This window comes from Epargyreus clarus, unplaced genomic scaffold (genome assembly GCF_041222505.1).
Source record: "Epargyreus clarus isolate Ecla_fem2 unplaced genomic scaffold, WU_Ecla_fem_2.2 ptg000024l, whole genome shotgun sequence".
Taxonomy (NCBI): domain Eukaryota; kingdom Metazoa; phylum Arthropoda; class Insecta; order Lepidoptera; family Hesperiidae; genus Epargyreus; species Epargyreus clarus.
In genome coordinates, this window is record NW_027332231.1 from 8,855,813 (window position 1) to 10,007,500 (window position 1,151,688).

General features: G+C 35.8%; 54 protein-coding genes, 4 long non-coding RNA genes and 24 other non-coding genes across 123 annotated transcripts in view; 43 read left to right on the forward strand and 39 right to left on the reverse strand.

Moving 5' to 3' along the window:
* The first annotated feature begins 42,108 nt into the window (after positions 1 to 42,108).
* LOC140752452 (follistatin-A) lies at positions 42,109 to 91,333 on the forward strand. The gene is made up of 6 exons (XM_073086757.1): positions 42,109 to 42,488; positions 69,317 to 69,508; positions 73,205 to 73,414; positions 85,614 to 85,829; positions 86,453 to 86,674; positions 88,378 to 91,333. The coding sequence occupies exons 1-6, from the start codon at positions 42,215 to 42,217 to the stop codon at positions 88,449 to 88,451; spliced, it is 1,188 nt and encodes a 395-aa protein (XP_072942858.1). The 5' UTR covers positions 42,109 to 42,214; the 3' UTR covers positions 88,452 to 91,333.
* Positions 60,403 to 61,939, forward strand: LOC140752278 (uncharacterized). The gene is made up of 2 exons (XR_012103427.1): positions 60,403 to 60,548; positions 61,467 to 61,939. It is a non-coding gene; the product is annotated as an uncharacterized LOC140752278 (long non-coding RNA).
* Positions 91,334 to 93,311: 1,978 nt separating the features above from the next.
* On the reverse strand, positions 93,312 to 104,549 carry Mad1 (Mitotic arrest-deficient 1). The gene is made up of 14 exons (XM_073086322.1): positions 104,255 to 104,549; positions 104,006 to 104,172; positions 103,312 to 103,500; positions 102,629 to 102,787; positions 102,047 to 102,241; positions 101,542 to 101,724; positions 100,690 to 100,863; positions 100,076 to 100,218; positions 99,561 to 99,718; positions 98,731 to 98,867; positions 97,869 to 97,946; positions 97,148 to 97,254; positions 96,527 to 96,625; positions 93,312 to 95,806 (listed from the first exon to the last, which is right to left on the reverse strand). The coding sequence occupies exons 1-14, from the start codon at positions 104,394 to 104,396 to the stop codon at positions 95,578 to 95,580; spliced, it is 2,160 nt and encodes a 719-aa protein (XP_072942423.1). The 5' UTR covers positions 104,397 to 104,549; the 3' UTR covers positions 93,312 to 95,577.
* A 638-nt stretch (positions 104,550 to 105,187) lies between these two features.
* On the forward strand, positions 105,188 to 108,341 carry Art8 (Arginine methyltransferase 8). The gene is made up of 6 exons (XM_073086618.1): positions 105,188 to 105,332; positions 105,498 to 105,734; positions 106,053 to 106,246; positions 106,570 to 106,781; positions 107,383 to 107,611; positions 108,063 to 108,341. Exons 1-6 carry the CDS (start codon positions 105,285 to 105,287, stop codon positions 108,262 to 108,264), a joined length of 1,122 nt encoding a protein of 373 aa, XP_072942719.1. The 5' UTR covers positions 105,188 to 105,284; the 3' UTR covers positions 108,265 to 108,341.
* Positions 108,342 to 109,066: 725 nt separating this feature from the next.
* On the forward strand, positions 109,067 to 118,203 carry Bdp1 (transcription factor TFIIIB component B'' homolog Bdp1). The gene is made up of 9 exons (XM_073086708.1): positions 109,067 to 109,944; positions 110,360 to 110,598; positions 111,098 to 111,222; positions 111,684 to 111,785; positions 112,851 to 112,973; positions 113,307 to 113,502; positions 113,915 to 114,133; positions 114,669 to 114,879; positions 115,933 to 118,203. Exons 1-9 carry the CDS (start codon positions 109,371 to 109,373, stop codon positions 116,571 to 116,573), a joined length of 2,430 nt encoding a protein of 809 aa, XP_072942809.1. The 5' UTR covers positions 109,067 to 109,370; the 3' UTR covers positions 116,574 to 118,203.
* A 319-nt stretch (positions 118,204 to 118,522) lies between these two features.
* Secp43 (tRNA Selenocysteine associated protein) lies at positions 118,523 to 125,737 on the reverse strand. Its single transcript, XM_073086709.1, has 6 exons — positions 125,548 to 125,737; positions 125,217 to 125,348; positions 122,097 to 122,325; positions 119,842 to 120,056; positions 119,129 to 119,297; positions 118,523 to 118,726 (listed from the first exon to the last, which is right to left on the reverse strand). Exons 1-6 carry the CDS (start codon positions 125,578 to 125,580, stop codon positions 118,605 to 118,607), a joined length of 900 nt encoding a protein of 299 aa, XP_072942810.1. The 5' UTR covers positions 125,581 to 125,737; the 3' UTR covers positions 118,523 to 118,604.
* A 515-nt stretch (positions 125,738 to 126,252) lies between these two features.
* Positions 126,253 to 128,919, forward strand: LOC140752512 (lipoma-preferred partner homolog). Its single transcript, XM_073086849.1, has one exon. It carries the CDS (start codon positions 126,511 to 126,513, stop codon positions 127,921 to 127,923), a length of 1,413 nt encoding a protein of 470 aa, XP_072942950.1. The 5' UTR covers positions 126,253 to 126,510; the 3' UTR covers positions 127,924 to 128,919.
* Positions 128,920 to 129,323: 404 nt separating this feature from the next.
* On the reverse strand, positions 129,324 to 136,537 carry LOC140752511 (uncharacterized). The gene is made up of 6 exons (XM_073086847.1): positions 136,209 to 136,537; positions 135,574 to 135,757; positions 134,702 to 134,889; positions 134,012 to 134,212; positions 133,057 to 133,347; positions 129,324 to 132,942 (listed from the first exon to the last, which is right to left on the reverse strand). Exons 1-6 carry the CDS (start codon positions 136,339 to 136,341, stop codon positions 130,589 to 130,591), a joined length of 3,351 nt encoding a protein of 1,116 aa, XP_072942948.1. The 5' UTR covers positions 136,342 to 136,537; the 3' UTR covers positions 129,324 to 130,588.
* A 2,288-nt stretch (positions 136,538 to 138,825) lies between these two features.
* Positions 138,826 to 147,367, forward strand: Grip75 (gamma-tubulin complex component 4). Its single transcript, XM_073086435.1, has 12 exons — positions 138,826 to 139,108; positions 139,779 to 139,911; positions 140,233 to 140,527; positions 141,110 to 141,290; positions 141,797 to 142,005; positions 142,262 to 142,388; positions 142,614 to 142,770; positions 143,373 to 143,513; positions 143,621 to 143,795; positions 144,233 to 144,434; positions 144,854 to 145,017; positions 145,580 to 147,367. Exons 1-12 carry the CDS (start codon positions 139,049 to 139,051, stop codon positions 145,740 to 145,742), a joined length of 2,007 nt encoding a protein of 668 aa, XP_072942536.1. The 5' UTR covers positions 138,826 to 139,048; the 3' UTR covers positions 145,743 to 147,367.
* A 553-nt stretch (positions 147,368 to 147,920) lies between these two features.
* Ih (hyperpolarization activated cyclic nucleotide gated potassium channel Ih) lies at positions 147,921 to 531,886 on the reverse strand. 8 transcript variants are annotated; one of them, XM_073086746.1, is made up of 12 exons: positions 531,768 to 531,886; positions 483,296 to 483,822; positions 309,171 to 309,382; positions 226,135 to 226,411; positions 157,781 to 157,944; positions 156,542 to 156,678; positions 155,251 to 155,388; positions 153,897 to 153,998; positions 153,314 to 153,463; positions 152,429 to 152,647; positions 150,993 to 151,257; positions 147,921 to 150,909 (listed from the first exon to the last, which is right to left on the reverse strand). In XM_073086746.1, the coding sequence occupies exons 2-12, from the start codon at positions 483,340 to 483,342 to the stop codon at positions 150,281 to 150,283; spliced, it is 2,340 nt and encodes a 779-aa protein (XP_072942847.1). In that variant the 5' UTR covers positions 483,343 to 483,822; positions 531,768 to 531,886; the 3' UTR covers positions 147,921 to 150,280. The 8 variants fall into 8 exon arrangements, with proteins under 8 accessions (XP_072942847.1, XP_072942846.1, XP_072942849.1 ...); XM_073086745.1 differs by having other exon boundaries at positions 156,536 to 156,678; XM_073086748.1 differs by lacking the exon at positions 153,897 to 153,998.
* A 9,224-nt stretch (positions 531,887 to 541,110) lies between these two features.
* On the reverse strand, positions 541,111 to 545,323 carry LOC140752454 (uncharacterized). Its single transcript, XM_073086759.1, has 4 exons — positions 545,185 to 545,323; positions 543,437 to 543,591; positions 542,695 to 542,775; positions 541,111 to 541,715 (listed from the first exon to the last, which is right to left on the reverse strand). The coding sequence occupies exons 1-4, from the start codon at positions 545,192 to 545,194 to the stop codon at positions 541,395 to 541,397; spliced, it is 567 nt and encodes a 188-aa protein (XP_072942860.1). The 5' UTR covers positions 545,195 to 545,323; the 3' UTR covers positions 541,111 to 541,394.
* An 8-nt stretch (positions 545,324 to 545,331) lies between these two features.
* Positions 545,332 to 562,674, forward strand: LOC140752450 (dynein intermediate chain 2, ciliary). Of its 2 annotated transcripts, none has more exons than XM_073086755.1 (17): positions 545,332 to 545,478; positions 552,130 to 552,240; positions 552,927 to 553,131; positions 553,527 to 553,649; positions 553,997 to 554,122; positions 555,168 to 555,289; positions 555,893 to 556,027; positions 556,330 to 556,459; positions 557,027 to 557,194; positions 557,606 to 557,749; positions 557,964 to 558,073; positions 558,494 to 558,671; positions 559,342 to 559,570; positions 560,009 to 560,108; positions 560,541 to 560,674; positions 561,924 to 562,017; positions 562,418 to 562,674. In XM_073086755.1, exons 1-17 carry the CDS (start codon positions 545,464 to 545,466, stop codon positions 562,502 to 562,504), a joined length of 2,211 nt encoding a protein of 736 aa, XP_072942856.1. In that variant the 5' UTR covers positions 545,332 to 545,463; the 3' UTR covers positions 562,505 to 562,674. The 2 variants fall into 2 exon arrangements, with proteins under 2 accessions (XP_072942856.1, XP_072942855.1); XM_073086754.1 differs by having other exon boundaries at positions 545,341 to 545,478; positions 552,127 to 552,240.
* TRNAT-UGU (transfer RNA threonine (anticodon UGU)) lies at positions 561,614 to 561,686 on the forward strand. Its single transcript has one exon. It is a non-coding gene; the product is annotated as a tRNA-Thr (tRNA).
* A 2,238-nt stretch (positions 562,675 to 564,912) lies between the features above and the next one.
* On the reverse strand, positions 564,913 to 571,551 carry LOC140752451 (ribitol 5-phosphate transferase FKRP). The gene is made up of 5 exons (XM_073086756.1): positions 570,582 to 571,551; positions 568,119 to 568,301; positions 567,484 to 567,656; positions 566,779 to 567,058; positions 564,913 to 566,146 (listed from the first exon to the last, which is right to left on the reverse strand). Exons 1-5 carry the CDS (start codon positions 571,314 to 571,316, stop codon positions 566,024 to 566,026), a joined length of 1,494 nt encoding a protein of 497 aa, XP_072942857.1. The 5' UTR covers positions 571,317 to 571,551; the 3' UTR covers positions 564,913 to 566,023.
* Positions 571,552 to 575,792: 4,241 nt separating this feature from the next.
* LOC140752455 (uncharacterized) lies at positions 575,793 to 578,654 on the reverse strand. The gene is made up of 3 exons (XR_012103437.1): positions 577,648 to 578,654; positions 576,643 to 576,871; positions 575,793 to 576,093 (listed from the first exon to the last, which is right to left on the reverse strand). It is a non-coding gene; the product is annotated as an uncharacterized LOC140752455 (long non-coding RNA).
* A 2,393-nt stretch (positions 578,655 to 581,047) lies between these two features.
* Positions 581,048 to 584,770, forward strand: LOC140752453 (ATPase ASNA1 homolog). The gene is made up of 5 exons (XM_073086758.1): positions 581,048 to 581,286; positions 581,375 to 581,480; positions 581,586 to 581,771; positions 582,827 to 582,964; positions 584,012 to 584,770. The coding sequence occupies exons 1-5, from the start codon at positions 581,168 to 581,170 to the stop codon at positions 584,468 to 584,470; spliced, it is 1,008 nt and encodes a 335-aa protein (XP_072942859.1). The 5' UTR covers positions 581,048 to 581,167; the 3' UTR covers positions 584,471 to 584,770.
* Positions 584,771 to 587,567: 2,797 nt separating this feature from the next.
* Positions 587,568 to 596,128, reverse strand: PIG-O (phosphatidylinositol glycan anchor biosynthesis class O). 2 transcript variants are annotated; one of them, XM_073086743.1, is made up of 10 exons: positions 595,471 to 596,128; positions 595,008 to 595,137; positions 594,205 to 594,426; positions 593,591 to 593,617; positions 592,601 to 592,851; positions 592,038 to 592,189; positions 590,934 to 591,958; positions 590,337 to 590,528; positions 589,330 to 589,466; positions 587,568 to 588,770 (listed from the first exon to the last, which is right to left on the reverse strand). In XM_073086743.1, exons 1-10 carry the CDS (start codon positions 596,005 to 596,007, stop codon positions 588,597 to 588,599), a joined length of 2,847 nt encoding a protein of 948 aa, XP_072942844.1. In that variant the 5' UTR covers positions 596,008 to 596,128; the 3' UTR covers positions 587,568 to 588,596. The 2 variants fall into 2 exon arrangements, with proteins under 2 accessions (XP_072942844.1, XP_072942845.1); XM_073086744.1 differs by lacking the exon at positions 593,591 to 593,617.
* A 377-nt stretch (positions 596,129 to 596,505) lies between these two features.
* Positions 596,506 to 621,983, forward strand: LOC140752175 (uncharacterized). 8 transcript variants are annotated; one of them, XM_073086377.1, is made up of 6 exons: positions 596,506 to 596,935; positions 597,919 to 598,097; positions 616,176 to 616,435; positions 616,898 to 617,143; positions 618,434 to 618,539; positions 621,059 to 621,983. In XM_073086377.1, exons 1-6 carry the CDS (start codon positions 596,817 to 596,819, stop codon positions 621,091 to 621,093), a joined length of 945 nt encoding a protein of 314 aa, XP_072942478.1. In that variant the 5' UTR covers positions 596,506 to 596,816; the 3' UTR covers positions 621,094 to 621,983. The 8 variants fall into 8 exon arrangements, with proteins under 8 accessions (XP_072942478.1, XP_072942480.1, XP_072942473.1 ...); XM_073086379.1 differs by having other exon boundaries at positions 616,898 to 617,134; XM_073086372.1 differs by lacking the exons at positions 596,506 to 596,935; positions 597,919 to 598,097 and adding exons at positions 610,348 to 610,501; positions 612,706 to 613,187.
* Positions 621,984 to 622,295: 312 nt separating this feature from the next.
* Positions 622,296 to 630,151, reverse strand: Gcat (Glycine C-acetyltransferase). Its single transcript, XM_073086738.1, has 9 exons — positions 630,026 to 630,151; positions 628,719 to 628,879; positions 627,441 to 627,506; positions 626,352 to 626,453; positions 625,938 to 626,145; positions 625,140 to 625,320; positions 624,332 to 624,524; positions 623,744 to 623,921; positions 622,296 to 623,107 (listed from the first exon to the last, which is right to left on the reverse strand). The coding sequence occupies exons 1-9, from the start codon at positions 630,054 to 630,056 to the stop codon at positions 622,947 to 622,949; spliced, it is 1,281 nt and encodes a 426-aa protein (XP_072942839.1). The 5' UTR covers positions 630,057 to 630,151; the 3' UTR covers positions 622,296 to 622,946.
* A 1,411-nt stretch (positions 630,152 to 631,562) lies between these two features.
* LOC140752555 (alpha-amylase 2) lies at positions 631,563 to 638,826 on the reverse strand. Its single transcript, XM_073086893.1, has 9 exons — positions 638,806 to 638,826; positions 635,720 to 635,896; positions 635,109 to 635,260; positions 634,310 to 634,490; positions 633,717 to 633,832; positions 632,962 to 633,469; positions 632,457 to 632,657; positions 631,979 to 632,140; positions 631,563 to 631,635 (listed from the first exon to the last, which is right to left on the reverse strand). Exons 1-9 carry the CDS (start codon positions 638,824 to 638,826, stop codon positions 631,624 to 631,626), a joined length of 1,530 nt encoding a protein of 509 aa, XP_072942994.1. The 3' UTR covers positions 631,563 to 631,623.
* Positions 638,827 to 638,998: 172 nt separating this feature from the next.
* On the forward strand, positions 638,999 to 646,767 carry cv (twisted gastrulation BMP signaling modulator crossveinless). The gene is made up of 5 exons (XM_073086739.1): positions 638,999 to 639,324; positions 640,518 to 640,724; positions 642,331 to 642,466; positions 643,413 to 643,481; positions 645,129 to 646,767. Exons 1-5 carry the CDS (start codon positions 639,126 to 639,128, stop codon positions 645,235 to 645,237), a joined length of 720 nt encoding a protein of 239 aa, XP_072942840.1. The 5' UTR covers positions 638,999 to 639,125; the 3' UTR covers positions 645,238 to 646,767.
* Positions 646,768 to 650,330: 3,563 nt separating this feature from the next.
* Hnf4 (Hepatocyte nuclear factor 4) lies at positions 650,331 to 711,876 on the forward strand. 4 transcript variants are annotated; one of them, XM_073086789.1, is made up of 9 exons: positions 650,331 to 650,990; positions 699,096 to 699,279; positions 701,679 to 701,773; positions 706,294 to 706,421; positions 708,358 to 708,504; positions 709,255 to 709,375; positions 710,157 to 710,288; positions 710,746 to 710,982; positions 711,642 to 711,876. In XM_073086789.1, exons 1-9 carry the CDS (start codon positions 650,894 to 650,896, stop codon positions 711,803 to 711,805), a joined length of 1,305 nt encoding a protein of 434 aa, XP_072942890.1. In that variant the 5' UTR covers positions 650,331 to 650,893; the 3' UTR covers positions 711,806 to 711,876. The 4 variants fall into 4 exon arrangements, with proteins under 4 accessions (XP_072942890.1, XP_072942891.1, XP_072942892.1 ...); XM_073086790.1 differs by lacking the exon at positions 650,331 to 650,990 and adding an exon at positions 674,485 to 674,644; XM_073086791.1 differs by lacking the exon at positions 650,331 to 650,990 and adding an exon at positions 674,494 to 674,648.
* Positions 711,877 to 716,033: 4,157 nt separating this feature from the next.
* LOC140752467 (fanconi-associated nuclease 1) lies at positions 716,034 to 725,817 on the reverse strand. Its single transcript, XM_073086787.1, has 13 exons — positions 724,845 to 725,817; positions 724,114 to 724,395; positions 723,255 to 723,459; positions 721,112 to 721,342; positions 720,552 to 720,674; positions 719,859 to 720,093; positions 719,193 to 719,398; positions 718,529 to 718,647; positions 718,166 to 718,275; positions 717,590 to 717,731; positions 717,055 to 717,221; positions 716,546 to 716,750; positions 716,034 to 716,286 (listed from the first exon to the last, which is right to left on the reverse strand). Exons 1-12 carry the CDS (start codon positions 725,353 to 725,355, stop codon positions 716,604 to 716,606), a joined length of 2,478 nt encoding a protein of 825 aa, XP_072942888.1. The 5' UTR covers positions 725,356 to 725,817; the 3' UTR covers positions 716,034 to 716,286; positions 716,546 to 716,603.
* Positions 725,818 to 726,477: 660 nt separating this feature from the next.
* On the forward strand, positions 726,478 to 727,925 carry LOC140752392 (dynein light chain Tctex-type 5). The gene is made up of 3 exons (XM_073086665.1): positions 726,478 to 726,665; positions 726,883 to 727,076; positions 727,716 to 727,925. Exons 1-3 carry the CDS (start codon positions 726,582 to 726,584, stop codon positions 727,879 to 727,881), a joined length of 444 nt encoding a protein of 147 aa, XP_072942766.1. The 5' UTR covers positions 726,478 to 726,581; the 3' UTR covers positions 727,882 to 727,925.
* A 4,117-nt stretch (positions 727,926 to 732,042) lies between these two features.
* Positions 732,043 to 759,679, reverse strand: LOC140752382 (synaptic vesicle membrane protein VAT-1 homolog-like). Of its 2 annotated transcripts, none has more exons than XM_073086655.1 (9): positions 759,305 to 759,679; positions 742,430 to 742,559; positions 740,692 to 740,907; positions 738,482 to 738,633; positions 736,222 to 736,325; positions 735,388 to 735,443; positions 733,928 to 734,122; positions 733,534 to 733,744; positions 732,043 to 732,188 (listed from the first exon to the last, which is right to left on the reverse strand). In XM_073086655.1, the coding sequence occupies exons 1-9, from the start codon at positions 759,556 to 759,558 to the stop codon at positions 732,157 to 732,159; spliced, it is 1,350 nt and encodes a 449-aa protein (XP_072942756.1). In that variant the 5' UTR covers positions 759,559 to 759,679; the 3' UTR covers positions 732,043 to 732,156. The 2 variants fall into 2 exon arrangements, with proteins under 2 accessions (XP_072942756.1, XP_072942755.1); XM_073086654.1 differs by having other exon boundaries at positions 733,498 to 733,744.
* A 4,871-nt stretch (positions 759,680 to 764,550) lies between these two features.
* LOC140752271 (putative ribosome-binding factor A, mitochondrial) lies at positions 764,551 to 772,735 on the reverse strand. The gene is made up of 6 exons (XM_073086498.1): positions 772,417 to 772,735; positions 771,736 to 771,937; positions 771,172 to 771,340; positions 770,736 to 770,875; positions 769,840 to 770,100; positions 764,551 to 765,029 (listed from the first exon to the last, which is right to left on the reverse strand). The coding sequence occupies exons 1-6, from the start codon at positions 772,521 to 772,523 to the stop codon at positions 764,832 to 764,834; spliced, it is 1,077 nt and encodes a 358-aa protein (XP_072942599.1). The 5' UTR covers positions 772,524 to 772,735; the 3' UTR covers positions 764,551 to 764,831.
* A 1,288-nt stretch (positions 772,736 to 774,023) lies between these two features.
* On the forward strand, positions 774,024 to 793,971 carry LOC140752618 (retinoblastoma-like protein 1). Of its 2 annotated transcripts, none has more exons than XM_073086990.1 (19): positions 774,024 to 774,349; positions 774,518 to 774,654; positions 774,886 to 775,086; positions 776,075 to 776,265; positions 776,668 to 776,828; positions 777,204 to 777,339; positions 777,584 to 777,669; positions 778,690 to 778,856; positions 779,452 to 779,662; positions 780,114 to 780,323; positions 780,807 to 780,939; positions 781,223 to 781,336; positions 781,855 to 781,991; positions 782,458 to 782,637; positions 789,534 to 789,660; positions 789,746 to 789,843; positions 790,635 to 790,808; positions 791,210 to 791,377; positions 792,546 to 793,971. In XM_073086990.1, exons 1-18 carry the CDS (start codon positions 774,212 to 774,214, stop codon positions 791,369 to 791,371), a joined length of 2,763 nt encoding a protein of 920 aa, XP_072943091.1. In that variant the 5' UTR covers positions 774,024 to 774,211; the 3' UTR covers positions 791,372 to 791,377; positions 792,546 to 793,971. The 2 variants fall into 2 exon arrangements, with proteins under 2 accessions (XP_072943091.1, XP_072943092.1); XM_073086991.1 differs by having other exon boundaries at positions 781,223 to 781,321.
* Positions 793,972 to 794,447: 476 nt separating this feature from the next.
* On the reverse strand, positions 794,448 to 800,016 carry Sgf29 (SAGA-associated factor 29). 3 transcript variants are annotated; one of them, XM_073086511.1, is made up of 7 exons: positions 799,671 to 800,016; positions 799,400 to 799,506; positions 798,904 to 799,050; positions 798,497 to 798,619; positions 797,746 to 797,970; positions 796,811 to 797,068; positions 794,448 to 795,843 (listed from the first exon to the last, which is right to left on the reverse strand). In XM_073086511.1, the coding sequence occupies exons 2-7, from the start codon at positions 799,436 to 799,438 to the stop codon at positions 795,751 to 795,753; spliced, it is 885 nt and encodes a 294-aa protein (XP_072942612.1). In that variant the 5' UTR covers positions 799,439 to 799,506; positions 799,671 to 800,016; the 3' UTR covers positions 794,448 to 795,750. The 3 variants fall into 3 exon arrangements, with proteins under 3 accessions (XP_072942612.1, XP_072942608.1, XP_072942609.1); XM_073086507.1 differs by having other exon boundaries at positions 798,497 to 798,622; XM_073086508.1 differs by having other exon boundaries at positions 798,497 to 798,622; positions 799,961 to 799,994.
* Positions 800,017 to 800,253: 237 nt separating this feature from the next.
* Pabp2 (poly(A) binding protein nuclear 1) lies at positions 800,254 to 821,035 on the forward strand. 2 transcript variants are annotated; one of them, XM_073086636.1, is made up of 7 exons: positions 800,254 to 800,467; positions 800,564 to 800,719; positions 801,675 to 801,822; positions 802,455 to 802,587; positions 802,943 to 803,072; positions 817,781 to 817,917; positions 818,987 to 821,035. In XM_073086636.1, exons 2-7 carry the CDS (start codon positions 800,627 to 800,629, stop codon positions 819,021 to 819,023), a joined length of 678 nt encoding a protein of 225 aa, XP_072942737.1. In that variant the 5' UTR covers positions 800,254 to 800,467; positions 800,564 to 800,626; the 3' UTR covers positions 819,024 to 821,035. The 2 variants fall into 2 exon arrangements, with proteins under 2 accessions (XP_072942737.1, XP_072942738.1); XM_073086637.1 differs by having other exon boundaries at positions 800,254 to 800,426.
* Positions 821,036 to 823,689: 2,654 nt separating this feature from the next.
* morgue (modifier of rpr and grim, ubiquitously expressed) lies at positions 823,690 to 829,947 on the forward strand. The gene is made up of 8 exons (XM_073086455.1): positions 823,690 to 823,933; positions 824,015 to 824,251; positions 824,628 to 824,883; positions 825,658 to 825,833; positions 826,296 to 826,418; positions 826,906 to 827,048; positions 827,826 to 827,997; positions 828,688 to 829,947. Exons 1-8 carry the CDS (start codon positions 823,823 to 823,825, stop codon positions 828,799 to 828,801), a joined length of 1,332 nt encoding a protein of 443 aa, XP_072942556.1. The 5' UTR covers positions 823,690 to 823,822; the 3' UTR covers positions 828,802 to 829,947.
* LOC140752238 (uncharacterized) lies at positions 829,943 to 832,752 on the reverse strand. Of its 3 annotated transcripts, none has more exons than XR_012103420.1 (2): positions 832,643 to 832,752; positions 829,943 to 830,591 (listed from the first exon to the last, which is right to left on the reverse strand). XR_012103420.1 is itself a non-coding variant. In XM_073086456.1 (2 exons), the coding sequence occupies exon 1, from the start codon at positions 832,366 to 832,368 to the stop codon at positions 831,439 to 831,441; it is 930 nt and encodes a 309-aa protein (XP_072942557.1). In that variant the 5' UTR covers positions 832,369 to 832,386; the 3' UTR covers positions 829,943 to 830,591; positions 830,772 to 831,438. The 3 variants fall into 3 exon arrangements, 1 of the variants encoding a protein (XP_072942557.1); XR_012103421.1 differs by having other exon boundaries at positions 832,596 to 832,746; XM_073086456.1 differs by lacking the exon at positions 832,643 to 832,752 and adding an exon at positions 830,772 to 832,386.
* Positions 832,753 to 833,372: 620 nt separating this feature from the next.
* On the reverse strand, positions 833,373 to 837,867 carry LOC140752358 (uncharacterized). Its single transcript, XM_073086625.1, has 4 exons — positions 836,943 to 837,867; positions 836,243 to 836,403; positions 835,373 to 835,513; positions 833,373 to 834,327 (listed from the first exon to the last, which is right to left on the reverse strand). Exons 1-4 carry the CDS (start codon positions 837,657 to 837,659, stop codon positions 833,526 to 833,528), a joined length of 1,821 nt encoding a protein of 606 aa, XP_072942726.1. The 5' UTR covers positions 837,660 to 837,867; the 3' UTR covers positions 833,373 to 833,525.
* Positions 837,868 to 838,826: 959 nt separating this feature from the next.
* LOC140752368 (uncharacterized) lies at positions 838,827 to 840,882 on the forward strand. Its single transcript, XM_073086641.1, has 5 exons — positions 838,827 to 838,919; positions 839,121 to 839,242; positions 839,453 to 839,594; positions 840,212 to 840,387; positions 840,720 to 840,882. Exons 1-5 carry the CDS (start codon positions 838,871 to 838,873, stop codon positions 840,825 to 840,827), a joined length of 597 nt encoding a protein of 198 aa, XP_072942742.1. The 5' UTR covers positions 838,827 to 838,870; the 3' UTR covers positions 840,828 to 840,882.
* Positions 840,883 to 841,220: 338 nt separating this feature from the next.
* On the reverse strand, positions 841,221 to 853,542 carry Dhc62B (Dynein heavy chain at 62B). The gene is made up of 2 exons (XM_073086624.1): positions 853,408 to 853,542; positions 841,221 to 852,887 (listed from the first exon to the last, which is right to left on the reverse strand). Exons 1-2 carry the CDS (start codon positions 853,540 to 853,542, stop codon positions 841,221 to 841,223), a joined length of 11,802 nt encoding a protein of 3,933 aa, XP_072942725.1.
* Positions 853,543 to 855,365: 1,823 nt separating this feature from the next.
* On the reverse strand, positions 855,366 to 864,544 carry LOC140752364 (store-operated calcium entry regulator STIMATE). The gene is made up of 6 exons (XM_073086635.1): positions 864,167 to 864,544; positions 863,713 to 863,857; positions 862,942 to 863,063; positions 859,803 to 860,002; positions 859,132 to 859,206; positions 855,366 to 858,856 (listed from the first exon to the last, which is right to left on the reverse strand). The coding sequence occupies exons 1-6, from the start codon at positions 864,288 to 864,290 to the stop codon at positions 858,767 to 858,769; spliced, it is 756 nt and encodes a 251-aa protein (XP_072942736.1). The 5' UTR covers positions 864,291 to 864,544; the 3' UTR covers positions 855,366 to 858,766.
* Positions 864,545 to 864,770: 226 nt separating this feature from the next.
* HnRNP-K (Heterogeneous nuclear ribonucleoprotein K) lies at positions 864,771 to 898,549 on the forward strand. The gene is made up of 12 exons (XM_073086639.1): positions 864,771 to 864,969; positions 877,355 to 877,395; positions 880,259 to 880,356; positions 882,246 to 882,302; positions 883,190 to 883,233; positions 883,719 to 883,791; positions 883,878 to 883,988; positions 894,169 to 894,297; positions 895,052 to 895,274; positions 895,803 to 895,963; positions 896,336 to 896,505; positions 898,091 to 898,549. Exons 3-12 carry the CDS (start codon positions 880,267 to 880,269, stop codon positions 898,131 to 898,133), a joined length of 1,101 nt encoding a protein of 366 aa, XP_072942740.1. The 5' UTR covers positions 864,771 to 864,969; positions 877,355 to 877,395; positions 880,259 to 880,266; the 3' UTR covers positions 898,134 to 898,549.
* Positions 898,550 to 899,322: 773 nt separating this feature from the next.
* Positions 899,323 to 900,963, reverse strand: LOC140752362 (lysM and putative peptidoglycan-binding domain-containing protein 3). Of its 2 annotated transcripts, none has more exons than XM_073086630.1 (3): positions 900,808 to 900,963; positions 900,468 to 900,648; positions 899,323 to 900,035 (listed from the first exon to the last, which is right to left on the reverse strand). In XM_073086630.1, the coding sequence occupies exons 1-3, from the start codon at positions 900,921 to 900,923 to the stop codon at positions 899,487 to 899,489; spliced, it is 846 nt and encodes a 281-aa protein (XP_072942731.1). In that variant the 5' UTR covers positions 900,924 to 900,963; the 3' UTR covers positions 899,323 to 899,486. The 2 variants fall into 2 exon arrangements, with proteins under 2 accessions (XP_072942731.1, XP_072942734.1); XM_073086633.1 differs by having other exon boundaries at positions 900,735 to 900,943.
* A 2,057-nt stretch (positions 900,964 to 903,020) lies between these two features.
* Dab (DAB adaptor protein) lies at positions 903,021 to 932,279 on the reverse strand. The gene is made up of 20 exons (XM_073086638.1): positions 931,985 to 932,279; positions 929,191 to 929,292; positions 928,792 to 928,908; positions 926,157 to 926,371; positions 922,711 to 922,854; positions 919,583 to 919,732; positions 917,574 to 917,762; positions 916,881 to 917,042; positions 914,434 to 915,024; positions 913,582 to 913,794; positions 912,825 to 913,021; positions 912,249 to 912,342; positions 911,051 to 911,984; positions 910,246 to 910,419; positions 909,673 to 909,778; positions 908,992 to 909,357; positions 908,478 to 908,551; positions 908,311 to 908,392; positions 907,568 to 907,972; positions 903,021 to 906,745 (listed from the first exon to the last, which is right to left on the reverse strand). The coding sequence occupies exons 3-20, from the start codon at positions 928,829 to 928,831 to the stop codon at positions 906,376 to 906,378; spliced, it is 4,506 nt and encodes a 1,501-aa protein (XP_072942739.1). The 5' UTR covers positions 928,832 to 928,908; positions 929,191 to 929,292; positions 931,985 to 932,279; the 3' UTR covers positions 903,021 to 906,375.
* A 676-nt stretch (positions 932,280 to 932,955) lies between these two features.
* Mettl4 (Methyltransferase like 4) lies at positions 932,956 to 935,540 on the forward strand. The gene is made up of 5 exons (XM_073086629.1): positions 932,956 to 933,258; positions 933,356 to 933,591; positions 934,160 to 934,288; positions 934,608 to 934,948; positions 935,289 to 935,540. The coding sequence occupies exons 1-5, from the start codon at positions 933,058 to 933,060 to the stop codon at positions 935,423 to 935,425; spliced, it is 1,044 nt and encodes a 347-aa protein (XP_072942730.1). The 5' UTR covers positions 932,956 to 933,057; the 3' UTR covers positions 935,426 to 935,540.
* Positions 935,541 to 935,914: 374 nt separating this feature from the next.
* Positions 935,915 to 948,339, reverse strand: LOC140752360 (UDP-glucose 4-epimerase). Its single transcript, XM_073086628.1, has 8 exons — positions 948,180 to 948,339; positions 942,546 to 942,794; positions 941,615 to 941,728; positions 940,083 to 940,259; positions 938,528 to 938,708; positions 937,978 to 938,066; positions 936,926 to 937,118; positions 935,915 to 936,087 (listed from the first exon to the last, which is right to left on the reverse strand). Exons 2-8 carry the CDS (start codon positions 942,783 to 942,785, stop codon positions 935,996 to 935,998), a joined length of 1,086 nt encoding a protein of 361 aa, XP_072942729.1. The 5' UTR covers positions 942,786 to 942,794; positions 948,180 to 948,339; the 3' UTR covers positions 935,915 to 935,995.
* Positions 948,340 to 951,394: 3,055 nt separating this feature from the next.
* LOC140752363 (trimeric intracellular cation channel type 1B.1) lies at positions 951,395 to 958,191 on the reverse strand. Its single transcript, XM_073086634.1, has 7 exons — positions 957,853 to 958,191; positions 955,803 to 955,959; positions 955,097 to 955,269; positions 954,554 to 954,653; positions 953,996 to 954,116; positions 952,604 to 952,766; positions 951,395 to 952,185 (listed from the first exon to the last, which is right to left on the reverse strand). The coding sequence occupies exons 1-6, from the start codon at positions 957,971 to 957,973 to the stop codon at positions 952,611 to 952,613; spliced, it is 828 nt and encodes a 275-aa protein (XP_072942735.1). The 5' UTR covers positions 957,974 to 958,191; the 3' UTR covers positions 951,395 to 952,185; positions 952,604 to 952,610.
* Positions 957,073 to 957,144, forward strand: TRNAP-CGG (transfer RNA proline (anticodon CGG)). Its single transcript has one exon. It is a non-coding gene; the product is annotated as a tRNA-Pro (tRNA).
* Positions 958,192 to 958,286: 95 nt separating the features above from the next.
* Positions 958,287 to 958,359, forward strand: TRNAV-CAC (transfer RNA valine (anticodon CAC)). The gene has a single exon. It is a non-coding gene; the product is annotated as a tRNA-Val (tRNA).
* A 2,058-nt stretch (positions 958,360 to 960,417) lies between these two features.
* On the reverse strand, positions 960,418 to 976,828 carry Jabba (jabba). Of its 2 annotated transcripts, none has more exons than XM_073086626.1 (9): positions 976,584 to 976,828; positions 970,551 to 970,698; positions 968,235 to 968,386; positions 966,724 to 966,933; positions 964,008 to 964,139; positions 963,227 to 963,692; positions 962,942 to 962,981; positions 962,452 to 962,524; positions 960,418 to 962,114 (listed from the first exon to the last, which is right to left on the reverse strand). In XM_073086626.1, exons 2-8 carry the CDS (start codon positions 970,696 to 970,698, stop codon positions 962,497 to 962,499), a joined length of 1,176 nt encoding a protein of 391 aa, XP_072942727.1. In that variant the 5' UTR covers positions 976,584 to 976,828; the 3' UTR covers positions 960,418 to 962,114; positions 962,452 to 962,496. The 2 variants fall into 2 exon arrangements, with proteins under 2 accessions (XP_072942727.1, XP_072942728.1); XM_073086627.1 differs by lacking the exon at positions 976,584 to 976,828 and adding an exon at positions 971,743 to 971,887.
* A 1,335-nt stretch (positions 976,829 to 978,163) lies between these two features.
* mi (cyclin E-interacting protein minus) lies at positions 978,164 to 987,243 on the forward strand. The gene is made up of 7 exons (XM_073086238.1): positions 978,164 to 979,455; positions 980,113 to 980,510; positions 981,077 to 981,232; positions 981,584 to 981,715; positions 982,240 to 982,783; positions 983,222 to 983,397; positions 984,176 to 987,243. The coding sequence occupies exons 1-7, from the start codon at positions 978,415 to 978,417 to the stop codon at positions 984,588 to 984,590; spliced, it is 2,862 nt and encodes a 953-aa protein (XP_072942339.1). The 5' UTR covers positions 978,164 to 978,414; the 3' UTR covers positions 984,591 to 987,243.
* Positions 987,244 to 987,610: 367 nt separating this feature from the next.
* LOC140752321 (calcium and integrin-binding protein 1) lies at positions 987,611 to 989,576 on the forward strand. The gene is made up of 5 exons (XM_073086570.1): positions 987,611 to 987,823; positions 988,099 to 988,201; positions 988,342 to 988,489; positions 988,855 to 988,979; positions 989,147 to 989,576. Exons 1-5 carry the CDS (start codon positions 987,729 to 987,731, stop codon positions 989,255 to 989,257), a joined length of 582 nt encoding a protein of 193 aa, XP_072942671.1. The 5' UTR covers positions 987,611 to 987,728; the 3' UTR covers positions 989,258 to 989,576.
* On the reverse strand, positions 989,494 to 990,511 carry LOC140752323 (uncharacterized). Its single transcript, XM_073086571.1, has 3 exons — positions 990,347 to 990,511; positions 990,160 to 990,269; positions 989,494 to 989,688 (listed from the first exon to the last, which is right to left on the reverse strand). Exons 1-3 carry the CDS (start codon positions 990,401 to 990,403, stop codon positions 989,535 to 989,537), a joined length of 321 nt encoding a protein of 106 aa, XP_072942672.1. The 5' UTR covers positions 990,404 to 990,511; the 3' UTR covers positions 989,494 to 989,534.
* A 639-nt stretch (positions 990,512 to 991,150) lies between these two features.
* LOC140752598 (uncharacterized) lies at positions 991,151 to 991,985 on the reverse strand. Its single transcript, XR_012103443.1, has 2 exons — positions 991,662 to 991,985; positions 991,151 to 991,383 (listed from the first exon to the last, which is right to left on the reverse strand). It is a non-coding gene; the product is annotated as an uncharacterized LOC140752598 (long non-coding RNA).
* A 498-nt stretch (positions 991,986 to 992,483) lies between these two features.
* On the forward strand, positions 992,484 to 1,006,816 carry tamo (PUB and ZnF_RBZ domain-containing protein tamozhennic). Of its 3 annotated transcripts, none has more exons than XM_073086255.1 (7): positions 992,484 to 992,764; positions 996,580 to 996,753; positions 997,348 to 997,547; positions 997,926 to 998,105; positions 1,000,248 to 1,000,380; positions 1,001,260 to 1,002,483; positions 1,003,020 to 1,006,816. In XM_073086255.1, exons 2-7 carry the CDS (start codon positions 996,609 to 996,611, stop codon positions 1,003,385 to 1,003,387), a joined length of 2,250 nt encoding a protein of 749 aa, XP_072942356.1. In that variant the 5' UTR covers positions 992,484 to 992,764; positions 996,580 to 996,608; the 3' UTR covers positions 1,003,388 to 1,006,816. The 3 variants fall into 3 exon arrangements, with proteins under 3 accessions (XP_072942356.1, XP_072942358.1, XP_072942357.1); XM_073086257.1 differs by lacking the exon at positions 992,484 to 992,764 and adding an exon at positions 992,926 to 992,942; XM_073086256.1 differs by lacking the exon at positions 992,484 to 992,764 and adding an exon at positions 996,421 to 996,438.
* Positions 1,006,817 to 1,007,581: 765 nt separating this feature from the next.
* On the reverse strand, positions 1,007,582 to 1,010,930 carry LOC140752093 (uncharacterized). Its single transcript, XM_073086258.1, has 3 exons — positions 1,010,812 to 1,010,930; positions 1,010,198 to 1,010,237; positions 1,007,582 to 1,008,125 (listed from the first exon to the last, which is right to left on the reverse strand). Exons 1-3 carry the CDS (start codon positions 1,010,824 to 1,010,826, stop codon positions 1,007,767 to 1,007,769), a joined length of 414 nt encoding a protein of 137 aa, XP_072942359.1. The 5' UTR covers positions 1,010,827 to 1,010,930; the 3' UTR covers positions 1,007,582 to 1,007,766.
* Positions 1,010,931 to 1,014,939: 4,009 nt separating this feature from the next.
* LOC140752258 (uncharacterized) lies at positions 1,014,940 to 1,016,354 on the reverse strand. Its single transcript, XM_073086481.1, has 3 exons — positions 1,016,243 to 1,016,354; positions 1,016,036 to 1,016,087; positions 1,014,940 to 1,015,625 (listed from the first exon to the last, which is right to left on the reverse strand). Exons 1-3 carry the CDS (start codon positions 1,016,255 to 1,016,257, stop codon positions 1,015,159 to 1,015,161), a joined length of 534 nt encoding a protein of 177 aa, XP_072942582.1. The 5' UTR covers positions 1,016,258 to 1,016,354; the 3' UTR covers positions 1,014,940 to 1,015,158.
* Positions 1,016,355 to 1,029,574: 13,220 nt separating this feature from the next.
* Positions 1,029,575 to 1,031,833, forward strand: LOC140752086 (uncharacterized). The gene is made up of 5 exons (XM_073086239.1): positions 1,029,575 to 1,029,599; positions 1,029,857 to 1,030,064; positions 1,030,483 to 1,030,613; positions 1,030,980 to 1,031,101; positions 1,031,684 to 1,031,833. Exons 2-5 carry the CDS (start codon positions 1,029,899 to 1,029,901, stop codon positions 1,031,736 to 1,031,738), a joined length of 474 nt encoding a protein of 157 aa, XP_072942340.1. The 5' UTR covers positions 1,029,575 to 1,029,599; positions 1,029,857 to 1,029,898; the 3' UTR covers positions 1,031,739 to 1,031,833.
* Positions 1,031,834 to 1,039,749: 7,916 nt separating this feature from the next.
* On the forward strand, positions 1,039,750 to 1,042,157 carry LOC140752410 (uncharacterized). The gene is made up of 3 exons (XM_073086696.1): positions 1,039,750 to 1,039,867; positions 1,039,941 to 1,039,983; positions 1,041,092 to 1,042,157. The coding sequence occupies exons 1-3, from the start codon at positions 1,039,853 to 1,039,855 to the stop codon at positions 1,041,970 to 1,041,972; spliced, it is 939 nt and encodes a 312-aa protein (XP_072942797.1). The 5' UTR covers positions 1,039,750 to 1,039,852; the 3' UTR covers positions 1,041,973 to 1,042,157.
* Positions 1,042,158 to 1,047,635: 5,478 nt separating this feature from the next.
* Positions 1,047,636 to 1,049,133, forward strand: LOC140752443 (uncharacterized). Its single transcript, XM_073086737.1, has 3 exons — positions 1,047,636 to 1,047,731; positions 1,047,864 to 1,047,906; positions 1,048,035 to 1,049,133. The coding sequence occupies exons 1-3, from the start codon at positions 1,047,717 to 1,047,719 to the stop codon at positions 1,048,826 to 1,048,828; spliced, it is 852 nt and encodes a 283-aa protein (XP_072942838.1). The 5' UTR covers positions 1,047,636 to 1,047,716; the 3' UTR covers positions 1,048,829 to 1,049,133.
* Positions 1,049,134 to 1,051,070: 1,937 nt separating this feature from the next.
* LOC140752236 (uncharacterized) lies at positions 1,051,071 to 1,053,713 on the forward strand. The gene is made up of 3 exons (XM_073086454.1): positions 1,051,071 to 1,051,597; positions 1,051,955 to 1,051,994; positions 1,052,291 to 1,053,713. The coding sequence occupies exons 1-3, from the start codon at positions 1,051,580 to 1,051,582 to the stop codon at positions 1,053,391 to 1,053,393; spliced, it is 1,161 nt and encodes a 386-aa protein (XP_072942555.1). The 5' UTR covers positions 1,051,071 to 1,051,579; the 3' UTR covers positions 1,053,394 to 1,053,713.
* A 1,375-nt stretch (positions 1,053,714 to 1,055,088) lies between these two features.
* LOC140752556 (uncharacterized) lies at positions 1,055,089 to 1,058,057 on the forward strand. Its single transcript, XM_073086894.1, has 3 exons — positions 1,055,089 to 1,055,106; positions 1,055,822 to 1,055,858; positions 1,055,958 to 1,058,057. The coding sequence occupies exons 1-3, from the start codon at positions 1,055,089 to 1,055,091 to the stop codon at positions 1,057,715 to 1,057,717; spliced, it is 1,815 nt and encodes a 604-aa protein (XP_072942995.1). The 3' UTR covers positions 1,057,718 to 1,058,057.
* A 3,749-nt stretch (positions 1,058,058 to 1,061,806) lies between these two features.
* LOC140752464 (uncharacterized) lies at positions 1,061,807 to 1,062,998 on the reverse strand. Its single transcript, XR_012103439.1, has 2 exons — positions 1,062,824 to 1,062,998; positions 1,061,807 to 1,061,973 (listed from the first exon to the last, which is right to left on the reverse strand). It is a non-coding gene; the product is annotated as an uncharacterized LOC140752464 (long non-coding RNA).
* A 1,079-nt stretch (positions 1,062,999 to 1,064,077) lies between these two features.
* Positions 1,064,078 to 1,077,404, reverse strand: LOC140752463 (uncharacterized). Of its 12 annotated transcripts, XM_073086771.1 has the most exons (15): positions 1,077,266 to 1,077,404; positions 1,069,221 to 1,069,260; positions 1,068,615 to 1,068,635; positions 1,068,282 to 1,068,311; positions 1,068,072 to 1,068,101; positions 1,067,943 to 1,067,972; positions 1,067,764 to 1,067,793; positions 1,067,609 to 1,067,638; positions 1,067,464 to 1,067,490; positions 1,066,344 to 1,066,385; positions 1,065,962 to 1,065,982; positions 1,065,344 to 1,065,388; positions 1,064,917 to 1,064,937; positions 1,064,697 to 1,064,777; positions 1,064,078 to 1,064,231 (listed from the first exon to the last, which is right to left on the reverse strand). In XM_073086771.1, exons 1-15 carry the CDS (start codon positions 1,077,278 to 1,077,280, stop codon positions 1,064,200 to 1,064,202), a joined length of 495 nt encoding a protein of 164 aa, XP_072942872.1. In that variant the 5' UTR covers positions 1,077,281 to 1,077,404; the 3' UTR covers positions 1,064,078 to 1,064,199. The 12 variants fall into 12 exon arrangements, with proteins under 12 accessions (XP_072942872.1, XP_072942876.1, XP_072942875.1 ...); XM_073086775.1 differs by lacking the exon at positions 1,068,072 to 1,068,101; XM_073086774.1 differs by lacking the exon at positions 1,067,943 to 1,067,972.
* On the reverse strand, positions 1,070,925 to 1,072,645 carry LOC140752456 (uncharacterized). The gene has a single exon (XM_073086761.1). The coding sequence runs from the start codon at positions 1,072,578 to 1,072,580 to the stop codon at positions 1,070,940 to 1,070,942; it is 1,641 nt and encodes a 546-aa protein (XP_072942862.1). The 5' UTR covers positions 1,072,581 to 1,072,645; the 3' UTR covers positions 1,070,925 to 1,070,939.
* Positions 1,077,405 to 1,080,828: 3,424 nt separating the features above from the next.
* Positions 1,080,829 to 1,083,175, forward strand: Ufsp1 (UFM1 specific peptidase 1). Its single transcript, XM_073086992.1, has 4 exons — positions 1,080,829 to 1,080,985; positions 1,081,076 to 1,081,249; positions 1,081,928 to 1,082,137; positions 1,082,623 to 1,083,175. Exons 1-4 carry the CDS (start codon positions 1,080,860 to 1,080,862, stop codon positions 1,082,770 to 1,082,772), a joined length of 660 nt encoding a protein of 219 aa, XP_072943093.1. The 5' UTR covers positions 1,080,829 to 1,080,859; the 3' UTR covers positions 1,082,773 to 1,083,175.
* Positions 1,083,176 to 1,083,291: 116 nt separating this feature from the next.
* Dhc98D (Dynein heavy chain at 89D) overlaps positions 1,083,292 to 1,151,688 on the reverse strand; it is an 81,115-nt gene continuing 12,718 nt past the window's right edge. Inside the window, exons 18-92 of the mRNA XM_073086993.1 lie at positions 1,150,016 to 1,150,160; positions 1,149,452 to 1,149,565; positions 1,146,994 to 1,147,174; positions 1,146,289 to 1,146,435; positions 1,145,873 to 1,145,955; positions 1,144,130 to 1,144,256; positions 1,143,460 to 1,143,702; positions 1,142,841 to 1,143,010; positions 1,142,157 to 1,142,344; positions 1,141,617 to 1,141,778; positions 1,140,888 to 1,141,088; positions 1,140,139 to 1,140,430; positions 1,139,509 to 1,139,667; positions 1,135,044 to 1,135,280; positions 1,134,436 to 1,134,689; positions 1,133,941 to 1,134,089; positions 1,133,342 to 1,133,451; positions 1,132,517 to 1,132,695; positions 1,130,961 to 1,131,156; positions 1,130,509 to 1,130,606; positions 1,130,064 to 1,130,199; positions 1,129,426 to 1,129,512; positions 1,129,101 to 1,129,243; positions 1,128,316 to 1,128,494; positions 1,127,601 to 1,127,783; positions 1,127,076 to 1,127,201; positions 1,126,633 to 1,126,886; positions 1,126,087 to 1,126,275; positions 1,125,638 to 1,125,810; positions 1,124,878 to 1,125,043; positions 1,124,417 to 1,124,575; positions 1,124,110 to 1,124,204; positions 1,123,557 to 1,123,814; positions 1,122,851 to 1,123,010; positions 1,121,748 to 1,121,846; positions 1,118,094 to 1,118,217; positions 1,117,092 to 1,117,276; positions 1,116,505 to 1,116,597; positions 1,113,411 to 1,113,563; positions 1,112,514 to 1,112,669; positions 1,111,858 to 1,112,028; positions 1,110,892 to 1,111,080; positions 1,109,937 to 1,110,066; positions 1,109,428 to 1,109,522; positions 1,108,853 to 1,108,978; positions 1,107,651 to 1,107,828; positions 1,106,302 to 1,106,432; positions 1,105,713 to 1,105,855; positions 1,105,146 to 1,105,238; positions 1,104,239 to 1,104,341; positions 1,103,091 to 1,103,288; positions 1,102,379 to 1,102,523; positions 1,101,909 to 1,102,126; positions 1,101,243 to 1,101,448; positions 1,100,104 to 1,100,622; positions 1,099,669 to 1,099,816; positions 1,099,248 to 1,099,383; positions 1,098,796 to 1,098,950; positions 1,097,685 to 1,097,903; positions 1,097,024 to 1,097,188; positions 1,096,641 to 1,096,749; positions 1,096,160 to 1,096,323; positions 1,095,273 to 1,095,368; positions 1,094,430 to 1,094,608; positions 1,093,636 to 1,093,795; positions 1,092,990 to 1,093,191; positions 1,092,264 to 1,092,406; positions 1,091,408 to 1,091,566; positions 1,090,767 to 1,090,938; positions 1,090,010 to 1,090,141; positions 1,088,315 to 1,088,474; positions 1,087,643 to 1,087,862; positions 1,087,048 to 1,087,227; positions 1,084,894 to 1,085,040; positions 1,083,292 to 1,084,370 (exon numbers count right to left, since the gene is read on the reverse strand). Of these exons, the coding sequence (XP_072943094.1) occupies positions 1,084,224 to 1,084,370; positions 1,084,894 to 1,085,040; positions 1,087,048 to 1,087,227; positions 1,087,643 to 1,087,862; positions 1,088,315 to 1,088,474; positions 1,090,010 to 1,090,141; positions 1,090,767 to 1,090,938; positions 1,091,408 to 1,091,566; positions 1,092,264 to 1,092,406; positions 1,092,990 to 1,093,191; positions 1,093,636 to 1,093,795; positions 1,094,430 to 1,094,608; positions 1,095,273 to 1,095,368; positions 1,096,160 to 1,096,323; positions 1,096,641 to 1,096,749; positions 1,097,024 to 1,097,188; positions 1,097,685 to 1,097,903; positions 1,098,796 to 1,098,950; positions 1,099,248 to 1,099,383; positions 1,099,669 to 1,099,816; positions 1,100,104 to 1,100,622; positions 1,101,243 to 1,101,448; positions 1,101,909 to 1,102,126; positions 1,102,379 to 1,102,523; positions 1,103,091 to 1,103,288; positions 1,104,239 to 1,104,341; positions 1,105,146 to 1,105,238; positions 1,105,713 to 1,105,855; positions 1,106,302 to 1,106,432; positions 1,107,651 to 1,107,828; positions 1,108,853 to 1,108,978; positions 1,109,428 to 1,109,522; positions 1,109,937 to 1,110,066; positions 1,110,892 to 1,111,080; positions 1,111,858 to 1,112,028; positions 1,112,514 to 1,112,669; positions 1,113,411 to 1,113,563; positions 1,116,505 to 1,116,597; positions 1,117,092 to 1,117,276; positions 1,118,094 to 1,118,217; positions 1,121,748 to 1,121,846; positions 1,122,851 to 1,123,010; positions 1,123,557 to 1,123,814; positions 1,124,110 to 1,124,204; positions 1,124,417 to 1,124,575; positions 1,124,878 to 1,125,043; positions 1,125,638 to 1,125,810; positions 1,126,087 to 1,126,275; positions 1,126,633 to 1,126,886; positions 1,127,076 to 1,127,201; positions 1,127,601 to 1,127,783; positions 1,128,316 to 1,128,494; positions 1,129,101 to 1,129,243; positions 1,129,426 to 1,129,512; positions 1,130,064 to 1,130,199; positions 1,130,509 to 1,130,606; positions 1,130,961 to 1,131,156; positions 1,132,517 to 1,132,695; positions 1,133,342 to 1,133,451; positions 1,133,941 to 1,134,089; positions 1,134,436 to 1,134,689; positions 1,135,044 to 1,135,280; positions 1,139,509 to 1,139,667; positions 1,140,139 to 1,140,430; positions 1,140,888 to 1,141,088; positions 1,141,617 to 1,141,778; positions 1,142,157 to 1,142,344; positions 1,142,841 to 1,143,010; positions 1,143,460 to 1,143,702; positions 1,144,130 to 1,144,256; positions 1,145,873 to 1,145,955; positions 1,146,289 to 1,146,435; positions 1,146,994 to 1,147,174; positions 1,149,452 to 1,149,565; positions 1,150,016 to 1,150,160 (12,391 nt within the window). The 3' untranslated portion in view covers positions 1,083,292 to 1,084,223. The remainder of the gene's footprint in view (positions 1,084,371 to 1,084,893; positions 1,085,041 to 1,087,047; positions 1,087,228 to 1,087,642; positions 1,087,863 to 1,088,314; positions 1,088,475 to 1,090,009; positions 1,090,142 to 1,090,766; positions 1,090,939 to 1,091,407; positions 1,091,567 to 1,092,263; positions 1,092,407 to 1,092,989; positions 1,093,192 to 1,093,635; positions 1,093,796 to 1,094,429; positions 1,094,609 to 1,095,272; positions 1,095,369 to 1,096,159; positions 1,096,324 to 1,096,640; positions 1,096,750 to 1,097,023; positions 1,097,189 to 1,097,684; positions 1,097,904 to 1,098,795; positions 1,098,951 to 1,099,247; positions 1,099,384 to 1,099,668; positions 1,099,817 to 1,100,103; positions 1,100,623 to 1,101,242; positions 1,101,449 to 1,101,908; positions 1,102,127 to 1,102,378; positions 1,102,524 to 1,103,090; positions 1,103,289 to 1,104,238; positions 1,104,342 to 1,105,145; positions 1,105,239 to 1,105,712; positions 1,105,856 to 1,106,301; positions 1,106,433 to 1,107,650; positions 1,107,829 to 1,108,852; positions 1,108,979 to 1,109,427; positions 1,109,523 to 1,109,936; positions 1,110,067 to 1,110,891; positions 1,111,081 to 1,111,857; positions 1,112,029 to 1,112,513; positions 1,112,670 to 1,113,410; positions 1,113,564 to 1,116,504; positions 1,116,598 to 1,117,091; positions 1,117,277 to 1,118,093; positions 1,118,218 to 1,121,747; positions 1,121,847 to 1,122,850; positions 1,123,011 to 1,123,556; positions 1,123,815 to 1,124,109; positions 1,124,205 to 1,124,416; positions 1,124,576 to 1,124,877; positions 1,125,044 to 1,125,637; positions 1,125,811 to 1,126,086; positions 1,126,276 to 1,126,632; positions 1,126,887 to 1,127,075; positions 1,127,202 to 1,127,600; positions 1,127,784 to 1,128,315; positions 1,128,495 to 1,129,100; positions 1,129,244 to 1,129,425; positions 1,129,513 to 1,130,063; positions 1,130,200 to 1,130,508; positions 1,130,607 to 1,130,960; positions 1,131,157 to 1,132,516; positions 1,132,696 to 1,133,341; positions 1,133,452 to 1,133,940; positions 1,134,090 to 1,134,435; positions 1,134,690 to 1,135,043; positions 1,135,281 to 1,139,508; positions 1,139,668 to 1,140,138; positions 1,140,431 to 1,140,887; positions 1,141,089 to 1,141,616; positions 1,141,779 to 1,142,156; positions 1,142,345 to 1,142,840; positions 1,143,011 to 1,143,459; positions 1,143,703 to 1,144,129; positions 1,144,257 to 1,145,872; positions 1,145,956 to 1,146,288; positions 1,146,436 to 1,146,993; positions 1,147,175 to 1,149,451; positions 1,149,566 to 1,150,015; positions 1,150,161 to 1,151,688) is intronic.
* TRNAA-AGC (transfer RNA alanine (anticodon AGC)) lies at positions 1,114,794 to 1,114,866 on the reverse strand. The gene has a single exon. It is a non-coding gene; the product is annotated as a tRNA-Ala (tRNA).
* On the reverse strand, positions 1,114,946 to 1,115,018 carry TRNAA-AGC (transfer RNA alanine (anticodon AGC)). Its single transcript has one exon. It is a non-coding gene; the product is annotated as a tRNA-Ala (tRNA).
* Positions 1,115,097 to 1,115,169, reverse strand: TRNAA-AGC (transfer RNA alanine (anticodon AGC)). Its single transcript has one exon. It is a non-coding gene; the product is annotated as a tRNA-Ala (tRNA).
* On the reverse strand, positions 1,115,248 to 1,115,320 carry TRNAA-AGC (transfer RNA alanine (anticodon AGC)). Its single transcript has one exon. It is a non-coding gene; the product is annotated as a tRNA-Ala (tRNA).
* TRNAA-AGC (transfer RNA alanine (anticodon AGC)) lies at positions 1,115,401 to 1,115,473 on the reverse strand. Its single transcript has one exon. It is a non-coding gene; the product is annotated as a tRNA-Ala (tRNA).
* TRNAA-AGC (transfer RNA alanine (anticodon AGC)) lies at positions 1,118,419 to 1,118,491 on the reverse strand. The gene has a single exon. It is a non-coding gene; the product is annotated as a tRNA-Ala (tRNA).
* TRNAA-AGC (transfer RNA alanine (anticodon AGC)) lies at positions 1,118,571 to 1,118,643 on the reverse strand. Its single transcript has one exon. It is a non-coding gene; the product is annotated as a tRNA-Ala (tRNA).
* TRNAA-AGC (transfer RNA alanine (anticodon AGC)) lies at positions 1,118,723 to 1,118,795 on the reverse strand. The gene has a single exon. It is a non-coding gene; the product is annotated as a tRNA-Ala (tRNA).
* TRNAA-AGC (transfer RNA alanine (anticodon AGC)) lies at positions 1,119,419 to 1,119,491 on the forward strand. The gene has a single exon. It is a non-coding gene; the product is annotated as a tRNA-Ala (tRNA).
* Positions 1,119,571 to 1,119,643, forward strand: TRNAA-AGC (transfer RNA alanine (anticodon AGC)). The gene has a single exon. It is a non-coding gene; the product is annotated as a tRNA-Ala (tRNA).
* Positions 1,119,723 to 1,119,795, forward strand: TRNAA-AGC (transfer RNA alanine (anticodon AGC)). Its single transcript has one exon. It is a non-coding gene; the product is annotated as a tRNA-Ala (tRNA).
* On the forward strand, positions 1,119,875 to 1,119,947 carry TRNAA-AGC (transfer RNA alanine (anticodon AGC)). Its single transcript has one exon. It is a non-coding gene; the product is annotated as a tRNA-Ala (tRNA).
* On the forward strand, positions 1,120,027 to 1,120,099 carry TRNAA-AGC (transfer RNA alanine (anticodon AGC)). Its single transcript has one exon. It is a non-coding gene; the product is annotated as a tRNA-Ala (tRNA).
* TRNAA-AGC (transfer RNA alanine (anticodon AGC)) lies at positions 1,120,179 to 1,120,251 on the forward strand. Its single transcript has one exon. It is a non-coding gene; the product is annotated as a tRNA-Ala (tRNA).
* TRNAA-AGC (transfer RNA alanine (anticodon AGC)) lies at positions 1,120,332 to 1,120,404 on the forward strand. Its single transcript has one exon. It is a non-coding gene; the product is annotated as a tRNA-Ala (tRNA).
* TRNAA-AGC (transfer RNA alanine (anticodon AGC)) lies at positions 1,120,484 to 1,120,556 on the forward strand. Its single transcript has one exon. It is a non-coding gene; the product is annotated as a tRNA-Ala (tRNA).
* Positions 1,120,879 to 1,120,951, forward strand: TRNAA-AGC (transfer RNA alanine (anticodon AGC)). The gene has a single exon. It is a non-coding gene; the product is annotated as a tRNA-Ala (tRNA).
* TRNAA-AGC (transfer RNA alanine (anticodon AGC)) lies at positions 1,121,032 to 1,121,104 on the forward strand. Its single transcript has one exon. It is a non-coding gene; the product is annotated as a tRNA-Ala (tRNA).
* Positions 1,121,185 to 1,121,255, forward strand: TRNAA-AGC (transfer RNA alanine (anticodon AGC)). The gene has a single exon. It is a non-coding gene; the product is annotated as a tRNA-Ala (tRNA).
* On the forward strand, positions 1,148,469 to 1,148,541 carry TRNAA-AGC (transfer RNA alanine (anticodon AGC)). Its single transcript has one exon. It is a non-coding gene; the product is annotated as a tRNA-Ala (tRNA).
* TRNAA-AGC (transfer RNA alanine (anticodon AGC)) lies at positions 1,148,621 to 1,148,693 on the forward strand. The gene has a single exon. It is a non-coding gene; the product is annotated as a tRNA-Ala (tRNA).

Here is a 1,151,688-nt window from a genome sequence, read left to right on the forward strand (position 1 = left end):
GACATTCAAAAAGTGCTCTGTAAAGAACCTATTTTGAATAAAAAAAAATGTTTTTTTTTTTTTAATACTAATAAACTCAAATCTTTGTTTGTACTACTACTTATAGTTACTGTTATGACGTGGGGTCTTCAGACAAGGTTGCAAAAAGAGCTTTCCTTCAAAGTCGAATCTCACTGGATTTATCTTTCAAAGCTGGATTTATTCTTTCCCTTACCGTGAGTTTTCAAAACTGCCCACAATTTTACGTTACGTTTACTCAATCCATTATTTTGTTCCGTTTGCTTTAGTAACTGAGTAAGCGTATCAATAAGTAAGTTCTCAAGTAACGATGAAAATTTTGTCTGCTTCACATGTTCGCAAAAAAGAGAGACAAAACATAAAGCGCCATTTTGTCAATTTAGACATTTAATGTTACGTTACTGACATTATAGTTCTGATACAATCCGCTAGGGGCTCTGATTGTAAATTGTATGGGCAAATACGTAAACAAATAGCAAAACAGTCATATTTGTCAATACGTAAAAACTCATGTTAAGGGTACAGTACACCTTGGTACAGTGGCGGGCTAAGGCCGTCGGAGGCCTGGTGCGGAAAGTCGAATGGAGGCCCCAGTGTAAAAATGTATCATAATTATTCGGTGATCTTTTTTTGTTTTTTTTGACTGACTGATACACATTTCATAGATTGTTTGGTTTTCACGACCTTCTGTTTAGCAACCGTGTTTGGAGGTCACCCAGAAAAAAAAAAAAGGATCGGAAGCCCGGGGCGGGCAGCCCCTTCCGTAATTCCTTCCTTAGTATCTAAATAGAAGTAATACATTTTACTCCAACACCAATAAAACGCACTTATTTGATTCACATGCCAGCCTTCCGTTCAAATTACGGCTACTGGCAACTATTAGAAACGTTTACAGTAAGTAGTGACAGTGTAATTGTACCCGTAGCTTAGAATTACAAGGATATAGCCAGTAGCAAGTAAATAATAATAATCCAACTGAACGGCGGAAAAAGAGTATTAAATGCAATAACGTGAATGGTAATGTTTAATCGTTGGTCGGATGTAGTTAAGATGTTAGGCTGAATTTAGTTTATTTGAATGTAATTTTTATGTATCTAAGTGAGACGAATTAGAGAAAATAAATTCTATGTCTAAGAGAGTCATCTTACGCTTATATTACATAATATTGAAGTACCTAATACCTAACCGAGAATGGAGTCCACCTGATGGTAAAAGGCAACTGCCTCTCTTGGGTCTGTAATCAACCTCAGACGAGATTATATTCTTACCTGAGTGCAGCTATACAGGCTTTGCTAACACTGAGATTTACATTAGAACTTGGTTAAGTATATCTGACCCTTACCACTATCTTCACTGCTATTAGTCTGAAATAGATGTAGCGATGCCTCCGAAGTGCAACCATAACGGATTCTACCATCGTCATTAATTTTGTTTCAAAAACAACTTATTGTTGCTTCTTTAAATGAGACTTTAACAATCTTTCAGAACCTGGTATAGCCACGTTATCGTGGTTGACCACAGATTAGTACATGATTTATTTCAGGCTTCCGTTAACTATCCCATCTTATCAAAAACGATTACTGATATAATTCGACTAATAGCTGAATAATTAATATTCTGGTAAGGATAAAAACTGCTCCCTGTGTAAACCCAGCTCTAGATAAATCCAAAGCCATATTACATGCAGTCCCAGTATCATTACAGTCAATAACTGCATTTAACGCTTACGATCTGTGGTTGTTCAAATGACAGCACTCATGTGCTATTAGCTTTCAATATGTCGTTGGGGTTGCTTACCGGAATCAAAGGCGTCCTGGGAAATAGTAATTTTACTGCCAGGAGAGTGCGTCTAAACACCGGTGTTCTCTTAAAAGGACAAACTACCTGTAAGTGTACTCGGAAATGTATTTCTAACTAATGATATCTTAGTGCATTTTTACTACTAAGTGCAACAACTGGTAGTATTAAAAATTCCAAGACATAATTATGTCTGTTAAAACTCTACTAAATAATCCATCTATGTACAGAAGTGCTGCAAAACATATTAGTATATCACAACGAATCTATAGGCACAGAAAATAATGCTACTGTGTTGTTTATCTAAATTTATAATTGATTGAAATTCTTGGATTGCAATTAAAAATCTTCGAACAATATTAAATCGCGCAATAGTCATCAAATAATGCATCACTCAAAAATGCACAATATACTTATTTATTTATACCCCCGACTTCATGTTAAAATATAAGATTAATTTAGATTTATTTCCTACGACTCATGTTTATATTGTTATTTTACATAATTATAAAAGTAGTTCAGAATTGTAAACTCATCCGTCGTGACGCGCCTACTGTGCGCAAGCCTTTACAAGTAAATGGTTTTATTTTAATTGGTACCAATCAGCCAAATCAAAGGGTTGGAATACACGTGGACGTGGGGATCCTGTGTTCTGTTTAAATGTAGACTTGCCTGAGAGAACGACGTGTCTGTTTCCGGTAGGAAACCAGTTTGAGCTTTAACTATTAATGTTCCTTGCACGAATGACAAGTGGAGGAACTTTTTTAATCACAAGTTTTGTTTGACTGTGTTAGTAAATAATGAAACGTAAAACAAAGTGTGGTTCTAAATTGCATTTCACTTTAATCGTTCTAAATTAAGTTTTTCTAAAAATTTCAAGCTGTTTGAAATAAGAGTGAAAATTTTCCCATTTTTGTTTTTTTATCTAATGTACCTAATTTTTTTTATGTGATTTCGTTTTAATTGTACAATCATTACATAAAGTTACACCGTTTTAGGAAAAGAGTTATTTTTTTTATTGACGGATTCTAGTCCATCCTCATCGGGAACATTATACAACCTAAATTATTTCGTACCTAAGAACATTCAATTTATTACATTACTATACAATAACAATATTATATTAAATACGAAATCAGATAATGGATACCTATAATTTGGTTGTTTTGATAGCTGAGTAGCTTTATTATATTAAAGGTACATTATTTTCAATAGAACGTATTGCTAGGGGTCAACAAACATTGGGATTAATAAATTACTTGCGTAAACAAATATTTCTTCGGTAATTTCTATGAAACGTGTAATTAAGTACGTAGGTCCTCATTACATGTAATTTGAGGTCTTCCGATATCTGAAATCCGTAATAAGCTTCTTACAAATTGTAATCGGACTAATTTTCCTCCCTCGGTAATTATGTTGATTACAGATACATATTTACTTGAATTAGTCCTTAAACACGAAATAAAATCTTATATATAAAATTCTCGTGTCACAATGTTAGTTACTGTACTCCTCCGAAACGGCTTTACCGATTTTCATCAAATTTTATATGCATATTCAGTAGGTCTGAGAATCGGCTACTATCTATTTTTCATACCCCTAAGTCATAAGGGTTGTTCACCCTTAACATTTTTTTTCTTTATATGGCAACACAACGTTTGCCGGGGAGAATATGAATTTGTAATACCTATATTACACTATTTTGATAATATTGTAGTGGCAAATGAGTACGCAGTCACTCAAGTAGTCACTCTCTCCCGTAGACATCTACACAAATTTCATATGAAATATATAAAGCATAAGGGTTATTCCTGAAGCCAACCTGAAAGATGCTTGCTGTTCCTGAGAATTAAAATGGTCGCCTCAGCCTAATACGGCATCCAAACGCAAGACTTGCTTTACGCTAGATATAGGTGTGGTGGTGGTACCTCGTCGAACCACTGGTTCTACCATCTTTCAAAATATGTAGTTGATAAACCTTAGGTATAGTGTACCTGCTTTTATGGCATGAACATCGAAGAACATGTGATGACAAAGAATATATATCATTTCCCGTACCATGTAGGTACCAACTTCATCCTCTGCTAGTTTCAAGGGTGTCAGAACCCTCTGTAGCTCGACCCCGGGCGTTGCCGAGAGGAAGCCGCATAGATACCTACGGGCTGCATACCTAGCTACTTACGCCAGATCAATTATCGATAGTTGATAATAATTTATAGAAATAGAATAATTATTTAAATAAACTCAGGAAACTATAAAGCGACGCCTACTCAACGCCTGATGGGCAGCTCGCGTGTCGTCGGGAGCTTTCGCGTTTTCTAAGTTCATGCAAGCTTGCTAAGTTATTGAAGCATTTAAAATGTAGCACATTGTTACCTATAGGTACCGAGCATAAAACTTCGTAAGTACAGTATTTCAAAGTAATATGAAAAAGTATTTTATATTAATACTAGCTGACCCGGCAAACGTTGTGTTGCCATATAAATAAAAAAATGTTAAGGGTCAACAACCCTTATCATTTAGAGGTATGAAAAATAGGTAGTAGCCGATTCTCAGACCTACTGAATATGCATATAAAATTTGGTGAAAATCAGTAAAGCCGTTTTGGAGGTGTACGGTAACTAACATTGTGACACGAGAATTTTATATATAAGATTACGAAGCGGTAATAGCTTCAAACTTGGTATCTCAATCAGAGGTCCGAAGTTCAAAACCCATGCACGCACCTCTATTTTTTTTTATTAATTATCGCTGTTTTAAATTTCATGAGGAAAACGCGCTTGATAATTCTTAAAAAAAAAAAAAACAAAAAAATATGTTTACTGGCGGAGTACTTATCAACTCGCACTTGACCAGCGAGGTGGACTATGACCAAAAATCTCGCCCTGAGGAGAATTCTGTACCTAAATAAATTATAGTTCCAAAACTAAAAACCACGCTAAAACTGCATGAAGAAAATCGTTAATACTGACGATCCTGATGACAATACCGAGTTCTAAGATTCCGTTACATACATACATACATACATACAGGTCAAGCTAATAAAAGCGTGGTAAAATAGGACAGAGTAAGTCGATTATAACAGAATTGTGTATAGATATAGTTCGTATGTTAGCTTTATTGATCATCAGCCCACGTGGGTTTGAAACGGAACAGTTAATTGTAACATTTTCTGGAGAACAAATTTACTTCCTACGCTAAATTTGACCGTCACTTTGACCGAAGCTTTCTGCGAAATTGCGTCTGTATTGCTCTGGACTTTTCCTTCCACCATAAAGGTTCACTCAAATCAAGACTTATAAAAACGACAAAGTCTGTCCGCCAATATAAAGGTTAAACAAATCTCGTGCCATTTATATTTCGTTAACTTATTTATTAGAAATTTTAAAAATACATAGATAATGGTTGTGTTCACATATTTTGTATAGAGGTAAATATATATTTTTAAACTGCATTTCTGTTTAACAATAAAAATTTAAAAAAAAAAAGTTATCCATGTTAGATATCAAGCTATTATTTTACCTGTATACAAGTTTTATATAATATAGGAGTAGCAAACGAGCAAGCAATCAATTTGTAATTTGTAATTTGTAAGCCAAATTTGTAATCAACCCTTGAAAATACAATATAGATACGAGCCGTACGTGCGGTCGGCTACAGGATGCCTCGGAAACATTTGTGTCCTTTACCAGCCCCTTCAAACAAGATAATTAGCACAAATTGTATTAAGAGCACAAATAAACAGCCAGTAAGCACTTAAATAATCTTAGAAAAAAATATATTTAATGATCATTTTTTTATAATAAGGGAGTAGCAGACGAGCATGCAGTCCACCTGATGGTAAGTGGCTACTGCCGCCCATGATCATCTGTAATCAAACCAAGATACGATTAGATATTGCCACAGATGCGCCGCTACCCTTTAGGACTAAGTTGGAACGCCTCGAAGCAGTATGTCTCCCTTACCACACACTTCAAACCAGAACACATCATTATTTTTTGTTGACGCAAAACTCAAATATTCACGCGCGCAACAACTACACACAAACTTAAATTCCAATAATCGCTTATTTTAAATCGCCTGCATTTCACCAAATCTTTACTCTGGCGACCGACAATTAAAGAGCGATGAGTCGAGTTTGATATAAAAATCAAATGTTTACGAGCAATGTTGCCGGGCGAAGTGTAAAACGCTCTTATCGATTCAAGTGGGCGGTTATCTCGCGGTCGGGTTAGCTAATTGAATTTCTCATGAAGATTTATTACCACGTCCCTTACTAAAACTGTATCCTTTCTTTGAATCGGCTTTTTAATTTTAGGAGTTAAAGCAAAAATTGAATAAACGGAATAGATATGTGAATTATAAAATTATTTCAATTATGTTGTGGCGCTGTTTTTGTCAAAACCACTCTGTAAAATCCTCTATATGAAAACCTTGTCAAAGTAAATGCAGCATTTACCAAGACAAACTTATTTTTGCCGAAACACATACAATACATTGCCGCAAAGAAAAAAATAGAGGTCTCTAAACCCACTGTTGTCACACCTAGCAGTGTGACAACAGTGGGTTTACAACCATGAGTTAGGTATGTTATAATCACAATCCACACTTTAATTTGATTTGTAGTATTTGTTTACATACATAACTGATTAACGTCCCATATTTAATTTAATAATAGTTTTAAAGAGAGCAAAAATGCGGTTGATTATGAAACACTGCAACGTATGCAGACATCCTCTCAAAATAACAAATGGAATGTACAAAAATAGATCTGATTTAATCGCTGCAAAAAGATTTAGAAAACTATATCAAAGATCTAAGAAGCTGTTTATAGTCGTCCTGACGAATAGATACTTTATCTTTTAGTTCCACCGCGATTGTATAAGCGACAAGCTAATTCTGGGGATACGATTTTGGAAGACTACGTAGCTACCTTCATAGAATTATTTATTTCTTAAGAAAATTTAGTTCATAAATAATTTCGTTTGTGTTTTTATATATGTGTTTTAGATTTCATCGTTTATTGTTGTTCTTGAAATAAATAATCTATCTATTTATCTTAATGTATGGGTATACATACATATGCAAAAAAAACCGCACTTTTTGAAATAACAAATGGACATCTTGATCTTATTGTATTTTGGACACAGACAGTCATGTATTACATTACGAAATCTTAAGCTAACTTAATATATGTTATCTAGACTTTGACTTTAACTTTAGAAGTTGGTGCTGACTAATGGCCAGCTACTAGAGATCCTATGGAAAATAGAATTTTTATTTTTTTCGTTCGACTTGCGACTTGCGTTCAGATTCGTAACTGAAGACCAGTAATCGCGAATGCAATGATGCATTTAAGATTTTCTTTGATAAAGATAAAGAAATTTGTAAAAGTTGCTATGCTTATGCCAGAGTAGATGAGCTCTATTCCCGTGCTTAAAGAGAGATATCGAAAATATTTAATATACACTGAGTTCCTACTTGGTGTTTTAAACTAATTTAAACGCTAGAAAAGGCACGACTGCTTATTCTACTTTTAGACCTATTAAGAGGTATTCGTTTGTATACCTTTTCTACAGTCACAACTCTGTCCCTGATATATCTGGCTTCATTGAACTCGTTTGTCGTTACCAGTCTAAAAAGTCCTATGTTGCAGACATAATTCCGTTAGTCGGAGGCGGCGCTGAATAATTACCATACTACATATGCGATGACCTATCGCTGAAATGCTACCGACGGATACGGAGGATCTCACTCGATCGTGTGTTTAGACGTTTAACATTGCATGTGTCGAACTCTTTGATGTTCTTGCAAGTATTGCGTCATACATCAACTCGGAATAGTCACGGGATGTATAAAATGGAAGAATAAATAATTGGATAACTTTTTGTTATTTTAATCTACGATTGACGGTGTTAACATTTCCGCCTATCAGATTTTTAGTTATGAATGAAATTGTATTTGAGTAGCAAACGGGTACGCAGTCCAAATGATGGTAAGTGGTGACTGCTGCCAATGGACATTCATATCATAACCATAATCGACTCGATATAAAACATGAGTAAGTCCGCCAAAAACCAATTTGAGCTGCAACATTCCTATTCTTATACAATCTGTAGATGAAACTACATAAGTATAGTCCGCGCTAAACTGCTAGTCCGCTCTGAAGTTGTTACAAGCAGGTGTAGTCATACAATTTGCTATGGCGACGCGATTCATTTCTATATTCAGAGCGGACTAGCTGTTTTACGCGGACCATGCACACATTGTTCAATTTTTTTTCTCATGATAAACTTTAGTTGCTTCACATTTGACTAAAACATATACTCATCTTAACCATTTATAATTTAATATAATGCAGTAAGTTCAAAATTAATTACATTATTTATCCTCGTCGTAATTATTTTCGGTAAGCGTTAATTACACGGCGTTTAATCAGCATCATATCTGTAATATGTGTATAATTGTTACGTGTGAATTAATTAAGTACGATAACTTTAAAACAACAATCATGGTGATGTTTTTGTTTGTCTGTATTTGAATTTTTCTCTAAATTTGACAGATAAATAATCTCATAATAGATCGCATAGAATGATTACAAAGTTTTTACTTAGCAACTTAAATAAAAATAAGAAATAAATATGGTTCGTAAACTATTTTTAAGAGCAAAGTTATTTTTAAAATGGGCTTAGTCGTTTATTGGCTGTAGTGAGCCATACAATCAGGCGATACTGCAACCTCGCTGCTGCTTCAATCGTATAAAAACCTTTTTTTATTTGAAAAATCCTCAGACAACGTTTCCTCTGCCCTTCGCTGTCGAATTTATTTTTTTCTGATACAATTTTCCATGGTTAGTTATAACTGGCGATAGAACGGATGATATTTGGCGCACAACAACGAGCAGACCGTAGTTCCTGTCAACCGCCGCCCCCGCACCCGCGACCTCGAATATCTGTAACGTTTCAACTTGTTTTGTTACATTTATCCTTTTTTTTTGTTGGGAATATCGAAGAGTTTCGATTTTTGTTTTATTTATTTTTATAGGAATATCTGTTAACATTGCAACAATTTATAGTTAATTAATTATTGCAACATTTAATACTTTCAAAGTAATATTTTTTTAAAACTGTGAATATTTATTTTATAATATTTTCATTTTATTTTTTAAATATTATTTTATTTGTCGTGGAAATTTGTTTTCTTTGTGTCTGTTTCAAATTATGTTTATGATTTTCTGAAATGAATGTTACAAAGATTTGTGCTGTCCATTCGATTTTCAGGGAACATTTCAGCCCAAGTATTGATGTAATAAGTTCCTAACATGTCATAATTTAAATTGTTATATTGCTTAAATCTAATTGTCTGTTTAAGCATTCCTCGAAACGCACCCGTTTGGGCCAAGATTATGATAACTAAACATATAATCTTAATACAGTCACATTATTATGTAGGCGCATGATTCCTCAGAATCAAAAGCCCACCTCGCTGAACAAGTGTTAAGAGCACTTGAAGATCTTTCGGGTTACTAGTGCGTCTCACATTTTCCCTCACCGTTAAAGTTCAAACAAACAATTTCTGACAATATTTTTTCTTGAAAAAATCAGAGATGCTTGGTATTCCAGCTTTTAACTTCCTGGAACGAATTGCAAACCGTTGAACTATCAAAAAACTAAAACTACACAATATTGTATTATACTATAAACGGCATAATATTTACTTACAATTCTGTATATAGGTTACTCTTAAGCTTAAATTAATTACAGCAGTTTCCCAACGTAGCGAGGTCAGGGTGCCCTCGGCAGGTGGCGCCGCGGCATTAGCTATGCGTCGGCGGTGCGCTGTCTGCCGCGTTTCCTGTGCGTCACCCCGCGCCACCCCGCGCCACCCCTCGCCACCCCACGCCACCCGTACTTACACCTGTAATTAAACGAACGTGAAATTTATAATACATGTGGGATGTGAGTACGTATGATGCATGTAGGCACGACCGAAAATGATTGTTATGACGGCTCGTCGTTTTAATTTCAACGAACAGTATTATCAGTAGTAGTCCTATTTGATCATGGTGGTGGTGAGCATCAAATCCGGAGGCCACTGCTACACCTATATAACAGTAGTGTTAAGCGCTGCTGTGTTCTGGTTTGAAGAGTGCAGTCCGGAAAACAAATTTATTTGAGGCATTCCTACTAAACTTCCAGGGGTAGGTAACAGAGTATCTTTAGCCGACATTAGATAGGACGCTAATGTTATCTGAGGTTAATTACAGATGTTCATGGATCGTAGTAGCCACTTACTACTAGGTAGGCTCCAAGCCTTCTAAGTTTCCTCGCCATGTTTGCCTTCATCATTGCAAGAGTATGCCTTTTGCAATTCTCCTGGCATGCCTCTCTAACATCCTTGCCTTACTTAAACTGTGTTGGAATCAAGGCTCACCACACTCTTCATTCGGAATAGAGTAGCTGTTAATCCAGCATTTTTAAGCAAAAAAGATCTGAGGTATATTAAACGTTAATTGCCAAGCGTGACAATCAAGTATTAATCATAAATTGATCTATCAAAAAATAATCGGTACCTTACAGTTTTCCACGCAGGAGTATCTGACTTATGAATTATTCTAACGTTACTCAGTTATTTCTGTAGTGTTTGTTCTAGAGCAAAGTCCACGTTTTACCATTCATTCACACAACCGGAAAACAGAAACGTACAGTACCCTTACCATGAGTTTTAAAAACATCTCACAATTTTAGGTTACGTTTACTCAATCCATTATTTTGTTCCGTTTGCTTAGTAGACTGAGTAAACGTAACAATAAGTAAGTGTTCAAGTCTTTTTGTCTCACATGTTCGCAAAAAAGAGATACATAACATAAAGCGTCATTTTGTCAACTTGACATTTTACGTTACGTAACGTTACGTTACTGACACTATAGTTCTGATACAATCCGCTAGGGGCACTGATTGGCAATTGTATGGGCAAATACGTAAACAAATACCAAAACAGTCATATTTGTCACAACGTAAAAACTCATGGTAAGGGTACAGGTCACCTGACCGTCTAGAGCTTAGTGAATTATACAAATACACCTGAAATAACTTTTGCCGACTAAACAAATCTATAAATAGGTGGTTACAACGTTGCCGACATTAACCAGTGTTCTAGAGCGTGACCTTTGTCTGGTTTCTTTAACATATATAGAAATAAATGCAATATTTGTGTCTGTCTGTAATTTTATAGTATTCACTGTTTATTACCATCGTCCATTAATTTTTACCAACGTACAAAGGCTGCGTAAAGGGGTGTTCCTTGAAACGTTAGACGTTTACATTGTAAATAGAGATTATTATTGAACGATAGTATTTTCAGTACAATTAATGTATAAAATATATATTTGTATTTTTGAAATTTTTATCTTTAGGTATATTCCTACTTAAAGTATTTTTTGCACGTTTGCTGAAAGCGATAAATGTTCCTGCATGACATAAGGAGTTCTATCCCTCCCTTTACTGTAATGATATGTCTAATTTTTTGCTTTATTAAATCCTTAAGTAACTTTATTTTCACCACGAGTACAGTCGCGCGAAGAAGTTCGTCTCGAATATGTTTCTCACTTCGACGGACAAGTAAACAAAACTTTTTGCATTATTTGAGCCGTAATAAGACGAGGTCCGATCAGAAAGGTTAATGGAAACGTGCATTATATATTCAAAATGCAGACCGAATTAAATTTTATGACATTTTGTTGGTTGTCTGTCTCGTGACTCTATATCATACGGTTCAGTATATATATCATAGATTATAATATTGTAACCAGAATAGCACATAACAGCGTTTTTTCTATTTAGCGTTGGCGACAGATGACTATGGACGGACTTACCATCTGGGGGATTTACATGCTTATTTTAAATATGGTTATAAAAATGCCGAATTACATTATATTTTTTTTATTTATTTACTAAGGAAGAATTAACATATGACGAAATAAAAACATTTATATTCTACCACACTAAGTAAGCCAATTTTTCGGTAGTACATATTTAGTTCTTGTGGTCCTCATTTCCGTAAAATATAAATGTATAAGTAAAATTTTGTACAGAAATATGTAATGAATTAATACAAAATTTATATGAATAAAGTAGGTAGGAGTTACCCTATTTGTAAAAATCGAATTATTGATCCACTTTTGACATAGGTTTCCTATTAATAAGGATTAGTGCAATTGTAGGCTTAAGAAAGGAAGGCTTATTTAAGAAAATAATAAAATTATTAATTTCTAGTAGACACATAACTTAAAAAAATGTAGAGTTAAAATTGGAGCATCGGACCTCCATATTAAAACTATTAAGGATTATTTGTATGTAAGTTAACCTACGGAGTTAGATATTCTATGTCAGACTGTCTGCAACAGGTGCCTGTGAAGGACGCAGCGCCGACAGCGCATCCCTTGAGAGCCGGTCGCGGTTTGACCTTAGGACTTGTACTGCATCCATTATTCACGCCCGTGTCCTACAGAATGTCGAAACAATTAGCACTGACTCGAGATAAATGTTTATGCTTTTAATTAAGACGTAAACAATTAGGGTTTTGATTGTAGGTATATTTATCTTTGGAGCGTAAAATGCTCCCTAGACCAGGACCTAATATCGCGCTCGGAGGACTCCGGTTGTGTTCCATCGGAGATCCCGGAGATCTCCACCAAGCGTTGAGGACGGCCACCAGGGGAGTTTTAGTGCGGTAAAAATCCCACATAACTCGGCGTCGCTCCCACGTCGTCGGGTACCTTTTGAAGGTTTCCCCCTCGTAAACAAAAAAAGGTATGTTTTAATTAAAAAGCTGAAATTAAATATCTGAAAGGCGTTACAAATATTAACCCTTTGTCAATTCATTTAGTCAAAAACACCCTTATTTAATGGCATATCCTCTACATTCTCTCTACTGGTTATTTAGACAACAGGTTCTTGAAAAGCCACAAGACGGGCTGTAGACTAATTAGTGCCTGCTTAAAATGAAACGTAATTTTAAGCAGACATGACTACGAGTACATAAAATGGCACATAGGCAACACGTGATTGCATTTATTCTGCATTGTGTATAGATAAAGTAACGTCTGCTTAAAATGACGGTACCTAAACTAATGTCTCCTCAAAAAGCCAAATGACATAAATCCACGCGAGTGCATAGCCTGCAGTCTGCATACAATTAGGTGGGTTACAACAACAGGTGCATGAACAATCGCGACGCAGCGTAGACTAAATAACATCTCAAAATACCGCCTGTCCAAACTAACGTCTGCTCACAAAGCCGTGTAACATAAAGCCACGCGACTGTATAGCCTGCAGTCTGCATACAATTAGGCGGATTACCCCAACAGGTGCATGGATAATTGCAAGGCTGCAGCGTAGCCTAAATAACATCTCAAAACATCGTCTGTCCAAACTAACGTCTGCTAAAAAAGCCGTGTAACATAAAGCCACGCGACTGTATAGCCTGCAGTCTGCATACAATTAGGCTGGTTACAACAACAGGTGCATGGACAATCGCGAGACAGCGTAGACTAAATAACATCTCAAAATACCGCCTGTCCAAACTAACGTCTGCTAAAAAAGCCGTATGACATAAAGCCGCGCGAGTGCAGCCTGCAGTCTGCATACAATTAGGCTGGTTACAACAACAGGTGCATGGGCAATCGCGAGGCAGCGTAGACTAAATAACATCTCAAAATACCGCCTGTCCAAACTAACGTCTGCTAAAAAAGCCGTATGACATAAAGCCACTCGACTGTATAGCCTGCAGTCTGCATACAATTAGGCGGATTACCCCAACAGGTGCATGGATAATTGCAAGGCTGCAGCGTAGCCTAAATAACATCTCAAAACATCGTCTGTCCAAACTAACGTCTGCTAAAAAAGCCGTATGACATAAAGCCGCGCGAGTGCAGCCTGCAGTCTGCATACAATTAGGCTGGTTACAACAACAGGTGCATGGGCAATCGCGAGGCAGCGTAGACTAAATAACATCTCAAAATACCGCCTGTCCAAACTAACGTCTGCTAAAAAAGCCGTATGACATAAAGCCACTCGACTGTATAGCCTGCAGTCTGCATACAATTAGGCGGATTACCCCAACAGGTGCATGGATAATTGCAAGGCTGCAGCGTAGCCTAAATAACATCTCAAAACATCGTCTGTCCAAACTAACGTCTGCTAAAAAAGCCGTATGACATAAAGCCGCGCGAGTGCAGCCTGCAGTCTGCATACAATTAGGCGGGTTACAACAACAGGTGCGTCGGCAAGGTCGCGGCGCAGACGGCCCGATGTTGATACCCTAAGTTTTTTAACTCGTGAAAGTTTTAATGCTCTCTTTCGTTTCGTTGCGTTTGATGTAAGATTATAACGCTATATTCATATGATAAAAATAATAATGTTAATTGATATTGTATTCGATATTTATTATAAAGTAAAGCAAAATTAAACATCGTAAGGTAAACTACACTCTTTAAGTTTAAAAATATCTCAAAAATATGTGAAGTCTACAAATTCGACCCAAGAGTTGATCAATAATATTTTGACAACAAAAAAAAGATTTGTATTATTTATATAATTTAGCATTAAAAATGTTATTGAAACCATTCGAATAATTCAAAGTCGAAAATTTATTTAAATGGCTATTTATAAGAAATCCTAAATCACTTATCCAGAAATAATAAAATGAGTAATAAAACGATTGATTTTAAAAGACGTATTGTACTAATATTATGATGAAAGTCACGTAACTACATTCCATGAATCCCAAAATTGAATTTCAAAATTGGCTCTTGAATTAGGGGTATAGAAATTGGGATTGAATTATGTAGTATAGAATGTAATTGAAAAGCAAATTGTTAGTTACCTTCTTTTCCGAGGCGTTCCACAGGGGTAGCGCATCTGTGGCCAACCTCAGATAGGAATATTTAATCCTACCTGGGCTTGATTACAGATGTCCATGAGCGGCAGCAGCCACTTACCATCAGGTGGACATGCAGTCCACCTGATGGTAAGTGGCTCGTCTGCTACTCCTATATTATAAAAAAAATGCTTGCGAAATGACGCTTTACTTTAGGTATTTGTAAACGTTGTCTTTTTAATTGTTTCCCGTAATAAATCCAGTCTGACCTTGCAAAAGATCTGACTATTGTCTTCACTTCTTTGCCCTTTTGTATGCAAATTCACAAATTTGTATTTAAGTACATGCATTGTTGTTGATTAAAACATTTAATGTGTTACAACGAATGGAAAATATTAGCGCTGCATTGTGTTTTAGGGTTCCGTACCCAAAGTGTAAAAACGGAACTTTATTACTAAGCCTTTGTCTTTTTTTTATATAATATAAGAGTAGCAGACGAGCATGCAGTCCACCTGATGGTAAGTGGCTACTGCCGCCCATGGACATCTGTGATCAACCCCAGATAGGATTAGATATTCCTACCTGAGGTCGGCCACAGATGCGCCGCTACCCCTGAGGACTAAGCTGGAACGCCTCGGAAAAGTCTGTCTCCCTTACCACACCCTTCAAACCGGAACACAGCAGCGCCTAACACTGCTGTTATTAGGTAGAAATAGGTGTGACGGTGGTACCGCCGGAGTCGAAACACAAAGGGTTCTACCACCTTTTCTGTCTGTCGATTTGTTCAAAGCTCTATCTCTTAAACCGTAGTAGATACACAAATTATTTTTTTACGGAGTAAGTATAACAGTGGCCGCTGTAACAACACACACTAATAATAACAAAATCTCTAAAATAAATTGGGGTCGCCATACAAGAATCCACTATTTTACGACGTTTCACTTTATCTCTTGAACCGTAACAGGTAGACAGTTTAAATTTTCACAATGGATTTACTTCTATGGGTGCTATGATAACAAATATTATACTAAAAATAATTAAAAAATGAAAATTTGGTGGTACGGAATCCTCTACGTTCGACGCGCACTTGGCCAATTATTTAGTACACTTTTTGTTAAGACAATTTATTTATTTGCTAAATACGAACTTCCTGGCTTGGTTAGCGTGCACTACTTTACATTTTCAGTATCCATATAAAAACCTGTGTGTGTCCGTCTGTCCTACCGTTAAAGAGCCGTATCTTAGCCATAGATAAGTATAGATATCTCACCGCCTTGTAATTGAAGGAAGCCATTAAATGGCTTAAACGGCTGACAATTCTGTCGGCCATTTAATGGCTGTCATGGTGTAATTTACACGGAACAATGCCGACATGCGCAGTTAAGTGGTGCAAAAACACGAAATCGTAGAAAAGGTGCGGAGAAATATCGTTTTATTCGTAAATGATCTAGAAAATATTTTTTTTAATATTTTTCAAACACGGAAATAGATGACAGTGATAATTTCAATTGTCAAAACTGGTTACATTTTCTTGTTAGAAGTGTGTAATCTTTACTAATCTATGATCTTAGCTTACCTTGAAATATATTACAGCAGTGTTCCTCTAGTGGATTCGGAGTTCGTGTAACAATAAAAATACTAACGGTAATTTGAAAATAGGTTCAAATTAAAAAAAAAAACGAGTTTTTACGTTTTGACAAAAATGACTGTTTTGGTATTTGTTTACGTATTTGCCCATACAGTACATTACCATTCGTATGAGTTATAATCTCCTGTTATTGTAGATAATATCGAAAAAATGGATTTATTTATATGTAATGTATACTGTTTATTATTTTTTCATGGAATATGTAGGTACTCAGAACGTAATATTAATTTCATGAATACAGGTAAAATCATATGAATATTATCATAATTGGAGATCAATTTCCCCTAATTTTCTTGTATATGTATATATATTCCGTATATATGATTGAACAGTGAGTTATTAGAGTAATTCGCCGACGCTTTTGTATTTTATATCTAGTTTTATCGCGCGGTTTCTTCTGCATTCGGGATAAAAACATATTTAATTTTAGAAATATAAATTTAATGATAAAGTATAACTATTTTGTCACTTAGGTACTTGTTATTTCCTTATAATATAGGTATTGTAAGGGTATATTTTCATTACAATACTTTTTAGTTAATTTATGTTAATAAGAGTCTATTTAATTGCTGCTGAGAAGCAATGTAGCGAGAAAGAATATAAAAAGAAAAGGATATTATGTTTTTAAAAAAATAAGATGTCATGGAATGAATTGTCAGAGAAAATAAATAATGTAGTTGTAATTGAATCTTTTATTATATAAAATAGTATTTCAGGAATAATGAGCTTACAGTATGTACCAAAAAAGCATGCAGTCCACCTGAGAAGTGACTACTGTCACCCAAAACATCTGTAATCAACACAAGATAAGACTGAAGTCTGAGGTTGGCTACGAATTCGTTGCTACACCGCCGTTAAGTTCGCCTTATAAGTATGTAAGTCAGTACTTATTTTAAAATCATAGACAGACACATAAATTATTTATGTCATATATATAACAAACAAACATATAATATAGAGGGTTGTCATAGAGACAGAGTAATCAAACGTCTTTACCAAAGCGTAATCAAGCTGTGCTCGGAACCGTCCGTCTCTAGGCTTGCGGCAGTACTCTACCTACTAGGGATGTGCCAACTCTACGGATACCGATATAAATACAAAATATGTTTATTTAAAATACATTTCTTTATAATTTTGCTCTACACCACACTTGACTAATATATCAAATGGCGTTATTTTTATTTTACAATTATAAAGTAATTTAAAATAAAAGATAAACGACCTATTTCTGCCTAAAAACAGCAGTGTTAGGCGCTGCTGTGTTCCGTTTTGAAGGGTGTGGTAAGGGACATACTTCTCCGAGGCGTTCCAGCTTAGTCCTCAGGGGTAGCGGCTGTGGCCGACCTCAGGTAGGAATATCTAATTCTATCTGGGGTTGATCACAGATGTCCATGGGCGGCAGTAGCCACTTACCATCAGGTGGACTGCATACTCGTCTGCTACTCCTATATTATAAAAAAAATAATCAGTTTTATTACCCGAGTGCAGGGGGTAATATTTTTCGAGCGTTTGTTTGTATGTGTCATTCTTTTGTAAGCCCTACATACTAACATATTGACGGGTTTTAACATATGAGGTGTCGTTAGATTCATTTTAAATTGTGGGAATAACCGTGGGCTATATTTTTGAGCAGTTTTTCATTTCATTGAGATTATTAGTCCACTTGATTGAAGGGCTTTATAAGTACTCATCTTACTCTGCTTTCATTACAGTTAATACTTTGATAAAAAAATCATGTAACGCTATCTGAAAATCAAAATTTTAACTATCTCTAGCTTCAAAGAAAATATTGAATATACAACGATAACCTGCTCTTAAGCACAAATCTATGTAGTATGTACGATGTATACGTTAAGTGTTTTTTGCTGCTCTAGTATTAACTAAACTGTACAAATAAGGCCATAATAATTAAATACTGGTTTCCTCGGGCATTTGTCAGCTATAGTATTTTATTATTAAAAGCTTCCAAGTAAACTGTAATATAATGTTTTGCTGTACTTATCTTGTTTACAGTATTCATGTTACATTGTAACTATGAGGTCTAACAGTATCGGTGGGTACTTTTTTAAAATAGTGTATTTATTGCTATAATTAAATATATAATTAATTTTAATAGTTACATCAATTCGAAGGTTATACAACTGTTTCTGTAGTAACAATGATGTTATTGTAACAAAACATTTTTTACAAAAATTACTGTTTTTGTATTTGTTTACGTATTTGCCCATTTCCAATCAGCGCTCTTAGCGGACTGTGTCAGAACTGATTGAAAATGTATGGGAAATATGTAAACAAAAACAAAAGCAGTCATTTTTGTAAAAACGTAAAAACTCATACTAAGTGTACTAGAGTAAGATACACTTACACGAGGCATTCGAACTTATTCTCTAGGGTCGTAACGTATTTAAATCAATTTCAGATAAGGCTCCGATCCTATTGGGGTAGGAAATATGAAAACTGTTTCAAATTATACTTAAATTGTTAATTAATTACTAGAATTTTTCTTTCAAAAACAACTTAAGTAGTTATTAAAAATTTTGTATTTTCGCACAGAAACGCTTGCCGCCATTCTGTTCGGCTAGAGATATCATTTCATTTGTGATGTCATTGCGTTAGTAAATAAATCCACATTTCTCGTTTGCTTTTTATGAAATGTATCAAATCATTTAGATTCGTCTACCATGTAGCGCAAAACCCTTATACAGATGAACTTAATGTTTTCCTGTTTCATGGTGTATTATAAAAAATCTGATAAATACGAATACGGGCATAGGGAACATCACTGCCACGTATGTGCTCATACACATGGTCATTCGAGAATCCATTCCGATTGTAGATGTCAGATGAATTCACACGCTTTTGTCTAGATACGTCACGTTAAATAAATTCAATCAATACACGTACTTTCACTTTGAATATGTTTTTCGAAATTAAGTATAAATAATACGTACCTAAAAATAATTTTCGGAATCTATAGAAAAAATCAAAATCAACGTAATAAAAACATTAAAATTGATCTTAATACGAGTATAATACGATATCATGGCCCTAAATTGAAATATTTTAACGTCTTCTTTCTTGTTAACAACATTAATAAGTATATAATTACTTCTTCAGAACAGCTTAATTTTATCGAGTAAATTATGTCAGACCGAATCTCTAGATCAAGTACCGACATCTAACGATTTTCATCTCTAAGACAAAAGTATTAAAGATTAGATAGCCCGCCTTCCTGAAACGCAACGTATATTTGCATAGAGATGACCTTGTGAGCGTAGATGCGACGGGCGGGCGTTGACTCCGCGCTTGTCACTCACAGAAATGCAATGCTAATGAAATGAAAATACGTAATACGAAAGTATTGGCAAAATCTGAGTATGTTATTTGAAATCATTACATCTGTAGTAAAAGGAGGAGCGGGAATTCATAAGCTAAATTTTATAAATTAATTATTTATTTCAAATAACAAACACTTATTTTTAACTTTAATTACAATTAAAATTTAAGTTACATTTTTATATGTAGAACACAATTTTATATGTAGAAATCTGCAATGAGAAATAAATCCACAGTCTACTCTATTGCTTATCATCTTCAGGAAGCATGCTAAAGCTTAAGTTGCTACCTACTTTATCTATTCTAATTAACCCTGCTTATTGTCAATTTATTTTCACTTATTACATATGTAAATTATATATATTTTATTTCAAACATCTAAACCATTTTAGTAAATTTTAACACTATTATTAGGTAAGTACTTAAAGTACGCAAATCGTCAATGATTTTTTTTAGTTTTCTCAACTACCTTAAAGCTTATATGGATTAAAATCTGTCAAAGTCGCTGATGAAGTTTCTAATATTCGCCAATATAAATACCTAAATACACACACAGTACACGAGACATACCAAGACACACATTTGAAAATTATATTTTATGTTTTGTTATCGTAAAAAAAAATCCGTTGCTAATTATTGGTAGAAGTGGATAAATTTGCAAAAGACCCCTCTGTCTGTTTCTCAACTATAATTGTACAAATAAATATAACGCTTATTTTCAAATCCATAATGTCTCTAAAATGCTTAGAACATATTTGATATTAATAATACGTAACTACAGAAAAAATAATTTACATAACAGCCCGCATATACCACTAATCCAAATTATTTTTTACGCTTAACTATATTATATACTTAATGTGGAGATAATAATTCAATTAGAAGATTCTTTATTCGTGCAGGTTTTTTATGTAATTCCGTTCTGATTCTGATATTACAAATAGTGTAAGTGCCATTTCCAGCCGGTTTAAACATCCTTGTAGTTGTCCAGACGTGCACTTAGCGCGGCGGCCGAAACGTGATCTCGCAGTCTAGACGCAGGCTCGTCTGTCCAGCCACTCCGATCACCCATGGCCCGAAACACCGAATTACCAATCCGAACTCCGAACGTATGGCCCTGTCTTTACAAATAACTACTAGCTTCGAGTTACGGACGATGGTAGGACGAAACTAACACGTGCGCTCATTACGTTACAAATAGACACCAATTTTCGGTGAAGTCCCCAATTCGTAAGATAAGTGTTTAATAATTAAAATAATTTACAAAATTTAACAAAGTTAACTTCATAGATTATTTTTTCATTTTGCTCTTCGCTAATCATCGGGTAAACAGGTCAAACACAAATCAGTTTAAGAATTTACACACTGTTATCTAAATAATTAGATCTTATACGTTTTTTAACATTAATACAAATGAGTTTCTAAAGTTTAAAAAACGCAATAAGTAAGTGCACCACATTTAAAATTAAATACAAAAAATGTACCTACGAATAAATTAAAACTGTAATTGAAACGTTATTTCATGTATCATTCAGAATAATGTCTAATAATCTTTAACCCGAATAAATGGTTTTCCCAGTTACTGCATACCCAAGAATTACATTAATTATAATTGAGTGATAAATTATACAGTTTTGCTTCTTGCACAGTCATTTCAAATTATATTCTCATTTTTAATAGAATTAATGCAACTATAGCAAAAAAGATGTTAATTTCGGGGAGGTCGCTACAATAAACTAGACCATAAATTAAATACTCAATTATGTAGGTACCTACCTATTTCTAAAACACATGAAATATTCAAATATTCGATTAATAATAGTACATTTTCTGATATTTCCAAAATTTATAAAAAAATGCTTTTTGTGCTATTTAAATAGTATTCCACGAAAATACATATTGTATATTTTAATCTGTGCACTTTGTTTGCCATTTGTCTATGGCGTGGAGATGATTGGAGTCTATGGGCAGACACGTTTGTCATCAGACAATAAAAATACCGGCGCTGCATCTGAGCTCGGTGTTTGCACATTCATCATGTTACGTCAGGAGCCGAATTACGATGTCTGTGTTTACATTGAGCCCTTCTTTATTGAGACGACACGACACGGCACGACACCGACACTGCTAGACCTGTCAGTTCTGTCAGTGTAAGCGTGTTTAAATAATATAGAAGTAGCAGACGAACATGCCGTCCACCTGATGGTAAGTTGTACTGCCGCCCATGGACATCTGCAATCAACTCCAGACGAGACCAGATTCCCACCTGACCGACCGCAAATGTGTCATTTCCCCTGTGGACTAAGTTGGAATGCCTCGAAAAATTATTTAAGCTTTAGAAACAAATCTAAATAGATAGCCCACGTATGAAACAAGTCTATCTGTATAGAATTGTCTGTACCAACATCACAAGGATATTTCTTTAGTTTCTGTCCGAAGTCCATCCGACGGCGAAGTCCATTCCAAAGTAGACAAATCGAGCTAAACAAATAATCGGTATATTGGTCTTAGATTCGAAGTTATCCATGGAAAATAGATAATTATATAAATGGATATATGTTTAATCATTTTGCATTTGCATTTTGTTTAAGCTTTGCTCGCGCTACGAAGTAATATTTTCATCCCCCATTTTATCCCCTTGGGGGTAGAATTGATCAAAATCCTTTCTTAGCGGATGCCTACGTCATAACATCTACCTGCATGCCAAATTTCAGCCCGATCCGTCCAGTGGTTTGGGTTGTGCGTTGATAGATCACTATGTCAGTCAGTCACCATTGAGTTATATATTTAAATAATAAGATACATTTGCGGCGACTACTAACTGTGGTGTCGTTGCCGTGCCGTGTCGTGTCGTCCCAATGAAGAAATGTCCATGCGGTCGTTATTATTTTCAAATCAAGGTTTTATATGAGCAGTTTATGTTTTTAAGGGTATTCAGGATAATAGGTCTTGTTAGCGGTTTTGTTGACTTCTTTGACTCATAGTATTTATTATCTGTATTTTTTACAAGGTATTCTGTGAATAACATTTCTAAAATATTAAACATGTATATGTACTTAAATTATGTAATTAAATAAAATATTTTAAGTTCCGTGAAGAATGAACCTACATCTTTTTACTTGTAGATAATATCATTGAAAATTCAAACACCTACACGATCTTATTAAGATAAAACTTTTATGATAATAAGATTACATCGCATCTTTAACCATGCGAATGTATGAGTTAAGAGCAGAAACGTCAAACACGGACACACCCACGATTCAAGGCACAATAAAAGCATTATGAGAATTCATTACGCTACCGTTGATGCCTACGCGGCAACGGAACACCGACATGGCGCGACGCTCGCACTAGACCGGACTTTTCTAATTAAAATTCCTCGACTAGCTCCCGCGCTACGCACTATAATATTCTGTATTGTTGAGATTAGAGGTGCGCCGTGTAAACAGACACGGGGAGCCAGACGGTCATCAATCGAGATTGGTCAGAAAAACAAGCAGCCGCGGAGGCGGCATAAAAACTGGCGCAGACGCGGATGTGCGGGCGAGGAAAAAACTAGCTGCATCCAGTCACTCGCGCGCAGGCCGCAGAGCGCAGCCGGCCGCCGCCAGCGGTGCGCGCCATCTAGCGGCCCGCGCGCCAACACAATGTCACGACAATTGAAAAGTAGACAATAATTACTGACGGTGGAGTTGTACAGCATATTAAATACACGTTTCGCTTATACCTGTGTACTTTATTGTACGTAATAATTTAATTTAGTGATATTGATTACCTGTAACAAGTACAAATACTTCTAAGACAAGTATAGGCACTATTTTATTAGATTGTAAATTATATTGCCGCATATGTTATGCCCTGAATCCCTTATACAAAAAACCACTCTGAATAATATATTTATAGCATTTTATCTGGATTTGTTCGTCTACCTATATTACGACCTTTATTGAACTTTAACATATGCCTCTATATACTAATTTTCGTCATTATTGTTCTAGTAAAATAATTTTGAAGTAGTAATATTTAAACCAAATTTCTTATAGAACACAGCAAAATATATAAAGACATATTGCAATTTAGCAGTGGATTTGCCACTCTACCATCTCATTTATTGCTCTACAGTCTAGTAGTAGAGTCGCCACTCTCTCAGAAACATAAAAGTGCAGTCTCTTAAGCTATTTCAATAGAACTACTTTCGCTCTCAAATCCAAGTCATATTCTTCAGAAAAATCTTAATTTTTACTTACATTTTTATTTTTCTTGTAAGAAAATAATACTGCAATCTATTAGAGTGCAGTCCGTAAAGTTTTTGTTGTTGACACTTATCAGTACCTACTCGTGAATAGTCTTAAATGCAAACAAGATATTAAATTCTGCGGATGTCGATGAAATATTAGTACGAAGCTTAAGTAAGTACATATATGAAAAAAAACATTATGTGTGTTTTTTCATGTGAAATTTCATTTATAAGTAAGGGGAAAATGGAAAGTGCAAAAATTATACTATTTACCAAACAAGCAATTTCGTTGAAAATAAAGAATTTACTTCATTTCAGGCCGCTCATAAGGCGAGATCTAAAACAAAATTATCTAAATTAACATTGGAAAGCCACACAGTCGCTAAAAATCAGTATTGATTTTCACACATACTGTTGTATCAGTGTTGAACGTAATGTAAATTCGCACAATAATCAAACGATACGAGGTGTCAAGATTGTAATAAACCAAAAATCCCAATTAAAGACTAAATTTTATATTGACTGTAATTTTGAGATAGTAGGTGTTCAATGTCTTTTTTTAAATTGATCTGTACCCTTACCATGAGTTTTCACATTTTGACAAACATGACTGTTTTGGTATTTGTTTACGTATTGTCCATACAATTCCCAATCCACGCCCCTAGCGGATTGTATCAGAACTATAATGTCAGTAACGTAACATTAAATGTCTAAATTGTCAAAATGGCGCTTTATATTTTGTCTCTCTTTTTTGCGAACATGTGAGGCAGACAGAAAGACTTGAGCACTTACTTATTGTTACGTTTACTCAGTCTACTGAAGCAAACGGAACAGATTAATGGATTGAGTGAACATAACGTAAAATTGTGGGATGTTTTGAAAACTCGTGGTAAGGGTACAGTAGATTGCATGCTCGTTTACTACTTCAGTCTTATATTAAATCAAATCAAATATTTTTTTAATTTAAATTTTATTATTAAAAATATTTTAAAATTAAAATTCACATATACGCATAGTTTCAAATGATATCTAGGTATATTTGTGGTTAAATGTAATGAACTAAATCAAAACCCATTTACTAATGACCGCACACCGCATCTGGTGTGATCGATTGTTCGACCCAATTGTCCCAATCAAACATTTCAACAGTAAAATTTCATTAAATTATCACGTTTTTGCCATTCCCATGAAAAACTATTGTTGTCACAAAACAAAACACCCCCGTGGCTTGTTGAAGTTTAAAGTTCTTCAAAAGATCTTCCTTAAAATGCCTTGTGCTTCTCTCTTTCGAAGAATGTCATTGAAACCAAGTAGGCACTACCACATATATTTCGACCTTGAAAAAGTACGTAGCGTTTCGTTGGAAGGCTGTGAATGTTGGCTGACTTACTTAGTCCTAAGTAGTGGCTACACATCTGCGATCATCTTCAGCTAGAATTCTGTTTTATGTGGAGATGGCTACGGATTTCCATGGACGGCTGTAGTTACTTACCACCAGGTGAACTGCCCAGTCATTTGCTATTCAATCTTATAAAAAATCAAAATTATGGTCCAAAAATTGATTTGTCCATACACAAATCTATTTCAGAGCAGTCGCTTAAAATTATCTACATAGTACATACATTATGTGTACATATATAGTGCAGTTCTATTTTTCAACAAGTTTGTAATGGAGACCATATTTAGCGAAATATCCTGTAACTAGTAATATGTTTTTTAGTCATTTGTCATTATTGAGGTATAATGGGTTTTTAATCGCTTTTTTGTACTACATGATGTTCTCGGCATCTGCTAATAAAAACATAGGTACTACTTAGTCTTGTGTCCAACAGTTTATATTACTAACTGCGTTTTTGTGCCAACTTGCAAGAACAACATTTAGTTAGAGATTTGTATTAAACATACATTATAAGTCATCGTCATCATCATCGACAGCCCACAGATGTGGTAGTTTTTTGGATTCCGCACCTAAAGCGTAAAACGAGGCCCTATGACTATCTATCACTGGAGAACTCGGCACAAATTTTAAAATTTCTTATTGCTGTCTCACTGCCACGCACAAGGCTCGATTTAGATTGAACCGAGCTAAGATTAAGGAAAATATGTATTAAGCCTAAACAATAATAGTAGGCCTCGTTATATTTTCTTTCAGGATTCAAGGAAAGGCTTATTGCATTTGCTTAAAAAATATGGATTTGAAATTCGAATCGTAGACCGTAGAAGGCGAAGGCAAGATCACGACACAAGACAATCGCTACTCACGTACACCCGTAACACAAAAGTTACAAGATAATTACGCAAAAAAAAAATACAATATATGAAACATTTATTTTTACTGTTTTAGCACATCATAAAATTTGGCGTTTTGACTAAACGACAGCTATTAACGCGTCACGGTTTTAATATGTTTTCGTCGAGCAATAGGTTGGGAACAATCGAGTATCCGCTAATTGGCACCATCGGTCACCCGAAGTCGGCCAGACGCAGCAAGGTCGCCCAGGACGAAAGAATAATCGCCGCAATTAAGGTAGGGACAACAGTCCTGTGGCCTACGTCGCTGGCAACCCATTACTGTTCCACTACTGCTTGATTTTCCTCAGAGAGTGTAAGGAGTTTAGGTCATAGTACACCCCGCTGTCCAGGTGTGAATTGGTAGACTTCACATACCTTTGAGAACTGAATTAAGCCATATTTAGCGACTGTTATCTAATGATAGCGACCGGATGGAGCATGTTTCTGTCACACTAAATAAACAAGTTGTAGTTTAGAATAAATTCGCTACAAAAACTAATTTAGTTTATCTAACAAGTTAAGCGCCTTATCAGTACTAGAACCATCTCAATACATTGCTTTGAAATTATTTATTTATTTAAATAACTTGGCAGCACATCGCATAGCATGCTGCTACCAAGATCACTTTTCGAGTAAGCGCCGAAATACGCGACGGGGTGCACGTCAAAATTTCTGCGCCATCACGGGCGACGACGCGTACTTTGGCAGTGCGACAACGCAAAGCTTTTATGGGTGTGAGCCCTTAAAAACTATAACTTAATAAACATAATTAACTAGTTAGTCATCAAGCAGTTTTACTTATCAAAGTTCGCACCGTAGAAAAGTCGTGGGTATACCCCCACGTGTAGACAGACCCAACATTATATGGGTTGTAGGCATTAAGGTAGGTCGCAAGACTGTATGACTAAACCAAATAAAATGACATCACAGTACCGCTTGCGTAATGATCTTTAAAATATATCTTGGACCTCGTTAACAGGTGTTTTTGCTGGTGATATCGACGAGCAAAAACGTGGTCGGTCGTCGATAAAAAAGATTAAAGCAATGCCGTTTGTAACTAGGCGGTACAATATTTGAAACGATGCTATATGGAACGTAGGTACTGACATAAATGTTTCGTGTACTGTTCAAGGCACGACCCTTAATAGGTATCTATGTAAAAAAAATGCCATCCTTATCAATCGAAGTTTCATGTTTTCTATTAAGTTATAAATATCTGTGAAATAAGTATTTTTATTTATTTTCATAATACATTTTACGGTTTGCGTCATCATCCCCTATGAAGGCTATGCGATACTCCAGCGTCACGGCTCAAACTTTGAAACACACTGCTGTAGAAATAATTTATCTTGATTTGAATTTGACTACTCTCAAAAGTTTTTGAGTTCGATATCCAGCTTGGGTTATCATTATCTGTGTCATACAAGTTAATTTAGGGAAAATACACTTTTAAATTTTATACATACAACAAAATATTCGATAATACGACTTCTTAGGTATTTTATTAAACAACGTTCTGTGCATTTAAAGCTGTCTTTTATTTTAGAAAAGCTTATATTGTGTATGAGGAACCATATTCATTAATATTTATTAACATGTTGACTTTAATCTTTTTACCAAGTCGATTAAACTTACCGGGTGACTTTGTTCACATTTTATTATTTAGACATAAAATAATTCATTAGAATAAAATGCAAATTTGTTCTATATCAATAACTGTCTAAATATACATCAAAATACATGTTTTTCTGCCTAATAACAGCTGTATTCAGCGCCGCTGTGTTGTCTTTTGTCATAAAGAAGACGTGTTTATCCCAAGCGTTCCAACTTAGTCCTCAGGGGTACCAACGAACCTGTGGCTGTCGGGTAAGTCTCTTATCTTATCTGGGGTTGATTACAGATGTCCATGGGCGGCAGTAACCACTTACCATCAGGTGGACATGCTCGTATGCTACTTCGATATTATAAAAAACGACGTAAAATTGCATGTAAAGATAGAGCTGGGCTCTAGACAGCAGCTGACAACTACAAAAACTATAAAAATGTATTCATACAGAATTTATGTTATCGTTTCGCGACATGGAATCTCGAACAATAATAATAAACATAAATTATTAGAATAAAAACATAATGATAATTATTTATCTGTTATATCTAGACCCGCTAATGTGGTGCGCATAATTTCTGACAAATGGTCTGTCGGGCTCTTTATTTACTTAGCAAAGGTCTTGATAAAAAGGCCAGGTTGCTAATTGATTTATAGGAAATTCTTGTAGATATAGGCAACATTGTAGATTACAAGGTTTTTCTTTTTTAATTAAGGAATTTTGATTAGATTTTATTTTTTTACAAAAATGGATCGAATGCATTCGGTCATAATATATCAATATAACTCAGCTTGACATTTTTATTTTGTAGTATATTGTACTCAAATTCAAACCTCATTCTATCAAAATTTATTTCTATTGAACTCTTTTCAAACGTCAACAATGTACCATTGCATCGGATATCTCGCTATCGACAAGGAGGGGCGCAAAAATCTTCAAACGCAATGTTTCAAAAAATGATAACTATTAATGGGTGATAATTTGAAGGTGGTAGAACCATTTGTGGTTCGACTCCGACCGCACCACCGCCACACCTATTTCTGCCTAATAACAGCAATGAAAGGCCCTGCTGCGTTCCGTTTTAAAGGGTGTGGTAAGGGAATCATACTTTACCGAGGCGTTCCAGCTTAGTCCTCAAGGGTAGCGGCGCATCTGTGCCCCAGTTCAGGTAGGAATATCTAATCCTATCTGGGGTTGATTTCAGATGTCCATGGGCGACAGTAGCCACTTACCATCAGGTGGACTGCATGCTCGTCTGCTACTCTTATATTATATATAAAAAAAATGTGCATTGAGTAGCAACCAACAAATAATTGTTTATCATGATCAAAGCATATACCTACTTAACTATGCAAACATTGTTATAACGTAACATAACGCCCATGTTATAGTAATTACTTACTTATAATTCACATTAACAGTGCGTCTGCGACGGAAATTTGTAAATAAGTTCGCCGAGCGCACGAGGGCTTCCACGGATCTCTTATTCGTAGAAAGTGGAACAAACAATACATCGTGCGACCGTCTCAATCGATTCCTATGCTAACGTCGTAATGAATGACAACTACACAACGCGAATCAAAAGAAAACTTCATTATTACTCTATAAACAGGGAGGCCATTCAACCGACATTTAAAACTGATGTCGACAAGAGCTAAGCGTCATTCCAGATGCGGGTACGCTTTAGCCATCGGTAATTCTATCCTGCGTACAACAATAACGGAATAAGGATAATAACAAGTTAAACGCCGGGCCTAGACGGTAAATACAGTGCTCGGTCTAGACCAGACATCGCAAACGTGACTTAGCATAACACTTATATTCTAAATTCTAATGACAAGTAATAAAAGTATTAAAGTGTTTCTCGCTCGACTCTCAAATTAGAACAGTTGTAATCGGTCTTATCTCGATGTAATTGGTGCTATATCGATACTTTCCGTTAATTGCTATTTCAGTTATAAATATGGTTATTGGCGTAATAAATTACTTATAACCAGCGTTGTTCTTAGGGTCTAGCCTGACGTGTCAGGGAAGCATTTGGGCGATCAACATAAAAATAATAACAACCAAATACTCGTAAACATATAATTATAACATATAATTATATAGCGGTCTTTGAAATAGACAGCCCAAAAAAGATCGTCAAGATTTCCAAACATAATTTCTAAACAGAAAGTTATAGGAGGCGAAAAATTCGAAACTTGTCAGGCGCGCCCATGACCTTACGCTGATTATAACTACACTTTGTTAACTTTATTAAGTAGAACCACTAAACATTTTCTCATTAACAATAAATCAATCTAATTGTAAATCAATTCCTCTGGTTTCTATTATGTCCCATTGTCTATTTTGAAGGAACTTTTAATACCTTAAATGCTATTCACCGAACCATAAAAGAACGAAACACGGCTTTACATACTAATCATTTTGCTGTATACTTAACAAGTTGTTATATTGAATGACGTTGATAGACAGTGCAAATGACTCACACAAGTACAGTCAGCTTCATTAGTAGATGAGCAGATCAAAATTTAAAAAATACTTATATAACCAAACGTTAATAAATACGAATACTAAATACCCATAGCATCATAATTAGATGAACATCGTAAAGTGTCAAAATTAGATGGACAATAATCCGTAAAAAGAAGCTGAACACCGTATGTACAAAATGGCTAACGTCACTAATATGACATGTCACTGTTCAGCTACTTTTGACTTCGCAGTGTTCATTTACTTTTGAAACTTTACGACGTTACGAAAGCTTAATTTTAAAAGCTTAATCTTTTCATCTACTTTTGATGTTGACTGTACATAAGCAGACCAAATTACATTAGGTACTTCACAACAATAGATTCTAAGAACGGAAATGTCATTAAAAACGTCGTTTTGTCAAATTGTCAACAAAATTGTGGTAAATTAGCGTTTGGGTAAGATTATAGGTAAACATTGGGTTTGTCAACTCGTCTAGACACGGTGACATAATGATTGTCTGCGATGCATATCTGCATGCTCGCTGAACAATACACACACTCGTCGATTTTGACTCCATTCGAGACTCAAATACGTATGGTATGTGTGATAGCAATTTGCTAATAGTTTCTATAAAATTTTGTTGGTAAAATCAGTGTTGATAATAATAATAGCTTCATCAGACCTAAACCTACTAATTTAAAAAAAACATTATTTTTTAAAAAGTATGGCAGGATTATGTAATTGTTATAGTAGAAATGATAAAAATAACTTTTATGATTCTTCAAAAATGCTTTTACGAGAACATTTTTATATTCTTATTTTTGAAACCCAATGTTTTATAGACATTAAAATCATTAGATCATTGTACGAGATTACGTACGTATTAGATACTTGTACGAGTATTATTAATATGGCTAATGGTCAATTTGAGAAATTCCCAGTCAATTACTTAAAGAAAACTTCGGGAAATCAGCTTTCGAACGCAAGAGAAAGTTGTGGTAATTATTTAAAGGATATGAGTGAGCGCCACACATTTTCTTCTCAGAAATATGTCAACTCTTATTTATAGACCAGCTAATAAGTGTTGTGAGCAATAGTGATCATGCGGTTCTTTGAATTCGATTTTCCTTAATGTTTTATAACATTTTCTTGTGCTAATTAAGTAAATATTTATATGAAAGTTTTAATGACATTATGATATTTTTGTAATAATACTGTTTCCGAAAGTTTGTAAAATACTATACGTGGTAGAAGTTTTATTATTTAAAAACAAACATTGTTTTTGTCGCGCAAGTCATCGTACTCATTTAGCACTTAGAAGATTCTGGGTTCGAACTCCGTCCAGGCAGACGTCTGAGCAATAAATTTACAATCTTGTTATATATGTATAGGTATTTGTATACTTTTATTTGTGAATCATGACGCCTACTTTACTAAGCCTACTTTTACTTTAGTATTAAATAATCAACATAGAAAATGGAGATATATAAACACTATGTTGAACGCTTAATTTCACCTTTATTTTTCGTGATTTTACTTCCATATTTCGAAATCAGGAAAAAATATTATTTGATTATTGTTTTATATTTGATTATAAATAATATAAATATATCATGTACTATGTATGTAACAAGTACTGTATACTAAGTACTTTTAGACGCTCTACATTCAATATAGATTATGATTATTAACTTATTATCATTTATTGATATAAAATATGATTTTTGATATGAATTTGACACTGTTTTTGCTATTGTACGCTGATTTACCTACAGTCTAATTTGTAGGAATTATTGAGTGCCAGAGGAAATCACTGGCTTTGATTTACGAGCGAGACGGGGCCGACTCTGGCACTAAATCAAAGGCGATATCAATCTACTTATTAATTCCAATAGATAGCCTATACTGGTTTCACTACACATTTTTGTGTTCAACATTTTACACCAAAACAGCTTTTAGGCAGATTTCGTAATTTATGACCAGATAAATTTTGCTTTTGTAATTAATGTGTAAATACAAATTAATAATTGTCTACCTGTGGTTTTTGAATTCTGAGTTGATAAAATCTATTTGCGTTATATTTGCTAAATTGTTTAATATAGGGATAATATATACCATTATAATAAATGAATGTATAATTTAATGAACAAATTTAGTCTACAACTATCGACGTGAATTTTACATAGCTAATAAATCAATGAATAATTTAATGATCCGGTTAAATAACCGTAAAATATGCAATTAGGAGCAAGTAACACCAGAAGCCATGATTTTGTATGGCGAATTGTGGTCGTGATTTATTCAGATCTCTGGTGATAAAAAAACTGGAACTTAAATCGACTAACAGGTAAATTTGGCTATTTTGTGGGTATGCAACTTCGAAATAGGAAAGGTATGTTTGGCTATATACTTATTTATAATGGAATTAACGTAATAAATTGACTACTCCACCTTAAGGAAATTGGACATTTTGAATCAACTCTCAATACAAAACCTTAGAGCTATCACAGATACGTAGCCACTTGTACGAAATAAGTTTATATCTCTAGTAGTAAGTGTTACCTTACCACCTTCAGTACCCTTACCATGAGTTTTTACGTTTTGTCAAATATGACTGTTTTGGTATTTGTTTACGTATTTGCCCATACGAATCCCAATCAGCGCCCCTAGCGGATTGTGTAAGAACTCAGAAATCAGTAGCGCTTACCACTAGCATAGCAAGCACAGTAGCAACACATTTTCCTATGGAGATACTCCTGCATACTGATTTCTGCAATATTGTTAGTATTGTCATCATCAACCCATTATTATCCCACTGCTGGGCACGGGTTTCCTCTATAATAAGAAGGATTAGGCCATAGTCCACCGCGCTGGCCAAGTGCGTATTCGTAAACTTCACATACCCTTGAAAATTTAAGATTTCTCAGGTATACATGTTTCCTCATGATATGAAATGAAATGTAATGAAATATATTTATTCTATAGGCCAACGGCGGCACTTACAAATTGTCAGTTACAATATTTTTCTTAAACTACTAGTGGATCGGAACGCGACCTCTACTGAGAAGATCCGGTAAGAAACTCAGTGGATTTATCTTTTTTTTTTAAATAATTATTCTCTTTTCTCATTTTTAAGGCCATCATTTTTACATATAAATAAAGCATTGTTGTTTTCCTTCACCGTTTAAGCAAGTGATAATTACCTACATCTAATACGAACATAACTTTGAAAAATCAGAGGTTGGCCTGGGTTTTGAACCTCGAACCCCTCGATCAAGAGGCCGAATTTCTTCGAAGGGTTCCACCACCTTTGAAATATAATAAAAGACGTGATACATTGTATGTACATTTCACAGATGCGTCACTCTCGGCTTTAGCGTAAACAAGTGTAAAGTTGTCGATTCGACCAAATTCTTGGCATCACACTCGCCCGCATATTTGAACGGTATACAGACACAATTATTCGAATCGTTTTAGGTACGAGATATCGTTGGCACACACCGTGATACGATTTTATTGCCTTTTAGAAACTGTCTCCTTATTCGTGAAGCAACTGGAGTAATTTGTGTTAGAGGATAAATATGTACAGAAATAATGTATTCTACCCAAGAATAATCGAATCAATGCTGAGTAAGTACATATGGCACGGGAACATAAATGAAAGAATTGCTCCTAGCCTAGTGGTATTGTTTTGGACTCTACATTCTAAATATCCTGTTCTAGGTATTGTTTTGGACTCTACATTCTAAATATCCTGTTACAATCCAATTCACGAATATATTTTTGGAAACGATATTGCAAATTATTTTTTACGGGAATATTTTTTTAACCGAAACCGATACCTATTACAAATTATTATGCACAGTAAAGAAAAAATCTTGAAAAATGTTTTTACGCTCTTAAAAGATGTGTGAAATCTAATTTCATGCGCACTTGGCTGACACCCGGCATTTTGACCTTAGGTCTCCAGCCTCAAATAAGTCCAACAGTAGAAAACTACTAATTTGATACAGAAAAAAACAGCTGTTTAGAGCATTCATGAGTAAGGTGTACTTTATTTTGCATATCATGGAAACTAGTGTAGAGCCCGACAGGTTAGCGGGCAATTATAGTGTTTTTTCTATGAGACCATGTGATAATATCTATCATAAACACTGAATGTTAAATATATGAAGTTAAATATATTAATACGCGAGAAATAGTCAAGAAGCGTGATCAAATTCGCGATGACGACAGTCTCTAGGGCAGCAACGGCCAGCAAATTGCACAATGTATGATGCAATTCGTGTTTATTTTTAACCAAATTAATAGTTTTTCTCGTCCTTCTATACTCAAGTCGGTTTAGAATATTAATATTTTCAGAAGAGCCATTGCCAAGTATTTCAAACGGATACATAATGCATTTATCTTCGTCAAACGATACCTGTAACCTTTATTTCATTTACGTTAAATCCTTAGATGAGTAAAATACATAGATTGATCATACCTAACATGAAAGTATATTCCTAACAAGATAGAAAACCAGTTTTGGGAATTGAAATTGTTGCGTAAATGAAGTTTTGCTCCTGTCTAAGATGTGTTTGAAAAACTTATTTATTTATTACGTAAATTACGCAGTATTAGTTAATTATAGGTACGTAAAAATATTTTTTATTTGTCAAGAATTCAAGAAATAAATGATAAATCATCCTTTAGTGACTTCATTCAATTTGAAGGCGGTGAAGTATCTTTCTATTTTCCTTATCAAACGTTAAAACCGAATCTTTGGGCAACAAAATGGTAATTGAAATTTGCATCTGGGTTACTGGCAGGTTACCAGACAATTTATAGCTTCCGAATCTAATTGTAGGATTTGGACTATATTCACAAATCTGACTTTCGACATGTCGGGTTAGCGGTGACCAACTTTGTGAATGGACAAATTACAATTCAAATCAAGTATATTTTTACCCGTTCAGAAAGGGAAATTTTTAAGCGTATGTATGTATGTGTCATATTGTGGAACATAAACTGTTTGATTGAATATGTTCAACATAGGTGCATAGGAGCATAATAGGTGTCGTTGCATTTACGGTATCCTCTGCCTGTCGTAAGAGGCGACTAAAAGGGGGCTTTCGGGGTTGCGGACGGCAAGAGTGGGAGCTCTAAGCGCCTGGCTAACGTTCACGGGAAGAACGATGGTATGTGTGACCTCATACCGTCGTACGCTCCACACGGAGTGGCGAGCTTCATAAGCATCTGGGCGGAGCCAGACGGGGCCACGCGCCAAGAGGACTCCGGTTGCGTTCCTTTGGAGATCCCGGAGTCCTCTACGCAGCGCTGAGGACGGTCACCGGGGGGGTTTTAGTGCGGTAACAGTCCCACATAACCCGTCGTTGCTCCCACGGCGTCGGGTACCTTTAGAAGGTATCCCCCTCGTCAACAAAAAAAAAAAAAAGGTGTCGTTGCATTGGTCTAAATTGTGAAAACGACATAGGCTATATTTTTAAACACCCGGTTTGTTATATTTTTGGCACGCCCACAAATCTCCATGGATTACGTGGCATCCAACAAACCTGATAACTACGTGGATTTCTTGGTCAGGGCCTTTCTCTAGAAAGAAGCGATTTTGCCGTAGTAACCGCAGTAGGATGCACGTTTTGATAACCGATGTTCCCTGTGAGATACAGGCTTGTGTGCTTTATTGTTTGCAAATGCATCGAGTAGAGCTTTTACTCTTATTTATCCCGTGATATGTGACATCACAAGCCAAATAACATATTTGACGTAGTAACCCCAATCGTATACCTACTATGTACTAAACAACGATGTATACGTCAATAGAAAATTCCCCATAGGGAAATAATATGAGGTAAAAATAATAACTTGTGATTCAATTCGTAAATAAACAAAAAGGAGTACGTAGGTTGATTGGCAACTTCGTAGGATGACCTCACAGTGCATCTCATATATGAGAAGCTTAATACAAAAGCAGTGATAGCCTAGTGGTTAAGAAACTCGGCCTCTTGATCGAGAGGTCTGAGATTGTAATCCCAGGTACCTCTGATTTTTGAAAGTTACATGTTTATAAGAAATTAATTATCACTGGCTTAAGCGGTGAAGGAAAACGTCGTGAGGAAACCTGCATACCTGAGAAATCTCAAAAACAAAACTTTTTTCGAGGTATGTAAAAGGTATGTAAAGTCTACCAATTCGCACTTGGCCAGCGCGATTGACTATGGCCTAATCCTTCTCATTCTGAAAGGAGACATGCGCCCAGCAGTGGGTCAGTAAAGGCTCGATGATACTACAGACAATAACCTATATTCACGGCTCTATGACATGTCACTGAGGCGACCAATATTGACGGGACAATTTAAAATTCGATTCGAGTTTAATTTCTCAGCAGCGAATTTCACCATTATATCACGTTACTTGCAATTTAAAACCGTGTTATTAAGAGAGTTCTTTTATTTTTCGAGGGTCGAGGCAACATTGGTCGCTCGTAAAGCCAAGATGCGAAGACTTGGAGTGTCAATTACTGTCATGACGAACGGTAAACGCCACTTGAAATGCAATTTTGTGCGATGGACGGCCTCTCCACACGCTGTTGATTTTAAAAAGCCTTTATTAGTTGCACAATAAAAGTTTATGATACCTACAATGTAAGTTCAAGTAATAAAATCGTCTCTTAATTTAAGAGCAAATTCAAATATTGTATCTGCTTGTCCTCCTCTGTAAGTGGTTCTTGAATTTTTAACTCGTTACCCTACTGTTATGTACTGCTTCTGAATAAAAGAAAAAGATTTTAAGCCGGTTTTATTTATATTTAATCAGAGTACCAAAATTATATCTTTATTTTTATAATATAAGAGTAGCAGACGAGCATGCAGTCCACCTGATGGTAAGTGGCTACTGCCGCCCATGGACATTTGGAGTCAACCCCAGATAGGATTAGATATTCCTACCTGAGGTCGGCCACAGATGCGTCGTTACCCTTGAGGACTAAGCTGGAACGCCTCGGAAAAATATGTCTCGCTTACCACACCCTTCAAAACGGAACAAAGCAGCGCCTAACACTGCTGTTATTAAGCAGAAATAGGTGTGGCGATGGTGCCGCCGGAGTCAAACCACAAAGGGTTCTACCACCATCAAATTATTCTACAAGAATAATATAATATAATAATATTGTGTATTATTGTATATTCTACTAGTTTGCAAACTTTAGCAGTCATCTTATTGGTGGATAAGGATAGATGACTCAACCCATTTTTTTTCGCAGAAGTGATTTCAGATGATCCCTGATGTGAATGATTCTTAGCTATCAACTTATACAGCGACAATATTTGAATCATTCCTGATGTAAAGACCAGCAAATATATGTCTTTATTTGGAGACTCTGATTCTTCTACACTTGCAGATACTGTACTGCGATCTGACTGATAATAACTTCAGTAATAATAACAATAACTTTAATGAGTCGTTCCAATTTTGTCCTCAAAGGTATGAATGGATTTATGATCCGATTGAAGGATTATTGGGTTTCATAGACAAGTTCAACTTAACATATTCAAAAGTAATTGCGTTTTCTAAAATAAGCACTGGTAACGCACCGAAATTTGTCAATTTCTAGCTCTACATTATTAAATTTTAATATTAAAGCGTAAATAAATAGATGTATATCCTTTGAAGATGCATGAATCTGTATGTTTCACATATAGATAGCGATCGATGAATCCTATCGATATACAGTTTGTTAAACAAGTGTTCTCTGTCACAGATATTGCTGAATGGGACACCTATGGTCGTGCCACGCCATGTAGGGACGCAAGCCTCAAATGGCTACTAAGTACTTATCTCAAAACATTATTGTTAATGCTTCCAGCCTTATATAGGTTTACAACTTATTTTATGATGTACAGTAAATAATGTTTCTAGGCAGGTAAAATTTTAAATTGGACATTCTTGGGTAATCTTTAACATTTTTTAGATTCTTTAAATTTTAAGAATCTAGTAGATATTTTTATATACCCAATATTTTGTACGGTTGTTTTGTTAAATAAATACTCATAGCCTTACACTAGGATTCCCTGTATTGTGGGTGCTATGGACACACACATAGACAAATACACAAGCACCCAGACCCTGAAACAGAAACCTAAATTTATCATTTAGATTTCTGTCTGGCCGGGGATCGAACCCGGGACTCTCTGCGCGTCAGACCGGTATGGTGACCGCTTCGCTACACGGGTCGTGATTAAGCACTATAAACATATTTTCAAGTTCTAAGATTAACAAGTTAACAAAGTAAACTAAGTTTGTTTTTTAAATAAACATATGTTACTTTGAGTTTCCATTCCCAGACGAATGGTATACCTAACTCAAAAATATAGCACACGTTTACAATGTATCACATAATTATCTTAAAAGTAATATTTTAACATTAACATATGTTCTGTCTTCATTGTTTCGTACTAAAATGTGTGATGTTAGGGCTGATTAATGTCGTTTTTTGCGAGCATGATAAATTGAGACGTCTGTCGTCATGTAGTTTAGTTGCAATCCCACGTGCATGCATGCATGGAGGTTGCATTGTACCTGTGTAGATAAAAAATGACATTCGCGAAAAGGACACGATGATCACGACCAAAGATTTTTTGCGTCCATTATATTTGACAATAAATAATGTTACCTTAATCATGATTTAGTCTATTTCTATTTGATTGGCGAAGTTTGAAGCGAAAATTAACAAGCGGATATTTAAAATATAAAAAAGGATAAGTAACCAATCGAGACGTGTTTGCACGTCTGCTTTTTATGCGATAGTCGGTGTATTTTTATATCGTTGCTAAGTGCAGCGATAAGTTCGTTTAAGTTTTTATTAACAATGATTTTCTGCGCCAAATTGGTGCCTTTATTAATGAATTGCGGGTTTTATAGACGACGATTGCATTATAACGTATCGAACTATAAATATTTAAGAAATTAGACAGATTTTTAAATTAAATTATATAAAATAAATGGTTACATCAAAATTCCAATTTTATTGCTATAATATTTTAAATTAAACATATTATTATATACTCACGTATTTTCTAATTTAGTACATTTTTTTTTTGATATGAAGTTATTAACTTCATATCAAAAATGAAGATGCCAACAATATAATTAGAAATTAAGTTGTCATTTCCACGAAAGTATGTTACTTGACTCTTAAGTAAATAGCGTACTTTATTTTATTATTTAAGATTATTTTCAAACATCTTAACTGTAACTAAAATATATATTCTCTACAACATATACATATTAATAGTACATTCGCTTAAACAGCGTAACATTACTTCCTTACTGACTCTACAGGCGAACTCTACGTACCTCACCATTACCTATGTACCTCGTAAATATGCCAAAAGAGAGAGACGTATTATTAATCATAGTTATTACAGCGTCAAACGTGACTCGAGACTTAGCCGAGAGTGGAATATCGTTTATGTAAAATATCTGCACGATACATCACTGCTTTGTGCCGTCGGATCTGCGGATCAAAACGCTGTCTTACGTAAATTAGAGCAACAATGTATGTACAGGATGTATTTAGTTACGTAGAGTCTTAGACATAGAGTATGAATAATAAGAAAAAGAACATTATAAAGACAAAAAAAAATGTTTAAATAAATAAAAATGTCATATCCCACAATCTAATACATAGAGTTTGGATTAGATCGCGGACTGATTATAAAGAAAAAAGTTAGTATAAAATCAATAAATAGAAATAAGTTAATAATAGATAAAAAAAATAATGTACAAAATTTTATTGGTTTCAGTATTGTTAGTTTTATTATGAGTTCTCTGAGGGGTATCAAATTAATTATTTTTAAAGGTCTTAAAGGTGAAATTGGTCAATTACGTTAGTCGTGAAGTAAACCATGTGGAAACGTACGAGCCTGATAGTTCTGTTATTTTATATATGTGAAGTCTATCAAACCGCATTTGGTCAGATCGATGAACTAGGACCATGAATACTTATGGCTTGAGGATGATAGAGAGTATAGAGGTCTAAATTGTAATGGATAGAGTAAAGAAAAAGCGTCATATAAAATTACAATAAATCATTTATTTAAATAGGTTCTTTACAGAGTACTTTTTGTATGTCAATACATCTGCCAACACTTCACAAGGACTTCGTTACGGAGAAGAATCATATTGTTTTCATTGCAGAAAATCGAACATATAACTAACTCTTACACTTTTCAACTTTTTATGGTGTAAAAATAAGTGTCTCGGTTTCTTTGTATCTCTAACGTTAGTACTTCATAGTTAAAGAAAGTCTAAAAAAAATACCATGTACCTTCTATAGAACTTAATTCTATCAATTAACATTTGCTTCTAGCCTTCGTATCTATATGAAAAAAAATATATGAACGCCTATAAGGTTCAACCGTAAAATCTATAATAGTGTAAATAATAAATATATTAAACCATGACGTCATTCTAGTGTAATGGCTCTAAAGAATTTTGACGTCAATACTGGACGATAATAGTGTGTAGAGACAGTATATTGACCTCACATTTTAATATCAAAACAATAGAGAAAAAATCCAAAAATAGAACGTAACAATGTTCAAAAATAATTCGTTAAGATTTTTGTAGCTTACTTTCTAAATTTAGATATAAACCTTCCTATCCTTTGTACTTCATTTCTATCTCTTCTGTATTATCTTTATTTTTGTGTCCAAAATTTATTAAATAAAAAAAATCTGGCCATGCCTCGCGGTTTCACTCAAGTTATGAAACTTACCCATATATTTATTATAATTTTTTACTACTAGATTTACATACGTCCCGTAAAAATCATATTTAATTTTTGATAGATAATACAACATATTATATATATTATATGTTATAGCAAACAAGGTTATGTTATGTACATACATATGTATGTAATTATTAATTATATTCTATTACATTAATGGTAATTACAGGGACTTTACTTAATTTACTTTATTCCTAACAATATAAAAGCTAGTTTCCCTTGTAATTGTCTCTGAGTACACACGTAAGTTCGCTCCTGCTTTTTCTCGACGAGTCGCGGGCAAGCCTACGGCAACCTGTGGATACCTACATGTGTCCAGACCTGTAATCAAGGCGGACTTCTTCAACCATTACCGCTAATAATTGGTTGCTGGCCACTGTGCATTTTCGAAATCATTAGCCGCGTGGAAGCGGATGACAAAATCATTTCAGGATTTACCTCACTTTTATACAACTTTTTGTACCAATTATAAATGCAACATCATTCAGAAATACGTCACAAAATGAGTAATACAACCTTATTGTTATTTCCAACTCCATCTTGATGTATAGTGAAAAGTTTTTACATAACGCGATAACACATTTTTTGCCTGTAGCGTCTAATAAGCGCCCTTGAAAAGACTTCAACGCTTAACTAACGTTAAGTTCAATGATCCAATGTCATGATTTAAACTCTTGCCTAATGTAATTGATTTAGTGTATAGTGTATATTAGTGTATTAATCTGTTTAGCAATAAGGTCCTACTATATTTATTTTGTATTTTAAAGTAAAAAACTAAATCGATATAATTCATAGCGTAAAATCTCGTAGAGTATTTATGACGCATTACTTTGGGTGAAAACAATATTTGTTGGTTAAAGTTAGGTGTTGGTTTGATAGTAATGTGATGGGGATCAGATGTGATGGCGTCGCGTGGTGACCGAGCGGAGGAGACGGAGGCGGCGGTGTAGACGCGGCTGCAGCGTCTGCAGCGCATTCCGCGGAGACGGAAGGCCGCGGTCGACGACACGCAGCGCCACGCCGCTGCACTTGCACCGCGGCCCGGCTGGCCGCGCTCGCGTACCTCTCGGTCGGTCTCAGTCCGCGTCGACTCCCCGATAGGGCAACACCGATGGTAAGACGGGCGTCGGATGCGTCGCGCGGCGTCACAGGCGGGTGCAACGAGTCGCACGCGTGGCGCGCGGGTGTGCGCGCACGTGCCGCGCCGGCACACGCGGTGGCGGCGCTCGGGGCGCGCTCGCACCGCGCGGCCCGCTCGCAGCGGTCGCAGTGCTCGCAGTGTCGCGGCGGCGAGCGAAGAGCGCAGAGCGCCGCACGCGCCGGCATGCGACGCTAGCGGGAGCATGCGGCTGCCGCTGCTGCCGCTGCTCGTACTGCCGCTCGTGCTTGCACGCCCGGCAGCAGGTGAGAGAAACACATTTACAACTTTTTTCCTCTTTGTACAATTTTTCGCGTTGCATTTTCCTGCTTTTAAAAAAGTTTCGAAGTGAGAGTGTAACTTTTGGTGTCCGTTCGTTTTAAGTTTCGTTCCGATTGAGAGTGTGAAAGAACTTTGTAAAGAAAATTAATTGCAAACGTAATAATCGGTCGGAAACAGATGTGATAATTTCGTTGGAGTCGCTTGACCGGTAAAGCGGCTCCCGTTTTGCTATAGCGCGGCGAGCCAACGGTTAAAAGTCAGTACAATTTGATAAGCGTAACGTGTACTTATTTTATGACACCGGTAAGTCAATTTATCGTAATTAATTCGAACCTGAAGGAACTCTACATCATTTGCAAATTAATTAGATTTACCTCAGTGAAATGTCACTCGAAAACTTGGCAGACAATCCCGAAATGCTAAGGTGTGCCAACTATTTAAATACAGTTTCCGAAAACTAACTTCATAAATAAACAGTACGCACTTTAAAAGTAAAATTCGGTGTCGCTCTACAAAGCGAAGAATCACAATCGGTTCTACAGGTGCATTATTAAGTGACCGACTGAAAAGATTTCGTTATACAGAAAAAGCGCGTTTAAAAATAGTTTGTTCGTAGTACGGCGCGAGTTCATTCAAATGTTCTAATTGTTCCGGCGTACGGCGGCCGGAAGCGGCACAACCGCTGCAAACTAATACATACGCACCGCTAATTACGTAATCTGTAAATCATTCATATTAGGAGTGTATTACGATACTGCCTTCATAGTAAGTACGTGATATGTTTTTTATTTAAATTTTCCTTATGTTCCGGTATTTTTTTATTTTTCAATTTTTTCCAAAATAATGCGGTGTGCAACTTTATCAGTAAAATGTATTTTGTCTTTGTGCTCGACAATAATTGAGTAATATTTAAAATGCGCCTTACACAAAATATCTGAAATATATTTGTTGTTATATGATGTTGTATGTATTTGACTAAATTTAAATATATATTTTGTTATTGCATACAAGAAATTATATAAGAATTACTTAGTAGATCAGTAAGATAATATAGTAAACTTAATTGCCTTAATAAAGCTATTAAGAATTACTTTAAACCAATTATCATAGTTGTAATAAAGTCTGGCGTGTAATATTAAATTAGATTTATTCAAAAATAATAAAATATTCACTTAAAAGTAATTACATTCAAGCAACTTAATTGGCTATAACTTTATTATAATTAATTTATCAAAATAAATTAAGTAATTTTATAATTATGATATGATTTAAATTAAATTATTGTTGCATCGCTACAAAATGGTTTTTATATGAAAGTTCTCGAACGTTTTAAAAGTCATGGAAAGTTAAAAACTTTTAAAGGGTGAACCATTTACTCTTTTCCTAATGAATTGATCGCAGTTTTAATTATATCATTATTTTAAATATATATATATATATATATATATATATATATATATATATATTACTACGAAATGTTAAATGTTACAATTTTGTTGTTACAATAAAAAGTTACGTATGTCGTAAATATTTTCTTTTAAACCTTAAAAAGTACGAAAAGTGACAAAGATACCAAACCTTGACCTCTTAGCTAAAAATTTTACGCGAAAAAGAAAAATATATAGTTGAGATATTATTTATTATAATTTATTAAAAATGATTTACGCAATTATAGTTCTCTACATGTTTCTCCATTAGTAGTTGTCTTCATGTAAATTGTTAAGTTGCCGAATATCTTATATACCTAATTATGTGTATTTTGTATTTAACTTTTCATTTATTACGCCTGTCGACCCATTTTTCTACAGGTATTCTTCAATTATTAGGTACACAAATTTTAACAATAACGTGTGCATGTCAATTTGATTAACAATTTAATGTAAAAGGCCTACTTGGCCATATGAATTTAAATTACTCTTCATTAAGGTTTTTATAAAAAACTATTGTAACATATCACAATTTAAGTGTAGCTCAATAACTACAAGACTTACATTTACATATTGTTAAGTTTCTATGCTTATTGCCCAAAATCGTATATAGACTTTTTATTGCCGGGATTCAAACTCAAACGTGAGCTATTTGATTACCATTGCACTACGCGATTTATAGATTTAATTAAATATTTAATATTAAATATAATTTGTGGTAATTATATTAATTTCAGGTCTATTAAAAAGTATGTGCAAAATGTTATGATTCTGATAAAAAATATACATTACTGTAGAACCTCCATTAAGCGGACAAATTTTTGTAGTTAGGCAGTAGGATAATCGAAAATCCGGATAATCGAATGCGAAAATCCGGATAATAATAAATAATGTATGAAGAACAGCCGGTTTTGTGCACATGTAGTACATAATGTTATGTGTTTATTAAAAACAAGCGTAACATATCAACGAAATTATTAAAAGATACATTTTCCAAAAAATGATATATTTACGTAGATACATACATATTTTCATAGATTATATACATATAGTTGCGGCTAGTTCGGATAATCATGAATCCGGGTAACCGAGGTCCGGATAATCGAGTTTCTACTGTAATTAGATTAAATACTCATTTGATTTCTCTAGATTTCAAATCTAAATAATAAAGACAAAACGAACTTCTAAGAACCACTTTAGTTGAAGAATGATGATGCGTTTTTGTTCTGAAAATTAATATATGTCTGATGTGTTAATTTAGTCCGTTTAAATGAAAATACCTATTAAGTATAGATATCGCCACTTGCATTGGTACAGTCCTATAAGCGTCTCTAAAACATTGATGTTAACAAAATCAAAAATATTTTAGCCTACCTACTACGCGACGTTTTTCATTATGGAGCAACTCCATAACATATATTTTTATTATCCTTATATCTATTTCCGTCTTATCACAAAAATGTAGAGCTGCGATGATCATAACAGTCTGAAGGGGAATGGAGAGACTTGTAAGAGGCATTCCAATTTAGTCGTCAGGGGTAGCAACGCATATGTAGCCGACCTCTGGTGACTCTAGGTAATCACACCTGGGAGCCTACCACCATCTTTTAAAAACCATCATAATTTAGGAAAGTTTTATTTCTTCCTTAAAACAGTAAAATATTCCGTCATACACAGTTGAACAAACTTAAACCCTTATTAATTTTTCGCTTATCCATTGTATAAAACCAACTGAAAGTCAAATTTTGCTTGAAAAGTTAAATTTCCTGCAAAAAAGTAAAAGTATGATTAAAATAATATTGTTTTAATAGATGGTAGTAACCCCCCTGGGGTTGCTTAAGTTCTCCATGGAAGGTCCATGGTTACATGTACAATATATACATAACATAAAAAAAATATCCTGTCTTATTCTTGTGACGGTATAAGCACACGTTAAATTTTCTGTCAGAACTTCACCTAATCTGCTGGAAAAGTATACTAAAAACCAGCTTTGAATAACTATAACTTTGTTCTTAAACAGTCTATAAGGCCCTACGGTTATCTCCCCAATCATTTACCATTAAGATTAGGGCCGTAATCTATTTACTTGTACATAATCACGTCAATTACTAGATTCCTTTCAAACGGGTCTTTTATAATTTGCAAAACTTGTCTAAATACTTGGCCAAGATTTATTTCACCGCCGTCAATACTTTGAACGCTTGATTAGGGTTCTTGTCTAACCGGCTACCAGTAGCGATAAGCGATAAGTAAGCAGTATGCCATGAGTTAAGCTGGATTGACCATTTACTTTTATTAAAATTCCACGTAGTCAATGCGGAAAGGGGCGTTTTAGGTTGTATTTTTTCATATTATAACTGCTGCCTATTGTTTTTATTAGTAAGAAAATTTTCACGACATACAACTTCAAAATGACAGATACATAAATCACAGACTCACGTCCTCAAATACTCGAAATATTCAGTACTGTAAATGCATTACTCTGGTGCAACTTTTTTCTAACATATTATTCCTCCAATATATCATATTGTATAGTTAAAAGCAAGATGTCTTTACGAAACATTTAATTATTGTACTTTATAACAGACTAGCTGACCCGGCAAACATTGTACCGCCTAAAATCGATTTATCAAATATATTTCATATAAATATAGCCTATGTTACTCGTGGATAATGTAGCTTTCGAATGGTGAAAAATTTTTAAAATCGGTCCAGTAGTTTTTGAGCCTATTCATTACAACCAAACAAACAAAGTTTTCCTCTTTATAATATTAGTGTAGATGATCTAAAAGATCGATCTTAGCAGGTTTAGATTACATACCGAAAAATAATAAATGCTTCATATCAGAAAGAAAGTACGAATTACCGTTTTAAAGATATGTATATTTTTTTATTAATAAATCTTTTTGCATCGTATCGTTTATCGCATACCTGTCCACAGTGGAACCACTGAAGACTAAACTATTTCTGGTGTCAATTGCGTTCACGATATTCTGAATAATTTGCCCGTAAAAGTGTGTTAAACGTTCGCCACGGAGGCTGTAGTGAAATTAATAGTAATTACCTTCAGTGTTCTAGATCTGGGGTAAAAAATACGTATCGTAAAGATACGAGCATCCTTTCCATGTTACGTACACTACATGCACGTTGCCAGTTGCCACACCAATATGTCTTATGTAATTTCGAAGGTGATAAAACCCTTTGTGGTTCGACTCCAGCGGCACCACTGCCACACCTATTTCTGCCTCATAACAGCAGTGTTAAACGCTGCTGTGTTCTGGTTTGAAGGGGTAAGGAAGACATATTTTTCCAGGCGCTCCAGCTAAGTCCTCAGGGGTAACGGGCATCTGTGGCCGACCTCAGGTAGGAATATCTAATACTATCTGGAGTTGATTACAAATGTCCATGGGCGGCAGTAGCCACTTACCCACAGATGGACTGCATGTTCGTCTGCTACTCCTATAAAAAAAACTTTCTTCTACATTTACGTTCATTCCTATTATACGTTTGTACTTCGACTAGAGTACTTACATTATACAGAAGATAGTATTGTAATTATTTATGGGAAAGATGTTCGACTAACCGAAGATTTTTCAATTCATAAGCTTAGTTAGGCAGTTAGCATGCTATTTAGCGATATTAGTAATAATTAGCATCTACATAGGTGTGTACCAACCACTGACCGAGCAACATATTTCGTTAGACAACATGCCACCATAGACACTTTTTAAAGACTTATAGGTAGGCAGATAGATAGAATACTCTTTATAGTTGAATTTAAACAATAAGCAATGGACACATGCCAGTAGTCTTGTGGAGAATAAGGCATCACTGTCACACATATTTCTGGTTTAAAGTGTGTGGTGAGGGCAAACGGTTACTAGTATGGCGAGGCCCATGTATTTTCAAGTCTTTTTCTTTTTAGTAGTTGTTGTTATAACGGCCTATTATTAATCAAGAGATAGACCTGTGACAGACAGACAGCGGAGCCTTAGTAATAACGTTCCGATATCATCTTTTGGGTACGGAACCCTAAAAGACAACTTAAGTTGTGAGGCAGTTCATAGCTTAAGGTAGTTATAATTAGCACCTAGGTGTGTAGCGGCCGGGCAACATATTTCGTCTGGCCAACATCCTGGCTAGACGCTCCACCGGCCGTATCAATTACGCATGTAACCTGAATTTTCGAAAACGGTACGGAATGGATTACATTTGCCGACCGTCCGGTCCGCATCCTGTTATGAGAATCTTACGCTTAGGTACGTGAAAGGATTTTGGTTGAAATGTTACATTGTTAGCGATAGATTTCCTGGACAAGATACAATGTTTGTTAAATTTTTATCTTTAAATCATTTTCGACATTTTCAGGCAAAAGCCTTTAAAAAATAATAAAACTTTAATTAGAAGGTGGTAGAACCCTTTGTGGTTCGACTCCGTCGGCACCACCGCCACACCTATTTCTACCCAATAACAGGAGTGTTAGGCGCTGCTGTGTTCCGGTTTGAAGGGTGTGGTAAGGGAGACAGACTTTTCCGTGACGTTCCAGCTTAGTCCTCAGGGGTAGCGGCGCATCTGTGGCCGACCTCAGGTAGGATATTATAAAAAAAAACTACCATTTGTTTTAATAATAACAATTATGCAGGTATAAAAAATACCATTGTACAATTCTATTGATTACGAATCACGAACGTAAAATCCGCCATACTTATTAATACATTACGTTTAAAAAAGATGATACCAGCATTTTCTGTGCGTCATCTGAACGGAAATCCGTTAATATTTTTGCCGCTATCATACAAGGAAAATCACGTTCGAGCGAAACTTTCCATGGATGCAAAAATGTTTTTTGAAATCGTCTCGACCTCACATGTTGCATTCATATCGGGTATTTTCAATTCAAAATGGCTCTTCAATTTTCAACAGGCCTATATCAATATAAAAGAAGTTACCTGAGGACGTCTGTTTGACGTTTTTATTGGAATTAAAATGTTTTTTTTCGAAACAGAATAACCTGAACTGAAAGCGCTTTCACCACTTCTAGAATTCAATGGACACTCTACTAGAATTTAATGGACCCCAACCCAGCAATTAATCTAGATTTTTATTCTCGATTTTTGGTCAGGATTGGAACCTAAAACTTCCCGTGCCATGCTAAAAAAGTATATAAAGTTTGAGAAGTTTATTTTGATGTTGCTACTATTTTTATTACCTGCGTGTTAAATAAGAAGCTATATGTTACATTTTTTGCAAAAATAAGAAACAGATAATGGTAAAAATAAAAAAAAATATACCATAACTGAAACTTATAGCCAGACACATAAAGAAACATACTTTTCATATTGTATTCATAAAAAATCAAGTAATTCTATAACAATTAATTTTACCGCTGGAATAAGCTTAGTTTTAACATTCTTATCGCGTTGTCACATAAATAAACCAAATACATTACAATGATGTGAAAGTAAATATAAATTATATGTAAATAAATACGAATTCTGGATGTGGTGGTCTGGTGGACGGGCGCCGATGATTCGAGGAGCCACATTACACATATCAGCGGTTGCACCTGCGGCCAGTGATGTCCAACGGACTTTCGCTCACGATATCGATTTTGTCCTTAATTTGATAACTTAAGAGCATTTTGGTTATGATTTTTAATTAAAAAATCATGACTTGATTTGTGTAATTCCAATTAAAACTCATCTATGTATTTCTAACTGAATGTAAGATACACAACTATTCAGCGTCTACATTACGTATTGTCTTTGTTTCATTTCAATATAACAGGTTTTAAATAAAAAATAAAAATGGCAATATGTTTTAAATATCAATATTTGTAAATAAATAATGGAACTATAGAGCTAGAATAAAATTTAATTAATATTATGTCATTTGCAGTGCTTTACATAGTGTTGCTGCTAGATCATTTTCTAGGCTTGGTTGACAATAGATGTAGTTTAATAATAATAAGCGATTTTGACAGATCTTCCACATATTGTTACAGGAGTTAATACACACTGCGTCTTACCTCACAAATATATAAACTTCTAACGTCTACAGCGTAAAAAATGAAAATCGTGCTCTAGAGTGATTAGATTAGCGGAAGCTCATTAATACGATAATATCATCAGAAATTTCAGTAATCATTCATTCCTGTGAAACTAACAATAAATCTATTAATGCTTGATGCGCTAATAGAGCGCTACAAGTACGGCATGATCATAAACATCCGTCAAACAACTATGCGGAATTCCGCGGCATCACATTCTCGCGAGGGCGCGGGCGTCGCGAATTTAGAACGCCTTGCACTCATGTATGTTTGTTGAGATTTTATGTATGTGGCGATGTTTGTGTTCAGTTCTCCTATATGCATATTACGTCGCCGCTAACGGGTTTATTGCTTTGGAATGAACGCGGTCGTCTGCATGCCAAACGGCGATTCCTGGTGATCGCCCCTTTGAATTATGCGCACGGGCACGCTTACGCGTCTGTATTCAATCGCCTCGCGAGATTTATGTGTGGCCTGCTCGCTCGCCACATACGAATGTTTCTGCGAATTCTGTCTAACGCACCCAGCGTTTGATAAGATAACGTAGCCTTTCCCGCGTGCATTGGTGCACTCTGAAACAATTGTAGCTACTTGAACGGTAAAGGTAAGCCCGTTGGCGAAATTTATCGATACTTTTCGAATACCATGCGACAAAAATGGCCTTTGCATAATTGCAACATATTGTAATGTCTGATATTCATATCGGTATGAGTAGTATATAAAAAATCTCTGTTTCAATGTAAACAATTATTAAAAAATTACATATAAACTGATATATTCCCGTATTCATAAATTTCAATCATGATTTTCAAATGTTGTCTTACAAGAACGCATATAGCAAAATATAATAGCTAAAACGCCAGCTATATGAATCGATCAATACATATTTCCTTCGCAACCAATACGATACATTGTACAACGGCACTTGTTTATAAATTTAGAACGAGACGCATCATTAATTCAAATAGATGCAGTGACGCCGGTAATAACTTTATCGACGTTAGAATAGTGACGTCACGTCACTATGCACCGTGTTGGTCAGTGCATCGTTAAGGTACGGATGCAATAAAGATTTGATTTTATGAACTAAGCAAGGTCAATTTATAAGTAACTAATAACAGTAAAAGATATTTATGTCCGAATTGTATAAGTAAAATTAAAGTCCGTTTGTGTTGTGAGTTCTGTTGAGCTCTCTTCTCGTAGATGTCGTACAAGGCGTAGGGATTAAATTCAGATCAACCAATCTTTTTGAAAAATTATTACTTTAGTTGGGACTTTAATGTAAAAATGATATTATAGGGAGCAACGTACTCGTACCTCTTTTTGCTTCAAAAACAGTGGCTACAAATAAATATAGTTTAGATAATGCTTCTTATATTCATAGATCTACAATATTATGACGTATGGCGAATGCCACAAAACACACAACCGAATACCCCTACACCTGGAACAGAAACAAAATTAATCATGTAGATATTTGTCTGACCGAGAATCGAACCCCGAACTCTCCCAGCCAGTCCCAGCATCGGACCATTAAGGTAACCGTAGCGCCACGACTATCATCACGGAAAAAGTTGAAATATAATTGTATAAATGAAACACTTTCAACGGCGTTAAATCAATTGCGACTTTGCCAATTTTAAATGAGATTTATATTACATATGTTAATAGAGATTAGTTTTGGCTAACGGTTTCAAATGTGTCATATTTATTAAGTATGCGCATTTATTCAGACAAATGTGTCTGAATGGTTAATCAATTAAGCTGAAATGTATGTTTTTTGTGTAATAGAAGTAGCAACGGTCGTGCATTCCATTTAATGTCAAATTCTCAACAACAACACATATTTTTTTACTATCATTTAGAGTAGAATGCTCCTTCGTTACAATCAAAATCGGATTTTTCAATCAAATAAAAATCCGATTTTCGTGAGATTCGAACGTCAGACCCGACAATAGAGACAGAGTTTAAACAACTAAACTATTAGTAACTATTTAACAAATAAAAATACTATTCAAGTTTACATTTTAACTCCCAGTTTTATCGACACTCTTGATATCAAGTGTATTGTTATTATTGTTCTATATAAATATAGACACAGTTATTATTATATTATTAAACGTAATTAAATAAGCTTCTTCTCCATAACAAAACACCTTGTTAAGTGGTGGTAGTTTTAATGACATTCAAAAAGTGCTCTGTAAAGAACCTATTTTGAATAAAAAAATTGATTTGATTTGATTTGATGATTCTCTATAATTACCTACATACTCATCCGATCTAAATACAGTTACTAAATTGATACTTCAATTATAAATAAAAATCAATTTCCGAAATACATGGTACATACATACAAAAATAATTATTTCCTACATACATACAAGAAAAGCTAATAGAATCATGTTAAAAGCAAAAACTATTTTTTCTCTCTTGTTTTGAAGCACAAATTCCTTATCCACAGCCGCGTGGGTAGCGCATTAAGCAATGTCTACATAATTATGTTAAGTACATGACAGTCTGTCAATTATAATTACAAATTATCTGTTAATGTGTTCAACGCCCAGATTGTCAGCTTATCTAATCCTTAACACGGGTTTGGTTCGCGGTGAGTCACTGATTAAACTTTACGAGCCATGCTTCAATACCGTCGTAAGTGAATGATGCGTAGAGCTTGCGCATGCGCATCCTTTAATTTACTTGCAGTTTTTGCAAATTGAGTGATTTCTTTTTTATTTGTAAAATTAATCATTGTTAATTGCTTATATTTATTGGTGATAATTTAAACTTTATGTGAAAACGAGCTTTTGCCCGCGGCTTCGCTCGCGTTACGAAGTAATATTTTCATTTCCTATTTTCACTATGTCAGTCAGTCACACCACACAGCCAACCACTATATATAGCCGCCTGTTCCAACCATAGTCTGACGTCGGGCGCTGAAGGGCAACCGTTGACGACAATTGTCGACATGAACTGTCGCTCAAGCATAACGTCACTGTCACTCGTATGTTACCACCTTTAGATTCGAACCCATAATTGTATCGTCATCCATTACTGTCCCACTGCATGGGTCTCCTCTCAGAAAGAGAAGGATCAGGCCTTAGTCCACCGCGCTAGCCAAGTGCATATTGGTAGACTTAACATACCTTTGACAACTTTTTTTTAGATATCTCAGGTATTCAGGTTTCCTCACAAAGCCTTCAGCGTTAAAGCGAGTGATAATTAATTTGAAAATGTAAAGACATTAAAATAAAAAGCGCAAAAGAAATTTATTAAGATCAGCAGCGTACATAATTATATTAATAATGAACACAGGTAATGAGTTGCAATCATATTGTAACGTACATGTATCGGTCACGCGTATGAAATTAATTACAATGGACGCTTCATTAATTTTAATGAGTGCTTGTTCGGATTGTGAATATCCAGTACATAGTACACAGGTACATAACGAGACAGTGCATATACGAGCCCCGTCTGCCATAATATTGATGCTGGAATACGCTCTATAAGCTGAGTTTGTTGCTATCAAATTGGAGGTAAAAGGTGGATTTATTGCATTGAAATTCAAAGGAAGTAAGCATAATAAAAGTGAAAATTGTTGCACATTATAACTGGTCATTTCTTACTATTTTTATACATGTAAGACATACTATTATTATACATGCACAGCAGATCTTACGATCGAACGCACATGAAAGCGATTAATTTTCACTTGGTCATCAGGAGTAGTTAAAGCTTAAGTAGACGCCAATCCTATATAAGAGAAAAAAATTAAGGAAAAATCACAGGTAAAAGTTATTAAATGCTAAGAAGCGACTAAAATGCGATTCGTAATAAAAACTTATTTCAAATTCCAAAATTCCAAATAGATTAACGACACCAAATGCCAAAATTCAGTTATCAAAAAAATTGCTTCCACGTCAAAATCAACTTGTCAATCGGGTGCACATTTGATTCATCACATGCTCCACATCTAAAGAAAATGTTGGCAACTCCTCAGGAATTCAAACGTGTCACTGACTCCACAACGGTCCATATCAATGGACCGATAAGATGTGACAACTTGGTATTTGTTTTAAATTGCGAAATTTGTTTTCTAGCGTCCACGTCGAGAAGATAAATGTTATGTCGTCATGATCTATTATGTTGGTTATGTTTTGTTCTACATTTGAATGTCTATTTTTTTATTAAGACTAGCTGTCCATCGGGTTCTATTACTTGAACGATAGTTGCATAGACTACCTACTTGTCGCTTAAGCTATTGAGCAGTTGCTGCGGCACGGGCGTCTAAATTGCAGTTTAAGCGACCGACAAGCGATAGGTACCTACTTTATAACTTCACGAGCTTTTGCCCGCGGCTTCGCTCGCGTTACGAAGTGATATTTTCATCCCCTATTTTATCCCTTTAGGGGTAGAATTGATCAAAATCCTTTCTTAGCGGATGCCTACGTCATAACATCTACATGCATGCCAAATTTCAGCCCGATTCGTCCAGTGGTTTGGGCTGTGCGGTGATCGATCACTACGTCAGTCAGTCACCTTTGAGTTATATATATTTCGATTCAAAAAATCTCTAAATCAATATCAATTTATCTATACTAAATAGTGACCGAGCAACTTTTTTAGATGCTTCATACTGTTTACCAGTAGATGATCGCTAAATCTACCTGTTGCCCAAGCGGTCAGCCCAGGAATATATGTGATCGACATACCTTGGTGTTATGCGGATTTTATCAGATTCGACCCCGGGTGAAAATCAAATGTTGATTTCTAATTCATGTTCTAGATCTAGGTATTCGTTAACTCTTGTTTTTTTTTTTTTTTTTTTAAAGACAAACGTCCATAGAGTCCACCTGATAGTAGATAAGTGCTACCTTCCATCCATAGACATCAGTAACCAGCTCCAAGCAAAGCAACTATAGAACAGAACTTCTACCTGAAGCCGATCAGACATGCTTCGTCAATTTTGCTAAGATGGTTGCATGATAGCGTCTATCAGCATCACCAGCCTTCTACCGAAAGGAAAGAATTCCTTCACGCTACAAATAGGTGTGGCGGTGGTACCTACTCGTTCGAAGCATACTGGTCCTACCACCTTTCCAATGGCACTCATGAACATATAACACACCATGAAGAATGTTGAAGCTTAAATCTTGAAAGCCACTTTCAGACATCTCTTGAATAAGGAGGCGTACACGACCATTATTTTTAATTTGTTAAAAACAAATCAAACAATTTATATAGTCGCAATAGAATATTCCTTACAGACGTATAGGGAACGTAATAGTGGCCAGATAAGTGCCATTACAAGTAATCAATCATGTGTAATTATTGTCATTATCTTGCCTTGTTGGTCGCTGATATTACTCTAAGTATACCACTTAAACAGTAATTTACAATCTCGTTATTACTTAGATAGAATTATCTAATCATGGACATGTTTTGTTACCTACTTTATGATAACGCTATGGTACAGGGATGAAGTTTCCAGGTTCGATTCCCATACGGGTGGACGTCAAAAAGTTAAATATTTTTGTTCTGCGTTTTTGTTACTTGTTTCTGTGTGTGCCAATTGTACTTACATAAAATATGATTTACTTTTTATTATTTTTTTTAAAACCGTTCAGAAATTACAAAACAGTTCACGAAAATATACCTACAATTATTTTTTTACTAAGCATTTCTGATACCATACCGTCATTTCGAATTAAATAATTTACTTCGAAGCAGGTACCTATCTTATAGTAAACCTCTTCAATATTATAATAACCTGTAAAAAATGAAATATACAAATACATAAATAATGTAATATCTGTAATATAATCAAGTCATTATTACAAAATATATAAACTCGCGTAAAAAATATTATCAAAGCATATAATTTAAATAATAAAACACGAAAACGAAAGGAAAAAAAAACGTAACACAAATCGTGCGACCAGGTGTTATTTTCCACTTATCTTGAAATATGTTCTTTGGTAATTTTCTATTGGCGTGGAAATAAAAACATTATTCAATCTCCGACAGACCTAATCAAACGGCTAGACGGCGGGTTATCGTATTATGTAAAACATACTCCAGACACCTGCTTAAATGTCCTTCAACGTCCCAGAACCGAAAACTAGGTCGGCTAGAGGCTACCAGACAATCACAATTTTAAATTAGGGATCCTAACTTTTAGCCGACACAGATAATGCATAAATGTCCCTTGGTAACAGTTTATGGTCGGTTTTATTAGGCCCGTCTGGTGAACGGTTTTTGTTTTATAGTAACGGCTAACGAGTCGGCAATCCACTTGCATTCCGAGTCGGACTTATGTTTAGTGGTCTGTACTGACCATAGACGTTTGTACTTTTAAAAGGACGAATTTACGATACTTGTGAAGCTTAGTGCTTTAGCTTCGATTCTTAGGGAATGATTATTTTTTTTAGCAAATTTTAATAAGGAGCTTTTAATGTAAAGGGAGTAATTAAATTATTATTTATTATTGCAATGATGTATCTATGCCAACGGAAAAAATGTATATTTTCCCAAAGATATATTATAAAAGAAATTAAAAACAAGAATTAATAGAATTAAATCGTCGACTCTACATAGGTAATGTTTTCATTGCTTCTCTGATTTGAAGGCGATGGTGAGGCTTTGTATCTGCATAAGGAGTTCCATATTGGTTTCAGGGTTAGCAATGCACCTGATAGGCTTAGCGAAAATAGTTAATTTATCTACCAAATATATCAAATATTCGATAAAATGCCTACTACATTTATCTATTTTTGATTTCATAGTGTACTAATAATATTGTAGGATGTCTCCTTCCAGCTGTGTCTGAAATTTATTATAATAATATAGATTTTAAAATAATGCAAATGACAAAATTACGCTTTTAATTTTAACGATCTGTTACTAGTTATGGTCATTAAAATTTTATAGCTGATAAAAAGCCGACTTTCGCGCGGGAACCGGAACGACTCCGGCTATTTAATATTGAAATATTTCTTGGAATTTTAATTAAGATGCTTAACGCATTTTATTACCTACTTCAAATAGTTAATAGTTCACTAAAAATAAAAAAGATATTCATAGTTTTTTATAAAATACCTATTACATCTATTCTTAAAGTTTATAGTGTTATAAAATTGACTTAAGCTTCATCCCAATTTATCAAAGTTAAATAAAAACATTGAAACTGTAACTGAGATAAGTGACTGATTTCTGTAATATGAGAGATTATTATTTAAATAACACAATGCGTTTTGGCAACCTGCATCAGTCGATTGCAGATGCAAGAAATCTACGGTTTATTTATACAATATTTAATGTTCGATTTCGTCACTCGAGTGTGACCAACGCTCAAGAATAACAAATTCGCTTCTGATGGCAAGGACATCCTCTTAATTATGACCTTGCTTGTTTATTTTATCAAATTTCAACGTATCCGATTTATTTTTACCTGCGAGTGTAACACGGTCGCGCGTATTTACGTAGGTATATTGATTCAAGCTGCGCGTGCGCTGCCGCCGACGATAAATAATTCGTTTTCCGAATGAAAATATTAGTTTGATGTGATCAGTCACACAACGAATAAAATAATTTGTTGAAGGTGGAGATCAAAACAAGAGTTGTATAATTAACGGTACGGTTTTAGTCATCTATTCTTGGGTCATTCATGTGCCCACAAATATCGCGCGCGGTGACACAAATGAATTGCCACTGGTCTATTTACGTCTTTGCCCACACTTCTACGCGACTTGTTTATTTTTCGTGTCCGTTTCCAATTTGTTCTCCGATGTTATGCTCTCGAACAATAGCCGTAATAATTTACATTGCAAATTTGACCGAAATCTGGCCATTAAACTAAACGTTTAAGGAAAACTTTACCCGACGTTGATACATCCAACGAAAATGTAAAGTGAAGTATTCAAATAGTATGCTAAGAGTATTTCTACTAGAAATTGGTCCAGCAATAGAGATATTGTGAAATTGTTTATGATAATATCGTAGAATAATTCCGTCGAACAATGAATATTTTCAAAGAAGCTATTTCGATTGCGTAGTTTTTGCATAAAAGTCTGTCTTCATCACCATATTTTATAAGTGTCAGTTCCGACGAAATAGAATATCAATTGCTTCAAAGTGAGTTGCTATTAGCATACCAAATACTATCGTTAATACTTCTAGTTGACAAAAAACAGATTGCCTTCTTATGAATCGGCTTGCAGATTTACATGCCTAATAATAATAGTATTTTTAACGTAAGCGTTGTGGCATTTAGGATGGCTGTTCACTGAATGATGTAACATAATATAAATCCCAAGATACAAATTGATTTATATCCGCAATTACCGTGCATTCTACTAGATTGAATTAAATTTTCAGTCGCAATTTTAATCACCATTAAATATCATTATCATATAACTTGAAAGTGTATCATAACAAAATTTTAAAATGTGGGATATACTAACATATTAATAACTATATATATATCATAGATTAGTAATTTATATTATAAAATCTATTTATAAATAATTCCATATGGTGCGGTAAGCTGTAATAACTTAAAAATTCTGATTTTGTAAATTTATTATAAGCACCATAGATAAGTAAAGATTACTCACTCCTAACAAGAAAATGTACCCAGAAGTTGAGAATTGAAATAGTTGCGTAAAAAAGTTTTGCCACGTCTCTGTGCTAAAATGTCCCTAAAATATTTGAAATAATTATTTATTTATTATTAATATACGCAGTATTAGTTAAATTTTCGTAAATATTCTCTAAAATGTTATTAATTGTCAAGAATTTTAAAAAAGAAATTACTATAATAAGTTCGTAGTAAGGCGGCGAAGTATCTTTACTAATCTATGATAAGCACAGAATTAATGATAAATCGCATAGTGGAAAGCCGCCCTTATAAAGCAGATCCGCATTCGCGAAAAGTGGCGCCAAAACTGACAGAATGGCGGGCGTCCGATAATAATTATTTTTAAAGATACACAACTCTTTCGAGCGAGAGTCAATGTCCGCGCATCGCTCGCCACAAAAATCATTATTCAGTTATATTTGCATGTTTACCAATTACCAATAATTCGAGGACTTTATGCGGAATAACTGCGCATAATTGAAAATTAGACGAGCTTACCTGTAAGCGAAGTCTGATTATAATTTTATGAATGGTGATCTGAAATATAATTGAGAATTACAATGTAGTATCCTTCTTCCCACTCGTCGGCATCGCGATTGTTTAGCCTTTTAAAAACAAAAAAGTTTTAAGACCTCTGACACTGCGTATGACAGTGACACTATATTGACAGCTACCTCACTTAATTTAGAGTCTATCATTTCCAACTTAGTCTCCTTGATAATATGCATGCTGTCTATATCTAGGAGAGTCTTTTGTTCTTATTGTTGCAGTATGGGTTTTGATTTTGGGAGGGTGGGTAATTATATTTCAGATCACCATTCATAAAATTATAATCAGACTTCGCTTACAGGTAAGCTCGTCTAATTTTCAATTTTATTTCATGGTGATCTGAAATATAATTGAGAATTACAATGTAGATGTTTAGAGACAACTGCAACAATGGAACATGTAATTAAATTAAAGATTTATTACCATACATATATATTATTATATGGATTTAATTACATTGCTGAATATTTATTCGTTCTGCATCATATGGATGAGATGTTGTGAAATCCATAGTGCTTAGTGAGATTTATTCTCAATAATAAAATATATATATAAAATACATATAAAAATACAACATGAAAATGTCATATTAATAAGAATTTTTTCTCTTAATTAGGTATAATTATAAAATATACATAATTATTAGGATTGCTAACTGAATATTTACTCGTACTGTATAATATGGATGAAATGTTCTGAAACACATAGTACTAAGTGAGATTCCCTCTGAATTAGATGAAATAATATTCAGTGCAATAATAATGCAATATTTTTCTCTAAACATATTATTACTAAAATTGGCCAACAATAATAATAATAGTAATATTGCAATTTAGTCAGTATTAATGATTATTCAATTCAAGCTTTTGCACCTTGCAAAAAATAAATACATACAAGGTCGAAAATATGTTTTCTACCCTCCATAGTATGTCATAATTATGTGTAGAATTAATTACTTGGTCAATTTTATTGACACAAATAATACTATTTCCTTTGCTATGTAGCAATATATGTATAAATATGTTTCATATGTGATGTGCATTATATAATAATGTACTTTTATATAATACTATACTTATATGAACCAGTAGGTACAATGTATGTATTCCAATATTATTAAAATAGGAAGCCATCCCATGTTGAATATTTAGGAATTAATACCATTATTTATTGACAAATTATTATTGGGTATTTGATTTGATCTTGGGATGATGAGAGAGATGTGAGATAAATTTATATTTTATGTTGTAGGTATACCCGGTATAATATTGGGTGTTATACCTACTTTGTTTCTTTATATTAGTGTGCATGTTCAAGAGGGACATGATCATTCTTAGATCAATGAAACATTTTAGTTTTATATGACTTCCTGTTTTTGTAGGTATGTATCGGATTTGCAAAAGTTACTTATACTTTTTGCTGTACCATGCTTATGCATGCCCTCTGTAAAGTTACATATCTATATGGTTGGTTGGAAAGCTTATGATGCGTTTCCTTTTGAAATCCAATCTGACTTTCGATCTAACATCTTTTCCTAAAAATGTGTGTAACTATCAGTTATGTGTATGTATAAGTTGATATCAGTTTTCATAACAGTATTTATGTATATGATTATTTCAAACCCCATTCATGACTAGACCAGAAAAGCTTATCTTTACTCAAAAGTATTTGTGCTGAGCATTTCCAGGATTAATTCAGTTTTAATAAGTCAAATATTTTATAATTTCCATGGGGTTCTGGCTTACTTAGCCTGTAATGATTACTAACACAACAGGTTCTAGTTACAGCTCTGCCAGTGATAAATTATAAAGTTATTACCCACATTTTTCTCCATCTTAATTCTTTAAGAAAAGGAAATTAGATAACTCTTCTATATATAATAATTATTTATATATATAATATAGTTTTCTTTGTTCCAGGTAAGATGTCTGCCATGTGTGTCCTATATAGTAATGTTAGAGTCCTATATAGTAACGTTCATCACACATACCCCTAAGGAATTCCAATTAATTCTAGGGATGCTAGATTTTTCTTTGTTTTATGTTTTATAAGAGCATCTAGGTATACACACTAGGCATAAAAGACCCAAAGAAGATATCATATTAATGGCTGGCCATTCGCATGATATAATAATATTGTTATTACTTTTATATCATTAATGTGTCACATATTACCATGGTGGACATTATTAAGTTTCATTATGAAATGATAACAATTTCAGTTTTAGTTTAACTAACATAGACATTATAAAGACTTAAGTGCAATAGCAATTCTCATATTATGCTTGTCTTTATTCCAGGGTTAATGGGCTGCTGTGTTATTTGTTGACCTGATGACTGGTGTATAAATGTATGATGCATGTTTCTATATAAACCCGGTGTTGCTAAAGGAAATGTTTAAGCAACAATATAAATAATATATTATTATTTGATTGCATTTTGTAATGTTGGGAGTACCAGGCTTCTGTTGTAAAACATTACATAGGTACTACCAATCTTTAGTCAATTTTTTCATGATGATCAACCTCATATTTTAATCAGTTATGTACAGTAAAAGTGAAAAATATGTGCAGATATTTAATAATTAACCATATGTTTGTGGACTGAACTTCCAAACCTTTAATTATTACTGTATTTATTCCTATTGAGTCACTGAAAGATAAGTGTAACGAAATCCAAAATGTTAATTTTGTATAAATTCTCACATTTGTACATAAAGTTCACTCTTGACATTCACATATTTGCATTTATGTCACATATGCCACATAAATAAGTAATACTAAACAAGGTTTTTGAATTATTTACAAGTATGGACATTTATTATTTAGCACATTTGTATTGTTATAGTATTGCAGGTATTGTTATAGTACCTGGCCTTAGAATAAATCATAAAGGTATTTGTGTCCAAAGACAACTCCAGACTTCTGGATTGATTTTATCACTGTAAACCAGTGTATTAAATAGATAATTTAAAAACTTCAATTCAAGTTACATCTATATATAATAGAGTTATATATATTATGTAAGCTCAATGACTTTAAGTAGGTACTCTGTACCAGTAGTTAAGTGGTGCATTATAGTTCTGATTGTACTCCTTGATACAAATCTCCTTAGAGTTATACCTTAATAATACGAGTATTTCCTGAAATCCGCAATATCTTGAAATACACCTAATCTGGATGTTAGGATATTCATATATACCTAGCCCAAAAGATATCAAATCAAACAGCTTTATATAGCTGGTAACTGATTAACTTTTATTATACATAATTTGTATATATGTGAGTAAGAGGTACTACAATATAACCCATGTAATATTGTTTACTTTGAGCCATGTATAGGTACCTGTTATTTGCTTCTAAAACAGCTGAAATTGAGTAGGAACTATAGAGTATCCATAACAAATCAATGAACTCTGCTCGATTGTGTTGAGGTATTAACACAGAATGCTACTATCAAAGCTAGGACTTCAGACGCTGGATCCAATATATGGGATACTTATAGTATTCTTTCTTCATGTGACTAAAAATATATTGGACAGATATGTGTCAGTATCAATAAGCCGGAGTCTTGTTTGCTTAATCATTGTCCTCCTGAGGTGGTTCTTTTGAGAGAACATGCCTTCTGTTCTATATCAGGTTAACATGAAACAGTTGTCATGTATATACACCAGTGTGTATGTGATAATGTGAAGAGCACATCTATTACCATTTGAGATCGAGCATTGGATTAACTAGTATACAAAAATAATTTTGTCATCAATGTTGTAAGATTTTTATCTTGACACCATATATTAAATTTTAATATCATATAACACAATTGATTTGTGTGGAACAACCAATCTCAACCAATTTAAAATTGGCAACGGGGTGCTGCATAAAACATTTATGTCACAAATGTGTATTTTAGACATTGTTTTCTGATAAGATAGCTAATCTTCTATCATTTGTAATGCAGCTAAGTGAGTTTCAATGTCTTCAGTATGATTCCGTTACATGAGCTCATGAGCATCATGCTGTGCAGTGAATCCTGATAAGATTCTTATATGCACGGGGTTATATTTGTTTTGGGTTAGCGCACCAGCAATGTGATGATTCCTATTTTCTGTTCTCCACCCTGTATTACATATATTTTTATCGTGTGTATTGTGGTGGAGCATAAATGACCTATTATGACCTTTATAGGTAGCACTAGTTAGTGTTATTCTGAGAAGAGCATCAAAATGTACCAGGTTGATTTCCTCAGTTCTCATTGGAATATGTCATTCATCCAGTTGCTTCACACATACCTCCCAATTTTAGAGAACTCTGATGATATTATTGTATTCACTCGTTGTCCCAGTATGTTGACATAATATTTTCCATTTCTGTTAGGACACTGTTTTGTCATATAGTTACAAATATGTTTTGCTATTTGCAATAACTCCATGAATGATTCCTGAAATTATAGCTGGTTCTGAAAATTATTTTGTCAGAGTTGGTATAACAGGGTTGGCATAACCTTGTGTTGTAGCAGCTCTAGCTTAGTGCTTATAAATCATTCATGCTTTATACTGTGTATTGTTAGTGCAAAAGCTAGTGATGGAAGCATTCAAGCCATTTGCCACATATAAATGTTAGCGCAGGTATCTCGTACTCAATGGCGAATGAGTGAAACGTTTAGTGTCAACAAAGTAACACTTGGAGTATCTCGTACTCGACGGTTCTGATGCTTTGTATATTCGACCACTTGCCACATAGAAATGTTAGCGCGAGTATCTCGTACTCAATGGCGAATGAGTGAAATGTTTAGTGTCAACAAAGTGACACTTGGAGTATCTCGTACTCGACGGTTCTGATGCTTTGTATATTCGACCATTTGCCACATAGAAATGTTAGCGCGAGTATCTCGTACTCAATGGCGAATGAGTGAACCGTTTAGTGTCAACAAAGTAAAACTAGGAGTATCTCGTACTCGACGGTTGTGACTCTTTGAATATTCGAACATTTGTCACATATAAATGTTAGGGCCAGCATCTCGTGCTTAATGGTGAACATGGGAACCATTTAGTGTCGACAAAGCGACGCCACGAGTATCTCGTACTCGGGTGGGTGGTACTCGTGGCTCGGGTGCATTTTATATTTGGACCATTAATTGCTAAATTATATGCATAAAAATGCAAGCATCTTACGGTTAATGGCGAATATGAGCACCGTTTGGTGTCTGTAACGTGCAAGAGCGAGATTGGCGTGCGTCAATAGTTTTGAAGTTGTAGATACGAGAAAGTTTTTCAAACGATATAGTTTCTTTCTAAGCATATGTTAGTTATTTAGGCATTTTTATAGTTGTGCACACATAACTGTAAAAAATGAATACATTATTTTCTTACATACCTGGTAAGTGATTTGTACATAACCTATGAACCGGTGATCCAATCCGAGGAATTGCTTCGTAAATTCTTGCTACTGCGACCACAACTACGCGGACGTGATTCTTCATTCCTAGTTTCCATTTTTTCACTAGTTTTGCTTCACTATACACGTTTAACAAAACTTTGAAAAAATAATATCACGATGCCTTGGAAGCGCGAAAAAGAAGTAAGTGAGGTAGCTGTCAATATAGTGTCACTGTCATACGCAGTGTCAGAGGTCTTAAAACTTTTTTGTTTTTAAAAGGCTAAACAATCGCGATGCCGACGAGTGGGAAGAAGGATACTACATTGTAATTCTCAATTATATTTCAGATCACCATGAAATAAAATAAATTTTATAGGCGACCGCCATTTTTAACTGCAACTCAGTCGGTTGTTACATAAGGCACTTTGCGTCAATGTCATAATTTGAATTACAAAGTGCATTGGCGTGATGCAATTTTTAGCAAAACAATATAGCTTATAATGATTTCGACTGCATGGTATTTTGTGACGTGTTGTTTTGATCTCCAAATTGCTGCGCAGCCAAATATTTTTATCCTTTCAGTTTTTGTTTTTCTTAACATGAAATTTATGGCCTTAATCGCCTTATATCAGGTTACATACCTCGCTTCAATAAAACTATCAGATTAGATTTATACGTAGACATTTATCCTAAACTCATTCAAAAAATTTAAATGAACGTTTTAGACGGAAACAAGGCGAGTATAAGTAAAGGTTTGGATTTAAATATAAATAACAGCATTATATTTTTTTTATATCTAATTTTTGGGTTTTGTATAACAATATTCATACCCCACAGTGATCACGATTCCTTCCTCCTTATGTAACTACATATAAATAAATATGTAAGTAGAATTAAATGCATATTTTGGCGGGATTGGCGAAAGTGCACGTTGCCACTGTGCCAAAGTCAAACGCAACACTAAGACGTTACATTACGAGTTTGATTTTCAAATTAACACATTGTAGCCGGGTGCGGAAAAATGAGCAGCACGGTTGCGGGCGGTGGGTAGGTACCTAACGTTTGTTGGTCCATGTACGGTTGTGGTCGAGCCGGTCGCCGGTCGGCCGGTCGGTTTGAAAAATAGTGTCTGCCGAACGTCTAGCGCGGAGAGCGTGACTCACCTCCGACTGGATTCCGACCGAATACGGCGGCTCGGCCGCACCGATACATGCATCTGCTTTTAATATGCCCGTCTGAAATATCTGTGGGAACCATGTTTTTATTGCCGTCCGTGAACACTCGTATCTTAGACACGTGTAAGAATGCCACGAGTGTGTGGTACGTCTTCATAGAAAGAAGCGTTCTCTAACAACGAATAATCGAGACCGATTCGATTAATTTCGCATTTACAACTTTTAGAAATAAATCCTTTAATTAACGGTTCTGACCTTTGAATACTATCTGCCTGGTGATCGTTTATTTGTCATTCATAGTCATAGTTCAGTATGCTTTGTCTAAATAAATCTTAGCTGACTTTATTTATAACAGTTTTAATTTAAAACGATGGCGGTAGAAAAACAATTCGCAATAAAAATTTAAAGCAATCATTAACGTTATAGAATTTGTATTTCACGTGCCCTATACTTTATTGTTTTTATTTCGGCGGTAATATATGAAAGATATCTACCCTTATGTAGGAAAGATCGGATTAGGATCAGCGACCAATCCCGACTGTCGACGCCTATCGTCCCGTGTATCGGCTGTAAGCGACGACATGAACTATAGCTCGTGTTTTGGGTCCCTGCGCTTAAAAATATAATAAAGCATTTTTTTTTAAATTACACCAAAAACCACGTGTTCACAAGATGAATTTAAGTCTAGAAAACGCTGATGCGTTACGAAGTTCCTCCTGTCAAGCAACAATGTTATTCGAGTGGCTTGCGGGCCACATGTGCTTGCACGAGATTGAATACGCAAATAAAGCAATTTGCGTTGCAAATCGCTGTACGTATCGCGTGCGATTAGCTAATGCGCGTATTAAGCGAGCGTGCGACGCCGGGCTACTACTCGCACGTAAGTTTACGTTTAAATTACATAATGTATGTTCATGAAGTCTTGGTACATTTTTTCTTCATAATTCTCGGATTTCAAACAGAAATCTAGCTATTTTCTGCAAATGCCTACCGATAAACTATTTTTAAATGAATGCCATAAATTGATATTTATTTTCCGCTTGGTGGGTATATCTTTAAAAAAAGAAAAGTATTTAGATACTTTCTGGAATACCATCAGTATTCAATAAGCTGAAATATAATCACTAATTATATTTGTAAAGTTAATACTTTGAACTTTTTACTGAGCACCGAAAAAACACGTGATTTAGTTTAGCAGAGTCTAATATTTTTATGCATATAAGTCTTTAATAGAGTAGAATTTTAGATATAGTTATTTTTTTTAGTCTAATGAGATAAAAATCAAATTGCCCGACGCACTTAACATTTGCCTTAGTTTTTTGCCTATTAAAAAATAAAATTTGCTTTAGCGACTCCAGCAATATTATGTGAACTTTGTGATAAATAAAAACAGCGATAAGAAAAAATCAACAAGTCAAATCTATATCCCAGTAATAAAATCTGCACATTCTTATTTAGACTATAGTCAAGTGTCTGGCGCAACAGGTAGAGATAAGCTAAGTTTCGTGCACGGTAGAGCAAATTGTAGAGTAGGAGTGTGGTGTTCTTATTTATAGTCAAACATAAACGCTTCGGGAGTGAAAGTAGAGCAGTAAAGACAATAATCGCTAGGTTATTTTCTTAAAATCCTCTATTAATACGCTCTACAACTACACCTTAACTTGAAATTTGTATCTCTTAGCCCCAGCATTTACTCGTTTCATTTGTATGTTTGTTGTAAAAAAGGTGATTACAAAAAAAAAATGCATCCTTTACATTATTATTATTATTTCAATAAAATAATTAAGTTAAAGGTGGTCAAATTGCAACGATGTATAGTACATCTACATATGAAAAGGGTTGCAAACACGTGGTGTTCCAACTTAGCTCTCAGGGGTAAGGACGCACCTGTAGCTAACAAGTAGGACTGTAATTCTATTAACGATCGATTATAGATGTCCACTATCAGTTTTAAAAACAAAAACTAAGAACATGAAATTCGGCCTCTCATACTGTCACCATGATGTAAACTCAGGCCAAGCTCAAATTTCGAGTATCTCTAAGTTTTCCTTATTTGTTTCTCTAATTCGTGTTTCATGTGTGCTATATTATTCAGTTAGGCGCAGGAAATATGAGAAACCCTGCCGAATTCCTCATAATGCTTTCAATTAAGAAGTCCGCTTTAAAATTGGTCTGACGCGCAGGGGTCCCGGGTTCAATCCCCGGCTAGACAAAATATCTAAATGACCAAATTAGATTTCTGTTTCTACGTCTGGGTGTTTGTGTATGTGTTCATGGCACCCAAGACACATGGGACTCCTAGAGTGAGGCTGTGAGTGAAGAACACGTATATTTAAAGCGTCTATCTATGAACCCATAGATTAGTAAAGATTACTCACTCCTAACAAGAAAATGTACCCAGTTTTGAGAATTGAAATAGTTGCGTAAAAAAGTTTTGCCACGTCTCCGTGCTAAAATATCCCTAAAATATTTGAAATAATTATTTATTTATTACGTAAATTACGTAATTATTACGTAAATTAGTTATTTATTCGTAAATTTTGTCTAAAAATGATTTTATTTGTCAAGGATTCAAAAAAAGAACTTACTACAATAAGCCGTTTGTGGCTTCATTCAATTTCAAGGCGGCGAAGTATCTTTACTAATCTATGTATGAACCTAAAACAGTCTCTGATTTCTCAGAAGAGATAAATGCCCAGTAGTGGGGAGATAATATGTGGCGATGCAAATAACAATGACACCCATTAATTTGTCTGCTTTACAATACATTTGTCTTACGTACCTAAACCATATGTTCGTAAGTGAAATAATGATGTCTAGACAACACATTGTACACGTTAACTAAAGCACTATCAATCAATTTGAACAATGTTAATACTTAGAATTCAGATGGGCTATGACCCTGTGTATGCCTATTTGCTACTTAAACTTAGGTACAAAATGATTCGCAAATTATTTTATTATATATTATTACTACGGTTATTTATAATTACGTAAAAGTAATAGTTTCTTAATTATTTGGACTTTTATATGACATAAAATAATAATCCTGAAATTCAAAATAATTTTTAAATCTATTTCATATTCCACGCATACGTGACTAGTATTTTATCTATTAAAACAGTTAGTTTTAATTAAAAAATATATGTATAGTTGAGTTGAGTGGTCATTGCTGCCCGTGTACTCGTACTTTTATTGTTAACCACATATTTACACTCCCAATTTGTTAGATGACCACAGATGCTTTGCTATATATATATTATTATTATTATATAAGTTTCAACGCCTCGTATGCGTGGCTCTCCCTTTAACACCAACACTATATACCTACTTCATTTATATGTGATTGTTTAATCTTAAGAGAGATATTAATAAAGATCTTAAACCATAAATGTATGTTATAAGTGTAGTTGTAGTGTTTCTAAAGTCAAACCATTAAGTGCTATACCACCTATAGAGCTTCACCAGTCCAGCTCTATAAAACTCAAGAAGAAAGCTCTAAAAAGTCCTAAAAATATGTTTTTCTACTAAAATAACAAAATTAAACTAAAAAGCAGGTCAAAAAACAAACAAAGTCCTTAATAATGTGTGTTCCCCCAGCCGGGATTTGCTGGTCGGGGATGGAGCGCGGCGGGCGATGCAGCTCTGTGGCGGCGCTGCGTGTGGGGCGGGCGGAGTGCTGCGCTGGCGGCGCCCGCGCCCCCGCCGCCTGGAGCCCGCGCGACCTCGACAGCGGCGAGATATTCTTCTACAAAGCACTCTCGGGCGGAGTGCCGTGTACTGCATGTGCGGGTGAGTTGTGCTGTGTGCTACATTTTTTTTTATAAAATAGGAGTAGCAGACGAGCATGCAATCTATGCGGTAAGTGGCTACTACAGCTCATGCACATCTGTACTCAAACCCCAGATAGGATGATATTCATACCTGAGTTCGGCCATCCTAAGCTGGAATGCCTTTTGGCAAGTCCCTGGTTTAGGAACCATAAGACGTATGTGGCCTATCGCAAATAGGACTGCAAACCATTTTGGTGTTGATTACAGGTGTTAATCCTTTTAGGTACAATACGGTAGAATGCTTGCTGGTTTTCTGTTTCAATTTAAAAAAAGGTTTTACTAAATAAGAGATAGGTGACAACAAACTATACTATTTAAACTACATGTAAACTATTTACTTCCAAACATTCGATGGCACTCAGTCAATAAAGTGATGCACACATACACATAGATAGTGATTGTTTCAATAAAGATTTGGGTCGATGGGTTCAACGACCGATAGATATTAGATACATATACAACAGAAATATTCTATTTGCTGAAAATTTACATTGTTTCACTTAATTTTGTAGAGACAGATTTAATGAATACAAAATAGCTCGATTAATGCCATTCTATGAAATTACTTATTCAATTCGAATTTTGTATTCATTATATAAATTGAAGTGGATTACGCTTTTGTTTAAGTTCAATAATGTATGATGAATATTTTGTAATATTGTCGAAATATTTCATGAAAACAATGACTCAGCTTAAATGGGTTAAAATCTGTACTGTATATATTTATGTTCTGTTCAAATAAAATACAATGGAATGAATGAATATGAATATGAATATTAAACTCAATATAATATATAAAACTGAAAATGGTGACGACTCTCATAATAATAATATAAGAAAATAGAGTTTGTGTATGTTTCACCATCACGTAAAATTTGAGGAATTTGGCGTAATTGGCGAAGCTGGCAAAATGTACTTTTAGAAAATTTAATAATTTATAGTCATGCAGTTTTCTTTTAACGAATACGCTTTATTCCCAATAATCTTTTCCCTGTATTACTCTTTTCTTAAAGACGACCAACGTAATACAATGTTCGTAATTCTGACTCATAGAGGATTTCGGGTTCGATTCCTGGCAAATATCTAATTGATGGGACTATTTGCGTTTCCGTTAGTTTATTTGCGTTCTGGACCTGAGCATTTTCATTTGTACAACATGAAACCATTGATCTAGGACATGTTACTAGATTTCATAATATACAATCTCTATCCATTTTATCCATCTACTTTATTTTGCTATTTAGAATATAAGTGGAGATATTTCGACTCAGTACAGAAAACTGTTCGAATAACTTGAGAGTGCGCAGATAAGATTAATAGATGCATATTTACATAATTTTTCATACAGTTAAGTACTTAGTTAAAGTTTGCGTTGGTGTTAACATGACACGAGAAAAGATTGCATCCTACACTGCACAATCAAATAAATGTTTGACAAGTATTGTTTTAAAGTATTCGAGCCTTTGTTTCACAACTGACCCTAGAGCGAGGTACAGATTTGATACGCTAACTTAAAATTACAAAAATGTTCCTTAAAAGAATGACTTTACGGCTTATTAATCCATTCATTAAAATAGCATAGTGGTTTAATTTTCTGCCTAATAGCAGCAGCGTTAAACGCTGCTGTGTTCTGCATTTGAAGGGTGTGGTAAGGGAGACATTCCAGGGAGACATTTTTCGAGGCGTTCCAGCTTAGTCCTCAGCGGCGCATCTGTGGCCGACATCAGGTATAAATATCTATTCCTACCTGGGGCCAGATGTCCATGGGCGGCAGTATCCACTTACCATCAGGTGGAGTGCATGCTCGTCTGCAGTCCTATAAAAATGCAGCTAAAACAAAATTACAGATAGAGACTCTTTACATTTAATTGTAAACCATTCAAGAAGTGAAGCCTCACATGCAGTTGCGGGAACTCAGTCGATTTACCTGCCTCATCCATGCTAATGAAACAGGTGCCTATCAAGTACTGATTTGCAAATCCACTGCGGATGGGACAAATCTTACACATCGAGGTCTCGACCACGCCATTAATGTGTTCCTATTTCAATATTCAAAAGCTAGTCATTCTACATGCCCAGTTTATTTAATTACATACTGAATTATTTATAAACTAGGGATGGATGATTTTTTTAGAAAAATATCGATTCTTGAATCGATTCGATTCGAAGTCCAATAAATCGATTCACAAAAATGTCGAGACCCAAAGAATCGATTCTCCAAAAATCGATCTTCGATCTTTTCAGCTAGGAAAGGTCTTCAGGACCAAAAAAACAATGAAATATATCAGTCAGCAAAAATGTCTATAATACATTCAACCTACTTCGATAAAAGATCGATTCACTACTGGAGATCGATTAAAATAATCGATTTTTTGGCTCGAAAGATCGATTCTTCGGTTAATCGATCCCAGATCTCCATCCCTATTATAAACACTACTGGAAATAAAGTTTGTAGGCTGCACGCGGCACTTCGATGTTAATATTAGTTATAGGTTGTATACCAACCTATCTGTCGCATTTTCAGGTCAACGTCAATTTAAATTGAGTTTTCAAGCTTTGGCGTGTAAAAGTAAATCGATTTAAATATTGCATTACTCTGCCGTTTTGCATACTAGATGCGATTACTTAGACCTCAGACTTAGCAAAAAAGCACGGTTAGTTGTACCTATAATCGATTTCATCTAAGACATGTAGGTACTATCTACCATTTTGCACTTAGTGAGGTCAAGGTCAAGACCAGTCACAATGTAGTCTACTATCTACAGTCCTGCACCTCCGAATTCAGAAAATATAATTTTAATGTCTTTTCTGAATCCCTAAGCTCGGAATGCGATACCAAATTTCGGCAATGTACGCAGAACTGAATACTACACGAAAGGGTTCAGCATGTTTTTCCCCCTATTATAGTTTCGTTATAGTTGCACTTAAAGGCATGAAAATTTCATATGTACTCGTATTATTAGTTCATATTAGTAGATATTCTACCTGTAAAAATGGAGAAAGTTAGGTATATCCAAAGGTGTATGTCAAAATCATTCAACTTGAGGTTAATTGAAACCGAACTAATCTTTAATAGTACGACAGCTAAACTGCTATCTGTCTTTTATTTCAAATTATTTTAGGGTACCACCATTTCTTCCATCTTGTATTTTACTGTTACAAATACAAAATGCTTATTATAAGGTGGTAGGTGGTAGAACCCTTTTTGGTTTAACTCCGCCAGCACCACCGCCACCTATTTGCGCCTCATAACAGCTGTGTCAACCGCTGCTGTGTTCTGGTTTGAAGGGTGTGGTAAGGGAGACATACTTTCCCGAGGCGCTCCAGTTTAGTCCTCGGGGGTAGTGGCGCATCTGTGGCCGACCTCAGGTAGGAATATCTAATTCTATCTGGGGTTGATAACGGATATCCATGGGCGGCAGTAGCCACTTACCATCAAGTGGACTGCATGCTCGTCTGCTACTCCTATATTATAAAAAAAAATCTAATACGCACATAATTTCGAAAAATAAGAGGTGCGTGCCTGGGATTTGAAGCTCGCACACCTCGATCGAGAGGCCGAATTTCTTAACAACTAGGCTATCACTGCTTTATTAGCCATTTTTATAATTAGCCATTAGTATAGATCATTATTAACATCATCTTCCATCAACAGAATCATGCGCAGGCGTGTCGTGCGGCGCGGGCCGGCGGTGCGTGGTGCGCGGCGGGCGCGCGCGCTGCGTGTGCGCCGCGGCGTGCCGGCGTGCGGGGCCCGTGTGCGGCAGCGACGGCAAGACCTACCGCTCGCTGTGCCGCCTCAGGCGACGCGCGTGCCGCCGCCCCGCGAAGCATCTGTCGCTTGACTACCCGGGACCTTGCCGAGGTAGGTTTGAAGGACTTCATCACCGCTTCGTAAGGTTTACAGAAGAAGAAGTAAAAGGAGTTTGTTTAAAGAAAAAAACAGCTCCGATAAGCCACTTAGTGTGACCACTTTCTATCGGTTTCCACACGGCTTTAAATATCAGTAAACTACACTCACAGCCCCACACTAAGATTCCCTGTGTCGTGGGTGCCATGGACACACACATAGACAAATACACAAACACCCAGACCCAGAAACAGAAATCTAAATTCATCATTTAGATATCTGTCTGGCCGGGGATCGAACCCGGGACCCGTTGCGCGTCAGACCGGTATGGTAGCCGCTCCGCCACGCGGGTCGTCGTAGTTGATCACAGATGTGTTGTGCTACTCTATTTGTTGACCCTTAAGGAAGACGGAAATTCGTAGATGCTTTACTTACCTATATCGCTATTGTAAAATATGAACTTGTATGTGCATTTTCAAAATTAATTTATTTATATGATTTGGACGATAAATAAAGAAGAATCATACTATTATAAATATTTGACAACATTGTAACCATGAGCAATGATGATGATGATGAATGTAGTTCTAGTCCACAAAGCGCCACTATACACGATAAAGCCGTGACATCTAATGTTCTCATATAACCGTGTTCTCCAGAGCATGACTCTGATTGATTAATAAAACTGCGCCGCAATAACCGCAACCGCACTAATCTCGGATCCATTGCAAGCGCAGCTGTTAGCCGGGGAAATAGATATCATGATATATTATATCCTAATCTTTAAGGTGAATCGTTTTACGTTTTAGAAATCGGATACAGTAAGCTCCTTAGCGGTTGTCGTCAATCCAGTCAACCCATTACTGTCGCGATGCTGGATACCGACGGGTGTCTTCACTAAGTGAGGACCATAGTCCACCGCGGCCAAGTGTGAATATAGACTTCACACAACTTTGAGATTTTTTTAAAGAACTCTCAGGAACTCTTTAATGATAATAAGTAATTTAAATCCCAATCCTTAGGACTATAAATCATTTTACCAATTACAAATCGAATATATCTTTGAAAGTCCAACCAGCTGGACTACATTCGTTGTTACTCATGAGAATAAAGTTTAAATATTTCGTGTACCTTCCTTACGACATCCTATAAACCGTTGGTTTAATTATCTAAGTTTAAACCAGAATAATGCAACGCTTAACCCTATAACTTTTTTCATAATAAAGAAACAGATTACCTACTCCTAGTAACGGTCATATAAATCTGTTTTTCAATTGTTTTTCTGAGCTGGGTTTTTCCACGTTCTTAATCAGATACGTGTCTTGTTATAATTATTTGTTTAATTCACTTAACTACTTGATTATAACGATATGCGTAAATGTTAGGCGCCAAATGTTGTTTTTGTTATTTTTTATCTTTCCTTAAGTCTCGAGTGGGAGTAAATCATGGTTATTAAACAAAACTAATGTTACTATTATACGTTATGTCGTAATATTTTAATGTAAACGATGACCAGTCTCGTAATTGTTACACGTGTAACATTAATTATTGCTGGTATGATAATAAAATACATGTTAATAGCTAGCGGCCGCCCGGATGGCAACAAACATTCTACCTCTATTATCTACCAATTAATTAGTTTATGACGAGCTTCATATTCTTAGATAGAATAGACATATTTTTGCTTGTATTATTGCTTGTTTCTAGGCGGAGCTTATTATACACTTGGAGAATTGAAAAAGTTAAAAAGTCTGTGTGTTAATGTTTAGATTTAGCATCACAAATTGAAGGTGGTAGTGTGGTTCGACTCCGGCGGCACCACCGCCACACTTCTACTATTTCTGCCTAATAACAGCAGTGTTAGACGCTGCTGTGTTCCGTTTTGAAAGGTGTGGTAAGGGAGACATACTTTTCCGAGGTGTTCCAGCTTAGTCCTCAAGGGTAGCGGCACATCTGTGGCCGATGACAGGTAGGAATATCTAATTCTATCTGGGGTTGAGTACAGATGTCCACGGGCGGCAGTAGCCACTTACCATCAGGTGGACTGCATGCTCGTCTGCTACTCCTATATTATAAAAAAAACACAATTTTAAATGATTGGACTTAAATTGATGGAAGATTAAGAGAGATGAAAATCTTTTTAAATGTATACCACATTTAAAAAGATTTTCATCTTTATATTTAGAGTAGGTACTGAGAGTCGCTAAGCTATATTTTTCGACTTTGCGACTGTTATTAAAGTCAACTTAAGATATTTATTAAAAACATAATCAAAGTGAAATGTACACGCACAAAAGTAATAAATGTTAATGTTTAACTTTAAATATAAACGTAAAATTTTAATTCCAATTTTTACAACGTTCATAAATAATACCTTTCTGATTGAATTACATCCTTATGCTTGTGTTAAAATATTCGTATTTGTAACCTCCAACTGTTTCGCTACATTCAGTTAATTCAAAGCAATCGAAATACACATTTTATGAAATATTTTCAAAAACGAGTTTCCATTACGATTTTTAAGATTACTGACGCTGTCATAACGATAATGTTAATGGCATATGGCTTTCGTTCGAGCAAGTCACCGCAAGGCTATCAGGCTGCGCGGCCGTCGGGTTCGTCTTATTCTGTAAAGCCAACTGAGCAATTTTTAAACTACGAATAAGCAATTTTTAAAATATAACTATGCGAATTTTAAAAATCAGGTGAGATAATCATTTATTATTGTTATAATCTTTTCTCTTAAGTATTTAAAAGATCTTAAACTCATAATTCCATATATAAATAAGAAAAATGGAGGCGTGTGAAAGTAATAAAGTCAATGAAATAAAATTTATCAAGTGTAATTACGTTGATAAATTTAATTTGAATAAGTAAAATAAACTTGTATGAAAAATGTAAAATTAAATACCTACATCGCTTAATAATAACATATTTGAATGATCATAGTATTAAAAATTTTCACTCTCGTAAGGGTTTTCTGACCCCAGAAAATATTTCCGGGGCCGATTTCGATTATGGAGAGAATGGGAACACGCCGGCTCGCCGCGCCGCCGCCGACCGACGTCTGCGCACAATAGCGTCATTTGCGTGGAAATACATGCGCATGCGCAACCCACTTCGAAACGCTCTACACGACCCGACTCCATTAATATCCGCTTTCAATATCGCCATAGTATTGTTTATTCGCCGGGAAAATTAATATCTGTCGGATCTTAAGTATTTAGACGCACGCGCTATATTTTATAGAACACAGAATGAGCGCGCGATCCAAAGATTTCTACCATTGACTATAATTATAATCTGTCTTCTTCGACAGGTATAGAGGCTCGATTTGTTCGTAGCTCCAGTACATTAATCCCCATCGCCATGATGACCGGACACTCCCCTACTATCTCACTAGCAAATTGCCCGTCCATTCCTAGAAGGCCAACTACATCTCTATTGGCATCGGGAGACTATAATGGTTCATTGCGATGCACGATACGTCTGGCCGAATGCGTCGCCTCGGGTGCATGCATGTGAATAAAAGCTTCTGTGCCCTAGCGTTGGTTCTCGAACCGATCTCGATTGCACGTCGTAAATCTATATCAGACTCGCGAGACAATAAAGCTGTAAATTGCAGATTGAAGAATAGTTGCGCTTCATTACCTGACTACTGGAATACAATGAATATGTATTTCATTTAAGTATTTCTTAACCGGATAATATTAACGGTCCTTCAGATATACTGAATTTGGGATCAATCAACATACTATATAATGGCGGGAATTGAATAGTCTCTCTGTGAATTCAATATAAATGCATTTAAGACCGTATGCTAAGACAGAAGGACTTGAAAGAAAAACGTTGATGGGGGCGCGAGCGGATTAATATAGTTACCTAAGTAGGTACTTTTGTATTGTTCTGTACGGATATGGATAAGAAGTTAATTAAGCGCTTATATTTTTGTGGCACTGGTGTATTACAATCTATGCGCCATATTAAAAAACAATGACGGCGGCCGAATTATTGGAAAAATCAAAAGATTTTCAAAGAGAAACATCTCTGCCATACTGTATGATTGCCATAGTGTTATTCTTTGGACTATTGAATATTGACTTTTATGCCCAGCAGTGGGAATTATATTAATGACTTTACATAATGTTCCCTTTCCATGCGTGAATGAATCACAAGTATTGCGACGTAGTTCTGTTTACCACGTTGTCGCGTAAACAAAATACGCTAGCATATGAATAAGTTGTTTGTTTCAAATCGCCGACTTTAATTAATTGTGTTTACAATCTACTCGTTATTTATGTGATCCACGCTTATTTTTCGGATATGCTAATGTTTTTTGTTTTTAATACATTTTTGTTTAATACGAGGCGTTGACTCACACACGTGTTATTGTTGTTTTCGTAACACAATATTAGGTCATTATTGTTTTGATTTTATTATATGTGTTCCTCACTAGTGGCGGCTTATCAGTTGAGAGGTCCGAGGTTCAAATCCCAAGCATACCTCTGATTGAAAAATTAGAGGAACGTTGATAAACGTTATGTGCGTTTTAGTTAATTACTTATCACTTGCTTGATCAGTAAAGGAAGATATCATAAGGAAACGTGCTTTAAGAGAATTTTGAAAAAATCTCAATGTGAACCTGGCCAACACGCACTTAACCAGCACAGCGGCGCGATGAACTGTGGCTAATTCCTTTTCCTCCTAAGAGAAGCCCCTTGCCTAGCAGTAACACCAGGTTACTGATAACATTAACAATTCGACAATAATACCTAATTATTTTTTATTGATAGAAAACTCGTCAATATCCTAATAAAAATATAAGAAAATCAGTTAACAAGCAAAAAACAAACAAGTTCTAAATTATTTTGCCTTTTCCTATTAATTTTACACCGATTATACCTATAAAAATAATAAAAATTATACAACCATTACTAGTGACGTACATAATATCACATGCATACTAAATCAATACTTCAAAAGACCTATCTAAACTACCGCCCGATCCCGAATGAAATGAATCCGAAAATGTTAAAATCTATTTCTAGACTTCCAGAGTAATGTAATGCTTCGAATTGTGCCCTCAATAGCTGCACAGATCTCACAACAATGTATTTGCAACTGAATAGGCCTCTCACCTATTTCGCTAAGCAGAGCACACATTACCGTTCCGGTTTGAAGGGTGTGCTGCAGGTCTAGGGCTGCCGACACTTGTTTAACCCTTGTTTGAGCTAGGTCGAACTATTGTAATATTCCAAATCGCAGTTTTTTTTCGAACCAGTGTGCTTCTACCGGGGAGGTACCACCACCACTTATGTCTAACGTGAAGTAGAAGCGTTACGGTGGAAGAGTGTAGATACTGGGTTACTTAAATATAATACTTAACGATTAACCTTCGTAGAGTCAACTCACTCTGATGATGCTCCGTTTTGGAGCGAAACACGTGTTGGTGGTGGTATGTATGGTGGTGTATATTTTTATTTTTTTGCATCTGCACGCATCCTTTGTGAGAAGGAGGGTGTTACATACTGCATGGTTTAAAATATATACCATCATACATATTTGTAGCGGATTGTTGCGAAGTAGTTTTAATCTTAACTTAATATAAAATAACCATCTTCCTCTTCCGGTGTGGCGACGTGAGTGACCTGTGATGTGCTTCAAGTATATGGCCACTGTCACCCATAGATATAAAAATATCCATGGGCGACTCAACTGCAATGTCGTTTGCTATTTTAAACTTATAAGTCATTATTTTACGTCTTCATAATTTTCTTAACGTAGGTAATGCAAGTTATAATCTACTTAAGATTTGATTTCATGTAAGTATTTTACAAATGGTGATCTTTTGACTTTTGGTTTACGAACCTATGAGTTACGCAAGTTGCCAGCCCTACATAGACCCCTTCCCTAGTCCTCGAAGCAACGTACCGCAAACTAATTAAAATAAAAGAATTTTCTAGTGTAATTGCAGTTGTTCAACGAGATATTGAGCGAGAAACAGCTTTGTTCTCTCTTTTTAAACGGATTGACATAACGTTCCATTAGCCGATACTCGTGATCGTTTTTTACTATTTGCTCACAATAATGCCAACAATTACCTGTGCTACGAATGACAATTAAATGTAAAGGGTGCATAAATCGTCCCTACTTCAAAACATCTGTCTATTTTTAACCAACTTCCCAAGGAGTTATCTATTCGTTTTGAGTTATGCAGGACACCCGCTACATACTTTAGCATGCAGACTTTACCATTTTAGTCTACCACTATTCGACATTTGACAATTTGAGAAGGTAGGCAAAAATTTTAAAATTCGTACTTTGGTAGACAAAAAATGATAAAGATTAATTATAAATAACGAGCGTTATTGATATTTTTATTTCAATAGATTTTTATAACAAAAAATATCATTAACCTTTTTTTTTATAATATAGGAGTAGCAGACGAGCATGCAGGCCACCTGATCCTGTAATCAACCGTAGATAGGATTAGATATTCCTACCTGAGGTAGGCCACAGATGCGCTGCTACCCCTGAGGACTAAGCTAGAACGCCTCGAAAAAGTTTGTCTCCCTTACCACACCCTTCAAACGGAACACAGCAGCGTCTAACACTGCTAATATTAGGCGGAAATATGTGTGTCGCCGGAGTCGAACCACAAAGGGTTCTACCAACTTCATACCTACCTACTTAGTAATTATTTAAATATAACTTTACATAACAGATTGGCATAACGTTCCATTAGTCGATACTCGTGATCGTTTTTTACTATTTGCTCACAATAATGCCAACAATTACCTGTACTACGAATGACAATTAAAAGTAAAGGGTGCATAAATCGTCCCTACTTCAAAACATCTGTGTATTTTTATAAAACTTTTATTTAGATTTATATTGGAAATCCAGCTTAGAACTATGATAAACAAAAATTGGTGAACACTGATTATTACTCACTAGCGTTATCACAATTTTTACTTCAACAGCTTTATTATGAACAGTTAAAACACGGATAAAAATCTCTTTTAACAGAATAATTTCCATCCTTTACTCTGAACTGTAAATTCTTTTGAGATTTGATATCTTAATGAATACCTAACTGTAAGTCTCTCTGACTACAATTTCAACCCACATAGGAAATTTCAATGCGGTCAGCAGTTATTTCAATACCAGTAAAAAATATATCCTCTTGAATTTATTTTAGTTAAACTAAGCTTTCTGTCGACTACCTGTAGCATTATATGAAACTATATTTCTTTACCTCATAAAAAATATTTATCAATTTTTGATAATTTTCGAATACCTAGAGTACCTACAAGATAGACACAATATGCAATCTAGTGAATAAAAAGAAAGTATTTCCACCACAAACGAAACTGTTAACTAAATCATAGGTAGATACTACGAGTATATTTTATAGTTGAACGGAAAGACTCACTATTAAAACCATGTAGTCATCCCGCTTTATAACATCATTAAGAGTCTACATTCATGAATTCTATAGCAAAAAGCGAGATACTACAACCATACCCGGTTTCTAATGAGACATTCATGACTTTGATGCTATTCTTGCAGTTCTTTTTGTTAAACTTTTTTGAATCATTTCATAAAATATTTTCGTTATAAAATGTCTAAAATGTATTTGCGTATTGTAAGGAATTCACTAATTGTTGTGAGGATTTTCCAAATTATTATTTTTTTGTCTGCATTACACTGAAAAAGAATCAAAACAATGTCTGTATAATGTTAATTTAGTTACCTAATTAAACAAAAAACGTAGATAAGGGCAAAAAATAAACAATACATCCTGAGACATTTCTTGCTATATATAAAACAAAATGATCTTAATCTATTGTATATAGGTACACCCTTAAAGTTAACGTATAGAGTCGCAGGATGTCATCAAAGAGTAGAGAATGAATGTTGTGACTATAATTTTCCGAGGACAGACTAAAAATAATAAAGAAATAAATATTAACCATTTTTATTGGTCTTTTAAACTTAATGTACGAATCATTTAATTTAAGGCACTATTACTCGTACAGTTATTTGCTAAAAATATTGTTTGGATATTGTAATGATTTTATACAATTCATTCACAAAATTTAAATTAATAAAATAAAATCTCACATATTGGCTAATGAAACTAAAAAGTAACTGAAGTTATTGTATAAATTAGACAACATTGTCGTTCAGGTTTTTGTTAAACATGCCTACACTTTTTTAATTTACAAAAAAGAAAAAAGCTCACGTAAGTCGATAATAAAATCCGATTAATCCGGATGAGAACCGATCGTGTGGTTAACATAAGAATGGGCGCAATTACGACAAACCGGCCGCGCGACGCTTCCTCTAGCCTGAGACGTAGGGATGGTGATCTGAGATCGATTAATCGAAGAATCAATGTTTTGGGCCAAAAGAAATGATTATTTTAATCGATCTCCAGTAATGGATCGATTTAGTGAATCGATCTTTCATCCTAGAAAATCGAAAGTCGATCGATCGTAGTTGGTTGAATGATGATGTTATAGACCTTTTGCCGACCGATACGTATTTGAGTGCTTGTTTGGTCCTGATGACTTTTTTTCGCCCTTCGCCCTTTCTGACCCCTTTTTAAGGTTAAAGTTCGATTTTTGAAGAATCGATTCTTCGGGCCTCGCATTTTTGTGAATCGATTAATTGCACTTCGATTCGAATCGATATTTTTCGGAAAGAATCGCCATCCCTAATCAGACCCACACATACACATGCGCGTACGCACTTAAATCAACTCAATGGAAATGTAAAGAGAAATATGAAGTGACGTCGCGGTTTATAGCTCTTGGCGACATATAACGCTATCGCGGTTAATGGTTTTATAACAGCTGTATATTATGTTGGACGCTACGAATGTTGTACGTTACAATTATTGTATGCAGCTTTTGTATGGAACACGTTTTGACGTTTAAATTTATTATTCGTTGAAATAACGCAAGGCTCCGGTTGTACCAAATTATAAAATTTAAATAAATGTATAATAAACAAAAATAAATTTAAAATATTGCAGTTAAGATTAGGTATATTATAATAAAACTTATTTTATTAAGTATGTATCTATCAATAGCAGTAGTATTTGGTATCAAAAAGCACAAAGTGTGTTCGTCAAATTGAGCTATTCAGTTTTTTATTAACTGTTATTTATAAAATCTATTACAGAGAAAAATCGGCTAATAACTTTTATGTGTACGCATTAAGCGACAGAATCACCCGGATTGTATAGTTAATTTTAGATTTATGAATAGGATTCGTTGTTGATAACAGTTTCTCTGCCAAAACCGTAGGTGTCCATTAAGCTGGCGCCTACGGTGTGACGTGTGCAGTTCATATCCGGCCAAACATTTATGTTTTCAGCGGAAAAACAATTTTGTGGCTTGTTTATATCATCATAAAGTGTGATAAAAATGACATATTTCGTAAAATCGTAAAATGTTAGTGATATTATGTTAAAACGTTTCAAAAACATTATAGCAGTATCATAAATTGAATACGTAATTCTTATACAATATGATTATTTTTATGTTGTAAAATATTATATATATTATCATTTGATGTAAAGTGGTCGTTACTGTCACTAACATTTCTAACTAACCCTAAACAGGAAATGCTCTACAATTTGTGTTCAAAGCTCATCAAAGATTAACTTTTTTGTTCTAAGCTTACTTCATTCAAAGATTAACTTTTTTGATACTTTTAATTTTTAATTGTTTATAAGTTACTTGTTGGTTTATTTTTACTCAACTTTCATATTTAGATCATTTTTTAAGTTAAACATTTAAAAACCTTTAGTTTGAACTTTTATGCTTTTTCTCTTTTCTATGGGGCGTCGCTACTTTCCAAGCCCTCTTATAGAGGTTTTACAACCCTTGAGGAGTAAACTGATTAAGAGCACCAATAAGATATCACTTAGGTACACACATTTCCATGATAATGGTACCTCCTACCATAGGCTGCATGCTCGCACGCAACTTCAATTCAATAAAAAACAGTACAAATCAATCCATTACTTACGAATGTCAATATTAACGCAATAATGGCAGTCTCGTCAATATCGCCATAACCGTGGCCGTAGACCGATGCAGACAGACGTCCCCATTCCATATAATGAATAATTACACCCGCCAATAACCTGAATGCAATGGCCGTATAGAAGCAAGTTTACACGGCGCTACTGAACTTATACAATAGTGACGGCTTCTTGCTACTGTGTTCCTGTGTATTATAGTTGTGAGCACGCCTTCACATGTAATTATAGTATTCGCGTCCCAACTTAGCTCTTGCTCTGAGGCGTAGCAACGTATCAATGTTTAAACCTCAAAATTATTGTCGGAATTTCATGATTAAAATATTGATGCACGTTTTTATTATAACTTTTACATGTAATATTTTTCTCTAATACATAACTTAGTGCTTAGTGCTGTGCTTAGTGTGCCGCAGTGCCTGCCTAGTAGTGCAGCAGCCTAGTAGTTCAAAACTCGGTCTCTCAATCGGGGTCGTAGGTACGAACCTCAGCCACGCCCCTGTGATAATTCAAGAAAATATACTGAGAAAAGTGTGTGTGAAGTGAAGTGAACGTGGGAGAGCTTAAGAAAGTTCTAAAGATGAGGTGTAATTTAGGTACCAATTGCACTAGGGCTATGCGATGTACTATGGGCTAAAACTCTCTCAATCTCAGAAAAGACCCACGCCCAAAACAGTGAGAAAATAATGAAACACAGATAATATTTTGTATTGTGTACGTTAAATTATGCAAGTATTAATAGCACCTTATTACGAAACAAACTACACCTTATTACGGAAAATAACTACAAATTTCGGCAAAGCTATCAAGGAATAACAATTCTTAGTATAGGTACTTACTTGAAATTTATATCTTAAAGCAGTTGAATTTACGGAGAATCAAACCAGTAAGAACCGTTAAATATTGTTGAATTCCGTCTATAACTATTTATGAAACGAATATTCGCAGCACAAATCCCATAAAGAATAATACTTCCTGACAAAATAACCCAATTCCTTGTTATTCTCGCACTCCGCACACTATAACAATATGTTTCGAATGTGCTAAATGTAACCGCTTCAAAGCATTTTACGACCTGGCTCGCCACTGCAAATTCTTGTAATAATGTAGTCAGCGCCTTATGCTCAAAACGGGCTTCTGTGCAACGCAATAACAGTTTAAGGCCTCTTAAAACAGTATTTAAAAGGCAAGGAAACATTAAAAGATAAGGTTTAGTGCTGAATAAGGTTTGGACGTCTGAACTTATGTCACAGGACCCTTATAAAATATGCTTGGATAACCATGCATTACTTTATATCAAGTAATTTATTTTGAAAAAAAATAAGTGTCTAAAATGATCGTAATATTCGTAACTGTTATATCGGAATTACGGTTCTATTGTCTACTTAGCGTAATAAATAAGTTTAAAGTCTTGAAATAGTGATAAAGCCCGCAAACATAATAATATTTTTATAATAAAATATTTATATTATATTATGAGCGACAGCTATTGGATTCAGAATAACGTAGGTGCCTATAGAAATTTATATTTCAAATGTACCTACATAAAATTGCAATTATATGAACATCCAAAAAAACGTGAAGTTGATAAGTTGTCATCGTAATGTTTTTCTTCTTCGTTGAAGCAAAAAGATCTAAGAAAAAGCTAAAAATAATTATGTTTCAATTCATGTATCTACAAAACTTTCGCCCGTTTTCCCTGCTCTAAATAAACGTGCCTTAATACCCCTTGTTTTAATCTCAGAATTTCAACTCCAGTAGCATTATATATCCAGATGAATTATTTTATCCTTATCTAAATACGTTTTAATTTCTACCGCCGGCGGTCAGACAGGCAAAACCGGCAGCTCGGCCGATTTTAAATGTGATAAATCCAGTGTAATCTAAGCGCTAAAGTGCCTGCACTTGATCGCTGTCTAGACTTGACTAACTATCGTCGGTTTATAAACCGCAATACGATACAATCGAGTGGGAAAAGCGTCGGGTATTTACAGGCCCTGCCCGTTTGTCTGATTTCTAGTCTGTTATTATATTACATTAGGCGTCATATTTCCTCGCTTCAAGCTGTCAATAAAGTTTTTATGCGGCCCGAAGATCCATTATAGGTTTCTAACAGTGTTACTCGATAGGTCAATGTGGGTAATGTAAGATTTTGTTTAGTGGGTAGCTGTGAAGGCGTGCGTTGCAACGGTGACAAGCGGTGCGTGCTGGACGCGGAGTTGGGAGCGCACTGTGTGCGTTGTGGAGCGTGCAACGTGGCGGGGTCGCCGGTGTGCGCGGTGGACGGACGCACGTACGCGGGCGCCTGTGCGTTGCGCCGGGCGGCCTGCGAGCGCGGGAAAGCGCTGCCGCTAGCTTACAGAGGTTCTTGTATAGGTAAGTTTTGGTATATTTTTTTTTTTTTGCTTTTTTATTTTGTACAGAACCTTTGAGCGAACCAAGGATGTTTTGTTTATTATTAGCTGTGTTGACAAAAATATTTTAAGGGTCGCAACTCTACTCACGTTTAAAATTAGAACTGCATAATGTTCTTATTTTATTTAAAGAATCAATCCTATTAAATAAATTTTGCAACTGATATCTGGTCTGAACAAAACATACATAAGACGCGAAGCTATGCACTTTTACTGCTAGGAGTCGTACATAGTTATTCAAATATAATAGGTAAAGTAATTTTTAAAATTTTATATTTAAAGTCGTCATTCACGAGTTAACGATAACATACGAAATAGGTTTTCGTATTAAGGACACTTATTATCGCATATAGGTATTGACGTCCGCACACGCACACTTAAATATAAATTAATGCCCTGCAGCCTTTCCGCGACGCATATGCTTATAAAGTACTGGGTTGCCAGTGGTGCGCGTGCGCTTAAACTAGCGGGACAGGGAAACATCATAAAGCGTCACTCATTTCCACGACAACGAACGCGACATGCGCGACACATAAACCCTTGCGACAGGAAAGTATCCTAAAGCGTCACTCATTTGTACGACAGCGAACGCGACATGCGCGACAGTGTGGTGCGGCGCGGGCCAGCGCTGCGTGTCGGGCGGCGCGAGCGGCGCGCGTTGTGTGTCGTGCGGCGCGTGCGGCGGCGGCGTGCGGCGCCCGCTCTGCGGCTCCGATGCCAGGACCTACGCGTCCTGGTGCCGGCTGCAGCGCGCCGCCTGCCACGCCGGCACCGTCGTCGATCCGCTGCACCCGGGACCTTGCAAAGGTATACAATCCACAAGCATTTCGCTTAATATCATTACGTTGTGTATCGTGCGGCGAAAGCGTGCGGCGCCCACTCTGCGGCTCCGACGCATGAACCTACGCGTCCTGGTTCCGGCTGTCGTCGTCGATCCGCTACACCCGGGAGCTTGCAAAGGTATACCGCAAGTCTCATCCAAGATTAATGATCATTATGCTACGTGACGAACGGCGCGAACAACAAACAATGCGTGTTGTGCAGCTGCGATGTGCGGTCTTCTCTCTGCAACTCCCACACAAGGACATTGCCACGCCGGCACCGTCGTCGATCAGCTGCACCCGGGACCTTGCAAAGGTATGCAAGAAGTCCACCTAATGTTAAATGATCATTGCGTGTCAGAAAGCACGAATGGCACTCATTGGATGTCGTGTAGCTACGACATCCAGCGCACACCCTGCTGCTCCTACATAGGGATTAACGCGTAATAGTAACCCCTACAGCCCAATACATTCCACGATGGGACCGTCGTGGATCTTCTCCCGTTTGGGGAGCGACAACATTGCAACGTTGAACCAAGAAAAAGAGCTCTCTTTCAAAGGCGGCTTATGCATTAGCGACTCCTCTGGTGTTGCAAATGTTCATAGGTGACAGTGACTGCTTTCCACCAGGTAGCTGCCGGTAGCCCGTCTGCCTTATCGTTAGGTATTGATATATAAAAAGTGTTGCATTCATATTTAATGTAAATAAATAACTAATGCAATCAGTGTAATTTAGTCATACCTTATATCTTAACTTTCTTACTTAAATGCATTGGTAAATGGTAACGCAAAAGAGTGAGGTTTTCTTTTTGTTGTAACTTATAAGTAAGCGTGATACCAGGTGAGTACCTACTCAGTAAGTATGGCAACCTCGATAAAAGACAAAGTAATAGAGTAATAATAATGACATAATTTATTCTATTACCTGACTTCAAAAGTTAATTGAACTTTTTGTAATTGAATATACGATGAATTATTAATATAAATTCCTAGACTAACTCATATTTTATTTATAAGATTTAGAGGTGAATCATGTTCAGCGTGAAGCAAGTACTTACGAAGTGATTCAATAGTTCAAATGGATGTCGATTACTTAACTTTTTCATAATACAGAAGTACCTCATGGAGCAAGCAGTCCACCCGAAGCTGACCGCTGCTGCCCATAAATATCAAATCAAATCATATCCATTTTTTTAATTCAACATAGGTTCTTTACAGTGCACTTTATAACTGTCAATACAACTACAACCACTTCACAAGGTGTTTCGTTATGGAGAAGCGGCGAAAGAAACTCCATAACACACATCTTTTTGTTTAAATATTTTTTTATACAATGGTATCGTAATAATGGTACATTTGGAGCTGGAGCTATTTCAGACCACACCGTTTTATCAGTCAAATAATCACTTAGCCTATAGAACGGTGTTTTTACATAGCGTTTTTTTACATATCTGTGATTAACTCCACGTCCACATACCTGTCATCCACAGATACGTAGCTCCTGCCCTGGGCGTAGCTAGAATACTTCGCATAAGTATCTATTAATACCTTAATTACACTTAAACTCAGGAGCGTCTATTCATCTATTGTGATGTAATGTAATGTATCAGTAATCGGTGTGGCAATAATGCCTCAACCGACGAAATGTCACCACATTCAAATGATCAAAAACTTTGTTTGTTTTTACAGGAAACAAAAACATTACGGACAATAGTGTTGCTGATGATAAACATGCAGAAGACGATGCAGCCAGAGTCCTATAGACTGTAATACATGATAGTGCATTGGTCCCCACTGGAATGCAGAATTAAGTAGTATTCAACGAACCTACTCTTCGGATAAACCTCTTCAGATATGTGAATAACGTGCTAGCTATTAGAAGACAAGGACAAGTGGATCTCATGACAGATTTGGTTTTTATTTCAAATATTAATAGGTAGAGTCAATTTCTATAAGTCATTAGGTATTCCAACTATTTGAAATATTTCTAACTTTTACCAATTTCTAAAGTTAATTGTAGAGAGAAATTCTGTTCGTTGTGCGGTCACTTTAAAGGGCCCAGATAGGAATCGACGAGCCATATTCTAAATAGTTCAGACGCTCGTAGTTGCCGTAGATTTAGATAAAAATAATTAAACATGATGCACGTTTTTGAACTTTGTAGATAAATAATTCTATGATAGTTTTTAACTATTAACTCTTTACATTATTAAATTTGAGCACCAAATCGTACTTAATATTTAGTCAAAATGTTATGTAATAGGACGGTAGTTAGCACAATATTTGGTAATTGTACTCTTCCGTCAGTTGGCGGCGCCACTGTCGCAGCTTGTAGGGTGAGATGATAGATGTAACACTTTCATTGGACTGACATAATTGTTCTTAAATTTTAATTAACTCCTAGTACTTTAAGATTAGTAATTTTACTTCACGAAATGTGGTTTTAACGCTTATGCAATATTTATTATTAAGTTATGGAGAATAATTATAAAGTTTTAGTGCAATAATGTTATTGATATACGTGTTTTGTTGATTTATTTTTCTTTTAAATATACAAATTTTTCGTGTATCAGAGAACATTGCAATGTAATTCGGACAAGTTTAGAATGTTATACTTTTCAGTATTATGTCTATGTAAGATTTTTAGAATATTTTTTTTTATTTTCGAAACATTTTACGATTGAAAATTAGGTGATTTTATAGACTGTAGATTAAAAGAAAAGTAATTTATTGTTACTTTTAAATTATTTCCAAAATGTTTCCAAGAATTATTTGTACGGATGTCGTTTGTGGTTTAAAAATTGTACTGTGTGTTGTCACTGGAGCGGTATGAGTTTCTGGACGTCCTGCTTAGCTTTAAATAGATTAAAATTTGATTTGATTTCGTAACTCCTAGACTAGTGGTCGCACTAGTCGTCTACGCCTGTAAGTTTAGTTAGTTATCCTACCTTGTATGATTTACTATTTCATTTCTATTAGAATTATGTTAAAACCTGAAAACATTAGGCTACATTAGTGCATCAACTAATCTGATTAGTAAGCTTTCAATTACTTGAACTCTAATTGTATTATGTAACTGATTAATCCAAAGATGCTTAAATTACTCGTCAAGGTATTAAAAAAGACTATAAAAGCTCTTTGTCGTTAAAAATGCAGATAAGTCGTTTTAATTGTTAACGCGAAATTATTTTTAATTTATTCTAGATCTAGAAACAAGTTGTAATCGGTGATAAAAGGGTGTGTTTGAATCAAAAACTTGAATGTTGGCTACAAGTACTTAAAATCCTCCTTAGAATGAGCAACTTTTTAAACATTCAGACAGGATCATATATGGTTCATTAAAAAGATCATACTATGGTGCCATAGATGTAGCACAAGTGAAAAGAATTACGGAAAAGATCGGAACCATATAACGGAAAATTCTATGTATATTATTTAATACGAATTTTATTCTATTCAAACTAATAAACGTATTTGAGCGTTTCAAAATGCGACTTTTCTTTTGCAAGTCCTGAGAACGCCCGTAACTCATAGTATTTCCAATTCTAAACTTTTGCCCTTTTTCACCGAAAACGTATTCTCACGATATGACCACAATTCGAATACTGGATAACATAGCTCTTGTCAATTATTTCTTAAGGTAGATTTAAAGAAAGGTGTGTAAAGTCTTGCTTTTCTAATAATATATCAATTCGATGATATATTTATTTACTAAACCGAAAAATACGACTAATAATATTCCTGAATTCATAGGCTATAATAAAATACAGCTGAATTGAAAACGATTTTTTGAAATATTTCAGAATCATTTTATTTATATGTCCTGAAAATAAAAGATAGTATCATATGTTACAAAAATTACACGTATTGGTATTGCAATTATATAAAATGAGCAGTTTGGAAATGAACATGAAGTTTAAGGAAAGTAATATTTTTTGCCCCAATATTATCACTTATTACACTAACATTTCAGGTAAAAAATAGCTTAGCTTAGCATAAGGGTCACTTATCAGTGGCACCACTGCCACTGGTCGCAAACATTGGCAGTCTTTCGGTGTTTATATGAGTGAGAACTTACAGAGAGTTTTTCTTCTACCTCCGCAATGGCCCATCCATTAGTGGTTTTGTTCCAAAAATTCGCAGGATGAGGTAAAATGAAAAGAATATGAAATGTGTTGTAGGTAGTAGTAGCGAAAACAGCAACTGTGACGCCGTGAAAATAAATTGCGTCGGAAAAACGACAACTATCATTTATCAATATTTTCATATTCTTACGTACACGATTGCTCGAACCCGAACGGCGGAAGAACAACGCTCTGTGCTTGTATATGACAACTTGTACAACGATTTTGTTTTAAAGGATCATAGCCATTTCATATATCCCCAAATATTACGCAAATATTTGGCGGTTCAGTCTTATTTAAATAAACTTAAACGGAAGCAAGACTTTCACACACAAATCCGATGATTTTATTAGTAAAGTCTACGCGTACTATTTACTATAGTGCTAATCAAGTTGTTACTGTACCAGACTACTAAATTGTTGTAGTTAAACTACTGAATTGTTGTAGTTGAGCTCATTGCAAACATTAGAGATGATGTATAATATATTGTCCTTGTTTCTTCATAAATATTTTACATGGAACTTATTTTTTTATTTCTTTAACCTCTTTCACCTGAATCATATATTAATTAAGCAAGTTCAGGCATGGTTGGTCATTGTTGTACAATTATTACGTACAGACAAAAAAAACATGAAGCTTATAATATAATAGATAAAGTCAATATGTATAGGCCTCACAACTCTCAATTCTCCGATTTTTCGCCAAATTTTTTAGTCTGTCCTTGATGTTATTGTACTGTCAACGGCAAAAGTAGATGATCAAAATCGGACATTCAAACTACTTAAATAACACAATTGCTAATGCTAAAACAGCAGGTGTTGTATTACACGTGAATTAAATTTCGGCTACAATTGATTTTTGGGTTCCCCGATATGGTGTCGACGTACAACGTTTTTCAATAATTTAAAATCCATTAAAATCTACTTTATTACAATTTTCTTATTGACAGATACTTGCCCGTACAGAAAACAAAAAATGATTGTATTATTGTTTATTAAATGCTAGTAATTTCTTTATAGTATAACAAAAATAATGAGGAACAATATAGTTTTCGATAGAAAATAAAAAATAATTGAATTCAAAATTTTATTCATAACCACATGCATTTGCATTTTATCTGGCTTTTCACGTATTTTTCTTACTTACAATTTAGTACCTATATTATAGTACTTACACATTATTTTACGTTACAAAACACCTGTTTCTTCTTCCATAACTAGCACAAAATATATATAAAAGACTAAATTTATTACTTTACATACATACATAAACGAATTTGATAGTAAATGTATGACACACGTCATAGAAGTCATCGCGATATCATATCACATATGTGATTTTTAAATACTACCCTATTTTGACATTATGACGTAACACCGAGCCCTGGAAGGGCGGCTAGTTGTCAGTTCGATCGTACTCGCCGACTGAGGCGCACGCGCTGCGCGTGTTCAGTGAAACGTTATCTAAGTGTTTTAATTATAAATAACATCTTTAAATTAACGATTAAGTGTGAGTTTATAGTGTTTCTTAATTTAATTTAATAATAAAGTTAATTTATCTCCCCGGCCTTACACCCGCGAACCGCATATAGCTTCGTGATAGACCAAGAATATAAGGAGACTCCAAACATGCACGTTATGATTCATACAAGTAATATCAAATTCGTTTTACGGGAAAAAATATAATGATATGAAATTAATGAAACACGACCGACAGTGACCTAATATAGGAGCGACGTTACGTGACGGCGACTGTTTGTGGCGACGGGCGGCGGCAGTAAGTGGACCAAGATACAATTTTAATTATTCATTTTTCAACTATTTCCAAATTTTTACAACATGCGACGAAAAATAGCAATGTATTGTTATACAGGGTGGATACTTTCATAAGACTATAAATTTAACCTCATGAACCTATCCATCTCCAAGCCTCCAAACAAATTTTCAATCAAATATCTTTAGTACTTTAGGCGCAGGATTTATTTTGCATTTTTCAAATTTTCTACACGCAAAAACATTATAAATCGAGACGTAATAAACCCACATAGTCAAATTCATGAAATTAAGGAAATACATATTGTACCTTATTCGTAAGACATAAGGATCACACTCACAGCAAAAGATTTTACGTCATGACACGGCGCTGTTGCCGCTCCTATCAAAGGTGAGTGAACAGTACAAACAAATACCAAAACAGTCATATTTGTCGAAACGTAAAAACTCCTGGTAAGGGTACAGATGTTTATAAATGGCGTTTGTAGCGCGGCCTTATATTGCATCGGTACGCTCGCGCCTTTACCTACGTCTCCGGCGCCGCAAGTCGCGTTCGCCCGTTCCCCGTTCGCCGCGCCAGTCCGCTTTACGCCGTCTTTCAGAATACACTCTTATTTTTATACAAGTACCTACCGTTGTCTCACTCGTGTCTCCGACCCTCAGTTGAATCTGGTAACACGTTTTATTTTTTACCCCATCATTTATTATTAACTTTTATTTCAAAAGATTTTTTTTTAATTCGATGTTAAGTATTTTTTAATTATTGTAACATGTTCCAAGGAAGGAATAGGACTTGTGTTTTCATTGGTCGTCGTATGAAGGTATCCACCCTGTATATTTACACTTATATACATATTTAGAATAATATACATATCAATACTGGTCTATATTACATATTTACGTTTTTATAATATAGATATGAAAGCCGAACACTGCTTATTCATGTTAAACCAAAACCAATGTAACCCCTCAACACAAATGTTAATATATAATAGTAGCATGTCAAAATAAAAAATCAAACATAATTTCGCGTGTATGCTGATGAAATTAAATTTATCTTATTTTACTAAATATTTAACCACTCATTCACAAATTCTACACTTATTTTCAGTATTACAATACATACACATTGGAATAATTATTTCTATTAGTATAAAACCTTCTCTGAGCGTCGACTTACGCTCCGTTTATATCTACAGACACTGAACGTGTCAGGCACTGGCCGTGTCCGACAAAATCAGATTCAAATCAAAATCATATAAAATATTTTGTAAGGATCAGTTCGTGTCCGCGCTGCTGTGCTATGGTAGATATAAATACGTTTATACACATTGCATAGAATATTATTTTGTCTGTACCGACACGCGTCTGACACGCTTTGTGTCTGTTGATGTAAATGAAACCTAAATATTAGAGATTTTTTGGGGACATAATATGCACGTAATGCTATGAATGCCTCACAAGTTTGACACGAATGTATTGAGAATTCTGATGTCTGATATATAATTTTTTTTTGCAATGTTAACACAAGGGTTTATTTAATTCAAGTACTTTAACTAAAGGGACAAAAATCCATAAATTTAAAAGACAAAGTATATGACCAAAATATGATATATTAACTCCTTTCACAAAATTTGCATTATGTCACTTGAATTTTAAATTTATTTATTCATATTTTTATTTATAGAATTATATTATTTATAAAATATGTATGTTATTTTTTCTAACAACAGCCTTTTTACTATCACGCGGGTAAATGCCCGCATGCAGTACTCATCTATCTATCTAACTAACCTATCATTTTATAGATTCGTTTCTTATTATGAAAGCCACACGCACGAGGGCCGCGGAAACTAAAGCGGATTTTCACGGATGTGGTTGAAATATAAGCCCGCGTGACAAGAAATTAATAGTCTTCCTTGTGTAAAGCATGTTCAAATAAAAATTCTAAAATATATTACACTGCATAATGGGTTTTAACTAAACGAGAGGGAAACAAATATACTTCCTTAGATTATTATTTATTCTAATTATTACAAATATTTAACTAAACACAAATGGAACTTTACTTTCCTTACCTTTATACCTTACATTACTGTCACATTATGAAACCTTGATCGAAGAAAAAATGAGAAATCTAACTTCTGACCTATCCTTCTTGAACTTACTTTACATTGAATTTATTTCTCGACGAACAAATTAAGTCTTACAGAAATGATTCTATAATATTATTAATGCTTTATCAGTAAAAGTGCGTTTCCCAGGGAGCGTTTATCTTCCGCTTCCAAACGCAAACGCCAATTAGCTATCTGTTGTTTTAAAAATGACAACTATCTTTTACCTACATTTTCATATTTCACGCATACGAGTTTTTCGATGGAATTTCGCGACTGCGCACAGAAACTAAAATAAACGCTCCATGATGAGACAAAGGCAACGCAATAACCATGAGATATTAGTTTCACTGTCTTAATCTTAGATCTGATAATTATTTCCTTCAAAACCTCGCTTGCTCTTTGTTCCACAAATATTTTAGTGGTGATATTGTCTATTACCGTGTTGGGCGACGGACGGAAAATCAACGTGCTAATTAGTATATGCTTACAATACTTATCGAATGAAGTATCGCTTCTTCAATATAGATCCTGTACATACATTTTTATTTGACAATAAGAAAAAAACAATTGTCTCACTTTAATTTCAGAATGACTACTTTTTTCTAAGCAAGTTTGCGCCAAAATATCGACACTGGAAAGGCTAAAAGAATGTGGACAAAGTGGCCTTTGCGTGTGAGACTTTTATCCTTTCCAGTAACCATATAGAACCACCAAATGACTGAATGGATTGTAACAACACTTTCACTAAAAAAGTAGAAAATGAAACGGGTGATATGACGTGAAATAGACATAATATTCAGAGATTCTGAACAAGTTACAGCTTTAAACAAGACATTTCACTCATCACTCACTACAAACATACACATAGAGAACAGTTCAATCCGAGCACTCCTGCACATCGTGGTGCATGTTCATGGTGGTCCGGGTGAAGAGCTCCAGGGTGAGAGCGCTGAGGAACATGGGTATGGAGCGGTGATGGTGGAGATGCAGCTCCACCAGCTCGCCGAGCGTGGCGGAGTACTCCGTGTGAACCATTTCGATGCCGTCCTCACACAACGTGAACGTTAGGTACTCCTCCGACGATTCCGCGTACATATTTGATATCCTGAGGAATGTAATATTAATGAGGAAGGTAACCAGTAAAAATATTTGATAACGATTATTATAAGAAAGTATTAAAAAACGGAAATAACAAAGCGCCACAACTAGCTACATATCAAATACCTGACTCTTAACATAGTATACATTGTTATAGTATACATTGTTATAGTATACATTGTTTAGATATCTAACTCAGCAGAACCTGACCCCAATCTTCTGGTTAACAAGCCCTATAGATTTTATTTTATAATATAGGAGTAGCAGACGAGCATGAAGCCCACCTGATGATAAGTGGCTACTGCCGCCCATGGACATGTGTAATCAACCCCAGATAGGATTAGATATCCCTACCTGAGGTCGGCCACAGATGCGCCGCTCCCTTTGAGGACTAAGCTGGAACGCCTGGGAAAAGCTTGTTTCCCTTACCACACCCTTCAAAACGGAACACAGCAACACCTAACACCGCTGTTATTAGGTAGAAATAGGTGTGGCGGTGGTGCCGCCGAAGTCGAACCACAAAGGGTTCTACCACCTAGATTAAGGTTGTATATAGATCTATAAGAATTGCCAGCATCCAAAGCATGGAATCTCTTTTGAAAATGGACATAAACATCCAATAAATAAATAATATATGTTACATTTTATTACAAGGACAATATTATCCAAAATCTTTCATGGCAAACTTGCATTGACTACACAAGTACTTAAAGTGTACAATACATACCTATAATTTTTATGTCCAGTCCTATCAATTTTATAACCTAAGAGCATGTAGCACACATCCCTATATTCCTGTGCTGACGACATGAACTCCTCCTTCATTCTGAAACATTCAATTTCTTATTAATTCAACTTTTCTAAGGGAAAAACAAACTACCAATTAAGGGATCTGTATATCCCAACACTATTTTTCATTAACGACTCACTGTTATCACTTTATTTCTTACATTTTTACTTATTATATGGTTGGAAATCAACAACTCCAAAACTACTACTATTAACTAGTCCAAAAACTTATTTTAACTCTTAATTTAAATAAACAAAAACTAACTACAAAATTTAACGATCTACAATAAATAAAATACATCATCAATTCAATTATAAAGTACTTAACTGTCACAAGCAAGCAATAATTCAGGTCTTACAGCTCCTTAAAAGATAGAAATATCTGAGAATTGGAAACAAATACCAATATCTAAATCAAAAACGTTATTCAACAACGAACTAATGTTCATTTCTTTATTCATATTTCTTTATAAATATGAACTATGAACAAACTAAAAAACTTAGCTGTAGTATTAAAAAGTCCTCAGATATTTCCATCGGATAGTACCAAGAGTCTTACCTTTTCAACTTAATACGACTATTTTCCAATTGCTGTTTAAATTGTTGCAATTCTTCCGGACACGCGCGAGAACCTCCCTCCCTGAGCGCCGCCTTCAACTTCTTTATCTAGTGAAGCGACACCAACGAAGCGCAAATAATAAAAGGCATTACGATACGATATAAAAACGACATCAAAATAATTAGCGTAAATAAAAATCTACATAACATTTATAACAAGCAGCCCTGCGCGGCTCTATTATCATAGTATAGTGTATTTCTCATTTCTTTAAATTGGCGTTTTATTGGGAAATATTTACCTTAAGGAGGTATAGGTTACCAAACTTTGCCCTCTTGGGAATTGAAAATATAAAAATTGGAATTTTGAATTTTGGACATATACAGTATTAATCAGTATGCAGATAAAAGTTATGGTTGATTTGATATACCCCTTACAAAATTATAATGCCTTACAACTTTTATTTTTCCTTCTAGTGTTAATAGAAAAATCGTAAGATCGATTATGCCGATTTTGACGAGGCATTATTGTAATGATTTATTCGAAAACGTCTATATAGTTCCGATGGAAAATCAATATACTATGCAGTCTGTCTGTTACAGGGCTGTTTTTTTTTTTTTTTCATTTTTATCTTCATGCAAGGACATACATATGCAGGTGAATGTCATCGATGGTATGTATAACAAAATATTGTATAAATAGAATGATAATTTGTTTATTTTACCTCCTCTTGAGCTGCTTCTAAATCTACTTGGACTTGTTTGTGCGCCGCTGCCGCGGGATTGTCGGCTAAATGTAGGACCTGTAATTTATGGGATCATTTTTTGAGCATCACCGGAACCGAGTAAGAGTTATTGTGCATTTAATCATTTAGACGTTTAATAATATTAATATTTTTTTCCAGATTTTATCTTTAGTTAACCCGTAAAGTGTATTATGATAATTAAGGGCTAGGTCTTAGTTTGTCAGTATATAATATTAATAGACATCTTAAGAGGTAACCAGTGACTGATAGTATTAAGTAGGAAACGAACATGTAGTAGTGTAGTCTGTAGTTTTACTCAAATTCAACTACAAATGTGTGAAGTCACAGATGGCCAACGACTAAACTGAAACACCTTGTATTTAAAGAAACACCAAATCACTTAATCACCAAGTAACTTTCCCATTCCATGAGTTTTAAGAGCTTGTACAAAAAACTGCGATGCGTCGTCGGATTGTAAAAATTTGCGAGCTCCCTCAACGCATCGCAAGAACTTGCGAATTGATTCGCATCGCGCATTCTTGCGATGTTTCGTCACAGTTGTTGTTTTTGTTGGTCACCCTGGGAGACGCTATGCCGCACGATATCGCATCGCAGCAATTCGTGTCGCAATTTTCTGCGTTGCGAATTCGCATCGCGGAGCACGAGCACGAGCACGATGTACGAGCACGGAGAACGTCCTATTCGTTATTAGGCAGATACTTGTGTGACTAATTCATATTTAGAGTTAACCAGTGTGCAACTGACTATTCCCGTATAAGGCTGGCTGTATAGGTCGATCCCCTTCGTCTTAAGTATCTCATGCATCGACGAGGACACGTACCTTGGTGGCGGGCGCGGCGAGGCGCTCGAGGTGCGCCTGCAGCGTGTCGCGCTGCGCGCGCGCGGCCGCCGCGTCGCGCCGCGCCGCCGCCGCCTCGTCGCGCTGCGCCGCCGCCTCCGCGCGCATCGCCTCCAACTCTGTGGATATAAATATGGTGACTTTACTTATTGAGATGTTGAGTTTTGCCGTTGTATGCGTCAGCCGCCTCCGCGCGCATCGTCTCCAACTCTGCATACATAGAGGTTTTTAATATAAGATAATTATGTTGGGTTTTGCCGCTAGAGGTGATGTTGACGTTTTAATGTTTATGTTATTTACGTTTAATTTTACGTACATATTTTTCGTATTATTCGTTAATGACACTGGACTTACATACATATATGCGAGTTTTTAAATTAAGATATGATGGGTTTTTCGCTAAAGGATCCGTTGACGTTTCAATGTTTATGTTATTTAAGTTTTATGTTGCATATAATCTTTGTTATACTGGTTTATGGCATCGAGTCATACAACAGTCACACAAAAATCGAACCTACCAATGTTACTTATAATTTACTACTATTGACTACTTATCCGGCTCGAAGGATCAAAGTAATACGTTGTATCAATGCAATGACATGTGTGACAAATTGTAAGAGTTTGTGGAACCCAGATTGTGAAACTTTAGTTAAAAGTTGGCAAATACCTATATCGTAAATTCCAATAAAAGATACGGCAAACCGGCTACTCAGCGAAAACTATAAAACAAAATTATCTTATCCAGCAACGCCACGCTGACCACCCCACTCATCGTCACCCTCAACTCCTATAACTATGTGCTACATGCTTACGTTTGGCGGTGGCCTCGTGGTCGTGCGAGGCCAGCAGGTCGCGGTAGCCCTGCAGCGCCTTCTCCAGCTGCTCCACGCGCGCGGCCAGCAGCGCCGCGCCGCCCGCCTCGCCGCTCATCGTCACCGTTAACTCCTTCTCGTAGCTGTCTAGCTGCTGCCTGGGTTTGGAAGGTAAGAAATGATATTATTTTTCAATCAAAGTACAGATTTGACTAACACTTAACTAATTTAAAACCTGAACCTAATCCTTATACAAGACAGTTAAACTTGTAGGATCATCACCATCATCAACCCATTACTATCCCACTGCTGGGGACAGGTCTCCTCTCAGAATTAGAAGGAGTTGAAGTAGTTCTACTTAAAGTAGAATCAGTTAATAAATATGCATTGAATGAATGGAAAATAAGATAAAATAATGCCTTCTCAATAAAAAAATAGGCTGATATGTCACTTATAGTAATATACTGGAAATGTAATGTTTCTTTTTTCAGTAATTTCTTAAAATTGCTGCTTACCTATAACTGTCTCTCTCCCGTGTGACAAGTAACAGACGTTTCTGCAGCCTGTGTATGAGACACTCCTGATTCTTGCGCACCGTTTGAAGATCATTCAATTTCGCAGCCGCCTTATCTCGCTCGAATTTCAATGTGGCAACTTCCTAAAACACATATATACAACCTACAAACAACTCAATATGATCAAATCATTTTGATAAACAAATGTAGTAGAAAAATTTTCAATAACAGCTCTGAACAAATATTTATATTAGCAATTTAAGTATCTTAATCTACAGACGTTTAACAATAGAGTTTATACTTCTCACTTATGTGGTTGTATCGATTGCGTTTCCAGTATAGTCCGCGCCAGGTGTAGTCAGAGAGCCAATGAGGTCGGACGCAACTACAAGCACATACTCTGTAGCAACAGTAAGGGCACAATAAGGCAGGTATGTAACCGTGGGCGAGAGCGGGCAGCAGACTTCGCGCGCTGTCTTCGTCCCGCTTATGTCTACAATTTACTATTGCGACGCGACTCGTCGCTTTATTCGGGGTAGACTGAAGTTTGGCGCGGATTCTACCTACCTACCTACCTACCTACTTATCACTAGTATCGAGTATGTCTCCAGTACCTCAGTGAGCTGCGCGAGCTGCGACTGCGCCTGCGAGCAGCCCGCCACGGCGTGCAGCTGGCTGCTCAGCGCCGTCTCCAGCGCCGCGCTCAGCTGCCGCGCCGACTCCACGCCGTGCGACCGCGCCGCACTCGTCCATTCCTCTAACGCTGACTCTAGGGACGCTACTTTCACCTGCGAAATAAAATAACAATAAGATAACCAGCTCTTTATCATCAACTTATTACATTGAACATAGAACTGCCTTATGAGTTTTTTACTATACATATAAATACGAATACAAAAATTCTTTATTGCACACCAAAGAAAAATATAATAAACTACAATAACAAGTAATTATAGTCTTGTTTCTGGGCTGTGCGTATAGATGGTTAGCACAGATATATATTAAACTAACTGACCCAGCAAATGTTGTGTTGCCATATAAATAAAAAAATATTAAGGGTAAACAACCCTTATGGTATGAAAAATAGATAGTAGCCGATTCGCAGACCTACTGAATATGCATTTAAAATTTGGTGAAAATCGGTAAAGCCGTTTCGGATGAGTACGGTAACTAACATTGTGACACGAGAATTTTATATATAAAATTTATGCAAGGATACAATGATATTCAATGTCCTGAATTTAACGTTTAGCAATTTAGTCATCATAAGATCTATGGAAAGACAACGGCGCTACAGTATACAAGAAAAATTTATGTAATGAGCAATTTAGGCAAAAAAAATATTGAATCAAATTCAAATTAGAAGAATCCTTCGCAATATAGAAAGAAATGTGTTCATGCGTATTGGACAAACGTATTGCAATCAATGATATTTTGTCAAGGTCATTAAAAAACCTTTTGCTTACTTTTGCCTCATGCAGCTCTTGATGGACTGGCTGTAGAGTCTCCACCTTGTTAGTGAGCACATGCACTTGTTCCTCCAACAGAAGCTTATTGCACACCGCGTCGCGGAGGGAACGCTCTGTTGCACGCAACCGCGCTACCTCCTTCTCCAGCTCTGCCATGTTGATTAGACGTTTTTGTGCAGTCTGAAATACAATACAGCTATAATCTATATCTTAATATTTCAAATGTTTGAAATGGTTTCAAATTTATTAAACGTCATATACATATAAACCTAATGTCGCCAGCAATAGAACAAAGTATACATGAAGTAAGTCTCTTGATAGGCAAACAATAAAAAATGTTCATCATCTCGTTGAGCATTAAATTAAAGTTACACTGTCTATCCTTGAAAATTAGTAAGGCATTCCAGCTTAGTCCTCAGGAGTAGGGGTGCACCTGTGGCCAACCTCAGTTAGGAAGAACTGCCAATATTACACATTCTAAAATATTCAAACTTTACCATACCTTAGCTTGCTGTTGCCAGTCTTTGTAAGAATCTCTCTCATACTCAAGTTCCTTGAGCTTATTAGTGACATGCTGCAGCTCAAAATTCTGCTTTTCCAGCTGGGTTTTTAAAGTTGTGCACTGTTCTGCTTTGCTGGTTTGCTTTGCCACTTCCTTCTTTAGCATTTCCACTTCTGACTGTGCCCCTTCTAAAGCCTGGTAATGGAAAAGTTAAAATAAATAAAGTAATTTAATAAAGATTAATAATATTGTAATCTTCGGTGCAGTATATTTCTAAAGATGTCTGATATGGACATAATATTGAAAAATTTATAAGTTAAAATGTAAACATTGCAAGATAATTTAGTTAACATTATTAAGTTCAAAATGAACTGTTTTAATTTTTCACTCTTTATTATTTATTACAATTTAACTACCAGATAAATAATATGGGGATTTTGTTTTTAAATAAAATGAATTGGACTGGCTAGAAAAATAGATATTTTTTAAATGCAGTTTTCACCTTGCTCACGTTTACATCGCCTGGCAAAAGATGTCCTTATGGAAAAAGAATACCAAAATATTATGGTAAAAAATGCTTACCTGTAATAGCTCATCCATATCTTTCTTCATCTCAGACAACTGGTCCTTACTGCTCACATTGGCTTTGAGCAACTTGTCTTTCAATTCAGCTATTTGTTTGTGTAGTTCAGTCTTATCTTTGTCCCATTTCATTTTACTATCTTTTAGCTCTTTTTGTGCCTAAAACATGCCATTAATGATTTATTTTTAATCAATTATTAATTATTTCATAGGTGCTGCACATAAAAGGGAATAATAATTATGGAATTTGCTTATTTTTAATAGCCTGTTTTGTGTATGCTTCAATGTAAAACTCCTTTACACCTCAGCTTAGAATTAGAAAAAATGTAGCCTCAAATGGCTCGAAATTAGACAAACTATAGTGTAGATAGCGTAAAAATGATAATTTATTATTGTAAATTCAAACATTATCATTATAGAAAACTTACTATGTCTAATTGCTAAAACTAAATAGAATATCAATTGACAATGAAAAGAGATGACTATTTTATATTTATAATATAGAAGTAGCAGTCGAGCATGCAGTCCACCTGATGGTAAGTGACTACTGCCACCCATGGACATGTGTAATCAACTCCAGTTGGGATTATGTATCTGAGGTCGGTTCCAGATGTGCTGCTACCCTTGCGGGCTAAGCTGGAACACCTCAGTAAAGTATCCTATATATATCATTTCTGTTTTACCGCGCCAAGGTCATCTATAGCCTCTTTTTCTCTCCGTCGAATAACATCCAGTCTCCCCTCCAAATCCGAGAGAGCTCTCTCATCTCTCTTATGCTGTTCCACCAAAGACGTCTTCTCCTCTTCAAAAAGAATCTGCATTTCCTTGCGTATCGTGTGTTGGTGGTTCACTCTGGCTTCTAGCTTTGCAATCTGATAAATGTGATATTATTATATTGTAATAAAGTCATTCTAATTACATTTATTCAAGGAAGCCAACATTATATGCACTTCAAACTTATATTACACTACGTAGATAGTTTCATAAATATATTAAATATTTCATTCAAAATTTTTAAGCATCAGTGTTCTATAAATACATGTATTAATATTACAAGACACTAAACATATTTTTGCTATTTGTTATTGTAATTAAGACTTAAACAGTGTATTAGGATACACAAAGTAGCTTCAAGTAATATTTTTTTATCACAACAACACTGAATGTTGGTATTAGCGACTAGTATTCTAGAGTTGAAGATTACTAGTCGCTATGAAACACTATGAACCCTATGAACTAGTCATTATGAAATTTCAGAGGTGGTTTTTTGTTATCATGTTTGTTATTGTTTGTGGACTCCACTAACCAATTATACTAAACTGACTGTGTCTCATTCTATAATTCTAATGTATAAAAAAATGTGATCAATCCTAAAACCTGAGCTTTAGCTGCTATCAAGTCAATTTTCAGGCGTTTCGCTTCCCATGGCGACGGAGCCGCTGGTGTGCTCGACGTAGACTCGGTTCGCGGTTTTTTGTCAGGCGTAGTATCTCCCGCGCCTAGACTGAATTTCCTTTTTCCGAGTGTCAATAGGTTAGTTAAACCTACAATCCAAAGTCAACATAAAACACACAATAACACATAAATTTTACTGAAAGATAAAAGAGAACAAATTAAAACGTTTACCTTCTTTTATAGATTGATTACTGTCTGAAAAATTTAACTTCGGAGACGCCGACAACTTATCTTTTGGCGGATCCGTGTTTATAACTCGCCTGAAAGGCTCCAAAACGTCGTTAAATAGAGACATGTCACCCTCTTTAGCCATGTTGGTAAATGAAATAATTATTTATATCAATCACAGTATCAATACATAATGAAAACTCTACATTTACAAAATATTACAAATAGAAAATAGTATAGACACCAAACAAGCAGATTTACAGAACGACACCGACAGGTCCGACAGGCACATAAACCACAGAGCACACTACTGCACAGATTATTTAGGTAAATCTTGTATCCACAGAGTAACTATTATATTGGCATAGACTAGCACTATATTCTTATAAGTATTTCAGTGATAGGTTACTATACTCTTTGTCCCAGTGTATAAGAATTCTAAAATCTATTAATCTGTAATGACACAGTTTATGGACACTATTAGGGTATGTGATCTAGTAGGTACCAACCAGTTTATTATACTTTTTGGGTCCATCCAACTGTGCAACAAGATACTAACACTTTTTTACTAAAGTTAGGATATCTTAAAATAATAGTTTCGACGGGAATGTCGAGGGCCAAGTATCCCCGATCATCCGAGACTATTATTACTTAGAAAAATTACAAATACATTCAGGTCACTGCTTAGCGGCTAAATTCATTATTTTTTGTTAATTTATTACACTGCAATATTATCGAGCGATCATATTTTATTAACAGCAAATAATATCCGCTAGGCCCGATATCTGCATGCACTTCCCTAACCAGACAAAAGTAAAATCGAATCACGAGCCACGAGATCCTTTTTGCATTGACAGATGACATGTAATGAAGTTTCACGTAAATATCTTGTCAGTCAGATCATATGTCATATTATTATGTTCTTTATAGTATAGTAATAGATAATTAAACGAAATAATTTGTATTCTTTAATTTTTCGTAAAATTCACATTTGAAGTGTGTTTATAAAATATAAAACTAGTATTTGACAAACATGGAAGTAGTACAAAATGAATATTTTTCTAGTTATGAAGACTTAGAAGTTTGTATACTTGACTTTTTAAATAAATTAATTTTGTTGAGACATGTTTTAATTTTTGACTAGATTTTTTAATTTTAAATACAACATTGAATTCCTTTCTTTTGGTTCAATATTATTTACCTTTCTATCCAATACATTTGCTCACAAACTTACACTGATTTTTAGGTGCATAGATTGATGCTTGAGGACAGTCCAAGGACGGAAGCATACAAAAAAGCAATATTTAACAACAAATCATACTTTGCAAATAAAGTTGTTATGGACATTGGATGTGGAACTGGCATTCTGTCTGTATTTTGTGCTCAGGCTGGGGCACAGAAAGTGTTTGCAGTGGAGGCCAGTGAAGTGGCCAATATAGCTAAGGAAGTTGTTAAAGAAAATAATTTTGATAATGTTATTGAGGTTTGTACTTTCATCCAACTGACCAACTTGACTTGTTATAGTGTGTTATGCTTATTTTTATGGATTAAAATAAATTTCTAGGCTGTTTCAAAAACATGATAAAAAATAGTAAATGGCCATCATTCCAGATTTTAAATATCTAAGTATATAACATAATATAGGTTTTTTTTATTAACCCAAAAAAGGATATTTTGGAAAAGGTCTTCAAATATTCATTGTTTAATTTTCCATAATACATTTTTGACTAAAAAGTAAATAAATAATAAAATTTTGTCCAATAGTTCTGTTTAATAACATGTACATATTTTGTAATTTCAGGTGATTCACAGTAAAGTAGAAGATGTGGTCTTACCTAACAATATGAAGGTTGACATTATTGTGTCAGAATGGATGGGCTTCTACCTGTTGCATGAAGGCATGTTAGATTCAGTGATAGTCGCTCGGGACAAATTCCTAAAGGAAAATGGAGTTATGTTTCCGGAAAGCGCTGTTATATATGTTGCTCCATGTAGGTGAGATAGTTATAAGTATTTTTAGTAAGTAGTGTGAAATATATTTTTCACACATGAAAAATATACAATATGTAATACACCAGTTGATAAGTTTATTGCTATGAGTGATTATACTATTCATTAAAGAATAATAAACACATCTCACTTTTCTGTAATCATCGTGGAAAGCATAATAAGATAATTTCATCTATATAAAAACATAGATTGTTCATTCTTATTTGTTACAACAATAAAATATGTAATAACATAAAATAATCAAACATAATCATTATTTAATATGTAATTTTATACCATACTAATATGACTGTTTTATTATATTTCAGTGTTCCTACGCTATATGATAAGTGGAGGGATTTATATGGTGTCTCACTATCAACATTTGCTGCACATCTTCGGAAAAGTAAAAGTGATAAGCCAGAGATAATGCAAATAAAAGCTAATGATTTGTTAGCCGATGAGGTAGCTCTGTGCTGGGTAGATTTAAAAGAAGACAAAGTTTCAGATCTGGACTCCTACAGTATACAGCATGTAATAGGTAGGTTATAACTCAGCATTGAATTTAAAAGCCATGAATAATCAATCTAAATATATATAACTCAAAGGTGAGTGACTAACATAGTGATCTATCAACGCACAGCCCAAACCACTGGACGGATCGGACTGAAATTTGGCAAGCAGTTAAATGTTATATCCGCATCCGCTAAGAAAGGATTTCGATCAATTCTACCCCCAAGGGGATAAAATAGGGTATGAAAATATTACTTCGTAACGCGAGCGAAGCCGCGGGAAAAAGCTCGTGTATCTATATGAGTGTTGGCCCTAATACCATGAAGTCTTCATTGGTGTCATACAAGACTATGAATTATTGGAAACCAAGACATGGGTTGGGATCTTCCTATTTGCACAGCAAAACCTCTCCTTTTACGACACGTATTTATTTTCGTGTGTCTATTATGCCACATCTACAGGCCAGAATTCAGAACCATTGCTCAAGAGCAGCGGTGACGAATTTGGCTCCATAAGGGTGTCCAAAATATCTATCGTTACTATTTTATATATGCGTAATTGCGTATATTACTTGAAGTGCTTTTGTGACCTAATATCTAAAGTAAATTTTCGACTATTCTCAATTTTAGGTGCAAGGAAGGATGCTAAATATCAAGGCATTTGTGTTTGGTTTGAATGTAACTTTCCTAAATTAACAAGTGGCGATGGGGAGAGAGTGGTTCTAAGTACGGGACCAGAGAGTGAACAGACGCACTGGAAGCAAACAGTTATAATGTTGCCAGCAGAACAAGAAGTCGTCGAAGGAGAGCCCATTGCATTTCAACTGGACATGAAAAGAGACAAAATGAATTCTCGAAGGTACAATTTTTGTTTTATTGTAAAAATAGCTACATATGCATGTACGTACAGTCGTAGAGGGCTTGACGGACCATTGCTATTTTGCTTAAACAGAAGCGTGTATTTATAAATAATCAGAATGATATACTCATATTATACGGCGAGTAAAGAGAAAAATATCCTAGCCACGTCAATGTCCTTGCGCAAATAAATAGGGGCATCTCTTAGCATTTAGCTAAGAGATACCCCTATTATTATTAATACTGATATTTTTAATACTAGACATAAACTAGTGTTGTTATTTCCGCCAATAATAATTAGGTTTCGAAAATGTCAGTTATTTTGAAATTGTAGATAGATATCTCGACCTTCAGTCGTTATTCAATTCTTCTGTTCAATTGTAATCTGTACTTATTGTAGGCAAATAGTAGATAGTAGCGATAGATTGATTATAATCTCGATATTGTTTCAGGTATAATCTTGAGCTAACATTACTAGATCCAGACACAGCAGATCATCCAATACCGTGCAACTGTTATATGACCAAATGCATATTAATTAAAACTGTAATGTCGCAACAAAATAGAGAACCATTGAATCAAAGCAACACCTCCGGTCAATCACAAGATATACTCGAAGATGATGATATTGATGATGATGAGGATGTTTTATAATAAATAATCGTTTGTTATTGGGTGCTTTAATTTTACGTATAATATGTTATTGATGTAATTAAAATATCTCCGATTTATATTATCTTCGATTTAGTTAATCCCAACTCCACCCCATTTTTTATAAAAGCTGTATTCTACGTTTTAGACTAGCCTTAATACATCCACACTTTATTCAATATTTTTAGTACTTCTTGGAGCGTCAAAGTAAAATAATGATAGCTGTCTCGACCTAGAGCTTTAAATGTATGATAATGTGGATTAATATCCGTTATTAATAATCAATCTATCCAGTTTTTGACTACAAAAGATTGAAATTTGACAGTATTTCTATAATCGATTTCATGGAATGGAACTTATATTAATTGCTATTCATCCTATCGAGCTATAGAGCATGCTCTATTTCTTCTTAACATTACATCATAGTGATGCAAATCATTGATTAAGAATGAAAGAAATATATCAGTTATGTTATATGTATGATTTTTAAATTTGCGAATGATGGCCATTCCGTTCGTTTCTCGAGTAAGCGATGAATTGCGTGTTAAAAATCAAATCAAGATTATAAATAAATATTTAGATTCGGGTCGCGGTTTGTACTTAAACAGGGTCAATTCGGTTTACCAAAAAATGAGATAACACGTCGATGGTCTCTCTGTCTTTGCTATAAGCATTATTCTGTCTGCTACAGACAGCCTGGGATTGCCGACCACTCTTTGTTGCCGAAGTGCCATGGAAGTGCCAACTGCCATAGATCACAGAGATCACTGTACTGTTGGCTGTAGTGTCTGAATTTTCTATTCTATTGTCAAGTCAAACTTCAAAAGACTGTATGACAAATTGACAATTATTTGTCATGTCAAATTGAAATGAAAATTTCTCTGAAATGCTGTAGCACTAATATAATCTACAGTTAATTCTTGTTTTATACCTGCATTGTAATCAATTGTGTTTATTTGTGAATTAATACCTTAGAATAGGATCATGTCTAATATTTTAAAACATAAGCAATTACAACTCAAGTGACATTAGACATAATCAGACAATATTGCTGGCGTCCCAAGACCTCTTTTTAATATAAATATCACTGGTTCAAGACTAAAATAAATATGTCGACAAGACGAGCGCGTATAAAAGCTGTTACTTCGCTGCCGGTGCGTAGAAAAAATGCTGAAGCCGCTGATAATTCTAAGAGTAAGGAGCCAGTTAAAGAGATCGTCGAAAAAGTGCCCAAAAGTCCGAGAACTCCACGTGCGTTAAAAACCCAGGATGAAAAGAAGTCGGGCAGTCCCGTCATATCTACATCACCTATTAAAATTAAAAAGGATATAGATTCAGTAATAACATGTAGGACTAATGATAAGACACTAGACGTGAAGGTTTCTCCGTCGTGCAAGACGCCGCAGCGCGCGGAAAAAGTCTCGGTGATCACTCCAAATTTGAACTACAAACCATCAAGTGCGTCTCCTCGCACGAGAGGGAATTTTGCGTCGCCACTCGCGCCGTCACCGAAAGTGCAGGCGAAAGCAGTTGGCGTGATTGTACAAAGACCGGTTACTCCCCTCACCGGGAAGACTCCAGCAGCTCACACCATTGATGAAAATAATGAACTCCAGATCTCTAGTAAAAATGTCAACTCAGTTGTATATAACAGTGTGTCTTCCAAAAGCATTGCTTCTGATGGTATGTATATATAAAAATAGTTGAGAGCTATAAAAAGTACAAATCTTTACTCACAAAATAATTAAACAATTTGTTTGTGATTTCCAGTTGTGTCATATGCATGCATAGATTAGTAAAGTTTACTCACTCAATACACAATAGACAATTGAAATAGTTGCATGAAACAGTTTTGCCACGACTGACAAATCAGCCTTTTGTGGCTTCATTCAATTTCAAGGCGGCGAAGTATTTTACTAATCTATGTATGCATGCATCTGTTTTAAATGTTAAATAGATGCATTTTTGATGAGCATGACCTTTAATTTTGGGTTTTATTCAGTTGCCATATTATGATATTGTGTTTTTGAATCCCTGGGTAAAATATAATTGAAGCCAATAATGTGTTTCATTAAAAAGCAAATTAATTTTATTTCAGATTATAATGTACCAAGTGTACCGGAAAGTGTTGAGAATGATGGTGTGATGGATGGTATTGTACCACTGCAGGCTGAGAGGAATGCACCCAAACCAATAGATTTGTTGAAGAATGAAATTATATCTGAAAATGCTGAAGTACTCTTTGACCCTATTATCCCTTTGCCTTCGCCTAGTAAAGTACGACCTAAACTCCGCCCTACACCACGGCTTGGTCCACACAGAAGGAGTAGTATACAGGTTAGTATTTTTGTCAAGACTTACAATTTTTGTCTCCAAACGTACAGTTTCTTCCTAAAAATTGGAGAGGCTGGTGTAATCTACTAAGCTACTTAGACTCAGATTAATAGAGGAATGTATGAGGTAGTGTGTGTCATTGTCCTGTCGGATGTTTTCAAATTGCTCATAATACCTTTGACAACATATTAACTGAAGACTGATGGGTGTTTGTTTCTACAGTGTGTATAATGTAATAGGTATAAGGTATAATTCAGAAAATACAGTGTTTTAACTGCTAGTCACTATAAATATCTATCTAGAAGACTTAATATAAACTTCTGTCTCTAAGAGCCCTGCATTTAATGGCTGAAATGCAAAAATATAAAGAAGTAAAAAAACTGGATTGTATGACTGCATCACCACTATCTTTGAACAAAATGCAAACAGTAAAATTTGACATTTAGTACCGCTGCAGATATCAGAGTAAAATATTGATGGTAACAATTTCTATGGCATTTAGGGTAGTGCCAGTGAGTCTGAAGATGAGAACCGGCGTTACCTCAGCGGCGCGAACACGCCGGGGCTGGGGCGGCAACGACGCGACTCGCACACGTCTTTTAGTACATTGAATTCTGTACCTAACAGGTATGTCTTAAATATGCACTGTAAAGTGCTGTGTCCAGTTTTCATCTAGTATAGTAATCCATCTGTAGTCGAAGTTAAGTAACCTCTATGTAATAAATTAATCCTATTTGGGGTTTATTACAAAATATGCCCATAAGCAACACTGACCACTTTATGTTATAAGTATAATTTATTATTTATTTTTTATTTAATTCTAGTTAATTTTCATTTACTTAGTATTATATTTTTATTGTTATTGTATTATTTGATGTTAAATACTGACCACTTAACACCAGATAAATTAACTATTTCTTGAACCATTTTATAACTATTCCCGCCCAAAATACAACTCAAACATCAAGGAGCATACATTATTATGCTAACTCATACAATCATAGCAGCCAGTGACTATAAATGGGAACTTATTATTATAAAAAAAAAAATATCATGTAAATAACTCAAAACAATTATGTCTTTAACAGGGACACACATAGGAAGAGGAATGATTCTGTTTGCTCAAATGTAAGTCAGGCCACCACCCAGCCTGGTACATCATCGCCGGTGAAGGACAAATCCTATAGCAAGTATGGAAAAATATATATATTTTTTTATAATATGTAAGCAGTAGACGAGCATGCAGTCCATCTGATGGCAAGAGACTACTGCCGCCCATGGGCATCTGTAAACAACCCCAGATAGCACAAGATATTCCTACCTTAGGTCGGCCACAGATGCGCCGCCAGAGGACTTAGCTGGAATACACCCTTTAAACCAGAATACAGAAATAGGTCTACCTCCATGAGTCATACTACAGTGTTACTAATACTGGGATTATAAAACTAGATTGCTTATATAAATTATAATAACATTGTACTTATATGTTTAGCAATCAAAATTTATTGCTTACATACTAATAACTTTATTTGAAGCTATTATTATTTCACTGTAGTCAATTGCGGTAATGAAAAGAGAGTTACACATTACATTTTTGACAGCACCTACAAATATACATATAGAACAATTTTCGCATATTCTATCTTATTGCTTTAATTCGATTTGCATTATATTTATATTAATAATTACAAGGAAGTCTACTTTAACTGTTATCATTTCAACGAAAGATAATATGCTCCCCTGCTTACTGCCACTGCAGTTTGCACAATGCACATGTCTGTTATTTTTATCTGAAGTGCTTCTTTTATTAGGGCTTTTTCATAACATCTAGGAATGATGGTATTTAGTAACAAATTGCCTGGAAATATTAATAATATTTAATGTGTGTAGATGTTTGTGTACAATGCAGTGATAGCCTAGTGGTTAAGAAACTCGGCCTATCGATCGAGGGGTCCGAGGTTCAAATCCTAGGCACGCATCTCTGATTGTTCAAAATTATGTGCGTATTAGAAATTAATAATAATACTTGCTTAAATGGTGAAGGAAAACATGGTGAGGAAACCTAAACCTTCTCATTCTGAGAGAAGACCCGTGCCCAGCAGTGGGACAATAATGGGTAGATGAGCAGATATTTGTGAATTTGTTTTTGTATGTCTACCGCCATGTACGACACAGGAAATTATATAAAATCATGCGTAGAAAATATGTAAAAAACTATTATTGCTAAAGTTGAATAACTAATACATATTATTTAGGACCCGTCGTCGAGAGGTAAGTCGGCGCATGGCGGCGGTGCGGCGGAGGAGAGAGACACTCAAACGTGATGCCCTCACCATGTACGATCTCATCTTCTACAACCCCACCAGCAACCCTCTTGTGTTAGTACCATTTTTAGTATCTTTTTTTTCTGTTCATCGTAAGATTTAACTTTTTAGTTAACTGTAATTTGTCTATTATTGTAATTTAATTATAATTCTACCCAAAGACTTGAAACAAGTGTTTCTTAGAATGTAAACTTTTCCCAAAGCATTATTAAAGAATTATTTAATACATTTATATTATTGATCTAGAATTTGACTACAAATTGATCATTGATTTGCTTTTGGCTGTATCCAAAGCCATCAATTTAAAAATAAAAGGAATACATGTGACAATATTAGTATACAAATATATCATATTTCACTGCAATAATATCATTAATATCATTTCAGGCCAAATCAAGATGAAGTAAAAGCAAAACTGGAGAGTATGAGAGATGAGGAAGAAGCAAAAACACAGAAGATTGAAAAGGAGAAGAAAGAAAAAGAAGAAAATAAAGATGGAGATTCTTCTGCTAAAGATGCTGGTCCCGTGCCTCAGATTAAACTTGGACCTAATGGCGAAATCATTCTCGATAAGAGTAGCTTGGTAATACCATTTTGTATATTATTCATATGACATATTTGTAATGAAATTGTATGAAACATAAAAAAAAGCAGTAGAGCATGTTGTCTATTTCATATATTTACTGCTGTTATAATGAGTCTTATGTGTTCGATGTGTAACATCACTCTTTCCTAACTAATCACTTGTCAACTCTGTTGAACAGAGACAAAATCTGTACTCTACCTTTCATTGTGTTTCATTGTGTAGTGTCTCATCTATGCTGTATGTTGCTGGCTCCAAGTAGCACCACCCACTCTTTTAATAATTTTGCCACTTTTTAATAATATTGCCTCATTCTACACATCAGGATCGTCAGGATTAACAATTTTACTTGGGTGTTTTTACCGTGGTTTTAGTTCTTTAAACATTTTTTAAATGTATTACTTTTCAACAGGTAATAAAACAAACGGACGCGAAACGCGACGTGTCGACGGTGGTCCGCGAGGGCTCGTGGCTGACGGGCCCCGGCCGGTACTACCGCGCGGCGCGCACCGCCGAGTGGAAGGCGTGCGAGACGGTGCGCTTCTACCGCGCGCTGGCGGCCATCGGCACGGACTTCTCGCTGATGGCGCCGCTGTTCCCCGACCGGACGCGGCGCGAGCTGAAGCTCAAGGTACGTCTCTAATGGTATAGGTATTTTAAGATGTGTGTTATGGAGTTTCTTTCGCCGCTTCTGCTCCATAACGAAACACCTTGTGAAGTGGTGGTAGTTGTATTGACATTCAAAAAGTGCTCTGTAAAGAACCTATTTCGAATAAAAATTTTGATTTGATTTGAATGTATAGTCCGCGTCAAACTGCTAGTCCGTAGTAGAACTGTGCGACGCGTGTGCTATGCAACGCGTTGAAAAACGTGGTTGTTCCTGATCTCAGCAAAAGTTTTTACCTATGTTTGCTTGATTAAATATCTCTATGGGCGGCACTGGCCATTCACCATCAGATGAACTTGCGGAAACTCAAGCATAAGGTAAGGATTAATTGACTGCGGAAGTACCACTGTAACAATTACATATTTGACTATGTACTTCCACAGCGTTATAGCAGCTGTCAGACACACAATTTTCAAACTTCTATCCATCTTAAAACCCACATACCAAATAAGTGATTGATAAAAAAAGATTAGGTAAAAAATTAATTATTTGTCTGCAGTTCAAGAAGGAGGAAAAAATCAACGGTAACCAAGTGGATAAGGCACTACGGGCTGGGAACTCGTGGGATCCGAATAGACTTAAAGAGCAGTTCCAGTGTGAAAGAGAGGAAGCTGCCAAAAAAGCCAAAAAAGATGCGGAGAAACTGCAATTGGAGAAAATGAAAGAAAAAGAAAGACTGAAGAATGGACGCGAGCTACGTGTTAGAAATAGTAAGTTTTGTTTACATCTTATATATAAAATTATCGTGTCACAAAGTTAGTTACCGTACTCCTCCGAAACGACTACCGATTTTCACCAAATTTTATATGCATATTCAGTAGGTCTAATATTCGGTTACTATTTATTTTTCATACCCCTAAGTGACAAGGGTTGTTTACCCTTAACATTTTTTTATTTATATGGCAACACAACGTTTGCCAGGTCAGGTAGTGTTAATGTAATAATTTCATAGTGACCCAAGTATTTCTTCTACATGGGGAAATATTTTATACTTAAGCGCTTGCCGACAGCTGAGAAAAACTGAGTGAAGTCACTTTCGTCTGTCTTTGTTGCTGAGTACTTGAACGTTATTTAAACTACAAAAAATCTTTTGTTAGGTTCAACATCAAAAGTCGATAAACTGATTCAATTATCGTCAGTGTTGATGAAAAGGGAAATTGATGGAGGGAAAAAAGGTCCTTTCAACCAGAAATTTTATTATTGGCGATCTGACGGCGAGAAAACTACGTCGTCCAGACCTTGTAGAACTGTAATTATAGATTCAAATTGACAAAAATGTATTCAGTATTTTAACACAACAGTGGTTACAAAAGTAGAAAATTCCTTTCAGCGACAATTTGTTTATTTTTCTTTATTTCTAGTCAAAAGTCGTTATTCCTAGCTACAAAGTCGCTAAATTAGCGTTCGTCTGCTGACGGCACACGAAATCAAAAAATCACACTGTAATTGACAAATTTTAAAGTAGATCCTATATTGTACCTATATTTTCCTGTTGTACTTTCCTAAAAATATAATAGATTGGATATTTTGGGACTAAGAAAGTTACAAAATTTTAATTTTAAATGAGTTTTTCTTGAACCGATGGAAAAATTGGTTTTTCTTAAGTAATTCTACAATTGGCCATTAAAATGTTTATTAACATGTTTTTAAAAACAATCAACTTATTTTGCTAAAGTCCTGCAAATGACTTCTGTTGTTGATACATTGTTACATTCACAATTTTATAATTTAAAAAAGTTATTGATATAATTGTTTACTTTTAGGTCGAGCGGCAAAAGCACTGGAGTCTACCATGTTGCCCGGTGTGTCTAATCAAAGGCACAATGACATTTCAACTGCAGATGACTTAGTGAAACGCGTTTTACAAAGTAAGAAAAAACGACCGGTCGGCAATACCAATGTACCTACCACACCCACAGATGTAAATTCATCGATGGCAACATTAACATTAATTAACAATGGCAATGTAAACCATGGTCCAACGAAAAATGGTGATAACATGGCAACGATATCTAGAGTTACCACACCAGTGCCTTCAACGCCTGTGAGTCTCAATACAATGCCAAACGTGCCCTCTAATATCGAAACTGGGTCATTAGTAGTATTGACTGTGAACGATCCTTCGTCGCCATCAAAGAAAATGTTGCAAACATACATAGCTCACAGTGAGGGCAGACTGACACCTGTCTCATTGCCTCCAACATTCTTGAACTCTGTTGTTGGATACATGAAGAAAGGAACACCTAAGAGTACTGTATCCTCGTGTTCTTCCCCACAACTTACCTCTCCAAGCAGTGTGATCAGTCAAGACAGTCGGACTAGTGTGGCTACACCAGTGATAAACTTAAACCCGAGTCCGAGGAAAAGGAAGAGAATCAACTCTTATACTATTACACAGCTCTAGCGAAAGCTTTACGCACACTATTCAGGGCGTCCGATAAAACAGGCGCTTGTACACGAAGCGGGCGTTTGCTCATGACGGCTTGGGGAGCGCCGTGTGCGGTCCGCGTTATGTAGCGGCGGCGCTCAACTGATTTGCAAAAACTGTGTAGAGCAGATAATCGCCACTCAGGTTTACACTGGAATATTGAAGGTGAACTGCATATTGAAGGTGGTAGAACTCTTTGTGGTTCGACTCCGGCGGCACCACCGCCACACTTATTTCTGCCTTATAACAGCAGTGTTAAGTGATGCTGTGTTCTGGTTTGAAGGGTGTGGTATGGGAGACATACTTTTCCGAGGCGTTCCAGCTTCGTCCTCAGGAGTAGCGGCTCATCTGTGGCCGTCGTAGGAATATCTAATACTATCAGGGGTTGATTACAGATGTCCATGGGCGGCAGTAGCCACTTACCATCAGGTGGACTGTATGCTCGTCTGCTACTCTTATATTATAAAAAAAATATCGCCGTTCTTGTCGCTGCTCAAACTATAGGCTTTTCCTGTCGTGCGTGTTTACGCCCGCACGCGCATACACGCGTGTCACTTGCATCCTATCGTTTCATACGCAGTTACGCTTAAGGCTCGCGAAAAGATTGCAGCAAGTTATTCATGCGTGCGGGATTGGCATGTAGGCGTATACACGCGCGACAAGAAAATGCTCTATTTTCCAATAAAATCGAGCGAGTGTAACCTGCGTCAGTTTTAGCTTTCAGGTTTAATTATAAGATATTTTTTAAATACACAATTAACTTTATAGATATCTCGTGTATTAAACACGCGTTATAATAATAATGTAAGTATGTTCTTTATGAAAATAAGGTTGAAATGTTGAATTAGCAATATTAGTTACTTTATGCGTACATCTATAATAAGAATATGTATAAAACTGCTATAAAATACTTTTGTAAAATGAATTAATGAACGGAAATACACAGTGTAAATTATCTAATTCTCTGAATTTGGTGGACGCACAGCAGTGCTTAGAGATATATTTAATTTGTATAAATTGAAGTTTTCGTCGATATTAATACAATTCAAGCATAATTGCCATGAATTTTTGTATAATTTAAGAGTGAATGACTTAATTGTGGGTGTTAATAAATCATGTTACACGTGCCGGCTAAAACGATTGTATGCGTAGTTGATAGAAATAGGTAAAATTACATAATGTATTGTTTTTGTGTGTGTTTGTATTTTTTATACGACACATCTTTATAATATATGTTATGTTTCTCATTTTTGCGATACTTAATATAAACACCAGACAAATGTATGAGTTATATTCATATTCACATTATGAACATTTACATTGTAAAATGTATGCTAAATTATAAATAATTACATAGATTGAATTCAATGACTCAAAACAGGATATTTTTAACAAATAACAGTCTTACTTATTATTAGGGCCCAATTAAGTAATAATGTAAGCAAATTCTGCACTATAATCTATACCTATTTTATAAGCTAATGTGTCAATGCTTTGCAAAGTAGAGGTAACCGTGAACACCAATTATATTAAATTGAATCCGTAATAGATTATAGCATTATTTTCAAATACACTGCCGTCCTAGAAATATAAAATCTGGTTAATATATTTTTTTTAATTTCCTAACTATAAGGTCAGTTGTATCACTTGTATCAAATGTTAAAAATTATACCTTAAGTCTTCCTCACGACGATTACTTGGATTGCAACAATATCTTGTAATTTATGATTCGAGGCGATCTTATGAGTTACACATAAAACCAATCGTCTCGGTCAAATTATAAGGCGCATTACACCTAATGTTGTAAGTCAATCCCCGTCTGTAGACGCCCTTAGGCGGCAATATGGAAAATTGGCCATTGAATTACGAATTTTATTGTACTTTGTTTTAACCTAATTGGGTAGTTGTTTAAATAAAATACTAGATTACATAAGGACATTTTAATATCAAGTTATGAATGAATTACATTATTGTGTTCAAAAATTGGTTTTACTTTAACTTTTTATTTTAGTGCACTTCGATGATATCGTTAGGGAACCATTGCGACGACTCCAGGCTGTCCCACAAAGATAATTCTGGGTCCAGGAACTCTTGATTCATCTCGTCCACATCAATCGTCTTCTTGTGATCTGAAAGTATATAAATGTTATGTTAAATATCCTTGGTGATTACTGGTTAATATTGCAGATCATTTCATTATTTTTTTCTGTGTTGTCTGGGTTAATGTTTGAATTGACTGTTTCTGTTATCAAAACAGAGTTTTAAAATGTTTATATATTTTAGATACTTCTATTGTTATGTAGACTTGAAATGTTACAGTTTATATCATTTACAGTACATATCATTTAGATTTCGATTTTGCTGAGGACAGAACCTGAAATCTTCTGCATGTCTAGTCAATAACCCACCAATAAATTAAATAATTCATTAGAGTAAAAATATTTAAAATTCATTGTTTAAAAAATAAACATTAACGATAGTCATAGTAAAGTGTGAAGAGGATGTTTGTAGGATAATGATCGGTGACGTACCAACGAGCGCCAGGTCGTCGTTGGGCGGCGCGGCGGGCGCGGGGTCGGCGGCGGGCGCGGCGGGCGCGGCGCCCGGCTCGGGCCCGCCCGGCCCCCCCTGCCCATAGTAGCCAGACCACGCTGAGTAATTTTGCCAATAGGCTGATGGATCATAATATTGGTTGTACTCCTATAATCACAATTCACAGAACCCCGTCATTACCCTGCACGATACGCCGAACTAACTAAGTACCGACTCTTACGTGACTCGACGAGCTATTCATTGTACTTATGAAGCTTTCGTTCGTTAATTTACGCGCTGGCCCGGCTCGCAAACAGCAGCATCTCAGCGGATCAAGAAACCGTAATGCACATCAGTTTTGAAGAATTCAGATGTTATTAATGAGCTTCGAAGCATAATTTTGAGCAATCAATCACACATGTAAATGTTACGCTTTAGTATTTTCGGGTTGTCCATAAAATACATGGAGAACAAAAAATAGAGAAAACAAAAAAAATAATGAATTAAAAAAAATTTGTATTTTAAAGACAACCATACAAATTAATAGCAATTTAATATCGGTTCTAATGAATTGTGAAATAAACGTATATACATATATTAAATAGACACATGCTCGGTCTAATATTCAAAAGCTGTTCCAAAGAACTTTATATGATGCATCAGAACAAAGCAGTTTTGGCTATAACTAAGTTTGATAAAGAATGAATGATACCGTTCCACTGTTGTACGATTGTTGTGTTGTTGGCGCATTGGGCGGTTGGGAAGGCGTATTGCCTTTGGGTTTTGGCACCGCAGTGCATATTTTGAGCGGCTTCGACCCAAGTCCCGTGTAACCGTTCATAGCATATAGGGCATTGCGCTGCTCATCTTCGTTTCCAAATCTGACAAAACCATAGCCCTTTGTGTACCCAGCGTTGTCCAGTATCACTGAAATTTGAATTAAATGACGATTGGGATGATTGCATTCGACTGTAAATATTATCGTAATTAAAAAGCCAATGAAGCTAATTATTTTATTCAATTCTACAATCGCATTGTGTGAACAGATCCTATGCAAGATAATAAAACAATGCTCGTTTTTCCGACGGTCATAACTACCATTAGTGCAGTAGAATGATAAAAAATATTTTTAGCAACCGCATTTTTAAGCAAATATGCGTAAATAATCAAGACGAGAAAATAAATTTTTAGTATCTTCAGTGTAGTGGATTTGAACCACGCCAAGTTTCTAGTTTATTTCAGCGATATAAGAATTATAAGTGGAGTTCCAACTTTGACGGTTTCTTATTTAAAGATATGAGCATTTCGCAATGTAACAGGTGGATACCATGTTCATCCTCCCAGGCCTTTATATTGAATGAATAAGGTCAGGAGCTGGAACCGCATTGTATGATAGGGGTGATGAGCTATGAGTAATTTCGAAATTATTTTCATAATAGATATTGTTATTACCTTCTCTTCTATTCCCACATGCCAACCTTTATAAGAAAATCTAAATAGTTGTCCACATATTCTTAAAAACATGACACTCTTCATATTAACATGCAAAGTAAGTAGTTTACCAACTCGCACTTGATCAGCATGACGAACTATGGAGACCTGTGAGCTACACTACGGGTCAAGCCTAGCTATCATCTACTCTCACTAAACAACTTCTCTTTAACGATAAGGATATTAAACTTAGCTCGTAAGAATCCTTTAGCACTAGCAGAAGATTTGCTTATTCCGTTTGTTGGTAAATTTGTTATATCCTTACCTAGGAAGTCAACGCACTGCGTTTGCCGATTCTGTTATATGCATAGTCTTACTTCTTACGATCAGTAAGGATAACCATCGGACTACCCTCGGCTTTCTTATCTTAATAATTAAAGTAAAGCAAGCTCTTCGTGGTTATTATATAACAGGAATATTTTAAAGCTCTTCTGGTTTGAAAGCTATAACCTTGTAGGTATACAACTTTAGCGAGGTGTCCCAACTCAGTTTGTATGGGTAGTGGCGGCTAGTGCCCTTATGTTAAGGGTTTAGATGAACTTCGTGCTCTAATTGAATATTTCAGAGATGTCGAGATGGTCACTAATCACTAAAAATCAGACTACTACTATTATTATAAATGTAAGAATCCATAGTGCGATGTGGTGCTTTTTTATTTGTATAACATCCTCATTTGACTTCTACTGATTAGAAAAAAACTGTTTGTATTGCACTTGTAGCGAAGCTCTGTATACCTATTTCTCTATGTTCTTGCCTCTTAATTCAAAGTAACTTATTTACCGTCGTACTGGCGAGAGTTAGTTGCAACCAGAATTCATTAACGGCGTTGCGATTTTCAGAAATGACTGTGTATCAAGAAATGTATGCCGAAGTAAAGGTTATTTGATGTTTTCATGGAAGTAGCAAATGATAATGTAGTTCACTGATTTCAAGTCCAGTAGTCTATGAAATTCGTGGACATTTATAAACAATCCCAAGATTTTAGGCCTACAAGAGATCTGCCACAGAAGCGTTGTTACACCCGAGTGCAAAGTTAATTTTTTCAAATGTAAACAGCAGCGCATACCACGTCTGTTATAAGGCAGCAATAGACGTGAAGATGGTGCTGTTGAAGGTAATGTTGAAATTCTACCATCGTATTCATTAGATCATGGACATCCATAGAGAAACCCCAAATAATATATATAAGTTTTATAATAAGAAAGCGTTGCTGCCCCTACGGAATTCGGGACCAAGTTGAATCCCTCATATATGTAAGTCTACCTTATTATATTTTACAAATCATGCGTAAAAATGGATATTGTAAGATAGAAGTAGGTAGCGGAGGTACTGAGGTAGGACAAGCGAACTACAGAGTTCCGCCACACTTTAGTTAGCTACCAAACCTAATATTATGTGTTTAAATGACACTTACTTCTATAAAGTGTGTGCTTACTTATTTACTTTATTTAAAAAAATAATCTCAATTAAGTGTACCTTTGGCAGTTTTAATAGACGAGTACTTGGCAGCAAACACTCTATAGAGCGAGTAGTCATCCACATCTGGGCTGAGGTCTCCGACCCAGACAGAGAACTCTCTCTCCTGCTGCATGTTTGCCCTGGCCTCCCGAGATGCTGTGTTCAACCTGAATCTAACCACAGGGAATGTGCCGGGGATTGGTTTGCCGTTGAGCTTGTGCATAGCGTCTATCGCTTCTTCATCCGTCTGTAGAGAATATTATATTTCTTAGATAACAGTTTGGAGGACTGATGCATTGGGCAATAAGGAAGCGGCACCAAACGGACATTGATGCATCTATGACGGGACAGACTTGCACAGCAAAGGCATCTATGAGCGGTAGAGAGAAAATTGAGATTTACGAAAGTATCATTTTAATAATTTAAAACTTTACAATAAACACGTTACAAAACACTGTACCCTTACAAACTAACAGATGAAGGCGATAGTCGTTCATAGTAAACAGTTTCTAATACAAGCCGTATCAAATCACTTCAACACTCGAGTTCCAGTCAAACATAAGTGTATACCAAACTAATTACCATTACACTCCAAAATACTACATTAAAATATACGAAAATAGAGTTAACAACTAGAACTAGAAAATTTGATTTGCATATCGTTACACTCAACATTACAAATCGACAATCCATTACACAATTGGTGGAATAAATAAGAGCGCGGCAACCATAGATTAGTAAAGATTACTCAGTCCTAACAAGAAAATGTACCCAGTTTTGAGAATTGAAATAGTTGCGTAAAAAAGTTTTGCCACGTCTCCGTGCTAAAATGTCCCTAAAATATTTGAAATTACTATTATAAATTATTTATTTATTATGTAAATTACGCAGTATTAGTTATTTATTCGTAAATGTTCTCTAAAAATGTTTTTATTTGTCAATAATTCAAAAAAAGAACTTACTATAATAAGCCATTTGCGGCTTCATTCAATTTCAATGCGGCGAAGTATCTTTACTAATCTATGGCGGCAACGATCGCGCACAGTTCCGTGTCGCGTGCCCGCACAGTCCCGGCGCACGCTTCACTATAGTTCATCAAAATCACACACCACATTACATAGGACAAGAACGGAATGACCAAGTTTTCTAATGATGTCGGGGGATTATTCGCGGGGGCGCCATGAGGGCGCGGGAGGGCGACGCGGAGGCCGCGGGCGGCGGCTGCGGCGGCGGCGTGGGCGCGGCGGCGGGCGGCGCGGCGGCGGGCGCGGCGGCCGGCGGCGACGGCGTGCGCGCGGCCGGCGCCGGCGCGCTCGCGCCCCACCGCGTGCTGTAGTCCTCCGACATGAACGAGTTCTGCGACTTCAGATCCTCCAGCCTCGAGATCTGTTGCCGCAAGTACATTATCTTTTGCTCCTGCAGGGTCGCCTGGATCTCCGTGTGCCGCACCAGCGAGCGCGAGCACTTCAGCTCGGCGGACACGCGGGTGCTCTGCAGGCAACCCAGGCGGTACGCCTCCAGAGCGTACTCGTTCGCCTGTTTCTCTAGGATGTCCGCGGGCCAGTTGGCGACGTGCGTGGTGAGATCGGAGCGAACGTGCCCCACCAGCGAGGGCATCAACATCGGCGCCGCGTGCTGCAGACCGCCCACCACCGACGAGTAGCTGCCCAGGCTCTCCATTTGCCGGGGCGGCGGGTGTTCTAGTTGGGGAGGTGGAGCATGTGGGTCTGCACTCTCCGAGTGCGTCGGGGTGGAGGGGCCGGGGTCCCGCTGTGGCGTGCGGTCGGCAGAAGCTCGCGACGGCGACGTGCCGTTGTTGCTGCTGGTGTTGTTGGCAGTGGTCGACGTCGCCGTGTGCGTCGCCACGATGCGCGGCAGTGCCGCAGCCAGCAGTGACCCGCTCGTTTGATTGGAATTATCCAATACGACCACTGGAGGCACCGAGTTGCCGTCGACGCCCTCCCGGGCCCCATATGAATTCTCCGAGATCGGCGTGCTGCGATCCGGAGATATGTCCATGTCTTGTGGCTGCTCATCTTTTTGGTCATGAGTACATGGGCGTTTGCCATGCCTGCGGCGCTCGTGCTCGTTGTCATCGCGAGAGTTGCTCCAGTACCGGCCAGATGTACTGTTTGTTCGCTTGCTAGCTGACTTCTCAGATTCATGTCGCCTTGAACGTGAACTTGATCTTTTGTCACGATTGCTCCTCGATGAATATGTCGAATCTTTGAATGAACTTCTTCTAGAGTCCCACTCCTTTGGTTTTTCCCACTGTGACACTTCACTGATACAATTATAATAATACTTTTTCCCTGATGAACTAATGTATTCTGCCCATTCACTGCTAGAAGCGACACTTGAGGCTGGCGCACTTCTCCTGTCATAGCTACTGTTCGCACTACTGTTCGTGCCACTAGACCTACTGTTTTTCTCCACTTTTTTATGGTTATTCTTCTCTTTCATTATTAGTTCTCTCCTGTCCGCCGTCTCTGCTATGTTTCTTCTTCAATTATCATGAGCAACTTTGCAAGAAATGATATTATTAACAATTCTTGTAGTCAATGATACTTGTGATGCAGATGCTTCTCAGTAATTATTACTTATTTACTGAGCATATGTCATGTCCATTACCATCAATGCAAATGTATGATTTATTACAGCCTCGTGATAAAATGCAAGTCAAGCATTAAAATTGCTTTACAGGAGGCTGTGATATATCTTGATGGATATCATGTCACGTATGAGACAGATTAAATAATTGTTAAATTAGACGTTATTCACTCTATCTCTGATACTATAAAATCGTTAATAAGTTGGATTATACTATTATAGGCATCCCCGAATCCAAGACAAGTGTTTTTGGAATCCTTGTCCGATTGTTGTCTTGTCTGTTTTGTAGCATTACATCTGACTTAAAAAATGTGGTATAATTATCACGCTACGACTTCGGGGAGCTGAAAAATGACAAAAAATGTGTTTTTTTCACTCATAAACGTTGAAAAGCTAGAAACGTGGAAGGCTAGTGCGAATTAATGTTAATGCATAATTAAGATTCTTCTTAGTAACTTCCATATACTACAACTTAGTACAAGTTAGGCATTGCAGAAAATAGATGTTATGTTAATAGTCATTATTTACCTGGAAGTGTACAAAAGCGTAGCCAGCTGGTTCTCCTGTGAACTTATTCCTCATTACTTTAACGGCAAGAGGTCGCTGGCTCATTCGATGAAATGCAGCCATGATAAAACTCTCGGTCATATTGGGCTCCAACTGAAATCAAAAATAAAGGTCCAACTGTTAATTATCATTGTTATTTTATGTGGATTGCATCAATTAAACAAAAAAGACGTTTGAAACTAAAATAGTTATCATTTTTATCGTGTATAGTAAACCGGGTGAAGGGTGAAGCAACATTTTTTACAAGCGTTAGCTTCACATGTTACAATATTAGGAAGTTTTCAAAACTTACGCTACCCATCCACAGCTGGCATTGCATAGCCATATTTTATATAACTGCCCTCTAATATATTTTTGTAACCACACAACAAACACGTTATTTCATAAAAATACAGCAATCAAATCAACAAATTAGTATTTTTTTTAAATGTTTAAAGTTTTATAAGGCCTTGGCTTCTGTCCTTTCAGCCTAAGAACAAAGAGAAACAAGGAACTAGATGTGTCTAGTCGTTCAATAATCTGACAAATCTTGAACGCAATCAATAGTGCGCATCCACACTTTATTTTTCATCACCGTGAGAATAAAATTAGTTCTAACAACATTTCTACGTTAGTAATAAATAAAACAATAATAGTAATAAATAATATAAATAAATAAAATTACGCATATATACGCAAAATTTTATTAATTACTCTATGGAATTGTTGAGTTTAGTCGTTGAGTATTTATGGGACAAAAAAATACTTTTTTCTTAATAAATACTATTTTAATTTATTACAGCTAAGTTATATTAAAAAAATTGCAAATCATTATGGCATTGTTTTCATTGTTAACGAGACCAATTTTTGGATTTGGAGTTAGACCATTCTTCTTTGTGTGTATGCAAGTAAAAACAGGTCCAAGTATTGTTTGGAGCTGTATTAGTCTAGTCGATTCGGATCATTAAGATTCCGCCGGTACATCTCTTTTCTACAGTTTTGACCATAGATAATAGAGTATAATACTGATTGAGTTCGACGTTTTTGTCCGGTTTGCATTTTGTGCAGTCAGTGATGCAAACTGCAGATTAATTTATTTTTAATTTAGTTTTAGTCAAAATTAACTTATAAAGTACATAATTTTCTTGTCCGAAGTTATTGTTCGAGTTCTATAGGCGGATGATGTCTTTAAAGTGCAGTGAAATTTCTTGGTGAAAGTAACAAAATTAGTCATCCAATTTGCGTAATCGGGTCATTTTTGTGACATATCATTAAGATGTCGCGTCTCGATAACGTCGACGCATTAGACAAGCAATTAGCCGATCTCCAGCTAAATAAGGATATCAATACGCCGGGGAGGGTGAAGAAGATACCACCAGCTGTTCCACCGAAAAAAAAAGCTCAACCTCAGGTTCCTCACAGCGCCGTGGTTAGTACCTTGAGGGAGCCGTCGTTTTCCACGAAGATCTTGCCGCCGAACAATAATCCGCCGACGTACTCCAACGTGCCGACCAATGTACGGCCGATAATACACAAAGATTATGCTAATGTAACGCCTTTGTCCCTACCTAGTCATGGTCTCCGTAACCACGCTCCGTTGCCAGCTCGATCCTATAACCCTACTTATAGCAACATTGCTCCTTACCAGAGCGCGGATAGCCTTCCTCCCCCACCTCCACCTCCTCCCCCACTGCACCTCACATCCCCACCATTACACAATCTTTCCACTAAATATGATACAAATCAAAACACTGAAGAGTATTTACCTCCCCCATCACCAGTCAGCTCAAACTACAGTGAGCTGGTGAGGGCTACTACAAACTTGAATTACAACCAGGACCGGCCCTCATATCCTGTTATCTATCAGAATGAGTATCCAGAGTATGGAGTATCACAAGCTTCAACTTATGAGTCACTGTATGAACCAATCAATCCACACCCGCATGGTAAGACAGGTCTGCAGCCTCCTAGTCAAAACTTCAAACAAACTCCTAATAAGTCACCATTGCCTAAAGAAGAGGAAGTGGATGCATTGACCAATATGCTTGTGCAATCTATATCTGACAGCCAAGATTTGGATATATTTGGGATATGTGTAAAATGTGACGAAAAGGTAGTCGTTGAAAGTTCAGGTTGCACAGCCATGGGTAATATGTATCATGTGAAATGCTTCTGTTGCTACCGATGCAATGCAAACCTACAGGGGAAGCCATTTTATGCTGTAGAGGGACAGCCCTACTGTGAAGCAGACTACTTTGAAACATTGGAGAAATGTTCTGTTTGCGACAAGCCAATTTTAGACAGGATTTTGAGAGCCACTGGTAAACCATATCATCCCACTTGCTTCACTTGTGTTGTGTGTGGAAAGAGCCTCGATGGAATACCATTTACAGTAGATGCAATGAATCAAATTCATTGTATTGAGGATTTCCACAAGAAGTTTGCTCCTCGTTGCTGCGTTTGTGAGCTACCAATAATGCCGGAGGAAGGAGAAGAGGAAACTGTAAGAGTAGTTGCTTTGGACCGCAGTTTCCATGTGAGATGCTATCGTTGCGAGGATTGTGGGCTTTTGCTGTCCTCTGAAGCTGAAGGTCGCGGATGCTATCCTCTTGATGATCACATTCTTTGCAAGACTTGCAATACTCATCGCATTCGCCTTCTTACTAATGTAATGACAACTGATTTGTAACTTTTGTAATCATTTATTTCTTTGAAATAATCCTATGACTATTAGTACCAATAGTGATTATATTGTGAAGCCAATTTTATGTAAGTAATCAATAATTGATTAAGAGTAATTATGTACATTGGCAGTCAAATTAATTGGATTATTTCTGTAGTATTTTCTGAAAACAAATAAGGGCAGCTGACAATAATTATAAGGTCTACAAGTATTTGAAAGTTCTCAAACTTATTGAGATATCTACTTTACTACATAATATTTTTTTTACTCTTTAACTTGATTTCTTTTTAATTTAATTTTTGATTTTTAGTTGGTTAGGTTGATTTTCATAGATTTATAAGAAATAGTATATAGTATATTATAATTATGAGATTTATAATGCATTTAATTACATTTGCAAGAAATCTATACTGGTTGATATATTTGTTTTTGTAATACACCAATAAATAATAATTACATATTATTAGTTAATGTGCAAAGATTAAAATGCATAAAAGACGAAATGAGTTAGTTCCTGTAATAAAATAAATTCTGTAATAGTTTAGTAATACATAAGTTACTATTGAACAAGGACGATTATAGATGTAATAACATTATTTTATATACATATCCAATGTTTTTCATAGACATATACATGTATATTATTGCAATCATAATTATTACAACCAGATGTTGTATCTTATATTTTTATATTGATTTAATTTGATGCCATTCCTAAAAGACTTCTATATAATACAATTATTATTGAAGACTGATTCAAAAAAATACATCTGTATGCATTTAACATGCCTATTACAAAATCAATAACAAATCTAAATTATGTGATGTGATATAGTCGTAAATTGATAAGATAGATATATTTATACCTTTAATTTATTAATGCATTATGAATGCTATGGATATCATATATAAGCAATATTTAGCACTAGTTTTGTGTGTACTAGAGGCAGCTTAATGTATCTTTGATATATTTTGGTATACAATAAATATTTTAAAATATTCTTTGTTTTGGTTTTCTTCTACTTGTTATATTCCGCGTTGAACTGCTAGTCTTCTCTGAATATAGAAACGTGTCGTGTCGAATAGCAAATTTTGGATATTAGCTGCCCGCTTTCGCCCACGGGTTAGCTGCGTTGATATGCCCTTACGTTGCTACGGAATATATGCTTGTAGTTGTGCGCAATAACTTCAGAGCGGACCAGCAGTTTGGCGCGGACTATATTATTGTAAGCAGTGTTTAACATGCATACAAACTGTTGTTATGAGATGAAATTAAAAAAATTAAAGGTGCCTGAATTCGAATCCTGCACCCCCATCATGAAATGGGAATCTATACCACTAGGCTATAAGTGCTTTTTATTTTTTATACTTTATGGAATTAAAGGGAACATAAGAAAAATAAAGTATCGTTTGTTGTATAATTATGTATTTACAAAATAAAAAGCTACAAAAATATACAATACTGGCAGAAAACACAAAAATAAAGGCACTTACATCACAGATATCAGTTACTTAACTATACAATGCTAATTAACATGGAATTATTCGAGATTCTTAATGGCCTTAACTATTTATTTTATTATACACATTTAATATAAACAGGTATAGCAGTTACTAAGATATAAGTAGCACACTCCCATGTAAAAAAATATCTCACAACAAATTTAACATTTAGTAAACGATTATATTGACAATTAAGAAAGATATCGCACATGATTATATGGGGTGGGACAGATGAACATATTATTCTAGTGATATTTAAGGCATACAATTAATTATTATGGTAACCACGTTGGTATTAACATTTCAGCTTTTCATGATACATTTTAGGTGACAACACTGAACCTTGGGGTACACCAGTCACCAATGTGTTTGTTGTTGAAATAAATGACCGTTGGTTGAAAACAATACAACACGAAGTCGTCATAAAACTTCCCTATAAAACTTAGCCCTAGTAAGGTATAGGGAGATCGTCGTGGCAGTTATGAATGACTCTGTGCAGTGTGTGCTACCGAATGCCTTTGTAAGGTCTAAAGAATTCAAAGAATTCAGATTTATACAAATATATTTTGTTCAACGCTTTAAATGGTTTAATCACTATTAGAATTTCATTTAAATCGTGTTACTGAATCTGAGAGCACACTCTCCTCTTAATTAGATTTGACTCAAAAACTGCGTTATTATATTATATTTTACTCGTGCCGGTAAATTAATTTATTTTTACTCATGCGACTATGACTGAATTAATTAAAGTAAATGTGTAAGTACAATGCTTACACAATATAATTCAAATATCTGTTAGCAAAGTTTGCGAACTATGACCAAATAATATAATGACTCTAATGGAAGTGAAATACTTTCTGTGGAAGACCAATAAGATACTTATTTAAATTAAATAGAACAGTTGTTTTGGCGCTCTATTACCGAAGTTTAAGTGATTAGTGACGTTTGTAGTATTAAATGACTACATTGACTACACTATCGAGATCGGTATTCACATGACTTTCATAGCACAATTCCATACCTAAATCACACAAACGTACTTAAAGGAACATAATTATTTTCTATAAATACTGTATAAAATGTATATAGGTACTTACACATTATTACTACACGTACATAGGCAAGTAATACCTTATTAGGTAAATTATATTTTATTAGCTAAATGTAATTAAACTTTATGTCTTAACTTAGTATTGAATTTTGGTGGACTTAAAACTTGTTTCATAAATAGAGTTCTTTTCTCTTTTATTTCTTTAGAAGTTATATGGGGCACATCGGGACTTGAATTAATCCTCTTTACATCAACTGAAGTTGCATTAAGGTGCTTCGATGAAATAACTTTGTCTGTTTTATTGTCACTGCCTTTAAATTGGTTTTTAAGATGTATTACATTTAGATCTGACTCATGGGATAGATTTCCAGTGTCTTGATATAATATTTCTTCACTCGAATTCAAAGAAGTCCTACCAGGTTCAAATCTTTCTCTTAAAATTGAAAATTTTCTTCTAGGTCTATTTCTTACAGCTTTTTTAATATTCGTTATTTTTGAAATTGAGGTATTTACTATAGGCAACGACGTATCTTTTTCGATTAAATGTTGCAACGATGGTGCCTTTCTTAGAGAGAGTTCTTCTACTGAACCCAGAGGTATTGAAGTTTCTGATACTAAATGGCGTAAAAAGTCCACATTTGTATTGCATAGGTCTTGTAGACGATCTTCGGATTTATTACTTATTTTTTTACTTTGGACTTTTTGATTGGTTGATCTTTGACGGCGCGTTGTATTTTCATTGTAATTTGTAGCATTGTTTGAATTCATGCGAGCGAGAGTTGGTGTAATATTTAATTCTTTTTTGATTGATTCAAATTTAGAACCATGTGAAACGTTCAGAATGTTTTCTTTCTCGGGCAAGGTTTCCATAATATTGCTAGAATCAAACTTTGAAGGTTCTTTCCAAAGAGCCTTTTTCAAATTCGTATCTATACTGGGAGGCGTATGAAACTGTGGTGAATCAAACATATGCTCCCTTCTATGATATAGATTTCTTGGGGAATTAGTTACTGTTGCTTTACGGATTTCGTCTATAGTTGCAACTAAAGACCTTTCAGAATTCAGTCGCTTTTTGTTACATGGATCAATGTCTCCAAGATCGTCTAACTCTTCTAAAATTGGTTCTAAATGATTTGGATCTTTATTAGTATCAACCATACACGGCTTTGCTACAAATGTGTCGTCATTGGAAGTACAAATAATCGTATTAGCGTAATCTTCTGGGTTGCGATCGAATTTCACGAACACATTAGAATAGGTATGTGGCTTCTTAGGGAACGGAGGTGCGGAAAGGATAGCATTCTTTAACTCTTGAGAGATACAACTGCTTATTTCAGAACTACCTGAAGTAAGCGTATCACGACTTCTGTCTCTCACCACACTGCCGTCGTGCAACCAGTTTTCAATATCACAATAACAATTCCAGGATCTTAAACCCCAAGCTTCTCGGGCAATGTTGACAGCGCAAATGTTTTCGTAATCATGCACTGAAAGGATTTCTGTGGGAGTGTCAATATCGCGTTGTTTTAGATACAACAAGTCACTGCTACTGATTCCGTTTTTACTTTTATCTTTTTTGGCATACATTTCTTTCAGAATGTCCAAGGCTATTTTCTGGATGTTTTCTATGTCGGCATCTTGATTTCCCACTTTTATGTTTTTTAAAGCGCTCAAACAAAGCTTTTGTACAATGTTTTCATTGAAAGTATTAATATCAGAACTATTAATATCGCTAAAACTTAAGTCGAGATCCATGTCAATTGAATCCGATGATGTCTTTTTATTGGAACCATCAGTGTCTTGGCTTATTTCTGAGCTATGATCATTTTTAATCGTCTTAATAAAATTTGCGTTCACAATATTACACACATTGAGATTTAGGTTAGTCAACTCGTCCCGTAGTTCGTCTGAGGAACAAATTCCTCGGCGCTTTTGTAAATTCAGCGTGCTAGACGTTATTTCGTCAATGGAACTTTCTAAACTATCTATTGAAGCCAATTTCAGCGTAAGTTCCGTGGGTGAACACATTTTTTTCTTATTAATCTTTACATTTAATAGGTTAGCATGATGTTCTCTATTCATCATGACTGATTGTGGTGTGTTTTCCACAGTATATAACTCTATACTTGAAGTGTCCATGCTAATATTTCCAACAGGGGCTGATGTGAAAGTAGGAGTACCCGATCTAGCGATCCAATGATCAAGCAAAAACTTTTTATCAGCGTTATCGGTTTCATTATGTGTTGTTTGTTGAACTTCTGTTTGTTCTTTCATATTTAAGGACGTGGTGGGTTTTTCTTTATTAGCACTCTTAAAAGATCTAACATGACTCAACCCTGTACCTTTATTTTCACTTTTTTCTGGTTTCTTTGTTACTTTATTGTTTAGCTCTATATCCTCGTGAGCATATTTCCAAGGTATTGGACCTTTTGAATGGAAATATCTGTAATACAATATCATCGCGATCATGCCTGTAACGAAAATGTTTATTTGTTAAATCATGCAACGAAATTGCAATGATGAATAACATAATATGTAAGCAATGAATATGGATAGAAATCCAATAAAAATATATATTTTCTAACCTGTGATGGTTCCAGCTATCACACAAACTGTGGCAGCGATGGACCAAGACTTCCTCTGCTGTTCAGTATCAGAAATCAGCACATATAGGAATAAGCTACCGAAATTCTGTGTCACCATTAAAGTATAAAACATCATTAGGCGGTAACGTGTGTGCCCTTCGCGCAGATTTATATAACAGAAGCAGTAGACAAATCCCATTACAACGTTGTATAAAGTTTCTTCCAACTTGTTCGGACAAAAGTCTGTTTTTTGCATGACTATCCAAAACGTCATTGCACACCAGTGTAAACCTAAAAATAAATTTGCATTGAAAAGTACTTATTTTAGTATACGATGAATATTTATTAAAGGTTTATATGAATAGAACAGTCAAGTTTTGTGGTAATATAAAAAACAAATCACGTAAGTAACTATATTTCGTACAAATTGGGGAAAGGGTCGTATTGGGAGACTCAGAAATCGCAATTATTCTTAGTTTAATCATCAGAAGCTTAGTCAAATGTTTCGAAAATATGGCAAGACAACACCTTTTGAAGGTGGTAGAACCCTTTGTGGTTCGACTCCGGCGGCACCACCGCCACACCTATTTCTATCTAATAATAGCAGTGTTAGGCGCTGCTGTGTTCCGGTTTGAAGGGTGTGGTAAGGGAGAGGTAGTCCTTAGGGGTAGGTAGCGGCGCATCTGTGGCCGACCTCAGGTAGGAATATCTAATCCTATCTGGGGTTGATTACAGATGTCCATGGGCGGCAGTAGCCACTTACCATCAGGTGGACTGCATGCTCGTCTGCTACTCCTATATTAAATATAAAAAAAGACCTATTTTTTTTATATTACTTAGAGGACACGGATACTCCTGGATCCTCATATATGTTCAGGTCTCCCAGTGAAGAGAATAAAAGTCCAACTTGACTACAAAAACAACAGTATTAATACACTAAAGTATTACAACTTACCTAAAGGCACAAAAGTCCATATCCCAAAAATTATAGCAAATAGCAAGATCCCGGAAATTCTCCCGATCAACATGCCAAAGTGCCAAACTATTTTGAGTAAAAATGAGTTCCACTGAAATTGTTCGGTGGTGAAAGTAATACTGTAAATATATGTCACACAACCCCATATCACAGATGCAATTGATGCTGCCAGAGCAAATACTGGAAATAAATTAAAAATATTAAATATTAACATATAGAAATATGTATTTCATTAACAGAGTTTTAACTAGTTATCGCCAATCTGCTAGTCCGCTCTGAAGTTGTTCCGAGCAGGTGTAGTCATACAATTTGCTATGGCGACGCGATTCATTTCTATATTCAGGAGCGGACTAGCAGTTGTACACGGATTATACTCACCAAAATTTAATTTTAATGAAATAAATTATTTATAATAAAAAGTAGACTGCTTAAAAATAATCAAGTAAAAAGGGAAAATATCAAGTACACTAATGATATTAACACATTTAATTAGAAATAAAATATTATAAGCAGGCAGGGACAAAAGTAGTTTTGGTAGTATATTTTTCTGTTGGACTACTTTTTGGATACAAACATTTTAAGCCTGTATTTTCATTTAAGAAAGATATGGCCAAGATTACTGATTTCATTTATAGCTTATGGTAAAAATGATATACAATATCAACTTACCCTTTGTATAATAGTTTTCATTTAACATAATAATTGCATATGTCTGCAAGATTATTTGTGGTATAGTCCCAGTGAATATGTACAGAAAATGCAACAAACTTAAATCATTTCTCTGACATATTAGTTTCTGGGTTTTTATTGACTCCAAATTCTTACAAGCGAATACTTTGTGCAAGAATATGATATACCTATAACAAAATTGAGAATATTTTATAATACACTTTTTTGAAAAACAATTACTTCCTTACTTTCAAAAACATTTGGACTTTTTTAAAATAAACTTTTTCAAATATTCTTCATATAAAAGACATATTGAATGATTTCATTTAGAGTCCATTTGAGAAATTTTACATACATTTAAAAACTTATGGATAATTCTTAGGTTTCATTCATACATTAACAATTGATTTGCAATGAAGAAGTGGATAAGAGATATTATTAAACTGTACTTTAAGTACAATGCATTCCTAAAAGCATATAACTATAAGATCAGAGGACTGAGATTTTCATCTGGTTTTCCATTGTGATTCCCTTAATTTTTTTTTCTTTTTTATAATATAGGAGTAGTAGACGAGCATGCAACCACCTGATGGTAAGTGGCTGCTGCCGCCCATGGACATCAGTAATCAACCCCAGGTAGGATTAGATATTCCTACCTGAGGTCGGCCACAGATGCGCCGCTACCCCTGAGGACTAAGCTGGAACGCCTCGGAAAAGTCTGTCTCCCTTACCACACCCTTCAAACCGGAATACAGCAGCGCTTAACACTGCTGTTATTAAGTAGAAATAGGTGTAGCGGTGGTGCCGCCGGAGTCGAACCACAAAGGGTTCTACCATCTTCAAAATTAATTTTATTTAAAAAATAGTTATACCTCTCTAGTAATCCAGCGAGACAGCCATGTGTTATCCAATGCCGGATTTTTGACTTGTGGTCAATCAGAAACCATCTCATAGAGAAAATGTTTATCAGTATATTTGGAGATAGTATAAAAGTGGCTGTGGCCAGTGCCCAGTACATATATCCATTTTTACAGTACTCTGCAAAGACTAAAATATCTGAAAAGAAAAGAAATATTTTATATCAACTTTAAAGATAAACATTGCGAATTGTAAATAAATGTGAATTAAATAAATATGTGCTTTGTAAAATATGTTTCTTTATTAGTTTTATATTCTGGGTCCTCAAATGTATGGAACCCAAAACATATGGACTCCTAGTGTGAAGCTGAGAATGTTACAAGCGTTATTACTGGTACTAATAAAGTATGCAGCCAAAAAATATTTTTTTATTGTGAAGATACATAAGATTGTGTAACGTAAAATATTATACTTCTTTTATTACGTTTTGCACCTTTAATTATAATATAACTATAACTTAATTAGAATTTGGGCACACAGGTTGTGTAAATAGTTAAATAATTAAAACAAACACATTGTTTACAACATACAAAATACGAATTCGCAAACTGAACTGAAAATAATAATATTTTAATAATATCTTACGTACCTGTAGTTAAATCGGCAAGAATCGTGACTAAGGATATGAAGACACTCAACACATTGAACACACAATAGGTTTCGTCCTGGTTGCTAGAAGTCTTTCGGTCTGTAGGATTACCGAGCACACAAGCCTCTGCCATTCTACAAATGCATGCGCATATTGAGTTAAACCACCCCTGGTTTCTTCTTATACTGTCCCCGTATATACAACATGAAGTCTACATTTAGGTTAAAAGCAGTTTATTGCACTAATAATACAAATATCACCTAGGAACTAACTATAAAAACAATTCAATTCAACGGCGGCGCAGACGCAAGACAGGTCGCTGCACTCCGCTTATTAGATAGGGTTGCCATGTGTCTGTCCGTTCATGAGCCATGTCCTTGTTAAAAATGATTTACTACTAGAATTGGGTACTTGACAGTTATAACAATAAAATATGAAATATATCCAATATGATAGCTTATAAGTAAACATAAATTATGCAGTATTTAGTTTAATTTTTAATACGTTCTAAGTATTTTAATTTTTTAAAAGAAATTTTCGATTTTTTATCTGTGGATTTTAAATCCCAAAACGGCGACAGTGCTGCCTTAAATATCATGTGACGTCACTACATGCATAATAAACAAGACAAATAAAAATTATATCGTTTGCTGTTAGAGTTGGTTGAATTTATGTTGTGAACCGAAATGAATCCACAGTATATTAAAGCTGATAGCGTGAATCTGCTTAAAGAAGATATACAATGCAATAAATAAAAATGAATACAAAAACTTCCGTGAAATAACCTATGGAAATCACAAATAAACAACGTAAGTAAAATATTCTTTATATTTACATTTAATCATTTCGGACAGTTAAAACATTTCTTAACCGATTTCCGAGAGAAGAAAGGTTGTCTTTAAGTGATTATCAAGCTTTTTAAACTATACTTATATTCTTATGTGAACTGCTTTAGGGTTATTTATTGCTTATATTTATATTTTCAGATCTTCGCGACAGTCGTATAGTGACGACGCTATAGGGTATGTGCAGTTTAAGAGGCAGGCAAGTTTGTGTTTCATGAAAAGTAAAAGTTGTCCTGAATACAAGGTACATCAAAAGTCATGCTCAGTGTCCATGACTGTATATGAAAAACAAAGTATTATTAAATGTGATGACTGTCCTGCCTCCCAAGGATGCAGCAAACATGCAGTAGCATTTTTAATGTGGAGTCATAGAAAGTGAGGAACCAAAAGTTTCAAAGGTGGTCAGCACTCTGAAGTACATAAAGCAACATAAAGTAAAGGAAATGGGAAATAGTAGTTCTTTACTTGAGTAACCTACCCAACAAAATGAAGGAATTGCACTACAGATTTCTCAAAATGACAATGATAAAAATTATATATATAGTTGTTACAGAAAATAATTTTAAAAATGAAGAAAGTACACACTCAAGCAGCACAAAAATTCAGCTTAGCAAGAGCTTGAATATACTAGAAAATAACAGCTTCAAAATGCTTTGAGGTTATCTGTAGTAAATATTGTAAATGTAACATATAATGATAAATATCTACAAAAGTTCTACGGTGTGTACTCAATAATAGACCCATATAAACCTAACAAACAAAGCAGTTGGTTAATAAAAGATTAAAATTAGCAAATCATGTATTTTTAATTATACAGTCCTGTAAGTTAATCTGTGCACAAGTAATAATAACTCTGTCATCGAAATAGTTTGTTTCTTATTAATTACAGAATGAGGCCTTAAAATAGAGAATTCTCGTAGACGTCTTTTAATTCATTTATTCTATTCTTAACTAATACTATTTTAACTCTATTCTTATCGTAGATATCTTTATAACATATGAAATATATGAATACTTTAACTTGCTGTTTTGTTCTGATTACATCCGGGTTTGATGATTTAGAGTAGAGGAATCACTCCTTATTCTTTTTTCTCATTAATACTTCTATTATATGTTTGAATCCTCTGTCTGCAAGTTCTTTTAACGTTTATGAGATTTCGGTTTAGGAACGTGTATAAGCAAATTTGTTAGGATATTTAGCGGTCGTACTTGTACACATCGTCACTGCACACGTCTTATAACTTGTCATTTATTTCAATTTTAGTTATAAAAGCTAAATAACTCCCTATTTTCTTCCAAGTGTTGTTTGTTTACAGTATAATGACGTTTCACCACAAAATGACACTTGACCGCCTGATTTAACGCGACGTTCCGTTCACCGTAAAGAAACTTTGTTTTTTTATTAATAAATAGCCCCTTTTTCGAAAAAGTGATCAATGAAAGGCGTATATAATACGTATACTAATTCATTGAAACACTTTCCCAAAAAGTGTCAAGTAGCCAATTATTTTTTTGTTGATACCATTTAAATTATTGTAAGTGTATTGAAATTTTCATACGTGAATATGGGAATAATAATATTATAAAGGTATGCATAAATTAATGTATTCGAAAAAAAAATATATATTTCATGTCACTACGAATTTGGTGAAATGGGACGTTCGTTAATTTATTTTGAATTTTGATTGGCTGTCTTGGTTTGACAGTAAAAACTAGACAAAATCAAAATGTCAAAAACAAAATAAAACTTTGACGTATAACGTCTACACAACTACACATTTCAAGTTTTAATATTCAGTTCATTTTGTTTATTATTTCTTTTAAAGCATATTATAATTATTGAATCCTTTAAAACGCTCATTTCTTTCACTATCGGTGGAATAAATTCAAAAAATATACTGTGCCTTAAAGAAGGATAAATCATCCAATTAATCACTTACAAAAGTATAAATAAATTGATTTTTTAATAGTTTCATTTAAAGGAGTTGCTATAAAATGATTCATGACGCGTTGTTGATATTGTGGGACTGTTCTGATGTTAAAGAAGAAGCTAGAGTGAGTTTGGTTACAAGCTATGTATAAGCTTATTACTTTGTTAGCTTATTTGAGTCTGAAGGTAGCATCATTCAATATTCTTTTAAAGGTAGGTCTTGGGTAGTTCGCCTCCGGCTGCACCACCGCTACACCTATTTCTGCCTCATAACAACAGTGTTATGCGCTGTGTTCAGGTTTCAAGGGTGTGGTAAGGGAGACAACACATTCGAGCTTAGTCCTCAGAAATAACGGCGTATATGTGGCCGAACTCAGGAAGGAATCATCGTATTTGGGGTTGATTACAAATGTCCATGGGCGGCAGTCACCACTAACCATCATGCGGACTGTATGCTAGTCTGCTATTCCAATATTAAAAAAAAGACTGAAGCAATATTCTGTAAGCCTGCTAGAAGATACATTTCAGTGCAGAATTTTCACAGTAAATTATTGTAGCAGTATAAAGAAGATTATCAGTCTGCACCATAGAGCTTGTGTTTTGTTGTTCTTGTTTAAAGAAACAATCTTTATTATTCTAATTTACTTATATACAGCATTATGATTAAAACATCAGGGTAGGAGTAGGTAGCAGTTTAGTAAGGCTTCTTCCATATTCCATATTCCATAATGTGTTTTGTGTGCTATAAGCAATATCTACATCTTTCCTAACTTCCACATTAATAAAAAATTTTAGTTGGATCAAAACTCCTACGCCAACCAAGGTGATGCTGAAATCTACAACAGAATATATGCTATTGCAAGAGACCACCATGCTATTCAAAAGTTTGTGGAAATTACAACATTCCATACAAGGAAATTTCATTCAGGTATTTAATTATTTTAAGTTTATACTGTTTTATTTTTGGTAAGATATTATATAGATACATAGGCCTTTTTAACACATAATCGTCTTCTAGCCTAGCATAAGTTATATAATTTTTATCAGTATAAATGGGTCGTAATAGTGAGAAAATGGCTCTCGTTAATTAATTTCGCTTTAGATCATATTTATGTATGATTCCTGGAAAATATTGATAGTGTGACATGTATTGCCATCTTTTGAAGAATATTGGAACCATTCTCAGTTTAAAATAAGTAATGATAATTTCTTAAAATCTTTTAATATGTATTTTTCTGTTTTATTACAGCATCAGGTCTTAGAACATATGGGTTGTATGGTCAAGCACTCAGTGAAGGAATGTCTGAGGTGCTTCAATCTTACAAGAAAACTTTAGTAGAAGTTGAAGGTTTGGTTATTGGCAACCAAAACTACACCCTGTCATTTGTATACAGTTATGTTGAGAAGTACCAAGGACTTTTTAATGTATTGAATAGAATAATAGTTACTATAAAGGAGAGAAGACTATCAGGCTGTCAAATTCTAAGCCTCATTCATCAATATATCTTGAGTGGGAATGAAATGGTGCATGAAGCAATTTTAAAGTAAGTTTATTAAAAATCTATGTTGTTGCACTGTGTAAAATTATACTAACTACACTAACTGTGTAAATTTGAATTACTCAATTCTTATTTAATTTTAACCAAGATTCATACATACATATTGTATATAAAATATAATCCAATGTAGAGATGGTTTGGCAGAAACATATTATTATATTGATGCAAGAAAGATAATTCTTATTAAGCTTCACTGCATAAACTTTCCTGCAGAGAGATTTAAATTTGAAATTAAAAAAAAAGTTTGTTCACCTTTTGAAATGATTTTAACAGACCCAAATATTTTCAATTCAACAGCTATATAAATTTTTCTCTAATATAAGTTCAAATAACTCTCATGTAAATACTCATGTCACTTTATAGTAAGGCTTGGTTTTTTAAAACGCCAATATCTAGCATGTGTAAGCTTTACTTTTTAACAAACAAACATAATATTATGTTATGAGAAATATAATATCTGAATAGTGCCTTTTTAACCAACTTCACCAACCAACTTCGTATATATGCTTTTTTTTTGGTTGTTTAGCGATTTTTTTTACACTTAAATAATGAATCATTCTTTTGCAGAATATTTTCATGTATAAACCTGGTTTTTATAAATCAGCTATGCACATGGTTGCTGTATGGGGAACTAAGAGATCCCTATGAGGAGTTCTTTATACTGAAAGCTAAGAAGTCTGATACTTCTGACACTTATATATCTACTCCATCTACTGGCAATACATGTGACAAATCTCTTGTTTCTACTGTAAGTTAAATTTTTTTTTATTTTTTAATATGCTGTTAATCTTCTTACTATGATGACAATCATACTGCTGCATATGTTAATGGTTAAGAATATTTCCATACACATATTATTGCTTATTTTATTAAAAAATCAAGATTCTAGCTGTGTTTTATTATTGCTAAATGCACAGGGTAAGCTCATCTTAAAGGATTATTATTATTTTGTATATTTTATGTACTTAGTAGTAATATTGTGTGTTTTGTGGTGTTAAGTGTTCACTGAAGTCTGTGGGCCCAGATCATCTGTAAAAATGGCTTAGTAATATAGAAGGAGACCTTCTTAAAGCTTAGTTTATTACAGTTTAAGAGTAATATTATTAAGTTATTTCGTAGAAGTTATACTTCTTTTAGTTAATCATAAAAATCAGGTTGTAGTAATATTTTCTTATTGAAACATAAGTTTTGATTTGAAATTTCAAATGAAATAGGTTGAAGTTAGTCTGAAATTAGAATTATTGTTTGTTTCAGTTACAACATACACCATTGGATTGTGGATACAACCTAAATCCAAATATGATACCACACTTCATTCCACTCTCACTTGCTCAAGAGATATTGTTCATTGGAAAAACAGTAATATTATTTGGGTTTGACCCAAAAAAACTCAAGAAGACGAACTGTTTTACCCTGAGTAGACCCTTGTTGTCGTTGCAGAAGATTGATAATGATTCTAGAAGGTAAATTAATATCTAATACAATGTAAGATAAGTCTGCCTTTTTACCTGGTCATGTCTAATTTTGGTAAACTAAAGTCTAGAATGTGAATTAAGTATTTCCAGATTGTAAATTTAAACTTTTTCTTTAAATTATTTTCTTTTAACATGTTCTCTGTTGATAATAAACCTAGGATGAGCTTGTAGTATATAGTTGTAATAAATAGTAGTTTTTTTGGATTAGACTGGATTTTTTTTGGAATAATTAATTCCTTTACAGATTCACAATTTGGGAAGAGAAGGAGTCAGAGTTTCATGAGAAGTTACAGAATTTAAAGAAACCAGAAGTTTTTGAAGTTTGTAACTTAAGAGCTGTTGTACGCGAAATCAAGGAGTGTGTTACTAAGGTAAGCAAAAGATAAGAGGGTAAGTACAATCCTTTTTTTTATTTAAGCTAAGAGGAAACTTTCATTTTTTCTTTTCCATAAAAGTATAAACATATTATAAATTGTTTAAGGTTCTTATCATTGATATTAAAAGGATATCTACAAAATTTTGTTACATTTCCTGAGATAGGATTCATAACATATGTATATGTGCTGTAAATAGAAACAATGTATTCTATTTCACAGCATTTATGGACAGTGGCAGTTGAAGAGGCGCAGCTGTTGCACGAGCTGAAGTTGATGAAGGATTTCTACTTGTTGGGGCGAGGCGAGCTCTTCCTGGAGTTATTACGGCTTACTTCACCTATACTAGATCGTCCTACATCCAGGACATCTACAAGAGGTAACTTTTGCCCTCACAGTTTGACACTAGTACTCCCTGTTTGTGGATGCCGTGGACACACTCAAAGACAAATACACAAAAAGACCCAATATAAATATAAAATAAAAATATATAAAACCCAGACATCTTAATTCATCATTTAGATATGTGTCTGGCCGGGAATCGAACCCGGAACCCACTGCACGATCGACCGCGTTGTTGGCCGCTCCGTAACGCGGGGAATAAAAGCCTATATTTATAAAGCAGTAGGAGAAAAGCTATATATCTATCATCAACCCGTTACTGTCCCACTGCTGGGCCCCTGTCTCCTCTCAGAGTAAGAAGGATTAGGGCCTAGTCCACTGTGCTAGCCAAGTGGTAGACTTAACATATCTTTGATTTTTTTTTATTGAATATGCAGGTTTCCTAATGATGTTTTCCTTCACCGTTTAAGCAAGTGATAATTAATTTCTAATACGCACATAACTTTGAAAAATAAGAGGTGCGTGCCTGGTATTTGAATCTCGGACCCCTCGATCAAGAGGTCGAGTTTCTTAACCACTAGGCTATTACTGCTATGCTGTTGAAAAGCTAGTGTATAATGTTGAAGAACATTGTTACAGATATGAACCACGCATTCCAGCTGGCGGCCAGAGCAGTATTTCTTAGCAACAGTAGTGACATTGAGAAGTTCAGCTTCGAATTGCCGTATGTGAAACCGAACGTCTCCGCAAATTCTTCTGTCGAGGATGATAGCAGTGCTGGTAAATAAGTGATTCATAATAACAATTCTTGAAATATTTTTTTTGAAATTTAAATTCTACTACTATTACTACTATATTATAAAAAAAAATATACAATTTATTTTTAGTTGCGGATGGCTGGTCGAGCATTATCCTGAAGTATGACTTCAAATGGCCTTTGCATCTACTCTTCGCGCCTGAAGTGCTCGCGCGGTACAACGACATGTTCAGACTGCTGTTGAGGATCAAGAAGACTCAACACGACTTGCACGCGCTGTGGAAGACGTATAAGCAATCTACGAGGTAACATATCAGAAATAGTGACCGACGGAAGCTTAGGTTTTTATTCTCGTTTGGGTCATAATATACTTTTTTCTAAACTTACGAAAATTTAGACAACTGTAATTTAATGATACACAGTCATAGAAGCATTTAGGCAAGGAATGTCTATTGATTTAATTTTTTTAGTCAATAGGAGTAAATTAAAAAGAAATATATATGATTTGTCAGATGAGAGTCGTCGGCGTCTTAAATAAATAGACGAGAAACCTTCCAGTCAAACACCCGAGTACAGCATACCCGAAAATTCGTGAACATATGTTGCGGTTGAGATGATAGGTTCTGTCGATTTTGGGCCGAAAGCGAAACTTTACTGAAATCTCTTTTTGGTTGAAACTTGGCTTAAACCCTTTCGCGGAAATCATAGAAAATAACTACTAAAATATTATTCCTCTTTGCAGGTTTTCAATGTGCCAACTCCACAACAAGTTGATGTTCTTGATGGACAACCTACAACACTACTTGCAAGCGGACGTTTTGGAAACCAACTTCTCGCGTCTCATGGAAGCCGTGAGCAAGACCAACGACTTCGAGAAGCTGAAGAAAGCCCACGCCACATTCCTCGCTGATATACTTAGCCAGTCGTTTTTGACTGTCACTACGGTAATTTATTTTTTTAGTTTATTTTTCTTATGTTGTCGCAAAATATGCTCCCTGGTCAGAAAAATGAGCCCTTCTGATGCGCATAATGCCCCACTGATTGCAACCGTGATCGGCAAAATGTGCCTTCGATCGGTAATATCGGTATCCCGGAACGGCAAAATGTAATATTTGATCTGCAAAATGTGTCCCTTTTTGGCAAAATGTGCCTCTGATCCGCAATATACGCATCTATAATCGCGCCTATATAAAGCACCCCTTCAGAAGTCGGACAGAAGACGGTCGACAGAAAGTCGGACTCGATAAAACGATAACCGAAAATGAAATAAAAGATATTTATTAAACAAGAAAATTAAAAATGCAAACTATCTCCAATATTATCAAAAATCACGAATGGCAATTATAAGAAATCCTATTTTCAGTCTGAAGACAGCGAAACCTCCAACGATGTCGCGGACTCGTTAAACAATCCTGTGTTCTGCAATATAATGGAGCTGCAGAAACTGTGCCACTCCTTCTGCAGCCTGAGCGAGTGCGCGTCCGACAAAGAGGCGGAGGACTATTATATACGAGGATATTCTGATCGGTAATTATAATTTCATCTTGTAATAGTCATACTTAAAGAAGCCCTTTTAAGTCAATAAGGATATCCACTAATTACATGAGATTTTTTTAGCGAAATTCTACCCCTCTTCTTCCCTTAATATTTTTCATTTAATAATAGTTAATTATTTAAGATTTGTTTATAAAGACATTTAAGATTGCTTATGAAGTAGGGTAGAATTATAATGAAAATATATTTTAAAAAAGAAACATGCTTTATTTATTTAAGCACTATTTATCTCACAATTTTACTTTGCGTCTTTCGTACTTGATAATGTCGAGTAATTAATGGACGTTCCTAATGTGCGGGCGGTTTATATAATACAAAATGATTTAAATATTATACTTAAAAAATCTGCAAGTCTTGTAATATTTACAAGCTAACTTTATGATGATAATTTTATTTTTATATTTGTAAAAATTCTCGTAATTTATTCCAGTAATTCTAAAAGAAGTATACCAACAATGTAATAATCTAATAATTTTAGTTTTTATCAAAATTGACCTCGGGAATTGAATTAAGAATGAATGAATGGTTTGTTTAGGTACAACAAGCTGGTCGCACAGCTGATGCAGCTGCTAGTATCTCTGCGCGGCGGCGCGTGCGGTGTGTACCTGGCGCGGCTGCTGGTGCGCCTGGACTACAACCGCTGGCTCAGCGGCGAGGCGCGCCTCACGCACTCCGTCACCGACATGCTGCGCTACTGACGCGGGGCCGGTGCGCCTGGACTACAACCGCTGGCTCAGCGGCGAGGCGCGCCTCACGCACTCCGTCACCGACATGCTGCGCTACTGACGCGGGGCCGGTGCGCCTGGACTACAACCGCTGGCTCAGCGGCGAGGCGCGCCTCACGCACTCCGTCACCGACATGCTGCGCTACTGACGCGGGGGCTGACGCCACGGAGCAGGGTACTGACGAGGGAAATAACACAGCGGACTGAAGCGGGATGTAGCAAGGTTTAGTCCGCGGCAAATTTCTAGTCTGCTCTGAAGATGATGCGCGCACGTGTAGTCAGCGAGCCAATGCGGTCGAACACAACCACAAGCATATACACGGAGTATATGCTACAGCAACAGTTAGGACACATTAACTGCGCTTTGTACCCGCTGGCGAGAGCGGGCAGCGGAGGGTGCCGGGGGGTCCCGCGCTGTCTTCGTCCCGCTAACATTTACAATTTGCTATTGCCACGCGACTCGTTTCTATATTTAGAGTTGATTAGTTTGGCGCGGACTGTACTGATATAAATGCAATTATGTTGGAATGATATACATCGGCACTAGACGGTGACGGGACGGTATGTAGACGTCAAGGGGACAAGGGAATTACGACGGACGTAACAAGGTCGTGATAGCTAGATTAGATTGAATTGAGATATATCGGGCTCGCAATATCCCATCTCCCATTAAAAATTAAGTATTAGTGACGCGTGTCACTTTCGTCCACACTAAAATTATGTGTCATTTCCGTCCCCTGTTTAAAAGTATATTCTGATCTGTTTTCCCAAATAACCCAAAAGAAGTATTAACTTCGAAAATAACTTTCTAAAGTTATATGAAGCCGTCCAGCTAAAATAAGCTGGTTGTGCAGCTGGTGTAGCTGTTCATGTCCCTCGCTAGAACACAACCTGATCTGATCGCAACAAAAGAAGAGTGACTTCAAAAACGCTAAAGTATATCTTCAACGGGACTGGTTAGAGTACTCACTTCGAGAAAATAAAGCATGGGTCTGCTACTGATGCGTATATGGGAGTGATAAGAGGAGGCAGGGCACTGACTCCACGAGAATAAGAAAAATGGCTATAACGGAATGGAATACCATGGGAATTGAAAGAGTAGAAGGAAGAATTCATAGTGGAGAGAAATGAGAGATAGTGATCTAATTGGGATATGAGAAAAGAGCAAACTAGATAGAGGATAAAAAGGAGAACGAGAATGGAACAGAATCAGAAAATTGAGAGACAAAGAGGTATTACACTAACGATTAAGGAAGGAGATCAGATAGATAAAGTCTAAGATTTTGAGATTAAAGATCGAACAAGAAGGAAAAAGTAGATAAAAGAGACAAATGACAGAAAACGAAGGACATGAGAGGCGAATAAGATAAAAATATAAGATCGAAACTTCAGACCGAAACAAATTGCACTCGAGCTTTTTCAAAATATTTCGCAATAAATATATAACTTCTTTACTATATATAATGGAATACAATAATTATATAGGATCTACACTTTCATCACTAACGTTAATGTTATTACTGCTTTGTAATGAATGTTGTAAACTAAACAATATTTATCTAATATTTCTAATATCAATAAAATATGTTTTTATTTTATGTAAGATGGTTTTCTTAATTTCTCATTTTATGATTATTAATCATATTCTGGAATATTACGCATTATTTGGAAGTGGAGATATAGGAACCACGCTAACGCTCACGGGCCCCACCACTATCTTTTAAAAACAATCGTAGTTCAGGAAAGTTTTATTTCAATATTGCATCAACATTATTTTAACAGTTTTATTTTATTCCTGTCGAGCGATGTAAACTTAAAATCCTTATTCATTTTTCATCCATTGTTTTCAATCAACTATAATTGTCATATTTTGCTTAAAAAATAAATTTACTGCAAAAAAAAAAAAGAATGAATAATTTCGACCGACATCAAACAAAATTGCTTATTGTAATATTATAAAAACAATCCTACTTTAACGAGGTCGTGGTACGAAATTTCAATGTATGATTAAACTAATATTGTTTTAATAGATGGAAGTAGGCCATTTTTCGACTTTTTTGCGGCTGTTATAGGTTCAATATGTAACACGTATCCATATCGCATTTGCCTGTGCATCTGGTATATAAGGAAGGGGTAACAAAAACAACGAGGCGTGTTTCTTCATTCTTTAATGCATTTTCTCTAATTTTTTTGACAGCGATGAGCACTTTTGGTGAAAATAGATACCGGAAATCAGTATAATAATATATTCATATAATAATTCAACAGTTCCAATAAAAAAACTCTGTTTTAATATGGATTTTTACTTACATTCAGCTGCTCAACTTCACAATAAAAATAGATCTCTTCTATAAAATTTATATAATTTATAAAAGCGGTAATGTTAGGTAAAACAACTGTAAATAAATGCTTCTGGGGATTAAACGCAATAATATTTTCTCTTTGTAGATAAATTGACAGATAGTCACTCTGATAAGATCAATCGTATAAATATCTTACGAGTATAAAGTATCTATTGGTGTTAGTCGCCAAAACTGAGAACTAGGCTGCATTAATCTACTAAGCTACTGCGTATTGGTTCGTCATTCATTAACTATATTTTGGCTAAAAAGTCAACATTTGCAAAACCACTTTTACAAATTGTCATGACACTATAAGAATTAGTCAACGATGAATCGTGCCAGTTAGCGGCGGCGCCGGCGGCGGTCGGCTCAACGATCTCTACATGACCCTCTAGAATGTTACTCGTTGCAACTTATCTATTTATTGCTAAAAGTTAACGTTATCGAGAATTAGAAAAGCGCTTGCACAACGTCTATTCGCTCAACTGTCAATAGAATTCACTAAAGAAATTGAAAAATATACGCACAGATTTAGGTGAGAAAGAAGTGAAAGCGTTAACCATGCAAGTTTATCTATCGTGCCTACACTACGGCGTCGAGTATCGCCGAGCCGGCGGCTAGGCAGCGCTCTCTATCACATAATGTAATTCGTCCGAATTTATTATTCGCTCCGGTCTACTTATTCCTACAAAATGATCACTATCGACAATAAATTATTTTCACCTACAATTAAAAACAAGGTACGAAGTTTAGTGCATCGAAAACCGTGACGTGTCGCGTGGCGAGCGCACGGCATAATTGACTGGACCGCTCGAAGGAACGCCCGCTTATCAATTCTATAAAAACAAATGTCACTAAAGGCGTAACTTCGATTACAATATTTACATAAAGAAACGATTCGAAGCTCTACTGATCACCTCTACTTAGGAAACCGAGAAATCGTATGTTAAATTATCGGTAGATATGACTACTTATTATTAAAATTAAGAAAGCAACTGTGTGCTATTGGAATCATGAGGCTTGTTAGACGTGCGATGTCCGGCAGGCGCGGCGCTGCTTCGTGCCGTCAGGGATGCCCAACATTGTTTCATTTAACAGTTATTAGTAACATCGAGTGGGGAGAGTTAATCCTGAGGTCACAACACGTAACCACTGAAGGCTTTTGAGCCTGTATTTTGCAAATTGCACCATTCAAACCGAAAAACAGAATCGTAAGCACCATTTTACGGTAGGTACTCCCCACTCCAACACATTTTAGAACAGAGCAGAGGGTGCTATAATTAGGCTAGTTATAAGTTATGATCTATAAATATTCATTCACTCGCACACATTTGATACCTATTCTATATTTATTCAAAATAAACATTGCAAATAATTAAACAAGTGATATAACATACTTATAACGAAGGAATGATTGCTCCTATTTTCAGGTTAGTTTTACTTTATTGTGATATAGATATGTATCGGGCATCCGTAACGACCGCGCCGCGCTGGTGCGGCTCTACCCACTACTTATTAACCATAATGCTCCCTGTCACTACTCGCTCTTACAAAGGCGGCAACTTTGTTTCAAGCCCTTTATAAAATATATTGCTGTCTTGTTCCTGCAGCACCGTCAACGCGCAACGACGCAACTATATCTCCTCTACGCCCAACGTTATTTATACATTTATCAACAATTTCATATATTCCGTTATTGCGGTTATTGGAAACGTTTGTACGATTGGAACGCTCATTTTACGTTAACGAACGTTTTGCACCATTCAACAACATAAGTATACAGGTCTATTACGTACGCCAACAAAGCATAAAATAGTGATATCTTTACAATTCAGTCTAGTCTATATAATTATTTTCTCTTTAATGGCAAGGTATCTCTATAAAGATTCAATAGTTATCATTCTTCAATATATAACAGGTATATCTATACAAACGGATACGTCGCGTATCCGCTCATTTCTCACAGCGTCAATGATATAAAATTTAACCTAAATTATAACACAGGAGAATTAAGTATAAGATCACAAAATGAGATTCAGCGGGCGGCGCGGGGAGCGCGCCCGGCGAAGTCGCAGCTATAATACGTGTCTACGCTACAACTAGCGAGGCGGCGCGCGGCCCGCTCGCACTAAGCCTAGTATTGCTATCGGTCGGTCGGCGGCGGCCGCGTCAGGGCGCGATGCCCGCGTCCGACTTGTGGAAGGCGGCGGCGGCGGCCAGCGGCGGCGGCTGCGCCTGCGCCGAGCTGAAGTCGTGCTCGGACTTGGGCCGCGGCAGCGCCGCCGCCACGCCCAGCCCCGGCAGCGCCACGCCCGCCATGCGGCACGACGCCGCCTGCAGCGGCTGCAGCGCCAGCCCCAGCGAGCGCTCCGACAGCCGCGCCACGCTGTCGTCCGACAGGCTCACGTGCTCCGCCTCCGCGGCCAGCGCGTTCACCACCGCGTTTATCGTGTTCCCCTCGGACGTCGTGTCGTCCTCGCGGTGCGCGACGAGGTTCGGGTTCTTCCCGATCTTGTTGAGCCGCTCGGCGGCGACGCTCTCCATCGTTCGCCGCATGAGGGGGTATTGGTCGAGAACGGCGTTGAAGTGGTCCACGGATAGCGAGAAGAGGTTGCAGTAGGTTTCGGCGCGGACGGAGGCGACCCGGCGGGCGTTGGTCAGCAAGCAGATTTCGCCGAAGTAGGAGCCGTCGGAGAGACTGGTGGCTACCTCGCCGTTAGCCATCACTATGTCGACGATGCCTTCTTGAATGAAGTACATTTTGTTTCCGATGGTTCCTTCTTTTATAATTATATCGCCTGGAAAGTACAAAAATAATCCGATATAAAAGTTGTTGCAAGAACCAAATTTATATGACAAGAGAAATTTCAAAATAAATTACCAGGTTGGAAGACTTCGTATCGCAGTTTGGTGACGACATCTGAGACGAAGTTGGAGTCGGCATTTGCGAAGAAAGGCACGGACGCAACTAGCGACCGGCAGTTGTAGTTGATGACATCTTCTCGCAACTTTTCGCTCAGCTCGCCCAAAATTAGTTCCTCGTCGAAGAATTTACCCTGATAGCGGTGTTCGAAGTATTCTGTGATTCTCTGCCGCATCTCTCTGGGCAGCTTTCTGTATGCCATGTACTCTTCGACTTGTTTGACCTGAAAAAGTTTTATTCCAGATATTAGCGTTTTAAAACTGATTTTATTTTCGTTACGGTTAATTCAAACGCACACAGAAATTGGCAGGTCGGTTCCAAGCGTACACACATTGGTTGCTAATAAACTTCAATCGTGCATATTTCCAGAAACATTGATCACAACTAAATAGGCTGTTACAGATTAGACAACACGATTTACCTAATTGTTAATGGCCAACCTATACCTACGTAGAGAACACTGGTTAATATGATTATGGAGTTAAAGTTTCAATGAATTAGTCGTGAAAATAACTGTCATGAACACCCAACAATGATACGTGATTGTTCTGCGGAAGAATAAATTGTAAGTAACCTATGACACCGTAGTAAATGTGGCTAGGTGCATGAGCAGAGAACGTGTATCAACCTATAATAACAACATTAAACAGCGAACGAACATTCTTTCTGTACTCACGTCTAGTCTCTGAAACAGGTAATTATGATTTTAATGATTAGTCGTTATTGAAATCACATGATAGGATTATGATCCATGCTATAGGAATGATCTTTCTATGTCTATTCAACACTTATCCCATTAACAAACATACATCCCCGTGTTGAAATCTATTCGATGACGCACATATAACTGAAATCTGGAATGTGAGTTAACACAGTCTCGTACGTACAAAATTTAGGTGTTCATAACAGCTTACAATATCTGGTTATTCAAGAACAGTTTAATGTTGCTTAGCAGAGGATGCACATTATAAGCAGTGCCGGATTTAGATGCCTATTGAAACATTACGAAAGATGCATATAAGAAAGACTTGTAAAAAAAAAATTAAACCTATTTCTTTAATAAGATTTATATAGCCCGAAGATTACTAAACGATTATTAAAATTAATTAAAGGTACGACGAAAAAAATCAAGTTGTAGCACCATTCCAAAAAAAAATAATGTCTCTGTGAAGCTCTACCATATCTAGTATTTTGTAGGCTCGTTGTATTATGTAACCCATGTAGCAGGTCGTATAGTAGGTACTTAAATAGCTATAGGTGAAGTTGCTCATTCCTAGATCAATTAGTTGGTTATTTTCATTTAATTTTATTTTAAGAACAATTGCGGAGAGAAATAGAAAAATGTGAGGTCTGATCGTAAATCCGGCACCGCAGCAGATAAATGTAAGTTGTACCTTTTCTCGATATTGCCTGCGTGAAGAGTCAAGACTCTGGATGAGATTGGTGGCGTGACCTAGGAAGAGTGCGTAGCACGTGGCCCCGGAGATCATGGAGAGCATCGTGAGCCACATGTCGGTGAGCGACTGCGGCGGGAAGCGGCCGTACCCGATGCAGAGCATGTGGGACATCGCCTTGAATAGCGCCCACGAATACTGTTCTAGCCAAAAGGCTTCCTGGAACGTTGAAAAGTGAATTAAGATTAAGTAGGTACTAGAAAAATATTTAACTAACAACTGTTGAAGATCTTTGTGAGTACCAGTAGTTCGTCATTATAACTAGGTACTTCTCTTCTTTACGCCACACGTTTAAAGGTGGTAGAAACCCAAACACAATATTTGACTTCGGCGCCACTGCCGGTACACCTATTTCTGCCTACATTAGTGTTAAGCGCTGCTGTGTTCTGGTTTGAAGGGTATTGGAAGGTGGTAAGAGAGACATACTTTCCAGGTTTCCAGTTTAGTCCACAGATGTCCATGCGGCAGTGGCAGTATCCACTTACCATCAGGTGCACTGCATGTTCGACTGCTACTTCTATGTTATAAAAAAATCTCCACATATTTTTAATTCTATTTATATTTCCTTCTATTCTATTTATATTTTACGCTATGTTGCTTACAGTAGGTTTATTTTGTGTAACAGTCTTTATAGATAAAATGCTTAGCTTTTGATAATCTGAATCGGTTGATAAGGTTAACCGGTGGTTATTCTGTTGTTCTTAAAGTGTAACTTTAAGATCATCAATCTTCAAGATCGATCAAGATTACACTTGAGAACTTTCTCTCAAGATCGACCAATTTGGCGTTACCATAAATAATGCCTATATGGGGTGTCATACATACCTGTAATTCATTTATGGCAACCCATGAATTCGGCGGGAATCCTTGTAGCATTGGAACGAGGAATTGTAAGCAACCTGACCAATGGCCGATCAACAACATCATGCAGATAAGGTTGAATATCCGCATGAAGACCGATGCCATGTTGAGGAACTGCGAACAGAAGATGACGATCAATACAGGATACTGAGAGGGTGCGGTTGCCTCTAAAGGAAGCCGTGCGGACTGCGCGCGACAAGGACGCTCGAGGTCAAGCATCGCGATGATCTCTACCGATGATTTCGTATTTAAGTGAAAAATTAAATATGAACGCGTGAGACGAGTCGTCGAGCGAGCATGCTTCGCGTGGCGGGCGTGGCGGCGGGGGTCGCGCGCCCGCGGCCGCCGCACGGCCGCGCGGCCCGCGCCGCCGCCCTCGCGCGCCTCCCCGCGCGGCCACCGGCGGGACGAGGGTCGGAAACAGAAACGCCAACGAAAGAGAGAAAGCGAAGCGAGCGCAGCGGTGTAAAGGACGCCGGGCGGCGCCGGCAACATGCTAAGCGGGCGAACGAGCACATGCGCGCCGGCTCGTGCCGACCCTGGTTACCTTGAAGATCAGATTGCTTTTGGTGTCACCCTTCTTTTTTGCAACGTCGGAGCTGAGACGTCCCCTCCGTTCCGTGCGCTTTTTTTGAAGATTCTGCAAGATCTAGAAAACAAGCGAGAAACACGAGATAGTAGGAAGAGAGCCAGGCGCGCCCGCCGAGAGCGCGGGCGGGATCGGCAGACGGATGTCGTCGCGGGGTGTGCGGGGCGGGGCGGGGGCGCGTGCGGGCACACAGGATGCACTAACACCGACACGAGCGGGACGCGGGCTAGGCCCCTACGCTAGGCGCTAGGGATGCGCGGGCGTGTCGCATGCGGCACCTGCGAGGCGAGGTCGCGCGAGCCTCCGCCGTCCGCGTCGCCCGGCTCGTCGCGCGGCTGCGGAGCGGGGCTCATCTGCACACAACACCGTCACTGCGACGTCGCCACCACCACCCTCCCCGTACTCCACTTCTCACTGACTCTCCGCGTCTTATCCCATTGGTACGTTACGTTTTTGGCAGGGACCTATTACGTGCCTATCATATGCTCAATTTTTGGAAAATTTATTGTGTCTTTTGTGTTAACCAATTGTTTTCGAATTGCATTTACGTTTCGAGATCTTGAAGGCTTCAAATATCTTGATTTGAGATTAGAGTTGTTGTATAAATGGAAAAATATGTATTATTTAATAAATAATCTCAGTGCTTACTATAGTGCGTTATTGATTCTAATAAAAATATTGTTCATTTGCTGATATCGATATCAATGTAGGTGCTTCTCTTCTAAAGGCTTCCAAAAAGCGGCAACATAACATGAACATCTTGCAAAACAAATTTGACGTTGGCATGTGGGGACGGTTTGGGTCAGCGGACGCGACGTACGCGGCGCGGGCGCAGAGAAAGAGAGAGAGAGAGAGAGAGAGATAGTTTTAGAAGTCACGAGTGAGAGCGTGCTCAGGCAGAAATAAGCTTGCAGAGAAGCAGTAGAGAAGTGCAGAGCGGGAGTGGAGCTCACAATACAGTGGGGGTGGGGACAATGGTATAATACAGGATTACAACAAAACTCCATTTAGATATCGTTAGGGGCACTACGATCTATCAATTATAGGTTAATATCATTATTTAGAGCGACAACATTTAGATATATCAGATTATTTATACACAGACAGTTTATAAAGCCAATCGAAGGAGAAAATTTCACACAGTAAAAAACAATTTCAAATTCATTATTAAAATCCAATGTTTAGTATAATAATTTTAGTGGCGTGTTATCACCTTGTATTAGTTGATGTGAGCGTAATGTTGTTAGAGCAGTGTTAGTGGTTAAGTTAGTAGATAGTTTATAGGTGATGGTTAGAAGAGATGACGGCTTACATATACTTCCTCCCATTGTGACACGTATCGGACCAGCCTGGAGAGTCGGAGAAGTCGCACCAGCGACAGTAGCTTCGCTAACCGCAGTATCCTGAGCGCACGGCCAGCGTGAAGAATTTGAAAACTCTCACTAAAATCCTGTCAACATAACATCCTATTTTATAAGCCACCCTAACCCGGGATGCTCTAAGGAACAACGTCAACGATAGAGCATCGACAGACGCCAAAATTTTGTACAGTCGAAGTGTATCAAACATGCAAAATGCTCATGTTGATAGTCAAATATTAGTCTAAAGAAAAGTGCGAAAGCGTTACGTTTGTACATGTTATAGTCGTTTACTGACAGAAGAAAGTCTATGTTTCGGAAACTTCTCTGTTAGTAAAAGCTGTCGTAGAGTTAATATGCTCATCACAAAAGTATCTTTCTAGCCTATTAAGCTTTCTGCCAAGGCCTCTAAATTAGTTTGTATTGTATATTGCACTTAATTATGTGACTATTCAGCTCACTGTTAATTAGTAAAATAGATAATAAATATTACAATTTGGTCGTGTTGCATATTACAGTATAAAGTAGCATTAAAATAAAAACAAAAGAAAACAACAATCCACTAATATGCAAAAAATATTGAAAATTAAAAAATAAAAACATTTAGCGAAGAACGTGACAAAAAAGAAATAATTAATCCATGCACTACGACAAAAAAGGTAAAAATATGAAATATTAGAACAATCGTGAAAGATAGGCGTACTCCAATCCTGATATGTAAATCGGAAAGGGTTTGTTGCAAGAAGAATTTTTAGCAAGGGTGCAATACGAAAATTTTGAGAAAAGTGGTGCACAAAGTTAAAATGTGCTGAAGAGTCATTCATTCTGATTCAGTATCCCATACGACCTGATAATCCCCTAAAGATACAAGACAGCTATCAGAGCGAAGATAATGAAAAATTTAGATTCATATGGGCTACGAATGTTAATCGTGCAGATAGTCGAAAGGAAGTATGAAAAATATAATAAATAAAAAAATTAAGATGTATGAAAGTGCTCCAATCAAACCTTAGCACGGTTTCAAGGAAACCTTTAAAATACGACATTTGAACCAAACACGGTGACACGTAGAATGTTCACGTGGCAGTAGGATTAAATCACAATGAGAAAACGAAAAGAAAACTAAATAATCAAATTTTTGCTATAAAATAAATAAACACCCAAGCTGAAACAGAATATCAATAACATAAAAGACAGATTAAAACTATAGTAATAGAACACGGCCAAATTGCAACGTACGTTTACCTGATTGAAGATCAAGAATATATAATCTAGTGGTATACTAGAGATGAGGTCCAGGAAGAACCATGTCCTCAAATAGTGTTTTGCTATTAACTTGGGATCTAATATCACTTGTTCTGCGTTGTCTTGCTGCATTATTCCTGAAAATTAAAGAAATAACGAATACATTTCAAACATTCAATCAAATTATGTATCTGAGTCTGGAGTAGTATTATTAAGCTTCAAAGTTTGTGAGGAGAGTTACTTAATAATCTGTGCAATGGTGTTTGGACACTTGTTTCTGCAAAATATATTTCAATCAATAATCCAAACAAATTTTGAAAACTATCCCTTGCGCAATACTTCTTTGGCTCTTTCCGAATCTTTCCGGAAACCTGACCCTTCTTTGCCTGACCAATATGATTAAAATAATCAAAATTGAAGAAGAAAAACCTTATTATGGATGTAACACGAAAATATATCTTGCATTTTGATCATTTGGATTACTTCAAGTGGTTTAAGACATCCTATGAATCCTACAGAATTTTATTGTTAATATAAAGACTGTAATAATTAGCATTGTAATTGTGGAATCATTTTTGTTATTAGACCAATCGATATGAGAACTTTCTCATCAACAATTTTATCGAAGATTGGTACATAAACTTATTGCTTACAGACAGGTGGATTATTTTTCTTTATATTAAGTTTTATAAGTTTCTTCGCTTTAAGCAAAAAATGTAAAGTTGCGAACGAGACTGAGAGAATAACAACTTAAACAATAACAACTACACAAGTGAAGAAGTTTGATTGAGATGGTCCAAGTTTGTTGTTTTTAAAAAATACTTTTACATATTACATTTAAATTTCAGATTAAGTGTTTGTTATTCTTAGAAACTCCTATAGATGCTTCAAGTTACGATAGATACCTAGTTGTTTACTTCATGATAGAATTTTGAGGAATACAATAACAACTTTTATTGAAAATACATTTGCCTTGTTTTATTTTATGATTTATAGATAGACCTTTTTATTAAAAAAGTGCAAAGGGGTCCACAGTTGTCGAATGATTATGTCTACCCATGATATTAAAAATATACAGTTTAGACGACCACACCCTTCAAACCGGAACACAGCAGCATTACTCTGCTGATATAAGGCAGAAATAGGTGTGGTGGTGGTGCATGCGGAAACGAATCACAAAGGGTTCTATCAACTTCTAAATGCTCATTTACGTACTTTAATTAAAAGACAAAGACATACCTGTTCTAAAATTAACAACGATATCTATAAGGAATATAGTGTCAGAAAGACAGTTGAAGGCTATCCATCGTGTGCTGAGGTCGTCGTTGAAGAAGGAGATGGCAACAGGCAGGATGATCAGGTTGGCCACTAGCAGCAGTAACATGCAGAGGTCCCAGTAGAACCTGTTGACAAAAAAAAAATGTTTAATAGGGATGGTTAGACATTTTGGTAAAGGAACAGAGTGTCTGATTATGCAATTTTACGAGTTAAATATTGAACTTTATAAATATGTTTTTTTTACAGAAGCACAAAAAACCTAAACATTATTTTTTAGAGAAAAGTACTTAGGCTAGTTTTGGAAAAAGTGAACTTTCTTAAAAACGGAGGTATGAGTATTTAAAATTTTAGTATGTAACCTATTAGTGTATGCTTATGTTGTTTTATAATTAGTGAACAGTTTATAGGTATACCAATAGTATATTAACGTATGGTCACATAAATAACATCATATAAATACGTATTGGCTTTACAACCAGAAGATTCGTGTTCCAGCTTAGTGAAGCCTTATGGAGCAGACACTTGCAGAAACTTATGATTGTAATAAATTATTCGAAATGCTAGAACTTTGTCGATATCACAAACTTTATCCTTATTAATCAGTTTTATCTTGTGTTTAAGATTTTGAGATGTTGAAAAGTTTTTTATGTACCTAAATGTTATTTTTTATACTTTCTTCATATTTTTCTTCATATTTTTCATATGTATAACTGTATGTGAGTTAATCGTGTGGCTGTGTAATCTGCGAAACAGTTTAACTGATTTGTATCTATGTAATTTTGTGAATGTGTATTTTGTAATTGTGTGTGGTTGATTACAGCTTGAAAGATAAGAATAATTTTGGACCCGATATGTGCTTTGTTGTTGAAATTCAGTGATATACCACTAGTTACAATGTATTTTATATGGAAGAAATTCTGCGAAGGCCTACTAATATTCGGTATTAATTTTTATACTATTTTATTGAAATTCTTATATCTTGTGTTGGTGAGCAAGTTGGTGTTACTGGTTAAAGTGTAGTAAAATCCAATTACCTAATAAACTGGCGGTTAAATTCACAATTGCAGATAATGATCTCATCTGTCAGTCAGCTACTTCAATTGTCACGCGCACCGTAAGTGATTAGCGAGAAAGTTTATGTAGAAAATTGAGTATTATAACTTGTACGTATTTATAAGAAGTGCGTAAGCTATATAACCATTTAATAGAATAAAACTATTTCTTGATCCAATTTACATTCATCCAATTTATTATTCCCGCGCAAAATACAACTCAAACGTCAAGAGCGTTCTTTTTCTTTTTTATGCTAACTCTTACAATCGTACCGGCCAGTGACTATATAAATGGGCATTTATTATAATAAAAATAATACAAAATAATTAATTAAAAATTATAATGACCTATATTTTATCGAACGCGCTTAAAAATCTCTAGGTATACAACGATAGATAGATAAATCGATATATTGTGTCCATTCAGCGCCGACTTTACCAAAACTATATTCCAAGAAACATTATAATATGCATCTTCAAAGGTAGAGTTGTACCTACTTTAGTATTTCTCACTATATTCCACTGTTTTAACCGAGAAAATAAAGATACCAATTCAGGAGTTCAGTCGCCATAACGTGCCCATTCTGTGAAGTGCTCGCTTGGTTCTTAAGAAAATACGGTAATGGAGTAATAGGATTGTGTCTATTAGTAGGTAGGTACATGAATTGATCCCTAGCAGAGTGTAGGTATATCAAGAGAGTTAAAATTTAGCAATATATTTTGTATCAAGTTTGATGTAAATCCACAAATGTCTTGTGTAAAAAATAAAACTTTTTCAAACATTATGTTTTTGTCTTTCGGAAATCTTTCGATGCATTTAGTTTTTTTTTCCTCCGAAGTAAGATGCAATCAGTTATGCAAGACACTGATAAGTATCGAAGTAATTACGTATTTAATTTTAATTAAATACTTACAACGCAATTACAAGATGGACCATGGTAGGTACAGATCTCAGAATATATCTACATGTTTTAAATTTAATTTAATTATCCATGAGTCATAAATTACGCAGTTGCATAAACTTAAATTGCATACTGTACCCTCAGTATGAGTTTTTACGTTTGCTCGAAAAAATAATACTAAAATTTCGCATTATGAGTTTTAAAAAACTGAATAGTCAATTGTAACGACATTTCATTTTACAAACATAAATAGAATGCATTTATTTTACATTTTTAATTAAATTTTGATAGTGTTATAGTTTCGTTTTTTTAACTTTTACTGCGGAATTTTAGTTCCGATACGGTCCACGGGAGCGCTGCAGGAGCGACTTCGTAAACGTTGAACGTTTTCGAGCAAGCCTAAAAACTCGTACAAAGGTGACTGTTATGTATCTATTAGTACTGCAAGCAGACATATTTTCAACGATTAATTAAGTTTAAGCAAGTAAGTACTTGTATTTTTTGTTTTATTTTTTCATAATAGGTAGTTTTTTATTTTTATAGTTTGTGTGTTAAAATTACAGCAATAAACAAGATTTTCTTTCTTTCTTTTTGTATTTAGGCTTATTTTTATATTTAGGTAGTCATTTGCGAAACTGCGACTTTGCCATATAGTATGATATTACGAAGATTTATTTAGAATGAAATCTATGTAAAACGTATTTTATTAAACTACACTACTTTTTGTTGTTAATTAAAAAATATAGTATTTGTAACCAATTCAGGTCCAATTAAATTAATAGAAAAATGCACCACTTATACAAGATTACGTTTTCAATTCACCAAATGAACTCCATCAAACTAAGTCTTCGAGCAGCATGGCCATTTCTGAAATGCCTTCCCTTGCCGCAATGTAGTAGAAATGAGGTAAATGGCAGTAATTTCCCACAATAAGCCAGAAAAATCTCCACAATAACTCCCACTGTCAAGAGTAGGTACGTAAAGCTTACGCAAAGGAACTTTTGTGTTTCGATCGTTTTCAAGTGAGATTCGTAAGATTGATGAGGTCGATGAGGCCGCACTATTGAAATTGAATATTGAGTACTATTCACGAATTTTCAATAAATGATTATTGCGTAATTATGTTTAATGTTTATTTATAGAGAAAATGTTAATGGAATCATGAGTAATTTTAGATTTGGTAGACTGTGGTTATATTTCTTGAATTTCAAGAGTAGGTACCTACCTATTGTTATTTAAAGCACTGATTATGCGCTAACTTCGGTTTCACACACCGGAAGTCCAGGATTCAAATTCTAGATTAGATTTTAAAGTTCCGTGCGTAAGTAATTTATTTAATTTTATATTTTAATAAGTAATTTAATTTTATATTTGCCTCAGAGACTTTAAGAACTACTTTGGTGCCGTGTGGATGCTAGCTGACTTACATAATATGTACGAGGCAATCTTAGTCCTCAGGAGTAACAACGCATCTGTGATCGACTTTTGGTAAAACTTTCATTCTATGTTAAGTTGGTTACAGATGTCTATAGGCGGCAGTGATCTTTCACTATCAGGCGGACAGCAAGCTCGTTAGAAACTTCAAAATTATAAAAATATCTTAGCATAAGTAGGCACAAGTTACATAAATGAAAATTATACAGTTTGTGGAGCTTACACACGTAACACTATTATTTACTTTGTGTTCATAGTTGAGCTATAGGTCTATTAGTGACGTAATGTTCACCAGCTTTGTAAATCATTATTGCATTACAAATCCACTCATACTAAGAAATTCTCATATCTGGGTCACTCAATTTGGGTTAGGTTCGCATTTGTCCTCTTACGTTACAAAATAAGGTCCTGAGTTGTAATATGTACAGACTTTTTATTACACTTACTGTATTTGGTCTCTAATGGAATTGCTGTCTTTATGTACTGTAGGTATTATATAGGCTACAAGAACTTCTTTAGACTAAGTCGTAAATATTTTGGTATTTCTCGGTGATATCCTTTTCATAGTTATAGTTTGTCTTATGGTATGGTCATTGTCGCTTATGGTCATCAGTAATCATACCCGACAGGATTGAGCAGTTGTATCCCATAAAAAAGGTTGTCAAAAAAGTCTCTATTTTATACCTATTGCTAAAAATGCTTCAAAACGTTTCAAAAAAGTAGCAACACTACGTCATGTAGCCAACATGCTCATTTGAAACTTAAATTGTATAACATAAAAATTGCTTTGATTTTCCAAAACTTTCGAAGAATTCACTACAAAAGCCCTTTGTTGTGTTTCGCTTTCGTTGTTAAGGTTAATTTTCAGACATAAAACCGTTATAAAAGAAACTGTTATAAAAATATCAAAGGAAGACTTCATAAATCCGTGTTACGGGCGTTTGAGCTCCATATTCTTTAATATCGGATAAGTTTTACTGCTTTCGATTTATTGCTTTTGCCGTTAAAGTTATGAAACTGTTAGGTTATAAATTGATTTTAAACTAAACAATTTTCTTGGCTATTTCGTCTATTTTGTGATTTAAAACACTCCCGTAGGACTACCATGAGTTTACAAAAGTATTACTCGCTAGCGACTGCGTAAAATAAATGTATGAAAAATTGTACAGCGCCTCTGGTGGTTACTCGTAGAAGTAAAATCCGTAGTGGCGTAACTCGATACTTAAAAAAACTTACGAAATCAAATCGCTAGCGAATGTCATTATGATCTATTGCCATACAAATTCGGTCCCATGAGTCATTAATTTGACAGACGTTGTCAAGAAATACCGTAACGATAGTAGTTATGTTATTCACTAGCAAAATGACAATAGTTTTCTATTTACCATTTCTATAGTGGCGTTTCTATGCCAACTCATGGTAGTGCTACCGTTCTACTACTATGTGTAGTAATTTTTCGATTATGACATCTTACATGAAGCGAGTGCTAGTTTTTAAATAAATAAAAATAAAAATGTATTAATATTAACTCGAACGATGAACTCGCTTTTGATTAATATGTGAAACTACCTAATCGAACAGTTACTATCAGTTTCTACCTTTACTAGTATAGAAAAAAATATAAGTTCACATCATATCCTAATACAAAAATATAATGACATACGAGTATATGTATGTAGTATACGTAATTATATAAGCAACTAGAGAATCTAGTTGCTTATATAATTACTTAATAATAATATATCTTAATATAGCTTATGTATAACATAGCTCATTGTTTCAATACATCAAGCCTTGCTCTATATAACGTGACAAAAAATGAAACATACATACAAACAAACACGCTCGAAAAACCCTTCTTTGTCGGCTAAAAACAAAGTTAACAATAAAATATCGAAATGCTCAAAATAGTTCATTACAAGTATTCGCAGTCCCGATAAGGTTGAAATCGCTGTGTTACGGCACTAATATGGAAAGAAACATAAATTCTCATTGGTTTAATTAACCTTAATTTGATGCACTTACCTATTGTGATGCATTATATAGGTAAATGCGCAGTCATTGAGATCGTAAACGATGTGTTTCAATTTTCAATTTGCCATAAGCCATTGCCATTTGCCATATCGACTCATTTATTTGTAGTAATTGTAATTAAAGTTTTTTTTATAAATTGAAGTAGGATATGAATATGCAGTGATGATAAGTGATAAGTGAATTTTAGTTGAAGACGATCACAGACGCGTTGCTTCTTAGGAGGACTATGAGCACTAGCGTTTGCTTTTACCGAAACGTCTGCCTCTTAAAGTTAAATAAATAAATAGAAAACCCACCTGTTTTCGTATATTATACATAACATTTTTTTTATAATATAGGAGTAGCAGACGACCATGCAGTCCACCTGATGGTAAGTGGCTACTGCCACCCATGGACATCTGTAATCAACCCGAGATAGGATTAGATATTCGTACCTGTGGTCGGCCACATATGCGCCGCTACCCCTGAGGTCTAAGCTGGAACGCCTCGGAAAAGTACGTCTCCCTAACCTCACCCTTCAAACCAGAACACAGCAGCGCTTAACACTGCTGTTATGAGGCAGAAATAGGTGTGGCGGTGGAATTTTATTGCAATTTTTTTAACCCGTATCGGTTCATAATATTCTGTTTAGCGTATTACAGTATAATAATATGTGTATTGTGAGTTTTTCACTCTCAGAAAATCATCGTGTATTGCAGGAGAGAAATAAGTCTAGGTACAGCAGAGGTGACATTAAACAAAACCCAGTTATATGCTCGTAAGAATACTCGTAACATTTATAGTTTATCAGGTGATTTACATTACACAAATTTATGCATATGTGGCTTTGGACTACTGAACGTTATACGACATACCCCGAGCCGAGCTCATTCCCTTATCAGATCGTAAAACTCACATAACAGTCGTCATTGGATACGGAATTTTCAACAGGAATTCATTCGAGTACCAATGTAGCTATTTAAGACATCGTTAACCAGAATGGTCCATTTGAGATTTGATGGCTAATTCTGTGGAGTCGTTACTTCCTAGACTAACAATAACTTACAATGTAGGTATATGAAGGAAATTATGTATAGATATTAGCTACGTGTAGTAGTAGTGTTTATGGGGTATATAATACACATTTGAGCATATTGTTCAGTTTGGTACAAATCTATTGACGTCATTTGAGTGAGTGCTTGGATGTGCCGAGTCAGGTCGACTCGAGTCAGTACTCGAGTACTTACATAAACTCGCATACTCGAGTACCAATAGTGATACTCGAGTACCAGTAATACTCGAATACTGACGATACTCGTACACTACAACTACTACTCGTACAAGTAAAAACTTGATTAATTTTGTGTAGTGAGTGGCGTTTTTTTTTTTTTTTTTGCTCTTCCGTGCTATTGGACTGTATGTTGTGCAAAGTACTCGAGTACTTTGTGAATACTTTGGACTCGAGTACTGACTCGATTCTTACTATATACTAATCGATGAGTACTAAAGTACTCGAATACCAAAAATGGCCGACTCGGCACATCATTACACGGTATTGTGTATAGTGCATTATTTGCTTTATTTACTACATTGTGTATTTACAACATATACTTATGTCTCGTTTAAAAATAAACACTCGTGCTAAACCTGTGGCTAAGAAGAGTAAAATTAGCTCATAGGGATATAAAACTTCAAAGTGATTAGTACCAGTCCTATATAGGTCCACCTCCACTCCTATTTCTAATGTGAAGTTGTTATTGCGATTTGAAGGGTATTGATTGCCGACTGACTTACATATGAGGCGACAACCGTAGTCCTCAGGAGTAGAGTTCGTTACAGATGTAAATAAGTATCAATGACTACTTCTATCATGTGAAGTGCACTACTTTGATCTAATAAAAAATAGTTGAATTTTTCCAACGTTATAACCAGAGGTCACGTGTAAATATAAGCGTCAATAGTTACTTGTGTACACAATAAAATATAAATATGAAAATAACTAAAGATACTTCCATATGTTATGAAACACTTAAGTGCAAATCTATTAACAGTGGGGCGTTTCAAATCATCATGAGATTATATCCGGGTCAACGAGGCGTTCGGCTAAGCGCGAGGTGCATGTGCATTGACCCGCAAATATTACATATCGGGTATATCTGTATATCTATATTATCTGGTTATATACTGTAATTATATATTAATTTTTATTTCTGTGAACTAGAAAGTTTTTACTTCCATATTATGTGTTGGTCTTTACACGATGCTACCTTATGTGGTTACTATTTATTTTATACATGTACATTCTATAAGACTTCTGTAAAACAAAATAAAATAAAGTAATCAAGAAGTATGTCAAAGCTAGAGAATGCTTTTTAGCTAATCGGTCATGCCGTAAACAGTAAAAAACACGAAAGTCGTATGACGATCATAATATTTACATAAATATGATATAACATATCCATTGCCTTGATAAGAATACTTAGTGTTACGTAAATAAATAATAGAATATGGTATGAATACTTATTCGTATTTTTGTAATAGTAACTTTATAATTACTTTTACTTTGGCCCCAATGAACCGAAACATCTCGAGTTGAGCAAAACTAAACACGATTCGTATAAAGTTGGGCAAATTTCGAGGATATCCTTGCTTGAAGGGCGTGTTAAACAGTCGTTTTCCTATTACAGTACCTTAATATTCGCTGGTACTCGCTAGTGGGAACGGCTTTGATAAATTATTCATAGAATCGGAAATATTCATGGCTACATACTGGTTCGAGCAAACGCGGGAATAAAGTATAAATTATCAGCGTTACCAGCTACTAGGGCGGCTGTGAGATTGATTGCTGAACAAACTCATAAATTCTTTATACAATCTCATCTCTCTATTCCTTTTTTACTTGGTGGAGTTTTTTCTAATAGTCAGTCTATGGCGACCAATACTACAAAACTTTCGGCTTACGAAAAGGTTGTAGATCTGCTGTGTTTTGGTTTAAAGGGTGTGAAGAAGGTACTAATATGAGACGATACTAGGCACATAAAAGGGTTTAGTTCTAGAAGGCAGGCGAAGTCGACCTCATAGGATTCATATTATTTTTGGAGATGGTTACGTAACTATGTCAATTGGCGACAGCGACTACTTACAATAAGTTCAACACAAAATGTGCCGCTGTATTTTACTTTTTCATTATTTGTCTATAAAATTAATATCGAGGGTTTTTACCAAGAGACCAGAAATTTCAGCCCCCAAGTTTAAATTACAAATTAATCGTTACCATCATCAAAATATCTTGTAAATATCAATATCCGGTTTCGGGGGAAATTACTTGCGTAAATTTTGTCTCAGGTTTATCCGTAGATGCGTCATCTTAGTTATGGCAGTTCTACGAATTGGCGAGAGTAGATATTATCAACACGGAAAAGTTATTACTTTTAGGAATTAGCTTTTGGGATATTTGGATGAATAGATACTGTATTTTTTTTAATAGAAAAACTATGAGTCCTAGGAATTTGTAAGTATTAGTCATACATTAGAGATTAATATGGACTTAATATATTTCTAGGTAGCAATAGAAAAAGAAAATTAAAGTAGCATGATGAGGTTATAACCCTTATTAAAGAAAATATTTTGTTAGCTAAAAATGTACGTAATTGGAGAAAGCATAGATAAACTAGACATCAAGGGAACTATTTTTTCTATATTTAATTAATGAAGGGGAGGTATACAGGTTTCATAGAAGAATATAGTCGTAAAGAGTAATTTGAAAAAAAAAACAGCCTGAGGCGAAGCTCCTACATTGATTAAAAGAAATAATAATAGGGATGCGATGTTGACTACTTACTATAAAAAAAAACTAATTTAAATTTTAGTTTTGTAAAATAAGTACACTTGTAAAATAAACGTTATTAATCTCTTCTCAGTAATAATTACACATACCTGATGTAATTTGACGAACAGGAAATACCTAAGACTTTATCGTAAAATTACTTAAGATTCCTAAACAATCTATTGGCATCGTAACCACTAATGATTTATATAGATACTCTATGGAATTCTGCATTAACATTGTTGGACGCATTTCAATCATAATGTACCTCAATCATAATATCCGACCAATGCCTTTCGAGTGGGTATCTTTACCTTAGATAAATAGATTAAGGTTTTAACACTAAACGTATTTAAATGTTTAGTTAAAATAAATACATTACGTTACAATCAATCATGTGAAAAGTTCACATTTTTCCATAGATAAGTATAGATATCTCTCCGCTTTGTAATTGAAAGAAGACATTAAATGTCTTAAACGGCTTACAATTCTGTCAATGGCTGTCATGGTGTAATTTACGCGGCACAAAGCCGACATGCGCAGTTAAGTAGTGCAAAAACACGAAATCGAAGAAAAAGTGTGGAGTAATATCGTTTCATTCGTAAATTATCTAAAAGCTACATTATTTAAATATTTTTCAAACACGGAAATAGATGACAGTGACAATTTCAATTGTCTAAACTGGTTACGTTTTCTTGTTAGGAGTGAGTAATCTTTACTAATCTATGCATTTTTCAGTAAACAACTCAGTAAAATCTACACTAGGCATTTGTCGACATACCTTTTTAATAAAGGAGTAGATTTAAATAGCATAAAAGTATTTCGTTTACACTTGATATATAGCATAAACAATATTGTAAAAAAATAAAGTAACACTGAAAATACTAGCAAGTTATTTTTTCGAACATTGTAAAAATCAGACGCACATATTGCTTGGAAAATACAAATCCAAATTACGGATAAAATCTGGTTCTGGTAAAACAACGGTCTCGTAATCCGTACAATTAGTACGAGACGGTTGTTTTACCAGAATCTTGGTACTTTAATATTTAAAATTAATCACATTAAATAATAAACGACGTGCTACTATCAAAGGTAACGTGTTGGCTCAATTTTCCCTAATTTGGTTTGCTCCAGCGAGGGCTTTACAAATTTGAAGTCAGTTCGTTGTCTGATTAATGCAGTAGACACAAACTCCTTCACTTTGTTAACCAATTATCGAATTACACGGACTGTGTATCGGAATTTTCGAATATAGGAAGGAATTTAACGTATCTACTGGTTTACTGCACCCCATATGTATAAATAAATGTGCAATTTTAAAAATATATTTGAAGTAAAAATAACGTATTCTATCTCATATCGTCTAATATCTCTCTAAAAATATGCATTTTAATATTAATTTAAATATTAAAAGTAAGTATATAAATAGTCCTATTAGTAGTCCTAATAGTTAGGGGAGGCCTATGTCCAGTAGTGGACCTCAAAAGGCTGGTGGATGGATGGATATAAATAGTCTAAATATATGCGGAAAGACAACTTTGACTTTTGTTTTATCAATGTGATAACAGATGGCGCTCTACCACCTTTGCAATAAACGGAACTAATTATTACTGGTTAGATGGTATGTAGTAGCGATAATTGTGAAAAAAATATTTCTCTAATATCCCAGAAAAAAAGTTAATTTTCTTTGCGGTAGCTATATGAGTCAGTATGATTAATGTAGTACGCCTAACCTCAGCCTTTTGTTAAGAAGCAGGTCGAACTGTGCGGTTAGTTCCATACCGTACTGTGCACGTAAATGGGAAAGAAAAATTTATATTAGGTATATTTTAATATAACAAATTGCGAACCAGGTCTTCATTTGCACATGTTATATGTCTAGAATAGTAAATTTAGATCCGTCCTTAGTTATTGTAGAGAGATAGATTAGATAGATAGAGATTAGACAGAGAGGGCATTAAATATTTAGAAGTAATGTAATGAATTATTTTAAGTTCTACTTTTAACAATAACCTTAAAATAAATTAGTTAAGTGTTAAGGATAAAAGGTTTTTTCCATACCATGCCATGTTCAAATTGATACGAAATAAATCTCAATCATAATAATTAGTACAATCCTTTCTCTGCTAAGTATTGTAAGCATCCCTCGCACACCCACCACGCTGCTCCATCTTAAATAACTACAGAAACATTATACTAGACGTTTAATAAATTTCTTAATTTACCATTTAACCTTAACAATCATTATGACGCCAATGACGTCATAATGATTAATCGTAAAGTTACAAATGAGTTAGAACTTTCTTTAAAACTACGCATAGTAGCGCCGAGGCCGTATTTGCTAAAAACTTGACGAACTACCGCTTCGAACAAACATTGCAGAGCACACAGAAAAATGGAATATGAACGCGTTTAGCTTTAGAACTTTAGCTGCTGACGAGTTATGTAGGAAATGTGTTTAGTAATTAACGACGGCTAACTAAAGATAATGCTAACTGACGGTTTCTTTCCTTCGAAATGTGGAAACAAATAAATGTCACTGAAAAGAGTTTTTCGAAACACAACATCAAAGTTAATAATGACAACAAAGTTAAGTAATGTTAATAAGTAGCAAACAAGTATGTAGTTATTTGATGGTAAAATGGTTACAGTCATTCATATATATTTTATTACCGTGACCAGCAGTTGAGACCTCGTTTAAATATGAATTTGAATTATGATAGAGTGAACATTGTCAAGATTTTCACAAAATAATCTACTTTAAGCTAATATTACGACATATATTTCAGATCGATTATTACGTCTTACAGATTGATTATGACAAAATGACAGAATAACATAAAAATCTAAAACATTAAGTGAAAGCTATAATTTTGTTTACAATCTCTCTTTGTACAGAAAAAATAACACAGATATACTTACACTGGAATATCATTTGTCAAAACACGTGTAAAGAACAAAAAAATAATCAACTTGGTTATCAAATGACCTAATTAAAACTTAATCACGTTACCAACATAAACTATTTTAAAATCGGGAAATGGCGAAACCTTGACCTATGAACGAAACTTAATCGAAAACTGAATTTGGATTCACATGAACGCAAATCAAATTGAAAGCGGCTCGCGCGAGAAATCGGCAAGTTCTGAGCGTCGGAAATTAATTCCTAAATGATTAAGGGCTCAGGGATAAGTAGGTACTATAATTTTGTATTTTAAAATTATTTTAACCAAGCTAAAGAGTGGTTTTGTAAGTCTGAAGCAGTTTTGTATATAAAGGTGGCTATTTGTGGTATCGTAACTTTAAAAGCTATCTTGATTTTGAACGGGAAAGCAAGAACCGGTTTACCCTCTAAGGTTTTAAAATTAAATAATTTAATGCTGTAAATGCATATTATTTAAATATATAATCATTGTCATCTTCAATATGTTGAAAATGTATTTATGGTCATTGGTCATATTGAGACAATGCAGCAATTAATATTAAATGTTACATTTATAGTTGTTTTTCATTATTTTTTCCTGCAGTGCAAAATATAAAACTTCATTCTTAATTAGCCACATGCTCAGGGTAAATAATATTATAGTTATAATAATAATTACTCTGAGGTCATATGTTATTTTACTTCAATAATTACTATTGTTTCAAGTTAAAACATTTATAATCTTATATATAAAATTCTCGTGTCACAATGTTAGTTACCGTACTCCTCATAAACGGCTTCACCGATTTTCACCAAATTTTATATGCATATTCAGTAGGTCTGAGAATCGGCTACTATCTATTTTTCATACCCCTAAGTGGTAAGGGTTGTACACCTTTAACATTTTTTTATTTATATGGCAATAGCTAGTAATAGCTATAAAACTATTCAAAATTGTAACTCTATATGAACGTACACAATCTTAAACTCGTATATTGAACACACATCGCTCATAGTGATGTGCATAATGCATTAAACGATAATAACTGAAGCGTTTATTATAATAGCAGGTAGATTTGTAATGCGTCCAATGTATTGTGCAGTCATAGTATTATATTGTGAGTGCTCCTTTTGTTGTATGATTACGTCACTTTATACACATTAATAATGCCCGAGTTAGTACATTGTTGTGCTTCTGTTTTGTAGCAGCTATTCATCTGTAGCACTACCATGAGTTTACAAAAGTATTACTCGTTAGCGACTGCGTAAAATAAATGTATGAAAAATTGTACAGCGCCTCTGGTGGTTACTCGTAGAACTAAAATCCGTAGTGGCGTAACTCGATACGTAAAAAACCTATCGAAATCAAATCGCTAGCGAATGTCATTATTATCTATTGCCATACAAATTCGGTCCCATGAGTCATTAATTTGACAGACGTTGTCAAGAAATACCGTAACGATAGTAGTTATGTTATTCACTAGCAAAATAACAATAGTTTTCTATTTACAATTTCTATAGTGGCGTTTCTATGCCAACTCATGGTAGTGCTACTGAACGCGATGCTGAATATACTCTGTCTGCTTCTCTCTCTTTCTGTGTATTTCTGCTTACACTGCACTATATTCGTAATTTCGTAAATGGAACACTACGTTTACTTACTAAATAATAATATGTTTTCTACTGAAAGTAATTGAGGAGTGGGTGCATACAAAAGTTGCATTTTTATGTTTACAATTTAATATGTTTTATAATGTAGTGACGATAGTGTAGTTATGCTAATAATTTTCCATTTATTTATTTCATAATCTCTAATTAATAAAATAATACAGTTGATTATTGATTGATAATTTGAATGTCAATTTTGGAAATAACATTCAAATTCAATCAATTAAATGTAATGAATTTTATATTCTATGTAAACGTGGTAAAATAATGATTTTAATGTTTCGCGTATATTATTTATAAATATTTAACCACATACATTAATTACAAATCTATTACTAAAATAGAATAGATATGTGGTAATTGCATCCATAAATTATTGTTCGGATTAGTCATTAGCAGTACGTTTAGAATGTCATTAGTCAGAGGCTAATTTACTTGGTATTAATTAAATAAGTTATTTCAATACGTACTGAAACCCTTTGATTTTGTTGTCATTACCACTGTGTTAAATATAATTGTTTTAAATACAACTAGGATATGTCATTTTTGTGCAGTTAATAGAAATAAAATCGATTTTGTGAGATGTTACTTGTGTTCTTCATTGTTCACGTGGATTGAGTAGTGTGTTAGAATTTCGCTGTTAATCTTGTAACCCCATGATATGCAAGAGAGCCAGCGAAATTATATTACAAAACTTATTTTCAATTACCTATCGACAGGCATAAAACAAAAGCTCATCTTTAAGTTACGAAAAGGTAATTTTATTTAGCGTAATTGAAATGTTCAGCATCACATGTTGATTAATTAACGTAATAGGTTCTTAAACGAAGCACCCTAATAAAACAAGCTACTTATTGTTGCGGTAATCAACGACTTAGTTGCTTTTCAGAAGCCAGATGCAGCGATTAAACATTACAACCTGCACGCGTTTGAGAAAAGCATATACTTTTGAACACCTGATGCAGCAACAGACGATGATATGCAGCATTGCAGTCGCTAGAACGCGTTTCTGATACAATGTCAATGCTAAAGTAGCTAGTCTGCTAATAGCTCTTAGAGCATTTATTACATTACCAATAAATTATAGAAATAGATAGTTTCTTTAAGCTGTATGTTTTTAACTATTTTATTACATGCATAGAAAGTATGTACTAGAAGAAGATTTATTTCGAATGTTATAAAATAACTAAATTACACTTACGTACAAGGAAAAGGCGATTGTAGTTTGCGCAAATGTCTAGACTCACGTGCTGAATCTTTGATGCAATAGGTGCTTGAGTAATCATTAGGAACAACTTTTAGATATCTTGAGAGATATTGAGAGACTTTTTTTACATTGGTAACATTTTTATAATACGAGTAAATTTTACTTGTCTATTTGGTCCCGGATATGATGTGCATTTAGAGGGCATATAGAGGGCTCCAACTAATTATCTCCATGGTAAGAATAGAATACGACACTAATTTTAGAGCAAAAATATCCAATCAAGCTATTGGGAAATTACCGAAATCGATGTGTGATGATGATGATAATAATATTTCTTTCGAAAATATTAAGAGTAATATTCTCAAGTTTTTATTTGTAAGATGTAAATAAGCACAATTATAAAACGAAACTCTAATAACCATTAGGTAAGAGATAACTCTGTAACTAATTGATTATAAAAAGTGTTCTCACGTACTTTGGAGACGAATTGTAAATGACAACTATATTTACTTACGATTATTGAGCTGACCATTCTCATTGCCCCAGCTAATACAAAATGTATCTTCGCTATCTGAGGACCTAAGTGTGCCGGTATAACTTGGAAACGTAATACAATACAATAGTTGTGGCCATTACTGAGAGAGAAGGTATTACATATATTCGGTAGATGCGATACAATATGTAACAATACTTGGCAACGGTATTACTACCTGAGCTATGAGAAAGATGTTATCTAGCAGTAACTGCTCAATATGTGAAAGTTATTCAATTAAATGTTACGTTACATGTAATATTGCACACGGATTTGGTTGACTAGTCGCCTTTCAATTTGAAATAGTGAAAGAATATATTTGGAGTAATTTAAGCAAGTGGCAATCACCAATTTATTGTAGGAGTCTTTATTTTTTGTGCACTATATTTGGTGAATGTGAGTTTAAATTATACAGTAGGTACTAGCAGTTTCCTCTATGTTCTTGATTGAGGGGTGTCGCTGCCTCACACTTACTTACTCTTAGCGGTAGGGAGTTTTGTTACTGTCGGTTACATAATCCTAATGGATCACGTTGTCTACTAAACATCAGGTTTCTAGTTTATTACTCACAAAAACAAGAAGTTTCATCAGTTAGAAAACCTTATATTATACTTGTGTTGGCAAAGATTATCGTCGTCACACACTTACGCTGTTAGTCCACCAACCACCGATACCGAGCCGATACCGATAATTAATGACGGCGCCGAAGTAGCGTACATACATTTACTATAGCAGCTTGTCCATCGCACGCCCGTCACCGGAGCACAGTCATCCCGGCCGCCGATATTCCGAGTAGATTGGTGTGACCGCTACATCGGCACCGAGTTTTTGACGGGCCGATGTGCCAGCAATGTAAAAATCATTGGAACTTGTCCATACACTGCCGTCACACGAGTGACAGCTGGAACAAAATAAACCGTCGATATCAGTCGCAGTGGACGAAATAATCTCGTTCTCAGTATGGGCTCGGTGACGGTGCAATGGACAAACAGTTTTACTGTCCCACTACTGGACACAGTTCGCTTCTCAGAGTGGGAGGAGTTTAGGCTATAGTCCACCATCCTGGCTAAGTGAATTGGTAGACTTCATACATTTTAGAGAACTTTTTTATTTATAGGTGTGTAGGTTTTTTGAGGTTTTTTTGCTATTATAGCGAGACCCGTCAAGTTGTAGTCTTACTCAAGATCCCGAGTATCCACCATTATCACAGCTTTTTTATATATCACAAAATAGCCTATTTAAAGATAACATATCTAAAAATATCTAACATCCCTTTTATAACTTTTGCATAACAACACGAAGCAAAAAGTCCAGCGTTTCGTAATTGAAGCCGTAACGCGTTCCACTTGGCTCCAGATGTGTAGCCCCTGGAGGCTCGTAACAGCCGTTATAGCGTCCATAGGCGGCGGTTTAGCCAATGAGCTTACGCGGCATTACACTGTATTGCCATGAATGGATAAACGATGGCTGATGAACATTGCGTAACTAGACTGTTTGCTCCAATTTTGAAGAGTGTAATTTCGTTTAAGTCGATCCAAATTAGAGCAGTGCGGGGGAATATGGTTCATCCCATAGGAGTAGGATATAAAAGTGAGATGCAACTTTTTTTTAAATAATATAGGTATAGCAGACGAGCATCTGGTCCATGTGATGGTAAGGGGCTATTGACGGCCATGGACATCAACCCCAGGTAAGATTAGATTCATACCTGTGGCCGGCCAAAGGTGCGCCGTTATCCCTGAAGACTATGATGCCTTGGAATAGTATGTCTCCCTTACCACACCTTTCAAACCAAAACACAACAGTACTTAACACTTCTGTTATTAGGCAGAAATAGGTGTGGCGGTGGTGCTGCCGGAGTCAAACCACAAAGGGTCATACCACCTACTTTACGCGGCATTACCTCGCTCTATTGCCATGAATGGATAAACGATGGTTGATGAACATTGCGTAACTTTACTTTTTGCTCCAACTTGAGCGTGATACCGTCATCAATACGAATTGGAACAGTGTAGAGTATGCTTCATCCCATAGTAGACGGAAGGCACCTTCTTTAAAAAAGCAGTGATAGCCTAGTGGTTAAGAAACGCGGCCTCTTGATCGAGGGGTCCGAGGTTCAAATCCCAGGCACGCACCTCTGATTTTCAAATTTATGTGCGTATTAGAAATTAATTATCACTTGCTTAAACGGTGAAGGAAAACATCGTGAGGAAACCTGCATACCTGAGAGATTTATAAAAAATCTTAAAGGTATGTGAAGTCTACTAATACGCACTTGGCCAGCGCGGTGGACTATGGCCTAATCCTTCTCATTCTGAGAGGAGACCCGTGCCCAGCAGTGGGACAGTAATGGGTTGATGATGATGATGATGATAGTAGTGGGATATAGAAGTGACTTGCAACCAATAAACTCATGCAGTGAAATTCGCATTAGGATTCAGTAGCCGTTCAGCGGTGCGGTTACTCTTGCTAAGTGCTTCTTAACTCTACAATATGGGCACTAGATAAGAGAGAATAGAACCGATTCAAAAGTAATTTTGAAATCAATTCCTAATATAGTAAGAAAGTCTCGTTAGTGGCTTTTTACGCATGCTTCCGTGCTTCGGAAGGCACCTTAAGCATTCCCTTGATATCATTGGAGTTGTCAATCATAAATATCAGTTGTTAAATCTTGTCGTCAGCCTATTTTTCTTAATATAGGAGTAGCAGACTAGCATCAAGTTCATCTAAAGCCTGCCGCCTCTGGACATCTCTAATCAACCCTAGATATAATTGGATTTCTATCAGAGGTCGGCCACAGATGCGCCGCTATTCCTGAAGACTATGTTGAAATGTCTCGGAAAAAGTACGTCTCCCTTTCTACACGCATAAAACTGGAACAAAGCAGCGCTTAGCACTGTGTGTCGTAACGTTTCTCTTTCTTTACTAAATAGTGTTGCCATGGGGAATAAATAGTACCTACCTTTAGTAGGTTTGTATGTATAGGTGATGTAGTCTTTACAAAATTGTACCGCACAATATTCTTCCTCCACCGCGGTAATGTCAAGGAGAGCTTTGCCGACCTTTCGGGCCGAACCGGCCTAGTTACAATTGTTGACAAATTGCCTACTAAAAACGTCACGATATTGTGCACGGGAAAAGTTGGTCAAAAGAAAACTAAATATCGAATTATGGTACAAAAATTTGTGTTGGAATTTTGTTTCACAACTGTTTTAGTGCTTAAAGTATAAGTGTATAAAGCTTTGAATTATGCGAATATTTTCGAGTAATTCAAACTTTATGAAATGGTATTAAACTTTTGAAAGTGATGAAGTATATTTCAAAATAGACCGATTAAAGCACATTTCATATATTATAGATTACGGTGCAAAAAGATTTCAACATGATTCAAGAATTTCCTTTAAAAAAAAACATTTTCACTTAAAGATTAAAAAAATAATATATGATTTGTTCGCTGAAAGTTCCTCAACTCATAATGAACCTATATTTCACAGTTTAAATTAGGTAATTAAAAAAACGAAACAAATTCTTGGTACTATTTCGTAGATATTTTCGTGTGATATTAGATTTTATAGAGAGCTGAATAATAATATAAAAAAATATAATACTGTTAAATTTAATCAAAAATATAATACTGTTAAAATTACACTAGTTTTAGATAAACAATAACAAACATAACCATAACTACGCAGTGTGTTACTGGGCCATGTACCTCCGCTGAGAGGACACTTCCCGAGGGGCGGCCGCTCCTTCAGTGAGACGAGTGTGCACTAAAATTAACTGCACTGTCTCAAGGTGACGACAGTTCACACTGACTTTCATGTTTACGTGAATTTTAAGTATTTGAATTTTACTTTATGTTCAAATCTATTTTTATCGATTTACTCTAAAGATCCTTTGTGTAAAAGTTTCATTAACACACATTCCTATGCTACTAGTGTTTTGTGTAACAATGTGCAAGGACACAAATACGTTGTTTGTTAATTTTATCCATAAACGTACATATTTGTGTAGTATATGGTGTTATCTATCATGATATAAAAATAAATACAAAATACATTAAAAGACCCATACAATGAGAGTTAAAAAATAACTGAACACTAAAGAAATAAGCACATGAGCGACAGTTGTCGTAGACCAGTTTGTCGTCGACAACTACAGGCGACGCCGGTGAAAGTATGTCAACAACAGTCGCTAACGACAGGCGATGACAATAGGCGACGGTCGTCGATATGAATTGTCGCTCGGTATAAGCTCCCTAAGATGATAAAATATTTTAAGTACTTCACAAACAGACGAATTTATTTTTAACATTTCATTCCTTTGTAAATTTTAAAATTTGCAAAATCTCCGCCATTCATGATTGATTGATTGACTGTTGATTGCAAATTCCATAGATCACAGGCGAATATTCGTCGATTTTCTAATGAAAAGAAACCATGCACTAACTAGAAAAGCAGATGTCTCGTCATACAATTGGGGCAGATTTCTGAGCATGTCCAATTAATTTGGAGGGTGCCTTAAACACGCCACCAGAAACCTTAGTACCGCACGAGAGCAATCATTAAAATCGTGTTTCAATGCGATATTCAGTGCTATATTTAAATTCTTTGTTTTATTAAAAATATCGTGATCTTCATCATGTAATAATTAAAGGAGATGTTTCAAAATGTATGGGCTCCCGGCCACCTTTTGTACATTATACTAAAAACTAAGAAAACATGCAAAGAACAATTCGTAGTAGTTCATTTTCTTCAAATCATGTTCGTTTCATTGTTAAACAAGTAATTAATTTAAAAAATCAAAAACCCGACTGCACCAAAAAGGCTGAAGTAGAATTTCCAAAAGCAGTGAAATAGGCATTTCATTATTTTTATCCAGAAAGCCAAATACAAAGTTTCATAGTAGGTGTCTGCTTCAAAAACAAAAAATGTTCAAACAATATTATCCTATTTTATTTTATCCTCGTAGTGTTCATTTACGCTATATAAAGAACCTATGTGTAAAATTCCAGCACGCTTAAGTTCAGCGGTTTCCCTTTGCGTTGATCTCTGGCACATAAATTCTCTCATTTAGTCAGACAGTCATCTCGATGTGTATATACGAGTATATATGTACTAGCTGACCCGGCAAACGTTGTGTTGCCATATAAATAAAAAAATGTTAAGGATGAACAACCCTTATCACTTAGGTGTAAAAAAAAAATAGATAGTGGCCGATTCTCAGACCTACTGAATATGTATATAAAATTTGGTGAAAATCGGTGAAGCCGTTTCGGAGGAGTGCGGTAACTAACACGAGAATTTTATATATAAGATAAATAATATAATGTATGTGTAATCTCCTCTTAATTTCCTTTATTTTGACACCCTATTCGATAGGTTTGGTTAACTTTTTTAAAACGTGTTACTATTTCGCGAAAAAATTCACCATTTACGGTCTATAAAATATATAACTTCAGTAAATCAAAGTTTCGGTCATTATTTTACCTCGTTAGAGGTAGCATTAAATTATTATTATCCAACAAGCCTGATACAAAATGTCATAGTGTTTGCTTCAAAATTGACGATAGTTCAAATGAACTTTTAACCCTTATTTTGCCCTCTACGGGGTTGATTTTTCGGAGGGGGATAAATAAGTGCGTCCTTGTTCCTATCCAGAAAGCCAAATACAAAATTTTATAGTAGTTGCTTCAAAATTAAAGGATTTCAAAAAAACTGTTTTCCCCTATTTTACCCTCTTAAGGGTAGAATTTCCAAAAGGCCTTTCTTAGTACTTATTCAAGCTATATAGAGAACCTGTGTGCAAAATTTCAGAACTGTAAAGTCCTTGGTTTAGGCTGTACGTTGATTTCTGAAAAATGAAAAAGTCATTTAGTTAGTCAGTCAGTCAGTCACCTTACTGTTTTATATATATACAAATATGTTTTTATAATCTCCGTTTAATTTCCTTTCATTTGATACCCTACTCGATAGGTTCGGTTAACTTTTTTTTTTAAATGTGTTACTATTTCGCGCCAAAAATCCGCCATTTTGATTTTTTTTTACTAACACCTATCTAAGGACACTCGGGTCATTGAGACAAATATAATGACACTTTAACTGTTGAAATTCATCCAGCCGTTTGTTAGATCGGATCAAATAAAGAAAGACAAACATACAAGATACGCGCGAAAAACATAACCCTTCCTTGGCAGTCGGGTAAAAACAATAATTATCACTTAAACTTGCAACACAACAGTGGAAAAACATCATGGCGGTAGTGATTACCGTAATAATGTCATCTGTCATTCTATTTTAACTTACTATATACATTATATACTTTTTAATATATTTTTTACACGATTGGCCGTACATATATAAATATTGTATTGTATGTATTGAGAAACAATGCCTATATTTGATAAACATTAAATATATTTACTTTCATAAATCTTGACTTAAAACAAACATACTAAAATAAGTACTTCTATACCAATTTATTTTAGTTAAAACATTTAAGTGTGTAAATAAAACAACTTTAACTACACATTTAGATAATATTTTATTTATTCTTCACTTAGATACATTATTTATTCATTTTCAATATCTTCCCTTATCAATATTTTCATCCAATCATGTAGCAGGTTCTACAGGGTGTCCCGTAAGTACCACGACAAACTTGGGGAGAACATAAGTGAGGGTCTGACCTCTCTGGAAAAAAAAATTACCTTAGTAAAAGTGTCACCGTTTTTGCACTATCAATTGTTTTAGATTTTTTGAGAAATTCAGCCCTCTTCATCTTCTTTCGTTAACTGCGTGTACAAATTTGGTGATGCAGTGTTTATTTTTTCTGTTAAATACTATCAGATAGTTGGTCTATCATATTGAAATGTAAATTGGTTAAAAGATGTAAAGGAACTATGAAAAAAATAGGGATATTTTTAGATTCTAATTTTTTTACTATTTTTCCCTCAACTTTGACTCGTCGCGGTGAAAAAAAAATGTACTGGACTATAAGTGTACGTTGCGCCAAAAAATATGTCCAGTTAATAGAGATTTCAAAAAGGTACCACACTTACTATTTAAAGTTGAAAAAAAAGTTAAGGCCGTTTTTGCATGAAAGGGACTGAAACCAACTAAAACGTAATGATCGAGTTTTTATTTAAATTATGGTTTCTACCGACTCACAACGTGTCAGGCAGTACTAAATCACATTATTACCTAGTTCACATTATTACCTAGTTCACATTGAATGTGGTAGAACTCTTTGTGGTTCGACTCCGGCGGCACCACCGCCACACCTATTTCTACCTAATAACAGCAGTGTTAGGCGCTGCTGTGTTCCGGTTTGAAGGGTGTGGTAAGGGAGACAGACTTTTCCGAGGCGTTCCAGCTTAGTCCTCAGGGTTAGCGGCGCATTTGTGGCCGACCTCAGGTAGGAATATCTAATCCTATCTGGGGTGCATTACAGATGTCCATGGGCGGCAGTAGCCACTTACCATCAGGTGGACTGCATGCTCGTCTGCTACTCATATATTATAAAAAAAAAAAAAAAAAAAAAAGTTACACACTTAAAAATATCATTCTTCATTTGTAAAAAAACAATTTAGTAACTAACTAGCAAACAAAGTATTACAATTTATTAAGTCAATTTTTACCTACTTTGAACTGTCGTTTCGAAGTAAAACTTCGTACATGTATGTAATTTGAATGATAATACCATAATTTGACATCTTGGAACAGATCTGATGATGGAGCCAGCAGGTGCATGGTTCATTTCTTAGTAAATCCCTCGAATTGGGTCTAAATTGGTAAGAAATCTACCATCCATATCCTGGCTCCATCATCAGATCTGTTCCAAGATGTCATATTATGGTATTGTCATTCAAATTACGTACATGTACGAAGTTTTACTTCGAAACGACAGTTCAAAGTAGGTAAAAATTGACTTAATAAATTGTAATACTTTGTTTGCTAGTTAGTTACTAAATTGTTTTTTTACAAATGAAGAATGATATTTTTAAGTGTGTAACTAGGTAATAATGTGATTTAGTACTGCCTGGCACGTTGTGAGTCGGTAGAAACCGTAATTTAAATAAAAACTCGATAATTACGTTTTAGTTGGTTTCAGTCCCTTTCATGCAAAAACGGCCTTAACTTTTTTTTTCAACTTTAAATAGTAAGTGTGGTACCTTTTTGAAATCTTTATTAACTGGACATATTTTTTGGCGCAACGTTCACTTATAGTCCAGTACATTTTTTTTTCACCGCGACGAGTCAAAGTTGAGGGAAAAATAGTAAAAAAATTAAAATCTAAAAATATCCCTATTTTTTTCATAGTTCCTTTACATCTTTTAACCAATTTACATTTCAATATGATAGACCAACTATCTGATAGTATTTAACAGAAAAAATAAACACTGCATCACCAAATTTGTACACGCAGTTAACGAAAGAAGATGAAGAGGGCTGAATTTCTCAAAAAATCTAAAACAATTGATAGTGCAAAAACGGTGACACTTTTACTAAGGTAATTTTTTTTTCCCAGAGAGGTCAGACCCTCACCTATGTTCTCCCCAAATTTGTCGTGGTACTTACGGGACACCCTGTATAATATCCTGTGACGAGCTCAGCCCAAACATCAAACAATGATCATAATGTGAGCGCAACTACCTACGAGTACGGTTCGTTGCCCAGCGATGCAGTTGCAATAATAACTGATTATTTTGTCATCCCAAGAATGTCCTTGTCTTGCTATTGTAATTATCTAAAAAAAGAGGAATGTAAAAAGATTAACTTCCCTAGTTTAAAATTATTAACGATTATTTCACGATTAATACAACTAACTGATGTATATTTTATTACCTGATGATATTGAATCCTTGTCAACACAATCCACAGCGATAGCACGAAATTACAAGAGTCCATAAAACATAAGCTGGGTAAACAAGTAAGGTAGAATCAGTCCAAAATCGTAAGCAGCACAGAGCAGAAACATATTCAGGATTGAAATCGAATCTTCTCACCAGTACATATTTATTCATCGTTTACATTGGAGTCCACTATTATATAATATGTATATATCAACTTTTACACATATCAAATTGACAACTTCTTCTTTTTCAATTTGACATGACACTTACATCTATAAAACCAGATACTATTTAAAAGGTAGTTTTGTTGTAATTATTATAAATAATTAATTAAATTCAGAAATAATGTCGGGATACACAAAACAAAAGCCAGGTTGTAAAGTACTGAGGTAACAATAACTTTACGACAAAAACAGCGAAATACAGAATTACCGACATCCAAAGAGTATAGTACCTACCTATGTGTGGGGTACACATAGGTTCCCTGACCGACATCGACAGTTTTGAAAACTTGACATTGACAGTATCCCGCCATATAATATTTTAATGAGGAATGCTTATTTTAAATATTTTTAAACAGGAATACTTTACGTTATCAAAATATATGTGTATTTTTCTTCAATTATACAAATTATTCGTGTTTTTAGATATAGTGTACATGAGATGGCCGAAAATGAAACATCTCCTTTAAGTAATAAGTTAAAATTTTGTACCTTTTTAAGATTTATTAATAATAATGATCCTTTAATTGCATAATATGCAATTAAATTGTAAATATCATTTACACCTTGTATTAGGCAAGTGAGAAGATATGGATATTGAAAGAATTAAAATAAATTAAGAAGATAATTAATTATACCTATGTTCTGTTTTGTTTATTTTGCGATGCGATTATGAGGAAAAAACATCTTTTTCAACTTCCAGTGATAAATAAAATAATAAAAAAAATGTGAGCCGTCACGGGACGCCTGGCAGATGTGAAACATCGACATTATTTTGTAAAAGTAATATGCAGAAAAGAACATATTGTGATAGGAACTAAATATGTCATAATGATAAAATAAAATATTACGATTTTTTTCCAGATAACGATGACTATTTATTGAATTCGATTGCGCATGGCGACGCGTCGCCACACCGTACATACTACTGCATATAGACTGTATATATATACCATCGTATAGCGTGGCACGACACGCGTCGCCACGCCAGAAATCGGTTTTACATGCGGCTATAGATGTTTCACATCAAAACATTCTTCAAAAAACTTGCTAAATTGGAACGCTTCGGACAAATATGTCTACCTTACATCCTTTAAATCAGAAGACAGCAGCGATTAACACTGCCGTTATAATGCAGAAGTGGGAGTATCGGTGGGGCCTCGTCCTCAAAGTCCAGATACAATCTTCGAAATATAAAATCCAGATTTACATAACAGCATTGTTCAAAACGCTGAAGCATGCTTGTCATTGGCATTTGTGTATTCGCATCGATTGTGGACCTTTATCGCGACTCTCGGGACCCTGAGTGTCGGGCGGACGCACAAAGGAATCCCTTCTCGATATTACACTTAACGGTATGATAAATAGATGAGTAAGGAATTGCTTTGTACTATGTTTTTGAGATTTTTTTCAAATAAAACTTGATGGTACATATATATTTTTATAATAACGAGCATTCACCTAACGGTAAGCGCCTACTGTAATACATGGACATCTGTAATTAACTCTAGAGAAGCTTAGAGTCGTACTTGAGGGCGGCCACAGATACATTGCTACCCTGAGGACTGTGCTGGAACGCCTCGGATGCCTACATCACTCTTCAAAGCAAAACACACCAGCGCTTAACATTGCTGTTATCTATACTAATATTATAAAGAGGAAAACTTTGTTTGTTTTTTTGATTGTAATGAATAGGCTCAAAACTACTGGGCCGATTTTAAAAATTCTTTCACCATTCGAAAGCTACATTATCCACGAGTAACATAGGCTATATTTTATATGAAATATATTTGATAAATAGATTTTGAGGCGGTTTTGAGTTTGCCGGGTCAGCTAGTTGTACATAAATAGCTGTGGCGACGTTGCAACCGGAGTCGAATTACAAAGTACCTAGTAGAAATGTAGTCTGTAGTATTTGCAAGACTAAGAATGCAATGTTATGCAATATAAGCCAGAATACGTCACAAGCATAATATGTTATGTCTGCTTAATCTAGGTACATATTAAATTTCAGCTAGTCAGTAATAAGAATGTGTTTAGTCAGATAGGACAAGAGTTCTACGTGGAGACGATCATGACGCATGTAGCATTGCTGCACCTGACGACTTAGTTGGAATGCCCTTTCCGCACTCTTCAAACTTAATGATTAACACTGCTGTTATAAGGAAAGAACAGGTGTGGCGGTGGTGCCTTCGGAGTCGAACTATTACTATTGAAGGTGGTAGAACCCTTTGTGGTTCGACTCCGGCGGCACCATGGCCACACAGTGTTAGGCGCTGCTGTGTTCCGGTTTGAAGGGTGTGGTAAGGGAGACAGACTTTTCCGAGGCGTTCCAGCTTAGTCCTCAGGGGTAGCGGCGCATCTGTAGCCAACCTCAGGTAGGAATATCTAATCTTATCTGGGGTTGATTACAAATGTCCATGGGCGGCAGTAGCCACTTACCATCAGGTGGACTGCATGCTCGTCTGCTACTCCTATATTATAAAAAAAAAAAACAAAAAAACTCGAGACTGCAGTGTAAGACAAATATGCAATGTTATGTAATATGAAACAGAATACGTCACAAGCATAATATGTTATGTCTGCTTAAAGTAGGTACATATTAAATTTCAGCTAGTCAGTAATAAGAATGTGTTCGTCATTTAGTAAACAACCTAGAGGCTAGATCATTGGATGGCCTTGTCTCGTTAGCGTTTCTTTAATTATTTTTTTATGTTCGTTTGTTTACTGCGTCGAAAGCAATTATGTTTTATTTGCTGTGTTTCAAGCGCTTGAGCTTGTGTCGAGCTTTTATGGAATATTTTTTTTATTATTTTCGCGTTATTGACTGAAACTTGGATTCTCTGTTTTGCGTGCCATGGATCCTATACAATTAGGAATGTAAAGTATTACACATTAGAAAATAAGTCTAAATGCATTTAACGGTATAAAATCTTTGGTGGTTCCATTTAGGAGGCACCACTGTCTAATTCTATTTCTGGTTTGGGTGTGGAGAGTCACATATACGAGGCTCTTAAACTTAGTCTTCAGGGGTAGCCACTTATCTGTGACAATTTTTTTAAGGATTGTGACTAGCCGGGGATATTACCTGGAACCTAATAGTGATCGTTTTGGGCACACGGTTTTATTGATATAAAAGTTTCGTAAGATATCAGACATCAGACACACACTTTCTTTTGTATGAAAAACATAAAAGCTTTTTCAAAATAATTCAAGTTAAGAAAATAGCAACTGTTACTCGAATGACGTAATGAACTAGACATTACGCCTGACCTTTTGGGTATAAATCTATGTAACAAAGGTAGTAATCACGTACGAAGTCTGACCTCAGAGTCTGACCTACCTTGCGAAAAACTAGCAAGTCATTTAAAGTTTTTATGGGGGCTGCGGAACTAACGATTGGTTCATACATCATTTTTATACAAATGTAAAAGTTCAACATTTAACCATGTACCTATTATTCGTTTATGGCTTAACGAGGCAATATGTAGGTAGGTAATAAAAGAAAATATAATAAAAAACGTCATAACAATAAATTACATAGTACATAAATGATACTTTAAAAAACGCATTTTTTATCTCGGGCATTTTAACAGTCACACATTAAATCAATTCTATGATTTTTAAACCAAACTCTTTAAATCTTTTATCTTTGTACATGCCTCCTCTAAAAATGAAGAATTCCATCTATTACATTATCTCGTAATGTACAAAAGTCAACAAAGTTACAAAAATTGTTTATGCGGGCACTGCTCCTGCGGAAGTTTTATAATCATTAGTTTGACAAAAGTTTACTTACAACATACAAATGTATAAATAATTTAAAAATATGTGGTTAAAATTTACCTACATACATTTGAAAAGTTTGTGAAAATAGACCTCAGTTGCAGCCATACGAAGTCTCATAAATATTACCAAAGTACGAGTATCATTGAACGTCAATAGCATAGGACTTGAATGATAGCTTGATTTATTATTGACCATTTCTGTAAATATGAAGTTTTGAAAAGGTTTCAGATATGAGTTACGTGACGTGGATACAAGTTTAAATGACTTTAAATGATTGGATCGATCGACCAAATTTAAAATAGATAAGTTAATCTGCTTTCTATATACATATGTCAGGGGGTTTGTTTGTTTTTCTGCCTATAATCTGTTAATTTATATTTGCATCTAGGATATTTTTAGTGAAGATTTACCTTTGTGGAATTCTATATATATATATATATATATATATATATATATATATATATCACCGCCTTGTAATTGAAGGAAGCCACAAATGGCAAAATTTCCCATTACGTCTCCGACTGCCATGCTGCAATTTACGCGAAAAAATGCCGACATGTGCAGTAAAGTGGTGCAATAACACGAAAACGAAGGAAAGTGCGGAGAAATGTCGTTTCATTCGTAAATGCTCTAAAAGCTACATTTTTTATTATTTTTTAAACTCGAAAATACTTGACAGTGACAAATTCAATTGTAAAAACTGGTTACATTTTCTTGTTAGGAGTGACTAATCTTTACTAATCTATGAACTACCTACCAAAATTTAATTATGCATATCACCGGTAAATATTGCATTTACGGTACATTTTACACAAATTAGTGATAGTTCCTTCATTTTTACAAAGGTAAGGGGTGACAGGGTGAGTACTACGAGTATATACCTACTCTTATATATAACGTCTGTAAAATATATTTCAGTAAAGAAATATCTACTTGAAGACCGACTCGTCCATTTTTTTTATTACAAAACATTTGTTTCATTACAAAACTTCATCGAGACAATTCCATAAATGTGAAGTTCCGTAACCGTCCAATTTAAAAAGCCTTTTAACTTTCAGGAACCAGCTGCACGCCGCAGATGTGTTTTATGAAAATTGAAATTGGCCTTACTCTTAACTATGTACAAAGGAGCTATGATAACTAGGAGTTCAGGATTCAAATTTAGGTAACTCTGATTTTAGGATTTAGACAATCAACCATAATAAGACAATTTGTAAATGTTTTGAGCTGTCCAAAGAGATTATTTATATGTGCAATTAGTGTTTTGACCATTTTCTTAAAGATTATTTTCGTAAGAAAGTGGATTCTTTACACGTAGTATTATATAGCTTTTAAACAATTCGTCTTGTTCGTCTAAAAGGGACTTTTACATTCTACGTGTTGATTAGTATGGGCACCGTTCCTCCACATGGCTCGTCAATTTTTAGTGCATAGACTTGTTCGCAGAAGCAATTTCTTTTAAAATAGCTATTAAGAAGCTCCCATCTTTCAACTTACAGTGTAGGTTCTTATCTCCTACCTATATACAAGTATATATTTATAAATTCACGAAGATATTTCCGTGTACGTAACCTTGAACACCGCAACAATAGATCAAAACCTCGCATAAATTGGTTCAGGTGCTCGCCATTCGAGTGCGGCTCGAGTCCCCTCGTAACTTTGCGACGAAATACTTTGCCCTACTGCCCTTGATGTGATGTAACTTGTATTACGAAACACTGCTATAGATTTACTTGTTTCATGTAAAGGAAGAATAGTGGACGTTTGGGATACATAAAATGGGTTAGAAATTGTGTGAACTTGAAGAATAAGCTTGCAATTTGCATCCCATAAAACATACTCTCCTAACATTAGCATTGCGGTCATTAGACCGGCCTATAATAAGATATGTTTGCTATTTGCCTGAAAAACAGTTATCACAATTGGTTTGTAGTAGTTTAAATACGGATATATAAAAAACATTCTTGAAATCATCACATAGATATCCATAGTCCACAGCTACTGAGCTTTTGAGCTTTTATTAAAAGTGGTTAACGTTAAGAATGATAACTTAAAACGGAAAGAGTAGCAAGTGCACATGTTCCACAAGTTTGCTCTCGTAACAGAAATCGGTACAAAGTTTTGCGAAAATTGCATAAGTTTCTCTTACATAGGAAATCGTTCAACATGTATTACAAAGTTTTAAGAACTTATTTCCTTTTTTCTATTGCTTTTTTTAAAGAAATAAATGTAAAATAATCCGCAAGAATGGAGTTTTATGCTACGTTATATCATTGTATTTTGTATAATAATATTTATTGGGAAGGTAAGAGAGGATTTCATAGTAATACTAGCTAACCCGGCAAACTTTGTGTTGCCATATAAATAAAAATGTTAAGGGTAAACAACCCTTATCACTTAGGGGTATGAAAAATATATAGTAGCCGATTCTCAGACCTACTGAATATGCATATAAACTTTGGTGAAAATCGGTAAAGCCGTTTTGGAGGAGTACGGTAACTAACATCGTGACATGAGAATTTTATATATAAGATGTTCCAGATGTTTTTAAAACTTTAATAGCATGATTCAGAAATACTAGTTTAACGATAAAATGCTGATTAATGAACCAATTTATTTATATGCCCCTTTTTATTTGGAATATGTTTTGGGTTTATATGTAAATCGTAAAAAAACATTAACACAAGAAGCCCTGGGAGTTAAAAATAAAATTCCTATAAATTTGTCCAATAACCAATGTGTTTATAAAATGTTCTAATCAAAAGTACGGACATTCACACATATTTGCAAATATTTTCCGTTCACTAATATTTTACGGTTATAATTCTCATACGTCGTGACATCGGGTTTAGTATGTAATTAGCGAAATAAAGTATTAGAATAACTTGTGTCACACTTATATTTGTAGAATGACAAAGTTAAATAAATTTACGCCGTAAAATTTTATATTTTGTTAATAAAATTATTAAATTGATGTTTTATATAATAAATTGACGTATTAATAGACTTTTTTAAGAATTTCACGTGGTCTGGCTATAATGTAAATTAGATGCATAATTTTATAACTAGTCTCCTTTATTCCATACTTTCATTAATTTTATTGAATTATTTTATTTAAGTTGAGGATTATTTTTGAAAAATAAAGCTTTATTTGCCAATTTCTTTGCATTTTTTTCCTTTTTAGTATTTACTCATAAAATAACAATAAACATTAATCCGTTTAATTGTATGTTAAGGACGACACCGTGGTTAATCGCAGAAATTTTAAGAGAAACAGCAGTTAATTGTTGTAATGTTTTGTGAATTAAAATTAATCAAAATGGGTATTTACTCAGTCACGTTTGGGTGATTTGCGATAAACAAGATTAATAGCAAAAGGACTTTGGGTCGGAACTTCCAAGCGGATACCAGTATCCCTATCCCTAATTTAGGTATTTAAATACTGGAAAATCTTTTTTTTTCGGAAAATATCTTATAAAGTTTGAAAATTTGAATTGAAGTAAGGAATAAGGATGCAGTCCATGTGAAGGGAAGTGGCAACTATGGCCCATACACATCCTACAGTCCTACTTGAGGCGGGTCGGTCGGGCGGAGAGGCAGTGATAGCCATAATGATTAAGAAACTCCGACTCGAGGTGTCCGAGGTTTAAAACCCAGGCACGCACTTCTGATTTTTCAAAGTTATGTGCGTACTAGAAATTAATTATCACTTGCTAAACGGTGAAGGAAAACATCGTGAGGAAAACTGCATACTGAGAGATTTATAAAAAAAATAATCTCAAAGGTATGTGAAGTCTACCATTGGGGCAGCAATGGAGCAGCAAGGGATACAAAAACTTTGTATTACATGTAAAATGCCATTTGTAGAAAATTGTGAGAATAAACAAAATTATGTAACTATGTCCTGATAAATATTTTTGTGAAGTATGTTTGATAAAATTTTAATTAGTATTAAAATATTTTAGCTAATCATGATGGTTGATTTAATCATTGGTGTTTATATTAATTCGTTATAATTACTTATTCATAATTAATTATAATGAAGTATTCGTGATTAATTATGCATAATTCGTACCTATTATAATTTAACTATTAATTTTTATAACTTATTAACTTCTATGTTAACTGTAATAGGAAGAGGGAACGAACGAAAGCGGTCGTCCTATGCCGCGGCGTGACTTCGCCGCTTGGCGCAGGGTCTGCGGGCCTCGAGGGATCCCTCCTTACCCGGGCAATCTCCTCAGTGGGTACACTGCCCACCGGTGTTGTAGGCTGCCGTGAGGCAGCGGTGCAGCTGTCGGTCCTAACGTGACCTGTGCCAGGCTGCGTGTGCAGATTTTCAGTCCTCCAGATGGTCGGAGGACACCTGCCCCTCAAGTTCACGAGGGAGCGGGCGACCGTCGGGGGGTCGAGCGTGAAGGGGCGCGAAACCTCTCAGATGGGCATGTGGCCCATTGTCGGCGCATGCGTACATACGATGCGCCAACCTGGCCACAAACCTGTCCACGGTCGGAACCTTGAGGTCGCGCTCCAACACGTCGTTCCGAACATAGCGGCCCGCCCCCACGATCGTTCTCAGGGCCTGGCTCTGCACGGAACGGATACGCTTGCGATTGGACTCTGACACCAGAGCGTACCATGCTGGTGCCGCGTAAGTTAGGCGTGATCGGACGTACAACTTGTACACCCTTAGTTTGGTGCGGGTCGGTAGATGGGATGCCAGCACTGGTCGGAGCATCGCTCGTGCAGCACGGGCCTGTCGGATCGCGTGGTCCACCTGGGGCTTCATGTGCAGCGAGCGATCAATGTGACATCCCAAGTACCTAACTGTGGGCTGCCAAGCTACTTCCCGATCACGGAAACGTAGCGGCGGCGGCATAGTACGCCTGCGGCTGAAGAGTGTCGCGACCGTCTTACCGACGTTGACGGCCATACGCCACTTGTCCAGCCACTCTGGGAGCAGGTCCAGCAAGCGCTGCATCCTGCGTGTTGCTAGCACAGGATCACGAGAGGACGCGAAGTACGCGCTGTCGTCCGCGAACAACGCGAGTTCCACGTCCCTTTCCCATTCCTCGAGGTGACCTTCGAGGGTGGGAATGTCGTTTGTGTAGAGTGCGTAGAGTAGTGGCGAGAGGCAGCTGCCTTGCGGCACGCCCGCACGTATTGGGCGGGGGTCTGAGGCGACGTTCTCTACCGATACATAGAACTTCCGCCCATCTAAGAACGACGCTATTAACCGCACCAGCAAAGCCGGCACGGGCGACTCCAACAACTTAAAAACGAGACCAGGATGCCATACGCGGTCGAACGCCTTCTCGATATCGAGAAAGACGCCGACCGTGTGTCGTCCGTAGTTGGCCTCGCTTGTAAGGTGGTGGATCACCCGTGTGAGCTGAAGCGTAGTCGAGTGACCGGCGCGGAAGCCGAACTGCTCGTCCCTTAAAACAAGTGACGGTTGCAGTCGCTTCAGCGCCAGCCTCTCGAACAGCTTCGCTATGGTGGGCAATAGCGTGATGGGACGGTAGCTAGCCGGGAGACGGCGGTCTTTCCCCGGCTTCGGGAGAACTATCACCTTCCCCAACTTCCAGATGGAAGGGAAGTAGCCCGTGCGAAGTATGCCGTTGAAGAGCCTAGTCATAGTGACTAGAGCTCCTCTTGGCAGCATTGCCAACGCCATATTCGGCACACCATCGGGGCCTGGCGCCTTGCGCTTCGGTAGGCGCAAGGCGACCTTCCGCGTCTCCGAGGGGGAGATGAACTCCAAGCCCTGGGGTGGCGGTGTCGGACGCCCGAGGAAGTCCTCTACCCACGCCTCCACGATCTCGTGGTGTTCGGCGACGGCGGCGGATGCGGGATGAGGAGAGAATTGCTCTTCTAGATGCTCCGCATGGATCTCCGCCCTGTCCTTTGGTGCGTAGCACCGCCTGCCCGCCCCATTTAGAAGTGGGCAGACGGGTGCTTTGGCTCGGGTGAGCTGCCTGCTGAGATGAAAGAGTGAGGTCTCGTGTTCGCCAGCCTGGTCGACTCTAGCCTCCCAGGTGGCTCCACGGTACTCCGCCATCTCAGCAGTCAACTCCTCCGCCACGGCATTGAGGTCACGCTTGACCCGGGGGCAGCGGGTGCGCGCCCATAGACGGCGTAATAAACGTTTGTATGCCAGTTTCCTCTCCAGGTGGGCTGGGAGCCGCGCGCGTCTGTGCGTCTTCGGTGTGAGGGTGGTTGCTGCGTCCAGCGCCTCCCGGACTGAGGCCGAGAAGGCGCTGGCCGCCGCTTCCACCCCCTCCGGCGTGTGCAGCGAATGGGTGAGTTTAACGCCACCCATGGTGGCTTGAAAAGCTCCCCAGTCCACCCTTCGAGACTGGCGCTGGAATGCCACTGAATCGGCCCCTAGGCCAAGCGTGATGAGTATGGGGAGGTGCTGAGTGTCCAGATCATACAGCACCTCCACATGGACGGGACAACGGAGACCCCTGTGGAGCACTATGTCCAGGACATCGGGACGATGGGACTCGTCCGAGGGAATGTGCGTAGGTGATTCTGGCCCAATCACCTCGTAGCCATTCGCCTCAGAGTCTTCGTACAGCTTGCGTCCCACCTGGTTGGCGATTCTGGATCCCCAAGCCTTATGTTTGGCATTGAGGTCGCCGGTCAGTAAGGTCGCAGCACCATCGTCCAGGATGGTGTGGATGTCCTGCGGGTCAAAGAGGGGTCCAGGCGGTCTATAGGCTGCAAACAGCCGCAGCTCCTGGCCCGCCGCACTCACCACCGCCCCAATGGAACGGGTGTGAGTGAACGGCGGGAGCGGTAGTACGTCGTGTACCACATCGCGACGAACCGCTATGGCGGTGCCTCGATAGGCTATGCCTTTCGGCGATATTTCGTCGCGGCGGTACACGGTGTAGTTGGGAATCCGGAAGTCTTGGGCCGGGCGCAGCTTCGTCTCGCCCAGGAGCACCACGTGAACGTCCTGCTCCTGGACGAGACGCCTGAGCCCGTGTTGGTGTAGGGGGAGGTTGCCTCCCGGGTTCCAATACAGCAGCCTAAGTTGTACTGCCATATTGGAACCACTTTTAATCGCCCCCACAAGCTCTGGGTACCGCGCAATGGCCTCGCTGATGGCGGCGATTGCCTCCACCAGTTCATCGGCCGGCGTATTTATCCCCAGAGCCTGTAGTGGGCGAGGAGCAGGGGTCGGGAAGTAAACCGACCGTGGGCGAGGAGTGGGGCTCGGAGGGGCCGTGGGGACTTCCGGTTCCCGCTGCGACTGTTTACCCTTGCCCTTACCTTTCCCTTTACGGGAGGGAACCGCCTGTGCAGCAACCGGGGCTGGAGTCGGCGCTGGAGGAGGTGGCTGGTGTTCTGCCGGAGTCTGTGCCGGTGGGGCAGCGGACTGTGCGCTAACCACCGGAGGGCGCGGTTGTCGAACCGCTTTCGGTTTATTCAGCAGAGGCCGCTCAGCCTGTGTTTCCACTTGCTGGGCGGTCCTCTGCTGGTGCCTTTTGGCCTTCCTCCTACTGCCCTGCGCCCTCGTGCCGCGCGGAGCAGGGAGGTTGGCCGGCGCCATGAGCGATGCGCCCTCGGTGGGCGCAAACTCCTCCACGACTCGCTGGGGTACCGGTTCCCTGGCGGCGGTCGCGGATGGCCTGCGTGCAGATGGTGTTGGGACGGGCGGGCGGGGTGGAGGGACGTTCATTCCCCTCACGCGCGCCATCTTCTTCAGGTACGCACACGACCTGTTATTGGCCGTGTGCGTCCCGCGACAGTTGGCGCACTTTGGGGTCGCGTCTCTCGGCTCTGGGCAGTCCCCGACTACGTGGTCTCCCGCGCAGCGGACGCATCTGGCCGGCCGGTGGCAATTCACTGAGGAGTGCCCCACTGCTTGGCAGCGGTGGCACTGGGGGGGGCCGAAACGACCCCTCCACGCCTCGATGATGACCCCCGGCATAAACAAGAGCTCGCTTACCCCGTAAAGGCGCGCGAGCTCTGCTTCGGCCATCCGGTCCAGCTGCACGTAGAACACGCAGCCGGGCTTGCCCCTCCTCGGTGGTATGTGGCGGGCGAATCGTGCCGGGAATCCAAGCCGTTTGAGGGCTTCGCTGACAGCCTCCGGGTCTGTCATACTCGGCAGGCCTTTGACTGCCACCTTAGTGGGGCGGTCATCCTGCGGAGTATAACAGAACCAGGAGAGTCCTGGTTCCGTGGCGGACAAGTCCGTTAGGTACCTTTGAATTACCCGGAATTCATCGGCCGCCTGAGGCATAAAGCGTATGCCCTGCCCGAAGGGTCGTGCGTGTGGCGCGTGACCCAGTTTGTCCCGCAACGCGGCGAAGTGCGTGGGTCAGTTGGGCATCCGCTCCACCACCAGGGGCGGGTACGTCCTTCCGGCTACTGCAGCACTCGAGCCCTGTTTTGGGGGAATACCTTGCGCAGGTTGAGATGACAGTGTGGTCGGTTGAATTGAGCGCGGCGATGCAGGCGCAGTCAGCACCGCGGCATAGGACGTCCCTGGCTGAGGTTCAGTAAACGAACCCAGTCGCGATGACTCTGCAACCGGTGATGCAGGAGCTAGGGGCGTGGGTGGACGGATTGGTGGGGTCGCGGCCCTGGGCGCCGGCGACGGCGTCGCTGCCAGAGCGGCGTAGGACGTCGAGTCCAGCCCGGCGTCCATGGCCGCGATCCCTGTGGACGGAGATGGGGGGGTAGGGGAACGAGGGGGAGACCGAAAAGTGCGTTCTCTTCTTACCACCAGCACAGCAGTATCAGCCTCCACGCCAGCGCCCTCCTCCTTGCTATCTTCATACTCAGATGTTGGAGTAGATGCTAGGCTTGAGCTTGAGCTTTCATCATCCGCGGCCCCCACTCTCATGGCCTTCGCCGGGAGCTGTTGCGTCTCGGGGGATGATGACGCCTCTCTTGGCTTTTTGGGCGGTCTTGCGGTTACGCCGGCTTTTCCCGTCATGGGTTGGCCGGCGAACTTTAAGGACCGCCCAGTTCCTCCTCTCACCACGATATCGTCGAGCTGCTCCCCCAGGGGCTTCGAAACCGGGACGTGGGCGCCGGTGAAGATGTCGCGCACCACGATCTTCCTGGGGGGCAGTCGGGATGGTTTCCTGAGCTTCGCGGCTGTCCCGCTCGCTCCTTTTGCGTCTCCCTCTTCTGAAGCTGGGATGAGTGTAGGGCGAGAGAAACCTCTTCCGTCTCGCTCGCCACTGCCCTCTCCCTCTTCTGCGGCCTTGATGAGGGTAGGGCGAGATCTTCGTCTTCCGTCCCGCTCGCTGCCTCCCTCTCCTTCTTCTGCCTCCATTCCGAGGGTAGATCCGGATTCTTCCGCCACCGCCTTTTATTCTTCAGCTGATTTTCTTGCGAGGTTCGTCCCAACACCGGGCCCCTTTGCCATCAAAGGGTGGGTGTTGGGGCGGCCAAGTAAGTTTTAGCCGGGCTGTGCCGGCGCCGTCACAATGCGCGTGTGGGGGGTATGTGCACAGGCTCCAGATGCGGTGCCGAACGCAGTCGCAGGAGGAAGAGGGGGCAAACTGAAAATCAGCGCCATGACTCAGTGACCTTACCTGAACGTGGCACAAGCTGAGTTTGTTCCTTTTCGCGGTCGTTCCACCACATATTATAGTAATAATTTAAATGTACATTTTTATTGGCCTTTTTCGTCGTTTTTTTTCTTTTGTTTTATGTTATTTTTTTGGCTTTTTCTGTTATAATATTTCATTTGTGTTGCAATTATCCGAATAAATGTTTCTTTCTTTCTTTCTTTCTAATAGTTCCACTTGTAATCAATACAAAAGTAAGCATAAAAGTGCAGTTATCGCATATTTGTCGGATCTTATATAATGGTATGGGTATTTGTCGATACGAGAGGAATTTTAATTGTCATTGATAACAAATCTGGTGAGGAATGAATATTTAATTTTTCACTTATTCATTTTGAAATTAAGTGGTAATGGATTAATAATAATAATAATAACTTTATTGACACAAAAATTGTAAGTACACTTCAGAAGTTTGAAGCCACTGGTTCCTGAGTTAGTCGAAACTGTGTTTCAGGAACCAGCATCTTCTCCCATTATCGAGTAACATATCACTTACATAAACAGTCATTGAAACGAAAATAATTTAAAAATGTTTGTGTATATATGTGCGAGTGCATGTGTGTGTGTGTGTGTGTGTGTGTGTGTGTGTGTGTGTGTGTGTGTGTGTGTGTGAGTGAGTGTGTGTGTGTGCGTGTGTGTGTGTGTGTGTGTAATTTATATTTTATGGGTAATGTTATTACAATTCACGTCTACACGCAATAGTATGCAATACATCAATAATCTAATTCTAACAGCGAAAATATTCTTTATATTACTAGAGTATGCAATGCTGATTCTGATATCAATAAAATGCAGTTATTTGAATTTTATTCTCTGATACTTTTATATTGATATGTAAAGGTACTAGAGCTTAGTCTAAAACGTTAAGAGTTAAAAAAATATATGGAAATCTCAAATCTTTTATCTAGAATGCTTTCAACAAAGCTATTGCGAAAGTTCAAAGTTTGCAAGTGGTCTGCAGATATCTATCGGGAACTTTATTTGGAAAAGGAACATGGGAATATTTTTTTTTTAGAATATCGGAGTAGCAGACGAGCATGCAGTCCACTACAAAAAAAATATATAGGCTGGAGAAGAGATGGTTTTGTATCAAAATAGAGTAGTTTACGGCACCAGGAAAACAATGGTATTAATAAGTTTTATTACACCATTCTTAGTATCGTGATCTTGGTTGATAAAACGCGCATTTTGTTTCATTATTAACAACAATAAAGTTTATGTTCCTAACGAAATGAACCTTGTCGGTCATTTGTACACAAACTAGGAACTGTGATGATATTTTACATCTTTTTTTATAATATATGAGTAGCAGACGAGCATGCAGTCCACCTGATGGTAACTGGCTACTGCCGCCCACGGACATCTGTAATCAACCCCAGATAGGATTAGATATTCCTACCTGAGGTCAGCCACAGATGCGCCGCTACCCCTGAGGACTAAGCTGGTAAGCCTCGGAAAAGTCTGTCTCCCTTACCACGCCCTTAAAACCGGAACACAGCAGCACCTAACACTGCTGTTATTAGGTAGAAATAGGTGTGGCGGTGGTGCCGCCGGAGACGAACCACAAAAGGTTCTACCAATACATCATACACACATCTTATGTACAGTCAGCGTCATTAATAGATGAGCAGATCAAAATCCAAAAAATACCTATACACCCAAACGTTCATAAGTAGCTAAACACCCTTAGCATGATAATTAGATGAAAATCGTAATGCGTCAAAATTGTTTGTACACCAATGCGTCAAAAGTAGCTGAACACCGTATGTGCAAAATAGCTAACGTCAATAATATGATATATCACTTTTCAGTTACTTTTGACACTGTAGTGTTCATCTACTTTTGAAAATTTACGACGTTCAGCTACTTATGAACGTCTGGGTGTATACGTAATTTTGAAACTTTAATATGTTCATCTACTTTTAGAGCTGTCTGTGCATGTAAAAACAAGAAATTAATACGTATCTTAAAATGTACGTACGTGCCATAGTGTTAAAAAACATTGTTTGGTAAGAAAGTAGTGGTGTGGTCTTCCACAAAGCAAAGCAAAAGCATGCCTATCCACTAAAGGAATTTCGGTGTTTTGCGGATTTCTAAAAAAATAATCAATAAAACGCTTTCTACACTCACAGCCCCACACTAGGATTCCCTGTGCCGTGCGTGCCATGGACACACACATAGACAAATACACAAACACCCAGACCCAGAAACAGAAAGCTACATTCATCATATATATATCAGAACCAATACCAGAAACAGAAAGCTACATTTAGACATCTGTCTGGCCGGGAATCGAACCCGGGACCCTTTGCGCGTCAGACCGGTATGGTGACCGCTCCCCCACGCGGGTCGTCAAAAATACAAAGGGTTTACCCAATTAGATACCAATTACCAACTTGGGAAAAAGCTAATTATATGATTGAGTTATACTTAATTCTTTTAAATTAACACTATTTACTTTGTGCAATCCTTCTTAAACGAAGACCATGTCATTCAATGTAAGTAATTAATTTTGGAGATTTAGGGAAGACACTTAAAGTTCACCGATAATGTAGTTCCGTTTGTCATAAAATGTGTATATTTTTATAAAATTTACGTATATTTTTATGAAAATAAAGTATTTGACTACAAAAGTTTTCATAAATATATAAAAATCGCTTCATATTATTTCAAACTCCACAGACAAGCACTCCAGATTAATTAATATAGTTTTAAGTGTTCATGTACTTATATTTGCCGTGACCTATTTCCGTGGTAAACCTCTGAAGTGGGTCTGGTCGCGATCAACTAAAGAACTTCAGCCTGACTCTTAAACCGAGGAATGCATAATGTACTCTGACCATAGATGAAGTAATCAAATAGACTTCTAATACAAAACATGATAATATACGGTTTGACGTGAATCTTCAAAATTGAAATAAACTATATGTTTAAACAGAAGTCCAAACAAATATTATTAAAAAAACTAGTGACTGATAGAACACATTAGCTTATTTACACTATATAAATAGAAATGTTTATATTTTTAATCATTTTTCAAAATGCACAATTTGCTATAAGAATTAAGAAGAAAATGAGTATTAGCAGTCTATTTGTTTCTTTCCGTATGTTTCGTAGCTCCTCGATTTAAACATTACTTGTCTTCCTTCACCAACCATTCCCTTCACTTAACTTAATATGAATTCTACAATCAAGTGTTTACGATAAAAATCTAATATCTATAATTCTATAGTAAATTGATAACTCTAAGATTATATTTAATTCCTTAAATCTCTTTAGCGAATTTTAACTGGAAGAGAAATGTAATGAGCCTTGTGAATTTGCCAAATTAATTTACAATGTAGGTAAACCCATATGAATACCAAAACAGTTAAATGTCGCTCTTGAAAAAGTTTTTCGTTGACGTTAAAAGTTATCAAGACACTAATCGAGCAGACTGTTATCAAGGCACTAATCGAGTTTCGATAAGTTTGTTATTCGAATTCCCAGCACATTTTGAAAACTAACATGTTTTACTGCCATTCGCTATGGCGCTTACGTGTCAGAATGAAGGCATTTTCTTTAATTTATATTCATGGATGAATAGGTGTCGCGTACTGGTTGGTACGAATTTTAGGGACCCATAGAGCGTATTATTGAAATGGCAAGGGATATATAATTTGCGTACATTTTGTTTCTATAAATCGTAATAATATCAATAAATATAATTATCATTAACTGCTCATAGTCATGCTCATGGTCACTAGATTTGGGGTAGGTACAAAGTTATGTCTGTAGCGTAAGTATTTCACACCTTGTGCCTACAATGTACGGTTCAGTATTTGATTAGGTATCAGCCAGTTCGTCATCATTATTAACGTTGAACTGAGCACCTATCTTTAAAAATAATCTATACTAATATCATAGATTAGTAAAGATTACTCACTCCTAACAAGAAAATGTACCCCATTTTGAGAATTGAAATAGTTGCGTAAAAAAGTTTTGCCACGTCTCCGTGCTAAAATGTCCCTAAAATATTTGAAATTATTATTATAAATTGTTTATTTATCGTGTAAATTACGTAGTATTAGTTATTTATTCGTAAATTTTCTCTAAAAATGTTTTTATTTGTCAAGAATTCAAAAAAAGAACTTACTATAATAAGCCATTTGCGGCTTCATTCAATTTCAAGGCGGCGAAGTATCTTTACTAATCTATGACTAATATTATAAAGAGGAAAACTTTCTTTGTTTGTTAGATTGTAATGAATAGGCTCAAAACTACTGGACCGATTTTAAAAATTCTTTCACCATTCGAAAGCTACATTATCCGTCAGCTAGTTATTAATAAAACAAAAACCTGTAAATGTAATAAACTTTTATTGGTTAACAATATAATTATCCCTTTAGCGGTTTAACTTAAACTTGTGTATAAAAACTAAGTAATTATCATTGTCAAGAGTCAAGGCACTTATTAGAATAAGATCAAACGAGTCGTGAAATTAAGAAGTATCCTTTTTATTTGTGCAAATTCTCAAAGAAAAGTAATTAGTCACGACTTTGTTATTATCAATATCAGACAGGTATATAAATAATATCACCAATTTATCTCTGACCCACTGTTGAGCAAGGATCTCATCTTAGAAAGTCAATGAGTAAGACTGAAAACTGATGGGAAGGAAGGTCCCCGACTTTGGCAACCATTGCAGGTTTTCCACTGTCCTCTTCAGACTACCCAAGACTAGTTGGGCGTAGGTTAGGAAAGACCTATGCCCAGCAGTGAACTTATAAAGGTAACGATAACAATTGGGTAGAGAGATATTAAAGTTTAAACTAAATAAACTTTACTAAAATGCCAGCAAAATTCATTTCCCGCGCAAAGAGTTGGTTTGTCAGATTATAGGGATTACCGCATGCGATTGAATGAAAAGTCAACACGAACTGTGTTATTCTGCCGCTATCCACTACCCTATGCATAATCCTATTAAATCCAACGTAAACAAACCATTGAGCAAGCGCTTTATGATAATCGCGTTGGTATCAAATTGTTATTTTTAAAGGTGATAATAAATTGTTGGAACAAAATTCAAGCGCTTTTTTTGCTTTATATTTTTTTGATAGCGCTCTTTTGTGAAATTTAAAATGAAATAAATATGTTGCGTGCGTTTTGTGGATTTTAAATTAAAAGCGGTAAATCTGTGGGAAAAGTAGAGTACCTATATTTTGTTCGGTTTAAAATGGTACTCTATTTTTATTTTATTTTCCGATGTATTTTAGACACTTAACTCATATGATCTGCATGTATTGCTGCCGTTTTTTTGGTATGATACAGGATCGACAGGTCCTTAGAAGCCTTTAGGTATTTCCAGGAAAAGGTATGTCATTATTACATAATACTTATGCAGACTAAAGAATAAATTAAACATTAGGAAGCTTGGAGTGTTGCATTTGATTAGCGGTTTGTAATTTGTGCTGTATTTTCCGAAACTTTACCTGTATTCTTGCTTTGACTCAGTAAGACTCTACTTTTATATAATTGAAGTGACAAAAGACCGGGCATTTCTTATGGTAAGTAGTAACTGCCGCCTGAGGAGATTTGGAGTATTTGAAGGTGGTAGAACCCTTTGTGGTTCGACTCCGGCGGCACCACCGCCACACCTATTTCTGCCTAATAACAACAGCAGTGTTAGGTACTGCTGTGTTCCGTTTTGAAAGGTGTGGTAAGGGAGACAGACTTTTCCGTGTCGTTCCAAGTTAGTCCTCAGGGGTAGCGGCGCATCTGTGGCCGAACCCAGGTAGGAATATCTGATCCTATCTGGGGTTGATTACAGATGTCCATGGGCGGCAGTAGCCACTTACCATCAGGTAGACTGCATGCTCGTCTGCTACTCCTATATTATAAAAAAAAAGATTTGTAAGTCGTCATCCATACGCTTTTATCGATACGCAAGACCTAATTCATTCTAAGCCTTCGAACTAAACTAATGAAAGGCCCCATAGTGCCCTCCGCTTTTGAAACCCAACAAACTACTTCTACATTCTGTAAAACATCGTTATTTTTAATGATACTCGAAAGTCGAAAGATTTCTGTAGCATCATAATATATCTACAATATTTATTTGTTACTGAATATAAAAGTAGTTTCTATCGATAGTGACATATCTAACAGCAACCATTCAATCAGCTGGTAGCTATTGTGAAATAGCATTAAATCGCTAATAACACAGTACTAAGCTGAGTAAACACTGGTCTCCGGTACAAAAATTGTTCGTCACCACATAATTTGAGCGACCTTGCTACATTTTTCACTGCCGATCTATTTATTGTGTTGGGTTTGAATTGATATTTCATAGCTACATTTCATTATAACAGCATAGTTTAAATTAATGAGCAGATAAGACGCTTGGTTTCTGTAAGTTCGGTTTAAATTCGAGGCACTTTTGATTTTTGGATCAAACGTAATTCTTCCTGAAGGAAAACGTCGTGGCAACCCTTTTGCCTCTTAATTTCTCACGATGTTCTTAGAATGATTACTTATCATTGAACAAAATATTTACTGGGTAAATATAATCTATTCAGTTGTGATTTTAATAATAATTAACTGAAACATTCGTGTGATTAGTGAATTAAAATTGTTCGGATAGAGTTTCTTCACAACTTCACACTTCCGTCTTTAATTACGTTATAAGTAGTTTATTTAGCCCACATGGAAATATTTATTCGGGCAATATATCTCATAAATATCATATCAATGTTAAAGTAAGAATAAATTTTGTTTTCAAAACCATTACAAGTGTTAAATAAAAATAAAATTTCATTTGAAAGATTTCTTTATTTACTCAAGTTCTAAAACATGCGTAAACAATGGCATTGCAATTCAAATATTCTGTCTTATAAACGAGGCTTGTTTACGCTTACACGTGGATAACGGAAACGTAAATAAAACAGGTTTTGTTCAAGAAAAATAAATATATGTTATAGCTTGGGATATTTATTAGGAAATTTATTAGAGTTATGAATATTATTTAATTTAAAATAATGTTCAAGTAAAAAACCCACATAATTAAAAATCCAGAATACTAAGAAAATCTAAATGAAAATGGGAAAAAAGTTGTAGGTCCTAATAGAAAAAATCTTGCGTAGAAATCGGAATTTCCATATACTAATTAATTTTAATTTTAAGAACTGTAAGAACCGTCAATATTGCTTCTAAGAACTGTAAACATTGCTGTTTCTAAATATAATAAGAACAAAAAGATTCTTCTCAAAACACATTCTTTTAAAAAGTAGCATTCCATGAACAAAATCAGCATTTGTTGCTTATAAAATAAATAAAGGGCATACTTTTACGTAAAATTTCCCTCCGTAAATCTAGCGACTTGTTTTAAATGATACCCATTCACCGAGTTTAACCGCTCTTTCCTCTATAAATATCTGACCGAGTTTATTCGGCAAAAGCTTTCGAGTATCTCCATTTCTCCAGAAATAATTGTTATTACAGACGGAACTACAATCTAGCGCACGAAAATAATAATATTGATGAATAAAGCAATATCGAGATTATATTTTAATTAGCACTTATAAATATTATTGTTTTGCAACAAAATATGAAGAGCAGAATTTTCGTAGATAAAAAAAAAAATAAACAAAATAGAGCGCTGTGGTGTTGAAATGAATTTTGTCTTCAAAACCTCAGGGTTTTGTTTATTACCTTATTACCCTCAATTATATATTACAAATTTGCAATATAATAGAATTCAATAAAATATAAATAGTTTACTGTAGGAGGAAATAGGGACTCACGAAAAGTTGAGACTATAATGTTTTCAAAGGTTTAAAACATTATAAGAAAACTTGAAATGTTTCAAATGTACCGTAACAAAGGCATCTGTCAGAATATAGCAGAAATATGTGATTTTGTCTTCTTCTGCCTGCGTTTGACACGTTCAATGTCTAGATATAAACGGGATATAAGACGATATATAACATTTTTAAAGCTGTATAAGATCTTTAAACAAAACTATGTTTCAATTTTTAGAGAAGTGCCACAGTAACAGGATGATGACGAAAAATCGAAACGAAAACCTGTTAATCCATCGGTCGGACCTTATTTTGTTTTCATACTAAATCGTTGAGCCTTTTTTCCTAGCGCTATAAAAGCGTTGTGAAAAACAAAAGTTAATTTAGTCAAACATTCGTCCATGTTGTTCCAGCGCAAATTTGGATTAGTCGATTTTATACTGTTAGCAAAACATAGCAGTATATTTCGAATTTTTTGAGCCTACGGGATTCAGACAGGCTGTGATTGACGACTGATAGAAGAGATTTATTCATGCTGTACACGAATAGAGTTTTAAAATGGAAATAGAAAAACAAACTCGGACGCAATGAATTGTTATTGGTGTCAAATAAAATGTAACGTATCTTTAGTTTTATTTGAAATATTTTTTGTTATTACTTGAAAGACGTTGGGCTAAAGATATTGAATTGATTATACTCGTATTTGTAGTATAGAAATTAATTAAAATACTTTAACTTTATTTAACGATCCATTATAATTAATATTTAAAAAACCAGGCAATAAAAGTTGGATTTTTTAAGGGAGATTCTTTCATTCTTCTCAGAATTTAATATTTACCAGCGACAATACCCGAAGGCACATTAATAGGCGTACGCGCTTTATTTTCGGTCGAAATAGATATTTAAATTAGAATTATGCTTTACTTTTGTATCCAAATCGGCCTCATAACTAGCTTAAGCATCTTTCGCTATTCCATAATATTTACAGATTTATAGTCTGATTCATAATTAGGTGTCCAAAATGTAAACAAAGAAATGTCACTGTCAAAATTAACAAGAAACACAAACTTTAACAAACTCAACAAAAAACGAAAATTTAACAAATATACACAATTTAACAAACGCATTATGTAAACGAGAAAACATTAGAGTTTGATCACAATCACGAAAATGAATAATATCAGTTACGAAACTTAAACATGACAGCACAAGAAATGTCTTGGATTCCGATTGTGTAACCATTATCACATTTTAATTTTCTACCATAAACTTTGTTTTTTATTATTATTACTGTATGAAACGAAATTGAGGTGATATAAATATTAGAAAATGTGAATTAATCTTAATTTATTTAGATTATTATTTTATTATTGTTGTATTACTTAAATATCGACAAAAATAAAAACTACCATTTCTAACGTATTTTCTTGATAGGTCAACACCTTTGTTTACATTTTAGACACCTAATTATGAATCAGAGTATAGAAACCCACGCACTTGAAAAATTCACCCTTAACGTAACAACAACAACAAGATATTTTTTGGAGTTTACTCCTTAAGAAACGATTTGAGTTATAAGGCCCGGTACGGAAATTTTATGAGGAGTAAAATCAAGTGTAACACGAAAAGTTGAGGCGTAACGGTAACCAAAATATGAATCAAGAGTGCTTTTATTAATTTAAAATACAGTAAGTTCAAATCCCATATGAAAGTAATTATTACAATAAAAATAATTAGCAATATATAAAACATTAAAACGTCATTAACTAATTTGTTTACATTTTTGCATAAATTAAGTTATAGGTTTGATCATTTATAAACACTGTAAAAAATATGAACATTGGCGCCATAATATGATTAACAATCTTTTATGAACGTTTTTAAAGAAGAGTAACATATAAAATCAGTAAGCAATTGAACAAGATATAATATTAGCAAAATAAGTTTTTAACATAAAGAGGCTTTTGTAAGTTACTGATATATTAATTTAACTTATAAAAATGGATGCATTATTGATCAGCACCATCTATCAACGATAAACGGGCAAAATCAAAACAGTATTATTTAATATTTATTACAGAATTATTGCTAATGAATTATGTTCAAAATAAGTTATATAAAATTAGCAATACGTTTTAAATGAATTCTAGAATTATAAAACATTCAGAAACAATCCAAATTACATATAATAACATGTTTATTGAGTCTCATATAAATTTCATCCGTAAATTGCAACAAGGATATTTTATAGATGGCAAAGAAATTATAATTATTAAGTTTTAAGTTATAAAACGTTTAACATTGTTTTAAATATAAATAATTATATTATATTAAAATTTACTTTAGTATAAACAATTATATTAAGTTACCATTATAATATTTGGAACCAAAATACATAGATTGATAAACTTGCAAACTTACAATTTATAAAACTTGCCACTAGATGGCGCTATTTTATATTATTTTGTAACATACTTTATGTAATACGCATTATTGAAGTAATATAAATAATCCGAATAATTACAGATATATGTTTGTTTCTCTTATCATTTTAGCAGATGCGTTCATTTACCTACCCTTTTTTCTATTCGATATATATCATAATTATCATCGTAAGGAGTAAACTCCAATAGTGCGTCGTAGCTGACACACACACACTTTTTTTTTAATTAACTTTTACTTTCTCTTGTGTATTACGAGCATTCGTAATCAAAGCTGGGAGTGGCAGAGCGCCAATCGAGGTGTTTTCTAATTACACGATGGCCCTAACTTATTATTTACGCGTGATTTCAAAGGCAGATTGCATTATCAATATTTAAAGGTACGCCTCTCAGTAACTACGTTTTGCTGACGGCGAAATCTCTTAGGTATGGTCGACCTTGTTTTCAATTTTCATCCGAGACTACAAAATGTACATTTTGGGCACGAAAATATTCACGGATCACGACTCATTTTTCCCGTTGCTTAACATGACTTTTGTTTCGGTGGCTCGCTTGTTTTCACAATGTAAGTCGTGATTTTTATTTTTAATTTACATTTCGTAAGTTTGAATATGATCATAATAACATATTAAGCACTAAAATAAGATTATACAATAATCTGTATTTTAGTGCTAAAATAAGATTATACAATAATCTGTATTTTAGTGCTTAATTAAAGTATTTTTTCGCCAATTAACCCTAAGTCATTGTGTCTTTTTATTTTTTGCAGCAAAAGCTTTTACTATAGACAAATGTTTAATCAACAGAATTAGTATAATTTACAATCAGAATTCACGAGTATTTATTAGAAACATTTTAATACCAGTGGTGCCGGACACTGTCACAAAACGTATTCTCGAAAACAGTTCTACATTTCGGGCATCACTATATCTGCACATACTATCCTATATTTCAAGCCTAAACCAACTATATACACTTCCCGTTACCGTTATTAATAAATATAAATCTATACTATATTTTGCCTACGAAGATCATTTTTGACAATATGGCAAATGTTACAAAATTTTATTGAAATCGGTTGAGGCACACAATACCACGTGATTTATAAAATTATTATTAAGATAATATTATAAAACAGTACATAGCTCATTACTTATAAACAGTGTGTTTATTGGCAAAATTTCGGATCACACTCATCAGTTTTACGAGTAGCGAAAACATCTGTAACTCGAAGGGTTTCGGCTGACTTAACAAACTAGAGATAAACTAGATATGGCTGTATTTAATTAAAACTTTCTGTGCCCTTCGGCGCGAGCTTGATGGACAATCGTCTACAGTCCAGCTTTTACGAGTTCCTTTGACCTGTAAGTTAAGTAAGTAACCTGTAACGTACGTCGGTTATTATTGTATTGGATCGATAAAGAGGCGGTGGTACGCGTGTAGTAAGTAAGAAGAAAGGAAATCAGTATTTAGTCGAAACGGTCAATGGCCTTAGATTGTTTCAGATTAGTACGGATTAGTTTTATGACAGTTGTCTTTTTTATCTAATTATTGAATAAATCCATCTTAATTGCAATAATATTTGCACGATCCGTCTTATATAATAAAATTTAAAAGGCCGATTGAAATAGTTCTTGAGTGAAGTTCTTTTATTCATATAATATTAAAAGAAAAAATATATTCATAAAATATTAAAAGAACTTATTTATAGATCGAGTACATATATATATTGTTTGTCTAAATAAAAAGGCATTGTACTGTAAGCATTGTTTATCACATCTGTATTTGCGATTTAGAAGATTTAAGGAAAAGAAAAACACAATTAAAAAATAATTATGTGTCGTCCTGAAATTGCGAATTAAAGTCGACCCAGCGAAATGAGGAATCCAAGTAGGGACAACAATAAAAACAATACAAGGCTTTACGTAACTAACGATGCAGCGTGCAGTAATAGAGCAATTAAATGACATTCTCCAGGCCACTGGGCTAGTGAGGTCGGGAGCGTATCGACCGTGTTTACCTTCAATGGAAAACTGTGTTATACCTCCACTAGAAAACTGTGTTTTACCTCCACTGTATAACTGTGTTACTTCCACTGGAAAATTGTGTTTAATTGTTGTTGCTGTCCTCTTAGTGGCAAATTTGTGTTTTTTTATCTTGTTTTTTTTTTTATAATATAGGAGTAGCAGACGAACATGCACCTGATTGTTAGCGGCTACTGGCACCCATGGACATGTCTCATCAACCCCAGATTAGTTTCCTACAGAGAGAGAGCCACAGATGCGCCGCTAACCCTGTGGACTAAGCTGGAATGCCTCGGAAAAGTATGTCTCCCTTACCACACCCTTTAAGCCAAAACACAGCAGCCTTTAACACTGCTGTTACTAGACAGAAACAGGCATAAAAGTGGTACCGTCGGAGTCCATCTTGTATCAATGTATCTAAACAGTCCCTAATGATAGTCATCCTCACTAGGAACATAATTAAATATTGGTTATATATTTAAAACTATTTACTCAGAATATCCAGCTACTGTACACAATCAATAACAGGCGTATGCGAACTGGAACGAAATAAAAGAAGGCAAATAACCGTTTAGGTAATCGTATGTAAGAACGATTTAGCCGTGTTCCTCCGAGTTTCATATTCAATATTGCAAGAACTTCGTATCGACTCTATCGACTTTCCTGTCCGCCTGTACGGCTCTGCCACTCTAACTCTACATTGTTATTGCAGCTCCAGTAGCTATTACGTATAAATGTAGAGTAGGTACTGCTTTTTATATTATGACTATGGTTTTTCTGAATATTCATAATCTACTTATATTGTAGAGACGGAGAACTTTAAGCCTTATCTGAAAGCTCAAGAGTCACTCGGAAGAAGAGCTATGCTTGGTATTTCTCTACGCGACAGAATTCCAAATGATGAAATCTGTAGACTAAAGGTTACGAAAAGCTTGTTTTAGTGTGAAGTGGTAGTGGGCAGACATTAGTCGGAAAATAGTTAAATCTAGTGGAAAAGTTCAAAATATTCACATTGATGTAAATCACAATTATTTTTGTAAAAATGTTTTCGGTTACGTTTTTCGTTTCCTTTTGTGTATTATTGTGCCTTATAGCAAATTTTTACGCAATATTCCGAGTTCAACTCCTCGTTAGTCAGATATTTAAATAACGCCTTTTCGTATATTTTCGGGGTATGTGTATTTGTTAGTTTGTCGATACGTGGAAGTATGTGTATAATTATGTCGCTCACACAATCATCGTAGTAATGATAGAATGTTATTAAAAGCCAACCTTAATAGCTACTATAAACATAGTAGGACTAATAAGTCAATCAAAATATTATTTAACTATTTGACATTGGTATAACAGAGACCACCCAATAAGTTGTCATGTAAGTAGGTCAAGAAAACAAGATTGATTATTTCATACAGGTTTTTGAAATTAGCATAATTATGATTATAGACATACACTTTTTAATAGTTGACTTTTAATACTTATAAAGTCTTAGATTCTGATGACGTAAGGCCTAAAAGTAGGTACAATGATATGTCAGTCTACAACAAGCTTTTTTATGGTTCATTTGTATTATTATTTCGTTTATATTTTTTTAACTTTGATTTGTTTGATCTCATAGCGTATGGAACTAAAGAATTGCAAGCATTTCACTAATTTCCCGGCTCCCCGCCAATTAACCACATCATTGCAACCCCTGAGGAGTAACTTCCATTGCCTCATTACCCTCTTACCACCAAACACAAAACAATAAAGCAGAACACATAGGCGCTTAAAACTGCTGTTATCTACAGTAATATTATAAAGAGGAAAACTTTGTTTGTTTGGTTGTAATGAATGGGCTCAAAAACTACTGGACCGATTTTAAAAAATCTTTCACCATTCGAAAGCTACATTATCCACGAGTAACATAGGCTATATTTTATATTTGATAAATAGATTTTGAGGCGGTACAAAGTTTGCCGGGTTAGCTAGTATTTGGTAAAGCGAACCACGTCGACCAACAAAGGATTCTGAACGTACTGACGGATGCGTGACTGAAGAACTTTTATTAATAATAGTCAGATATTTATAAATTATTTACGCAGTTTATGTCACTGTACCGTAAATATTACCCAAACAAAAGTGAAATATGCTGTGCATTTTTTCAACCATTTATCGCTAGGCTGGCAAGCTTAACGACTCACTTAGTTGTATCGTGAGAATTACATTTTAATGTTCCGGTATAAAATCTGGCCTATATAATTTACCTAGGGGTAATAATAGAAGGAGTGTTAAAACGTTTCGGATACTGGGCAATATAATTATTAAAAAGATTTGTAACGTGTAACTGTACATTTATACTAAGTTCATACACAAAATACCTAAAATATTTACGCTTATTTGTTTATTTGGTAGTATAATATATTGTCTACGCAAATAAATATCTGCACTTTTTTTATAATATAGGAGTAGTAGTCCACCTAACGGTAAGTGGCTACTGCCGCCCATGGACATCTGTAATCAACCCCAGATAGGATTAGATATTCCTACTTGAGGTCGGTTACAGATGCGCCGCTACCCCTGAGGACTAAGCTGGAACGCCTCGGAAAAGTCTGTCTCCCTTATAGAAATGACATAGATGATTTTAATGTATTTATATGCCAAGACTTTAGAGTATAACTCTAAAATCCATGGACCTATAGGTATTTTTTAAATTACATTGCTTTTAATTATTTATTTACTTTGTTTATATGTATTCCGTATATTTATGTCGTGTTTTGGTTGTTAATATAATGTGTAAAATAATAACTTCTTATGAAATAACACACTTATAACATATCTGTATATCTTAAGAAATGACTTAATAAGTTGCAATAACAATGTACAGCGTAGAAAACACGAAACAGCACATCCTAGGGTAGTATAATAAAAATAGGTAGCTTTTATTCCATTCTGAAAGCGGAAAATGATTGCCTATTGAGTATAACTATCATGACACGTAATTGGTCACGTTCTCTATAACATAGTAACATGCAGGCTAATATTATTTTATACCCCTTTACATGCGCCGTCTATTTTTCTATACACTGTAAAACACAATACATATAAATACTTAGGTATTCATTGTATAACGATTTTAAACATATTCAATAGGAATGTGGAATATAATGTAGTTGTTATATATTTATAAATGTGATAATTTATAGCCACTGAATAACAATGTTGAACAAAAGCTGAATTATCGGAATTTTCAATAAAATCTATTTTTTTTACTATTTGCGTAGTCAACGGTTACTTGTCAAATAGTCTTAGTCTTAATTAATCCTATTAACACGGAGAATTTATGGGCGAAAGAATTATTTTTATGTAACAAAATTGTTATATTTTCTTTATTTTACATAATACATAATGACGTGGTTTTACAATTAATTTCATATCAATCAGTACCCTTACCATGAGATTTCAAAACATCCTACAGTTTTACGTTACGTTTACTCAATCCATTATTCTGTTCCGTTTGCTTCAGTAGACTGAGTAAACGTAACAATAAGTAAGTGCTCAAGTAAAAAGACTTGTCTGCCTCACATGTTCGCAAAAATGAGAGACAAAACATAAAGCGCCATTTTGTCAATTTAGACACTTAGTGTTACGTTATTGACACTATAGTTCTGGTACAATCCGCTAGGGGCGCTGATTGGAAATTGTATGGGCAATACGTAAACAAATACCAAAACAGTAATATTTGTCAAAACGTAAAACCTCATGGTAATGGTACAGTTTTGATGTCTCTTCAACCTTAATTTAACAACGAATACACATTCATGTCAATGTTACTATTTAATTAAATTAATTGATATAAAGAAAGTTAGACTTGTAATTATTTCGTTAACGATATTTATCAACTCCTTTCAGATGTCTTTTAAGTACCGTCATGATATTTCTCAACTCCTTTCAAATACGTCTTTTAAATACCGTTATTCGTACGTTAGTGTCAATCACAAACTTTTACCAAAACATCTATTTGTCACACTTTACGCTAAGCTCCGCTGAGATCCAAATCTATCCATCTTACTAATATTTACGACATTACTCACCTCAGTGCTTATATGTCACAGGTACTGTGGAAGATTACTAGAGCCATTCTAATATTCTTTTACTTCTAAACATATATAACTCAAAGGTGAGTGACTGACATAGTGATCTATCAACGCACAGCCCAAACCACTGGACGGATCGAGCTGAAATTTGTCATGCAGGTAGATGTTTTGACGTAGGCATCCGCTAAGAAAGGATTTTGATCAATTCGGGTAGAATCCAAGGGGATAAAATAGGGGATGAAAATATTACTTTGTAACGCGAGCGAAGCCGCGGGCAAAAGCTCGTATGTAAATAAAATAGTCAATGTCTATGCAACCTTACGTTAAGCGTTCATATCATCTCCTCTTCTTCTCTTCTGGTATTGAATTTATCGCTCATGGAAAGCCAAAGATTCCAAATAGTATTTCTTTATGAAAACAAATAAAGATGCAATGCTGTGTTTAAGGACCCTAGTTTAAATAAATCTATGCTATATTACTTCATTCAAACTAGAACATAAAATACGTATACCAGTGGACCTAATAGGCGGAAAGAAAAATACTGAAAATAAGGCTGATATTCTTAGCGTTGCTGTAACTGCCCTGAGAGAAGAGGAGCAGACAAAGTGGAGGCAATTAATATGAAGCCACGAAGGAATGCTGAGGACAAGACCTTCAGCACTGAACATTACTAAGAACATAATTTGTCTGATAAATCAACGTAAGTAAGCTGAGCTGGCCATATGCGCCATATGTTTTACTTACGAGTATCTATAGGCGGTTATAGTATGCTACTAGCAATAAACGATGTTTTCTATGGCTAGACTACTAGTTATTTTTAAACGGGCTTAGATTAAATTTAGATCAGACAAATTATACCCTGTCCGAACCGACGTGCTACGGGCACGAATGTTTTTTTTGATCATTTTCTTTAGATGAGAGAATTTTAATTTTCTAAGTACAAGTTCTGAGTATATTTTTTTGTTTTTAATGAAAATGACTTCCTACACTTACAACTCTACACTAGAATTCCCTATGTTGTGTTGTGAGAGACATAGAGTTGTGAGTTGATAGAGACAATATAGATAAACTAGCTGACCCGGCAAACGTTGTGTAGCCATATAAATAAAAAATGTTAAGGGTGAACAAACCTTATCACTGAGAGGTATGAAAAATAGATAGTAGCCGATTCTCAGACCTACTGAATATGCATATAAAATTTGGTGTAAAACGGTAAAGCCGTTTCGGAGGAGTACAGTAAGTAACATAGTGACACGAGAATTTTATATATAAGATACATAAGTACTCAGACCCAGAACAGAAATGTAATTTTATCATTTAGAGCTTAGACATATGTGTGGGCGAGGATCGAACCCGGAACCCTCTGCGTATTGGTCCGCTATGGCAACCGCTCCACACATCACGTCAAAAAATAATAGCACCAATTCTAGTCCATAAATATGTCCTCACGCTCACATGGTCGCGCGGCGTTCGCGCCTGATGTAATCAAAATGTGCATTAAGTTATTTACGCGATCACAGTCGTTCAGAGACATGAATCATTTCGAGAGATTTATAAATAAATGGCTGGCTCTGCTTCGAAATAATGACTAATTGGCTAATTTTTTGTTTCGTTTATGTCACTTTTGTATGTTGGTATTTTTTTGTTTCTATATTTTGTACTTTGAAAATTTTCGGCGGCTTAATTGTAAGTATTGCAAAACTCTGTTGCAATGTTATGCAATGCTATCTAACCATGCTTTTATAAAATAAAGCTTGCCGGGTAGCTTTGTACCGCCTCAAAATCTATTTATCAAATATATATCATATAAAATATAGCCTATGTTACTCGTGGATAATTTAGCTTTTGAATGGTGGAAGAATTTTTAAAATCGGTCCAGTAGTTTTTGAGCCTATTCATTAAAATCAAACAAACGAAGTTTTCCTCTTTATAATATTAATATAAAATATTGAATTAGCAAATGACCATGAAATCATGGTGGTAAGTGATCCCACTTATGGTCATCTCGATTCGAGTCATAGATGCGTTTATACCCCTGAGAACTAAGATGAAATTACTCGGATAAGTCTCGCTTGCCTTTAAAGCGGAACACAGCAGCGGTAAACACTGATTTAGATAGAAACAGGTGTGATGGTGATGCCTGAGTCGAACCACAAGTTTTAACTTCATAATAATAATACATTCATATTCATACAATAATATATAACGTACAGTATAAATGATAATTGTACATTCCATAATATTAATAAATGCATATTACATATGATGGCTGTCGCTAAGCGCCTAGAGCTTCCTTTGATGTATCAAACATGTTAATTAGCGTTTATGTTTATTAAGCATTAATATGTGGAAGCTTAACTTGTGGTTAGTATTAGCATATGAGTTTGCATTGCAGATATCTAAAATTTAATCTCAAATTAATTACACTTGTACGAGATTTCCAATTTATTTGATTTATTCTATTTTTATTTGACAAACACAGTATATACATAAATAAATTAATAACCACATAGTTATAAAAAACGTAAACTACTACTACTAGTATTAAAATTAATAAAATAAAAATACATGGAATCACGGAATGTATTATACATGGGACACAATGTTTGTAAACAATTTTAATTTACGTTTGATTACATATTATATAGTTGTTATTAAACAAGAATGTCGCTCATATCACACAAATTTATTTATGGTCATTATAATCGATAACCTTTAAAAATTCCAATAAGCAAAACAGTGTCCAAATGAGATCAGTAATTTCTTAGAAAATCGCGGACATATAAGTTTACATACATACATAGCGGTCGAATACTGAACCTCGTTTTTAGAAGTCGGTTAAAAATGCTAAAGAAGTCTAATCATGAGACACAACGAAGTTAAGGGGGTTCGAAAATGGCCTGAATTGCTTTGAGAAAAGATTGGTACGGCCGTGCCACTTTTTTTTGTTCGACTTGGCTGGGGCACTACCGTGCCCCCAGATAAATTTTATCTTGATAAATAAACAGAAGGTTAAGAAAGGTATAACAAATATGCTGAAATATGTCATACGAAGAATATACCTACTTCACTAATATTAAACAAACAATAAGCTGTCATATAGGTTGTAGTATTATCCTGGGCTAAAACCTGTAATAATACGAAAGTGAAAATAATCTTATCTACGAGTGTACGGTACGCGTAGCGTATACATATATATGCAACCGTCTTGTTTCTGTGTGTCTAAAGCATAGTGTGACGGAACAGCTTTCTAAGTCAGCAATTACGCTGGCCCTCTTAACTTCAAAGCCAGTCACATGACTTCGGAATGAATGAGTCGACTTCAAACTAAGACTCATCTAGTTTGTCTCATATTGTGTTTGTGTCAAGGATATAGCGAAGTGGAAACGAAACGCGTATACAAATTACGTGTATTTTAATGAATATTGGTAATGAATTTCCGAATGATCTTCAGAGGGTTGGGGATCAAACTCAAAGAGTAAAATTCTACGCCGCTACCCGTACTACCCTTACCAAACCCATCAAACTGGAACACAACTACCTAATACTGCTATTAGGCAGAAACAGATATGGCGGTGTTGTCTCCGGAGCAGACAATACAAGGTTTTACATTAAAAATTCGTACTTCATTACTTACGAACAATCTTTACGAATTAACCATAATGTTGTTGTGACAGCAAAACTGTACTATACTCTTATGGATTTATCTCATCTGAAAAATTCAATTTGATATTTTCTTCATCGGGCTCTTGTGTCAAATTTCCTTTGTCAAGTTTACATGGACGGATCCGAAATATCATTAATGTTATTTAGTAAACATTATTTACAATAGTACCCTTAGTATGACTTTTTACGTTTTTATAAAAATCTGTATTGTATTTGTTTACGTATTTGCCCATACATTTCCAATCTGCGCCCCTAGCGGACTGTATCAGGACTGATTGGAAATGTATAGGAAATACGTAAACAAATACAAAAACGGTCAGTTTTGTGAAAACGTAAAATCTCATACTAAGGGTACTGATCTATATACTGCGGTGAGGGATAAATATGGTGACATAGATCCTAACCTATCTTAGTGGCATATACAGTACATGATTGGTACTTACATTTATTGCATACCTATAATAAGCGTGTCGGAACACGTTACATATAAATCATTACATGTGATATATTACTTCCTGCCGTACCGTAATTAACGTACCTATGTAGATCGATTTTATCCACGTGCAATAATTTATTAAACGCTAGTATTAAGTACACAACTCGCACTAGTATTCCCTGTAGCATGCGTACCATATACATACAAAGAACAATATACAACCTTCAGATTTGTGAACTAGAAAACTAAATAATCATTTAAATTTCTGGCTGGCCAGGAAACGAACCCTCTGCTTGTCAAATCTGTAACGTTATTGCTCCGACACGCGGGTCTTTACCGGGGTCTTTACGCGGGTCGTAACCTCCACAGATTTCTTTCAGAAAATCAGAATCTCTATTAATATTTCTGTACTTTGATTTAAATTTATTTATAAAGATTTATTTATAAAGATTTTACTTTTATTATATGCATGCTCAAATAAAAAAAGCTGGGAAGTCATTCCGACATAGTTCTGCAATATAGTACTCGCAAGATTAATAAAAAAAAATGAAATTGCATTTACATTTATTCCCATGGTACAAACGCATCTTTCTGTCATCAAAATCGGATTTTTCTATGTTATCTTGTGCCGGTGGTCGTGAGTAGTATCGGCCTCTTACGATCAGATGGACTGCAATCTCGTTCATAGTATCCATCAAATAAAAGCCATTAAAACCTAATATTTTCTACAGAAAGTCGGAGTCCATTCTTCACGTCGTAAAGGAGAATGTTTACAAAACAACGCGATTGAACTCGACACTTCTATTGCAGGAAGTAATGTCGTGAAATTTCCCAGAATTTTACATTGTTACCAAAGTTTATTGCTTGGGAACAGTAAATCGTTTCATTTTATGTCCTTTCGCGGATTTGATTCTTGACCAGATGGAAAACGTATAATAAATAAATAAGTAAAAAAATAAAGAATTCTGTCAGTGTCGAAACATATTAAAAGACATCTGCCGTTGCCGTGCTGTCGGTGACGACGCCGTGACGTGCGGTGCCGTGTCGTACAAATACAGAAGAGCCCAGTGAAGGAGCAAGATGAAATGTGTTTCAGGCCTCTCTCAGTTTTGAGATGAGATTCCAGCCCAGTTGTGAAACACAAAAGGGAATTAATAAGAGTTTATTTCTAAAGAACTCCACTAGACATTTAATGATAAGCCTATTTGAAGATATTACAATAAGAATAAAAAATAGTAAAAAAAAACACATTTTTACATTGCTTATGTTATCTAAATTAGGATTGTGTTTGAGTATATATTATCTAGCTAATATACATACAACTTTGAAATCCTTCGACAAAGCTTCGATCAGAGAAAGGTTTAGGTACTTGTATCTATAAATAATTTACCATGTTTCGTAGGAGCAGTATACAATTCCTTTTCACTACGGATACAACGAAAACTTCGTTTTACCTACTCCTCAGTTCTATTAATATAAAATGAACTTTCCGGGATTCATACAAATGTTTGTGAATATTTATATTTTTATTGAATTCTAAAATATTGAACTTTTAAACCGGAAAGTATCTGCATCCGTTATTAATAAAATACTTCTCTAAAATTTGCATAAAAAGTATTGAAAATATATGAACATTTTTAAAAGCGCTTTCTAACCATTATTTATTTATTATTAATTTACATTGTGAAATCCATATGACGACATAAGAGGCGAGATATTCATTATAATCGTGATATTAAAAAAACAATAAAAATATAGATCAAATATTTGCATATACTATTTCAAGCAGCAATTAGTTTTATAGCACCTATTAAAATAATTTAATAACGAGATCGGTTACCAAATATATAACGATACTATATCATAACAGTTTTGGTAACCACAGAAATTAATAACTATTAAAATATTTTTATAACGAGATCGCTTACCAAATATATAACGATACCATATCATAACTGCTATTTGGTAAGTAACAACGTATAGTGCGAAGGTTAATTCTATTTCTAGTCCGTCGGTGCGCCGTTTCTGTCTAAAACAGACGTGAATTTGGGATTTAACGTGAACAGTCCGCTTTCTGAGTCGTTAAACAATGCCGATGAATAATCAATGTATGCTTTGAGAGTAATGGGACGGCGAGTATTTCCTTTGTGATACCGATTTCGCACCTAAATACCTATGTATTGCGTGCCGAACGTTTCGAAGAAGAGTTGAGTGTTTTATTGTTAAGATTGATATATGAATAAAGACTTGCGTAGAAAATGTTCTTATATTGTATTTATTTATCTTTTTTGTAACTTATTAAATTTTTCTGTCATTTTATTCATGGACGATCTTAACAGATAAGCTACGTTTTGCGATTCACGTTTTGGCGATGGCATCTATGCTGTTTCACGTTTTGGCCACTTGCAGCCTGCAGCCTTTTTGAAAACGCGTTTAGGCGTCTGCATTATTGACTGTGCGGGGCGAGATACTTGACAGAAAGTCGTAGAACACTGATGTTTGAAGAAGTTTGCTGGAGTCCATATGTAGGTATTAGGTATCATTTATCTGAAATTATCTCTTTTTGCAATTATTCCACATAACGCAAACTTTTAAAACCACTTATGGTTGTTTGACAGAATATATAAATTAGCATTAAATTTGCGTCTCTTCCATTTGTTAAGAAGTTACAATAACGAATAAATATATTAGTTAAGCCTGTTACGTTACTTCCTTCTCATTTAAACCCCATCTTATACCTAATAGACAGTGACCTTACAACCTAAGGTCACCTGTACAACTTACAGGAACAGAACATTGAATGTAGATATAACCAGTGTACAAATTGGATAACAAACGTCAATGTCAAGGGTCCTACAATTGGTTGCCTAGTGCCGACCAGCTCGAACCGAGTCCAATGCTGGGTTCCGCTTATGTAATGCTAGGCGCATTCCCCGCTAGGGAGTTGATTTGATGTCTCAATCGTGAATCTACGCATAATTAGTCTGTTTTAGCAGAGAATAACGCAGTATCATCGTAAAGCCATCACAATCCCACTGCTGGGCATGAGACTTCTTTTTTAAATAAAGATTTAATGTACCATTAAGCTGAGCCTTTAATCCACTTCCATCCCATTGATACAAGGGTATCAGAGTGTGAGGAATTTATGCCATAGTCAATTGCGCTGATTAAACGCGGATCAGTGTAGTTGAAGCATTTGTAAGAACTTTTTAGACAACTCTCATATACGAACGGATTCCTCACGATGCTTCTTTAGCCGTTGAAATTGTTGATTTTGTAATACGCAAATTACTTCGACAAATTAAAGGTGCTTAGGATTTGAACCCCAAAGCCCCACCGTTAGATATTGACTATCACTGCTATCTGATATATATCAAAACAGTATACAACAGCATAAATATAACGATTATAATGTGGTGAAAAAAATGTACTTTCAATTACATAGTTCGTAAAACTTTCTATGCATAGTGTATGACGATTATCTCATTTTGTATTTATACCTTAGAAACTCCACTTTTATGATTTTTATACAACCTATTTACGATTTGCACATGCCGAAGAAACGTGAACGTAACTACCAATGATAGGGTTACCAGATAATAGAGATTTAGTTGGATTGTCCGATTATTTTTTACGTGTTATATATTACTTCAATCTTGCTCACCTCAACTTTCTAAGAATCTAATGAGAACTTTTTTTGGATACTAAAAGTATTCGCTGCGTATAATTATTATACTACTAGGACAAACGAGGATACATTATGATAATCCTTTTTTGAAAGGAATCAGGAATTCAATCTGAATCATAGTCACAAATGTTAAGAAACCTATATTTTTATAAAATTTATTCTTAAAATTTACCGAATAAGAAGTAAGGAACCATTTACGAGTATTTACTTTTACTTTACTTACGTGCTTTTTCATTTATAAAATCTTTTAAATTATTTGTCCGAAAGGCACAAAAATTAATGAGGATTTGTCCTGAATTTTAATTTCGTATAAGTGGTAATCCGACGCAGTTACAATCTGCGCCGTGCGGTTACTTCATTGTTCCTGCAATGTCCGCATTGCCTGTGATGAGTGTCTCTGTTGGTTTTATTAATGGGACTAGATGCTGTGCACACATACATCATACGAGGTCTATTTCACAATGATAGTGAGGTCTGAATAAGCTTGCAGATTATGTACCGAATAGTCTTCAACTGAGGTAAAAAGTCTTCAAATACAATAACAATAAAAAAATCAATAGAAAATAGCTGTTAAAGAATTCGTCAAATATCTTTACTTAAAAATTGTGAAGTATTGATATAATTTAAAATTGATATTTAAAATTTAATTATGTTTTTTTAAAGCAACCAAGATAAATTAGATAAATATGGCGTAGAAATAAATAAATACAACCAGAGACAAGAATGTTTTATAGAAACTTAAAAATACGAGTAAAACAATAGATAGTTAGAATTTAAAAAAACCTTGTAAGTCTAAACCAGAGACAGATTGAAAATTGGGGACGACCGTTTTTGCAATTATTTTACAAAGACCATTCGATTCTAAGCTCGACAATCACAAGCAAAAAATAGCATGATTATTAATTGGGGTGTTAAATTGATTGACAGACCGCGCGCCGGCGCAGTGTATGTAGGTACCTACATTGTACATTTAAATTTGTAGGAGAATTTTGACATATGAGGGCAAATAGCGGGAAAATAATCAGACAAATACATAGCTTTGATATCAATCTCGCTATTAATATCTCTCTATTGATAAAAAAGCGGTTGATTGTCTGTTCAAACATAACGTTAAAAGCTTATGATTTGGTTTGGTGTACTTTTTGGTAGAAATAATATTGGTACTGGCACAATCAAACCGCAAAAGTTCTAACCAATGAAATGAATTCAAAGTTTATTGCCCAAATCTGAATTCTAATCTGTAGACTAAATAGAAACGTTTGGAGCAGTTCATTCTACTAATAAACACTACAGATCGTACGAGTATTTCACTGCGGTCTGCGACCTACCAACGTTTTAGTAGCTTTATACTCTGTTATTATATTCGTTGAAGTTAGCAATAACTACATTTTAATAGAATAAATATATTAACTACGTTCTAATGAAAGAAAGACAGTTAAATAATTTCGACAAGAATAACAAAGCTAAGTAGGTATATTATAGCTAGAAATAAAAGAAAAGCGTAGTAAATAGTTCACATATGTATACGGGAGGCAGTAGCCAGTTACAATTCAAACTCTTCATAGAACAGCAATTTAGGTGAAGCTTATTATATTTAATTATTTTTTCATAAATATTTTAAAACGCCTTTTATATTTTATTTTATGTATTTTTTATTAATATAATATTGTAAATAATTTAATATGTAATTAAAAATATAAATGAATGATTAATTTGTTAGATATTTAAATATAATTAATATGCGATTTGTAATATTATTTGCATAGTTATTTACATAATTTCCGAGTTGGCCGCTCCGTTATCGATGCTGACTTCCGACACGCCGTGACAGCTTTTGACTTCAACCGTGATTATAAATACACAACAATCGCATCGAAACGAATTTATAGAAATACTAGCTGACCCGGCAAACGTTGTGTTGCCATATAAATAAAAAATAATTAAGAGTGAACAACTTTTATCATTTAGGGATATCAAAAATAGATAGAAGCCGATTCTCAGACCTAGTGAATATGCATATAAAATTTGGTTAAAATCGGTAAAGCCGTCTCGTAGAAGTACGGTACCTAACATTGTAACACAAGAATTTTATATATAAGATCTAGCCGTTGAAAAAAGGAACGAATTTTTATTTTTACAATATGGTAGTAGGGGTAATGCCAGTCTACCTAATGGTGTGTGTTACTGCCGCCCATGGACATGTGTAATCAACCCCGGATAAGATTAGTTTCCTACCTGAGGTTGGCCACAGATGCGTCGCTACCCCTGAGGACTAAGCCTGAAAGCCTCGAAAAAGTATGTCTCTTTTACCACACCCTTCAAAACGGAACACAGCAGCGCTAAACACTGAAACTACTAATTAGGCAGAAATAGGTGTGTCGGTGCCGCCGGAGTCGAACAACAAAGGGTTCTACCACCTTCAATGTGATGAAGGATGTGATGCTAATACAATGCCACCTATGGACAATTGTGACAAATTCCATATATAAAAGGGGTTCTATCTGAAGCTAATCACAGTTACTTTACCATTCCTGAGGACTCAGATGGTCACCTCATATACTTCAGGTTAGAAATAGGTGGTCGTTAGTACCTCCTAGGTCGAACCATACAAATTTAATCACCGTCCAAAAGGTCAAAGTAAAATTAATATATTCCAATCTTCTTGACAAGTAAAAACATTTTTAGAGAAATTTACGAATAAATAACTAATACTGCGTAATTTACATAATAAATAAATAATTATTTCAAATATTTTAGGGACATTTTAGCACGGAGACTTGGCAAAACTTTTTTACGTAATTATTTTAATTGTCAAAACTTGTTACGTTTTCTTGTTAGGAGTGAGTAATCTTTACTAATCTATGATTCCAATTAATATTATCAAGTAGTAGTCGTAGGTAATAGTTTATAGCTATGATCGGTTATATTATATTTTAAGTCATTTACTTGAATCAATATTTAAATAGCACGCGATCTCTGCGTGTTGGACATGCATAATGCATTTAAATAAACGAGTTGCACTACTTGAATGAGTAATTAATTATATAATCCTATACATTATATAACTTAAACTTATACATTAGCATAGAAATAGAAATGTGACAACATTGGCTTATTCTCGTCTTAAGCGAATGACTCGAAAATAATCCTTTAATCAAGTAAGTATTTTTGGCAAAATGAATTACCTATGTAATTAAATTATACTAAAAAAGTTTTTAAAAAGCGAAATCAGCTTATTATTTTCGTATTTTTTTTTCAGAAAATATGAATATATTCCTATAATTTGATATGAATATTGTGGGGATGCATTAAACCAAAATTGGTCCGCCGTCGTGCGACGTTCGCCATATCGGATTTAGAAAACTAACTTCACAAATTAATTATGCGTTGTCAGCCAAACCAAACGTGAATGAAAAAAAAGTTCAATCGATTGGGGTTAACTGGTTTAAAATCCAATTAAAACGCTCTCTACACTCACAGCCTCACACTAGGATTCCCTGTATCGTGGGTGCTACGGACATACAGAGACAAATACGAGACCCAGAAACAGAAACCTAAATTCATCTTTCAGATCTGTCTAGCTGGGAATCGAACCCGGGACCCTCTGCGCGTCCGACCGGTATGGTGACCGCTCCGCCACGTACTCGTAGGTCGTCAATTGCAATATTTGATTTACCCATACATGCAAACTAACAAAGCAAGTTGAATAAAAGCTTGTCATAAAAATAGTTTATGTAAATCTAAGTGCTCGGACTGTAAGTACAGTAAATCATGCGAGAGGTGACCGACCGCTGTAATCGTGTCGAGTTGTCAATCTTTTTATCACGACACGCAATCCTTGAGCTTGCTATGGAAGGGCCAGTCCTATATCTGTCATTCTTCCTGTCATTGGTCCTATAACTGTCATTCTTCTGGTACCCTTCTGATATTTTAAAATGAGAAGAGTGGAAATCAGTCTCTGTGGGGGTTGGTATACTTCATATCTTTGAAAATATTACAATACATCTTCAGACGCGTATGAGTATATATCCTATTACTTTACGTGTGTATTGAACGTAATCTTCACGATGTTTCTTTATTGGTTAAAGAAAGTGACATTTATTTTTAAAACGCGTTTCATTTAATAGTCAGTGATTCTAGAAATTAGAGTCGAAATATTATGTTATCGTTTATTGAATTGATACATCTATTTGAATCATCTTTTATTTAAATCACACGACTTGTATCTATCGTATGTATAATTATTATCAGGAAGTTTCTTAAAGGTTTTAGAATTACGAGACAAAACAGACGGTGAATATTATTCAATCTTTTTAATTCCTAATAAGCCTCCTCTAAAGTCTAATTTTACACACAAAAGGTCAGGTAAGTCATGTAACCTGTCAGATTTATGTTCTAGTTTTAATACTCCCTGGCTGCATCCAAAATTTCCAAAATTTAGGTTACTCAAAATCTTAAGCATAATTTATGAAGATTTTGCTTTATGTAGTAATGAATTTTCGCTCAGAGTACCTGGGAGATATTTTATTTATGCGAAAATAGTAGTAAGTAGTAACTTATAAGTAAGTATATATTTTTTTATGTAACCAAAAATGTTTGGTATGATGGTAAAGGGCCCCTGTTGCATGGACATCTGTAATCAACCCCATATAGGATTGGATACCTACCTGAGATCGGCCACGAATAGTTTGCTACCCCTGAGGACTGAGAATAATAAGATACGTTATTTTCTAAAATTAAAATGAATAATTCTTACAAGCACAATTATTGCAAAAGGCATCAAATAGAAACTATTGTAGACATATTAAACTGATGTTTTTCATAGGAGATGTTAAATTATAAATATAGATTTTATATCATTTGTGTGCGAGTAAATAACGATTCTTAGCTACGAGAATCTCGTGTTAAGAGGACATTGATATCGTCTGTTGTTTGCTGTCAAAATAAATCAAATGACAAAAGACGGAAGGAACAATGAAATAAGGAAAATGGCCTGTTTCTATGTACACTATGCCTGTCTATTGCTGCGTAAACGGTTCCGGGTTCGATTTCCGGTTGGGCAAATATTTTAACGATGAATAAATTTGTTTTGAGTGTGGGCGTTTTTCGCGACTTCCACATAGATATTAGTATATATTTTTTTAAATTACTCTTAGAATGAAGGTTAATTATAAAAAGTTATTCAAAAGGTGAAGGTTCGACAGTGGCAGAAACCTTTGTAGATCGACTCCGGTGGCAACACCACCACACCTATTTCTGCCTAATAACAGGAGTGTTAGGCGCTGCTGTGTTCCGTTTTGAAGGGTGTGGTAAGGGAGACATACTTTTCCGAGGCGTTCCAGCTTAGTCCTCAGGGGTAGCGGCGAATCTGTGGCCGACCTCAGGTAAGAAGATGTGGGGTTGATTACAGATGTCCATGGGCGGCAGTAGCCACTTACCATCAGGTGGACTGCATGCTCGTCTGCTACTCCTATATAATAATAAAAAAAAGAATGTGGACGTATCCTATGTGGGAGGAAGAGTGGTGCACTGCATGGTTCACTGCGTGGTGCATATATACCATTGCACATATTGGTAGCAGATTGTTGCGAATCAGATTTTACATTAACTTTATAGCGTATTAAACTAAATACGAGTAGTTATTTCTATGTCTTTGATTTATGTTCGTTCTTTTTCCTGTAATGCAAAGGCATATGGCCGCACGCGTGTCCTACACGTGACACACGCGCGTAAGCCTCTGCGGCAGGAAAATGGTCGTTACGATGCCAATACAAGTGTAGAAATATGCTTTCAATACTTCGAGAGAGTAGGTATAAAGACTTTTTAAATAAATGTATGTATCGTAGCTTCGAAAATTTAAATTTTAATCGTTTTGGAAGATTAAAGTTAATGTTAATCTGATTACGAAAGTGTAGTCGGCGTTGATCAGTTGAAAATATATAACAAGAGATCAAATACGAACTCTGATTTCTATATATACTTATTATTGTTTCCTATTCTATATTTCAATGTGTCTATATAAACAGACAATAGGGCACTTATGATAGGAGTAAAAACACGCTGAAATCTTTCGTGTAGCAAATACAATTGTAGGTCTCCGTGCATTGCCAAAATTTGGTAATGCACTCCGTGCTCATTAATATCGGGGATCAATATGAAGGTTTTTTAATAAAAGAGACTTACCTGAAACTACTACATGGATGTATGACCCAGTGTCCGGCCGCCTTCTGCCTGATGCGCTCCTTCATGAGAGCCTTCTTGGAGCCGAAGAGTTTCATGGCTAGTTTGTTGTCGGTGGGCTGGAAGAGTGCTTGCAATTGGTTGCGGAGGAATCCCTGCTTGGCGTCGGGGGCTGGGGGTGCGGGCTCCACTGGCGTGCCGTACAGGGAAACATCGTCCAGACCACCGAAGTGGACCTTGCCGGTGCCGCTGCCCTGCTTCAGCGACATATCGGCGTCGCCTGAAATAAAAAGAATATGTGAGAATGCGCTTAAAATAGTGCTACACTCGTAAACCCATTTTTTTGTAAAATAGGTTGGTTTGTCGGCCGATAATGTCGATCGATCGGTCTATTGTTATTCAATTATTTTTTGTTAATAAATAAATTATTGTTATTCAATTGTTTGATATTATAAACAATTAAACAATGTTAGAACGTAGAATTAAGCTGATTATTTGAAGTAAATATAAATAATATAATAAGAAATATTTGTGTTTTAAAATCGCAAAACTGCAAACCATATTTTTTTAAATTTCATTTTATATCAAATTAATTTGATGTAACAATTTTTTATAGGACGTAAGGCAATAAGAGGTTGAGAATTAAGAGAGTGGCATTATTTTGGAAAGAGGTAAAAGTAAATTAATCCAGATTTATTTAGGAATTCGCGCGTTAATACGCGTAGTATTTAAAGATAATCTACAAAATGGCGACATATTTTTTTAAAATACATAATTGCACCAGGCAAATCTATTTCGAATGCACTGCAATTGTCTCGTTGGTTTTTATTCCACGTCGGCAATGTCCTCAGAAACGAGGAAACGGTGAGCAAAAATGACAACTATTAGATCTAACTGCAGATTAGTTTACAAAAGCGACGCGCCGCTATTTGTTTGCGGCAGGGCCGGATTTAAAACAAGGCTAGCAAGGCTTCTTTCTCCTCACTGTTTAATAAGAGGTGGATGGGTAGGACTCCGGTAGCAGCTAGGTCCGCTATTTTCCTTCCCGCTAGTGAAGAAGGAAGGTCTGAGAAATCGGCAACGGTGACTAAAACTATCGCCCCCTCCAGGTCATAGTCTGCTTGTTCCGGCTGAGCTTTAGGCTCGCCATCTAAACCCAGTGAAGCTGGAAAGACCGCTAGAATAACCAGCAACTCGAAAAAAATGATACTAACCCTATCCTCCATAACAAGGGCCCCCACAATAGAGAAAACAAATATCAAAATTTCGACGGTTTCGCAACTTATAAGTTTTTTCTAAACAGTGTTGAAATAATTTTATTTCTTGACAAAAATATTTAATTCAGCAAATAATTAGGCGTTTTCTTTTGTTTCCTAGGGCCTCAGTCCTTTATTGTCCCACACGTCCAAATCCGGCCCTGTTTAAGCGCTGTTAAACAGTTCAGTTAATTTCGCGCTGTGCATTTTAGTCATAAATGAAACAGTGATTGCGCGACGCGCTAAATGAGTGTAGCTCAGTCAAGGTAAATAAAAGTTAAATTTGGAATTCAATTTTCAAATCGCCTTCGTTGATAGTTTTGCGTATCTAATGATACGGCGAGTTAAAGCTTAAGTCTGGGCATTGTTATGATAAGGGTGGTTCTAAAACAGTAGGGTAGCGGATTTGCGCCGTCTGCAGACGAAGTTACATATCTTGTACCTTATACAAATAGTAAAAATCTTAATCTTGCGCAAATATTTTTATTCTCTTAACCTAAGTAAGGGAGGTGACATCCGGATCCCTTTGCCCCCTTTATATTCGTCAATGTCAGCAAAGTAGTAAGCAGCGATAGAATATGCTCTGGTCCATAGTTACCTAAACACGTCTTTTCATAAGGCCCAATGTTACAAGTATTCTCTACCAACCTCCAGGCCAAACATCCAATATCACCACAATGTCCCTAATAATATAGGTGCAATGACGTCACAATACTTGTATCAACGCGGGGTCAGTGTGTCCGCTCGTACCGAAATCAATAGAGATGTGGCGTATTGAGCAATCTCAATAGGCAATGCCCGAGGCGCGGCAATCAAGGCAACCGTATTGTTCTTTCCAATGCACGCTTGCACAGTTCAATATAAAATATTTCCTGTTTATGCCCCCGCTCAATACCTGCAGCTTAAATCTATAATCCGTCATTGTTTCGCGGTTATACCTACTCGCAGGTTGAAAAATGGTCGCATTCTTTTTGTGTCTCAATTCGGATTGTCGCAATATCGATATTGACATTTTTTTTTAATTTTAATTTTTTCGTTAGTCGAATTGTACTGGATTTTATGAATTAATTTAATCACTGTGCAATTGTGCGTCATATGAGCCATTTTTCAATAAAACCGTTCGGCCAAAATTGTATGCATCACTGTGAAATTAAGCTGAAAATTTCCACTTTGTAATTTTTTGGTGTGACGAATGATTTTCGCATCGAATATTTTTTTCCGAACTCATTAACTACTCGTATCTTGAGTCATACAGCAAATTTATATAAATAAGCGATCAACCACACTATCATATGTACTCAGTGTCATAATAAGTCGCATGCATAACATCTCGAGTATGTCCATTACAGCTGGTAAAACAGACGATTAAACAATGAGCCTGAATGAGCCAATGGCACTTCATTGATTCAAGTGGCGTCAACCAGTAACTCGAGACCACCAATCAACCGACCGTACACAAGTACTGCTAATAGCTAAATCGTTGCTTCCAGTAATTTCGTCTCATCATTGACTCTGCGGTTGTGGAGCTCCCTTCGCTTCCAAGTGACGCTGATGACGTGACTATCACGTCGCAGACGCAGGTGTGAAGGACTCTTCGGCATGATTTACGTAATAAGGCAGGAAAATATTGGAATCCAAATAGCGGCCAAAACACCTCTCTTATGAAACTGAATAGGAAAATCACCATCTACCGATGGATTTCCGTCACTTTCACCTATGGATTGGATGTTCAAATGTTCGTTGATCGTCGTTGCTATCGTTAGCATTTCGTTTTCAGCTGCTGTCAACTACCAGTAGTTCTATTCTTCAGAGCAGATTAAATCGGCAGTACAATTTCCTGTCATACGACACTTCTAAATAGCCAATTACCTTCTGATGGATAGAAATTTCGCCTGTCAAGTACATATCAATACAATTACTGCTCTTAATCTTAATCTGACATATCATTTCCGATACGGCTCGAAGCTGCGATCGTTTCATAATGATGTCACTGGGACTGCAAAATCAATTAGCTGTTTAATTAAATAACATCTGTGCGATCATTATGCGCTCTCACAATCTCTTTAGCAATTTTATCCAGTCAGATGTTACGGTGTCGAGCTAAATTCGTTAAGCCGTATTGGAGAGAAATTTAAATTACATCCAGCGAAAGTATTGAGAATAAATGAATTATTTTATCGTTGTTTCTATTGACTAATTCCAAGGCGATTGACATTTAAGTAAATATGGCGTCATAGCAATGTTGATATTTTGTAAAATACGTAAATATTTAGGACTTATGTTCTTTCAATTAATATTGAAGCGGTCGATATAATTTGTATGCAATGACGTCACAAGATCGAGACGCATGTTGTACAGTCATAATTTCATAAAACAAGTAAATTCTGCTTCTCATTTTAATTAAAAAGGCTAGTTTATTCTACCATAGAGTAGTTCTTACCGGTAAAATATGTTTTGAAGTACTATTTCCTTCTTATCAGTTAGTAGATCGGCAACCGTGTTAAATTGCCGATAATCGCCTTTTACTTCTTAACAACGTTTTTCGAATAACAATAGGTAATGTGACTGAAGGTTTAAAATTCCATTTTTCCATTCATATTTGTATATTTGACTTGTGTATCCTTAAATGTTTGAATAGCCTGACTTATATATTAATGTGATAAGTTGAAATAAATTGTATCCACAAAGAATAATTAAATTGACAAGTTTTAATACGTAACGATCGTCTACATTGTATTTCTTACATGACGTCAGCTGTTTTTTTATATAAAACATTTTCCAAAAGTAGTTAAAAATATAATCATACTATTTTATAGTTACGCCAATTGAATATATTATAAAATTTTGTCATTTATAGGCCTAAATTTTAGCGAATATTTCTAACATCCTATTATATTAGTCTTTTTTTTTACAACAAACAATTGTCTTTGACTAATTACGAGAATGCTGTACATACTTATAATTGGCATGTATAATGTACCCTACATTATTACCATTGTATTTAAGTTGAAAATGTTATCTATACATTTGTACTGTGTCTATACCATGCTGTTTGTATGTCTAAATTAATAAATGAAAAATAAATAAAATAGTTTTTGTAATAGAGGAGTAGCAGACGAGTATGCCTGATGGTATGTGACTACTGTCGCACATGGACATCTGTAATCAACCCCAGATAAGATAAGATTCATAGCGCAGTCGGCCACAGAGCGTCCAATACTCCTGAGGAATGCAGTTCATCTGCACTTTTATGTTTAATAACTAATACGTCACTTCACATTTTTTTTTACATTTACGCGAAGACTTGTAACGTATTTTAAATCTCATAACAGATGCGATCAACGTGTTAAAAAACCCAAGCATATAAGATTATCAAACACATAATTCACATAAGGAAAACAGCTATATATATTGTAACATAATTCCGATAATTACATCACACAGAAAAAATCACAATATTTTCCCATGTCCCAAAAAATAATATAGCTATTTTTCCCGTTAACTGTACATTTACAAGCACTTACCCTTCGGCATTTTTGGAGGATATCTGTAAGCGTTTCCTCTGAATGAAGCTGGTATGATTAGTGTACAATTATAGGCTATTGTTAGAATCCATGAGGTGACCCATGCAGTCCTCTGGACACATCATACACAACATAGAACACAAACACAAACACAAAACTGACTTGCATCAGTATAGCACACAGACACAGGTACTGGGTTTCTTACACTTAACTTGACTAAGCGTTATCCAAATGACTATGTTAATTGACTAAAACAGTTTTGGCTTATTTTTGGCTGGAAAACACAAATTGTGAGTATTTTGCTAGTTTGTGGTATTCAATTTCGTATATTGGATTGACGTTATAAACATTGATACATTCATATGCTGTGAAGTACCTCCAACTCAACAATAAATATAATTAATTATACGTTACTCGATACATCATTGTTTAAATTTTTTTTTTAAGATGGAAATTTTGCACAGTTATGGCGAAATACCTCCCGAAGCGATTATACATTCGTTGACGTTCAAAACGAGCTTGAATTAAAAAGATTTACATATTTTTTTTTCCTATATTAATTACGATGATATGAAAGATGCTCCGATTTTTTAAACCAACAAGGATTTTTCATCATGAACAAATTTTAGTCATTTGACATGATTTAATGTTGGATGATTTCTGTTGGATGACATGATTTGATGGTGATACACAATAAATTAATATAAGATACCTGATTTAAGATAATAAATGAAAGAGAATAGTATATTATAATCGAACACAACTTCACTATACGCACAAAGATAATGCAACTGAATTGTTTATATGACTTCATATGTTACTGACATGCTTGTTTGAAGCAAACTTTGTTGATTTGTAAATTAGCACGTTAGAAATGTAGCAGTGATAGCCTAGTGGTTGAAATTCGGCAGATCAATCGAGCGGTCCGAGGTTCGAATCCCAGGCATCTCTGATTTTTCAAAGTTGTTTGCGTATTAAAAATTAATTATCACTTGATTTAACAGTGAAGGAAAACATCGCAAGGAAACTTGCGTACCAAAAAGATATAAAAAAAATCAAGTACTCAAAGTTATGCGTAGTCCAATACACGCACTTGGCTTGCACGGTGGACTATGGCCCGTCCCTGTATGGCCGGGCCCAAGGAGACTCGTGCCCACCAGTGGGATAGTAATGGGTTGGTGACGACGACGTTACAAATGTAGCCAGGTTCTCATATTCATTGCCTTCCCTGATTTATATTTTGGAATTACGACCCTCTAACGGAGACGCTGTAGCTTTAGCAATATTAAATTTTACGTACGAAAGGCATTCATAACATTTTAGCGGTATTATTTGCATAGATAAGAAAATACCGTTTGTCTGAGTCGTGATTTTTAATTACATGAATGAGGAATAAACTTATTATGATTATCATCGTCATTAACTAATTACTGTCCTACTGGAGTGGTTTCCTTTCAGTGTAAGGGCTTAGATCATAGTCCACAACGCTAGCAAAGAGTGGGTTCATTGTTTAATGGAGATAGACAACCCATTTGACGTTAAGAGGTCATAGGCCGTGAGTCTTAGTAACGAATCTATAAATAAGATATCTTATGAAGTCCGTTATCTCTTACAAAATAGGAATTTGGTTAGGCCCTGAAGTCATCACAGAAACTTGAACCATCTAATAAAAATGTCTCCATCACCCAAATCTTTCAAACAGCAAAACATGAATATGAGGCGTTCCAAGTTATTTATGGGATAGGAATATGTCTGAGATTGACCTCAGATAAGATTTCTATTATATTTAGGATTGTTTACAAATATCACTTGATGGTAGCAACCATATTAAATCAGACCAGGTGGACCGACTTAAAGAAGACAACGGGAAACTGTTGGATACAAAGGGCACGGGACCGGTTGGAATAGCGTCAATTAGGGAAAGTCTATGGATTCTATCCAGCAGTGGACCTTCAAAGGCTGATGGATGGATGGAAGAACATTAAATTAGATTACAACATTATTTTACAAGCTCGTTTTCTGTCTTTATTACATAAGGAGTATAGTTGCGTGAACGCGACAAAAAGGTTACAAACAAGCGTCGGTATACCTTAGGGACCATCGTAGTTGTCTCCAGAATGTTAACTATCTACATACATATATTATAGAGAATTCCAATCTCTGTAGTCATAACAATGCAAATACAAAACGCAATATAGTTAGCGAATTTAGTGCACTGATTAAGAGTGGCAGAAGCTACCCACTTCGTTTTATTGCCATGTTTACTGGCCTAACTGCTTAAACGGTAATGATATATTACACCCATTCATATTGTTAATGTTGGCCAAAGAGGTATTGTAATAAAACTTTGAATATGTAATAGAAATAGCACGAAACATCAGCTTAGGTGGAAGGTCTGACCACAGAAAAGGAATTAGTGGTTACTTAAGTTTTACACGACTACGGCGAAGCCAAAAAGAGGGTTATGATTTTGACAGGTATGTATGTCTCTGTAGTTATGGGAGCAGAATAGGGCTACGGTATCCCTAGCCTCTCGTAAGAGGCGACTAAAAGGGGCTGGTCGCGTGTAGCAAGAGTGGGAGCTCGAACCGCCCGGCCAGCGACCCCGGAAAGGACGTCGGTATGTGTGGTCGACAAAAATCCCACTAACCCTGTATCGCTCCCACGGCACCTTTTGAAGGTATCTCCCTCGAAATAAAAATGTATGTATGTATGTTTTTCTCTTTTTTATACCTAGTAATGTGCTCATCATTATAAAAAAAATGAAAGTTGCCGTATTGGGTATCAATTTAAAGAGTTTAAGAAGCATATGCTATAAATAAGCTGAAGAGATATTAAACCTATTATAGGTTGAAACACAATAGTGTTATCAGATATTTTAAATGGTGAGCAGGTCTATTTAACATACCTTTTAAATCAGAACAGCGCGAACAGGTAAAGAAATAAGGAAAAAATAAGTGGACCGATTTATTCATATGGAGTCATTTTTATATTTAAACTTATCAAGTTTGCGGTCACTTTCGCCTTCGTTTATTATACTAAGGATTCATTAATCGTTTTGAACAAAAAAAAAACTTTTCCTGAAGCAATACTTAAAATTTTAACATTTTTAATTAACATAAGTTTATTTCAATATTTAGGTCTTATGTTAATTAATTCTTATAACATGACGCGCTTGTCCGAGTTAATAAAAGTGCAATTCGAGCCAATCAGCGTGTATACCAATAATCGTGGAGCCGACTACCTCTCATACCATCGATTGATTGGTTTTAAATATCCTATTTGAAGTCTGTTGGAAAATTTTAGGTTAAGGCACATGTTAAGGTATTTAAGGCAGTGTTAAGCTGTGCTGTTTTTTGGTTTGAGGCGTGTCGTTAGGGAGAAATACTATTCCAAGGCGTTCCAGCTTAGTATTCAGGGGTATCGGCGCATATGTGGTTGACATCCGGTAGGAATCTTATCTTAACTGGAATTGATTGCGAATGTCCATGGGCGTCAGTAGCTTACGATCAGGTGGACTGCATGCTCGTCTGCTACACCTAAAAAAACTAATGTCACTTTAAATTTTTTCTGATCCGTCTTCGCGTGTATTCCACGTAGCAAGATATCCGAGATACCCCCCGTGGCCAGTTAAGGTGCAATTTAAGCGAACGGTAAGTGCAAATTGTATCTCAGAATAGAATTGAAGACGTCCCCGGCAATTACGGAGCAATTGAGACAAAAGGATAATGTTTGGCCGACGTGTCAAGGTCGGCACGACTTATTTGTTCAATTGACTATAGAAATTGTAATGTCGTTGATTTAATCGTTAAACACGAGTTTATGGAGAGTTTTAATTGATTGGTTTACTTCCTTTTAGCTGTTTCGATGGTGCAATCGTTGGCCCTCACGTTAATCCAGTTTTAATAAAAATAGGAGGAAAATGGTGTCTTTAAGATTTGGATTGCAAAAGTTGTTACAAACAAAAAATGTATTAATGTAAATATTTTATTGGCCGGGGTAATGGGTAAAACTACTCGTAGGTATGCCGTGACGGTACACGGCATGACGCTTTCTTATGCCGTCATGCGACCTCTTATGTGTGCGTAAGCACGCACTTTATACTTCGTAGCATCAAGGTGTGTTACTACTGTATTTCTTTGTAAACAATTTTTTGTGTATTTAATTCCATATTTAATTATTATTTACTCTTCTTTATTATTTTAAGATTCTTTCAAAAACCGTCAATTTCATTTATTCATATTTACGGGTGCCCACTAGACATTTTGATGTGAAAAATTGGCGTACTAGTACTGCTGCTGCAGTCGAACCTAATCCTAGTCGAGCAAATACTAGGTAAATGTTAAAAATTCTTTACAATACCTATGTTCGTATGGATTCGCACATATTATGCTGGCTCTGTACAGATCAGATGCTGATTTCCCACTGGGAAACATACCTAATGGTGCTGCATTCCAGAACGGCACTGGAATGGAAATGGTTTTCCAGATCGAGAGAAGTAGTATTCTAACTGCGTATGGGTTCATTTATTGTTCTATTTGTGAATAGTTCAATGACCGTTCATTTAGTAGGTAGGTACTATTTTGTTACCTACATATTAATGTATCTTTTGTTGGTAAATTTAGTGCTTTACATAGGTTAGGTAAATTTAGTCTCTTCTCGAATATATGTTATTCATCTTGAGTTGGTATTTTAGTTATTCATTTTTTTTTGATGTGGACGATGTGGTCTTTATTCCAATAAAATTGGGGCACGGTAGTGCAATATCATTATTAATATTTATGTTTACTTAAAGAAAGTATTTTTTAAAGAAAACATGTCCTTGAATGAAAGAAAAATAGTTGTAACAAAAATAACTAGCTTTAAACTCAATTGAATATAGACTGCTAACTAAAAAAACTTTATTGTAACTGCGTACAATACTTAGTGAACTATTTAAGTGTTTGGTTTTAATTTAGAAATAAAATGACCAAGGTCAGGTTTTCATTATTGTTATGTAAAAGGAAATCTGGGGTCTATTGAAATTATAATTCAATTGTTATTATTATATTTCGGTTAAAATAAGTTTTAAGCAATATTGTTTATGAATATATCCTGACAAACAGGAAGAGACTATTTTCGTTAGTGTTTCCGTATTTCATGTGCATGAAAATCTACTACCTACTTATTACTAATTTTTATTAATTTATCTATCCATGAATAAAACTCATAATAAAAATACTTATGATCTAAAATGCTATTATTATATTATCGAACGTCTTTAAACGTCTAAAAAACTGCGTTTAGAATTACTTTTCATCTAAATATGAAATATGATATGATATTACAAGATGTGCGGTTCATCTCAATCCTTTAATATTCGCGAGGCGACGCTCGTATAAATCCGTTCGCTTTTATATTTCAATTGCGTCGACATCAAGCTTATGCTCCGATAACAATACCGAATATAAACTCAGCTCAGCATAACAATTCTGCCAATAGCCAGGGCTGGCGCAAAAAATGACAAACGGACCGTTTTCTTGTCACGCAGGTTTGTGCCCACGTGAGAATTTGGTCCCTGCGAATACTCTCGCACTACCATAAGTACTGGGAAGCGGCGAGATTGATGTGAGTTGATTCACGCATGCGAATGAGACACGCATGCAGACAGAAGTGTGCGTGACAAGAAAAAGACCCTAAAGTTGTAGGATTACTTGTATTCAAATACATTATTTCAAATAATATATCCGTTATAATTATTATTGGTTCAATACCCGAGAGTCGGTTTGATTCTTGACGCATTTTAACAATACATTAACAATTAAAACCCTTATTTGGATGATTATGTTAGCTAGCAAAATTATATAATAAGTATTAATGTAAAATGAATATTAATTCATTTGTATACCGAATTTTTAAATCAGCGGTATTTTGCCCTTGGACGGTTTCAAGTATTTGAAATATTTATATTAATTCAGAACATTTAATTGATAGGATGGAATTATAAAATTTGTATTTCACTCGTAAAAACTATGCGTCCTTTCTTAAGTTTCTAAACTATTTATTTCACACTGTTTAGATGAGATAGAAATAGGACGTTGACATAAAAATAGATAACAGATGGAATCCGGATGTCAGGCAACCCTATAAATAGAGGCATTGTGAAACGTTCCACAAACTTCAGCTGCATTCATACCGCCACTATGGCCACTTTATCCCTCAATTGTTGGGGATTCCGACGAATTTTCGGAGCAATTATTACTGCTACGACCAATTTCTGTAAAATAGAGTATTGCCGGCAATTTCTAAAGGCTAAGTTCTAAATAAATCGACGAAACAATTGAGTTTTAACGTCTATTAAAAATCTCTTTACATTTATAAAAGACTTCAAAAAAAAGGAGGTGCTGTAATTTGGTTTTCATTTTTACACGACTTACTCACACATACACATACACACACATATATAAGTGAATCGAAATGTAGATAGTTGATAAATATTTATACGAATAAATCAAATAAATGAAATATTTCATAAACTGTTTATTTTGTTTCAAGAGTTGTGTCGTCATCTTTGCATTATTCATGTAGGTATTATAATAAATATTTATATCTCTACGAGACAAAAAGCATAATTATATTTATCATTTGCTCAGCGTCTTTGTGAGAGAACATAATCAATGTATGTATGTTAATGATGAAGCACTAACGCCAAGACATTAAGCACATTGTCTTGCAATTAACTAGTTAATTAGGTGCTACTTTGTACAACAAAGAGCATTTCTTAATGTGTCCATAGATAAGATGGGCATTTGCATAAATCGAGATTCCGTGCGTCTCGGCCTGTACCTTTATGTATGTTAGTTGCTTTTACCCCAGAACCTTATAAATATGGGCTAAAAACATAATTGTCATATAAACCAAAACCTGATTGCTTAAAAATATTCTACGTCACTATTATAATTAAGACGAATCCAACGACATCTCATTTATGTTAAAATCAGTCTCGCCGTTTGAGCAGTAGGAATTGGTAAGGAATGAGGGTTACGTATGTATGTACTAGTATGTATATTGTATATACTCTCGAAAAACATAACCCTCCACAGTCTATTTATCTATCTTTGAAGGAGAGAAAGTTCCGTTATTTAATACTTAACAATGCAAAAGTAATCTCCCGTCACCTAAATATTTAGAACCTAGGTTCCTATTCTTCTCAGTGTTCAAAATCCTAGCATCTATTTAAAGAGTTCCATGTCATAATTCTTTGAGAAAACCACAGATCTTTCAACATTTCGCAGGTGCGTGGCAAAACTACCGAGCGAAAATGAACTTTTAATTTATAGGCACGGCGATGGATCTAAGAAAAGCAGTATTCTTGAAAGCAATTTACTCGAAGAAATTCTCAATGCAAAATATAATGAGATAACGGAGGGTAACAAGATTTTTGATGATGATATACCAGGTGTTGAAATTGGACTACCGCTCGATATTATAAATCTATCTTTCTGTTTTTTACCTACAAATTTAACAGTACCCAGTACCATTGTAACATTCAATGTATCGAAAATTTGCTTACGAAATTTGACAATTTGTACTATACAGAAATTCAAATGTTAATCTGTGGTACGGAAAACATTGGATAGATTGATTATAAATAAGGCATAAGTGTAATCTACTTTGGAGAGATAGATCATGAATGTTCTGTTATTTTCTTAAAGGTATGACATATGAGCATATGAGAAATTCTAATCTAATCCTCATGGCTAGCAATGCATGTGTAATAGATAAAAATAAATAAAGTAAATTAAATAAATTAAGTATTTAATTATGTTATAGTGTTTTGAAAACAAGTTATTAAAATTAGGAATAATTAACCATTTTATTTTAATGGTGCAAAACACTAAAGCATACAAGTAATTAAAACGTACCTATAAACCATATACCTAATCAATATAATAAGATTGTTTTAAACTTATTAACATCTCGGAGTTTAAAGATGAATGACTGAATCCCTTAACTGGGGTATTCCCGAAATAGATTACGTAAAGCTTCGAATGCTGTGTTATGTCAATAACATCATGTACCGCCTACACGTGTGCAAACATAAATAATACAAACTATGCCAGGAAGAGACGGTATTAGGGTTTAAACAGACGTGCTACTTTTAGCATCAGCGATTGTCCATTTAGATGCTTTTCGAAGCTAGTTGAAACTATAAAATGACACTCACACCTTCTCTCATCCTACTCATCATACTTTTTGGTGCGCCAATAAGCAAAAAAATGCAGTTGCTAAAACCTGCGTTTTTGATACTGCAACCAAACGTAGTAAGACGTCCAAACCTGAATCTTGTTTTGGCGATTTAATGTGTTCAATGCAATCGCTAAAACGCAAATCGCCGATCCTAAAAGTAGTATGTCTACTACGACCGTTTAATAAAAAAACTTTACACGACTATTTTATTCTTAAGTGTTTGTGAATTACTCACTATGTAAGCAAATGAATAAATTATATTCTATTTAGTTTTGACTTATTCACTGTTTAAATACAAGGGCAAAATGTAAGTCAAGTATGTGATGTTTTTACTTACAGTTAGTTGTATATTTTAAAATTATGTTGATAGGTGTTTGTAGAACTATGAGTACACTTGCCACTAGTAAACTTTTAACTGTATTTGCAGTTTTAGCTGGTGTACAACTTAAAGGAAAACAACGACTGTTATTGTTTCGATAAGCAAATGTAATTGGCTTCTATAAACGTCATTTCATACGCTTAATGTGAAGTATTATAATTTAACATGCTTCGGTAAATAATGCTTGATTACTCTTTATAACTTTTAACTGTAATTGGCAAAGTTTTGAAGCATGGAATGATCTGGAAATTCTTAGTTGTTGGTTTTGTTTATTTATGCCGTGAGAATAGTTAAGTAGACAATACGAGAGGACAATAGTATGACCGCAACACAAATATATTTATCGTCATAATATGTGGAATAATTGCGATTTACTATTGTTCTATATACATTTATTTTATTAAGTCATGAAGGTGCAATGCTGTTCAATGATTAATTCGAATGTTTCAAAGTTTGCTTCAAATTACTATGTAAATAAATTGTAATGGAGTAAACGACACTTATGTTTTGCGTAATGTGGTTTCTTAACTTCTAGAAAGTTGATTTGAATACTCGAAGTGAAATGAACTTTGTTGAACTTTGTTGATAATCGGTGATTCGCTCATGTAATCCTCGATCGCTTATGACTCTCATTTATATTGTTATGAAGGAACCGATTTAGCATTTGTGTACGCATTGCTGAAGTCTGTGAAGGTTCAGATATAAATAGATCGATACCTGAGAATATTACTGCATTTTTCTTTTAAAAATAAAGCGTGCACTAGTTACGCATCACGCGATAGACATGTGATTGTATAGTGTACATTGCATTGCCAACGAAAGTTTTGGGATGTCACTTACTTTCCCGGCCGGCTAGTCCGTACGTATACTTCCGCAGCTTATGGAATAGGTAGTTGGTGAATCTCGCACAACACATATTGAACGTTTTGAACATAAATCTGTCTGGACGTCAACTGTATACGGACGATAACGTCATTTTTGAGCGGCGCGGGAGACGGGTGACAGGCGCGCGCGACCGTTCAACGCACATAGCACAATACAATTGACAACGGGCGTGCTTGTTTTACACTGATACGCTACGGCGCCCCCGAAAATAATATGCACTGAGCTTACACAATACACATTGAACAAGTACTTCACTCGATAGCCGACTCGACCAACTGCAAGCCGATCTCGCACCACACTGAACGATTTTTTCTCCAACCAACAGTGTAATTAATGTCAGCGACTGACGAAACTTTAAGCGTTATCGATGCTGTTTCTCGGTTATTTTAACTACCGGCTGTACAGTGGTCGGTTGTACGAGTGAATGTATTGCATTATTCGCTTTGATATTCAATTGAAAGGTATGTTTATGATAGGCACGCGTGCGCTTGTACGTTTTAAATACCAAGGTAGGTATTACACGAGAGATTTTATTGATAATATATTGAACGTGTTTTTAATTGTATATATGTTATCTTATCTGTCAAAAGGTGTCAAATGTTCTGGTAGTGCTATTGTGCACTTCGTAGTGTGTTATAAAGCCTTTATTCATCTTTATTATTAACTCATCAATGAGAAGGCGGTGACCAATTGTGGGTTAATGGATTTCACAATCATCTAATAACACTATGATATGTAGGTTTCTCTCGCCGTTAGAGAAATTGATTTTAAATCACACTAGATGGACTATTTCAAGTTTGTTGCGTCGAATGAGTTTTTTTATCTGTATAGATTGTAACTTCATTGACTTTCGGGTTCTATCCCTATTCATTGCAACTGTTTTGGATTTTGCACGGATTGTATAGTGCCTGGAGAAAAAATCTGTCTCCGGATCTTTATTTGGTATCTGGGGGTAATCAAATAAAATCGCTGGCCAAGTGCATATTGGTAGACTTCACATACCTTTTAGATTTTTTTTATATAAATCTCTTTGGTATGCAGGTTAACTCACGATGTTTTCCTTCACCATTTCAAGCAAATAATAATTAATTTCTAATACGCACTTTATTTTGAAAAATCAGAGGTGCATGCCAGGGATTTGAACCTCGGACCCCTTGTTCGAGAGGTCGACTTTCTAAAACCATTGGGCTATATAATCGGAATTTCATAACGAACGCACCGGTGCTTCCCTGACGTGATTGATATGTTTAGGCTCTTCTCGGAGCATATAGCTCCTTGCCCTGCCTCCGGATCTAGATGACCTAAAACCACTGCTGTTGCGTTTTGTATAATCATAATAAAATGTAGTTTATGAACCAGATGAACGAATGTATTGACGACTCGCGTAACATAAATGTCACGGCCGCAGTGGGTTCCGGCTTCGATGTCTGTTCTGGGTCTGGTCTCTCAAAAATCAAGAATTTTTAAGATAAAAATATGTAGTTGAAAATCACTGCGCAACTATTTGAACTGATCTATTTGTGAAAGTCCATCTACTTGCAAAAAGTTAATGCCATTTAATTACGTGCACAGCCCCGGTTGTTGCCATTAAACTGAGGTCATTGAACTGGTTGAGCCTTTACGTTGAAAAGGGAAATCCCATTTTTATAATATAGATGAGGTAAATGATAGTAGGTAAGTAAGATGGGCAATGGACTGTATCTGATAGTAAGTGGCTATTGCCGCCCATGTATAAATCAAATCAAAACAAATCATTTTTTTTTATTAAAAATAGCTTCTTTACAGAGCACTTTTTGAATGTCAATGCAACTACCACCACTTCACAAGGTGTTTTGTTGGATTATATATCTAATCAACCTCAGATTAGATTAGATTCCTACTTGAGGTCGGCCATAATTGCCTTGCTACCCCTGAGGACTAATTTGGAAAGCCTCGGATAAATATGTCTGTTTACCACACTCTCCAATACGAAACACAGCACCATTTAACACAGCAGTATCGCAATAACAGTTATTGGGGAGAAATAGGTCTCGCAAAACCTCCGGGATTACAAAGGAATATTTTTTTTACTACCTTACTACATTAAATATCGTTAATTGTGCATAGAATTTACCAACTATATTTTATACCTAATTACAATCCTATCCTTTAAGAGTTTTCTTTCATTGATTATTTTTTATTTCACTTAATTCAATAAGTAGATACAATTTTTATGTATTATACGCACCATTTTTTAATGACCAAAAATATAGTATCCGTAAGTGAATTAATGTATAACTCATTTTAAAAACTTTTCAATTCATTTTGTCGTCGAGATTTTCTTTAATTCATAATGGAAGTACTTTCATAACTCACGCAATGTTTATCTTTAAAGTTTCTCGAGAAAGGAAGTAAAGTTACGATAAACAAAAAGTAATAAACCTTCCGAGCTGGGAACTTCCTTCCGTACAAAATGAATATAGGATGGTTTTTATTAACCATTTAATTGTTTTTACTTTTATAGAATTTAAATAATTTATGACACACTTCTAGTGATGTGACGCAATTATAAACCTTTGTTGCAAAGTACCGTCATCCAAAAAATAACAGAAAAATATTTTTTAGCAAATATTAAAACTTCCGCCTATGACGTCATAGATGAAATAACTTAAGACTCCTAGATCATTAAAAAACCTCATTGTTAAAAAAGATATTGTTTTTAATTAGTACCTATGTAGTACGTGAAATGATATACGGAGCGTGTAGTAGTACAGAAAAGTACTCGTGTTCAACGTGTATTGTGTAAGCTCAATTCATATTATTTTCGGAAGCGCCGAAGTGTATCTCAATGTAAAACAAAATACATACATATATCTACTACATCAAGAGGGAGAACATGAACAACTAATGCGAATACATTTGTATACTATGTGTGTGTTACAAAACCTTTCTAAATATCATTACTCTGAAAATTGGATGAAAATTTGACTGTTGAAAGTATCCAAATTGATTCTGTTGATCGACGGTTCACCGTTTGATCAGAACACTTTGTTATATCATTACTACATACGATCGTAAAATCTACACATGGGCCTGATTTAATTATAACTTGGCGTCTGTCTATAACTTACTCAGCAACGGCTAACGTATGAGTATGTAAATAAATATTATAGTGGGTTTCGGCTATTGAGTACTATTAAAAAGATATCCTTCATTCTTGTAAAGTCCATGTTTGTATGACATTACTTGACACTTTCTTTTTATTCGGTAATTAAGAATTGGTAATTTTATTATTTAAACTTTTAAAAGTTAAATTGTAAATACTTAAAATAAACTGAAAGATAGCCAAATCTAGTTTAAGACTCAGATATCTAACGTCGTGAATTTATTTTACTAGATATTGTGGGACATCTCTATGAAACTTATTTCAATCACAGAATGTTGCGAAAATTACTTTACGAAGAACAACTATAACCAAAATGATTACGAAAGTAATACAATTGTATTACTTAGTTAGTATTTCTGTAGATGTCCCTGTAGTTCCGGGACTAGAATAGGGCTACGGTATCCCCTGCCTGTCGTAAGAGGCGGCTAAAAGGGGGCTTCCGGGGTTGCGGGCGGCAGATTGGGAGGTCGAGCCGTCCGGCAAGCAACTCCGGGAAGGACGGCGGTGTGTGTGGTCGCATACCGTCGTAAATACCAGACGGTGTGGCGAGTCCTGAAGCTCACCTGGGCGGAGCCCGAAGGGGCAACGCGTTCAGAGGACTCCGGTTGCGTTCCGTTGGAGATCCCGGAGTCCTCTTGGCAACGCCGAGGTCGGCCACCGGGGGAGTTTTAGTGCGGTAAGAATCCCACATACTTCTGTGTCGCTCCCACGGCACGGGGTACCTTTTGAAGGTTTCCCCCTCGATAACAAAAAAAAAAAAAGTATTTCTGAAGAATATATCGAGTTGCTAGTCATAAGCGGCCAATTTTATTTATTCCAATACAGATAGTTATATAATATGTAACTTCAGATTCGCTCGCACACACGGCATCGTTATTCGTTATTTATACAACGAATAACTTACCACAGAAAGTAAAACGTAGGAATGAGTATTTTTAAAGTATTTTAATTGACACGGCAGATGGCACTTCGTTCGATAACTTCACCTACATTCTTATCGATTTTAAAGCTCGTTAGTAATATAACATGTAAATTGTAAATGCGTTTTCATTCAACAAATTTAGGTTATAAGGTTATGCATGTTAGGGACCATTTGTCGGAGGTATAAAATAAATTATTACTTCAGTTTTAGAGCTCTGTAGCCAATGGATAAAAACGGGACCCTATTATTGTCTTCGATATCTGTTCTTTAGTCTTAAGGCTCTATAAATTGAACCCATAAAATGAACCGATGTTTTTAATTTTCATAATGCATGTATTTTTGTAGCTACTATGATACTACTATTAAAAATATATGGTGTTAAATTTTCTATGACAGTACAGAACCCATTGTATCGCACCACGGGATTTTCATCTCTTTTCTATTTTAAATTAAACTTAGGTAAAGTATCAATTAAATAGTAAATAATAAATTCTGATCATAGTATGAAATATATTTTCACATAAGCAATGAAACCTGTGAAATTTATTAGTACAAATAAACAAGATAATTACATTACCAGGATTAGTTAGTATGATCTGTCACTGTTATTTAATAGCCGTATCCGTTTGTTTGTAAACCTCAATTGAATTATTTTACTGATCCGGCGTCATGAAATATACCGCAATTGGTCATGAAACAATGCACAGATTTGTCATGTCCTACAATTTGAAAATGTGCGGATATTTCGAAATTTTTATTGTATAATTGTGTATAGATTTCAATTGATTGTTTTTGGTTTTGCAAAGCAGATTATGCTCGCGTTTCACTTGCAATATCCGCTGTGAAGACAGACATCTATCAGTCAAGTCAAAAAATATAATTCAAGCTTGGTGCTAGATATAGTGCTTGGTGCACTCACAATTCTAGTTCAAATATTTTTCTCTCATTACGTTTGTTGCTTCGCTGTGATAATAGATGGCGTTGCACACTGTACACGTCTAATATTGTTATAACGCAGTTTTAACATTTTTTCTATAATAAAAATAATTATTAGATTAGATATACAATTTTCGAAACAATGCGCTGCTATAACCGTTTTTAAGTTCCCATACAGCGTTAGATAAAAATAAAATATCGTCATTATTTGAACATTCTATGAATTGGACAATCTGTCTCACACACTATCAAAGGAATAAAAGCAGAAAATTTTCACTAATAAACTATATCAATTAATTCATCTAACATATTACCTATCCTGAAACATGTTAATCTAATCTAAATCTAAATTACAGCATTAAATCACTCAAAAACCGCTGTTTCCGTACCATTCCTTAAGCCCTAAATTACGACCAGTTCCTAGAAATGTCACGTTTAAATATAGACGGCATCATTTTCAAAATGTAACAAGGTGAGATGAGTCAGCGACCCTGCCTACCCCGCGGAAGTGTCGACCTCACACACAACAATATGACTCGCGAATTTATCTTTAACTAGTGGATTATGACTTTACAAGCCCTTGTTGATATCTTTCGATCTAACTTTATAAATAAAAAATCTGCTGCCATATGTTTGTGCCAATAAAACTTAAAAAGTGTTTTTTTTATAATGTAGAAGTAACAGACGAGCATACGGTCCAATACAAGTGCCCACTTCTGCCCATGGACATTTGTAATCAACCTTTGATAAGATAGAAGGAAGGATTACTTGATTTTTAGGAATGCAAGTTATTTTTATGAAGGAGTGTTTTACATACTTTTATACTACGGGAAATATGTATGGATACCTTATTCCTTATGCCATAACGTCCATGTTATGGCAACAGCATATCTGTGACCAACCTCTATTAAGATCCTTATATTATAAGGATTTGAGTCAATAACAGCAGTCATTCGGCTGCATTTATTATTTCTTGACAAGAACGGCACCCCATTAACTATTCCATTACAGGAGACATACTTTTTCGACGCATTCCTGTTTAGTCCTCAGAGGTAGCGGCACATCTATGGTAGGCCTCGGGTAGGAATCAATGCTAGATAAGCATTGATTACAGTCCATGGGCGGTAGTAGCAACTTGCCGTCAGGTAGACTACATGCAGGTCGGCTACTCTAATATTATAAAAATATGTAAAGTTGCTAATGGTATAAGTTGCGAGAATAAAATTAAATTCTTCTTCTTTTAAAGTCTTCAATTGGGCAAGACGAGTGATTATTGGCTTTATTTGCAATTGGATTAAACATATCCTCACTATCATCGTTTGTTATTGTGGAAGGTGTAAATATTTGGACTGCCAGCTAATAATTTATTCCATTAGTTTTATTTATTTAAACAGCATTACGCTTTCCGAGCAAGTATCGATTGAAATTTATTTTTGTTTGTTTATCTCTAGATAATTTGATTCGCATAAATTCGTAATAGCTTTGCTGAATAAATTGTAGATTATATTTAAGAAGTTTTCGTCTAAAACATGTTATTTGCAAATTAGTAATTAGTACTTTCTACTTTCTTTAACAGAATGTTTAACGAGGAGATCCTACAGCCACACTCATTTCTAGCATGAAAAAGCTCAGCATTTTGATAAAGGGTCAGGATTCCAGCTTACTTTTATGAAGCGGCCATCTTAGCCCTTAGGAGTGGCTAAGTATGAAATCAGCATCAAGTAGAACTTAGAGCAAATAAGAATATAGAGTTGTTCACAGTACCCTTAGTAAAAGTTTTTACGTTTTTACAAAAATGACTGTTTTTGTATTTGTTTACTTATTTCCCATACATTTCCAATCAGTTCTGATACAGTTCGCTAGGGGCGCTGATGTCACAGATTGGTGAACTGCAAGCTGGTTTTTTACTGCAATCTTACATAAAAACATTGTATGATATCTTTAGGCCTGAAACTAGTTCATTATGCTAGCGGCACTAGTGGACCAGCGTGATAGACAGTGGCCTCAATCCTTTTTATTTTAAAAGGACCTAACAGAAAGTAAAGATGACGCATACCTAAAAGTTTATGACGCATACCTAAAAATTCGAGCGAACAAGGTCGAATGCATATTTGACCTCGACCTCTCCCATCAAACAACAAAATTATATAAGTTTGTAGATCTCGCGATTTAGTGAAACATTGTAAGTACATATTTTTTTGATTTCTGTATTTAAATTTATATTTTCAAATAAAATTTTAAGCGATCCTTTTGAATATTTAAATCGATTACATATTACAAGTACTTACAATTTGTAGATTACAAAATGTAAGCATTTACATAATTGTATTGGCAAAATAGATAAGCAAAAAGAAAGTTTCAATTTTAGTTCTGTTGGATACCTATATTATGACTTTGAGGTTAGAAATTGGCATAGACAAGGAGTGATTACACTAATTTAAGACTTTACTACTGAATAAATAAACCGTTTCACACTACTGTTTTATTATTCCAGATTCGTAGTGTAACAAGTAAATATACCGCCTGAAACTTGTAATTTTAATACCATTTTAATTAAATTGATAGACAAACCATTGCATAAATTGTTTGCAGCTATTGTCCAATTAGATTGTCATCACGCCAATCAAGGCGGACGGTAATGTCGGAGGGGTTCGACTTTGTGAAGATGTACGTTCTATTTTTAAACATGTTCTATTGTCGATGGTTCAAATTAAAGAGATAAGAAAATTACTAGTATTTTTAATTATCTATGCATGTTTATTTTAAAATAAAAGTTGTTTATTGCACGACTCATGATGCGAAGCATCAGAGAGTGCTTTACGATCGAAAAATGTTTTTCGCTTCATTTCGGCGGCTATTTTTATTTGTAAACTTTAAACAATTTATTTATTCATTTTAGTTTGTATGTAGAAAAATAACTATTAAATTCGTATATGCATCTAAATGTTTTAATGATTAAGATTACTAAGGTTTGAAGGTAAAGTATCCATACTTTACCTTCACACCTTAAAATGATCACAATGTCACGGCAGAAACTAATTATCGTTTTCAAATGATCAGTAATATATGTAAAATATCTTAGTGTTTTTATTTACGGACACTAAAACACAAAAAGTGCGCAAATTATACCTACTAAATTCTATATTATCTAAAAGGTTTGAATGCCTTAACCTATTTTAATGAAAATAATGAGGTGTGCATGACACGTTAGAATAGCATTGAACATACTGATATGACTCGTCGATTTGTCCTTGTCTACAAATAATAAATCGTGTGGCAAAGATAGTTGAGCTAATAATTGAGTTAGTAAAAGGATATTATTATACTTTTCTAATGAAATACTATTATTACATTGAGTATAGATAAAGTACGATATATAAGTTACGAGAGTATTCTTTAAAATGTTAAGTTTTCAACTAAGAAACGTAAGGAGCTTAATCTCCCCATAAAAGCTACAAGAGTAAGACCAAAATCTCTCATTAGGTCAACATTTCTTGAAATTACTAAATAAGTTTATATTTAAATTTATAGATACTTATGACCATTTTCTCAATATCAAAATAAAAAATCTGCCTTTAATTGCACATAATAAGGTTATTCTTAGAAACTACTGAACAATGTACAAGTTTTTATTGAAAAATAGGAAAAAAGTAGTTATATCGTCATTATCCATACTAATATTATAAAGAGGAAAGCTTTGTTTGTTTGATTGATTGTAATGAATAGGCTCAAAAACTACTGGACCGATTTTAAAAATTCTTCCACCATTCGAAAGCTACATTATCCACGAATAACATAGGCTATATTTTATATGAAATATATTTGATAAATAGATTTTGAGGCGGTACAAAGTGTGCCGGGTCAGCTAGTCATACTATAAGTTTTCGTGTGACCTTACACACATACATAGAAAACCATACATACTCTCAGACCCGGCACACTACTTTAAATAACATGATTATTAAAAAATAAAACCTCTAAGTACATAGGTAAAAACGAAAATACCGCATACATGCCTTGCCAAGCAAGTCTAACAATAATCATATTTTCGTTAACACGTTTTAAATGGTTCCTTTACGTCAACAAAAACAGTCTTGAACTTGGAAACGCGAACAAACAATTGTTTTAGGAACGTGTATACTAGATGATTCGTTCCACACGTCATTGCTATCGTGTTTTCAGTTTAAAAGGCTGCCGCTTCACACGCTACGCCCGAATCGATTGTGTTGCACGGAACAATTTAGTTTGACCACAAAATTTTGTTAGCTGCAACTTTTTTTAAGACTCTTTTCTGGATACGGGTCTCTAGAGTGTACTTCAGTTTGTGATTACAATGTGAGTTGGTTTTAGACACTTTTCTGGATACGGGTCTCCCCTGCTACTAGTATGTTCAGTATGTAATTCCTATGTGAATTGGTAGAAGAAACTTTAGATCTTCTGGCCACTAGGTCTCGTATCAAGTATTATTAATTTGCCCATAAGGCCTGCAAAAAATGTTTAATAAAGAGTATGCTATGAGGACGATTGGAATCAAAGGTTTAACAAGCCAAAACACGGAAGCGTGTATGATATTTTGCCACTAGCGGTTGCAAAACTGCCCATGACCCATCCAATGCTCGAACGCTTCGCTTGGCTTCAGGCTATGTGTACTTTCATATACAACTTTATTGTAACCCCTATCTTTCTTTATGCGGTATTTAAGCTTCCTTTTTGGTAAAGGAGAAAAATAAATTATGAGACATTATTGTGCTAATATCATCTTATATATAAAATTCTTGTGTCAAAATGTTAGTTACTGTACTCCTCCGAAACGGCCTTACCGATTTTAACCAAATTTTACATGCATATTCAATACGTCTGAGAATCGGCTACCATCTATTTTTCATATCCCGTGAAGTGAAACGGGTTGTTCACCCTTAACATTTTTTTATTTATATGGCAACACAACGTTTGCCGGGTCGGCTAGTTTATATTCTAAACTACTATTTGACATTATAAAACAAATGGAAAGCGCTACAAAATGTCGCTTGATACGCAAAAATAAAAATAGAAGTTTGTCTTAAGTTTGTACTTTTATCATTGTCGCTTATGTCGTGTCACTCAATTCCGAATAAAAAAATTTATACGCGTTATTAAATTGAAAATTATCTTCTATCATTTACTTGGAAGTCGCGTATATGTATCCACGTGTACATACTCGTATATGTATTACAACGATGTCGGAAATGAGTGGCGCGTCCGATGACCTTATCGCGTAGTCACTTCGCCTTGCACTGAGATAATATAACTATATAAAATTATGCATTTATATATTTTCTCGAAATACTCATGAACTGTACAAGATATGTATCAACTGTATACACCCATGTTTCAACACTATATTTCTAAAGCAATGCGTTAATTACTGAACATCTTAAGATTTTAAACAAGAAGTTTAGTAATTTTTCAGCTGAGTATGGGGTATAAAATGAAAATATGACCTGGAAGTCGATCGTAGATTTCCAGGTCATAGCCAACTGAGCAACGGTGGCTCAAATTTTTTTACATTAGTATTTTCGTAATATGCATATGCAGAAAAAATGTAAACGAAATATTAAATTAATATTTTTTTATACTTCTCTTAATTGAAGTTCTTGTGAGTCACTCTATATTTGATTACTTATAGTGATATGTCTTAAAAGGAGGAATCAATTTGTACTTTAATGTTTCAATGTAAAACAATAATAATTACAACTTTGTCAAATGCAAAACTTTGATTTAAAACTACAGGATACTTATTTTACTAATATTACCATTTTGTTTTACTGTTACTATTTTCAATACCTTAAGAATAAAAGGGCTTGAAAAGGGCTAGAATACAATAAATTGACCATGTTATGTAATAGGGAATATGTTTTTGAAGGTCTACCCGCGATCTACTATTCTGTTAATTTAAGATCAATAATTCGTGCTAAAACTGTACCCTTACCAGGAGTTTTTACGTTTCGACAAATATGACTGTTTTGGTATTTGTTTACGTATTGGCCCATATGATTTCCTAGTTCTGACACAATCCGCTAGGGGCGCTGATTGGAATTTGTACTGTACTAGAGTTACTTAAATGTCTGTTTGTTACTTCTATACAATGAAAAATTATTTCTATGCGGATTGACAGAAACCGTTTAATTCTTAAGTGGTTATGTCCGGTTGTCAAAGTGCCGTAGAAAATGACTCGAAGATTACGTCTATTCATTTTTAGTTTTGTTCACCTTTGCTATAAAAAAATAAGTTTAGAAACTAAAACTGGACCATGCAAATAGCGTTTTAAAAATATGAAACAATAAAATATTCTTATGGTGATGTTCAGGGGATAGTGTAGTTCATATCATTGTTCTAAGGGTAAACCTAATCAAATTGATAAGCAGTTCAAAACTTATGAAGGAAGAGATGAACATAGATTCCTACAAACATATGATATACCATAACATATTATACAAAATCATTCAAAATCTCTCGTTTTGCTTCACGATAACCGCTTAAAATAGTACTTGTTATTTCTAAAGAATAACTAACAAATCAAAAGAACAGTAGCACTACCATGAGTTTACAAAAGTATTACTCGCTAGCGACTGCGTAAAATAAATGTATGAAAAATTGTACAGCGCCTCTGGTGGTTACTCGTAGAAGTAAAATCCGTAGTGGCGTAACTCGATACGTAAAAAACCTATCGAAATCAAATCGCTAGCGAATGTCATTATGATCTATTGCCATACAAATTCGGTCCCATGAGTCATTAATTTGACAGACGTTGTCAAGAAATACCGTAACGATAGTAGTTATGTTATTCACTAGCAAAATGACAATAGTTTTCTATTTACAATTTCTATAGTGGCGTTTCTATGCCAACTCATGGTAGTGCTACAGAGCGTAATCGTTCAAAATCTGCGAATTCATTCTTATTTCATAATTCTTAGACGTTTAAAAATGACGTTACCGTATGACGTCATTGTATATGCCAAACAGGCGGAAATAAAAATACATCATAGATAGAAAATCACGCTACACTAACTGTTTACGAACGTGTATAAAAATAGGGTTACTGGAATCGAAATTTACTACTTGATATTTTTATCTGTAAGCCATATTGTGCGTATTATTTATATTACGTTTTCATTCGTGAGACGTGTATCTATGTGAGTAGAAAAATTGATAGCTTAACGATTTTAACCTGATTGGAGGGTTTAGCAACTCTTAGTCATTACTACTTGCAACCTTTTCTGTCATGAAACTATCAACAATTAGAAATTCAATATTGGATTAAATCTACTCCCAAAAAGAAGGGGAAGCTTCGTAATCCTCGAGTTTGAAGCGTGTTGATGCCCGTGATATATCAAAAGATTTGCAAAGAAAAAGGCTTTGATCGCTTCTTACGACCACGAAAAGAACAGAACCCTTTCAACCTACAATACTACTGAACTTAGAAAATAAATCTATCGTTAAATGTTTTATAAGTAAAACAGCATTTTTATTTATAGTGTTCATAATATCAACAGACCTTAGCGTACTCTTGTAATAAACAAGGTAATAAATGTGTTACAGAAGCTAAAACGATCTTACAGTTCCACATTTGCCTTACGTTACAGAATACAGAGGCACTGTATTAAATATTCAGATACAAGGACAAGATCTGTGTGGGGCTCCTCCACAGGTTAATATTTGAGGCCCTTATTGCGCAAATGAGGTTATATTTCGAGCTTAGTTTATGACTACCGATGGCCGTAATCAAAGTAGGTACTATATGTTTCATGTTGTTTTTTCATATTGTACGTATGTAACGGCATCTTTGAACTCGATTTTTATCCATTTTGAACGGTCCGATTTAAAATTTTGAACAATTATCAAGAACCGATGGCAATACACGATTTTAATAATTTTATCCCATTCTCCTCATCAGGATTGTCAGGAATTAGGATTAACGATTTTCCTTGGGCAATTTTAGCGTGGTTTTTACTTTTTAAACTATAATATTATTATAAAATATGATTCCTTATAATATGTATATATCTATAAATTAGTATCGCTTGTCGTACGTTTTTAGACTGTTCTCTCCACGTATCGTCATGATACATATATCGTTGTTTTCGTATGAAGATGCAGATTTGTTGAATATATGTTTCATTCTGATATGTACAGTGAAACGCAGGTGAGAGTCGTTAGAGTGAGAAGGTGTGTTTTGCCATATAAAATATATGGGCATCGGAATTTTTGTACGACAATGCAGATTTATTGAACGTACGTTTCATTCCGATATGTACAGTGGAACGCAGTTGAGAGTCGTTCGAGTGAGAAGGTGTATTTTCCCATATAAAATATACGGCGCCGGTTTTTTTTCTTATACGGACGAATTTCGACAACGATGCGATGCTAGTATCATGAATTTTAAAAACAAGCACATCTTTTCATCTTGATCCAGACGTTGGATATTTAACGATGGTAGAATTCTTCATGGTTTAACTAGGGCGACAGAACTGCCTGGACTATTATTTTCATAACACATCAGTGTTAAGTGCTGCTGCGTCATTTGAATCACATATCAGTTTACATTAGGACTTCTAATTCGTGATAGGGATAGTTCGTCCATTTACATGTGGATTTCTAACTTAGTTCTTACGTGATAGGGATAGTTAGGGGTATGATTTAAGCCTATTTGGGGTTGAAAACAACTGTAAGTTGATTACAGCTGGCATTGACCGCATACCATAGTGTAATGCACGTTCGTATGTTACATAGAACTTATTTACTTTGGAATTAAACACATCACTATATATTTACTTGAACAGACAATAGTTTGTAGCGTTCAATTTAAAACATTTTGACAGTATTCACAGAAATCTTGAAATTATTACTGTAGCAACTAATTGTCGCTCATAAAGTTACATCATATGAGCTACCCGGTCCATTATGTAAATAAACGTTCCTAATTACCTTCTAAAAGATTAAACAAGTGTTTAGAGCAGACAATGCGCTATTACTTACTGAGTTATACGTTTGTCAAGCGTTCAAAAGACGTTTCTTGTAAAAATACGACCATGTTGTATGAATACATTGTTTTGTGTCCCACTGTACAATGGGCATCGGATGAAGAATGAGAAATAATCTTTCGCTTAAACATAACATGGAGACAACGCTTGCTAGTACATACATACGTATTATGCTAGCGATTTTATGTACGTTGCGTTTTAGAAGGTTAAAATGTGGCATTTTATAGTAGTTTGCTTTTTTTAAAATCGTTATAACGTTCAGCGCCATCTTTTATCAGTATCGGGAATTAAATACATGATCTATGCGTAATTAACGGTTATCATGTTTAGAGCTGAAGAAATTTCAATAAAACTTTGCTAAGTGCAATAAGGTTGAATTATTTTGGAGATCCAAATATTTAATAACTATTTTATTGCAATCATCATAAGCAAATTGAATAGTATGTAATATGAATTCTCTCTCCGGTCTAACAACGGCGTTTTTAAAAATAACATTGCATGTAAGCATAACACCTTTAAAACATCGCGAGGAAACCTACATACCTGCGAAATTAAAAAAAAGTTTTCAAAGGTATGTGAAGGTTACCAATACGCACTTGGCCAGCGCGGTGGACTATGGCCTAATCCTTCTCATTCTGAGAGGAGTTCCGTGCCCAGCAGTGGACGGTAATGGGTTGATGATGATAACACCTTTAAACTTCTTACGTCACAGAATACAAGAAATACAGAATCCGTATACTAAAGAAAATTTAGCCCACATTTCAAAGCATTAGTATTTACGTATCTACGTCGACTCTGCTTTTTTGTGACTACAAAATACCTGGCAATTGGGCTTAGTGAGCTCACATTAATTACATCTACATTTGGCTTATCTGCATCATTTATAATGTCGCTGTCAGGCTCCCGGGCGTTCACTAATTCACTAATGTTACAAAAAGATTTTCGTTGTACATTCTGTACTAGGTTTGTTTGTTAGATTAGATTAAGTAAACATGACTGAAAAAATAACGGTCTATTTATGTTTAAACACGATGTTTGTGTTGTTTTTTGTCTGGATAATGATAAATAACGAAAATTTTGGATGCGGGATTACTTGAGGCGACCACTTTAGATCTGAGGAGTAAGGACGTATTTGTAATCAGTTTCAGAAATAACATTAGTTCTATTGTTGTTTACAAACTTCCAGGGTTGGCAGTGACCAGTTATCTTCAGGTGGACTGCGAACTAAGTGGTCATTGCCGCACTGGACGTCTGCAATCAACACACAAGATTACATTCCTACCTGACGTTAGCCACAGCTGCGTCGTTACCCTTAGGATTAAGTTGAAATACCATAGATAAATATATTCCTACAAGCTTTTATGTCCCCTAACCACACCCTTTAGACATACAAAAGAACGCATAATGCGTGGTGTAATTAGTGTGAAATAGATGCAGCGGTGGCGCCTACAGTGTCGAACCACAAAGAGTCATAGATTAAAAAAAATAATAATAATTATTATTTATTATTATTTTTTTCTTTTTTATTCCTCTTTTTTTGTACAGGTACATTTTGTATATATAGATATAGTTTGTTTATTTTTAAAATGTTTATTATGCAAATAAGTTAAGATGTTATTGAATAAAATTTTACTAAACGATATTAAAACTAAGAAAATTGAATTTATTTTCCAATCTGCACTTTCAATGTTATTATTTTAACAAGATAAGTATGCCAGACAGCTTGTCGATTGACGGCCAGGGGCAATAGGTACTTATTAATAAAATAATACAAAATTATTATAAAGAAATGGAAACTGGTTATAATAACATCTTACAAAACCTTTAGGTCGCAGACTGTTTGTCTCGCTCCTGGCCATGGATTATATAATTATTTGTTCATATAAATTAATATGTTATAGTGTTAACTCAGTGGTTTCGATGTATCAAATATATAATAGTGGTCGATTATAGGCGGGATTCAATTGCAAATTATACCGAAGTAAAATTAATTAGTCCCTCTTGCTACTAAACTGATGTGGTTATTTAAGTTAGGCTTTTAGCTCATAATAAAGTCAGTTAAATTTTGGATTTATTTGCAATTTTATTTCGATCTTTTTAGTACATTATTTTAAAATAGTTTTTTTTTAGTCAGTTTTATTTTATTTTATTAGTATATGTTGTTACAGCGGCAATTGAAATATACACTATAAATTTTACAAGGGTCTACTTACAATTATTCACCAGATAGATTTTTTTGTAGTCAGTTTTTATTTTATTTTATTAGTATATGTTGTTACAGCGGCAATTGCAATACATACTGTAAATTTTACAAGGGTCTATGTACAATTATTCAAGAGATAGAGCCGTTTGACAGACGGGCAAAAAGCAGAAATTAAGTTAAAGGGTTCTTTTGAGGTGAACCCTAAAATGAAACAATACTTCCTTATTGTTTATTTACGTTAATTTGTGTAATCGATCATTTCACGGATGGTTTGAAATGAAATCGGTGCAAGGTGAAAACACTGTAGAGCAAAAACAATAATTAATTCGTAAACTACTTTTGTAACCGGTCTTGCACATGTCAATTTTACTTCTTGAAAATAATTAACAAAATCTTTTAAACAATTAAGACGAGAGAGTTCAGTTTCAAAATACAATGATAACTAAGACGATTCCAATCTTGTATTGTTTGTTTTTCATAAATTGGAAAACCATTATATTAATATTCTATATTATACCTATTGTAATTTTATTATTATATGTTATACCTATTATAGTAGAAGTACAGTTATATTCTTGTGATTATTTAAAAACTAGCAAGATTATTACTTATAGAGAAATTAATTATCACTTGCTAAAACGGTGAAGGAAAACATCGTGAGGAAACCTGCATACCTAAGAGATTTAAAAATAATAATCTCAAAAGGTATGTGAAGTCTACCAATACGCACTTGGCCAGCGCGGCCTAAAACTTCTCATTCTGAGAGGAGACCCGTGACCAGTAGAGGGACAATAATGGGTTAATGATGATGAAGATTGATACTAATAGCTCTATCTAATTTGAAATGTAATTTACATTAATTTTTGTATTGTGAAATGACGATCTTTGCTAGGCAAAACTTTGGATATATTATTAATAATGTGAATCCAGTAGCTATTAAGATTAACCCTCATACCGCTATTTTGTTCTAAGAAAAGTTTTATTTCAAGTAACAATATGTTCTTAACCCGTGACCCTTCGCGCTCAGAAACAATAGGGCAGGTGAAGAATAAAGCAGCTTTGGCTGTGTATGACAATTTAAGTTTTTGTATTACTTGGCTTAAGGTCGGGGAAAGGCCACCTGGCTAGATTGCTCGAGATATTTTTTTATTTTTAATATATGCTTTGGTTTTAGGCGTTTTAGATTTTTTTATAATATAGGAGTAGAAGACGAGCATACAGTCCACCTTATGGTAAGTGGCTACTTCCGCCCATGGACATCTGTAAGCAACCCCAGATAGGATTAGATATTCCTACCTGAGGTCGGCCACAGATGCGCCGCTACCCCTGAGGTCTAAGCTGGAACGCCTCGGAAAAGTCTGACACGAAAAATGATGATGGATAATACCGTCAATTAAGGGAAACTTTTAATAATTTTTATGCTGTTTGATATTTTGTTAAAGCGTTTTTAGAAATTACTCAATTATTATCACTTACCCTACCAACTAAATACATTGGTAAAATTTCTGTCTAGCACAATCTATGTAAAATAGTGTGTTTAAGTGTCAAATAGAAATATTTTCCTATTGATGCAGTCAAAACAATACTTAACCTTCGTGATAAAATATTATCAGGATATTAGTAGTAGTATTACCATTTCCAGCTAGTGTACGTGACATTCTTAATATTTCTAGAAATTGCATATCAGTTCACTGGCACATCACATAACCCAATGTTTTGTCTAACCTATATCAATTGATAACGTTATCTTTCAAAAAGGTCTCAGGTCAGGATACATTTATATTATTATGTCTAACAAAGGAAAATAGCTGATTTTACATTTACCCTTCATTTAACTTCTGTGCTCGTGTATTGTTCTACATGATTAAGGTACAAAAAGGGTCGGTCACTTGTTTACTTTGTGTTATGGATGTAGTCTAAATATAGGTATTTAAGGTTAATACAGAATTATGATGAACGAGCTTTTGCCCGCGGCCTCGCTCGCGTTATGAAGTAATATTTTCATCCCCTATTTAAACCCTTGGGGGTAGAATTGATCAAAATCCTTTCTTAGCGGATGCCTACGTCATAACATCTACCTGCATGCCAAATTTCAGCCCGATCCGTCCAGTGGTTTGGGCTGTGCGTTGATAGATCAATATGTCAGTCAGTCACCTTTGAGTTATATATATTTAGATTATGTGTATCATCAGTTAAAAAGATGGATAAGACCTTGGGAAAATATTGAAAATGGAGTCTCAGTAGGTTAAACGCGCTTATAAAATCAACGGGTTGCATTTTACTTTTTCGAAAATTTTCGAAACCTAACCTGAATAATAAAACTGACACCCATTGACATATTTTTTCTATGCGGACACCGAAAGACATCTTGACTTTTACAGTTTGCTTTGTCTTACGAATTTTCGATCATGTCACGCGTCCTGACGCGAGTTTAACATTTTTAACGCATCACAAAAAGTGCACAGCGCCGCTAAAGAAGGTTTCACTTCAAAAACAATAATTATTTCTTTAAAATAGTTGCATACATTTCTTGGCTATCGCAACACCTCTAGTAATAAAAACTCTTGTATCACGTAATGTTATAATTTAGTTACATTTGTTTTTAAACCGATATCAAGAACGTGACTCATACTGAAATTTGTAGAGCGCTCTACAATTTTAAATGGAAAATTACGTATTTTAATGATAGTATTAGTTAGATAAATATTTTTTCTCTTTAATTAATATGTTTAAAGTTATTTTTTATAGGTAAAGTTTATCGTTTTCGACTAAAGACGGGCACTATTTTTAAAAATAAACATAATATGGGTTAAAACCCATTAGTTCAATTGTTGTCCTACAGCTGGGTAATGGGCATGGGTTTTCATGGCAGAGGGTTTTAGGCCATAGTCCACAGCTCTGGCCAAATGAGAATTCGTAGACTACACACGTCTTTGAAAACTTTCTTAAAGAACATAGAGTTTGAGTTGACCACCAGCTGGTCTTACGGGTTGGGAAAATGAATGACGTTTTCTACACTGACAGGCCAACTATGATTCCCTGTTAGAGGACGACTCATTTATAATATAACTAGTTTTTGCCCGCGGCTTCGCCCGCGTTTAAATGAAAATAATATAACATGAAAATTCATACCTTCAACTTTGCTAAAGATCATCACTCGATCAAATGCATAGTTTACGATTCAATCCTTACGAATATCGATTAAAATCGATGTTTTGCGTCCAAAGGATCGATTCTCCGATTAATCGATCTTAGATCGCCATCCCTAATTCCCGTGGGATTTTCGGGATAAAAACTATCCTATATCCGTTCTCGGGTCTCAGACTATCTTTGTACAACATTTCATTCAAATTGGTTCAGTGGTTTGGGCGTGAAGAAGAGACAACCAGACAGACAGACAGAGTAACTTTCGGATTTATAATATTAGTAAGGATAAGGATGATAATAATATTTTTTTATTCACGTAATACATTGCTATGTATTACCACTCTTAACATTTTTTTATGTATATGGCAACACAACGTTTGCCGGGTCAGCTAGTTTTATAATAAATGTATGACGGCCATTGGTTCTTAATAACCTATATGTTATATAACTATTCCATTCACAATATCGTAATTCAATACACACTAATTGGTCGCAAGTCAGCGCATCATGTAGGTATCCACACCATCATTGTCTTTAATTGCTTGGCTTCATATAATAATATTTATTATATGAAGCCAAGACATATTTTATTATACATTGAAAAATAGCTTTATGTATTAATAAATATTGTTTTATATGTACATTTGTTAATTATTATTAATAGACGTATACACACGTCAACGTATATAACTTGAATACGTATATAAGCAACTGTATGTATGCTTTAGTTACAACGATTTATATAGCATTATATACTTCGATTTATATACTTCGAATAAGAATAGTTATAGAAAAAACATAGGCTTAAGACAGAACTCTGTGTGGAAGTGACAGGGCTGAAAGAGCTCTGCAAAAGCCTGAGAGAGATACACTTTTATTAAACTATAAGATTGCTCTAATCAATTATAGATGAAACAAGCTGGAAGTTTGTATCGAATGGTTCAGTTTTCCGCACAATGTTTTAAGATATTGAAGCCTTACCGGTCGATAGGCAAAGCCTTTGCATTTTCTATTTGACTCAGATTTATGGCAAATGTATGCTGGATTTATGTAATGCAAGAGAAACTACTGTTTATTAATATGTAAGAAGAATAAAAGGGCATAAAGTCTACTTGTTATGAAGACTGACCAATTGGCTGATTTCCTTGAATATCTAGTAACTTTAGCTAATAAGTAGGAGTTAAAGAGCTTTTTTAATATTATAGGAGTATCAGATGAGCAGCCTATCTGATGGTAAGTGGCTACTGATCGACGTTTCAAAATTTCTCTATACTAGAAATGATCAAATGATCATCTTTGTTGGTTAAAGATTGGATTGATTATTAGATTATTATAGGCTTTAAGAAATAAAAATTGTCAGTCTCTTGAGCGACAAGACGGTATCTATAGTTTATATAATTATCCTTCTTGCCATGCAAAATAATTTTATCAATAGAAAACAAATTAAAATCACAAATCGATATGTATAATCGTTAGTACCACCATTTTTCGTAATACGGCTACGCATTCCTAAGCAGACATAATCTCGACAGACTTTAATTCCCTCTTCAAAATAATGTCGCCCCTGGGACCAATTCTTCTTAAGTTAGGGATATACAGCTGTGTGGGTCTTTAAACTGAGATAATAGTCGGCAGCCGACTGAAACTAAGGCTATATTAGGTAGACTTGTTCAGAAACTAAGTTACTAAGGCAAGTTAGTTGAAACTATTTTAACACGAATTATGTCATCAAATGTAGGTAAAATCTTTTCTTTAAGTGTAAAAAAATATCATCTGTTTCCATGATAATTTGTACCTCCTTCTGGGTACTTGTGTTACAATACTTTGTAATTTGAAATTTACCGAAGAAAGAATCTCATAGTGTTATAGGAGTAATTGAGTAAATCCCTTTAGCTAACATTATTTTACTATTCACCCATCCACACAGAGCCATTGAACCTGATTTTCAGCTCTTCGCAATCAGCTGGTTCTCTCCATCAATTTTGATTATCAGCCTTTATTATTGGGCACAGAAAATCTTACTGTATTACTAGCTGACCCGGTAAACGTTATGTTGCCAAATAAATAAAAAAAATGTCAAGGGTGAACAACCCTTACCACTTAGGGGTATAAAAATAGATAGTAGCCGATTCTCAGACCTACTGAATATGCATATAAAATTTGGTGAATATCGGTAAAGCCGTTTCGGAGGAGTACGGTAACATTTTTTTTTTCATTTTTTTTTCACGAGTACGGTACGGTACGGAGTACCGTAACTAACATTGTGACACGAGAATTTTATATATAAGATTATCTGAAATATAACAGACTTTACTAAGAATCTAAGCCCCCGTTTGACCGCCTTTTGACGGGTCATGGCAGACAGAATCATATTTTACATTACAATATTTTTAAAAGAATATTTGCGCATTTCATAAGGTAAATACATTAATACACATTGTACATGAAAACCACTAATTTGTCTGTCACGATACGCGTCTGATACGCTCTGTGTCTGTAGATGTAAATGAACCCGTAGACAAGATACCAAGATACCAAGATGATATTAGTGTCATTAGATGCAAGAAGAATTATTCGTCCATCCGTCATAAGACTGAGATGTTTCACTCAGGATGGAAATGAGATCACGGTTAGTAAGGATGTCAACCCACGCACCGTGCGCAATAACATGAGTAGCTGTTGGTTCAATGGAATTACTGATCCGTAACAACCCTGGCGTTATGTCAGCAAGATCAAGGTTTCCAATGAACTACAGAAACGTATAGTCTCAGGAAGTAAGACTATTAATTAGAATTTTATTTTTAAATCAAAATATTAGAATTAGGTATAAAAATAATGTTAAGATGCCAGAAACGTTGCTTAACTGATTTCAATAAAGTTAAGTAAGGTTTTAATGATTATTAGTGAGTTATCTATGATATCTCAGCTTTTCAGTCGCTTACTTTACAATTTACTTTTTCATAATACTCGTACTTCGTGCCGAAATTAGAATTTATGGGTTTATAAGAAATTAATTAATTATCTTTTGCTTTGAAACAAATTGTACCTATTCAATCAATTCGCTTGGTTCCTATAGAGGGATATGGCCTAAATTCTTCTTATTCGCAAAGAAACTTGCGCCCATCTGTATCACTAATGATATGATTGATAATAATTGATAATAATAATAATGAATGATAAATGAATGCCACATATCACAGCAATCTCAAACAGTTTTGTTTTAAATTTGTCGTACCTACGTGTGAGCAAAGGCTCTTATGTGTACTGTAGGCGTACAGTCAGCGTCATTAATAGATGAGCAGATCAAAATTCCAAAAATACCTATACACCCAGACGTTCATAAGTAGCTAAAGATCCCTAGCATCATAATTAGATGAACATCGTGAAGCGTCAAAATTGGATGAACACTAATGCGTCAATAGTAGCTCAACACGGCATGCGCAAAATGGATAACGTCACCTATATGATATGTCACTGTTCAGCTACTTTTGACACTGTAGTGTTCATCTTCTTTTGAAACTACGACGTTCACCCAATTATGGCACTGGTTGTGTTTAGCTACTTATGGAAGCTTGGGTGTACAGGTATTTTTGAAACCTTAATCTTGTACCCTTAGTATCGTTGTCTTCTACTGTTCATCTACTTTCTTAAAGGTGGTAGAACTCTTTGTGGTTCGACTCGGACGGCACCACCGCCACACCTATTTCTGCCTCATCACAGCAGCGTTACGCGCTGCTCTGTTCTGTTTTGGAGGGTGTGGTAAGGGAGACATTATTTTTCGAGGCGTTCCAGCTTAGTCCTCAGGGGTAGCGGCACATTTGAGGCCGACCTCAGGTAGGAATATCTAATTCTATCTGGGGTTAATTACAAATGTCCATGGGCGGCAGTAGCCACTTACGATCAGGTGGACTGCATGCTCGTCTGCTACTCCTATATTATAAAAATAAAAAATTTGGAGTTGACTGTACATACGCTAACAATAAGCCACAAAGCGGCGTCAACATTGTCAAACGGAACGAAAGCGATCAGTCAGATTTTTCACGACTGTCAACGAATTTGCAACATAATACACATAGTTGGCGGAGTGTTCTGAAAAATTTGGTTTCGTTTGTCACTCTTGTATTAGAAGATTTTAACTAAATTAGACCACAGTTGACATATAATATACTGTTACGTCATGCGTGAAGGAGCTAAATATTACTTATATGATCATTTTCCATGTGGGAGTATAATTATTGTATTTAACGGAGATTCGGAGATGTTCGGAAAAAACACATTTTTTTACAAGTTTATAGTGGCATCGAGCCAGTTCACCTGATGAAGAGTGGTCACTCCCATACATGGACTGTGATGCGACAGCAGCAGATCACAAGTCCAATGGAATTTGTGAAGACCAGGATGGTCTCCTCATAATAATAATAAGTAAGTCAACCGACTTCCAGCTTTGCCAAGATGCAGAGTTGCATCAAAATAGGTGTGGTGGTTATTGTCCCTGTAGTCCCGGCACTAGAATAAGTCTATGGTATCCCCTGCCTGTCGTAAGAGGCGACAAAAGGGGCTTCCGGGGTTGCGGGCGGCAAGATTGGGAGGTCGAGCCGTCCAGCAAGCAACTCCGGGAAGGACGGCGGTATGTGTGGTCGCATACCGTCCTAAACACCAGACGGTGTGGTGAGTCCTGATGCTCACCTAGGAGGAGCCCGAAGGGGCAACGCGTTCAGAGGACTTCGGTTGCGTTCCGTAGGAGATCCCGGAGTCCTCTTGGCAACGCTGAGGACGGCCACCGGGGGGGTTTTAGTGCGGTAAGAATCCCACATAACCCCGTGTCGCTCCCACGACACTGGGTACCTTTTGAAGGTTTACCCCTTGTAAACAAAAAAAAGGTGTGGCGGTTATACTTCTCTGCTAAACAGTACTCTACCATTTTTTTAAAAAATAAGACATATAAGACCTATTTTACTGATGTACCACCAGAAAGTTAATAGAATTATTACGTCACGCTGAAAGATAACCTAAAAGTAAATCAATTTGGTAACAGGTTGTATGGCATAAGTTAAAATATAAGTTTTGAAGTGAAATAAAAATAAACAATAAACCACGTTGTCTTAGGAATAATCACAAGTTCTTGAGACCACTAATAATGATTTTCCATTAACGTTTATTGAAATTGCAATAATAATACAATGGCGATCATTATACTGAACTCCTCTAAGAAATCATTGTAGAAAAAGAAAGATAAGATCAGGCTTCAAAGCTTTTTATCGATAGCAGAAATGTATGTCTCAGATTCAGTATACTTAAGTAATTCTAAAATCTCTATTCCCATTCTTACCACGCTTTTATTAGCTTGACCTGATCCTATGTATGTATGTAACGGAATCTTTGACCTCGATTTTTACCCACTTTGAACGGTCCAATTAATTTAAAATTTTGAACAATTATCAAGAACCTATGACAATACACGATTTTAATAATTTTATCCCATTCTCTTCATCAGGATGGTCAGGAATCAGGATTAACGATTTTCCTTGTGCGATTTTAGCGTGATTTTTAGTTTTTAAACTTTAACTATTAGGAAATGATAAAACTGTCTTAAAAAGGTATATGAGACGTTCTAACTACTAAGATACTACCTACTACTATGGAGAACTATCTCACAGTGGATATACTTTTAACTTGAATTATTTTAGCATACTTATTGCTAAAATGGTGATGAGCTTACGGCAGTGATAGCCTAGTGGTTAAGAAACGCGGCCTCTCGATCGAGGGGTCCGAGGTTCAAATCCCAGGCACGCACCTCTGATTTTCAAATTTATGTGCGTATTAGAAATTAATTATCACTTGCTTAAACGGTGAAGGAAAACATCGTGAGGAAACCTGCATACCTGAGAGATTTATAAAAAATCTTAAAGGTATGTGAAGTCTACCAATACGCACTTGGCCAGCGCGGTGGACTATGGCCTAATCCTTCTCATTCTGAGAGGAGACCCGTGCCCAGCAGTGGGACAGTAATGGGTTGATGATGATGATGATGATGTTTGGATTTTCGTATAATCTTAATTGTATGTATAAACTACATCTATTTGAAATAAGAAAGCATTTCGCGTTTATTTCATTTGTCTCTCTATGCATCTCTGTTTACTCTACTATAGGCACATATGTATGATGAAAAGCTTATACTGAAGTAATATTTTATCTCACACGTCAATATCCAATATTCCTTATTGAATATTGACATATAAAATAAAATATTAGCCTCTTACAGAACAATTCCATGGAGAACTAAGGAAATTGTGAAATGCATACGGCTTAAATCGATAAGCTGAAAAAGCTTTGACTTTCTAATATGCGATCGCATTTTGCTCCTGCCTTTGTGGTGGCACAAAAGAAATCTGCATAGAGAACCAAGTTGGACGTTGGGTAAAGTGCTCCAGAATGGGATTAGAATAATAGTAGTCGTAATCTCTATGGCTAATGCGCTGGCCTAACAAATATACTTTTTTTTTTAAATAAAACTCTTTCTACACTCACAGTCCCACAATAGGATTCCCTATATCGTGGGTGCTATGGACACACACAGAAACAAATACACAAATACCCAGACCCAGAAACCTAAATTCATAATTTAGATATCTGTTTGGCTGGGGATCGAACCTGGGACCCTCTGCACGTCAGACGGGTATGGTGAACGCTCCGCCACGCGGGTCGTCAGATTATGTATTTTGAAAATATTCTTTCTTTTACTTTTGTTTGTTTTTTGCTATTTTCGGGGTACTGTCCCAATGAGGGGCTTTGGTGCGCTCTTTAATATTAATTTTATTCTTATTTTATATGGCAATGTTTAAATATTTAAATTATCTGTATTGCAGATAATTTTAATTTGATACTTTGGTCTTATTTTGGGTGCAAGAGTGCGGAGTTCCCTAAGTGACACCGGGTGTTTAAGTGTTCGTCAGAGAGGTCTCTGTGGATCCGATTTTGGCGTTTGTACAAACCCTATTAAACTGATTCAAATTTTATGACATTTCTACTATTGAGGTTACACAATGATCGCTAGTAGGTACGTACCGGACTTACAATACTAGCCAAATCATGTGTAAAATGTACAATTTCCGATATCTTTTGTATTCCCCGACAATGTCACCAGTTCACAATCGTTTCTTTACATTTTTATACGCAAACAGGTTTTTATTTATGTCATGTCTATTGTTATGTGACATATTCAGTGTATTTTTTTATTTAATAGAACAATCTAGATAAGGTCGTATCGTCTTCCTTGTGTTACGTTATTATTTACACCCATGATTATTTGATTGTGAGTTTTTTATGCCCACTGTTGGGTAAAGATTTTTTCTTAAAGCTAGAGGAGGCCTACATATTCCTCCACATAATCCAATGCGGATAACGCTGAAACAAACGAAAATAAAACAGGAATAAAACTTAACCTACTAGGCTTTTTATTGTAGTGAAACAGTAGATAAATTAACTACTTGATATTAATGTACTTAACAAAAATTCACAATATTTTACATTTAACATTAAAATTATTAGATGTTAAAAGTAAGGTAGATTGTATTAAAAGATAGTCGCTGCAAACTCTACAAGCTAATTAACAGCCTCACCTTTATACCCATAAAATATCATTCCCTTCCGCTCCACCGCTGAAAGTATGGCTAAGCGGATAAGATTCTTGCTTATTTTCATTACCGTCTGGGATAATTCGACTTAAATAAATATATAAATAAAACATAAGTATGCAAATATTTCTTTTGTATTTATCTACGCAATATTTATAAAGATGACAAACGACAGCTAGTGTTAATTACAAATATCTAGATTTTTTTAGAAAACTATTGTTTGACTTCCTTATTGTGCATATATCTTGCCAACATAGGTCTTTAAGTTTGCCTGAGACTTTCAACAGTATACCAGTTTCCGTATCATATAAGATTGTAAATCAGTACTAGTATAATAGTATTAGTAATAAGGGTAAAATATAAATTTTCATGCAGAAGTAGAAATGGAACTAGAACACTAATATTGATAACTACATAACAAATTTTGATAGTGATTATAGTAATTAAAATATTCTAAAATACATGCAAGCTATTTTTTTATAATATGTGAGTAGCAGACGAGCATGCAGTCCACCTGATGGTAAGTGGCTACTGCCGCCCATGGACATCTGTAATCAACCCCAGATAGAGATATTTCTACCTGAGGTCGGCCACACATGCGCTGCTGCCCCTGAGGACTAAGCTGGAATGCCTCGGAAAAGTATGTCTCCCTTACCACACCATTCAAAACGGAACACAGCAGTGCCTAACACTGCTGTTATTAGGCTGAAATAGGTGTGGCGGTGGTGCCGCCAGAGTCGAGCCACGAAGCCACCTCTAGAAGTAAGTTTTCATTGAACATACGGACTACCAAAAACTTATTTTTTAGATATACATATGTGCCTAAAGTACAGATAGATGCATTTAGATGTAATACGTGGACAATTACATATTATTGGATCAAAGTTAATATTAGAAACGTTTAAACATTGAACTTGTCGCTCGATTCCCAGTTCAGTAAAGCCAGCAGTAAACCCAATTCAATTTTCCTTCCTGAATTGAAAGCTGTATTCAACATTGAATAATGCAAACTGTTAACGGAATCCATGTTACCGATATTTGAATATATTTCCGAATATAAAACGCTTTGTTAAATAAAAATATATTTAAGTAACTTTAGCTTTGGTAAATAGTAAATTAAGTCTTATCGGCGAAGAATCTTATTGGAAGAAATTCTAATTATCCTACCAAAGGTAATATTTATTTTTGTTTTTCTTTCACAGATGATGGTGATATAAAATCCTGATCGTCGTATATATAGCTTGGTACTCGTATATGCATGGCTCTGATGGTCCATAATTCGGACGATAAACGACTACCACCATCCACGGACCGCACTAATGTTCTTCATACAGTGTATGAAGGTCGGCCTTTCAGACATCAGATTCGAAGCCATTTTCTTATTTTAAAATACAAAATCGATGCAAAATGATCGCGACGCTTTAAAGTTACCACGTGGTGAATCCGACGCACGATACGTCCACGCTACCATAGGTGATCCTCTTTCTTCGGTGGGCCAGTGAGAGCTGTATATCCGTCCGATATCATGGGAAACAAGCTTTATATTTTACAACTAGCTGACCCGGCAAACTTTGTACCGCCTCAAAATCTATGTATCTAATATATTTCATATAAAATATAGCCTATGTTCCTCGTGGATAATGTAGCTTTCGAATGGTGAATTTTTAAAATCGTTCCAGTAGTTTTTGAGCCTATTCATTACAACCAAACAAACAAACAAAGTTTTCCTCTTTATAATATTAGTGTAGACGATCACTAGTTTATAAAGTTTTCGATTCCTTGACGTAATCGCATCGTGTCCGAAGCGTGTGTGTAACGTCAGCGTCGGGACTATGTGACATTACAATGTGTTTTTTTGCCATGTTCATACAAACTCATATATAGGTGGCTGAGGAAAAGGTACTTTACAGCCTATAGGCTACAAGGAGACAGTTTACATTTGTAACACCGAAAACTAAAAGATATAATCTAGTAATTATTTTCCTATTGCGTCTACCTGGACGTAGGCAAGCCGAGAATAGGTATTGTCATACAGTTGACTCATTTACGATTTACAAAATGTTATTCAGAATTTCCAACATTTGTAGAGACTCTTTTAAAGGTCAATAATCGTATTCGGTGCTTCCTACTCATTAATTAAAAATGTAGTACAAGTACACTAGCGTAGAGCGTTTTCATATGGCAAAATGTATTATAATGGCGGTGAAACACGATATTAGTATGAAATGGAAACTATGAATACGGATTACTTTTTGAAATTGAAATAATTTGTGGAAATGTTTATAGATTTACGGTAGAAGTTCTTAGATTCTTAGATATAATTAAGTGCTATTAATGTTGTTAGTTTTGTTAACTTCGTTCTATTTGAATTATTGCAAAAATATAACAAACTCTATACCTACATTTTTAAATAATGTGTTAAGACGTTAGTGTCCCTTATTTCGAACGGAATACAATAATTTTTCCAAAAAAAATAAAATGATTATAATAACACTTTTAAGTGCTTAGTTTGGTGACATAGATAAATTAATCGGTAATAACATAGTAAAATAAATTTATTACGGTAATGATATCGAATCAAAAATGAAAAAAAACTCTCTAAAAGCAATTAATAATAACAATGTTTTTTTTAATTCATAAAGTTATAAATGGAGTTATGAAATATATTGTTTTCAATTCTGCATTTAAAACAGTCATAATAGTGTTTAAAATTTGATATCGAAATAAATTAAATGAATACTTCCTTATCAGGCGCTAATAACAAAAACGTACTCAGTTTATGATAACACTGATTAATGTTTTTTATATTCAACTATCTAATTACTATCAAAATGTTTTGTATTCAATAAATTATTGTAAATCAATATGCACAACACTATAGGCAGGTATTATTATAACTCACTTATTATAATTTTATAATTCTTTTATCCTTAAAGAAATTATAAAAACAATGTTTCTGTAGAAAATCCCAGGCCAACATTTTTGTTTTGTAGTTACGTGAAAAGAGAAGGAAACTTAAAAATGGGTTCTACCTATCGATACTTTGAAAGTGTGGTAAATATTGGCATCATTTCGTCCTGAGAGGAGACCCATGCCACGTACCCAGCAGTGGGATAATAATGACTTATGACATTATATCATACTATTAATACAAGACGTATTGAAATAACGCCTACAACATATAAATATAACATACATAACCACCTCCTTTTTGAAGTCGGTTAAAAACGTGGCATTATTACCACTTGAAGTAACTCAATCGGGCAGATCATTTAATAGGAATGTGATAAGACCTGAATTACCTAAATGGTAACAGTTCACCGCAAGAATGGAGTTGATTGAAGTAGTATTAGTTTGGAATTGGGGTACATTTGTCATAACATCTCTGGAGATAGGCCGCCTGCCAGTAGCCGCAACTGTTCCAAGTTTTTCATTTGGACCGATAACCGAAGCGGTCGGGCTTTGGTTTGGACCAGATGTGGTCCTACTTCAGTTTTTGTTACTCCCCTTTGAACTAATCCGTCTGCACTGAATAAAAATTTCGACTCCAGATGTTTATTTTATATTCTCATGTATCTCATTATGGGACTCTATTAATTGTGTCGGTTTAAGCTCTTTATATTTTTTGTTAGTATTTTTTCTTTTGTTTTTAACATAACATATTCGTTTTTTCTGTGTCAATGATACGATATGAACATGACTAAATTCTTATCTGTTCATGTAATGAAACTAATAGTAGAAACTGAATAAAACCAGTTATATAGGTAACACGCGCGTATTTTTAAGTGTATTTTTAATGAATACAAATTAAAAAGGTTATTGATTATGAAGTTATCATAATAAATACAAGACATCGATATATATAGTAGCTAACATAAACATTCGGCTGAATATCAACACAGACTTTAGTTTAAATAATTCATATACGAACTAAAATCTCACATGAAAGACGCCGATATCGCACTACGGCTTACACATCGCAAAATCTTGATTAACATCTCACAAAAGTAAATATTATTACTATAATCTTACGCGGGGAATATTCGGAGCGCGTAACGTTTCTCTTGAATAGAAATCCAGTCTTGTACAATCCTTTGCCGATCGAAACACCACACCGTTTGAAATATTCCATGTTGCACAGTTTTATATCGTATGGAAATATGACACCCAATGAAACGCGCAGGTACGAGTTCTAATCAACTGACACGGCATGCTTGTCTTAGAACTACAAACATACTGACCATATGATCAATCGAAGCCATAATATCCCTCTTATTTTTCCATACGCATAACAAATTACGACAAAGTAGAATTAAAATTCTATCAGTCAGTATCGGACGTGCAACACATAATATAAAGATGTAGGTTTTTTATAAGACTGAAGCAAATTATCATTGCTCAGGTGGACTGCATGCTCGTCTGCCACACCGATAGTATAAATAAGTCCGCTGGCATCCATACCTTTTAACCGATTCGTAAGGAGTCTTCTACGCCAGAAATAAATAATGCAGTGGTATTTCGCCGGCCGAACAATAATCGTTTTACTTCTTTTTAAAGGAATTACTATAGTTATATATTCAAAGATTTAAATCATTTTGTGATCTTGAGACTTCGGATTGTATATCAAAGATTTCGAGAAATAAATTCGCAGAACGTAAACAGGATGACGATATAAAAGGAAACAAACGAATTGAAATATAACATTTCGAATCTACCGATTAAACAATTCTATGTATTAATAAACTACGCATCATCATTATGCAGTATTGTGTGATGCGGAAAACATCTACATTTGTCGTTTTTAGCTTAACATGAAACATAATTAACAACAATACAATTATTAAAATTAATAATTATTACAATACATGTATTACCTTATACGCAGTTGCAAAAACTGGAAATGACTCAAGTAATGTATATTCATTACAATGCTTACATATTTATTATTATGTAAACAAGTAAGTTTATAATTCATTGTTCTTACTCGACTTTAGACTTTACTTTTATGAAATGTATCTTTCAATAATGAATAAATATAACTGATGTATGGGGGCTATTTAGTGACCCTTTGTTTTTTTTTGTTGACGAGGGGGAAACCTTCAAAAGGTACCCAACGCCGTGGGAGCAACGACGGGTTATGTGGGACTTTTACCGCACTAAACCCCCCCCCCCGGTGACCGACCTCAGCGCTGCGTAGAGGACTCCGGGATCTCCAAAGGAACGCAACCGGAGCTACTTAGTGACCCTAGTGAGTAAACATCTCACGTCAGTTAATGACCCCCCAAAAGGACGCTTATTATTAAGAAACCCTCCCCCTCAAAAAACTAAAAAGAGTATAGGGAAGAGAGTAGTAAAATATTAAAAAAAAAGTGACATAATGTGCAATCGGATTGAACGTTTAGTTTATTATTACCAATAGAAATGAGTTCATGAGGTATATTTTCAAAAGATTGTGCAATAATCCCTTCAATCAACGATGTATCTTAAGACAGTCAAGTTATTTAAAGCTATTCAAACTTATCTTTTATTAGCTATATTTAACATTCATCAACATCAGCGTTTCTGAAGTCGCGAGGTTGAGAAGTGAACTTTTTAAATGAATGATTATTCGTCATTCATAAAATGTTATTCAGTAAATGAGCATCATGCGCAGTCGGTTCAAACTCAAAACTGAACGTATGGAAATATTAATTTAATTTTAGTACTATCATTTTTCTATAAGTTATATATTTTCTTTTGCTTCAATCAATGAACTACCAATTTATTGGTATTACGAAACATATTTATAGGGTCACATAACCCGTGTACCTTGAACAATGAATGAAACAAGAGCGAATCAGGTTTAACAAGGATGATACTTCTTCCGCTTTAAACGGGTAATGATCATAAGAAGTGTAATGGGTATTTTTAAACCAGCTCAACTGTGAGTAAGGTAGCTGAGCTATGGTAAATAGGTCATTGTATCCGGAATATGAGGAATTCGGTACTTACTTATTGTAAAATAGGTACAAAACAGGTATTATTATGCGCATACATACAGAGCTAGCGAAATTGTTATTAATGCATATGCCATGAAAATGTATATATTTGAAAGAGGCAAAGATTATAGGCTTTCAAAATGGATAATAAAAGTATTGTTAAAAAATAATTTTTGATTTTTGAAAAATGGTTAATGTTCTTGTGTTTTATTTTTATTACCAAATTTGCAAGCTAAAGTTGGTCTGAAAAATCAATTCTAAAATTTAAGACTAGTTTTATATAAAAGTAAACGCTATCTATAATTAGAGCACTTAATTCTTCGGTGTTATGGCCACACACAGAGATGTGTCAATTCAATGAAAACAATTTCTTACGTATTGCTTGAGCTGTGTTAGAACCCAGAATCTTCCACAAATAGCGGCAAAGCTGTCGGTAAAACCCTCTGTACCCACGTGTAGTATTACATTACAAAGTTAGAAATAAAGAATGAACAGCGTCCGTTAAAACACTTGTTTTGAAACATGTACGTTTCTGGGAATTTGCCGGAAACATTTGACGAATTTAGAACCACGATTGCAGACGTCGAGATTGCGAGAAAAAACAATGATGTAGATTCTGTGGCTCATGGCGTCTGTAATAGAATTGTCTGTGCATTAAAGTGATATCCCATCGAAATGCTTATCTATACTAATATTATAAAGAGGAATGCTTTGTTTGTTTGTTTGATTGTAATAAATAGGCTCAAAAACTACTGGACCGATTTTAAAAATTATTTCACCATTCGAAAGCTACATTATCCACGAGTAACATAGGCTATATTTTATATGAAATATATTTGATAAATAGATTTTGAGGCGGTACAAAGTTTGCCGAGTCAGCTAGTGTAAAATAAAAGAGGAATGGAAATGGTTATTTTTACAAATAATAGTGGCAGTGATAGCTTAGTGGTTGACATTTAGCCTCTGACTCTATGTGCTTAAACGTTTAAAGGAAAGATTGCGAGGAAAGTATGTCTGAGAGTACTAACAAAATGTTACCAAAGGTGTCTATTGATTCGCACTTGGCCAGCACCTAACCTAACCTAACCTAAACCCCGCTTACCCTGAGAGGAGATCCGTGCCCAGCTGTGTTACAGTAAAGGATTGACGAGGACAATTAACTACTGCAATGTAACAATTATTACTTATATTTAAGTAATATTCAATTTTAAGTAATTTCATGTTTAATATACGTTTGTTTATAATAAATAATTAGCGTTATTAATTCAAATGACTTCTGAGGGTAAACGTCCCGATGAAAATTATATACTGCGAAGTTCTCTACATTGTTTTCAAAGTCACGACCCTCGTGGCGGAGCGGTCGCCATACCGGTCTGACGCGCGGAGGGTCCCGGGTTCGTTCCCGGCCAGACAGATTTCTAAATGTTGAATTTAGATTTCTGTTTCTGGGTCTGGGTGTTTGTGTACCTGTCTTTGTGTGTTTCCATAGCACCCACGATACAGGGAATCCTAGTGTGGGGTTGTGAGTGTAAAAAACTTATTGTTTTCAAAGTCTAATTAAGTGTGCATATCTAAGTAGATGTTATGTCCTAAAATAAATGCACAGAAAGGATATCATTTACAAAGCAATGATAACCTGGTGATATGAATTTCGACCTCCAGCTGAGCCATGTGAGGTCTGAGTTCGCGTGCTAAGATTATTGTTTTATCTTTTGACTTATTATCTGACCCGATGTTCTACATTCGTTACAACAACAACTTAGTTCTAGATAATAGTGATAAACATTTTATTTATATTTTAGTGCATTCGCAAAGTTTTAAATAAATTAAATAATAATCAATCAAAAACATATTTACGGTCGAATTGATAAAACTCCTCCTTTTTAAAGTCGGTTAAAAAGTGCTATTAAAGTGTAGGGTAGAGTCCGCGCTAAACTGCTAGTCTGCTCCGAATATAGCAATGAGTCCCTTCGTAATAGTAAATTGTAAATATTAGCGGGAAGAAAACAGCGCGGGATCTCTCCCGGCACCCGTCCGCTGCCCGCTCTCGGGGGGTACATAGTGTATGTGAAGTCTACCAATACGCACTTGGCCAGCGCGGTGGACTTTGACCTTATCCTTCTCATTATTAGAGGAGACCCGTGCCCAGCAGTGGGACGCTAATGGGTTGTGGATGAAAAAGATATATAAATTAAATCTATTAATAATTTGAATAGAAATTGTTTATTTTTCTGTAGACGGAGTGACTGATTTTACTTTGTTCTAATATTAAAACTGTGCGTGTTTTGTTTCCAGAATCCAAGAATGCTACTATGTATGTAGAACAAGAGAATAGTTTCGTGATGTTAACTCTCGATTTGAAATTAGTCAACAACTAACATTGGGATTTCAGTTGTAATAACAAACGAGTAGGTATCCCATGTTCGCATGACGGTCGTAACGTATTGCAACGCTTTATTACGTGCGGTGCTGTAAGTCCCTATAGTAATATGGTTGACAGATTTTATCACTATCCACAAATATTTTTGAAATTTAGTATTTTATAAAAAAATCTAAACACGCAAATTAGATCTGACGAATATTTTTTCCGAGCATTTTAAGAGCTTTACTTAATTTGTTAATTAAATTAATTTATGTTGTTGAGTTGTGCTCCGTGCTAAAATTTTCCTAAAATATTTGAAATAATTATTTATTTATTATGTAAATTACGCAGTATTAGTTATTTATTCGTAAATTTTCTCTAAAAATGTTTTTATTTGTCAAGAATAAAAAAAACAAAACTTACTAATAAGCTGTTTGTGGCTTGATTCAATTTCAAGGCGGCGAAGTATCTTTACTAATCTATGCTGATCTCAATAAAATTATTTTAACTTTGAACTTAAATATATTTACTAAAACTATATAGCTACTAACCCTACCGTCAATCATACTAGACCCAGTTAAGGCCATTTCAATCATCAAAAAACGTTACCCATTGTGCGAATCGACAAATGCAATTTGATTCATCGCATTATGCAAATTTATGTCAATAGTATCCGTTGGGTTGCCACCGCCAACGCTGTCCAGGATGTTTGTCATTTTCCAATTAGTAACACTACCAAACATTTTAATTGCATATGGCGCTAGGATCGCATACCAATATTGTTTGATTATTTTTAGTCACTACCCTAAGGCCCGTGCCAGACATAACAAAAACATTTGAACACATATTTGAACACATGTTTGAACACAGTGAAGCACGGGTATTTGAGTATTTGTTCAAGGATTGCTTCAGACATTTGCACTTTGCCATTTGGTCTTGGTTTTTCGAGCGCACATCAAGGCGTTCAAACTTCAAATATGTGCGGAGCCTGATACACATGCGCAAAGTCCAGTTGCTAGGAGACCATGACATGAGTGACAGGTTAAGAAAATTAAACAAATAAGTATTCAAATGTGTGAGCAAAGCCTTTGTTCAAACATTTGTTTATGTCTGGTACGGGCCAATTAGTAATACAACCAATCTATTAATTGCATACGGGCGCTAGGATCGCATACCATTCCTTTTTTTTATGGTTCTGTACCCAAAGGGTAGAAAAGGAACTCTATTACTAAGCCTCCGCTATCTGTCCATCTATCACAGGGCTCTATCTTTTGATCCGCAATAGATAGTCTCTAAATTTTTACAGAGTACGCATAACGGTGGTTGATATAACAAAAATTACTAAAAATAAAAAAGGTTGAAAATTAATCAAAGTCACCATACAAGAAATTGCTATTATTGCGGTTTTTGCTTTATCTATTGAGCCATAATAGCTAGACAGTTCGAACAATGTGGTGTTTTACTACTTTAGATGTTAGAATTTATCATTTTGAAATGAATTTATTTATCGTCTAATGATGTAAGTTAATTACAGTTAAGAACTTATTGATAAAACATGTTTTATTGGTACATGGTATTTTTTTCTTTAGTCGAAGCAGTTATTTACAATAGTTATTTACGAGTAAATAGGTACTTATCAGTACCGTTTACATTTCGTAAAATGTATTAGTAACAGATATGAAATGGAGAAACAAACTATTGTTTTTAAGGCTTTCGAAGGGTTTGAGAAATACATAGCTCTCTATGTTTTGGTGGGAGATTTAATATCGTTCGTCATTTATTATTGTCTTAATGCTGGGTATGGTCTCTGTTGATATTTTAGGTGGTTTAATAAAAATAAAACTTTTTTAGATAACACGGAAAAAATATACTTTTATTGGTGAAAAAAAATGTCTGCCACCGAGTGCTACCATGACAGGAAGAAGAGAGAAAAAAAATGTTGCCAACTAAACATACATAATTATTAATGCCAACTTACGATGAGGTTGCGTTCTCAATTACCAACAGTCTCCTCACAGAGTGAGGCCAAGAGCCAAATTGGTAGACTTCATACACCTGTTAGATTTTTTTTGAAGAACTTCCAGGCATTTAGGTTTTCTCACAATATATCCTACATCGTTATAACAAGCGATATTTACTTTCTAATACGCACAGAACTTTCGCATTAACGTGATTGGGAATCGAACTTCGGACTCTATGATTAAGACGCCAAGTTACAATCAAGTCACTTCATACCATCAAAATATTGTAATACATATAAAGAGTTTCACCCAGTTTCGCGTCGACCCTATGGCATAATTTTGATGAATGCGAATTTAATTATTCATTGAATTTATAATTTCCTCTGTGGTAGTAAGGTTGTACATTTAAATACACGGGGTGTTTTGATATGTACAAATACGAAAAAGAATTAAAAAGTGCAAACGTAAAACTTGATGAATAATTAATTTTCATGCATATCTGATATACCAGACAGTAGGTATATGCTGTCTCGCGGCGTCCCTGTAGTTCCGGGAGTAGAATAGGACTACGGTATCCCCTGCCTGTCGTAAAAGGCGACTAAAAGGGGGTTTCGGGGGTTGCGGGCGGCAAGAGTGGGAGCTCGAACCGCCCGGCCAGCGGCGACGGGGCAACGCTTTAAGAGGACTCCGGTTGCGTTCCTTTGGAGATCCCGGAGCCCTCTACGCAGCGCTGAGGACGGCCACCGGGGGGGTTTTAGTGCGGTAAAACTCCCACATAAGCCGGCGTCGCTCCCGGGTACCTTTTGAAGGTTTCCCCCTCGATAACAAAAAAAAAGGTATATGCTGTCTGGTATGGTCTCAAAAGTGGTAGAACCTTTAATGTTTCGGCTACGGAGATGTTACTGCCACCCTTATTTCAGCCGTAAGTATGATGTAATATTTAGGTAGAGAGATTTATGAGTAATTCCTAGTTAGCCTCAAAGGTAGTTACGTGACTAGTGGACCAATTTATTTTATACCTTATGTAAGGTTTGGAATAAGCATTTTTTTGAGAAACTTTGTAAGAATGGCATACAGTTATATAAAGAAGAAACAAAACAACAACAATAATAACATAACATAATAACATGAAATTTATTGTCCTTAGTTCTATTCATATATCAATATGCAATTATAGTAACAGTGATAGATAGTTACCCTAGAGGCCTTAAATTCGGTATCTCTATCTGGAGGACTGAGATTCGAAACTTAGATATACGTCTCTACTAGAATAGGGCAACGGTATCCCCTGCCTGTCGTAAGAGGCGACTAAAAGGGGGCTTCCTGGGTTGCGGGCGGCAAGAGTGGGAGTTCGAACCGTCCAGGAAGCGACCCCGGGAAGGACGGCGGTATGAATGTATTAGAAATCAATGATCACCTAATTAAACCACATGGTTAGCGTAGTGCATGAAAGCTTAAACATCATTCTGAAAGAAGACCCGTGCCCAGCAGAGGGACATTAATGCATTGACAAACAAATCCTTGATATAATCGACTTCACAATTTTAGATAAATCTTGCCAAATATCTACCGTTCTATTCACACAGAGTCAATGGGTTGCACGTGCTACGTTATATAATGTTTATCAATTGTAACCTGGTTAATTGCTTTCAATTTATCTACGAATAAAACTAACTGCTGTCAGTGGCTTCGGCCACTAATCGAATTAGTTAGTATTATTTTGTACACAAGATTATAATTGTATGTGACAGCTTTTTCTATAGATTTCAGTGTTATAAATGTGACGTACATACTTCTAGAAGTCTAGACCACAGAGATGAACCATATGATCCATAGTAAAATACATATTTGTGGGTTCTACTTAAATTGTAGAGCCGCTACGTTCTCCGTTGAAGGGTCATACGATTCAAGGAATATTTATCCGAGGCGTTCCAACTTAGTTTAGCATTATTGCTACTATCTAAGCTGTAGAGCTGCTCAGTTCTCCTTTGAAGGGTATGGTAAGGATATCTGAGGCGTTCCAGCTTAGTCCTCATGGAGAGCAAAACATCTGTGGCCAAACTATCTGTCATAATTTAATCATTTTTGTTGTTAATTGCAAATGACCATGGGCGGCAGTAGTCACTAAGCTTCACGTAAAATGCAATCCACTGGTCTGCTACTCTTATATTATGAAATACTCGTATATACTCGTATAAATAACTTATAATTTATATACATCTAAATCTAAAATAATAAAAAAAATATCTAAAAGTAAAATCTAAAAGAGTACTTGAACATTTGCAACCGGCTGCTTCTGGTACAAATAAAAATAGGGTAGATTTGTTATTATTACAGTGACGTAAAAGGTCATAGTTCGCGATTGTAAATTCATGCGATCACACGATAACTGAAGTTCTACCTTTGTTCAATACAGCTAGCAAGGTTACGTTCTGAATATATGACATCGAAAATTTTAAACTTCCTTTAACCTAGTTTTGAATACGTCTTTGAACAAATTAGAAAAGATTAGACTAAAATAAAATGTACTTTGTTCTATAATATAGGAGTAGCAGACGAGCATGCAGTCCATCTGATGGTAAGTGGTACTGCTGCCTGTTAACATATGTAATTGACCCTAGATAGGATTATATATTTCTACTTGAGATCGACCACAGATGCGCTACCCTTTAGGACTAAGCTGGAATACCTCGGAAAAGTATGTCTCCCTTACTTCCTTCAAACCAGAACCCACCAGCGCTTAACACTGCTGTTATTAGGCAGAATTGGTGTGGCGGTGGTGCCGCCGTAGTCAAACCACAAAGGGTTCTACCACCTTCAAATTATTCCTTCTTTGAAAGGTGGCAGATCAGTATGGTTCGAATCGGGTGATACCACTGTCACTCCTATTTCTAGCGAGAAGCAGTTCTAGCTTTTGGTGGGTGGTTGTTGATACCAGCTAACTTATAATGAGGCGACCTCAGTCGACAGAGTAGCAGAGTGCCAACGCATTAATATGCAAATTTGGTAAAGACGTGAACGATCTACTTGATGTAGAGTTGTCACTTCCATTCATAAATATCTGTAAAATATTCTATCATCAACCTATTACTATCCAACTGTGGATGTTTTTTTATAATATTAGAGTAGCAGACGAGCATGCAGTCCACCTGATGGTAAGTGGCTACTGCCGCCCATGGACATCTGTAATCAACCCCAGACAGGATTAGATATTCCTAACTGAGGTCGGGCACAGATGCGCCGCTACCTCTGAGGACTAAGCTGGAACGCCTCGGAAAAGTCTGTCTCCCTTACCGCACCCTTCAAAACGGAACACAGCAGCGCCTAACACTGCTGTTATTAGATAGAAATAGGTGTGGCGGTGGTGCCGCCGGAGTCGAACCACAAAGGGTTCTACCACCTGCAAATGTGTTCTTATAAAGAATATATATACACTAGACCACCATTATAATGGCAAATGCCACGATAGTTAACTACACATTTTGAATTTTAAGGCCTATGTAAACATAGATATGTTTTCTTAAAATTGATATTCACCAGTGAGAATTGAGTTATAACATTCATATAAAAAAAATTGGAGTTGTATGATTCAAAGCCCGTCTAATACGAGTAACTGAAATTCATAAAACTATGTAAGTACAGTAGCACTGGTAACTTATTTGCCTACGCCTTCAAATTGTTTTAATATTATTTATAAGATTTTTATATTGCTAATAAAATCGAATGACCCAGTTTTGCTATCCTTACAGATAAAGTTGATGTTTAAATTGAACGTCAAATGCAGGCCTCTAGACATTCCCTATAGTATTGTACGATGTATTTCGCTATTTAAGAGAAAACCGAGCCTAAAGCAATATAAATTTATTATTTAATAGATAAAAAACAGAGTTCAGATTTTTTTCTTTGTTTTGTCAACCAATTTTTATGTTTGGGAGTTATGACGATCCTTTGGCAAATTGATAGCTTGAAAATTGGTAGCTTTAGCGATTATACTTGTCAATATCAATACTTGCTTGGCGTTTATTTTAGTCTTTCTTTCTTCGTCTTTAGTTGTTTATAGATACGCGAAAGGAGTCGAATAATGAAAGATTTTTCGAAAAAAATATCAAATATCTGGTTATAAATACCGCTTTGGTTGCTCAAACAATAAAATGGTCGACCAATCTGCAGCGGCTAAAGCAACTTGTCAGTAGCTTAAGCGTCAAGTAGCCAACGCATCTATCGCTCGGGCGATAGCAGCCAAAGGCTATCTTAGTCCTATTAAAAAATTATTTTATAAAAATTATGGTCGAATTTTTACCTTTAGATTCGAGTCTAGAACACTAGTTATTATGTAAGCGTGACTTCAAAACGTGAAAATCTTTATCTCGATCTAAACAATGTATCAGTTATAACCTCCTAAATTCCACAGAATGTTACTACTAAAGGAAAATCCTTTAGTTATTTTCGAGAGCACTTTGATATTTAACGAGCGTATTATCACACTTTGTGAATAAACGATTCGTAAGATTTTGGTTAAATCTATAGAAGCCGCTCTATTCTGACGCCCATTAAAATTATTCCGACGAATATTAGATATTAATTTTGAACGTTGAACAAACTGCCTTTTTGGGGTATGAGAGTATCAAATGTAATTTATAGTGGTCACGTCAGCCTATGGACATCTGTTACTTAATCTCACTAAGATAGGAGTTTAATACTTCTCAAGGTATTCAAAATTGTTTTTGCCTTCATAACTAAATAGATATATAGCACAAGAAAGAAATGTACTCACATGAGAATGTAAGTACATTTAGTCGAGATTCAAGAAGAAATTGAACATTGTTTTTCAACAAAACGTTATATCAAAGAAATTGATAAAATGTTCAATTTCGCTTAGTTTTCGCGTTGAAACACGAAAATCTTTTGATTTTTCGATTCCAAGATTCAGTCACGCTACTGGTGTGGCGTCTAACTAACAATTAGTCGTGAAGATACGACACTCGTATCGTTAATTTGTTTAATAAACATGAATTAATCGTCAACGTACGATACACCACGTGATCGCTAATGGTAAATAATATTGTTGCGCGAGCCTCAAGTGGATGTAACCAATACGACTATGGATTATATCAATTGAGCCTAAGAATCGGTATCAACTGACGGCGCCTCATACGTTTCAATGTCAGTCAGCTAATCTCGTTTGAAGTAAATAAATAAATAAGACGCTTTCACGGCAGCGAGAATTCCTGGTGTCGTGCTTTGGACTGTCATAAAACGCGTCTAAATTTATAAGAATCAAGTCAGATATTGATTCTAGGATGACCATGCCTGAGACGTCTAAATTGTAGCAAATAGCTAAAATATTTCAGTAATAATATTGGCACAGATGGTTCGACCTTTGAAAGATATATTATAGTGCAGTACCATACTTATTTCTATAAGCAAAGCTATTCTTAGATTTTTAAGGGTATGGATGTCGCCTGGTTGACGTAAGACGACCATCTTAGTCCTCAGGGATAGCAATGCATCTGTGGTCGACTTCAGATAGAAGTCATGTTATAGATGGAGCTGGTAACAGATGCCTATGGACGGCAGTGATCCCTAACCCTCAGAATTCTTGTTTGCTACATAATCTTGTAAGAAAATTCCCGAAATATCGATTGAATTCTGCTTTGTCCGTTTGGCAACCAATAATGGCTTGTGGTTACCTCAGCGTCGGATATGCAGATCAGGGATCGATTCCTCGGGAGCTATACATCTAAATGATGATTAAACCTGTTGTGGGTTTTGGTGTTTGTGTAGGTATCTTGGAAATTAACTATCACTTGCCTATAAGGGTGAAGGAAAACATCATTAGGATATCTTCGTAATTGATTATCACTTGCTGTAAAGGTGAAGGAAAAGTCTGAAATTCTATGAAAAATTCTGAAAGATGTGTAAAGTCTACTAATGTCGTAGTAAGCCAGCGCTGTAGACTGTGGCCTAAATCCTCTCTGTTTCTCTCTGAGAAGAGACCAGCGATGGGACAAACGCGGTAGAGTTTGGCCTAATCCTTTGCTGAGAGAAGATCTGTGCCCAGCAGTGGGACACTAATGAGTCGAAGATGATCACGATAGCTTAAAGATTCTTAAAGTCTTAGCCTAGTTTACGAGTGAAAACCGCTTTGGTTTACACTTGAAAATATTTCGTGTCTACTTTGAATTTCTCACACTGAATCTCACACAAAAGATATATTCGTCGTCGCGCGGACAAGTTTTTCATGACAAAGCAATGCAAGTTATTTATGAAGCAGACTGAAGTCAACCTCAAGCATCACTAGAAATTCAGCCATGAACACATCAGATTTAAGTGAACTTTTATGTTTTTTTTGCTCTCTTTCAAATTTAAACGAATGATACTCTTGTTTTCGCATTAGCCGATGTTATGACTACATTCAAAACTGTAAATTGTTTTTCGGATGATTACAATTGAATTGCAGCGACGGCGGGGAATCCGCGTATGTTTACCTCACGCTAAAAGAACTCGAGATTTCTTATTTAGAACGTCTATGATGTTTGTTGTGAAATGAAAAATATAGACCATCACATTTCTACTTACCTACTTCTGCTGTTATAAATCACAGTGCCTCAAAGATAGCTCTGAGAATCTAGAATAATACTTTAAAAATACTCACAATAAATTACGAAAATGCGAAATTATGGTTAATTCTGAAATATTTGAAATTACGTTTATTTTGGCGTTCACTTTGGCTCGATGCTCGACAAAGTTAACCCATTTGACGCGGATTCTATAATTCCACTCCGTGGATGTGTGTTCTCAATTATTCCCGCAAACGATACGATAATGCATCTCATTGTAACTAATTACCGTACGATAACGTCATTCCAATATACGAAATAATGATTTGTGCTGTAAAATTCAATTTTATGAACTCATATTTAATATAAATTATTAATACCACATATAATTATATTTTAATATCGTTACACCGGACTGAGCCCTCAGCCGTGGACACACAAACGGACAACATTGCAAACATTTATGAAGCTTTCGACACCCTGGAATAATTATCTACGAACGTAGCGACGAAATCCTTTTAGTGGCATTGTGGTCACAGATTTATTCCTGATTAACTAGAATTGGCACTGCACTCGCGGTAACACGGTAAGGAGTCGAGACGAGTCGAGTCGAGCTTATTCCCGTAGCGTGGGAGACATGTCAGCGCGGTCGGCGTGCGGCGTAGGACTGTACCGTGCACGCCGCGCCGCCATGCGCGGTTGTCACTTCCAGACACTCCGCATTCATGGTCAATGCTAACTGCTCGCTGGTTCCTGGTAACCGAAATCACGATATGCACATGCAATTTGTTAATACGTAATTTGTAATTCGTCTATTTTTAGCTCAGAATAAATAAGTTATTAAAATTGTGATTGTGTCGTTTACACGCGTGAAATATTGCGTTTTTGTCGTTACGAAGTGCGTGACAATTTGTTGTTTGTCATGTTCGTGTAAATATTGTATTATCTAATATTTTCTGACTAAACCTCCAGTGAAGAATGAAGAAATCGTGCTCGGTCTATTAACTCACGTAATTTCGGAGGACACTTACGGATATTTTTATAAATAATCTAAATACATAGCTCTTTACTACAAAATACCTATTTCTGTTCTACACCAGTAATGTTAAGCGCTATTTTATTCCGGTTACAGCAGTGATGAAGCAGCAGTTATTCGACGCGTTCCAACTTAGTGTTCAGGGTTAAGAAAACATCTGTGACCGATTTCAGTTAGGACGCCAATCTTATTTCGGGTAACAATGACCATGTACTGCGGTGATCATCTTCTAATATATAAAATGCTCGTGTCACAGTTTTCGTTGCCATACTCCTCCGAAACGGCTTGACCGATTTTGATGAAATTTTTTGTGCTTATCCGGTATCTATGAGAATCGGCCAACATCTATTTTTCATCCCCCTAAATGATAAGGGTTGTTCACTCTTAACATTTTTTCGGGTCAGCTAGTTTACTATAAAATGGACTGCATTCATTTGATATTTAGAATTCATGAATTCTAAAAGATTCGTTAGAAAGAGCGTTACAATAGTCGCTCTCAAAAATATGTAGGTTTACCTTACTTGTATGTTACATGTTTTAACAAGTATTACAATGTAAGTGATTGTTATATAACAAGTGAACTCTGATTAAAAGAAATATGTTTAGTCATTCATAGATTTAATTCTCATATTTGTGTCAATTTCTTACGGATATAATTTAATACCGATTTTTTTTTAACTACAAACTAGATCCTAATCAAATTTATGTAAATCAACAATTGTAGGCTACATCAATAAAGCCCATATGAATGAAATCAAACGAAGTTAGACGTTGTATAAAACAACATTGAGCTACTAGTTTATAAAGAGCCTTAGTTATACACTATATCTACTGTTTATAGAGGCGACTAACCTAAAGGTTAAATCAGTGGGGTTCCAAGGCAGCTAATTATAAGGTTCCCCTAAGAGGGCTTACCGTTTCATTTGACCGTTCCTTCAAGGCTGCTCTATTTTTATAAGGGAACATAGACATAATAACTGAATAGAGCCCAACTGCTCAATTTGGACTTTGTGCCAATAAGTATTCAGTTACCCCGCGGCGAGTTAACGAAGTTATTTTTATGAGTAATTTTATCTTGTGTTGGGTATTAATCTGTATAATAGGGTGCGATAAAACTTTTGTGGGACCTATGTTGTTACTATAAACATGACAATCTTAAAAATAAATTATAAAAAATTACAAGGGTAGCTTATATGCTACTATTTGTCATACCCAGAACTAATTTGTCGTGTTCCAATTTTAATTTATTGCTGACAATATTTATTGCTAATTATTGATGGGTTCCAAAACAACATAATTCTAGACCTGTTGTGTTCAGCATTGCACTTATCGGTCCAATGGGGTTTACTGTACTGGAACATGAGATTTTTTGTAGTTAATAAGCTGGAACGCCTAGCAAATGTAAGGAAATGGGCGCTTGATTTGACCTGTGGTCACTATAGCGTATAAGCAAGCCTATGAATTACAATTCTATAGGTCATAGACCCATTACTTGAGTGCTAAGTCAGTCTCGTGTTACACATTACTCAGTGTTTCGTGTTAACGATCTTAGGAACACAACGTTGTAATGTTATACTAACTAGTCAGGAGATAAGAAGATATTATATTGGTGTGATAGTATATCATAGGCAGTTATTTTGTAGAGCCTATCAAAAGACGTGCAAAAATGTTTACTTATTAGTAACTTGTATTCAAAAAAATCCCGTCAGTTTATAAAGATAGCTCACGTCATTTCTATAATTAAGACGTATTTTAGACGAATACAATGATACTACATATGTTAAAATCAGTCTAACCGTTTGGGCTATGGGACGTACCAAAGAATGAGACATACATACATATTGCGATCGAAAAACTTTACCCTCCACAGTAAAGAGCCTGGAATAATCATACAACAAATTCTACCAGTATGCATCGGCGGCTGATGTTGTTGCTCAAGTTATAACACTTTTAGAGGCAATGTGACCCAAAAAACGTTTTTCAGAAAAACTACAAAATGATTTAAACAAATACAAGCGTAGTATTTGAAAGAGATTATTAATCGAGAATTTGTCCATATAGAAATAAGATAAATAAGACGCTTTCTACACTCCAGCCCCACACTAGGATTCCCTGTATCGTAGGTGCCATGGACACACACAGAGACAAATACACAACACCCAGACCCAGAAACAGAAACCAAAATTCATCATTTAGATTTTTGTCTGGCCGGGGATCGAACCCGGGACCCTCTGCGCGTCAGACCGGTATGGTAACCGCTCCGCCACGCGGGTCTCTTATATTTATTTAAGTATCTATTTTTTTTAATTTGCATATTGAACACGATCAATCACGAAGTTTTACATAATAAATCTTATTTTACAAATTTATTTGTATCATTTCTAAAGATACGAAATTTCCATCAACGACGATGATTACATCAGGTGGCCCGTCCGTCACCCTGAATTCTAAATGAGCTTCATAAAACTTTGTCTACAAGAAAATACTTAGACATCATTTGGTAGAAAAATCTCGTTAAGGCGTTATCGGCGTAGGAAATGGCTATCATATCCGCATATTAAATTTATGTTTTTCAAGATTTCTAGGTTTATTATAAGTACGTTTAGTCTTATTTTTGAGGTATATTTAAGTTTTTCATCCTTTAACATCTAGGAGGAAGATAATGAAATGCAGAATATGAAAAAATCAAATATTAGTGTTCAGTATTTAGAACTGGTCGAAATACTGATTATAAATAAAAGGAGTAAATTCAAAATTTAAAAGGTTGACGTTTCTGTCATAACACACATTGTACGGACAGTCGGTATTCGGATTTCGTCACGGGACGTATATAATTATATATAGTATATTACGGGGGTCCTGGGGACCTATTTGGGAGTCGCGAGTATGTGTGCATCACGGCGACCGGTCGCCGAAGGGAGCACCGCACCACTCTACGGTATTTATACATTTATTCACCTACACTATCGTCACTAGCGCACAAGGATTCCAAATTATATTTCGGATCACCAGCGACCTAAAACTCTACAATTAGAATTCTGGATTAAATACGTTTTCGTTCATTAAAATAATGATTGTTTTAGTCTTATTTTGGGATATATTTAAGTTTCATAATTTAAGCAACTAGGAGGAAAATAATAAAATGCAGAATAAAAAAAACACATACTAGAACCCTGAATTAAATACTTTTCCATCCATTCAAAGGATGGATGAAGGTTACTTCTAATTCTGGTTTTATCAACTTTTGTAATCTAAATATATATAACTCTAAGATGACTGACTGACATAGTGATCTATCAGCGCACAGCCCAAACCACTGGACGGATCCGGCTGAAATTTGGCATGCAGGTAGATGTTATGACGTAGGCATCCGTTATGAAAGGATTTAGATCAATTCTACCCCCAACGGGATAAAATAGGGCATGAAAATATTACTTCGTAACACGAGCGAAGCCGCGGGCAAAAGCTCGTATCATATAATGATATACGTATCAGTATCAATTAATGGTTACAATAAGTTACTCGATTTCGCAATAAGTCCCTGCTAAGATACCGCGAGGAGCTTTGTTTTGTTGAGCTTTTTTGCTAACAAATTAGCATACTATTCATATATTAGTGCACTGTGCTATACCCTCTAAATTGTTGTTTAAGCAAACCTTGATCTTTTAGTTATTTGTAGACCTTATTGCTTGTCTATGTATCCATATTTCTACTATTTCTTTCGACATTTTATTGCATGAATAGGATACAAGTGTCTAAACATAAAATAATACGTATAGGTAATATAGGTTTATACTATTGGTTGACTGTTTTTAATAAATATATATGACTGTTTTTAATTAATAAAATTTCATTTTATAGGATAAATAAGTTACTTAATAAAGGTAATTTTAAGGTGGTAGGACCATTGTGGTTTGACTCCGGTGGAACTAGTACCATACATTAAATAGCGTTTAGCGTTATAGTGTTATTACTTGAAGAGGTAAGGGTACAATTAAACGTGGTGTTCCAACTTAGTTTAGTCTAGTCTGGGGTAAGTAAAGCACCTGTGGCCGAACGCATGTAGTATTTTAATCCTATGCTGAGTTAATTATAGACGTTTATGAGTGGCAGTTACCAAAAGGTAGACCTTATTGCTTGTCTAAACCATTATTGCTGGTAAAACAACAACATAAAATGTACAAAAAACTATAAGGGCATTACTATTATTACATCTAAAATAATAAGTTAATCATAATAATTTAAGCTAACATTTCCTACAACAAATAGCCCTCAATATATAATGTAGAGCTTTTAGCATAAAGTAGCGCAGTTCATTACAGCCTGCGGGCTCGGAACTAATCGTAAATAATAAAATACCATATAGTAAATTTACGATTATGCGGAAGCGAGGGAGCTACTTAATCGGAGCAGATTATCCGTACATGCACGGCAGTTGGTTTTTTATGGTCAATACATTGATTAATTTGGGGGTTTAACTATGATTGTCGGCAGATGATTTAAGTATGTATGTTTTTTTTTTAATTTGGAAATCTTATGTGGTTTTGGCGTATTGTACAAGACTTTAATGAAGACCTTGAACAGCGATTGATAGCGAATATGGCATTTCTTTTTATTCTGTTCATTCTCGCAGATGTCGAAACTAATGAATCAAGAGGCTATCATTTTATTATATTCTTATAAGAACTTTTTTCTGGTGTTGATACCTATGTTCTGTAGTTGACTTTAGAGAACTATTTGATGAATTAATAATTATTTACTATATATCATCAGGCGTCTGATTTTATTTCGACTAAATGTTTTGCATTTGAACGGCTAGTTGTTACCTAGGATTTCTAATCATCATTGCATAAACGAGAGTATTATTCTCGACTTATATATCCAGAGAGACTGGACTCGTGTCTACATTTAAATGCGTATTAAACTAACGTATAAAACCACAGAAAACTTTACCAGTAAATTTCCTCACCGTTACGCAATATCTCTAGATATACAATAAATACTATCCAGATGATTAAGATCGACGACCTTCAATTTAAGTACGCGTATAAAAAACTTATGCATCATTACTCTAGATACTCACAAGTATATCGTTTACTCACCGATAACTCGTAAAACGCCAGAAGGCGCATTCCTTAGACCGGAAGGCTACTTTTTCATCACGACTCATGTTTTTGCGCTTGTATCTATCCTACATAGTCATGACCATTAGTTCCGCTCCAGCTTAGTATTGATTATGACTAATGAGTCGGTGTAAAATTTGACAAATTCCCAACGATGCGGTAAAATGTCATATGGCATATTTTTGACTAGGAGGCTACTTTTTCATCACGACTCATGTTTTTGCGTACTTTTAGTCATGCTCATTAGTTCCGCTCGATCTTAGTATTGACTTTGAGTAATGACTAATGAGTCGGTGTAAAATTTGACACATGGTCAACGATAAGGTCATATTACATACCTTTGATAAGAGCCAGAAAGTGCATTCCTTCAACTGGAAAGCTACTTTTTCATCACGACTCATGTTTGTGCGCATGTATTTATATTCACGAATGTCATGATCATTAGTTCCGCTATAGTTTAATATTGATTATGATCTAACTAATGAGTCGGTGTAAAAGTTGACAAATTCCCAACGATACGGTAAAATGTCATATCATATGGCATATTTTTCACTAGAAGGCTACTTTTTCATCACGAGTCATGTTTTTGCGCATGTATCATGACATGATCATTAGTCCCGCTTGAGCTTAGTATTAAGTTGGACTAATGACTCGGTGTAAAAGTTTACATATGCAGCACGATGAATACATATGCACGATAATATCTTTGTCGGCTAAGCTACTTTTTCATCACGAATCATGTTTTGAGTACTTGTATCTAGTCATGATCATTAATTCTGCTCAAGCTTAGTATTGACTTTGACTAATGAAAGGATGTCAAAGATTGACAATATTTAAACTTTTAATATTGAAGATAAATAAATTAATTTTTGATTAATAAATTAAAATGTTACTTTAAAACAAATGTCATATTTTATTACATTGTATTTAATAAGCATCGACCTAGAAATCACGCACTTGCGAGCACAAATCGTTTTTGTCATTAGTTTTGCTCGAGCTTAGTATTGATTTTGACTAATGAAACGTCTAATGAAACTAAAGTATTGTCTTGTCCTAGAAAATGTCGCAATACGATCCAGTGATTCATGTATATTGAAGGATTCGTTACTTCCGAGCTGACTCAGCAAAATGTTTGGCGTCGATTATTTAGATGACGCCCATAGGACCATAATAATAATAATAATATATAAGACTCCAAAATACTAATATTAGATAGGATTTCTTATGTATAAATATTATATTGCGAAGAAGTTTCGAATGGAGATGGGTACTAGTTATTACAATAACGAATATAACGTAACTTAAGCAAAAAGTATTATGGACCATCCATGCAACTTTTCCTTCCTCTATATGCTTTACTATGGAAGTGTCAGGCATATTGTAAAATATTTTAATTTTCCATAATTTGTTAAGTACCATTTTAAGGTAAAGTTTTACTTTAGAAATCTGATACATTTTAGTCAATTTCCCAAATTACAACCCTAGGTCAAATTTTAATTATTCTTAACTTACAAAGAAAAAAGTTGTTAAAAATAAAACTATACAATGATTCCTTCATTGTATAGTACTTTTTTTTTTAAATACTTTTTGCAAGCAACGTCTAAATACAACAGCTTTATAATCCATTGGAATCTAGTCTTCGTTTTTTGGTTTATATAAGAAACGGTTCATGTTGTTCACAGCAGACAGTTTTTGCTCGAATTGCGTATAAAAACGAACGTGACACGTCATCGTGATACGTGCCAGACTTTTAGGCGAAAAAGTTTCGTTTTTGTTTTTTTATGCAGCTTATGACTTGCTGTCTCCAAATCCGTTGTTACTCCTGAGGTCTTTATTGAGTTGCTTATTGTACCTCCACATATTTAATATTTGAAGGTAGAACTCTTTGTGGTTCGACACCGGTGGCAGCACACCTACTCGTATTTCTGCCTCATAACAGCAGTGTTAAACGATGCTGTGTTCTGGTTTGAGCGGTGTAGTAACGAAGACATACGTAGGTACTTTTCCGAGGCGTTACAGCTTAGTACTCAGGGGAAGCGGCGGGGGTGGCCGACCATAAGTAGGAATATCTAATTCTATGTGGGGATGATTACAGATGTTCATGGACAGTAGCCACATAACATCAGGTGGACTGCATGATCGTCTGCTTCTCCTATATAATAAAAAAAAATGAGTCTCTTTCAAATAATTTAGCGTCAAATTAATAAGACAGAGAAAAGAAGATGTGTTTTCAATGGTCTTCAAATTCTACCATCAACCTTCTATAACACGTGTTGCTTAACGGTCTGATATGCATTGGGCCCCGTTTGGATCCCCGGTTAGACAAATAACGAAATTATGAATTTAGATTTCTGCCTTGTTTGAATATTTTTCCACTACACGAAAACAATATTAACCGACTCAATCTTCATTTAAATTTTGTACTCATTTGTGTTTTTCTTTCTTTCGAAGATCTGCTTAAAAGATTCAAGTGTAACTTTACAAGTATGCAGAAATAATCTCAACTTTCTAGCACTATTGTTCTCAGTTCCATACCATTGTTCTCGTGTTAGTAAAGTTGTAGATTATGGGTTTTCAAATAAAACTCCAACTTGAATCTTCAGTTCTTTTCTTCTTGTTTTTATTCCGAGGCGTACACACTTTTCCATACAAAAAGGCGAGCTTAAGTACTTATTTTGGGTACCGCAACAGGCGCAGGCTCAGTCAGCAACCGCGTCCTATTGCCGTCCCTTTCTAACATAGCCTGTCTTACTCTTACAATTCTATGCTTACACTCTATTGCTATCCTACTCTTACATATCTATTCTTATTACGTAGGACTTATATCTATTGCAATAAAATGTCTTATTTACATAGTCTTAATTACATACACAAGTTACATTAATCAACATTTACATTTAAATTCTTAGGCCGTTGTCGTCCGTAATATTCTCCCCCCGGCGTAGATTCTTCGAAGCCTCCTCCATCTGAAGGACGGCAAGCTTCGTCGCTGGCCTCTGGAACACACCTCCCTTTGTGCGGACGTCTGCAGACCGGACGATGCCATCAGGTCCCGGGTGAACTCGCTCGACGACTCCTCTCGGCCAGGTATTGCGGGGTAAGGCGTAGTCGACCACAATTACGAGATCGCCTTCCCGCAGTTGTGACGCCTGTGCGTTGGACGGCCCCCGCGGAATGAGCGTAGGCAGGTACTCTCGCAGCCATCGCTGCCAGAACTGGTCCGCCAGTGCCTGCGCCCTTCTCCACGTGCTGCGGTCCGCCTCGGTGCATGGCCCCGTCCGCGGTAGCCCCGTCGATGAGCCGATGAGGAAGTGATTCGGCGTTAGTGCTTCCTCGTCCTCGGGGTCCACGGAGACGTGCGTGAGCGGTCGCGCGTTCACGCTGTACTCGGCCTCGGTGATTAACGTCTGCAGTACCTCTTCTTTTGGCGACTTTTCTTTGAGCGTGGTGCTTAGTGCGGTTTTTACTGAACGCACTAAGCGCTCCCAGGCTCCTCCCATGTGTGGCGCCCCCGGCGGTATGAAACGCCAGTCGGTGTTGTACTGCAGACCGTAGTCCCGTAGTGCTGCGATCCATGCTCCGTATGTATTTCTCAGTTCGACGTCGGCCCCTCTAAAGTTAGTGGCGTTGTCGGAGTATATGACGCGCGGCCAACCCCTTCTGGCGGCCATCCTTCGCAGCGCCATAACAGCTGAGTCCGTAGAGAGCGACTGGACGATCTCTAAATGAATGGCCCTTGTGGTGAGACAGGTAAATAGTGCACACCACCTCTTTTCGTGTCTTCGTCCGATAGTCACCGTTAGGGGCCCGAAATAGTCCACGCCACAATAGGTGAAGGCGCGGTGCCCCGAGTCCAACCTCACTTTAGGTAGGTCTCCTTTCGGTGGTGTCGTCGGAGTCGCCTTGTACACGCGACAGTATTGACACGCTCGTGCTACTTTCTTGACTGTAGGCCTCAAGCGCAGTATGATGAATCGTTGACGGAGCTCGTTGACGACTTGTTCGTTATTCGCGTGTCCCGCCCGGCGATGATAATGCTCGACAAGCAGGTGAGTAAAGGGATGCTGCCCGTCGAGTATTACCGGCTCATTAGAGTGCGTTGTAGAATAGAGCGCACCTATACGGCCTCTTGCGGTTATTAGCCCGTCGTTCAATACTGCGTCGAGCCTTTTAAATTTGCTGTGTCGTTGTAGCGGCTGGTTGTGACTTAACCGCGCTAAGTCTTCGCTGAAGGAGTCCCGCTGCGCGCGTTGAAACCACCGTCGTTCGGCCGCTTCTAAGTGTGACACTTCTAAGTGTAGAGTCTTGTCTCTAGATCGAAGCTTCTCGACGAATAGCTGAGTAAGTGCCGTCGCCCTTATAAGCTTCAGGTAACTGGAGAACCTTCTAATGTCGGGTAATGAGTCGTTGCGGTCCGAGTCCTCTTCTGAGACGGTGTAACACGTCTCCCCGGTCTCTTCACCTTCCCCGTTCTCCGTAGGCCAGTGCTCTTCTGTGGCTCGTAGGAATTGCGGTCCCGTGAACCACCGGTCCCGGCTGTCGATCCCGTCGGTTTGAAACCTGGTCGCATCGTCGGCTACGTTGAGTGTTGTAGGCACCCATCGCCAATCCTCTGTATGTGTGAGCTCGGCGATCTCAGCTAGGCGATGTGAGACGAACGGCGTGTATTTTTTCGTCTCGTTTCTTATCCACTGAAGGACGGTGCGGGAGTCACTCCAGTATATGACTCGTTTGGGTTTCCAACAGCTGTGCTCCCTGACTATAGTGTTAGCCATTCGTGCCCCGATTAACGCAGCTTGGAGCTCCAGTCTCGGAATGGTTAGTAACTTCAGTGGAGCCACCTTCGCCTTGGCCATTACTTGTATTGTTTCTATGTGATCGCCGTGTGCGATCCTCCAGTAGGCCACCGTAGCGTAGGCTTGCTCGCTTGCGTCGACAAACACGTGTAACTCGATGTGAGTTTCCGGCGTTACGTTGTAGCTATAGCACCGCGGTATTGCTAGTGCTGAGACATCTGGGAGTCGCCTTATCCACTCGTCGAATAGGTTAGCGTCTTCAGATGGCAATTCCTGGTCCCAATCAACCTTCTTGAGCCACAAGCGTTGTAATATCATCTTGCCGACGATCGTATATTGACTGATAAGCCCCAGTGGGTCGTACACCGACATAACCGCGCTTAGGGTTTCGCGTTTAGTCGGTGCTCTCAACCGCAGTCTGACCTCATCGGGAACCCTCTTGATGTCAGTGTTGAAGGTGAGGGTGTCGGAGCTCGGGTCCCAGCGCAGCCCCAATGTCTTTTCCTTCTGGTGTGCTGCTAACTTTACATTCGCGCTTTCAGACTTCTTATCTTCGGGTATGCTAGCTAAAACTCTCTTGCTATTTGAGTTCCATCTTCTTAAGTTGAAGTCCGCTTGTTGATGGATGTAGGTAACTTCGTTCACCATTTTAATAGCCTCCTCTTCAGATGGGAAACTGTCTAGGTAATCGTCCATGTAGTGTCGCTCCTTGACCGCCGTGGCCGCCTCTGGGTATTTACTTTCATAGTCGACGGCGTTGCGGTTTCTTACGCTGTGAGCGAGGTATGGCGAACTGCTGGCTCCGAATATCATGGAGACCATTTTAAATCTTCTCGGAGGGTCCGTAGGCTTGTCCCTCCATAAAAACATCTGTGCCGGTTGGTCCTCGGGTCTGATTTTAACCCTAAGGAACATTTCTTCGATGTCCGCTGTGACGGCGATTCTCTTTTCTCTGAACCCGAACAATATTCTTGTGAGTGAAGCTAGTAGGTCGGGTCCTTCTAGTAGGAAGTCATTGAGACAGACTCCCTTCACCTTAGCCGCCGCGTCGAAGACCATTCTAACTTTTCCCGGCTTGTTGTGATTGGTGACGGCGAAGTGCGGCAGGAACCATTTTACGTTGCTATCCCTTTCGCTGCCGTCGCATTGCACCGCGTAACCCTTTTGTATAAGGTTAGCGATCTGAGCCGCGTATTCCTTTTTAAACGCCGGCTCCTTAGTCATCCTCTTCTCGAGCGTGTGTAGTCTCTTAAGGGCAGACTCGTAGCTATCTGGGAACGTGGGGTTATCTATCTTCCAGGGCAGACCCACTTCGAAGTGGCCGTCCTTTCTTGTGGCGGTCGCTTCGAAAATGTCGTTGGCTCTCTTCTCATGCTTATTAATTTTTTCTTTAGTCGATACGCCAAGCGAGTCCACGTCGAAATGTGACTCGACGAGCTTCTGTAGTTGGACGTCGCTCGCGCAGATGTGAAGTACGGCCGCCTGGTCTTGATAAATCGATTTCCTGGGTACCGACCCGTGCAGTACCCATCCCAACTTCGTTCTCGACGCGGCGGGTTCATTTCTCTTGCCGGCGCGCAGCTGTCGCGATATTATTAGATGCCAGTTGTCGGCACCTATCAATATGCGAGGTCGAGCTTCTCCCTTACTGATGCTATCTTGTACAACTCGCAGGTGCTTGTACCGTTCTAAGTTGTGCGGTACGCGTTGGTGATGTAGCTGTAGTCCTTTTACTGTGCGGGCTGTCACTAAGTAGGCTTCTTGTTCGTGTACCCCTTTGACACGAACCTTGACCGCTTCGCTGTCGATCCTTCTCTGATCGTTAATACCCCTTATGTTCAGAGGTCGATTCGGTCCGCCGTTAGTGAGTTGCTTCGCTAATTCTTCGTCTATTAGCGTCACAGTAGACCCTTCGTCTAGGAGGGCGTACGTATTTACCTCCCCCCGTGGACCGCTGAGTTTCACCTCGCAGGTTTTGAGCAGTACTGATGTAATAGGCGACCTCCTTGTCGTGACGCTCATTACTAGCGCGGCTGCTTCGTCTTCCCTGCCGTCGTCCGGAGTGCTCACTGTAGTCGTAGACTCCGTTACTTTTTCTTTATGTAGTAGCGCGTGATGTTGGTAGGTACATCCGTGGACTCCGCAGGCCTTGGCTTTGCATGTGAACCTGCTGTGCTTCCTTTTCATGCATTTGAAGCACATCTTGTTGTCCTTTGCCCACTTCCATCGCTCGTTGACGTCGAGTGCTTTGAGTTTATCGCACTCAGTAGTGTAGTGTCCCCCAGTTGGACACATGAAGCATTTTCTTTCTTCCGGTTGACTTTCCCCCGCCCTTGGTAGCAACCCGCTTTGGTGCTACTTCTCTTCTGACGGGTACCGGAACGCTTCGCTTCGTTGTGTGGGTGTACCTTATCATAAGGTCCGCTTCGGCCATTAAAAACTCGGAGAGTACTATCATTTCATTGTCTTCCATGATGCGTGCTTCGTTATTGGCTGCGTACTCCGCCCATTTGCTTATGAGATGAGGACTCAGTTTGTCCATTACGTCTCGAACGAGTAGCGGGTTTCGTAGGTAGCCTCTTCTATCTATACTTTTTATCGTATAGACAATATTTTGAATCTTCACCGCGAACTCATACAGATCGGTGCTCGCGCTCCCTAATTTCGGGATCTTTTTGAGCTCTTCCATGGCCCGATCTATTATGAATTCCGGTCTTCCATATTTCATCTCTAATGTGCGCATGATGATATCTGGGTTAGATGCGGTGAATAGCTGTGACAGCACGGTTTCTCTCGCTTCCCCTCGCAGGCTGTTTCGCAGTCGAAGGAGATTTTCCGTTGGAGAGAACTTAAAGAGTCTTGTAGAATCTTCCATGGCGGCCTTATACGGTAGCCACTCGGCGACGGCTCCCGTGAATATAGGTAGTTCCGCTGTTTGGCGAGGCAACGGTCTTGAGGCGACTAGTTTTTCTAAGGTGTCGGCTAGCCGTTGAATGCCTTGGAATTTCGCGTTCTCCCCCCGTTGCTTACTAACGGGAGGGCGAACCTCTTCCGGTTCTTCCCTGTATTTCGTCGCCGTTGGTTGTTCCATGCTTCTATCCACCCAGTCTTGTACCCTTTCGTTGCATGAGCTCGCCGCATATTCAGATTCGGCTTCGATTGCAGTCATTTCGGCGGCTAATCTCGATTTGATTAGCTTTTCTTTCATAAGTAGCCGCTTCTCTTCTATAGCCGCGAGTTCTTTCTCCGCTTCGTATTGTGCCATCTTCATACGTGCGTCGATGCTTCGCTTTGAAGTGTTACTGCGAGCGGTGTGTGCCGGCGACGTAGGTCTCCGCACCGGCGATGTAGGTCTCCGCACCGGCGATGAAGTTTCACGCCTTGGTGGCGTGCTAGCTGGTCGTGCAGGTGGCCCCATGACGGACGTCCGCGTTGACGTCGCTGGTGCTGTCTCTCTCGCCCCTTCTGGCGGAGAGTGCTCCATCCTTTTTTCTTGGGAATTTCCTGCGACCGTCGACGGCGACTGCGGAGAATCTTCATAAATTCGGTGTAGCGATGGCCCTGGCGCACCCTTAGCGCCCGGGGCTGCTTCTGACTCGCTGTACCCCGATTCGGAGCGAACACGACCCCTTGTGTTCATTGCGATCGGCGTATTCATCTTGAGTCTTCTTTAAATCCGGCTTCTCGAAGGACCAATGTAGATTATGGGTTTTCAAATAAAACTCCAACTTGAATCTTCAGTTCTTTTCTTCTTGTTTTTATTCCGAGGCGTACACACTTTTCCATATTTTTTTTTTTTTTTTTTTTTTTTTTTTTTGGCGCCCGGATAGTAGGTGGAAAAAGGGCTGACCCTCTACGGAGAGGGAGGAGCAAAAAATGCGTCCAAGCACTTACAGGCCGCGACGGCCGGTGCCTGCGTCGTGTGGGGCTGACTGAAAGGTCCTCCTGAAGGGAGGACCATCCCACTAAAAACTCCTTTAAGGCATTCGTCCAAGGGGACCGTACAGCCGACATCGGATAGCGACCTCTCGTTTGCGGAGCGAGAGGCGCTAGCGGCGCTCCCTAGAGAGCTACCGCTGGATAGATGACACTGAAGGTGTCAACATATCATGAATAAGATTAGAATCGTCGGGAAGACGATTCTCTATGGAGAGTTGTACGCCCCTGTGGGCGGCCAGAAGATTCTCCACATCGGTGGAGAGTTTGTTAGGAGCGTCGGTCAAGATATTTCTTGGCCGACGGCAATTGTAACGGGTAGGAAGAGGGGCAGTATAGTCCGCTGCACCCTTGATTAAGGGGTTGGAATGGTTTTCTGAGCGGTCGAAGAACGCTTCAGAGAATTGTCTGAGGACTTGTTGTATTGGAGCGAGCTCCAGGTCACGGTGGAGGTCAGCGTTTCTGACATACCAGGGGGCATTAAGTGCCCGACGACAAAAGAGATTTTGTATGACCTGGAGTTTGTCTAGGATGGTGGGATTCGCGTGAGCGAAGACTGGGGAGGCGTATGTTAACACCGGTCGAATGCAAACCTTATACAGCGTTCGCTTATTCCTGGCTGACAACTTGCTGTGTCTGCCAATCATGGCGTTGAGGCGGCTCATGTAAGAGCGGGCGGTATGGGTGACCTTAGAGACGTGGGGTCTAAAGGTGAGGCCCGGGTCAAGGGTAACTCCTAGGTATTTTACTGTGGGCCTCCATGGAATGGGGGCCCCAAGTAATTTGACGGAGGGCAGGTTGTTTAAGCGCCTGCGTTTGTGGTCGAAGCGCATTGCGGAGCTTTTCTCCGCATTGACTTCGATGCGCCATTTCCTAAACCAATCTCCTAACTCGTTGACCGAGCGTTGGAGTTTGGCGAGGACAGATGACTCCTTTTGCCCTTGGATGTAAAGGGCGGTGTCATCGGCGAAGAGTGAGAGCTGCACCCCATTTTTGGGGATAGGAATATCGTTGGAGTACGATATGAATAATGTAGGAGCGAGCACTGAGCCTTGAGGGACTCCGGCTGTTACGGGGCGTGGGGGAGAGAGGATACCTTCGTGCCTGTAGCGGAAGGTTCTGTCCTGAAGGTAGGAAGCCACGATGCGGACTAGGCGATCAGGGAGACCAGAATGGTATAGCTTGTATACCAGTCCTCCATGCCAGACTTTGTCAAAAGCCTTGGCGACGTCGAAGAAGACTGCTAGTGTCTTGTTACGTCTTGGATAAAACCCGCTTGTGATGTACTCGACAATGCGGTGGACTTGTTGGGGGCACGAGTGCTGGAGGCGAAAGCCAAATTGGTGAGGAATGATGAGTGGGGGAGCATCTATTGGGAAGAGGTGCCCTCTTATGTGAACGAGGATCACCCGTTCGAAAACCTTGCCCATTGCATTGAGGAGGCTAATGGGGCGGTGGTTGGAGGGAATATGTTTCGGTTTCCCAGGCTTGGGAATACCGATAACTGTTGCTGTCTTCCAGGCTGTTGGAAAGAAGCTGAGATCGAGGCAGGCATTGAAGATAATGACCAGAAGGGTCAGTGCCTGCTCGGGGAAGTGTTTGAGCGCCAGGTTGGAGATACCATCCGGACCTGGGGCTTTACGAGGTTTCAAACCGCGGATGACGGTCCGGACCTCGTCTGTAGTGATTTTAATGGGAGCAGAGGTGACAGGGAGAGAGATCTTTTTAAGGACCTCCTCCTCCACCTTGTGAATGTGGATAGGGTCGCACGGTTGAGTGCTGGGGGAGCACTGCGCAGCGATGCTATCTGCGAAGCACTCGGCCTTTTCAGCGTCTTCGAAGGCTATGCTGCCGTCGGGACGCGTGAGAGGGGGAGTGCTTGAGAAGGCTTCGGTACGAAATCGTCTAGCGATTTTGTAGAATGCCTTATGAGAAGGTTGGATATCCTCCATGAGAGAGTTCCAGTTGGAGTCCCTCAGTTCGGCTAGCCGGGATCTGACTTTCCTTTGGAGGGCGTTAGCGCGCCTCCTAAGGACAGGGGTGGGATACTTGGCGGCCCATCTGAGGGCTGCGTTTTTAGTTTGGATTAGCTTCCTGACCTCGCGAGGTAGTTTGCGGTTCGGGACCTCTACCACCTTCGCGTTGTCCTGAAGCGAAGTCTGAACTAGCTGGGTGAATGAGTTCACCGTACTGTCTATTTTCTCCGAGCTAACAAGGTAGTCTGGGGGAATAGTATACGGTGAATCGGGGGCCTCTATGGCCGAGGTGAGAGATTTCTCGTACCCTTCCCAATTAGTGAAGGTTTTCGAGGAGGTATGGGGAGTTGGATCATAGGGACCTAACTGTAGAGAGACTGGACGATGGTCTGAGCCCAGATCGTCCAGTGTTTCGATCGCTCTTGTATTGAGCGCGACGCCTTTAAGGAGGGCGAAATCCAGCACGTCGGGTTCTTGGTCTTCCCGATCGGGGTAGTGGGTTGGCGCTGTTGGAGAGAAGATATCAAAGTCCAGTGCGCGGGAAATGGTTAAGAGTTTCTTACCGTTGGTGTTAGTCAGACGACTGTTCCAAACGGTATGTTTGCAATTGAAATCTCCAAATAGTACGACAGAGTCTCCGAGCGAGAGGAGGGCCTCCAAGTCGCTTTGGAGAGGGGCTTTATTGGCGGGGAGATAAATTGAGGCTATGATCAGGGACGGGTGTCCTGTCATGCCTAATTTGCATATGGTGGCTTCCATATTGGTGAGCTTGGGTGTTTCCAGAGGGGTGCAATGGAAGGATCTCTTGTAGTAGATGGCAGTGCCTCCGCCACGACGGTCGTCGGCTCTGTCATTACGTACAAGCGCGTAAGAGGGGAGACTTACGCCTTTAAGGGAGGGCTTGAGGAAAGTTTCCTGAACAAGCAACAGGTCGATATCCCTGTTGCGGACGAACTCTTTGAGTTCGGGAATGCAAGGCTTAAGACCTCGTGCATTGAAGGAGATAAGCGAGACGCCTTTAGGTTTTTGACGACCGGGATGAAGGGGTTGAGTATGAACGTTACTCATTGAATGGACTTGAACAACGCTAAGTGTTCAGAGTAGATTGCGATGCGCTCCGCCTGGCTGGCGTTACGCATCTTTTGCGAGACGAGTATGATCTCGTCGAGGTTCACGCCCTTAACGCAGTCCTTAAGGAACATGATATGTTCCCTTACCGATGCGTCTTGGGTGGGACGGGGAGTGGGAGTGGCCTTAGGGGCCGGGGTTGGTGGGGCGGTCGCGGGTGCGACTTTCCTCCAACTCATGGGAGCGGTTGGGGTTTTGGAGGCCCCTAGCCGCGGGAAATTGGTCGAATTGACCGGAGGTGGGCCTGCTTTCGAGGGCTGCTTTTTAACAACCTTTTTTTGAGCGGGACGGGGGGCTTTAGGGCAGCCACGGTAGTTAGCCGGGTGCCCTGAAGTGGTGCATAGCACGCAGGCAGGAGGGGACTCGTCTTCACGAGTTCTCTTGCACTCACGTGTGGCGTGGGGTTCTAGGCACTTGACGCACCTTGGGGGGGCAGTGCAGTTCGCCGCTGCATGGCCGTAAAGCTGGCAGCGGTGGCACTGGGCAGGGTAGCCACGCTTGTTCGGTGGTTCCACCTTGATCTCAGAAAGGCCACAGATTGTGAGCTCCTTCTCCTTGAAAATGTCCTTGGAGGACGGGGTCTTGGCTAGAATGGCCAGGGCTAGAGGGTATTTGACCCCGTTGCGGTTGTACAACTTGTGTACACCTTCCACGGGGAACCCTTGGTTGACTAGATCCGTTTGGATTTCGTCGGTGGGAAGCTCGTAGGGGAGACCCCTAAGGACCGCTTTGATTTTGCGGTCCTCTTCTAAAGCGTACGTGTGGTACGGGAGTTGAAGGTGAGTTAGGAGCCTAATGAGGCTCCTGAAGTCCTCGGTGGTGGGGCATGAAACGCGAATAGAGTCGCGAAGGTTACGTGCCTTGGTGTAGTGGATCTGTTTTTCCACTAGGGTTTTAGAGAAGTCGGACCATTTCGACTTATCTCTGAAGAAAATGTGTGGGGGCGGTTTGCACTTGGCAAGTGCCGGTTCGCAGCGCGTGGCTGGCTTGGCGGGCTTAGCCGCGGGGGTTGAGCTCTGGGGCTCGGTGGAGGTTTTTGGCACGGGGGCCAGAGTGGAGGCTTTAGGCACGGGGGCCAGAGCGGGGGCCGCTGGGGCTGGGGTGGCTTCGAAAGAGGCCTCGGAAGAGGTTTCACTTGTCGCCTTAGCGACGCGTTTCACCGGTCGTTTCTTGGTCTTCCTCGACTTGACAGGGGTGAAACCCTGGTCGTCGTCGGAGGAGGGGGCGGTGATGAGGGTGTGCTCCGACGATTCGTCGGAGGAGGCGGGGCGTTTGAGCGAGATGGCATCGAAGTCCATCTCGTGTCTCGGGGTGGCATCAGGGGATGCGGGTGAATCAGTAACGGACAGGGGATCCGTTACGGATTTCAAGGGCTCGCAAAGGGAGCGGAGTTTGACTGAGTCAAATGGGCGATTGAGCTCCTTGCTCAAGAGGGAGGACAGAGCCTCGAAAAACCTATCTGTTACCATGTAGGCCATGGTAACCTGGGATGCCTCCCTGCCGAGGCAGGGAGCTAACGGGGAGGGGGAGGGAAATGCAATTACCCCTAAGGGAAAGTAACTGCTACCGTCACCCTTGGGATAGCCCAAGTGCAGTGGGATCGGGTCTGCCGGTTTCTCTCAGGCCGAGAGGTCTGAGAAGCGCACCGGGTCAACGCTAGCTGGTTTCGTTGGCACCGTTAGGTATCCACCAACTCAAACGCGTCGGGACGTGGGTTTTGTTTATTCCCAATAAATTGGCAATAAACAAAGCACGGACCGCTATCGATAATATCGAGTAGGCGAGAACCGGCCGAAAGGCCAGAGAAAATTCTGGGTTAGGAAACACTAGAGCGCGAGCAGGCGGGGCTGCTCGGTCTGGCGTTCAAACGCAGAGTGACTTTTCCATACAAAAAGGCGAGCTTAAGTACTTATTTTGGGTACCGCAACAGGCGCAGGCTCAGTCAGCAACCGCGTCCTATTGCCGTCCCTTTCTAACATAGCCTGTCTTACTCTTACAATTCTATGCTTACACTCTATTGCTATCCTACTCTTACATATCTATTCTTATTACGTAGGACTTATATCTATTGCAATAAAATGTCTTATTTACATAGTCTTAATTACATACACAAGTTACATTAATCAACATTTACATTTAAATTCTTAGGCCGTTGTCGTCCGTAATAAAAGTTGTACGTAAAACTTATTCACATTGAAACTATATGTTACTTAGAAAACGTTTTTTTTTCATATTTCCCGTCTCTTTTATTTTAGATATTTCCATTTTAACTTTATGACATTCATTTTATCCAACAAAATGTTAAATGTTAAATGGTGTGGTAGTAGCTCCAGGTACACAAGTACCATTAGGTTAAGTTTGATATTGTGAAAAACATTTTTTTTAAATGTGTGTTATGGAGTTTCTTTCGCCGCTTCTTCTCCATAACGAAACACCTTGTGAATTGGTGGTAGTTGTATTGACATTCAAAAACTGCAATGTAAAGAAACTATTTTGAATAAAAAAAATAATTTGAATGAAATAAATCGTATTTTGTATATATAAGGCTTTATATTGTATTGAATTGTTATTTATTTTTACTATATGCTATTATTGGTTTTAGCAATTCTAGAAGAATATACATTACATACATATACAGAGCTGACCAGGCAAACGTTGTGTTGCCATATAAATAAAAAAAATGTTAAGGGTGAACAACCCCTATCACTTAGGGGTATGAAAAATAGATAGTAACCGTTTCTCAGACCTGCTGAATATGCATATAAAATTTGGTGAAAGTCGGTAAAGCTGTTTCGGAGGAGTACGGTAACTAACATTGTGACATGAGAATTTTATATATAAGATATTATATTTTTTAGGAGTTTGGTTTCATATATCTAAAGGGACTTTCATTTTTTCAATAATTAATAAACAGTTGATATAACCATTTGTTGTTGGGTAATATTGCGGTTAACATCCACACAAATTGTATGTGATCCAATATCATATTTACATTATTTCCTATAAATAAATTATCCTTTAAACTAATTTACCTACACATTCGTGTATTTGATGTTTTCCTGACATACTTACAGAAGACAGAACAGTAATTAATCTTTGAAGTTAATTATACAAGTATTATATGTAACTTATGACTAGAATTTATTACACACGAGGCAATAAATATAAGTAATTAAGTACATAAATATAGATGAAAGGACAATCGAAAATTGTCATTAGTTATTGTCTTTTGTTTTTTAAACAAAGTTAAATTAAATTGTAGATTTATTTCTGTGAAATTGATTATCTGTGACTTATTTTACCGCAATTAATTATGGTAAATTAACAAATAAGTATTTTAAAGATGTTCAGTATAATCTTTCTGCGCGTGTACGAGTAGTAATAATAGGAATTGTTCAATCAAGAATTTGTCAATAAATAATAATGTGTTAATGTTTAATTTTTTTACATTTTTTATATCCTATGTAATTTCCTAATTTGAACCGCAATTTAATCGCTATTGTGCGAAACTGTTCGTCAAATCGTCCACATATCTCTACACGGTTTTTCAATTTTTACGTAAAAAGATTTTCGTGTAAAAAAAGTTTTGAGTGAGCTCGGTTAAAATCGGATTAGCTTTTACTAAGATGTAGATAGATAATATAGATATAGAGATAATAGAGATAACAAATAGATAGATAATAGAGATAATTTATTAAGGGAAGATAGGTTAAAACTCAAACCTAATTCTTATGTTCAATCTTGAGCAAATTATGCATAAAGGTATCAATATTTTTAAAAAATTAATTATTTCTATATAGATAATATTAAACCAATCTTATATAAAAATGAGCATTGATTCTTAAATAATTAGTCTAAATAATTGTAAACAAAAATTAAAAACATACGAAAATATGACTAAAGGTTCTCTTTGTAACACAAAATATGTCTTGCATTACAGATGAGAGCAGTAAATTGTTGAGCACGTAATTCACAGAGCAAATAAAATAAGAAATGAAAAGATACGGGAATCACACATTTGATTAAAGAAATACCCGAGTCGTTTACCTGCTTGACTCATTGTTACAGGAAAAAGTACATTATCTTTGTACGGTGAAGTACTTTTAGGTACTTGTTCTACAATGTACGATAGAAGAGAGATTTTACTAAAGGAGAAAAAATAAAAAAAATCAACAAAATGCGAGTACATTTTAAATCCATATATGCGTTGCGCTTGTATATTGTAGTTGTATATGAATTAGTATGCTAGCATGCATTTACATATAGATTGTGTAATTATAATCATTAATCCTTTTTCTTTTATTTATATTTTCTTACATATTTTGATTGTAACGTACACTACGTTCTTAGTTTTAACTTACTTAATACTTTTCAAATAACAGAAAGAAATAATTAACATTTTTCTCTATCAATCGCATTGGAGCAATGTAGTAGAATATGGCCCAGGCGTTCCCCAGTTATTAAACGAGATCTTTGTCTAATTAGTGCCAGGCATAGGGTCACGAAATGGGTTGTTACTATAGCGTTAGTCTTCCAATAGCTTAAGGTTTAAAACCTGTCGAAATAAATAAATATTTTTTAATTAAAAAAAAATGATCCAAATAACGCTCGCTTAACACTAATGACGTAGCAGTGAAACACATGGCCCAATGTGATGCAACGCGCCCCAAATAGAATAACGTTCAACGTCATATAGAGAATAAAAGTTTAGCACTTCCCTCTCGTTGCACAAATTCTTGGCAAGGGTGAGAAGTGGCTCGTATCCTACTACCCTGATTCCTGTAACCTATTAAATCGAGTTTGACACGGTGACCTCACGACCTTGACACGAAGTGGAAAGTAATAAATAAATGGTATCGTATGTAGCTTCTAGGACTTTTGCTGTGAGTATTTAGTCTTTGTATATTATTTTTGTAGCCTACTTGGCTGCGAATGAAACGACGCGTCCTCAACGCACCTGATAAGTGGACATTCATATTTATAAGAAACCAAATTACAAATAGGATGGAAGACTTGAAGTCAGGAAAATATCGAGTGTCAGGTCTGTAGGCTAATTTATTTTTATAAAATGCTCTTTTTTTAAGAGCATTCTGACCTTTATAAAACTGCTGTTTTAAGTAGAAATAGGAACGAGCCGAGTACCTTCCTACCAGAGATTTGTGAAGAAACTAAATTATAGGTGCGTGTGAATTCAGTTATATGAAATTCGTTCAATTAAAATTTAATAATCCTATTGGTGGATTTAACATCCATAGCTTATATGTCTGGTGGGAAATTATCCTAATACCCTAATTTCATTATCATACAATTCTTCGTGAGTTACCACGAAGGCATGTAAATTATAACAGTGGGCAATAGCACCTTGCTTGTTAGTAGGTCATCATCCAGTACCAATATTAGTATAGATTATAAGCTTCTTAAGCTAACTTACCGAGAAGATGGCTTGCTTCGTCGAGTGCTGTAACAAGCGATTCTGTGTTGCACGATTTACTTGTAGGATATCTGGGAGGCATAGTCTACTAACAGTCCAATAACGGCTTTACCCACTGCGGTAAAACCCGAGCGATTCCGCGGCGAAAGAAACTTAAGTCAATTGATGGGTTAAGCACAAGATTTAAAGCATTACATGTACTAGTATTCTAATGGCACTTTAATATACAATTGAAGTTCATAAACAAGCCAATTGTCAAAAGCGGTGTCGATGACTTGCAGCATCACGTGTAACTGCGCTGCGTTGTTAGTAGACAATGTTTTTGTTGTTCTTTTGACGAAGTATGAAATTATCTTTGTCACAATTCTTTTAAGTTGTTTAATGTATTTAATCTCTTTCATCCAACACGTCATCTAACATGAAATTAAGTCGAAGTTATATTTCGATTTGAGTTATTTGGTGCCTTTAAAAGTACAGGGCGGATTTACGAGCAAATCGTGTGAATATTGATCGAACACAAAAAGTTCCGAAAGAGCGAGTAACAACTGTTGTTACCCGCATCTGGCATTAACAATTTTTAGTATTCGAACATCTTTTTTATTATATTTGAGGGCAAGTAACGACAGTTTAACTTATTGATAGCCGCGAAAATCGTTAGAAATAGTACCACTTTATTTAAAATACGAATTTTATCTTTATTTTATAAGAGCAACTAACGACAATCCAACTTGCTGTCAGAAGCATCTGACGTTACTAGTGTCTTATTTTTAATGCGAATATTGTTCTTTTGGACGACAACAACAACATTGTAACACGTTTGTTAGCAGTTTTATGTCATAAGGGCAACTTACGACACTCTTATTCGTTCGTCAGCAGTGTTTAGCCTAACTACTGCTTTATTTGAAATCCGAATAGAGCCATTGTTTTGTAGAGCAACAACAACACTATAACTCATTAGGTAGCCGCTTTATTTCTTAAGAGCAACTAACGACACTCCAATCCATTTGGCAAGTGTCTGTCGTTAATACTTTGTTATTTATAATCCGTATACTGCTATATACTACTGCTATATACTGCTGCTTGTTTTGCACAGCAATAACGACACTCTATTTCGCTAAATATTCGATTTATTTCATAGGGGCAACTAACCGTCCACTTAGCTTATTAGTGGGATCTTGCGTTACTTCTATCTTATTTAAAATCCAAATTCTGCCTTTGTAAAACAAGTCCTTCAAGTCCTTTATTTACAGGCTCCACAGAATACCAGCGTTTCAGGTGAGTAAGCTTACCTGAAACATTAAAGCTGAGTGGAGACCTTTTCGGATAGAAAAAATGTATAATATTTTTGTGTATGCAATTTTCTATTTGTGCTTATTGTATATTTTTTTGCCGAATATATTATGTTCCTACTTTCTATTAGCCGTGTCTTATGTTACAACTGCATCGTTTTCATCCACATCTTTACCACTTACCAAGGAGAAGGGTTTCGTCATCGAGCGCGGTGACGAGCGAGTCGGTGCAACACGTGTTCGTGTTGTCGATGGAGATGCGCACCGAGGCGCAGTCCGCCGGCGAGTGCGGCAGCTGCTCCGCCGACTGCGCCGCGACCCGCCCGTTCGCGAGTCGCAGCGACGCCGCCCGCCCGCCCGTGCCTGTCGCCGCGCCGCCTCCACCATCTTCGCAGCTGGAAAGGATACTCTTGTCAGCTTGGAGGTTCACAACTACAATGATATACATTAAATTTATTTATTTACTCAACACTTACATCTATCACAGGTTAATCTAATGCGTTAGTATAGTGAAAACAAATTAATTAAAATATTGATAATTAAATTAAATATTCATTGTTAATAAATTAAAATGACATACAAAATTCAAATTAGTTAATATAATAAATTTTTATGCATGTGTGCGTTTTTTGTTGCTGCGTGTGCATGCGTTTTTTTGTTGTGCTTGTGTGATATGGATGAGATATTTATGCATGTGTGCGTTTTTTGTTGCTGCGTGAGTGTGCGTTTTTTGTTCTTTATTTTTTTTTATTTTAGTAAGTCTAGAATCGTTAGCATAACTTAGTAGGTATTAGGATATGAAAGTTCGCTTCCTCTTTAGGGTTCCTTTATCAATGATATGACAAATACTAAAAATAAAGGGAAAGTTGGTCGTTTGGAACCCTTCGAGTGCGAGACTCGTACATGTACTTATACTTGGTGTTATTTAATCATAGTGTACTTAATTATAATTATAGTTCTAATTATAGTGATTTGTTACCTTTTTTTTATTACAAATAGTTCATGTGTTTGTATATCCCTTAGGAAATTTATTAAGTTGCTGCTAATGAAGCTTTCTTTCTTCTACTTCACTTTAAAGTCCCTTACATTGTCCTAAATTTCATCTTAGACATACCTACAAAGTCCTCCTTGCGTGACTAAGTAATAGCTGAAATAAAAACTTTATTCACTTTTGCATTTCCGCTTGCGGTCGTTAACAAGGTTCTAAAGGACTGGATAATCATTCCATACACGAATCCAATCGCCTTTTCGCCTCAGTGGGTGTAAAAACTGCTTTATGGATGAATTTCGGAATATTATTTTGATTTCTTAAATTTTATGGTAGTCTTGTAGAAAACGCATTTTATTTGTTGACGTTCTTATTTGCGTTTTATTTTATTTTTTATAATATAGGAGTAGCATACGAGCATGCACCACCTGATGGACATCTGTAATCAACCCCAGATAGGATTAGATATTCCTACCTGAGGTCGGCTACAGATGCGCCGCTATCCCTGAGGACTAAGCTAGAACGCCTGGGAAAAGTATGTCTCCCTTAACACAGCCTTCAAAACGGAACACAGCAGCGCCTAACATTGCTGTTATTAGGTAGAAATAGGTGTGGCGGTGGTGCCGTCGGAGTCGAACCACAAAGGGTTTTACCTCCTTCAAAATTCCGTATGTTTTTAATAAGTATTATTGTTTTCGTATGGACGGACCATGTTAGTCCTCAGGAATGGCCATGCAATTGTGATCAAGGATCCCTGTTTCAATCTATTCTGTGTGAATTTGGATTTGGATTCTGTATATGTCTATGGGCGGCAAAGACTACCACTAGTGCACAATAATAATATTGTTTTATTTGACTTCAATTTGAATTAGACCATTAAGTATTTAAAAGCCTAGGTGAATAATATCGGGTGAATAATATAGGGTAAAATTCGTAATCATTCATAATAAAATTTCCAAAAGAAAAACAAGTTGCCTCAAGCACTTTAGATTGACCTAAATAGTACATCGATATTGGGACCGAAAAAATAACCTTCATTCCAACTATATTTGTTCCCATTTGGGGTCATGAAAAACAGTTACGAAATCTGAGATAAAGTAACATGGTCCCGAAATAAATAGTGCCTTTATGTGGTACAGTCAGCTCCAAAAGTAGATGAACAGATTAAGGTTTCAAACCTATACACCTAAAATGCCTTTCCAAGTATACACCCATCCTACACCCCTATAATACTTATACATCCGTATATAAGCGTTCATAAGTAGCTAAACACAACTAACACCATAATTAGATGAATGTCGTAGAGTTTCAAAAGTAGGTGAAAACTACACAGTCAAAAGTAGCTGAACAGTGAAATATCATATTAGTGACGGTAGCCGTTTTGCACATACGGTGTTCAGCTACTCTTACGCACTAGTGTTCATCTAATTTTGACGCTTCAAGATGTTCACCTAATAATGATGCTAGGGGTGTTTAGCTTGTCCCTGTAGTTCCGGGACCAGAAAAGGGCTACGGTATCCCCTGCTTGTCGTAAGAGGCGACTAAAAGTGGGCTTCCGGGGTTGCGGGCGGCAAGAGTGGGAGCTCGAACCGCCCGGCTAGCGACCCCGGGAAGGATGACGGTATGTGTGGTCGCATACCGTCGTACACACCAGATGGTGTGGCGAGCGTCAAATTCACCTGGGCGGAGGCCGACGGGGCAACGCGCTAAGAGGACTCCGGTTGCGTTCCTTTGGAGATCCCGGAGCCCTCTACGCAGCGCCGAGGATGGCCACCGAGGGGGTTTTAGCGCGGTAAGAATCCCACATAACCCTGCGTCGCACACACGGCACCAGGTACCTTTTGAAGGTTTCCCCCTCGTAAACAAAAAAAACTTATGAACGTTTAGGTGTATAGATATTTTTGGAACATTGATCGGCTCATTTACTAATGAAGCTGACTGTACCTTAAGTTCGTACAGCAATAAGTAAGCATAATGAAGTTATGTGGTACCATTTAGAGTGGAACCGTACTTACTTTCCGGAATATTCCAATAAGTTTATAAAGTTTCGGCATGTGTGTTCCGTTTAATAAAAATGCTATCAACGTACCGAACAAGTAATGCGGTGTTTTAGGTAATATTTCTTAGTTTTTGTGATAAATATCCGATAGATGCTTATAAATATGTACCCAATTGAGAAGGATTATGTTTTCGGGCATACATATATAATTATGTATGTACTATGTGTGTACGTCTCAGTCGAGTTTTCTGTTATAATAATTATCTAATTGTTGAAGGTGTGTATTGCGTAACATCTGTGTGATTGAAAAAATATATATATTACTAGCTGACTAGTTGTGTTACCATATAAGTAAAAAAATGGTAACGATGAACAACCCTTATCACTTAGGGGTACGAAAAAAAGATAGTAGCCGATTCTCAGATCTACTGAATATGCATATAAAATTTGGTGAAAATCGGTAAAACCGTTTCGGAGGAGTACTGTAACTAATATTTTGACACGAGATTTTTATATGTAAGATACTGAGTTGTATCAAGATAACACCGAAATATCTAAGTTATAACGTCTTTTATAAATGTCTGTTATTGGTGCAAAACACAGGGTTTTGAACTGATATCATAAGGTGGAAATCGAGAGTCTAATCTAAGAAGACTTTTACCACCATATTTTGGATAAAAAAATGCACTAAAGGTTAAAGTTAAAGTAGAAAAGGTGTGTTCGACTGCAGGTATTGTAATCATCAACAACTTTAATTTTATTTGATATTTAATAAAAGACTTCTAGTTAAACAAATATATTTTGCAAATACTTAAGTAATATGGATTTTTTCTTCGTTGTTTTATTTTCCTCATTGTAACTTCATCTTGATCATCGTTTTGTTAATTCAATTGGATAGTAAAGAGAAAAGGATCTTACATCATAGTTGCAGAGAAATACCACATCCTTAAGTTACACATCAAGAGTATTAAAGATAAGTATTTAAATTACATTTATAACCTTTCGAATACCATTCTACTTTGCGGTTTGGTAATCGTGGTGTTATGGCTCAGTTGCTTGTTTTCGAAACATTTTGATTATTTAGGTGCAGTCCGTGGTAAGCTTTGAAATTAATCCTTACTTTGAGAGGAGACTCAAATTATTAGATTGATGCATAGCTAAGTGATATCTGGATCTACGGCAAAAATAGTCCAAAATGGAGCAAAGTTTAGGATTCAATCCTTACTAATATCGATTAAAATAATCGATTTTTTTGGTCCAAAAGATCGATTCTCCGATTAATCGGTCTTAGATCGCCATCCCAAGTTCCCGTGGGATTTCCAGGATAAAAACTATTCTATGTCCTTTCTCGGGTCTCAGACTATCTTTGTCAAAATTTTATTAAAATCGGTTCAGTGGTTTAGGCGTGAAGAACAGACAACCGATAGACAGACAGACTGGCAGAGTTACTTTCGGATTTATAATATTAGTAAGGAAGTAAGGATAATTGCTTTACAACTAGATACGTGAAATGCTTACCTCTCCTAAGCTTTGATACCGAATTCAATAAGAATGATCGGATTGTACAGATAAGGAAGAGTTCCAGCTTTGACAACATTCCCAAAAGTTGTTCATACATTGATTAGCACTCCGAGGAATCACATTAGCAAGTTGGCGTTCATGTCAAATTATGCGGAGCGACATCGGTCTCGGCGGACGGTGCTTCGGATGTGGCAAATAAACATCTATTATACATTTGCTTCTATACATTCGTGGTATACATACATGTACATTTATATCGATCTATACATTTGTAGCGTTTAGGTCGCGGTATGTTCCTCTGGGATACCGAATGTCGGTTCGTATGACATATGGTTTACCGCGCGCCTGGAGAACATTAATCTGTCTGACTGTTAACAGTAAACGATCAAATTTATCTCGCTTATTTGTCACATACAAATTTGTTTAGAGAAACGATCAATTATACCAGTTTTAAAATGTTAAGAAGTAGTTTTATCCTAACTTCATTGTAAGTATTTTACAGTCAGACATAGGAAGCGATCATGTTCTAAAGAACTTTTTTTCATTTATGCAATAAAGAAGACTTACAAAAGAATAACATATAAATTCTGCCAAGCTGAGGGCCAGTTTGTCGGCAGTACACATTTAGTTCTCGTGGTCCTCATTTACATATTTACATACATACAATTTTTACACACAATTAGTTACAATTATCTTACATCAACAGAGATCTTATACATTTGACAGTTGGACAGTTCGTTGGCGAGCGACGTTAATGAAAAATAGGAGAATAAATCCAAGCCAAGAAGAATATACAACAATGAAAGAAAATAAATATAAACTCGTTCTTTTAATTTCTCTTCTTTACTCTTAGTAACATTTTCTTTCTTTGCTTTACTTTTAGTAAAAATTTCTTTCTTTGAAATGTATGCCCAAAAACGGTAAGAAGACGATAAATCAATTTTTTACTTGATTAATCGTCTTGCTACGAGTACCTTTGTTTTTATAATTAATCGGTTTTTTATTCTATTAACTTCTCGCTTGTTAGGTGAAACCGTGGCTTAAACTGGGAGGTACGAGTATGTTGCTACACCTACACCATTGCTTCCTGACCCCTATCCCGGTGTCCGAATAAAACAATCAAAGAGAACGCCGATACCACACAGAGGTCAAAGCAAATTGGTGATTCGCAAACAGTTCCCCACAATTGTGTAACTCCCACTAACTGACCTGTGTTGTGGATGTGAGTTTTAATTGTTATTTTTTCAGGAACGTTTTAATCGAAAAAATGTAACGGTGAATTCACTGTGAAATTTTCCGGGAAAGTTTATATCATTTATCTTTTGTTCCTTGTAACTGGATAATATGCTTGTCTCTTTAAATTTATCATTTTGATCCATAGCTACTAAATCAATCTTAGTATTATGTAATGTTTGTGTTCATAGTTCTTTATTTTCCCCCTTTTGTATTCTTTTTTATATTTTTAATAATACAGTTCAACATTGCTTTTATAAATGTAATATTCAAATTTTAAAAATTCATATATTAAAAAGTGGCATTTTAAAGGGTTTCATTATAACTACGAGTATTGCCTCGATTTGACCATACCCCTGTGGTAAGAATCATTTAATTTTTGAGGCATTTCATTTTAGTCCTTAGAGCAACGCTATAAATTAGTAATAGTTGTTCAAACACCTCTTAACACTTCCTATTTCAAGATTTTAATGACCATTTATAAATAATAGTAGAAGAAAATATCAAAAAGAAATTATAGTTTTTAAATTCGAAACCATTCTGTGTACACGAGTTTCGTATCAAAGAATAGAAAATTGAAACATCATGTTTTACTGATCTGCATCTGTTAATCTAAAAATAGTTAATACGACAATGGAATTCATATGGAAGATTTATGAGTCTGAGTTGATGTACCTACACCGTATGAATGTCTTGCGCAACTTTTCCAGATTGAAAAAAATGTGTTTAACAAGTAATTAATTTAAAAAATCAAAAACCCGACTGCACCAAAAAGGTGAAGTAGAATTTCCAAAAGCAGTGAAATAGGCATTTCGTTAATTTTATCCAGAAAGCCAAACACAAAGTTTCATAGTAGGTGTCTGCTTCAAAAACTAAAGATGTTCAAACAATATTATCCTATTTTATCCTCGTAGTGCTCATTTACGCTATATAAAGTCATATACGCTATATAGTCAGACAGTCATCTCGATGTGTATATACGAGTATATATGTACTAGCTGACACGGCAAAGGTTGTGTTGCCATATAAATAAAAAAAAGTTAAGGGTGAACAACCCTTATCACTTAGGGGTAAAAAAATAGATAGTGGCCGATTCTCAGACCTACTGAATATGTATATAAAATTTGGTGAAAATCGGTGAAGCCGTTTCGGAGGAGTACGGTAACTAAGACGAGAATTTTATATATAAAATATATTATATAATGTATGTGTAATCTCCTCTTAATTTCCTTTATTTTGACACCCTACTCGATAGGTTTGGTTAACTTTTTTTAAGACGTGTTACTATTTCGGAAAAAATCCACCCTTTACGCTCTATCAAATATATAACTTCAGTAATTTAAAGTTCCAGTCATTATTTTACCTCGTTAGGGGTATAATTTCATTATTTTTATCCAACAAGCCAGATGAAAAATTTCATAGTGTTTGCTTCAAAATTGACGATTGTTCAAATTAACTTTTAACCCTTATTTTACTCTCTACGGGGTTGATTTTTTGGAGGAGGACAAATAAGCACGTCCTTGTTCCTATCCAGAAATCCAAGTACAAGAATTTACAGTGGTTGCTTCAAAATTAAAGGATTTCAAAAAAAATGTTTTCCCCTATTTTACCCTCTTAAGGGTAGAATTTCCAAAAGGCCTTTCTTAGTACTTATTCACGCTACATAGAGAACCTATGTGCAAAATTTCAGAACTGTAAGGTTCTTGGTTTAGGCTGTACGTTGATTTCTAAAAAATGAAAAAGTCATTTAGTTAGTCAGTTAGTCAGTCAACTTGCTGTTTTATATATTTACAAATATGTTTTTATAATCTCCGTTTAATTTCCTTTCATTTAATACCCTACTCGATAGGTTCGGTTAACTTTTTTTTTAAAATGTGTTACTATTTCGCGCCAAAAATCCGCCATTTTGATTTTTTTTTACTAACACCTATCTAAAGACACTCGGGTCATTGAGACAAGTATAATAACACCTTAACTGTTGAAATTCATTCAGCCGTTTGTTAGATCGGATCAAATAAAGAAAGACAAACATACAAGATACGCGCGAAAAACATAACCCTTCCTTGGCAGTCGGGTAAAATAAAATAAATATCTTGTTAACGAACAATAAATATAACCAACAACCAGCCATGCGACCAACAATAAATAACAAGTAAATTAACCAATTTACATGGTAGGTATTTTGTAGTTTTTTACAAATATCGTAAATGGGAAACCCTTCGAAAATGAACTGCTGTATGATGATTGCTTTAAAATTAGCCTATTTCGCTCCGACAACTACCCACGACACCTCCTACGTTAAAATCCGTCGTCCTGCCGCAGTTGGGAAAAAACTATAGTTAAATTTTGGGAAATCATCATCATCGGCTCATAACTGCTCTACTATTACACGGGACAAAGAATAAGGGTCTAGAACACATTCACCAATCTCGCCCACTTAGGGTAAGAACGTTTGAAAAACGTCAGAAATCTTATGACGTAGGTCGTGTATCTCCTCTACAAAACGAAATATTGCCACATTTCAGTACTTAAGTGTAGAGCTCTGTCAGCTCTATTTAAGTTCAATTCGATCACTTCTTGAGGAAAAAGAGTTTGATAGTTATAAATAGTTTGATAGTCAAGCAAGCAAAGGTGATATTTATAACAGATACTGCATAATATTAACCTTTTTACTTTAATTGATACTTTTTTACCTAATGAACATTTTCAATAATTTTTAATAATCTCATTTTTAATAATTTTACTTGGTTTTAGGAAAGAGTCCAGTAAATTGACCAAATGCGACTAAGCTGGAATGCCTCGAAAAAGTATCTCCCTTACTACACCCTTCGAACCACAACACATAGCATTTAACTCTGCTGTTATGAGCAGGTATATGTGGCGGTGGTGCTACCGGAGTCAAGCTGAGAGTTCTACCACCTTAAAGGTCGTGATAAATGTATACCTATTTCATCATCAACCCATTACTGTGTCCCACTGCTGGGCACGGGTCTCCTCTCAGAATGAGAAGGATTAGGCCATAGTCCACCGCGCTGGCCAAGTGCGTATTGGTAGACTTCACATACCTTTTGAGATTTTTTTTTTATATATCTCTCAGGTATGCAGGTTTCCTCACGATGTTTTCCTTTACCGTTTAAGCAAGCGATAATTGATTTCTAATACGCACATAAATTTGAAAATCAGAGGTGCGTGCCTGGGATTTGAACCTCGGACCCCTCGATCGAGAGGCCGCGTTTCTTAACCACTAGGCTATCACTGCTTTTATATCTCTGCGTATACCTATTTAGCAACACCTATTGTCGCTGATGCTAATTGGACATGCTTACGTCAGTCCCTTGATAACATTCTGCAACCCTCGTTACGTAACAATTGACTCGATCTGTCTTAATTACGAACACCCAGCCTCACATTCAGCACTAATTAGAAAAAATCGGATAATTGTGGCTGGCCTGGAATAGTCGCTGGTTTGAGGGTTTCTTTTTGTGAAATCACGCTAAATTGTTGTAAATTACACTAATTGCTGTAAGAAGATCGTTAGCTTAACAATATTTATTTATTAATTTGTAAATTTTAAATATTGTAAAGTAAATTATAAATTTATAATATACCTTATATTTCTCATTTTTAACAATGTTACTTGTATTGTACATAGTACTATTGTTAATTAATACAATAGTATCAATTAAAGTAAATGTGTTAAATATACGTAGTATCTAAAAAATATCATTTAACATTCATTCATATTTAAAAATAACTATCAAACTCCTTTTCCTCAAGAAGTGATCGAATTGAACTTAAATAGAGCTGACAGAGCTCTACACTTAAGTACTGAAATGTGGCAATATTTCGTATAAACTTTATCACAGAAATGTGTGACTGATACCATACCCATACCTATTTTTTGTCGTCTTATAATAATTTATTTTAGTCTACATTATTGTCAATAATTTTCAAACATAATTATGTACACTTAGTTTTATTTTCTATTGTTTAACAAAGCCAGTATGTTGTTATAAATGTTATTGATTTATACTTACCAGTGAGTACCTACTTCGGCGGTGAAATGACAAAGAAATAAATATTTTAATTCATTATAACATAACTTGTTAATCACGTTTATTTACTATTGTTTTCTATAGTAGATAATTGATGTTTATTTCAAAGACATGAACCAACTATTCTATTTTATTTCATGAAAACGAATAAGTATATTTCAAGGAATTGTTTAATTAAAGTTTTCATGAATCACGAAAAAGAAGGCTGGTGGTAGTGGCTGGATGAGAGCAGCGCAGGACCGAGTGCTGTGGCACACCCTAGGGGAGGCCTATGTCCAGCAGTGGAACGATAAAGGCTGAAGTGATGATGATGATGATGATGATGAATCACGAAACCTCTCAATCTAGCATGCATTTGATATGCCTCTTATCAGCATGTATTGTTTCACTGATATGTAGCTGAATAATTCACAGTTTATTTTAAAATATCAAACCTATGTCCACCCGTTACAGTTCCACTCTACCCTTACCATGAGTTTTTACGTTTTGACAAATATGACTGTTTTGGTATTTGTTTACGTATTTGCCCATACAATTTCCAATCAGCGCCCCTAGCGGATTGTATCAGAACTATAGTGTCAGTAACGTGACATTAAATGCCTAAATTGACAAAATGGTGATTTATGTTTTGTCTCTCTTTTTTGCGAACATGTGAGGTAGACAAAAAGATTTGAGCACTTACTTATTGTTACGTTGACTCAGCCTACTGAAGCAAACGGAACAGAATAATAGACCATAGTCTACCACGTTGGCCATGTGTGTATTTGTGGGATGTTCTCGATGGTATGTGAAACCTTCGAAAACTTTTTTAAGATCTCTCAGACATGCAGGTTTCCTCACGATATTAATTTTTAGTACGCACATAACTTTGAAAAATCAGAGGTCGAGATCTCGATCGGGAGGCCTAACTAATCGTAGGTATACTAAAAAACAATGTGAGCCGTCACGGGACGCCTGGCAGATGGGAAACATCGACATTATTTTGTAAAAGTAATATGCAGAAAGAACATATTGTGATAGGAACTAAATATGTCATAATGATAAAATAAAATATTATGATTCTTGCGCATGGCGACGCGTCGCCACACCGTACACACTACTGCATATAGACTGTATATATATACCATCGTACGGCATGCGTCGCCACGCCAGAAATCGGTTTTACGTGCGGCTATAGATGTTTCACATCAAAATGGTTATTATAAATTTTGCGATAGAAAATCCGTAACTGATCGTTTTAACGTTTAATCAGTTAATTGGATCAAGAAGTAAATTATAATTCGATTGAAACCCTTATAAAATTGGAATATTATTTAATAGCGTTCATATTTTTCCCAGACGGTGATTCAATTTCCGTAATTACGATGAGCTTAATAGACCGTACTTTTATTGAATTATTGAAGATCGGTTGTATGCAATGAATTTCGTCTAGCCTTCATTATTTGCCGAAAAAAATACGTATCTGAGTTTTATCAAAATCTTCTTATATATAAAATTCTCGTGTCACGATGTTAGTTACCGTACTCCTCCGAAACCACTTTACCGATTTTCACCGAATTTTATATGCATATTCTGTAGGTCTGAGAATTGGCTACTATATATTTTTTATACACCTAAGTGATAAGGGTTGCGTTTGCCGCGTCAGCTAGTAATATATAAAAATACCAAAATATTTTAAGGATTAAAATCTGTTAACAGTTCACAGCAAATGATGACAAATTAAAAACCATATGTTGTTTCAAGAAGATTCTTTACAGGATTATTTTTGAACGTCTATAACCTATCACCATTTAGACGTGTCAACGTATCTGTGACCGGCTTCCGACAGAACCTTTATTTTATATTATGAAGTTGGTTACTGTTGTCCATGGGCAGTAGCGACCACGTACCATCGCGTGAACTGCATTGGAACATTAGAAGCGCCACCGCCCCACAAAGGTACCCGAGGCCATGGGAGCGACACAGGGTTATGTGTGACTCTTACCGCACTGAACCCCCCCCGGTGGCCGTCCTCGGCGCTGCGTAGAGGACTCCGGGATCATCAAAGGAACGTAACCGGAGTCCTCTTAGAGCTTAACGCTCGCCACACCGTCTGGTGCGTACGACGGTATGCGACCACACCTACCGCCGTCCTTCTCGGGGCCGCTGGCCGGGCGGTTCGAGCCCCACTCTTGCCGCCCGCAACCCCGGAAGCCCCCTTTTAGTCGCCTCTTACGACAGGCAGAGGATACCGTAGCCCTATTTTGGTCCCGGAACTACAGGGACCTAAGCAGAACCCCTGTTCTACTATATCTTCTACTATACATATATGGAGTTGGTTATAAATATGTATACACTGCATAATTGTATATAACACATGTTATAAATTTTCATCATTAGTAACTATTTACATATTACCTTAAACACACACAGTACACACACGCTTTGTTTCTTAATGAGACCTAAGTGAACCCTATTACGCTAAAAGTATCTAGGAACAAAATGGTTTAATAGTCAGTACTAATAGACTAAGGCGTGGTTGAATGGGCGTAATGGAGAGTTATAGCACCATTCAGGAAATCGGGAAGGAAATGTTATACAGCGTAAATGCTATTATGTTACGGATTAAATTGTTATACGCCTTAAGTGAAATTCGGGCTTCATATATGTAAGACAATTAAGAAATAATAAGAGGGTTGTATATCATACCTTCAGTAGGGGGTGTAATAGTATCCTATTTCTACCTAATACCAGCAGTGTTAGGCGCTGCTGTGTTCAGTTTTGAAGGGTGTGGTAAGGGAGACAGTCTTTTCCGAGTCGTCCCAGCTGGCGCATCTGTGGCCGACCTCAGGTAAGAATATCTAATCCTATCTGGGGTAGATTACAGATGTCCAAGGGCGGCAGTAGCCACTTACCATCAGGCGGACCGCATGCTCGTCTGCTATTCCTATATTATGAAAAAAAGTAAATTTAAAGTTTTAAGGTTTAGAACCTTTTTAGGTTCGACTTCGGCGGCACCACCACACTTTTCTGCCTAATAAGAACAGTATTAAGTACTGCTGTTTTCAGGTTTGAAGGGTGTGGTGAGGAGACATACTTATGTGAGGCGTTGCAACTTAGTCCACAGTATTGCATTGTATATGGCCAATCTTAGGCTAGACTTGAATATTACTCGTATCTATAGTTTATTACAGATGGGCGGCAGTGGTCACTCACCGTCAGGTGGACTGCATGGTCGTTTACAACTTCTATATTGTAAAAAAGTTTAAGTTTACGTCTCTAGGTCTAGATTAATGAATTTGTATAAGAGCTACTTATTTAGTAAAAATTGAAAACTGTACCAATTCATGAAATAAAAAAGGTATTCATTCATGTATGAGCTAATCATATAACTGACATTTATATCGCAAATTCACTATTAAAATTGTATAAATACTTAAAGCCCCAATTTCAAAAAGTTTCGGGATTGGCTTAAAAGCGGCGAATAAAATCCAAAACGAGAGAGCGCTAGAAATACTTTCCATAACTTAGTTTTGCTGTTAGTGCGCCTTACTGAAAAAACGTTGCAAATAGTTCAAGCTTAACCATTTAAATAATAACGACTTGGAACTAAACTAACATTTAGCTAATTGGACCAACTCTTAGATCCGTTCAACCGTAGAAATGAACGGATTGAAATTGGGATTGAATTAAAGATATTGAGCATGACTTACGAGATTCGAACAAATTCGATTTGAAACTTTAATTCGTAGGGCGGAATGGTTCTGGGGTGTCTATTAAAGTTGTAAAAGTGGGTGTTTTTTACGTTGTTTGTTGCTAAAGTGATAGATTGATATACAGGATTTCTTATAAGCACTGATAACCTGATACTGGTAGACGTTCAAACTTGGTTTCTTGATCGGTGAATCCGAGGTTCTCGAAACTTGTTTCCCGATAATTGTCAGATGGAGATCAGTCCTACAGGTTATCCTAGTATGGACTCCAGGCTCTCACAAAGCATTAATGGGACTAATGGCAATATAGAAATAAATTCAGATATTTACTTGACCTAGAACCGAACACGGCAGGCTTATTCTGCCGTTCATTAGAATACATGTAGGTATATTTAGTCCTTTCAAAAATTATATATTGTTTGTCATAACTAATATTTATCGCCGAGATAACATGTGGGCAAGAGCAGGTGTACACGCGAGGATCCTTTGCCAAATAGGGGTATCTCGGTAATATATTTTGCAGGCACAGACAGAAATTTGTAAAGTTATGATAAATCCTTGTAACAATTTTGGAACGGCCTGGTTGAGTTTTGTTATTGTAATAGATCTTTTAATACCAATATGAAAATGAAATGAAATGAAAAGGGTTTTATTGAAAGCGGGTTTATTATTGAAAATTATTAGGTATTTATTTCTAGCGGCAAATGTGCATTGGCAGAAACATTAAAGTTTTTCCATTTTAGGTGAAAGTCCAATCCAAATCGGTATCAAAAAAAATATTCGACCAAAATAAAAAAAATGTCTTAAGTGTTTTATTGTCGTATAGATATTAACTTAACAAATTTAAAAATGATACTTTATTCAGAGTTGCGTACACTAAGTTCTTTTTATTTATTTGTAGCAGTATGGTAGCAGTAGCAGATTCGGTAATCAATAATGTAATAAAATCAGTCAGTATCGATTTTATAGATATAATAAAGGAATACTTCCTTCCAACCTAATTTATTACGTCTGGAAGAAAAACTGAAGACACGAAGAAAATACCTTTTTCACGGTTACGTAATCTTAGTGTGTTAGATATCTCCCTTACGACAATCAGGTAATATATAGAACGATTGTTTATACCGAGGACCGTTGCGTGCTGTCGCTCATGACAGAAAGACAATTGGCGACTCTCAACGACCATTAGCGACGACTAACGACTATTGACTGTCGTTGAGTGTAGTCGGAGACCGTACTCGGTCGTCGGTGACTGACGACAAGGAGCGACAGACGAAATGAGTCGATGACGGTCGTTGATGACAGGCGGTGACAGTTAACGATAGTCGGTAACGATTACTGACGACATTCGGTGACTGTTAACTGCAGACGGTGACGACAGGCGGCAACAGTCAGCAACGGCTGACATACAGCAACTGTTAACATCCGTCGGCGACGACAGACGATGACAGCCGGCAGTCACTGGCGACACGACAATAATCGCGGATCATCGTTGACGTCATCATACGTCGTCGCTCAAGTATTAGCTCAAGACTTAAATGGCTACAGAAATACACGCGAAAACCAAATTGGTAATTCTCACATGTGTTTTAGCGATAATAAAAACCAAGTTCAGATCTCCATTTAGCGTGATTAACTGAACATGCGAAGTTCAAATTATCGTGGTGTTGTCTGAAATAAACCTTAGAGCACTAGGTTAGAGTGCATGAGTTATGTAAGCATTGATCGAAATTCTGAAGGTCAAACGTGTGCATGCTGCCTTTATTGCATGTGGGCTATTAAAAGCATAGGAGACTGTTTTCATCCTAATAGCCGCTTTCTACCTTCATAAATATTCATAGCTCTATAGGTACGTTTCTACCTTCATAGCCCAATAGGTACTGATTTTGTGTCGTAGGGAGCACAAAAACTGTACAGACATTTTCTAAATATGTAACAACAGCAGTGTTAGGCGCTGCTGTGTTCCGTTTTGAAGGGTGTGGTAAGGGATACTTTTTCGAGGCGTTTCTGCTTAGTCTACAGGGGTAGCGGCGCATCTGTGGCCGACCTCAGGTAGGAATATCTAATCCTATCGGGGGTTGATTACAGATGTCCATGGGCGGCAGTAGCCACTTACCATCAGGTGGACTGCATGCTCGTCTGCTACTCCTATATTATAAAAAAATAATTATTAATTATTTTTATTTGACAGATAAAAAAAAACAAACACCCAGACCCAAAATAGAAATCTAAATTAATTATTTAGACGTTTATCTGACCGAGAATTGAACCTGGAACCATCTGCATAGGGCTGGTATGGTGTACCTTCCGCCACGCGAGTCTGTACACAATAAAGGTATTAATTTCAGCTTAGTTCTCTCAATGTTCGGTTTTCAATATAAGATTTACGATTACATGTCAATATGCGGATTAGTAAAATAATTAGGTCACTATGATATGTATAAAGAAAATCATGTAAAAGAAATCATTGTAAGTCTTCTAAAAAGATTTTCCTGAAAATGAGATCGGTGCCTGTCAGCTACGTCTTGGATAAATTTTAAGAAATGTGGAAGTAATCTTACATCATCCACGTTCTAGATATTTTATTAGTCGAAAGAAATATGTGAACCTTCAAAAAAAGTTAAGTGATTAGTTAGTTAGTGATTTACATAAATCGATAATCTAAATATATATAACTCAAAGGTGACTGACTGACATAGTGATCTATCAACGCACAGCCCAAAACACTGGACGGATCGGGCTGAAATTTGGCATGCAGGTAGATGTTATGACGTAGGCATCCGCTAAAAAAGGATTTTGATCAATTCTACCCCCAAGGGGATAAAATAGGGGATGAAAATATTACTTCGTAACGCGAGCGAAGCCTTTTCGTAGCATTAATTTCGCGTAATTTGCTTATTTCTAGCTATGTAACACTCTGGTCACCTCTCAGAAATACGTGCAACGCAAAAAAATAATAGAAATAAAAATTAAGTACTCAAATATTAGTGGTGAATTATAACACAATCTACTTTATTATGCTCTGCGAACAAGCTTTGACTTTGAATCTTCAAAATTTAATATTAAAGGCCTCCAAAAATAACTTGCCTTCAAGCCAAAGTTATTAATAACTTGTTATTTATTTAAGATGTTTATCTTGTTCAAGTTGAAGTAGAATTAGTTATGCGTTTAGTTTTAGCGTACACTATTGGACTTTATCTAGTAGAACCAATTTTAGAACACAAAAGGAAGAAGTAGAACAATAGTGTATTTAATTGCCTAACTACTACAAAAGCATGAATATTCTCATGATTCTGAAACTTTAAACGAAGGAGTTTATAACGGATAAATACAAATTCACGATGACATAAAAATATGCCAACATAGAACAACGGAGTTGAAGTTCTCATTATAATATCTTTTATAATATTTTTAATACGCTTTCTACAAACACACACGAAGACAGAAACAGAAACACCCAGAAACCAGATCCAGAACAAAAATCAATTTTTATTATTTAGATCTTACTCTGGTCGGGGTCGAATCCGGAACTCACTGTATATTAGACTGTGTGACCGCTCCATCACGCGGGTCATTTGATTCCTGAGGTACCACCGCCGCCACAGACCTTTTTTTATAATATAGGAGTAGCAGACGAGCATACAGTCCACCTGATGGTAAGTGGCTACTGCCGCCCATGGACATCTGTAATCAGATGGCTATGGGCGACAGGAATCACTTGTGAGGTGAGCTCTTTTACTACTACAAACGTATAATAAAAAACTTTCCATGTAAGAACTATAGAACATCCCAATACTTATTTATGACGAATGAGTTTGAATCGGTCAGAAAAGCTTGAAGCTCGACGTCATTCGCATCGCGTCATTTGTGCCGAGTCGCGATTATGCGCAGAGTAGGCGTGTGTGGGCGTTGCGTCTGCTTTTTATTTTTCTTACAAAATATACAAAGTGAAAGAATATACACTATGCTTATGTGTATTCGTGAAGTCTTTCATATACATATGTTAGGTGTGTAAACGAAAGTAGATAAGAGCCTAGGCTTTTTTAACAGCTGTTTTATTTACGCGCCTATTTACCAAGAAATAATGAATTTAGACCCTAATATCTTCTGTACATGTCTTAGATGAATCGTTTAAATAGCTTTTATTTTTTTGAAAACTGTGAATACATATAATTGTCTTAAATATCGCAAAGAGATTAAGATTTTACATGTACAATATACGTAATGTATATAATTAGTTTTTGCCTATAGTATACGGTAGAAGTAAGGCAGTCATAGCCTAGTGGTTAAGAAACTCGGCCTCTCAATCGAGGGGTCTGAGGTTCAAATCCCAGGCACACACCTCTGACTTTTCAAAGTTATGTGCGTATTAGAGTTTAATTATCACTTGCTAAACGGTGAAGGAAAACATCGTGAGGAAACCTGCATGTCTGAGAGATTTATAAAAAAATATCAAAGGTATGTGAAGTCTACCAACACGCACTTGGTCAGCGCGGTGGACAATGACTATGATCCGGTAGTTGATCAAAATATATATATTTTATTTTTTTTATTTTTATTGATAGCACAAAAGCTTGACAATAGCTACCTATATATAGATATAATAATGAAAACAAAATTAAAAAAGAAAAAAATCGGCAAACGTTCTTAAGGATTTTATTTTCGCCTCTTTACAAAATCATTTTCAATACTAATCCACAAACAATCCTACCGTTCTGCAAAACACTTATGGACCGTTGTTAGCAGGCAGGACGACCCCTAGCGGGTCACGGTCGATACACCACATCGATAGCCGACAAACAACGTTACGTCATGACCTCTGCTTGCTAATTTCATATTGATGGAGCGTTTTCATATGCATGACTGTGGTTGTGGCTGCTTTCATAATTTATATCGGCTGAATGGGGTTGCGAATGTTTGACTGTTTTGTTGTTATATAAGGCCCTTTATATCTATAAACATTGTACGTGTCGTGTTATAAAAATCATATTTTTTTTAATACAATATTTTTTCAGGCACACATTATAAATACGTTCATATACACTGTATGGGACAAAATGATTTTGTTTTCAAATCAAATCAAAATAACTTTATTGTGGAACATAGCTGTACATTGGGTAATTATCCACCATATTCCGGCCTCCCGGGCATACGATATTATTAAAGAATAGAAAATTAAAACTATTATTAATATTAACATTAAACATTAACATATTAACATTGTTTTGTTGTTTATATTATCTTTCTAGGTTTTCTAATGTTGATACAAACTTTAGATTTTTTTATCGGAGTTAAGTGAGATGAACTTTTCAGAATGGTAAGCTTAGTTGTATATGGAATGTAAAAATAATTTTATCTTTCTAGATTCTCTGGTTTTTTATGTTTTTCTGTGTTTAATTACATATTGAAATATATAAGAACCTAAGTTTAATTACATATTGAAATATTTAAAAAAAAATCCTAACATTACCGAATATTTAAATATTTAATGTCCATTGAGACTTTTATTTAAATACGATTCACAAAATTACCTTCTTCTAAAAAGTCGAAACGTAATTTTAACGTATTTTATGGATATTGATAAACCAATGGTTATCAAAAGAAAACAAAATCAAAACAGTAAAGACAAACATTTCTCTATTTGTTTCCAGTGCAAACTGTGTCAACGATCCTTAACTGAACTAACCTTTGAGTAGTACAAAGCTTCAACACTAATAAGACTTATAACATCACTGTACAGATATTTTTAAAATATCTGTTGAACGATTATAGTTTAAATTATCTAATGTAAATAGTTAAAATTACCAACTGTTTATTTATTTAAAAATATGTTATATAAAAGTTGAAATAAAGTTAAATTCTAAGAGAATGTATGCAATGTACGATATTGTACACTATGCGCCATCTAGTGACGAGTAGCATAAACTATCACAAGTAGAGCCATCTATTGGTAAATTGATGAACTACAGATAGAGCATTTGAACGGAAAGTTCTGAAAACTAAAACCTTACTGAACGTGGCGCTGCAATCGCTTGATTTTCATTCCTACTGAAATAGTCAAATTATTGACAACTAACAATACTGATGATTGGTAATAAGTGATTTAATAAGTAATAATTAAATACTCTATTATCACCTATTATTATGAACATAATATTATGTACGTATCTCATATTTTAATAATGATTATAATTAAGTAACTATAAAAGTAACATTTTGCCTCTAAAATAATGTAAAATTACTCAAAACGGTTTATTCCTACAGAATAGTTAACTAATGCCTTCTCAACACACTGTTATAGTTCATATATTATCAATCCCTATCGATTGGATCGGAACGTGTGAGAACATTAAACATTAATACCACAACCGACATTATATCTGGGCCAAAAAACTTTTCTTCTAACTCGTATCACTACATTTACCTATCTGTGACAGGTTATTAACATAGAATGATATGGGTTGCGAAATTAAACGTCAGATCAAGTTGAAGACGATACGTGGGAGAAATATGAGGACTTAAGAATGATTTCTGAGAACAATACTAGACGTCTATAGCAAAGTTTAACCTTTGTGGCAATATGAGTGTGTTATCTGTAGGTAATGTATGTGATAGTTTACTTTTGTATTTAGGTACATTTTAAGTACTCGTACTTCTTATTAAAATGTAAATTTTTGTCATGAAATTGGTCAAATTATTTTTAATTCATATTAATGATATTTTCGAATAGAATCTGGCAAATGATAAATAATTTTTCATTCGTCTACAACTCTACACTAATATTATAAAGAGGAAAACTTTGTTTGTTTGGTTGTAATGAATAGGCTCAATAACTACTGGACCGATTTAAAAAATTCTTTCACCATTCAAAAGTAGATCATAATGTAGATCAACGAGTAACATAGGCTATATTTTATATGAAATATATTTGATAAATAGATTTTGAGGCGGTACAAAGTTTGCCGGGTCAACTAGTGTTTAATATTTCATATATTAATAACAAAATTGGCTAAAATTACATCCATATTTTTATATTAAATTTTTGAAGTAATTTCCTTCAAGTTGTTCAAGTCAAGTCAATTTCCTTCAAGAAAAAATGACCCTTAATTTCCCTACCAGTCTCTCAAGTTTAAGAGAGCATCGACAAAGAAATGGAGTAGGTTACGTCGGCAACTTTGGCATGCACCTTGACACGCCAGAAATGGGTTATCTGGCGAGCGATTGCCATCTGGCCTTCGAAAACTCCATGAAGCGGATACATGCCATGGTTATTTGTATAAACGCTTAGCGTGCAATGATAGTGTTAATTTAAATCGGGGAATCGCGTGATGTGAAGGTGAATGTATTGTTTAGGCGGCTTGCAAGAGTAAACTTAGTATTGGGCATAAATTAGTAGTTAGTTCTTTTTTTGAATTCTTGACAAATAAAAACATTTTTAGAGAAAATTTAACATAAATAACTAATACTGCGTAATTTACGTATTAAATAAATAATTATTTTATTACATTTTAGCACAGAGACGTGGCAAAACATTTTTACGCAACTATTTCAATTCTCAACCAATGGGTACATTTTCTGATGTTAGGAGTGAGTAATCTTTACTAATCTATGGTATTAGGGTACGAAAGTATTTATAAACTATGTTCTTTTATCTATGGTTTTATGGTTTGCAGGAAGCCGATTATAGTTGATCAATTTTAAGTAACTACAGCGTTAAGGATAAGTTTAATTTATATCTAGTATTATATTAAGTAGAATGTGAGGGCTGATTTTGATTTATTAATTGTACATCATATGTAATATATGCCGTTAAAATCAATTTACAAAAAATTGCTTGTACTGGCAGATGACAAAAAATATATTAATGAGCTTTCGTGTTTGTGAGCAAAGCATACGGGCAACATAAAAAATGGCAGTCAGTTTAACGTCTCAACCTGACTTCTTCATTTATTGATATATAGATACGTATTTCTTCAATTATATATTCTCGAAAAACATAAGTAATAATTAAATTATTTATAAACAGTATTATTTATTTTTTCTCTTACTTTTATGTGTAGTAACTTTATCCCACAAATTATTAATCACTAATCTAAGTAAGATTATATCGATAATTATTTACTTTGTTACTATAATATTAGTGCATTTCAATGTTCTTGACCTGCTGGCGTTTTAGGCTAGCTTATCAGATTCAGACAACAATTGCCTAAGTTCTAAGCACTCGCGTGACTGTTTCATGACTGTCTAGAGTTTGAATTATGTCGAAATGAGCGTGTCTGGTACTACATAACTTTTGAAAGTAAACTTAGGGTTATTCACTGTATTCCTTCATAAAAAACACAATATAAGTAATTTTCTTCTATACATTGTTAAAAGAGCTACTTAAAATTTATCGCTCGGTATATAACCATCATTTCACCACCGCTCCACCTATTTCTGCCTAATAACAGCAGTGTTAAGCGCTGCTATGTTCTGGTTTGAAGGGTGTGGTAATGGAGACATACTCTTCCAAGGCGTTGTAACTTAGTCCTCAGGGCATAGCGGCGCATCAGTGCCGATCTCAGACAGGAATATGCTATCTAGGATTGACTACAAATGTTAATGGGCGGCAGTAGCCATATACCATCAGGTGAACTGGATGCTCGTCTGCTACTCCTATATTATAAAAAAACCGTTGTAAAGAAAGATCCGTGTCCGTCAGAAGGACATTAAATAGTTTGCAACTGTATGTCAGTGCTAGTTTTATTAAATAAGTAATCGTGTTAACTATATTTGTCTCTGTGATTAGATACTAGTGATAAACGCTTCCTGCACTGACAGCCCCACACTAAGATTCCCTGAGTCGTGGCTGCCATGGACACCACATAGACAAACACGCAGAGCTAGAAACAGAAATCTAAATTCATCATTCAGATCTGTCTAGTCGGGAATCGAACCCGGGACCCTCTGCGTGTCACCTCCGCCACGCGAGTCGCCGAAGTGATATAAAATTCGTTCTTTTTCTTTCTATTCCGGAGCTACTTGTTCTTGTTTTTAGGCCTGTAGTAAGGTATTTGTTACGAATAAATTTCTTAGACAGGATTCTTGCGTTTAAGGCTCGGTAATAAATTTCCGTGGAAGGTAGTAGGTATCCATTGATCATCAAAGTTACTACAAGTATGGTACATGCTATCAATAAATAATCCTTGTCGTCTTTTCAGGAATGGAGCCTTTTTTTTTTTTTTTTTTTTTTTTTTTTTTGTCGAGGGGGAAACCTTCAAAAGGTACCCGGCAACGTGGGAGCGACGCCGAGTTATGTGGGATTTTTACCGCACTAAAACCCCCCCGGTGGCCGTCCTCTGCGCTGCGTTGAGGGCTCCGGGATCTCCAAAGGAACGCAACCGGAGTCCTCTAAGCGCGTTGCCCCGTCGGGCTCCGCCCAGGTGAGCTTGTCGCTCGCCACACCATCTGGTGTATACGACGGTATGCGACCACACATACCGTCGTCCTTCCCGGGGCCGCTTGCCGGGCGGTTCGAGCTCCCACTCTTGCCGCCCGCAACCCCGGAAGCCCCCTTTTAGTCGCCTCTTACGACAGGCAGGAGATACCGTAGCCCTATTCTAGTCCCGGAACTACAGGGACATCAGGAATGGAGCCTAGGATCCTACTCTATCGACATTACATAGACTTATTGGGAAGATATTAGTCGGGTTTACCCTATATATTTTTTATAATATAGGAGCATGCAGTCCTGATGGTAAGTGGCTACTGCCGCTCATGGACATCTGTAATCAACCCCAGATAGGATCAGATATTCCTACCTGAGGTCGGCCACAGATGCGCCGCTACCACTGAGAACTGGTGGAACGCCTCGGAAAATTATGCTTCGTTTGTGTTGTATGTAAGTTTTTGCGGCATTACGACTTATCAACCTAATAAAAACCCTACCAATTTCGGTAGCATGGTAACAAACAAACCCTTAGATTATATTAGGCAGCGGGATCAATTACTTGACGCAGTGAGAGCCTGTAATGGGGGTTCTGCGGGGTTATAGCGCGTTATGTTCATTCATTAAGGGTTGCTTTGTTATTAGGAATTTGTACATTTGTCTGTTATGATGCTGTTAAAGGTGTTTACGAATGATAAAAGTGTTTCGTTATTGTAAAGTAGCGCTGTGTGTGATTCTTTGGGTCCCTTCTAACTTAAATAGTTTCCTATGTAATGTGGTACTTTTAATGAAAAATAAAATTTGTAAGTATAAAATAGTTAAACAAAAAGTAGTCTTTATTAATAAGTAACAAATAATTATGTTTATAGCGGATCACCTATCTCATGTTAAATATTATTAATTGTAAGTATTTCTCTATTATTACGTGAATTTTAAATGCTATCTAATTTCGAATCAATCCATTACTGCCCCACTGCTGGGCACGGGTCTCCTCTCTAATGAGAGGGATTAAGTCGTAGTTCGCGTTGGCCAATTGCGTATTGGTAGACTTCACATACCTTTGAGAATTTCTTTTATTATAAAACACAGCTTAATAAAATTAAAATATAAAGAAAGTTAATGTAAATAAAATAGCCTGACTTCAAGAAGATATCATTGTTGCAAAATAAAGAAATTTAAATAAACCATCAATTCTCTAGCGACATTACCAAGACTCGGTGAAAGCAATTTACCTATTACGTATCGATTGATTGATATCAACAGTTCACCGTACAATTCGCGGTAACATCTAAATATAGAGCGGTCAATAACGTGGCAGTTACTGGCGGCGGCGCGGTGTCTGCGAAGCGCCGAGCAAGGTCTTAGGGTAGAGACACATGTGGCGTTTTAACGCGATTCAAATTCAAACGTTGTTTTCTAATTTGTTTTTTTTTATATAAAAATTTTCACCTGTCTTCACTAGAGATTCGTTAAAGTCGACTAAGGATACCTTATTCATCATTCAATTATTAAGGTATGGGTGTTCACATACATTTTGGATTAAGAGTCATAAATATGTATAATCAAGCTTTTTTACGCTGCTGTTATTAGGCAGAAACAAGTGTGGCGGTGTTGCCGCTGAAATCGAACCACAGATTCTACCACCTAGTGCATTAGACTCTACTTAACTAGGAACTCTTATAATTCTTATATATCGCGCATCAAAACCGCTGTCACAACTCATAGTGTAAAACTGCCCTTAGGTTTCAGGTTGTATCATTGCAATGTTTAGTTGTTCAGTCAATATTGTTTAAGTTCAGTTGCCTCGGATTTAAAAGGAACAGAAGGAAATGAATCTATAAGTATTTCGAAATCACTTTCATCCCCTTTTTAGTTCGTTAAAAAAAATACAGTTTCCAAAGTTCTTTCATAGGACTTTAGTCCTTAATAAGTTTTTCCGTAGATTCTATTTTCACTTAAAAATTAAAGTAAAGATAAACTGAAAAAGAAATTAGAAGTGGCAGAACCTGTCAAAATTTGTAAGGTTTAATCACAGAATAGATCTGTGGGTTTAATAAAATGTATCAGTCAAACAACAACGGTATAATGCACTTGTATTTTTAAGGTCCTTGCACATATTGTAATGTAATTATGTCTTCGGGGCTGAAACGCATCTTTGACTTTCCTCAGATAGAATCCGAGCATATTGTATTAATTGACGCCAATGAACCACTAAAGATCACGCGGCCTGCATACTTAACTGCTACACTAAAAATACCTAAAACTAATACTCCACACTAACAGTTAAAAAACCTGAACGTAATGAGAAAATACTTTATCTGTGCTCCAACGTGCCCACGCCACGTCTTATCATTGTAAAGTATCAGTTTAAATATAGAACCCACTTCTATTAAAAGGTTGCACTTGACCCGATTTCCTTTTTGAAAGGGAAATTCTGAATTAAAAAGTTCAAAAGGACGAATTTTAAAGGGATCGGCTATTAAGATAATTTCTAAGGGCGTTCTTTTGTTCGCGACGCACATTGTTCTGTCACGATTTTGTGACGTCATTGGACTCATGTTTTCTTTTAATTTTCAAGTATTTTACACCAATAATGTAATATTATGAAAATTACTAACTACTACTAATAACTGCCTGAATATACTGAATATAAAAAAATATTAAGAGTTACTGATTGCTTGAGATTTTGAGCTTAAAACATGTATTATGCCAAATAAAAAAAAACAATGTGGGACGCGACAATAGCACCACCTACTTGTATTCTAGGCTAATCATTTAGCTAAAGTCACACCTAGATGACTTCATAAGAAAGAATAAACTCAATTAAATCGTAAACGTATTTAAAGGGAGAAGAATTAGGACAAAATAATTCAATTTCGGTCCATAAATCGCTGATATGACATGTGTAACTATTTTAGTCGACAGTTTAAGTAAAACATGACATATTCTACGAAATAATAAATTTAAGCTTTTACGAATATTAAAAACCAAATTCATCGGTCAATGTATACATATCATGGCTTCAATTACATTTCTGTATTCCCATGAGAGGTTGCTAATGAAATTGCATCGAGCGATTTTATCTTTTCAGTTATATTCAAACTTATATATTGATATAGCATCTAATTATTAAGAACTGCACTTAACTTATGTATGTCATGAAATATCAATACAAGAATTATATGTAACAAAAAGTAGCGATAAGATATGCTTACATTCAGTTGAGACATCTTAAACCTGGTTTAAATAAGTATATACATCATCTAAATATATATAACTCAAAGGTGACTGACTGACATAGTGATCTATCAACGCACAGCCCAAACCACTGGACGGATCGGGCTGAAATTTGGTATGCAGGTAGATGTTATGACGTAGGCATCCGCTAAGAAAGGATTTTCTACCAAGGGGATAAAATAGGGGATGAAAATATTACATCGTAACGCGAGCGAAGCCGCCGCAAAAGCTCATCTTACATAAAATCAGAATAATGCCTAAAACTTAATTTATGCTTTTTGAGAAATACATTTTTACAACACCCTTAAAATCAAAACACAGTAACTTAGTATTGTCGTACATAAAAAGGTGCAAATGCCACCCAATAACTACCCAATGACCAGTTCAGATATAAAATGAAGTCGGTTAATAAAACGGCTATTCGTTCGCAAACGATAAAAGTGAAGATTTCTCAAGGGTCTAGTTGCCTGTACAATTTATAAATATTGATCGGTTTAAGGAGTTCGTTTAACGCTTCGATGCCAATAGTGAGTAACCCACTTTCGTTTTCATTGGACGGCAACATTATATTATGTTAGCTTTAGGCTTGGTCCACATGAATGAAACTTTACAGATTTTTCACTGTAGTTTATTGTTTGCGCGAATAAATACTAAGTCATTAAAAAGTAAAAAATATAATTTTACACCCTACAGTAAAGAATACACTGTACATAAAAATATTATTTAATAACTAATAAAGCAGAGTATTAACTATAATACTATTTAGTGTACATTTATTATTTTTACGAATAAATATATAAAAAATTGTTTTAATTCTCTTTATAGCTGTGGTATTGACTTCAAGATTGTTTAAATAGTGTGTCGCAGGAATGTTTACATTCACTACAATTCAAATATTCTCCATAAGTAATTTAACTGATGTTCACACTACGGGATATGTAAAAAACTACATTTTGATATGCCTGTTCTTTTTTTTTATAATATAGGAGTAGCAGCACAGATGTGCAGCTACCCCTGAGGACTAAGCTGGGACCTCTCAGAAAAGTCTGTCTCCCTTACCACACCCTTCAATACGGAACACAGCAGCGCCTAACACTGCTGTTATTAGGTAGAAATAGGTGTGGCGGTGGTGTCGCCGGAGTCGAACCACAAAGGGTTCTGCCACCTTCAAACAACCTTCGATTAACTTGTGAAAAATGAAGAAATCAGACTATCTAAACCAAAACTATTATACTGTAATGTTTACTTATCTAATAATCTTGTGACTTGAACCTAAGCAAATATTGAATTTAATAATCCTTCGCCTCGGGTCAAGACCGTATCCAATAAATAGAAAGTGTCTAAAGAGATTTTCCTGTTATTTATCTCCATAAATAAGTTAAGTGCGGATCTGAAAGTATTAACGACTTGTCTCATCGTCGGCTAGGGATAGAGAACATTATTTTTTTTATTTGTTGATTAAGAAGACAGATATAAAAAAAAGCTTTCTACATTCACAGTCCCACAATAGGATTCTCTGTATCGTGGGTGCTATGGACACACACAGAGATAAATACACAAACACTCAGAACCAGAAATAAAAACCTAAATTCATCATTTTGAAATCTGTCTGCCGGGAATCGAACCCGGGACCCACTGCGCGTTAGACCGCTCCCCCACGCGGGTCGCTGATACGTCACACGTCAGTATATTACACGTGATAATGCACTATAAGAAAGATTATGTATAGGCGACAGTTTATGTCGACGGTCGTCGGCGACGTCGAATGTCGTCGTTTGACGTCGCCTATGGTCGGCTACTGTCGACATGAAATGTCGCTCACGACCACTCCTGTCTTATTCCTATCTGTTTATATTTCACGGTTAAATTAATAGTAGATGTTTTTACGATTGTCCCTGTAGTTCCGGGACCAGAATAGGGCTACGGTATCCTCTGCCTGTCGTAAGAGGCGACTAAAAGGGGGCTTCCGGGGTTGCGGACGGCAAGAGTGGGAGCTCAAACCGCCCGGCCAGCGACCCCGGGAAGGACGGCGGTATGTGTGGTCGCATACCGTCGTGCACACCAGACGGTGTGGTGAGTATCAAGCTCACCTGGGCGGAGCCCGACGGGGCACAGCGCTAAGAGGACTCCGGTTGCGTTCCGTTGGAGATCCCGGAGTCCTCTACGCAGCGCCGAGGACGGCCACCGGGGGGGTTTTAGTGCGGTAAGAGTCCCACATAACCCCGTGTCGCTCCCACGACACCGGGTACCTTTTGAAGATTTCCCCCTCGTTAACAAAAAAAAAAAGGAGTTTTTACGATATGTATATGTGCAAATAATTTTAATGTTAGTATATAGTTTAATATATAATGTGTGGTTTCGAAGATGGTAGAACCCTTTGTGGTTCGACTCCGGCGGCACCACCGCTACACCTATTTCTACCTAATAACAGCAGCGTTGAGCGCTGCTATGTTCCGTTTTGAAGGGTGTGGTAAGGGAGACATACTTTTCCGAGGCGTTCCAGCTTAGTCCTTAGCGGCGCATCTGTGGTCGACCTCAGGTAGGAATATCTAATCCTATCTGGGGTTGATTACAGATGTCCATGGGCGGCAGTGGCCACTTACCATCAGGTGGAATGTAGTCCAGAATGTAGCTCGTCTGCTACTCCTATATTATAAAAAAATTACGTATCTAAAGATAAAAATATAAATTAAGAAGATTTGTAAAAACGTTTACGTAGATTCAATCTACTTCCTGGCTCTACTCATTGTTAAGTCGCATTGTTTGCCAAGAATGTTTTCTCAAAACTGGAGAACGCCTTGACCATTCCGGAGCCAGCGTTGTCAGATTTTTTATTGTTAGGTTTCTTACTTTTTAACTGAGTAATTTGCGAAATAAACCTATGTTATTGTTTAATTGTTTATGAAGTTTACTTTATAGCTACATATTTTTCTTGCATACTAGTCGGCGATAGAACGTGTACCTTATTTATAATCGTAACGAAATCTGTGACATTTGTGAATATAAAAAACTATGTTTTTTTAATTATCCAAGTTTATTATATAAGTAAATATTTTTTCTTTCATACTCGTATGTGGTAGAACGTGTACCTTATTCGTAATCAAGTCGGTAAACATAAATAAACCCATATTACCCACGTAAAAATATCTCAATTGCTGAAATGGTACGCATTTTTACTAATAATTTATTTATTAACTTCATCGCTTCTGCATAATTGGTTGATTTAATGTTTATTAGATTAATCAGGTATCTATAACATTTTAGAGAAGGTGGTGGATCTAGAACAATTATTTTGGTAAATTCATTTGTTATTATATTTCGCAACTTGCTCGTTTAACAAGCGGGGACACTGCTCTCAAACTAAAATTCCCTGTGTCGTGAGTGCCATTAACTCACACACAATATCATGCACAAACACCCTGGGCCTGGACCCAAAGTAGTAATCAAAATCCATCATGTAGCTGGCAGGAGATCCTACCCGGAACCCATTGCGTATCGGACCGATATAGCGACCACTATCATCTATTATATATAAAATTCTCGTGTCACAATGTTAGTTACCGTACTCCTTCGAAACGGCTTTACCGATTTTCACCAAATTTTATACGCATATTCAGTAGGTCTGAGAATCGGCTACTATTTATTTTTCATACCCCTAAGTGAGATGGGTTGTTCACTCTTTATATTTTTTATTTATATGGCAACACAACGTTTGCCGGGTCAGCTAGTATCTATATAAATATCGTTACTTTGGTTTTAATGTACCAGAGGGTATGTTATTAGTACGGGTTTAGCAGTAGCCGTCCCTACCTTTTAGGGCTGTGAAAAATGATCCTTATTCATGTAGTTGGCGAAAAGGTGAACTTTATGATCGTCTGAGGATAGAACCGGATTCATCCCTCGCTATACTTTTTGAACCCAAATTTTCTGAAGACACGAATAGGCAATGATACTGATTTATATTCCACTGAATTATGTTTCAACTGTCTTTCGAACACTTACTCATAAAATGTAAGGTAAAAATAATGTATGTAATGTACCATTTTTAAGCATATAAGTAAACTTAATTTCGCCTGTTATAATTTATAAAAAAATATTGTGAAATGATAAAATAATATAAGCTACGGATATAAAAACGTAAATAATTACATTCCAATTAGTTTGACTGCTAATAAATAGATTTTTAATTTAAGAATAACTTTTACACAAATTCCAATATCATAAATAAGGGAAACATATATATACAATTTTTGATATAATTCAGTAAGAAATATCGTAAAATTCATTAATCTTGGCTCTTTTCAGCTACGGAAAATCTTGTTATGTAAGGTGAATAGCAAAGTTGAAACGCACTATAATTTATTTCAGACCCTTAGGAGCTATAAATGACGTGTCTGAAGGCCCTATTCTGGCAAATTGGAGCGGAAAACGAAGGCGTGAACGCGGTTGCTACGCTCAAGCACTCGACGGCCCGTAGACGCCCGTAGCCGCTACGTGATTCGCCTACGCGCTACGCCGTTATGAAAGTTCTTTTCAATTCCGTAGCGGGTTCTACGAAAGTTACTACAATATTCTAGACTTTGCTCGTAGACTTTAATAACGAGTTACGCGATTCGAACTTAGCTCTCTGCGCTTACTAATAATAAAATAATAAAGTTAAAGTTTTTAAATAGTACAATATTATATTTCAATTTATAATAATAAAGGTACCGTTTTCTGATGTTGCTATTATACTGTTGTTCTACTTAAGTTCACATTACGATTTCTCAAGTCTCAATTGATTGATTTTTAAATTCAATCTTTACAGTGGATAAATAAGTTAATTAATGATTGAATTAAGTGAATGAATTAAATGAATGAATGATATTAGCATCTTAAATTAATAATAATATCCAATATCGCATTATAAATATATTTAAGCAACGTTACTCCAAGTTCTTGAAAAGATGTTTTCCATTGCTCATTTTGTTAGCATAATTTATGTAATAAGTAAATAGCTAGTCAATGTATACAAAACACCGCCTACATAGCCGTGGGAGTTACGTGTCGCGTGCCGTCGTACGTGAGTGGATTGCCAAAACCACCCTCTGCTCGACCGAAAAGACTTATTTTATTTTGTAAAACCTATTTATATTCTCTAATATAAGTCAGATTAATCCCAGATAAGGTCGCTTAAAGTAGGTCAATATAAAATGGTAGATCTATCTAACGACGTTGATCGAGGTACGAAAATAATTATTTGATAAGGGTCATCGAATGGAAAGGCTGGGGAGTGATAGACACCAAATTTGAATGATACTAAATATAATTCAGATAACAATAATAAAGTATAATATTATTTAAATATCAATGAACAGAAAATCGATTGCTTAAGAATGTAGCCTATCTCACTCCCACAATTTAGATGAATCCTCCTATGTTAATAATCGTCAAGCCATTTGGTCGATAAGGCATACGAAAGAATGAAACAGACATACGCTTCAAAAACATTACCCTCTGCGTACGGGTAAAAGATAAACATACACATAAAGATAAGAGTATATTATTTTGACGATGGTAGAATCTTTTGTGGTTCGACTCCGGCGGCACCACCGTAACACCTATTTCTGCCTCATAACAGCAGTGTTAAGCGCTGCTGTGTTCTGGTTTCAAAGGTGTGATAAGGGAGACAAACTTTTCCGAGGCGTTCTAGCTTAGTCCTCAGGGATAGCGGCGCATCTGTAGCCGACCTCGGGTAGGAATATCTAATTCTATCTGGGGTTGATTACACATGTCCATGGGCAGCAGTAGTTTCCATCAGGTGTACTGCATGCTCATCTGCCACTCCTATATTATATAAAAATAATAATTTCTGGAAACAAACATCTTCCCGAGCTAATTATGAATACGCAGATTTCACCCGGCCATTTCGTTACGCTAAAGTTCTCGCATTAAATTTTAATTTATCTCAAGGTCTGTTGGCTTATTCGCCTTGAGGCTGGTACATAAGCTTAATGGATTAAACAAATATTAAGTAGGTATAACCTTAATAATCATATGTTATGATACTAATGAAGGGTTTTTTTTTGTGTTAATTAAACATTAAACATTGGGTTAATTAGTGCATCAGATTACTTTAGAAGGATACGGTCAAGTCATGTGCGTATTAAAATCAATATCAGCCCTTATATATTTATTTAATTAATTAAAACGGTAACCCAGTTATACAAATAAATAAAAAAATCATAAAAAATAATACTTCAAATAACGTAAAATTAGTTTTTAAAGTAAAAATAAACTATACGCTAATCTTCATTTTAAAATAAAATACATTAAATGTATTTACTGAGTCATAATCTGTAGTAGTACATTGATCGTTGTACAGTAACATTGTATTTGTTAGTATCTATACGCCTATATACTATATACCTACTACTCATAATATTAAGGATTGAATGTATTGAAATTAATGTTAAATTTGAGCTTAGTTACTATCTACAGATAAGTGTTAGGATCCAATCTGTCAGTCATATGTAATGGCGGCTGTAGACATGGTTTAATTATTAGTTAATATTAATAACCGAAATAATACGCTGTAGGTATATGACCTCTTAAGTAAATATCATCATGAATAAATAAGTTCTGATTAAAGTATACTCAGTCTTGCCTAATCTAACGTAAATGTTATATAATTGTATACATTTAGATATCTAATAATTCATTATAATCAATAAATATTCTGTTCACAACTCCTTCCGTTTCTTAAAAATAATCTCATAGGTATGTGAAGTCTATCAATTCGCACTTGTCCAGCGTGGTGGACTATGGCCTAAAACATTCTTACTCTGAGACAAAAACCCTGCCCAGTAGTGGGACAATAGTCTTGACAACGTCTAGTACTACCAAAGACATTTTTCGAATTTGAATTTCTCAGTGATAAATAAAACTCAAGCTTTTCATTTCACACAACGAAATAAAGCCTTTGCTCCCAAAGTGACCTGAATACAGACGATCTTCATCATCTAGGAATTCGTAATAGACCTAGCTGTCATTTTCATAATAACTCTCATCGTTTAAACATGACATCATGGTGCGTTCCCCGAAGAACGGTACGACCTTCATTTTATATACTTTATGTAGCCTATTTAAATTTATGTGACATTAACATTATGTATCTTCTTATAGTTCTAAAGAAATAGATATAAAGATAGAATATATCCTGTAATAACTTTTATAATAATATGCATGTAGGAATTAATAAATTATTATTAATAATATGCATAATTGTAGCTTCTAGCGTAAATTAGGTTTTTTTGTTTACTTGTGTATGATAATGTGTATGATAATAATTATAACCGATGCCTAAAGCGCAGTCAAGTTACTGATATTGACTTTTTAATAGACAATAATTATTAGCTGTAATCAAACATTGTAATAATTATTCATAAAATTGCATAATTAATTATGACACCGAAGGCCTTAATGTATTGTCTGGGTATCTTATTTCGAAAATTTTCAGTATATAATATATGTATGTATCTTATAGTATAGTAATACAAAATAGTAGGGCAGACGGAAATACGTGCTTCTGGTGCCTTGACCTAATATTCATATTCGTTGCAGAAGCAATATCGTAAATCTACTCGCACGCTCCCGTACGATCGATAAAATATTCATCATACAATTTTGGATGATAACGGTGATAGCTTATCTACGTGAGTTGTTTTATCTGTGACCTTCATTCGCTTTCGACTTTGTATAAGGCTTTATAGAAGCTTCGTGATTTTCTAAGTCCGTTACAATCGGTGCAGTCGTTCCAAAATTGACCTCCACAAACATACAGACATACAAAAACATACGGTTGAAATCGGTTTCTGAATTTTTAAATAAGCGTATGAATATCGAAAAATACTTTTCAAATAACAGACGGACAACTTAATTTTATTTATGCATGTGTAACAACGAGATGATTTCCACCAAAGCGCTAACATTTACAAGTATGCGTCGTGCTATTCAGTAACATCTAAACATCAACATCGAACTACAACATCAAGCGTACCTTCAACATTGTTCGTGTGGACATATAAGCGAGAATAAAACAACAATTGCAGGATAACATTTATTATGTATGCATTCACATGGTCGTCGACACAGTAGATGGCCACAACTCCGTAAAGGAACGTGAAAGGAAATGTAAAGCGGGATTGCAGCTGGCAACGGCCCCAGGAAAACAAACTTAATGGGTTACGTCGGCCTCGGAAATAGGTCTGGACTTTCACCGCGCCTTGAAATTATGCTCAGTATTCCACCCCCCTTTTAATGCTTCGCTATTCATAACATTAAGTTGACCTCGACTGCCTTTAAGTACAGCTTTACAAAACTGTTATACAATTTTTCAAAACAAACCTACATTCGTTTGCTTTCGACTAATGAGGTCGTGTTTAATATTATGAATGTGCAAAGCGAAGTCCAGTTATGAGTGACGTGGAAGAATGGAGTAAGAAATGAAGGCGATGACACAGATGAGAACAGAAGCTTGCAAGACAGAGTGAAGAGATAGAGAAGAAACGTACAGATGGTTGGTCTGTTCGTGGTCATTGGAGCCTTGTGCGGGCTGTGAGCCGGAGCGCCGCAGCCGCCAGATGGCGTGGCGCGCCGCCACCAGCCTCGCGAAGCCGTGTCGAGCCACTCTCGAGAGCGCTACACGCGCATTATCACCGCGATCAACAAGTCTCGCACGAAACCCGCGCACCCACGCGCGATCACCCTCGTAGTGCTCACCATGCGACCAGGATACGGAAGGAAACGGATCACGTTCAACAAGTGGAAAGGAACACCAATTTCCCACTTCAACTCACACAACTCCGTTACGTTTAAACTATCACAGTACTGATCCCTATACTACGAGCAAAAAGCCTGCCTAAACGAATATATCACAACCGAATATCACAAAAGCGGTGGCAAGCGAAGCTTCAGTGGACGGCGGCTTACGTAACGCTAACTTAACTACGCGTGTAAATCGTGCAAAAAATGTATCGATCACAGAAAGAAGCCTTAACTAAGGTTTAAGTGCCCGTCGAAAAATATTATGTAACGGAGCCGGGTTTGTGTGGAAACTGGTAGTGAAAGGTAGGGCGCAAGGGACATGCGCGTAGGTAAGGAGCAAGGCGAGCACTGGCGCGAGTGCCGCTCGCCACCCCCGTCACCCCGTCACCCCTCGTCACCCCGCGCCCGCTGTCACCCGCTACGCGCCCACATTATAACAACCTAGACACCCTGTTGCCTGAATGTAATCTTTAATAATTTACCTAATATGCATTGTCAACATTTTTTTGTTATCGTACTGAAAATAAAAATGGAATTCCATTCAACGCAATTCATATCCCCATACACAACACATTAGTTATTCAAAAATCTAATCGCAAATACCTACGAAGAAAATAGAAATGGTTGGTCCAATTTCGTATAATACGTCATAAATATTCAAAGAATTCTCTCGGAGTTAGTACGGAGCGTAATCGATAGAAGAAAACAATGACTATACTACGGAAATGCATAACACGTCCCCCCAGGGAAGGCTCGGTCGCACTCCTATTTATAGTTTCATTCATAAGCTGCATAGTACAACGCCATCTAGCGGCAAACACTTGAAACTAAAGGGTCTGAGTAGGCTTTTATTGTCGTCATAACTTTAAAGGGTTTTCTCAGGTGCCGGGTGGTGAACGAGGGCTAATCTGCAATATTGAAGGGCATAGTTGCCCCTTCATCGAAGGAAACATTGTGACCTTGAGCCCTTTTTCCGCCACAAGAGAATATGTAATTTGTGTCACGACCCATGACATTATTTTATTTTTATTTTGAATTGTATTTTAATATAATGTATTTATTTCGAATTATTTTTAAACAAAATTGTGGTAATAACTTTATGTAAACATAAATATACAATATATGATAAAGTTTTACGTATAAATATTACATTATATAATATAATTGTAATATTTGTTAGCGATCGGTAACTTACATAATTTATAAAGCTTCGAATTAAGCTCCACGGAAACTTAGTGCTACTCGACACAAGGTGGCGCTAGTAGTGAATTCATGTTACTTAATATTGTGAACTAAATCAAGGTCGTGACCTGAATAAAAAAATATTTAGAATAACACACTTATAAATTTTATATATCTACAGTCTACACATACATAAAGACCCAAAAAACATTTTTAACTAGTGAATATTAGATATCAATTTTATTGGGGCTCATTCGGGTTTTTATTTTATGTTTATTTGTGTACTTAGTAGATTAGATTTTACACTTTTTAATGTTAATTTGTAATTTGGATCCCTGTGGAAAAAATATTGAATCCATCAAATAAAAACGATATATTGGTTAAGGTATAGTCCGCGGCAAACTGCTAGTCCACTCTGAAATTTTTACGAGCAGTTGTTGTCATACAATTTGCTATAGCGACGCGATTCATTTCTATATTCAGAGCGGACTAGCAGTTTTACGCGGACTATACCTACTTAATGCTTAAAGTTTATCGCCTCTAAGTAACTATTTCGATATGGGTCGAAATAGGTCAATAACAATAAAAACATATCTACAAAAGCGCAAAAGACAGCAATATAATTTCTGTCTAAATTTAACCGCTCAGAGCGCCCAGTTTCAAAACAAAACCCGATTGCCTACTCCGGACAATTCTCCGAGTTGATGGAAAAGTGGGCCAGCTACTGTCGCCAAGTGTCTTGTTTTGGCAGGGTATTCCTGATCTTGTAGAAAGCTAATATATATCATGTAGACTAAACCTATAGTAAAAATATATGGACGTTTGGCTAGAACTATGTCAATATGTGAATGGGAAATGTGTTTTCTGTTGTAAGTAGAATATAAAGTGCCTTTATTATGTTTTCACATATTTATGCCTTATGACATTGACGTATTTGGGTTAGAAATTTTAGGTAGGTATAAAATATAGGTGATTCAACGGACCCCAAACACAGCGATGGAACTGTCATCTAAATCCGCTTAACGACCCAAGTGAGGAAGCGTTAAAGGCCTGACTGGTTCCGGGTTCAATCCCCGACCAGCAAGATATCTAAATGATGATAAAGGTAAATTTCAGGTATCTAGTAGATTTATCTCACGTAAAATTCGGCGATGTTAAATTTGTTGGCGAAAATAAAAATCCTAACTTCAGTTGAATAGCATTCAATATTTTTGTACTGCATACACCAAAAAATCTGTCAACTTAATATCATTTATCTAATGATGTATTATATAAAATAAAGATTGGTGTAATAAAAATCAGGTCACGACAGCAAATAAAGATGTAATTTAAATATCATCATCATCTGCACCATTATTTACTGTATTACGGCACATTTATAATTTATCAACATTGCAGTTAACTTACTTAAAAACATTTAACTTAAAATTCTAATTTTAAAATCCGCTAAAATTTAAAATTCAATCCTGCAATTTCCAGCTGTCCTGGCGAACCTAATCGCAATATTCGTACATACCGCTCTACATCCTTAATAGCCTGGAACAGTGCTCAGTGCCAAGGCCCGCATTCGTGACTGAACTAATGGCACAAGCAATTATGTTATTTGTAAACAAAACCTTAGGTCATATTTGTTATTGAAAAAGTAGGCCACGGAAAAAAACCACTTTACTGCAGGTAATGCTAGCGTCAATTTTTATACGAGCTTTTGTATTTGCAAGGTTTTTTGAGTAGAGGAACCTTAATGTTTAGGATTTAATAGGTGTATGTTACTCCTGTCAAAATATTTGTGCGTAATTGATTCAGTTTCCAAAATAAGTCCATAATTTTTTTTGGCACAATGAGTACTGTCCTTAATATTTGTTTTGATCCTATGAATTTCCTTTTTTTTAAGTATTGGATTGAAGTAGCAAACAAGCTTGCAGTCCTTCTGAAGGTGGGCGGTCAATGCCGGGCGGCATTGACCGGCATTGACCATTAACACTAGAAGGCCCGGACATTTGTACTACCTTCAAAGACCGCTGCCGTCAAATTGACGGCAAGTAATATAATATGTAAAAAATAGTAATAAAAGTCGCATAAACTGCTACTTAATTGTATAAGTAAATATATGGTGATATAAGTTTTTATTTGAATATTAAACGGATGTTTTTTGGTCATGTAACAAATATCACAAGAATCATTTTTAATGCAATTGCAATGCAATTTACATTTATTAACATTTGTGACAACTCCGTATAGAATACGTTCTACATGAAGCCGACCACACATGTCTAACCGCTTTTAAGCCTTACGTTACCTCATATGTAAGACTACCATCAAAACGGAGCACTGCTTCATGCTAGAAATGATTGTGACGTTGGTACCACGTTGGAACCATATTGCCCCAATTCACTTCGTATTGAATCGAGTGGGAGTAATATACTCGTCGTACCTTGGCAGTGGCACTTGCGTAATTGCCAAATGTTTGCCAAAGATACTTTGACAAATGTTTGTAAGAAGCTACTCGTATCTCCTATTTGGCATAAAATGATAACTCGTTAAATAAAGTTTAAACGAGCGATACTTAAGCACAATTATATTTTTTTAATTACTTTGATTAAGTGCCATTCTACTAACGATTAAATGATTAATGACGTATTACTTATCCAAATTTAACTATATCTAGTAAAAAGTTTTTCGCAAATGGCATAGCGTGGTTGCAACAGTATGTTAGCAGCTATGCTCTACTATATACCATAATTGGCCAAGTGCAAGTCGAACTCACACATGGATGGTTCCGTACTCCCATTTTTTTTTTATTTTTGTAATTGTTATTATAGCGGCCATTGAAGTAAATGCATTGTGAAAATATGAACTGATATGAAATGAACAGGCAGGCCTGTTACGAATTAATCAATAAGTCGAAAATCGTCGAAAAATATAATAATTATTTTTAGTATTTGTCGTTATAGCGGCCCCCGTTCTAGATACTCTGTGAAAATATCAAGTGCTTATATCTATTATGGTACAGATATACAGATAGTACAGATAGAGCCCCGGGACTGTTGGAGAGACAGACAGCGGAGGCTTAGCAATAGGGTTCCGTATCAAAAGGGTTAAAACGAAGACAAAAAAACACATAAAGAAAGTTCGGTTCGTTGGGTACTGAGTTTCCATGAACAATGAGTTGTCCAATAGCACTTCTCTGAACTAATAGCATTTTTCTGAACTAAATAGCATTTCTTTCAGTGTGATATTTGTAATAGTTTTGGAGTTTCATTCACTGCGCTGCCTCGGGCGAGCAAACAAAACTGTAGATGCAATCACAAGTTCGTGGCATTGTTTGTATTCAACCAAAGATTATTATCACCACTTCGGGGTTTATCTGTACAAAAAATGTAACTGCCTTTTTGAGCTCATATTACATCTTTCTTATTTACAATAATAAACTGATAGATAAAGTTCTTCTCATCTTTACAATAAAATTATGAAGGTGGTAGGACCCTTTGCGGTTCGACTCCGGCGGCACCACCGCCACACCTGTTTCTACCTAATAACAGAGTGGTAAGGGAGATCGACTTTTTCGAAGCGTTCCAGCTTAGTCCTCAGGGGTATGGGGGAGGGGTCCTCAGCGGCGCATCTGTGGCCGACCGCAGGAATATTTAATCCTATCTGGGGTTGATTACAGATGTCTATGGGCGGCAGTAGCCACTTACCATCAGGTGGACTGCATGCTCGTCTGCTACTTCTATATTATCTTAATACTACCTTTAATAATACGTGTTATAATAAAATATCGTGCAATCGATCTGCCTTTTTGAGTTCTATTTTCAATTAAAAGTTGGGTAGCAGATACATTTCTCGGTGACAATTGTGCACCGGCTTCTATCAGATCATTAGCGATCTATTGAGATTGTTCCGGTTCATTGGGTGTTATCTGATGCTAACGTTACTTCGGATTATTATAGTATTATTATCTCCAATACATAGTAATATTATATAGACCATGAGAATATTATTAAATTGTGTGACGTATTTAAATCGTATTAAAATCATTATTATTGAATTTTTCATCAAAATTTGATGAAATAGTTTTGGTAAGTCATTGATAAAATTAAGAAAATAATATTATTATACGATATATTTCTTTATTTATATTTGCAATATCCCAAGATTTAATAAAAATACTGGTACCTAAATGACCAATAATTTTCGAGTTCCAATTTTTAAATTTGTCATTGAAAATCTACTGGTAGTAACATTGGATATATTAATTATTAATAAAGGGCATATGCTAGTGGGACTGGACTCACCACAGACTCGAATATATTAGGTATTATTAATTTATCAGTATTTTTTGAACAGCATAGGTATTCTCTTTCCTTAATAACATTTTAAGAGAAAAAAACAATAATATATTTGGTCTTATAACTATTTTAGTGAAAAAAAATAAAGAAAATACTCAGAATAATTAGTGTAAGTGTACTCCATTAATATTTTCTTTAAATTTTATGCCAGTTAATGAAAAAAAAGTGATTTGAAACTTACAAACCAGATGCATTTCATTCGTAATAATTCTGCAGCGATCTGCTATCGGTTCATTAGCGAGCTATTGAGATAGTTCCGGCTCGTTGGGCCTTGTCTGGCGCCACCATTAACACCGAGGCGCATATTGTAGGCATTTTATATTTTTATAACTATTTCTTAACTTTTGTCTAACTTGAGTGGCGCTTTGTAATGTACAATATTTTTTATAAAATTTACACGGATGGTACAAAAGAAAGACTAACATTGGCGCCGCATTTTATAATTCGCAGATTAAAAGTTTTATGAAATTAAAAATCATATATATTTCTTGCATAATGTTCGCTAAATTTGTCGCAATATTAGAGCCTCTACGTTAATTCGAGTGGATTAATATTTATTTAATTTGAATCTTGCAAGTCAGGTGCATTTCATTCGTAATATTTCTGCAGCGACGGCTGCTATCGGTTCATTAGCGAGCTATTGAGATAGTTCCGGCTCGTTGGGTCTTGTCTGGCACGACCATTAACACCGAGGCGCATATTGTAGGCATTTTATATTTTTATAACTATTTCTTAAAGTTTGACTAACTTGAGTGGCGCTTTGTACTGTACAATATTTTTTATAAAATTTACACGGATGGTACAAAAGATAGACTAACATTGGCGCTGCATTTTATGATTCGCAGATTAAAAGTTTTATGAAATTCAAAATCATATATTATATTTCTTGCATAATGTTCGCTAAATTTGTGGCAATATTAGAGCCTCTACGTTAATTCGGGTGTATTAATATTTATTTAATTTGAATCTTGCAAGTCAGCTGCATTTCATTCGTAATATTTCTGCAGCGACGGCTGCTATCGGTTCATTAGCGAGCTATTGAGATAGTTCCGGCTCGTTGGGTCTTGTCTGGCACGACCATTAACACCGAGGCGCATATTGTAGGCATTTTATATTTTTATAACTATTTCTTAAAGTTTGACTAACTTGAGTGGCGCTTTGTACTGTACAATATTTTTTATAAAATTTACACGGATGGTACAAAAGATAGACTAACATTGGCGCTGCATTTTATGATTCGCAGATTAAAAGTTTTATGAAATTCAAAATCATATATTATATTTCTTGCATAATGTTCGCTAAATTTGAGGCAATATTAGAGCCTCTACGTTAATTCGGGTGTATTAATATTTATTTAATTTGAATCTTGCAAGTCAGGTGCATTTCATTCGTAATAATTCTGCAGCGACGGCTGCTATCGGTTCATTAGCGAGCTATTGAGATAGTTCCGGCTCGTTGGGCCTTGTCTGGCGCCACCATTAACACCGAGGCGAATATTGTAGGCATTTTATATTTTTATGACTATTTCTTTAAGTTTGTCTAACTTCAATAGGGCTTTATATTGAATAGTATTTTTTATAAATTTTACACGGATGATTCGAAAGATAGATTACCATTTGGGCTGCATTTTTTGATTCGCAGATTAAAAGTTTGCTTAAGCTTCATTTCTTTTACTAAAGCCAAAATTAAGAAATGAAAGATCTAATTATTTTTATAAATTAAATTGAAATTCCCTGCTAGATATTTAAATGATGGATTTAGATTCCTTTTCTGGGTCTGAGTGTTTACGTATTCGTCTATGTGTGCGTCCATTGCACCCACCACAGGAAAAGTCCTAGTGTGAGGCGATAAGTAGAGAAAGCGTAAGCACTTCTAAAAATAACAGAAGAAATAAAAAATGAAAATTCGAATTTCAAACGGTCAAAGTTAAATGGAAAACCAAATTAATTTCGACACAACTGCGGATACAGTAACGGTAATAACCAGGCAAACAGATGAAACGTGACCCCGTTAACTTTAATCCTTTTATTCTGCCTTCCTATACCGGCCATCTCGTCAATCATCTCCCGTTACGCCTTTGTTTTCGCTTCAAATTACCGTGATTACGCCCAAAAGGCACTTTGTGTATTTTACGCCAAATATCTGTGGCTGTTAAAAGGTTTGTTCGATTTCAACGGTGTTTGTTTTGTTTTGTCTATGGCTATAATCTGTGGTTTTCGACAATATAAACTCTTTTTCATAGATTAGTAAAGATTACTCACTCCTAACAAGAAAATGTACCCAGTTTTGAGAATAGAAATAGTTGCGTAAAAAAGTTTTGCCACGTCTCCGTGCTAAAATATTCCTAAAATATTTGAAATAATTATGTATTTATTATGTAAATTAAGCAGTATTAGTTATTTATTCGTAAATTTTCTCTAAAAATGTTTTTATTTGTCAAGAATTAAAAAAAAAGAACTTACTAATAAGCCGTTTGTGGCTTCATTCAATTTCAAGGCGGCGAAGTATCTTTACTAATCTATGCCCCCAAAAGGCACTTTGTGCATTTTACGCCAAATATTTGGTTTCTGTTACCGTTAAAACGTTTGTTCGATTTCAACGGTGTTTGTTTTGTTTTGTCTATGGCTGTAATCTGTGGTTATCGACAATATACATTTTTTTAAAACAGCTTTTGAAATTTTCGAAGCAACTGCGGATACAGTAATTGTAATAACCAGGCAAACAGGTAAAACGTGACCCCGTTAACTATAATCCTTTTATCCTGCCTTCCTATACCGGCCATCTCGTCAATCATCTCCCGTTACGCCTTTGTTTTCGCTTCAAATTACCGTGATTACCCCCGAAAGGCACACTATGCATTTTACGCCAAATATTTGGTTTCTGTGGCTGTTAAAAGGTTTGTTCGATTTCAACGGTTTCTTGTTTTGTTTACGTTTGTTAACGTGTTTGGGTTGCAATAGTATTTATGTATATCTATACTAATTTTATAAAGAGGAAAATTTTGTTTGTTTGTTTGATTGTAATGAATAGGCTGAAAAACTACTGGACCGATTTTAAAAATTATTTCACCATTAAGAAAGCTACATTATCCACGAGTAACATAGGCTATATTTTATATGAAATATATTTGATAAATAGAATTTGAGGCGGTACAGAGTTTGCCGGGTCAGCTAGTATTTTATAATTCAAAAGTACCAAACGCGGATCCAAGCCGGGAATATCGTGAGGAAAGCAACACGTTTGAAAAAAGTTCTCAAATGGTTCAAAGGTTCTCAAAGGTTAGGCGTTGCTGTGTTTCAGTTTGAAGGGTGTGGGAGACATATAAGGGAGACATACTTATCCGAGGCGTTCCAACTTATTCCTCAGGAAAAATAAACGTATCTGTCGACCTTAGGTAAGTAGGTACCTAATCTTACCATAGGTTGATTATAGATGTCAGTGGGCGGCAATAGCCACTTGTCGTTTGGACTGCATGTTTGTTTGCTACTGCAGGATTATAAATAAATATAGTTCAAAAAACTAAAAACACGCTTTTATGATAAAATCAACTAAAAAGTAGAAAAGTATTGTATTTCATTCTTTCATACATGCAGGGTAAGATAACGATGTATGTTGATCCCTTTCTATTGAAAAACGGAGTTACTCACTCACAAACATTCAAGTGAAGCTAATATAAAGCGTGTAAAAAGCTTGTAAAAGTAAAGGGTTGACGACGATTCTTAAGCGACCCTATTTTTATAAGACAGATAAATAACAGATATTCGATCTCAATACATATTTTGCTAAAGTTAGCGAACGCAACAGCTACATTTATAACCAGTAACGGATCTCGTTAAGGTTAATCTCCTAAGCCCGGTATCGGAGCGAGCGATCTCCTCAATCATTTGCCCTAGCTAGTCCTTTTGTTTCCCTACGACACTGTTTAAACAAGGGAATGATTTCTTTGAATTCTGTAACAAATGTTTGCTAGGACAGGGATATGTTTTGGATCCGGCGTCTCGAAAATCACTGTTTTTAAGACCCAAATGACAGAGCGATCATCACTCTGACGCGCAGTGGGTTTCGACTTCGATTCCTGAATCTGAATGAATTTTGATATCTGTTCGTGGTATACATGTTTGTTTATTCGTCTTTGTATGTGTCCATGGTATAACTACACGTGGGGTTATAAGTGTAAAAAGCCTTAAAACGTTGTAGTTATATTATTTGCTGTATTTAATTTTTTGATGTCTACATTGATCTAATTATCCAGAAAAGATAAGTAAGACTATTTTTAAGAGTCTGAAAACGGAGACATAGAAAATATCAAGATGGCTATTTTTCGCAGATGGCATATGCACTCTGACATGCACTGGCATATATAAAATAATTTAAAAAAATGAATGAATTTTTATTATCTTTTATTGTGAATTTATATTGTCAGGTAATTTTGAGGACCTTTGTCCAGCTCAAAAAATGAATGATGAACACTGTCCTAAATTATCACCGAATCTATTCATTAATCACGGACTATTTTTACCCTACGAAAAACCATTACTAATCGAAGGATTTTCTCAGTGGATAAAGGGTTTCTTTGTAGTCGTTTCACTTATCATGGTGTGGGGGTTTTCTATTGTTCGTGATACTTAGTTCCGATAAAAACATGTTTGGTGTCCGAAATAATTAATTATCTTACTTATGTTAAGCATTGTTATAAAATTTATTAATTGAGTGTAATAATTATACGAATATTAAAATTGTAATCCTTTTAAATACATATTATTTTATAGTCGTTGTTTCAATTTTATCACGAACAATATTTAAAGATTACGAGTAGAAATATGTATGTATTTATGTTTGTTCCTATTATGTCTGAAGGTGGTAGAACCCTTTGTGGTTCGACTCTTGCGGCACCACCGCCACATCTATTTCTACCAAATAACAACAATGTTTGGCACTGCTGTGTTCCGTTTGAAGTGTGTGGTAAGGGAGACAGACTTTTCCGAGGCGTTCCAGCTTAGTTCTCAGCGGTAGCGGCGCATCTGTGGCCGACCTCAGGTAGGAATATCTTTTCCTATCTGGGGTTGATTACAGATGTCCATGGGCGGCAGTAGCCACTTGGTGCTTGGTCCATCAGGTGTACTGCATGCTCGTCTGCTACTCCTATATTATAAAACAATGTCAGTATAATGAATTATTCCGAAATATAACAAACAGACTAACGATTTAATATACAGGTAATAGACATAAATATTTAATAGTATCATTTAGATGTCAGCTTGATGGGGATCGAACCTGAAACACTGCGTGTCAAAATAGTAGGTATGCTGCTGACTTCGGCGGTGGGTCGCCCATCCAATACAATCAAATTTAATCGTAATAACAAATCAATAACACTCTTCAATAGCTAATATTACTTAACGCAATTAAACCAAACCATTGCGGTTTGAAAATTCCAATTCGATGAACAATTTTCTCCTGCGACCTAGAAATCTATAACAATGTGGCATACTGGTCCGGGTTCGGCTCTACTCAGCCTATTGAATAAATAACGAGACGCCCTGAGCGACGGTTTAAAACGGGATTATTTGACGAAATAGGATGCCCCCGAGAGCACCTTCCGATTTGGGTGTCGAGTAACGTCAGTGATACGTGTTGGGAATAATAAGATATGTTATAGGGTTCTAATTATAGGTAGGGGTTTGAATGTATATGAATGCTTTTTTATTACTATAGAAGGTACTACATCGCTAGGGTCATATAGCGGCCACTATACCTACCAGTTTAAAACACAGAGGGTCTTACATTCTATATTTGGCCAGCCAGAGGTCTCAATTTTTATAATATGTCTAACTGTTCTATTTTTTATAATATGACCTGGCAAACGTTGTGTTGTCATATAAATAAAAAAAAATTAAGGGTGAACAACCCTTACCACAGGGGTATGAAAAATAGATAGTAGCCGATTCTCAGACTAACTGAATATGCAAATAAAATTTGATGAAAATCGGTAAAGCCGTTTCGGAGGAGTACGGTAACTAACATTGTGGCACGAGAATTTTATATATAAGATAGTAGTAGCAGATTAGCATGCAGTCTACCTGATGGTGAGTGGCTTTGTTGCCCATGGACTTCTATAATCATTGCCAGATAAGATTAAATTCCTACCTGAGATCGCCAAAGATGCGCCGCTATCCCTGAAGATTAAGCTGGAATGACACGGAAAACTATAACTATACCACACCCTTCAAACTGAAATGTAACTTAACGCTGCCCTTATTTTTTATCAGGCATTATTGTTATTTCGACTGTGATCGTAGAACAAAGACGGATTTGACAAAAATGCGAAATTCACTTTTTATCATATTTGGATAACATATTGTCTAAATATTATTACAGCATTACAGAAAAACATCTATGTATTAGTTTTCAAATTAATCAGTCGGTATAACGCCGGATTTGAAATGCGTTCATAGTAAAATGACGTTTATGAATAACTTGAAATGGCTGCCCTGTAAAATTTGGTATTTGTTAAGTCCGACTTTGTTCTACGACTATGACGATTATTTGTTATTTTAGGCAGAAATAGATGTTGCGGTGGTACCACCAGAGTCAAATCACAGAGGAATTTTTTTAACTAATAAACGTCACTTTACATACCGCCGTTACTATCTGACGGCATACAGTCTATTTAGCCAAGTTACTATTCCAATGACTATGAATCCCACAAAGCCGTTGTATTGTGCACGTTTCGTCATAAACCGAGAACAATGCACGCCGCAATCCATACGAGTTTCCGAGGACATGTTATTTGTACTGCATTACGATTAACGAGGTGATTTCATTTGGATAAGATACCACAGGAATAGTTGTAAGCGAGTTTTATCAACGATATGATTAAAGAAGAAGAGAGGAGAATCAAAATAAATAGACATAAAGGACTTCAAATCTTCATCAAAAAACATTGGAACAAAAAGTGCTACAAACATGAAAAAGAGCTTCATTGTCAGTGATGATAAGTTGATATTTTTCTGTAGAATACATAAAATTTCAATGAAGTATTTGTGTTATAAATCCTATTATCGAAAAAACATTATAATGTTTAAATGGTTATGGCATATTTATCTAATCAAGAGGATGTTAATTTTTTATCAGATTAGAGTAAAATGTAGTATAATGAATCAGAATCGGTTCATCTGAAGATCAATATGATGTTATTTTTTTTCAGATTAAAGTAAAATGTGGTAGAATCGGAATCGGTTCATCTGAAGGTAATATGGGAGGGAAGGTATATCTAACCTACCTATTAGGAAATATTCTCCTAAATCAACCCCAAATAGGGCTCGAATTATTCCAAAGGTGGGCTAAACAAGTTGCCTAAACATAATTTAAAACTGACGAGGCAAAAAATATAAGACAACTAGTGTACCTGCAATATTCGAACGAAAGGGTCTTACCCCAGATCATACCTCCACGTTTGTAATCGGTGTCAAAGCTACACTCGTATGTACATGTAAACGAAGCCGGATATCCATGGGCGGCAGTAGCCACTAATCATCACGTGGACAGCATGTTCGTATGCTCTTCCTATTTAAAAAAATAGGACTTTTTCCCTTATCCACCTTAACCAAAGCACTGCAACGCTCTACACTGATATTACAAGAAAAAATAAATACAAGCGCACTATTGTACCTGCAATATATATTCGAATCGAAGGGTCTTACCCAAGATTATACGTTCATATTTGTAATCGGCGTTTCTACACATCAAAGCTACACTCGTATGTACAATTCATGTAAACGAAGCCGGGGAAGATTCTCAACCGGCGCATAACAAGTCACTCGCCTTGCTGCGAGCGTACTTCAGTGAAGCGCCTTCTAATTAGAGCAACTGTGGCTCTACCTCACCTCTACCTTACAAATTTTATCTGGGGTTGATTACAGATATCCAAGGGCGGCAATAGCCACTTACAATCAGGTGGACTGCTTGCTTGTCTGTTACTCCTATGTTTAAAAAAATGCACATTTTGCCTTAGCCACCATACCCAATGCACTGCAGCACTCAACACTGCTATCACAAGGCAAAAAATATTAAACTAGTGTACCTGCAAAAATCAAAACGAAGGGTCTAACCTAAGATTAACCCTCATATTTGTAATCGGCGTTTCTACCCATCAAAGCTACACTCGTATGTACAATTCATGTAAACGAAGCCGGGAAAGATTCTCAGCCGGCGCATAACAAGTCACTCGCCTTGCTGCGAGCGTACTTCAGTGAAGCGCCTTCTAATTAGAGCAACTGTGGCTCTACCTTCGCTAGTCCAAATGTGATGTGAACTTAGGTTTTATTACTTCGTATAAGTCAGCTTGTAGGTAGATAAGTTATGGTATGTAAGTCATATTGTAGGGTTTTTAAGTCTGAAGTAGCGTGTTGCAAGCCGTCGATCTGTTGGTAAGCAGTCATTGCTGTTAGTGAAAATCAGTAATCAACTTTACGATGACTAGGGGCTTCACTCGAAGCCTACAAATGCGTTGCCACGCTTATAGATTAATATATTTGTCTCATATAAATCAGCCAACGTTCACACTTTTTCACCGAAACATACAAACAACATATTTCACTATACTACACTAGAAAAAGATGTGGTACCGGTATCCCTTAGGTTAAATCATATACGGTTTTTACACCTTTCAGTTCAGATAAATCATGACTACGTTAATTGCATTTCACTACTACTAGTAGGTAGAAATTTCCACAATACGATCTTTGATTGCAAGAAATTGATCGATCGATTATTAATAACCGGTGTAAACTTATAGCTACAGTTTAGCCGCTAACGTAGACTCGTTGAGTCACACTTCTTTTATCGATTGAACCTTTGCTATTTGTAGCGCTTAGTACAATAAAATATCTTTGTATTTGAAGAAGATTACAAATATCTATAGACCTCTATAAAAGCGTAAAAATATTTACTCACTAGGTTTATTGCACTTATACTTAAATGTAATATCTAGGCCTTACAATTTACAAGGTTTAGACCATTTTGAAGGTAGTAGAACACTTTGCGGTTCGACTCCGGCAGCACCACCGCCGCTATTTCTGCCTCATAACAGCAGTGTTGAGTGCTGCTGTGTTCTGGTTTGAAAGGTGTGGTAAGGGAGACATACTTTTCCGAGGCGTTCCAACTAAGTCCTCAGGGGTAGCGGCGCATCTGTGGCCGACCTCAAGTAGGAATATCTAATCCTATCTGGGGTTGATTACAGATGTCCATGGGCGGCAGTAGCCACTTACCATCAGGTGGACTGCATGCTCGTCTGCTACTCGTATATTATAAAAAATAAAAAAATAAAAATCCTATGGTTCATTCGCGTAGGTAACACAAATCAAGTTAAAAAATATATACCTCGTACATCATAAAACTAAGAGACATTTTAATACTCTCCATTCCGCTGCTAACCACAATGCATAGTTTTGAAAAGAAAAACAGTAAACATTAGCAAAAGTGTGCGATTAAACTGCGGAGCGAAGATCTTTGTGACTTTTTATTGGAGCGGTTCTCCCAGTTTCAAGACAAAAGCGCAAAACACAGGCGTTTTAAATGACTACCAGAGTCAAGCGGACTTGCGCGAGAGCGTAGGGTTAGAAATATGTATAGTGCAAGAAAGTATTTTAGTGTAAATGTTAGTGTACATTTTAACCGAATTTAAGAAACAAAAATATTATAAAAACAAAAACCCGTCTGCTGAATATTAACCAATGTCCCCGCTATGGGACATAAAAAGATGCAAAAAGATTATCGTCCACAGTCGAGTAAAAAGGTAGTTATTGTACGATGTCCTACACGTCTTGATTTACATTGGTAACATTGCTAACATTTGCTACGAATTTTCAGTTTTAGGTATGTTAGTATGTTATATTATTTTCTTTTAAACGCGGGCGAAGCTGCGGGCAAAAACATAGTATGTTATATATGTTAGTAATTAATTGTTAAAAAAGAATTACACAGAACACCAGATTACGTACAAAATACATTTGAACATGTCAAGTGTATCTATAAATTGGTTTGTTGCAACTTGAGTGTCAATAAAGCAATCCGTCAATTAAAATACAAATTGGTATACAGTGTAGTGATCAATCGTCCTTGACGTATCGGTTGTTATAAAGTAACATCGAAGGGCGACAAGCGCTTCGGATTTATATGAATAACTATATAACTAACTATATAATAAAATGAATTTATATTGTACAATGTATGCACATTGTTAAATAAAACATGACTTTTAAAAGTAGAAAGCTTTGAATTTATGATTATTTTGAATAGATTAGCAAAAAATTTGAGGCGTTTTTCTACCACCTGCGTGCGTGGGTGCGTAATAGATGCTTTTCGTTTTGAAAATGGCATCTGTCTTAGGCTACAATTTTTAGAATTCAGAGGATATTTTGGCGTGCATAACATGTGTTTGCTTTTATTTGCAATCAGTGCTATCTCGAATAGCAAAATTAATTAAAAAACGTAAAGTTTGTCAAGGTATAATATTAAAGAAGGTACCTATAATGATAGTATTACTTCTTCTTTCTCTTTCTTCCTCTTCTTTCTTTCTTACGTCTCTGTATACTTACCTATACGTATAAATACAATAAATATTTACACAAACACTTTTTTCTTCAGTAGTCTCCTGGTCTAGCTATATCTTACGATTTCCACAAAGCTCGCATATTCCGATGCAGCCACGACGCAGCGAAGACATATACTAACTATACGGGAACTATTCACATAAATATTTCTTTATGAACGCCATGTTTCGTTTGACATAAATAAATAATTCTTGTAACTTATAGGCGACCTACATTAAAGGTGGGTTGCACCTTAGACCTGTTTTGCTTTAAACTTAACTACGAGTATAACAATAACTTTGACGATAATGATGGAATGTAACAATTCGTGTTGCACTAAGTTATTGGTGACTGCCACCATATTTTTTAGTTGACGTTGGTAGATACGGAAGTAGACAACAATAAATTAAAACGACTCTCATCCAACCGTAAACACTTACGACGTCATGTAATTAAAATGGTGCAAGACATAAATTGTTTAACCATTGATTTAACGACTGGTTAAGCTTTTGTTAAAGTTATACGGTGCAACCCACCCTTTTAACTCAAACGAAGCAAAGTTCAGCCGTGAAACAATGTTGTAACTAGACTTTGTAATTAAGATTATGTCTTAGGATATGATACATGGTTTAAGCTCTTGCATTTAATAAGAAAATTATAGATTTGCTTACCATTTTGTTAAACTTATTACTTGTGTATTTTTCATAATATAAATGCATAAACCTAAGAAGTTTAGCTACACTCATGCTAACCAAATAAACTGTATTACTATATAAAGTCTATTCATTAATATACACATGCATACATATCACAGATGAAGCTTACATACAACGTGTGCAAATGAAAAAAAAAACTTCCCTCATCTTTTGTACCAAAATTAAAATACTTCTGTTCAATAGATTTTTAGTATGTTATGTTACGTTAATAGTTAGTAGAAGTATGTATGTACGAACATACTAATATTTTCATGACAATTACAAGAAACTGCAATTAAAAACAGAACAGATGCATTAGAGATAAATCTACGGTTGAGGCACATATGAGTGTGGGAAACGGCACGTTCTTACGGAGTAACAAAGTTCTCTAAGATGAAGATCCGAGTGGATATAAGCCGGAAATCTCTTAAGGCCGGTAAGTAGATAATCTCCGCGACTTACAGACCTTAGGTCTCGCGATACTTATCGGTTTCTACATGCAATGTTTACCGTGCACCTATGCAGACTTATATAGGTATTGTATGAAATTAATTCCATTAAAACATAGAATTTACAGAAATGCAAGGCTTGCAACGCAGTTCTACAACCGCTAAGTAGTTGTGAGATCTATTGGTATTGTATAAAATTAATTCCATTAAAACATAGAATTTACAGAAATGCAAGGCTTGCAACGCAGTTCTACAACCGCTAAATAGTTGTGAGATCTATTTTAAAGTCAAATAACTGTATGATTTTTTGTAATTAATTATATTTGACGACTTATAGTGAAGCAAAAAATATTTTCCATATTTTTTTAACATAAATAAAATGACTTTGCAGTATTTGGTTTTATTATAACATTTGTATGTACAAATTGTGTGTTAAAATTCATCGACCTTTAAAGTTTTCTACAATATCTTCATTAAGTACCCACGATTGCCCTCGACCTATTAAGCCTCGTTCAACAAACACGCCAAGATAATTCCGAAAATAGTCCAACTAACTACCTAAACGATGCTTATCAAAACCTAATAAATTTCATGGCTGGCTTATCAATCACGGAACGGCGTCTGATTCAAGCCCACGCCTAACCTTTAGCTATTTACACGGAGTCAGATAGTTTCAATGAAATAATAAGCGACAGATTCAATCCTCGGTGAGATTGCCATTTATATTAAGAAGCCAAATTCCTATTCTATTACTGCTTAGACAAGCGATCTTAAGCGCCGTTGTGTCTAGGTTTAGAGGGTGTGTTAAGGAATACATACTTATAAAGATCAGATACTCACCTAACCGACCAGAAATATACCGCTGCCCCAGCGGACGAAGTTAAAAATGTTAACTTAACTTAACACTGTTGTTATTTGGTAGAAATATGTGTCTTTGTCTTCAAATAAAAATAATTTAATAAATCTTTTATTTTATTTTATTTAAAAACATAATTGTACAATTCCACTTGTTTTCATTTTTAATTTCTCGACATTTTATATCAATGTGATATTTAATTGGCATATAAAATTGGCTTTGTATTAATTCAAACTGCGATTGCTGCTTAATTAAAAACTGTTGACGTTATTCATTATGAAAATTTCGAAACAACCATTTTGCAGCCGAATTTTCAATCGAGGTTCTAGTGATTGGCGGAAGCGGTTTTTTTTATTATATTTAACAAGATTTTTGAGCAGAATAAAATACTTATTTGTACCAAGTGAAAGTTGGTACAAATACTATTAAATAACATACTACTAAATAATATTAGTAGGTATGCTCGACCTAAAAGGTACCAACTTTATGGTCTGCGATTTAGTGGAAGAATGTGCATACTGCCTGATATATATGTTAGATATCGTTTTTTGTGTTCTCAGGAGCAACGCATCTGTGATGGGCTTTAGGCAGAAATGTAATCTTTTTTTGGAGCTGATTAAAAATGTCCATGGGTGGCAGTGGCCACATAAATCAAGTGAACTGCAAGCTCGTTTGTAACTTTAATCTTATAATAAAACGTCGTAAATAATTACTTGCCGCATTAGTTTCCTTTCTACCCCGCGCGTCTGCGCCCGCTTACAAAAGCGCCTTTGCAAATAGTGAGATTCCTTCCTCATTTGATGAATTATGAAAGCAAGTCGCGTGAAACATCACGAAGTATCATTATGACGTCACTACACTAATCATCTTCATTACATTGTCATCTAATCGTGTGTGTCTCTCTATCTCTCTCTCTCCCTCTCTCTCTCTCTCTGTGTATGTGCGTGTGTGTGTGTGTTTGTCTGTGAGTAGCACTTACATGATCACGAAATAAGAAAGTAAATTAAATAAAACCTTGTAAACATTTTGGATTTACTTACTATATACCTATTTTTAGACATTAATAACTTTTACAAGTCAAATTATAATCTTTGCAAATGAGACCTCTGTTAAAACATAGCGTTTATAAAAATAATTTTACAATGACATTAGTTACCGCTTTTACCCCGCGCCCGCTCACAAAAACCGCATTTGTAAACAGTGAGCTTCTCTCTTGTTCTCTCTGTCTCTCTCTGTGTGTGTGTGTCTGTTTGTATGCGCGCGCGAGAGTGTGTGTATAGCCAAATATGATTCAATTAAAGACAGCCTTTATAAAAATCATGTTACAATGATATATAAACGTGCCACTAAGTAATATTAACTACAAATAATGCTTAGTCGCCGCGTCACCATCCGCTCACAAACCGCTTTTGCAAACAGTGAGCTTCCTTCCTCATTTGTTGAATAATGCAAGCGAGTCGCGTGAAACATCATGAAGTATCATTATGAGGCTTTCATGTCTAGTGAGACTGTCACGTAGGGTTGGAAAATAAACATTCTGTCCGTTCAAACTTAAATGCTTTACGTTTGTCGCTTATTGCCAGAATAGTATCATAGTTAACTAAATTTTACTATTTAGCGATTCGAATATATTAAATAGATTTATATTAAAAAAACAGTTTTCATTTTCGTGTTCTTCTGAAAAAACCTTTTCATACCCACATCGTGGGAATGCATGCAATGCATGGCAATGTATGAAAAAATTCAGTCCAATCGATTGGGCTTAACGTTGTTTAAATTTCCATCGCAATTCATTAAGTCAAGTAAAATAAAAGCTTATAAAATATTTTCTACATTCACAGCCCCACATTAGAATTCCATGTCATGGGTGCCATGGAGACACATAAATACGAAAGTAGAAGGGCAAAAAAGAAAGAAAAATAATATAAAAACCACCCATAAAAAAAACAGATATCCATATTCGTCATTCACATGTCTGTCTAGCCGGGGATCGAAATCGAAACCCTTTCCGTGTCAGACTCGTATGGTGGCCGTTCCTCTAAGCGGACTTTAAAATGACTGTTTGCTACGACTGTAATATAAAAAAGGTGTAAAAAATATAATAAATAATGCAGTTGTGACGCGCGTTCTGGGAACATACGAGTACGACAGAGCTCGCGTGTTTTACCATTGTTTACGTTGCGTATGTTTGTTATGGTGTCGTGTTCAGTTTACACAAGGGAATGGAAATAAATAATATATTCTGCTTGTACAGTCTTTCGAGAAAGCTTTTTGTGACCTCAAAACCGTATAACTGTTTCTAAGAATTGTGTTACTCTGTCAGTAGTCGGGATATTTTAAAGACAAAAATAAGGATTATGACGTGACACCCTTCAATACTTAAATTTTGAATGAAAAGAGTAACAAAATCGGTACAGCTGTTTTTATGATTGTATAAAATACATAGAAAATTAAAAGTTGATTTCTAATTTTGATATTGTAGATATATAAACAATTGTGCCTTTTTGCAATATAGAAGTAGCGAATATGTACACTTCCAATACAAAAATATAGAGGAAATACGTGATATGGAACCTAGAAAAGAAAAAAGAAAGTAAACGTAGGGTAGATAGATTAATCTACCAATAGTACTTGCCAAGGGTTTCTCCCCGCCACCGCAGTTTCGCCGTGACCACGATCCATGCAACTGGGTCGAAATATCGGCAATAAAGAAATTTAAAAACGCATATCGTGAGTACCCTTTACATAATAAAAATATATAAAATATCATTGTGTTGCATCTCCTTATGAAGCTTCGACACTTTGGCAGTTTATGAATCACTTGGGAAAATAATGGTAATAATGTAAGCTTATAAAATAAAGTTGTCTTTTATGCCCCCAGAGGAATATTAGCATTTTAAAAGCTCACGGGAAACTGCGGCAGAAGAGCTTTTACAAGCGGCGGTAGAAAAAGTGCCTCTCATATAAAATTACAATTAACTTTTCATATTTTATATATTGTTTACTAAAAATTAAGCATTTTATGTACTTTCTGAAAAAGATATCACCACACTCACTTTTTGATAAATTTATCATCTTACTATCTCGACTGATATAATTGAAAATACTTGCTAGGTTTCTATCTGGCTTGTCCCTGTAGTACCGGGACCAGAATAGGGCTACGGTATCCTCTGCCTGTCGTAAGAAGCGACTAAAATGGGCTTCCGGGGTTGTGGGCGGCAAGAGTGGGAGCTCAAACCGTCCAGGTAGCGACCCCGAGATGGATAGCGGTTTTGTGTGATATCGCTGTAATCACCAGGGGATATGAGAGGAGCGTAAATTGCTCCCCCCCCGGGGAGAGCCCGATAGAAGGGCATCGCGTTAGGAGAACTCCGGTTGTGTTCCGTTGGAGATCCCGGAGTTCTCCACCAAACACTATACTCCACAATATACAGATTTGTAATTAAAATTACAATTATTTATGTATGAACGTGTTTTTTAAAATTGAACTTAATAATATCTTTCATTTCCCCGTCGCGCCCTCATTTACTGAACTACAATCATAAGCAACACACATTATACAATACATGATAATACACGCAACATATTTACGTCAGCACGAACTAATAGAGACGAAAGCCCTTACACCCTCGTTAGTGGGAGCGGCGCTCAATCTGTCATAACGACGCATCTCGACGCCTCGTTTGATGCGGACCGCGGGATAAAACTGCTGGGATGCAAGGCCGTGAACATACACGATGTTTCAAACGCTCATATTATCGCCAACATTGCAGTAAAAAATATTGATAGTCTGTTATATTATGTGTCTGTTAGAATTTACGGTTCTAAGTATATATTCGTTTAGATTTTGATTTAATAAGTTTATTATTTTATCACTATTAATATTCTTTTCCATTTTATCATTAAAGATATTCGACAATGTAATCTTTTTTTTAAATAATCATAATTTATGGTGTTATAGTGCATCTTACTACAACACCAGAGGAGTCGCCAATGTATCACCGGCTTTGGATAAAAGCTCTTTTTGCATCACTTTTGTGAAATCCCTATGCCAGTTAATGAGTTCTTAGAATAAACCGACGGTAAACTCGCGCTCTCATCTAATGAGCTACAATCAGAAATACCACACAGTATACATGTTAATACACGCAACATATTTACGTCAGCACGAACTAATAGAGACGAAAGCCCTTACGCCCTCGTTAGTGGGAGCGGCGCTCAATCTGTCATAACGACGCATCTCGACGCCTCGTTTGATGCGGACCGCGGGATAAAACTGCTGGGATGCAAGGCTGTGTACATACGCGACGTTTCAAACGCTCATATTATCGTCAAGTGAATCCAATAAGTTTTCTGTAATAATACCTGTTATTTTGAATTTTCGAAAATTCGCTTTTCGCTTAGATTATGATTTCATATATCTAATCTTTTATTATCTAATCTATTATTTTTATCTTTTCTTCTTTTTTAATTTTAATTTATATCTTATAAGTTCAATTTTGTTATTATTTATTAAAATATTTATCTATATAACTGTTTAGGAATTTATTATTTTGAAATGTTTTGATTTCTAATGTGAAGTTTTTATTTCATATGAAACTCTGTTTTTTTTACTTTGATGTGTTAATTATTTTTATGTTTCTTATAATATAAACTGTTTTTTGAAGTGAAAACGTCTCTAGAGGCGTTGTGCTTTTAGTGATTGGTAAAAAATGTAAAACTCGCGTCAGGATCACGTGTCCTGATCGAAAATTCGTAAGACGGCAAAGCAAGCTGCAAAAGTCAAGATGTCATCCGGTGACAGTATTGAAAAAATATTATATTTTATTATTCAGGTTAGGTTTCGAAAGTTTTCACTTCTGCCGACACTCTCAGTGTGCAATCGGTTGATTTTTAAATTTAAGAATACGTAATCCTTTATTTCGAACTTAAATACCCTTTACTAGAACTTTCATAATTGACAATAATTGTCAATAACGAAGAAATTAATCAAGCGTTTTTATCGCAGCGAAAGTCGACATGTGAACGTGCCCTAAAATCCATTATTCTTATGGGGGAGGAGGAGCCAGATGCTCTTTATTCAACGGCTCTCTTTGTCTCTACTGTGCCCCTGGTGATAAGGAAAAACCTCCCAAATTGGCTACCTAAGATACCAAAATAGCTGGGTTGAGCACAATTTGGCGTATGTAAGGCTATACACGATATTTTAATTGACAGCGTATATTTATTTAAATTTTATATGTTTTTCTCGGAGGGGAGGTTTTTAGAGCGTATCTATGAACGAGAATCTACCTTTATTTCTTTGCAATGCACTGCAGCCCAAACGGTTTGAAGGATTAAACATAAATGAGGTATCGTTGGATTTATCTAAATCGTGGGAGTCTTTATTTTAAAAAATCCTTGTAATAATTCTCCAGTCTAATTACAACATCGTTAAATACCGTATACCAGTCTATGATACCAGTATATAAACACCATTGTTATATAAATTGAAGTTGGCCAGGTCAAAAATATGACTGCAAAATTTGGGAAATAAAAAAGGTTTTTTTTTATAATATAGGAGTAGAATACGAGCATGCAGTCCACCTGATGGTAAGTGGCAACTACCGCCCATTGACATCTGTATCAACCCCAGATAGGATTAGATATTCCTACCTGAGGTCGGCCACAGATGCGCCGCTACTCTACTAATGAGGACTAAGCTGGAACGCCTCGGAAAAGGATTAATTAAAAACACACACACACACACAATTCGATTGTTTCGTTTTCCGAAATATCTGCATTACAATTCAAATTGCATTATACAAATTAAAGCGCCTTTATCTAACTAAACATACAGGAAAATGGGAGCACAAAAGAAAATACATGGAGCCGTAAGAGGAAATTTCAGTTACCCCAAAACAGCTGCCATCAAGCGTAGGCACCTAATTACTACAACAATGGGAACATCTAGCTTTCATACAATAGATGTAAGAACGCGGCTTGCGGCTGCGGCTTGCGAGGTGCGGCTTATGCGGCTCATATTTTATGGTATTGAAGTATGAAACGAGTATGTAGTCCATCTGATGTTAAGTGGACTAACGTTTCTAATACGACTTCGGTTCGACTCTGGCGGCACCACCGCTACACATATTTCTACCTAATAACAGTCATGTTAGGCGCTGCTATGTTTCGGTTTGAAGGGTGTGGTAAGGGAGACAGACTTTTCCGAGGCGTTCCAGCTCAGACCTCAGGGGTAGCGGCGCATCTGTGGCCGACCTCAGGAATCTATTCATATCTGGGTTTGATTACAGATGTCCAAGGGCGGCAGTAGCCACATACCATCAGGTGGACTGTATGCTCGTCTGCTCCTCCTATATAATAAAAAATTACAAGACCCACTGATATTATTTTAAATTACACTCCAGCCATACACAATAGCGTAACGAATATGGAAATGAGGGTAAGTGGCTATTTAGTGCTACGTGTGTTTCCATTATTATTTCTTTGTAATGGTAAAATTAAATGTAAGTAGGTTTGTCTGCTGAAACAATATGATGCTTTCAAGGAATCTGTATTTTATTTTATAATATTTTCTCTTTGTTTGTGGTAATAAGATTGTACTGTTACTCTGAGAATGTTTAATTATATGTTACGGCTTTTGTAGGTTTTGCTCGTGTATTTATTATTTATATTTTGATGAGTAAAATTATGTAAAAATAAAAATGTAAAACATTCTCTTTTTTCGGGCATATCATGGTATACAAAAGGCTTTGATGTTTATCTTATATATAAAATTCTCGTGTCACAATGTTAGTTACCGTACTCCTCGGAAACGGCTTTACCGATTTTCACCAAAATTTATATGCATTTTTGTAGGTCTGAGAATCGGCTACTATCTATTTTTTATACCCTTAAGTGATATGGGTTGCTCACCCTTAACTTATTTATTTATATTTATATTATTTGTTTATATTTGAAATATTTTCGTAAGAAAACATAATTTTAAACTTTAAAATTATGCGTTAAAACGTATTATTGTTAATTTTATAAAACCAAATATTCTTCAGGCATTTCAGTTTAAATTTAATATTCCTAATTGTACTACGCTAATGAGGTATTTCCTCATTTAAATGCCATTCCGCCATTTTGTTGTAAGAAAGATCAAACCAACTGTCTTGCTCTATTTAATAATATTAAACTTATCGTAGAAATATCCAGACTATTTATAACTTTAAACGGAAGAATCACAAGAAGAGTAAGAATCTGTAGCTACTCTTCCGATTTATCTCGACACTTCCCGAAGATAAACCGTGTTCTTATGCAGCTCTAAATCAAACGGACTGCGAAGAAACTTTAATATTATATTCGATTTAAAGAGCCGGATAGTTTCCTTCATCAACTTAACTAATAAATTTATTTTATTAATGCGTTTCTGTACTATTGTTGTTGTTTTATGGAAAGTGTATTGAATATATCTTGAGTCCTATACATTTTTAGGAGTAGAATTTATGTAAAATATGTTATTCTCATCATAGATTAAAATTAGCGTATCTTTTCTTTTATTTCATGTTATGTATAGTTCACCACTCCACACTAGGATTTATTGTATGATTGGTGCACTCGAAATACGTGAAAGGCTAGTTTATTCACTCATTTAAAATACATATATCCCGTAAAAGATTTTACTAGTTCTTCTAATCTTATATTTATTTGAAGTTATATTGTTTCTACCACCTACGGATATCTGTAAGCACATGTTAACCGAAGATCCTTTCTAACTAAACTCGATACTACAACCTCCGGTAACCCTGAGGTCAGGTAAGAAGATTCTCTTGTATAATATACTTAACGTATCAATTCCGTGATAATATCAGTCTAAAATCATATATTACAACATCTTAGTCGCCTTTACTATAACATTTCATACAGAATAGCAGCATATACTAAATCAGAAACTACAACAACTAAGTACAACCATGCCACTGCAGTTAAACGTCAAAAAATTTACCACCTTTAAAATTTTAATAAGCTATGACGAAATAACAAAATACGAGGACATAAATATTCAAACAAAAAGAACTATAATGTCAGTGACGTAAAATTCCGCAGAATAATGCAATTCCGAAGAATAATGAGACGCGAGAATGATTTGACTACGCTTTGCGGAAACGGCCCGAAACGCGGGCTGCTCGAATGCACAAAAAGCTTATTAAATACTATCTCATTATGTGATTTTTTGTTTAACTTATTATACAGTTTTTATAAAACGTTACTGCCTGTCTAATATTATTTGTTATTTTAATTATACGCTCTGTTTCTATTTCAGTATTGAATATTTTAATTATTTAGGCACATCAACTACGGAATGCAACTACTTTATAAGTATTTTAATTAATTTTGCAATGACATGAGTCTAAAATCATATATTGGAACATTTTAGTCACCTAAACTAGAATTATCATACAGAATAGCAGAATATAAAGCAGAAATAAGTGTAACTACAGAACAACAAAAGCTTTTCCACATTCAAAATCTTAATAAACTACGACAAAATAACAAAATACGAGGACATAAATATTCAAACAAAAAGAACTATAATGTCAGTGACGCAAAATTCCAGAATAATGCAATTCCAAAGAATAATGAGGCGACGCGAGAATGATTTGACTACGCTTCGGAAACGGGACGAAACGCGGGCTGCTCGAATGCACAAAATGCTTATTAAATACTATCTCATTATGTGCTTTTTTGTTTAACTTATTATACAGTTTTCATAAAGTGTTGCTCTCCCGTAAATATTACTTGTTACTTTAATTATATTATGAATATTTCTCAGAATTAAAGTTTATGATTTAGGTACATCAATTACAGAATGTAACCACTTTATGACTATTTTGGAGCGGTAGATCCCTTTGTGGTCTGTTTTGGGAGGCATTACAACCAGTATTTCTACCTAATAACAAAGTTAAGCACTGCTGTATTTAGGTTTGAATGGAAGTGGCAAGAGAGATGAATTGACATTAACCATCAGGTAGAGATGAGATTCCATTATTTACCACTTATATATAAAAAAACAGGTCACCTTTACTTTTCTGATAAATCATTTGAAAAAGGTAATTCTACTTAATGCGTATTATTGTGTGTAAAAAATATATGTATACCTTTAAACTTAATTCCACTTCTGTATTAGCAATACTCTTATTAGTTTCAACAAACTCCCATTCAGCTACTGTTATATTAAATGTAGGTAAATGTGAGGAAGATATAACGAACTTTTTGTTGGAATAACCCACTTGCAACTCCGGAATACGGCCGGGTATACGAGAATACACTTATTAAATTGTTACATTACGTTCTTCCTAGTTGTTAAGTTTAAATAGTTATTGTAATATTGAGCTGGAATTTATGTGCATCATTAATAACTTGAAATTAATACCCGTTAATAATAACTTTGTCTATCAAGGATTGAAACTTGATTTTATAGTCTGGAGATTAAATCTTTACAGTTGGACAGATCAATTATTAATAATGGGGTTAGCACTGGCTATTATAGGAATTGTTTGATTAAGAAATTATTTTTTATATAAAATCGAGTAAGTAAAGTAAGAGGTGTTTTAAGTATTATTTACTTTAAGGTAAGTATAAGTAAAATTTCATAAGGTAAAAATATTTACCTCTTTGCACTTAATATAGAAGTTATTCTAAACCAGGCGCTGGTATCGTTCACCTGTCACCCATTATTCAGAACATGTCATATATTTCTCTGTGTTTCTGAACATGTCTCTGGTTTTATGCAATTTTACTCCGAGGGACTCCTTGTAGTTTCAATCTTCCGGCGTCGCTACAACTCATTTTAAGAATTTGTAAAATGCTCATTATGTTTTGCAAAACTTTTTATTTATATTATTTTTATTGGGTTTACTTAATTTAGAACGTGAGCGACCGATATTCCACTCCCACTATTACAAACAGGCTAATAGGTTCATTTATTATGATATAATCTAATATTGTGACAGCGAGTTACATTCTCATAGCTTTATATATAATTTTAATAAATTTTATTTGAATAAAATTAACTTTTATACAAAATCGAGTAATTAAAGTAAGACCTACTAAGTATATAAGGAAAGTATAAGTAAAATTTTATAAGGTAAAAATATTTACCTCTTTGTTCACTTAATATAGAAGTCGGTTATTCTAAACCAGGTGCTGGTATCATTCACCTGTCACCCATTATTCACAACACGTCATATATTTCACTGGAGTCTCTGGTTTTATGCAATTTTACTCCGAAGTAAACCTTGTAGTTTCAATCTTCCGGCGTCGCTATCCCATTTTGAGAATTTCTAAATTATGCATGTGTTTTACGGAAATGGAAACTGAAAATACTTTAGCGTCATGCAATGGATTAATAATATATGAGACATTACTTACAGTACAGTGTTGTTATAGCCAAGTGGATCACATTTTAAGCTAGATTAGTTGTTTTTTAAGTTGTTAAGTTTTTGTTTCTTGTTAATTTGTTAAGGTTATTGTACCGTATTTTGACAATGACATTCTTTGTTTACATTTTGGACACCTAATTATGAATCAGACTATAGTGTAGGTTCTATCACTGTTTTTACCTATACCTATAGAAATAAATACCCACGGGCAATTTACCTACAATTATTTTCATTTAGTTTGGCGCAAAAACTAACAATATGTCCAAAGGGACAAATATTGTATTGTACTAAGTAAACTAGCATAAGCCAGAAATACGCGATCCTATACAAATATTTACGATGCCCTGACAGCATTTATTTTTTAACACAATCTAAGAAAGACAAGAGCTTGATTGTTAGAATGTTTCGAACATTGAGGTACCACCACCACAAGTGTTTCGGTGGAAATGTGTAGATGTCGGGTAACTTAGATACTTCCTTATAGAGTTGGTTACAGATGCCCATGGGCGACAGTGACCACCTACTATTGACGACCACCATGAAGTGAATTACATGATCATTGATCACGTCATACTTTAAATTTCCTCTTTAAATTGTATCAGTAGTAGCGGTATAGACACTCTCATGAATACACAATACTCTGTTTTATTTATTTACTTTATTATACCTTAACTAACACTTGTACATAAGATGGACTTAATGCTAGAAACATTCTCTGCCAGTTTTAATATATGGAGTACGAATATGTGTACCATATCTTAAGCTGGACGTTTGATTGTTATGTTAGGGTCTTCTTTGAACCTTTATAAAACATGTAGTAGCTAACTGCTTCATACAGTTGCCCTCCATTTAATAGCGAGAAAATATAACAGGGAAATCTTTCAAGAACGAGATAATTATAATGCTTGAAACTCGAAGAGAAGCTCAAAGAAGCGATCCGATTAAAGATATAACATTATTGAATACACATTATATCATATTTGTATTTATTTATATACATACATGTATTTGTTTGTATTCATTCTTATTTGTACTTAAATATAAGCACATAAGTAATAGTTATTTTCAAATCACAAACAAATATGTATATCATAATCTATACGCACTCGTATTTTGTGTTTGTACACATATAGTATGATCATAGAGCAGCAATTATAGTAAATCACTTATCCTCAGAGAACAAAGCTAATATATACCCTCCATAAAAGTACACAATAACATGTAATGACGCTATAATAATATCTTACATAGCACACGTCCCGCGCCATTCCACTGTTGTAAACGTGTAATGTAATGTAACCTATCGATGTAGAACTAAATGGAGTACCGTGTCGTTAAACCTGCCTTTTATGTTACATTCACCTTACGAGAAAAGTGCACGAGAAACACACGACCTTTTATATTTTTCCGTCCTGAAAGAAACGTTTTGGTCTGTAAAGTTATTATTTTAACGAGAAATCATTTTCACTGACCTCCCGTGTAGGTACATATCAACATACACTACAGGGAGATCAAACTGTATCTGGAAGTTTACCGAACTGATGTTATTCAGATTTTGCCAATATAATTTAAGTCTACAATACCTATGCCTTCGAAATATCTATTCAAATCGATCAACTTCAATCTAACACGTAATGACGCTATAATAATACGTTACATAGCACACGTCCAGCGCCATTCCACAGATGTAAGCTACATGTAATGTAATGTAATCGATGTAGAACTAAATGGAGTACCGTGTCGTTAACACCGGCCTTTATGTTACATTCACCTTACGAGAAAAGTGCACGCGAAACACACGACCTCTTATATTTTTCAGCCTTGAAAGAAATGTTTTAGTGTGTAACGTTATTATTTTAAAGAGAAACTGTATTTTCACTGACCTCCCATGTACATATATATGTTTTCTACAGACAGGTAAAACTGTATCTAGAGGTTAAGTGACCTGATGCTATGCCTCACGATATGCCTTTGAAATAGCTATTTAAATTTATTAAATTAATACATTATTACGTAATCCGCAAAGCAACAGAAAATCAGATTAACTGACAAGAACAAAAAAAATACAATATACATATAATAGTCACAATATAATTATATAATAATAGTATATATAATAGTCAATATCAGTTAGTTTTTAACAACGTCTTCAACATTTACACAGCCACGTTACAACTTTATATTAATAAAATTGTACTTAAGAATTTCTCAATATTTTAGTACGTCGCTTTACTTTTGCATCAAACAAGTTATCAGCCAAAGGAAAACGAATAAAACACAAAAATTCTAAATCATAGGAACCAGATAAATTAAAAATAACCTGGTGCCACATACACATAGATACGAAACAAAAGTCTCCAGTGCCAGCAATGGCCACTTTAACATTCCGTTATCGCTAGAAATCCCATTGGCAGCTGGCCAAATGGATCGCCCCTGTGTATTGCAGTTATCAAGCAAAAGAATTTGAGGTCAATTTTCACTCTCTACCATCACACTAATTAAACTACGCGACCATTTTCAAGTATGAAATTTTATACAGTTTTCTTGCGAAAGTAATGCGCTATTGAAAGATTTTTTACGAGTGAAAAATTGTGAATGAATGTGTAGTGATAGCTATTTCAGCTTATGATTACGGATTTTGAAGAATCCGAATGAATTTTCAAATCACATTTTTCAATTTTGCAAAGGATGAAATATTATGAGAATATACGCATTACGAAAATTATCTATGAAATGTTAATATGATACGTGAATGCTTATAACCGTGACATCATTCTATATTTAATATGGCGGTCGCCACAAGATAGATGACCAAGTATTTATTACCACCCCAATGTTAAGGGCATCATATCAAAGGGGTTGCTGAGAATAATACGGAAAACTAAAAAGACCTTGTCTTTATTTTTTTAATATATACATATTTCTTAGTAAAAATAAAAAGGGGTAAGTACAGTATACAAACTATACCATACTATGCCGAAGTGCAGTAGTAAGGCCAGCCTCAAAGCCTCCCATTGGCACGTTTCCAAATTGTTCCCGCGACACGTATCAAAATTAGGGGCCGATTTCACTTTCCACCATCTTGTGCCACTTTTACAGTAGTTTGAGCGCTATTGCAGAACTGACATTTCGCACCTCGCTATCTTTTGTAGCAATGTACTTGCATTATTCACAGCTATTTTTGCCTAATAACAGTAGTGTTAAGCTTTGCTGTGTTCTGGTTTGAAGTGTATGGTGTGGTGTGGTGTATGGACACAGTTGGAAAGCCTCCGATAAGTATACCTCTCATGCCACACTCCTCAAAGTGAAATAGGAGCGCTTAACACTGCTATTATGAAGCATAGATATAGCGGTCGTCCCCCCAAAGAGTTCTACTACCTACTCAAAATCATTTAAATTTAAATGTATACAAGCCTCAGTAGGAACCCCTCAGAGAAAAACACGGGTCAGTATGTTATCTGTCTAACTTAGTCGGTATTGGGCTAACAGCGGAAATTTTACACGTTTGTGGCACATAACGATCCTAACTGAGTAGGATTTCCGCCTCTCTGGGGAACGGTTATTTTCACGGTCGAAAACAGGTTGTTCCTGTTATGTTGCTCATTTTAGGCTTGTAAGATAGGCCTAGTGGAAAATATTTATAACTAGTATATAATAAGTATTACTAATATTTGAGTGATGTTTTTAAAAAATACATTTTTGGGGAATTAAAGGTTTATATTTTTTCTACGGTAGATTAATTTACGTTCCTTGGCTCTAATTTATTACTTCCCTTTATTTAATCTTAGAGACGAGCTTTCCCGCTGGTATTTGACTAATTATATTAATAACTTTGCTACACAATCCTATAGCTAAAGTAAGCACATACATATTTTTTTAATAGTAATTTGATCTTTCCGCATAATCTGTGTTTATATATAAAGTAAAAGTAAAACAATTTCAGAATCAGCTAAACATAAGGTTGATTCTTAAATTGCTCTATTTTACTTAACTCTGTTATAATCTATATCGGTCTGATGTACTGATACTTACTTGACTTATTTTGAATACGATACGACGATAAACATTTTGTAGCAATAACAACAAGTCTCAAGTTGATTCTGAAAATGTTCTATTTTTATTTCCCTCTCAGTTACCTCCCAGCGTGGACTACTTCAGTTAAACGCACTCGTATCGGTTTTTCAATGACCCTTGAAAATGAAATAATCTTTAAAATATATTAACATTTTCAACATTTCACGACAGGTACTGTATTTATTTTTTCGATTTGAACGTATTTAAAAGTGGTAAGACTAAAATAGAGTTATTTAGCACATTGTTAAGATTTTCATACAAAAAATGTCATCCCGCTCCATACACACTATCCTGTATTGACTGACAGTTGACATATATTTTAAATCGTTTTATTACCAAGTGGTAAGAACCCATAAATGACACGTATCTTTCCCATGTCCAGCTACAATCGTTGAATCTCTTTGTGTAGAGCCCTTCTAGATTCGACTGCCTTCTTAGTACCAATGCTACAGCTTTCTTTATTATAACTCTTTATTATAGTTGTCATGTATTTATTTATTGTTTAATTTTAAAAAAAGGTTATGCGTCAATACACTTATACGATCATTAAAATACATTACTATAGCTAGAAAAATTTAATTAAATCAAAATATTGATGCATGTACTACATTTGTCACTGATCTCATATAATAATAAATCCTATTTAGATTTAATTACAGATTTAAATTGGCACCCAAGTGCCAATTCACCATAATGTAAACTGAATGTTTGTTAGATTGGATCTCATAGAAAAATCCTACGTAGTTGCAAAATGAAGCAGGTAGTTTTATGAAAGAACAGGAAAACAAGTAAATCACAGGGAACGAGATTACAAAAGATACTTTTATTCCTTACTGAGCTCGAAGTATTAGGGTTTCAGACATGCTGCCTCCGGCTATAGCCTTCATAAAATCTTTATCTTACGTAAAACATCTACATTTCTTGAACCAACCTGATATTTAGCGTCAAATAAAATATATTTAGCCTTTTTATGTTATAGAAAAAGTAACTTGTAAATGTAATATGTTAGGAATTTCGCTACGCCAATTTCTATCTATAACAGCAGTGTTAAGCTCTACTGTGTTGGGGCTTGAAGGTTATGGTAAGGGAGATAAATCCTTACGAGGCGGTAGAAATTGGTTCTTATAAACGCATCTGTGGCTATTTGCGGTCGCGGGTAGGAAAGTAGGAATCCTGTCTTTGATTTTTATCCATCTGGGTTTTAATTACATATGTCCTTGAGCGGCAGTAGCTACTAACTTTGGAGTGTAATGCATACTCGCCCGTACAACGTCTTATTATAAAAAAAGTTTTACGCAGAACGTGTGCCAAAAATATGTAAAATATACACGATAGTTGCATCCAGTGCTCTATCTTATTTTAAAACTAGAAATAAAACTGTATCACTGCTGGAAAATATTTCTCTAAAACGACCTTAATGTCAAAATACAGCTTATTTAGTAGTTCAAGTCTCGGTATTTGGTCTCGCGATAAGAAACGAAATTATCTTACGTTTTGGCACTAATGTAAGGGGCACATATAAGCATGTATATTTCATTTTAAATGTGGTAGAAGTCGTTATTTTACTTATTTTTCTTTGAACAAAATAGATTTATTATCTAGAAGAGTTCTTAGTTCATAAAGGAACTTCTAAAGACTGCATTCATTTGCTACGTCTGTTATATAAATAAAAACCAATTTTAACGCTTGCAATAAGTATGAACAGCAGAATTTTCCTTGAGGAGTGGTTGCCATGGATAGTATGACCACACACACAAAAACGAATACTGAAACACCCAGACCCAGAACTGGAATCTTAATTCATCATTCAGATGTCTGTCTTGGGATCGAACCCGGAACCCACTGCGTATCAGGCAGACAAACTAATTTTCTATTCAAAAGCTACGTGACCTTTAGTCTATCTTGGAGAAATGGAGATACCCGTAGGTCTTCTTCTAGGTCAAATCCCAGCCTATAATAACAGAGTAGTTCTATCTAATTACTATTCTAGCCCTAATCCTTACTTGTAGCACCTAGACTTAGGTCCAAATTTAATCCTTTTGTGCAACAGATTAGTCAGTACTCGTAGAAATAAGTAAACTGAAAAATGGGAAACAGTTATTTGAAAACTAGGGATCCAGGTTCGAGTTCCAGGTAAAGTTTAAAAGTTAATTATTTGTAATTAAATTGTGGCAGCACCACTGCATTACAAATCTACACTATACGTTTGCCTTATAACAGTGGTATAAATTCTAATTTTGAGGGAATAAAAAAACAAGACACAAATATAGCAAGACACTAGGCACAAAACGTTTCAACTTAGTTCTCAAGAGAAACGACGGGTCTATAATACATTTCAGGCAAGACTTCCTTCTTATTTTGAGACGCTATTGGCGGCGTTGGTGGGTTAAAATTAGATAGGCTATATGCTCATTGGTAAACCCAAAAAGACATTTATTAAGAGACATGGTGATGTTTACGGAAATTCTTAAATTTAGTTAACAATTTCACATTATATTCTCCAAAATTTGAATAAGGCTATTATTGTACAGAGAACTGGCATTGTGGACTCTATTCCAAAAACAAAAACCATACACTAAAATAACCATAGATAAAGTTACGAAAAAAATCCATGTCTATGAAAATAACATTAAAGAACTATAAACTAAATCCACTTAACTTAGTAACATAGTGGCCCTAACTCTAGTTACCGCTACAGTTAGCCCTGAAAGCGACGTCTCCATATGCCTCCAGGGAACATTTTATTACGCGGTACGTGGTGGAACTATGTAGACACGTTAATTGGTCTTCTTGTTACGCAACTTTCACCTAACTTCTGTTTTATTAACATGTACTGTGTATTTCTGGAATGAGTAAATTAAGGTGAAATTTCTTGGTAAAAATTGCGTAGATAAAATTGTGGTTTTGGCGCTGTAGCTCAGTGCCAAAATAGTGCTTTAGTATTTTCTATGGTAAGACGCGACTAAAAGGGGATTTCGGAATTATGGGCGGCAAGAGTGGGGGAACGGAAGCTCAGGGATGAACCAAGGTTTTGTCGCGTACTTTCCTGGAGTGCCCGAGGGGGACAATACACAGTGTTAGGGCTGCTATATTGTGGATTAAAGGGTGTCTTAAATCAGTTTCGCGAAGATTTCCAACCTAATTCTCAGAAAAAGCAACCACCTACCTGCCTAATTTCAGATATAATTGAGTTCTTTTAAAAAGTTTCTTTTGAAATGTGAAATATTAGTATGTCTTCATACATTAATATGAAACGTCAGAATCAAAGATACTATTAAAGACATTACAATGAGTTACAATTTTAAAATATCTTAAACTTAAGTAGCTCTATCGACTATTTGGTATCACACTAAAATATTTAACTTCACCATTAATGCAACTTAACTAATTTCAAATACAGTGATAACGAAATCCAAGGCACGTGGGGCCCGGAACCGGGACCTCGGGAAGGGCATTTTCATACCAATGGACTATCGCTGCAATTTGCCAATATGTATGTATACTGGGGATTATTCCGGTCCCAACTAATGGGGTTACGAAGGACGGTCCGTAATTACTTGCGAAAAACCGGCGTTCGCCCCATTAACATGGGACTGGAGGCCATGAGCTGTGAATATCAAAACGAAATTTGCCTACAATTCTGTTGTTTCGGATTTGAAATTGTTACTTTTAATATTATGAATATAGCCCGTAGTAAAGCAGAAGCATCAATACCATTCCTACTTCTGTCTTATAACAACAATGTTAACGCTGTATAACGATGTATAACCCTGTTATATTCTGGTTTTAGAGGTATGTAAGGATACTTACATGAGCCATTTCTACTTAGTTCTCAGTGGTAGTAACGCATTTGTTACCGTACTTTTATTTAGGAGGCCTTTAAACGGCTTATACATTCATGAAATATATTTTGTAATGGTATGAAATATATTTTTGAATGGTAGTTCTATAAAACAGATCACAATCAAATAAATCTGCATTTAAACGTCATTTTCAATTCAATACTTATTCAAATGGTAATCCATAAATTGCTACAAAACCCAGAAATGTAATCAACGTAAACTTGACAAATACCGACTTAAACTAGAATATATTAGACGCGTGACCGTAAAAGCGAAATTGACGATATTTGGCAAACATGACGCCGTAAATAGACGAATCTACTGACAGACTTTAATTACTGCATTCGCGTCACGCGATAAATTACGGGCAATATTGGAATTATACTTACTTATTAATTGCTAAATGTTAGGCAAAATATTCTCCTATCTGTACAATACATATACTTGTATGTTTAATTACGTCTCTAAGTCATAATTCATGGTTTGAAGTAAATACAGTTTACGAGAGAAAAACGACCAAGTGTGAGTCGACTTGCATACCCAGGGTTCCATTCGAAAAATAAAAGCGAAAATTCTGACTGTTTTTACCATTAAAAATACAATATTCATTAAAAGTTTGGTTGTCGTTTGACAAATGCAATAACATAAACATGCGTTTTCTCGTTTATAGCGGTGCGTTTCTGAGTGATTAATCATTTCACATATTTTTTAGGAATCCGTACGTCTAAAAGACACCCTCAGATCACTCGGGTCTGTAAGCAATGCTAGAAACACCTTATAAATATGAACTTATGCAAAGAACTTCGTATGAATTTTTACATGAAAGGTATAAATACAAATGAGTACTTTCCCAATTCGGATGCTTTATCGTACGGTTCATAAAGGTGGCAGTGTTCAGCCGACGTGACGTGGCCATAAAACGGCTTAATTACTCCGCGCGATGACGCGACTGACAAATTACTGACGAGGGCATTTACGGTACTTCGGTATAGGCTTCAACTGGACCGCTTGAATTATTTGACAACTTGACTTCGCTTATGTTGATGCAAATAACATCAAGTTCGAGCTTTTCTATACACTAATAAAGTATGTAAAAAAACTTGTCATATTTTTTGGTTAGCGACAACCACGCAATTAAGATGATATTAATTCATACGTTCGACATGTAACTACAGCAAACGAGTAATTTTGCGATATGGATGCTTCATCGCACGGTTCATAAAGGTGGAGGTGTTCAGACGACGTGACGTGGCCATAAAACGGCTTAATTACTCCGCGCGATGACGCGACTGACAAATTACTGACGAGGGCATTTACGATACTTCGGGATGGGCTTCAACTAGACTGGTATAATTATTTGACAACTTGGCCTAATGCTGATGCAAATTACATAGATTTTAGATTTTTACCTGACTGCAGAGTTAATGTTTTTCGCGGGTGATGTTCTTTATATGGTCTGTGTGGTAAACAGTTTTTACTTTATTTGTACTATTAAACTTTATATGAGAAATATTTCATACATATTTCGTATGGATCTTACAATCTAGTGTACAACACTAGTGTACAACATACTCAAAGTAATTACATTTCCAGTAGCGGAATATTATAAAGTCTATACAGATGTTAGTGTAAATCCATTGATGTATGTATCTAAGTGCATTGGGTATAAGGCATTGCTTCTATTAGCAAGGCATTAGGCAAATCATCTGGAAATACGGCCACGGAGCAGTACTAGGAATGTCTATTACCATAAAACGATTTAGCCATTTTACATTAACAGATAACTAGACCACATTCAAAAGATACGAAGAAGCGATACGTACTGTGTCTAACGCATATTTAATAAGATCAAATGTATCATTTTAGTTACAGATGAATAGGATTGAAAATAAGCACTGTTATGACTACACATTAATTTGTGGTAAATAGTAAAGTGTTTAGATTCATACCAGTCGAAGGTTTTCATTATTTTTCATTCATTTAATCGATAAGGTTCTACCTTATGCAACATAGAAAGAGAATAATTTGATATTGTGAGATTTAGAATAGGATTGAAAATATGCTTTGTTATAACTCATATCTCATTTAAACATAAGAATGTAAATTTTAATACATTAAAACAACAGTATTACAATATATATATTGCAGTGTTTAACAGATAATCTAATCATTATGTTTTTAATAATGCCCCTGTATTCGTTGTTGAAATTTCAATACTCTGTTCCACAAAACAAGATAGTTATATTTGTTGAAGTTAGGCTCAAAAGTTGATACATCTGTACATACCATGAGTTTTGAAAACATCCCACAATTTTATATTTCGTTTACTCAATCCATTATTTTGTTCCGTTTGCTTCAGTAGACTGAGTAAACGTAACAATAAGTAAGTGCCCAAGTGACGGTGAACTTTTTGTCTACCTCACATGTCCGCAAATAAGAGAGACAAAACATAAAGCGCCATTTTGTCAATTTAGACATTAAATGTTACGTTACTGACACTATAGTTCTGATACAATCCGCTAGGGGCGCTGGAAATTTTATGGGAATTTTTATGGGAAAATACATAAACAAATACCAAAACAGTCATATTTGTCAAAACGTAAAAACTCATGGTAAGGGTACTGACCAAAACTCTATATAGATACAGACCAAGATAAGTCACTGTAATCTTCAAACATAAGCTTAGTAGTTCAAGGCTATCCGTTACTGGATGCCACCCTAACAAACTTTCATAATGGAAATCATATTTTCGTAAAACCGCCTACAGAACGCAGGTGTAACAAACATATTTTATAGGGGAGGGACCCCTCGAGGATTGAACTCGGTACGCGCATTACGAATTAAAACATTACAGAGTTACGTAACAACAAAAAATCTGCTCCAGCTAACGTTTTCAGAGACGTGGTGTTTTTTGAACGTGAATTTACTCGCGATTTGAAAGATAGTGACCGTATTTTTTTCTTTTTATGCATCGCAGTAACTTTAAGAAGATTAACTTTTTTGCATAATTTTGGTGTTGTAAGAAATCATGCAGTCTGCCTTATGATACGAGTATGTGGATACTGTCCCTCAGGATTAACTTAAAACGCCTCAGATAAATGAAACTAAACTCATTCTGATATAAAACCACAGATTAGAAAGATACTATGCCGCCTTGAAATTGAATGAAGTCACAAACGGCTTATTAGTAAGTTCTTTTTTTAAATTCTTGACAAATTAAAACATTTTTAGAGAAAATTTACGAATAAATAACTAATACTGCGTAATTTACATAATTAATAAATAATTATTTCAAATATTTTAGGGACATTTTAGCACGGAGACGTGGCAAAAATTTTTTACGCAACTATTTCATTACATTTTCTTGTTAGGAGTGAGTAATCTTTACTAATGTATGTATAAAACAAGAAAAGATGATCAATAGACAAAAATATGTGTGAAAGTTTTATATACCAGGCCTAGTGATTTTGCAATTGGTAACGCCACAATTACTATGATTTTATTATACCTAACGCAAAAGCATATTTGAAGGTTCCTAACCATTTTATTGCGAAGTTTAGTGATTTATAAGCACCGCTATTTGCTTGTACGGTAAAGGAAAACATTGTAAAGAAACTCACTTAACATGAGTTTTCCATAACGTTCTTAATGGGGCGTGAAGTTAACATGCGCTTAGCCGGCATGGAAACTGTGGGCTAATTAACACATTTCATGCTGCGAGGAAAGTAGCATGCAGCTATGATTTATAGTGATAATATTGTAAAAAAGCAAGAAGCTCAACCTAAAGGTTCAAGATTCCAATCCCAAAGATACACCTCTTATTTTTTTAAGTTATTTTGCTTTTATAAATTGATGATAATTTTTTTTATTGGTGAAGGTTCGTGCAACTACCTACACTCTGAGTTTTTTTTTATAATATAGGGATATCAGACGAGCATACAGTCCATCTGATGGTAGGTTACGGCTACTGTCGCCCTTGGGCATCTATCATCAACCCCAGATAAGACTTGATTCCTACGTGAGGTCGGGCACAGGTGCGACGCTACCCCTGAAGACTAAGCTGGAATGCTTCGGAAAAATATGTCTTCCTTACCATACCTTCAAACTAGAACGCAATAGCGCTTAATACTGCTGTTATTAGGCAGAAATAGGTGTGGCGGTGGTGCTGCCGAAGTCGAACCGCACACCTTCAGTTCTTTAAAACAACCAATTCTCAAAAGTATGTTATGTATTGACTAAGCCCTAAACCTGACGAATCCTTACCCAGAAGTGGGTCAATAATGGGTTAATGTCAATCATGTTTACATTCCAATAGACGCAATCTAGGTCACCGCATTGAAATGATATTATTAATTATTAGAACAATGACTACAAAAGCGGTCTAGATGATACAGAATAATGACGATTATCAATTATCATAATGACCTCATCAGTACGCTCGCACTAGCGTTGTGTAATTAGAGAGTAACAAATGACGGGCTATATACAGTGGTAATCAAAATGGGATCATGTTTTGTTTTGTTTACAGCTTAGGAAGAGATTTTTGTATGGAAAGTTGGATTTGAAAGGAAGTCAGGGTGACGTGATTATTACGGACTTGTGTCCTCCAGAGGACCTATTAACATAATTATGGATTTTAAAAGGTTGACAAATAAGTTCCCGCCGTTTTGCTTGAAAATTTATTATTCAATGAAAATAATAATTGTTTATCAATACTGTTTACTCTCGTTTTTACATCCACTTATACACGCGAAGGAAGAAAGGCATACATTCAGACGATTATAGTAGTAATGTATGTAATGAAATGTAAATTATAGTAGTAATGTGTGACATAAGGAGGAAAAATGTCTACGGCTTATAACCAATTGGTCACAAGTTGTTCTGAAATTTATGTCAAATGTCAATCAATCCGAAATGGATACAGAGAGGAGGGATCAAAGTTTTTCTATGAACATAAACATTTTTAGTATTATGCTTGTCATAAATTAGAATGCGTTTCTGTTGAAAACGTTTAGACTTACTTAAAGTAAGATTTCTATCGCATCTAAGGACTAAGTGCACGTTTACAACTATTGCACGAACAATAAATAACAAAGACAGGTACAAAGTGCAAATTTAAGTATATATCACTCTCCATATTATATTGTACTTGTAACCATAAATAGTGTATAAATAGCCGCGTAGGCGACGAAATGGTTCCCAGCTTAAGATGATGTTGCTTGGTGACAACTTATTTTTAACTTACGTGGGAGGCCTGTCAACTGACTAACGCGATTGTTTGCCTCATTTATGTTATAGGTATTTAAATAAGTCTTTTAGAAATTTCTTCTTAAATTTACTCAGGTAAGCAAAGCTTTTGAAGGTGGAAGAACTCTTTGTGGTTCGACTCCGGCGGCACCACCGCTACACCTTTTTCTACCTAATATCAGCAGTGTTAGGCGCTGCTGTGTTTGAAGGGTGTGGTAAGGGAGACAGACTTTTCCGAGGCGTTCCAGCTTAGTCCTCAGGGGTAACGGCGCATCTTTGGCCGACCTCAGGTGGGAATATCTAATCCTATCTGGGGTTAATTACAGATGTCCATGGGCGGCAGTAGCCACTTACCATCAGGTGGACTGTATGCTCGTCTGCTACTCCTATATTATTTAAAAAAAACTGTGACGGAAAACAAAGTGAGGAAACCTCTCAAAGGTATGTGAGCGCGATAGTACGGTCTAATCCTTCTCATTCCAAATTCACCCAGCAGTGGGACAATAATGGGTTGGTGGAATATTCAGAACAAATATATACAACGAAGTTATTGAGGTGGTAGAACACAGTGTGGTTGACTGGCGCGTTCATTGTTCGGACGCGGTGCGCTCGGATCGTTAAGCGCTGATTTTGCTCTTTGATGTGGAAAGGTCAATTTTTAGGGCCTCGATACCATGCTTGAATTCGTATTTCAAATAAATTCGGCTTATAACAATTTGCTTTATGTATTGTGCTAATTTTTATACAGGATATATTGTGAAACGCTATGTTGCTTTAACGGTGTTGCATGTAAATATATATATTATCTTTACCCGACTGCGAAGGGAAAAGACTGTTTTATGTTAATGTTTTCGATACTATACATAAATGTATTGTATATTCTTTGTCTTATTCTTTGGCGTACTCTGTAGGTCGATTTGGCCCTGAAGGCCCGTTTAAAAAATTCACCCTGTATATCTCATACATACTATTTTAATTGACACATATATCATGGGATTGGATGAGAAAAATTCGTCCCCTTTTTGGAGCGTCCTCCATCGTAAATTTATAATAATATAATTTAGATTTTCGTATTCTTCTCATAAAAAGCTTTCAGTATGATACCATTATGGATGTGCTTAAAAAATCCACCTTGGAACGTCTGTCATATGACGTCACTAAATAAATAATTTCGTAAGAATTAACATAACAAATAAAATAATAACTTATATAATATAAGGTGCCATATTTTATGAACAAAACTATTTACATATTGTGGACCGCCTCATTGAACCCGTTTTGATAAGTAATTTGTGGCGAGAATCACACGCGTCGATACCGTTCACGTAGAAACCACATGATACGTTGAAACATTAAGGATCGCTTACCAGAGAGTGGAAACTATAGTCCGATTCATAATTAGGTGTCCAAAATATAATCAAATGATCGTTTCGTATTTTTGACGATATTAAAGTAATACAACGATAATAAAATAATAATCTTAATAAATTAAGATCAATTCCAATTTTCTAATATTTAAATCACCTCAATTTCGTTCTGTACATTAATAATAATAAAAACAAAGTTTATCGTTGAAAATTAAAATGTGATAATGGTATCACAATCGGTATCCAAAACATTTTTTGTGCTGCCATTTTTAAGTTTCGTAGCTGATGTTATATTCATTTTCGTGACCGTGATCGAATTCGCATGTTTTCACGTTTTCATAGCGCGTTTGTTAAATTGTGTGTAGTTGTAAATATGTTTGTTTTTTGTTGAGTTGGTTAAGTTTTTGTTTATTGTTGATTTGTAAACGTTTACAATACCTGTAATGAAAACATCGGCGAAGGAAAACATCCCGAAGAAACCTGCATACCTGAGAAATGTTAAAGAAAAAAGTTATGTGAAGTCTACCAATTCACACTTGGCCAGCGCGGTGGATTATGGCCTAATCCTTCACATTCTGAGAGGAGACCCGTGCCCAGCAGTGGAACAAACAGTAATGGGTTGATGATGAATGAGATATTGGATTATACAAAAAATATGCTTAAATGATTATCTATTGACATAATTTTTTAAAGCTGCTTTCGAATACATCCAGTAAATTACATTTAATTAAAAACTTAATTAGCTGAAAGCTGGTGAATATCAAACAGATGATACTTTTATCTGTATTTATTGCGTGATTGACATATTGCGGTCTGGTTCAATGAAGTTTGCATTGATAATGGACGTCAGGAAATATGATTTGGGTCACTACACAACACAATATAGGTATGGCGTGTGATTTGAACCGTGCTTATACTTTATGGTGGAGGAACTGTATCGTTACAACTTTCTGTACTGAACCATAGATTAGTAAAGATATTTCGCCGCCTTGAAATTGAATGAAGCCACAAACGGCTTATTTGTAAGTTTTTTGTTTAAATTCTTGACAAATAAAAACATTTTTTGAGAAAAATTACGAATAAACAGCTAATACTGTGTAATTTACATGATAAATAAATAAGTATTTCATATATTTTAGGGAAATTTTAGCACGGAGACGTGGCTTTTTTCGCAACTACTTCAATTGTAAAAACAGGATACATTTTCTTGTTAGGAGTGAGTAATCTTACTAATCTATGTATTGAACTTAAATAATTGAACCTATAATAATACTAATAACATCTTTTAATAATATGATTTAAGACTAATTTTATCACGGAATGCAGACATTTTAATATGTAACGGGTAGGTACTTACGACTTACGATACGCGTTTTTTAAATTTCTTTGTTAACATTTCAACCCAGCATGGATGGTGGTCGCGGCAAAAATATATTTTAACTAGCTGACCCGGCAAACGTTGTGTTGCCATATAAACAAAAAAATGTTAAGGGTGATCAACCCTTACCACTTAGGGGTATGTAAAATAGATAGTAGCTGATTCTCAGACCTACTGAATATGCATACTTTGGTGAAAATCGGTAAAGCCGTCTCGGAGGAATACGGTAACTAACATTGTGACACGAGAATTTTATATATATCTAAGATAAAGCAATATGCTTATTTCCAATGTTAGTACTTAATCTAAACTTATTACACAAAATACAGTAAGAGTAATTGACGCTCGATTCCACTGTAAACCTAAACAGTAGGTACAACAATGTTCTACATAGCCACAGTCCAGTCTATGCGCTTGCATATTCAGCATATTCGCCATGCTACTGCCCTACAATGTTACATCATAAACTAAGTTCAGAATGAAAAGTACAGTTAGTAATAAATGCTGGATTTCTTACATTTTTGAAAACATTGTAAATGTCTCTCCGACACCCACATCGTAACCATCAGAGCGACTGGCATATGTAAATCAAATGTGCATCGTAAACGTGCCTTGAATTCTAGTTCCAAATCTCCATTTCGTTCGTAGTGCGATTTTCAAAGTATGCGGCGATAAATCACCTACAAGCCAAAAAGAAGTAAATAGTTTGGTCTTTCCAAAACAGCTGAATTGTGAGGCATTGAATTGTCACTCTCTTGTATCAACTAACATATCCCGGAGCGCTATGACATGTAATAGGGATCTTTAAAATAGGTGCACAAAGTCACTTCACAGGTGGCGATGCATTGTCTGGTGTAGCGAATGATCATAGGTGACGGTGACTACTCCATCAGTTATCCCCTCAGCAGCTTATGGTTAAGATTATCATATAAAACCATCGCTGCATACAGATTCATATGAACATTCAATTCGCTGTTGTTTGGCGCAGGATGAGGTGTTGTTAAATAAGGCTGTAAAACTTTATGAAAGCAGTTTTATAAAATTTTATTCCAATCAAAGCAGAAACTTTTGGGTTTAATCACCATTTATCAAAACGAATGAAAACTCCTCGTCCATTTCGGTTTTACTGGCCATGATAAAACGAGATGGCTTTTAAATTTCTCGGTGCTTTTGCTTGGGGTAAAAAGAGATGGGAATAGTAAGATAAATGGGAATAGGATGGTGGAATGAAGAAAAATAGCGTTCGTAGGTCACGGATGTGGAAGAAATGAACCGAAATTGTTCCTCGTTAATATAGGGAAGACAAAGTGAAGAATATTTTTTATGAACGACTAAAACAATATACCTTTATGAGATAACAAAAATCGTACATAAGTATTTTCGAGAAGTGTGCAATATCTACGAAATTTTAGAGGCAAAATTCTTTTAGCATGTTTTTTGTAGTTTATTTTCTAAAAATGTGCAATATCTACGAAATTTCAGAGGAAAAATTCTTTTAGCATGTTTTTTGTAGATTATTTTCTAAAAATGTGCAATATCTACGAAATTGCGGAGGCAAATTTCTGTTAGAATTTATAAAAGTTCCGTTTTTTCGTAGTTTTTTTTTAAATTAAGTGCATGATCGCAATATTTGTAAATTTTAGTTATAGAGCGGCGACGAATATAACCGTCTTTTTTTCCTTTTTTATTCTTATTTATTACTTTTCTTCCTTTCTCATCCCTATTGGCATTTACACGGCGTTGACACCATTAAAAGACTGAAACATCCAAGGTTTCTTAAAATCTTGTTACATTTGGATTCGCATTAAATTTTTGAAGGAAATCCAACTTACTAATCGACCGACAATCATTCAATGTCCCCACTGAATACACATTTAATGGCCACGACATCGCTCACTTTCAACCCGTTTTACTTTATATAGACACTTGAGGAATGATGTACTGGATTCACTGGATGTACTGGAAAGTAGCAGTGATAGCCTAGTGGTTAAGAAACTCGGCCTCTCGATCGAGGGGTCCGAGGTTCAAATCCCAGGCACGCGCCTCTGATTTTTCAAAGTTATGTGCGTATTAGAAATTAATTATCACTTTCTTAACGGTGAAAGAAAACGTGGAGAAACCTGCGTACATGAGAGAGTTATAAAAAAATCTCGAATGTATGTGAAATCTACCAATACGCACTTGGCCAGCGCGGTGGACTTTGGTTTAATCCTTATCATTATGAGAGGAGACCCGTGCCCAGCAGTGGGACAGTAATGAGTTGATGATGATGATGATGTACTGGATTTTATGCTACTTGTAGTTTATACTACAACCTTTATTGGTGTTTTAGCTAGACTTTATCATTTCGCTTCTGGTATACTATTGAAATAGACATAAACGTTATCATTTCCTTTATCAGTTAAGTGTAGAAAATAAGCTTGCACTGATTCTGATGAAAAATAATCATCATCATCAACTCATTACTGTCCCACTGCTAGCCACAGGTTTCTTCTCTGAATGAGAATTAGACGTATTGGTCTTCACACACCTTTGAAAAAATCTTTTTAGACTGTCCGAAGCTGATTACAGAATTCGATCATGGATTGGTAAGTCCGAGGACTAGTTGTATTGTGTCTTAATATAATCTTCGCATAGTCTTCAATTTTGTATCGTATGTATATCGTACAATATCTAACACCGACGACGTACCACGACGTTCAATGACCTTTAAAAGGTTAGTAGGTAAATAGATAGTCTGCGTAATAATATTAACATTATTATACAAACTATTCACCTATTACAAACCTATTTAGAAATAGTTAATGCCCAAGCTTTTTGGACACATAAATAATAATTATTGTTCGCTTCAAAAATTATATTTAGTTTGCTGTGGATACCCGAAGGAATCTTCATCGGCCGCTATCGAGCAATTAATTATAACTTTATTGAAATTATCATCTATATTGAGGAGATAAAATGAAGTTTTTGCCGACAAATAATCAGTCAATGTCGGTGTTAAGAAAACTTTGTAGTTTTCTACAATCGGTTACGTTTTTTGTAACCCACATTGGTACGTACTAACAATATTATTGTCTCATAAAATTAAATAATATTATCATTAACTAGTCATCATTATTATTATAAATAATCAATTTATCGCATCACCCTTTAGTTACTTATTTATTCCGAAAATATTATTTTATGTAGTTCCTTTACTACAGAAATATACATGCATCACAGTCAAAAGCCAGTTACAGACAAAACATGACCCGATTCCACAGACACTGTTACTGGCAGAAATTCTAGGAATATTACTACCATTTCTAGAAATTTCTGTACCTATTGGAGATACGTCCTCATTGACCGGCAATCAGTCAATGTCAATGTCTGAATAATGCCGTATCGCTCACCTGCAAATCCTCGATGTAGAACTACTAGAAGACACATTATTCATCAATTAATGAATATCTAGTTAGCTACTTCAAAGTTAACGAATTTAGGATTACACGTTAATTGAATTAAGGTGAGTCACTATTGGTTGATAGTATTTAGTTTGTGGCTTGGTTAGTTAGAATTTACGAGAATGAATAATTTATTGTAACGGTTTAAATTATTTAGGATATTTTAAGATATATTGTTTATGTTACTTCGATTAAATATTGAAACAGATTTATTTGTCTTCACTAATATTATAAAGAGGAAAACTTTGTTTGTTTGGTTGTAATGAATAGGCTCAAAAACTACTGGACCGATTTTTAAAAATTCTTTCACCATTCTAAAGCTACATTATCCACGAGTACCATAGGCTATATTTTATATGAAATATATTTGATAAATAGATTTTGAGGCGGTGCAAAGTTTGGGTCACATACATGCCAGGTATGTGAGTTTATCTCCTACAAATATTTTTTACCAAACACCAGTATTATTAAGAAACATCATCATGTAACACTGCATACTATGGGCATAGATAAGTAAAGATTACTTACTCCTAACAAGAAAATGTACCCAGTTTTGAGAATTGAAATAGTTGCGTAAAAAAGTTTTGCCACGTCTCCGTGCTAAAATGTCCCTAAAATATTTGAAATAATTATTTATTTATTATTTAAATTACGCAGTATTAGTTATTTATTCGTAAATTTTATCTAAAAATGTTTTTATTTGTCAAGAATTCAAAACAAGAACTTACTAATAAGCCGTTTGTAGCTTCATTCAATTTCAAGGCGGCGAAGTATCTTTACTAATCTATGACTATGGGCCAGAAAAGATTCATTCCGCTTAACTATGAATCCCTTCAAGCGTCGATTTGTGGCGTTATATAATCAGACATACATTACATACATTTGTTATTAACGCTAGAAGCTGAAGCTTGCAATGCATACTGAATCTCGCTATAGATGCGGCGCTAACCCCGAGGACTAAGCTAGAACGCTTTGGAAAACTATGTCCACATCCTTCAAACCGGAACACAGCAGCGCTTAACACTGCTGTTATTAGACAGAAATAGGGGGGCGGTGGTGCCGCTGGAGTAAAACCACAAAAGGTTCTATCTTCAACACTATAAACGAAAGAGCTGCATGATGATAAATAATCCACATCACAATAAATATAATTATAAAGTCTCTTCCAGTGCTGCATGCTCTATGTAGCACCCAGCTCCGGTTTAGTAGCACAATTCATACCAGTCAACTGCGGGAAAATTGCCGATCAACTCAATGATATGTGGCGACACCTGGTGAGACTTTTTAACCATATAGTTAAATAAGGTCAAGGTGGAAAGGACTGTGTATGAGTGTATTATTAAAATAATATATTATGTTGCATGTCAGCTAATTTCATATATTTAAATGAAATGGAATAAGTGTCTAATTTGAAATCATTAGTAAAGTGCGAGTCGAACTCGAACACGGAAGGTTCCGTACTGCCAAATTTTCATTTGTTTTTTTATTTTAATTATTTATTATCATAGCAGCCACAGAAGTGTGACATACATTATGAAAATTTGGACATTGATAGATGGACAAACGGATAGACAGCTGCGGCTTAGTAATAGGGTTCCGTTTTTCACTTATTACCCTTTGTGTACGAAATCTTAAAAATATGATGGTATGTTCTGTATTAAGCTTTTTATTAAAATTGTGGGCCAAAAACTAAATTATAATTATACAGAATGAGTTAGTATGTAATACATAATAAACATTATTACGTGTACTTACATAGGTAATCGTATTATGGTTGCATTAAAAAATGTACACTACAACAGCATGTAACCTTTACATGTTCTATTGTATTCTGGGGCGTTCTATTTTTATTTTTCGGCAAAGATGACTTATATTAGGCCATCAGCCTTTCCCAATATTACTCCTACTGTAATATAAAAATTGGCCAAGTGCGAGTCGAAGTTGCACACAGGGTTCCGTACCAAATTATATTTTGTTTTCATTTTTAGCATTTGGTAGCATAGCAGCTATAGAAGTACATGCATTACGAAAATTTTGTGTCTTATGGTGATAAAGCGAAAAACGCGAAAAAATACAAGCTTCTTGTTTATACATGGACCACCCTTTTTTTAAGTTTCATTACCTATTTGTTGTTATAGGGGCAGATATACACTACGTAAGAAAAATATGTGTCTATAATTATTATGATTGTAAATCAAGTGTCTGTCTTTTACAATTGAAGAGATAAAGCGCTGTGACAGACGGACAGACGGAGGCTTAATAATTCCCGTTTTACCCTTTGGATATTGAATACGGATCCCTAAAACCGTACAATATTTCCCGAGCCATAATTATGTCACAACAATGCTCTTAAATATCAGGTAAAGGTTAAACCCGCTGGGAGAAAGTTTTGCATACACTTACCCGTGCAAGGCCATATTCCTTTTAATCCATATTATAAGTGGTCATTAATATTAATGAGATCGTATATGACTAAGCAATTTAACTAGCGTACCGTTGGAAGGCAGTTTTATTGCTTAATTAGTATTGACCGGTTTTGTTATTGATTTTATTGGTAAGTGCTAATATTTGTGCATGTGAATAAAATGGAAGAGTCTGTGTGTAATTTATTAATTGGCAAGTGTAGCGGGTTATTTTTGTCTAATAGATAAAGATAAGATATTCAGCCAACGTCAATACTACCCCTATGTAATATAAAAAATTTAGCGACCCGTACCAACAATGTTTTTATTTTTTAAATTTGGTTTATCATAGCTTTCATAGTACTCTCATTGTGAAAATTTAGTGTCTACACATTATGGTTCAAAAGAAAAAAAATACCGGTTCCTTAAAATTTAGATTAAGTACTCGTTAACTCGAAAATATTAAGGGTACAATTTGAAAAGGTTAAGTAAGGCTCGGACAAGGTTTATCTGATGAATCAACTCAGACCCATAACTTAACATATTTTCAAAGTACGAACACACGCCTAAAATTTTGCCACCAACGGTCACCCATCTTATTCCCGACACCGCTCGACGTTGCTTAACTTTGGTGATCAGCTACATATAGGCCACGAAGGCTGCGTAGTCCATAGATTGGTCACTAGTTACGATTGGCAGCACTATACGAGATCACAATACTTATTGCCACAATGGCAGATTGATTAACGACCTATTTTATCTGACCACACACTTTTCTTTCTTCTCCGAGAGCTATATATTATTTGTGGGAAATATTGATCTATGTGGTTTTACTGCTGGCATTTGTTTTTGTTTTACTGTTTTTGTGAGAATCCACCCGTTGTTTATTGCCGTAGGAAAATCCGGCTTATTTCTGTGGAAGTTCTTTTTTTGAATACGCCTCTTCTTCTTAATAATTGACGATGAGCCGACGCACAATAGGTACTGAGTTATCGTGTTTTTGTGTCCAATAGAAAACTAAGTAATACAGCAAACGTAGATACCGTAGATATATACGGTTTCTGTATTACTTATCATCTTACCAATAGATAAGCAATTCAGAAAACGTAGATATAAATTTATAGTATAGTAGCCATACTCCTCCGAAACGGCTTGACCGATTTTGATGAATTTTTTTGTGCTTATCCGGTATCTATGAGAATCGGCCAACATCTATTTTTCATCCCCCTAAGTGATAAGGGTTGGTCACCCTTAATTTTTTTTTATTTGTATGGCAACACAACGTTTGTCGGGTCAGCTAGTTGCTAGACAAACATTGGTGTGGTGGTGTCTCTGCAGTCGAACCAGAAAGGGTTAAACCACCTTTAAAAAACTTTGATCCACTCTAAATATTTTTTAATACTAGAACCTAATGATAAGGCAGATGGGCTACATAATGGAAAATAGTCAGCGTCGCCCAGGACATTTGTAACACCAAACGAGCCGCCAATGCATCACCGGCTTTGAACGAGAGCTCTTTTTTCGCGTATTTTGAAGAGCCCCGTGTCATAGCGCATGCCATTTTTTTCTTGTTTATCTAACTATTTCAGCTATAAGTATTTATACTTATTAAAAAACCTTAATTCGAACTTTTTTTTTATATAATACAGGAGTAGCAGACGAGCATGCAGTTCACCTGAAGGTAAGTGGCTACTGCCGCCCATGGACATCTGTAATCAACCCCAGATAGGATTAGATATACCTACCTGAGGTCGGCCACAGATGCGCTGCTACCCCTGAGGACTAAGCTGGAATGCCTCGGAAAAGTATGTCTCCCTTACCACACCCTTCAAAACGGAACACAGCAGCGCTTAACACTGATGTCATTAGGCAGAAATAGGTGTGGCGGTGGTGCCGCCGGAGTCGAACCACAAAGGGTTCTACCACCTTTCAACGTCCAAAAAGAAACAAGAATAAGAAGATAACTAATCGTAAGCTTTCATACAAATACTTCCATACAACTTATTTCCCTCGCGTCAGTCTAGAGACACAGGTGTGTTGAATTATCGTCGGGATACGTTATTCGTAACGGGAAAATTCGTCGCAATTTACTTTACAAACGTTTTGTTTTCATTTTCTTGTTTTATTTGTGTTTCATTTATAAATAAATTGTAGCTTATTTTTCCATATTCTATATTTTGTCATCGATATTATAAGCTCACAAAATGTACGTTGGTTTTTTTCTTCTTTGTTCTTTATATAGTGCTTTCTTTCTTCATTAACAATAGTTAGCAGAGAACATAACTTAAAATTAGGATTATCATAAGTAACTTACTTATACGCCGTTTAGTAATACATAATAAATAGTAACTAAATAATAATAAACGCATTCTACACTCACAGCCCCACTCTACGATTCGTGGTTGCTGTATGGACACACACATACAGAAACACCCGAACTCGGAACAAATATTTAAATTCATCATTCACATATTTGTCTGGCCGGGAATCGAGCCTAGAACCCTTTGCGCGTTCCATCCATCCATCTATTTAATGTTTTGCCTACCAAACGACATATGACAATTACTAACAAGAGTTTATAAAAAGTGATATATCATAGATATGGATAGAATGTAGTTATAATAAATTACTTCATACATATCGATACCGTCCACTTTATGTCAAAATATTTTTTTATTTATTTTGATATCGTTCAATGCCATTTACTATCAAAATAAATAAAAAAATATTTTGACAAAAAGTGGAGTTGGCTGATTTGCGAATTAAGGTATCGGATATGTATATACGTATAAATACTCGCAATGTCCTACACAAAAGTCAATGACACGCTAACGCTACTAATACAGTGATATTACCAATGTCAATCACGATCACAATACAAATACCTTCAAAATCAATAACAGGAACAAACAATATACCTAACTGTGTAATGCTTGAAAGATTTTATATGTGTCGTATAAATTATGAGCTGGAACAGATTGTTCATGAGCGGAACTCTTTACGGTCTATACCAGTGTTTCTCAAAGTGAGCGATAACGCCTTGTGGACGTAAACGATCCATAGGAAATTTAAGCACTTTGAAGCGATTTAAGAAGTAACAGCTGGTTATCTACAAAATTTTGTGTAAACTTAAAATACACTTCAATTTATTATTTCTTATAACTTTTTAGAGTTCTGTACACGAAGGGTTAAAACTGATCTCTATTAATTAGCCTCCGTTATCTGTCTGTCTATCACAGGGCTCTTTCTCCTGAACCGTAATAGATAAACACTTAATTTTTTTTACAGAGTATGTATAACGGTGGCTGCTATAACAAAAAATAAAAGGGTTAAAAATAAATGGGAGTCACCATACAAGAAACCGCTCCTATTTGACGTTTTTTTTGCATTATCTATTGAACCGTAATAGATGAGCAGATCAAACTCTTACAATGCATTTACTTCAATGGCTGCTATAACAGCAAATACTTAAAATAAAAAAAGATGAAAATTTGGGTGGTACCCAATCCTTCGTGTACGAGTTCGACTTGCACTTGGCCAATTGTTAATTGATCTGCCTTAACCGACAATGTTTTAAATTTTGGGGCACTACAAAATAATGGACACTCAAAAATGTAAACGACACAAGTTTGAGAACCTATGCTATACAGACTACGACCCTTTTTGTCATGCAGTACTAAAACGACATCTTGCTTACTATCTCTAATCTTTTTGTTTTCTTTTCCGCTCTCTTGTATTTACCTTACATTTTGTTTCGTCTAGAGTTATACTGTTTTATTCTTTTACAACATGCATATCGTGCATTTGAAACGGGTTGGTTTCAGAAACTCCTCCATTAAAAATTGTTTTCGTTTTGTAATGAAACACACAGTTTGTTTTCAAGTGTTTTTCACCTGAATTTAATTTTTTAAGGTAGAAAGGTGGTTCGATTAAAGTGACACCACCGTCACAACTTTTTGCCAAATAACAGCAGTTTTAATCGCTGTGTTCTGGTTCAAAGGTGGTAAGGGAGACATACTTTTCCGATGCGTTCCAACTTAGTCCTCAGGGGTAACGCCGCATCGGTGGCGAACTCTAGGACTCTCTTATCTGGAACTAGTTTTTGCCCGCGGCTTCGCCCGCGTTTAAAAGAGAATAATATGACATACTAACAAACAGAAAACTGAAAATTCGTACCTTCATTGGAATTCCAGTGGCGCCATTTGGCGAAAATTGGTCGTACCAACTCTGAAACCTTCGTGGGCTCATAAACAACAACTTTGCTTTCAATCCTTACTAATATCGATTAAAATAATCGATTTTTTTGGTCCAAAAGATCGATTCTCCGATTAATCGATCGATAGATCGCCATCCCTAGTTCCTGTGGGATTTCCGGGATAAAAACTATCCTATGTCCTTTCTCGGGTCTCAGACTATCTTTGTACAAAATTTCATTAAAATCGGTTCAGTGGTTTAGGCGTGAAGAAAAGACAACCAGACAGACAGACAGACAGACAGACAGACAGACAGACAGAGTTACTTTCGGATTTATAATATTAGTAAGGATTAATCATAGTTGTCCATAAGCGGCAGTAGCCGCTTACCATTAGGTTAACTGCTCGCATGCTCTGTTGTTATAAAAAAATGGTTAGACTACAATCCGTTAGTGCACAATTTACTACCCAGAAGTGCAGCTTGCATAGCAATTCTTTGCGTTTTGTCAGCGGAATGAGTAATCGTGCATTTCCAAGCTGAAATTTTGCACATCAGCAACTTTTAATGTAACTTTTAATAAAGTATGTCTTACGTTGAATCGCCGTTAATGCTGAATTAGTATAAATTTTTCCATTATTATTTGAAAATTTGAATATTTTTTTGACTGGTGAAATAGTACAAAAGCTCGACTGTTTACAAACAGATGTGGGCTAACACTCGTACATATACCTATCACCAAAACCACCGTACCAATAACATTTTGAAGGTAGAACCCTTTGTGGTTCGACTCCGGCGGCACCATCTATTTCTGCCTAATAACAGCAGTGTTGGGCGCTGCTGTGTTCCGTTTTGAAGGGTGTGGTAAGTAAGACATACTTTTCCGAGGCGTTCCAGCTTAGTGGGCGACCTCAGGTAGGAATATCTAATTGTCTATTGGCGGCAGTAGCCACTTACCATCAGGTGGACTGCATGCTCGTCAGCTACTCCCATATAATAAAAAAAGCACGCCCAAAATTGTATGCCTTTAACAATAACTTGTCGAGAAGAATCTTTCAAGTTCGATATTATTTAGTGTTACATAATATCAGTTTCGCAACGATCACGATTCTGTGGCGCAAATCCACAGAATCGTGAGTATTTAACTATACATACGCATCTTTAATACTGAAAATAAATTACGTGAGTAACGAGACGTGAAATAAATGCAAACAGACAAACATTTAGTTGAAAACGTAATTAGCCACACTCCGAAACATTCATAATGAAATGAAGCGCTTTTGTAATGGAATTGAGCTTTTATTTCCTTCGGGCGAGAAAAAAATATGCTTACAGTCCGTTTAAATGAGGAAAACTTCACGAAAACATTTCCTATAAAGAACCTCAGAGTTTTTTTTTTGTTAAATATTTTGACACAATTTGAAACGGCATGTTGTAATTATCGTTATAATAAATAAGAAGCTTTTGTTATGGTCTAAGGCGCGTGTAGTTTTATGCGTGGTGTTAGCAATATTGTCCTAAGAATCCAAAATATTTCGAGGTAATCATTTGGGTAAATTTCTTTTACGTCAAAATCACGCCAAATGTTAAAGATATAAAATATCAACCATGGAAATCAACATCTTGATTATTTTTACGTTGGCGGATTCTGTTACAATTCAATGAATTTAAATCTGATTAGAAATTGATACAAAAGTGATTTTGTTTCAAATTATTGAAATAATTCAATTTGTCAATTTGTTGTGGTAATATATGTTATAAGTAACTAGGTAGGTATTATTTGTATTACAAATACGATTTCATCATACGATGTAAACATAAATATTTGTAACATAAGTAATTCTCATAAGTAACATAAGTTTGTAATATAAGCAACTTATATATATCTATATCTCTTACTCTATCTATGAAGATGATGTATCAAAGGCTTTTAGAAAACAAAAGAAGGCAAGTAGCTATATTGATAAGGATAGAATTATAGCCGGACAATGATTGCACCAATACCAATCCGGGATTAACTACCAACTTGATGGCATTTGGTAACCGAAATTACCGAAGTTAAGGGTCTGAGGAAGCGGAGGCCATCCGTTTCTTCCCCCTCCTTAATTAAGGCTTATTGCATCGGGATCCAACGGACCCATTATCAGCCTGTTTCCTGATGCCAAGAATATTCGTTTCCAACAGCAATCAATGTTCGCAATAATGTAGAACGATCACTCGATTTTAATGTTTGCTTCGCTCACTTCCTCATTCATTTTGAAATATTTTCACTACGAAGCTTTAATAAAAAAAAAACAACAAACAAAACAGTGACCTTGGGGTTAAAAACTCAACCTAATGGAGATTAAGGATCTAATTAGGCACAGACCAAACCTCAGATTTTCTATATTATTAGAAACAAATTATCACTTGCTTAAAAGATAAAGGAAAACATCGCGAGGAAATCTATAATACACACTTGAGATTTTTTAAAAGATGATCTCAACATTTTATTAATTCTACCTATTCGCACTTGTCCAGCGTATTATTTACCCTTTTTGTCACCAGACCACAATTTTATAAAAAATGTTCTCAAAGCTGTGCTAATTATACCTATCCGCACTTAGCCAGGGCAGAAAAAATATAATCTTAAACCTTTTTGTCACCGTGCCATAATTTTAGACAAATTCTATCATGAAAACTAGTCAGAAAATTAACACGTCGATAAGTGAGCTGATTGCTATATTTCGTCCCCAATTTGAGCTGCTTATTGCTTATATATGGCGTTCATGCCGCCTATCAAACTGGTGCAGATATTGATAGACAAATAGGTATTCATTTCGAGCGGTTTGCTGCATTGCGAATTACAGGGCTGTCGAGTTGCGCCAATTTACGATATTAAATTAAGTTAATTTGGTGTTTAGTTAGTTATAATCGAACACCCTATATTATTATACATATAAACGTTCTAACGCCGTATTTTATTATTAGATGTGTAATGCCATCTTCCACAGCGGTTACTGAATTAGTCTACTATATAAAAGATTCGAATCGAGTCCTGGTCAGGGACACAATTATTATTAAATTTAAATAAGATTTCCCTTCATACCTAATACCGATGGCCAATGAATGTCTATATATTCTTCTAGGGCCATTAACTTCACACTTTCTATATATCCAAAATATTTAGCAGGATATCAGGATATATGCTTAGAATCAAAACGATAAGACTACGATCACTTCCATACTTCTATCTTGGTACAAGATGCTTCTGGTGTCTGCTACTGATATATGACAGGTATGTACTGATATATGATAGATATATGACAGGTAAACTATCTCTCTAAATCTGTCCCCTTACAGATTTACAAAAGATATTGATTGACGTTGAAAAATAATTCGACAAATAACTTTGTATAATAGACAGACGGACAAGTAATTTTAGAACATCAGTTTTTTTTTGGAAAACTTAAAAAAATATTTTGATTTCATTTGATATCTTCCAACACTTGATAAGATTTTACCGTTTACGAACATAAAATATTACATTTCATTTATGAGGCTTATGTAGCCATAAGCCTGTTTGGCAATACCGGCATCAATTTAATTTCGTGTGAAAATTTGGTGCAATGCGAACAACCGAGCTGATAGGAAACCGGTGGAACGTTTCAATTGATTGCCCGCTATTGTCTAATTAAATAATGCTTCACTTAATGTTGATGATAAAGTTCATAATCTGTAACTTATTAATACAAATAAAATAAGTAGAAATAAATGTCGGTTTGTTCAAAACGTCTCCTATTCTTTGAACGCGTATAAGAATTTAATTTAAAATTGTACGTAATGAAATGTTCACCTATTTTCGAATGATCTTTCAATCTTTGGCATTTACAATTAATTTGTGAAAATATTGTGATCAAGGTTTCATGAAAGCCGATGATAATTTATATTTGATAATTCCTATATGTCATCAATCCATTATTGTCCCACTGGTCTTTTCTCAGATTGAAAAGGATTAGACCATAGTCCACCGCGCTGGCCAAGTGTGTGTTGGTAGACTTCCTATATGAGGTCCTAGGGCTGATAATACTTATATGACCAGTAATTATCATAGTCTAGAAAATTCTATTCTGTCGCATTTATTAGCAATCTGCTGTCTAAAGGTTTAATTAAAATTATTTTATAATACACATTTCATAACATATATTTATATATTTTTTAAATTTTATACAGTATTTTCTATAATATACTTATTAGCACGAAAAAGAAGTTCAATAATACATTGTAGAAAAAACTATTTTGTGTAATTTCAGAAATTTCTACGTACTTTCTCTATGCGCGTAACTAACCATTGTGTGGTTTGCGGCTAACCAAATATGTGTATTCTAACTAATTCTAGCGCCGCTGAGTCTTTGAATGTCAGAATAAATTTCGGCAAAGTGCTTCCTAAGTGGCTTGTTGGATGCCAAACGCCTGAGAGTAATTTTAATACGAGTACGTACATATTTTCTGAATGCGCTCTCTATACGTTTTCGACGTATTACCGGGATCGTGGATGGGTTTACTATTAGGGATTGATAGGTAGGGATCTTATATTTATATTCCGCTAGCTTTTACCCGAGACTTCACACGCGGTTAAAGGTCAATCACAATAGTTGTTTTTATCTATCTCTCGGGAACAGTATGTTTTTGGAAATAAAATTTCATGACAGTCGGTTTGGTAGTTAATCCTTAAAAGCGTAGCAAACAAACTTACTTTCGCATTTATAACATTAGTTAGGATTACAAAATTCTGAAGGAGTTTTAACGTAGGGAAAACCTAAGAAACATATTTTAAGCCTATGGTATATTGGCGACTACTTTTTTGTGGCAATTATCTGTATGCGACAGTGACTGTTACCTAGCATGCTTGTCCTTCCCGGAGGATTCTAATAAGGGTTAAGAAATAAAAATAGTATTTTCATATACTATACTATTTCATATTCACCTACTACAAAACATGATTTTGCCTTCTACGGCCGAGTTTGGCATTTATTATAAACAAAGCTTAATCGGCAAATAGGGTTGTCTAATAATATTTTGTCCCTGTAGTACCGGGACCAGAATAGGGCTACGGTATCCCCTGCCTGTCGTAAGAGGCGACTAAAAGGGGCTTCCGGGGTTGTGGGCGGCAAGAGTGGGAGCTCAAACCGTCTAGCAAGCGACCCCGGGATGGACAGCGGTTTTGTGTGGTCGCATATCGCTGTAATCACCAGGGGATGTGAGAGGAGCGTAAATTGCTCCCCCCAGGGCAGAGCCCGATAGAAGGGCATCGCGTTAGGAGGACTCCGGTTGTGTTCCGTTGGAGATCCCGGAGTTCTCCACCAAACGCTGAGGACGGTCACCGGGGGGGTTTTAGTGCGGTAAAAATCCCACATAACCCGGCGTCACTCCCATGGCGTCGGGTACCTTTTGAAGGTTTCCCCCTCGTTAACAATAAAAAAAAGGTTGTCAATAAACAATGAAATCGTTTAATGCAGTAAATTCACTTGACGTCTATTTGAGAGAACCTTCCAATAGTGTCGTTAATCGTGTCTACTAGCAGGCAGTAAACCAACACTTTCAATATCAACTAGAATGGAACTTCTTTATAATAAACCAGTTTTTGCCCGCGGCTTCACCCGCGTTTAAAAGAAAATAATATGACATACTAACATACATAAAACTAAAAATTCGTAACTTATTGGATTGACAGTAGCGCCATCTGGCTAAAATTGGTCGTACCAACTCTGAAACCTTCGTGGGCTCATGGACAACAACTTTGCTAAAGATCATCACTTGATCAAATGCATAGTTTACGATTCAATCCTTACTTATATCGATTTTTTGGTCCAAAGATCGATTCTCCGATAAATCGATCCTAGATCGCCATCCCTAGTTCCCGTTGGATTTCCGGGATAAAAACTATCCTATGTCCTTTCTCGGGTCTCAGACTATCTTTGTACAAAATTTCATTAAAATCGGTTATGTGGTTTAGGCGTGAAGAAGAGACAGACAGACAGACAGAGTTACTTTCGGATTTATAATATTAGTAAGGATAAAGATTAGTAAGGATATCAAGGTAGGCCTGCTACCATACCAACGTCTCATTTGCTCATCGTGTCACAACTAAAGTGTAGAGTATACACCTGTTACGTTTGAAAGATTTAGTGTTACTTACATGAAACATTTCAAGTCCTCTTATGACTTATGCAATTCTGATAGACCTCTACTTTTTTCGTTGATTTTATTTTAGGCTGGTCTGTCTTATATGTAAGTATGCAGTAACCAATTACCTTCAGATGGACCGCATGTTGATTTATTCTTTGAATCACGTAAAAAATGCAGTTACAGATGACCATGGAAGATAATGAATCATCGTTTCATTCATAACATAGACTCTACTAGATCATTTATAACTCCAAACTGTCAATATAACCCGAAGCTAATCACAAGTTGCTTAATTACCGGCAGTTACCATAACCGTTGGGTATGGCTAAAGGAATTCCTAAGTAGGTCAAACCACTCTTCCTTAATGTTTGTACGAAGTTCGCTAGGCAGGTATTAACTGAGTAAACATTTATATAGAGAATTAACATCGACGATCCGAATTTATGTGGTAGTATTACGTTTTGCTTAGGGCTGACACTTATACATATGGTACGACGTCGCATCGTGAAGTCTTGATCTCCACGACACGACGGTCGTGGAAATTTACGATTACGATATTAAGTACGATATTACGATATTAAGTCACGACGCATGCGGGACGAGGACGTTTCTTTGTTTCTGTCTTCAATATCAGCATTAACAGATGTGGATTGCGCTGACACGTTCTCATCTCGTTGGTATTTTGATGCTTTAAGAAGTAGGAGACACATAAATTCATAATTTTTTCACCACCTGTTTTTCTTTCCACCTTGAAAAAATGGAAATTATTCTGAGAAAAAAGCACAGGATCGTATCACCAGTTTTCTCAACACGACGCCATGACGGGAACTGATTTACATTGCAATGTCGTGTCGACGATATTTGACGACTCATGTCTCAGATTTCCACGACCCAATATTAACATGACGCGTCAGATTACTACGTCGTACCACAGTATAAGGATATACAGTATTTTATCTTCATACAAACGCACGAAACGCAAGCCACGCCTACTCGCCTCGAGGTAAGTAATCACTTGGTATACGTACTGTCGTGAATGTGCCACGGTGACGAGCGGGTGATGTGACGGTTTTTTAAAAGTATATTTTTTTGTTTCAAGAATAATATGGCGAAGAAAAGTTATAGACTATATTGTGCTGTTTTTGGTTGCTTCAACTGTATGATGTAAACTGATTCACATTGCAATGTCGTGTCGACGATATTTGACGATTCATGTCTCAGATTTCCACGACCCAATATCAACATGACGCGTCAGATTACTACGTCGTATCACAGTATAAGGTATATCCTTATACTGTGGTCGTATCGTATGAATGTGCTGGTTAGGTTTGTTGGAGGCAAATGTGAAGTCGTAAACTGTGTAACATACCATGACATGCACTAAAAGACTAACGCTCTGGTAGGGCGTACTTACGATTGAGTCGTGTAATTTGTTTCGCTCATCCATATGTCTGTTTCGGAGATATTTTAGCGTGAAATTGAAATATCAAACAACCGTACTAGATAACTTTAAGATGTAGGTAACTTGATGGAATCTTTAGGAAAATGGTAGAATGGTAGATAGTCTTATGTATAAAACTCGTGTGACAATGTAAGTTAACGTACACCTCCGAAACGGCTTTACCGATTTTCACCAATTTTTATATGCATATTCAGTAGGTCTGAGAATCGGCTACTATCTATTTTTCATGCCCCTTAATGATAAGGTTTCTTTACCCTTATTTTTTTTTATTTATATGGCAACACAACGTTTGCCGGGTCAGCTAGTAAGATATAAACAATTCCGTGGCATTCCAATTTTTTAAATGCTGTAATTATGCAACGGTCGAGCTCAAGAGAAAATGCATCAACCTGATAGTCACCTCATTAATCGAGTACGAAAAGAAGGTAGTATTCGGCCGTGGGTACGTACTTTTTGTTACTACAATTAAAACACTCACTGCGGCTTTTGGACATCTATTATAAACCCCAGAAAGATTAAAAAACCAACCAGACTTATAGATATTATTTATTTATTTATTTATTAAATAGATTACCCACATAAGAAACAGTGTTTACATGAATACATTTTAAATAAGCTCAAAGGATACATTCCAACTGTTACTTACTATTACGAGTAATCACATCATGCATTATTAGGTACGTGTTACACTATTTAAAATATCACATTAAGCACATAAATTAAATTTCTTAAGGTAAAAATAATTAAATAATAAATTAATAGTCAAGTACATTGGAATTAAGTTAGATTGAAGTTAGATTACATGACCTACTTACGCTTTCATGCTACCAAGATTAATAACTACATCAAAGTAAACGGATTTTCGGTTGTCAACAGCTGCAGTCTACGTTAAACTACTTAAGGAGATCGTTATTCAAGACAGTTTGCATCACAAATACGTGTGAAACAAGGTGAAATTCAACAGCAGTGCAAACGCCATCTTCTACAAGTTTTGCTTCCGAAGTGTCGATGTAACTTTGAAATCGAATTACGTAGTTGAATAACAACCTGATTCTATTTCGGAATAATTGTTATTGAATAAAGAAAGTATTTAAATATTATGTGAACTAAACTTTTTATACAGGAAACTTATAATATAGGAGTAGCAGACAAGTAAACATCACCTGATGGAATGTGGCTACTGCCGTCGATGGACACCTGTGATCAATCCCAGATAGGATTACATACTCGTACCTGTCGGCCACAGAAACGCCGCTACTCCTGCTACCGCTTCCCTTTTTTGAGATTTTTTAAGAACAATCGGTTGTAAATTCTAAAATAAGTACAAAGTACAGTAAAGGAATAAGTATTAGTAAAAGTAAGTAAAAGTCTGTCTCCCTTACCTCTCCCACACCCTTCAAACCGGAACACAGCAGCGCCTAACACTGCCGTTAGTTGAACTACAAAGGGTTCTACCACCTTCTATCTATTTAAATATACCAAACTTTATAAGTTACATAAAAGCTAGTAATAAGCAATTTATTCGAGCTCATTATTCATTCATGTAAGCTAATAACCTAACATAAATATGGGTTTTGTAGTTATAAATTTTAATTGAACATTGGTCGTAATTCACGAACAGAACAGCGGTCTCCGTTTAATATTCACGATCATAGATTTAAAGCTGTAGATATGATTTCGAGCTGATTTTTGCTGTTGTTAGGGTTCCGTAAAAAGCAGTAGAAACAGAACCGTATTACTAGAACACCGCCGTCTATCCGTCTGTCAGAGGGCTCTATCTCGTGAAACATAATAGATAGAAACGTCATTTCTTTACAGAGTATGTATAACGGTGGTTGCTATAACAATGAATATGTACCAAAAATAAAAAAGCTTGAAAATAAATGCGGATCGCCATACAAGAAAAGGCTATTTTCTGTTATTTGCTTTGTTTATTGATGCGTTATAGCTAGACAGTTAAAATTTCCGCAATGTATTTTCTATGGTTGCTATAACAGATACGAAAAATAAAAAAAAATGGTGGTACGAAACCCTCCGTATGTGAGTTCGACTCGCATTTATTAATGTAAAGGTACGTTACACGCAAATTTTGACAATGTTAAATACACCCAGAAGTCACATTATACTGAAAATAAATCAGAGTTAGAATTTTGGAAACAGCCCATATGAAAAATGCTGTAGGTACTTTTAAATTGAATAAAATATATCGGTACCTTAATTGGCAAATAAGCCAACTCCACTTTTTGTCAAAATGTTTTTTTTACTTATTTTGATTTCATTCAACGCCATTTATTTTCAAAATAAATTAAAAAAAAAAACATTTTGACAAAAAGTGGAGTTGGCTGATTTGCCAATTAAGGTATCGATATGTATTTACTTAATCAATTAACAACGAGTTCGGAAAAGGAAGTTTCCCTGAACACACCAGTTAAACCAGAACTCGGCAGCGCTTAATACTGTTGTTATTAATCAAAAATAGGTGTGGTGGAAATACATTAGATAGTGTAGTATTAGAAAATGGCTCATAGTCAGGTTATAGCCACATTTGTTTTACTTGTGCAAGGCTAAATAAAAACTTTACAGGTAAGAAAAGTTAGCAGTTGAAGTTCAGCTGACCTGCTTTCTAGGGTATTATTAAATCAGACTCGTCGAATGTTGTTTGTTTACCCATTTAAAATTAACTGTCTAAGAAGAACTGCTAACATTCAATGTTGAACTATTTAATGTGGATATAGATAAAGAAAAGTTGTCTATAGGTACGTTTCAGGTTGGGTTATGGGGTTAGGAACAATAAAATATCATGTCAACTTTAGGTTTTTACGCACGGAGCTTTTACTTCCGTCGCCGCGGCGGACGCAGAGTAGTATCGTTTCAAAACTCACGGTACAGCAGTTTTGCGCGATTAATCCGGTCACGTAATAGCCGACGGTTGGAAAAAGATTGATATGATTATGATGCCCTCTGTCACAGCTAACAGTAGGCCACTCTCATTTAAATTTATTTTCATATTTCTACGCGTGTTGCGGTTCTACGTTTACACGTGGAAGACGAAGAAAAACGCTCCGTGAGCTCTAAGCCTTAATTTTGATAAAACCAATAATGGTGTTAAAAAGCACTGTAAAATATTTTAAATTCTTAAATTCAAAATGCGTTATCCCAATCTAGAAAACTACATTTCAAAAACAAAAAAAGAACAACTCTCTGAACAAAAACGAACATCATAATCTCGGTATTACTTATTTTATACGAAAATAATTAACCAAAATAGCCTTGTAAAAATAGCGTAAGAAACACATCCGAATATAGCTTTGCTATTTTGGCTTATTCGTGCGATAACAAACGATATGCTATCAATCTGCCTGAGGCCAGCAATCCGTACCTGTACTTAATGTAACCCTAATCAATGACTTTCCATCCGTCTGTACCGTATAACCACAAAACAGTTGCTCACCTCTCTATTTCTAAGCAGAAATACCGAAATAGAACACACTCGTACTACTTATGGCTTTGGCACTATATAAGGATGTTTCTTGAGTGTGATTCTATTACGTGTTAGGTATAAGCGCATCGCTTAAATAGCTCGGGGTTTAAAATATTTTGCAACTTATCGTATAGTACGATACATGAATACCTGGTCTGAGGTCACCTAACTAAGGTCAGTTATACCTACTACGTACATCGTACATAATCCCCATGAAACCGTTATTTTTCGCCTCACAAACGCCTGACAAATACAAATGTGTGGTTAGAGCGTTTGACTTGGTTTGTGTAGATTTACAAGCGCATGACGCATAGATTTTGTTCCAGCCAAACATTTGTAGAGGTAAGTTTGCGGCACTCGCCAAGCGTGCGAAAGCAACATAAAATAATTATGTCAACTTCCGAAGAATTAATTCAGTTACGGTTTCGGGTAATTAATGAATAAATCACGTTGAAGGAAAATAAAAATACAGATATTTTATGAAGGTAATTACGCCGTGGTGTGATAATTGATTAATTCGGTGTAATAAATGATTAATTGCCAGCTTAGACTGATGATTTAGGGAACTTTAATTACTATAATTACCTTGTATATCATGTAATGTTCTTAAAAATGGCCAAGTGTGAGTCGGAGTCGCTTATAGAGGGCTCCGGATCCGTATATTAGGACTATTTATATAAAAAATATATATTAAATTTGTTCTAGTTGCTTCTTCAGTTTTATAATAAAAAAATCTAGATACAGATATGTGGAATTTATTTATACTTTATACCTTACGTCGAATACAATATTAAACGTTCAACCGCGTATTTTACGGCGTTTTACCCCTTAACTATTGAACCGTAATAGACGACACAAATTTTCACATTAATTAATTTCTTTCAATAAGGATAACAAATACTAAGAATGAAAATATAAATGATTTCTTTTTGTACGGAACCCTCTACGTGCGTTTGACTCGCACATAGCCAATTATTTCAATACCTGGATGATTCGCATACCCATAGTAGCTATTGAGAAAACCTATAACCACGTAAGCGGTATAGAATTCGCCATTAACTTTTATTTGGCATCGCTAAAATAAACACAATTTTTTCATACTATCAGGCCATTTATTTCCACGGTGTCGGAGGCGGCGCGATCATAACTCTACGGCTTATAAATTTTTATTAGTATTTTCCACAAACCGAATTTATGCTTACGGAGGTTTTTCATGAACAATAATGTTTGATTATGTTTCAAACATACATACACATTGTATAGTACGTATGTTTGAAAGTGGTAGAACTGTCTGTGGTGAGACTCCGGCACTATATATCGATATATATATTGTGTAGTATATATGAAGGTGGTAGAACTCTGCTTCGACTCCAGCGGCACCACCACCACACATATTTCTAATAAACGAGCATGCTACCTAATGGTAAGTAACTACTGGCGACCACTGGCAACCCCTGATAAATTTTGTCCTACCTATGATCGGCCACAAACGTGTTGCGTACTCCTAAGCTGGAAAGTGTCTTAAAAATTTGTCTTCCTTACCATATCCTTCCGGAATATTTCGCAGCATTTAACACTGCTGTTACTAGGCAGAAATAGGTGTGGCGATGGTAACGCCAGAGATGAACCACAAAGGGTTCTCCCACGTGCAACTTGGTGTTTTATCATTATTTATATTGTTAGTACAATATGAAATAGTAGTAGGTAATAGGTAATTGTATTATGTGTAGCTTATTTTTAATTACGAAGTTAACTAACATTTTACTTTTTAACGATATTACATAAATTAAAGACAATTTAAAACTTACCGAGCAAGGTGGGAAAATGCGCACTGAATTTAAAATATCTGTCGATTTTCTGATTCCACTGCGTTCCAACGAAGCTTAATCCCTCATTACTGCCAGTAAAATCTGTTATTGTCATCGTTTTATGCCATCGTTATTTAAAAATCCAAAGTATTTTTATTCCAACCACATTGTTACTGAATGAAATTCTCGTAGTCTATACTATGTATACAAAATAAGATTGAACAGTTTTTTTCTTGATTTTATCCCTCTTTCTATACAAATATCTGTATCAGTAATAGCTTATGCCAATTTCAAATAGAGCAAAGTTCGGTGCGTAAAGATATAGTTATGTATGTCGTACGGTCGTCGTCGATACGGAACCTAAAAAGGTACTTGTTAATGATTTCTCTCCGACACCACAGTTTCGCCGTGACCACGATCCATGCAACTGGGTCGATATATCGGCAATAAAGAAAATAAAAACGCGTACCGCGAGTACCCGTTATATTTTAAAACATCTAAATCTATATGGGGTTTTGTAAATTCAAATAGCAACGAAACTTATTGAAATAAATTTACAGGAAAAGTAATTTATATTTTATTATGTTTCAATCTGAAATAATCTGGGAAATTACGTTTAAAGCAATAAACAGTTTATGGGGGATAACGCCAGCTACTGTAGTTAAAAGCTCGTTTTAATAAGCGAACGAAACAATAAGTTCCACTTCATACGAAAGTTTAAAACTTGACCACCCATTCTTAGTCGGGGTTAGTGTTATGTAGGAATGTTCAAAGTTTGACTCAAAGAGAATACTCTCCACTGGTTTGACTTGCATTGGGTTTTATAAGTTTTCATACAAGCTTTTATAGTTTTAGGAAACTTCAAGTTATTTTGTCAAAGTATTAGTAAAAGTTGTGCCTTGAAATTAAACATTTTATAACCTGACTATAGAGAATAGAGAATATTGTACAATCATAAATATATGACTTCGTGAGGTGGTCACAATTATTTGTTCAACATTAGCATCATATATTTTTGCTGCGTTCGTGCAGGCAGATATTACTGAACTCCTTCTTGGGTCAGATAATCTTGCTAATGTGCCCATAGTCATATATTTATGCTCGCGGCTGTACATATATAGAGTGGATATCGCCAAGATTTTCACACGAAAATTATCATGCTACTTCACACACCATCTCGGATTGGTTGACGTTTGGCATATAACTCAAAACGAATTGATACCAATTGGTAGCAATTCCATGACAATTTTCTTGCTCTGTCCGGTCTATTGCTACTTTATAGTCTTGGCTCTAGAGTCACCTTAGTTAAATTAATCTTGAATATTTTATTTAAAATGTGTAATAAATTTCAGTACAGCTGCGTAAAAACCTTTTTAAAAAAAAACGAAAGTAGATAAAACTAAATCTGTTAGACAAATTTGATAACGTTACCCATTAGTATTTAAGTAAGAGTTTAGATTCTGTATAATATTAGCATTTTATGAATAAATTAGTTATTTAGCCTACTTTATCTTCACTTGGCACTATTGTTGTGAGTGTTTAGTACAAATAACACGTAATGCTATAAATTATGTATAATTTCGTGAGATTGTAAGTTTGAAACGCGTTTTTAGACAGCCTACCGTGACTGAAATCGTAAATTTGTTTTTAACAAATCGTTGATGAGAGCGTCTAACGGTGGTTCTTTGCAAGCTCATGCTAATATAAAAGAGTATGATTCGACCAGGGATGTACCAACGCCACACCTATTTCTACCGTCAAGTAGGTATTGTGTTTTGATAGATAAGTCAACTCGCCAACTAATATATAAAGATGATCTATAACCGGCTTCAGGTAGTACTCCTGTTATAGACTGAGTTCGTTACGGATATCCATTGGCGGCAGTTTTACTCTATTTTCAAAAATGTTTGGTGATGGAAGCAGGAAGAAGGAAGGATTGGTGTACGACCAAGTTTATCTTATGCAGGTATATCAAAACACAACTGTTACATTGGTGACTAGTTTAGCTTAGACTAGATTAAATTCCCGATAATCCGCTCGAACAGTTATTAGAAGCAGTGTGAACAAAAAGTGTTACCGCTGAAAGGAAATTCAATGGTAAGTTACGTGCGCTTTGTACGATTTCCGTAATCCTTTCAACAGCTCGGCCGTATAACAAAAATGCTTCACTTCGTGTTACATTCGCTGGATAAATACAATATTTAGAGTAATACTAAGCAACTTGTAATGCGAATACAAAAGTTATTGACCCGCGGAGCGACCTAACGCTCAAAGGATTTCGGGTTCGATCCCCGGTCAGACAGCTGAAAAAATGTCTGCTCTGGGTCTGGGTGTTTGTGTATTCGTCTTTGTGAATCCTAGTTTGGGTTGTGAGCGTAGAAACCCTGTAAAAAGAAGCATGTTCTGTAATAGAGAGTCAATCTTGGCTGTGACGTAGGAAATAAATAATATCAAGTGGAAGAATATCTTTTTTACGAAAGCAGCATATTGGTAGCTTTTGTGCGAAATGACTTCAACGATCAGCAAAAATAATTCCCAAAGGCTTGAATATGACCGTAGTATGACCTGATTCATTTACATAAGCGGAACTAGTATAAAAATGGCTAAAAATAATAAAATCTTACCAAAAATAATATCAAGTTTCTTAATTAAAGTTCTCTTTAGAGTCTTAATTATGTACTTGAAGAAAACAGTTTTACATAAAAAGCAAAATGGTTACTGTAGTGAGCTATTTCTATACAAATTCGGATAATAGAACAAGCTTGAGAACTTGTTTACCTAAAGTTTCTAGAACGCTAGGCAGACGCTCGCGTGTTCTAGTCTAAACTACAAGGTTAAAGTTTAGTTTGAGCGGACTATTTTAAAATTGATATTATGGTAATACGGTTAAAAGCATGATAGCTTAGTGTTTTTTTTATATAATATGGGAATAGCAGACAAGCGTGCAGTTCACCTGATGGTAAGTGGCTACTGCCGCCCATGGACATCTGTAATCAACCCCAGATATGATTAGATATTCCTACCTGAAGTCAGCAAGAGATGCGCTGATACGCCTGAGGACTAAGGTAGTACGCCTCGGAAAAGTCTCCCTTACCACACCCTTCAAGCCGGAACACAGCAGTGCTTAACTGTTATGAGGCAGAAATAGGTGTGGCGGTGGTGCCGCCAGAGTCGAACCACAAAGGGTTCTACCAACTTCAAACTCAACCTAGGAACTCAACCTCTCAAATAGAAGGTGCGGGGTACGAATCCCAGGTATGATTTTGCAAAGACATTTGCGTCTTACAAATGAAGCAATTGTTACATGATTTAATGGTAAAGAAAAACATCGTGAAGATACATACAAGCCTGAAGTATGTCCTAAATACCTCTCAATCTTAGAAGAAACTGGGACACTGGGACAATAATAGTTAACGACAACTGTACCCTTACCAGGAGTTTTTACGTTTCGACAAATATGACTGTTTTGGTATTTGTTAACGTATTGGCCCATACGATTTCCTAGTTCTGACACGATCCGCTAGGGGCGCTGATTGGAATTTGTATGGGCAAATACGTAAACAAATACCATACAGTCATATTTGTTGAAACGTAAAAACTCCTGGTAAGGGTACTGAAGGTTGTCGTCAACTATTATTGTAAAGTGTAAAGTGACGAACTACCCGACGCTTCGTAAGCGAATTGAAAAGCGTAATCCATTGCCGGTTTTCGTTCGACATGAAAATAAAACAATGTTATTTTGATTCAGTGCACTCGATTCCATCGCATAGTATTTTATTGTGCGCGAACTCTCAAAGCTTTCGCTACGGGATACGTGTCGTGGGGTGTCGGGTTTTAATCAACACGAATAGAAAAGATGAGGCGGTAGGTCTCTGTGTGTGCTAAATACATCACACAACATTCTCTGATTACAGCTTTATGTTCGCATGACGTTACATTTTAAATGACATATTATGTTTTATTGCCAGAGATAATAAGTGTAAAGAATAAAGAGGATATAACTTGTTTTAGATATTTCAAAAAAATTCTTCATATTTACAATTCAGTATTGTATCGGAACATGGTTGTGTCATAAAATATTACTGCTTTTTAAGAGCCAAAGTTTAAAAATATTATGATATCAATAATAAAGATAATATATATTTTAGTAAGCTAGGCACACAGGGTTCTATCCCTTAAACCATAATAGTTAGACACGTGATTTTTACGGAGTATGTAAACGTTTTGCATTTTATTTATTGAACCTTAATAGGCGGCAATTCAACTTTCAAATTTTCGCAATGCATTTGCTTTTATAGCTGTTATCATATCAAATACTAAAGATAATAAAATTTGGTGATACGCAATCCTCCCTGCAAGTTCGAATCGCACTTGGAATTGACCAACTGCTTGACGATTTTGCCTAAAGTCTTCTATTTGAAATTGGTTCAAAAAGTCTATCTAAAAGCATATTTTAGGCATTATTAGGTTACTAAGTACAACGGTTAAGTGGATGGAAACAAAATTGCTATAGGACGTGAGTTACGGCATATGTATTTGGGTCAAACTCCCGAAGGAGAACGTCAAAGAATATTCCCTCACATCGCTAAGACACGTTTAGCTTATTAATACGGAGCATAGATAGGGGTATAGCACACATTTTACATTCATCCAATATCATACAAAAATTGTTTTAAAATATTGGCTAAATCACTCCCACAATTTAAATGAATCCAATGACATTTCGTGTTAAAATCATATTTATACGTTAAATGAGACATACTGGGGCGGCAGTCTCGACATTCGTAACGAATCTGACGTTAACTATCGATCGCTAAATCTTAACGAAAAATATCGCTTGCAGAAATCTTCTTTACCACAAATGCAAGTCTCGACTACTCAAATTCCACGCAAAGTCGGTACTTGAAACGTCGGTACGATAGCGAAATCCGTATTCATAGCAGTGACAATTTATATCAAGAAATGTTGCAACTTAAAAAATGTAAGGCAGAATTGGTGAAGTTAATTTAATAAAACTAATTAATTAATTTTGGCAATTACTAAAAAAGTATGTGAAATATTCTAAGTAAATATGTTTTTATAAATCTGATTCATTTTAGTGATATAGTTTTAATATATCTAGAATTGTAATAAAATCAGTAAGCATTATAATGTATATTACTGCAACACTAGCCAATTTGACGTTTGCTATGTGAATCTGTTTGAAAGGTTATGGAGACAATGTTAACATTGTAAACTGATTATACGCCAACAAAAAAGTGGTTCAGTTTTTTGGAGTCTTTAAGTAAAGTCGTTGTAAAGTAAAATGGGTGCGCCGACGGTAACAGTGTGTTGCAACGGCCGGGGTGTTCGCAAATGAATAAATCGTCGAATTCCAAAAAGTAAGTAGAAAGTACTTTTTATAATATTAATCTCTTAATATAGTTAAAATTTTGTATGTGATTACCTAAAGTTTGTCAACTATCAACAGGCGGAGCCCTCCAACATGTACGCTGAAGCAGATAAGGAGCAAGCAGAAGCCACAATGCTTTTGGCAGAGGCAATGAATAAAATGGGGATGTCTCAAAAATAAGAAGGTTAAAACGCTTATTACACAACCCGATATGAAGGGCCCTGCATCCAGGGTGGGCGTGTACCCTAGTTAGGGAGCTAGGCAGATCGGGATGATCCGATCGCCCTAAATAGGGACACTAACTCCCTAAGTCTTATTACACCACTCTTAGTTAGGGTTAGGGTCCCTCAAAATTGGGTGGTCTAATAAGGCCTTAAGAAGACAAACAATAGTGTTATTTTAATGTGTCCATATTTTGAGAATAAACATTATATTACGCTCAAGAAAATTTGTTGATTTTTTTATGGGTGTCATCACCCAAGACTCTAAGGGCTACCCATCAGCACCTAACATACTATAAATGAATTAATGAAAACAGCACAAATATGCTTTATTGTAAACCAAAAGAACATGATAGCCTCAGAAACTCATCTTCATCCAAATTTTGTAAATTACGTCGATTTCTCTTGATTTTGCGACGATGCTGAAGTTCAAAAATATTATAAGCTAAATACGCGTAAGTTAATTATGTCATTTTTTTTGGAAATAATTGTAGTTTAAATACCTTAACGATCGTAACGATCACTTATCGGGCTGTCAAATTTACACGATAAATGTTTTGCGAATATCCGAAAGGTGACAAATGAATTCGATATGATTGCGATGACAGTCGGTAGTTTGCCTAGTCGAGACTACCAAAAATCGTTAACTTACGATCGGTAAGACTTATCAACCGAATTCGGTCGCTAAGCGATCGCTATCTATGTCGAGACTGCCGCCGCAGGTCGTAAAATAAAGTCAGATAAAAAGTATACCTAGTTTGGAACATCACGTATTAGAATGCTTAATAGATGACGTTATGTTGTAGCGGCCAGTACTACGAGTCAGTAGTGCGAGTATGTAAAGTTTCCTAGTTAGAACCAGACTGTTTTTTATAATATAGGAGTAGCAGACGAGCATGCAGTCCACGTGATGGTAAGTGGCTACTGCCGCCCATGGACATATGTAATGAACCCCAGATGCGTCGCTACCCTTGAGGACTAAGCTGGAACGCCTCGGAAAAATATGTCTCCCTTACCACACCCTTCAAAACGGAACACAGAAGCGCCAGACACTGCTGTTATTAAGCACAAATAGGTGTGGCGGTGGTGCCGCCGGAGTCGAACCACAAAAGGTTCTGCCACCTTCGAAAATGTAGTATGTAAATTAGATATATATATGTATATTCGATATCTAGGCGATTCCCACGAGCGTCAGCTACGATCCTTAGATTCCCTTACTCTATCTTTTACTCTACACTATTCAGGTTTCCTTTCTAATTCCTTTGCCATTCATGCTGCTCGTATCTGGAACGCCCTACCCATTGATCTCAAAAAACTTCTGAACAGGGAGACATTCAAATCAAAAGTCACAGAATACTATCTGAGACAACATCTGGGGAATTAAATTAATTTAGTTTTATCTATTTATTACAATTAATTGTATTTGTTTTTATTTTTTACTTTTTTCTTTTTTTGACGTGACAACGTCTTAAATTAGGTTGCGGCTGGGAGTCACTTATGAAAAAGTGTAACGCCCGGTAACGTTACGATGGGTCACCGAACGAGAGAGAGGCCCGCCGAATGCCTTGCGTCTCTCTCCCACTCAACTATGATCGGTCTGCCGCGCGCGCAGCACTAGAGAATTAGGCGCATTGAATCGGCGCATGCTTGTGTCTCTGTCTTTGTCTTTCTCGAACGTTCTTGGCGTTGGAAAAACAAGAAAGCGTCACAATACAAGTTCACACGTGTGGTTAAAGTATCGTCAGCTGTGTCTGTAGTGAAAATATGGAGTGCTTAGATTCGTCATTTATCATTTACAACAACTACAACAATAAAGGTAAATAATTGTACACTGATATTTCATTATCGTAAACTATGATTGATTGATTAATTGTTAGATTGACACAAAAGTTGAGAAACTGAGTTTATAGGTTATGTCATACTATTGATAAATGTTGATAGTGTTAAGTAAATTATTAGTTTAAAATTAATTAATTAATTAATTATTATTTTACAAATTTCTTTTGAAAAATGCAACCATTCCATCAGTATTTTCATATGACGTTGTCACGTTCAACTATCGTCAGTAAACCGACTTTACAGACAACCGATTTTTTTTTTTCTTTTTTCACTATTTCTGCATTTATATGTTTATTAAATTACCGTTTATATACATCTATACGTACAATATATATCTTATTTTGTTGAATATTTTATTTAGTAAATTTATTTACATTTAATTATATCAATACCGTCCTCGCTGATCTCTGTTTGACCTAAAGGTTGACTGGTAGAGAATGCTCATAGCATTAAGTCCGCCTTTATACCATATTTTAGGTATATTAAGAATAAATAAATAAATAAATAAATATTATGGAAAACCTTTTTAAAGGCTGGCCTTTAAGAATGTCGACGAATTCGCTGGCCATATCTTGTATACATTTCGTAGTTTCGATAGTAGTAGGTATATAACACGAATAAGCGTCGTCGTTACGTGCCGTCCTCTGAGAATAGGTCAACGAAAAAATATATGAATGTATGACACGTCAAGTTAATGTTAGTGTGTGCTATCTCCCTAACAAGTAGAACATTCTTCATGTTACAAACCATATGGGACTAGACAGACACGAATGTTGCTTGAGTAATAACTTATTTATTTTAATAATCTTGTTGTCCAGTAATTCCTTGATCTAATTTAACATAGCCATTACGATATATAAGTGTACTGAATATCATACTTAAATAAATGGGTTTTTAAAAAGTTAGAAATCTCCGCGTTCTTCCTGCGATAAAATCTATTTCTGATTTTACATCTACCTTATAAAAGCAATGTTAAGCGGCGCTGTGTTCCAATTTAATGGGTGTGGTAAGAAAGACATACATATTCGATGCCGTCCAACTTATTCCTCAGGAAAACATCGTACGGAAAACTCTTTAAGAAAAAGTTCTCAAAGGAGTGTTGAGTGTACTAATTCGCATGACTAGCGCGGTGGACTATGGCCTTAACATTTTAATTGCAGGAGAAGTCCCTTGTGCAGTGGTTGCAAAATAATGAATTGATAACGTCGAAGAGTACTATCTATTGTCTAATCTAATCTATTGTCTAATCTATTGTCTATTTATTAAGCATCCTTAATAGCTAACAGTAGTGATAGCCTAGTGGTTAAGAAACTCGGCCTCTTGATCGAGGGGCCGAGGTTCAAATCCCAGGCACGCACCTCGTAACTTTTCATAACTATGTGCGTATTAGAAATTAATTATCACTTTAAAAAACGATGAAGGAAAACATCGTAAGGAAACCTACATACCTGAGATTTATAAAAAAAAATCTCAAAGGTATGTGGAGTCTACCAATACGCAATTAGCCAGCGCGGTGGACTATGACCTAATCCTTCTCATTGTGAGAGGAGATGATGATTATGATGATGATGAATAGCTAACAAAACTAAGATCAAAACATTCATCACATACTAACATAAACTGAGGTTAACGCAATGCTATAATTAAATTTTACTAATACCTTCAAAAACGAATTCATTTACTCAAAAGTACTCTTCATCTCACGAATAAAGTAACGCGTTGAGACCTTTAATCTAAACAGAGCGCTGCTTAATTTCAAATTTATATGAATAAGGAATGAACATTTAATTTCTCGTGCCCAAGGGATTTGCTAATTCATTACAAAGACAATATTGCGGCAGATTTCCACGGCTTTATTGTCATTTGGACTAATTACGAAATTTTGCTTCCTTATTAATAGAATGTAAATGTCCTCCTTCGAGTGTGTGTGAGAAGTTCAGAAAGAAAATTAACTGTGATTACTTTAAGTGTCATAATACTGATAAACTTTTTTTTAATTAATTGGGAAATCGAAAAATATACGTTATCAACAATTATGTTAAAACAATTATATCTCTGACTAATATCGGCTTTATTTAGTTTTTTTAATACTTGGGTACAAAATGTATATATTTCAATTTTTTAGACGGTTTATCAAAAAATAATGCTACAGAAGCGCAATTTGAAATGAAGTCAGTATCGATTAATCGAAGATAATATTTTTTAATCTTTAGCTAAACATAAATTTAAATTTATTGCAGTTACTCTCGAAGTGAAGCCGACATTTAGTTGCAACAGATTAGCACGGTTTACTGGCACTTTACTGGGTTGTTCGTGGAAGTTTGACTCGTGTAAGAAATACTTAAATTTTCATTACTCGAGTATTCTGCAGCTTCTAAGCTTTGGCTTTAAAAGGTTTTACCACTTTAATATCATCTGGGAATTGTAACGTAACGAGTTTCTAAAAGTGTAATGAAGAAATATGTGTGTTTAAATATTGTTTAACAATTCAATGTACTGGTTTTGAAACAACACTTTTTAATATTTTTTCTACGTAGATCAGCTCTCTGATTCGCTTACTATAATCACTTTGGTAATCTAATCTAGTTATTATTATTTTAGATTAAAATTTGTCACATCGATAGGACTTTAATTTTATTAAAATGTACATGAACAAAAATAATAATTGGATTTTGTGAAAAGATTGATGACTATTAAATAAAACATAACCCTACGAGCTTAATAATATACGTGGATCGGTTATGAATTAATAAAAATATTATAATAGGTACATAATTATTTAAATATTATAGGGTTTAAGAAGTTTAATTGTATAAGACGGAAGTAGCAAATCTTGTAAAAAGCAGTCCACTTGATGCTAAGTGTAAGCTAAGATAAAAAGCAGTGATAGCCTAGTGGTTAAGAAACTTGGCCTCTCGATCCAGGGGTCCGAGGTTCAAATCCCAGGCACGCACCTCTGATTAAAAATTTATGTGCGTATTAGAAATTAATTATCATTTGCTTAAACGGTGAGGGAAAACATCGTGAGGAAACCCGCATACCCGAGAGATTTATAAAAAAAAATCTCCAAGGTATGTAAAGTCTACCAATACGCACTTGGCCAGCGCGGTAGATTATCATTCTGAGAGGAGACCCGTGCCCAGCAGTGGGACAATAATGGCTTGATGATGATGATGCTAAGTGGCCACTGCTGTCCATGAACATCTGTAACAAACTCCAGATAGAATAGGGTTCTACCTGAAAAGAGTTGCTACTCATGAGAACTGAAATAATTATATCGATTAACTAAGTGACTAAAGAAGAAGGGAAGAACCCTTCTTTATTGGTTTCATTAACAGAGTTGTTTGGTACGGAAATATTTCATAATCCCTGTTTTGAGCCAGATAACACGATCAATATTGGACGGCGACTCAGCAAAGTTGGAGGAATTGCTAATAAACTTGCTATCTCGCTAGCAAACTTGCTTGCTAATAAACTTTATTTCTATTCGTATCAGATGAATCATAAATGCACCTTCAAAACCACATACCATCTTTTATCGATTTGTCATATCAATAAGCTTTGGAAGGTGGTAGAACACTTTGTGGTTCGACTCCGGCGGCACCATCGCCACACCTATTTCTACCTAATAACAGCAGTGTTAGGCGCTGCTGTGTTCCGGTTGGAAGGGTGTGGTAAGGGAGACAGATTTTTCCGAGGCGTTCCAGCTTAGATCTCAGGGGTAGCGGCGTATCTGTGGCCGACCTCAGGTAGGAATATCTAATCCTATCTGGGATTGATTACAGATGTCCATGGGCGGCAGTAGCCACTTACCATCAAGTGGACTGCTTGCTCGTCTGCTACTCCTATACATAGATTAGTAAAGATTACTCACTCCTAACTAGAAAATGTACCCAGTTTTGAGAATTGAAATACTTGCGTAAAAAAGTTTTGCCACGTCTCCGTGCTAAAATATCCCTAAATTATTTGAAATAATTATTTATTTATTAGGTAAATTCATGTAAATTACGCAGTATTAGTTATTTATTCGTAAATTTTCTCTAAAAATGTTTTTATTTGTCAAGAATTCAAAAAAAGAACTTACGATAATAAGCCATTTGTGGCTTCATTCAATTTTAAGGCGGCGAAGTATCTTTACTAATCTATGCTCCTATATTATAAAAAAAAAACATAAATCCGCAATAAGTAAATGAAGTTGAGTCCGTAAAGGAATCTCTTCTAGATATACTCGTAGTGTAGAAATAATAGCCCACTTTTAGAAAACATGTCAACGAATGAACACGTGAAATGTGTCAAAAACATAATCGAAATATTTTAAATATCAAAATGTACTGCGATCAGCATTTTTGGCAGCGCTGTTAAATTCCACTATAAAATTTGGTAATGTTTTGGAGCGCATGTACCTATATCTCATTCTTTGGCATGCCTTGCAGCCCAAATGTGGGCGTGACGTACGGTATATTTTTGAAGTCAGTTTTTTTGTTTTTATAAAAAATCTATATTAAAGGTATTTTAAGTCTGATAAACATAGAAGGAAAATGAAAACAAAACCTTGTCACCATTTTTTCCAACACCTTATTGACACAACCAAGCATGCTATTCCTTATATTAAAAGCCATGCCTTGCCATGTATGTTTTCACCTTCATCGTACCACCTGGCGCCATTCCAAGATCGAATCCAGTGAAACATGCAGCGCATGGCGTTACTAACCAATGGAGCTTACGATACATTCACGGGCCATTGGATTTTCTAAAAAATTCAGACACTACTAAATTTCCAAGATATATTCGGCTCTGAAACTATCCTTTCTACTTTACATTTTTAGCATTCGGAATATTTTTAAGTTCATAAAAGCTTATTATTTGAAGATAGCAGAACCCTCTGTGGTTCGACTCCAACGGCACTACGACCACACCTATTAAAAAAAAACGTTTTCTACCCTCACAGCCCCACAGTAGGATTCCCTGTATCGTGGCTGCCTTGGACACACACAGAGACAAATACAACAAACCCAGAAACAGAAACTAAAATTCATCATTTACATTTCTGTCTGGCCAGGGATCGAACCCGGGACCCTCTGCGCGTCAGACCGGTATGGCGACCTCTCCGCCACGCGGGTCGTCGCTATTGCTGCCTAACATAAGTGTTAAGCGCTGCAGTGTTAAGGTTAGAAGTGTTTAAGAAGGGCGATATACTTTTCCAAGGCGTTCCAGCTTAGTCCTCTGGGTAGCGGCGCATCTGTGGCCGACTTCAGGTAAGAATATATGTATAATCCTATCTGGGGTTGATTACAGATCCATGGTCGGCAGTAACCATCCGGTATATAAAAAACCTAGTAAAATTATCCTTAAATCAGATATTTATATCAACAGATCTAGGAGTTGCTTAATTTCAAAAGCGTCAACTTCACGTACCTCATTCGTATTCAGTATGCACCACTTACTCGTATGTTGACGCTACGATATATTACACTCTCGGATGCCACAAACTAGTACATAAACAATGCCGCAAACACACATGCCACACCTCCTTTCTACCAGTCTTTTGAAGTCTATTTTTGGACTAAGGCCTGTCTCAAATGAGCGTTTTGCCATTATTTCAGCAATTGACTGTGCGTACGACCATAATAGAGCAATTTTGTAGTATAATGGTGTTATTGTGGATGAACAATTAAGATGATGATGATGATAAATGAATAAGATGAACGCCTTATATGTAAGTCAGGCGGCTTTCCCACCCTTCACCCAAAAGCACAACTGCTTTATACGAGAAATTGATTTTAAAAGGTGTCTCGGTTCAACCAGCTACCCTTAAATGTGTTGTCCTGTTATAATAATTTACGAAGACTTTTTAACCTTAACAGGACCGTAAATAACTTTAACGAGCTTTTATTGCCCACAGAAAGAAATGACTGTTACAGTTTACAATTAATATTAATTGCAGCCTCTTTATATTTCCCTGTAATTTTTTTCTGAATTTAAAATATATATTAAGTAAGATAAACTTTATGCTAAGAAAGCAGCAACATACATGTAGCGAATCTAATTGCAAGTAGTAAAAGGCACCGATGAACAGCTATAATTAAACCCAGATAGCATTAAAGTCCTAACTGAGGTCGTCTTCAGATTCGCTGCTAATTAAACCCAGATAGGATTAGTCTAGTTAGGACTGAGGTTGACTTCAGATGTGTTGCTACCCCTGAGGACTAAGGTGACGCCTCGCTAATAAGTATGTCTCCTTTACCACACCCTTCAAGGCGATACACAACAGCGCTTAACACTATTATTATAAGACAAACAGGTAGAGGTGGTGCCTCCGGAATCGAACCACGAAACCGAGCGGCCAACATACTGGTCTGACGCGCAAAGGGTCCCGGGTTCGATCCCCGGCCAGACAGATGTCTAAATGATGAATTTAGATTTCTGTTACTGGGTCTGGGTGTTTGTGTATTTGTCTATGTGTGTGTCTATGGCACCCACGACACAGGGAATCCTAGTGTGGGGCTGTGAGTGTAGAAAGCGTTTATTGTTTATTATTAGTATCTGAACATATTGCACAAAATACAAACTATTGCGATTCTTCATTCTATTTTTAGATTTACTTTACTGTAAAATTTCAGAGTTTTATATTCACGGAAGTGAAGAACAGCTACGCGACAGTTTATAAGGATTTAATTTAAATGTCAGCTACGTTGAAAACAGCTAGTGCTTCTCAGGTACGTGCAAGTAGAAAACAATTGTTATAGAGCAAGATCCCAGGGCCACCAGACGTCACGTATTTTCTGACGAAGGAAATGTGGACGATTGAGTAGTGTTAGTATGTACTAAGAACGCATGCCTACCTGCTAGCTTGCTCAGACGGCCAATTTTCAGGTATCAGGTAATCAAGGTACATAAAAACATTACTTACCTCACGTAAATTCTCCAAGCTGATTTTTACGTATATTTTAGGCAATATCCTTAAAAATAAGTCGCCAATACTCCCAGACACTTTCCGTCGGCCGTATTGCTTTGCAGACGCTTTAAAGCTCCCAAAATAATTACTTAACTTCACGTAAATTCTGATGCTCCATTTTTATATATGTCTACCAGACAACTATTTTAAAATCTTTTACAAGAAGACAGACCGATCCAAGGGGCCAATCATCCCCTAAGCTCAATTTTAATGCCTCTGTGGGTAGGAGCGCGAGGGCATTATCCACGCGCATGAGACTGAGTGAGACATGTATTAGGATATATTGACCTCTCTCTCTCTCTCACTCCGTTACAATTTACTCATATAACTTAATTATTAATATTTAAAAAATCAGCTAAAAAATAAAAAATCAGCTAAACAATTAAAAATTAACTTGTAAAAAAATGCTCATTTGACTACAATAATTCTAGAATTTTGTCCTACAAGCTGTTTTGATAAATTCGAGAAAACTTCAATTTTTTTTTTTTAACCCTTATCGTCATTTTGTATAGTATACCATACATACAACTTTATAAAAATATACGATCCCTATAAAACATTTTTAAGTTAGTTTTATTAAAGAAATGACATTTCTAGACGTTTATTTATACTTAAAAAATAAAAATAGCGGTTTATCTGTCATAATTTTAAATCAGTTGTGAAAAATAACTGTCAAGATGTGCCCCTCTGTTTTATCTAAGGTAAGTTTTATTTTATTTTTATGTTTGTGCCCCTATATATTTATGTTTATTATAAAATACACATGCCTAAATGTTTGTTCTTGTACATTTTTGTATATATTCTGTTATCGCTAAGGGAATTAGCATTATTTGACGTGTTTTTTACTAACGTATATTATACTATACAATGCCGCAGTTGCAGTCATTTACCTTTCGTTGGTGGTGTATAGAATAATATACATTGCTAACTTCACGGAATCAATATTTTAGGTCTTAAGTATATAATTTAAATTACAAGTATGTCTGTCTTATATACAAAACCAATTTTATTACAATTTAAAAGAAAGTTATATTGATGTTTGACTGCCTCGTTGATGTAGTGCTTATATATAAGCGGAACACAAAGTTGGGGATTGGATTCCCACAAAAAATACTGCTCCTATTATTACTGCATGACTACCTACCTATATAAAGGTACAAATAACATTGTATACATTATTTACCTATCTATAATACAATATGGTTTGGCTTTACTATGTTTGTGTTTTTTTACCCGACTGCCAAGGAAGGGTTATGTTTTTCGCGCGTATCTTGTATGTTTGTCTTTCTTTATTTGATCCGATCTAACAAACGGCTGGATGAATTTCAACAGTTAAAGTGTCATTATATTTGTCTCAATGACCCGAGTGTCCTTAGATAGGTGTTAGTAAAAAAAAATCAAAATGGCGGATTTTTGGCGCGAAATTGTAACACATTTAAAAAAAAAAGTTAACCGAACCTATCGAGTAGGGTATCAAATGGAAGGAAATTAAACGGAGATTATAAAAACATATTTGAATATATATAAAACAGTAAGGTGACTGACTGACTGACTAACTAAATGACTTTTTCATTTTTCAGAAATCAACGTACAGCCTAAACCAAGGATCTTACAGTTCTGAAATTTTGCACACAGGTTCTCTATATAGCTTGAATAAGTACTAAGAAAGGCCTTTTGGAAATTCTACCCTTAAGAGGGTAAAATAGGGGAAAACAGTTTTTTTGAAATCCTTTAATTTTGAAGCAACTACTATAAAATTTTGTATTTGGCTTTCTGGATAGGAACAAGGACGCACTTATTTATCCCCCTCCGAAAAATCAACCCCGTAGAAGGTAAAATAAGGGTTAAAAGTTCATTTGAACAATCGTCAATTTTGAAGCAAACACTATGACATTTTGTATCAGGCTTGTTGGATAAAAATAATGAAATGCTACCTCTAACGAGGTAAAATAATGACCGAAACTTTGATTTACCGAAGTTATATATTTTATAGACCGTAAATGGTGAATTTTTTCGCGAAATAGTAACACGTTTTAAAAAAGTTAACCAAGTCTATCGAGTAGGGTGTCTAAATAAAGGAAATTAAGAGGAGATTACACATACATTATATAATATATCTTATATATAAAATTCTTGTGTTAGTTACCGTACTCCTCCGAAACGGCTTCACCGATTTTCACCAAATTTTATATACATATTCAGTAGGTCTGAGAATCGGCCACTATCTATTTTTTTTTACACCTAAGTGATAAGGGTTGTTCATCCTTAACATTTTTTTATTTATATGGCAACACAACGTTTGCTGGGTCAGCTAGTACATATATACTCGTATATACACATCGAGATGATTGTCTGACTAAATGAGTGAGTTGCTGTCCCAGAGATCAACGCAAAGGGAAACCGCTGAACTTAAGCGTGCTGGAATTTTACATATAGGTTCTTTATATAGCGTAAATGAACACTACGAGGATAAAATAGGATAATATTGTTTGAACATCTTTTGTTTTTGAAGCAGACACCTACTAAGAATTTTGTATTTGGCTTTCTGGATAAAAATAATGAAATGCCTATTTCACTGCTTTTGGAAATTCTACTTCAGCCTTTTTGGTGCAGTCGGGTTTTTGATTTTTTTAATTAATTTGCATGTTTCTTTTGCTTTGGTTTTAGACTGCTATGAGTGAAATAACTAGGCGCATTTTATCCTTAGTGCCTGAAAAGAATGCAGATTCTGACACAAGTGAAGAAGCTAGTAGCGGTGATGAAGCTGGAATGATTTGATCAGCAGAAAGTTCTCCAGCGCCATCAATAAATTCCAATCTCGAAAGGTTAAACCTCCTACAAATTTCTGATGAAGCAATAGGAACGCATGCAAATTCTATGCATGCATTTCCTAATCCATCAGATATAAACGGTAACCGAGGTGTCGATTTGGCAAACATGCTGATTGCATTATATCGCACTGGAATAAGATCGCACAGGTGGTATATGAATATTTTCTCGCAGCTTTTGGATATATGCATCAACAATGCTTGGCTTTTACGTTGCAGACATAACAAAATGACCAACACCACTAGAAATCGCCTAAAAGATTTTAGGTATGAAACGACCTGCCTACTGAAACGAGGTCGAAACGTTTCAGTGAATAATTTAGACTCAATTCCCGTGAAAGCTAAAATAAAATAAAAAACCGTAATTGAACGACCATGCTATGATGTCCGATATGACAAATATGACCGTTAGCTGCAAATAACCGAATATCAGAGGTGCAAGTACGGCAAAGCTGACCAGGCAAGTACAATGTGCACAAAATGTGAGGTTCATCTTTGTTATGTGAAGAATCGAAACTGTTTTTTGGAGTACCACCGCAAGCAATAGGGTCTCAGAAATATTATATTACGATTACTTTATAAAGAAAAATGTTCAAGAAAGATTTATTTTATTAAAAATTATTACTTACACCAAGACAGTTATTTTTATTTAAAATCCTGTTATTTACAATAATCTTTTGATATATTATATTGAAAATTACAGTAACTTTCCAATTTTCCCCAAACATAGCAATGTATATCATAATATACATTCCTAAAAATCCAATAATCACTGTACGTGTAGCAATGTATAGAATAGTATACATCTTGTTTTTCAAAAATTTTCATATCATGATTTTTTTATTAATTTTTTTGAAGTTTTTTATAGCCCAAAGAATCTACCCATACACCTTTTTTATGATTTTATTGATAAAAAAAATCTTGCCACGATAAGGGTTAAGCAATATCAAATACTCGATAGTGTTAACGAATTCATTGAATAACAGCTATACACATTTAATTATTTATTTATTGGGAATTAATCATAAGTAAAATACAAAGTAGAAAAATATTAATCTCTCAAAATTTCTGAGTAGTGCCTCTAATCTTCATTATCATCGTCATTGAAATTAGACAATTCATCATCCAGCCAATCTTGATATTGAATATCTAAATCGTCATTGTCGCTATCAACATTGTCCTCATTTCCTTCCACTGTAAAAAAACTACTCTGTATTTGATATTGCTTAAAAAAAAAATTGAAGTTTTTTCGAATTTATCAAAACAGCTTGTAGGATAAAATTCTAGAATTATTGTAGTCAAATGAGCATTTTTTTACAAGTTAATTTTTAATTGTTTACCTGATTTTTTATTTTTTAGCTGATTTTTTTTAATATTAATAATTAAGTTATATGAGTAAATTGTAACGGAGTGAGAGAGAGAGAGAGGTCAATATATCCTAATACATGTCTCACTCAGTCTCATGCGCGTGGATAATGCCCTCGCGCTCCTACCCACAGAGGCAATAAAATTGAGCTTAGGGGATGATTGGCCCCTTGGATCGGTCTGTCTTCTTGTAAAAGATTTTAAAATAGTTGTCTGGTAGACATATATAAAAATGGAGCATCAGAATTTACGTGAAGTTAAGTAATTATTTTGGGAGCTTTAAAGCGTCTGCAAAGCAATACGGCCGACGGAAAGTGTCTGGGAGTATTGGCGACTTGTTTTTAAGGATATTGCCTAAAATATACGTAAAAATCAGCTTGGAGAATTTACGTGAGGTAAGTAATGTTTTTATGTACCTTGATTACCTGATACCTGAAAATTGGCCGTCTGAGCAAGCTAGCAGGTAGGCATGCGTTCTTAGTACATACTAACACTACTCAATCGTCCACATTTCCTTCGTCAGAAAATACGTGACGTCTGGTGGCCCTGGGATCTTGGACTATTAGATTAAACAAAGATATGTTGATATTCTATTGTACGTGGTATTGGTTCTAGAGTTCTAATTATTCCAACTAACGACGTCATCATCATCAATTAATGAGAGAAACCCATAATGATTACCTTGAAAGGTGTGGTGTGTGATTAGTGTGATTCGACTAGAGCAGGAATCATACAATTGCCACATCAGAACTAAGCATTGATAGTCAAGCAGCTCTTTCTTTTCAGTGGCAACTATAGATTAATAAAGATTACTCGCTCCTTACAAGAAAATGTAACCTTTTGACAATTGCCCCTGTCAATTATTTTCGTGTTTGAAAATAAATAAAAAAATGTAGTTTTTAGAGCATTTACGAATTAACCGATATTTCTTCGCACTTTTTCTTCGATTTCGTGTCTTAACTGCGCATGTCGGCATTGTTCCGCGTAAATTACACCATGGCAGCCATTAAACGCCTGACAGAATTGTCAGCTGTTTACGTTATTTAATGGCTTCCTTCAATTACAAACGTGTTTCTCAAAAATATATTAAGTCTAAATCCTAATTTTATCCTAAACACATACATAGCAAATAAGAACTCCTAACAACAACATTGTATTCCAGTATCGATTATTAAAATATTTGTAGCCATACAAATGCACTCATCGGAATTAACGGCTAAAGAGTAAATAAATGGTCAAACGAGAGAATAATCTTCAAAGCGACACTTCCAGTAAATGACAACACGGTTAAATGCTGGTAAACGCAAATATTGACAATAATCCAAGCGGTGTAGAAAAAACTTTTCAATGGTAGATTAAATAGGCCAAGTGCGAGTCGAACTTGCCCACGAAGGATTCCGTACCACGAATTTTTTATTTATTTTTATTTTATTTACTTTTTAGTATTTTTACACATACCAGCCATAGAAGTTAATGCATTGTAAAAAAGTATCTATCGATTGCGGTTCAACAAATAAAGTGAAAAAAACGCTGAAAATAGCGGGTTTTGTTTTGTATGGCGAACCCCATTACTTTTTAAACTTTTTATATTTTTTTGTATTTGTTGTTATAGCACCCACTGTTGTACACACTCAGTAACAATATGAAATGTCTATTAAGAATCTACAGATTAAGAGATAGAGCCCTATGAGAGATAGACAGACAGCGGAGGCTTAGTGATAGGTTTCTGTTTTTACCCTTTGAGTACGGAACCCTAAAAGCCTCGCTGAGCAGTTAATCTGTTGTCGGCTCGCGATTGCTGTTACGATCGACTTTTACGTGCTATTTCTTATTTCTTGGAAGCGTTTATTTTTCAATTTCACGCCACTTTCGCTGCGGGATTTTCTTCGTGTCGACTTCATGACATATTAACGTTACACTGCTTTCGACCTCCAACTTTAACTTTATAAATGCAGCGAAAGTATTTTTCGAAAATCTTTAAGTATTTTAAAGATTTTGAAGCATTTATTTTACGTTTTTTGAAGGTATCAGTGGCGAGCTAAGGGCGTCGGAGGCACAGGGTGGAAATGTTGAATAAGGGCGGAGAGATAGCGACCTGTTTTTTCGTTGATTTAACACATTTCATTAGCTAATAACACATAACCTACACAGATATTTCTTCTATGTGAATATTTCATTTCAACTACTGTTTTTAAGTTTGGAAGGGTTGCCAACTGTGTTTGGGGGCAACCAGGACCTGGGACCGGGGGCGGGTCGCAACCCTTAGTCCGCTAAAGGATGGTATAAATCTTAGTTTGGCGACAAAGGCCCCACTGCCGCGCCTATTTCTGCCTAATGACGGAAGTGTTAAGCTCTGCTATATTTCAGATAGAAGGGTATAGTATGGAGTCATAGGTATCTAAGGCGCTACAACGTCAACTCAGTAGCAACACATCTAGGGTCAACCTTAGGTAAGACTCTAATTTTATCTGAGGTTGATTACAGCTCATTGGCTACTTCTACTATTTTTAGCGTGATGTCAAAATAAACGAAAATATTCTAAGTTTATGTGCATACAGTAAATGTGTAAAACAACTTTTCTATAAGGGTTACTCTTGGCAACAAAGATCGATTTACACGGGGTCTTAACTTAAATATAACAATGTATTTTATGAGCCGTATAAAATAGTGTCACTTCCCTCTTCCTATCAATATAACAGCGGGGTGTCAGATTAAATAAGCGAGATAGTAATATAGGTGCTCCTCCAAGGCAGAGCGCATGTTGAACCGAAAAAAGCCACCGAAGGGGTTTTAGGGTAAAAACCCCACATAGCCCGTTGTCGCTCCCACCATATTGGTTACTTTTGAAGGTTCCCCCTACGACCAAAAAAGGTACCAAATTATAAAACTAAGACCTAAACCAAACTCCAAAATAACCTTTTCCTATAACTATGCATATATTTATCGTGTTAAGTTACCAAAACAAAAAAAATACCTACTGTAGCTAGGAGCCTCATATAAGGATTAACTTGATGACGTCATAAACATACCTGTATAATTTCATTTTTAGAGCTAATCCAATTTCCATCAAGTCGGTAAACATTTCTCAGAACTTCAAAACAATGAACTCATAAAACACTATCACGTAACTATCGAGAACAAAAAAATCTTCATAAAGTCCATCTATTTTAGTAAAAAGTTCTCTCGTGGCTGTTTACCTACTTGCAATTTATTTATACATCGTTGGGGATGCGACCCCTAATGACACCATCAATGTAAGCACCTACATGTACCCTTTGTGGCTCTACCCACCTTTTATCACCCCATTATACGTTGAATTCGTTTTAAAATAATGGGAATTTGCTCTGGGAGGCCTATGCCCTACAATGGTCTTTTATGGGTTGATAAATGAAAATACGTTTACTGAATACTTGAAACACAATCAATATTTAAGTACCTAACACCACAATTTATTCTTCTAATTTCTAATATTCGGTCATAATAAACTTCTAATGGGCTAAGCTGTAGCATTACCATGAGTTGGCATAGAAACGCCACTATAGAAATGTTAAATAGAAAACTATTGTCATTTTGCTAGTGAATAACATAACTACTATCGTTACGGTATTTCTTGACAACGTCTGTCAAATTAATGACTCATGGGACCGAATTTGTATGGCAATAGATCATAATGACATTCGCTAGCGATTTGATTTCGATAGGTTTTTTACGTATCGAGTTGCGTCACTACGGATTTTAGTTCTACGAGTAACCACCAGAGGCGCTGTACAATTTTTCATACATTTATTTTACGCAGTCGCTAGCGAGTAATACTTTTGTAAACTCATGGTAGTCCTACTGGGGTTTACATTCAGTAAAGAATGGGGTTTACATTCAGTAAACCCCAGCTATTTACAATAGAAAAAAATAAAACGAATAAAAACAGTGCAATAATCAATAATAAGCTAAAAAATAATAAGCTTTCTGTATCACATTTTCTGTCCATGCCGCGGATAAATACGCCCATAGAACCTAATTCCGACTTATTCACATCAGAATAACGTTTTATAACAATTACGAGTATTAACAAATTTTATTCATTGGAACATATTCAGTTTACGTCGGGCGTGATAAGAGCAACATTTTTATGCAAACTTCGTCTGTTCATTGTCTGGAGACAAGAAAGTTTTAAATCGAGTTCCTATTTGTTCTGCCATCCTCACAATAACCCCATTAAACTTTTAATGATATTTAGAGATTATTATTATGTTAATGTGACATTTTAATCAAGACATTTTGTGCTTAACAAGACGCCGATTTCCATTGAACTATTTACGTCGATTATGATTTACAATTTTTTTTTTACGAGTTAAATAAATAGAATTTGAAAATAATAGGTTTCGAAATAGATGGAATAAAACAAAATAATAATTTCCCATGCTGCCAAGGCATCTGCCATGCCTTTCTTTCTGGTTCATTCTTTCTGGTTCCACATCAGTGACATATGATTAGGTATTATTGGTCGTATTATATGATGCATTTGTTAGAGCAGTTCGAACTAGATAAACTGAACTTAATAATGAAATAGTGATAACGAATTTCATAACTATTAAAATATTAAAACAATGCTTTAAACTATATAATAAAAATGGGTCAGTAACTTGTTGTCCAAAGCTTTAACTTCATCGCGAAAATTCAACAATTGTACCTTTGTGTACTGTAGTAATAAAGTTTTCGGGTGTTCTTTGTTTTATATCTAGAAGAACTTGATAACTACGGTATTGTCCCTGTTATAAAATCTTAATATATTTTAAGATTTAAATTTTTCGTGTTGTGTGTGATATAAATATTATTGTTTTTTTTATAATATAGGAATAGCAGACTGCATGCTCATGCAGTCCACCTAATGGTAAGTGGCTACTGCCTCCCATGCACATCTGTAATCAATCCTAGATAGGATTTGATATTCCTACCTGAGGTCGGCCACAGATGCGCCGTTACACCTGAGGACTAAGATGGAACGCCTCGCAAAAGTCTGTCTCCTTTACCACACCTTCAAAACGGAACACAGCAGCGCTTAACGCTGCTGTTATGGTGTGTTTGTTTATGTTTTTTTAATGGATCACTACAATATTAGCCAGAGCGTACCATTTTTATTTTTCCTGATTGCAAAGGGTTTTAAAGTAGCCCAGACGGCTTGAAGGACTTTAACATTTGAGGTGTCGTTGAATTCATCTAGATTACAAAAATGATATTGGTTGTACTTTTAAGGATTCGCGTTCTTTGTTTTTTCTTTAATAATTAGATTTTTTTGTTTTAGAATTTTAGCTTGCGTCCTTTAAATAAGAACAAAACAGTATCCAAAAATACTATTATAAGGCAGAAATAGAAATTCCTTAATCGATGAAAGCAATTGTTGTAAATTCACGTGCGAATAGTACAGACGTTACAGAAAATGGAATGAAATCACGAAGGATGATTGTACGAGTAGCAAAGTGTGTCAAGGTACCATAGAGCCAAATTTTAATGAAGTAGGGTTGGTGGGCCTCCAAACATCAAAGTCAAGAGGCAAATAATTAAAAAGTGAAAATTGGACACGACTATTATTTCACTCCATAGTTGAATGATAACATATTTTGGCTGGCCGCCAACCACCCATATCTAGGTCATTCGATAAAACGTGAATATTTCCCAAAAAATTTTTGGTTCATTGTTTTTTCGCGTAAATTTCGGATTTCGGCAACTATTGAATTTATCGGTGTTTTATTGACTGCGTGTGAAAATTTTACATAAAAATTACAGATTTTTTTACCCTATATTTTACCTTTTACACTAACCCGTTTTTTATAAATTGATTGTGATTTATTTGCTTCTTTATTTTCTTTTAACTTATATACAGTTATCTATATCATAATTTATATTTTAACATATAAAAAGGATATGAGGGAGGAGGAACTTCTAATTAGAGGGATGTAATCTTTACAATATATTTCTCGACTTTTATTTTAAATTGCAATACAGTTAGTTTGTGCTTACTAAAATTAGATTCTTGTTCTTAAAGATAAACGTATTATCCAAACCAAGAAAATGAACGAGATACTTATAAATGTTAAGAAGTCAAAGCAAAATAGAATAAAGCACTAAACATCAATAATGCCTAACCAATCCATAAACTTTATATAGTACCATTACAATCGCTATTAAAATGCCTATAAACTGTTAACCGTAATACCAATTAATATCACATTTAGCTCGTTTATTAATCTACTAAATATTAACCGCTAACGGTGAATGTAACGTATAATAAATCCGATGAGCGTCAAGCCAATCTGCGGTCGGTCAGCCGACGTGAGCTGGAACCGATCGACAAATTGTGTGCAATGCAAAATTGTGTGCGGTTTGCTGTTATTAGCCTATAAGGAATGACAGATTCCTCAGAATAAATTGTTAGTTTTTCGTTAATTCTCGTGTCATGAATGTTTAAGTACGAGCTATAACTTAGATCAATATTAGTAATAATTAAATATATTAATTACCTCACTAAATTTCATTGAAATTCTTAGTAAGAAGTATCCTTATCAAGTTCTGTAGGCAGATTGTGAGACTACCTATATTTATTTCAATTATTTAAGTATCCGCACTTATTAAAACATAACAGAATCACTTAGATTATGACACTAAATACTAAATAAATGTATCTTTACTTCTCATATATAATGTTGAACACAACATATTTAAGTTTGTTTTAATTCAAGTGGAAATACTAGTAAAGGTTAAAAAAATACCTCGTGTTGATTTACACAAAATTATTTTTAAACGTTAATAAACAAGCCGTTTCAGAAATTGTTTCTATGCGGCTAAGAAACTATGTAATAAACTTTATAACCATCAAAATTAGTGATAAAATAGTTCCTAAAATATTTTCCTAGAAGTATGCTCAGAATTTCTGTAAGGCTGTATCTTATTGATTTGTTATGTGCCGCTGGCGCTGGTCCAATCAGCGCTGGTAAACCAATTAGACGTAATGTGGAAACATCGGATTTCTTTTATACTGTTCCTTTTAACACCACAAATATTAATTAACTAGGCTTTTTCGCGACTTTGACCGCGTTTCTTATGGAATTTCTATTATTCATTTATTAAGATATACAAACAGCATAGAATACATAACATTTACAAATACTTTTGTAATAATGTACCCTATATACATGACAATTATAAGTATATTATATATCTACATCTACACTAATATTATAAAGAGGAAAGATTTGCATTATTGTATATTTTGTAATGAATAAAGCCAAAAGCTACTGAAAATATATTTTTAATTATTTAAAAAGTTGTATTATACAATTACTACTTACTTAACTATCATTGATACAAATTTATAAGTCATAATAATGAACGTGAATTTGATTTTATTTCCCTTGACAGAATTTTAAAGTAAAACAAAATATTCAAATACGAAAAGCACCGTGAGTATAGCTATAAAGCAGAAATATAGACGTGTTGGCATTCTTGAAGACAAAGTTGGAACGCCTTATTCAGAAGGGCTTGCCACATTCTTCAAACCACAAGATAGCATTATTGCAGCTATAAGGCAGAAATAGCACTAATATCGTTGCCGCCTGGGTCGAACTTGAGGGAGAACTACATACAGATAATATAAAGGAACTGGCACACATTGATACAGGGGGCCCACTACCATTTCTTAAAACAATATATGAGTTTAATAATACAATGAAATTTCGTACCACGACTATTAAAGTAGTATTGTTTTTATAATATTACAATAAGCAGTTTTGTATGATGTCGGTCGAAATTATTCATTCTTTTTTTGCAGGAATTTTTTTTTTAAGCAAAATATGTCAATTTCAGTTAGTTTTATACAATCAATAAGCAAAAAATAAATAAGGGTTTAAGTTTACACCGCTCGGCAGGAATAAAACAAAACTGTTTTAAGGAGGTCGTGGTAAGAAACAAAATAATGTTGATGCAATCTCGACATAAAACTTTCCTGAACTATGATTGTTTTTAAAAGACGGTGGTAGGCCCCCAGGTTTATTCTGTTTTAAAAATCAACATTTGTTTTTTAAAGCACATTCTTACAGAATTCGTTGTCAACGTCTTCGGACATCCAGGCTTACGGTCAGTCAAGGTTAATTCTTGATAGATACTGCTTTCTCTTAGACCAGCAGTTTTAACTCGCTGCCCGCATGCCGCGTAAGGCCCACGACACTCTGACGGAAGTTCCTAGAACTCCTTGTTACGACCGCGGACCTTTCTATAACCTATAATTTCTTGTCGGCATTACTCCAATTTTATTGATAGTGATAATTTATTTTTGACGACCTTTTTTCCTGCCTGTCAATATTTCAGAAAGTACTTCAAAATACGGGACGCCATTACCTCATTTAGCTACTATGGTGTCAGAAAGGTTGCCAACCGCTGCCCTAACCAAAACAATATGCATCCTACTTTCTTTTTTTTTTTTGGTATAATCCCTTGAGCTGTCTCTGCTATAGGGCGTGCCAAATAATTAGCCATACGCTCGAAAATTCACCCTTCCGTAGTCGACCAAAAGTTTAACCAACTTTTTTTTACATATGTCCGGATATCCAAATAATTTACGGTTACAAATTCAATAAGGCTGGTACCGTATTGATTTGTTATGAACCGTTGGCGCGTGTCCAACCAGCGCGGGGCAAAACCAATTACATGTAATGTAAGAACACCAGTTTTGAAACGTTTTATAGGCTGTAAGTATTTTATGAAATAAGTTATGTGCTTATATTCTTAACATTATACCGCAATAATATATTAGTAAAAATACTTCGCCGCCTTGAAATTGAATGAAGCCACAAACGGTTTATTTTAGTAAGTTCTTTTTTTGAATTCTTAACAAATAAAAACATTTTTAGAGAAAAAATACGAACAAAATAACTAATACTGCGTAATTTACGTAATAAATAAATAATTATTTCAAATATTTTAGGGACATTTTAGCACGGAGACGTGGCAACACTTTTTTACGCAACTATTTCAATTCTCAAAACTGGGTACATTTTCTTGTTAGGAGTGAGTAATCTTTACTAATCTATGACCGCAATGGAATTCAGCCATGTTTTAAGCAGCTGCTTTGACAGTAAAGAAAAATATCGTGAGAAAAACATGGCGAATGGATTTTTTAAATATGTTTCAAAATTTTAAAATACTTACTTTACAAATGAGACTTTTTTGACAACAGAGGCACATTAATGCGCTAATGATGAGTAGACGATATATGTAGATTACTCTGACAAGAAACTGTTTACTGATATGTGAATCACGTTTAGTGTGGTATATGAGGACCTGTGTCTCTACAACTTATGCACGTGACTTTAGACAGTACTAATTAATTCCTATATAGGTACATACATACGGCGATATCATAGTCAAACTGTTTTTTGTGTGCTAAATCTAAAATTCTAATGAACATAACACACCCGAACACACCTTTTTCTCTTGCATACCTAAAAATCTTTGATCGCTGCCATAATAAAACTTAGGTACTACTATTGATCACATAAAATTCCTCTGACATCTTCATTCGAATTGAATTACTCAGAAGCATTACCTAGATAGTAACGTAAAGCTTACTTACAAGTAAAGAAATAAACAAACAAGAGCCTTAACTACAAAGCAAACTCATTGTAAAAACCATTTGTCCTAATAATGCCACATGACGTGCTACTTCCGTACATTTCCATTGACAAGAAACTCATAACATTACAACTGTTACACATTAGCGCTAACATATGTCTGTTTGTCTGTTTTTGTATTTGTTTACGTATTTCCCATACATTTCCAATCAGGTCTGATACAGTCAGCTAAGGGCGCTGATTGGAAATGTATTGGCAAATACGTGTAAATACCAAAACAGTATTTTTTAATACGTAAAAACTCATTTTAAGGATACAGAAAGCGATTGGAAAACAATACACAAAAAAGTGACACCACGCCCTCTTTGTAGATCACATACACTCAGGACCAAAGTGTGATCATTTGGTTGGATAAATAGGAAAGTGGAACACGAACACCAGTTGCGGGCGATGTTCCCGCTTAATACAACTTTATTATGACTTTTATTACAAAACGCAGCCTTTCCTATTATTTTTATTGTAACTGAAATGGCTAACGAGCTCGAAGATAGCCTGATTGTTCGTTTTCAAAGCCTATTGAACACACTGTCGCCTCACAATGTTTTCGAAATCATTTTTCAAATGAAATGGAGCTATTTTTGTCGCGTAATGTCTAGAAATTATTTCCACAGGTTGTTGTTGGAACGCGCTATTCAGACATTAATTAAGTCTTAAATTAGAATTTCTATAAAATTGTGTACAAAGAAGTGTCGTGTTGGCACTTTTGTGACTTTCCCGTTAATTGTCCTATCGTAATAATACGTTTATTTTTAAAACTTCAAAATTTCTGTGGTTATATTTAGTACATCCTAATTTACATTTTTCCTGGCCATCATATAACGCCCAAATAAAGATTTATGATACTTCATTCTCTATTCAACAACCTCCTTGGTGTAATGGTCATCTCACTAGTCTTTCGCACCTCCTCCTCCTTGCGTCGATGTCCTCAACGCTGAGGGTCGGATCACCTTATCCCGGACTATATTGCGCCAACGGTGCCGGTTCTCAGCAACGTGGATGGCTTCATGCATCTTGCTATTTAGAGTGGTGCGGATTTGATCCGACCAGCGCGTCGGACTATGTCCGCGCGGTCTCTTTCCCTGGACTTTGCCGGTTATGACTATCTTCTCGAGATTGTCGCTACTCTTCCGGGCAATATGGCCGAAATACTCAAGGACTCGCTGTAGGCAGATGGTCGAAAGTCTAGTTGAGATTTTGAGTTCCTTGAGTATTGACACATTAGTTCTCATCTCAGTCTTTCGCACCAAGACCCGACAAATTCTTAAAATGTTACTTTAGAATATGAGTGTAGAAGACGTTCATTTATTAATTTATTGATCCCCTTAAATATCTGCTTCTAAATTTAGAGCTCAAATTTAATGATACGTCAACCCTGTTCATCTATGTTCTGTGGTTTTCTGTGTTCTGCATTCCACACACCTAATGGTCTTCCAATCCACAATTGTTCGATTGATGGTACAAATTTAAAATATCTATCGCAATTTCTTCCAAAGCATTTACTATACTCATTTTCTTCGCCTTATCATCTACGTTACAAGTTTATGATGCTTCATCATCAACCCATTACTGTCCCACCGCTGGGCACGGGTCTCCTCTCAGAATGAGAAGGATTAGGCCATAGTCCACCGCGCTGGGCAAGTGCGTATTGGTAGACTTCACATACCTTTACGATTTTTTATAAATCTCTCAGGTATGCAGGTTTCCTCACGATGTTTTCCTTCACCGTTTAAGCAAGTGATAATTAATTTCTAATACGCACATAAATTTGAAAATCAGAGGTGCGTGCCTGGGTTTTGAACCTCGGACCCCTCGATCGAGAGGCCGCGTTTCTTAACCACTAGGCTATCACTGCTACTTCTTAACCACTAGGCTATCACTGCTACTTATGATGCTTATATCGAAATAAGTGTATCAACCTCTCGAAACGTCAGTCCCTCGAGGGAGCAGTAAGGGTCATACGCTTCCATTCCGTTTCCGTGATTTTATTGCGTTTGAATTGTAACTGGAATACCTCTTAAAATGTTTCGTTACCTTTAAAGAAATCGCCATCTTGTTTACGCTTTAGCAGTTAAGGACCCGTGTGTATTATTTAATGTTTCGTGGATTTGAGAACATGCTTTTGATACTTCTAAGGAACTTATTCGAAAACGTAAAATTTCTTCACAAACGGAGTTTTCTAGATAAAAAATACATTTTCTCATGCAAAAAAATGTCAAGTCAAGTCAAGTCCAAATAAAATCGAAGCCTTACCTCAGGATGGCCACAGATGCGTAGCTAATACTGAGGACTAAGTTGGAACGCTTCTGATAAGTATATCTCCGTTAGCACACCTTTCACGACAGAACACAGCGGCGCTTAACACTGTTGTTATTAACAAAAAAGTGTGGCACCACCTCTGAAGTCGAACCATAGAGGGAGCTACCACCTTCGGATAGTAGCAATAATCTTCATTTCCTTCTCATCTACACTAATATTATAAAGAGGAAAACTTTGTTTGTTTGGTTGTAATGAATAGGCTCAAAAACTACTGGACCGATTTTAAAAATTCTTTCACCATTCGAAAGCTACATTATCCACGAGTAACATAGGCTATATTTTATATGAAATATATTTGATAAATATATTTTGAAGTGGTACAAAGTTTGCCACGTCAGCTAGTATAACATAAATTAATACTATTTGATTTATGGCACGTCTTATTCTTGTTACTTAAGTGTTAATTAGTTACTGTAAGGTGAAGATCCATTTGACGTATATACAAAAACACCATTTATTCCGTTCGAAAGATTTTGTAAGGGAAAGACAAAATGTCGCCCACAGATGAGAAATTGTGTAGTGATTGGGAGATGTAGGAGGAAAATGTGTGAAACTAAATTAGTTCTGCGGATATTGATGGTTTATTGGGTTGTAACAACCTCTGGCCGATTGCGAAATGTCCTTTGAGAAATGAACTCTTGTTTTTTTACGCGACTACAGAGTACAATGTTTTTCGAGCGTATGTATATGTCTGTATGTATGTGTTGAAGGTGGTAGAACTGTATGTGGTTCGACTCCAGCGGCATCACCGCTACACTTATTTCTGCCTCATAACAGCAGTGTTAAGCGCTGCTGTGTTCTGGTTTGAAGGGTGTGGTAAGGGAGACATACTTATCCGACGCGTTCCAGCTTAGGCCTCAGGGGTGACGGCGCATCTGTTGACCTCTGGTGGGAATAACTAATCCTATCTGGGGTTGATTACATATGTCCATGGGCGGCAGTAGCCACTTACCATAAGGTGGGCTGCATGCTCGTCTTCTACTCCTACATTATAAAAAAAAAGTTAAACGAAGTTCAAATGAACAAACAATTTAATTTCAATATATCATACATCCATTCATACGTTTAAATTATTTACTTACGATATTTTATCATTTATTAATAAAATCGCCACAGCCCACATAATACTATCATCCGGTTCGAAGCCTACTCAGACAGGCTGATATTTACTTCCAATGCAGTAAAAAAGCCAAATGAAGGTTTCAGGCTCTACTTATATTGGAAAACTAATAGGATTTAGAATAAAACTAGAATATACCTAGAATTTACTGAAGAAAATGACATAATAAAACCCGAAATATAATGAGGGTTTTCCTAATAATAGTATAATATAATATTATTAATAGTATCAGAGGCGTTCCAATTTAGACCTCAGGGGTGGCATGTGTGATCTGTGGCCGACTTTGGGTAAGAAGGACTTTTGCCTAATAACAGCAGCGATAAGCGCTGCTGTGTTCTGGTTTGAAGGGTGTGGTAAGGAGACATACTTTTCCGAGGCGTTCTAACTTAGTCCTTAGGGTTAGCGGCGCATGTGTGGCGGATCTAAGATTGGAATATCTAATCCTATCTGGGATTGACTACAGATGTCCATAGAGTGCAGTAGTCACCATGCAGTGCAGTTTCCACCTAATGTCATGTTTCGTGAAGTCCTCATGCTCATTTCCTACTTCAATCTTACAAAAAAAATCTTTTAAAATTCATATAGTAGTTAGTGACAAAAATAATTCTATCTGGGTTGAACTCAATTGGGAGCTTTTTCCAGTACAAAAATTTGTTTACTGAATGGATTCGATTCTCCTTTCATTTCGTATTCGGTCAACAATGCACACAAGCGTTGTTATTTCATCAACGCTGTAACTCTGGTAATATTTCAAAAAATGCTTATTGACTTCAGTAATTCCTCTAAGGTAATTATTAAGTTTAGTTATTCAGTAATGGGTTTTAAATAGCTGTAAGAAAACTATACTTTTTTGGGATAATACAAACATAGAAAAGTTCTGCATTAAAGCTAAAATGGTTTATTCTTTGCTATTTATGCATAGATGGATTGTAAATTCTAAATATAAACAATTTTAAAGGTAGTCCCCAGAGGTAGCGGCGCATCTGTGGCCGACCTCAAGTAGCAATCTAATCCTATCTGGAGTTGATTACAGATGTCCATGTGCAGCAGTAGCCACTTACCGTGAGGTGGACTGCTCGTCTGCTGCTCCTACATTATATTATACAAAAAAAACAAAAATAATTTATCTGTTGTATGACATATTCACTTTATCCGAAAGTAATTTGTTCATTGAATGTATTTGACTTTCCTTTCATTCAACACTCAGTTCATTGACCGTATATTGACATTGAGTATTATTCATGTAAACAATTCTGTTTCAGGGCTGAAATAGTTATATGAGCAGAGTTTAATTAATGCGTTTAAATATAATTTATATTTGGTAGCCTTTAACAGGCATCGAATTTATTATTTCACTTTTAAATTAAATGTCTGTACATTCCAAAATAAAGGTGGTCATGTTCGAATCTGGCGGTACACTTATTTCTACCTAATAACAACAGTTTAAAGGGCTGGTGTGTTATGATTTGAAGGAAATGGTAAAGGAGACATAGGTTTCCGTGGCAATCCAGCGCTCAGGGGTAAGCGGCGCGTCCGTGGCCGACCTTAGCTGGTTGCCATATAAATAAAAAAATGTTAAGGGTGAACAGCCCTTATCACTTAGGGGTATGAAAAATAGATAGTAGCCGATTGTCAGACCTACTGAATACGCATATAAAATTTGGTGAAAATCAATAAAGCCGTTTCGGAGGAGTATTGTGACACGAGAATTTTATATATAAGTGAGATTTAAAACATCGATCACTTATGAAGGGAGAGGAGGAGTAACTCCAATACTGGACACAGACCTTAAACTTTCTTAAACAAATCCTCTTATACCAAAGTAAATCACAAAGATACAAATACAGGCAATAAATGGGTCTCAAGTCAAAACAAGTAGCCACGTAACCTATTGACTATAAATAGCGCTGGGATCTAACTCCCATTAGTACTCTGTCACAGATAAATTGCCCGGCTATTTAAGGCTTGTTCAAGCTGTCCATATCTGATAAATTTTGTATCAGTGTAGTGTAGTCTATATAAATGTTAGTCGCACAGCCATAGATTAGTAAAGATCACTCACTCCTAACAAGAAAATGTAACCAGTTTTGACAATTGAAATTGTCACTGTCATCTATTTTCATGTTAGAAAATATAAAAAATGTAGTTTTAGAGCATTTACGAATGAAACGATCTTTCTCCGCACTTTTCTTCGATTTCCTGGTTTTGCACCACTTAACTGCACATATCGGCATTGTTCCGCGTAAATGAAGCCATGACAGCCATTAAATGGCTAACAGAATTGTAAGCCGTTTAAGCCATTTAATGGTTCCCTTCAATTACAAAACGGTGAGATATCTACACTTATCTATGCGCACGGCTTGTAGCTCGCTTTGAAAGGTATCGTTTTCCAATAACACAGACAGCATGTTATTATTAGAAGCTTACACTATATGCATGTGAGGGGCAAATCTTGCAACTGAACTTTAAACCAGTTAACTTCAACCGATTAACCCTAAAGTTTGAGTAAACGTTTGGTTTAGATGATAATGGATGAATACTTTAGTGACGTCATTCTTAATCCAATGTGGTGGTACCCCAAAGTAACAAACCAATTATTGTTATACAGCTCTATGATATGAGTATTAAATGAAAGGGTTATAACAGTAATGAGAGATGTTCACCAGCAGTTATCATATACATAATATATAGGTGGACTGTATACTCGTGTGCTACTCACATCTTTATGAAAAACATTTTTACCATGATTTAGCCCATTCAATATATCAAGTCGCATAACCTAATATTTAGACTAAAAAAACCAGACTGCTTAAAACTACTAAAATAAAAAGGAAAGTAATGTAACCATGCCACTCCTATAATTTCGACGAATTCAACATGTGATAAATTCCTTAAAAAAAATTGACTTGACTGGCGTTCCAAATAATAAGACATACATACATTCATACTCAAAAAACATTACTAAAGTCGGGTTATAAGAAAGTGAAAAACTATACATATTAACATAATATAAACTATACATATTAACACAGAGACATTTTAACATAATATAAGTGGATGTGAAACCCTTATAAAATAAATAAACCAGCTCACCTCACGTTACTGGGGCACCGACATGTTTTCAAAAATCCGTTCACATCCACGCGATGAATATTTAATAACTATATGGAACAGTAACGAACTCTCATCTCCATTAAAATGGCTTCAAAAGTTTTCAGTTATTTAATGAAACACGTAAAACATAAGTCTATAAAAGTCTAAGTTCTTCATGGAGATTGGTTAATTATCTTAACGATTTATACGGGTTTACATTTATGAAGAAGATAGGTTATAAAAACTTCTAATACCTTCTTTTCTTATTTCTTTTGTGTGTTCCTAGTATTGTGGTGTGCAAATAAAATAAAACTTCTAATACCTTCTTTTCTTCTTTCTTTTGTGTGTTCCTAGTGTTGTGGTGTGCAAATAAAATAAAAACTTCTAATACCTTCTTTTCTTCTTTCTTTTGTGTGTTCCTAGTATTGTGTTGTGCAAATAAAGAGTATTTGTTGTTGTTGCTGTTGTTTTCGCGTTTCTTTTATTTATTGTTAAAAACATAGAAGCTGCGACCTTTAATAACGACCATCAATAACCTTAGATATTGCCGGCATCTTACGACAAGTATGAAATATAGATTATGATAATTGCTGAAAATATATACATATATAATTTTTTTGTTTCATATTCCTATTTAACATAAGTTGTTATTTTATCGGAATATATTAGAAAGATATATTTCCTAAATTGAACGCGATATAGGTACATATATACAATATTCAAAGCGTTTTCGCGTATTTCACGAATTTATTCTACATTTGTGGCTATGAATATTTGATAGTACTTCTCTACCACTCAGGCCTGTTAGTGGCTGGAAATGAACGAGACAAACATAGAGTCACCATGAAATAACTTCGGTGTTTACTTATAACAGTATTTTCTTTCGAATACTTATTTGACTGCTGCTGCTAGGGATAAGGGTACTTTATCATTTTTCCCTCCTTTAGTTATGATATTGTAGACCTTCATTTGCTGAATGCTTGAATAATTAATCTTTTTGTCTCAATTTGGGTATTCCGAGAGATGTCTAACATCATTGTACTCGTAGCACCTAGTTTACTTCTCCATTGGTTGCAACCAATATGGCTATTGAATCGAAGCCTATGTAGCCGCATAGTAAAGGTACAAAATCATTAAATTAAACTAATTAACAATGTACGTACATTATCTGTTTTTTTTTTTTATAATATAGGAGTAGCAGACGAGCATGCAGTCCACCTGATGGTAAGTAGCTACTGCCGCACATGGACATCTGTAATCAACCGCAGATAGGATTAGGTATTCCTACCTGAGGTCGGCCACAAATGCGCCGCTACTTCTGAGGACTAAGCTGGAACGCCTCGGAAAAGTATGTCTCCCTTACCACACCCTTCAACACGGAACACAGCAGCGCCTAACACTGCTATTATAAAGCAGAAATAGGTGTGGTGCCGCCGAAGTCGAACCACAAAGGGTACAACCTACATCTACAACCTTTTAAAGTAAGTATCTGTTTACTAACTTTATCGATAAACTTTTGATCGAGGACACGTCGAATCCATTTAGAATGTTTCTCGTCCAAAATGCCGTGAATTACGACGGTGAGGTTAAAAATTGCAGGAATTTGCCGTTCTCATTCTGGCCTATGAATATTTAGGTGCCGTACAGCCACTCATCTCCATTAAACTTGTTTCACTGAGTGATACTGGAAATTGCAGCCGTGGTATAAGCGGATTATTGCTAGAATTTCTTACTCACTCTATAGGTAAGATCTATTTCTTGACTTATTGGATGAAATTCTTTAACGCGTGGTGAGAGTTGAATGGTACATATCGTCACGTAAGGGAAAAGTATTTTGCCCCTCTAAATTAACTTCTTTTTCTATCTGTTTCAATTAGAAATGAGCGTGTGATATGTGCAGGTATCGAGATTTGATCAAATGAGCTGATGCGCGACCGGTTGAAAATCGTGACCGCATGGAAATTCTGTTAAAACTTATTTCTTTAGTTTTAAATCATACAAGTTTTATATTATTTCATTGTGACTTTGTGATCCCCGACATCCCCGACCAAAATATTTTTATGTGATTTTCGAGACTGAAAATATTTGGGCGCTGTACTGACACTCATCTCCATTAAACTTATTTCACTGAGTGATGATGGAAATTGCAGCCACGACATAAGCGGATTATTGACGGTAGAATTGTGACTCATCATTTTTTTATATATTTTTCAATAAAATATAAAAATACGACGCTGTACAGAATAAGTATAAAATATTCTTAACGTGATGGTTTTATTTGTGACAAAAACACCTTTTTATACGCAAATTAATCAATGCGCCACTGCGGTCATCTGCCCGAAATAAATATGTGTAAAAAATGTGTATAAAAAGCAAAGATGTAACGCAAAAAACGCAACTCAGCTTATGTTAATTACCACATAAATTGACACCAAAAAGACAGAAAAGCTATAGCAGACGTTGCCTAGATTGTAATACAAAATCTTTCATCCCGCTTCCCATAGCCCCATCTCAGATTAACTGACTATCCCCATCTCAGTTGGACTTTAATATTTCAGTAATATTAACCATTGGTAAGCGGATGACTCTTTTCCTATACATAACTGCTCAATTACGTATAGAGGTAATATAATCAAAGGTAAGTATATATAATCGGTAAACAGGTATATATAATCAAAGTCATGGAATTATATAGATAATTTCAAGACTTTGATTGGCCAAGACTAACAAAATGGCATCTACACTTTATCCGAGCGACATGCACGTAAAATATTGAGTTGAATGCCCACCGGAAATTCCTTCCACATTTCAATTTGTTCCAGCTCCCACGATGATAAAGCAATCTTCGGAAATTTTAAAGGCGATTTTAGCCCAGTTACCTTGTGAGGCTGAATCTTGTGATTTGACTACGATACCACAATTACACTATTTCTGTTAGTAGTGATCATATTAATCTAACAAATTGTATAACCGACCCTTCAAAAATGAATCTACAATCTCCTACTAAGGGTAATTGTAATTTACAATCTCCTACTAAGGGTATTGTAGGTAATTTAAAGAGTGTAAGAGGTGCCTTACTACCAGAAATTAGTGACCTAAGATATACACGTGAGTGAATTCACAAATAGAATAGCTTCAGTTTCATTTAACGAAATTTTATTTAGTGAAAATCAAGCAAACCTTTTGGCTCTATAACAAAAAGTACACAACCAAAGTTGTAAATAATTTAATTTGAGACCATAATTTTTTCTACAAAATTTCTATGCGATGAATAGTTTTCCTGATAAAGAGTGAAAGTGATTTGATTTTTCAAGATGGCGCCCGAGGTACAACAATTGCGAGCCCACCAACCTAGATTTAGCTTCACACAAACACCTCTTGTTATAACAAAATATCCGTCATAAGGTCATATCATGTCATATCATGTCCCCAAAAACCACGGGTAAAATGCAAACACAGATTCAAGATAACAATCAAATACATATACCAATATTTTTCGGATGAAAAGGAATATATTTTTATACGTGTTCCTAAGCACCATTTTTCTCTTGTCCCCAAGAGGAATCGTAAATCCGGCTCTTACGCTTCCGTTCGATATACTCGTGGGTACCCAGGTATATGGGTCAATGAGCCTTACCTTGCCCTTATAGGACCGTTTTCCGTTAGGCGATTGGAATATGTTGTATATATAGATCAATATATTATATACGATGTAAGGATTGTTGAGCTATCTGCCGTTATGTACAGCGAAACTTAAATTATTATGTCTGTTTCGCATATGTGTGTTACATATTAAAATACATACTACTGTCAAATATAAGTAATGTAAGCCTATCTGAAGATATGTGATCACTGGCGCCCACAGCTGATTCGAGAAGGTGATATAACTAAAGCCAATCACAGACTCCCGCGGACTTAAATGTAGAACGAATTTAAAAATGCCACGTAAAAACAACCTATATCTAAAAATAAAAGGTTGTAAAAAACTCAAAGAATCACCGCCCAAAAACCCATAGATAGTATGTAAACTCAGATTCAACATAAAAATAATACATACCACTAATATTTTACGGATGAAAAGAAATATATTTTTATACGTGTTCCCAAGCACCATTTTTCTTGTCCCCAAGAGGAATCGTAAATCCGGCTCTTACGCTTCCGTTCGATATACTCGTGGGTACCCAGGTATATGGGTCAATGAGCCTTACCTCGCCCTTATAGGACCGTTTGCCGTTAGGCGATTGGAATCCGTTGTATGTATCGATCAATATGTTATATACGATGTAAGGATTGGTCTGTATTAGGCGTTATATACAGCGAAGCTTCATTTTAAAGCGACTTTTGAATATGGTGATGATGACATGAGGATAAACGCATCATTAATTCTTCATATAAAAGTACTATTGTCAAATATGAGTTATGTCACTCCAACTCAGGGTAAGTTTTCACTGGCGTCCATAGCTGAGTACAAGACGGGTTCTATCTAAAGTCGATCAGAAATGAATTGCCAGCCGTAAGGAATAAGATGATCACGTCAATTGTAATTTAGTTACCAAACCGAAACGCAAGAACAGCTTTAGACATAGAAGTGGTAAATGTAAAACAAAATCATCAGCAATACCATTACTGTCCTACTGCTGGGTACGGGTCTCCTCTCATAATGAGATGGATTAGGCCATAGTCCACCGCGCTGGCCAAATGCGTATTGGCTAGACTTTACATACCTTTGCAATTTCTTTTTTTATTATTAATCTCTTGGCTATGCAGATTTCCTCACAATGTTTTCCTTCGCTGTTTTAGCAAGTGATAATTATTTTTTTAAATACGCACATAACTTTGAAAAATCGGAGGTGCGTGCCTTGGATTTAAATCTCGGACGAGTTTCTTAACCACTAAGCTATCACTTCCTCAAAAACAATAAATCAATGAAAGTAAATGTAGGGAAAATCGGTTTATTCTGCATAAAATTAAGAGTAATGAAAGCTCAACGTGTCCTTCTAAGTCCTCTTAAATCCTTAAAAAAGAAGAAGTTAAGTCATCTTACATTTACAATGTGAAAGCACCTCATATAAAACGGAAGCAAAGAAATTGCACACTGCATCGGAGTGAGAAATGAGAGACAATAGCCAACACCACGTCGTGAGCGCGACACTTGTGCACAATCACCGATATTACCTGCTATTCGGAGGCGAGAGGCAATATATTGCGCAGTATTGACTATTGTGACACTGGAATAAGTGAAGAATTTTACTGACTTAAAAAAATAACAAGTTGTGTATGATTTTGTTATGGTAAATGAACATGTAGTTATTTTAAGTGCGAGATATCTATACTTATTTCCAAACAGGACTGAAGTCTTACCAGAGATCGACAACGGACGCATTGCTACCCGGAGACCTACGTTAAAATACCTTATAAAACAACTTGGGTAAAAAAAATAAAAGCTAGAAGAAAACTCAAAGAATTGCACACTACATCGTAGTGAGAAATGAGAGACAATAGCCAACACCACGTCGTGAGCGCGACACTTGTGCACAATCACCGCTATTACCTGCTATTCGTAGGCGAGAGGCAATATATTGCGCAGTATTGACTATTGTGACACTGGATTTAGCGAAGTATTTTTGGTGACTTAAAAAATTGGTAAGATTTTTATGAACTTGAATTGCCAAATGAACTTGCAGTCCTCTGACGGTAAGTTACCGTTGCCTATGGACATCTACGGGTATATTCAACTCCTAGCAGGACTGAAGTTTCACCAGTGATCGGCAATGTTATCCCTAAAACTTAAGTTGAAATACCGTATAAAACAACTTGTGACTAAAAATAAAAGCTTGAAAGAAATCGCACACTACATCGTAGTGAGAAATGAGAGACAATAGCCAACCACCACGTCGTGAGCGCGACACTTGTGCACAATCACCGTTATTACCTGCTATTCGGAGGCGAGTGGCAATATATTGCGCAGTATTGACTATTGTGACACTGGATTGGGCAAAGTATTTTCAACCGATCTTAAAATACTGGTACATTAATTTTTTTTATTAAATTATAATTGTTTTGAAGGTTAGAAACTCGTTGTGGATCGTCTACGGTTGCACCTCTGCTACATCTATTTCTGCCCAGTAATAGCAGTGTTACACGCTGCTGTTTGGCTTAGAGTGAAGTAAGGAGCATCATACTTATCCTAGGCGTTCCAACTTTGCTCTCAGCCTCAATCTTACTTCGGGTTTGTTATAAAATTAGGTGGCAGTAGTCACTTTTTTTTTATTTATAATATAAGAGTAGCAGACGAGCATGCAGTCCACCTGATGGTAAGTGGCTACTGCCGCCCATTGACATCTGTAATCAACCCCAGATAGGATTAGATATTCCTACCTGAGGTCGGCCACAGATGCGCCGCTACCCCTGAGGACTAAGCTGGAACGCCTCGGAAAAGTTTGTCTCCCTTACCACGCCCTTCAAACCGGAACACACGGCGCCTAACACTGCTGTTATTAGGTGGAAATAGGTGTGGCGGTGGTGCCGCCGGAGTCGAACCACAAAGGGTTCTACCACCTTCAATCACCACCACCTACCACTACCACCACCACCACTACCACTACCACTTACAATCGGATGGGCTGCGTGCTCGTTCGCTAAATCAATCTACACTAATATTATAAAGAGGAAAACTTTATTTGTTTGTTTGGTTGTAATGAATAAGCTCAAAAATTATTTCACCATTCGAAAGCTACATTATCCACGAGTAACATAGGCTATATTTTATATGATATATATTTGATAAATAGATTTTGAACAAAGCGATACAAAGTTTGCCGGGTCAGCTAGTACTTAATAAAGAGAACGCAACCATGTACATATTAGATGTCAACTGAAGTAAAAGCGCTTTAACATGTAAAATATCACAAGTTACCAGTTAAACTAAGCAACTTGCAAAACAGATTATCGGATTAAGCTCCCCAACCCGATTCCATTTCCTAAATAAATAGACAGCAACACCCGCAAGAGTTGATATTATTTCGATTTAGTGGTTCGTAAAGCTATTATAACATCGTCTTGGCATCTGCGATTGCGATGCGATCCGATATTTAGGAGTGCTTCGGTTGCACACTTGGCAACTGAGATGCACTACAACATAGGGTTGCCTATATTAAGAAACTGTAACTCACATATTTAAGGTTGCCGCCTATATTAAAAAAATTGTATCCCTCATTTATTTACTCCTTAATAATAAATAAACAGCAACACCCACAACGAGTTGCTATTATTTCCATTTAGTGATTCGTAAAGCTATTACAACTTGTCTTGGCATCTGCGATAGGGACTGCAAACCGATATTTAGGAGTGCTTCGGTTGCACACTTGGCAACTGAGATGCACTACACATAGGGTTGCCTATATATGAAAAAACTCTACCCCACATTTTAATGTTTACTCCTAAATAAGTAACAAATTTTAACTATATTTAAAATATCTGTTTGTCTGTGTCTTATTGTTGACTTTGAAAAGGCTGTTTTGAAAATTAAATACTATAATGCAGATAATTAATAATAATTATAATTAATAATATATTATAGTATATATTATATTGTAATATATTATTTATTAATAATTATATACTATATTTTAATCTATATATTGGACAGAACATAGAACGTAGAAAACAGAAACCTGATTCATAACTCAAGAGTCGAGTATGTTTAAAAAAGAAAATAAGCTGAATCAAATAAATATAATATAAAATTTCAGATGCAGCCCAATCTCCGCCGGTAGCGAAAGCGATTTGTGGCAAGCCCGTCCTGCATTTGCTACTTATGATAATAGTGCCATACTAATGCACCAAACGTGCATTTAACGCTCCAGATACGTTGCCACCGTAATTTATAACCTGACATAGACCTAGACATATTTTATACTCGCGTGATCTTTATTACATAATATTTTACTGAATAAATATACAAATTTGTGTAATAAATTAGTATAAGCTTATAAGTGGCGTACTATACTATTTCAGAATACTATTCTGTAGGACTACCATGAGTTTACAAAAGTATTACTCGCTAGCGACTGCGTAAAATAAATGTATGAAAAATTGTACAGCGCCTCTGGTGGTTACTCGTAGAACTAAAATCCGTAGTGACGTAACTCGATACGTAAAAAACCTATCGAAATCAAATCGCTAGCGAATGTCATTATGATCTATTGCCATACAAATTCGGTCCCATGAGTCATTAATTTGACAGACGTTGTCAAGAAATACCGTAACGATAGTAGTTATGTTATTCACTAGCAAAATGACAATAGTTTTCTATTTACCATTTCTATAGTGGCGTTTCTATGCCAACTCATGGTAATGCTACTGAACGTTCTATCTATGTGGTTCAACCCTGGAGGCACCACCGCCACACGTTTTTATGTCGTTTAACAGCGTTCAGCGTTGCAGTGTTCCAGAAGGGTGAAGGGTGTGGTAAGGGACTTATAATACCGATTTGTTTCAACTTAGTTCTCAGACGTAGCCACATATCAGGGGCCGACCTAGTAAGATTATAATCTTATATGGGTTTAATTACAAATGTCCATGAGCGGGAGTAGTCACCACCAAGTTGACTGCATGTTCATTTGATTCAATAAAAAAAATTTAGTATAAAATAAATTTATAGAAAACATTTTTTATTTTCAGTGTTTATTTTGACAACGGGCTTTTTCATCAAAATAATTCATGAAATGTATATGTACATTTATTTATGCAATCTCTCAAATAAATTTTAATAAAAAAATGCAGTTCTTCTTATTTATATTCTATTATTTAATTTACAAGCAAGAAATATACGAGTACTTCGAAAATTACTAGCCGATTTGATAATCGGCTATTAATTTATATTATAATATATACACTGGATAAATAAATACCTCTAAGGCCTCTTTCACCTCTAAGGCACTTACAAATATATTTTACTTCAAAAATCAAATCACAAATATAAACTAAAACGCATCTTCGTCGAGATGGAATTTTATATCATATGGTAGCGTAGGCAAGTTTCTCAAGATCAAATGCGGTGCGACGGTTACGTTTAAGAATTCAGAACTTGTTGTTTGTTGTTCACGAGAACATCAGATTCTGTGCAAATCGTAAAAAACGGTTACCGCAAGCACTTTTGTGTAGATCTCACTAGGGATGGCGGAGTGAGGTTACATAATCGAGAAATCTATCTTTGGACACAAAACATTATTTTTATCGATAATAAATCGTTATTATTATTATTTTTTATTATATAGGAGTAGCAGACGAGCATACAGTCCACCGGATGGTAAGTGGCTACTACCGCCCATGAACATTTGTAATCAACCCCAAATAGGATTAGATATTCCTACCTGAGGTCGGCCACATATGTGCCGCTACCCCTGAGGACTAAGCTGGAACGCCTCGGAAAAGTTTGTCTTCCGTACCACACCCTTCAAACCGGAACACAGCAGCGCCTAACACTGCTGTTATTAGGTAGAAATAGGTGTGGCGGTGGTTCTGCCGGAGTCCAACCACAAAGGATTCTACCGCCTTCAAATTTGACTGTTCTCTTACTATCGAGCTTTTTATAACTACAAAAAAATTAAATTAGCCCCTTTTTCCACACTTATTTTTTCTATGTTTTTGTCGTTTTTTGCTCTCACGGAATAAATTTCTTGTTACCACGATAAATGGCTGCCCTTTTTTCACTTCTATATACCCAAAGTAAAATATCAAACTATCAAAATTAGCAATTATCAAATTAATCAAAAATTGATTTTAAGAAACCAATGTTCTAGTCTTTAATATTTTTGGGAATCGCTATTCAAACGTCGATCCGAATCGATTTCAAAATCCTACGTTTTTATTATTTTGATAAGCAAACGTACCTGCTTTATTTTCCAAAATGGACGCATTCAATTTCCGGCTACAAAATTAACACACACTTGAAAAAATCACCCTGTAAACTATAAACTCTGTAATACAGCTTGTTTTATTATTGAAGTTTTGTGGGTTTCAGATCAAAGTTTTCTATAAAACTTAATACAAGTTAGATCAGCTTTACGAGCCTGAGGTTATTTAACTTTCAAAAACAGATATTATTTTATAACTGATAAACACAAATTACTCTTAGTAAACAGATACAAACTTTGGACCATTTTATAAAACTTTTTCTTTTCGTTAGTTTAACGAAATAAATCGTAAACTGTATTGACAACCTGAAATCGAGTTATACAGTGATTACTATAAACTTTTGTGAATTATTACTTTTAGGTCGAACCATACAGGCTCTGTCACCTTTTAACATCTCGTGTATTCTAAGTCTGAAGGTTTTTATGCTTGTCATGATGATCATGATCACATATGCTGCTTTACAAGAATAGTCTCATGACTCAAAAAAGGTAATTTTCCAGGAGGGGCAGTTAAAAAATTAAAGTGATTTGGTCCTTCATATTTTGAAGTTAAAATCATGAAAATACATTTATAAGTTATATATGTAACCTAAGTATAGTTAGACGCACAAAAAAAAGGTTATATTGTAAATTAAATTGTACCTTTAATAGCAAATTAGGTTTTGAGTTGTGCGACTATCAGGCCCGGGTCTAGGGGGACAGGCCGGTGCCTATGCCCCGGGCGGACAAATTCACACTTTACAAACGTATGGACAATTCATCATATACTTGACTTTGACCTACACTACGAACGAACATTATCATACGCGGGGCGCGTAGGCATAGTTCGGTAAAAATAAATAATAAATGGTCGGGGGGCGGCAATTTTCAGTTTTTGCCCCACCTAAAAAATTGAAGATCTGGGGCTGGCGACTATTCATGCAAAGCAGCGATATCTATGAATTTCAATGTGTGACTAAAAATGTACATAGTGTTTAATAAGACACACACAAGACAAACACTTTACTCACATGACACGTTACGTAGTATCTTATAATGAATGAAAAAACACTAACAAAGTTTGCATGTAACTGAAACTGGGTTAAACCAACCCGTCACGGCTACATAAAGTTATGAGCATATTAGAACAACTTACTGGCTGTACGAATTGGATCATTGCATTGTGTTTTACATAAACACTGGTTTAAATTTTCAAGTAGCTATATAGAAAATGTTGGTACGTTTACTAACGATCTTTATTAATACTCAATCTATTCTTTTTGCCGCCAAATGTCGTAATAATGAAAACAATAATCAAGGTTTGTGGTTTGACTCCGGCGGCACCACCGCCACACCTATTTCTACCTTATAACAGCAGCAATGTTAAACGCTGCTGTGTTCTGGTTTGAAAGGTATGGTAAGGGAGACATACTTTTCCGAGGCGTCCCAGCTTAGTCCTCAGGGGTAGCGCCGTATCTGTGGCCGACCTCAGGTAGGAATATCTAATCCTATCTGGGGTTGATTACAGATGTCCATGGGCGGCAGTAGCCACTTACCATCAGGTGGTGGACTGCATGCTCGTCTGCATATTATAAATAAAAAATTAAAACTGGTTTAAATTTCAAGTGACAAAAATTTTGCTATGTTTACTGTCGATCGTTATTTATACTTACTTAATCTACTTTTTTTTACCATCTACGAAATTATATTAAAACATTAATTAAGGTGTCTTAAATAATTATGACGCCTTTGCAGCTGTAATTTTAAGTATTTTTTTCGATAAACTGTAAGGTTGACTTAAGGGTGGTTGCTACCCAAAAAGCTGCCAATGCATCGCCTTTTTATCAAGCCCTTACTGTTATATTGTAGGGCTCGATAGTACTCATAATAAAAGGGCTTAATGATCGAGTGGCAATTGATACTTGTCTCAACTTCGATACTGCATGGAAGCATTCGAATAATTTCACTAAATATATGAATACTACCCGGCAAACGTTGTGTTGCCATATAAATAAATAAATGTTAGGGGTGAACGACCCCTATCACTTTGGAGTATGAAAAATAGATAGTAGCCGATTCTCTGACCTACTGAATATGCATATTAAATTTGGTGAAAATCAGTAAAGCCGTTTCGGAGGAGTACGGTAACTAACATTGTGACACGAGAATTTTATATATAAGATGATAATAATACTAATTAAAATAAATACTTCCAACGCTTTCTATTATACTCATATCTCAGGGTTATACCTGTATCGTAGCTGCTACGAACACATGAACCTTGAACGAAAACCTAGATTTATAATTTAGATATGTGTCTGGCCGGGAATTGAATCCGGAACACACTGCGTGTCAGACGTATGGTGATCATTTTCCCATTCAGGTCGTTTGTTTGACATATCTTGTTAGCGCAATTTGTTCAGAACATTACAATATGTAATGTAATTTATTTTACATTATGGAACATGCCAGACGTCGATTGCAGTTTGGCATATGACGGCAAATGTTGGTTATGCCGCAATATATGTATTAACCGCAACAGACTTTGGTAGCAAATTTTCGGGTCTACGATTTATTTTCATTTTATACTCTAGAGACAGTTTAAGCAACACAATTAAAGTTGTCTGTAATTTCTTTCATGATAGTGGCTAAATATCATACAGTTCATTTGGTGGTAAAATGCAATTGCCGCCCATGGACATTTATATATAACCAACCCCAGATAGGATTGCGATCTGAAGCCGGCCACAGATGCATTGGTATCTCTGAATACTAAGTTGGAATGCTACATAGTTCAATTGTTATTAAATTGTTTCTTATTAAATTGAAACAAGACTTAGAAGTATACCAGATATTTTAATTGTTGTTATAAAGCAGAAATAAATACGGTTTCGGAAGTCGAACAACAAAGTTCTACCACATTTAATTTAACTCTACAACGGATATAATTTCATTATTATATTGTTGTTCAAAGCAATACGATAAATGTTTCTTGTATACCATATTACGCCAATGTCATTGCGGGTACTGCGGTTGACAAACTAGTGTAGCACTGCTGTAATATTCGTGACATTTTGATGGACCTTCCGTTTGTAATGCCATTTAAATAGAACAGTTACTTGAAATTCAATATTATTGGACATACAAAGAGATGTGTGTGTTTGTATTAATGAAATATATATAACTACTACCGCCCCCATGAATACCGATGTACAACCAAACCCAGATAGGATTGATAACCGAAGTCAACCCCAGATGTGTTGCTACCTCGGATAAGCTAGAAATCTTACGCCAGATAATTCAATTGTTGTTATTTAATTGAAACAAAACTTAGAAGTATACCAGATATTTTAATTGTTGTTATAAAGCAGAAATAAATACGGTCTCGGAAGTCGAACAACAAAGTTCTATCACATTTAATTTAACTCTACAACGGATATAATTTCATTATTATATTGTTGTTCAAAGCAATGTGATAAATGTTTCTTGCATTCTATATTATGCCAAATGTCATTGCGGGTACTGCGGTTGACAAACTAGTGTAGCACTGCTGTAATATTCTTGACATTTTGATGGACCTTCCGGTTCTCATGACATTTGACTAGAACACTTATTTGAAATTAAATGTTATTGGTCATACAAAGATATGTATGTATTAATAGAATAAAACTATTTCTTAATCCGATTTACTTTTATTATTCCCGCGTAAAATACTACTCAAACGTCAAGAGCGTTCTTTTTATTTTTTATGCTAACTCATACAATCGTACCAGCCAGTGATTATATAAACGGGCAGTTATTATAAAAATAACACATGAAAATACAATATCATATTATATCTAACATGGTCTGAATAATTAAATACTTTAAGCTATAATATCCTCTTTCTCTCCTGGTAATAAAGAATTAAGTGTCTTTTAAATATAATATACTAACTGACCCGGCAAACGTTGTGTTGCCATATAAATAAAAAAAATGTACAACCCTTATCACTTACGGGTTTGAAAAATAGATAAAATATTTGAAACTGCGATGATAGCGAAGTCTGTCGAATCCAATGTGAAACATTCCAAAATCAACAACTACTTACGAATTAAAAATTAATTAAAAAAACCTTATCTCACGGACTAAATTGTGAATCTAAACCATTCTGAAGTCCCCTTGAACACACACAACAAATTTCATCAAAATCAGTCCAGTCGGTTAGGAGGAGTTCAGTGACATACACACGCACATAAGAAATATATATATAAAGATTACCGGCCAATAGGTATTTTTAAGCCGTCTGCGGATGGTAATGTAATTTTCCGAAAAACATTACCTAAACGCATTATTTTTCATTATATTGAATTGTATTAATTACGTACTTGGGCTCACTAATACATATTAAGAACTCTCAAGTAAATTGCACAACAATAATTACTTGTACAGTAGTGATGTACTGTAATAGAGTTGTCGGCCCTCAGCAAAAAGACGACACTAACGAGCTTACACTGACGAACTAAATCGCATTGCTCCTAATGATGTTCTCACTGTAAATGAAACAGCTAGTGTGTGAACCAGAGCTTATATGTCAGTCTTACTCTCGCAGGCTGATGTTGCTTGTAGCGGCGACTCATGTTTTGACGATTACATCAATCTGTATCACGTTTTAGCGATTGGCTGCGTTAGTCGCACTATCAAAAAGCGTTTAAGCGATTTAATTACCTTCTGTTGCATTAAGTTCGCATTCAATTGCAACGATAATACAAAAGTATAGAGCAATATAAGTAAATATTAATTGTAAAAGTTAAGAGTAATTTCTTTCTGTAATATACTTAAAATATTTCAATATAATATATTTTTTAATATGCTGAACTTATTTTTCTCGTGCTTGTCAGCTTCACATCAAGAAAATAGAATATCATTTTCTCCATAACTTCTCAGCATAAACTAAGGTCTTCAGATGAAAGTATGGTGTATTAATTGTTTTCTTCGTAAGTTTTATACCAAATTTGATATATATGAATGTAATAGATATACGCTATATACGGTAAGTTTGTGAATTCAAAAAGTTTATTCTAAATAGCCCTAGTAATTTAAACGTGTTGATGTGAAATGTAACCAAATAAATAATCAAACAAACAAACTGACTCTTTATTATAACTGTACATAGATACTCGCCTACTTTGTCATTAAAGACCAACTCATAATTTAGCCAATTTTATTTTACCCGTCAAGTACTAAATACTCCGCCTCTGTTTATATTTGTGAATAAGAATAACGTGAAAAAGCCGAGAAAGGCTTAAAAATACAAACTTCTAAGCGTTTCAAATTTATTATTCAGAATGAATCTCACCGAGTTATATTTTTACATTGAATTTGCTAGTTCAACTCAGTATTGAGTTAACCTCATAATTTCATTTATAAAACTGTGCCGAACATCCAAATTACAATTTGCATAAAATGGTCGCAATAGCGGCTTCACCCAGAATATTAAACTAATGAAATTATGTTATTACAATAACCCTAATTCAGATATAATAGTTTAATTTTAGTGGAGTTAAATTTAAGCCCCGTGGAAGTCGCCTAAAATTTATTACGCCCTCTTATGCTATGGACTTTGTAGGAGACAGTGTAGTATTAAAAAATAAATATAGTTCAAAAAACTAAAAAACACGCTTTTATGATAAAATCAACTAAAAAGTAGAAAATAATTTTCAATCTAGGAATCAATTAAGGAACAGTAAATTGTATAATTGTGGAAAAAGTGTGGGGTGCTTTTCGAACATTGATAAGTGGAGCACTCCACGCTTTTTTTTATTATAATATAATTTATTATAATAACTATATTTATTTTATTAATTTTTAGTATTTGTTGTTATAGCGACCATCATTATGCATCGTCTGTAAAAAATCAAGTGTCTATCTATTACAGTTTAAGAGATAAAGCCCTGTGACTCACGAACAGACAGCGGAGGGTGATAATTCTTCAAAATTTTGAATTAAACTGAACGTTCAAAGTGGATAGAAATCGGGCTCAAAGATTCCGTTACTGTTACGTACATACATACAAACGTACAACCCAAGCTAATAAAAGCGTGTTAAAAATAGGGGATAATATTTCTATGCATGTGCTGTTGTCATCAACACGCCAGCGAAGTAAAGTCAAGATTTAAGAGATCTAGCTAAAATTTTGCAGCGAATTTCTGACAAATACAGAGCTATAATTTCCCTACGTTTTGAGTATTCTTGGAACATACTACACCACGCTGTTCCAATACAGATTCGTAGTCTTAGAGAGAGGTACCAGTACAAATCCGACCAACTTAAAAAGAGGTATCAGTGTTTTCCACCTATATTATTCACGATTGGTCAATCAAAAGATACTGACAAACATACTAAGAAATTACTAATTATAGTAGTACTTAAGTAATAACTACATAAAAGTGACCTATATAGAAATCGTATGTTACGTATTATATTTAGGTACATATGTCCTAATAATCTTTAACGTTTAACATGAACATAAACGTAAGCCTGTAACCATCGTCCCAATATCAGAGTTACGTAAATGTCTAATATGAAATAGATATCGAATTACAACCTCGGCATTCCTAGGCCAGACGCTTACGTCACACACTATGACGTCAGAAGATTCTTTCTATTCTTAAAAACGGTTGCAGCGTTTGCAAGTTATTTTAAAGAATGGCAGTGAGGTTTCGAGGTGACCTCTTGTTTATTTAAGTGGAACCAGAATAGATCAATAGGGTTTGTTATTTACCCGCTAACAATGCTCTGCCATTGTTTAGTGGCTTTTGATACTATCTTAAGGGCCCGTATTCGATACAGCAAAGCACTTCAGATAACCTTTTTGACTTATATTTGACTAACCTTTACCTACATTGAACGGATGTATTTAAATCATGTAACTTATTCTTTGAATATCTAAATATATATAACTCAAAGGTGACTGACTGACATAGTGATCTATCAACGCTCAGCCCAAACTCCTGGACGGACGGGCTGAAATTTGGCAGGCAGGTAGATGTTATGACGTAGGCATCGACTAAGAAAGGATTTTGATCAATTCTACCCCCAAGGGGACAAAATAGGGGATGAAAATATTACTTCGTAACGCGAGGAAGCCGCGGGCAAAAGCTCGTTTCATATATAATAGTAATAGTCCGCGCCAAACTGCTAGTCCGCGCCGAACTGCTAGTCCGCTCTGAAGTTGTTGTAAGTAGGTGTAGTCATACAATTTGCTATGGCGACGCGATTCATTTCTATGCTCAGAGCGGACTAGCAGTCTTACGCGGACTAAATTAGTACGAGTATTTTATTTTAGACACGCACCAGAATAGCATTAATAATATTACTTTTAAATAGGTCACAATGAAATAATTATAGAGCATATCAAGTTTAAGTCTTAATGTTTTTATTTTCTATTTACAAACTATAAATCTATATACTAGTCTTAATTAATACCAGTCTGCACACCTTGCTATCAAATCTTGCTACATTCAAAGGTAGTACAACTTTGGAGGTACACCGCCATACCTACTGAAAAAATCTTATAACAGCAGTGTTAAGCTTCCCTACTTCCATATTACAAGTATTTCCGCATTTATTCCCTTGTAGTAAATGAAAGTGCCCGAAACAAAATGAACCCTTCATAATTCTTCATGTAATATTTCAGGCGTATTGTTTCAGTTCGACAGAACTTTCAGGTCGGGGTAGTTTCGCATTTTACTTTTCGCGTCACGTAACACGTTTCGAGTTCGGGAACTTCGTTTCATTTGAAGAAGTTATAATTTTGTATATACCTGTCGGTATATTGATTTGGTCCCTTTTTATCCTGCGGAGGGTAATGTATTTAAAGGGTTTGTAGGTCTCATTATTTAGCATGCAGACTAAACTACTTGACGTAATTTAACGTATGCGGTATCGTTGGAGTCGTCTAAATTGTGGGGGTGAGAAAAGCTATATTTTTAAGTAAGGTCTTTCTTGTTATGATAATTGTCTTTTGTTTCAATAATAATTGTCTAGTCGCAAATATGCAGAGTTTAAATTAAGTGTCAAACGAACACTTAGCTTATTCAAGGATCTTTCCAAAAACCTTTTTCGACTAGTGCAGAAAATCGTATGATAGATGTCAAATATATTACTGTATATTTTGAGCTTTGGTGGAGTACGCTAAATCTGTCCCTGAAAAATGAGAAGATGTAAACTTTTCATTTTTCTCTAAGCTAGAGCTACAGTTGCTGCGATGTTTGACAAATGATATTACGTGATACATCTGTATCACGATTTAAAAAGCTCAAATACTCTGAAACATCGTAATATTATAATCTGTTGTCTAAAAACAAAAGTGTCAGCCGTGACGTAGGGCGGCCCGTTGGCAGGACGCTAAACCTTTGTTGATAACGGCTAACTCGGGACCGATCTATCTACCCACGTCATACACTCGCCTCGAACGTATTTTTTAATTCATCCCAAGATAAGTTTAGATTCCTACCTGAGGTCGGCCACAGATGCGCTGCTACCCAGGAGGACTAAGCTGGAACGCCTCGGAAAAGTACGTCTCCCTTACCACACCCTTCAAACCAGAACACAGCAGCACAAGAGGAGTCAAGAATTGGTTGGCGGCCACAGTCTGCGCATAAGGTTAAGCATATAATGAAGTTACTATAACTGTAGAACATAATGTTGTGTTTCGGTCGAGTTCGTAAGTCTTTTTCTTTAAAATTTGGTCATATCAAAATTTGAAACAAACGTTACGTTCGTGGCAGAACATGATACATCTATATCACGATTTAAAAGCTCAAATACTCTGAAACATCGTAATATTATAATCTGTTGTCTTAAAACAAAAGTGTCAGCCGTGACGGAGGGCGGCCCGTTGGCAGGACGCTAAACCTTTGTTGATAACGGCTAACTCGGGACCGATCTATCTACCCACGTCATACACTCTCCTCGAACGAATATTTTAGATATATATAATTTACTTATATTAAAAAAATGGCACTAACGTCCCTTCAGGGTATTGGTCGATATGAAAGTAGGTTTGAAAAAATTTTTTTTTTTTTTTTTTTTTTTTTTTATAATTTAAGAGTAGCAGACGAGCATGCAGTCCACCTGATGGTAAGTGGCTACTGCCGCCCATGGACATCTGTAATCAACCCCAGATAGGATTAAATATTTTTTCCTGAGGTCGGCCACAGATGCGCCGCTACCCTTGAGGACTAAGCTGGAACGCCTCGGAAAAGTCTGTCTCCCTTACCACACCCTTCAAACCGGAACACAGCAGCGCTTAACACTGCTGTTATTAGGTAGAAATAGGTGTGGCGGTGGTGCCGCCGGAGTCGAACCACAAAGGGTTCTACCACCTTCAAATGTTTTAAAATAGTCTTTATGAAGGTGGTAGAACCCTTAGCTGGTTCGACTCCGGCGGCACCAACGCCACACCCATTTCTACCTAATAACAGCAGTGTTAGGCGCTGCTGTGTTACGGTTTGAAGGGTGTGGTAAGGGAGACATACTTTTCCGAGGCGGTCCAGCTTAGTCCTCAGGGGTAGCGGCGCATCTGTGGCCGACCTCAGGTAGGAATATCTAATCCTATCTGCGTTTGATTACAGACAGTCTATGGGCGCCAGTAGCCACTTATCATCAGGTGGACTACATGCTCGTCTGCTACTTCTATATTATAAAAAAAAGAAATAAAGAAAATTCTCAGTCATCAAAGTAGCAGCAACCTTTAGTTTAGTTTAGACCTATGTTTTTGAGCATATGTATGTAATTACATAACAACATACTCGTAGGTTGTATTGTATTGTACAATATGTTTGTAAGTCTCATTTTTTGGAACGCCCTACGGCCCAAATGGCTTGATGGATTTTAATATAATATTAGGTGTGGTTAGATTGTCCAAATTGCGGGAGTGACAGGCTACATTACTTCCTCTTTCAGTATTTTTTTAAGCTGTCGGGATTTTTTTGGTTTTGTAATAAATGTATATTTTACCTTTGTTTTATTAACGCTGTAGTTAAACTTTATAATATACACACAACAACTTGATACTGATATTTTTAGAAAATAACTTTCAATGTGTTAGTACAAACACAACAAAGAAAGCGCACAAAAACAGAATCTTCAGCAATATACTCGTACCTTGTCAATTTGCTTTTGCGTCAGCAGTAAATTTGGAGTAATGTCAAATATTTGGCCACAAAACTTTCAATCCTCTGACGCAATTTCTTCGCGATCGTTCGATTACCCGCGCTACAGCCGTTAAGATAAGATGGAACTCCCACTTATTTACCTTTTTGTGTACTCGATAAAGATATAAAGCATGTTCACAAAGAAAAACTACTAAGTCAGAATTTTTAGACAGAGTAAATGTTTAGAAATTGATACTTTTACCTTACGTGCACACATTTATGTGGATTTAAATGTGTTGGAAGTAAATCAAATCAAATCAAATCATTTATTTGCTAGAACATGGTATTAAAAGGATCTTAAATATATATATTTTTTTTGTGTGTATAAAGTACCAAATGAGTAATAAGGTACCTTTATATTAATTACAATCTAGCCTACTATAAGACTAATGAGTAATTTTACGCTAACTTAAACTGCTAAATAATCATATAATGAAGGCTGCGTCCTCTGACACTGCACTTCTTTGTCTTATCACATAAAGGAGTAGACACATTGTTCTTATGTTCTATAATGTTCACTTATCATATCTTAAATATATATTATTTCATTATGTTCATTATGTTTCATTATGTTCCACCACATTGGGCGTGCAAAATTTGTCTATCTTGTTCAATGATTTATTACATCGTTAATTAAGTTACATGTCAGTAAAATAAAGCAACTCCTAACTAAATCAGATAAGTAGTTTTTGAGAAAATCGCGGACATACATACACATACATACATAGCGGTCTATTTCGAACCCTTTTTACACGCTTTTTATTAGCTTCACCTGTATGTTTGTATGTTTGTTTGTATGTTTGTAACCGACTTCTTTGGGCGCGATTTTGACCCACTTTAAACGGCCAGATTTCGTTCAAACTTTGTAGATTTATTTCACAATTATACTATTTACTGTTCCTTAATTGATTCCTAGATTCATTTAGATTTTCTACTTTTTAGTTAATTTTATCATAAAAGCGTGTTTTTTAGTTTTTTGAACTATATTTATTATTTGTAGTCAGTTACCCTTTTAAGCTATTGCATAGCTTTTATCGCGGGCTTTGAGCGCGGCGACCGAATCGAGAAATTTCGTAACGAAAATAAGTAACACCTTTCAACAACTCGGTTGCCTGGAGACTTGATATCCAACTATCAAGTCTCCAGGCAACCGAGTTGTTGACTGTCAATAGAAAAATATGGATATAATTGAATAAAGTATTATTTTACATTCCTTATTATTTTATTTGATATTGGCGACGAGATGTCGAATGAACTAAAAAACAATAAGGAAATACGAGCCACATTACGTGGGTTAATGAAACGAACCGAAAATTACATTTCGGGAATAGAAAAAATTGACATTGAAGAAATAAATATACGACTGAATTCTTTACAAGAAAATTTGAACAAATTCTACGCGATCCAAGAAAAAATTGAATGGCTTACAGAAGAAGAAAATTTAGAAGAGGAAATAAAATACAGGTACGAATTTGAAGAAATATATACAAAGCTAAAATTTAAATTTTTGAATGTACAAAAAGAAAATAATCGGCTAATACCTGAATGTTCTTTTATATCAGCAAGAGCGGAAGTTTATTTGATAAACTGTTAACTGTCAAGGCACGCTTGAGACGTACACCTAATACAAAAGAGTTATCACCTTATCAGTTAATGTTCGGCAGAGAGGTAAGAACCTATATGCATGCCTTATTTAAGAAATCCGCCCCACTATCCAGATTACATTACAATGCACCGCCAACGTAGGAGTTCGGACAAGGTGATAAGGTACAAGTCCGCAGTTACACCAACCCAAGAGTTAAATGGGAGTTCGGAGTCGTCATCCGAAGATTATGTAGACTCCATTATGAAGTCAGAACTGAAAATGGCATACTGGTGCGCCGTCACCTTGACCAAATGCTGCCGGCGCCCCTGGTGGTGTAAGTGAAAATAGCGGTGGAGGACTGTTGGATATCAAGTCTCCAGGCAACCGAGTTGTTGACTGTCAATAGAAAAATATGGATATAATTGAATAAAGTATTATTTTACATTCCTTATTATTTTATTTGATAACCTTAATTCGTCAACTTGAACACAGATGGCAGTAATACACATTTTTTTATAATCCGTGCAGAAATCTTAAAATTGCGTGAAGTATATTTTATATTCCCATTATAAAATTCAAAATTATATTACCATATTATCCAAATAATATGTTTTATCAACATAAGCTATGTTGAATTCTGGATTGATAAAATAACGTAAAAGAGTGTTTGTTATTTTTAAACGTACAATTACAACTGACAGACTTGACAGCACAAAATCAAAACGCCATTATGATTTATGGTACAAATAATTTGTGTACAACGTGTTTTAAATATGAATAAACAAAGTGCATTTATTAATGAAAAATGCGATGTACCTGTAACATTCGGCCAAATGTCACAGGCACATCGCATTGATCCATTTATTTTGCTGGTTGTTAATACTTTATGTCACTTATTAAATACTTTTCTATTTTACATTTTAGAATGTTCAGTCTTGCTTGGAGTTATGAAATGTCAGCTGATATTTGCAATGTCTTATATAATGGAGATATGATAAAATAGTGGATAAAGATGTATTCATGTAAATGTTGATGATTATGGAAGAATATATTGTATTTCTGGAATTCCTTCTGAGCGTTTTCATAGCATAAAAAATGCTATGCAATAGCTTTACCGCCGCAGGCTCCGAGTGCCACACGTATTTATTTTTTGTAGTAGTAGCAATTTCATTCGCGTGGTCTATAGAAATAATAATTACCTATGTTCCCGCGGGATCCTTACACTTTTCGGAATGAAAAGTTTCCTGTGTCCTTTTCTAATCTATCTCTTCATTTAGTTGTTTAAACACTTTCAAAGTTTACATTGAATATAACTCAAACAGATATATCTATTTAATTCATATTTAATTTATAGGTTAAAAGTATAACTACCAGCAGTGCTAGGCGCTGCTGTGTTCCGGTTTGAAGAGTGTGGTAAGGGAGACAGACTTTTCCGAGGCGTTCCAGCTTAGTCCTCAGGGGTAGCGGCGCATCTGTGGCCGACCTCAGGTAGGAATATCTAATCCTATCTGGGGTTGATTACAGATGTCCATGGGCGGCAGTAGCCACTTACCATCAGATGGACTGCATGCTCGTCTGCTACTCTTATATTATAAAAAAAATAAAAAAAAAAATAACTCTACCAGAGTTAGTATGGCTCGACCGGAAAGCTACCCTTGCCGCACCCATTTCTAGCGTAAAGGAATTTTGTTTCGGTTGAAGTTTAGATGCCGCCTAATATACATTACATATAAGGCGATAGCGCTAGTGATAGCCTAGTGGTTAAGAAACTCGGCCTTCTTGATCGAGGGGTCCGAGGTTCAAATCCCAGGCACGCACCTCTGATTTTTAAAGTTATGTGCGTATTAGAAATTAATTATCACTTGCTAAACGGTGAAGGAAAACATCGTGAGGAAACCTGCATACCTGAGAGATTTATAAAAAAATCTCAAAGTTATGTGAAGTCTACCAATACGCACTTGGCCAGCACGGTGGACTATGGCCTAATCCTTCTCATTATGAGAGGAGACCCGTGCCCAGCAGTGGGGCTTTAATGGGTTGATGATGATGATGATGATGATAAGGCGATCTCTTAATTCTTAAGAGTTGCAACGCTTCTGTGATCAGCTTCAGGTAGAACCGGACTTGGTCAGCGGTCTACGGATGCTTACCAACAGTGACTACTTACCATCAGGTCAACTACAAGCTCGTTTGCTCCTCCAATCCCAAAAATTATAATATACTTTAGCAGTTACATTTTTGCTAAAACCATTAATTAACTTCACTGTACATAATGTAGCTAAAATTCTCACATAAGCAAAGACCCGGAACACATACAGCGTGGCTTTAAATCTACTTTGTGGCGTGACCCTTGCTTCCTGACTCCCAAACTTCCCGTTATCAGGCTAATTTGAACCCTTTTACATTAAAATAAACATGTTTTATCGTATCATTTTCACGCAATTCGTGGCCGTTGTCACATGTAATTGCAATGGAAGTTTCAAACTTTCTACATTCAAATTTATGTTTACTAACCGTTATTATAGCCTCATAGAGCTGGTTAATACGCGAAACACTAACTCTTCCCTAGAAATAAACGTTGTTTCGATAAATGTTTTCGAAAAGTACTCTGTAGTGGATTGTAGTTATCGAATTGATGCTAACTAGAGTTCGCCTACTAGTCGAAATTCGACCAATAAAATACAATATTTGAAGATTTCTTCATTCACGATAAGCTCGTAAACAAAAAAGAATTATTTTTCGATTTAATAAGCAAGCATAAACTTACTTGAATGGAAAAAAAGCAAAGCCGACAAATGCAATAAACAGACAAATGCAATAAAAATAAAAAATGCACTCTGCAGAATTTATCACGGATATCAGTTACTGCTAACATTTTGTCAGATATTTAAAGATTTAACATTTTGATAAACCACCACCTTTGTGAGACATCCGATACTCTCTGTTGAAAGTTATTCACACTCGTATACTGCCATAAAAAAATTTGCGGTTATGCATCTACAATTACAGTGATAAATGTAAGCAATACTCATGGAGGTTGACGACCCACGTGACAAAGCGGTAACCATACCGGTCTGACATGCAGACTGTTTTAGGTTCAATCCCTGACCAGACAGACTCCTTAATGATAAATTTAGATTTCTGCTCTTGTTTTAGGGGATTGGGGACTAAAAAATCACCAGAACTTTTTTAGTCTACATACTCAAAATATATTTTAATATACTTGATATAATAGTTTTCTTCTATTAAACAGATGGGTGAAGATCGTCCCTAATCTGGCGAATCTTAGACCATAAATAAAGCTTTAAAGTTTTAAACTAATCATTGTATTTTCTAGTTTTATCCAATCATTTTAAATAAACCAATGATATTAACCAATACCAATGCATAAAACTTGCCTACACTGTAAACTTTAACAAGATTTATATTCACTGAAATTCGGCAAGGATTTTCGCATTCTGAGAAAGGGTATACCTAGTACCTACCTATTTGTACATATACAGTAAGTAAATATCAAACGCGAGGAAACGTATATACTTCTTAGTAAAAACAAATAGAGTACAGGAAGACATCTACGGCTTTCTTCGAAGCTGAAAATCGGTGAAACAATTTCAACTTCCGGCTTTTATTTGCAATTTAAATACAATTTCGTAGTATTCTGTCTCAGCAAAGGAAATGCTAAGTCAGAAAAGCATATTATCAGTATATTTCCCTTACATTTCTTGAATTGGATTAATCTTTGATTCTCTTTATACAATACGGATTTAGGCTACTTAGGTACTTTAGGATTGTTGCTTTTGTTTCGGGACCAGAATTGGGCAACGATATATCGTGCCTGTTGTAAGAGGCTACAAGAAGGGAGGTTCCGGGGTAGTGGGTGACCAGAGTGGGAGCTCGAACCGCCCAACCTGTGACCCCGGGATGACAGATGTGTAGCTGCATAGCGTTTTAACACCCAAAAGGAGTGGAATGATCGTATAGCTCTCCCGGGCAGCGCCCAACAGTGACACCGCAAAAGTATCGTAAAACTCTACATTATCTGGTGTCACTCCCGCGGCAGCGGATACCTCTTGAAGGTTTACGCCTCGTCAAAAAAAGGTCAAATTAAGATATCCAGACGAGTGGTAAGAAATCCAAGAACTGAGCTATTAAACATAATCATAACCACAGAAATCACCTAAGCCTATATCACCAAGCCCATCAGAAGTCGCGGATGGTATAGAAAAGTAAAGTTCTTACCTACATTTGTAATAAAACAATTCATTTAAGGTATTTTGGGTTAGCAAGAAAGTTATCCTGGCAGCCTTCCAGGAATATATGAGGCGATATTATTAGTGCAAGTAATGTTTCCATGAATAATATGTAGAAATTGAACATACAGCACTATTCTAGCTCCAGTATTTCCAAGATTTCGCTTCTATAAGTCTTCATAATCAACATAATTATATGTACCGAACATAGCATCTTACTTGAATCTATGATTTCCTACTAATTTATCTTATTTAAATCACTGGCAAATTTTCTCTGTCTTATACATATCTTCATCATCAAGCCATGATTATAGCCACTGTTGGGAACAGGTCTCCTCTAAGAATGACAAAGCTTTAGGCCATAGTAGGGCAAAGTATTTTTTTAGAGAACTCTCATGTAATGTACTGTACTTCAAGACATTTTCCTTAACCCAAAAAGCAAATGATAATATATAATACGCATATAAATTCAAAAAATCAGAGATGCCGCAGATTTAAACCTCTGATTCCCAGCATGATAGAGTAAATTTCATATTTGCTTGCCCCGCTTATTTACGTTTCTACTTCAAATCAATAATATTTCTCTTTATATTATGACCTGGTAACATATTTCTAGGTATTTATGTATTGTATATGGCAAGGCGTTTGCGGTAAACTATTATGTCCCTTGTCAAGCTTTAGTTTAACCTAGGCTAAGATACTTTCCATTCATAAATACATTTCAATAATAGTGTAATAATAGCAATAGCAGTGTCTCGGTACTGAAAGCTTAGTCGTTTTCTGTTATCATAGAACTATTGTAATGAGGGAACAAGACGAACCAAACAAACCATACTATATCCACTACGCATTGTATTGCCTTGGTAGTTCATTCGTTAGTGTGCAGTGTGTCTTAGTGTGTATGTGTATGTGTTAGGTCAAATCTTGTAACCGAATTTAATTTAAACCAGTTAGTCCCAACCGCTTGAGCTAAAATTGTGTATACGTTTGATTAGGTTTATGCACGATTAGGTTAGTGACGTCATAAAATGACAATGTGCTTTGTATTAAATGAATTGGTATTTTGAGAAGAATAAGAAAAAGTATGTATTTTTAAACTTGTCTTTTATATTAATTTATTGTGCAACATTTTAGGCAACTTAGTTCTTTGTGAACACATACATAACACTACCTATTTAGATACTCTACACATACAGAAGTGTATTCGCCCGCAGTTTCTTTCCTTATCTTGTTATTGTTTTTGTAGAAGCTTGGCAACGCAAAGCCCAGAGATAACGGTTCAGCTGCAAATTAGAACGAACGTATGTTTTATACGGTGTAAAGTATTCATGTTTGATATCGGGATACTTCTTGTTTTCTAAGGTTTTTCAAGAAACTCCGTTAGATAAAGAAGGGTTATACAAAATCAAAAATATGAGCCATTTTATGCTCTCATTTTGATATTTACAAGTAATGACGGAATGATTTAATTTTAATACAAAATAACTCAGCTAAATAATAGATGAAGTCAGATTATAAATTATAAGCATTTTTTAAAGCTTTCAACTTATCCACATTATTTTAATAGAAGTAAAAGAAAATTTGAAATAATAAACATTATCATTATTATTTCAAATTTTCTTTAAACATAATTTAGGTTTCATTGAAAAAATAATAATTCAATAATCACGTTAGAATTTGATTAGTTTGATCATAGTAACAGTTGAAAATATACATAGGTATAGTCCGCGAGGCCTAAGCTGAGCTTTGCATTAGTGTGAGTGAATACAAAAAAGTAGTGTCAGATAAAAAACTTTAAAAAAAAAATTTTTTAGTTAGGTACATTCATTGAAGAGGTATTATTGGAAAATTTCTCGCGGACACACCTCCTCACAGACACCCCACACAGACCTCTACCTACACAGATATAGGATGTAGACAGAATCATAAAATTTCAGCCGCCATAAGAGAAATAAAAATGTATGTAGGATTTATTTTTGCTGTTCGCCTAACTCAGCTTAGTTCCTTAGACAATAACATGACAGAAATGAAAGCGTATAAATGATATCTTGACATAACATAATCTAGAAAGACAGGCAGCCCACCTCATTATTTCTTCAGAGAAAATTATTCTGCACGGATCTTACAACTATTTCAGTAAAAAGAAATGCTACGAAGAAGTAGTAGACTCATATCGTAAATAACGCCTTTTTTAAAGTGTTAATTGTTAAGCAATGAATTCATGTTATTTATTTTATATATATGCAAATGAAAATAATGTGAAATTAATATTGGAGATATTTTTGAACAGGTTTTTTTTTCATAACATTTATTTTACGATAATAAAATGTATCTCTACTATAACGATACTCATTTGAGTACTTACTCGGTTCACATTCAAAACCTTTTTCTTCAAGAAGTGATCCTAATTTTTATTTTATCTTTGTTTACTAAAATAATGTAGTAGGTATCTATCTAAACGCTTAGAATAGATTGTAATCAACTTTAAAAATAATGAAGTTCTTATTAAATAATATAATATTCTTATTAAATATTAAATAATAAGAATTTAAGAAGCAACATAAATGTGTTGCACCTCTGAAAATAATTATCATTTTATCTTTTTCCATGAGCGTAGTGTATGTTGAAACCTTATGCACAAATTTCTTTTACCCTTTTTTCAAAAAAACCTTACAACATCATTTTACAACTAAGCATCTAACCAAATAAATGTACGAGACTAAACAACAACGAACTACATATTCAAACACTACGTCATTGTCACACGTCCTCCACCTGTCACAAAGATTAAGCTAGGTTTGCAAAGCATTAGTTAATAACTTAACAAATGATTTACGGTGCTAGCAGACATGCTACTTTTAATATTGGCGATTTGCGTTTTTGGCGATTGCATAGATGATGCATCGTTATTGCGACATGTTGCGTTTGCCCGCCCAGGGCCGTATTTAGAGGTCTAGAGGCCTTCGGGCAAGAAAGGAGTGAAGGCCCCCTGGCCCCAAATTATTTTCCGAATAAAATGAACATTTTTTTCAGTCGAGTTTTTCAATAAATATTTTATTGTGAAACGCAGGTAGATTCTTCTAGTATTCATGTTTGTACAAAGTACTGTAGATAAAGGAAAAACAGCGAAAAAAAACATCAAAGGAAAAGATATTTTTTTTTCTAGTGTTTACTAGTCGGAAATAAAAAAAAATCTGACGTCTTTATTGTGGGGGTCATCCTTTGTGGAGGCTCCGGGGCTGCCGCCCCGGTGGCCCTCCCTTAAATCCGGCCCTGTAGCCGCCGTATCGGAAACGTACGTTTTAAAGACGCTTTATCGCGTTTTCCGTTGCTGCATAGTTGCATCGAGATTCTAATATAAGAGTCCCCGACGTCCATCGCCAACTATCGCCAACAGTCGTCAACGACTGCCGCCGAAAGTCGCCAACTGCGCTCAGCGATTACAAAACAGACTCGTAAAACGGAGTATATTTTGTTGTCGGTCTCTGACAACAGACGACAACCGCCACAGACTAGCGTCGTCAGTTGCCCTATCGTTAGCGACTACTAACAACAGCCGCCGATCGTCGACGACCTATAACTGTCGTTCGGCTTCCCAAAAAGACCACTACCCACTTAAACGTGTACAGTGTAAAGCACTTGATTACTAGATGTACTTCGGAAAACCAGTTAAATTGTCGATCGCCGACACTAAAAGTAGTTCGTCTGCTCGACCCCTAGTCGTTCGTGCGATGTTCATCTGCATGTCACATGTCGCGACGTCCCGCCATGTCAGTTGCGCTGCCCTTGTATCGCGCCACGATACAATCATTTATGTAAAACGGTATCTGTTACATTACATTTATACGATGAAATTATTCGTATTTGTTTCGTCGGGCATGACGTACAAGATTAACGACACTTAATATGATTAGATAATACATCTGATTTAAAGATTGTGTTCTTAATAATATGTAATTCTGAACGCTTACCCCTCAGGAATTCATTAGGTATTAATTATTGACCAAACTTAATAATAAGTTAGACACTTATTTAAAAAAATCACTGCAATAATTAACGTTTTTTAAATATTCGTAAAAAAAAAAAAAGGCAATAAATTCGTAACTTAAAAATCGCACGATCTTTATTCTATTCCACAATGAAAGCATACTACTATACCTACTGTTCTCAGTTTGCTTTTTGCTATTAATTATTTAAATACTTTCAGTCAGTTTTAATCATAAAATCGTAATATAGATCAAAACTAACAATTCATTAATGAAAGCACAACAAACAGTTTGAGGTCAATCGTCGTAAATCGAGTAAATTATTCGCTGCGGCTATCAATAATAGTTTCCTTAGTATTGAACCTTGCAAAGCATAATCCAATAACCTGCGGCGAACCAATTCCGATGAATAGGGCATTTCAAAGCCACGCGAAATGTTATTAGCTGGCAGGGCTGCTAAGCATCGAATAGCCACTGGCGAAATATCGACTGTGAGAGGGAATACCTGATACGTTATACGGATATATGGGTGTCTAAAAGACATTGTTTTGCTGTTCGTAAATATCAATTATCGATTATGGTCAGGTGTCTAAAAGACACATTGGTGTATTGTTCATAAATATAATTAACTAGCTGACCCGGAAAACTTTGTACCGCCTCAAAATCTATTTATCAAATATATTTCATATAAAATATAGCCTGTTACTCGTGGATGATGTAGCTTTCGAATGGTGAAAGATTTTTTAAAATCGTTCCAGTAGTTTTTGAGCCTATTCATTACAACCAAACAAACAAAGTTTTCCTCTTTATAATATTAGTATAGATAGACTACTGTCCCACTGTTGGATACGGATATCCACGGAAAGTAAGAGGGGTTTAAGCCGTATAGTCCATTGAAACATTGACCAGCGGGCAAAGTACGAATTGGTCGACGAAGGGAAACTGCGTGAAGACCTCCAATTCGTGAGAACTTTTCCTCGTGATGTTTTCTTTAAGCATCTAAGAAATAAAATTTTAATAATTTATAACACGCACATAAGTTTAAAAAAACAAAGGTGCGTATACATGCATGCCTGAGAATCAAACCTCGGAATAAATTAAGTTATTACGTCTGGGACGCATTAGTGCCACCTTTAGTGTAGCAATTGTCCATGTGAGAGTGGCTTTTTAAAAAAAATACATGACCCGCGTACCTAAGCAGTCACCGTACTTGTCTGATGCGCAGAGGTTCCAGGTTTAATCTCCGGTGAGACAGATATCAACATAAATTTAGATTTCTGTGCTGGGTCTGGGTATTTATGTATGTTTCTATAGACGTGTCCATGGCACCCACCCACCTTAGCATGAGGCTGCGAGCGTAGAAAGCGTATTAAAAAAATAAAAAACATTCTACAAGAGGGCGTAATGGATATGTTTCAGAACATTTGAGTTATAGGGAAATTACTTTTACAATTACATTCTTATTTTCTAAACTAAAAATCACGCTATAAGGGTACGGTTTTTGATAATTCTTCAAAATTTTGAATTAAACTGAACGTTCAAAGTGGATAGAAATCGGATTCAAAGATTCCGTTACTCTGTTACGTACATACATACAACCCAAGCTAATAAAAGCGTGTTAATAATTTCGTTAATTTATTCCATTTGACAAACTAATACCCGATAATTAGCAACAGCCAACCCTGCGTAGGTGTTACTCGGGTATCGCTATGTGACAGACGCTCGGGTTCCGCCAACAATCACAATTCATTCGTGACCTTGTCAACCGAGTCTTTGATGCATCAATCAAAATGATTTATATCTCCGGGGAAAATCCCACCGACTCACTGCTTACGTCACACATTAAGTCCTACGCTTCATGATATTGAAACGCCTTATGGCGTTTTCACAATAGCGTTTTTAGTGTAGGCGTTTTTAAACATACGCAAAGCTTCCCTTTGTCCTCTTATCAGTTTGGTATTATCATGAACTAAATGAATACTACTGATGAATTTAAAAATAATATTTTTACAGAAAAGAAAAGGATTTGAACATATTTGTGCATAACACTGCGTTATGTGGCGTATGTCGCGACGTTTACAAAAAAAAACAATGAAGAAAATTAAAAAATTAAAGGCTACGGGACCCATCGTGGAATTTTTAGTCAAATGACATTGATAACTTTATGTTGTAACAAAAACTTATAAAAATAACTCTAAACAATTCAGTTTTTATTTTTTAATGCCAAAACCTATAATGATAAATTGTAGTTAATAATAGTCCTATGGCACAATTGTACATAACGCTGCGCTAGCGTCGCGGCTACGCTGGAAAAACGCTAGTGTGAAAAAAACCTAAGCTGGAAAAACACTAGTGAAAAGAAGCCCTTAGAGTTCCTGAAAATTAAGTTTCACTGTTATTTATACGTCTCATAAATTATTCCCGTCGTTTTCATTCATTCTCCGTTTTCATATTTTCTAGTTTTTGTATTAAAAGCGTTGACAAAGCGTTAAATTTACTTACTTATTATAATATTTATTTGTAAGTATGTTGTTTAGTTTACAATATAACACTATATTATATTGTACTAGCTGACCCGGCAAACTTTTACCGCCTCAAAATTTATTTATCAAATATATTTCATATAAAATATAACCTATGTTACTCGTAGATAATGTGGCTTTCGAATGGTGAAAGAATTTTTAAAATCGGTCCAGTAGTTTTTGAGCCTATTCATTACAACCAAACAAAAAAAGTTTTCCTCTTTATAATATTAGTGTAGATATGTAAACTGTGTATTGTTAGTGTATTTATTCATTACTGTGAGTTGTAATTAGCTGGCTAATATATGTAGGTTCTACAATAATTAAAGTATTCCTTACTTTACTTTTCTTTTATATTATTTAAAAATATATAACTTTTGTATTAGTATCCACAGCTGTTTCACTTTTGAATTATAATTCAAAGTTTTCTCTTTTAAAGTATAATTAAAGTTCTAGATGTATAGCGAGAGAAATAAAACATTTGGTATAACAAAGTCATCAAATATAACCATGTATTCATGAACGTATGACCAAGTTTGATAACAGAATGTGAAGGTCATAAATTTATTTTTAAAGTACAATTAATAATCCAGAGGGGAGTAAAACATTTGGCATAGTAAACACATAAAACTACCATGCATCCGTTAACATCTGACCAAGTTTAATTTAAGAATATGCACTTTTCTTTTTTTTTAGCCTTTGCCTTTTTATGTTTTTTGAAGTACTAATATTCCATATATAAACAGAGAGAAGTAAACCATTTGGCATAGCGAATTCATCAAATATTACCATGTATTCATTAACATATGACCAAGTTTGCTCTTTTAATCGTAGCACTTGTAGCTCGTAGCGAAGCCAGCTAAGATTTGCATATGAAATTCAATTTGATGCTTTGACCCGAGCTACATAGTGAACTTGTACCAAAACTGATATTCTATCGTGTGCCGTTTTGTTTGGTTTATGCTTACTATTTTATCTTCGCAAAGAGGGTTTTAATATTAAATGGTTGAAGCCCTTAGAGCCCTTTGTAATACGAATTCGAAAGCTCAAGATAAACTCTGCTGCATTCCGGTTTAAAGCGTAGTAAGTAAATCGTATCTATCCGAGGCGTTACAATTTAGTCCTTAAAGGTAACAACGTATCAAGGAGCAACCTCAGATAGGACTCTTATCTTATCTGGGGTTGATCACAACTGTCCATTGACGGTAGTACCCATTTACATCCGTAAATCCGTTCATACACATACATTCTATACACAGCATATAATGATATTATTTTATCTGACACGGCCTGTGTCTGATTCGTTACATGTCTGTGGAATGGAATACCATATAGTTAGTAGTTCTATCGTAAATTTTAGATAATTACAGTCAATTATTACTACGATAATAAGATTTGCTTTAATGCTTATATGACCGATATTGTCCTGAGGTCCAAATGTCCATTATACATTTTATGACGTCAATTTACATAAATTAAATCTCGATTAACGGCATTCAACCTTGTTAAGTCGTTTCTCCCACTCAAAAACCAATCGTAAAGTGAGGGTAGAAAGTGCATTATCGTGAAGAAATTCAGCAGATTTTTGCGCCAGTCTGCCTCGGATTTAGAGGGCAATTGAATATTCACATCCCAATGCCCGTTCGTCGTTTTGATCACTTGTACGCAGGGTTACCAGGTTTTAACCGGGAAAATATTTTAAATGGTATTCGTATTGGTTTTAGATTAGTTAGATTGATATGATTTGCAGTGGTATAGTCCACGCCAAACTGCTAGTCCGCCCTGAAGTTGCTGCGCACAACTACGTGCATATATTCCGCAGGAACGTAAGAGCATACTAACGCAGCTATGTACAGGTACACATGGGCTAGAGCGGGCAAGACCAATTTGCTATTCGACGCGATTCGTTTCTATATTCGGAGCAGACTAGCAGTTTGGCGCGGACTATAACTCGCTCTGCAGAGATCGTAGTATGATCAATAGAGGTCTGGGTTCGTCGTTTTGATCACTTGCACGCAGGGTTACTAGGTTTTAACCGGAAAAATATTTTAAATGGGTTTCGTTTTGGTTTTAGATTAAGCAAATAGATTGATATGATTTTAGCAGCGGTAACTGGGGCTCTAATGATCGTGTTATGATCGCTAAATCGCCTCCAATGTTTTACTCATTTAGAATATTATTTTTTGAGAATACTCATATTAAAAACATGCGACAAATGGAGGAGCTACTCATTCTAAGAACTATATACAAGGTTATATATAGCGTAGACAAATTCTATTATGTGTTGATCTATTCACCGCGTCTTTTCCATTAAAACAATAATAAAAATAAAGAATACCACTACCTAAGTTAAAACTTATTTAAAAATTAAATGTAAGCAAATTATTTGAATTCAATTAAGCTAATAGATTAAAGTAAATAATTATTAATTTGATATTGAAAAGTTTCAAATTCAAATACGACAATTAAAAGTTGGTCTAATCGAGTCCTTAGACTTCTTGTTGTTAATTTAACACGTAAAGATAGGAAATAGTAAAGGTAGTACTCTTTTAGACAATCCTACATTCCATAAGTTTTAAATCAATATTAGTCCATTAAAAAGTTACACGTGGTTTGCAAAAATCTTAGGGCGCAAGTTTTTATTTTTGATGTTAAGGGGTTAGTTTTGAAGCTAAATCCAACTTTGTGGGGTCGCACATCTCTCGGCCGCCATGTTGAAATAGGGGTGCAAATCGTTTTCACGCACTATGCAAAATATCTATATATTTGTCGCACAGAAAATTTGTAAGATCAATTATCATCTATACTAATAGTATAAAGAGGAAAACGTTTGTTTGTTTGATTGTAATAAATAGGCTCAAAAACTACTGGACCGATTTTAAAAATTCTTTCACCATTCGAAAGCTACATTATCCACGAGTAACATAGGCTATATTTTATATGAAATATATTTGATAAATAGATTTTGAGGCGGTACAAAATTTGCCGGGTCAGCTAGTCTTAAATAGAAGCGCTTTTATGTGTAGCATGAGAAAATGTATATCTAAAAACGCGTTTTTCAAAATCGATATGTGAATTTAGTTCGAACGATCTTTGAAACGTAATTGAGTTTGACGAAATTCTTAAAGGAAAATAGATTGTTCTCTATCCATACATCACAGGGAAAGCTTACTTTTTACTCGTGAACCGTAAACAAATTTCGTAAATAACGCAGCCCTACTTTTCCACTTGTACGTACACTTCGGGTGGATTTGGTTCGTCTTTCGCGCTCTGAATAAATCTCCAAAGGTTGGCCCAATTTGCCTATGGAAATAACGATATTGCGTATTTTGGTGACCTCTGATTTGTCCACTTAATTGGTAAATCGTTGCTATGAACTGAGCATCAATGTATTAGCCCAACTTCAAGTAACAAAAAGTTAAGTATGAAAATCATTCCGACATAAGTGTAAGAAATTTTGAGTCGTTTAAATAATGCGCCTAATATTGGTTGTACAAACTAAATTTCCAAAATGACTTTAGAATGTAATAGAATAAAGTAGGTAATCATTCAAGTGTATGCACAACTAATTAAAACCGTTTCTAAATGACACGATAAAATACGAGTACATTCATAGGTCCGAGAGGAGTGTCCATATTGGATATCTACAGCAGGGACCCTACCTCTTAAGTAACTTAAATGTAAATTTAAAAATAAATATAAATATCGAAGCAAATTTTCCTTGTGTACAGCAGATTGCTAAAGTGACTAAAACACTAACAAAGATCACCGATCTATCAAACTATCGTTTTAATAAATAAAAGCCCGAGGTATTGTGAATGAAAACACAAATTAAAATGGACAACGAACACTCGACTCAACCGAAGCGAAATTCACAACATTTAAGCTTTTGCTAACCTTTAATTGCAATTCGTAACTGCAATTTCACTTTAATTTGAAACGCAGTTTCTACGAAACATGTTTCAATTCTCAGAATTATCTTCAAACAATTCAGCAGTGTATTTATCGGCCTATTATGCCTACGGCGTGAATTAAAGTAAGTAACGGCGTGAAAGTAAACAAGTCCAAAATGAACACTTTTCATTACAGCTATTTATATTCTTTGGTAAGAGAGTTAAAAAATTACAAGATGCGTGTGTGCATTAAAAACAGCACCGTTGACCTGTTATAGTCCACGCCAAACTGCTAGTCCGCTCTGAATATAAATATGAGTCGCGTCGCCACAGCAAATTGTATGACTACATCTGCTCGTAACGACTTTCGAGCGGACTAGCAGTTTGGCGCGGATTTTACCTATTTAATCGCTCTATAAAGTAAGTAATCCTAATGCTCATTATAATCAAACAGTCTAAATTGTCGGCCTATAATAACTGTATCAGGCGAGGATAAGTTAACAAGTCAAAAATGCACATTTTTCATTGCACCTATTTGTATTCTTTGATGAGAGACTTATTTAATTTACAAGATGTGTATGTGCTCTAAAAATACACGTTAACTTATCTATTTATTCACTCTACAAATTACTTAATCCCAATGCCTATTATATTTAAAAATATATATAAATGTATATATAGGTAGATATTTGTATAATAATATTTAGATATTTGTATAATGTAGGTCGACTTATCAATATGTTCACGCCTGGTTCATATATGGAATACATTAAGTTAGAAAAGCTTATAAAGAGTACTCACGTATGGTTGGCGGAGGAGAGCCTCCTGTGCAGGCTGCGCAGCGACATGGCGTACCCCTAGCAGGGCGGGCTGCCGCTGCCCTTGCCGCGCGGCCGGCGGAGCGCGCGCGCGCCGAAGAACGCGCCCTCCTCGTTGCAGGACTGCGAACGCTGCGACGCCAACATGCCGGCCGCGCGGCCCAGCGCGTGCAATGGTCGCACGCGCGCGCGCCTGCCCCACCCGCACCCGGCCACCACTTCAATCTTGCCCACGCGCAAGCTATCCAGCCCTATTGCTGTACTGACCTCGCGTTAGTCCCTCACACTGACATCTGTTCCCATAGGTCTCACTATCACAAATATGACCGATTTTAATGCTGTAATGCAGTCAATGTTTCGTTTCAGGCTTGGCACTTGTCTTCACTAATAATTTTAGTATAATAAATATTCTATCTACCGCGTAATTGAGTTGATTGAAGGCGCTTGGTTATTAATTAGTAGGTAAATATATTTTCTATAAATTTCTCTTCGAACCCCGGATCCCGGAATCTGTAAAAGAGAAAGAATGGTTAAATTCTCGAAGCTTTATCGTCATTCCGTGCATGTGGTTCATCTTAGTATCTAGAATGCTTTATGTAACAGCTTCGAAAACCTAGCGGAGCGCTATCCGATTTCAATATCCGAGTTTAAAGCCGTGCTTGCTACAAGCAAGATTTTAGGGATATGAGAAAAGCTAGGGGAATTAAGCTTTAGTAAGAGTTATTTATGGAATAATGAACTAGAGATAAAAAAATATAAAGTCGTTGAGTTTTCGTCGCTTTATAGTTATTTATATAACATTTTATAAGATTCCTTTCTTTTGTTTACTTTTTATTTTCGTATTTGTACATAAGTTTCTTTTTCCATTTAGGTACCTACTTATTATTAACATAAACTAATATTATACGGATTATTTCAGATCTATAAAGGTATCGCAGTTAAATGCACAAAATTGACTTTAATTTAAACTATTAAATACTTTACAGTTCAAAACCAAACACAATTATCAATTTCATTTTGTTTAAACAACCCTATTATACCCAACCGTTTAAAAAAACATATATGGAGTTTTTAATAAACTCTTCCCAAAAAGTCCTAAGTATCGTTTACTCGCGGCATGATTTTTGTTTGCTTGTAATTAGACCGGTGCTTGATTAAATGGTCAGGCGGACCCCAATTAATCCTTTAAGAGTTTCTAATCCACTTTCTGGTACAGTTGAGAGCTAAATGTCACGAAAAATGGGTCAAGTACTTAAAACAACAATTATATTGTGTATCTAGGATCAATAAATAAGTATTACAAAACATCCCATTTGTGCCTAGTAACTGCAGTGTAAAGTCGTAATGTGTTCTGGTTTGAAGGGTGTGGTAAGGGAGACATACTTTTCCGGGGCATTCCAGCTTAGTCTATAGGGGTAGCGGCTCATCTGTGGTCGACCTCAGGTAGGAATATCTAATCCTATCTGGTATTGATTACAGATGTCCATGGGTGGCAGTAACCACTTACCGTCAGGCTCGTCTGCTACACCTATATTATGAAAATATATAAAAATAAAAGTTAATTAAAACAGCTACGATAAATTGATTATTTAAAGTTCACAAACTTTATCGTATCTTCGAAAGTTTGTTAAGCAATGTTAAAATGAAGTCGGCGATTGTCTTTGCACTCGAGAGATTTTTTGTTTTATAAGTGTTCAAAACAGATCCTGGGATTAGCGATTATGCTAAATTTTTTCATTAAACTTCATCCTGTTAATTTAGAGAACTTGTTTTACCGACGAAGATGATTTTATAGCGATGCAAGACACAATATTGATGAAAATGTGTGAATTTACATATTTGCCGCCAATAGGCTGTACAAATTTTGCCGCCTTTGTGATTTGATACCTTAATTGAGAGCTATCCAGAGTCCAGACCAAATAAGTTGAACCAAAACAAATCACTATTTGTTGCCGCCGAACAAAAAAGATAGTTAAAATAAGATTGTCTCTGCAACTTGATAAAAATAGTCGTTCAATTTAAATTTGCCGCCCTTAAATTCTGCCGGCCCAGGATCTAGTCTACGTAACCTATTGGTAAATCCGCCACTATCAGTTCGACTATTTTACACTGCATCATATTTTTTTAGTTGTTAGGTACTTATTATCGTTCGCCGTTTCTCGCCTTCAATTAAAAATATCTAAGATTATATCTTCCCTCGCAGCGCAGCGCTCTGCCAGTGACAGTTCATCGAAGCACAAGATTAATAATGATTACTGAACAACGTTTGAACGGAAAAAGCTGCCTGAGATTCTATTAAACTTTTGTTTAAAGCATCTTCATTTTAAAACATAAATATGATGCTATAATTTCTTATCTTCCTTGTAATCTTCCTTTTATATCCTTTCTTCATTCATTTCTTTTCATTTTCTTTTACTTGGCTACTCCTATCTTCTCTTAAGTATTTTAATTTAATTTTCATACTTATCATGGGGTCCATAAAAAATAATTGGTCTCCCATCTCCAGGTGTCCATGATATTTGTCACAATTGGACAATTGTGACAAATATCATGATTGGAAATATCATGGACAATTGGACAATTGTCCATAAATAAGGTCAAAAAATAGTTAAAATTTGTCATCTAAACCAAAAGAGTAAGTATTCAAAATTTCAGCTCATTCGTTTTGGATTATATAATTACAAATTCATTTGCAAGATTTAACCCTAACGTACAAACTAACAAGGCAAGCTGAATAAAAAAATATCATATACCGAATATCGTATCTCGAAATAAGTCATATATTTTCAGATAAAAGCTCAAAATAAGTTCAGCGGTTCCCAAATAGACAGACGATCTAGTTCTACACGATATAAATAGCTGCATTTCACAAACCATTCGATCAGTTAATAAAGTGAACGTATTTATTCTCTCGAAACACCGCTCGAGATTTATAAACAGTACTCTTAGTATGATTTTGTACGTTTTTCTCATACATTTCCAATCAGTTCTGATACAGTCCGCTAGGGGCGCTTATTGGACATGTCTGGGCAAATACGTAAACAAATACAATCATTTTTTGTAAAAAAAGTAAACCTCATACTTATGGTACAGTATACGGACCCTTGGTTCGATAACCCAGAACATTACGTACTGGACCATAAAAATCCTATTTTGTTGAACGTCATTGTCATCAAAACACTGACACACTTCTGACTGTGTCACTCACTCACTCACTGATGCACTTCAATCGATGGTTTTATGATCATTTCGACTCTAAAATATTAAAATGAAACGAGAAATCGAGCTACGACGCCAGTGTTTAACAAGCTTATATGCAATTTGCGAATTTGATCCTTTAGACATAAAAATGAAATTTAAACTTTATTTCCACCTCATTTATAAATGGAATTTATATTTTGAAATTAAAAGAAATAACAAAAAGATACAACCGACTTCTATGTCACTACAAAGGAAAAAATAATTGAAATAAATGTTGGTTTGGTACATATCATGACCCTGATTTCCTGATATTCCTTCCTTATTGTCCCTTGTAAAATTGTCATAGATAAATAAGGTATATAAGCGTTAAAACACAATTTTCATGTTTACTATATACCTAAGCTCTCATCCTAATTTTAATAAGTAAAGAAAAAAAAAGAGTCACATCATATCTTTTATAGTTAAAATCGAAGACATATCGAAGAGAAGATAATCCAATGTTTTACTAATATCTCGTCTATATGTGAACAATTCCTATTCGTATGCTTATTAATAATTTACCGCTGAATCGCATATTCGCGAGCAAGGTACACTTGTGGCCACATAATAAAACACCTCCAACCGTCAATGTCAGTGAAACAAAAGCGAGTGGAGTGAAGTGGAACTGCTCTTATGGCCGAGCCCTGGAACATTCGTTGTTTTCATCTACAACTAAACCAAGGCAATAAACGAAATGCAATATGGGACAGATGACAGCATGTTTCTTATTTTTTTATAGTAGTTTTGTTAAGCAGTGATTTTAAGCGCTAAACGCAGTTTGTGAACATTATTTAAATATAGTTTAATTTATTGAAACTACTCTCGATCGAAGGGTCCGAAGTTTTAATCCCAGGCATGCACAGTGTTTTTGTCCCTGTAGTACCGGGACCAGAATAGGGCTACGGTATCCTCTGCCTGTCGTAAGAGGCGACTAAAAGGGGCTTCCGGGGTTGCGGGCGGCAAGAGTGGGAGCTCAAACCGTCCAGCAAGCGACCCCGGGAAGGACAGCGGTTTTGTGTGGTCACATATCGCTGTAATCACCAGGGGATGTGAGAGGAGGGTAAAATGCTCCCCCCAGGGCAGAGCTCGATAGAAGGGCATCGCGTTAGGAGGACCCCGGTTGTGTTGTGTTAAAATATAGTTTAATCTATTGAAACTACTCCCGATCTAGGGGTCCGAAGTTCGAATCCCAGGCATGCACTATTCTACTAATATCTCGTCTATATGTGAACAATTCCTATTCGTATACCAATTAATAATTTACCGCTGAATCGCATATTCGCGAGCAAGGTACACTTGTGGCCACATAATAAAACACCTCCAACCGTCAATGTCAGTGAAACAAAAGCGTGTGGAGTGAAGTGGAACTGCTCTTATGGCCGAGGCCTGGAACATTCGTCGTTTTCATGTACAACTAAACCAAGGCAATGAATGAAATGCAATATGGGACAGATGACAGCATGTTTCTTATTTTTTTATAGTAGTTTTGTTAAGCAGTGATTTTAAGCGCTAAACGCAGTTTGTGGACATTATATAAATATAGTTTAATCTATTGAAACTACTCTCGATCGAAGGGTCCGAAGTTTTAATCTCAGGCATGCACTGTGTTTTTGTCCCCGTAGTACCGGGACCAGAATAGGGCTACAGTATACTCTGCCTGTCGTAAGAGGCGAAAATACCAATACTAATACCAAAACAGTCATATTTGTCGAAACGTAAAAACTTTTGGTAAGGGTACTGGAACATTCGTTGTTTTCATGTACAACTAAACCAAGGCAATGAATGAAATGCAATATGGGACAGATGACAGCACGTTTATTATTTTTCTTTTAGTAGACTTAAGTTGGCAGTGAGATTAAAACAGTATATGTATAAAGACGTTATCCTATATAGTACCGTTTAATTAAGTATAGTTTAATATAGTAAGTTGTGGAAGCTCGGCCTCTCGATCGAGGGGTCCGAGGTTCGAATCCGAGTCCTCTGATTTTTCGAAGTCATGTACGTATTACACATTAATTATCACTTGCGTTAAGGGTGAAGGGAAATCACGAGGAAACCTGCATACATGATAGATGTTTAAAAAAGTTCTCAAAGGTATGTGGATTCTACCAATATGCACTTGGCCAGCACGGTAGACTATGGCCTAATCCTTCGCATTCGGAGAGGAGACCCGTGCCCAGCAGTGGGACAATAATTGGTTGATGACGAGTATAATATGTAAATATGGGCTAACATTAAGCAATCAAGTCTAGGTTAGAAAAACTTATGTCCTACTTAAAGTATCTTTACCTTCTCACAGTACCTTATTTGTATAAAGTGGTGGAAATTCTAAAGTTCAAATAAAGCGATACGTAACGAGGGTTTTCGGGCCGATATATAAATTATGAATTAAGATATTTATTATGAAACTATTTGTTGACAATTACAGTAACGCGGAAACGGAACGGAACGAAGCGGAACGGAACGAAGCGGAACGGAAACAGAAACTATGTATTGAACTTTAATTTGCTTACAATACTGTAACCCATCCAGCCTTACTTAAAATTCTTATAGTACGATTAATTTCAAATCTAAGTTTTCCCGTAGAATTTAACTAAAAAACAAACACGTTATAATAAAGTAAACAGCTTAATTATAGCCTTAAGTTTAACGTTACAAACACGTTATAACTGAATTAAAACCGATACAAAACACTAAAGTTATTATAATATCGACAATCTAATATATAAAATTCTCGTGTCACAGTTTTCGTTGCCATACTCCTCCGAAACGGCTTGACCGATTTTGATGAATTTTTTTGTGCTTATCCGGTACCTATAAGAATCGGCCAACATCTATTTTTCATCTCCCTAAGTGATAAGGGTTGTTCACCCTTAACATTTTTTTATTTATATGGCAACACGACGTTTGTCGGGTCAGCTAGTATTTTATAAAATAATAATATCTATAGCAGCTATTTTATCACGGTTTCAGTTACAATTAAAGTGATTGTGCGCGAATCGGATGAATGGTAAATGGTATAACGGAGTCAGCTTAAAAGCTCTTGTTTGTTTCTGTGAACCACTCAAATACGTTTTATCACGTTCAAATTAAACTGTTATATTTATTTTTTGTCATTTTATCGTAACGTAGTTTACGTTTTGGGAAATGTTGCTTTTTGGAATTTTAAACAGATAAAGATTTTTTTTTCATGATCTTAAATTATTGTCTTTGGCCATATAGATTAGTCATATTCAAACGACACTTTTTATTCACTGTTGTAACAAATAACAATTAATATCTAATACACAAACTTCACAAATTAGAAGTGTTGTACCTAAGATTCAAACTTGGAGTAAAATAAATAATCTTCATAATTAATAACACTTCTACAGTAACCCATATCTATAATCAATAATATAGTAATAAATAAAACAAATAATATCCAGAAATCAAACATGAATGACGTTATTGTAATTTTACGTACAGTTAAAATTGGTGAAAATCGTGGATTGTGCACTACGAAACAGACTTCAACCGGCTTTTGTTTTATCACCCTGTCAACCGCTCAAATATATTTGATGTTTGAATAAAACTTCATTTATGAACAATTTTGATTTAAATTTTCTGATATTTTTTTATGATTGCGGTATAGCAAATCGCAATAGATAGATCGATAGATAGCAATCGAGCATACGGTCTAACTTAAGCCCAGGAAGGTAAGTGGCCACTGCCTACCATGGACATACTTTATGTACATTTACATGTAATGAAATCCATAGAGGATTGGAATATTGACGGTGACTAAAGTTGAGTTACTACTCTTGAGGACTGTTACTTAATTTAGCTCTTTTACACGCTAAAATACTCTTATTTATACAAACAAGGCTATTTAAAGACGTTCGATTTCGTCAGACCCTTTATAAATGTACTTATAAGCCAAGGTTTCAAACGTTAATTCAGGAAGTGGATTCAGCAATGAATTATTAGGAGCTTTCGCTGGGATTTATTTTTGGAACGCAAGAAATTCCTGTTCGGTTGGCTTATGTAAGCTGAAAATATGGTGCGTATTTTTTTGAAGTTATTTTTGATGTGAAACATCTATAGCCGCACGTAAAACCGATTTCTGGCGTGGCAACGCTTACCTTTAACTACATAGACAAATGTTCTATAAGGGACAGAGCTATTAGAACAATGTGATAAAAAAAGACAACTAGTGTTTGACCTTGCGTTTCAAGTGTACGCAAACGTAAATATTGACCATGGAATATAGTGACCAATGATTACTTCAGTCAAAACGGGACATCGATTTTTTTATGTCAAATACTTTTTACTTGAAAAAATATAGTTAAAAATAATAAAAAACACGCTTTTATGATAAAATTAACTAAAAAGTAGAAAATAATTTTCAATCTAGGAATCATTTAAGGAACAGTAAATAGTATAATTGTGCAAAAAATGTGGGGCGCTTTATGAACACTGATAAATGGAGCACCCCATGCTTTTTTTTCACAATTATAATATTTACTGTTACTTAATTGACAATGGCAACGGTTCATTTCGGAGACAACGGCACGAAGCATCGAAAAAAGGGACTGTCCCGTTAAAAACGGGACGTATGGTGGCTTTCCCATTGATCCGCATGCTTGTCAAAGACAATGAAATAATGGAACAGAAGGTAAAATATGTCCAAAACTGTCGATAATAGTTTTAGTACATCGTTTACGTAGAAATGTTATAGTACAGTTTAACTAAATAAATTATTATTATATAAATATATAATTTGAAAGAATGTATCTATACAGATGTATCGACTGGTTTAAAATATACGATTTAAAAATTGTTTATATTGATTATCATAGATTAATAAAGATTACTCACTCCTAACAAGAAAATGTACCCAGTTTTGAGAATTGAAATAGTTGCGTAAAAAAGTTTTGCCACGTCTCCGTGCTAAAATGTCCCTAAAATATTTGAAATAATTATTTATTTATTATGTAAATTACGCAGTATTAGTTATTTATTTGCAAATTTTCTCTAAAAATGTTTTTATTTGTCAAGAATTCAAAAAATGAACTAACTAATAAGCCGTTTGTGGCTTGATTCAATTTCAAGGCGGCGAAGTATCTTTACTAACTTATGTTTATTATTTTCAGTTTTATTTTACACACGACCATTAATAGCAAAGTTGTGTACATTTTATAAATGTACTAGCTGACCCAGAAAACATTGTGTTGCCATATAAATAAAAAAAAATGTTAAGGGTGAACAACCCTTATCACTTAAGAGATATGAAAAATAGATAGTAGCCAATTCTCAGACTTACTGAATATGCATATAAATTTTGATGAAAATCAGTAAAGCCGTTTCGCAGGAGTACAGTAACTAACATCGTGACATGCGAATTTTATATATAAGATTCTAATCTTACCGTGGTCTTTTTGAGGATTAATTTCTGGCTATACAAAGATTGTTTATTAAATTATGTTTAGGTTAATTTATTCAATTAAAGAAATTTTAAAATACCGTATACTATCCTATATAAATTTTATGGTCATATTTTTTATTATTTACCACAGGTATCGAAGAAAATTTAGAGATTAGGATACAGAATTTCCCATATATCGATTTTATTTTAAAATTAATATTATAAAAAGTTATATTTTGACTAAAACACACTAATATAAAAATTAAGCAGTGGGATCTTAAACTATAACATACGACGTATGAACATCGTGAGCTTCAATAAAATGTCACTTCTGTTCTGTTGATCTATTACCATGCATTTTGCGTCTTTATTACTTTCATTGACAAAAACATACTTTGTCTCTTTCTGGTTACTCACGTAATCATGGCGGATCGAACACGAAAAATAAACAAAATTTAATAATTTCTCTTCATTTACGTGTGATAGGTGATTCCATGAAGCTTGTTTCTTTTTCGAACATAATTTTTGCATTTACGCATTGCACAAGAAGGCATTTTGAGGCTTAAAATTCAAAATAATTACGTTCAACGTGTTCAGTGACATTCGTGTGTATTACTACGCCGCGCGAGAGCGACTGGAGTCGTTTTAACTCGTTTTACACCACTTGACGTATTTTGTATGTTTCAAGTTTTGCCCGCTTGCGGCGTATCTTCAGGTTATTAAGTAGTCACGATTTGAAATAAATTCGTAAATTTTTGTATTTAATGAAAATACATGTTTATTCACTAAATAGTCATCGTTATCTGGAAAAAAATCGTAATATTTTATTTTATCATTATGACATATTTAGTTACTATCACAATATGTTCTTTTCTGCATATTACTTTTACAAAATAATGTTGATGTTTCACATCTGCCAGGCGTCCCGTGACGGCTCACATTTTTTTGCGTCTCAAGCATATTTGAAGGTAATATATGAATAAGTAATTGGAGACACAAATCGACTACATATTCACGTGCTGCAGAAACAGTCTACGGCATGAAGCCTACCAGTCCCAAACATTTATTTATTTCTCCCTTAGCCCTAGTTATCCAGAAAGCATTTTGCGTCCAATTGGTAGGTACCTCAAATGATAATGAGCAAACCGCATCACTAGAAAGATAGATAACTGATACTGAAGAAAAGTACTCAAGTAGCGACTTCGCCGCGACAAAAGATTACAAAGCATCTTTCTAGCAGATAGACTGGTAATCTGAAGAAGACAGCGGATAACCATCAATATAATCAAAAGCACTTTGGATCTATTTGGAAGGGTTCTCAAATGATAAAGGGCAAAATACTACTAGAAGGACTGATAAACAATAGTGAAGAAAAGCCTTCAAGTGGTAACTTCGCCGAGGCAAAGGACTACAAAGCATTCGCCGAGCAGATAAACTGATAATTAATCTGAAGAAGACAGCGGATAACCATTAGATGCGGAGTATCCACTATAACTATCCTGAGCAGCGCTAATTAACGGTAATAATTTGAGATATATCCAGCAACACACATACACATATTTCTGCCTCATAACAGCAGTGTTAAACGCTGCTGTGTTCTGGTTTGAAGGGTGTGGTAAGAGAGAAATACTTTTCCGAGGCGTTCCAGCTTAGTTCTCAGGGGTAGTGGCGCATATGTGGCCGACCTTAGGTATGCATATAGTTCTATGGGGTATATTACAGATTGATAGACGGCAGTAGCCACTTACCATCAAGTGGACTGCATGCTCGTCTACTACTCATATATTATAAAAAACAACTTCAAATTCTCATGAATAGATCGTACCTTGTTCATGACGCCAGGATGAAGGAAGCTGTTATAATAAGCCTTATTGGATCAGTCACCTCAATCTACTTTCGTCACGTTATTAAAGTACACAAACTCGCAAATTTTTTCATCACAACTTGGTGAGAGCGAACTGAACGCGCCAAGTAAATATAGGGAAAGTAATAAAACTTGACACAATTTAAATGTTGACGTAACAGTTCTTTTCACGTTTGCAAATGTTGCCTGTTTGCAGGCCAAGATCGTTATAACCACGGTATTTTGAAGTAGTTCCTACCTGAGGTCGGTAACAGGAAAAATAATCCTTTTTGAAATATTTTTACGAATTTTTTAAAGTTATAATCTCGATTTCGTATTTCACCAATCTAAACTGAGAATAAATATGCTAACCTAAGCTTCTTCGCTCTTCAATTTACGATTGAACAAAAGATTATTTATTTGTATTGCTAGTAACGCAAGGAGAGGGTTCAATATTAGGAGTAAGCAGTTCACCATGTCAATAAAAATTGTCCCAGTTACGAAGTGACCAACTTAAAATGTCATGTTATTTTAAGTATTCCTAAGTATTGTGGTGTGCAAATAAAGATCATTTCTTGTTGTTCTTATAAAAAACTCAACAGAGTTCAAAGAAAATCGTACAGACATACTTTAACCTCAAGGGTCCAAACGTCGTTAACGCAATTAGTCTTGTAGGTATTAGCGACTCAAATATGACGGTATTTTGTGACACAAGAAATTTCGACAGGCTATTATATTACTTAACGAGCCATTAGTCGATTCTAGTAGGATGTGTGGTAACAAAACATAGGACAGATAACGTACAAGCATAATATAAAAATATTTTCAATCCATAGAAACTTTACAGTACTTTAAATTAGCTTAAACCGGTACCTTAACACCTTATAATATTTTGAACAGTTAAACTGGATTTATTTATCATTATTATAGTTCACGTACAAGTTAGAAATAGTAAAACAAATAGAAAAATCACACGACATGTGACAATTAGAAATATATAGAAAAATGTGTACCCGAAATGTTTTCCGTCAGTCGGACACCAGCACCACAACCTCAATCGATTTTCCACTAACTCTATTTTCACGCTCGTCCCGCCCCGAATACAAAATCTATTGTGTGAGAAATCGTTGCATTGCATTCTTGAGCACCAAATTGAGATCTTTCGAAACTGAATGGACCTTGTGTGTGTAGAAGCTCATACTTTTAAAACTCAGAATTACCGCTTAGATTAATACACTTTGCCTGCCTTTGGGATCTATGCTATATGCTATATGAGAGCGACAAAAGTTATTGAACATGTATTCCACATGATTTTAAATAAAAACTACAAGACTTTGGTATTTCCCAAAATAGACCGCTGTTGCAATGCTAGCCATCGAGAAATTGAAACGCCCCATATAAGTATGTCTTCCTTAAAACACAGCAAATGCTAACTTGTTTTTAGACAGTAATAGTTGTAGCGGTGATATTATGTAGCGCTAACATTAAACCATAAAGGGTTCTCCAATCATGATACGTAGAAAGCAATAGATACGGGAAATTAATTTTGCTCTAATGGTATAGGAAAACACCGTGAGACTACACGCCTTCAGATTCTTAAAGAAAAAAGTTCTTTAAGGTGTGTGAATTACCCCAATTCACACTTGGCCTGCGCCTAGACCCATCTCGCTTTTTGTTTTCGAAGGTTCCCCCTCGAAAACAAAAAAACAGACCCATCTCATACTAAGAGAAGACCCGTGCCCAGCAGGTGGACAGTATGGGGACAGTATGGGGTAATGACGACGAAGACGAATGGTCACTTACCATAAAACAACATATATGCCATTTTCAATACTTAAAACAATTTAACGACAATCAAAATAAATATAGAGCTCGAGTTAAATCTCTACGGTAAATTTGAAAATCGAATTTGTACGAACGAACGCAAACTGAAAATACGATTAAATATAATTACGTGACACGTTTTCATTGGATGTATAAAATTTACAGGTTAAAGGCATTAAGCCGGTCAAGTTACGCAATTCAATGGACTAAAATAATTCGCTTAATACAGGTAATTAAATGAAGCTGCCTTTGTAATTATAGAATAAACAAATTAATGGCTGAAGAGAAAATTAATTGTGTTTTATGATAATGTTTTGGTATTTTAAATAGTTTTTATTTTATTCACGGGTTGTGCCCTGCGGTTTCATCTGTATTTAAAATCTGCATCTAGATACCCTGTAAATTTCATGGGTTCTGATATTTTTAGATAATCACAATTATTTTTCTAAAATAAACTTAGCGCATTCTACTCCTTATAACATTAACTAACTGCCAATGAAAGTCCCGACAAAATCGGTCCAGCTGTTTCGAACTTTATCCGGAACAAACAGACAGACAAAAAAAGATTAATTATCTTTATTATAAGTACCATATATTATTTCATATGCAATTAGTAAAAGTCCATTATTTTCACATTAAATTTTTAAATTAGTATAATTACATTATTACAAACAGACACTTTATAGACAGACATTTTATTGATTTGTAGATAAAAAGTATCGAGGCTACACAAAAATCATCAAAAAATAGTAATAGGGTCCTTAAGCTTCAATCGTAAGCTGATTATAAATACCCCTTAGGGGATAATTGCAACACCTCTTGCAAGATTGTATTTAATATTTAAACAAACTTGAAACCCGATCGCAACATAGCATAGCCATAAAACAAACATATGTACCATATACAAATCAAATCATTCAAAATTTCATGAATCAAATTCTCATGAATAGATCGTACTTCCTCCTTCAAAGATGAGGATAGGATGAAGGAAGCTGTTATAATAAGCCTTAATGGATCAGTCACCTCAATCTACTTTCGTCACGTTATTAAAGTACACAAACTCGCCATTTTTTTCATCACAACTTGGTGAGAGCGAACTGAACGCGCCAAGTAAATATAGGGAAAGTAATAAAACTTGACACAATTTAAATGTTGACGTAACAGTTCTTTTCGCATTTGCAAATGTTGCCTGTTTGCAGGCCAAGATCGTTATAACCACGGTATTTTGAAGTAGTTCCTACCTGAGGTCGGAAGCAGGAAAAATAATCCTTTTTTAATATTTTTATAGTTTGTTTTAAATTAAAATCTTGATTTGGTATTTCACAAATCTAAACTGAAAATAAATATGTTAACCTAAGCTTCTTCGCTCTTCAATTTACGATTGAACAAAAGATTATTTATTTGTATTGCTATTAACGCAAGAAAAGGGTTCAATAGTTCAATATTAGGAGTAAGCAGTTCACCATGTCAATAAAAATTGTCCCAGTTACGAAGTGACCAACTTAAAATGTCATTTTATTTTAAGTATTCCTAAGTATTGTGGTGTGAAAATAAAGAGCATTTCTTGTTGTTCTTATAAAAAACTCAATAGAGTTCAAAGAAAATCGTACAGACATACTTTAACCTCAAGGGTCCAAACGTTGTTAACGCAATTAGTCTTGTTATTAGCGACTCAAATATGAAGGTATTTTGTGACACAAGAAATTTCGATGGGCTATCATATTACTTAACGAGCCACTAGTCGATTCTTGTAGGATGTGTGGTAACAAAACATAGGACAGATAACGTACAAGCATAATATAAAAATATTTTCAATCCATAGAAACTTTACAGTACTTTAAATTAGCTTAAACCGGTACCTTAACACCTTATAATATTTTGAACAGTTAAACTGGATTTATTTATCATTATTATAGTTCACGTACAAGTTAGAAATAGTAAAACAAATAGAAAAATCACACGACATGTGACAATTAGAAATATATAGAAAAATGTGTACCCGAAATGTTTTCCGTCAGTCGGACACCAGCACCACAACCTCAATCGATTTTCCACTAACTCTATTTTCACGCTCGTCCCGCCCCGAATACAAAATCCATTGTGAGCATCGTTGCATTGCATTCTTTATTCGTTTCCCTTTACAAATTAGCACCAAATTGAGACCTTTCGAAACTGAATGGACCTTGTGTGTGTAGAAACTCATACTTTTAAAACTCAGAATTACCGCTTAGATTAATACACTTTGCCTGCCTTTGGGATCTATGCTATATGCTATATGAGAGCGACAAAAGTTATTGAACATGTATTCCACATGATTTTAAATAAAAACTATAAGACTTCCACCACTTTGGTATTTCCTGAAATAGACCGCTGTTGCAATGCTAGCCATCGAGAAATTAAAACACCTCATATAAGTATGTCTTCCTTAAAACACAGCAAATGCTAACTTGTTTTTAGACAGTAATAGTTGTAGCGGTGATATTATGTAGCGCTAACATTAAACCATAAAGGGTTCTCCAATCATGAAACGTAGAAAGCAATAGATACGGGAAATTAATTTTGCTCTAATGGTATAGGAAAACACCGTGAGACTACACGCCTTCAGACTCTTAAAGAAAAAAGTTCTTTAAGGTGTGTGAATTACCCCAATTCACACTTGGCCTGCGCCTAGACCCATCTCGCTTTTTGTTTTCGAAGATTCCCCCTCGAAAACAAAAAAAAAGACCCATCTCATACTAAGAGAAGACCCGTGCCCAGCAGGGGGACAGTAATGGGGTAACGACGACGAAGACGAATGGCCACTCACCATAAAACAACATATATGCCATTTTCAATACTTAAAACAATTTAACGACAATCAAAATAAATATAGAGCTCGAGTTAAATCTCTACGGTAAATTTGAAAATCGGATTTGTACGAACGAACGCAAACTGAAAATACGATTAAATATAATTACGTGACACGTTTTCATTGGATGTATAAAATTTACAGGTTAAAGGCATTAAGCCGGTCAAATTACGCAATTCAATGGACTAAAATAATTCGCTTAATACAGGTAATTAAATGAAGCTGCCTTTGTAATTATAGAATAAACAAATTAATGGCTGAAGAGAAAATTAATTGTTTTATGATAATGTTCTGGTATTTTTAAATTGTTTTAATTTTTATGTTTACGAGCCGTGCCACGCGGTTTCATCTGTATTTAAAATCTGCATCTAGATACCCTGTAAATTTCATGGGTTCTGATATTTTTACATAATCACAATTATTTTTCTAAAATAAACTTAGCGCATTCTACTCCTTATAACATTAACTAACTGCCAATGAAAGTCCTGACAAAATCGGTCCAGCTGTTTCAAAGTTTATCCGGAACAGACAGACAGACAAAAAAAGATTAATTATCTTTATTATAAGTACCATATATTATTTCATATGCAATTAGTAAGAGTCCATTATTTTCACATTACAACTAGACATTTTATTGATTTCTAGATAAAAAATATCGATGCTACACAAAAATCATCAAAAAATAGTAATAGACTAAGAGTCCTTAAGCTTAATTCGTAATCTAAATATAAATACCCCTTAGGTGCTAATTGCAACACCTCTTGCAAAATTGTATTTAATAGTTAAACAAACTTGAAACCAGATCGCAACATAGCATAGCCATAAAACAAACATATGTACCATACACTAACAAGTAAAATAACACAAACAATTTTCAATTCGTTTACTTTTTGGGCTAGTTGGCCTGTGGATATAAAAGAGGGTTTGCTTTTAAATAATTAAACAGATACCCGGCTACTGTGTAAATATTTAACGAGCTTTGGTTATGCGCTAATCACGCAATAACCACAGAATCGATTCGGCCTATGTTATATGGAATGTATGTAGAGAGAAGACCTAAATAACATAACACTACTACAATTAAAAATTGACATGGACAGAGTAATATATATATTTGAGGTGTTCCAGTTTAGTCCTCAGGGGTAGTGACGCATCTGTGGCCGATCTCTAGTAAGATTTTTTTTTTGGAGTTGACTACAATGATCTTATTATCCATCCATCTGGACTGCATGGTCGTTTACTTTTATGTTATAAAAAAAAATTCAATTAAGGAATTTTCTGATAGCCCTTGGAATTTTTAAATTAAGTTTAATTTTAATTGGTTATCGCGTCGGGGCTATTAACAATTTGAATTCGCAGGGAAGCGGCTAGTTCTAATTTTATTGCAAAAAAAAGTAATACAAACCAATATTTGTAAAAGTAATTTTTAATTGTAAGAATTGCTCTTACATTTTCAACTGAAAATTGTTAGAATTGTTCTTACAGTTTCATAGATTACTACTAAATTCTCAGCACTTGTACACGATACATATTGAATAAATAAATATAATGAATAACAAACTCAACATACAATATAATTATTTATTAGCATCCTTATAAAAATCTCTCGTAATAGGAAATGAATTTGAGCAAAAAAATGTGAATATATAAAGTAATAGAGTGTAATTTAAAACGTAAATCAATTCACATTGTATTTTATTTAGAATAATTCAAATAAAATTCAATAATATATGATATGTATGATTTTATTATATAGTAGAAGCAATAAAGTTTCCTTCTGGAGAAATGCGAATATATAACGAGCGAAACCGTGTGAATAATTCAACTAAACTAGATTCTACGACATATCGGGTACACGAGTATATTATCTTGTTTTATGATGCCTGATATCCTAGAGAAACCTTCGAGAAATGTTGGAAAATACAATAATTCTATGCGATAAAATACAAAGTTTAATGTCTTCCATAACTTACTTATGTATTATGTTTAACTTCATAAATAATTGGCCAAGTCGCGCACTCGTAAAAGGAAGGTCTAATAACACAAAATTATTATTTTCTTAAATCTTAACTATTTATTATGAAACAAGTACATGCATTGTGACATTTGAAAGTGTCTACCTATTACGGTTTAAGAGGTAAATAGAAAATCGCTAAAATAGAGATCGGCCTGCAAAAAAGATAAACAGACAGCGAAGGCGTATTAAGGTCCCGTAGACATTAAAGAGAAAAAGTTTCTGATATAACGCAGATGAATTCAAAGAAATAATTTTCGATTTTTGATTTGACCGCCACAACTATTTCTGCCTAATAGCAGCAGTTTTAAGCATTTTTGTGTTCTGGTTTGAATGGTTTGGTAAGGGAGACACACTTTTCCGAGGCATTCCAGCTTAGTTCTAAGGGACAGCGGCGCATCTGTGGTCTACCTTAGGTAAGAAACTAATCTTAGCCGGGTTCGATTACAAATGTCCATGTCCAGTAATCACTTACCACCAGGTGTACTGCATACTCGTCTGCTGCTCCTAATAATAAAAAAATATATTTCACAGATATTTATTACTTAACTATTCTTGTAATACACTTGAAAAGCTGTCACCCCAGAATCTATTTTCACCTGTAAGCATGGCGGAGTGTATTCCGGTTGCAATGACACGATTGCCGATACTTACCGGGAGCGGAACTTCTATTGGAAATTCATTCAACTTGATCTGTTTACGTTTAGATCTTTAAGACCGTTTAGATACTTAACCCTAGAAATCTATACTGTCTGGATTGTGGTGATGATACAATTTCGCCCACCGAATTCTCACAAATGTAATCTGAATGTCGAATGGATATTAATCATCTAATTACACTTTTTACAGATAGCCCAACACACAAACATAATGGCATAAAACAGAGATCCTAGAATCTTAGGCTATGAATTATGGAGAAAACAAGTAAGGAAAACCGTTTCACAGTTGTAGGCAGGGTGAAGTGCGCTGAGTTGAAAAGTAATATTACTCTTTACAGAGTCCAAAAGAATCCCATAAATATACTCGTACCTTTCATAAATAATCTTTACGCCTTTTTAAAATTTACTTTCAACTGATACTTTTGAATAAAGAAAGAAGAAAGAACACTCCCTAATACGAATGAGCATAGAAGTGAAGTAGATAAACAGTCGTACACAAACAAAAATGCTGAACGTACAAAATCAACAAGAACATGTGCAAATGTACAGTACATACACGTAACACGTACATATAAGTTACACGAGCTTACCGGAAACCGGACAAAAAATATTTGCTCAGTAGCCCACAAGAGTCACGCACCTGACTTAAACATTTATCAAAACCTACACAACCTCAATCTAGGGTTGTCACTACATTTTTTTTTTTTTTACAATTCCTACTTTTTTATTTACTGAAGCCGTAAACGCGCTTGAAGACCAGTGACAATGGTCACCTTCCATGGATATTTATTATCAACCTCGAACGGGATTTAAGACATACTCAAAACCGACCATAGAACGTAAGACCCTAGGAGTTAGGTAGAACGCTTCGTGTGTTAATGGAGATACCTTACTATTAAAACCAGCACTTGACACTACTGCTGCGAGCCATAAATACAAAGAGTGGACAGTAGTGCCTGTAGAGTCAACTTGTTATACTCGTAAGACCACCGTAGTACTATGTAGATATTTTCCAATTTTAAATTTAACTATGATTACGATACTCTGGATATTTTTAAGAAATTTATGCTGGATTTATTCCAGTCCGACATCCATAAACAAAGAATTGTTTAAAATGCACTGTTACGATTATAAACTGTTATGCAGAAACCCGTTTGTTTTTTAAAACACGTTTTACTGTGTGGCAAATAATATATTCGTGACACATCAGATGTGACGTCACCACCCCGTACCTCCATTGTATTTTGCATAACAATAGGAATCACCAATTTTTTGTCCTATGCCAACGACCTGCCGATATTACTCATGTATTATTCGTGTTACACGTATGAGTAAATAAAATAATGAAATGAAAAGATGGAACTTTGTACGTGCGCACATATTGAGACCTTACACGACTTGACAACAAACAGTATATTAATTTCAGTTTAGAGTCATGTTAAAAGCAAGATTATATTGAGATTTTTTTTGAAGGTAGGTGGTGTGGTTCGATACCGGCGACACTTTAATTTTAGCCTAATAGTACCAGTGCTAAGCGCTACTGTTTTCTGCTTTCAAGGGTATGAAACAGAAACATAGGCAGATGATCCGAGGCAGTTCAACTTTGTCCTCAGGGGTAACATCTATATCAATAGGCGGTAGTAGATACTCGTACAAAAGATAAAAGTACAAGAAATGCAAAAAAAAAATGTAAAGTAAGTAAGTAAATTCGTAAAAGTATTCCTGCCAGCGTCTTGGGAACCTTGCCCAAAGACAGTGATGGCGACAATTTTTTATGGTAGTATTTTTGTTTTTATATTTTTGTTTTTCATTTTTGTATATATGTAAATTTTGTAAATAAGTTATTTTATATTTATAGTTTAATTTATTATTTTTAATTTTCTGTAAATTTAATTATAATTGTAAATATTTTTCAGTTAATAAATATAAAGATTAAGCTATTGTTAAGATAAAAAAAAAGTACAAATCTCTTCTGAAACAGCACTTTTACTAATTACATAGTAAATTATACTCGTAGTACATACAAAATATGAATCCAAAACATGTTTTCTTCAACACGTGTTACGTAAAACGAATATTTCAATCATTTGCATAAAACATTAATTATATTCATGTACGTTACTTTAATTACTTTTCGGCAAATACGTTTTAGATGAGTGTTACATAAAATAGGAGCTTTGCCGCATGTGAATAAGAAATCATTCTTTAATTAGAATTTCGCGAAGTGGGTCGGCGAGCTTCACGGATTCCTCCCAGGTTAAGGAATATATTAGAAAGTTAAGTAATCTGCTAACCTCTCAGAATCACTCAAAACGTGTGCGAGCACATTTTATTGCGAAAAATGTTGAGCAGGGCGATGGATTTAATACGGCTTTTTATACATTGAAGTACCTTGCTTCAGAAATGGTGTTTCGTTTTTAAAAAGGATGTTGAATAACTTTTGAAAATATATTTATTCATTTTTGTTTATTTATTTATTCAGGACTACCAACATAAGATACAGCAGTGACTATCACATATATATAAGTAATAAGTACTATGTAAGTCAAATTTATTTATTTGTACTTATAGATAAATTCCATCCCTAAAATATTATAACAGTAGTATTCATTATGGTAATAGATACAGTTTCAACACGATATTTAATGTCACATTTAACCATAATCGTATCACCCCACGATTGATTTTAATTAGCTCGTAAGAAGATTAACTTTGACGTCAATGTACTTAGCTACTACGCTATAAATAGATTCTTGAGGGCTGTGTTAACTAGAAGTTAGTCGAGATCTGTGATTGCTATATAATCTAGTAATGACTTTATACAATTTTATCATTATGAATCCATTACAGTCCCACTGCTAAGCACAGGTCTCCTCTCATAATGAGAAGGATTATGCCATAGTCCACCGCGCTGGCTAAGTACGTATTAGTAGACTTCACATACCTATCTTTGAGATTTTATTTCATAAATCTCTCAGGTATCTTCCTTCACCGTTTAGTAAGTGATAATTAATTTCTAATTACATTTTATAGGTTTGTTTAATTGTCTCAAAACGGAATGTAGCCACTGTCGCTCCCACAATTTAGTCGAATACAAAACCACATAATGATAAAAGACGTTAAGCCGTTTGGACTGCCATACATACATACATACGCTCCGTATTCGAGTATAAAAAAATCACTGAAGGACGCTAAAATGGACAGAACGAAAATGAAGACTCTTACAGTACAAGCTTTTAGTGGATTTTCGTGTAATTTTATATATTACTAAATCATTTTAACCCTTCCTATTACAAATTGAACTTCAGATAACTAACCGAGATTTTAGATTTACCTTTCACCCAATATTAATTACGATATTAAAATTTCACAATAATCCTTTGTTTAATTTGATTTTGCTTCCAAATATTACTCAACTTAAACAATACCAAGAGATATGAAGACCAACCCTAAACAATGTTAACGAAGGTAATTACTTTACGGAAATTAGGTATCTATGTGCTTCGAGATTCGATATTATTTCCGTAGATATTTGAACTTAGCCGGTATCTAAATAATAGCGAACTTTACATTTAAAACCAGTGCTTCGTTAAATCATGAGCCAGCAAAGTATGTAATATATAAAAATATGAGTATGTTGGTAATTAGTTTAATTTAAAGATCTATGTATTGCCTTATTAAAAGCCGCATTTTTACAGGACAGCGAAGCGTTGCTTTTCAAGTATTTTATGTCTCATTATTTATTGCCTACAGCCAAGCGATTTAACGAATTTTAAAATAATATTTTATTATGAAATGTCGTTGAATTTGTCTAAATTGTAGGAATAATATAGGCTATATTTAAAAAAGTCAGATTATTGTTTTAATAATAATTACTTGTGTTGTTAAAAAGATTTATCTACACTAATATTATAAGAGGAAATATTTGTTTGTTTGTTTGGTTGTAATGAATGGGCTCAAAAACTACTGGACCGATTTTTAAAATTCTTTCACCATTCGAAAGCTACATTATCCACGAGTAACATAGGCTATATTTTATATGAAATATATACAAAATTGCCGGGTCAGCTAGTTATTAAAATAAAGATAATAACTTCCCAATCCTCAATCTAGGGCACAAATGATTAATTTTCCGAAATCTACTAATTTCGCTCTTAAATTATCTGTGTACTGAAACGTGAAAATCGTATTGATGTTTCATTCGCTAATTCGATCTCCCAAAGTAATTGGAAAACGGATTTTTAAACGATTCGATGATTAAAGAGGGGTCATAGATAAATCTTTTTTATGGCTGTGATGTGACCTCAAATTAATGCGTATAATCGAATTAAATTTATGTTTTAGTGTGATTTAATACGCCTTATTACTTTAACGTTTTTCTCATAATTTTTGTAGTTATACTTTTTTGCGTGTTTTGGATGACAAAGTTTTAGTGGTAAGAAAGACGTATTTGTCTTCATTCCTTATCGGAGGCGTTCCAACTTAGTCCTCAAGGGTAGCGACGCATCTGTGGCCAGTTCAAACCAGAACACAAAAGCGTTTAACACTGCTGTTATTAAACTTGTTAAACTTGCTATGCTGTACAGCCGCATTCGAATCATAGATTGTTTGACCACCTTCATAATAATTAATTAATTGTAAAAGTAATTTCAATTTATGATTAAGAGAAATTGTAGAGAAAACTACCTACTTTAGTGTGCTTCTAAAAGAGCAATGAATATAAAAAGCTATACCTAAAAATCCTAAGGGCACAAGATATATCATCAAATGTCACACATTATGGAAGCTGATCCGGTTATTTCCGTACGATCAGGGATATTAAGGGACCACTACACGGACAGGTCATTAATCTTTCATGCGACGTTTTCAAGACCCTTTATGGCTGCTGTATGTTATTCTAAATTTGGTATAACCGGAGCTCAATCACGCAATAACGTTAATAAAAAAATACCAGCGTTGTAAGTACCTACGTATAAAAAACCCGGTATTGTATGTATAAATAAAGAAAACATAGGTTTATTGAAGGCTGTATTTAAATTTTTCATCAATGAATTAGCTTTATAATTCATTCATCATTTTTTACATTATTTTTTAACAATTATTGCGAACGTCTTTGACGAAAAAAATAATAAATCTGTTTGTCTCTTTCATTATGGCAACCGAAATTAGTAACATTGACTTTAAATTCGGTAAAACATATAATAATGAAATAAAAGTTATAACATAGATAACTGAACGATATAAAGCACTAGAGTAGAGTCTTCAGACCGTTTGACATAAATAAATAAAGCAAGTCTTACAAAGGCGCTTTAAGCTAAAACATTCACGAAATCTATCACAGGCTGCTAGGAGCAGATCCCGAGCAGTTTTATTTCCGTTCGACCGGGGCACGGCCGGTCATTAATCTTTCATGTGACATTTTGGAGATCCTATGTCTACTGTTTCTTTATAAACGTAAAACCCGTAGTGAATCTACGTTAACTTTTAATTTATAATCAAATACTAATAAATATAAACATTTTTTTTAAATTTAAATATATAGGTAATTGAGCAATTATTGGTTTTCATATAAAATTAAAATTGATTAATTTTTAGTTAGTAGTTTTACTACATGCGTGCACACAAGAGGTTAAAGTTAGCATTACAAGATTCCAAGATTGATAAAAGCTAAAAAATCATAAGTAACAGGTACCAGTCATCAACCCGCTTCAATCATCAATCTAGTTGATTACATAGTCTAGGCCATTGATCAGATTAATATAAAACCGTGGGCGATGCATCCAAAGCATGTCCTCGCGATATACGCCAAATAAATATGTTTGTAGCTACTGTAGAAACATATAGTATTCCGTACAATTATTGATACATAATAATAATTCTACATCATCGACCAACTGTCCCACTGCTAGGCACGGATCTCCTCTCAGAATAAGAAAGACTAGGCCGTAGTCCACCACGCTAGCCCAGTGCGAATTGGTAGGTCACATATCTTTGATAACTATTTTTAAGAATATACATTTATACATATAGTTATACAGGTTTCCTCACGATGTTTTTCCTGCACCGTTTATGCAAGCAAGACAATTATAATAATTTATAATACGCACCCTGAAATATCAGAGGTCTCTGGTATTTGAACCTCGGACCCCTCATATAAACGCCGAGTTTCTTAACCTCTAGGCTATCACTGTACACATAATAATTATTAACACTGAAAGCCGCACTAGTGTTACCTCGTAACGGTACTAATTAACTCGCTCTAATACTTAGGTTTCCTTCGTTACCTATGGAATTGCGGTGCAGCCCTACACACCTACATGTACTCACACTAGAGATGTTATATTAGGGGTATTTTTAGGTAATCCTATTATTTAATATATTAGCTATCGTATATTATGATACCATACCTATTACTGGGTATTAGTCACATATTAGTGAACCGATCACTATTAGCTACTAAATGTAATATTGATACCTGCGTAGGTAATATTATCTACAATAATTAATTTGAAATACAAGATCTCGAGAATATGAACGATATTAATCACGTAGGTATGCCTATTACAAAAGTAAACCGGTGAAGGTGATTAAATTTTCCTTCATGCTTCAACAGGCTTAGTTGTTTTCAGGCGCATGTTTGTGTGAGAGTGCCATTTCGAACGCTTGTAGGGAGTTTCCATACTGGTCCATATTTCTACTGTGGCCGCTCGGCGAGTGAATGAGAGGAGATGACCGCGGCCGGAAATCATATTGTCATAACGAGGCGACTCGCCTGCTCGCCTCGCTATTACGCGTCGCTATTATTTGACTAATACCTGGTAACCTATTACTCTATATTCGCCTATCCTAATATGAATATGCATGGCTTGTATTATAATACCTGTACCTATTACTAATATTTTAGTCACACCTCTAACTCACACGGTATAACGAGAAAGATTAATTCCCGCAGCTTAGTATTCAAATCAGAAATGGTTTTTAATTTTGTTTCCTCAGCACGAGTATGTATCTACATGTTTGCACGGTAGTCAAGCTAATTGGCTGGATTTGTTGATATTCCCATTCATGTTCATAGCAAATTGCAACAAGTTCAGGCTTACGACATTTGTTTTCATTAAGTTAAAATTACTTCGCGCTCGACAGAATTTTAGGAAAGACGATTAAAATTAATTAATTTAAAAATACACAGAAATAGATTTAAATAATAATAAAATATGCAACAAACTGAACTAAAAAAAGGTTACCTAAAGGTAATTAATATAAAAATCAAATGTTCAAAGGTGAATTTCGGATATCCTGTCTGTTGCTCTTACGTTTCAGTAGCCTTAAAAATGATTGAACGTTAAAGTTATCATAACATTTTTTCCCATGAATCGTATAAAATAATCGAGTGAACCGAGACGCGAAATCATTCGCACCTCAACCATTTTTTCTACTTAACTCCAGTTTCATTTATCTTAACATATAAACATGTATATCTAAGATTTATGGACTCCGGAACTGTTTGATCGATTACCATAAGAATTGGTATAACTAAGTGATTTTTCCGTGATGTTTTTGTTGTATTTACTTTGTTATAGTTGCTCCTAGGCGATACACGTATGGCGCTAAATCACATCAAATTCTGTAACAATGAATGATTTTCCAATACGCCGAGTCCGCTGCCTAGGGCGGCAGGTTTTAGAGCCTACAAATATCGCGCTCCGAAGAATGGAAATACGAATGAACTTTTTCTACCACCATTCACCCATAGAACCTCTCCCGATGCTAATTTTGATAATCAAATGTTCTTTTAGCAGACGAGCATGCATTTCACTTGATGGTAAGTGGGTACTGCCGCCCATGTCAGTCTACTCCAAATAAGATAAGATTTCTACTTGCGGTCATATACGGAACCTCTGAAGACTAAGCTGGAACGCTGGAAAACCATGTCTTCCTTTCCCTTCAAGCCAGAACACAGCATAATGTGCAGTGGTGCCGCCGGAGTCGAACAGGGTTCTACCACCTCTAAATTAATTTATAATTTAACTTACTCCCGCGAATGCTCCTTCCACATGAACACAACACCATAACACGTATCTACCCCGATAAATTAGATCATATATACACATCTTGAAATCATGAACACGTTGTTTCACACTGTAATATCAAAGCTACCTACATTTTATTACAAAAGAAAATAAACTCAACTTTGTTGATCTATAATCAAATCCAATGTTAAAATTAATAGCAGCAGACTAAAACGCAGCTATATTTTTTAGTTTTAAGGTTATGTTAAGTTAACTTATGGGACGAGTTCCAACTTAGTCCTCAGGAGTAACAACGCACTTATGGCTAACCTCTGGTAGGGCTAGGAGACAAGTATATCCAAAATTATTTGATCATCTAAGCCATTACTATTTTATGGCTCTGGTCTGGTCTCAAAATGATAGGGAGGAAGGTAATCCGCCAAAGTAATTAATTGCGGATTAATACCTTTGAGAAAGGTAACTCCCACACATAGAGAATATTTCACGATGTTTTCCTTCATCGTTGAGTCTACTAATAATTAATTTCCAATAAGCGTATACTTCACTCTTTCACTTCGCTTTTGTTCCTTACTTTTCCTTAAATCGCAAATCTTTAGATGGATTACGTTTGACTTTTTGCTTTCATATTGATATCGACGTAAAAGTAAAAATTGACTATCAGCGCTTTTGGTCGTCTAATCCTTAATAATAAGTATAATAAATGCGTGCGTAAGTTTGTAAAGCAGTGATAGTCTAGTGGTTAAGAAACTCGACCTCTCGATCGAGGGGTCCGAGGTTCAAATCCCAGGCACACACCTCTGATTTTTCAAAGTTATGTGCGTATTAGAAATTAATTATCACTTGCTTATAGGGTGAAGGAAAACATCGTGAGGAAACCTGCACATCTGAGAGATTTTATAAAAAAAAACCCAAAGGTGTATGAAGTCTACCAATATACACTTGGCCAGCGCGGTGGACTACGGCATAATCTTTCTCATTCTGACAGGAGACCTTTGCCCAGCAGTGGGACAGTAATGGGTTGATGATGATGATGATGAATGGGAGTTTGTTTGCAACGCTTTTGCACTTTAACTACATAACCGATTGTCATGAAATTTTGTACCACCACCTCTTACATTTGTCAGCACTTATCAGCGCTTCAGTGGAAGAGTTTGGATGCCAGCTGACGTATATCAGGCCACCATTTTAATCCTCAGGATGAGCAACGCATCTATCATCGCCTTCAGGTGCAATCTGTTTTGTTACAGATCCACGGATGGCAGTATCTACTTATCATTAATGGGACAACATGCTCTTTTGCCACTTTAATCTTATACAAAAAATGTCATAATGAATTTGATGAGCTACCTCTGGGATCAGAAATCACAAAGGTCTCAGAAATGAAAATACATTTTCTCACCTAGTCGCATAAATTTAAGTAAAAGATTTTATTTGGAATAAATATGAATAAGTAATAAGGAAAACGTTCATATTTGTATCTGTATGTTATGAATACCGTGATTTCCATAAGGAATGGAACAGGAAAGGGATTCGTGCGAAGAGAAAAACAAAATCTTATTATAACCGAATCAGTGGATGCGATCATTATTATGTAATAGAATTAGAACTGGATGAGTGAGCTTCCAGGCAGATTTCATTTAATAAGCTTATTATTGCAACTACGCTAACGGTGTCATTTGTAAATAATGTCCGATTTCCTTTCATTTTTGTCTGTCCGTCTTTCTACCTAAATCATTTTGCAATCTGCAGTTAATTTCAAAAACTTTTATATCTAAGTTGATTCATTTTTTTTTAGAAAATCTTAATTTTCTATGATGTGTAAACGAGAAACATACAAAAACATTTCTTTGTATGTTTTGGTCTGTAATCATTGTTTTCAATTGTATTAAATCGAACTGACCTCCTTTTTGAAATCGGTTAAAAACGCCCATTTCAGATTCCAATCTTTATTCAATAAAATTATACTAAAACGGTTTAAAGGAACTCAATAAACGAGAAACAAGGCGTGGTCATTAATCTCCCTGCAGATAACGCCACACGTTGACGACCCTTTAATGGCAAAACCTTCTGCACCACCCCCTACTGTTTTATCTCAGTATATTCTTTCACTTGGAACAATTCCACTGACGACATAATTTATTTTAATGTAATCAATATGGTATTATATATTTTCTTATGAAATGCTTTACTATTATATTATGATTTATTATTAATTGGTCATTCTACGCATTAGACAATGGACATTACAAGGAGTCTTAATTAAGGTTAACATATATATTGCCTTAATAATAAATGTGGTCATGTAAAAAGATATGTTATAAGTAACGATACTTTGCTACTGTATTGATAACTTCAACTTATACGGAAAGGACGTTCTTCAAGATAAATAAGAAAAAAATAGAATTATGAAACCATTCTACTTTTTTTATATTGTACTTAGTTAATTCTGTCTTATAGCAGCAGTGTTAGGCGCTGCTGTGTTCTGGTTTGAAGGGTGTGGTAAAGGAGACAAACTTTTCCGAGGCGTTCCAGCTTAGTCCTCAGGAGTGGCGGCGCATCTGTGGCCGACTTCAGGTACGGATATGTAATCCTATCTGGGGTTGATTACATATGTCCATGGGCGGCAGAAGCCACTCACTATCAGGTGGAGTGCATGCTCGTCTGCTAGTCCTATATTATAAAAAAGGTTGATTAAATGAGATTCCTTTTTGAATGAAGGTTTATTCTTAGTCCACCATGCCTCGTGCGACTTAGAAGACTTCATATTTTGTGATACATTCTGAAATGACTCGGATACCCGTAGATTTCCGCACAATGTTTTCCTTTACCGTAAAATGAAGTGATAAGTTCTAATAAGCACATTATTTCGAAAAATAATAGTAAGCCTAGGAAACAAAGGAGTAGGCGAATTTCAAACCACTAGATTATCATTTCTTACCCTAAATAGCACTATATTTTAATAGCTCGTCCAAAGATAACGAGTAGTAAAGCCGACCTAAACTCCCGGGAATCGTTAAAGAGTAATTGTTCTCATGTTACAAGCAACTCAATATCGATTTTAGATTGGGACTAATGACATTGCAAATACAAAGAAACCGGAATAGCTGATAAGTGGTTCCAGCCATCGAGACGATCAACTGCCGTCCTAGTCTCAGACTGGTTTCAGACTGGTCTCAGTCTGTACCTAAATGAAGATGGATCGTTTTCCCGACTGCGGGGGAGGGAGGTAATGCGTTGTCTACTAAGGTGACTATTAAACAATCCGTAGTAAATAACGTTGCACATTTTTAAAAGGTACGTGAAGAAGGAATTGTGAAAAACCAGTGAAGTAGACAAAATCATTTCCTTTTTTAGAAAAGTTTGAATTTAAAATAAGGAATAAACCTCTCATTAAATATTATTAAATAAACATTTCTTTTAGACACTAGTAATCTACTTGAAATAGAATACAAATTCGGTTTAAGGCAAATCACAAATGCAATACGTCGTCTTTATTTGTAGTATATCGATACAATACGTCCAAGTATTCCTTTAAATTTTGTCATGTAACATATACTATTGTTATAAATTAAAACAATTTTATTATACTGAATATATTACGCTGCCGATATTACATTACAAAGAGTTCTGGCCCAAACCGATAGTGAAATCACACTAATTTCTACTTGGACAACATTTTCAACTCTTCACTGTATCATCCATATCATATATGACGGGTATACGACTTATCCTTAAGCCCGCTCCACATTCTCGCAAGAATCCCGCGAGAACGCGAGAAAAACACGAGAAACGAAAATGTGGAGCCTATACGAAACGGGTTTTTCTCGCTCCTCGCGAGATTCTCGCAGGATTCTTGCGAGAATGTGGAGCAGGCTTTATGAATTTTTCAAGCCACGATGACATAACGCTCGAAGTGACGTAACAAATGCCGCAGATGAACGAAACGTCACGTTCTACCCATGTCGGATGCGTTTTGTAATAAAGAAGAGTTTAGACCAAACATAGGACTAGATGGAGCAAGCATCTACATTATAACAGTGACCGCACCTCTGCACATGAACGACAAATAAAAAGATGAAAGACAAATAAAAGAGATTTAACAGTTGCAATTACTCTTTTAAAAATTCTAGTCCTTTTGGAGTTTGTAGTAGCCGTCTGTTACGTGGACATAGTCCCGATATTTATACCTTTAACCTTTACAATGTTTTTAGGAGTTACAAACGAAATGGTGAGTGGTCACTGCCACTGTAGGACATATGAAATCAACCCAGAGAGTAGATTGTACCTGAGGTCGGCCGCAGATGCTTTGCTACCCGTGAGGCCGTTGTAACCCGTCGGATAAGTCTTCCATACTACACCCTTCAAACTGGAACACTGCAGCACTAAACATTGATGTTATTAGACAGAAATAAGTAAGACTATGAGCCTCCGGAGACGAACCACAGAGGGTTTTACAACCTACCGCATACATACAGTTGTCATATGGTTCGACTCCGGCGGCATCACCGCCACACCTATTTCTGCCTCACAACAGCAGTGTTAAGCGCTGCTGTGTTCTGGTTTGAAGGGTGGGGTAAGGGAGACATACTTTTCCGAGGCGTTACAGCTTAGTAGAGTAGCGGCGCATCTGTGATCGACCTCAGGTAGGAATATCTAATCCTATCTGGGGTTGATTAGGATGTCCATGGGCGGCAGTAGCCACTTACCATCAGGTGGACTGCATGCTCGTCTGCTACACCTATATTGTAATAAATATATGGTCAAATCAAATAGTTTAGTCGACTACGTGCTTGTACGATTTCATGGCGATCAAACGGTTTACCCGACGATTAAATCAGACGTGATGTGGCTTCAGTAGCTATCGCACAATTGAATAGTCGCAGATTAACTGTTTAGTCGAACGTGAACGCGCCCTAATACATGGAAATACACAAATAATATTTAATAATAAACAGTAAATGTTTTTATTAGTGATCGAAGGTAAATAATGAGTAATACATACTGGATTGTCAGTCGATGTGATTTTTTTATTGAGGAATTATCTTGTTGGTGATAAACAGATCTATTTATACTGTCGGTTGATTAAAAGTTGTACAAAGCTTATAGGTCTTATTCATGAACATGTGTGATCAACCCCAGATAAGATTTAAATCCTAATTGAGATCAATCAAGACCGGCTACAGACCCAGAATCCTGATAACTAAGTTGAAACGCCTGGTACAATTGACAAAATTATAAAAAATGTTACTTATATACAATCCGCGTAAAACTGCTAGTCCGTTCTGAATACAGAAATGAATCGCGTCGCCATAGCAAATTGTATGACTACACCTGCTCGCAACAACTTCATAGCGGACTAGCAGTTTGGCGCGGACTATAGCAACCTATCTATTATAATGACACGTACCAATAACAACAGCTACAACATTAACTATTGAAGCCGGAAACATCAGCCCAAAGCCTAAGTTACTGATAGTATAGCTTACATCTGCGCTTCTCGTAATTATAATTAAAGCCGTCCTACTTTGGCGCAGTTTTCTGCTCTATTTGGTTCCTAACGTATTCCACTTATATGCCAAATGCACTTAGTAAACATGTATTACGTTTTACGCAAGTACTTTATACAAAGTCCAAATTATAGAAAATAGTAGTCAATAATCTAAACTTTTAAAAAAGTCTGCCAATTTTTTTAATGTCCCCCTCTCTAGATTTCCTGAATTCAGGTTGCATTTAATCGAGTGCATTTATAATAACACTCTTAGAGATTCAACGTTGTGTAAAAAAAATTTTCATGGGATATATTATTTCGTTTCATTAATTATTTTTGAAAAAAAATAATACCCTAAGTTACATTATAACGTCAGCTAAATACAGTGCCTGTCCCGCCATAATCGATCCAGCCGTTTCAGAGATCGCCGCAACAAACAGACACACAAACACACGAACATTTATATTTATTTGTTTTTTTGTTAGTATCGTAAATAGGGTTATGTATAATAAAAAGCTGTTATTTTGCAAACAAACACTTCTACTTTATTTAATGTTATTAGCTATTTATATGGCTGAACATGATTATTATCAAGTATAGTTAAAGGCTTAAATAAAAACGCATATAAATGGGTTAATCCATGCGAATCGCACGCATCAGTTAATCCGTTTGGGAACTAGATTGCCACAAAGAGACAAAAGCTTATCACACCCCGACGCTAGGGGTGTTGGAACCCTTTGTCCCGTTGTCAGGGATTTAAAAGTAAATGTTGCGTTCAATTTTTTTTTTTTAATGTATCGATAATTTTGTATTTTTCTCTGCCAAAAAGGAAGATGTTAAAGTGGAATGTTGTTTTTCAAAGTAAGGGTACATTTATAGCTAGAAATTATTCTGTGACCAACCCCAATCTATGCTCCTATCAGAGATAGATCGCAAATGTCCATGGACCGCATTACCGATTTAGTATCAGGTCTAAAGCACTAGTAAGCTAATTCTAGTAACTAATCTATATTGTAAAAAAACTGGTAGCATGAAAGGAATGCAAGTAACCTTAGTTAGAAGTAATTTTACAACAAACAAAAACCGTGAAAATCAATACCGGTATCAGTAATAAAACCATAAAAGTAATCAAAAGTTATAAAATGCAAACTGCACTTATCACAGTAATATATGCTTCCCGATGTCCTAGTATTAAATACTCCATACATTTATTACATTATCACGGTTTCAAACAATTTACACCGGTAGTTAGGGATGCCGATCTGAGATCGATTAATCGAAGAATCGATCTTGGGCCAAAAGAATCGATTGTTTTAATCGATCTCCAGTAATGGATCAATTCAGCGAATCGATCTCTAATCCTAAAAAATCGAAAGTCAATCTTTTCGAAGTTGCTTGAATGTGTTATGGACATTGTTGCTGTTGTTGTCTTTTTTCGCCCTTTTCAACTGAGAAGACCGAAGATAGATTTTAATAAATCGATTCTTCGGGCGTCGATTTTTTTGTGAATCGATTTATTTTACTTCCAATCGAATCGACTCAAGAATCGATATTTCCGGAAAGAATCGCCATCCCTACCGGTATTCTAAAGCTTTGTTTCTGCAAAACTCGTATTGTAACCTTTTATGCACGAACATAAATAAAGTCGCCTATTTATAAACAGCGACAAGTCGGCGACTAAAGTAAACTGATACACATCTAACGTGCTTTTTATAAATAAATAACGACTTAACTTCACACTAGGATTTATTTTGCCGTGCTAGGGATAGATAGAAATAAAAACGCTTTCTACACTCACAGCCCCACACTAGGATTCCCTGTGTCGTGGATGCTATGAACACACAGAGACAAAAACACAAACATCCAGACCCAGAAACAGAAACCTAATTTCATAATTTAGATTTCTGTCTGGCCGGGGATTGAACCCGGGACCCTCTGCGCATCAGACCGGTGACCGTTCCGCCACGCGGATCGTCTAAATACATGGAATTAAATACATAGAAGGAGTATGGTTCAACCAGCGAGATACCATCACCATGTATTCCTAAAGTGAAATAGTTCTGCATTTCGGTGGTAGAGTGTAAATTCCATCTAACTTACCTATGAGGCATTTTTGTCTTTAGGAGTGTTTTTTATAATGTAGAAGTTGTAGACGAGCATGCAGTCCACCTGATGGTAAGCTGCTGTCGCCCATAGATATCTGTAATCAACCTCAGGTAGAATAAGATATTCCTACCTAAACCACATATGCACTGCTACCCTTGAGGACTAAGCTGGAACGCCTCGGAAAAGAATGTCTCCCTTACCACACCCTTCAAAACGGAACACAGCAGCGCCTAACACTGCTGTTATTAGGCAGAAATAGGTGTGGCGGTGGTGACGCCGGAGTCGAACCACAAAGTGTTTCACCGCCTTCAAAACCTGTTCTATAAGGAGTTAGTTGCAGATGTCCATGAGCGGCAGTTACCACTTACCCTCAGATGGACTGCATGTTCACATAATTGGAGAGGAAATCAAGTAAACAATCTTTAACTATTATTAATGTCTGCCTTAGCGTGAATTGACGCCTGGCTATGCAAATAATACCACTTATATGTTTTATTTGAAAGTAAAAAAAACAAAACTAGAAGTTATTAAATGTTTTACCTACTGTTAATTAAATAAATTGTTATTAAACAACTACTTTTCTTGGTTCTTTTTAATTGTTTGCAACAACTTAATATTTAATTTCTATTTTAAAATATTAATTTCATATATATTACCCTTCACTATCATTTAAAAATAGCAGCGATATTCTAGTTGTATGTAATTAAGCAGTAATATTCTAGTGGTATCGATTTTTCGCTATTTCAGGGTTAAGACCAAGGTCTCACGTCAGTCGCAGTAGAAGTAAACTACATGCCTAAGAGCTCTCCATAATGTTCTCGTAAAAGATTCGTGAAGTTTGCAAACCCCCATTTGGCAAGAAAAGTTGACTAACACTAAATACTTCCAAAAAGAGAAAAGTCGAGCCCAGCCGTGAGTCAGTAATACGAAGATGTTACATTAATATTAGACTACAGTAGATTATATCCAACTAGTTTTTGCCCGCGGCTTCGCCCGCGTTTAAAAGAAAATAATATGACATACTAACATGCATAAAACTGAAAATTCATTGGAACGTCCGTGGCGCCAACTGGCGAAAATTAGTCGTACCAAATCTGGAACCTTCGTGGGCTCATGGACAACAACTTTGCTAAAGATCATCACTTGATCAAATGCATAGATTTACGATTACGACTAATATCGATTAAAATAATCGATTTTTTGGTCCAAAAGATCGATTATTCGATTAATCGATCTAAGATTGGCATCCCTAGTTCCCGTGGGATTTCCGGGATAAAAATTATCCTATATCCTTTCTCGGGTCTCAGACTATCCCTGTACAAAATTTCATTAAAATCGGTTCAGTGGTTTAGGCGTGAAGAAGAGACAGCCAGACAGAGTTACTTTCGGATTTATAATATTAGTAAGGATTAGTTTAGTACATTTATATTGAGTTATCTTTATCAATTACTGTCCCACTGCTGGGCAAGGGCCACCTTTCAGTACGGGAAGGGTCTCCGTCTACGGGTATAAGCGATCACGCTACCACAACGGGAGACATAACATTTCCTTGAATTTTCTTTTTACAGAACCCTGAGAAACTCAGAAACATTTCTAAGGAAACCAAGAAAACATCCCTAACGATATTTTCTTCTATCGTTTAGACTCGTGACAATTAATGTTTTTTTTTTTTATATATTTCAATCTAAAAAAGTCGATAAAGCAGACGTGCTACCTGATGGAAATTAGTCAACGTCGCCTATGAACATTTGCAACACCAGAGGAATCGCCAATACATCGCCGGCTTCGAAGGAGAGCCCTTTTTGCACCTTTTTTGAAGAGCCCCATGTCATAGCGCTCCGGGAATACCTCAGGAGGAAGTTCATTCCACATCTTGCACGTTCGTGGCAAAAACGTCCGCGCAAACCGAACCGTGGAGGACCGCCTCGTGTCCAGTACCCTTACCATGACTTTTCATAACATCCCACAATTTTACGTTACGTTTACTCAATCCATTATTTTGTTCCGTTTCAATCAGTAGACTGAGTAAACGTAACAATAAGTAAGTGCTCAAGTCTTTTTGTCTGCCTCACATGTTCGCAAAAAAGAGAGACAAAACATAAAGCGCCATTTTGTCAATTTAGACATTTAATGTTACGTTACTGACACTATAGTTCTAATACAATCCACGAGGGGCGCTGATTGGAATTTGTATGGGCAAATACGTAAACAAATACCAAAACAGTCATATTTGTCAAAACGTAAAAACTCATGGTAAGGTTGGTCCAATTACTTAGGTATACGTAATATAACTTTAAAAAATTAGAAATACGAGTAGGTGCCTAGATAAACCCTTAACATAATAGTCCGAATTTCAAACCACTTATACACGAAACACTTATACACTTTATACACGAAAAAATTATTCCGACCCTATTCTGTATACAGCACAGTTCTTTGCCCATATTATTCATATGTTAAAATTCATGACAGCGAGTCCTATAAAATCATAAAAACGTTATGAAAGTAACAAGAGCTTCCATTTACAGTTACATATTGAGCCACTTTCGAGTTATGTTACTTGTACGTGGCATATTATCTTATATATAAAATTCTCGTGTCACAAAGTTAGTTACCGTACTCCTCCGATCCGCTTTACCGATTTTCACCAAATTTTATATGCATATTCAGTAGGTCTGAGAATCGGCTACTATCTGTTTTTAATACTAAGTGATAAGGGCTGTTCACTCTTAACATTTTTTTTTATTTATATGGCAACACAACGTTTGTCGGGTCAGCCAGTATACAGTAAAAACGATTATTAAAAGAATTGAAGAAATAACTTCGTAGTTCGACTGCAGATACCACTACTAAGTGTTTTTGTCGTGTAACAGGAGTATGAAGTGATATTCGCTTAAGACTATTAGGTACTAGACTATTAGGTAGAAATAGGTGTGGCGGTGGTGCCACCGGAGTCCTAATAAAATAGGGTTGCACCATCTTTAAAAGATATTTTGAAAATTTGTTTTATTAATTCTATTTAATATATACTATTGAAGATATATAGCAAAACAAATCCGCGCAATGACTCTTATAATTTAAATAAAAATATGATAAAACCTTGAGTATACAAAATAACAGATATTTAACTGGCTTTATCGTTCTATCGTTCTTTAACCTTTATTGTTCAACACCATTGTTAAACACGTATATGTAAGCACTTATTAATCGTTCATATTTCTGCAAATTGATTTGTAAGATTTCAATAATCTATACTAATATTATAAAGAGGAAAACTTTATTTGTTTCATTGTAATGAATAGGCTCAAAAACTACTGGACCGATTTTAAAAATTCTTTCACCATTCAAAAGCTACATTATCCACGAGTAACATAAGCTATATTTTATATGAAATATATTTGATAAATAGGATTTGAGGCGGTACAAAGTTTGCCGGGTTAGTAAATAATATTCATGCAAATGACTTGATACAATCGACGATGCCATTGGAAACTAGTAATTCACATGTTCAACAAATGATTTTGCATGCTAGATACTTTTGATTGGGGCGTATTTTCGTATAGCCAATTACTATAATGGTTATCAATTTATCATTATAGTCACAGATAATAAATAGTTCTAATAGCTACTTCGAAGACAGACAAACACCGATTTATTTGTATCTATTATTTATTTATTTATATGCCAACAGCAACACACACAATACATTATATAGTACTTAGTAGTACACTATAGTAGTATTCATAATAATAAGGCTCGTATGAGTGCCAATTATAGGCATGAACAACGTTTACCTATATATTAGTTTATATTTTTTTAAGTTGTATCTATTAATAGTGTACACTACCTGATTGTATACAATATATGATTTTACACTAATATTGACGCGAAATTGAGACATTTTAATATGTAATGGGTACTCACGATTTGCGGTTATTAATTTATTGCCGATATTTCGACTCAGTTTCACGGATCATGGTCACGGCGAAACTGCAAGATAAACCGTTGACAAGTACTCGTGGTAGATTAATCTATCCACCCTACCTCTAGTTAATTTATTGTTTTATAGGTATATCACGACAAAACACTAATACCTTTACGCACCGAATTTTGCCCTATTTGTGATTTGCACAAATTATTATATACAATATGGATTGTTTTATATTTAATTTTTTATATTTCCTTAAGTTTTAATATTTCTTTTTTGTTTAAATTATATTGTCTGTATATATTGTATATAGATTTTTAGTTTGTAAATAGATAGATAGATTATATATAATTATGTTACATAATAAATTAATAATAACATGTTAAAATACGTAAAATATTTTAATAAATCAACATTATATGTATGATCAATACTTAAGTTTCAAAACGTCATTAAAATTGTCATGTCCAAAAATTTCTAACCTACAGACCCTTACCATGAGTTGTTACGTTTTGAATAATATGACTGTTTTGGTATTTGTTTACGTATTTGCCCATACAAATTCCAATCAGCGCCCCTAGCGGATTGTATCAGAACTATAGTGTCAGTAACGTAATATTAAATGTCTAAATTGACAAAATGGCGCTTTGTGTTTTGTCTCACCGATATTTTATACCAAATATTTTATTGGTAAATATTAAAATATCTACGAATATTACATAATGTCTAACTTAGCCAGATAAAACTCACAACAGAGACTATTTTTGTATAACCTGAAATGTCCTTGAGGTGAAAACAAATAAATGAGCGAATGAATGAATAATTGAATGAATAAGTTCCCACCTACGCAAGACACTACCATGAACCTAGAGGACGTTGCCGCCTTCGGCTTCTATTTAAATTAGATATTTTATCACTTGTGAAATTACTTTCTGTATTTCTATAGGCTTACATAGATTAGTAAAGATTACTCACTCCTAACAAGAAAATGTACCAAGTTTTGAGAATTGAAATAGTTGCGTAAAAAAGTCTTGCCACGTCTCCGTGCTAAAATGTCCCTAAAATATTTGAAATAATTATTTATTTATTACGTAAATTACGCAATATTAGTTATTTATTCGTAAATTTCCTCTAAAAATGGTTTTATTTGTCAAGAATTCAAAAAAAGAACTTACTAAAATAAGCCGTTTGTCATCAATTTCAAGGCGGCGAAGTATCTTTACTAATCTATGTAGGCTTACAGAAATATATTGTTTATTTTCATTATAATGTAGGAGTAGCAGACGAGCGTGCAGTCCACCTGATGGTAAGTGGCTACTGTCACCCATGCACATCATACATTTGGTGGTATTCGGCCATCTTCAAAATTGGAAAACTAAATTGAAATCATCCATATATCTATATCATTATGTACATTTTATAACACTTCAATATACAGCTACATCGATACTATATTACATACAGTGGTGACCACCCAACGCTACGAACCACGCAACGAACATGAACTATTCATATTCATCATCAACCCATTAATGTCCCGCTGGTCACGGATCTTCTCTCAGAATGAGAGGGATTAGGCCATAGTCCACCGCGATAGCCAAGTGCATACTGGTAGACTTCACATACATTTTATTTTTCTCAGGTGTGCAGGTTTCCTCGCGTTTTCCTTCACCGTTTAAGAACATGATAATAAATCTCTATCACGCACATAACTTTGAAAAATCAGAAGTGCGTGCCTGGGACTTGAACCTCGGACCGTTCGATTCGATGCTATTAATATAACTATTGAAAAAAACTAGGACATAAAATCATTAGTCCAATCATTTTAAAACTGTACTAATTAAAGAAACCTCCAACACAGCCGCAAAGGACTAATGCCTTTTGGGAGCTTAATTAAAAGCTTTTCTGTTAGAACTTTTGAATCTCTGAATTGTAGAGCAGTAAATCGGAGTTTCACCAACCATTCCGGCGGTCAGGATTGAAACAAAAGAAAGAAAATGTAGTTATACTAAATACTTGAAGAATTGATTACTTTGTAACAAGCAAAAGTGTATTATTTGAAGCTAGGTTTAAAAAAGTAATTGCTAGTAAGATTTCCATAAGCGTTAGTTAGTCGCCTCTTGTTTTGTCCAAATCTTATATATAAAATTCTCGTGTCACAATGTTAGTTACCGTATTCCTCCGAAACGGCTTTACCGATTTTCACCAAATTTTATGTGCATATTCAGTAGGTCTGAGAATCGGCTACTATCTATTTTTCATACTAAGTGATAAGGGTTGTTCACCCTTAACATTTTTTTATTTATATGGTAACACAACGTTTGCCGGGTCAGCTAGTGTATGTATAAGTATATCTCATTATACACGCCCTACAGCCCTTTCGTCTTGAGGGATTTAAATTTTGAGGTGTCATTGAATTTATCTAAATTGTGGAAGTGACGTAGGTTATACCCTTGCTTTCCCCTTTCCTTTTATAATTTAAAAACTATAGTTTTTATAATAATTGCTAGTTAATTATTATTTTGTTTATCTTACACTAGCTGAACCGGCAAACTTTGTACCGCCTCAAAATCTATTTACCAAATATATTTCATATAAAATATAGCCTATGTTACTCGTGGATAATGTAGCTTTCGAATGGAGAAAGAATTTTTAAAATCGGTCCAGTAGTTTTTGAGCCTATTCATTACAATCAAACAAACAAACAAAGTTTTCCACTTTATAATATTCGTATAGATTGTAACTTCAAACTAACGTGAAAATCGTTTACAGGCAATAAACCTGTCGCCCAACAAATCGAGTATCAAACGATTGACGTTTAAGTGATATAATAAATCATTTGAGCCTAAACACGTCAAGAGAAGTAAACAACTTCATATACAAAAGTACAATGAGGCGAACACATATTGCCTTCATTCATAAAGTGCCGTGAGTGACAGATGTTTCAACTATATCGATACGCCCTTCTGATATGATACCGATATTTATAAATTATTGGCAATACTGAAATGAATGAATGAAATGAAATGAATGAATGAATGAATGAAATGCCGTGAGTGACAGATGTTTCAACTATATCGATACGCCCTTCTGATATGATACCGATATTTATAAATTATTGGCAATACTGATACAGGTTTCAAAGGTGTAAAAAGTGACAAACACATAGTTCGGGATAAACAATCTAAAACAAATTAGGTACGTTATTTAATATAATATCTACATAGATATTATATTAAATAACATTAATATGTTAACTATCCGTATTTTGGATTTATAGTTTAACAAAATATAGGTACGGTAACTCTTAATGCATATGGAGCTGGTTACAGATATCCATATGTTAAGTAGTTACTTACTTAACATCTGCTGCATGCTCGTTTGATACATTGATAAGTATATCTCACTGCTTTAAAGGAAGCCATTCAATGGCTTAAACGGCTGACAATTCTGTCAGCTATTTAATGGCTGTCATGGTGTAATTTACGCAGAACAGTGCCACATGCGCAGTTAAGTGGTGCAAAACACGAAATCGAGGAAAAAGTACGGAGAAATGTCGTTTCATTCGTAAATGATCTACAAACTACATTGTTTTTATATGTTTCAAACACGAAAAAAGATGACAGTGACAATATCAATTGTCAAAACTGGTAACATTTTCTTGTTAAGAGTGAGTAATCTTTACTAATCTATGGTTTGATACTACATAATTTTATAAAAATCTACGTCATACATATTCTCCGAACAGTAGCACTACCATGAGTTGGCATAGAAACGCCACTATAGAAATTGTAAATAGAAAACTATTGTCATTTTGACTCATGGGACCGAATTTGTATGGCAATAGATCATAATGACATTCGCTAGCGATTTGATTTCGATAGGTTATTTACGTTACGAGTGGCTCACACTACGGAATTTAGTTCTACGAGTAACCACCAGAGGCGCTGTACAATTTTTCATACATTTATTTTACGCAGTCGCTAGCGAGTAATACTTTTTTAAACTCATGGTAGTGCTACAGTAATAACAACTTTCTATATAAAAATGAAAATATTATACACTTAAGTAGAAATGAACAAAACAGTTTTAAGAGCACAAACATTAAGCATGCAACGTTCGCGTGCATATGCAAAAAACGGGACTTCGCAAAAACTCGTTCCTTGCGGTCTCGCCTCGTCTTGTGGGTTAAAGACTTGCTTCTTCATGCACACTAATCGACATTTATCCTGACAAATAACAAAAAACACGACGCTTTTCAACTTGGAACACCAGAACATTCTACATCCAGAACATTCTTGTATTAAGAACAAGATTTAACTCAGTTTTGAAACAATGGAGATATATTCAAAGCTAATTTAAATAAAGTTTTACAAGAGTAAAAACATGTATGCGGCAAAAATATGTATCGTTGATTTATCCGTAAAATGAAAAAGAATATATTTCACGTTTTATTTTAACTGCCATCCAATTGTGTACATTTTGGCGTCGGAATAAATTAGTCAAATAATTCGACTATATGACACGCCGATATGTCTAGCCGTGATGTAAAAACTAATTTTTACAAGTTTATTACTCGCTTTTGTTTAACAAGTCTAAGGGTGGGTTGCATCGAAAGCCCGTTTAAAGTTAGCGTTAAAGTTAAATAACAGTAACTTTGACGGTAGCGGTGGGATGTAAAAATTCTGTGTTGCACCAATTTCTTTGTCATTAACGTCATTTGACAGATACTGTAACCTTACTTTACAAATACTGTAACTTTAACCGATCGAATTCGAGCTGTTAATTTTAAGTGTTAGTTGTGACGTAATTTCAACGTCAACTAAAATGGTGCAACTAATGAATTTTTAAACCATAGATTTGACGGTCGGTTAGGCTTTTGTAAACGTTAAAGTTATATGATGCAACCCACCCTTAGTGTTCGCGAGTGGGAGTCAAATCTTGCAACTGAATTTAAACCAGTTCACCACAATCGACTAAAATGAAATCTTCATACACGTTTGATTATGATGAGAATGCATGATAAGTTTAGTGACCTTATTCTAACTCCAATATGGCGGACCAATTTATTTTTAAACACCCCCATGTTTGGGTATCAAAAGAAAAGAAGAATACAAAGAATAAAATTAAATAAAAATATCATTTTTATGTAATATCACAAATAATTACAGCGTTTCAGTAAATTATAACATGAATAATATTTATTATTTGTATAAGTTTCATTTGAGTCACATAAACTTAAATGGACATGCACAAATTACTGACAAACGACAAACGACTATATACAATATGGAACATGACTTTCAAAATATTTAACGAGATTTTGGTACGAAATTCGAAGTTCCGAAGCTATTTTATATTTTGACTTACAGCTGCGCTATGCTTGAACCCCACAAAATGAGCGAAAGATTCCACCACATGCCTCAAATGTAAGTTCCTAAGGTTTCAAATACTCGTACATCTCATATAATATCTCTATGAAATTCAGTCAAAATATTGTTAGTTTGAAATTAAAAATAACTCGAATGAAATTAAAATTATCAAATAATTGCCACGTCTATAAAAATTCTACAAATATCTCAATAACTGAAATATACGTGTAAAAACGTGCTAACATCAAATAAAAACTAGTTGTTCCAAGCGCGACAACAATAGCTATTGGTGATCAATTTGTCAGATACTGGACGCGACGAGGTGTCCGTAACACAATTACAGTTTGCTGCCGTTTCACACAAGCCATCGCCTACGCTCGTCGAATACCTAAACTGTATAAATTACTAGTATGCTACTAAAATAGATAACGTATATTGTAAAATTTATAGTAGTTCCTTATTAACACGGGAAACTACTTAATTACCTACTCATAATTTATTATTGTAACAATCGTTACTCGTTTTTTTTTTCTAAATCGAAAAATTGTGAACCAATTGAATTATATTTTCCTTATTTCTTAAAGACGACCTTGAAACAAATTCAAAGTTAGCAATTAAAACGAGTTGTTCCAGTTATCAACAACAACAATAGCTATTAATCATCAATTATCAATTTGTCAGACTCGCATTCGACGAACTGGACACTGGACGCGTCGAGGTGTCCGTAACACAATTACAGTTTACTGCCGTTTCACATTAGCCATCGCCTACGCTCGTCGTATACTCTATAAATTAGTAGAATACTAGTCAACATATAAGATATTATACTTGTAAGCTTAATAAAAATTACTCTTTTAACACGTAAAACTATTGAACTATCCGCTCAAAAGTATTGATAGATAGATACATTTGTATTTCGTAGAATAGATAGTATTGATACCATTTGTATTTCGTTACTTTTTTTAAAAAAGAAAAATGCTGAACTAATTCAGTAAAGTTTTATTTGTCTTTTTTGATAAGGCGATAGAAAACCATATTTTATTTTAGTAATAAAACTAGTTGTTCCAACTATCGGCGACAACAATAGCTATTGGTGATCAATTTGTCAGATACTGGACGCGTCGAGGTGTCCGTAACACAATTACAGTTTACTGCCGTTTCACACAAGCCATCGCCAACGCTTTACGAATACCTATACCTAAACTTTATTAATTACTTGTATACTACTAAAACAGATAAAGTATGCTGTAAGCTTTATAGTAGTACTCTTTTAATATATTAAACTATCCAATTACTTAGTCAAACTTTTTAAATGTAACAATCTATATATTATTAGGTTTAAAGATCTTTATTTCTCATAGAAGACATTTGTCACTTACATGAGAACAATAACTTATAATTAAGTACAATACTTAAATTAATAATCTAATAATCCCGGTGCGGGTAAACAGAAAAAAAAGAATGAGCAAAGTGCCGTGGTTGTAGGTAAGATGCGAACTCAATGAGAATGCTTGGGTTGTGGTCCAAGTTAAAAACTGCACACGAGTTTTTTTTTTTATTAAATTGTATTTATTTATTATTGGTTGTAATATTTATCGTCATTGGAAATATGATCACGCAACCTTTTCTTAAAAATGTCCAGTGAAGTCGCATCTCTTACAGTTTTTGGCAGTTTGTTATATAATTGTTCGAATCTTTTCCTAAAATTAAAGATTGTGAACTATTGAAATTGTATTTTATTTTTGTTTGTTTGTTAACGATGACAGCGAAACAAATTTATTTTAGCAAGTAAAACTAATTGTTACAACTATCGGCAACAACAATAGCTATTGATGATCAATTTGTCAGACTCGCATTCGACGAACTGGACACTGGACGCGTCGAGGTGTCCGTAACACATTTACAGTTTACTGCCGGTTCACACAAGCCATCGCCAACGCTTTACGAACACCTATACCTAAACTCAATAATTTTATTATGCTATGTGTAAATAATTTGTAGGCTTTATAGTTATATAGTTGCACTTTATACACATTACATTAAACAATTATCTACACTATTGGATCTACACTGGAGCTAATGCTTTGTTAATTATATGTAAAAATGATGGCATTTAAAAAAAGATAATAATAATTATTAAAAAAAAGACAACGCCACTGAGTTTCTTACCGGATCTTCTCAGTAGAGGTCGTGTTCCGATCCGGTAGTAGTTTAAGAAGAATATTGTAACTGACAATTTGTAAGTGCCGTCGTTGGCCTATACAAAATCAATATATTTCATTTCATTTCATTTCAATGAAACAATTATGTCTTTCGGTTATTTTCCTAACTTGCAAGATTGTCAATTAATAGTGATGATATGTTATTTTCCGTTTCAATTCTCAGTTACAACAAACCAACAATTTCGTGTCATATACTCAATGGAGCAAAATGAAGTAATCTGAAAGGATGACGCCAAATCCCATTTTTTCATATTATGCACACGCAAGGTAAAATTTCTTTCCAACCTTTTCCCCTAACGCGCCTAAGTAAATATCACTTCAAAACGCTTCACTTCAAGAGAAGTGGAGAAGACTCCACGATGAAATTCCCTAGTTACCCCGGACACACAAAGGTACCGAACTACAAAAACGTTAAGTATCCTAAAAGTTTAATGATTGTTTATTTGTACTTTAAATTGTCTTTAATTCTATATTTATTTTGACTTTTTTGGTGTACCTACAATATTTTTTTTGTATTGTATTGTCAAACAAAAAAAAACCCATAAAATATAGACATACTTTGACACACAGGACATAACTTGATTTTTTTGTACCAAAGGAAACTATAATCATTAAAATGTGTTCCCAATTAATGCACGATCAAAGCAAAATCTAGGAAACTACTAGTTTTCTGTAGGATACATTTTAAATCAAGATAAAAAGGTGGAAATTCCTAAAATGCCATGAATATCTTGAATTTAAAAGCAAAGAAACTAAGAAAATACGTAATGAGCGCGGAAAAATATCGTCGCTAGATGCTATCGCACTATGATAATATACACTCTTTGTATTTCATTAAGAAATAATTGTACAACATATGAATAAAATACGATCCCGGAATCTCCTTTTTATTCAAGAATGAAGTATATTTTTATTTGATTTCGATATGTCTGCATTTTTCTAAGTTTGCAAAATTCTACTGTAGTGAGAAAGTAATACTTTGAAGAGCAATTTCGGATCTTTACACCAAAAACAGGTAAAGGATAAGTAAATAATAAGCGAATTGGATTTTCGAAAGAGGAAATAGGTATAAAATTATTATAATTATGACCTTTACAAGTTTTGCCATTATAACTTAAACACTTTAAAATGTAGGTACTTTATATCGTGTTTCCAGAAATAATCGTTGTGACTAGACAGCTTAATGGACAAACTAAATTACCAGACGTAAATTCATAAAGCAATTCTTATAATTAGAATAGAATAAGCACTTTAAGTAATTGATTTTGTTAGTCTATAGTTTATTCATTACTTTGTATATTGCATTTAAGAATAAAAGAATTACCATTGGCAATTTTAGTTATAAGATATAATATGAAAAAAAAATATCTAAAATGTCTGAGTGTAATTTGTACTACTCACTTTTATCTGAATGATCTCAAAAAAAAATCTGACCTATATCTTAATCTGACTTTTATTGTGTAAACTTTGAAACGGCTTATGAAATTTCGACATTACTTTAGAACAAATATAAAGAGCATTACTGACTATTTTTTGTCGCAAAAAACCTTGACTTCAATAAAAAAACCTAAATAGGAAGTCGCTCAATAGGGAACTAAGATTATCGCCTCATATGTTAGATACGAAACTAAGAATTTTGAGTGAACCATGCTGGCGCCACAGCCTTCAAGATTACTTCTTTAACAAATAATCGTAGAAAGATGTAGAATGACAGAGACTAGAAGCATTACTAACTAAGAAAGGAACTGGTGACTTAAAGAAAATGGCGGAAAGATTCTAGAATGAACGCAACGACAAAAGAAAAGAAGACTGCTGGACACAAAGGCACGACCAAAGAATTAGAAATAGATAATGCTTTACTTAACAATAAACGTAATAACATAAGTAATAATCGAAGTAAGATATGATCATAATAAATTCGATTTGTTACTAGAATAATAAATAAAATTCTGTTCTTTAATAAAGTAAATTAAAATTGTTGTATAGCTCATTTTGTTTGCTTAATTCTGGTTGAAATTGGCCTATTTGTTCTGTAAATTTCATTAAACTTTTTTGAAGGCTCAGCTATTATGGTCCGGGGATCTCTGAGGAAAATTTGAGTCTGTAGGAAAAGACAAAATATTTTTGGTAGATTGTTTGTCTTTTCCGTCTTTTTGTATTTTGAATTTTCACAATAAATCTCGCGTAATTCGACACGATATTATAATAATAATGAATATTTATTTCCTAAGAAACTTAAGACTCACGGCAATATTTTACGTGTAGGAGCAATAATATCCTTTAGAAAAATTCTTTCATCTTATTTAACACACCTTTTAGCGACAAAGAGATCTAATATAAATTTGCTAAATTTTATCGTTTTTAAATGAACTAGTGTTGCAGTAAAATCACTTTTGATTTTATGTAATAAATCCATAAGACTAATACTTTATAGATAGCATATCTGCGAACTTTTAACATTTTTAAAATAACATAAAATAAACTAATGTTGCAGTAAAAATAAACAGTTTGTTTTTGTAGTCACTATAAAAATATTGAGAGAGACTGCCTGCAGCTATAATTATTTATAAATCATCATCTAGACTTGAGTCTAGACTTCCTTAACGAGTTGATAAATGTCAATTATATTGTCATTAGATAAAGATAGAATAAATTAGCATATTATTATTATAATTTTCAGTGTTTTGCTTAAATTATCCGTGCGTGCTACATAACGACAATAGATAATTTGAAGAGTTGAATTCCTTCTCGGAATAAAGAATAAATCTTTTTGTTAAATTAATAGCTAGAACCTTTTGTTCAACGTGTTATTCCTGTTTAAGTTCCTAAAAAGTTGTAGAACTTCCTCCCACAAACAGACGGGTTTCGCAAGATCGACCAATTAAGAAGGTTTTGTGAGAACCTTCTTTTGTGCATTACATAACCATTAAGTGTTTATAACGTTCCATTTATGATCCTTCACATAAAATATTTTATGATTTGTTGATCGCTATGTAAATAAACACGCCGTTTAGTTAATTGCAATGGTAGCTACTAGTTCAAAATAATATACAACTTTTATCGTTTGTAAATAAAACTTTTAAATTTGTTTCATGAATTAAAAATTAAAGTTTACTTTTATAATAACGTATTTTACTGCTGGAGTGTGAGCTCTGTTCCGAGAAGCGGGGGTTTGGGGCCGTCACATGGTGGCGCGCAATCGGCGTCTTACAAATTTCGCGACCGACGTCCCGTTACATAACGCACCTCCAGCATTCCGCGGATAGCACTCCGGACACCGGTACTTACTGCATCGATTATGTCACCTCTCAGCTGACAGTTATTGCACAACGAGCGGGTCAGCGGAGGTTCCGCGCCGAGTCTGTCAGTCGATACGGATCGGCTCGGTCCGCGAGCGGGCGAAGACGGCGGGTGGATTATCGCGTAGGTCGATGGAGGCGAGGAGGGTGGCAGGGTCGGAGGCTGCGGACTCACCGTGCGGATGGTTACATAAGTCGCGAGCGAAAGCGAGGACACGTGTAGCCCCTCCGGGGCTCGAGGCGCGACTGGCGGCTCTCGGACGCCGCCCCGCGCCCATTCAGTACGGGGGCTGCCACCCAGACGCGATTAAACAGCCTTCACGTGTGCGGCCGACGCTTTAAAGCGCGGGGCTAATAAACCTTAACTGTACGTCGATTCAAGGATTACCCTTTTAGATAAAATTGTTATGTCTGACTCAATTTCCAATTTCCCTCTCGATCGTCTGTGCGTTTTATGCAACGAACGTTAGTGCGATTGGCCGTCACTCGTAAACAAATAAGATTGGATACACTTGTAATCGCAATAAACTTTTTAGAGTTATTATTCGTTTCGTAGTAGTTAACTTTTAATAGAGTAAAGACTATTTTTTGCGTACTAAAATAAAATAGAAACCGATGACGGAGATCTTTATTTCTGTTTGTTTGGTGTGAATAAGTTATAGACTTATTCTTCACCCAAAGTATCATTCATCGTTGGCAATATATTTTTTTTTATTTCGAGTTTTGAATATATTCATTTGGAACTAATTAGTAATCCAGTGTACATTAAATGGATGCTCTCTATATATTATACTTATCTATATATTATATTACTATTATTTATTTTTAGTATATAAACATATTTTTGCTTTAAACTACTCAATTTCGCGGTCTTTTGGGCAAAAGACAATTGAGGTGAATACGAGAATTAGGTATCTATGGAGATAAATTTTCTTACAATCCTGCATATATTTAAAATAACGGCTTCTATTATTATTCTAACTTAGTTCTTCGCGGTAACAACGCATCTGTGGCCAACCTTACCCTACCCTACCCTAACCCTAGTACCCCTGAGGACTAAGCTGGAACGCCTCGGAAAAGTCTGTCTCCCTTACCACACCCTTCAAACCGGAACACAGCAGCGCCTAACACTGCTGTTATTAGGTTGAACCACAAAGGGTTCTACCACCTACCATCAAATGAACAACATGCTAGTGTACTACTTCTCAATTTCCAGCGTCGCTGGTTGAGAGGTTCGAGCTCTCACCACTCTTGCCGTTCGCAACCACGGACGCTCCCATTTAGTTCCCTCTTATGACAGAGAAAACTTCAGATGGGACCTATGTTCAGATTCTCCGAGTTGATAACAGATTTACGAACTGCAGAGTCATCAGATACAGATACCTTTACCACTCATACACCATTAAGATCATCATCACTATATTTAAGCTACAACAAGACACCTACCAATTACAAGATAATCTTACGTGGAACGAGACCACGAGTAATTAGCACACAAAGCACTGGTGCTAATCACGTATCCTAGGGCGCATCTAACACCAAGATAATTACTCCATTGTTTAGTAATTACAGGATCTTGTATAAGTACTTAAGGTTTGATTTATGTAACACTAGAAATAAGTTATAGTTGGGTGAGAGAACAGAATGGAACAATTTGAAGGTGTTAGAACATTTTTGGTTCGAATCTGAAGGAATCACCACCACACATAATTCCTTATAACAGCAATTTCAAGGGCAGCTGAGTTCTAATCGAAGGGTAATAGAAATACCCTTTTACAAGAAGTTTTAACTTAGTCCTCAGGAATAGCCATTTGTGGCCGACCACAGGTAGGATCAATCCACTCTAGAGTTGATCACAGACGTCTGTTAGCGTCAATGGCCACTCACCATCAAATTAACTGTGAACTCGGTTGCTGTCCGTTAAAAAATAATTGTCTGTTTATTCTCTACATTTAGAACCCCTACGTAGAAAAATAAAATTGTGCGTATGATTATACGCCTTTTTGCCCCTGAAGACTAGGTTCCAGCTTGGTCCTCAAGAGTAGCCAGACCTCAGTCATCATAGAATCGTAGAATTCAGTTTTTATATAACGAAATCAAGTCCAAGTCTCCACTGCAAATCGGCTCAAGTGTAATTTATTAAAAATGCTCTAAGATGTCATTGCAACGGGACAGCTAAAGTGCTCAACATTATATCTCCGTTGAATGGTAGTCGTTTTGCTAACAGTATTTTATGAAACGGGTCAAGGAAATAAATTCTGTTTGTGTACCATGCTACGTATTTTATGAATGTCCAGATTGGTTAATAGTGCACGATTTACGCAATAATCTAGTATACTCAATAGTCCGGCTTAAATCTTTAAATGCCTACGTTAATACTGATCTATTTCACTTTATGATGCGTGCGTTGTTCCTTAGTACACGAAATCTACACTGCCCACGTAATAAAGAATGCAGTAATTGATTTTGACGCCTTTTTTGCAGTAATGGCGTAATGGTTTTTTTTTATTACAAGTTGGTCAAATCGTAACGCAAAATGCAGTACTTGCACTAGATTAGATAGTAAAACCTAATTTAAACACGTTTTTCTCGGAACTATAGTTTTGCAAATACTTCGTTCTTCATAACAACGGCAGTACAGTATCTAGGCAATTTATAGTCAAACAAATTTGGGTGCGATAAATATAAAACAGAATATCACAGCCTTTATGAATTTATAAACATGAATTCCAACTTACCTCTCAGGATTCTCAGCATTGTAAGTTTCTGATCTGGTAACAGGCACTTATGAGCTGCATTAACCACTTACGTATTTATTCAGTTTTATTAAACTAATGTTAGGACCGTAATATTTTTATTAAAATTTAGAGGGTAGCAGGCCTGACAGGGTGACATCGATTCACTTCGTAGATAGGACGCATCCGTGATATTTTGCAAGACTATATGTTGGGATTATATGTAGATATGCTTTCAATTTCTTTCGCAGTCCTGGAAATGGAACGGCTGATTTACATACGAGGTGACCACGCCTACTCATAAGTTGAAATTCATCTACGATCGGCTTCACGTAGAACCCCTGTTCCATTTGAAACTCATTACAGTACCCTTACCATGCGTTTTCAAAACATCCCACAATTTTAAGTTACGTTTACTCAATCCATTATTCTGTTCCGTTCGCTTCAGTAGACTGAGTAAACGTAACAATAAGTAAGTGCTCAAGTCTTTTTGTCTGCCTCACATTTTGGCAAAAAAGAGAGACAAAACATAAAGCACCATTTTGTAAATTTAGACATTTAATGTTACGTTCCTGACACTATAGTTCAGATACAATCCGCTACGGGAATTTATATGGGAAAATACGTAAGCAAATATCCAAACAGTCATATTTGTCAAAACGTAAAAAAAGCTCATGGTAAGGGTACCGACATCAATGGGCAAGAGTTGACATACCGCCAGGGAAACTGCATGCTCGTTTGATTCTTCAATCTTAACAAAAATGCAGCTAAAGCTTTACCCTCCCGTTTTTTTTTTAGCGCACATCTTGACGGCGGACACTCCCGTCCACAATCATGACCTTGGTTATGGAGGTTGGACAACTCCCTAACCTTACTAACCTAACCTTCTACTGTTTTATAGAATGATCAAATTGTACCAAAATTCCATTAATTAAATAAAAAAAAAATAATTTCATTTTCTTATTTCAAAGTAAAACAGTGGGTACAATTTACTCTTTGTTTGAAATAACTGAAAAATCTTAAGAACGCTATATTTCCAATTGAGCTACAAACACATGTGTGAGAAAAGTTAAAGTTGAAGGTCACTACGTATTCAAGCAAATGGATGGATTTTAATATATAGGTACGCAAAATAGACGTCTATTTTGCTACATGCATACACAGAAAATACCATGAAGTAATATAAAAAAAACTTCTAAATTATTACTGTTCTAACACAAAATATTGCAGTTACGTACTAAGGAATACAAAATTAGCGCCATCTATTATCGAGTAGCACGATTCATTATGTAAACGATGAAACAAAAAAACTACTATTGTTTCGTGATACGAGTATAAACATATTGTAATAAAGTAGATGTAATTACAAGGTCTTAAAAACTAGTCACGCCTAGTCAAGAATTGAGAAAAAAACAATATTCAAAGTAGCGACACATGAAGTTTTTATTGCCCTGAAATTTTATTGCCATTAATACACAAGTACAGAGTGCCTGTCAGCACTCTGTAACGTACGATATAATTATTATTTTTACCATTAAATAAATGAAGGTCAAATATATTTTTTGCCACTTACAATAATTATTTTAATAATTTCTGAAAATTCTATTTTAAAACAGAAATGTCAAGTTTGTTCAGACTTCGGGAGAATTAGTTGTAGAACTATGACTGTTGTTACTATGTACGCCCGTTATTAATAATCAATCTATCCAATGTTATACCTGCCAAAATTCAATAATTATAAATTGTCAATTGATGACCTTTGGTAGATAAACTTTGTATAGATTTAGTACGAATATCGGACGTTGAATGACCGTGGGCGGCAGTGACCATGTATTCATCTGCCGCTTCTATTACGTAAAATGTATATCAGTACGGATGCCACTGCGCCATCTATGAGTTATTATTAACACTATAAGAACGGATAACTACAATTTTCGCCGCCAGGGGCGCCACCATGACCATAATGAAACGAAGTTGTTAGATTTAAACAAATCAATATAGATTGATTTACACGTCTGGTCTCGACTATCAGCGCCATCCATTGGGGCTTTGCCGCTGCTTGAACATTATATAAACATATAAATAATAAGTAAGTGTAGCAATCCGGGATTAAACATCTCAATCTTGACTACCTGCGCCATCTATTGAGACTATCAAGAAGCTTACTCCGCTTGGTGCTACAACTCCGCTCGTAACAAGCCAACTGAAAATGTTATATACATAGGCTATTTTAAGGAAATACAATGCTTTCATAATATATTCTAAGTAAAATACCCTTGTTTTCAGGTTAACAGCCTAGGGAGCGTTCAAGTATTACGTAACGCAATTTTTGAAGATTTTCGACTCCGCCTCCCCCCCTTGTAACGCACCGTAACGTTTAACAAGACCCCCCCCCTCCCCCTCAAATTGCGTTACGTAATACTTGAACGCCCCCCTAGAAATACCACCCCTATCCTGAAAACTTGACAAAAACTTAGGGTTGACGGTGACGTGTTTTATTAAAGTAAACAGAAAATGCACCCTGTAAAAATGCTCCGTTCTTTACTGTACTATAATTCATATATTCATAAGTACACTTGTATACAAAAATATATTAAAATAAATTAATAATTCGCCAAGTACGGGTCGAACTCGCACATGTTGGCTTCCGTACCATCATTCATTATTTTTTACTTATTTTTATTCATTTTATTATTTTCAACAATACTTAGTTATATGAAACAATAATAGATGGCATTGGAGCGATTATGAATGATACGTAAATTTTCAACAATACTTAGTTATATGACACAAAAATAGATGGCGGGTGATGATTAATGATACGTAAACAACGTATTATAAAATTAAATAACTATATTAAAATATGTTTTATGGTTCTTATTTGTATTTATTATAATAACAGTTATAGTAGTAAACGAATTGTAAAAATTTAAACTGTCTAGTATAGTACGGTTTAACAGTTAGACCGAAAAATGCCGAAATTTCCGGTTTGTTGTATGGAGACCCCCTTTAATATTCAACTTTATTTTATTTTTAGTATTTCTTGTTATAGCTGCCACCGATATGCATCATCTATAAAAAAATTATGTGTCTATCTGTTACAGTTCCGGAGATATAGCTCTGTGACAGACGGACAGATGGACTGACAGCGAAGTCTTAGTAATAGGGTTCTGTTTTTACCCTTTAAGTACGGAACCCTAATAAAACAACATACACAGAGAATAAACATTTATTGTGTAAAGCAACATAAACTTGACGACAGCATCGTAATAGAGTAGTAACCAAAAATACACAGTGTCGGGACAAGATTTGGCCTAAATCAGTCTTGCTCAATTTTTGTGTAGGTCATCCAGTATTAAAGAGTTAAGAATTACATGTTTAAAATACGTAATATCATCGGTAAAGAGTAACTGCTAAATCCTGTTTATTACATAGATACTACGAGTTGCTGACCTGGCAAACGTTGTGTTGCCGCATAATTACAAAAATGTTAAGGGTGAACAACCCTTATCACTTAGGGGTATGAAAAATAGATAGTAGCCGATTCTCAGACCTACTGAATATGCATATAAAATTTGGTGAAAATCGGTAAAGCCGTTTCGGAGAAGTACGGTAACTAACATTGTGACACGAGAATTTTATATATAAGATTTTATAAGCATGCTATCCACATGATGGTAAGTGGTAATTTCCATTCACAGATATCTTTAACGAACTTCATATAAAACAGCCGATCATAGATGCCACTCTGAGGACTAAGCTAGTAAGGAACTCATTTCTATATCAGCCGGCATTCACACCCTTCCACCTAACGACAGAACGGCTTCACAGGTGGTACATGCTCACACATACTACTTCTCACACCTTTTCAATGTTTTTTCCAAAAAATATTGTATTCCAATATTATGTTTGTATAATTTCAACTAAAACAAAAAAGAGAATGAGATTTGATTTTAATAACAATAATTTTTATCCAAATTATTAAATTCTGGTCTAAAATAAATTTTGTTTTAAGGATTTAGCACAATTATTCTTTAAGCCGTTCAATCACATTACTTGAAACATTTTCACTTACATATACATATATCGGTTTATACAAATTAAGGTTCAGTCAATTTATATTCAATGACTTCCATACATTTTTATAACAAAATGTGCGCATATAAACACATTCCCATAAAATATAAGTTACCAACATTCTGATTACAAGTTTTCATTGTTTTTTCTCGTAGTTATAATTAGATTATAGGTAAGTAACACTACCTATAATTAATTTAACACGACATTAATATTACATACAAAAAAAATAGTTGACAGTTAAAAGTATGCAAGATATATCCACTTTAATAGACAAGGTTCTTATTAATTTTGGCGTCGTTTTTACCCAATTTATATAAAATAAAATAAATGTCACGGACCATTTTCAGATTTGATTAAATCAAAGTTCTTTAAAAACATTAAAAAAATATTTTAATTGACAATTAATTACGTAGTTACCCTTCAAAAGGTCTAATAATACATAATTAGTTAATCAATGATATTTAATTTTATAGCCGATGCATAATAACATTATCATTATATTTAACAAAGATTTTACTTACTTAATAACCAACCACCCTTTAATTAATTTAAAGAAGCCAATGGTTATATTTAAATTCCACGAGACTAGAAAACAAACCAAAAGCCATCTGATTATATCAGATGCGAAATGACGCCTTCAAACCAATATTTTTGTGCGTACTTTATACTATAAATTCACCAACATGTTTTAAGTAATTCCATTTAAAATTTCATTTCAAAGAACCTAATAGTTCGCTAATACAATTTAGACATCCTTTTTTTATAAATCCTTCTCTACCAGATCATTACCAACTAGATTACATCATTCCTCCTTGAAATCATAGCCACAAATAATTCAAATGACTACGAAAACATTACACAACCACATATTGCAATGTTTTGTAAGAAAATCCTTATATCAATATGTATTTTGAACAAGACGCCTTAATGATTGATTTTTAACCGATTTAACATTAAATGTTATAAATAAAACAAGAATTCGACCATTATGAACCTTACATATAGGTACGAGTAATTGGCATTTTAAATTAACTGTTTCTCTCGCTTGCGTTGAGTAATTGACAGATAACTGTATAACCATTAATATTTGGACGTTAAAATATACCAGAAAATGTTTTAGTGTAAAATTTGTGACCATGGGCATGTGTAGTACAAATTAAACGTAGACCCCTAAAGATTTAAGTACAATTTTTACGAGTTTGTTATCCCTAATTACATAGAAATGCTTAATTTATGCGCGCTATTCATTTGTGTCTTAGCATATCTTTGTTGCTAAGTAATACTTAATTATAAATAAATAAACAGAAAAAGTTGCTTAAACCAATAAAATGTGACATTATTAATAGAATGGCGTTAAAACAAGAAATGTTAACATTTACTGCAACAAATAGCAAATGAATTCTATTTGATATCTTTAAAACATTTCGTTTAAAAACAATATAATAGCAATAATAATCAATCCCTAAATTAAAGTCCCTAAATAAAATATCACTAATATAATAGTCAATCAGATATAGTAGATATTGTTTTACAATAAGTCTAGATAATAAGCACATAGCATTATAAATATTGTAGTAAAGCGGAACATACTACTAATATGGACAATGAATAAAATAGGAGACATAAAGGTGAACCTTGTGGCACACCAACGTCGTTTAGTAAACTGCTTAAGCAATGACCATCTATAGCGACAAAGGAAAAGTTTCTGATGTCTTAGTAGCAAACTAACAAGTAGTTTAACATAAAGTGATCACTGTAACCTATGGACATATGTCACGAAATACAAGTAGAACAGGACATCTAGCTGAAGTTGACAGACTTGTTATCTCTTCAAATTAGAACACAATAGATCCAGACTGCTAATATAAATCAAAAATAGGTGATGTTATAGCAATAAATGAATCACAAGTTCCACAATCTAACATAGAAGATATTAGAAAAGACCACCTATGTGACATATAGCTGATTTTCGTCTAATAGGAATTTTGCATATTGAATTGTGTATCATCAAGGAAAAGGTACATCTATCAGGCCTTAGAAATCCACTGACGAATTGGCCTTTCCTAAAAAGAGTTTTGTTTTAGGTTACACCATCAAGATAGGTTAAAACAGACTTAGATAGACATGCAAACTGTAAAACTAAGTCAGAACGTCAAATATCAACCATATACGTCTTATACACACGTTGTTCTTTATGCCTTCGGATTGTTTTCTCCATGTTAAATTCAAATTACCTTAAATATTATTTGACGCATAATTCTGACTTTACAGAAGATATAATACGTTTACTCTTACCCATAAAATTTAAAGGACCATTAGGCCGTTTTTAATTAATAACAGATAAGATTGTTAATCTTACTAAAGCGTTTAAACATTATCCAATTGTAACAAATTAGTCAGTATCGGGATGCTGTTAGTCAAACATGGTGATGATATTAGACACAGCAAGTAAGTATTCAAGTTATTTTTAATGATATCAAGTATATGTTGTCATTGGATAATGTAGAAACGATAAACGATTATATTTTACATCGAGATTGTTAAAAATACTACTAACACCAATCAGAAATAGACTTGAAATAAAATTTGTTAGGTGGGAAATGTTCAACTTCAATAAAAAGAGTACAAACGATAATTTACAAAACAAATATAATAACCGAACATTTGAAACAGAATATGTAAAGAAAACGCAAAGGTAAAAAAAAGGTCATAAAAAGTCTAGGTAAAGAAACACGTCAAAAAATAAGCAAAGTAACTATATGTACTCCTAATACAATACATTAAACACTTACTGGTATTACATCAGTCAAATACATCGTATGTATACTACTAGTCGAATTATATGACACGCTTGTCCCAGCTAATCAGCGTGCAGTTCTCTGGACCGTCACAACCAAGAACCTAGGAGTAAATAAGTTACTTCGCCTACAACCAAATCGTGACAGTATTTAATCCAAATTTATTACTAATTGGTGATTCCCACAAATTTAACGACGAAGACAGCAAAACACTTTGCGAAACAGACAGGGGGGAGTTGGGTTAGCTTTGGTTGGAGAAGTTGGTACACGGACATAACGCGATGGAGGCGCTGGGATCACCAGCTCCAAGAGAGACGCGTCATCATCTTCCTCTGATGCAGTGAGCTCCACTTCGAACAGCGGCGACGAGGAACGCTCAGGGCTTTGGTTGACGGGCTTGTAGCCATCTTTTGGCTTCCTGGGGAACACCGGTATCGGTATCGGTGGGATCAAGAAAGGCAGCCTGGGGTTTCTGCCGCTTGGGTTCAGACGCACTGCTTCGATAACATTCTGAAATGTAATAGCATTCGTAAATAAAACTTTCTAAACTTATAATTTCAGAGCAGGATTGCATGTATCGTCGAACGTGGATGAACCCACCACCACACTTGTACCCAAACGCCGCCATATGGCAGCCTGATATGCTAACCATTGTTCTACATGAGTCATTATATAACAACATACTGTACTAATATTTCTTTCACATACCACTTTAAAAAAATATGTGATGAAAGAACACAGTCACGTTAATATTTTTCTTTTATAATATAGGAGTAAAAGTAATATACGAGTATTCATTCCACCTGATGAGAAGAGGCTACTGCCGCCCATGGACATCGGTAATGAACCCCGGAAAAGAATGGATTCCTGAACTCGGGCTCATACACCACTAACCCAGAGGGCTAAACTGAAGCACCTCGAAAAACTATGTCTCCCTTATCACACTCATCAAACCATAAAAAAGCAGCGCATAACACTGCTGTTATCTATATTATAACAGGCATCGTTTGGCAGTGGTGCCGCCGGAGTCGAAGCACAAAGAATTCTACCTCCTTTTATAGCAATCCAAGAAGAGTGCAAAAGGGCTCTCCTCCAAAGTCGGGAATATATTGGCGACTACTCTGCTGTTGCAAATAGGAGACGCTGCTTTCCACCAGGTAGCACGTGTGCCTTATCGTTATGTACACATATAAAAAGGTTTGAAGGTGGTAGAACTCTTTGTAGTTCGACTCCCGCCGCACCACCCCCACACCTATTTCTGCTTCATAACAACAGTGTTAAACGCTGCTGTGTTCTGGTTTGAAGATTGTGGTAAGGGACACATATTTTTCCGAGGCGTTCCAGCTTAGTCCTCAGGCGTAGCGGCTCATCTATGTCCGACCTCATGTAGGAATATCTAATCTTATCTGGTGTTGATTACAGATGTCCATGGGCGGCATGCATGCTCGTCTGCTACATCGACTGGTAAAATTAGATCATCTCTACGTACATCGCCATTGGTGACGCGCAAGTACCTCACGCCGGGCGACCGCTGCGCCGGATCATCATCACTGCTGCTGGAATCCGACGCCTGTAATATAGGAAAAAATCGTAATGTTACCTATGATACGTACTTCATCTATTTTAAGTACAACTAAGCGAACTAGGAAATACTTTAGTACAAATAATACATTAAAGTTAAGCCGCCATTGCCGTCTTCGCCTCTATCTATAGCCAAAATATGACTTGTCTGTCCATATCGCTCAGTCAGTTTTGTTTGTAACCCCTTTAACACACATTAAACATTTGTCTGTAGTCTTTGTATTCATGTCTAATATTTTGGTACAATTTTCAAAGTAGACTTTTTTACATTTCTACTTCGATCACTAATAAGAACTAGATACACAATCAGCGACAAAAGAACGGCGCGACGAAAATAGCACCCAAATAAACGTAAAAATTAATTGCTTTTGGTAAGCAGTTTTTAACACCTTTAAATAATAGTGATAAGGTTTATTTTGCATTAATTTTAGATTCTGTCGCTTAGAATTTTATAAACACGTTTGACGCCACTTTTGAAGTTCATCTTTGTATGGGATTGTGTATCTAGTTCTTATTTGTGATCGAAGCATTTCTATGATAAAAAACAAACTCATTGGCTTTTTGATTTCTTGTATACACATTCGTGTATTGTATTCGGGAATGTATTCACATTCCCATACATGTAACGTTATAAATAGTGGTTTACTTACATTCCCCCCGTTCTCATTTTCGGGTCCAGGCTGATGGTCGCTTGTGGTATCGTCGCTGTCGATACCACTGTCCTCCGGCTGCGGGTGGTGCGGGAAGAACGGCGGACCACCGAACTGTAGCTCGGGAGATCCGGCCCGACGCATCTTTATAAATTCTGAAATACATAAATAGACATTCTACACTCAGCTCTGCCGCAGCTACACTGTTAAGCTTGGTTATGTTATGGATACAAGATAAATTAAACAAAGGCCCAGTACCCTCTCCAGGAGTTTTTACGTTTCGACAAATATGACTGTTTTGGTATTTGTTTACGTATTTGGCCATACAAATTCCAATCAGCGCCCCTAGCGGATCGTGTCAGAACTAGGAAATCGAATGGGCCAATACGTAAACAAATACCAAAACAGTCATATTTGTCGAAACGTAAAAACTCCTGGTAAGGGTACAGATCCGAAACTAAAATCCAAAATATAGTAGAAATGGGTAATATAAAAGTAAAAGGTTTAATTAAATAAAGTGTAAAAACGCAAAAGGATGTTAATCAATTATATAGGTATTTTGTCAAAGAATGCGCTCAGCTCATATTATAAGCAAAATATCAAATTATAATATCACTAACATAATTTGTCATTATAAAGTGAGTAAATTCACGTATTATAAAAAACTAACACTTGCTTGAGTGATAAATATTTATGAAATGTAAATGGCAAGAGTTCTATACAATATTATGGAAGATGTCTACCAAATCGACCCTTGTCTAAATAACAGTGCCCAGCAATAAAACAATCAATTGTAGACGAATAAAAAAGTATTAATATAAAAAATCTACCTCAATATATTACTCCTCGATACTTTAATAAATAACTCGAGATATATAAAAATAGAAGTGTTTGTTCTCAACTTTTAAGGTCTGACCTTAAAATGCAAACAATCTGCCATAATTACGAAAAACAAACACGCATCAATGCCTAGTAGTTTATTCTTTTAGGATTCAATTACTTGACTATTCAATAACTCTTCAAATATTGATAATTTACTTGCAATTATTTTATTATTGCAGTTTAAACTTGCAAAAATTACTCTGTTGTATCTTAGGCTACGGCCGTCATAGTTGAGATATACAAAAGAGTTTATGTATGTTTTTGTGACCTATCCCAAGTACACACTTGATTAGGATTGATAAGGAAGTCCACGATTGCAATTATTGATTGCACGGCCATCTTCTCTTAGTTAAAAATCTATATTGTATTAATATACCAATATGTACTGCGCATAACACCGCTCACGTGACTAAACTTATCGATCGCGTATTGCAAATATATTATGCACTTTTTAGATTACTTTCAATTCGAAACTCTTAATAGATATACAAAGTATAATAATAGACGAGTTATAAAGACTATTTAACACAAATCATTAGTTATAATCACGCGCTTTTTATTTTATGCAAATAACTAAATGCGCATAAAATGTAGGTTACAGGTAGCTATCATAAATTCGTACAAATATTCACTTTTAAATATAAAATCAGATATTTAATACCTGTATTTACAGAGAGAATATTACGTTGTTACGTAATCACGTGAAGGGTTATCGCAATATGTTTTTGAAAACCTATGCCAATAACCGGTGACCTGTATCGATCTGCACGCAAAGTGAAAAGAGCTAAAATACAGCCCCGGAATAAGTTGTCATATAACTAAACGTTATTATAGACGAAATAAATGAAAAATATCAATATCCTTACCAATTAGCATCAGGGAAAATGGCAGAAACGCAGTTTATAACCAGCCGTACGCAGCAGGACACGTAATAAATTCCATACAATTGAGCTACAGATGTGAAAGGGTGTGTTAGGGGAGGCCCTCCTCCCGTCACCATGGCAACCCGCCGATGCGCGCGCACCACTAAGCTCAACCATCGACATTTTGTCAAATATATTTACGAATTCGACAAACTATTTTCAGATTGTACAATATAAGTTTGGAAACTACTTATGATCCCCAGTTCCGAATAGGGTATAAGTATGGCCCCGAAAAAGGTAGGATTTTTTCTATTTCACATTTTATATGAAATATTTTATTGTGTTAAATACTTAGTTTACTTCATCTTAAATATACTGTTTAAATTATTTCGGTTACTTTAAACCATAATTAGACGTAGAGTTAGAGTAAAATTTGATTAGCAATAGAAATAAAGTATTTAATGAAATAAATACATTCTTATGTAATACTTAACATATCATCGATTAAACACATGTTGCTATGAACACAATGGACCACTATAATAAAACCCAAACGCACAACATTGGTAATACTGCAGATCTATTCACAATAACTTAAAGCCTTGTTCAAATAAAAGCTTTATGCCGAAGTTAATATCTGTTCGTGCTACTTGATGTTTGTTTGCATTAATTTGAACAAGGCTTTAGACACTTAACCATCACTAAACACTACAGTAATACTTTCTACCATAGATAAACAAACCAAATAGACTGCTAATTCATGATACTTTCTTATAACACATCAGTCAGATGTGTGCTACAAAAATAACGTCTTCTACAAAATTAACTTAGTTCATATTGCAATAATTCATATTGCATACAATTAACCTGTGAAATATGTTAATTTAATTGTGGAAACAATACCAACTTCAATAAATAAATTGGAATATGTTTTGAACAGTTAAATATGTATTTAACTTTTTTATTCAATATTTTATTTAATATTTACCCTTTTAAATTTCTTATCGTCATTGAGCGAATTTATCCTTTCAATGTGCAATCGTTCAATGTCTTGGCATTCAAGTAGTTAAAAGCTTATTCGTATTACCTGTTAGGAGTCTGTTTGGTAACTTCGTCTATTTTGTCTACAAAGTACAAATTAGACATAAACCTTAATTAGGCACATTTGTAACATTTCAGACGCACAGCTAGTTTATGTAACCAGAAAATCTATTCCTATATACTTACCATAAATATCATTTCTACGTAACAAAACGTTGTATAAGTATTTAACCAACCCAGTTAATATAATAACTGTATTTTTGTAATCGGAACCGGAAACACTTGGAACCTCGAAGTTTTCATCAATTTGTATGAAAATATCTTTGATACGTTTTCGGAATAAAAATAGAATGAAATATTACAATTATTTTGAAATGTTACAATTAAATATCGTAAAGTATTGCAAACTTTGATTGAAAATTCTGTCCAAATTAGTTAAATATTTTTCAAAAAATGATGTTGTCATCATACAAGCTGATTTGTGTACTTGTGTACACACTGACAAACACTGAAAGTGACGGGAATTCTTAAACATATATTGAAAATTATAATCTGCATATAACTTTTCACTTAAATGCAAAACTTAAACATTTAATGATAATATAAGTACGATCGAACTAAACATTTATAATATTAAATCTAAATATTAGACCGCTTAAGACGAAAATAGGGTTCGGAATAGTTTTTATTTCACCTACAATGCTACGAAGATTGGCAGAAATGGTTAAAATCTTGGCACCTATAATTAAAGTCAGAGTAGATGGACTAACTAGCACCTTACTTACAACATAAAGACCTATACATATATTCTAGTACTAGTATGAACTTATATTCACATACTTTTCCCCTTTTAATATTGAACTTAAATAATTGAAAATTAAAATCACGTTATCATCTATTAAAATGACAAAAATACTTAAATAATCAACTACGAAAACAAAGTCATTATGCATTACAGTCGTTTCATTTAGATGAAAATTATAATATTTTTCGTATTTTTGTTAACATTGTAAGTACTTCAACAACGCAATAACTATACTATGCTAAATGCAATTTCCTGTATAAAAATATTACCTACATTCCCACATACATCGACTGACAGTTACAACAGATAACAAGAGAACAGTACATCTACCAATACATTCATAAAAATGTAAGCTAATACGTTCGATAACTGATTTAGATTCCTAGCCCACAAGGGAATAAGCCGGTTAGAATTCCGGATCTGTGGCGGAGTAAGTCCACGGAGAAATCTTTGGGGTTGATCCTAAAGAGGCTGAGGGTAAGTACTGGCTTGGGACCTAACGTCCAATGTGTCGGTCCTCTGTAAATATGTACGGAAAAGGCAAATTGTGAAACGTCCGCTCTACCCGGTTTGGCTGTTGGCTATCGGCGCTTGATATCGATTAAATTTATGTAATTTACGAAAATATGAACGAACAAACTTGAATTCAATTAAAAAAATTGAGGGATTATGTAATCAATTTTGATATTTTTACCTTTAGATATATTAACTGTATTCTCTCAATAATATATTAAAACCAATCTATAAAACTGTCTACATAGTATTTAAAAATATGAAAGTTATTAAAATGTAGCAATATTTTTTGATATTTTATTTTTGATCTTTCATTTGGTTTTCTCATTGTTGAATAAAAATTTAAAACATAAATAGACTAGCAGAGTCTAGAGAACTACCTAATCTCTGATTACATTTCACAATACTGAGTTAATTTAAATTGGTACTTGTACAATTAATTATTTTTGATGATTGATCGATATTATGATGCCGATAAGTCTTGTGTTCTCGTCTATGCACTCGTGTTTTGATAATATAAGACTGTTTAAAATAAATAAAGAATATTCTGTAATTAATGGAACCAACCATAATGAGAAAATATTTTTCGACAATATCGCATATTATTAAAATATATGTAAGCCAAGAATCTATAACACATATTTATTAACTGATTTTCCAAACTGAACAGTATTTTGATCTGCTATTAATATATTCAAATACCATTTTTGTATTTTAATTTAAAAAAATATGCGGTAAATTAATAATAAGTACTTACAACATCGTAATAATTAAAAATCCAAATTGTCAAATTTGAATTGAGAACACGAACACGATTACCCCATTTTTTTTTAATTTGCCGTCAGGAAGATCTGCCAGTACACAACAAACTGCCTAATGAGCTAAAGGCATTACTGCCGGAAGCCATTATTAACTTCTTTATTACGGTGATAACGATTATTAGGATTATTCCATATCGATCGCATTATATCACGCAACTAACGCAGGAAGTACAAGCTGTAAACATTTTATAGCCTTCGACATCGAATCGTAAATGTCGTTTAGTATTCAAAGATGTAAAAAGTTGGTGAAGCATATAAAACACCATGTGAGAGCTTTCAATGTCGTTTCAGGAAAGTTTGTTCACACATATTAAGAGTATGTGCAAAAAACTATTACGTTTGTCGTAAAACTCTTACTTACAAAAAACTTATTCAATATAATGTTACATATCTATATGAACCTCTTACCTACTGAGCTTATTTATTAAATCTACTAGGTCGGTATTATGACCACTTTACTTGAGCTTAGACAAGACGGAAAATAAATGTTAGTAATATAATTAATAAATAAAATAAACAAAACATCAAAAGGAAAAAAATGTTTTCACTTACCGATTTTTACCATCCATTATGATAATGTGTATTATTATCGTTTTTATACAATTGCATCATGTCTTCATTTTTATAATCTGTTATGATCCATTCGCAATTAAAAAATAATTAATACTTCGTGTTTCTACTATTCCACGCCGCAATGACGCTACGACTGCTTTATGGAAAACTGTAATAGAAAAAAGAAAACTACAAACTACTCGACTGCTCGACTTAGAACACAGAATTAAATCTTGAAAATGCCCTCATGTAACCTGTGTCATTATTTGTAATATTTAACAGCTGTTCATATCGACTTTAATGGAAATGACGACGTATCATGGTCAATATTTTTACTGTAATTGATAGCAGTACGTAGTTAATATCTTCCTTAATAAAACATTTTTTTTATGGAATCGTTTGTAGCCGAGGTTCATACGTCAATCTTAAGATACTTTTGGAATAGCGTGATTAAAAATCTAGACGCACAGCTGTGCAAGTACCATAGGTCTATGTCATGATTACTGGAATCTTACATCTATAACATAGATTAGTAAAGATGCTTCGCCGCCTTGAAATTGAATGAAGCCACAAACGGCTTATTACTAAGTTCTTTTTTTTAATTATTGACAAATAAAAACATTTTTATAGAAAATTTACGAATAAATCACTAATACTGCGTAATTTACATAAAAAATAAATAATTATTTCAAATATTTTAGGGACATTTTAGCACGGACGTGGAAAAACTTTTTTACGCAACTATTTCAAACGCAACTATTCTCAAAACTGGGTACATTTTCTTGTTAGGAGTGAGTAATCTTTACTAATCTATGATCTATAATCAGTCCTTCTACCCCTTTCTATGGCGAGTGAACTTATTAAGTTCACCGCTATGTTCCTAAATCTTTTAAAATATAAGCAGATAAGCTATAACAAGCTATCAGTTCCTGTACCCAATAAAATTATATAACTAAATATAGCACTTCTTTGTCGTTACACTCTTAGCCAACGTGGTCGTGGTCATTATGTTCCTGTACTTTGCTGGGGACCTGATGTAGATGTTTCGCCACTTTGCTCCACTACGTCCAGTCATATCCAAGGATTTAAATCAGTGTTTAAAGATACTAAGCTAATTTAATGTAGCAATAGATACCCCGATGTCGTGATGTCGCCTTGTACTAGCTAATGCCAGACACGGGGACTAATTAGAATTTGGTAACGCCCACTGCAAGGAAGTAATTTACCTTTGTACCGTCAGCAAAAACAAAAATAAAAAATCCTATGTAAAATAAAATTATTTTGAGTTATAAACAGAACGTGAATAAAATACTTACCTCAACCAAATTTTGTACACAAATATCTAATAATTGGCCAAGTTCCGGCCAACCGGCCAACCGGAGGGTTCCGTACAACCAATTTTTTTTCATTTCTACTATATATTATTATAGCAGGCATTGAAGTACACACATTGCGAAAATTTGAACTGTCTACTTATAACGGTTTAAAGTTAGTTGGAAAAATATCGAATAGCAGTTTGTTGTATGGGGTTGGGGACCCCTTTTTGTATTCACCTCTTTTTATTTTTAGTATTTGTTGTTATAGCGGCCACAGTTATGCATCCTCTGTAAAAAATTCAAATGTCAATCTATTACGGTTCAAGAGATAGAGCCTTGTGACAGACGGACAGACGGACAGACAGCGAGGTCTTAGTAATAGGGTTCCGTTTTTACCCTTTGGGTACGGAACCCTAAAAATGTTTGACTCCTATATCTATATTTTATTTTCAATATTAATTCGTGTACTTTGCTTTAAATGTGTATTTTAGAATAGTAATACATGTTAATGTTGTGTATATATTTGTGAATTGTAGTTATATGTGCAAGTAGCGTAGATTTTGTGTATGTTACTATTTATAAATATAGAAATCCTATTTATAAATATAGAACACTTACCACCTCCTCATTTTTCACATTATTTACTTACATAGACTGATAACAACCGTTTTAGTGAAATTTACCATTTGATATAATAAATTAAAATAATTATGTATAAGGGTTACAGGTAAGAACTCGATTTATCAAGTGACTAAAATTGAAATAACGTTATCAAGCGTTTTTCTTTTTATCTCTTATTTTTCTTTCTTTCTTTTCATTTCTTTTCTTTTTTCACACTTACAATTATCAGTCAGCAAGTTGCGCAGGTTGTCTGCAAAAATGCTTCCTATCAATTATTTACGGTGCCCAAATACAAAATATATATTTTTACTAAAATGTAGGCGATTTTTTGTGACTCATTACCTCATTTTCACCATAGGTCATGTGATTTAACTAATGCAATGCAGTTTTACACTATTTGAACTAGTTGCTACCGAGGCTTCACCTAGTAGGTACAGGAGAAATACTTGCTTGTAATTTAGCTCTAGAACATTATGTATTATGTACTCGTATGTATGAAATAAAATGTTGAAAAATCTTTTTTGAACAATGTCAGATGAAAGCGATTCGGAGGTGAGTACTTTTCTCGCGTGATTAGAAAAAATGAACTTGTCACAAATTAAATGGATTAATAGGTTTTACTCAGAAAGCTCAAAGCACGCAATGTTTTAATCGTTTGTTTACGCTTGCCTCGATAGGCTAAGAATGCTTCAAATGTTCAAATTTATTTATAGTCCTGTTACATGATTGTGAACTATAAAGACGTAGCATAAATAATATGCAAATATCTTCAATATTTAGTCGTAAATCAGTGAGGTTGAGCCCGTTAAGCAAACCAGTCTTTGGTTTGCTTCGGTGATGTGCTTTTGTGCGTTTTGTTTTTGGAATTTCGAGCTTTAATTTTCAAATTTTCATTGAAAGACTTTTGAGTTTAATCATGTTGAAGGCAATGATTAAACGAGCTCTGAAAGCTGATGAAGAAGTGCTTTTAGCAAAAACTTTGCATCGGTTTGATGTACGCAAGATCTTGTTTGTAAATATTACCTACATACATATGACGTGTCGGCATAAGTGCAAATATTTACAATTTACAAACAAATAAGCTTTTGTTTTTAATGTGTATCCGTGTTATCTTTAAATTTATAGAAGCACCAGGGTAAAATATTTGTTTAAGCTTCATTTTAAAAACTACAACAATGCAATAAATTGAAAATATGGTACCATGGCAAAAACATAATAATTTTACCCCGCAACGCAAAAGCGAATTTTACATAAATAAAACATGCGTTTTGTTTAGCAGAAAGAAACATCGACAAAATCACGTGGAAACCTCGTAGAAGATGAGGCTTTGGACTGGCTGAAACCACGAGCACTCCTGAAGCCAGATGACCAGGAAGAAGTTCCAGATATTGTAAGCCTGTATTTAATTTAATTTAGTTAATGATTTATTTTTCTAGTTTAACATTATAGGAAATAAGTGACAATATTTATTATGAATGTGATGGGTAAATTAATTAAAGAGATATGTGCATACTTATGTTATTAATTAATTGGAAGCATTAGTCTGGAAAAGTGCAAATTTCTTTCAGTATCTAATATGGTAGACACTGCAAAGTCTTAAAGTATTTGTAATTAACTTAAAACAAAACTCTTAATCTGTTTGGAATTGCATGTCCATGGGAACTTTAAATGAGCATCGGGTGAACTGCGGTCATTTACTATTTTTACCACGCTTTTATTAGCTTGGATTATATCTATGTATGTTTGTATGTAACGGAATTTTTGAACTCAATTTTTACCCACTTTGAACAGTCCGATTAATTTAAAATTTTGGACAGTTATCAAGAATCGACGACAATACACGATTTTAATAATTTTATCCCATTCTTCTCATCAGGATCGTCCAGAATCAGGATTAACGATATTCCTTGTGCGATTTTAGCGTGGTTTTTAATTTTTAAACTATTATTTAACAACTATCTCGTCAGAGGAAAATGTTTTTAACCAACAGCGGCTTCAACACATATCTATGCTAATTAACAAAATGATCTACAGAATAGCTGCCATTTATCACTATGAAATACCATTTTCAAACAGGAGCTAGAAGAGGAAGTCGGTCGAATTTTAACAACAATAAACCCACAATGGGTCGCGGATGAGGTGGCGTACCACTATGGCCTATCGCGGTTCGTCGTGAAGCCCAAACCTACTTTCGGCAAGGCCTATCCTCTCTATGTGTACCAGGGCACCGCCATCCGAAAGGATTCTGATGAGGCCAAGGCGCAAATGGCAGCAGGATATGGTCAGTTACCATACCATTTGAAATATAGTTGAAATAACTTTGTAACCTCTCTATGTATCTGTATATTTTTATACACGGACTTTGATATATAAGACCCTCAAAGGTTCTTTCGAAATAAATAAGATGAAAGTCTGTCTGTCTTTACAAAATGATAATCATTTTCTAAGCTGAGAATAATATTTTAGAAACATTATGGTTTCTACGATAACAAAACACAAGTCCCTAATGAAAAAAAGGTTTAATTTATTTTAAGTTTAATTACGCATTTTTTTAAATAAGTAGTTTAATTAGTTCATACAGATAATAAAGGAATTTACGTTTCACATAAACTTCTTTTACCATGTACAATATAACATAGGGTTATTATTTCTCTAAGCATGTCGTAATGTAAATAGGTATGACTGGATTTGATGATGCCGGACCGAAGCGTGCAAAAGTGAAGAAGTCAGCTGCCGAAGAAGAAGAGGAGGAAGAACCGGAACCGGAACCACCGGCTGCTGAGGAAGCTAAGGGAGAAGGTAGGATAGTTATTGTAAAAGCATCAAACTACAACCAAGTGGAATCCAAACATTAATTTAGAATAAAATTCTGGGTTTGATCGCCAGTATTTCGACACCAAAAATGACACGGAGAATTGAGAATGTGTATTGTGAACAGAATGTGTAATAATTGTAGACTTAATTTATTTAACAAATAAACGTTAAATACGCCTATTATTAATGATATTTTTCGGCCAACAAGCATAAAGATATACAGTAGTTCTTTTTAATAATAAATTGTACTTGAAGGATATTAGTTTTACTTAAAAGTCGGTCACAATCGTATCGCCAGTTATATATAAACATTGTGTGTTTTGTTTTCATAGAGGACGTTGCTGATGAAGAGAAAGCAGAAGCGCCACCGGACCAAGCAGAAGTACCAACGGAGGCGGCTGATGAGGAAGTTGAGGGAGGGGAAGGCGAGGGTGGTGAAGAAGAAGCCACTGAAGAAAGTAAGGATTATCTTTTATGTGATAAGAAGTAGCCAATGAGCATGTAGTTCACCTGATGGTAAGAGACTACTGCCGCACATGGACTTGTAATGTATTTAGTTAGAATTGAGTCCTTGAGATCGGCCACAGATGCACTATTTCCACCCAAGGACAAAGATGAAACTGATAAAATTACTACATCCTTTAAACTAGAATACAGTAGCGCTTAACACTCCTTTTATAAGGCAGGTATTACAAGCTTTTGATGTAATGGTATCACCGAAGTCATACCACGCAAGGTTCAGATTCAAACTTTAAACCGTTTGAATAATTTGTTTTATAACAATAAAGATCTGTTCAGTGATAAAATTCAATACAGCATTTGAGGAATACTATTCTAAAAGGATTAGAATATGATTGTACCTGTAGCATTTTTACTATAGTTCAATGCACTAGATTCAGTAACCTTATAAGTTTAGAAGTATTGACTTGGTAGATGCAGTAAGCACTTGCAAAATTTAACTATAAAATATCAAGTATCTTAAGCTAAGGTAAGGCTCATTTGATACTGCAGTGGAGTTTGTGGTTGATACTACGTCAATCAAAATCAAAACTCCACTGCATGCTGGCGTATAGCCAAATGCGGTTAACTATTAACATTTTGACGATATTCCGAAATTGTTTTGTTAATTTAATATATTACAATGCAAAGAAAATTTTAGGCAGCCTCATCAATATAACGGGGGCCAGTAATTTGGTTTCTGTTTTGCTAATGGTTTAGTCCGCGTAAAACTCCTAGTCCGCTCTGAATATAGAAATGTATCGCGTTGCCATAGCAAATTGTATGACTACACCTGCAACAACTTCAAAGCGGACTAGCGCTAGACTTTTGGCGCGGGCTATACTACTATTTAAAGATTTAACGGTTATAAAACTTGATGGTTCGAACACTAATCTGTTAAATTGTTGCCTACCGAAATTTGACAATTTCTGCCTACTAGAAATTATCAAGTTTCAAAGACATAAATAAACAATGATTTTATTAACAATGTCTTTGTCATTTAAGAGGACGAAGGGCCAACCGAAGGTACTGATGAAGTATTGGAAATAAAGCCTCGTGTAAAGAAATTGGCGAATCAATTTAACTTCTGTGAGAGAGCTGCTCTTACGTACAACTTTCCGCGGAGGGTATGTATTATTTATTAAACCTGTAAAGAAAACCAAATATCCTTCATTAAGAAAAAAAACTTTAGTAACATAACATAAATATGATTCATCATGATCATAAAATTTAAGCGAAAAATAGAAATTAATTATTTTTTGATATTTAACAAAGTTTTTTTTTTATAATATTGGAGTAGCAGACGAGCATGCAGTCCACCTGATGGTAAGTGGCTACTGCCGCCCATGGACATCTGTAATCAACCCCAGATAGGATTAGATATTCCTACCTGAGGTGGGGCACAGTTGCGCCGCTACCCCTGAGGACTAAGCTGGAACGCCTCGGAAAAGTCTGTCTCCCTTACCACACCCTTCAAACAGGAACACAGCAGCGCCTAACACTGCTGTTATTAGGTAGAAATAGGTGCGGCGGTGGTGCCGCCGGAGTCGAACCACAGAGGGTTCTAAAACCTAACCTAACCTTAAAGTTGCGTATTACATACTGAATAAGTTCGTCAATAAATACGAAATAATCATATCTCTACGATCTCGACTTTTCGAACCGTATTCTTAGTTTTGCAAATAAATTGAATGTTACTAAAATATACTTATGATTACGATATTCTACAGTCCGTGGACACCCAGACTATACCACCACCCCGAGCTAACTATGGAGCCACGGCTCTCCAATGCATCATATTCGACTTCTATCAAGAGGACTACGCCAGGAAACAGCGCGAAAAAGAGGAAGAGAAACCAAAAAGAGTAAATATCATTATTAATAATAAAAGTGGGTTAGAAGTTTTTGTATAATAAATAGTTATTAGTATTCTGGTTTATACTGTTCACTTCAATAAAATAACTGTGAAAAAATTTAACAAAATAAGAGCTTATTTCGTATGAGAGAAATCACAATATTGATGACAGACATGAGTTCAAATCATGATATATTCATCATCTACCTATAACATTACATTTTCGTAAAGAAATTTAAGAAAATGATCGTTTTGAAAATTTGTCAGAATCTTCTTCGAAATCAGAATTACTATTTTGCGATATTTTTACAGCTTCGCAAAAAGGCCGCCAAACATGCAAAATCTGCGCAACAAATACACGACGAGCAATTGGCGCAGCGTATTAGAGAGGCGTGGGCCATCCTGGAACGACTTGTCAACCAAAACATTTATGACGATATCGGTAAATAAACCTACATAATTGAATAAAATTAGAGGTCAACTTAGAAAATATGTAATCATTATTGACCTGAAGTTAAGCTATAAACTATAAATAAAAACGTAAAAAAACAATCATTTTACCTGAAATTAAGCTTCTCTACTAAAACGTAAAAGTCCCTTGTTTTCATATTTGACCCATCATGGAAAAAGGTAAACTAATGATTAATTTTTATTATTAAGAGATTTTTTTAAATTATTTAATTTTTGTTATTTTTTATTTTTAAGATTTTTTTTTTATTATTAAGAGATTTTTAAGTGTCTCATTAAGAGTCACAATATGCTGCTCTGCGCCTTAAAAATAAAGGTTTTACAGAAACTAATATTTATTACTTAAATACTAAAATAATCATCATTCGTCTTACTTATGCGGACGTCACTTATAGCACAAAATAAAAAGGTACTTACTACCTAAGTTCGAACTGTGACTTGAAATCTGAACATTTAAGATACTAGTAGCGCCATCTTTTGTCGAATAGGTACAGATTATAATACACTTATGCTTCAATAGTTTTACAATATTTTTTCTCAGCTCAAGACTACCGTTATTGGGACGACCCATCAGACGAGTTTCGCGAAGGGATGGGATCTCTGCTGCCGCTGTGGAAATTCCAATATGAGCCGATGCGAAGCCACGCGGTCTGCGACCTGCAATGGAATCCATATTACCAGGATCTGTTCGCTGTGGCTTATGGGTCTCGTTAGTAGCGCATTTTAGTAAAATCTGTACCCGTGATTTAATCTAAGAATACACTAGAAAGATAAGTCAAACTAGTATCTAACTACATCGTGCAAATTGATAATCTTTATGCCCCTTTTTAGAACTTCGTTTATAGAACTCTAAGGGATTAGTATAGGGATGTAATCATTAATGTCCAATTAATGTCCATTAATGTCCTAATTCCCTTGGACCAATGTCCAAGGTTCAATTCTCAACGTGATAGCGCAAAATTCAAAATACTAAACTAACAATGCGTGCCTAAGTGTTCTCCTTTATCTACTCCTCAAAGAGTTGTATCATTTTTGTTTCTTTTTTATATTACAAATTGTAGGCTTTTGTATAAATTTGTATAATAAATAAATTTGGATCATACTATGCCACTTTTTTTAGTTGACTTCACACAGCAACAAAAGCAAGGATGTCTATGTCTCTTCAGCATCAAGAACCCGGCGTTTCCCGAATACGCTGTTATCACAGAATCACCGATAATTTGCCTCGATGTTTATAAGGAGACACCCTATTTGGTTTGTGTTGGTGAGTTCTTCCGCCTTTTAACATTGATACAAGTTTTTAATGAAATAATATGCTTAAAGTCGATTTGTTTATGTAATAATATCTGGAACTCTTCAAGGCTAATGCTAAACGATAATAGCCAATTGAACAAACAATTATAAATCGCCCCATCGCCCCACGTAAAATAAACTCTTCAATTAATATTTAATTAGTCGCTACTTTATGACGTTTACAGGTCTTTACGATGGTAATGTATGCGTATATAATGCTCAGCTCACCCTGGAGTCGTCATACCAATACAAATCGGATTCAGTACATGATAAACACAGCAGCATTGTTTGGGAGGTAAGATCTTGGTGTTGATGAATTTTGGATGTTGATGACATGATAAACAAAATTACATTGAATGCACTTGAAGTAGAACCATAATGGATCGCCTTACTCGGTGTTAAAAATGATTCATTAAGCTCCCTTAGTACGTCATTTCTGAAGTAAATATGTAAATGTATATGGGTGTAGGCCACATGAGCATCAAAGAATGGAAAGAGAACGAATTTTTGTGGTATAATATCACTAGAACCTTCACATATAGTTCATCAACAATCATTACAAGTTGTAGTCATGAAACTGATTACAAGTAATAATCATTAACACCCTTACACTTCTTCTGTCTAATAACGGCAGTGTTTATTGCTAATGTTATGATATTACATTTTCTTATAACAAAAATCACTCAGAAAATAAAAAAAGAGTATTATGTGTTAGATTCGCTGGGGAGCCCGCCTCATCGATGGTGAAGCGTCGTTCTTCTCGATATCTGGCGACGGACGTGTGGTGCAGTGGGCGGTGATGCCGGGCGAGCTGCAGGCCACCACCATCATCACGCTGCGCTCCAACGTGCCACCCATACCAGGCCCGGACGGCACCATGCTCACTGTTAACAGTTAGTCATCATTAAGTTTCATTTATAAATCGTCGAAGTTTCAGAGTTCTTCTAGTTCTGCCTGGGAGAGGTCTAGGCCTATAGTCTGACTCATCAGAGACATGACATCTTTCGTTCTGTTCTCGGAACCATGCTTGTTGTAAATAGTTGGTCACTATTAAGTTTCTATTAAGTTCAGACAATTATAGATCTCTTGTTTGGCTCATCAACGGTAAAGCATAATTCTCGATCTCTGGCGACCGCTGTGTGGTGCACTGGGCGGTGATGCCGGGCGAGCTGCAGGCCAATGTGCCACCCATACCAGGCCCGGACGGCACCATGCTCACTGTTAACAGTTAGTCATCATTAAGTTTCTTTTATAAATCGTCCAACTTTCAGAATTTTTCTTGTTCTGCCTGGGAGAGGTCTTGGCCTATAGTCTGGCTCATCAGAGACATGACATCTCTCTTCCTGATCTCGGCATCATGCTCGTTGTAAATAGTTGTTCACCATTACGTTTCTAGGAAGTATAGAGAAATCTAGATCTCTTGCTTGGCTTATCAAGGTAATGCGTTGTCATTATCTTGGCAAGGCGTGTCTTACCTACTAATATGTGAGTCTGTCATACAGGAGTTTCAAACTATAGTGATGTAATTTTAAACACAAAACCAATCGACTTTTATCAACTCAGGCTGTGGCAGCTGCATTTGCTTCCATCCAGAGAAGCACGACATATTCATGGTGGGGACGGAAGACGGCATGATACACACATGCTCCCTGAAGTACAATCGCAACTACGTTCGTTCGGTGCAAGGACACCACATGCCGGTCTACAGGATCAACTACAACTTCTACAATAACAGCATCTATGCGTCCTGTTCAGGAGATTGGCGTGTTAAGATCTGGGAAGATGGGCGCGAGTGAGCATTTTTACAAGCTTCTTATATTATTTACTATGTAAACTTAGTTATAATCAACTTTAAACAATTTTTACCTACCACAGTTCAAAATTTAACCGTTTAAGCAGATTTCTTTATATCTTGTGTAGACAAAAATTGGTTAAGATAGGATTATTACTGACTATACTGACATTCCTTATGGATGCGCTTATGGATCAACCCTTATAGATATTTTGAAACACTTCTACATAACAATATACAATAACTGATTTAGCTTAAAGAAATATTTATGTATATTATTAGATTACTTTTGATAATTAGATTTACACACCTACTTATTATGTATAAATATCTATTCTTTTCATTCTTACGATGTGTCCTTGTGCCAAAAATAAGGTATACTCGTAAAGCAGGTATGTCAAGACTTTGTTAAGTATAAATGTTATAATTTGTTTACAGTGAACCTCTGTTTATGTTCGACCTGGGGTCCCCAGTTGGAGACGTGAAATGGGCTCCTTACTCCAGCACTGTTTTCGCAGCTTGCACCGCCGATGGAAGGGTAAGCAATCATCAATAATTGCTGGTCATGCAGCAATGGTTCGCATGACTATAATCATGTAACGTCGATGGTAGTAACTTTGATATCTAGGTAGAAAAGTACATGGAAAAGTACTTAGTATTTTCTTGGGAATATGAGCTTTGTGTACTTGACTAGGTTTTTATGCATGGCGCCAATAGTAAGACAGGGATTGAGGCTTCGATTGTAGAAAGCTTTAAATAGGCACATATTTTTGAATTGTTAATAATCGTCACTTACAATCCTTTATTTTTTCGTTTCATCTTTCACATAAAGGTATAAGAGTATAAGACTAAAATATATAAAAGTGCTAGAGTCATTTCACATGGTCAGACTGCCTTTTACACTAAAGATACACTGTCTTTTATTAATCCTATTATCCATCTCCATCTACATTGTTTTCTGTTTGTGCAGGTGTATGTTTACGACTTGAACGTAAACAAATATCGGCCCATTTGCGTACAAGCTGTGGTATCTAAGAAGACCAAGAAACTCACAAGAATTGACTTCAACCAGCGACTACCCGTCATACTCTGCGGCGATACAAAGTAGGCATTAAATACAGAACAACATTTTTTTTATAATAAAACAGTAGTACACGAGCATGCAATCCACCTCGTGTGATAAGGGCGACATACTTTTCCGAGGCGTTCCGGCTTAGTCCTCAGGGGTAGTGCATCTGTGGCTGATCTCAGATAGGAATATCTAATCATATCTGGGGTTGATTACATATGTCCATGGGCGGCAGTACCGCTTACCATCAGGTGGACTGCATGCTCGTCTGCTACTCCTAAATTATAAAAAAAAACCTACACAATGAAATAATATGTTAAATCATTTTATCCTAAATAAAGTCGTGCCCAGCGGTGGCGATCTTAAAGAAATGGTAATTATGACTACGCTCAATAACGTCCAAACCAAATGTTGGACATAACAAAACGGATAAATGCCACAATAACGGACTATTTTTCAATTAAACAAACAGAGAGAGCATAAATAAAGTTACGGTTGATAAAATGCAAAAAGGAATCAATATTAAAATGTTAATATTGATAACAAAAAATACAAGCAGTAGCGATTCCAGAGGACGGGGATTTAGTCAAAAAAAATAGAATTAGATATCCAAGTTACAATAGAAAGGTCTTTTTTTCGCCGACGTCACAAGCTCCTCGCAAGAACAATCCTAATACCGTCTTTGATTAAAATATATTATTATACTTTCATACGGGAATTCCGCTTTAAAACGATAAATTTTACATAAAAGATAAATCTATTCTAATGTTTATAATGTCTATGACGTGTCTAATCAGATGCCTAAGGTTGCGTTGCTAAGCAACCGCATTTTAACATAATAAGCTTTCTTCGCATTCGCAGTTTTTTCGCGACTTATACTGGACTCCATAATATTCTTGTATGTATAGCTAAGTAGATGAATCACCATTATGATTCAATATAATGTGTATAAATATTTCACACAATTTTGTAACGCCTCCATAGCTCAGGGGTTAGAGCACTGGTCTTGTAAACCAGGGGTCGAGAGTTCAAATCTCTCTGGGGGCATGGATTCGTGAAAGTATTGTTATTTTTATACGTGTCAAAAAAATTGTCATTAATTTTATGCCTCTTAAATCTTTTTTAAGATTTTTTCAACAATACGTTGACTATTATAATTATGAGCTTAGACTTTTATGGGCTACATTTAGGCAGTCTTCTCATTAAATGCCTGTAATAACTCTATTTTTCTACTCTATTTCTATTTTTTAATAATTTTAATATTTACTTAAATATTTTCCACAGAGGCACGTGCCACGTACTGAAATTATCGCCAAACTTACGAGTGATGTGTAAACCTCCGAAAAAAGCTCAAGGAATCGATCAAAGAACTTTACAGGTAAAATATTTATGTAACAGTGACAATTTATATTTTAGTGTAATTTAACATTAAAAGAGAAGTGCATAATATATAGATAAGTACACGCACACGTTTTTATATTATTTTTATTAATTCATGTTTATTCATGTTATAATTGTTAGAAACCTATTTCTATACGGACCACCTTATGTGAAGATCCTTGCATCCTCTGCAACAAACCCCAAATAAATAAGGACAACATACATAGAATACACCTGACACAACAACAACAACAAAAACAACAAACGATAAATTGTACCCCACAGGGGGTACAATTTATCGTTTGTTGTTGTTGTTGTTACCTATTAAGTAAGTTAAATATCGAAAATTGTTGATACGATTTCCGTGTTTCATTCATTCCTTTTTTTCTTCTCAACAGATTATGAAGTTGGATAAACTATTGAGTTTAGTCCGCGATCCACCTTTCACTACTGGAGTTGTAGATGAAAAATTTGAAGACGACTGAGTAATTATTTTTTAGTTTTATTATTACTAATATTATTATTTATCTTCAAGAATGATTACGAAGAATAATACGATTTGCTTTCATGTTTTTGGTTTAATTATTAGCAATAAAACAATATTTATTATTAGATAATTTTATTTCTATACCAATAAAGCTTTTGAAATAAAACATTTATTTGCGTCTACATTTATTAAAATAAAAGTTTTTTTATAATCACAAAGCACTTATTAATAAATATCCTAAGCTTCCATCTGTAAATGACAATGTAATTACTATCACGTAAAAATATAATGTTGGACAACATTTTTTTATTAAACAAATGGTCATGGGTAAGGGCCCAGACGTGCACTTTTAACGTCAACGATTCCGGTGATTTTCGGAGTTCTGTTAGTACTAAGCGGTCACACACAGGGCGTACGAGTACGGCTGTCGCAGTATTACCGCCTGCCACAGCCAACAGCGGCGCAGCGAGCGGCACGTTATGAGTCGAGCGGATGAAACAAAATGACACTTGTTTCAAATACGTCCGCCGATGCCGCGGCGGACGTATTTGTTTAAATAATTTTGTTTTAATCGCGCGTTAAATTAAGTTGTACGAATACGGAACAATTTATCAGTGACTTGCTCTCGTATATCACTAGCTCTCCTATATTTAAAAAAAATATCGGGATAGTTCCTGTATTAATTATAAAGAGTGTGAAATTCGCCAAGTTCTCTTCTGTTCAGGTTAAGTGGTTGCGCTAGTCTTGACTGAATAATACCTTGAGCTACGGCACTCGTTTCCAGGCAAAGGCAACATTTTTTAAATTTAAATAGTCCTAAATACGTCCACCGCCGTCGTCGCCGCGGCGAGCTGCGGCATGCTGCCGCTCGCCGCGCCGCTCGACACAGCGCCGGTAGGTGTGGCCGGCGTTCTTGTCGCCGAGCGTTGTATCTTTTTTCACGCGGCCGAATATAAAAAGACACCAAAACGTGATGAAGCATCGATACTGTCGTCAAAACGCAAATTACCGATCCTAAATGACAGTCTGGTAGGGCCATAAAGAAAGGTATGTTAATTTACAATAAACATCAATAGAATCCTAGAAAATAATGTAATATACCTTTACTGTTCTGAGACTTATACTATAGGTGAAAATGCTACATTACAAGCATTATTGTTGCATTTAAACCATCTTTCTTGGTTTGAACAAATTTATCGTTACTCATTAGGTACCAATTTAAACATGGGCCTTAATTTCTCTATTATAAAACTATCTAAAATGCCCTTTACATTATACAAGTATTCCCACTATACTAGGAATATCTAACGATACATTTTTAGTGTAAATGCAATATATTGACGTATTCATTTATTAAACTACCGTCACTAAAAATGATTTATTTTTAAGCTATTGCATAGCTTCTATCGCGGGCCTTGAGCGTGGAGACCGAATCCAGAAATTCCGTAACGAAAAAAACCTAACACCCCCCACTCTGACCGGCACAGCGGTGATTCTTTTTAGTAGCGATCTGTGCGCCCCGGGGCGCACACGCCAGTTGACGGGTTAATGACTTTTTGAAATATCACGCTTGCAATTTGCACAAGTTGATAAAAATGCTATGCAATAGCTTTACCGCGGCAGTCTCCGAGTGCCACACGTATTTTTTTTTACTTTACAATATAGTGTAGAAGATTATTTTAGATCCTTATTTAATGTAAAGGGCACTTTGTCGCAATTTTGCTTTAAACTCTAATAAACTCTATAAACAAAACAACGCCATTTTAAATGGTCTTCGAAACAAATCGTGACTAGTGTATGACATGAGATCCATTAAATAATATTTTAAAGGTAATAATTATATAAATTTGTTTCTTAATATATTTATGGATACCAGGCGTGAATATGTTGATAAGACTGAATATGTTGATCGACCTACTTAATAATAATAATGTATACAGGGTAAATTTTTCAAATGGGTCTTCAGGACCAAATCCGAATTTATAAGGATTAGCGACAAATGCTGGAAGGAGTTACGAGGTCCAATTTGACAAAAACTAAAACGAAAACTAAAACTGTATGATTGGTTTTTTTTTAAATATATTTTCCGGGAATCGAACAAGTTCGTTTGAAAAAAAACACCCTATGTTATTCCACTCTCAGATAGTGTCGCTTATAAGGATCAAATTCTCGGAAGTAATGTTAAATGACAAACTAAAGAAAAAGCCTCATTTTTAATAAAATACATATTATATGCATTTTCGACTTGTTAACTTATTTACGCCTGGTACGGATATTATTAACATCGTTTAGTTTAACATGTTTGCAAGCCACAATTACCAATTCTATTAAAAAAAAATGCAATTATTTAAACTTACGTCACTATTCATAATTTTATATACAGTTTTATGTACCATATCTGGTACTATTTTTAATAATAATTAATTTTCACAAACAATTAGCTCTTAATACTGACAGATAAGCAACAGACGATTCAAATTAATCTTACCCTAAATTACTTTTAATGCTACATTCAAATCATTTATGAGTATTAAAATTCCAAGGCTTATTAATTAAATTTAATTATTTTTGTTTCCATTCTTTGGTTTTGATCACAAAGTTAATCTTTATGTCACATATTATTATCAATGACCACAAACATCGAGATTTAAAAATCGAAATTCACTATTGTCCATTATTAATACTCAATCTACCCCCATTACCAAAGATAGAAATTTGACAATTTCGAGTATAAAGTTAGTGTCAAATGTCGACCTTGGTTTTGGAGAGATTCGATTTTATCAATAACGGAAGTTAAATTAAAAATCAAATACAACATCCACATGCAACAAAGAACGAGTAATTTTTTTAGACACATCAAGATTTTTTTTTACTTTTATCATCATACATCAATTTTCAATATGAGAAAAATATTTCACATAATATATCTTAATTATTATGTTATATTTTATCAAGAATATGACTAGTACCATAAATGCATTAGTAGAAATATATGTGTACCTACATGTACAATAAAGTTCATTCTTTCATTCGTTCAATATTTCCTTCATTCACTTAAACTCTGAAATATCGTTATCATTCAATTGTGCAATTAAAAGTCATAAATAACACAACAGAAGTATACAGAACACGCAACTTATAAAAAAATACAAAAAATCTGAGACATTTTACAACTTATTCCATATGCCACAAACTCCCACACATTGAATGACCTTCAACCAACATTTAAACTAAAGTTCACTTGTACTGTTGGATACCGTCATTGTACCTCTCGGTTGTCCTATAAGTGTGAACGAGAGATGTTTAAAAGCTGCCATTTACAAACATATTATTTATTGGAACAAAACATGACTAACTTAGTCATTGATTATGAGAAAAAATTGTTTTTACCTTGTGATAAAATTTGACTTAGAATCTTGCCAATTCTGTTAAACAGAAATTTATGAATGATGCAAATACGTAAATGAGCTATAAATTAGTGTATATCTTGTCAAGTATAAGTCAAGTGGTCTTACTCCTAAGGATAAAGTAATTTAGCTCCAATTTTGTTACATTTCTCCACAGCGCCAATTCCGAGTTTTAAGTCGAGGAAAGCACGCGCGTCGTTCGGGGCAGGGGCCTGCCTACCCGCGAATTGTATCTGAAAATATTTTCAAAAAGCTTGATATATTATGTTCTTTAGCGGTATGAATGATTTCACTATAAGTGTCAATTGCAGTTCACTTATTATGCACTTATTTTTAACGAGCTTTTGCCCGCGGCTCCGCTCGCGTTACGAAGTAATATTTTCATCCCCTATTTTATCCCCTTGGGGTAGAATTGATCAGAATCCTTTAGCGGATGCCTACGTCATAACATTCACCTGCATGCCAAATTTCAGCCCGATCCGTCCAGTGGTTTGGGCTGTGCGTTGATAGATCACTATGTCAGTCAGTCACCTTTGAGTTATATATATTTAGATTTGTCTGTGCTACCTGTGGGTAGCACAGACCTGTGGGAATGGCAGCCATTAGAGTCTAACCAAAGTAAGCATGAAATACCATGTTAAGTCCATGATAATATTGTTGGTATGCTTAAGGATAAATTCAATGATTTTTTCAATTATGTATATAGGTCTGCCTATAAATACACCTTTGTTATAATGAAACATTAAGATTTGCAGATAACAATTTACCGAATTACCTTTATGACAAAGTTTACTAAACCCTTGATTACACTAATTAAGTCATAAAACAAGCTTCCTTTGAAAATAAATATAACAAGTCAACATACTTGAGCAAGAGGATGCAGGTGCCTCTCAGGGAACTCCCGTTGGTGCGCCATCACCCAATCCGCCGGCCACATGGTTCCGTTCTTCGCTGTGAAGGGCAGTACCAACACGTACACTCTGTTTGTGGCCGAGTAGGCCACTCTGTAGTAATGTCCCTTAGTGGCTCGCTCCCAGACGAACCCGTCAGCATCAGCCCCACCTCTTTGTAGCCACGACACTCGGGTGAGGTCGGACGCGTGGATACCTATTTCAGCGTACTCCGCCCATGGTAGGATGTCCCCTCTGAAAATTACGCACAAAAATAATAACGTACAAAAATATAAAAGTAGTATAATAATGTACTAAAACGACTGACATCCGTCGATTTCGAGGGTGATGGCAAATTTCGTTATGAAAGTTACAAAATCACAGATTATGGTTACACTAAAATGATAAAAGTTGCCTTTAGATTAGTCTTTAATCGCTGATTAACATTGAATTGTTGACAAAATATTGATGATTTCTCAATGTACTTCTAATTAATTTAATTTTAGTAATAATACGAAATAAAAGAAAACAATCGATTTCTAACATACTGGTGCGACATACAGTAGAATAATCTCAAACTTCATGATCTCTGCTAAAAAATATATCCCTCTCCTAAAAACCGAGCCTGGAAATTAGAGCTTTACAACTGCAAATCACTACAAATACAATCCAATGCTCACTGTGTCACTGCCCCGAGTAGCGACGTGGTCTCCAACCAGCACCTCGCTCCAGCTTGTAACAAGGACCGTAGCACGTGAGCTGCAGTGCGGCGAATGTTGCGGCGACAGCATGGCGGCAAGTTACGACCGGCTAACACGTAGGACGGTGTCCCTTGTACAGGTGGGAAACAGCGCTGGAAATGTGTATAGTTTACTTGAGTACACTCAATATTCAACCCAAAATACTGCAAAGTCAACATTTGAAGGGTTATGGAGAATGTGAACTAGCGTCAAAAGAGTTACATGTACAATGCATCAGTCTAATTATAGAAATAGAAAGATCGGCATTTAAATCTTCACATTAGTCCGTTAGTCTTGTATGTAATTATTGTTAAATAAATCTTCTATAATAAATATTAATTCTCAATTTTCCCTTCTTATTTTGTGTCTCATGCCTGGACCTCAGTACTATATAATCTAGAACATTGTAAAGCTAGGGTGCTTTTCCACCAGAGGTATACAAGGTACTCAATTTTATTTATTTATGGATAAGCATCAAATTGTTTTTGATTTGGACTATTTGGTATTTACTATTTGATGAATTTTACCTTCAAATTGATAATGATTATATACACAAAGCCAGCGGTAAAATTTACCTGTGTTTCTCGCTTACATCCATACCACTGCACCCGACCATCCTCTCGTATAACTGCCTTCACTCCAAGCTGCTTGTACAGCGCCACTCTGTAATCTCTCATGCGCCTTGAGACCTTCTGCTTCGAAGCTGGTGTTTTTAAAACACTTCGACCAGCTCCAATCTTCCCATCCGACATAAATATCTGAAAGTATACATATTCAAAATTAGAATTAAAAAATTAAAAACCTCACTTTTACTTTGATGGCTGCCTTTTCATTTAATTTTATTTAATAATAATAATAATAATAAATAAATTGTATTTACGGAATACATAGCAGCACACACATGACTAAAAAAACAAGAATCAAAACAAAGCATAAAGGAGTAGACATATATAATTATATAATCAGAAAGCTGGGAACTGCTAAGCTATCGGGAGTTACATGTGTTATTGTAAGTCAACCATAAAAGATAGACATATGCTGTCGTGGGATATTTAGTATGGGTATGGATATTTTTTTTTTTTACTTATGTTCTTTATGCGATCTGTTTCTTGTGAACATTCAGCATAGGGTTATGGATTTATATGTTTGACTTGAGGGGCAGTCAGTCCAGCGACGTACGCCCCTTATGTTTATCAATCCCTATAAATCTCTAGGGGACTTTCTTTTTAGCCTTTTGAATGTTGAGGTGTTATTTATTAAGTGTTTAGTCAGTCTATTTGGATGGTTTTCTATTCTATTCCTGTAGGATTTAATTGAGTGCTTGATCTCTTCTTGGACTTTTCTGATTTGAAGGTTGCGGTGTAATTGTTGGTTTGTTATGAACCATGGAGCGTCTGTAATGATCCTTAGCATTTTGGACTGGAACCTCTGGAGTATTTCAAGGTTGAAGTTAGCGGCTGTGCCCCAGAGTTGGATGCCGTAAGTCCAGATTGGTTTTAGGATACACTTGTATATTAGAAGTTTGTTTTCCATTGACAGCTGTGACTTTTTTCCGAGCATCCAATACATTTTTCTCAATTGGATCCCCAGTGCTTTTCGCTTGGTGAAGATGTGTTTCCTCCAGGTGAGACGGCGATCAAGATAAAGTCCAAGGTATTTGACTTCATGAGCTTGGGGTATTTGTACTCCGTTGAGCTTCACGGAGGGACACGTTTAGCGTCGCGTTGTAAAGGTTACCTGAACTGCCGTTGTTTCGTTTGCTTTTATCCGCCAGGTAGTTAGCCAATCTGTGATGCTGTTTAGAGACGCTGTAACATGTTACTTGCTTGTGCTGGTTCATCATGGGCCGTTAAGGCCGCGGTGTCATCGGCAAAAGTACCTATTACGACGCCATCTGTTATTGGTAAGTCTGCAGTGAAGATTAGGTATAGGATGGGGCCAAGCACACTTCCTTGTGGTACTCCCGCATGGGCAGTTTGGATATTTCTTCACCCTGCTTGACGTAAAAAAATCTGTCAGACAGATATGATTTTAGTAAGATGTAATAGTTTATTGGGAGATGTTTTTTTATTTTGTACAATAAACCAGTGTGCCAGACTTTATCAAAGGCCTGTGATATGTCGAGAAATGCTGCACAGCAATATTTCTTATTTTCGAAACCCTTGTGTATTTCTTATACTAGTCTATGTACCTGTTCAATAGTGCCATGTTTTTTTCTGAAGCCAAATTGGTGGTCGGGTATGATCTTATTTTGTATGATTACGGTGTTTAGTGGCTTTAGGAAAAGTATTTCCATTACTTTTGACAGTATAGGCAGTAAGCTGATCGGTCTGTAGGAAGATGTATCTTCAGGTACTTTACCCATCCCACGACAGCATATGTCTATCTTTTATGGTTGACTTATAATAACATGTGTAACTCCCGATAGCTTAGCAGTTCGAAGCTTTCTGATTATATTTGTCTACTCCTACGTTTATAACACTCTCAGTCATCCCTAATTAAAAAAATTAACAGTATTAACTATTCCTTAAAAAACAATCATAGAAGTCATACCCCTAAGTGATAAGGGTTGTTCACCCTTAATTTTTTTTTATTTATCTGGCACCACAACTTTTGCCAGGTCAGCTAGTAAGTAATATAAGTGAAATAAATTGGCTCTGCGCAGTGCAAAAGAAGTATGTAACGAAGAGAAGGAAAGGCAGAAAGAAAACTTAACAGTTCATGAATACAACTTTTGGACCTTGGATCCTTCTACACAAATGACCAAAGCATGGTAATTCTTGGATAAACAAATGATATATCTGTGAAATATTAACATAGTATACCCATGGTTCTTTTACCATTCATATTTCAATAGCTTAAATTTTTTTATAACAGTGAAAAGCCAATGGGCATGAAGTTCACCAACAATAAGTGATCACTGCCACCCACGGACATTGGTAACCAACTTCATATGGATTCAGGAGCTCTATGTAGATGAGGGATTCTTTATGTAGTTAATCACTGTTAAATGTAAATCTAGTGAATGTGACAATTACCTTAACATTCTTAACTGCTGTCTGTAAATACAGTGCTTCTGGGAACGGGAAGGCAAACGGCTGAGGTAGGCTTTGGAGCAGTGAAGTTTTGATAATGAGGGCATGTTGCCCACTGACTGCGTCACACAGCTTGCCCGCTTCTTTCGTATACTGCAGAGTCCAGTCAGCATAGTTCCAGGTGACTTGCTGACAAACCAGGCGAGAGTTACCCACCCCTATAGCTATAGGATGGTTTTTAAGCTCCTTAGAATTAGATGGTATCTGTAACGACCGACGTGTGACGCGAATGGAATCCGGTACGATCATTACATACTCCGTTAAGATGTGTGTTAGAGGATTCAAGTCGCGAGGCGACGCGTCGAGTTTCAGCTCGAGAGAGACCACGCGAACGTTGCGCAGCGTTTCATTTGAAACAGAGAATTGGAACGGCGGGTATTGCTTACTCTGACACAAAATCACAATCGGAATATTAGGTAGTGCCGTCACCAACGTCTGCACGCTGTCCGCGATATCGTTTTCGAATTCCTCGAATTGACGGAACACCACAGTGGTCACTTTACTCAAATGCCGAACTGGACGCAAATGTGTGGAGGGCGGGTGTATTTCCGCTTGCTGCATAGCGCGCATCCTAGAGTGCAGCATCTGGCAGAAGCCATACATGAATACCGCTGTTAACGTTAAGGCTACAAGCTTTGATACGGTAAAACGACCCAACAGTAAGTTGAATAGCTTCATGATTATTTATTATTTTAAATATTTCATTCATAATATTTTTAATAAAATGAATCAACACTGCGTTGACAGTAAGACGTTAATAACATTTTATATTATTTATCCCAACTCATATTATCTTTTTTAAATCATCCGTAACTTGTATTGTTTATTAACTTCTTATTATATTTTCCTGTATTTTCACGGTCACTATTCCGTCCTGTCAATTTTCACAAGATGACATTAAAAAAAAGTACACAAATGTCATTTCCCATTTTCCTACTTCCATTTGAAGATCATAAATATTGTAAACCATAGCTACTAACTAATTTGCTCTTTCAGTTAGTTAAAATAAAATTTGTTTTGTAAATCACTTATACAAAAAGTATTCCTTTATTGGATTTTTTTACCCTTTGTTTAGTATTTTCGATCAAGAGGAACATGCAGCGGCCCACCGCCCTAGAAATTAAAAAAACGTCTTATACATCTGGGGCAGCTGTTCCCCTGCCCAAAAAAATTTTTACAACTGCTCTACCGTTCAAGTCAAACAGTATAATATATGCGTATAGGTTTACGTTAAGCCCTTCTTTGACATAAAATATCAAGCACTAATAAAAATCCCTGGCGACCATTTCTGTCCAAGTCCAAATGACTACTAAAAGTACCGTTGCCCTTAGCCAGGTTTATTTCGATCATTAACTCAATACGACAACTTCCGTTATTAGGTAGAAATATGTATGGCAGTGATGGCATCTTAAAAACCTTCGTGACATTCACAATGCATCACAACGGACGGGTCTTAAAATCAACAGGGACAATGCAAAAATCTAGCACGACTCCATGTCACACTCGTATAGGTTGTTGTTGTGCAAATGAGGTTACTCGAAGAATCCCTTAGCTACGTTCGCAAAATTATGAAGTGCTTTCTTATTCCAAATTCCGCATTGCCTGAATTAAAAAGTATTCGAGCCTGATATGTCTGGCAGTGGACCTGTAAATGCTAATAGATGGGTGGAAATATTGTCTCACCCTCCAAAGACTTTAAAATAATTAATCGAGTTTAAAATCCCGGGCACCGCAGGCGGACGCACAGCGGATCCTTAATAAAAGAATGTTCCAGGCTTAAAAATAAGTATCACATCTTTTTTCTAGCCAGGTTGTACTAGGGCTGTGCAACCCTAGGGCTGTACAACTGCGAACCGCCTGGCCAACTGCCCCGGGAAGGACGGCGGTATGTGTGGTTGTATACCGTCGTACGCACCAGACTATGCGGCGCGTGTGAAGCTTACCTGGGCGGAGCCCGACGGGGCAACGCGCTAAGAGGACTCTGGTTGCGTTCCTTTGGAGATCCCGGAGTCCTCTACGCAGCGCCGAGGACGGTTATCGGGGGGTTATAGGGCGGTAAGAGTAAAGTACACATAACCCTGTGTCGCTCTCACGGCACGAGGTACCTTTTGATTGTTTTCCGCTCGTGAACAAAAAAAGGGCTATGCAGTCTTCTGAAGACAATAAAATTGTATTATAATAATAAAATATATACCAAGTATAAATCGGATGGCTGCAGCGTGCTTTTTACCTAAAAAATAAAAACGAAAAACTCTATTACTAATCCTCTGCTGTAATAAATACAAGAAACCGCTATTTTTTATGTTTTTCGCTTTATCTACTGAACCGTAATAGGTAGATTGTTCAAATCATACAAAGGTTACTATACTCTTTGGTTCAAATGTTCACAATGCAAGTAATTCAATGGCTGCAATAATAACTAATACTAAAAATAAAATAAATAAAAATTTTGGTGGTACGAAACTCTCTGGGTGCGTGTTCGACTTACATTTGGCCAATTTTATTTATATAATGAGAGGCCTATGTCCAGCAGTGGTCCTCAAAAAGCCGATGAATGGATGGATTGATTAAGAGAGCATTTAGTGCCTCATTTGTAAATGTATTTCTTATATTGACATGATTCTTAATTTCTTCAATAGTCGGATTGTAACTACTACCATTACAATATGGTTGAAACATCGGTATTAATTTGTGTTTAAATGACATATTCTCACGCGATAGGTTCTACTTTAACATTGTAAATATGTTCAGATTGAGTATTGCATGTTAAAATCATCATGAATGTTAAAATATATGAGTAATTTAAGAAAGAAGGAAAGGAATAACTTTATTACGTAATGCATTGTACACATACACATAACAATACAAATTACTTTCGTAAATTACAAAGTAGTGGGATATAGGTACATAGAAAACTCAAGATTCATAATAAGACAACACAGCCGAATAAAAATACAATAATTAATTAAGTACGTTACAGCATATCCCTATGCTTGTATGTATACGTTGCATACGGAAAAGGCACTCACTCAGCATTTATGCCATGGCGCTCACGGATATGCGTACAGCGAAGAGAAGTGGTTTTAAGGTGGTAGAACCCTTTGTGGTTCGACTCCGGCGGCACCACCGCCACACCTATTTCTACCTAATAACAGCAGTGTTAGGCGCTGCTGTGTTCCGGTTTGAAGGGTGTGGTAAGGGAGACAGACTTTTCCGAGGCGTTCCAGCTTAGTCCTCAGGGGTAGCAGCGCATCTGTGGCCGACCTCAGGTAGGAATAATCCTATCTGGGGTTGATTACAGATGTCCATGGGCGGCAGTAGCCACTTATCATCAGGTGGACTGCATGCTCGTCTGCTACTCTTATGTTATAAAAAAAAAAAAAGTAAACACGTGAGCAGCTGAGTTCTATTAATTGTTATATCGCGGGTAGACGCATTTTGTTCATACCACTGGGAGCCTGGGTATTGCTCAACTTTGGTATTGCTCAATTTGAACTATGCTTGTGAATAACACTAATTATTATCAAAAGTATATTAGGAATGTTTGCTTGTAATAATGTGGTGTTTTATGTAGTTATATGAATTTTCGTTTTCATCCAAGTCGCATCCAAGTTGTGAAGAAGCGAGTTATTGGTTTAAAGTCTATAACTGATCAGGTGAATGATAGTAAAAATAAATAAGTATATCATAATTTGTCAAGATTTCACCTGAAGCTCTAGTAAGTATAATTTATACTTATTTCTAAATATATTTACTGTTTGTAGACTACGGAGAGGTGGAAGGACATCGTTCCAACACTTGGATGCGGCGTATCTAAAGCTACCTCGAAAGGAATAGGAGCGATGAAGAGGTACAACTAAAGGATTCCTTCGAGGACGTGTATTGTACATTTTCTCATTAGCCGACCATACCAATTTTCGGACAAGATAAGAAGGCATTTTATTGTTTATAATACCAAAAAGAAGTGTGGCAAGGTGAAGCTTCCTGCGTGATTCCATTTTTAGGCGTTTTCCACAGGTGTTTTGAACGCGCTGTATTAGCTGTCGTGTATGAGCCAAAAATCGTGGACCGTAAACCACGTCTATGTAATTTAATTTTAATAGAATTAATGCCTCACAAATTTTCTCACGTATGTTAACGGTTAAATAATTTCATATTTGATATAGAACCTTTAACCTGTAAAAACAGTTTCTACTGGTATTTAAAAAGATTATGTTGTTGAAATTGAAAATTTTCATCCATGAGTAATCCTAAATTACGTTTTCATCTTTTATTTTAATAATAGGTATTGTGTCAGACATATACCTTATTTGAGCCTTAGAACCTAGTATTAAATTTTGGACTTGTTTCCGTTTAACACAACGCATGCTACACCATTAGCTATTCAATCTAGATTTTCGTTAATTTTATTTACCGCTTCATGAATATCACGATGGTTGCAATGTATATAGACTTCCGCATATAGATGGTATTTACAATATTGTTTACCACGTCAGCACTATAAATTGCAAACAGGTTCGGCGCAAGATTCAAGCCCTGAGGTGCCCCGGCTTTGATACTTTTAGAACTGGACGTCGCGGTCATGTTTGAATCATTACTCAATTCGACCGATTGTGACCGATGTCTATAGTAAATATCAAACCACTTAATTGCATTGTTACTAAAACCATAGTAATGTAATTTTGATAATAATTTTATAATCTACGATTTTTTAAAGATTTTTTGGACGTTTGAAATTTCCCGAGTTCCCGAGAATTCCCGACCAGAAACCCTAGTGTCGAAAAAGCGCGGGAAACGTTCAACTTGGCGGGCGCCTTTTTTTGAGATTTTTCATTTAATTTATTTTTTTAGTAGTTTAAAGATCAGTTAAGTAGTGTATTGTAAATATATTTTTATTAGTTTATCTTATTATATATAGTTTTGTAAATATCTCACTTGGGTAAGTCTTTTAAATTATTTTATGGCGGAGGATGGTACCTTCGATCCTGGGGGACCTGAAATCCCCCAGGTCGGAGTTAATATTGTAATACAGAACGAATCCAGTATGGACACTGATAGTTCTATCAGGTCTGAAAGGAAACGTGTTAAAGCTGCGCGCAAATTTTGTAAAAACTGCAATAAAAAGAAAAGGACCGATAAATCAAAACACCATAATAATTCAAATCGTAGCTGCATGTGCTTAAGTGAGGAATCTAGTGGAAATGAAAAGAAAAAACATAGAGCCCATAAAAAAGTTGATATTAGCTCTCCTCCATTGGAATCTTCACCCGCAGATGTATGTAACACCTCTAATTTGGAAGTATCTAATACCCAGGATACAGTTAGTACAGAACCAACTAGGCGCATTCGTTATTATATTGAAACAGATAATGCTCCTTTCCTTGTACATGTCCAAAAAGTTACACAATCTTTGTCTGACGGTGCCACACTCCACCCTATTACATTTGGTAATTTCCTGAAAAAAAATAATAATGTGATTAAAAATATTGTTAATGGCAGTCTTAAAAGAATAGGTCGCAATAGAATAAGCATGGCATTTGTCAACTATGAAGATGCTAATAAATTTGTTTTGAGCCCCCTATTAGAACAAAACAAGTTAAAAGCTTTTATTCCATCATTTAATGTTACGAGAGTCGGCATAGTAAAAGGTGTTCCCTCAGAATGGTCTGAAGAAGAAATTAAGTCCAATATATCGGTACCAATTGGTTGTGGTGAAGTTATAAATATGCGTAGGCTGAATTATAAGGTAATTGTTGAAGGATCACCTGTATGGAAACCCTCTCAATCTGTAGTACTGACCTTCGATGGACAGATATTACCTAAGAGAATTTTCATGTGCTATAATTCATTAAGTGTGGAACTATATATCTATCCAACTATACAATGTTATAATTGTTGTAAATATGGTCATACTAAGGTGCATTGTAGATCTAAACCACGTTGCTATAAATGCGGTCAGGAACATACAGGAGACACTTGTAGTGTCATTGAAATTAATGCTTACTGCTGTTCATGTTCAGGATCTCACTTTGCTATAAATAAATGTTGCCCAGAATTTGAAAGACAAAAAAGGATTAAGCTGACAATGGCCCAAAGTTGCATGTCATATCTTGAAGCTTCTAAAATACATCCCCCTATATCCAGGTCATATGCCGAAGTTTTACTTTCTGAACCAAATACATTACATTCCGAATCTATTCTTTCCACAGCACCACACTCTAGTACTAATACATCTACAAAAAAAACAATATTTTTGAAACCACGTGTACCACCTAAACAAGTGAGAGGATATGACAAATTAGCTCATAACTCTCTTATTAAAGATTATAACCCAAATCTTTCTGCACCTAATGGTTCTGCTATTGCAAAAAGTACAATTGAACATTTTTCTGTAAAAGATATCATAAATGAATTAATTAATACTTTAATAAAGTTAAATATTGTAAAACCGGACAACGCTGCCTTTTTAATAAATGAAATGAATAATGCGCAAAACCAAGATGGACAAGTTAACCAACATAGTCCAATGGAATTGCCGCAGCATAGTTAGCAACAAAAGTGATTTAATATACTTAATTAATAAATATAACCCTATAGTTGTTACACTATCTGAGACATGGTTAAAGCCCGGTTACTCTTTTAGAGTTCCAGGTTTTTCATGTCTCAGAGAAGACAGGCCTGATGGGTATGGTGGAGTCGCCATACTCATACACAATTCAGTCTCCTTTACTCCACTTATATTGCCATCCCATAGTGAAGGTATATGTGTTATTGGAGCTAATGTAAATAATGTAAATATAATTTCTGTGTATATTCCTAATCCTTCTTCGGCAATCTTATCTGAAATAAATGTCTTTCTAAGCAGATTACCAAAACCATTTTTATTATTAGGTGATTTAAACTGTCAACATGTTACATGGGGAAGTTCAAAATCTACATGTTATGGAGAATCTTTATTAGAAATCTTAGATATAAATAATTTGTGTGTACTTAATACTGGAACACCTACTCGGCGAACTAAGCCTGAACAAGGTGATAGTGTGCCAGATATATCTATATGCACTCCTGATCTTGCATCTATTCTTACATGGCAATCATTGCCTTATTCATATGGCAGCGATCATATGCCATTGCTGATTTCTTTTCCCCATCTTAAACCACATACTTTCAAAAGATCCTTCCGTTTAAAATATAAACTTAATAGCCCAGACTGGACTTTATTTAAGTCTAATGTCGACAAAAGATTATCTACTTTGCCTAAAGTTTGTAGAGGACAGGAGCCAGTTTGCGCCGAGGCTTTGGCAAAACTAATTATTGAAGCTGCCGACGAATCTTTTCCTATTCGAAAAAGCAGGCCCGATAAAATTCCTTCACCACCCTGGTGGGATGAAGATTGTTCTAAAGCAGTCTGGAAAAGAAAACAAGCTGAAAAAGATTATTGCAATTCAATGACAACTGAGAATTTTGACATATACTGTCAGGTGTCACAAGCTTCAAAGAAAATTCTTAAAGAGAAAAAATTAGAAGGGTGGCAAAGATTTTGTTCTTCTTTATGCCCTAATGTTAGTTCTACTCTGGTTTGGCAGAATATTAAAAAAATTCGATCAGCCTTTAACCCATCCGTAACTCATACAATGCCATTATCAGTTGCATGTAAATTTATGGACAAACTAGCCCCAGCCTCAGTTCCTGAAGATAACATAATTTCTATTTCATATAACAATGATTGCGACGGATTAAACTCACCATTTACCATGTCCGAATTAACATCTGTACTTAGTTACTTAAAAGACTCTGCACCGGGCGCTGATGGCATACCATACTCATTTCTTTCAAATAATTGTTATGGTGTCACTGAATATTATTTAAATTTAATTAATTCTGTTATGATTAGCGGGCACATCCCTCTATCATGGAAATCTCAGATTATCATACCCATTTTAAAACCCGACAAACCTCCATTGGAAGTTTCATCTTATCGCCCCATTGCTCTTTCAACTACTATAGCAAAAGTTGCTGAACATCTAGTTAAAAATAGACTTGAATGGTTTGCCGAAAGTAATAAACTTTTGGCTGATAGTCAATATGGATTTAGGAGAGGTAAAGGTACTCTTGATAATATAAGTATCTTAGTAACAGATATACGCATTGCTTTTTCTAATAATTGTAGTATATTAGCAGCCTTTTTAGATATAAAATCTGCATATGATAATGTTCTCATCCCAATATTAAAGCTTAAGATGCTTCAATTGAATATCCCTAACATACTTGTAAATTTTATTATAAATATGCTATCTGAAAGAGAAATTAACTTAAATGTAGAAGATCGTATGATTACAAGAACGATATGGAAGGGGCTTCCACAAGGGTCGGTCCTTAGTCCAATCTTATATAACATTTATACTCATGATTTAGATAAAACATTTAATGATTCTGTTAGAGTTCTCCAATACGCCGATGATTTATTGCTTTATTCCACCAGTTCATCAATACCCACAGCTTGTGAAAATTTAACATCTTCTCTTAAATTACTTAAAGAATGGTTAGACAGGAATGGTTTAGACATATCAGTGTCCAAAAGTGCGATAGTTCTATTTTCCAGAATGCGAAGTCCTCCACATTTAAATGTTACATATAATAATGATACCATTCCTACAAAAAGTGAAGTAAAATTTTTAGGTTTCATCATGGATTCTAAGCTTTCAGGTATACCTCATTGTCAATATATAGCTAATAAATGTGAAAAAAACCTCAATATCCTAAGATGTCTGTCAGGTGTATGGTGGGGTGCCCATCCGTATACAATGAAACTTGTGTATAATGCCATGATACGAAGTGTTATTGATTACGGCTCTTTCCTATTAGAACCGTGTAACGTCGCTGGTTTAAAAAAGTTAGATGGTGTGCAAGCAAAAGCTTTAAGGATCATTTCAGGTGCAATGAAATCTAGCCCAATCAATGCGTTACAAATTGAATGTGGAGATCCCCCTCTACACTTAAGACGACAATATCTGTCGGATAGATTTTTAGGTCGGTGTCTCCAAATTTATAATCATCCAATTTTAACAAAAATCCGTCAAATTTATGAATTAAAAAATTCTCCATATTGGACACATAAATCTCCACCCTGCCTTCTTCGAAGCTTTGAGAAATTTAATAGTATTGAAGCTCCTACTTCCGCTGGCACTATGCTACCGCTGTTTAACAATAGTTACGATTCTTTATTAATGTCTCCTAAAATCTGCGAGTTTTCCTTATCAAAAAATGATGTTCAATGTAATGCTAAATTTAATTCAATTATAAATAATAATAAATGGCAAGGCTGGCATCATATTTATTGTGATGCTTCTAAACAATCTAAATCTGGTTGTGTGGGTGTAGGTTTGTATCATTCCCAGTACAATATTGTACAAAAAATTAAACTTCCACCTGAAACCTCTGTATTTACAGGTGAATGTTATGGTATCTTCAAAGCAGTTGAATATATATTAACAATGAAATTAGGAAAAACTTTAATATTTACTGATTCTCAGAGTGCTTTGCAGACTGTCACGAAATTCCCATTTAAATACAAAGCTCAGTTGTCAATAATCTTGGATATCAGAAGTAAACTCCATACATGTCTATTGAATGAATTCGATGTAGTTTTTATATGGTTACCAAGTCACTCCGGGATTGCAGGAAATGAAAAGTCCCATCAATTGGCAAATGATGCAGTGGAGTGTGGTGACGTTTTTCCTTTTAAAAATTACGCCCAAGACCTAACATCCCTTGCTAAAGATTATTTATACGACTCATGGAATGAACACTGGACATCGAGTTCCCAAAAAAAGGGGAAATATTATCATCAATTACAGCCAACAATCCCTATCAAGCCTTGGTTTTATAAAGTAAAGCTTGATAAATCTGCTACTTCTATTCTTATACGTATGCGCCTGGGGCACGTTTGTACTAGAGAGCATCTTTTGAAATTGGGAATTGTTGATACTTCCGAATGTGTTTGTAAAAGTGGAACTCACAATCTAAACCATATATTTTTTTCCTGTCCTTTACACGATTCCTCCGCCCTTTACCAAAATCTATCTTGTCTTACGAATGTATCATTTCCACTATGTATACCATATTTATTGTCTTCCCTTGATCCTGATATATATAAAATCTTGGCATTATTATGAAAATGATATTAAAATTTAATATTTATATACCTATCTTTAATTATTATATCTTTATCTGTATGTAAATTTATATTCAACCTACTGTACTGATCCTTCCTTTTCCAAATTTCATCCGTTTTTTATTTTTCTAATCCTCGTTTCCCCGTTTTTACTTGTCATTGGCTGAGCGTCCATGCGCCAAAGCCACAAAAGAAAAAAAAAAAAAAAAAAACCCTAGTGTCATTACTGTCAATAGACGCGCTGTCAAGCCAAGGAAGCCGTCATATTTTGATGTCATTTGTCGTATTATCCTACTCATTGTTCTGATAAGATTTTATTAAATTCTTCTTGTTTTTACGATTTGTATTTAAAATCATGGAGGATAATAAAGATTATGAACCGCTGGAACCATCTCTAAAAAATGTAATTGAACAGAAATCGTTACGATGGATTTTTGTTGGAGGGAAAGGAGGGGTTGGGAAAACTACGTGCAGGTAACCGTGCAATTTGGTAAATTACTTCCATAATAGCATTTATTTATGTAATATACCTCAAAATTAATATTAATATTATAATTTCTAGCTGTAGCCTCGCTGTCCAGCTGTCTAAAGTTCGGGAGTCTGTGCTTATAATATCTACAGATCCCGCTCATAACATATCTGATGCATTCGGCCAAAAATTTTCTAAGGTGAGGTATTAACAGCTAAAACTAACCACGTTCAATTTACCAAACGATATTCAATATCATTATGAACTGACCTTATGACCTACTTTTTCAAAATATTATTTGTAGGTCCCAACTAAAGTGAAGGGATTCGATAACCTATTTGCGATGGAAATTGACCCTAACGTTGGACTCACAGAGTTGCCTGAGGAGTACTTTGAAGGAGAAACAGAGGCCATGCGCCTCGGCAAAGGAGTTATGCAAGAAATTGTTGGAGCATTTCCTGGTATAGATGAGGCTATGAGTTATGCAGAGGTAATAATAATATATTATAAAATTTTGGGATATTTGTTTTAGAACCAAATGTGACATTGTGTATTGTTTATTAACAATAGTCTTATATATATAACGTGAATACAATGGACTGATATCAAGGCCATGGACAACAGCCTATTAACATGTGTAACTAACTTCCAACTATAAATAATCTAAAGTTTAAATAAATTCCGAGCTGAATCACTTAGACAAGTGAAGACAAACCACATGAATACAATCTCAAGGGATTTACTTATAGCTATTAAAGAGTTCCACTATCCACCACTGGATTCCATCATTGAAACAACTTCAATATATACAATTATTGTATAAATCATCATACCTAATGTGTGCCAAATTTTAATTAGATTTTCGTAAGTCGGTGATCATTACATGAAAGAACCTCAAAGGTGTTGGACCATATAATAAACATTGTACTGTGCTCATAGATTAGTAAAGATACTTCGCCGCCTTGAAATTGAATGAAGCCACAAACGGCTTATTTTAGTAAGTTGTTTTTTTGAATTATTGACAAATAAAAACATTTTTAGAGAAAATTTACGAATAAATAACTAATACTGCGTAATTTACGTAATAAATAAATAATTATTTCAAATATTTTAGGGACATTTTAGCACGGAAACGTGGCAAAACTTTTTTACGCAACTATTTAAATTCTCAAAACTGGGTACATTTTCTTGTTACTGACTGTGCTAGACATCATTGCTAAGTCTGAAAGCCACATAAAAGAAATAGTTATGCAACAGTGTACGAGTCATACTTAACAAATGCCTGTTATAATTACACACTAGTACTGGTATAAGTTTTATTTCAGTTGACTACTAATATAATATTATGTTCATGTGTAATCATCCACAAATAACATTCCTACCTGAAAAGTATGTCTCGGAAAGATAAGTCTCCGTTACCAAAATATTCAAACCAGAGCATAGCAGTGCTTAACTGTTGTTATTAGATAGAAATAGTTGTGGAGTTGGTGCTGGCTCACAGAGTTACATTCAAATTATAATTTGTACTGTAATAATCTATTTCAGGTGATGAAACTGGTAAAGGGCATGAATTTCAGTGCAGTTGTATTTGACACTGCACCCACTGGGCACACACTACGTCTTCTTTCTTTTCCACAAGTTGTTGAGAAGGGGCTTGGGAAATTAATGCGTTTGAAGTCAAAGGTAACAATTTGATCACATTATTTCTTCTTGTAAATGTCTTAAAACATATAGTTGGTCAAGTGCAAAATGTATGTTTTAAAAATAAACATCTTTACTGTGCTGTTAAATTTTAATTATGTTTTTCAATGATCTCACTATTTTAAAGTTTGTAGAAATGTGTCTGCCTGTGTGTAATAAAGTTTTATATGGGTTGCAAAGTTCCAGCTACCTTTCAGGAATTTTTGACTACCTCTATTGAATCACATTTTAGTTTTTTTTTTTTATAATATCAGAGTAGCAGACGAGCTTGCAGTCCACCTGATGGTAAGTGGCTACTGCCGCCCATTGACATCTGTAATCAACCCCAGATAGGATTAGATATTCCTACCTGAGGTCGGCCACAGATGCGCCGCTACCCCTGAGGAGTAAGCTGAAACGCCTCGGAAAAGTATGTCTCCCTTACCACACCCTTCAAACCGGAACACAGCAGCGCCTAACACTGCTGTTATTAGGTAGAAATAGGTGTGGCGGTGGTGCCGCCGGAGTCGAACCACAAAGGGTTCTACCACCTTCAAAAATGAACTCTACTTAACTGCAAATGCACTCCAACAACTAACAATAAAAAAATGATTTCAATGTATCAGAAATACTTACAATGACTTAAATTCCTATTTTAATGATTTTTTTTTATAATGTAAGAGTAGCGGACGAGCATGCAGTCCACCTGATGGTAAGTGGCTACTGCCACCCATGGACACCCATAATCAATCCCAGATTAAATATTACTACCCGAGGTCGGCCACAGATGCTCCATTACCCTTGAGGACTATGTTGAAACGCCTCAGAAAAGTATGTCTCCCTTAGTACACCCTTCAAACCAGAACACAGCAGCACTTAACACTGCTGTTATGAGGCAGAAATAAGTGTGGTGGTGGTGCCGCTGGAGTCGAACTACAATGCGTTCTACCACCTTCAGAAAGGGTTCTACCACCATCTATCCAATATCACACCTAAGCGCCCTTTATACAGTAGTTTATCAGTATCTCTACAAACATATTTTTATTACAGGTGGCACCATTCATCAACCAAGTAGCCAGTCTATTTGGTCTCGCAGAGTTCAACTCTGACATATTTAGTAACAAAATGGACGAAATGTTGTCCGTGATCCGACAAGTGAATATACAGTTCAAGGATCCGAACCAAACGACATTTGTGTGCGTTTGCATCGCCGAGTTCCTGTCGTTGTATGAGACCGAGCGTCTAGTCCAGGAGCTTACCCGCTGCGGTATCGATACGCACAATATTATCGTAAACCAGTTGTTACTACGCACTTCAGCGCCATGCGAGCTGTGCGCGGCGAGGCACAAAGTCCAAGAGAAATACTTGGAGCAAATCGCAGATTTATACGAAGATTTCCACGTAACAAAACTGCCGTTGCTAGACAAGGAAGTGCGTGGGGCAGATGCTGTCAATTCGTTCTCAGAATACTTGTTAACCCCATATCAACCCCCGTCTTCAGACTCCTAGATATATTTCTTGTTTTTTTGGTTATCAGTATATAAATATATAAATGGTAAAACAATTATATTCAAAATAACTTATTGACTTAAAATTTGTTCTCAATTACAATCACATTGCAATTTTAATTGTATTATACAAGGGTTAGGGTGCTGAATCACACTAGTATTAACACTACAAAGTATATTTTTGGAAATAGGAATAAAACTATGTTCTTTTTTTTTAAATAATTCTATTTCAATATGCTTTTCATGCTAGTATATAAAAGTATAATTGTATAATATTCCGGATTATAAAATGTAATATTTACATTCATTCTTTTATTTACTTATTTTACCTCTAATTTATCATAAATACCTTAGCAGATACCTAATAATTAAGCTATTAATACTCGGTATAGAAGACACATACAGACACATAGAAACACACATTACATAATAAGTAAAATCTGTCACAACAGTCAATGAGATTTTGTACAAAAAGATAAATCTAATATTTTAGCGAATGACTTAATGTACTAGTGATCCAGCCACACTTAAATACTCAAAAAGTAGCAATTTTGAAGCTTTAAAAACGTTTTTGTTGGCCTTGAAACACTAACATTATTTCGACTTTGACTTCAAAATATGAATGCATATTAAAGTTATGGTCCTTTATACATAATGATAATGCTATTATAGCCTGATTCATAGTTAGGGAGTCCAAAATGTAAACAAACTGTAAATTCGTTGCTTATAAATGTGTAATACTAACAGCGTAACGTAAATCGTGGTTAAAATGGAACAAAAACTCGTTCACAAGGGCCCTTTTAAAATTGAACATTAGTGTGGCTATTATCACTTCACAACCAAATAAATAAAATGCAGTACAATGTCTAATTCAAGTATTGTACATAATAGGTCGTTGTGACATTGCATTTATATGTTGCATTGTACTATAAAAAACGAACAGCAAATAGACATCTTAAATAGGCAATCAAGTATGGATTGGTCATACATTATTATTTGATATAGGAACCGTGTATTCGAATAAAAATGCCAATTTTCTCTCACTTGTCAAAAACATGGATAGCTTTTTGTCGTTTATATTGTTTAAAAAAGTAAATTCTGTTTCGATAGACATAAAACGTACGACATTGAGTAGGGTTCGCCGTATCGATCTGACATGTTGAGATATGATTTCGATTCGATGAATAATGAATTTTAAATTCCTTTAGATCTGGGTGTTTTTGTACTCGCCTATATCCATTACTGCGACACAGAATCATAATGTGCTGTACCTATTACTTTACAAAGCGTTATTATAAATGCAATGGTAACAGATTTCAGGTTAATTAGGATAATATCTGATTGGGGTAAAAAACCATACGAATTAAAATTGTGGGTTAAATTGACCCCAGCTCAGATATTAGACAAATAACCTGGTGTTACCTAATACATAATGTCTTCATAACTACTGATGAAAAATAAATTAACTACTTCTCATAATTATTTAGCATATTTTTAGTGGCCTTACATGGCAGTGATAGATATATTATTATAATTAAATTAATACTCATTCAAAAAATCAATCATATACATCTATATATTTTATATCTTGAATCTTTAAAATAATGTCTTCAAATGAATGATATTTAGTCATTAAACCTGATATATGCGCCGAGTGAATGCAAACAAAATATGATTTAAATAAATAAACATTTGAAAACACAAACATAATTTTGTACTTTGTAAAATATGTAAAATAAGCTTTATTATCTCAACACAACAAATAGTAACCCGTAAATAGATGGTAAAATTTCCCTCCCAAATAAAATTTATTGGGGGTAATATCATATTGGGGGTAATATCAAAATTTGTAGCTCATTTTGATCCCAGCTCTGACATTACCCCAACCAACTCAAATTGATGAGACACATAATTTAATCAAACCACACAATAAACATTCCGTTTAAAACAATAACAAAGCAACTAATAACAATAAAAATCTTGACACTAATCTCAAAATCAGTATAAAATTACAAAACCTTTAGCCTTAGTAAAAAAAATTCAATACAAAAAAAATGAAAATGGCTCCATCATAAGTCTTTAAATTTCTTTACCTGCTCGATTTGATAAAACACTAACAGGTAAAAAATAATAAATAAAATTATTTTTGCTTGTCTGAATTGCTATTTTGAGCACTTTTTCTCGATAACCTTTTAATATTGAAATTCATACTAAGACCTTGAGCAGTTTCATGAGTTTCATGTCTGCAACAAGTAACATATTTGTTCCACTTTAGTAAACATTCATTCGGTCGGCAGCGAATTCATAAATGTATAATATATAAAATGACGTTAGAGGCTATTCAAAAAAATTGTAGCAAAAGTGGGAAATACATTATTTCTACGCTGTCCAGTTACCAACATATTCCTTGTGACAATATCAATTTTGTGACAACAAATTAAAACAGTGCTTTTCAATGTATAAAAAACAATACTTGCTTCGAAAAATATGTTTACAGTTTTACAAGTAGGTCTTAATTCTTTATTTAAATAATACTTAATTATTTAAAATAAATAATAATGTGATACTCATTTCATATCTGTAATATAATAAAATACAGGTTAAAAACAAAGTCGCGTACGGCTTCGCAAAATATTTTCACAAACTAAAGGCCTGGCCAAACAGAACGCGTATTTTAGCGCCGCGCTATGCGTTAGCGCTAGAAGAAAATCCTGACGCCGCGCTCTAGTGCCGAGTTGTGTTGTACTGGGTTACTACAGAACGATCACACATAGCGCGTACGCGTGCGCTTGTCGCGGCGCTCGGCGTTCTTGTAGCTGGGCGTTGTATTTTTTTGCAGATTTGCGTACAAGCGTCATTGGACGAGTACGCGCGTACGCGTACGCGCTCTGTGTGACCGCTTAGTAGTAACTCAGTACAATACAACTCAGCGGCGTCAGGATTTACTACTAGCGCTAACGCCCTAGCGCGGCGCTAGAATACGCGCTCTGTGTGGCCAGACCTTAAGGGGGTTGTACCGCAAGAACGTTGAAAAACACTGATTTAAAAGTTCCATTCCTGATTTACAAAACCAACACAGTTCGGACTTCTTCAATCAATGTTAATAACAATGGACATTTCGATAGCAGTCTGCCGACAGAGGTCACTTTGGTCAAGGCGCAGGTCGTTTGCATTTCAAATATATGTTAAGTACCTTCTACACTATTTATATTTATGACTATATCTTAAGATAACGATACAGATGGCGTAAAAGTATATCATAGTATATAATAATATTTACACTATTATGCCATCAAATACGACTTGGCAGCAAACGCAAAGTATGTATTTTTATAATTTCATAATTAATACTGTACAAAAAGTTGTTGGTAGCCAAAAATGTGATGTATAAATAAATATATTTAGGTTCGACATACAATAAATGAGTTGGCTTTACTCGGCCATGTATGTACGAGTTCGTTGTACGTGCCTACAGAACACTATTGGCGCTGAAAATCAATAAGTACTTCAAATATTTGTATACAGTAACCAAACAGTATCTTACGAGAAAACATACATTTACTTATTGGTATATAGATCATATACTTATATAGATCTTAGGTATAACATGCCCACGGCTTAACTAATCTATTAATTTTAGTGCTGATTTTGTGACGTCATAATTAAAATGTATGCAACAAATAATATTCGGCCATATTTGGTTTTGTTGATGACCACAGAAATTTAATGGCAGTCAAAAGCAATAAGAAGTCCTTATTTTGGTAAACAGTAAACACATAGTTATATAATAGTAATATCGTTCTTAAGTTATAATAGAACAACGCTTACAGATTTATCGGTCTAGTAATTATGAGGAGAACATAGCCTCGTGACGTCACACTACTACAAGATATAAAGTACATAACATTATAAAATATTATTTAATACACTATGAAATAATAATAAAAAAATGTAAATTTATATTTTATTAAATTTGCAAGAGTGACGTCACTATTACCAGCGGGGACGGGGGCATAAATGTCACAAATGTCAACTTTGTGTCAAACGTCAAAAACGCGGGTTATTCACATGGCACGTTCCACTTAATCCTCGTGGGGCCCGCCCGCTCACTTCTTGTATCGCTTGTGTCAGGTGTAGCGTAGCGGCGCGGGCACGTGCCAAGCGGCCAGCGCCGCGCCGAGCACCGCACCGCACAGCGCCGCCGCGCAGGCGCCCGCCTCGAACAGCAGCTTCGGTGTGAACACGCCCCAGATCATCAGGTGCCGGCAGTGGATCGTCGCGGACAGCGCGCACGCGAACACCTGTATTTACACTTATTTTTATTTGTGAACATTTTACACTTATTTTTTTATTTTAATCATATTTACAGCTAACACTACAGATTTACGCCTAATGCGTTAGAGTCATAAAAAAAAATATAACATCAATAAATTTAGTGAATAGTCAATTATAGTAAATTTCAGATTAATTGGTAAATTTATAATTAAGTTTATTGTTTATCTAAATGGTTTCGTCTTTAGCTATGAATAAGTAAAAATAACGCCGCTTTATCTAGTACCTAAGTGCAGTTTATAAAGAAAGGCCATTGACAAAAAATAAAATATAAAACTTACAAATTCAATTAGAAAAATACGTTATTTAATATTATTACCGACATTAAATATTAAAATATCTTTTATTTATGTTAAATCCACGAAAATAATTATCACAAAATAATTTCACACACCTTTCCTTAATAATTATTACTAATTATTTTTTTCTTTAAAATGCATAGACTCCCCGGAAAACTTTATAACATATAACAATAATAATATGAATTATATTATATTAAAACTAAGTATTAATGTAAAGATACAGTACCCTGACAGCAAAACAGAGTCCAAACTTAAGGCAGAGAGCGAACACGGCGGAGAGCTGAGTCCGTGGACTTAGTGTAGCGCTGCCGTGGCCCCACAGCGCCAACAGCGGCACTGTTGCTCCGAAGAGGAATGGCATTCCTGCAAATACAACATTAAAAATATAATGTTTTATCTAGTCTAGTCTAATAACATCGTGTTATTGAGTCATTTACTTCTCATTCTTAGCTCCAGCGTATCAAAAATATTTTGTCTAATATCATGTAGACTACCTTACGATAGGTATGTATTTTTATATAGAAAGGTATAAATATACGACCTTATAGCGCCATTCTGATTTGTTAGAAAAGCAACCAATATCGGATTTAAGGTAAATAGATTACTATAAAGTTATTGCTTTTAGAAATCTCTTTTTTTTATTGTTTCATAGGAATTTTCTAAAACAAATAAACCTAGCTAAGATTAAAATCTAGACGTGCGCATAGTTACGTACATTTAATCAAGATAAGAAAGTAATTCAAGGTTTTCATAGTGTTATCTACTAACGTTATTTGCAGTTAGTTGACATACCTGCAATGTTTTATCTGAGATTTGGTTTATATTTCTTGGTCATCTTTTATTAAATGGGACTTACATACACTAACATCTTTAACCAACTCGTAAGGAACCTGTCCTACCTAAAGAGATATCAGAATAATTAGCTATGCCTAAGAACTAAGGCACAGGCTCCTACATCCTTCTAATCACAACAGTGTTGGTATAAGTCAACTTTTTTATAATATAGGAGTAGAAAACATCTTATGGTAAGGGGCTACTACCGCCCAAGAACATCTGTAATCAACCCCCTATAGGATTAGATATCCCTACCTGAGGTTGGCCACAGATGCGCCGCTACGCCTGTGGACTAAGCTGGAACGACTCGGAAAAGTATGTCTCCCTTACCACACCCTTTAAACCAGAACACATCAGCGCTTAACAAAAAGTCAAAAAGTTCCATCACCAAAAACTCACCAAAAAGATGTAACCACAGCAGAATAGCCGAAATCACTGGTCCCACTGAGAGGTAGTTAGGATCACCGGCGTGGAACACTGGGAACCATCTAATATGGCCCAGCGTGGCGTGATGGCCCGTCCCGTAGAACAAGTAGGAGGCTAGAAGCGCCCACACGCAAGCCACACTTGAATTGCATCTAGTTGCTAGTGCTGAAAAATAATGTTTACAAATAATAAATACATAAAATATTTTCTGTTTCCACTTAAAAACTGACTATAATCATCTAAATTTATAGTATGCTCAATGACACAATCCGGAAATATAAGAGGCAAATCCTTAATTCAATCATAGTTTTATTTATCTGTAAATAAATTTTGGAAACGGGTCCTGAATAAATTCTCGTGAAAAATGCAGTCGCATTTTTTCCTCTGCCACCAAAAAGTTAAATGGTCACGGGACGTCTATCGGTATTCATTCATCAACTCTTAAAAGTCTTCAATTTAGGCTGACATTGCCTTAAATTCACCCGATCTCGTTCATTGTATGTAATGCAAGATTCAGATTTGCAAGGTACAGGTCTAACAAAAGCAAAAAAAAAAATTGGCAGTACTTACAAAATTTAGGAGCTCCATCTGTTTTCAACTGCGTAACTATGTTCAACGTTAGGTATCCTAGCAGCAGAGCAAGGGCCGCGGACGGCGCATACGACGCTCCCAGCACTAGCGTATTCGCCAGGTATATCACTAATCCACACACAATCACCGGCAACGCTGCTCCTCGGTTCTCTCTCCGCCAGAGCAATATAAACATGGCAGTTATCGCTAACCAAGCACCTCGTGCCAGCAGCCGTGAACGGCTAGGAGAGCCCAGAGAGCCCCAACCCACTGCCCAATGCGCACACGCAAATATACCCCCTAGAACGATGCCATACCCTCGCCAGCCTATATACCGCCTCGTCACAGCAATCACAGCTGATGTGGAGCCTAACGCCAGTACCAACGCAACCCTAGACGTTTGCCCTGTAGGCATATTCCCCCCTGCAGTCCAACAGTCTCCCTGTTCTTCCCTACATCCGCGGTACGGTCTAGTCATCGCCAAGGCGACGCCACAAGCCACCCACACCGCCATTGCCCGTATAGTACCTATGTTCCAGGCCATCAGACCCAAGACGGAGAGAGTAAGGAAAGATAAACCTGCCCCTTCTTCTATTATGTAGCTGTTTGAAACCAGAACCGCCGCAGAAGCGACAAACGCAGCGCGGGCAAATCTTTCATAGAACTGCGATCTGCTCTCGTACCACCGATTGGTGATACCATCCCAGTGCATAACAACTAAGGCACAAACGACAGCGCCGGAGACTAAGCCAGTGCTAAATATCAGAGTATATTCAACATCCTCGAGGGAATTGAAATAATACGCAGTATAACAACAGACGACTGATATGACAATACCGGATAGACCGCTAGAAACAAAATTGCTAGCAAAAATGAGCGGGATTCGGTCGATTGGGATCCCTTCACAGATTAACCAGTTGAAAAATATTACGATAAGTAACAATAGCAAAGCTCTCATCATCGATAGTGAGTCAAACTCAACCCAGACTTCTCGGAAGACGCCACGGATGGTGTCCATTAATTCCCTGTAACAAATTAAATTAATAGCAAAATCTCGGAATATAGACATACCAAATTAAAATGACCCCAGTGTATTGTTCTTACCTAACATCTTTAACGTAAGCCCGGAGTTCAGCTTCACTTTTTACATTGACTGCTTTTTCCATCTGATCTCTTGTATCGTTGATCAGTTGCGCCAGTCTATCCAGGGACACCTGTTGTGACTCTTCTCCATACCTGACCATGTATTGTGTAACCTAAATGGTATATTTCAATTATAGTGAGTATATACATCACACAAATAAGTATTAGGAAAGGGCAGTCAGTTTTAAATTTAAGTCAGGCTTCACATTTATTATTTGTTTTCACTGTACTACTGACTTTCTAATAATAATACAAAAAATCTATTTCAGTTTACCAATTAAAACTTTATAAGAAATCCACATTATGCTTATTTAGCTTATTAGCATTAGACTTCTAATATACATCTAACTTTCTAATATATCTGATTTTGATCTGATTTCTGATATCTTATATGATCATCTAATATATCTGATTTTGATCTGATTTCTGATATCTAATATGATCATCATAATTATATGTACGGTTCCTTAAGTTTCGCATTAGACTTAATTACAAACAAATTGACTAATACAAAAAATAACTACCTGTTTCAACTTATTGCTCAGATGCAACAACGTTTGTGTCATCGTCATCGCGGGTAGCACAGGCAACAGGAGGTTTCCTAGAGAGGGCGCGGGCGGAGGGCGACCCAACGCCGCACTCATTGTGGGCGCAAGGTCAGTTTGCTGCACCTCTCTACCGGGTATCGCGTCACTCTTGTCCCCTGCTAACCCCGCCCCGCGGTAAGCAAACATCGCCGCGGTACGCTCAGCTTTACTCTCACCGCCATGGTCTCCTAGTAACCAAGAAATTGTTTTTAAAACCAGGAAGGCTTGTTGAATGAGAATACACAATCCAGTTAGACATTTCATTAAAGCCGGCTACTGCGTTATACCCATACAAAAAAAGAGCGGCTAAAGTTCGAAGTAGATGGCGCTTCATATGCATACAATCACTACAATGAAAATTCATACCACAGACCTATATTCATACACAAGACAAAGCAAAAATAATAATTTGCTAGTAAATTGTATAACAGTGTTTTATGGTTACCAGACTTTTATGGTTCTAATTGAAATAAATAGAAGGCATTATTCATTGACGCACACATATTGCGAGTTTCATCGAAAAACAGTGTCTTACTTCTGTACAACATTTTCACTGTAAAATAAATTTCAATAACATATCCATTCGATCGCTATGAAATTAAGTATCATTTACTTTCTTTGACATTCTACATATGAGTATATCATTATGAACATTTCATTTTAATCAGGTAACAATTGTGAGTAACAATATCTACTAAGGCATCATAAGCACAGCCATAGAAATGAGCCTAACTTGCCATGCAATAACATAATAACATGATTAATTATAACATCGCCAACATAACAACTAAGACTTATATGTAACTACTTTTATGCTTTAGAATCACACACATCAATTCAAAAAATTTCAAACAAAAAATTATGCAAACAATTTATATAGTAACACATATTATTGTCCTTTCTACATTCAAAAACTAATGTACCTACCCTCTGAATCTTTCCATTCTTGTGAGTCTAAAACAATATAAAAGATATTTAATTGTGAATGAATTAATTTATGAACAATTTGATGATGAAAATATATATTTTACACACAACATGTATAAAGTTGATAGCATACTCGTAGATTGCAATCATAGACACACTTTTTTTTATAAAATGTCTACACTACAAACAAAATGAAAGGGAAGTAAAGATGTGGTTTTGTTGAGAGTGAAAGAGACAATACTAATCGCTTCATTGTGTTTCATATTACAGCATGTAACACAAATAAGGGGCCCTAATTTGTGCCTATGACAATATTTCTAAAACATATTTTCTAAAACACAGGTCGCAACCCCCTTTTAAAAATCAAAATGCCTCTACAACATGGTCACAGTCAAATAAGGAAAAAATTAATATAAAGCTAATTTTAGTAAGGATATATTAATTATATGAAGTTTGTAATAATAGTTAACCAATACTTAATTATAGAAACAAATAAAAGTGTAGAAAGATATGGGGGCCACATGATATTTTTACATACTAAAGGGGTTGTGCCATGAATTTTTTTTAAAAACACTCTTTTAAAACTATATAATTTTAATCAAATCCTAATTTACCTGATTCAGTCATGCCATGATCACCGACAACATACAGCAAAACATCTGGAGGGAGCATTTCGATAATTTTTTGTAATCTTTCATTGGTTTCGTTCAATTTCCTGGTCATCTCCGGGTGGTTTGGGCCATATCTGTGTCCTGCGTGGTCCACACCGAGGTAATGTGCCACGAGGAGTTCCCAGTCATCTTTTATCAATTCATCGTATATTTTGGAATCAACCTCTGTAAGATAAAGTGTTCATTAATGTAACTTTAAGGGGCTAAGATGGTCAGTATATATAAGTGAAGTGAATATTTTAAAGGTGGTAGAACCCTTTGTGGTTCGACTCCGGCGGCACCACCGCCACACCCATTTCTACCTAATAACAGCAGTGCTAGGCGCTGCTGTGTTCCGGTTTGAAGGGTGTGGTAAGGGAGACAAACTTCTCCGAGGCGTTCCAGCTTAGTCCTCAAGAGTAGCGGCGTATCTGTGGCCGACCTCAGATAGGAATATCTAATCCTATCTGGGGTTGATTACAGATGTCCATGGGCGGCAGTAGTCACTTACCATCAGGTGGACTGCATGCTCATCTGCTAATCTTATATTATAAAAAAAAAAAAAATGTAAGTGAGCCAGCATGCATACAAATTCAATAACTTCCCCAGTCAAGTCAAACTAGTTCTATCATCTTACACACATACATCTCATACTCATCTTACATCTTATCTTAGCAATGTAAGACTTAATGATAATATATTTATTCCATGTAAAGGCTGCACTATGCACACTTTGAATCAATAGTTAACAAAGTTAAGGTAAATACCTGAATCAACAGTATCCAGATCCCAGGTGTGGAAGGAGTAGAGAGCATGTGAGCGTAACCATCTCCCGGGCATCAGCCGAGCCCATGTGTCATCACCTAGCAGCACTGCCCGATTCTTGCCTTTTATAGACTGTACAACAAAAATGCAATGTAAGTCATATAAGTACCACTTTTTGTTTGTTAGGAAAGGCAAATCAAATAGAGTTTTGTATAAAAACCTGCATAAAGTACACTTTATATAAATTAGCTATAGGCCACTTGTTGATATACCCATAATTTATTTAACACATTTCATATATTTGGTATATATAACTTTATATATACTATCAGTTACTTTGTTAAAAAGTGGTAAAATAGACAAAATAAAAAACATATTGTCTTATAAGAATTTTCCAATTAGACAAGTTTATACTTCATGGTATTAGAAAATCAAGATATCTGTATATTAGTAAATACCACACACCTGATCAATAACATTGTCTTCCAGTAACTCCAAAGCAGCAAAGTTAGAACTGGCATCAACGAACGTAGGCAAGGAGCCGGTGACGAGTGCTTTTATACGTTGCAGCGTTGTTGTGGGCGGGTCGGCTATGAAGCGAAAGACGCGCGCCCGGTCAGGGTATCGGTCTAACATCTGTTTTATTATCGGCAGTCGGTTCTGGTAGTGCAAAGGCGTGTGTATACTAGCATCGAACTCTGTAAAGTCATATCTTAAAGCGTCTACCAATACAAACACCACCCGATTACGCTTACTCGCGCAGACCATCGGCGCTCCAGAATTTGACAATATACGCCGGATTTTCTCATCCTCCGTACAAAATGAGGTAGCTGTCGAATTTTCCCGCCCATCACAACCGATCGCACTCAGCGCAACACAGTCCGATACATCGCTCAATGTTTTACGAGATAACAAAAAACCGTGCCCGAATAAAATTATTGCCGATATAACTAAGTATGAAAACCACACAAGGTACAAAACGAAGTTCCATTTTTCTTTCATAGCTGATATTTTACTATTTGTATTATGCAGTCATTTATTATTTCTATGTTAATTAATTAAAAATTAGTTCTTCCAAAAATTAAATTCCCAGCCATGCATTACAAGCTGTCACTCTTTTAGTCTTTTGTGACATTGACATAAATGTTGCATTGTTCTATGCTCTTTATATGTTATGCCATATCCAGACTTGACTTGACTTTATTTTGTTTACATATTAATAACCTCGTAACTCTTATGATGGGTGTGTTTATTTAAAGTTCTATCATTCTATACTATACATATTATCATGATATGTAAACACTTAAATGTGGTGAGTATACTGCCATCCGATATATTATAGCAGCAGATTATACAATATAAATGTATGTGTTGAACGGTTGTTACTATTTGGACGATATACAGTGAAACAATCATGCCAGTGTGAATAGCGAAGTCTGGATACGTCATGAAAATACATTTTAAGGAGTCGCCGTCACTGTCACGTTCACCTATGTCAAGTCAGAGACAGTGTCAAAGTGACAGTTTAAAATTAAAACAATGCGTGTATGTAATGAATTTGTTTCTCCATCTATTAACTCTATCTCGAGATTTAAGGTATCGATGAAACAGGAAATCAGTGAACGTTTTTAGTTATCATTATGTGTAGATAGTGAAATCTTTGAAGAAAAAAATCAGTGTTTTGGAGCTCTTTAGATAACCTTGTATTTATACCTTTCTACTAAACAATAAACAAAGTGATTAAGCGACAATTAAGAAACATTTACTCGTGATATAAATTAGTTAAAAGGCATGTGTATAAATTTACAAAGATGTCATTGGCATCAAAAGGAAATAAGGAAAATTTTAGGCTTCTCGACCTTTCCAGCGATGAGGAGTCGGAAGATTTGCAGCTAGAAATAATTCCCAACCGGAAAAAGAAGATAACAAGGTTTGACCGAAATATTATTTTAAATTTGAATACACGTCGTTAAACCTAGATACTAAATCGGCGTAGCTAACTCCACAATATGCGTATTTGAAAAATATATAAATTCGAAAATCAAATAGTATTTTCGCAACGCGCCACAGATTAAAAAATCTAACACTTTTGTGTTTCCAATGAGCATCTACAATACATATTTTATACTGTTGTATTTTTATACTGCTTTTGATGTTAATTGATGTCTAATTTTCATGATAGAAATGTACCCTCAATTATTCTTTTATATTATTATCCTTTGCACTAAGGTCTGAAAGTAATAGCTGCTTAGCTATGAAAACACTTAATTTTGTACTTCTATATTCTAAATTGATATTACACTGTTATTAGTAAAAAAAAGGTGGCCGGAATCTTAGTTTCTTAAGCAATTTAGTCAAGGAGACATTTTTTATTTTTGTAAAAATCTAATCAACTTTATAGACTGGGGGTCTCCATACATCAAACCGCACGGGTCTCCAATGACCTTAGTCCGTCACTGCTGTAAACACTTAATACATGCTATTTTCCTCTTGATTGTGCCAATAAATTATATGCAATGGTAAATAACTACAGTTAAACCTACATATTAATGTCTGACTACAAGTACAAAAACAATTTATTTTAACAAAAAATTTCAATTGTTACCGACCGCCAAGGAAGGGATTATGTTTTTTAGTGCATGTCTTATTTATTCTATTAAGAAAATATGTAAGACTTCATTACAGTAGATCCACTACAATTGACAAATTAATGATTATAAATGACTATTTTATAATACACTTCCTACCTAACACATTGTTACTTTAAATTCTTTACTGATTCCAAATTTAATGTCTAAAACATAAAAAATTGTATAAAAACATACTTTAAAAGTACTCAACTACATTTTGTTTAGTCTTATTGTATGATACATATTACTACTTGCACTTCTTCTAATGTAAAATCTTTTCCAGGAAAGAGCGCAACCGTGGCTCGCAACCTAGGACCCCTGAGCCCAGCTTTGGTGCAGAAGTGCAGTGTGCTCTGTGCTGGGCTGTGAGAGGGACTCTAGTACTATGGCTGCTGATGCTCACGTGGCTCTGTGCAGCGCTGTACGACCAGGTGTCCACAATGAGATATGATATAACCAGTGGTAAGTTATCAATATCTCTTTACAAATTAATTAAAATGAATATTTATATATTTTTATTTACTTATTTATTTATTTAGGACTACCAACATAAGATACAGCAGTGATTATCATGTACAGTACAATTATGTTTATTATTGTAATGAGTAACTGTTCTTACTATTATGGGTAATCATAATATAACTTGCTTTGGGTGTGGGGTTAATAAAGTATTACATAGCCAACTAAACTTCAACATATGTTTGAGGTGGGTTCTTTGATATGGTTATTTTTGATGACTTGGGGACTGGAAAATCTGAATACGTATTTTTTTTAATGATATCAGTTTAACTTTTTCATAAAAAATATTTGTTCTAATTTCTAATTTGAAATTTAGTAGGTTCTTCATTACAATGTTTACGTATGTCCCATGCATAAAGGAAAGGGAGTTAAAATATTACTTTTCTCTCATTTACAAAACTGAAATATTTTGTTATTAAAATTCATTAATATTAATTAAGGTTCTATGTTCTAATGCTTATGTAAGCTTGGGGGAAGGAGGGTTTATATTACGTTTTCCTGTGACCACGATCCATATAACTGGGTTAAAACCGCGTATCTTGTGTGCCAGTTACAAACTAAAATGTTTCAATTCCCCGATAATATTAGTCTAATCATATCCTTTTCCATCATTCACAAAACTGTAACATTTTGTTCTTACAACTTGTCAATATTTATTGCCGACTTTGACGAGTATGCACGACGTGGTGCAGAGTGAAAAGATTCGGTAGATTCAAGTTTATAATATTATAGGTATAGTTTTTATTTAGACCATGCCCAACCGGTTCTATACATTACACGAGTGCTAATGTATGATGCGCGAAGTTTTAAATATTAATTAAGGTCAATGTGTGATAAGTTAGTATATGATACAAGCATCATACCTATCCTACTGACTGAAATTTTATAAAAGTGGTGATTGTGTCATTTATATAAGGCAACAATCTTAGTTCCACCATAATGGCATCGCGTCCTTGATCTGCTTGAGATAGAACCCCTGTTCTATATATGGTCCCTGGGGGTGGGGTCACAGGGGTCACATGACCCCCTCCACCCCTAAATCCGTCCGTCCGAGTTCCATCCCCCTAAATTCGTCCGTCCGAGACCGAGATTTTTCGTGGGAAAACCCTGCATGGATTCCTCTCTGCCGCAGTGGTAGCGGAGAGGTTATGCCAGACTTTACAATAAATACTAAGATATACGAGTTCATTTAAAACGCGTTAGAAAGTCGTGGTCTAATATCCTTAAGCGAATTTCTCGAGACCCAAAAATCTTATGGTGCCATCGCGCCTGTAGAGTTGGTTACCGATGTCCAAGGGTGTGACGGCAGTGAGCACTTATCATCATGCGCACTGCATGATCGTCGGCTATTTCAATTTTAGAAAAAAAATATAGCAAATGCCGAGATCAGCCACTGCTGCCATAAGTATCTTTTAGAAAGGTATTTTTCTCAGTGCTGTCGTAGGCAGGTTTTGAAGGTGGTAGAACCCTTTGTGGTTCGACTCCGGCGGCACCACCGCCACACCTATTTCTACCTAATAACAGCAGTGTTAAGCGCTGCTGTGTTGCGGTTTGAAGGGTGTGGTAAGGGAGACAGACTTTTCCGAGGCGTTCCAGATTAGTCCTCAGGGGTAGCGGCGCATCTGTGGCCGACCTCAGGTAGGAATATCTAATCCTATCTGGGGTTGATTACAGATGTCCATGGGCGGCAGTAGCCACTTACCATCAGGTGGACTGCATGCTCGTCTGCTGCTCTTATATTATTAAAAAAAAAGGCACTACATTCGGCTTTGCGTATGTTTGATCTTGGCTTGATCACATGTAGTAGATGAATAATTTCGTAAGAAGGTTTCTGCCAGTGTCCAACTTCTAAGCAAGATGAGGATGTTACCTATCTCATGTAACTATGGCTGATACTATTATTCGCAGTATGTCCATTACCGTTAATTCTACTTGTTACTGACGTAGGCGTGCAATCGTGAAATCCAAAAGCACGAGCAACATGTAGGTACATAATTATTATATTAAAGATGTCGCTAATCAATCTAATATTCAAGGTTTAGATATTAATCTTTTTGTGCAATCAGATAATATCTGATAAGCAAGTCAGTTACTCTATTAAATATAACTATTAAGTTCAATACTCTAAGACTAGAGGTTGCACCTTTCTGCTAATACTATTCTGGTACTATATACCATCATTCTTGCAGAGAAAAAACAAGAAGCAAACGTGCTCTTTATTCATAAACAATAAAATAGGCACGGGCAGGAGACATATATCGCACTAGCATATCGCGTTATCGCCTTTAACTGTGAATAATACAAAATATACAATATTCAAAACACTATAATAATAATAATAATAAGCCCCTCACAAACCTAACTCCACGTCCGGCCCAAACACCAGTGGCCACGTGAGGGGCGGACTTAGGCAGCTTTCAGCTAAATACTTACCTAAGACTAACGGAGCAATAGTAAAACAGTAGAATGCGATGCGTCTAAGAAGCGGTAATAAACTACCCCAGGCGGGTACCGGAGCGAATCGCGATGGAGAATCCCGCCCCGAGCCATCAAGCTCGGGCAGTCCCACGTATTCTGGGGGGGACACCGTGTCGCAAACTTCTGCCCAGTATAGTACTGTTGCAGATTTTAATCACGACTTAGTGTCTGTGGTTGAATCAGTTAATACCAGCCCATCTTCAACCCCACCTCTGTCAGCGAATGTTGTACAGGAGGCGCAAGCCAGTAATCCCGTACCCATTGCTGACACCAAATGTGCGCGAAAAAAGTGGACAACAGAGATGAACCAATTTATTTGGCGCACTTACCTAATAGCAACAAATATGGAGACAAATACGCGGCAATACCTAGATACCTTACACACCGAATTTAATAGTAAATTTCCACACATGAATTCTTCCAAGCAAAGAGTGGGAGATCAAAGAAGAATTATCGTAAGAAACAAGCTACTGGACCATGAAACCTTAGAAAGAATAAAGTCAGAAGTTAGCACATACATTCAAACTCATCCCAATCTGCAAACACAAACACAAGACTGTAGCCAAAACACACAACGCAGAAGAATGAAGTGGTCCAACGAAATGAATGAGACCCTAATAAGATGTTATTACGAAATAACAGAATGTGAAACAAACAGGACTGCCTATAGATCTCAGCTTAGGAACAAATTTCTTGATATATATCCCCAACTTTCAGATCTTTCTGAACAACATATCTCAGACCAGACACGATCTATCATACACAATAAATATATACCGGAAAGTAGACTTCAGGAAATAGCTAAAGAGATACAAAATTCAAGAAGAACTCACCAGCAATTAAATATCATAAATGTAACTACATCAGAAAATAATATCAATTTAAATAACACATATAATAACGAAGAAACGGAAGTTAGTCATACAAATACACAAAATACCTCACGTAATTGCCAAAATGTATCTCGTTCTCGTTATCTCAACTCATCTACACTAAATTTAAACTACACAAACATAGATAATATATTCAAAGAAACATTAGACCGGTTTAAAAATTCTAACCCAGTTAATCGACCCCGCATACCTAAGCAAAAACCTTGTAAAATATTATCTTCTATAGTTCGTTATATAAATACTAACTTACTGCCAAAATATATATCAATTGAGCATGATTTCACATTAACACAGACGATAATTTATAGTGCAGCTTACACAGCTGCTGTTTGTAATGGTACAAAAATTAGGGAAACTGCAAATACACTACACCGCAATGGCAAGCAAAACATACCATCATGGCAAAGAAGAATTGAAAATAAAATACAGCTACTCAGAAAAGAGATAGGAAGAATGACACAATACATAAAAGGAAATAGAAGTAGAAAGCTAGATAAAAAGATAGAGGATATAAAAAATAAATATATAATTCATTCCAAGCACGAAGGTCCCAATGATACACCAGAATTGATTTTAGATACAATGAAACAAAAACTTAATGCGTTCGCGAGTAGACTTAAAAGGTACTTGATTTGTAACTTAAGAAAAACACAAAATAATCAATTCATTAATAACGAGAAAGTATTTTACAGAGAGCTTAATTTAAACACACCCCAAATTAATTCATCAAACACTAATATTAATAATAGAAACGTAAATGTAAAACCAACAGAAGAAGAAATGTGTCAGTATTGGTCCAAAATTTGGGCTAGTTCTGTTGAGCATAATGCGTCTGCTAGATGGATTAAATTAGAAAACCTAGAAAGTATAAGTCCAATGTCTTATGAATACATCCCAGAAAACACATTTTTGAAAGTTCTTAAAAAATCTCATAACTGGAAATGTCCAGGATCCGATAATCTTCATAACTTTTGGTACAAACAGTTTACAGCAACTCATCTTATATTACACAAACATATTAACAATTTCATAAGTAATCCACATTCAATACCGGAATATATAATGCAGGGCGTCACTTACTTGATTCCTAAAAATAAAAACACCACAGATCCCTCAAAATATCGCCCAATTACTTGCTTACAGACCATTTACAAAATACTTACAGGGTGCATATCAGACATTGTTTACCAACACATAACACAAAATAACATACTAGCAGAGCAACAAAAAGGGTGTAGAAAAGGGAGCCAAGGCTGCAAAGAACAACTAGTAATAGACGCAGTCGTCATGAACACTGCTTATACACAGAAAAAGGATATTAGTATAATGTACATCGACTATCAAAAGGCGTTTGACTCTGTACCGCACTCCTGGTTAATATACATATTAAATCATTATAAAATACACCCAACAATAATAACCTTCTTAGAAATAGCCATGAGTCACTGGTCTACTAAACTAAAAACACATGAAACTGAAATCACACCGCATACTCCTTCTATTCCTATTCGGCGAGGCATCTTCCAGGGTGATGCTTTTAGCCCATTGTGGTTTTGTTTAGCCCTTAACCCTCTCTCCTATATGTTAAACAAATCAAAAGCCGGGTTCCGCGTTAAAATCAATCAAAGTCAGACAACACTCACACATCTAATGTACATGGATGATATCAAACTATACAGTAATAACACCAAATCTCTGCATGCTTTAGCAGACACCACCCAGACGTTTTCAAAAGATATCCAAATGAATTTCGGTGTAGATAAATGTAAAACCCTAACAGTTAAAAATGGCACAATAGTACAAAATGATTACACTTTAGATTCAGGACAAATTATAGAATCACTAGATCATAACACTTCGTATAAATATTTAGGAATTCAACAAAATCAAAAAATTAATCATAAAGTCATTAAAAAGGACATATTAAAGAAATTTCAACATAGGCTTAACATCGTTCTTCGCTCTCAACTTAACGCGCGCAACTTAATTAAAGCACTGAACACTTATGCTATACCTTTATTAACGTATTCATTTGGAACTATTAGGTGGTCACAGACAGAACTCAAGAATATTCAACGGAACATTAACACGTCCTTAACAACTCATCGAAAATATCACCCCAGATCCTGTGTACAAAGGCTAACACTACCCAGAATCGAAGGCGGAAGAGGAATTATAGACGTGGTTAATTTACATAATAAACAAATAACATCTTTACGCACTTTCTTCTTTGACCAAACTCTAAAATCGAATCTACATAAAGTAATTACTGCAGCAGATACTGGACTGACACCACTCAACCTTTGCGATAGAACACCTCAACACAATGAACAATTAGTAAATATATCAGACAAACTTGCTACATGGGAGAAAAAGTCTATGCACGGAAGGCACTATAAAGATCTACAACAGCCACACGTTGATAAGGCAGCATCAAATGAATGGTTGCGACGTGGTGAGCTCTTCCCCGAAACAGAGGCTTTCATGATGGCAATTCAGGATCAAACTATAAACACTCGAAATTATCAGAAACACATAATCAAAAACCCTAACATATTAAATGATCTATGCCGGCGATGTCAGAGCAGTCCTGAGACAATACAACACATTACAGGCGCTTGTAAATCCATAGTTCAGTCAGATTATAAACACAGACATGATCAAGTAGCAGCAATAATTCATCAAAACCTAGCACACAAACATAATTTTATACCACACAAAATCTCATATTACAAATATATACCTGACACTATATTAGAAAATAATAATTATAAAATTTATTGGGACAGAACAATCATCACCGACAAAACAGTACATTTCAACAGACCGGATATAACATTATTGGATAAAATTAATAAGACGGTTTTCATAGTAGACATTGCTGTATGTAACACCCACAACTTAGTAAGTACACACACAGAAAAAATGGCCAAATACAATGAATTAGCGATAGAAATAAAAAGGCAATGGCAAGTCAACACAGTCAAAACAGTCCCAATTATAATTTCGACAACAGGTGTCATTCCCAAAACTTTACACATCAGTCTCAACACATTACAGATGCCACCATACACACAATCACTTCTACAAAAAGCCGCCATCCTTAATACCTGTCGGATCACGCGTAAGTTCTTAGATTTGTAAAAGTCTCCTCCTTCTACGCTTGGCTAAGGCCCGCGCAGATGGATTATACCCCTTTGAAGGGAGAATAAAAACAACGTACTCAAATAATAATAATAATAATGTAATTGTTTATTTAAAGTAACAAAGACTTATTTATTTAATTACAATTAATTTTTTAGATACATTACAATTATAATAAGTAATCTATAAGTAATCTAGAAACAATGTTGAAACACGGTAGAGTGTCAGAAAAGTTCTGAAAAATAGAACTCGAGACAAAACACAGTGTGTTATATATTATATATATATAATCCTGAACTTACCACTGACTGACTGACATGCCGTTCTCCATGTTGCCGTCTAGGAGCGACTTTGTTGTCTATGGCGGGTTTTCTCCTCTCCCCCCCGAGGCAAAGGGAAAAATATGAGATGCCATAGATTCAAGATGGCGGCCGATTTAAAAATTTTAACTTTTTTATTTATTGACTTTATGCTGATGTTTGTTTCTTTTTCGAATATTATTCGGGTGGGTATTACGATGAAATTGGAAAAAAATGAAAAACCAAGATGGCCGCCGAGATATTTGAGTTTGAAATTTTTCAATTTTCGAGGTGTTTTTGGGAGGTCGTATCTCTTGGGATTTTTAATATTTTGTTGCCATTTTTTAAAATTTTCTCGGATATATCCTCGATTTTGCCAAATTGGATTTAATTTTTTTTTCAATAAGATGGCGGGTCGTCTGTTAGGCGATTTGTAGAATGTACGAAAAAACGAATTTTTTGAAGTGAAATATTCGGAGGTTGGCAACGTTTGAGCGATTTGGTTTGTTCGGGGCGGTCGTGGGGCTCGGTCCGAAGTGTTGCTAGGTTTGAGTTTTTTTCTCCCCACTCTTACAATTTTTCAAACTTTTCATTCAAAAATATGAAAAGTAGAAGGAGAAATATTTTTGATGAACTTTTTTCACAGGAATATTTTTTTTGGGTGTCGTAATGACATTTGACCATTTTCTTCGATGTCGACTGGCAACACTGGCCGCTGGATTTTTTTTTCAGTTTTACGTAAAATCGACTTCCTCGACCTGAAGGAGTGGTGGGGGGTGGGTTTGATGTAGGAGTGGAATTTTTTGTTTGCCTCCGTGTCTATGGGAAAAATCTGAAACTTTCAAAATTCAAGATGGCGGCCGAGCTGGATTAGGCAACTTTTTTTTTTATTTTGCACCTATCCAAGATTGGTATCGTTTCCGGCTAATTTGCGGACGACTGAAACGATGAAATTAGAAAAAGTTGAAAAAACAAGATGGCCGCCGAGATACTTGAGTTTGAAATTTTTCATTTTTCGAGGTGTGTTCGCGGGGTGGCACTGATGTGTTTTTTTAAATATTTTTTTGATTTTTTTCGTTTTTTTTCTCGGATATATGCTCAATTTTACCAAATCGGATTTATTTATTTTTTTAACCAGATGGCGGATCGTTCGTCAGGCAATTTGTAAAATGTATGAAAAATCGCATTTTTTGAATTGAAATATTTTGAGGTTGGCAACATTTCAGCGAATCGCCTTGTATGGGGCGGTTGTGGAGCGTGACTTGAAGTGTTGCTAGGTTTAGGATTTTTTTTCTTCGTTCATACTTTTTTTGGAACTTTCCATTCAAAAATGTAAAAAGTAGAAGGAGAAACATTTTTAATAAAAATATTTTACATGGGTATTTGTCAGGGGGGTCGTAATGACATTTGACCATTTTCATCCAAATTAACTGGCAACACTGGGAGTTAGATATTTTTTTTCACTTTTTTGACATTTCGAGTAGCCCAGCCTAAACTATTGGTGGGGGGTAGTAATAATGTATGAGATATTTTTTCGGTATATTATGGTGGTTATAGGAAAAATGGGAAACATACAAAATTCAAGATGGCGGCCCTCCTGCGATTTTCAACTTTTTTTTTATTCTGCGCGCCTATCTGAGATTGGTGTCATTTTCGACTAATTGTGGGACGACTGTTACGATAAAATTAGAAAAAAATGGAAAAACAAGATGGCCGCCGAGATAATTGACTTTGAAATCTTTCATTTTTCGAAGTGTGTTTGTGGGGTCGTAGCGCGGTGGTTTTATTAATATTTTTTCGATATTTTTGATTTATTGGCCGGATTGTATCCTCAATTTTATCATATGGCAATATTATTTTTTTTAATCAGATGGCGCACCTTGTGTCAGTCATTTTGTAAAATGTACGAAAAAATGCATTTTTCGAAGTGAAATATTTTGAGGTTGGCAACATTTGAGCGAGTCGCTTTGTATCGGGTGGTCATGGAGCTCGACTCGAAGTGTTGCCAGGTAAAGTTTTTTTTTCATCGTTCATACATTTTTTGGAACTTTTCATTCAAAAATGTAAAAAGTAGAAGGATAAATATTTTTAATGAATTTTTTTCACAGGACTATTTTTATTGGGCGCCGTAATGACATTTGACCATTTTCATCTTAATCAACTGGCAACACTGGGATACAGAATTTTTTTTCACGATTTTCACTTTTTGAGTACTTGGGCGGAAACCGTAGACAGAGCATATAAGTTATGTATGGGAGATATTTTTTATTTCAAATGGACCCTATGTAAAAAATCGAAAATACAATGTTGCCATATACAAAAAAAATGTTTTCATACAAATGCATTTTCTACAGGATTATCGAAGATTTCAGGCTGTTACCACCATTTGAGGTCATTTTTTTGTATGAGGCGCTTAATGGCAGTTATAGACTGTACCAATGTGTAACGAAATATTTCAGTGTTGCCATACAAAAAATAATAATTTTCAAACATGTGCATTTTTGTATGTCACATTTCAAGCTGTTGTAAATTTTTGACAACGTTATAATGTATGACGCGTTTGTATGTACTAATAGACTGCACATTTTGGTAAAAAAATATTTTAGTGTTGCCATACAAAAAATATTAATTTTCATACATATGTATTTTTGTATGTAATATTTCAAGCTGTTGTCTTGTATTGGTAACATTAGAATGTATGAGGCGTTTGTACGTACTAATATTGTGCACATTTTGATTAAAAAATATTTTAGTGTTGCCATACAAAAAATAATAATTTTCATACATTTGTATTTTTGTATATGGTGTTTCGGGCTGTTGTCTCCCTTTAAAGACCACCACCACCATGCCCAGCATCACTAAACGTCAGTTTTCTGTATGAGGCGTTTAATGGTACTCATAGACTGTACAGATTTTTGGAAAAATATTTCAGTGTTGCCATATAAAAAATAATAATTTTCATACAAGTGCATTTTTGTATGTCATATTTCAAGCTGTTGTTTCCTTTTGATGTCATTCCAATGTAAGAGACGTTTGTAGATACTAGCAGTTTTAACATTTGGGTAAAAGAATATTTCAGTGTTCCCATACAAAAAATAATAATTTTCATACATATGCATTTTTGTATGTCACATTTCAAGCTGTTGTATATTTTTGACAACCCTATAATATATGACGTGTTTGTATGTACTAATAAACTGCACATTTTGGTAAAAAAATATTTTAATGTTGCAATACAAAAAATAATAATTTTCATGTATATGTATTTTTGTATGCAATATTTCAAGCTGTTGCCTTCTATTGATATCATTAGAATGTATGAGGCGTTTGTAGGTACTAATATTCTGCACATTTTTATAAAATAATATTTTAGTGTGGCCATACAAAAAATAATAATTTTCATACATATGTATTTTCTATTAAATATTTCAAGCTGTTGTATATTTTGACAACATTAAAATGTACGATGCGTTTGTAGGTATCAATAGATTTCACATTGTGGTAAAAAAAAATCAGTGGTGCCGTACACAAAATAATATTTTTTATACGCATGCATCTTTGTATGTAATATTTAAAACTGTTGTCTCCTTTTGAAGTTATTACCTAATACGTGGCGTTGTTAGCTACTAACAGTTTGAACCCTACGTCAGTAGGATAATATATCTATGGTTTGAACATTTGGGTGAAAATATATTTCAGTGCTGCCATACAAAAAATCGGTTACAGGGTTTATAAGTATATATTTCGGAATTAATTTATGAGTCGTTTAAAAATGTATATGATTTAATCTTAATGAGCTAACTTATTGGTATGTTGAGAAAGCAATAACTGGTTTGAAATTTTTTTATGACTTGAGTTTTGGAGTATTCTATTTATTTGAGTTTAATTGGTTGTATGTGTTAAATTGTTTGTGGCTTAAGTTACCTATATGAATTTTATCCGTGATTATTCTTTTTGGAGTGTAGCCCTACCATGCACATAGCAGGAAGGGGCGTAAGATGTTAGATTCTCTTCTTACGTATTAATGTATAATTATTTATTAACAGACACAGACACAGATTTTGTGGATGTAGTATGTAGTCAAGTAAAGGATACAAAATGTATTAATCTTCAACATTTTTGTGACTTTAAAAGAGGGGTAAAATATAAGATTTACTAAAGAAGGGCCATAATCTATTAGGTATATTTGGATATTTTGAAAGGATGGACAGTATAAATATGATATACGATTTACAAAAGAAGGATATAATGTAAGAGGTATATTTTCTGCACTGCTCTGCTTCTATTGATTGTAGCGTGATGAAAAGTATACTATAACCAGCTCAGTAGTATGAAAAATAATTGTATCAAGTTTCGTTAAAATCCGTCGAGTAGTTTTTTTTTCTATAACGGTTATATAGACAGACAGACAAAAATTTTAATGATTGCATTCTTGACATCAGTATCGATCCCTAAATACCCCCTGATAGTTATTTTGGAAATATATTTCTTGTACAGAATTGACCTCTCTACAGATTTATTATAAGTATAGAATTAATATAGATAATATAATATATAGAAATAATGTATGACGCGTTTGTATGTACTAATAGACTACACATTTTGGTAAAAAAATATTTTAGTGTTGTCATACAAGAAATAACAATTTTTATAAATAGTTATTTTTGTATGTAATATTTCAAGCTTTTGTCTCCTTATTATGTCTTTAAAATGTATGGCTTATAGACAAAAAAATCACGACCATTCTTGGTATTTTGCAAATATTAACTCATATCTTTTCCAAACAGCCCCAAACAGAATGAATAAAACTTCAATATAGGGGAAAAAATGTAAAAAATGTAAAAAAATTTTGCACGCAAAACAAAAGAAGACAACCGTTTCGCGAGCTGCTTTAGCAGCGAGCGCACACAAGCGATACCTAGTTTATATATAAGTTTGTTCTATATCTCTCCTGCTGCTCTCTCTCCTTGGCTTCTCTCGTATCCACTGGTTTTAATAAAAATGATGGTAATAAATACTTATATAATCTTTTAATAGCTTCAAAAGAAGGTAAATATTTGCGGATAATTTTTATAGTAAGATAATTTTCAGTACTTAGTATCTATCTCTTGTAAAGAAAACGAAATATCACAATATTTAAAATGTTTTCGTAAGCACCAAAAGAATTTCCTACCTATAAGGTTATCTCTTATCAAGTAGGTAGTCTCTATGTGGGTTGCGTGTCATCTTGAAGCACCCAAATAATATCACAGGACGTTCTCTCGACGACGGCATACTTGAAAGACTTGTTTTCTTGACATCTCGTTTTAAGGACATTGTCTCATGAATCATTGTTATCTAGATCCTATGTTTCCTCTGTCGCAGCCGTACCACGCATGCGTGAAGAAACTGCTCCGTGACGTCAAGTCAGTTCTTGTCCGAACCTCTTTTTAGACAGTTCGTGAGCTCAATTTTTTGCCTTTTTTAACGATAAACTAACTTTTTGAAAGTGTTTATAGGATACGTGATACGTGGTAACGTTAGTGTTGTACTCGTGAGTCAGAATTGGTGAATTTATGTTCTTTGATGATAAGCCTTTGCCTTTTCGCGATCGGATTTAATTAGAGTTGTGGCTTCTTCGCGATATACTTTTTTGGATTTAGGGCAGTGTGTTTTGTTCTGTGATCTTTGCAAGTATCTATCTGTAAGTTATTGGCTTAGTGGTCGTGGTTATTGTTTATTTATTGAGGGTGGTTTACAAGGGTCATTTGGCGTGGTGTCGCAGGTCTGGCGCGCATGCGCGGTGTTCATTCAACGCGCCCTTACCGTGTCCCGTAGGTCGATATTATAGTACGCGAATGTATCACACCTAAACGAACGCGTCATCTATTCATTTATCTTATCACTTCAGTTTCATACTGTGTGTGTAATAAGTAGATAATTTTGTATCAAATGAGACTACAAAAAGTTAAAATAACTAACAAAGTAACTCTTATTTAATATTGAAATTAATGTTATTCTAAATGGACACATGCATAAAGATACTAAAAAAAACATATATACAGTCGAATTGAGAAACCTCCTCCTTCTTTGAAGTCGGTTAAATATACAACTAGACTAGGAACTAGGACTAGGAACAACGTCTCATTTTTTCAAAATATGCAACGCTGTTCCTAATATTTTCAACTTACGAATACTTATGTACTTGTACTTTCATCAGGCTAAGGGGGCGCAGTCGAAACCCTTTTGTCCAAGTGTAACGACTCGAGCTGGTATTGTTTCACCAAGACGCTTAAGTACACATACTTATATGTGTTAGTATTACTTATGTACTTCTGAATAAAGGTTGCACCTTTCAACGCTCATGTTTATACCATATTGTTCTTGTTTTTAACAGACTTCTCAAAGAGAAGTTATGCCGCGACAAATATTATGATTTTTATATGTTGTCGCGAAGAATAGTTGTAAACCAAAATTAGTAGTGAATAAATACTATTAAATGTAACTTAGATAATATCTACATTATATTTCAAATAATTCAGTAAATATAATTGGCATGAGTATTCAGACATCCCGAACTGAAAGTTCAACTCTTAGCATTTAGCCTGCCATAAGAAATATTCTCTCAATAACAAACATTTCTTTACGGAGGTCAAATCCGAACCCTCTACATATCGTCCCATAGCATGCGCCTGCGCAGCTGGTGTATTAACATAGCAAAAGAGCATGTAGTCCACCTGATGGTGAGTCGTCATAGCCGCCCGTGGGCATCGTCATCTGTAATAAACTTCATATAGAACAAGAGTTCTACCTAATACCGAGCATAGATGTATTTACCAGACCTGAGGACAACGACGGTACCCTTATATGTAAGGCAGCTTACGTTTTTCGTTTTATCTTATTTGTTTCAATTCAATCGTACTTACAATACATTCATGGAATGTAGACAAAGTAAATGTTTACAACTATAGCCGTGACGCGATATTGTAACGTTGACCTTAAGACTAATTGGACTTTTTAATGAGGACTGTTTGGGACAATAATGTTAACATCACGTCATACAATTGTTTGAATTCAAATGTGTTCAGTAAAATTTAATGTTCTGTCTATATTGACTATGCTAACTTCGTTCTAAATGATAGCAAAATAAATGATTGATTTCTTCGGTTCAAATAGTAGGTAGTTCAATATTAAAGATTTAAATAATAATAGTCGCCAAAACAAACGAGAAGCAACATAGATGCCTACTTAGTATTTATGTTTCTGGCACTTATTTTCGTAACGTGCATAACCTTCTACTTATACTTTTCTTCCTTTTGTAGACAACCGTAAAGCAAGATCAAGGTTGGCAGACCGATCGCTTAACATTCAATGTCAAACTACAAATGACTACATATAAGCGTAAACTTACAATTTGGTCAATATAAGCCACTCTCCGTGTGTCATCATTACGTTAACCATTTACCGTCTAGAAAATATCTGTCCTTAATACTCTCAGTATTTGCTCGCACGTACACGCATGATAGTTCTTAATGAATAGTGCAATTAGTGACCTCCTGCTTAAGATACCTACGCGGCACTTAAATTAGGTCTGTTTGTTATTCAGGTCGACACTCTGAAGGGTCAACGACGTTTATTGATTGTAATGTAGGACCAATAAGCAATAAAGTAACCACCTTAGTCGTAAACGCAGATAGATGCTCGCATCGTTTCACAGTGACATTTACTCCTTACGTATTTCCTTAAATCGATAACTAGGTGCGTGCCTGAACAGTCTGTTTGCATGGTCGGCTGTCTGCGAACTTGACAGTCACTCCATAATCGCTCGTTGCGTTGGGCGGTCGCGTAAAGCTCAAAAGTGAAAGTGCCAAGCCAAAGTGACGGTGTAAGAGGTGGGTGGTGTGGGGCGGATGCGTACGCGGTAGCGTTTTGGTGCGGAATGGAGAGCGCGGTGCACGCGACGGTACCACTGCGGGTGGGGAAGAAGATGCGCAAGAGAAGGGAGCTGGACGCGCTGGTCAGCGGCGCCGGGGCCCGGGGAGGCAGGCTGCTGTCCGCGTCCAGCGACGAGGGGGAGCCCTGGGCGCGCAGGAGCTCCCGCCGCCGGAGATCGCGTCCGTTCGTCCGCCTCGCCGCCGCCCTGGCTTTTTGTGTTTGCGTTGTTTCCGCGGCAACTGTTCTATGGCTTTTCGTGGATGTCCGACGACAAATTATCTCCTTACGCGCCGAAATGGATAGAGGTTTGTGCTCGATCATACTTGACTTTAGTATCGTATGAATTTGTAGCTGTTATCATCAAATCGCGTTATATCTATCAGATGTTTACATGCGTCATGTTGTTTATTTCGAATTTACCACTCAAATGTACGTGCTTTTCATCAACATTTCCTAACATGGTAAATGATAAGTCAATACTAATATTCCGATTGACGTCATTAAAATCATGTCAGATTCATCAGAGATAATTTAGAGATTCATCTTACGTATGTACTCGTATTCACTGGAAATAGAATTAATGAGACTTTAGTTAACCATGGTAACTTGTTATTTTTCAAAACGGTTATCTCATTATGTTGTTTAATGAGACTTTATAAATGAGGCTTGGTGAGAGAGGGTCAACATCGTTCAGTGATAAACTGATAATATAAAACCAGAAACATTGTTTATATAAGCCCTTCATCAGAAACATGGGGCGCTAGGATTGATACTACCACGAAACATATTTAATTTATGTATTTTCAATTTTACACTACTGACTACGGAACATAAAATCTATTTTATTGTTCCGTGATTTACATAATTTAGTTTTCAACTAAAGGTTTAGGCAGAGAGATAAGTATATGGGGCTATGGGGTCGACATTGCCAAGAAATTTATACAAAAACTTTAATCCCATTTTACACTATCACCATTTCTAATTTATTGACAGTTGACATATTTCAGATCCACTTACTCCCAATTGGTAATGAGTCGTGGTCGTGGATGACACTTTATTTCCATTTCCGGTCTCTTGCTACTGTGTAGTGGAATGTCTTTGGTATCAATTTACATATATAGCTTTCGGTAAATTGTTATCGGTAAAGATATAGCTAATCATGGTGGTAGAAGTTAAGTATTATCACAGGAGATCTATATATCCAAACTAGCTGTGCCCCGCGGTCTCGCGTTATTTCTTTTAACGCGAGTGAAACCGCGGGGCACAGCTAGTTTGGATATATAGATTTATTATTAATTGGTTTTGGCTAGTTTGGATACACAGATATATTAATTTATTTTTAGTTAGGATATAATTTAATTGAAACATAATCCGTTACATCTTAGGGTTTTCTCTACTAAGCTGCATTGGAGCAGCTTAATTAAGTAGGTACCTGTAGGAGAAATCATATAAAAATAATAAGGAAAGGAGCCAAATATACATTTGTCTTATAATTAAGTCGCTATTTTTATACGATACAAGTACCGAAGTAATATATTTTCCATAACTTGGAAATATTTTTTTTTTATTATTATTAATAGCCAAGTATGTGCTAATTGAAATATAAACATGCATGTTTGTGCTATTCAAAGACTAACAAGTACCGATTTCTATTAAACTTGTCTGACAATATATTATAAACAAAAAAACAACTAAATAAAGACATAACTACTTAATGTAGTTATGATGATTAATAAAGTACCTAAATACAGGCGTGGCAGATACCGCAACCAATTGACCCACAAAGTGTTTTACCACCCTGTATTGGTTGACCTTGTAGCCACCACTGCAACAGATCAATATTTTATATAGTAATAATAGAAACAGTTAACGAGTGCGCGGTCCACCTGATGGTTAGAGTCAACTTCCAGTCATGTACATTGTACATCTATTATCAACCCCAGATTGTCCGCCTTTTTTTTCGTGGGGAAGCCCTTCATGGGTTTCTCTGTTTCTCTCAGCAGCGGGGGCAAATGGAAAGGATATGCCGGACTCCTACCGGCTAAAACCCCACGGTGTCCCTCTGGACGGCCTTTGTAGGGACCACCGGTACGCTAAGAGCACTCGTCCGCGGTCCCGAAATTAAAAATAAATAAATGTAGAGGTTTGAACCCCCCATTGCGTCAACAATAACTATCAAGTTAACAGTCCTTCGTCAACACACCACAGACTACTTCAGATAGTCCGCCTGAGGTCGGCCACAGATGCGTTTCTATTCCTGAGGACTAAGTTGGAACGCTTCGTATATATGTGTATCCCTTCTGACCAGAACACAGCAGCGTATAACAATGCTACTATGTGGGTAGAAATAGGTGTGGCCGGGGTGTGGTGATGGTGGCAGTCGACCTACGTAGTTCTATGCAAAGTTTGTAGGTATATTTTAAACTCGATTACCGTCAAAAATCGATCAACATATTATATCTTACACGATTAAATGAATTCTCATATTTATCTAATACCATTCGATATCAAAAGCAACCTTGGGAAAATCACACATAAATACTTATTAATTTTTATTTAAGTAAATGTGGACACTTTAATGACAATGTTTAATCCAATTAAAAATATGTTTGGCATGGTTAACTACTTCTGACCTCTTTCACTATTAACCTTATGAGGAAATCGCTAAATGACTTACATTCACAGACAGGCAGTTTTTCAGATTGCGAAATTTACGTGACAATTACTTTCGCAACGTAAAAAATATTGCTATGTAATTAAGGAATGTGTTTCTGTTAACATCAATTATTTATCGAGTAGTTTTAGAAGACATAGAATTATCTTAAAACATCTTGAAACTTTGCACATCAATCTGCATTTGTACAGTCAGCCACATTCGACGCAGATTAAAATTTTTAACAACCGTAGCATACCTACATTAAACGGATATCAAGACTACCACTAAATATGATGATAAGATGATTTATTTTTGAAAATAACAGTGTTCAATATATTTGAAAATCGGATGCTTAAGTAATCTTTTCGTTTTACGATGTTCATTAAATTCTTGTGCTAGTTTTGTTGAGCGACATACGTATCTTAGGATGCTTGTAAGTTTTGAAAATCTGCATCTGATCATCGACTCTTGGTGCTGACTGTACCACTGCAACTTATATCAACGAATTCAACTGTGACCGCGATATAACAGTAAAGATCTATGCGTAGTTGCAAAGTTGTGATAGTCAACCAACCTCGGAAGTGTTCGCAACAAAACAAGGTCACAACCATCATCTAATCAAAACCATTGTCAACAGTATCAACGAGCAGCGCGAGCGTAGGGGACGCTATACAAATATGTCACATGACGTCGAAAGAACTGAGCGCGAACACGACGGAGCTCAGCGCGAGGCTATCGAAGCTGGAGCTGCAGTATCAGGAACTGTCCAAGAATATGGAGCAAGCGACCAAAGATCTAACCTCCGTGATGGATCAGCTAGCCGCCGCGCCCAAGTTTGCAGATATGCCGAAAAGGCTCGGCGAATTGCAAATCACTGTCGCAGATTTTGGGTCGAAGGTAATTAATTAATTAAAAACAATATATCAACTCCAATACTATTTTTTCTGTTGCATTAAGACAGCTACGAAGGTAATCTCGTGTGATCACGAGACTTCCTATGTTTTCCCAGAACAGCGTACTGAATTTTCCATTACGACACATTTATGTATACCTTTAATAATTATATTTGTTCTAAAGGAATCTAAGCTAAACCTAAGCGCAGGCCAAGAAATTAAGGCGTCTATTACTTACAACTTACTTTACAAGTGGGGCATTCATTACGGATGTACATGTTGCATTTACATTTAATTAAGTAAGAAAGATTAAATTTTCAAAATATTTGGTCATAAGTTGTTGTGAAATGCCACACGTTATTTCTAATAGAAGTTGCTATCTGACTCTAATCTAAGGTTAATTGGAATATTAATTAATACGGGACCATTTTTATTTTTTCTTTTAATTGTGACCACCTTCTTCCAGATGCAAGACTTCGAAAGATTGCTACAAACGACGAAAACACAAGCGGCGGCCACATCGACCGGTGTGGATGACATCAAAGCGATCCTGCACGAGCTGGAGGTCAGGACCAACGACACGATAGCCAACGTTACGAACAGTATGAAGCAAGAGGATGACCTGAAGGGACAGGTGGCCTCCTTGAATGACACCCTCGTGAGCAGGGTCGACGCGTTGCAAATGAAGATTGAGCAGATCAATGTGAGTATTGTAAGTAATCTAACATGTAAAGAAACACAGATATACTAATTATATTATTGTTCTTGAATATTTTGGTAATAAGCAGTGATTTTTTAAAGTTATGTGCGTATGAGAAATTAATTATCACTTGCTAAACGGTGAAAGAAAACATCGTGAGGAAAACTGCGTACCTGAGAGATTTATAAAAAAGATCTCAAAGGTATATGAAGTCTACCAATACGCACTTGGCCAGCGCGGTGGACTATGGCCTAATCCTTCTCATTATGAGAGGAGACCCGTACCCAGCAGTGGGACAGTAATGGGTTGTTAATGATGCTTCAACTCTGGGCACTACCGCTACACCTGTCTGTCTTATAACATTGTTAAGGGCCTATATGTTCTGTTTTGACAGGTATGTTAAGGGAGAGACATTTTCGAAGTATTTCAACGAATTACATGAGTAGCAAAGTATATTTGCCGACCACAGACAGAATTCATCCTATCTTGGATTGATTACAGACCTTCAGAGGCGGAAGTAGCATCTACCTGGATATTCAATAAAAAAGTCTTACTTACCTTACTTCAATAACAAAAACAAAGTAAACAAAATAATAAGTACTATATGCCATCATCAAGTCCTTGTATTGTTTGTTTACAAAAAACTATTGGTTGTTATTTCGATAATATTATATTATTATCGATAATATACGAAGCTGGCCTCTGGCTGGCTGGAATTTTCCAAATTTATGCCGTAGCCTGCATTTTGTTATGGGAGGGGTAGGAAAATCTTGACGAACTTTTTTTTGTCAGCGTATTTTTAAAGCAGTTATCCACACTACGCCATTGTACTTAAAGCTATTTTGGAGTTTAACCACACAAAGCTCCAACTGTGATGATCACGATTGTATGATTTTCAAGTCATGAGGAAATGTAATTTTGTATCCTTGTGCGCTAGTGATAATAGTGCAGGTATAAATACCGATGAGTGGTGTCGTCGGCTTCCCTTGGCGACCGGTCGACAGTGATGCAGCGCACACACTCGCGTCCTCTGAATAGGTCCTCCCGAGATAAATATAATAAATACACCGTCCCGTGACGAGATCCGAGTAATGACTGTATGTTGTGACAGAAACGCCAACATTTCAAATTTTGTGTTTACTCTTTATTTATTATTATTAGTATTTCAGCTAGTCCAAAAAACTGAACAACAATTGTTTAAATTTCAAGGGAGTTCCACCTCTAAATCTTTCGCACTGGCTACGACTGTAGCTCTACTAGTTTTGCCGGAAGCTAAATTCAGTAATATGATATGTTTTCCAGAAGCAAATGAGTACGCCGGCGCCACCGACACCCGCGCCACTGACTTCGAGCACGGTGTCGTCCACTACCGCCGTCAACAACGCCACTGCAGCGCCCCCGCCGCCAGGTGAACTTTATTATAGATTATCCATATATTAATAATTATAATAATATTAGCGTCTTTAAATAGAAAGAAATTTCAAGTATTCATTTATGGGCCAATGCAAGACTATAAGTAATAGTGAAAGTAATTACGCAGGCGAATTTTATGAACAAGTAATACTGCTTAGCCGGGAATCAAACGAGTTCATGTTAATAATATCCGACCCCTAGTCCACATACACACACACACACACACACGCATATAGTATCGCTTACAAAGATCGATCGAATTCTGTATTCGTATTTGTTTTTCCCCATTACGGCTTCACCGATTTTGATGATGTTTTTATTTATTATACTTATACCTGGTTAGTAAAATTGTTCACAGTTCTAATTGAAGCCGATAGTTGTTTTTCGAGGTACAAAATTTATTAATAATCACGAATACAATGAAGTATTTCTAGAACCTTCTTGAAATTTCGAAATGTTATAATTTTTTGCCATTAAAATAAAATATTCAAATAGTCACCTCATACACCTGTCTGAGAACAAATGTTTGCATACATATCGGTCTATAGAATAATTAACAAGAAAGAATTCAATATTTAAATGTCAAAGATGTTTAATTTAAAAACGTGTAATGCTTTTAAAATAAATTTTATTTTCAAATTCGTATCTAAAACTTTTTTGTCATTCGTTTTTTTTTCCCCATTGGAATGTTTGCTATTCAAATTTAGAGTTAGTGGTATACATAGATTTACATGAGGTATTTTAATTTAGTCCCCAAAACCGACCACATCTACCCGAGTTGAGGTTTGAGATATCTTTATTATCATAAGAATATACATTCACTTACATTAGAATTTCTTAAACGTAAAATAAGGATATGTCACTAGGCACAATAGCAGTAAAACATTTTTTTATAATAAATACTTGAAGATGGTGGAGTTACGCATCATAAGAATATACATTCACTTACATTAGAATTTCTTAAAAGTAAAATAAGGATATGTCTGGTACACTGCACAATAATAGTATTTTTTTTTATAATAAACACTTGAAGGTAGATGGTGGAGTTACTACTACTTCGTACTCGTTTCCTATTTTTATTTGATGAAAGGCAAGGTTAGAACAATAAAGGTGGTAATTGAAGGTGGTAGAACCCTTTGTGGTTCGACTCCGGCGGCACCACCGCCATACCTATTCCTGCCTTATAACAGTAGTGTTAGGCGCTGCTGTGTTCCGGTTTGAAGGGTGTGGTAAGGGAGACAGACTTTTCCGAGGTGTTCCAGCTTAGTCCTCAGGGGTAGCGGCGCAACTGTGTAGACCTGCGCCGACCTCAGGTAGGAATATCTAATCCTATCTGGGGTTGATTACAGATGTTCATGGGCGGCAGTAGCCACTTACCATTAGGTGGACTGCATGCTCGTCAGCTACTCCTATATTATTAAAAACAAAATAATAATCTTAATTAATCTTAAACAAACAAAAGAAGGTTTAACAAAATTTCATCACGTAGCACCCTAAATCAGCTGATAGAATTCAATGTGACCCCGAATAAACTCGTTGACCTACATAAGGGACAACGTCGTAACGCAAGCATAATTAATAGATAAATAAATAATTTATCTCCTCACTATTACTTCATAAAGTATATAATAATGTATTACATTTAAATCAATTATCTTCGATGTCGTTCATTACCGTTTAATATAGGAAGTTGATGAAGGTTCTCAGCTCTGTTGTTTTCCGTGCGTTGTAAAGGACGTAAAGGGAAATTCAATGCCTTCACAGAGGTCGAACTTCCGCATGCATATAATGTGTATATAATTAGCTATCCTCGTGATTTTTACCTTAACTGCACATCAGTAGACCGTTTCGGTGATTACTAATTTGCTGCAAGTTGAGGAAAATACGTGTAGCCTTAAGTAGTACTATAGTTAACTTGTATAATAATATTTTTTTTTGAACTTCCTTCCGTTTGATATTGGATTTAGAAAGACGTTTTCTACTCTCATAGCCCCACGTAGGACTTCCTATAGGTGCCATGGACATATATACAAATGCATCGCATTTCGCATATAGATAAATTCATCAGATATCTGTCTGGCCGGGGATTGAATCCGGAACCCTCTGCCCGTCAAACCGATAAGGTGACCGCTCCGCGGGTCGTCAAAGAATATTAAAAATTAAAAGTTTTCAAAAATGACAGTGACCACTTCATTTTGACCTTATCTCATCAAACCCATGAGAACAAACAACGACCCCAAATGGGTGCATTTATTAGTCGCCTTTAACGTGTTCCCCTTTCCAACTTCAGTTTCTATGGGCACATCAGCTCAATAATATCATAAAAATTGTATTGTCATTCGAAGCATAGATGACCTATATATTTTGCACCTCGCTGCTACGAATCGTCGACTTCTAATCAACATGTAATCATTACATTCATACATTTTATTACGTCATTTCAAAAGTATTGAATATTGATGAAGGCATACAAACTGATTTTTTTATTAAATTGTTATTTTTTAATTGTTTCAGCTCCACCAGCCAACAAACCAAATGTGTTACAATGAGAGTGATCGCCATTTTATAATGTGTTTTGCCAAGTCGGTTGTAAGGGTTGCTCAGATTGTCTCAAATAATAACGTCCACACGAAATATACTGCTGTAGGCGTTTGTGTAACAAATTGCAGAGGAAACTTACCCTCCAACTTAGCGTTTTAGGATAAGATGGGAAGGGCATTGAAAGTTTTTAGCGTAACTACTAAGTTCGCCATTTTGAAAACAAAACTCGGTTCGCAAATCAGTCTTAAAATTACTGTCAATTGATAGCCTACATAATTACAATAAAAAGTATTCAGTGATGAAATATAATATAATATGATAAAATATTTAAGTTTATTTATTTTACTTCTACGGTTTTTAACTGAAATATCTCAAAAAGTATGCTTACAAAATTTTATCACTAAATAATAAAAAATATGATCATTTAAGTCATCGATCGACACAAGTATTATCACTGGCCGTTACAACTCATTTTTCTTTTAAAAATGGCGGACTTTGTAGGTACGCGAGTTGCCACACAAAAATGTTTGATGCCCTTTAAAGAAGAATATTTTGAAGTACATTCAGAAAGCGTTGACACGCGTAAAAGCATTTATGTACCCAATTTTGAAGTTTCTTTTGTGTGCGGGAATTTTGGCCAAGATTATAATTTAATTGTATGTCATAAGCGGTCTTGCAACGAGATCTCAAGCCTTTGAATATACTGCGATAGTGTTGCAATAACAGTGTGAGTGAGAACTCTGGTAATACCAATGTAAATAATTTGATGTAATTATAGTTCATTATTTTATGTAAGTAGAGTTTACTGTGGACGCACTGAGTGTTATACGAAGTTGTCAATAAAGTGTGAGTTTTATTACTGTAATAAATTATTGTTAATAGATCGATTATTATTACATGTTTTTGTTTTATTTTTTCCGGTGTAGAATGGTAAACAGCTGTTAGGTAGGTGGGGGTAATATCGGCATTGGGGTAAAGCCGTAAGATTAAATCTGCAGGATAATTGGTTCGTTTTTTTTCAATATTGCAAACGTCATAATATACTTTCCGTTAAAAATAATGTGCATGTATGACGTCAGTATACAAAATAAGTCCCAATTATCGTGCAATTTTTAAAATATGGTTGTACCTCAATATGGATATTACCCTCACTTACCTTTAACTACTTTTAACTAAAGGTTATTAACAGAAATCAACAATAGTATTTTGCAAATATATTTTCACATTTATTATTTATATACAGATTCAAAGCACATACAAACTTACTTGCATTAACATACATATTTTATATTTACAAACATAACACTGAAAGTTTGGTAACATCTCAATGATAAAGGTCAGCGTAAATAAAACTAATCATATTTTCAAAAGCATTTGAATTACATAAGGATAATATGATATATATTTTTCGTGGCTTTTATAGTGTACTCTAGCAGTTCTCGATCTAATATGACACGATTCTAATGCGTAGTTAAGTAATAACTTTGCCATGTAAACATATGTTCAACATTAAATAGTTAACTTTATCAAAAAACGATGTCTGTATTGTTTATAACATGCACAATAAGGTTTTAATTGAGTGTACTCAATATGTGTACTTTTGCATTTAAGTATAAGATATAGGTACATGTAATTTGAACAGCCTCTTTTACCTATTTTGAAGCCATGCTTTGCAAGCAATGATACATTGTGTTTCTTCCCAGTATTTGATGACACCTGATAACTTCTGCAATGCTGCACTTAAAGCTTAGCAAAGTTAAGAGAAAAAAGGCAAAAGGAGACAAAATGCATTGATTTTGAAGTTGTTACATTACCTAAAAAGCCATTATAACGGATAGTTTGTTTATAATAATTATTGTGTCTATCCCTCAACAATGCCAACGCTCCTAGCGACATCTGCGAAGGCGGCGACGGCGCGCTGCACGTCCTCCGGAGTGTGCGCCGCGCTCAGCTGTACTCGCACTCGTGCTTTGCCTTTTGGCACCACTGGGTAGCTGAACGCCACTACGTAGATACCACGTTCTGGAAATTACCACAATTATAAAATGCCACGTTCTAGAAATTACAGATGCCACGTTCTGGAAATTGCTATAATAATACAATTTTACACGTTAAATAAAATGTCACGTTCTGGAAATTACGACTATTATATAATCTTACACGTTAAATAAAATGCTATGTTAGAAATAAAGATATGCCAAATTTCGGCTCTATCGGATACTGAGAAGTGGGTGAAATTAGCTTGGAAGATTTCATTACAAACACCGGGACAGGTGAAACTAAATAAAAGTTTGTTATATTACGAAAAATATATAATTACAAATGCGTAACGGTGTTACGTTGACAGAAACCAACCCTCAGTTGAATGCAAACATTACTCAGTTCTCTCGTAGCCGCCGGCGAGTGCGGACGTTTACACTACTTAAACGCGCATGTTATAATTGCTCCGCGGTGTATAAGCACTAAAAGCTTTTAAATACCATGTAGCTCTTACATAGTTAACGCTACCAAGAAGTATTATTCATATTACATCTTTGTAGTGTTATTTTGTACCTATAAGGTGACTATCAAGTCAGCCGACATCCTTCCCTTCCACCTTTCTTCCATGAAACGCAAGAAATGCATCGAAAAATCATCAAATGAAAATACTTAGCTTACCTAACATTCCACTGGCGAGGTCCACAGCTAAGGGCGCTTCTCCCACCATGACGGGACAGATGGGGTGGTCATCGCCCGCCACCGTCAGCCCGGCGGCCTGCAAGCCGGAGCGGAACGCGGTGGTGTTCTCGCGCAAACGCTGCCGGAGCTCCGAGCTGTTTTCCACGAGGTCCAGTGACTGTTAGTGATAATTATAATTTATAATAGTTTGTAATTATGCAGTTCGGTTTACCATATTAAATAGATCATAGACAGAAAATTAGGTACCTACTTTGGTTTCCATCCAATAATTTTTTTTATTAAAAATAATGAAACCGAAAACGTGCTGTACAATATGACATACCTAATAATGTTTACGATATGAAGTAGGTAAATATCGAAAATTGAATGAGTCCTCTATTAGATTCCCAAAAACGTGTGATGAGTGAGGGAAATCTCTTTTATCTTATTTGCTTTGAAACTTCGTTAAATTTCCTTGACCCCGATGCAATAAATCGACGTAATGTCTTCAAAGGCCCTGATGAGTTACTTAACATGACATTTTGAGACGTGTGAATAAATCGCAAAATCCATACAAATATTCCTTACCTTCAAAGCAGCAGCAACAACAGGCGGAGGGGGCGCGTTAGAGAACAGATACGGTCGGGACACGTTCCTCAGCAAGGTAATCAGCTCCTTCGGGCCGGTGGTGTAGCCGCCCGCCGCGCCGCTCACCGCCTTGCCCAGCGTCGAGCAGATGATGTCCGCCGCGCCCAGCACACCGCAGTATTCTTCTGTGCCCCTGGTAACGTAACGAAATATAAGACAATTTGTAGAAAACATCTGGTATTATAAACGTCAAATAATACTTAAGTACGAAATGTACGCACACATTTAATTAAAAATCTGGCGTATGTATAGTCCGCGCCAAACTTCTAGTCAGCTCTGAAGTTGTTCCGCGCAGCGGAGGGTGCCGGGGGTGGGGGCGCGCTGTCTTCGTCCCGCTTATATCTACAATTTGCTAGTGCGACGCGACACGTTTCTACACTTGGAGCGGACTAGCAGTTTGTGCGCGGACTCTACCTACCTATCACCTATCTGTAGCGACAATTTTATTGCTGCTCAAAGTATAATGCCAATACTTAATAATATTTAATTACGACGGCTGAAAATGCACACATTATACCACTCAAAGATTAGGATAAAAGATAACCGCAAATGCGATTTTACAGACATTGAAGAAAAATTACTATTTCAATTAACGGTGGTATTGGTTGTATACCTATATGTTCATTGTAAAAAATACAGTATGATGAAACGTGAACTTTAGACGGAACCTTTACACAATTATTTTAAATTTAATTGATCTTCTAATCCCAAAGATCTAACAACATCGTACATGTCAAGTATCACATACCGGCCAGTTTCTCCAAAGAATCCAGTCGCGTGGCTATCATCCACACACACCAAAGCCCGGTACTTGTCGGCCAGGTTTCGCAATCCTTTAATGGGGGCCACAGTGCCGTCCATGGAGAACACGCCATCAGTCACGATCAACTTGATGCGAGCCTCGCTATGAGCCAATAGGTGTTCCAATTCTAAAACAACCAATAATACTTATTACAAATTTTGTAATCATATTTGACGCTATCTGGAGAACCACTTTACTGGTCATTAATATTTCTAATTTCCGTGACCGAAATTCTGCATTATCGTTACAGTTGTTTTTTTTTTTATAATATAGGAGTAGCAGACGAGCATGCAGTCCACCTGATGGTAAGTGGCTACTGCCGCCCATGGACATCTGCAATCAACCCCAGATGAGATTAGATATTCCTACCTGAGGTCGGCCACAGATGCGCCGCTACCCCTGAGGACTAAGCTGGAACGCCTCGGAAAAGTCTATCTAATAAGTCCTAATTAGCTTAATTAAGTCCTAATAAGCAGTGTAATGCTCTCATGTAGACTCTCTGGTCACGTTAAATTAGTTACATTGATCTACAGCTACATGATTGTTCAAGTATTAGTTAATATTTATTGAAAGGCAAGCCACTTTACTACATAAAAATGGCTCGAGCAAGCTGTATTTCACAATTTGCAGACTTATTGCTCGAAGCTTAATCTCAAAGGGGATGTTTCCGAAAACAGATTGTGAATAAATTACGTCGACCGTCCAGTACAAAAAATCCAACCACTATATACAATAAATACTAACCATTAAGATCTCTATGCGGGTAACGGAACTTCTGCGCCTTGCACAGTCTGATTCCATCAATGATAGACGCATGATTGAGGGCATCTGAAAACACCGCATCCTCCGGTGTCAACATGGACTCAAAGAGACCAGCGTTCGCATCGAAGCAGGATCCGTATAGAATGGTATCCTCGCGATCATGGAATTTGGAGAGACGCTGTTCAAGTTCCTGCAAAATATAAATAAACAAATTATTAATACATTCTCGATAAGCGACCCACGCTTGCATTCCTAGTGTTGTGGGCGACATGTAGGTATGTTCAGACTCAGACTTTCAGAGAAAGTAGGCATCTGCAAAATGGTTTTATTTTTTTCTCGTTTGGTTATATTTTTGATTAGTCATACTTAATTTAATCTTAATTAATAAATACACACCTTATGTATAGTCTGAGTTCCACAAATGAATCGGACAGAGCTAAGACCTGCGCCATATTTCTTGAGCCCTTCTCTTGCCGCTTCCACTACTTCAGGGTGATTCTGTTTAAATTAAATATTTTGATTTTAACGTCAATAGTTTATTAATTACTAGCTGACCCGGAAAACGTTGTGTTGCCATATAAATAAAAAAAATGTTAAGGGTGAACAACCCCTATCACTTGGGGTATGAAAAATAGATAGTAGCCGATTCTCAGACCTACTGAATATGCATATAAAATTTGATGAAAATCGGTAAAGCAGTTTCGGAGGAGTACGGTAACTAACATTTTGACACGAGAATTTTTTATATAAGACTAGTTTTTGTCCGCGGCTTCGCCCGCGTTTAAAAGAAAATAATATGACATACTATTGGAACGACAGTGGCACCATCTGGCGAAAATTGGTCGTACTAATTCTGGAACCTTCGTGGGCTCATGGACAACAACTTTGCTAAAGATCATCACTTGATCAAATGCATAGTTTACGATTTAATCCTTACTAATATCGATTAAAATCACAAATAATAGATTTTTTGGTCCAAAAAATCGATTCTCCGATTAATCGATCTTAAATCGCCATCCCTAGTTCCCGTGGGATTTCCGGGATAAAAACTATCCTATGTCCTTTCTCGGGTCTCAGACTATCTTTCTACAAAATTTCATTAAAATCAGTTCAGTGGTTTAGGCGTGAAGAAGAGACAACCAGACAGACAGACAGACAGACAGAGTTACTTTCGGATTTATAATATTTATATAAAATATAATATATTAATATTTATATAATATATATACATATATATATAATTATATAATATATTTATATAATATATAATATTATATAAGAATATAAGATATAAGATTAATATGCTACTTCTCAGTTATCAGAAAAAATAACATGACAAACTGCAAGTTATTTACTACTGGCTTATCTTGTATTTTCGAATGGAAGATTCGCGTGTGATAAATCTTTGGATTTAATAATATTTATGACTAATAAAATGTGAGGAATAGATGAAAGGTGTTAATGTTACAGTGGAAAAATACTTACAGATAATCCTAGATAGTTGTTTGCACAGAAGTTCAAATACTCTCCGTCGGCTCCATGTACTCTCACCTGTGATTAAACCAGTTTATATTAAATAAACAAAACATACGAAACAAATCACTTTATTTTGGACTAGGTGACCCGGCTTTGTACCGCCTCAAAATCTATTTATCAAATATATTTCATATAAAATATAGCCTATGTTACTCGTAGATAATGTAGCTTTCGAATGGTGAAAGAATTTTTAAAATCGGTCCAGTAGTTTTTGGGCCTATTCATTACAACACTAACAAACAAACAAACTTTACCTCTTTATTATAATATTAGTGTAGACTTAAGAATAGTATAGTATATTATGTTTATTTACTTTAAATAATAGTTTTTTTTTATTTCTATAAGTATTGCAGGGCTTAGCTATGACGCGACATTTACACGATTAACACCTACATCTACATACTATATGTACCTACCTACTAACTTAAAATTGAATATAGCACGTACTTCATCGTGTTTGAAAGTAATACGGTAACAGTATCATTAATTACACCGCAAATACCTACGTCGGTATCATTTACTTTTCTGTATGTACTATGGATATGTAGCGTCTCTACCGCGAGTATTTTTTGCAAAACCTCACACGATATGGTCTTCTCAAAGTTCATTGGCCCTAGATTACTGTTAAGCCCTTGATTGCTTACTTTAATTACAAACTTTATTATACATTCCGCGTTCTAACATTACGTAATACAACTCTAGTTATCCTGTACGACATTAGTCATCCAGAGTCATCCTACATGTTTGGTGTACCAACGAAACAACATGCAATATCAAATTAGCAAAAAATAAGGTCAGACATCGTCCTGTACGACATTAGTCATCCTACATTTTTGGTGTACCAACGAAACAACATGCAACATCAAATTAGCAACAAATAAGGTCAGACATCTTAAAAAATATTTATACTTCAAGGAAAGATGTTATTTTTAATTCTGCATGTAGGAAGTGTACAAGATTGTTTTGAAAATTCTGATCTGATTGCTGAAGTCTTGTATATTTACAAGACGGGATTAATAAAGGATTCTTGACCTACTACAACTTTATCTGCCATCTATCTACTACGGCCTAATCTACTACTTTATTACGTTCGAATACTTTCAAAAACACTGATTTAAGTTACATAATAATGGTAATTACCTTAACTTATTTAATCTGCAATTCTGCACTATAGTATAGTCCTACATAGCTCAACATCACCCATAAAATCAATATTACGTCAATTACCTTCGTATCCTGCGGAGAAGTGATAATCCGTTCATGTTTCCAGGTTTTTGCCTTCTTAATTTCCTGCAACCTGTCGTCTAGAACTTCCCGTAGACGTGTTACGCCCACACGCTCCTTTCCCCTTAACTCGTGTAGTTGACGGAACTGTTGGCCATTGTAAACTGTAACAGTTATAACACTGTTATTCTATATTTCTGTAAAAGTAGATATATCTTACACGAATTTAATATATTTATATTTTTCGATTACCTAGTTTTATATCACAGACCTGTATTTGTATTGTGTACAGGTCTTTGTTTTATTTTATAGGACACTTAAGTTACCCTTTTTTGTTGTTGTTTAAACGTTCATTAAACTTTTGTCTTTTGCAACATTCAACTTTCTCGATCCAGTCATACGTAATAATATTATTATGATGTACTGACATTAAGGTTGACTTTGCCTTTTCATTAGCATGGAGGTAACCGCATATCGATACGACATACATACAAAATATCGCTAAGTGTGACATGTCATCTTAATAGAGACAAGGCGTTCGGTATTTTTTCCATTTGGCACATCAAATAATGGACACACCCTGCCCAACCTCCTCCGACTTAACGAACAAGGTAATCTACATAATTCATCACAGGTTTACGCTATATTTAGATGGCGACATGCAAATCTTTTGTTACAGATAGCTGAAGTAAACAAACAGCAGACCAGCTCGTCAACACAGATTACATGCAATCACTATTCAAGGTCTTTGCTATTACCTGATATTATTAGTTAACTAGAAATTAATTTCACCATTAACTGCTGACCTTGTTACAATATTATCTATGATTTACCTTCTTTTATCCATTTTACCTTTCATGATATTTTCAAGGTTTTATGCCTACTAAAAAAAGGCATAAAATAAAACGATCGTTTGTATTCAGCGGGGATTGCGAAAGGAATGTGATTTTGACAATAATTTATTCAGTATAGTTAATATTTGTTATTGGAGGCATCAACTCGTTCGTAAAACCAGGAAATAGTTTTAAGTCCTAATAGAAGTGTTGGAATTATTGTAAAAAAACACTAACATTTATAATTTACACGACGTAAAAGGAATATTGGAGTTAGATTGTGAGCAAGTACATAAAATACATTTTGCCAGCTTGCACTGATAATGTTAACTAACCACTATTTGCTCCAATACTTACGTTATATACCTGGTTAGTTATGTCTTGATTTTTGTATTTTGGTATGTAAAATGTTTATTGCAAACACCACGTATGAATGGCAAGAAGGTTGGAAAGCGTAATAAAGTTAAAACGGATTACCTGTGCGCAGGAGTTGCGACCGAAGCGCCATCGCGTCGAATGACGGCCGGAGGGGCGCGGCGTGGCGCGGTACCGGCTTTTTAGCAAACTCGTCACGCAAGTTTCACGAATCGCTGTTTTGGATACGAGCGGTTAATTACCGCATCTGGCCACACTTGTTTATGTTGTTCAATCACAAGCTTCGTTTCCCATTTGATAAGATGTTTTGTCCGCTAACGTCATCTATAGAAACATAATTATCCTCTGTTTTTCGTTATTTTCAACAATTTTACAGGAATATTTTATACCATAGAAGAGAAAAGCAAGTTTCTGTTCCATGTGTTATACGTATGTTCATATTTACAGCAGATCGACTAAAAGCGAAAATTTGTTTTTATACTACTTAATTAACAAGTAAATATTAAAGACTTACGATACCTAACCATTACGATCTCTATCGAATACCTAATTTATTCTTGGATATACTTATTACCTATCTATGTTCTTTTAACTAAGAAATTCTTATCTTTACACATGTTTTAATATGTGCAGCTGCTGTTAAATGGATGTATAGGGAATACAAGTAAAGCGCAATGCACTATATACTAAAGTAGGTAAATACTTACCTATTATATTTGTACGGAATAATAGGTAACAATACAATAACAGTATACCTGTAGGTAGGTAGGTATTCTAGTCTTGTGTTGTGGTTTTAATAGATGAATTTGTGTAACTACTTATTTTCCTTAGTAATTCTTTAACATTTTCAGACATTGGTAGAGTCTACAGAGACTTGTAATCAATAGTTAAAAATAGTACACACTTTTCTACTTGACCTTGTTTATAATATTAGCACAGTCTGAATGGAGCAGCTTTATTAAGAAATGGTCTCAGATTGTGAGAATTGCTAAAAATTGTGTATTTTCGAAAATCAAGATATCCTTAGATGTGGCTCTTGTTTTTAATATATAGGAGTCGCAGACGAGCATGCAGTCAACCGCCTGGTCTGCCTGGTCTGCCGCCTATGGACATCTGTAATCAACCCCATTCAAACCGGAACACATCAGCGCTTAAAGCTGCTGTTATGAGGCAGAAATAGGCGGTGGTGCCGCTGGAGTCGAACCAAAGAACCCTTTCTTGCACCTTCAAAAATATATATTCAAATATAATATCTAAGTAATTATTGTTGTTTTTTCAGCTTTATATCCTGTTTTTTTTTTCGTTTGATATCTAGAGTTTACACTTGAGATATCGACGAAATGTTAGAACGTAATTTGCGCATCGTCAAGTTGTCGTACCAGTTTTATTTATTTTCTGTGAATGATGTCACACGAATTCGTGTTGTAAACAATGGTTGCAAAATTAGATTGTTATTAATTTAGGAAAATAATTTAATAAGTAAGTATCGTAAAGTTAATGGTTACTGAATTAATATTACGTTAGTACGTTACATAGGTTTTAAAATTATTTTAAACCAAGTTAAGTATGAAATCTCTATGAGAGATTAACTCTATGAGATTCTATTGCGTAAGATGGATTGGAATAAAACACAGATAAAGTGCTTATAATTTGTATTGAATTTTTGGAACGATTCTTCTTGAGGAATTTCAGTCTTCGATTTACAAACGACTCTGAAAATAAAACGCTTTTTAAAATGCCATAAAGTTATATAGGTCTCTGTTGAATTTGGATTCCATTACAAATGACCGTAAGCGTCTATAATGTCTACTAAACGTTAGTTGGTTTATTTCCTTGCGCGGTGTGTCTTTCTAAGATAAACATAAGTAGGTACATAAAAATGCACCTTTTTGGAATGCTTTCTAAGTAGATTAGCAAAACGCAACTTTGTGGTATGCTTTCTAAATTAGCAAAACGATTAGAAACCGACCTTAAGAATTAGATTGATTGACCAAGAACATAGGTTTAAATGCCAACCGACGCTAAGGACATGGATTAATACAATTTAATTCTTACCTCTGGTCCAACATGGATAGCCAGCATCATATCGTACTCATTAGCGCCAACGAAGATCCGAGCGACACCGTTGTTTCCAACAGTCACTCTTTTGCCTCGACACGAGTTGTTCACTTTATCACCAGATATCACGTCGCAATACACTCCAGCTGGGAGACAGGTCTACAAATACAAACAGTGGATTAGATTAATCATTCACTTTTTTGCTGAAAAACTTTTTACATCATCTTGGTTCCATTTCGCATAATTATAATAAGTAAAGTGCGCATTCCATTTTGCTTCAAAGCAAAGTATTAACCGCGACGACCTAACGTGCTCTTCGAAATAAATATAAGTAGTTATCCTTTTTTTCCATCATAATTAGAATCATTCTTTCTTTAATAACTAGATCTATTTCTGTTTTACCACTTCTAATATCCATTTGGTTACAAAAGAAGCTTCCTAGGATTAAATGTGAAATATCTGAAAATCTAATTACCTGTAGATCCTGATTAAGATCCCAATTATTGTTATTGAAGGCTACGAACGCGTTTCTTCCCCGACAGAACGCGATCTGGTTGCTGCCATTATCCCACCAATTGGTAACAGCGGCGGTTCCAGCGGCGTTCCGGAATCCCACCATGGCGTAGATTTGACGCCATCTATGTTGGCATACCCAGCCGTTCCCGCACGTACCATCCTAGAGAACATTTTGAAAGGATTCGTAAGGATTTCTCGTGTTCTAGGTGTGAGAATAAAATATTTTGGGCTGTCCCGGCGTGACTAATAAGTAAATTATCGATTTCTTAACAGTAGAAATAATGTCACTTTTGTTAAAAAACAGATTTCGTAATAAAGAAACCTGTCGATTATTTTGACATTTCGATTTTTATAAATTTCCGGATATTATATACTTAGGTACTACAAAATTTAGAGAAGAACACACTAATTCGTAACACTATTTTTATCTCTAATAGCTTTATTTCCAATTTCCATTCACTTACTGAATTTATAGCCGGAGAAATAATATTCCCGTTACGATCCATCGGCGGACCAGCTTCGGAATCCCAGAACGCAAAACTGCTCATAATTTGCGGTTCTCCGTACGGGTGGGCCAACAGGAAAGCAATAGCTCCTCTATAGGGTCTGGGTTCCTTGTACGTAAGGATACCGCCTCCTCCTCCGTGACCTCTTTCATTGTCATGGTTATCGATAAAGGTGAAAGCATCGCTGTGTGCTAATAGACCCCATTGAGGACCCCAAGAGGACAGCCAACGGAGCTGATTATTTCCTCTAAAAGCATTACTCAGTTCCATGCCAGATTTGAATTCAGTGACGGCACCAATAGGAGTGTACTCATCTCGGCTGATCGCTTCACCACCGTAATCAATTACTTCTTGGTAGATGTATGGTCTAGCGTTCGCTGGGAAGCCATGAGCAGTGTTAAGGTTCTTAAGGCGATTGTAGATGATTCTTAGGTCTGCTGGCCACATGTGTTTTGCTGCGTCAATTCTAGATCAAAGTATTCAATGAGAATTTATAAACGAGGGATGAGCTCATTGGACAACGATCATTGGACTCGAATGATCATGGGACCAACGGAAATTGGTATCGTAAAAAAACTTGTTAAGTATCAGATTTCTTTTTGTTATTAAAATTTTAATAATTGTTTTAAAGTTTATCCGAATGAAAATGATAAAATATATTACTTTCTATGAACACATGACATCTGTTGCCGATATTCAATTTATTTGCTTACCTGAATCCAGCAACACCATGATCTATGAGAGTGTTCATAAAATCTACAATCATTCGCCTCACATGCTCATTGCTTTGATTTAAATCTTTTAGTCCTACTAGTTCACAGTTGCGGACCTGAAAGTATCAATGCAACATTAAATTTACTATAACTTAAAACTTCAAGTTTTTGGTTCTTTCTTATCATATATGATGTTAAAATTTTTTAACTGTATGAAAAATGAAATGGCCTTTATTTTATCTACGAGAGAAGAATTTACGTGTGCATAATAATGTGGACCAGAAGCCATTATACGTAAATAAACTTGGCTAAAGTATTCTTATCCTTAGCTCTATTGGAGGAGTAGGAAAACTAACTTATTCGTGATGAGCTTTTAATGGCAATATTTCCACAATAACGATTATCGCAATACCTATATGTTACATATTCGATACTTGAGTACTCCAAGTGCATGAAGGACATGACATAAATATGTAATTATAAAGATGTGCCTTTGAGATGACGATACTTTGCGTAATATAATTCATAACTTTCGTATTAATATTACTTTTAAGTCTTATATCTATCTTTAGGTATATCTAAAGTAAACTTGCCCTCCAAGCATTGTTAACGTAATCCATGCCATCAATGACGCAGTGTGGCCAGTTGAAATGCTCCCGACGGTACGGAACGGCGGGATAGTACCAGTCGCGGAACACCGCAGTGCTGCCAGCAGTACCCACGTTCTCTGGTGGCTCTCCTGTCATATGGTTTATCACTGCATCCACGTAGATTCTTGGAAGTGAATGAAATTATGTTAGTGTTAGCGTAGGAGCTGATATTTTGCACAGAAAGTCAATCACAGAAAGTTTTCTGGAAAACAAAATGAAATATCGATATGCTTAAATATAATTACTAATTATTCTGCACTAATTATTAATAAGTTCAACATAATAAAAAGTTTTGGTACATAACAAAAGACAGTCATCCGTGGTGCGACCATTAGATTTAGCATAAGAAAAATTACTCGGAATCTTGGTAGCCCACGGATTTCCAGGTAGGTAACAATATCGATAAAATCATAATTAAGTAGTGGAACATAATTATGACAAATAAAATTGTGATCCATTACAAATGATAATCATCTGTCGTACCACCTATAGATTCAAGATAACAATTTTCAATTCAAGATTCAATCGCATTGTTTATAAAGCTAAAGATAATTTCAATATTATTGGCCTAACATTATTTCGAATTAGAAGGCTTATCATCAGGTGCTTAAGAGAACCCTACATAACTGTCATTGACCTATTGGGGCATTGCCCTTCAATTTGAATATGAAACACGCAAGAATCTCTGTCAGAGAAATTAGGTATTCTCCTAGGAAATTGGGTATTCTAATGTGATAATTACCTCACACCAACAGCGTTGCATCGGCGTACCATGTTAGCAAAGTCTTGCTCATTGCCTGATCTTGTGACTAGTTTATATGACATCGGCTGGTACCGCTCCCACCACGGCCGGTTGTAAGTCCAGAGGATCACATTCTCGTTCGGTGGGGATATCTACAAATAAGTCAAGAAATTCGTTTCGAAATAGTGCTACATATAAAGTACTACTTAATGATAATTTTAATTTCAACTGTTCTCGCGCAGTAAGATCTCTCCCATAAACCTTCAAGTTGCATTTCCATATTTTTTGTAAGAATTAGAAATTAACTAACACTTAACTCTAAATTAAAACATCCTAAACTAACTTAAGAAAAAAATAAAAAAAACTTCATTCAAACACTTGAGGTATTTAACATAATTTTACTCGTCTAACACCATTTTTTAAAGAGTTTGTCAAGTCCACCAACCTCAAATAGATTCTTAAAAATATGTAACAGAAAAAAGCTGACGAATGAACCGGTTACATTTTATCAAACATAAAAGAATATTGTTGCGAATTATTATTTATTATTAATTAATTAATTAGTATTTATTATTAATGAATTATTATTTATTATGAATTATTTATGATACCTGAATTCCTCCATATCCTCTCGGTCCTAGAAACCGCTCACACTCAAGGGCTATGTCGCTCCATTTCCACTCGAAGAGATGGACATTAACAGATCTGCCTCTCGCATAGTGCGGGTTCTTGTATGCGCTCGCCGTAAGGATTACTCCGAGAAACGCTATTGTTAGGGAAAGTTTCCCCTGAAATTAAGTATTATTCCTTATTATTTAGATGTGTTGTCGTGAAGTGTATATAGTAAAAAATGGTTATAGGCATAAAACTAAGTGTACGTCTACTCAGAACAAATATCTGAATTTATAACATATTGCCTGGCGTGGTGGCCACCGAAACTAGAACTTTTTTCATAAGAACGGTGACGGTCCAGTGACGACCCGCGTGGCGGAGCGGTCATCATACCGGTCTGACGCGCAAAGGATCCCGGGTTCGATCCCCGGCCAGACAGATATCTAATGATGAATTTAGATTTCTGTTTCTGCCAGACCCAGAAAGTTCTGTGTGTCCTATGTGTGTGTCCATGGCACCCACGACACAGGGAATCCTAGTGTGGGACTGTGAGTGTAGAAAGCATTTAAGAATGTCACGTCTTTTCTCATAGAAAAGTCTTTTCTCTCAAATATAGTAGTGGCAACCAAGAGCGCAGTTTGCCTTACTATAAGTGGCCACTAGTGGACACGATTCCTACTCAAAATCGGTCACAGATGCGTGTAGCATCTAAGGACAAGCCTATATACCTAAGTTTCTTTACCACATACTCCTTAAACCAGAAAAAAAACAACGTTTGAAACTGATATTATATGCAGCTGCTGCGGCTCTTAATATACTTAAAGTTGATACGTCCACCTTCGAACCTCAAAGAGTTCTACCACTTTTAACCACCACCGAACCAGACTACAAAAAATCACCTTAACTCAAAAAGCACTTACCATTATACGTGTTATTGAAAACGAAAACAGAATAATTATAAAATAATTTAATCACATCAAAATAATTAAATGCATAATCTTAATCTATCTATAGATAACTAAAGACAAACAATGTCAATTAACTTGTTGCGTAAGTCCCAGATAGTCGCTATACCAGCTCCGGAGGAAGGTTCCGAAGCCGTCACGTACCTTTGTTTGCTAGTTAATTATTTCATAATGTATTGTATAGCGGCCCTAGCCCTTGATCAAGGTAGACCGAGATTATCTTTCAATGTCCTTTGGTCGACAGTTTAACGTCAGGTACTAAATTGTATCCTAACTTGTAAATTTTAAATCAAATTAAATAACGAATTTGATAGTAGCTATACTCCTGCTTCATTAATATTTAATAAGTTAATATTTAATAATTTTTGCCTTTCTGGCGCCTCAATCATCTGAATCCTATAAAGATACAGAGCAGCTGCTCGTTTCTCTCTAGATGTGTCTTATTAATGAATAGTTATCCGATTGAGTCCGATTGACTCAACTTAAATTTAAATATAACGAAATGTATGAAACAATCATTCTATGTACTTTGTTTATTAATTTAGCAACAATATATTCCTAAAACAGGGAAACAACAATGTAAACTTTTTTCTAGAAATATAAGGCTTTTTATTTTATTTATTTTTTTATTTTATTTTATTTATTTATTATCCGATTGAGTAAATTTAACTGGGCCGTTGTTAGCCCTATTTTCACGTATTTCTCGTTGATTATCAATAATTATGTTCAGCAATTCTGAAGATATCATGATAATAACTTTCAACTTAGGTGGGTATAACTTATCTCAATAAACAATATAATCAATATAAGCGGCTTTTGTGTAATGTACCTACTTAAGTAATTTTTCGCAACGTGCTCTTGCAATTACTACTGTTAAATAGAAGTTTTTTTTTATAACATTATAATTCAGATGATATCTTTTCTAAATCTATTTTCTCTTAGCTATACACGCTCTATAACTTATAACTTTTTCTTCCTTCTATAATGACAAAAAATCCATTGCAACACAACACTCATGTCGCATAAAGGTATCGCTAACGATTAATACAAGTATCGGTAGTAGGTACATACTTATTAGGTATTAGGTAGGTACTCTAATCCTATATAGCTTACTATACTCTCTGCTCTAATCGTTACAATCAATTTACACGTATCAACGTAAAATAAGTATGGACGATTGATGTTCATCTGCATTCATTGTGCATTTTACTTTTATTTCTTCACTGACAAATTCTTATAGTATAGGAAGAACCTACTTTTAAAAGTGATAGTAATTATTTATAAATAAAGATACATGGCTGTGGTACATTACTTTCGTAATTACGTAAATTTCAATTTCGCGGCTATATTATTTATGTTATGCATAGATTAGTAATATTATGTGATAACAGAATCAGTCTTCGTAACTTAATAACAACTAAACTGTAAATAAATATACAAACTATAATAGTTATAGTTACAACTTATTTAGTAACAATTTTAATAAAGACGTTTTGTAATATTTTACTTGATTTTCATTTTAATATGGCAATTTATCAAAACAAGCATCCGCCATATTGTGACGTCGTCGTGTTGCATTCATTCACTCACAGATATCTATGGTTTTGTTCATTTTCAATCTTTGTTCATTATATATGCTAGGAAAGCCTGTTTCTTTGTCGTGATTTGTGAAAAATTAAAATATTGAAATAGTAAATTAATGCATGTTGCAGGCTATTTTATTGCGCCGCGTGTTGGTCACCACTCTAAATATATAAAAAAAAATGTGAGCCGTCACGGGACGCCTAGCAGATGTGAAACATCGACATTATTTTGTAAAAGTAATATGCAGAAAAGAACATATTGTGATAGGAACTAAATATGTCATAATGATAAAATAAAATATTACGATTTTTTTCCAGATAACGATGACTATTTATTGAATTCGATTGCGCATGGCGACGCGTCGCCACACCGTACACACTACTGCATATAGACTGTATATATATACCAACGTATAGCATGCGTCGCCACGCCAGAAATCGGTTTTACGTGCGGCTATAGATGTTTCACATCAAAAAATCGATTATGAAGCCAATAAAATCGATTATTATGAAAATATATTTATATAAATTATTTACATCGCTGTCACCAGGGCACATTCATTCAGCATTCTTTACAGCCTGATTTATCCTCATTAACCCCAAAAATATGACGTTAATTGACATCTAGACCTAGAGTGAGGACTGTGGAGTAGTGTCCAGTACTATACATATCGATTTTAATGAGTTAATTAAAAAAGAACATTGATGCAAAGCATACATTCATTTTCATCCCAACACTATCGACTTCACACTAAAGCAGAACTGTTTGGTTTGATTTTGTCATTCATGAAGTTTGTTTTGATTGACGTTGTTGTGTGCGTGCTTATTTCCTAACAAGTTTCTGGCAAATAACAGCAATGGGTAAATTTTACTTCGTATTAGCCCTGATCTGTGTGGTGCCTATAGTGTACGCGTGTAACGAGGCAATTTGCGCGAGTGTGGTCTCAAAATGCATGTTGACTCAATCCTGCAAATGTGATCTGAAGGACTGCTCCTGTTGTAAGGACTGCTTCAACTGCCTCAGCTACCTCTACAGCGAGTGTTGCAGTTGTGTTGGTAAGTATATTATTTATCCATTATGGTAGAACTCTGTTTCCCAGCAAAGAAACTTGAACTTAGAAAATAAACCATTGTAATTCCGTGCCACTCAATATGGCTATGTTCTGATTTGGACAATATAATAAATGAAACACACCTTTTTTATGTATAACATTATACTGATAGTAGCTATGCAAGTTTTACTGACTAGTATGGTAAAGCCATCTCATACTGGAAATCTTCCAAATTTCGACCTCTATCCAGACTCTGTCTAGTAGTTTGATTTTTAATGTCTGTGTGCGATTTCTGTTTGTTCATAGCACTTACAGGGTAACATAGTATATTTTATAGTTTTTTTCTAAGTTGTTATAGATGGCCTGTTAAATATTGAATTTGTTCACATGTTGGCCTGGATGTAGATGATGGTACAGCCTTAACCTAAGAACATGGTATATTTATTCTTTGTAAGTCTTCTAGCTTCACACTCAGACTCTAGGAGTGTCAGGATATCTCCATCATGCACCTTCACATTCCTAATGATTTGACTTAGTATGAAGCAGCAATAAATACAGTGCCACTTTTAAGTAAGAGATCATAGAATAGAGTTACCGACTATAGAGTCGCGTCACAGATTGGTATAAATCTGGGATCACTTACCATCTGGAGGCCTTTTAGACTGATGGGTAATCCAGTCTTATAAAATTCTTTTTTAGTAGCCAGTTGCAATCTCAGTCATATTGTAATAATGGCTACTTATTCCCAATTAAGTTGTTTCGATAATAGTGGATTTTTTGCAATTTATAAAAGTAAATTAAATCATTGAAAAATTTCTTAACATACATTTTGATATTGACACTAGAAGTGATAAAATGATATTCAAGTTAATCTGCACAAATGTTTATAACTAGTTCTGCTTATTTACGCTGTACAGGATAATTAATAATGTTTTAATATATTTACCCCTATTAAAAATGGAATCCAACTGATAGTAAAAGGCTATTACGTCCCATGTACAAGTACATTTAAAACCAACCCCAGGTAGAACTAAAGAGAAATCTTAGATCAATTTCAAATGCTTTTTAATCCTAAAATCTATATTGGACATTCTCGTATAAGGTCCTATTAGTAATAAGCATACAATCATAGAATGGAGTTCTATTACCCTTATTTAATGTATCAAATTATTGTATGTTATTTTTTGTTTGCCCTAGATATGTGTCCAAAACCGAATGACACCCAGACAGAACTCTCAAAGTCGTCATACGTAGAGGAGCTGGAGGACAACATTCCCGGACTGTTCTCTGCGCTGACTATCGACCCCGATGTACAAAAGCGCTGGGTATCCTTCACATATCCAGTGGACATTGACCTGTCAGCATTCAGGCCTACTCCGGAGAAACAACTGGTGTATCATTTACGTGAGTACATGAAATCAACTTAGACATAATTGTGAGGTACTCGATTTATATGTTTATTGTTACTATGAAATTATTTATTTTGTGTAATCTGACAATAATTTTGCAGGACAGTGTCGGACTATCGAATTTGTCGGATTATAGAGTACTGCCTAATAAGACCCCCTATAATCCGATTTTTTTTACGAAAGGGTACCTTGTAATCCGACAAATTGCAGATCCAATGATAAGATTCAATATTTTGTATACATATACATATGTACTCTGAAGTACAAATCATACTTCATTATTTATGTCAAATTTAGTAAATTAACACAACAGAGGACTCACATGTTATTATAAAATTAACGTCATTAATGTTATAGAACTTACAAAAAATATTGTCTAAAAATATTCAATACATATGTACTAAATAATAGACCATGTCGGATTACAAGGGGTGACGGATTAGACAGGGGCATGATTATCGCGGGTCTACTGTATTTATGTATGTTTGAAACAGTAGATTTGATTAATTTCGCAGTTAAAAATAATAAAAATTGTCTTGGGGTCATTTATCTCTTTGCAGGAAAAGTAATAAGACTTTCCTCATATTTCTTACAGAAATCTTTACCGAATTCAATCTGTTTTACAAGGAAGGACTCAATTCTGTAGCTCAGTCATTGAACATCTGTTAAAGATAAGGTTACTCAATTCCAATTAATTGAATATTAATAAGATACATGATATGTGTGTTATCTTTTGCCGCATTTAATTCAACATATAATAATCGTAAATTTTATATAAAGCAGAATCGTTTCAAGATGATTTAATAGAGTCCTTTAATTATTATTTAAAGAAGCTACCATTTGCGACTTTTATGGTATTTCCACTATATCTCAAAAAGTCTATATTTTATATATGATTATATATAACTATGCAAATGTGGTGCTTTTAAAAATATAACTTCTCATTGAAATTATTTTATTATTTTTACTACACAACATTTATACCTAATATTACTTATTTATATAATTATTTTATAAGTAAAGCACCACCAAGTGCGAGAAACGGCGCAGATCGTTAGCTTTTGTAATTTGGAACTTATCGTCATACCTACTTCAAAGAAAAAGCGGCAGCAATAATACTTAAGACTTGTTATAGTTAACGACAAAGAATGCCAGGTAATAAAATGCCGTCGGTGCTTTCGACAAGTCTATCTTTTTAACAAAAAACACAAAACAACGGCATCCTGCTGAGTGTCGGGAAGCTGTGTGAGTCACTCTCGAACAATGTGTACCTGCTTCTAACTGTTATGAATGGAACTGTTATATACCTACTGATAAGCTTTATTACAATCATTCTAAGTTAATAATTAAAGGTGCAATTTTTCAAAATTTCCATAAGGACACAAAGGAATGCTAATCCTTTAATCAGTAGGTAACTTTGTATTATTACAAAGAACAAAAGTCGTTTATTATGTAACTGGAGTTAGGCCATAACATTAGGTCGTAACATGCCCAAAGTACCCGAAATAATAATAACCTCATAATCCGGAAATAAGTTATGATTTTGACGGGAGTTTCCAAGTCTCAAAATTGTGTATTTACGTATAAAATTCCTTTTCCAGAGAGCGTGGAACAAGAATCGGAGCCAGTGAGCCGCGACGTGGTGACATTCAATTGCACGGTCGCATACATGTCGCAGTGCATGTCGTGCGACAAGTGCCGTGCATCGTGCCGCTCCATGGGCGCTAACAGCTTTAGGTAATGAGTCTGTAGGATTTTAAAGCACCCTGCTTGAACTGTTTCATAGATTTTTGGGGACACAACTGTACAACCTGTATTTTAATGCACAGTCGCGTGAAAGCCATATCATGCATCAAGTCGCCCATCCAGACACTTCTTTACCTTTGCAGAGGCTAATTAAATAAATAACTTGCAACAAATCATCAAATGACTGGTGTATTTCCACAGATTACGTACTATTTACAGTGAAACCTGGTTAAGTGAGACATCAAGGGACCTGTAATGTCGTTTCACTTATAGAGGTATTCCACTTACCCAGTGTCTCAGATATACAGGTATAAATAAATATCTGTCTCATTTACAGAGGGTTCCATTAACAGAGGTGAGAATACAGGTTATTTCAGTTATACAGGTGCGATCATTAAATAAAATAACGTGTTATGTATGTAAATGAGTTTTAATAAAAAAAATATTATGTACTTAAAGGTAATCATAGTAAAGCGAAACTAAAACTGAAGGTAATTGAAGCTCAAAATTTGTACTTACGTACTTGGTATTACGTGTGGAATTTGTGGGTAGAATAAGAATGAGTAAACAAACAATGTTATCTCAGTTACAGAGGTTTATGCATATAAAATTTACTCGCTGTCTCAGTTATAGAGGTAACTATGATGATAAATCGAAAGAACAAATCCCAGATATAGAGGTTTACCTCGTCCCACTAACAGAGGTAATTCAGTGCCAAAGTGTTGGGACCTCAGCATGAGTTCCAGTTATGGAGGTTTCTCACTTATCCAGGTCCCACTTAACCAAGTTTCACAGTATATGGATAAATATCTTGTAATGATTCTGTCATCGTAAAAAAAACACAGTCATACAACATACTTGTCTTCCTTCGTATTACTCTAAGTATGTTTGTTCTAAACTAACGTTATATTTATATCCTACTTATTGACTTTTCTAGATGGTTCCACGATGGGTGCTGCGAGTGCGTCGGTGACAAGTGTTTGCACTACGGAATCAATGACAGCAGGTAATATTTGTTTTTTAGTTAAGCAGATTATAACTTTGTAGTGTAGTTAGCTGTATTGTTTCACAAAATTTATATGAAGGTCCAACTTTGAATGAAACGCGCCCTCTGTAGTATTAGAATAAACTGTAACATTCCCGAAGAAGTGAATCAACCAAGTGGCTCTGGATCGAATTCTGTATTTTGAAATATACGCCATACTACTACATTTCGTGAATTGATGACTCACCTACTATAAAAACAAGAATTGGGAAGAAAATATTTACAACAGTAACAAACAATACCAGAAAATTATAAGAAAATTTACCAAATACTTGAAATTTTACTGTTGTACGTAATAATGTTATAGTAGATTCGCACACCGTGCGTCGAACATAAATAAACATGGATTAAATCGGTTGTTCCTGGAATCGACATTTCGCCAAGGTTATAAACGTACTTATAAATATAGAAATCACACACCATCTTATGGAGCGAGATCTTGTCTTATTCTTGTATCTTAGAAAGAGTATTATTAAATACTTTACTCTGTTTGTTCTGTTGTATGACTTTATATTCGTAGGCGTCGTACCATCCATTCGTGATATTTGACTTAAGGAACAAAAATCATGATATTTAAATCTATTAACATGAAGCGCTACACTTTGGGGACGTTAATGAATAGCATCTATGCCAACTTTAGAGCTAGGACTGCGCTCCTATTTGGGGTCTATAAGCGCGATTGACCATTTACCATCAATTAAATTACTTAATGCTTTAATTTAATAAATAAAATATCTAGCTGCCCTATTATGATGTCTCATTAAATGATAGATCAATGCGATCCAAACGTTTGCCAATATTCCTAGAATGCTTAGCTATATCGTGAAATGAGTAAACAAATGGCCCGTAGAACGCTCGCTATGAATGAACGCGGCAGCCACGTGACACTCTTTATCACGTTAGTATTATAGTATAGTAGCACTATTAGTAGTACATCTAATTAAAAGTATGACGGTTTATGTTGCTTTTTGAGATATAAGTATGTAATCTTGTTACTTTCTACCACATAGACTAAGTAATAAACGTTAGCCAAAGTAAACCGTCTTGCAAACACCTGCGACGCAAGGTCGTCTTCTCGGATCAAAATTAACATATTAATCTGCGCGTACGCACATTAAGATGTATCAAGTGACATTCAGCCAGGTGTCGCCAATTTGTCATATTAGATGTCAGATTAGATTGGCGATCGGTGCGTTATTTTAGTATTGTTCGCTATTTTTATAATATAGTTACTTAAATACTTTTTATAAGATTTAATAAAATATTTTATGCCCGCGGCTGCGTCCGTTTTGAAATAAGATAATAAAGTGTAATTTTACAAAATTGACACATAATGCTGACGTGTTTTATGAAAAAGTAGTTCCAAATTACTGTTTAGTCGTGTGATATATTGACCATAGTCCAAAATTGTCACATAACTACTTTGAGTAAATTTAAATACATATAAATAATTGTCTTCGTGTTGTAAAAGTAGTTATCTATTATCTGGAAACCTAATGTATTTTAGAACTTAAAAACTTATGCGAGCTCTTTATTCAAAAAATAAATAATTATTATTCACAACTACGATTGTACAACTGTTGTTCAAAAATCATGTCTTAATTCCAGGTGTCTGGCATGCCCCAGTGGGAAGGGGACCACCGACAATGCTCTAGAAGACGACCTCGCTTATGACGACCTCGACTACGGGGAAGGAGTCGACGCGCAATCTGTTTAGAGCTAGTATATTGAGTATTATACTAATAAGTAAGGGTAACTTTTTATTAGGTCACACAAATTTAATTTTCTATAGCCCTCTAAATTATTTGCCAGTGGTGGTAACTATGTAACAACTTACCAGTCACTATACCACATCAATATCTCTTACTCTTCACAATGAAGCACCAATTTTATATGGCTCGAAGAGTAGTTATTAAGTGTAGGTGTCGCTGTAGTCGCACCACCAACCAGTTCTATTCGCCGCTTGTTTTTTTTCTATTCAATTGTCTAAATTATTAAAAATTATAATAATTACAAGTAAATGTCCTTATTATGAACCCCATACAAGTGTGACTTCATTTATTATATGACAGCAAACAATTTTGTTTTGCAAATATATTCGAAATGAAAACGCATAATTCAAAGAATTCTTAAGGTAGTCCAGTGGTGCAATATATGTCTTGATTGATATATAATGTAAGTCAAAATGGAAAAACAGAATGATAAAATATAATTTAAAAGTTATGACAATGGAAAGTTTACCAGTAGCTATCATATCACATGTGCTTAAAACCTTGTTGGACTACTTTACTGATTTTTTATTACTGTATATTTATATCTGTGTAATCAATTTCCCAGTACCTACGACATATCATTGATAATAATTACGTCAATTATAATTATTATATTCAAATTTTGGACAAACATTGAACAAGTCATGACCATACATTTAATTATTTTTTTATTATTAAGTAAGACCTTGATATTTTAATCATTACTTATTAAGAATATTAATTTATATAGTCAGTAGAATATGTGCCTTCTGTAGGCTGCCAACTAACCAAGGCGGAGAAAAGGATGAGCGTTGTAAAACAAAACTGTATCTAAATATACAATATTTATATTGTAAATGAGATTATTGTAATTAAACCTTAAAATAATATAGTTACATAGATATACATAAAGGTTATTTGACAATATCAGAGCTAGGATAAAACCCTACGGTTGTCATTGTAAATCATAACAATTTTAGACGATGTTTCTGAATTTTAAAATAGATGGCGAATTGCGCCCTTCATTTCAATCGTATGGTTTTATCATAGCTCCGGCTAGCTTATATTAATGTAACTAACCTTATGTGTTTGTCAATAACATCGATTAGGTGAAGCAATTGCGTACACCAGCGTGTCACTCTGATCTTTTCTCCGCTTTGTTAGACATGTGGCCTTAGCCTGCTTTTATATCCAGTGCCTTTTAATTTGTAAGTACTGCCATTTTATCGTGATCTTAATAAATTTGTCTTATTTTTATGATTTTATGAGAGCTTTATAAAAAGGAATACTCGTCTAACTTCTATCTTCTTTATTGAGATTTAGAATTTTATTATTGTAATTGGTTATTAGTTATTATGAAAGAGAAATCGTAATGTTATCGTATTATTTGTCCAAAAGAATTTAAATACATGTTCATGTGACCAAGATAAATACTGAAGGAATCATTGCAGTGACGTTCAAGTTGCCCGGGGCGGAAATTGAATTTGCCAGCCCCTTTTATAGGGGCAGGAAAAAGCCGTTCACTAGGACCAATTAGTAGCTGAAAAGTGTAACGAACACCACTGGTCTCTGAACTGTACTTCTGCAATTTTTCGGCGAAATAAGAAAGTTTTGCCGTCCCCAAAACAAGCCGCCCGGGGCGAATCGCTCCGCCCCCAGCACGTTACGCCTCTGAATGATTGTCTTCTTCTGAATGTCAAGTCTTTATCTATGGGAATAGATCAAATCTTTATAATAACTCTGTCTATTAAATTAAATGCGTTTCGACAGTAACTATTAGGAACCGCAAATTTATTTAAAGATAACTTCTTGATATATTTTGTCATTATCATGAACTCACTAGGACGCACGTAAGAAGCGATTGTTTTTCGTAATCTTACTTGAAAATAATAATTCCAAACCTTCAAATGGTTTTTATTTAGATAATGTTAAATGAAAATGTATTTATTTATTTTATATAACTTCCGTCCTTTCTTATATCAATCTTGTAGTAGATAAATATTAGTATTCTATTTAGTGGTTAAGTAATTTAGTATTTCATGTCGTTAAGAATCATGTTAATATCACTGCGCATAAACTTCATACTTATTGCAATGAACATAAAAATTCAGTGATTTAGAAGTCGTTTGCGAAATTGCCTATGTGCCTTATTTCTATCAAAATGCGTATAATTTGTGATTTATTTGTATTGTTATTATAATAAAACCTTTTGGCATTCCATGGTAATAAATCAAATTGTTGGATACATTTTATGATAGAAGTATACATACAAATTAACTTATGTAGACAAAGAAAATTCTCGTTTCGCTGAAGCTTATGTTACTATCAACAGTTTAGTTTTTGTTTTTAATAGTACATACATATTTTATAGCTAAGGTAATGCTTATGACCGTTTATGAAAGAGAGGGAGTATAAATAAATGAAGACAAGCGCATGTCATGCTGTCAAGACAATTTTCGTAATATGTTTGTTGTGACGTAACTAATGTAACATTTAGATATTTGCGAATATATCAATTCAGCAAATAATGACGAGAATATAAACGCCGCACACGAATATAGACGCATAATCTATGGGTATTACGCAAGGCGACTTCAGAAAAAACTCAAATAAGTTATGTACCACATTCATTCGCGCCTAATTGTGTACAGTCGGCGAGTATCTTATAGTATGTTTCATCAGATTCTTTAATGTCATTTATTGGCAAAGAAATCCAGTTTTTTGTGCATTTAATGCTGCATTTTCAATTTTCGAACAATGTCCGCCCTTTGGCAATAACATGCGCTAGTCAACCTTCGTTTTATAAATTTCACAATACGATAATTCTTAATAAATTACTAAACCTTAGTTCAGGTAAAACTGAAGATCTTTGTACAGCCGGTCATTTTATTGTTATTTGATGAATAGACGTATAACTTCAACTTACGAGTGCTTTCATTGTACTCTTTTGCCACAGCACAACACGGAGGTATCAAACAAGAAGTTTGATCAAAACTATATATGTTAAATTTCCGATTTTGCTTTGTAAATTAATAAGTTTTGTACTTTGTTTGCTTTGCAATTGCATTTCAATGATCATAATAAGCAAATTTTGAAATTCAATTGTAATTATGTAATATTTCCATAGTTTATTAATTCGCAATATAGACAAAACTAAATTTAAATTTTACTGTGTGTAATTGTGGTAGAAGTTTACAATGAAAAGATATAAAATCTCCAAGTGCCAAATGCGTTGCTTGTACAAAAAATATGCCATTATTTTAGGGTATTATTTTATCAATTAGTTCTGTATTAGAATCTCAAATTATAATTCGCCATACATTTATACTAAGTGCCTTATAAGTTTAATTTTGTACGTAAGTTTTGTACGGATATACAATGTAATTTAATCATTTATCTTGTAATAAAAGTGTATAAAATGATAAGATTTTTATTTATTAGGCACTCTGTTCCTCATGGATAATAAAACGCACAATAAGTTTTATATAATGTGAGGTTGGAGATTTCAGAATGAAATCTAGATACTCGATACTATACCATATAAATCTTTTAATATGTATATTACGTACCATACTCAAGTCTATGGTTAATTAATTATTATTGTCATATGCCTAGCTAGATGATTGACTTAAACTAAGTTAATATTATTGGTATGTAAGCGACTCATTTATCGTATTGTAGATGTAGAATACGGATCGAGGACGACCTTACGACATGATGACTGCAACTTATAGGTCAAAGAGTAGAGCAGTATTATTATCGGTCTTATTCCGGTCGGTATTGCCGGATACAGAGACTAAGGAACTAAAAAGAAAACCAATTTTGACAAATAATTTTTTAAGCGAAGAAAATTTTTGACTATAAACCGCCGAAATATTTGAATAAGTAACGTAATGATAACAAGACAGATTACTTACTTAGCTTATTCATTAGCGTGTGATCACCGAGGAACGATAAAGTAGGTTATGAAACATACAGAGCTATTATCATAAATATAGGCCTGTATAAGAGTTAAACCTATGGTTATGTATATTTTGGACATTTGCCTGTATCTTGTTAAGACGCTTATTTTCTTATTCATACAAATAATTGCCTCGATCAATTTGTCTGCTTTAAAAATTGCAACTATATAGAGGTACCTAATCAGCAACAGAGCGGCATGAAATAAGGCTAAAAGGTTATCTTTTCTTTCGCTGAAGAGATAATGCCACATTCTTGATAGAATATGGTTGTATAAAATACCTACGGTGATATTGGTGTGATCCGGCTCTTTTCTAATCAATTCTTATCTCCTACAATATCGCTAACGCTTTAATATAGCGATGCATAAAATATGGTACTAAAACTAAGGGACCGCTCATAATAATATTGCGTAATTGTTTGGTAGGTTGGTAAAAATATATATTCCAGAATTGTTACAATATTACAACTATCATATTCTACTTTTGGCCCAGTACCTGTCATGGATCCTACAAGTTTGAGAGTATTATAGATTTAGCAGGCAGATAATATGTTTACACTCGATGTTTTTCTTCATCGTGAAACCAGGTGATAATTATTAATAATACGTAAGTCATGACTTGAATTCGAAAAGGCTTCTCTTAGGAACCCGGAACTTCAGTTTCAGGAAGGCAATATTTTTACTACTGGACTACCGCTGCTACCTATTAAGGGCATTGGTTAAGTACTGAATTAGTACGAGCCATATAATAAATATAATTTATAAAATATCTTTTTTCATTGAATTATTTTTAAAAGATTTCTCATATTCTGCCGAAATTTCAACCAGCTTTTAAGAGCTTTCAATTTTTCACAAGGCCTTAAAAAGTAGAATAGTTGAACGTACAAACAGTAGGACGACGTAAACTTCGTAAAGGGCTCCTCTGTGTATGAAACAAAAAACTACTTTCAAATCGAGGCAATCAACTGGTTCATAAGTAGACCCAGATCTGTAAAAATGGTCCTTTTTACTCGCTGTTCAACTTATTTAGGGAACCAGTTACAGTAAAATCGACATGTAGAGTTGCATTCTACATCGATATTGAGAGAATATACAGTTCGCTTCAAAACCTGCAACATTGTACTTCTTACATACATTTTACTATTCGTTGCGTGCCGAATGCTCGCCGGTGAAGTGACAGTTAAATTGCATTCAAATAATTCCGGATTATTTATAGTAGACGAATCAGCTGACGGGAGTGTAGCGAGTGCTATACGAGCAGAGGCGCGCCTGTGCGCGCGGAGACACCTCGCGAGTCGCGAGTTGCGCTATCGCCACTATCGCGTATAATGATGTGCCACACGTGAACCAGCAACCGGCCTCGGTGACTTGTTTACGCCGTTTCGTACACCGCGCGTAATTACGAGGCACGTCAAACGCGCTACCCACACGATCGAGACCATGCATTTTCTTGACTAAATCGAAAATAAATGGAAATGTTGCGATTATATTTAACTGGAGACTTGCATAACCGTTAACGTTCACCCAAAATAACTATTGGAAAACAACGTTGTTTCGACAGTGATAATACTTTTGTGTGTCAAATATATTCGGTAACTCAACATGTACGCATCTTTAAGTTGGATTTGTTGAAAATCGTATTGGATTGTAGTGTTGTGAAAATGAGGAGTGACCTGATGGCTCCCAGCGAGGTGGAAGGGACTGACTACCTCCTGTCCTCCACTATGAGGCTGGAGGATAGCTTTCTGCAAATTCTCGGTGAGTTTATAAGATAAGTGCATAAGTAAGTAGATATCTATTTACGTTAATATTTATTAGACTAAGTACATAAAAAATCTTAATTATTTTTTCCGGATCGTTAATTGAGATGAATACCTATAGGCAGCGGCAGAGCTGAAGTAATTAGAAGCGGGTTTATTGTTTTGGAAACAAGATAGAGAAGTAGTTAAGAGTTTAGAAAAAAATATATAAAAAATTTGGTCGTGCTGCAACCTTGTTTATACATATTTATAGTTAAGCCAGAAATATTATAAATCTATCGTAATCTACTGTGCACCTTGAGTTACGAAATATACTTAGGTAATTACTCATATAAGTCATATGGTTAACAAGAGTCTTACAAAAAGGGAAACCCTTAGCCTCTTCTTTTTTTCACCGAGGTCATAAACATAATAAAACTATGATTTCGAAATATGTAAGATGCTTGCTTGGGATTCGAACTCAGTTCAGCACGAAAGACGTAAATTCTTACTAACCACTGTCCTTTACTAGGGAGTAGGGAACAAGAATTTGGTGTAGTTATACTCTATGACTCATTCAAATATGACATTTGTAGACCCTACATTACCTCTCACATGGCATGATAGAATTAAATCATCCGGTCTTACATTACGGTTTAGGATGGATTGAATTATGTCCTTCTAGTTCTAAAATATGCATCTTCCTTTAGCTAATGGCCCTATCCTTTCCGCGGCATCATTATTTGGCCCAGCTAGTTCCAGATAGCTTATTACTGTTTTTAATAAAATACCTATTTTCATCACTTGAGGTTGAAGAATGTTTGAAATGAAAATGAGTAAAGTGTCTTTGTTTTTTGTACGTCAAATATTTTTATCACGGAGTTTTATGATATGCAAGGGAGTCTCTTTATGAAAAAATAACCAAGATCCTAAACCGCAAATGTTTGTTTATAAATTTGACATCATAAATAATTAATAGTTCAAGTATCGATATAAAATAAGTAGAGCAGGTGTATGTTTATGGTATCGTTATATATAATTAACTAATTACTTACGACTATAATGTATTTTTCATGGGTGTCGCTATGTCTATAACATAAAGTAAGACTGAAGTAGCAAACGAGCATGCAGTCCACCTGATGTTAAGTGGTCACTGCTGCCCATGCATGCCGAACTAACTACTGTTCAAGCAAAATAATAAATTGAAAACCTCCTGTAGTTGACTATTCGTTGTAGGTCTCAGTTGCAGTGTAAATAAAACATTTGATTTTTATATAATAATAATTTTAGCAATAGTTATTTGTAAACTACTTACTCCAATTATCGGAGACAAAAGGCTGAAAGCTGATTAACCATGTGTTGAAATAACGTTATGTCATTAAAGATTTCTTAGTTGTAGTTGTGAGGAATTTACTAAATTTCAGATTCAAAAAATATAAAAGGTGTACATAGTTGCTGCTTTAAATAACTTCAATTAACTATGGTGGTAGTTATTGCACTACCTATTTAGATTACAGTACAGTACTCGTACATTAGTACTAAGTTTACTAATCGCTATCGTGAATCGATCCAAACGCCAGCAAATTATGTATTTAGATATAAATATTGCGTTTAATACCGACAAGATTTTAAACAATCTTGTAATTTTAATTACGTTAATTGTGCAATAAATCATGTTAACCCATTTAATTACGCCTTTCCTATACCCAGTTACTTTCTTGAAGGAGTACCGATGTGGGATATTTAGAATAAATATAGTTAAAAAACACGCTTATGTGATAAAATCAACTAAGAAGTACACAATATTTTTCAATCTAGAAATCAATTAAAGAACAGTAAATAGTATAATTATGAAAAAAGCGTGGGGTACTCTATTTATCAGTTTTCGAAAAGCGTCCCACACTGGACAATGGTACAAAATAATTAAAATCGTGTATTGTCATCGGCTTTTGATAATTCTTCAAAATTTTTAATTAAACAGAACGTTCAATGTGTATAGAAATTGGATTCAAAGATTCCGTTACAAAGTTACATAAGTACATACATACAACCCAAGCTAATAAAAACGTGTCAAAAATGTCCGGAAATTAGACGTCGCCTTTCATAATTATAAAGTAAGCAAGCATTCTGTTTAATCAAGTTACTGAAAATATGTCAGCATGATATCACTGTTATCGGTTACCACCAAACGCATTTTCGTAAAGTTTTAAAAATTACATATTTTCGAAAAAGTTCGAGTTTTTAGGTAACGTCCATCAAACTCTACATTTTTAATATTTATTCATGAACACCAATAACAGCATAAAACTTTTATTGAAATAGATTAATATCCGGATTATATTAATAACCTCGCACGTGAAATCTATGTACAATGAAGTGATAACATAGGTACAATAAAATTATTTGTTACATTAGTAAATTTAAGAGAACGCAGTGAATCTTATCTGTTATTATCTAATTATGAATGCAGACAGTTATAAATTGCATTAAACATACATAATCGTGAAATATAAGATTGGGTATTCAAATGATTTTGTATGAGATAAGAACAGTACATACCTATTCTAAAAATGTTGGTAATTTTTACGTAAGCACATGTACGTATGTAATGTATGAAATGAAAAATGATGCTAAGTACTTATTCGTTTTGATATTAATTTAAAATCAAGGATTTATTACGTACGTGCTTGGTACCTGAACATATAATAATAGTAAGTTGATATAAATAACTTTAATTTAAAATTAGTATATACCTACCTACTTAAAAATATATTTGCGTTAGAGGTGATAGGTAGGGTACTATTTCTTTGGTGTGGCTGAACTGAAATTCGTAGTAAGAAGGCCCCACAGGTATCTCTATTTATTATTTCCATAACAAAATAATCAGCGACTTGATATATAAAAAGTTCTAAAACGCTCACATCTTTCATATTATCCAACAAGTCGATTTACACTTGAGCCATTTATGATAGTAAGTAGATTAAAGTATTTAGCTAATCTTTTTAACCGATACTAAAATGTTTATCTGTAGTAAAAGATATATCCTGGCTGGCTTATCACCATTTAGCCTGAATCTAGATTTTGGCAAAAAAAGGTGTGTTTTCCAATCGTATAAAAAGAGGTATTTGCTTTTAATATTTTCCTAATTGATTTTATAGAATTACGCTTGACTTTAATTAAGATGGTACTTAAAAATCTTTTAACTGCAGAGGTGCCACGGTTAAGAGTCATTCATAAATTACATATATGTTAAGCGGGAGGGAGGAGGTCGACAGTGTGACGTTGGGTGGGGGAGTCCTAAATGTCGTGACGTCATATTGTCTAAATGTATAATTATATTATTAGTGTAGATAATTTAATCCAAAAAAAAAGAATTTCGAAAGTGCTGTTCAAATTTAATAATTTCTATTAAAATTTCAAGATATGTGAGGGGGGGGGGGCTTAAATGTGACCAAATGTGAAATGCGAAAAATCAAGAAATTCGTGTGATTTAATTTATAAGTAGTTGGCCTCTTACCTACAATGATGTGACAAGCTACAACTATAAGCATTCCCACTTAGACCTCAGGGGCCGCACAACACAACTATCATTAACATAAGTTAGAATTTAGATTAAGTGTTACGTGCATGTCTAAACAGTATGTTCGTTTACTTCATCAAGTTTTCTACGTACTACGGTTGTATCTCTAGTTGTAGAATCTTCTTTACGAAACTACTTAATTATTTTTAATAAAATTACACTTATATGTATATTTTAAGCGCAGATAAACATTACATATAGGTTCCATATCACAGAAAATACTAGTTATGTAAAATGAATACATTGATTAAAACATTGTTTATTATCAAGCCATCAAAAATGTTCTGAATCAAAGTAATTAACAGTGGCGTAACTTTTCCATAGGAGACTTCCTAGCAAATTCATTGTATGGGGCCCTAGGAAACTTTCGCTGATGAATACGTGGGTTAGTGACTGGCGACCTTACATTTCGCTGATTTATACAATTTTTTTGGTCACTTTTGAGCTTGCAGCGGGACGGGGGCCCCGTCAGGCCAGGGGCCCGTCGCATTATGTCAGTCCTGCCACCCTATATTTATGCGGTACACCACTAGTAATTAAGGTAATTAAGAAACCAAAATTACATAAACTGTGAGTGTGTGTGTACAAAAGCATAAATGTATTTCGAATGGATTCAATCCACCAATTAGGTGGTTTTAAACATATATGCAAGTTTCCAGCAAGTTTTTGTGTTGCTAATTAACCTTGAATGAACCATTACATTATTCGCCTGAAATCACAAAAACCGTGCGACGGATAAATGCTCACTGACAATCATATAAAAATAATACTTATAAAGGTATAAGGTACGCAGGTATTTCTTATAAAAATAATTAAAAACTAAAAAGTACTAAAAACCACGCTCTAATCGCACAAAGAAAATCTTTAATCTTGAAACCTGACGATCCTGATGCGAAGAATGGGATAAAATTATTACACAAGGTATTGTCATCGATTATTGATAATTGTTTTAAATTTTAAATTAATCGGACCGTTCAAAGTGGGTAAAAATCGAGTTCGAAGATTCCGTTACATACATACATACAACCCAAGCTAATAAAAGCGTGGAAAGAAGTAATAGATTTTCTTTAGATTCCCAAGAAGTAATAGATTAATCTTTAGGTCTCACATCCATTGACTAATATTTTGCTTAATATTATTACTTTTGGTACACATAAAACCCGTTTTATTCATTCCAAGGCAAGATTTAATGCAGTTCTGATAATAAGTATGAATATTTAAAAAAAGGCCTAAGTTCAATTTTATTAGAACTGTCGTTGAAATAATATTAATAGGACATCCTTATAATTAAAGGAATGCACTCGCCAAATATTAATTCATGTAGATACATAGTTGTAAATAATTAAGGTATGTTTACAGGATTAAATAATTGGTAGCTGATTTTCTGACAGTAGGTACGTTCAATTGTAAGTTTACATTCTTAGATAAATAACCGATAAATATAATATATAAAAATATCCGGGTGTTAAGTATAGGCACTTATATAATACAAACTCACTGCACCTGTCCACGAAATTGCATACGTTGCAAATCAATGTCGTTGTTTGTACTACTTTGAATCTCTTTTGAATCTATTTTGATAGTGCAACAATGTAGTTCCTGCTTTGCAAACGCTCTTATTAAGTTAATTCACGCAATTTGAATGTACTAAAGTACTATTTTGCTTTTTATTTTGGAGGCAACAAATGAACGAATGAAATATAAATTATCTATCTATAAATAATATTATGATTGAAAGTACCTACTGGATTTACATAAATATTTCCGTATTTTATTAATAACATGAGTGTATTATGAGAACGTGCGTTTATGAAAGTTGCGTACCTGTATCTACCAACTTAAAATTATTTTAAAATTAACTACTAGAATATTAACATTAACTTGATAAAGAGTTTATTGTTATTAAGATATTTTTTGTAGAAGACCTTCATATCTACTCAGATACACAATTTATTTTTTCATGAAGGCTGTTTCCTCTTAAAAAAAAAGACGTAAAACGTAACGTACTTTTGCTTATTTATCATTGATGAAATTAAAAATGTTTCAACAGGTAATCGATATTTATCAGCGTGCAATAAACTCAGGAGTTCCTTTTGATTAGATATCAATAAATTTATGTGCTCGGGTTTGCTATCGCTGGGGATATTCGGTCTGTTAAGTTGTTAATGCTTGTGTATTAGTTTATTACAATCTTCCATGATAAAATATTATCTTTAACAAAAAGATACGTGAATGTCAACTGAAATACTTACACGTGGGTGTAGCTAAATATTATGAAATGTTATTATTTTTAGCTATCTTAGTTGGATGGTAGATAAAACACCTAAGTAGGTATATCATTGTGTTTTAGTTTATTTAAAATAACTGTAAAACAGTAAATAATAATTGTCTGTAGAATTGAGGTTGGAATTGTAACCTAACACTTGGTTCACGCTTTGCCGAAATGAACCCTTACTTCTAGTGGCATATCCAAGATTTTCGTTGGTGAGGGACTTGACGCCCTCCATGAAAATAGGTTAGCCAAAAAAGCTTTTCCTCTAGGCAGAAATATAAGCGCAGTCCTAAAATAAGTCCGTGGAAAAAGGGCCTCCTGTTCTAGACATGTTGCAGTCCTCTTAAACGTCTTGAAAAAATTTAATTTATTTATGACATACACATAATACACAGCTTATTTATTATAGTAGAGTGAGTACTGAACCTTCAATGCATGAATCCGACTCGCACTTGACCGACATTTTATTTAGGATTTGTTTACTAAACGTAGGCAATGTTAGTAGAGTGGCAAATCCGGGTCATTGCACGTTCCGTCTTATCAATGCGGAGTGTAATCATCAAGTGTATTATGTTAAATTACAATTCTGTTGATATTTTCAAAACGACTTGCAGGCTTCCACAGGTGCAACAAATGCTAATCATATTATTTTGTACTAACCTTACTTATCTATCTATACCTAATATAGATAGAGATCATTAGGACAATTCCTTTCGTGCTTCTCTATTTATCTTTCTGTTTAATATTATCATCATAAGCAATAGCTCAATATGATTGAACATATAGGTATCTTTAGTTTACTCTAACTAGATCCTGCTCATTACACGCTTTTTATTAGCTTCACCTGTATGTTTGTTTGTATGTTTGTAACCGACTTCTTTGGGCGCGATTTTGACCCACTTTAAACGGCCAGATTTCGTTCAAACTTTGTAGATTTATTTCACAATTATACTATTTACTGTTCCTTAATTGATTCCTAGATTCATTTAGATTTTCTACTTTTTAGTTAATTTTATCATAAAAGCGTGTTTTTTAGTTTTTTGAACTATATTTATATTTATTTTAACACACTCTTTGTTAGTACAGAATCTTCTCTCAGCTACATAATTCACCAAAAATACCAAAATAAGGCAGAAATAAAAATATAAATATTATGGCAATCATATTATACATGGTTAACAGGTATATATTTAAATAAAGTTTATGCAAATATGTGTATCAAGCCCGCTCCGTCCGCCGGCGACGGTGTCGAGTAGGGTCAGTGACACTGGGATTTAACAGCGGTCTTGAAAATAAGGATACCTGATCTACCTAAAATAATTAATTACTTACTGACATATTTTGTATTTTTATAAATTTTCAATGTATTTCCCAAAAGGTAAAAAATGTATTATGGTTGAATGCCTTAAAAATATTGTGATAAATGGCGTGACGTTATTAACTTGTAATTCAACGCCTTCTTTGAGGTTTAGCTAAACCGTATCTTTAAAAGTTAATATTTTTTATGTATTTTAATTAGGGTACTACATTACCGAATGAGGATACCTGTCTCATTACTATAATGAGTATGGAGGGGTTCATTTTTAGATATTTTCATTTTTTATATTGACCAGGATTCTGTTATCTTTATACAATTTAAGGGAGGCTGCGACATTACTCCACTACGCTGCTTCAATGTCGATCTAGGAAGGCGTCCGTAAGTGCCAACCCATGTGAGATTTCCAAAGCACGAATAAGGCCTTCCACAAGATTTAGCGACGTCTAATACAACCGGGACTGGATGAGGGCTTAACTCCTAAAAAGTGTCTGTTTGACACAAGGGTTTCAACAAAAGAAGGGTTTCAACGACACACGTGGAAATCTTTATTTTGTGTTTAATCGTACAGAACAATACAGGTTACAACCCTGACGTAGATACTTATGCATAATGGTAATTAAGGTAAACATTGTCCGTAGGTACGTCATATTAAAATTTATTTTCCTATTATTCACGATACAGGTATTATGTGATTTCTGATGTATATATTTCTAATTGTTTGTAGGTATATATAACAATTAGGTAAAAAATCTGTGATAGCCTAGTGGTTAAGAACGGGGCTTCTCGATCGAGGGGTCCGAGGTTCAAATCCCAGGCACGCACCTCTGATTTTTCAAAATTATGTGCGTATTAGAAATTAATTATCACTTGCTTAAACGGTGAAGGAAAACATCGTGAGGAAACCTGCATACCTGAGAGATTTATAAAAAATCCCAAAGGTATGCGAAGTCTACCAATACGCACTTGGCCAGCGCGGTGGACTATGGCCTAATCCTTCTCATCATGAGAGGAGACCCTTGCTCAGCAGTGGGACGTTAATGGGTTGATGATGATGATGATATATAACAAACAATTAGAAATCTATCCGCGATTTATATTTTCATCTTTATGATGTAGGTATTTCAAAACTTAAAAATATTAATGCGTGTACTTATAGGAAGAACCATTATGTTCCACTTACTTTACGGCCTGAAGGATGTGACAAATACATTTTTGTAGAAAGCGTACCAATATAATCTTCAGGCTTAGCAAAGTATCTTAGATTGTGATGTAGCACCAAAGTTTAGTTTTATATCACATGATGACGGCAATATATTACTATTCAATTGTGGCGAATGCAGAAGCGTAATGAAATCTATATAAAAATAAGAGACACACCTACGAGTATGTGTTAAAAATACAACGATATTATTTAAGTCAGTAGGTAGTCATATATTTGTGCATTTTATTATAAGCAATGTTTTAGAAGTCACGATATAAATGTACACGTGCTAAATTTAGAAGCTATGATTTTGCCAAATCTTTGTCGTTAAGTTTATGGTGAGAAGTAGCTAACGCTGGAATTTCTATGTACATAGGTATTAACTGTAACAAAACGAACATAATAATGATTCACAATGCAATTATCTGTCATTTACAGTAAGTTTAACGGATAAAATGACGAGGCATTCTAAATAAATATATCTTTTACAATTTTCTTTGGTTTCTTGTAAGTCATTGCCACGTACTGCACATATTTTACAGTCCGTTTGACTATTGTACAGTATAAGAAATTTAAGGTGCCCGAAAGGTCACCTAAAATAAATCAAGGTTTAAAATAGGCGAATAAATTTGTAAATTCTCCCATCCTCTAAAAGAGCCGCATGGAGCGGAAAGTACATGTTATACAACATGAAAAAAACTATATGGTAATTTGCCTTTCCGCAAAAAGTGCCGCTTGGAGAGGGCAGCCAAATTCGCCCCCGTCATACTAAGTGAAATTAAGTTCCTACCCTAATCATATCTCAGGAATAAACCGTATTATGTAAAATTGTAAATACATATGTTTTATAAAATATTATATGTTTGAAGGATTAATAATTGATTGATGAGAAATTAAACTTAGCGCTCAATCCACTTGGTGTTAGTAGGTCATGCGTCGATTACCGTATCCCCTGCCTGTCGTAGGAGGCGACTAAAAGGGGGCTTCCGGGGTTGCGGGCGGCAAGAGTGGGAGCTCGAACCGTCCAGCTAGCGACCCCGGGAAGGACGGCGGTATGCATGGTCGCATACCGTCGTAAACACTACATGGTGTGGGAGGAGCGGAAACTGCTCCCCCAGGGTAGAGCCCGTTGGGAATCGCGCTTGGAGGGCTCCGGTTGTGTTCTGTTGGAGATCCCGGAGTTCTCCAACAAGCGTTGAGGACGGCCACCGGGGGGGTTTTAGTGCGGTAATAATCCCACATAACCCGGCGTCGCTCCCACGTCGTCGGGTACCTTTTGAAGGTTTCCCCCTCGAGAAGAAAAAAAAAAAAGGTCATGCGTCGATAGTCGATACTTTGCAGCCCAATGGAGAGCCGAAGAAATGATCAAGGGATATGTGATTTTTGCCAAAAACAGCCGTCACGCGGGCAGAGCATTACTTAATACAATGTACTTCCGCGATCGAAAAATAGATTGATATATGTATACTTGACTTACATAATCTTCTTTTATTACAGTAATTAAACTAATATAAATATACTAAGAGTTGTGTTATAGTAATTATTTTAGTGTTTGAAAAAATAAACTATGCAAATAAATGCTACGATTTTCTATTTTAAATTTGACTATAGTACAGCATAGGCTCATGCAGCCCCTTCAGTCAATTATTATAGGATTTTTACGTAAGGATAGAATTTAGAAAATACTTATAACATACACAATTTATCCTTGTAAAAGTTTACTATACTTGCTAAAAAACTCAATTATTATAACTATAGCAGCAGCATGCAGGTAAAAGGGTGTAAGCGCATTAATCATCTTACTCTTAGAGTATTAAAAATAGTTTTACCTACTTATAAGTATATTAGGATTATCATATTAGTATCACCACATTCAGGCATAATTTGGCAAAGTTCAACGCGCCAGAATTAACCCAGAGACCGAATATGTGTACGTATTTTATATAGCCTACACTACATTATAACTTTGGCATGTAGCCAGTTTATTTCAAATGAAAAGCCAATTTGGATATGCATGAAACAGTGTATTAGGTAATTTATTATCGTTTCATTGTAGAATAATTGTGTTTTTGGTAATGTTTTTAGAGCGTATGTATGTGTGTCTCATTCTTTGGAACGTCCTAGAGCCCAAACGGTATGACGGATTTTAATATATGAAGTGTCGTAGAATTTTTCTAAATTGTGAGAGTAACTTAGGCTATATTTTTAACCGACTTCAATAAAGGAACCTCCTCTTTCTCAACTCGAACGTATACGTTTTTTTTATGTTTGTTTGGGAATAACTCCGTCGTTTATGAACCGATTTTGGTGATTATTTTTTTGTTGGAAAAAATAATATATGTACATTATCTTATAATGTATGAATCAGGGTCTGATGATGCCAAACTAGAAAAAACGAGGGGAACTTTAAAAAATCGTAGGGGCGACTAGTGCGTTTGTAAGTTTTTTCATTAAGTATTTTTATTTATTGTATTAATATAATCAAATCAAATCAAATCAAAATTTTTTATTCAAAATAGGTTCTTTACAGAGGACTTTTTGAATGTCAAACTACCACCACTTCACAAGGTGTTCGTTAATCGTTAGTATGGCATCACTAAAACGCGTGAAAAAAAATTAACAAAAAAATACAACCGACTTCTATGTCACTACAAAGTAAAAATTTATTGAAATATATATTAGTTTAGTACATATTTCTGAAGTCGGCCCTCGTATTGGACACATTGCTTACGCCCTTATCCAACGAAATATATTGTATTTTGTTATTATAATAAATTGACTATATAAGTAGATCAATTATCTTTATAAGTTCTTTATTCAGTTCAGATGTGGTGTTGGTCATAAAATTTTATAATGCTTAAATTATACTTAAAGAAGTCTTATATTATACTTAAAGTAAAGTATTATACTTAAAGTTAGATAGGTAGATATATATCAATATGGCATTTTTCTGAAAGATTAAGTGTGAGAGATGTTTATATGTATTTGAGTATAATACAAACCGAATGAATATTACAATACACACACGTCAGCCATAACCTTTCGGGGGGACGAGGGCGGTCTATAAGTAATGTGAAGTTAAAATTAACATTTATTATTTAAAAAAACTGCAATTGTGTAGCATTAAGAAGGTCACACGGCGTAATAATATATTAATAAGTAGAACAAATAACCATGAACCTTTTAATGGCCGGTTTTCACTGAGAGTGAGGTCATTGTTAGTCTACCGCGCTATCCAAGTGCGGGTGAGTAGAGTCACTCTATCACGTATTTTTATTCTTTATAAAGTTTATAGAGGGTAGGTACTTAGATACGTCTGCTTAAATGTTGCTATGGAATTCGTATGACCTACCTAATTCATGCATGACCTCTTACTTTGACTTTAATAATTATGCAAATATGTATTAACACTTGAGTACCTACAACAAAGCACTACGTTTACCTACTTTAACTTCAAAAGAAATAACTATCAGTGGAAAGCACCGTCAGTTCATCATTTGGTGCATTTATTAATAAACTTTTGACGGCGGAGTGAGTAGGCATGCGAGGCGGTTGCCAGTGGTTGCCTAACCTATGCCAACTAGGGCTGGTTGTCGGCACGCCGATGTGACGCGACGGAAGCTAACAAAACTAGCAACTCAATGACACGTTGGGTTGTATTTATTGATCACACGCTCGCGTGATGACTCAAATCAGAGATGCAACTGTTGTCGACGACAGTTTGTACAATTAATAATGCATACAAATTATGGTGGATTGGTGAAGTACAGACATCTAAGAGAATAACATGGAGAAGTGTGAGGCAAACAAGCAACTCAATGGCATGTAGTACTATTGAGTTGCGAACCATGTAACAGATATTTTAATCTTTTGAACACCATCATCTCGATATTGACTCTAGACTTGAGTCTTCTCTCAGGTAGAGCTGGGAGTTGATCTACCATATTGTCTAGGTACGACTTGGTGAACTTCATACCCCTTTAAACATATTGTGGATCTGTAAGATGTGTATGTAGTTGTAACTTAAGGAGATCTCCACCGTCCGAACATTAGGTAGTTGACAATGATATAATAACTAGTTGGTAGGTAAATAATATTTCATTTCTTATTACATTATAGTACCTACTACATTTCATTACTATGACTTCTCTTACAAAACTATGTCTTCTTTAATATCTCAAATATTATTAAATAGGTACCATAGTGTACCTACTAGCCTAGATTTATTTTAGTCTTACCTTATATTATGGCTCATATGCATACATAAATAATTTATTTACTCTTATGTATGTGTACCTACTATAATGTATGTGTAAGTAAATATTTTCAGTAAGTAATGGGTTAAATTGAAACTACATTTAGTTATCTACTTAAAATTATTGTCTTTAAATAATATTCTAAATTTATTTATATACCTATTTATGACGTGGGAGATATAATTAAAAACGCAGAATTGGGCGCAAGTGAAAGGTGAACTTAATTGGATTAACATTCACATAATGAACTACGCCATAAATTAACAAAAAACGACACCAAAAAAACATAAACTTACTTATACTTTTATCTACTCAATGCATAATTTAAAGAACGAATGCACATTATAAAATACATATAATCAGTACTACAGCTACTCATCGTGGAGATAGGTAGGAACATCTAGAATTCTAAACAAATCAATTAACACTTACCTACGTACAGCTGAGTTGTCCAAAAAATCTTCGCAACCAAGAATACGCATATATAAGCATAAGCAGCTTTAATAAGATTGAAAAATTTGGCTACGCTATCAAATGGACATAAAATTTAATTATTTGCCCATAGCTGTAATACCTAAATATCATTGTATTTGCCATTGCCTATTGTAAGAGGTTTCTCCAACGAAATACTTCGATCAAGTTCCTTATCTGTTATTTCATATTTACTTAATTTCTTAATACATCGCCCTCATCATCTACCTTTTCCCGCCATAACCCCTATTTCTTTTTTTTTTAATCAGGCATACGGCCAATTAAATAGGTACATGGCTAGCATTATTTCTTAGAGTTACTCTTAAAACGTTGTTTTTTTTATTATATTTCTATATATGTAGTCCAAGAGAGTAGATATAAGTAATAAATAATAATAAATGTGACCTTATAATCTGAAGAATTCTTCATCGACAATTATATACTTAATATTTATGCTCTTTAACTGCGGTCATAGTACCTAACTTACATACAGATATCCGTACTCTGTATACTACAGAGGTATATACCTACTACGCATTTAAAAAAATATTTATTTTATAGTCTTTACTTCTGAAAGTAAGCCATAAGCATAGATTAGTAAAGATTACTCACGCCTAACAAGAAAATGTACCCAGTTTTGAGAATTGAAAGTTGGGTAAAAAAGTTTTGCCACGTCTCCGTGCTAAAATGTCCCTAAAATATTTGAAATAATTATTTATTTATTACGTAAATTACGTAATTATTACGTAAATTAGTTATTTATTCGTAAATTTTCTCTAAAAATGTTTTTATTTGTCAAGGATTCAAAAAAAGAACTTACTAAAATAAGCCATTTGTGGCTTCATTCAATTTCAAGGCGGTGAAGTATCTTTACTAATCTATGGCCATAAGTATAAAGTTATGTACCATAATCATATTCCGTATAGGTACATATTTCAGTCATAAAATGTAAAGATTATTTGTTAAAAGCCGCTTTTTATTAGTTATACTTTTGCCATAATAAGTAATTTAGTAAATGTTAAAATGAACACTTACCAAGAGATTGGCGATATTATAACAAGACAGACTAATTAGAATAACTCATAAAGCGTTGCAACACTTTTACTGCCTTTTTCTATGGCATTTTTACGTAAAAAAACAACATTCATTTGATCCAAACTCATATAATAAATTCATTTGTTTTTCTTGCGTTCCATTTCCAATAATTCCTTTTTATAAATGTCAGTATTAAATTTTATGCCAGTATCAAACATGACAGTATTTTATAAAAATATAGCATAGATAAGAATTATAATGAAATAAAATTAAATTTCCAAAATATCCCTATTTATTATAAAATTTAGCCTATATTATTATTTACGTAACCAGAACAGAGAATTAAATAATCATTTTGCTCTAATTTATGTAGCTGGCATAATAGGTTGTGAAAAATCTTTTTAAAAATAACTTATATCATCACTCATAATATACATATTGCAAATAGAAGTACGTACTTATACATATAAAGTGTCTCTAGATAACCATTTTCAAATACGCATAAATCATATCTAAAATGTTTACTTCACTTAAACTTATTGCAATATCTGTTTAAAACAAAATATGTATTTTGTGTATTTGTGTGTAAATGTAAAACAGTTTTTTTAAATAAAGCCAGTAAGTATGTATCTACACAAGTGGTGGTTAGATAGGGTTCCGATCGATTAGAGACTGCTCTAATCAAACGGAATCATAATAAGAGCTCGTTCGTATTTTGGCGAAAGAATTAGCTTGGCCATCATCATTAACCCATTACTGTCCCACTCCAGGGCACGGGTATCCTCTCATAATGAGAAGGATTAATTAGCTTGGCCATACAACGCGGCGAAGCAGCCAGCATTCTTGGGACTCTACCTAGAGGCAGTGATTTGGACTCATTGTTTTACATTTAATTTAAAATTTTATTTTTTATATTACCTTGATTTTTATTCTTTTTGTTTAAAATATATTTTTGTATATATTGTATAAATATTAGTTACAATTTGTAAATACGGTTTTCACAATAAATGATTATCTTTCTCAATAAAAAAAAGAATAGATAAGTTAGGTTAGTTTAGAAGATGTCCTCGTAAAGTAAGAAGTACAGATGCGCCGAATAGTGGTTTCACCGAATAACTGAATACCGAATAATATTCGGTTTAACCTTTACCGAACCGAATATTCGGCCGAATTATTGGGTTTACCATTTCTTTATTGTCAATTTGCCAGTTATTATATGTGTTCATTCACACTTTAAAATGTTGATTTGTGTTTTAAAAATGAATACTGATTTTAGGTTTAAAATAAATGTTGATTATACTAACTATAAATTAAGTAATAAATGTGTTCAGTTGAGGTTTCAAAATAAATGTTGATTTGAAGTTTAATTCCTTTATTTTATTAGCTTTATTCAACATATTCTTCATACGATTTGAGTTTGACTTATAATATAACATAAATCTTATATAAGAAGTTTCTTGTTTAAGTCCTGTACCATGTCGTATATACAAGAAAATAGAAATACTCGAACCGAACATATTCGGCACTAAAACCGAATAATTTGGCCGAATACAAATAGCAAAAAAGATGCCGAATACGCCGAATACCGAATACTAAACGAATATTCGGCGCATCCCTAGTCTATTGCTTAGGTAGGTGTTGTCTTAGTTCAATGACAGTATAGTTAGTTAAAGGGACAAGGACAAGGGATAGCCTGTGTATTTCTTCTTTATATCACTATATTTACTACTTGATATGTTGTAAACTTTCCCAATAGGTTTTATCTGGCGAAATAAATAATAAATATTATAATAGAAGACAGATTTTCTACAGTTTCAGCAGCACTTGACAATTAGTTCTCAAGCTGTTATAATTGCATAAAATTAAATAAAGTTTCTGTCATCTGTATCATCTGTATGTCATAGATGTTATCAAGCATGTAATAACGTGGCATCGGTTATATGCTTGATAAGATTCTTAGCGCCTTCGTTGCCTTTATTTTATGGACATTTAACTAGCTTTGACTCATTTTAGCACACACAATTGTTTTCATCAGCGCATCTTAACTGAAAATAATTGGCTAATTTATCTACATATGCAGCGACCATCTTATAACTTGGTTTCAGGTAAAACTTGTTGTATGGAGTCAGTTATGCATGTCCATAGGCGACAGCTCTAGCGGCTTGGGGGGGGGGGGAAGGGGCGATCCGCCCAGGGCTTCTGATCCTGGGGGCCACCAAACACAGTTGCTTAAAAAAGGTCGTCAGAACCAAAGAATCTATGAAATGTGTATCACTATGCGATAAAGGTCACCGTATCACAGGCGAGTAATTCTATGACAAATTTGTTATTTTCTACACTGTTAGTTAACTTTTTACACTTTTAGGGACCTCCATTCAACTTTCCCCCCTAGGTTTCCGACGGTCTTAGTCCGCCACTGGACAACAGTGACCACTTACCATCGGATAGATAGCATGCTTGTTTGCTCCTACAATCTTATTAAAAAAGCTAATTAAGTATATGAAAATAAGTCAGAACAATTTACAATTATAATAGGAACAGGTAAATAAAAAATGTTTTACTCGTTTTGAATAGAAACAATATATCTTTGAATTAATTGTGATACGTTTTGAAGGTCGCCCTCAAGACAGTAGATCCTCATATAATGTTATATAAGACGCTATATTTTTATTTTTATCTTCAATACCTTGTAAATTTACATAACAGTATATTTCCTTACATATTTTCGTAGTACAAAAATTTTATGTTGGAATCAAACTGTACGAAGTTTTACCTATATACAACTACAACTAAGTGATATATGACAAACTCTAATAAAAAAAATCTCTTTTGTAAGATTTTTTTCCATACATACTTGCTATCCATTTTTGAATTTATATAAAAAATCATAGTCTTCCAAGGATTTCTTTAGATACTTTTTAACATACTAATTTTGATGTAAAATCGTTATCATTCATGTATAAGAAAAGGTCGTCGCCAATTCAGATCTAGTACTGAAGCAGGAGGTCTGGACCACCAATAACCCTCTCACAGACGTCCTTGTTTACGAATATACCCAAACCAATAGTAACTCTTATAATACTTTCCACTCGAACCAACTGACCGTGACACCTCTAGATCCCAGGTATGAATGGACCGCGTCAATCCACGTCACAATCTGTGCAAGTCAACACGGAGCAAGATGTTCATCTCTAAACGACCTATGTCATTGAACGACCGAATGCATTGCTCTGCCAAACGATGGCCCAGTGTGCCAACTCTGACGTCATAAATCTTTTAATCTTCGCTTAGCATAAACAATGTAACACATTGTGTTGAAAGTTTAACTGGTTTGATATTACCTCAATTCTCACGTGAGAAGTCTGATTTTAATTTCATTTGTAACTCTTTCGTAGTTAATGTTTAGTTTTTAAGGTGGTAGAACCCTTTGTGGTTCGACTCCGGCGGCACCACCGCCACACCTATTTCTGCCTAATAACAGCAGTGTTATACGCTGCTGTGTTCCGTTTTGAAGGGTGTGGTAAGGGAGACATACATTTCCGAGGCGTTCCAGCTTAGTCCTCCGAGCTAGCGTCGCATCTGTGGCCGACCTCGGGTAGGAATATCTAATCCTATTTGGTGTCGATTACAGATGTCCATGGGCGGCAGTAGCCACTTACCATCAGGTGGAGTGCATGCTCGTCTGCTACTCCTTTATTATAAAAAAAAGTTAAACACATTGCCACTTGCCTTACCGGTGGAGAAAACTAAGTGAAGACTTTTTTCATATCCGAGAGTTTTTCATGGATGTACCTAAAGCCTCTGCTGCTTTAGGTGAAACAAAACATAATCAAAAAATATATATTGAATTTGTTTAATTCTTTACTTTTCGATATTTTTTGTAGTGTGCAGTTAATTTTAATACATTACATACATCTTCGATCCTAGTGTGCAGAGCAGCTGGTCTCAAATTTGATAAATTACGACATTACATTTTATTATGTAAGTAAGATTCAGGCCAGCACTGCCCTGAAAAGACAATGATGTGGAGACGTCTTGATTGTTAAAAACACATAGCCTAGAAATAGCCTGACTGCTAGGATTTTAGGACTATAAGCCATAGTCCACCGCGCTGGCCAAGTGCGGACTGATAGGCTTCACACAGTCTTGGGACTTTCTTATTTAGGATCTCTTAAAAGAGTATGTTTCCTCACCATGCTTTTCCCCAACATTCAAGTAAGCAATACTTAATTTCTAATACGCATGTAACTTCTAAAAATCTTTGGTGCATAGGGGCTGTTAAGGGAATCCCTAGCCCTTTGATTGAGAGGCAGATTTTTAAACCTAAATATAAATAATTTAGGTTGTCTAAATTTAGTGCTTTTTTGTTAACGAGGGGGAAACCTTCAAAAGGTACCCGGTGCCGTGGGAGCGACACAGGGTTATGTGGAACTTTTACCGCAATAAAACCCCCCCGGTGGCCGTCCTCGGCGCTGCGTAGAGGACTCCGGGATCTCCAACGGAACGCAACCGGAGTCCACTTGGCGCGTTGCCCCGTCGGGCTCCGCCCAGGTGAGCTTGAGACTCACCACACCATCTGGTGTTTACGACGGTATGCGACCACACATACCGCCGTCCATCCCAGGGTTGCTGGCCGGGCGGTTTGAGCTCCCACTCTTGCCGTCTGCAACCCCGAAAGCCCCCTTTTAGTCGCCTCTTACGACAGGCAGAGGATACCGTAGCCCTATTCTGGTGCCGGAACTACAGGGAAATGTCTAAATTTAGTGCTACGCTCAATACAGCTCAGCTCTTATTATATAGTTAAGTTATAAGTTTTCCTCCTTTTACAATAACAAATAAATGTTATTTTTCGATGTTCACATGTTAAATACATATTAATAAGAACTGCCTAGCCTTGAAACTTAGTTCACAAAAGTAAGCATCTGAGGAACAAGAAAATATATGCTTATTTTAATAGACAAATGTTTTTGCTATCGAAAATAAAGTAAGAACACTGAACAATCGTTTTTGAATAATTTTAGGTAGATAGAAGTAAATAATAAAGAAGTTTTATCTTATTATTGTGTAGCGTTTATTGAATAAAAATATTCAAAAATGGGAGCCTATTCACACGTACTACAACAATAGAACCACACCACAACAAACACTGCAGTACTGCACTGGCGATACTCGCCACATCATAGGCACGTCAGAACGCATCCACTACGAGTACTACGACGCAACGTATTAGAGGTCACTATATCACAATTTCCCAAATAGAATATTTTTGTAGTTACCACAACGCAGCTCTACAGGACTCTACGAAAATCGGCAGCGATGCTGTTTACACGTAACCGCTGCTACCCGCTTTTTGTCACTGCAATGTGGCGTGGGCTGTAGCTGTGGTATGTAAGTACGTGTGAATAGATACTAAAGTTTTATACGATAATAATTCTCAAGGTTACTTACGCCCATTTTATTACATCTCAAGAGAAATAAACGCACAAATTTATAAATACTGTAGGCACTATTTTAAGATCATTAATTCTAACACTGACACTTATTAGATGCAAGTTAATTGGAATAAATTAGCACATTATTGTGGAGTCAATAAACTTGACCTCATTGTTGATAGATGAGGTTTCAGAGTTTTCATAACATTTACAGATAAATAGAGAATCATTGAGAACTGTTAATTTATGGTTCTAGAGCTAGTAACTATCGCAGAGTTAATCATAAATAAAATAGGCTATAATAGGAATCAAATCTATTACAGGTTATACGTCAGTTAATTACTGGTAGATTACAAGTTAGTAGCAAGTACATTATTAAAAATAATGTAATGAAGAGAATTAATGCCTACGGTATTATACTTTCGGTATGTTTCTATGTGATGATAGTACCCAGCAGATTAATTGCAGCATTTGTAGCAGTGCAGCAGTTATGAGACATGGTACTGAAGTCGCATAGGATATGGATATGTTCACATTAAGACATTGATATCAATGAAATAGGTACATATACTTTGTTGCCAAGGAAGTGCAACTGATATCTTCTGATGTTGTAGAATAAATACGTCCTTGATCCTCATATGAATATGGAGGTATTTTTGTATAAACCTTTATAAACAACATTCTATCTATGCTGCAACTATGCGATACCCAATTCAATTACATTATGGTTACCCCCTCCATCTTATAGTTGTATTTAAGGTTGGTTCCAATTCTGTGGGTTACAATGACCTTGTAACATCCGGCGGAGCATGCATTACATAAATTACAAATGGTTGGTTGCTAATAGCACCAAAATGCATCCAACCATTTTAAGTACCTACCCATATTACAGGTACACATAAAAACGCGCTATGCGTCATACTTTTTGATGATTTTATAATTATCTAAATACGTAGAGAGAATTCACCTTATATTAGTTATGTATTTACTTATACAATTTTCATCATTAATAAATAATCATCAGAAAATATAAAAAGGCAACATTTAAAACAAGCATAAAACAGTTATTTAACATCTTCAATTTTTAGGTAGGTATATTAAGAGTTACGTAAATAAAGAGTTTATTACAAAAACTAAATTGATCCTGTTGGCTTGGTAAGACGGTATGCCAAATGTCATTATCATATTTTTCCTTTAAAACTAAAGGTTGTCGTAGAACCCTTTGTTTTCGAAAGCAATGCTGTATTCTGGTTTGGATGATGAAGGATGTGTTGGGGGAGACATACGCATTACGCATCCAAAGCATACAAATTCCCATTGTCCTCAGGGCATCTCTGGCCGAAGTCAGATAGGACTCAAATCAAATCAAGTTATTTGTGAATAAGGTAACATAAGTTGCTGTTGGATGTCAAAACAATTTTGTACGATCGCTTATTCTACCACTGAGTGGCTTACAAATACATACATATACACACATACATAGGTTAAAAATGTTATGTGATTTGATTACGGATGTCCATGTGTGGCACTCCACAATAGCCACTTACCCTCGGATGGACTGCATGCTCTTTTACTACTTGTATATTTATCATAAAAAAACTCACATGAGCACCAGCTAATACATTTATAAAATCTATGAAACGGTCAGAATATGACAAGAGGTGGATGGTCAGGACTCCGGCAGTAGCTGGGTCCGCAACCTTCTCTCCCTCTAGCGAAGGTGGACGGTCTAGAGAACCGGCAACGGCGACCAAAGCCATCCCTCCCTTTCAGCCCATAGTCTTGTCCCGGTTGAGCCTTAGGCTCGCCTCCAAATCCCGGTGAAGCTGTACAGGTCGCTAAGGCCAACAGTAACTACACAAATCGAAAAAATACATCAAAGGTAACGGTCTACATATTTTAAAGATAGATGTGGTACTTAATTGTAAATAGATGGTAAATAGGTACGTACACCTGATCCAATTCTAAATACTGACATTTATCTCTGCTTATCCTTTTGTCCGATTGTCTTCATTGTACGTCGATAAATGTATTTGTAAAACGTAATTAGGTTTATTGATCAGTCCACATGTTGGTCAAACTCGATCAATTGATGCAATTTAGCTAATAAACTTCAATACGATTTGTTATTCCGTTGTACCTGCGGATAGTTACATCGTCATCAGTCCTTTATTGTACCACTGCTGGACATGGAGTCTGGACGGAGGTGGAACGGAGACAGCGCCAGAATATCCCTAAAATAAACAAGGCACGTGCCCATACGCGTTAAAATTCAAAAAGTCGCGCGCGCTGAACATTTTCTCGAAACAAATATTAATTAAGAAAGTTATGAAAGCGGAGATTGAGTCTGTGCTGTAGATATTTTTGTAAAAACGTTAAACATTTTTCTCTTAAGCTTCAGTTTTTGGTGACCTTTCCTTTCATATTAACCGTAAGGACGATACTGACTATGTCGCAAACCCATCGCAATTACACGTACATCAGAGGTCTGATACTCTGTACCAAAGACTTAATATTTAAGAATAATATTATTTTTTTTAGTTTAATTGTACCGCCTTCAATTTTTCTGCACATCCCTAAGGTTGACTGGGAGATAATGCTATTTAGCATTAAGGCCGCCTTTTGCACCACACTGTTTTTAACATGGTCAATAAAGAGTAAATAAAAAAAAAATAAAAAAGACACGAAGTATTGTAGTTTACCAGAACGTAAATTACTTGCCGAAATTATGTTGTTGCCGTGGTGTGGTCGTTGTTACGTGTGAATAGAAGACACAGGTAGATTTCAGGCCCGTTTAAAACTCCATATTGTACCTTTTGTAATAGTTTACGCATTTCATTACCACAAACTATATCCATATTAATAAATATTATATAATAAGTATTATATCAACCCTACCAATAATCGCAACAGTTCTATTATACGTGAAAACTGTGAACTTGACACAAATTCTCCTAGAACTTGGAATGTTTATTTTTATCGGTGTTTGTTCAGTCTGATAAATGCGTCTGGAACCTCGAGAAACCAAAATAAGAATAATGTTATGAGATAGATGACTATCTAAATATTATTTAATAAGAATATTAGTTCATGTTATGCATGTATCTACATACGTATCTGCTGCTAGGTTTATGTAAATATGTACTAGCACAGTGTATATAATTATTGTAAAGATGTTAGAACTCACAAACGTGTATCTAAGAACTATAAATAATTCCATTATGGTACCGTCGCCACATTTAATAACTACTGCCGTTAAGTAGTAGTTAATTGTTAAAATTTTACTTTGAAGAGAGACTTACTTATTTAGGTAATTATACGACTCACAGTCACATGACATTTGTAAGCTTTACGCATAGATTAGTAAAGATTACTCACTCCTAACAAGAAAATGTGCCCAGTTTTGAGAATTGAAATAGTTGCGTAAAAAAGTTTTGCCACGTCTCCGTGCTAAAATGTCCCTAAAATATTTGAAATAATTATTTATTTATTACGTAAATTACGTAATTATTACGTAAATTAGTTATTTATTCGTAATTTTTCTCTAAAAATGATTTTATTTGTCAAGGATTCAAAAAAAGAACTTACTAAAATAAGCCATTTGTGGCTTCATTCAATTTCAAGGCGGCGAAGTATCTTTACTAATCTATGGCTTTTATTTCAAGTTTAATACAATATCTTTAAATGTTAAAGATCTTATTAATTTTTAAATTAATTATAAACTACTTAGACTACTATTAATTAGAAACGAACGAATCTAAATATTTATAAAACAAAATACGCTAGTGTAAAAGTATTGCAGTGGCCCGCGTACCGCCATCTATCCAAGTGCCACTGAATCAATTCACCAAATCAAGTATTGATTACTAACAAGATGTCGCTGCTGGGTTATATTTTTAACGGGCAACTTTGTCGTGATGTCACGTTTAATTCGATCTTGTTTCCGGTTGTCAATTTGGCAATTCCAGTTGCCTTATCAGATTGTCATTGTATTGTCACTATCTTGTGTTAAAAAGTTTTTAATTTAGTGTAAATCGACGAAAAAGTATCCCTCGCGATTGTTGTGTTTATGTTTTGTCTTACATAACTATGGGGCTGTGCGACGAAGGTAGGTAGGCACAATTTTGTTATAGTACACTACTATTATCATGGTAATGTAAACAAGTCAATTAAGTGGTCTCAATTGGAGAATCACATCGCTACATATTACGTCTGAAATGCTGTTGCAATAGCGGATATAGCGAGAACGTTATGTTATTACGTTCTTAACAGGAATTGTTGTTTTCACACTACTTGTTCTGGATGCTTGTGATGTTGACAGTTCTGAGATAAATGTATTTGCTTTAACACTTACCGTCCCTCTGCAATCTCGATCGCGGAAATATCTTGAACAGGTTTGGCCTCAAAGCGATTACCGAATGTTTATTTTGTTTTCAGTAGAGAGCTGTCATTTCAAACTAATGCATGACCTTGTTATTTTTATCTATTGCCTATAGTAAACAGGAATATAGCCCATAAACACAGTAAGAGCTTACACAAAATAGGCGTTACAGTGGTTCCGCCTTAATACCTACAGATATTCTCCTCCCGAGGTATTCCCGGAGCGCTATGACATGGGGCTCTTCAAAAAAGGTGCAAAAAGAGCTCTCCTTCAAAGCCGGCGATGCATTGGCGACTCCTCTGGTGTTGCAAATGTCCATAGGCGACGTTAACTACTTTCCATCAGGTAGCACGTCTGCTTTATCGTCAGGTTCAATTATAAAAAAAAAAAAAAAACCTTCAGAGGGTTTATTCTCCATTATTCCATTCCATTTAGTATCCATCAAAAAACCTTTAGTTGGCTATAAAGTGGCAAAATTATGTGGCGGGCATTTACACAAAAGATATATAATGGGAATATTAAATTTAATTACCACCTAAACATTAGTATATACCTAAATTCTTTTATATACCTATGCATTTTTAACAGTAATAATAAAGGTGAATCTTTCCTTTAATATTTAAAATTACTATTAGTAATTGAAATGCTTGGCGATAACTGTTATGTACCATTGCTGTGTACAAGTACCCCAATAGCTGTAGAGGGCCTAAAGGGTATTTTTTAAGGACAAATTTATGTAGAAAGATATAAGTTAGTGTGACTAGCATATGTAGGATGTATTTAATCCACTGTCTCTAAAAATGTGTAAACATATCAGACAATAAAAGGCAACCTTTCATATGACACCTGAAAAGTGACCTTACATTTGCGATCAGAGGCTTCAGGCCAGACCTTCCGGTATATATAGAAGATGTCCAGGGATATGTTTTAAAAATATATGTGCATATTATGTTTATATAGTACATGTACATATATTTTTTATAATACTTCTATGTAACACATGTAATACTTTCTGATAAAATAGAAGTACATATGACATGTTGTCACGAATAATGCATCCGATTTACAATGACATTCGACATTGCTTAACTTTGTTGACAAGTTATGACCTATGCAAACTATGATAGTATGCATGCACTTCTCCTATTTAAACACTTACCCAGTGTATAATTGCACATAGAAGCAAACAGTAACAAAACAATCATTACAAATGCTAAATGTATTTAAATTAAAGGTGTAGTGCTGTACTAGGTGGTAGAACACATTGTGGTTCTACTCCGGCGGCCCTACCGTCACACCTATTTCTGCCTCATAAAAGCAGTGTTAATCGCTGCTGTGTTCTGGTAGCCTCGCAACAGCAGCCGACCTCAGGAAGGAATCATCCATCCATCCATCCATCAGCCTTTTGAGGTCCACTGCTGGACATAGGCCTCCCCTAATTGGCGCCACTCCAACCGGTCCCGTGCCCTTTGAATCCAGCGGTTTCCCGCCGTCTTCTTCAGGTCGTCGGTCCACCTGGTCGGGGGGCGGCCTGAACTCCTCTTGCCTCCGCGTGGTCGCCACTCGAGGACCTTTCTTCCCCATCGGTTATCGGTCCTCCGAGCGATGTGGCCGGCCCATTGCCACTTCAGCCTGCTAATTTTGAGAGCTATGTCGGTAAGCTTAGTTCGTCTACGGATTTCATCATTACGAATCATGTCTCGTAGCGAAATACCAAGCATAGCTCTCTCCATAGCACGCTGAGCGACTCTGAGCTTTCGAACGAGGCCTACGGTAAAGGACCACGTTTCGGCGCCGTAGGTCATCACTGGCAACACACATTGCTCGAATAGTTTCGACTTCAGGCACTGAGGAATTTTGGACGAGAAGATGCTCCGTAATTTCCCGAACGCAGCCCAGCCGAGTTGGATTCTTCGAGTGACCTCCCTCTCAAAGTTGGACTTACCCATCCGGATCGTTTGTCCCAGGTAATTGTACTCGTCGACAACTTCGAGAGGAGTGCCATCAACAACTACCGGTACGGGTGTGACATGGACATTGGACATGATTTTCGTCTTGTCCATGTTCATCTTAAGACCCACCCGTTGTGAGGCACTGTTGAGGTCTCCTAGCATTTTACTGAGGTCCCTCAGCGAGTCTGCCAAGATGACTATATCATCGGCAAATCGAAGGTGTGTGAGGTGTTCACCATTGATGTTAACGCCAAGACCTTTCCACTCCATCAGCTTGAACACATCTTCCAACGCAGCGGTGAACAGCTTCGGCGATACGACGTCGCCTTGTCTGACTCCCCGCTGCAATTGGATAGGGTTCGTCCTCTGGTCGTGTACTCGGACTGACATGGTGGCGGCTTTGTATACACACTTCAACACCTCGATGTACCTATAGTCGATCTGGCATCGCTGAAGGGACTCCAGCACCGCCCAGGTCTCGATAGAATCGAAGGCTTTCTCATAGTCCACATAGGCAACACATAGCGGCAGATTATACTCCTCGGTCTTCTGTATAATCTGCCGGAGCGTGTGTATGTGGTCCATGGTGCTGTAGCCTTTTCGGAATCCGGCTTGTTCGGGAGGCTGAAAGTCGTCAAGCCTGCGTGCAATACGGTTAGTGAGGACCCTCGAAAAGAGCTTATAAACATGGCTCAGAAGCGCAATGGGCCTGTAGTTCTTCAGTAGGGTTTTATCGCCCTTTTTGAAGAACAGTACCACTACGCTTCTGCTCCACGCTTCCGGGGTAGTTCCGCTATTGATCACGGAATCAAACAACTTTTGGAGCGCCACTAGTACGGGTTTCCCGCCAGCTTTTAGCAGCTCTGTTGTGATTCCGTCATCTCCCGGTGCCTTGTTGTTTTTAAGCTGTTTGAGAGCCCCTCTAATCTCGTACAGGCTGACTTCCGGGAGGTCCTCGGTGTAGTGTCGGGTCAGCTTGGCACGTTTGTCGTTCACCATCTTACGGGCTGGAACTCGTGCGAAAGTATACAGCTGTCCGTAGTAATTCTCGATTTCTCTCAGAACTTCGGGCTTAGACGAAACTATGGTGCCCGACTCGGTCTTCAACCTCGTCAACAGACTCTGCCCAATGCACAGATCTCCTGCGAACACTTTCGAGCCGCGGTTTCGCTCAATAGCGTCTTTTTACGCGATTAGCGTTATAAGAACGCCAATCGCGTCGCCTACTTTGGGAGATCTGTTTATTAAGCAGCCTGTATTTCGACATTGAGGTTGGAGACTGCACACATAGTTCGCGTCTCTCCCGCATAAGACCGAGAGTATGCTCTGAGAGAACTCGAGACTTACCACCGGAGGGGGCCTTGAAGTACTTAGACCCTACCTCGTGGACAGTTGCTACAACCTGGGTGTTAATATCGTCCACGGAAACGCAAGAATCGAGGCACGCGAAACGGTTTCGTAACTCAATCTGAAAGTCTTCGGAGCCCTGGATCTGGACAGGTGTTGGGCGGAGCGTAGACTTCATCAGGCGTGACCGTTCGAGCTTAACGTTGATATTTAATGTGCCTCTTACCATCCGGTGATCACTTCCGGTTTTCACCCTGTTGATCACAGAGACATCATTAAATATGTGCCGTTTGTCTGCCAAAATGAAGTCTATCTCGTTCTTAACGGTACCATCGGGACTTATCCAAGTCCACTTTCGCTGTGCCTTCTTCCTGTAGAAGGAGTTCATCATAAAGAAGTCTTCCCTCTCCAAGAAGTTGGCAAGCAAGTGGCCTCGATGGTTTCGTTGTCCAACTCCAAAGGGCCCCACCTTCAGTTCGTCACCATTCCGCACGCCCAGTCTTGCGTTAAAATCCCCCATAACAACGGTATAATGGGTTTTTGAGGTATGTATGGCTCTACTTATGTCCTCATACATAACCTCAACCTCATCGTCTGGGTGTGTCGACGTCGGCGCATATACCTGTATGACCTTCAGCGAATACCGTTTAGATATTCTGAGTATAAGGTACGCTACCCTTGCCGACACACTGTCGACCGTTACCAAGTTGTTTACGAGGGATTTGTGGACGAGGAACCCGACACCTCCTTGAGACAGGTGTTCGCCCTCCCGGTGATAGAACAAGTTACCGGATTTAAGGATTACCGTGTCCTCCCCCTGTCTTCGGACTTCTGATAATCCTAAAACACTCCAGTTTAACTTGTCTATCTCTTCTTCCAGCTCCTGTATCTTCTCGTCGGTCCTCAGTGTCCTGGTATTGTATGTTGCCAGGTGCAGAAGTCGTCGTGTGTGGTAGCCGACTCTCTTCCGGGGATTCTTAGCACCCCCTGCCCCGCCGTTACCTTGGCCGCTACCATAGCCCGGAATAGCGGGGCCGCCGGGGACTGGGGGCCGTGGCTTTTCTGCACCTTTCATAGGGGGTTTATTGCCATAGTCACCGCGCCTGGCATGCGTGTTGGTGACCGCAGTGGGTGTTATTTATTTTACACAGGAAGATGCTGCTGCCCATCTCCTGGTATTGTCCCTTAGTCGACTCTTACGACATCCACGGGAAGAAAGGGAGTGGTGCTATTCGAGGCCGACACCACACGGCAAATACCACCACCACAGGAAGGAATATCTAATCTTAATGTCCTAGGGCGGCAGTAGCCACTTACTATCAGGTGGACTGCATGCTCGTTCGCTATTCCTATATTATAAAAAAGAAAAGAAAACTACTTGGTCAACTAATGTGGGGCCTTATCTCACACGTCACATGTGGGTCACAATACAAGAAACCTTGCCTTGTTGCCTTATTAAGTAGTATCTTTGTTACTAAATATTATAATAAAATTAGTGTTTCAAATTCGTTTTTAATCTATTTCGTAAAAAGAGGGTTCTATATTTCACAGTTTTTTGTAACATATTATTGTCACAAGTACATATAATTAACCTTAAAAAATACCTTAATAAATGTTTCACGCCTTATACAATCATAACCCCATTGTAATACCAGAGTTGCCCTTCAGCCTTTTACCTTATCATATTAGAAATTACACCAGTATTTTTCAACCTTTTTATATCAGGACTGTAGTAGTAGCAGCCATTATGCAGTCCACCTGATGGGAAGTGGCTACTGCTGCCCATAGACATCTGTTATTATCCCCAGATAAGATAAGAGTCCTGAGTCTGAGAACTAAGTTGGAATGCCGTCAGTAAGGAAGTATGTCTAATTTAACTCACACTTCAAAGCGGAACACAGAAGTGCTTAAGTGCTATGAGGCAGAAATATGTGTGGGGGTGGTACCTCTAGACTGAACCTACAATGGGTTTGAATTTTTGACCCTCTTTCGCTCCACTATTTCTATTCTATATAAGATTATTTTACAAATATCAAGTGAAACGTTTATATTTATTATCATTATTAACTATTAGTTAAGTCTTATATATAAAATTCTCATGTCACAATGTTAGTTACCGTACTCCTCCGAAACGGCTTTACCGATTTTCACAAAATATGCATATTCAGTAGGTCTGAGACTCGGCTACTATCTATTTTTCATACCCCTAAGAGATAAGGGTTGTTCACCCTTAACATTTTTTTTATTTATATAGCAACACAACGTTTGCCGGGTCAGCTAGTACATAAGTAAGTTAACACTAACTTACTTAATTGAGATATTACAAGTAAATTGAAATTTTATATATGCCTTGATTGATTTCAAATTAAACATTTTTATATGTCTATAATACTTTAGGAAGTCTTTTTATGTTTATTTGTTTAAACATTCAATCTTATATATACTTATTGTAATGTATGTGCATTTTAAGCATACAAAAGAGTTATAAATATTCAATAACTGTCAAGGTTTCGTTAACATAGAAATGTCATATTAGTATACTGATTTCTTTTTCAACCTTGCTTTGATCTGGTCTTTTCATATTATATGAATATCACGATTTTTAGTGTCGTCTTTTTTAACAGTTCTTTTTATGTTATCATAATTATTGTCATGTGCATATTTTTGCATGTTTTGTCTATCAGTCAGTCAGAATTGGCGAGAGAAAAGGAAATTTACTCTGTAAGGCAAAAGTTACAAAGATTTTACAAAAATATGCCTTTCCTTAGGATAAAACACAGTTTTTCAAACTATTGCATTGACAGTTTACACTGTGCTCAAACTAGTATCTTATTACATAATAAAAAAATATATTAATCATATCTTTACATGAGGCAGACACACATAAAAAGCCTCGCTTGTTTAGTCATATGAGATTTCATTTATCTTACGGAAAACAACAATTATGTGTATAAAGACTGTTAATTGATTGCCATGTTGTTTATTATGCATTGAAGTACTCGTAGGACACAATTAAAATCAATTGTTGCCCAGCAATTGATTGTGGCGTTTGTGGCAATTGAACATATAATACCATCTTATACAATACAGTCCCATCGAAGGTTCTCAAACTTTGAGAATAGGTTGGCGAAAAAGGATTGTGTATTCGATAAAAATATTTTTTTCTCCTAGTTTTGGCTAAAACGCCCCCAAATTTTAGCTAAGCCCTTCATCGTACCCCCTGGAAGTTATCCAGCGCGATTCACCTTGCGTTATCGCCCACTTTGAGAAACACTGGACTACATTTTATGTTATAAAAATTGATCCCATTCTTGGAATGTTTATATACAATATTGAATAGATATTATAAATAAATGCACCAAATATGGAGTCAATAATATGTTTAATGTATTGTTTGAATAAACTATGAATGAAAGCAAACAACTTAAAGCAAACAGCTTTAAGTTTATGATAAGCATAATAAAACAAAATAATAAAGCTAAACACGTGTCGCCCGAGATATTATAAGTTCCTAAAGGGTATCATGGAACAAAACAATTAAACCTCCATCACCAAGACCAAGACAACAATGTAAGCATGGTTAGCAATAATGATAATAGACTCGACAATTCGTAGGGCGACCTCAATTTTTATAGTGTTTATTTATTAGGTCAATGGTATTATACTTATTAATGATATTGTTACGTTTGAAAGGTGGTAGAAGCAGTATGGTTCGAGCGGGAGGTATCACCGCCACACCTACCTAATTATAGTTTTAAGGAGGTCTTAGGTTTCGCTGGAATGTTCCTGTAGTTTCAGAACCAGAATAGGGCTACGGTATCCCTTGCCTGTCGAAAGAGGCGACTAAAAGGGGGCTTCGGGGGTTGCGGGTGGTAAGAATGGGAGCTCGAACAGCCCAGCCAGCGGCCCCGGGAAGGACGGCGGTATGTGTGGTCGCATACCGTCGTACGTACCAGACGCTGTGGCGAGCGCCAAGCTCACATGGGCCGAGCCCGATGGGGCAACGCGCTAAGAGGACTCTGGTCGCGTTCCTTTGGAGATCCCGGAGTCCTCTACGCAGCGCCGAGGACGGCCACCCTGGGGTGCCGGGGTGGTTTAGAAGGTTTCCCCTTCGTAAACAAAAAAAAAATTTTGTTGGAAAGATGTGCATGACGGCGAACTTACAAATGAAGCTACCATCTCTGTCCTCACCTCAGGAGTGATAATATATCTGTGATAGATTTTAAGTAGAATCTCAGTTCTATATGGATGTAGTTACAGATGCAGGGACCACATACTATCGAGTGGTACTGCATACTCGTTAGCTAATTATAATTATATTAAAACATAGATACTTGCATGGCTGTGTGTATAACTTGTACCCTCTGCATGGTAGACCGGCAAGATAACACGCAACACAGGTCGTCCAATATTTGTCTCTACCTAAACAACAATCGTCACATACCTCTCAAAGAACTTCGGCCTGCGAGCCAGCTTAGTCACTTTTATGCAACATGCCCTCTCCAGCACTGTTATTCGATTTTTATAAAAAACACTGTATTACGCAACTGTAGAATTAAAATAAGAAAAATAATGTCCTTTACCACATAATAATATGTGTGATGATAGAGTTAGGTTTTATTAATGATATCGTTGCTACGAGTATGCAAGAATTGCTCTCAATTATTGGGAACCCCTCTGTGCAGTGGCGTAGCTACCTAGGGGCTAGGCGGGGCAGTGCCCCGGGGCCCTCAAACTCAGGGGGCCCTCGAACCCTTACCAGAAATCTCGATCGAACGGAACTTTTGGAAATTTCACCCATTTTCAAAATAAACATGAAATGTTGCAACCCCACTTTAAACATGACAACTCAGTTGAAAGTAATTTAAAAGTTATGCCTAGGGAATTCCCCTAAATTCTTTCTGTACTAGTACTTAGTTTTACCTCAACTAACTCAAGCATGGACTGTTCACCAATCATGCAAGGAAATAATGAGCAAATAAGGAGTGCTAGAATGCGACCTAACGGAAGTATTCCGCCGTGGGGCCCCGGCGTTGTAAAATAGGGCCTTCCTCCCCCTCTCTTTCCGTGGGTGCCGTAAGAACCGGCTAAGGAATATGGTGCAGACCACCTATGCACAAATGTGAATAGTTTGCAGACATTTGTTTTTTTTGTTTATTTGTTAGTATATTGCGGTTTGGTAGACATATACGAGTATATATATAAATCAATAAATGTATTGATCGGCATGTTAATGCGCAATCGTATTAAATCGGGGTGCGCCGACACATGGACCCTTAATTTATTTAAGTAAGTAATGTTATGTGGCAAATTAAAGGAAAAGGAAAATTTTGAAGAAAATACGTATTTTCATACATTTGCATACTAATCCTTAAGGATTATACATAAATACATATGTCATAACATGGAAGAATTTGTTGGTTAATCAACTAATTCTTCGATGTTATGACATATATGTTTGTAACTTGCGAAAATATAACGGACACATTAGCGTCATAGGATCGTATCCAATCGTGGTCCTATGACGCTTTGATCTGCCTATTTTAAGAACAAATGTCCCTACAGTGAAACATTTTTGATTTATGTGGAAACGTTATACTTTTGCGGAAACTAAAGCTAGAAAAATTGTAAATAAAATAGTTATTTAGTCAGTTAGGCCCGACCTTAATATTTACCTTTATTATTGCCCGACCTTTATATGATAAATCCTTGACGATCCTATTTCGTTTTATTAGCCAAACCTACATCCAGTATTAATTGTAATTTATGTTGTTACTGTTTAATATTTTTAATACCTGCCCTGCACTGCACAAAAAGGGCTTAAATAGCTTAGCATTTATAAAGTATTTGTATATTTCATATTTTTGTTTGATAAAACCTAATCAGTTTCCATAGCAATGGGGCCCCATTTTTTTATTTGCCCCAGGGCCCTTGGTTACCTAGCTACGCCACTGCCTCTGTGTAAGGTGTAATTATACCGGTAATTATTTTGTTGCAATGTCATCGTGACTCGCTATGATTGTTACTTAGTTGTAGAAAATTGTTCGACTCAACTTAACCTGTTTTGTGTATAACATGGATGTTGTAAAGATGTAAAGTAAAATAGCAATTTGTAGTTTTTCTAGTTTTATTCAAATGAGAGAATATCGGATACAAGCATAGATACGTGGATGCAAGTGACAGCTCAAAAAAACAGATAAAAAACGAGACAATAAGAATCGTCCAAAAAGTATGTCTATATTTCAACATAGTGCACACATGAATAGATTATGACGATCCGTGTGGTGGAGCGTTAGCATACTGGTCAGATACGCAGATGGTTTGTTTGTTCCCCGGTCGCGTAGACTTCTTAAGGATATATTTAGTTTATGTTTTGGGTCTGAGTGTTGTTTGCTCGTATTTGTTTAGATCCACGCGATCATCACGATTTTTTTATTTGGCGTCGTAAATGTAGAAAATTTCTTATAGATAGAAAATTCTTTAAACATATTGAGATTGTACCTTAGTGTCGTGGGAGCGAGGTAGTTATGTGGGATTTTTACCGCACTACCACCCCCCCCTGTTGCCATCCTCAGCGCTGTGAAGAGGACTCCGGGATCTCCAACGGAACGCAACCGGAGTCCTCTGAACGTGTTGCCCCATCAGGCTCCGCCCAGGTGAGCCCAGGCGCTCTCCACACCGTCTGGTGTTTACGACGGTATGCGACCACACATACCGCCGTCCTTCCCGGGGTTGCTTGCTGGACGATTCGAGCTCCCACTCTTGCCAACCGCAACCCCGGCAGCTCCCTTTTAGTCGCCTCCTACGACAGGCAGAGGATACCGTAGTCTTATTCTGATCAATACTACAGGGACAATTGACATTGTACATACTGATAAAGAAATTGAAGAGTAAACCCATTTACATAAATCGAAGTAAGACCGAGGCATCCGACGAAGATTGAAAACTACTGAGCTTAAAATTAAAGCATAATAAATAGTATAGGGCTTCAAGTTCTAAGGTTTAAACTAGGCTTTTAAATTCCAACGGAAAACTGTCACGAATAGAAAAAAAAGATGTCCCTTTCGTACAAACTGATTCTACGAATGAGATATCGATATTAAAAACCGATAAACCTGATAAGATACGTACTATATGTCAACTTAAGTACATACTAATTTTTCTTACTGATATCATCAAGTGTATGATAATAATACAGGATACCTATTTATAGTCTTCGTTTTACGACGTTTTCGTTTTTTTTTATGTGCGGAATGAAGATAGGGTTGCCACCTTTTTGTTTTAAGAAAAATAGGTTAAGGCAACATTTTTGCAATATATATTAATTTTATAGGTACAACCGTACAGTATGGGTAGCGACCGTAAATGACTATGTAGGCACACTTCTAATGTCTGTTTCCTTTTAATTCGCGGGCTTGGTGATGTGTTAATTTTTTTTTTTACGGTGACGACAATAAAACAAAGCCAATAGCTAAATATTAGTTCTTCGTACATACGTAAAACTTGAAGCTATAAATTTAAAACGTTTTCCTCATACATATCATATCCATGCATTTATTACAGGTGTCAGTTACATAGTAATATTGCAACTTGTATTGCAATTTAATGGCCGATTTAAAGCTATAACCCTTTTGCCCGTTAAAAATCAGAAATCTGAAAAGAATTATGAGTAACGCCTGTAATGTAACCTATGTCACCTGTGTATCTTTAGTTTTCGAAAATCAAGGAAAAGATTTATTAGAAAAATATGAGAAAAATTGGAATAAGACAGAGAATACCGTCAGGACCACAAGGCCTATAATAATACTATAAGTTATCTAATATAAGCGTTAAATAATATAAAGAAGAAAATTACAAAGACTTAATCAAGCGAGATTTGAAGATATATCGATTTAATGCTTTTTCTTTGAAGGTTATCGAAATGTTAATCATAATCTTTATCGATGCCCATAAATGTGGTAAGTAAGTAATCCGTATCTTTTATTATCATTATTTAATACTTACTTATCGACAATGTTATTATTATAATATCTCCTCTGGACCTTTACTTTCTAAACTTGCTGAGATTATCATGTTAGAGTTACTAAGATCGGGTATTTTTCCACTCACGGCTTTCAGTAACTGGGGAGCCTTGAAGAGTCCACCATCCTTCTTCTAGATCAGTGGAAGTACGTATTAAGGGCTGAAAGATCCTTCGCAATACACCAAAGCCGTGAATTATGGACACCTTTGACACAGATTAATCACGTACCTTTGATTCGTTTCCATAGAAATATTCCTTTATTTCTATCCTACTCGTGATCTTCACCTTCAATCTGAAATCTGATCTGAAATCGTGTTCTTTATTACATGTATATCATTTGTCTGTCTGTCTGTCTGTTTGTGCGTCTACACAGACCAATCTTGAATACGGCTCAACCGTTTATAACACATCATGATGTTATTTCCAGGGAAATAACACCAGGATGTTACCATATAATCGTTAATAAACCGTGCACAATAATTGACGCGGAAAGTCATACTAACTTAATTACTGACTTATGTAAGAAAACGGTTAATCCTTAGCGTTTCTAGTACGAATGCCTTCGGACTTTGCCTCTTAGCGTTCATAGAATTGATTAAAAAGTACAAAGTCCAATAATAATAACACGTAATGGGACAGGCCGCTGATTCCACCGTTATTATCGCCAGTCACGCTTGTTAGGCAATAAATATTATAGATCTTTGAAAATGCCAAGATTTATGCTCTTTGGGATAACCTAAATTTGGTATTTGATGCCTATCATGTTACTAGTTTTAGTACAATTATCTCTTGTCTTCTTCTTCCTTTTTTTCGTATTCTTCTCCTACTAACTCACTGTTGGGCACAAGTTTCCTCTCGGAGAAGGGTGCAGAACTATAGGCCAAAGTCCACCGCCTGGGGCTTTGTAGACTGCACCGACATTACAGATTTTTTAGAGATGCAGCTTTCTCAGGATGTTTTACTTCATGGTTTAAGCTTGTCATAAACAATACCTTCATCACAAAACTTTTGATTCGAACTTTGGAACCTACAAAGTGTGAGGCCAAAAGTCATTTTGGGTATGTTAAATATACTTACGTAACACTAAAAAAAATATTACTAAACTTTGAAACATTGCCATCTTTACGCGACTAGAGTCTAAAGTCCACAGTTCATAACGTCATAAACAATATTCGCAGAGTTGACGATATATCGGAATTTCATTATGCATATCGTAATACAGCTTTCTATTCATTTAAAACTAAAAGTTGCAACTCAGTACTGTCTTTGTTAGTAAAGGACTTTGTACCTTCAAATTTTTCAAATTGCTTGCAAGGTTAAAATCTTTCTAACTTTAATGTCTTGTAAGCCATAAGACAATTATAATAGTATGTACGGCATTACCAAATATTTCTTTTAAAATAAAGTAAATTTATGAAAAAAAGGTGAGAGAGAAATTTGCACGAGCTCTCCGTCGCACGAACACGACAGGTTCAATGACCTTTACTAGTCAATATATCTTCGCAAGTAAATAAACATATAAAGCAATTACTAATATTAATTTATTTTTCGCGCGATATTATTAACAACAGAAGTTTTTTTTGGTGATTTTCTTAATAACGCCTGCACCCGAGACTGACGCAAAGTTATACTTTTCTGGGAACATTAGATTACTTTTTACATAAATGTTTTGGATTCCTTTTCGTCAAAATTAACTTTTGTTGATTAGTGAACGTACAACGTGATCCATCTTTTGGGGCTGCATCATTAGGGGGCATCCATTTATAACGTCAGGCATTTAGGGGAAGGGATCTCGGCAAATACCAAAATTTACGAAAGAAACAGTGTAAAATTGCGAAAAAACAGAGTTAAATTAACTTAAACATGTTATTCAACACATTTATTACAACTTAAACATATTATTCACAACATTTATAAGGTGGTAGAACCCTTTGTGGTTCGACTCCGGCGGCACCACCGCCACACCTATTTCTACCTAATAACAGCAGTGGTAGGCGTTGCTGTGTTCTGGTTTGAAGGGTAAGGGAGACAGACTTTTCCGAGGCGTTCCTGCTTAGTCCTCAGGAGTAGCGGCGCATCTGTTGCCGACCTTAGGTAGGAATATCTAATCCTATCTGGGGTTGTTTATAGATGTCCATGGGCGACAGGAGCCACTTACCATCAGGTGGACAGCATGCTCGTCTGCTATTCTTATATTATAAAAAAAAAACAAAATTAATTACTACTGGACTCCTTCGAACATCTTCACGGTCTCGGTAGCAGCGCATCTTTTAAGTACATTATATGAATGGTAATGTGGTACCGGCTTAAGATGATAATATATTACTTAACAGCACACATCTAATGCATAACTAGTTTTCCTCCAACATGTATTCTCGATGTCAAGGCTTAGGTCGAAAGACGTCAGAGCTAGCTAGGATGTATGGGTAGGTACTTGGGTGGTAGGTATGTATTAATTTAACCAACAATTACAAGGAATTATTACCTTTTGTTTATGATTTTTTTGTCGAGACAACGGCAATACCGTCAAAATATGTTTTCGTAATTCGTGTACAAAAACCTACAGACAATATTTTATGAACATCTTTGAAGTTGTACTTTTATTAAGGAGTTTATACAACCTACAAATAAAAATCGACAGCCTAAAGTCCGCTAGTAAATAAAATATTGCAAGTTTCACCGAAAGTTTAATTTTTAAGTGTAGCTTACTTATACATTTCATAAAATACATTAAAGAAGTATAACTTATTTCTTGCTTGCATAAGTCAACATAACATACGGGTGTGATGTGTGACTGCGATGATAATAATCATACAAATAAATAATTATGTTCTCTGAAATTATATTTCCTTTAAATCAGTACTTTATTGTGCCCATATGTACCAAAAATTAAATGAATAGTGAATAGATACATTAAATCATAATAAATTAGCATGAGTAACTTAACTACAAAGCCTATCCAATGTTATTCATCACGTTACTCATTATTATTGTAACAAACGGTAAAAATTGGACATTGCAAATTTGTCATTTCGCCTACCTTTATTTACATTAGTGCGGCAATACATTGTCCAAGTCATTATGGTATAGTATTACAGGTAAACACGTGCAAGGCATATACTGTGTAATATTTGAAAAGTATCCACTTACTTAAAACTTCATTCCATAATCGTCGGTTACCTTGAATTAATAGTTAATTACAACGTATACCTACTGATTAACTTAACGTTTTTCGTTTCCGTATTCACGTACACTAATGTCATTAGACAAAGCGGTCAAAGTAAGTAGGTAACTACTGGAATATTGATACTTTCACTAATATACAGCGCGGGAACATAATAATGTAACTATGTACGTTCATACTTTTCTCAATCACGAGTTTAAATACCTTTATTAGCCCTTTAGGTAATGAAAATTTCAAAAGTAATTTCTTAGATTTCATCAGCATTTTATAAGGTTTTTTCTGCTAAACTTCATGTATCTACACTTTCTACACTAGGGATGTGCGAGGCCGAAGCTAGTTAGGTACTCGTATGTGCTATGAAGATGCTATAGCTACATCGGTCGTGAACACGATCCTAATATCGCATTCCTCCAAAGATCTTATTGCAGATATAATGGGTAGAGCTCAACCTTGTTAAAGTATTTTTTATATAAATTGTAAATATCATTTAATGCTTTGCAAATTTAATTTAAAAAAAGCATGGAATAGGTTTTTTCTACTACAAAAATATATTGACCTTCCTTTTAATGCTATCCTACAGCTTGGCCTTAATTGGCTAAGATGCCGGTGTAACATCACAAATTTTGTGTATTTTTTGCCCAATGTCTTGACTCTTGATCATTACTAAATCTTCACCTAGTAGATAAAAACCGCCTACTTAAAGATGAGAGCTGTCTGATACCTAACTCTAGTGTTCTAAAATAGATCTACGTAGGAGTTATTAAAAGCTTGAACGTCTATTTTCTTATTGAAAAAACAAGCACAAGCGCACATGACTTCCGTTTATTTTTTAGTGTCTCTATTTTGAAATAATTTATGTATGTTATAAAAAAGCTAAAACAAATGCACGAATTATAAGCACGATCCATTTTTGATCTTAAACATATATACAATGTATGCTACTGTTACAAACTTTTTATATACCTAGCCACGGATGTCTCCAATCTCCATGACTGGAGATCGGATTCTCGTCTATGCCATTCCAATAGTTCAATGCAAATTAGCTACAGACTTCCCCAGAACAGAATCATGTTTATCGGGAGTATCCTGTGAGTGAATCTTTGTATTGTTGTATACAGCTTAAATCTTAAATAGCGTGGAAATAAACAATTAAAGATACGAACTTAACCATTTATGATATTATTATCGATTTACGACGAATAATGGCCACGAGACCACGATATAACCAATGAAGTATCCATTCCACTTGAACCTATTTGCGACGAACTTCTTACAGTCGGCATTTTCGTTTTATTTGATGTGATTGAAGTTCACGTCTCATTTTGATCGGAAGACATGTAAGTACCGTGAAAAGGAGGGTAATGTCGCGCGGTCGACGGGCGAACGTACTAGTTAAATGAGATAGGTGTGACCCCGACCTGCCCTCAGATGATAGCACGTTCAGACTATTTACCGCTTGTACCACTGCTCACTTGTCACATCATTATATTTACTGCCCCTGCCCACCCTGTCTATACCTATTGCGTTTATATCTATTATGTCCCCGATATCTATACACAAATACGCAGTTTCTCTTCAACACTTTCGCACGTGCGTGCTCTATTTCTTTTTGTATATTGTAATAAACATAGACAAATGAGGATATCATATAAACAATGAGGCCGGGGCAATGATGTGACATCTGCATGTGGCAGCTAATAGGATGTAACTACAATGTTTAATTGTTTACCATAAATTTGTCTTTTATTGTACACTATTCTCTTTCTCTCGTAACTTTCTACAAAACATATTTTTTCATAAAACAATTTTCATCAAAACGCGATAATAGGTTCCGTTCCATGTGGGCAATATGAAAACATATGACAAAGAAACAAAGCGAGTGCGTTACAAATGTGACAATCAATTAGTCATCCGGTCGGCTTGGTAACATACTATTGCATTCTTCGTATGCGCAAAGCTTCTGTTCATCAGCTGCCACCAATGAGTCTTCGCACTGTACATTCGATTCCACATCCGTTGCATTTCCGATAAAGGGTGAGTCAACCCGGGTCAGCCGCACCATCGGTGCATCGCTCCTGCTGAGTTCGACATTTTGCCGCATGAGTCTCACACGAACGGACCGCATCAGCAAGATTTCGCAGTCAATTAAAGCGGATGTTATGAAGTGCTGCGGTTGTCAACACACGACTGTCAGTGTGGATAGATCGGCGCCCGCGGAAGGTCGCGCTGACAACTCGATCCCGTCTCGAGTGACTCGCGTAATAATCCGCGGTTTTGATCGTACGAAACAAAAACATCACCCGGACGTCATTATTGTTATTGCACAATAAGCTCTTAACTACCATTATTTTGGAAACTTTACGAGTTCAATTTTCCTGGTATCGCGCGGGATGATTCTCAATGTGTCGATGCATAAACAGATAGGAAACTGATTAGCGTTGTAAATATTGAAATCGAGCTCATTTAATCACCTGCTGACTTAATCGTGCTTGCGGCTAGTTATCTGTGGCGCTATCAATCCTGAGTCGTATCGAAGCGTTCTCAGTCGTCGATAGTGGATGGATGTTGTGACATTGTGTGTGGTGGTAAAATGCCAGTGCTCGGATACGAGATGACATCGTCTCAGGAGCTGTGCACGGGATACGGCATGACGCCGGAGTACATGGTGCCGGGGCCGCCCCACGTTTGGGACAAGGCTCCAGTCAGCCCCTACTCCGTGTGGCACAGAAGTCCCGTAGAAGATACGCAACGCAATGTCAACACACCTTTTAACGCAGGTTTGTCAACATCCAGTGCCAAATTATTAAATAACTTGATTTCAATTGAAATTGCCAACCTGTCAATATTTTTGTAAAAGTCCATTTCGTATTTTGTTTAAAATATAATCCCGATGCAATGTTCTTAGCCACATTATTATCTAAATTTGGTGGCACTTATCAATGCTATTGTTATCAGTAGCTATATATTTTTGTATTTGTAGAATATTATTATGATTATTTTGTAATCTTAAGAATATTAATTTAGTTCCTCTTAAAAAACAAGATCCAACTTAATAAAGACGGAAGTTTTCTACAATAAAAACATTTAACATCATAATATCATGTTTCCATAAAAACGTGTATACTTTTTGCACATTTATGATGTAATTATTTTATAGCGAACACCAGAAGTGTTACTGTAGAATGTAGAAATAAAAGATTTATCTTTTTCACAGCGCATTTATAATACAGCACTTTGTATGAATTACAAATATTAAATGATTTCGTAACTTAATTAAGGGTCTGACCTGCTCATTCTATTTAGGATTAACATAAGCTAACACACTCCCTATAAGGGGCTCTCAGATATGAAAACCAAATGAAAAAATAAAAACAGTATACAATAATGTACTTTATTTATTTATTGAACAGCAATTATGTATATTTTGTTGTTGATTCTCATTAATTTTAAATTGCATTATTATTTTATGGCAGAGAAATAATGCTGCTGTCACGAAGCGCCTGTAAAACGATAGGGCAATCGTTGTTGATAAAAACGTGCACTCTTATTTATCTGGTGAAGATACCAACACATTACCATCATGTTTGATTACATGTTACATGTGTAGTCGAATAAACGAATTGTTTTATCTATTCTATTTATATACACTTAGGAAAGATCTTACATACCTACCGTTCGGATTTTAAGAATATTATAAGAAGGCATTAAAATCCCTTCTAATATTTGCTTTTTCAAAAACCCTCCAACACGCACGCCATCTCTGTCTTGTAGTGGACACTTTCTTATTCCTGGAGGTTTTGACTTAAACATTGGGCCAACAAATTAATTGGACCGCTAATGGATACGGATTAGGATTAAAATCTTCCCGATAAGTCTTATGTCTTGCGCTTGGTATCACATACCGATGAATATCACAGGACGTAGAATAATAAAAATACATGGAATAATAAAAGCAAAATTTAGTTATTTCTCGATGCACTTATGAACAATGAAGAACAAAAGCTTGTGTAAATCCGTTGTGTAAGTTCTTTCAGATGATGCAACGTACCTATGTTTGATATTAAGTTTCTTGTCCTATTTGGGGATAGTTACAGGTGTTCTTGAGTTCTCAAATACCTTTAAGTGAACCATCAAAAAACTTTTTTTCCTATACTGTTATCCGTCCTTCGATCAACAACGGTTTTTGTTCTGACGATAGTCAATATATCATTGCAAGCACACAGAAACGAATACATTCTTATCATATCAGCATTCGGTTCTAGCATATTAATAGTAGCATTTTAGGATGGGAGTACCGGGAGGAGCATCTGTCGTCCTTCACCGATATTCGATAAGCTATGGAAACAAAACCGAAGCCTCAATGTCAAATCATATCAGTTTGTTTTGGGAGCCGGAAAGCAGCTCTGTCATACAGAGATAACTTGAGTAATCACCAAACTTAAATAGGCAATAAATAACGGAACTAATTTGTGATGCCTACGGCCTATATCTGTACAAATAGAATGAAATTGAAATGTCTGTAATAAACATAATAGTATTTATACTAAATTCATATAAAGGTATATTATATACGTTACTTATTAACAAAAAATATTGTCTGTTCCGCTGAAACGCTTGGACTTAACGGTTGGGCTCATGGTACTTTTAATTTTGCACAAGAATTAGGGTACTGTACGACAGAAATTTTCGTGTTGTTACGCAGATATTGTTTCAATCCCATTCCAGAATTTGTTATTGTGTCTAATAGTATGAATATTAGGCGTAGCTCAACATCGGCGGCACCACCGCAACACCTATTCTGCCTAACAACAGCAGTGTTAAGCGCTGCTGTGTTCTGGTTTGAAGGGTACCGGAAACGGAGACATATTTTTCAGGGGCATTACAATTAGTCCTTAGGGGTAGCGGCGCATCTATGGCCGACCTCAGGTAGGAATATATAATCCTATCTGGGGTTGATTACACATGTCCATGGGCGGCAATAGCCACTTACCATCAGGTGAACTGCACGCTCGTCTGCTATCCCTGTATTATACAAAAATAATGTTACATGATTCTCGTTAAGTAAGAATTCCAAATTCCCGTAGCCACGGGTAGGACATAAAAACGTTTTCGGCGTAAAATTTATACTTAAGGTAATTACAGTAAGTAGACGGGTTCATGACACTTCATGAATACAATAACTCGACATTTAGGTATTTATATGAGGGTATATATTAAGCTTAATTTGCATGACCTACACGACAGCACGTCGATAGCATTAATTATGCGACTAATGCAAATTTCAATCAGCAATGGTTGTTATATTTTATCACTAGGTAATTGTTTTCTTTACACATTTAATTTATGCGGCTTAGATTTCTTATAATCATCTCTACATAATTATTATTTGTCTGTTATTTCAAATTAATTAAGTATTTCAAAGCGCAGACGTATGTTTCTTTTCACAATAGCAAAATATTTATAGTAATATCCACTAGAGCATGGTTAGTGCAAATCATGAACTGATGGCGGGCCGGCCGCCAGAAGAATAGTTTTATTCTGGAATAGAATTCAATATTTTTCGAATGTACGAGATTATTATTTTTGCTGTCGGCGGGCCACCAGTATTCGACCGGCGGGCCGCATGTGGCCCGCGGGCCGCGGTCTGTGCATCCATGAGTATAAATACGTCTGAAGCTAATAAAAGCGTATTAAAATTATGCGAAAACTAATGAAGTCTAAGAACTCTATCAAAGTATTTTATAGAGACTAGACAGATTTTTCGGAGGAAGCAGCTTTATTATTCAAAGTAATAACTTAACTGCTACATAAGATGTTTTGTTTATGAATAAGTAATATCATTTTTGAAGCAAGCGCACTACCATTGAAGCTTCTTTTTTGTGTATAAATTACATCATTACATTTACCTAAATTAGGTATTCGACTGCCACTGAATTTTGAAATCTACGTTTCATTATATTGAATTGTTTATTCATTCGAGAATTGGGTACTTGACAGTTATAACAATAAAATATGAAATATGTTGGATATGATAGCTTATAAGTAAACATAAATTATGCAGTATTTCGTTTATTTTTTAATACGTTCTAAGTATTTTAATTTTTAAAAAGAAATTTTCGATTTTTTATCTGTGGATTTTAAATCCCAAAACGGCGACAGTGCTGCCTCAAATGTCATGTGACGTCATTACATCGAAACCAAACAAGACAAATAATAATTAAATCGTTTGCTGTTAGAGTTGGTTGAATTTATGTTGTGAATCGAAATGAAGCCATACTATATTAAAGCTGATAGCGTGAACCTGCTTAAAGAATCTCCATATATGCAGTGCAATAAATCAAAATGGATACAAAAACTTCCGTGAAATAACCTATGGAAATATCAAATAAACAACGTAAGTAAAACATTCTTTATATTTACATTTAATCATATCTGACAATTAAAACATTTCTTAACTGACTTCAGACAGAAGAAAGGTTGTCTTCAAGTGATTATTAAGATTTTTTTAAATATACTTATATTCTTATGTGAACTGTTTTAAGGTTATTAATTGGTTATATTTATATTTACAGATCTTCCCGACAATCGTATAGTGACGACGTTATAGAGTATGTGCAGTTTAAGAGGAAGGCAAGTTTGTGTTTCATGAAAAGTAAAAGTTGTCCTGAACACAAGGTACATCAATGAAAATGAAAATGTGATGACTGTACTGCCTAGAAGAAGTGAGGAGTCAAAAGTTTCGAAAGTGGGCACCAGTCTGAAATACATAAACTAAAGTACACGGGAAATAGTACTTCTTTACTTGCGTAACCTACCCAACAAGATGAAGAAAGAAAAGTGACCATACAGTTCCTATTATTGCATTGCAATTTAATTCTGAAAATGACAGTGATAAAAATATATATCCATTTGTTACGGAAAATAATTTTAGTAATGAAGAAAAGCAGACACGCAAGCAGCACAAAAATTTAGCTTAGGTGATCTGTAGTAATTATTGTAACTGTAACATATGATAAATATATACAAAAGTTCTACTGTGTGTACTTACTAATAGAACCATATAAACCAAATAAACAAAGAAATCGGTTAATAAAATACTAATATTAGCAAATCATGTATTTTTAATTATACTGTCATGTAACTTAATCAGTGCACATGCACCATCAATAATAACACAGTCATGAAATATTTTAATTGTGTCCTATTAATTACAGAATGGGCCCTTAAAATAGAATTCTCATAGACGTCTTATAATTCTATTCTTATCATAGACATTATATAATATATTAAATATATGAATACTTCCACTTGCTGTTTTGTTTTGATTACGTCCCGTTCCAATGATTTGGAATTGACGAATCACTCAAGAGTTACTAAATTTATTCCTTTTTTTCAATAATACTTCTATTACATAGATAGTATAAAATGTCATTGCTTGCAAACAGAGGATTTAAACATATAAGAATCTGCAAGTTCTTTAACGTTTATGAGATTTGGGTTTAGGAACTTGTATAAGCAAATTTGTTAGGATATTTAGCGATCGTACTTGAACACATCGTCACTGCACACGCCTTGTAATTTGACATTCTTGCAATTGTACTAATAAAAGTTAAATAATTCCCAAGATTTCCCCTGAAGTATGTGTAGCGTCGAAGTTTATTTCTATATTTTCAATGTTTTGACGTCACGCTACGAAATGACACTTGACCGCCTGTTTTGGCGTAACGTTCCGTTTACCGTAATAAAAATATGTTTTTTATTAATAAATAGCCCTTTTTTCGAAAAAATGATCAATGAAAGGCATATATAATACGTATATGAATTCATTAAAACAGTTTCCCAAAAAGTGTCAAGTAGCCAATTGGTATTCAGTTTTTCTCATTCATCTCATCTTAAACACAATTGTCATAAACGATTATGTTATACTCTCACTGTTTGTTAATGTTATGGGTATATTGTAATTTAAAGTATTCAGATGACCTGGACGTGATATTGCATCATTTATCATATTAAATTAATATGTTATACATAGATATACAAAAACCCCCTTTGAATTTTAATACTTAAGTACTTATTATTAAATTCCATAACATTATAATTAAATGTCTAAATTTTATTATATTTGTTTGTAGTAACATTTTCAACAAACACAAAAGTATTAGGTATATTTCAAAGCCTACGAATCCTCATTTGTATAGCGCTGTGGTATGGTTCAAATCCTTTTTATCCTGAGAGGAGAACCGGGCCAAGCCGTGAGCCTTATTAGGTGATGATTATGACGGTGATGATGATGATAGCAACTGTATGTAAAATGATAATTAAAAACTATAGGTAAAGTATATGAATACTGTTAGAAATGGGGTCGTATTTTTTCATCTATTATATTTTTGAGCTTCATTAATTTCAAAAAGTCAGAGGACGTATTAATAAACAATCAATGCTAACAAAATTTGACAATTTTCTAGCAACAATTGTGAAATATATAATTTAAGCAGTCAAAGACTGTTTACGATGAATCATTATTAGTAATGGTTTCATTCATTGTCACATGCAATTTCTGTAAAAACTCAGTGACCTCATCCCAATATAGTACCTGGAAATACCTGTACAAACGACCAACAGTATTTGACCAAGACATACTTCAATTGTATTAATTAGTTAGTATCAATGAAAAATATTTATTGGTGTAATTAAGTGATTTAACTGTCTGTCAACAAAATAACACACATTCCTCATTCGACTATCAGATCACGAGACCTTGGTGTAAAGTTATCAAGATACGACGCTTATGGTTCTCATTTAAATTATTTTTACATCCACAAGAATAAATTAACGTATAAAAGGTTTTTTTCTAAACACTTAAACGGATAAAGTAGGTATTAGGTTTGTTATGGTCGGAATCACTTAATTGTATTTTGGTTAATAGTAGGTAAAAAATTAGGTATAGTTTGGGTACAGTAATGAAATCTGTGTTTATTACATTTTTTAAGATTTTGTAAATCTTTCCTTAATCTAATTTAAATTATGGTAATTTTATTACATCATTTTTACACGCTTTATTTTTTGCTATTTCAGTAGGTATATTGCAATATCTGTAATAATTTATAACAAAAAGTATTTTAGTACAAATAAAAGTATTACGTATGGAATACTTTATTGGTCTATGATTACATTATGTGATGATTAAGCTTTATGATTATATAAGGCGATTTTTGAAGTGAGCGAAATCCAAAACTGTACCGGATAATTTAATAAAAATATACCTAGCCGGAATTCAAACGGGTACAATTCCATCATCTCAGACCACAAAAGTAGCAACGCATCTGTGATCAGCTTTAGGTGGAACCACAGACCTGTAGTAGAACTGTTATGTATGTAGTTAATTACCGACTTTCATGGACATCACATGAATACTTTTCCGAGGCGTTCCAGCTTAGTCCTCAAGGGTAGCGGCGCATCTGTCGCCGACCTCAGGTAGAAATATCTAATCCTATCTGGGGTTGATTACAGATGTCCATGGGCAGCAGTAGCCACTTATCACGTAGACTGCATGCTCGTCTGCTACACGAAAATGGACAGCAGTAAATACTTACCATCACGTGTAGGTACAGCAAGCTCGTTTAATACTAAAATTTTACATGCGTGGAAGATGACGATGATGATCTGTTGCAGACAGTGACATGCAGCTGGAGACGAGCAGCAGCGAGGCGAGCGCCACCAGCTCGGTGTCGCTGTCGCAGCACTGCGCGATCTGCGGCGACCGCGCCACCGGCAAGCACTACGGCGCGTCCTCCTGCGACGGCTGCAAGGGCTTCTTTAGGCGCAGTGTTAGGAAGAACCATCTGTATACGTGTCGGTGAGTTTCCTAGTTCTACGTTATGCGTTATGACAGCAGTGTGCTGACGTTATGCGTTATGACAGCAGTGTGCTGATGACAGCAGCTATTGTGTTTTGGTGTCAAACATATAGCATATAGCAAATAGACGTTGACGTTGCAACAAGTCCTCAGGTTATCCTCAGGTCCTGATGCATCACCATGCAGACTGCATTTTTATTAGGTGCTGCAATATTAAAAATAAACCTATACCTATTAAACCATGCTGCGTTACACTAGGAATAAACGAATTTATCTCTTCGTTGATGTTGTAGAGGATCAGTAAGATATTAAATCCAGAATATGAAACAGTGTTTGTGAAGTAAACTCATATGATCGCCAAAATTGAAAATTACTGCGGGAAATACCAGAAAAGGATTTGGCAGTGCGTTTATTTTGCTTTAAAATGATAAAGTGTAGATATTTTAGTAATATTAAAAGACAATCAACGATCGTGCCATTGAGAAATAATGAAACCCTATTTTTCTTGAGATTTTGTCCTTATTAAATAAAAATAATTATAAAAATATATTTTAAGGTTTATAATGGTAGCAAGATATCACTTATAATACGTTGATGTTCTAATATTTAGAGTTTATCATATTAGTAAAAATCACGATTTACATAATTGCTAAAACACGTTTCTAGTGTTTGAAACATACATAACCTATCCTAACCTCCTCTCATATATCTAAACATAACCTACTGAGTGCATATCAGTCCGGGTTCCGCTCCGGTCACAGCACCACCACTGCTCTAATAAGGGTATGTGATGATGTCAGACAAGGAATGGATGACAGAAGGCTCACAGTGATGGTGCTTGTTGACTTTTCTAATGCTTTTAACACGGTCGACCACGATATTCTACTAGCCTACCTTTCCCATCTCCAACTCTCCACCTCTGTCTTGGATTGGTTCTCTTCTTATCTTCGCGGACGCCAGCAATCCGTCCGTATGGGCAATAATACCTCAGATTGGGCTCATTTAGAGGCTGGCGTGCCGCAAGGCGGTATTCTCTCACCATTACTATTTTCTCTATTTATTGACTCCATAACTTCTGTTTTCAACTGTTCGTATCATCTGTACGCAGATGATCTGCAACTTTACGCTCAAGCAGATGTGGATAGTCTCCGTAGCGCAATTGATACAATTAATCTCAACTTAAGTGCCATTTATAACTGGTCATTGCGCCATGGGATTTCAGTTAACCCTGCCAAATGCCAAGCGATCATCATGGGTAGCTCAAAACTGTTAGCAAAGGTCGATTATAGCTCTCTACCACCTTTTTTATATAACTGTACACAAATTCAGATAGCTCAAACAGTTAAGAATCTTGGTCTTTATATTGACAGCTCCTTGACTTGGCATCCGCAAGTTGTGGAGGTATGCCGTAAGGTCAACGCCACTCTGAGATCACTGTATCGTCTAAAACACTATCTTCCGACTAAGACCAATCTTATGCTTGTCAACAGTCTTATTCTGCCTACTATTGATTATGCAGATGTGTGCTACCCAGATCTGACCGAAGCTCTTCTTAATAAACTAGAGCGCCTTCTCAATAATTCTATTCGATTCATATTTGGTCTCCGAAAATATGATCACGTCTCTCTATTCCGTCGCCAACTTAAATGGCTAACTATTCGTCAGAGGCGTAACTCTAGGGTTCTCTTCCTTCTTTATTCTATCTTACATGATACTAATACTCCTTCTTATCTGAAGGATTCTTTCCAGTACCGGTACTTAACACACGATAAAACGCTTCGGTCATCTCATAATTTAAAAGCAGATATTCCATCACATAACAGTGGCTTCTTCCATTTCTCTTTTACTGTTCAGGCAGTTCTGCTCTGGAACGCCCTGCCCGTGCACATCAGGAAAGCTCCAAGCAAAGCCGTGTTTAAAAAACTTGTCCGAGAGCATCTGAGCACCTCGTCTGACAGATAAAGCATTTTTATTACCACCTATATAATATATAGTTATATATTTTTTTTTTATGTATTGCTATATTTTAGAGATATATATATATATATGTATGTATAATATATATGATATATAATATATTTATATTTATATTTAGACTAAGTATTATAATGTTTTATATTATTTAACACCTGCCGCAAACTTTCTGCATTCACCAAGGGTTGACTGGTAGAAAATGCCATCAGGCATTATGTTTTGCCCTTTTGTAGCTTAACTTTCTGTTAGTGTTACAATAAATAAATAAATAAATAAATAAATAAATAACCTTTAACCTCCAACCGATAAAACGTATAGGACCGTTCATAACACATGAATCATATGTAAACATCTAATTCAGCTTAGGTAACGAGTGACACACGTTTCGGGAAAGAGATAACGATGAATAATTTAATTTGTTTCAGATTTAACAGAAATTGCGTGGTGGACAAGGACAAAAGGAATCAGTGCAGATATTGTAGATTAAGAAAATGTTTCAAAGCTGGAATGAAAAAAGAAGGTATGCGTATATTTTTTTCAAAAGCGTAGAGCGTTTCGCACAGAGTTAAGGAATATTCAATGCCAGAATCTAGATAGCTTCGATTAGAATTTAATTCCTGTTTTATATGAAGTTGTTTTAGAGGTCTGTAGGTGATATCACTATTAAACGTTAACTAAAGTTTGCTGCTTTATATGCGGTCCAAAAGTTCTTAAAAAATATAAATTTAAAGTAGTTCAATCGTGTTAGTAATATAATATTCCCGCGGAGCAAAATTCCAAATTAGAAGGAGCCAGGAACCCTGAGACGAATATCAAAGATAATAGAGGTATACTGCTTTGCTTGAGAATTTAGCTTAATTTATCTTATTACGAGAAATACCTGTAACTCTCCCGTAGTACATATATGCAACGTATTATCTCAATGACATCTGTTCCACATTAGAGTTGTGGATCCTACACATGCCCACTACCTACACTGTATCATACTATGATCATGGTAGGAACGTATCAGGCAAAAAATATTCTTTGTATTTGCCTTTACTTTGTTTGCGTGTTATTCGAGGTGGGAACAGCTATGCCACGCGTGACAAGCAAAACACATATCATGCAATATGTTTATATCATTTTGTAGGTTAAAGGTTTTAGGTACATGCCCTCACTATAATACTCCGCATAATGTAAGCAATGTAAGCAAAAACGTATATAAGAATACTTAAGAATAGTAAGAACGATTACATCACAATATTATAATCGTTTTGTTTTATTCACGAACAAGCTTCAAGGAATGTAATTGTCTTTAAAGCTTGTTCTTTAATAAAACAATTTTAATATTGTGACGTATTACAGAAAATATTATATAGAGGAGAAATGCCAACCACGACCTTAAATTTGTATATGAAGATAGTAAAATAACAACACTCCCTTACATCCCACTGACGCTGTAGCTCGCTAAGGTAAATTCCCTAGGTAGCAGCAACCTGCTCAAGCAAGCGCTGCCACTCGATAAATTGATCCGTTATTAGTGCAACAAGATAGTCCTCAGAAGTAGCGGCGTATCTGTGGCCGACCTCAGGTAGGATATCTAATCCTATCTGGGGTCCATAGGCGGTAGAAGCCACTTACCATCAGGTGGACTGCATGCTCGTCTGCTATTCAAATCTTATTCCCAACATTGTAGTTAAAAGGACTGATGCGTATATTATGACTGCAGTACATAAACGGTATGATATAATTCGGTTGCAGTTCGGTATAGTACGGTTACGAAACGTTATAACGGTCCAAACACAATTCCCCTTCCCGCTCTGAAAACAGGCAATCCCTCAATATTGCGATTGGGAAAATTAATTTATTTATACATTCTCCTTTTATGGCCATCCATTGAATGTTGTTAAACGGTTTCTAGGAATACTTCCTGTTGTTATTATATTTAATGAAGGAAAACATGCAGAGATCCAATCGCAGTTGTTTACGCGTCAACCGGGTTTTCCATACATAAAATTATACAATTTATTGTGCCCAACTCACGAATAATTTGTGTGCAATCATATTAAAGCTAAAACGTTAAACTTCCAACGCTAATATCTGAAGTTATAGCAATTATGATATGAATAATTGAGATTAATTAAAATTTTGTGTAATACGTAGTAACTAGTAAAATTGCGGGACCGTAACTGTATGTCGTAAATACTACAGATTTCCTGTCCTAATAATCCTTCAATCTACAGATTTCTATAATTATTCATAAGCTGTTTTCTGATCACTTTTTTTATATTTAATATGAACAATTTGGTAAATGAGACACTACACGAAACCTTACTTCTTGATGGTAGTAAAGCATCGATGGCGACTTCAGTTAGCAATGCATTCCTCTAATGGATAAATTACATACATGTGTCCAGAGGGAAAATTGCGAAGCCAATGACTTCTGGTAAATCCTGATTAAAATCCGTCAAGCCGTTTGGGGTACAGGGCGTGTCAACGAATGAGACGTAGTCATCGCCAAACTGCAAGTCCGCTCTGAAGTTGTTGCGAGCAGGTGTAGTCATACAATTTGCTATGGCGACGCGATTCATTTCTATATTCAGAGCGGACTAGCAGTTTTACGCGGACTATACATATATACGAAAATCATTACCCTCCGCAGTGGAGTAAAAATAAAGCTTATGATACTATGACTTAGTCAATCTGATTAATTGGCGCCGTTATTAAACGTGATTCATTACTATGTTTAAGTTCAACAGGGTCTTAACGCCTTGTTTACACTGAATGACTTCTTGGAACGCGTGGATAACAAAATAATATTTCACTATACCGAAATATAGTCTTTTTACTAGGGTTTTAACAAAATACCGACTTTCTGAATGTTGTGAAAAAAAAACGATAAAAAATTCTCATGTCTATAAACTTTTATAATGATGAAAAATTATATATATAAAGCAAAAATACTTTTTTATGCTACAGACTTTTTAAATTATTTTATAATCTTTTTCATCTTTTCCATAAAAAAAAATTACTCTAATTACCTACAATTCCAAAATTTGTTATCAAAATAATCAATTACATTTATAGTTAAAAATAATTCAGTATTTACTCTGTTTTTATTTTGGAACTAATTATACATTTTATAAAAGTTTAGGATTATAAAGCAATCGTTTTAAAATTACACACTTATCTTGAATTCATAAAAAACTCATTCACCGAAAATTTCCATTGATAGGTATGTATCTTTTTGTATTATCTATTTGAAGTAAACAACGCGTAAAGATGTGAGCAACCGTTATTTATTATCTCAAGGATATGCAAGTAATGTTAATATAATTGCTCTACAAACTTAATTAGTGCCATATTTATAATATTTCTTCCATCACCCGCCCTGTCATTAAGACGCAAACAGATTAAATATAATTAGGCACGACACGAACCGGATTGAATCACTTGGGATTTATTTAAATAATACCATATTTTGAACTGAATGCTCGCGCAGAATATAGATTATATATGTTATTGTGTAGGCATTACAAACTTCCTGTAATAAGAATAAATTCCATTCATATGAATGTCTTCAGCTAATATTACTAGAAATCCCGTAATTCTATAGTTTATATTTAACCACAACTCAGTGCCCATGATTAATGAGAATTGTATTGTAATTAATTGAAATTATTACAAATACTTGGGAGATGAGTAACATCTTTGTTACAAATATATTTATGTAGCTATAGTTCTCCATTTTTTGCCCTATAAATTACCAATTATATTACATTTTCATTTCACTTCTTGTGTGTTTGTCGTAATAATGTATTTATTGCGTAATATGGCGGTAGAATGATTGTTTCGACTCCGAAGGCGGCAGCACCGTCACATTCTTTTCTGCTTGATAACAGCAATATTAGGCGCTACTGCGTTCTGGTTTGGAGGGCGTGGTAAGGAAAACACACTTTCCAAGGCTTTCCAACTAAGTGTGCAGGGAACTTGTTCAATCCTTGTCAACTTTAGATGGGTAGATGTAAATATTCCACCAGAGTTGACTTTTCAATGTGGTTTCGTGCAACCAATTGTCGTCTTGCGTTCGGCGAGAACATACAGACGTTCTGTACGAGCCCTCCCGCTCCTGTTTTCCACGTGGACTAGCCGTGCTACCTCGTGTGCATTTTGAAGTGCATCCGACTTTGTTGTATCACCGCTATGTTTTGCTTTCCCTGAGGATAAGATTGGAGTACACGCTAGCATAATAAAAAATATAAAAATAATACCAAGCCCTTCAGACCAAAATAGTGAACACGTGTTTACTTTGTGTGAAAAAAGTTAAAAAAAAACGTTAACACAATCATGTAGTCTTGTGTCATATTATCATGAATGTATCATAACGTAACCTTGATTTTTATTCTAAAATGATATATTTACATTCAACTTAAATATATTAAAAACAAGAACGTGTACAAGATTATAATATAAGATACATTTTATTAATTTAAATTCTCTCACTGTTTTTGTATTTGTATGACACCAGTTTAGAGTACATAATGAGATTATGACCTAGAAAAGCTAAAAGTTAAATAATATCTTCTCCTATATAACTGCACAACGTGCACTTATGATTAAGCTCCAAATTGTGCTAAACTTCTAATTCAAGGGTCAACGATACGAGTAATAATTACTTAAAAGTATTCTGCTTCCATCATTATTCTTTATTTTCTCAATAATATATTATCTATAACATTGAAAAAGCAAACGAACTGCAGTCAGTTTGATAGTAAATGGTCACTGTTACCCATGACCATTTGTAACGAAGTAAATTAACTCCATATAGACCTGAAGGCGATCACAGATGTGTTGGCACCTTGGCTCCCTTGAGAACTGAGATCGTAACCTCATACTCGTATGTAAGGTAGCCCGCATGCACGCTCTTCAAACAATAGCATTTCGTACTTTCTATCGCATGACAATATATAAAACTGTACTACTAAACCCCATGTAATTCTTTACTCCTAACACATAATTTCGTTTAATTAATTTTAAACTGTATTGATAAATTCCCAGCTGTCCAGAACGAGAGAGACCGTATCAACTGCAGGCGGCCGTCGTACGAGGAACCAACGCAAGCGAACGGACTGTCGGTCGTCTCTCTACTCAATGCGGAACTACTCAGCAGAAAAGTCATCGACGAGGTGAGAATATAACACTTTAAGGGTTGCGTACCCAATGGGGTAAAAACTAAACCCTATTACTAAGCCTTCATTTTCTGTCCGTTTGTCACAGTGTACTATCTCTTAAGTCGTAATAGGTAGACTCTTGAATTTTTAACAGAGTGTGTATAACGATGCCTTTTCTCCTATGGCTACTATGATAACAAATACTAAAAATAAATAATTAATTAAAATTGGTGGCACGGAACACTCCGTGTACGAGTTCGGATCGCACTTGGCCAATTATTTATTTGTTTAATAAATATCCCTTATTATTATTATAATTATTTACACGCGTAACCAGCCTCTAAGAAGTGTAATGTTAATTAGTTTTATCTTTAAATAGTAATTTCCTACTTTGTACATGCATAATAAACAGGATTTTACTATTAATTTATTACATAATTACATCCTGCTCCTTAGTAATATATAATTATTTACTTCTAATTAAAGTAAAATTAATATACCTACACTGGTATTATAACTCGATTAGCTTACAAATGTGTAAAAAACAATGAAATGTAAAACAAACCGCATTAACTGCAATACAATGTAACAAGACATGTTATTAATTGTAATTGTTATATTTGTTATACTTTGGAGTCTTACAATGAATCTTTAGCATTGTACTTTTGTTAATTCCTTATTCTCTAAGGATCACATAATCAATAAGGCTTAATGTCATTTGTACCTATAAGTATTTGTGCGTTAGCTTTACTTTTTGTTTCCCAAAAATCTTTATGCTAAAATGACGTAAAACTAACTATAGTCCGATTCATAATTAGGTGTCCAAAATGTAAACAAAGGTGTTGACCTATCAAGAAAATATGTGTCAAATGGCAGTTTCTTATTTTTGACAATATTAAATTAATACATCGATAATAAAATAATAATCTGAATAAATTAAAATCAATTCACATTTTCCAATATTTATATTAACTCAATTTCATTTCATACAGTAATAATAATAAAAAAACAAGATTTATGAGAGAAAATTAAATTGTGATAATGGTCACACAATCGGCATCCAAAACATTTTTTGTGCCGCCATTTTTAAGTTCCGTAGTTAATATTATTCATTTTTGTGATCGTGATCGAACTCGAATTTTTCTAGTTTTCTTAGCGCGTTTTTTTTTAATTGTGTGCAGTTATTAAGTTTTTGTTTTATCTTGAATTTTGTGAAATTTTTCGTTTCTTGTTAATTTGTTTAGGTTTAGAATACCTGTAATCGAATTTTGACAATGACATTTCTTTGGACACCTAATTATGAATCAGACTATAGAATTTTCGTGACTCGGGTCCTCATGTCAATTAAGCGTGCACCATTTACATGTCTGGTTGGGGAGATCAAACCTGCAAACCTTCATGGTTCCACTCTAGAAACACTACCGCTAAATCTACTGGTTTTAAGGGTCAGTCAAACATTTAACTTGATCCTCAAGGCATATATCTTTAGCCGACATTAGGTAGGATTATAATATCATCTTCACCTAATTACAAATGTTCAATGGTTTACCATCAGGTGGACTGCATGCTTGTTTACATTTATATATTTTTTTTTACAATATAGAAGTAGCAGACGAGCTTGCAGTCCACATGATGGTAAGTGGCTACTGTCGCCCATGGACATCTGTAATCAACCCCAGATAGGATTATATATTCCTACCTGAGGTCGGCCACGGATGCACCGCTACTCCTGAGGACTACCACACCCTTCAAACCAAAACACAGCAGCGTTTAACGCTGCTGGTCTGAGGCAGAAATAGGTGTGGCGGTGATGCCGCCAGAGTCGAGTCGCTAATAATTCCACCATCTTTGTTCAGTGGTTGTTTACCATCAGGTGGACTGCATGCTTGTTTACTTGTATATAATACGAACTTATATATAAAATGATGTGTGTGTTGTTTGTCGTGTACAGACAAACAACGTGACGGACGCGGAGATCAACAACCGCAAGCTGGCGAAGATCAACGACGTGTGCGACTCCATCAAGCAGCAGCTGCTCATCCTCGTGGAGTGGGCTAAATACATCCCCGCTTTCACGGAGCTACATTTGGATGATCAGGTGCGTTGGATGCTTAAGTGTTAATAATACTAGTAATGTGCATCTCACTTAACATCAGGTAACGTTGCAGCCAAACGCAAGCCTATAGTAAGATAAAGTATTGCCAGTGACGGACTAAGGTCGGCAGAGGCCCGGGGTAGAAAGTTGAATGGAGGCTCCCAAAAGTGTAAAAAGTTTATTTGATTTGACAAAAAGACAAATGTCATAAAATTATTCGCCGGACCTTTTTTTGAGTGATGCACATTTCTTAGATTGTTTGGTGCTCACGACCTTTTTTTTTAGCAACTGTGTTTTAGGCCCCCCAGGATCAAAAGCCCGGGGCAGACCGCCCCTTCCTTACGGAGTGTATGTTAAGTAAACCTGCGCGCAACAACTTCAGAGCGGACTAGAAGTTTAGCGCGGACTATTTTTTTTTTATAATATAGGAGTAACAGACGAGCATGCAGTCCACCTGATGGTAAGTGGCTACTGCCTCCCATGGACATCTGTAATCAACCCCAGATAGGATTAGATATACCTACCTGAGGTCGGCCACAGATGCGCTGCTACCCCTGAGGACTAAGCTGGAAAGCCTCGGAAAAGTATGTCTCCCTTACCACACCCTTCACAACGGAACACAGCAGCGCTTAGCACTGCTGTTATGAGGCAGAAATAGGTGTGGCGTGGCAGTGGTGCCGCCGGAGTCGAACCACAAAGGGTTCTACCACCTTCAAAATATATAATTGTGTAACGTGTTGTGTTGTGGTGCAGGTGGCGCTGCTGCGCGCGCACGCGGGCGAGCACCTGCTGCTGGGCTGCGCGCGCCGCTCGCTGCACCTCAAGGACATCCTGCTGCTCGGCAACAACTGCATCATCACCAAGCACCACCTCGGTACGTCCGCTACGAACTACACTAGCGTAACACCACCGTAATCACCACACCGCACGCAAGGTTTCGGGTTTGTTCGACGGAAAAGTCGAGCGGACGTCTAATCGACATGAATTGATTTTCCAGAATTTGATCCTTATAAACAACACTATACAGATAGTGGAATAATATAAAGGATGTATTTTTTTTTCAAAATGAACTCGTTCGATTCCCGGCTAGGGAAAAAGATGTTTTAAAAAACGAATGATGTAGTTTTAGTTTTTATCAAAATCGGCCTCGTAACTCCTTTTAGCATTTTTCGCTAATCCTTATAATTCCGAATTTGGCCCTGAAGGCCAATTTGAAAAATTCATCCTGTATACTGTATAAGAGTTGCGCGTAGTTCATATGAATAAACACGCTTTACACTACATTACATAGATTTTTCACACCAAATTAAAATCTTTTTATGTCAAACCGTTGGGCATGGACTACTTTACAATATTTAAGTAACCAAGGATATTCCACAAGAATGTTCTAATGGGAATTGACAGAGAGAGCGACACATTGTTAATGGTCAACTCTTAGACGTATTCAAACTGCTCATAGAGTGCGTATGAGAAGAATTACGCTAAGTGAAAATATATACCTAATACATATCATAATTAAAGTCTACTACAATAAAATTTGTTGATAAACATCTCATACACATAAATAAAATGTTAAATAATATAAGATTAAAATGCCAGTGAGTGAATTATAGGTAAGTGAAAGATGGGTGTAATATTTATTCTTATTATTCCAGATGGCAGAATGGACATAGACATAAGCATGATCGGTATCCGAGTGATGGACGAGATCGTGAAGCCGCTGCGGGAGATCGACATCGACGACACAGAGTTCGCGTGTCTCAAGGCCATCGTGTTCTTTGATCCTAGTTAGTATACCATGCGCTTATTATCATTAGTGTACCTTGTAGTGGTGTAGTACTACTCATACTATTCCCGTGAGTCTCAGTTAATTTCAGGATGGTGACCTTATATGATGTTTGTTATAAACAATAGTTAAACTTCTGTTAAAAATGCGTTTTTAAAACTTATTTCCCAGAAAATACCATGACATATATATAAGCATATAATCTTAGAAAATTATAAACAAAGGAAAGCTTACAGAAAATAAATCGAGAGTGAACTTATAGTAATGAAAAAATTAAAACATTAAATAGCTCTCAAAATAGGTCAAATGTACAACTTAATCGTTAATAATTTAATTTCTTATCCCATGTTTATGTAAAACAAATGCCAAAAAATTGTTTCATTAACGTCACTATTCATATTTTTTTCGAATAAAATTATACTTCTATCGCCTATTAAAACGTGATCCTCCATCCCCAGACGCGAAAGGCCTCTCGCAACCGCAGAAGATCAAGCAGCTGCGCTACCAGATCCAGATCAACCTGGAGGACTACATCAGCGACCGGCAGTACGACGGCCGCGGCCGCTTCGGCGAGCTGCTGCTCTGCCTGCCGCCGCTGCAGAGCATCACCTGGCAGATGATCGAGCAGATACAGTTCGCCAAGCTGTTTGGTGTCGCGCATGTTGATAGTCTGCTGCAAGAGATGTTGCTAGGAGGTAAGGACTCAACCAACGTCATGTTTTATGCTATGTTTAAATCCTGTCGCTGCTGCTGAGCATCACCTGGCAGATGATCGAGCAGATACAGTTCGCGAAGCTGTTTGGTGTCGCGCATGTTGATAGTCTGTTGCAGGAGATGCTGCTAGGAGGTAAGGCGGCAGCGATGTGTAGCTAAGAAATAGTGAGGCAACGAACGTAACAAGCGTTTTAACTAAGTATAAGAAAGAAAATATATCGTTATTTAATCGTCATCATGAACCCATTATTGTCCCACTGCTAGGCACGAGTCTCCTCTCAGAATGAAAAGGGTTTGATCATAGTCAACCGCGCTGGCCAAGTGCGTATTGTTAGACTTCACATACCTTTGATATTTTTTTTACAAGTTTCTCAGGTACGCTGGTTTCCTCACGAACTTTTCCTTCACTGTTTTAAACAAGTGATAATTGATTTCTAACTTTGAAAAATCAGAGGTCTGGCATTTGAACCTCGGACCCCTCGATCGGGAGGTCGAGTTTCATAATCACTGCGATTATTTTAACCACAATATGTTAAATAGTTGTTACATAATACTTACTGTAAGGCAATGAATGAGAAAACATTCTTTGAAACTTTAAGAAATAATCCCAATGATATTAAATTGTTTTTTAATATTCCAGGCGCGACGACGGAGGCGACGCTGGAGGAGGCGCCGGCGGACATGGCGGCGGAGTCGTGCTCGCCGCTGTCGTCGGCCGCCTCGCCGCCGCTCGTGCCGCAGCTGCCGCTGCCCGACCCCGCCTTCCTCGACCCCGTGCCCTTCAAGCAGGAGCCCGCCATGTGAGCGACGCCGGTGTCTGGAGACGGAGTGGTAGCGGGAGCACAACATGTGAGCTGCGCTACGGTGTTATGTGGAGCGGTAGCAGGAGCCCAGTATGTGAGCTGATGCTGCTGCTCTCCGTTAGTATGAAGGCAATAGTAAAGTATAAGAGACCCCAACAAGAAATCTTGTGTATAACACAGTACAGACAAGACAACATGTAAGCTGCTACTACTGCTACTGCTCTCCGGTGTTATGTGAAGAAAGTGCTTGAATAGATTGTAGCTGCTCTCCGATGTAGTATGAAGGCAATAGTGAAGTGATTGAAGTAACCCCCAATAAAAAATATTTGTAAAACAGTACAGAAGACAGAAGTTGTACTTCTTTGATATAATTAACATTTTTATGCATTAAAAAAGCTTGAAAAAACGAATAGTTAAAAATTGTGCTTACGTACACAGTACAGATGTGACAATTTATACTTCTTTGGTATGGTATACCTCCGCAAACAATTAATAGTCGTAAGTAAGTGTAACAAATAAATTATGTGTATACACTATACATCATCCAAACGCGACCAAAGAAGAATAACTTCGATATACGTATATACTGTTTTTAAATGGAAAAGTATAAACTGGTATATATAGCAGAATATTGCACGCTAACAGTCAGCTTAATACCAGAAAGTGAGTGCATTAGGGGTCTAATCGATTCGTTCGGCAATGTTAAGAGTTTACTGTAAATAAAGATCAAGTCAATCTATAGTGCCTTATGTAAATCTATAAATATTCATAATATATTAACTATTTACAATGATATAAATATATCTATATAACACTGCCCGACTCGGGAAACGTAATGGAGGTTTATCTACAGTGACCTTAAAACCAATATATACATTTTTATAATAATACACAATAAGAAACCTCTTTTCATATTGAACAATCAGTGTACACAAAATTACATATTGTTTGTGTACGAATTACAAGTTGGCGGCAAATAATATTAACGTTTCTCTTTAAGTAAAGTCGTTTTCTCATTTTGAGCAGAAGCCCTGAGCATCCTTCGCGGGTTCCAAAGACAACTGACATTACTATGTTATAGTAGAAAGAAAAATCAGCTTATATGTTTTTTGAACGGAATCAAAAAATATTTACCAGGGCAGTGGGTATTTTGTAACTATTTTGGAAGTTTCTATTATACAAGTTTTCTAACTTTTTTTTATATACATATTTCAAAAGACACAAATCATGTGTTCAATTTATACAATGTCTAAGATTGGTGGTTTTAGCTCGAAATTCTATCAATAAGGTAGCTAATATTAAGCATATTATATTTGATGTTTTAATCATTTAAAGTAATTATAAATGTTTTATACATATTTATATTCTGTTATGTTATGCTATGTTCGATTATAATAATCGGACTGCGCTTATATTAATTTATATATTGGTGGTAATATTTATGTATTGTATACATTTTATTGTATTGTATTTCAATGTACAGTGATAATTAAATTTCAGTATGTAGTCCATGTAAGAACATAATGTATACCATATTGGCAATATGTATACCGTTATTATTGGACTAAAACATTAGAAACAAGTCTAATATTTGCCTATATTTTATCGTGGTTTGGATGTAGTGAGGCAACACTAGGCTTATTTCTGCCTAAAAGCAATAGTGTAGTGTTATAAGGTATTTTTATCCTATTTGGTGCTAACTACATGTGCCTATAGCCAACATTGACAACTAACGTTAAATAGACTGCATTTTAATACTTTGTGACGTACCACTTACGTACATTACGAAAACTATTTTGTATACACTTCTGCCTTATAAAATGCATGACTATTTATTCTTATATTAGACTTAGGTATTTTGTAGTAAGAGTGAATAGTGTCGCTCGGCTGTGTGAGATGAATTTAAAATTAAACATCTTCTAAATCGAAAACTAAAGTAATTGTGATTTCTGAGTATGTAAGATTATGCGTAAGTAACAAGGTTGGAATTATTTTAACAAAATGTGAAATGAAGGAGTAGTAAGAGTTTCTTACACTAAAGTTATTTATCTATATAAATATATAAATTATATAACGTGTTTACATTAGTGGAGAACTGTTCAAATCTACCAAGGTGAACTTGTTAAGATTACTTTTTATATTGGATGTTGTTGAAAGATGAAAATTTATTTTTCTATGAATGCCCAATACACGTTTTCACTTTTACTTGTGTGATATAAATGTAATGAATACCACCATGCATATAAGCCATATGCTTATTATTATAGACCCATTTTAATTTATTCGCGTCATACCTGATTTCCCAAAATTCATGTGCATAATAATTTTAACACATAGTTAACTTATGTTCGTAATGTTGTAAATGTAATCAGAGATAATACTGTAAAAAAAATCTCTGCGTTAAATAAAATCTACAAATATTTTTATAATCATAGTCGATTTTTTTCGACTATATTACTCAATTGTGTGGTAATTACAATTATATCTGCGAATTGAGCAGCATACACATTAATATATAATGAAATAGATTGATTTGATGATTACGTGTTACTGAAAGTGTGTTGCGGGCACGTGTATGTTTATTTTTAGTTACCAGTAGCGATAGTCGTAGGTGACGGTTATGATTCTTTTACTATTAGTATGTAATCGTTTGATAAATATTGTTGTTTGGTGAGAGGCAAATTAACATCAATTATCTTATTTTTCCGTGGATAGGTATTTATTTAATAATTTGGAATTATATCTTCGATATTTTTTGTGTAATGAGTAGAATGCAGTCGTTATGAACATAGATTATTATTGTTTCCAAAAATGTTTCTTTTGTTATTGTAAAATAATTTATCTATTAATATCATGTGAAATGCTCAATTCAAAATCATTGTTGCGTAGTGTTTATATACGTTTACCTTATTATGGTGAAAGTTTTGTAGGGTACTAGATCATGTGATGGGTTTGAAGCGATTTAGAATTTACTATAAGTAACATAGGTGCCTTATTGTCCTAAAGAGGTGTATTGTTGAAATTGTACATACATGTTACGAACTTTGATAGATTATATTATAGAAATTAAATAATCTGTTACGTAATTATGCTTTTATTTGGCGAACCTCCTCAAAATGGTTGTAAGTGCTGGTAATCTGCGATTTAATCGTTATATTAGGCTTGGGTTCTTGGATAGTCAAGGTTTTTCATCCACATCTATGTATCCTTTTCTCCTGTTTCCTCTATTTTTGCAGTATAAGTATATAACGGATAAAGCGGACACTGCAGACATAGCAAGCAATAGTATATACACAGCAACCATCACTTCCATGACTGTTATACAAAATATATTTAAAAATAATCATGGTGATTGCCTGACAGATGTAAGAGTTTACAATTTGGCATATGACAGGATTATGGAAAATGGTAAAAAGAGGATTCATTCATTTTAGTGTCTTAAGTAGATTATGTCAAAAAGATTATTTTAGGTCACTACAATAAATAAAGAAAACGTGATGTATATTAAAATGTTTATTTGTATTTATTTGTTTTTACATTTACCACACTACCTATATAAGAATTGTAAATATTTACTTCATATACATATTTATTAGTACAACATGTAATAAACTGTTAGATGATTGAAAAGTGTAAAAGAATCACGTTTTATAGATTATCTTCTATTCAAAGATATTATACTGACGTCTGTAAGATAATATATTTATGCTTCTATTTATCACGTTTATATTCAGAGATGTATGTATGTAACATTGTAAAGGAATTATCCCTTCAGTAAAACTTTAGTCTATTATAGATAAATCCACATAATAATTTATAGATCTGTTATTACTTTATAAAAGTGAAAGAAATGTACTTATTTTACACATGCAAACTGAAAACGCATTTATATACTTTGTCATGCTTTATGTAAACTTACTTTTATTCTTCACTAAGTTTACATATAGGTTTTTACAAGAATTAAATAATTAAAAAACAACAAAATTTTCCGTATCACATTTCCAATTTTTGGCTATAAAATTTAAATTCCAAATAACATGAGATCTAGAACCTTATGAGATTCACCATAGAATTTTAAATGAATCTTAAATATCAAACATTTTTTTAATTTACACAATGAAATGAAATGAAATGAAATATATTTATTTTTGTATAGGCCAACGGCGGCACTTACAAATTGTCAGTTACAATATTTTCTTAAACTACTACCGGATCGGAACGCGACAATGTTATGTAAAGGCTTTTTATTACGAAAATTATAAAAATAGCTATCTTTACTAACTGCCATAATATTATGCAATAAATCATTCCACCATCTTTACATCGGGTTCTTAAAGAAATTTCTTCAACGGTGACCGTTACTGCTTTTCCCTGATCTATATACCTAATAGTTCGACTTACTTATATTCTAAATAACACATAAAACTTCATGTTAAGTTATTGCCATAGCGTATGGACGGCTGTATCTCAAATAAGATATACCTGTAACCAATTACAAATCCGTTATTAGCACAGACCTGTATTTTCTGTGGGCATTAGCTTACAACTTTTATTAAAATATCCAAAATTGATAAAGTTTATATTCGATATTTCGAGATTCGTTATATTCGATGCCACTAATGGTAACAAATGTATTTAAAATATTACAAGACTAAACAATAACCATATTAAACTTTATAAAGTACAAACACAACGAATGATTTAAAATATGATAATAATAATGATCATCCGTCCATCTTACCTGTGTACACAACTGCTATAATACAGTATGAGATGATATGAGTACTACGTCAGAACTGCTAACTATTTCTAGCTTTACATCTCTTCGTGTTAACTCCAACATAACAGAACTCAGTATTAATACCGTTCTCTTGCAAATAGTGCATCCACTGTATCTGCTTCATTGAAGGCTTGTCCGAGTCTGTTTTCACTTCCACGAATTTTATCTGGAAACATTTAAATTACTTTTACGTAAACAATTTTTACGAAATAAAATTCAATTACTTAACGATCGTTTGTTGTAGATGCTAACAAGATTATTATTATAGTATAGGTATGTATATAATATGTTTATTTGAACCCCTATATTACAATAAATTTAAAACAGAATTAGTGGAATTAAAATGTTAAAAATATACATAACAATGTTTACTATAATAATGTATAAATAACAATTTAAGTCATAAGTCATTAATTATCGGTATCGGCTCGGTGACAGTGGACAAACGGCGTAATAGTAATCACACCCACCTCGTCAGTGTGCGCGTTGTATAGCGTGAGGTCGGGGAAGCCGCTGCGCGCGTGGCAGTCCGCCGCCAGCCGCGCGCACAGCGCCGCCGCGCGCGCGCCGCCCAGCGCGCGACACACCGCGCACACGCTCTCCAGCCCGACGTCGCGCGATATGCCCGACAGCTCCGCTGGCGGCGAATCACGCGATAAATATTGGCGTGCGTACGTATTTGGCAGACAACGAAATTTAGATTAAATTTATTGATTTTTTGAGCCTTTAGTTAAAATACAAATTAAAATGCCATCGCGTTAAAACTGATAATTAACAACCTATTTCAAATTAAAATTTTATGCATAAGTACCCGATAGACAAAAAGCAGAAAAAAACATTTTGATAATATTAGTATTTATAATATTGTATAGCATGTTAAATAGCTCTAAATAAATAAACTTCTAATTGTTACTTTTTACAATATCGTAAGTATATTAAAAGTACTCCCAATGAGTTTAATATTATTTTAAATCATTCTATTTAAATCATTGTATTTAATCTTACTCTCCGGCCGACTCTCCCACGTGTCACAAACCCGCTGAACAATATCCTCGGTGGACGATTGCTCTATCTCTTTCAGCCGTTCCTCGATAAGTACCTTCCTATTGGTGTAGAAGCTATCCAGGAACATGTCCAGCGGATAAACCTAGTCGAAAAAATATTTCACTCATGAAATATTAATATTGATATTAATATTAAATAATATCTAAAATAAACCTCTACAAAACAGAAAAAAAATAGCAAAAATGGTTGTTATTTATTTTTCATTTAAATACAATTTATTTAACATGAAAAATACAAATTACAACTTATGTAGGTACGGTGCAGACAGTATTATAAAACTCAACATTGTGGAGGTTAAAGTTACATTATGGTATAAAGAAAGATGCATGCACTACATAATGGTTTACAATAGCAAATGTTCTTGACAGCACAATTAAATAAACATTATAAAAACAGTTAATTTTAGCAATGTGATAATTAAATATCATATGAAAAAACTTTAACCTAGTTGAACAATCAACATCCATTTGTTGGTACAAATCATCAAAAACTAAATAAAAATAACAGTATCCTTACTTGATAGTGCGTGAGGTATACTCCGCGGACCCCCCGCAGACTCGCGTATATGATGTCCCAGAAAAGCAAGAAGAACAGCGTCGTCACTATCTTACCCTCCCAGTGCCAACCTGCAGGGTACATATCATCATGTTCATCATCCCATTTCTGTAAGTGATATGTGATTGATTTCTAATTCACACATAACTTCAAAAAGTCAGCTTCCTCCGAGCGTCAACTAATTTGAAACAAATGGCTATCAGTTATAATACAACTAAGATCGTGTTACTACTAACACAATCCTATTACTTTTGAAAGAGTTTTCGATTGGATTCTCAGTTGTACTATAATTGTTGAAACTATTTTTATGTTATATATTATTACCGTGTGTGTATCCCTGTTCAGCCATGTAATAGCTGATACAGAACTCCTCCGCTTCCTGCACCACCCGTCCCTCCGCCGTACGAGTTTCAAACTTGATTTTTCCTCTGTTGTTATACGATCTAGATAAAACAATAAAATAAATATAACATTAATTTCTTTATATTATACAAATTACATTGAAAATGTTTTACTTTCTGATATTAGCAAGAGAAAAAAATAGCTGAAGGTTTCAGTTTGTACTAAGACCTTTTCAATTTTGTACGAGTTCCTTTCATAAGGTGAGTTTAAACGCTTTAATAACCTCGGCAAACGATAACTTTTCAAAAGATGGCGCCACAGGTGCTTGAATCACATTATCAAAGTTTATCTTATATATAAAATTCTCGTGTCACAATGTTAGTTACCGTACTCGTCCGAAACGGCTTTACCGATTTTCACCAAATGTATTCAGTAGGTCTGAGAATCGGCTACTATCTATTTTTCATATCCCTAAGCGATAAGGGTTGTTCACCCTTAACATTTTTTTATTTATATCGCAACACAATGTATGCCAAGTCAGCTAGTATTATTATAAAAGTAGAAGTCATATACAGTTTCTTGCATATAAAAAAAGGAATTATGAATATCAACTATGCTAACAATTATTTAAAAAAAACAAACTTACTCTAGAGGCACTTTGAAAACGTGATGGGCTTTCAGATTCTTCTCCAAGATGGTGTCCTTAGTTGCGTACTGTAAGAGCTCGTCTTGGAGATCAGAGCTGATGCAGTTGGTCAGACGGCACGCCAGTTTGTTAGCTCGTGGCCGCATGCAGTCCTTAGCTTCCTCTGACATTGATGTTTTGAAGCCCTCCAACAATACTTGAGCTGCCTGGAATATAACAGGAGTAATTTAATATTATGTAGAACTCATCACTCGTCCGTTCCGTACTTTAAAATTTGTTGTGCAAATAATAGTATTTTGATCCCATGGTCGAACAAAGGTCTCCCCTTAGAATTACGAGGTTTAGGCCCCAATCAATCATGCTGGCCAAGTGCAGTTTGACAAACTTTACATATTTATGAGGATTCTATGAAGAACAATAAAGCAAGCATGTGGTGTCACAATGTTTTCATTCGCCAAGTTTCCTTTGTTCTTGTTCATAATTTAAGTTAATCACAGAATATGTATATAAAAAATAGTAACCATATAATTATAATGACAGGTATAATGGGCACCCATTATCTTGTTATATTTTACTTAAACTAATAATACATTCTCATCTCAATAAATCGGCCTAAACAATAATCTTATAAATTTACGAAGTATGCATTTTTAACAGAATAAATACCTCATCAGGGTTCAACATAAACTTGTCGAGTATGAGAGCCTTTTCGGCGTACCACTCCGCTTTCCTGTGTTGCCTGAACGTGTTCTGTGCGATCAGATCGGACAGGATACTCCGCGCGAGCCCGATACGCTCTTTAGTTTTAGACTTTTTCAGTTCCTGTATACCGCTTTCCAATATTTTCACATACAAATTCGGTGGCGTAAATCTTTGTAGCCATGGTGCTAATGACCTGTAACTATAGACAACATTTTAGTGCTTCATTGCAAATCTACTTAAAAATAGCTTAATGTATATTATTTATTATGTGAATATTATGTGTATTTCTATTTTGTACAATATTATCAAAAAAAACAGAACATTTTAAACTGTAATTATGAAGGTGGTATAACCCTTTGTTCAACTCTGGAGGGACCACCGACACATATTTCTGCCTAATAACAGTACTGTTAAGTGTTGCTGTGTTCCCATTGTATTCAATTATCATGGCAATTTTAATTAACGGAACTTTTTGATTAAATAAGATAAGTTAAGATAAGATAAAATACTCTTTATTGCACACTTACAGTTGAAATTTTACAATACGCAATATACACAACAGGTGAAACAGTATGCAATAGGCGGTCTTATCGCTAAGTAGCGATCTCCTAAATACCTAATGACTACGTAGTATATTGCATAATATCAAGGTTTTACCTCAACATTGTCGTTTGATCGATGCCCTTATACAAATTGTATACATTTTCTACAATACGACACTTGTCTTCCAATTTTGTTGTTTCAAGGAAATCTTCATAAATATTACTGGCTTGTACATATCTGCAACAAGTTATAGAAATAGTTCTATTAGGCTTGTTCAAATATCAGGCATATACAGAAACTTGTGTATTGGGAATGTGGTTAAGAAGTGTATTGTCAATCGTTTACTTGCCTTTCCTAAGAAGGAGGTTCTGCAATCTTCAAATCTATATTTTTAAGACGAAATAGTTATGTTTTGTACTCTGTATTATGCTATTAAATAAGTTAAGATATCACAAATAATAAGTTAATTCATTTTAACATCTAAAACATTTAATAGATCCTAATAGAATATTAGATAGCAAGAATATATTGTTTGAATGAACCACAGTATGTTTGAGCACCATCCATGGTATAAATTATAACTTCTACACCCCAGTAGCAAATAAACTTCTCACCATTTTCTTCTCACCATACAAATCTAGTAAGACCAATAAAATCAAATAGAGGTACCACACCTTTCAAATTCATCTCTTGTCTTGAAAACAATGCTTGCATTATCAATGGGCATGTCTTTGTCCACAGGATAGCATTCCCTTTTTATTTTGTCATAAATAAGTGTCAATTCCAGCTTTTTAGTCCTTATTATATTATAGTCTATACCCAGGTACATCAGTAGATATAGCTCGTCTAGAGTTTTCCGCATAGCTTCAGTCAGCCTGTAACACGGGCCAGCCTTTGCGCAGACGCTGAAAATATAACAAGTGATGGATAAAATCAAACAACAAAACAAAATAAAGGTGGTGTGATTGAGTTGAAACCTTTTTAATGTTTCACTGCTGGGCATGGCTCCCTTGCCAAACTATCAGGTAGTCAGAACACCTCTTCATTACTGTATCACTATATATAAGTAAATTGAGGGAGGAATGGTTTAGTAGCCATTCACAAGAACGGCTATTAGCACTTTCAAGCACAGAAGCATGTGTGATAAATTAGCATTAGTCCTCTGTTCAAATCAAAATCAAATCAAATTTATTGTGGAACATGGGTACAAACATAATATTTTGAGTACAACATATTGCCGCCATAGGTGGGCATACAATAATTGTGCAATAAAATATAAGTAGCAAAGATGAAACATTTAAAAATATTTATTAAATAATAGAAATATAATAATAATTATTACTAATTTTAATTAAATGGAAAAGCAATTAAAATTGGATAACAATTTATATTATATAGATTTGTCACTTAAAAAGTCATTAATGAGTAATAACAACTATCAATTAAAAAATTATATAGTTACCGCTTAAATAATTATATTTCAATAGTGGCATGGATCGTTGCAAATAGCTTATTATATATAATTGGGGCTTTACACATACAACCCGTACACGTACACAACACGTACAACCTTACCAACCCACGCTTTTTTTACAATAATTTTTTTTTCTAATTTACATTATTCTTAATTCAAATTTAAAAAAAAAATATTTTCTATTTTTTAGTTGGATTTTCTATAAAAAGTGTATTTTTTTAGTTTTTTTTAACTATTATTTATTTTTCATTTTTTGGTCGATTTTTTTATAAAAGCGTATTTTTTAGTTTTTTTTTAACTATTATTTATTTTTCATTTTTTAGTGATTATTTTAGCGATTATTTTAACGATTATTACGTAGCGTATTATCAAGTTTATCTTTTGAATCAGCACCTTTGCTTAGCAGTGCAAAAATGAATATTGGGTCATATTGGTGTTTATTTTTATTGTTAACATGAAAATCCCAGAGGAGTTGTTGAATGACATCCGAATTGCCAATGCTAACTGCTTTCTTTCATAATTTATACCATATCCCAGGTCCTCTATCTTGGATAAAAGTAATCACGGAAAAAGGATGATAGAGCATCTTTTAAAAACAGGCGCTGATGGCAATACTCAAGAGAAAAACGGTCAACTGCTTTACATCTAGCCATTTCAAAAGGACGTCGTCCAATCATCGATTTAATATTACAGCATGATGATGTTAATATCAAAAATAATTCTAGAATTTCTTCTCTTTGTGTTGCTGCTGCCTGCAGAGATTTTAAAACTGTTAGTAGTTTAATTAATTTTACAGCTCGAGTTAATAATATAAGTTGTGACTATGACGATGAGCTGAAATCATATATGCCTTTACATTTGGCAGCAAGAAATGGGAACAATGAAATAGTGGAAATCTTGTTAAAGGAAGGTGCAGATGTTGAAGTGCTGAATGAATAAGGATGATGACACACCGCTTCATGATGCTATTAACAACGGACGCGTCGAAGTTGAGGTCAGGTCAGGTCAGGCCAGGTCAGGTCAGGTCAGGTCAGGTCAGGTCAGGTCAGGTCAGGTCAGGTTAGGTTAGGTGATCGGCGCGCCTGGTAGATTCCTTTATTGGTCTTAACGCAGACCTTCCGGGTCTCAGGAATACAAAAATCGCTGATCCTGATTATCCTAGTAAGGATAACGGGTCAGAATGTTTAAAATATTGAATTGTCATCGGTCCTTAATAAGTATGCCAAATTTCGAGTTAATCCGACGTCTTGAAGGGGGTTAAAATCATGTTCAAAGATTCCGTTACATACTAACATACCAACATACATACGTCTGAAGCTAATAAAAGCGTATTAAAAACATACCTTTTAAAAACTCGACTGGCGTTATCAGTTTTGCTTCCTATAAAATAGGTGCTAATATTTGATTTCTGGAGACTGTATGATTTCAATCGTTCCATGGCATCCTTCTTATTATTTACCTTCACTTTAAAATCTTTGCATACTTCTTTCAACTCATTAACTTTGAGCACATCGAGACACTCCTCAAGCTTCATCTCACATTGTGAACCTGTACCAGAAATAATAATTTAAAGACATTGTCAGAAATCTTACCCTGTAACAAATTTTAAAACAGTTATTCTATTCTATAGTTGCAAGTACAGCAGTGATTAGACTTAAAATGTGATAAAGTAGGCCACTTAGCGAGGTATTTTATCTTTTCAGAAGTAACAATGCTTTTATGATAAATGTTAAATAGAATTCCAATACTATGTTGATATCTAATGTCCATGTTTACATTTAGCAGTTTGTTTACATAAAATAAAAAGCAGTGATAGCATAGTGGTTAAGAAACTCGGCCTCTTGATTTAAGGGTCCGAGGTTGAAATCCTAGGCAAACACATCTAATTTTAAAGTTTATATAAGAAATCAGTTATCATTTGTTTATCATGAATAATAATAGCTAAACAATGAAGGAAATATTGTGAGGAAATCTGCATACCTCAGAAATCTTAAAAAACAGAGGTTTTCAAACATATGTGAAGTCTATCAATTCACACTTGGCCAGCTTAGTGGTCTATGGCCTAATCCTTCTCATTCTGAGAGGAGTCCCATGCCCAGCAGTGGGACAGCAATGGGTTGATGATGATGATATTGATTACATAAAATTTGCATTGTAAAATAGTTGACTTAGCAATAACTTATACTAAAACTAAACAGTTACCTTGGCAATTAGCACTTTCGATGAGCCCATTTTCAATCAAGTTATTAATCATATCTTGAATTGATTGGTCGTCAATTTCATATTTTTTCTCAGTGCTTATTTGTTTTACAGCATCCACCCTGTACCAGCCTTCTTTACGCCAATACAGCCTACAAATCAAACGCGTGCCAGGTTTCCTTGCAACCATGCATTTGGACAAGAGTTCCTCTGACTTTGGTATCAACAATGGTCGGAGTTCAGAGTCATTTAGATATTTACTGATTATTTTTAATAGGAAGACAGCTGAAAATAAAATCAATGAAATCTTATATATAAAATTCTCGTGTCACAATGTTAGTTACCATACTCCTCCGAAACGGCTTCACCAATTTTCACCAAGTTTTATATGCATATTCAGTAGATCTGAGAATCGGCTACTATCTATTTTTCATACCCCTAAGTGATTAGGGTTGTTCACCCTTAAATTTTTTTTATTTATACACTTATTTTACAACACAACATTTGCCAGGTCAGCAAGTATTAATAATAATGACCAAATAATTGTGTAATAATGTTAGATAGCTTTTTTGTCTTAAAAAAAAGCTTTAAGTAAAGATTTTCCCAAAATAAATAAATTCAGAACAACATACTGTTTCTCAAATTTTACAACATGGATGTATTTATTCATATTGTCAATAAATAAATTAGTTAATAAATGTGGATAACCACAATAGTTATCTAAAGCAACTCACTCTTATCATCCATCCCAGCAGAAGCTTCCAGAAACACCTGATCCTCATCCTTCTTTCCATCCAGCATATTACACAGATTTTTCTTCACTTTAGTAGACCTCAGTTTAAGGTTCTTTTGTTTCACAGGTGAATAGAATTTGTCCCGTGACCCTGGGGTTTTAGAACCACTCTGAGAAGCACTGCTTGAACTTTTACTGACTGGTGTGTGAGATTTCCTTGGAGTGCCAGGTGTATATATAATTGTGGAAGCGGTTGAATTACAATCATCTATGTCCTGAACTTGATCCGGGGTTTTGTTACTCTGTGTGCTACTACTGCCATTAGGTTTTTTATTTGGAGAACTACTCTCTTCGTCATCACTTGATAAATTTATGACATTTTCTTGAGTTGACTCAGGACTTGATTTTGAGCCTTTTGGTGGAGTTTTCGGTTTTATCAATGACAACTTTCTTTTCTTAGTATCTTGCATCTTTTTCGATGTTTTGAAATAATCTGACAAGGATCCGCTCATTGTAATTTAGAAATTGTAGGCCCTTAGTGTGACTAGTAGTGTAATTGAAAAATTGTACAATTGGTGTTTTTATTACCAATTTGTGAACACTAAACCTGTCTATCACTTCTGATCTGCAATACTTTATATTCACTAATCAAAAGAACAAATCCAAATTACTGTAATTTAATTTCATAACAATTCTTTACTATCGTCTTACACTCACAATAGTTATCAATAGTTATTTTTAGTTATTCTCATCTACTATCACAGTTTACTCTTATCAATGTAAACTTTTGTACACAAAGAATAAAGATTAACTCCTTTGACCTGTATGTACAGGTCTGTGGTTAAGCTGATTTAACTCTCCCACCTGTTCACTCAAAGCTACTTTCACAAATTTGTTTTACTCATATCAACAGAGTTGAAAAATAAATACTAAAAAAATATAGAAACTTGAATGAAACCTCTGAAATCTGATGTAGGAATGACAAATTGACAAATGACAATGACTGATGACAGCTGATACTTAACACTCTTGACAGTTCACATTTAACCATTTTTTTCCTACATTGGATTCCAAGTATTTAACCAAATTTGTCACACATATAAATTATTAAAATAAAAGAAAATTATTAAAATAAAATAAACCTTAAACATAAAGAATTCGATTATTTCAATTGATTACAACCTTTGTGAACAGCAGTCCACATTATCAAACCGGACCTACAGTTTGGCACCGCAAACTCAGACCAAAAAAAGAAGAAAGTCAAAGTGAGTCCACGGAAATATGCCATTCCAAATACTGCCTATTTAGGTAGTATAGATATACGATATAACGATTATATTTACTTTGAAGTCGTTATTTTCTTGTACTATATTTTATATATTTGACAAATAACAGATAACTCCTTACAAGTGGTGCTCTCATAATTCAACACCAATAAATGTTCAAATACGAAAATAATCGCGAAATATATCGTAATACATAGAGAAGATTACCATGGCATTGAAAATCGAGCAGATACTAATTTGTACTGTATTACAATATTCGAGAATTTACCTACTTTGTCGCATGATGTCGCAAGACAGATTTGAACAGGTACTATTAGGTAATATTAGGTACTTGCCTAAATTTAATTATATAGCTGTTATAAATCTAGTAGGCAAGCTCTTCGGTATCGAGTTAGTTGCTACTCAAGATTTTAACGAATAAATGTTTAGGTAGTCTCAATAAAGACGAAAGAATGTCAAAGGAACTTAGAAAGATATCATTACGAACAATCGTTGGGCTTATTCCTAGTCGACGGCTAAGTAGTAAACAGAAAATGGTATGTTAGTGTTCGCATTTTAAAAAGTTCCTAATTTTCTTAAACAGCTTCCATCTGAAGTTTTTCTAGTATATTTTCTAGATATAGATGATAATATACCTACTATTAGTGATAATTAATAGATAATTTCTTGGTTGTGGTGTGAGGGTAAGTGTTTTTCACTTTTTGCTTTATTGATCTAACAACAATGTTGGAACCAAAACCTTTATCAAAGCAGGTGCGGACGTATCAACCAACATTTCAGCTCAATCCAAGAAAACGTTTTAATGTGGAGGATGTGGAAAAAATCTTGAAGCGTCTTGTGGACTCCGAGCTGCAGGAAGTAGAGTACAGTGAAAAACTTATCCCGGATCTATGTTTGTCCCTGACTGAAAATATTCGGACGGCTATAAAAGAAGAAAATTACGATAGGTAAAACGTCATCTGATAATACTAATCGTGTATGATGATAGACATGTAGACTGTTCTGTGCCGTTTTATTAATATGATGTACATATTACCCATACTGGCTGGGGTGTCAGCTCTCTCCTGCGTCTACTGCTGTTGCTTTAGAAGAAGATGCTAGTGGAGATGGGAATAGTTTCCGAATCAAAAGAATCAAATATTTTAAAATAAAATGATGCTAGGTGTCTACTTTGTGAGTCAATTTAGATATACTTTAATTAAGTGTTATTATTGAATCATGAAGATATTAATATAATATTTTTCTTTCAATCGGTACTCTCTTATAAAAGTCTTATAACATCGATAGACAGACCCTTTGGTGACAAGCTTTATATAGGGCGTCTGTCTGGATGCTGATTTCATTATGAATATGAACTCTGGAAAATATACGTTTATTGTAGGCTTAACACAGCATGCTAATATTTATAATGAAAGTAACTTAAAGAACACAAAGATACAAACATTTCATGTAAAGATTAATTTCATACTATCTGAAATTACTTCAAAATACTTCAATAAATACGATTAGGTACATTTTAAGCACAGATACGTAATGCCTTCTGAAACTAAGTAAAACGTTTAAGTGCCTAATACTTTGTTTTTCAGATACAGAATAATAGTAGCCGTTACTATCGGACAGAGGAGACAACAAAGCGTACACATGTTTCATTCGTTCCTCTGGGACCACGAACGCGACGGCTTCGCCAGCCACAATTTCGAGAACTGCCACATATATGCTAACGTGGTTGTCTATGGGGTCTACTTAGACTAGTTTTGCTCGCGTTAAAATAAATCAATAAAGTCTACACGCTGAAACCGAGTTTTATTATGAACTCGCAGTGGAATTACAGCAAGTACTCGAGTATAATACCACAATCTAGCAATTTATTACATGTAATAAAGTTATTGTACCTAATCATGCGATTCGTATAGTTTATGTATAAAAGCTTTTGTATATATTCAACGTGTAATTTGTATATATTCAATTTTCATTTTAAGTTTATTAAAACCCACGCAGAACTAATTTATTACGAAGCATATAAACGAGCATACACTTGATGGTAGATCGCCACATCCGACTACAGACAGCGATCTGCGGTTCCATTCCGGGGGCACCAGCGCCTAATAACTAATAATTATTTCTGCCTAATAACGGTAATGTTAGGCGCTGCTATATTTTATGGATTGAAGACTGTGGTAAAGGAGACATACCAACTTAGTTCTTAGGGGTGGCGGCGAACCTTAAACCGATCTCTGGTAGGAATCTAATCTAATCTGGTTTTAATAACAGATGTCCATGCGCGGCAATAACTACTTACCATCACTGGACTACTTGCACAAGATATTCCTACCTGAGGTCGGCCACAGATGCGTCGCTAGCCTTCATAGCAGAACACAGCAGCGCTTGACACTGCTGTTATGAGGCAGAAATGGGTGTGGCGGTGAAGCCGCTGGACTCGAGCCACAAAGGGTTCTACCACCTTCGACTTAACGTGACAAAACTAAAGACAAGTCGAGCGGAGACGCGCAGTACCTACTTTACAATTTTAAAGATATCTATGAATGCTTTAATTTTTACAAGATTTTATTTACCTTACTTTGTTTGTGTTTGTGTTTGTTGTCTTATGTATGTGGGGTCTGCTACTTCTATATTGTAAAAAAGATAAGATTGAAGTCCTGATTTGGCCACAGATGCGTCGATACCTACTAAATACACAGCACAACAGCTATTAGCGAGTAAATCCTTTCCTGCTGTCATTAGGTTAAAATAGATGTAGTTTGATAAGAAAGGTATATGGTATTATCAGAACCTACATCTTTTCTTTTACGTAACTATTTTGTAGTTAATTTTCGCTGATGTTAATTCTCATCATCGTATATTTTTTTATATTTGCGAAAGAATCACTCCATCCATCCATCAGCCTGTAATAGTCCACTGCTGGACATAGGCCTCCCCTAATCTACGCCACTCCGACCGGTCTTGAGCGATCTGGATCCAGCGGTTACCCGCCGTCCGCTTCAGGTCATCAGTCCACCTGGTCGGGGGGCGTCCTGTACTCCTTTTCCCGAGACGTGGTCTCCATTCGAGGACCTTCCTACCCCATCGGTTATCCGTCCTACGAACTATGTGGCCAGCCCATTGCCACTTCAGCTTGCTTATTTTAAGAGCTATGTCGGTAACTTTCGTTCTCCTACGGATTTCCTTGTTACGGATTTTGTCGCGTAGGGAAATACCGAGCATAGCTCTCTCCATAGCTCGCTGAGCGACTTTGAGTCTTCGTATGAGGCTCACAGTGAAAGACCACGTCTCAAAAAATCACTCTTAAACATGAATTCCAAATTGTAATAAAAATCGTAGTGATGTAGTAGGTACTTCGAAGTTAGAACTGATGTTATAGTCCGGAAATTGTCGTGTAAGTGTCATCGTAGTCACAATAGGAATCTCAATCTTTCAGATATCTTTCTGGTCGGGAATCGTCCCCGACACCCTTTGCATGTCAGATCAGTGTTATTACCACTCCGCCACATAGGTTGTGTAATATTAGGATAAATAGGTAAATATTTTTAATTTGAAATAATAGTTCAGTGTCTCTGCAGTAATAGATTAACTAGTACAGCAGGTAAAATAAGTACGAATATTTGGACGATTGCAATTATTTTGAAATTATAGACTTATGTTTTATGTATTTGTATAAATTTAAATAGAAGAAGGTTTACAAGTCATCTTCACGACTAATTATCTCTGGTTATAATGGGAGGTATATTGAAATAAAACAACATTGGATAAGCATTTTTACAGATCATACATATTTATTTATCCATTTCATAGTATAGATATCACACTGGCCCGCCCTTATAAAAATAAATGTGTAATACAATAACGACCCAGCCTGTGGAGCTGGAGCGACGGCGCACGTCCACCATCTCCCGAGCAATCTCATACGTAATAAATATTGGCATCATTTCGATACTAACCTACAACAATTTGGACACAATCACTAACGGCGCGGTCACTCCAGCGTACGATTACTATTGAATTTCATCGATATCCTTATAGAAGAGAAAATTCAGATAAATCTAAACCATTATACAGGTCGATATACACAAGATTTAATAATATGTTTACATTATAAGAAATTCGCACATATTTGACACATAAAGCGACAAAGATTACTGATAAGGAGACTAAGTAGCTTTAAAGATATTGGTCCGAGACACTGCACTGAAGCGAGTTATCCGCGTACATACACTAGCACCAAGCCACCGTACGACGAACAAAGCGGTCTCGCGGCGCCGCGGCGGCTCGCTCAACACTTCATATAAAAGCTATGTAGGATTTACTTCATGTGGAATGCACACTGATTTTTCGCCTTTTCGGTGCTCACAAACTCACGACTTTTACTTCCGGTTTTCGATAGTTTGCACAAGCCTCCGGCGAACTTATCATGAACCAAACCTCGATCGGACGCTAAACGCGCTAACGCAAACTATGCTCGTGCAAAAACGTTCAAAAACTGTAAAGTTTTATAAAAAAATCTAAGTTTGTGTATCGAAGCACAGATTTTCCGAACATACGTTGCGTCAACGCTATGGCAGGTTCAGTATTTGAGCAGAATGCTGGGAACTTTGTTGCCTCATTTTATTCCGGCGATACCGGACTACTTTCAGCCTCTCAAAGGTAAATTTTATATCCGCTTGATATGTTAATATAGATAAACATTTTAGTACTGGGTACATATACCTACGACCACATAATACATTATGGCGGTAAACTTTACTAACAACCATACGAAAGTCAGGGATAATTTTAATATAATATGCTAGACATATCAAAAAGAAAAGCAGTGAATATTGGTATCAAAATATTATCCTAATATACATTGTGTGAAAGTGTATGTTTAGATATGTGATATTTGTGTATAAAGATAAGTTAAAAAAACTTCATAGTAAAGAGATCTCGTCGTAGTCATTTGGTTTACAAAAATATGACTTATACCAAAGGTGCCATTGATTAAGATGAATTTTCCACAAATTTACAGTACCTAAGCCACAAAAATACTTCGCAATTTCACTTTATAAGCTCGTAACAATAGAAAACCTCCGAAAATTATGTTAGTAGCAAATCATGTCAGGAGAGGTTCGTTTATTCCACACAATGATTGCAGGTAGGTATAATTTCTCAAATAAATTCCATAGTGGACTTTACCTTAACTAGAAAATAATTTACAAACTTCTAAGTATAAAAAATATAAATATAAAATACTCAATTGCAATCTACGCTCAAATAAAAATAATGTCATGTTTTATGGCAGCATATTGAATACCGCAAACATCTAGCATACCTAGTACAAAATATCACACGTATGGTTTCCATTCGATAATCGTTGAGAATGAGAGTGCGGCGAAGTGAGAGTGACGAGTGACGAGGGCCCGGGGGCGGGTGTGGGTCTCTGGGCCAAATTTTAAACATTTACTAATAAAATATTAAAGCTTAACATACATAAAGATTAAGCATCTCTGCACCTTAGATATACAATAGCCATTTAAAATAACTGCAGACTAAAATATCTCATCTTAAAATAAAGTCTTAACATTAAACTATAAGACTCGCAAGTTCGGAAACATGTTAACTTAGGCCAGATTTAAAAAATAAAATAATATTCCGTTAAAATAAATTCATTGCTGATTTCGCTGTTCAATAAAGTAATCGAGATTATTACCGATAATATTTTATAATTTATGACATCTACATAAATCTAAAATAAAGAATGTGATGATAATATAATGTATTAGAATAAAACGAATAAAAACTAAACTTAATTGAGAATCTATACGACACTATCCGATCCGATTGGTACATATCGTTCGGAGTGACAATACGCACGAAGCACCGAACAGTGCCGTACTCAGACTTACACATAAAACGTAATAAACATCAGGCAACAGAATGTGTGGCGCGAGCAAGCGCGGCGCGTGCCGGACGAGCAGCAACTCTAAATAATGTGTTGGCGGTGGTTTGTCTGGTCCAGTCCTCCGGGGAAACAATTCAGCTAGACTCCTTCTCCTTCTCCTTCGAGTCTGAAATGTGACACGACACTGAGCATACCGACCGATTAGTGGTTACTGCGTTTTCAGGAGCGTATGGATTCGTCGCGCTTGCGTGATAAAGTTTTTATCATGTGTAATAATTAAATAGCAGCAAATTACGCATGTACGGAGATCAAATCCAGAATATCCTGAAAACTTTACTAAAATTTTACTAAAATGTTATAAATATAATTTTATGTGGTAAGTAAATTTTTATTAAGATTGACATATCAACTTGTATTTAATTAATTGCTCCCAAATTTATATTTTAAGTAGTCACTAGTCACTGATATAATACTATGTTTAAAACTAAATAATTCAATACAATATAAAAAGGCATGATGTTGGCAATTATTTGCATAGATTACTTAAAATTATATAGTTACTATAAAAATATCTTGCGTGGTTGCTTAAAAAGCATGAGAATAATCCGTGCCTTTGTTTGATTTTCTTTTATAAAAATACATACTTAGATAACTTCATTATAAAAACCTAGCAACATTATACGTGAATGTTTTAGTGAAACTTTATAAAATAGATAAAATAAGGCATAGCTTGAAGGTCCTAAGACCCGACATGTTATGACCAAGCTGACTAAACGTTAGTACTAGCAGCCCTTAGACATGTTCCTGTTATAATACTTTTAAAATTTAACTTTACATATCAATTACAATGCATCTTGCTTCATATATTTATTTCTTTTACTTTTGAAATCAATTTCCAAAGAGGGAAATAACATTAAATGTAACTACGTATCTAAAGTAGCTACAATACGCCATTAGCTCAGAAAAGTATCAAAATTCCTTCTGATGACTGCTTCAATAAGTTTAAAGCTAGGCGCTTGTCTGACATTCACCCTCCTTGAGAATTTATTGTGAGTACAATAGAATTAATCACATCCGCACTACATTTGAATGCAGTTTTACGACCGGTCATCTGCTGTTTACTCTCCTTGTAATCTAATTTAATGTTTGAATGCTGTGATAAAAAAGCAAATAGGTACTGAAACCAATTAGAAGCCTCGAGTCATAATAACAACATGTCATATGGTAGTATGAGGCATCTACTTCCAAGCGTGAATAAGTAAATGAAGCGTTCGCGAGCAAGGCAGGCAGGTCTAAAGGCTGCCCGTATCCTGTGACAATCGATGCCGTCCGGCTTCCCGACGGAAGCCTTACGTTTGGCCAGTGCGCGTAGTTAATCGAAATGCTAAAGCCAAAACTATATAATTAAGTACATACGTTCGATGTGAAGCGTCTACGCGTCTAAGCATGCCTGGTCACAATAGTTCGAGACTGACCTTCGTCACTGTTACCGTTAGTGAGTGGCTCCTCACCATTCTTCTCGCCGTTCTCCGCGGGCTTCTTCTCTTCTTCCTTGGTCTCCTTGTCTTTCTTCTCCTCGGAGCTCTCTTTGGCTGGCTTCTTCTCCTTTCCGGACTTGCCCTTGGCCGGAGTCGCGGGTTTCGGCTTGGGCTCCAGAGACGGATCCAGCACGAGCTTGCCGATGTTCTTGCGGTCGTGCATCTTCTGCATGGCTTCGCCAACCTACATACAAACCAATGATTGATTTATTATTTCAAATATGAATTTTTGTTTCATAATAACGTTCGGAATCAATTTGCTCAGAATCAATTGCTGAAGGTTATCTTTCTGGTGTAAAATTTTTCTGACTTAGTTTCTGCATAAGCTTTTGACTAAGAATTACTTCTAAAAATGGTCGTTACTTACATCCTCGAGCGCCCAGGTGGAGTCCACGAGCGGCTTGACCTTGCCCTCGGCCCACAGCGCGAACACGCGCTCGACGGCGCGGCGCACGTAGTCGGCGCGGCCGTGCTGGAACAGCAGGTGCCGCAGGTTCAGCCCCGCCAGGCTCTTGTTCTCGTCGAACAGCTTGATGGGCGACACCTTGTCCACTTGCCACCACTGTAGGGAAGATGTAAGGTGAGACGAGCTCCCAAAAATGGCGTCATCCGCATCAGTTCGACAAGGACTAATTGTACATTGTAAATTGTAAACTCCTATGATGAAGACGTAAAAGCAATTTTTACCGGCTTAGACAGATGCTGCACTTTAATTACCTATGTCCTTAGAAGTTTTAGGCACTCCATGCACTGTCTTTAATATTCTACCTACTTATTTTTAAGGCTATCCACAGCACCAAACAAAATTAATAGTCTAAAAAAGGTTTCTTGTGTACGTCTTGAATATACGAACATTGGAAGTCGTTATTAATATTTCATTATTAGATTTACCAACAAAAAAGCATCAATATTTATCGATTATTACTAATTTTAATTACTTTAAGACGGAAGGAATTAACTTCGATCGCTAATCATGAAATACTAAGCCTATCCTATCCAATTGGCAAATAGTGCGATAAAAATACCGTTAAACCTACTGCTTTCAAGGAAAAAGAAACCTATATTTATTGGCTACACGCCTACTTTGTAACAACATCCCTTAATATTGCTAAGGTTTCTCTGGTGTTGAAAAGGAAGTACTTAAATACGATATGGTTTGATTCGAATATACAACCGTAAGATTAATTAAGCCTTTATTAACTTATAAATTGCTGATAGTTGCAGTTTTTTCAAGAGAACAGACCTTAGAAAAATCGCTTACTATAATTTTGTATCTAGTGGTTCTCAATCTAGTTGTCTAGTCTCATTATAGTGGTTCTCAAGCTACTTTAAAATATTACGTGGTGACCTCCATGACATGATTTCTTCTCAGTGACAGGGATTGAAATATAAATTAAAACGGACACCTCCCGAACTGATCTCTAGAAGTGTTTTGTTGTGAATGCCATGAACAAACACAAGAACAAGTACACAAACACCCGGATCCAGAACAGAATTAATGATTCTGATAACTCTTTAATCAGGAATCCAAGCCAGATCGATATGAGTTACGTGGAATTTGTTATTACTAGGTATATCTTGTTACAGCCGATGGTACCAACATAATACTTTTATCTTAAGTATGTATGCGTTTAAAACTTTGATGCGATTATATTATTACTCACTGTCTTACCTACGTTATTATAGTGTCTAGACTTACACTCACATACAATGTAAGTTTATAAAAGTGTAAAAGTTTCAACGTAAGTGTCTAGACGTGGGGTTCGAAGCCGGGGTGTTGGAGAAGCATTCTTCATAAATCAGATAATTAAAACATTCGGTACTCACGGCACGCGCGGCGCTGAAGAAACTCTTAGTCTCGCCAGTCACGATGTTAGATGATCCTAAGATAAAAACTATTGTTAAGACCTCGCTTAAAGTTTCATATTAGACGAAGGCAAGAGAAGTGTCATAATATTTATTGAATGAATGAAGTTATTTCACAATCATTACTATGCTATTTAGTGTATAAGTAGAAAGTATAAGATGCGATCAGTTTACAAAACGTAAATATAGGTAACTTATTTTTTGGAGGAAAGTTCAGTAACAATAAAGTGGTAGTAAAACTTTTAAATGGAACCACGCATTAAAATAATATGTGCGATTTTTTTTTGTTTCAATTTATTTATTAACAAAGTACGTCCACTTAAATGACAGTGACAGATGTAAATGTTACTTGATTAGACAGAAAGCGCCAAAAAAATCACACGCATTTTTATAATTGGTACGAGTACACATCCCTTGATTTGAAGGTGGTAGAACCCTTTGTGGTTCGACTCCGGCGGCACCACCGTCACACCTATTTCTACCTAATAACAACAGTGTTAAGCGCTGCTGTGTTCCGTTTTGAAGGGTGTGGTAAGGGAGACAGACTTTTTCGAGGCGTTCCAGCTTAGTCCTCAAGGGTTGCGGCGCATATGTGGCCGACCTCAGGTAGGAATATCTAATCCTGTCTGGGGTTGATTACAGATGTCCATGGGCGGCAGTAGCCACTTACCATCAGGTGGACTACATGCTCGTCTGCTACACCTATAATATAAAAAAAATCCCTTTCTTATTATTCCCTTTATCCTATCACATGAAGAAATGAAAATCTGTTCCAAAACAAATGAGAATACGCACCATACAGAATGTACCGTCCCATTGGCTTGAGAAGCGAGTATCCACGGTTGCACTCCTCGCCGCAGAGGCAGTCCAGTACGATGTCCACGCCATCAGCAGAGATCCTGCCAAATTATACATATGAGAAATTTCCCCTCCAATGGAGAACAATAAGATAATTGAACTAACCTTGTGTGGTTTCTATCTGCGGCGTTATTAACATCATCAAGGAATTTATCCACTACAGTAGGACGTTTGTCAAAATCATAATGTCCATGGACTACTTAGATTGACTAAATGTCAACTTGATACTCATATTACTCTGGTAATTTTGGAAATTGATAAAACTTTCTCTTTATTGCCATTCTTATTTATTATCGATTCTCTTCAGAATACCTACTGTAAGAAAATTTATAAGGAGCTTTAAGCTTCATATCGAGTATGCCACCTTCACATAGTGTTACAAGAACCGTAGGTACTGTTTGTTTACATTAAGATTGTGTGGCTGAACTTGTTTACGCTGAGAAGAGCTCAAGATATAAAAATATCTTTGTCTATTTACGAGAATTAAATGCCGCGCGGCTGTTACGAAGCAGCTGCCCTAAGGAGCGAGTTATAAACGGAACAATTAATGCATGACTTGTCTGCCCCAAGTAGACCTTAACTTTAGAGTCCGAACGTCCCCAAGTCCTCCAAGTTAAGTGGCGTTCCGTCGCAAACCAAGGAATGGGGAGGTCTCAATAATTTGGTCACGAAAGGATCACACGAGCGGCATGGGTGGGAATGAAATATGTAACTCTAATAACTATCAATTAACAAAGCTTGGGATCTGGAACAATGGTTTATTTGCTCGTAAAGAACGATAAAAATCTACGGTATGCGTATAATGATCGCATCCGGATGTTTGTTTTTTAAATTAAAATATTATTAGAAGTGTCAAAATGTGCGGGAGGACACATGTTCCACATTAAATTCTAGCGTAAAATATAGTATAACATCTTTATAATGGGACTGAAATATGTAGGAACATAGCTCTAATAAATATCAATAAAATTAACTAGTGGATCAATGGTTTGTTTGGTCATAAATAACTCTATTTATGCACATATTTAACGAATGTTTTTAATATCCTCTGCCGGATGCGCTTTTTATGTTAATTAAAAATATTATTAGAAGCTTTTAGATGTGTCAAAATATGTGGACGAAATATGCTATTATAATGATAATGACATATAGGTATTCGTTTGATACTATAAATGCATTTGAAAAAAATAAAGTTTTTATTAGGTCTCAGTTTAGCGTACAAATATTTCGATTCGATTGACTTTATTGTCTTTTTTAACTTTGATACTAACACCGGTCGTAAACCGGTCTAGACAGTGGGTAAACTACTTCTAAGTAGTGAGGTCTTGTGGTTATTCGACATTATTAAATTGTGAATGTATTAGTGCCGATTTCCAAAAATATTGATGAAATTAAACAAAACAAATATATGTATAACAAAACAGTAGGTTTTTTTCCAATTCAAGAAGGAAAAGATACATCTGAATCGACTTTAATAGAATATATTTACGATTTAAAATATATTAATAGATCAGAAGCTTCGATAAAAATTACTAAATTTGATTACCTGTTCAATTGTTACTTTATGAAATGTAATGTAGATTTAATCAAACACATTTTTCGTGTAAAACGAACATAGTATCTTTCTTTTCTTATCACGATAAACGTCAATAAAAGTAAACTCGAAAAGGAAAGTGCAAAAGCGTACGTGAGAGACTTCACGCTTCATAATCAGGGCGAAATAAGTAAACAGAGCCATAATGACAGCGGAGTTAATATTTATAGCGGCAATAATGTAAACATAATATGCTTTGAATAAAATTCCTGCATACCACGTGTAATATACACAAACGGCCATTAGCGGGAAGGGCTGCCGAGTAGGCGGTATATTTTTAACGCGCTGTGATTTCACGATTTCTGTTACGCATTTTTAGAATTCACTTTGCAATCTGAAATTAATCTGAATATGACTCGTTAAAAGCAGGTGTAATTTTAATGATATAATACGAACAAAGCTTATGAACTCTGTATAAAAAACTCGTTTTATATGTAGGTAGGCACGTTTCCATCGTATGAGAGATTCGGATATTTCCACATATTTGCGCCCTAAGACACTAAAAATTTGACATGGCTTAACAAGTTTAATAAACTTATAGAACCCACTGTAGAAACTTAGTCCCCTGAGAAAAAAATGATAGTGCGTGGCGTAAATACTCACTTCCTCACTTCGCTGGTGTAGTCGCTGCCCCTCTCGAGGAGATGATCAATGTTGTTGTTGTTAGCCTTCAGAGCCTCATGCTTGGTCTTGGAGCAAACACCGAACACCGTCACGTTGTCCACCGTCTTCGCAAGCTGAGCAACGGCTTGACCCTAAACAAAGAATATTATTAAGACAATCGTTCGTGAAAAAAACTTAAGACTTTGATAGGAGAATCAACTGATGATTATGATATTATTTTGATATGTGGTTTTGATCATAAAAGTAAACTAAAAACAAGCGAGCAAACCATTGCAAGTGGCCACGATAGCGCACTGGCATTCTGGTACGTCTAAACTGCGCAGGAGTCCTGTCTAAAATTCATCGCGGATTTTTTGCTATATGTACCCTATGTACCCTACCATATGCACCCTATGTCATTATATAGCCGGGCTAAAATAATGAAGAAATTGTGGCGGTGCTGTTACTGCAATCGTTCCACAAGCCATTCTAACATCTAGGCAGTTGTTCAGTGTGTGCTTCTCATTTTATTCAATAACTTGAAATATCAAGAAAATTTGCTCAAACTGTACATAAACATTTATGTGTTTTAATAGGTAATTTAGATCATAGAGAACTTCGAGCAGCGATGAAGATAATTTACAAATACTTTTTACAATGCTTCTTATCGTTACGCTTACGATCAAAGATCCATTATTATAGATTCACTATCGATTTAAAGGTTTAATCAAACCAGCTTAACGTAAACTTATACTTCGTGAGTAACTAATATCTACTCATTGTACCCATTATTACAGAGCGTTACGGCATCTGTTTTAATCTGATTCCCGGCCGATAATTACAATTGTAACTTTTTTGCTCATGAGCCGCGCTACTAATATCGTATCATTATACTGGAGAATTTAAGTAGATAAGTATCTACTTGTAGAAAATGAAACTGCTATTCTCATACCAGTAACGATTCCGCCCCACCTTCGCCTACACCACGTTCTGATGGAGTTTCGTGTTTGTAATTTGAATGTGTTGAAATAATTGACAGTGGTATGTCCGAACCCCACTCATATTCTTAAACTAGCCGTTTCAAATTACGGGTCATTGACACCGAGGGTAATGAGTGACGCAATAAACGGAAGAACATTCTTGCGCGGACTATTTTTCTCACTAATTCAGACCGACAATTAGACAATATGTAACATTGTTTGCACGTTCAATATACGTACATACGCCGCTACAGTTGTGTACCACACGAACAAAAAGCTCGAAGAAGTAGATACTGAGCAGTGGTTCCCAGGGTCAATGCTACGCCGGTATTTTTAGCGAGGTTCATTTATTTGCTTATGTCCAAACCGACATGAATTTTACTTTAAATTTATTTTACAAAATGTGCATAAGATACTGAGAGCAGTTCATTGTGAGTTCATATGGCTGGTTATTTATCTTGAATTTTCAGCGGAAGAAGTTTCCATGTAACGAGTGTTCTGTAACGTAGCTGTAACTCACACTAGTCTTATTTAATGCACAATCCGTGCTTGAAGTGGTTTACTCTAAATTGATAGCAGACTCTCTTTTGTATAGGAAAGTACTAGATCGTCATGGTATTTAAAGTGATAAATCTAGATTTGAACTAAGTATTACCAAAGGGCAAATACTTGGAACCCTTTGTGGTTCGACACCGGCGGCACCACCGCCACACCTATTTCTACCTAATAACAGCAGTGTTAGGCGCTGCTGTATTCCATTTTGAAGGGTTATTCCTCAGGGGCAACGAAGCATCTGTGGCCGACCTCAGGTAGGATATCTAATCCTATCTGGGGTTGATTACAGATGTCCATGGGCGGTAGTAGCCACTTACCGTCAGGTGGACTGCATGCTCGTCTGCTACTCCTATATGTCTTAAAAGATCGAAGATATCGCACAATAAATTTACACGGGCAACCGAGAACTTATTTTCTTTGGTAAGTCGGTCAGAAATACTCACATAAATAATTTATGTACTATCGTGGTATATTTAGCATTGTGGGGAAATATACCTCAAATTCCTATCGCTAAGTTAAGCTTCTCAATGTAAACCATAGCATGTAGAAGTCCCTAAACCATAAATTCAATAAAATAAAATATCTATTCTTGCTGATACTCTATAATCACTATGCATAAAGCGCAAAATCATCAGATCATATGGCGGTATTAAAAATAACAAATATAAATCTTACCACGCCGCCTCCAGCAGAGTGCACGAGCAGACTCTTGCCCGGCGTCAGGTTGGCCATCTCGAAGAGCAGCAGGTAGGCGACCACGTAGTTGGTGGTGACGGCCACCGCGTCCAGAGCTGTCATGCCCTCCGGCAGAGCGTACACATACTGCGCGGGAACGGTGACCAGCTCCGCCCAAGCCTTGTACTCAGGTAACGCTACCACTTGGTCTCCGACCTGCGTACAAATTTCTTACTATCATACCTACATTTGCATAAAGGTATTTGATTATCTTAGAAGTATCTGTTTTTAACATGTTAAAATTATGCTCCACCGCACCGCCAAGTCTATTTCGGTGTTATACCCAGAAACAGTAGCACGTCAGTCCTGGAAAATCACCATTTCAGCTTAAATGTGTCTAAATCCTTTCCTTGTCAGTGTACACGGACCTCAATAGATTTTAAGTTATCCCTTCGTAAATAACTTAACGTTAAGAAAAATATCGCATCTTTTCATTTCACAACGAGACAGTTAATGACGTCACTGTTCTACCTTTAAATATTTTTTTGCCCCTCAGAAACACGGCTGAAATACTTTGAACGTGAATCGCACATCATTTTCTCCCTTGAACCGGTGGAGCATAGCTTAAATCGGTTCCGGCTTGAAGGACAAGGACTAAAGCCAGCGTAATTACGCGTAAAAAGCCAGAAAGGCACAAGATTCCACCCTCAGTCACAGACAAGAGGTTTCCGTTTAAGGGATCTTGCACTGATAATCCGAAGCTCGCTTGAAAATTTTTCATGTCACATTCCTTGAACTGTCCTATCAATTGTTGTTGTTTTAAGTGTAGACTGTTGTAACCTTTTGTAGTTTTATTACTTACAAAACAATATTACAAAGTATTGAATTAGTTAGGCATTGCCACATAACAGTATGATAACATGTGACACATACGGCCATTGTTTTAGTTCTATTAAAAGTTGTTATTGTTTTGAAATGAAAAATATTTCAAATATATCATAATACTTAGCTATATCTAAATGAATACCACCACCAACCACCAACGGATATATGAAGTGGAATATCTAATACCCGCCTTATCCGGCTTAACTATAAATTACTAGCGGTATTTATGATGAGTTATCGATTCATATTAATTCTTATTTAACCTGACAGTACAAATTACATTTGCGTTATAAAATCAGTTTTTACACCTAAACATAATTAATTACGCATATCCTTCCCAATGTAATATCGTATTATTCGAACTCATAATAGTTTAACAAAATTGGATGAATTAATTTATACTATAGCACGTAGCGTTATAGTTTCCTTAAAATTATTTTCCTTTTACCTAAAAATATTTTTTACAAATAAAATGAGAGATACGTAGGTACTTAATATACAAAACTATATAAACCTCCACCTCTGATTTTTCAAAGTTATGTGCGTATTAGAAATTAATTATCACTTGCTAAACGGCGAAGGAAAAAATCGTGAGGAAACCTGCATACCTAAGAAATTTATAAAAAAAAATGTGTGAAGTCTACCAATACGCACTTGGCCAGCGCGGTGGACTATGGCCTAATCCTTCTCATTATGAAAGGAGACCCGTGCAGTGGGACAGTAATGGGTTGATGACGAAGTCGGTTATACCGTTGGGATCCCGGTTTGCTTAGCAAAGGATAAGGAGAATCTCTCGAGAGTAAATAATGCAGACATGTACCTAAATTATATTTCAATAGGTAAAGTTTCTTACCTTAAAGTTGGTGACTCCTTCGCCAACCTGTTCGATCTCACCAGCGCATTCGAAGCCGAGGATGAAAGGCGTTTTCGGAGGCGAATCGATGGCGCCCTGGCGCACGATCAAATCTTGGAAGTTCAGACCGCTGTAACAATAGACAATATTGTAATTTTCAAACTGGCTAAGACCTATTTAGGGCCTGCATGACATTGTTATTGGCAAACACGCCACGCAAGCCTTGTATAGATTCTGAGTTCAATTCCAGTCAGGTAGATTCAAATGATGAATATATCAAATATCTTCTGGTTCTAGATGATTAAATATAAAATTGTCTTTATGCTCGTCCATGAGACAGAATACAGTAAATTAATCATCGTAAGTACAGTAAATAAGTAAAAAGTATTAAATAGCAACGGAGTTCTTCATATAGCCGAGATGCCTCTGAATTATTCTGGAATTTAGCCCGGATTGACCCAATTTATTTAAACTTTGTGAGGAAATTCTGCTGTAAGACCTTAATTAATTTCTATGTGAAGTGCTGCAGTGCTAATTACACTTTAAAACATATTTTGCCATTGCCTTTTAATTGCCTCAGTTGAAAGTTGAAAAAGATTTCTTTTATAATTCGTTTAGACAGATTTGAAAAGCGGGTAGGTAATTTGTTTCAAGTGTTTCAGTACATAAATTGTCCTACCTGAAGACAATTAGTTACATTGTTACCCTTAAAATTTAAAATGGGATACCATAAACTCTACATAAACAGATTATGCCCAAACTATTATTGTTTAAATCGGCCATTGTTAAAAATCGTACGATGTTAACACCACCGGGTTGGAAGTAGATATAAAATATTCTACAACCTTTAAACAAACCGAAAGAGATAAATAACACCAACTGGGAAATGATGGTAAATGTATACCTTGAGCAACATTATTTCGTCAGTCCTTCAAAGTAGCGGGGCTCCCATTTAATAAAGCTGCAGGCTCTAATTAATGAAGTGCGGCCACGAAGGAATGCGGCAGCTATTTGTTATCACGCGCAAGCTTAAACATGATCTGAATAAAGAACTCCACATTTAAATATGTATTAAAATATGTCCATGTATCGATCACTATCGATATATATTCAGTGTTCCTATATAAACACGATATAAATTCAAATGTGGGTTAATTTAAATCATTCCACGTTCAGTTTAGTGCGCACACCACGATTGTAAATATAAACTGATTTCGCTTTTATTTTATAAGAAGCTCAATTTTACGACGCCGCCATTCATCTCCATTCGCTCGGAACCTATGAATATTTTAATGGAAAGAGCTATAAAGATAGTAATAGTTGAGGACCAGATATCCGACGTCAAAAGCCAAGTGCGTAGATCTATGTATACAAGGTATAAGCTAGGCCTCTTACTGAGCGATACTGCGATAGTTAAAACTGCTCATAGAGCGATCGTCTGAATATATTCCCTTAGATTTTAATGTTTATTGCCTGTTAATATCCCATCTTTGTAAATTGCAAATGACTAATATCCTTTATGGTTCACGCATGTAATTATCCTAAGTAAAGATAAGAATGGACGTGGTCATTATAGAGCGCTACTACACTACAGACACTGAATAAATGGAATTTATTTAATAGTAAGCATTTTGATGCAAATTGTGTGTGACTCATGTCGATTGCACGTATATGCTGGTTGGTCCCTACGCAAATACATGTAATTATTGTACGTAGGTACGTGCGCGGTGTTACAACATTGCTGGTTCGTCGCATTGTTGGTCGAGGGGCAAGGGTGGCCAGTATTAAAATGGGGGGACCTGGGGTTTTCCTAACAATAAACTAGGCAAGTAGCGGTGTGAAAGTGTACCTACTTGTAATTAGCTTGATTTAGAAATAATAAATATCGTGCGAATGGACGGTTGCTATTGAACCTGGTATATAAATAAATTTCACCGAAAAGGGCAACAGGCTTTAAGGGTTTTACTAATACTACCTTAGCCTTACGGATTAAGAAAGCACAACGGACATTGTCCATTTATAAGGTCGTTTGTATATAGATAGCGTAGGCGAAATAAAACAAAAAGTACATAAGTAAATAATCTTTATGTTTTAGGTTCAATTGATTTTCAAATTAATTACGAAGAGCAGGTCGGTAAGTAGGTATTGAACACTTAAAATCCATTTGTATTGTATAATAAGTAAAGGAATCCTAACACTACTTATTTGGCGCGTTATGTACGCTATGTACATTATGTTGTCCTGTCTGGCGCGCTAACTGCGTAGCGGCGGGCGGGCGTCGCGACGTGTACCGTGTACCGTACGTAGGTAATCGATATTTCGCGATTGTCTCCCCCCATACTATCGGTAATGAGTCGACTTATTCGTCCGCGAACACAATGCTTGCCTCTGACGTCGCTGAACATTGTTTACGGCTTGTTAACATGTTCGCTACTGACAACATGCTCTAGCCTTATCTTTTATTTATAATTAACATTACAAATACGAGAATGGAGGAGTAACAGACAGACGCACCAAACATAAACATTACAGTTTCAACCAGACACCAGTCATTTCGTTTTCACTTTGTATGAGGAATTTACACCGATGACGCGTTTACTACTGGAATATAATTTAAATAATATTTGTTTTATTACAAAGATTACTTTCTAAGAACAAAATATGTTTTACTTTAAATCTATTAGTAATTATACTTAATGTTTATAGACCGTTGTACTGACAGCCTAATAAAGCCTTATCATTCCAGAAAGTATCTACATAATTTAAGAACCCAAAAGATCCAATTTTATCGCGAACAATAACATTATTCTTAACGAAGATCCTACGAAGAATTGTGAAGTGAATAGCATTACATTTTAACGGACCCCTATTGTCTCTGATTCGTGCAACATGGGATTATCCTGCTTCGTTATTGTTCAAAGTCAAACTGATATATTCCATTAGGCTTCAACACAATGAAATTACCCAAAAATAAGTATCGGTAAAAGAGTTTTGAAAATAAACAATATTTCGGATGAAAGAAGAACCATTATCACTCATTCATAACAATACAAATATGAAACTCGTGAATCATATTTTGTCGCGTAAAATCATCGTAAAACGACCTTTATTAACAAATGAATCACCGCTATTTACATTTAAATTTCTTTATTTGTTTGATTCATCGGAAGGGGAGTCGCCGGTGTCAGGAAGAGTCGAACTCCCCTCGTCAACGGGTGACTGACGATACAAAGCCAGCTTTAATGTACTAAGCCTGTAATTGTGAATAATTACGTTCATGAGAGATCGGTATGGCGGTAGTCACCACGCATGTCGCCAGAGCGTTTGCGCCCGCATACATTTTATTGGATAAATTGGACCCGGGTACTGTCGTTTTATTACGAAAAAAACAGCAGACATGGGAGTCTACTGAAGTGAAAACTTAAATTATTTGTTTTCAACTCATGCACTTTAAAAAAATTAAATTCCATAGTTTGTAGTCGAGTTTTTGGATCTATCAGCATACAAAGCAACAATTAAAATTATATTTTATTCTTTAAATTTCAATAACTATCAAAGTTAAATTGCGAACGTACTGTTGGTAACATTGTGATTTCGGTATCGCGAACCGTAAGATTTTCCGATGCCATACACCTCGTAACGCACCTGAAGAAGTTTTCACCTCAAAAATATATCGATAATCAATATTCGTCAGGACTGTTCCCGCTCGCTGGTTGGAATGTTAAGCCGAGATAATCCTCCACGAAGCCGCGGCTAGTTTAATTGTATTGTGTCGTAAACGCTACCTGACTTATTGAACAGTTTGAATCGGTTTCCTAATTCAATGGAACGGTGCGGATGTTTAGCAGGTAGCCAGTCCGACTGTTATTGTTCTTGTCAAATCGGAACGGTACTTTATGCGACAGTCAAATCTATTTATGTGTTTCGACTGTGAAATATTCGGCGGTTGTGCCTACACAATTTATTTTATACTAGGTTTTATGTGTATAATAGGTTTTATGTGTATAAAAATGTAGTTGCAAAGCGCATACACATAATTTGCTTTAGACGTTCGTTAGAGGTAAAACATATTCGAGGCGACTTCGATTCATTTGACGTAATTTGGCCAGAAATGACCAATAAACATAATAAAACATTTATGTTTGTAAATTTAGTGCCTGGTCCGTCGCGTGTTCACAAATTTTGTACGTTAATTCCACTAAAACATTTATCGTTGTTACTAGTTGCGTGTCTTTAACACTAAGTTAGGTACATAAAAGCCTTGAAACGATAACAAAACCTAAATTCCCCAGCCACAAACCGAAATACTGTAATGGAGTCGACAACCCTGCCCTCCTTTAGTAATCTTAATTACCGCCGTTTCCGAGTGGCTAAAAATCTAATACAATAAAAAATAAAACCAGTTGGTACAATTCGAAAGAAAAATAAAACCTCTCTGTGTGCCCAATAGTTGAATTATTTAAATTGAATCAGAGCGTAACCTGATTACCTGAACCGATTATGCACAACCCTATCTAGGTGATAATGCGATTTAATGCATTGCGTGGGATTTCTATTCACGCAATTCAAATAACTTTCCGGTTTATTAAGCAGCAGCCGAATGATACGTGTCGCCGCTGTAGGAATTATTCTCAATAAATTGTTCTTTGCTCGCATTAGCGCCCCTCACGTAGTTAATTTAACGTTCGGAGTGGAATAAAGTGCGCACCCCAGTTCGGGGTAATTTAAAATTGCATTCAGGGTTGGAGTGAGGCGACTCGGCGGCGACGGGCGTCGCGACGAGCGTCGGGACGCCTGTACTACGCCGCACGCCACGCCAGACACGAATAGGCTCTAACTAGGAAACTAACTGCTTTGACCTCAAACTAACGTCAATGAACCGCACTCGTAATGCAACTACGTGATTAATAGCAGTTATTAAGACTTTGTTTTGTTATAGAATTTAATTATTCCCCTAAATGTTTACGTATTTAGATTAGAGATATTTTAATAAATGTTCTGATTATTTATTGACATCTAAATGCGACTTTGAGAGCTTCCCATTCAAATTTATAAAAACGTTGGAATTGTATGTAGATATTACAATTGGTCACTAAAAAGATTTTTAGCGTAAGTTATCTAAACATGAAAGTAATAACGATGTATTTCACACACGCAGATATTCACACACAATCCGAGAGAGTATGCACCTGTCGAACGTGACTGAATGTACAGAATTCGTAATTTTTTCTGCAACGATTATAAATATTTTTCATTATTAACATACACATTATAAATGGACACATCAAACACAATAATAATCCTAATTAATAATCCTCGCCAGGAGGTATTTCGTACGATACAAATTTAATGCTGCATTTAGACTTGTCAAGGAACTTGCTCAAGTCGGATGTCGGCGTCACGTTCCAGTGCGCTTCGGCGAAATCCCCACATTATTGTGCGCACTTGACTTACTTTGTTTACTATCATTTGAAAAATCGAAATTAAAATCGTTTAATTGAGTTAATTTTTATACGCTTCCGTAAATAATGGACAATGATTCGCCGTTTTTTCAGTATTGTTCATTATATCTATCTCGTTAATAATGAATTCATATTAATAAGTTACTAGGTAAAGAAGAAAGTTTGGTTCTTTATGTGTCAGGTAAGCTGCAAAATTACTGCATCGTTCTAATTGTACGTGCTACATTTGGAATAAAATTGAATAAATAAATACTTGTTACTCTTGTTAGACAAGCCATTTTTTCACAGCGATGAATGTTATATACCTACATATTTGAATTCATGTGTGTGTGACTATGTATGTCTCAAAGCAACACAGCTACTGGTGCATCCAAGTCATTGTAATGCGAGGTGTGACACCTCACAACACAAGTTTAGCACTTCTTCCGTTCGGCACTCATGTTTCATGAGGTTTACGTTGCTTACGCTTACAGTCTACGCAGTAGGTACTATTATAATTTTGTACCTACTTGTAGGCTATGAAAATTATATCGCAGAAACAGTTTGAGGACGTATTTGTACAGAAATTGAATTATACCAAATTTTAAGAGGTTATTGTGGCATGATTGCAGCTAAAAAAAGCATCGGCCAAGGTAGCCCACTTCAAGTATATTAATCTGAGGATTAAGTTAAATGTCTCAAATATACAAGTATATTGTAGGTACTGTAGATGATTTTAAAACTAGAACATATCAACGGTATGTAAACTTGAAATAAAGTGGTGCAATACCATTACGGTAGAAGCATGATGTAAAACCTTTCAGCATTTAAGTAAAGTCTTCTAGTTTAATCTTACGAAGAAGGATAAAAAAATCCCTGCAACGAAGGCTGTACGTCGGTCGTGAACATAAGGTATTATATCTCGCCATTTACTAGACAAGGCACGCTCCGGATCAATGCTGGCTCCCCGCCCCACCCTGTCTCGTGCATACCCACTACACCCAGTATCACAGGAATACGTCTCAGACATCTCCAATTCTATAGATTTATAGCATGTTAGGTGTATTACGCCATTTAACTGTTTTTCATGACACTTTAAATTTATATTTATAGTAGATAAGATAAAATGCAATCGTAATCTTGAATATTTACCTACAATACAGATTTGCAGTGCAGTTTACCTACTGCAATAAAACAGCAGCGTAATAAAAACAATGACACGTAATGAGAAACTTTTGACCATTTGAAAAAAATATATATCCTATATCTTGCTGTTCTTAGCCAACGGCACAACACTGATGATATTACCGAATGCACGATGCAGTAGTGAAATATCCACGTTTACTAAGACTATATGAATGAATCAGTACCAAATAAACCTTATTTGACTGGATATGATTTACGAAGTTACTTTAAATGTTTCTAGTACGCGCGCACTGAATGGAATTTCCTTATTCGCGTGCTTTCTGATTCATTTGTATTCTGTAAGTACACGCCGATGAGTTAGCGAACTATCCTACGTTGTGTGTTATGAATGGCGCAGGAAATCGTAGCATCAATTATCGGTGTTTTATATTCTATTAATACATTTAATATCCTGCGTTTTAAGTTTTAATATGCATAAATATCTATATGCTTTTAACTTAATAGCTTTAAGTGACAAAACGTTAAGTGTCTGCTATTTTCGTCATGTAAACAGATTTATAAGTTACGTATTAAATGCCGCTTATTTAATTTATGCACGATTTTATAAAAAGATTATCTGTGTATCTGTTTTATAGGGCTTCGATACGTTATGTAGCTGTTTAATGGAATTTGTGGTACGTATTTGTCGCGTGTGTACGTGGAATCTGTTAATATATCGATTGAAATTACTAGCGAGATATTAAACCACTGACTGCTATGTAAACACATAATGTAAATAGTTAAAGCTCTTAACCAGTAACAGTATTTGGTGGGGTTTTCCAAATCTAAACAAGGAATTAAAGATAATTAACAAAGAATAACCTAGAACACTAATTACGCTACCGAATATTCCGTGAGAATTCCTCGCGGCTTAATTTCAGAAATAAAGCATTAAGCCGGCAGATATGTTAATAAACAGGAAATGACTGGTATGCATAATCCCTATCCAATATTCTTGTTCCATTTCAAGAAGACCTCGGAAGAGTCGGAAGCGATTCTTTCGGAAAGTCACGTTAGTATCCGGCTAGCGGTTGGTTGCTGGTCAGAATGAAAAACAATGTGACACGCGTGACGACGGCCGCTATCGGCTTCCGATCGAGCTGTGATGAGCCATGCTGGCCAGCCACGTGTGACTTGGCACTACAAATACCTGCATACTTAATGACTACCTACGGGCTGCGAGCCTGCAATTCCAGGACAACCAGTATATTCGTTTTGATGACTAACCACACGCAAATTATTTTATAGTAACTCTTAATGATACGAATGAGGCGTGTATTATGTTGCCGATTGTTTTGTTCTGTAAATAAAACTAGAAGTATGTGGGACTACAAAAAATGGTTCGCTCGTCACCCCACTTAAGTGAGTTTAACACATTCTCGCCATTAATTGTGTTTGTCATGTTCAGGAACTGTCATTTGGTACAGTCATCGCTTTAATCGACCTCAGGAAGTGAAGTTCACTTTACTGATGGTCGGACATTTGTCGAGGGTAGCTCAATTATCATAAATTCATCGATATATATACATGATCATATGCAACAACAAGAACACTCGAGGATTTTAGTGCACATACATACAGTTCTTAGAGAAAACACTGTTATAATAGACGCTTTGTAATTGTAGATATAAAACAGACAAGACTTAAATTGATAACGGAGCAATTATCGCTTTCGAAAGCCTTGCTTGCATCGCAGTAACCGATAATAACCCAGGCCCTCGAAGGTTCAAGTATCCAGCACTTTTTTCGTATAAAAGCGAGTGAAGTATTCATTGTTTTCACTTAGCTATATCTATCTCTTTTTCGCTTACAGTCTATAATCGAGAGTTTTATACAGTAGGTATAATCTAATAGTACACTCGCCTGACGCAAATATAATACAAAGTAGGAATATAAAGCTTTGACAAAATAAGGTTTATGAAGTTACAGCCATCGGACCACGAATTAAATTAGTTGTGCTTCCTTTGTGCGCCGGGCATACTAAACAGGGCATAATATTCAGAAACGTGATAAGAACGAAGAAAACATCTGCTCCACGGAGCAAAAATCTGACGTTTAATATTATCTTAAATTCACAATGTAAGTAATTGCTACCGTGTTTTAATAAAAATGACATAGTGATAAATAATAAATTCTGTATTAAATTCGTCATTGATTTGTGATTACTGCTTCACGTCTATCCAAACTTATCACCTTTACTTCGAAATTCTCAAATCTTATCAATATCTACTTATTCAGAAATATGCGTGACACAGGAAAATAGTTCCTATGTTTCCGTCATAGAACGACATGACGCATCGGTATAAGAAAGCAAAGTTATACATTTCGTTAACAATATTTTAAATAAGTACTTAACATAAAAGATGTAGACGATTTGTATCCCACAATGTTTAAATGATTATCCCCAGTGAATGAAACTAGCCCTTGTCCTGACGCATGCGGGCTCAAAAAAAACATGACACCCAAGCAAGTCACCCAACGTGACGGTGTTGGTAATAAACAGAATATCATAATAGTGACCGTCCCAACCGTAGGGACGGGTGCAACAAAAAAATTTAACGTTGGAGCATAAAATATAAGGGCGCATAGATGGCAGTAACACAAGGGAGAAGGGAACCTTTGCTTATAACTAAATATAGATCCGCAACGACTTCTATACCGGAATTTATACTCTAAACACGTATGCGATGTACCGCCGCCCGCAGCTCGCTCTGAGCGACTTAGAACTTCCAACGTATTAATTTTAACAGACTCCCAAAAAAGGTTCAGCAGACTTTTTGTACGTATGGAATGTGTAATACTTATAGTTTATGGGTATCGATTTACTCCGGCTACTGAACGGGTTTCGGGTTTATAAAGTGTAGCGTACATCGGCGTCTGTCTTTTTTTACGAGAATCCTTTGTCAGTTGCGAGGACGGAGACGCCCAAATTAAGAACACGTGGTGGACTTGTGTATAAAATGCATGTAATATACGTGTTTATCGAAGAATGTGTGTAAATGTTTCATAGCGTGCTAGTAAATAGCCTAAGGGCCCATCATCTTATTTGTATCAGCGATAATCTGGAATAAGGTTTGTCGTAAGTTAGTCCGACACGTTTCGATTTGTTCCTCAGGGATATCAAAAAGTTTTTATCGGCTCTAATACATAAACATAAGGTATGTTAATTTTCAAAAAGATAGCAGTCTCCTTTGAGTCTCATTACAAGGTACATTGAATCCTCGTTAAATTATCATCCTTACGACAATGCAATTTAGACATTAATACTATCTGATGGGTTAATAGCAAAACACAAATATATCATAATATATAGTAGAAACGTACCCAATAATGTCATAAAGTAGGCCGCCTGTAAATATATTAAGTTACAATATCAACTTGATTAACTGCGTATTATTACAGAGTCAGACGTAATTTGCGACACACGCGGCGTAATGGGATATTTCACACTTGATTTGCTGTAATAGAAAAAATGTGACTCATGATCGTTTTTGCAGTGTCCACGAAGCTCTAATCCGCAATGATAAATTACTCCATAGACACCAGTACCGTCACGTAGGTCAATATATAAAAAGTAAATTGAAGAAATAACTTCTGGGAAGATAGGTATGTGGCATGAAGGTAACTCTTGGCATGAAGCCTCCGTTGGATGTACACCACCCGTGATTTTTAGTGTGTGAATCTAATCTGGAGTCTAACCCATTCGTGTATCGATAAGAGGCAAGGGCTGTAGATCACATCGGGCAGAGTCCTTTACCACAATAGTCAAATTAAATCACCACAGCAAATGTTAAATTGTAGAAATATTCTCAGTAGGTTTATGGAATTAAGTTGGTTTCGTTTCGTCGTATAGTTATATCAACATGTAGTTTTGCCAGTTCTGAATGAATATTGTTATTGCTCGTTAAAACCAAATTACTTTCTGAAGAACGTTCAACAGGTGTTTTACGGTTTTACGTACACGCGAAGTATCTCGCAGTTTCTAAATCGATTGATATGAAATCAGACACCAAAGGCAGTAAGTAGTGAAAAGGTTTGAAGATAAGTAATATTAAAGTACAGCTAGATATCTTGTAATATAAACGCAAACACTTGCTTTTAATACATTTATCAAAAAGCATATTTAATGGGCGCTATAAAAAAGCATTGGCGTCGAAAGACGTAGGGCCTGCGGAGATTGGTCGGCGGCGGCGGGGGTAGGGGACGCGTCGTATTGATCTGACGCTCGCGCGCCCTCCGCCCCCGCCAGACATTACCCGAGCACTCGCGACTCACCCCCGGCGTCGCCTAGCACCCCATCAACGCACCACCGAGCCGACACCCCGAGCTCGGCGCAACGCAACCACACCCCTTTTTCATGCGAACGTCGAGTCACGGGATTTTCCAATTCAATTTACTCAGCAATCGACGAATAGATGGCGATAAAATAGAAAGGTACCAGCAATAAGTGAATGCAATAGGTTTTCCTCGGGCGCGATACGTTCGAGATACGCATCAAGAGATTTGATAAAGGTTGACTGTAATTACAGGTTACGATCTGAATAAAAGCTGTCTGAGCACAACGACATGACAGGACTTTGAATAAAATTTTAGGAATTTAAGTTATGAAGGTAGTTTTTGTACGAAATAAGGGAATACAACATTTTGAGGGGCGAAATTGGTGAGATGATTCGATTATGGGCACAATAAGCGATGAAGCATTTTCGTAAGTTCATTGACTCCGCGAACAATGTGCCCACGGGCGGCGGTCGAACCGGCGAGACCGCGCCCGCCGCATCTGCTGTACGATCAAGGATTTTATTTCACGAGCACGACACATGTCCTGAGCTTAACAACTTCCGTCTAATCTCTTGACACGGCAACGAACTTAAAACTAGACGGTGAGACACTTGAAGTTAGCTATAAGAAATTTACACATAACAATGTGAGAAGTCTAGACCGCTTAGAAGTATTTGTTGTTCTCCAAGACATTAATCAACAAATGACATTAAAAGAAAGTAATTATAACAAATGCAATAAACATATTGCAATATTAAAAGGGCACGCGACGGAAATGCACATGAATCATCAATTTCATGTCTGCCGAATGGCGCGCCGCCAAGGCAAGGTCAATAATATCCATTGAAATAGCACCCCCTAAATAACACCCCTAAGTAATCAAAAACTATACATATAAATTAAACGTGCTATCGTGTGGGTATCATTGTTGTTACTTCGTGGTTGGCTGAGTCAATATCGATAAGTAGCTTAAGTTAAGTTGACTCATCAGAGCCAGTCTGAACGCACGCACACAAGAATAAGCCCGTGACGCATAGGCCATAGTCATACTAATTGTTCTTGCGATTGTTCTACAAATTAAACGATGTCGGGCATGCCGACGGTGCCCATAACATGAAGAATTCCAGATATTGTTGTGATGACCCGAATGAGGTCACATTGTCTTTACGATATGATTGATTGGCGGATAAAAGGATAAGAAAAGCTTACTTAGCTGGGAGAAAGGGTAATAATGATGAACAGTAATAAATATATGACAAAATATGTACAGAATAAGTATAAAAGAAAGATACTGAGACCAATAACAATAATGGTATTTAAGGATTATCCATTTAAATTTAGCAAACGATTAAAATAAAGGTTTCAGTTATTGTTAAGTATTTTTTAAATTATACAATTCGGAGAAGCGGTTAACAATGATTTATTATTCTAACTACAGATCTGTGTGATTCGAACATTGAATTTGATATATCAATTACAACAGAGGAATCAATGATCATGACGAGAAAGACATTTGAAAAACTACACCAATGGAATCCAGCCATTATCTGATCTGTTACTCGTATTACGTTCCTCATTGTTATTTGTAGGATTGGCAGATGCTCGTGACTTGTCTGGATCGCCAGATATTATAGGATTTCCCGGTTTGAAACAAAATATCTTGCTTACAGTTAAGCTTAGTGTGAATGTCCTGCTATTTTAGGAATCTACTTCGACATTTAGTACTTTCCGTTTACTGTAAGTTACTTAAATATTTTTTAAATTCTGTCCTTAAGTATATAATGTCTTAATAATAGCTTATATGTGTTTAAGTAAAAACTATCCGAACTCTTCTTCTTGTTCTTCTATTGCCTTTTTATATTTCTTTTCTTTTACGGTTCTACTAATATAGTCCTATTTTTCTATTTTGTTTTTACATTCATTCATAATAGATTTAAAGACCTAGCGAATCGTAGCAACTGGTCCAAACTGCGTATATTCAGATTAACTTTGACACAAAGCAAACACATCTTATTAAATGCACAAGTAAACCAAAAGTCCTATAATGGGATGTAATGCTTATTGAAAATAATGTTCAAAATATATACCATAGAGCTTTGGAGGCAAGTCCTCCCACTCGAAGTTACAGTCAGGTACAACAGCCAGTTATTCGAACCGAGTTAGCTCAAGAACATAACTTTCTAGTGACTCATAGGAAGAGAGCTATCTCGCGCAGACGCTCTCAATAAGGAAGAGGGTAATAAACAAATTCAGCTCTCCCATCTTATGTGGCTTCGTAGCCCATTAAAATGCACAATACTGCACTTTATACCATAGAGGCCGGGCCCAGAACTCGAGGGGCAGATGCTATTTTTAGTGTTTAAATTGATACACCAACAAAGGAAAGGATGTAAGCAATTAACACGCACTTTCGTTGCAACGAAACAGCGTGACGATCGCCGCAGTCGTCTGATCGAAACGCAATGAAAAGGTGTGATAACCCACCTGATAATATGAAACCGGTATCATTTGGCAAAACGTAGCGCATATTATCTCATGTCGTACAATTGAAACAACAATACCGTTGCTTAATTTTGGATAATAATGGTTTATCCATATTGTGGGTAGCAGCACCTACTGGCAGTTTTATCGTTAATCTCTTTACTTTCATTTCACCTTAATGCTAATTGTAAAACCACATGTGAAATTGTCATTGTTATACAGCTAACTTAACATTTACGAGAATGCGATATAGATGTTCACTATGATATTCTATCCCTCATGAGTTCACATATAATTAAACTCTCAGAAAGAAAACCACTTGGGTACAAGGGCGTGAGTACCCCGATTGTTCTCCGAAGACGTCTTCTACTGACACTGGCTTGACCTAATTGAATATAATGGTATGTTATTCATCAGTACGTTCGTTGCGTGAAGTCTTACAAAAACAAATTAAGTGGAGCGGCGGCTCCAAAGATGTGCAGCTCCACTCTACTCGTCCGCTATGCTTCGTAATAGGTTGGATTTCATTTTATAACAGTTACATGTCATTAATTTAATAGCGCTATTAACAACGAGCCCTTGTATGCTGTACCAATAGAATGGCCGATTGTCTGGGAGATATATCTTCATGTTTGCTTTACTCCCATTCCTACTTTAAACTTATTTTAGTATTTTATGGTTGCATTAAGTTTTATCTGAATAGTTTCTTTGATTTTATCAGAATTATGTATTGAAGCTTTATTAGTATGAAAATATTATGGGTGGACTTAGGTGGACACTGATTTCTAATTTCTTTCCTACTAAACCCTGGTAGGAATTCATGCAGTAATTTTTGTAATAATGACTACAATAAGTAAAACATCTAGAATATCTTTAGTTCCATCATGTTTTCAATACTACCACAAACTTGTATTTTTGTTAATACTACTTTGATTTTAATTCGATTTACTCTTTATGTACTAAAGTCATACTAAAGTAGGTATAAAAAGTATGTGAAGCCACGACAAATTAATTAAGAGTGATAGTTAAATGTTTTCTTAGAAATGGTCCTAGACATGATTCAAGCCGTGTAGCGGGCGTCTTAGCTTACGTAATGTAATTGTGGGTCAATATACTCTAAACATGTAGTTAACTTGTTTTGTTTATGTTACGATTACATACACACGCCATCGGCTACCCTTGAACTGGAACAAACTTCTATATTTAGAGCAACTTAGATGTGCTTGGTGTTATCTTTTTTTATGCGCGTACAATGACTGGGATACAGAGAAGTTTCATGGTGTTCAATATCATATGCGACACATGTGTAAGCTATTATATCAGCACGAATTATAAAAGAAAGTCGAGAACATACGTCTCAGTGAAGAGCCAAATCTTAATGTACCTCAAAAATTTTATATAGTTTCGAAAGGTTTTTCGTAGCTTTGAGTAATTTGTGTCATTTTTCCACAGATATGATCGTAGTCAACCTAAGAACCTAGAGCAAGAGCTATAACAAAAGTTTAAATTGATGATACATAGATAATTGCAACAAACATTACAGCACGTAAACATTAGCACTGGTTTGGAGCGAGAGTCAGAAGCCCGATTAGATCAAGAATACTTAAAATTCCTACAAAACTTAAGATTAGTTAAAACAGTTTATCTGGTGAGTCTAAAACAGTTAGACGTGGCTCAAATTGCAGTAGGTTTGAGGAAGAGTGTTAACGTCACTTACCATGCTTACATTCAACTTGGGTCTGCTGAAGGTGGTGGAAAGTTAACTTAAATCGGGTACCGTCCGGGTCGTCCAGTTGGTTCGTTTTCGCGGCAGCTGGTGTCGAGTATGTCGCGGTCATTTACATAGTAAGTCGACGATAAGCGCGCTATATTTAGCATGAACGGAGATGCGCTCTGCGCTTGCCTTGCCTTGCACCTCGCGTAAACACCTACACATTTCCATTCTTCCCTCACCCCTAGTGCTAAAACAAACTACTGAACAAGTCAATAAAATTGATATAACCCATGCAAGTTTATAAATAATGATTACCTACTAAATTCGTGACTAAACTCGCGATCTTATCAATCTTATCAGTCGTTGTGGTAGATACTTCAAGCATGGAATCTTCTCACAATTTCATGCGCGTAAATGACATAATTGCATCGAGTGATGATCCTATGAAATAATTAACTTTTAAGATTTTTATAAATTTTAAGTCATAAAAAATTTTAGAATAAGACTGAAGGCCGAATTTGTGAAGCGTTGTTAGCAAAAAAATGTGCACCGGAAATTCCTCTGCCTCCGCCGTCGGATCAAGTTAGAGTTATGTTACCCACGAATTACCTGCGTAATGTTCACTCTCCACAAATTCATCAGTTCTGCCTTCAAATGCAGCTTGGATTACGCTGGATGCGGCTGTACGTGACTAACGGTGTAGCTATTAGACATCAACGCATCAATTAGGCTACAAGAAACAATTTCCGACCTATGGACGTGACTCTTACTGCCGAGCAGTGATTTAGACCCTATTTACTCATCATAATATGTTAACAAAGCGATCTTTTACAGTTAAGTGAAGTTAAGTGAACGCTTTGTTAAGGCTGTAACGAACCGGCAGTTAACGTTAACGAGAAAAGTAGCAGATAAATCGTATGTCGTCCTCGTAAGTAGCCTGTCGGCGAGACTGGCCCGATGTATTATCTGAAGCACTGGAGCGATAAAAACGAACAAAGAACAATGTCAGTCGACGTTTTAAACTCCCTTTCGCACGAAATCGGCTTGGATAACAACATGACATTAATTTCTGTGGCGTATAAATTTGAATTTAAATAACGAAAGCTATTTAGGGTAATTCGGGTATTTTTGACGGGTTAAAAATGTAGCTGGTGATTAAACCTGTAAAGGAATCGAAAAATAAGAGTGTCATGGTGATTTTAAGTTGCCGTCGGCCCTAGGCGCCGGCCGGCGTCCGTCGATACGTCGGTCTTTAGAGTGTAAATCCGCTTAACTTAGGGCGCGTCGCACTGCCGGCAGTGGATGGAAGTGTGCGTGCAGAATTTTCAATCGAGTGCATAAGCTGTGCAACACGGTGCACGGCACCGGCAGATGTTAATGAGGCAGGCGAGACGTTGCGAACGGGATCCGCCCGGGCCGGCAAGGCACTGGGTAAATAGGCATATCCAACAGATCGTGAAATTACGCATTACGCATCCAACCCTTATCAATAAAAGCATTAATTTGCTCATGGCAAGACTCTGAATAAAGTATTGGCAATTACTTTAAATCTAAACCACTAATCCGTTAGATCTTCAGCATAATTTTCAATCCAAAAATACTATCAATTTGATAGTTTAATATACGCACCTACCCGCTTTCAACGAATCTAAAAAAATATTGACCGTTTTTATGTTGAACGTCTTCATTAGCCGATAGAGCGCCGCTGTGTAGGAATATGTACTTAATTTTAAAATGAAGAAAAATAGGGTAATTAATTAATGAAAAATGACTTACCAGGCTTTAACACGAATAAGGACTTCGCCTTCTCCAACTGTTGGTTCTGGCTTCTTCAAAATCTTTACAGTCTTAAGTCCGCCGAAGCCGGTGAGGACTACAGCGCGCATTTCTTTGGGCGGTGGGGTTGACTCCTTTTCCTTTTCCTCAGTAGCCTTCTCAGGAGTCTCTTCCGGCGGCGTCTCGGTGGTTCCATTCTCCGTGGGGGTCTTCTCGGGCGCTGCCGCAGCCGGGGTTTCCGTGCTCTCCGTCATGTCTGTTGTATGTAGCGGTGGGCGATCGGAGCGATACGGTTAACGGACGCGGTGCGAATGAGCCCGGGCGAATGAGGCGGAAGCCGGCCGGCGAGACGACGCGTCGCAGAACGAATGAGTGGAGGGAAGGGAGAAGCGCGCGCAGCGAGGGTGTCGGGGCGCGGCGCGAGCCCGGGGAGGGGTGGTGGTCGGCGAGGGGGGCGGCGAACAGGTGGCCGCTGCTGCCACCGCGCGCCGCCGCCGGCCGGTTCTCTCCTCCCGCCCCGCACGATATTGCACTACACAGGACCTGGATTAACTTTATTACACCGTGGCCGACATAAAAACCCCTAGTAGCTACGTATCCTAGTAGTTTTTGACTCGCCCGAAACTATAGTTCCTAAAGTACCTTCCACTCACCCCGAACGTGACTTGGCAACGACGCCGATGTGATGTATAGCGCGAGAAATCGATAGCTCAGTTGTAGGTACCTACGAACAATATGTTTTCAATGGGAGATTTAAACATCGATGAATTCGCTACAATCACGAAATTTTTATTGAAATTAATTGAAATCAATTTACATTATTAAACATGTTTATCAAAATAAATGTATAATCATTGTAATCTGAACTTCAATTAATCGAACAAAGAATATAGGGGATACATAAACTAAGCATTAAAATGATTACTCACATAAAGTTATAGTTTATTCAGATCTAATCATCTCATTTAATGATAACATCGGGGTCCATTATGTGGGAACTGGGAACGTATTCACTGTTAATCAATCGATCAACTCGACTGAAGCGACGTTGGTTTAAAACTTACTCAAAGGACATTGCAATATACCAAAGACCACAGTATATATCCTTATACTGTGCAGAGACTGTATTCATCAGTTGTTGGACGCAGTTTTAAACTACTTAAACAAGGTGGTAGAACCCTTTGTGGTTCGACTCCGTCGGCACCACCGCCACACCTATTTCTACCTAATAACTGCAGTGTTAGGTGCTGCTGTGTTCCGGTTTGAAGGGTGTGGTAAGGGAGAAAGACTTTTCCGAGGAATTCCAGCTTAGTCCTCAGGGGTAGCGGCGCATCTGTGGCCGACCTCAGGTAGGAATATCTAATCCTATCTGGGGTTTATTACAGATGTCCATGGGCGGCAGTAGCCACTTACCATCAGGTGGACTGCATGCTCGTCTGCTACTCTTATATTATAAAAAAAAAAAAAAACATGGATAACCCGCGTGTTCACCATATTGAACTGACACGCAGTGGGTTTCGGGTTGATCCCTGGCCAAGCACATGGTAAATTTTATCCGTTCTCGGTCTGGGTGTTTGTGTACTTGTCTTTGCGTCCATGTTATAGGAAAAATCTTAATGTGGGACTATGAGCGTAGAAAACATTTTTGTAAAAATAGTAAATGGGCATCTACAAATATTCTTTAAACTTCGTGATTCGATTGCGTGTGATCACCTTTTTCTAGATTGATGAATAATGATGATGATAGAATTGATGTTTTCGTGTGAAGTGTGGTACGGCTAATGCAAGATGCAGGTTTTAGTCTTCTGTGACGTGAGACTTTATGACCTTCTAACTTAGCCTTCCCTAACAATCACACAGGCACAAAACCTATCAATATGTTTACGATGAATTTCAGATAGTAAGTAACCCTGTTCTATTAAGAGTTGATTACCAATGTTCACGGACGACAGTACAAAATTTCAAGCCACTAGCTACTTCTGTATATACCTACAATATAGTTCAACTATACATAAACAATACAAGACAAAGATATGTTGGTAAACATGATTATTTATATACCTACACCCCATTCCAATTAATTTACTTTTCGAGCTCCAGGGGGCACATTAAGTAGTTGGTCCCGGTTGTTTGTGTTGGATAATAGTCATTAAAACTTTGTCGGAAGTTGTACGGACGGTTTGAAAATATACGACACGAGTTGCTCACTAGCCCGATACCCTTAACAATCCATGAAGAATTATAGCATACTACCTATAGGAGTAGCAGACGAGCATGCAGGCCACCTGATAATAAGTGGCTACTACTGCTCACGGACATCTGTAATCAACCCCAGTTAGTATTAGATATTCCTACCTGAGGTCGGTCGCAGATGCGCCGCTACCCCCGAGGACTAAGCTGGAACGCCTCGGAAAACTATGTCTCCCATACCACACCACAGACCAATTTAAACCAGAAAACAGCAGCTGTTATTAGGCAGAAATAGGTGTGGTGGTGGTACCGCCGAACCGCAAAGGTTTCTACCACCTTCAGATATACCAGTTGTAGGAAATGACCCTTGTCTAGCATTGAAATATAAAAAGGATTTCACGCAATCCCAATTACTTGTAGAGATTGGGTACCTGATATTTAAAGTAGGTTCGAACTTATGAAGGAGGAATGTTTTCGACTAGCCAAATCTCGATATCTTGATATGTCTACGTAGTTATCCCTTCCGAGTTCCGAGTCATCAACTCTCATAAGTGTGAAGGTGATATATGAAGTAAAGATGAGTCATGAGATTATTCGTCGATATACAGTAGGTACTGGCAGCCCGACCTTTCTTCATAAAATCTTTTGAACTTTTGCGGAAGTCGATCCCTTCACAATATTTTTAGCAGAAATACTGTTACTGAAGATAAGCGTGTTGGTACTTTTATTTATAAATCTTTACTTTAGTCTATTATAGATGAAAATGGGTTCATTTTTATTCTAAATAAACAATAATTGCAGGTGGAAGACTATGAGAAATCAATGTATGTCCGCGCCAAACTGCTAGTCCGCTCTGAAGTTGTTGCGAGCAGGTGTAATCATACAATTTGCTATGGCGACGCTATTCATTTCTATATTCAGAGCGGATTAGCAGTTTTACGCGGACTATTCAAAATTACGTTAGTCAGCTAGCAATTAAAATATTATTCGTAAGTCATTAATTTTAGTATTCAAGACAAAAGATGGTTGAGTATGATTTAGTAATATACCAGTGCAGTACATACATAAGATATAATAGAATTAATATTCCACCCTTTCATGGACCTTCTTGCTATCTACTCCTGAAAATAAGAGACAGACCGGTCCTTGCCCTCTGCATCGAGCGGTTGCCCGCTGTCGCGGTAACGTCGGGGAGTTGACATTAAATTAATTTATTTGGATGCAAAAATCTTCTAGCTTACTAGACTTTCCAATGAGGTTAATAATAATAAATATAATAAACGCTACACTCACGTAACGTACATTGTACCTACATTTGTTGTTACGTTCGTCAAATATCCTACAGCAATAACATCATGGCTCGATTATCCGGGCAAATTAGTCCACTGATCTCCATAACTTGTAGAATTTACAGATTCATCTATATTGAATTATTAGGTACCTACCTACGATTTTTAAATTACCCCAAAACTTGTTCCAAATATTTTCGAGATAAAAAATACGTACCCTATGGTTCCTACTCGTTTGTGAGATATAGGTCTACTCTAATCTAGTCCCTGCAGTCTCGGGACTAGAATAGGGCTACGGTATCCCCTGCCTGTCATAAGAGGCGACTAAAAGGGGGCTTCTGGGGTTGCTGGCGGCAAGAGTGGGAGCTCGAACCGTCCAGCAAGTAACCTCAGGAAGGACGAAGGTTTGTGTGGCTGCATACCGTTGTAAACACCAGGTGTGTGGGAGGAGCGTAAACTGCTCCCCCCAGGGCAGAACCCGATTGGGGCAACGCGCTTGGAGGACTCCGGTTGTTCCATCGGAGATCCCGCAGTTCTCCACTATGCGCTGAGGACGGCCACCGGGGGGGTTTTAGTGCGGTAAAAATCCATCATAACCCAGCGTCGCTCCCACGTCGTCGGGTACGTTTTGAAGGTTTCCCCTCGTAAACAAAAAAGAAGGTCTACTCTAATCTTATTATAATATCTAATGCAAGTTATTTTTTCCAAAAATCTATTAAGAATAAAGATTTTTGATAAAATGATAAAAATATTTTTTCATGTTCTGGTATCGTAGAAAGACAAACTTAAATACGTCGTTTTTGTGCGCACAGAAGGGTAGTTTATTTTTAATTACAGAAGTCAATTTATGTAATTTTAGGTATCTAATCATAAAAATAAGAGTTAAGTATTATAATAACTGTGACAATTACTTCTGTATAAAAAATCTGGGAGAAATAACCTAGTAACCCGATAGGACATGCAAGTTGCCAACTCACGGGCACCTGCGATGTACGGGGACGTGGCGACGGGTGCAGGTGCACTGTCACCTTGAAGTTTAAGGCAGATGTGATATCCGCAGCGTGAATCAGAATGTTAACAAATGTTATGTCGAAAAACGTTTATTTTTTCATGATATTGGTAGTGATTACAATTACATAAAACCTTGTAGCTTTTACTAGTATACAGATAATAGATAATGTAGGTATTATTTATTGTTGGCAAAGAACACACGAATCGACGTTTTTATGTTATTAAAGCATGCAATCTAGCTGATAGTAAGTGATGATTGCCAGTAGCCGATAGTTAGTCATCATTTGATCACATCTGTAATCACATCCCAATGGTAACGATACCAGCTACCACTTATAATTGAAAGTACAGTCCTTGTGTAAATTATCTCCCTTATCCTTACCTACCTACAAACCAAAACAGCAGAATATGCCATTGCCTTTCTGAAATAAGCGTGGTTTTATTGCTTCCACAGTCGAAACAAAAGTTTTACCACAAAACATCGTTTGCTAACATGATTTCTGGTTTAAATTTTGGGTATTGAATTGAAATCGCATAATAAAATAGTTAAATCAAAAAAATGTTTTACTTGCATTTTATCTTTTTTTTAAATAAGCTGCCTGTACTACTGGCTCATCTTGAAATATTATTAAGGAGATCTGGTAATTGGCTTTCACTAATAGATACGAACCGATAATGTTTTAGTATAACTGTGTACCATCGATAAATTTTGAATGAATAATTGTAAAAAATATTATTTGAAAAATAAAAACAAAGTTCAGTATAAATCGATCACACTTTATTATCAATATACACGTCTTAATTTACAATCAAATCTTCTATCATATCTACTATTAAAGCTATACTTACGTATGAATGTAATGTGATTCAATAAATATTATAATCGAAATTAGCGCTATTCTTATTTGCCTCTCACCCGTTTCTTATGTATAACCTGTCAGCGAGAAACGCACAGGAGCTGCCATTTTGAATTTCAAACTTTATTGAATCAAATTATACCAATTACGTGCGCTAAAATAACGCAAAATTAATTTAGACTATTTGATTTTATCGTAACTTTTGATCTCTTCAAATTTAGGTCTATCGTCGAAGTAATCTTCATCAAAATCGTAATAGTCCTCTTCTTCCACCATATCGTATTGTGGTTCGTACTGCGTTTCAGGTATTTCCTGTGCTGCCACTTTCAAGTCCTCGCGAGACTTCCGATCTTGCTTCGCCAGTTTCTTTTGGAGTATCTACAAAAGAAATTATATTAATCTCAATAATTATTCGTTACAATCATGCAGGGAATTTACATAGGTAATTAAAATTATGTTAAACGCGTAACGTTAATGTGTAGATACAAATAATAAATAATTAGAACAATGTTATTTCTTGAGCTTGCAGATACCTATTGTTATTTGTATTTTAGTAACCTTTTCGTACCCGTCCTTATTAAAAAAAAAACCTCAAATTAACAGTCCATTTTGTTACTTCGTCAATAAACTAGACAAATCCTTACTAATATTATAAATCCGAAAGTAACTCTGTCTGTCTGTCTGTCTGTCTGTCTGTCTGGTTGTCTTTTCTTCACGCCTAAACCACTGAACCGATTTTAATGAAATTTTGTACAAACATAGTCTGAGACCCGAGAACGGACATAGGATAGTTTTTATCCCGGAAATCCCACGGGAACTAGGGATGGCGATCTAAGATCGATTAATCGGAGAATCGATCTTTTGGACCAAAAAGTCGATTATTTTAATCGATATCCTTACTAATCCTTACTAATATTATAAATGCGAAAGTAACTCTGTCTGTCTGTCTGTATGTATGTCTCTTCTTCACGCCTTAACCACTGAACCGATTTTCATGAAATTCTGTACAAAGGTAGTCTGAGAACCTAGAATGGACATAGGATAGTTTTTATCCCAGAAATCCCACAGGAACTAGGGATAGCGATCTTAGATCTATTAATCAGAGAAGCGATCTTTTTGACCAAACAAATCGATTTCTTTAATCGGTCTCCGGTAATGGATTCTACCTACGTTTGTGGGTCTTTTGGCATACTCTAAATAACCATGAGTTTAATGAGTTCTTGCAATCGGAGACGGTTGCTACATTATATTTGTTTATATAGATTTATTGGGATTATAATAGGGGTGGCAATTCTTACCGGAACAGATCGATGTTTGAATCGATTCGAATCGAAGTGCAATAAATCGATTCACAAAAAATCGAGGCCCTAATAATCGTTCTATCTTCGATATTTTTTCGAGGATAGCGAAAAAAACGGTTATCAGGATCAAACAAGCACTGAAATTATGTGTCCGTCAGCAAATCCTTACTTCCTTACTAATCCTTACTAACAATATAAATGTGGAATTAACTCTGTCTGTCTGTCTCTTCTTCACGGCTACACCACTGAACCGATTTGAATGGAATTTTGTACAAAGATAGTCTGAGACCCGAGAAAGGACATAGGATAGTTTTTATCTCGGAAATCCCACCAGAACGGACTCCAGTAATGGATCGATTCGAGTGAATTGATCTTTCAACCCAGAAGATTGAAATTCGATTTTCGATTTTACCTACAGTTACTTTACTTATCCATTAGTTGATCATCTATCTATTTATATAAAATGAATATTTGTCTATATACATTTTATAGAATCGGAAACTATGTATTTGATCAAGTGGTGATCTTTTGCAGAGTTGTTGTCCAAGAGCCCACGAAGGTTTGGGAGTTGGTAAGACTAAATTTCGACAGATGGCACCACTGTCATTCCAATGAAAGTACGAATTTTCTGTTTTATGTATGTTATATTATATCTTTAAAATGCGGGCGAAGCCGCGGGCACCACTAGTGGTAAATAAAACAACATTTGCCTTAGATAAATACTGATGCTAAGAAATTTCATAAAATGTGTTTATTGTTCATAACTATGACGCAATCATGGGCAAAAGGCTAGTATTTACGTTTGCATTACCATACAAACGAGCTATGCGTAAAATATACTGGAATACGTTAGGTTTTATGAGAAATATAAATAGTACTAGCCTGAAATAATGCCAAGGTTCTACTTAAGTAAATTGTGTGTATTTTAAAAAGGCAAATATGTAAAATGTTATACTTTATTAAGCACATCGCACTTTTAATTTGATAAAACCCATCCTGATTCGTGTCCGGAAGCACCACCGCCTTCTGTCTTAGCAGTGTTAAACGGTAAGGGAAAGACACATACATGAGACGTTTCAATTTAGTCCTCAGGAGTAGTACTCAACGGATCTGTAGCCGTCCTCAGGTAGACCTCGTATCCTTTCTAAGGTCGATGACGATTACAAATTTCCATGGTCAGCAGTGACCACTTACCATTAGGTCTCTTGTATGCTCGTTTTCTACTTTGATATCATAAAATAATGTATACAACGGCCCGAAAACAGAAAAAATTAGAAGCGAAACCAGATTATGTAAATTACATTATTTTTTCCTTTATGCTTAAAAGGAAACTTGTAACGAGGTCCTGATTAGGTTTAATACACGAAAATAGAATTTTGCTTTCACAAAATTTGGGTCACTACCATCGAGAGAAAATTAGGTCATCTCATCCACTTATACTGAACGGCTAAAAAGAAATAGTCGATAATCCTTACTAATCCTTACTAATATTATAAATCCGAAAGTAACTCTGCCTGTCTGGTTGTCTCTTCTTCACGCCTAAACCACTGAACCGATTTTAATAAAATTTTGTACAAAGATAGTCTGAGACCCGAGAAAGGACATAGGATAGTTTTTATCCCGGAAATCCCACGGGACCTAGGGATGGCGATCTAAGATCGATTAATCGAAGAATCGATCTTTTGGACCAAAACGTCGATTATTTTTAATCGATATTAGTAAGTATTGAATCGTAAACTATGAATTTGATCAAGTGATGATCTTTAACAAAGTCGTTGTCCATGAGCCCACGAAGGTTTCAGAGTTGGTACGACCAATTTTCCCCAGATGGCGCCAGTTTCATTCCAATGAAGGTACGAATTTTCAGTTTTATGTATGCTAGTATGTCATATTATTTTCTTTTAAACGCGGGCGAATAGCTAGTACTTTACATATGTTTTCTTTCCTATTAAGTTTGGACTTGAGTTGGCACATTAAATTGGCACAGACAGTAAGTAATGAGCTGTCTCAATAGGCAATAAAATCTCAAATAGTACTTGCAGTTACAATTGCAATTTTTTCAATACAAAAGGCATTGACCTCTTGTATTCGAATATACGAATCACTTCCCGACTATTTATAATAATTGGCCAAATGCGAGTAGGATTCGCACATGGAGGGTTCCGTACCACCAAAATTTCATTTTTTTTTGTTATCATAGCAGCCGTACTAGAAAATGCATTGGGAAATTTTAACGGACTACCTATTACGATTAAATATTTAGATTTATTTTCAACCTATTTTTAGTATTCGTTGTTATAGCGGCCACTATTATACATATTCTGTGAAAATTTCAAATCTCTATCTATTACGGTTCCAGAGATAGAGCCCTGTGACAGACGGACAACAGAGGCTTAGTATTAGGGTTTCGTTTTTACCCTTTGGGTACGAAACATTAAAAACGAAATCGTACCATTAAATTGATGCAAAATGCGAATTATTATATGATTAAGAATAACCTGATAAGATAATTTCTAAAAATGCGGGAAAAACTGTATTTTTTCTTATACAAGTAATTTATACAAAATAGTTATAACTACTTTTCGATTTACACTAATTCATTATGTGTCTACTTTACAGAAATCCCTTATATTTTCGAGCCACTCTATAAAGTTGTACTTCACTTGTTTACAAGATCTCAAACATTTCTGGAGCCGTGGTGTACACTGAGACAAATATAGTACCCACAACAATGTTATTTTATTACGACCTTCGGGCTTATCGCACCACTGTTGTTATTTTCCACTGAAAGTATGTATGTACCTTGTAAAATGTTATGATCATAATAATATAAAACATAATAAATTGTATTATTGTTGTTGTATCTTATGTCGCCGCGCAGAATGAAGTAAACAAACTAAATAGACTTATAGCATCACATACACTTAAACTGTCTGTCGTTTCTAGGGTTGGGTAGGGGTTGTCCCTGTAGTTCCGAGACTAGAATAGGGCTACGGTATACCCTGCCTGTCCCAAGAGGCGACTAAAAGGGGGCTTTCAGGGTTGCGAACGGCAAGAGTAGGAGCTCGAACCGTCCAGAAAGCAACCCCGGGAAGGACGGCGGTATATTCCCCCAGGGCAGAGCCCGATCGGGGCATAGCGCTTGAAGGAGTCTGGTCGTATTCCGTGGGAGATCCCGGAGTTGTCCAACAAGCGTTGAGGACGGCCATCGGGGGTTTTAATGAGGTAAAAATCCTACGTAACCCGGCGTCGCTCCCACGTTATCAGGTACCTTTTGAAGGTTGTCCCTCGTAAAGAAAAAGAAAAAGGTTGGGTAGGGGTACCGAAATATATACCTACCACGAAAGATACTTCATAATTCAGATGTCGTGGTAATCTTAGCCTATATTAAAGTCGGCAAATATTTATCCCTAAAGTACTATAATATTTTGCAATGTTAATGCAATGTTATATCTGCAGAGATAAGCATTTTTGTGGTCTGGTTTAAAGGGTGTAGTAAGGCAGAAACACTTGAAGTACATAGTACATACACATAGCAATTGTGGTCAATCTTAAATCCAATCCAATTCGAGGTGGTAGAACCCTTTGTGGCTCGACTCCGGCGGCACCACCGCCACACCTATTTCTACCTAATAACAGCAGTGTTAGGCGCTGCTGTGTTCCTGTTTGAAGGGTATGGTAAGCGAGACGACTTTTCCGAGGCGTTCCAGCTTAGTCCTCAGGGGTAGCGGCGCATCTGTGGCCGACCTTAGGTGGGAATATCTTATTCTATCTGGGATTGATTACAGATGTCCATGGCGGTCTGCTACTCCTATATTATAAAAAGGTTCTATCCAGTAGACTTCACGTTGTATTAAAAAAAAATAACAAAAAAATAGCATCCAAACCTGTCGTTTGTGTAAGAACTCAGCCAGTTCCCTCTTCTGTTTAGTTGTATCTAATTGTTGTGCATTTTTATTAAATGTAGTTCTGTATGAAATGACATTGGATTCATTATCAAGGTTATTCCAGGCGTCTTTACTTTTCTTCCTCGCCGCTAGAAGCCGACCCATCATATTCGCATGGTCCAGACCATACACATTATGAGTCATTTCTGGTATAGGATCGTCAACTACTGGTAGTTCACTTTCTAATTGTTTTATTTTTGCCTGCAACAATAGTTATTGGTTAACATACATACTAGTAAAATCGAACACATCCAGGTCGTGTTCACACACGAACGTTTTCGTACCTCCATTCGACGTTTGTATGAGTTTCCATTATTAAGACCAATCAAAACAGGGTAAAACGCCTTTAATCTCCTTTAATTCTCAATTTTATTTTACTTTTCTTTTTGTTGTTATAGCAGCTATATTGAATAAAACTACCAAATATGTAAAAAAAAATTGTAAATTTTTCAACATGCTAATTTCGAGAGCTATGGCGGTAACTTTCGTTCTCCTTTTGGGTATATAACACTAAAAATAGACTGTCCAATTTCTTGTCAGTAAAATTTTAGTAATTTTAATAATAATAATTTTATATATAAAATTCTCGTGTCACAGTGTTAGTTACCGGCGTAGTAGGTCTGAGAATCGGCTACTATCTATTTTTCATACCCCTAAGTGATACGAGTTGTTCACCCTTAACATTTTTTTCAGCTTTTTGGGTCAGCTAGTATCTATGTAAAACAATAACTCGCGCATAATTCGAGAATTCCATTTATCGTTAATATCATTAATTCACCTAAATATCACAAAAAATCATAGATGAATTATATACAATAGTATGATGTAGCTGTTACCTTCATTTCAGGAGATAATTTCATATCCAAAGTGAAATCAGACTTCAATAAGTGACCCAGTTCAGTTGGCGTGTATCCTTCACCATAGTCGGCTACACACAATCTGTTGTCTAGGTCTACTAACAAAGCCTCTTGACGATCTGTAACAAACAAATTATAATTTCGTGGTATAATACTCTTTCCATTTTTAAATTCACAAACATTAAATTTAGTAATTCAGTAATTCGACCCAATATAGGAAATTCTAAGTAATTTTTCTGTGCACATGACAAAATTGTTGTTTAAATCGCTTATTCCCTTTCTTTAATAGTGGAATAAATTGTTTCTTTCAAAATATTTATAATAGTTATATCGTATTTATTATATTATAAATATTTCCTGTCTTTATCCAATTTTTTTCAAAACAATCTTATTCCTATTCCAACAAATTACATACCTTTGACAAAAGCAACATATGGCACTTCTCCCATCAATCGGAGTGTGGATAGCTCGTGTCGGAGAGCACCAGCTGTCTTATTCAACACAGCTTCAGTTTCCTGGTCCGCTGCATTGCCCTTACAGATCCAGAACACATTTAGGGTCTGGAAGTCTGGAGTGATTCTAACCTGTTGTACAAAGTAACTATTTAAAAATTTTATTGTATTTAGGGGTTTATTTATTTGCAATTGATTCCTTAATTGAATTGTTGTTGAATTACAACTATATATGTCCTTTGTCCCAAAATTATTGTTATTGAAATATGTATAAAATAAATACATGTTTGATCATGTAGATCTGGTCGTAGAACCCTTTGTGGTTTGACTCCGGCGGCACCACCGCCACACCTATTTCTGCACAATAACAGCAGTGTCCAGAGCTGAGCGTGGCCGGCGCATCTGAGGCTTTTTTCCTGTTATTTAGTAGATGTCGATGGACAGCAGCCGCAGCTTGCCATTAAATAAATTGAATGCTTGTATAATATTTCTCTAACCCATCTTTGAAAAGTACTAATATAATATACCTTAGATATTTCAATCCCACGTCCAATAATGTTCATAGACACAGTTCCTGTCGACATTATATCTGTAATGTATTTCATGAACAATTTGTTCAACATAGCAACTCTGCGGGCCCCCTGCTTGCCCGGTTCATACTTGGTCTTTGTCAGGCTCTTCACGCTGGGCATAGCATCTATCTCTTGCGTGGGTGCTTGGTACCATTGCCTGAAATGTGTAAGTGATTTTAAATATTTTGGTAACTAGAACTAGTGCCGTTTCCTGAGGACTAAACCGGACTAAACTGGAAAAGTAAGTCTTCCATACCACACCCATCCAACAGGGTACACGGCAACATTTAACACAGCTGTTATAAGGCAAAAAGAGGTGGTGTTGCTTAGTGGAACTACAAAAAGTTCTACTAACTTTATATATGTGAGGAGAGGACACATTTAAAATAAAACACATTATCATATGTTTCGATATTGGACCCAATATACATAATTAAGTGGTAAGTTCCTAACACTTATTACCAACTATACGTGGTGTTGAAATATAATACATATATTGAGTTTCACTATAGTGAATTAAAAGCTTACCACAGTTTAGCCATCTTGCATCTTACAAGTGGAGCAAAACATAAACTTATTATTAATGCGTATGCAGTAATGATAGTAGATTATTAAAATACGATAATTACTACTTACTTCTTACTCTTAGGATTTACCATTTTTGTTAGCTTTATGCCTTGTTTCTTGATACTACAAAGTACACTCGTACTATGATATAATCGACGAAACATTGTAATATTCATATTTTCTTCGATATTTTAGGGCTCCTATTAAAAGATTATAGGGTTATATTGTACATATTATGTTTTATAATACATTTAAACATAACCTTCATAAAAATAATCAATATAATTCGGATGTTTCAATTTCAATTTCCATGTTTTGTTTTCCAAAGCGGCTGCTGGTTGAGTCAAATTCAGAAGAAAATGATATCTATTCCCTTTGCATTAAAGCAGACTTATATTAATAGGGAAACGTTTGACGTCTCCAGTGGAAATTGACAAATGTCTATGTCATATCTCTTTATTACATCATTACTGTCAATTTATGATGCGAAGATAATATTATTAATTCACTGTAACCGGCAACGAAGACAAAGAAGATAAATAATCAGTAAATAATTAAATAAAGTAATTATTATGAATTAAATAATCCTTTAAGTACAGTAATTAAGTACAGTAATTCTTTTCTAACATAATAATATTTTTATGTGCATTTTTTATCAATGGCTATGGATGCTTCAACACTGAGAATTTCAGAGGGTCTCCGGCTTGGTGCCAAGATTTGTGAACCTCATCGTTGCCTTTGTGGCCGAAGCGTGGATAAGTATGGTCGACATGTCCTGTCCTGCTCCAGGAGCGCTGGCCGTTTATATAGAAACGGCACCTTAAATGATTTGATCCGTAGGGCTCTTGTCACCGTCTCTGTACCAGCCTCATTAGAGCCAAATGGTTTGTGCAGAGACGACGGCAAGAGACCTGATGGCGCAACTCTGGTGCCGTGGAAATAAGGTCGTGCCATGTGTGGGACGTTACATGTGTGGACACGCTAGCCCTAACTTACATACATGACACCCGTAGTAGTGCTGTGGCTGCAGCCGACCGCGCTCAGTTTCTCAAGCGCCGCAAATATTCTTCAATTATAAATGATTATGAATTTGCGACGCTTGCAACTGAGACGTTGGGTCCGTGGTCGGCTGATATGAAAAAATTCGTGAAAGACATGTCCCACAGACTTATCCTCGCATCGGGTGACCGAGGGCTGGCAGCTATTTCGCACAAAAAATTAGCCTCGCTATTCAGCGAGGTAACTCTGCCAGTGTTGTGGGCACTATGCCACAAGAAAGGATCTTGGACGAAGTTTTTATTTTATAAGTTTAATTTTGTTATTATTAATTTTTAATCTAGATTATGTTCAAGTACTTTAATTATACACCTACTTAGTTTTTTATGTACATTACTACCAACTGGGAAGGCGATATATGGAGATAATAATGTTATCTTATCTGGAAGCTTCAACATTATGTTATATAAAGCGGCATTTAGGACTAGGTACTATCACATAAGCTTTGCTGTTGATGTAAGTGTAGGGTAAATAAATAAATACTTATTATACTCACGAGGATCTAGTAAAATAAATTTCTTATTTTTATTTCCGATTATAATAATAAACTTATGGCTATGGTAGGCTGTGTGACGTTAAGGCACTTGATTAGTATATAACGTCAAAAAAACATAAACTGACAGCCTCGACGTCACAGGGGCGCGCGTGTGGGAGTAATGTATTCTTCCCGCCAAGAAGCTGTCAAAAATAGGCGAAATCGGGACAAGTTTTAGGTTCCCAATCCTGACTAACATTTGTGTATAAATCGTTTTGTGTAAATCTAGGACTATCAGTATTTATTTTAAACTAGTGTAAGTGAACCTCAACAATGTCGAAACCGGAGGAAAGCGAAGAAAATTGGATTGCAGCTATGGACAATCTATGTTGTAAGTTAAATGTAGACCCAGTCGCTGCGAAAAAATCCAGGGAATCTTTTGCAGAAATCAGGCAAAATTATACTTTAGAGGTAAGAGAATACATAGATTGTTGATTATTAATAACGTTTTATCAATGAATCCATTGTTCTAAAACTAGGAACGTACGCGTCAGGTAATCATAACAAAATATTCGTGGCTGTTTTTCATTTGATATTGGAGGGACTTCTGTAATAATGTTGGGATTTATAATATTTTAGGGAGATACGCTCCATTGGATGGCTTGTGCGCTATATGTGGCGTGTCGTACGTCCATCACACCCACTGTGCAATCGGGGAAGGCAGTGGAGGGAAACTGTGTCAGCCTCACTCGACTACTCAGGCTTTGTAACATTAGGTAAAATATTCCATTATTAATTTTCGACAACTTTCCAAAAATCACAAACAATCATTATCTCTAAAATATTATTGAGTTCACTATCTACATTGTTGTTTTTTTTTATTCTACCAAATAATCACAGAATCTACATACTTTCAATAGATAAACTACAAATCTGCAAATTTTAATTGAATTTAAATTTAATTATAATCTGACAATATGTTCTTAAAAACAAAAATGCTTTTGCAGTCTTATCCAATTTTTCAAAAAAATCAAGAACTGGATGGACATGGCACTGATGCCCAGTGACTTTAAGGACAGAATCACAAGGCTGGAGCACAAGTTTGCAGTGTCCACTGTGTTGTTCAGGAAGTTCCAGCCAATCTTCCAAGAAATATTTTCAGGGCTCACTAATGAACCATTGAAAAATACCAAAAGCAAGAAGCACAAGTAAGTATTACTCTTATCATTGTATTGGTTGTTTAGACTTTTCTATGTATAATATTCTTTAGTTAGTAAGTTAGTTAGCAGTTGGCAGTCCATCTGATGTTCAAATGTTGCTGCAGTCTATTTGCATCTACTGCTACTAGAACTAACACTTACTCTCTAAATTAAAAATAGTCCGAAATAAATAGTCCCAATATCTGATATCAGGCACCTTTCATCAGTTGTTGTTTATATTCATATCTAACCTTGATAAATCCACATCTTTTATTGAATCGATCATAGTCATTGATAATCTTTATGTAGATAAAATCCTTTGTGCAAAAATGCATTTTTGTTTATCAATAATGTTATCACTAAGTCTGTGCAGTATTGTTATATATATATGTATGTACACATCCTACAAACATTTCTGTGTCCTTCTATTGCCTACTTATCATATAATGCTGCGTCCACTGTGTTTCTGCTTCCGTATACGGGCGCAGTTTATATATATATATATATATGTATAACAATACTTAATAACATGGTTTGATGTACAACTGCATATTTAATTCTGATTGAATTTCCTCTTATTTATATGTGCCAATTACTAAATAAACTGTGATTTCGAACAGGAAAATTAATAATATTACCCTGTATTTTACTATTAGGTACATTATATTGTAACATAAATTTCTGATACTTTTGGATAATTGTTGTTGTACAAAAATATCAAATATGTATATTCATTGAATAGCTTTCAACCAATTAGTGGAACTGAAACTGACAATCAACACTTTAGTCATGTACTCATGTACATTTAAGACTGTGTTTTATACATCCCATAAACCATGTATTTAGATGTATCACCTTAAATGTATGGATTATTTAGATATACAAATATAGTTATCACAATACAGTGTTATAACTTTGAATGATGTAGTTTAACATATTTATAATAATTTTAACTAGTTTATATCACTACTCCATGATGTGTCGTAATTGTTTTCAGATTACAACCATGCACAACAAATGCCCTATTTGACTTCACATGGTGTCTGTATGTGTGTGTCAAGGGAGAATTCCACAACTCAGCAGATGATCTTGTGGACATGTACCATATCCTGCTGTCCTGCTTAGATTTTGTGTTTGCTAATGCTTTCATGAGCAGGCGGATTGATTTAATTAATCCTTCATTTAAAGGTATGGTATATTCTTGTATTCATTATTTATATATGTTCTATATAGAAATTATTGTCTGCAGATATATTACTGTTTTATTGTCACAATTACATTAACTTATCTTATGTATTACCGAAATTCTACTGGTAGAAATCAGATTACACTGTAGTCTGATTGTCCTATATGTGTATCATGAAATAAAAATATTATTGTATTCAAGGTAGCCCAAAAATTACAATAAAAAAATCTATACATTAATAATAATATAAACAGGTGGTCTTATTACTATACCAATTCTACCAAACAATCTTTGGTAGAGAAAAAAAGATGTTAAAATATTTGGTAAATGACTAAGTCTCTGACATATAGTAACAGTAATACCATCCTCGTAAGAGTATTTCTTAAAGTTTACAATGATTTCAGGTTTACCCACAGATTGGCTTAAAGATGATTTTGAGTTACCAAGCAAGGCTCCGTGTATAATATCAGTTTTATGTGAAATCAAGGAAGGTTTGGCTGTTGAAGCTGCTACAATGAAGGAGTACAGTTGGCGACCAGTCATCAAATCATTCTTTGACAAAGGGGTAACTCACATTCAGACTAAAAGAGTGAAAGAGATTAAAAACAAATATGGTTTACCTGTTATCGGTCGGATTATCTGATTAGCATGATCAAATTTTGTTATACAAGAAAATCAATATAGTCTATACATATACTTAACTATTGATAAGTCGTTTTCATAATAAAAAATATTTCTACTTAATTTTTTAAAATAAAATTTGATTTTACAAATGAATTTGAGTTAATTCTCATGTTTTCACTGCAAAAATCTTTAGATATATTGCATATATCTTGTTTAATTCTTTATAATTCAAATAAATTATAGTAAAATTTGCTGATGTTCGCTATTATTTTTAATTCAAAACTTTTATCTATTGGATTTCTTTGTTGTATTTCAGATTTTAAAAGGAAACAGTGATCAATTGACGGGCCTGCTAGAAATTGGGAATTTCGATTTAAATGTTAAATCATTGAATAATTTATATGAAACATATGTTTTAAGTGTTGGCGAATTCGACGAGAGAATATTTTTAGGTAAGTTTAAAGTTGATAACTAATAATAAATTTGAAAAAGTAAAATTGTCAACAAAGTCATTAAGACATTTTGATGACATTTTTGCCTTTTTTAATTAGTTTCTTTTGTCAATAATGACTACATTATATTGTTTGGATATTATTTTGTCGTATTTAAGTGAAAATGAAGGTGAAGTATTTTAGTAAATTAGAATACTGGTAGTATTGGAGAGCAAATTATTGTAATGCGTAATATTTTTTATAGGAGAGCATGCCAATGAACAGATTGGGGCTAGAAGTAAGCCGGTGTCAGGAGAGGAAATATCACAAGTTATTGCTAATTTTGGACCCGTAAGTAACAATATTAAGTATTGTAAGTTCTGTAGGCTCTGTCCCCCACTATTTTTAATGCGTGCTGCAAAGAGCAAATGTTTATCTTTCATATTTCTATTAACTTTTATTGACCCTTACCCATCTCTTAAATATAACTCTTTAGACTTAGGATATTCATGGCAGGACAGGAGGTTTTCAAGGCTTATATACAATAAATGGATATTTTATTATGACATTTTCATAGATCTGCCTCTTCCTTGATATAAAAAACATTTTTTAGTGGTCTGTGAAACACTCATCTCACAGACCTGTATTGTACCTCAGGCCTGTGCTCAACTTGTTTCTCAACCTGTCTCAGTTTTGCATTTTACTGCATAATAACAACTTTTTGTAGAGATGTGGCAGTGTTTGCCATTATTGTAGGCTATACTGATTCAGATAATATTCTGATACAAAAGCTGCAGTTGTTACTTGCGGTCAGATGGACTGCCTGGTCGTTTGTTACTTCTACTACTCGACCAAGCCAACTAGACAAATGTCAAACGTGACGTCAATCATAAGCTATGTGTGTACCGCTGGCAAAAAAATAATGACATGTTGCGAGATGTTGATTTATAATTAACGAAATGTAAACTTTAATAAATTTCTGTCTAATATTTTATACTTTAATACTGTTACGAAAACTAATGAATACAAAAAAATGTAAACGTAAAACTCGCAATATCATTGTTTGCTCACTGCTATGAATAGTTTTATTTATCCCCATTTTATGCTGTCTTAGCACACAGCTCAGTCAAATCTTGACAAATAACGTACTAAATAACAAATAAACAACTATTTACACTGATAACAATAACAACATTAACCAAAAAATATAATCCAGAAATTATTTGTGAATTGTGAGAGTGAGAGTTTAGTTGCGAACAGTACTAGGATGTGATCGGGGCATGAGGCGGTACTCGGGGAGATAGGCTGCACCCGTTCGTCTAGTTGGCCCGTTCGACTTGTGTCTACATTATAACGTTGTGTATTGCTCAGGGCGGTCGCGCGTGCCCCGACACGCCGCTGACGGGGCGGCGCTACCTGGCGCGGCGCGCGGAGGAGCTGACGCCGGTGTCGGAGGCCACCAACAACATCGCGCGCCTCGCCGCCTTCCTGCGCCAGGCCAAGCCGCTGCCCTCCTCCGCGCTGCTCAGGCTCTTCGCGTACGTACGAGCGTACACTCCGCGACAAACTTCTAGTCCGCTCTGAATATAGAAACGAGTCGCGTCGCAATAGCAATTGTAGATATTAGCGTGACGAAGACAACGCGGGACTCCCTGGCACCGGTCGGCTACCCGCTCTCGCCCCATGGGTACATACACAAACCTGTATTTGTACTCGGTACATAGCTGCGTTAGTGTGCCCTTACGTTGCTACGGAGTAAATGCCTGTAATTGTGTTCGACCACATTGGCTCTCTGACTGACACCTGCGCGCATTAACTTTAGAGCGGACTTGAAGTTTGGCGCGAACTATAATCACATTCCTTTTTCCGCACAAACACACCACTTTAAAGCCCTCTGACGTATGGCTGCCGAAAATAAATTAAATGCCTAAAACATACGCATCAAACTAAAAATCTACTTTTGGGTTTAATAAAAATAAGATTTTGACACGTTTTCTAAATACCATCTATCTCATATAAATGTCTCACAAAATTTAGGGACTATCTAACATCTTACTGTAACATCCACTAATGAGAAATAAATGGAACATCTACTTTTCAGCCATAGCTTAGCCATTTAAACTTGAATTACAGAGATTGCGGTGTATCAGAAGAAATGATAATAACAAACGTGATAAGGCCATCCAACCACTGGAAGGAGTTATTTGCTAAAAGCCTAAAGGAGTGCAACTGTAGCAATGAGATGATCAACTCGCGGTGCAACATGGTGTCATGTTTATACTTTAAGGTCTTCGAGCACATCATCAAAGAGGAGCATAGGAAAAAGCCACAGGTTTCATTACAGGTACGAAATGACTGTGAATGTTAACTTTGTAATGAAATATGCACTGTTTTTTTAGATCATTAAAAATGGTGACGTGTGCCTACTACATAACAGTACAGAATCGTATCTTTGAAACTTTGAAAAAATTTTCACTATAAATTATATTTGTATGCATGTGCATTTATATATATAATTTATAATATTATAATACACTGATTATGTTTCATTGTTTTTGCAAAATCAGGATTTTATACATTAAATAACGAATTTCTAAATATTTTATGTTACTATGTAATTGTCTTTATGTACTTTAGGTATTTTAAACATAATGTTTAAAATACCTTAAATACATACATTATAATCTATGAGTATCTAATTGTAAAGAATTTACACCAATAAATATATCAATTTTACAAGTAACATTGTGACCGTCCAAATCATCATATTATAAAGAATATTTCTCTACTTCCAGGTGCTGCTGTCCCAAGAAACGTACCAGCTGACAGTGTTCGCGTGCTGCACGGAGGTGGTGCTGCACGCGTACGGGCTGCACTCCATGCGCTTCCCGCGCGTGCTGCAGATATACGACCTCAGCGCCTTCCACTTCTACAAGATCATCGAGCTGGTTGTACAGGCGGTTGTCGACAAACTCAGCCGAGACGTCATTAAACATTTGAATGCTGTAAGTAGGTTTAATTGTATAGAAGTAAATCAGAAGAAGAAGACATGTAAAAGATTGAAATCGCCGATGTACATTTTCAATATCAATGGCCAATTCATCAATGAATTTAAATAGTTGTTATAATACATACAACCGAACATAGAACCTCCTTCTTTTCGAAGTCTGTTAAAAAGCGTTAAAATTTTATTTATTCGTCACTAGTCTCATGTTTATAAACATATAGATTAACCATATCTTTGGACCACTATTTGATTTAATTATCGAAAGTAATCCTTTTCTTTCATTCCAATCAGATCCTAAATGTTTATTATTATTTAATTAGGAGTTATATATTAAGAAAATATTTATAATACATATATAAAATATTATAGTATATATAATATTTATAAAGTCCATATTGAGATTACTGATTAATGCATGAGTACTTAATGGACCTTTAAATCAAATGTTACTTATGGTCCATTATACCAATATTTTATCAAGGTTGAAGAGCAAGTATTGGAGTCATTGGTGTGGACATCAGACAGTCCGCTGTGGGACCAGCTCAGCAGGTTCCCGGTGCCTGCTTCCACAGAAGTGTACGTGCAAGACTCGCCGATGAGCCGGCGAAATAATAGTAAGTGCATTGGACTATTTGTTGTCAACAGATGAGGTTAGAAGTTTGTGTAATCTGATTATTTGTATATTTTACTTACTTTAGCTTACAGCAATAAAGCAGTAAAAGTGGTATTAAAATTTGGCACGAGATTATTACTGTGCTGTACCTTTTACTGAAACACTAGTACAGTTTTATGCCAGTAATAAGTATTGCATTACTTACGATATAAATTCATTTATATTTCTAGTAAAACTATATAAGATGTAATATATGAACTCAAATCTTCAATTTTCCTGTTCAGGTGGATTACAGTCACCTGTGTTAGCAGCAATCGACCGGTTTTTGACGCCTATGGCGGATCAGGCCAAGAAGCAATTATTCAAGGATAATGTGAAACCCGGTCAGTCCTTATTAGGTAACAGTTTTTATTGTTTCTGTGAGGAGTGAGGAGGAGTGAGTGAAAAAATCTGAAAGGATAACGTTTTGAGAATGGGGTTGTAAGTACAAAATGAGTAAAAGTTTCGAAGCAATGAGTCTTGGCTTTATGCAGTAGTGATATGTTTTATGTAGCAACTTTTCAATATAGCCTTCTTTATTTGCAATGTATGTTATGTATTGCAACCTGCACTCAGATAGTGTGGTCTTAAAGACTTGCCATTCTGAGAAGAGACCAGAAGAAGAACAGACCAAAAATGGATTATTTATATTTTTTGCAAAGTGTAGTTGGAAGTGCTGAGATTTTTTTAATCTTGCAAAAGGCTTAACACTGGCTGAAAAGCTTGTAAATCACATTTTTTGTTTTTTTTTTTGTAGAATTGTTTCAGATTTTTTTGTTATTTGTACAAGCAACTTAGATATATTTAGCATTCATGTTCTTGTTGTTAGTATATTTCTCTAATTTATGTACGTCTAAATGACAACTTTATTTTTCAGTACAAACAAATAATACAGTAGTGAAAACAGAACCAGGTACTACACCTCAGCCATCACAACCCCCGTCCAATGGAGAGACGACGCCAAACACAACGCCAAAAAAGGCGAATAATTCGTTAATACTCTTCTTTAGAAAGGTAAGCATTTTAGCTATAGCGAAATTTTTGATTTCATTCTGTTTTTGGTTTTTCTTGGAGAGTCCTAGAGTGATGTATCTTTCTTCAATTGCGTTTCCTCCTCTATTTCTCTCATCTCGGTCTGCCTTTATTTTGTATAATTGCCATTTTGAACAAGGTACTTTTTAAATATAGAAGTAACTAAGTAACACGCAATCCAATTTGTGATAAGTGACTGCGGCTGCACTTGGACATCTGTATCCTTAGTACGAGTTTAAAAACTCATACTAAGGGTAATGTAATCAATCCCATATAAGACTACGACGGATGAGACTAAGTCGTACCTCAGGGGCGATCACAGCTGCCTTGCTGTTATTAGACAGCAATAAATGTGGCGATTGTGCCTCCAAAGTTGAACCACAACCTATCCTGAATACACTTACGCCATTTATGACGTCACCAGATGAAACAAAGCAATCTATTCCAGTTCTACAGTTTAGCGGTGGTGCGCATGAACGATCTGTGCACGCGGCTGCGGCTCGCGGACGACGAGCTGAAGCGCAAGATCTGGACCTGCCTCGAGCACTCCGTCGTGCACCAAACGCAACTCATGCGCGACCGACACCTCGACCAGATACTCATGTGCGCCGTCTACGTTATATGCAAGGTATGCTCGCTAAAATACTGAAAGATACCTTAGGTTATTTAGGAAATAAACTTTCAGGTATGGTCACTAAAATACTGAAAGATACGTTGGGTTATGTAAGAACTTTCGGACGATACCTTGATTAGTTTTTCAGATTATATTGTCATTGTAATTAAGTATTAAAATACTTACTTGCTGAGCAAAGACGTATAGGCGCGTATAGGAGTATTTAATTTACTGTGTAATCGTTACACGCCACGATGCTCATCCCCTCAGCGCGACATAGGATTTTTAATGCAAATCAAAATTATGTGCGACTACATTCGTGTGTTAGATTTATTGGGTAAAAACTTGATGAAATATGAATATTGAAGGTAATGGAAGTAATTATAGGTGAAGCTACATTTATAAGTATATATTTATGTTGGTTCCGTTGTTTGGTTATGCAAAATTTTACTGCCAATAATAACGGTACTATGAATAGTGTAATGAATAATGTTTAAATTTAAGTTTTGATTTTATATTATTATTTTTAGGAGTTACATTATTACGTTTTTCCGGAAACTATAATCACAATGTTTTAAATTTGTTTTGTATGGCAGATCTTTTTTATACTCTTTATTTGGTAAATAAGCTTATTTTAATATTAATATTGTGTCATAATTTATGTTTTTATTTTATATTATGAATTTCATTTTTCGAAAACTATTATTATAATGTTTTAAATTTATTTCTATATGGTAGATTTTTATATTCTTTATTTCATAAATAAGCTTATTTAAATATTAATAGTGTGTCATAATGTAAGTTTTTATTTTATATTGTGATTGTTAATATTTTTCTTAGCAAAAGAAAAGTTTTACTTTATTGTAAGTTTAATTGGATATAACCAATGGCGGCCATTTGAGGCCGCTATAAAAGGGGTTGAGCCGATTGGTTCGGGTGGATTCTTGCTGAAGTGATGCTGGTTACCGACCCAGAGTTGAGTTCAAAGATATCTACAGGACCACAGTTAAGTACATATTAATATATTTAATATTAGTTTAATATTATAACAATTATTGTAGTACTAGGAAATGTTTATTGATATGTTTCTATATTTAGAAAATACGATTAATGTTGCTAATATCTTATGCATTTTGAAAAGATGTGCTGAGGAGTTTCTTTCGCAGTTTTCTTCTCCTCTATACAAGGGCACCTTTGCGAAACTGTGGTAGAATCAATCATCAAGTAATTGAATAAATGAACGTTGATTTTATCTTTCTGTCTTATAATTTCGACCCCATTGATATCAACATATTATTGTTTTTGAAACTATTTATTGTCAATAAATGTTTATTAGAGTTAGTTTATTCGAATGAAATAACTTATTAACATATACAAGCCATCAGTTCAATGAAGTAGTTCAAAATAATTAAATATATATACATATATATATAAATTTATCTTTTATCAGACGTGAACCCATAACTAATTAGTTTTGTAATTTATTTTCAGAAATTTTGTTTTGGAGATTTCATGATGGATCCAGCGGTAGTGGAAGTTCTTCTCAAGTCAATCCAAGAAGCGTTGCCTGACCGACGCCGTGGTGACGACGTAAGCCTACCACCTTTTGACCCCGAAACGAATGAAAATGGTGCAGAGAGCTGGTGTCGAACCATTTACTCCATTGCAAAGGATATGGGATGGAGTGACGTCACAACTATAGCCAAAGCAGGTAAGGCCTTAAAGGGCTCAGCTTTAATTTGGTACGAAACATGGGATCCCGAAGAGGGGAGGTCATGGGAGAGGTTCAGGGCAACCATAATGGACTTGTATCCTGAAAAACGTAATTTATCAGAAAAAATATCAAAAGCTGTTTTACTTACATCTGAAAAATCGGATTCATACTGCGAGTATGCAAGGGAAAAGTTAAGACTATTTAAATTAATAAAAGTAGCTTTTACTGAAGAACAATTGGTGGAATTGATTTGCGGGGGTATACATGACGCCACTGTTAAAATGGCTGCTCACAATAGTCGTGTTGATACAACTGCAAAATTAATTTCGCTATTTACAACATATATCAAGACTTCAAAAAAACGACCATTGGATTCTGGCAGTAAGTTCGACAAATCCGAAAAAAATGAACCGTCTACTTCAGGTACTTTAAGCGTAACTCATAAACGTCAAAAATTAGATAATTTGTTAGAAAAACGTTGTTACACTTGTAATAAACTTGGGCACACTTGTATACAATGCTTTTTAAAAGAAGTCGTGAAAATAACTTTCCGGACCCTAGATACTCTACAGTAAATTCATCGCCTCAAACTGTGCAATGCACGTTCTGTAAGAAATTTGGACACAGTGAAAATATTTGCTTCTTTAGACAGCGTTATAATAGTCGCAGCTTATTAAAAAATATAAACCCAAAAGATAATGAGAATAACGTAAATTGTTTGAGTACGACAAACAAACTGAAACTAACAACGATTACTATCGGGGACTTAACTTTGGGTGCTCTAATTGACACTGGCGCCACGTGTAGTATCATTAAATATTCTATAGTTAAACGATTGCCATGTAGATTGGAACCCTGTTCCATCACGCTTGAAGGAATAGGAAACGGCAAATTACATATTTTTGGTCGAATAAGTGTTCCTGTAATGTTCGATGGTGCTTGTGTAGAAATAGAATTTAACGTTGCTAGAGACACAGATTTTCATTATGATTGTTTGATAGGACGCAATATAATCCAATATCCTGATATATTAGTTGAAATGGACTCTAATGGTTGTAGAGTAATTCGTAATTCATGTCGGGTAACAAATGAAGTAAATTTTCAGATTGAATCGTCTAGTAAAGATAATCTCGAACAACTAACTGAATCGGTAAATCATTTAAGTGAATCACTTCAAGCTAAAATTAAATTAATATTTGATAAATACCCTGAGGTGTTACCGTCTGAAAATAATATTGGAACTGTTAAAACTGGTGAAATGCAATTACGACTAAAACGCGACGAATTGATACACTACAGACCCTATAGATGATCACCAATTGAGAGGGAAAAAGTAAATGAAATTTGTGAAGATTTAATTCAAAAAAATATAATTCGCGAAAGCAACTCCCCATATGCTAGTCCTGTCTTACTTGTAAAAAAAAAGATGGCACTGATCGTATGTGCGTGGATTTCAGGGCACTCAATAAAATTATTGAAAAAGAAAGATATCCCCTGCCCTTAATCCAAGACCAACTTGATAAGTTAGGTAATTCAAAATATTTCATATCAATTGACATGAAGAGTGGATTCCACCAAATTCCTGTAGCTGCTGAATCAATTAAATTTACTGCATTTGTTACACCAGATAATCATTATGAATTTATTAAAATGCCATTTGGCATATGCAATGGACCATCAGTCTTTCAAAAGGCCATTAATAACGCTGTCAAACATCTCAAGTTCTTATTAGTGTACATAGATGATTTGCTAATACCATTTCAAATGTGGGGTGCTTTTCGAACCTGATAAATGGAGCACCCCACACTTTTTCCACAATTATACTATTTACTGTTCCTTAATTGATTCTTAGATTGAAAATTATTTTCTACTTTTTAGTTGATTTTATCATAAAAGCGTGTTTTTTAGTTTTTTGAACTATAATTATTTATTAATTTTTAGTATTTCTCGTTATAGCGACCACCATTATTCATCGTTTGTAAAAAAATCAAGTGTCTATCTATTACGATTTAAGAGACAAAGCCCAACGACAGACGAACAGACCGCAGAGGGTTTCGTTTTAACCTTTGAGTACGGAATCCTAAAAATCATTCTACAAGAGGGCATTATAGATATGTTTCAGAACATTTGAGTTATAGGGAAATAACATTATTATTTTCTAAACTAAAAATCACGATATAAAAGTTACGCCTATTGAAACTAAATAGCAATAATTATTATTTGCAATCTAAAGTTGCGATGAACTTTGCTGAAGGTGTTTGAAAAATCTCGCCTCGAAAATCGTTAATCCAGAGGATGTTGATAAGGACAATGGTATAAAACTATTAATGTTTAAAATATTGAATTGTCATCGGTCCTTAATAAGTATGCCAAATTTCGGGTTAATCCAACGTTTTGAAGGGGGTTAAAATCACGTTGAAAGATTCCGTTACATACTAACATACATACGTCTGAAGCTAATAAAAGCGTGTTAAAAAAGGAGCTTTCGTTCAACATGTTGACTACCTTAGTCGTAATCCGATAACGAAGAAACAACCAGATTTAAACTTTATCGATGAGGACTTGCATAATCATGCACCATCGTGGTTAAAAACGGCCCAACTGAATGACGATGAAACTCAAAACTTTAATGAATCGGGTACAAACGGGTGATGTTGACGTTAAACGGTACGAAATCATCCATGATTTGCTTTGTTATAAAGTTGACTCTGTATCGTTATCAAAATTTTTTGTTCCGAAGGGATATAGATTAAGTTTACTGCGGCTCTATCATGATAATAATTGCCATGTGGGTTATGACAAACTCTTAACAAAATTAAGGAACATTTTTGGTTCCCCGGTGTTTCAAATTTCACAAAAAAATATATATCTCATTGTCTGATTTGTATTGCACAAAAGACTCATTCTGGACCTAAACAAGGTTTACTTCATCCCATAGAAAAATCGATTCCATTTCATACGTTACACCTTGACTGTTCTGGACCTTTTAAACAATCCGAAAAAGGTTATAAATATGTACTATTAGTAATTGATGGCTTTACAAAGTTTTGTATCCTGAAACCACTCAAAAGCTTAAGTGGTCATGAATTATTGTTTGCCTTACGTGAGACCATCACATTATTTGGAACTCCTTCTCTGGTAATTACGGACAGAGGAACAAACTTCGCATCTAACCAAGTACAGTCCTTGTTGAGAGAAATGCAAAGTAACCACCATATGATATCTACCGGAACTCCTCGCGGTAACGGTCAAGTTGAGCGTTATGTAGGAACCGTTCTAAATACGCTATCTGCAACAGTAAATAATACCTCAGAATGGCCGAACGCTTTATGGAAGGTTCAGCAATCCCTTAAGAAATATTATAGTTGCTAAAGAAAAATTACGAGTGTGGCCGGGTGAATGGGTAAAGCAGAACAGATGTTTTGAGGAAATATGATAAAATAAATATAATATAAATAACAAATGTAAATGGTCATGGTCCGTGTTAGATTTATATTTGATTCATATCATTCATTATTTATGTGTATTTGATTGAAAACTAAGATAATATTTTATTTTTATTTTTGATTAGTTATTTAACCACATTTTTTATAATGAATAATGTAATGAATAATGTTTAAATTTAAGTTTTGATTTTATATTATTATTTTTAGAAGTTACATTATTACGTTTTTCTGGAAACTAAATCACAATGTTTTAAATTTGTTTTGTATGGCAGATCTTTTTTATACTCTTTTATTTGGTAAATAAGCTTATTTTAATATTAATATTGTGTCATAATTTATGTTTTTATTTTATATTATGAATTTCATTTTTCGAAAACTATTATTATAATGTTTTAAATTTATTTTTATATGGTAGATTTTTATATTCTTTATTTTATAAATAAGCTTATTTAAATATTAATAGTGTGTAATAATTTATGTTTTTATTTTATATTGTGATTGTTAATATTTTTCTTAGCAAAAGAAAAGTTTTACTTTATTGTAAGTTTAATTGGATATAACCAATGGCGGCCATTTGAGGCCGCTATAAAAGGGGTTGAGCCGATTGGTTCGGGTGGATTCTTGCTGAAGTGATGCTGGTTACCGACCCAGAGTTGAGTTAAAAGATTTCTACAGGACCACAGTTAAGTACATATTAATATATTTAATATTAGTTTAATATTATAACAATTATTGTAGTACTAGGAAATGTTTATTGATATGTTTCTATATTTAGAAAATACGAATAATGTTGCTAATATCTTATGCATTTTGAAAAGATGTGCTGAGGAGTTTCTTTCGCAGTTTTCTTCTCCTCTATAGAAGGGCACCTTTGCGAAACTGTGGTAGAATCAATCATCAAGTAATTGAATAAATGAACGTTGATTTTATCTTTCTGTCTTATAATTTCGATCCCATTGATATCAACATATTATTGTTTTTGAAACTATTTATTGTCCATAAATGTTTATTAGAGTTAGTTGCTTTTATTCGAATGAAATAACTTATTAACATATACAAGCCATCAGTTCAATGAAGTAATTCAATGAAGTAGTTCAAAATAATTAAATATATATACATATATATATATATATAAATTTATCTTTTACGTGCGTAGCGTTTACGTATTACGTATTCAATGTTCGATAAGAAATTTGCACGTAATCACGATGGTTGCAATTATCTAAACATTACGTTAAAAGAAAGATCAGTAGCAGTTCATTTGCGACCCACACCTCGATCAGATATCCGTCGTGTGCGGATACGTACGTCGTGTACGTGTGCGGTGTAAATTATAAGTAAAGTGAGTGCGACTTTTGAATTTTGGTTATATTATCTGTGGGCTTTATGGTATTATGTATATTATATAACCTATATGGATTGATGTAGGTTTTCAAAATCATGTTTTAATATTTTCGTGTCGTTCAAGTAAGCAATGTTGGGAAATGGATTTACTTGTTGCTTATTGTGGACAGAATATATATATATATATATATACAGGGTGAATTTTTTAAACGGGCCTTCAGGGCCAATTCCGAAACTATATTACTAGTGCAAGCAATCCAGTAGAAAGGACGTTTGCAGTCATCATGCGATTTTATATATATATATATATATATATATGAAAATAATAAATGTGTGCCGTCAATGACTGCTAATAGGTTCGTATCGAATTAAATACTCACTTATCGAAAGTGTATTTTGATTTTCAGGTATCAAATAGTGCAAGCAATCCAGTAGAAAGGACGTTTGCAGACATCATGCGATATTACAGACAGCGCCCTCTAGCAGATAATCATGTATATAGATCGGTTTTGATCAAACAAAGTGATGGAGAAGGTACGATTTATATTATGTAGTTGTAATATTACAATAAACCTAAATTAATATTTTTTATATTGTAATATTGACTTATTTGTTACAGGTTCTCCAGAAAGAGGAGATTTAATCAATTTCTATAATAAAGTTTATGTGCAATGTATGCAGAATTTTGCATTAAGGTTTACTGGTAGACACAAAGATGTAAGTATACCTTATTATATATTAAAATTAAAATATATGAAAAAATAGTTACTGAATAATTAGATAACTTAATACTACCAGTTAGTAATTCAAATAATGTTTTTATTATTTTTTCGTTGGGTTTCTACTAAAATATATCAATCGACTAAATGTCAAACTCAAAAAAGCGCGCTCAACCGCTACAGCACCGCCCACAGATAAAGGAATAAAGCTCCTGAACTCTCTGTTACGAAATATATAAATCTGTGCCTCTAATAAAATTATGAAAAACATAAGTTATTCCAAATTGTACAGTTTTATAATTCCATTTTTCAAAGAACAATGTGCAGGGTCGATTCCATAATAATTTATTCTTAGATATAATCAAGTCTCTTCCTGCGTTCAGTTCACTGGAGAATTCTATAGTTAGAGCTTTAATCAAAAAACAATGTTGTTCCATTTATTATAATTCAATTACTTCTGAAGTGTGGTAAATTTATAATAGTCAATAATTTGGCGTGAGATGCAAGTATTAGGTTCATATACATGTATAGTCTGCGTTAAACTGCTAGTCCGCTCTGAAAATAGAAATGAATTGCATCGCCATAGCAAATTGTATTACTACACTTGCTCGCACCAACTTCAGAGCGGACTAGCAGTTTGGCGCGGACTATACAGACATACGCCACAAACGCGTACCTGTCAAAATATTGCATCGTAAATATGATTTTGTTTTAACACGACACATTCAATACTAATAGATATAAATGAGGCGTCAGAAGTAGTAAGTTTGAGCGTGCGTGTGTGTGCAGGAGTGCGGGCTGTCGCCGCTGCCGGCGGGGCGCGGCGCGGCGGCGCGCTCGCCGGCCGGCCAGCGCGTGTCGGAGCGCCACCAGCTGTACGTCAAGCCGCTGCCCGCGCCGCACGCCGCCGCCGCGCCGCCGCAGCACCACCTCACCTACCGGTTCAGTCGCAGCCCCGCTAAGGTACCTCACGGCTAACAACCTTCCACAAAACAGTTCCTAAAGTACTCTAGTGGACTAAGGGAAGGGGCAGCCGGGCCACCAGACACGATGGCTGTTATCTAAAAAAAATAGACCGGACTCATCGCAATATTTGTCGGTGAAGTGTAAATCTTTGAGACATTTGTAATTTTGTACAAACAAATTAACTTTTTAGAATGGGGGACTTCAATATCCCGGGCTTCCGACGACCTTAGTCCGCCACTACTAAAGTATCCTATTTTAAAATTATATCAACCATATTCATTTACAACAATTTATATAATTCATTTTACACTCTTAAATTGTGTCTACGTTATAAATTCTAGTCTGTAGTAATTTGATAAAAAATTGAAAAGAAATACATACTTATAATTATGTCTTAGGACCTGCATGCAATCAACACGATGGTGTCGTGTGAAGTTGGCGGCGCAGCAGGCGGCAAGCGCGGCGGAGCGGAGGGCGACGTGGTGAAGCGCGCGCGGCTGGCCGGCGCGGGCGTGGCGCGCAAGCTGCACGGCCTCATGACCGACCGCCAGGCCGTGTAGCGCACGGTGGGTACTCAGCACACACCGCACCGGCAGGGGACGTGTGCAGCGCGCGCGGCTGGCCGGCGCGGGCGTGGCGCGCAAGCTGCACGGCCTCATGACCGACCGCCAGGCCGTGTAGCGCACGGTGGGTACTCAGCACACACCGCACCGGCAGGGGACGTGTGCAGCGCGCGCGGCTGGCCGGCGCGGGCGTGGCGCGCAAGCTGCACGGCCTCATGACCGACCGCCAGGCCGTGTAGCGCACGGTGGGTACTCAGCACACACCGCACCGGCAGGGGACGTGTGCAGCGCGCGCGGCTGGCCGGCGCGGGCGTGGCGCGCAAGCTGCACGGCCTCATGACCGACCGCCAGGCCGTGTAGCGCACGGTGGGTACTCAGCACACACCGCACCGGCAGGGGACGTGTGCAGCGCGCGCGGCTGGCCGGCGCGGGCGTGGCGCGCAAGCTGCACGGCCTCATGACCGACCGCCAGGCCGTGTAGCGCACGGTGGGTACTCAGCACACACCGCACCGGCAGGGGACGTGTGCAGCGCGCGCGGCTGGCCGGCGCGGGCGTGGCGCGCAAGCTGCACGGCCTCATGACCGACCGCCAGGCCGTGTAGCGCACGGTGGGTACTCAGCACACACCGCACCGGCAGGGGACGTGTGCAGCGCGCGCGGCTGGCCGGCGCGGGCGTGGCGCGCAAGCTGCACGGCCTCATGACCGACCGCCAGGCCGTGTAGCGCACGGTGGGTACTCAGCACACACCGCACCGGCAGGGGACGTGTGCAGCGCGCGCGGCTGGCCGGCGCGGGCGTGGCGCGCAAGCTGCACGGCCTCATGACCGACCGCCAGGCCGTGTAGCGCACGGTGGGTACTCAGCACACACCGCACCGCGCAGGGGACGCGGTGCAGCGCGCGGCTGGCCGGCGTGAAGTTAGACACAATAAGTTAACGTCTTTGCCTTACCACATCTTTGAAAATAGGCCACCGTAGTTGAGAATCACATTTGTTATTACAAAAGCAACTTAGAAAGAAGCAAGAGATATGTAGGCATGTCGAGTACGTGTAAGCCTTAACACGCTTATACCAACAGTATGTAAAAAAACATTGCCTGGACAAACATTTAATTTGGAAAAGATATTTTGTATATTCAGCAATCTTTTAATGTATGTCTTTTTTGCATTACAGATTCCATCATCTCAGCACCATATCTACGTGGAACAATTGAGTCAATGAATTTTCTATTGAAGTCATATTTATTTTATTTAGTACCAAAAATTCGCTCTTAGCTCTCTAAGTTTTTCATCGTGTTATTATTTTCAAAATATTTGACGAACGAAATGTAGCTCTAATCAATTAAAACTAATATTTAGTTGTCACAAGGATCTTTGGCTGGTTCCAAGTACAAGTAAGGAATTGGTGCTGAATCAAGGGTTTATCACAATTTATTGCAGCTTTTACATTCTCGAACCCAATGTAATATGTGAGAGCTTAAGAGATGTAACATGTCAGTTAAATGGGATAATTGCTGTTCAAAGTAAGATAATAATTTCATAAAATTGTCAAATTTTTTTTTTTTTTTTTTTTAGATAAATACTCAAATTCCAAAGCCTTGTCATACTTAACGAAAGTTATGCCTTTCGTATTTTTTATAAATGGAATTTTTAATAGAGATTATTACTTTATATGTAAAGTTATCCTCTATTAGAAATTCCATCAAATGTCTATAATCATACCATTTTATCACTGTTCCTAGACATCATTACGGGCCTATATTTTTGTTTTAATTTGATAATTATTTCTTTGAACAGCAACAATACGTTTTACTGCTGCTAATGTATATTGATCTCATTTCTTATTTATGAAGGATGTTTATAGTATTGATATGCCATATATTCTAAAGTTGCTCATTGCTATTGTAAGGTTTAAGTTCTTATACGGATTTGTTATGGCTGTGTCGATATCGTGACTTATTGAAAAACGTACTGGTCAATTGACAATGGTTTGGTAGCAAACTCTAATCTCTGCCTATCAAGTATCTAGGTAATATATACCTATAAAATGTATATGCGCACGTGTGAATGTAGTATTAGTTGCAGATTGTATATTACATACATCAATATACTACTAATAAAGACGTCATTAGTGGTATATCGATGATTACATAAAACTATAAGGCCTGGTTTACATTGCAAAATTACTTCAATTCACTATAATAATCGTCCAAGTATAAACAAACAAATCGTATCGATTTTATGATTAGCGTTAGGATCAAGAATATTTTCCATTGTAAACCGGGCCCAAGCTTTTATTTTATCCTACGGTGTTACTGATTAAAATCGGAAAGTGTAAATATTCGCATGATTTGTTACCTAGAGGAATCTTCCTCGCATATTATGTTGACTGTGTCCTGTAATCAGTCCGTTTTATTTGCTTCCATTAATATTATAATTACTCCTTTTAGCTAGTAAGTGATCAAAAAAGTTGTAGAAATCAATTTTGTTTTAACTTCGAATCAAAATTAAATGATTGTATATTTCGGACATAACCGTTTTATCATGTATTCTATGTAGATTTTACTCTTAACGATAATAAAAATATTTCACTATCAAAAGTGTTAAGTGTTTTACTTCAATGTTCTTACAAAGAACCGTCAGACGCACTTTCTACGGTATTTTTCTTGTAACGCAGATATCACGTCTCTTTTTTATAATATTGGAGTAGCAGACGAGCATGCCGTCCACCTGATGGTAAGTGGCTATATGCCGTCCATGGACATCGGTAATCAACCCCTGATACGATTAGATATTCCTACCTGAGGTCGGTCACAGATGCGCCGCTATCCCTGAGGACTAAGCTGGAACGCCTCGGAAAAGTATGTCTCCCTTATCACACCCTTCAAAACGAAACACAGCAGCGCCTAAACACAGATTATTAAATAGTTACTACGTAAGCTTAACATTGCTGTTATTAGGCAGAAATAGGTGTGGCAGTGTCGCCGCCGGAGTCGAACCATGAAGGGTTCTACCACCTTCAATACTTGTCCTGTCGGCTGTAAAATGGGTAGAAATTATGTAAAAGAAAATACAATTCACTATACCTTATATTTATTTAAATTTTACAATATACTCCTGTAATCTGCTTTAAAACAGAATGTTAATTAAAACTTACTACACACGAGTGTAACGACGGGCTTGCAAGCATTTAGGAGCCACCTCGTTTCAAACACAATCACTACGGTGATAATGATACACTTATTCGAATATACAAGGCTCCCGATCATGAATCACATTCTGCCTAAAATACGATACTGTCTTTTGTTACATACCAATTTTGCCGGAGATAAACTATTGTAATATAACACAAAGAAGTCTTTCTTTAAATGTTATATCAAATTAAGACAGAGTGATCAGTACATATAATTAACTGACTAAACTAACACATTAAATAATTTCTTATAATCTTATATGTTAAGGCTTACATAATTATATTATATTTTGAGAAGTAAAAGCTATTGAATACAAATTTTAAAGTACTTAAAAGTAACTTACAAGTAATAGAATTTCAAGGTAAGAGAATGTGGCAGAAATAGTAAATTTTATTTCGTTAAAAAGATTCATAGTAAACACACTAGAATTATGTTTATATAATAGTAATATTGCCTAATTAGGGCACACATTCGTCGTCGTTATCAACCCATTACCGGGCACGGGTCTCATCTCAAAATATGCTACCACTACTCGATGTGCTCGAGGAGGAGCACATCGAGTAGTGGTAGTTAATTTGAAATAAGGATCTTAAAAGCTTCATACGACAAAGAACAGCGTCATTTTATTATATATTGTATACTTACTAATGTAACAAATTCTCTAATTATTATTTTTCATTAAATTCAACTTTTAAAAAATACATTATTATAATGATATTGCTTATACCTTAGAAAGCTTATGAATCTACTACGCTAAAATTAGAACGAGTTAAGTATTCTAAGGTGGCAAAAGACGACGCGGCAGCGTGACGACTTACAAACCGTAACATAATTAGAATAAAGCAAATCTATCTAATTATATTAAGGGTGTTGCTCAGAGACAGCACAGCTGCTTAGAGATTCAAAAATCATCTCACACTTTGGATTTCTGCCATTTGGAGTCAAAGTGAGGTGTATCCTCAGGACATCCAAAAATTACCCTTCTATACACCAAATGTTCTCCCCTGGATGACCACCTGACGACGCCCTGGGACAAATTTTATACTAACATATTATTTTCATATACTTAATAAAAATGGCAGTGTTAGCATTATTAGGCCACTCGCAAAGCCTATATACATTAGCACGTGGATGCCGCTAGTGCGCGGCGTCGGTGCGCCGGGTGGGGCGCGGCGGGGCGGGGGGTCAGGTGGCGCGGCCCTTGCCCTCCTTGATCGCGATCACGTAGCGCTGCGCCACGCGCTCCGGCGGCGAGTACCCGTCCGCGTACGATGAGTCCTGCACACGCACAACCGTTACGAATACAGTCACTACATCATCATCATCATCATCAACAACCCATTACTGTCCCACTGCTGGGCACGGGTCTCTTCTCATAATGAGAAGGATTAGGCCATAGTCCACCGCGCTGGCCAAGTGCGTATTGGTAGACTTCACATACCTTTGAGATTTTTTTTTTTATAAATCTCAGGTATGCAGGTTTCCTCACGATGTTTTCCTTCACCGTTTAGCAAGTGATAATTAATTTCTAATACGCACATAACTTTGAAAAATCAGAGGTGCGTGCCTGGGATTTGAACCTCGGACCCCTCGATCGAGAGGCCGAGTTTCTTAAACACTAGGCTATCACTGCTTTTACTACATAGTCACTACATAGGTGTCCCTAATGCAAATGTAGAAAGAATTATCTGCAGAACTAATTTACCACGCTTTTATTAGCTTGGGTTGTATGTATGTATGTATGTATGTATGTATGTAACGGAATCTTTGAAATCGCTTTTAACCCGCTTTGAATGGTACGATTAATTATTTTTTTTAAACAATTATAAGAACGGATGACAATATATGACTTTAATAATTTTATTCCAGTCTCCTCCTCAGGATCGTCAGGAATCAGGATTAACGATTTTCCTTGTGCGATTTTAGCGTACGTTGTAAGCGTAGTTTGTAAAGTATAATTATTATTTCTACAAATATAAGTAGCAGAATAAATGAGACCTTCATCAATGTCCCATATCAACTAAATTTTCAATTACCTGAAATTACCCAAGAAATTACTTTCAAATAGTTGAAATGTCTATTAATAAATTTTCGAAAAAAAAAAACCACTTAGAATAATGAGCATACCTAGACCTTCGTTGGTAAGACAATGACTTTGTTGGAAGGATCACATTTTTTCTTTTTCATGTCTTATCATTATCTTTTATTAAGTCAGCACGATGGTACTCTGGGGTAATAGTCTCACCTCAAACAGCACTTCATAAGGTTCAGCCGCAGAACCCGGCAAACGATTGACCACTGCGCGGTAGAAGCAGGTAGTCTGGGGATAGAGCGCCATAACAACAGCGCCCTTAGGGAACAGCGAGGCCTCATCGATTCGCGGATCGGCGCGCATGAGCGGTAACGGTACTACCCGTCGCTTGCTTAGTACGTGCCGGTTCTTTTGCTCCTCGTCGATGTCGTCAACCTCGTACTTGCCTTGGGCTGGCAGCCAGCTCACTACCTGGATTATGAAAATAATTTATTTTATTTGACTCTATGCGGGCATTTACAATGTGATCCATTTTATATAGCTTTGTACAATTTACATAAAATTTAGTATTTATTACTTAGTCCCAAATGATTCCTGAACTATGTATTGTATTTTTAAAATTATTTAAGTGGAAATCTCTTTTAAACACTTTATGCTTGTATACCACCATGTTGTAGACAGTAAAGTATTGCAATCCTTATCATAGCAGCATACTGTGTAAATAAATGTATTCGCCATATACACAGATTTGTATCTAAAATAGATCTTTGGCATATGTAAGTAAGCTGGCATCCACCCTTTTACTGAAATGCATGCAGTGTTTCACACTAGAAATAAGTATGGTGGTAATACTTCGTCGACCGAACCACACTGGTATAGTCCGCGCCAAACTGTTAGTCCGCTCTGAATATAGAAATGAGCTGCCATAGAAAATTGCATAACTAAACCTGCTCGCGACAACTTCAGAGCGGACCAGTAGTTTGGCGAGAAATATAATTAAGCTAGTAGGATCCACCTTTCTACTGAAATGCAAAAACTGCTACTAGACTATACTATACATATTCTATACTAGAAATAGGTGTTGCGGTAACACCTCCCTGGTCAAAGCACTCTGGTTCTACCACTCACAATAAGTAATTGTTACTAACCTCAGCCAAGATCCAGTTCTCCTCCTTCTCGGACACCCGCACGAGCGCGGCGACGGCGTCCCCGGCGCGCGCCACGTGCCCCGCGTCGGCCGGCACCGCCCCGCACAGCGGCGGCGCGCGCTCGCCCACGCGGCCCACGTGCAGCGGCAGCGTCTGCGCAGCGCTCAGTAGCATCTTCATCAGCGCGCCGCAACCGATCGTCTCCTTGTTGCCCGCGTGACGCGCCTACGTCAACGTCAAAATATTTATTTCAAAGTAGGGCCACATAAACCACTTTCTGAAAGACCGCCAACACCCAAGAGTAACCATATTATGATGAATTAGCGATACAGGCTACTGGATACTGGATACTGGTACTATACCAGAGATATCTAGTTCAAAATGAACTATGCATTAGAACTTCCCTAGACTAGACTAGACTTCTCCTGTGTTACAATGTCCTCAAGCGAAAGTGACTATTTCACATAAGATAGCCAGTCTTCCTCTTCTTTATCAGTATATTAATAAAGTCTACATCAGCAAATGGCAAGTTTACATTTTACACACATTTGAGAATACTATGCACACTTCCAATACTGATTCCGCAGTTTTAAAGTTGCAGTTTATTACAAAAATTAGAAGAGTTTTCATATAACTCCCAATTCCTAAATTGAGAGAAATATTCACTTCTTCAACATAAAAAGGAAACAGAAATATTGACATAATTTAGGTATTTATTTATAAGGAACATTTCAATATTACAGTATTTTACCTGAATTCGTCTTTCATTCTTTATGGTGCGAATTTCATATATCCGCGAAAGAGCCGCTCTTAGCACTCTCTCTTCCTGTTCTGCCGCTGTCAGACCAGCTTTGTATAAATTCTTTAACTGCTGCTGCTAAAGTAAACAGTTAAATTAGATGCTGATTATAGTTCCACCAGCTACAGCTCTGACACCCCTGCTTACGTAAAAATTGCATTATACTCATTAATGACAAGTTTTTCCATAATTAATAATTATTTCACACTAAGGATTTCATCTTAGTTTTGTATATTTGTCTTTATATGTTGCCATGGCACCCGCTATGCAGAAAAAAATCCTAGTGTAGGGGTATGTGACTAGAATGCATTATTATGATGTTAACATAACATAGTTAATAAAAATTGATATTAATATACCTGTTGTGAAGAACTAGATGAGTCCTCTGTAGACGGAGAGGATTCTGCTGCTTTCTCTGCCCTTAGAATGGCATCAATGCATTGTTCATTGTGACCCCTCTCTCCTTCTATATCATATATCAGACGATGTAAGGACCTGAGACGTTCCTGGAATTATTTGTACACATATATCAGTTCTCTTCTAGTTACTGTCTATAGAAAAGTTGAAAGTTCAACATGGTTTGACATTCTGGACCTAACAGGAAGGTATCACCACCACTTGTGGTTTAATTCCAGCCACAACTTATGTCTGTCTTGTATAAGCAGTATTAAATACTGTGTTCTAGTGAATAAGGTAAGGAGAACATTTATGTAAGGCCAATCTTTTAGTTTAAAGAGGGACATATCTCTATAATATAGGATTCCATTCTTGGATTAATTTTGTCCATGTATGTTGGCAGACTGCATGCTCACTTCGTAAAAACATATTAGCTTGATAATATGAAGTCATTCTTACCTGCACTTGTTGTGCGGCAACATCAGCTGTTAGTGGCATCACTCCGATGTCTCAGCCAGCTTCAGACTCAAGTAAACAATGTGGAACCAGCTTATCCCCACAAATACCTATGCAAATATATATTAAAAGTGTTTCCTTTATTTTATATAGATCAAGATAAGCAGCAGCTATAAGTAATTCACAATAATACGTAATAAATTTGTTGTAATAAATATCTTCGAAGTATAAGTTGTTTCTATTCAAGCAAATGTTTTCCTAATAAAATACTTACAAGTACCGATGCTTGAAATACTGTTTTATAATCTAACATCACATAATAAGTTACAAGACAATAGTTAAATAACTTAATAACCCCGATAGATACAAAATAAACACAAAATTCAGAAAGAAACCCTAGTTTTTACAAGTTAATTATTTTACTCAAAATTGTATGTTGTTGTTGAGCTCACTTATTATTATTAGAGCATGAATTAAGAATCTCGTGTAGAACACTAAAACCACAAAAAAACTCTGTTTATATTACTATTTTCGCATAATACTTGACAGAAAATATCAAAAAACCTTTGCACATAATTCGTCGATGACAGCTTTGAACATTAACATTTGTCATTTGACACTATTGACAGCTTGTGCAGTGAAAACAAACAACAACATTTCATATTAAATGTAATCGGAAAATATAACTTAAAATAAATTTATAATATGTTAATTAAATAATCATTTTTCAAAACCACTAATTATTAATATATTTACATATATATTTTATCATTCGAAGTTGCCTATTGAAAATATTATACACCTGTTTTCATTTCAAAAATATGTAGAATCTGGCGCGATAACATAGCGGTACTTTTTGTCTTTGTTAAAAAAAAGATGTCACCGTTTGTCAAATACTTGTTTGGTGTTTGAATATTTTGTGAAAAATTAATCCAAAATCATTACAATAGTAATATGATGTTTATAAAACTGTGTTTCATTTATTGAAATAAGATAGTCCATTTATTATAACGCAAGTTATATTTCAAAAGTAGGTTGTTTCCTTCGTTGCTTCTATTCTATTGGTTACCGGTACGTCAGAAGGCTTCTTCGTAATCACAGAGTTATTTTAATATATTTACTGGATTACAGTTCAATCAACTACAATAATTCTAAATCGTTTTTCAGGTTGTCTGTGTGGTGTGTTTATTTTGCAAATTACATAATTAATGATAGCGGCAGTGAGTGGATATGGCAGATAATGATGATTATTTAGATTCGATTGAAAACAATCACTTGGACGGGACCAACGGTTCAATAAATATGACCGATAATAGCCTGGGTGTAAGTACAGTTATTATTATACTTAGTTTTTCAAACTTTCAAACAACGTATTGTTCGTGCGAGTGAAATATTTATACTTGAAAGAATTCCCAAAATAAACTAATATCCACGTAGCATTGATTTGGCAATGGTTTCGAAAGCCTACTTCAGTGGTTTATTTGGGAAATATATTAGTTAATTCACGCATATAAGTAGTTGGAAGATTTGAAAGCAGTTTTTCTATTGTACCTATCTATTCATAAGTTTATTGTATGGTATAGCTCATAACAAGTTTATTTCAACTGTACATTCCATATCTACACCATTTTTAGGAAACCACCATGCCATTTATGATGCCAATTAAAGTAAAGGGATTACTTTAGACTAACAGAGTTCATTATTGTTAAAGTAACAACACACATTGCAAACTTGTTACAAACATTGTACATTTGTAGGGGTCTTTTAGATGTTAGTCGTAAGTAACTTTTACTAATGTAATATCTAGATGTTTAGAACTAGAGTTGATATTATGTTCTATAGTCTTCTTCTACTATTAGTCAAAATATGATCTCTATATAACGCTTGTAATGTTTGATTGTGCACTTTCACTTGTATTTATAGTAAAGTATATGTTAGTTCAAATTTTATTAAGTGTTTAGTTTGCATTTGTGTTGTCTTCATATTTTTTCCAATTGTTTACATGATGGCAAAAGTCTTATCACTGTTTTTATTGTGTATATGATATGATATTCTGTGTATGCACTTGTTGAAAACAAGTATATAAAAACTTGTAATCTTGTATTTGTTCTTATTAGTGGTTTAGTCAGTGATGTTATTGTAATAACAATATATATTTATTGTGTTGCATCTAAATCGCTTTAATAACAGGTTATGCAAATCTTTTTTTTGTATTTTATCAGTCATAACCATATTTATGTCATTTAAAATAATGCATTGTATCTTACACTGACACTAGGGGGGCGATGAGGCATCAGGTACGGACGTACCCGACCTGGCCGCCATCAAGGCCAGGGTCCGGGAGATGGAAGAGGAGGCTGAGAAACTGAAACAGATGCAGACTGAAGTTGACAAGCAAATGAGCATGGGCAGCCCACCTGGACTTAGTAAGTTTGTGAATAAGTTTTACCTACACTATTTTATGAACACTTCACTTATATTATACCACCCACGACCCACGTGGCGGAGCGGCCACCATACCGGTCTGACGCGCAAAGGGTCCCGGGTTCGATCCCCGGCCAGACTGATATCTAAATGATGAATTTAGATTTCTGTTTCTGGGTCTGGGTGCTTGTGTATTTGTCTATGTGTGTGTCCATGGCACCCACGACACAGGGAATCCTAGTGTGGGGCTGTGAGTGTAGAAAGCGTTTATTACGTTAATCAGAATATGACTTTAAATTCCTAGTTTCATTTACACGTAAGCTAATCCGTAAGAATGTCTTGGCAACAGCAGAGTTGATTTCTTTGATTTCTTTCGTTTTGAGTCTGTTGACTGACACAGATCACTTCTGCTAAACATAATTTGTGAGTAATAACATTTGTAAGTCACTTACAAAGGTGTAGAGCTGCAATTAGAAACATCAGGGGCCAAAAATACACCATAAACTATATAAATGGATAATTACTACGCCTTAAACAGGCATCATTTAATTGGTTAGTCACCTCAATGAAACTTTGGTACAAAAATTGCTCTACTATAGGAAGTTACCTCTAATATTTTTCGTATTTTCAACAGCAAGTCCATTGAATATGTCACTGGAAGACAAAGTGGAAGCTGACAACAGATCAGTGTATGTTGGTAATGTGGACTATGGGGCCACTGCAGAGGAACTAGAACAGCACTTCCATGGTTGTGGATCCATCAATAGGTAATTGTATTTTATTTTTATGAAATCGGAGCAGAAAATGGGCTTCCACATTACTGGGTAGTAAATGGTCACTGCCACAAAACTATATCAACTACATATAGGATTTGAGTATATCCTTGGTTACACATACTATCCTTAAAGACAGCCTTCTGACCAAAAAAACAGTATCATTTAACACTACTATTATCACAGTACACCTATTTTTGACAGAAATAGGTCTGCTATTACCTCTAGGATTTACAACTCCAAGGGTTCTACCATCTTAAGAATTCTGTATTAGGAAATTAACTAAACACTTAAATCCATTTAAATGCAAGTATGATGTTATATTCACTAAATGTACTTTAATTTTCAGGGTTACAATTTTATGTAATAAGTTTGATGGTCACCCCAAGGGTTTTGCATACATAGAATTTGGCGATAAAGACAGTGCACAGACCGCTATGGCTATGGACGAATCACTATTTAGAGGGCGTCAAATTAAGGTATGTATATTTTTATGTTTCTTACAATCAACATTAAGGGTGTTTTCAATTTAGCCAATATGTGTCGCGCGATGCCGCCGCGCTTTGGTCAAATGCGGTGTTTCTTCTTCAGACAAATCAATTGGAAGTTCAAATGGAAACATAAATATGAAACAATGAATCACATAATTTTGTCTTGGTCATTTGCCCACATGTCATAGTTTGTAAACTTGACGAATTTTGGCACTAAATAGATAAATAAGAGAAAAATATAAATCATAATTTAGAGCTCACAAGATAACCACTATACTGTGACATAAGATGCCATAATCTCTGACTTATTTGTGTCTCATGTTATGTCTTTCTGAGTTTTTACTCTATAACTGAAACACCTTACATAGAAAAATATTATTTTGAGGTTTTTTCGAAATAGAATGATTTATTTTTATTATGATTATGACCATGTAAACAACCTACAACAAAACTATAACAAAAATTCACATCAAGATGTTGGAAAACGAATCTTTCAAAATACCTATTTTTTTTATTATACCTAATTATATATATATAATCCTGAACTTACCACTGACTGACTGACATGCCGTTCTCCATGTTGCCGTCTAGGAGCGACTTTGTTGTCTATGGCGGGTTTTCTCCTCTCCCCCCCGAGGCAAAGGGAAAAATACGAGATGCCATAGATTCAAGATGGCGGCCGATTTAAAATTTTTAACTTTTTTATTTATTGACTTTATGCTGATGTTTGTTTCTTTTTCGAATAATATTCAGGTGGGTGTTACGATGAAATTGAAAAAAAATGAAAAACCAAGATGGCCGCCGAGATATTTGAGTTTGAAATTTTTCAATTTTCGAGGTGTTTTTGGGAGGTCGTATCTCTTGGGATTTTTAATATTTTGTTGCCATTTTTTTAAATTTTCTCGGATATATCCTCAATTTTGCCAAATCGGATTTTTTTTTTTTTTCAACAAGATGGCGGGTCGTCTGTTAGGCGATTTGTAAAATGTATGAAAAAAACAGATTTTTAGAAGTGAAATATTCGGAGGTTGGCAACGTTTGAGCGATTTGCTTTGTTAGGGGCGGTCATGGGGCTCGGTCCGAAGTGTTGCCAGGTTTGAGTTTTTTTCTCCCCACTCTTACATTTTTTCAAACTTTTCATTCAAAAATGTGAAAAGTAGAAGGAGAAATATTTTTGATGAACTTTTTTCACAGGAACATTTTTTTTGGGTGTCGTAATGACATTTGACCATTTTCGTCGATGTCGACTGGCAACACTGGCCGCAGGAATTTTTTTTCAGTTTTACGAAAAATCGACTTCATCGACCTGAAGGAGTGGTGGGGGGTGGGTTTGATGTATGAGTGGAATTTTTTATTTGTCTCCGTGTCTATGGGAAAAATCTGAAACTTTCAAAATTCAAGATGGCGGCCGAGCTGGATTGGGCAACTTTTTTTTTTATTTTGCACCTATCCAAGATCGGTATCGTTTCCGGCTAACTTGAGGGCGACTGATACGATGAAATTAGAAAAAGTTAAAAAAACAAGATGGCCGCCGAGATACTTGAGTTTGAAATTTTTCATTTTTCGAGGTGTGTTCGCGGGGTGGCACTGATGTGTTTTTTTAAATATTTTTTTTATTTTTTTCGTTTTTTTTCTCGGATATATGCTCAATTTTACCAAATTGGATTTATTTAATTTTTTAACCAGATGGCGGATCGTTCGTCAGGCAATTTGTAAAATGTATGAAAAATCGCATTTTTTGAAGTGAAATATTTTGAGGTTGGCAACATTTCAGCGAATCGCCTTGTATGGGGCGGTTGTGGAGCGTGACTTGAAGTGTTGCCAGGTTTAGGATTTTTTTTCTTCGTTCATACTTTTTTTGGAACTTTCCATTCAAAAATGTAAAAAGTAGAAGGAGAAACATTTTTAATGAAAATATTTTACATGGGTATTTGTCAGGGGGGTCGTAATGACATTTGACCATTTTCATCCAAATTAACTGGCAACACTGGGAGCTAGATTTTTTTTTTCACTTTTTTGACATTTCGAGTAGCCCAGCCTAAACTATTGGTGGGGGGTAGTAATAATGTATGAAATATTTTTTCGGTATATTATGGTGGTTATAGGAAAAATGGAAAACATACAAAATTCAAGATGGCGGCCCTCCTGCTATTTTCAACTTTTTTTTTATTCTGCGCGCCTACCTGAGATTGGTGTCATTTTCGGCTAATTGTGGGACGACTGTTACGATAAAATTAGAAAAAATTCGAAAAACAAGATGGCCGCCGAGATATTTGAGTTTGAAATCTTTCATTTTTCGAAGTGTGTTTGTGGGGTCGTAGCGCGGTGGTTTTATTAATATTTTTTCGATATTTTTGATTTATTGGCCGGATTGTATCCTCAATTTTATCATATGGCAGTGTCATATTTTTTTAACCAGATGGCGGACCTTGTATCAGCTATTTTGTAAAATGTACGAAAAAATGCATTTTTCGAAGTGAAATATTTTGAGGTTGGCAACATTTGAGCGAGTCGCTTTGTATTGAGCGGTTATGGAGCTCGGCTCGTAGTGTTGCCAGGTAAAGTTTTTTTTTTCACCTTTCATACATTTTTTGGAACTTTTTATTCAAAAATGTGAAAAGTAGAAGGAGAAATATTTTTAATTAAATTTTTTCACAGGACTATTTTTTATGGGTGCCGTAATGACATTTGACCATTTTCGTCTTAATCGACTGGCAACACTGGGATACAGAATTTTTTTTCACGATTTTCACTTTTTGAGTACTTGGGCGGAAACCGTAGACAGAGCATATAAGTAATGTATGGGAGATATTTTTTATTTCAAATGGACCCTATGTAAAAAATCGAAAATCCAATGTTGCCATATACAAAAAAAAATGTTTTCATACAAATGCATTTTCTACAGGATTATCGAAGATTTCAAGCTGTTGCCACCATTTGACGTCATTTTTTTGTATGAGGCGCTTAATGGCACTTATAGACTGTACCAACGTGTAAAAAAATATTTCAGTGTTGCCATACAAAAAATAATAATTTTCAAACATGTGCATTTTTGTATGTCACATTTCAAGCTGTTGTAAATTTTTGACAACGTTATAATGTATGACGCGTTTGTATGTACTAATAGACTGCACATTTTGGTAAAAAAATATTTTAGTGTTGCCATACAAAAAATATTAACTTTCATACATATGTATTTTTGTATGTAATATTTCAAGCTGTTGTCTTGTATTGGTAACATTAGAATGTATGAGGCGTTTGTACGTACTAATATTGTGCATATTTTGATTAAAAAATATTTTAGTGTTGCCATACAAAAAATAATAATTTTCATACATTTGTATTTTTGTATGTGGTGTTTCGGGCTGTTGTCTCCCTTTAAAGACCACCACCACCATGCCCAACATCACTAAACGTCAGTTTTCTGTATGAGGCGTTTAATGGTACTTATAGACTGTGTAAATTGGTGGAAAAATATTTCAGTGCTGCCATATAAAAAATTATAATTTTCATACAAGTGCATTTTTGTATGTCATATTTCAAGCGGTTGTTTCCTTTTGATGTCATTTTAATGTATGAGGCGTTTGTAGGTACTAATATTCTACATATTTTGATAAAAAAATATTTTAGGGTTGCCATACAAAAAATTATAATTTTTATACATATGTATTTTTGTATGTGGTGTTTCAGGCTGTTGTCTCCCTTTAAAGACCACCATCACCATGCCCAGCATCACTAAATGTCAGTTTTCTGTATGAGGGGTTTAATGGTACTTATAGACTGTATAAATTGGTGAGAAAATATTTCAGTGTTGCCATATAAAAAATAATAATTTTCATATGTATGTATTTTATATGCAATATTTCAAGCTGTTGTCTTGTATTGATATCATTAGAATGTATGAGAGGTTTAGAGGTACTAATATTCTGCAGATTTCGATAAAAAAATATTTTAGTGTTGCCATACAAAAAATAATAATTTTCATACATATGCATTTTTGTATGTAATATTTCGAGCTTTACTATATTTTTGCCAACCTTATAATGTATGACGCGATTGTGGGTACTAATAGACTTTACCTTTTGGTAACAAAATATTTAAGTGTTGCCATACAAAAAATAATAATTTTCATATGTATGTATTTTTATATGCAATATTTCAAGCTGTTGTCTTGTATTGATATCATTAGAATGTATAAGAGGTTTAGAGGTACTAATATTCTGCAGATTTCGATAAAAAAATATTTGAGTGTTGCCATACAAAAAATAATAATTTTCATACATTTGTATTTTTGGATGTAAACTTTGAGTCTGTTGTTTCCCTTTAATGATCACCACCACTATGACCGGCATCATTTGACGTCATTTTTCTGTATGAGGCGTTTAATGGTACTTATAGACTTTAAAAATTTGTGGAAAAATATTTCAGTGTTGCCATACAAAAAATATATTTTTTCATACATATGCACTTTTGTATGTAATATTTGAAGCGGTTGTTTCCTTCTGATGTCATTCCAATGTATGAGGCGTTTGTAGATACTAACAGTTTTAACATTTGGGTAAAAGAACATTTCAGTGTTCCCATACAAAAAATAATAATTCTCATACATATGCATTTTGGTATGTAATATTTCAAGCTGTTGTATATTTTTGACTGCCTTATAATGTATGACGCGATTGTAGGTACTAATAGACTTCACATTTTCTTGAAAAAATATTTAAGTGTTGCCATACAAAAAAAAATCATACATTTGTATTTTTGGATGTAAACTTTGAGGCTGTTGTTTCCCTTTAATGACCGGCACCATTTGACGTATGTTTTCTGTATGAGGCGTTTAATGGTACATATATACTGTACAAATTTGTGGAAAAATATTTCAGTGTTGCCATACAAAAAATAAAAAAAAATACATATGCATTTTTGTATGTAATATTTCAAGCTGCTGTCTCCTTCTGACGTCATTCCAATTAATGAGGTGTTTGTCGATTTTAACAGTTTGAATATTATGGTGAAAAGGTGGTGTTGTCATACAAAAGTTCATATGCATGTATTTTTGTATGTAATATTTCAAACTTGTATTCTTTTGATATCATTACAAAGTATGAGGTGTTTGTAGGTATTTATAGTCTGAAAAAAAACATTTTTAAAAAAATATATCAAAATTGTCAACCAAAAAAATATTTTTTCATACATATGCATTTTTGTATACAATGTTTCAGGCTCTTCTCTCACTTTAATGTCTACCACCACGATGACCGGCACCATTTTACATTTTTTCTTAGTATTTATTGTAAGGTCACATTTATTATTATACCTTACTGCGTTAGTTCAACATTTTAAAAATAAATTAAATTAAAATTAGTTTAAAACCTTTCACTCGAAAAATAATGCTGGCCACATATTTAATTGGCAGTAACGCTGTACTCGTGATTTAAAAAAAAAACAAAAGGGTATTATGGCGGGAAACGGCAGATGTCAAGGACGATGTTTGTGTAGGTCTTGGAATTAAATAAAAATAACTAGCTTGATTCAAGCCTTTCATTGGAGACACCCCCAACAATTTAGCCAGTGGGATCGCCTGCGTAAAACTGCGTAAGTTAATTTATTGGATATATTTAAATACAACAAATTAAGAATCGATACAAATGTTGGTTGGTACAGATTGTCTTAAGTTTGCTATCTGAGTTTATTAAATAGGCATGTAGTAGCCTAGCCGGCCGTTTTACAGGAATTTGATTGGGTCAAATATTTATGTTTTCATTTTACCTTATTTTATTATAAATCATTATTTAATTTTAAAATATTAATCATATTAGAAGTTCTTACTTACACAGTCGAGATATAAAATGGCAGTACCGTTGTTATGAGCAAATGTTATATTTGTTTAGAAGAACTTTAATGTTATAAGGCAACTTTTGCATGCTTCAAATTATTAATATTTTGTCATACATTTAACACTTAACGTTTCGGAGTTTGTGTTAAATATTTATACGTATATTACGAATAATTATAAACAGTCCTATATTAGTACTAGGGCTTATTGTGCTGATAATATTCGAAAGCAATATTGATTTTTAAAGTTATCGATGTTATATTGTTTAACATTATATTATCCGTATAATAATAATAAAGGGATTAGGTTATTGAATTTTTGTTCTATTTGCGTTATTCCTAAGTATCCATTACGTTACTAACAATTGGAAAAGTATGGTTACAGCTTGTACTTACTTAGTTACATTTTTAAATAGAATTAATTGCAAGTTTTATTTTTGTTTTCATGTTTATATTGGATCAAACAATGGAGAATACCTGTGGTCTTTGGAATGTAATAATAATGGACTGGGCATTCAACACTAAAGTATTTAAATCACTTGTTACCATTTCGGAGGAGAAGAATTCATAGTCAGAGTTCATAGAAGGGTCATAAGATATGAAAGAAAAGCAAGACAAATTGTTTAAATTATTTGGAAAGAAGTAATGGTTATCGATTACAGGGTTTATAAGTATAGGTATAAGTATATTTCGAAATTTATTTATGAGTCGTTTAAAAAGGTACATATATGATTCAATCTTAATTAGCTAACTTATTGGTATGTTAAGAAAGCAATAACTGGTTTGAAATTATTTATGACTTGAGTTTTTGAGTATTCTATTTATTTGAGTTAAATTGTTTGTATGTGTTAAATTGTTTGTGGCTTACGTTACCTATATGAATGTTACTCGTGATTATTATTTTTGGAGTGTTGTCCTACCATGCACATAGTGGGAAGGGACGTAAGATGTTAGATTCTCTTCTTACGTAATAATTTATAATTATTTATTAACAGACACAGAGAAACAGATTTTGTGGATGTCGTACGTACTCAAGTAAAGGATATAAAATGTAATAATCTTCTACATTTTTATGAGTTATTAAAGAGGGTTAAAATATAAAATTTACTAAAGAAGGGCCATAATCTATTGGACATTTTCATGATGCCGTAATGACATTTGACCATTGTCGTATTAATCAACTGGCAACACTGGCATACAGATTTTTTTTCATGATTTTCACTTTTAATGGTACTTAATGGCGCTTAATGGTACTTAGGTATATACTGTACCAATGTGTGAAAAAATATTTCAGTGTTGTCATACGAAAAAAATATGCACTATGCATATGTAATCTCTTTTTTTGGGAAGCGTATATGCTGTAAACATCATATTTTTAACTCATTGTTACTTTAAAAAGCTATAATCCGATGAGTTTATTTTTTTTACGCGAAAAAAATGCTGTAAATTGTGGCATAAACAAAATTAATATTAAAATAAAAAGACGTATTTAGGGATCTGGTCTAAAACTAAAACACTTTCAAATCTTACTTTATTTTTTATTGCAGGTAATGAAAATGTAATTCTTTAACGTTTTAAATATAATTTAAATGACTTAAGAAAAAAATCGTACATTATACGTAATACGTAATTTTAAATAATTTTCACTTAAACGTTATAATTAAACTTTTCTGATTTTTTAACGCCTCAACTCAACTCATAAAACCTTTCATCTCATCATTGATTAATTTGTCTCTTATGGTATCACTCTTCTTATACATCAACATCTTCCTCGTCTGTTTCTTCTAAACAATATTTTTACTTTAGTACAAGGCTTTATCAGTCCTCCTGATGGTAAGTGGCTACTGTCTGGACTGTATGTTCGTCTGCTACTCCTATATTACATAAAAAGGTACCTATAATACTTCCCTCAAGATACACCTTTTTTTTGTTGCCAAGAGGGGAAACCTTCAAAAGATACCCTATGCTGTGGGAGCGACACGGGGTTATGTGGGATTCTTACCGCACTAAAACCCCCCCGGTAGTTATCCTCGGCGCTGCATAGAGGACATCGGGATCTCCAAAGGAACGCAACCGGAGTAGTTGCCCGGGTGGTTCCAGCTCTCTCATTTTTGCCACCCGCAATCCCGGAAGCCCCTTTTAGTCGCCCCTTAAGACAGGCAGAGGATACCCTATTCTGGTCCCAGAACTACGGGAACAGATGGGCGTTATCTACGCCCACGGCGACTCCTCCTCCGAGCTGTGCGCTCCCTCGGCTTCTTCCTTCGTGGACTTGAAAATGTCGCAGGTGATCATCAGGTATATTTTGGAGCTATCCAACAATGGCGCTGGAGACAGGTCCGGTCCCACTTTTGACACGAGGATCCGCCGCTGAGACTCCCACGCTGGGCAGTACTGCAGCGTGTGCTATGCGGAATCCTCGTAGGGCCGTCATCTCCCTCTATCCTGTTTAGATACTCACCGAAACGGCCATTTTCGGTGAGTATCTGGGTCAACCGGTATGTTGCATGACCTTTCGCGAAGAGCCAAACCCGAAAGTTCAGTACGATAGCATTGACCACCCGTTGGCGTATGTTACGTGGTCCAAATAGCCGATGATGCTAGCAACCTCCAGATACACCTATACAGGGTGAATTTTTCAAATAGGCCTTCAAGGCTAAATCCGAAACTATAAGGATTTGCGAAAAATGCTGAAAGGAGTTACGAGGCCGATTTTGATAAAAACTAAAACTGCATCTTTCGGTTTTTAAAATATCTTCTTCCTTAGCCGAGAATCGAACGAGTTCATTTTGGAAAATAATAAATTTCTATATTATTTCACTATCTGATAGTGTCGCTTATAAGGATCAAATTCTGGGAAGTAATTTGTTGGTTAATCAACTAATTCTTCGATGTTATGACCGTGACATACGGCTTAGTATGACTAACTAATAGGTTGGCAACTAAGTTTATTTTAAGATTTACATTTTAAATAAAAATAGATAATTTATAAATACGTAAATTTTTATTTTTTATTTTTTACAACTTCGTTTCAACGTTACATATGATTTTCTATATCTTTTTGTTAAGTAATCACTAGGATTTTACTTGAAAAAGTCATTCTCCCAAATTGTCAATTTTACATTTGTATTAAACGAAACTCCGCGCAGAGCAAGTTGAAAATCTATTACAATGGCCCTAAAAATAACCTTAACTAAGTCAAACATAAAAATATAAATTCTAGAAGAACAAAACGTCCGCTTCTGAATGATTTGAAATATTAGACCAAAAACATTGTTAATACGCGAGATGTTTAAATTAATGAATGGCGGGAACTTAACTGCCAAATTAATATGAAAAAATATGTATATTCTTAAAATTTACGCTTTTCCTTTAGTTTGTCATTTATCATTACTTCCCAGAATTTGATATTCCAGAATTCCCAGAATTGAATTTGACGTGAAGTTCAAAATACAGTCTAGATTCTTACAGGTTATATAGATTCGATGGTCCGATATAATAACGAAAGTCGAATAGGTAAAGTAAATCCTTTAGTTCATATAAGAAAAACAGTGGTTGTGGATATCCAATAACATTAAAACTTTTAATTTTTAAAACAATATTTTTTGAGGTTTTACCAGACTTATATGTTAACATCTGGAAACAGCAGCTGAACGTAAATTCAAAAGCACGATAACGTTTGAGGAGACAAATAACATTACGTGGCGGTCACCCATCCATGTACTGACCACAAATTTAACCTACTCAACCCTGTTAATATACAATTATTTTCAACTTAATAAAAGTAACTTAATAAAAGCAGTGATAGCCTAGTGGTTAAGAAACGCGGCCTCTCGATCGAGGGGTCCGAGGTTCAAATCCCAGGCACGCACCTCTGATTTTCAAATTTATGTGCGTATTAGAAATTAATTATCACTTGCTTAAACGGTGAAGGAAAACATCGTGAGGAAACCTGCATACCTGAGAGATTTATATAAAAAAAAAAAATCTTAAAGGTATGTGAAGTCTACCAATACGCACTTGGCCAGCACGGTGGACTATGGCCTAATCCTTCTCATTCTGAGAGGAGACCCGTGCCCAGCAGTGGGACAGTAAGGGGTTGATGATGATGATGATGATAATAAAAGTAAATTATTTGTGCTTGCGCATATATTCAATATTAAACTCCTTAATCCTGATGATACAGGGATACCACCGGTCTATTCGGCCATTTAGCGCTCACTTTTTTACACTTCACAATATGGGAGTAACAGACGAGCATGCAGTCCACCTGATGGTGGGTGGCTATTACCTATGGACGTCTGTAATCAACCTCAGATAGGATTATATATTCCTACCTGGAATCGGTCACAGATGCGCCTCTACCCCTGAGGACTAAGCTGGAACGTCTCGGAAACGTATGTCTCCCTTACCTACACCCTTCAAACCAGAACACAGCAGCGCTTAACACTGCTGTTATGAGGTTTAACCACAAAATGCTCTACCACCTTCAATCACTATATATATTTGAATCATGATAAAAAATAATCTTTTACTTTTGTAACATTAGTACAGAAAAAGATAGTAGGTATGTAGAATTTGTTAGGTTAGGTTAGGTTAGAACATGAAAGAAAATATAAAACATGTCATTTTATTAAAAAATCAAAAATACGAATGCACTAAAAAGGCTGAAGTAGAACTTTTTTAAAACGTGTTGCTATTTCGCGAAAAAAAAATCACAATTTATGCTCCATAAAATATATAACTTCAGTAATTTAAAGTTCCAAACATTATTTTACTTCGTTTAGGGGTAGAATTTCATTTTTTTTTCCAGCGAACCAGATACAAAATTTCATAGCGTTTGCTTCAAAATTGACGGTTGTTCAAATGAACTTTCAACCCCGATTTTATCTCTACGGGGTTGATTTTTAGGAAGAGGGGAATAAATGGGTATGTCCTTGTTCCTATCCAGGAAGCCAAATACTAAATTTTACAGTAGTTGCTTCAAAATTAAAGGATTGAAAAAAAAAACTGACATGACTGCCTATTTTACCCTCTTAGGGGTAGAATTTTCAAAAGGCCTTCCTCAGTACTTATTAACGCTACATACAGAACCTATGTGCAAAATTTCAGAACTCTATGGTCCGTGGTTTCGACTGTACGTTGATTTCCGAAAAATGAATTAGTCATTTAGTTAGTCAGTCAGTCAGTCACCTTGCTGTTTTATATATATACAAATATGTTTTTATAATCTCCGTTTAATTTCCTTTCATTTGATACCCTGCTCGATAGGTTCGGTTTACTTTATTTTTTAAATGTGTTACTATTTCGCGCCAAAAATCCGCCATTGTGATTTTTTTTTCTAACACCTATCTAAGGACACTCGGGTCATTGAGACGAATATAATGATACCTTAACTCTCGAAATTTAAATCTCCTAAAGAACGCAACCGAAGTCTTTTTAGCGCGTTGCCTTGTCGGGCTCCGTCCAGGTGAGCACACGTACTGCCGTCCTTCCCGGAATCGTTGCCCGGGCGGTTCGAGTTCTCACTTTTGCCACCCGCAACCCTGGAAGTGCTTTTAGTCGCCTCTTAAGACAGGCAGAGGATACCGTAACCCTATTCTGGTCCCGGAACTACAGGGACAGATGGGAGTTATGTATGCCCGCGGCGACTCCTCCTCCAAGCTGTGCGCTAGCTCGCTCGGTGTCTTCCTTCGTGGACATGACAATGTCGCACGTGATCATGCCGTCCCAGGCTTTGCTACGCTTAACTATAGCTCCAATAATGGTACTGGAGACAGGTCCCACTTTTGTCAAGAGGAACCGCCGCTGAGATTCCCACGCTGGGCAGTACTGCAGCGTGTGCTATGCCGTCATCTCCCTCTATCCTTTTTAAATACTCACCAAAACGGCAATGTCCGGTGAGTATCTGGGTCAACCGGTATGTTGCATGACCTTTCGCGAAGAGCAAAGCCCGAAAGTTCGGTACGATAGCATTGACCAACCGTTGGCGTATGTTACGTGGTTTCAATAGCCGATCATGCTAACAACCTCTAGATACACCTATATATCAAAGCTCACAAAAAAATCTCTATACCTTAGTCTAGACGTCCACTGGACAAAGGCGTTCACAACAGTCACATTAAACCTTGATTTATAGATGGGTATCAGTCCAGAATACTACAACAGTGGAAGACAGATCGTCTGGTCCTCCTGGAAAGCAGGGCGTCCAGCGCAACCCCATCCGCGTACCGTTCCGTCGTGTTGCTTGACGAGGACGGGCACCTCGAAGATGTCGGTCTGGATCTGTCTGACAACCAGTTGAGATTTCGCAGAGGGAAATCCACCGCAGACGTGGTACAGTAGGCGAAGTCCCTGGCGAAGAATACAGTTACCCGGGGTGAGGTAATGTTGGCTGTATCACTTGATATGGCCAACGTGTTTGACACCCGCCCCTGGAATTGCAAGAGGATGGCGTCCCATTACCACGGAGGTTCTCCCGGAGAAGATTGTCGGGGACTATAGGGGATAGGCGTATGGTGGAATACCCTGGCCAAGACCGGTGGTGTCGGCGGGAAATATGGTGCGGAGTTCCACAAGGTTTGATGCTGGGTCCTCTCTTGTGGAATATCGACTAAAACTGAGTGCTGCGAGGAACTCCCCTTCCGGGTGTCAGCATAGTTCGTTATGTAGACGACACCCTGATGACTGTCTGTAGCGGAAACCATAGGGATGCTTTCCCGCGCGTCACCGCTTACACGGTATTCATAGTGGGCCGCGAACGGCGGTTGTGTTTAAAAATCTTGAAAAATCCGAAACTGTGCTTCATGGCAATCATGGCGATGCTTCATGGCCCTCGGAAGGCGCCGCCCCAGGATGCTTAAATCGTCGTCTCCGGAGTTCGTATCGATGTGAGGCCGTTGCGAACGTATCTGGGATTCATCCTGAATAGCCGGTGAAATGTCGGAACCAGCTTTGGATGGACCCCTCAGCGCCTGAGGTCGGCGGCGACCTTGGGTAGATTTTCTGCCTTATCTCATGTGAGGCAGCCTACGTCTTGGCGGGAAGTTTGCTCTGGGATTTGGGAGCGATGACCTTTTCGTCGCTACGTTATTGGCGCGAGGAAACACACCAATCCTGGAGCCGCCCGCCCGTGCGACAGGAACTGGAGAGACACAGAGCTGAGCTGCGCCAATGGGTTACCGAGACGTAGAACTCAAGGTTGGTGCATCCTAGAGCCGTCCTGAGGACTATTGAGGCAATTCGTGCGTTATTGAGAAGTGGTTATGTAAGCGCAAGGGCGTCCTGTCTTTCCTTCGGACACACGTACTCTAGGTATATGGTTGTTTCTGGAATTATTTGTGCTGGATCGGGCGGGTGTCGACGGCCAGATGCCATCACTGTGACGATTACCTCGAAGAGATGGCCCAGCACACGCTAGAGGTAGTGCTGGTGGTTCGCGCTATGGATGGAAGTGTCTGGTTGCCGGGTCCGTGCCGTGCTTTCTCGTGAACCGTCTCTGAACGTCCAGAGGAACGCCGCGGAGTTTTAGTTGGTAAGAGTCTGACATACCACTGTTCCCCCGATCTTCTGATCTGATATGCATGAATCCTCATTGATGCTCTTCTGGATTTCTCCGCGTTAAAAAAATGGGTAGAAGCAATAATTTTAAATATACCTACACTTTTTGCCATTAATAGCTTAAATTTTTACATTTTTTTACTGAACAAAGACTGTAATTATAATATTCAATTTATACCTAAAATGCTTCTTATTTTTAATAATTCAATGTACTTTAATGAACACCTTACACGTCCTGCCACTTCGCCTACCGCTCGGCAAATGGAACATTTTCGTCGCCTCCGTCAAAAGGGCGCGAGCACACGTAGTAACATTTAAAAATATCGTAAATATTGTGAAACTTAAATAATGGATGCCTTTAAAATGTTGTAAGATATGTTTTTGTGTCCATTACAAGTGATTAGGTTTAGTTTTTATGTCCATATTTATATGTGTGTATCCATTACAAGATTAAAAGTTTAGTGATTTATTTTACATAATTAAGGATTTAAATATGACATATTTGTATTTCTTATACCATATAATTCGCCTTTAAATCTCATACCGCGTAAATACTGTAACTGAGCTGGGACTAAAATTCTCAGACCGCGAAAACGCTGTAACCCGTGTTGTGTTTAAATGTTTTGATAGTGAAATTAGTGTAACAGGCGCAGTACAATAAAACGAAGGACTTTTACAGGGTTACTGCAATTTAAGGTCGAAAAAAAACATTTCATTGAAATTTTCTACGCTGTAAATGAATTTAAAATGCTCTTGGAGCTACACGAGTGTTAGATCATTCAACACAGAAAAAAATCTGTTTCCAAATATGTATATAACGTATTTCCAGACTTTTTGGCGTAACAGCAATAACGCATTCCTGGGTCGATATGCACTATTTTATGTAATATTTCAAGTTGCTGTATATTTTTGAACGCCTTATAATGTATGACGCGTATGTACTAATAGACTACACATTTTGGTAAAAAAATATTTTAGTATTGCCATGCATAAAATAACAAGTTTTATAAATAAGTATTTTTGTATGTAATATTTCAAGCTATTGTGTCATTATGTTTTTAAAATGTATGGCTTTTAGACAAAAAAATCAGGACCCAAATTCTTGGTATTTTGCAAATATTAACTCGTATCCTTTACAAACGGCCCCAAAAATTAACAAATTTTCAATAAATTTTCAATATAGAAACAAAAAAATGTAAAAAATCTTGCACGCAAAACTAAACAAGACACTTCCCCGCGAGCTGCTTGCAGCTCGCGCACCCACGCGATACCTAGTTTTATCATATAAATTCGTACATTTGCAGGTGATGCCAAAACGCACGAACAAGCCGGGCCTGTCGTCGACGAACCGGCCGCCGCGGGCGATGCGCGGCCGCGGGCGCTCGTTCCGCGGCAGTTTCTCGCCGTACTACTCCGGCTACCGGCCCGTGCGCCGCGGCAGGTACTGACCGTTTGCGCACCGTGCTGGCCCCTCTCGCCGTTGATTCATTGTGCGTGGTTAGATTCGAACGCGAGCGTTAGTATCGTCATGTGGAATGCGGGCGCCGTTAATGCATATGTCATTTTTTTTACGACGTCTATGGGACAGCTTTTGCGATGGGGCACTTGAATTTTTTTCTCCCGTGTAAGTCCAAGGATGCGTGTCGGTACGACTACATCAATTATGATCGTAAATATGTACGCATTGTTAATGTTATAAGTAACATTTTTTGTTTACGGATCAAATGGACGCGCAGTTTAAATTTTGATGAATTTTGAAGAGTCACAATATATCTTTTCTATAAGATAACATATGTACTATTGGCGCCGCTGGAGGCAAAAATTGGTAGTTGACATCATACGATATACTCGCATTTTTTACACAAAAAATTGACTGGATTATTTGGCACGTTACACGCAATTTATCTTCGGCTAGATGTGTCTATTACTATTAAATGAAATACTGTAAGAGTAGTCTCGATTACTATAGTATTTATAACCGATTAAATTATGTATTTGTTTTTCTTCTTTATTTTATTTTTCGTTTCCATCCCTCTTCCACCAATCTACAGAATCCTTCTCCCGTCGGGCCTTCATTGATTTTTATTTTGTCTTTCAATATACTTCTATTGATAATTCGGGCAACATAGGAGATATTCGTTATATTTGCAATGCACTTTATAGAAATATAGTATAATGCTTTAAGTGGTAGTATGGCATGGCTCAGTGTAAATTGTGGTGTTACTTCTTAATTGGTAGACTAGTGGGCTCTCGCGTTATGCAATATCGTGATTAATGTGGAATGTACTGCAACCCCAAGTAGACTATAGTTTTAAAAGCATAGGTATCACCAAACTTTATGGCCGGTCGATTGCCGCAGCATATAACGCATGAGGGTATCGACGGGTGCACGACTGCAGCATGGCCAATCCGCCGATTTCAAGAGCGGTCGTAAAGTTTGGCGTAAATCATAAATGTTAGTATAAATGTCTGCTGCACTGGAGTGACTGAATGTGATAATTTGTTCACAGAGGGTTCAGACGCGGACCGTACTACTCTCCGTACTGAGTGTGGTAGTGGGGCGACTCCGCCCCGGCCGCGGCGCGCATAGTTTAGTGCGAGTGTGTGCGGTTAAATAACATGTAGTGCGGTGGCTACTGGCGACCTGCTGCCTCGCCACTGCAATGAACTACACATTACCTGTAACTTGTTAAACGAATATAAGGAGCCTCGACTCGACGAGGAGCGACGTGTTATTATATGAATCATTAATAAGCAATGAATTCAACTTATTTTATAAGATCGATTTTAATAGAGTTGTAGCACCACACCGAGCAGTGTTATTGATTTTTTTAATGCGTAGAAAGTCGTCCGTATGATTAAAAAGGAAATGTAAGAAAAGTTGTCTGTAGGAGAATACAGCTGAGGGATTTGATAACTTGCATTAGTTAAAATGGGATTCGGTTAAAGACCTTTTATATGTGATAATACAACTTGCAATATTGATATGACTAACTAAATCATTGTATGATAGGCAGTTGTAGTGAATCGAAATAAAAACTTCAATATTGTAATTTTGGTACTTTTAATGTATCGTTAGGGAGGTTTTGGAATTTAAATTTAAGAATTAAGAGGGTATTTATGACGGTAAAATAAGTTGCGACTATGTATTAGAATTGCTAGACTCCAGATATATAATTATATAAGACTTAATACACTCATAATTTCACACCTTTGAAAAAAAAAAATTACATTGAAGATGCCTATGAGAAAAAGTTTTTTTATTTATAAAATAAATCAAACCAACATGACAAACACTTCTGCATTTGAAAATAAACTAGTTAATTCACTATAGTTTATTCATAGTATGTAATTATAATTATAACCATTTAAAAAGTAAAACATTTTCTCAGACTAGTATATTTTGTTTCTAAAGGTGTTTGTTGTATGACCGTTTGTTACGTATACAAATGATTTTTGGAATTATATTCTGCTTGAACATAAACCATGACCATTATAGGAAAACATTGTAAATACAATTCTGTTACGATATCGATATCTAGGCAATGTGTATTGGTGTCTGTATTTCGCTGATACTTAACATTGCTATTTTAAAGAACAGTGTTAGTAATCTGTAAAACTTGTTATGTTTCTTCCTCAGAAAGTTGTTTATAATTTCTTTACTCAGTTCCAATGTCGCCAGTTGGTAATTCGAAGGATGGCAGGAGCTGACTGCTTGACGGTTGGCGCAAATGATGATCAAAGGTTAGAGCCAGTTAAGTTTTATTTATTCAATTATTGTGAATTTACTATCCCACAGTTTGCACATAAGGCCAACAAGCTATTTGCGCCCAGGTGTGGATTATCGATAATTTGTTAACCAACATAATATATTTTAATTAATTTAAATAACCCTAATTTTATTATACACAACATTAAATGATGCAATTTTGAGCAGTATTGACTTAAATATAATATAACATTCTGTTACACATTTTTGTGTTTTGTTTGTCAATGTGCAGAATAAGATATAAAACTGTAATACAAAAAAATAATTCAAGGTTTTGTGTTGTCATATGTGTGTGATACAAATCACCGTTATCAATTTTTATGTACTAGGCTAGCAATAATATAATACAAATGATAAAGTAAATGATTGGTTTGCATTTTTGTATAAGAAATTAAAAAAAATGTAACCATAAGCATTTCTATATTATGTAACTTAGAATATAAAATGTGTACCGAATTCGTATGAATATGTATTATGTAGCTATTTTTAAAGCCATATATAACACTGCAACACATAGAAACATAAACATGTTTTTTCTTTCACCAAATAGGTCGACAAACTTAATTTTAGTTCCGTCCACATCTGTGACGCGTACACATCTATCTAGCCTCGTGGTGTAGGAAAAGAATTAAAACTTTACTTGCTACTTACATTTCATCAACGTTTCATATTAATATCAAATTATTTTACTATCTTGATACAAAAAATAATTATTTCTATGATATATAACACTACGGGGAATGAAGTTCGCGATATTAATTGTTAAACATTTCATATACATTAATTTTATATCCAAAAAAACAATCTTGTTGCACTGCACAGTATTTCGTCCTATTTAAGACTGTAAATATTTATTCCGCAATGTATGTGTCTCAACTTTCAACCATTAGATACTACAAAGCGCGGTTGATTCAATAAAGAAAAACAATTTTTAAACTAATAGTATTATCAGTCTCGGTGTAGTTACTGAGTCATGGAGTTTAGTAAGTAATATGTTAATTAGTTGTAATAAGCTTTTTAGACTCCGAGATGATCTAGTACAGGATCCCTAGTATAGTTTTCATCATTTATTAATAACAAGCTGATTTTTCGTGAGTAGCTTCGTTTCGACAAGACGCCCAACATTTTTCCTTACAGCAATGTTGGTAAATGGTAGCTTGATGGGGCAGCAAGGATAAAATATGTTGACCGGACGAATTCTAAAAATTTATTACTAACCAAATTTTTCTTTGTTAATTATCAAGATAATTATTTAAATAACGTGAAAAAATATTTGTCCTACAAAATATAAGGTTTTTATTAAGGCGTCCCCCCTCTCCAACATGTATCATAAACAAGGTCATGAAAAATAATTACTAACCAGCTGATTTTTTTTTTATTGGCTGTCTACCATTTACATAGTCTACCATGCACATTGTCCTACAAATTACATGGTATGTCATCTCGGACCTACACTTAAAAGTTGTAGTACTAATACTTAATGTAAAAATAATTAGTATCAAGCTGAGTGTTCCAGAATAGCTTCGTTTCAATGAGACGCCCAACAAATTCTCGTACGAAAGTTCTCGATTGTGGTTTATAACTAAAATAATAGGGATGAAATATGTTGATTTGACGAATCAAAAAAAAATATTACTAACCGAATTTTTTTTTATTAATTATCGAGACAATTATCTAAATAACGTGAAAAAATATTTGTCCTACAAAATATAAGGTTTTTTTAAGGCGTCCCCCCTCTCCAACATGTATCATAAACAAGGTCATGAAAAATAATTACTAACCAGCTGATTTTTTTTTTATTAGCTGTCTAACATTTACACAGCTTACTACCCACATTGTCCTACAAATTGCGAAGTACGTTATTCCAGTCCGCCAGTTTTATAGTTTATTTATATTATATTATAGTTAAATTACAAATCTTGTAGGATTAATAAAAGTTACCCTTTTTTTTGTAGGACATTGTTTTATTTAGATAAAAATTATATTATCCTATCACGTGATACCTTTGTCCTACAGTTACTAATAAAAAAAATAATCCTGCGGAATTAACATCTTTTCAGCGTAGGTCCGAGATGACATACCATGTAATTTGTAGGACAATGTGCATGGTAGACTATGTAAATGGTAGACAGCCAATAAAAAAAAAATCAGCTGGTTAGTAATTATTTTTCATGACCTTGTTTATGATACATGTTGGAGAGGGGGGACGTCTTAATAAAAACCTTATATTTTGTAGGACAAATATTTTTTCACGTTATTTAAATAATTATCTTGATAATTAACAAAGAAAAATTTGGTTAGTAATAAATTTTTAGAATTCGTCCGGTCAACATATTTTATCCTTGCTGCCCCATCAAGCTACCATTTACCAACATTGCTGTAAGGAAAAATGTTGGGCGTCTTGTCGAAACGAAGCTACTCACGAAAAATCAGCTTGTTATTAATAAATGATGAAAACTATACTAGGGATCCTGTACCAATCGTTGCAATAAGGGACTGTCTTATACAGAGATGTTATGGACATTTGCTTATAAGATTTTTTTACATTTTAAAGTACAATGTACACTTATATTTCCTGTTTAATTAATATGTACAAGATGTCGAAAACAATGAACAAGAAAGAGTTATAAAATGATGGATCTAAAAGTGTGCTCGATAAGAATAATTTTAAGAACATTATGCTGTTTTATTTATTCCCTAACGTATCCTTTAACCGAAAGTCTACCTTATCTGCCATGCCATAATGTCGAGGTTAAAAAAACACGCTTTTATGATAATATCAACTAAAAGTATAAAATGATTTTCAATCTAGGAATCAATTAAGGAACAGTAAATAGTATAATTGTGAAAAACGCGTGGGGTGCTCCATTTAACAGTTTTCAAAAAGGGAAATAACATTATTATTTTTGACACTAAAAATCACGCTATAAGTTATTGAAACTAAAAAACAATAATTGTTGCAATCTAGTAACTTTTTGATGAATTTTCTCTAAGGCGCTCGAACAATCTTGCCTCGAAAATCGTTAATCTTGAGTATCTTGATAAGGACAATGATATAAAATTATTAAAATCGTATTGTGATCGGTTTTTTTATAATTTTTCAAAATTTTGAATTAAACTGAACGTTCAAAGTGGATAGATATTGGGTCCAAAAATTCCGTTACATAGTGACATACATACATATAACCCAAGCTAATAAAAGCGTGTTAAAAAGGCCTGAAACATGCAATATCATAATTATTGCAATATATTGCAACTTAGGTTGCATATAATAATTATTAAAATTCAAAAAAAATCTCTTATGTAATAATACACGGTTTTAAAATTCATATTATGAGGTAATATACCTACTGACAGTTTTTCTGGGGTTGAGTATGAGAATTCAACAGGCAATTTGAACGCGACCCAGGCTTTGAACGCAGCTAACACTCATCAGAATCACCAATGTCAAAACTCAAGTGTCAAGTTTGATTGATTTGATTGAAATGTTGCAAAATAATATCAAGTTGTGTTCTTAGTGCATAAACTATTAATTTTTGATTAGAAAATCAGTCTTCAATTAATAAATGTTTTCAATATGTCAGTGATAGGGCCGGAATTTCTGAATTTTATCAAAAAGTTGGAAGACAATGGCGACAAATTAGTGTCCGGGTCCCCAGTTGAGCAGCCGCTTGAGTTCGAGTATAATGTGTGTGTTTTGAAAATATTTGGAACTTTCGCTTAAGGTGTCACTTAAGAAAATATCTTAAAGATATTTCCTATTTCGCAGAATTCAAGCTGCTACGTATGCAATGGGTACTACGGACCAAGTTTCGGCGAGCCCGTATGTGTTACCTGTCACGCATTTTTGTTTCCTGATTTCCCATCCTACTTGCCGAGTTCGTACTTCAACAGTGAGAAGACAGACGATGGGGATTCAGGGAACGATGAACCATCGGATTTGAACTATAGTTCTGAGCGCCGCCTCAACAAAGCTTGCCAACTGCCTGCATGGTGGTACTACAGGGTAAGACATTTAAGAAATAAAACTTTACAATACAGTAATACCTCGGACTTACACGATTGGTGGGACCGAGTGATAATTGCATAAGTTGAATTCGTGTAAGTCGGGGTAGTGTAAGTCGGGGTAATACTGTATTAAAATAGATACTATTATAATCTATGATAGAAAATAAATTGAAATTACAAATAAGAATGTTACAGAACTGAACATGAATCAAAATATTCTATGAGATGAGTTTCATTGGTTTTACTGCTTAATATAATGTAAAAGTTTGCTTAAAAATATCTCAATTTGTTTATATTTCATAAATATATTGAATTTCATAAGTAATATTAAAATCCAAAATTAAATTATTATTAATATTATTTTATTATTAAAGAATTCACTAGACAGTGAGACAAGTCCAGAGGATGAGATCAGCCGGGCGAGTAACTCAGGGCCTGGAGCCAGTGGCAGTGGCAGTGGGGGGAGTGGATCTGGGCCATCATCAGCACCTCGGGAGGGTATTGAGGAGCTAGCTGGCTTGGGGCCGCCTCCACAGCCTCCTAGCTTGGCGCGCTCATTGCAGCTCCTGTCCACACCAAGGTTACCGGACAATCTTGCACCAGGATTAGTTGAACATTTGCCATCCGAAGGTTAGTATATATGAAAAATAGCATTGAATAATGTAAAATTTTAATATTATATCAATATCAGTCCTCAACTTAATACTTGATGATGATACTTTATTATATTAGTGATAGGGAACAGAATTTTAAATTAATTTTTGTATCAATTACAATATACATTTTATGGAAATCCAGGTTAAACCTCCATTCCTGCACACATTTTTGATTTTTCTGTTTTATGTATGTACTAATTATCACTTGCTTTACTTGGCTAGCTATAGTTAAGCCACAACTAGGTTCCCAAATTGTATATAACTTGCTTAGGGTTAGGATCTGGCTTGTGACACATTAAAAGACAACAAAATTTAATATACATATATTAAATTTTCCTCCTTCCTTTTTGGAAGTCCAAGCCAAGAAAATTTTCCTCTATATGGAGGAAAATTTTGAGAGGCTTGGACTTCCAGTGGAAGCAAAAGATCAAAAAGTGGAGTTCAAAATCAAAAGGCATAGAGGAAGCCTTCCACTATGCCTTTTGATTTTGTACCATTTGTTAATATCCTTAATTTGACCCAAACTTTAAGTAAGTTGCCTATATTTGACCTAAGCCCTTCTTATTATGTGTGGAGCCTCTTGGCTTAGATTGAAATAAATATTAAAAGTTTGTTTAAGCGACAGTGGAACATATTCTGTTGTAGTGTATCATAATGTCACTGGAAAGGCTAAAGGTTTTAACTTGGGAAGGGGCCTATATGAGGGTTAGACTTTTAGTGATGATAATATTGTACGTGTTGTGTGCAGTGTTGCTGTGCATCTTCAGCTACCTGGACGACATGTCTTTGTGCGCGTGCGCGTGCGTGTGCGCGCGCTGGTGGCGGCTGGTGCGCGCGCGCGTGCCGCCGCCGCGCTGGGCCGCCTTCGCCGCGCGCCGCTGGCCGCTCTTCCGCCCGCTGCTCGCCAACATCGACTGGCACAAGGTGCGCCTTACACTACATGCTTCGATCACTGGTAGGATAGTTCCTATTAGTGAACAAAAACTACATATAATATACTCGGCGCCAAACTGCTAATCCGCTCCGAATATAGAAAGGTGTCGCTATAGCAAATTGGAGATATTAGTGGGATGAAGATAACAGGACCCTACCGGCACCTCCGCTGCTCGCTCTCGCCCACGGGTACATAGCTGCGTTAGTGTGCCCTTACGTTACGGAGTAACTAACTAAACCTACGCGCAACAATTTCAGAGTGCACTAGCAGTTTGGTGCGGACTATACTTATCAAAGGGTGACTTGAACGTACGTAAATACGGAGGGGAGGGAGGTTCACGGTAGGTTTAATTTCCAAGTTAACCTTTCTTAAGCATACGTAGTACATACAAGAAGGAGAAGAGGCCTAAAAATACTATAATACAGCTAATGCTTATTTTAATGCTATTACAGAAATACCAGGCTCTGGTGGAATCGTGTTTCTGCCGCAACTGCCTCGTGCAAATGTGCATCCAGGCACAACCAGCGGAAGAAGAGAACGCGTGGAGACGGAACAGGCTTAGGATAGAACTCAAGGTATACAACTTTAATAAGCAAAGATACTTCGCCGCCTTGAAATAGAATGAAGCCACAAAAAGGCTGATTTGTCAGTTGTTTTTTGAATTCTTGACAAATATAAATATTTGAAAATATTTTTAGAGAAAATTTGCGAATAAATAACGAATACTGCGTAATTTACTTAATAAAAAAATAAGTATTTCAAATATTTTAGGGACATTTTAGCACCGAGACGTGGCAAAACTTTTTTAAGCAGTTATTTCAATTCTCAAAACTGGTTACATTTTCTTGTTACGAGTAATCTTTACTAATCTATGATGTACAATTGACGAATTACTGTTTTTATATTAAATATCAATTGTAACACCTTGCACAATAGGCCGTAATACTCCATTAACCAGAACAACGTCCACTACTATAAGAATTATTATGGCAATGCACAATCAGTCAAACGAAAGACTTTAGCAAGTTTAAGAATTGACGTAAAAGTACAAGTTGATTTCAGATGATGCGTAACGACCCGCCCGAGGGCATCACGGCGACGCCGCTGGACGCCAAGTGCTGCCACTGGCAGGCCAGCGTCACGGGGCCCGTGGGCTCGCCTTACGAGGGCGGGGTCTTCTACCTCTACATACAGGTGCCCTACTCGTGAGTATTGATCCATTTAATTATCTGTTAATCAGTCTTCGATAGTCTATTAACACGCATTATTAATGAAATCAAACTTCAATTTTTGCCTACGAAAGATCGAAATTTGGAGATCTCGGGCGCAGAAATTGTAAAATTTAAATTTTTTTGTTTGGAATAACCCTGGGGTGACAAATTTTGATTTATAACGAGCGTAAATATAGTATTCAAAATTTTCTCTATTGCTTAAAATTTATTGTCTTAGTTAAGGTTATGTTTCTGAGTTCATTTGCGGATCAATTATTACAGAGGGTAAACATTAATAATGGAAATGGTATAAGAAAAAACAGGGGCATCTCATATCTTTATTAGGAAACGGGGTTTCAAAGCAGTGGTGTAGTATAAGTTCGTGTTGTGCGAAGACTATTTGATTTGTAGCTCTTTACACAAATAAGTCAGCAAAAAACGTCGCCAGCAATAAATAGTTTTAGAAAGCCAAATAAATGATAGAAATATGAGGGTATTTTAATATTTTTCCGCGTCTGTGCTTAGTGCTGAGTAAGGGAGGTCCGGACACCGTAAACTCCTCCTTAACAACCTAACTTTTTGCTGTGCTAATGCTTATTTCAATAGTTCTAGATATTATGTAAGTCTTTAATTTGTTATAGTCCGCATCAAACTGCTAGACCGCTCTGAAGTTGTTGCGAGCAGGTGTAGATGTAGCTAGGAGCAGCTGTAGGTGTAGCTTCAGAGCGGACTAGCAGTTGCACGCGGACTTTACCATGTCGTGTTGTGTAGATATCCGATGAGCCCGCCAGTGGTGCGGTTCCTGACGCGCATCCTGCACCCGAACGTGTCGCGGCACGGCGACGTCGGCATCGACTCCGTGCACCACAACTGGTCGCTCGCGCTCACGCTCAGCAAGGTGCTCATCTCCATACAGAGCCTGCTCACCGACCCGTACACCGCGGTTAGTATAGTACACCTCTTTGTGTGTTATCAAGTTTTACAAGTCCTTATTAAGTTTTAAGTCCTTTGTGATTCGACTCCGGCGGCACCACCGCCACACCTATTTCTGCCTAATAACAGCAGTGTTAGGCGCTGCTGTGTTCCGTTTTGAAGGGTGTGGTAAGGGAGACAGACTTTTCCGAGGCGTTCTAGCTTAGTCCTCAGGGGCAGCGGCGCATCTGTAGCCGACCTCAGGTAGGAATATCTTATCTTATCTGGGGTTGATTACAGACCACCTTCAAACACATACTTATCCGAGGCGTTCCAGCTTAGTCCTCAGGTAGAAGTATCTAATCTTATTGGGGGTTGATAACAGATGTCCACGGGTGGCATTACGGGTCCACTTACCATCAGATGAACTGCATGCTCAAAAAAATAAAAAAAGTGTTTTTTTTTAAATGGTTGGTACATATCACATTGTATTCATATCAGCATACGTATTGTATACATAACTAAATAAGAAAGTAATTACATATTATTATCGTTATGTACCACTCCAGCGTAACCGTTTCCGTTACAAAAATCGTTTCACCTGAAGTTTTCCCCTCTCATGGTGCGCCTAAAGAACTATATAGTATGTACATATGGAGTACTCCTTGGGCGCTACGTAACGATAATAAAATCTAATTATTCGAATACAAATTAATTCCAGGTATGCATGGAGCCGGAGTTAGGTGAGATGTACGTGCGAGATCGTGCGCGATTCGAAGCTCTCGCGCGCCGCTGGACCTGGCGCTACGCCATGCACGATATCCTGCCCTACTGATACCACCCTCATATACTCAGACCTCCAGCGGCTTAAGGGGGGGCGGTCCGATCTTGGGGTGCCTCCAAACACAGTTGCTAGAAACCTTCAAAAGTACCCGACGACGTGGGAGCGACGCCGGGTGATGTGGGATTTTTACCCCACTAAAACCCCCTGGTGGCCGCCCTCAACGCTTGTTGGAGAACTCCGGAATATTCGACGGAATACAAACGGAGCCCTGGAGCCCTGGAGCACTTTTGGCTCCTCCCACACCATCTGGTGTTTACAACGACATGCAACCATACATACCGCCGTGCTTCCCGGGGTCGCTTACTGGACGGTTCGGGCTCCCATTCTTGCCGCCCGCAACCCCTGAGACCCCCTTTTAGTCGCCTCATACGACAGGGGATACCGTAGCCCTATTCTATTTATGGGACTTCAGGGACAAGTTTGTCAGGACCAAACAATCTATGAAATGTGTATCACTGAGCGGTCACCGAATTATTGGAATAATTCTGTGGCACATGTCATTTTGTAAAATCAAATAAACTTTTTACACTTTTGGGGGCTTCCATTCATCTTTCCGCTCCGGGTCTCAGACTCAGACTGTAAGCACTAGGCGATTATATCAATGAGCTTCGTATTCAATGTATTTGCACAAGTTACTGAACAACGTCGAGGATAGAAGTAGGGGCTTTAACGGATCACGCTGTAGTGAAAAATTAAATGGTATTCAAAAAACCAGAAACGGCGCGTGACGTCATTTTATTCAGCCTTTCTATGGCGAATGCCATGATGTTATACATTTATGAAAGTTCTTCTATCCCCTATACGACGTAATCAAGGTCTTGGAGAGATACTGAGAAAATATATAAATATATAGCATTATAAATAATTATGACAGCACTAAGAGCGTATGTAAGTATTTAAACGAGAACTAGCTTGCAATAATTATATAAAAATGTGGTAGATACATACAAGTTAAGTGTATTAGACTTGAGCATAAAACAATGTTTAAAATGTTGGACACTTATTGTATTGTAAGTAATGATTTAGCGCTTTACTGTAAAAAGTATGTACTTTTGGCTGTGTATAAATTCATGTATTTTTAATGGTTGTCACATGTGTATATTCTCATTATAATCACAATAAAATATGATTTTATTACACACGTTCTTTCATTTAATAACATATTTCTTTTATTGATTTATGATGCGAACAAACCTAACATGCTTCACGATGGTGTTCACTGCTAAAGCAATTCGTAAATAAAAGTACTTGGTGTGCTTTACATAATGTTGTTCATACAGTCGTCATAATTTCAATTCTGATAATAATACCCAAGTACCACTCAGCCATGTTCGTTCCGCTGATATATCGAATTCCAATATAATTATGTAACAATTAATATATACACTTGTTAAATGGAATGACTATTAAAAACTTGGACATCAGATTTTATGTAAGTAATTGTATTGCTTATAAAATTACAATTGACTGTGTTCTCTCTGTCATGAATGGATTGCATTGGGGCCTTCAGGTCTTTTCGTCTTTTCCCATATCTCAGTCAATTTATCACAGTTACACAATACTGGCTGGCAGATGTCGCTGCCGGGCGCTCGGCAGTAGCCGGGGTACGGAATTTCTCCTTTCTGTAACCATCTTCTTGTAGACTTCAAGGCATCACGATTAAAAATAAAATTTTGTAAAATATTTTCAAGCACGTCTACACGTATACTGCGAATATCAGTGTGAATCTTCAGTAGACCAGGCTTGAAATAATGGATGTACGCGACAATTGATAGGTAACCCTGAAACACAAATAAACAATTTATTAACAACAAATTCTTTATTGACATTATTACTACGTACATGTTTTTTTAAATAATTAACAATTTATATATAACATTAGTACTCTAGGAATACATTTCTGCTTGTTTAAAAACACTATAATTAAACTTAAATCTTAATCTATTAGAAAAACACTATACTTGAACTTCTTCTAATCTGAACTGCGCGTGATGTAGAATCATTTTGCTTTGAATGTAGCAAAGAGTAATGCAATTTAACTCTAATTCGTTGCATAACGCGGTAATTCTGTTATCCAACCATGCAGTAAATTGAATAACGAACACTCTTCACGTTTTTGCATTACTCATACGGTTATCATGTAACATACATGTGTAAAATACGTACCTATATGTTGCAGGATTTTCTATCAATATTTATCAAGTAGATAGTGATATAAATATATATTACGGTATGTAATGAGTTAATGACTAATTTACACAATCTACACGATGATTATGTATACTGCAGGATAACAAACTTGTTAACAATTCAAGTCTAATAAGATAAGGGAAAGGTACATTATTATAATTGTGGAGATTTAGTTTGTTTGAATTTACAGTAAGGATTTATAAAATATATGTTCTAGCGATATTTTGATTTATATGTAATCTAAATGATATATTAGATAAATCCTTAACAACTTTAAAATATATAATTCGTCCGAAGTAATACAAATTATTGATTTTAGATTAATATGCATTGTTACTAATACAATTATGAATTGTTTCTTGATTGTTAAAAGCATTTTCTTGATCATTTTAATTCTTTTTCTTGGCTTTCTGCCATATCATCTGCCGTTATGGTTTCTTAACGACTATCCACGGCATCAAGCTCTAGAACAGTTTCCTGACTTTCCGCAGGATCGTCCTCTAGAACAACTTCTGGAATTTCCACGGAGTCATCATTCCTATAGTTTCTTGAAGTTTCAAGGGATCGTCCCCTAGAACGGTCCCTAGACTTTTCACGGGAGCGCCCCCTTGAACAATCTCTTGACTTTCCATGTGATCCCCCTCTAGAACGGTCTCTTGATCTTCCTCGTGATCGCCCCCTAGAACGGTCTCTTGACCTTCCTCGTGATCGTCCCCTAGTACAGTCCCTCGACTTTCCACGTGATTGCCCCCTAGAATGGTCTCTTGACTTTCCTCGTGATCGTCCCCTAGAATGGCCCCTCGACTTTTCACGGGAGCGCCCTCTAGAACCGTTTCTTGATTTTCCGCGTGAACCCTTCCTAGAATGGTCTCTTGACCGTCCTCGTGATCGCCCTCTAGAATCATCTCTTGACCTTCCTCGTGATCGTCCCCTAGAAAGGTCTCTTGACTTTCCTCGTGATCGTCCCCTAGAATGGCCCCTCGACTTTTCACGGGAGCGCCCTCTAGAACCGTTTGTTGATTTTCCGCGTGAACCCTTCCTAGAATGGTCTCTTGACCGTCCTCGTGATCGCCCTCTAGAATCATCTCTTGACCTTCCTCGTGATCGTCCCCTAGAATGGTCTCTTGACCTTCCTCGTGATCGTTCCCTAGAGTGGCCTCTTGACCTGCCGCGTGATCGTCCCCTAGAACGGTCTCTTATCTTTTCACGGGAGCGCCCCCTTGAACGATCTCTTGAGTTTCTACGGGATCGACACCTAGAAACTAATCTTGAACAGTCTTGACCTAATGTCACAGAAACATGTCTTTCTCGAATAGATTCAATTATAATAACTTCATCATCGTGGTCTATACACGAGTTTTTAAACATGTTTTTAGATTAAGTCGTCTTTACCTCTTAATAGTGCCTGAGATTGTATCCTGATTAGTCCTCTTGTTCAAATCACGCCACTCCACTGTCTTCTTAACTCGTCTGATATTATCTCCTTTCTCTCTAATTAGGCTGAGTAATAACGATAATAGCACTTTACGGAGAAATTCAAAGGGAACTTTTTGGATAAGAAATAAGATATATCACGTAAACAGTTTCAAACTTACTCCTCTTTCCTGAAACATGCCACTTCGGCTTACTAGTAAGTCATTACCTTGATCACTATTTTTATTAGAGGTCCCAAGAATATTTTCAAGAAGAATTAGCTTTCAAAATTAATTTAAATGTTTTTACAAACTGATCTCAAAACAAAGACAGCTAACTGCTTAATGCCAGAATATATCGAATTGCAGGCCTTTTATTGCATTGAAATTATTGCACAATAAATTATAATATTGCAATATTGTATAATATTGTGCAATTAAAGTGTTTAAAATAAGATTGTCTGTCCGTTTGAAATTTTATGAGCCGCCTTATGCCTTAGCAAATTACCACTTACAAAATTTTATGTTAAGATGTCCATGACAACCAAAGCGTATAGTAACCTATTGATGACAACCATGGACATCTGTAATTCTGTAACACTTTAAATAAAGATCAGGACTCATTCATGCTTGATAAGATTTTTTGGAATCGGATATTATAAATAACTATTAAACAAGTACATTATTCGAAACTTCACTCATGTTTATCTGTGACTACATCTGATTCACGTTTATATACTTATTATTACATCTCTCACAAGTAAATCCATATTATAAGTATTGTTTTTATGTATGGTTTAATTTCACATTATTTCATTTGAAAGTTACGTTATATAATACTTTGAAATCAAAATCTCATATGTTTGCTTTTATCTATAATCTATATGATAGTATTATGAAGTTACTAAAATTCTTCAGTTCATAAAATAATAAAAGGAATGAAATTGAAATAAACAAACATTATGAATGTTTTATGCAATTTATTTATTAATTCTTAATTACACTGTGAAAATCTCCACTAAGAAAAATAAAGCAAGATGACAAAACAGAAATTCATTAAAATACATGAGGTTTGTTAAGGTAAGGCAATGTGTGACACTTCACGTGTATGTTTCACGGTGAATTGGAAATGTCCATGTTGTCTGGAGAGTTCTTTTCATCCCCTAAATTTGGTTCGAGTGTCATATTGAACTTTTCCTCGACTACTGTAGGAAGACTAGGGCTATGTTCGCGCGATTTTCTGTCATGTGTTTTGGAATCTCTGTGTGATCGACTCTTGGACCTGCGGCTTCGCGAGCGGGACCTCTTGCGGTCGCGCGAGCGTGTACGTTTCCTATCTCTGGATCTGGATCGTCGCCTATCCCTGGACTTCGAGCGCTTCCTATCCCTAGAACGGGATCGTTTCCTATCGCGTGACCTCGTCCGTTTCCTATCTCTAGATCGAGACCGCTTTCTATCTCTAGAGCGAGATCGTCTACGCGATCTCGAACGTTTTCTACGCGATCTAGACCTCGATCTACGTTTGGAGCGCGATCGTTTACGGTCCCTGTCTCTAGACCGCGAGCGATCGCGCTTCTTCGATGGCGATCTGTCCTTTTTCCTTTCTTTTTCTTTGCTATCTTCTTTTTCAGGCTCCTTCTCTGGTTCTTTTTCCTTATCTTCAGGAGGCGTTGATGCTATAGATTTTATATCTGACGCAGTACCATTAGTTTCTACCGGTTCCGGCTTAGTTTCTTCTGTTTTGTCTTGTTCCACCTCCTTTGGCGGCGATTTGGACTTTTCCTTCTTTTCCTTATCCTTTTCACTTGAATCTTTCTTGTCTTTGCGATCGCGCGATCGGTCTCGTTTCGATCGCGAGCTGCGGTGACGAGATCTTGAACGCGACCGACGTGAACTGCGATGACGTGAACGGGATCTGGGGAAGAAAGGTTAGATTAGAAGACCTACTTTTATTCATTCATTAATATGTAGTTTTTGCTTATATTTAAAATTGAAGATGTATGGGTCTACTTATAATATTATGTATATGTTGTTCTTAACATGAGCTAAATTAATAAAAGCTGTTGTAAAACTAAGCACTTGTAACAAGAAAGTTACAAGTGACCTTGCTAAATTATCATCTAAACAATTTTTAAATCAGTCTCAACTGAGACAAGTTTAAAAGGAGAAATTTGTTAGATTATTAATACCTGTAAAGTCTGACAACATGTGTATGACTATAAATGCAAAAACACACTATTAAAACGCTACACTACCTGATGAAATGCTACATATTTTGAGTTAAATCAGGGGTTCCCAAAGTGTGCGCCGCGGCGCCCTGGTGCGCCGTAGAAAGTAAAGAGGTGCGCCGTGAGTCGATCCTCTAATTATGGACACCACAAATATTGGCGTTTTGATTCACATTGATTTGACTGAATAAATATCGTATTTAATTTTTGCTTTTTCTCAAGCATTTCTTGTTGTTTTCCGTTTAAAGTCTTTTAAAATAACATAAGTATGGTACAATTAATTTATATTGTGGTGTTTTAATTTTCGTTTCGATCAACCTAACGTAACTACTATTATTGTGGGTACCTATTTCTTTCGACTGTCTTCTTCTAATAGTTAGTTAGAACAGGGCGCCGTGAAAAAATATCGAACTTGTAACTGCGCCGCGGGTTACAAAAGATTGGGAACCCCTGAGTTAAATCAAATCTATATATTTTCTGGGACCAGACACATAATCATTGCATTGCGTCGAATGTTCACAATGTGATTCTCTGTGGACTCTCTGCATCGGGTAGCGTGGCGTGGCAATAGTATGTTTCCGTCTTCAATGTCTAAAGCCCGCTCCACAGTCTCGCGAGAGCGAGAAAATTACGAGAAACGAGAATGCGGAGCCGAATACGAATCGGGTTTTTCTCGCGTTCTTACGAGATTCTTGCGAGAATGTGGAGCGGGTTTAATGTCTATGTCTGTACCTGGAGCGGTGCCGATGTCGGGAGCGGGAGCGTCGCGAGCGGTGTCGCGACCGCGAGCGCGAGCGCTTGGCGCGGTGCCGGCTGCGCGACCGCCGCGACCGCGAGCGCGAGCGCCGCCGGGAGCGGGATCGGGAACGAGTCCTGCAAAGTATTCCGTATTATGTTGAAAATAACAACATTTATCAAACATTGCTTTTGTTATACATATCGATACTTTAATTCGCAAATCAACCCACATCATTTTTTTTTCAAAATGTTTTTTTTTTAATTGTTTTGATTTCGTTTAACGCCATTTATTATCAAAATAAATAAAAAACATTTTGAAAAAAAGTGAAGTTGGCTGGTTTGCGAATTCAGGTATTGATATGCAGAATAGAATCAAGAAGATTAAGATCCATTGAGTTGAAAGTAGCTTGAACTAGTTGAAGCTTTGATCAAAATTACATAGATAACCCTTTCTTACTTCGGTACAGTTCTGTTACATAGGCGCTATGGAATATAATAAAAATAATATTTGTGCTATTTTAATTAATTATGCAAATGAGTAAGTAATAGAACGACCAGAATACAGCAGTGCATGACAATATTATAAGAACGAAATTAGGATAAGTTGTAAATGAATGGGATAAAATGGTATGAAATTGATTGTGTACATTGGTGAATTTAAATTATGTTTTAAAGGAATATGGACAAAAAATTAAGAATTATTTAGGTATAGACATAAATTCAGTAAGTTCTATGAAATACCAATGATAGTGTATTAGATAACTGCTCTGTTTAACCAAAACAAGCCTGAAAACCTTCCACATTACCCCTGTATGGTAACAGGGTTTTTTTAGTCTAATAGAAAAATAGAAAAAGTAGTTATACCTCCTTTTATCTTTCGAAAGCAAGCCAATAACAGGGTCAATGGCAGCAGAGATGAGATTCTGCGCTTCCTTCACACGGCACATGGCTTCCTCGATCTCACGCTGGGCTGCCTCATTGCTCTTAGTCTGTGGCTTTGAGATGGCTTGGGTAGCATGATGAACCTGAAAAAAGATATTTTTCCTGTTAATACCATATATATATCCCATATATTATATAATGATAACAATAATATAGAAATCTACATAGAATGAGTTAACAAGTTCAAAGTTTTATTCAAATGTTTTTAGAAAGTAACTTTCTCAGAATAATCACTAATGAATATGAATCATTAATGATGTCTACTTCGAAGCCAAAATGTTAATTTTTTTTTAAATAAAATAATAGTAAATACAATAGCATTTCATTTGATGGTAATTATTTAATGTGTCCTTAAGGATATCAGTAATCAATCCCAGATAGAAAATCCTACTTGAAGTTGGTCACAGATGTAGGTTATCTCTAACAACTAAGTAAGTGTCTCTGTCATCTCATGTAAGCGTCTCTGTTTTACTAATTCCTTCATACCAGAACACGGCTAGCTTTGACACTCCTAATATAAGGCAGAAATAAGTGGCAGTGGTGCTAAAAGGATGGAACCTTGTCCAATCTCTTTTTCTACAGGTGAGGTAGCAAATTTTGAATAATTTGCCATTGAAATTACCTTAATTGTGTGACCGTCTAGTGTGGATAAATTCAACTGTAGAGCTTTAACAACATTTTCTTGATCAGTCATCTCGATGAGGGCATATTTAAGCTTGTCAGAATCTCGTTCACAGAAGCGCAGATAGTTGACCTCGCCTGCCTGGCAGAAGTGATCTATCAACTGCTGCTGGGTGAGACCTTCTACATCTATTACGATAAGTGTCCGTCTGATTTCTTCTATTTTCCTAGAGTCATAAGCGGCCGGCAGCGGCGGGTACGGCGGCAAGCCAGCCGCCGCTATCTTTGGATCGTACGTGTGGATAACCTGGTTCGGCGGCACGCCCTCGAGGGAGTTGACGACGTGCGCGGGAAGACGCGGCTCCACCGAGCTCAACCCGGGCACCAGAGTCCCGTTGCTAGACATCTCCAGCGCTCTATGCTCGTCAGGAATCTCTCCAGACTGCATCGGGATCACGATCAAGGCACGGTCGATAAACACGGTGTTCGTCATGTGCTGGGCTACGTTCACGGTCGCCGAGTCGTAATACTTCACGTAACATATCCGCGATTGCACCGGACACGAGACGTCTCGTATCGTCGGATACAATCGTATGTCGTCGATTTTACCCAAGTAGCCAAACAGCGTCTGCATCTGGTCCTTCGTCGCCTGGGGCGCGATGTTGGTCACTTGTATCACCCTGGTACTGCCAGAAACCATTTTCGATGACTTACACATGAATGCGGCTTATTTTGTACTTATGCTAGATATAACTTATTTACTGAATTGTTGTCAGACTTTTACAAGGTATTCCTACATTTTGCAATGATAATTGGAAGCAATATAGCCCTTAAATATTGACTTAAGAACTTTCTTGAAGAAACACGCAACGCATTTACATTTAGCGTGCCGCAATAAATGAAAATGACAGCTTTTCCATAGACTTACAAACATTTGTTGGTTATTTCGGATTGTACCACAGACCATTTGACTTTGTCAATCGTTAAGAAATGTTACCTTACTATAATATTATTTTGCCAATTTATTCTCTTAACCTCAAAACATTTCCCGATTTTTCAATATCGAATCGAGTGAGACAAAATGAATCGAACATGGTAGAATCTGCCGTAGATCAAGTCCAGTGGCCCCACTGCCATACTAGCAATAGGATTAAACGCAGATGCCTTCATGTTGGAATGGATGGTATAACTATAATTAGTTCGTTAATGTGAGGTATTCCAAATACATATTTCATCTCTGCATTAATATTCAAGTTACTTATTTGAAAAACACCCATTGTATGAAAAAGTAAGTTTCTCTTGGCTAAGCTGTTTTTGAAAGCAATGAGCCCTTTTTATATTTTGTATTTCGCTATTTTAATAACATTTTACCTTGTTGACACTTGATGGTAAGCGAATACTAATAAAAATGTTTTATTAAATTTAATGATTACTAATACTTATAACACATTTAGGCCGTCCGAAGATTTTTTTCACTTTAATGATGGAGTTCATGAAGCTACTATTTATATATGCATAAAGTTTTTCCTTGATAACGGGGAGAAATTAAAAACGAGCAACATTAAAAACATCACAGACAAATACTATACTTATACTTTAAAAATTAGGCAACAATAATGTATAACATACTGCCATCATTATCTGTATTTCAAATATAGAAACACTAAAGCGATTTCTACAGATAACATAATAATATTTTAAACTGAATGTTGAAGGTTTATTATAATAATATTGAAATAAATATTACACAAAAATAATAAATAAAATATGAGAAAAGAAAATAAAAATATCAATAAACAATAAACTTACCTTCATGATTCTCTTTTAATTTTATTACTTGTTACCCTTTGCCTATTTCAATTAATTTTTCGCGGGTAAAAAAACCTTGAACTTGAACGTCCTAATATCCATTATCCATTTATTAAAGCAATGATGTTACAGGACAAAGGAGAAAGTTTAAAAGTTAAATTAAAGTCAGGTTTGTAAATTATAGCATTGCATTCGAAATTCCGTAATACTCATTTCAATTTATGATTTCAATAGCTTCAATTATTATTTATTGACCTTATGACTGAAAGCCGACAGAGTAAAAATTAATTTACCCTTCAATTTAATTTTTACGGGTTTTCCCTAGAGCCGACATTACCATAACTCCCTTACTAACTTGAAATATTTTCAGCAACTAAGCTTAAGTTAGATAAAGCAAGAGTAGAATCTGCATTACGTAACACAGAATGTATATTGAATGAGGAACTGCGAACAATTAAAGCTGAAACTGAATTTATTTACATACAATTAGAAGTAAGCAAATACTTTAAAATATATATGAGATAATATCCTAATCCCTTAAGTTATATGGTCATGCCTTGGAACTTCAAAAAAATATCCAAGATTTTTTTACGAACCGCTTTTATTAAAATTAAGTAAAATACTTGGCTTACAAGCGTACTTAGCTTTTATACCTTAACTCTTTTTTATTGATATATAAGTAATATAAGTGTTTCATTATAGGATTTCAAAAAGGAAATAGCCAAAGTACAAAGCCAAATAACGATGATTGGAATATGTGAGGTGTCGGAAAAAACTAAATTCGATAATCATATTTCCAACCTTGCTGATCATAAAAATGGCTTCGACAAAATATTTTCGAAAGGTAGTTTTTGAGTTACTAAAATTTTGTTTTTCTACTATTTCAACTCTCTCGTGCACTCTTTAAATTTCCAATAAAAATAAATACAATTTAGGAGTTCGAACCTTGAAGTTCATGTAGGTAACATTCCATATATGAACTTTTGAGGGCTGCTAAGTTTTTGAAATAGAAGGACCATTTTTCGACGACTTTTACCTTCTTTCTGAGACAGCTTACTTATATTTCCCTCTTATTTTTTGTTACCCTGTTCTTATGCAATAAATTCTTTCATAAGCCTACGCTCGTCTGGCTCAAGTCTCTCCCAAACCATAATCATGTATCCGCAACTTACAATACCTACACAACCCCGGATCTTCAATTTTTTTAGGCGAGGCAAAAACTGAAAAATACCGCCATCGACCACTTATATTTATTAAATTATCGCAAATAATAATGTTCGTGCGTAGTGTAGGTCAAAGTTAAATAAATGATGAGTTATCTATTCGTTTGTAAAGTAGGAATTTGGCCGCCCTTTGAATTTGCCGCCCATTGCATAGGCCCCGGCTTGCCTTCCCTAGATCCGGGCCTGTACCTACATAATGTTTTAAACACTAACGACAAATCAATATGTAAAAATGCAGAGAACGAAGCAATGGAATGTCAAAAAATGGAGAATAAGAAAAAAGAAGCAGAAAGGAAAGAATTGGAACAGCAGCGACAGAAAATAATAGAAGAAAAGAACCAACTGCAACTTATAGAGGCAGAAACCATTGAGAAAGAATGCGACGCTATTGAAAAGGAATGTGCTGTACTCAAGGTAATTGTTCAAAAATAATTTAAACATAATACTTATACGTGTTATAAAAATGTAGTGTATACGTTGTTGCGATAAAGGAAGTTATGCAAAAGTACCTAGAGCTTTTCATTTACCTATTCTTATTTTTAGGGTTTTATAATAAGCCTTAAGGGTAAAAACGGCACCTTGTTACGAGCTTTCGCTGTCTATCCAACTGTCACAGGGGTCTGTGGTCAAGGGCTCTATTTCTTGAATCGTAATTGATAGACACTTGATTTTTTTTACAGAATGAAGAGTTTGTATACCGGTTGCGTTATCTTATTAATGTATTAATTTTCACTTTTGGTTTACAGAAAAGAAATAAAGCTATTATGTTGAAATTACGACGCCAGTTGATAGAATCTGAAGACTTAAGAAGAAACCTGATGAAAAATACTGAATTTTCTGCATCTAAAGGGTAAATTCTATCCAGTGTTTGAATTAAAACATCATAATTTGTGCGATATATAATTTAATAAAAACGTACATAAATCTATTTTACTCAACACATATGAGTATTATTGATAAATTACCGAAACAGACTTAAGTAATTATAAAATAAATCAATATAAGTAGATATTAATTAAAATGAGAATATACAAAGTACAAACCGTCTCTACCAGTGCTACACAAACACATATTCACGAAATGTGAGTATTATATAGATACAATTATATAATAAAGAAAATAGGCATGGTGACATAATAAGTATGATAAATTCAATACAATAAAAAGTAAGCATTCCTATATTCATATTACCAAATATGGCAAAATTAATGGATTTTGCATTGAGATAAAAATTGATTGATTTAATTTTAATTATCCAGTTGTAGAAGTAAGGCAACGCTTCTTTTTATCCAATGTGCAGAAGGTTTGTCGGATGGCAAATAAAATGCTAAAACAAAATTCGACGAATGCCCAGTCGTTGCTAATACACCTTTTCTTTCCAAAGTTTTGTAAAGCGGGCATCTATATCGAGCCCCCTCTTTAAATTGATTCTTTAGCTTTGGATACAACCATACAGCCGGCATGTTGTCATTTAATATTTTCGGATACTGTTCCCCAATCGCATGAGATCCACGATCCCACCGACCACCGTCCATGAAAAGGCCATGCACGTAAACACCCCACTCCGGTGGGGTATCTTCATAATCAACTCTGCGTACTTCAAAGTCAAAAATTAATAAATCTATAGGTATTTTTTTAGCTCTTGCATAATTTTGAACTGAACCAGTTAGAAAAGCTTGAGTAAAAAAGAAACCAGAAAGCCAAAAAGTTGAAGGTTTGCCATTTTCGTACCAATCTCGTAACATGTCCAAACGTTCGACAAAATCTGTAACATAACTTGGCAAAGGTTTTAGACTAGGATATGATACTTTACGCCAATTATCTGGTATTCTCCCTAATAACATGGCATTCGACTGCAGATCTAATGCAGGCGACATAACAATGAGACCTTTAACAGCCTTTTGTAAATCCAACAATGAATGTTTGATTTCATTAAGCAACTTATTAAAACGTTCCATTTCCTGAATTAGCACTGTGTTCATTGATTCGTTGTAATCCACGGGGTATTTTTTCTGTGACTGTTCGACATCGAATGCTTTTGGCAATTTTGACAAAATTTCTGCAGCCATCTGAACAAGAATAACTTCAGTGTTTCCGCCTTCCCCACCACTACCACCACCTTCAACGAGAACTAAGGACGCGGTTAGTTCCATCGATATTGAATAATCTCGAGTTATTCCTGCATTCATGTGCAATCCGAACACTTCAGGAGGTGGATTTACAGGTACAGATTCAATATGTTTTAGATAATCTTGATATTCACATCGACGCGGTAAGCCATATTGAGTCCCTAAGTCACAAAATAAATAATTTGGGTCATTAACAACATCAGCATTTACGTAGTTGTCTAGAATAGTAACGATAAGCCTACGGTCCCAATCGTCAGTAACTCGACCACCGTAGTTACATTCACCAGTTAGGTACTTAATAGCAACGTATTGGATTTCTTCATACTGATTCAGGAACATTTGAAGTTGCATTACAGATATCTGAAAGTCCGAGTCATTGAAACCATATTGAATGTTCCATCCCAATGGACCGAACTTCTTTCTTTCTTGTACAACTGCGTGAAAGAAACTGATTCCATACAACAATTTACTGAACGGCTTATCTTTTCCTGGGCAACCCTCAAAAAATTCCGGTTCTTTTACAGGTTCAGATATGTAAGATCTGTTAAGGTTATGCTGTAGCCCAGTTGGGGGTTCGTTCGTCATTTTAACACTAACTTGCAAAATAGATTGTGGAAATTTATCAGACGGATAACTAGTTAACCACAGCCGAAAACTAAGATCTGTGTTTGTTAAATCAAAGCCTTCTACAATTTTTTCAAGCACCGGAAGCCAAGAAACGGCCAAATGACAATTTTGTAAACATACCCAACCACCTTCTAATTGAGCTCGTTCTATCATTGCTCTGGCAATAGGTCCCTGTCCTTGACCTAAAGATATAGAATTGAATCTGTGTGAATATCCCATTCTTTCACAATATTTTATCAGCGCACCCATAGGATCAGATCCAGGCGATAATATAAATATAAGGGGCGCTAGACAATTAGAATCGCCAAAAGATTTTCCAATATCAAAAGGTGGCGGTGTGATGTACTTCTGTCCCATTTGCTTATCAACGAAGTCTGAAATTGCTATTGTCAATTTATCAGGCCTTAAAACTCTTATCACTAATAACTTTTGAAACTGTGATAGCTTTTCTTCCCAACCGTCTGGTAAAATTTTCTTATGAGGATCCATATCATCATAGACTTCTTTCCATTTATTTGTGTAAGAGTTAAAACTATTTTTAAATCCTGTATAAGCTGGTAAATCATTAATTCTGCAAAGTTCATCCCAGCTTTTATCAGGCAACCAATCGTACGGTTTCTTCAAAGGATTCTCAACAGCTATGCCACCAGTAATAAGAAAAATATATTCATCGTGATTCATTTCACCAGTTGATAACATCATCTTAGAGCACATTATAAAAGAAAACATTAACTTGTCTTTGTCAAAAAGAGATCTGCAAACATTACTGTATAAATTATAAGTAAAAGTGTCTCGTAGAAACTTCAGTCTCTTTTCTAAGTCTTTAGACTTATTGGCATTTTCAATAGACATAATATAGAGGTTTATAAACCAAGTTAGAGAATATTGATACATGGGGTCTACGTTTGGTAGCTCGGTTACACAGTAATAAAGTACTGCCGAATGAGAAGCAATTGGTCTATAACCTAATCTGAATTTTTCAATTATAATTTCAGTCTCTAAACTTGCTTCTTGTTTTTTCATAATATCAATAGCTAATAATTTTGAGGAGTCCAATACTTCTATAGCGCTTTCGTCCTCTAATATATCACCTTTCGTTTCTTGTAAGGTTCGTAATATATCGTCTTCTACTTGTTTTAACGCAGCTCGATTTGCTGCGCCTTGCACAATCAATTTTTCTCTTTTTTCTTGCAAGTCGGGCCTTTCTTTAGCTACTACTATTCCGAGTAATTGATCTTCTAATCCATCTTTTGTAAGGGCAAAATTTATCAATGTAACTTTATTAAAAACTTCAGGCAAATAATGAGGATTTCTTAATTTAGTTGTCATATATAATCGGAAATTTGGATGATATTCGATTACGTTGTCACCTAAAGCTATATATTCTTTTCCACCCTGAGTGTATGTATGTTTTAATAACACAGGGTCTAAAGGAGCTTCAACATCTTCCAAAATACAATCGATTAGAGCTGGTTTGCCATACTCTAAACATGTTTCTATTACTTTCATATAATTACCATCTGTAAATTTCATCACTTGCAGATCATTTGTTTTTTCCATAGTTTTAATCCATTTATTGGCTTGTCCTTGTGGATCAACCAATAAAGACCATCGCATTGAGTTGTCTTGTATTATGGCATTATCCGTAGAGAATGAATCTCTCGGTAAACCAGCAATACACCAATTCTGAATTTTAATATCAGTACCTAAGACATCTTTAAAAACAAACTGTTCAGAATGAGGCATATCTAGTTTAATTACCAGGTTTCGCCATTTTTCTGTAATTTCTGTTCTAACAGGCAAAGTATAAGGTGCTAAATATGCAATTATACCACAAGAAACTAAAATATCACCCGCTAGATTATCATATAATAGCTGTAAATGTTCAGCTGCAGCAGTCCATCGCACTTTTTCACCTCCTAAACCGCCTATTAGTTTTTCAGCTCGATACAATTTATCAATACATAATTGAACTTCGTCTTCTAATGCCTTTTTCTTTATATTAGCTTCTTCTAATGCTTCATTTAATTCGGCAAGTTTAGCTTCTAATCGAGCAACTGTAGCTTTTTTTTCTTCTAAAATTGCCATTGTTTCAGCAAATTCCTTCTCAGCAGCTTCTAGTTTTGCTTTCTTTGGAGCTACTACTTTGGCTACAGCGTCATACATATCCATTGCAATTATCCACTTACAAAGACCTTCCGCCGCAGTAGATGCCTTAGCAATAATATGAGGCTTAAAATCTTTATTGGACAAATATTCTTTTCGAATCTTTTGCATAGTAGCTACAGATATATTGTCTTTATCAAAGTTCTTAAGTGAATCTAAGAATCCCATATCTCCTAAAATTCTTTTACTTGGTCCCCAATAGTCAAATATTTTTTTCCCTGGATTATCAGGATCTGGTATCTTATCTGGCGGAATTCCTTTCATGACACATACAGCTGCCATTACTAGCTTGACAGTTGCAGGAGGGTTTTTCATAGATTTCACAATAGTAATATCAGCTGGTTTAAGTGTGTTTAAAGCTGCAATCGCATCTTCCAGAATGGGTAAAGCAAGGGCTAAATCAGCTTCACAATCTTTTTTAAGTTCTTGTGCAGCTGCTGCTTGTACGTTTGCAACTTTTTGATCTTCTCTTACTTGTGCAGCAGCTTTATCCGCAGTAGCAGTTTCAACTGCTATTTCTTCCATCATTTTTGTTGATTTTGCAGCCATGACTATTAGTTGCGGTTTTAAAGCATTTAAGTCACGCTGCATGATTGATACGGCATCAGCTGCTTGCCCCAGTTTATCTAAACCATTTGTGTATCTCAATTTAGCTGCTCGTAGTTCCCTTTGCTTTCTGTTAGTTAATGTGGTGAATGATTTAATTAAATCTAAATAAGAGGCAGAAGTAATATATGTTTTTCTTCCAAACTGATTAAAAAAATCTGCTGACACATGTCTTGCATCAACATGGAATTGCTTACAAGCTATAACCGCCGAAAATTTAACTTTATCAGGAACATTGACTTTGACCATATAATAGTGTGCAACCATTTCTAAAGCATCCTCTGGCCAACTGTCGTACCAATCAATTGTGCAACAATTAACAAGGGATGGGTAAAGTCGTAATCTTGTTCTAAAAGAACTACCTATCGGACTGAAACATAACACAATGTGTAATTTTGCTTTACAACGGCCAACGAAAAATGCCAAAATCTGTAATGGGCTTATATCAAGATTTCTGTTTCCACCTTGAGCCGCTAAACGCACCAATTCAAGAATTTCTTGTTTTTCATCTAAGCCATACAAATTAGGGACTTCCCCTGAATTCAACAAACTGTCTAAATTTTGTATATATACTTCTTCTTTAATTTGACTCTCAGTAAATAAGAAAGTTGTATCTTTATTCAATCCTCCAGATTCTCTCAGTACTAACTTTAAATCATCGTGCCAATCTTTGACACTATAAGCTTTAGTAATTTCTGGCTGAAATACTTGTTGTCCTAATATTGTACTTGCTAAACGAGTTAACGATTGGCGACCCGATCCACCTACCCCGACTAGCAAAGCATTCCCCGACGGCATCGATAACAGCCGACATATTCTTGATAAATGTTCTAGAGCATAATCGAATAAGACAATTGTCATCTTTGCTTTATGCATTGAATTATATTCTGTTAACATCTGTATCGCAACGCTTGAAAACACTTCTTTTGAAGGAATCTCTTCATACCTTCTTTCGCCTTCAGCGCTATCGGTATCTAAATAACAACCAAACATCATTTTTTTGATAGATTCTTGAGTTACATCGCCTTTATCATTTTGATATGTATCTAAAGCTGACTCAAAAGTATCTTTCATGAAATCCCGCGTAGATTTTCTTAAAACATCAAAAAACCACGATCTGTCTAAATCATCCACAAGCCTGTCAAAGAACACTCTCATAATTTCATGAACCCACACTCTGGTAAAGGTTTTCTTATTATCAGCTGATTCTTTTCTTAATAAAGCACACCCTTGAATGACTCTTGAGAAATCTCTTAAGTTAAAAATATAATGCGATTTAGCTGGTGTTGGTCTTAGACCTTCTGTAGCTTGGTCATAAATATCCATAGTGGCAGCTATGATATTTACTATTATTGGTTGAGTATCCTGCCCAAAACCGTTTCGTCGCCAACCTAATTGCAATAATGACGTAAATATTTTAGTCATACTTTCTTTGGAAAATTCATTGATGGAATAAATATTGTAATGCCTTAACATTCTCGGATATATTAATTGTCTGCTGCCGCCAACTGGCCCGATAGCACCGTAGAAAAATGTATCATAAATGTATAGTTTCTCTGTGGTTTTAAGATCATACCAGTGTTTTTGATCGAAATACAACCTTAACAGTTCTATGGCTGGTTGTGCTCCGTAAACTTCCTTGGCAGGCATATTCATGTCATCTATAAAAATAATGGCCTGTTTGCCTTTCGTTGGTCCATAATTATTTTTCCGTCTTTTAACTAACTTTGATATAACTAAATCTTGCGTTTGATTTGCAGACGTAGTTGTTGTGAATGTTATAAATCCGGGAGTATATTTATCCATATCAATATTATTCATGAGAAAATTTTGTACGTAGAAACTTTTTCCAGTACCCGTTGGGCCGATTAATAATAAGGGCTTCGAAAATGTCGTATGTAACTTTAACAGGTATATATACTTTTCAGTTTCTAATGTTGGTATTACCGTTTGCAAGAGATTAATTTGTTCTTTAATTTGGACAGCCTTTACAGCGTCCGGCCATGGTTTCCAGCAACCTTTTCCTTTGAACATGTAATAATGATCAATAATCATCCCTTCAGAAGGGATCGATACATCAATTCTATCTATAGCGGCAGGAATACCTTCTTCTCCACGAAAATATGCCTTAACAAGTTCGTCGTACTTTTCACGTGAATCAGTATGTAATATTCCTCCAACACCCCATACTAAGGCCGTCATAAATGACGCCAAAAACCAAGTTCTTGTATATTTTGTATCCTCTTCCCCTTCTATAGCGTTATCCATAAGCATCTCAACTAATCGCAGTGTGCTTATTACTAAGTTAATATCACCTGCAGTAACAAGTTGAACACACTGTTTTTTTACATAATAAATTAAGGGATCTAATAACCATTCACACATGTTATATATATATTCCTCATTTTCTTCCAACCATATAGGATTAAGAGTGTTCAACCATGATTTATAAAATGGCATTGAGCCCAAGGAAGCAGATTCCATATATATCATACCACATCTAGATACCGTAGCAGGTGACGCTTGCGATAAATCCATTACCTCAAAAATCATGGACATCACGTTTGACATTGCCATTACTTCACCTGAGGTTAAGCAGAGCTTTTTATTATCATCTAAAACTGTATTCATATTCTCGATCCACACTGCGTCGACGGGACCATCAAATACGATCCATTTTCTTACAGGTGTATCTTCTGAAGCAAAGTCTCTGAACATGGTTGCTACAATTCCGTCAGTCCATTCGTACGATATCGGATCGAATGCTCCATACAACTGACCCATCGTTACTGCCTTAGGATTTAGCACCTTATATGTACATTCACACCCACCTGGCTGGTTGCGTTCATACATAAGTGTTAATGCTTCCGAAAGTATTTTTAAAGTCATAGATTTTGCAGAGAACGGATCACCAACTAACATAAATCCATGTCGAACAATCATCATTTCATACGTTTGAATAATTTTCAACATAAAGCAATCCATTGGCTGAAGATTATTCGTCTCACACGTATCATTACATGCTCGTAAAAAATTTTCATAATCCGGTTTAGGCAAAGTTATTCCTGGAAACAAATCTGATATAATTCCTTCAAATAAGGGCACATCGAAAGACAAAAACTTAGGTAAGTTTACGTCTGTAATAGACCTGAGTAATAGTATGCTTTCACTTTCATTTGGAAAACTTCTTTTTAAATTTCCAGCCGCCGATAAAACCGTTTTTACTGCCCTCATTCCGTAATCATAATGATTCTGCGATGACAACTGTTCAGAGCAAAGGCGATAAGTTGTCACGATTTTTACAGATAAACTTCTAGCGTCTATGAAACCAAACGAATATAATGATATTTCTCCAATCATTGCGTAATCTGGAACCATCATAGCTACAGTGCGAAATAGTACTTTAAGGTTATCGGGTAATTCGGAACGTCCAGCGTAGCCAGGATTCATTGTTATACATACATAACAAGCTGGATTTAGAGTTAATATTGTACCTTCAAAGTCAAATGTTTCTAAATGTTGCCTTACTGCTTGCACTATGCATAATATTTGTTGTGCAATAACTGACAACACTTCTACCTCAATTCTGTTAAATTCATCAAAACATACCCAAGCTCCACACGAGGCTAAACCTTTAAAGAATTTACCCATAGCTTTGTAATCTAACCCATCAGAACAATTAAAAACGACACATTGCACGGCTAAAGCTTTTGCCAAGTCCTTAGTGGTCTCAGTCTTACCTGTACCTGCCGGACCTTCAGGTGCACCGTTAAGGTGAAGATAATAAGCGCCTATTAAAGTACGATAACAACGATCAGTTAAAGGTGTAATCACTAATCGATCTGAATTACCTAAATATTCATAAGCGTAATTTACGACGGCGTTTATTATTTTAACAAATACTCGCTCTTCTTCCCAATAATATCGCAATTGCGCCAGCCATTGAAAATCTGTAACTTCTGTTACATTTTTATCTAAAAGTTCCTGTATTACATCTTTTGCGTGGACATCTATAACAATAAGTGCTTTAACTGTAATACTGCTTAGTTTTGTGAGGTCAGTACGTCGTATTACTGCAACGGTTTCATTCAATTGTTTCGTTAATCCGACATGAAACGCTTGAAGTTCGCTTAATTTATGAGTATTTAAACTTTCATGAACATCTACCGCCCAATATATTTGAGATATAGCTAACACTACCATACCTTCCCAAGACAGTATCCATTCTACGCGGCCTAAATTAGGATAGTCGTAATAGGACAATTCAGTTTCTGATTTAACAGCTTTAAGCATTTGATCTTCTACTTGAACTAACCATTTTTCTACAGAACCTCTAGCGGCTGAAACACTGATGGTTTCGAGAAATTCTACTTGTTCCCCTTCCATCGATATCATAGCTGATATATTAAATTCTTCATCGAAAACCAATCTGTTTATACCTTCAAAACACTTCTTTAAATGCGGCTGAACTTTCAGAGGATTTTTAGTTTCAGACAATATCTCTAACATCTCATCGTTCGATAAGAAGAAAAATCTTGGAAAATACAATCGTTTCTTTTCTAAGTAATTATTAACTCCATCGTTGATTTTTTCCAAGAATGCAGATGCAATTTTAAATGATTCTAATACTCCAGTACCACCAGCAATTTCAAGTACGTGAGGATCTTTATCTACAGAACCCATATAGCGGCGATAAATATTATTCACTTCAACAAACATAACTCCCTCCTCAGGCATCTGAGCAACAATATCTTTAGAAGAAAATATAGGAAGTAAATAGAGCCACTGACTTTGAACTTTTCCCCATTCGTCAATAGTAGAATTTACACGAATAATTTTTTCATACCACGCTCTTACTTGTGCTTCAAAAGGTTTTACAAATGCGGAACCTCTCATGCCCACAGTCTTTACTATATGATCGTCTAAAACACTCTGAATATCATCAAGACCCGAAAGAATAAAAATTCCAGTGTCTTTATATGGACTTGTCTTAAAACAAATGTCAGTCCATTCAGCCATCATTTTGTTTAAATTTGTTATGAGGGCTAGTTCTTTCGTTGCTGCTACGCTTATTATATCGTATTGATCAATTTCATCCCAAAGATTAAAATTAATAATTTTCCGCAAAGTAGTGCCAGCTGTCGGAGTTAAATCAAATCCTGCTATACTTGACATTTCATCCCAATGTCTTTGGACTAAAGCAGGGTTACACATAATATGTGCCATTTGAACATTGGGGCGCCATTCTTTTATCTCAGCTACAGCTTGAGCACATAATTTCATGGGCGCGGGTAAATTATTAATATCAGGATCATCAACAAGCCCTTGAAATCGTTTTTCAACACCTTCTGCAATTTGTTGTTTTATTTTAGTTCTGTATGCTTTAGAAAGTTTAAGAAATTCTTTATAGTAGAAGTCGTGATCTTGCTCAATTTTTTCATGATCCATATATTCAAATGGTCCATCCATCCACGTGTAATAACTACGCCTCCACGTATGCAGTAAATAAACTAGATTGTAGAACGGAATAATATAATCCTTTAATTCATCGAGATCAGGATAACTAGTGACAGGAAATTTGAATGTTACTTCTTCGTTATTTATCCATGCAACAACTTTATCACAGTCAGCCAAGCGATGAACAAGTTTTCTTAGGTACTCTAAATATTCAAGAGTGTGATTGATGTCGTCCATATTATCCAAAAGTTCCAAATAAGGTACCATTTCCATAACTTCTCTATTAAGAAACGCAATTTTTGATAAAAGATTTTCTTCCATTTCTGCTTTAAAAGTTTCATAAGCAGCAGCATTCTTCTCAAATATCGGTTTAATATCCGAAAGCCAGTTTACAGTTCGTGTATTTGATGCTACATGCTCAGGCGAAAGTGATGTCATTTCCAAGAGATTTGATATTATATTAATTTGCCTTAGTATCCTTTCTTTTAGAGCTTCTACTAATACTGTTTTGGCATGTAAAATGTAAACGCCTTGTTCTACTAATTCAGCTGCATTTTCAGGTTCCTTCATTGCTTTAGCTGCTATTATTTCAAATTCTGAGCAAATACTGTCATTTTCGCCCATATGCACTTTGACTATTCCAGCGATGATGTCGTTAACAAATTCCGTGGCTTTCCGTTTCAATCCGTCAACCATTCGTAGTTGGCAGACAACAGCACAGTTGAAATATTCATTTTCTAGAACGGCAGTAATTTCAGAATCGATACCTTGAAAATATTTTATTTTGTCTCTCGAGGTCTCAAATTCTGTAGATTGTTCAATAAATGTCATTAAGGCTCTTTTTGCAGGATCGCCGTATAACATGCTATAGCGTTTTCGTAACGTTGCTAAATAATTCACTAAAGGGGCGAAAACTATATCGAGCTGCTCCTGTAGGCGTTTATGACCATCTTCATGCAACCACTCATTATACTGAACAGGTAAAGCATCATAATTGTATGGTATTCTAAGATATTGTTCTATAGGCATAAGTCTTTGGGAGATATGGGAAATTGCATCAGCAATACTATGAAATACTCCGTATACTGTTTCTAATGATGGATCGTAGATGAACTCACCGTCAAAATCCAGGTCGATATTTAAGATCGGCACAGTATCAGGATCTTTGAGATACTCAATTATGGCATTTATAGAACGACGCATTAATTCTTGTATTTGCATTGATATCATTTTTGTAGCACATTTCACAAATTCTGGTATTTTCTTGGGCCGCATTCCTCTAAGGCATCGAGGATTTTTTAACCAGTGCACAAGAATTGAGTACCATGTACTGGACACAAGGTAGTCAGCTTTTTTTATCTCCTCCATTATTTTAGTTTGGAAATCATCTAAGTCCATAGGTCCTTTAGCTCTGTATTTTGCTAAATTTATTATAAATGGTGGAAAAGATTTTTCTGATGATTCTAATACTAATCTTATAAAAGGATGTAAAAGTAGAGACCCATCTTGAAGTTTCTTTCGAAATTTAAGCATCTTGTCATAATTGGGCGTAACTCCCATAAATTTGAAATATGGTTCTTCATATCTCTTCCGCGAAACTCCAGGAACTTCTCGAATAACAAATTTCACAGCTAAATCGTGAAGATTGCGATTCCACTCCTCTTTGCTTTCATTAATAAGCTCCTCTGTTAGAGAAGGGAATGCATTTCGAAGTTTACTTGGTATTAAGTTCATTATTTTCTTTTCCCAAGATTTTAACATCGGTGGTGGTTGAATTTGCTCTGCACATTGCCGGAGGACAGCGATATGTCGGTCCTGTGATATCTCCAGTCGGTCTCTCTCCCTACGTTCTAAAGGCGGTCTAGCGATTTTAACTTTTCTGCTGGTGGCCTTTTCTTCGAGTATTTTCCGAAACTTAGCCTGCTTATCCTGCAAAGAAAACGCCATATAAGTACATTAATATATTGTATACGAATTCAAATGATGCGTATTAATAACAATAAATATTTATTGAGGCTTTGCAACTCTGTTTGTTAATAAATTAGTGTCTAAAATAATAAAGAAATCTTGGTATTTCAAGGCTTATAGTACCTGTATGACAGTGCTGTTTTTTAGGTTGTGGGTGCAGTATGGTACTGTATAGTACCTACATGTTTCTTACACGAGGTTGTTTTTATAACATAACTTATAGTAAATGGCCACTGCTGCCCACGAACAACTGTAACGAACCCCATAGAGGATTGGAGTCCTACCCGATGACGGCTTTATATTACATGCGTACTACTTAGGGGAAAGTATGTCGCTGTAACCACAACAATCAAAACCAGAACACAGCAGGCCTAAAACTAACGATGTTAAGCAAGTGCCATTAACTTCAGACTGAATGAAAGAGTCAGCTTAATTTTTTATTATTAATTTGATTTTATGCTCATTCACTACTTCCACGTACCTTTATTCGATTGTACGGCGGGAGTGGTGTAAAGGGCAAGTTGTCCATCATGTGTACGTCCGGTATGGGCCGCATCTTCGGTATGCGGCACCCATTTTTAGTCTGCAACAGCTTCCGCAATTCCCTTTCCTCCATTTTGCTTGGCGGCCGCGGCGCTTGGCGGTGCTCAATGTGCAAGTGCAACCTTATTATTATTTTGAAAATATAACATTATAACGCGTTCGTTTAAGCGTCAAGAAACCGATTTAACAAAATTGAGAAAACAAACGCGTGGTTACTATGGTACCGCTTGACACTTTACGTATTTTATTTTAATACAAATTGACTTCAGCGATAAAATAAAAAAGGTTCTTTGATCTATGAATTTAAGAATTACCAATGTTTGTTTATATTGATTTTATTAGTTTATATTGACTAAAAAAGTCGACCGATCTAAATACAGCTAAAAGTACATACTACGCTTATGCTCATTCTTGCCTCCAGTATGGAATATTACTATGGGGAAATAGTGTTGATGTTCACAAGCTCTTTATGCTACAAAAAAAAATGTATCCGGATTCTAGCTCACATTGACTCAAGGGAATCCTGCAGAAAATATTTTAAACAATTTAATATTTTAACTTTAACAAGCATGTATATATTGGACTGTTGCAAATTTGTTAAAAAGCACAACAATTTATTTGTAAAATTAAAAGATGTATCTAAATATACTCCACGATATCCACACAAAATAGTTTTACCAAAATCTAACATGGCAATGTATGGATCAGGACCCTATTCAATGTGTATAAAAATTTTTAACAAGCTTCCAGAGGATATTCAATCTGAAGATTATTTTCCGACATTTACTAATAAATTAAAATCATTCTTGCTATCAAAATGCTATTACTCTCTCAAAGAATATCTTAATTAACATTAATAACTAAGAATCTAAACATTGAATATGGGACCTAATACAATCTATTCCTATCTAATTTAATTTCAATTAATTTATATAAAATAAAATAATAATTCTTTTAACTATTCTATCAATATTCTATAAATTTCTATATAATAATACTATTTATTCCATATTAATATTTAAGTAATAATCTAGCAATTTTGACATTGTATTCTTTATTATTTTATTGCTTTTGACATTGTATTCCTTATCATTCTAATGTTAAAATTGTAACTATAGAGCTAGGTATCACCATACGAAAATGTAAAATTAACGGATCCTAATTGAAAATTTTAAATTATTGTTACATTACCTTAGTATGTTTAATTATAATTAATTTAAATTGCTACACCCTTACAGGGTTTCATGCCACTGTATCAAAATTTGTAACACCTTTATATGTATGTGATAACTGCATGATGCAATAAAGATTATGAATTATGAATTATTTTATTATTACAAAAATTATGATCCCATCATCTGTAAGGTGTTGAATGAGCTCCTGAGGTATTCCCGGAGCGCTATGTCATGGGGCTCTTCAAAAAAAGTGCAACAAGAGTTCTCATACAAAGCCGGCGATGCATTGGAGACTCCTCTGGTGTTGCAAATGTAAAATGTATAATAACCATTACGAATTTTCCATCTCAAATCCCAGCATTTTTTCATAAGCAACCTTATATCATCGTGTTTTTTTACTACTATTCATTATCTGTATTTTGATTATTTTAAAAAAAATATGTTATTGATATTTTTTATCAAACTTATGAAACAAAAACCTTAACCACTTTTATTTAGGTAAGCCATGAACAACACATTAAAAAATATTTTATTTCATAAAGAGATTGATGTTTAAATATATTTTAGATCAAGAATTCTATTTGTTTCGTTCATGAAGAAGCGAAATAATAGTTTGACACTATACGGGCGAAAAACTGTTGAAACTAATAAACACACATTTAAATGAAATATGAATGTATCCGTATAAATATAAGTGAAATAAATGTTAAATAAAACAACGTTTTAATAACACTTGATGTGAATTATATTCGCACAAACAATAAACAAATGCACAAACATGTTTTTACAAAACTCTCTCTTAAGTGTTATACATTATTTACATTACATCATAATATAATATGAATCGAGACTGAAACATATCGAGTCTTGGTCAGATCAGAATATTGGAGAAGCTTTGAAGGCGGTGGCAATGTAGACTTGGCAACATTTTGGACTAGGGCCCTTAAATAATTACTTCTAATTACTTTTGGGGGGACACTTTCTTAAGGCTCCCTTGAATAATGGGCTTCTAGTGTTTCATCAGTCTAGCCACCCTATTACGCCACTGGATGAATATACCTACCAGATTTATTGACCCAAATTACTTAACACTAACAATATCAGGCAGGAGTATACATTGTTAATTACATGACCGTTTGTAGTACATCAGATATTTTGGACAATCGGGGTCACATATTTACAACCCAATATCAAGACATATCAATATGCAAGGTTAACTTAAATATTTCAAATTCTATTATCTTTTCTTTGTATGTTTTAATAAAGTATTGAACATAAAAATCTATTTAATCATTTGTTGACGTTTCGTGAAATCAACTTGGTAATATTTGGAGTTTGATTTTAATGACTTTTGTAGCGACTTTTTGATGCAGACTTTTAATGTCTTCTGGCTGACTGTAATGATAAACTGTTTCATGATCCTGGATAAAACATAAAAATAATAGGTGATATTTGATGTTAATTCTTAAAATCTATAAAAACGAGAATGACTAAAGTAATCTACCCAAAAATATAAGATACATTTGACTCCAAATTCAGTAACAAACATAGAAATACGATATGTATAACGATATCCAATATTGGGTCCATTGCATAATAATATATCTTTCACCATTCAGTAACTACAATTTAAAGAAACCATTCATTATCTACTAAATAAATAATTAATCTAAAGTTGGTTTAGCCAGTATGCAACTGAGCATATGAAACATATATGTAGGTGTATAAAGAAACCAGAGATACCTTAACCATGTATTAACATCATAAGAGGAATATGTCGAATAAAATCTGTAATTGCGACGTAGTGGGAAGAAGTATGGCAACATCACGGAAATATTAGTATATAACATATTGAATGAGTATATAAGGTTTGATACTCAAGATATAGTTATATATCACAAATATAGCTTTATCAAATTATTACAATATACTCGTGGCACTGTGTTATGACAAGCCCAAAAATATGTTTAACCAGACCACATTCAAGAAAATCTGTCTTCAAATACGTTATATTTTGATTACTTTTTACATGTTTTTTACAATTAAAACATTATGTTCTTAGTCATTTAATATTTATTTTTTCGTACACCGGCTGAGCGCTAAACGGTCGGAAAGCCAAAGCGATCTTGGTTCGTGGTCTGGTCGAAGATAGTTTATTTGGCACTTAGACTTGCGGGTTAATTTTATATCGAGATCAGTGTTGATAAGAGCACAACATCCGATCCTATATGCGATCACTAAATATAAGGTGATTATTTTAACGTAATTGTCGCTTTAACAAATACTCTAAATCTTTCGATGTCAGTAGTATAATAATATATGTATTCATATATTTAGTTCATGTTCGAGCATTACTGTACATGCAGTAGAATTTGAGTACCCTAGGTAGACTTAGACTACGTTCGATTTTGATATCGGATTCAATAGTGTAACACTTGAGTCACATACAATCATGAGCAAACTAATTCATTGCGGACCACAATATTTACATTTAAATATAATAATATAAGTTATGTAACAGGAATGTACCAATTTAATTAAGCGAATATAAAGGAATATTTATAATAATAAGGAAATTTTGACTTTTTCAGTCTTCATCCGATGTTTTTCTTTGTAATATACATGGCACTATATGGATCTAAGTACTTACATGACCGTAGGAACATCATTAATTTATAAATTCATTGTAAAAATTAAACATACAAAAATACATTTATATATCTAGTTTCCATGAAGCGAAATAGCTTGTTTGTACATTCCTTAATTAATTAGAACTTTTTTCATAAAATATACGTAAAAATTTCAATATTTTTACACAAGCCTCATAATAAAGAAAAAATGTACCAAATGTCTAAATTGACAATGTATTATAACATGTGTAAATTATTCGCCTATAATAATGTACATTAAAATATGTGAAGGAAATCACCGTCTTAACAATATTTCAGATAGAGATAAACACTCTCGCAATAAAAGATGCCGAGTCCAGTAGATAAGGGGCATAGTTATATAATTATGTAAGTAAGTAAAAGCTCCATACAAAACAAGCATGTTCGAGTAACCTTATGGTATAATATCATAGTACACAATCATCCTACAAGCGTACAAATTACCTCATATATACATGCCCATATAATACTACGCTATAACACTACTGAAGTATATGTGATATCAACTTGTGCTCAAGCTATCTTGCCTTCGTCAAAAAATATCATTGTAATCATATATAGACATATATTAAATAATAACACATGACTTTACAATTTCAACCTACTATACAATCGGACGCTTAATAATTTCTAGAATATCACATGTACAGCCAAATATGTGGCCAAAGCCTAATATCTAATGATCAATTCCATTTTATGTACAATCCAATACTTACATATTGTTAAAAAAATACATATTATCCATGATCAGATGCTCGTAGAGGGATAGAAAATTTAGGGAGGAATCATTAGGTTTGTTTTTAAATTATCAACTTTTCTATATGTAACAAACTTCCTCAGATTAATTTGTTACCACTTTTTATTTTATTTATACCCAATAAAAAATGGTTTGCCTGACAAGCTTCTCATGATATATGAATATTGAATAAGCTTCGTAAATACAGGTTATTGATAAAATATAGAGTACATTATATACAAATATATAATAAAGCTGCCAATATTAAAATATAAGCCTACAATATATGAAGTGTAGCTGAAATAATGCAGATTTTGCATGTTATAATACTATTATACAGAATAAACATTTTTTGCCTTATAAAAATAAAACATCATAAATATATCATATATTTGATGTGATCGACGTAGGCAAGGTAGCAAAGTCGTGGTACGTTATATATCCTCCAGAGACGATCAAAATTGTTTTTACACTTTTGATTGATATATTTATTTCAGTATGAACATTAAGACTTGATAATTTTATCAAAACATCTAAAGCCATTAAATTGCTGACACATTTGTCAGCTGTTTAAACTGACACATTTGTCAGCCGTTTAAGCCATTTAATGGCTTCCTTCAATTACAAGGCGGTGAGATATCTTTACTTATCTATGGGATCGTCTAAGGAGGTGAGAGATTACGTGTGACAGGCCCGGTGCGCGGGCTTGGAGTGGGGTCATACGCTGGCGCCCAGTAGCCGCTCGTCCGCCGAATGTTCCTCCTCCTCCGACCCCGACTTCTCCTTCTTTATCGACTGGTATCTCACCTATTACCAAGGTGATAAAATATTATTAACATTTTTTTATTAGTTGTGGAGCAATCGTACATTGGTCATTAGTTCATTACACGTTGCCATTTCCGAAGACTATATTGTGACGTCACATTATAATAATACAAGACCTTGTTTCTCTTCAATTTGATTAGAATACAGAAGCCTTACATATGATATTATAAAGCAAACTCCATTTTTATAAACATATTGAAAGAAAGGAGTTTAAATTATCTACACAAATAAGTCTTGTGCATGAGAAATTCAATTACCTTTGTTTTTATTTTACTGTTAACACCTCTCGGTCGGTACATCAAGAAGTTGTCTGTTACCCAAAATATTAAAATCTGAAAGAAGAAAATAAACATCAAAAATCGTTTTATAATAAGAATATACATAATTTTAAATAAAAAGCTTTTTTAATTAAATCGCCAGACGATGCGATAATAAGAGATAATCGTGTGAATAATTCTTATAATCAATTTAAATATTATAAACTCGTTTTAAGATTGAATAACCGTACATATAATTCATTATGTAACCAATCGGCTACACTTTTTATTTGAAATTCTCAACGGCGAGTCAAAAGTAGTTTGACCAAAGGTAGTCACAACATCATGGTTAGTGTCAGTCTTAGATTAGTAAAGATTACTCACGCCTAAGAAGAAAATGTAACCAGTTTTGACAATTGCAATTGTCACTGTTGTCTATTTTAGTGTTTGAAAAATATTTAAAAATGTAGTTTTTAGATCATTTACGAATGAAACCATATTTTCTTCGATTTCGTGTTTCTGCACGTCTTAATTGCACATGTCGGCATTGTTCCACGTAAATTACACCATGACAGCGGCTGACACGTTTGTCAGCCGTTTAAACCATATAATGGCTTCCCATTACAAGGCGGTGAGATATGTATACTTATCTATGGTGTCAGTACACTCACATTAACAAAGAATGGTATGATGAGCATGACGACGGCGAGCTCGAGCTTGGGGTCGGAGACGGGCGAGAGGCGCAGCGTGGACAGCGCGGCCACGGCGGGCGGCAGCCGCAGCGCCAGCGCCAGCACCGACTTCGCGAACGTCGCCAGCGCCGCGTACAGCACGCACTGGCACAGCCACGCGCTGCACATTGCTGGCTTACCTTTGTAACAATATACATATATCGTCGGATTATTAAGTCATTCAATCGCAGACGTTATATGTACTTTTAGGGACAATTTAAGTGTATTTCGGAAGCATCCAATTCTGAAAAACGCAGCGACCAAATGCCGCACTCTAGCGGCTTAAGGGGACGGGGGGTGGAAGGGGTGGTCCGCCCCAGGACTCCAATCCTGGGAGGCCTCCAAACATAGTTGCTAAAAAAGATCGTCTAAACCAAACAATCTATGAAATGTGAATCAGTCAGCGAAAAAAAAAGGGTAACCGAATCACATACAAATAATGCAATTTTGTAAAATAAACTTTTTAGACTGGGTGTCTCCATTTAACTTTCCACCCCGGGCCTCCTCCTTAGTCCGCCACTGGGCCCGCATACTTTTGAGAGCCGGTCGCAGCTAATGCCATCGCTGAAACGTACATTTCTATATCGCAACCGCACGCTTCAAGTTGCTTAAACGCGAAAGGCTAGCAGTATCTAGTCTGTTAGAGTTACTACTTTGGGTATGCTATGTGCAATAGGTACATATAACATAAAATAAATACAAATACTGGAAATAAATTGTTACGCCAATAACAATAATAATCATATTAATTCATACAAAAGATTTGCTATAGCTCCGCATACCTGAATAACATTATTATAAGTATGGAAAATTACCTAATTTAATTAGACGGCGTGTCACATCTACATACATTACGTGCTACATCGGGGTTATCATAAAGTATCCTTGGACCGGTTGCGTAATTCGATATGTTGGAATTATTTGCTTATAATTTTTATCTATTTCCCGCGCTAGCACACTGTCTAAAGATGAATCAGTGGCGACCTAAACTATTATATTTAAAGCTGATGGGAATTAAACTTCTCTAACTGAAACGATGAATAAACATTGCTCAAATAAGAAGAAAACCTAAACTGGAGATGGCCGAATGTATGGCATACCGTTTCAACGCGTATAAAATTTTAGCCACTAGTGGTCACCCATCCTACATCCGATTATGTCCAATGTTGCTACCTTTGCAGATAAATTACGATTTATACACATGTCACATAGATACGTGCGCCTAATTTATTTGAATATCTTAATAAATTCACTTATTTATGGTCAGAAAATCCTTGTTCTAACTTTCGTTACCCTCATCATAATTTGTCGAGTCGCGATATAGCAATGAGACCTGGTTTTTATCTAGAGGTTATCTAGACAGTCATCATCGTAATTTTAGACAAACTCTTGATATAGGTTTATTTATAAAATGTAAGTAATATCTTCGCTCTTAAACATAACATTTTATTTGCAGATCAACACAAACTTACAAAATAATAAGAGTGGGTTTAGCATTTGGACTGTGTTGCTGTAGATACCTTTATATGATACAAAAATAGGGAAAGTACATGCGGTCCTCTGAATTTAAATGCATACTTAAAGCCCTACCAAAATAGACCAAGACTTGTGGAACAATGGTTTACTTGCCCTGGGAACTAAGTTGAATATACGCCTATATACTTTTTTTTTATAATATAGGAGTAGCAGACGACCATGCAGTCCAGAACATCTGTAATCAGCCCCAGATTGGATTAGATATTCCTACCTGAGGTCGGCCACAGATACGCCGCTACCCCTGAGGACTAAGCTGGAACGCCTCGGAAAAGTCTGTCTCCCTTACCACACCCTTCAAACCGGAACACAGCAGCGCCTAACACTACTGTTAATTGGTAGAAATACGTGTGGTGGTGGTGCCGCACGGAGTCAAACCACACAGGGTTCTACCACCTTCAAACTGGTGTGACTAAAGATAATAAATAACAATGTTTATGTACCTTTTCAATGTAAGAAATTCAATTCTATTACAAAATATTTAGCCACGATAATGAGGTACAAAGTTTCAAAATTGGTGACTCATTTACTCAATTTGTATGTTGCAATATATCACTGTAATTCAAGGTGACAAATTATTCTCCATATTACTATCAAAAAAGGATTTTTCCCAGGAATTTTTCCATTGAGTATTTTATGATACTTTCTTTGTTTGCGTGATAATGTGCTTATTCATTATTAAATATATTATTATTTTGATTAATTGTCCATAAGAAGCATCAATATTGCTTTTGCCCAGGTAGGGAGAATGGGGAAGCCTGGGAACATAGTAAACCATGCTCCTCAAAAATTAGAGATCCTAGTTTAATAGATGTATAAATTTAATAAAAGTGTAATAGCAAATCAAGCAATATAAGTATAGATTAATTAGTATGTAATAAATGATAAATATTGAGAAAATTTAAATTTTTTTGGTAGACTTGTAGGTAAATAAAAATAAGTTTTATTTAGTCAGTAAGGTAAGGATTCAGTTTACAGCTGCTGTACCATAAGAGTTTGAATATTTATCATACTATGTAGACAAGTGTGTTTTGTATTCATTTTGTTAAATTGCTCATTTTGTATACTTCAAAGTGTATCATTACTTTGAGACTTTTTATTAACATGTCTAAATTATATAAATGATATTACTAATTTTAAAAAATTTAAAAAATTTAAAGAATTTAAGAAATTTCTAATTGACAAATGTTATTACTCTATAAATGAATTTTTAACTGACATAAATATTTAATTCGGTCTTGCATTGGAGAATATTATTGTTATTATTATTATTTTGTTATTAGACTTAAATAAATGAATAATTATGTAGCATTTAATCTTAGGTTATGACGATAAATATTTGTATGCCCATAAGGGTTGAATGTAGAGCACCTTTTTGTAATACTTTAAAAAACCTGTATACCTATATTCACAAATAAAGATATTATTATTATTATTATTCATCATCTATATTCATAATATTGTAGAATATTAACTATTGATCATAATAATACATAATAAATAATAATAAATAAGTGTACATGACAAGTATAAATAGTATACATACCATATTCTCCAAAATTGATGAGCGGTATGTCATAAGTCCTTGCACAATACTGGGCTAATCTGATGCCCGCCCATATCAACAGCAGTCCTAGTGTAGAATCCAACATGAAATTTACTATGTACCTGCAATAAGAAAAAGAAATAAATCTGAATATATTTACAGTTTTCACTGAGTATAGTACACACTATGAAATTATATCATAATAAAAAATATAATACACCTTATGGAACTAATAATTCTGTGCAAACAAGGAAATCAAAATTCATTAGTAAATTAAATAACTCAGTTTTGAAAATAATGTTCACCTTAGTTTATTTTTACACCACAAGCATTAGAACTTTCATGATGGAAATTCAAACAGTATTAATTTCAACTCTACGAATAATTAAAAAATTGCAATTTTACAAAAATTTAAATAACACAAAACACAAGAGTCAATTTTGTGATGGGTCTTACTTTTACTTGAATGAGTTTACAAGGTTATTAAAACTAACAGGACTTCTTTGTTGTCCTTTATTAATAATTAATCTATCCAACATTTTTCATAACAAATATTGACATTTGTCGATTTTTTCATACTATACATTTTCATTTTTTAGTCTTTCGTAGGCAAAAAATTATGGCATATGGCAAAAAATAAGGCATGGATGAACTAAGCGACCCATTTTCCAAGACATTTCAAACCCTTGAATGTTTTATAAGAAAGTCTATAATAACAGCTATCGGACCTTGGTACATCAATAATTCACATGAGAATGGAGCCACACTGACCAGGTGCAGGGGTTCCCAGTGAGGTGGGGAGACAGCCACACATTAGCTGCATGTATGATGAGCGCACCAAGGCCTTGCTTCGACGTATCGTAGAACCATATGAGCCAAGGACGCCTGGCGTACCGTGGTTCGCAGAACCTTTTACCTGTAATTGGGAAATAAAGTTATTGATATTATATTGGATTTATTTCTGTTGTACATTGAATTATACGTACTGCTCCAGGGTGTTGACAATTTATGAGAATAATTATAGTTCACAGAGTAGCTGTAGTTCTAATAAATGTTTGGGAGAATGTAATAATTTTCCAACCTGTTCTTAATTTCATATATCTAAATGTACATTTGCAGATATATTCGTTGTTACAGATGCTAATATTAATCAATCCAAAAAATACCATACTGTAGAAAACCTTGACCGTAATCATCTTGTTGCGCCCGTAAACTTAACACTTACCTATGAGACAAGTAAACGCAAGGACAGCCAGCAAAAACTGCATAAACCACCCGTACGTATCCGTAAGGGCATCCTTGGAGCAGTGGAGCTCTGACCAGTAAACATAATCGGAACTATTATTCATTTTTCATTTCCCTTGAAAACTCTTCTTAACTATATTACATGTTATTAAAGTTTGTATTCGCGATAAATGTAATTTCTTAAAAATATCTTGTAACGTAACGAGAACGATTAAGCACACATAATGCCCGAATAAATTTCCGAAAAGTAATAAATAATACAATAAATATCGAAAATAGAAATGCAATAGTGTAAATCGCAATATTTTTTTACGTGACGTAAATAATTGAATTTGGTTTGTTGAATTTTGTCAGTTGAATTGACATTGACACTATTTTTTATCAGTTCGCTGCACACAAAAGAAGTAAATATTTAATGCCTAATTATAAAAATATCTCTTAATTTTTTATATAAAACTTTTTACTTTTTTATAATATACTAACTTTTACCTAAAATAATATTTTTGTTACATAATATTTTTTAATTAAAATGGTAACATTATAGATTAAAGATGCACAGAAAAAATAGGTATAGCACAGGCTGCACAGCACAGCACAACTCTACGGCTGCAAAACTAAACTATTGCCGCCATTTTTGTTGTATTATGATTCATATGTGCTCAGGCTTCGATTTGTAAGATTTATCGAAAACTTAAAGAAAATCAATTGCATTATATTATATTTTAGTACTAATTTCACAAACATTTTTTGCGTTACACGAGGCTTCAATATTTCCTGTTGCGGGTAAGTGCTTATTTGATTTAATTTTGTTTTTACGTAGGCAGTAGAGTACTAAAAACTTCATGTCATTTGTATCGATTATAGCCGGTGCTGTTTTTAATATTAATTCTTAACCGAATAGGTATTGAACTCAAAAGAAGTTAATTTGTCACTTTGTTTTGTACGTCTTCCTGGCTTATACCAAATTTATCTCGATATTTCTTTTACTAAGCGTTCTACGTGCAGAAGTTTGGTTATGTGTTTGATGTTTGTTCAATTCCTTGTTGTGTGAAGGCGTACATAAATCACGATAAAATGTACTTTCTCTTTATTGTACATAACATATTATACCTAAATATTTACTTAGAAAAAGCGGGTACCTGTTTAGTATTTTCATCCTCATAAATGAAATTATGACAAATTCAAGTGGCCCTTGATTTTTGACATTACTAACTAATATGGACACAGCTTAGTAAATTTCCGTACTTGGCTGATAACAGAAAAGCAACCAAAAGCATTGTAGTCCAAGTATTTCATTAATAAAAACTATAGGGACACAAATGTTTAATAATGCACACATTAAATTCATACTCAAAGGTATTTATAATTACAATATTTTCCAATACCCACTTATATTTCTTCTATTACAAAATAACTACAGGATTTCATAGAACCCAATAAACATGTAAAAGCAACTACCTGCCCAAATATTTAAACCTATGGACAAATACCTACAAAAAAATTCATAACTTAGCTGTCTACATAGGTAGGACTGCAATTGTAACTTATAATTTATTATTGGCTGAACCAGGGGGAGATTGAGGGACTTAACAAAAAAATCATGTACATCAATCCATCCAATTCAATACATCTGTTATTTTTAGGGCTTGATAAAATTTCGAAAAGATGGACTTTTTACCGACTCCATTATTTTTAGAAACACTTTGTCATAGCATGATGACCTAGGGATATAAATTATGATCTATGTATGTAATAATAGTCCTTCTAATCAATTTAACCAATAATTCTTTATAATCCTAACTTAAAATCTATTAAAAGTGTACCTGGAAAACTAACAAAATATGCAAAAGGAAAATGTACTACTTCTATAACTACAATTTAATTGTACAATTTGTCACTTCCTTAGATTTGGTTTGAAGGATGTTGTCATAAAGATTGCAGAACACATCATTGCTAAACACTTAGTCCTCATAATCAGCAGAAGATTATTCCTCATTAAAAAAAATCATAAATGTCAGTCTTATTCTCATATTTCTTTCATATGACTCTATAAGATTGATAATTAGTTTTGTCATCTACCTATTATTAACACACCACTTAATATGGGGTTTCCCACAGTTTTCCCACAAATAAGAAGAGTTACGGACATGGTTTAACAATGGACAAATGTAGGTTGGTTGACTAATTGGCGTTAATTATATGACACATATTTTACACATGCTGAAAAAAGATTATCCTTATGTTATATTATCCTGATGTCACATTTATCATGTTATAACATTACCATATACTTTAGTATGAAATAGGTAAATGGTATATATCAAATTAAGTAATTTGTAAGCCTTTGAAGAACTACTATAACCAATTTGAAATAGGGTCGAAGTCTTAACTGAGCTAAGTCCCAAATGAGTAGCTACCCTCACATATCAATTTGAATCCTATCTTATATTGGTACTTTTTGCATTGTTTATGTGTATTTGAAAAACATTTGAAAAGTTAATTTGGACATAAAGTACTCATTCTTATGAGATTATTTAAATTGTTATACTTATGAGAAATTATTACTTTACTAAGAATAATGAATGGCAATGAGTCGCGTTGACTACTCGGATTGACTTTAGTACCACATAATATTGTCATTCATATTTTTGTTATACTTTTGCATAGATATTGTTTGGCTAATATGTGAGATGTGAATTTCTATGCATTGTAAACATGATTTAAGATCACAATTAAACCTGGCAAATAGATTTATGAACTAGTATCAAATGTAGTATGGCACTAACTGTGCGAAAGAAACATTGGTACACATTACATACCACAATGATTTAAATTTGGGTCGCAAGCTAAATCATAAATTCGGATCAAATCCATGTTCATCTCTGAGCTGAAAGTAATTCTCATTTTAGAAATTAATAAATTATCAGTTACGTTAAAGGTTACGCCAAACATTGCGATTAACCTTCATATGTATATTCATCATGTATCCTTAAGTTCTAAAGATATGTGACATCTACATGACTACACCTACATGACCAATCTGCACTTGACTAGTATGCTGTTCTTAACCATTACCATTTAAGTTCAGTCTCCAATTCGCAACGATTAGATCTTATTTAATGTATTTTTATGGGGTAACATATCTTTATCAGTCTGTGAGAAGCCCTGCGGTCAGCAGTCATGATTGATGATAATGATTGTAATTTGTATTTAGCATAAAACTGATTACTAAAATATACGAATCATGGAGGGAAATCGAGTTTATTTCCAATTAAAAACACTCGGTCCGTTGAGTACATTTTTACTTAGACCCTTTTTAACGAAAACGCTTGCGAAACATCTTTTCCTTATTTAGCCGCTCCTAATGAACGGCCCTCACCCTAAAATGTAGCTTCGGTAATCCATCACAAAGTCAAACAGCTGTGAAATCTTTCGAGTAATCCATCTGATGGAGCACCGGTACCATATCTATGCTTTCTTGCCTATTGTGTAATTGATTCCCTTTTTTACGAGAGTAGCTTTCGGAAACGGAATCCGAATCTCGCCAGCGTCTATTTTTATGTGGAACGCTACATAATTTCGAGACAGACAGTACTGTTTCTCCGCATAAAACATTTTCGCAAATGTTCTGTTAATATCGTGTGGGTAGTTCTCAAATCTCGTTGAAAATAGGTCTCATTTTAACATTTTGCAGAGAAAGGATAGCAAATTCAAATGATTTTTATTTAATTCAAAATCGAAACAGTATTATTTTATATAAAAAAAGATTATTTATATCATATGTTATAGGAACGTTTTAACGACTACATTCAATAACCCATCAACGATCAGTTGCCAGTCCATAGGGACGCCAAATAGCCTACGATATTTATTGCCTCGCGTGCGTGCAGGGGACTTATTACTGCTTTTACGATGACCACCATTTAATTTCAGTGTACCTACATGCAACATACACCACACGGCCATTACAGCCTGACTATTGTGAAAAAAGGGAACCTAATTGTTGCCTCATCCCTCTAGGTGGCCGCTGTGGAGGCGAAAGGGTGGTTTCGATTGCCACCGGAATAGAAAATACAACATAATAATTATCGGTGGTGGGAGTGGTAGGCTGGGGCCGGTGGTCGCGGTTCCCGCGGTTCGACCGTCAACAAACCGTCGCGCGGCAACCGTTCATGACATATGCATAAGAGCGGCATGGATGGACGGCGCCAGTTAAATATACAAGGACGGCGGGGAAATTACCAGAGAGGCAAATACATATAAGATGCGCTACCGTGTCGTGCGGCACGCTCGCGCCCGTCACCAATTACCCTCACGAAATGTCCAACCGATGCATTTCTTACTATTCACATCTATTTTTGCCTCTCAACCACCGAATTGCTTTCATAAGTCATGAAGGCGACCCCTTTGTACTAATGCATCATTTTATATTCTGTTTCAAATTGCTAGGCTCACGTTAGACCTGATATTAAATAAAACATAACGGAACCTAAACCTTTTTTCGGTTTAAAAATCGTATGACTATATTTTTATTGCATAATAATAAATTCAATACTACATAGTAACGCTTCTATTACACACGAATGAGCTGCCGCTGCGGCTCCTCGTAGTAGTAAATTTTAAACTATAATTTATAGCTTGAGGATATCATACATCTCCTGGATCTGTTCCTCTGTATCCCACTCGGATATACTACTACTACTACTACTAAGTAACATTGTTACTACATTTAATATCTTTAAAAATATTTTTATGTTCCTTCATCACTGTAACAAAAATGTTTCTTTGTACCTTTACAATTATAATTAAACTTATAGAAAATTAAATATAATAAAATAAACTATAAGTAAATATAAAACAACTTATTTACAAAATTTACATATATACAAAAATGAAAAACAAAAACCTTGTACCTTTTTAGTTTTAATTGAATGCGTATTTATTGAAATAAAATCCAGACATGACGTATCATTGCCACGCAATAGTAAGATATGTATTAGTACAAAAGCTGGAAGTTATTACATAATAAGCGTAGTTGGTGACACCACAGCTTATTTTAGCTTTACTGTAGCAGAATACTTGTGGTTCAAAAGATATCAAGGCAGAGGAATTTACATGAGACTTATTTATTTCTCAGGGGTACGCACCTAGCAGGGCAACACTCTTGTATCGAATTTATTAGAGGTAATATCATTACATCCTAAAACAAGTCAATTAATGAAAATAATTCATAAAACTAGCCACCAGTGTGTACCTCTGCTCGATGGAGTGCCGCAAAGAAGTTATGATCGATACAACCATCAAATATTCACGCGACGCCGACCCACGAGGAAAGGGAATGGATAACTATTGTCTGAAAGGCTAAATATCCCCTTGCTAACTGTAATTACGTAAGATAATCCCCAAGTAAGGAGAATTGGATTACCTACCTGAATATGAAATTATTAATTTGTTTGCCTGCAAATTGTTGGCGTTTCTTCCCTTATGATGCATAGATGTTGCTATTCTATCGTTTGTAGTTTCACCATATTTGGTACGATTATATAAGATATGAAAATTTCTTTGAAAACCAATTAGGCGAAATCAACTTTTAAATAATGATAATGAATGTTATAAAGTCAGCGTTTCCAAGCCTTTTTCAGTCCACGGACCCTTAGGAAATCAAGCACAGTTCTTACGGACCCCCTTAATGGAATAAACAGCAAAAAAACGGATTAAGACTTTATTTTAGTTATTACAGATACAAAAAAAAAACAATAGAGAAGGTAATTATGGTAACTGTTTAGTAACAAAAATATGAAAAAAAATAAATAATGTGAAGGTTGGTGTTGCTTTTTTGCAACTAAAACAGGGATATTCGGGTTGATGTTGCTACTAAGCTGTAATCTCAAATCAGATTCTACTTGTAATCTGTTTTCTGTATTTGTTTTTTTATATAAACAACTCTTGTTTTTGCGAATGCTTTTTCACATAGGTATGTGGCTGAAAAAAAGCAGTAAAGCTGCCCTTTTGCATTTAATGAGCGATTTATGTATGGTCCAGAGATGACACCGCGGACCTCCATACATATACTCGAGGACCCTTAGGGTTCCGCGGACCACAGGTTGGGAAACGCGGTTAAAGTAATGAATAATATTATATGAATACTAACAAATTTAACTGCATGTACTAATGAATTAGGCATTCCTGTAATGTTAGTGAATATGATTTAATAAATAAATAAATAAAAAATCAATTGAGGAATTCAAATATTGGCCATATACTGATTTTACGTTCTACTCTTCTTGTTTATTTATTTCGAATTGTACGATTGTTTAATTGAATTAGTTAATTCCGGCGTTGGCAATCTTCATCTTCTGATCCTAATATCTGACCATATGGATAGGTATATACCTACCCGGTAAACCCGAAAAAATGTATGAGTCACTTTTCTGCCTGCCTAGTAATGGCGAAGTTGGCGAACTCTACAAGACAGATTGAAATTTTTAACTGTATTCTGACAGGCGAATGCTGTCGGTCGCTTTGATTTGATATCTTCTAAGATGAGGATGCGATGTGAGGATGCAAGTTCATATTAAAAGTGTAACGTTTCAACCCTACTCTTACTTCTCTTTAGCAAATGTGAGGAAATGTAACAAAGATGTAAGTAAGGTTGTAATGTTTTTACGGCTCGTTGCGTTTCATCCTGACGGGGTGACGGGCGGGTCCTCGAGCGTGAAATAAGCGATATTGCTTTGTGTCAAGTGGCAATCACGGGGCGAGGATGACTCGTTATGATTGCGACTTAATATCATTTTGGAAATATTACTGTGTATGATACAATGGCTTATTCGTTTTCACGTGTTAATGACTTATCTTCACAGCTGTTAAAATAAGAGATTATAGATACAAGCAATTATTTTTTTACAGACATATACAATGTTGAGTAGATTTTAAAATTGGTTTTTACAATATTACCATTGAAAAGGACTTGTGACAAATCACACTAATTAAGTAATTAAGTTAGTTGTTAAGTAACAATGATACGTGAGTTACTATATACCGAGTATTTAGTGAACTATAGGTAAAAGATTACGGAACTCATTCTTTTTCTACCATTTGGCTAGCTTATTCGTAGGTATTCTAAGCGTCAATTTTTTAAAGTAAACAAATATAGAATGGACGATGATACATTAAGAAAATATCTGAGCTCATAGTTATGTTGTACGTACTGTCCAGTTGTGCGTGTGTACAAAGTAAAACTTCATTGAATGTCTGCACATCAATGTTAATCTCATCTACTCCTTTCTCCTCCTACCTTTCTCTATGAATACATTTCTTCACATTTCTTACTTCTAATACTAAAACGTTCTTAAAAAATATTTTTCTTCTAAATTAAAACTAAAATCTTGAAGTGGTCATTACATTATCCTTTAAAATAAACGTGATATTTGATGACGCCTGTGTTTCGCTGAAGGTCCACTGGAGCCTTTATCAATAATATATTAGATCCTCGTCAACCTTTGCGCTTCCTAAATGTCCCCAATTTATCGTATTTGGGTCGGTTTAGCGAAATATGAAAGATGAGAATGTACCTTCTTACATTCGATGGTGCTCGTAAAACCTCGACTCATTAGGTGCTTATTTGAATATCCTGGAATTTATTATATTTTTAGGATTCCGTGCCCAAAGGGTAAACACGGAATCATATTACTGACCTTACACTGACTGCCCGTCTGTAACAGGGCTCTATCTTTTGAACCCTAATAGGAAGATAGTTAAAATTTCACAAATCACAGTTATTTTCTTCTATAACTTCAATGATAACAAATACTGAAAATAAAAAATAAATGAAAATTTGGTGGAATGGTGCCCTCCGTGTGCAGTTCGACTCGATATTTTATCAGTCAAAGTTGCCAAAATGCGTTAGTTTGTTGTTCTTTACCATTGCGTACCACTGTCTTTAGCGCTAACGCATTCTGATTTGAAGGGTTTGATAAGGAATTCATAATCAAATCAGTATCGGTAGATTGGCAAGTTAGAGTAACTATTGATGAAATGTGAATGTAAGACCGTTAATTACGTCTACTAGGATTCCTGACGATCCTGGTGAGAAGAATGGGATAAAATTATTAAAGTCGCATATTGTCATTGGTTCTTGATAATTGTTCAAAATTTTATAATAAATTAATCGGACCGTTCAATGTGGGTAAAATCGAGTTCAAAGATTGCGTTACATACATACATACATACAGGTCAAGCTAATAAAACGGTGGTAAAAAGGAGATTTTCCTAAGCAAATCTGCATGAAGAATAAAAAGAATAACATTATTATATTCTCCTGTTTCGCACTTCGAAGTTTCCTAAATCGACATCTTGATTTCCGAATAAATAATTCTCCTCAATGTGCCAAATCATATTGACATAAATTCCTTATCAATTATTCAGAATCCTAACCAGCCCCAGAATAGGGTTGGTTTGGCTCCAATCACGTAAATTAGAAATGAACAAAATTAAATACTCTTTTTTCGTGACTTTTAACCGCATTTGTTTGAAATATTTTTCTTGTTAAATTGGGAGTCAAAAATGTATATGTTAGTGTGTAAGAGTGTATGTATTGTATTTGAAGTCAAAATACAAATAAAAATTAAGTTTTTTTTATAATATAGAAGTCTCAAAAGAATGTGCAGTTCACCTGATGATAAGTGTTCATTGCCGCTCCTGGACATCTGTTATCAACCCCAGATAAGATGATACCTACAGATATACCTACAGGCGGGAGCTCGTACGAAAAAAGACCGAGGCGGGTCATCACGATGCTCAGCTGTGAGCGAACGACCGACGGAAGGACAGATATAAGCCTCCCAACAAACCAGAATACAGTAGCGCTTAACACTGCTGTTATTAGGCAGAAATGGGTGTTGCGGTAGTGCCTTCGGAGTTAAACACAAAGGATTCTACGCAACCTTTAAAGTTTTGATTGAACGAGCATTGCCACCGGTCATGCGGCTTCTGTCCATCGTAACCTATGTAAAAATAAACGTTTTTGGCTTCAGTGCACGTTAGTAATTGAAATGTATACCTACTATAGAGTTACAATAAATAATAACGTAAAGATAATAGTCGAAGTGGAACAATAGAAAATGGACTGCAGTCATATTAAATATGCATGATAAATACAATAATGATAGGGCACTGAAAAGTAGCAAGACATAAAGTAGGTTCTCGCCTCACTGGCGACTACGGTGGGTCTTCAGACACCCCACAAGTCTTGGGTTGGGTGGCACCGGCCGCTGCTTTCTCACCGCTCGCTGAATATTTCAGCAGCTCGCGAGGAGCAAATTATAGACTTTCCACAATTATACGGTTGTAGTAAAACTTCAAAAGAAAAGCGGACAGCGGCAATTAGGTCAGCCGCATGATTGCGACAGTTGTGATGTTCCCATGGATTTCATGCTGCATTTCTTATAGAACACTTGGCGGAGCTCTCACAATTTACATTAGTTATTAATCGCCAGGTCGCTGGTACCGCATATATTACAACTTCGGCAATAGTGTCTATAAATTCTGTATGCAATAGACATTCCTATAATTTAATAATGAAATTATACATGCAAAAATACCTGAAATTTCAAGTTCTGCTAGAAAACTCGTCGTTTCCATGATTCAATAAAAATACTAAATATCTTCGTGGTATCCGGATGAATATCTTCATGATCTTCCGGATTGATCACTAGTCCAGCTAAATGGTACCAGAAAAAATTAACAATCACAGGGTACTGTACGAAAAAACCAACCTTATAAGATCACTCATGTGTCTGACCGTCTATCTGTCATGGCCAATTTGCTTCGAAAAAACTGGACCAAGTGACTTAAAATTTGGTACTCATATGCTTTTCTGCCAAAGATGAAGATATAACGTAATTTTGAGTTGAAGGCTGACTTTTGAGGGCTGAAATAGAAAATTGTGTCACACAATTGTGTGTGAACAAAAAGTGTGTCAAATGCAAGGGTTTGTAGGGATCTCGAACCTATATTTATTATTTTTTATTACCTACAGTTTTAAATAAGACAAACATTGTCAATCCCCTCCCCACTTGTCTCCGAAACTACTGAGGATAAAATTTTGAAAAAGGCGGATAATAGTTCTTTTGTTTAATATGTAATCAGGAGGCACGGTAGTGCCTCCGCCAAGTCGAGCCAAAGCCAAAAATACATATTACAGGAACAAATTAGAATAAAAAAATAAAGTTTTACATACTGCACCGAATAACACTTTACCACTTTTCCTACATTTTTTTAGATTTAAAACAATATAACAAGAGTTTACCTTGTACTTGTCCGGTTTGATATTATTTGCTTGTAAATAAGTATATTTAGGCTCTTAAGGATAATAATCTTAAACTGAAATATGTACACGTTTATGTATTACAATGGTTTAAAATTGATTCCAAAGTACATTTTGACATTTGAGTCTGGGTTACTGAATACATATATTTTGTCCCAAGAAAGTAAGAAACCCTTGCCACTGTCATTTCTGTAATTGGTTGCATTCGATATTATAGACTAAATTATGTATTCTCCGTTTGCATTTTGTTGTTGTCCAGTTGCCTAGGCGACCATTGTCTTCGACGTCTACCTCGACCCATCGACCTATTAGCTATTGACAAATAGGTGGCTATCTACGATTCACATAGCCACTGTATCTACATACCTAATGTCGCCACACAAACATACATGTCGTGCATGTTTGATGTGCTTCATCATTATGACTATTTGAATGGCCTTCAGATTGATCTTATCAAGACAATCATACAATTATTCATTGCTGTCAGATTGTTGTCTGTTACTTGTTAGAAAGGCTCTGTTAATTTCATGACATCACCTGTTTATTTTTTAGTCACAAATCATTAACTTTTAGTTTACGTAATGCATCTAGTCTTCTTATAAATCAAATCATTCTCATGAGTTTTTTCATATGATATATGAAGGAATTAGTAAAACCATAGGATTATTTTAGTCATTGGTACTCTTTTAAAATCTTAGATGTAGATACAAATTAAATATTAAGGCCCTATTTTTTTCCACTTCCTATCATGATGAATTGATAGTTAGTGCTGAATTTTTAATAATAACTCCTTTATTAATTATTTTTCAATATTTGACAGAGTTCCATTGCGGTCAATTTGTTAAGTGATGTCGTAGGTGAGCATTTGCCTTGCCTAATGACTATGTCGCATGCGATCTCTACATCACTAGCTCCAGTTTATTATGTAATTAATTTAATCGCTATTTGTTTTAAGTCTACGAAAGATATTTTTCATAAGCTTCCTTGTATATTAATATTTTTCTATAAGTTCTACTTTCGATTGTGATTTAAGTCATGGAAACCATGGAGTGGTGAAGAAAACCATCATGATGGTGTTGATGATATAAGTCATCTAAGTAGGCAGAATGCATAATAGTTTAACAATTACAAAAAAATAAATAAAATGACTCATAAAACAATAATGAGCAAGTAGGCATGTGAACTAGCCAGGTGTTTTAAATTGCAAGGCCTCATCAAATTTGCATGATCTGGTATCCCCACACCCACACATGTCAATTTTCCCACGACGATTTTCTTCGATAGTTATAGTTTTGCAAACGATGACGGACGAACGGTTTCTTGAAATGGAGGTCCAAATGAGTATTATGGTAAAAACTTTTAAAAATTAAATTGCTCTATTAATCGTCTTAGTAATTGAGTCTCCAATTGTCCATTGTCCATTCAAGAAACCATTGTTCCAGATCATGCAAATTTGATGAGGCCTTTGCACTTTTACAAAACTCTTCGATTCTTTCGCTCATCTCAGAGTCATGTTTTAAAATTGCATATAATTGGACCCGACATCATATACCTTTTGAAACAGTTTCGAAATCCGAAAATCAGTAGTGCTTGGAGTTAGTACAGTAATGGGAGTGTATGTTTAGTCCATAGTACGCAGGTTTAGAGATCAGAAGTCTGCAGAGATGCGACAGATTAAAAAATGTTGGTGACAGATATGCGTTAGTGTGTTCTATGATAGAGCCGTATCGATCATAATATGTCAATAGTGGTTGAATTAATTTGGTAGCGTAATAACAATCATGTATTTCTTAATTTAACAGTTTCTACTGGATGATACTGAATAAACTATGTATGTAGGTATTTTACGTATAATTATTATGTGATTCTGATCCCGATGTTCTTTTAAAAGGTTTGAATGTCGATGAGATAGTTTATCACCCGATTCTCTTGGCATCAGTAAGGATTTTTTTTAGAAATGCCAATGTGGCATGCAGTCCACCTGATGGACGTCTGTAATCAACCCGTGATGAAATTAGATTCCTACTTAAGTTCGGCCACAGACTTAAATGCCTCTGAAAAGTATGTCTCCCTTACCTTACCCTCAAACCAAAACTCTCAACGGCTGCTGATTGGAAAAAAAATAACATTGTTGTTATTAGGTAGAATTAGGTAGGCGGTGGTGCGGCAGGAGTAGAACTAAGAATTCTAACACCTGCATGATCTACCTTGTTCTTGTTCTGGTTCTTCAGTATAATCATAAAATACTCATGCTTTGTCACTAGCGGTTAATCATCTAAGCAGATTGTCATATCATTTGTAAATCGCTGGTGTTATATAACAACGTATGTATGTGTAGTGTGAGTACTTTACCAATAAAATACACACTACAAATAATTTTCAGGTATAACAAAAAAATAACTTTATTAGGAGTTGAAAGTTTCGTTTGTCCATGGTGTGGGAGATAGTTAGAGTAGTGTGTGTGACGGTGGGAGACATGGAGTAGGGTGTCGTCTTGCGGTGTGAGTCGTTAAGTCGTCGTTTCCGGGGCAAAATGAGAGGTATGGGGTGTATCGAGGGGGTGGTTGCTGGTGCGCATGTGCAGCGGCGGCGCCTCGGAGTCTCGCGCGGGCCTACTAAGACCCGTGTGGAGCCCGACCGAACACAGTCGACTCGCGCTCTCCTCACAAAGAGGACGCCTTCCGTCTTACAATCAATACCAATATGCCACTAATCGCGCTATCTCTTCACACCGTTACCTCGACATATTATAATGTACGTTTCTCATTAAAATGTACTATTTTTTAAGTGCCTTTTTTATGTGAATAACAGAATCTAATTGGTATTTTTTTCTTGTTCTAGGTTAGAACCGCCTTGTTCTGAGCGCCCTGATTGAATAATAGGTAAGTCCTTAGCCGCCCTTTACAAATCGCACCTCGCACGTTTTTTATTTACTCTCGTTGTTTTTGTGTGTTTAGGGTTAAATCTTTGAAGTCTACTGGAGGTCTTATTTTTGTTATTGTTTTTCTGTATATTTTACTACAGCGTAAAGGGTATTCAATTGGGTCAACGTTTACGTATTTCCCAATCTATGGGATAGGGATATGAGTGAGGTTAAACAGAGACGAACAGCGACGTTAAGTAAGAATGGGTCCGCAGGTGAGACAGCTGGTAGTGACATTTGGAGCGTTGTTTTTTCACGATTTTTTGCGCGAGAAGGTCCGTAGGTACGCCGTCTTTGTGCAGCGAACACCTGCCGGGGCGGCTCCGAGCCAGTTGGCTGCTCTATTCACATACATTATATTCCCTTTTTGATCGTCCTTAACCTGAATTAATATTGGTTTAAATATTCCGAGACTGGCCCTTTCCGTTACATCGGCCAATTTTGCGGCTTTTGTTTGTTACTCTTTTTGAAGCGCATTATTTTGTTTGTAGACCTTTAATACAGCGACATCTCGTTACTGTATACTTTGTGTGTACGCGAGCGATTTGTATAATTATTAAGTATAATTTGTCCGCAACTCTAAATTTTGACACCGAAACTGTTAGGGATGCAGAAAATTAACAATGTACCTCAAACAGTCTCAGTGGGTCCTTGAAGGTATCTCTGATGCGTGCGAATTGTCCCGGCTCCCGCGACATTGTAGGCGTACACCTGTACGTGTCAACGACCCCGCTCACCTGCTGGCCGGCAGACGAGCCCATTAGCATATCGGGGCCTGGACTTGAACCGCGCTAACCCAGTATGCGGGTTTGTTTGATAGATAGATTAAATTTTCCTCAACGAAGTGAAGAGTGTGTTCGCATAATTTCAACGTCGTTTGTGGGACGCTAGACTGCAGTGTTTGCTCCGGATGTAGCGCCGGAAATCTTGTTTGCGGGATTCTTTAGTGTTTTTTTTTTGTTCGTCGGCAGCTTTTAATATAGCCTTTTGGTTCTGAAAACTTTGAGTTTTCTCATTGTAACTTTGAATATTCTCTTTTTAATTTATTGTGCTTGTTCAAAGTTGATAATACTTAATAACGAATCTTAATTATAAACGTGTGGCGACTGTTCGCAGCTCGTCAATTTCATATTGAAATATATGTAATTAATTAGTGGATTATCACCAGTGTTATAACTTTCGGTATTCTAACCTGCAGCTCCGGATTCTATTGGGGTCTCGCATATCATTTTTTGATATTATGAACCTACCGCTGTGCCTCATGATTTTTGTCATAATATTTTCATGAAACTCTGTCATGCCCATTTGGTCAACATATTATGGGGTTACCATTTCCATTCAAGTAGGAAATAGGCAGAGCAATCCACCTTGAGTGGCTGCTGCCGCCTATGTATATCTGTGATAATCCCCAGATAAATTAGATTCCACCCTCAGGTCGACCACAGATGCGTTACTACCCCTTAGGAGTGAGGACTAAGTTTAAACCACTCGAATATTATAGAGGTAGCAAAAAAGTTGTTCCACCTAATGGTAAGTGGCTACTGCCGCATCTCTACCGCCTGCATCTGTAATAATCAATCCCAGATAGGAATAATCCTCCTGAAGACGACCACACACGAGTTGTTAAACCCAAAGTCTTAGTTGGAACGCATTGTAAAACATACAAATGTAAAAACATTTGTATGTTTTACGAAGAGAAAACCCTTGCCACACCCTTCAAACCAGAAAATAATAGCATTTAACACTGGTGTTATATAGTAGAAAAAGGCTGTGGCGCCTCTGTAATTGAACCACGAAGGGTTCTCTTTGCGTTAAAGTTGTGGTATATGTTGGCTATATTTTCTTATTCAAAAGCATGTTGTAGAACTTTTCATGAAAAGTCACAACGATCAGCGGGTAATAAAAGTTTTCATGGGCACATCGCGTGCACCGCCGGCACTGAAGCACACGGCTATGCAAATATGCCTTTGTACGACTTTCCTTGGTATTTCAATATAGTTCCACTCTTCTCGACTCTGCTTGACACTCGTAACTCGTGGCGGCTTTGTAAGTTTCAATTCAGTGACTGGTACGGTATGAGTTGCATTTAAATAAGCTTATATTCGTACACGCGTCATTTTTAAAAGTAAAATGTAATGTTATTTAATAGATGGATTTCTTCTTGTAATGTGATTTAATAGATAGTTCTCTGATTCTTAATTTTTTAAGTCTGATTATAGGATTGACATTATTAAAACGGTTTACGTTTTATGTTTGGGTACGTTTAGTTTAACGGGATTTTCAAATGAAAGGTAAAGGGTTCCACAGTGTTACTTGATCCAGCCCACCAAATGGCCAGTGGCTGCCGCCTAGTATTGACGTCTGCAATCACAACCTCATATAAGATTACAGTCCTTTTTGAGATTGGCCTCAGATGCCTTGCTACTCCTGGGGACTAAGTTGAAACGCCTCGGATAAATATTTCACCTTTACCACACCCTTCAAACCAGAACACTGCTGTTTATATTTAAAAAAACATTATTTTTTTGTGTTTACGTGCTTTATTTCACAATATCACAGTTAAAAAGCAGATTTTAAAAATCATGATCTGTCTTTCTGTACGAGTTTTTTGCAAACGGTTGCACTGATTTTAACAGACCATCACTATGTAAATACACAGTAGTATTTAGTAATAGTCCAATAGTACAATAGTTTGTACTTGAGCTAGATGTTACTTATTAGATTGTGTACCCGCTTTTACTGGTACTCTCGCGAGGACTAGCGTTTGAATTAATGTTTGTACTGTTCTGGTGTAAACAATTTAATAGACTTTGTGAACACAGGTAAAACAATGAAGCGAGACGCGTACGGCGACGACGGGCCCGCACACAAGAGGTATCGCCATCCCGACAATGAAGCCACTTTCCTCATTCCTAGCAAGGTACGTTTTACTATTCAATATTTACTCTACTTTTCCAAGGCACTGGTTTCCAAGCCGTTATAGGGGACCTCTAACGGCTTAATAATATTGGAACATAAGGTGTATTTGGATAGCCACAAAATATGTTTAATAGGTATGTTTGCCTTGATTTAAATTACAATATTAAATAAGGGAATGGTCCCTCAAAGCTGTCAATTCATTCCTCATTCTTCTCGCATACTTAAATATTTCTGACAAAAAATCTTTTAATATAAATACTTCCAACGAATACTTTCATAAATTCTCAAGAATAAATTGAGGCAAAGAAACTAATATTGTGCTTAATTTATTTAATCAAATTTGAATATTTAAAATACAAATCCCACTCGTAACTGCGGGCGAAAAAGCTTGCAAAAACAGCTATTAGAATAAGACGTTGGTTACTAAAAGGGGTGATATATTGTGACTGACGACCCTAAACTTTTATCTTTTTGATGGACGACGAGCCGGCTCCACGCCAAAAACGGGTTTACGGCCCCCAGCATAGGTGAAACATTAATGCGGTCTTGTGATCTCATACATGCAGACTGGTCACACAGTCGAGCTTAGTATCTCTTAGATATGGTTGCTTTCAGTTATAGCTCAAAACTGTTACGTAGCACATTTAAATTTTCATATCGATATAGGAAACTTTTTTCTCAAACCGATATCAGAAGCGTAGCTTTGTGTCGAGTTGGTAGTTTCAGCTGCGAATGCCCGACAGACGCACTTGTTTGGATTTGTATTCAATTTTATTCATTTTGTTTTTTTCTCGTCTCGGCTAATGTTAAAATCATACGAATATAAGATTGACAACGATTATAGGCTTTCCGTAATAGTTGGCTATGTATCGATATGATACGATATACGACTGAAAACGGTTTAGTTACGGTATGGTATCTCGGAACCATGTCTAGTGTGTTCCGAAGCGCTACCCCGACCGCTCGGTAAATAAAAGTAAACAAACATTTATTGTTTCACTGGCAGACAAAACCACTTGCGAGCTCGAGAGGGCTCGAGGCAAAGCGTTCGTTGCTGTCTGCCACGCCGACCATGAACTGCTTAACTGGCTACATAGGTTTTTATAATCGGAATAGCAAACGAGCATGTAGTTTATCTGATGTTAAGTGGATACTGCCGCATCATTGTCAAGCCTTTGCTTTTCTTGAAAAATGTCTTAGAATGATGAGTTAGATAGATCAAGTACGAGTTGGTAGACTTAGTATTAACGCACTTTTCAGAATTTTATGGAGAATTTTCGTTGACGTAGAATCAAAAGGCTACGGTCGCTCATGATAATTAATCTGTAATCGACCTCAGGTACGATAGAGTCATACCAGATTGACCACAGTTGCGTTGCTACCCTTGATGACTAAATTGAAAGGCTTCGTATAGGCAGGTAATTCTTTCTAACCCCAACTTTCAAACCGGAACACATCAACACTTAACACTGCTCTTATTAGGCAAAAGTTCCCGTTCTTCGTTCTCCAGAGTTAAATCACAGATGGTTCTGCCACATCTAGGCCAGCAATGAGTAGCCACACATGGATATCTTTAACAAACATTTCAGTCTGGGTCTGGATGAGGGCGTTTATACTACGACGAGCTTTTGCCTGCGGCTTCGCTCGTGTTACGAAATAATATTTTCATCCCCTATTTTATCCCCTTGGGGGTAGAATTGATCAAAATCCTTTCTTAGCGGATGTCTACGTCGTGACATCTACCTGCATGCCAAATTTCAGCCCGATCCGTCCAGTGGTTTGGGCTGTGCGTTGATAGATCACTCTGTCAGTCAGTCACCTTTGAGTTATATATATTTAGATACAGCAAAATATGCTTATGTGTAATATAAACTCATGCTTTTCTCGTAGGTGGCCGGTTCCATCATCGGCAAAGCTGGCTCCAATATATCAAAACTGAGAAGCGAGGTCAGTGCACTTTATAATTCACCCTCAAATACTTGTTTTTATTTTGTTTAATACTTTGAACGATTTTTTACAAATTAACGATTGATATTGTTAAAATTTTTCTTCGTAAATTAATAAATCATTAACCATTATCTATTCTATAGGTTGCGAGTTTTTAAGTAGTAAGAAATTGGTTTGATAACGAATAAAATTGATTATATTTATGTTTAATCAAATTATACTTTATTACTTAAGTTTTCTTCACATTTTCATAATTTTGTTTTTTGTTTAATAGTTTAATAATTTTTCGCCACAGGTACAGGTGTGAACTATTTATGTAAAAATAAAAAAATACTTCTCCGCTGGGTAATACGGGACTTACCCTGTCCATGTCTTTAATACCTTTAAATGCTACAAGTGATTCTAAATAACCTATTTACTGCTCAAATTTAACTTGCGAAGAAGAGAGTGAGCTTCAGTGGTCGTTTCGGCCATCCAGTTACGCGTCGGCGGCCAGCCCGTAGACAGAATAACCCCCCGGCAGCCAGTTGCAGGTCTTTAACGCCCCTGAGACGCCTCTGGCTCGCGGCGCGCCACGCACCTCCGCGCACACCATCTTCATCAATTTCAACACCAGTTTCTAACCTAAATGTGTAATTTGCGACACCTTCACACGCTATATAATTTGCTTTGTATTCAAATTAGAAAATTTCAAGTAAGCAATGGATCCAATAGCATTAACAGAAATTGTAAAAGTTGTGTGGAGGTGGAGCGCGTGTTGGAAATGATGTTTGGTATGGTGGTGCGTCGCGGAGAGGAGGTGCGAGGCGCGCCGCTACAGCGACTCTTGGTTGCCGGTCCCGCCCCGCTGGACGCCGCCGCCCCGCACCCGCCGCCCCGCCACGCAGTACAAAGCCTCTATAACAGTCCCAGATTGCCCCGGCCCCGAACGGTAAACTATATCGCCAAGCTACTCTCAACTTACCGCCCAAGTCGGGCTCTATTTGCTCTACTCGTCAACAGTCAGGAGTTGTTTGAATATCCAGGTTCCGATCAGGCGCTTCATCCCGTATCGATCCCATCACGACCCCGCAGGATGATGCACGTCACCTTTAATTGCCTTCCAATATGACTTTCCGGACCTCAGTGTCGATCTTGATCGCTCATTTTGCGCTACGGATTGCTCATTAAGGGCTAAGTTTTTCCAGTTCTCACGAATTCTACTCGTCTCCTTCCGAACTTTTTCAACAGTTTCAATATTACCTGTATGGATATGGATAACAGCAATATCATCGCCATCACGCTTTAAAATATTCAGCCCGGAAACAGACCTCCCTGACCGTTGATTTGTTACATCGTAATCAGTATTGTGCTGTGTTTTTTCCATGCCATCATCACAGTCAGTTCGGACCATTAAAATACAATTCTAATTTTCAGAGTTTTATCCATATCTGCGGATGTGGACACGGTAACGGAAATACTGAAGCAAATTCTTCCATGCTTGGCTGATGTAAGTATAAACATTGTAGACGTGGACATAGATTGATACACTTTAATTATATTAAAGTACTAATCGTTTATATGTTAATCAATCAGGCCGGACTGAAGGGAAACAATGAAGATTTCGACGTGCGTCTACTCATCCACCAGAGCCGCGCGGGCTGCGTCATTGGCAAGGGAGGTGCCAAAATCAAGGAGCTACGTGAGGTAAGTGAATGAATCACCTCCATTAAAAAACTATGTGTAGAGCTAGAGCTGTAAATGAAAAACATAATACTTCATTTACAATGAAAGACTAAAAATCAGTATAAACACATTGTATTTAAATTAATAAGCAGTCATGTTAATGAAATGCTATTACACTTATTTTTTCATTTGTATATACATTAACCATCTGAATAAGCAGAATGAAATCTTCATTGAGTCAAACATGAACACGCTAAATTATGAATCATGTTTACTTTTCTATTATTTTGACGACGATTGGAGTTCATTGAATTTCGCTGCACTAGTAGATAGGATTAAGTATAGCGGGCCGCACAATGCAATGCGTGTAAAAAACTCGCTTAAGTAAGATTTCAGGTAGAAATAGGCCGTAGCAGATGGTGTTTATAGTCACTCGCGTAGTTCATCTGCCGGGTGAGAGTAACAACCAAAAGATTTTTTATCGCGACGATGTTTTCGGGCTGATGCCGGTGCTCAGATGAAGGGCAGATGTGAAAGCAGCTGTCGGCCGTACCCGCGTCTTATCTTAATCGAACGGATGTTTTAGATAATTTAACCATTTTTCGACGCGACCTTTTTACTTTTCTACGTGCAAGACCGTCTGCCTGCATACCGTGTACGATTTTAGACAAGTACCCTAGGTTGTTAAAAATATTCGATTTCTGCATAAAGTTTGCCACACCTTCAAAATCGCCATCTTCGCGTCAAAATCGGAGCATAATTGTCAATTTTTTAACCAAGTCTCGCCACTGCATCGGAGGCGGACAAATAGCGTTAAACGGCAGCGGAACTATACCGTCCGATCAATTACCGCGCACAAACTTCCCCGGCGAAGTTTTAAAACGTATGCCGATGCTGCAATCCCGCTCGCTTGCTATCGTGTTTCATAACTTCGATAATTGAGTTTAGACAAAGCTATGTTTACTCGCATATCGCTAATCAAAATGGATAAAGCCTCGAATCTGCTGTGATCTTTCTTTATTTTCAACTGCATTCCTTAACTTCACACTTAACTGGCACTAAAAAGTCGTGAAAAAGCTTACTACTGCGTAAAAGCATTGTATTAGTGATATACTAACGGTATTCCTAAATTTAATTCCATGTCGATTAATGACGTTAAATTAAAAGCCAATGTATTATACAAAGATGATAATTTTCTCCTGAATTGCATACGTTATATTGTTGTGACAATATGTAAATAGGAATGTATTCTGTAGAGTGGAGAACCGCATAGTGACAGGTGTCAAACATGCCACGTTTCGCGATGTAAGCTTCGCATATGAAAGCTTGTTTACTGTACGCCGTTTTCGAGCGAACATTAGAACAAGCTGCGTTCAATTTGTATAGTAGGTACATGTCGGCGATATCCCACTACCGCACTTTATTAATAAACTGAACGAAACTACTTTAATATGAATCACTTTTATTCACTTTTATTTACAATTCGGGCAGAGTAATGGCTTACACGACTGACTAAATGCGAAAGAATCACGCTCTACCAGCGCGTGGACTTAAATACTACTCGAGTGACAAACAGCGTAAGAACTACCCTCTCACATCACTTGTTTTGTTATAACAAGTGACGTTATTCACAATAATTTTAACTATTAATAAAATAACATTATATTTAAAATATTGTTTTAAAAATACGAGAATAAATATTTTAATATTATTATAATTCATATAATTTATTTGGTATGACTAACAAAGTGTTTTGAAGTACTACCGGAAGTTGTCCATATTTTATTCTAAATATTAATTCCACATTGACAATCAAAATTAACATGATAATAATTAATATTATATATTATAAAAGGTCTCGCCGCCCATACGGCCATACTGACTCAGCGCGCTCTCTGCGCAATTCTGGTGTTACAAAAATAAACCCACAATAAATATAACATAGTTATCAAATGCCTCGCCGCCCATACGGTCATACTGATTCAAGCGCGCTCTCGGCGCTTATTACAAATGAAATAAAAATAATAAATTTCTTTTGTGGACTTAAAAAAAGAGAATCAATAACAATAAAACATTTTACATGTAAAACAAAAATATAACATTTCCTTGAACATAAAAAAATAAAAAAACATTTTAAACTAAAAACAAAAATAAAACATTTCTTTGAATATATAGAGAGAAAACAAAATAATAAAAACATTTTAAACTAAAAATAACAATAAAACATTTGTTTGCACATAAATATTTGTAAACTTAAATTAGAGATAAGATAAACAGTATTGCAATATGGTACCAGTAAGCCCCAGGATCCAAATCAAACCAACCATAACAACCATCACCCATATTGGGATCAAGCTGACAATAACCGGCATCACCCATCCCGGGATCTAGCCCCCAAGACCGGGAAAAGGAAACGCATGGTGGCCAGCCAGCGTCAGGGAAAGGAAATGCGGACAAGGCAACAACAACACAACACAACACAATAACACACATCGGGCATCACCCATCCTGGGATCTAGCCAACACACAAATCAGGCATCACCCATCCTGGGATCTAGCCTCCAAGACCGGGAAAAGGAAACGCATGGTGATCAGCCAGCGTTATGGGAAAGGAAATGTGGAAACATAGGCATCACCCATCCTGGGATCTAGCCCCCAAGACCGGGAAAAGGAAACGCATGGTGATCGGCCAGCGTTATGGGAAAGGAAATGCGGAAAGGAAATAAATAAAACGTAGTTACAAATTGTTTCAAAGTTCTCATTTACCCAGTGCCCATACGGCTCCACGTGTGCAAATTTGCATCTTTTTTTTTTTTTTTTTTTTTTAAAGAAAATAATTTGTTACAAAAATTGAAATGAAGGTTCAGCGGTCCAAATTGTGGCGTTGTGGCACCCAAGGACCACGCGCACCCCGACCACTCACTTGTAGCAGGTATCGACAAACCGCCCCTATGTCTCTCCAGCTAGTGCCATCTCATACTTAGCGCACTCAAACCAACCCTCCACTGGCCATCCGCGGCATGGCCATCGTGATAAGTCAAACGTCCTCGTGTGCTGTTCCTGTAAGACAGAAAAACAAACGGCGAATATTAGAATTTCCGCTCGGCCAATCCTGACTAACTCGTGTTAAGGTTATTCGCCACGCTAAAACTAAAAGACTAATGATGAATAGTTTATTTCAAATCACATGAATCTCTCAACGCACAATACAACCGTACTCAATTTCGACCTCTTTTACATTACTATCACTTTTCTAATTAAACAAAATTTTACACAAAATCGATCGGTCGCATTGTCTGTATAAGATTCCACATTTTCTACAACACCATTTAAACAAAAGAATTAGTCCCTTAACATTAAACTCAAACGCGTAAAATAAATTCCAACGAACTATTATTAATATAATATTTTTTTTTTTTGTTTTTTTTTTTTTTTTTTTTTATAATTCCTTCTAATTACTAAAATTACTTCTAAGTAATTTTGGTCTACCAAATACATCAAATAATTAAGAGACATTTAACCACTACATGTGATTGATGGATAACCCAGTAACCTCTTGTTACTTTTTATTAACGCAAATCCACTTACATGAATACACATAGTTTCTACTGAAACTAGACCTCCGCCATAGCTGCCTGCCCACCGCATAATACGGCTACACGACAACCTCTGGTACAGTCCGATCAAAGTGCTTACTCAAGTTCTCAAGTCATTATTGTAACTACTTTAAATAAATTTAGTCAGCTTAGCACCAATTACCCCGTAATATACCCCATTTGTATATAGAAAAACAAAATGACAGAAGTCTGGAAGTTCATCAATGACATTAAAACCCAAATTTTAAATGTTCTAACCTAAATCACCTTCACCTTGCTCAATACAACACACCGTTAAATTCAAACACGAGCGCCACTGAACGCTACGGTATCATATCTTCGCTGAACCCATATCACAAACACATCTATTGAGCCTTTACCGAAGACAACTCTATTCGCTTCATCAGAAAAAGAAATGAGAGACCTTATGAATCGGCTTGAGAGTACAAGCTTGAACTTTGGCCTTTTGATAAACAGGAGCAAAACTAAAATTATGATGATCTGAAAGTAGTAGACAGACAAAGAGTGGACGCATTTGAGATGTGCTGGCGGCGAATGCTAAGAATCCCGTGGACAGCCTTCCGGACCCACGCATCCATCTTAAAAGAATTACACCTAGAGCATTCCCAACGTCTCTCCAGCATTTGCCTGCACCGCATACTTAAATACTTCGGTCATATAGCCCGAAGAAATAATGACAACCTAGAAAAGCTACTGGTGACAGGCAAGGTGGAGGGCAAAAGACCCAGAGGACGCAGCCCAAAACGATGTTCAGACCAGGCATCGGACCATCTACCGGTCAGCGAGGCGATACACCAGGCCACTAATCGGAATCTCTGGAAAGACGCTATAAAGCAAAGAAGTCACGATCCTCAGCATTGAGGGACCGACTATAGAGAGAGAGAGAGAGAAGAGAGTCTCCATTGAACAACGTGTAGACTATTAAAATAGCATTAATACGACAAACTTCAGAAAATTTTCACAAGAAATAATGAGTGTACCCGCAAAAATCTTAAAAATTCGTAATTCGTAAGTAAATTCTTTCCCAACAGTGGTCATATTCTTGTAGCCAAATTCTTAACAAACCGTCAAGTATCTCAATTTTTAAAGCATAAAGTCACTTACCGAAAAGGCTCTTACTAACTCACCGCCTTGGTTTTACCAAAGTCAAAAGTATCCTGCCTTATAGCGACCCGTAATATTGACCACCTTCCGGTACGTTTGCGGTCAACACAAGTCCAGTATCGTTGCAATACCACCAATAAGCAGCTATAGTAGATTCTTATCCTGTGAACACTCAAATATTAGGTGAACATTATAAAATTACAAGATAGAAATAAATTGAAACAATAGACCACCCAAGTGATTATAAGTATCAAAATGGCAACGTGTCGCCCGTATGAAATAAACGGTCATACTAGACCAGGGTCCACTCCAAAATTGCACTGCTCCATACGCTCAGTCCCGCCATAATCAAAGCATCCAACGGCTGTCAAACGCTTTACCAACGGCGTGGCTTCCTAAGGCTTCGTTCAAAGCAATCCCAGGAAAATCACCAAACACGCGCGCCAAATGTGCGCGCCATTGCCCCGAACCAATAAACATCACCATTAATCTCCATCATGACCATGTGGACACGTAGGTCCATCCCACCGCTGCTGTCGGCGATATCCCACTACCGCACTTTATTAATAAACTGAACGAAACTACTTTAATATGAATCACTTTTATTCACTTTTATTTACAATTCGGGCAGAGTAATGGCTTACACGACTGACTAAATGCGAAAGAATCACGCTCTACCAGCGCGTGGACTTAAATACTACTCGAGTGACAAACAGCGTAAGAACTACCCTCTCACATCACTTGTTTTGTTATAACAAGTGACGTTATTCACAATAATTTTAACTATTAATAAAATAACATTATATTTAAAATATTGTTTTAAAAATACGAGAATAAATATTTTAATATTATTATAATTCATATAATTTATTTGGTATGACTAACAAAGTGTTTTGAAGTACTACCGGAAGTTGTCCATATTTTATTCTAAATATTAATTCCACATTGACAATCAAAATTAACATGATAATAATTAATATTATATATTATAAAAGGTCTCGCCGCCCATATACACAATACCATCAGCTGTTTTCTTTTTAAGAATGCGAGAAGAAATATATGTACATAGACAAAAATTACTTTTTCTGAAAGAAATGTGAAGCTTGAAATTATCCATTATACCATTTTTTGTGGCGATCAGCTGATTCCGTGTATTTCTTTTGTCAATTATATGAAAGATTTCGATCTTGTCAATGGGATCTACCTGTGACTGAATACAATAAAATAATAGTCCCAAGATGCAATAATATTACCTTGGTATGTCATTGTTAACTCTTCGCAAAATGTTTCAACTCTTCGTACTGCATTTAAGTTAATTTCATTGAATAAGCTTTGAACCTTTGTTGGTGAATTTGGCCCAAAAATTCGATGGTATTATTTCGTCGGCCCGAATAGTTGCGGTGTAATGGCACTACATATTTTCGTGCTTACGTAACTTTATGTAACCACATGCTTAATTGTAAAGAAATGTCTCGAATTACGATGACGATTAAACAATTTATGGGGTTGCAAGTGGGTATGCTAAGTATGTTGATTACTGTTTAAGACATAGATAAGTATAGATATCTCACGGCCTTGTAATTGAAGGAAGCTATTAAATGGCTTAAACGGCTGACAATTCTGTCAGCCATTTAATGGCTGTCATGGTGTAATTTACGCGGAACAATCAGTTATGTGGTACAAAAACACGAAATCGAAGAAAAAGTGCGGAGAAATATCGTTTCATTCGTAAATGATCTAAAAACTACATTTTTTAATACTTTTCAAACACGAAAATGGATGACAGTGACAATTTCAATTGTCAAACTAGTTACATTTTCTTGTTAGGGGTGAGTAATCTTTACTAATGTATAGTTTAACAAGAGATCCGAGTTGTGTTACCGACCCTTGCATACTCGGCGTTGCACTGTCAGCGCGGAGTGCGCAGACGGCGGCGGAGCGCGGTGCGGCGCGTGCGCGGGCGGCAGCTGCGGCGGCAGGTGCGCTCGCAGCCGCCGGAAGGCCGCACAAAAAGCCCCGCGCACCTGGGCCCGCCGCCCTACCTACTTGCACAATGCGCGCGCCACATAAGACCTTCCTTCTCGCTGACCTGCCTAAATAGAAATTTCGTTCGGAACACATGCCGTTCGTCGCCGCTGCCGTAACTTTAGAATTTCGAGTATGATGTATTCTTGAGACGTCAGGTACGCTCCGCTCGGCGTTTCCTCCCCGTTCTGTCGCTTTGTTCCCTTGTTGGCATTAAGACGTGAAATTTTCGAATGCGTAACAGTTTTAAGACATGGTTACATGTTTCTTTGATGTTGTTCTTTCAATGCAAAGAATTCATGATGACTTGATGAAGTCTTTAATTGCAATGTAGCAATTGTAGTTCACGGTATCGTCCACATTCTTTATAATATTTCTGGTAGTCTAGGAGGGTTTCTGGTAATGCCAAGGATCGATTCTTAATGGACCAAACTACTAAACGGTGAATATATAATTGTTCAACAACAACAAAAGAATTATGAATACTAATTCGATCCTCAAAAATTAATTATCGCCTTAGAAACCTTTAAATTACTATTTCTAAACAAGCCGTGAAGCTCGAGTTGGTAACATTTGGACTGCGTTCGAGGGTGGCACACGTGTTGGTGAGGTTTCTTCCGTCGGAAGCGCGGGCGCGGCGCCGTGCTCAAGTTACCGGAGGAACGCACGTGACGCTACGCTTTTTGTGAACACCACATCCTCCCTTAATAACGAACGAAAAAACATACGGCGGATATGCGACAAACTCATTGACGATATAAGTCCGCGAGGTGAGACGATTTCGTCGAAGTAGTTTGCGATGATTGAAACTTTTTGCGTGATTGAATCGACTGATTGACTGCTGCTGAGCTTTCATTGCGGTAGCACACATTAACTTTAAATCCATTAAGTTATTAAAGCGTCGATTAAGGACGTCCTTTTTTCAAAGTAATTGGAATGTTATTAGTGGTCGCAATCGAACGGGTGTAATTCAAACCGGCCGCGCATATGTCTTCCCTGTGTAATTACAGGCCCTGGTGGGTGACAGGGCTGGTGGCGGTGACACCGGCAATTACGTCGAGCGGCACACGCGAGCGTTTCCGTTTCCGATCGAACCGCGCGCCTCGCTATGGCTTCTTCGTACCATCAAATACTGCTAACCATAATATCGACCCATGGCCCACTTCCCATGTTCAATTCTTGTATCGTTAATGTCTTTGTCTTATCGTTTCCGTTTTTGTTTTATCGTTTCCGTCTATGCTAACAACAAAACTAAGGAACGCCAATATTATGAAGAGTGGTATCGTTATGTCTATAGCCAGCACTACTAATTGCTGCTTTAATTCCTGAACACTAATAAAAACAATTAAAGACTCCTGACATTCCAAAAATGGAAAGCTGACAAGCGCATTATTACAAGTGCTGTACGGTTATGTCGTCTGCACTTCAACCAGACTGTTTTGGATGCGGACGAACCAGACGGAACTTAAAATTCTAATGAGTGCTTTGTTACCGATGCCGAATGGTTAAGTCGCGAATAAAGTTTATGAGGAATGGGCGAAGTGGCGAAGGCGTGGCGCGTGCGGGCGCGGGGCGGCGGAGCCCTACAAGTGCACCGCGCGGCGCGGGGGAGGGGGGCAGGTGTTGCACGGCGCCCCGGTGCGCTCGCTCCCGGCACTCTGCCGCCGACCGTCCTCGGGGATGGTCCGGTCTCCCGGAACACTCGGCGTCGCGTGACCGGCTAGTGCACGTAATATTTCGGCCGGCTAGTCCTTGTGTCGTCCTTTGTTATACTCTTGTGGTAATTGCTCAAAATTATATTTTATAAATAGTTTAACTTATCGTTCCGAAATTTTAACGCGAGTGTTAGTTTTCATTCAGTGATTCAATTTTACGTAATATTCTTTGTGTGACCGTTGCTGCAGCAGATACTATTGTGTGGAGTTCATCGATCTTTGTGGTGAATTTTTTTTGTCTTTATCCGCAAGACTATTTATATTTTTTAATTGTAATTTTGGTAATATAATTTAGTGTTAAATATTTTTGTGATGTTGTTTGTGCGTGTCGGGCGGTGCGGTCGACGAGCCCACGTGCGCGGGTCGATCTGTTGACGCATGCGCACTTTAACTTATCAAACGTCACCGACAGACACCAAGTAATCATTTTTTCGTACTAATTTATTAAATCAGTTATTTTACTTTCTACATTTTTATCACTCTAGATTCATAGCCTCTTTCAAATTCCTAGCTTTCTTCGTGCGTTAAGACTACTTAAGACTCATAAAATAAATAAACGGTCCGACTTCAACATCGCATCATATCTGATATTTTCGATTAATTAAACATGATTTAATTACTAACTTATTTACAATTTAACTTCCGTGTGTTTTGATAGCTTCTTTTCTTAGCTTGAAATGAGAATTATAATCTAGCCTCGTCGGGCATGGTGCAGGTTAGCCAAATATATTTTAACAGAATTCACTGCATCATTCCTCACAGTTCTTTATTGCCAGCAATTTATCATTAAATCCGAACGATGTTACTCGATTTACATGTCAATTGTATCTTGATTGTAAAGTAAAAAAGGGGTACGTTCAAATCTTAAAACGCCTACATAAAGATATTTTAGTGTTAACGCGGAAAATTAACACCGTTGATACATTTAAATCGATGTAAAATTATTTTCAATTTATTAAATTATACATCCATCATAACTGTTCTTTGATGAATCTGTTTCTGAATAGCGTCTCATTAGCCCACTAATTTCTTTCGAATTGAGCCTTGAGGCTTTACGTTTCTTGATTTCGGTAATTACTGATTGATGTTTCTTCTATAAAAAAGCAGATTTTCTGTCTGTAAGTTTAAAATAACTGCCCAATTCTAAACTTATATTGATCATGCTCAAACGAATTCTTTCTTGAATACGTGCGCTAAAGTTGTAAATCATTGAATTGATTTGTCCCAGAGTGTAGAGCAATAATAGACTTCCGTACGAATTTGTAGTATATAATCAGTTTTACTGCAATAAAATGTGAGTTTCCGCGTGTACCTACAATAATGTGGCTCTGTTTACTGAAAGTATTACAGTTCAGTGCTCTGATAGCGGCAAAACAGAGTAGATATAAATACATATGTGCTAGCTAGCCACTTCATTGCAACTTCAGTCCCGAGAAAATATGAATAAATATGACTCCGGGGACGCCATTGCAACGCCTATTTTTTATTTCATAGGTATTAGAGGCGCTTTAGTTGCTACGTTCTTAGAAAAACTTATACGAGGCAAACCGACCGATCTCAGGCTATACTCATAACTATCGGGGTTGAATACAGATGGCATTTGCTACTTATGATCTAGAAAACAATTGCTATCCGAAAACAGTTCGCCACCACAAAATTTACACATTTATTTATTTTTTCATCATACATGTTATTTACATGTGCTTGTAATTTTTAAATAATACGTCTCTCCATTATCAGAAAACCGGTGCCCGGTTGAAGATATTCTCGAACTTAGCGCCGCAGAGCACAGAGCGCGTGGTGCAGCTGGTGGGGAAACTCGACGCCGTCGTAGAGGGCGTGCGTGAGGTGCTGCACCTCATTAACCAGGTGAGTGCACTGCACCGTCTACTATGTTCACTGCATTACAGCTACATAATAAGAAATTGCAACACTGTGAAAGGTTAGAATCAAGATGCTTCGACTGGGGTGGTGTCTTTTACACCTATTTATAGCGTGAAGCAGTTCTTTTCTTTCGCGACGGATGTATATGCTGGTTAATTTACATATGAGGCGATTATCTTAATCATCATGAATGACATCGCATTCGTGATTGGTTTCAGATAGAACGTTTTATATGAAGTTGGTTACCAGATGTCCATGGGAGGCAGAGGGACTGCCTCTTCGCTTGCTACTTGAAACTTATAATAAATAATGCCATTATATTGTACGATTACACGATGCGATATCTGAACATTTACCACTTACCCACGAAATACTTACCATTGATTTCGATTATTCACATTAGCTATTAGGGTTCGTACACAAAACTGCGATGCGACGTCGCATCGCAAAAATCTGCGAGCTCCCTCGACGCATCGCAAGAACTTGCGAATTAATTCGCATCGCACAGTGGTTGTTGTTGTTGGTCACCCTGAGAGACGCTACGCCGCACGATATCGCATCGCAGCAATTCGCATCGCAATTTTCTGCGTTGCGAATTCGCATCGCGTCGCATCGCAGTTTTGTGTTCGAGCCCTTAATCTTATTTGGTGTAAGTTTAGCATTCTCAAATCCCAAATCGGTCATGTTTTCCTTTTTGTAAATCATTGCCACATTTCAATATAAATTGAAACGTGTGCAGGTGCCGATAAAGGGCAGCATCCAGAACTACGACCCGCACAACTACGACGACTTCTACGCGGACGAGTACGGCGGGTTCGGCAGCGGCGCGGCGGGCGGCTCGCGGCCCGGCGGGCGCGCGCCGCCGCCGCTCGGGCCCGCCGCGCGCCCGCCCCGCGCCGGCCCGCCGCTCGGCCGCGCCGGCCCGCCGCCGCCGCGCGCCTTCAATGACTACCCTGGACCCGGTACGCATAGATTTTTTTTTTATAAAATAGAAATAGCAGACGAGTATGCAGTCTATATGCAGTATGGTAAGTAGCTACTGCCTCCCATGGATATCCGTAATGAACCCCAGATAGGATTAGATATTCTTACCTGAGGAACGCCTCGGAATAAGTCTGTCTCCCTTACCCCACCCTTCTGATACTTACATAATTAAAGGTGGTAGGTTCAGTACAATGCGACAACCGCCGCGGTACATTGGAAGTGTGGGAGGGCCAGCTGACTTACATATGACGCATGATCGCTTTCTGTTTTTTTTACATGGTACAAGTAGCAAACGTGAATGCAATAATAAGTGGGTACTGCTACATCTGAATGTCTATAATTAACCCCAGATAAGATCAAAGTTCTACCTGAGGTCAGTCATAGATGCCTTGCTACACTGTGGGCTAGCTTGAAACTGCCTATATAAGTATGTCTCTCTTGGTTTACAGCAGTACCTTAACTATGCTGTCTATGTATATTGATAATTACACCACCGGTATCCCCAGGCCCCGGCCCCGGCCCGCGCGGCTTCGGCCCACCGCCCCGCGCTGGCTTCGGCGGCGGAGCGCCCTACGCGGGCAACTTCGGAGGCGGCCGCGGCGGCGGCTTCGGGAACAACGGCGGCGGACAGCCGGAGACCACTACGCAGGTCACCATTCCCAAGGATGTGAGTGGATTTCACTTATGCTGAAAAAAATACAAAATACATTATTTATTTTTACCTGCAAAATTTTTGTTGCTGGTAATATCATGATGGAAATATTAAAAGTAAATGTAAAGAATAGCACACGAAACAATTAAATGGCTATAACTACAGTAAACTCTACTATATTTCTTAAGTAACCGTGAGCTATCCGTGTTATTGACATATAGATTACATTTTGTCTAGAAACATTCAACATTCATTTTCCCCTGCTTAACGCTCTACTCTTTGGTGTATTGAGGGACTCACAAAAATTATACCATTCTATGTTAAACTTAAAACACTAATAGTATGATCAAAGTTGTGATAACACCAAATCATAATGTCATATTACAGCTGGCTGGTGCCATAATCGGCAAGGCGGGGTCGCGCATCCGCAAGATCCGCGGCGACAGCGGCGCCGGCATCGAGATCGCGGAGCCGCTGCCGGGCTCCGACGACCGCATCATCACCATCACCGGCACGCCGCAGCGCATACAGATGGCGCAGTATCTGCTGCAGCAGAGGTATAGTGTACCTACACTTTTTTTTACTACTCATTAACATTTTACATTGAATGAACGATTTTGTCGTATCTTGTCGTATGAACGTGCTAAATCTGAAGGAACTACCCGCGAGCTATTTTAAGGCGTACGTAAAACTGACGGATGCACACACGCGTGTTTGTATTGAAAAATTGTTTGAGCGTCGCCATAAGGCCGGACGTGCGAGACAGGTTCTTACTGGAGGGTGACCGCTCACAGATTTCTCTTGAAAACGGTTGAGCACAGCCCTTACGTACCGCGCGTTACATCCATTGCGGGTCTCAGACCCTATTCAAACATTCGCTACATGTACCCGCGCATGTTTTACGTACACCCTTATAAACAATTTAGGCATTTATTGGTAATGGTTAGTCAATTGCTTCCAAAACTATAGCAAATTTTCTGAGCTTCATCACAACGAAGATATGTTTAATTAGAGTCTACTCAACATCAATAATTTTGTTAATTTTCTTTATTTTTTGCATTTATTTCATGCCAAACATCAAATCATGTGTATAATATTAATATCATGTACATTGCATGAGATATTGCATAAGATTCCACTAATTTAATATAATTACATTAAAGATTTTCGGTCAGCCAGATAAGAATTATCTTGACCGCATTGCATGTTAAGATATCATTTACCATTTAACACTTAACATTGAAAATGCTATGACAAAACCAATATCTAATTTTCCCAACTAAATTGTTTCAATACCATCATTATGTGTTACCCATCGCCATTACTAACTCTGCTTGTTTTGGTTAGAATGTTTGAAGAGTTCCCAGACTTGGCCCCAGCCAAAAATAAGATTAAATAGTTGAGTTGGCATGAACATTGACCATGTGACGTCGTAGTTTTGTTCAGGTAAAATACCAACACATTGTTTGTATTGTAGTTCGCTCTCAAAAAATGTTTTTTGGTCTTATAGTCCTATTTCGTACTTCTACTACAGTATTCTATTTCTATTCTTAGATTTCCTAGATACTCTTTCGTATTTAAATATGGGTTATATATATTTGTATGAAAAAAAATATATTATTTAATGAGAAAATAAAAATATAATTAGACAGATACATGTACTTTTTGTATATTAAAATAAGGTTGTTAATCTACTTTATTATTTAGTAGCCACCATCTGTATTGATGTTTAACTTCTTTTTAGTAATCTAAAGGACACTCTAGTAGACATAAGAATTACAATTTTCTTCCTATAATCTTTGTTTGTGTCTAACATGTGTGTGTGGTGATTAACATTTTAGGTGTGCGCTCAACTAACGGGGTCGGCGTTGGCCGGGCGTTGTATGGAAGACTAGTGATTTTGTTGTTTGATTTATTTAACAAAAAATCACTAATCTCCGTACAAAGCTCTGGCATAATCATCGAACGAAGATCACTCCTTTCGCATCGCATCTACGTAACTCTATTTGTCACTAACTCTATTTAACCTGTGTTGTTTTGTCAATGTTTCTTAAATTATCTAATATGATGTTGCACTGATTTATTTATTTAAAAATGATACAACTATGACAGTTTAATTTATTTAGTGTTTTTAATTTACAGCGTGCACGAGAACAATCCGAATATCGGCCGCGGGAACTTCTGATTTATAAAGAAGCTGCGATGAGATAATTTCGCTACATAGCTTTACCATAGTCACCTCAACCCATTTGTACAGTATCTGCCCACTCCCACGCATGAAGTGACTGTGTGAAAGTTGGTTAAAATAAGACTAACATATAAGCACCGCCAGAGAGAAGAGTAACACTGAGGCTCATTTTTTATCATACCTGTAAGCCGAACCAAACTGATAATAACTTATGATAATTGATTGATCTTAGTTAAGTATATTTTACTGGTGTGGTTTTGTATAACACGTAAAAGAATGCATTTATCATTATTATTTAATATACAAATATTAAGATTGTGTCTATGGTCAATACATTTAATTTACCTTTTTTTTTTGTTACTTCAATGTATTTTAAGTGAATATAGAATAGAATAAATTCTTTATTTTGTGGATTATTGTTTTTTTACTTCGCATCCCTTCTTATTAAAATACACTAACTTGTCAGAAACACTCAGTTGGTTATTATATTAAATACATACTTACATTTTTTTGTAGATCCAACACTGATGCTTGCCACTCTACTGTTATTGAGCACTATATTCAACAATTTAATAAAGACAGACTTTTCCTTTATTCTATAAACTTATTGCGTTACCTAACAAGTTACAAAAAATGTGGGCAAAATGTAATTAATGTCTGATTTACATGTAGGTAAATGTAAAATATTCAAAGATGACATTATCTGATATTTATTGCCCTGGGATTCTCAAGTGATGAACAGATGTCTAGACGGACGCATAATTTTAAGACTCAATTCCCCATACATAATTAAAATATGAATTTAAGGATCTAGTGTGGGTGTTCTGCCAATTTTCTTATAAAAAAATTTATGAGCACAGAAGGATTTAAACATTAGAAATTGTATGTGAACATTGTGAACCAACATTAATTTGAAAATAAAAAGTTAGTTTCCCTAAAATATTTTATATTCTTTTGAGGTAGACATTGAAATTATTAAATAATTCGTAGATTATATAAATACCAAAATTACATTCAAAGAACCCAATTAAACAATTTTGAACATATTGTGAACACAATAAGTTCAAACAGTTGTGCAAACTTCACACTGTTCATAAGCGCATATATTAAAATATAAGTAGTGATATTCTTATCACAATAATTAACATCTCCAGAACAAAGATGGCTTTTAAGATAAACTACACACTTATGATAAAAGTTTATATTTAAGTAATCACATGTGTTCCCTTACGTACATATTTTACATATATATTGAATGTATATTTTGATATACATTATTATACAAAAATTGATTGTTAAAAATATCTCCACAACTTAAAGCTCTTTGATCAGATTCAAGTCCATAGTTTGTCATCGGGTTGAGTGTAAGTCTGAATGTTCATGTTTGTCCAAATAAAACAAAATATACACAAGAGGTATCACAACACCAAGAATGAGCACAATACACACTAAATGAAACCATTTACAGCCAAAGTCTGCACCGTGTGATGTCAGCTCTTTCACAACTACAGCTTCCACTGAGATCTTTGGCTTATCTGGCAATAATTTACTGTCCTCAGACATATTTTCAGTAATCTCAGAGTCTGTATAGGGAACCACTGCGGGTGCAACAGTGCTGTTCAAAACAACTGCATTGCAGTCTATTGCACAATCCTTGCTGTCCGTGCTTTCATGTTGATTATTCTGATGGTTCGTTACAATGTTTTGAACAGGATTTTGAAGAAGATTGTGAATTGTAAGATTGGGTATGTGATTTGATGTAGAGGGCACTGGCTGGGGCTGCTGTGCTGGTATCAGCTCTGTCAGTACCGAGTATGGGGTGACAGGCACTTTGATTGTCCGCCTTGCATATATTTCATTATCTTTATGAATTTGGTTGATCCTTTTTAACTCTGAAATCTGAAAAACAAGAGAAAAATGCTTATTTAAATATAAATTTATCCTTAGCTTCCTTAGCTCAAATTTAGCTGTATTCCTTCTCATTATAGAAATACAATTGCAATGATTGATTTGTTTTAATTAATAATAACGCACTGTGTGATGTTAAAAATGTTAAATTTTTAGATAATAAAAAACAATGTACCTTTTGTATAAACAAAACAGTAATACGAAACTATACAACTAACACTGAAATGTGCATTAAACACCGATAATATACTCTTCATGAATAGGCAAGAACATTACTGGATAATTATAAAGCCATTATTTCTCATCATTTATCACATTACTTACAGCATTCCTTTATATATTTTTTTATTTAATTAGAGTTAAAAAAGTCAAATGGTCATTGCAACTAGATTTACAACTATTAGTGGTGAAAATTAAACTTACGGAACAATAAAACCTAAGAGCGATGGCTTGGAGCGTATCCCCCTCCTGGACTTGAGCCTCGATGAAGTGTTCCACAGGTTTTATCCTGTGCAGCTGCACTTCGCCGTTGTAGTCCTCCTCGTGCTTACCGCCGAGCATCGTGTAGCCGTTCAGGTCATCTCCGCTGAGCATCGAACGAGTCCTTTACGAACATCGACGACATCGTTAGTATCAACACGTAAACACCAACATTACTACACTACGCAACTAATCCTCTCTTTGACTTACCTTTGTTTCATTTTCAAAAACAACACTAAAACTAAATGTTACTAGCATGACCCGAAATAGAATTCAATGATACCTGTTGTAGATACAAATGACAAGGGATATATTGACAAAATAACCACGACCAGCTGTTATTTCCCCATAATGATCTTCCTTGTTTCTTTGATAAAGAATTTTGACATTTTGCCACATAAAACTGTTTACCGATATTCAGATAATACAGATTATAGTAGAAATGTATACTTCATGTGATATATCGAATTGATTCGATGTTTTGACACGATGCATCAATATGTCTCATTATAAAATATCGAAACGGTTCAAAAATACCATAAGCATAATTAATTGCAAATACAGAATCGTTTTTAATCAATTAAATTATTTGCATAGCAGTCACAAAATTGTTTTATTGTTGAAAGTAATCGATTATAAAGCCCGCTCCACATTCTCGCGAGAACGCGAGAAAAGCACAGAAATGAGAATGTGGAACCGATACGAATCGGGTTTTTCTCGAAAGAATGTGGAGTGGGCTTAAAAAATGTTTTAAGGGATGCATCGAAAATGATAGGTGCCTGTTTACGTTTTTTTTTACAATATGTCAAATAAAAATATCGATATTTTTCTAAGTGGACAGCTCTAAATTATAGATTATTTACAACCGCAGACATTACTGACTGACTGACTTATCTGTTTCCCGTTATGTTTTTTTTTTGTATCTTGCCAACTTGAAGTTCAAATTTGAATTAACATTTATTTTTAATCATTCTCTCATAGAATACATAGTACATTATCTTGCTAACTTTTATAATTTCATCATATTATATTAAAAAAAAAGAATTTAAACCATGAACGAACCACTTTCACAAACGAATGTGAAAATTGGGCCATGTTGAAAACTAAACCATATCAGCTCGTCAGCGAATCTCTCTTGTTGGAACTGTATCAGCTGGTTGTACTAAATATGAAATTGCCCTTTACTAGCCCTTCAGTAATGCAAATACATCTTTCAATAATTTACTAATCATTCTAAGAGAGAAGTTATTATTTTAATATTATTATTTAGCGAAATAGAGTTAGTGGTAAGGAAATAAAGGTGGATTAAAATGCTGGAGCAGTTCAATTTATTATATTGTTACAATTTATTAACTTCGAGTATTTTACACAACAGTTAGGTATAGAACATAAAATACCTTTGGTACTGCGTCGTGGAGGTGGTAGTAGTAATTGCACATTTTTTCTAACTACATTTATATGTACAAAAAATATTTAAATACAAAACTGACTTGCACGCCATCACTACATTAGAAAGGTAACAATATTGGATTTGACAAGATATAATTATCTTTGTAATTTGCGATCAATAATCAAAATTAAAAATGGTAATTAGGAAAAATTATTTTATAACCAGTTTAAAATCATTATTACTCTGCGTTTTTTCTTGTCTTCAACAGTTTAATATGGTCTTACACACTTCTATTAAATGAGATTTCTGTAAAATTAACTACAAATTCGAACAAATGACTGTTGTTAACAGAATAAATTTAATAAAAACAAATTACACGAACATATGCAAATAATAAATTAAATAAAATATCACAGAAATTATCAAACGCTTATTCTATCCTATCGTATAATTATAATTGATAGGCACATAAAAATATAAGAGTATTGCATTTACCAAATAAATACATAGACGTTGATTATATTTGTGTCCGTTATTAGTTAAAACCAAATAGTTACTGAATAATATTCACGAAATGCTCCAAAACGGAATAATTCACATGTGAGGAAAATGCATTTAATAAAAGTAAATGAATTCACTCAATTATTTACAATAAGATTTTGAACTGATTATTTATTAAACGACAACAAACAATAAACGAGTGCTCAATTATTATTCCAAAACAGGAAAATAAAGGGCCAACCACCAAAATCAGCATTATGCGGGTTGCAGACCAAGAGCTAAGCTAAGTTAGTTTAGCTTAGCTCGCATAGCTGACGCAGTTTTCCATACTTATGTGCAGACCGCAAACTATGCGAACTAAGCTATGTGAGCTAACTAAAATATGCGAAGCTAAGTTAGTTGTGTATGCCGATGCGCAGCTACACGAGCTAAGCTAAGCCCCTCCCGCTACCCCGCACGTCCGTCTAATTGAACTACGCAACACTGACTGAGCTTTGGCTTAGCTGTTGGTGTGCACGCTATTTATTTCTAGCTTAGCTTAGCCTAGCTTGCTTGGCATAGCTTAGTTTAGCCTTGGCATAGCTTAGTTTTCGGTCTGCAACCGGCTTTATATATTCATTAATAGTATCTAGCAGTTCACTTTACACTACCATAAATTAATAATTGATTTAGAAAATTATTTCTAAATGACATCAACAAAAAAGGAAGAAAAACATATTCATTTTTAAATACTGTAACTGTAGATAAACACAGAGAAAACAGTGTTTACAACATAATAAATACCAAATTTATTTAAATATGTGACGTAAATAATGCATAAAATAATAATAGATATTGCGCCTCCACACTTCTGCAATAATAATTTAACATTACTGAAACAACATTAACATCTTATACAAAAAGTCAAAAGATTATATTTACAAAGCGCTATCAAAATTATCCACTCGTAGCAAACTATTTACATTTCATAAAATAAGAATACAGGTAGATTTTTGTGCCCAAAATCTATGTTTAGTGCTGGTTGTCACACAATTAGTTTTAATTAAAATATTATGATTATTATATCGTAACTAAGTTTTATTTTAATTCCGTTGCCTAAACCTTTTGTTTTCACCTCAACAACTTTGAACTTGAAACTATAAACATTAAGGAAACAATAAATGATATTTTATAACCTTAACAAATAAATTAGCTTAGCGTATTGTAAAATGGCATTTGTAAATATATCCTTAGTTTTTTGAGAAAACTGAATATGGTCCTGAGTAATGGCAAGATATAAATAGGCGCAATGGCGTTAATGCCACTTCGGATAAATTGTATTGTATTTTATTGCAATTTCAAAAGTAGATACACATAATAATAAAAAATATATTAATTTACACAATTGGTATTGCTATTAATCCATAATTAAAGTCAAATAAAATTCTATGCGATAGCTTGCTCGCGTGACAATTTTTTTCATTATAATTTCTTATTACAAAAGCACGGCAAGATTATTTATCTTGTCACGCGGGTATGCCATTCCTGTTGGTCCTTTAAAAAGCATTAAATTTTAATAATATAGTGCAACTGACGTAAAACGGTAGTATCTCCAAAGAGATGCCTACATAAACTACTATACAATAAATTCCAACCTCCCAAAGAAATACTAATTGATTATTTATAATTATAAATATCATCCCTACAATTATTAATACTTTAGTCGATTACAAAATTTTATAGAAAAGTATTCGTTATTTTTATACGAAATTTGCTTTATATGGCGCTCACGTGTATGTATATTATAGCAGAAAATATCAGGTCACGTTAAAATTTTCTGACAAAAGAAAGAGCGATATACATTAAAAGAAAGCTTCTTATTTCATTTTCAATAACGTGTCTATCTTTTCGGGTATAAATTTTAAACGTGACCAGATATACTTCTCTACAGAATATCTACAAGATTGCTTGACGTAGATATAACTTTAAAACAATATTTCTTAACCTAAATTGTGTATTAAGGTATATTATTGCTTGAAACTATTTTTACTAGTTTATTTTTCACATGTACATTTTATTTTCATTCGTAATAAAGTCTCATATAGATTAGGCAACAAAATGTGTCCATGTTATCCCAAAGATGTAACGAAAAGGATTTTTATTTTAATGGAAAGTTATATTTGGTTTGGATTTAAAATCATAATATTATTACACTGTCACTCGATGAACAATTCTGAAAAAATAATATAAAAAGTAAATCGCTATATAATTACTCGAATCACAGGTCGCACAAATGAGTACAATATTATTGATTTATATAATGGCATTAAGTTGTCTTCGCAATATATGAAATAAACAAAATATTCATCGATAGATACTTTCCAGTGTCACTTTTATAAATTATGTATACTTGATAATTATTATAGGGCTATTCGGTTAATATCGGAGTTTGAGTAAACACGTATGATTGTCATTGCAGACTAAATTGGCCATGTATTTTACAACTGACAACATCATACACGTAGATAATTCTCATAGTAATATGCTAGTTCCAGTAAAGTCAAGCATGAGCATTGTATAGCGATAATATTGAGTTCTCAAACTCGACTGATTGGTTAACATAAATATACGTATTTCAGTGAAAATTGGTGGAAGTTGGGCTGGAGAAATATGGCTTCAAGTGACTGAAGTAAATTTTCCCATATAGTGTACATTTTGATGCATAATTATAAAACGCCATTTAAGAAATATTATACTATGTTCGAACGTTCGAAGCAATCATCCAGTCTCACTAGTTCCATCTGGCTATCGTTATTCTTATCATATTACAGAGGGTAAGAATATTTCTTATTTTAAAAAGTTAATGTCATATTTTACAACACAAATTGATGAATACATATGTACAAATTTGACGAATGCGCCGAAAATGCGTTTGTTTGTGAAATGCTTGCGAGCCGCACGTATGGATTATGTACTGCGTACTAAGTTCCATGTACGAATCGCTCGTGTGTCACGCATGATCCGCGCTACTACAGTTACATACAGATACAGGTATTTACTGAACTGCATGTTCGCAATCTCCTTGCGCGGATCGCGAGTATTGTGCGAGTCGGAGGTGTTTCGTAGATAAAGAGGTCTCGAATAAGACGCAGTAACTCAGTAACTGTTCGAGCTGTGCATTTGTGGTGTATTCGTTAGATTTGTACCCACCCTTAGCATGCTTAATACAGGTATAATAATAATAATTAATATGAAACAATAAATACTACAACGTCGTTTGAATTACAATTATTAAGTTAAAAATTATATTAAAGCACGAAACTTAACATTCATCTTCCCACCCTTTGCGCTTATATTCGCTTATTTTTAGACAATGAACATCTTTATATTAATGGTAGATTATACTTTATACGTACGAGATCCATGGATTATATAACTAATGTTTAAGTGGCAAACTCGAATGATGACAATTCGCTTATAACTAATATCTATGCACTTCCGTTTGCTTTCGATATACATAAAATGCATGAATATTTTTAATGTATATTAAAAAGAGCATCGGCCATGAAAGAGGGAGAACGTTCAAAAGCTATGTATAGATGGCGCCAGCACTTTATGAGCCAAAAATATTTTAGTACATATGTGTGTTGGCTCGATCAGCGGTATAAATTGGCATCCGCACTCCCCGTCATCAATGCGTTCAACGAATGATTTGTAAATATATACACATATATAAATTACAATGAGAACTTATTTTCACGTAAAAAGTAGCAAAAAGTTCAGACACATTGACATTACACATAATATATTATGGTTAGATCTGCAGTATTCGAATTCGTTTGAAATTGCAGCGACAAGTATCTGCATAAATTCACCCTTTCAGCACTCACAATTTCAGAGTGAACTAGTAATTTGGCGCATCTTCATGCAGGCAGAACGTATCGATAGCAAACGGGACCGCAGTCGCTACGTTGGTCAACCTCACGCGTTATCAAACCCCTGGAAGTCCCCGGGCCAGTTCTCGCGTCTCGCGGCCCGGTCCGAGCCGGTACACGCGAAGAACGCGTCCCCTTCAAACGGGTCGACCTCCCGCGTGAAGATGTTTACGGACTCCGACTTTTTGATGTCGCGGTGGGGTTGCGGCTTGGGTCGGAGGGGTGGGACGTCCTCGTCCTCCTCCGCGATGGAGGCGGTCCGCGGGCGCGCGGTGAAGTCGTCCTCGAACATGGAGCGCGGCGACAGCGAGTCGGAGTCGAACCGGAACCGCGTCGCCGGGGAGTCGCCGTCGCGCGCGCGCGCCGAGCTGCCCGACAGCGGGGACGCCGTCGTCTCCTCCGGCTCGAATGCGAACCTGGACATTTATTTGATTTGTTTTGAAAATATTTGACTATATTAATGAAATTCTCTTTTATATAATATTTAATGTATTTGCTGTAATTTGAACGTATCTATTTCCTATGTAATTTGAACGTTAATTGTTGTTCTTTTTAAGGTACACAAAAAAACAACTTAATGTGTTAACATTAAGTTGTTTTTTTCGTGTGATTTTACATGTAAGTTGTGAATAAATACATAAATTTATTTATTTAAAGTTTATTGCATCATCTCTAAAAAGAAATGTACAAAAGGGCAAACGTAACGCCTGATGGCATTTTCTACCAGTCCACCCTGGGTGGATGTAGAGAATTTGCAGCAGGTGTTATAAAGAAACAAAAGAAAAAAGTAAAAAAGAAAAATTGCAGAACATTTCAAATATTAACTTTGTATAGTCTGCGTAAAACTGCTAGTCCGCTCTAAATATAGAAATAAATTGCGTCGCCATAGCAAATTGTATGACCACACCCGCTCGCAACAACTTCAGAGCGGACTAGCAGTTTGGCGAAGACTATATTAGTAATATGATAATATACTATGTTTTATCGGCGACTTCTTTGATATTGGCAATAAACATACTTATTCGATAGTTAGTCTGTATGGAAATATTTGCATTGTTGCCTTGCTTTTCTATTTGTATGACTATTTGTATAATATTCAAATATAAAATTTATCTCATACTCCATCCAGCGTTTGGGTTTAATTTAAGCATTCGATTTGCCAAAAGTTTATTTAGTTGGCACATTTAAAATTCCCTAAGTGTTACAAACATTCATTTACTAGCTCAAAAGTCAATTACCTCGTCCCTTCTAAGCAGGTGTAGGGTGCCCGCTTTTTGGTGTTGGGCGTGGGCGTGTCTTGGAAATCATTGTCAAACGGCGACGCGTGTTCCCGCGGCGAGAAATCATTCGAAAACCTATAGTCCCTCGGCCTCGGTCGCGGCTCTTCTCTCCGCCTACGTCTCGGATCCCGGGAATCTCGGATGGAGTCACGAGAATCCCTAATAGAATCGCGACCGGAGTCACGAGAGTCCCTGCCCGAGTCTCGACCGGAATCCCGCGTGTCTCGGGAGTCTCGGCCCGAGTCGCGAATCTCTCGTTCTCTGGAGTCTCGGGAATCCCGCGAGTCCCGGGAGTCCCGGTCGGGGTCTCGCCGCGAGCCCGTCGCCGAGCGGCGCCCCGGCCAGCCGAGTGTTGATCCGTATCTGGAAAGGTTTAGAGAATTGTATGTAGCAGTATGGTACGCGACCTCGCAATTGGGTGGTCAAGGTTCTAATTCATAGGCACGTACCTCGGGTTTTTCAAAGATTTATTCGTATTAAAAATAATTAACACTTAATACTGCAGTATAATATGGCAAGGAAACAAAAATGAACTACGCAAAAAAAGTTTTAAAAGGTGTGTGAAATCTACCAGTTCGCATTTGATCAGCGCGGTGGGCTATGACCTCTCACTCGGACAAGATAACCATATGTAGTAGCGCACAATAATATGACTCAATAAAGTAATGTTAAAAATACGGACAGATTAGTAAAATATTAACCTTCTTTCACTAGGATCTTCGCTTTTTCGCATTTCATTCCGACGCCTCGATTCTCGCCAGCCTAATGAACCGTAATTTCTCTCTGAAATAAAGAAACAATGTTATTTTATTTTTCTTGTTGAGTTTCATATATTTATAATTATTTACAAAATGTTCAATCAACATACCGTCTCTTCGCCACCGTTGTTCTGACCACCTATCTCTTGGCGACGACCTGCCTGAGCCGCAACCATCACTGTAACTGTTAAATAACATAATATGCAATAATTACACTATATGTTAAATATACACATATACTTTTAGGCGTCTCAAAACGTTCCCTGCCTAAACATAGTAAAAATATATATATTTTCACTTAGACAGTTGGACTGTTTCCAACCTTTTTAAAAGTATCCTAGTCCGCGAAAATGGAAACTTACACATTTACTGAAATTACTTTACAATTTACTTACATTGATTTCGTTTAACGCCATTTATTATAAAAATAAATAAAAAAAATATTTGGAAAAAAAGTGTAGTTGGCTGGTTTTACGAATTAAAGTATCGATAAGTGTATTACTAGAACAAACCAAAAACTAGAGTAAAGTTTGATAAGAAGACGAAATGTTGATAGGCAAAGAATGCTATTAGTCTACAAGTTTACGACATGTCAAAAAATAAAACGAATCCCTTTAAACTTACTCTTCATCCTCATCATACGAGTGCCTCGGTTTCCGATGCCGCTCCTTATCCCTATATTCCTTCGTTCGCTCCCTGCTTCTCGAGTCCCGGTAATTCCTCTCGCGGCTGTACGTCCTGTCTCTATCCCACGCGTCCTTATTCCTATCTCTACTCCTCCGGTCCCTCCGGTCTCTATGGTCCCTGTGGTCCCTCTCCTTGCTGACGTCACGCCGGTCCCGCCCGCTGCCGGAGTCCCTCCGGTCTCTGGCCGACTCCCTCCCGTCTCTACTAAGATCTCGTTCCCTAATATCTCTTTTGTCCCTAATTTTCTCTTTCTCCCGCCCACTTCCAGAGTCGAGACATTCTCTTGATCCTGATGAGTTGTGCCTGAAAATTTTCAAAACAGTTTATGATATTTTTCATCACTTTTGCAGTTAATTGTTTCACAATTATATTTGGACAAAACCTTTTCAGTTAATCTAGGATCAAAAAATTGGGTCTTAATTATTATTGTTATTATGATATAATAAAACAATGAGGCTGGTAAGAATGCGGCGTGTCATCACTGCGACTGGTATACAAGGCATTTAACTGAAAAAGTACTTATAGGGGAAAAAAAATCTTGTGGGGCGCATTTCATTGGTAGAGAATATATCTATAAAAACGGAAATATGAGCGTAAAAATAGAATCTTCAGCTTTACCTGGAGTCCCTGTCACGGTGGTGTGAGGGCGGGCGGGGTAGCCGCGGCACCGGCCGGGGCTCCTCGTCCCACGGAGACGCGTCACGGGACGACGATGACGTCACTACTGGAATATATTTATAAGATCACTACTGCATAATTACTCAAGACAAAATGGTTAAGAGCAGTTTTATCGGGAGGTACGGCAGTGCCTACACAAAGTCGAGCCGACAAACCAGAAAAAACAAATTTTATTTTTCGTAGCGAAAAAACGGAAGCCTTATAAGATCACTCGTGTGTTACAGTTTATGTGTGTACAATGATATATTCATACAGAGCTAATTTATATTAAAAATAATCATTCATCATAGGTTTTAACAGCGAAGGAAAATATTCCGAAAAACTATACAAATAAGTGTTCTGAGAGTTCATACGAATAAGGGAAGTATAATAATCTGCATTAATCTAGTATGGGACTAGGATGTCGGACTTTTTTCAAAATAACGACGGATGTAGTATTCTTAATTAAAAACCTTCACACATATCTATGAATCTACATTTACAAATATTTTATACATAAAAATGGTCTTTTACCCATGGGTCTCCGCCGCCTAGCGTGCGGCTCAGATTCCCTGGAGTCCGAGGAGTAGGGCGAAGCGCCCGCGCCGCCGAGCACGGCCCAGCGGCCCGCGCCCACGCCCACGCCCGGGCCCAGCCCCACGCCCATGCCCACGCTCTCCACCACGCTCGGTATGACCACACACTTCTCTGTAATCATAGTAATGTTATGTTTTTACTACACACACCTGTAAATTTAGAGGAACATTAAGAAAAAGTAATTTATTTTTAATTGTTTTTTTTTAACTCACGGACATTATTATTTTCTAAATTGTTACTCTCTTATGAATATGAATGATGATAGATAACGACGTATTTCATTCCTCAAACATAAATTATACCCTGATAAATCGCGGTGTAAGAGTCAGATGAACGTATGTACAAAAAATAAAAAATGGTTTCTTTTTCACAAAACGGTCCACAATGTAGTCTTTTATGAAATGGCAAAACGACATATCGCTATATTTAATATTTTTATTTCAACTACTGTATATTATCTCTATTAATAATCTGGTAAAGTGGCGTTGAAGTGGCGAATTTTCACACTATTTTTGTTCTCCTGTAAAATTGACAAAATGTAGATACGTTCATCTGACTCTTACACCGCGAAATGGTTGTTCACACTTTAAACTTTTAAGCGTTCCGGCGGCACCACCGAGAAACCTATTTCTTACTAATAACAGCAGTGTTCAGTGTTGCTGTCTTCTGCTTTGAAAGGTGGTATTAATTATAACTTTTTTATCTGTCGTCAATTTCAATAAAGTCTGTAAATCTAACATACCTTTGGTATCTGGAGAAGATCCACTGGGTACATCACTAATAGACCCGGTTGACAATCTCGTCGGCGGCTGCAGTTCTCTCACGGGAGGTAGTTCTATTGGCGTTTCTTTTATTTCTTCAATTTTCTTCTCTAATTCCTTCTCTTTCATGCACGGGCTTTTCCTGAACGCATCTTCCACATGCGTGAAAGAGAGCGAACTATTATCGATGCAGTCAAAGAAGTCAGAATTATCGAAACCGTCTGATTTCTCGTCGGATTTCTTGCGCTCCTTCGGTACTTCTGGTGGTAGGGATTCGAACTCGTCTGGTGGTTCTGTTATGGTTATTTCCCTTAAGGCTGCATACCTATCGTTTGTGTTCTCGTGTTTTTGCTCCGGTACGCCGTTGTCTCGCGGCGAAACGCTGCGTCTAGCTTTTTCTATTTGCAAATTCTTCATAACAGTCTTTACGTCTTCAATCTTAGCTTCTATTGGTTTAGGACTAACTGAGTTTCTGAACATGTTGAATGAGTCTAATGTTAATTCATCTAAAGTCTTCAGCGGGCTACGGGAGGGTTCCTTTACTTCGTCTTTGTCTTCTGTTTTTATTAGATTATCTATCATCGTCATTTCTTTATCCTCTGCGTCTAATTTTGTTTCACTATCAATAGGATCTAATATTGATTTTGCTTTTAATTCCTGTTCTTGTATTTCTCTGAATGCTGCATATCTGTCGTAGCTCGGATTAGCTTTTTTATCGAAGTCGTCAAAGTTCGCTACAAATGTTTCTGTCGAGTCTGTCGGTGCGAAATTGTCTTCGAATTGTGGTTTGAATTCAGTGGTAATGGGTAACGTGGGGACGGGTTTCGGTTCTGTTATTATCGGAGGCGTTGCTAGCGGCACTATTGGGACTGGCTTCTCCTTCTCAGTACGCATGGACGGATCTATGTGGATATGCTGTAAAAATTATAAATTAATTTATGAATTTGTAATGTGTGATTTTTCATCAGATAATCTTGCATAAGGTTTGGCTAATTTTGATTTCTTTCAAGATAATATGAGAGAATAAGATGGGCAGAAAATTTTGATTAATTATGTGCTCATCATAACGAGAATCATAATAATAGTTAAGCGTACATAATGATAAAATTAACTCTATATATTTGTCTTGTGGTATGTATGTTGTAGCTACAATATTATTAATAATAAGGAAATACTCACCGCCCTATCCGTATCAGCAGCTAAGTAAGACCGGAGGTACTCCGTGAGTTGAGGTAGAGTCATGGACGAAAGCGTCGCAACAGGTACTCGTAACCTGAAAATATTTTAAACATAACATAAGTAAACATTGTGTCTATGTTTTTTTCACAATAACGTACGAATATTGGCATGCATATAAGTTATTTATAGATATGTATAAAAGTAGGCACTATCATTTTTTGTTCGAAATTTTAAATGGGTTTGTATAGTGGACTTGTTTTATTGTTGAACGTCGACCAACGCAGTTATTTTGCATATTATGTAGAGAGGTGTGGTGACACACTATTGTTATATAGGTGTTTTGTGAAGTGGTAATCTGGGAAGTCAAATGAATCGTTAGTGTAGTGTCAGTGTGAAAATACATGCATTGACAATTTGAAATACTGTATAGTAAAGTAGTGTGTAGTGTGTGGTATTGTGTGTCGTGTCGTCAGATGTGTATCGTATGTTTTCTGTTTACGTGTTCGTATGTCGTATCGTGTGTCGTGTCGTATCGCGCGTCGCATCGTGTGTCGTGTCGTGTGCGGTGTGTGTGACCTGGCGGCGAGGTCGTCCATGTTGGCGGTGAGCAGCTGGCTGAGCGTGATGTCGAAGCGGCGCGCGGCGGGCAGCGGCGGCGGCGCGGGCGGCAGGTACTCGTCGTCGCTGCTGCCCGCCCCCGACGTCACCCCCGCCCCCGCACCACCCACCCCCGCCCCCACGCCCAGCAGCCGCGGCTTCGTGCTGCGGTCCGCCTGGAAATAACAAACGAATTCTATTTTAACTTCAAAAAGGAAGGGTCTGTAATTATAAGATTGTATATATGCATTGCATGTTTGTATGTGCACGATTAACTGAAACAACTGATGCGATTTGGATGGGGTTTTTTGTTATAATATAGAAATAATCGAACATTTTCCTTCTGATGTTAAGTGATCATTGCTACATATGGACATTTGGTGCATAATTCATATAGAACAGGAGTTCTACTTCAACCTGAATCTACTTAAAATCGTTACTACAGTCTGGTCGCCTTTTAAGGCGACCAGACTGTAGTAACTCTGCCTTACATTTGTGTAAGGCAGAGTTGAAAACACTAGGTCTTGCACACACTGTTGCAACACTGTGCACTATATTATACATTAAATTCGATGACCATTATTACAATAATAATAGTCCTACTATTATTATGAATTTAAAACCTTTCCTAACAGATTTTTTATAACAACCCTAAACAAATAAAAGTTACTCCATATATGTACCAGGTTTCTTGATAGAGACCACAATAGTTTTACGAAAGATTATTTTGACTAACCAAAGGCTCCTTCTTCCTCGCCGGTCTCGGCAGCGGCGGCCCGGTCTCCGAGTCCTCGGTCTCGTGGTCGTGGTCGTGCGGCGGTCTCGGGGGAGGCACGAGGGCGATGTCCCCTATCTTCTTGGGCGGCAAGGGCGGCGGGGGTGACGCGTTATCAGCGTTCAGCTTCGAGCTCGGCTGCGGTCTCTGCCGGATCGTGCTCGTGTCTGTGCCCTGGAAAGCAAGTTACGTAGTGGTAACTTCTCACCACCGCTGTAGGCATTTCTGTCGTACAACAATTGAGTACTGCGCTAATCGCTGTGTTGTGATTTAAAAACTTGGTACAATAGATACACAAGAGGGCATTTGACTTAATTCTCATGGGTAGAAGTACAACTGTGTTTTATTTGGAGTGGGTTACCTACGTCCATAAATTATAGCGATCATTTAACTTGGGCTTCTTTGGTCGCGCAGCCAATGTAATGACTGCACAAATGCTTAACCTATGACGTCAAATTAATAAATAAAACAAAACACTATATTTACCAATAATTTTAACGACAAATCTGGAATACAAAGGATGAGATTTCCACGAATTCTCATCCTTTCGTCACTTAAAATTCTCGTTTTTACAAAACGCTACATTCGTTGTCCGTAAGTTTTATTTTATCTTGAACTTTCAATTTTACGATTAACATACATTATACATATTTAACTTTCATACAACAACGCTAATTGATTTCATTGCATAAAGTCCGTATTAGTAGCTATTGATAATACGATGTTATTTTTAGGGTACATAAAATACTAGTGATGTGAAGGATTTCAAACTTGTCAAATCTATTTATAAATAGATCGAATTGGACAACATACCTGCCTCTGTAGTCTGGGCGACTTGGGCGCCGGCTCCGGAGGGAGGCTGACTTGCAACGGCCCGTTGAACACGCTCTTCCCATTCTCGAGGCTCGGCTCCGGCTTATCTTGGACCAAATCTCTCGTCAGCTTACTTTTAACGTCGTCGGTCCTCAGCAGACTCGGCTTCGGAAACTCCTGCATGCTAGTGAACGGGTCGTCCTTGAACGAGTCGGAGAAGGGGTCGGTATTGTCGAAGGGATCGGTCTCCGCGAACGGATCGGATGCGAAAAATCCACCCGAGAAAACCGCCCCGGCGGCGGGCTTCGCGATCGCGACCGAGCCGCCCGACTGCCGCGACAGCGACGTCAGCGTGGTCGCGGGACCGTACGCCTCGCTCCTCGCCTCGCCCGCGACCGGCAATATATCTGATAGGAGCGAATGCGTCGTCGGTACGAGGTCTTTGAGCACCTTCTTTGGTGGATTTTTGAGCTCCTGAAAGAAGAGTTTTTTGTCAACGTAAGGTTTACTCCGGCCGGTGCCGAGGGGGTCTAGTTCGGTGAATACGTCGTAAGTGATCGACGACGACGACGGCGCCCCCTGCGCGCTCACCTGCAACAGGCAGGACATTACAATTCTTGCGAAGAATTGCAACTCCGGGGAGGCCGGACGCCACGGAGGCCGGGACGCTCATGCAGGGCATGCTGGACGGCGGGGGCTCGGCCCCTTGGGGGCTACGTGCGCTTGTGCAAAATATTCGGACATTGCGTACATTTAACATAGATAGGCGCTATCGCTAAAACAAGACGAGTCAGCATTTTTACAAAGATTAAACGGGCGTAGGTTATTGCTCGCAACATATGAAGAAGGTTCACGACGATAACATCGGTGGGTCAGGCTCACACGTAATGTGCAAAATGAAACGACTATAACTACGATAGTACAGATAAACAAGATTATATATCTAAACTTAAACAGGTGTGCCGCTGTGAGAGACATATTGAGGTTCACAAGAGGACAACCGCTTAAAAGGACAAACTACGGAAGCATCGTATTCATGCCGGTATCGATTACGACCAGAGTATTCATAGAGATTGGTGTACCGTGTTTCACGACACTGACCAAACGAAAAGAATTATAGCCCGCACATAAACGTACTAATTGTACTGAAATGGATTGCAAAAATATTTTCCTACAATTCTGAAACTTTACCGACCTCATTGCGTTCTTTATCAATTTACATTTTTTTTTCTGGCAAAACTATTCAATAATTGGATGCTCGAAAATAACTTAGAACTGTAAAAATAAAGGTCAGACGGATCATAATTTTGCAATACTAGTAACACCTTCGGCGAGCTGTCGACATACCCCATTAGTCAAACTACGTTCATAGCACACACTCCAATAATTAATTATACACCTACTTATTTGCAAGCATATAATATATTTCAATCACCAAAATAGTTTAAATAAATTATATTTATGGAAATAAAAATGTGTTGTTACTGATTTTATATATCCAAATGTTTATATGCATAATCCTATTTTTGACTTGGCTTAAGAATCATAGATATGAGATTATGTGATGATATTTATAGTTAGATCATAATAAAGGATTGAAACTAATTTGGTGATATGCGGACTTCAAAATAGCCTTGTTCTATTTCTTAAAACGACGAAAATGACTTTGAAAATGGTGTGAGTTGTATATTTTTTTCTGCTTCTAAATATGAAGGTTTAGGGTTTATTATCATAATATTTTTATATACATACATATATTTAGGTTCAAATCATGCAAGAGGAACATGCTATATTATATATTATGATGCTTATTATCATCCAATTGCCTCACAATATGTATACTATACAATTTGCAAATCCATCTTATATTACGTGCTAACTACCACCTCTTAATATCTAACAATCTACAAGATTTAGCTTTGAGATTATACTAAAGTTTTTCTTATTAAATCTGTCAAACCAGAACACAACAGCGATACGTGGCTACTATAAGCCAGAAATACGTATAACGATTGTGCTGTATTTTTTAAAATTACGCTACACTATATCATCATCGTTATTTCATGATTTCCTAGCATAGCTCTAATAATTTTAAGTGAATTGGCATAGAATAAACGAGTCTTCACTGGATGATAACGCTACCTACATTGTACGTGTATTTTAAGGAAGTATATAAACACCATTTTCAAGATCATTCTTTAAAACATTGGTTCTCAAACACTTCAAAACCCCCACCACGACCCACAAACAATCTTTAACGTACATACGGATATCTTATAACTTATTGCGAATGTGAGGAATGTATTGAGAGGGGAAAATGTCTAAGTCTAGAAAACATTGCCAAGATTTTTTCGTCTACCAGGGGGTTGTTAGCAAGGTTGAGAAACAATGTTCTATCTAATTATCTATATACACATACAGTTTCATTATTTAGTGTAATATCTTACCGGTGGTTCGGGGAGGCTGTCGACGAGCGGCGCGGGGGAGGCCTCGAAGTCGCTGGTGACGGACAGGTCGAAGGAGAGCGCGGGCTTGCTTGGGCTGAAGGCGGCCCGCGCGGGGGTGCTCCGCCCCCGGCTTGTCGTCCCTGGGGGCGGGGGGAGCAACCCCTTCTGTGGATAAACAAGTTAGGGCAATGTAGATGTGATAATGCAATTTGGAGAATACGAAAAATTAGGCAATACATTATCAAAATTGAGGCTATTGGTTTAAACAGATATGTAAAACTCAATAGCTGTCTGCTTTTTTAGCAATTAACTGCTTTTTCTAGACTTACACTATTGTTTTTGATTTTTCTGAACCAGTTAGTTTTCGAAATAATTGTATAAATTATATTTTACACTCAAAAAAAATAACACTTAATAAATGCAGACCAACGGCTGGTTAAAAGCAAAAACCAACTTTTCCAGGATGAACCTTTTAATTTTAAATACATTAGGAGTTCTTCAATTGGTGTAACTTGCTCATCAATTTCTTGATTATTATCCTGCTTTTATTAGGTTCATCTGTATGTATGCATGTATGTATGAATCCGGGTATAATCCAGAATCTTTAAACTCAATTTTTACCCATTATGAACGATCAAATTAATTCAAAATTTTGAACAATTACCATGAACCATAACATACACAATTTTTTACCTGTGAGGCGGGAACGATAAAGGAGTCCCCGAAGGGATCGGTGGAAGGCGTGAGGCCCTCGACCTGCGTGAGGCCGCGGCGCAGCGAGCACAGCTCCTGCTCGAGGTCCACCAGCTCCGCCACGCCGCCCTCCGCCCCGCCCTCCGCACCCTTCGCCGTCGCTGCGCTCTCGCCGACCGACGATACACTCTGCATCGTAAACATTAAACATGATTATTATTAATTTTGTAATCCGCTTTTTAATTAAAAATGTAATAAAGTATTTAATCACTGCCTAAGGAAAAAATGTAGTCTCTATCTATTACGGTTCCAGAGATAGAGCCCTGTGACAAATGAACAGGCAGCAGAGGTCTTGGTTTTACCCTTTGGGAACAGAACCTTAAAATTCAGCTTTTTTGTATTTAAAATCCTGATTTTGTGTATTTTGTAGTCGCAAACTTGATTTCTATATTAGACTGTTTTATATACTTTTTATATCGAAGTTCCACGGGTCCCAGGCTAATACATTATAATAATAACTAGCAGATATGCAGTTGTATTGTTTCAGATTACGCCACAAGGAACGTGGACGGATTTAGTTAGCGATTATAAAGTTAATAATGAATTAATAACATAGTAGGTACAAGCATTTCACACGTGTTATTTTATTATATGAATAGAACTTACTTAATTGATATTATAAAATGTATGACTCATTGGTATCGTGAGAAACGATGCAAACTGCACTTATAGTAATGCAGTGACGAGTGACCGGCATACGCTTCGAAGGTCGAATAATGACTCAAGTGACGTACATGTTTTCTTAAGAATAACCCCAAAACACACTGTCCGATTGTACGGCCTTCACGATTCCGTTTAAGACATCATTCATATTCCTACAATTATAAATAAATTATGGACTTTACTTTGTAAAAATCGATGCGGAAAGATTGTTAATAAAGAGTTACATGAATAGTGTTATACATTAAATAATAGGTAATCAGGGTGATACTTTAAGTTACCTATTCTATAATATTGAATTAGGTTTCTAATAATAATGTCTATTACAACGTTACTAAATTAATCCGTGTATAATTTTAGTGCAAAATCGATTAAAAACCACATGATTACCTATATAACCCAATGGAACAACTCGAACAATACTAAAAAAGTATGCCATTGAAACATTCAAATATTCTTCACCAAAACTTTTTCATCCACAAACCTGAATACAAAGGACACAGCGCAACTTTTCATTCACAGAAACCTACTATGTCCGTCACTCGTCACCTTACAATAGTTCGGACATCCAGCGAATGAATGAAACGCACCTCACGATATGAACGGAATGCACGGGATGTTTAGTCGAGTTCGCGACACAAATTGCTGTGTGCAATACGTGTTATTATTGTTCAATTGTATATTGTGATACGCATTCTACTTATAACATTACATTGTCTTAGGTAGGATTTCTTTGGAATGTGCATTTATAACAATTGGCTTTTCATTTTTATACATTTAGTTTTTTTTGTCAGTTTTTGACAAGCCATTCTGTGGTGATATTAGTTCTCTACAAAATATTGTATTTATTTTTAGAGAGGATTAAGATTTACTGGATATCTGCCCAAAGTAACATTGTGGAATGTAAAATAAATTCCAATATTTATAAAATAAATTTACATCATAAGAAAGGTAAAACATCAGTATATTGTTCATATACATTTCTTTAGACTTTAAGAAGTAAGCAATTGTTCCCAATGGGAATTGCGTGCGGCCCATATGGATATCTGTATTCAACCCTAAAAAGGTATGCCTCAGTAAGCCAAAATGCGTTGCAACATTTCAAGACTAAGTTAGCAAGCTGTTAAAGTATATCTCTTAATACACACCCATCGAGCAAAATACACACTTGCATTATCACGAGACACTGCAGTTTGGCAAAAATTAATGTGACAGTGGAGCCACTTGAGTTGAACCACTGGTTCTTTATATCTACATAGTTGTAGTATCAACAAGTTGTAATATATTACCTTGGTCTTAATATCCGTCGTGGTGGTAACTGGGTGCCTGACGAGGGTGCTGGTTACCGTCTTGCTCTCCAGCTGCTGTTTCGCCATCTCCACCTCCTTCTTCTTTAGCTCGAACACCACTTGGAACAGGTCCCTCATTGCTATCACTACCTGAAATATATATTAAGATACTTAAAAGAGCATACCTTGATTCACACAAAACTCAAGAAAGAAGATAAGAAAGAAAATACTATTCTACACTTATACAAGGATTTTGGAGTGATGGATACGCGCACAAAGACGTATACATAAATATCCATAGTCAAAATCGAAATAGAAATTTAAATAAGTCTTTAAGATGTCTGTTTTTTTTATATTATAAGAGTAGCAGACGACCATGCAGTCCACCTGATGGTAAGTGGCTACTGTCGCCCATGGACATCTGTGATCTTTCCCAGATAATATTATATTCCTACATGAGGTCGGCCCAAGATGCGGCGCCACCCCTCAGGACTAAGCTGGAATGCCTCAGAAAAGTATGTCTTTCTTATCACACCCTTCAACCCAGGACAAAGCACCCCTTAATACTGTTGTTATTGGGTAGAAATATTGTTTGGCCAAAGATTGAACTTAGAACTTTCTATGTCTCAGGCCGGTATATTGCTCCGCCACGAGGGTCAAATGATATTACAAAAGATACAACAACGGAATCGTTAAAAACGTAACTTTAAATTAATAATATTATTCTACAAAAAATTAAAACACTCAATAGTAATCTCCAACCAATAATTATATTAACATTATTTGACTCAAAATTTTCAATATTGAAAGTATTTCATATATTCCTTATGGATTTGAACAAAAAAATTCAAGTTTATACTTCCAAAATGTCTAAAAGCTATAAATTTGAATTAGAAATTTAAAATAATACGTGTACATACATACTTAACGTTCGCATTAGAATTTAAACTAATTTAAATATCATACCCACGTCACAGACAATTAAGTAAAACTAAAAATATTAATTTATTTTAACAATGCCCTGTTATAACAGCCCCTTAATAACAAATGTATATCTGATCCCATTGCTGTCGTTTTAATTGACAAAGTATTCGTTCAATTGGGCATTTCCTTTCCGAGTACCACGCTGCTATGATCATATATAGTAACATAACATTTATTTACATGTAAATGTTGAAATGACAAGCGCACTTTACTGAACATAATTAGAATATCTTGTAAGGATCACGTTTAGAAGTGGGTCATAAATTGCTGACACAAGCTATTCCATCTATAGATAAGCTAGTCCATCTAAGGGCACAAGGGGCCCATGCCTAGAGTCCCCAATGTAAGGCGCCCTGTGAGGCCAATAAATTTGCTTACACGTAAAATTTCGAAATGAGAATAATTAAAAAAAATATTTTTATGGATTTTCTGAGTAGTCGAGGTTTTATTTTCATTAAATTATTTCTTAACGTAACCTCACCTTCAAAACTTAAACTAAACCTCTACCTTCAAACTTCAAGTGAACAATTTTGCAAAGTTTTATCATAATCAGTCCGACATTATATTATTAGATACACAGTAGATTGCAAATCCTTACCTATCCTATTACCTAGCCATTATTTATAATACTAGGACGGATACGTACTCCACAGGGAAAGTCAATTTTCCAATCGATACGAGTGCGGAAGAATTTCCGTTACATAAACACTACGATGCCTTACTGTTTATGTTGCGATAGTTATACAACTATCTTTAACCGGTACATCGAGAAAAACAAACCCGCAATATGAATAGATTATTAACATAAACTTTACCGTGCCGTGCAAAAAAATCTAATCTACCTGGGGTTGATTAGAAATGTCCATGTGCGGCGGTAGCCACTTACCATCGGGTAGACTGCATGATCGTTTGCCACTCCAATATTATTAAAAAAAAGTTCATTTTCTTGTCACATTATTGAAAGAAAGAAAGAAAATAATTTATTCGGCAAAAAATATACAATAAACACAAATATAAAATTGCATACAATAATATTATATTTTTTTCTAACCGAAAAGGTCTCCACTCAGCTTTAATGTTTCAGGTAAACTTAGTCACCTGAAACGCTGGTATTCTGTGGAGCCTGTAAAACACTGTTAATGCCATATAGGTATAGAGATTATAGGTCTAGTTGAGGTCGATCACAAATGCGTTATTGCTCCTGAGAACTAAGCCTAATAAAGAAGAAATTTAAGTGAAACGATGACCTTTTAAGTCATTTTAAGGGTTTCCGTACCCAAGAGGTAAATACAGAACCCTTTTACAACGCCTCCGTTGTCTGTCCGTCTATCTGTCCGGACTCTATTCTCTTATTATAAATTAAAAATATTGATTGTTAGGCAGTATAGGTACTTATCGATTTTTATGTATAAAAATATACTGTTCAATTTTAAGATATAAAATGTTTTTTCCACCGATTACTGTGTGTAGAATACGCGACAATAATAAGAAGAACACGTATAAAATATTTTTAAACTCATTTTATACCGACTTCAGTTTCTCCTCAAATAGCAATCGTTTTACTCCAGTGTAAATTGGTTTGCCTTTACTAGATGGTTATGTCCGCAGACATCTGGCTTATATCACAAGTAATCCACTCAAATGACCCGGACTTTTGGCAAGCCCCGATTTTTCCGGATTGAGGTCGTTTTAATACCGTTCCCGCATCAAATATTATGAATAGGCACGTTGTGTAACCGTTAGGTATCCTATTACATAGATGACTTGTACGTATATCATTATTTTATACCAAATGTGCTTATAAGAAATTTAGATCATTTTTTGGTAAAAAAAAAAAACTAAATTGCGTAATTAAATAAAAAAATATGTCTTCTTAGCCGGGAATGGAATGTACTAGTTTTCGAAAGAACACCAGACCTGTATTATTGCGCAATCAGATAGTGCAGATTATAAGGATCAAATTCTGGAAAATAACAAATACTAATAAACGACAAACAAAAGGAAAAAGTTCAACCTCTGGTTCGCAGTCGGGTAATTTTTTTCCTACAACTTTAAACTAAGCCTTAAATGAGATTGATATAAAGCTCACTGGTTTTTCACTACATTTGTTTTTTTTTTGTCCAAAATAAAGTAAGCCAACTCACTTGACTAGCAGCTTTATCAGTCTTGATACCGAAGAATCGGTGCCCGGTGTCTGGCGAGCCGAATATGTATCCGAAAGCCCGCGAGTCCGTCATGTCCTGCGCGATGAACGATATCTTGTGCACCGGATGGTGGTACAGGGAGTCCTGGAAATTTTACGAAGAGCTTAGACACCCTCACATGCGTAATACTTCACTTTTGAAGAGGTTTTCTTATAACTTGGTTGCTTGATTTAGGCATATCAGGGTATACAAAATAATGTTTGGAACTCATGATCATATATGATGTGCAATAATAAATTAAATCAAATATGTATGTACGTATTGGACTTTTCATTTAGCATTGATGATTTATCTTTAAATCACATTTAAAATTATAACAAAATTATACCGTCCGTAAAATAATACAAATATTTAAATTTAATTTACCATATGAGCATTCTAATTTAAGAAATACTTAATCTAGATATACCTTTTTTATCCCATAGCCTGTAGTATTATATGTACCTATATTTATTTAAAAATTCTAATTTGTGATCGTAAAAAGGATCTATTTAAAAACTAATCGTTTATGTTGTACCCACGTTAATACAAGTACCGTTAGGCTCTCATCAATTTGGGGCACAGATAATCGATGTCATTACTAGATGCTAGATAGGTACATATATTGGCAGTAGAACGGTCATTCACCTTTCTCTTAAGTTTTTCTTATAGACATAAAAATTCTATCTGTGTTTAGATATTAGGTATAGGTGATTTAAATTAATTTATGTTTGTTTATCGTTTTAAGCGGATATTCACGAATTTGTCATGTGAAGACTTTTGGGATAAAAATAAAAGTTTTCTGCACCCAAGCATACAAAGACGAATACACAAACACGCACACCAAGAACAGAAATCGGAACCCCGTATCATCTACACTTCAAATTGGTATGGTGACTGCTCAGCCACGCGGGTCGACGGGATATGAGACGTTCTAACTTAAGTCAGGGATAGCCACGAATTTGTGTTAAGTTTGGATGAGCTCCTGTCTTATTTGTACCAAGTATTAGATGTCCCTGGGCAGCAACAATAATCGACCTTTTACTGTTTAGATCTGTTTAGATTAACAAAATATGACTTTGATTGGCAAATATTACCGCGAACGAATACACATGCAAAACCTAGTTTAAAAAAAGGAAATAAAAATATGCAAATGTCGTGATTTACTAATTATATAAATTGAATTAAGTTGAGTATGATATGAAAAAAAAATTTTGCTCCAATTGGATTTTTGTTTTATTTTTACCCAAAGGTTATGTTATTGACCTACGTTTAAATAAGGATATCTATTATTTAACAATTTCTAGTGTGAATCAGTTCTGCGGGTGGAAGGACGTGGATGCCAGTTGACTTACATATAAGTCCAGCATTTTAGTACGTAGGAGCGGGAACGCATCTGTGACCAATTTAAAGTGTAAAATAGAACCAGTTCAAAACGATTTGGTTATAGCTGCTGTTCATGAGCGGCACTGACCACTCGCCAGCAGATGGGCTGCATCCTGGTATGCCAATCCAATCTTCCAAAAACAATTATATTTCCATCACCGGTTTATAAATCTTATGAACATACTTCTTTGCTTACGTATTAAACGGACTTACTATAATAATAAATAAATCTGCGACTTTATAGATTTATTGGAGATATAATTATAAATGATAAACATTTTAAATTAAACCAATGTAAACAGAGTGTATGTTGATAAATGTTATGTTTTATTTACATTAATTAAAAATTAGTCTTCCGGACTGTAATAAACATATTAATTACATTGATAAGACGAAGGCAAAGTGATAAATGTACTCGTCTCATATGTTACACATGTGCGTTTGACGATGTGTAGGTATATTTCATGTTGCATGTCAATAACCGATATTGAATATTTATGTTTTCAAGTTCATTGTATATCCAATTTCAATACAAAATACCTCAGAGTTCGATAGTTTTGATTTACGTTGTAATTTTTTGTTGTTAAAATACTTTGTTAACATATTCTTATTTACAAAAAAACATATGTTTTGGGAAGTAAAAAAAGCGGATGTATATTGAATTTGTAAATCATCCAGAGATGGCGCCACTGATATTTTCAGCTATCGTTTACTAACATTTTATATCATTACATTGAAACTTACATTTACCTTTTTTTTTGTTTTCGAAGGGGAAAACTTCAAAAGGTACCCTACGACGTGGGAGCGACGCCAGTGTATGTGGGATTTTTACCGCACTAAACCCCCCCCCCCCCCCAAAGTGGCCGTCCTCAGCGCTTGGTGGAGAACTCCGGGATCTCCAATGGAACACAACCGGAGTCCTCCGAGCGCGATGCCCCGGTCCTCCCGCACACCTGGTGTTTACGACGGCATGCGACCACACATGCCGCCGTCCTTCCCGGGGTTGCTCTCCGGACGGTTCGAGCTCCCACTCTTGCCGCCGGCAACCCTGGAAGCCCCCTTTTAGTCGCCTCTTACGACAGGCAGGGGATACCGTAGTCCTATTCTAGTCCCGGAACTACAGGGACAAAACTAACATTTACCTAGATGTAGTTTACCGTTTAAACAGCTTTCCAATGGACCTATGGTTAGGTTACTAATGATTTCTCTTCATAGAAAGCGAATGGAAGTGTTAATTCAATTAAAAGCCCATCAGTCACCTAGGTGATAATTTCATTCAACAGTGATTGTAATTAATGGACAATCTCGAACGCATAAGAACCTAGGAAACTAAGGACGATTAACATTTGTTGTTCTAAGCTGGAAAACCACGTCGATTCGTTTGTCTTAGACCACAATAAACATAAGTCTCCATTCTTGTTTTAACACTAATAGGTGGCGCTACTGGCGTCAAACTGGCTAGTAATTATTATTATGAATTCAAATAGCAAATAATCGTACAGCTATGATGGTAGTGATCAATAGACCTAGGATACAATTGGAGTAATATCTGAAGTCAGCTACAGAAGCGTTGCTGCTTACTAAGAAGATATTACCAAATCTTTCGCACTCGAGCTTAATACTGCTGTTATAAATAGGTGTCAAAATAGGTGTTGTCGCAGCAAGTGAATCATTACCATTGTCAACAACGCATTATTGACTCACTGTTGGGCTGAGGTTTACTTTTAGAATAAGAAAGGATTAGGCCAAAATTAACACGCTGGTCGGATGCAGATTATCACACTTCTCACACCTTTGACGCCGTTTATAGAGAAATCTCAGGCAGATTTCCTAACGATGCTTTTCTTCAACTTTAAAATTCAACGCTAGTATAGTCCGCGTAAAACAGCTAGTCCGCTCTGAATATAGAAATATATCGCGTCGCCATAGCAAATCGTATGACTACACCTGCTCGCAACAACTTCAGAGCGGACTAGTAGTTTGGCGCGGACTATAAGTCTTACCAAAACGAACGAACTCACCCCTGTTTTGTCATCGCGCAGTCGTAGCCCATCAATCGCGACGTGAACCTGTATCCTCTGCTTGTGTTCACCGGCGGCGCGTATCGCCATCTTCAGGTCAGCGAGTGCTTCTTGACACATCCTGTCACCGCGCGCCTCCGGCACCTCGAGAACGCCGATCAGTTTCGCCCGAAACGACACCCCTTCGCCGAGAAACCGACCGGGCTCGTTCTTGTCTGGGGAGGGACAGACAGATGAGTAAAACATTGTAGAAAAACAGATGAGAATCGCAGTTCTAGAAATATCGATTAGTCAAGTCAAGGGAGCTTGTAGTTGAAGTACCTACTGCTTTACGAGTAGTTTCTAGACTAAACAGAATCATGCTAAGTTTTTTAATAGATTGAGATCGTAGAATAGAGTTAAATCTTAGCTATATTTACGAATTAATTGAACAAATCTCAAGAGCGCTAATATAAATATAAATAAAACTAATTGCGATAAAATAGAATTTACTTAATTTATTATTAGTATCAAGTTATAAGTAATAAGAGTCGGAAATAGAGATGTTAGTATGTTATTTGCAAATCTAAGCTTTTTAGAGATGTATGTGAAACATTAAAACAATGGTAAAACTACAGATGAAAAATTAAAGTTCATTTAAAGATTTAAGTTACCTACTTTATTATAATCATAGAATATAGCATATTCATTTTAAGATAAAGATAAGACACAAAACATAACTCCAAGATATGATGTGAAACTCCAAGATATGAAGGTAAACTTTGAAGCAAGAACAGTCACAGAAATTGTCGATTTGCGATGCTCTGTAGAGCAATCGTAACCAACTACACTACGGACGAAACACAATGTATTGAACGTGTAAACAGTCTAAATTTGTAAGCGTAACAAATTGCCAAAAACACATATAATTCACACAGAGATCACATCGAACACAAAATAACACGAAGCTTGTACCTTTGCTCAAGAGAGATTTCGTTTCACCCTTTTTGGGAGTCATTTTTATATCAAACGTCAGAGTTGAAAGAGTAACAGATACTTTGGAGAGCGAAATAAAAGTGTGCGCCGTTGTCCTATTTCGGTCCCTGTTTACGGTGCATCACTGGCCGTTTAATTGAATTTCCTGTTTTTAAATTTAGAGTCTCCATTCGAGGTCTCAGCTGTACCTGTGAGACACTCTGACCTCTGCTTCGGTGCCTAAGTGCCTTATTTCCTGAGGATCCCTGTCAAGTGTCCATCGTTGTTTAACGGAAAATTTTGACCGCAATATTCGCATGGTAAGTCTCCGTTTATATACGGCACGTGTCTGACACGCTTTATGTCTGAAGAGTGTAGTTGTAATTTAAGCCCTAAGTAGTACACGTCCTGCGTTATATTAATGTAATGTAATGTTTATCACATCCCACTCGGTAAAATTATGAAACCTACGTTATAAATTCACAATCATTACGGCTACGTACAGTACAATCTGAGTGGTCTATAGATGTTATTTGTGTTTCTATTTGAATCATAATTCATAGTTAAATAAGCTATCCGCGGTATGTGTTACGGTCAGAATGTATCTCTTAAGCATGGATATTCTTGGATTGTTGTGTCATATTCAATTAATCGGAGCTCCACATATGTTACTATTTGATAGACGTAATTGGAAGAGTCAAGGCTAGTAGAATATAGACATTCCTTTCAACGTGGTGGTGAAAATAGCATGTAAATAAATTATATCAATATCTAAAACGCGATAAACATGTAAATAACAAGATAAGCGTAAGAAGTGAAGAGTGATAAGATCGTAACATGTAAAGAGTCAGAATGAGCGCGGGCCAGAGACATTCATATAGTAGCAATAGACTGGACATGTAGAAGTAAAATTTAATTCACGACTTATTATAAATTCGGAAAAAGTTGTTCGGAAATCTCTATCAAACATCAATCGGCGATCTTTTGCGGTGTGAAGCTGAATATTTTTTTTGTACGAAAATCTTAACAATGTCCACTCTATAGCCCTATATATTTAATCCCTGGCGCGGGCAATACTCTCATTTAATTTGCTTCATTTCCTCGCCACTGCTGTGACAGCAGATGAAAGAGGCTGACGTCACAAGACACGCGAAACGAGCTGAACAGTTTGTTTCCTTTGTAGCTCACAAATTAAATTATTACCAGGAAATCACAAAAGACAATGTTTAAAGATAGCGAGGCGTTACTCCTTAAACAAGAGTTCCTTAAACAATACGAAGAGGATGTTTAATGTTTCACAATTATATATTGGCCTTAAGATAATCAAACTGCGTATGCATGTTGACATTGAGTGAATCCAACGGCGCCGCATCTGCAATCATTTACAATTTACATACCATTTGGCGGTTTCTGTACAGTTTCAGACAAGGGTATTACTTCGAACTTCTTATGTACAAGTGTGGATTGAAATAACAAGGTTAATACTTAATACATGCACACGATGAATAGTGCAAACTGTTCAACTTATTTTGCTTAACAAACCTTGATAGCATATTAACACGTGTGACGTGCGAGTTAAAATTAACCAAGGTAGGGAGCAGATAGGGGAGGAAGTTGTTCATAACTAATAGTCTACAGACTAAATACACAGTGAAGCGTGAAATGCGAACGCGGTACTCACCGAACTGCCGCAGAAGATGCTGGAAATGACACACCTGCATTATTCCTTACAAACCGACTAAAGTTAGTTACTGCCCGCCGCACCACCGCTCCACCGCCAAGGCCCACAACACACCCTCTGTTCAAAACCAGGGTTCACTAATTATGATATGAGACTAGCTCGTGAACGCACGGGTGACTTGACATCTTAGTTAGTGGTGAATGTCAGAGCCGGACCATGCAACTTACAACAAACGCAAAATATACAGTCCAAAAGCTAGGATGCGTTACTGTGGTCGTTTACATTTAGCGCTATCTAAAACACCGCATGACCGTAAGAATATTTGAAACAAAAAAAAAGGAGTAGAGAAAATATGTTGTAAATGATAAGCGGATCGAGCTGTACAACATACGAACTCACATTTGCAAGGGCTGGTTTTCTTTCGAAGGGTTTGCATTGGAAAGTCAGTCGGTAACTTGTGATTGAACATCAGGAACTCGCCCTAGTGACCTTTCGGTACCACTGAAACGTAAATACACTATTGTACACTACACGATCGCGATACGCATGGGACACTTAGTAAAGTCATATGCAATATTCGTGATCCACTACGAGGTTTATTGATTTTCGTGGTGGCATCGCTGCCCCGGCGGGAGCGTTTTCTCGCGGCGCTTTCGTTCACATTTCGTTTTGGATGTAACGTTTGGTGCGATTAGTAGATGAAAAGAGGATATTTTATCGAATAGCGCATTAGTGTTTATAATCGTGTCATTCAGGGCACGGTTCCCTGCGACGGCTGCCGGCACATGGGCGGTCGCGCGCACATTAGCGCACGCACCCTGTCGGTGTGAGGGGTGCGCCGCACACAAGCGCGACTGGCAACCCTTGATCAATATTCGTCCCCGATCTCTACATCGTACTACATTTATGGCAGCTTCAATTAATTCTGAATTCGCCTTCATAATGCAGTAGTTTGCATTTATTTTGATAATTCAATTTAACAGTTACGTTAGTTATTTTCGAATGTAAATTAGTTGTACGTAAGCGAAAATTGTAACATTTTCTCAATTACTTAACGTAAATAAATGTTAAAAGAGCACAATTTGTATAGAATAATGTTCATAATGCGTAATTAGTTATTAATTAGCTATTATTTTGCGTTTGCGGTGTGTAAAGGTCAAAAGTCGTTGTGTCAAGTTTGGGTGGCAGCCTGATAAATGTATCAATTATTCACTGTTACTCCTCCACCAGATAGGGTATCTTTGTTTATCAAATGTCATTTCCTTAATGTTATCTCGCCTGTTAGTTGTTAACAAAGAATGTTTAAATGTATTGTGATAGTGCATTATTAAACAGTTATTTATTTAAGGTGTCTGACCTCTATATTATGAATGAAATACACAGAATTAAAATTACTCTACAGCATATTTTTTGTTGTTGTAAGAATGACCCACTAATTTTTGTGAAATAGTAAATTGATTTTTGTATATTTGTAATATCCAAAACTTAAAAATATACTTCATTGAGTAAGCTATACATTGCTTAAACAGAAAAGATTTTTTCTTTAAAATAAATAATATTAAAAATATTGTAAAAGTTATCTTATAATGGTGTATACTAAAGAAATTACTGAATACTATTTTTACATTTTTTAATGGACACTGTACTACAAAAAAATCAGTCATCAATATATTTAAAAATCTTTTTATTTATTATAATAATGTTTATAATTTATACGTAAAAATAAAATTATAAGGTCATCTACAAATGTTGGGTACAATTAATAGCAATGAAGAGATAAAGTCTGGGATCAAGTCCAGGTACAAGGCTGACACCAAACTGGATTTCAAATCTGGATTTGGTATCATAACAGACAAATACTTACTAATTACTTTAATTATTTGTCTTTTCTTCATGTTATGTTGATTTCTTTATGTTACATGTTGTTCGGTTCATGTTAATTGTAATTTTTATCTGGGATTAATATTATGGTCAAATTCTGACTACTGCGGCAGACGAGTATTATTAGTTAATTAGTTATGTTAATTAATTGTGAGAACTAAGTATTGTCAAAAAAAATCATAACAATAATAATATATCCCCAATGTAAATATCATCATCAACCCATTCCTGTCCCACTGCTGGGCACGGGTCTCCTCTCAGAATGAGAAGGATTAGGCCTTAGTCTACCGCGCTGGCCAAGTGCGTCTTGGTAGACTTCACATACCTTTAAGATTTTTTTTTATTAATCTTTCAGGTATGCAGGTTTCCTCACGATGTTTTCCTTCACCAATGTAAATAACATGTGGAATAAAAACTTATATTATTCCTAGGAATGTTCTATACAATATCATTAAATAAATATTTTACAATTTGCACAAATAAAGAGAAAATTAGTTATGGCTATTAACTATCCCTTTTGCATATATGTTTAATTGTGTTAATAAGTAAAAAAAATACTTAGCTCAATTCATTAATTTATAAAACACATATTATAAAATATAATATTTTTCACACCAGGTAACATAAAATTAACAAAGAACATTTATAAAGGCAGATATAAAAATACTTATTTTACTTTAAATTTGTCTGTTATTTATAAGTATTGTCACTAGGTTAATATGAACAATACTAAAGTATAAAATATATTTCAGAATTTTTAGGTTTACATTTTTATGTAAACTAGGTATGGGAAACAGTTTAAATAATTTTACGGCATCTTCATAGTATGGTTTGAGGGTAAGTAAGCAACATTTTAACATCATCATTTTGGGTTTCTTTATGAAATTTAAACTTTAAGATTTGCAAAGCTGTAGTGTAAATGTAGAGCATCCCAAAAAAAGTAAATGTATTTTATGAATGAATTTAACAATTTTATGTTAAGACCAATCAAAAAGAGTTATATTACTATTAGATTTAATAATTCTGGCGCGTGCATGCAGTTTGATTAATACGAGAACTAATACCTTAGTAACAGATGTGTAAAAAACAGTAAATAAGTTGGTGTATGGCCATTACACTAAGTTAAAATGACGGAAATTAGATTGAACGCATCATTTAACCAACATTTAATACATATAATCCCCCTTTGGTAATTCTATACATCGAATTAAAGCGGGCTAAGTATAAACTCTGAAGAAGGGTTAAACTGTCTTTAACAAGCATGAAAACAGCTATTGTGGACTGTTACTGTATGAAAATATTATTCACTCACCTGTAGAAATGACCATAACGAATAATCAGATTCCAAGGTATTATAAAATCATCAATAATTATATATTTTTATGATCAACAAAAAAACACAATATGTATCCAGTTTTTGTTTGCACTGAATTAAACGACAATTTCATATAATGACAATGAAGTATATTTCATTTAATCTGAATAAATATAACACTATTTCGTACTTCGATGCTAATTTATTTGAGCATTGACTTCTTTAGTATGACCAACGTATTCTCACAAACAACTCCATACTTGAATGAATTGAAAGAATTTACAATGACATAAAGAAAGACAACAAAAGCGATTTCAAGCGAATTTTGACATATCATATGACTGACATATCTTAATGTGCTTGACAGTCTTTCACTGAAAACGAACGCGTTCAGTCAAATTCTACGCTCTAGTTAATATTTATAAGCACACCATTAACGTTTAAATAATAAAATAGTCATATAGATAGTTAAAAACGATCATAATACTTAATATAATCAATAATAGAGCCTTAAATGATAATGTAAATAACTCAAAATAAGTTTTTGTTATTACTTTGTTATACAACAATATGCGAAGACATTATGACATCTTTTCCTTTGCCCATTGATTTTATTTTGAAAGGTTTTTTTTATTAAATAACAAAGTTAACGTTAAAGAATGACAAACAAAAGACATAGGCATAAAAACGCTGTAATATTTAAAGTAATTTATTTTATGTTATAATATAGTGTGATTGTAATAAATCAGTACAAAAATTTACAAAAATTAAATTTAAAACAACTAAATAATACTTTATTCATTCATGGTATCTCGAACCTACACATATATTTTTATCGTTTTGGTTGTTAAGTATCGATATTAAATACGTATATTATTACTATTCTCTTTGCCTGTAACACTATTACTATCTGTATCTGTGTCAACTGTCAATAGGACAGTGTCAACTGTCAAATCAAATGTAAATAATAAATATATGCAAAACAATGCAGTAATAATATTAATTTCCTATGTTTGAAATAAGTAGGAATATTCAACTGTGCAGTGCAGGTATATTTAACTTGAAATAAAATGAGTATTTTATATAAAAGTGAATGTAGTACCATGATAGATCACTGTCAATTTATTTCGAAAATGTATGAAGATGTGACGACAGATACCGGCGAAATACAGTCTTTTGCACTTTCATCAAATATATTTTCAATAAAAAGTACTACGAAGGCATCTAAAGACAGAAAACGAAAAATGGGGTCAGATAATATTTTGAAAGAGGTTTGTAGAGGTTGTTTGTAGATAATTACTGAAAAACTGCAATAATACCTGTATGTTTTTTAATTGTTATAATAATATGTGTATAACTTTTTTACAGACTGAATTAGTGAAAAAAATGTATAGTGTATTAACCCAAGAACTTCCCTCTGAAATCAAATGTGATATCTTCAATAAATACAATTTGATGGAGACGTCAGAGGTTCGTGAGCTAGCAGCAAAGTTATTTGAATCCACTATAGTTGATCTAAATGGTATGAGTGGTGGTAATAATTCAGATGCCCCTTTGAAATGCAAAGCGAAAGATAGTTATTTCTTAATCCCACCAAAATCAAGGTAACATATAATGCAGTTTTTTTTCAAAAGGATTCAATTATAACATTTTAAAATTTTAACTATGTATGTTGAATAATGTTAAAGTTACATGCATTAGAACATTCAAATCGCTCTACTGTAAAGTTGTGAAAACGCACTTGCACCAGTTTACATAGGACCCGTCGATATGCCCACATCAAATAAGAGACATACATTTCTAATTTTAAAACTTATGTGTGTTAGTTTATTAGTAAATTGTCTACGCTATGACTTCCCCCTATATTAATAAACAAACTGTCCAACCTTTTGCCTAACCAAGATTTGAAAATAATTTCATGCTGGAAATTGACAAATTTCTATCTTTAGTAGGGAAAATTTACTCAATAGTCATAAATGGTGAAGGAAAGCATTGTGACGAAATCTGTATGAAGGAAAGATCTTAACATTCTTTAGAGTGTTTGAAATCTGTCTGATCCTTGCTTCACAAGTATAATATACTATAGTTAAAACTCTATATTATTCAACAAAATTCATGTCTTCATGTGGGAGAAGAATTTGTAAATAAAGTGTAGTTTTGTCTATATTTTAGGTTCTATTGTGGCTGTGTTAAAGCACAATGCGTGAAATTGGCTGGTAACAAATATGACATAGTGATAGCAGACCCTCCTTGGTGGAATAAGTACATAAGGAGGTTGAAAGGTGCTAATGAAAAGTTAAGGTATAATGATAATTTTACATTAAACTATTTAAACATAAGAAGCAGTAATAATATAGTAGCCTAAATGTATTTTTTAACTGATAAGTAAAAAATGATACAGTCACTCTGTATCATTTTTTACTTTATATTAAATTTTGACTTCTTTGTAAAAATAGCGATGATCACAATTTTCTCCGAAGGACATGAACCAATCAAGATATATGTTATTTTTTCTTTGAAGCATAAAAATGTCCTTCAAACATAAAAACAAAATTTAAATAAGATTTCCAAAAAATGAATGGTTTAAAATGCCACTATAAAGCTTCTTTTTCTTTAACAGTTACTCAATGATGTACAATGAAGATATAGCAGCTCTACCAGTTAGGGATTTGCTATCTGATAACTGTCTTGTTGCTGTTTGGTGTACAAATTCACCAAGTAATATAAATGCTGTGAAGGAGCTAATATTTCCCAAGTGGGGTGTGGAATATGTGACTACATGGTACTGGTTGAAATTGACAATAGACTTGGAGCCATTGTGTGATTTTGGCACAGGTTGCAAGAAACAGCCATATGAGAGAGTGATTATAGGAAAAGTTGGTGATGTGAAGGAAATACCCCATAATCATATGTTTGCAAGTGTCCCTAGTGCATTGCACTCACATAAGCTACCTTTGTTAGGTATGTAAATTATTTTTATATTATATTTATATTTCATAAAGGACTTACCACGGATTTTCTATATGTAATTAGAAAATTATAAAACAAAAAGCCTGAGTGTTTAATAGTTATATACTAATTGAGAACCTCCTTCTCTAAAAGACATAACCTTTGTAACTCCCATTATTGAGATGAATCCAAAAATGCCTCATATGTTAAAATCCTTCAAGTCGTTTTGGGGTGGGTATGCCAAAGAGATACCAATTAGACATACATACTTTTAAAAATATTATCCACAGCAGGTAAATGTGGTGTCTGTTTTCGCTACCAAATAATTATAAGATGTAATTTTCTATTTCAGATTTATTGACACAGTATGTGAATTGTGAAAACCCGCACGTCTTAGAGCTCTTTGCCAGGTATCTGTTGCCGAATACTACAAGTGTTGGCTACGAACCTTTAAAATGGCAACACATATCACTTTATGATGTTAGGTGATGGCAACTGGAAAATACAGTGTGTATTTTCGGTTGCTAAGTATAGATAACATTTACGAAACATCTTTACTATTGTATGTATTATTGAAATGTAATATAAATGCATCGATATTGAAGTACTTACTTTTTTAATCTTGTTAATTTTTCTCCAAGATTAAATTGAATATTAAATTTAAGAAAGAAATTGAATGTATTATCCTTTTTATCTTTTATACTGCTTTCTCTGTACTTAACTCTGTAGCACCCATGTACCACCATACTATAGTGTATTTAATTATGCTGGGATTGATGGTTCTTGTTAGAGGCATTTCTTATTAGTGAGTAGGTGTAGCAAATTTTATAAGCAAAAAGTAAAGTCTTCAATCAAGTAAAATCAGATCCTATAGATTTTTGAGAAAAAGAAATGTAATATAAATGTCAGAAAGTGCTGAAGAATAAATACTACAATTTAATTTCCTAGCTAACATTGTACTATTTGGATAAAAAACAATTGTAAAATAATAAAATACTTATTTATTAATACGTTATTAATACATAGTTCTATTAAATAGAGAATAATATTTAAGACATGTTAACTGTTTCCGTTTATAACTATTACGCTAGTTTTGTTCTTCTTGGGGTATCCGTCGGGGTTCATCGTCTGCCATCGCCAGAAATCAGTACCTGTAACAAAATTAGCTTATAAGTATTAATAATTATATGTATAGTCCATTGAGCTATTAACATTTTTGGTCCTGTAAAGTCAGCTGAAGAAATTGCGCCTTTTTATAACGAAATTAAACCTTTCAATGGACTACTAAAAATACATAAACATCAAATTCAAATTTTAGATCAGTAACAACAACAAGTAAACAAATGGTCTATAAATTCAGTTTAGGTAAGATTAGGTAAGAACTCCAATAAAATTTAAGGTAAATTTAAGGTAGATAATTTTAAAGAGAGTGAAAATAAGAAAACGCAAGTAGGATGGGATTAGACGGGACTTCTGTCACATCGTCTGTTGTGGGTGCCTATGGGCGGCAGAGACTACTTGATGTGCTAAGTTATTTTAATACAAAAACCTTCCAAACATAGATTAATTAGAATCGTCTGGACTACATCATAGAAGCAGCAATCTATTATCTATCTAGACGACCCGCGTGGCGGAGTGGTCACCATGCCGGTCTGACGCGCAGAAGGTCCCGGGTTCGATCCCCGGCCAGACAGATTTCTGGGTCGGGTGTTTGTGTATTTGTCTCTGTGTGTGTCCATAGCACCCACGATACAGGGAATCCTAGTGTGGGGCTGTGAGTGTAGAAAGCGTGTTTTTAAGCGTGTATCTATCTTCAGCCCCCATCAGGAGACTGCTGGACATAGGCCTCTCCCCGGGCACGCCACTGAGCTTGAGCTTCGGTTCTCCTCATCCAGCTAGTTCCAGTAAATGCAATCTATTATATGAGATAGAAATAGGGGCAATATCGATGCAATTTAAATAATGAACATTCAAAAACTGGCAACTTACACATCTCCTCAATAGTGCGTTGAGTGGTCCACCCCAACTCCTGCTTAGCCAGCGTCGCATCAGCCCACATCGCGGTTATGTCGCCCAGTCTTCGCGCTTCATACTTCAAGGGTATCTTGGTTCCAGTTACTCGCTCGAATACACCCACCAGCTCCTTCACGGAGACCCCTCGCCCGGTTCCTAAGTTGTATACCTAGAAATTGTTAAGTAGTATTGTAGTATTGATTAAAAATTTAAAACAATCAAAAGGACAAAAGAAAGAACTTGACTGGTCTTTTAAATGAGATAATCACCTAATAATTGATTGATATGAGAGTCAGTCTCGAGGTGAACCAGAAATGTTTGATACCCTAGAGGATCGCCTGGAAAGCCTCATGATAAATTTTGGCTCAGCCACACACTGGCTGAATAATGTGCAGGGCCGGTCTTCTGGTTTAAGGGGCCCAGCAAATGTCTAAAAGCAAAAGCTTGTAAAAGAAGATCAACTTCGTCAACTGGTGGCCCCAGCGAGCCTTTTTTTTTATAATAAAGAAGTAGCAGACAAGCATGTAGTCCACCTGATGGTAAGTGACTACTGCCGCCCATGGACATCTGTAATCAACCCCAGATAGGATTAGATATTCCTACCTGAGTCAGCCATAGATGCGCTGCTACCCTTGAGGACTAAGCTGGAATGCCTCGGAAAAGTATGTCTCCCTTACCACACCCTTCAATACGGAACACAGGAGTGTTTAATACTGCTGTTATTAGGTAGAAATAGGTGTGGCGGTGGTGCCGCCGGAGTCGAACCATAAAGGGTTCTACCACCTTCAAACCTCACTTAACACTTAACATTTCCGCCCTGGGCTTTTGATGACCTAAGTCCACCACAACCATAGGGTACTATACGTTTTGGCCACTGCTATCATACCCTTAATCCAAACACAGTAGCAGTTTAGTGTTGGTTTTGGTGGAAGATTTGTCGCATTCATACCACAGGGATTGTCATATTCGTCATGTGACTTACTCTACACTTCTTTTTTCCTTATATTCTTGATATAAAGTAAACAAACCTTTAGACCGACTTGATTTGCACTGATGAGGTTCAGGGCAGCGACGTGACCGCTCGCCAGGTCCATAACGTGGATGTAATCTCGAATACCTGTTAAACATTCAGACAATTTCAGATATTTCAAATCATTCAACACGCGATTGATATTTCTATAGAAGAGAAAGTTTTTTCTGTTCCATGCCTATTTCGTACTACAGGGCATCAAAATAAATGTTTTACAAATTTAATTCATTTAAAAATGATAGGATCGATTTTTATGGTAATTTCACAAACGTAGATGGTTTTACCCAATGACATTTTCGTCTTTATTAGTAGTATATCGATGGTTTTACCGGAAGGACGGAACTATTAAATTTGTTCATATGGTTTTCCAACATGAAATTGAAAAACTTTCAAGGGAAAAGTTGTTTTAAAAATATCCATAACCTAATTTTTATGTTTATAGAATACTTATTTGTAAGATTCATGAAGAAACAAAATAAATATACAGGTACTTAAATCTAACAAAAATATTTGATGTCCTTCCTGACTTAAATAGCATTAAAACCCACCAGTTCCATCAGGCGTATTGTAGTCGTCTCCGAACACTGTGAGCACTGGCTTCTTGCCCAGCGCCACTTGCGCCATAAACGGCATCAGGTTCGTGAACTCCTTGGTGGGGTCCTCGCCGATCAGCCCTGATGGATGCGCGCCTACAGGGTTAAAGTAGCGCAGGGAAATTATGTTCCACTTCTGTAAGCCAAAAAGGATAATAAAGGATTATCAAATTATGTATTAGGATTTATAAACTAAAGATCTTCGAGTTTAAGCTACAGAGGGTATGTCATATTTACGATGCAAGAAAATCGATGTTACTTATAGATAAAATTTAGTCAGCCGGTCATAAGCTGGTAATCGGCAGTTCTAACCGCATCGATTCGACGATATTCCAAGAAATGTACCTAAAATATGCTGGTCGATCTTCATGAATAAAATATTTCCTAAGTATTGAACCGTGAACATCGAATGATAGCATGCATTGGAGACTGACCGACCTCAGGGACCTTCAATCGTGTCAGTGATCACTAACAGGTCAGATTACCTGCCTACCTGCTCGTGTGTTACTATCAATTAAGCATGAAACTAATAAGAACTAATCGATTAGTATACTTAAATCGATTAGATCATCTGTAACCGACCAATTTGTGATAGTGCCTACCTAACTTAATGATGCATACCGTTACAATTCCGTTTAGTAATAGAACTGTTAATTATATTCGATAAAATATCAGAAGACAAAAACCTAATGGCTGCATTTTGGTATAAATAGTAATTTCCTCTCTAAATATAAGATTACGGTAGTTCCGCAATCTAATCGCCCTTGAACTTCATCAATTTGAATGAACTACAGAAAACCGGTCCGTTTCTAGTTCACAACGACACAGATTCGGTGTCATCTTACAAATACCACGGTCCACTTTTCAAAGCTAATTTGGTATTTTCGTTCAAAAAGTCCGTTTATTCATGCGAGCGTGAAGCGAGATCGTTCCGGGTTAAATTCTCAGCCAGGCAGGTTAATAAATAATGATTTAGAATAAAGTCCATAGCACTAATGGACCCATTCTATCATTCTCAGATTGCATGGACCGCGTAATAATCCGCTACAAAAGAGACTATAATATACCAAAACATGATTTTAACTTTTTACTAATAAAATACAAGAATGTGTAGAAAATGTGTTAGTATAGGAATTCTATTTATTCACTTTCGATATGCGGTATGCTGTGTTGGTATATTTAAATAACTATTCTAAATACCGACTTTTGTTTACATTTTTTTTATAACATAGGCTAGGATGCAGTCCACCTGATGGTATGTGGCTACTGCCGCCCATGGACATCTGTAATCCACCCCAGATAAGATTAGATATTCTTAGCTGAGGTCGGCTAAATATGCGCCACCTGAGGACTAAGCTGGAACGCCTGGGAAAAATGTCTGCCTTACCACAGTATAAAAACCAGAACACGGTAGCGCTTCACACTATATAATGTTATTAGGCAGAAATAGGTGTGGCGGTGTTGCCGCCACAAAGGGTCCTACCACCTTACATGTTCATTACCCACATACCTTATCAGCAGCGCTCAAGTCCTTCAACATCTCTTCGATGAAGTATTTGGTTCTCCCGTAGACATTGGTAATGTTGCCGGTAGCGTGTTTCTCTGTGATCGGCAGGTACTCGGGCTCACCGTAGACAGTGCATGATGAGGAGAATACCATTTGGTAGCAGTTGTGTGACCGCATCACCTGTTTAGGTATAAAATTGTATTAATCTATACTAATATTATAAAAAGGAAAACTTTGTTTGTTTGATTGTAATGAATAGGCTCAAAAACTACTGGACCGATTTTAAAAATTCTTTTACGATTCGAAAGCTAAATTATCCACGAGTAACATAGGCTATATTCTATATGAAATATATTTGATAAATAGATTTGAGGCGGTACAAAGTTTGCCGGGTCAGCTGGTTTAATATATTTCAAAGTTTGTTCCAATTAAATAAAATTAACCGTATGTTGAGGATAAAGTTTTATGTAATGTACGAAAAGCTTTGTAATTTTTGTAAACCCTATTGGCCATAACTGACCAGTTAAATGTTAATATTTCGCCAGAATGAAATATAATTTTTAACGCATTATATTTTTATTTAAATACGGTATCATTTTTTCTAAATAAAATGAACAGACACGAAAATTTGATGGACATCTTAACTAATACTTTAAATATATAAGTTTTTTTTATAATATAGGAGTAGCAGACGAGCATACAGTCCACCTGATGGTAAGTGGCTACTGCCGCCCATGGACATCTGTAATCAACCCCAGATAGGATTAGATATTCCTACTTGAGGTCGGCCACAGATGCGCCGCTACCCCTGAGGACTAAGCTGGAACGCTTCGGAAAAGTATGTCTACCTTACCACACCCTTCAAACCGGAACACAGCAGCGCCTAACACTGCTGTTATTAGGTAGAAATAGGTGTGGCGCCTTCAAAGCCACCTTCAAAGTATTTACAATTCTACATGCACGTAGATACAGTTTAAGGTTAAATAATATCTTGTAATGCGTGTGATTGTAATGAGAGAAATTAACGTTGAACTATGTCAGGGTTCGAATACTGATATGTTATTTGTGAAATATTAATTTAATTAAGCAGTTTTAGTTATGTATTAATGTTATTTAATCATCATTTATGTGATAATATTTATATTACTAATAGATATAATAAACGAGCAAGCAGTCTACCTGATGTTAAGTGATAACTGCCGTCCATGGTATCTTTAATCTAACGAGGTAAGATTTGAATCCTTCCCAGTGGCGTCTCTAGCAAAAATTTTAGGTGGTGGGACATCTCATGGTGGCGCTCCCTGGGTCATGGCGATGTTTTTTTCTAGCTCGCACCCTATAATAATTATGCAGCCGAGTAGCTTCAGTAGGTATTCAATTAACAGCCTAGCCTCTTTACTAAACAGTGCCGATCGGGTGTTTGCGGCGCCCCTCGTATGACGGCGCCCGTTGCGGTCGCACCGCTCGTTCCGCCCTAGGGCCGCCCCTGCTCCTACTTAACCCTGCCTAGCAGTAATAAACTTGATTAAACCTACCTCTAGTAGATTGAGCATTCCCAGGAGATTGTTCTGGTAGTACAGTAGTGGTTGCTGCATTGATTCGCCGACAGCCTTCAATGCGGCGAAGTGAATCACGCAGTCTATCTCGTGCTAAAACATTAGTTTATAAAAAATTAGTAACAGAAGGAAATATCAACGAAAGCAATAAAGAATATTTTGCAGTAGATATATTTAATGAGAATATTTTACATTAGATATATTTAATGATAAGTTGTCACTGCTGCTAATGGGCATCTCAAACCGATACCAAATACATACGTAGAAGATATAAGTACCTATATTATGATAGTAGTATTGCTGCTCTAAGAAATAAGATGGAACCTTCACACGTCTGTTACGAGTAAAAATAAGTATGGTTATCTACCGCAATCAAATCATTTTTGCAAGTAATCTTACTAAATAAGATCGTGATGAAAACTTTGAGGACAAGATAATTAATAAGAAATCTGTTAAATTACTCATACAGTAAGTACCTATGTCACCTATTGCGTTAATGGTGCGGAACCAGGAAATTTAAATTGTTAACTTTATGAAAAAATTGGTAATGGTTATCCTTATACCTTAAGAAATACCCCAGTATATTTGCTCAACCTATAGGTAAATCTTTTAGCAATATCAATTTGTTTAATAAAAACATCTCGCCGCCGTTTGGCTGGCGATTTAACATCCCAGGGTAGTAAGTAAAACCTATTCGATATTTAAATCAATCCATGTAATGGTGCTACAGTAATTACCCTCCCTTAGGTGTAGCCATATCAATAAGCTGTCTAAAAGCATGCCTACAACCTATAATTGTAAGTTTCTTTGTTTAAAAAGCAGGATATGGCTGATAAAATCAGGGTACACCTAGTCTTATCGCATTAAAATTATTGTCAGTTGTAAAAAATGTTCGCTCAAATGGTTTTACCTTATCGAAAATATCGTTAATCTGGGGCTTATCGAGTAGGTCGGCTTTGTAGAACGTGATTTTCTTGCCCGTGATCTGCTCGGCCCTTTGGAGCGCCGGGGAACCCTCTTCATCGCCCACCGCGTTGGCGAAGTTGTCGATGGCGACCACTTCATGCCCGGCTTCGAGGAGGTCTACCACACAGTGGCTTCCGATGTACCCGGCTCCACCGGTAACCAATATTGTCTTGAATCGCGGCATCGTCTGTTTCTGAAATAAAATGTTTTGGTTTTAAACAAAATTATAATTTTTACTTGATGAGTTCTTCCATCGAATTGTAAAATAAGAGCAAATTGTTCAATAATGAAATAAAATTAATGAATGTACCTACTTAGTTAGAGCAAGTCAATTTATATTTTATCGTAATCGACTTCTTCGACTTTGGAGGATCTAAAGTATTAATTTTATTAACAAAGTAAATAATAAATGAAAAGGTACTAAGTAGGTTAGTAATTAGATGTACGCTTTATTTGCTAAATTTTATTCTTGTTAATAGACTTCAAACTGACACAAGTAGACCCGCGGGCGAAAAGGTAGCACCGTTAAAATCTCGGAAGACCAATTCCCTCGCATTGTACTTACATCCGGTATGAAGTCGTGCCCGGACAATGTGCCATTAACTTTAAATCACGTCCCATACGTGGAAGGTTGAAGAGGAAATAGACAGGTGCTCACGTGAATCACGTATCTTACCTTAACGTATGACGTATCTCATCTTAAGTTAGAGTCATCGGTAGGCATATTGTGTTAGGCTAGTTATTGACGTATCTTTTTTTCCAGAGTGCGAAACAAGACTCAATGAGTCATATACGTCCTCTTAATTTACTTTATACGGCGAGAATCCAACTGAATGAAATATTTCCCTCTCATATGGGAATAATAACTAAATTTGGAGAATCATCTACTGAGCCACCGAAATAAAAAAGGCCTTCCTAAATGGAGTAATTTAAAATGTAGTCTCCGGTTTTCCTACTTATTTCTTTTTGTATTTTGTTTCTGAATTTTCCCGCAATGTTGCTTTTCTGCAAATATTTTCACGGACAAGAAAACTTTTGCATACTTTCCTAATGACTAATTCCGGGTTTACCTAGTGTATCTAATCATAAAGCGTAGATCACACAAGATCCCGACGCAATAATAATTCTAACATTACATTAAGGTACATCAGATAAAATTTTACAAGTTATACAATTTCTATGTTATTTGATAAGATTATAGATTAAAGGCACTTTCCACCGAATTGTCGGTACATCTAATTGAAGATAGTATCTGTACTTAATCAAATTAAGGTTTGATTACAATCAATTTTTTAGTGATAATTATTTATTTCTGCAGTTCAAGTTCAATATTGAACATATTGTTACAAGAATATATTGTTTTATTACGTAGGTAAGTAGCCTACGTAATAAAACAATACTGTTGCTATACGTTAGATAAATTTTAAATTACACTGTTAATTAACTTTACTGCGGCATTATGAAAGAGATCTTTAGCAGTTATAGATCCTGTTTCAAATATTTTTTTTTATAAAAATCAGTCTTGATACTCTTGATACCGAATAGGAAACATCTAATTACTTTGCAACCTGTTGATAAAATTAGGAAACCAAGTTAAACGAATAATTTTGATTTCCTACAAAGCAAAAAGAACCTTCACTAATGAAATCGTGAGCATCATGGTTTGTAGTTAACATTTAATAAAACAATCGTGACTTTGAATTTGTATTTGGATATACTGCTGACTATAGTTTATATTTACTATAAACTAACTCTTACTTCTCCGTTTTTCTTATAATATTGAAGGCCTAAACGAATAACCAAACGGAAATGCAGTCCAGTGGTAAGTAGTTACCGCCATCGTCAGGGCTGTTCCTACCTGAGACTGGCGACAGATTCGTTGTTACTCTCGAGGTCTACGTAGTAGCACCTAGGACAAGTGTGCCTCCCTTATAACCATTAACCAGTAGGTATGTACTGAACTTTTCCCTGAACTGATTAAACTGAATAAAAAGTTCAACGCTTTTTTTGTATATTTTTTATCATGGACAACTTCATTTAAAACTTTAAAAAGACCAAAAATTTCACTACTACATTACTATACTATACTGACTACTACATATGGTTTCTGTACTTACAGTTTTTCGTCATCAAACCCATATGTTTAACCATATGCATCTCATAAACGCATCGCATGTGTTATCTTTAAAGTTCGTGGAACTTAAAATTGTGACTGTTTTTTTTAACTTAGTATACGGATTACGCCAATGTTAATATTAAACAAATTTATTATTACTTAAATGTACTTTACTTTTGGCAAAAGCTTAGTCTAAGTTGGTCAGAAATTAACCTTGAGGAAGCCCGAAAAGATTTGTTAAGTAGGTCCTATAACCATGCATTCCTCTACCAATATGTTGTGTGTTTGTGTATGTTCCAAACATTGGAAGTGAAGGAGAGAGATGCCCAATAGTAGGAATAAAAAAAGTTGCAACCTACCTAAGTACGTTGAGATTGTCTTAAAATTACTATCTAAGTACTTTAAAACTACGGCAAGCTGTATAAGTAGCTGAAGCTCGCTAAATGATCATCAAGCCATTGCATTGCTCAACTATAAATTCCGAGAGTTTTGAGACATTTACTAGCCTTTGAAACATTATATTTACTTGAGAAACACGTTTTATTGTTGACATTTTGTTTTTTTTTTATTTTAAATTTACTATAAAATCTAAAGTGACATCATGAAAAATGCTGAAAAAATGTAACATATTACTTAAAGTGTTTGTAAGTAGGTACGAGCATAGAAAGATCCGTGTTGAAGCCTAGTATATGTAATCACAGAAAAATGCGATATTAATTTTATCGATAGTTTGACGAATACCAAGTAATAGTTATCATGTTTCAACGCAATGATATCATCCTAAAACATTTTCCCATTACGCACAGATGTTAAAACGCTATGATGTGAACGGACAAATAATAAAATACAAAGTTTATTTATTTACCTACTTACCTACATATTGATTGAATATTTTGCATTCGCAATTAAGTAAGTTAATCCTAGATATTAAAATGATATTTGGTTGCAAAAATAGTACGAAATTGGGGGCGGCAAAATTATTAAATAAGAGAACATTAAGTATTTTTCCTATTTTATAATATGGAAGTAGCAAACTAGCATGCACCTGGTAGGCATTGCCGCCCATGAACATCTGTAATCAACGCCAGAGAGGATTAGACTTCTGGCAGAAGTCGGCTACAGCTGCAGCTACTCCTGAGGAGTATGTGGGAACGCCTTAATTAAGACGTATATCTCACATCCTTCAAACCGAAACACGACAGCGCATTATTTTAGAAAGCAGCTTACCTATAGTGCAGGCGCCGCCATTTCAGGGGGCGCCGCGGCGCTCCCGGAGACAGCTAAGAGCATCGTCTTGGACCATCATGATACGATAATGATATGACAGAAGCGGTCAGCCAGCGCGGTGGCGGCAGTTATCAAACGCGTGTGCCCTACTTAATGCGAGGCCTAGGGTGCACCAGGGTACGTGGTCATGTATGCGAAGGAAGACGCCGAACGAGCAAGGGAGCGCGCTGAACCCGCTCGGAGGAGGAGCCGCCGCGGCCGTAGGTAAGGGCCCCCGGCGCGGTATCCCTGTAGTTCCGGGACTAGAATAGGGCTACGGTATCCCCTGCCTGTCGTAAGAGGCGACTAAAAGGGGGCTTCCGGGGTTGCGGGCGGCTGGGTGAGCGGGAAGAGTGGGAGCTCGAACCGCCCGGCCAGCGGCCCCGGGAAGGACGACGGTATGTGTGGTCGCATACCGTCGTATACACCAGATGGTGTGGCGAGCGTCAAGCTCACTTGGGCAGAGCCCGACGGGGCAACGCGCTAAGAGGACTCCGGTTGCGTTCCTTTGGAGATCCCGGAGCCCTCAACGCAGCGCAGAGGACGGCCACCGGGGGGGTTTTAGTGCGGTAAAAATCCCACATAACTCGGCGTCGCTCCCACGTTGTCGGGTACCTTTTGAAGGTTTCCCCCACGACAAAAAAAAAAAAAAAGGGTGCGCCAGGGTTTCATTGCACACGGGCGCTACACGAGCCTGGGCGGCGTCTCCGGAGTCGAACCACAAAGTACCCCTTCAAAAGTAAATAGTCCCAAAATTTTACATTTTTAGCAGACAAATTATAAAAAAATATCCCTAATTAATTAAATACTATATACACGTATTTTCTACGACCTTTTTCCGACGATCTATTCACATAAGCTGAATTCCTCCATTATACCTAGTTTATGAGTGGATGCACGATTTGCAGCTAATGTTCCCAGGAACCGATGTCAACAACCCAGTAGGGAGCGTATGTATGGCGCGCTATAATTACAGCGCAGCTCATGTAAAGGGATCCTGTTCTTCCAATAACTTTGTTATTTTTTTTCCTTTTACACAACATCCTTTGAAGAAACTAAGTTCAGTCACCTCTAAGACTTCGTATGGGCTTTACCTTCAAGAAAATGACGTGACCATTTGTTTGTAATTATTTCTACAGTCACTTTTATGGGAATATTGTGTATTGCAATTATTTACGATGTATGTGTAAAATATTCCATCTTTCCTTTACGATGGAAATGGAAGTCGGTGAATGCTCGTCTGTTTTATGAATCCTTCTAAGAAAACCACACGATGCTCGGACAGGCAAATTAATAATAAATAATTGAATCATTGTTTAACGGTTCCAAGGTTCTCCTTGTACAAAATATTAACACATTTTGTTAAGCCACAGTCATAATAATTATCCTTTGTGGTGGTGGCAAGGGAGTATTATAATTATACCTACTCTTCTCATAGTAGGTACGGTTTCGTTATATTTGTAACGGATTATTTACTCATCAAAGAAAACTGTTAAGAAATTATACAAAAATAAATAATAGAGTTACTAATGATTGTCATTATTTAAATGAGATAACATGTTAGAAATAACCCTGTTCTACTCTAAATGTAAACGAGACAAACAAATACTTACATAAATAAAAACGGAATATACTAATAACGATTAGTAGTTTAGTATCTAATTTTAATTGCGATAATGCTGAGAGATACAGGGAGGAAAACGGAGTTCTTTTTATTTCTATGGATGGGTTAGGTAGAGGTAAATTCGTGTACAAAATTTCGAAAAACTGCGCGAGGGTAATCACGCAGGCGGAGCAGCATAAAGAAGCGCATTTAGGAAAAAAACTTTAGAAATACTTAACAACTGACACATACAACACATACACTTTATTTTTATTACATACCTATCCATTAAAATATATAGGTACCTGTAACTGCATACAAGACCGTCTTTAGTCATAACTTAAAAGTTCTCTATTTATCGCATCTATAAAATAAGTTATGCATTATTCGATTACTTAAAAAGCGTGTTAAATTTTTAATTTGTATAGTTAAGTAGTATATTGCTACAAATAAGGAGAGTCGGCACGAAATCATACCATATTCCCTACATACACGCTCGGGAGTCCACAAACAAATATCTAAAGTAACTGTTTTCACAGAAAAAGCCGCTTCTAACTTTCACAGAACCGTTAAAGAGTAGAATGTGTACTTACGTCTCTTACGCGTGTCCCATTAACCACTGATACCACTGTTAATTTGATTTGTAATAATTGGTTTGGAATGAGAAAGCGGCGCGTTCAGGCCGGTCCTGTGCGCCCGCGCATCTGACTCGAGTCGGCTGGATATCGCGCGATCACCGCGGGCCGGTCACGTCACTAATGTATTGCAAACTGCCGTCACACAATCACACTGACGCGTAAGCTGATGCTAATGTCAATGGAATTTTATTAGGTTTCTGTCTGTGATTGTCGTGTTTCCTTGCGACTGGTGACTGGTATTTAATATGTCACCGGCGTTAAGAGCGTCTAGCTTAAGTATTGCCTATAGGCATGCTATGTAAGTATGAGTTATTTAAAATTAATTGATTTACAGGCACAGAATCTCCTCCAATTGTGGGGAGAGGTTCATGTACCAGTTGTTAAGTTAATAATTTAAGTATGTAGTTGTACTTTACATAACTCCGCGACACTGTGTATGATGGGATATCTTTGCTACAAACAAATAGGGCTTGAATGACCAGCAGCACACCACACACCACGCTTGAATCACACGCTCGCACAGATGCCATAAAAATATACATCACCATGTCTGCCAGTACCTTACATTATAGTGAGCTATAAGCAGTTTTATCTCAAATCTGTTCGCATCGGTGTTACAAGTGTGGCAGGCTGCGTCCGACAGTGACCTCGCCATGGCTCTACTGAGCTCACAGAAGTACCGTAACACCTCTCTCATCAGACGCTTCGATTGTTAGCATGTCAATAAAACGGAACCGAAGAAAGGCTGCCACTGACTAGACATGTCTATAGTAAATGAATAGGAAACCTTATTACCTATTTTCTAGCACGTGTATTTTGCTGTAACCACACGAATGTGTTTGAAACATGTTTAATTTTCATCGTTGTTCTAATGCAATGAACTTGTTGCATAAATATGTGAATGAAGGTGAAGGAGTGACCTTGAATTTGCAAAAAAACAACCTTCATATTGCTTATACCTTTACTGTTAATATAGGCACAGATGTACAATGCATATCGATATCCGACGCTTGGAAGACTTCAACGAAAGAGGTCACGGTCTTACAAATACGTATTTGTATGAAATCTATACATTTTTATTTTTAGCCTTATAACAGTAGATGCAGTGCTGGTATGATATCGATTCAAGGTGGTGATGAGGTAGTGATAAGTGTACGAGGTTTTGTGTAATATATAACCAAATGATTAAAGCGTTTTTTACGTGTGTGATAGAGCTCAAAAATTTACTAAAAAGATATTCGTACATAAGTTATGTATTATAAAGAATGAAGTTTGTTACATTTTTTGTTAAATATGTTATTTGTGAATGTTTTATTTCTTAAATATTTTATTTAGATCTCAGGGGTAGCGACGCCTCTATGGCCGACCTCAGGTAGGAATATCTAATCCTATCTGGGGTTGATTACAGATGTCCATGGGCGGCATTAGCCACTTACCATCAGGTGGACTGCAAGCTCGTCTGCTACTCCTATATTATAAAAAATAACTAACATTACATCAGCGTGTAGAAGAAGGCAGGAAAGACAAGTGCAGGTGCTTTTCAGGAAATGGTCGCTTGCTCTATAAATGTCACGTGTGATAAAAACCACGACATTTTCAGTTAGGTACTATTCATTGTACTTATATAATACCGAAATATTGCATATTGTTATATTTAGTAATTACTACCATATAAATAATTGATTTTTCGATTGTTTTTTTGTTATAAGGTACAAAGCTACGAAGTTTCAGTGTTCAACAATTTCTATTGTATTCTATGTATAAGTATGTATGTATACTTAGTTTAATAGGAAAAAATCTTTTCACATATAATTACTAGATGCACCTAAAGCTATCGATGTTTGAAACCAACGTATCGATAGAATCTTGTTTATATAATACTGCAATCTCTTTACGGATGCAAAATTTGTGTGTTCTTACCGATTCGTTATTTTATATTGTTCGGAGTAATTTGATAAATTTAGATCAAAGTGTAGATAGGCCCTAACGGTGTATGTAAAATAATATAATAGCATATTCGTGTAAGTACATAATCTTAGATGCAAGTTCCCTATCTTATATCGATAAATATCTATCGGTTATGGCCTAATAAATGTAGACAATTTGAGAATGAGCATAAATAATAACTCAGTTTAAAGTTGATTTTTATTATTAACACACTTTTATTAGCTTGGGTTGTATGTATGTATGTACGTAACAGAATGGAATCTTTGAACCCGATTTCTATCTACTTTGAACGTTCAGTTTAATTCAAAATTTTGAAGAATTATCAAAAACCGATGACAATACACGATTTTAATAATTTTGTACCATTGTCCTTATCAACATTCTCAGGATTAACGATTTTTGAGGCGAAATTGTTAAAGCGCCTGTGAGAAAGTTCATCGCAAGTTACTATTTTTCGCGCTTTTCGAACCTGATAAATGGAGCACCCCACACTTTTTCCACAATTATACTATTTACTGTTCCTTAATTGATTCCTAGATTGAAGATTATTTTTTTGCTTTTTAGTTGATTTTAACATAAAAGCGTGTTTTTTAAACTATATTTATCACGCCTAATTTTCACCTTTATAGTACTTAATGTGTAAGAATTACCTTCATGCTAGTGTTTTCTGTACATATCGTAATTTTATCGTAATTTTAATAATAAGTCGTACTTAGAAATTAGGTTATTACCTTAATGTTAATACTTAACTTAAATATACTCGTAAGTACTGAACAATTGCCTAGTCGTCGTAAATATTTTTTGCAATAATTCCGATACGTGGTGTAGACAGGAAAGTATCTATTAATTTTCAGAACAATAAAAATATTGTTGAATTAGTAAATCCTCAATCTAAAAACTGCACTCTACAATTTGTGGACAATAAATTATACCTACGTTACTATTGACTATTCCGAGATTTTTAGGAATATATTTTGTGAATAAATTTTATATGAGTGTTAATACTAGTTTTGTTATATTAATTATAATATAACAAAACTATTATACTACATATAATATTATATACTACTATAAATAATAACTATGAATGACTACAATTATGTAGTTAGAAACATTATTCAGATATCCTAGATTTTGTATAGTATTATGGAAACAGTTGATAGGTAGAATATCTGCAATTTAGTAGGACGAAATCGAATGATGAATAAATAAAATACATGAAATTAAATAAAAACAATTTATTGCTTCCTATTATTATCAATCAACATTTTAATAAAGATTTTATTTTAAATTAAATTGCATTTTAGACCTGGAGTTTATAAATAATTATTTTTTAATCATTTTATTTTTCACGAAACATGTGGTCATCACTGCTTGCACCCATGCAATTCAGCCAGATGTTTCATGTGCACAGATTAAATAGGATTTTATTCAAATTTGCATAGATAATCAATTTTATTTGGTGTCATAAAGAGGAAGTCGTGATATTCGTAATTCGTTTCGGATTAACTTAAAAATAATTAATAATTACAATGCTCGATTATTTTTTCTACACACTTCGGAAAATCCTACCGGAAATTGAAAGACAAACCTTATTCTATAAAATTCAATAAGAATACAACAATACCCATTCAGTAATTCACTGGTAACATCAACATTATTTTTATTTTTTGGTGATTTTATTCACAAGTCAAAATTGGTAAAGGATATAATAACAATTACATATATTTTGGCAAAATACTTAAATCGGTAACACTCTACGTCTAAACGTAAATAAAAGGAAATCATTCACCGTCTTATGAAATAGTAAAACATTATGACTAGTCAAACTTATATAATGAAATCAATACTTTGGTCGTTGTGCCATTTTTTTAAGATTTAAAAGCTTTTGCTATTTTTTTACGTTTTTTCATATTTTTTATCATCTACATGATCTTAAATTAAAAGTAAACGTCGCATTCGATATTGTCGGTGTCAGTTGAATACGCAGCGATACAATGATTGCGATTGCGACCTGCAAATGAAATAATAATTTGGTTTTACTGACATAATATAGAAGCCAACAAATTGATATAAAAACAGAGAATCAAGACACATTAAAAGGCATGAATATGGAAACGTTTCGCAAGAACACTTGAACAAACAATTTCGAAAATTATATTTTACTTTGTAATTGTCCACGTAAACTACTGCTGCATCAAAAAAATCGCATCCATCGTGGCCATCGTGGTGTACTATGTCTTAAAGTTTAGGACAATGACGTCACTCTGAGAGGAGCCCAGACCAGAGACCAGCAGCCCAGCAGTGTGGCAGGGTATTGCTATACATCGTTGTAAAGGTTCTACTAAACCCATTTCGGCATGTTTATGCTTAAAGGCCCGTCACAGAACATTTTACTTAGATATACGAGTAGTATAAAAAAATAATCTTACGTCAATTCTAATTAGTCTTCTTGGCATCTTTGGTTTCTTCCTTGGGCTGTCCCTTGCCCAGCAGCTTGGCCAGCGAGTCCCAGATGCCGCCCATGAAGAGTGCGCAGAACAGGTTCTCGAATGGCACGAAGGGATCGTGGATGCCCAGCAGGATTGAAGACAGCTGTTGGACAATACGTTTATTAAAGCATCGCTAAAGGTCTGGGCATTTGAATATAGCACTTGAACACAGGAATAAAAGTGGCAATGTATGGAAAAATATGTATTTTCTTCAAAATTTTCCTTTTCCTTTAATTTGTCACATAAAATTACTTCCCAGAATTTGATTCTTCTAATCAACACTATCAGATAGTGGAATAATATAGCGGATGTATTTTTTTTTTCAAAATGAACTCGTTCGATTCCCGGCTAGGGAAAAAGTCATTTTAAAAATGATGCAGTTTTATTTTTTATCAAAATCGGCCTCGTAACTCCTTTCAGCATTTTTCGCTAATACTTATAGTTTCGGATTTGGCCCTGAAGGCCCGTTTGAAAAATTCACCCTGTATAACTAATTCGAAAAGTTAGCTTTAGATAAGACTCTGTTCGATTTGTAATTGGTTGCAGATGACGGCAGGCTGCCACTTAATTTAGATGTGTTTCATTTATCGTATAATTAATATAAAAAATCTCCTCAGGTAAATTCCCAGTCTATTCCTAGACCATTTGACAAAGATAATTTCTGTTTTAATGTACAAATTGTTAGACTTACGACTGGTAAGTACAATATGGTTCTATTCGGTAACATACGTGGTAGCTAGACGGATATAAAGACTGTGTAAATTACCTAGTGATAAAAACATTATATTTTTTATCGATAAATCAATACGATTAATTTTGATAACTGTATTGACGCCATCAAATCAAATTAGATAGGATCTTTATCAGGACGAAGATTAAAGTGATAATTAAGTTATATAAGAAACTAGAAGTACATCGAATCTTTTAGGACTTGCTTTCATCATCGAAATTTTTAAATTTATTTGCTGAGTTTTTATTTTTTAAAAGTGGCAAATAGCACGAATGATATATTTCGTTTTGCTAATTTTGTCATACCCCTCAAACATACCACTAGTTTTCTCCTCTCATTTAGATTTTTATCACCTACAAAAATAAATAGAGCGGTAAGCAAAAGATTGTCTGTGGAATAACCTTACAATTTTAGCAATCTAAGACATGGCTTCTGAAGTGGCACCAATAAACGTTTCATTATAATTATTCAACCTCTTATAATTTTCAGGATGATTACTCCAAATCATGGGCATGTAGTGTAAACTTACTAGTGTGACCTTACTAGTAAATTATTAATAGAGTTCTAAAAACGGGTCCGAAGGAGTAAAAAATAAGGTGTACCTTAAAGTAAACGAAGAATATGACGATGCCGAAGTACACAAGTGCGTGCGGCGCAGAGATGAGGTCGGTCTTCTTGTCCAACACGAAGATCACGGACGCCACTAGCGACGCTTTCGTGTAGCTGGAATCCATAAATTATTAGTTAATAAGAGAACTAACTGAAGGCCAAGACGAATACAAAGTAATAGATGTACAAAGTATCAATAGACAGAGTCTAAATTCCAGGCACGCTCTTGTGAGTATTTTATAGAGATAGATTGTCCATCAATCTCCATTAGAGCATCATGGTGGTACTTCAGCTTTAGACTGTAGATCATGGTCAGTTTTGGGGAATGTTTGCTAAAGAGCAGTTAATATGTTATAAGAGTAACAGCCAGTAACCTGACCTTGCCTGCATTTATCACTACAGGTCATTGTCATTTATTTGTGTATTCATTCGCAATACTTGAATAATAGCAAACGAAATTATTGTGATGCAAGTCTAATACCCGCAAGCTCTCCATATTGCTCTTAATTCTTAGTCGGTAATGGCATGTTAAAAGACTTATGCAGACTTACAAGCTAGGCTGCATAGTCTCCATGGCAGTTGGTGTCCAGGCGCCGCGGATGAGCCTCTCTATCAACTTGGTGAATCCAGCGCCATTGCCTTTAAGTGTGCCTGAAAATTTCAATAAATTGGTAAGGCATCTTTAATCGGATCAATGGTAGGCCATCGGTTCAGGTGACGCAAATTATGGTCTTATACCTAATACGCGAGCACAGATGGCTATAAAATTTTCAGGGTTATTGTTCTACTTTGAATGAAACAATGGCGACAATACAAAGTAAACGAAATACAATGTTTAATTATAAAATAAACAATACACTGTACCCAAAAATGAATCCTTCATAGAATCAATGATTAATTTGTTTTAAAGTCGATTAAACATGAGTGGCTCTACCACGTCTCTACCATATTGAATAGCACTTATAGTACCTATTTATACACTTCTTACGGACTATTAAACTATAAGTATCTATGCATTAGACAAATTATTATTTTCAATTCAATCAGCAAATAATCAGGACGTTTGGTAAGTACTTATTTTGATGTAAACTTACCGATAATAACCATAATAATATACGCGTTAGGATACAGTTTGGCGGCGTGAGTGACTCCATCGTATACCTTCTTCGCACGGTATATTTCCTTCATAGCAGATGCGACCACCTTGACTGGCAAGAACTTAGCCACTTTATACCCCACGTCGAATGGCGTGTAGAAGACCACGTACCTAGAAATAAAATATTAATGCACGATAGGTATGTGATTTACATTAACAAAGATTAATTTAGTCCTTCGAACCTACTCGTATGTTCAAAGTAGAAAGGCATATTATGTGGTCGTTCTCAGATACGACGCCAATACCAAGTTAATGTACAATATACATGGATAGAAATGACATTTTACTATCAGGTGAACTGCACGCTCGTTGGTGTTTCTATTTAATAACTAGTATCTTTTTAAGTCTTCAAATACCTTATGTGTACTAAACTATTAAAATTTGCAACATGCAGTATTGCCCTCAAATTTAGTTGTTAAAATACATCTATTTCGCTAAAATACGTAATCGAGAGGGATCGTGGAACACATTTTCAATAAATATATAAGTACTCTGAAGTTGTTGCGAGCAGGTGTAGTCCTACAATTTACTATAGCGACGCGGTTCATTTCTATATTCAGAGCGGACTAGCAGTTTTACGCGGACTATACCTATATGCAAGTTATTACGAAAAAACATCGTATTATTTAATGATGTATACCCACCAAGTGATAGTTCCAATGATGAGTTGGGGTGTGTTCTTCAACGGCGCTAGCATGGGCTCACCGAGGAGTCCGTTAGCCACCATCCCGCCAGCGAAGATCACCAGCATCGTGGACAGCCAGCATGATAGAGGGTGCTTACGTGAGAACGCCTGCGCACCTGTTGAAAATGAAAAAGTATTTTTAAAGAATATTTTCCCTGTTTAGATGTCATTTCCCTTAGGGCGCCACTGAACGAGGTGAGCGATCGAAGCTAAGCTAATTAAGATTTAAAGGTGGTGGAACCCTTTGTGGTTCGGCTGCGGCGGCACCATTACCACACCTATTTCTAGCTAATAACAGCAGTGTTAATAAGCGTTGCTATGTTCTGTACTGGTTTGAGGGTTGTGGTTAGGGATATATACTTTTTTGAGGCCTTTCAGCTTGGTCCTCAAGGGTAGCGGCGCATCTGTGGCCGACCTCAGGTAGGAATCTAATCCTATCTAGGTTTGATTACAGATGTCCATGGGTGGTAGTGGCCACTTACGATCAGGTGGACTGCATGCTCGTCTGCTACTCCTATATTACAAAAACAGAGTGGTGTCCTATGAAAATTCTATAGCGACACCTGTCGCAATCTTTAGCTCGTAGTCGTAGCTTCAATCCTATACCTTTCGAGCTAACCTAAGTGGCTAAGAAATGAATATGAATTAATTTTTACAACAACAATTATAGGACCTTATTGCTAAGGAACTTATGAACTAGTATTCTCATATTATATTTACACAGCCTTAAATAAAATAAAAGAATGATTTATTTGACGCAGTTAGTTTTTTCTATGAGTTAATAGTGGGCCATTATCATTAATAAAGTAATGTCAATTTTAATTTAATTACTAATGTTCCTAAATGACACCTAAAAGTGATACAAACCATTCTGCGGATTTTTTTTATTTTATATATAGTTATTAATGTTACGAGCACGCATATATGTAGATAATGTTAAGCTCGTAATGACTGCTGTCTATGGGCATCTGTAACTAACTTAGACTTTGATTTTTTTCGCTATGTAACTAACTTCCATGAAATTATTACCAGATTATACTTTTATTTCATCATTGATGGTTTTACTGGAAAATAATAAAAATGTCAATATATTTATTATTTTTATATAGGCGTTGCTATGATAATTTATTGGAAAATATATTTTTATTTAATTTTTGAAAAGAAAAGTCATTTTGTATCCTGGTGAGATATTGTAGTGCCACATACATAATTTCAAATGTCGTAAGTGTGGCTCGTTGGTCTAGGGGTATGATTCTCGCTTCGGGTGCGAGAGGTCCCGGGTTCAAATCCCGGACGAGCCCAAATGTTAATTGTTTTGTCCTATTCAGTTTTATTATTTAAATATTTGTATCTTTGATACCTATTTTGAAATATTTTTACCACAAAATTTATTATGTACCGATTTTTTCCTAAACGATAAACAGTTTTCCCTTCGCAATTGCGCCATCTATCTGAAATTATACTTTTCTTTCGTCATTACTTTGTAGGTGTCGTAACCATCTCGCAGATTGATTCGAACTGGTTCATATCTAAACCAACCTTGATTGATATAAAACATAACCTCTACATCAAATTGTTGAAACTCTATCGGTACCTTGTAGCGAAAAATTTCACGATAGAGTACTGTAACGAGCTTCGCTAAAACGAGTTATTATCAATGTAGAGATAAAGAATATACACGACACAATTCACCGCTAGCACTACCTTATTTATTATATTCATAATAATAAATATTAGCCCATTGTGACTATAATCATTATATTATTTGTATAGAATATTTAATTCAATAGACATAATTACACCGCACCACATTGTCAGGTTTAGACATTAGGAGCTGTTTGAGTTGATGCAGGGAACAAAGCTATTTATAAACCCGATTGGTGTCTTTATTTTAGTACATTGATTTCGGGCAATAAATTACAAATTTAGACAATAGTAGCAGGATGCGGAAGCGTGTCAGTGGGTGGAAATTGGCGGGGAACATTTAAAACACACATAATGGTCCTTACCAGCCCCTAAATCTTCTCTGACCGCAAGTGCGCATAGCAAGGAATGCGCTACATCGAAATAGGGATACATTTTCAGTTTTATAACCTGGTTGGCCAGGTCCAAAAAGGCTTCGGGATCCATGGTGATCGTTTTTTGTGAAGCTCACGTATTTTAGAGAGATTTTTGTACAACTTAACACCGACAATAGTGTGACACGATAGCGCGTGTCCGCGACCGGCCGCGGGCGAAGTTGCCGCGAGACTGTCCGTGGAGGGTCGGAGCGAGCTACTCCACTCGCTTTTTTGATTATTTTGGTCTGAAGCGACGAGGCGTTCTAGACGCCCAGTGTCCCGCCGTGACCAACTGATTGTAGATTTATGTACGTCACTTATCGTTTTTCATTTTTGCTCAGTTACTATTATAGTTATCCTCCTTTTGAACACGACAGTCATCGGTTTCCGTAGTGTAGCGGTTATCACGTGTGCTTCACACGCACAAGGTCCCCGGTTCGATCCCGGGCGGAAACAGTTTTTTTACTTTTTTAATATTATCATTCTTATAATTTTTCAAACATTCGACATATTTTTTTTAGATTTTAACTATTAACCAAAATATTTTTTTTTTTAGTTGTAACGTAACCAAATTATTGTTATTGTTCATACAGCTTATTAAATACTTATTACTGATATCCTGGCAAAAATAACTATGGATTAACAGGAAATAAAACAAAACTATTGTTTATTATAAATATATTCGCAACATTACATTAAAAATAACAGATACCAAAAATTATTTATTAAAAACTACAATAGGGATTTCGAGGAAAGCATTAGGAACAATTTCAATGAATTTCTTATCAGTCTTGTTTAGTAGATACACAGCCAAAACTTTGGAAAATATTTTAGTCATACATATTAAAAAAGTACACAATATTCCCCTTATCTTAACAGTTATCTATAACTACAAAACACACTGTAGCGAGGTTTATATTATAGAATAGAGTTGCAGTTTCACAAGCTACTTTTTCGCACCTTGTTACGAAACGCTAAAAAGTAATATAATCACTTATTGAATGCACATGTTAAACTTTATCTTTTAGCCTATTTCCCTTTAGAATTTACGCACTTATATTATGACGCGTTCCATCTTAGTTCTTAGGAGTAGCAGCGGATCTGTAGCCGAACTCAGGTAGGAACTTGTTATTTGTGGCTGATTACAGTTGTTCATGGACGACAATGGTGATTTATCATCAGATGGATAAAAAGCTCAATTGCTACTTCTATATTATAAAAAATGCCACAAGACATTTTAATTTTACGATAGTGTAAAATTCTAAAACTTATATTTTTCACTATTTACAAATATGCTTAGTGACAGCTCTATTTTTATTTTCTTCTTATTTACACAAATTGATAAAATGATGTAAAAAAAATCGACACAAAATTATACTGAACTTTCCGTTCTCAATAAAAAAATGGGTTAAATATTTCACTAACGACGTCGTAACTTTGGTCTCATATCATTTGATCATCCTATTTTTAATTACAATTAATCCCGAGATACATTCGATTATACTCAAAAACTAAATGTATGCATATTTATATTAATTCCTTCGATCAACAATATAAATTGGTATTGTTGGTCGAAGATTAATTTATATATTTTAATTAATAACTATAAATTTGCGCCTCGGAAAACAAAGAAGAAAATCTACCACTTGTGTGTGGTCCCGCTCAAAAGCCTTTTTATTTAATATTTTGCTCAATTGTCAACCTTTAACTAACATAAATATATATTATAAAATTGGGATTAGCCTCGTTTATTTGATTTGGGTACAGTTATAACTTGCATATGAAAATTACAAAATATATCATTTAATAGTTAAGCTTGCAATAAATCACTCTAAACAAGGGCTCTCTTACGTCAGTTATTAATATTGAATCTATCTAAATTTCACCCACCCGATCTACCAAAGCATGAAGTGATTTTTGTTGATGGGTAAAACATTAGATAAGTTGACTATTAATAATAGGCGCTACAATTCAACATGTACGTTATTTTTATGACTTCTTTTTACACATAAAAAGTTATAGCCATGACAACGGTATTTACGAACGATTAAAATATAGTCTATAATTTCAAAATAACTACAACATCGAAAGCGCGTGATAAAATCTGTTTGCCTTTAAAGGCTAATCTTAATAAGTACCACACCGATTTGGACGGGATTATAACCTGAGGAACGTGGAATTTATTAAGAATAAATTTTCTTAAAAAATGATGTAACTCATCGTCATTCGGATTCGCCGATTTCCAGACACGAAAAGACATTTCTTTAAACAGGAGGTTACTTTTATATTTATTCGGTTTGTTTCGGACTCATTGCTGTCCCTTTAAAATAGGGGAAAATATTCAAATGTAGGACGGCAAAAATACGAAAAAACAATGCCGCCCTACGCGCTACACCTGACACATTACGTCACAATTTCGTAGCACCCCTTTATGAAGCTAAAACTATAGCTAACCTATGTAACGCACATATTGTATTTGACCCAAGAAGGTGGTAGTTATTATGAAATTACAGGTTAACATTTCAATTTTATTTATTCATGTAACAGCTTTGAAAAATCTATTTAATTTTTATTTATACATATAACCTCATTACCAAGCCATATAAAAATATATTTAATCTCATTCATTACAGATATTCTTATCCAGTTATCGACGACTCAACTCGCAGTAGATATGTTAAATCCATAAATTAGTAACATAGATCTTAAATAACTAAAGTTAAATAGTAACATTCATCCAAATCATCATTTAAAATAGGTATATAAACTTTAGTACACAATAGTCACGACGATAAAATATATTCGATAATCACCCCACATCACATCAAAAACCCTTCAGACCTTCCTAGGAACGTTGAGAACCCCGTCCGCTCATTCCGCAACGTATTAAAAACCTTTAACCCATTCCTGGGCGCGATAAGGTCACCCTATAATCCATGAAAATCCCCTCAATGCCTTCATAGAATAGAGAAGATACACCCTACACGGCATCAAAAACTTTCAATCCCTCCTTAATTTTATTTTTATGCATTTCGGGAGCAATATTTTCAGACCACATCGCATCCAAATTAAACCCATATTAACTTCCTAGGACCGATAAGGTGCAACATAGAGTATATTTCACCAAGAACTCTATATGCGATGCAATCCAGACAATTGTGTACTAAGGTTTTACTTCACAAGTTATGATTATCCAATCTTATTCATTAATGCTTAATACTAGCATTTTAGCATTGTATTCTGGTATTTTGCCCTTAAAATGCAAAATATCATAGAAAGGGACAACTTTGGATTAAAAACAATTTATATTGAGGTATTGAGCATTTATGAATAAGGGTTTAAATCCATCTCATGTATGAAAAACAATTTGTTCTGATATTCCATAAATCTTAATTTATAATAAAATAAAATGCTTTAAGATAGCGAAAAGATACAAGTAAGAAAAGTTGAGAAAAGATACAGAAATAAGATATATATTATATTAATAGTAAAGTGTTTGGGAAAGTAAGATTCACGTTTAATTCCTGTGCTTCTAAAATGTGTACATATGCAAGAAGTGAAACTTCTGTAGGTAATCAATACTTTTATAAAATTCAATTTGTTTTCAATAATTAGGCACTTAAAGCAATTACCATAATTAACACAAAATGATTGTTACATATAATAGTATAAATTATGTATAATTCAATAATAAATATTATTGGTAAATGGTAACGCCAAAACTAATAATTACCATCTCATGGCGCGCATGAAGAAGTTTCACTTCGAGAACGGTCTCAAATGGACATACAAAATGTCATTGATAAGTTGAAATATTTTTATAACTTGATTTAATAAAAAATGTATTTCAAACTGGTCCCTTCTTTATTTTCGCGCACTCAGAGAACATATAAGAAGTGCCCGCGATTTTTATTTTAAATTTAGACATAATTATACTTTAGTACAAAATCAGTGAAGAATATTATGTGACTATTCTACAACCATATAACGTCGATTCTTCAACACACAGAAGTAAAAATATATTCACATAAATATAATATTTCGAGTGTATAAAATCGTATTATTTTCATATAAATCGGTAAATAGGAAACAATTTAAATAAGAAAATCTTTAGTATAGGAAATACATTAAAAATATGAAAATATACTAAATAATTGCCATATCTGGAACGTTTTGGTGAATTATTGTAGTATGGCGACGGCACGATGATTCTGGAAATATAAAATTGCAAATATAAATATACAATAACTTTTTTAACTCCTTGTAGCACCCTTTATGCAACTACTAATAAAGAGTTTAATTCAGTAAGTACTGAAATAATTACATTATTTATTATTGCAATATAATGTGAAGTTTGAAAGGATATGGAACCAGTATGGTTGGACCACCATACGTACTCTAGCGTAAGCTGATCTTGCGGTGAAAATGTGTGGAAGCTGACTTACTTATGGGGCGACCATATTATTTATCTAGAGTAGCAAAGCACATTTGTATATATAATACAGCAAAATTATACCTATATGAAATGATGTATTTCTATTTACTTACTGAATGTTTTTTCATCCATTGCATATCCACACAAATTTTGTAAAATCAGTAAGGCGCCTTCCCGCTTGAGATTCTGAAAATGAATTTGATTTTTTATTATTAATAAATAAATATAATTATCTATTAGCCCTTACATTAACAGCCTGGCTAGTATAGAATAATCTAGTGTATTGATGAAATTATATGGCCGCTGATTTCATGAATGAGAGGCCATATAATTTTTACATTTATAATATTTAAAGTAAACTCAGGTATTACACAGTTTTATCACTTAACTATAATAATATAATGTATAATAATATAGTGTATGTAACAATAATTAAAATATCACCATCAATATTTAAAATATACTCACTTTAAAAAGATAAATATAACGACTTTAGTTGTTAAAATATAATCTTAACAACTAAAGGCTGACCAAGAAGTTAATAAAGTTATAAGAGTAAGAAATAGTAAGACAACGTAATTTATAAAAAGTTATTTTTAATACCTTTCTTTGCCTTGTGGACTGGTTGTTGCTCTGCCATTTGCTGCAAAATATATCATCATGTTTATTATAAAGAGCATATTTATATTAAAAAAAATCAAAATCAGTTTACCATTTTCTTGGTATACGTATCAACAAAAAGAAAATTAAATGTAGTTACAAAAGTTAAATTTATACGAATTATTTAAATATTAGGACATAAAAACATGATTCACTCAGAGGCGATTAAAATATTAATTTATGAATTTTATTAAATAAGTATACCTTTCTATATATTTCTATAATTACCAATTTTTTGTTTCCTCGGTATTTGATTTTTCTGCGGCGACGCTTTTTCGGACCGAATGATGTTTATCAAGGCGTCCTTGCCCGACGCGTTTCCGTTTTCTTCCGAATGAATTTTGGATTCGTCATTCCTCGACGTATTTTTATCCTCAAAAATTTTTTTTTCCGGCGTCGACGTATCTTGTACGCCGTCTAGAGAGGAATCCGGTGTGAACGAGTTATTTTCCGGTGTGAACGAGTTATATTCCGGTGTGAACGAGTTATTTTCCGGTGTGAACGAGTTATTTTCCGGTGTGAACGAGTTATTTTCCGGTGTGAATGAGTTATTTTTCCTTGGTGAATCACTGACGTCATGTGTTGCGTCAATGATGGTCCTGTTTAGGGTTGACGTGTCCATTTGGATCGCAGTGTCTTCGGATTCCGTGTTGTATCCGGACTGGTCGCTTTTGACACTTGTGACGGTTGTAAGCTGAAATGGGTAACATGTGACAAATTATATTTGAACAGTCAAAAGCGATAGGTAAAGTGGTATGATTTCTGGATTGTACATACTGCGTTTTTTCAAATTTACAGATTAATTGTTCAAAAGTTTATCACAATAAGAAAAGGAATTGATTACTTTTGGTCCGCTTCTTGCTCTCTTATTTTGTAGCATTTTTCATAAGTTACATCAATTGCTATTAATAAAAACAACTCTATCTTTTAAAAAATATAGCGTAAATTGGTATATAAATCGCATGTTATAGGCAAAATCCTATCTTCTAGAAGATGTGACGTCACTCACAGTATAGCTGGAATCCTCGTCGGAGTCAGCGTCCAGGTCGACCATGATCTTCTCGATGAGTCTCTCCATCGTGGTCTCGGCTGCCGGCAGCGGGCTGGCCTCGTGACCACCGTGCTTGTTGCGTTTCACCACCTGGATGAGTTTATTTTATTTATTTAATAAGTGGCAATCGATAATGCAACGACCCACTTAACAGTGGGGTTGATTTATTTATGATACTTGTTCATCTTATATAAAAAAATTCGTGTCACAACGTTTTACCGATAAACGGCTTAACCGATTTTCACCAAATTTTATATGCATATTCAGTAGTTCTGAGAATCGGCTACTATCTATTTTTCATACCCCTAAGTGATAAGGTATGTTTACCCATAACATTTTTATTTAGATAGCAACACAACGTTTGTGGGTCAGCTAGTTATATTATAATGTTTTAATTAACATTATGTTATTATGTATAAATATATATATATATATATATATATATATGGGGCATTTTGACCGCCTGAGAATCTGCCCGGGCAAAGAGGGTATCCTCGAGACCCGAATTTCCTGTCCACCGCCCTTATGTTGACAATGCCGCAATATATGTGCCGCAATATAAGACGTCCCATCTTAGCTAGAAATGCTAGAATCGTGCAAGCAGTTCACCTGTTAGTAACTGGTCATGATCTCTAACGAATCTATAATCACCACCAGATTTGATAAGATTGTGAGGAGGAACCCTACGTGGCTCGACTCAGGACGCACTATCGCCATGCCCATCTGTGCCCAGCAGTGTCACGCTGCCTTGTTCTAGTTTGAAGGGTGTAGTAAGGAATAGACACGCATATAGCTATCCTACTCACTCCTTAGTGAAATCAACGCATCCGTGGACGATCTCGAGTGGAACCTTCAACTCTATCTGGGGTTAATTACAGAGATAGAATTAAGATCCTACTTGAAGTCAGCCACAGATACGTCACTACCCCTGAGCACCTAGCTGGAATGCCTCGATAATACTTTTACGAAATATAATTATCTATTTGAACTTAAAGTTTATCTTTAAATTCATTAATATTTAATCTTTATTATGATTTTCAAGATAATTAATTTTAATCCGCTTTGAAGGTAAATTATTTGTATTTTTTGGTTTATAACTTTAATATTAATAAATGCTTCTTCCGACAATCTATAACTTTATGGCGATCGCTTCGCGGATTATTACTTTAAAAATAATATAATTATTATTAAGCATAGTCATCAAATACTTAATAAAACTTACGTTATTTTTTTGCAGTTTTCAATTTTTTTTTGTCATATAATAATTTAATAAATTCATTTCGTCGTCGTAGATCCCACTGTCCCACAGATGCTATTATTTTTTTGTGAACAACGTGCTTAACAACATTTTTATAATTTAACATAGAAGTGTATTACTTAGTAAAAGTAATTGTTTATTTACATTACTTCCCCGATTTGAGGCCACCTACATCAGTACAGTCAACGAACTTGAAACAGGTGTGACTGGTACCTACAATAGTAATTACAACTGGTCCAACCACTGAACAATAAGAACTCGATATTACTCAACAACTGTAATTATTGGAGCCATTGGTGGCCTGCATTGCTAGTATAATAACATGTTCCTAGTTTTTATAAATAAGCTTGTAAATGTACTTTATAACCTATTCCTTCTCTAACTTCACGCACACTATCCTCCTTTCTTCGCTTATCTCTCTTTTCTTTTTCATGCATAGGTTGTCTGGAAGAGATCGCTACTTAGCGATAAGACCGCCTATTGCATACTGTTTCACCTGTTATGTATATTGTGTATTGTAAAATTTCAACTGTAAGTGTGCAATAAAGAGTATTTTATCTTATTTTATCTTGTAACCTATTATTTGTTCTTATGTTAGCCATTTCGTGTAACGATTAAAGATTTATTTTAGCATGAGAAAGAATTGTCGGATTAAATAAGACTTTGATAGTTTAGTTGAAGTTCCGCTCCTCACATTGGTGGCCCAGAGATCGAATCCCAGGTCAATCAGTGCCTGTATATACTTATAAGAAAATTAACTGTGAAAAAATCTACATGCTGGGGAATTTTAATGTATTTGTTTTGTACAGCTTGTTTAGCCATAGATATAGGAACTTTTACGAATATTGAGTTACTTATATGGCGACAATGTTAGTTTTCAGAAGTGTCCTGTGATCGACTTATAGTAGGACCCCTTTTCTATATGGAATTGATTACAGATAAGAATCACATACAATCATATGGACTGCATACTCATTAGCTTCTTTAAAAAAGCATAACGTATAGTTAATCACCTCAAAGGCAGTGATAGCCTAGCGGTTAAATAACTCGGCCTCTCGATCGAGGGGTCCGAGGTTCAAATCCCAGGCACTCACCTCTGATTTTTTCAAAGTAATGTGCGTATTAGAAATTAATTATCACTTGCTAAACGGTGAAGGAAAAATCTCAAAGGTATGTGAAGTCTACCAACACGCACTTGGCCAGCGCAGTGGACTATGGCCTAATCCTTCTCATTATGAGAAGAGACCCGTGCCCAGCAGTGGGACAGTAATGGGTTGTTGATGATGAATCACCTCAACGACACCGTCAAGCTGTTTAGGCTGTAAGCCGTGCCAAAAAATAAGACATATATACACTCACATAATTTCGAAAACCCTTACCCTAGAATAACGATGCATAGAACATAATCGTACTCACCAAAACCTCATCATTGTTGCTAAGTCTCGTGGTATTATTGTTGCCATAGTGTTGTGGGTGGCGTCGGAAGCACATGGTAAACTCGAGGAGTGTTTGTATCGAGCTGAACCAAGACTGGCGTGGTGCTACCTCCGAGCGGGAGCGCATCATGCGGTTGCCCTGGTATTTCAACGTGCGGAGGTACCGTCGTTTCCCCTGGATGTAGGTCACCTGCCGATGGTAGAATTGATTGAAACTAACGATTCTTTGAGGTTACCTGTCGATGTTAGAGTTAAGCAACTTATGAATTGATTTTAACGATTGTTTTGTGCGGTTCTAGTATTAAAGTCTTTATTATTAGGACACCCGGATTTACACCCGGGTCCCAAAAAATATTTGCTTACACGATATTTGATAATATATTCGTGTAAGTATATTTGCTTACACGAAGAAAAAAGTACATTTGCTCTATTTTTAGGTAGGTATCTACTAAGAATTACGACCGATATTTCTGAATTGAAATGTAAATTGTGTACAAAATCAGATTTTTTTATTCATTTCTATACGGTGCCTATTTGCTTAGCCGCATTTTTATATTTTATTTTCCAACGAAGGCCCATATTCTCGTGTGCTAATTACTACTTTATTAAAAACATACCAGTGGCAAATAGAACACGGTAAAATATAATTTAATTTAATGTGTAACCGATAATAGCATTTATAACCGTTCTGGGGTTACTATTGCACGACTCATGATGCGAAGCATCAGAGAGTGCTTTACGATCGAAAAATTTTTTTCGCTTCATTTTGGCGGCTATTTTTATTATATTTAGATTTTACCCTTAGTAATTTATCACCTTTATAATGTCAATAGTAATACATATTCTATATTAAAATTTAACGTGTTAGTCCTTTCGATAATAATCAAATGATTATTTTCTTTATCATTTTGTTGCTTTAAAATACTGTTGTATTAATGTTATGACGTATTTGCAACATTGGGATTAAAAATTTTAACTCATATATTCATTAAATTCATAAAATCTGTCACTGAATAGCTAATTAATTTCGAACAGTATTCGACGGCGACGATTTTCTCAAAGGCATTATGACGTCATAGTTTATATGGAGCCTCTTTATTATCTGGAAACTTATCAGTAGTATACCACATACTTAAAAACGGCTTATTAATTGCGAATTTTCTCATTTTGTAGTCGATATTAAAACAGGTTATTTATTAGGTCACATACTTGTGGAATAAGAATTAAACTCTTGAATGGATTATACTAGCATAAGTAAGCAGTTTTGACTGTGAAATATTGTTATCTCAGTTGTATAAATAATAAACCACATCTATTTAAATTTTTTTTAATCGAAATTAGTCTAGTAGTAGATACGTGATATACATTCAAAGAGACGAACGCCATCTTTAAAATATTATGTAGCACACAAAAAAATAATATAAATGATTCTGATATCATCAAAGCATTAATACATTGTCCCTATAATCTATGTACTTTATTGTCACTTACCACATCAGCTGACCGTAAAGGCGGTTTCCCCAAGACGAGGTTGATGAGCGATATGGACTCCCTGGTGACGCGGAGAGCCACCAGCAGCGCTAGGAAGAACACCCACGGCAGGGGGCGGACCAGCTCCGGCTGGGGACGCTCGTCTTGGTCCACTGAAAGGGTTTTTATGATCCAATAAAACAAGGGAAGTAAGTTTTTTTTTATATATAATATGGGAGTAGCAGACGCGCATGCAATCCACCTGATGGTAAGTGGCTACTGCCGCCCATGGACATCTGTAATCAACCCCAGATAGGATTAGATATTCCGGAGTCGAACCACAAAGATATATAATATAAATATAAATACCAAAATATAAATATAAGTATGTTTATATGGGTAAATTCTTAAATATGGATTTATTGCTCTTTTTTATATCCCCCAATAGGCTAACAAACTGACATCGCAAGTTCATTAAAGCTTGTACCTAAGTACTTAACTCTAATCCGATGGTTGTATAAGAAAAAATAAAAACTAACAATTTGCAAGTAAAATAAAGCCCGTAAAATAAAGTTAAGTAATTAGTTAATTATTGTTTTATTAAACTTTCTAAGTATTATATCTTATTTCTTGTATGCCCTCTCAACCAGAGATTAAATCAAAATTCCGAGTAAGAATAGTTGCTTTATTGCAATGAAATGCACAAGTAAATTACTTAGTTCTGATAGACTGGCGATAAATACCAAATATTATCTAAAATTTGAAAATATCTATTAAAGTTTCTCTTCAAAGATAAAAAAGAGTCGGATCTCTCATCTGTGTGAGATATGCAAGATCCGCTTCCGTTGTGATAATAAATCAACTTCCGATGCATAAATATGTAAACCCAATGTTAGCTACACCGGCTATACTAGCTAGAACGCTTATTTCTACTTCAATCTTATTAGATATCCTAATATGATTTCAAACTACTTATTAGTCACGTAATTTATATTCTCACTATTTTTTATCATATTTAATTAATAAAACAAAACAATAAGACAAAAAGTCACTCGCTGTACTGTCATTTGCATAAACCATTCATTGAATAAATTTTATAAAAAAATATGTATTTTATATAATTGTTATAAAACTGAAAGGTTCAACAAAAAACAATGGGAAATAACATAATGACCTTACATTGAATCGTTGTAAAAAACAATTATAAACATCTTTATTATAGTATTTTGTAAGTTGAAAAAAATACATTTTAACAACAATATCTATTATGGAATAAAAACATATTATTGAAGCATGTTTTTTTCTTCGACAAATAGAATAGAAAAGACGCAAGAATATAATCTTTGTATCTATTCGATTCGTGGTAATATAATACTTAGGTACAAACAAAGAATCAAAATGCAATCCGATAACTCAAAGGATGTGGTGCTATCAAAGATTTTGAAAACCAATGGAATGCAATTGGAAGGTGGTAGAACCCTTTATGGTTCGACTCCAGCGACACCACCGCCACACCTATTTCTACCTAATAACATCAGTGTTAGTCGCTGCTGTGTTCCGGTTTGAAGGGTGTGGTAAGGGAGATAGACTTTTTCGAGGCGTTCCAGCTTTGTCCTCAGGGGTAACGGCGCATCTGTGGCCGACCTCATGTGGGAGTATCTAATCCTATCTGGGGTTGATTACAGATGCCCATGGGCGGCAGTAGCCACTTACCATCAGGTGGACTGTATGCTCGTCTGCTACTCCTATATTATATAAAAAAAACAAAAAAAACAATATAAGCACCAATATGTGAACCTATAATTGATATACTCGTAAGTGCAACGAAGAACTTTTTTCTCGCCGAGGGATTTAAGGGCGGTAAATTAAACAATAACCCCGGGAACTCGGAACAAACTTATCGATGCAAAAAAGATAATGTAACCAGTGAGATAACTCACAAAAATAAAAGATTTACACTTTTTTTTATTGACTCCTTTCCTACAGGAAGACCTTTTTTACGGCAGTTAAACCGATACTACAGTGGCTCACGATACACTGGATATCCATGGTGTTAAGTATCCGACCAAAGTATTAGTTTCGGCCGAAAAACACCTTCGGCATTTAGTGAACTGAAATTGAATGAACTATTACGATGCGCGAGATTGTGATGGAGATGTTGTCACGCAGGATACACCACTGTGGGCTCACGTGTTTGAAATCAAAAATATTTCGAAATGTTGAAATTGTTAAACTTTCGTTTACAGCTTCGGCCGAAAGTAGTGACGACAACGGAACAATCGGCTTCGGCTTTGGCCAGATACGATCAGTCGGACACTAAAAGAAGTAGTGACTTACATGGTGGTGGCACGGCCCACCTAGCACACTTCTCGACGGTCCACAGCGCCCGGTCCAGGTACTTGAGCGTGGTCTGCCCGAGACGGTAGCTGGCGCCGTGCTCCGCCACGTTTTGCAACACATCCTTCGCCAGCGACACCAGCTCCATCTGCAATTAATGTTAAATAATATAAATAAAAAAGATCTCTTTCATACTATCTCGTATAGTCCGCGTAAAACTGCTTGTCCGCTCTGAATATAGAAATGAATCGCGCCGCCATAGTAAATTGTATGACTACACCTGCTCGCAACAACTTCAGAGCGGACTAGCAGTTTGACGCGGACTATACTAAGATACTGTCCTATTGTCGCTATACAATATACACACTTAAACCAAAAATGAATATCTTAATCCTCTACATTAAATTAATTCTGTCATAATAGGTAACAAGCAAGTACCTATCAACAGTTTATCTATATACCGAAGTACAAAACAAATGAATTATGAAATGTATCAGGAGTGTGTCAAAATACACAGCATTGTAAAAAACTACAAGTGCGCCACATGAACGTTAAAATTGACGGTGTGGCCAGTGGTTGTCAAAGTGAAGTCAATAGCGTGTTTAGAATACCTTATTAACGTACTTCACAATAAACGTACTCTAAATTCGTAATGTATACGTAACCTTATTTATAGGGAAGTATATACAGTAGAATATCATAGAAAAGCATGATAATGTACTTATTTAGACTATATAGACGAATATTTGTATGATAAGAACGCTTGGCTGTAATTTATTCAGCTCCATTAAATCTATTTATTGTGTCGATAAATACTATTATGTCACTAAATATAGAATATATGCGATTCTTACATATCCTAGAGTTAATTTTACGAAATTAATCAATTTCAAATATATTTTTAATTGTTTGATACCGATGGAAAATTTAAATATTTTTATTTACTTACAAAACTTTTTCGAGAAAAAATAGGTTTTTGTACGTTAGAAACTATCGTATTCCATTAAAATCAATTAATCTTTTGCTAAAAACATTCATTTTTTGATTTAGTTGAGTCAACTTATAATGAAGTAATGTCGAGTACATTCATATAATTCACACGAATACATATTGTCTTAAACCATATAAGAGCATCATAGTTGCTCAATAGTCACCAACGAGTTTAATTTAGATGGTTCAGAACTAAACTTACCTTCCGCCAAATATCCACAAGCACAAAATAACGCTAACGATTTTATAGCATCAACAGTCCACAATTTGTGTAAAGTATGAATAAAAACTCAAGTGCAGTGTTATCTGCAATATTCACTCAGGCACATCGCTAATGAGTGCAGGGGCGGAGTAAACATATCATTTTGACTTCTTTATACCTTACAGATAATATAAACAGAGGCGAAGAGGGCAGAGGTCGGTGCAATCGTGCCCAGATATGGACGCGACAGAGACAAATATCCAACGTAACTAATTTATACCATTCAGTGGAGCACTGCATCCCAAACTAATCGTAGCTGTATGATAAAGATGGGACCTTGATTGTTTATGTTAGACTAGCTGGCCCGGCAAACTTCGTACCGCCTCAGAATCTATTTATGAAATATATTTCATATTAACTCAACTTTTAAAATTGGCCATATTGGTCCAGCGATACTCTAGTTTTAGCGAGACTAACGAACAGGAATTGATTCTTATATATACGAGTAGATAGATTAGCAGTTATTTCTAAAAATACCAACATCATTAACTGCATATCCTGCTTTCAATTTTAATTTATAATTAATTATTAATTTTAAAATGATTATGGATTATAAAGTAATTATCGCAATAATTATTTTGCAATACATTATCGCAATATGTTAATGTTTAACAGCAAAAAACGGATACAAGACGTGCCATATAACACCCGTTAGTAATAATTAAAATTAACCAATGTTTGTTCATTAAAATTCGAAAGTTGACGGTTATTACCTAAAAAATGACATTTTGAACTCTAATTTCTTACAAAACTTTTCAAACATGATTATTGCTAAGACACTTTCATGCCAAAGGAAACTTTCATAACTAGGGATATTCCCTAGGCATGCACCTCAATCAGTGAGGTAATAGTAAGAAATAAGGGCATTGTTTCTCACATCAGTAGAAAACTTTAAATTAACAGGTCAGTTTCTTAAAGTAGAACTTTTTTACAAAAGTTTTTATCTTTTTATTTTTTAATACTCTCTCAACTAAATGCTACTCAATAATGATCATACTTTCTATTAATGAGTATGCTGCTAACCATCAATGTATATCTTCATTTTGAACTCATATAGATTGAGAACCTTTGCTCTGAGGTAATATACATTCTACATTATAATTATTACATTTATTTGCACTGTTTAATGAATTCATATATACCGTACCTTATCTCTGCTATATTATAATCGGATTTGTTTGTTTATGCCAGAAAGTTATTGGTTAAGGTGGCGTTTAGCTACTTGCATCCTAAGACAACGTCATGTTGATAATTAAATTGTTATTGTAGCAGTTTGTTTTTTATTTTTCAATTAATACGACGATTACATAAATAATAGTAAACTTATAAAGTACTGCACCATCTGTAACTACCCTGAGATACTATATAAAAAACAAATATTTTTTCACACACGGGCACACATACATTACACACACTTCAGTGATCACCTTTTTTTATTATATGCGTAACTTAAAATTGACCAATCACCTTATCGGTGAATAATAACTTAATAACATCAATATTTAACTTTAAAATCAGTCAAGTAACTTTTAAGAAATCATCATCATCATTATATCAATAGGCTAACACAAAACAGTTAAGACATTTTTTATCTTTTGTTTGTCAACCGGTATTATTATTTTCTACTTTATTTGGTAGCTATTGACGAGCTTTTAAAGTGATCGACCATGGGCTACTATCACGTAAGCTATTGTTGCCTAGGCATCTTGTCACTTAAGCTACCGAACAATAGCGTAGTCCGCTGTAGCTCGGGCGTCCAATTTATTGTTCGAGCAACCGAGCGCTACGTGTTTGATTATATTCGAAAAGCCAATCACCATGTGTGCAGACTGCAGAATTTAATACATAACCGCCGAAGAGTTTTCACAGTTGCGTTAACCACTACTTAATCGCTTAACCAACTAGTTGCTCAAAAGTCAAGTCATAGCTGCCAACGGACGGTTAAATAGAGTTATCGATAAAAAAAAAACAATAAAAAAATCTTCAAATTTTTATGATGAGTATGGTAATATATAGGGGAAAACTAGTTGTAAAATACACGTTACATGAACATTTGCGTAAAAAATAATGTCGTAATGTAATCTGCGTTATTAGGACCATTAACTTAAATTGCTAAAGGTCAGTTAAGTAGCAAATAACTGTCAGGAAAAAATATATTTCTTTACTATGTTTCTTTAAACGTTTTTTGACAAAATAAATCATTATAACTTGATGTTTATGGGATTTTTTAGTTTAAATCCAGGAACTTTGATAAATGTTTTGTATTAGCGCCAAATTAAATTCAAGGTTAGACGTGTAAAAATAATAGAGAACAATGTAATTGATTGATAATAAATTGTATCAAAGAAGCAAAACTTGTTTTTGAGGAATATTCAATTATTTTGTTCCACAGTTTCTGCACGCGTATGCAAGCATAGCTGCAACCCTTTTTATGTCCCACCGCTAGGTATGACTCTCTTCAACTTCAATATACGTTTGTACTGTACGTTACCTAATGCGTACGTATTCCCCACGCTGACCAAATCGGTGGAAGAAATTACGGCATAGTTGTAATCTCGCATGGGATATTTTGAAACCGCTACTATGTTACGAGCTTACGATAAAATATCATACTGAGTTGAGGAAAAAGCTTTATCACAAAAATGTAGTTTGCGAGTTGCTGACGACAAGAGGAAAAGGTCATCAGAGGGAAAATGTATAAACAATATTTTTTTCCAAAAGTACTACATTTTGAAAACTTTTTGTTAGTTAGTATACACTATTTAAGTAAAGGTGTCAACCCTATCTCTCAAATACGGAAGCGCGCATGCAATTCAGGCATTAGCGGTCACGCATCTCAGACCCGACCACGTGCAATGTCGCTTAATTTTGTAGATCGATTACGATGTACTCTAAAGGCCGGGCTATGGGCGACTGGGCTTACGTAGCCAGCGAATGTACCATGATTTGGACTATGGTCTTCAATATACCTTATATTATGTGATTATCTCCCCTAGACCTTAAATTTGTTCTAAAATAGTTGATCACAGATGCAAGTTGCAGATGCATGAAGGTTTCACAGTTGAGATTTTTTTGGGAACAATAAGAATGTTTTAAATTGTAACTTAAGCCCTATAAATATTGTGTTTCCACAACAGGCAAAGAATGCAATTTTAGTTATTTATTATTATAATCTGTAAACACTTGTATTTATTACACACATATTAATAATAATGTATTGGTATGTTTATTGATATTAACTCTTTAATATTACATACATATTATTATAAATCGTCAATCACAAGTTTTATTAACATATAAGATAAGAGTGCTGCAGTAATTTATAGTTTCATTTTACATTATGGTGTCTGTGGAAGCAGTGATAGCTTAGTGGTTGAGTGGTGCATCTGTGGTACAAATCCCAGGTCTCAATGCACACACTTTTCCAAGTTATGAGCTTATTAAAAGTCAATTAATTATCACTTGCTTAATTTGTAAAGGAAAACATTGTGTAGAGCCCTACATGATATCTTTAGAAAAAGTTCTCAAAGATATAGCTGCATTGCAAGAATAATGGCACAAGTAGAAAAGGTAATTTTCCAGGAGAGCCATTTCAAAATTAAAAAATGTTTTGTTTCAAAATTTTTTATTTAAAATAATGATAAATACAATTATAAGTAATTATGTATTAGGACACATTATAATAGGCAATATTTGGGATTATATTGTATCTTTAACAGAAAAATGAATTTTGAGTTGTGCCATTATTCTTACAAAGCAATGATTGATCAAATTTCACTTGACCAATGATTATGGTCTATCTATGACTATGTTTGAAAATAGAAGATATAGTTCATCATCAACAAGAGGCTTGGTCTTACAGAGATACAATAATATAGAAAATATTCAGGAGAAGTGAAAAATAAATTAATATTAAATATCATAAATATAAATCTCATATCTGTTATTTTGATTCAACACTAAATGAAAAGTGTCCATCAATGAGATCAGACCAAAGACTCATGACATTGGCAATCCTGAAGAAAGTGTGGGAATCAAAATAACAAGCTTTCCTGCAAGATCGAGTAACTATGCTTTGGTTATTTATGATCTTTACTTTATGACTCTTTTATGATCATTTACTATTTTATGGCTTAGTTTATTTTATTTAAATATAAATAATGTTTACTACGCTCATAGCCCCGCCCCGCACTAGGATTTTGCATCCTAAATGCCATAGACATGCACAAAAACAAATACACAGTTATATATTTTTTTTGCCGGTCTGGGCCAAAAATCGATATTAAAATACCTTATATAAAATTGTCTGGCCAGAGATTGAATTGGAAACCCATCTGGCAATTATGGTAACCACTCCACTACATAAGTTTTATTGTTAAATGTAGATAAAAATAACTAATTCATAGCTCTGCACTAGAATATAAGTGCCATGAATACAGAACCAAGTTATCTTTATATGAATGATTTTCAAATATCATAAATTAATTATTTAATTAAACATGATGAGAATTAGACATGATTGCATTTGAAGTAATACATTATCTGAAGTCTCTATGCAAGTTGAAAATATAATTAGGGAAAGTAAACAACCAGATAGCACTAACACACATAATATATTGTACTATGGACCCAATGATTAAATTAACATTGTTAAAGTTACTGAATAGGCATCAATTTGTTAAACTCAACATCTTTTATGCTGAACAAATAAAAATAATACCATTTCCTCTTTTTTGATTCATCAACACACATGTCTTTTTTAAATATCGAATACTATTTACCTCCAAAGCCGCAAGAGAGTCCAACGCAAAGCAACACTAACTTCTTAATAAACGGTTCTGGTACATGTATATACTATTATACCCCGATCTCAGCTCACAAAGGACTAAATAAGCACGTCAACTACGTAGAAATGCAATGGAACTCTGGCAAATGCCGGAAAATAATCATATGGCGACAAAATATCAATGAATGAATGACGGATTGACGGCCGGGCCGATTTTATTTTGTGATAAGAAATAATGACAATGACACTAATGACAGTAACAGTGACAGATTGACAGCTGCCTGCTGCAGGCACAGCTACAATAATTACTAGTCTATGGCTACAATCAAAGAGTATAGTAACCTCATAGAAGAACAATTTATAACCTGGTGTACCCCCAGGCTACAATCACAGAAATAAATTTGAATGGAGATATTATACCATTATTTCTTGAAATATTTATTGAAATATATTCCTTGAAATATTTCAATACATAATACAGGTTACTATACTCTTTACATAATATGTTACTGTAAAGGCCTGAAATCCTAATATTTCTATAATTACAACTCATAACGGTAACGTCCAAAACATTTATTTCAGACTTTTGGCATTATTTACAAGTGTTACTTCAGAAATACGGAAAATGTCGAAAAATAGACTAAACGTCGTAATATGTCTAGACGATTTAATTATAATGTCACACATGCTGTGCATATAAATTATAAAGTATATCAGCTTTTAGGAATAGTAATAAAATTCATACTGTCTTATTTCTATCATCTCTGCACGCCCTGCATGTATTTTAAATACCGATTTTACATGGGTACACCGTTTTTTTTTGTTTACAAGGGGGAAACCTTAAAAAAGCACCCTATGCCGTAGGAGCGGCACAGGGTTATGTGGGTTTCTTACCGCACTAAAACCTCCCCGGTGGCCGTCTTCGGAGTCCTGCCTAGAGTACTCCGGGATCTCCGAAGGAACGCAACTGGAGTCCTCTTTGCGCGTTGCCCCATCGGACTCCGCCCAGGTGAGCGTGACGCTCGTCACACCGTCTGGTGGGCACGACGGTATGCGACCACACATACGGGCGGTTCGAGCTCCCACTTTTGCCACCCGTAACCCCGGATGCCCCTTTTAGTCGCCTCTTACGACAGGCAGGAGATACCGTAGCCCTATTCTGGTCCCGGAACTAAAGATTACAGGTTACTACGGGTGCACCTGCTCGCGATTAGTTTTATATTTTGTTTCATGTTCCTACCTAACCTAACGAGTCCTATATGAACCGCTTATCTGTAGGAAACGCAATATTGGTGAACAAAATAAATTAATAAAATTGATCCAATCTTGGGATCTTGTCTCCCGTCAAATAAATGAGCTCTAATCGTGAACTGAATGGAAGAAACATATTTATTTTTAACATAAATTACATTGACCATCTGTTCGTAAAAAAACGTTAAACTGGACAATGCGATGGACACATCTCATTATACGCTATTAAAAAAACATGTCTTCATACATTAATGTCTTTTGAACGAGTGTGTGAAATTAGTCTTACATTTCATACAGTGACAGGCAGATTGCGTAATTTTTATTATCTGTCTACTAATTTTTATATCTGTGCGCTGCTACAGTGCGCGCTTCGTCCCACAAGTCCCTAAAAAGTCTTTTTTTAATTCTCGATGGCAATTGCAAATGCAAATAGTGCAATATTTTGCATTGCATCATCATGATGCTTCTCAACTTTAATATAAATATACGTTAGTGAATAGGATTTATTCTTTAAAACTAGTATTGTGTTTTTGAAGCTTTCGTTGGTTTATGTAGATGTAAACAATGTAGTGGTAATGGAATCCTTCGAAGACTCGAATTGTCCGTCATTGAGCGATAGTTTTTCTTTATATGAGCGGTACATGAGAAGTTTCAATATAGTAGACAACTTTGTAGAGGAGAACGATAACTTAGAGCGCAGCGAAGTCGCCTCTTCGAGTAATTGTGATGACGACTGTTCCAACAGTGGAGGTAATATTGATTTGATCGACGTGCAGGCCACGGATGACAAACAAGATGAAATAATCGAACCGGACTGCAATTCCATACAACAGCCTTGCGACAACATCGTTGACAAGACTTCTGTAAGTTTGGATGCTGAATTATCCGCGAAAATTGATTCACCTTGCACGTCCCTCGCGGGGTCATTGCTCGAGCAGTTAGAGACGTCGTCAGCGGCGGAAAACTGTCTTTTGACTGGAAAGTTCGACCCCCCGGACGTCCGGGTGTCGTCCGACGATTCTAAGCCGGAGGGTTTCAAACCTGTGTTCATAACCTCCACGATGGAAAACAGCAACAATGCCGTGGACAGCGTACCTCTGTTCCGTGACGTGAGACGTTCCGAGAGCGTCTTCAAGTTGCCAATACGCGAACTGTCCTTCAATGGGACTTTGAAACACGTTCAGAAACTGAAGCCTATAGTAGACCCGCTGTCGGCTTTGAGTACCGCAAATACGGTCTTGAATCTCGATGATCAAAGTGGAGATTCGGTCAGCGAGGACGGTGCTGCTGAAGAAGGTGACCAAATGAACAATAGCACATCAGACACATCTGACGATAAAAGTTTTGATCTGACAAGGAACGATAAAACAAACTCCAGTGCTGGAGACTCTCGGTATGATGACTTGAATTCGAAGAAGGACGATAAGCAGGAGGAGGGAAGTTCTAGATGGAACGAGCAGAGTTTCTCTTCTCTCGATGGGTCCTTTGACAGTGGAGTGCGGTCTCCGGACATGTTCTCTGATGAAGAGGATGAACCCAGCCCAGAACCTGAGCCATTCTGGAACTTCCTTAAAGATTATGAAGCAAGTGATAAAAGAAAAGTTAGGAAGATTGAGGTAAGCGCTTTGTTTTTTTTATACAAATTTTTTAATAACCTTTAGACCATGTGTGTGTGTAGTATATCTCTTCTATATATCTTACTCTTGCAATATGTTTTGCCTTGAAATAATTTAAAAAATAGGTGTACAATATCTTTATTTTGTAGTTTAAATATTTTATATATAAAATTCTCGTGTCACAATGTTAGCTACCGTACCCCTCCGAAATGGCTTTACCAATATTCACCAAATTTTATATGCTTTTACTGAATATCAGTAGGTCTGAGAATCTGCTACTATCTATTTTTCATACCCCTAAGTGATAAGGGTTGTTCACCCTTAACATTTTTTTATTTATATGGCAACAGAATGTTTGCCGGGTAGTAAACAGTATAAATAATATAAATGTGGCAATTTTGCTTAAACAATGCAATAAGAGCCCACATATATTTATACATGTATGCTTTTAAATTTAAATCTTTTATTTTGTAAGTTTGAAATCTGACCCCTCAACTTGATGTTTCCGATCCCAGGCACTTTTTACTTATGTCCATTTAGAAACTAACTAGTGGGTCATTAGTGCATTAGCGAGTTCTTATATTGTGATATTATACTCAGGTCTGCTTTTACATCGTCAATATCTTAAAAATTGTCTGCATATTTCTCTCCTTTTAGGAAACGCTTCAAGGCATACTACCTCCGCCGTCTGTCACCACACTGAAAACAGATGTGACGCAAATGCTCAAGAAATACTACTGTTTCCTGCCAGCATTCAGTGAACCCAAGATTGACCCAGAGGAAAACTCCATGACACCTACAAAGAAAGTATCTTTCGTGCACATACCGACCGAATCGGTCTCATCCCATTCCCATGAAGAGGTTGCCCATATGGTCTCTAGAAGTTGTACCAGTGGCGAGACATCAAAATGCAACACCAACTCCTGTTCTAGACGAGACAGCGACCAGAATACAAGTACTGGGGACCGGAGTATTGAGCCCAAGATGTGTACTGAACTAGAAGCAACGGAGATGATGTGGCCGGATGTACTCAAGTGCAAATATTATGATGTTTAGTAAGTCAGCCTTGATTAACTTGAACATTTTATAACCTGATTTGTGCAGTTATTACTTTTAGAGTTTGCAATACAGAGTGTCTCGGAGTCATTCTGCAGAATAGCATACATCTTATGTAATATGATATATATTTATGATATGAGGCTTAGATCTGTGCGTAAGTAGTCTGTGGCTTTATACGGACCCCCACAATAACACTACTTGTACCTTGCCATGATGTGCAAGTTATCTAAGTGGTGGGCAAGGTGGAAAGGTGAAGTAAGCTAGGCAAGTAAAATGTCTAATAAAAATACTTAGCTATATTAATTATCCTTAGCTTTAGCCTTAGCGTTCTTTGTTATTGCACAGAGCTAAGCAATGAAAGTCGAGCTATCCTAATATTACATTTGACATAGATCTGTAACAACCTTGCATAATATGTATATCTATCTCTAGTAGCTAGACACCAAGGGTAACAGTTGGCATAAGGATACCAATAGTTACAACAAGCAAGCTCTATGTTATTTTAATGTTTTTAACTAAAGCACTTCCTTTACTAAATTAATATAATTTTTAACATTTACAGTTACAACGTGACCAACTACTCGGAGAAGCTAGAAGCTCTGATGCAGAAGTACAGGGAGAGGTTTGTTGGTGCGGAAACTGATACCAGCGTGAATATCTACTCTGGAGGCCTCCAGTCACCGAGCAGTGCTTCTAAGAGGAAAGCAATGAGACTCAAGTAAGTATCCATTTTAAAAGTAACACCCATTGCTTAATCCCTATTGGTTAATTAGTAATTTTAAATATCTGTCTCGAATATGCCAGTGACACTGGGATATGGGTGTTTTATTTTGCAAGGGGAAAAATAATTAAACAGAATTAGAATTAGACGCCATAAACTTTTGACATTTACATAATATACTTCAAGTATCATATTGATTTCAAACACCTTGTTTTTTATTATTTCCATTTTCTTTTTGTCTATTCATTATTCTTTTAAATTTGACGACATTCATGTGCGAATGATAAACAACGTACGAATAATTTTGCATACTTCTTAGGGCTTAAATAAAAATAATTGTATTTACAGGATGGCTCAAGCGAAATCCCCAGGACGGAGGTTATCGCACTTGGCGCGGCGGCGGCAGGCCTTCTGCAGCGCGGCCACTATCGGGGAGAAAGCCCAAACATCCAGCTCGCGAATGGTCCTTATTGATAAAAAGTATGTAAAAATTAATAAAAGGTAGTTAGATTCATCTCTCTCATTAGTCTTGTACTGTTTAGTAATTAATAGTAATTAAATTAGTCTTACTACACAGATATCCACCTTTTTTCCGACACCAATTTTTAATTGGCTGTTTTATTGTGTTTTTCTTGTTTTTAGTTGCAATCGCGAATTAAAATATAATAAAATATTATCATTGTTACTTTGTAATTAATTATTCAATTATATTAGTATGCAAATTTTAAATTCGATTTACCAAAGAGTAAATATGGGAATAATGTTGTTTATGTGTATTGTAATAATATGGTATATATGGACAATCTTTACATTTGCATCATTTTAAGTGAATTAATTGTTAAGTAACTTTTTTTTGCTAATAAGTCCCTCAAAACCGGCTTTTCAGTTTTTAATATTAATTAATATACTCAACTAATTTCTATCTTACATATTTTCATAAGTCATTAACCCTTCATATCAACACAAATCTGACATAGAATCCTTTGAAGTTTCTTCCCTCACAGGAAGCTGATCAACTCTTCGGAGCGCAAGAGTCCGAGAACTCGTCGCACGCCCGGGAAACGGACACCAATGCGGAAGACTCCAGGCAAAAGTACCCCTTCGAAGACACCCAAGACTAAGAGCGGAGGATCTAGCAAGAAGAAAGCCATGAGGCGACTCCTAATGGACTCGGATACGTTGTCACTGAGCCAACCCACGCGGGAGACATTGAAGCGAGCGCTCTTCGTGAGTCCGGAGAACAGGACGGTGCCAGCAGCAAGCACATCCGTCCCTCATCAGGCTATGAGGTCTAAGCGAGCGTTATTCGGGTCCCCAGTGAGAGCTGCTGAAACAAAGAGCATGGACGGCACCCAAAGCGACCAGTTCTTGAAACGCAAACGCGACATGTTGGATGATGTACCGGAAACGAGTAGGAGTAAGATAGCGAAGAGTTTGTCCTTCGGCGGCGACACAGTGAGCTCCTCGCAGCCGATTGCCTTCAATCGTCGCGCTTCGGAGATGCTCTCGACGCGGAACACGGCGGAATTGAATGAAACTCACAAAAAGGTACACTACTTTTTATATATTAAGACTTTGAAACGTCTTGAAAGTCTTGAAAGTAACATTAAATGTTTGTGGACTTTGCTTTCGTGTGCTATTTATTCACATTACGGTATTGGGTACATTTTTGTCATTCTCTCAAAATTTACATGCTATCTAATAAGCTCAACGCCGACGCATCTGTAATCACCCTGAGATAAGATTAGATTCATTGCTACTCCTGAGAACTAAGTTAGGACGTCACATATTAGTCTATATTAATTGATACCATTGTTTATAACAACAGTATTAATACTTATCTATATAGAAAATGCCGTCAGGTTATGTGTCCCCTTAACATTATGTTAGTGTTACAAATTCTACCTAATGGTAGAAGTATGTACGGCTCTAGAACCATTAAAACATGACGTCACAACATTCACCCACCTACCTCTTTCTTCGCAGAAACTGCTGTGGGCGGTGTCGGAGGCGCTCCGTGTGCACGGCTGGCGCATGTCGTCGCCGGGCTTCCGCGAGAAGGCCTCCGCCCTCGCGCGCCTCACGCGCCGCCTGCTCGCGCTGCCGCCGCACGCCGCCAGGCTCGCCGCTGCTAACCTATCCACCTCGGATACTATGCTTAAGTGAGTGCAATACATACGAATTACTATAGCTATGCTAGGATTGATCATACCTCTTTGCCACTGATGCTATGCCAAAGTGCAATATATACGATAGCTATATCTCTACCACCGAAACAATGCTCAAGTGAATATCAAACTGCTACTCCGCTCTGAAGTTGTTGCGCGCAGGTATAGTCAGACAGCCAATGCGGTCGAACACAACTACAAGCATATACTCCGTAGCAACGTAATGGCACAACACCAACACCAACGCAGATATGTACCCGTGGGCAAGAGCAGGCAGCGGACGGGTGTCAGGGGGTCCCGCGCTGTCTTCGTGCCGCTAATATCTACGATTTACCATTGCAACATGACTCGGATATATTCAGAGCGGACTAGCAGTTTGGCGCGGACTCTACAATAGATAGAATAGCTATGGTAGCATTAAACTAATCTGTCCATCACTGATGCTTAAGTAAGTTTAGACTTACAATATACAGCACATAATACAACAGTTACAGTAGTATTTAACTTACCACTTTACCACTTATACAATGCTAAAAGGACTTTAACAACAATTCTTAATGACAGATATTTTTAGATTAAAGAAAGCTGTTTAGATCATGTACTTTATATTGTTGTCTATTAATATAAAATAAAATTAAAATAATTAGATTTTAAAAAGAAATCTAATTGGAATATTATTATTAAATAAAACTTTAGCCAGAAAAAGATATTTAAAAATTGATTTCAATTTTGTACTTCAATACTAAAATCATAATAAAATAATTCCTTACAGGCTCGCTCGTCAGTACGTGTACGCGATAATACAAGGCCGTACTGTTGAGGAGTGTTTCCAGGACGAACAAATCAAGCTCTCGAATGAAGGCAACAAGATATCTGGCTACATATCCGCCACCGCGTACCAGCAGATAAAGGCCCGACAGGTGGCGCCCGTGAGCATGTTCACCTCGCAGATAAAGGAGAACTGCACTGACCGATCAACGAAACCGGAGCCGAGGAGTGGTACAAAGAATATCCTACAGGATAAGTTGGTGAACATCGACTCTAACTCCAACAGCAGTAGCGGTGTCAGCGCGCTCGATAAAGTCGGCGTATTCAAGTCCAACTCGATGCCGTCCTTCGAAGAAGCAGCTAAGATGAGAGCCCGACGCCAGATCAGCTTCGATAATCTAGACTTCCCTAAAAGATGATGCGATTCGAACTCCAGTGACAGTGAATAGTGTGACTTTTATTTTAGTGACGTATTGCAATCGGTTGCGTTAGCGTTTATTTCTAGTTCAATGTTTCGTTTCAGCATGGTTGTCTTATTTATTTTTAAAGACTCAGATTATCATTTTATATTAAGCGGTAACTATATATGATGTGGTCGGCTCAATTTATATCTGGTAGGCATTTATGTACCTTGAAATTTGTTTGTATCGATTTTTTTGCCACTGCTGTCACAAATATTATGTTCACTTAGTTGTAAAAATGTTTTTACCGACGCTCGTAATTTAATTACCAATATTTGCCAGTTATTTAGCTATTCAGAAAATAAACTGTAGTTGTTATAACCTAACCTAACCTAAAATATTGATGATCAGAGGCACGGTTAAGATAATCGATATATACTTGTATTCGGACCGAATTTTCTAATTGTTTTCTGTCTATTTGGTACGTAAGGTTCTCTTGGTTCATAAGTGCTTCCAATTTGTTGTATTATTTTTGTTATAGTTTTATTTTGTTATTGTGTGTGATTGTGTACTAGAACTTTGTTTCATTGCTGTGCGCTGACGAATGTTTGTGTTGTTGGAGCTATTTGAACTGATACTAAATGATTAAGTGTAAATACTTTAAATCTTAACGGCCATGAGTAGTTACTTTAGTTTTTTTTTTACTTTCTCATGAGTTCTTAATTTAATCAATTCTTATAATAAACATAATATATAATTTTAACTTGTATGGAAAATATGGTAATAATTCCACATTTTCATCCCAAATATGCTTTACTATGATTAAATTATTTAAGTATTTATTTAACGTATCTATTATTGCATGTAATATGTTGTAACCAAGAAAAAAATAACTTGTGAATGGTTATAACAATATTCCTAAATTATATTGAAGTGACAAAAAATGCTGGCATTTGACATATTATGAGTACTTACATACAAAAATTGCATATCAATATGTAATTTCTTTTTATGTATATGATATAACCATATGATTTTATTCTTGAGAACAGTTATAACCGGAAAATATAACTTCTACTGTAGTATTCTATATACTATTATATAATTACACAACAATGAATGTGTTATAAAAAACTAAAATAAAATAACAGGACGAAGACATACCGTCGCTGCCAAAACTAGGGACGTTTTTAATATTGAGGACTTTTCTGACTAAGAGTTTTATTCATTATTATATACTCAAAAAGAACTGAGAGTTTCCCAGCTAAATAAGCTTTTAAACAATAATGTTTCCACCAGCGTCGGCTTTATCCCTTGAGTAGGGTATAGTGAGATTGTCTTTCGGCGCGATTTCAGCGCGTCGTCACCGACTTATTTCAGAGATGGATTAACATTGTGCGAACGTTTTTTTACTACATTGGACTTCCTTGCCACCTGACGTATAGAGTGACCGCTCCTCTCGTTTTAGCAGGGCCGGTCCTGATTGCGGCATTGAAAAGGCGCTATATAAGTGTACTCACATTTGTGTGCGTTTGCTACTCCTCTTTGTTGGGGATTGAAATAAGTTACAGTAGCAACCAATTCCGAACCTATATTCATTGTATATAGTTATATAGTTATTTCATGAGTGTTTGACCACTGGCATGGAAATTTTATAACTTGACTTGAATATCCTACTACAATAAACTAAGTTGCAACATAGCATAACATTATTACCCCATCGAATTATGTACAATGATACGTACATATGTGATTTGAAATGTCAATGTGTTGTATCATATTTATGGACACATGATATGGTAATTCTAGTTATAAGCTATTACGCTATAAGTTATACATAATAAATATTGACAGATATTGGTTCTATTGATATATAAATATCTAAATTTCTTTTTTAATAATGTGTCTAATTAGCTGAGACTGCATATTCGATTTTGGAGGTTTTTATTGCAGGACCTGATAACGTTTACTTAACTAATAACAACTTAAAAAATCAGGAAATGTGTTGTGCTATGAATATCATTAGTACATGAAAACATATTTATCTAGATTAACTTGCTTTCTCGTTGTGGTTCACCCGAGTTTTATTTGCATTTTTTTAAAGTACAGTTCATAACTTACTTATTTACTGATAGATGATAATTGTTGAATAACACTTCTTATTATTACAGTGAAGTCAAGGTGTGTTTCTAATTTTGTGGCATTTTTGACGATGTATATTAATGTCTATCGAAATTACTGTACTGAGTCTTGTAGCTTATAAATGTACAAGAATGTGATCGACTTTTATTAGTCAGCCCCCAGTATAGGACGGGATTCTTATCTCCCAATGGGGTACAGAAACTTGCAACCAAATACCATGTTTTTTCGTCTTGTTAATTCATAGGTGAATAATATGTGTAATTTGAATCATTTTACTTAGCTTTTAAATCCAAATATATATGTATTTGTGGATAGAATGTATGTTTATTATTTAGAATAATATTGTAGAATTGAATGTGTGTGATTCCGTTTATTCATAATTATCTTTGATCGAAAGTCGAAATCTTATAGAGTATTTTAAGTGTGAACTCAAGTAGGTAACTTTATCATTAAATGTGTTACTATCAGTGAGTTGGATCTCTAGTGTATCTATCTATTGTAAGTAATAAATTATTTTCCTGGCAAATAATTTTCTTTTTTCATTTAAATCCCCAACATGTTATCAAGAATCATATGTAATCAAGAATAGATAAGAAATTAGTGATTATTCCAAATACACGTATTTTACGCTTAACTCTAGTACTAAATTTTCAATGAACGATTCTTATTTATTTACATAATTAAATGTATGAACATGGTAAATGAAAATTTCTGCCAAAAACCACTGTTCTGCGTTACCATATTTATTACCATAAATACAGGCATATATGAGAAATACTTACCTCATACTGTTTACTTACCTCAGAAAGGATATTAATTGGTCGTTATTTTTGGGGTAACATTGGCATCGGCATGCTATTTAGTATTTTCCTCCAATATCAGGAAAATAGAAACATAATGGTAACGAATAAGCCACAATTACGACGTACACAATGATAAGATATAGTCCATTAAAATAATCTTTCCTCGTCCAGTTTTTGCATTAGCCGTAATCGAAAGGTAATCAAGTAAACAATGGGAGGGTGTCAATCTTCGTATCCTGGTTTGACTGAAGATGTGTTGGAGGAATTATGTACGCTAACGTATTTACATAAAGGAGAGATTTTAGAGTGAGTATTAGTAGTGTTTTTATTTGTCGTATAAGTGCAGAAGCGAATCAATGTACAGTGTGTACATTTTTATACAAAACAGCAGTGTAAAGCTGCCGTATTTTGATTTTAAGAGCGTTTTAAGGAATATAACAACTAAGCTTTCCAAATAAATACTTGGAGATAGATATGTTTGATAGTAGAACTGTCTTATTAAGTGCAACTCTTTAGTTGAAACACAATAGAAACAAATGTTAGTTCGCTACATCCATCGTATAAAAATTGTTTGATTGCAGCATTATGAAAAAGTTCTACTCGATTGACCCTGAGAAGTTAGAAGCAAATTACCACCACAGATTTCCGAAGCAGGACTTGTTGAAAAAGTTTGGCGTTTTAAGGGTATGTGAATGTATTAATTTAAAATAGTACGTAATGATGAAAATGAGGAAGTTAAATTCATTATGTATTTACAATTTTTTCTGACCCAAAATCAACCTAACCTTTGTGTGTGTAATATAAATAAGTATTATTACTTTCAGAACAATCCCTTCCAAGACAGGCTATTTCAAGTTTTCTCATCTAAAAACGATGACTGTTTTTCGTTTGAGGATCTAATAGACTTATGCTCTGCTATGAGCTCGGAATGCCCACCGGAAGTAAAAGCACAGTGGGCTTTTAAAATTTTTGGTAAGAAATATTACTTTAGTTCTTAGATGTTTTTAAATACTGTTTTCCTTCATAAGTGTAAATCTATTCGGACAGATATTTCTGTAGTATTTAACGGCACAGCTACCAACAAATCTTTGTCTTCTGATATACAAGATTTTGATTTATTTAGGTATATTCATAATTGTCCCTGTAGTTTCGTGACCAAAATAGGGCTACGGTATCGCCTGCCTGTCGTAAGAGGCGACACAAAGCTTCTGGAGTTGCGGGCGGCAAGAGCGGTCTTATACTCTGTGTCGATCTCAAGGCACCGGGTGCCCTTTGAAGGATTCCTCCTCATATATTGATATATTTTTTGAACTGGTTCTTATTAATTACCTTCACAGATTTAGACAACGATAATCAAATATCAGAGAGGGACATAGCTGAGATATTGGACCGTTTAACATGGGATTCTAATAATCGAGCTAATTTTCTCGACAAAGAAACAAAAGAACAAATTGCTAAAGGTGTACGTATAACTATTACCTACTTACTTCATAATTTCTTCTTATTACACTACTATGATTGCTGAACTATGCTTGTTGTGTAATGAGCATGAAATCAGGCATATGGTTTCTTGCGACCATCGGCAAAAATAGCAACATTTTTTACTAATTATTATTACGTTATTTTCAGATTCTACAAGAAATTAATTTAGACAATAGTGGTAGCATCAGTGTGAGTGAATTTAAATTAATAATGACAAGACTTCCTGAATTTCACTCCTCCTTTTATTTTAGATTATAATTAGTAAAATTAGGATTTTACTGTATTTATTCTATTAATAAATAAAACAATGAGAAACATGTTGTGATACGCCGTACGAAATGTACTTTATTAAGGTATTTACTTAAATGGTTAAAAGAAATGGATGCTTCAAGATATCTTCTACGTACATACATTACGATACCCAAATATTATATAAACTATATAAATTTCTGTTGTTTGTTTTACTTCCGTTGTTTCAGTAAATAAATAAACCATTTGTAATAAAGCAGTTTTATTGTCAAATTTACATTGAAATCTATCGGACGAAGACTTTACAAGCAGGTTTGTTGAATCTGCCCGCGAGCGTGCGCTCCGGTAAAGCTGGCAACACGCTAGTGCGGCCGGTGTAGCCTGGCAACACCACGGGCTGCTTGTATTTCACGTGGTACATCGGGAAGCCCAGGTAGGTTCTGAAAATAAGTTGCAATAAAGTGCGGTTGTTTTTTTTGCGGCCATTAGTGAGCACACTCGTTCACAAGACCACTAGGGCACACTATCAACCGTAATGGAGGTTGTGAACATGTTGCTCTCTCAAAACTTATAGTACCTCGTATCTACCTATTTAAATGTTTTATACGCTACTATATTCATAATGTACTAGTCACTAGTAACTAGTGCAAAGGCGCGACGACTGCGCTCTCATAATTATATTATGACGCTACTGATAGTATCTATTTTTATATAAAGTACTCGGTGGTATCTATGCATTAGCCAGTAGGTGCAGGTGTAGGTATGAACTACTTGGCCTCGTGTTTAAATGCCACTACATAAAATGCCTACAAAACACTGCAGTGTTTTTCATGGTATAATCTAAGTGAAAACTATTAGCTCGGGTTCATAGTATCTCATTATTTTTTAAATGGAATTATGCGAATACGTACGGAGTCATATCCGGAGGACAGGACCATAAGTAATCTTGTTCTTTGAAATAAAGTAATGGATGGTGAGCTTTCGCGTAGCCTCGGTAATAATCTCTGAAGCGTTGGCATGCCTATTATAGTATTATAATTATTGTTTATTTGTATATTATGAATTATAAATTGTACAACTTTTATATTTTTAACTTACCTCGTAAAACGTCTCAATTTCATCCTGTCTGCCATTATCAACGAATAAAATATCCATATTCACTTATAATTTGTATGATTCTAATCCTACCTTTTACTGCATTTTGCTTTGATATAAATTTGAATGTTATGCCGTCAGACCGCCAATGGCCGCTAGAAGTAATGATTGTCTATGGTTATTTAAATTATACGGACAATTGTCTTTGAATTAGGAAAAATAAGTATCAATAGAAAATAATTAATTTGACTATTCTTTAATTATCTGCTTTACTACATCTTTCTTACCTAAACTCTTTGAAAGACCATAGTATTGCTACTATATGTTTGGCGGTTATGCCGTTACAGTTACAGCAGGTGTTAATGCCCTAAAGTGATGTCGTTCCAGTACCCAAAGTGTACACACGAAACGTGCCCTAGTTTCAGACACAATCTAGTCTAATCTAATGGAAGATAATCCTTTTTTAGGAAAATATATAGATATCTTATTCATAATATTGAAATCGCAAACAGCATGCACATCCACCTGACGGTAAATGGCCACTGCCTCCTTCGAACGCCTGTAATCAACTTCAAATAAGAATTAGATTTCTACTCGAGATTGGCTATAGATAGTTGCTACTCCTGAGGACTAGGTTGGAACGCCCTTACTACCTTTCAAAATGAAGCTCAATAGCAAAGGTATTATAAGGTAAAATAGAAAGACCTTCGCAGTTGAACCACAAAGGGTTCTATCATCTTCTAATTTCTTTACTTTCTTTCGTCTACCTTCCGGTTGACCAACTATGAGATAATTATTAAGTACAAATTAACAATGTAAAGGATTTATTAACAATATCGACCTAAATGAAACAATAATAATTATTGACAACAATAGCAATAAGCAATTATCTAACAAAAGCTTTGCATGGGGGTTTGTTATAACGCGCAGCAAGACAGCGATCAGGAAGTGGCGGCATTCCAGATGTACGACCCATGTTATGAGGCAAAATAGCGGGCTGCTTGTATTTAATATGAAATGGCGGGAAACTGAGATAAGTCCTGAAAATTTTACATAAAAGCATTAGTTTATAGACGTATCAATATAAAAAAGCTTAAAAATATATTTAGCACAAAACGCTGATATTTACTGGGACATTTCTTCAGGACATTGGTACATATACTCCGGTTCTTTGAAATACGTCAGAGGATGATAACTTTTAGGATGTCCTTTATAATAATCACGATGCATTTGACAAGCCTGAAAACGGTCTCTGTTGTAAATGTTTCATATTAATTGAGAAAAGCTGTTTGCGTTATTTAATAATAAAAAATAGTACCGTGTAAAATTTTTCAATTTCTTCTTGTCTTAATCTGTCCATAAATAAAATATATTTTACCATATTTTGTTCTGAACTTTGCTGTCTATACGGGTTTGTGTTGTGAATAACAACGGACTATAAAATAATATGAAGAAAATAAAATATATTTATTTATTTTTCCAATAAATATTTATACTGACGGGAATTAAAACTTAATGTCAAATAAAAACCTTGAACAATAATTTAAAAATATAGCGCCAATTTTTATTATCTTAGGGAATCTACTAACTGCGTTATTCCCTGCTACTGTTTATTTGTAAGTACTGGAAGTAAAAATTGATAAAACTTGTAGTATTCTTTTTTCTTTCCAACAATTTCAATAAAATCGCAGTATTGGGGTACATTCTCCATTTCTCTTCTTCTTCTGTGTGAGTTATACTCAAAAGGCGATCAAAAAATAATTGTTTAATAAGACGTACAATGACTAGGTAAAATAAAAATCACGCCAAAAATAGTCTTGTGTAATAAAAAATCTATTTTTAAATTTTTTTTCTGTTCTCAATCAAATATTTCAACATCGATTACACGAATAATTATGTCGATGTTCGATATTTATATTTGTTATTTTCTTATACTTTTACATATTTTATTAAAAAACCTTTATTGGTTTTCTAAATCAGATAGATTATAAAGAGCTGTAATATACAATTATTTGTAATAACAAAAATTTACATGAAATTAAAAAATCGTTATGTATATGAAACATTCGGAATAAATCGATTATGACAAATGTTCGAAAAGTGTCAACTGCTATCGATATTCCATCGTTTCGTTCGTGGTCAAAGTCAACTAAACTAGCGCAGCAAGAAACGTCAAAACAATATTCCCATTTTTGTTTTACAATTTTTATTTCAATATTAATATCACTGCGACTTTGTGATTTTATCGAAATTTTATTCTAATATTTATATCACAATATCTATGGAACGTACAGTGTTAAACCCAAAGTAGATCATATCCTAGTCTTTGTTATTTTTGGTGTACTATTTTTGTCCGCTCGTTCTACATTCGGTGCATTGAAATATATTTTGACATGTAATAAAATAATGTCTTCCTGCACGGTAAGTGTTACAGCCTTAATTACTTATCATATTCTTATAATTACCTACACACCAGAAAGAGAAAATGTGGTGTGATAAATTGCGTAGGTCGAGTGAGACACAGTATTGCATTCCTTACGTTTGATATCTCGTGTGAGTTACTTTACTTGGTATTAATTTAAATTTCGAATAAACTGAGGTGTATGTTTTCTACTTCCTTGTAGGTAATTTTATATAGCCTTTGCCATATGATATGCAAATTAGTCCAGGCATGTTTGTTGATTGCATGTAAATAAACCATATTACATTTACATTTCCGTGATACAGTAATATTCGAATATATTATCTTGGTTTGGTGTTAGATTAATTGTTAATTTAACATTTTAGATGACTTCATATATTTTCTCTGACTGTATCTCATAAACATAATCAAAGAGCTTAGAATGACATCGAATAATTCAGTTGATCTTTAGATGTGTTATTAAAGAAACATTTATTTTTAAAAACCAGTATACTACATCAATCCTTGCTACATGGGAAGAGAGACCTGTGACTTGTAATGCGATGTAAAAAGGTGCCTATTTTCGCTGAATGCATATCGGCTATTAATACTGGAGGAATTGCTATTGGAACTGGTATATTTATATCAATTGCTAATAATCAATCTAAGCTAATATTCTGCTATTCTACCAAGACTTTCCTAACTAATTTGTATAAACTGTGGTGGACAAAAAAATGTTAACATTAATTATAACAAACAAGCCTAAGTAGCTTTTACATTGATATAGATTTATAGTTATTAAATCATATTATTTTCGCTACAGATTTTTTAAAATGAAATGAATTAATGCACCACTTGTAGGTCAAAGAATAAGCTCATGTACTTGTCGACACCTGAGGGTCAAATAGTGGCTTAAACAACTGCTGTTATTAGGTACAAATAGGTGTGGTGGTGCGGCCAGAGGTTTTTTTTATGATATAGGAGTAGAAGACGAGCATTCAGTCCACCTGACGGTAAGTGGCTACTGCCGTCCATGGACATCTGTAATCAACCCCATATAGGATTTGATATTCCTACCTGAGGTCGGCCACAGATGCGCCGCTACCACTGAGGAATAAGCTGGAACACCTCGGAAAAGTCTGTCTCCCTTACCACACCCTTCAAACCGGAATACAGCAGCACCTAACACTGCTGTTATTAAGTAGAAATAGGTGTGGCGGTGGAGCCGCTGGAGTCGAACCACAAAGAGTTCTACCACCTTCAAACCACACCCAAGATGAAGGGACTTGTAGAAGGGTTGAGTTTATGGTTTGTAATTATTGTTGTATGTGTCTATGAATAGATCACAGTGTAACCAAGCAGGAGGTTATGAGAGTCAAGTGTTTATTATTATCAATAAATACATTGTTGGTTCTTATCAACCGAATATCTTATCTTGGTTCCGATACATTAGGTTACTTCTGGATTTCATCATGAAAATTGTTTACATCGGCAGTTAATCTAAAAATTATTAGGCTGAGTCAATACGATTAGGAATTTATCTTTTAGATTACAAATAGTTGTACAGCTCATGACTGATAAGAGTTCATGTTGATAAGAACATTAAGACCAATTTAAATTTGGTGGTTTACCTGTGGAAAGTGGGTAGACATTTTCCAGATATTGGCACACTCGGATATCTAGACACACAGACAGATGGATTAGGTTTTTCAATAGTATCTGAGCTAATTTCAAACATTATATCTCATCTATATAATATTAAAATAATGTGTACATGTAATTTTTTTATTGATAAAAACAATTATAAAAATGTTATTTTCTTATTTTAAGATATGATTTAATATTTTAATTTCCCATCAGAAAAGGCTGTTTTCTTTACCATCTGAATTATTAGGAGCATGACATTGTTACTTATCTTTATTTGTAGTTGTGAGTCACTTGTGAGACAATAATAGTAAATATCATTAAGATATTTATAAATAAATGAGCTAACAACTGGATGAGTGTGGCATTATCTAGCAAATATTTCTTGCCGATGACATAGTAACTATACTACAATATCTCTACATTATTTTTTTGCTCTTTTTTTCCAAACAATTGTTCTCATCAGGAATGAAATTATTCCAGATAATTGTATGAAATAAGTGAAAATGACCTACTTTCAGACCTTTATGTGGTATTGTGTGATATTTGTAATTGATATATTACATTATTTGTCAAAATGTAAACAAATTATGGGTCATAAAGTAAAACTACCACAGCTAGAACTATTACCTCTTTAAGTCGTAAGAGATTCTTTATCATTGCAGCACAACAGTTTTTAATATAAGGAAGAGTTTGTTTTTTAAACCCAGAAAGTGAACAAATATGTGAAAGATTCATTCAAATGCGTTCAGCCTATTAGAATTTTTTTACATAACATTATTACAAAATTATTGGTTGCTACTTTATTAATATTTATATTGAATTTTAACACTCTCTACTAAATACAGTGTACGGATATTCTATTACATTATTACTTGATATCGTTCACTTCCAGATACATACCAATTGTTAATTTTATTAATGTAATGTGATAGTGATAGGGGGAATCAATATTAATCACAACAACGCATGACTCACACAAAAGTGTATTGTCCTCTGTATGCTTCATTGGCTGCACATTTACCGGCTTTTGTGTGGCTTAGTCGTTTCCAATTGTGTTTGATACGCAACAATGATAACTGATAATAGGATTATACATGACTAGTGTGCGCCGGTTAAAAAGTGGCTTTTTGTATCCGGCTCGCAGGACCATTTTATTTAAGTGGTTTTTAAATAAAAAATAAAGTTTTAAATAAATGTAGTTTTAACTTTCTATACAAATTTGTGAATTTGAAGAAACAAAGAATGCATGTCGTCTATGTAATGGTTAGTTGACGGATATTTGTTATTGACTCATAATAGATCTGGAGGTCTATATGAGGTCAGCTATTGACGCATTGCTACTCCTCAGGATTAAGTTGGAATGCCTGTGTAAGTTTCTCCCTTTTCAACTCTTCAAACCAGAGCACAGCAGTGCACACAGTCGTTACAAAACATTACACAGAAATAGGTGAGGAGGCGCTGCCTATGAGCTGAACCGCGAAATGTTCCATTAACTTATTACATTGTAATACATTAGAAGTTTTTTTGCACATCCTCGACGGCAAGTTTATAGATATCGCAATGTAATACAAAGTATGAGTAATAAACGTTGCTATTAGTTACGGTCGTTGGTTCACGGCTATCACAGTTTACTAGCAACAGATGTTGATTGCGCTAATAAATGGTTCCACGGCATAGTTGCATCGTTTATCTGGGTATGTTAATATGCGGAGGATTGCCGTTTGTGGTCATAGTGTAGGTCTATTTGTGTTATATGTGTCACTGGTTTGTCGTAGTCATTGGTTAATTTGAATATCTATTACATACACTGTTTATGTCGCTCAAAAGATTTACTAGTCTTTGTGAATTATCGATTCTTTATGTTTAAAATCTTGTGTTATTTTATCGGTCGTCGTATCAAGTATTAAGGTATAAGGCCAGGGGTCCTATAGTGAAATAATAGTACCTATAACCTTTGAGGACGTAAATATACCGTATATAAGTTGTTGTTATGAGCCCTACTGGAAGTCTATCACAAATACTTTGCCGTTCCTGGTGACTAAGATATGTAAGTCAACCGGCATCCACACATTTTTACTGAACCACAATAACTTCGTTACAAATACCTTTGGCGGTCTCTCTGGTCAATCCATATTCTACCATAATGATATTCTTCTTGTTATTTTACATTATTTGTAAATTGTTTCAGTATTCCATCACAGCAGCGTCGGCAGTGTGATGGTGATGACGTGCGCGGGCATAGGCGACGCGGCGCTGCGCGAGCGGCTGCCCGCGCTGTGGCGGCGCATCGAGGACGCGCACTACAGCTACCTGGAGACCGAGGACAGCCCGGAGAAGCTGCAGCAGAAGAAGAAGCTCGAAGGTCAGTAGGTGTGACGTCAGCAGTGTCGACAGTGTGATGGTGATGACGTGCGCGGGCATAGGCGACCCGGCGCTGCGCGAGCGGCTGCCCGGAGTAGCTGCAGCAGAAGAAGAAGCTCGAAGGTCAGTGGGTAACGTCAGTAGTGACACAGCAGCGTCGACACTGATATTGTGTGTGATAAACACGTGTATAGGCGATGCTGCTCGTCGGACAGAGCAAACTTGGAACCTTTTGCGTTCCACCCCGTGAATAAAAATCAATAACCAAATACGATAGAAGATCTCGTACTTCGTCTCCACAGCACAATTTCAAAAAATATTGCCAGATATCTGTAAATTTGGTGTGTAAAAACTGTGCTATCTCAAAAAAAGTATTTTTTATTATTAAATTACAATGAAAGTCCTATTAGATCAAATATAATGCACTTCGCCCCGTCCCTTTAACGTAACAAAACGCCACTTTTTCTTTTGCAGGTTATATATCTCAAAAAAGTCATTTTCATTTTTAAATAACAATAAAATTGATTTTAAATCGAAGAGAAAGCACTTCGTCCCATCATTTCAACGTAACAATACGCCACATTTTCTTTTGTAGGTTACATTATAGAGTACCTGTCGCTGGTCCCCCACGAGTGCAAGTTCGCGCTCGCGGAGACCGCGAAGGTGTTCCAGCGGACCGTGAACGAGCTGGCGGAGTTCAGCGCGTACCGCGCGGGCATCGGCTGGGCGGCCATCGCGCGGTACGCGGGAAACCTGCTCTCGCAACCATGGCGGAAGGAGTACAAGATTATACGGGTGAGGGATTTATACTATACGAGTAGCAGACCTGCATGCAGTCTATCTGATGGTAAGTGCCTGTTGTCACCCACGGACATCTGTAATCGACTCTAAGACGGGATTAGACATTCCTACCTGAGGTCGGCCACAGATACGCCGCTACCCGTGAGGACTAACTGGAACGCCTCGGAAAAGTATGTCTCCCTTACCAAACAAACCACTCCCCTTTTATTCACTCATTCGATCATTAATCTAGTGCTTAATTCCGTCAATCATTCGGTCATTCATACAATAATTAATTTTGTCCTGTTTAAATTCCAGGACTAATATATTGCTGGAATAGTAATAACTGACGATATACTCGAAGAACCCACGAAGACAATTTTTTATTTGCAGTTATACTGTGGATTCTACAAGCACGAGGTGGAAGCGAATCTGGTTGGCGCTGAGCTACTGTTACAGGCGCTCGGCTACCGCGCGCTCGGCGCCGGGCGGCTGGCACTACACGCCCCGCTGTGTCCCGACATGGTGGCCGCCGTGTCACGTGACGCGATCGTTGCGCACTGCGAGTGTCGGGTGAGTCATTGTTAGGAGATAGGAGTACCGCTGAGCTGCTGCATATTTACATAGCGTTTGTTTAACGACAAGTATAAACTTTTCTTTGTGAGATTCAAGATTTGGTCAGGTATTTTATTGTAGAAGCGAATACATGAAAGATTTAGCCACCTTACATAATCTATATTTAGGTATTGATAGTTTATTTCTATTGATAGTATTAAAGTTATGGTGGCTACTATTTTTTCAAACATGTCAGATACATACAAACAACAAGATAATATCAGTGTTTTCTTACAAACATTATATTTTCATAAATGTATTGACTATGTGCGGTCAATATGAATAGTGAGAAAAAGTTCTCTTAGGGGCTCCCCACGCCGCGGACTATACAGGGTGAATTTTTAAAACGGGCCTTCAGGGCCAAATCCGAAACTATAAGGATTAGCGAAAAATGCTGAAAGGAGTTACGAGGCCGATTTTGATAAAAACTAAAACTGCATCATTAGTTTTTTAAAATATTTTTTTCCTTAGCCGGGAATCGAACGAGTTCATTTTGAAAAAAATGACACCTCTATATTATTCCTCTATCTGATAGTGTCGCTTATAAGGATCAAATTCTGGGAAGTAATGTTATGTGACAAATTAAAGGAAAAGGAAAATTTTGAAGAAAATACGTATTTTTCCATACATTGGCATACTAATCCTTAAGGATTATACATAACAAATGATTTATGTATAATTCTTTAGATTCAGACATAAGTCATACCATTGAAGAATTTGTTGGTTAATCAACTAATTATTCGATGTTATGACTATGACATACGGCTTAGTATGAGAAAGTAGTAGTTTGGCAAATAAGTTACCGCCGTTTTTAGGATTCATTTTTTAATGAAAATAGATAACTGATTAAATAGTAAATTCTTATTGTTTGTTGATTACAACTTCGTTTCAAGGTTAAATATGATTTTCTATATCTCTTTTTTTAGTAATCACTCGGATTTGACTCTAAAAAGTATATCTCGCGAATTGTCAACTTTACATCTGTATTAAACGATACTCCGCCCATAGCAAGTAAATCTATTTTAATGGTCCTAAAAATAACCTTAGCTAAGTCGGACATAAAAATATAAATTATTGGGAAACAAAACGTCCATTTCGAATGATTAGGAATATTGAGGCAAAAAAAATGTTAATACACGAAATGTTTAAATTGATGAATGGCGGGAACTTAACTGCCAAATTAATATGAAAAAATATGTATTTTCTTAAAATTGAGGCTTTTCTTTTAGTTTGTCATTTATCATTACTTCCCAGATTTTGATCCTTATAAGCAACACTATCAGATAGTGGAATAATATAGAGGGTGCATTTTTTTTTCAAAATGAACTCGTTCGATTCCCGACTAGGGAAAAAGTTATTTTAAAAAAGTAATGATGCAGTTTTAGTTTTTATCAAAATCGGCCTCGTAACTCCTTTCAGCATTTTTCGCTAATCCTTATAGTTTCGGATTTGGCCCTGAAGGCCCGTTTTAAAAATTCACCCTGTATATTGCCCTATCATAACTAATTATTACAAATGCAAAAGTCAGTTTGTTAGTTGTTTGTTATCCTTTCACGCCTTAACTACCAAACCGATTGTGATGACATTTTGTACACACGTTGTCAGGGGTCCAGTAAAGGACATAGGGTACCTTTTATAATGATAAATTTCAGTTCTCGAAGGATAGATAAACATAACTTTTGTAATAGAGCGCGAAAGAAAGCGCGGGTAAAATCTAGTCGGAGACACCACCTCGATTCGACTTAGAAGGTAGCATCAACACACCTATTTCTCCTAATATTGTTGTTATCAGGCAGAACGCTGCTGCGTTCCGTTTTAGAGGGCGTGGTAAGGGATATTTAGATATGCAATCCAACTTAAAACTCTGGGGTAATAGTATTCATGTGTTCGAAAACAGTTTTATTTAATTTATGGTTAATTACAGATGGATGGCTATAACAGCTTCAGCTCGGCGACATATTAACGCAATTATAATATGTTTCTTGTTTGTATTATAGAAAATTTAAATATGATTTATAAATTCACTTTTATTCAGCGTATATGCGACTTATTTACACAATTAAGTTTCTTGTTTATAAAAACATTTATTTTTTCTTCCAGATAATGTCCCAAATATGGGAGTCGGTGTGGAGCGGCGGCGGGCGCGTGACGTGGGGCGACGTGGCCCGCGAGCGCGCCGCGTGCGTGGCCGCGCCCGTCGCCGCCGCCGCCCGCCTCAGCGGATACACTGATGGTAAGCTGATATTAATATGTGTTTTTTTTTTATAATGACTAATTTAGCCAGTCATAGCCTAGTGGTAAAGAAACTCGACCTCTACACCGTGCAAGCAAACCCTCTGGTTTTTCAAAGTTATTGTGTGTTTTAGAAATTAATTATCACTTGCTTAAACGAACGAAGTGACTACCCGCGTGGCGGAGCGGTCACCATACCGGTGACCGCTCCACCGCGCGCGCACTGACGCGCAAAGGGTCCCGCGTTCGATCCTCGGCCAGACAGATGTTTAAATGATGAATTTAGATTTCTGTTTCTGGGTCTGGGTGTTTGTGTATTTGTCTATGTGTGTGTCCATAGCATCCACGACACAGGGAATCCTAGAGTGGGGCTGTGAGTGTAGAAAGTGTTTTTTTTGTTTTTTTTTAAACGGTGAGGGAAATCATCGTGAGAAACCTACTACCTGAGAAATCTTAAAAAAAGTTTTCAAAGGTATATAAAGTCTACCAATTCGCACTGGGCCAGCGTCGTGAACTATGGCTTAATCCTTCTCATTCTGAGAGGAGACCCGTGCCCTGCAGTAATGGATTGATGATGATGTTTTTATAATACAGAAGTAGCAAGTAAATGTCGGTCCCATTCAATGATATGGCTACTATTGTCTATGGAAATTTACAATCAATATCAGGTGGAATAAAGTCCTACTTGAAATTCATGATAGATGAGTTGGATTGCCTTGCGTATCTCTCCCATATCATACATCGAACCAGAACACAGGAACACTTGAAACTATTTTTATAAGGGAGAAATAGGTTTAGCAATGCTACCAGTCCCAAATCGGACTAACGCAGTAGTTCTATCATGTTTAAATATAAAATGATACTATTTACTTTATTTCAGAATCAGAAATATATTCAAATGTACCAGCCACATCAGACCACCAACGGAGTAGGCTCGTTGATACGCGACACCACAATGCAGTATCGTCACAGTGTAACCACGTGTATCCCGAAGACAACTTCGAGGAACCCCTCCCGCAAATTGTTCATCCGTACATGATGCCTCCAAACATGATGCATCCGCACATGATGTACCCCCTACCCCACCAACACATGAGTCCCGAGATGCCAGTGACAGTTCCACACAACCCAGTATCAATGATGGCTCCGTACGGCGCTGTACCGTACTACTACCCCGTGCAAGCGCCATATATGATTCCCACTCCTGTTTACGCGCCAATCAAACACGCAGCAACTGTGCCAGTGAACGGGTACCCACCCTACAGATACCCCTCTGTACCCACCGCGCAATTAATAGAACTAGAAACGCCATCCGTTTACGAGAATGGTAAATTCGAACGGCACAGAGACGAAGTCGACAGGAGTCATCGGAAGAGTAATAGGTTACAGGAGACAAAACGCAACAGCACCTCTAAATCCGGGTTCAGTGATGTTTCGTTACCGAGCCTCCCTAGATCAGATACCCAGCCGACGCTCAGTAAGGCCAAAGAAGACGGTATGGGCACGTACGAAAGCTGGGATTATGTGTTTAGGAATTTGTCCAGTAAAGAAAAGGACGGGGACAGTAGGAGTGGGTTTTCACAGTCTTTAGATAGAGACTCGCGAACTTTAGACAGATTAGACAGAGAGGAAAGGAGATCGAAGTACCAACCGACGACATTAGACTTGGAAGACGGTCTTCAGGCGCTGAACCTCGATCGATCGTACGACGAGGACGCGTACCGAACGGCGAAAGTTAACGAGAGCCTGATGAGGCTAAAGCAAGAGCAAGAGATGAAGAAGGCGAGGCAAACGGCTAAGAAAAAGATAGGCGACGATAGAAAACCGAGAAAACAACCAGAAATAATCGGAAACCCGAAAGCCGATGGTCTAGTCACACCTAAAATAGCACCGGATAAGGTCAAGTTGTTAAATAAAAAAGATATAAAGGATAGGAAAGATATAATTAAGCAGCAGAATTCGGTGAATGGTTCAGCGTCAAGTACAGCTGAAGTAAAGAAAGTGAAGAAGCCGTCGAGGCTAGTGGCGGTCGAAATGGAGAAACCGAAGAGTAAACCAGTTGAAAATGGCGTTCATAAAACGGCACACAGCTCCAAAACAGCAGGTGAGTTTCAGATTATATTTTGAATTGTACCTAACGAGTATTCCATATCATCCATGATAACATTAAATTGCTAAAAATTTTTTTTTGTTATGTTTTTCAATAATACTATGTAATTTCCGCGATTAGGACATACAGAAAACATAACATAATAATAAAGATGTTATAAAATTGTCATAGCGTCAATGAACTTAGATAATGTTGATAAAAATGTTTGATATCGGTTAATATCAAAGATATTTTTTCTTTATTTGTATGAACTAAATAAATTGCCATCTCTAACAATACTGCATATGGTTTTTCATGTATAAAATGTACCTAGGTTTTTTGCCAACCATTTCTTGCATATTCTGTGAAATTAAACTTCGTATAATGTACAAAATGCTAATATATTAAGACGTAAATATGGAATTTCACGAATTATACTTCATTAAGTAACCGACATTTAAGAGTATGTAAATACCCACGCATATTTTTATTTTTTAAAGTATGGTCATATCATTAAGGATCATGTAACATATGGTCATTTATATTTTCAGTGTCAAGCTCAAATCCACCGAACTACGACCTGAAAGCCCAACTGGTGGTGTCGCTCGACGAGCCCGACTACCGTCGCTCACCGCCGCGGTTGAACGGCGACCGGGAGCGCTCGTCCAGTAGAACCAGTCACACCGAACGGAACGACGAGTTACGGTCAGACAAGTGGCAATGCGGCACGTGTACGTATTTGAACAAGAACGCGTTGGTCGTGTGCGAGATGTGCGGGAAGTCGAAGCGCGGGCCGGAGATCCAGCCGCTGACGTCGGGGGGTCGCGAGTGCCCCGCCTGTACGCTCGTGAACCGCCGCGACGCCGGCGTGTGCGACGCCTGCGGCACGAGTCTCGAACATTGCCCCACGTATATATAATACGGTTGGCCTTGCTCGCCTTGATCTTTACTGTGGTGGTGGCACAAATCCTTTCATTGGGGTCATCCATAATGATGTACGTATGGGGATATCTAATCCATTTATTTTACCTTTTCTACGAATGCCCCACTAGAAGGTTATGAACCGTCACGATACGTCGTGTGCGAAACCTTGCAGTACCTGCAGTCCCTCATGTGCTCTCGTTCATTTATGTGCCTTTATTCTTATTTTTAATCCTGTACGTGTTGCTGCCACAAACCTTTTGGTAGATGTCATCCATAATTCGATACGCAAATGGGTTTAACGAATCATCTAACTTACATTATGTCGATCTCTATTAAAAAGGGTCACATGTCTATCTGTCTACTGCCTAGTCTCTGTTAGCCATATGAGTTCATTCATTCATTCATAACATTCATTGAAGTTTTTTCAATAATTCATAATTTCATACACACTTAATAAAAACCTTCCGTTGTGTAAATTTCTTTCCCTCTTTAGAGTAACAATACTTATAGACTCCTATTTGTGGAGCCTTTCCCCAAACGTCTTAACGTGTTATGGATGACCACTTAAAATGAAAGGAACAAGAAATAGGCGTTCGTTATAATAACGTTTTATGTATCGCCATCCCTTTCTCCCCGCATTGGGTGTGCATCAAAATGTACCTAGTCTTGCCGAGATATCTTTCTTGTATCTTGTGTGATATCTCGGACGATGTGAAAAAAAAATTGTTTGTAATTAATTAATATTTGTATTAAGTTAACTTATTGTAAATTCTTGTTTTCAGATCAGGGCCAGATTTATGTTTTTATTATTTATTACGATTTAGGTTATGTAGCTTATTTATAATATACGATTTATTTCACATTGATTATTTGTACGATTTTAGAAATTAAGGAGTTCTCATTCGTTCACAGAAAATCGATTTTAGAGTCTATCAATGATTCAATATTGATGTTTGAATCAACGTTAATATTATTTCGGATTGTTATTTGGATTATAATTTATGTATTATTTCTGAGAAATTGTATTGTTATTGAAAGTTGAAGACAATACTGTCAGGTTTAAGAGAAATACTATTTTATTGAAGGCCTTAACTGGTGTAGTGTAAAAATATAACATTATTTTTTCATTTCAAAACAAAAATAGAAAAGTATGTGCTTAGAAAATTTATTAGCTTAAGTGCAGAGAAGTAACATCTTTGAATAACAAATTATAGATTATGGTTAAATTTTTATAAAACAGTATATTTTTGGCGTAGTATAGAAATTATGTCCGGTTTTAAATTATTATGAATCATACATTTGTGTTAATCAGATTGCAAACGCGAAATTATGATTACTAAATGTGATTCGTCATCACAAATATCATGATAGTCTGTTATCTTTCAAATGTATGTTTGAGAGATTTCAAATTTTATATATACAGTAGGCTGAATACTTCATAGGCAACATGAGCGCGTAAATGCTAGGAATGGGCCCCGAAGTGTTAAGGCTATTAAAGTAATAAAAATGCGGAAGTAAAGCTTTTTAATAATATTCAAAACAAGCTAAGAATCGTAAAATCAGGAACATAATTTTCAAGGAAAGCACAAGTAGAGTTTTTTAAAGTCAGCGATATTCAAAATTGCTAGAGCCACTTATAGCTTAAAAGATAAATGTTGGCAACACAATCTTTGAATAAAATATAGCTCTTTAAAAATACAAAGGGCTTTTTAGCTGCAATGTGATAAGATGGTATAATACTTTTCCATCTATGACGATGTACCTTAATTTAATATGCCTTTGCTTTTAAAACTGCTATCGGTCGCATTTGAGAATGGTTATTATTAAGCTGTCCAATGTTTTACATATATAGATCGAAATTTGTCAATGTCGATGAAGATAATTGTCATATGTCAATATCTTTGGTAACCAAAACATTGGATAGATTAATTATGGGCGATGAGAAATTTGTCCCATTTTAAACTTAGAATGCATAGGAGGCTGCAGCTAGTTAAGGCGAAGTATGCATGTACGATGCAAACCTTTATTTACGCTTTAACATCGCCTTAAGTATTAAAAATTACCCACAGTCGTATTAAGATCGTTATGTGACTAAAATATGCGTTGCGTTTAGGGACAAACACATAACACATGTCATGATGTTGTAACATCTTATATACCGACTGCTGTTAAATATTGCATTTGCTCAATGCTTTGGCTCGCGTCGAGAACTTAGTGCTTTATAGCTTCGTGGCGCGGACGTATAGGAAGACATAATTATGTAGAGTTACGGAGGTACTTCGGTCTCTAGCCACCGTTGATCTTGTGAACATTTATGCGTGTAGAGTATTAGCAGTTGGTTACTGTTATTTATGACAGGAGCAATTAAAAAAGGCCAGTGAAGACTTCGGAAATCTCAATAATGAAAATTATAATTCATATCACGCTTTTAGTTGATCACGACTTGAATAAACGTTGGTTCACTTCAGGACCTTCTAAATTCAGAACTTTATACTTCAAACTTCAGGTCGGTTGCAATTAGCATTCGTAGGGATAATTTACGCGTACGAATCGTATAATATTAGTGAAACTACAAAATCCACGGTCTGAGGGAATTTAGTAGATGGGAAAGATTTTTTGCGCATAAGTTAAGCGACTTATAGATGATAGATAAAAATAAGCCGCGCCGCTTATACGCGAGCTAAACTTCACAAGTCAAATGGTTTTGTTTAATTGTATTTTTAACAGATAAAATGTATTTAATGTTGTATTTATTGTACGAGTATTATTATATAACTATTTATTGCTTCGCAAGACAGGGTAACGATCAGTATAAGATACAAAAAAGCTATACGGACATATTATTGTTTTTTCAAATATTACAAAAAATAATGTTGAATTTATTACAAAATTACAATAATATTATCATTATATTCTAGTGTTCGTTTGTTCGCCTTCTAAAATGCTTTAATGTTGATATAGATTCCTCTTTGTTTTTTGTTTTTATAAATTATGGATCTGTGTATATAGTTGTTAGTGTTTGTAAATATTAGATATTATATAATATATAATAATATATTTATACAGACATAATGTAGAGTACCTATTTATATGGATGATACTAAATAATTGGATTAAAAATCACATGTACAGGTGCAATATTTGAACCGTAAGTAATTTTATGACTACATTTATACCATATAATGCACCATAGGGCGACTAGCAGTGATAGTTTAGCGGCTAAAACACTAAGGACGTGTATTTTTCTAATAAAAGTAGATTTTCTCAAACCTAAAATACATTTATATAAATAAAGCTGTGCTTCAGATTGTGTTGCCTTTAGTTAGCGGGAGATTTTAAATTAACTATGTGGAAGATGAAGGAGTCTAATTATTCAGATAGAAGAGATTATGTACTAAACGAATAAATAATATTGTTTTACCAAGTTGTCTGTTTCATTACTTCTACCTATGATATCCAAAGTAACATATGCTAATTAACACTTCTTTTTAAAATGGTCATGTATGGTTTATAGATTATCTGTGCCATGACGTCACTAAATGGATGCAAATGCAAGGTTTTATTAAGCTTTTTATAAAACCCATTCTATTAATATCTTGTACATATGATATTGTATAATTTAAATTGTTATTATGAGTAATAACCAATATCTATTATTTTTATCCGAGTTAAATAGCCCATTAATAGAGGAGGACATATCGGCGGGCACACAGCGCGTTCGCACACGGCGGGTATAGTCCGGGCCAGACCGCTAGTCCGCTCTGAAGTTGTTGCGAGCAGGTGTTATAGTCATACAATTTACTATGGACGCGATTCATTTCTATATTCAGAGCGGACTAGCAGTTTTACGTAGACTATACCAGGTTCCAAAGAAATCAGTTGAGCATCGCCAACATATTATAAAGTGTGTTGCGACGAACGCCCGCCGCGCGTCCCAAGTTGTATGCAGCGGACGACCGCTCCCAGCTTTACAAAACATCCTAAAGAATAATAATGAATTTACGTAGAGTAAAAATATGTTTGACTACTACATACTAATTCTGTGGATAGATATTGTATATCATAATAAACATATAGAGACATCGTACTTATTGTACTACTTATTTCGTTTAAAATATAGTGTAATAGTAATCGTTACTAAATCTTATTATTAAAAGAATTATAGTAGAAGTAGAAAATAAATCATTGATTCGTTTGAAACATTTTATTACTTGTGAACAAGGACGGGATAAGGATCTGGATGGGGATTTAAAATCTGTAGAAATTGTTTTCGGTAATACAATATTCTCGAAGCTTGATTATTGGTTTTTAGTTGTGTTCAGGAATCAGGATACAAGCTGCGTTTGCCGTGTTGGCTATGTTGGCCATGTTCTATTAGCCAGCAAGTTGCGCGGCAACAGCGGGGTGGGGGACATGTTCTTGTTGGGTGTGTACATTTTGACCATGTTGTTGACCAGGTGTGTGATGTACAGGCACGTGTTGGTTATGTCCTTGTTGACCATATTGGTGAGCAGGTGTGTGATGTACAGGCACGTGTTGGTTATGTCCTTGTTGACCATGTACGTGTTGGCCGTGTTCATGTTGGCCATGTTCATGTTGGCCGTGCTCATGTTCATGGTCGTGGTGCTCATGGTCATGGTCGTGGTGCTCATGATGTTCGTGGCCATGTTCGAAGTGCTTGTCGTGCTCGTGGTCGTGGTGACCGTGCTCTACATGCTCATATGCCGATAGAGCTGAAATTTTAAACACAAATGAATGATAGCCTCATAATATTTTGCTAATTAAATGGTGCCAGCTTTACAAAATAGCGAATATTGTGATAAATCTATACCTAATATTATGTTCTTTTTTAACAAACAAAGGAAGAAAGTCGACAATGAAGACAGGCATAGGAAACATTGAAATAGTGTAATATTTTAAATTCCGTTGTGAGTAATACCTACATAGCGCGTAATAAGGACCAAACTATTCACAGGTGCATATGAGCATAAAGTTATCAACATCCTTTCCACATGACTGAACCGACTATTAGCTCAATTGAACGATTAAAATATAATTATTGCATATTAATAACATATTAATAATAAACTACTCGTAATAACATGATAGTTAAGTTGTAAAGTGACGAACTGAGGAAGACTGTTAATGACACAAATATTTTATTATTTTTTCTTTATACTCAAGTAACAAACGGGAACGTAGTCCGTTTTTTGAGTTAAGTAGCTTCTGCCGCCCATGGACGTCTGCAATCAACCTCAGATAAGATTAGATTCCTACATGCAGTTGGGCAAAGATCTGGTTTGAAGGGAGACACACATATCCAAGACATTCCAGCTTAGTCCTCTGGGATAGCGGCGCATTTGTGGGTGACCTCATGTAGGAATCTAATCCTATCTGGAGTCGATAACGGATGTCCATGGACGGCAGTAGCCACTAACCAGCAGGTGGACTGCATGTTCATCTGCTACTCTTATATAATAAAACAAGATGCCTTGTATTCCCTGTGAAATAAGTTTAAACGTCTAGGATAAGTATGTCTCCGTTACCACCTTCCAAATGGAACACATCAGCGTCTAACAGTGGAGTTATTAGGCGGAAATAGGTTTGGTGGTGTTGCCGGAGTCGAACCACTAAGGGCTCTACCACGCTCTACCTTTAAAACATATTATTAACGAAATGTGATATTTTTTATATATTATTATTACTGCTTTTTATTCTCAATTTCAAAAAGTATATAGTATGGATTTTTACTATGGATTTTCGAAAAGTAACTCCTGATAATATTAACTGGGTTAATCAGACTATTAACGAATCATTAGTTTCAATATTTATTGTTTGTTTGTTGTTGTAGGCGTGGAGTTTTAGACAAATCGAATTAAAACGAATGTGTTATAATTATAGTGTAGGTACATACTTATTTTATACTTAATTCCGTTTATATTAAGTGTAAAATAAGTATGTACACTATAATTTACAACCAGAATAATAATATGTACGTTTTAATTCATATTTTTTTGTTTCTCTTGATTTCTGTCCGTCTTCTATAATCATATGTATATCTCTTGTCTAGTAAAATTATGATTTATTGCACAACTTTTAAATTGTTCATAATATAGAATCTAAATAAAAATAAGCTATATAAACACATTATTAATCTTAAGTGAATAGATTAGCTGTTCGTCTATTGTAGAGCACTGCAGTCCATGGAATTTAACTTATGATCTATTTAAAAAACCGTAATGTAACTTATATGTAATATTGTTTGTTTTCTATTAGGGGCCATTCAAGTATTACGTAAGCAGATTTATTACAATTATTTACCCCCCCCCAATCCCCCTTGTCAGCAAAAGCTCTTACCCCCTCCCCCATCCTTACGTAAACATTTTTCAATTAATGTAGGTATAGTTTTTTTTTATATTATAATTATAATTTTAAAAATGCCTAAACGTATGCATGATTTGCGGGAATCCCCGAAAAGCTTTTCGCTTTCAAGTAAAGACAATGTGAGGGTTGCCATTCGTGTAAACAAGTAACAAACTACTGATGACGTAATCATCATCTAGACTTCCCTATCCCCATGTCACCCAAAATAAGCAAAGCAATGACTCCCCGCCCCCCTAAAAGCGCTTACGTAATACTTGAACGACCCCTTATCACATATTAACGCGTGTAATACGAACTAAATTGTCGATAAGTAACAACACGTAAATAAAGTCATATAATAAAGAATGTAATAGGTAATAGTAATTTAGGTAATGGCAGGCATACTTAAATAATAGTAATATGCATTAGTAGGTTAACTTACATGCGGCAGCTGTCATGGCGATTAACGCCAGTGCGACAATCTGTAATAAAATTATGTTTTTTAAAATAAATGGTTATTATTATTATATATTTTATGTATTGCAAAATAAATTATTGTTAAATAATTTGTAATTAATAATTAATACCTCTGATTTTCAAATTTATGTGCGTATTAATTATCACTTGCTTAAACAGTGAAGGAAACATCGTGAGGAAACCTGCATACCTGAGAGATTTATAAAAAAAAAAATCTTAAAGGTATGTGAAGTCTACCAATACGCACTTGGCCAGCGCGGTGGACTATGGCCTAATCCTTCTCATTCTGAGAGGAGACCCGTGCCCAGCAGTGGGACAGTAATGGGTTGATGATGATGATGATGATGAATAATTAATAAAATAAGAAGGTAATTAATACTAAAGTTAATATGTGATTTATTTTACAATAATTAACGTACGTAATACAATACACATGTGGAATTTGTAACCCGCGCCCAGCATATGGGTAGATATAGGCTGAGATTCACAAGGAATATATTTTAGTAGTTAATAAAATAATACTATAATTAAATAATTTGAATATATTTATAACTATATAAAAGAGAACACTGAACTTACCAGTATTTTACTCATGTTTGTTTGGAGTTGCCTCAACTGTATATTGTGAGATGATAATCCGACTTGGAATAAGCTTACGATAGTCCTGCACGGCTTTTATAATCAAAGCTACCTGGTCGATCTCATTAAATTCTGACCTCAGTTCGTCATCACATGATTACACACTCTTTTTGTTTTCACCTGATATTTTGTTGTCGTCAAGAAATAATATATGCCATTTGAACGAATGTCTGAAAGGATAATGTCATAATTATCTTCTCAATTTGTATATGAAGGTAAATAGTTCGACACACGGCATAAAGGTACATCATGGGAATTCGTACTCTAATAAAAGTTTGTTTATTAAACATATTTTTACATGAGAAAAAGTTTAACTTAAAATGTATAAGTTATAGCTTTGGGATCGTTAAGATATCATTGATATTTTTTCCAGAATAATACTGGACTTCTAATACTACAAATGTAATATTTTACGATTTGGAAGGACACTCGCAATAAAATACTTTATAGTTTGCCTGCGGTAACCACCATAACAGTAAGTATCTAGTGTTAACACCTGCTATGTTGTGGTTTAAAAGATGTGGTGAGATAGAGCGACGTAAGATTCTGATTAAAGTCTAAGCTCTAAGGGATAGCAATACGACCGACTTCAAGTAAATGGGTAGATTACTATATAAGTTATACGAGTTTACCATAGTCTCTTTGTTATATTTCTTTTAGAGATTTATTATTTATTATTTTATTTATTTATTTATTTTATTTAGTAAATGGGTAGATTACTATATACGTTATACGAGTTTACCATAGTCTGTTTGTTATTTTTCTTTTTAGTGATAGACAAATTTTATAATCGTTTATTAGTATACGTAGTATTATACGGAGTATTTATATCTTTTATAACTTTGTATAAGATCTCTGTTGGCATAAGATAACTGTAACTAATTGTGTGTAAAACTTGATATATTATAATAGTAAATGTTATGTACCTAAATGTAACTGAGGATGTAACTGAAAACTAAATGTGTTCTGCCGACAAACTGGCCTACAGTTTGGCAGATTATAAATGTTGTTCTTTTGTAAGTCTTCTTTATTGAATATACGAAAAAAAAGTGTCAACAATCCTATTTGGGATTGATTTTGTGGTTAATATAGTGGGTATTACCACTTATCATCGGGTGGATTACATGTTCGTTTGCTGCTTCCAGTTAATAAAAAGAGTTTCCTTCTCTTAAACCGGTTCCTACAAAGTCGCGAAGGAATAACAAAAATCAGTATATAACTTTTTTATAAAAAAAAAAACGCAAATCTCTTGTAGAAACGGGGGCCGCTCTCTTATAGAGATCCCGGGACAGTAGTCCCGCCTGCCCTCTCCGAAATCCATCCCTGCGCCACCGTCACACCTATATTGCGTTACAACGTTTGTAGTGGTCTTGTGCTGTTTTGAAAGGTGTGGTAAGGGATACACTTGAATGAGGCATTTCTTACCTCAAGTAGGATTCGAATCCTATCTAGGGTTGAATACAAATGTCTACGGGCGGCAGTGACCTCTTACTATCGAGTAGACTGCATGTGCATCTATCCTGTGCTATCTACTGTAGATTCACAAAAACAACTATCAATAACAGGTAATATAAGATGTAAACATATGTTTTTTTATTAAACTTTCTTTTAGGTACCTAAGTTGTGATATGTCAATCATAATTAAATGGTTTAGTACCACCACCAAAGGAGCTTTCAACATAGACTTAGTCTGAGAACTAAATTGGAATATCTCGTTATTAACAGTTCAGTGGTTTATGCATGTCTCTCTTACCACACCCTTCAAACCGTAACAGCATTTAAAACTGCTGTAATTACGCAGAAATAGGTGTGGCGATGGTGCCGCCGGAGTCAACCTACATAGGGTCTACCACCTTCGTTACTTAAAAACATACGATTGCATTTAGTCTCCAATGTATTTATCTTACTGAAATAAATATTTTTATATCACGGCGTGCGTAAATTGACGTTTTACGCACGCTTCGCGTGCGCAAAACCCCCATTTCCGACCCCGTAATATAAAATTTTATACAACACGCGGACGAAAAATGTTTTTCTGACTCGTGTGATTGCAGTCCTCGCCTGCGGCTCGGCCTGCAAACTCACACTTGTCAGAAAAAAATTTTTCGTCCTCGTATTGTAATGTACTAATCTATTTTTCTTTCATTATTTTATAATAATGATTGCCCAAGTGCAAGTCGAACTCGCCTTCAAAGCAGCCATTAAAGTACATGTATTGGAAAAAAAATAACTGTCTACCTTTTTATATAATATAATATAGGAGTAGCAGACGAGCATACAGTTCACCTGATGGTAAGTGGGTACTACCGCCTATGGACATCTGTAATCAACCCCAGATGGGATTAGATATTACTACCTGAGGTCGGTCATACTCATAGGCGCGCCGCTACCCCTTTTTTTTTTTTTTTTTTTTGTGTCGAGGGGGAAACCTTCAAAAGGTACCCGACAACGTGGGAGCGACGCCGAGTTATGTGGGATTTTTACCGCACTAAAACCCCCCCGGTGGCCGTCCTCTGCGCTGCGTTGAGGGCTCCGGGATCTCCAAAGGAACGCAACCGGAGTCCTCTAAGCGCGTTGCCCCGTCGGGCTCCGCCCAGGTGAGCTTGACGCTCGCCACACCATCTGGTGTATACGACGGTATGCGACCACACATACCGTCGTCCTTCCCGGGGCCGCTGGCCGGGCGGTTCGAGCTCCCACTCTTGCCGCCCGCAACCCCGGAAGCCCCCTTTTAGTCGCCTCTTACGACAGGCAGGAGATACCGTAGCCCTATTCTAGTCCCGGAACTACAGGGACAGCGCCGCTACCACTGAGGACCAAGCTGGAACGCCTCCGGAAAGTGTGTCTCTCTTACCATACCCTTCAAACCGGAATACAGCAGCGCCTAACACTGCTGTTATATATATTCTGTAAAAATTACAAGTGTCTGTCAATTACGGTTCTGGAGATAGAGCCCTGTGACAGACAGCGAAGTCTTAGTAATAGGGTTTTACCCTTTGACTACGGATTCCAAAAATGACTGTTTTATTAGAGTTTTAGCCACTACTCACTAGTAGGTAAGTATATAGCTAAATCGACTCTATAATTTTATTTTCGTTTCAATTATAATGATGTACTTAGTAGGTAGGTATAGAATATTATAAATAATGTACATGTGACTTTTATTTTATGGTTCTTGTATGGTTGTCTTCTATGGTTATGGTTCTATTTTTATCAGAATAATAATAATTTAACTTTAACGTGGTAATAGCTACCTCTATGGTTAGCTTTACTCATAATATTTTATTTTTAATAATAAATTATCTTTATTACAATTAATTAATAAAAAATTTTACAAGCTGGGAAAATATGTGTTTTAGATTACTTTTTTTAATATAAGTCTATGTGAATTGTATTACGCGTTATTTTGCGGAAATCGTAGGATTTACATGCAAAAAATAAATATATGTACTACCATTCATACCAGCACCTTGGTCACCATAGACATACTTTATGGTACCGTGGTTTATTCTTTATTCTAACTTTATAAATCGAAGTATCGATATAGTAGTAAGTACATAAAATTATCTACTTAAAAAAGCAGTGATAGCCTAGTGGTTAAGAAACGCGGCCTCTCGATCGAGGGGTCTGAGGTTCAAATCCCAGGCACGCATCTCTGATTTTCAAATTTATGTGCGTATTAGAAATTAATTATCACTTGCTTAAACGGTGAAGGAAAACATCGTGAGGAAACCTGCATACCTGAGAGATTTATATTAAAAAAACTCTTAAAGGTATGTGAAGTCTACCAATACGCACTTGGCCAGCACGGTGGACTATGGCCTAATCCTTCTCATTCTGAGAGGAGACCCGTGCCCAGCAGTGGGACAGTAAGGGGTTGATGATGAAGTACTTAAGTAGGTAATATTATTATGTACGAGTACTCGTACTTCCGTTTTTGCACGTCATTTGATGGCGTTATCGTCGTACAAAAGTTGGTATACTTATGTACGTATGTAATTTGAACTCAGACTTATTTTCGATAAAATTTAGTGTGGTAAAATTAGAAATTGACATAAAAACTAATTGTTTTGTAACATTTTATTTTTTAATAATTTAATAACAAATAGGAATTTAAAGACATTGTTTATGTTGCCCCTAATATTTCTATATAGTTACAAGATTTCGATATTGTATTATTCCCATACTTTTAAATTCGGGTCAGGCGAGTTGGCAGTATTTAGACTAGTTTTTGTTCAAAATGAAACATTTAGGGGAAACTTTTTGTACTAGTCTCTCGTTTTAAATCTAGAAGTCCTCGTCGCTATGGCCGAATCCACCATGTCCGCCACCGTGTCCATATTCTTCTCCAAATCCTCCGTGTCCGCCGTGTTCACCATGTCCGCCGTGGCTGCCATGGCTGCCGTGGCTGCCGTGTCCGAATCCACCTTCATGACTGCCGCCAAATCCTCCGTGTCCACCTTGACTGCCATGTCCGAATCCGCCCTCGCCTCCATGTCCACCATGGCCGAATCCGCCTTCACTTCCGTGTCCACCATGCCCGAATCCGCCTTCGCTTCCATGTCCACCATGGCCGAATCCGCCTTCGCTTCCGTGTCCTCCATGACCGAATCCGCCTTCACTTCCGTGTCCACCGTGTCCGAATCCACCTTGGCCGCCGCCAAATCCGCCCTGTCCGCCGTGGCCAATGCTTCCATGTCCACCGCCGTGGCCAAATCCGCCACTGCTGCCGTGGCCGCCACCAGCGCCGTATCCTGCAAAAAAAAATATATTATATATACCACTTCCTTTGTGTTGTATTATACTCGTATAAAGAAATGTTATTAACATTCTATGTACAAAAAAAGCGTATTAAAAATAGATAGAATAAAACTAAGTGATTATATGAAAGAATCATTGCAATGATGTAAAATTGTAATAACACAAAAAGTTACTTGCAACAACAATATTTATAAAAATGAAATAAGTAAATATACTTTCAGCATCTGTATTTCAAATGCATCATTACTTTTGCTGTAACTATGTATGTAACTGTAACTTTTGTAACCTATCAATTATCAACAACATCCTAAAACCCGTACGTCGAAAGTTTATAACATTGTTATTATTACTATCAATATGTTTGTGATATAGAGTAGATACATAAATATTTTAGAAAACATACCTGGGTCAGGAGCAGCTACTGCTACTGCGACTACCGCCGCTAACGCGAGCATCTATAATTAGTAAATTAATTTTTTATGGTTGTCATTTACACTTAAAAATTGGAAACATTTGATTCATAAGAATTTAAATAAATATTAAAATTAAGAAATTTAGTAATATAAGTATCTATATAACATATCATGTTATTTTATTGTTAGGTGCTTACCAAAAGTTTAGCCATTATTTTTAATGCTTATTTAAGACTTTTAAGACTTATTCTATCGGTATCCTGGCTTGGAATAATACGGCTCTGAGTTCAACCGGCTTATATAGTTAAGAGGTTGTTGAAAACAGGCGAACTCATCCTGACCTCTCGTGACGTCACCACATCTCGTAGCCAATGAGCGTCGTAGTCCTAACACAACTTCCGCCTTTTAACTGAGTGACTAACTTTAGGAAACATTTCTAACGGTAATTAAATAAAATTAGTAAGTTAATTATTAAGTGTCATTTTTAATGCAATTTTAAATATGTTTAAAGGTACCATATTTTCGCAATATATAGCAATATTTCATTTACTTTGTTTATTTACTCGTACATGATATGTTCAAAATCTTAAAAAGTTGGAATATACATTAATTAGTTTTTCATAAATATGCTATGTTTCACACTTCAGCTGCAACGTAAATTAGACGAAGATTTTGTACGAGGATTTTTAGTCAGGTTATGGTAATTTTATAAACAGAGTTATAAAGAAACTAGTCCGCATCAGTGTTTTTATTTGAAAACGGCCAAATCAGATGTTTAATGTATAAATCTGAGGATGTCGGTGTATTTAATAGTGTGTCAATATTATTAAGTTATCTATAAATAATCATAATTTCATAATGTGACGATACCATTTCTTTATTTTTATAATCATGATATTTTGTGAAATCCACGGACTGCACTCAAATTTGTTGAACTGCATAATAAGGTTTTTTTTTAAAGAAATTGATGTATTCATGCTACATACATACTTCATACAAGCTTTGGTCGTAGCCACAGAGGAAAGGTTTTGAGGACAATATCTTTCCCTCAATCCTAGTTAAATCGACGGCTCTTATTTATTATTATGCTCATCAAACATGAAATGTTTGTGTGTTCAAATCCCCTTCAAGATGCATGCATGTCTAACGACATGTCATGATTTGAACGTTGTACTCCCGACGTCAGTTATAGCCCTAATCCATACCACTACACTACTTGTAAGTCTCTCAACAGAAAGCGGAAATGGTTTTCCCGCTAGGTAAGTACCTAGTTCCACGAAATTATTAGCAATTTTTATTTTGTTTTCTTTATTTTTCGTATACCTGTGATTAAAGTATACTTACTAGCATTTTCCATTAGTTCAAGCTAAAATATTTTGTTTTTTCAGTTAAATAACTTGTTTCGTCCATAATTATGTAACATAAGATAAAGACTACATTTATATAAAAAAAAATCAGGATAGCGTAAAATTCTAAATTGATGTTATTTTGACTCATGTTAGTAAGTCGATGGTGTAAGTTTATATTAAGCTTAAATGAGATTTGTGAATATTATTTGTGAATAGGTACATGTATAATAATTTTCGCATTTTTATATTTTAATTTAATTTATTCTCTCATTTATATATTTTAAATGTGATGTAAATACAAAATAGTTTTGTAATTTTTGATGTAGATTTATAAAAGGAACTGAATGACGCGCTGTTGGTAAAAACTTTGTTACATTTATTTCGGTAACAAAGACTGGAAGTAGGTATGTACTCTGTTAGTCATAAAACATTACTCTTGTAAATGGTGAAAGGTCTTTTTTATCCTTAATAGTTATTTCCAGAGTTTGAAATTGTTGATATACCGATGTACTTAATCATACAAAATCAACCCCGAACAGAAATCAATGTCATGGCCTAATTTAGTTCAACTCAGGACTGAACCTGGAGTCGGTATAACAGACCTATCGGTATTTCTAATAGGTTCTAACTATTGTTAATTATTCAAAAAATAGTCTTGAGTCATAGAAGATAAATACTTAAAACTACTTTAGCTATTCTGTAAAAAACCCATATTCAGGCAATAAAAAAATGACAAGTAACATAGAATATAATGCTAAATTATTTTCCTAAATATTAAATTATTAGTACACTGTTTATTATGTCTGAATATAGGCAGCTAGTAGCTATTCACAGCTTTAACACTAAAATTTTTTTCGTATTGAAAATGCTAAGGTCTTAGATTCCGGTATATTCTTTACAAAACGTTTGTATGCTTGGTATGGCATTGCACACCTTCCTTATTCGTGAGAAACGGAAATTTTGATTGTTCATTAATTCTATGACCCTGCATCTTGAATTTTATTATAAGAAATTAATTATATTGTAAGGGAAATACGCGTAGTAAGTACGTAGCGGTTAGTTGTGGACGTTGTTTACGATGTGTGTTATTATTAATATCTTCTTGGTATTTGATGAATATTTTGTATTTAACGTAGCTAATTCTAATAAATAATGCAAATAATAGACTTCTAGTTCTGTTCTTCTGGTTTCATATGTGGCCAAGCCACAGAATACATATGTACTTAAATAAATATATAACAATATTCCTCCCTAAGAACTTAAAAATATTTTTAATAATCCACTGAAGGATGTTTCCGTCTTAACGATTTAAGTGGTGACGGCGATCGAGATCTCTGGTCAGAGACCGCTTCGTGAAACTCCTCTTCTTCCTCTCCGGAATTTCCAATTCAGGGTACGATGAAGTGCTACCGTGATAGTGAGTTTTTCTGTTTGCTACGCTTTTACCCTTTAACTACCAAACTGATTGTCATGAAATTTTGTACACCGTTCACCGCACACTGTGGTATAGATAAAGACGATTATTATTATCATCGACCTCTGACCGCGAGCGAAGACGCGAGTAAAAGCTAGTTTTTATAGGTTTTACATCTTCCCAAAGCAGTATGGTCAGTATGGCAGTAACGGTCATGAATTTTGATAAAGAATTGTTTTTAATACATAAGTTATTTATTTATGAAGGAAAATATTGTACAGAAATCTTCATGCTTTTTGAAATAAATCTTAAAGCCGTGAAGTCTGCCGATCCTCAGCGTGGTGGACCTCTAACCCTAACAGGAGACTCGTGACCAGCTCATCATCATTCATCGCCAACCCATTACTGTCCTACTGCTGGGCACGGGTCTCCTCTCAGAATGAGAAGGATTAGGCCATAGTCCACCGCGCTGGCCAAGTGCGTATTTATTAGACTTCACATACCTTTGAAACCTTTTCTTTTAGACTTCTCAGGTTTGCAGATTTCCTCACTATGTTTTCCTTCACCGTTTAAGCAAGTGCAAGCAATAGGATAGTAATGGGCTGACAACAACAACTCATAGGTGAAGTCAAATCAAAATATTATTACTGCTATTAGATTACACATGTAGATATCAATTTAAGACCGGTTTGTCAAGTTCAAAACCATTTTATACACGTCATTATAAACGCCGGTGTTATGTCACAAATTATTTTTCGAGGAATTCATATAAATGTTTTTCAAATCTTGAGCATTTACATAATATTATATCGATTTAAGGCTTCTAAACGTTGTGGTTTTGTAATTTATGACGTGGTGGTTGAGATACTATTATTTTTATTTTATCGACGGTCAAGGCTGTGCTGTGCTAGATGTCTGTTAGAATATATTATGAATACGATTACTAATTAACAAGCTGTTTCAGTTTTAATCTTTAATGTTTAGGGTTCCGTACCCAACGGGCTAAAACGACACCCTATTAGGAAGCCTCCGCTGTCTGTCCGTCTGTCTGTCCGTTACTGGGCTCTATCTCTAGAACCTCTAATAGACAATATCTAATAAACCTCTCATAATAAACCTCTAGTTATACAATATTAGGCACTGATTTTTTTACTGACTGTGTATACTCGTAAGTATGTGTATCGTAAACACTAAAAATATTTTGAAATCGTTCAATTCATTAAATTTCAAAGTCCGTGACCTAAGAGTGGTAATTGGTAAAATATAAGTATCCTAAGTACTTATACATAGTCTCTCCGACTCTACCTACTAGAAATGACTCAAACATATCCTTCATTTAACATTTCGAGGGTTATATAGCAAAAACGACATTTTGACACTAAAATATTGAATTATATATAGCTCTAAACAAATTATACAGATAAATAGTATGTCCAAGTATATGGTTATTTTCAACATAAGTACTATTTTAAAGCCATAATATAATTTCTTCATAAGAATTTCCAAATACTTTAAGTTTCCACAAGTAGCTGTTATATTGAATTAATATAGTGAAAGAGCATGTAGTCTACTTGATGGTCACTACTTCCCATGGACATAGGTTACCAACTCACAGAGTTCTATCTGAAACTTATGGTATGGGAACCTTCTGAGGACTATCACCTCATATATAAGTTGGATGGCATCCACACACTTCCAGCGAGATGCACAGTCGCTTCCCGCTAGAAGTAGGTACCTACTAGTAGAGCAGGCGTAGCCAGTAAATATGGTACAAACCTACGTGGTTCTATTCCGGTGGCACTACCTAAGCATATTTGCCTAATAACAGCTGTGTTAAATTCTGATATGTTCCCGTTTGAAAGGCAGGCAAGAGAGACATGCCGATTCGAAGCGTTGGAACTTAGTCTCCAGGGATAGCATGCACATGCGGGCGATCTCAACTCTCAAGTCAGAGACTAATCTTATCTAGGATGCAAACATCTATGGCGAACAGTAGCTACCATCAGATGGACATCCTCCTTTACCTCATTTATATTTTAGAAACTCATTTAAAAGTTATTATATATTGTTAATAATAGTGTATTATACCAGATACATGCCAGTGGCGGTCTCAGGTAATCTAGGTGATATTAATGTCACTTGGGATGTGCCAGCCTCAGGTAGGTACCTCAATTAATGTGGACGATAAACCTGTGTTGTGGTTTTATTAGTTGACTCTATGTAAATAAACCTTTCTGAACCTGCTCGTTATATCAATAAATTCTTTGTCTATTTTTCAAGTATTTTGTCTTATTAGGTGCATATTTTCTGTGTATTTTATGTACGGTTTATGGGTCGATCGTGCAGGTATCAACGCCACACCAATTTGTTGTGTGAAGGCCGTGAAGAAAGTTCTGCGTTTCAGACTTTGGCATCAGGTAGACCCCCGGTCTATGTGGGTTTCATTATCAAGTCACAGATGTCTATGGGCTGCAGTGACTACTCACTATCAGGTAGAAATAATTTCGATCGCTACTTGAGTCTTTTTCTTTTCACAATCATTTATAGGTTAAGCCTATAGTTTACCACAAGCCCTTAGCTGATTGACAATATTGTTAAAATTTTCCAGTAAAACTCACACACATTTAGGATTGTGTTCAAATTATATTATATAAATAAAATTATATTTTTTAAATGTCATTTAACTTTAATGTACTTATTAGTAGTAAGATATTGGCAATTAAATTAAAGGGGAAAAGTTAGAAAAAAAGTACTTAAGTAAGAGAGTAGGACATTCGACTTAAAATTGGGGGCTTATTCGTAAAACTTAAAGAAAGCGTAAAGTAGAGGAGCTAGGACAAGTTCCTTTAATTTTATTTAATACATTCTTTAATTTTATTTAATGCATAGATATTCATAAATTAAATTAATACGTTGATTAAAATGGGTGTGGTTAAACCGGATGGCTAGATGCTAAAATACCTAAACGTTATCTATTTTAAATTAACATAAGCATCAAAATATATTATGAATAATAAAAATTGCATTGTAAGTATGTTTTATTTTACGTGTTGTGTTATCTACCATTTGTAATTTAACTAGCGACTGGACTGTGGCCTAAGCCCGGCTTCGAGAGAAAACCCGTGCCCAGCAATAAGATAGAGAAGGCTTGATGACGACGAACATTTGGACAACAGTTCAGTCTCTTTTTTGAACAAGAAGAGTTTACCAATCTATCATTCTTACCAAGTGCTGGTTTTAAGGCTTTGTATTATAGACTTCAACTCGAGATTGATCACCGTTTCGTTAATATTCCTGAGAAGAAGATTCTTTAAAATAAATCTGCCCTACCACGCACATCAATTTGGAATACCGTAATTTTACATAGTTGTTTACACAGTTATATAACTATTATAAGTATATCAATATTATAAGAAAAATGTGGCGGTAGTATGAATGTTCGTAGGGTAATGTTTAATAAGTACTTATTGTCTAAGTAAAGTTTACTGTAAAAACCTTTTTGTATTATTTTACATAGAAATATATAAAAAATATGATGGATTAGAAATCCACTTCGACAAACCTTCAACTTCATGTTGCTCTATAATTATTTATCGGAATAGTTACAAGACGAAGGTTAACAACACAATTATAAATTCGATAAAATTTTACGATTCCCTCCTTACGTTACGTTGTAATTGGTAAAACCTGTAGCTATCTAGAGTCCTGTGGTGTTCATAATGTTAATAGGTATTTCCTTTGTAATGGATCCGCCATTGGTGGAGGAACGACGGTGGGTTCTACCACCTTTGAATATGTGCAAGCAATGCCACAAATTTTTTTTGTATGCAAATATGATTGTTTTTTATCATATGGGTACGCTTGTAAAGCATGCAGTCCACCTGTTGGTAAGGGGCTACTGCTTCCCATGGCCATCTGTCATCAACCCCAGATGAGATTAGTTTACTACCTGAGGTCGGCCCTGTGGCCGGCCTCAGAGATAGCATCTGTATGTGTTGCTATCTCTGAGGCCTAAGCTGAAATGCCTCGAAAAAGTATGTGTCCCTTACCGCACCTTTCAAACCAGAACACAACAACGCTTAACATAACGGTTATTAGGCAGAGTTAGGTGGCGGTGGTGCCGCCGGAGTCGAACTACAGAGGGTTCTACCATCTAGTACCTCCCACTCAGGGCCGGATTTAGAGGTCTACAGGCCTTGGGGCAACAAAGGAGTGGAGGCCCCCTGGCCCCAAATTATTTTCCGAATAAAATGAACAATTTTTGCAGTTGAGTTAAAGAAACGCAGGTAGATTCTTCTAGTATTCATGTTTGTACAAAGTACTGTAGCTAAAGGTAAAACAGCGAAAGAAAATATCAAAGAAAAATATTTTTTTTTACTAATGTTTACTAGTCGGAATTTAAAAAAAATTACGACGTCTCTATTGTGGGGGCCCCTCTTTTGTGGAGGCCCCGGGGCGGCCGCCCCGGTTGCCCTCCTTTAAATCCGGCCCTGCTCTCACTGTGTCTCTCCTTCTATGTTAGCGTCACTAAAACTTAATCTATCTAAATTTTACGTATAAAAGATCGAAAGTTGACTATTACAATAGTGATAACGGGCGTAAGTCATTGCCAATTGTTGTTTGATTGTAGGTTTTTTTTTTTTTTTATAATATAGGAGTAGCAGACGAGCATGCAGTCCACCTGATAGTAAGTGGCTACTGCCGCCCATGGACATCTGTAATCAACCCCAGATAGGATTAGATATTCCTACCTGAGGTCGGCCACAGATGCGCCGCTACCCCTGAGGACTAAGCTGGAACGCCTCGGAAAAGTATGTCTTCCTTACCACACCCTTCAAACCGGAACATAGCAGCGCCTAACACTGCTGTTACTAGGTAGAAATAGGTGTGGCGGTGGTGCCGCCGGAGTCGAACCACAAAGGGTTCTACCACCTTCAATATCCAGTACTTCAGTATCCAGGTACGTGTGATTCATAAATCATCTTTTGCTTTTATTAATACCTACTGTTATTTTTTTGCAAATTGCAAGTTGAAACCTAAAACCATACAATTATTCATTTAGTTTATTATCCTGTTTAACTTCTGAGAAATTGACGACAAATAGGACAAAAGGGTGTAACGAAAAATACAATAAAACATAGCTTGGTTATATCTAAATTATTATAATTCACGTAAAAAGGATTAAATTAATGAGACCACTTATTTAAGTGCTTAAAGCTGTTTCGTCGTATACTATTTTCCTTAGGATAGGTGTAGTATGGGTAATATGAGCCTGTTTTTCTGTTAAAAACGAGATATGGTGGCATGTAATTGGCATCGTGCGACTTGAACCAGTTCGTTTTGTACGCGCTTCTCACGAATCTTGCCAGCTTTTTATTTGTATCAGTTTTTTCTATGTTTATTTTCTGCTCCCTCCCATTAGTTATGGTTGATTGTAGGTGATTGGTTTTCGTATCCTTGTGGCTCGTCGCTAAAACGATGTTCAGTATGATTGACGATAAAATTATCTGGAACAAATATGTTATGTAGTGGAATTTAATTTTTATCAAGGTTTCGTTAGTGTCGGTTAGTGTGTTCAGTATTTACAAACAAGAGTTTGGTTTAGCTATACCTAACTACAAGAGATACAATACGTATATATAGGTTAAACAGTTTATATAGTTCTTCTTTTTATATTTTGACATTGCATTTTTATACTTTTACCTTTAGTGTTTTCAAAAAAGAAAAAACAGAGACATGCACATATTATATGACGAATGTTAACCGATGAGGAAAAACGAACCCTTAGAGCTATCCCATAGGTAAACTGAATTTGATAACCTGAAGAAGAATGCAAATCACTTGTCTGTACTTTCCAGTCTTTTTGATGACGTCAGTCGTTTTACGCAGTAGCTTCAAAAACTGTTAATGGTTCGAATTTATAACAAACGTGTTCAAATACCGCTTTTATTGAACGAGGTATGTCAATTAAACGAGTTATTACGAGCCAAGTAACGCTAACATGTAACTCTTGAATATTTTGAATAGATTATATAGATTAAACAGTTATTCAATGTTTTTGCGTGCAGCACGTATGGTTGCCTCCACTTATGCGGGCTGTCAAAGTGTTGCACGAGTAATTAATTTATAAACAAACAATTGTTTGCGAATGCTGTTCAGATTAGCTAATATGTGTAACAGCTTACTAGTGCGTTGGAATTTCTACTAGTTCATATCTCACAAGGCAGTGATAGCCTAGTGGTTAAGAAACTCGGCCTCTCGATCGAGGGGTCTGGGGTTTAAATGCCAGGATTTTCCAAAGTTATGTGCGTATTAGAAATTAATTATCACTTGTTAAACGGTTAAGGAATACATCCTGAGCAAAACTGCATACCTGAGAGATTTATAAAAAAATCTCAAAGATATGTGAAGTCTACCAATACGCACTTGGCCAGCGCGGTGGACTATGGCCTAATCCTTCTCATTGTGAGAGGAAACCCGTGCCCGGCGATAGGACAGTAATGCGTCGATGATGATGACATATCTCACAATAGAGTAATTTAATTATGATTTATTTTAACGGTAACACAGACATGTTAAAGAAACCTATACGCATATAGACAGCTAAATAAGTGGAATTAGGTCTAAGATCCATATTTTTTGGGAACAGAAGATCTACTTCCATCCTAAATAAATAAATGTCCCTACATTCGTCAAAGAAATTTCGGATGTATTCGAAATTGCGCTGATGCGTTGAAAGAGTAAAGAATATTCGATCTATGAAAATTCTCTAAATTTTCAACAACGTTAAATCTAACAATATGATCCAATTGGTCCTATTTATTTTTAGGATGGATTTAATCCATAGGGAGTAAGGTAGAGCTGTCAAATTGGTCATTCTATAATCAAGCTCGACCAAAACTAAAAGTAAATACTAAGTATATAGGTACCGACCGTAGGTAATTATCGACATTTTGTATATAACTAAAAAGTACTCCGTAAATTCAGTCATATACAGTATCAGTACAGGTAGATAGGTCTTAGACTAGGTATGCAATATGCATAGGAAATAATTATGGTAAACAAATAATTTCTAAATTGAGAGCCTCTTTCAAAAAGTATGGCATATATACCGGTTTTAGCCTGTAGGTTCACGATATATTAGCTTACCTTCAGTATGAAGAGTCTGATGGTTTCCATGTTATAAGATGAAACTTTTACAGATACATCACTGGGTGTTATAGATACGTAAAGGTATGAGAACAGTGAAATCTCCTTGAACTTGAGTTTTGTATTTATAACCACATAAATTTTGACCCACTTTGTAAGAACAGAGTGGTGTAGAGTCGCACTCTTTTTAATTGTAACTGATTTGATTTGATTTTTATTATAACCAATATTACAAAGTTAAGTAATGTAAGTATAGTATTCTATTTCTGAAAGATAAGTTATGTTAAGAAAGTATAGTTAGTACAATTCTAGATAGATGGATAAAACGTTTATTGCTAAAATAATCGTTTTAAACTTTGGCCATGTTAATCATGAGGGCAAGTATCATAATCCAGTATACTGGATTTATGTTTACTGTAGTACTTTCTAGAATATACAAAAAATATCTGCACTGTTTATCCTTAACTTTATCCTGTTTAAGCAAAAAGTGGTTGAGTCTGGGGGTCTATTCTGTACACTATTATAAAGTTTCGGAAGGGGCCGAAAGTTCTCTACTATAGTCCGAAAATTGAAAAGACTTTTTTGAAATAACTATCATAATACCATGCCTGTTCTATTTGTGTATAATTACTGTACCATTTAATTTTACAAGTATCCGCTCAGTGATCCAAAATTGGCAACAGTCATAAAATGTCTAGTCATTTATATTGATAACACATATTAATCAAGCCGAAAACGTTATCGTTCATATCTCCGAAAACGTCACACGGGCCGTGTCTGTTTAAGTATTGTAAAAAAAAAAAATGTCTGAAACGACAAGTTCAATTTCTGTAGATAAATGGAGCCTTAAAGGGACATCCGTCCAAAGAAGTCGACATGTCCGAAACTTCGGCCGAAAGTATGGATAGCGTGCTCACAGAATAGCTCCTTTGTCGCGAATAGTTAACAGACAAAGGTGAATAACACGGGTTTATGAACTTTAATGGACCGCGTGATTTTTTGCTATCAACACGCTTTTATTTCAGTCTGGAATATTAGTCATTATCTGGATACAATAACGATTAATGGTTCGAGCCAATAATTACATGGTTAGAAAATATACGGATGAATGAAGACAAAGTATTGGTTACGGTTACAACTAGAGGATAATGAAAGGTTGAAACTAATTTGTCTGATGGTTTGACTCATCAAATTATATGTTTCTTTATATTTGGACTAACTTATCAATTTATTAAACGTTTTTAAATCTTTTAACAGTAGTGTTAAGAGATGTTGGGTACTGGTTTGAATGGCAGAGAACGTAATATAAGGCGTACTACGTAAGCGAACGTAATATCCAACTTAGTGCGCAAGGATAGGGCCCTAATCCTAATTAGAATTGATGTTGACTACAGTACCCTTAAAATTAGTTTTTACGTTTTGACAAAATCTATCTAAAATGCTAAAAATGTATCTTCAAACACAATAAAATATTATAGCAAGTCCGCTCTACAGATTTTTGTGCGGTTCATGTGGAACAGAACAATTAGCGTGTATTGTGCGACTCCAACGGTGTGAGTGTGACACTAACATAATTCTGAAGACGCGTGATTGTTTGGACTCACACTGGGAGTTTAAAGAATTGTGTAGTCTTATTATACAGTATTTTTTTGACGAGCATGCAGTCCACCTGATGGTAAGTGGCTACTGCCGCCCACGGACATCTGTAATCAACCCCAGATAGGATTAGATATTCCTACCTGAGGTCGGCCACAGATGCGCCGCTACCCCTGAGGACTAAGCTGGAACGCCTCGGAAAACTATGTCTCCCTTACCAGACCCTTCAAAACGGAACACAGCAGCGCCTAACACTGCTGTTATTAGGCAGAGTTAGGTGTAGCGGTGGTGCCGCGGGAGTCGAACCACAAAGGGTTCTACCACCTTTTATTAAAATGCTTCTAGGGTTCCATAGTCAAAGTGTAAAAACAGAAACCTATTACTAAGACTCCGTGGTCTATCCGCCTGTCTGTCATAGGGTTTTATGTAAGGAAACTTGATTTTTTTACTGAGTATAACGTTGGCCACGATAACGATAAATACTCAAAATAAAATAATTGAATATGAGGGGTCGCCATATAAGAAACCGTTATTTTCAGGCGATTTTCGCTTTTTCTATACAGTTACAGGTAGACAGTAAAATTTTTCACAATGCATTAACTTCTATGGCCGAAATACTATAATACATATATTATAAATAAAAACTAATTGAAAATTGGTGGTACGGAACCCTCTGTGTGCGAGTTCGACTCGCATTGGGCCAAATATCATGTTATAGAAGTAGTAAACAAGCCCGTGGACGTCTATAATCAATCCCGATAAATGGTCCTACCTGAGATTCCCTGGTGCCCTTGATGATAAGTTGTACGCTTCGTATACCTAATTATCTCTCACTTACTACGCCCTTTTTACCAGAACACAGCAGCGCTTAACACTAGTGTTATGAGGCAGAAATAGGCGTGGCGATGATGTCTATTGGAGTCTAGCCACGAAAGGAATTTACTTAAAACACACCTATATTATTTATTAACACGAATAGTATCATTTTGCAAAAGGGGATTTACCTATAACTACTTAGTAATAAAAAGTCGTCAAACGGTATATACGCGGAATCTGTCATTAAGATGTGTAATATCCATGCTTAATAATACTTAAATATATTTTATTACACTTCATTACCATTCGCGTCACTGACTTCCAGTTTATGTGGTTTTGGGTATCTACATAGTTTAATCATAATTTGGTCTAAATTTATACTTTTTATAATCGAACCTGTGATAAGATAATACCTGACGTAAAACTCAATGTTGTGACGACATTAATGTCCCTAATAAGTATACACGGGTACTTAATATATATTTCTTATAATAAAGTAGTAGCAGCCGAGCATGCAGTCCACCTGATGGCAAGTTGTTACTGCCGCCCATGGACTTATGCAATCAAGCCCAGATAGGTTTCGATATTCCTACCTGAGGTCGAAGACAGATGCGTCGCTACCCCTGAGGACTAACTGGAATGCTTCAGAAAAGTATTAAAATATATCAGTTTCAAAGCATCATCGGGTTTTACGGGTTCTTACTTCCGAGTATTATATGTACTCATTGTTATGAGGAATACCTCAGGAGAGGTGTTGGAGTATGGTTCAGGTTGGCAGTTGGTTATAAAATGGACAGCAACTGTATGCTTTTAGGTATCTGTGTACCTACGCAAACAAAATACTATGTTTTTAATACGTAATAGTATAATCCCAGTATAAGACCTTCGTCGGGCTGGTTAATGGATGAAAAGTATTTTATATCAAATTCAATATGTCACTAAATATTGCAAATGAGTAACAAAAATCAGTCCAGAATATAGTTTAAAAGATTTTTTTTATTTTACTGGTTTGATTAACAGATATGTAAGGAAATATTGATGAACGATTAGAATCACATTCCATGTCATTAATAGACTTGTCCAGAATAATTAGTATAATATAATTGTGACCACATCGTCCGTTATGCAATTTAGTCAAATTGTTCCAAAGATTATATAAATATCAATGACTACCATTATGTCACTTAGTTTGTTAGTTTCAAAATGGAACTTAGGTTATTTATTGTTTTGGTAAGATTCTATGCTATTTTGTATTTAATATTTACCGTTTGACACGTGACCCTACTATACTACAATTTCCATTGAATGTAAATTCACTAACAATGAATATATAACTGTTAAAACGTTACTTTTGCTAAATCTGCATTTTTAGTAAAAATCCCACCGAAATAGTACAGAGAGATTTATAAAAAATAAGTGGAATATAACAAGTTCGCGATTTGACTGTGTGATGAAATTTTAAAACAAAAATTTTAATTTTCTCTTAGGTCGCATGTCTGTCATGCTTGGTACCTCCAGCCCTGGGTGGGATGGTGGCCAAGGCAGCCGCTATAGGAGCAGTTAAAGGTGCTATTATAGGTGGCATCAAGGGAGCCGCGATCGGCGCAGGCGTGGGCCTCGTTGCCAAGGGCGCCACGAAGCTCGTCGTCAAGAAAGCTATAATGAATATCGTGTTAAAAGCTGCTGCTCTTAAAGGTGACATTTTTTGTAATTACATTTATGTACTGAAATGCAGTATCTTTATGTATTACCATATGACGATCTGTGTGGCAGAGCGGTCACTATACTGGTCTGATGCACAAAGGGGTCCGGATTCGATTTCTGGACAGACAGACATCTAAATGATGAATATGGAAATCCGTTCTAGGTCTGGTATTTGTGTATTCGCGTTTGTGTTCCTGGCACTAACGACACAGGGAACTAGTTTGAAGCTGTGAGTGTAGAAATCGTTTCTAAGCTCCTCTTTCTTAAGTGGGTTACATATGTAATTTACATTATTTCAGGTTTACATGGATTTTGTGTTTCGTTTATATCTTGTTTGAACAAATTCAGACAATATATATCTCCTTTAAATTGTACGTAAACTATTATTAATATTGTCCTAAAAATCCAGGTGAAGCGTTATTAAAAGCGAAGAAAGCAGCACTGCCCCTTATCAAAACACTAGTAGGAAAAGGTCTCAGAACTGCTAATGATATTGTTACACGAATGACAGACCCGGAGGCTATTGGACGTAAGACCAGGGTGAGTTAATTTAGTAAGATACTTTCATATAACACCTAAATATCTCTAAGTCATTTTAAAGTGATGGAACTCTTTGTAATAGAGTCAATACATTGATTGATTTGGCAAAGAGCCCAACATGGTCAAATTAGGATTTCGTTTAAAATTTGAATTCAGAGGCAACAACGCCTCTATGTTTTGTGTGTGGAAAAAAGATAATGTGTGAATATTAATTTTCTTGTTTCGATAGGCATCATCATATTTGTATATTGTTAAGAATTCAATGGAAACTCATCTCATTAAGACCTCTAAAGCGAAGATTTTTTATGAATACTTCGTTAAGCCTTAAGTTCGTAAGGAAATAATATATTTTCTCTTTGTTTTCAGGTTTCTTTGCCATCAGTTACGACTATTTTTGATATAATCTCGGGTGCTTCAGCGGGAATAGTGCAAACTTTAAATGCAAGGGAACCAACAGCTGATCAACAGAGAATGCCTGTTGTGTACCGGTAATATACTTTATACTATTATAATATTAGTGAAGTGTGACGTTGAATACCACACCTATCTTCTTCCTGTTGTGGTGACTTCCCACTACTCGTCAAGATATGGCGCCACGAGTATTCTGAATCACGCTATTGAAGTTTTCTCATCATATTGCATATATGCAAGCTTGGAACTGATACTGTCGGAACACGGCCGCTCACCGGGCATGATCACCTATCCCGGCGGGAGATCTCCCTGTGCCTGTCGTATGAGGTAAACTGTGAATGTCGTATGAGGTAAAATAGGAGATGAAAGGTTTTTCCATGAAATTATGGTGATGCCGATCTGCCCAGTATTAGAACAGTGATGGGTTACTTAAAATGATTTTAGGTTAGTAGAACCCAAATGATTCGGGGGACTATTACTAGTATGAAGCAGTTCTTGCGTTTCGGTGAGATGAGGATGCTGACTTACTTATAACTTAAGGCAATCTTAGTCCTCAGGAGTGGCAACGTATGTGATCTGTGATGCGAAACAATACGACTTTTCTTTCTTGATTATAAGTAGTTTTTTTTTGTATTAATATGCCTTTACTTTTGTTTCAGAATTGTATCTACGCCATGGATATTTGCTGTTCCCGTAGAGGTAGTCGAGCAATAGTTTATACAGTATTAAATTTAAATATATTGTACTTTATACTCTTTGTTTTAATAAAATTAAGTACCTAGAAAAGTATGCGAATTATAAAAAATAAAGTGAACAGACGGAATTCCTTTTCTGAACAAATTGACTTTTGGTATTTATTTTTAATTATTCCAATTCCATAAGAAAACAAGTTTCATTTGAAATACCTATTGATAAAAGCCCTGGGGGGTTACTACCATCTCTTAAAACAATATTATTTTAATCATACAATGAATTTCGTACCACGACCTCGTTAAAGTAGGATTGTTTTTATAACATTACAATTAGCAGTGTTGTATTAGGTCGCTCGAAATTATTCATTCTATTTCTGCAGGAAATTTAACTTTTTAAGCAAAATATGACAATATCATTTGGTTTTATACAATGGATAAGCGAAAAATCAATAAGGGTTTAAGTTTGTTCAACTGCGTATGACGGAATATTTTACTGTTTTGAGGAGGTCGTGGTACGAAACAAAATAATGTTGATGCAATATTGAAATAAAAGTTTCCTGAATTATGATGGTTTTAAAAGATGGTGGTATGCCCTCTGAAAGCCAAATAACACGAATTACTTTTTAAATGTTTGTATAAATACTTTATCAAGTAAGGTAAAGTCACCTATTTCCGCGGTATTTTCACCAAAACTAGAAAGAGCGTCAAATATTAAGCATTTACTGCGGCTTAAAAAGGAATTAGATAATTTTATCAAAAGCTTTAGTATGTGTTCTTTTGAAATAGACTCGACTTTTTACGGTAAAATATTAATTTAAATGTGTATTTAAAATAAATATGAACCAAGTCAGAAAACCCTAATTCCGATGTAAAAATCCTTATTCCGATGTATTTGATTCCTAATTCCGAGTATACAAAATAAGGGAGTGAAAGAGATAGAACGACTGATACATGGTGTATAAAAATAAATATTATTTATTTACTTAGGTTTCAATTTTTTTTTTTTTTTTTTTATTATTTAAAGAGTAGCTTTATGAAAAGTATTCTTTGTTAGGAATAAAGGGAAACTGCCAAAATAAAACTTTGTTACAATATAGTTTCTTGAATGGTTAATTTTACTTATGGATTTCATGTTAATTTGTTTAAAACCACGGTAAATTCGTGTATCTGCAATAAAATTTTGGACATTCTCTTTAATGTAATAAAGTACATAGTACTAGGGCTTATAATCATACACCAGAAATAATAATAATATGGAATATCATATGCGGTTTGTAGAATTATTTTGTTTTGAGTAATTTAATCGAATCAAAACATCGTAAAATGTTCTAGTTTTTAATTAAATAACTAATAAAGTCGTATAACAATGTTAATTATTCATTATTTAGGATTAAGCGAATTACTGATACAAACAATAGAAACTTTCTTAAAAACCGCTTAAAACTTTAAACACCCTGTATAGTATTTTGTCGTTATGCCGCGGATTAATGTGCCCATATAACCTAATTCCGACATATATACATCGAAATAGCGTTTCATAACTAAAAATCACGTTTCCAAATTCCGATTATTAAATAATAAAAGCCTTTTACACAATTTAGAGGCAGAAAGATGCTTTATTGAAATATGTATGTAATAATATACAATACTTGTTCAATATTACATCGATATCTGGATGAATTTCATTTACTCTCCTTAATTGTCCCATAGAAAAAATTAGGAAAGTACATAGATAGGTCATCTTTGGTATTATATAATTAGGTAATGCAGTATAATTCAGTACCTCGGAAAATGATTTCAATATTAATTGAGTATTAAATTAGTCAAATCCGGAGCAAGACGTGCTTATTCATAAAAACAACTACAAAAATTGAAATTAAAAACAAGTCTATGAAATTGCTATTCCGTGGTATACCTCGGTTTATGGGATAGCCTAAAATATTTGGCACCTAATGCCGCTGCATATTTAAACTTATTTTTACCCTTATCTGTTAAGAAATAAGCACAATATTTAATTGTTTTCGATTCCATATATAATCCATATAATGTTTTCATCGAAATACTGTTACACTTATGTAAATTTATCGAAATAATCACTATTTGAGAAATCGTGACATTCACGTGCAAAAGGCCCAAAATGTATGAAGCATACGTTCGAGTTAGTCACTAGTTCAAAACTATGAGATTATTTTAAAAACAATACACATAATGCTATTATGATGGGTATGTAACAATAGAGTGATAAATTATTTACTAAATGAGATAACTTTCAGTAAAAACGATTTCGTAAATAATTAGTAAAAGCTGTTTTACTGAATACCGCGGAATTTGGTGCCAATTTCAGAACCCCTCGGACTTAGGTGACTTTACCTTATGTATTTAAAAAACTGACTTAATGTTGTTACGCTTTTTTGGTGCTGACCTACTTATTTGTTGGTTTACAAAACGTTCATGTCTGTATAAGTTATATCTAGTAATACTGGCTTCGTGTAAATGTGATGATAATTTAATCCACGCGGTTTATTATTTACCACTTGTTAAGTCTACAATGCATTATCCTATTAGGCTTGTTGCCTATTCGTATTCGAGAATATCGTATGGTATTGTATGAGGGTTTTCTTATAAATTACGAGCTTTTGCCCGTGGCTTCGCTTGCAATATGAAGTAATATTTTCATCCCCTATTTTATCCCCTTGGGGGTAGAATTGATCAAAATACTTTCTTAGCGGATGCCTACGTCATAACATCTACCTGCGTGCCAAATTTCAGCCCGATCCGTCCAGTGGTTTGGGCTGTGCGTTGATAGATCACTATGTCAGTCAGTCACCTTTGAGTTATATATATTTAGATTATGTTTATAAATCATATTGATTTCTAAAATTAGTACAAATAAACATCTCAAAATATACTGAAGGGAATAACGAAAAGTCTTATATACCTTTATATGCATTTTAATAATAATGATAACGTACGTACAACGGATATCGATTTGATTAACAATATATTAGTTTTATGTGACGGCGTTTCGCGTGTTGGATAGTGTATAATCAGCTTAATACCCCACCAGACCACCACGCACGTATGTCATTGGTTGGTTTACTGACTGCTGTGTTAGTGGAACATTTTCTGCTTGAGAGAGCATAGTGTTACATGTTCGAATAACATTTGTCAGTCATTTAAGGTAGATAAGCTTCAAGTGATCGCGAATTGTGGTTAATTATGAAGTTAGTTGAAATACTACATGAAGTCTTACGAATTTATCGAATGGATTTTAAACAGTTTTACGTTAGATGAGAGAGAAGGAAAACTTACGAATCAACGCTCTACGGATATGATATATGCTTAGATCTTCTTTCCTTTTTAATGCTATCCTCAAATTTCTTTCTCATAAAAAAATGTCTACCTAACCACACTTTACACCATAAAGATGTAGATCTTTATAGTGCAGTAATAGGTATACTCCAATTTCGCCTAAGGGTGCCTTACTACCGGAGATATGCGTGTTAGCTAAACTATGAATGTGTGTCAAGCCCACCAAAAGTATAACTTTATTTTAATTTGTTTAGCTTGCCAAGTTTTGATGGTTAAGCTATAATTTTATATGAAGGGATGAGGCTGTGTATCGTGACCGGCTCTGGTGTATTTAAGTATTTTCACAGTCTTTCAGCTTTTCAGCTTTGATAGTTAAGTTATGTTTTTACTAATATCGAGGATCGCGAAATAAGAACTGCGACTGGTTTAGCTAAGTATTTTCGTAACACATTTTTTATTATATCGATACTATTAAAAAAAAACTGGTTAAAAATTGGTTACAGTAACAATTTGTTTTGGCGCATTTTAAAGATGAATAAATTACGTATTGTGCAATTAGTTTGCACGCATCGAATTTACTTTGTTGCCGTTGATACGGTATCGTAAAGCCGGTTACAGACTCATGCGAGAAGTCTCTTCGAGATATTTCGCGAGAATCAAGAAGACATATATATATATATACTCATGAGACTTTCTCGTTCCCATTCTCGACAGTGCAGCGGCTCTGCCTACACAACAACATACAATGTCATGGTCACACTCAGACCGAAGAAGAATGTGATGCCGTTCTCTTTTCGCGCCCGAGAAAGCGAGAAGCGGGCAAAAATACCGACACCGATCGGAGAACAGGCGAGCGTGAGAACAAGAAGGCACGAAAGCTATCACATTCACGCTTCTGGGATGTTCTCGAGGGTTCTCGGCGTGAGTCTGTAGCCGGTGTAAACACTTTGTGGTTCGACCCGGAGGAATTACCGCCACACCTTCTTCAGCTTAATAACTTTAGTGAAACGCTGCTTAACACGCTTAGAAGGGTAGGACACACACTTATCTAAGGCGTTCTAATTTAGTCCTCAGGGGAAGCAAAGCAACTGTGGCCAGCCTCAAGTTGGAATCTAATCTTATATGGGGTTGATTACTGATGTCCGTGGATGACATTAGCCATTTACCTTTAGGTGGCCTGCATGCTTGTTCGTTACTTCAGTATCATACTACTTCGCCAGTTTTTTACCTAGCCCAGTTTTTGTCTTATTTTATTACTGTTGAACACTGCCATATTCTTGTTTGAAGGGTGTTCCATGTGTAAAAAAGATACACATGGCAACTCATAGAAGTCTGGACCAGAAATGTGTGTGAAAATATAGCGTCTGGCTTTTATTTTGACACACGAGAATTGGTTCTCTCGAAGACTAGACTGAAATAAATGCCACATCTAGAATTTAACGGCTTTCCATTAATTGTTGATACTTTAGATACACATTCGTGAGTTGATTAATATGTCCAAATGTCCATAGTTTGTAGTCTTTTTACACTGCATCATAACCGCAAAAGTCTGTGATAATAATTTACATTGTGTAAGCATTTTACTGCTTTTGGAAAAGGAGGTTCTATACTATGGTATTCTTTGGGTATTTTTTCTGTAATGAAATAAAATATTACGTTATATAACTGAGTTATAATCTTATCAACATGAAAATTCCATAAATCAAAATTGATTCATATTTAACACTAATACACTGAGCATTAAATTATAGGTATGCAAACATTTTGTAAATCGATTTCGTCGATTCGCTCAATGCTATTTAATTTGCGAATAGCAATGACATGCAATGTATAAAATGACCAGTTTTTTGCCTTCAGCTTACAGTTTTCAGGGTTCTTTACTGAAAAGATAAAATTGGAACCTTTTTATTATTACTATCCGCCTGTCTCTCATAGGGCTCTATCTCATGAGTAGATACACATGAAATTTTTACCGAGGGCTAGAACAACAAATATTAAAAACAAAAAGGGGAACCCCATACAAGAAGTCAATTTTATTTTTCTGTATGTTTGGTACTAACTATTATCGTATCTATAGCTGCCGTAATATCTAAATTAACAAATACTAATAATACACAAAATAAAAAATAATTGGTAGGGAACCCTCGTGTGCGAGTTCCACTTGCACTTGGTCAAATACTTAATCACACAAGTGTGTATTGAGCTCAACGGCTTGACACGCAGTTTTTCAGCGGCTACATGGTCAGTGTGGTCGGAACGGGCTGGTCGGTTGCGTCACAGCAAAACGAGATCCATGAAAATTAAGCTACCAATGTTGTTATTGTTATGCGTGGCTCTTACGCATACGTGAAACGGTTCTTTTATGATCTAGAAGAAACAATGTGCAATGTGCATGCAGACCAACTGATGGTAATTGGCTACTTCTGCCCGTGGACATCTGTTATCAACCCCAAATGAGATTAGATTTTTACCTGAGGTCGGCCACATGACATATCGCTATATTTTTACATCGCTATTCTACAACGCCGGGATCTCACGGCGGCATATCGCTACATTAGATCGCCTCGGACAAGTATTTCTCCCTTATGACATGCGTCAAACCAGAACAAACAGCGCTCAACACTGATGTTCTAAGGAAAAAGCGGGGCGGTGGTGCCTCTAAGGGTTCTACAACTTTATATTATTTTCCTTCCTTGTTTTGGTTCCTTGCCAACAAAGCGTTACAGTATAACTTGCTTAAAACTAAAACTTAATCGCCGCACGTATAAGGAGCTTATAAGACCTCTCTTCTTATAATGAAAATTAATTGTAAATCGATTAACCTTATAAGATTTTTTTTCTATATTTTCTTGATAAAAAAACTATTGTAGATGGATTTGTTACTCTTTTCTTTTTAACACTGATTATAGCGCTTTCCGCACGTTTTTCAAAACGCGGTAACGCACGCACGTGAACTATATTCCAAAATTTTCTCAGATTTTGATTCACTATAATCATTAATTACCCCAACACTATTTGAGTATTAACTCACAATATATGAGGAGGACAGGCGCGGATACTAACCACTATACTACCGAGGTCCGAGGTTCAAATCCCAGGCACGCACCTCTGATTTTCAAATTTATGTGCGTATTAAAAATTAATTATCACTTGCTTAAACGGTGAAGGAAAACATCGTGAGGAAACCTGCATACTTAAAAATCTTAAAGGTATGTGAAGTCTACCAATACGCACTTGGCCAGCGCGGTGGACTATGGCCTAATCCTTCTCATTCTGAGAGGAGACCCGTGCCCAGCAGTGGGACAGTAATGGGTTGATGATGATGATGATGATGATATGAGGAGAAACCCCGTGCTCAGCAGTAAAACATTAGAATGATTACTGTTATATAATTAAGACACTTAAATAAACTTAAACGGAAATAAACATATTATAAAATTTATAGGAGTTTTTAAATACGTCTTCGGTTTCGAACCGCGTTTTTCTAGTGGAAAGCAGTATTGATGTGGAAAGCCGAAACAAAGCAATAAATACGAACGATTAATTAATTTGATTGTTTGTTTATCGGCCTAATTGTTGGAGGAATTTAAGCAATTTTTACTTCGTAGACTCGCATTAGCATGTTGGTAACAATAATTATTATGTTAATCGATTCTCGAACGGTTAATGGTTTGACGCGTAACGTCCTGGCTTTTCGTCTTTCCTACGGAAGGCTGCAATAACAGAAAAACATTCAGTACTCACATCCGACATTGAATGTTGTTTGGTTTTGATGCAATGGAAACTATGACTGTAGTTTATCTGATTTTCGTTAAAATTTTTGATGGTAGAGTTCTGCGGTTAGATACGGATGCGCCACCGCCACATCTCTGCCCAATAACAGCGGTAAACGCTACTGTGTTCCGATTTGTAAGGTGTGGAGATATAATCATCCGAGCCGTTGCTTAGTCTTCAGGGATAGCTACACGTCTGTGACTGACATCATCTTACTTGTATACTTATTATAAAACTAAAAGTCGTGCGCGCATCAAAATTTTGTACCTACCAAAACCTATGGGGTCTTGAAGGTTCTTTTAGGTTTGTCTCTATTCTTAATACTACTACTTAGTTATAGGCCTAATTTCCAAAATTTTAACATGGGGTTTGCTACTACGACTGGTACTAATGTCGTGTGGCATTGAATGTGGCATGTCGTGTAGAATTAACATGGAAATGTTACAAAATTGAAATAGAACTACTTCTTATGAATCACAAATGCGTTGCCAACTTTTAGACGAAATTAGAAAATATTTGTAGATACGGTAATACAGCCTTTAAACTAGAATACAGTAACGCAAGGTTACAAGTAAAGGTGTGGCGGTGATATCCTCGCAATCAAACACGAAGACATTGAACATCATTCATGATGGATCAGATATTCTTATGTTGTTTGACGGACCGTGTTAACAGTCATCACAACAGACAAGCAAAGGATTCCATTCGATTTCCGATTAACTTAAATTATAACAGAAAATTTAGACTTCTGTCATAGTTCTATGTTTGTATGTCTTTCTGTGTGTTCGTAGCACCACAAAGGGAATCCTAGATGAGTTTAGAAAAAAAAAATCGGTTATTGGTACAAATCGCGCGTGCGTTTGTTTGCCCATTTGATTTTTACTGAACCAGATAATTATATTCAAATAGGGCGGCATCGGCCGCCTGTTTAGCATTGTTAATTCGATGTTAATAATTTTCGGTGCAGTATAAAAGTGCAGGCAATTTTTGTTACGCATTATACTTAGTAAGTGGTTTGATTGTGTGGTGCATCGTAGCGAAATATCAATAATGTCGCGGCTTACGGTAAGCCACCGTTCTTGTGTTAAAATTTATTTAGTTCCTAAACGATTTATGCTAAAGTGTTATATTGTTGCAGATTCTCTTCGTCATCGCGGTGGCGTATGAAGTACTAGGAGATGGTTAGTGCTTAGTTCTGAATTAGTAACCGATAGTAAAATTAAAATATAGTTTAGCGAAAGTCCTTTACAGTTAGAGTCTAGGCATTTTCAAGTTTTGAGGTATTATTAAAAACTAATCCCGTTATTTAAAGTTGATGAAAAACGTTCTAGAGAGGTTCTGCATAATGATCCATGTTCTGTGAATAAGAAGTCTAAAATTTCACACTTGGTTATTTTGGTGGATCGTGGCTCAAACCCGTCTTATTCATTTATAAAGGTAGTAGGAACCTTTGTGGTTCGTCTCCGAAGGCAACACCGCTACACAAGTTTCTGTTTTGTGACAGAAGTGTAATCGCTTTGTCCTGTATTGAATGGTGTGGTAAAAGAGGCTTACGTGCTTGAGGCGTTCTAATTTAGTCCTTAGAGGTAGGTACTAAAGCAACTGAGCCCGACTTCAGGTAGGATTATAGTTAACTGCACAGATATGGGTTCCAGTGGCTACTTACCGTCTAACGTAGTTATATTAAGTAGGCAGAAAGATGGCTTTAATTACTAGTATTATTTTTATTTTATTGCAAATATTTTACTCAAACCGCCAAAAAATAGCGCCTGATTACGTGGTTTCCATAATTACGTAACCTATTTCTTGCTGCTGTCATTTTATTAGGCGTTATGTATTTGTGATTCAAATCAATCTTTAATTAAACAGTTTTTTTTTAAATAACAGATGAGCATGAAGTTCACCTGATGGTAAGTGGCTACTGCCGCCCATGGACATCTTTAATCAACGCCCGATAATATCAGATTCCCATCTACGAGGTTTCCCTCGTAAGGTTGGCAACAGACCCTTGTGAAGTATTGGAACACGTTGAATAAGTAGGAATATCTCCCTTACCACGATAAGAAATAGGTTCTAAGGTAAATCAGATCCTTGAGGGTTTATATTTGCCGAAACGATTTCCGTATCACAGTTCCCATATTAGAAGTGAAGGGTTGGTATGTTCTGGTTAAAAGTGTGTGATAAATTGACATTTGCGAGAAGTAGTTATTTTTTATGTATTTTTAAATTAGGCCAGGTTGTTATGATGTGATGTTTCTTCTGTGACTTAAATTTTATATTTGTTTTTAGGCGTGGAAAAAGTCTCTTCTGAAAAAGATTCCCGAGCTGAACAATCAGGGTGGGGTCCAGTGATAGCGCCCGTAGCAATTGGACACGGTGGTTACGGTGGTTACGGCGGATATGGCGGATACGGCGGATACGGCATCGGGGGCGCTGGCCTCGGCGGTGCCGGCGTAGGTCTCATCGGAGGTGGTCTCGGTGGTGGTCTCGGAGGTGCCGTCGTCGCAGCTGGACCCGTTATCGGAAACAGCGCAGGCCTCAACAGCGCCGGTGCCGCCGGAGCCGCTCAACTGTCCGCTATCCAAAACGCTCAAGCCGTACATGCCGCTCAAATCGCAAACTCTGCCGCCGCTGCCATCCAAGGAGCGCGTGTGGCCGAGGTCACCGCTAGAGCCGGCCAGGCCAACGCCATCCAGAATGCTCAGGCCCTGGACGCCGCGCGCGTCGCCAACATCCAGCGTGCGCAGGCTGCCGCCTGGGAGAACGCTCGTGCGGCGGAGGCAGCGAGGCGCGCGGCGGCCGGCAGCGCGGCGGAGGTAGCCCGCGCCGCGGAGGCTGAACGTGTAGCATACGCTGCGCGCGTGCAGGCCGCCGCCATCGCCAACGCGCGTGCTGTAGAGGCGGCGCGCATCGCCAACGCGGCGCGCGCGCAGGCCGCGGCCGTCTCCGCTAGCGCGGCGCAAGCGCAAGCCGTAGCCGATTCAGTCGCTAGGAACGCACAGGAGGGTGCCCTGCTGCTCGGCGGAGGAGGTCTGCTTGGCGGCGGTGCGGTAGCCGCGGTGCCGGTGGCTGTCGGCGGCGGCGGCCTCTACGGCGGCCTCTACGGCGGCGGCTACGGCTACGGCGGATACGGTTACGGCGGATACGGCTACGGCAAGGGCCACCATTAATTTGAACTATTCATCAATCAGTGATCAACCACGATGTCATAAATAGAAAAAATACTTTTCTACATCCATTTCGTCACTTTTCGCAGAAATGGTTAGCGGCAGATGATTTTATCAACAATGAACAGTTCGTGTAAATATGTAATTTTTATAGATCAATAAATATAAGGGCATCCTTAAGACTATAATTATTATTTGTTATTATCCTCTATGCTTAATTATTATTATTGTGTTGAGTTATTTAAGTAATTCTATCTTATTTATGTAACACTATATTAAAATTGTAACGTGGTAGATTTTAATTAGCATTAGAGTTTGAACACACATATAAATAAGGTAGGCTGATATAACAGCCAACCTCAGGCGATAGCGAGGGTCAGGGGAAGCTCTGCGTCGTTTCTTATTTAAAATTATTTTAGGTACTTTATTCGTGAATAGGAGGATATTTGTTATTAATGAATAATTCAATACGTAATTTGCAATAATTGCAGTATTCCCGAAGTCGTTACCGGTTTACGAGTAATAAGGCACCTGCTGAAAGTTTAAAATCATTTGAGAGTTGAGTATGATGACGTCACATCGGAATGTTTGTGAAGTACGAAAGAAAAAATATTATTCGATGCTTAGTAGACTATAAAAGATTATTAAGAACAGTAACTCTATTTAAATAAAATGGACGACTTTGTATATGCATTGAATTATAGGTACAGAGAATTAATTACAGGCGAAGTGATATATTTCATGAAGGACTGTAGCATTTATAAGACTTATCACACATGGATTGTAGTTATTAATAAAATGCGAATGAAAACGGGACATATGAATAGAGACAGGTACACATGAGTAGATTACAGCATCAAAAAACATTACTTAGCTATCACTGTTTTTTATACATCAATATTATTTAGGTCAAACAAGTCTTAAGAGACGAGATTCTTAAGAAAAGCATTGATTGAATTATAAGATGGGTTAGATATATTCAAGTATTATTATTATAGTAGGCACACTTTCACATTTAATTGCCTTAAGCTAGGTGGCTTTATTTTACGAAAGTAATGCATACGTAATTTCCACGTACCTAAATTTAAGTATAAAGTACGTATAGGTTTCTTTAAATAGAATTACGGGACGTTGATAATACTTTTGTTGTGTACCCCGTTAGAAACGAGATTACTTATGCCCTTAAAAATAGAAAGGAGGAAGAGAAAGACGATCCATCCATCACTCACGACAATCATTAAAGTTTTAGTAATAAAAATAATAAAATTAGTTTTAAAAAACGTAACGAGGTCATTCGTTCAGTAGATTTTACTCCTCACATTTTTCTCATACCGGGCGCCTTATATCAAAAACCGATTCCTAAGGAGTAAACTCCAAAAATAGAAAAGAAAATTCACGGCGTGAGTGCAACTGAGCAAGAAATGGTAGAAAAAGTTAGTTATTAAACTTAGTTATGAACGTATGACGCTACTGTTGGCCTTTTAATAAATATGATAATGAGATAATTGTAGTAAGTTCAAGGTTTTCGGGTGAGGATTACTGATACGAAATTTAAACGTACGAGTATATTATATAAACAAAAATAAATAATTCCGCGTATCAATTTTGGGTTGTCTTATCACCGCTTATTTCTTAAAACTGTTTAAATAACAAACATTGTACGTGATAGATTTGCAATCATAATAAAAAGCAAACATTACAATTTCTTAGAAAGATTTTTTTCCTGCATTCATCTTCAATTTAGGTAGAAATGTCGATTTTTACACCAAAAAAATAATTTGAATTTTAAGAAATAGAGCGAATAAATATTTTCTAGGTAATCAGTTATCAATAAGGTTGCATATAGGCAAAATATAATGGAAAATTTGGAATTGTATTATAACACTAGAGCGGAAATTCTTAAATAAATTAATACTTAAAAATACTTATTTACTGTAAAATATCATAAATAAAAAAACTTATTAGGACGTGAAATGATAAAATACCTATACATATTTGTAAACAGTTTCAAAAAGCGTGTGTGATAAAAGTTGCCATTTTGTAAACTCCTTATTTAACCAAGACATAAAAAACATTAAAATTGTTTAAAATCAAACAAATAAGTTTTATAGCAAGTCATGCTATTTCATTTATGCTTTTGTTCACCATACTGCCCCACATGTATATAAAACTTGGTATAGATAGTAAAAATATTTGAACGAATAAGTAAATAATAGTGGGGTCATGGAGTCACATCACCAAACAAAGATAAGCCCACGTAAAATGTATATAAGGTCGCAGAAACCGTACTCGCTATGTACTTATTATTTTGGACTCATACATTTTCAACATGACTTTCAAGGTATGTAATAAAGTTGTTAAATAGTGCCGAATTTATTTAAAATTGTTTAAATTAGTATTCTGTAAGAAAAATAAGCCATAATTAATAACCCCTGTGAAAATATTTTAAATAAATACGGATTTCAGATGTTTATTCAGAAATCATGAATTATTATTGATCAGGAATTAAAAAAAATCCAGTGGAATATATTTTATGTCCAAATATTTCAGGAACAAAAATTAAAAAAATGATTTAAGAATAAAATATATACAAGTACTTATTTTTTAAAATGCACTAAAAGTAACATTTTTTAAAATGAAATTTAAAATGAACTAAAAAGTAGAAAATAATTAAAACGTAGGGTTTATTTGACAGGATAATAATTATTTATATTTTCCTTTAATAAATATTTTATATGTTTTATGAGGGCGAACATTTATATAAATAGATTTTGTAGCAGACCGGCAGGAGTTAATAAATAATAAATAGTTTAAAAAATTATAATTAAAAAAAAAACGATAACAGTAATTGTAGAAAATGATAGTTATTTGTAAATTACAAAATATCATGAATGAATCGTCTAACAAATATTTAAAGATAATGTTTTTTCAGATAGCTTGTCTACTCCTCGCTCTGGCTGTAGTATGCTACGGTAAGGTCATACTAAGTCTTATCATTTAATAATTGTGCACTGTCTAAAATAAAACAGTAATGGTGCAGAAGGTAACAGAATGAAGAGGTTATTGTTTTAAAATAATAACATTTCATAAATAGATTCGTAGGTAATCAATTTAATGGTACATTTACATATTTAAGTGTCTGATTAAAAAATATATAAGTAAATACGGTTTAGTAAATATTTTCCCTAAATCAGACACATTGAACCCATCAGATCTATCAATTTGGTTTGATTCTTCAGACACCTCTTATAATATCTACGGAAAATTACGAAATGTTTATTTATGTGTTGGTTTTCTAAGGCACATCAAATTATCACGGTTTTTTTTATAAAATAGGAGTAGCAGACGAGCATGCATCCCACCTGATGGTAAGTGGCTACTGCCGCTCACGCACATCTGTAATCAACCCCAGATAGGATTAGATATTCCTATCTAATGTCGGCCACAGAAGTGCCGCTACTCTTGAGTACTAAAAGCTGGGACGCCTTGGAAAAGTATGTCTTTACCACACCCTTCAAACATAGCAGCGTTTAACACTGCTATTATGAGGCAGAAATAGGTGTGGCGGTGGTGTCATCGGAGTCGAACCACAAATGGTTCTACCATCATCACTTTAGTATACGAATGCTTGAATATCATTAAATGATTACAGGTTATCCGAATCATGGTGATTTTGTACCTGACCCAACATTCAGTGACGGGCAAGGTCACGGTGGAGTAGAGCATGGTGGATTTGTGCCTGACCCTACATTCAGTGACGGACACGGGCACGGCGGAGTAGCGCATGATGGATTTGTGGATGATCCTACATTCAGTGATGGACACGGGCACGGCGGTGTCGATCATGTTGGTCACGGACTTGAATATTAGGAGGCAGCAACCATGACGTCACAGCGGCAACTGAGCCCCAGGCGGTCACGGAGGCGACACAGGGATGTATGTGGCTGTTGGGTAGTTTTAATATATTGTTTGTATAAAAGATATGAAAATATACCTTAAAATGATATTTCATTATTGTTTTATTTATTTATGTTTCTAGAATAAAATATAAATAAGCAGGAATAGATACTTGCTATTATTAGGAAATAATTTTGAGTAGAGTAATTCGTCGTAGTAAAAATAAATTTAATTATTTTTGCTTACGTAATATTTGAACCTTCATATATAGGTACCCTAATGTACATACATTGTTATAATATGTTGTATATGCAAACGTTTATCGAAATCCTATCCGATGGTAGCCGCAGATGCGTTGCTACTGAGGACTAAGTAGAAACCAGGTCTATACCATAGTCTTTCGTCCCTTATATAATACTTTTAGTTTAACAATGAGGGCATTGTAAGTATTGAAGATATGTAGCGGTTGTGCTTCTTAGGTTGTATATAACAACGAATATATTATATGTACAAGAATGTGCAGCAGTGATACCCTAGTGGTTAAGAAAATCGGCCTCTTGATCCAGTGGTCCGAGGTTCAAATCCCAGGCACGTCTGATTTTTCAAAGTTATGCGATTTTTTGATTTTTGAGATTTTTGAGATTTTTTGTAAGTGCGTATTACAAATTAATTATTACTTGCTTAACGGTGAAGGAAAACATCCTTAAGAAATCTGTATACCTGAGAAATCGTTTAAAAAATGTTTTCAAAGGTATGTGAAGTCTACTGATTCTCAGTTGGCCAGCGCGGTGGACTCTGGCCTTCTCATTCTGAGTGGAGATACATGACCAGCTGTGGGACGGTAATGGGTTGTTGATGATGATGATGATGGCTGTACAAGAATACAAGAACTTAAAACTATTTTAGAAATAGTAATAGTATAGCTTAGTAGTTTATTAATATTAAATATTTTTTGTTCATTTTTACTCCTAGATTTCCTTGGTTTCCTTTACAATCTCGTTATTGCTATGTGGCAGAGATTTAATATATACAAACTATTTTTTTTATTGTTTATCATTGTTTTAATAGCAAACCTTTTATGGTACTACTGCTAGACTAGGCCTATCACCTCTCACGGAGCGGATTGGTAGACTTTATTTAGGTACCTTTAAAAAGAAAGCAGTCGTTTTTTATAATCAGAGTTCCATACTAGGATTCCCTGTGTTATGGTTGTCATAGACCCATACATAGACGAATGCCCAGATACAAATACCCATAATAGAAATTTAAATTCATTCTTTAAGCTACTTCTTAGAGAACTCTATCTGGTAGACGAATTTCCTCATGGCATTTTCCATCGCTGTTAAAGCGTAATATTAAATTAATTTGAAATACCCATATAACTTCGGAAGACGAGAGTACTTACGCAAGGATACAGGCCAAAATTTTATACAAGAAAATGATATGATGAAGATATGTCCTGTACCGTTAGTATGAGTATTACGTTTTTACAAAAATGACTGTATTTGTTTACGTATTTCCCATACATTTCCTATTAGTCCTGATATAATCCGCTGGAGGCGCAGTCCTACAGTCAGGCAGGGTACAGTCCTACTGTACTGTACCCTTAGTATGAGTTTCTTTTGGTGATTCCGATTATTTCAGCATACGTAAGCATTCGTGCCTGCCCATTTGTCTTCACCGAACCAGATATTCAAATACGCCAGCACCGACGTCTGCTTAGAATTGGTAATTGAATGTTAATTATTTCGATGCAGTATAAAAGTGCAAGCAATTTGTGGAAGGTATCACAGGCACATAACTAGTGCTCCGATTTAGTAGTGCATAGTAACAATACTAATAATACAAAGATGTCTCGGCTTACGGTAAGAAGGATATTATTCAGTTTTATGAACATTAAAATTATTTTTTTTAAAAGTTGAATAGTTGAAAATCAGGGTGAAATATTATTTTATCCTTTGGGGAATGTGTTCTAACCTGAAATGGCATCCTTACAGATCCTCTTAGTCATCGCTGTGGCGTATGAAGCACTTGGAGATCGTAAGTACACAAATGAACTTGTGTAGTATTTACAATGGTATAATATCACAATAAACTACTGTATGTTTATCTAAAAATATATGTATAAGGTTTTTTTGAATTGAAATAATTATGTATGATATTTTTAGGAGTGGGAAAAAGTTCTCACGCAGATTCACATGGGGAACAATCAGGATATATTTCACCCGTAATTGCTGCGGCACCGATCGGACACGGCGGCTACGGCGGGTACGGGCTGGGCGCCGGCGCGCTCGGAGCCGCGGGAGTCCTCGGCGGCGTCGCCGTCGCCCCGGCGCTCGGCAGCGGTGCAGCCATCAACAGTGCCGGTGCCGCTGGGGCGGCTCAACTGACTGCTATTCAAAATGCACAGGCTGTACATGCTACTAATATAGGCAACGCCGCAGCGGCGGCAATCCAAGGAGCTCGTGTGACCGAAGTCGCCGCTAGAGCCGGCCAGGCTAACGCCATTCAGAACGCTCAGGCCTTGGACGCGGCGCGCGTCGTCAACATCCAGCGAGCGCAGGCTGCCGCCTGGGAGAACGCTCGCGCAGCAGAGGCGGCTCAGCGCGCGGCAGCCGGAAGTGCAGCGGAGGTGGCGCGCGCCGCGGAGGCTGAGCGCATGGCCTACGCAGCGCGCGTGCAGGCCGTCGCCATCGCCAACACGCGTGCCGTTGAGGCGGCGCGCATTGCCAACGCAGCGCGTGCGCAGGCCGCGGCCGTAGCCGCCAGTGCAGCGCAGGCGCAAGCCGTAGCCGATGCCGTCGCCAGAAACGCACAGGAAGGTGCTCTGTTGCTCGGCGGAGGAGGACTGGTCGGCGGCGGTGCGGTGGTCGCGGCGGCCCCGGTTGCCGTCGGCGGTGGTTACTACGGCGGTGGTTACTACGGCGGTGGACTCGGTTATGGCAAGGGCTACCACCACTAGTTTGAATTTTCCGCGGGTTTGAACTATTAACGATATGAAACCATCACACCAGTGCGCTATAAATTAAACCAGTCTAATGGACAATTACTGAGTACGTGATGTGTAGTACGGTGTTGTGAATTTTATCTTGGCGTTTTTTAACAAACCTTCTCGTGCCTATAACAATAGAAACTTTTATATGAAACTACGAAATATGAAATTACGAACCTATAACTAATAGGTAAATCCTGTTTGCGCAACATATATAGATATTTGTCAGAATTAAAAATTAAGAATTTGACAATAAATTTACTATAAAAACATAACGTTGTAACACTTTATCTACCTCCACTTTCTACTAGACAATATCTATCTAGACGTATTTGCTGTCCAAATCTATAAGGCGTTTTATTTTAATTAAAACGACTGCCTGTGGCTGCCGCTATCATTACATGCAAAATATGCAATTTATTAGTTGTTGGGAGTCAGTCCATAGGAATAAAGAAGAAGTAATACAAAGTACAGATTTTTGAAAACTTTAATCATCAGAACGACTCGACTAAAATAAGTTTCATACCTTGGCATACTAATCCTTAAGGATTAGTATGCCAAGGTAAGTTTCATACCTTGGCATACTAATCCTTAAGGATTAGTATGCCAAGGTATGAAAAAATATGTATTTTCTTCAAAATTTTCCTTTTTCTTTAATTTGTCACATAACATTACTTCCCAGATTTTGATCCCTATAAGCAACACTATCAGATAGTGGAATAATATAGAGGGTGTATTTTTTTCAAAATGAACTTCCCGGCTAGGGAAAAAGATATTTAAAAAAAGTAATGATGCAGTTTTATTTGCGTGCCTAGGGGCCCCAGCATTCCTTAAGATGGCCTTGCTAGTAACTGGAGGTTCTGAGTAAACTATGAAAAGAGACTTATAATGTGTAGAAACAGCATTTAAAATCTCATTTTTAGGTATACCTAGTTATATAAAATAACTGTAATATTTAAAAAATATGGTGAGGTAACGCCAGCTGACGACACGTTTGTATTACAAATGTAGTTTATGGCGTTATCTATCAATATTTTTCTAGAAAAACGTAAAACAATTAAATAGTTATGACTTAAAATACAAGCATAGTAATGGTCGCACCTTTTTGCTTTTTTTTTTGTTTACGCGGGGGAAACCTTCAAAAGGTACCCGACGATGTGGGAGCGACGCCGGGATCTCCGATGGAACACAACCGGTGTCCTCTAAGCGCGATGCCTCGATTGGGCTCTGTCCTGGGGGGAGCACTTTACGCTCCTCCCGCACACCTGGTGTTTACGACGGCATGCGACCACACATGCCGCCGTCCTTCCCGGGGTTGCTCTCCGGACGGTTCGAGCTCCCACTCTTGCCGCCGGCAACCCCGGAAGCCCCCTTTTAGTCGCCTCTTACGACAGGCAGGGGATACCGTAACCCTATTCTAGTCCCGGAAGTACAGGGAGAGTAACGGTCGCACCTAGACGAAATCACTTCGCCTGATGGGAGATGATAAATCTTACAAGCTCTTAGTAATACCCATTCTCTTGTTTTTCTCATCGAACTGTTCACGTCAATTACTTCTGACGTAGCTAACATGTAACCTAAATAAATCATATCACCGGGTTTTTACGGAATAATATATTTGTTTTGGAACTATATAATACCTAACCGATGCGCTGTTTTGACTCATGTAATTGTCGATAAACTAAATTAATATATAATTTAATCTCTCTCTCTCAATATATTTCGTTGGATATCGGCGTAAAAAGCGTGTCCAAGATGAGCGCCGACTTCAGGAATATGTACTAGACCAACATTTATTTGAATTATTTTTACTTTGTAGTGACATAGAACTCGGTTGTATTTTTGCGACTAATAATCGTATTTTTACATAAGCGAAAGGTAATTGAGATTTTCAAATGAAACAAAATAAAATTATTATCCTACTTACTATAATATGTATGTATGTAATATTTATGTGTATGGTAATGTTTGTAGGTAACAAACAAATGAATAATAAAACAATAAATAAACACCCATACTGTTCAATTATATTCAAGCTGCTTGTAGTATTAACACTATTGGTCTAAGATCCCCATATAAGACGACCTTCACCGAGCTGGTTAATGGTGAAAAGTATTTTAAGTCGAATAAGTTGATAAATATATAGCAAATGGGTTGTCTAAAAAATTTCAGTCCAGAATATTTTTTTACGATTTAAAAAAAATGTTTCTTAAACATTTCACTGGTCTGGTTTATGGACAAATTACATACCAATCTAAAGTATGAAGCCTATAGAATATGCAAATGTTAGGTTGACTATTCTTGCTAACTACTAAGTTGACCTACCTAAGGACTATGACAGTGAAAAAATAGTCAACCTAACGTTTGCATATTATATAGGATTCATATTTTCAATTAGTATGTGATTTTTCTATTAACAAAAACAGTGAATTGTGTAAGAAATAAAAAAAAACATATTCTTGACTAAAAATTTGTAGTCAACCCATTTGCAATATACTTTTTGACATATTTAATTTGATATAAAAAAGATTTCATCCACTAATCAGCTCGGTGAAGGTCGTCCTATACTGGGATCCTCTACTATATGTAGATACTGTAGGGGTGAACAATCTATGTACAAACTTGTTTTTGTGGTGTCAAGGAGCGAACTCCAGAGATAATTGCGTTATAAAAGCTACTGAGCAGTGGGTTTTATTACTACAAAGGATCCAACAGGATAAAATGGCTCTCGTACCGTCGGTAAGTTGATTTTCTTTAATATTATTAAGCAGGTATTTGCTAGATTAGGCTCATTGGCAAATTTAGATTTTCGATTTTATTTTGTCATTGTCATTTACCCATTATTGTCCCAATACTGGGTACGGGTCTCATAATTAGATGAGCTTAGGTTATCTCAGCTCATCTAATTATGATAGTCTACCAAGTGGCCAAATGCAGATTAGTAAAACATAACTTTGAGAAGATTTTTAACAGGACTCTTATGAATGTATGTTTCATCACAAGGTTTTTACACCGTTGTGGCAAATGGAAATTAATTTCTAATAAGCAATTGACTTGAACCCCAGATTATTAATGAAACTAAATATGTATTTTCAGATATTATGTGCATTGCTGATGTTTGCTGTGCTTTGTTGTGGTAAGTCTATATTAAGGTAACACTAAGAATAACACTCTTTTTCTAAAATGACATTGCAATTAATTATAACTATTAAATGTCCAGATAGATATAATTGAAAGTTTAACATAAGAATAATGTGTTTTTTTTTAATAAAATATATGTGGACAACCTAAAGAAAATGTTCTTGTCAAAAAAAAAACAAAGTCGTTATACCGAAATAGCTATGTAACAATATTTTTGTAGCACTAATTTAAGTTGGATGGTGATAATAAAAAAAAATGAATTATTAACTGTTAATACAACAAAACTTTCAGGGAAGCCCCATAATAAAGTAACAGTACAAGATCTATTAAATATAATTGCTAACTCAGACAATCCAGGGGAAGATTTAAAAAGTGTATTCGATGTAAATAAAATACACTTCGGATCGGATAACAATGACCTAAGAGGAAAAAGCACCCCTGCTCACAGTAGACCTGCTAACCAGGTTACCACAAGTACTACTACCCCCAAAATCGCACTATTAGACCTAAACCATAGTATACGTCCTACTAGTTCAGGATATGTGGCTGGCCAGAATTTCAATCATAATTCCGCAAAAGGCCATCAAAGCTCTTTAATAACTAGACCTGATTTTGGAGGTTTGTTAAATTATGGACTCGGCAACGCTGTCGGCGCAGCTCAGACGACCGCTATTCAAAGTGGTCAAATCATACAGCACACTCATGTAGCTGATTGTCAGTTAAAAGGGATTCAAGGAGCGCACGCGACAGAAGCTGCTGCTAGGACTGGACAAGCAAACGCCATCCACAATGCACAGGTACTGGACGCAGCGCGAACAGGGAACATTCAGAGGGCGCAGGCGGCCACTTTGGAGTATGCGCGAGCCGCGGAGGCCGCGAGACTCGCGGCCGCCAGTACTATGGCGCAGGTGGCTCGCGCACAGGAGGCCGGTCGCATCGCCAACGCTGCAAACTTGCAGGCAGAGCGTATCGCCAATGCGGCTCGCGTGAATTTGGCGGTGGCTGCGTCCAGGGCCGCTGGACCGGTTCAGCTGTCCAGTATAGCAAATTCTGCCACATTAGCTATCCAAGCAGCGCGTGAAACTGAAGCAGTCGCTAGATCAGGACAGGCGAATGCCATGCGCAATGCTCAGGCCCTCGACGCAGTGCGTGTAGGTAACGTGCACAGGGCACAGGCGGCCGTGTGGGAAAATACGAGGGCGGCGGAGAGCGCGAGGCAGGCGGCGGCTGGTACCGCGGCGGAGCTGGAACGTGCTGCGGAGGCCGAACGCATCGCCTACGCCGCGCGAGTGCGAGCTAACGCCATCGCCAACCTGGCGGCCGCGCAGGCGTCGGTCGCCCGGAACGCGCAGGAGAGCGCGCTGTTCTACGGTGGCTATGGCAGCGGCTATTAGTACGCAGATTTTTTAAATATCATTCACGTGTCGTAATATTGCCTATATTTATGTGCAATATTCACGGTACGCTGTATGAATAACATTTTTTTATTTTATAAGTTTTTGTACACGAAAGAAACAATTATTAATAACAAACATTATGTAAATATAGTACAAAGGACTGCTTACTTATTTCAAAATGAAATCTTTTCTTTTGTGCAGAATTATCACTCTATAAGCGTATTGTATTGTGCATACGTATTTTAACAAAGACCACGTATTTTGTTAATAAGTTATTCTTTGAATTATTTGGTGAAATAGAAGTCTTTGGTTTCTTATTTACTATTCTTGTGATCTTATTTATTCGGAATAGAGTTTTAAATAAAATAAAATACAGGAATACTATATAATTTACTCATTAAATGAAATAAGGAGCGCAGGTGCGTGCAGGCCACCTGGTGGTACCATTTTCTGTCTTCCTTTTTGGTCTAAATATTAAATTCCTATTCCCCCATTGGCACACGACATTGGGCACATACAAAAACATTCAACTATATAGGTATAATAATAGCAGACATAGACCACGCATTATTTATTGATGTCATTACCAATTGGTAATAAGTTGTTCTGAAATATGTGTCAACTGTTACCAAAGATGGAATCAGTGTGAAGAGCATAGATATACGTCAGTAGGATAATATATCTATGGTGAAGAGGGATGTTACATGAATATTTGACAAAGTTCTCTTTGTAGCTCTATATTTAATGTTTTTGGGCACATATTGTTGGGAAATGGCCACAGGAGAACGAGAAGATAAACTATGAAATATAATAAAATGAAATTCACTCCAAAAAGATACTTTTTATCTTATCTCTTTGATATTTTTATCTTTTTATCTTTTTTTTTTACTTTTTTTTTTTTATTTTTTCGAATCATTGACAGAATGACAAATCAGAAGAAGTAAAATATATGTTTTTCAGCTGCCAGCTTTATCATTATTAACCTACTTGAATATTATACATTATAAGAGGCTTGAGTTTTTGCTATATTCCAACACATATTATTATATATTTTTGTAGGTTAGTTGTAAACTTGCAAGTCGAAGAAATGATGTCATTTGGTTTTTTAAATTATCAGGGCTGGTATTTACAACCGATCTACATTTGACTCATGTAATTGCCTCAAGCTTTTTCTTGACTTTTTTCGTATATTATTGAACCTCCTTCATAATAAAATAGTTAACGTGGGCCTTTTTATGTATATTTTGTAAAGTGTCTTAAATTAAGCAATTATGTAAGTGTCCAAGTCAATTTTACTGACAAATAAATACTTACCGCTTATAGACATCTGTAATCAACCCTAAATATGATAAGAGGTCCACTTGAGATCAACCACAGGTGCGTTCTGAGGATTAACTTGGAACGCCTCGCATAAGTGCCTCCATTATCAAAACTTTCAAACTGGAACACAGCAGCGCTGAATACTGTATAAGCAGAAAAGACGTGGTGGTGGTGCCGTCGGAGTCTAACCACAAAGGGTTCAAATTGTATTCACGTTCAAAGAATTAGTAGTAACACACAGACAGTTTGATTATATTAATATAATTGAATAACAGAGTATCGCAAGGGTCAATACTTGAACTCTTGAGATTATTTAGTTATAAAAGCTACTGGACAGTAAACACTACAGTTATTCAAGATAAATAAGATAAAATGAAGCTCGTGCCGCCCGTAAGTAGATTTTGTTTTAAATGTTAGAATAATTTGGATCAGCATAAAAGTAAATGCGATATTAATGTTTTTTATTTTGGAAACAAAAATGAGATTCGTCGTCAATTCATAGTGCTATTGCTGGGCACGGATTTCCTTTCAGAGTGAAAGTTCTTAGGGCATGATCCACTGTGTTAGCCAAGTGCGGTTTGCGAAAATTCTCAAAGATTACTTCGCAATTTTTGATGTTTTTCTTTACCATTATAGCAAGTGATATTCATTTGTATTACCTATAAGTTATAGTGCGATATTTGTAGGTTGCTAATTTTATTGATTGTTTTTTTTATTTATTGAATGTGAAATATGTATGATTCGAACACTAATAATACTAATAATGTGTTTATTATATTAATTAATATATTATAGTCCGCGTAAAACTGCTAGTCCGCTCTAAAGATAGAAATGAATCGCGTCGCTATACTAAATTGTATACATTTGCAACAACAACTTCAGAGTGGACTAGCAGTTTGGCGCGAACTATACTGATATATTTATTGTTATATAATTAGTAACGTTACGTACTTGGCTCCCGACGTCATCAAAAATGTTTTAATTTTAAGTACTTACGCAATATTTAAATATTCCTTAATAACATCGTGACATACGACGTATATATTTTAAGATATACAAATTTAGGAGTACTAGTGTTTAACTATGTTTCTTTTGTTTCTTTCAGATACTATGTGCACTGCTGGTTGTTACATATTGTAATGGTAAGTTCATATTATGGACATATTCTTAGAATTCATTATTTATTTTAAAGCAATAAGTAATATTATAAACATTCATAAATCGCTTAATTGAAATTACAGGGAAGCTATATTACGGTACAGATAATTCGATAGAATTTGTACCGGAAACCAGACTCGTCAATGCAGTACCAAGTGGAGGTCACGTAAAACATGACCTTGTCGTTGTAACAAACTCACAATCCACCGAGAGTCCAGACTTTTCAGCTTCGGAAGAAGATTTTGGACAAAAAGAGCAAGGAAATGAAATTGACCAAAAAGTTTTAGATCAAATTTTTGCATCAGATAGCGTTAAAAGAGTAGATTTTGGACAAAAAGAGCAAGGAAATGAAATTGACCAAAAAGTTTTCGATCAAATTTTTGCATCAGATAGCGTTAAAAGAGTAGAATCTGGTTCAAACAATAAAAAAGTTGGTCAAATTGATCAACAGCAAAAACAAAAAGATCAAGAAAATGTAATTGACCAACAAACTTTAGACCTATGTTTGGAGTCTATTGGTTCAGAGAACAAAGAAGGTGGTCAAATTGATGAGCAGCAAAAAAATACTGATGGAGTCGGTCTAATCGACGTGAGGTTTAATGAAAAGGCGCAAGGAGTTCAAGATACCACAAGATGTGGCCAATACGGTCAAAGACTTAAACCTAGTAATCAAAACATTGATTCTACAAAACAACAAGGTACAAATTCCCATATTCCTCAAGGATTTGGAGATAACTCTAAAGTTGGTTACAATAACGTCGGGTTTACAAGTGGTCTGGAAACCGGTGGTAGTTCCACTACTCCAAGTTCTATAGCTGGACCCAAAGATACTCAGCCGAACGTAGATCCTACTTATACTATTTTTAGGCCTGTAAACCAAGGTGGTAATAGCCAGCCTATAAGGCCTATTTATCCAAATACCAGACCTGAAAATCAAGATGGAAATAGTCAGCCTGGAGTAAAACCTACTTATCCAAATACCAGACCTGGAAATCAAGATGGAAGTAGTCAGCCTGGTGTAAATCCTTTATATCCAATAAGACCTGACAATAATGGTGGAAGCAGTCAACCTGGAGTAATTCCTACTTATCCAAATAGACCTGGAAATCAGGATGGAAGTAGTCAACCTGGAGTAATTCCTACTTATCCAAATAGACCCGGAAATCAGGGTGGACGCGGTCAAACTGGAGTAATTTCTACTTATCCAATTAGACCTGGCAATCAAGATGGAAGTAGTCTACCTGGAGTAAATCCTTCATATCCAAGAAGACCTGGTAATCAAGGTGGAAGTAGTCAGCCTGGAGTAAATCCTTCATATCCAAGGAGACCTGGTAATCAAGGTGGAAGTAGTCAACCTGGAGTAAATCCTTCATATCCAAGAAGACCTGGTAATCAAGGTGGAAGCGGTCAGCGTGGTTTACACCCTAATTATCCAGTAAGACCTGACCATCAAGGTCCATTATATTGGCCTTATATTCAAATTGCTGTACCTACAGGATCAGATTATCAGGAAACACCTCATGTTAATTCAGGGTATTGGCCTGATGTCCAATACGGCTCATATAGTCCAGATTTCATGCCCGAGGGTCAAGGCGGCTTTTGGTTTGGAAATGGCCAAGGATTTATGAATGGTTACGTGAATGTACCCGAATATGGTTGGCCTTACAGTCAATATGCAGGTTATGGCAATGGTTGGTTTAGTATGGATGGCCAGGACGGCGGGCCTCATAACCACGGCTATGGATTCAATGGACATGAACATCATCATTCTCATCATCACCAGCATCCTGGCGGAAAACACCATGGTCACCACGATCATTTCAATCACAACAAGGACTGTTAGGTATAAAAGATAATCGTTTAGTTGTCAGCTTATATGCATGGGACTTATCGGCTTATTTCTCATAGCTTCACGGTTGTACAACCAGGGTAACTTTACTTAGGTGCCCTCACACCAATTTCTGTATAACAGCAGTGTTAAGCGCTTCTGTGTTCTGTTTTGAAGGCATATTTATACCAGGTGTTTCCAACTTAGTTCTTAGAGATAGCGATGCAAGTATCTGTAGCCGACTCAGGTATGACTTCTTTCTAGAATTTATTACAAATTATTTATATTACAATTATTAAGTCATCACCTAAAAAATTATAAATCTACCCATGCATGCAGTCCACCTTGGACTGCATGCATGGGTAGATTTATAATTTTTTATTTTTTTGTAACCTTGGTTGTACAGTATCATTCGTTTTAGTTAGTAACTTAATTAATTTATGCATAATGTAAATAAAATAAAAATTGTAATTAGTAATTCCTTTACCGACTATTATTTACAATTGATAATATCGAATACTGCTATTATTCTCTCCTATATATATATATATATATATATATATTATTCCTGTCATTATTCCTTCCTAATTCGGATAATATACATTGAATAACAGATGAACATACAGTCAATTTGATGTAATGTGGCTATTGCCGCTCACGGTCATCAATCAATATTTAAAAAAATATACATGTCCTAAGCACTATAATAACATGAATTAAGGCTTTTTAAAATTGGTTTTATTCACTTGTATGAGTTGTAGACTTATAATCTCAGAGGAATATTAATTGTTTAATTATTATCTTTTAATTACTGATAAATGGCACTTGAATGGCATGAAGTTCGCAGATCATTAAAATGGTACAATTTCTATAATTGCCAACTTTAATTGTTTATTCGCATTGTACTTAACAACGCCTTCACAAAAAATCGTAATGAGAGAGTTTTTTAATTATATATACATACTGTACGGGGGGGGGGGGGGTATGGGGTAGGAAGGTCCTCGAATGGAGACCACGTCTCGGCAAAAGGAGTACAGGACGCCCCCCGACCAGGTGGACTGATGACCTGAAGCGGACGGCGGGTAACCGCTGGATCCAGATCGCTCAAGACCGGTCGGAGTGGCGTAGATTAGGGGAGGCCTATGTCCAGCAGTGGACTATTACAGGCTGATGGATGGATACATACTGTACTTAACACATAAAAGTGTATGTACTGTGTATACTTATGATAGAAATTATACTTCTTTGATGTATTTCTAGGTCTAAGCCGAGCTTTGCATTTATGTGAGAGCACATAGATAGTGTGGGTGTGGAGTAAGATTAATTGATTTAAACCGGTCTATACTGCTTTTTGGCAATCGTGCATCTTGCTCACTTCTTGTACTGATAAGTGGTGCCGCTACTTTCCTTAGCGACCGGTCGTCCTTGATGCAGCACACACATACACTCGCGTCTTCCGATGAGGTCCTCCGAGGACCTCCGTTATAAATAATATTTTATCTCGTCCCGTGACGAACTCCGCATTATGACTTATATGTTATTTTCCGTGTGAGTAATGACATTTCAATTTTTTAATTTACTCTTTATTTATTATCAGTAATTATTGATATACTTACTGATAATAAATAAAGAGTAAATTAAAAAAAATGTTCAGGATTTTGTCTTGGCTGATGCCAAGACAAAATCCTAAACAACTCGGTTATTTATTTACAGAGCTATATGGCATACGAGGCTAGAAATAGAGGGTGTCTTCGTCACACCGGTATGGTGACCGCTCCGCCACGCGGGTCGTCAATAATGCGCTCATGTTTTGATCAAATCAACGACACTGACTTTGTGACAAGAAAGAGCAGGATTGCATAACATCAGCATATAGCATCTATGCCTGACTTCGACCCGGGTTGCTAATCCTGAATGTTCAGTTGGAATGCCCCATTTCTCTCTCTTTAACCAGAACACAGCAGCGCTTAATATACTACGGTATAAACACTGAAATAATTGTAGGTTCAACCGGAGTTGAAACACGAAGGGTTCTGCTATCTTTCTTCTTTTCTTTAAGTAGTAGTTAACACAGGAAAGCAAAGAAACGATTTGTTTAGCTGCAGCTTTCTTTATTGCTTTAATACTATTCTTAATCTATACAATCGTCGTAATATATGTTTTTCGCTTTGGTCAGGTTGTAGCTACTGTACATGGCCTAAAGAGCTTGACGTAAATCTAAAATCTTAGGAAGGATCGAGATTGTCTTTAACTTATCTTTTGTCATCAAACACCATCATCAAAGAATGTTAAGCACCTTTCCTTAGAAACAATATTACAGTTATTAATATTAATTATACGTCTAAAAAAAGTGTCGTCGAAATCAACTTTGCCAATGAATTTTTTATTATTTCTTGTGACACTTCTTATACTCATCCCGCAAACTGAACGCTTATTGCTTCAACAAGGCAACTCGTTCTTTCGGTTTCTCCAGGCTTGCCAAATTCGGGTGTATCCATCAACTTACAATGATAATAATCAGACACTAGTATATTTATCCAATGGTTGTTGGTTCAACTCGAATGTTTCCTTCATTTCCTTTTTTTCTTTTGTGCCATCGATATATATGTATGTGTTAATTGTATGTGTCAAGCATTTAGGCCATGTGTTACTGTTAGTTCTTCCCCGGAATGCCTAGGTTGTTCTTCTCACCCTGCGGCAGTTTAGGCGCCTCTGGTACTGAATTATTCTTAGGTACCTTCGGTGTATCTGCAGCTCCTGGCAGCGGTCCAGTACCCTCGCCGATCACGGCTGATGCCACCATGAGGAGGCATACTAATATCTGTTAACGATAAGGAGTAATTAATACTTTATTCTGTGAGAGTGATGTGATTATATTTTTATTGTATAGAAACAACAAACGAGAACAATAACTGACGGAAAGTGGCCAATGCCGCCCCATGCAGTATAAATAACAAGGCTATGAATTATTATTTTTTCGCCGACTATGTAATACAGATTAAGTACAATGTATATTTTTAATGTTGACGGCTAAATGTGCTCCCTGAACGTTTCACACACAATTAAAAAATTAAAATATTATTTATACTTTTTAGTTAGTTTGTTATTTTTATTTAGTTTATTAATTTATTTTAAGTTCTTATAATGTTAAGTTACTTTTTTGTTTTTTAAGCAATAAATAAATACTCAGTAATAAAACTCTTAGGGAAATAGGGCAAAAAAACCGGTTGACAAACTAAATTAAACAACGTTCAATTCTGTTTCGTCTAAGCCTACTTATAAATAAAAGAATAAAAATATAATGACTTACCACGACTCTTGTGGACATGGTGACTTTTCTACACTTTTCTGAAACTAACCATGTATCGTTGGTACATCCTTTTTATAATACTTTTCTGTACAAGTAAACCTGTCTTCGATATAGTGGGAAAATGTAACAATGACCCAATTAAAGTAAATTAACAGTAGTTAATCCATCACGCGGATGTGTATACAATGTTCTTTCAAAGAAATCAATCAATTAACACAAGGATATTGCAAAACTCCCCTCAAATATGTTGAAATTATTTGGTAAGCCCAAAATAATTAGATCTTTATATGAGTGCATTGTTCAGAGGTTCTGTATTTTAAATTAATTTATATTCAAAAAATGTTTCAATAACAAAGCTTTAGTAAGAACACCCTTATTCGTATTCTTCTCAGAAGCTCTTTCAATTAATACCGATATGAGGGGGGTGTGTAAAAAACAATCGGTCCGCCATCTTGGAGCGTCAGCCATATTAAATTTACAGTATCGGCACAAAAATAATAACATACACATTGTCATATTGGTCATACAAACGTACCTTATTTGCAAAATTTCTTATCCTAAAAAACACATAAGAAACATGTATATGCTTACCTTCTCTTCCTCTAAAAAGGCTCTATGTATTTATTAAAAAAAATGTTATATGTCACATCAATATTTATTAATCAAAGGATGTGAGGAAGAATGTAAAAAAATGTAAAAAAACATAAGAAAGAGCAAATAATGAAAAATAAACTTTATGGTTATAATTAAACATTATAGTCGAAAGTTGATACGAAATAAAATAAACAAAAAAATATTCATATAGGTAATTTAATTTTTTTTTCTTCTTTGTAAGTAGGATCTTCAGTATTACGTTGTGGTCTTATTTTACATAAGGCTGGAAGGGATTGACAGCCAGATCCAGAAGGTCTGGCCGAGCTGCATTGGCAGCGGCCCCCAAGATCGCGATCACAGCAATGATCTATAACAGGATAAAAAACATTACTGTTCCACTGCAGGGCACTTAGGTAATAGTTGAACACGCTGGTCAGGTGTAGATTTCATACATTTTGTACAAATATATTTTTTTACTCTCAAGAGTGTAGGAATTTATAGTCCGCGTAAAACTGCTAGTCCGTTCTGAATATAGAAATGAATCGCGTCGCCTTAGTAAATTGTATGGTGTAGTCATACAATTTACTGCTCGCGACAACTTCAGAGCGATCCTTTTCTTGAACGTGAAAGCAAATTATAATTTCTGATAAATACATAGCATTCAAAAAATTAGAGGCCAAGTACCGAATACACTGGCTTAAGGATGTTACTGCTTCGTAATTTAAAAAGTAAGTATGTATCTAATCATAAATCAATTACATTAGTGCCAGCATTCGTATAATCCAAATTTGTTTTTTACTTTGCATATTTCATCGTCTTAGATTTTTTGGATTTTTTTTTTTAACTTATTTTAGACTATAAATTGTTTCAAATTGCCTTATAACAGCACTGTCAAGTGTTGCTGTGTACTGGTTTGAAGTGTATTGTAAGGGAGAGACATACACAAAGGGTTTCAACTTCGTCTTCATGGGTAGCCATCGTCAATTTTATGCGGGACTCCTATGCTATTTGGGATTTATTACTGATCCTCGCATGGCAGTGACCGTTAGGCGGCCTATAAGCTCAATCCTTTCTTTAATTTCATTTTTAAAAAGTTAATGCACTTAGTTAATAAACTTTCTGATTAATATTCAAGTTGGCTGCTAAAAAAGTTAATGCTTAAGATATAAAGCAAAACAAAAATAAGTATGGAATGAAAAATTATAAAGGATACTCACCAAAGTAATAATATACATGTTGACAAGAATAATTTGTAGTTGTAAAGGGTGCTTCAGAAAAATTGCAGCAGGTAACATTAAGCAGATCTAAAGAGAGTGTACCTATTTATATGTACGCCTGTTCTATGATCCTGTTACCTATATAATGCAAACAACTAATTTTGATAGCAGCATGTAAATAATGATTCACACTTTTCAATATGCACTTTAATGATATGTCTATAAATAAATAAAATTAAGGGTCTTTGTGTTAAAAACATCTATACTCAAAAGCATACATTGTTGAGAATACCTATAAGACACATAATATGTATATACAATCAATGGTAAATAATATTGTACTGATTAAATTTAATATCTTCTCATTTTAAAATTACGTTTAAGCATCTATGCTTTTTTCTAAATCACAATTTATACATAAAATATCGTATTTTTAAAACATTTTTATAAAACTTTAGCCCCCGATGAATCAAACTTATCTAAAGACGGGATTTTCGTAAAGGTAGACTTATTTATTCGATACTATCTATTCTCGACTGCTTATCGACAAAGATATTTATGACCAAAATAAAATAAACAAAGCAAAAAACATAAACACAGACAGAGCCGCCGGTGAAGACAATATTTGTCCATAAATGAAATAACATTTGAATAAATATCAACTGAACAAATAATAATATTGCATTTTTAGAACAATAAAGTTTAATTGACATTACTCATTGTCTTTCTCCTTCAAAAATATTTATAAAGTAAAAGTAAAAAAGATGTGCTGATCCACAAATATATGTATCTAACATACTGTCTGTGGTACATTCATGGGCAAAATTCGTACATAATTTGCAATTTTCATTTTTTTATTCATCAATATTAATTTTTAAAATAATTTTTATTCAGGTGCAGGCGATTTTGTAAACCAATTGCAGAAGCCAAGCCAAGGATGGGTCTTTCTGTATTCTTCTACTATGATATAGCGTGACAGGGGAGATACAGTTATAGTGGCGTTTTAACTTATTTCTTGGGGGTAGCAACGCAGCTGTGGCCGACTGCAGATAGCAGGATTATTATTAGGTAGTAGTAAGATTAGATTCCAACCTGAGGTCGCAAACAAATGCGTCTGGCCTCGGATAAGTAGTCACCTATCCGAGGCATTCCAGCTGAGTAAGGGAGGACCCTTATCATTCAAACCACAATACAGCAGCGTTTAACACTGCTGTTATTCGGCAAAAAAGGTGTAATATAAAAAAAAAAACAAAGTTATAGTTATTATATATAATTATTTAAATGAATTTCATATGCAATTGATAACTATATAATAAGTTTGTGATATTTTTGTAACATATATTATAATTGTTTTATAAATCAATTATTTTACTGCTTCAGTTGCCGCCGCGAGCGCCGGGGAAAGGAACTGAAAGAAAAATAATAGATACATATACTTATTTACGTTTAAAAAGATTTGGAAGTCAAGATTTTTAGTAACGTTAATTCTTTTTTTTATTCTTGTTAAAAAAGCCTTTTATTTGATATCTATATTATTATACATACATAAAAATAATCGGTTCGCCATGTTGGGGAGTCCATCGTATTGGATTTACTTTCAAAAGACGACATCTAAAATTTAAAACAAGACTGGGTTTTGAACTTCGGTCTATAATTTGGCATAATGTGATCAGTTGCGGACTAAGGTCTGGCCTAAGAGGCCTGAGGGTCTGAGGCCCGGAGCGGAAAATTGAGTAAAGGTTGATTTGATTGTACAAAATTACGACCTCCTAGGAACGGGGATTGGGGCAAACCGCCTCTCCCCCCCCTTCAGTCCACTAGAGAATGGGATAAAAATAAAAAATAACAAAAAATAACATAAAAAGAAACTTACGCTTCCTGTAGGGGTAAGGATTCTGTTGGTTGGCGTAGTAGTAGCTGCCGTCAGGGTTGCGTACGTACTCGGGTTCAGCGTCTGTAACGTATAACATATTTTTTAAATCCAATCATATACAAAGCACTGACGGGATATCTAGACGCACGGCTGTGTATCCACAAGTATATTTTACAATTACAATTCAAAGTTAGTAATTATAACACTGTTAAATACTTACTGGGTTGCTGGAAACCTCCGGCTGAAATAAAAAAACATTGTTTAATCAGTTATTTTTACTTAATTGTATGATCTTACAAGTTTTGCCTCGGGCGCCTAACTCTACCAAATGGTAATAGTGCATATATATGGGTATGTACTTTAGGCCATTCACAAATAGTATCTATATCAATAAATTAACAGATACATTCATAATTATTTACCATACAGATAACACACTCAGATAGGTAGATAACTTGCCGTGACATGATTTAGTTATTTACGAGAATTTCATATAAGAATGAATTGTAGAGTCTACATAAAAACGATTAAGCAGTTTTCAAAAATTCTTCATTTTTTGATTTAACTATTACAGAGACTCTTCAGCTTTATTTATTTGGGGTAAGTATGTTTAACTGTATATTTTCTGTGATATTTGTTGTACTTACGGTTGTGAGGGCGGGAGAAAGCAGAGTCGACATCATGCAAAATGGCTGTAATAAAACGGAAAAATATGTATATCGTTGTAAATAAATGTTGAAAAAATCTAATTAATTCAATTCCCGCCATGTGTCTCGTAAAATTGTTCTTATTCTTAAATCCCAGGTTTGTTAATTCTCAAAAATTGGGAATTAGTAAAATAAGAAGGTACTTATTTTATGTAAGAAAATATATTTTATATTTTATTGGTTTATGTATCAACTTTCTATTTTTTGTCTTGTTGAAGACAAGCGTTATCCATTACTCTTATTGTCTGAAAAAAATCATGTATTATTAAGCAAAATCCGCTAAACCACGCCCTATATCGTATTATCTTACGTTATCAGTTTATTCCAAGTTTGTTTCATTTTAAGAACGAACATATTACGATAAAGCGTAAAAGTTATTGTGTTAAATTTTGTTTTACATTAATATTGCGAAAATATGTTTTAGTAACTAATTTCACTATTGTTTGTTCAAATGTGTAATACAATTAAATTTTGCAGTTAAGGGATTACTGTTCAAAGGTAGTGGAAAAACCTCTTAATACAACTACTTTTCATTTATGTGACTATTGAGTTACTTACGACCGCCGTCGGGTTGCTGAGCTGAAAATAAAATAAAATCCACTTAATTTCATTTCCTTCAACAAAAGTAACGGTATTTAAGAAATAGTTAATTAAGCTATCATTAATTACAAACTGAACATTTAATGCAAGGCAATTGTGATCAGCTTCAGGAATAACCCGTTCAGAATATGGTAATTTTTGCAGATGTTACATACTGTGACCGCTCACTACCAGGTGACCAGCATGTTCAGTTTCTACTTCAATCTTATATAAGTAAATCAAATGTTTTCTAACTTCTTAAGCTATGGAACGAGTGCATCATACGGAAATAAATTTATTATTACATTGAAATGTATTATAATATTATATTTAAAAAAAAATATTATCTTAAAATACTTACTGTCGTGTGGCTGGTAGAAACCAGGATCGACGTTGCTCAAATCTACAATAAACATAGGTTAATTAAGTTACATACATAAGTGCAAGGTATAAGTAAAAATATACATATAGTTAGACACAATAACCACTATAACCAGTCTCTTGGGAAGCATCCACTACTGGCTACGTATTATTCGAGCAATATTCAATCTTCAGACGAAGCTAGCGCCCTCACCTAATTTAAAAGTTACATTAACAAGAGAACTTAAGCCTTTAAATACTAGGGGTAGGGAGATACGTTAAACCACGCTATGCAATATAATACAAACAATCCCACCAGATAATATGAAGCAAGCGCACATAAATCCGATCATACGTTTCGTTACAGTAATTCTAATTATTGGAAGAAAGAAAAGCAGGGTTTTACATGTTATTTATGTTGATTGAAAATGGTCTTGTAATCATGTATAAAGATTACTTAAACGCTCAATAATAAATAGAGCGTTTAAGTAATCTTATTTTAATAAAAATATGATAGAAAAAGAAACAATATTTAGTAGGTATGACTGTAGAGTTGTAGACTTAATTTTTTTCTTATAAGATTGGCAGGAAGGAAATCTTATGAATAATGGTAGAATACGGGAATAGAACGGTATTTGGATTAAGAGGTAGCCATTATTATAACTATAAGTATAAACCAGTATAGGTATTTAAACTATTATTTTAGGTTATAGATAATATATATAAGATACGAAGTAAGTTTAAGGAATTATTTTAAAATGATGACATGAAATATTATTATAAAATAATAATAAAATATACAATAATATATTTTATATCTACTTTTTCATTGCTTGTTCACAGTACAAAAGTAAATGAAAAAGATTTTTAACATAAATTCAATATGTACGATATAACAATATGAATAGACAAATAAAATAAAAACGAAATATTATTTTTCTATCCATTTCAATAATATTAATATTATAGTGTTTATATTAAGGTAATAGTAAAGCCAAACCTGTTAAAAACGAATAAGTGGAAATTAAATTGTATTTAGAAAATGTTTTATTCAAATACGTTTTGGGTATGTTATTTACAATAAGTGGTCTTCATTAAATACTGAATACTCAGTAGCATACCAAATTTAGGGTTGTTTACGACGTGCACTGAAAATGAAATACTTCTTGAAATAAATTGCATAATTCATGAGGTGTATAACAAAATAATAATTTTCTATTAATGTGTGTATAGCGTTAATACTAATAATTATATAAATATGCGTACCTTCACTAGGATTGCGATCGACTACGTGCACTGAAAATAAAAATTTGGAATATGTATGATATAAAATCGATTTAAATATATTTATTTTATTACTGTAAAATTTTCTTTTAAAACCTGGCTGGTGTTACCACAATCAATAATTAAAATAAGCATACCTTCACTTGGATTGCGATCGACTACGTGTACTGAAAATAAAAATTCGGAATATGTATGCAATGCCATGTTTGTAATACTACCTATAAATTTGATTTAATTACATTTATCACTCCAATATTTAATAAAAGAAATTGTTAGTTGCCAGTGTTTCTACAATTTATAATTAAAATGATCATACCTTCACTAGGATTGCGATCGACTACGTGTACTGAAAGTAAATTAATTCAAGAAATGTTCATGTGTGTTATATAAATTCAAAATAAATTAATTATAAAAATTATAACTAATTATGATTTAAAATGCTTACCTTCGCTTGGATTGCGATCAACCACATGCACTGAAAATTAAATAATTCGGGAAATGTATGCAATGGCCAGGATCGTCATAAATGTTTCATATTTTTTATGAACAACTACATGCACGAAAATAACACAATTTTAGAAATGTTTGTAATGCTCATGTGCATAAAATAAACATAATTTAAGTATTTAACTTTATTTATTTAATGAAAACATACCTTTATTAGGATTCCATTTGGATACATGCACTGAAAATGAAATAATTTTGAAAATGTATGCAATTCCCACTAGTTTTAAATTTTTTTACACATTTGGATGCTACGAACAAAATGATAATTTAATTTTAATATATTGTACCTATTTAAAAATACCTATCAAAATAGACTATTATAAGTTATGCATTCTATTACTTTTATTGCGATAACAACATGCACTGAAAATGAAATAATATCCCTTTATTGCTAAGTCGATGTAAAAAATACAAATATTTTTTTATAAAAATTGTTTATATAAATAAATAAATAGGTGATAAGGTACAAATGTACGCATACCTTTGCTTGGGTCGTTATCAACTGAAAAAAAAAATTATGAATTGTATACTTTTTTAAAATTTAATTTGATTTGATTTTAAATATATATACTTTAACGTGCATTTTCAACGGTTTTTTTTTTAATTTCGATTATCATGGCAATTAAATTAACATCATTTATGCTTAAGTGTTTCATCATTTATGCTTTAGTTTATTTTTAGAATTACCCTAAAATTAATTTAAAATTTCATAATCCGGCTTATCGTAAAAATATAACGTACTAGTAGATAACTAGTTTGGTTTTTTATCCACAAACACATTGTAAAGTGAAAATAAGGAGGACGGTAAAGGAGAGGATATCTTTCCTGCCTGTCTTTTTTCCAACACTTCACACATACACACAGGACACAACCATCAACAAAAAATACCCTAAGCTATGGGTGCTAGAGACACAAAAACGAACACGGGCACGCAAAAGCGGAACACCTTATAATTTCTCGATAACAAAATTATAGACGTCGATGTTGCAATATTAAGTTGGATGCTACATATATAATCCATATAGAATCAAATATATTTTTTTTACAATAAGTCCTTAATTTTTACTCTAAAATACTTTTAAAATACCTTGCGCCTTCACCATGGCCACAAACGCCAACAAAACGATCTGGAACAACACAATTTTCATTTTAGAGCAATATTATCAACAATTGAGGAAGATACTCAAAATATCACTGGTGAAAGTAATGTGTGCGGTTAAAAATATTGGCTATCCATCTGGATTATAAGATAAGCGATAAGATTAGGAATGTCATGTTTATTGTTTTAGCAACTGGAATAATCGATAAGTGAGTAATGTGGAATAATCTAGTGATGTCAAGATGTCTTTTTCTTTATCAAAATAACGGTAGCAGTGATAATGATAGAGGCACATAAATTTTGATTTTGAACATTTATGACATTGATAAAGACGAGAGTGTTTTTAAATCCTTTAAAAAAGGCTGGCCGCAACCCCGGAAACCTCAATTTATTCGCCTCCTACAACAGGCAGGAGATACAGTAGCCCTATTCTGGTCCCGGAACTACAGGGACCGACCTTTTTAGCCTACCTCACCTTTACAAAGCTGTAATTACGACCATGGTAGATACTGCGAAAGATACAAACCAGGTAGGTAGGTACATAGCAAATATTTTGTACCACGTTAGGGATACGGTAGAAACCTTTATAACCCTATATCAGTAGTATTTAAAAGTAAAGTCGAAGAGTTTTTTATTTGCCTTTTTTAATGCACACTCTAAATATAAAACAAAGATAAGGTCGACAAGTTTTGCTATCTACATGGCATTCAAAGATGGTAATATGAAAAAAGGTTAACAAAATTTGAACAATCATTAAGCAAAGTCAAATACAAAAGCACCAATTTATTTAAACACACATCCTGCCTTCGTGAAATATGTATACATATTTGCTGTAAAACAATATGATCGTGTATATCTCATTAACATCTTAAGTATATAGAAGGTCAATAAAGTCGTTTATTTTATTTTGTTTGGAATTCATCTTAAACTTCAAGATCACCTGTTCTGTTTTTCATAACTGTAATATTTATGTGTATGTATATAAATGTATGGCATAGGTGCATAGTATATAATGAATTTGAAAAATCGAATTGTTATTAAAAAAAACTAATATTTTTCAATTAACTAAATTAGAATTTTGTTTTGGATAAGCAACTTTGTTAAAATATTATTGATCATTCTTACCGGAAGTACTTAACAACTCTAACGACACCCCTCAGATTGTAATTCAATTTCTGTTATAAAAGCCAGTATAAAAAACAAAGTGGACAGTTAAATTAATTTTGTGGTAAAAAAGAATCTATATTACCTACTGTCTAAAACAATTAACGTTACGTGAAGGCTTATTCTAGTCAGAATCTAAAGATTTCAATCATTATAAAAGATAGGAAAAGTCAATGCTAAATTTATTTATTTATTTATTTATTATTTAATGGTCACTAACATACTTTTCACTTTTACATAATCGAACATACATACATTATCGAATAATCTCTACTTGCTAAGTGGCAGTACTATTATTAGTGACGACATCATGCCAAACATCGTAATTAAAAATATGATAATTAATATACAATCATAATTCAATAATATTAAAATAAGACAATATTTTTTTTTTCCTTTTTTTTTTTATTTATTACAATTTTAAATTTTAATTAAGTAACAATTATACATAATATATCTATCTATTTACAAACTTAAAATCTATACACAATATACACAAAAAATATAATTTAAACAAAAAAAGAAATATTAAAACTTAAATAATTAAATATAAAACAATGAGTCTAAATCACTGCCTCCCGGTAGAGTCCCAAGAATGCTGGCTGCGTTGCCGCGTTGTATGGCCAAACTTAATCTTTGGCCAAAGTACGCACCAGCTCTTGGGTCTCCAGAAACGTCAACCAGACGCGACGACATTTCTTTGAAGAACCGTCGTGCTTCTGGCCCCCACGGACCCAGAGTCTCTACCGCAAACGGCACAAATATGTAGCCATCCCCCAAGGCTGCATATTTGCGCCGCTTCACAGATTCAGCCGCCTCTGCCGCACCTCCTGCATGCGTCGAGGTCACTGAAATATGGGATGGAGCCAGCGTATCCACGCAAGTCGCATCCCATACAAGTGACCTCCCCTGTTTCCAGGGAACGAGAGTCATACCGTCGGGCCGCTTGCCATCATCACGTGCAATACCATTCGGCTCAAGGCAAGCCGGCACGTTGATGGTAACAAGGGCCCTTCGGATGATATCGTTGACACACGCATGACGCGACAAGCGACCAGCACTGCGGCGGCAAGACAGTCCGTGGTGGCCAAACTGGCTGACATTTTCACCACAGAGACAGCGATGTGGCTCATTTGTTTTCATACCTAAACGCAGGCAGACACAAATTGAAAATGATGTATTATCAAAAAACGTACCTAAATTGTATGATGGTAAAGCCTGCAGCCAAAAACCTGACTCTTTTTCAGAGACTGCTAAAAGACGAGCCCGCTCTGAAAGATTTTGTGAATTGTCTAAAAGTTTTTTATGGTAAGATTTACAAATGGGCTCGTCCCACAATCTCTGAACAGTTTTGTCATCAGGAAAATTTTGCCCTGGGCAGGCCAATGTCCAGGCAGTTTCGGCTTCGTTCACATAAGCAATTTCAAGATTATTAAAAGCCATTTTATGCAGTATCTTGTCAATTAAACTTTGTGTGCTATGTGAAGAAGCCAAAAACGCCGGTAAGGATACACTGGAAATTTTGCGAATTCCCAAACCTCCGTACCGAATAGGAAGGGAAGCCTGAGACCATGCATATTCGGAAAGATTACAATTAAGAATTTTGACAAGAGTGTTTCTAATGAGTGAATCCAGAGAATTTAGAATACTTGTAAATTTAAAAATAGGACTACATCTGCATAAATATGTAAACCTTGGAACGAAAAGACAATTTCTAATAATAAAAAAAGCCATATGAGAGTTGATTTCATAAAGTCTGTAAGAAATATCATTGAATTTCTGAATATGTTGATCTATGAGCGTTGTCACAGACTCTAGAAATACTGGAGCACCGAGGAGTTGAAGTGTATTTTTATTTAAAATTTTGATGCCAGGTGCTATTTCACTAAATTTGACAAAAATATCAGAATTTTGTGAGTTGTTAAAAGTATCATTAATATACAGTTCACATTTTGAAAAATTAATATTTAGACCGATATCTGAAAATTTTTCAATTATCTCTTTTAGATCCGAAATTACTGAATTTACTTCACCTCCTAAAGTGCCGTCATCTAAATACCAAACATTAAATTTAGAATTTAGATGTGAAATTATGGGGTGTATAGCTAGACTAAAAATGGCCGGCCCAAGTGGGTCGCCTTGCTGGCAACCAACAGAAGAATCTATTTCGTTATTCTTGTACATTAATTTTGAGGGGGTACTATAACACTGCCAAAGATAATTGAAAATTTTGGGAGCGAAAGATTTGATTGCTTTTATCAATCGAATTAAATGCATTTTTAATGTCCAATTTTAACAGCACTTCACCTCCATTATTTAAAAGAAAAGTTCGAGTGGCATGTACAGCAGCCTCGCACCCTCCCTTGCTTCCAAAGCCCAATTGCACAGGTGAACATTCTGACGACACTAGTGGTGAAATATGTCTGCAACACACTTTGGAAGCAAGACGGCGGAAAGTACAGCCTACAGCTATTGGACGAATTCCGCCATCCTTTTTTTTAAGGGCACATAAATTGGCACCGTATAAAATACCTGTAATTTTATTATTAACTTTACCTGCAAGCATGAAGTTTATCAGCTGCGTGATATCCTCCAAAAGGGCTCTACCGATGTTACCTGTAGATTTACACATCAGGTCTTTAAGGTGTTGTGGAGTTAGTCCATCCAGGCCACCTGCAGAACCACCTTTAAAGGACATCAACGCAGCCAAAACCTCTTTACTAGATACTTGCAGGCAAATGTCATCAGAATTAGGTGAATCTGGAAGATGAAATGATGGTAAAGGCGACGGATGCTTATCTTTAAGGGCCGAAATAGTTTCAAAGGAGTCAGGTGCAATAGTGTCATTTGAAAAAAGGAGAGTTGCAGCTCCCTTAAGATCGCCATCGCTAACTTTTTGTTCTATTTTTTTTTTTAGATTTGTAGTCGAAAATCTGGGCTGTTTTAAAACATCAACTAGTGAAATTTGGTTAGCACAGTTTGATTTAATGATCTTTGTGAGGGAGCTGTGCCCGTCCTTTTTGGCATGTAGTTTAAAGTAAGCAAATGTCAAAAGTAGCTCCCAGCTTTGAATCGAGTTTGTGTTTAAAACATTTCGAATTGATTCTGAAAGGCTTGTAGCAACAGTAATACGAGCACCTCGAGGAATTCGTTTTACTGCTGCCACAGAACCTTTCAAACGGCTTAATGTATATGAAAAAGATGAGTCTGTCGATGAATGAGGTACATTTATATTTGATGGATTATTATTATTATTCGAGCTATTGACCTTACACGATGAATTGGAGTGTACTTTACCTGTATGAATATTTAGCCCTCTATTTCCTTTAAAGAAACGTGGCTGGGAACACAATTGACACTGCACGAAACATGCCCCAACACTATTACTGGATTGGCTGCAGGAGCCTGCGGTTAGGTCTTGTGGATTATTTAAAGACATATAAAAACATATTTAATATTTACAAAAATAACTTTCTATAAATATTATACACAAATTGACACTATAATAAACAATAAAAGTCACAAGTGACAATAACTTGATGAATGTTATCGTTGCAGGCTGGAGACGGGCTACAGCATTCAAATATATAATCCAATGCTCGTATCATGCACAAATTGTTTATTACATTCGTATCATTGCAAACAATGTATAATGTGGATCAAATCACTTCATAAAATTGTCATATGGGAGTTTGCTTGGGGGACAGATCTCGTAGGTCCTCTTTTCGGTGTAGATGGGAAGATATATCAATATTTTTTTACGTAATATGTTCACGACACTGTCCTAAATCCTGTATTAGGCTTCAAATAATAATTTCAAATAAATAATTAATTAAAATATGATTTGTTTAAGGAAAAATCGTTCTTGACATATCTTTGACAGTTCTTCTTTTTCCTATATTAGTTAAGAAAATAAATATTTAATATTAAATAATATTTATAATGATATAAATATTTTAGTTAAGAAAAAAATAATGAAATTACAAAACAGACAACATGAATTAATTAAATGAGTTACTAATTAAGATCTTTTTCTTCAACTTTTCACTACTATCGGAGAAAAGGTCTAAATTTTTGCTTTTCTCTAGCGAATTGTATTCTCTTATAAATCTATTTATCGGAGCGTTACGACCTAAGTTAGAGTAGCACATCGGGTTATGTAAAATGTTAAATCTAGAGTATCTAGGCAGCTTAGAAGGAGCGGAAAAAGTCAATGTTGACAATAATTCGCTTGCATCTAGTGAGCCATTTGTAAGTTTGGCGAGAAACATGATATCCAGCATGCGTTGAATGATATAAGATATTGTTTTTACATACCCTGTATAGGTTTCAAAAAACTAAGGGTGCTGTGTCAATACAAAAACAACAACTGGGATTTAATTATAATGATTGTGAACTTTAAGTCTTTTGTTTTAAAAACAATCTTATTTTAGTTATTTCTAATGTAGAAGAATGATACAAAGCCACTAAATACAATAATACTTATTTGATGACTAAAAGTGTGTTAAAACATCTACAATAATATCATGAAAATAAAGGTAGTGATTAATACTCTGATAAGCAAATACGTAAATGTAATTCGATTCGTCATCCCATACCTATATATCTTATTTGAGACATTTAAATATCAAATATAAAGATGTAAATCACTGCAGCTCATATCTACAGCGATCGCTTAATGCATTAGTGGGATTAGATTGATGGGTTGCAGGATTACATACCAAATAGTCCGAGTCAAATAGATGGAAATGAGTAAGTTATTAGATTTACCTACATCAGGTACATCAGGAAATGGTTGTTTATTAATAATTATATAAATTGTAATTCCAGCTCATGTAATTTAGCCGCTTGCAGGGGATTTTTTACTGCTCCCTTGTAACAGGTGATTGTAATAAAATAACTGACTAATAAGAACTTGTCTCTGTAAAAAGGTCCTCCTTTTTCCGCTTGTTCATTCAAAGCTGATGTCATGTTCATAGTTAGTCCAGTTTTCCTGTTAGTAAATAACCAGAGAATCGTGTGATTGCTTCGAATATCACAACTCTCCCCACTGTTGTAGTTGGTTTCTGATCGTTTATTTTGGTGCAAAGACATTTATGTAATACAATCGCGATACGCACTATGAAGCTGTATGTATTACTAGACCCTTTATAGGAGAGTACTAGCAGTAGTTTATCTTTAAGGGCTGGTACTAAAATGGAAAGAATATAAAAATCAGGTACGTAAGGTAGGTGTTTAACTTTTTACAAAAAAAAAATACATAGATAAAAATCTATTGCTCAGACTTCGCCTTGAAATATATAAAAAACAGACTAAATAACTTGGAATAGTCTATATCACGCCGGTACACAAATTAAAAATCTAAATGAATATAAATATTAGGTAATAATTTCTGAGAAATTAAGCGAAAAAGTTTATCCCTCTCGTGACCTTTACAACCGGTATCATTTCGAAAGATAATAATTATAGTCATTTATGTAATTTATTAAATTATATATAAAATGAAAAAAAATGTTTTTTTTTCAAATCCATATCGCACGAGACGAGACGAGATAATGTCATCAGGCGACATTTGACGTAACGGATGTGCTCGATTAGGTCTCCTCTATCTAATCAAAAAATATGCCTCATACCTATGTTATTTAATGTTTATGGGGTGATAACATTGACCTATCAATATCTCGTATGTTCCAAATACCTATCCTGTTTCTACGACTCTATGAATAATTTTGTAATTAAATATAAGTAAGTAAATAAGATGAATAATGAAATATTGTGATAAATGTATAATAAAGTGACACACTGAGTGACTGAAATCTTCTTTGTCTCTCAAATACTGGGATGGTTGGCTTTATGGGCCCTCCAAAGGGCGGAAGGCTTCCGAACTTCGCAAATCCAATTCTGTATGGTTCTCGACGATGTTTTTACTTTTTATGTTACTATGAACCTACTTCAGAGGGTCTGAACCAGTGGTCCACGGGACATCAGTGTTCCGTGGCGGCACCAGAAGAGTAGAACGCAAACTTTTAAATGATGACCTTCATTAGGGAATAGTGAGTAAATAACTTTGCGCATTATAATGTAGAGATTGAGCATACGATCTTACAACACAAGCTATGGGACGGTCTTAGATAAAGAGCAGTTATTTCTTCTATTTGGGGTGGGATCCAATTATTGCAAATACGCAATATAGTAAATGAAAAAGAAACACAAAACATCAAAAGAATAAAATATATGCAAAATATAGTTAAAACCAGCGTCAAATCTATACATATATAATAGAGCGAGCGAAGTGGTTGCTCTAGGCGCCAGGTGACGCTCTAGGTACCGAGTCTAGGTTTCAGCTACAATAAAAGCCTAATTAAAATAATATTTATTTAACATAATACAGAAGTACACTTTACGTGATGTGAAAGTGTTGACAAAAGGACGTAGAATAATCTTGCTCTACCCTAATCAAATCTGGGTCCAGCGCTGGATCAGATTATTAAAAAATAACGATTTTCGACTAAGGGAATCAGTACTTGTGGTACTGTACTAATTTAAATGATAATACAACTCAACATGTGATCATGAATATTGAGAAACATTTGAAACGAAAGAAAGAATCATTTTCCTAATATTTTATTTCATTACTTTATTCAAATACTTATGTTTCGTAACTGTGTAGTTAATTCGGCATTCTCATAAATTTTTCGGCCACTGGCCAATACGACCGAAAGTATAAATTCATTTTTATAGGTAACATTAAAAGTAAATTAAAAGTACAGATATTCATGAAATTACATATAGACATCCAGACCAGACATAGACCGCTACGAAAATTTTAAAAGATATAATAAAAATAAATTGTTTGTCTAAATACATACCACCGCGACCTTCATGATTTGTCGATAGATGAAGCTGAGTTAACAATGTTTAACTTGTCGAGTATTCCTTGCTAATGCCAAGATGTTTTGGCGTGGACTCTTATAAAGCTTTAGATAAACCCGCCGCGACCTGTGTCAATATTTGGGTGGTAATCAGAAGATGTCTCACTAGCGTAGTTTTTTCCTACTCATTTCTGCTAATTTAAGTGGTGTACCGATGAAGCGATAACTCAATAAAATACTCGGTAATAGGGAATATGCATGTGATTTAGATTTACTTGTTATTTTTTTCCTCGGTACGATACGGTTTTTTTCTTTATTTCGTATTAAATTATTTAAAACTTTAATCAAAAATCGTAAATTATGCGAGCGAAATTCAAATTTGCAAAACGCATTCCCATTGGTTGAATCGAAAAATGACGTCACATAGCGTGTTACGACGTTTATCGGCGTCGATATTCAAACTGTTTGAGAGAAAAATTGTTTTGTGTATATCCCCCGAAGTGTTATTTATTACCTAATGTGCGATTTTTCTACATAGTATTATTAGGAATAATCAAGAACAATGATTTAAAGTAGTTTTGTCATAGCACAATCGGATTATATACCTAAAATATGCAAAATGAATAAACTAGTTTTTATGCATAGGTCAATTCAGAAATATTAAACTGATCATAACTTATATTGTCAATATTCATCTATCTTTATAATATTATAATAGATTATAATGCATTTTGTGTGTTTCAAATGATAGTGTTTTATGTAGAAATCGATAAGTACCTAACGAAGTAGCTGATCAATGCAATATTTTAAAATTATTTACCTAAAATTATTGTTTGTTACTACAGTAAATGCAAATGTAGATACTTTATCTGTTTCCTATAATCATGCACTACTTTTTTCGTATTTTCGCATCGTTTGCAACAGAAAAAAAACACTATATAATGTATTTATAGTAGTGGTTTTGCACAATAACTCTAGGAAATATTTATAAGGCCAAATAACCAATTTAGCCTTCCCATGATGTAAATAGCGATAAAACCTGAAAACGTTAAGTAATAACTTTATGTGCATATAGTTATCATCAATATCAATACAAATCACGCTACGTGACATCATTCAAAAAGCGCGTAAAATGGCGGCGATCAAATGTGTCAAATTTTATTGATACTTTAAATAATTTTTAAAAAACTATTTATATATTTTTAACTGTGTTAAAACGACGTGATAAGTGGTTTAAAATAATAAAATAAAAATGTGCATATTCCCTATTGTTATTGTTGTTTCCTAAAACAACTGATTACTATTAAGTATTTCATCATTGTTTTGCTGTGATTGTTATTTAACCCGAAATGAGATAAGCCTCTTATATATTTTTTTATTAGTAGCCATATTTGTACTTCTATATACCTAATTATTATATAATAAACAATTTATATAACATGGGCACGTGTAACAAATGGTTGTTCTGGATTTATAGATACTAAACTTCAATATTTTGGTACCCACCGATCAGTAGGTATAACGAAAATCGTCTTTGAGTATTTTATTCAAAACTGATTTCTATAAGATTCTTCAAATGCCGAGAAAACACGGTGTAAGAAACTCTATGGGTAAGTCATAAGTATGCGACTATGCTTATGTACCTACCTATATTTTTAAAATATTTAAATTAGGTAACTTATTTAAAAGCTTATACTTCTCTAATGTAGAGCTGTACGGTTTGTCACTTTATACATACGTTAAGACTTATCTAAGATCTCTTTCTTACACATCTTGTAATATTTGTTAGCAGGAATGGCAGGGGCTTTTTCACTTTAACTCATAATTATCTCTCGAAAGTTAGTCTAGCTAGATTATTCTACTATATACTTCTGCTTTGTATATTCTAAAGCTATATCTACATCCATTATAATACGATTTGTTTCAACTTCTTTAAAGTGTCATTACTCGGGAGATTTCATGTTATCTTTTGGGCGGAACCCTATTTTTTCTAAAATAAAACGAGCCTAAATTATTTACTCTTTATAACATTAACTTACTGCGACTTAAGTTTCGTCAAAAAGTCCAACTGTTTCAGAGATCTGCTGGAACAAACAGACAGTCAGACAAAAAAATCATAAATATTTTTTCTAATAACTTATAAGTATCTTTCAAATATACTTTCATATGCATGTAGTTAAAAGCTGTTACACTTCAGTAATATCAATTTGTCAAATCAGACACTTCAATTTCATTTATTTATATAGATTCTTTACGGGGATTTCATTATTCCGGACTGTTTTTGCACGATTCGTCTAGTGTACACACTAGACTGTTTTTGTATAGAAATACCTGAGCTTTGGGCAGTTACTTGCGTAATAACATTTTAAACATTCCTTAAAATGTTATGCGTACATTTTTATAATAGTTCGGACAGGCAACTTAGTAGTCATATAATAGAACAGTACTCTGCTACTCTTTATTGCACACTTACAGTTGAATTTAAACAATATGTAATATGGGTACACAGGTCAGAGTAGTATGCAATAGGCGGTCTTATCGCAGACAATTCATATTTAAATAAATTCTTGTGTTTCTTCAAAGTACAGGTTTTCTATAGGTACAGCTAAAAATTCATGATCCCATATGAAAAACTTGTAAGTTTAAGTATGTTACAGCGCTGTAATTATAGAGAATCGTTTTAATTAAATAAAATCGTAGTTTCGTTGTACCTGTCGCATTCGCTGACGCACGGTTACCAGGTAATGTAAATAATCACTACGAAAGACTTAAAATAATCATAAAAACATACTGCAGTGGTTTTACTTGCTTATGTAGACAATTAGGTACCTACTAAACTTGCCTTATCAAAGCATGAATAATGATAATATCCAGGTCATTTGGATTGTGGGTAGATTAAGTGGTGAGATTTAGAATATGGCTTAATTTTATTTGATCAACTTGAATAACAGAAACAATTATTTTGATATCTTAATTTTATTTTTCTATTTATTACCTATATGTTATCTCATTTAAATGTATATTTTGTCTTTTTTTATAGTTTTTAATGTCTTATTTTATATGGTTTTAAGATTGAGTTTCGGGATATTATGCTGCCTTGGATATTATCCCCCAATAGTAATAAGAAACCCATGATAGAAATATTTATCATAGCCAGCCATATTCCACCATATTGCAGCTGCTTGTGGCATTATTGTTATTATGAGTAAATTATATTCACTTTTTTTAAGAAACACTCGAAGCTTGGAAAAAATCGCTTTTATCGGCTTCCTATTGTAGTAAAATTAAATAAATATATAAAGTTTGCTACTAAAAGCTATCTACTTGATTTGGGTTTGAACCTGGAACCCTGTGCGCGTTAAACCAGTATGCTTATGGCTGCGTAAAGAAAATCGTGGTAAAATATATTTTTCAGACTTTTTCTATATAATGTGAGTGATTTGAATAAAACTTTATACTGTGCAGTTGTGAACGAATGAGATGAGATGCAAAATATTTAAGGAAAAATAAATAACATTAGGTCCAAATTTAAGGAATCTATGGCCTCGAGATCAATAAAGTAAAATCAAAACAACAATAAACAAAATAAAAATGTCAACGTCAAACTTGTTGTCAAATGTGCATGAAGGAAAACTTTTAGAAATAGAAGGAAATTCATTCCTTGTTTGTGGAAAATATGAATATTATCACACGTTATGTGATGGATTTAATGATACGGTAAAATAAAAAAATCAATACATTTTATTACACATTAAAATAAGAAGTACGTATAAATAACCTATAAATTTGTTTCTATTTTATTTATAGGGATGGGGCTGTGGGTACAGAACCCTTCAAACAATATGTTCCTGGCTGAATCACAATTATGCCAAAAACTCAGTGCCAATACCAAGCATACCGGATATTCAACAAATTTTAGTGACCTTAGAAGACAAACCAAACTCATTTTTGGGGTCAAGAGAATGGATTGGTAGTTTCGAAGTAAGTATTTACCTACTGATTTTTTAAGAACAACGTTTACTTTATGATGTAACTATTTCTGAGAAAAATACGAATCTAGCAAAACTGCGTCTTTGAATATAAGTCCATACCAATTGCAGTACAATTACAAGATTAGCTTTTGCAATTGAGTTAAGATTATTATTATTTTACTGTATGATGCAGTCCACCTGGTAAGTGGTTACTGGCATGCATCAACATCTGTAATCAAACCCAGATAGGATTAGATTCTTACCTGAGGTCAGCCACAGATGCGCCTCTACCTCTGAGGAATAAGCTGGAAAGCCTCAAAAAAGTATGTCTTCCGTACCACACCTTTCAAACCAGAACACAGCAGCACTTAACACTGCTGTTATTAGGAAGAAAATGGGTGACGGTGGTGTTGCCGGAGTCAAACCACAAAGATTTCCATCCCAAGAAGTTAGATTTAAAATTGGTCATTCTGGATATGGGTATATATGGACTGTTTGAGAACAGCATATACATTCTACTCGAATAGTCATTGTCAAATTCTCAAGTTGTCTTTTCTACGGAACCATTGAACCTTGAAGATTCGATAGCAATTGAGAGGCAAAGTTTAAGGATAACACTTGAACATATTTAAATGAAAGACATACATAACTATCTATAACAGTTTCAATTTCATTTTTTGTATTACAGGTGTGTATAGTAATTGATAGATTATATGACATTCCATGCAAAATATTACACGTTAAGAAAGGAGATGAGCTTGGTACGTTAGTAGATACCTTGAAAGGCCATTTTGAGATGTTTGGCAGCCCTATCATGATGGGAGGAGATGTGGACTGCTCATCAAAGGGAATAATGGGGATTAATATACAAGGAGACAAGGCCAGCTTGTTGGTTGTGGTAAGGAACCCATTAATATGAGTTTTCTAAGTTGTCTATGTATTTTTTCTGTAACCTTTATCTTTTAAAAGTCCATTGATATGTCTTTAGAAAGGATTTACTTTTTATTTAACCAATTTGTAGCACCCCCAATAGTAGATAGGAAACTATCTGATAATGAAATATACACATTTTTTTAATTATCACTTTAATGTTTAAACTTTGAACCATTTAGCTAAGTTATCAGCCATGGGGTAGGTAAGGTTGTGGGTCATAGCTAGCCGGGGCCAGTCTGGAGAATGTCATAACTACTATATGGCAACTTCAACACTGCTGTTGTTTCTTGGATATTTTATAACATACATATAAACAGTATTATTGTTCTTGTCAATGTATTTTACTTTAAATTAATACCTAAATCAAAATTTAAAATTTGTTAAAGCACTGTATGATCAACTACATACAACGTATTCCATGACTTTTCACATAGGATTTATTGTTTACAGGATCCCCACTACATTGGAAAAGAACAAACAAATGAATTTCTCCAGAACAAGGGATGGGTGAAATGGCAACCATTAAAGGATTTTCTGAGCTCTTCATTTTACAATTTGTGTCTACCCCAAATTAAAAGCAACAGTAAAATTATGTCATAAAGATATTAGTTTACTTTTTATTTTGCTATGAAATTAATTTGTGAATTGTGTAAAATTAATTTATTTATAAAACTAGCTGACCCGGCAAAAATTGTGTTGCCATATAAATAAAAAAAATGTTAAGGGTGAACCACCCTTATCACTTAGGGGTATGAAAAATAGAAACCGATTCTCAGGCCTACTGAATATGCATATAAAATTTTGGTGAAAATCGGTAAAGCCATTTCGTAGGAGTATGGTAACTAACATTGTGACACAAGAATTTTATATATACGATTTTGACTAACAGAAAAACCATATAATGCTAATCAGTCTTTATTCAAATAATAATTAACCTTAAACGAAGGTACATGTCAATAAAATAAACTACATAATTGCACACAAATATAACAATTCCCTTACATGAAGGTGTTTTATTGTAACAAGTCAAGAAATTGTTATTCAATTACCTCAATATTAAGCCTTATAAAATATTTTTGGTGCAATATCGAGATCATTGGAAACTACAACTTAATAATAACCAATAATAAAAAATTACAATTATTCAAAGTGAATAAACTGAATTCATCCAATGTCAACTATTCTATAACTTGTTGTCAATGAATTCAGTACAATTATTACTAAGAAGTCTTTTTATATTAAAACCTAGCAAATAGGATGGCGACGAAGTGCCACTTGATGTGTAGATATTTAGATGTAAGGGGATTTACCAAAATTTACTACTTGATGGATCATTTTAGTAATTTTTTTAGCACCCGGATGTTATAGCCCCTCACAATAACCTGCATTGTACAGTTCCCTATATCTCTAATGTACGAGGATAAAGAATATTGGGGACTGAAAATAAGCATAACGTTTGTTAATAATAAACCAATATTACGCAATCATTACGCGTAATATAGGCAGGAATTGTTAATTATCGATCATTGAAAACCAATATTTGGGTTAAACTATTACAATTGCATCCATTACAAACTATTACATCCATTATACTTCAGTTCACATATCCAGTTCCAATAGCATTCCAGCTATAGGCGTAGTATTCATGTCCCTGTAGTCACGGGACTAGAAAAGTGCTACGGTATGCCCTACCTGTCGTAAAAGGCTACTTAAAAGGGGCTTCCGGGATTGCAGGCGGCAAGAGTGGGAGCTCGAACCGTCCAAAAAGCAACTCCAGGAAGAACGGCGGTGTATGTGGTCGCATACCGTTGTAAACACCAGGTGTACGGGAGGAGCGTAAACTGTTCGTTCAGCCCGATAGGAGCATCGCGCTCTAAGGACTCCAGTTCTGTTCCATCAGAGATCCCGAGGAGTTCTCCACCAAGTGCTGAGGACGGCCACCGGGGGGGATTCAGTGCGGTAAAAATCCCACATAACCCAGCGTCGCTCCCACGTCGTCGGGTACCTTTTGAAAATTTCCCCCTCGTAAACAAAAAAAAAGTATTCAATATTCAATCCGTGTTCATGATGAGACAGACGCCCTGCAGCACCCAGTGGCTGCGGTGCTCGGCGGTCCACAAGTCTGACTCGAACACCAGCCCTACGCCCATCGCGTTGCGCCGCTGCGACGTCGTGTACACCGGCGTGCGGAGAGTGTTCTAACACATATAAACAATCAATTATTATTACTACGATGAGGAATTGTGAAATTATGATGACAATGTGTAGAAATATCTGAAATTAGAGTTTGTTCAAAACCCGTGATTGCATTATTAATTAATTTATCCAATGTGTTACTTCAAGAACGGACATCGACCATTTCTGCCAACTAAAAATTGACAAATTTTGATCTTTGGGTCCCTTCTAGCCCATAGTCTTCTTGTCCCGGCTGAGCCTTAGGCTCGCCGCCAAAACCCAGTGAAGCTGTGCAAGCTACTAAGGCCACCAGTAACTACACAATTTAACAAAAACGATATTTGGTAGACAAAAAATAGATAAATTGTTTTTTAATAACAGGAGATAGCTTTCTTCACTTCTTATCTTATCACTATACTACTGATATTTTGCAATGCTCTAATTTTGTACCCAAGCATTTTTTACGTCATTAGGTATAAAGCAAAGCAACAGCACTCTGTTTATTACTCTGAAAATATTCTTTACCCATAGTGTATGGTAACTGACCTGAAGCTTCAGCTTGTGGAACTCAATGGGTATGATGTACATGACGGGGAGTTCTGTAACAAGCACCTTGGGGTGCGAGCGGCGCAGGCAGCCGTCCTCCAGGTCCCAGCGCGCGCCCTCAAGGTACAACCCTCGGATGTAGCAACCCTATAAGGGACCACAAGTAAATCATTATGATCAAAGTTCCATAAACAGTGGTAGAATCCTTTATGGTTTGACTTCGGAGGCACCATCACCACACCCATTTCTGTCTGATAACAGGAATTTTAAGTGCTGTTAAGTTTACAGTTATAGCAGTGACAGATTAGTGGTTAAGAAACAGCCTCTCGATCGAGGAGTCCGAAGTTCAAATCCCAGGCACGCACCTCTGATTTGTCAACACTATGCGCGTATTGGAAATTAATTATCACTTGCTTAAACGGTGAAGGAAAACATTGTGAGGAAACCTCCTTTAATGAGAGATTTAAAAAAAACTCAAAAGCATGAGAAGTCTACCAATACGCCAGCGTACCAATTGGCCAGCGCGGTGGACTACGGCCTAATCCTCCTTTATTCTTAGAGGAGACCCGTACCCAGCAGGGGGGCAATAATGGGTTGATGATGATTACTATTATTTCTATCATACCAATGTTAGTTTAATGAATTTAAACAAGAATAAAATCTCGTGTACAAAGTCAAGAAGAGAAACGTTTAAAAACAATATACGTTTACGTAAAACTTAAGCAAATATTTAGTCACGCACCATGACTATTTTACTCGACCAATTAGAACATTAAATATGTGTTCACTATATTGCAAACAACACTGCTTTACTTTTGGCACGTCTTTATTAATTATGTAAGTAAAGTTTTATGTTTTTCTAGTCCTTATACAAACCCTACACTGTTCGTCAATCCGTTTGTCCGTTTATCAATCATTCGCTAGCGTAATAAACCAGGTGCAATAACTTTTAAGAAAGCCACACCATTTTTTATTTGTGTGGAACATATATATAATTATACTCTGTAATGGTAATATATGCCAAATGGTTTTTTTAATTGAAAAGATAATATTTAACATAAATGTGTTTGTATGGAAATTAATGGAATCGTTAGTACATAATACAGTGTTAATATATCATGTATTGGTAGTTCGCTCATATAGAATTTGTTTAAATATCATCATCATCATCAACCCATTAATGTCCCACTGCTGGGCACGGGTCTCCTCTCAGAATGAGAAGGATTAGGTCATAGTCCATCGCGCTAAGTGCGAATTGATAGACGAATTGTTTAAATATGTAAGTTCACAATATTCAAACTTTCAGAAGTTCTATTTTATTTTAGTTGCTTGGAAAAAATTATGAAAGTGATTTTTTACAAAACCGACACCATAAAGTTGGTGTTGTTGCAGATAATCAACGATTTATTTTCAAGATTTAATGTGAAGGTAATAATAATTTTGTAATATTCTTTTTTTGTAATATTTTCACTTCTTGCGCATGTATATACCTTTTTTATAAGATACGCAAAGAAGTATAACTTCTTACACGACAACATAATACAAACCACTTCTTCCACACAACTTCTCTTATTCTTATCGGCTGGCATTTTTTTTTTATAATGTAAGAGTAGCAGACGAGCATGTAGTCCACCTGATGGTAAGAGGCTACTGCTGCCTATGGACATCTGTAATTAACCCCAGATAAGATAAGATATGTCCGGCTCGAAGGACCAATGTTCGGGAGCAAGTTGGCTTAACGATGCGCAGCAATAAAATACGGTTTTGGTAAGCGGATGTAATATCGTAATAAAAATCGTAACAAAATATGAAACGGTCGAGCGTGCGTCTGCGCCGAGGTTTGTTCGCGCACTGGCCCCCGCCCGCCGGTGAGGTCAATGCCCCCGGTGCGCGGTCGTTGGCCGCAGTCCCCGCGCTCCGCTCCCCTCGACCCGCTACTTGCGTAGACAATATGTCTACCTGAGGTCGGCCACAGATGCGCCGCTACTCCTGAGGACTAAGTTGGAACGCCTCGGAAAAGTCTGTCTCCCTTACCACAACCTTTAAACCGGAACACAGCAACTTCGAACACTGCTGTTATTAGGCAGAAATAGGTGTGGCGGTGTTGCCGCCGGAGTCGAACCACAAAGGGTTCTACCACCTTCAAATACTAACCGTGGGCGGCCTCTCCTCTATATCGTCAGTCGCAAGATGCTTAGTGACCCTGGTGAACTGCGTGGAGCGGTCGAGCGGCCACGTGTGCACGCGGCAGGCCATCTGCACGTGCGCGATCAGGTACGACTCCGGCACCTGCAGCCCCGACAGCCACATCACCACCGGCTCCTCCATCGTCGCCTTGGACGGGGGAATACCACCGTTTATTATTTATTTATTTATTATTAAAAATATATATCTGTTGAAATGAGGACTTTATTTGTCAAATGGCAGCAGTAAGGACAAAAGGTTATACTTTGGATGATCTATGTTTAAAATGAAGATATGAAAACATCGGTCAAAAACAAATTGCCTTCGATAAAATGGATTGCTAAATTAAAGTCACCCATTCAATACTCATACGTGAAGTATACTCATTCGTGAATAAAGACGGTGAAAAAACTTCAATAGCGTGATTTAGAAATACTACTAGCGTCATCTCTTGACGAGTTACGAAAAGTTGCCACAAAGCGATCTATCCATCCATCCATCCATCGACTTGAAACTAGTTACTTTTATGACTTCAATAGAATCAAATAACGCTTAAATTACCCACCCAATCAGTATACTGCTTGGTTCTGGATATGAAGTGGTCCATCCACCCCCCTAGCGACTTGCAGGTGGCCGGGGCGAGCGCTCGCCAGGCGGCGGGCAGCTGGCCGTTGTACAGCGACACCGCCACGTTGTCCAGCACCGCGTCCATGCCGATCTCGCCCGCTAGAGCCTTGCGGAGCTGAGAGAGGGTCGTGTTCATGCGCCCGATCAGACGGTTGAAGCTGGGGAACGAGGAAACGTTGTTAATGTTGGTGTTAATATGAATGGCATGTAGAGAGATTTCGAGAAAACATTGATCAAATTTAAGAGAAATTACGATAAGGCCTTTTGGCTTGGGATATCAAGTAGAAAATGACGAGTAAAATTCGAACAAGAAATTATTAAGAAAAAATATAAATGCAATAAAGACTGTGTAATAAATGATTCGAAAATATTTAAACTTTAAAAGTCGGTGGTAATTTGGTAACAGCACCTTGCAAGAGATATCTATTTTCTAAAACTGATGCTAATCTAACAATATAAAAAGAAAGGCAAAAAAAAAAAATAAACAACAAAATTAAAGATTGTTTAATTTTATTAGGGTAAACAGGGTGAACAAAATCTTAAAAAACTGATTATACTTTAGTACCACATGTCATTCAATTCATATTCTTATGAAAATAGTTGAGCGTACCGTTCTAGTTCCTGCAGCAGCACGACGAGCGTGGGCGTGATGTTCATCTCGAACTGCTTGCGCACGCGCCACACGTCGTAGGGCGCGGGCAGCTTGCCCAGGATATCCACCGCGATGCAGTCGATGAACTCCTCGCGGCTCATCGCGCCGCCGCCCTCGCCTGGCCACATTGCATTCAATTAATAACTGACCCACACTTTAGAAATTGAGATTTACACGTGACGTCATTGCATCTACTTAAGAAGTATCCCACATTATACATACCCTACACTATCACGTTGCGTCATTTACAATTTAACCTGCATTTTATCACGTGGTAAAGGGCCGGATTTAAGGGAGGGCAACCGGGGCAGCCGCCCCGGGGCCTCCACAAAAGAGGGCCCCCCACAATACTACAATAGAGACGTCGAAATTTTTTTTTTAAATTCCGATTAGTAAACACTAGTAAAAAATATATATATCTTTTCCTTTGATATTTTTTTTCGCTGTTTTACCTTTATCTACAGTACTTTGTACAAACATGAATACTAGAAGAATCTACCTGCGTTAACTAATAAAAATATTTATTGAAAAAATTGTTCATTTTATTCGGAAAATAATTTGGGGCCAGGGGGCCTCCACACATTTGTTGCCCCAAGACCTCTACACCTCTAAATCCGGCCCTGGGTGGTACAATTTATATACTTCCTACATTTTATTATTTTGCATCATTTAAAAGTCATGAAAAAAATTGACGAATGAATTGTAAATGACGTTACGCCATTTACGAACTACCCCTCATTGTATCTTGTTATAACATTAAGGAACGACTCCACACGATATATTGCATCGCATTTCGTCATTTTCAAATTACCCCACATTTTATCACGTTGCATCATTTACAAAATTTTAAAAAAGATACTCACCATTTGCAATCGCTATCCTCATTGAAGCATGAATGATAATAAAATGTTATATTTAATGATAAGATATTCTACTGTTAAAATAAGCAACGATAATCTATTTAATTCAACAAAATATATTGCACGTAATAAAATAATTTGTACGGATTATTGTAAACATTTGAAGACATTTTATAATTAACATTTACGTATAAATTAAAAATAACTCACCTGACATTTTTGTAACTAGCAGCATTAAATAAACAAACGTTATTATAATTTAAAACACTAAAAAATATCATGTATAAACTTAATTATTTTTTTAATTAGCTGGCATTCACATCCTTGCATCAAACAATGACTGCTTTATACTAAATCTAGAGATATCTCCCAGATCTATTTTTATATAGAGCCATCGATTATCTTTCAAGCTAACTAACTAATAAGCTATTTAAAACTATATTTTTATTATGCATAGTACTACTATAACTACAACTACAATAGGACTATTGAAGAAAAAAAAATGTTTTTGGTCTAGGATAATTTTCAATTAGGTTTGCTATTAACTTTGAACTTTGCACTGACGAAAAATTATTAAGGGTCTGTACATATCTGACGGAAAATGCACCGAGCGTATCAGACGTTGTATGCTCAACGCACTAACGCATCATTGGTTAGGTGTGAAAGGTTGCATGTTTTATTATATAATTGTCTGTTCTGGCGTAACGCGACCGATAATACGTGACGCATCTTCCGTCACATATGTACCGACCCCTAAAAGCGATCAAGAAAGCAAGTATATTAAAGGACATACTTGTCTGCGGCTGTAGTTCAATGAGATGCGCCCACATCTCGCGCACTGCCTGGCTGAAGTAGCCGATCTCCGCGTTGGGGTGCAGCCCGAACACCTCCGGCGTGTTCGCCAGTGGTAACGTGTCGATGAACTCTGCAAAACATTGTTATAATATAGGAGTAGCAGACGAGCATGCAGTCCACCTGATGTTGAGTCCTGCCGCCCATGCACATCAGTAAATAACCCCAGATAAGATTAGATTCTTACCTGAAGTCCATTATCCCTGCGCCGCTACCCTTGGGGACCAAGCTAGAATGCATCGGAAATGTTTCCCGTACCACTTTATTGGCACTAAATTGGAAATAATAATTTTATGCAATTAATAAATAAATATTTATAATTATAATATTCTCTCCCCCACCCTTCGCCTCCGTCTCCAATCTTTCCCCCGTCGTAAAACATTAACTAATGCACCTATGTAAATGAAATTTGGTGAACTTGACATTTCAAGTTGCATTGCATTGCAATATGCCATTGGCATAGACGTGGGAGAGCGACGTTTACTATGGTGCAGGGCAAGACGAGATACTTGACGGTGTGCTTTGGTGTCATGACGAGTTTGTGTGATGTTGTCTCGAAACATCTGTCCAAAATGTTAATAACTGAGGTACCTTCTAGAACCGTCATCAGACCCAGGATGTCTAGGACCAGAATCCTCGCCCAAACTAATGAAAGGTTTGCAAATTGCAAAACAATTTGCTATATTATAAAAACTCACCAATATATTCCTCACGCTCGCCGTCGGGCGGTATGACGTAGTCGAAGGTGGAGTCCTTGTAGAAGTGGAAGGGCTGGAAGCGGTCGAACAGGAACTCGCCCATGTACTCGTCCATATACGTGCCAACTACGCGACGGTCGAAGTCGTCGATCACACGACCACCGTACATCACCTAATAGTGTAAAAAAAATTGCAATAAAAATATTATTGCATAAAATACCTTAGTATTAATATAATCAACAGCACAACTAAAATTTGCCACGCAACTGCAACAACTAAAATTTAGATACTTATGAACTACGGCGACTACAAAACAATGACAAGTGTGTTGAGGCTGCGTATGAGCATGTCCTTTGATTCGCGCTGAAACCTTACGTCTCGGGGGAATGAACAAGACTCATGGCGAGTACCGAATACACCAGAATAGGTTATTAACAAAGCCGCCTCTGTTCGTCTATATTCGGTTAGTTCTCAAACGTTGCATTACAAATGTTATTGATATTCATATCCGAATAGTGATAGTCATGATAGTCATAGACGAAAAAGTAGTTTCATACGAAAGTGTCTTGTGCATCTGAAAGGAAAAGAGAGATAGAAAGAGAGAGAGAGAGTTATGATAAAAGAAGTGAGATATAACTTACTTCACCAAACAGATACTTGAGTGTAGCCCAGGGCGTGGGTCCGTTGACCAAGGCGCACCGCTCGAGGTAGCACTGCAGTATCTGCATGCACACCACGAAGTCCGACTCGCTGAAGTCGTACGATATGTTCCAACCGATCTTGTCGTACTTGCGGCGCTCCTGTAATATCATTATTTGTAGAACATGAAGATAAATAAAATTAAGAGTAGGTACATATCCCTACCCGAAATATTGACACTTAAGAGTTTACGTAATTTACAAATAATTTGGTTTAATTATCAAAACTACTAAAATCAACAAAGTAAAATAAATATTTATATTTGGATTTATTGCATAAGTACTACTTAAAATATATATGTTTAAACAATAATGTCGTTTTATTTACTTATCGAATATAATTGTAATCACGATTATACGGTAAGTTAGCTCAATTTTCGAAAATTTTAACTAATCGGCCGTTTGTCCCCCGCCACCGATACCGAGAACGAGACTATTCCGGGCCGATTATAATATGACTTGACGGCGATAGTTGGCCCGTCAAAATCTCGGTGCCGATCTAGAGGTCACGCCGATCTACTCGAAATATCGGCAGCCGGGATGATGGTGTTCAGGCGACGAACGTGCGGTGGACACGCGGCTATAGTAAATGTACCGCTACTTCGGCGTCGCCGATTAATTATCGGCATTGGCTCGGTAACGGTGGACAAACGGCGTAATACTTCGTGTCACATTTTGAAGTCTCGTTTGTCGAATCTTATAGTATTTAAAATTTTTATTTATTAAAATATTTTTACGCAGTGGCTTTTGGTCTTATAATTAGTTTTTATTATACTAGTATACGTTTCTATAATGCTACCTGTACAACAGCATGAAAGAAGGCGAGCACGTAGACGAGCTTCTTGAAGTGTGGATGCGGACACTCGTCCAGCGCGTGCGCTCGCATCTTGAAGTACGTGTTGCGCAGGTTCAGCTTCAGACCGTTGGGCGGCTCCGTCACCACTGCGGACGAGTGGTGGAAATTCGATTGTATTAATGTATCGAACAGTTTATGTATGAGGTACAGTGTTTTTATTTTAAATATAGTGGCAAGTGGGTACTGCCGCTGTAATTAACCCCAGACACGATTGGGTATTCCTACCTGAGGTCTGCCATAGATGCACCGCTACCTCTGAGGACTAGGATCGAAGGCTTCCGAAAAGTATGTCTCCCTTACCATCCGAGAAGTCAACCTGGATCTTCAGTTCCAGATTCCAAAAAAACATTTCCCAATAAATACCTATGGAATTTGTTGATTTATATATTCAAAGGCACTCCCAAAGTTTATACGTTCAAGCAAAGAAAAAAAAACATTTTTTTCAGCTTTATTTTAATGTAAATGGAACTTCAATCATGAAAGTTTTTATCGATGCGGATATATATTTTTCACATCCTAATGTTCTGAAATGATAAAGACTATGAACTATGAAAAATTTGCACGAAAAGAACTTAAGTAGTTATATGTCTTAAAACGTCACATTTACTCAGTCATTAAGGTGTGAGCAAACCACAGCAACAAGGTATAAATTATCTTTACTTTACTAACCTTTAAGCGACCTCTGCAGTATACCAATAGGGAATGTGGGCGTGGGGTCCGTGGTCAACCAGAGCCGGTACTCTGGGTGTGGCTTAGTCATCAGCTCCAGCTGCTTCTCCAGCTCGCGCAGGAACGACACCAGCAGGTGGCAGTTTTGCAGGATCAGCCACTGCCCGTGGGAGATTGCACCTTCGAGGAGGGCTAATGCTGCCTGCAATAGGTTAAAATATTGATTTTGTTTACAACATCAGGTAGATAATTTCGATTGTCAACCACGATCGAAAACAAATCTTGTAAAATGTTCAAAATTATATTGTTTAAATTTTAAGATCCGCTACCCGCATTTTGTACCGTATACCCCAGACTAAAGTTGACTTTTATGGCCACATCACATGAACCATCCCGGGATTTATGAAACATGAACAAATAGTCGAAAAGTTTAAGTTCTGCCCGCTTTTGCCCGCGGGTACATAGTGGCGTTAGTGTGCCCTTATGTTGCTACGGAGTATATGCTTGTAGTTGAGTTCGACAGCATTATCTCGCATTTTTTTTTAACTACACCTGCGCGCAATAACTTCAGAGCGGACTAGAAGTTTGGCGCAGACTAAAAATTCCTCCCTTTTACATTTTAATTGAATGGTATATGGTCTCTCACCCCCTCCTGCCCCTGTCCCAGCGACAAGTACTTGAACTTGCCGCCGCCGAAGCCGCACTTGTCGGCCAGCTTCATGAGGTCCGCCGTGGGGTCGGAGCCGGGGCTCAGGATGAACACCACCGGCGTATACGGGGTCGTCTGCTCTACTATCATGTCCAGGCTGGGTATTGAGAAATATTAACATATTACTTAAATATCATGTTTGAAATTATTATTCTCCATAACTACTACTAACTATTTGTGACTAATAACAGCAGTGTTAAGCGCTGCTGTGTGTTGGTTTGAAGGATGTGGTAAATAACCTACTCAAGTGTAATTGCTACGATGCTCGTCGTTTGTTCGCGCTTTGAAAATATTTTGTGCAGATTAAAAGTTTCGTCTGTATTCGTGCGTGGCGTTTACACACTTTCCCATTAATATTTGGCCAGTTACTCGGCAGATTGTTTGCAAGTATCTAAATGTTGCATTATCGAGTGTATAGATAACTTACTCGGGTAAATTCGTCACTAACTATGATGCTCGTTCGTTTTCCGCGGGGCGTAAATGTTATAGCGTGCAACAAACATTATGCAACTGTGTTCGTGCACGACGTTTACATATCCGTCATTGATCGGAAAATTACCCGGCGGATTGTTCGCTACATTTTGTAAATAACACGATATCAACGTGTAGTGCGCGTAAAACTGCTAGTCCGCTCTGAATATAGAAATGAATCGCGTCGCCATAGCAAATTGTATGACTACACTTGCTCGCAATAACTTCAGAGCGGACTAGTACTTTGGCAGGGACTATACCTGATAACGGGCGGCGTGATGTACTCCTCGCCCATGGTGACGGTGATGTAGTCGGTGAGCGCGCGGTAGATGCGGTCCACGCGGAAGCAGCGCAGCACCATCAGCAGCTCGAACGGGTTCACGCGCTCGCGGTACGCGTTCGGGATCTCGTTCGACTCCGGCGTGTCGCTGTCGAACCACTGACCACACAAAATACGATCATGTTAAGTAGTTTTCAATCATTGTAATTAAGGAATATTAAAATAATTTATAATTGGTACAACTTAAGCTCGCAAATGAATGATTGCCTCGAACAAGTATGTAATATTCGTAAACTTCTAACAACTATATTCGAAACCTACTCGTATGATTCGACCGGGATGATACCCGTGAAATTGTTCTACGCTTTGTTATAGTCCGCTCCAAATTGCTAGTTCGCTCTGAAGTTGTTGCGCACAATTACAAGCATATATTCCGTAGCAACGCAAGGGCATGCTAGCGCAGCTATGTACCCGCGAGCGAGAGCGGGCAGCGGACGGGTGCCGGGCTGTCTTCGTCCCGCTAATATCTACAATTCGCTATTCGACGCGATCCGTTTCTATATTCAGAGCGGACTAGCAGTTTGGCGCGGACTATACCTAAGTACTTACTTAAGTTCCCAACTCACTTACAGATACAAAAAAGAGAATGCATCTATGTCGGCTTGATGTAGAACCACTATTCTGTATGGAGTTCATTACTGACTGCATGCTTGTTTTCTACTTCAAGCATCTAGAAAAGTGCTTTAAACTTTGATGAAGTAAAGCAGTATTAAATATATATCAATTACGTCACTAGCAAATACCAGAGGTGAGATAAACATACCTCTTGCCACGCGTCAAGTCCTCTACTAATGTGGTCGGGCAGCTCGGCGAACGATTCCGGGAAATCAGTGCTTAATTTCATTATATCTTGCCATCCCTGTAAACATGCAGGATAGTATATTAAAAACGGGATGTGTTTCAGCGATGACCTAACGAGTAACGGATTTAGGATCTGTGCTTACTACAAGTGCTACAGAACGCAGAAGGACTGATATCTAGAAGATTCGTGCTTCATCATGGAGATGACGACGTAGGTGACGATGTTGATCATGAGGACGATGATGATGATCATAACGAAGTTGATGATGATGACGATGATGATCATAAGGACGGTGATTATGATGATTATCATTATCATCATGACGACGCTGGAATCATCATCATCAGATTATGACAACTTTGATATTGATCACGACGATGCTGAACTGATGAGGACTACTACGTTGATGATGATGACGACGATGATGATGACAGTTTGACCCCCCCCCACCCACCACTCACGGGTATTCCTAACTGTGCGGGTATCCTTATTGCGGGGCAGGCTAGGGGGCGACTTCTCCAGCGCGACGTTGCCCTTGATGAAGAAGTCGAGTGCTATTTCTGAGAGACAACGTCCTCGCTCTGCTCCAGCTTGGCTCCAGCAGGACGGTGATGATGAGGACTATGATGCTCATGAGGACGGCGATGATGATGATCACGAGGAGGATGATGAAAACGAAGATCACGGCAAATTTATGAGGATGATGGATGATAATGAAGAAGGTGATGATGATCATGATGATAGTAATGACTATGATTTTTATCACGGCGATGCTGATGATGATAACCTTCACGATGATGATCACGTTGCTGACAGTTTAACCGACACCTACTCATGGGTAATCATACCTGTGCGGGTATCCATATGGCGGGGCAGGCGCGTGCCGCCTTCTCCAGCGCCACGTTGCCCTTGATGAAGAAGTCGAGTTGCATCTGCGATACGACGCCCTCGCTCTGCTCCAGCTTGATGCACATTTGGAAAGAGAACAGCAGCTTGTGCCGTTCGAATATACCTGAGAACGGCAAAATGATTTGGATTGGTGAAGCGATCTTGACGATGTTGTTAATGTAAAATATTCGTTGTCCTACTAAAATTATCCGGAACTATTAGCTCGGTTGATTGATTTTCTATTGCATATATTATGTTTCATTCTTAGGCACGCCTTGCCGAACCACTTAACGGACATATGGATTAATTTAAATTATGGGAGTGACATAGGCTACATTTTTTTACTCTTAAGTTTTTGATTTTATAAGAAGACTCTAGTAACTATTAAAAATAAAGTAACAATATATGTAAATACTTTATTTTAATTAGTGATATTGTTACCTGTGCAGCCGTAATCATACACATTCTTGGTTAACATATCAATAATATTTTTGAGACGTTTCGACAGTATCACGTTGGGCATCGCTTTTCGCAGAGAATACGAGAAGACCTGAAATAATCAAATCAAATTAAATCAATTTTTTTTTATTCAAAATAGGTTCTTTACAGAGCATTTTTTTAACTTATAAATAAGACTGTTACACCATTATATTTTATGAGTTAAAAACCCGTAGTGTGATGGTTAACTTATCGGCTTGCCACACGCAGAGATCCGGGTTAAATCCCCAGCCAAGCGTACGTCAAAAAAATGAACTTGATTCTCCTACTGTAGATACAAAGATTACATGGACTATACAAGGAATTATAATAAAATAACAACTTACATCTAGGTACGAAGATAGCGAGTATTGGTACATGGTGTTGACAGCGGCCATGTCGGAGAGCACAAAGAACAATATGGAGCCGCGCTTGGCCACCGGCCTGTACCCATCTCTCAACTTCTCTATGTCTTTGGTCGTCGCTTCAGCCAACTCGAGTTTTTCCATCACCTGTGTATTTACAGAGTAATAAAGTTAAAGAGTAATAAAGTACCAATAAATAAATTCATTCATACATTCATATACCAGGGCTCATGTAATTTTTATTTTATCGTAAAGTATTAATTGTGAATATAAATTGTGTGTGAAATTGTGAATATAAATGATATAAAAGAAAAGTTTTTTGAGTCTGCAATTGAGAGTCGACTTTTTCAAAAAAATTACTAGAGCCAACATGTTTTAAACAATCAAGAGAAAGAGAAAAAAATCTTGCACGCATGTATACGTACAAGTATATGATACATACGTGCACGTTGTTTAATAGACTTTCTTTGTTAACACCTACAATATCATATAATAGTACTAGGAGATTTGTTTGCCTCCTGCGCGTAATGGCTACATCTGCAGACCCACATAGACCAAAATGTTATTACAAAATTAACCATTAAATTTACTTCAACAGTAGAATCATTACATCTTTAAAACTACATACATCTTATATACTAACCTCAGCCGCCTTCGACTTGGTATTCTCCAAGGTGTTCACTAGCTCGACATTATCTAACATATTGCCGGTAGATGTCGCCAGTTCCCTTAGCAGCGAGTCCTCGAGACCGGAGAGCAGGCTCTTGTTGGCACTGGTCTCGATGATGAGGCTCTCGCGTTGTTCCTCCAAGTCAGCACGCTCTGCACGCACCACGACACTTAGGAGCTGGTCTTCTAGGCCCTGAAGGAAAATTAAAAATAATTTACTTATGCTAAAGGTGTGTTGCGGAATCGGGACTTCCTTCGGATATGGAGAAATAATGAGACATAAATAGGACTACACCACCTTAATTAACAATAACCTCTCTTAATGCTGTATGCGCTAGATGAAAATCATGCTGTCTTGCTCGTGAGGAATGTTTTTTATTATTCAAATTTATATGACTTTTTAGTCGTCAACATATTGTAAACTAGTTCAATATTATTAATCAATATTTAACGTTTATCACAAGTGAAGTGCCAGGTTAATTATAGGCGATACAACGACAGGACGATATCATGCAAATTAACCACAGTGTAAAATACCTATAACAATTGTTCAAAAATTTTAACTACCATTAAGACTGGCTTAAAGTAGCACTGGATATTTCATTGCTACTTTGAATTAAGTAATAATATTTAATTAAGCAATGATGAATTCAGCGATCCATGCTACTTCGAGCATCTCAATGACAATATATAACGTATCGTACCTTTTTTTTGTTATCGAGGGGGAAACCTTCAAAAGGTACCCGGTGCCGTAGGAGCGACACAGAGTTATGTGGGATTCTTACCGCACTAAAACCCCCTCGCTGGCCGTACTCGGCGCTGCGTAGAGGGCTCCGGGTTCTCCAAAGGAACGCAACTGGAGTCCTCCTAGCGCGTTGCATTTTTTTTTTGTGTTGTTGTTTTTTAGCGCGTTGCCTACCATATGTATGCGACCACACATACCGCCGTCCTTCCGGGGTCGCTGGCCGGACGGTTCGAGCTCCCACTCTTGCCGCCCGCAACCCCGGAAACCCCGTTTATCCGCCTCTTACGACAGGCAGGGGATACCGTAGCCCTATTCTAGTCCAGGGACAAACGTAACGTACCTGCACAGTGACAGTGTAGTTAATGACCACAGCCTTCGCGTAGGCGGCGGGGTTGAACTGCGGGTTGGCGAGCTTGGTGGTGAGGTACATGCGGAAGTTCGGCTCGTAGTCCACTTCCGAGCTGCCCAGCATCACGAACGTGCGACCGCCCTCCACTGCATCGTGTAACAAAACATATATAAAATAAACGTGTACAAAAAACAGTAAAAATAAGCATTTTAGTAACGTCATTTTATTAAAAATATAAAACACATGTATACTACAAATACTTTTTAAAAACAGGCTTTTTAAAAACGTCATTGTATGTTTCGTATTCTTATCAAAAAACCGTTCGTATTCTTATCAAAAAATATTATGTAACACATTTACATTTCTAAAGATTTTTTAAGAAAATTTTAGAATCAAAAAGAGATAAAATAATACTTACCTTAATTATTGATAAAAACCATTACCTTTAATATTCTTCTCGAGAACGTTGTCAACAACGGGGTCGATGTATTCGTTGACATCTTGAAAGAGCACCGGCATACCGTACTTTATGGCCATCTCGAGTTGCCTCAAGAATTGTGGATCATTGAACGATAAAATCTGAAACAATATATTATTATTATTTAATCGTACGAAATGGCTACATATAATCCTAAAACAAGCTATAATCGTTTTTTTAGAATCTTTGATATAAAATATACAACGGAATGAAATGAGCGGACTTTCCTTGAGCTTCCTAGACGGTGTTTCAACATCTACGGGGCATCAAGCCTACTGGGAGAAAGAAACATGTTTTTTTATGTTTTAGTATCTTTCAAACAACCATAACAGCATTTGCTATTTCTACCTTTTTTTTGTGAAACAATTCTCTTGCGGTCATAATACCTTGAGATTATTTTTCGCCTCCTTTTTCTTGATCCAATTGAGAGCTTGAGTCTGCGGGTCGATGCAGAGCGGGAACCGTGAGGCTCTTGTTGTTAGAATGCCGTTCTGCACGGACAACTCGTCCGGCGGCAAGCCTTCAGAGTTCCATCTGAAATTACGTATGAATTACTTGTAAATAATTAAACGTTTTTATATTTTAGTTTTAGCTCTATGTCTAATTCGTTCGTAGAATAAATTACAAAACGAAAAAAACTAAACGAATCCAGAATAGAATAGGATGCGCAGACTACGCGCATGGCAGCCCGGCATGACAACTGATATGTAACGTTCAACTTGATGGCATGACAAAATTTAAAAAAAAAGTAATAGAATTTCCACAGACCCATGGAAAAATATCCTAAAAGTTAAAACCTAACATCACAAGAAACAGCATACCCACTAATTTCGACTTCATTCGTCAAATTCTTTTCAATCGTGAACGGCATCGTCAACGGTATACCCCTCTCGAGGACATCACCGAGCCAGTCCTCATAGATCATAGTCTGTCTGAACGAGAACGAGAACGGTCCCGCATAGCTCAGGAACGATGCAGACAGCAAGCAGTTGCCGATCAGCCTAGACTGCTCTACGTAGAGCGCGGCTAAGTCTTCCGTCCAGCGCTTCTGCTCGCTCGAGAGCCCCGACATCAACTTATCTGCAGCTATTAATCTTCTCATCATGATATCCGTTTCCTCTTGCAACTCCTGTCGTCTAAGCATCGCAGTCTCGTATCTGTTGTTCAGGCCGTCCAGAGTGCGTTGTAGTCGGTCTATCTCGCGGTTCAGCGAGGCGAGGTAGTTCACAGCTTCGGTGTATTCCTTCTCTAGTGCTTCCACCTTGTCCTTTTTCGGCTTCACCTCCTTGTAGACCGCGCAGTAGCCAAGGACGGCGGTCACGAATTTCAGCAAGCCGTATCTGCAACAAAATTTAAGAACCATATCAATGAAATTATTAGCAAACATGTTTTTAAATGTCGCAAAGGCATACTATATGCATTAATTGCATATATCATAACCAATTTTTCATTATTTAAGTGTACTTCGGATGATTAACGAGTTATTCTATTTTGTATATGGAATTCTAAAGTATTATTTTAAAATCAAATTAAACGTAGCAAATATTTTGAGAGCAGCAGATAATACCATAGACACTATAGAAAAAAGCGAAGTAATTTTTAAATGTTTAAAAGTTTTGATTCCAAAAAGATATAATTTCATATAAGGTAATCGCAAGAAATAGCGAAAAATAGGCAAATGAGCTTCCTAAACAATGCGCCATAAAAACGTGATCCCATCATCTCTTGCAAGTTTACATGTTTTTTTTTTCTTATTACACTTACGGCCCCATTACTAGGATTTCCTGTAGCGTGGGTGCCATGGACACACACAGAGACAAATACACAAACACCCACACCCAGAAACAGAAATCTAAATACATCATTTAAATTTCTATCTGGCCGGGGATCGACCCCGGGACCCTCTGCGGGTCGTGAAACGTTTACATATTCTCAAATCCCTGTTATGATCACCACTCACCCGGCCTTGCTGATCTGCTGCATGGTCTCCAGCTTCTTGCTCTTCTTCATGTGCGCCTTGACCGCCTTCACCTGCGCCTGCGTGATCAGGTCGCAGTTCATCTCCTGCAGGTTCCGCAGGAAGTTCGGGTCCGCCATCATGCCCTTCGCGCCCTTCCAGCTCACGTCCTTGATGCCGCGGATTATCACCACGCACTCGCATACCACCTGCAAGAATGTTATTTTAGAATCCGACATAAACTGAACTGAAGAAAGTGCAGTTTAGTTCTTCTCAGAAGAACTAAAGACGTCTTCGATTACATTTTGTCATATAACAGCAATGCCAGAAGATATTATGAAGCGTGTGGCAATCCATGGATTGTGTTAATAATAAACAACAGTAGCAAAGTTCTACAAAGTTAGCAAAGTCGCTCAAAAGTTGAATGGACGACCGCTCTTAACTGCATTTGTTGTATGTTTCCGTATTTGGACACACCCTAACCCGGTCGTTACCTTAAGGTAGTAGTCAATCTTATCGGAGGTCCCATAGGCAGTTTAAATACATTTGACTCAGCTGGCCAGCATCTTGGCATTAATAAATTGTCATTCAGGCCTGTTTTAATTATGAGGAAAGACCCGTCCATACAATAGAACACATATTAAGCGGCCAATTATTTATAGCACTCACTTGCACAGCCTCCGGCGGGGTCGCGAACGACCGGATCTCAGTGATATCGTTCTTATCGAGGTCCGCTAGAGCCAACCTGGCCGCTTCAAGCGCCGGCAGCGCTGCCGACAGCGCTTCCTCCGCTTCAGACTTCTCCTCGGCGATCACTACACTTTGTTCCGTTATCTCTTGGGATTTCACCGCTGCGGTCTGCTGCTTCGCCACCGCTGCTTCCGTTGCTGTGGGACACTTAACACTTTTGAAACGTGTACCTTAACATGTACGTTGTCATACATATGAAGTAATATAACGTAAAGAAAAGAATAAAAAAAAGTAAAACAATGTTTTCAAAAGTGTAATTATATTAGTAGCCAAGTTTAACTACACCAGCGCCGAAATATCAGCTCTTGTGTATCTATGGAATTCATATATTTTCAATCTATGTTTTTCCCAAACGATCAGCTTCGTCATAAATAGATTGAATTTTATACCAGTAGAAATCTCTTTCAGCAAAACTTCGCACTCTTTTGTCTGTTCGGCCACAATGACTTTCTGAACCGCCAATTTCGCATTCAAGTCTTCCAGTTGCACGTTCGCTTCTTCGATCTTAGCTAAGCCGCCTATGAGCCGCTCGCACTGTATGCAAAAGCAATATAGTTATAGACAGTGATAATGATAATAAAAAAAAATACAGAATCTGTATATTTATTCGTGTTGCGTTGGAGTAGTATCGCGAAGCGTTTACCATAGGAGTCTGATACGCAATGGGTTCCGGGTTCGATCTTCAGTCATACAGATGTCTAAATGAAAAAAATATATATATCTTTGTGTGTGCATGAGTGCTTGAGTACGTGATTTTCTGTATGTGCTTCTGTCGGTGTCTATACGTGTCTCCCACCTAAGCAACAATAAACGCGTTCTTTCCGTTGAGCAGTTGGCTGTGTGTATGTTTGTCTGTCTATGATTTAGACCTATGTACGTGTGTCCCCTGAACGACAATAAAAGCGTCATTTCCCGTCAGGAGGTGATTGTCTGTATCTTTGTCCGTCTGTCTGTGATCTGTGTGAGTGTGTGTACGTGCATATGTGTGTGACCCAACCTGAACGACGACAAACGAGTCTTTTCGTTAGAACTGCTGGCTATCTGTATCTGTGTTTGTTTGTGTCTATGTTTGTACATGCGTACGTGCATGTACGCTCCCACCTGTGCGACAATAAACGCGTCCTTCTCGTTCAACAGCGAGAGGTAGTTGGTGAGGTAGTCCATGTAGTGCTTGGGCGTGACGTAGTTGTTCCGGCGCAGGCGCAGCAGGAACTCCACGGAGTAGCGCGCCACAGACATGTGCACGTGCACCACGTGCTCCACTATTATAGAGCGGAACTCCTCGGGGATCTTTTGGACCTGTGTTAGGATATAAATTGCATGAAATTAAATATTATGTACTTTTTGATTTATTGGATTTCATTCACAAATTGTTAGTAATTAATAATTAGTGGTAATTACTTTTCATATACTCCCATGTGATTGGAAAACAACTTCAGCTGAGCAGATCCGAAAAGAAGCTCTGCGTTTTTAACATTGTCTATTTATCTTTTAATCTTATTATTATTTTATATACAGTTTTCATTTGTATATGTAAATATAAAAAAAATATTTTAAAATGGACCAAAAAAGCGACGAAACATATCTATACTTAAAATAAATCTGTAGAGAGGTCAATTCTGTACATGAAATATATTTCCAAAATAACTATCAGGGAGTGATTAGGGATCGATACTGATGCCAAAAATGCAATCAGGAAAATTTTTGTCGGTCTGTCTGTCTGTCTGTCCGTATAACCGTTATAGAAACAAAAACTACTCGACAGATTTTAACAAAACTTGGTACAATTATTTTTCATACTCCTGAGTTGGTTATAGTATACTTTTTATCACGCTACAATCAATAGGAGCAGAGCAGTGATGGGAAATGTTGGGAAAACGGGAGAAGTTACTCCATATTTTAAGCTTTCGTCGCGTGTGAAACCTTAATGGTTAAAGCTATACAGAAATTATGTATGACGGAAATGTTCTCCTTAAAATTATATAAAAAATGTCCCACGACAGCATATGTCTATCTTTTGTGGTTGACTTACAATAAAACGTGTAAGTCCCCATAGCTTAGCAGTTCAAAGGTTTCTGATTATATTTGTCTACTCCTATGTTTATAACACTCTCAGTCATCCCTAATTAAAAAGTTGTGTTTTTTTTATTTATATGGCAACACAACGTTTGCCGGGTCCAGGTAGAACAAAATAAAAAATTGACATGCGTTGCCTTGGTTTTGTGGGCCGTACAAAATGCGTAGCTTACATCAGCCAGAAAAACGTTGGCGACTGCTAGCAACGCCTGCTTCGGCCACGGGAACTGCCAGTCGATAGTGGTGTTGTTCACGAGGCCGGGGAAACTTCGACACCTGCAATTATAAGAGAAAATAACTATGGTCTTTCCATTACAATGCTACTATTACATACGTTTGGCTTGTTAGGAACAGTGTATTGGATGTAATTTAGAATATGGATAGATTTTTCTATAATGTTTAGTGACCCTTAAGTTCCATGTATAACAAAATTGCCATTACACAGTACAAGATGGAAGGCCTGTTTAGACCTATAAGGCAAAGCGTACGACGTACGACTTCGTTTCGTACGAAACGAAGTAGTGAAGCGAAAACTATGTAGACAACTAGTAAACTATAGTCTGATTCATAATTAAGTCCAAAATGTAAACAAAAGTGTTGACCTATCAAGAAAATACATTTCAAATGGTAGTTTCTTATTTTTGACAATATTAAATTAATACAACAATAATAAAATAATAATCTAAATAAATCAAGATCAATTCACATTTTCTAATATTTATATTACCTCAATTCCGTCCCATAGAGTAATAATAATAAAAACAAGGTTTATGGTAGAAAATTAAAATGTGATAATGGTAACACAATCGGAATCCAAAACATGTTTTGTGCCGCCATTTTTAAGTTTCGGAGCTAATGTTATTCATTTTCGTGATTGTAATCAAACTCGAATGTATTATTGTTTACATAGTGCGTATGTTAAATTGTGAATAATTGTAAGGTTTTCGTTTTTTGTTGAGTTTGTTAAAGTTTTTGCTTCATGTTAATTTTGACAGTGACATTTATTTGTTTACATTTTGGACACCTAATTATGAATCAGACTATATGTAATACAACTATAGAGTAGTTAGTTGGATTGACCTATTTCGTAGAATATCACCGCTGGGCGACATGGAGAGCACGACGTGCAGGTTATCCGCGCATTTGTTGCAGAAGTAGTTCCATACCGCATCTCTGTGAAAAAATACTGATTTAGTTGCTTTCATTGAAATATTTTACAAGATATAATTTTTTTTTAACTATGTGACAACAAAATGGAAAGACATTCATATGTAAACTTCATATTTAAATTGCGGCAGAACCACTGTCAGACCTATTTTGATTGTACTACAGTATTAATGACGTATAATTCTGTGTCGTGCTTTCAAATCTGTGGTAAGACTTACGCGAGACATTTCAACTTATTTCATACAGTTGCTATTTATGTAGTAGTCAATGTGGTAGTCAGGTATTACTCTATACTCGTAATTTAAAGCAAAACAGTTGCAGCGACTTCTCCCAACTTGTCAAAAGATGGCGCTTCTGGATCATGTTGAGGCAAACCGTCACTAGCGTTATCAATATCGAAATCCCTATAAATTTTATTAATGTTGGTCAAATTTATACCTCTTAGCTAAAACTAGCTACTGTAAGATCTTTCAATATTACTTGGCAACCCCGTAGCCGGCCTCTGCGCTCTCGTTGCGCAGCGCGTTGATGATGGCGTCCTTCTCGTCGTCGCCGAACAGCGCCGGGATCATGCCGATCATCAGGATGTTGTTGATGAACTCCAGGAAACCCTCCTCCAGGATCTAGGTACATAAACAACTAAATATAAACATTCTCTAAAACATATAATAATTATTTTGGAAGAATCTGCAATTCATTTAATTCCATTAAATAACATAGAATGGGTGTATTTATTAAATGTGCGTGGATGGCCCAATAAGTATAAAGAATAGTGATAAATGCTTGAACAAGTTACGAGCCTGAATTTGATCAAAAATAAAACGTTCACGGAAATTAAATGAGTTCAATGAATGATTGCACTATACCAAAGCATCAGTTATAATAATGAAATTCTGAAAAGTAATACTAGCTTTGGATTTGGTAATTCATAAAAGACAGACAGGTAGCACTGTTACTCGTTCCTTGTTTTAGCCGTAATACTTTAAAGTATAGACTAAGTACACGTTTAATTTGATATTAGTTCTATATAGATAGAGAAGTACTTGTAATAATAAATAACCACCATTACCTGAGCAGCGGTAAACAAGAACACGGACGGTTTCCCATCCACTCCGAGCTGGTTGTACAGCCGCTTCATGTCGTCCTTGAAGGTATTCTCGTTGTAGTTACGCGTCACCGTTATTTCGAACACCTCGCAACCTATTACATTGAAGTTGTAGTATTAACTAATAAGTAAGAGTTATAATGATTTTTATATACAAATTATTTAATGAATACAGCTATTAATATTCAAAATGTCAGCTTTGCTAAAATCATTAAAGCCTGAGGTTATGGGTTATTGGATTATCTAAATATATATAACTCAAATGTGACTGACTGACATTTTTTTTTTGTTTTCGAGGGGGAAACCTTCAAAAGGTACCCTATGCCGTGGGAGCGACACGGGGTTATGTGGGATTCTTACCGCACTAAAACCCCCCCGGTGGCCGTCCTCGGCGCTGCGTAGAGGACTCCGGGATCTCCAACGGAACGCAACCGGAGTCCACTTGGCGCGTTGCCCCGTCGGGCTCCGCCCAGGTGAGCTTGAAACTCACCACACCATCTGGTGTTCACGACGGTATGCGACCACACATACCGCCGTCCTTCCCGGGGTCGCTGGCTGGGCGGTTCGAGCTCCCACCCTTGCCACCCGCAACCCCGGAAGCCCCCTTTTAGTCGCCTCTTACGACAGGCAGGGGATACCGTAGCCCTATTCTGGTCCCGGAACTACAGGGACAGTGACTGACTGACATAGTGATCTATCAACGCACAGCCCAAGATCACTGGACGGATCAGGCTGAAATTTGGCATGCAGGTAGATGTTATGACGTAGGCATCCGCTAAGAAAGGATTTTGATCAATTCTACCTCCAAGGCGATGAAAAAAATAATACTTCGTAACGCGAGCGAAGTCGCGGGCAAAAGCTCGTAGTACTATAAAACATACATAGTATATACACAAAAATAATTTTATATATGTGTGTGCATTCGTTATTTAGTAGGTATAGAATCAATAAACCTCGTTCACAATTGACGTTTGCTAGAGCGATCTACTAACAGATATTCAAGTGTGATACAATGCAGTTCTCTATCTATTCGTATATTAGGGCGACATACGCGAATGTTACGCACATAGTGCTAGGCGCTGCTGTGTTCCGGTTTGAAGGGTGTGGTAAGGGAGACAGACTTTTCCGAGGCGTTCCAGCTTAGTCCTCAGGAGTAGCGGCGCATCTGTGGCCGACCTCAGGTGGGAATATCTAATCCTATCTGGGGTTGATTACAGATGTCCATGGGCGGCAGTAGCCACTTACCATCAGGTGGACTGCATGCTCGTCTGCTACTCTTATATTATAGAAAAAAAACGTCACCCAGCACTCACCCGCGGCGAAGGCGGCCAGGCGGCAGATGGACTTCTTGCCGGAGCCGCCGACGCCGATGATCATGGCGTTGCCGCGCGCCGTGCGCAGGATGCGGTGCACGCGCGTCAGGTGCTCCAGGCAGTCCTCGAACAGCACTACCGACATCTTGCCCACTCGCTCGTTGAACTCGTCCAATATCTACGGATAATGTTCGAAACTCAGTCAGTATTTATGGACAGTGTCTTTTTTTATTATAATATAGGAGTAGCAGACGAGCATGCAGTCCACCTGATGGTAAGTGGCTACTGCCGCCCATGGACATCTGTAATCAACCCCAGATAGTATTAGATATTCCTACCTGAGGTCGGCCACAGATGCGCCGCTACCCCTGAAGACTAAGCTGGAACGCCTCGGAAAAGTATGTCTCCCTTACCACGCCCTTCAAACCGGAACACAGCAGCGCCTAACACTGCGGTTATTAGGTAGAAATAGGTGTGGCGGTGGTGCCGCCGGAGTCGAACCACAAAGGGTTCTACCACCGTCTTGTTAAAGATACTGGTAAAATACGAGCAAAAGTAATCAAAAGCGACACGAGCGACAGCCCTCATTGATGACCGCTTACGACGGTCGCAAAGTCTCAGACGATCATCAATAACATCCAGCGATAGTCTGGGACGGTCGTCAGCTATCGTTAACGGTCGTTAATAGTCGTGGCGGTATTAGTCGGGGGTCGTTGACGACTGTTTGCGACAATCCGCCAGTGACCGTCACCAACAACAACCAGCGATAGTCCTTGTGCCAATAGTTGCTTATACGTTACCTCCCTAAAGTCATCTACCGATAATATATGATTATTAAATAATTTAACTAATATTATAGTAGCATTGAGTCATTTTAATATGTAATAAGTACGCATAGTATGCAGTTTAAATAATCTTCATTGGCAACATTTCGACCCAGTTGCACAAATCAAAGTTAAGGCGAAGCTCTGAGAGCGTGAGTTTATGTCGACATTTAGTAGTAAAAAGTTCACAATTGGTGGCAACCGAAGTAACACATAGGTAAACTTTTATTTTATGACTACATGTCAAGGCACGCCCAAGCCACAATTCAATATCAAGGGGTGCACAACAGTGTAAATTGTATTACTAATAAATACTTTTTATTTAGCAGACTCCCTTTAGGTTATCTGTCACTGAATGAATGAATTTAAGACACAGACCTCTTGAAACAGGAAGTACACGGCCTCATAGTCCAGAAGATCTTCGTAGTACCGGATTTCCTCTTCGTCTAAGGCGTTGCGGTAATCGCCGAAAAGCAGGGGATCGCGTAGAACGTACTCTTCTAGCTGTAAACAAATGACATGTGACAAATGAGATCTAAGTTGAATATTTGTTGATTGCAATAGTGACAAATTGATAGTTTTCCATATTTTTTTCAAGTCTATCAACCGACATTGGAACAAGGCTTGGTGGATGAACACACATAACTATTCTTATGCTAAAAGGAGACGGCTAATTTGGCAGTAGACGGTAAGTAATTTAAAGTCAGTTGTAATTAAAAATATATATTTTGAAATATATCAGAAATGTATGTATTTTACGTAGGTTGTTCCGTATGTTTCTGCAACGCCAAATTGTAGATCTACATAACTATTTTATTCTATTTATTACATAGCATGGTATGTAATAATATAATATACGCCTCTTGAAATTTGATAATTTAAAGTAAGTACATTTTTCAACTCGAGTTTTAGTGGTCAAAAAATTAGATAGATATTTTAATTTAAAGTATTACCGTAAGTTCACGTTCAACTTCGGGTTCCATCTCCTCCTCGACCGCCTCCGGTTCCTCCACCACTTCAGCAACCTTCGGCTTTGGCTCCATGAATTCTGAATTTAAAATATTTATTTGCAACTGTTTTACGGTCTTGGCTTCTTGCAATTTAGCCTAATTTCAATAAAAAATATGAAAATGAATCAGATAAAAATAATTTTTACTTGTTAGGTACTGGAAAGAGAAACCAATGTTGGTGCCAACATAGCAGTTTTATGTATTTGTAATCGATATGAAATAAGACTCGTATTGATCACACGTACGTTCCTAATTCCTCGTCTGGGCTGCTTTCGCTATGTGCGATGAACAACTCGACGACTCGACGAATTTTGGTTTGGTTGTAAAGGAATAATACGATTTTGTTTGAAAAGACACGTTGAGGTCATGGTCTAGCCTCGCACATCTATGGTATAAAAGGACACTAGTCCAGCCTAGCTTTAACGACCTGAGGTAAAAGTACATCCACTCACCATCCTCCTCCTCTTCCTCCACCTTCTCCTCCTCCTCAGGCACCACGATCTCCTCCAGCACCACCGGCTCCTCCTCGGGGAAGTACTTCGCCACTTGTTCTTGTATGTGATTGCGCATCAGTTCGTTATCCTTTAGAAAGGTACATAAATGTTCATCAATATAATTTAAAATAAAAAATAAAAAAAATCTCGTATCATGGACGCCCGTCCTACGGACAGGCACGATGACAAGTAAGATAAGGGCGCTCGTGCGGTACCATCTGCCTTTTTTTTTTATATGTTTGAGCCTAACGATAAAGCAGACGTGCTACCTGATGGAAAGTAGTCAACGTCGCCTATGAACATTTGCAACACCAGAGGAGTCGCCAATGCATCGCCGGCTTTGAAGGAGAGCTCTTTTAGCACCTTTTTTGAAGAGCCCCATGTCATAGCGCTCTGGGAATACCTCAGGAGGAAGTTAATTCCACATCTTGCACGTTCGTGCTGCCTACATGAATAATAGTTTTGTTGTAATCTTTTGATGATCCGCGTTGCATACTGATCACGATTGTGCCAGTGGGTTCCTAGATGTTCCTCTCCATCCAAACAGATATTCTGTTCTGAGTTTGTGTTTGTGAGTGTCCATTGCACACACAAATGTACTGGAAAATTTCTTATATGAGACTACGAGAGTAAAAAGTGTAGGTCTTATATATGAGTTGAAAATAGGAGTAATTTAGTTTGAATTTAAATCAAAGATGTTAAATTTTGACCACATTTATTTAGCCACCCAAGACACAGGTATATGTTTCGGGGCGGGGAGCAGACTAGTAACACAGCGTTCCCACGAAGCAAGCGAATACGATCGCCATTGCCAGCCATGCACATTGCACTTGATTCGTAGAATCGTTTGTGTCCCTACAAAAGATTAAAAACGTTATAATCAATCAATGATTCCACAAAGCATGGTCCTCACCGCAACGTTGATGAGGCGGTCGCATATGACCCTGGTGAACTCGTTCCGCCAGCAGCGCACCACGGCGCGCGTCTCGCTGAAGAAGTTCGGGTGCGTGAGGCACATGCCCGCCGCGATGCGGGACAGGTCGCGCAGGTTAAAGATGTAGTGGAACTTCGCGGGCGTCGGCGGCAGCTCCACTATTATTATCTGGAATGATAGATTACGATTTAGGTTTAGATTTAAATAATGTCATCTAAATATATATAACTCAAAGGTTAACTACTGACATAGTGATCTATCAACGCACAGCCCAAACCACTGGACGGATCGGGCTGAAATTTGGCATGCAGGTAGATGTTATGCCGTACACATTCAACCCTTTCATATTTAAATGATTGTAGGTATTACGTTTTATAATGTAATCAGCTAATTTGATCTTAAAAGCGTTGAATGGGTGTACATTTTTAACTAGAGGTGCTCCTTCAAAAAGCAACTATCTTTTTACCGTAGTTTGTTCTTGCTTTTGGAAGAACAAGATAACTATCTCGGACGTGAAATCGTCAAATCTCTCGTTACTCGAAAGTGCAGTGGTAAGTGGTCAACATTTTTGTCATAAAATAACGTCAGATTTGAATCGCTGATAACTGCGACACTAATAATGCGTTAATAATTTTGTTATAAATAATATAAGACGATAAAAGTGGTACTTTCCTGATCTAACAATACTGACTCTGCCACTTTTTAATCAAATTTTATAAACATACCGTGACATGTGAGAATTATATTACTGATACTGCTCGTTCACACAAGGAAAACGCAAAGAAATTAATATGTATATACAAAAAAATAAATAAAACAGTACACTTGCTGTCATGTTATATTCTTCTGTCTGTTTGTGTTATGTATTAAGTATTATGTAACGTTAATGTAACGGGATATTTACTGAAATAAATGATTTCTTTCTTTCTTTCAGGATGTGCTTACCTTATACAAATCCAAGGTCATCTGTACGATTTTATCGACGATCGCCTGTATCTCGTCGGGGAATATGGAGAAGTGTCCGCGCATTATCGACACGTAGATGTGTCGTAGCGTGCTCTCCGACGGAAACTGCAGGTTGTAGGTGGAGAACATCGATATGAAGCGGGGGTCCACCTATGGGAAAGTAGGTATGCGGTGGAAGATTACAAAAATGTTGTGTATCTCTATTAATATTTTAGACGAATTAATGGAGTGTTACAAAATTTTTGTGTATCTCATTTTAGACGAATTAATAGTGTTTAGATTTACGTCTAGAAAATATATAAAATTAAATGCATGATTGCACGTAAAGAAATATCGTGATTCGATTTTTCGATCGAAATTTAACAATTTCTACTGGGCAGAAATTTTGTAATGTTGGTGTAGCTTCAAAAACATTAAGCGTGATGAGGGGAATTACTTAATTTCATAAAATGGCTACATGTAATTTAATATATTGTATAAACTTAGCTATTGTTTATTTTCTACTAGAACGTTATATTACAAGTAAAGACTATATTGTGTGTTCATCTTACTTAATGAAAACCGAAATTACAACAAAATAGTTTATTGAAATGGGCAAGACATTATAAGAATCATGTATCTTAACTGTTACTTACGTCATTTCTCCCTCCGCCCGCTTTCCCCATAGCAGCTAGAAAGCCGATATCCTTTAAGTTCTTCCAATTTAAATCTTTGCCTCGATCGTAAAAACCTTTCTTTTCGAATAACAGTTTCAATAGGGCTATTGGTTGCTGTGTGCCGTAAGTATCCACCTAGACGAAATTGAATAAATAAGCATTTTGTAATATCAATATGTAACATCTCCACTCAAATGCAGATTGGTGGTGCATCTGGTATATTACATGTCAACAAACTTATTCGTATGAAACATGATGACTATTAATATTTTACATACTTAAAGAAAAGAGGCAAATTACACAAAGTTGAGATCGATAAGAGCTTCCCTCTCTAAGAGGGCTCGAAATTAGAAAATATTGAGCATATAGTCAGTATATGATGCTTACTACGAAATGTAAATATATTATATTAATTAATGTATTTTGCACTACCGCCACACCTATTTCTACCTAATAACAGCAGTGTTAGGCGCTGCTGTGTTCCGGTTAGAAGGGTGTGGTAAGGGAGACAGACTTTTCCGAGGCGTTCCAGCTTAGTCCTCAGGGGTAGCGGCGCATCTGTGGCCGACCTCGGGTAGGAATATCTAATCCTATCTGGGGTTGATTACAGATGTCCATGGGCGGCAGTAGCCTCTTACCATTAGGTGGACTGTATGATCGTCTGCTTCTCCTATATTATAAAAAAAATGTTGTCATTTCCATTTCCATTTCCATTATAAATATATCATGGAAATGGAAATGTAAATTAATGCTGCTACCTCTAATATTTTGCGACGCCCTCTCAGGGCATCACATATTACTTATATTTTCTTGTGAGTTGTGTGTGTGTGTATTTTACAATAAATAAAAAAAAATAAAAACGTAACATAAACTCACAATAGGCATGTTCATGTCGTCGATGAAGACGAGCATCTTCTTGCCGACGGGCGGGCCGAACGTGTCCTTGGTGCGCTTCTCCACCACCGACTCCAGGTTCCGCTGCACGTCCATAGACGACGTTCGCGACGAGAAGTTCATTTGTTGGATTATCTATGGCAATGTGTTTCAAGGTTATCGTCCGCGCCAAACTTCTAGTCCGCTTTGAGTATACAAATGAGTCGCGTCGCAACAACTTATTGTAGATATTAGCGGGACGAAGACAGACCCGGCAACCTCCATTGTCCGCTCTCGCCCGCGAGTACATAGTTGTGTTAGTATGCCCTTACTGTTGCTACAGAGCATATGCTTGTAGTTGTGTTCGACCTCATTGACTACACCTGCGCGCAACAACTTCAGAGCTGACTAGCAGTTTGGCGAAAACTATATTGGACTACAACTGCCGACTAGCTCTCTTTAGAGTCTCTTAGTGTCTTTACACTCTCTACTCTCATAGTCACACAAAAACACACACAACACACGTAACAGACGCACGCACGCGCGCAACACACACCCACAGAGAAAGAGAGAGAGAAAGAGTATCACTAGGATTACCTGTCGTGGCTGCCATAGTACATGCCATACAAAGACACAAAATGAATACACAAACACACAAACTCATATCCAAAATCATCATTCAGATACCTATTTGGTCGGCGAACGCCATTTATTTTTGTGTAATATTGCTAAATATTGTTAAAAATAATAAAATGACTAAAATAAGTAAAACATAAAGTACATTTGGTGGTACGGAAGCCTCCATGTGCGAGTTCGACTCGTACTTGGCGAATTATTTTTAGTTATTAATTATAGCGTAAAGAAAATGTAAAATTAGATATTACAACAATAAAATAAACAAATTCTTTTTTTTGTTGATAATTTTTAACCATTTTCCCTACATGTATAATATAACAAAATATTATCGATTATAATTATCATCAGTTCTAATATTCATTATTTTTATTAAAGTCACTTATTTATAATTCATATTTTTATTGTTTACTTATTTAATATTTAAAATATTATAAGCAAAAAACATACTTGTATAATAACATATATTGTTGATGTCGATATACCACAAAAAAGATGAATTGATTTTAAAAATAGATAGTTTGAGTACTCACATATTTCTTATTCGTAAAATTCGCATCTAGTCATCATTAAATTTATTCCAAAATATATAATTTATTATTATTTGAGAAAGTATTAATATTTCTGTTGATACTTTTTGTTTGTACGGTAAATAAATTATATTCAAAATTTCATAATATATTTTACATCACACCAAAGTTAAAAAACATATTTATCACCTATATAAAAAAGGACACACAAACCGCCTTTAATTGGAGGCGCCGGGTATCGATCCCGGTACCTCTCGCATGCTAAGCGAGCGCTCTACCATCTGAGCTACGCCCCCGTTGTATAGTGCAGACAAAAGTATGGAACATATTACCCCAAAGTGACCCTATTTAAAAAAATGCACTAATAAAATGAATTGGAGGCGCCGGGTATCGATCCCGGTACCTCTCGCATGCTAAGCGAGCGCTCTACCATCTGAGCTACGCCCCCGTTGTATAGTGCAGACAAAAGTATGGAACATATTACCCCAAAGTGACCCTATTTAAAAAAATGAGTAATTCCGTAAATTGGAGGCGCCGGGTATCGATCCCGGTACCTCTCGCATGCTAAGCGAGCGCTCTACCATCTGAGCTACGCCCCCGTTGTATAGTGCAAACAAAAGTATGAAATATACTACCCCAAAGTGACCCTATTTAAAAAAATGAGTAATTCCGTAAATTGGAGGCGCCGGGTATCGATCCCGGTACCTCTCGCATGCTAAGCGAGCGCTCTACCATCTGAGCTACGCCCCCGTTGTATAGTGCAGACAAAAGTATGAAACATATTACCCCAAAGTGACCCTATTTAAAAAAAATGGAGTAATTCCATAAATTGGAGGCGCCGGGTATCGATCCCGGTACCTCTCGCATGCTAAGCGAGCGCTCTACCATCTGAGCTACGCCCCCGGTAGTACAAGTGACAAATTAAACGATCAGTATAAGAATTTAAGTAGTTTTCTGTACAGTGAAAGTTGTTATTTAACAATTTTACAGATAATTTTGGGGTCTTGGGACGCTTCTGTGAGAAACCTGTAGAATCCCCAATACTATTTCAGTAGTGGCAGTGATAGCCTAGTGGTTAAAAAAACTCGGCCTCTCGATCGAGGGGTCCGAGGTTCAAATCCCAGGCACGCACCTCTGATTTTTCAAAGTTATGTGCGTAATAGAAATTAATCATCACTTGCTAAACGGCGAAGGAAAACATCGTGAGGAAACCTGCATACCTAAGGGATTTATAAAAAAAAAGAAATATCGAAGGTATGTGAAGTCTACCAATACGCCCTTGGCCAGCGCGGCGGACTATAGCCTGATCCTTCTCACTCTGAGAAGAGACCCGTGTCCAGCAGTGGGACAGTAATGGGTTGACGATGATTTCAGTTGGATCATAATTGTGGTAGTGTGTAAATAGTAAATACCATCAGGACTCAATGCTCGTCTGCTAACTTCATTTCATAAATAATAATATGCGGGTGACGGTGCATCCGAACCAGTGGTTTGGGGATATTTTAAAATGTGAACAAGTTGAACAATTCTTACCAGACCAGCTACTTTAAGCATCGGCGATTCGCGTTTGGGCGATTGCAACGATGCTACATCATGTTTTGGTGGAAAAATGCACAATAATACGAACTGCACAATATTTACAATCAGTAAAATAAGAATATCTTACATTACTATGATAGTAATGATCCCGTGTGCACCGTGCGAAGCAATATGTCCGAACAAGATTTAGCTGCAGCTAAAGTGTTGTGATCAAAATATTGCGCAATACTGACCCTACACGATGCAATCGAAAAATATGGTACAATAAAAATTGAACTCCGGTAAATCATTGCGCAATTTTCAATATTTAATATTAACCCTAAACGGTCAATAATATTGCACGATTCGCAATATTGCACAATATAATTGACAGTTTAGGCGTTTAGGCCTCTTACGTATTTGTCGGTGGGCAGTCCGCGCAAGTAGTTCGTGATGATGGCGGTCTTCGAGGTGCCGGTGTCGCCCACCAGCAGGACGGGCCGCTCCACCTGCACAGTGATTAGTACTGGAGTAATATACAGGGTGAATTTTTCAAATAGGCCTTCAGGTCTAAATCCGAAACTATAAGGATTAGCGAAAAATATCCAAAGGAGTTACGAGGCCGATTTTGATAAAAACTAAAACTGCATCATTACTTTTTTAAAATATATTTTTTCTTAGCCGGGAATCGAACTAGTTCGTTTTGAAAAAAAATACACACTTACCACATACATCTGTAATGAACCCCAGAAAGCATTAGATATTTCTACCTGAGGTCGGCCACAGATGCGCCGTTACCCCTGAGGACTAAGCTGGAACGCCTCGGAAAAGTATGTCTCCTTTACCACACCCTTCAAACCGGAACACAGCAGCGCCTAGCACTGCTGTTATTAGGCAGAAATAGGTGCGGCGGTTATGCCACCGGAGTCGAACCACAAAGGGTTCTACCACCTTCAATCTACGATCTTAAAATCAATTCAAGTGCAGGGTTTGTTCCACTCACGCTCTCCATGATCTTGATCAGCCACGTGAGCCTGAGGGTGTCGACGGTGGGCACCAGGATGGAGGGGAACTTCATCTCCCGGTCGTGTATATACTCCGGGACCAGCCACTCCCACGCCTCCCAGGTCAGCGTGCTCAGCTCCAGGCAGTAGTCGTATAGGGACGGGAAGCCCATGGGGAAGTGTTCTGTGTGAAACAGTATACTTAGTAACAGCACAGCAGTGGCGGACTAAGGTCGTCGAACGCAAGAGGCGAAAGTTGAGTGGTGACCCCCATTCTAAAAAGTTGATTTGATTTTACAAAATGACAAAAGAATTATTCACCTGTGATTCGGTGACCCTTTTTTGGCTGACTGATATAACTGTGTTTGGTGGACCCCCCGGGATCGGGGGCTCGGGGCGGACTGCCCCTTCCGCCTCCCTCCCCCCCCCTTAAGCCGCTAGAGCAGCACAGCTTAATGAGTGCTTTCAAATACGTAAATGTTTGCACGAGAATTATTTTTACATAGACTAGATAGTTAAAACGACTATGAAAATATTGTTAAAAAGTCATTGTCGAAGAGGGCTAAATAAAGGATGGAAACTTGTCTAATACGATTATAGTCCGTTAAATTACAAAATTAGAATAATATTTGGTGTGATGTAATTTACTTGACAACTTTCTTAAAACCTTTGTACTAAAATAACTTATAAGCGTATGGTATATATATAAAAAAAAAAAACTTTTTACACTACAATTACACTTTTTACGCTACACTGCAATTCCGTGTAGGTGCCATGAACACGTACAAAGACAAATCCACACACACACCAAGACCCAGCACAGACATATTTCATCACAAAGAAATCTGGCTAACCGGAGATCGATCCCGAAATCCTCTGGGTGTCGGACCAAGTATCAAGACTTCTCCGCAACATGGGTCGTCATTAATAATATTATTGGCAGTAGGTTGGTCCATTATATTTGTAATAAAAAATGTAAAAATGTACGTGTTTAAACTAACTGGTTGTGGCCTTCTTTTCCGGACTATCCTCGACGAGCATCATCGGGCAAGCCTTCTTGATATATGTGTCAAATTCGAACCGCCCATCGTCCACTATTGCGGCGCCCAAACTGTTATACATCGACTGAAACAATTATAAAAGCTTTACTTTAAAAGTATTAAAATTTCTCGGTTGCAATTAAAAAAAAAACTAATTTACCTTGAAACAGCTGAATAGATTTTCCACAATCATAGATAAGAACAAACATGGGCTAGTCAACTAAATCAGCATCAAAACATATTTCCCAGAGTGACCCTCTTTTAAAAATGGGCTGATAATATAAATTGGAGGCGCCGGGTATCGATCCCGGTACCTCTCGCATGCTAAGCGAGCGCTCTACCATCTGAGCTACGCCCCCGTTGTATAGTGCAGACAAAAGTATGAAACATATTAACCAAAGTGAACCTATTTAAAAAAAATTGAGTAATTCCATAAATTGGAGGCGCCGGGTATCGATCCCGGTACCTCTCGCATGCTAAGCGAGCGCTCTACCATCTGAGCTACGCCCCCGTTGTATAGTGCAAACAAAAGTATGAAACATATTAACCAAAGTGAACCTATTTAAAAAAAATTGAGTAATTCCATAAATTGGAGGCGCCGGGTATCGATCCCGGTACCTCTCGCATGCTAAGCGAGCGCTCTACCATCTGAGCTACGCCCCCGTTGTACTTCAGAAACAAGTATGAAACGTATTTCTTAAAGGGACCGTATTTAAAAAAGTTCGAATAATTACTTAAAATGGAGGTCCCGAGTATCAATCCGCATCATGACATTTTCGAAGGTGGTAGAACCCTTTGTGGTTCGACTCCGGCGGCACCACCGCCACACCTGTTTCTACCTAATAACAGCAGTGTTAGGCGTTGCTGTGTTTCGGCTTGAAGGGTGTGGAGACAGACTTTTCCGAGACGTTCCAGCTTAGTCCTCAGGGGTAGGAGCGCATCTGTGGCCGACCTCAAGTAGATATATCTAATCTTATCTGGGGTTGATTACAGATGTCCATGGGCGGCAGTAGCCACTTACCATCCGGTGGACTGCATGCTCGTCTGCTACTCTTGTATTATAAAAAAAAAGTCTATCAATAATATTCGCGTTATATGTACTACATATACTACATTTTCTTTTCTTAGGCATAATTGATTTGAAAATTTGAACGTAGTGCACATGACATTCTAACCAGTTGTTACAAAACAAACCAGATCTATGCGTACAATGTCACGTACGGTGAAAGTGCACATTGCGTTCACACCGCGCGATAGTGTGCGGACATTACGCCGGCACTCGTACCGGGGGCGTAGCTCAGATGGTAGAGCGCTCGCTTAGCATGCGAGAGGTACCGGGATCGATACCCGGCGCCTCCAATTCATGTTATTAGTGCATTTTTTTAAATAGGGTCACTTTGGGGTAATATGTTTCATACTTTTGGCTGCACTATACAACGGGGGCGTAGCTCAGATGGTAGAGCGCTCGCTTAGCATGCGAGAGGTACCGGGATCGATACCCGGCGCCTCCAATTCATGTTATTAGTGCATTTTTTTAAATAGGGTCACTTTGGGGTAATATGTTTCATACTTTTGGCTGCACTATACAACGGGGGCGTAGCTCAGATGGTAGAGCGCTCGCTTAGCATGCGAGAGGTACCGGGATCGATACCCGGCGCCTCCAATTCATGTTATTAGTGCATTTTTTTAAATAGGGTCACTTTGGGGTAATATGTTTCATACTTTTGGCTGCACTATACAACGGGGGCGTAGCTCAGATGGTAGAGCGCTCGCTTAGCATGCGAGAGGTACCGGGATCGATACCCGGCGCCTCCAATTCATGTTATTAGTGCATTTTTTTAAATAGGGTCACTTTGGGGTAATATGTTTCATACTTTTGGCTGCACTATACAACGGGGGCGTAGCTCAGATGGTAGAGCGCTCGCTTAGCATGCGAGAGGTACCGGGATCGATACCCGGCGCCTCCAATTTATGGAATTACTCCATTTTTTTAAATTGGGTCACTTTGGGGTAATATGTTTCATACTTTTGTTTGCACTATACAACGGGGGCGTAGCTCAGATGGTAGAGCGCTCGCTTAGCATGCGAGAGGTACCGGGATCGATACCCGGCGCCTCCAATTTATGGAATTACTCCATTTTTTTTAAATTGGGTCACTTTGGGGTAATATGTTTTATACTTTTGTTTGCACTATACAACGGGGGCGTAGCTCAGATGGTAGAGCGCTCGCTTAGCATGCGAGAGGTACCGGGATCGATACCCGGCGCCTCCAATTCATATTCTTAGTGCATTTTTTTAAATAGGGTCACTTTGGGGTAATATGTTTCATACTTTTGGCTGCACTATACAACGGGGGCGTAGCTCAGATGGTAGAGCGCTCGCTTAGCATGCGAGAGGTACCGGGATCGATACCCGGCGCCTCCAACTGATACAAATAGTTCATGTTTTTTTGAATAGGGTTACTTGTAAAATATAACTTTTTTTTTTGTTTACGAGGGGGGAAACCTTCAAAAGGTACCCGGTGTCGTGGGAGCGACGTAGGGTTATGTGGGATTCTTACCCCACTAAAACCTCCCCGGTGGCCGTCCTCGGCGCTGCGTGGAGGGCTCCGGGATCTCCAAAGGAACGCAACCGATAGACTTTATTTAATTACCCGGCGCCTCTAATTTATGGAAATACTCCATTTTTTTTTAAATAGGGTCACTTTGGGGTAATATGTTTCATACTTTTGTCTGCACTATACAACGGGGGCGTAGCTCAGATGGTAGAGCGCTCGCTTAGCATGCGAGAGGTACCGGGATCGATACCCGGCGCCTCCAATTTATGGAATTACTCCATTTTTTTTAAATAGGGTCACTTTGGGGTAATATGTTTCATACTTTTGTCTGCACTATACAACGGGGGCGTAGCTCAGATGGTAGAGCGCTCGCTTAGCATGCGAGAGGTACCGGGATCGATACCCGGCGCCTCCAATTTCTGGAATTACTCCATTTTTTTTAAACAGGGTCACTTTGGGGTAATATGTTTCATACTTTTGTCTGCATTATACAACGGGGGCGTAGCTCAGATGGTAGAGCGCTCGCTTAGCATGCGAGGTACCGGGATCGATACCCGGCGCCTCCAACTGATGCAAATATGTAATTCATCTTTTTTAAATAGGGTTACTTGTAAAATAAAACTTTTTTTTTTTGTTTACGAGGGAGAAACCTTCAAAAGGTACCCGGTGTCGTGGGAGCGACGTAGGGTTATGTGGGATTCTTACCCCACTAAAACATCCCCGGTGGCCGTCCTCGGCGCTGCGTAGAGGGCTCCGGGATCTCCAAAGGAACTCTTAGCGCGTTGCCCCGTCGGGCTCCACCCAGATGAGCTTGGCGCTCGCCACACCGTCTGGTTAATACGACGGTATGCGACCACACATACCGCCGTCCTTCCCGGGGCCGCTGGCCGGGCAGTTCGAGCTCCCACTCTTGCCACCCGCAACCCCGGAAGCCCCCTTTTAGTCGCCTCTTATGACAGGCAGGGGATACCGTAGACCTATTCTGGTCCCGAAACTACAGGGATAAAATACTTTCATATCACTGTAATAAGGTTCCAATAGGCTTAATGTTTACTTACGACCATGAAAACGCACTCGACCACGGTTCTGTCGATCTCCGCGTTGCTGTCTTCTCTGTTCGGCATGAGACCGCTAATCATGTAGCACAGTTGGACAACCTGCGTTATACACCAAAATTAAAAACATTCTTTGGACTTAAAGCTAGAAATCAAAGTCACTGCCAGATAAAACTTTCTGCGTTTGTTCTGTATGAATTTTGGCCTTTTTTTTCGTGGGGAAACCTTTCGTGGGGAAACCCTTCATGGGTTCCTCTTAGCTGCGGGGGCAGTGCAGAGGATATGCCGGACTCTTACCGTCTAAAACTCCACGGTGTTCCTCTGAACGCTCTTTGACGGGTACGCTAATAGCACTCGTCCGCGGTCCCGAACATGAATTTTGGCCTGCCACGGTTCTTTTTTATAATCTAGGAGTATCAGATAGGCAAGCAGTGCATCTGATGGTACGTGGCTACTGTAGCCCATGGATATGTGTAATCCAGATAGGATTAGATATTCCTACCGACCGACCTGAGAACTACGTTGGAACGCCTCGGAAAAATATGTCTACCTTACCACACCCTTCAAAACGGAATACAGCAGCGCCTAACACTGCTATTGTTAGGCAGAAATAGGTGTGGTGGTGATGCCGCCGGAGTCGATCCACAAAGGGTTCTACCGCCTTCAAATGTGGTTATGGTGGGATGTGTGTTATTTATCATTGTTGTAAAATATTCCTTCTCATGCACAAATCCTAACGAACGTTATAGCATGCGATTTGTCAAAAATAGTGCAAAAGGAGAACGCCAGCAAAGCCAGTAAGCCAGACTATTGGTATTACACAAATCCATAAGTGCCTGTCACTTCTTTCAATCTGAAAACACCTACTTTATTCGTGACTTTATATATAGGTTTATCGATAAAAAGCGTGTGTAAAGCGTTGCTTATGCGAAGTAATAAATACTTCTTTGGCATATGTCAAACCTAAAAACGAAACATTTTAAAATTACTTTATTGGTAGTTTTCTTTAAAAACTTGTAATTTATAGTGTAGATTTTAGCTGTCGGTATTCTAAAAATTCTTCTCACTTTTGCCAAACAGAAGTATACCTTCAAAACGTAAAGTACCAGATTTAACGGTGTCTGTGGCACGACGGTCTTCAGCGGCGTCTGCTGTTGCAGGCCGAACAATCCAAACACGATGTAGTTGATCGCGCCCGCTACATAGTGGTCGAATAAACCGGCCAACTGCTCGCGCTCTTCCTCGTTGTTGCGACCACGCAACCATCTGCGGGGTATTAAATGTGTAGATATTTTTAGGAGTACAACATTATTTTATTTCTACTTTATAATAGCAGTGTCAGCGTTGTTTTTGTGTTGTGTTTTGATGGGTACGGTAGAGATATTGCATGTTGTGTTGCTAATTAAATATATCTTGTTCCTAATTGAAAAATATTTCAATAGGCATATTATATTAGCAGTAGCAAGGTTTTTTAACGAATTAAAAAAAATAAAAAGATTCAATAACTTAATAAGAAACGATTTAAAAATCGACATTTTTAGAAAAGAACCGCCTCTCCAAATTCACTACAAGCGCCTAAATTTCACAGATATGACCGAATGTTTGTCAACGGTCGACAATGGCCGCTGACGAAAGACAGCGACAGACGTCGGCAAGAGACGTCGCCAAGTGTTATAGTCCGCGCCAAACTGCTTGTCCGCTCTGAAATTGTTGCGAACAGGTGTAGTCATACAATTTGCTATGGCGACGCGATTCATTTCTATATTCAGAGCGGACTAGCAGTTTTACGCGGACGATACCTCTCTTACTCACCTGTCCCAATACGGCTGGTAGCCCAGGTTCTTGGGGTCGACGAAGACCATGCCGGCGCGCGATACGGTGGCGGGCGAGGCGTAGTTGAGGTCGCCCACCTCGAACAGCAGCGCGCAGTACGGCGCCAGGCGGATGCGCTCGCCGTTGGCCAGCGTCAGCAGCTTGTTGTCGTCCATCACCGAGTTCATGTTCTCTATCCAGAGGGCGTCCACGTCGCCGTCGAATAGCGAGTAGCGGCGCTCGTCTTTTTCCGCCGGTCTGATGTTGTGGTAGCATGATACATAAAGAATACTTAATTGGACCGAAAAGTTGTATTGGTGGAATTCCTCGCATGATAAATTATTACCGTGATAGACGATTTGTAAAATTACTCCTTTTTAATCAATTATTAAAAAAATACATATGAATTTATTAGTAAGCGACTAAGGATTGGATTGAGAAACAATAAAAAGGAAAATTTTGCACCGTTCATTGTGCAAACATTCATTGATTAACCCGCTATTTATTAATTAAATGTGTACACTTTTACTAATAATTTAAATGACAATTTTACCTGTTCATTTCACGAAATATCTTGGAATAGAGGCCGTCTGTCCAATCTCTAGTAACTGGATCCAGTATTCCGTAAAGTTCTATCACAGAACACGCCTGAAGAAAAATTACCAGCCTTAAAACTAAAACATTTTTTTACAAATACTGTAAAGTGTAATTTTTACATTGCAAAAAAATTAAAGCAAAGTTAAACAATTTCGAGTGCCAATGGCATCGCTAATATAATAATGAGTATGCTCCATTTAGTCGTGAAGTGATTCGGGCACGCGTGTGGGTTGGGCCACAAAAACTGCTGTCACTACGCGTACCTTAGGGTTAACAACAGTGAGTTTCGTCGGCAAGCCCAAGTTAGTCTGCGCCTTGACGAGCGTGTGCAGGATGACGGACTTCCCGCCGCCGGTGGGGCCCACCAGCATCGTGCAATGCCGCGTCATCATCGTCTCGTACATCTGCACCACTTTGTCCACCTGCGAATGATATTTTTTGTTAACTTATGCAAGGACCGAAGTTACTTTGTTTACATAAACATCCGCAAGGCAACGCCAACACTGTGTTTTAGTTTTGTACTATGGCTGAATCGCGAAAACTCTTTTCCATCTAGTAACATGAAGTACAAATATATAGTAAAAACCTAACTATGCCTTTTCTCTGTATTTATTCAGCTTATAGAGCTTATAAAGGTTATAAAAGTATTTACTAGACTACTTAGTTTACATCACACATCTTCACATAAATACTTTGACATAAATAAATGGAGATAGGTACTCACTTGATGAGGAAGAACGATATATCCGTCCTTCTCTAGCACGTCAATGACTGCCGCATTGAAATCTGGATAACCCACTCGCGGGCACTCCAGGCCGGGGAAAAGATCCTTGATAAGACCCAAGAAGAGGGGTACGTCCTCAAAGACAAATTTTGGATGATTCATATCCCTGGAGGAAAGAAAAGCGGAAGTAAAATTACAGTAGTAGAAGAAATTATGGTTAAGATTGTCCACTTCATTCATATGGTGGACCAAATGTAAGAAATTTTAATACTATGTTGTAACATAATGTTAAAGAAAAAAAATGTGTTTGATTTCATAATAAATCATGTTGTTAGGTTTAACAGTAAATGTGAAATCCTTCGATATTGTAGCAATATTTCCGTTTACCTTTTGTTCGGACGTTTTTGCGTGCAGACCTGAAGTCCTTAAGTGGACGGTCAATGCGATGTTGGTCGATTACCAGTGTAGTCCGTGTCAAACTGCTAATCTACTTTGAATATATAAACAAGTCGCGTCGCCATGGCAAATTGTAGATATTAGCGGGATGGAGACAGTGCGGGACCTCCCCGACACTTGTCCGCTGCCCGCTCTCGCTCACGGGCAGATAGCGTAGATAGTGTGCGCTCACGTTACTGAGTATATGCTAACTAAACATGCGCGCAACAACTTCAGACTGGACAAATTGTATGGCTAAAATTGGTCGCAACAACTTCAGATCGGACTGGAAGTTTGGCGCGCACCATACCAGTTGCACCATCACCTGAGCGCCCTCATGAGCACCATGATCTCGCTGAGGCCGGGCGAGTCGCGGCGCAGCTTGCCCGCCATGCGCAGCACCGCGGTCAGCGCGCGCAGGCCCCAGTCGTAGTGGGACTGCTTCGACAGCTGCTCGCGGGCCACCTTGTACAACACCGTCATCTTCTTTGCCAACACCTGGACGAAAAAAAAATAACTTCTTTAAGCTAACTTCTGCACAATTTTCATTATTCATGAAACAACATTTTCGGTAATTTACTTACTTAAAATGCAGACAAACATTAGGCAAGCGCCAGTCATTTCCTTTACACCCTAATTTTCATTACAAACATTAAATTCTATTTTTATCAATAAAAAAAAATATTTTTTAAAATCTTCTAGATAATGCAATGTCAACTAGTAAGTATTCAAAACTAATTTATGTTGTATAAATGAGGTACTGGCAATATTCACCTTAGCTGTGAGGAAACCGTCGGAGAAGAGCGAGATCTGGCAGATCATCTCCAAATCGGGCAGGATGCACACGACGGGCCTGAACAGCGCCTTCACGGACTCCGGCAGCTCCGTGCGGCCCGCGTACCCCGGATTCATCGTTATGAAGATGCCCACCTTGCTGTCCATAGAGATCTCTTGACCTTCGAACTGTGAGAACACATTTTACAAATAAATGAAGGAATGAATGAATGGATTTGGTACACTCTTAGCACACAAGGATTTCTTGATGCGCCGTAAACAATACAAAGGCGAATTCGCAACGTGATACATGAAATCGTCAGAAGGAAATATGATTAAACGTATAGCGTCAAAATTATCATTGCAAAGATGTACTATTTAGAATCCATAGCTGTAACAAATTTGAGTAAAAAATGCTAACCTTTCATCTTGAAAATTCTTAATGTATAGGCATTTCTGTTAGCCTTTGGTTAGCGTTTGGTTCCTTCCCTACTACTTTACAATTTTGGGAATGAGAAACACAAAGCTGCCATTTCATATACATACCGTGAACCTCTTCAGCTTCATCAACAGCGCGCTCCGGATACATTGCAGTTGCGTGGATATGACCGAGAGCACGGATATATCGATCCGGTTGAACTCGTCGAAGCAGCCCCAGGCTCCACACTGACACAGTCCCGCGAGGATCTGGCCGACGGCGCGGAAGTCCATACCCTCGCCGCAGTTGGTCACCACGCATAGCAGGCCAAGGGCCTTGGCCAAGTCCTTTGTGGTTTCCGTCTTGCCTGTGCCGGCTGGACCTGTTTTGGAGAACACAATTCATATTTAATTGTGAACTGAGTACATAATATAATTTCGGAAATATTTCTTGTTTCTTGATCTTTTGTCCTGTATCGAAATAAGATGCGCATGAAAATCGGATTAACCCTTTTTAAAATTAACCATATATTTTTTTTAATAATTTAAAATAGGTAAGTAAGTATCTGTACCTGCGGGTGCTCCACCCAATTGCATGGTGAGTGCCTGTGTGATGGTGAGGTAGATGCGGTCAGTCAGCGGCGTGATGACCAGCCGTCCGTTCAGTCCCATATACTCGTAACCGTATTCGAATAAACCTGCGATATCAAACTAATATAATAAGGACCAATATAATAGGTAATATGGTGTGTTAAGGATGTTTATCCACCAGACATGTGTGGTCAAAAACATACTTAGCCACTAAAGCAACTGGAGCTAAACAAAGCCAAAGAAATGAAAATGATGGGATCCTATTGGTGGATTTGACATATAGCCACAGATTTGTTACCTCATACATAACTGAGTCCTTCAGTCCTAAGGGTAAGGTATTTTTGACAGATCTTAAATAAGACTCATTATATTAGGTATTCATTACATGTGTTAATAGGACACAGTAACGAATTACAAACAAGTGGACCGCATGCTCGTAAAAAGAAATAAAAAAGCCGCCTTACACACATTTATTTATGACTATTCCTAACGCTGATATCACAAACCTGTACACTGCCTAATCCACAGATTATCGTCCTTCTTCAGCCAGTAGAATCTCAGCTGACTCTCCCACTCGAACTCCGCCGCCTCGGTCACGTTGTCGCGCACGAAGCCCTCGATGATGTCGCGAGCGTGCACGTCTATCGTCGTTATCGTACGGAACTTTAAACGGTCGTTTGACGACAGATCTGGGGAGAAATTTATAATGAAGGATGATATTGAAGAGTAATAAATTTATAACTGGTCGTTTCAGCAGACATCCAGGAAAAAATTGGTAGTGATGGATGATATTGAAAACTAATAAACTAATGTACTAAATAAACATTTCACTAGTATTTAATTGCCTATATCTAGTCAATACCATACGTGGCAATTTCATTTGTGGTAAAGGTCGCAACTGATAAAATAATAGAATAGCATTAATTTTAAATGTTCTAATCTGTTTAGAAAAAATAATCCCACATTTCGCACACCTCAAGATCTTGCTTACGTCTCAACTTAACGCCGTTCGCTGTCAGGCAAATCAGTCTAGTAAAGTCCTCTCTCTCTCTCTTTTCGCCATATAATCTTACCTCATCTAACTTTAACAACGAACCCATCCAACTGATCTTCCGTCTCTGGTGTCCACTTAACACCGTTCGCCTCCAGGCAAACCTGATCTACACAAAGTGCTCTATTATCGAATACATTTACCTTACCATTTGTGTCATAAAACGTCACCTTGTCTAACTTTAACGACGAGCCCGTCCAGCTGTTCGTTCTGTTGCTGTAGATGCTCCTTCATGGCGCGCTTGTTGCCCTTGCGGATCCTGAGGAAGGTCTCCTCGGTCTCCGCGGTCCACCACACGCCGTTCGCCGCCAGGCACACCATGCCTATGTACTCCATTATCCAGTCGGTTCTACGGGATGTATGACACAAGTATGAGGTATAGTCCACGTAAAACTGCTAGTCCGCTCTGAATTTAGAAATGAATCGCGTCGCTACAGCAAATTGTATGACTACACCTCCTCGCAACAACTTCAGAGTGGAGTAGCAGTTTGGCGCGGACTATACGTTGGTTTAGAACGGTTAAAAAACTGTCGTTGTTATTTTATCAAATACTATAATGCTTGCTACTTGGTACCTGATTTATACGACTTTTCTGTACATGTAGTTCTTTTGACTTAGCTCAGATTGGTGGGTATTATGTAACACACAGAGATAGGACAAATATTAAGGATATTTGTCACTTATATTACTTAGATTATTGTTCACTAAGGTTTAACCGGCCGGGGATTAGATACTAAATAATGCTCATTAGATAGGTAAGATCGGCTATCACTATTTAGTTAGTTACTAGTTGCTTAATTACTGCATAGTTTTACTATCTAACACGAGCTTTGTGTGCAACATATTTTAGGAGTGTCACAATAGATAAATTTTTTTACGATTTTAAGTGTACTTATGCGAACTCAGGTGCATTATAATTATCAGTGCATGTATGTTATCCTTAAAACCTATATACCTTGGCACTCTCCAATTCTTTCCATAATAGAAAATGGCCTTTTTAGTGATAAATTTGTTTGTTCTCCGCATCTCAATAAGAACGAGATTCATCCAGTCTTCCACTCTGCCCTCCGTGTACACAATATAACGGAAATCCATTATCTGTACAATTCATTACAATTATTATCATTACTATATAGGAAACTACAATAATGCGGTAATGCACTAAAATCTACAGGGATTTGTATTAAGCACACTATTAACATTATTATGAAAAAATTGGGATCTATTTTAGTATCTTTAAAATATTGTATTTAGATAAGTCAAAAGAAGGAAATTGTTACCTCTCCCTCAGCCGAAATCATTTTAGCAGCAACGGGACGGTTCGTGTGGTCGACGTATAGATCTAGGGCTCTTATGTTATCGAACATCTGAAATTAAAGCACAATTATCCATACATTCTTCACTCTTATTTCAGTTTTAAAGCATTGGCGTTCACGTTGTTGTGTTCACATTTAAAATGTACGGTGAACTGTATTCTTAGGTACATAAGGTTTTCCAATTTATGTTCTATTTATATTTATTTATTTATCGTTACATCTATCATTACAGGTTTTCTTAACCTAAAGCGATAGAGTACCCTATATCTACAGACAAATAACGTGCTAGACACGGGTCGTGTCAAATGACATAATACTAAAAATAATACTATTTCAATGTATATTTTCCGTAATGTGTCCGCACAGACCCTATAAGACATCGACCGTGAGCTGCATATTTTGTTTGCACGGTTGGTGTCTGACGGCATCAACACGGAAAATATAAATAAGTTGAAGTTGATATTCATACAGTACTTGAATTAATCTACACACATCGTAAAGAATGGTATTGTTTTGTCACTCACGACCCGTGTCTGACACGATACATAAATATATGTATATTATGCGTGCACGGTAACATACAATCGAAATAGTACGGATACCTTGATCATGTGTTCTTGCACACAACTACACTCACTGCTACCAAGGATCGACAGAAGTTCGTCCGTAGATATGAAGAAGAATCTTGGGAATATCCGCCTCTTCGAGTCCAAATAATCGTTCAGAGATTTTTGACATCTGTTCAAATCATATATGTTAATCATTCAGTTTTGGTTGTTTCAGGATGTAAGAAAATGGACTTTAATAACAGTTACTTATACAAAAAATATTTGCAGATTAAATAGAGGGTTTTGTGTTTGGCCTATATGTATGATGTATGTAGGTTCGTTCTTATGTTTCTTTATAATAACATATACATAGAAATGATTCAGTTATCGTTATTTCCTGGAAATTATTCCCTTTTAAATATCTTCCTTAATGAGTTGAATGTCTTTTCTTTGTCAAGGGGATAATTGCCTATATGAGATATAACTTAAGAGATCTTACTTTTGTAAGCCCAATCCCAAGTTGATGAATTCTTCCAGTCTCCCAGAGATTGTACAGCAATCCACAACGTTCAGTCGTTTCGCTGTGTCCAGCATTATCTGAAAAGTATCAATTCTTACAGATTTCTTCTTAGGGTGCAAAATATATTGCCCGTATTTTTTATCGTTCAAGATTATTTATCTATCCAATATTAGAATTACTTTTGCACACGCTCATATAGAAGTAAAATATATATTCTTCTATCTCTTACTAAGCTCTACTATTATTTATACTCTCTTTCTCATATTATCTTTCTCTATGAATCTCCACATTTTTCTTGTAGTGTAACTACAAATAAATATAGTATTTCTCTTGTAAGGTTATTTGGATAAAATCGATCCTTTTATATCTTTATCTTTTTCTATAAAAAAATTAAGCTATATAAATATATAATTAAGCTATATAAGACCCACCTTTCTAAAAGCCTTATCGATATCATCAAACTTTTTAGCCTCCTCGGGCAGCTGTGTACGAATATCCCCGCCCACGAAGATGCCCTCCAGGTAGAGCCACTTGCGCTGCGTGGCCATCCACTCCTCTATCACCTCCGATATGAGGGACAAACGGCGCTCCCATGTCTGCACCACTGATAGGAATGGACCTATGAACCTGAAAGAATTAATATAAACGTGTTTGTTATGGTCCGCGCCAAACTGTTAATCCGCTCTGAATATAGAAGTGAATCGCGTCGCCATAGCAAATTGTATGACTACACATGCTCGTAATAACTTCAGAGCGGACTAGCAGTTTGGCGCTGACTACACCAAGTTAATTGTGTATCTTTTATACCACTGTTATTTAAAATATAAATAAAGTTTTTAAAAAAATATTTAAAAGTGTTAGTATGGTTCGTGCGTCGAAGCAATTTTTTTCTATAATTTTCCCCGTACGTGGTCTACCTATTTGCGGAGTCTTGGATTATTTAGTCATGTAATATCGTGATTACATATTTCATGCAATAATTAACTGAACCCAAATTACTTTCGTATTTGGAGCTATGTAATTTTTTCTTTTTTTATATTGTAGTAGCAAAGGAGCTTGCACCCTTCCTGATGGGAAGTGGTCATTACCGTCCATTAACATTTGTGTCCAACTCCACATAAAACAGATTCGACAGATGCGTTATTCATGCCAGTCCTTAAGACTAAGATGGTCGCCTTATATGTAAGAGAGCCTAACTTCTGTACGACAACATCGTGCAATGCAAAATCTCACATTGTGTGATTTTAATGTCAAGTTTCATGAAAATAATTCTAGTATGCATGAAACTAATTTTGTAACGTAAATCCAACGTCATGGGTCAATAATGATATATCGCTGTCGAAAGTAAGCGCTCGCATCCTACTCACTGGACGGATTATATTATACGGATTAGTTTGCGGGAGTGCACCCATTATATCCGAAACAATCGGATTATGGATTGATTGAATCGGATCGTGGCATTCGAATATCTCGAGTAGATAATTGTCCAAGGCAATTCGTATTATACGTATTAGTGTAGTTGCCTCTCTGATAAATTGTGTCGACGTTTCCGAAGGACCTGATATGTGTGGTTCGTAGCGAATCAGTGGATGCATTACTAAGACTACTACATTTTTTTATTCTGTCTAGTAATATCTGACTAATGTGAGCATGTGAACACCTACCGTATTACGTATGGTGCTTCGAACATGGTGGAACCTTTTGGATTTCAACTTACGGAACCAACAGTCTATCATCATACCTGTTTCTGTCTTATGGCAAGAGTGCATGGCATTTTGGTTTTAAGAGTGTGGTAAGGTAACATGTACTATTATGCAATATAATCATTTAAACTTAATCAGAAGTAGTACGTCACCTGTGACAGACCTCAGTTAGGACTCACTCATCTGAGATGGATTACAGACAACCATTGACTTTTGTACTTGACCACTGATCACATGAGCTTCATCCTCGTAACATGTCTATAATATAATTAAGCGTCACCAACTGCGAAGCGGCCATGCTCTGCAGCGCCATGGCGTCGTCGTCCAGCTTGACGACGATCTCGTCGCACGGGTTGAGCGTGTAGCCGCGGTCCTCGCCGCGGTTGAAGTGCCGCGTCACCGTGAACGCGATGTTCGCCCATGTCTCCTGTACGTCGCGGACGCCGCGCTCGATCGCCAGCTCCTGGGTGAGAGTAGCGTATAAACGCGTATAAACATAATAATATGAGAGTAGTAAATGCTAAAGACATTAGTAAAGACATGTAAAGACTAGGGTTTCTGCTCGGGAATTCTCGAAAATCAACGATGAGTCAGGACGGGAAAAATGGTTTGGGAATTAAGGACATATTAAGACGTTAGCACGAAGGTGCAAAGAAGAGTTAATAAGAGATATGGGGTGGAAAGAAGCCAAACGGAGAAAAAAGACAGAAGGTAAAAAGATAGAGAAGATAAAAGAGAATAAGAGCCATACCAATTTTGATATTCAGGTATTATAGTAGGTAGGGATTTTTTTCTCTAGAATAACCCAAATAGAAACATTTGTAAATATTCCGTCTAAATAGCGTAGTCTTATTTCCTCTACTCTCTGATTTTTAACTCTCATGGTAAAATAGCGTTTTATCCTAATAATATTTGTTACTTATCATTAGTTCAAAACGCACGCAACCGTAGTTGGGATATATTATTTTTCTTCATTGGTGTATTTTTTGACAACGAAAAATCAATCGTCATTATAATGTCGGTTAAATGTAAACTATCTATCTAATAAAAATAACGCGATTACACAAAGTTTATTCACAAATTATTTTCGTTTAGCATGTGGTACTAACTTTTATAGCGTGGTTGACGATCTCCTCCGCAACATCTTGGTACTTGTGCAGCTCCATAGCGAACATGTTCTCCAACGTGAACCGCTCCGGCGACATGTCGAAGTCCTGACCTGTTCAAACACGTTATGTATGGCTTTTTTATTTATTTATATATTATTTAAGTTTCATTAAAATAGTTTATTGCTGTTATAGTTGTCAAGCTCGTTATATAACTTTGAGATGTTTTTAATAATCTCTTACGTATGCAGATTCTTTCCTCACATGTTGTCCTCCAGTATTAATGTAAGTGATAATTAATTTCTAATACGCACATAATTATGAAAAATCAGTGGTGCGTGCCTAGGATTTGAACCTCGGACCTCGATCGAGACGCTAAGACCAACCACCAGGCTATCACTGCTTTGTATAACGATTTGCTACTAAGTCCATTTACGTTAAAAGTATTGGAAAAAATGGTTAACTTGACAGTTTATGCATATTGAAGTGTAAAGAAAAAATCGCAATAAACTAACAACTTAATAGAATGAAATCTTTACCTTTTAATACCAACATAAGAGTTGCATACAGAGTTAGATACTACTAGAAATGTGGCAACTCACCAGTCTTCGCCATGAGTTCTTTCCAGTGGCGTTCTCTCATCGCCTCGTTCTTTAGCGACACCATGAGCGGCACCACGCCCTTGAACTGCTTCATCTTCAGGTCGAGCGTCAGCCCCGTGGAAGTCAGGCGAACTGCTTTTGGTAGCTTCCTGTGGTTTCGGAAACTTGGTTGAGCCTCAAAGCAAATAATATGTCAATGAGGTAATTAAGATTTATTATCAACCCACTGTTTTAAGTCTTATATTTTTGAACAAAAAATATAAACTTGATGAAACCTGAACATTTATTTGGGAAATGACTTTCACTATACGTCACTACAATAAGGCTAATGTAGTTTCCCATATGAGAGCCGAAACTGAAAACCGACTAAGCCTGATGGAGCCCTAAGGACTGTGAATTAGCGCCCATCTTGTACTTGAGTAATTTTTTCTTATCATTATTCTGTCAACTAAACCTATAGATAGACTGTGAAACAAAGTTCTTTCAATACAACACCTGTATTCCTTGAAGAACTGTTCGATACCATCAACCAAGGCCTGCGGGTTGAGATTCACCCAGAGAGTCTTGGCCCACACCTCCCTAGCGTTCTTCTGCGCCTTATAGATCTTGTAAATCTGGTCCATCGCAAGGAAGTCGGTCTTCGCGCGGTTGAAGTTGGAGAAGTCCGCCAGGGGATTGTCGAACAGCTGTTCCGCTGCCTGAAGAACCTTCTTACGAGATTCCAGCTCGTCGAAGTATTTTGTATATTCCTAGAAATCAAAAAAGGACAGTCATGTTATGGGTAACTCAATGTGCAATTCTAAAAGTATTGCTAGATTTAAACGTGACACTTATAAACATTTTTTTTCTATTTATAGGTTTGCGTGTTGTGATTGTCACATAAACAGATAAACACATAAATACTCTAGCCCAAATCAGATCAAATCAGACATCAAAATTAATTATTTATTTTTCTACTTTACCTGGGACCGTACCTGAGACCTTCTCATATCATACCGATACGCTAACCACTCTGGCACGCGAGTCCCCAATTTAAGTAATAAAGACATGTATACGAATACCCTCCCTCCCAATTTAATTTCAGTATTAACGTTCATCTTTACCTCCATCGACAACAGTCCCCTGTCCAAATCGTCACCAACTGTGGCGGGTCCCTCGTTGTCAAACTTCTCGACAAACTCATCTAGCTCCCTCAGGAAGTTGGATATCTCCACGACGTTCAGCTTGGAGAACTTCTCCTTGGTCTGCTCTAACGTGTTCCCGCGGAACAGCGAGGTTTGGTATAAGCTGCCCCATGAGGTTTCCAGGTTTTTGGCGAACTGAATGTCGTCCTCTGAAACCTAGAGGGCAATAAAGAAAATGGCTACATTATTCATTGTTGATACATATTCGTATAGCCTTTGGAATTCGAATTGACAATAAGAACTGCAGGAGATTGCACGTAAGTATAATAATTACTATAGCAAAGGAGACATCATAAAAAATTAAACATTTAAATTCCGACCCATTGACATTTTACAAAAAGGTTTCATTGTGTTTATGTGTTACACATTTTGCGAAAGCTACAATATACGATGGAACCGACAGTAGCATAGTATAGTTGTGTATTAAATTCTAGAGAAAAATAACATAGAAAATTCGACAAAACCATACTATACAAAATAAAGTAATAAAATCTTTATTGTTAAGATAATTTTAATATACATTATTTTGATTTGATAAAAATTCGTTTTTCAAATAATCTTTTTTCCTAGCCGGTAATCAAACGTTTGATTCAAAAGTTTGAAAAAAAAACACATCCTGTATAGTTAATGTACAGTCACGAGCATAAATATATGACTATGGGCAGATTAGCAAAAATATCTGACCCAAGAACGAGTTCATTAATATCTGCCTGCAAGAACGCAGCAAAAATATCTGACAATTATAGGCAGCAAAAATATGTGATGATAACATTGATCAAATTATTGTGACCACCTTACTAAGCAAAAATATGTGACAATATTAATCTATTCACTTTTTAACCGACTTCCCAAAGGAAGAGAGGTTATCTATTCGTCGCGTATATATATATTTTTTTATGATGTCCAGCGATTTTTTCGCGATGCCGCGACCGATCGACGTGATTCAACCGCCATTGTGTGCGGCTAGTTTCACAGGGGGTCCCATTTCGAGGAAATTTGAAAATTTCCGTCAGTTTTCCCGGAAAATTGGAAAAACCTGATTTCATTTAAACTTGAATAACTTGAGTATTTTTTAACCAATTTCAAATTTCAATTTTCTTTTTTTCATATGAAAGGGTATTTCATTGCGGTACTTTTTTATCTCGACATGGGTATGGTCTGCTCATTAGAACTTTGAGTTATGGGGTGGAACTCATCATCACTACCCCTGTTTTTTACATATTTTATGATATCTTACCTCCAGGCCATCTAGTCCTCATGAAACTTAAAATGAATATTGAATATCTAGATTCACATGATATGATGGAAAATCTTGGACCTTCAACTCTTCAACCCTGATAATGCAGAGGTGCCTCTTGACTCAACCATACAAGTTAGGCATTTGGAGCTTAAGAATATTTAATGAGGTTGATAAGCAGAGATGTATGATGGAATATTCAACCTTCAACTCCTCAACCCTGATAATGCAGAGGTGCCTCCTGCCTCAACGATACAAGATAGGCATTTGGAGCTTACAAATATTTAATAAGGTTGATAGACAGAGATTTATGATGAAATATTCGACCTTCAACTCTCCAACCCTGATGATGCAGAGGTGCCTTCCTTGTAAAGTATATAGAATATATATTTGTTGTTATGATGTTGTTAGACAGAGACATATGATGAAAAATTTGACCTTTAACTCCTTAGATCTGATAATGCAGAGGTACCACCAGCCTAAATCACATGGATAAGCCATTTAGTGCTTTCACACATATTTTACAGTCCCTAAGCAGATAAATGTAATGTAATGTAATATCAAAAAATGACCTTTAACTCTTTCACTCTGATGATGCTGGCGTGCTTCCAACCTAAACCATAGGAGTTAGCCATTTTGTGCTTTCATATATGTATTAACGTCAGTAAGCACACACATAGGATGAAAATTTTGACCTTCAAGGTCTTAACCGTGATAAAGCAAGGTTGCTTCTCGCCTAAACCGTATGAGTTATAAATTTAATGCTTACGGATATTTATAAACAGTATCAAAGCTAGACTTTGTAGTCGCATACAGTATAAAATGTGACCTTCAAGTTTTCAATCCTAATGATAATTACTTCTTACAAATATAAAATATGGTTAACTTTTTTTTTGAATTGGCCTGACTCACTCGCAGAGTTTACCACTTAGTTTGATTTATTTACTTTTCTGTCCCAATTTAACCTTTTCTTTTTTTTTTTTCTCGAGGGGGAAACCTTCAAAAGGTACCCGACGACGTGGGAGCGACGCCGGGTTATGTGGGATTTTTACCGCACTAAAACCCCCCCGGTGGCCGTCCTCAACGCTTGTTGGAGAACTCCGGGATCTCCAACGGAACACAACCGGAGCCCTCCAAGCGCGATGCCCAACAGGCTCTACCCTGGGGGAGCAGTTTTCGCTCCTCCCACACCATGTATGTTTACGACGGTATGCGACCACACATACCGCCGTCCTTCCCGGGGTCGCTTGCTGGACGGTTCGAGCTCCCACTTTTGCCGTCCGCAACCCCGGAAGCCCCCTTTTAGTCGCCTCCTACGACAGGCAGGGGATACCGTAGCCCTATTCTAGTCCCGGAACTACAAGGACAGTCCCAATTTAAACTAGCCAATAATATAGTATTTCATATAGCCTCGTCTATAGTGTTTCGTATTGAATTGGTTAGGTTAGGTGGGAACATATAAGACAATATAAAACTAAGCGAGCAGGGCGCGGTAGCGCCCTGCGAGCGGGTGGGTCAATCCAGACCGTACCCTTTATTCATGATCACGTTTATACAATTTTATATTGTGTTAATATAGATTTTAGTATGACATCACTAAAAAGGCGCTCATACTGGACACGCTGTTTACACCGTTATCCAACGAAATATTTTGAGCGCCGATTTCAGAAATATGTACTAAACCAACATTTATTTGAATTATTTCTTACTTTGTAGTGACATAGAAGTCGGTTTTATTTTTTTGTTAAATTTTTTTTTTCGTTATTCCGGCTCAAAATACAACTCGAACGTCAAGCCGCGTTCTTTATCTTTTTTATGCTAAGTCATAGAAATGTATCAGCCAGTGACTTTATAAATAAGAACTTATTATTATAAAAATAACACATCATGAAAATAATACAAAATAATTAATTAAAATAATATCTACTAAAATAAAAAAATATTGAATAGGTTTCTAATAATACAATTTCAAACAATTCCGAAACGTTACACGGCAGCGTTGGATAAAGGGACTACTACTACCCACTTTTTAACGATAAAGATATATCGAAGCGATATCAAAAACATACAACCTATTTCTCCGATAATATTGCTAATTGTAGAACTTGGTATTGCTAATATAAATAATTAATGTTACATGTATTAACTAACTGTTGCGGTAACTTCTTTTTTATATTTTTGTCTTAGCAGAATATTCGTGACCATTTTAGTTTAATATTATATAATGTATAGAATATTGTAAAAGTCGTTAGGACATATTATTTTTGTTGTATACAGGGTGAAATTGAAGTTTTTCCTATAATTTGTCATTTAATCCCAGAATTTAATCCGTATAAGGGACACTATCCGATAGTGGATTAATATAAGGTGTGTATTTTTTTTTTCAAATTGAACTCGTTCGATTCCCGTATAGGAATATTTTAAATAATTCGTCAAGTACGAGTCAAACTCGCACATGGAGGCTTCCGTACCACCAGATGTTTACTATTTTATAAAAATAAGTAAAATACTTATTTTCCGGTTCCCTTTTTACCCTTTGGGTACGTACCCCTAAAAACGAATGATGCAGTATTAGTTTTTTATCAAAATTGGCCTCGTAACTCCTTTTAGCATTTTTCGCTAATCCTTATAGATTCGAATTTGCAAAATTCACCCTGTTAAAATACATTAATTATCCTGTCTTTTTCTTTAACCTTGTTTTTTTCTTACTTAAATAAAAAAATATGAGAAAATATTTTTACGTGTTTTTTTGCTCATATTCTTTCTCCGGCAAAATACATAGGCCATTTGACCTGTAGGTTGATATATTTACATCAAAGATATTTATAAATTATGTCAGATCTTATTGCATCTTATTTGACGTCAAATGTCATAACACATGTCACAATTATTTGATCAACGTGAGCATTTATAGGCAGCAAAAATATGTGATATTTTTGCTGCCTATAAATGTCAGATATTTTTGCTGCGTTCGTGCAGGCATATATTATTGAACTCGTTATTGGGTCACATATTTTTGCTGATCTGCCCATAGTCATATATTTATGCTCGTGACTGTACCATCGGATAGTGCTGCTAATGCGGATCAAATTCTGAAATGCAATTTGAAACGAAGAACAAAATACAAAAATCTAACTGCATACTCACATCAATGCCATGCTGATGGAGCATATGGAAGATCTCCTGCATGCCCCTGTACTTCACCTCCGCGGTGGTGGTCAGCTGCTGCACCTGCGCTATGGTCGCCATCACCAGCTTGAAGTCCTCCAGGCCCTTGATGTTCATGTTCATTGTCATGCGGAGGGACTAAAATGTATTTGCACATATCATTAAAGTATTGGTTGTTGTGACAGAGTACTTAGTTTTCAGTGAGTATTATTAAAACTTATAATGCATGGGTAACTAATAGTTATTTAATTTAATTTGGTACGTATGGAACAGTATGTCAATGGGAATAATTATAATAAATAAGTTAAAGAACGTATTTGTGTCTTACGTCCAAGTTTTTACTCAGCATTTCTATTTGTGTGAATTAACTAACACTCTACTTTTAATAGATTCTCTACAACTTGTAAAACAGCATCATTAATGAAGCTAGAGAGATGAGTCTCACTGGAATTATAAAAAAGTATAATTCAGAAATCGAAACAAATTTCAACTACCTAATGACGACTTTAACGTCAATTTGGTCATTTAAGCAAGCAACTAGATGGTTCAAATCTTTGATGTGGAGCTAAAAATAATGCCTTACAAAATTACACCGCTTTCCAAACTCACATCAATCTGATTCTTCAAATCGTACATATTCATCCTCGTCTTGGTCGCGATACAGTGCCCCAGTACATTCTTCCACTCCTGCGCATGTCCCTGCACCTGCTTGATGATCGGCCTCAGGTTCACTCTTATAGCGCCGACGTCCACAAACTTCACGTGCTGGTCGAGGTCCGCGATGATGTCCTCGAAGAAGAAGAACTTCTCGTCGTACTTTTGGATCTGCTCGTGTTTCTGTATGTACTTCTCGCAGGACAGGTTCTTGTCGAACGCCCACAGATGTTGGTACTTCTGCCATCTGTATCGTTTACATAGTATTAATAGTATTGTAGCAATTGCAGCCAAACACAAGCCTATAGTAAGTTAAAAAAAATGTTACAACATTCATTTAAAGCCAGAAAGAAACATTTCTTAGTATCTGATACGACGACTTATTGATGATTGTACTTATTTTCTATTATTCAACAAGTATGAGATTACAATATGGTAAATTAATTCCGTATATTTAAAGACTTGCGTGGCGTGGCGGTTACAAAAAAGATCTGACATGCACAGGTACCGGGTTAAATTCTCAACCAACCAAATCTAGCATTAAACTCGATTTTCGCTGTCAGTCGATGTGTTCAAATACTCTTCTTAATGATTAAATAGAACGCATGAAATTCTTGTATGGAACTAAAATCATTAATTAATTTAATTCATTCACCCATATCATTCATTCATTTATTTTCATATCCAACATACAAACAACCCACTTCTGTATATACGTATTGATGTCCTGCGTCAGCCTGTATATCGTGTCCTGTATGAGCAGCGTGACGTCATTGATGGCGACCACTCGGAGCACATCCTCGAAGTAGGAGAACACGTAGAACTCGTTGCCGGTGGCCTCCGCGATCCGCTGTGGAGGGCACGGGAGACAGGTCTTCTTCATCCAGCGGGGGAAGGCTGTCAATCTATGAAGTAGTTTATTGGCTGTAGAATTGACTGTGGTAAGTCCGAATTATTTATCATAATAATGGGATTTTTATTTGAGAGACCACCGCTATTATAACTTAAGGCTCATAAAAAGGTGGGAAAAAGATTTTCTAAAACTGTAGTTAAGTAGGCAACTTTGCGATATATTTTTCATCCTTATGTATGAAAGAAAACATGCCCGCATGCTCATATGAACACGCACTCATGTAAAAGTTGATAGATATAATTATGTAATATCGCATACTCTTTTTTGTGAGATTAATTTACACCGCTGCACAGTTATACCTATTAAAAATAATTTATATTTACAATTATATTTCTACCCGATGCGGATAGTAATGTTTTTTGAGCGTATGCATTTCTTATTTTCTGACACGCCTTACAGGCCAAACGACTTGATTCTTATACATATGAGGTGTCGTTAGATTCCTTTAAATTTTGGGAGTGACAAAGGCTATATTTTTAAGCAGTTCATTTTAAAACTATTGCATTTTTTGTACATTTACCTATTGAGGAAGTGCTTGATGTTGTATCCGAGGATGTTGCAGACCTCCGGCGGCGTGGGGCGCATGGTGATGTCGGGCGGTACCAGTGCCGCGTCCACCTGGAACACCGCCTCGCGCTCGCTCAGCGTCTGCTGGAACGACTCCAGGTTCTCCAGGGTCAACCTGGGTATAAGAGAGTGGGAGGGGGGTTGAGGTTATGATAAAAAACAGACAGAAAGTCGTTCTGAAAACATGACTTTCAAAGCAGTAAATATATATCATGTTTACAGAAATGTGTCAAGTCCAAGTTTTAAATTATTCTGATTGCTTTTTTTATTTTCAATTTCTATAAATTCTAATATTTGTTTTTATTTTGTTCTATATCTGTAGACCATGATGGTACTGATAAAGTGACATCAACTCATAAAATTAAATCATCCAATATTCGTATTTAGTTTATTTCACCTAGTCGCATTCAATTACCTTAAAAATATTTGGTAACTCTAAAACATAAAAAAAAACAAAATTCTGTATTTAGTCGACCTAGAAAACGATACTCACGCCACAAGACATTTAAATATCTTCTTCTCCCAGTAAGTGTAGTAGGCGGTCATGACGGCCGATTTGCCGGTGCTGGAGCCGAGGATGAGGTACTCCAGCTTCATCAGTATGGGGCCGATGCGCTCGTATATGCGCGAGAGAGTCGCCATACGTTCTAGACGTTCGTTTTCCACCTCCACGAAGTATGTCTGGAATTCAGTTTAAAATTATTTCTTATAGCTAGATGCCGAACATTATAAAGATATTTTTAACATCTTCAATACTACTACTTATTTATAATTGGGTTATTATTTAAGGAGGACAAATGAAATTATGATGTTATATGTATCTAATGGGTATTAAAATTTATAAAAATAAAATAAAATATGTTATGAACGAATACTTATTACTTATTACAAATTAACGAATGAAATCCTATTTATTAGCTTTAATTTTATACCCATTTTGATATGGAAAAAAAATCTGCTCCCACTCCCGCACACACTGTACTTGCAACTCGTATGTTAAAATACATGGCCTATAGGTTACTCACACAATTCAGACAAATCCAAAGGCATCCTTAATGCTAAAATCCATCAACTCGTTTGGACCGTAAAGCGTTTGAAAGAATGAGACATACATACATGCTCTCGAAAAAAACTGCTTCACTTTAGCAGTGTTGCCTAAATAATAAGCGTTTCATACCTTACAAGGATACAGCCAAGTGTCATCAGGTTCGCCTGTGATCGGATCCACGTAGTTCTTGGGTCGCACGATTGGAAACAAATCGAACTGCTGCAGTTGATCGATCAGGAATTGGATCTCTTTCTCCACCATCTTCAATTGCTGGTACACCGCTTGTAAGGAGTTTTCTCCTAGAATTGTGTGTAGTTTTAACTTAATAATAGAAAAACATATTTTGTTTCATATGTTTTTGAAATTATTATGATTGTTGTGCGATGAAAAGCTATCATATTGTGTTGTATGGCATGGTATTGAGTATCAACGGACGCTTACAAATTATGACGTGTTTCTAATATATGTGTTTCCTCATATTTTTTATATCGTTAAGTCTATTTAATAACATAAATTATATGTAACTTTTATACTGTTCCTACATGTCCAATAAGTGGGGTTTCATCAGGTGCTTTGCAGACGGGCTAATTCATCTGATTGTAGTCTACTACTGACTGTTGTTGTTGTACGCGCCTAACTGCTAGTCCGCTCTGAAGTTGTTGCGAGCAGGTGTCGTCCTACAATTTGTTATGGCGACGCGATTCATTTCTATATTCAGAGCGGACTAGCAGTTTTACGCGGACAATACCTTTAGTGATGTCCATGATGTAGTCGTTGATGCCGAGCGCGGTCCACGTGATCCTCGTGAGGCCGGGCAGGATGTGGCGCTCCATGTCCAGCAGGTGGCGCTTCATCAGGTGCGTTTCTGAGGGGCTCAGGGACTTCGTGCTGGCGTTGTACTTGGATATCACGTCGTCCAATGCCTCCAATTCGTAGTAGAGACGGGCCTTCTGCATTGCCACGTCGCGAATGTTTGATGGTAGGTCGAAACCTTTGTGAAAATATGATTTTTAATATTTAATATTATTTTTATTATTTATGTGTTTCTTGTGTCTAATATGTTTCTCTTTCAATTACTCTATGGTTGTCTGGAAGAGATCGCTTTTAAGTGATAAGGCCGCCTATTGTACTCTTCATTATATGTATGTAAATATTTGTCATTTATTAGTTGGTGTACAATAAACCATTTTTGTATTATATTGTATTGTATAATATAGAGATAACAAAGGAACATGCCGTCCACCTGATGGTAAGAAACTACTGCTGCTAATAGACACCTAGAATCAGCACTAGATTAATAATCATCATCATAAAACAGCCTTAGAATGTCTCCCTGACCACACCCATCAAACCAGAACACGACAGCACTCTAAAAATCTAGGCTTGCATTATGTGCATAATATGCTATAGTCAATTACCCAATTGCTCCATAAGTTCAGCTTCCTGTATAACTAAAAAGATGTTCTTGTCGAAGTTGGGATGGAACTCGAGGTCGTACTCTTGCATCAGTTTGTGCACCGTCAGATCGCGCCACGTTACATCGGTCTGGATTTATAGTGATAGAAATAATTTATATTTTTCTATATTAATATTCTAAAGAGGAAAAATTTGAATGTTTGTTTGTTTGCATTGAAGAGGCTCCGAAATCACTGGTTCGATTGGAATAAATCTCTTTTAATATGTATGTAATTTATCCTGGAGTAGCATAGGCTATAAATTATTAAAATAAGTTTTTTTAAGGGAATGAAATAAGTCACCAATATAACTCCCAGATTGACCTGTCTAAACCAGCGAGCGTATATAAAGGAGGTCTTTTAAATTGGTTTGTAGAGCTAGTATTATAAATCTTAGCTGGAACCGTAGACCAGTATTATTATTATAGCTTATAGTATACAGAGTGAATTTTTAAAACGGGCCTTCAGGGCCAAATCCGAAACTATAAGGTTTAGCGAAAAATGCTGAAAGGAGTTACGAGGCCGATTTTGATAAAAACTAAAACTGCATCATTACTTTTTTAAAATAACTTTTTCCCTAGCCGGGAATCGAACGAGTTCATTTTGAAAAAAAAATACACTATCTATATTATTCCACTATCTGATAGTGTTCCACTATCTGATAGGATCAAAATCTGGGAAGTAATGATAAATGACAAACTAAAGGAAAAGCCTCAATTTTAAGAAAATACCTTTTTTTTCATATTAATTTGGCAGTTAAGTTCCCGCCATTCATCAATTTAAACATTTCGCGTATTAACATTTTTTTTGGCTCAATGTTTCAAATCTTTCGAAATGGACGCATTGTTCTTCAAGAAGTTATGTTTTTATGTCCGACTTAATTAAGGTTACTTTTAGGACCATTATAATAGATTTAACTTGCTATGGGCGGAGTTTCGTTTAATACAGATGTAAAATTGCCAATTTGCGAGAATGTCTTTTTCGAGTCAAATCCGAGTGATAACTAAACAAAGAGATATATAAAATCATATTTAACGTTGAAACGTAGTTATAAACAACAAACAATTTACTATTTAATCACTTATCTATTTTTATTAAAAAATAAATCCTAAAAACGGCGGTAATTTACTTGCCAAACTATTACTTTCTCATACTAAGCCGTATGTCACGGTTATAACATCGAATAATTAGTTGATTAACCAACAAATTCTTCAATGGTATGACTTACGTATGTTTCTAAAGAATTATACATAAATCATTTGTTATGTATAATCCTTAAGGAGTAGTATGGCAATGTATGGAAAAATATGTATTTTCTTCAAAATTTTCCTTTTCCTTTAATTTGTCACATAACATTACTTCCCAGAATTTGATCCTTATAAGCGACACTATCAGATGGTGGAATAATATAGAGGTGTATTTTTTTTCAAAATGAACTCGTTCGATTCCCGGCTAAGGAAAAAGATATTTTAAAAAACTAATGATGCAGTTTTAGTTTTTATCAAAATCGGCCTCGTAACTCCTTACAGCATTTTTCGCTAATCCTTATAGTTTCGGATTTGGCCCTGAAGGCCCGTTTGAAAATTTCACCCTGTATATTCAGTTTTATAGTAGCAATCGACCGGAAATATAGCCCGGATGGGCCATACAACATATTACAAAATACAAAAAGAATAAAAGACACAAAAAATGTAACCAATATCTCACCAGTCCTTCTTTTGCTAACAGAGATACGGAGCTCGGTGACCTCACATTCTCGTAGTGCTGTCCCGGAATTCTCATCAACATTACTGGAAAGTGCAAAATATGAAGGCAATGTATAATTTTTGAAATCTGTTAATTATATAAAACACTGTCATAATACTTGAAATATATGAAATAATATTTCCCGGGCTGATGGTGCACGATCGAATCTATGCAAACTTACCAGATGCATACCATGCATATTTAAAATTAATTAATTAACTTAAAATTAATTAAATGCAATTGTATGCCTTAAAGTTCCTTATAAGGTTTTTTGGATGTGTAAGACACTAGTTTCAATAAGGTATTTCATTTTGAGATAAACATTATAATGAGTGATTCTTTAAAGACAAAGGTTGTATGTATACAAACAAACATACAAGCCTTATCCCTGCGTCGTTTATCGGCAATCTCCTTATTGACAACGTCGACGGGCCGCAGGGAGGTCTCCGAGCCCTTTTTCTTCGCCACGTGCGCCTTGCCCGCCGCAGTCAGTTGCATGCCGCGGCTACTAGGTGGCGCTGTGTCTGTGTTACAACAACGAATCACATATAATTCACTTTGGATTTCTTATATTTGGTAAATAACTCAGGTTTCATAAAATCATCATCAATCTACCCATTACTGTCCCACTGCTGGGCACAGGTCTCCTCTCAGAATGAAAAGGATTACGCCATAGTCCACCGCGCTGGCCAAGTGCGTATTGGTAGACTTCACATACCTTTGAACACTTTGTTTTTTTAAGTATTCTCAGGTATGCAGGTTTCTTCACGATGTTTTCCTTCACCGTTTAAGCAAGTGATAATAAATTTCTAATACGCACATAATTGTGAAAAATTAGAGGTGCAGTGCGTGCCTGGGATTTTAAACCTCAGACCCCTCAATCAAGAGACAGAGTTTCTTAACCATAAGGCTATCTTATTTTTTTCATACAATACGATATTTAATTAACTCAAACTCTACGATGATCAGCTTTTAGTGCACTCTGAATGGCTCACACTATGCTAATTGACACCACAAAGGATCATTTTTACTTTTTCATTAATTTATTTTAAACATGTCAAATAACAAATATCAAAGCATACCATTTTCCTTCTTAAACAGCACATGTAGTATGTTCTTCTTCATCATGTTGTCGACGAACGCGGAGGCGCCTTGCACCCAGTCGTTGTACTTAGTGTCCTCGTACTCCCTGATCACCTTCGAGAAAGCCTTGTATTGCAGGAAGGCTTCCTTCTTCTGCTCGCAGTCGTTCAGCTCTGGTATCTATAATGTTATTTTGTATAACGCTTTCTACACAGCTCCACGTCGTGGGTGCCATTGCCAGTGGACACACACACATAGACAAATACACAAAGACCCAGAGCCAGAAACAGAAATCTAAATTGATCATTTAGTTATCTGTCAGGCCGGGGATCGAACCCGGGACCGTCTGCGCGTCAGACCGGTATGGTGACAGCTCCGCTACGCGGGTCGTTGGGTCGTTAATGCATTCGAAGGTGGTAGAAATCTCTGCGGTTCAACTGCAAAGGCGCCACCACATATTTTTCTACTTAATAAGCAGCATTAAGCGTTGCTATGTTCCCTTTTGACCGTTGTGGTAAGGGGACATACTTATCCCAGGCGTTCCAACTTAGACCTCAGATGCATCTGTGGCCGATAGGAATCTTACGTGGGATTGATTACAGATGTCCGTGGGCGGCAGTAGTCATTTACCATCAGTTGGATTGCATGCTCGTATGCTACTCCTATATTACTCGTATATAAAAAAAATCCAGAAACCTTCGATGCGGTGGCTACTTCCTCAATTTCTGCCTAACAGTAGAATAGCAAGGGCTACTTAGTTCTGTTTTAGTGGGTGGTAGAACCATTGTTGTTCGATCGATTGTGAGGTATCAACGTCACAAATACATATTTCTAGTAGTAGTAGATTCTTACATAATATCATAATATTCATATCATAATATCATAATATATATATATATATATATATGTTTTGATATTGGAGCATCTTATACATCAATGAATTTGTGGTCGGTATCAGGTAGATCCTCTGCTGTATAGTTGGTTATAGATGTCCATGGATAGGATTGTCCACTTATGTATATCAGGTAATCTACATGATTGTTTGCTATATCAAACTTCCGCTAATTGTAGGCGAATATTGTGTTTCTGATAAGGATTCTGAATTAAAATAGGATAAATCTTCCATCACAGCTAAGACAAGAAATATTAATATACAGAATAAAAAACTAAATAATTTATAACTACCTTTTCATTATATTACTAGAATTCTATTCGTTTAAATAAATAGAACCGAATAGGTAATGTTTATGACATATAAAATTCATATCTCATGTTGAACAATTTTAAAAGCGCTATAAGTAGGAAGGATAGTATAAAATACGTCACAATATTTTTAAAGTTATATTGCCTCGATGTACTTAATCGGTTGTTACAAAACAAATGAGAGCAATCCTTCCAATGTCACGTACGGTGAAAGTGTATGTGACGCAGTGACCGCGCGATAGTGTGCGGACATTACGCCGGCACTTGTACCGGGGGCGTAGCTCAGATGGTAGAGCGCTCGCTTAGCATGCGAGAGGTACCGGGATCGATACCCGGCGCCTCCAATTCATGTTATTAGTGCATTTTTTTAAATAGGGTGTCTTTGGGGTAATATGTTTCATACTTTTGTCTGCACTATACAACGGGGGCGTAGCTCAGATGGTAGAGCGCTCGCTTAGCATGCGAGAGGTACCGGGATCGATACCCGGCGCCTCCAATCTGGAGCGCAATAGTCCAATTTTTTTTAAATGGGGTCACTTTTGGAAATATGTTTCATACTTTTGTCCGTACACCACACGGGGGCGAAGCTCGGTAGCAAATTTTTTTTTGATAATTTTCCTTTATAATGGTGACCATGTGCTCTATAAATGTAACGTGTGTAATGCTGGGTACAAATATAAAAAACATGGTTACGGCACGCGGTGCTAAAAAATCTTTAAAACTGCATCATTACTTTTTTTGAAATATCTTTTTCCCTAGCCGGTAATCGAACGAGTTCACTTTGATAAAACATACACCCTCCATATTATTCCACTACTGATAGTGTTGCTGATAAGGATCAAATTCTGGGAAGTATATAATAGGATGACATTGAAATATTTCATCGGAGTAGCAAACGAGCTTGCAGACCAACTACATTTAACTGATGGACACTTTCTACCTGAAACGATCATAGATGCATTGCTGTTGAAAATAAGTAAATATTATAATCTTCATTTAAATAAAAAAATAGTAGTAATATAGATTATCGAAAAAGTATTGTTATAGGTTACTATACTCTTTGGTAATGTTTTCGTCTTTCTTCTTCTTGTCAAATAATTAAAGAAAAAAGATGTGTCTGAGCTAAGAAAATAAGATTTTATTATTTAAATAATTTCGCGATCCGATATTTTAACAATTGCCATTCCTGAACTAAGGTGGCCCCCTCATCGGTACGTCAGCCATCTATACTCACAAAACAAAACTAGGTCGTACCTTCTGAAACTTCATAATGGGCTGTTTCATTTTGTTGAACAACGCCCGAGCCCAATAGATGGCGCCCGCGACGGGCGGGTGGTTACGTAGAAGGGGTGGATTTTTGCGGAATCGCTGTAAGTAAAATAATTTTTACAGTATGTTTCGAAAAATGTGTACTTGTGTAATTATGCAATACGAACGATAAAGCATGTTTCCTTTTTAATTTTCAAAAAATGTTAGGATGAAACACTTCCGATTGTATGCGACTTCAAGTTGGTAAACATAATACAAAAATGTTTTATTTATGTATATTTATAATTAACTTTAGAGAAAAATTATAACTTAAAAAAAAAGTATTATTGATCGAGATATCTCTTTTGTGTTTTGTTTTGTAGTGTACTCGTAAGACTATCAAAATCAAAGAAATTGTATTATAATTTCAAGATTAGTCAACACACACAAATAGGCAAACAAACATTTAAAAAAACTTTATTATATTTTAGTAGTACATCAAACTCATATCCTAGCTCATATAAAGTAAAGCTCCAGTAATTTTGAAACAACTACTTGAAAGCATGTTACCGTAAACTTGTCCTCCAAGGCAGTGATCTCCTTGATAAACTGCCGCATGACGAGATCGAATTTTGTAGAAAGCTGGCGACGTATCGACTCCCTCGTGTCGAACTCCAGGAACTTCAGCAGCACGTCCAGAGCTTCCTCCGATGAACTGCAAGGACAGACAGGATGATAAATTGTTATAACTACACAAGTCGTATTTCCTGACCAAATAAGAAATATGACAATATAAGTAAAATTAGTATGCGATTATCTGACAAACGATTTAACACGCTTTTATTATTCTTTTATAATATGGAAGTAGTAAACGAACATGCAGTCCATCTAATAGTAAATCACTGCCACCCGTAGGCACCTGTAATCAATCCCAGATAAGAGTTCAATCAGAGGTCATAAGCTGATGCATGAACTACGCCGGAGAAGTAAGTCGGAAGCTCACCCTTTAAACCAGTAGGTACCCTTATCATGAGTTTTCAAAACGTCCCACATTTTTACGTTACGTTTACTCAATTCATTATTCTGTTCCGTTTGCTTCAGTAGAATGAGTTGTCCAAAGCGCACCACTGAGTAAACAGAACAATAAGTAGGTGCTCAAGTGACGAACTTTTTGTCTCCCGCACATGTTCGCAAAAAGAGAGACAAAACATAATGCGCCATTTTGTTAATTTAGATATTTAAGGTTACGTTACTGACACTATAGTTCTGATACAATCCGCTAGGGGCGCTGATTGGAAATGGCATGGGCAAATACGTAAAAATACCAAAATAGTCATATTTGTCAAAACGTAAAAACTCATGGCTTTAGCACGATCTAAGATCGAAATTTGACAATGTCTAGTATGAAGAAAATGTTGAATGCCGAACTTTGGTGGGCAAGATATTGGATATATTGAATATTGATAACCGGTGCATTCGGGTTTGACTATAGCAGTCCATAGGAGGTAGTAATCCCTTACCGTCTGGTGGACGACTTCAAGCTAGCCCTCAAGGGTAGCACCACATCCGTGGCGTATCACAGGCAAAATTCCGATGTAATTTGATTTCGGACGTTTCAGGGAGTGAGCTACCATTTACTATCAGATGGACACTGAGGAAGATTTGTTGTATAAAAAGTTAAATTACCGCAAATTGCCAAAGCTCTGGTTGATATAGTTCTTGGCCTCCTCCTCCAGATAGCGCACCTCGTTCCAGAAGTCGTTCATGATGACGTCCCAGTTCTCCTTGTTGACGAATACGAATACGCTAAGTCGATCGTGCGTATCGGGTACACGAGGTTCTTCACGCGTTTGCGACGTCGTCTATCATCCGTTATTGATAATCTATGTATCCAATCTTTACCTACTTAAGATCGAAATTTGACAATGTCTTGTATGAAGAAATTGTTAATTGCCGATCTTTGGTAAGAAAACGTTGGATAGATTGAATATTGATAACGAGCGCATTCGGATATGACTATAGAAGACCATGGGGTGTAGTAATCCCTTACCGTGAGGTGGACGACTCCAAGCTAGCCCTCAAGGGTAGCACCACATCCGTGGCGTATCACAGGCAAAATTCCGATTTCAGACGTTTCATGGAGTGAGCTACCACTTACTATCAGATGGACACTGAGGTGGATTTGTTGTATAAAAAGTTAAATTACCGCAAATTGCCAAAGCTCTGGTTGATATAGTTGGTGG

Coding starts and splice junctions, on each gene's coding strand:
- LOC140752452 (XM_073086757.1), top strand. CDS start 42,215: ATGCGTCGCGCGGCGTCACAGGCGGGTGCAACGAGTCGCACGCGTGGC. Junction 42,489..69,316: donor GCTTGCACGCCCGGCAGCAG/GTGAGAGAAACA, acceptor GTGTTCCCCCAG/CCGGGATTTGCTGGTCGGGG. Junction 69,509..73,204: donor GCCGTGTACTGCATGTGCGG/GTGAGTTGTGCT, acceptor TTCCATCAACAG/AATCATGCGCAGGCGTGTCG.
- Mad1 (XM_073086322.1), bottom strand. CDS start 104,396: ATGGCTAAAGAGGGTGACATGTCTCTATTTAACGACGTTTTGGAGCCT. Junction 104,173..104,254: donor TAATCAATCTATAAAAGAAG/GTAAACGTTTTA, acceptor TTTGGATTGTAG/GTTTAACTAACCTATTGACA. Junction 102,788..103,311: donor CTATAGATGACCTTGGCGCG/GTAAAACAGAAA, acceptor GGCATGTTTTAG/GCACAAAAAGAGCTAAAAGA.
- Art8 (XM_073086618.1), top strand. CDS start 105,285: ATGGAAGTAGTACAAAATGAATATTTTTCTAGTTATGAAGACTTAGAA. Junction 106,782..107,382: donor CAGTATACAGCATGTAATAG/GTAGGTTATAAC, acceptor TCTCAATTTTAG/GTGCAAGGAAGGATGCTAAA. Junction 107,612..108,062: donor GACAAAATGAATTCTCGAAG/GTACAATTTTTG, acceptor ATATTGTTTCAG/GTATAATCTTGAGCTAACAT.
- Bdp1 (XM_073086708.1), top strand. CDS start 109,371: ATGTCGACAAGACGAGCGCGTATAAAAGCTGTTACTTCGCTGCCGGTG. Junction 110,599..111,097: donor ACAGAAGGAGTAGTATACAG/GTTAGTATTTTT, acceptor TATGGCATTTAG/GGTAGTGCCAGTGAGTCTGA. Junction 113,503..113,914: donor TTCTCGATAAGAGTAGCTTG/GTAATACCATTT, acceptor ACTTTTCAACAG/GTAATAAAACAAACGGACGC.
- Secp43 (XM_073086709.1), bottom strand. CDS start 125,580: ATGGCTATGCAATGCCAGCTGTGGATGGGTAGC. Junction 120,057..122,096: donor GTCTATTAAAACTGCCAAAG/GTACACTTAATT, acceptor TTCAAATTTCAG/TGATACTGGACAACGCTGGG. Junction 118,727..119,128: donor CGACGACCTGGCGCTCGTTG/GTACGTCACCGA, acceptor ATATACTTTCAG/ATCACAAGAAGACGATTGAT.
- LOC140752512 (XM_073086849.1), top strand. CDS start 126,511: ATGTCGCGTCTCGATAACGTCGACGCATTAGACAAGCAATTAGCCGAT.
- LOC140752511 (XM_073086847.1), bottom strand. CDS start 136,341: ATGGCAGAGGCTTGTGTGCTCGGTAATCCTACAGACCGAAAGACTTCT. Junction 134,890..135,573: donor CTCGCTGGATTACTAGAGAG/GTATAACTATTT, acceptor ATTTTGTTATAG/GTATATCATATTCTTGCACA. Junction 133,348..134,011: donor ATGGACTTTTGTGCCTTTAG/GTAAGTTGTAAT, acceptor ATTTATTTTTAG/GTTTACACTGGTGTGCAATG.
- Grip75 (XM_073086435.1), top strand. CDS start 139,049: ATGATTCATGACGCGTTGTTGATATTGTGGGACTGTTCTGATGTTAAA. Junction 139,912..140,232: donor TACAAGGAAATTTCATTCAG/GTATTTAATTAT, acceptor GTTTTATTACAG/CATCAGGTCTTAGAACATAT. Junction 143,796..144,232: donor ACGTATAAGCAATCTACGAG/GTAACATATCAG, acceptor TCCTCTTTGCAG/GTTTTCAATGTGCCAACTCC.
- Ih (XM_073086745.1), bottom strand. CDS start 483,342: ATGTCGCTGCGCAGCCTGCACAGGAGGCTCTCCTCCGCCAACCATAC. Junction 155,389..156,535: donor TGATCTTCAATCAGGTAAAC/GTACGTTGCAAT, acceptor TTATGTTGACAG/GATTTTAGTGAGAGTTTTCA. Junction 153,464..153,896: donor AAAGCAATCTGATCTTCAAG/GTAACCAGGGTC, acceptor TTCTGTTCGCAG/TTCCTCAACATGGCATCGGT.
- LOC140752454 (XM_073086759.1), bottom strand. Junction 542,776..543,436: donor AAAATGAGAACGGGGGGAAT/GTAAGTAAACCA, acceptor CCTATATTACAG/GCGTCGGATTCCAGCAGCAG. Junction 541,716..542,694: donor TGCGCGTCACCAATGGCGAT/GTACGTAGAGAT, acceptor ATTACATTTCAG/AATGTTATCGAAGCAGTGCG.
- LOC140752450 (XM_073086754.1), top strand. Junction 559,571..560,008: donor ATCTGGGAAGATGGGCGCGA/GTGAGCATTTTT, acceptor ATTTGTTTACAG/TGAACCTCTGTTTATGTTCG. Junction 562,018..562,417: donor TCGATCAAAGAACTTTACAG/GTAAAATATTTA, acceptor TCTTCTCAACAG/ATTATGAAGTTGGATAAACT.
- LOC140752451 (XM_073086756.1), bottom strand. CDS start 571,316: ATGAAGCTATTCAACTTACTGTTGGGTCGTTTTACCGTATCAAAGCTT. Junction 567,657..568,118: donor GATGTAAGCGAGAAACACAG/GTAAATTTTACC, acceptor ACACATTTCCAG/CGCTGTTTCCCACCTGTACA. Junction 567,059..567,483: donor CTACTCGGGGCAGTGACACA/GTGAGCATTGGA, acceptor CGTAATTTTCAG/AGGGGACATCCTACCATGGG.
- LOC140752453 (XM_073086758.1), top strand. CDS start 581,168: ATGGAGGATAATAAAGATTATGAACCGCTGGAACCATCTCTAAAAAAT. Junction 581,287..581,374: donor GTTGGGAAAACTACGTGCAG/GTAACCGTGCAA, acceptor TATAATTTCTAG/CTGTAGCCTCGCTGTCCAGC. Junction 582,965..584,011: donor TAATGCGTTTGAAGTCAAAG/GTAACAATTTGA, acceptor TTTTTATTACAG/GTGGCACCATTCATCAACCA.
- PIG-O (XM_073086743.1), bottom strand. CDS start 596,007: ATGAAAGAAAAATGGAACTTCGTTTTGTACCTTGTGTGGTTTTCATAC. Junction 591,959..592,037: donor GCTTACGTTAAAGATGTTAG/GTAAGAACAATA, acceptor AATTTGTTACAG/GGAATTAATGGACACCATCC. Junction 588,771..589,329: donor GACTCTGTTTTGCTGTCAGG/GTACTGTATCTT, acceptor GTGTAAATACAG/GTGTTCGCGTGCGCGCTGTC.
- LOC140752175 (XM_073086372.1), top strand. CDS start 612,887: ATGGAGAGCGCGGTGCACGCGACGGTACCACTGCGGGTGGGGAAGAAG. Junction 617,144..618,433: donor AGCAGATCAATGTGAGTATT/GTAAGTAATCTA, acceptor TATGTTTTCCAG/AAGCAAATGAGTACGCCGGC. Junction 618,540..621,058: donor TGCAGCGCCCCCGCCGCCAG/GTGAACTTTATT, acceptor TAATTGTTTCAG/CTCCACCAGCCAACAAACCA.
- Gcat (XM_073086738.1), bottom strand. CDS start 630,056: ATGGCGCTTCGGTCGCAACTCCTGCGCACAG. Junction 626,454..627,440: donor ACAACTATCTAGGATTATCT/GTAAGTATTTTT, acceptor TAATTTAAACAG/AATCACCCTGAAGTAGTGGA. Junction 624,525..625,139: donor TTCTTTGGAGAAACTGGCCG/GTATGTGATACT, acceptor TTACGTTACCAG/GGGCACAGAAGAATACTGCG.
- LOC140752555 (XM_073086893.1), bottom strand. CDS start 638,826: ATGTGCCCTGGTGACAGCGAT. Junction 633,833..634,309: donor ACGTTAACAATGCTTGGAGG/GCAAGTTTACTT, acceptor TGATACTTTCAG/GTCCGCAACTGTGAACTAGT. Junction 632,141..632,456: donor ATCTTAATCAGGATCTACAG/GTAATTAGATTT, acceptor TTGTATTTGTAG/ACCTGTCTCCCAGCTGGAGT.
- cv (XM_073086739.1), top strand. CDS start 639,126: ATGGGTAAATTTTACTTCGTATTAGCCCTGATCTGTGTGGTGCCTATA. Junction 639,325..640,517: donor CGAGTGTTGCAGTTGTGTTG/GTAAGTATATTA, acceptor TGTTTGCCCTAG/ATATGTGTCCAAAACCGAAT. Junction 643,482..645,128: donor TACGGAATCAATGACAGCAG/GTAATATTTGTT, acceptor TCTTAATTCCAG/GTGTCTGGCATGCCCCAGTG.
- Hnf4 (XM_073086788.1), top strand. CDS start 692,014: ATGCCAGTGCTCGGATACGAGATGACATCGTCTCAGGAGCTGTGCACG. Junction 709,376..710,156: donor CATCACCAAGCACCACCTCG/GTACGTCCGCTA, acceptor TTATTATTCCAG/ATGGCAGAATGGACATAGAC. Junction 710,983..711,641: donor GCAAGAGATGTTGCTAGGAG/GTAAGGACTCAA, acceptor TTAATATTCCAG/GCGCGACGACGGAGGCGACG.
- LOC140752467 (XM_073086787.1), bottom strand. CDS start 725,355: ATGAGCGGATCCTTGTCAGATTATTTCAAAACATCGAAAAAGATGCAA. Junction 723,460..724,113: donor CGAAAGTGCTAATTGCCAAG/GTAACTGTTTAG, acceptor TTTCTGGTACAG/GTTCACAATGTGAGATGAAG. Junction 718,276..718,528: donor TGAACAGGGATACACACACG/GTAATAATATAT, acceptor TGTACCCTGCAG/GTTGGCACTGGGAGGGTAAG.
- LOC140752392 (XM_073086665.1), top strand. CDS start 726,582: ATGTCAAAGGAACTTAGAAAGATATCATTACGAACAATCGTTGGGCTT. Junction 726,666..726,882: donor TAAGTAGTAAACAGAAAATG/GTATGTTAGTGT, acceptor TTATCAAAGCAG/GTGCGGACGTATCAACCAAC. Junction 727,077..727,715: donor AAAGAAGAAAATTACGATAG/GTAAAACGTCAT, acceptor TTTGTTTTTCAG/ATACAGAATAATAGTAGCCG.
- LOC140752382 (XM_073086654.1), bottom strand. CDS start 759,558: ATGACGGAGAGCACGGAAACCCCGGCTGCGGCAGCGCCCGAGAAGACC. Junction 740,908..742,429: donor AAGGAGTCACCAACTTTAAG/GTAAGAAACTTT, acceptor ATTTGTACGCAG/GTCGGAGACCAAGTGGTAGC. Junction 732,189..733,497: donor TAACGGTAACAGTGACGAAG/GTCAGTCTCGAA, acceptor GTCACATTTCAG/ACTCGAAGGAGAAGGAGAAG.
- LOC140752271 (XM_073086498.1), bottom strand. CDS start 772,523: ATGAATATTACAATGTTTCGTCGATTATATCATAGTACGAGTGTACTT. Junction 771,341..771,735: donor GTGGGATTGAAATATCTAAG/GTATATTATATT, acceptor TTTGTACAACAG/GTTAGAATCACTCCAGACTT. Junction 770,876..771,171: donor ATATGTTGCTTTTGTCAAAG/GTATGTAATTTG, acceptor TGTTTGTTACAG/ATCGTCAAGAGGCTTTGTTA.
- LOC140752618 (XM_073086990.1), top strand. CDS start 774,212: ATGTCGAAACCGGAGGAAAGCGAAGAAAATTGGATTGCAGCTATGGAC. Junction 776,829..777,203: donor AATCATTCTTTGACAAAGGG/GTAACTCACATT, acceptor GTTGTATTTCAG/ATTTTAAAAGGAAACAGTGA. Junction 781,992..782,457: donor TAATACTCTTCTTTAGAAAG/GTAAGCATTTTA, acceptor AATCTATTCCAG/TTCTACAGTTTAGCGGTGGT.
- Sgf29 (XM_073086507.1), bottom strand. CDS start 799,438: ATGCCACTAACAGCTGATGTTGCCGCACAACAAGTGCAG. Junction 798,623..798,903: donor CATCTAGTTCTTCACAACAG/GTATATTAATAT, acceptor TGTTTACTTTAG/CAGCAGCAGTTAAAGAATTT. Junction 797,971..798,496: donor AGAATGAAAGACGAATTCAG/GTAAAATACTGT, acceptor ACGTTGACGTAG/GCGCGTCACGCGGGCAACAA.
- Pabp2 (XM_073086636.1), top strand. CDS start 800,627: ATGGCAGATAATGATGATTATTTAGATTCGATTGAAAACAATCACTTG. Junction 803,073..817,780: donor TTAGAGGGCGTCAAATTAAG/GTATGTATATTT, acceptor GTACATTTGCAG/GTGATGCCAAAACGCACGAA. Junction 817,918..818,986: donor CGGCCCGTGCGCCGCGGCAG/GTACTGACCGTT, acceptor ATTTGTTCACAG/AGGGTTCAGACGCGGACCGT.
- morgue (XM_073086455.1), top strand. CDS start 823,823: ATGTCAGTGATAGGGCCGGAATTTCTGAATTTTATCAAAAAGTTGGAA. Junction 824,252..824,627: donor CTGCATGGTGGTACTACAGG/GTAAGACATTTA, acceptor TTATTATTAAAG/AATTCACTAGACAGTGAGAC. Junction 825,834..826,295: donor CCAACATCGACTGGCACAAG/GTGCGCCTTACA, acceptor ATGCTATTACAG/AAATACCAGGCTCTGGTGGA.
- LOC140752238 (XM_073086456.1), bottom strand. CDS start 832,368: ATGTTTAAAAACTCGTGTATAGACCACGATGATGAAGTTATTATAATT.
- LOC140752358 (XM_073086625.1), bottom strand. CDS start 837,659: ATGTGTAAGTCATCGAAAATGGTTTCTGGCAGTACCAGGGTGATACAA. Junction 836,404..836,942: donor TAGACGGTCACACAATTAAG/GTAATTTCAATG, acceptor ATCTTTTTTCAG/GTTCATCATGCTACCCAAGC. Junction 835,514..836,242: donor CTTTCGAAAGATAAAAGGAG/GTATAACTACTT, acceptor AATACTTTGCAG/GACTCGTTCCCGATCCCGCT.
- LOC140752368 (XM_073086641.1), top strand. CDS start 838,871: ATGATGTTACAGGACAAAGGAGAAAGTTTAAAAGTTAAATTAAAGTCA. Junction 838,920..839,120: donor AAAAGTTAAATTAAAGTCAG/GTTTGTAAATTA, acceptor AAATATTTTCAG/CAACTAAGCTTAAGTTAGAT. Junction 840,388..840,719: donor AGGAATGTGCTGTACTCAAG/GTAATTGTTCAA, acceptor TTTGGTTTACAG/AAAAGAAATAAAGCTATTAT.
- Dhc62B (XM_073086624.1), bottom strand. CDS start 853,542: ATGGAGGAAAGGGAATTGCGGAAGCTGTTGCAGACTAAAAATGGGTGC. Junction 852,888..853,407: donor CGCCGTACAATCGAATAAAG/GTACGTGGAAGT, acceptor TTTTCTTTGCAG/GATAAGCAGGCTAAGTTTCG.
- LOC140752364 (XM_073086635.1), bottom strand. CDS start 864,290: ATGAATAATAGTTCCGATTATGTTTACTGGTCAGAGCTCCACTGCTCC. Junction 863,858..864,166: donor TGCGTTTACTTGTCTCATAG/GTAAGTGTTAAG, acceptor TCCCAATTACAG/GTAAAAGGTTCTGCGAACCA. Junction 858,857..859,131: donor ACAGTAAAATAAAAACAAAG/GTAATTGAATTT, acceptor CCTTGGTAATAG/GTGAGATACCAGTCGATAAA.
- HnRNP-K (XM_073086639.1), top strand. CDS start 880,267: ATGAAGCGAGACGCGTACGGCGACGACGGGCCCGCACACAAGAGGTAT. Junction 883,989..894,168: donor AAATCAAGGAGCTACGTGAG/GTAAGTGAATGA, acceptor CTCCATTATCAG/AAAACCGGTGCCCGGTTGAA. Junction 895,964..896,335: donor AGGTCACCATTCCCAAGGAT/GTGAGTGGATTT, acceptor GTCATATTACAG/CTGGCTGGTGCCATAATCGG.
- LOC140752362 (XM_073086630.1), bottom strand. CDS start 900,923: ATGTGGCAAAATGTCAAAATTCTTTATCAAAGAAACAAGGAAGATCAT. Junction 900,649..900,807: donor GTCATTTGTATCTACAACAG/GTATCATTGAAT, acceptor ATGTTCGTAAAG/GACTCGTTCGATGCTCAGCG. Junction 900,036..900,467: donor CTCTTAGGTTTTATTGTTCC/GTAAGTTTAATT, acceptor CTTGTTTTTCAG/ATTTCAGAGTTAAAAAGGAT.
- Dab (XM_073086638.1), bottom strand. CDS start 928,831: ATGCAGGTGTGTCATTTCCAGCATCTTCTGCGGCAGTTCG. Junction 926,372..928,791: donor GCATCTTCTGCGGCAGTTCG/GTGAGTACCGCG, acceptor GTCCCTCCCCAG/ACAAGAACGAGCCCGGTCGG. Junction 907,973..908,310: donor GAAGATCCTAGTGAAAGAAG/GTTAATATTTTA, acceptor AAACCTTTCCAG/ATACGGATCAACACTCGGCT.
- Mettl4 (XM_073086629.1), top strand. CDS start 933,058: ATGAGTATTTTATATAAAAGTGAATGTAGTACCATGATAGATCACTGT. Junction 933,592..934,159: donor TTAATCCCACCAAAATCAAG/GTAACATATAAT, acceptor TCTATATTTTAG/GTTCTATTGTGGCTGTGTTA. Junction 934,289..934,607: donor GGTGCTAATGAAAAGTTAAG/GTATAATGATAA, acceptor TTTCTTTAACAG/TTACTCAATGATGTACAATG.
- LOC140752360 (XM_073086628.1), bottom strand. CDS start 942,785: ATGCCGCGATTCAAGACAATATTGGTTACCGGTGGAGCCGGGTACATC. Junction 941,729..942,545: donor TTAACGATATTTTCGATAAG/GTAAAACCATTT, acceptor CTAATGTTTTAG/CACGAGATAGACTGCGTGAT. Junction 940,260..941,614: donor GAATGCTCAATCTACTAGAG/GTAGGTTTAATC, acceptor ATACCTAAACAG/GTGATGCGGTCACACAACTG.
- LOC140752363 (XM_073086634.1), bottom strand. CDS start 957,973: ATGGATCCCGAAGCCTTTTTGGACCTGGCCAACCAGGTTATAAAACTG. Junction 955,960..957,852: donor CAGAGAAGATTTAGGGGCTG/GTAAGGACCATT, acceptor CATTTTCAACAG/GTGCGCAGGCGTTCTCACGT. Junction 954,654..955,096: donor TATTATTATGGTTATTATCG/GTAAGTTTACAT, acceptor TGAAATTTTCAG/GCACACTTAAAGGCAATGGC.
- Jabba (XM_073086626.1), bottom strand. CDS start 970,698: ATGGAGCTGGTGTCGCTGGCGAAGGATGTGTTGCAAAACGTGGCGGAG. Junction 968,387..970,550: donor GTGGGCCGTGCCACCACCAT/GTAAGTCACTAC, acceptor AAACCCTTTCAG/TGGACCAAGACGAGCGTCCC. Junction 964,140..966,723: donor GCAACAATGATGAGGTTTTG/GTGAGTACGATT, acceptor AAACTCATCCAG/GTGGTGAAACGCAACAAGCA.
- mi (XM_073086238.1), top strand. CDS start 978,415: ATGGAATCCTTCGAAGACTCGAATTGTCCGTCATTGAGCGATAGTTTT. Junction 979,456..980,112: donor GAAAAGTTAGGAAGATTGAG/GTAAGCGCTTTG, acceptor CTCTCCTTTTAG/GAAACGCTTCAAGGCATACT. Junction 982,784..983,221: donor TGAATGAAACTCACAAAAAG/GTACACTACTTT, acceptor CTTTCTTCGCAG/AAACTGCTGTGGGCGGTGTC.
- LOC140752321 (XM_073086570.1), top strand. CDS start 987,729: ATGGGAGGGTGTCAATCTTCGTATCCTGGTTTGACTGAAGATGTGTTG. Junction 988,490..988,854: donor GTGGGCTTTTAAAATTTTTG/GTAAGAAATATT, acceptor TTACCTTCACAG/ATTTAGACAACGATAATCAA. Junction 988,980..989,146: donor AAGAACAAATTGCTAAAGGT/GTACGTATAACT, acceptor CGTTATTTTCAG/ATTCTACAAGAAATTAATTT.
- LOC140752323 (XM_073086571.1), bottom strand. CDS start 990,403: ATGGATATTTTATTCGTTGATAATGGCAGACAGGATGAAATTGAGACG. Junction 990,270..990,346: donor AAATTGAGACGTTTTACGAG/GTAAGTTAAAAA, acceptor ATACTATAATAG/GCATGCCAACGCTTCAGAGA. Junction 989,689..990,159: donor TGTCCTCCGGATATGACTCC/GTACGTATTCGC, acceptor ACTTATTTTCAG/AACCTACCTGGGCTTCCCGA.
- tamo (XM_073086255.1), top strand. CDS start 996,609: ATGGTGATGACGTGCGCGGGCATAGGCGACGCGGCGCTGCGCGAGCGG. Junction 997,548..997,925: donor AGGAGTACAAGATTATACGG/GTGAGGGATTTA, acceptor TTTTATTTGCAG/TTATACTGTGGATTCTACAA. Junction 1,000,381..1,001,259: donor CCTCAGCGGATACACTGATG/GTAAGCTGATAT, acceptor ACTTTATTTCAG/AATCAGAAATATATTCAAAT.
- LOC140752093 (XM_073086258.1), bottom strand. Junction 1,008,126..1,010,197: donor CGCCATGACAGCTGCCGCAT/GTAAGTTAACCT, acceptor TTAAAATTTCAG/CTCTATCGGCATATGAGCAT.
- LOC140752258 (XM_073086481.1), bottom strand. Junction 1,015,626..1,016,035: donor AGTAGCTGCTCCTGACCCAG/GTATGTTTTCTA, acceptor TTTTTTTTGCAG/GATACGGCGCTGGTGGCGGC.
- LOC140752086 (XM_073086239.1), top strand. CDS start 1,029,899: ATGGTGGCCAAGGCAGCCGCTATAGGAGCAGTTAAAGGTGCTATTATA. Junction 1,030,614..1,030,979: donor CTATTGGACGTAAGACCAGG/GTGAGTTAATTT, acceptor CTTTGTTTTCAG/GTTTCTTTGCCATCAGTTAC. Junction 1,031,102..1,031,683: donor AGAATGCCTGTTGTGTACCG/GTAATATACTTT, acceptor CTTTTGTTTCAG/AATTGTATCTACGCCATGGA.
- LOC140752410 (XM_073086696.1), top strand. Junction 1,039,984..1,041,091: donor GTATGAAGTACTAGGAGATG/GTTAGTGCTTAG, acceptor ATTTGTTTTTAG/GCGTGGAAAAAGTCTCTTCT.
- LOC140752443 (XM_073086737.1), top strand. Junction 1,047,907..1,048,034: donor GTATGAAGCACTTGGAGATC/GTAAGTACACAA, acceptor TGATATTTTTAG/GAGTGGGAAAAAGTTCTCAC.
- LOC140752236 (XM_073086454.1), top strand. Junction 1,051,995..1,052,290: donor GTTTGCTGTGCTTTGTTGTG/GTAAGTCTATAT, acceptor CAAAACTTTCAG/GGAAGCCCCATAATAAAGTA.
- LOC140752556 (XM_073086894.1), top strand. Junction 1,055,859..1,055,957: donor GGTTGTTACATATTGTAATG/GTAAGTTCATAT, acceptor TTGAAATTACAG/GGAAGCTATATTACGGTACA.
- LOC140752456 (XM_073086761.1), bottom strand. CDS start 1,072,580: ATGTACAAGAATAACGAAATAGATTCTTCTGTTGGTTGCCAGCAAGGC.
- LOC140752463 (XM_073086771.1), bottom strand. Junction 1,068,102..1,068,281: donor CAAATGGAATCCTAATAAAG/GTATGTTTTCAT, acceptor TTTAATTTTCAG/TGCATGTGGTTGATCGCAAT. Junction 1,064,778..1,064,916: donor CGGAGGTTTCCAGCAACCCA/GTAAGTATTTAA, acceptor TATACGTTACAG/ACGCTGAACCCGAGTACGTA.
- Ufsp1 (XM_073086992.1), top strand. CDS start 1,080,860: ATGTCAACGTCAAACTTGTTGTCAAATGTGCATGAAGGAAAACTTTTA. Junction 1,081,250..1,081,927: donor AATGGATTGGTAGTTTCGAA/GTAAGTATTTAC, acceptor TTTGTATTACAG/GTGTGTATAGTAATTGATAG. Junction 1,082,138..1,082,622: donor AGGCCAGCTTGTTGGTTGTG/GTAAGGAACCCA, acceptor TATTGTTTACAG/GATCCCCACTACATTGGAAA.